The following is a 1,153,433-nucleotide window of genomic DNA, read 5'->3' on the forward strand; positions in this document are numbered from 1 at the left end:
TGTGCAGTCATCAAAGCCTTTCTTTCCCTTGCACACACAGCCTGTTAACTGGGAAGTGCCCTGGCTGAAGATTCTCGCCAAGGGCAGCTGACAAAAATCAGTTCTGTTCAGCCCAAGGGATGATTGCCCCACCTTCAGGGATGCCCCAGGGATGTGGGAAGCTAGGCGTGGAGGGAGCATGTTCCAGGCCGGTTACTTGCTGGCGGTGACCTTGGGCAAGAAGTTTCCCCTCTCTGCGTTCTGTTTTCTTTTTGTAACACTGAGGGGGACTGGAGGAGGTCAGGATGGTATCACAGTGGTTACCTCTGAACCCATCTAGCAAAGTACTCTTCTCCCCACTTGCGCATGACCCTGTTTTGTTTTATTCACCCTATTTTGCACATTGCAGATGATCTTGTTTATTTATTCACTCGTTTATTTGCCTGTCTCCCTCACTAAAATGGAAGCTTCATGAGCGGAGGGGTCTTGTCTGTTGTATTTTCGGCAGTAACCCCAGGGCCTAGTATATGCCTGCCATAGAGCCGCTGAATAAAAGTATTACATGAATGAAATCTCAGAGCCTGGGTTCCAATGCTGATTGCACCGGTTTCTGTGTGACTTGGACCAAGCCGCTTAAACCATTTCAGTTTTCCCACTTGAAAAATATGGATTAGTAATAGTGACTATCTTAAAAGACTATGAGGATCAAAAGAGAGAAAAACTAAGAAGTATTAAGCATACTGGCTGACATACAGTATAATAATGATAGTAGTAAACATTTATATAGCGCGACGGCCAGGCACTGATCTAAATGCTTTACATACGTTAACTATATTAATCTTCTCTATGTCCTGTCCTGCGAAATAGGTACTGGTTATTATACCATTTTAAAGATGAGCAAACTGGGGCACAGGAGTTGAGTAAGTTATATGTACTCAAAACAGGTTAGCTGTTTTTTTTATGCCTAAGATTCCTTCCCAGCTCCCCGTGGGCGACCCCTCAGAAAGATCAGAGGGCGCGCCGGCCCAGCCTCCCGCCCAGCCCGAGGCCGGCCGGGACAGAAAGGGTTACTGGGACCGCGCGCACGTTCTCGACGGGAGATCCGCGGGCCCGCGCGCCGGGCTCACAATGCTGCGGGGCGGGGCGGCGGGGCACTTCATCGCCTCCCATTGGCGCACACGCCCCTTCCTGTCACTGCCGGGTCCGGCACCGCCCCCTAGCACCGCCCACCTCCCAGGCGCCGCCGGAGTGGATGGTTCCAGACGCATGCTAATGAGGGGGCCGCCGCCGCAGCTCATTGGCCGGCCGCGGAGTGTCGGTGAAGTCAGCGCCGAGTCCCAGAAAAACAGAGCGGGGCCAACTGCAGAGTGTAGTGCGAGTTGGGCAGGACGCGCGCAGCTGGCCCGCCCGCCCGGAGACCCGCAAGGTAAGCCCGCGCCAGCGGCCCCTCAGCCCGCGCTCGCCTGATTGTCAGCGCCGGCGCCGGGGGCGTGCGCCGGCCCGGCCCCCGCGGGCGGCGCCTTTGTTCCACGCTCGGAGGAGGCGCGTTTAAAGGGCCAGCTGTTGGAAGGACTTGAGGGACCCCCTCCCCCAGAGCATCCCCCGTGGTCAAGGGGAACACCGTGGTCCCCCTCGGCGGAACCCTCCTTCCTGCCTGCTTGGTGGATCCCCAGTCTTTAAGGGAAAGTTCCCCAGGGTGCGGGGGTTTTGGAGGATTCCAGGTTTTTGTCTTTTTTATTTTTTGTTTGTTTTTATTGGTGGGTGGGGGTACGTGCGATCATGGCCTCTGCTAGGAGAGAATGTCCGCCTGCTTCAGGCTGGCTGCAATTTGGGTGGGTGGAGGAGACATCAAAGCCCGCGTGGGTTTGCGCTGTAAAGTGAAACTACCGAGGAGAGGCTCCTCTGCAGTAGCCAGAGGAGGAAGGAGGGAGCGAGCGGCAGGATGGAGGCATCTCAGGTGTGTTCATTCATCAGCATCCCTCTGGAGGAGAGGAAGGCGGGAGGGCAGCACGGACTACCGGTCTGGCCTAGGACCCGCCAGAATGAGCGGGTACGTTTGTGTGTGTGTGTCCGTGTCCGGGGACGCCGGTGCCTGCTCATCTGCCCATGCTCCTTCATCCCTCAGTGACTGGCAGCTTCTTGCTAGCCAGCTCCTCACCGAGATGAACAGAAAGCAACTCCTTTCTCCGAATTCCCCGGGCATCCCCGGCTCTCCTCTGGCTTCTTTCCGAGGTGGCTTCCTTGATAAGCGCTAGCGCCATTCAAGATAGAGGGGAAAAGAGGCTTGAAATCATTACGTTTTATTCACAGGGGAATGTGCTGTCGAATTCTGCATCCCCGTGCATCCGCTGTCGTTAGATGGCTTTGAAATTCACCAGTGCATGCTTTCTTCAGGCAGACAGAATTTATTACGCTATTACATTGCTACATAAAGGCAGAAAGGATCCCACTGAGCGTTGCTCGTTTTATCCAGACCCTGGATTTTCCCAGCATGTTCTGGCTGAGCCTTTGGATTTTTTGTTTTAAACTGAGCGCTGGGATACCCCTCCTGTCACAGGGCCGACCTGCTGAAATCGCCGGAATTGATTTCACCGTCAATAGGAGGGAGGTTCATTTAGAGATATCATGGAGCCTGTCTGGCATGTCAGGCCTCTGACATCACCCCCCGCCCCCCGCCCCCCACCCCTTGCGCCCTTTTTCTCTCCTAAGTGAAGGCCAGGGAGGGCTTGTCTCCATGCCCCCCTCCTTGGTTTGTGAGCTTCTCTAGATTCAGTTTTGTGTTTTTGATTGGAAAGGTGGCTGGGTTGTGATTGAAGAGAACGGAGTGGATTAAGAGTGGGGTGGGCAGCAGATGGGGACAGCAGCCTCAATGACAGAAAACATATGCTGGATATTTGGGGACTCCTGATCTCCAGCCCTTAGAGACAGGTGAGGTTGATGGGTGTGTGTGGAGCAAGAGGGGTGTGTGTGTGTGTGTGTGTGTGTTGACTGTGAGGGAGCGGTGGAGAGGAGGATGCTGCCAGCAATTTTCTGCCCCACCCTCTTGATGCTGCCTTAAATAGCTCCTTGCCATCCAAGCTCTGATGTTTCAGGCTCTTGGCCTGAGGGGAGGGGAGGGGAGGGGAGGGTTGGTCTTTTGGTACCTCTGCCCTGGGCACTGTTAGAGTGGATGGTTAGGAAAGGGTTAGTTCTCCAGGGGTTGCAGAGAGCTCATTTCTCTGCTGGAGGGCGCTGAGTTGAACTAGCTCGGGTGACTTCCCCGCAGGGTATTAGCAACTGAAAAGAAATGCTTTCTTCCCCATAGGACGAAGAGCTGGGAGGGTATTGTCACCGTCCGTCCGTTTGACACTCACCTGCTGTTGGCCCTTTCCTCCTGTTACCTCCTGCTTTCTTTTATTCTAGTTGGCGAGTTTCCGTGAACTTTTCCGAAGGTACTGGGAATATTGGGAGGTGAGGTAGGAGTTGTGGGAAAGGACTAGCAGATGCTTCTTACTGGCAGAACAAAGAACTGTGCCACTCTCCCTTTCTCCCCTCTCCAAAATACAGTCCCATATAGATAGCAGTCTGGGGTTTTCTTTGCAGAGAATGAATGGGCAGGGTTCAGGAAAGAGAGCTTGTATTAGGCAGCATTAGTAGTCATCTGGCCATCCAAACTTAGCTCTGGCCCCTCCCCTGGACTTGCAAATAGATTTGCTGTAGAGGGCACTCCCTGGTAATTTGGGATTTAATCTGTCTCTTGAAAAAGGAAACGGATGGTATCACAAAGCTTTGGTGGAGGTCCTCTGGACCAAAAGCAGGACAGCTGGCTTTGATCCAGGCTCCAACCTGCTTTGGGCTTTGGGCTAGTGGCTTCCGCTCTCTGGGCCTGTGTCCTTGTTGGGAAAGTGGAGGGCTTTGGGGTAGATTGTTTTCCAGGGTTCCCGACAGCATTACTGTTCTTAGATTCACAAGACAGTTTGTGATGGCATTTCTAGATTCTTTGCTAAGCTGATGTTAAATTCACAGTATTACTCGATGGCACGAAAGAAACATTCCAGGACTCAGCCTTCTGTTGGATTCAGATGCATCTGTTCCTTGATTAGTGTGATTGGTAAGGTTTTGCTGTATCTAAATAATTTAGAGCTAGAACAGCCCAGAGTGAGACACAGCCCCTCAGTGTGGGTGGTTGGTTGGGAGACCAGGTGGGGTGACAGAATGCTGAGGAAAGGGAGTTTCTATAGTTCATTCTCTCTCCCTGTGTATGTTTAACTCACTGATTTATTTATGGTTATACAGGTGAATGTTTAGATGTTTAGAACCTGAGAGTTGGAAGAGACCTCTGTGATTGCCAGGTTCAGCCCCCCTCACTGAGGAATTTGAGGGGTTGGGTGGCTCAGCCATTTGTTCAAGGTCACACAGCTAGCAAGATGCAGAGCTGGGCAAAAATCCCAGGTGGATGGATTTTAGGTCTTGTTCTAGATACACCTCTTAAGTCCCCTCTTCCTCTGAGAGAAATGATACTAAGATGCGGTAGAGAAAAGAAAGGAGAAATTAGGGGCAGTAGAAGGGAAAGGTTGGGGAAACAGACCAGGTAGGAGGTTGGGGGCAGGTCAGATGAGGAAGGGGAAAACAGACACCAGGCTTGGAGGAAAAAGGGATGGAGCTGGAAGGGGGAGGCTTTATCAGCTGTGAAATAGCAGATTTCCACAGCCCTTAGAGTGAAGTAAGTAAGGAGAGGCTTGGCTTAGACACGGGTTGGGATGGGTGAACGGAGTCCAGGCCAGGGTTGGGACTGACTTGGAGTCTCTTGGGATCTCTCTGTTGACCCTCAGATTGCAGTGTGTGGTGGAGGCTGATTTAGTTTCAGGGCCAACTCAGGCCTTTGGAGCCAGTGGGGCAGGCAGAACTTGAACACGTGGAAAGTCAGATGTGCCGGGAGTGATGCTGGAGAATGCTGAGGTGGGAACCCATTCTGCTGAAGTTCCAGTTTTGTTTTGTTTTTTTAATTTAAAACGAAAAAAATTTTTCCATGGAATTTTTTTTTCAACTCAAACAGCATTTTCTCCACTGACTCTCATTGGTGCTTTGTACATTTTATGAGATAGCGATTTGTGTGATAGTGTCTCTTGTACTTCCTTTTCAGAGGAGATATTGGAGGTGACGGATTTACTGAACTGTAGCTCATATGGAGGGAGCTTCCGGCCTATGACCTGAGCTAAGCCTCAGAATGTTTAAATGAGCAGTTAAAGAGCTGGGAACAGTGGTTAACCACATTAGTAACCATTCAAAGGCAAGGATAAAAGGTGATAATACTTTGAAGTCTATAGCCCAAGCCTACAGCTGGCCATGTACAGTGTAATTTACTTTGGCCTAGGAAGTCTTTCTGTGGATCCTTTAGTTGTTCCCTCTTTTTGTGTATGGTTACTCATGTCTGTCTGTCTGTCCCTGTATCTTGCTGTCTTCCCATCCTTCTTTTCCCACACCCCCCGCTCTACCTTTCTTTTTCTCTCCTACTATTATACCTTTTTCTTTGACCTCCTCCTCCATCTTTTATTTACTGTCAATAACATAGCGCTGTAGTGTATTTTAATATATTTATTGTGTTATTAAAATCTCATTCTCTCTGTTCTTAATTTGAAATCAGTTGAGTTCACTTTTTGAATGTGTATATATGTGTTTTACACACAAAAAACAAACAAAACAAACCCAATTAAATTGCTTTTTACTTCTGTGTGGCCTTCCATTGATTTTTTTTTCCTCTGCTTCTCTTCTGTGGTCAGTAGTGGCTCTTTACAGAAAAAGAAATTTCCCAGCTCACTGTCACGTGGATATTATTGTTTTTATAACAAAACCAGCTACAACAATAGAAAAAGTTTCCCCCTTGTTTGTGGACACAAGGGACACCCTCTCCCAAGAGATGTGCCCTATTTCTTGACTTCCTCCCATGGAAAGAGTATTTCCAGCGTATTCTCTAACAGGGGCCTGTACTGTAAGGGTTTGGAGGAGCTGATGGGGGAGCTGAGGTTTTATCAGTGATCCTGGTAATGCTTAGAGTGTGGGTGGGAGGGAGACAAGAGAGGACATGTAGGAAAAGTTCAGTGTGGTGGTTTTTCTTTATTTCTCCAGGCAGATCTAACTCATCCGGCAGTAGTAGGACCCAGACCCCTTTGGAAAAGAATGAGATGCTTCTCAACTTTCCCATTCGTGTTGGGACCCAAGGGACATCTTGTGTGACACAGGGAGTGTAGGCAGCCACTGACAGGTTGCTGTTATGAAGTCCCGGGTGCTTTGATGGATGCATGCTATGGTGTTTTAACCTTTCTTCTGACTCGTATTAATTATAGAGAAGCCTGAGTCTTGATGCTCAGTGGTCAGCAGATAGTTTAGTGTCTAAAGTGGGCCTCTCAAACAAGAAGTTGCCTTGAAGTCTCCAGTTCTTATGTTAAAAATTCACGTGAGGGGACTTCGTTGGTGGTCCAGTGGGTAAAACTCTGTGCTCCCTATTGCAGGGAGCCTGGGTTCAATCCCTGGTCGGGAAGCTAGATCCCACATGCCTCAACCAAGACCCAGTGCAGCCAAAATAAATAAATAAATAAATATTTAAAAAAAAATTCATGTGAGTTTTGTATTCTGTAATACATCTGTTCTGGTTTTAGTATAAAAGTATTTAAAATGCTTTACTGTTGACTACAGTTGATGGTCCAGGAAAATGCTGTGTTTGTCTGGGGTCTTTGCTTGTCCATGCCCGCCCTAAATATGCACAGCAGGTCCCAGACCCCAGCCAGAGAAGCCAGCAGTGGGGCAGGTGTCACACCTGGGGTGCTGGGACCTGCCCACTCACGCATTCCTGCTGACTCTGCCAGACCCACTGATGTCCCGTCATTCAGAACTCTTACACGTCCCCCTGGTCTTTGTCCACTCCCCGGAAGGCCTGTTTCTCCTTTGCCCGGCTGACTTCTACTCCTTTCAGACGCCCTCATGTCTCAAAGAGGTGTTTTCTTCCTGTGTTTGCCTTTCAGCAGTAGCTGTTTCCCTGTCTTCTCTACCAGATTGTGAGATCTGGCAAGAGAGAATTTGTTTCAGCTCTTTTTTTTTTTTTGCGGTACGCGGGCCTCTCACTGTTGTGGTCTCTCCCGTTGCGGAGCACAGGCTCTGGACGCGCAGGCTCAGTGGCCATGGCTCACGGGCGCAGCCGCTCCGCGGCATGTGGGATCTTCCCGGACCAGGGCACGAACCCGTGTCCCCTGCATCAGCAGGCGGACTCTCAACGACTGCGCCACCAGGGAAGCCCATATATATATATAGTTTTAAAAGTCAAATAACACTGTAAGCCTTATAAAGAAAGCTGTGTCAGCCCTCCTCATCCTGGTGACCCACTCCCCAGGGTTAGTCACGGAACACGATTTTCTGTTGCTGCAGGAACAAATTACCACCAATGTAGTAGCTTTAAGCAGCACAAATTTAAATTACAGTTCTGTGGGTTAGAAGTCTGAAAAGGGTCTCACTGGGCTAAAATCAAGATGGTAGCAGGGCTGCATTCTCTTCCTTGCGTCTTCCCCTTTCTGGAGGCCGCCTGCATTCCTTGGCTCATGTCCCCCTTCCAACATCTTCAAAACCGGCAATGGCCGGTTGAGTCCTCCCATGCATCACTGACCTTCTACCACAGTCACATCTTCCTGACTCCCTTCTCCGTCCCTCTTCCGCTTTTAAGGACCCTTGTGATTACTTTGGGCTCACCTGGATAATCTAGGATAATCTCCCTGTTTTAAGTTCATTTGGTTAGCAACCTTAATTCCATTTGCAACCTTAATTCCCCTTTGCCATGTACCATGCTTATGGGTTCGGGGATTAGGCTATGGGCATCTTCATCTTTGAGGGACCATTATTCTGTCTACCATAGTCACTTCCAACCCTTTTAGCTGTTTCTCTTGATATGGCTATTGTCCTGCTATGGACGAGAGGAGCCCTTATTCCCCTCTTCACTCCTCCTCTCCTCACATACTTCCCTTCCTTCATGTCCTCCCAGTGTGATTATGTCACAGTGTTTGGTTACAACGATAGTCAATACTTACATTATTTTGACTGTGTAAATAGTGTTCATGGCTGAGCCTTATAGTTGTACTGTAATGAAATTTCCTTTCTTGTATGTCTCTTTTTTTTATTTTTTTGAGTTAATAATTGCTTTTTTTTTCCTATTTAGTTTCCTTTGTACTTATTACTAATTCCCAGTGTTTCTGATGGCATTTTAAAATATCTCTGTTTCATAACACAAGTTCCTTTTTATTTCACTACAGTCTTTTTGTCCTTGGAGACCTCCCTCCCAGAGGCCTCCATCCCTCACCTTTATTCCCTGCTGATTGACCTCTAGGCCTGGGGCATGACTCATCATGGGGATTCCCTCACCTTGCTCTGGGTTGGATCCTCTGTTTCCTATTTCTTGATTTATTCCTCAGGAGTTTCTGAGAGAGGGTCTGTACAACTTGATCACCTCACATTTGCATGTCTGAGCTGTTCTATTCTATTATACATTCACACTTGATTGGTGGTTTGGTTTGTCTAGAATTTTAGATTGAAAGCCGTTTGCCCTTAGTTTTGAAGGCATTGCTCCGCTGTCTTCTAGGTTCCAATATTGATGTCAGAATTTGGATGCTATTCTGATTCTGGATCATTTACGGGTAACCTGCATTTTTCTTGCGGAAAGTTTTAGGATCCTCTTTCTTTCCCTGTATTTGGATTGTTCTTGCTTTAAAAATTATCATGCTGGCTCCTTGGTGTGCTCTTTTGATCTGAAGACTCAAATTCTTCAGTTTGGGGACATTTTCTTATATTTTTCTCTGTTAATTTCATTTTCTCCCCTTTTCTTGTGTTTTGTCTTTGGAACTCCTATTACTTGGATGTTGGACATCCTGGGTCAAGTTTGTAATTTTAAAATCTTTTATTGTTTTCCATTTTCCTTTACTTTTTCTTTTTATTATTATAAATTTATTTATTTTATTTATTTTTGGCTGTGTTGGGTCTTTGTTGCTGTGTGCGGGCTTTCTCTAGTTGTGGAGAGCAGGGGCCACTCCTCATCGCGGTGCGCAGGCTTCTCATTGCTGTGGCTTCTTTTGCTGTGGAGCACGGGCTCCAGGTGCACGGACCTCAGTAGTTGCAGCACGTGAGCTCAGTAGTTGTGGATCACGGGCTCTAGAGCACAGGCTCAGTAGTTGTGGTGCACGGGCTTAGTTGCTCCGTGGCATGTGGGATCCACCCAGACCAGGGCTCGAACCCTGGTCCCCTGCATTGGCAAGTGGATTCTCAACCACTGCACCACCAGGGAAGCCCTTGTTTTACTTTTGAGAGACATCTTCAGCTTTATCCTTAATAACCCTTTTGAATTTTTAATTTATGCTTTCATGGTTTTGCTTGCAACATTTTTGCATGCTTTACTTTCTAGAATTTGCTAGTTCTCTGAAGGCTCATTTTTCTTTTTTTGTTTTGAATAGCATCTTGTTCTTGCTTCATGGGTGCAGTAAACCCACTTATATGTGTTGTATTTCGTTTTTTGGTGTTTTTCTCCTTCCCCTGCATTGTCTTTGTTTCCTCCAAGTCCCTTTTTTCTGCTTCTTTTGGTTACTGTATTTCCCATTGGAACCATCCTTCCATGCATGCTGATCCTTGACTGTCCATTTATATTTTAAGAGTGGAGACCAAAATGCTGATTGGGCACCTGTGCAACAAGAAAGGGGCTTGTGAACCTCGTGGTACAGTGATTCATTAGAGAGCCTCCCTTTCTTCCACTGAGGACACCTAGAAATCAGTGCATATAGATCTTTTCTCTGGGAATGTTGGGTTTTCCCGGAGAGGAGTATGCCTGGGGGTGGAATAGCCTGTTTGTTGCTCCTCCTGGGAGCCTTGATGGGGAAGGAGGCTGGGTACCCTGTCTGGTATGCAGATTTTCACTCAGTCCATCTGTTTTCGGAAAGTTGCCCCCCCTCTCCCTAACTCCCTCAGCTGTGTCTCTCCCTCAACTGTGTCTGAATCCAGAGAGTCTCTGGTGTAGTTGCCTAAACAGTGAACCTCCCCCTCTTGCCGGCTGAGGGAGGGGGGTCACCAGACTGAGCAGATTGCAGGAGAGACCCTGGCATCTTTTTGCTCCTTTTGCCAACTTTCTGCAGGCTCCCCTCTTTCTAGTCCCGTCCTGCTTCTCCCCTTGCAGTCCTTGGTGCCCCCCATTCCTGAGCCTTCTCCTGTTCCTGTGACATAAGTCACCATTTGTTCAGTGGTTTTCTCCCCTACTTGCACTCAGCAGAACAGATGAAGCAGAAACCCGAATCAGCGACCGCATGGCAATCGGCTCTGTCTCTTCCAGAATTCTGTTAACATATCTCATCAGCCATCGTCTCCTTTCCATTAAAAAACAGATTCCTCTGCTGCCTTTTTGTGGGGTTCTGAGAGAGAGCAGAGATAAATGTGGCTGTTCTGATCTGACCAGAAGTTCGTTTCATCTCTTTATCCAAGCCTTTAAACAGGTGCCTGATATATAGTATATTCCCAAGAAATGTTTGTTAAATGATTGGACGCATGTTTCTAAGATGGTATACATACAGCAGCTCCTCAGATTTTCAAGAATCCCCAACATTACAGTTGTCCAGAAATAAATCCATTGTTTATTCTGAGATGGATGTAATAACAAGCAGTGGGCAGACCCTGCCACTCTCCCCCTGAAGGGTCGGATAAGAAGTGCCGTGAGATGGATTATAGACTGTTGGGCTGGTAACTGATGAGATCCAGGTGCCATCTCCAGCCCCATCACTAACAACTTGGGTCACCTTGAGAAGTCACTTAACCCATCTGAGTTGTGGTTTCCTCAGCCTTTAAAGGGGCTGTTCGTCAAGATTTGATTCATTTCACTGCCCTGAGTGCCTGCTGTGTGCAAGGCACGGCGCAGGGTCCCTCTGGGTATCTCTTTAGTTCAGTATTTTGTACATGTGTCTGTTATGGCACGTGTCACACTGAGTTGATGGTGTTTGGTTCATATGTCTTTCTCCTGATCGTCCTTCAGTAACTTGCACGGGGTAATGCTCTGCAGATTGCACCTCTTACCCTTTCTGGATGTGGGCCCCTGGTGAAGGCTTACATTATAGCTCTCTTTGTATCTCCTGGGTCTGCCACAGTCCTCAGCTCATAGGAGATGTATGGAAGCTTAGATTTTTGCACTTAGAAAGAATACATCAAGGAGACACGAAAACGTGAGTTACTCTGCCAGGATCCCCAAACCTTGCTTGGAGAATAGAGCCTCGCTCGTTGGGAGTCTAGCTGTATACGCCGCGGCTCACTTATGGAGGTGCGGAGGGGGGGACTGAATACATTAAGTCAGCGGAGATAGCAGTCCTGGGCCACAACCCTGACACTGGAGGATTGTTCCCCACACGCAGATCTCAGTCATGTAGTTGTTTAACCAGCCTTACAGTGAACTAGGATTGGACTCATACTAACTAAGAAAGTGACTTACAGATATAATCCTGTATTTAAAAATGTTTAAGTGCTGGGACTTCCCTGGCGGTCCAGTGGTTAAGACTTCACCTTCCAGTGCAGGGGTTCGGGTTCAATCCCTGGTTGGGGAGCTAAGATCCCTTATGCCTAAAAACCAAAACATAAAAGAGAAGCAATATTGTAACAAATTCAATAAAAGACTTTTTAAAAAAATGGTCCACGTTAAAAAAAATCTTAAAAAAATGTTTAAGGGGTCTTCCCTGGTGGTGCAGTGGTTGAGAGTCCGTCTGCCGATGCAGGGGACACGGGTTCGTGCCCCGGTCTGGGAAGATCCCACATGCCGCGGAACGGCTGGGCCCATGAGCCATGGCCATTGAGCCTGCGCGTCTGGAGCCTGTGCTCCGCAACGGGAGAGGCCGCGACAGTGAGAGGCCCGCGTACCGCAAAAAAGGAAAAAAAAATGTTTAAGGGCTGTTTCATAACTTATTTTGTTTTTCCCAGACCTGTGAGCTAGCGTGCCAGGACTAGTAAGTAGAAATTTCAGGGAGATAGTTTAGCTCCGTAGAACTTTTAGAAGATTTGTCTCCATCCATTGTCTTTCATCTTGAGAGGTGCTCCCTCTCTTACTGCTTTGGGAGGCCTGAGCTCCTGGGCAAGCTGAGGTTAGATGTCCGCTGGGCAGGGAACCTGAAGAATCAATGCTTGGGTGTCAATGAAGTCATATTAGAGCACCTGAAAAGTCCTTTGCTTTTGATTTGTTCAACAAATAGTTAACTGAGCTCCAACCATAGGCTGGGGTCTATGCTGGGCTCTGCGAATACAGCAGTGACCAAAGAGAAGTGGCACCTGCCATCCTGGAATTTATAGACTAGAGTTGAACTTTCCAGTATGGTAGCCACTAGCCACATGTGACTATGTAAGTTTAAATTAATTAAAGTGCAATACAGTTTAAAATTCAGTTTCTCGGTCACACTAGCCACATTTCAAGTGCTCCATAGCTACACGACACTAGCAGCTGCCCCATGGACAGCACAGAGAGAGAACCTTTCCATCACCTCAGGATGTTCTCTTAGGAGACGCTGGACTACAGAGCTAAGAGTCTCTGTTTCTAGACCAGGCGTCCGTGATCAGCCTTGTTTCACAGTCGAGGCAGCTGAGGCACAGAAAAGCCATTTGTTTAAGGTCCTGTGGCTGGATGGGCCTGAGCTGGGAGCAGATCTCTTACCTTGGAGCTCGGCTCTTCTCTCTCGGAAGTGAGGTCGGGGAGCAGTGACGAGGCGTGTGATCTCTGCGCTCAGGCTGCTTGGGCCCCCATCCTGGCTCTGCTGCTCCCTCAGGCAAGTTTCTAGTCTGTACCTCAGTTGCCTCACCTATAAAGTGGAGAAAACAGTAGTGCCTACATCACAGGACTGTGTAAGTCTTTAGAGCTGTGCCTGACACGTAGTAATCACTCAGTAATGCTGGTTGCTGTATTGAGAATGAGAAGGGGACTGAAGTTATTGGCAGAGTCAAGGGGGCATTTTCAAACAGGAGACCATGGAGTGGAAAAAACATTGGCAGGCAAAGCTGTGTTTGTAGAGCCGACTGACCACCTGGAGAGGGACACATAACTGAGTACGTCTAAGCCAGGGGCTGCTTCGGTCACGTGAGCTGATGTGAAAATGCCAGTGTGTTCCTGAAGCCGTCCCAGCTCCAGTACTGGTGACTGGTACTCGAAACAAGAATCCTTTTGATGTCTCCTTCCTCCTGGTCTGCCTCTACCCACAGCCATTTCTCTGGTCCCCAAACATTCCTCCCCTCTCCCCCCCACCCCTGACATCTCCACCTTGGAAGGATGTCAGAGATGTTTGCCATTACCCCTGTGGAGCAGAGGGATGTGCCAGAGAAGTGCAGCAGAGAGAAGGGATCCTGGTCTTTTCTTAGCGGTTTCTATCCCTTGGTGATTTGCATTCTCACGATTGCTCAGTCCTGCAAGCAGGTCCATGTAATGTAGCTTCGTGTTCCAGAGGTGCCCATTTTGCTGGGTGAAGAGAAAGAGAGCTCTGCTGTCAGCCCCAGGGACGAGATGGTGCCCCGTTTGAGAGGTGAATCCCTGCCTGCACGTGGAACTTTTGTTTAAGAAGTGCTTCAATAACCACAGTCTCATTTCACTTGTTAAACAAATGCTGATGAGCAATGTAGACATAGGCCCCGCCCTCCTGGAGTTTATTTCCTCATTAACACCCTGAGGGCTGGGCTCTTCCCTGGCAGGCGTTCAAGTTTGTTTTGGGTTTTGAGTAGGAAGGTTATAGTGTGGCAAAGTATGTGGGGCGTGGGGGTAGTGAGGACACGCTAGACATGCATAACCCATGTGGCAGGTAGTAGAGAAAGGCCAGTGGTGGACCTGAGAAGTCAGGCGTGTAGTAATGATCGACCCAGGAATGACCTGTGAGCAGTCTGTTCCTGGCAACCTGGATTCTCAACGTGCCGTAAAAGTGCTGCCTGAGTTTCAATACCAATGAGCAGGAATACTGACTACCGTACCTTAACCTGTACCTTGCTCTGCCGATCTCATTCCCATTTGGGCCTTGACTTTTCAGCATCGTGGGGATGTTCTAGCTCATGGCAGTTGTAATAGAAATGGGTGGGGACGCGGAAACTCATTACTCGTTTGTATCATGCCTTATACATCGATTATTAACACCTGCCCACAGGCCCACCTTTGAGCTTGGTCTCCCAGTATGAAGTCACTGGACATACCATGTGAAATCCTAACAGTCACTGCCAGTCCCTGGAATGTGTATGGAACCTGGAGGCTGTGCACGTGAGCAGTTCCCTTGTGTGATGTGTAAAAAAATAGACAGTTCATTTGCAGGTTGTTCTCCACTCAGAGTTGGTCTTTAGTCAGTGCAGATCCAGTGTTGGGTGACTGTTTCCCACACACACAGAATGATGGTCAGGGGTTGTAGCTGCTGATAACAAACTAACAGGAGAGAAAATGGGAACATTTTCACGGTACGTCGCTATTCGGGGGTCTTTGCAAGGCTGCTCTAGCATACCTACTGCTGACCCGTCTGTGCTTGGGCCTCTCTTTATAGACAGTGCGCACAGCAGGCAGGATCTGGAAGGCAGGAATGAGGTAAGAAAGGCTGGAATTGGATTGGGGAGATATGAGTTGCTGCCCCAGTGGCCCGGGCAGTGGGCTTGAGAGCGGGCCAGGGATCTCGAGGGAGGAGTCAAGGCAAAAGTAGGAGCTGGGCTGCTTTAAGCAGGACAGAATGAATCAGGCTCCAGAGAAAGCAAAATCCCAACAGGGACAGAAAATAGAGCAGCTGGAGAAAGCTGGGGCTTGAGGGAGCCCAGGGCCTCCGCAGGGTTTTGTGGTGGGTTGCTGAAGATTAGGCTGCCAGGCCCATGAGCCTGGGCCAAGACGGTCTCAGGCCTTTTAGAACTATTTCACTTTTGCTTTGTGGGGCCTTTAGTTGGACCTGGTGCATTAGTGAGCCAGCACCGGCAGGTGTGAGGGGGCGAGGACCCCCCTAGGACCTGGGAAATGTTAGTCATGCCTGGGCACTGATAGAAGATACGGCTCCTCTTCGAGACAGCTGCTGCAGCAGGAGGCTCCACAGCCCGCCAGCCTGCATTACAACCCACAGTCTTGGTTTTATCTTTAATTATTAAAGTCATGGGCTATTTAAACACTCACCTGAAGCATCATTGTAAATAATTTTCCCTTCTTGGGGTCAAAAGAGCTCCAGTAGGGAAGAGGTTTTGTGGCTGTGGTTCTGGAGTGTCCAGGTTGCTCTCGCAAGGAACATACACCTGGGCAACCAGAGCACCCAGAGGATGCCCTTGACCGTGGGTACGCACCTCCTTGGACTGTCTTGCAGATTGGCATTTATTTTGCATAAATCCTTAGTTCAAGGAGTATAGGGTTTTCCTTCTATTGTAGGCAAGGAAGAAGCCATGCTGTTAGAAGATGTAAAATATTTAACACTCTCTTTAAAAAATTAAACTGCCCAGGAGCCTTTGATTGGTGGTGCCCATGGCAACATGCATGGTTTTCAGGAGTGTCTTCCTGTGGCTTTTGGGCTCCTAAGAAGCAGAGGAGGGGTGGGGGAGTTGGGGGGAGGCGGGGGGGAGCCTGCCACTGGCAGGACTGGCTGGGAGGCAAGAGAGCCCACCTGCTTTGCTTGGCTCGGTGGCTGGGCATGTAGCAGGGCTGAGTGACCCCTTCAGAGGCAGGAACTGGGGGGCAGTCTGTTTTGATAAGTAGAGAGGAGTAAAGGGGAGGAGAGGAACTTGGAGCTTGTTCATTCATTTTGTTTTATTGGCCTCTGTTAGTCCGTGACACTTAGGCTTCTCTGTCCGGCCTCAGGACTTCTGTCCATGCAGTTTCCTTAGCCTGGAGTGCTCTTTCCTCCCTCACCTAGTTAGCTCTGCTCATCCTTCAGGTCTCAGCTGAAGCAGCATATTCCTGGGGAAGCTTTCTCGGACCCCCCAGAGCAGATTAAACCCCCGTGTTTGAGGCTGTCCTGATTCATTGGTTTTGGACAGAGCATTCTGCACAGCGTTTGTGTCAGCCGCTTTGGTACACTTGTTTGGCCAGTCCTGTTTGTCTGCCTACCCAACAGTCTGTAGGATCCGTGAGGCAAGCAGCCAGGCATTCTATGCCCAGTGCCTACCTAGCATGTGCCTGGCCCACAGGAGGTGCTCCCTGTGTGTGGAGCAAATGAATTCATTTACTAAGTTTTCAGGTCTGTCCCAGATTCTGGGAATACAGAGGGAATCAAACTCCTTCTGTCCTCACAGAATTCCTGGCCTAGAGCGGTGTGTGAGTTCTCAAGGTCGCTATTGAGAGGAAACATTATCTGTTAAAGTTCTATTTATTCTTTAACTCAAATAGAAGAAAGATGTAGCTTTCCTATTTATATTGATAGTAGTCCAGATTTTATCATTATCAGTAAATGTGCTCAAAGCGATTTTACTGATAGGAAGGTATGATCAAAAAGTTTGGTGACCACTGGTCTGAAGGGAGAGATAGGCACGTGGAAGAGTTTTTATGCCAAAGCGTGATGAGCGGTAAGTTAGGGCAAGTACAGGGGGCCGTGGGGGCCACACAGGAGGGGAGCTGGACCCAGCCCGGAGGAGGGCGTTCCTGCTGAAGGCAGGGTGGCGTGAGAAGGGCAGAGGCTTCAATAAGGCTGGAGTATAAGACAGGATGAGGGCCTGCTGGACGCCCCTCCTGGTGTCGGTGGGGGGGGAGGGATTGAGAATTGGGAATACCAGAATGGGTGAGACGGGGCCCCTGTCTGCAGGGTGGACACAGTCTAGTGGGGTCTCCTACTAGAGCTGTGCAGATGTGCCTTAGGAGAGAGAGAGAACCTGGAGTTCAGAAGAGGGCGGGCATTTTGCTTAGGAGGGCTCAGGCCTAGTTATGCTTCCAAAAATCTCCCATGCCGAAGGCCACACAGCCCCCTTCTCTTCATTGCAGGAGGGGAAGGGGAGAGAGCTGGGGACTGATTTCCAGCCTCTTTCAGAACCCCTGTCAGGGTCTGGCTTCTCCATGACATTCTCCTTCATCTACCCGGGGAGATTTTTACCTTAATGTGATTTAGACACCCCAGCCCCACCCCCCGTGGGCTATATTTTCTGGGTTAAAAAGTTGTATATGGGGCTTCCCTGGTGGCGCAGTGGTTGAGGGTCCGCCTGCCGATGCAAGGGACACAGGTTTGTGCCCCGGTCCGGGAGGATCCCGCATGCCGCGGAGCGGCTGGGCCCGTGAGCCATGGCCGCTGAGCCTGCACGTCCGGAGCCTGTGCTCCGCAATGGGAGAGGCCACAGCAGTGAGAGGCCCGTGTACCGCCAAACAAACAAACAAAAAGTTGTATATGAACAAGAAAGTGGCTCATGGTATATGTGAGTATGCATATTTGATGTGTTCACTTACCTGTGTAATCCTACACGCTTCTTTCTTTTTAAGTCCCAGGGCTTGAAGTAATTATGTAATTGGAATCTACATAGTGTGGCTAGATAAGGTGTAATTAAAGAGGAAAGCCTAATTTTGGAAGAATGATAAGAGGTCATTTGACTCATTCTGGGCCCAAATCCAATCTTGGGGGAACAGTAAGAGGTCACTTGGATGAATGGAGCTTGAGGCCACCCAGGAGCCCAGACTGGCCTGCTGGACAGATTATGCTTCAGTTCCCTGTGAAGCCGGTTCACTGGGCATCTTCTTGGTATGGGTATCGTACGGGGCCCAGCCAGGAGTAAGGAAGAGAAGGTCTGGATCTTAGGGAGGACACGGGGTGGGGGGAGTGGCACATGGGCTCGAGGACAACTAGGAGATCCTAAGGTGAAGATAGGAAGACTCCTGGGGGTGGAGGGGGAAGGTGGATAGGGGAGGGAGTCACAGAGCAGGTGGTGTCTCAGCGGTGCCTTGAAGGGTAAGGAGGGTTTCAAGAGCGAGGACAAGCACTTTCTGGCACCTTAGAGGCACTCGGATAATGTTTGTGGAGTGAATGCCAGGCTGAGGCTGGAGCTGGAAGGAATGTGGCCAGGTTGTTGGGTGGCTCTTTGTGGTTTGGTGAGGAGATAAAGCTCAGATAGCTCAGAAGCGTGGTGACAACAGGGGCCAGGAGGATGCCAGCCTGAGGCCCTCAAGTCTGGGGAGGGGGGCTTGAAGGGCAACAGGATAGGGAGAAAGCCAGGGAGGGAAGACTTGCCAAGGAGGGAAGTGATATGGGCCAGAGTCTGGGGAGAGAGCTGAGAGGAGAACATCCAGGAGAGAGGGTTAGGGGCGTGTAGGGGAGCAGGGTAAGGCCAGGTGGGCCAGAGCTGGTGAAGGCGGTGCCTGGGGGTCGGGCGTGTAGGGCAGGAGAGGTTTGATCCAGTGGGACAGAGGAGCGTGGCAGGTTGTTGAATGGGAGAGTGGCATGAAAAAGGCTTGCTGTCCTTGTCCCAAGGTGATAGGGACCAGACAGTGGCCCCTTATCACTGAAGAGTTACTGGTCTTGGTGATAAGAAGGAGACTCGAGGCAAGGGGAGAGGTGGAGGTGACTGTGGGCTTCCCTGCCTGGGAGATGGTGATGCTTGGGACAGCAGGGGACCTGGCTGGTGAGAAGGAGGGTGTGGGCAGAGGCTTCATGTGTCTAGAGAGCCCAGAGACCCCTGTTCTAACCCAGCCCTGACTCTGAACTAGCTGAGAGATCTTGGGCCAATTCCCTGATCTCCTGCGCTTTTTTTTTTTGGTCAGTAGGCACCTCTACCCTATGGTTCCAGCTCATCTCAGACAGCAGAGTCATTTCAGTCCTAGGGTTTGGACAAGGGGAAGGGTCTGGTCTGGAGATCTGTGAACTTGTGAGGCCGCCCCACAGAGAAGAGAGAAGAAACCGCAGGTTTTTGTCTTCCTGGAGCGGGCAGCGGGGGTGGGGGAGGGGCTCTGGGTGACCAGGTTGGATGAGAAGTTGTGGGGAGAAGACCATCCAGACTCACCTGCCCTCTCAGGGTGCTTATGAGACTCTGACATAAGGAGTGTGTAACGGCCAAGCCTGGACAGTGTTGAGGTCACCGCTCCATTCGGGGGTGGAGCAGGGGAGGGGTTAATCGTCCTGGATTCACAAAAAGGAAATTCTCTGGGCAGGGAACTGGTTGTTAGTGAACTCCTGCCCCTCCTTCTCTCCACCTGCCCCTCCCACCCCACTCCCCAAGCCAGCCTTTGGGAGACTCTGGCCTTGGACCTTTAGGAACAGAGTCTGTGCAGAGAAGCCTTCCTGACAGAGGAGGGCTTGGACAGAGCCTTGGGAAAGGAGAGAAGGAAGGACTTTCCAGAAGAGGAGATTGACATGGAGTTACAGTATAAGACTTCAGATGGAGAGTCCAGAAAGGAGGGCACATGTTTTTTGTTTTTTTAAAAAATAAATTTATTTATTTATTTATGTTTGGCTGCATTGGGTCTTTGTTGCTGCGCGCGGGCTTTCTCTAGTTGCGGTGAGCAGGGGCTACTCTTTGTTGCGGTGCGCAGGCTTCTCATTGCGGTGGCTTCTCTTGTTGTGGAGCATGGGCTGTAGGTGCGTGGGCTTCAGTAGTTGTGGCACACGGGCTCAGTAGTTGTGGCTCACGGTCTCTAGAGCTCAGGCTCAGTAGTTGTGGCACACGGGCTTAGTTGCTCCGCAGCATGTGGAATCTTCCCAGACTAGGGCTCGAACCCGTGTCCCCTGCTCAGCAGGCAGATTCTTAACCACTGCGCCACCAGGGAAGCCCCAGGCACATGTTTTTTGAATACCTAGTGTGTACACCAGCTCTGTGCCGGCTGGTTTCATGATCTTTGTCTCATAATCTTTACATCATTTCTGCCTCTATTATCCCATTTTACAGATAAGGCAACAGGATTAGAGAGATGAACTAATTTGCCTAAGGTCTCAGCAGTGCAGGGTTTCACTTTACTCAGACCTCTGACTCCAATGGCAACAGAGACCCATTTCTGTATTCTGCAGATACTATGTTCTACTGGCTCTCAGGGCAATGTAGGGAAAAAGGGGAATGATTTGTCTTTATGACCCTTATAGTTAAGCACTTACTTAAAGTGTGGTCCAGCTGCCCTCCGTGCTGCAGCATTCCAGTACAGCGCAGTGTCTTGGAGCTCATCAGGGTCTCAGTCCCTCATTTTACAGATTAGGAAACTGAGGCCCCGAAAGTGAAGGGATATGCCAAGGTCAGGGGCAGGATGGTGATGAGAACTAGAATCTGGAGACTTCGAGATTTTTATGGCTTTTTTAAAGCCTCCCTGTGGAAAAGTTTGTTTTTAGACAACAATGGAAGCCTTTGTCTGGAGAGCTGGTCTGGGTAGGGTTGGAGCTGAAAGGTTCTGTGTGTGTGTGTGTGTGTGTGTGTGTGTGTGTGTGTGTGTGTGTGTGTGTGTGTTTTCTTTCCCTCACTTTAACCTCAGATGCCTTTGAACCTGCAGGAAAGATTCCTTAAGACCAAAGGTTGAGACCAAAGGCATTTAACAGGTGGAAAGGGCATAGGAAGGAGGGGGAAGATCAGAAGCCACAGAAATAGAAGACTAAACTCTAGGCTTGGCTAAAAGGAATTTTCCAGCCTGTAAATAATCACTAACATTTATTGAATCCTCACTGTGTCAGGCAATCTTTACGCGTCATTTTATGTAACCACCACGGCCTCCCCATGAGATAGGTGCTGTTTTATTGTTCCCATTTTACAGGTGAAGGAACTGAGGCTTAAAGAGGCTAAGTGACCTACCTCACGTTGCAGAGTTAGTAAGAGGTAGAGCCAGGACTCCAACCATGATCCATCTGATCAAAAGCTCTGCCTTTAACCCTTAAGGTGTTTTATAGGACTGGGAGCTGCAGATGCCTTGAGCATTTGGGGATGTATAGAATAGCACATTTTGGCGGGGGGGCGCCCTTTAGGCATGGTTCTCAGCCGAGGCAGTTTTACCCCTACAGAACATTTGGCAATGTCTGGAGTTATTTTGCTTGTCACAGTGTAGGGGGTGCCACTGGCATCTGGTGGGTGGAGGCCAGCCTGCTCCTGCACATCTGACAATGCAGGACAACCCCACAACCAAGCGTTATCCCACGCCAGATGTCAGTGGGCTGAGGTTGAGAACCCCTGACCTTGTACCTTCACCTCAGGCACAGGGCTAGTGGAAAGCCATCTGGAAAGCCCACCTGAAGAACTTGAGTTGTTCCCTTACCTCCAGGGACTTGTGTTGTACCTTAATGGATGTTTGCAGTTTGGATTCCTCACTGACTGAGCCCCGAGGGGCCGGCGTGGTGGGTGCAGGCCTTGAGGAAACATTCCAGCAAGGCTGACAGGCCAGGGTGACCCAGGGCTGCGGATGAGCCGCAGCAGGTGAGAGGTGGGTGGGGTCCAGTCCGGGCCTCTGAGAACCCATTCACCTGTTTCTCTGGGTGTAATTGAAATAAGAACTCAGATCCAGCTAATTGTCTATTTTTTTCCTTCATAAAATGCTTTTATTAAATTATTGCTACGACTACTCGCCATCGATACGTCTGAGAAAGGGGTGCCCGTGTTGCAGATGCACTTGGATGTGACTGTGCCGCTTGCCAGACTCCTTTGTTACTAGTTACTGTTTAATCTAACTCTCGTCTGCCCAGGGCCACTTAGGGCAGAACTGCAAACACATCTGGGAAAGACTAGGGACCCATGGCCTTTACTTAAGCTTCTCTGAGCAGTTTTATCTGCACATCGCAGGACTTGGGTGAGTCAGTTAACCTCTGGAGAAACAGTGGAGTATTGAACCAGGGTGACCTTAGCTCCCTTGCAGTATCAGTGTGGAATGAGAGGCACAGCTGTCGGATGTGGCGTGTTTCTCTAAGGTTGATGGAAATTCAGGTTCCCCTTTGATCCTATACAGATTCGTGGAGAACTTGGAACTCCTTGTTAGGAAACTGTCTCCAGACTAAATAAATAAACTTCTTTAATATTAATTCTTTACTCAGCAAATGTTTGTTGAGTGCCTGCTGTATCTAGGGGTGTGTGATGGGTCCAGCAGGGCTCTAAGATGGGTCTCTTGGGCATAGCCTTCAAGGAGCCCACAGCCTTGTGGGGCTGTAGGTGTGTCTATACAAAACCTTAACAGGGTGGCCTCCAGCATATTGCCCGGTGTCCATCCTTAGTACCTGCTATCACAATTGTGTACACACACACACACCCCCCCCCAAAGTTCCATAAGAGGTGGAATTTTTTCAGTCTTCTTCACTATGTGCCTAACACATAATGAGCAGTCAGTAAATATTTGTTGAATGAATGCAGTAAAGAGTGGCATCATTTGACTTGGATTTTGGAGGAAGTGTAGAAGTTAGACCTACATAGATGGGGCTCTGGCCAGGGGTGGGGTAGAGCAGGGGAAGAAATGGTGTGAGCAAATGCACAGGGATAGCAAAGCCCAGGGCATGCTGGGTAACTGCAGGTCCTTTAGGATTGGACCATGCAGGATGCAGAAAGACTGGAAAGATGAGTTGAGGCCAGAGGGTGGGGAGTCTTGAATTCAAGCTTATTTATGCTATAGTTGATGACCTCACCTTCCAGTTTCCCAGGGTGGCTTTGCCTGTTGCCCCAGTGTGATTATTAATAGAGCCCTCTTTCACTCTCAAGTGTCCCTGTCTGGATGATAGTCATACGGTCCTGGTATCCTAAAGGCTGTGGGGAGCCCTGGGTGGGACGCGTTCAGGCGGGCCTTGGGGAGGTCAGTGCCCATGGTACTTGGTGGAGCCTGGAGGCTGGGGAAGAGACACCTCGAGTCCAGGTAATTTAGGCCTGAGCCTGAGGAGTTGTGGTGACACCTGAAAGGAGGAGATGGTTACAAAAGAGACGAAAAGCCGAAGTGACACCACACATGGTCCCTAAGATTACTCCAAAGCGGCTCTTCCAAAGGTAGACCTGCATCCTGGATAAGCGGTTTTCTAACCGGAAGTTAGGACTGGTAAGAAAATCTACATTGCGCCCGTTTCCTGAGCAATTAAAAGTCAGAGAAGCTTCTTCCCAGCCTCTAAAACATTCTGGTGCAACAGACTGGTATTCACAGCATTGTTCCTTGGAATTTAAAATAGGTTATGAATGTGCCTGATGTCAGGGAAGATAAATCTGTGAGGAGGACTGTAGTCAATACATTTCCTTTTTAAGTAGAAACAATATAAAGAGCTTAATTCAGTCCCAAATCAATCTCACTTTGTTGCCATGATTGTGTAAAACCTGAACTGCTTTTTGTCTGTCACACTGTTTATATTCCCCCCGTGTTCCCCATCTCAGCTGGCCTCACGAGGAGTCAAAGCCTTTTTAGGCCATGCGTGGCTCTCTTCTCTCAGGGTTGTTTTCTTGTCTGCTGCAAGATGGTTGTGCTGTGAGCAATGATTTCATTTAATCTCTAGGGGTGCTTTACAGGGTGGCTGTTCGATGGTGCCCCCACATGAGCTTCCTTTGTCCAAGAGACTTGGAAGGCTAAATTCTTTAGCCTTTTTCCCCCCATTAAAAAGGTGATTACATTTTTAAATGGTTGCTACATACACATGGTTCAGAAATCAAAACACTGTGAAAATGTGTGCATTGAAAATTTTCATTCTCACCCCTGCCGTGTCCACTTCCCTTCCTCCCCCAACCTGGTCCCCATTAGGTGGGCTGAATATACATTCCAGTTGCCCACGACAGTCCTAGTTTACGTTCTCTGTCCCAGTGAATTATCAGTAACACCTTCTTTCATGCTCAAAAGTACCCCAGTTTACGTGATAAATGATTTATTCCCCTAAAGATTAGATTCCCCTAAAGATTATTATTTCTTTTTAGTCTCTTATGTAGTCCTTCCAATATTTCTATAGGCAGATAGATACATAAGGGAGGTGATATACATTGCCTTTGTCACTTAACAGTATGTCCTGGAAAACTCCTTATCAGCAGAAATGGAGTTTCCTCATTCTGTTAAACTTTGGATTGGAGTCTTTGGATAGGAGTGTTTGTAGAGACTGGGAGGCAGTGACCTTTCCCTTGGTTTATCAATTTAACTGCTGTTTAAGAGTTGCTTCTGTTTACCTAGGGAGAAACAAAAGGCTGTGGGAAATGAAGCCAGCTTCCTTCACTAGGAAAGCCAGTTCCGTAGTAAACTCATCCAGGAAGCATTTATTAAGCACCAGCTTTATGCCTAAGATGGTGTTAGGCACTTTGGATGAAATGGGTCCTCCCTGCATCTCCAGTTGCCTAAATGCTTCAAGATCCAGCTCACATACCTCAGCCCCTCATGAATCCTTCCCTGATTCCCTGGCCAGAACTCTTTGGCATCCCTGTGCCTCCGCTTACCCATCCATTGTCCGTCCACCCACCCATCCATCCATCCATCCATTTATCCATTTCGTGAAGCAGCCTTTACCGAGTGTTTCCTGTGCCAGGACCTGTGCTAGAGATGAACCAGATGATGAGTCCCTTGTTGTCGGAGACAGAGAGAGACAGATGAAAGAACAGGCGATTACAGTTCAGTGTCGTAGCTGCAGATCGCAGCAGCATCATTGCTCAGCTTGTGGGGAGGCACAGGGAGACGGATGCCTGTTTACTGTTGAGCGTGGGGGAGTTGGCGAGGCTTTCTGAAGACACTTCCCCTAATGGGACTTGCTTTTTACTTTCTACTGTAAGTATTTGCCTTATCTTCACTGGTACACTGAGGTCCTTCATGTTCTCCTCAGCTCTGGAACCCTTCTCCTGTCACTTCGACCCCTGGTGTAGTGCTCTGCATTTAACAGCCACTCAGGTATTTATTAACTGAAAAAAGAGGCCCAGATTAATTAGCCTCAAGGATCCTAACATGAAAAAGGGTAGGTGAGATGTTCTTCGCTGCCCATGGCCTTCGTGGTTTATCTAGACAACTGGTATCCTCAAAGGTCTCTCTAAATTAGTGCCTGCCCCTCCCGTCAGTCTTTTTTTTTTTTCCACACTAAGCGGTCTCTGTCCCCACTCCACCCGTTACCATTGCCATGACTGACTGATGCTGAAGAGGAAGAGCTGTGTGAATGGAGCCCCAAGTCCCACCCCCTCTTTGGTCTTGGTTTCCCCCTTGGAAGGAGGGGGGTTAGGGTCCAACCCCTAAGGACACTGCACCTCTGACATTTAGGAAACAATACTTTCAGGAATCAGCCTGGTGCCTCAGCCAGCTCCTTCTTTTATCTTCTAATAAATCCAGCTTCCCTTGAAGTTTCCTGGTGCCACAGGGGGTGGTCCGTGCGTGATAAGAGATGGCCAGGCCAGGAAGATGACCTTTAATAAAGTTGAAAGGGCCACTGGGAGAGCGGGGATGACGGGCCGTGTGGCCGTGAGCCGCTATGCTGTGTGCTGTGCTTGGCACTGAAAGAAGATCCAGGTAATGGCTCCAGCTGCAGCTGCAGAGGAAACCAAGAGAGGCGGATTGTCACAGGAGAGGGTTCTGGCAGAATGGTAGCAGACGTTTCCCTGAAACTGTGCCGAGCAGCCTTTCGTGGGAAGAGGTAAGGTTTGGTTGACAACTCATCCTCCCCTCTCTTGCCTCCTTTGTTCTTTCTGCAGTAGCTTTGCACAGGAAATAGGAAGCCGGGCCAGCGTTTCTCTGGTTAGTCCATTTTGGACTGACAGAGTTTGCCTGTGTGCCTGGCCCTGCACTGCGTCTCTTACATTCCATTAAAGCAGTGGTTCTTCTGCTTTGGGGAGCATCAGAATCACTTGGGGTACTTGTTAAAAATGCATATTCCTCCCTGGTGGGACCCAAGAATCTGTATTTTCAACACTGTCCCCTAGGTTTGTACAGGTTGTCTGAATATCTTCAGCTGCTTGTAACAAACTCCAACTCAGATTGGCCAGCAGTAGGGAAACTCATCATCTCTCAAACAGGAGTGGTGCCCTACTCAACTCCACGACCCGCCATTCATGTGGTCTGCACTGTGGATTATGCCCCCCTCCCGCCGGAGCTGTGCAGTGGGGGCGATTCTGAATCCAGAGGTTGGGTGGGCTTTGGGGTTAATTCAGTGGCTCCGTGATGTCAACAGAGCCCCGAGTTCTTCCCATCTCTGCCATCTTGGGTGCTGGCTTCATCTGCAGGCTGGGGATAAGACGGCTGCAGCATTTCCAAACATTTTAGTCAGACGCAACCACATCCAGAGGAAGAAGGACATAGATCAATTCCCGGCCCTCTCTCAGGCATCTGAGGCACCTCCAGCACCTTCCACGGTGCCTCCTTGGCTGGAGCTGGGTCCCATGATCACCCCAGGCCAATCACTGTTCACCAGGAGGCAGCCGCACTTCTGGAGTCATCTGGAGCAGGGCTGGGTACCTGGACAAAGTGGAGGGTCTGTTAGGAAGGAAGAAGGACCGGGGACTAGGGGCTGGGGAGGCAACCACCAGGGCCCAGTGCACAGGTGGTTTGCAGACCACAGGCTGAGAAGCATTGCCTGACGTCATCCTGAAGGGCTGGGGCTGTTGGTAAGGTTCTCTCTGTCCTGCAGATGAGGAAATGAGACTCACTGAACTCCAGGGACTTGGAGATAACACGCCGCCAGAAGGTTGTGGGTTGGGAGTGAGGGAACTGGGGTGTTTGAGAGGCCTTTTTAGCCCTAGGAGAGCAGTCATCATCCTTTTTTGCTTTCCTGAGGTGTCAAAGCAGCCTCCTTCATTTCTGATTTCTCCTCCGACTGGAATTATTCACGGCTGGAGGCCTATGGGAAGAATTCTCTGGGCACAAAAAAACTATATATTGTGCTTCCCCCACATCCGTGTGCCCAAAAGCAGTTGAAAAAATAGCTCCAGTTTGGGGGGAATAGCCTGTCAGCCCCTGTGCTAGGTGTAGTAGCTACGTGATCTTGAATCTTGGCAACAACCTCTTCAGTTAGGCTTTATTATCTATATTTTCTGGATGGGGAAACTGAGGCTCAAGAAGGTGAAGCTGACTGGTGGGTCGCACAGTTTGGTGGTGGAGCCAGGATGGTTGACACCCTGCCTCGAAGTCGGTGCTCCCCCCTCCACACTGCGGCTTCTCAGCCGCTGCCAGCCTGGTTATGCCCCATAAGGAAAGTTCTCAGGGAAAGGGGTTTTAGTGTCAAAACAGTTCCAGAGGAGCTGAATGTTTCCTGTGGGAATAATTCTCAGGGCACTAGGAAAAATACCCTGAGCATAATAAACACAAGAAAGAAACAGGAAGTCTGGTTTTGTTATATAGCAGCTAAAATGTGAATAGGAAAAACTCTCCAAGGAGCCCAAAGCTTTGTTAGATTGGAAAATGGAAGGCCCTGACTGAGAGGGTAGGAAAACCACCCTGGGTTCTCGAGACGGTGGGTCAGTGGTGGACAGTGTGGCAGCGAGAAGGAGAGCTGGCTGCAGAGTCTGAGTGTGAAAGCCTCACTTTCCCCCCAGTCCTACTTTTGTGCTGTGTGACCTTGGGCAAGTCACTTAGCCTTTCAGAGGAAATGGGGTCCTGGCTGGCACCTCACCAGGCAGAGGGAACAGAGAGGTAAAGGGTGGGGCGAGCCTTGCCAGCTGGGCAGGACTTGCAAAGGTGAGAGTGTCAGGGTATCAGCACAGAGTAGACCCCTTGAAGTGGTAAACTTAGTGCAGCTCTAAGGTTGTGAGCTGTTAGTCATCTCTAGCACAGGGGCACATCACAGCCGGTGGAGGGCGGGTGTCTGGCTGTGGCCTCACCTCAAGGAGAAATCAGCTTTGCCTGAAAAGCCTCCTTTTGAAGCTCTGGATGTTTGGAGTCCCTCCCTGGGTGTGTTGCCTGGCCTGTGCCTTGAGGAGTATTGTCCGCAGATGCCCAGGAGGAGAGGGCAACAGTACGAAGTGGGCAGAGATAAGTGCCCTGGGCTCAGTTCAGAAGGTACAGACCATGGCTACTGTGGGAGGACCCCGGGGGCTCTGGAAGCTGTGGGTACGCTGGGAGGAGGGAGATGACAATGTGTTGATGATGGACCACAGGTGTGTGTGGGTTTGGGAAAATCGACAGGTGAGGCCCTTTCCAAGTGCAGCCAACAGACCTCTCTGATGGTGGTAGCACCGGAGAGACAATGACTTGACTTTTCAAACATGAACAGAGGAAATAATAGGGGTTTTTCTTTTCCCCAGGGAAGCACATCTGCAGCTTCCTAGGGTTTTGAGTCTGCAGCAAGGTATTTAAGATTAGCTTCTCCCAAAACCATAATTCAAGAAGGCACATGCACCCGAATGTTCGTTGCAGTACTATTTACAATAGCCAGGACATGGAAGCAACCTAAATGCCCATCGACAGATGAATGGATAAAGAAGATGTGGTACATATATACAATGGAATATTACTCAGCCATAAAAAGGAATGAAATTGGGTCATTTGTAGAGACGTGGATGGACCTAGAGACTCATACAGAGTGAAGTCAGAAACAGGAAAACAAATATCGTATATTAATGCATATATGTGGACTCTAGAAAAATGGTACACATGAACCTGTGTGCAAGGCAGAAATGGAGACACAGATGTAGAGAACAAACGTATGGACACCAAGGGGGGAAAACGACGAGGAGGTGGGGTGGGGGGGTGGGATGAACTGGGAGATTGGGATTGACATGTATACACTAATATATATAAAAATAGGTGACTAATAAAAAAAAAATAAAAGATGAAAAAAATTAGTTTCTCCCTCTTATCCTTCCTGCCCCCTCCCATTTATTGAACACCTTGTAAACATTTGTTGAGCAACTTCTGCTTGGCAAGCTGAGCTTGGGGCCCAGGTTTCAAAGACCAAAATCATTGCCCTTGAGGAGTCTCTTAGGTAAACAGGATAATTACAAAGCTGGGTGATAAGTGCTAACAGGCATGTACAGGGTCCTCTGGGAGAGTTAGGAGGGAAGGACAGTTATTTCTCAGAGGAGGTGACCCCTGAACTGGGGCTGGAAGGCTTGGGTGGGGAATGTACCAGGTGGCCCAGCCTTTTGGAAGGCATTGTAGGCAGAGGTAGGTAATAGCTTTCATCTGACCATAACCAAACTCATGAGCGCCTGCTATATGAGTGGTGATGCAGAAATGAATGGGATTCAGTCCCTGCCCTGCAGATGCTCACAGGCAGAGGTGACTAGAGCTCTGTTTAAGAAGCTAGCTTGCTGTCTGCTGCCCTAGGGGTTGGCCCTGCCCTTCAGCAACTGTGGCATCTGTTTATACTTATGGATTTCTTCCTGGTGGAGCCAGCCCTGGATTTAGGAAGTTGGACTTGGGCAAGGAAGGTACTATCACCTCTCTGGGCTTTACTTTTTTCACTTATTTATAAAAATGGCTGTTGGACCAGGTCAGTTTTCTCAAGCAGTGGCCTAGGGACCACCTGCCTTAGAACGTCACAGGGTGCTCCTTGAAATACTGGGTCCTGGGGAGGGGTGGGGGGTAGCTCCTCTCCCCATTCATATACTGTCAGACTCTTGGGTGTGGGTCCTGGGATTCTGCTTCTAACAGGCACTGCAGCTGATGCTTAGACATCTTAGAGTTTGGGGAGCTGGGCTACATGATCTCAACCTCTGATCCTTTCAGCCCTAATCTCCTCAGCCATATATATGACCACAGGAACTGGAAAAATAAAATGTTAGCTCACTTGATATTTTATCCTAGGTCTGATGCCTTCAGCAAACTGGCCCATTAGTTTAGGTGTCCTAATTCTTTTTTTTTTTTTTTTTTTTTGGCGGTACGTGGGCCTCTCACTGTTGTGGCCTCTCCCGTTGCGGAGCACAGGCTCCGGACGTGCAGGCTCAGTGACCATGGCTCACAGGCCCAGCCGCTCCGCGGCATGTGGGATCCTCCCGGACCGGAGCACGAACCCGTGTCCCCTGCATCGGCAGGCGGACTCTCAAGCACTGCGCCACCAGGGAAGCCCTAGGTGTCCTAATTCTTGACGGTGTGTGCTTGTGAAGTGTTCAGCAGGCTGGCTTTGATATTCCTTGAAGAAGAAAAGCCTTGTTAACATGCACCTGAATGTGACCGTCAGAATCTGTTTATGAGCTGAATCATTGCAATAAACACCCATCTCAGCTTTTCAACTCTGGCTTTGGAGTGTTTGCCCAGCTTCCCTTTTCTGAGTCATTCTGCCTCGGCTCCTGCATTCTGACGAGGTCATTTGCATCGTCTAACATGGAGCCACAGGTTTCACCTTCTCTTTGACAAACGGCATCTCCGCTTTGCTTCCCCTCCGATCCTGATCATCTTTGTGAAGTTATTAAGGGAGGCTCATAATTTTTTAATAGCTGCTACGCGTGTTCCCCTTGTTTTTGGTATTGTGTCTGAAAACACAGTTTTTAGTGTTCAAAGCAAGTAAATTAGGGCTTTATATGGCTGGCTGGGAGTCTTCCCCAGTTTCTTATCCTTTCCCCTCAGAAATCTCCTAATAGCCCCTAAGATTCCACAGTGCTGGTGACTTTGCGAAGCTGTTGCCTGAAAACCGCTCTCAGCCTGACCCCTTCATATCACTCAGGTGTGAAAGAAATGGTCTTAGGTGAGGGCGTTGTATTTTGTCCCTTCATAAAGATAAAACCTTGGCACCTAGGATTTTAGATCTTAAAAATTAAGATCTTGGCTCACTTCTCATTCTGTTAATCTGTGCTGTGGTTTTCCTTGTGAAGGTTGACCTGTAAACACAGAATTTTACACTAGTAAATTCTGGTGAAGCCCTCCACATTACCCAGGTGGAAGAAATCCAGAGCTGTCCTGAAACTGCGAAAAGTGGTAAACGTAGGTGTGCTGCCCCAGAGGACAGGGCCGGCGTGAGTCTCCCCTGTATTCCCCGAGGTTCTTGTGCAATTCTCTGCCCACAGTGGGTGCCCAATAGGTGGCTGCTTGAAGAATGAATTTTAAAAATATGATAGACCAGTAATTAAACTGGTGAAGACATGGAATTAAAAGGGGGGGAATCAGTGTGATTTTGAATTTGCCCTTGGATATTCATTAAGTTTAATTTTCATGGAAATACCAGTTAAATGCAGGATTAGTTGCAGTGCAGACTGGCAGAGAGGAGAAGAGGCAGACGTCGTCGGCATTTTAAGTACTTTGGTACCTCTGTTAGTTGTTTGTTATTTGCCAGTCATTTTGTTAGATAATTCCCAGGGACTGACTGATGAGCCCCCTTCATTTTGTGTCCAGGGAAACTGAGGCACAGGAGTGAAGTAATTTCTCTAAATTTATGTGGTGAAGCTGTTGGCAGGCTAGTGGACCCATACTGAAGAAGGATTTAGAGAGTACCTCCTCTCTACTGGGGTGCACGAGAATCAAAGTTTAGCTTTGCAGAAATTGTTAGAGGTGAAGGAGGTTCCCTTGGAACGTAGAATTGCTTTGTGACATTTCTGTCCCTTGGCTTGTTGGCTTCTGCTGGTGTCTCTCCAAGGAAGGGGAGCTCACTATTCACTGAGGCAGTTCATTTTATTTTTGAATGCTTCTAATTATTAGAATTCTTTAATATGAGTTGTCATCAACTCGTCTTATAATTTCCTCCTTTGGGCACCATGTCTCAGTAACAAGATAGACAAGGTTCTTGCCTCCTGGAGTCTGGTATTCGTATAGTAGAAGGAGCATTGAACTAGATGTCAGCAGTACAAGGCAAAGACATTTATTAAAAAAAAAAAGAAAGAAAGAAATGAAAGTTTTGTATCACTTGCAACCTGTATGAACTTGGCTAAGACACTTGAGTGTCTGTTCTCACTTCATTTTGCAGAGGACATTATCCCATTGGACCTTCCAAAGCAGTGAACGTTCACTGGGGTGACGTGCCTTGTAAAATGTTAATTGTTATCTATTACAAGGAGTAGCGGTAGCTCTTGCTTCCAGAGCAGTAGTTCTCAAAGCGTGAGCCAGCTGCATCAGCATCACCTGGGAAGTTGCTAGAAATACAAACTCCTCAGCACCACCCCAGAACTGCTGACTCAGAAACTCGGGGGTGGGGTGGGGCTTGAAAATTGTTTTAGAAGGGTTCCAGGTGAGTCCAATGCCTGCCCTTGTTGGAGAGCTACTGTAGACCGGGGCAGCAGTTCTCAGCCCTCACTGCATATTGGATTCACCTGAGAGAACCTGTACGTGCTGCGTCCTGCGTCAGAAGCTGAAGGCGGAGCTTCTGCAGAAGCTGCTTGTGTGATTCACGTCTGCAGCCGGGAGTTGGGGGGGCTGAGGAGCACAGACGGTTGAGCTGCCCAGTTTGGTCTCAGTCTTGGCTGTGCCCCTTATCAGCTTTGTGGCTTTTGGCAAGAGGACTCTGGCCTCAGTTTGCTTGTCTGCGTAAAAATGCCCATCCCTTAGGGCTGTCGTAAGAGTCATGTGGGATGATGAGTTTAAGTATCCGAGGATGTGTCCCGGCTGTGGTGAGTAAGGACGGAACTTACTGGTGGTGGCCCTGGGTATTTGAAGGTGACGGTTCTCATTTCTCCACACTAAGGCTCTTTGCCTTTTCCTTCTAGGGCGTAATTTCTAGCCCCCTCTTTTGGGAAACCCCATTTTGTCCATGACTCTCTTTAAAAGGCAGTGTCCCATTTGACAATACCCGTCGCAACTACAAATGCAGCCACTTTTTGTCCTTGTAATTCCAGTTTTTGGAATTTGTTCTACAGGTATGTCTGCATATGTGAGAAATGATGTGTTTGTTTCTTATAACATGATTTGCAGAAGCAAAAGACTGGGATAACCTAAATGTTCATCAATCTAGGGTCTCCAAGCTTTTGAACCCTGGCTGTGGAAGAGAATGAGGCTGCTTCTCAGGTACTGGCGTAGAACTCTATAGGATATGTTTTTTAAGTGAAAGAGGAGAATATATGCTTATTTGCTTGTATATACATGCAGTGCATTTGAAAGAGTACAACAGAAATGGGTAATGTTGGTTGCCTCTGAGGAGGAGACTGGGTGGAATAAAGATTTTTCACTATAACCTATTGGGTGCTTTTTATTTATTTTTAAAATAAGTTTAATTTTTGGCTGTGTTGGGTCTTCGTTGCTGTGCACGGGCTTTTCTCTGGTTGCGGCGAGTGGGGGCTACTCTTGTGTTGCGCGGGCTTCTCACTGTGGTGGCTTCTCTTGTTGGGAGCACAGGCTCTAGGCGCACGGGCTTCAGTAGCTGTGGCTCATGGGCTTCAGAGCGCAGGCTCAGTAGCTGTGGCGCACGGGCTTAGTTGCTCTGCGGCATGGGGCATTTTCCTGGACCAGGACTCGTACCCATGTCGCCTGCATTGGCAGGCGGCTTCCTAATCACTGCGCCACCAGGGAAGCCCCGGGGTGCTTTTTAAATGCTGTGATTTTAACCCGCTAAAAAATTAAAAGTGTGGTGTCCTAGCTGAATCCTGCGCTCGTGGCCTGACCATTGTGGGATAGAGTGGGAGTATTACCATTTTCTTCCATGAACTGGACCCTGTCCTACTTTTGATGCCGTTTAAGATTGCCTTACTCTTGGCACTGTGAGCTCCGATGAACCTTGCGGTCAGAGACTGCACCCAGCTCTGTTTCACGTGGATGGTTGCCAGGGCAGGTCTCATGGACTCGAGGAAGTTTCGAACTGCCCCCGCCCAGCCTGTACTTGCACAACAGGCTTTGTTTTTGGCCCAGAATGCTGGGCTGTCGGGACCGTTTGAATCTTGATTCTGCTGGCTATAACGTTAGCTCCTCTTTGCTGTTTTGTGCCGTCTGGGGAGTTGGTGAGCCTGCCTCCTGAGTCTGTCTTTTGTCAAGTCATTGTTGAGAAGACATTGGACAGGGTGTGGCGAAGAATCGAAAACTGTGTTGTGCTGTCGGTAACCTTTCTCTAGCTCGTCATCAAGCCACTGGAGACACTAGTGTACACATCTTAGAGTGCTGACCCCTGGGCTAATAGGAGGACAGACCAGGAGCTCAGTCAGGTGTAGTAAGTGCCGTGAGAGGGCTGTGTACAAAGTACAGTGATGGCCCAAAGAGGGAGTGATGTACATTCTGTAGGGGTAGTTGTTCAGCTGGCTAGATGGGCATAGCCTTGCACAAGCTGCTTGACTACTTCACTAACTTATGTAGAAGTGAATCACAAGAGTTTTTAAAGATGCTTTGCTGAAGTCAAGATACGTGATAGCTCTCGCATTTCACCTGGTCTACCAACTTGGTAATCACAACAAGGAACAGCTGGTTGCTTTTTGGCACCGCTTGGTCATCGTGGACTCACATTGCCTCTTCCCCATGTTCATTCCTTTCTAAATGTCCCCAAACCATTTGTTCTCTACTTTTGCCAGGAATCATTGTTTGTAGTTATGAGGGCTTTTTTTATTTATATATAAATTTTTAATTTTTGGCTGCGTTGGGTCTTCATTGCTGTGCCCGGGCTTTCTCTAGTTGCAGTGTGCAGGCTTCTTATTGAAGTGGCTTCTCGTTGCGGAGCACAGGCTCTAGGTGCACAGGCTTCAGAAGTTGTGGCACATGGGCTCAGTAGTTGCGGCTCCCGGGTTCTAGAGCACAGGCTCAGTCATTGTGGTGCACGGGCTTAGTTGCTCCGTGGCATGTGGGATCCTCCCAGACCAGGGCTTGAACCCGTGTCCCCTGCATTGGCAGGCGGATTCTTAACCACGGCGCCACTGGGGAAGCCCTATCAGGGCTTTTTATTTGTAGATGTCAGGATCACCAACTTTCCTACTTTAAAATCGGGACGTTTGCCCCTGTCTCATGCCATCGGGCCCCTTTCTTCTTTTGTGATTTTGAAGTTGATCAATTGCAGTCCTAAGAAACTTTTATAGTCAGTTAAATATGCATGAAAGAAATTATACGTCGTCTAAAGAAAATTTGGAGCCACATCAAAAAGTGGACGGAATGCTAAAACCAATCAGTCATGGCACGACACTCCAGCTCAGCCCCTGCTAACATTTTGGTGTTGTTACTGCCAACTATGTGAAAAATAATCAAAGCTTACAATCAGACTGCTTGGAACGGCTGTGGTTTACAGGGGGAGCCTGACGCCTAAGCTAACGAGTAAAGTTTTTAGAGGAGGATGATTCAAGTGTGTTCAGCGGGTGGTGGAAGCATCAGGAAGAAAAGGGGTCAGCTTCATCTAGGCAAGGAGGTAGCTAGGAAAGGCTCCACAGGACAGATGACCCTTGATAAGTAAGCAGAAGTAGTAGCTGGAGGGAAAGAAAACAGAATTGTATATGAGCCACAGTCATAATCGTGTGCTAAACATACATGAAAAAAACTGCAAGGAAATGTCCCCGAATAATACCACAGTAGGAGTGTTGGCGAGTGGGGTTTTATTTTCTCTGTTTCCCAAATGGGAGTATATTGCCTCTTGTTAGTATTTTTCTTAACACCACGCACATGTGCCGGGTCTTCAGCGACTCAGGGTTAGCAGAACTTGGCTGCAGGCCTGCTGCAGAATCAGGAGCTCGGAGCCAGGCTGGCAGTGTTCACGCAGCCCTGTCATTTCCATTGGTGTTACCTGAGGTTGAAGTAGAGAAGCTAATAATACAAGGTCAGACCTTGCTTTTCTGTGCTGAGGTCTTACGTAGCAAGGTACTTTCAGAATGTTCCAGCGCCAAAGCTTGAGATAATGGTTGAGGAGGTAAGTGGCGTCACTGGGGGCACAGAGAATGTTTACATGCAGGCTTCTCCCTTCCCACTTCCCTCACTTAAAAATCATGAAAAGCAAATAGGTATTTACTGCTGTCGTTCTCTGTGATATTTCTGGCACATAGATTTTCCCACCCTCAGCATTGATTTCCACTGACCAGATCCATACACAGAAGGGAGGGGCACCTGCAACTGGGGAGGGCCCTGCCACAAGTCCTCCAGACATTGAGTCCTGTCTGATTCAACTCTACCACCAGGAAGAGGAGAAGAGTTGTTGGACTTTCCTGGGTCCAGATTTTGGCTTTGCCTCTTACTTGTCGTGAAACTGTAGGCAAGGTCTTTGAGCTCAGCTTTTCATCATTAAATTGGGATGATAAAATTGACCTCAACATTTGTAAGGATTGAACCAGGTACTTAAGCACTGGTCTAATACCTGACCTATGAACAGGTGTTGATACATCATGGCTACTCTTATTATTTGATTGTCAGCCCCTCAGGTGTGTCCTATATGTGGTTGTGCAGAAAAAACTGGCCCTGCTCTCATTATCAGTGCTTTGCACCCATGAATCTGTGTATTGACGTGAAGTTGGCAGGGAGTGGAGTGCTAGTAGTTGTGGTTGAACAACGTAAAATAGTATTCGGCAGAATTTCACTTCAGAGGTCACTTTTTTACAAAAGACTTTTTACAAGATCCCCCAGGGGCGGACTTCATGAAATGTCACGTGCTCTGTATACATCAATAAAAGCTGTGTTAAAATGGAAAACATGCATATGTTAAGTAAGGGCTCAAGAAATATGTGTTGATTGACTAGACAAACAAAAAAGGGAATAATTAGGAGCTGGGAAGAAGAAAAGGGAGAAAAGGAGGCCCCTGTGGGTTGGATCTTGGGACTGTGGAAAAGCTTCCTCCCCCCTTCCTGTCTCTCTCTGACCTATAACCACACTGGGACCTGGCTCTGAGCTTTGAGGGCCTGGAAACTTGTCTTAAAGTTAGTGATGTGACTTCATACTTTTTTTTCTGGACAGCCCCAGTTTTCCCTTTTCTACCACTCTGAGGTCCTGCTGAATTCCAGATTCAGTGTTATTGGTGACCAGAAACAAGATAAAACTAGGGAAGTAAGGTTTGCCCTCTGTTAGGGGGACCTGAAGCGTGGGAAGACTGGCTCAGAAACTTCCAGAGAAAGGATGATGAAAGAGTTAACTAGTCTCCATTTGTCTGCCTCTTAAGATGAAGAAGTCATCTGTAAATTAGGGCTGACCTGTTCAGTTGTGTGGACCAAGCTCTCTCTGTGTGCCATCCGCCTCTGCCTGCTGTGAAATATTAGCTGTATCTGAAGGTGTGGTGTGATCTTCAGTCCTCTCCCTCCATTCTTACCCTGTCATGGCTGTTTGGGGACTGGGAAGACAAGGGGTCGAGCAAAAGGGGGGATCTTAGCTCTGCGGTCTGGCACACAGTAGGTGTTTAATAAACATTCTTCCATCTCATCTGGTGCAGGACCCATCTGCGGTAAGTACATCAGATTCAGGGCCTGGATAGAACTGGAACTATCCTTTTTGTGTTTGTGTCTTTTTAACAGTAGGGTAGGTGGTATTTGGAATATTCAGGTTAGTATAATATATAAAAAACACTCAATATCTTTTTGTAGAAATGTCCATTTTAACACATTTTACAAAGAGTGAAAATCTGTTGGTCTCCGTTTAGCTGCCTACTACCCTTTCCCTAATTTGTAGAATCATAGCTTTAGATCTAATAGATTAGATCTGTCCTCAGTCTTACTGCAGTCTCTTAAGCCTCCCAGCATTTATTGCAAAATGCTGGTGGTGTTTTCATGCCCTGGCACTGCACAAGCATAATGTTTCATTTATTTTTAAATAACTTAAAATGTTTGTTTTATGAATCAAGGTATATTTTATCATTTAATTGGAAAGGGTTTGCCTCAGTATATTTAGGCATTTAAAGGCTTATTTTAGAAGCTAAAAATGTCTTTAAACTCCGTGTCTGGTAACTTACTTGGTGGTGGGGTCCACTCAGCATTTGTCAGTTTGCTTTCCTTATTTTGTAGTAGATTGGGTGCTGACGTCACACAGTTGATTGGTTAGGTTTGTTATGTCTTTGATGTCTGCTGTTTGGTAGGCGGATGGGGGTGGGGTGGTGGAATCGCACATCCCTCTTGAACAGCCTTGGTAAGTAGGGCTGGGGGAGAAGACCAAGGCTATCAAGGCAGTGTCAGGTGGTGGCAACTTGACACTAGGCTTCCTCTTTAACAGCATTCTCCTCTTTATTTTTCCTTCTCTTTTCTTCTTGCTGTATATCCCTTGTTTCTCCCTACTTTCCTGCCCCTGAAATATTTTGTGTACATTGTTAGACGTTAGTGCATCTAGGCTTGTGGTAAAGAAGAGGGCTGTGCCTTCCTTCACTCCCCCTTCTGCTCCTCATATTTCAGACTTTATTTTGATAAACATTTTAGAAAATGTCCTTGGCCATGTCCCCATGCCTTGCCGCCTGTGTAAAGGTCAGTATGGGTATTGCAAAGAGGGTGATGGCTCAGAGGTCAGCAGCCTTTCCCAAAATGGATGTCAACTATTTGTGACTCCTCTTTTGGTGCTGGGGGGTGGGGGAGGCGGTGACTGTGCTAACCCTTGGTGGGGACTGGCAGGAGGTGGTGACTTTAAGCAGGGCCAGTGGCAGCACAGACTCACGTGCTGCTGAAGCCTGGCCAGCACCAGGCTCCTTGGTTTCCGCTGTGCCCACTGCTGACTCCGCCTTTCAGCTATTGTGTTTTGTCTTCTGAAGTGTCATTCATATTGGCCATTTAGTCTGTGCTGTTCCACAGCCTTGTCATCATTGGAATTACACAACTTGAACATTTTTGACCTTGTAAGGCTTTGTGGAAGAGACTAAATTCCAGATCACTCTGTACAGCAGGGGCTGACGCTTGGGTGAGATTGTTGCTTGGATTGATGGCCTTGGTCTCTGAAGGCTGTTGTGCAGTTGGTCTTGAGTGTATGTTGAACACATCCCAGAGGGAGCTGGTGCTGCATAGAAGGCTGCTGGTGGGCATGAGCCCAAGGAAAGCTTGGGGATATAGACACCTGCTTCTTTCACAGCATACGGTATTTTTTCGATTTCCTGATGTAGGAAGGGAGGTTTGGGTTAATTAAGTGTATGGTAAACAGTCTCCTTTAGCTTGTTGCTTATCCTTGGTTTATTCCAAGCCAGTTTCAGGGGGTCTGTTCAGTAAATGCTTAAATTGGCTTTAACCATGATCATTTTGACATCTATGATAAATACGAAATAAACAAGGTCATGCATACCTTATTAGACAATTTTGAGTTTTCACCAACATATTCTTTAGATGATTTAGTCAGAAACTAGAATTATTTAACATTTTGACTTATGTATGCTTTATTTAACAAGTGCATGAAAATGCTTAATCATTTGCATGAAAAGTTAAATGATTATTTTGTAATCTGTATTTCTTAAAGTTTTATACATTACTTTCTCATTGTTCCTGAATTTGTTGTCCTATACGTATAATATATAGAAATGTGGATAATGAAAGGAAGAAAAAAAGAAAAGTCAGTGGCCTGACATTCCTTCCCTCCCCACCTGAAAGCTCAGCGTCTCTGGTTAACCTTTACTTTGGGTGAGGGAGAGCTGAGCTGCAGCGTGGCAGGGTCCTGGCAAGGGCCAGGCAGGTGTGATTTCTTGATAGGTTTTGACTGGAAGGCATTCTTATGTGCTCAGCAGGTCTCCTCTCATAATGGCCATCCAGGCCACTCTTACATTACTGGGGAGGCAGCCTCCCTGGGGCCCAGGGAGGTTAAGTGACTTACCCTGGGTCACATAGTCGTGGAAGAATCCGGAATTGTTGTCTTTCTGCAGTGTGTTTTACACCAGGTTGCGTTGGCTCACCAAAGCCCGTACGCCCTTCAGTCTGGAGAAACCTATACCCCGTGTGGGGAGAGGTAGCTGAATATGGCTCACAGCACACATTTTGCAACCTAATGTGGGTTCCATTTCTAGCTCTGCTACTTATTAACTATGTGATCATGAGTGTGTTCCTGACCTCCCTCAGTCTGTTTCCGCACCTGCAGAGTGGGAACCATGCCTACCTTGTTAGGTTTTGAGGATCACCCCGGCTGTTCCAGGATGTAGCCACTGAATACATTGCAGATTGCAGCAGCGTTTTCCATGCTTTCAGAGTTCAAGCTGGGATGAGGCTGGAGTCATTCCTCTTTAACTGGTACTGAGGTAGGGAGAGCTGCAACAAATTCCATACCTGCCTGGATCTTCACTTCATTCAGCACTTGCCCTGTCAACAAACCAAGGCCCTGGGAGATGTGTACCCATTGGAGGAGGATGCCTGTGGGTTTAATAACTTGGGGGTTTTATCATCAGCCTTTATTGACCAAGTGATAATGGCAGAGGCAGATTGATTTTTTTTTTTCTTTTAATTGGGACAGAAAGAGTTGTATGCTTCTCCAGGTAACCATGAGTCAAGACCTTGTGACTTATCTGTTCACACGCACAGCCAGCTGCACACAACCTCCTCTTCCCTTTACCCATCCCTGCTCAGCTGCCCTAGTATGATTCATTCCTCAAATATTTGAGGGCCCACTGTGTTCCAGGCACAGGGCCAAGTACCAGGGAAAGATACTGGGGAGCAGAAACAAACCTGGACCTTGACTCCATGGAGTTTATGGGGTTGTGGGGAAGGCAGACTCTAAGGGTAAAATTCTAATCATTGTAAGGCTATGAAGAACTACTTGGGGCCATGGGAACATTTTAGAGAGAGTTGACCCAAGTTGGGAGGCCAAGGAAGGTTCCCAAAGAAGTGACGATTGAGTTGAGCTGAAAAAAGGCCAGGGGAATAGGTGGGTGAGATGGGTGACCTGACCTTTGCCACACCCTGAGCCTGCCACCCTCCCTTTCTCTCTCAATCTTTTGATCTTTTAGGAGGCAGTTAATCCTCCTGCAGTCAATCCTTCTGTAATTACAAATGTACGCTTTTTTTTTTTTTTAAATTTTGACCACACCACTTGGCTTTGCGGGATCTTAGTTCCCCGGCCTGGGATTGAACCCGGGGCCCCAGCAGTGAAAGTGCCAAGTCCTAACCACTGGACCGCCAGGGAATTCCCAAATGTATGTTATTTTTTTTTTTAATTGCATAGTTTTCAGGGCAGAAACATACTATGGCGGCTACTTTGGGAGTTAATATAATCTACAAGCATTTGTTGAATGTCTACTGTGTGGCAGGCACTATACATACATTGTCATTTAATCCTCTAAACAACCCTGCCAGGTGAGTCTTACGGATGAAGAAACTGAGGCCCAGAAAGGCCATGTAACTTGGGTTTTGTCTCCTTTTAGTTAATGATGGGAAAGCTGGGATTTAAACCTTCTGGCACTGCCAAACCTGCCTATGCCCTCTTCTGCCTCTCCCTTTTGTAGATGGACTTTTGTGGCTTGATCTGAGGATCCAACCACCATCTCCAGGTTGTGTCCATGGGAAAATGTAATCTGAGTTCCAGCCTTCCAGTTTATACATGAACTTGGTGCATAGCCCATTTATCAGTTGAGGATCGTTGTCTGTGTCAGGTCAGCATTGAGACTAAGTGGATGTGTCTTGAAGTGGGTTTAAAATTGTTTTTTCAGTTCAAATCCAGAATTAATGGAGGACAGTCTTAGAAATAGTCACTTGAGGTAAGTAACAATGGGCTGGATAAAAAGGAATGTCAATATCATTCCTGCTGCCAGCAGTGTCCCTGGGGGCCATGGGAAAAAAGAAATTGGTATGGGCTGGTAACTCTTTTTTTCCAACTTTATTTTATTTATTTATTTATTTACCTTTGGCTGCGTTGGGTCTTCGTTGCTGTGTGCGGGCTTTTTCTAGTTGTGGCGAGTGGGAGCTACTCTTCTTTGCGGTGCCCGGGCTTCTCATTGTGGTGGCTTCTCTTGTTGCGGAGCACGGGCTCTAGGCACGTGGGCTCAGCAGTTGTGGCTCGCTAGAGCCTGCAGGCTCAGTAGTTGTGGTGCACGGGCTTGCTCCGCAGCATGTGGGATCTTCCCGGACCAGGGATCGAAGCCGTGTCCCCTGCATTGGCAGGCGGATTGTTAACCACTGTGCCACCAGGGAAGTCCTGGGCTGGTAACTCTTAATTATTTAGAGTTAAGTCTTGGTGACTTTCCAGTGGCTTGTCAGTGATGGCTCTGGGTGAGGGTAACTCTGTCGGTCACTCCATCTCTCTGAACCTCAGTCTCTCTACCTATAAGATGGGATAATAATTCTGCTTTATCTACCTCAGCATTGCTATGAGATTCAAACGAATTATAGGACCTTAGGATTAGAAGGGGTATCCCTAAGATATTATATTTGAAAGTGTTTTGTAGGCCTAGGTAAATGCATGCCACACTTTTGTTGACTTACCATTATGGTTCATATTAACAGTGTAAAACACTGGTTCTCAAACTTTAGCTGTTTATTAGAATTACCTTCAGAGCTCATTAAGCTACAGGTTGTTGGGCTCCTCCTCCAGAATTTCTGATTCAGTAGCTCTAGAGTGGGACCAGAGGATTTGTATTTCTAATACGTTCCCACATAATGCTGATGTTGCCGGCCACCTTGCTCATGCCACTCAGATGTGCAGCTGCTTGGCTCTGCCGCTCCCTCAGGCCTAGGGAGAGACAGGTGAAACCCACTGACCCTTGGGGGATGGTGAGTGTAGATGTCAGTTCCAGACCATGTGGTAACCAGACAGAGTAAGTGGGCATTAGCCAAGTGGCTGTGATGTCTGGAGTTGGGTGGAAGCACTTCACTGTTTCCTTGGAATCCCTTAGGACTTGGTAGTCACCACTTCTCAGGGCTGTGGTGCGGGGGGCAGAAGGAACCTATTGCAGGGGGCTTTGGGCCAAACTTGGACAGTCCCATCCACATGGGTGAACTCCTCCATTCTTTTTTTTTTAATTTTAATTTTTTATTTACTTATTTTTTTGGCCGCTCTGTGCAGCTTGTGGGATCTTAGTTCCCCAACCAGGGATCAGACCCGGGCCCTGGCAGTGAAAGTGCTGAGTTCTAACCACTGGATCTCCAGGAAATTCCTGAACTCCTCCATTCTTGAGGCTGGCCCAGATCCACTCAAACTCAAGCCCTCTTTGGCTCCTGTAAAGAAATTCCCTTTCTTCTGATCTTCCAAGGTTGCAGTGGAGCGAGAGTCTCCGTGTTGGGCTGGGTGGTCATCATCACATTCTCTCTCGTGCTAAGAGATTTCCCACTGATTGTTCCAGCCTCTTTCTTCTCTCTCTTCACATGTGTGGTTTCTGCTTAAATCTCTTTCCTCATTGAGGCACCCAACCTTTTCCTAGTTACCCCCATGTCAGAAGAGGACAGGCCGGAACAGGCTAGCAGTAGTTCTCACATTTTTGGGGTCACATTGAGTAACGGGTTAAAGACAGAGATTCCCTGGCCATGCCCTCAAAGATTCTGATTTCTCAGGTCTAGAGAGATTGTAGGGGTTCTGATGCCAGAATCTGAAAACCATACTTAGGGAAATAACTAAAGAGATTTTGACTTGCTTTTCAGTCTGCTAGCATGTGGTGAGCACCACTTTTACACTGACCACCCCAGAGCCCCTGCTTGGTCATCTGTCCCGCTTAGAGTCTCCCACCTTGGAATCTGTATTCCAGCCCCGAGAGAGACAAAGCCGTGGGGCTGGAAGGGGAGGGGGTTTGCTTAATGGTTACTTTCTTGGTCGACCAACAGATGACCTGACCTTTGGTTTCTCTGAGAAGAAAACCTCAGGGTATCTGTTTTGCCCTCTAAAAGAGGTCTTTCACCTAGAGTGTATTTCCCAGTGCAAGGTCTGGGTGACCTTTGTAGCCCATATTTGCTCCATTCTCACAACTTTTTGTGACTGAAAATGGTTTTTAAGATTTTTCTTTTCCTTTATATGGCTGGCTGACTAGCTGTCACTGGGCTGATTTTTATCTCAAACTATATTGTAAGCATCCTCGGAGTTAAGATGTCTGCATGGTGCTGGGCATACAGATGTCTAATGGTGGGATAGGTAGGTTTACCATGATGCTTCTGGGCTGGATTGGGCTGGGCTGGCCACTGCTTGATCCTTACACAGATCTCAAAACCATGACAGTAAGGGTCTAAAACTGGCTTGATCTCTACTGTGTCTCTTAGCTGGAAAGTCATTTTTAGTACAGGCCCTTGAGGATTACCGTCACCAAATAGTACTTCCAAGGAAAGAGCCCAAGGCAACTGAAGACCAAGGTTTTCACCCAAAATAGACCAGCATCAGGAAGGGAGCTGGTCAGACAACTCTTCCACTGCATCAGCGGTTGGCAGAGGCTCCTGGCTATGACAGAGTCAGCTGGGCATCCACCAAGGCGGCGTATTACTCATAAGGCTAGTTGAGCGTGTATGAGTTTTTGTGTATGAGGGAGAAGAGAAGAAGCCCTTACTTCAGACACCATTCTTCCTGTGTCTCCCAAGGGTATACTTTTGTCCCCTTAAATGTTGCTTGTTTCTTGTTTTTTCCACATAATAGTCAATGTTCAAGATTGTGGAGAGGAAAATTCAGGAACCAGCTAAAAAACCCAGTTTTCAGAAGGGTCTGGGCAGACTCTCAGCATTTTGTCAAGGGCTCTTCTAGTCTGCATCCCTTCTGTGGTGTCATGCCCGCTCCCTCCGGCAAGATTGCTGGGTGCTTGGCCCATTTTTGCTCTCAGTCTAAAGTAACTTCTCGGTTCATTCTAGTCCTTTTTAATCTGTGACTTATTGCATTTGGGTTACTCAATTTAAAGCGAGAACATGGAATCGATTCAGTAGAACCACAGACCCAAAGACAGAGCTGTGAGAGTCCTTCCTGGAGAGCCAAACTGGCCCACAGAGATCTCGCAGCCATGTGCTGCCAGGGTCTTAAGCCCAAGTACCCCACTTCTGGATTTAATATTCTTCTCCATACCCTGAACTGCCATTGCAGAGATCCTGGTTTCCCTCCGCTCCTCCACCTGGCCACCTGAAATGTGGCCAGTAGAGAAAGAAGGGTTTCCAGGGCTGAGGCCGATGGAACCATTTAAGTTCGAGGAGACCGATGAGGAAAGGGTTGGTATTCAGATTGCATTTTCAAATGGGCTGGGAATAACACTGGCTGTGAAAACATTATCAAAAATCTGCAAAATCAACATTCTTTCTTCCTGGTAAACATGAAAGCTCGGCAGCTGCACCTCCCGCTCACGTGTTGGGCCAACTGCTGTTCGGGACATCATGCCTCCCTTGGCAGTGCATGGGATCTGACTGGAGCCAGGGTTGGCATTCCAGCTCTCGCTGTGTGGATCAGGGCGTTTCAGGGCTCTCAAAAGCTGGACCAGTCGGGTTGTCCTTGGACTTAAGCTGGGGCATATACCCATCTGTCCAGGGTTGCATGGACCCTTTGATACGGCTGTCCGTCACTAGTCAGGTTTTGCCGAGTCAAGACCCAATGCAGGCAGAAGAACTGATCCTAGTCAAAGGTGATTTGGGGGTGACTTCTTTTCCACCAGAATCCTCACCCTCTTAGTCACCTCATAACCTCTGTTATACAAGAGAATTTTGTTTATTTCAGAGAATCGGCCCACACACAGGTTTGAAGCCAGTCCAAAAGGAACATTTGCCACTGTATAAAAACTTACCTTCCTGCTCTTTGAGAACTGAACTGCCCGTTTGAGTCGCCCCTCCACACCCCCTCCCCCAGTTTCCTATATCATTTGCAGAAAACTTACTGTATGGGAATTTACTGGTTTATTTCTCAGAAACGGAGCAATTGCCTGACTTTCTTCAGGAGATACTTGGGGAAGGCAGAGCTCCCTCATTTACGCTCTTCTCTTTCTTTAAAAATTTTTTCATGTATCTTCATAGGGAAAATGGCTTGGTACTGTTACCAAGAAGAATGCACCAGTGATTAAGAACCAGTATGAGTTGTGCAAGCCTGTCAAACGGAATATACTCCTTTCTTGACAAGAACTCAGGGAAGTGCAGTAGATACTGTATCTATTGGGTACATGACCCATATGTGATCTCAGGGAAGCATCTAAGAGGAAGGATCCCATTAGGAGCCTAAAGCTAAAACGGGAAGTGAGGGCTGGGTGATAAGGCCTCAGGTGGATTCACTGCTGGCTGGATTACCAGCTCAGATTTGTATTTTCTGTGTGGGAAGCCTCTGTGGCAGACCTAGGATTGTGCCTAGGCCTGTCCTGGTCGAATATTTTTTTATCAGACACTTGGAGCTGTGGAAGTCAGCCATGGGAAGTATGCAGATCTCTGAGGGCTGGAAGAGAGAACTTATATTTCAAAGAGTGATTGGGACCCAGAAAGTTCTTTTAAGATGTATCCAACATCTGGGTTACAAAAGTCCTATAGGTATAGGATGGGGGGGTGTAACCTGATTTTAGAAGAAGCTCTTACAGGGGAAAAAAGACTGAAGACATTTTGGATGATGAGAAAAAGAGGCAGGTCCTTCTCAGAGGGATGGAGGAGTAGGTGGTGGTTTAGCTCGATGCCCTGATAATTATAGGTTTGCCTTCTGGATCTACTGATGCCCCCACTGGAGGCGGTGCTGGGCTGTGGGCATGACCCTTCCTCCTGCAGGTCCCCAGGGGAAGTGTGAGTTGGCTTTGACTTCAGTCCTCCTCCCTGGCCTCTCTGGGAAACCATCCCCTTGCCCACACAAGGCCTCTTCTACGTCTATACTGGCTTTTCCAGGCAGGGGTCAGAGCTCTTATTTCTGAGGGTTTCCTAGTCAGGCCATGTGCCCTGGGGCTACAGCTGCCTTGTTTTGTTTTGTTTTTTAAAAAAAAAGAGGTACGGGGACCTTAGAAAATGGATGAATGGAATACTTTGTGTTCTTTTTTTTTTTTTTTTTGCGGTACGCGGGCCTCTCACTGTTGTGGCCTCTCCTGTTGCGGAGCACAGGCTCCGGACGCGCAGGCTAAGTGGCCATGGCTCACGGGCCCAGCCGCTCCGCGGCATGTGGGATCTTCCCGGACCGGGGCACAAACCCGTGTCCCCTGCATCGGCAGACGGACTCTCAACCACTGCGCCACCAGGAAAGCCCTGTGTTCCTGTTCTAAACTTAAAGACCATTCTATTGTGCAAATGCAAAAAGTAATAAGAATATGATTTCAGTTCCATATTCCATCGGGTTGAGGGTGTCAGGGGAAAAGTATAGGTGTGAGAGGATGAAACAAGGAAGTGGGGTGGAGTGGGGAGGAGAGCTAGTGACAGGTGGGTGGGGAGAGAGAAGCGAAGACATGCATGGGAAGAAACAAGGCACACAGGGAGAGAGTCAGAAAACATAATTTGAGGTGAAACCAATTTCCAGTAAGGCTTCCACCCCACTGCTGCAATTTGATGTCTAAGAATACTGAAAATCACAATACCCTATCCAAAAAGTATTTTTTTCTTTGTAAATACACCATGTAGTCAAAATATGACAGCCTGGCATGCCTATCCTAATATATAGAAAAGCTTGATATTGACTGATGATATACGAAGCGAAGGCCCAAGTTATTTAATACTTTAATGAATAAAATATTCCTTCTCCAAAATCAAACAGAAACCTTATGGTCATTGGATGACTCCAAAGAGTTAAAAAAAAATTCTTCTTATTGATACATGTATGTATACATATACACATATATAAAAAGAAACTACCTCCAAATCATCCAGTGATTCTCTCTGGATGATGATTTTATAACTATTTATTTTAAGTTGGGAAATAAAATACATACATCCAAGGTATCCTAGCCCTGTTCCCTCTTTTCTTCTTTTTACAATTCGTAGTTTTGTGTTTTTTAAACATCTTTATTGGAGTATAATTGCTTTATAATGGTGTGTTAGTTTCTGCTGTATAACAAACTGAATCAGCTATACATAAACACATATCTGCATATCTCCTCCCTCTTGCGTCTCCCTCCCACCCTCCCTATCCCACCCCTCTTGGTGGACAAAAGCACCGAGCTGATCTCCCTGTGCTATGCGGCTGCTTCCCACTAGCTATTTTACATTTGGTAGTGTATATATGTCCATGCCACTCTCTCACTTCGTCCCAGCTTACCCTTCCGCCTCTCCGTGTCCCCAAGTCCATTCTCTACGTCTGCGACTTTGTCTTTATTCCTTTGTCTTTATTCCTGTCCTGAAGAAAAACGTTCTTCAGAACCTTTTGTTTTTTAAGATTCCATATGTATGTGTTAGCATACGGTATTTGTTTTTCTCCTTCTGACTTAATTCACTCTGTATGACAGTCTCTAGGTCCATCTACCTCACTACAAATAACTCAGTTTCGTTTCTTTTTATGGCTGAGTAATATTCCGTTGTATATATGTGCCACATCTTCTTTATCCATTCATCTGTTGATGGACACTTAGGTTGCTTCCATGTCCTGGCTATTGTAAGTAGAGCTGCAATGAACATTGTGGTACGTGACTCTTTTCTTTTTTTTTTTTGGCGGTACGCAGGCCTCTCACTGTTGTGACCTCTCCCGTTGCGGAGCACAGGCTCCGGACGCGCAGGCTCAGTGGCCGTGGCTCACGGGCCTAGCCGTTCCGCGGCATGTGGGGTCTTCCCAGACCGGGGCACGAACCCATGTTCCCTGCATCGGCAGGCAGACTCTCAACCACTGTGCCACCAGGGAAGCCCCACATGACTCTTTTTGAATGATGGTTTTCTGAGGGTATATGCCCAGTAGTGGGATTGCTGGGTCGTATGGTAGTTCTGTTTTTAGTTTTTTAAGGAACTTCCATACTGTTCTCCATAGTGGCTGTATCAATTTACATTCCCACCAACAGTTCAAGAGGGTTACCTTTTCTCCACACCCTCTCCAGCATTTATTGTTTGTAGATTTTTTCATGATGGCCATTCTGACTGGTGTGAGGTGATACCTGACTGTAGTTTTGATTTGCATTTCTCTAATGATTAGTGATGTTGAGCATTCTTTCATGTGTTTGTTGGCAATCTGTATATCTTCTTTGGAGAAGTATCTATTTAGATCTTCTGCCCATTTTTGGATTGGGTTGTTTGTTTTTTTGATATTGGGCTGCATGAGCTGCCTGTATATTTTGGAGATTAATCCGTTGTCACTTGATTCATTTGCAAATATTTTCTCCCATTCTGAGAGTTGTCTTTTCGTCTTGTTTATGGTTTCCTTTGCTGTGCAAAAGCTTTGAAGTTTCATTAGGTCCCATTTGTTTATTTTTGTTTTTATATCCATTTCTCTAGGAGGTGGGTCAAAAAGGATCTTGCTGTGATTTATGTCATAGAGTGTTCTGCCTATGTTTTCCTTCCTCTAAGAGTTTTATAGTGTCTGGCCTTAAATTTAGGTCTTTGATCCACTTTGAGTTTATTTTTGTGTACGGTGTTAGGGAGTGCTCTAATTTCATTCTTTTACATGTAGCTGTCCAGTTTTCCCAGCACCACTTATTGAAGAGACTGTCTTTTCTCCGTTGTATATTCTTGCCTCCTTTATCAAAAATAAGATGACCATATGTACGTGGGTTTATCTCTGGGCTTTCTATCCTGTTCCATTGATCTATATTTCTGTTTTTGTGCCAGTACCATACTGTCTTGATTATTGTAGCTTTGTAGTATAGTCTGCAGTCAGGGAGCCTGATTCCTCCAGCTCCATTTTTCTTTATCAAGATTGCTTTGGCTGCTCGTGGTCTTTTGTGTTTCTATACAAATTGTGAAATTTTTTGTTCTAGTTCTGTGAAAAATGCCATTGGTAGTTTGATAAGGATTGCATTGAATCTGTAGATTGCTTTGGGTAGTAGAGTCATTTTCACAGTGTTGATTCTTCCAATCTAAGAACATGGTGTATCACTCCATCTGTTTATATCATCTTTAATTTCTTTCATCAGTGTCTTATAGTTTTCTGCATACAGGTCTTTTGTCTCCTTAGGTAGGTTTATTCCTAGGTATTTTATTCTTTTTGTTGCAGTGGTAAATGGGGGTGTTTCCTTAATTTCTCTTTCAGGTTTTTCATCATTAGTGTATAGGAATGCAGGAGATTTCTGTGCATTAATTTTATATCCTGCTACTTTACCAAATTCATTGATTAGCTCTAGTAGTTTTCTGGTAGCATCTTTGGAATTCTCTCTGTATAGTATCATGTCATCTGCATACAGTGACAGTTTTATTTCTTCTTTTCCGATTTGGATTCCTTTTATTTCCTTTTTTTCTCTGATTGCTGTGGCTAAAAATTCCAAAACTATGGTGAATAATAGTGGTGAGAGTGGGCAACCTTGTCTTTTTCCTGATCTTAGTGGAAATGGTTTTAGTTTTTCACCATTGAGCACAGTGTTGGCTGTGGGTTTGTCATATATGGCCTTTATTGTGTTGAGGTAAGTTTCCTCTGTGCCTACCTTCTGGAGAGTTTTTATCATAAATGGGTGTTGAATTTTGTCAAAAGCTTTTTCTGCATCTATCGGTATGATCATATGGTTTTTCTCCTTCAGTTTGTTAATATGGTTTATTTCATTGATTTGCATATATTGAAGAATTCTCGCATTCCTGGGTTAAACCCCACTTGATCATGGTGTATGATCCTTTTCATGTGCTGTTGGATTCTGTTTGCTAGTATTTTGTTGAGGATTTTTGCATCTATGTTCATCAGTGATGTTGGTCAGTAGTTTTCTTTTTTTGTGACATCTTTGTCTGGTTTTGGTATCAGGGTGATGGTGGCCTCGTAGAATGAGTTTGGGAGTGTTCCTCCCTCTGCTATATTTTGGAAGAGTTTGAGAAGGATAGATGTTAGCTCTTCTCTAAATGTTTGATAGAATTCTCCTGTGAAACCATCTGGTCCTGGGCTTTTGTTTGTTGGAAGATTTTTTTTTTTTAATTTACTTTTGGCTGTGTTGGGTCTTCATTGCTGTGTGCAGGCTTTCTGTAGTTGCGGTGAGCGGGGGCTACTCTTCGTTGTGGTGTGCAGGTTTCTCATTGTGGTGGCTTCTCTTGTTGTGGAGCCTGGGCTCTAGGTGTGTGGGCTTCACTAGTTGTGACTTATGGGCTCTAGAGCGCAGGCTCAGTAGTTGTGGTGCACAGGCTTTGTTGCTCCGCAGCATGTGGGATCTTCCCGGACCAGGGCTGGAACCTGTGTCCCCTGCATTGGGAGGCGGATTCTTAACCACTGCGCCACCAGGGAAGTCCCTCTTTTAGTTTTACTGATCTTAGCTATTGTTTCCTTCATTTCTTTTTCATTTATTTCTGATCTGATCTTTATGATTTCTTTCCTTCTGCTAACTTTGGGTTTTTTTTTTTTCTTTCTCTAATTGCTTTAGACGTAAGGTTAGATTGTTTATTTGAGATGTTTCTTGTTTCATGAGGTAGGATTATATTGCTATAAACCTCCCTCTTAGAACTGCTTCTGCTGCATCCCGTAAGTTTTGGGTCGTTATATTTTCATTGTCATTTGTTTCTAGGTATTTTTTGATTTCCTCTTTGATTTCTTCAGTGATCTCTTGGTTATTAAGTAGTGTATTGTTTAGCCTTCATGTGCTTGTATTTTTTACAGATTTATTCCTGTAATTGATACCTACTCTCATAGCGTTGTGGTTGGAAAAGATACTTGATACGATTTCAGTTTTCTTAAATTTACCAAGGCTTGATTTGTGACCCGAGATATGATCTATCCTGGAGAATGTTCCATGAGCACTTGAGAAGAATGTGTATTCTATTGTTTTTGGATGGAATGTCCTGTAAATATCAGTTAAGTCCATCTTGTTTAATGTATCATTTAAAGCTTGTGTTTCCTTATTTATTTTCATTTTGGTTGATCTGTCCATTGGTGAAACGGGGTGTTAACGTCCCCTACTATGATTGTTTTACTGTCAATTTCCCCTTTTATGGCTGTTAGCATTTGCCTTATGTATTGAGGTGCTCCTATGTTGGGTGCATAATTATTTACAATTGTTATATCTTCTTGTTGGATTGATCCCTTGATCATTATGTAGTGTCCTTCTTTGTCTCTTGTAATAGTCTTTATCTGCAAGTCCTTTTTGTCTGATATAGGAATTGCTACTCCAGCTTTCTTTTGATTTCCATTTGCATGGAATATCTTTTTCCATCCCCTCACTTTCAGTCTGTATGTGTCCCTAGGTCTGAAGTTGGTCTCTTGTAGACAGCATATATATGTGTCTTGTTTTTGTATCCATTCAGCTAGTCTATGTCTTTTGGTTGGAGCATTTACATTTAAGGTAGTTATGGGTATGTGTGCTCCTATTCCCATTTTCTTAATTGTTTTGGGTTTTTTATTGTAGACCTTTTCCTTCTCTTGTGTTTCCTGCCTAGAGAAGTTCCTTTAGCATTTGTTGTAAAGCTGGTTTGGTGGTGCTGAATTCTCTTAGCTTTTGTTTGTCTGTAAAGGTTTTAATTTCTCCATCAAATCTGAATGACATCCTTGCTGGGTAGAGTAATCTTGGTTGTAGGTTTTCCCCATTCATCAGTTTAAGTATGTCCTGCCACACCCTTCTGGCTTGCAGAGTTTCTGCTGAAAGATCAGCTGTTAACCTTATGGGGATTCCCTTGTATTTTATTTGTTGTTTTTCCCTTGCTGCTTTTAATATTTTTTCTTTGTCTTTAATTTTTGATAGTTTGATTAATATGTGTCTTGGCCTGTTCCTCCTTGGATTTATCCTGTATGGGACTCTCTGTGCTTCTTGGACTTGACTATTTCTTTTCCCATATTAGGGAAGTTTTCAGCTATAATCTCTTCAAATATTTTCTCAGTCCCTTTCTTTTTCTCTTCTTCTTCTGGGACCCCTTTAATTCGAATGTTGGTGCATTTAATGTTGTCCCAGAGGTCTCTGAGACTGTCCTCAGTTCTTTTCATTCTTTTTTCTTTATTCTGCTGTGCAGTAGTTATTTCCACTATTTTATCTTCCAGGTCACTTATCCATTCTTCTGCCTCAGCTATTCTGCTATTGATTTCTTCTAGAGAATTTAAAATTTCATTTATTGTGTTGTTCAGCGTTGTTTGTTTGCCCTTTAGTTCTTCTAGGTCCTTGTTAAACGTTTCTTGTGTTTTCTCCGTTCTGTTTCCGAGATTTTGGATCACTTTACTATCATTAATCTCAATTCTTTTTCAGGTAGACTGCCTGTTTCCTCTTCATTTGTTTGGTCTGGTGGGTTTTTACTTTGCTACTTCATCTGCTGTGTATTTCTTTGTCTTCTCATTTTGCTTAACTTCCTGTGTTTGGCGTCTCCTTTCTGCAGGCTGCACGTTCGTAGTTCCCATTGTTTTTGGTGTCTGCCCCTCGTGGGTAAGGTTGGTTCAGTGGGTTGTGTAGGCTTCCTGGTGGAGAGGACTGGTGGTGCCTGTGTTCTGGTGGATGAGGCTGGATCTTGTCTTTCTGGTGGGCAGGACTCCGTCTGGTGGTGTATTTTGGGGTGTGTGTGACCTTATGATTTTAGGCAGCCTCTCTGCTAATGGGTGGGGTTGTGTTCCTCTCTTGCTAGTTGTTTGGCATAGGGTGTCCAGCACTGTAGCTTGCTGATCATTGAGTGCAGCTGGGTCTTATCATTGAGATGGCGATCTCTGAGAGAGCTTTTGCTGTTTGGTCCACCAGAGACCTCCTGGCCCCGCAAAATATCAATGTCTTGAACTCTGTTCTCCCACCTCAGAGGCACAGGCCTGACACCCGACTGGAGCACCAAGACTTTATCAGCCACCCAGCTGGTCTTCCTAAAGCTGGGCCGCCTGCAGCAGCCTGACCAATGGAATATTCAAATTGGAAATGTTGCCTTAGCACTGGGTGCTAGAGGAGATCTCCATCGCTCCATACCAGAAATACAAAAGGATGGACAGCTCCTCTAAGCTGGGGTTTTCATGAATGTGAAGTGGCTGCTCCACTGTCCCTTTCCCTGTCTCCCAGCTGAAGCAGAGGACTCTGAGGCTTTAGAACGGGGCAGTGCTCCTCAACATTGTCGAGGTCATCAAAAATGAGGGAAGTATGAGAAATTCTCACAGCCAAGAGGAGCCTCTGGAGACGTGAAGACTGAATGTAATGCTGTATGAAATCAGCAATGTTGGGGAAATTTTCTCGACTTTCCCAGAATGCTAGTCCGTACTGCAGAGAGTTATGTAGTAAGGCTAATTATTGACAATGTTCTGAAAAGGTAACAACACCAATAAACTTTTCTGGACTTGCAAAGGAAAAAGAGAAAACAGCTGGCTCTGCTGGCAGTCGAGCTTCCAGAGCTAACTGGCATGCCATCTGCTCGCAGCAGAGTGGGAACCATGGTTCACGTGTCACACCACCGTTCGTGTTAAGAAGGTTGCCCCAACAAGCCTGGGCAACTTCGCTTCCGTGCAGGTTGCTGGGGGGAGGGGTGGCGGCAGCAGCATCCCCAGTGTGTATATCGTTTTTCCGAACTACATCTGCTCCAATTTGTAGTTTTTATCAAATTTACACATGCATATAGTTTCAAGAATCAAACAGTTCTCCAGGAACACCCTCTCCTGCCTCCCCTCCCCCTACCTGCCATCCCCTGTGGCAGTCACTTAAAAATCATAGCTGATTCTTTTGGTGTTTACTTACACGTTTTTCAATAGCTTGCATGTTTTGCTACTCTGGGGTATTATCTATTGGCTCCTCCTGAGGATTTTGCTCTCCTCCCCCTCCCCATGCGCTGTGCCCCAACCCCCTTATCTTTGGAGGAAGAAAAATCCTGTCTTCTGCAGAAGTCAGGAGTGTCATGCCTTATCCTAGAGGGACATGGGGGTCCCTACGTGGAATAACATGCACATCTTTTGGTCTTTTGTGATCTTGCCAATAAGACTTTAAAGTCTGTCCAAAATTCTAAGCTGTAGGTTTGAATTAGACTGTGTGTTGTTACCAGCTCTGTGGACCAACCATAACCAAGGGCCCGTTAGAAGCTGGATTGAATTAGGACGTCTTCTGGATATGGTTTTTTGGGACCAAATGTCAACTTATTTTGTTGTCCTTTGCCTCTATCGTAGAATGTAGAAAAAGTACACTGTCCCAGTTAATTGCAGGCCATTGTTTGCTGGACTTGGTTATCTTGGGGGTCCTAGGAGGCCCCTTTCTTGACCTCTCAGCTCCAGGACGCTCTTAAGGAGATGGCTTCTGCTTATATTTGACCAGTGATGTCCAGGGTTTGTGGGAAAGTGGCAGAGCTGCCTGTGTCTTGGGGACCCAGAGGGATCTATATTAAATCCTAAAAGTGCCACCTTTTCCAGAAAAGCTGCTGCAGTCCAGTCTCAGGATAGGGCATGTGGACTCTACTCTGAGTCTCAGCATTCCACTTTGTTTCCAGAGCCACCCACAGACATCTCTGAATTCTTTGTCCATTCCTAGAGGACATGCTTCTGGGCTTACCTGTCTCCTCCAGGCTCAGGAGTGACTCCCATCTCTTGCCCTTTGCCTCTATCTGTGGCCCTTCTGAGTTCTGGAGAACTCATGCCAGTGATCTTGCCATCTTTCTCGTTAATGAGGAATGAGGGAAGGCAACAGGGCAGCACCTTCTGAAATGAAGGGTGAATTTTAAAGTTGTGAGGGACCTTGGAAGCCACATGGTTTGTATAACTCTGCTTGCATACCTCCGGCAGTGAGACTCTCACTGAAGGAGCCACCCTTTTCCAGTGATGGGTGCTCATCTCTTGGAAAGTTCTTTCCTGCTGAACGGACATCCTTGTCTGGGATGCCCCTCCACTAAACAGATGAGGACAGCCTTGAAACTAGTCAACAAATTATTCTTCCTGTTTTTCTGGCCTAAGTGGTATCGAAAATGGTTTTAAGAGGCAGCCATAAAAGATGCTGGTAAAAACTCATGTTTTCTAAGCACCGAGTGTGTTGCCAGAGAGGTTCAGTTTTGTTTTTCTTTATCGTTATGATTTTGATTTATTTGCATCTGATAGAATGGTATCAGTGACATGGGGAATAATTACATCTCTTTTGAAATTCTACCCTGGAGCCCCACCAGGAACTGACCCAGATTCGTGCCAAGGAACACATCGTAGGCTTTGGGTTTTTTAAAATGTGTACTTAAAACACTCTTTTGAAATGCTAGACTTTTTGATACTTAAACAGCATTGTTTTAATGGGTGGAGTTCTTTTTTGATCCTCTAAGTTTAAATTTCTTAGCTCAGGGGTGGCCATAGTGACCATCCTGTATTGTGAGTTCAAGAGGCCTCTGAGAGGTAAGCCCTGCACACGTGTGTGTGCGTGTGTGCACGTGCACTTGTCTCCCTTTTGTCAACCAGTTCTAAACTTTTCTTGATTCTTACTGCTTTTACTGAATCTTCAGGAATGCTGGCCATTTTAGGAAAGCCATGTGACATAATTCTTTAAATAAATAAAAATTATTTGACTTAGAGCAACTGGCAGCAATAAATCAACATGGTTGGATTATCATTTCCTTTGAGATTTCCTTTGTTTTCCCAGCTTTATATGACGAACATGTATTACTTTTATATTAGAGGAAATTATTTGGGAAAGCATGGCTGCTTCCAAACTTAATCTGCCAATGAGGTTACAAGGTGGAGGATACAGGAGGGGATAACGGATTGGAACATAGGGATGTTGGGAGCCAGGGCTGCCATGGGAACTGTTATTGGCAGTCTTTTTTACCATCAAAAATGCCTCTTTTATTTTTATATGTATTTATTTTTCTTCTAAATGCCCCTTGCTTTGAAAGATTTCATCTAACCCAACATTGTATTTGTTAAATAGTAATTCCTCCATTGTTGATCAGTCAAAGACTAACTGCCTATTGGAGAGTTACTGGGTTACTTTATGGAGTTGGTGCTGTTCCAGCGGAGGGTAGAGACATGTGATATTTGAGTTGGCCCTTCGTTAGGCACTCATCTATGTTCTCCACCTTCATTGCTACCTAAGGTGGGACTTTCTGAGCTGAGGACCCAAGGTTGGGGTTCTGCAGTTAGAGCTCTTCTGTATTTTGGGCTCAAGACCTGTATTCCCTCTGGCACTGGTATTTCTCCCCAACAAACCTGCCTTGATTTTGTTTTTAAATGCAACATCTAAAAAACCACAAAACCAGTAGTACAGTAAGGCTTCATGGCTGTGCTAACCTTTTTCTGCCTCATCCTTCATCATCCTCATCGTGGTAATAATAGTTGGTATCAGTTGAGTTCGTGCTTAAGGTGTACCGGATACATGTTAAATGTCTACATAGATGATCTCATTTGACCCTCATAATTCTTCCTCTGTGAAGCAAGGACTGTTAATTAGCCCCCGCATTTTACTGATGGGGAAGCTGAGACTCAGAGGTTGAGTAATTTGTCCAGGGTCATGAGGCCAAAGAACAGCAAAGCCAGGACTTGAGTTGCTTCCCATCTCTTACACCTTCCTTTAATCTCTTTCTTCTTTAATCCTTGCTTTACAGACCAAGACCTCAGCTTCGGATCTTCTTCACATCCCAACACATCACCTTGTTGTGTACCTGGAATTAGTTGATTCTCTCTTCACAGTTCCCCAGTAGGGGAAGAATCCACAAAGTTTTCATTAGATTCTCAAAGGGATCTATGACCCAATAAAAGTTAACGTAGACCACGTTCCACATGCTATCCTTGGAATGGAACTGAGGTCATCCTGTGGGAAGGGAAGCACCTCCTCTAGCATCCTCACTGTTCCAGAAGGAAGGGGTTTGAGGCTTTCTCTGCTGGAGAGCAGGAGAAAAAGAACTCTGGTGAATTGCACTGGAGGCACTAAATAGGCATTTCTGTGGCTGAGAAATGCCTCCTTGGATCCCTTAAGACCCCACCCTAACAGTGGGAAATTAAAAAGGACAGAACCAGATCCCAGCTCCAATTGCCACACATTCAGGAATAAACACACTCTATCCGGGCCCATCAGGGTGCAGGAGGAGGGCTTCTGGCACTGCGGCCGAGCCCGTGCATCCCAGGTGTCTGGACTCTTCCCCAGAAAAAGTGCAGTGATAATAACATTTATGTTGTAGGCATTGTGCTAAGCACTTACATGTATTACCTCTTTTAATCTTCCTCATAACCCTATGAGGTGTGGAGTGTTGTCATCCCTATTCTACAAATGAGGAAACTGAAGCCCTGAGATGTTTAATGACTTCCCTGTGGATATGCATTTAGAAAGTGGTTGGGTCTTTACATAGGATTTCAGTTGCACCCCAGGACCTGGAGTACCTCAGTTCTAGAGTACTGGACACCACCTGCATTGCTTAAAGATGGGAATGTGTACATGTAACGGGGTATTAGGTAGATACCAACCCCCAGAGCTGGTGATGAACCTGCTTGTCAAGGTGGTGGAGGAAGGGGAGGCTGCTCTTGGCTCCCCTTTTACAGAATCCTCCCCCATCCTTTTGGACCAGTTAGGTGCATCTGCGTGGAGTTTCTAAGTGTCCAAGCTTTGCAGGGCTCCCACACAGTTATCTCATATGCATTTATCAGTAGGTGGGGAGTCAGACAATCTGGGCTTCCCCCCGGTTCTGCCCGTCCAAGCTGTATGACTTGGGGGGTCATTCAGGCTCTCCGAGTCTCTCTGCTCATTTGCAAACCAGGGAGTTTGAACTCTGGCCTTCATTAGGATGAGGAAGGGTCTCAGCACTGTGGGCGGAAGGCCCTGCCCTTAATGTGTCTTCATAAGCAAACGGCCTGCTCCAGGTACACTGTGCATGTTGTTCTGGTATTAAGATTAATGGGCCAGAAACCTACCTGTAAGTCTGGCCACGCTTGACAACTGTAGCTTTAGAAGGTACAGTGAGTATTTTCATAGAGCGATAGTGATCATCATAATTAAGATTTTCGGATCGTTTGTACTCCTCCTGTCTGCCTTTCTATTCTGTTCTCCACCTGTTCATGACCCCCACTGCAGGTATCCTTAAAATCAGAGAGCTGTGGAATATCAGTGCTGGAGAGGAACTCTGATCACCTATGGCCAGCCTTCTCATTTTACAGGCATGGAAATAGGCTCAGAGAGGAATAGCAACTTGCCTAAGGCCATTCTTGGTAGAGCCAGCATGTAGGTTGGCATTCTTTTTTTAAACATCTTTATTGGAGTATAATTGCTTTACAATGGTGTGTTAGTTTCTGCTTTATAACAAAGTGAATCAGTTTGGCATTCTTTCACTTGTGCCCTGCAGCTGTCCCTTATCTCTCCTCTTAACTTCCTTCACAAGCAGACAGAACTTTTCATCAGTTTTTACCTTGTATGGTTCTTATGGCCTGTACTTGCTTCCTTGAAAGCAGAGCCTGGGTCATTCTCATCATAGTTTCTCCCTCTTCCTCCTCACTGTCCCTGTGTGTGATGAACAAAGGAACAAGGCCATTGCATAAGCAGAGCCACCTCAGAAGTCCTTTATGGTGCTAGGCCCACTGTTCCACATATTCAGATCATTGTGACCTCTCCAAGCACCAGGATGAATCTCTGCTGTGGACAGAGACCTAGGAAATAGCCCTCTCCATATACTACTTTATCCCATTAATGTAGTGATGGATATTCACAGCCAGTGTGTTACCGGAAGCTCTTGGAAGCCAAGATGTGTTGGCTTCTTCATGGCTGTGCTGGGGCTGTCTCTCCAGCAGCGGTATAATCTGGGTATAAAGAGCATCTTGTCTGATCTGAGTGGTGACATTTAACTCTATCCCTTTGCCACATGGCACCGTGTTTATAGACTTTCTCCTCTTCTCTCTGTTAAACGTAATTGTTGTCTATTACTCAGCTTTCCCAGTTACCCTACCTTTTAAGGAGAATTTTCTCTTGGTTAGCTCAGTTCCTGGTCCTTTTCTATATAGAGGCAATGAGTGGAGGATGAGCTGGAGGGCGGGTCAGAGTTTGTGTGAGTGTGGATATGTGAATGCAGGTAAGGAGGGGCTGTATTTATATCTGAGAAGACCCAATACTTGTGTGTGAGAAGAAGGAACAGAGGCTAAAGGAAAGGAGAGGGAAAGTGTGTATGAGCTGGGAGTTGGGGAGAGTGGGAAGATGAAGAGAAGAGCCTTTAGAGGGTTAGCTGCTCTCTCTATATGGATAGCAAGTGGTAGAGAAGGAGCAGGGGTTTTAAAGACAGCTCCCAATGCATTAAGAATTTAATTCCTGGGCTTCCCTGGTGGCGCAGCGGTTGAGAGTCCGCCTGCCAATGCAGGGGACACGGGTTCGTGCCCTGGTCTGGGAGGATCCCACATGCCGCGGAGCGGCTGGGCCCGTGAGCCATGGCCGCTGAGCCTGAGCGTCTGGAGCCTGTGCTCCGCAACAGGAGAGGCCCCGACAGTGAGAGGCCCCGCGTACCGCAAAAAAAAAAGAATTTAATTCCTTCCCATTGGTGTTCAAGAGATCAGTAACGTTTTGCGTTTTATGTTTGGGCTGGATTGTTTGCTTACATGGCTCCCAAGTGAAGACAGGGCTACATGGGGACTCAGTTATGTTCATGCTACTCTGGCATGTTCTAGCTGGGAGACAGAGGCCAACTGTGGGGCAGAAGAATGCGAGAAGCAGAATTCTGGTGTGGGGGGGTGATTTGGAAGAATACTCTGTGGTTGGGGTCCAGGGGCCCAGGGCTGATGCGCCAGAGTCAGCTTGTAGTTTGTATTGCTATGAACAAACCCCAGATCATTTTCCTGCATTAAAAATAAAAAATATATTGGAGTTCTCAGATTTGGTACTTATTCACTTTGTACCCAATTTCCAAAAAAATATGAGGCAGTTCAGACTCGGTGGAGAAAATGTAGTGATCCGTTCACATTGTATTTTTCATAGATTTGCCCTAAGAAGGAAGAATAGGTTGAGTTTCGTGATCATATTTTACTGACAGAAATACTGGGAAGGATATTTAAATTTTTGTTCTCCAGGAAATTGCTCTTTTGTACTGGTTTGAGATGGAGATGGCTTAGCACAGAGAAGGTTTTAAATCCAAGGGAAGGAGCAGTGACTGGTCGAGATAAAGTTCTGTCTTCTGCCGGTGTGCCTCCTAGGGTTGGATTGATCTGTGCACTCTGCCTATCTAGCATTCGTGTTTGGTAAGATGACTTCTTCCACTGGTTGAAGGCCCCAGAAGAATAAACAGGCTACTGGAACTTGCAGGTCTGTCCATGGAAGTTCTGGCCTCTTTCTGGGCTCCTTGGAAAGCAGGAGAAACACTTCTGCAGAAGAGCCTGAAGGATTGGCCTGACATCCAGAAAGTTCAGGCAAGCGTTGGTGTTTTGGGTACCAGGCAAGGGCAGAAAGAGGACCTATCCTGGACCCTCTTGTATGTTGCTGGTGGGAGTGCCAAGCAGCCTAGTCTTTTCAGCCCAATTGCCAAGTACTTTGAAATTGTACTTTTAGATCCTCTTAAGGGGCCTTGTGTGAAGGTAGGAAGTGTCAGCCACCTTTTGAAACAACATCCAGGGCAGACAGTCATTTCCCGCCTAGCTTTACAAGATGTCAGGAAAGTAGCCCTCTGCTGGGGAAGGGCCCTGGTCAGCTCCTGGCCTCTCCGTGAGCCACACCTGCCTTGTTCAGGTTGGCCTGCTGACTGTAGGCTGGGGAAGTCCCAAGGCAGCCCTAATGGTTTTGGTCACAGTTCCTCAGCCATGTCAGTTTCTCAGAGGGAATCCTAAGCCATGGGCACCAGAACGTTCCAAGGTTCTTATGAGCAATGTGCCTACCTGGTCCCACACCAAGTGGACAGTCAGAGTCCCTGGTTGGGGGCGGGGGGTGGGGTTAGGGCTCCTCAGGTGATTCCTTTGTACCCTCTGGATGGAGACCCTCTGTGCCGTCCATCTGCAGTCACGGCCCAGTTCTGCACACTGTGGTTAGTAAATTTGATGCCAGGAGATCCTGGGTTCAAATTTTACGGACTTCAAGCAGTCAGGGAAGGAGGAGGGCGAGGAAGGTCACGGGTGTCGGGTACCAGCTTCGGGAAGATGTCAGCCTGGTTCTTCCAGTTACTAATTATGCTCCCCTCGGCCCAGCGTGCTGGGTGTTCTCATGCCCGTGTCTGGGAGGAGCTGAGCTTCCCAGAGCTCAAGAGCCTGCTGAGGGTCATGCACTCGGTAGGTGACAGGCCTGACCAGCGTCCTCATGTTTTTCCATTAGGATTGTTAACGCCCACCCTAGAATGCTGAGTGTCTCCTCAAGCGTGGCTGTGTAATAGATGTGAGCCACATGTGTCATTTAAGGTTTTTCTAGTAGCCACACTTAAAAAGGTAAAAAGAAATGAAATTAATTTTAACTATATATTTTTTAACCCAGTATATCTAAAATATTATTTCAATATATAATCAGTATTTTTAAAAAGATCAGTGAGCTATTTTACATTTTTTTCCCATACCAAGTCTTCAAAATCCAGTGTGTATGTTCCCCTTACAGTACATCTCAAGTCACACCAGCCACACTGCAAGGGCTCAGTGACCACGTGTGGCTAGTGGCTGCCTTACAGGACTGCACAGCTTTGGCATCTCTCGGCTGGAGAGGTGTGTCTTGGCCGACTGCCCAGGGTAGCAAGGGGGGTCACAGTTTTCTAAATTAATGGTTTCCAAATGCCACAGGATGAATCAGTCCTGGGCCATCTGCAAGAGTGTCCCCTGAGGAGCATCGTCTAGAGCCCCAGGTGATTCTCTGTAGCCTGATTGGAAACACTGTTCTAAAACCGTTCACTGGGCAGTTCACCAGCGTCCTGTGCCTTGGCCTCACCCCCTTTCAGGGACACTTGCATTCCAAGCACGTTCCTTTTGTGGGGTGGTGATGGTAGTGGTGTGAAGGGAAGGGTCGGGGAAGGCATGCCCTGAGGGCCTTTTCCCTCCCCTGCTAAACAGAACTGCAGTTTCAGTGGAAAAACAAGATCTTGCTTATTTATCTGGATGTGATCATGCATAAGGGGCACCTTCTCTTTTGGTGGCCGAGAGCAGGATCCTGTGTTCTCAGGAAAGGTGAGATGAAAGAACTGAAATATTTAGGGCAGAATGGGTTACTGTGTGCTTAAGCTGTGTTCTTTTCCAGTGGTTTGGTTTTAAAATTTATTTGCTGACTTAGAGTAAAAAATTTGGTCCTAAAGAGTTAGAGTCCAGGGTCCAAACCTCAAATGCTTCAGGCCGAGCAGGTAGCATGCGTGAAGGGTAGGGGATTTCAAATCGAAACTCACAGGAATGTTTTTCACTTTCACAAAAATGTGGCCGTCTCCCTTTTTTCTGGACATACAAGACCCTCTTGGTCTTTCATTTTCCTACTCTTGGTAGAGCAATATTTCTAAGACAAAAAGCACTGCAGGCACCATGATAAACAGCAACTGACACTTGGCCTTGGTGTTTCGGGAGAGGAATCTGAGAGCCATGCCCATGTAAGGGGGAACAGCTACCGCCCAGCCCCATCCAACTGTTGGCCTGGAGGCCCAGTGTCACCAGATCTTGCTATTATTAAGGAGAAGCCACAAATCAGAGTATTTAAAAGGTAAAATCTTTGGGGTTTTAAAAGAAGTTTTAACCTTAGAAATACAGACTCCTAGGAATTTGCCCCACCGCCAAAAGATACAGGGTCCTGTGTGTCCTTCCCTCAGCCTCCCCCAGTAGTGGCATCTTACATAACTAGTACAGCATCCAAACCAGGAAATGGACACTGTTGCAATCGACAGTCCTTATGCAGATTTCACCAGTTTATATATGTACTCATTTGTGCCTGCATGTGAGGTGCTTCAAGTTAGTGTACCTTTTCTGAGTACCACCTGTGTGTCAGGTTCCGGACCAACAGGGATGAGTTAGATTGGACCCCAGCGATCAAGGCACAGTCAGTTGGGGGAACCAAACGGAAGAAAGGGCTTCAGAATGTATCATGATTGTGGGATAGAGGGGAAGGGCACTGGGCCCAACCACGGGGGCCTTGAGGGACAAGAGGGAGCTAACAGCTACCGAGGCAGCAGAGGGAGCGGCCTGAGCAAAGGCTTTGACTTTAGGCCTGGTGGGGCCACACAGCTGAGCTGGGAGCTGATTGGTGGTGATGGAGGCTGCAGTGGGAAGCTGGGGTATTGGAGATGAGTTGGAAGAGTATCCCCTGTAGGTGGCTCCGAGGCTCCTCCCCCGAGAGTCTCTGCGTTTGCTCCTCTCTCTACCTGCAGAACTCTTTCCCTGTCTCTTGCCATGGCTGGGGTATTCTCACCAGGGACAGCTCAGATCAAATAGCATTTCTTAACTGAGGCCAGCCCTGACTACCTAACTTTAGTGCCACCAGCAAAAACTACTTTGATTCTGTACTTATCTTATTTATCCCATCCAGGGGACAGGAATATTGCCTGACTTGTTTATTGTCAAGATTTTCTCGTGCCTGCTTCAGCACGAGAAAAGTGGAATGATATAGAGAAGATTAGCGTGGCCCCTGCACAAGGATGACACAAATTCGTGAAGTGTCCCATGTTTCTGGGAGGAATAAATTAGGAGTTTAGGATTAACATATATACACTAGTATATATAAAATAGATAACCAACAAGGACCTACTGTATAGCACAGGGAACTATATTCAATTGTTTGTAATAACCTATAAAGGGAAAAGAATCTACAAAAGAATATACGTATAACTGAATCACTGCTGTACACCTGAAACTAACACAAAATGTTGTGTTAGTAAATCAGCTGTACTTCAGTTTAAAAAAAAAATTTTTTTTCTCGGGGGCCCCCAAATCAGAACAGGAATCCTGAGGAGGTATCTTGTTTTAGGACTGGATGGGGAGAAAGGAGGGTACGACCACCTTTGGGAGGAAGGAAAGCATATTCCAGTGGAAGAAAGTACGAAGTCACTGTGAATCATTTAAAGTAGGTGTCCTTTTTTTTTTTTAAGGAGATAAAAATCATTTTTCTATTTTTCAACTAATTTTATTCTACTTTAAGAGCTTTGTGTCATTCAGAGAACTTGGAAACTTCATTCTGCCTCCTACTGAATTTGTGGAGTAGGTGGGAGAACTATAAAAAGATCCCCAAAATCCACTTTCTTCTGCCAACGGGTGGGAAAGGGGGACAGCGGGGCAGTGGGACTAGAGGTGAGTGGGGTTTGGACATAGGAGCCCCCTGGGCATTGAGCATCTTGGAAACTTCAGTAGTGTTCAGGTCCTGAGGATATGGCACTGGCTCTGGCCCCGGCCCCAGTGGGATTTGCTGTGAGAAATAGGGAAGTGCTTTCCAAGGTCAAAACATGAGTGAAGTCATGTTAAAGCATTAAAGGCAGTGTGATTTTAAAAACTGCACAAAAAGGAAAGATAATTATTGTGAGTTGTTTCCTTCCCAAATTGGTCAGCCTCAAGGCCAGCTGGGGATTGATTTTTCTCCCCTGGACTGTCTGGGTTTGTTGATGGAGGAGTTGGAATTTGTGAGGGAGGGGAGTCTCCCATGAGCTTGGGAAGAAAGTTGGGCCTTGGACTCAGAACAAGGAGAGAGGGGCCAAGTCTGAGAGGCAGGAGAGCAGGTAGGTAAGGTCGAGTTACCTTCAGCAGACATTCCTGTGTGCCAGGTTTTGGGGGGTGGGGGTGTGTGCGGAGGGGGCAGAGCCAGGAGCTAGGTGAGTGCCATGGGCAGGATGCATGAACGTCGCGTAGTTAGGTGGAGTTAGGGCACACACAAAGTAGCAGGCGTTGGGGCAGGGAATGAAAGCAGAATTCCAGGGAATGGTCAGGGACCCAGAAGTTTCTAGGAGCTGAAGAGTAATAAGAAACAGCTCTGGCATCAAGCAGTCCCAGAAATTTGAAGTTATGTCATGTCATGCCTCATAACTAGAATTATCAGATTCCCGGTGAGATAGAAACCAGGCAGAGTACAGGTGCTTTGAACATCAGGTTGAGCGTTAGTGTCAGACCCTGGTTAGGGTCGACTAGGAACCTCAGATTACACATCTTGACTCTCTTCTTCTCTCCTCATCACCTGGTAGACTTTTCCATGCTGACTTTGGCCTTTGCAGGTGAACCTGACCTTGGGAGTCCAACTGGATCAGTGCTTTACCAGTACCAGACTAGCCTTCTGAGCAGGGTCCTTCATAGTCCACTAAATTAGTGGACCAATTAGTGGATGCTTAGATTCCAGAGGCCAGTGGTAAGACTGAGTAGTTAGGGAATGGGTTGACTTGGTCATCTTTTAGCTGGGAGGTATGAAATTTGGGGTATATTTTGAAGGAACCTAGAGGGTTTGAAGTCACCATTGGGATACAGTGATCGTAAGTCAAGCAAACAAAAGAGGTTAAACAACAACAAAAAGACAAAACAAATGTTGACATGATCCTTGTCCATACATATAGGTTAGTGGGAAAACAATGTAAAAATAAGTGATTTGTGCTCTGAAGGAGAGATACATGGTAGTTAGGAGAACATGTATCCAGAGAGGCTCCCATTGGTCCAGAGCTGGTTGGACTGTTGGATTGATGTTGAGTGGGAATGAACGTGGCTAAGGTGACTTTCACAACATCCAGGATTGTTCTGTGTTCCTGGGATAGGCTAGAGATGGGGATGTAGATGAGGAAGGTGATGGTTCAGGGTGTTTGGCAGGGCCTTGAACAACTCTTGTGACATCTTTTGGAGGGTTGGGTCAGAGAATGGTCTTGTTTTAGGCCAGGATATAATGGTACTGCAAGAAATATTGGACTGCTTTTCTCCCCAGAAGGGATAAATTAGTATCTTGTGCTTTTCCTAGACTTCCTGCCTCACCTGTGCTCTTCCAAATTTGCATTATGGCTGAAGTGGAGGGCCCTTAGGTTGAAGGGGAGGCTTGAGTGTCTCCTTGTTCTCGTGAAGGATACTATGGATTGCTGCTGGGCCTTGCAGTCAGGAAGGCTGACCTTGGTCAGCCATGGGTTGCTCTGGTGCTGGGCTGTCTGAAGGTCACCTAGTAGCATCTGGTGATGTCGGGGAAGAGATCTCTGGAGGCTGGTCCATTCAGGGAACCGGCTTACTCCGATCTGTCATCCTTGTGGTACACAGAACTGCCTTTGCCATTCTTTGCTCGAGATTGCTCAGGTCGTTTCTTGAGCACAAGTGGAAACCTGGAAATAGACGTACTCGGCTGGCTTGGCAGGTTTCCAGGCATTGCATTGACCTGCTGTGTCCTGCTTTTTGGTGGGCAGTAAGGATCTGATCAGAGTGCTGTGTGCCTTGGAGCGGTTCCTCAAAGGCCACCTTGGTGACCAGATGCTCCCCGACCCTTTGCTCTACCAGGGTGAGCCTACACAGGTGTGCAAGGGCTCAGATCTGCTGAGACTGGACAACTCCAGTAGATCATCTGGATGCCCCGGCGTTGGGTCATGATGTATAGCGACAAGGGCAGAGAGGGAGGCTGGCTTCACTTACCCAGTTGCCATCCTGGCTGCTGGCCTTCTATTTTTATTTAAAATAAACAGGAGTAAAGTGATGGTTGTGACAGTGTGATTTAGGGAGTGGGTAAACATACTAAGGATGTGCAACTCCCCCAAAGCCTGGATCCTTGAATCCTGCTGGAAGGATGCTGAACTAATAACATTGAGATTGTTCTGGAGGGTGAAAGAGTGTTCTGGAAAAGGGTGAAAGATACCCTTTTCCAAATGAGTATCAGAGTCTAGGCATCACAATCACCTGAATAGTTCCTGTGCCTCCAAACCAGAAATTCAGATTTAATGGGTCTGAGGCCCAAGAAACTGTAGTTTTCCAGGTGATTCTAATTTTCAGCCAGATTTGGGAACCTGCCCACCAGTTAAGATCCAGGGATGCTTCCTTATTTTCTCGAACGGACCTTGACCCTGAACCCTAACCATGGCCACATATTTGGTCTTCACTCCCCTTTATGCCCCTTTCCTAACGCTTGTCTTTCAGAGATGCTGCCCCTTGGCTTTGCCTCGGCCTAGATCAGGGCTGGCGGCTCCTCCCTTTTTTGTCCGTGGAGAAAAGGCGAGCTCCACCTGGGCGTTTTGATGGGCAGATATTCTGGAACACTTTCTCACAAAACTTGCTGCTTGAGGCTCGACCACATAGTAGATTCTGTCTGTAGAAATCCAGATCCTGAGATGCAGGCAGGACCGTCCTGTGATGGCACAGGAAAAAAAATCTGTTTACTCTCGTCTTAGACATCATGGAAGTTCTGGAAATACTGGAAGGCTCAGTGTTTCTACCCCCATGTTTCTTGGGTCCTGCAGACTGGCACAGTATTTGTGGCCCTGAGGATGTGAAAGGTGGGCATTGCCAGGCAGCAGGGCTGAATTGGCTTTTTTTTTTTTTTTTTTTAACAGTTCAGGTCTTTTATTTTCTTTACACCTATCATGCCATGACTTCATAGGGAATGGGTTCCAACAGTTCAGGCTCCTTTCCATTGGTGCTCACGACGTGTGGAGCAGGCTGGCGCTTCAGCTGAACCCAAGTCCCTTTCTCTTTGGCTTCCTTCTTTTTCTGATCATTTTCCTTCACCCGTTTCAGGAAGCTATCTCGGCTCTTACGGTGCTTAATATGCTCAATACGCACATTAATTCTCTTGGCAAGAATCTTGCCCTTGTTTACAACAGTGCCAACAGCATGCTGGGTAACATTGTAGACTCTCCCGGTTTTGCCATGGGGACACTTGTGGGGCATTCCTTTTTGAACAGTGCCCATTCCCTTGATAACTACAATATCACCTTTCTTGTAGATTCGCATGTATGAGGCCAAAGGAACAACTCCATGTTTTCTAAAAGGCCTAGAGAACATGTAGCGGGTGCCCCTCCTCTATCCCTTTGTGTTGGTCATTTTGGCGAATTACTGGAAGATGGCGGTTCCGACACAAAGGCTTGGTGGCATTGTTGATATGGGCACTTGGCAAGATCAACTTCCACGGGTGCACGTGTGGGGCTTGTGCCTCAAGTCTCTGCAGATGTTGGGTCAGGTGGCATAAGGTGATACAAAATCTGGACAAGACTCAATCGGAGGGAGGGACTGTTCATATTTTTCGCCTTTACCCACACTGTCCCTGTCATTCCCTCCTTCCCTCGGTTCGGCCCCCGACTGCTCCACTCCCACCCCTGCTTTAGGCTTTCCTCAGGTCTCTGTCCGTGCTGGGAAGCATCTCTTCACCTCAGCTGCACTAGGAGCCCCTGCTCAGGGCTCCCATAGCACCTGTGCCTACCCAGATCTTTATGTTTACCTGTTGTTTTAGAAGTCTTTGAGTGTCTAGATCTTTTACCCAGACAGAGCCACTTAGCGGCAAGGACTGGGTCTGTTCATCTTTGTGTATCCATCACCTCGTGCACTGCCTGGCATATAACAGGGTTCAGTAAATATCTGCTGAGTGAATGAATCAATACATGCTTTGAGGGGACAATATAAATAACTCCCTCCACGACCTTATAGTTGAACATTGTTCATTTATTACAGTGTTGATACCTATATATAAGCTTATGGATAGCCTTGTATTCAAGATGCATATTAAAGGACATTTTTCTAGCATAAGGAGTGTTTCAGACAGTTTGGAACATTAACTGAGCACTTTTGAAGTAGCGGATTTATGGTATTTGTGAGAACTATTTCTGTGCTTAAAGCAGTAATGTTTTATTGAAAATGTCACATTAGGAAACAAGCCCTTAGGGAACCTGATATAACTTACTCTTATATTCTTTGGCAAATGAAGGTATGGCAAGCATTTTAGTACAGAGTAGGTTGGATACTTCGACTGTAGTTCCTTAAATTGAGTATCTAGCTTGGAGGGAAACACACACATACATGTGTGCGTGTGTGTATACACATAAAATTTGCTTTTTGCTTTGTAATGTAAGATTACTGTGCAATGGGGCATAGCAAAAGAGTCTTGGATTGGACCTAGGGTCTAAAGGCAGAGCAAATGCTAACTGTGGGAGTGGGTAAGTTAGTTTTCTGCTTACACTTGTATGAAATGGGAGTGTTGTTCTTGTTCAGGGGTTGCAAATGTCTACAGGAGTGAGGTTGCTAACTTCAGTTGCTATATGTGCTATACCATTTTTTTTTTCCTCTTAGACCTCAGCCCCTTTTTTGTGTTCCTACTTTTGTTAGAATCAGAGGTAGAAGGAAATATTTCTGTACCCCGAACAAAATAACGCAAGGACAGTGATCGCCACAGCTTTTCTCTGTGACGATAGGGAGTGGTAGGGACTGTGGCGTATTGGAATAGCCAAGCCTGCCTGTGAAGGGCAGCTGCTACTTATCACCAGCTGATCATTTCCAGACATGAACATGGGCTATTTTGACAGATCCTCTTTTTTTTTTTTTTTTAAGAGAAGCCCGAAGTCTGGGTTTTTATGTGACATCTCTGATTTTTAAGTTTTGGCTCAAATTTCTAGGCATATCCTGCAGATTAATATAATATCTCTGTAGGCTAGATGTGACCCACTCGACATCCGTTATAAATGATCTCTAGAGCTTCTTTCTGTCCAAGATCCATTGATTCTAATGGGGACCATTTCAACCAGTGAACTGAAGGTTCTGCTTCTACTAGGCGAAGTCAGGGTAAGAAGGAAGTGGGGCTGGAAGATGAGGAGGGAGGCTTTGAGTCTAAACAGGGTGCTTGGCAATTGGTATTTGGATGGCCTCCTTGGAGAGAGGCCACAGGATGCCCGATTCACAGCAGATGCCTTGTATGTTTGTCATTGCAGGAGTGGCATTTATTGGAAGAGTTTGTGAGACCTTCTCTCTGTCCACAGCTCCAGGACCAATGCGTCTTTCCAGCACCTTAAACCACTGGTGAATATGTATGTGTGTGTTTTCTTCCTGCTGCTGCAGTGAAAGGACATGTTTTCAGTGAACTGTAGAATGTGATTTTCAGAGAACCACACTGTCCTGTCTATTAGAGAGGGAAGGACACTGGGATGGGCCTATAGGCATATCTGGGTTCTGGTACCTACTTCGCTGCTTCTTGTGGGATCTTAGGTGCATTGTTTGGCTTCGCTGGGCCCCCAGACAGAGAAATGAATCCTGCCCTGCTGAAAGCTTATATGAGAATGCTTCCAAGGGAATAAAATGCTGAGCAAATACAGAGTAATCTTATTTGGCTCTGAGATGTAGAGCTGGGCAATTCTGTGCTAACAATGAGATGTGAATACATAGGTTGGAAACATGGATTTTAAATACCGATTTGGAGTCCTCCAGAGTGGTTCTTCAAGAGATTTGCATTTTCCTTTTTTTCCTTCCTACCAGTCCAGCTACCATTTTTTTAGAAAGATAAATTAACCATGTTTCACAATTACCTTCATTTTTATTTGCGATCAGATGATTTCACAGTTAACAAATGTTCTTCCTTTTTGCCCCCGAAAGAAACTTAATTTCTCATCATAGCAGGTAAATGTCTTGCATCTGTGGCAGTTGAAAGAGGCAAAAATATGTCCTTAACACCAGTGTGTTCCAGTGCTGACAGCACTTTGAGGCGTGCTAGCTAGTTGATGGTGAAGGTCTCACGTGAGTACTGAGGGCAGGACACTGAGCCAGGGAGGCAGTATGACCCGTGCGTCTCGAGTCCAGCCACCCTTTGTTGAGAGAAACTGGCTTGCTTGCTGCTGACTGCCTGGTCCGCTCCCCACTTGGACCAGGTGTTCTTACGACCCAGTGAGATGCGTACCCGTGGCATGGCCACCTGGGGAGCTTGCAGGGTGCCTTGGTGGGCAGAAAGGAAGGGCAGTTAGTCAGGCCCAGGGTTAGGGACCCAACTCAGGTATGGGAGGCTGACTGTCCCCACTGCTGTGCCTAAAGGGACACAGCAGACATTCTGGGTCCCTCAGTCAGAGACCCATCTGTTAGGAAGAACTCTGTGGGTGGGAGTCCTCAGGGAAGCAGATGGTCTCAGGCAGATGGGATGCTTCAGCCATTTGGTAAATACGTATGAATGCCTACTCTGTGCCAAGGCACTGCTCTGGGCACTGGGGACCCGGTGGTCACAGACAGACTGGAGCTTAGATTCAAGTGGGGTGACAAGCAAGAATGTGACCTCCATGAGGGCAGGGATCTTTGCTTATTCACTGCTGTCTTCTCAGCTCCTAGAAGAGCACCTTGAACATAAACATGGTTAGTGCTCACTAAATACTGTTTTGTGAATGAAGGAAATAACTAAGTAGACAATATAATTTCAAGTGATAATAAGTGCTATAAAAAGAGTGAGGGGTTCTTTTTTTTTTTTTTTTTTTTTTTTTTTTTTTTTTTTTGCGGTACGTGGGTCTCTCACTGTTGTGGCCTCTCCCGTTGCGGAGCACAGGCTCCGGACGTGCAGGCTCAGCGGCCATGGCTCGCGGGCCCAGCCGCTCCGCGGCATGTGGGATCTTCCCGGACCGGGGCACGAACCCGCGTCCCCTGCATTGGCAGGCTGACCCTCAACCACTGTGCCACCAGAGAAGCCCTGAGGGGTTCTTTTTGAAAGAGGTCTGAGAAGGTCTGTGTGTGTGAGGGGGTTGGGTAGAAATTTTGTGCAGAGATCTGGGTGGAGTGCAGGAATCTGGGGGGAAGTGGTTAGCAGAGGGAACAGCAAGTGAAAAGAAAGGCCTTGGTGTAGGCTGAGCTTGGCGTGATAGAGGGACAGGAAGGCAGCCAGTTTGGCTGGCCTTGAATGGGGGCTTGTTATGGGGAGAGTGATATGAAATGAGATCAGTGGTAGGTGGGAGCCAGATCTTGTAGGTATGATAGGAGTTTAGATTTACTCCAAAACCCAGAGTGTGATTGGATACCTTTTGAGAAGTTTGAGTAGAATAGTATGATCTTCTTTGAGCTTTGAAATTATTTCTCTGGGTCCTGAATGGAGAATAGACTTTGGGGGCAAGAATAGAATCAGTGTGACCTGTAGGAGGCCCTTCCGGCCTAGGCTAGAGATAAGGGCGTAGCTTGGATTAGCGTGGTGGTTATAAAATGATGTGAACTGGTCAAGCTCGGGGTATATTTTGAAGGCAGAGCCTGCTGAGTTGGGTGTGTGTTTTGAGCAAAAATAAAAGCCAAGAATAAGCCCAGTGTTTTTGACTGGGTGAATATAATGATGCTATTTACTGAGATGGGGACCAAAGAGGAAGGTTTGGGGAGGATCCTGAGAGTTCTGGTTGGGCATATGAAGTTTGAGATGCCCATTCGATTTTCTTAGATTTAGAGTTGGCTGGAGCTGGAAATGGTACCTTTGAGCATCATTAGCACGTAGATGGTATTTGAAGCTATGAGACTGGATGCAATCACTGAGGGAGAGAAGGGAGGAATAGGTAGGATTTGGACATAGAAAAGAAAGGCAAAGAGTGGATTTTCCATATAAAATCCCTACTAAGAAGTAAATGAAGACACATGCTAATGAATAAGGGATAATTTCATGTAATGTAAATATAAATTATTCAAGTTAGATGATATGACAGTAGTAATAAATCCTCACCTTATGTTAAAAAAAAAAAGGAAATACTGTGACTCCCTCAAATCATGAATATTAGTTTTAGAATTGCATGATTTAAAATCTGGCCAGCTGAGCGAATTATAAACTGCATTTATGCATTTGGCACATGGCTGTCTTTGGCTGGCAAGCAGAACGGTCCACCAATAATAGCCTGTAAGCTACTCTGTTCTTTATCTGTACTAGAACTTCTACAAGCCATTTTGATGAAGTTTAATTCACTGTTAATACATTACAGATTTTTTTCATTCTATGATCATATTCAAAAGTTCATTAAGTGAAGGTTCACTGAGTGGAAAGCAATGCCCAAAAGTCAGTAATTTTGCAGTGAAAGTTGTGATGTAATTTTATGAAAAGGCCACACAGTCACCGTGATTTGCAGGACCACAATTTAGGAAACATTTTGGGTAACTTTGAAGTACGAAAGATAAACGTTACAAGATAATAAGGCTGCAAAAATAGACCTGATGATGGTTGAAGTGATGGTTGTAGTAGACGTATGTGTTTCAGGACCACCCATACCCCTTAACCATCATCCACTGATATGAGAAAATCATATTTTGAACATACACATTTTCATCTCTGTGGGCTTCTGGCACAAAATACAGCTCTCCTGTATTAGTTTTGTCCAATTCCCGGAGAAATTGCCCCACTGAGCTTCCAGCATATTCTCACTGGGCTCTTTGATTTTTGCGTTTTCAGGTTACCTGGGAAGTCTCTTTAGTCTGGGTATCTCCAGCCCCCATAGACACTTTTGTCCCCTTCCCACAGTTACCAACTCAGCGCCTGCCGGCCTCCTCCCTCTTGCTGGGCTTCGGGGCCCACCATCTCTGACTACCCTGTGAGCCTCAGGTTAGCCTCCCCAAAGACTTTTGAATATCCTCAAGATTCTTTTCTTTGTAAACATTTCCACTTTTTCTCCAGGCTTGTGGTTTTTGTTTTGTTTTGTTTTTTTCTTCAGGCCGTTTGTGGAAATGACAAAAGAACGGGAAACCAGTGCAGCTGTTGAGGGCAGTGGGACAAGCAGCTTTCTAAAATGTGCTGTTTCAAGTTGCGTGGGCCACGGGCAGCCCCAGCTTGCTTTTCCATGTATCTCAAGACCCTTGTGTTTCGGTGAAAATATTCTCAGTGAGACTTCTGGAGCATCTAATCTCTGGAAAATGAGCACTGATTGTGTAGCATTCTATGTCTGAAGCCATTAATTTATGGCAAAGTGAAGGTTTCAGTGGAATGTTCATGACGATTGACACCAACCCTAGTTTCCTTTGTCATCTTAGAGTGGAACCTAAATAAGATTAAAAAGAATGAAACTGACTGGCAGTAATAGTAGAGAGGATTTCTCCTGTTTCCTTTTTAGTAAGTGATTTCAGGAATGAGAAAAAAAAATTTGGTACCTTCCCATGCCCCTGGAGACTTAAGGGTGGTGGAGCTTTTTTAAATTTTTTATTTTTTATTTTTTTACGGTATGCGGGCCTCTCACTGCTGTGGCCTCTCCCGTTGCGGAGCACAGGCTCCGGACGCGCAGGCTCAGCGGTCATGGCTCACGGGCCCAGCCGCTCCGCGGCATGTGGGATCTTCCTGGATCGGGGCACGAACCCGTGTCCCCTGCATCGGCAGGCGGACTCTCAACCACTGTGGGTGGAGCTTTTTTTAAAAAAAATTTTTGAATTTTATTTAATTTTTTTGTACAGCAGGTTCTTATTAGTTATCCATTTTACACATATTAGTGTATATATGTCAATCCCAATCTCCCAATTCATCACAAGGGGTGGTGGGACTTTTTAAAAAATGGTAGAATCTTCCTTAAGTTAAAAAAAAAAAAGGCCAGGTATGCAGAATAGTGCTTCATTGCTCCTGTGCATGTGGACCATCTCAGGAGGAGCTGCTGGAGATAAGTAACCTTGGGGGGAGGCGGGAGGGAGTGGTATAGGAAGAAAACTTAGTTTTCACTCTATACCATTTTGTCCTTCTAAATTTTTTTGTATCATGTTTATGTATTACCTTTAAAAAGGATAATAGTGCCCCTTCTAGGTGTAATAAATGATCTAGAAAAATTTTAAGTTCCTTCACTACTTGGTTTTATCGTTACTCTTTCTCATAGTGTATGTCAACCAAGGTCACTGCCTGTTCAGTCTCCATTGTCTTTATTCTGAGGCTTCAGGTACATCAGCAACTTGGGACTAGGCTTTGGTAAGAAATTTTCCTTTACTTTTATAGGTTCTTCTGGCTGATCTAAGGATTAAATTGACATGAGACAGATTAACAGGAGAAAACCAAACAAAAGTGTAACAACATGTATACATGGTAGAGAGCCAGGAAAACTGAGTAACTCCCCCAAGTGACCAACTCCGTTGCTTTCAATACCATCCTCAGCTAAAGATAAAAGAGGATGAGCGTCAGTTATGGGAGGTGGCCAGGAAAAGCACTGTAAGCCAGGGTAAGGTTGTTATGTAGATTAGTCATCTTCTCCATTGTTAAGGGTTTCTAGAGATCAGATCATCCTCCTCTTCCTGGTATAGCCATGGAGACACCCTTACAAATGAAGATTTCCCTGATAAATGTTTCTTCCAAAAGGGTAACTATGATCTGGTTTTCAGAATTTTTCCCATGTCTGCTATTTCTTAGAAACTGTAACCAGTTTAAAATAATATGTCAAAGAGACGTGTTTTGGGTGGCAAATTCTGTTCTCCTACAGCCTCTTTAACTTGAGTTTCTCATTTTTGCGTGTTACGGAAATGTCAGGCCAATTTCATTCCCCCTTCCCTTCTTTCAAAAAGGATTTAAGGTTGTTTCTGGCCAACATTTTATTCAACTACTTTAGACAAATGTGGATTCAAATGAGGTGTAGTTGGCATGAGCTGAGCCACAAATTACATCTGTTTCAACTGGCCATCTCCCTGCTGCCCTTTAGCGCGGTCTTGTTTGCACTGTGGAGCAGGCCATGGGATTTGGAATCCATTGTGGTTGATAGTTCCTAACCCCAGAGTTCAGTCAAATTAAAGTGATCATCCCAAATTCATTTTCCTTATCTTAAGAATCTCAGCTACTGTCAGAAAATGTTCAAAATGGAATTTGCATAAAGTGAAGGCTAGAATTCAATGCCTAGAACCAATGTGCTGGTCACCACACTGTTTGGAGTGTGTGCTGTTTGGGTGTCAGTTTCTACAGGGCTTATTGCCTAAAAGTATCTCCCTGGGCTGCCATATTGGTTTGTGTTACCAGAGGTTCTATAATGTTTCTGGCCAACATTTTTGTGTCCTACAAAGACATGACATCCGTTTCATGCAGCACCGACATTTCTTATTATTTGATGTTTCTCCAAGAGATTTACACATTTGATTTTATACTTTTAAAACAAACGGGAAGCTCTATCACATTTGCCAGCCAACCATGTGTAAAAACAAGATACTTTCTCCTTTTCTATCTGGTCACTACAAATAGATACATTTTTTGCCCCCCCGCCCCCCAGTTTGGGGAAGTAAATGTTAGACTGTGCTTGGGGATGCCACTAAAACAAGGCTATCAGCAATCATTCTGATTGCTCCACTAATTTAGGCTAGGCACCACCTGATACGTACTTCACAACAGTGCCCCTCGTCCTGCAGTCTCCTTATCAACACAGAGGTGACTCACTTTGTTTTCCTCACTCAAAGAGATTTTCTCTGGTCTGCTGATTAAGGCAGTGATTAAATTAAAAAATGGTTCCTGCAGAGGTATGCTTGAAAAAAACGACTGCATTATTTATGCATTTATGCTTGAACTTGCACAATTGAACTTTCACTATTATAATCAGGTGTTGGTTCTTAGACTTTTTGTGCCGGGGGGGAGGGGCGAGGGGAGGGTCAAGAAACCCTTTAAGGTGCATATGCACCTACATAATTTGCATAGATAATACTTTTACATTTTCAGGAGGTGACATTCCCCTAACCAGTTATCATGCCTTCTAACTTAGTCACAGAAACCATTAGCATACCATTATAAAAGCAGCTGCGCCTGGATAGCTCTGGGTGGCATTTCTGATTAGACAAAATGTTTAGGGAAAATTGCTATGCCTAGGGCAGCCTAACTTCAATGAAATTTGCAACTTCTGGAATTGTCCCATCATAGACTCAAAAGCTGGACATACTCTTATATGAATTGCTATTGTTTTAATAAAAAAGGAAGTAGAGGTACCTTTACCCTTCTTGCTTTCTAACAGCTAATTTCTACTTTTTTTCTCAAATTTATGTATTCCCCCATCCTCCTTCCTCTTGGGCAAGAGAAAAGTTATTATAGGGGAATATAGGTTTAAAAAAGAGTATATAGAGATCAACCTTTATTTTCCAATAAATTAGTGTTTCTAGATGAATTTGCTCCCTGAATTAATCATGTTTATATAGCATTTTGTCCTTCAAACTAGCTGCCCATAAAGCACCACTGTTTTAAAAGTTTTTGAAGTAAGTGGCCAGAATTTTCAAAGTCGGGAAGTTTCACGTGATTTGATTTCTAGCTGCTCTTGAGAATTAGAATATCTAGCAGTGTTGGGCCATATTCTTGCATGGAATAGCGTGGCCTGGAGTGGAACAGCCCTGAATCCCATCGTGTGGGAGTATATGAGTACCAATTTGCTGCAGTTCCACACCATCATTTGTTATCTGGTTGGCCTTCTCGGCCTATTGGTTTTGTAACCCCTGGCTTTCAGTGTCAGTTTAAAATCTTATCTTGACAAATCAAGGGATCTTGAGGTTCAGCAAAACATCATTTTTGTATCCTCCCCCCTTTTTTAAAAATAAATTCATTTATTTATTTTTGGCTGCGTTCAGTCTTCGTTGCTGCACACGGGCTTTCTCTAGCTGTGTCAGGCTGTGGCTACTCTTTGTTGCAGTGCACGGGCGTCTCATTGCAGTGGCTTCTTGTTGTGGCGCACGGGCTTAGTTGCTCCACGGCATGTGGGATCTTCCCAGACCAGGGCTCGTACCCGTGTCCCCTGCATTGGCAGGCAGATTCTTAACCACTGCGCCACCAGGGAGGCCCATTGGTATCCCCCTTTTAAAATAATGGAAACTGCATTTAAAATGATAGAAAAACAGTTGGCTGTGGAGTGAAACAATTTTTTTTTCCTTAAAGAGATTTGTGCATTTTTAAGCAAGAGGGGAAGGAAAGAAAGCAATAATGTAATTTGTTTAGTATTCTTTACAGTTATCATATCATTATATTAGTTTTGAAACATATCGTGTACTCTGTATAATGTGGTTTGCTCATAAAATTACCATGTTGGAAACATTTATACAAATCTACTAATCACATTTGCTCTTAAATTGTTCCAGTTTTTTTTTCTTCTTCTTCTTTCAAACAGAACTGAACTACTGAACTTGAAGGAGCTTGAACATTTCTTAATCTCCCTTTTTACAGTAAGCAGACAAAAATATAAAGGAGAATTATTAGTTTTTGGGGGCCCTGGTACCTTCCAAAGTATTCAGTAGATTATAGGCAAGGAGCTTCATACAGACAGAAGCCAACAAACCATCCTCAAACTTTAATAACTGTGTGAATTTAATCTAAATCATTCCCCTTTTACGAGCTACTGTGATCAGTTTGATTCTAATAACACCCTTTTCCTCCTAAAATCATTCTTGTAAACTTCCGAAAACTAAACGCTAGCCAGAATGGAGACAGCCTCTTGATCCTTTTTCATTTTTAGCTGCTTGGCTTTAGGGTGAAAGATCATCAGAGACTCTTGGTTTACTGGACTGACTAAAGAGGAGACGGGAGCTCTCACTCTGGCCACCTGCTGGGCCCTGAATTGCCACCCACCCTAGGACAACCCACCCTCCCTGGGCTTCGTTTGTTTCTTATGTAGAATGAGATCATGTTTGGGTTTCACTCAAACTCCTAACAGTCAAGAATTCTGTTCTGTCACATGCTCTGCCCACTCAGAGCTGTGCATGAGTTCCGGGAAACTTTGGGGTACCGACTACGTAACCAGTTCTGTGGGGCTGGAAGAGCAGCATCTCAATGGGAAACTGCTAGGTGGCATTTCGGGGGGCTCCAACGAGCTCCGATTCTTTATGACTCAGCGCAGAAAGAATTCAGCCAGAGGCAGAGTGGTAGATAAGAAGTGATTTATTAGAATAGGATGCTTGTGAGATTTACAAGGGGGTGGACAAGAGGGTGCCACGCCCCAAGAACTTAGTGGGCTACAGTTTTATAATCAAAGGAAAAGTGGGGAGGGGGAAAAGACCACCTTCTTCCTCATTCTTCAGTAGACGTCACGCTTCCATCATCAGCTCCTCCTGCAGGTTGGGCAGGGGAGTTTTCTTGTCTCTACATGGTCAAGCTCGGACTGTCATGGCAGTATGGAAAAATTATTTCAGGTCTCAGTACAATGAGGGTCTTTCACTTTGAAATGTCACCTTCCATAAATTATTGTTTTTTATGTGTGCAGCCAACATGTCCTAGGGGTCATTAACTTACTGAGCTCACTGGGCAGGATGTGGGTCTCTTGCCACCATTGTTTTATTGTTTGGGGGCATGTCTTGTGCTTCAGTTGTATGGTTTTATTGCTAAGCAAGCCTGCTTTCTTGAGTGATCATTAACTTACAGGGGTCTCCCGTGTTTTTTTCTACTTACAATCCCCTAGTGGGATTAACTGGTTTTTAAAAAAAATACTTTGTGGCAAGTGGGATCTTTTTTTTTTTTTAATTAATTATTTTTGGCTGCGTTGGGTCTTCGCTGCTGTGCGTGGGCTTTCTCTAGTTGCAGTGAGCGGGGGCTACTCTTCATTGTGGTGCTCAGGCTTCTCACAGCGGTGACTTCTCTTGTTGCGGAGCACAGGCTCTAGGCGCGCGGGCTTCAGTAGTTGTGGCTCACGGGCTCTAGAGCGCAGGCTCAGTAGTTGTGATGCACGGGCTTAGTTGCTCCACGGCATGTGGGATCTTCCCGGACCAGGGCTTGAACCCGTGTCCCCTGCACTGGCAGGTGGATTCTTAACCACTGTACCACCAGGGAAGTCCCGGTAAGTGGGATCTTCGTTGTGGAATGTGGGATCTTTTAGTTGCAGCATGCATGTGGAATCTAGTTCCCTGATCAGGGATAGCACCGGGCCCCCTGCATTGGAGTCTTAACCACTGGACTACTAGGGAAGTTCCGGGAATAACTATTTAATCACCTACTTTGTCCCTTTACTCTGTCCCTATCAAATGGAGGAGGGTTTCTAATGCCATTTCTTCCTCGTAGTTACCTGGAATAAACATGAGAGAACTAAGTGTAAGGAGTTGTGTACTCAGGAGCTCATGGCGTTGCCCTGACCTTGCAGCACTGTGGGAAAGCTCTCTAGCTCTGTTTAGTAGATGGTGTGGAGGTGATCTGGGCAGAAGTATTTATCTTCCTGGCATTCTGTAGCATACTTCCGTTGCTCGGTACTCCCAGTCTATAAGCTGACCCCTGTTCACTGGTCAGACTACCCGACACTCGAATTTATCAATCTTAGGTGATACTTTTCCTTTATTTCTTGGTATCAGGTCCAACACCAGTTGCAGACCGTCTCTTGTCCATTATGAGTCAAAATTGTTGACCAGAGCAAAAAATAAATAAATGGCAGGCAGAGAAGTGCTGGCAGAGTAAACAATACACATTGTAGAACATGTCACCACGGGGCGGTGCCCTGGGTGTTTTGCTTGGGGCTGTGTCCTCTGAGACTGTGTTGTGCTGCTCTCCTTTGGCTGAGAACTTATACTGGCACTGAGAGCATGGAAAAATAAATAACTACACGCACAGTGCAGTATAACATACATGCAATATATGGAACCTATTGAGTATGCATTTTATATTAAATATATTGTGTTTTTGGGAAATTTATTTCAGAAATAAAAGGCACTAAAATGTTTCGGTGCTGCTTAGGTTGGCATTAAATGGACTGTGTGTAGAGGAACAAAGCAAGGACCAGAGACTAGGCTCGTGAAGGCCTTGCCATTGTGTTATAGAAAAGGCCTATAGAAAAGGTCTTTTTGGCAGAATCCTAGGCTGCATTCTTGGTTCACATGCCTGAAGATACTATGTATTTGCAACTCAGAATCAAAGTCTGTTTACCTGTTTCTTCAAAAAACAGTTATGGAGTACCTAATAGTATTTACGTAATGCCTTTTGGTGTGCAGGGTACATACATTCACCTCATCCCACTGAAGTGTGCAGTTTCAGAGCCCAGTCAGATGCATGGGCAACAGCCTGTATGGGTGGATGACTGGTTTCTGTTTCTTTTTAATTTCTTTTGTACTCATGAGCAGAGATCCCCACAGCTTGGCCTGGGCTGTGTAGGAAGGAGCTTGGGACAGGTGGCCAGAAGGATTGCTACAGGAGCAGTGCTTGGACAGGCATTCCCAGGAACGGAGGAGGTGGGGGTCATCTACTGAGCATGAGCGGGCTAGGTGGGATGCAGCCGTGGCTCTGCGGAAGATGGAAACTATTTGGAACAGCTGTCATGGGTTGGGCACTAGGGGCCAAGCAGGAGTTGAAAGCAAGGCCTGCTGAGTGACTGCGAAGAAGCCTGTGTGTAAAACAGGTGTGGTTTGGCCATGTGACTCAGGGAAACAGGGAACTGCTGGGGGGCAGGGGTTGGGTGGTTGCGTGATGGCTGACCCGGTGTTGGCCTAGGGAGATGTTAGGGTGAACAGCAGGGGACTGGGGGGAGCCTGGGGGTGCTGACAAGAGCTCTTCTTAGTATGGCTTATAAGGCCCTTTATCTCTGAACTCCTCCCATCGTGTGTGCCCTATTGGGCCATTCCTGTGTGCTTCTGTACATATTATTCCTTCTGCCCTTTCCTATGGCCTAATGACCTACTTCAGGTGCTGGCCTGGGCATCACTTCTGGGAAGCTGTTCCTGATTGCCCTCTTCCTCTGCTGGGTCAGCTGACCCTTCACTCTGTCCACACATCTCTCCCTCTGTACTGCAGAAGCTTGTTTACGGGCTGCTGGCATAACGTGGGTTGGAAGGTTCCTTGAGTGCAAACTGTTCTAGTACCCAGCAGAGCACCTGACATACAGAAGGTGTTCAATAGAAGGGGCATGACTGCTTTGCTGCAGTATTTAGTAGTGTAACAGAATGTTATAACTGGAGGAAAACTGAGGGCAGCTAGTCCAACTCATTCATTTTACTTCATTATATATATATTCTTTTCCATTATGGTTTATCATAGGATATTGAATATAGTTCCCTGTGCTATACAGTAGGACCTTGCTATTTTATCATCCTGTATATACTAGTTTGCATCTGCTAATCCCAGACTCCCAATCCTTCCCTCCCCCTTGGCAACCACAAGTCTGTTCTCTCTGTCTGTGAGTCTGTTTCTGTTTTGTAGATATGTTCATTTGTGTCATATTTTAGATTCCACATATAAGTGATATCGTATATTTGTCTCTTTCTGACTTACTTCACTTAGTATGATAATCTCTATATCCATTCATATTGCTGCAAATGGCATTATTTCATTCTTTTTTGTGGCTGAGTAATATTTCTTTGTATATATACACCATATCTTTTCTTTTTTTTAACATCTTTATTGGAGTATAATTGCTTTACAATGTTGTGTTAGTTTCTGCTGTATAACAAAGTGAATCAGCTATGTGCATACATATATCCCCACATCCCTTCCCTCATGCATCTCCCTCCCAACCTTACCATATCTTCTTTATCCACTTATGTGCTGATGGACATTTAGGTTATTTCCATGTCTTGGCTCTTGTAAATCAAATCCTTCATTTTATAGTTCACAGAGAACTAAAACTCAGAGAGGTTGAGTGGCTGACCTGATGTCACACAGCTTTGCTCAGGGCAGAGCCAGGATTCAGAGTCGCCTCCTCTGACTCCAAATGCCACGTTCTTTTCACTCTACCACAGCAACCTCCAAATTGTCTGTGGGTGACTTTTAAGTGTGTGAAGGTCGCGAGCCTCTGCCTCTGCTTAGCGCCTGGGTATAGCCTCCTGTCACTATTCATAGCGGTCTGTTATCTCATTTTTCTTGTCGAGAGGAAGGCTGCGTCCTGACAGCGCTTTTCCTCTGCTTGGTGCCAGGTTTACAGCGGCTCTTACCTCACTGCTTCCCCTTCCCTTTCCGGGTTTGTCCTAGTTTACCTTTGGGGGTGAGCATCAGCAACTGTTTCTAAGTAAACAGAGGGATTGCAGATTCAGGGCTTGTGGTTTCAAACACTCAGTGCTTTTGCTTTAGCCTGTCCTCTTCTGGCTGCTGTCACTCCCGCTCCTGTCTTCAGATTGTGCTGCCTTAACATGTGCTAAAGACTGCTAGTGCCTGGTGGAAGTTTCCTTCTTGGAGCACGCAGAACTGAGAGAGCACTGGAAAAGGGAAGCCATGGGGGAAGAGAAAGTGGACACTTATCTGCACCATTGTGTATCAGTTGGAAAAAAAAATAACCTCTTGGTTTTCAGACCCATCCCTGGAGTATGGGCTACTAGGTGGAGTGTCTAGAAATGCTTGTTTGTATATTTTCCATCTCCAAAATGTGTCTCTGAGCTTTTGGACAGTATCTGAGATTTAGAATGTTCTGTTTAGGGTTAAAGTCTCAGCGTGATAGAGGGTGGAGTGTGGCTGGTCCCCTTACTGCCTGTTCATGGATGATGCAGTTTTGTGAGGTTGGTTCCAGTTCATTGCGGATCGTCTGAACTCTCTACCCATCACCTTTGGTCCAGAGTACCTCGGGGTCAGTTTCAGGAATGGAAGATCCACTCATTGAGCACAGGGGATAAGGGGTGACTGGTTTGAACCTTTTGGTTCCTCTGGGAACTAACCAAATAGTACATGATGAAAAAAATGCTCATTTTGGAAAAAGTACTTTGAAGACGAGGGTCTTCAAATTCTTCACGACTTTAGGGAATTCAGCAGCACTGCTTCCCTTAAGCACCTCCCCCTCCCCCGCTTTTAAAAGTAAGAACTAGGGCCTCCCTGGTGGCGCAGTGGTTGAGAGTCCGCCTGCCGATGCAGGGGACACGGGTTCATGCCCCGGTCCAGGAAGGTCCCACATGCCACAGAGCGGCTGGGCCCGTGAGCCATGGCCGCTGAGCCTGCGCGTCCGGAGCCTGTGCTCTGCAACGGGAGAGGCCACAACAGTGAGAGGCCCGCGTACCGCAAAAAAAAAAAAAAAAAAGTAAGAACTAGATGATGTCTCCTTTAGCTCAGAAATCCTGTGGCTTCGGATGAGCCCAGTGTCTTTGGTCTTAGGGGTTTCTGAAGACACTTCGGACCTTTTTGGCTCCCAGCCACTTGGGAGCCTGTTTCTGATTCTCTCTGGGTTGGTCTTGAGTTCCAGGTATTGAACTGAAAGTACATCAGCCAAGGGTTTGGACTGCGTCAGAAGTATTTTGATTTGCTGTATTCTCTGCTTGGCATGTACTCATTTCCTTCAGGGACGTCCCCTTCCTTGGAATAAATAACTCCCAAGATGCTTGTCTCACTGAACTAAGAAGGCATTCCAGCCAGGCGTTTCCACTCGGGGATCTTGGCTTGTCAGCCACAGGTCACGGGGTGAAAAGGATGTCACCCCATTTGAAACGCTCCTGACACCCCCTCCTTCCTGACCCACTCCCGCCAGCAGTGGTCCTCATCCTGGCCAGTTTTGAGAGTGACCAGCCTGAGACAGAACCAGCTTTGACAACAGCAGGTGTGGACCAGATACTACTGTCCTTTGTTCAGCATCAACGCGTTCCCTGCTCCTGTGGCCCAGACATGCAAATAGACCATTCTGAGCCCAGGAGCGCATTTTGCAGCCATTTAAAGAACTTTCCAGGGCTTTCCTGGCTCCAGTCCTCCCCACTCTTTTGGACGACAGGAGTTTCTCCTCCAAGCTCAGATAACCTCTGCTTTCCCTGTGTGCCCTTCTGAGAACTTTGCTTCTCGCCGTCATGTTCTCTCGAATTTTAAGTTGTGACCGGCTCCCTGGGCTGCCTGGCATAATCATACAGGGCTGAGTCAGTGACTCAGGATTCAGCCATGCTGACCACCCGGAACTTTGATTCCCACCCTGACTCCCCAAGAGAGCAGCTCTTCAGAACTCCCACCCAGGGCTGGGCTGGTCTGGGCTGGGTCTACTGATCCCTCTGCCAGGGTTGAATTCTCAAGGAGCATCTGGGCCTCTCCCTGAGCTGAGGCACAAGACCAAGGCTACCCAGCCCCTGGGTCAGAACCAAAGGAAGGGAACGGGCCAGCAAAGAGAACGGGCTGCCTGAGCTTGGAGCAGGACATCTGGGGAAGGGAATAGAAGGGGAGGTTGGAAAGTTTGCTTGCAATAGCTTTGAGGATTCTAATCCAGGGGGACTCAGGCAGTGGGGTGTTTCACTTTTCTGGAACTGGGTATTGGGAAAGCGCCCTCTGAGGTGCCTATCCTATTTTGGGATGAGTAAGTCAAGGAGCAGCTCTACCCTGGCGCCTGGAAGTGCCTCCCGTTTCCTCATTTTAGACTTGTCATTCCTATAAAGAAAAGCACCTTAACTCCATTATTACAGATTCAGGCTGGATTGAAATTTCTCTCTCTACTATCTACTTAAAAGGATATACAGAGAAAAATCTCAGTGAGGGTTGTTGATTTAGGGGAAAGCCCTTTAAAGGGCCCATTTTAGGCATGTACATTTGCATACAAACAATGAAAGTGCTAGTTAAAATGAGTCTCACATAGTCATTTTGCTGTGTGGGAACTGCTGCTTGGCAACACTCGTGGCATAGAAGTGAGTGAACTTGGAAATAATAAAATATTGCTCCTTCCATCCATCTAACCAACAACCTAGTGAGCACCTTCTGTTTGCAGGCACCTGTGCTGGAACCAGGGTTGGGGGGGGTGGAAAGCCAACCTAATATTTACCCTCCAGGGTGACGTGAGGCTACTGGGAAAGTCCAGCAAGGACCGGGATGAGTTGGTCACCCTGCTTCAGGAGTTGAAAGCTTAGTAGGAATTAACAAAGTACCTACAATGTTCTACCTGTTAGATAGGCCACACCTGTTCATTTTTAAAGCTGTCAGCATTCTGCCCTGTAGGGCTTTTTCCCCTCTAGCTTGAGTAGTCTAATTCCCTTTTGAAACTGTATCCCAACATTTAATATTCCCGTGGTCATCTTCATCCTCAGTGGCATCAGCTATCACCGGACACCTGCTGTGGGCGGGGCTCTGAACTCGGTGACTGTGGGTGGGGCTGGCGTAGTATGGAGGTGATTCGAAAGCCTTTCAGCTCCTGAGGAAACACGACCACCACCTCCTTACCTTTTTTTAAAAAGCGTGTTAGAGCACAGTAGTTGCAGAGTAAATACTTGTGGATTGAAGTTTAGTAACTGTGTTTTAAGAATGCAGGGTCCAGAGAATTCCCTGGTGATCCAGTGGTTAGGGCTCTGTGCTTCCACTATAGGGGGCATGGGTTCGATCCCTGGTCAGGGATCTAAGATCCCGCATGCCACGCGGCCACAAAAGCCAAAAGAGTGCAGTGTCCGGAGTGGCACAGACCCCATTTCCAATCCTGGCTCCCTGCCATGTGCTTGCTTTATGATCTCGGCTTGCTTATGACTTAACCTCTGAGCCTCATTTTCCTTATTTGTGGAATTGGGATTAAGTGAAGGTATTCATGGTAATTATGATGATAGGCTGTATAGTATAGTGTATATAGTAGCACATACTCTGGAGTCAGACTGCCAGGGTTCAAATCCCACCTCCTGGTTGTGTAACCTTGAGCACATTACTGAGCATCTCTCGTCCTTAGTTTTCTTATCCATAAAACAGGGATAATAATAGTACCTGTGTCAGCAGGTTATTAAAAGTAAGAATTGTCCAGCACCTTGTGCCTGGCCTATAGTGTCACATAAATGTTTGCTGAATGTTAAAAACTATAAAACTATTATTTCACTTTGGTTCTTATAGAATTCCCGTGAGGTTAGACAGGGCGAGTATTATTCCCTGTTGCTTATTTGGTGTTGTTGTTATGTTTGAGGGGCAAAAATGAAATTCTGATGGTTTAAAATGGTCTACTGAAGGGAATCTGTTTCGTAAATATCAAAACTGGGACCAGAACCCGTGGTCTTTGCCATAAAAGAACATACAGGTGCATCGATATGTATGTATCGTGGGCATGCATGAAAATATGGTTTTGATATAACCTGGAGACGAGTGAATAGCAGTTGTCCCTCTTCTGCACCCACTGGCCTCAGTCAAATGTGCTACAGTCCGCCGGCGTACTGCTAAATGATGTTCTCTGAATTAAAGCATTGAGCTTATACCTTCCAGTAGGGTCCCTGAGACTTATTAAGGTTGCCTGTTTAAACCTCTTGCAGATTCTAACTGCCTTAGTGTTGCCTGCTCTCTGGCTGGACTCCTTTTAGAGATGCTATTGTATTTATGAGCCTGATTTCAGAGCCCCTTGGATGAGCCATTTCATTCAGGAGAAGCCCAGGCTAAATAGGAACCACTCCCCCTTCCCCTGCCTTTATATTTGGTGTTGAAACTCTTCATTCTTTGTGAGAAACTTAATTATGAAAGCCGTGGATGAGGGAATGTAAAAATAGCTTTAAAACGCTTGCATTTGCCAATCTCTTGTCAGGCAGAGAGCTTTAGATTGAAATGTTTTCATGTCTGTTCACAAGCATGAGTACTTCTTAAAACTGCTGCAGTGTAAAGGGTTAAAACATAAATAGTATCCTATATGAGCAGTGAAAGGTGCTTTAGTACTTAAGTCCTATTTTTGAGCTCTGGAATTCAATTCCTTCCTGTTGCCAGCTGAACCTGGGACTGATGTATTAGATGAAAATATATTCCTATCTTCAAACGTGGACAACAGGACATTCTGTCCTCCAAATTTCAGCGTTTGAGTTGGGTGTTGCAGGAAACTTGGCACCCTTTCTTTCTTTTCAAAATAATAAACAGAGATGATGTTGCCTCAGGTTTCATCTGATGGGGCTTAGATGCTGTTGCCTCATAAAGACTGATTCATAGACAAATGTGAACTAATTATAGTAACTTAAAAATAATGTCCCCGTTTAAATTTGGCAAGGCAAGATGCCTTGCGTGCTTTGTAGGACATGAGCGATTTTGTTTCTTTAGTGGCATGGACGTGACATATCCATTTCTATTTTGGCCATACAGTAGTTGTGCTGGGTCACTACCTGTCATCTTTATTTTTTTAGGGAATTCTCGTGTGCTGTCATGCACACCCCAAGCCCAAACATTGAAACACCTTTTACTGCCATCTACACAAGGAATTCTTTCTTGCTATATGTCCACTGCATTTTTAAGAAACAAGTGTCTGAGTTGAAGAAAATGGATGGCATAATTTTTTTCTTTTTTTAGTTCTAAGCATTTCAGAATCTCTACTATGAAAAATTGCAGGAAGTTATCCACTTCTCTCTATGGAATGAATAGAAAATCGTCAGAGAGACTGTTCTCACTTCTATTCTACTCACCTTGTTCTTTTAGTTTTCAGATGACTTTATTTTTTAAATTTTAATTTTATTGGCGTATAGTTGATTTACAATGCTATGTTAGTTTCAGGTGTATAGCAAAATGATTCAGTTATACATATACATACATTCATTCTTTTTTTAAAAAATTTATTTTTGGCTGCATTGGGTCTTCGTTGCTGCACGCGGGCTTTCTCTAGTTGCAGAGAGCGGAGGCTACTCTTCGTTGCAGTGTGCGAGCTTCTCATGCGATGGCTTCTCTTGTTGCGGAGCACAGGCTCTAGGTGCTCAGGCTTCAGTAGTTGTGGCACGCGGGCTCAGTAGTTGTGGCTCGCGGGCTCTAGAGCACAGGCTCAGTTGTTGTGGTGCACGGGCTTAGTTGCTCCGCGGCATGTGGGATCTTCCCAGACCAGAGCTTGAATCCGTGTTCCCTGCATTGGCAGGTGGATTCTTAACCACTGCGCCACCAGGGAAGTCCCTATATTCATTCTTTTTTAGATTCTTTTCTCATATAGGTTATCCCAGAATATTCTACTCACTGTTTCTACTGGGGATTAGGTTGGAAAATATTTCACCATGATTCTCTCAAAGTAATTTTTGCTTTTGAATTTTCTTTAAATACATAGGTGATATATGACCATGTTCAGAATTCAAAAGTTAGGAAAGGTTTGTAGTAAAATGTAAATCTTCCATCTCTCCCATACTTCTTGCTTTAGACTCAATCCTGGGCACCAGTTTCTTATATACTATTGTGGAAATTTTCCCTGCGTTTATAAATATGTGTATATATATTTTTTCCCCATACAAAGGACATCATACTATCCACAGTGTTTTGAACTTGGTTTTTCTATTTAATCATAATCTTAGAAATCATTCCATCTCACATTTTGAGCTACCTCGTGATATGATTGTTTTGTTGTTCCCATTGAATAGATGTCATAACACATAAACAATGGCCTGTGAATGGTATGTAGGCCATTTTAGTCCTCTGCCACTAAAATCATGGTGTAGTGATGATCTTGTAGTCTGCTGTGGAATAGGCTGTCGTCTCAGTGGTGATGAGTATGGACTCTGATAGCCCAAAGGCCTGGGTTTAAATCCTAGTTTCTCCATTTACTATTGAACTGTTTGGTCTTGGCCAGTTAGTATTTATCTCATAGGTAGGATGTGATGATTGAAAACACTAATCTATATAAAACGTACAGACCAGTGCTGGGCATGTAGACAAGTCTATATTTAGTAGTGTTATCATTTTGCATGATGTGGGAACACACGGATCCTGTACTCATCTCTGCATGTTTCTGAACCATTCCTAGTGGCTTTTAGAAGCCATAATACAGTTTTTGAGTCTGTGGGTTCTCTCTCTCCTAAATTGACTGAAATGTTCACCCTCCCCTCCCTCATTTCCGTGTTGCTTTTGTAGAACATCCTGGAGGAGAAAAGGGAAGATTGTATTTCCGGCCACTATACTCATGTGTCCAAACCCCTTCAAAGGCACAAATTGCCTTTGTTAATTTTTAACAAATGGTCCAAACTTCCCCCCATAAATACCTAATTTAGAACTTTACGAAGAATTACATTTACACAAATATCTAGCTTGTGTGTGTGTATGATCCAAATTTATTTAATTTCACCATGTTTCAAATTAGAAGGCAAATCTTTGGCAAAGATTGGAGCGTGTACTTTGGAGGTTACCTGCTCTTATGTCAGCTGTACATCTTGTATCATAGAAGACCACCACTTTTGGATTCAGACAAGCCAGAGCTAAAACCCCCATGCCGGCGTTTTCCCACTGTGCGTCCTGGGGCAAGTCACTTAGGCTTCCAGGGTGTTGTTTACCCCTCTGTAAAAGTAGACGTTGATCCACCTCATAGGGCTTTATGAGAGAATGGGTGAAGGAGGCTTTATGAGAGAGTGGGTGAAGGAGCCAACAGTGTGTGGTACAGAGCAGAGCAGGTGCTCATGGACCATCTAACCTTCCCCTCCCACATCCCACTTCCTCCTTCCTCAGTCCCCTGGAAGTCACTGCCTCCACCTTCAGCTCTTCACCTCCACTCCCCTCCTGACTTGTCATCTGATTTATCACTGTGCTTTCTCTGCCTTAACTGGGAGGGCGGTTCCTGTCTCAGTTGGTGTCGCTTGCATCCTACCTTAGGTTGACTGTTCAAGGAATGCCAGTGAGGGAGGGAGGGAGAGGCGGGCTGGCTGTGTCCCTACCCCGGTGAGGGCATTACTGTTTCACCGGAAGCAGCAGCTAGCGACAGCATTGCGAGACCAGAGTTAGGGGCCACGGTGAGTTAACGTGATCGTAGAGAATGGCATTTTCACTCTTGGTCGTTCCTTTGAGCAAGTTGGCTATAGCCAACTCATGAAACTTATACTCCCAGATAGTCTTTTTGTTTGGAGGATGGAGGTGAAGGGAATGTCTAGAAACTGTTGCATGTCATCAAAGCCCCATTAGAACTGCACTTGCAGGAGGATGGCTTTGACTGTTTCACACCCACTTTCTAAGAAAAGGACCAGCCAGTTGGCTTGTAGACTTAGTGGCCAGCTCTCCTTGGGCCTTGCTTTAATGTCCTGGAGGTGGGCTGCTGGGCACCCAGGATGAGCAGGGGAAGTGAGGCTACAGCTGGAAAGTGAGCAGGAAGACCTTCTCTAGATCCTCCAAATCACCTACTTGGAGAGGAGCTTCTCTATCGTGCCTTAAGTGTTTTGCTGCAAATTTTTGAAATAGCAGTCACACCTGTATTCAAGTGTAAGAACCAGAGTGGTATCCAAAGATGTGCAGGCCAGGTCCCTTCCAGCTACAAAAAGCCACGGCTCTACAAACAAATATTTGGGCAGTAGGACCCATTGTACCACTTGGAATGCTCTTCCCTTCTCCCTTTTTACTTGGGGCTTCCTGTCCTTTAAGATCTAGGTTAATTCCCACTGTCCAGTTTTTTCAGTCTTGACACTGGGCTGTTGGACTGGCTGTTGGTTAGATGTAGCCTTATGTGCTGAACTGTTAGTTATTAACCTTGTGGTTGTTTAGGCGTTTTCCCATGTTTATGCCCTGGCTTCCCCACTAGGTCCTCACTCTCTAGGCCGAGGCCCTGTCCAGCCCCTGTACCACTGTGGGTGGGCGTAGTGCAGGGGTTCTCACCGCTGCTGTGAGTATCGCCTGAAAGCTAGTTGGAAATGCACACCAACCCCACGGAATTAGAAAGTCCGGGGTGGGACCCGGCAGTCTGCAGTTTAACAAGCACTCCTGGTGATTCTGCGGGGCAGTGAAGTTCAAGAGCCTCTGCTATAGTGGGAAGAGCAGTGGTTTGGGGGTCTGAGAGGTGTGGGTTTGAAGCCAGCTCTGCCATTTACTAACTGACCTACTTTAAGAAAGTGAATTTTTCCTCTTTCTTCTTTCCCCGTCCAGGGGTATTTTATAGAAATCTGTTCTGCACGATGTTAATGGGTGCTCTAAAAATAGGGATGGGCAAGGGGTTCTGTGGCCAAATAAGTTAGTGAAATGCTGCTTTAGTGAATTTCAACAAGATTCTTTATGACAATACTTCTCGATGCCTAAATGTCACTGAGGGTCCCTGAGGGTTGCACGGCAAGTCTGCAAACTTCTTAGATTCTGTAACACCTTTTCTGCTACATACTTGCCAGCTTCTCTGGCAGTGGTGTTTTGTGGGACCCGTTTTGGGAGATGCTGGTCTAGGTGATCTGTAAGGGCACTTTGAGCCTGGAGATTTTATGGCCCTGCCAATCAGTGAGGAATTCAGAAACTTCAACTACAGGGCAAACCAGACATGATGCCATAATTTATCATTTGAATAAACCAGGCTTACACAACACCTTGAACATTGAGATGATATAGAAGTAACTAAACATTGAGGAATAAAGGTTATATTTTTTTAAAGCAGAAAGTTTTTCTTAGGTAGAAAACCAGATATCAGGGGAGAGGTGGGGAAGACGAATTAAGGAAAATGTCACTTACTGAGCATATTGGAGTCCTGGCAGGAAACATGGCACAGTCAAATCGGGTAATGTAAGGAGATTTAAATAAAGGAACTATTTATAAAAGGTGTAGGCAGAGTTTGGGAAAAGCAGCAATGGTCAGCACAGGAGTTGGATTCCTCTATATATGCAGTGTTTACGTAGATCACATTTAGTCCTCATAATAACCCCAAGGATAGGTTTTTATTATTTCACACTTTGCAGAGGAGGAAGGTGAAGCTCAAAGAGGCAAGGCAGATTCCCCGGAGATAGCACTGGGGAATGGAGGCAAAATTCACACAGCCCTGCCAGCCTCGCAGCCCCTGCTTCTGCTCCATGCTTCTTTAGGCAGAACATCCTCTCTTCCGTCATGTGGTGAGCCTGACAGTGCTACTCTCTGAAGCTCGTGTTCTGAGGTGCTTACTGAGCTAGGATCAGTAGACAGGAGAAAATAGCACATTGGGCAAATATGTAAATTAACAATAAAAGTATGCAGATTGCATATGTGGGGAAGAAAGGTGTAAACATGCACTTTCCAAGTCTAGGTGGGTTGGGGCTGTGGAAATCTGTCTTCCATCCTTTTGGGGGAGCCATCCCATTCTAGAAAATGTTTTTGGGGAGGATATGGGAGCCGTTCGAAGGGCGTGGGTGAGGCAGCTTAGCTTGAAGGGGCTAGGAGGAGGTAGAGGGAACTTTCCGACATATGGCATCGCTTGGGAAGGCTTGGCTGTAGGAGTGGAAGGAAAGGGCGCTCTTTTCATAGGTGCCTCAGCCAAATGGAAATGGTCCTGGTGGTGGGAGGCGAGCAGGCAGTTGGGAGAAGAAAGAGGTGTCGTGATGGGCTCTCAGGGTGCCCCGGACTCCAGTTTTTATATTGGGGCCGCGCTGGTCCAGTGAAGTCTCTTTAGCCTAATACCTTTGTTAGAAGATGGTAAAGGTTGAATTCTCTCAGGACTGATTTTTTACTTCCTTCAGGAAGTTTCAGAGTACATGAATGCCTTATTTCTCTTATGCCCTAAGAAAATGTAAAAGTCATGTCTCTCAGGAGGCTACTTTCCCCCCATGTCACTTTGCATTTAGTTTTTTTTTTTTTTTTTTGGCTGCATTGGGTCTTCGTTGCTGCACGCGGGCTTTTCTCTAGTTGCGGCGAGCCAAGGCTACTCTTTGTTGTGGTGCATGGGCTCCTCATTGCGGTGGCTTCTCTTGTTGCGGAGCACGGGCTCTAGATGCACGGGCTTCAGTAGTTGTGGCACGTGGGCTCAGTAGTTATGGCTTTTGGGTTCTAGAGCGCAGGTTCAGTAGTTGTGACGCACAGGCTTAGTTGCTCCGCGGCATGTGGGATCTTTCTGGACCAGGGCTCGAACCCGTGTCTCCTGCCTTGGCAGGCGGATTCTTAACCACTGCGCCACCAGGGAAGCCCTTAGGTTGGTTTTTAATGCCCAGTTAGAATATAGCTTATGGTCAAATCCCCTTTATTCCAGAAAACAAGAACACCTCTCAAATACTGTGCATAAGAACTGCCTTTGAAAACATCTGGTAAAAATAACAAGTTGCTTGGAAAACTGTGATTCTCAGATGCGGCCTCCACCCCTGTATTAGCGGGGAGTCACTGGAGTAAACCTTTACTTCCTGTTGCTTCCACACAGCAGTCCTTTACGGAAATATTTCGCATGTTTCCTTAAGCAGCAGGGAACCTTGAAGGGCAAACAGTGCTGAGGCCCCAGAGAGGAACAGAGATGCTATCTTTGCCTAACAGCACCTCAGGGTGTACGGAAAGCCCGCCTGGGCCTCGGAGCTTTGAAGCAGCGCCAGTCTCCTGTCCAGAACTGCTAAAATCTCCAACTCTCTCCCCCAGGCACGAGCTAGGCCCAAGCCTGCCACACCTCCAGCTCCTCTTACAAGGGAGAGGTTTTAGAATAGTCTGAAATGTCAGACATATTTTTTTTCACAACATGCCGCAGACATCTCATAAATTATTCCTCAGTAAAACTTTAATAGGAATGCTTAGAAAATTAAGGGTTCTCATCAGCGGAGTTTTTGGTAATTGGACAACTGTTAACCCCAAATCTTCCTGCTTTTTCCACCCCAGGACTCATGGAAGAAAGTCATTATGAAATAATTTTCCTGAAGCCATGCTTCAGGCTGTCTTTGGTGACTGAGGTCTTATGTACTCTTATAATGCCACGTGTTAGTTTGAACAGTGGGATACTCCAATGTTTGGCTATTTTTGACTTAAAGGAACCATCTGAAGTGGTTCAATCTGATAACAATATAAAGTAGGAGTTAGAGTTCAGTGTTTTCTGACTTCAGAATAGATCTAGAAAAATTTTTAAGAAATCTGTGATATCTTAATACCTTGCCATTTGCTTCTTTCTCATGAAAATGGATAATTCAGGATTCTCGTGGTAGAATCTGCATTGCTGCTCAATGCTGTCACATTGGCTCCACATGGGGCACATTTACAAATATGCGTCACAGCTACAGCCATAGACATGCTCGGTTCTATTTCGTGTGTAGATGCTTCTGGGGGTGAGCTTGTGAGCCTGCTCTTTAAGGGTTTCTAGCCATTTGTGTCTTATGTTTATTTTTTACCTAAAATGCTTCCTGACTTGATTTATTCAGTTACTAAAAACTGGAATTTGGGGGGGAACTTTACATTGTTTATTGGTGCAAAGAGAAAATTGGGGGCTGTCCTAATAGTCTGGGATATGTGCCACAACACGGAATCGTGATCATTGCCCAAAGCAATGCTCTCTAGATGCCTGTGGCCTATAGAAAGGAAATTGTACAAAGGTTGCTAGTATATTTCATTTCATAATATTTCTCCCTCTTCAAAAATTGGACTTCTTAGTCTTTTTAGGCTGCTGTAACAAAATGCCCCAGGCTGGGTGGCTTATAAACAACAGAAACTTACTTCTCACAGTTCTGGAGACCGGGAACTTCAAGGTCAAGGTACCAGCAAGGTCGTGTTTTGGTGAGGGACCTCTTCCAGGCTGCCGACTTCCTGTTATAGCCTCACATGGTGGAAGGGCTGGGAGCTGTCTGGGGCCTCCTTTATAAGGGCATTAATCTCATTCATGAAGGCTCTGCCTTCATGATCTAAGCACCTTCCAAAGGCCCCACCTCCTAATATCATCACCTTGGGTGTTAGGTTTTCAACATACGAATTCTGAGGGGAAATGAAACATGCAAATCATAAAAACCAGTGTATTTCATTATTTAGAACATTCCATTATTTCTTTGTATATGGAAAGTTAATATCTAGAAGAATTTTTCATAGTGAGAATATAGTTCTTAGTATCATTTGCCTTTTTATGTAAAATCAAATCAACCAAATATTAATTGCTCCTTTACTACATCCAAGGCACCGTGTGAAAATTCAGAAAAAAATATTTGCAGCAAATAAAGAATTTTGCTTCCCTTGAAATATGACATAGTGTGACATTCTCCTTACCACGTGATCTATAGAAAGGTAAAGCCAGTTAGTTGTGTCTTGTCTCAGGGCAGCATCCTCTGGGGGAAACAGCACAGATTGAGTTAAAAGCCCTAGTTTCATTCTTGTTTGGGTCACAGGCTCTCTCTGACTTTGTGGGCATCCTTCTCCTTTCCCACCTGAGCTGTTTTCTCATCTAACATAGTGAAGATTATTTCTAAATATTCTAAGATCCTTCATAACAAAATACACCCAACAATGATTTTTATTGAATGCTTTTCACTATGTAATGTACCGAGATAGTTTCAAGTAAGTGTAGGAGTCTCTCCTGGGAGTTTTAAAAGGTTCCTCATCCTTAGATAAAACAAAAACAAAAAACTCAAAACGTTTGTTGACCATCCTGCAAGAATAGATCCCTTCAAAGAGCAGAGAAAATTCTAGAATTTGTAGAATACTCACCTCTCACCCTTCAGAGAGTCATCTCTGGTTTACAGAAGAATAAACGATACAGGAGATGTCACGTAAGTGGGACAAAGAGTGGACGAGACAGTGGGTGCCCCGAGTACTGAGGAACAGCTGCCGTTTATCAAGCGCTTGCACTATGCCTGGCTTTGTGCCAAGTGCTTCCAAGCGCTTTACCTGTATTATCCCAACCACGCCTTGTAGTAGCCACATGAGAGGAGTGGTGTGATCACCCCATTTTGCACATGAGGAACAGAAGTAACTCACCCACGGTTGCACACCTAGTAAGTGGACCTGATAATTGTTATTGAGCCTACATTCTTTTTTAAAAAAATTATTTTATTGACGTATAGTTGATTTACAATGTTAGTTTCTGCTGTATGGCAGAGTGATTCAGTTATACTTATATATACCCTTTTTCATATTCTTTTCTATTATGGCTTATTATAGGATATTGAATACAGTGCCCTGTGCTACACAGTAGGACCTTGTTGCTTATCCATTCTCTATATAATAGTTTGCATCTGCTAATCCTTCCCTTCCCCTTGGCAACCACAGTCTGTTCTCTATGTCTGTGAGTCTGTTTCTGTTTTGTAGATAAATTAGATTCCACATATAAGTGATATCATATGGTATTTGTCTTTCTCTTTATGATTTCTTTCACTTAGTATGATAATCTCTAGGTCCATCCATGTTGCTGCAAATGGAGCCTACATTCTTTTTTTTGAGCCTACATTCTTAATCACCATGCCTCTGAGGGAAGGCAAGGGTATGGGTTAGAGAGGCAACAGGCTTCTCATTAAAGAGAAGCATGGAATTGCCAAGGGTTAGTGATGGAAGGAAAAGGGTGACATTCATGATCATGGGCCACCTACATTGATCCATTGCCTTAGTGTTCTCCTACCTTGATTACCTGTCACTGCCTTGCCGGACCCTGGGGAATATGCCTTTGTGAAGGCTGTAGCCCAAGCTTGGCCACAGAAACTCCTTTCACCTCCCCTCCAGCACTCCTGCCAGCGCTATAAAGAGCTGCGTGTTTACTGGAACTTGGGATATCTTTGCCACTTGAACTGACAAGAGTCAAGGAAGTAAACAGCTGGACTTGGGATTGGAGGGTGACGCCAGCAGCATAACTATGAACAGGTTTCAAAATTCTTTTTCAGATGTTCCGAGACTTGTTTTTACTTTCATGTTTCCCTTTTAGTATCTCCATTTGCAGAACCAAACAATTCTCATTTTGGAATTTGTGTGAAAGGCTTAGAGTAAACAATGTGAAGAGTCCTTAACCATCTCTTAGTTCATTTCGTGGACCAAAGTGGGAGGAGGTCACTTGTCTCTGCTCACAGGCCTCAGTCCAAGCTTCTGTTCACTGTCACACCCTCAGCAGCCAGCAGTGGACCATGGCCAAGCACCATGTGGCTTAAAAACAAGAAACCCAAACCCCTGTCCTGCTTTTAAGCAGCCTCCACAGCTTGGATTGCAAGCCCCTCAAGAGCAGTGAGTGCTCATCTCTGCAGCTAGACTGAGCACAGTGTGGGGACTAAGCAGATGCTTCAGAAAGGCTGGGCTATTCTGTGGAATGCTCCGTTGAGCACATTCTCCTCATCACTATAAAAACGAATGTACTCGGAAGGTGTTCTTAAAACAAGCAGGGAGGGCAGTGTAGGCAGCGAAGTGCAGTGCAATGCAAGACACATCTTTGTAGAATGAGGTCATAGTTAAGGGCCTGGGATTTAAGGTCAGACGGGGTTTTCTGTCACAATTCCACCACATACTGGCTGTGTGACCCCAGAGAAGACACTGAACCATTGCTTCCTTTTCTAAATTGGCAGCAACAGTTCACATATCCTAAGGTTGTTAGGATTAAATGAGACATTGTATGTAACGTGCTAAGCATAGTGCCTGTGCTCAGGGGGTTCTTGGTGATAACATTAGTTGTATTTAATTTATTGCTAGGAAAAAAAGATCAGATTTGGCTACCTTTCAAAATAAATGTGAAGCAGAGCTTGAGTATATGCCCCTCACCCCCAAATTAAAGTTTACATGTTACAGAGTGGTATAATCCTGAATACTTCGCAGTTACCTGGATCAGAAACAAGGTGTGAGTGATATCTGTGACAATTTGGTCCTTCAGATTAAGAGGTTGTGCTAGGGTGCTGACATTATGGATCCTTAATTTTCACATGTTTAGCTCTGTGCTTACATTTCTTTTGTGCTTTAAAAAATAAACCTGATAAATCTTTAAAAATTCCTCTATTTATTTATTTTTGGCTGCATTGGTTGGGTTTTTGTTGCTGCGCAAGGGGTTTTCTCTAGTTGGCGGCGAGTGGGGGCTACTCTTCGTTGTGGTGTGCGGGCTTATTGCGGTGGCTTCTCTTTGTTGCTGATCACGGGCTCTAGGCACACAGGCTCAGTAGTTGTGGCGCGCAGGCGTAGTTGCTCCGAGGCATGTGGGATCTTCCCGGACCAGGGCTCAAACCTGTGTCCCCTGCATTGGCAGGCGGACACTTAACCGCTGCGCCACCAGGAAAGTCCCTAAAAATAATTCCTCTTGAAAGGAAATGAAAAGGGGATTCTTCTTAAAGAGCTTAATGAATACTTGAGCAGCCACTTTTGTTTTTTTGGTTTTAATTGCTTTTCCAATTGCTTTCTACAAGAAACTTCTCTATTGTTGAATAATTTAGTAAGACTGTATTTAGTGGAAACACATTAGAAGTTGGAAGTTTAAGAGTCTGATATAAAATGAAAACAGTCCCCTTACAACAATATGATAGGATAAAGTATTAATGGTCTATTAGAAATCAAAGACTGTCTAATTAAAAAATAAACATTTGTTCCTTAGATGGCATCAACAGTGTGTGAAAATATATCTGTTAGGTTAGCGTCATTTTATGGATTATGATATGAAATCGTCCTACCTTTCGTGTACATTTGAATTCTTTGCTTTCTCAAACACCCCATTTAGGAGTATTTAAGCTAATAGACGAGTGTCCTCTGAGTTACTTCCTCATTTGGAAACCCTGTGCCAGACTGTGTGCAGATGGGGCAGCAGTCATGCCTGGCAGGCCCTGCAAGTGGAATTACATTTGCACATTGTTTTATTCACTGTGAACATTTTGCAGGGAAGAAAGGAAAAACTGTCTCCCTGCTTAAATGAAATTCTGACACAATCAGTACAAATTATAAATTATGTTTAAAGTGATGCAACAAATTCAGGATGGTTTCCAGCTTTGTGTACAGCATTGTGGATGAGCTGTGGGCGTCTAGTACTTGGTTCTGCAGTAACCTGGGCATATTGACCAGTGTCTCTCAAAGTATAGCCTGAAACCATATCCGCCAGAAATGCAGATCCTGGGGCTTCCTTGGAACTTCTCAATCAACATATCTGGGAGCAGAACCTGCAATCTGCATCTTAAGCAGGTGCCTTCTCTGTCAATGTATGGCAGTTTTTGAGACCCTCTGGGAAGACAGTGGGAAGATTTTGCAAAGATTGTTTTAGTTATCAGAATTGAAAATATTTTTAAATCCAGAGAATTCAACTTTATAATGAAAATTGAAGTACAAGTTAAGAATTTGGGGGACTTCTGGCAGTCCAGTGATTAAGACTCTGTGCCTCCAATGCATAGGGCGTGGGTTTGATCTCACATGGCCAGGAAACTAAGATCTCACTTGCCGTGTGGTGTGGCCAAAAAATAATAATAATTAATTAAATAAAAAAGGAATTTGGTTGAAAGGCACGTTTGAGAATAATTTTTTAAATGCCTCCTGCTCTTTTCTGAATTCCCCAATTATTTGAGTTGACTAGCAGTAGCATTGCAAGTTGGCCTTTAAAATGCTTTCTCAATACCCATAAGAACAAAACTTACATTTGAGAAAATCGTTGATTATTGAGTCACTTGTGAATTTATAAAAGTATATTTGAGGGAATTACTGAATTTGGAGGAAAAGGAATGGAAATACCCAAATGTTACCTCATATCATAGGCTAAAACCAGTATTTAATAAGTATAGCTTATTTGGGGGTAGAAGAGAATAGGTAGTTCTCCACAAAAAAAAAAAAAAGACAATGATGGTTCTCTTAGAGGCTTCCACCACATAGTTACACAAAGCAGCATTTTTGGCTTTTAAAGTAATGAAATGAAAGCCAAAAGACGTCAGTGTGTGTCTTGCCATGCTCTGTATATTGCAGATACATCTTTAAGGGAAAAAAAGTCAAGACGTAACAGAAACCATTACTTTGATTATCTTAAAATTTCTTTGACTTTAAAATGATTTCATTTTGGGTCACAAATCAAGCTTTGGAAAATTTAAGAAAATTGAAATCGTATCAAGCATCTTTTCTGACCCACAACACTGTGAGATTGGAAATCAGTTACATGAAAAAACCTGTAAAAACCACAAATACATGGAGGCTAAACAATGCACTACTAAATAACCAAGAGACCACTGAATAAATCAAAGAAGAAATAAAAAAATACATAGAAACAAATGACAACGAAAACACGATGACCCAAAACCTATGGGATGCAGCAAAAGCAGTTCTAAGAGGGAAGTTTATAGCAATTCAATCTCACCTCAAGAAACAAGAAAAATATCAAACAGTCTAATACTACACTTAAAACAACTAGAGAAAGAAGAACAAAGAAAACCCAAAGTCAGTAGAAGGAAAGAAATCATAAAGATCAGAGCAGAAGTAAATGAAATAGAAATGAAGACAAGAATAGCAAAGATCAATAAAACTAAAAGCTGTTTTTTTGAGAAGATAAACAAAACTGATAAACCCTTAGCCAGACTCATCAAGAAAAAAAGGGAGAAGACTCAACTCAATAGAATTAGAAGTGAAAAAGGAGAAATAACAACTGACACTGCAGAAATACAAAGGATTATAAGAGACTGCTACAAACAACTATATGCCAATAAAATGGACATCCACAAAGAAATGGAAAAATTCTTGGAAAGGTACAGTTTTCCAAGACTGAACCAGGAAGAATTAGAAAATATAAACACACCTATCACGAGTAATGAAATTGAAACTGTAATTAAAAATCTTCCAACAAACAAACATCCAGGACCAGATGGCTTCACAGCCAAATTCTATGAAACATTTGGAGAAGAGCTAACACGGATCCTTCTCAAACTCTTCCAAAAAATTTCAGAGGGAGAAACACTCCCAAATTCATTCTACGAAGCCACCATCACCCTGATACCAAAACCAGAAAAAGATATCACAGAAAAAGAAAATTATATGCCAATATCACTGATGAATATAGATGCAAAAATCCTTAACAAAACACTAGCAAACAGAATCCAACAGCACATTAAAAGGATCATACACGATGATCAAGTGGGATTTATCCCAGGGATGCAAGGATTCTTCAGTATATGCAAATCAATCCATGTGATACACCACATTAACAAATTAAGGAATAAAAACTGTATGTTTTTTATTTTATTTCTGCATCTCAATAGATGCAGAAAAGGCTTTTGAAAAAATTCAACACCATTTGTGATAAATACTCTCCAGAAAATGGGCATGGAGGGAACCTACCTCAACATAATCAAGGCCATGTATGACAAACCCACAGCAAGCATCATACTCAATGGTGAAAAACTGAAAGCATTTCCACTAAGATCAGGAATAAGACAAGGATGTCCACTCTCAGTGCTCTTATTCAACATAGTTTTGAAAGTCCTAGCCACAGTAATCAGAGAACAAAAAGAAATAAAAGGAATATAAATTGGAAAAGAAGTAAAACTGTCACTGTTTGCTGATGACATGATACTATACATAGAAAATCCTAAAGATGCCACCAGAAAACTACTAGAACTAATCAATGAATTTGGTAAGGTTGTAGGATGCAAAATTGATGCACAGAAATCTCTTGCATTCCTATACACCAACAATGAAAAATCAGAGAAATTAAGGAAAGACTCCCATTTACCACTGCAACAAAAAGAATAAAATACCTAGGAATAAACCTGCCTAAGGAGGAAGAAGACTTGTACTCAGAAAACTATAAAACACTGATGAAAGAAATCAAAGACCACATAAACAGTTGGAAAAATATACCATGTTCTTGCATTGGAAGAATCAATATTGTGAAAATGACTCTACTACTCAAAGCAATCTACAGAGTCAGTGCAATCCCTATCAAGTTACCAGTGATGTTCTTCACAGAATTAGAACAAAAAATCTTAAATTTCATATGGAAATACAAAAGACCCTGAATAAGCCAAAGCAGTCTTGAGAAAGAAAAACAGAGTTGGAGGAATCAGGCTCCCCGACTTCAAACTATATACCATAGAGCTACAGTAATCAAGACAGTATGGTACTGGCACAAAAACAGAAATATAGATCAATGCTACAGGGTAGAATGCCCAGAGATAAACCCACGCACATATGGGCCCCTAATTTACGACAAAGGAGGCCAGAACATATGATGGAGAAAAGACAGTCTCTTCAATAAGCGGTGCTGGGAAAACTGGACAGCCACATGTAACAGAATGAAATTAGAACACTCTCTACCACCACACACAAAAATAAACTCAAAATGGATTAAAGACCTAAATGTAAGGCCAGACACTATAAAACTCTTAGAGGAAAACATAGGAAAAATTTTTTTTTTTTTTTGCAGTACACAGGCCTCTCACTGTTGTGGACTCTCCCGTTGCGGAGCACAGGCTCCGGACGCACAGGCTCAGCAGCTATGGCTCATGGGCCCAGCCGCTCTGCGGCATGTGGGATCTTCCCGGACCGGGGCACAAACCTGCGTCCCCTGCATTGGCAGGTGGACTCTCAACCACTGCGCCACCAGGGAAGCCCAGGAAAAACACTTTTTGACCCACTTCCTACAGTAACAAATAAAAACAAAAATAAACAAATGGGACTTAATTAAACTTAAAAGCTTTTGCACAGCAAAGGAAACCATAAACAAGACAAAAAGACAACCCTCAGAATGGGAGAAAATATTTGCAAATGAAGCAACAGACAAAGGATTAATCTCCAAAATATACAAACAGCTCATGGAGCTCAATATCAAAAAAACAAACAGTCCTATTAAAAAATGGGTGGAAGACCTAAATAGACATTTCACCAAGGAAGACATACAGATGGCCAAGAGGCATGTGAAAAGCTGCTCAACATCACTAATTATTAGAGAAATGCAGATCAAAACTACAATGAGGTATCTCCTCACGCAGGTCAGAATGGCCATTATCAAAAAAGCTAGAAATAATAAATGCTGGAAAGGGTGTGGTGAAAAGGGAACCTTCCTACACTGTTGGTGGGAATGTAAATTGATACAACCACTATGGGAAACAGTATGGAGGTGCCTTAAAAAACTGAAAATAGAACTACCATACGACCCAGCAATCCCACTACTGGGCATATACCCTGAGAAAACCATAATTCAAAAAGAGACATGCACCACAATGTTCATTGCAGCAGTATTTACAATAGCCAGGACATGGAACCAACCTAAATGTCCATCAACAGATGAGTGGATAAAGAGGATGTGGCACATATATACAATGGAATATTACTCAGCCATAAAAAGAAACGAAATTGAATTATTTGTAGTGAGGTGGATGGACCTAGAGACTGTCATATGAGTGAAGTAAGTCAGAAAGAGAAAAACAAATATCGTATGCTAACGCATATATATGGAATCTAAAAAACCCACAAAAAACCCAAAAAACAGTACTGATGAATCTAGTTGTGGGGCAGGAATAAAGAGGTAGACATAGAGAATGGACTTGATGACATGGGGTGAGAGGGCAAAGGTGGGGCAAAGTCAGAGTAGCATCTACATGTATACACTACCGAATGTAAAATAGTTGGCTGGTGGGAAGCAGCAGCATAGAACAGGGGAATCAGCTCGGTGCTTTGTGATGACCTAGAGGGGTGGGATAGGGAGGGTGGGATAGGGAGGGTGGGAGGGAGGCTCAAGAGGGAGGGGAGATGGGGACATGTGTATGCGTATGGCTGATACGCTTTGTTGTGCAACAGAAACTAACATGGTATTGTGAAGCAATTATACTCCAGTAAAGATCTATTAAAAAATAAAAATAAAATGATGTCACATATCTATATTTGAATACAGTTTCTTAATGTCATTTGGTTGAAGAAATGAATGAAATAAGATTTAAATAAAACTTAACCTCTGTTTAGAAAGACAGATATGATATCACTTATACGTGGAATCAAAAGATCATGCAAATGAATCTATTTACAGAACAGAAACAGACTCACAGACATAGAAAATAAACTTATGTTACCAAAGGGGAAAAGGAGGGAAAGAAGGATAAATTAGGAGTGTGGGATTAAAAGATACAAACCACTATACATAAAATAGATAAGCAATAGGGAATTACTGTATAGCATAGGGAACTCTTCTCAATACTCTGTAATGACCTGTAATGGGAAAAGAATCTAAAAAAGTGAAAAAAAATCTTAAAGTAATCTTAGAGTATCAAAAAAAAATTAGGCTACAAGGACCCCCCCCCAAAAAAAGTCCACTCATATTTAGTGCAGAATTTTATGTGTATTTCTGTCTTATAATTTAAATAATTCTTGTCCAGAATTGATCTTTTTTGTCCTCTGTTGAAATATCGTCTGAGCTGGTCTGTTCATCCGCATCGTTTTATTTATCTTTGGGGACTCCCTGCCCTTCTTCCTGCGCCTTCCTCCATCTGTTCTCCCTCCCTGATGGCAGTGAGGCCTAGCGGACTGGAATGTGGCCCCAACACATTCTACAGAGAAACCACGCTTTACTTCCAGCCAGGAGCAGAGCAGCACCCTGAGGACGCTCTCCTTTTCTTCCCTACAGCGGCCTGAAATCTCCCTTCTAGCACTCATCCAGGCACTCAGTCTACCCTCTTGGCTTTCCAGAGCTTTGGTGGGGTCACCCTTTGCCTTTCCCGGCAGCTGGTTTCACTCTGAATTTAATGAGGGAGCTGAGCTGAGTGGCCAGAGAAGGGTTTCCCCACCTGGCACTCACTGGAAGGTCTCGGCCACTTGTCCATGTTAAATGAGTAAATGCCGACCTCTGGGAGACTCCAAGGCAAGCCCTTTCCAGCCAGTTCTCCTCTGGTCAGCGTCTCGGGCACATTCCTGAGCCCCTCTGCTTCCTCCCTCGTTTCTCTTTGGACTTCGGTGTAACTGACAGTGGAGTAGGAATGTATTTTATTTTATTATTTATTTATCTATCTATTTATTTATTTATGGCTGCATTGGGTCTTCGTTGCTGCGTGCAGGCTTTCTCTAGTTGCGGCGAGCGGGGGCTACTCTTCGTTGAGGTGTGTGAGCTTCTCGTTGCAGAGCACAGGCCCTAGGCGCACGGGCTTCAGTAGTTGTGGCTCGCGGGCTCTAGAGCGCAGGCTCAGTAGTTGTGGTGCACTGGCTTAGTTGCTCTGCAGCATGTGGGATCTTCCCGGACCAGGGCTCCAACCTGTGTCCCCTGCATTGGCAGGCAGATTCTTAACCACTGCGCCACCAGGGAAGTCCTGTGAGTATTTTAAATTCCACGTATATGTAACTTTCAGAGTCACTGGGGTTTTCTGTCCCTGTTCACTGGTTGGACTTGACACTTTAGCAAAGCCTGTTGGCTTACTTTGTGTCGTCATCCCGGATTTCATGCTGCCCAAGGCCTCACTGCACCTGATTCTCTGCCTTTAAATTTGCCAGCTAGTTTTTCGAGCTGTGATATTAGCAGATGGGAATTTGAAATGCCTCATACCATGCTGAGAGTTCAAGTGTTTTTCATTTCTGTTATAAGAGTTTTAGCTCATCTTTTAGTTTTTTGGCCCCCTTATGATCTAGTGTATTTACTTAGGCTTTACATTTTTATGTAAGAAAGAACTTAATTTATCTTTGCACTTTTATTAAATAGGAAGTCTATAATTATAAGCTTGTTAAACTGGATTTCCTCCGGAAGTGTAATTATATTCACCAAACTCCACAAATTATATTCACCAAGCTCCCTTTAAGAGGACTGGGGAACCAACCCAAGAGTTCTAAAGTTATATTTTTATGAAAGATTTTTGTTACTTAAAGGGTGGGAGATATTTCTGCATGGGACCTTTATCCTGTCCCCCATCTCTGCAGTCTTCTTAAAATGTCCTCTGTTAGAATTTTGAGGGATCGATTTCCAGACATGTAAGACATACTGTACATTTAAAATAGAAGAACCACACTATTCAGTGCCTCACATTAGTGAACTTTTATTGAATGAATTAATGGGTTCAGAAGCATCAAAGGGCATTTGATTGTAGATTTGCCTTAATGATTTATTTTTAAAAATGGAGAAAGCCATTTATTCTCCAACTTTGTACTTGTATATAAGATTTTTGACTTCAGTTTGAGACGTTTGGACTTACTATAAATGTTGTGAAACCTTAGATGTTAATTTTCTACTGCTGCTTTTTAAGAGGGAAGGGCGAAATGAAATTTTAGAAAGGAATTGAGAATAATATTTTAGTGCCCTCGTGACTTACAAACTCACATGGTAACATGCCTGCCTTCGGGGAGCTTAGCTTCTAGAAAGCACAGCAGGCCCACAGGCATAGTAGCTGTAATGCCTATTGCTGGCTTGGCTTTCCCCCTTGTCCTGTTGGAAGGGCTTGGCAGGGTTGGGGTTCTTTGTTTCAGGGAGTATGTGTGCCTGGATTTTGCATTTTCTCATATTGATGGATTGATCTGGACTTCAAGGCTCATACATAACATTTGGAAATTGTGGTCCTTTCCAGCCTTGAAATTCTGTGATGCTCTGAGATCTTTGGCCGTACGAAACCCTGTTCAAGACAGATCATATGGCCTTTCACCATCACCACCCTCCCTTTTTTAAAAGATTGTAGGCAGCCCAGGCCACTGCTAGCACTGCCTTGTGGGGGGCTGGGTGGAGCTACCACAAATTTTATGTTTTCTGTCAAAGGTAAAAAGCCTCATTTCTTGGCAGTGCCCTTGCCTCCTTCGAGCAGAATCCCAGTAAACTATTGTTATAGTAAAGTAGTGACTAATTAAATCCTTTTATTAACGAGGATTCCACTCACCTCTGACTCTCCTCATATTTGGAATTATTGATAGAATGAGGCAAATTGGAAATAGACCAGTTATGTCAACATGACCATTTATTGAGTTCTTGTTGTGTGCTACGTGGGTAATGCTTGGCCCCATTAATCCTTAACAGGAGGGATGTTAGTGCTATTTTAATTCCTGTTTTGCATGTGGGGGAAACTGAGGTTCACAATGGTAAAGTCACTGCCTAAACGCCTGGAACACTTTGCTGATAGTGGGCTGTGAGGAATTTAATATTCTCTTAATCGGGATCTCAGTGTCGTCATTCCATCCCTCTGCCCCCAATCCTACATTGAATGTAATTGAGTACATAGTTCTTTTCTTCCAGTGTCTTATATCTATGTGAGTTGTGAAGGCAGGGTCATTTTGTGTTGAGAACTGTTCTCTTCGACATTAGTTTGAAAATAAACTCTTAAACATCCCTGTAATCTTTTATTTTAGTGATTGCTTATTGTAGTGTCCTATTTGGTTAGTAAGCTTCTTTGAGTTCTAAAGGTTTCTTGACATCTTTTACTTTCTGATAACTTTATGTTGTCAGCCACCAAGGCAATTGAGCAGGAAAAAAAAATTTGCTGTGGGCAAACGTGGCAGAATGAGGTATAAGGAGTAAGCTCAGAAAATCAAATTCTCTCTGAGTTTTTGCTACAGATAAGCAAGATGAGACACATGTAGAAGTTATCATCTGTGATTGCTGTAACCAAAGCCTCTGTGGAGCTTTTCACAGCCCGATGGGCAAAACAAGTTCTTTGGGTGCTACTTTCCTGGGCAGGGTGGGTGTATATGGTTGAGGGATATTTGTGTGTGTGTGTGTGTGTGTGTGTGTGTGTGTGTCTTATAAAAAGCACTAGATGTGACTGCCCTTGGCCTGACCTCAGCTCACAAGCAGTCAGCTCACATATTCTCCCTGCCCCAGTGCACCCACCTCTGTAGTTCATCCTGCATGCCTCAGTCAGATTAATCTTGAATTAGGAAACTTCCAAAGAATTTATCTTGAATTCTATGTCCTGATAAGAGGCCAGCACAAATGCCATTGCCTGGCATTCAAGGCCAGTTTGTGGCTTTGGCACACCACCTACCCGATGTTCTTTCCATAACCTCTTCAGATCCTTTCCATCAGCTGAACTGAACTGGGGTCTCTTCTGTGTACCAAACACTACCTATGTGGAACCCACCTTGGAAATTTTCACCTTAGGAATTTTGTGAGGAGAACAGCTTGTTAGTAGCAAAACACATGAAAGATGATACCTTTTATATGTAAATCAAGTGATACCCAGCCAGGAACAGAACTATCCATGAGAATTTACTGTTTGGAGAAAAGGTAGACTCGTTACTTTGCTTCTTATGGGAAGCTGAGTTTTTGAGGATTGTGCTGTTGGGGAAAGACAGGCCAGGTAACTTCAGGAGAGAGAGGAAGTGCGTGCAGTGAGCTCTTGCAAGGAGAGCTGGTTGAGTCTGTCCTTTTAATTAGCTTGAAGAGACCAGCCTCCCTGTACTTGAAAAAAGAACACCTGCTACTCAGAATCCAGCTGAGGGGAAAGTGGTTTTGAGCCTCAGATGCTGTTGATGATGCCGATCGTGCTGAAAGCAGCTAGAATTTATTGAGCACTTTGTAACACTGGGATAGTCACTCGATGTGCTTGACCTCATTTAATGCTCACCGTGACACTCTGAGATTGATGACTTATTCTTCCCATTTTATAGACGAGGAAACCAAGTTTTAGACCTCAGCTCGAGTACCTAGTAAGTGGCAGAGCAACAACTGAAATCCAAGTTATTTATTCTAGAGTCCCTCTACATCTTTTACAGGTGCGTGTGGGTAAGGGGGTGTTGATGGGTGTCATTGCTTCCTACAGGCTGCCAGAAAGTGCTGTGTGTGATCTAATTCAGCTTAACGTCCCCTGGGAACCCTCTATAGAGAAGTTAATATTGTAAGTACTACAGGGATATTTTAAACATTCATAAAGGGGTGTATTTGTCAGCATGTCCCCTGATCTTTCCCAGGTGAGTCTTGAAGCTTGGCATTCTCTTGGCTGTCGTATTCCTACAGTGGAGGGCAGTCCATAAATGCTCTTTCGTGCTGTCTTTAGCGCCTCATCAGAGTTTCAAGGCTATTAGTCTTCTCAACTACAATGTAAGGTCTCTGAAGACAGGCACCATCTCTTATCTTGGTTGATAAATTTGATTATTACCACAGCTGGATAAAAATGCCCCCTGAGATTATCCATCTCTCTCTCTTTTTTCAAATATTTATTTATTTGTTTGTTTATTTATTTATTTAGGCTGCACCGGGTCTTAGTTGCGGCATGCAGGATCTTCACTGCAGCATGAGGGATCTTTAGTTGTGGCATGCAGACTTCTTAGTTGCGGCATATGGGATCTAGTTCCCCGACCAGGGGTTGACCTGGGCCCCCTGCATTGGGAGCTCAGAGTCTTACCCACTGGACCATCAGGGAAGTCCCCCATCTCTCTTTTTAAGGTGTGTCTATTCTCTGAACAACCTTCATATAGGGGCATCTTGCTTCTGGCAGGGACTGTGTTGTGCCTCTTTGGGTGAGGATCATGGACTGGAAAGAGCCTGGGCTTGGGAGCCAGAACCAGGATCTTTCCTACTTGCTTCTGCAAGACTCTTCAGTGAGTCTTTTCACTTCCGTTGAGGCTGTTTTTTTTATTTGGAAAATGGGTATGGGAATCTTATAAGGGGTTCTCAAGATTAGAAATGATGTAGGTAAATGGCTGGTTCACAGTCAGCATTTAGGAAATGAAGAGGTGGTTCATCTCTCTGTTCTGAAGCCTGTGCACAGGACCTTGCATAGAATACATGCACAGTGAATGGATCTTGAATTAATGGTGGTTCCTTGAGACCTGACCTTAGAGAGCAACTCTGAAGTGTCTTAAAATATGTTTTTATGAAGAGTGTCCTCCATTGCCTGATTTTGCATAGGAAGGCAGAGCCAGAGATGGATTTCTTGGTTTTTAGATGCTACTTCAGTTTTTAAAGCCTGACGTTTTATACAGGTAAGTATTGGTAATATCAACTTCATGATAAGATATGCAGTGATTATATTCATCAGTCTGTTGAAGCAATAAAAAGATAACAGGACTAGACCACGTTTAGTGGTCGCTAGAATACGTTTCCTCGTTTCCTTTTATAACAACACTTCACAATATTTCATATAGATTTTAAAATTTAGAAACACCTTATGGAATTAGGTATTTTTCGTTTCTTTTTGTAGGAGGAAACTGAGGCTGAGAAACTAAGGGCCTTCCCAATTTGCAGCCCTGATAGAGTTTGGTTTCAAACCCAGTTCTTCCGACTTTTTTTTTTTTTTTTGCGTTACGCGGGCCTCTCACTGTTATGGCCTCTCCCGTTGCGGAGTACAGGCTCCGGACGCACAGGCTCAGCAGCCCTGGCTCACGGGCCCAGCCGCTCCACGGCATGTGGACCGGGGCACGAACCCGTGTCCCCTGCATCGGCAGGCGGACTCTCAACCACTGTGCCACCAGGGAAGCCCCTGACTCTTTTTTTGTAGTGGTTTTGTACAGCCACTAAACACATATAGAAACCGTTAGCACAGTATATTTTTCTCCATCCATTTACTTTTAATCTGTGTCTTTATATTTAAAGCAGTTTTCTTACAACGTAAAATTGGGTCTTGTTTTTTGATCCACTCTAATAATCTCTCTTAATTGGTGCATTTAGACCATAGATGTTCAAAGTGATTATTGATATAGTTGGATACACATATAGCAGCTGAAGTCAGAAATGTGTGTGTGTGTGTATATAAAATGTTTATTAATATATAAATGTATAATAGATGCCAGCTGATTTCTAGGTCATCTGGTCTGAGAAATAACATAGATTAAAAAAAAGCCAAAAACTTTTTATTGAATGCTTGCTATGACCTTGGCACTATATTGAATATTTTTAGTGATTTTAGCTTAGTTGGAAGAAAACTCATTTCAGAAATTTGCACTGTATTTTCAGATACTTGGCTGTAGCTTTTATACCTGATAAACTTAAATTGCCTAAAGTTAGTGCCAAATACAATTAAAAGAGAAAAGTAGCTAAAGTACTGCAATTTACTGAGTGATGACTGGAAGTCGGTGTCTCACATATATTGCCATTAAGCATCGAGGATCTGACGCAGCCCTCAGCCTCCAAGGTCTGGGTTCAGGGAGTATTGATTCTGGGCCTGACTATGTGTTCCACTTCAGTTATTAAACAAATGCTGCTGAGAATAGAGGTTTTCTCAGAAAAGATGATGTTTTCAGTGTTTCTATTGGCTGTTTGCTAGGTTAGTATACTTTCAGTAAAATTTCAGAACGTCTTAAGGAAAACAAGCGATTCCTGAATAAGCCAGTATTATGAATTGAGGTATTTATGTATTTGCAAAAGACCCAGAGTCTTTTTACTGAATGGAACTTCTGTTCCCTCATTCCTCAGCGTGGTATGGGCCTGTACTGCAGATGTCTGTATGATATACGATGTGGTAAATATGTGGCCTTAGGAATTTTGTGGTTTAAAAGAAAAGTTGAGAGGGAATTAGGGATTTTCTAGAAGCGTGGACACCTCTCCTGCCATATCAAACCCACACTTCTTTCCCGTGCTCAAGCTCTAAAAGACCCTTTTCAGCTGTTTCAGATTTTTTTCAGCCACCCACAGTGACTTCTTAGTCTCTTTACCGGTAACCTATGGTTCAACCTTGAGTCTCCTGAGAATTCAAAATGCTTTCATTCATGCTTTCTCTACGGGTAGACATTGTGTAGTAACTGCTTCAGAAGAAAGACGTCATCTGTATCCTGGGCTTGCCTTTATTAGTTTGAGGTTGCGTGTTTACAATTTAAACAGAGCTAAGATGTTTTGCTGTTATCTAACGAATTTGGGCATCTGCCCTTGTTTCAGTCATCTAGGCTTCCTAAGTGGAGGGTTTCGAGTGTACCGGATGCTGTAGTTAGACAGCTTTGTTTTGGTTCTGTAGACCCATCCATATTTGGGAAACACACACGTGGGCCGGTTTTTGTATTTAAGACTTGTCTTGGTTAACAATGCAGGCTTAAGAAACTGTGTGTGCCCAGAGTTGTACATATAAAGAGTTTGAGGAGCTCAGGTCTCTGGAATGCCATGGAATCAGGTTAGGAGCAGGGAATTGGCAGCGAGCAGGCTTTGGGAGTAGTGGGGTACTGTGTGTGTTGTCACTTGGCAGCCCCTGTGGATTATTTTAAGATGAAACGTTTTGGTGTAATTGCTTCTTTAGGAAATCTAGCTGAACATTCCAGTCACTTTACTGCCTCCCTTGTCCTCATAAGGAACTGCATGGGAGTAGTTTGGCTTCATTAAACAAAAGCAATCACTGGCAATTAATGTTGCAATTCCATATTTGGGGTATTTGTTATGGGTCCTGAGAAAGATTGCATCATGTGGGGCTGCCATGTTCTAATGGACAAGACTGTTAGTGGCTTTTTTTTTTTTTTAGCTTGTCTGCTAGAATTTGCTCTTTAAAGTTCTGAAGATTATACAATTGCATATCAAATGCCAGGGATAAGATTAAAAAACAACTTCCTTTCATTAAAAAATAAATGTATTATAATCACATTATATGCAAGTTGGAAAATAGAAATGAAATTTAAAAGTTACCTGTAATTCCATGCTGCCATATCATTATGAGAATTTGGGCATATTTCCTTTGAAGTATGTACACGTTTTGGTTTTTACATATTTATAATCAGAAACGTCACACAGAACTACATCCTGCTTTTTATTCACCTAATCTCATAAGAAGTGTTTCCCCATATTGTACGGTCTACATAACCATTATCTTCATAACGGTTCAGTCCACCCAGGGGGTGAGTGGCCATGTAATTGGCCCCCTGTCACTGAACACAGGAGTGTTTCTAGGTTTTTACTATTAACAAAGTTGTGGTAAACATCTCTGTCTACGTAGCTTTATTGTCATTTGGTGTTCTTTCTTTGAATTGGATTCCCCTAAAGCCCAAAGGGTGTGAGCTATATTAAGTCTTGATGTGCTATGCTGAAAACAGTGGTAACAATTTACAGGGTCAGTGACTGTAGGAAAATGTCAATGTCTTTGCATTTGACCACGCTGAGCATTAGTGCTTTTAAATTTGTGGACTAACTTAAGAAGTGGGAAAAATGGTTGGCCATTATTTGAATCTTCTTTTTAAACTAATCAGGTTAAGTGAACATTTTTCTCAGATTTGTTTGCCTTTTTTCTTGGAATTTCTTCATGCCTTTAACATTTTTTTCTTGGCAATAAGTATTGAGTACACTATAAAACAAGGATATTAATCCTCTCTATTATGTTTGCTGTAAACCATGTGTTGTAGTACATAACTTGTAATCATATATTATCTCCGAAATTCTATTGTCTGACGCTCAAATAATTTTGCATGTATAAAACTTGAAACTCTTTTGGGCTGTGTTTTCTTATTGGCAATTTTGTTGGCAGAATCAACTTTGCATGTTTATTTAAAGACTTCATTTAAGTATAAAAGGGAAAAAAAAACATTGCAGGTTTATCGGTAGCTAACTTTCCAACTCCGGATCTTGCTTGGCCTGTCTCTGGCAAGGGCCTGAGATGAGAGTGTGATGACTTTAGTGGGAGCTTGGACATGGGATTTCTGAATGCTGTGCTTATTAAATAAGTCTTATTAAATGAATTCCTTATCATCGTGACTTTCAATAGTGATTAAAAAATAAGACTAAACCAAAATTAAAATCTTCCATTTTTGTTGGGTTGGTGGATCTGGTGACTGGGATTGGCCTTAATGTTTGGGGAGGTTTGGGAGAGGGCATTAGTGGGAAGTAACGATGAGATTAAAGACTTGGAAGTGGGAAATCTTGTGCAGGATTCAATAGGAATGACAAATATGATACACATGGAGTTTAGGGCTTATTGATACCTGGTGGAGATGAGACTGGAAAAGTAATTGGGACTTCATTTTACAGAGCCTTATGGTATTTTAAGGAATTTGGACATTTAGACCAATGTTTCCCAAAGCATGACATTTAAGGTGATTTTAGAAGGTGTGACGTTGAACACTTAAAACATTTTAGTATTTATTCATTCCTTGATTCTCTCTCCCTGCAGAATTTATTCCTCTTCTTTCTATGCTCCTGTAACACTTAGGTCAGATCACTAGCAGAGGGTTACCCATCATATTATATTAAATAGGACATGTCTGTTGTCCTACAGCTCCGTGGTGGCCTCAAAGATGGCAAATGTCCAATTCACGTTGGCTTCCTATGGGCCAAGCACTATTCTGGGTGCACAGTAGGTGCTAAAGTTATGCTGTTGGGATGGTATCATCAGGCCTGTGTTTTACGTACCTTATTCTCTCCTGGGAGGTTTGCTGCCTTTTTTCCTTTTTCCCTGTACCGCCCAGCCAACCCTTCTGAGTTTATAGGGGCCCCGCAGATTTTTTTTCTCCAGTGAAATTTGACCGAGGAACTCTTACGCTGCTAAAGTCAGAACGTGTCAGGACACGGGCTATAGGGTGATTCTGAGGCTTATTAGGACATTGTAATGGTCTGGGAATGAGGTGGTGGAATAGAATGGTGAGTGTGAGGATGGAAAAGCAGAGCTGGCTGGGTTGTGTGAGTCATGAAGGCAGAAGAATTGACAAGACTAGGCAGGTGGCAAGGGAATGAGGAGACAGACATTCACCCCACCAGTACTGATTGGGTGCCTGCTCTGAGCTAGGCACCATACTAGACAGTAGGATACAGAGATGATCAAGACCCTGCCCTGCTGGAGGGGCCTCACTGTCTAGTGAACTTGATTGGCGGAGGGGAATCCAGGAAGGCAGGGTGGGAAAAAATGAGTAATGGACTTGGCCAGTAATCTTTGTAACTGATTGTCAGAACACTTTGCATTGTTCGGTGAGTAACAGGGTGATATCAGAAGGTTATAAGGGGGAATTGGCACTGGCCAGTTCATGAATTGGCTGGGGATGGTTGCTTCTCATCTGGAATTCAGTGTTCATTGCCAAGACACAAAGGCTGAAGGTGCCCTGAGGAGGAAGAGGGATGAGAGGCTGAGTAATATTCCATTGTATGTATGTGCCACCTCTTCTTTATCCATTCCTCTGTTAGTGGACATTTAGGTTGCTTCCATGTCCTGGCTATTGTAAATAGTGCTGCAATGAAATAATGCCATTTGCAGCAACATGGGTGGACCTAGAGATTACCATACTGAGTGAAGTAAGTCAGACAGAGAAAGGCAAATATCATATGGTATTGCTTATATGTGGAATCTAAAAAAATGGTACAAAGAAACTTATTTACAAAACAGAGATAGCCACAGATGTAAAAAACAAACTTATGGTTACCAGGGGGGAAAGGGGGGAAGGGATAAATTGGGAGATTGGGATTGCCATATACACACTACTATATATAAAATAGATAACTAGTAAGGACCTGCTGTACAGCACAGGGAAGTCTACTCAATACTCTGTAATGACCTATATGGGAAAAGAATCTAAAAAAGAGTGGTTATATGTATAGCTGATTCACTTTGCCATACAGCAGAAACTAACACAACACTGTAAATCAACTATACTCTAATAAAAATTTTAAAAAAAAAAAGGGATAGGAGGGAAAGTGGGCTTAGTAGACGGAATAAAGAGCAAGACTAAGGGAAACTTCCTGAATCCATTTTTGCACCTAAATAATAAGGGGATGGATTAGATTTCTGGTTTATGAGTTTTTTGTGGCCATACAACCCGTTTATCCAAGGAAAGCTCAGCAAGTATAAATGAATGAAATCGATAAAAGCACAGCTGCCCCGTTAGCCTGAGGGGGCTCATGGAACTTTCTTCCAAACAGGTGGAAAACCATGAAAAGGGGCTAGGTAACCTGCACGGATTCTTCTGGTTCTAATAGTCCAGGTGAAATCTTCTAGGAAGTGAGCATGCAGTTGGAAAGGAATGAGGACCCAGCTCAGGGTCCTCTAGCCCTTTAAACTCCTAGAAGAACTGCAAAGATCCTGTTCTAGAAGGAAGAGTCTCATGGCTCAAGGTAAACCAGTCCACAGTGACGTTTACAAATCAGGACCAGAAAGTGCTTGGGAGGAGGAAGGAGTTAACTGTCTTAAATTCAGTGGCAAGGTCAGTGAGGCCCCGACCACTGCAAAAACTGTTGCGCTTGGCCATGTGTGTGCACTGGAAACCTTTCTGAAGGCCATTTTAGATAACTGGTTAGAACGGAAACCACGTTGGAGGGATTCCAGGAGGAAATGGGAGGATGTGGGAGATGACCTATTGCTCCCTCTCCAGAAGCATCGGTCTTTCCACAGAAACCGTGGGCTTGTGCTGTTCTGAGCCCCCAGCTGTGTCATGGGATTCCAGGCTGAACTTAATGTCAGGGTCGAGTTTATCCTAACTTCCTCCCCTTGAAAGGAAGTGTTAGCGACTCAGTGTTTATCCCTTCTAGTTTTCTGAAGAGCCTTCTGCATCCTCTCCAATAAGGCAGAGAGTGCATTCGAAGAGAAACGACATGATTAGAGATTGAGAAGAAGATGAGCTGTCAAAAAATTGCAGAAACGTACCTTTGCTGGTGGCTCAGCAAAGTATAATGCAATAAGGCCAAGCATGTATTCTGGGGCTTTGTGAGCTGTACCTATTCTTTTCAAGCCACTGGAAGTAGCTGCAAATATATATGCATATGTATATGTGTGTGTGTGTGTGTGTGTGTGTGTGTGTGTGTATCAGGTCGGCAGATTGGATTTCAAAGCTAGAGTATAATCAGGGTCTGGTCGAATGGGGAGCTAGCTTCCTGTAGGCAGCTACAGTGGAGGTAAGGAGGGTCTTGGTTATTTTGAAGGTAAGACTTGAAAGTTAGGTTCCGAAGGCTAAATAGAGATGAGGGCAAAGTTCCTGACTGAACACCCACCCACTAAATGCTCAGTCCTGAGGATGACACAGCGTCTCCCTTCCAGAATCTTACAATTGTGTGTGTGTGTATGTGTATTTGGGAAGAAGCAATGGAGGCAAAACACCGTAGGTCATAGGGGAGGCTGGAGCATGCTGAGTGGGAGGTCAACCAGGGACTCATTCTCTTCCAAGAATCTTTGCTGGACCTTGAATTTATTTTTACAGACAAACTCAATTCCTCCCTTGTCCTATATCCCTGAATCATCCATATAAGGAAGGACCTTCTTTCCTTCCCCAATAAACAACCCATATTTAGTTATTGGATTCTATTTCAGCTGGGAGCATGAGCAACTTTTGCTTTTTGGTAATTATTCACTCTGTGTCAGCGAGACTTATCAGAATTATAGGGTTGTGGAATTAGAGAGGGACCGTGCAGAACCGTTACTTATCTGGATGCATTCTTAACAAGACTGGCTACTTCACATCTTGTTCTTTTGGTGGAATGTCTGTTGATGCTGTGGTGTTCTGACCAAGTTCGGTAGGTCTTGACAGCCCGAGGGGTGGAATGGCGGCTTGAGCCTAGCTGGCCCACCCAAACCGTGACACTGTAGGTTCCTGCAACCCGCCGGGGGATTGCTGCCCACTTGTAGTGGTCCAGTTTTGCCACTAGGTGGCACTGTTCATCTTTTTTGGCTTTTAACCAAAGCACCTGCCTCCTTTGGAGGGGACTTGGGGGAGAAATTATAAAGATGTGCCATCTTGTTCTCAACCAACTCAAACTCTTTACAGCTTAGTTTTTAAATAAATATTAAGTGTCAGAAATTTTTATGTAAAATAAACTCTCACGTTTAACATATGATGGTAATACTTGTACTATCTCTAAATAAACTGCGGGCATTAGACTGTGACTTCTAAAGCTTTCAGCGTTCTCTGGTCAGACTCAGTTTGTGCAGCTTCCTGATTGCATCCCCGCCGCCCTGGCTCTCAGCTCTTCAGGTTGTAGAGACAAAACCGTTTGCTGAACCACTTGGGATTCCCCTCTGGACGGCCTTATTCAGGAGGGAGGAATGAAGATTCTCTTCTCCCACTGAAACCTTTGGGACTCCCTCCTCCCCCTCTCCTTGTGCTGCTCAAGATGCCTTGGTTGCAAACGACCAGCCGTGGCCTCTGGTTGACTCAGAATGAAAGGGGGATTTATTGGCGAGATCTCAGGTAGTTCAGAGTTTACAGGAGGCAGGCGAACCACACTCAGAACAGGCAGAAATTCAAAGAGGCTGAGATGCATGGACTCAGAGCCAACACCAGGCCCCGGAAGAGTCTGGATAAGGTGTCACTGCTGTTGCAACCACCGCCGAGGATGGGACACTGGGCACCGTCCTCGGCACAACTGCCACTGCCACAGTTTTTATTTTGATATTACTTTAAACTAACCCCTGCTTCGTGTCACCTGCTGCCCATTTAAACAACCAAGTGAGAGCATGTAACAGGACCTACTACCGAAAAAGTCTATGTGTGCAGAGCTAGTACCCACCTAGGCATTGCCATTGCCGCCTACTACATCATACATGTTCTTCAAGTACTGGAATAGTGTCCTACCACCCTGGGCCCATTCTCTTTCCATCTTTTCGCAATCCAACCACTAAACAGTAAAACACCTGGCCTAGGGAGGGGCCCCCCGCAGAGAACTCTACACCTGGCATCCACTCTGGTTGGTGGATGTTTGTAGTAAAGTGATGGTTAGTATTTGGGATACTATCCCTGCCCATATGTACTTTAGGTCACTTTGTAAGTAAGGGTAGTGCTGACATCTAGAAATTACTAGTGTCTGTATTGAGAAATATATAAAATGTGCAAAGGGTGGCCGACATATGACAGATGGTGAAGACATCACGTGCGAGTTGAGGCGTCCTTTTTGTTTGCTTTATAAGACATTTCCATTCGTTTCTTCCCCGGCCTAAGAATGCTGTTGTGCTATGTACTTATTTTTTTAATTGAAGCATAGTTGATTTACAATGTTGTTGGTTTCAGGTGTACTGCAAACTGATTCAGTTTTATATATATATATATGTATGTATATAATGTATATAATATATATATACTTTTTCAGATTCTTTTCCATTATAGGTTATTATAAGTTACTGAATATAGTTCCCTGTGCTATACAGTAGGTCCTTGTTGTTTACCTGTTTCTTATCTATTTCTTAGTGTGTATCTGTTAATCCTAAATTCCCAATTTATCCCCCCCCACCCACTTTCCCCTTTGGTGAAGTCTGTTTTCTATGTCTGTGAGTCTATTTCTGTTTTGTAAATAAGTTTGTATCATTTTTTTTAGATTCCACATATGAGTAATGTGATATTTGTCTTTGTCTGACTTAGTAAAATAATCTCTAGGTCCATCCATGTTGCTACAAGTGGCATTATTTCATTCTTTTTTATGGCTGAGTAATACTCCATTTATGTACTTATTTTTAAAATTAAGACAAACTCTACAGAGGGAGCTGGTAAATGAATTATGGAACGTTACAGCCATTAAAATGATGACTGTAAAAATCCAGAAAAATGTTCATGAAGTATTTAATTTGAGAACTAGAACACAAAGCTGTCCAGACGTTGATTACAACTATGTAAATGCTATTTATGCAGATAAAGGTTAGAAAGTATTGTAAAAAAAGAAAAATGTTAAGATAACTTCACTGTTGGAAGTAAGTCAGAAAGAGAAAAACAAACACTCTATGCTAACACATATATATGGAATCTAAAAAAAAAAGGTGGTTCTGAAGAACCTAGGGGCAGGACAGGAATAAAGACGCAGATGTGGAGAATGGACTTGAGGACACGGGGAGGGGGAAGGGTAAGCTGGGACGAAGTGAGAGAGTGGCATGGACATATATACACTACCAAGTGTAAAATAGATAGATAGTGGGAAGCAGCTGCATAGCACAGGGAGATCAGCTCCGTGCTTTGTGACCACCTAGAGGGATGGGATAGGGAGGGTGGAAGGGAGGGAGACGCAAGAGGGAAGAGATATGGGAACATATGTATGTGTATAACTGATTCACTTTGTTATAAAGCAGAAACTAACACACCATTGTAAAGCAATTATACTCCAATAAAGATGTTAAAAAAAAAGATAACTTTAGTGTTGAAATGAAAACATTTCTATAGTCGTGCTTTAAAAGTTAAATAAATAAAACCTTAGCATAATTATTTAAATGATTTAAAAAATAAAACATTTGGATGCTATCCTGACATCCGTTTTGGCCCTGGGAGGCAAACGAAGGTATCATAAAACCAGGATAGGAAACCACCCGGGCATATGGAACACAGCGGGTTGTGTTCTTAACTGAAAGAACAAATGTTTCCACAGCTCAGAGAACAATCTGAGGGGCTGTTGAAGGTCACGGGTAGTCTCAGGTGTACTTGACAGTGACAGAGGCAAACTTACGGCTGATTTGGGCTGGAGAGAAGGACTTAGAATGATTTCCTTTTTGCCCCCAGCTTCTATTCAGTCAATTCCAAGGACAGTTAACAAGACAACCACCCAGAAAGGAAACTGGTGCCTGACTTCAGTGTTAAAAAGGAGACTAAAGCGTGTCTCTTGGTGCAGACCCTCAGACCATACCATGACCTTAATACAGAATTCATGAACCGGGGAGTTGATATCCTCTACATCATTGCTTTTCACACTTGAAAGTACCTAGGGACCAGCTGGGGATCTTGTTAAAATACAGATTCTGATTCAGTTGGTGTAGGGTTGATTCTGCATTTCTCCTTTTTTTTTTTTTTTTTTTTTTTGCGTTACGCGGGCCTCTCACTGTTGTGGCCTCTCCCGTTGCGGAGCACAGACTCCAGACACACAGGCCCAGCGGCCATGGCTCACGGGCCCAGCCGCCCCGCGGCACGTGGGATCTTCCCGGACCGGGGCACGAACCTGTGTCCCCTGCATCGGCAGGCGGACTCTCAACCACTGCACCACCAGGGAAGCCCTTCTCCATTTTTTAGTAAGTTCCCAGCTGCTGGTCTGCAGACCACATGTTATATAGTAAGGTTCTACAACACATGAAGACTTACTTTTCAGGTTGTCCTTCAGATGTGTTTAGCTAGACCTTACTATTCAAAACATGTGCAAGACTTGTACCTGGAAAGCTACAAGACATTGCTGAGAGAAATTAAAGGGGACCTGCATAAAGGCAGAGAGTTCATTCTCATGAATTGGAAATTCAGTGTTGTTAAAATGTTAATTTCCCCCAGATTCATACATAGATTGAACAGGAACCCATTCAAAATTCCAACAGGCTTTTTTTTGTTTTGGTGGAAACTGGTAAGGTGACTCTAAACTTTTTATGAAAATGCAGAGGACCTGGAAGAACCAAAATGATTTTGAAAAAGAATGAAGTTGGAAGACTCATACTACCCGATTTCAAGACTTACTATAAAGCTCTAATCATCAAGACAATGGATTAGATAAAGACAAATAAATGGAACAAAGTCCAGAAATGGACACACACATATATGGCCAGTTGCTAAATTGTGTTATACTAAGTGAGAGAAGCCAGGTACAAAAGATTACGTACCATATGATACCATTTATGTAAGATTCTAGGACTTCCCTGGTGGTGCAGTAGTTAAGAGTCCGCCTGCCGATGCAGGAAACAGGGGTTCGATCCCTAGCCTGCGAAGATCCCACATGCCGCAGAGCAACTAAGCCCATGAGCCACAACTACTGAAGCCTGCGTGCCTAGAGCCCGTGTTCCACAACAAGAGAAGCCACTGCAGTGAGAAGCCCGCACACCGCAACAAAGAGTAGCCCCCGCTCGCTGCAACTAGAGAAAGCCCGTGCGCAGCAATGAAGACCCAATGCAGCCAAAAAAAAAAAAAAAACTTCTAGAAGAGGTAAAACTATAGTGACAGTAGCCAGTGGTTTTGGGGGACTTCAGATGGGACCATATTAAATGAGAAGGTTACTGTTTGCATATCAGTGAGTAAGTGGACTGCATTCCCACCTCAAAGCAGTAAAGTGTAGTTCCTAAGTGCCTGGGCTTTCAGGTCGGGCTGTCTGCGTTCCAGAACCAATTCTGCCACATGGGCAGCAAGCTCTTCGCCTCTCTGTGCTTTGGTTTCCTCATCTGTGTAAACTAATACAATGCTGGTTCTTACCTTATAGGGTCCTTGTGAGGATCACATGAATTAATATATTTAAAGCACCTAGAACATTTTCTTGAGCATAATAAGCTATATATAATCTTATTATTACTCTCCAATAATCAGTTTGTGTTGTGATTTTATCTCTCTGTCCTAAAACTTGGTTCTTTCCTTCACCCTCTCCTTGATGGACTCATGTAACTTGAGGTTCTTAATAGAATATTATAGGTGGAAGGGATCTTGGATAGTATCTAAACCAAGTACAGTTGACAAAATGGAGGCCAAGGAGTTTGAGTTATGTGCCCAAGGTCAGGTTAGCACACAGCCAACCAAGAACCAGAAGGCTGGCCAAGTAACACCTGGTCCAGCTCTGTTCTATCAAGGCTTATATACGGTGTTTGCATTTTTAATGTGAACCATAGGAATTTATCTCGAACCTGCCATTTATCAATTCCATTGTGGTGTTTGTTTTTCTGCAGAGCCCCAGTTACAGAAGACTTGTCCTATCACCACCATGAGCTCTGGTAAGTCATTTAAAACCCTGTCTTCTTCTTCCTGACAAATCTACAAAACTGACTGTTTACCCAGATTTCCCTCTTACTCTGAAGGCCCCAACTGCATTTCATTGTTTATTTTTCGAGTCTTGGGTAAGCGTCAAAGTTTTGTCATAAATCGTCATCACAACCTTTATTATTAATGATTTACTGAGTACCTACCCTCTGTCAAGAACTATGCTATACACTTTACATGTACTGTGTCCTAATCTTTATAACGGGCTCCCTTTCCCTCGATTTAACAACTTTATTGAGATATAATTGGCATACAATAAACTTGTGGATATTTTAAGTATCTTATTTGATAAATGTTGACATATGTATACACCTCAGTGGCATTTCTTAATCTGAGTGACTGCAGCACAAGTAAACGGATCCACCATAATTGCCCCATAGTATGAGCTAATCCGTCACTTCCTTTATCAGGGCAAAACCACCCTTTTGCTCTGCCTTTGGTAGTAAAAATCAAGACCTACACAAATGAGCAGTTCTGAGTAGTTTTGGTTTAGAGCTGGGGTAGAAAGCCCGGGCTAGGGAAGACAGAAGGGAATAGGTAGGTACCTGCTCATGTAGCCAAGAGCCGTCAGCTCTCCAGCCCAGGATTCGGGGCAGAGAAGTTTCCATCTGGAGATTGAGGCCCACCTTAGCTCCTGAGTGCACCCTGGAACCTCCTGAGACCTGCAGGCAGGGTGGGCTGGGGGATGACCTAGTGGATAGCTCACTCAGGGGCCTCCTAATCCTGAGATATCTCCAGGGTGCTATCAGAGACCTCCGGAGGTTAAAAACAAGCCTTTCTGCTTATTTACGTGCAGTGCCCTTTTAGCCAAATCCTAAACCTTGCCGGACAGTGTGTGCTCATTAGGAGGAGGAGGGCCACACACACTGAGTGTGCGGGCTTTGGCCTGTGGTGGATCCTGCTCTCCACTCTCCTCTGTAAGATGGACATCACGAAAGCACCACCTCGTGGGGATTTTTGAGGATTAAGTGAGGCAGTGCTTCTAAAGTACTGAGCATGAGCCCGAGGCCTGTCCAGTGTCCCATCCGTGGGTTACCAGCTCAGGTTCCCTCCTTGCGAGGAGAGGGACTGGGCTTGTCCTTGACTCCATGGGTGCTTCTCCTGTGCGCGAGGTGGCTGCGTCCCTTCTTTTCCCCTCCAGGTGGGCTCGGGCGCTGCCAGTAGTCCCTGCTTTGCAACTCAGTTTTTCTTCTCGCTTGGCTTTTTGTTTTTCCTGTCCTTCAAAATAGGCCAGGGTTTTATTGCTTTGTTTTGTTTTTTTTCTTAGCTCTGTAGCCTAAAGTTTCTTGTTCTTCTAATATCAGGGTAAGCCTGAACTGGTATCACCACTCCTGGCATGAATAAGGGGGGAAGAAGTGGGCAGGGAGGGGCTGGTCAAGGGTGCAGAGATGCCTGTGGGACTTCTCCCCAAGTTCTCTCTCAGGCGTGATGCTGAAAGGAGGCATTTCCTAGGAGGAGTCCAAAAAATCTGGACCCTTTGACCTGATAATCGCGCTCTTGGGAATGTCTATCTTAATTCAAAGGAAGCAAAAACACCCACATGAAGGTGGGGAATGAGTAGGTTCGTTATGTGTGTTTACTTGATGGGAGATTATGCCACTAATAAAAGTGATCATCCGGAAGAAAGCAGCTATGTAGAAAACATTCGTTTTTAACCTTTGGTGGAAAGAGCTGCATGTCTGGGGTCACCTGGCTAGTGACTCCTGAGGCAGCCCCAGGCCACCAGCACCCTGCTGCAGAGGTGTGAGTGTGAGGTGATGGAATTATTTTTCCAAATTTCTTAAAGTTTGGTTGTTTGATTAAAAAAAAAAACACACAAAAGGAAAGGAAGGACATGGGTCTGGGCCTTGTGGAAGCTCAGAGGCTGCTGGCACTGGGGAGGCCCAAAGCAAGGCCTGTAGTCCTAGGAAGGGAATGGTCAAGAGAAATTAGGGCAGGTGCATAGGGAAGGGATAGTCAGAAACGATGGAGTGATGGAATGGGTGATATTTCTTTTACTTGGATTTCTGGCTTTCTGCCAACACCCTCCTTCCATCCATCCCAGAAATGTAGGTGAAAAGGGGACTTTGGGAGAACTAGCCTTTGTCTGTAGGTAGATTGGGGGCAGTGAACAGGACGGGCCCTATGGGGCCAGTGTCGGGAGGTCATGGCCGCTGTGGCGGGCCTGGGGAGCGGGCACAGGGGCAGTAGCCCTGCTCACGTCTTGATCCAGGAGCGCCTGGGCTGGCCTATCAGTGTAACTTATGTCAGGGAGGCTGATTGTTAAGAGCCCAGGTAGGGTGACCAAGTCTCAGCCCAATGAGCTGCTGGGGTTGGGGGCTTCTTTCATTTTAAAAATAAAAAATGTTTATCCTAGCTGGGTTCAAAGAAGATAAGCTGTGGGTGGGATGGACCAGACCAGACTTCAAATCCCTATTTAGTGATCTTAGAGCCCGGCATCCTTTCTGAGCTTCAAATTCCTTATCTATAAAATAAGAGTTCCTAACTTCTACCTCCAGGGGCCTGGGTATTAAGAATAAAAATGAGGTGCTCATTATGAAATGCTGAGCATGGACCCTCCGATCCGGGTAAATAGAGGGCTTTAAAAGCCCATAGCTGTTATGATTATATTTGTGGCCTGGTTTGCTCTTGGGGGACGTCACCCCAAGCACACTGATCACATGTCCCACCTGCTTGTCTTCTCTGGACTGCTGCCGTCAGTTCTGGGACGGGAAACTGGGTGGGGCTTAGGCTGCCGGTGGGCAGTGAGGGTCTCAGTGTCTGCAGCTGAGCAGAACTTTGAAAGGTCTCCACTGGTACACAGGAGGTGACATTCAAGGTGAACCTCAAGGTGCAGAGGATTTCCCCAAGCTAGGAAAGGGGGAGCGTGCATTTCTGGCCAAAGACCTTGCAGGAACCAAGGCCTGAATGTCGGAAAGTATCTGAAGTGCTGAAGGGGTTGTGAGGAGACCGTCATGGAGGGCAGGGGCAGGAGGGAACTGCAGCTGGAAAAGGGCTGGGACCTGTGGCTGAAGTGCCTGGAGTCCGGGATGAGTTGCCCAGGCTTTGTCCCTGGGTAGCTCCTGGTTACTGGGGCTTGTTTGTTGGTTTGCTTTTAATTATCAGGAAGGTCAGTTTGTTCATTTGAATATAACCACTTATGCCAACATACAGGCCATCTCACTGACTAAAAAATGATATTCCTAATGTACATTTGGGGGAACTTGATTCCAAGTTCAATTTGTTTCCTAATTGAAATGATAACATGTATGGTTGAATTCCCAGACTAAACCCTGATATTTTTATTTCTCAAAATAGAAGTGAATTATTTGCAAAGCAGAAATAGAGACACAGAGGTAGAGAACAAGTGTGTGGATACCAAGGGGGAAGGGGGTATGGGAGGAATTGACAGATTGGGATTGACACATATACACTATTGATACTATGTGTAAAATAGACAACTAATGAGAACATACTGTGTAGCACAGGGAACTCTGCTTAATGTACTGTGGTGACCTAAATGGGCAGAAAATCCAAAAAAGAGGGGATATATGTATATGTATGGCTGATTCATTTTGCTGTACAGTAGAAACTAACACAACATTGTAAAGCAACTATACTCCAATAAAAATTAAAAAAACAAAAATAGGGACTTCACTGGTGGTCCAGTGGGTAAAACTCTGCGCTCCCAATACAGGGGGCCCAGGTTTGATCCCTGGTCGGAGAACTAGATCCCTCATGCATGCCACAACTAAAAAAGATCCCACTTGCCGCGACGAAGACCTAGTGCAGCCAAAATAAAAAAATACATATAATAGTAAAAATGTAATTTAAACATTAAAAACAAACAAAAAAATAAAATAGAAGTGAAATACAGTATATTTAAAGTGGAGGGTTTTAGAAAATCATGTTGCTTTGTCCTGTTTTGTTCTCTGTCCTGCTCCCTGGGGCTTTTTCAGCCAGATGGGGGTCTAGAGGGTGCTCTCCAGATACAGACTGAGGGCTGGGGTGGAGAAGGGACAGAACGAAGGCCAGGAGAGCGGTCAGGGGGCCAGGTCATCGCCACAACCAGAACACAGGAGCCTCGGCTGGGGACCCTGGGCTGGGGGCAGGACCGGCGTGGCTTCCATAGCAGCGGCGGTGGGGTGGGGTGAAGGGAAGTGTCACAGAGACTGAGGTTTCTGTCCTGACTGTCTGACAGCTCTCATCCAGGATGCACAGGGATGCGTTTGAGCGGCCTTGGAATGGTGGATAAGCCTTTGTCAGGCAGGAGATGCCATTTTCAAGGAATTAAGGAGATTTGTTTTTAAATGTCAGAAGTGAAGCCAAGCCAGGAAGCCAGAGAATTTACAGCGCTCACAGCACACTTCCCATCCCAAACAGCTTTCGCGTTCTCCCTGCCACAGAGCATTCTCGGAGCTCAGCTACGACGCCCTGGGGCCCTTCTTCAGGCCTGAGGAAGCCTGCAGGGCCAGCGCTTTGCACCGGGTGGGACTCAGGGAAGGGCAGCTAGACGCGATCACAAGCCTCGGGCTCTTTCTTTCTTTCTTTCAGAATGCGACGTGGGTGCTTCCAAAGCTGTGGTGAATGGTTTGGTACCGGGCAGCAATGGGCAAGACAGAGGTAAGGCTCTTGAAGGGAAACTTGGCATTTCTAGAAGGAGCAGGGCCCGGGCCACCTGCCTGGTGGGAACAGTCACTGGTCTAATTAGGCCGTGACCTGGAGACCTGTTCCTATGCTGTCCGAGAATCAGGAGTCTGAGGCTGCCGTTTCCCAATGTGAGGTGATGTATTAAAAACTGTCCCTAGCTCACAGGATGCTGTGAACCACAGACCCCAAATACATGGGCAGAGTCCTCGTGTGTATGGCATTTATGAACCTGCAGTCTCTCTTACCCAACATTTCACCTCCACCTGTGATAAATAGTGACACATTCACCATCCTGACCCTGAGGCAAGAGCCTAAATTGCTGAAATAAATTATTTTGGTGACCTTAGTTTCATGCGCATCCTCTCAGATTTTCAATTTTAAAAATTTTAGCACAAAAGATGTAAGTGTGAAATGAATGATGGATGAGATGACCTTTGAGGCCCCATCTCTCATCCTGAACAGCCAGGCCTCAGGCTTCCCACGTCACTTTGCAGTGTGAGGAAACGGGCTCGGGTCCTGGTCTGCTGCTCGTAAACAGAGACCTCTTGGGAGGTCCTTTGTCTTTATGGCTATGAGTTTCTTTATCTAGAAAATGAGAGAATTTGATGATCTGCAGTATTTTTTCCTGCTTCAGATTCAGGTTCCAGTGATTCTATCAGTGCTCATCCCACAAGTATTATGGTATCAAAGAGGGAGGGCAAAAGTCCTGTCATGGGCATTTAAGTCAAAATGCACCCTCCCTCAAAGAAAACGCTTACAAAGTTTGACATATTTGGGGCTTCCCTGGTGGCGCAGTGGTTGAGAGTCCGCCTGCCGATGCAGGGGACACGGGTTCGTGCCCCGGTCCGGGAAGATCCCACATGCCGCAGAATGGCTGGCCTGTGAGCCATGGCCACTGAGCCTGCGTGTCCGGAGCCTGTGCTCCGCAACGGGAGAGGCCACAGCAGTGAGAGGCCCGCGTACCGCAAAAAGGAAAAAAACAAAGTTTGACATATTTGGACTTTGTAATTACCATCTGGGTCAGCCAAGTATTCATTCTGAGACGAGGCAAAGTGTAAAGTCAGAAAGAGCAGCCAGGAGGGGAGGCGTAGAGAGCAGGAGAGATGGGGAGCCTGGGGCCGGTTGGTTGGGAGGGTCCTGCTGTTGTCCTGTCTTCCGTGTCTCCCTGCCCGGCTGCTCTTCTCCACGCCTGGTGTGAGGCAATGTTCTCGGGGTCTTGGACAGCCTTGGCCAATTCGCTTAGAGAATGTTGAAGGGCGGTGCCTAATAAGCATCTGATGAGGAGCACACGGGGAGACGAGCGTGTCTAAGGCTCCCCCCAGCCCTGTGAATTCATCAGCAGAGGAGACCTCGGAGGTGGGCGGGCAGGGTGGCCCGTGGAGTTGCATTCCCCTCGCTCCTTGGTAAGGCCCACCTTTGGTTGGAAAGAGGAAGCAGATGCAGCCTGGAGTCATCAGGGCGGCCTGGGGCACTCAGTAAACCAGGTGCCAGGACAGCTGGGCTCCAGTCTCGGCCTCTTCGCTTGAGCACTGGATGACTCCGACCAGCTCTCTTCTTCCTCTGAAAATGGTAACAGAATCCTCCCACCCAATCTCCCAGGTGCCCGTAAGGAGCAGTCAGCAGGATTGCTGTGAAAACTTGTTTGTATCTTAACATGTGCAGGGTTGTTATTATCAACTCAGTTCTTGGCGGCTGTATGACTGCCATGGACCTTGTGAAATGACAGCCTGATGGACTGGAAGGTGAACTACCCACCTCCGAGCTGCCTGCCTCCCTCCTGTCCCCTTGACAGGCTCGTCAGCATGATGCTGATGCAGCCGTGACGGTCTTGCTTCCCAAACAGCCCTACCCCCCAAGGTGTGACGTGGATCTGGGACTATAAGAACTCCGGGTGTTGCTCAAGAGTGACATTGCCACCATAGGCTTGTTGTGAGAAGGAGGGTTTGGGACTATGCCCACCATTGAGATTCCAGAATCTGGGTAGCAGGGGGCCCAGGGATGCCTGTGCCTAGATAAGCATGAGCATCCGGGACTTGAGGACAGCAGCCTTCACCCACATCCCAGGCAGTATCCCAGCTTTCAAAGCTCAGCTGGTGTCAGCACCCTGGGCCTCGCGCTTGAGTGCGCCCAGAGTCTTGAACAGGCACTTGGACACTCGGCAACCTCTTGCCCAGGGAAGGATGGCTTTAAGTAGGCCATCTGCTGCCCAACAGATGGGGCCTCTGATTTGCTCAGGGCCGGAGAGCTGTGGTTGTCAGAACAGGCACAAGACCCCAGGAGTTACGATCCTGGAGAAGAGGCTGTGATGGCTGAAAGGACCAGGCAGCTCCCAAATTTGTTCCCTGTCCTTCCTCCACTCCTCTGGAGTTAGAGGAGCCATAACTCTCCTCCTCGGAGCCTCCCCCCAGCATAGACACCCTAGCCTTCTCCCAGGGGGCCCCTTGGACCCTGCTTGCTCTCCCCTTCCTCTGTTTGCCAGGCCATCTGCGTCTCTGTAAATCTCTTTGTCTAGCGAGTTCCTGGTGTGGCAGGCAGCACAGACACTGATCAGCTGCATCTGGGGGACGGTCATGGGAGGGTTCTGGTGACTTGGTACAGGACTCTAAAGAGCGAAAGCAGGTTATTTTAAGTTACTGCATCTACCGCTCTTCCTATTGTTCTTCTGGTGTGGGTGACTTCCTCCTATTGTCCCTGCCCGGTTCCTCCACTGCCTGAGTGTTTCCCAAATGTTTTTTCTGGATGCACCATTTACCCTTTTGTGTTTTCAGCAACTGCAGACCCTATACGTGCACGCTCTATTTCTGCTGTTAAAATAATCCCTGTGAAGACAGTGAAAAATTCTTCAGGCCTAGTACTCCCTCCAGGTATCTCTCCTTGGGTTGGTTTTTGTTGTTTTTTTTTAAATTGTTAGCAGATCATGCATGATCCTTTCTTCTTTCCTTCTAACAAAGACTTGGAGGCTTAATCCTTGCATGTTTAGGAGCCACTCCCTTTCACTTCTCTGGCTGGTTTCCTTTCTTCGTGAGAGTGTGTGTGTGTGTGTGTGTGTTTCTGTGAGCCACTGGCAAGTGTGGAGAGGAACTGACAGGTGCCTTGCCCCTCCCCCTTAAGGAGAAGGTCAGTCCAGAGGCTGAATGTTGATTCCAGCTGGTGTAGGTCTGAGCCACATAGACGACTTAGGTTCCCCTTAGATGTTCCAGCTCCCAAGACTTTATTTAAAACTCCACTGTCCCCAAGAACTAATGTGGCTACACAGGGAATCTCTGAATGGGTGTGAACTTGAAGCAGCTCCCTTAGATGCCACACCTGGCTGCGTCTCTGTGATGCTGGACGGACCATTTCCCTGAGCACTCCCTCCTCTGCCCCAAACCTCACCAGCAGTCACTTCCTGCCTCTCCTCTCCAAGGAAGGGGGTGCAGTTCAGACGACAGCTCTGGCTCATAGCTTCCTTCTGTACAAAATGAGACGAGGGAGGCCCAGGTGGCTCTTCATCCCACTGGTGGTTCTTTCAGGAGTTGGGCCAATCTGGCTGTGCATCCAGGACACTGTGGACGGGCTGGGTTTGTCACTTTGCCCCTCAGCCTTTGGCAAAGACCATGACTTTGCCCCTCACCCTTTTGAAAAGACCGTGAATCAATTTTGCCAGTAGTTCTGTGACATCAGTCACTTATCCTCTTGATAGGGTTGGATGAGTCAGATGCTCTCCAAGGCTGCTGCCCGCCCTGCCATACATTGTGGTTTTGCGCTTTGCTTTCAGTGCAAGAGGTGCTGACGGCAGATCTGTCCTCTTCTGTAACACTAATGATCGTTCTGTCTGAGCTGTCAGAAAGGGGGCTGCCAGAGTGGAAAGGAGAAGCAAAGAGGCTTGGCTCCTCTTGGCCCTGGAACAGGAATGGGCATGAGTTGCACATCTGAGCCCACATCCTGCCCGATGCCCGCCTTAAACTTTACCCATAATCCCAGTCATGACAATTTGAGGTCCAAGATCCAGGCTGTGCTGTGAGCAACTTGAAAAACTGTGGAATTCAGTTCAGCTCAGCTGTACAGAGAGAAACATTCAGCACGTGTACCTCCTAGGGCTGTGTGGTCTGTGTGGCTTTCTTGTTTCCCCGTTACTGATTTTCCTGGAGGATGAACATCCAGATCTTTTGAAGCCTATTTTGAAATCCTTCTCCATGCAGTTCTGAAAGATACCCTTGGTCTGTTATTAGGCCATTGTGAACTGTAGGAGAGGTCAGGGCCCGGGAAAGGCTCAGCTGGAAGTGCAGCGAACACTGTTCTTTGAAGGATTTAGCATTTCTAGTCGTTTTCTTTGGTGTGAATTTTCTTCATTAAGTTTCGAATGTGAGGCTCTGGCCCTTGGTCTTTCTCCCCAGGCATCATATCCTGTCTCACCACTGCAGGGGGCTTGGCTTGCTGATACAAGGAGATTGTCTTTTGCTTTTCCGTTGGGGGGCTGCACGGAGCAGTGATTCTCTACAGAACCACCACCTAATTCCCTGTGCTGTCGACTTGCTCTTTTTTTAAGAAGGATGATGTGGGAGCTTGAGAAATCTTTCATAAATTCTTTCTTGAACTGAGCCTTACTAATTGGTCAGAAGCTGCTCACCAACCTAAACTTCATTTAATAAAAGGAATCAACCCGCTTTGATTTGGAAATGTTTACAGCTGACGTTGTAACGCATCCATTGACTCAGAACTCACTGTTGCCTCCATTTCCTCCTAACCTCATGATGGGTGGTAAACCTCTGAAAATGTGATTTGTCCCTCTTCACCATCCACAGGTTAATTTTCATTGACCGTCAGACTTTGCCTGTCTGTAACCAGGTTCATCTCATTCCCCAGCTGTACCAAGTTGCTGGCTGACTGTCGCTTTCATCCTCTAGTAGCCTGGGACTCAGTCTTTCCTCTTGGGTCTTTCCTTTTCAGACACGGATCCTACAAAAATCTGCACTGGGAAGGGAGCGGTGACTCTCCGGGCCTCGTCCTCCTACAGGGAGATCCCAAGCGGTAGCCCTGTGAGCCCTCGGGAAACCCCGCAAGAGGAAAGGAAACCAGGTGCGCTACCTCGGAGACCAGGGGAAGGGTGGGGCTCTGCCTACCGATTCTCCCAGGGGCCCCTGGCACAGTCCTCTCCGTCTCGTCTCTGTGGTGGGTGGTGATCACTGCCCTAAACTGACAGGTACCCACTTGCTTCAGGCAAAGGCACTGCGGCGACCACTTTACTCTAGCTTTTGACGGAACGCGTGAGCAGTCTGAGGCTCTGCAGACTAGTTTAGGAGGATGGAGATGGCTTAGGGGCCTGGGGAGGGAGTGGTGGGATGGCCTCCAGGCTTGGCTTCTCTGAGCCGCCCCCACTTCTAGGGGCTCAGCTGTGACCATCCAGGAGGGGCTGGGGCTGGGGAAGAAGCCAAGGGAGACTGAAAAGTGCAGGCGGCCGAATGGCCTCAGCTCCCGGAAAGCAGGGAGGCATCCCGAGGGAGCAGGATCAGGAGAGCGTGTCTAAGGCCAACGCAAAAGCCCCCGCCCCTCGGGAAACCCGGGTACCTGGAGCACGGTGCTGAGGTGGACACCTGGGACTTCGGGATCGGCACATGGGGTTCATGTCCTACTTCCACCACCTGTTGGCTGTGCAGCCTGGGATGAGATGGCTGCTCTCCCTCAACCCTGGTGAGCCCACCTGTCGGATCAGGTTGATAACTGTACCTGCCTCGCCGCGTCATTGTGAGGATGAAGTATGTCAAGGGTTTTGCATTTTCGACAAGTTCCCAGGTCCTGCTGATGCTCCTGGGCCAAGGACCACACTTGAGAGCTACTGCCATAGGGGACGGGAGTTTTCTCCCATCTTGAAGGAAGGAAATGGAGAGAAAATGAATTGGGGTGATGACCACTTCCTTGGGACCAGAGACATGCAAGCTCTTCTGGTAGTCGGGAGTGGTGTGTTGTGATAAGATGGAATTGTACAGGATGGAGATGGTCAGTACCCAGCATCCTGGAAACTTGACTTTCTTTCTGTTCCCTGCCAGCCGTAACAGGTACCAAGGCAGATGCCCAAGGACGAGGCCAGGCTAGGGTTTGAGCACCAGCCCCGTTCTGGTAACGTCAGTCCCTGTGGAAAGCTTCTTTTTCCCTAGGCTCAGGGGAAGGCATGAGTGGCCTCCAGCACTATTAGGTTGAAAGTATCTGCTTGGCTCTGTTTTCCTGAACCCATACCTGCCTCTTTCCCTACTGTACTTTGCCACTCTGGTCTCCAGGAGAGGTGGGGCCGCTGGGAAGATCCATCTCCCAAGCTGGAGGACCTCTGAGAAAGAGAGAAACCTAAGGGATAATTTAAAGAGAAGGACCATACCTACAGCGCCGTGGCCCGATAAAATGACCTCACAACCTCCTGGCCCTTCCTCTGGTGGTGAATGGGAATGGTGAATGGCAGGAGAGGGAGCCTTGAGCTCCCCCTGGTGGTCACAATGTGGCACTAACACAGAGCCCCGATGTTATTCTTTACCTTGCTGTCTGTAGCTTTGCACTCCAGTGCAGTGATTTGAGCACTTAAGGAAGCTCTCTCTAGTCCCCAGATAATTCTATATCTTACAGATTTATAACAGATAATTTGGATTAAAAAAAGATCTTGTTTTAAATTGAAAATACTCTGAAGGATTGGGGGATGGCTATCAGTCATTCACACCTTACAGTAAATTAATCTTTGTAGATTATTTTTCTCCAGATAAATAGAGGTCATTGAATCCAAATCAGCAGACATTCATTCTGCATCCTATAGGGGCCAGGCATCACTGGGAGTCACGAGGAATTGTGGCGAGAAGGGAAGAAAAGGGAGAGAAATTTGGGGGCATCATGTGAGAACAAGAGTTCCAACCAGAGAGTCAGGTGTGGAGCCCCAGTCCACTGTCATGCTTTCTGACCACACGTATGTCACACCTCTGAAGCACGTATGAAGTATGAGGGACTTGGGAAAGATGGTTTTCAAGCCTTTCTAGTTCCAGAATGCTCTGTGAACTTGGGAAGTTTGGGAATTAACCTGACACAAACAGAAGCCTATTCACTGGGGACACATTCAGGATTGTACACTAGGCCAGTTTGGGTGGAAAGGAACAAGCTGGGGTTGAGTAGGAGTGGGGGGAAATTACACTGATTAGGTGAACAGCAGGCTGGAATGAGTTAACACTGGAGGTGCAGATAAAAGAGGATGCACCTCCAGAGGTGGGACACTCAGAACCAGGGATCTTGTTCTCTTACCCTCCTGGCCATTGGCCAGCATCCTGCTGGCCCTTGACTCTGGCTGGGTCCGTGTGGCTCCCCAGCCCTCCTCATCCCTGCCTGCTCCCTCCATCTGAGCCTCTGGATGACAACTTGCTGGCCCCCACCAGGCCTCTGAGACTTGACCAGCCTCATGGAAACAGTTTCCGGCAGCGTTTGACGGCAGCTGTGCTAGCCTGGACTGGGAGCCCAAGTGTGAGGCAGGGAGCCTTGCTTGGCTCTTGACAAGGACTGGGCGTGCTTCCTTTTCCCAGCATCTTCACAGATAGTGGGTGTCAGATAGCGTCCAGGTCTCTCCCCTGCCACCAGGGCCAGCATCTGTGCCCCAGCTGCTCTGGCTGTCTCCTCTCTGCATTGCTCCCTGGCTTTACCACATTCCTCCATCCCTGTAGATCTCCAAGTTGCTGATCATCTGCCTGAACTGGAAGCTTCGGTCTCATGTTACTGCCCAGCACCTGTGGCCTGATTTCTTTCCCCATATGGCCCCTTGACACCTGCATTTCAGAGGTGGCCCCTATTTCCAGTCCTTGCTCCAGCTCCCTTACCCTGTGAGAGGTGGTCTCGCTCTCAAGTCACACAGTCCTCTCTCAAGGCTCAGCTGTACCACTTACTGTCTTGGTAATATGGGCAAGTTAACCTTGGAGAGCTTCAGTTTCCCCATCTGTAAACTGGAGATGACCTTAATAGAGTTGCTGGGATGCAGTGAACTCTTCCATCTCAAGATATAGCACAGAGCCAGGCATGTACAAGGTGCTCTTGAATGGAAACGATTCTAGTTTCTGCGGATCAGGAGGCCACTTAAAGACTTGCAGTAATTTCTCGTAGAGGCTGTGAGGGTCTAGGCCCAGCGTGGTGGTGGTGGGAATGACGAGCAGGGGCCAAGCGAGAAGTGTATCTGGAGAGTGGAATGGCAGGGCTTGGCACGGTGTTTAAGGAGTGCGGAGAGGTAGGGCTCCGTGCGGAGCAGAAGGCGCCTTCCCTGCTTGACTGGGAGAATAGATGTGGCGCTCATGGAGATGCTGGATTTATGAGGGGAGTTGGAAGGAGTGTTGGATTCCACTTCTTGATGTGCTGAGTTTCTTGGCAAGAGAAGGACTTCTAGGAGGAATTTTCTAATAGGCATTTGGAAATTTGGAATCCAGGGTGTGGATTTGGGAGCCATTGGCATCCAAATGAACATGGGGAGGGTGGAGATGCTCTCTGAGGTGGAGTGACAGACGGAGCCCTCAGAGTTGCCCAGTTTAAACCCAACCTCCAGGCTCCTGCCCTCAGTGGTAGCTTGACTCTGGATCCCTGACCACCCTCCTAATCTCTGAATGTAGACTTAGGTTTTGGGATCTGAACCATCTGGAAAGAGCTACAGTAATCTTAATGCTGATTCCCGGCCTCCAAGAGAGGCCTCTTATTCCTGCTTCCTGGTATAATAGCTTGGCCAGGTTTGGGTAATGGCCCTGTTGGTTCAGGTGTGACTCCACCTGTGTCCCCAGGTCACGGTGATCTTAAGAGGAGACAGGGAGCCTGAACTGCTGGTGGGCGCTGTACGAAGCTTCCTTCTGGTATGGCATGGAGACCATCAATCCCTGTGTTCTGACTCAAAAGCCAAAGTTCAGTTCGACATTTACAGCTTATTCTGTGCCAGTTGGCTCCCATCCTTCCTGTCTGATTCTTGACTGCAAAGTTAGCTATGCATGTAAAGATTCTTGGACCTGCAGTCAACTCATTTCCTCACATTTGCTCTCGAGAAATGACAGTAGCAAAAAGATAAGAAAATTGACATTAAAATAGTTAGACATTCCCTACCCCCATTAACTAAGAGTCTTTTTCGTGAGCTCACGTATGAGAAAAGGGGGCCAAATGAGAAGTAGTTGGAGGCAGAAGTCCCCACAAGAGAAGACTCTCACTGTGACACCAACTGCAAGGTCAGGGGGTTCCCACAACCACTCTCAGGTTTGATAATTTGGTAGCAGGACTCAAAGAACCCATTGAAAGCTGTTATACCCACAGTTCTGGTTTATTACGGGGAGAAGATACAGATTAAAATCAGCTAAAAGAAGGAAGCATGGAGTTGGTGTGGTCCCTCTCCTGTGGAGTCAGGACATGTTAGTTCCCAGCACTGCGTGTGAGAACATGCTCAGAGCAGTGCCAACCATGAAGGTCATACAAGCCGTGGTGTCCATGGTTTTCATTGGGGCTCTATTACATAGGTGTTATCCACTGCCCAAGTGGTTCGTCTCACTCTCCAGTCCGTTAGGAGGTTGAGCGCAAAGGCCCCCAACCTAAGTCACGGTACTGGTTTAGCACAAAGACAGTCCTATCAGGATGACATTCCAAGGGCTTAGAGATTAACTCCTGGAAGCCAGAGGGCAAAGGCCAGACCTCCTTTTGGGGAAGAGTAAATTCTTTACCACACAGCATGAATAAAAGTTAAACAAGGTATGGAACGCTCTTAGACCCACTTTTAACACCTTTCCTCTAACTCGTGGATTCTCTACCAGGAAACACAGATCTAACTCAATGAAAAGTGTCCTGAGATCCCAAGAAGTGATCAGCAAAACAAGCTTACAACAGACCAAAATGAAATTAGCACAGAGTGAGATAAAGGAAAATAAGTAAGCTGTGGCCACAGGCCAGAAAAGATTGTATATAAAGAATAGATGGGGCTTCCCTAGTGGCGCAGTGGTTGAGAGTCCGCCTGCCGATGCAGGGGACACGGGTTCGTGCCCCAGTCCGGGAAGATCCCACATGCCGCGGAGCGGCTGGGCCCGTGAGCCATGGCCGCTGAGCCTGCACGTCCGGAGCCTGTGCTCCGCAACGGGAGAGGCCACAACAGTGAGAGGCCCGCGTACCACAAAAAAGAAAAGAATAGATGGAGAAAAAGATAAGGCAAAATAAATTAAACTTCTCATGGAAAGGTTTGGTCTCCTCAGGGCTGCAAAACCTCCTGAGGGACCCAGCTTTCCAAGGCCCTCCTCCATCACGGGAGCTCTGAGCTAACATTTATTGAGAGAAGCATTTTGACAGTCTCCCTAACCAAGAGTTAATAATTGATGATCATGTACATAAAATTTCACCTGCCACCCTCAGACACAAATGGCCCTGGGCTGCTACCAACCTTCAAGGTTCAGAAGAGTAGGTAACAGATGAAGGAGGATGAAACGTTAGAAATGCAGCTCTTGTAAATAAGAAAGGAATGTTCTGAGGAGTCCTGGGAACTGCCTTTTTGGGGACAGGGTAAGGGGAACAGTTTTAAAGACTTGGAATGAGAAGAGAAAGTGGGTTCATTCCCGAGGATATTGTGTTCTTAAGGCTATTTATCAAATGGCAGAGTCAACTGCTCCAATTGCTGTGTCTGGGAAATGTTTTTCCCCTTATGCTTTGGGTCCCGATCTTACTAAGCACATACCTTATGCCACACACTTCCACTTAGTCCTTATGACGAGAGAGAAAATTTCTCATTTCACAGATGAGGCTATGTCCTTTGCTGCAGGATATGCAGTGAGCAAAACAGGATTCAAACTAGGCTGTCTGATTCCACAGTGACAGTCCCTTTATGATACCTAAGGGTTTGGGAGGAACAGACTCACCTCAGCTTTCCACGACACGTCTGTGTGCCAACATCACCTGAATAGAACCAACCCAGCCAAAGAGCAGACAAAATAACATGCTTCCACATCCATGTACAAAGTTCACATCCTTTATTGATAGCCTCTCATCAGAACCTGTTGACATAGAGAACAAACGTATGGACACCAAGGTGGGGGAAGCGGGGCCGGGGGGGTGGGATGAACTGGGAGATTGGGATTGACATGTATACACTAACAGGTATAAAATAGGTAACTAATGAGAACCTGCTGCATAAAAATAATTTTTAAGAGAACCTATTGACATTTAGTGCGTGTGTGTAAATCAAATAAATTTGATAGAATGACTTGACAAAGCCGGACTAGAAATAACCTAGGAAGGAAGATGAGATAGTAAAAGTGATAGATGCAGGGGAGGAAGGAGAAACATTTTCATAGTGTGGCAGCTGGTACCTGAAGGCCTGTGGGTGCAAGGAAATCTCGGGGCCAGGATCTGCATGGATGCACTAGTGAGTGTCAAAATGGTCACTTTTCCTGCTATATAGCACAAGGAAGTCTTCTCAATACTCTGTAATGAGGTATATGGGAAAAGAACCTGAAAAAGAGTGGAAATAAGTATATGTATAACTGGTTCACCTGGCTCTACAGCAGAAACTAACACAACATTGTGAATCAGCTCTACTCCAGTAAAAATTTTTTCGAAACGGTCACTTTTAGGACACGTCACGTACCTGACCTCAGCAGCCCTGTGCGGTGTATGTGGGGTAAGGATTATATTTTATAGATGGAAACAGTGAAATTTAGGGCGATCAACAGCTTGTCCTTGATGGCACGAGCTGGTACATCGCAGTAATGTGAGTAAAAACCAAGTCCTGTAAATTTCCCAGCCATGTGGTTGGGACAAGAAGACAGATATCTAGGAATTGTCCCTAAGGGAGTGGCAGAAATGTGAGAGCCACCCTGCTAAAAGAATGTGCAACTGAAACAGGTTATAAAAAGCTCATTTAAGAGGAGGACGGAATTTGCAAAAATGGATACGGTTTCCCAGAGTAAGGATGTTTTTGAGTGTACGTTAGTATGTCATTGATTCTCAAAGTGAGCTTTGGGTTATGGACCAGCAGCCTTACTATAACCTGGAGACATGTTAGAAATACAAATTCTCAAGCCTCACTTCTCCTCTGAGTCAAAAACTCTGGGGATGGGGCCCTGCGATCTGCGTTTTAACAAGCACTCCTGGTGGCTCCGATGCAGATAGACTGCTGTACATGGATGCAAATCACGTGAAACCTTTTCCCCCGCCTGGCCTTTTGCTCTGACACCCTTTGGCTTCCACCATCTCCCTGGAATGTAGGCTCTGCTTTGTGGCAGATGGCAGGGTTGGTGGCCGTGGGGGCTGGACAGAGTGCTGCACTTGATTCTGGAGACCTGGGCTGACTGCTTTATCACTTCCTGGCTGTGTGACTTTGGGCCAGTCAATTGACCTCTCTGTTTTTTTCATCCATGAAGCAGAGTGATTACCTACCTCACAGACTTGTGTACACTGAATTAAATACTAAATATATGCAAAAGTGGCCAACAGCGTCTGGCACTTAGAAAGACGTTCGATCCAGAAAGCCCATCTCTGATCCCTGAGGAAGCCACATTGAAATGGAGCCTTGGGCTGTGAGAGCTGCAGTGCTTTATTCCCCTCTTTATATAGGGTGAGATAAGGAGGCAACCAGAGAGGAGGAGGAAATTAAGGGACTGGCTCCATGAGGGGTTGGCAAACTGTGGCGCTTGGGCCTAATCTGGCCTATGCTTATTTTTGTACATCCCTTTAACAAGGGATGGGGTGTGTGTGTGTGTGTGTGTGTGTGTGTGTGTGTGTGTTTAATATTTTTTGGCTTGTCTTTAATTAGACTTAGCTCTTACGCTTTTAAAAGTGGAATCAATCAGAAGGTAAGCGTGTAGGGGAATAATTTTCCAATACATTTCTTGTAAACTCAAATTCTTCTTTGGAATAAAGCAGGCTTTGGTTTACTGTTCACAAGGTTACTTCTGAAGAAATTACCCTCTTCAATCTGGGCTGCCACAATTGGACAGAAAGCATGAGGACGCTTTTTTCTTGCATCTGGGTTTTTATATTTTAAGGGTTGAAAGAAAAAGAATGTGCTGTGTGAAAATTACATGAAATTCAAACTCTAGTTTCCACAAATAAAGGTTTATTGGAACACAGCCACCCTCGTTCACTTGATATTGTTTGCGGCTGCTTTTGTGCTACAACAGCAGAGTTGAATAGTTGTGACTGAGCCCATGTGGCCGTCAAAGCCTAAAGTATTTGCTAACTGGCCCTTTACAGAAAAGGTTTGCTAACCCCTGGGCTACATGGAAGATAGAGAATAGAGACAAGAAATGATGCAGAAGATGGTGGTAAATAACAAACGTTGCTGAGCTCTGCCAGGCACTGTTCTAAGCATCTCTCATGCATTATATCTTTTAATTCTTAAAACAACACGTATGAAGCAGGCATATCGTTACCCCTATTTTTCATGTGGGAAAACTGAGGCTTATAACTTGCCCAGGGCCACAGAGCCCATAGGTGGAGGAGCCAGGATTTGAATTGAGGTCCAGCTGCCTTCCCAGCCAAGCTTGTGACCACTGCGCCGTCCTGCCTCATGTGCTGGTCAGGTTAAGAGAGGTTTAGGGTCTCTGAGCTGCTCCAGGCAATAGATGGAGGGCAGGGTGGTAGCTGGCTGAAGGGGGACAAGGGTGCCTTGTAGTATGATGAAAACTCAGGGTGATTAGATTTTGAAATCTTTATGTAGCTCGTTTAATGGAAAGAAGAAAGGCAGGCAGGGAGGAAAAAAAGCCCTTATCACAGCAGATACCTTGGGGCTTAAATCATGTTCTCCCCTTTGCGCAGCACCAACAGCCATGGAAAAAGTGCTTATCGATGTCTCCCTCTCCGGGTCTGTTAATTAGCCCAGGCTGCTGATGAGGAGAGGTCATTCTGGGCCCACGTCAGGCTTATAAAAGGGGAATGCAAGTTAGTGAGTCAGGACTGGACAGGAGAGTTCTGTGGCCTTTTTGTCTGTAAAATAAGAATGTCAAGAACAATTGTTTCTTCATTACTGTGAATGTGAGCCTTGTGTTTTCAAAGGTCAGCGCCTGTGAGCACATCATGGTTTAGAGTGGGTTCCTATGGTAATTAGACCATCGTGACTGAGGGCATTTTGTGTCAGGCAACGGAGTGCTGGAGTTTCGTCTTTCTGTGCAGTACGTGCTTGTTTCCTGCAAACGTAACCATTTCTGTTTTCCCCCCTTCTTGTTTTCATCCTCTGTGCGCCACATGTAGTTCTGGAATCAGAGAATTCCTCAGCAGGTATGATTTCTCTTGCATCCTTTCTGTCCCTGCCTTCCACCAGGAACCCTTCAATTAGAGGGGAACCCTTCAATTAAGAGGAGAACCAGGGAGTGTTCCTGTGAGTGAGGGGTTTCTTCTTTTTTTCATCTCTCAGATGAGTGGAGGCTTCCTTCCAATGCTGATGCCAATGGAAACGCCCAGCCCTCTCCACTCGTTGCCAAGGGCTACCGAAGTGTGCATCCCAACCTTCCTTCGGACAAGCCTCAGGTAGGTGGGCGCCCAGGGCGGGGTGGGGACTGTTCTTGAGTCGTTTAGCTTTTTGCACTTGTGACTTCCTGCTCGCCCAGCTGGATGACGGACTGGCTTCTGAGTCCCACTTTTGGCCAATTCTGAAAAAGCCCCGGGAGGACCAGAGTTAGGGAGAAGTTGAGGTCAAGGGAAGCAGATGGATGGGATGAGGCTGGTCTGTACCAGGTATCAGAAGCATAAGCCCAATATTCCGTAGGTTTGAAACGTGTGTGGAAATGTTCTGAAAGAGGGAATGCCAGGTGGGAAAAAGGTCTGAGCCTGTTTTATGAAAACTCTTTAGAGCATAATATTCAGAAGGCGACTGCACTCTTGTGTTTATTTCATTAATTTGCTCGTGTTGAGGCTGTAAGAGTTTCAGCAGCTCCGTCCTTACAGATTAAGATCAGGGAGCTGTGGCCAGCGCGGAATCCAGCAGCCTAGGAGCAGGCAGAAGTCAGAATGGCAGCACAGCGGGCTTTACACTGCCTAGCGCTACCCTACGAAAGAAAGTGTACCCCACGTTGTACAACTTGCAGCAGGAATAATTCTGCTTAAGTTTTCCCCCTACGTTGTTTTCCTCATCTTTCTTTCTTCCCCTTCCTGTTGGCTGCACTCTGCAGCTTATGGGATTTTAGTTCCCCAACTAGGGATCAAACTCAGGCCCTGAGCAGTGAGAGCGAGGGTCCTAACCACTGGACTGCCAGGACTTCCCTGCTTTGCCATCTTGACGAAAGTAATAGACCCTGTTTTAATTCAGGCAATCTGTGAAGAGTGTTTTAATAGAGCGGAGTAATATCCATGGAACAGAGCAATCCTTTCTTTTAAAAAGAGCTGCGCTGCTCAAAAACGGCAGAAATGTGTCCCCTACGCAGTCCACCTCCCTGCGCCCGCCTGCCTTCTGTGCGCATGCTCTCACAACTCGCAAGGAGCCTGGGGAATCCACGTGCCTTCCTTGTTCCCACCCCCGCTTCTCCGATATTCCTCTGGGTTCTGCTCGTGAGGACATAAAATTGCGCTCGTCCCTGGAATGAAACCAAGTCCGAGATGATGCCTTCCTTCCCCTTTGCAGACCCTTGTCTCCCAGGCTTAGAGGAGGTTGCTGAATCGTGTGCCAAGGCAGCACTACTCAGCCTCCCCGCCCCTACCATGGCCTGTCTCCTGTAGCTACTGCCACGTGCATGCGGGGCCGCTGGTCAGGGCCAGGAGCTGTGAATGGGCCTGGCCTCCTGAAGTCCTCATTAGACTCGGGATGTGGGAGGTCTGTTGTCTGGTAAACGACTGGCCATAGTTTCCCTGTTTCTAAGACCTTTCCCAGCATCTAAGTCTGCTGCTGGTGGCAGGCACACTTCCTTCTTGGCGTTCTCAAGGTTGGGTACAGTTGGCTCTATATCCAGGGTAGGAAATAGTTCTGATTAATGCAAGGCAAGTGTGGAAGCACATCCTCTTCCACTATGAGGGACTTAGCCCGAAGGGTAGCTCACTAATTCCTTTTGGCTGCTTAAATAGCTCTTCTGCAGAGAGAATTTTAACAGCGTGTGAAGTAAATAAAAATCCCCTTTAAATACATGTACTTACAGCAACTTTACTGAGCATTTGTTGTGTTTGGATCCCTGTGTAAACATTGCCCTCAAGGAGTGTGTAAGGGTGACCTCATAACAAGGATAATCGTCCTGTAATGTGGGCTACGAATAGTGTATGCATTTTCTCATCGGTCACTATCCGGGAATTTTCTTTTTACCTGGGTGTCTGAAAAGATACCTGGCATATTGCTGATGTAGAGGTGTTACTCTATATATTCAGTGTAAAATTGGCCACCCAACTTTCAAGAGGCTTGAGGTCATAGATTCATTTTCTGAATGCAAAAATGACTTCTTGTCTCTGTAGCTATTGCCAGAGCTGTAAGTATACGCTGGCTTAGACAAAGCCAAGGTGGGCTGGGCTGCTCTCTGCTCTGGCTTGGTTACAGATGAAGACAGCTCTCAGACACCTGCAGGCCTAGCATCCCCTCCTAAGGATTGAGTTGGAGTCCAAGGACACACGGGCCAGAGGGGAATCCTATCTCCTGATGCTCCCACGTCTGCCTTTCCTCCTGCTGCCCTGCTCTCCTCACCCGCAGTGACGCGGAATCAGGGCTTTCCCCTCTCTGACAGCAGCATCTTGGGGATCCCCAGTGGAGGCAGGGATTGATAGTTTCTGGAACTGTACATACTAGGAACATGTCAGATTCTTCAAGCAGCCCCATTTTTGTCACCACCCCATCTTCTGAAAAGATAAATGGGATTTCATTAGTGGCCAGCTGGGGAGGAATGCCAACTGCCTATATGGTTCCCACAATGTTTACAATAAAACAGAAAGTAGTTCCTTACATGTAAAGTGACTGTGCCTATCCGCCTCCTTCTCTAGAGCTCAAAGGAGCCCCAGGACAGGAAGGCCTTGGCTCTGAGTGCGTTGTCAACACTCTGGGGAAGCGTCCTCTCTACAGGGTCAGAGCCCTGGGAAGGCTCAGGCCTGTTATAATGCAGCCCTGGCACCTTATATGGCCACAGCCAAATTAAGTTAAAAAGTCATTGAAACCGATTTCTATCTTGGGGCAAGAATAAATCACATGTGGGACACTTGAGCTCGAAGTAAAAGTAAATTTGAGCCTAACTCAAAATTGCCTTTTACTTACCTCCCTGGCAACCATCGTCAACTTACCCGCGGTCCCTTTGGCGCGTGCTTGGTCAAGTGTTTTGTTTCTGGAGAGCATCGTTTTAGTCTGTGAGTACACCCCAACCTCCAGCCTAAGTTCACTGAAACCGAGAGTACATCTGGATGGTTTTGCTCCTACTAATGACTGAAGATACATTTTGTATTTTTCCACTGGCAGTGTCCTGGGCACCCTGTGGAAAGGACAGGCATCAAGTTAACCTAGCTTGCTGAGGGATGGGTTGTTTACTGTCTCTGGGTTAATATTCTAGTCCAGACTCATACTTTATTCTCACTTATTTACCCTCACTAGCATCCCTTCCCCCTTGCTGCCTGCACTCCACAAAAAATAAAAATAAAATAGGCCCATACCCTTGCACCCTCCCAGTTTGGGGTCACAATCCATTTGCCATTTATCAACCAAACTCTAATGTACTTTACCTGTGCAATTTAGCGGAAGGTTCTCATTTTCTTCTCATACTGGGCTATCTTTAAAGAGAGGGGCCAGTGAAGAAAATCTAGGTGTCTTATGCTGCTGTAAGAAAGTATCAAAGACAGGTGATTTAATCAACAGACATTTTTTTCTCACAGCTCTGGAGGCTGGGAAGTCCAAGATCAAGGTGCCAGCCTGTTAGGTTCCTGGTTAGGGCTCTCTTCCTGTCATGTAGACACCTGCCTTCTCACTGTGTCCTCACCTGGTGGAAAGACAGAGCTCTGGTCTCTCTTCCTCTTCTTATAAGGACCCCTATCCCATCATGGGGTCCCACCCTCATGACCTCATCTAACCCTAATTACCACCCACAGGCCCCATCTCCAAATGCCACCACTTGGGGTTAGGGGTTCAGCTTAAGAATCTGAGGGGTCACACATCCAGTCCATAACATTAGGAAAATAAACGTATCTTACTTGATTCCAAGTTGAGCCACAGGCTGACAGGCGGCTGTCCTTGAAATGAGGACCATCTGGAGATTTACCCCATTTCCTGACCCTCTGCCTCGCTGAGACCCAGGGAGGAGCGAGGGGCTGTGTTGAGGGAGAGGGCATGAGGTGGGAACTACAGTTTTCTAGCTCTGAGCCTGGAACCAGAGCTTTGGGCTTAAACCATGAGCCTGAGACTGATCACCCCCTGTAGGATTGTCTGTGCCTGGTGGGCCGGGTGGGAATGAGGAATGGTCTGGAATTTGGTGAACAGGCACAGTCCAAGCCAGTCAGATGCTTCATTGCCTGGTCTCTTTGTTCTGGGTGCGTCAAAAATGGGAGACTGCATGCTTTTAACCTCATGCCTGTCTTCCTTCTAATAATTAGTTCCATCACATTGTTTCCTCTGAGACAAGACGTGCGGATTCTAAGTCCTTAGCTAGCATTCTCTTCTTGGTGAGTTTTAATTTGTTATGCTTATGGAACTGATGCTAAATCTTAGTGACTCAATTAAGACGACTGCCTCCTGTGAACAACTGAGGATGATTCTTCCAGTTGTCCGTTTCCGGAGGGAATGGAAGACAGTCGAGTTGGAGGGAACTTAAACTTTTAAAGCTGAAGGTACAAAGAGGAAAATCTTTGAGGTCTGGAGAAAGCTGGGGCCGCTGGGGCTTCTTCCTCTGGCGTTTAACCCTTGGGCACCCTTCTTGGGTCAGGAGGTCTCAGACGGTACAGGTCAACCCAGGACTCGTGTCAACCTGACTTAGCACCTGGGCTGAGCTCAGCCTCCCTGTGATGTAAAGGAGAGTCAGGCCTGCCTCTCCAGGTGAGTAGGAGTCAGTCCTTGGCTTTACCGCAAGGAAAAATGTGCGGGCCATGAGGAGTCTAAGCTGAGGATTTGCTTAAAAACGTGTCCAGAGTTGTTTTTTCTTCAGGTCGTGTTGTGCTGTTTCTAATGGTCATCCTTCTTTCCATTTCCCCTCCTCTTTCTTTCTTTTTATTGTCTTAAAAATACTACCAAAGGTCCTCTCTCCCGCGTGCCCTCCTCTCCCTCAAGAGGACTGCTTTGCATGGCAGCCCCCCGGCACCCGCAGTTCCTTCAAGGACTCCCTTTACCTGAGCTCACCAAAGCCATACGGCCCACCCGGCACCCCCAGCCAGCAGAGCCCCTCACGACCCCGGCCCGTCTCGGTCCCCCTGGCAGCCAGATCAGCGCCCGGAGGTGTGCTGTGTCCTGGGCCCTCACTTCCGGGTTCCACGCTCCCCAGTGCTTGGTCCCACCCCCAGCAGTGCTGTGCAGCTGCCAGGACAGTTTATAGAGAGAATGTGAGCTCTAACCCACGTCATGAGGCAGTTGGGAATAAAAAGGTCAGCAGCTTATATGTACCTTGTTTATCCCGTAACATTCGCCCCGTGGCATCGGCAAACCTCTCTGGTGTTGCACGTGACCCAGACAAAGGCACTCCCTTGGAAGCTGCGGGCACTCGAGCACGGGCTCCCAGCATTGCCTCCTGCACAGCCGGCGCGGGGAAGCCACCCTCTGCTCCTTCTCCTGGCCCTCCCAAGCTATTCTCTGCCATCCGTAAGGATGCCATTAGCCATGGCGAGAGTCCTTCCCCGGGGACTCGGCCTTCATCAGCAGACGCAGTGAGACCACCTGTGCTAGGCCCCCAGGTTACCTCTGATCCCGAAAACCGGAAGAGAAAAGAACCTTACCTTTTGCAGCCCTGTTATCCAGCCAAGGCAAGGAACTAGGAATGTTTGTGTGTCTCCTACACCGTCTCTTTCGAAAACTCATGCGAGCAGCTTGTTTGTTTTCTGGGCCGCCCTACCTCCTTTCCCCCGTGAACGGTGTTGCAGCTTGAGGCGCAAACCCTTCTGTCTCAGCATCTCAGCACAGTCCTCCCTGTGTCTCCCCGCCTCTCTTTTCTATAAATACGTAAGTATGCTGGAGCCTAGAATCCGGAGACTAATAATATGGTGAACTATTCTGTTACATGTGTTTTGTAACAAGGTGCCAAAGAGACTGTATTTACTCCCAAGCTTTCAGGCTCTGCAAGCAGTTTTGGGGTTAAACACAGCCTGCCTGCCTGTTCTGTTGTTCTCTTTTTCTCAAGTGTTAAAGGACTCAAAAATAGATGGGTGGAAAGTAAACTTGGATGGGGTTCCCTCTGTGTCATAGTGTCAGGAGGCCAACTGGCTAGCACTGACTGTCTCGTGTACTCTGAGGAAAGGGCACTGATTAAATGTTTCTCAGCGTACATCACTGCATGTCCGCTCTCAGCTGTTTAAATATGGAATTCCTTCTTCCCTGCTGTACCCCTTTACGTAATGACCCCCTTATTTCCTACAGGATGCCACTTCCTCCAGCCCAGCCCAGCCTGAGGTAATAGTTGTCCCTCTCTACCTGGTTAACACTGACAGAGGGCACGAAGGCACTGACAGACCTCCAGCATCTCTGGGGCCCCACGGCCCCCCGGTCCCGGCGGCCGTCCCTGCCGGCTCACCTCTGACCTTGCCGACTCTAGACGATTTCATTCCCCCTCATCTGCAGAGGCGGTCTCACCACAGCCAGCCAGCCAGCACTCCTGGCTCCCTCCCCCCCGTTAGCCAGACACCGCCATCCTTCTCACCACCGCCTCCGCTGGTCCCTCCGGTCCCCGAGGGCCTCCGCAGAATCTCGGAGCCTGGCCTCACGGGAGCTGTTTCGAGTACCGTAAGCTTGCTAGATCCCCTTCCTCACAGCCTTCCTGAATGTCTGCTCCCGGCAGTAAAGAGAAAAAAAGAAAGAAAAGAAAGAAAGAAAACCCCAAAATCCCTTTCTCACTCAAGTACTAAGTTCTGAGAGAGATGTTGGCTGCCCTGTGCTTGTGTGATGACGGGACCCGTGTTTGCTTTCACTAGAGCATGCCTCCCCTGTGTGTTCCGTGGGCCCCTTGTGGCTGTCCAGCAACCTCTCTAGACCCTCTTCCTCTCTGTCCTGTTTGGAATGCACATCTCCCCGCAGAGCAGACCACCTCTGTGGCTTTCCTTTGGCTGGCTGTGCTCCTCGTAGGCCAGGCAGATGTAGTGCGGAGAGCAGAGGAAACCTGAGGAATTGTGTGGAAAAGCCATCAGTAGGCATGGTGCTAACTGTTTCTCTAACAGGGAGCAGGGAGGTTCTAGGGGAGGGAAAGATTCACTCGTGCTGATTTTGCAAGTAAGCAAACTCTCTTTTATATACAGCAATGGCAGAGAGTGGGTTTTAAAAAAAGTTTAATTGAGCAAATGGATATACAAGCCTGGTACAAGCATTAGCACTGTTTCCTCAAAAGGCAGAAAATTGCTGGGGCCCCTGCAGGGTGGCTGCCAGGGGCTTTGGAGGCAAAACAGTACCTGCCCCAGTGGTCATGGGAAGTTAGAGTGTCCCGACACTTCAGGTCCTGTCCTGCGAGGGACAAGGCCCCATCGTAATGGGAAAGCCCAAGTGCTTTAGAGGAAAGGCCAAGTCAAAGGGCTCAGTCTGTTCTCCCCTCAGGAGCCCTGGGAGCTGAGAGCCTGCAAGAACCTCAGTGTGAGTCGTAAAATGGGGACGCACGGATCTGTCGGGGCTGTGGGTGCAGTGGAACTGAGTACGCAGAAGTTTCTGATACAGGGCTTGGCACGCAGAGAGTGCCCAGTAACTGTTAGCTTTGGGGCTGAGGAGTTGCCCTAGCAAATGGACCAGAGCTCCTCAAAACTAAGTGGCTGACTAAGTAGCAGTTCATCATTGAGTTCCTGCCACGTTCTGGTTTTCCTGCTAGATCCTGTGGGCACAGCTGTGAACAGGATTTATCTGAGTGGTGTATTGGTGCTCAAGTGTAGCGTACATGGGATCCTCCGAGGTTATACTCCTTGAGTTTCTTATTGAGTGGGTCTGGGGAGGGGCCGAGGACTGAGACTTGGTAACAGGCATCCTGGGGGATTCTGACGCTGAGGATCTGTGGACCACATTTTAAAACGTAGCAACCTAGTGGGCCATGCAGTCGGCTGCTGGAATTAAACGTTCATTGACATCCCTCTGCGGAAAGAGGCATGCCTACAAAACTGGCTCCAGTGGCTCATTAAACTGAAGCCAGTCACACAGAAAGCGGGAAGGAAGCTTGTTTTTTGACTTGTAAAAGAAATTACAGTGAGATATCAGGCACGCCAAAGCTGGGAAAGGCTACATCCCGGGCAGGGTCCTCTTCTCTAATCTCTAGATACAGCACATCACGGTTAGGTGAGGACCTGGCCAGATGTGGCCCAGGGGCTTTGGATATCCTAGCTTGGAGCTTGTCCACTCAGCCCTGTTGGAGGAAGGTGCCAGATTGTTCGCTGATGCATTCTCCTCACCCCAGCTCAATTTGTAGGTGCGTTTAGAAGCCACTCTTGTTTTGGAGAGTACAGGCACAGAAGGTTTCTCTGGAGCGTCATGTAAAGCAAATCTTATTTTTAGTGCACTAGTAGCTTTCTTGTGTACCCTACACTTTGTCATTTGCATAGATCTAGCTTTTCATATTGAGTTTGTCTCATGTGTGCCAGGACAGATGAGTTGGGACAGTGTCCTCAATTTCTCAAACCTGTTTGGTCAGCCTGGTACTGACTTCCCAGGAGGACTTCCTTTGGCCCGATAACTTCTGGTTTGGCCCTGGGTACAAACAGTAAGAGGTGAAAAAGGAAACTGGTTGGATTCCTGCAATGAGTGAGAATTGTCAAGAGGAACAGGAGCCCCTGTGGATGGTGGCCAAGCCACAAGTTGATATCTGCTCCATCTGCAGGGATTGGAGAGTAAGAGGGAAGAAAATTCCTGTTAATTGATCCAGGTTCTTTTAGCCAATAGCTATTTTTGTGATGTTCCCGAGATAAGAGTTACACCAGAGTAAAATTTGTGAGATGCTTAATGTTCACACGATCCATCCAGGCATTTATACTTTACGGAGCTGTATGCCTGATCTTTTGTGTGTTTCCTGGGGGCATTGTGGCAGATTTATCTTTATTACATCACTTCGGAAGTCAATTAGGAAAAGTGTAATTGCTTTTCCACTATACCAAAGAAAAAGTTGAGATGAGGCACTTTTTGAACGAGATCATATTGTGCCTCTTGAGTCTTAGGGAAAGGTTTTATTTACTAAACTGAGCTGCCACTCATAATTAACAGCGATGACATTAGGGCACTTTCAGAAGAGGTGAGCTGACCAAGCCAGTGTTTTTTTGTTTGTTTGTTTGTTTTTGTTTTTTTTTTTGGTACGCGGTATGTGGGCCTCTCACTGCTGTGGCCTCTCCCATTGCGGAGCACAGGCTCCGGACGTGCAGGCTCAGCGGCCACGGCTCACGGGTCCAGCCACTCCGCGACATGTGGGATCTTCCCGGACCGGGGCACGAACCCGTATCCCCTGCATCGGCAGGCGGACTCTCAACCACTGCACCACCAGGGAAGCCCCAAGCCAGTGTTTTTAAAGGAAGCTCCTACTGTGTGTCAGGAGCTATCCTGGGTCCTGACACTCACATCCTCTCTTTTGGTGGGCACGTGTTCTCTTGCTACAGAGGTTGTTCAGAGACACCTTTGCTGGTAGGCGACTCCTGTCAGCCATGTGGCGTTTACTGAGCACGCGTGGTCTGCAGGGCATTGTGCTAGGTGCAGTGGGAAGAGGAGGAAGGGAGGCATAGCCCTTGTCCTGCAGGTACTTACAGAGCAGTTGGTCTCTGGTGGCGCACACTGACTGCTTCGAGCTACACTTTTATCTAGAAGGTCTTGTTCTTCAGACCTTTGGGGAATGACATTGTGGCTTTGGGGTGTGTAAACTTCAGAATAGAAACTTGGCAAAATTTATAGGCATGATAGAGGAAACTGTCTACATATCTTTACTATGTTTTGAGGTCCTATTTTCATGTGTTTAAAAAGACTGCTATTATTCCCATCACGCAGATTATAATGTTAGTAGTAATAATTTTATTGGTATTTCTGGCAGACACCTCAGGATTTCCAAGTCAGGATTTTCATAAGTCTTTACTTCAGAGATCTTTGTCAGTCAATATTAGAGTGAGAAAATGTCACAGTACGACAAGATAATGTCCAGATCTCAGAAGTGCGTGCTAGTAGGGTCGTTCAGTGGTGTAGGTAAGAGTAGCTTTCCAAGAGTTCCAGTGCTTAACTCTTCCCTCTTCTTACGTCAATGGCTTCTCGTCCTCACAATGTCTCGTGTTGCTCTAAACAAATACTAAACTTTCCTGATTTTCCCCAATTAAACCACCTTTTGTTCTCAGATTGCATTGGGGATTGCATGAGTTTTGCATGTTATGCTTCTTCGAATTTGCTTTTTCAGTAACCGGATTGAGCCACAGTTATGACCAGATGAAAATAATGAATGACGTTGCTGAGACTTCGAGTAACAGTCACCTTCCTTCTCTCCCTTTACTAATCCCAACAAAGAGAATAAACATTCCAGATTAAACTTATCTAACTGGAATTAATATGTCTCACTGGTTACATTTCTTTTTATAATTAAGGTCCTTGTAAAGCTTTAATTCTCTTCTTCTTTTTTTTTTTTTTTTTTTAATTCTCTTCTTTTTAAAAAGTGGTACCTCTCGGTTTCACGTAGTTGCAGTGAGTGACAACGTTTGTTTTCTTTTCAGGACTCAAGTCCTCTACTAAATGAACTTTCTTCATCGCACGTTGGAACTGATTCCCAGACCTTTGCACCAGTTAGCAAGCCGTCATCTGCCTACCCCTCCACGACAATTGTCAATCCTACTATTGTGCTCTTGCAACATAATCGAGGTAAGGGATCTGCAAGGAGCACCCCGCCTCCAGCTGGCTGGAATCAGCCATAGCTGCACTGTGACATCTGGGGCAAGGATTCTGCCATTCCACAGCATCTTCTACAAATCCCATTCTTCCCCGAGGCCATCTGCCCCAGTTTACTCACTCCCACGACCCACAAAGTAGATCACAGCAGCAGACAGAGGCCCCTGTCTGGGCATGAGGTCAGGTGTCTGAATAAGTAAGTAGGTGACGTGTGTCCCACAGCCAGGGTATTCAGTTTTCTTCAGATGGGAGCTCCAAAAAGAAAGAAAAGACAGAAAGGAAAACATCTGCCCCTTAATTACCGTCATGAGAGTTCTCGTCAGGGCCCTGCTAGGAAAATCCAGGTGCAGTAATACCTCTTTTAATTACTGTCCTAAATCCTGTAGTTCTGTGACATGAATTTTCTAGAAAGTAAAGTTTTGAGCACCAAAATTCAAAAAAAAAAAAAGGAAAACCTACTGGATGGGACATTTTCTAGAATAGAAAACATGTTTTTGTATCTCTGAAACAGAGGCTTTTGAACTTTTTCTTAGTGACTCATGGCCTTCATTCTCTCCAGAAGTCACTGCACTGGGCTTTCCCTCAGTGGCCCCCTCTGGGGACTTGACGTTGGTGTGGCTTTTTGCCCCTTGCCCTATGTGGCCCCCGGTACGCGGGCCTCTCACTATTGTGGCCTCTCCCGTTGCGGAGCACAGGCTCCGGACGCTCAGGCTCAGCAGCCACAGCTGAGGGTTTTCATGTTTGTTTTCTAGAGTTTCTCTGACTGCTGCTGGTTGGTTCTTCCCTTTCTCTGAAGGGGTGTTATAGGGGAAACGGAGCGCGTTGAGGTAGTAATGATATATGTTGACCCTTCTGCTTTAAAATCCCAGAAGATGATTCTAAGTCCCAAGTTTTCCTTTTTGAAATTCCATAGAGGAATAAACGTCCCCTTCACAAAAGTCCTTTGCGATGTGAAACGTAAAGTCTTCAAGCAGTTTCCTAGTGTAGAAAGGGTTCTTGAGTCTGAATTTCAAAGAACGGTGGAGGTTTAATTATTTTATTTAGAGCTCAGAGCTCGGTACCAAATCTTCCTTTTCTTGACTCCCTGCTCGCCTACTTCATACTTTTCCTCCCCTCCCCTCCCTCTCTGTATTGACTTGGATGAGAATGGGACTGGAGTCTATTTTTAATTGTTTTCCGTATTAAATGGAGTTTTCTATTTCCTGCCCCAAACTTGAAAAGCAGATGAATGAAACATTTTCTCTCACAGCCATCCCACTCAAATCATAGTTATTTTAGTAATTTTGTTTTTTTTCATTCTGTGTGGTTCCCATATTAATTTTCACCCATGAATCTATGTTCTTCAAAAGATAGAAGGGCCCCACCCCCTACACTAAGCTACGTAAGAGCCCATTTTCCTTTCAGCAGTGCCATCCCCCTTGCTGGCAGTAGCCTTCTCTGCCCAGAAAGTGCCCATAATGCAGGACAGAGTGAAATGCTGGTTCTCTATGAACTTCTTTATGACTCATCTTTTTAAAAAACCCACTCAAAAAGAAGCAAGTTAGTTCCCAGAAGGAAGGGCGGTTTACTCCCAAGGCCGCTTGGTTTTTGAGAAATGCCAAGTGTAATGCCAGCTACTTCTGGTGGCACCTAGTGAGACGTTTTTGGGCACAGAAGTGCCTGTGCTTCCTTCTTGCTTCTTCCCTGAACAAATGGAGTCTTATTTGCTCAGATGCCTTTGGTTCTTGCCTTTCTCTTTTGTCCAAGTCCTGCCTTTGGGCTTAAACATCAGAATCGTGCAGCCTGAATCACACGTCCCTCAGGAAAGGGTTCAAGTACTTTGCCGTTTGGAATTAAAAGGTAGCTTCCCCTACGCTCCTTAAGGAGGCGGGAAGAGTTGAGGAGCACGGAAACGCCCAGTGCAACTGACTTTGGATCACTAATCATCAACTCACTTTAGGTCAGGCATTTTTGGCTTCGCTTTGGAATTTACCCAGCCTGACAGCCCTGCTTTGCCTCACAAAACGTACCCGTGAAAACAATTTAACTATTGCGAAGTCTCCTGAGGGAGCGATAACTCTGCTCCACTTCTAGAATTCTAGTTTAGTCATCGTAAAAAAGGTTCCCGTTGTTCCCGCCTAGGCTGCCCCAGGGCATAGTGTGACAATAACCCTGTCTCCCCAATTCAGGCCCCCCTACTGCAAACAAACGGAGGGGCACTGCGCCTCTGGCCTGGCTCTCACAGTTGTGTAAACATAGCCCTTGCCCCTCTCTCTGGAGCTTTCCGTCCCACATGTGTTTGAGGGCAGATGGCTTATGATCAGTCTGGGGAGGAGGATTTAAACTGGAAAACTCTCAGGACTGAGAGTGCACGGGTGGTTCTTGGTCTCCAGTGTGCATAGCATGCTGGGAGTCACATTCAGGAGGTCTTTGGCGGGGAGGCATGGGGGAGAAGCTCTGCATTTTTCAGCACGCTTGCAGGGCAAGTCCATGGACCACATGAAGGACAGGAGTTCCCCGCGGTCCCAGACTTCTAGATCTCATGGTCACGTGAAACGGCCTGGGGACTAGCCTGGGGTTGCTAATTTCTAACTTTTGCTAAATAACACTCTTGAAAAACAACCACTGTGATCTACACTGCATGCATCTCTTTCTATGAAGGAAAGGCTATTCCACACCTCAGAAGTGCGATACCACATAATCTTTTCAACTGAATAAATTTGCTTTTGATTGCTAGGGAAGGCCTTGCTTCCAGCTTGGAGACTAGCGTTTGGTTACCATAGATCCAGTGAGCACTTTGATTTAACAGACAAGGAAACTGAGGCTGAGACGTTAAGTGGTTGGTCAGTGCCATCTGGCAAGTTGCTGGCAGAGCTGAGCCTAGGGCTCTGCTGGGCTTCTGTGGTACAGCTAGTGTGAACCTTGCCCACGTGCCCGACGTACACAGGGCAGCTTCCACCAGCTGCGACCTCCCCTGCTGCTCTGTTTACTTCTCGCCACGCTGGTTCTGGAGGGAGGGTGGGGATGCTGCCAAGGGGGACGATGACAGCACCCTTGGGCTGGCAAGTGTTCTATTTTTATACATGTGGCTGCTTTATATTTAGCAGCTGTAGAAGGTAAAGGTCATGTCTGTGCTTATCCCAAAGCACATACGCACAGAACTCTCCAAAGGAGATGCTGGCCTCCCCACCGCGAGACTTCCCAGGAGGGTGGGAAACCAATGGACCTCTCACTGTTAAGGAACCAGTGGGACCTGGTGATAAGAGTTGGAAAGAAACCTGGGGGACCCAGGTTCTAGGCGCAGCTCTGATTTTCAGTGTCATCTTGGGTAGTTTGTGCCCCTTATGTGAGGTCTCTCAGCCAGTGCTGACCTACCTGCTAGAGTTACTGTGAAGATTAAAAGCGTTCACACACGTGAAAGCTCTTAAAACAATATCTGGCATTTCACAAGCTCTCAGATGGTAGCTGCCATGGTTATGATTACATTCCCTCAAAAGGTACCAAGACTGGGGTGTATAAGGTCCTGCTCCCTTGAGACCAGGGGAGTTGAGGGCCTCCTTCAGTGATCAGATCACTTTAAGAGGTAAACAACCATAAAACAGTGATTGTTCCCTGAATCCTGGCACGAATCTAGGGGGAGAGGGACAGGAGACACCACACCCAGATGATGAAGCCACATTAATATCCCTGTATGCAGCTGGACCACACAGCATTTTAGCATCTAAGCCCAGAGGACAGTAAGGACACAGGTTTGGGGATCCTAACGAGTTATGCCGGGACTTCTTGGTCTTACCGTGTCTGTGTAAATCTCACTTACACTGTGTTTTTTTTTTTGTTTTTTTATCACAGAACAGCAGAAACGACTCAGTAGCCTTTCAGGTAGGTGAGAAATATTTATTTACATACTAACACGTGTTCCTGCTAAAGCCGTCTTCTGTCCACCACCTGATGTGTTCAGTCATTGAAGTCTTGCGAGCTTCTCTGATGTGTTGGGAACTGCTTATTGCTGGCTGCAAGGATGATCAAAACAGGCATGGTTCCTGCCTCCCTGGAACTTGAAGGCTGGTGGGGGCACACTAGTGGTGCAAACTAGTAAACATGTCCAGTGGGACAGTGACAAGTGCCTTGATCGGTAAGAACTGGCTATTCTGAATAAAAAGGACAAGGAGCTATGCTTTGGATGGAGTGCTCCTGGCCAGCATCATTGAAGAAGCCACCTTCCTATTGCTTCTGTGTCTCTTCTAGGGTGTGACAATCTGGGGTTGGGAAACGTGGATCAGTTCTCTCCTTTTTGGGTGGCAAACCCAAATGCCAATAGATGACCCTGGGATGATGGACCAAGGGGAGAGCCTCCAGACCAGCAGTGCCTGGAAGAGGGTTGGGGAGCACAGCTTCTTGAACTTGAGCTGGCATCAGACCCTCCTGGAGAGCTGGCCAAAGCCCAGATTCCCGGGCCACACCTCCAGAGTTTCGGATTTCATGGGTATAGGCGAGAAGTTGCATTTCTTTTTTCTTTTTTTTAATATTTATTTATTTATTTGGCTGCGTTGGGTCTTAGTGGCGGCATGAAGGATCTTCGTTGCAGCACGTGGACTCCAGGGTTCTCTATTTGTGGTGTGCAGGCTCAGTAGTGGTGCACGGGCTTAGTTGCCCCACGGCATGTGGGATCTTAGTTCCCTGACCAGGGATCGAAACCACGTCCCCTGCATTGGAAGGCAGATTCTTAACCACTGGACCACCAGGGAAGTCCCAGAAGTTGAATTTCTAACGAGCTCCCCGGCGATGCCGATGCTTCCCTCTGTACTGACTGCACTGGAATAGCAGGTTTCATCAAGAGCCGACAGTGGTGGGGAGTGACTGCAAATATAATCAGATATCAGGGCTCACTGCCTGACAAAGTGCACAGGATTGGGACAAGCTTGGGGTGGGGAGGGAACCCAGGAATGGGAATGTTTGGCTATTTCCTTCCGGCTTTCTGGAGCCATAATCCTGGTTCTCCCATCTACTGATGGTGAGACCTAAGGCAGGTTACTGATGATCTAAACTACAGATCAGTTTTTATCTGCCAGATAGGGAAAGCAGTAGCGCCTCCTGGGTTCTGCTTGTCAACATCTTAGCACTGAGTACTGGCACTCAAGTCCTTGATAGAAATGAGCTACTGTTGCCAGTAGGTGCCTCCGCTGGCTCACTTGTCATTTTATTGAGTGCCTACTTTGTGTAAGGACCAAGCCAGGCTCTGGGGCTGTTGCAGGGAACTGTGCTGCCCTCAAGCAGCTAATGGTGTGACATCGTGGCTTGTAACCTTGTTTTGGTCATGGACTCATTTGGAGAATCTAAGCAAGGCAGTAGATTCATTCTCTAGAAAAAGCCACATGCATGCAAACACATGGATTTGTCGGTACTCGTGATCTCTGGGGTTGAGGACCCCTGATCTGGTGGATAGCAAAAGCCACCATTTTTCTGAGCAGCTACTCCATGAGTTCTGTGTTCCTTCATCCCGCTGCTGTCCTTGTGATTCGTGGAGAGCCTGGTGGGGAGGACATGGGGTTCTCACACCCTCTCTACTTTATCCAGGACTTGGCCGCAGGACCAGGAGAGGCCGTGGCTGAGTTCAAGGTGCCCTTTGCTGCCCCTCCTGGAGCTGCTGCACTCCAGCCCACTTCATTCCCTGGCCCCAGCCCAGATTGCTGAGAACAGGGCGGCTCTGAAAAGGAGCTCCTGTGGGTGCCTTCCTGCTTTGGGGAGTTTGAAAAGGCACCTCAACACAAGTTAGGGGACCCAGAGTTTGGTCCTGGTTCTTCCCTCTTATAGTAGCTGTTTGTCCCTGCATAAGTGACTTCACCTCACTGAGCCAGTTTCCTCATATGGGAAATAGGCGTGTAATCCTTGCCCCTGCCTCAAAGAGGCGTTGTAGGTATCATTTGTGATGGGAAGAGGGAGGAGGGTGCTTTGCACACTGGAAGGTGCTGTGTGTATGTCGGGGCTTCTCTATCATGCTGGCAGGCTCAGGCCACTTCCTCCGCTTTAAAATAAGCCCAGCGCTTCCATCCTCCACTTTTGGTGCAGATCTACTAAGGGTATTTGATAGAGCGGGATGTAAAGTAGGTGCTCACTAAAAGCAGTTTTGTTTAAAAAGGAAGAGCACCATTTTGTTCAGGAGCTCCTGAAGGAGAGAAGGCTGGTGGGGCTGGTGCTCTAGTCTGTGCTCTGGAGTAAAAGAAAGTAAGGCTTTTCCCCCCACCCCAGTGGTGATGGGACTTGGAAGGACCACCAGCCTCCCTCCCACTAACCGATTTTTTTGTTAAACCTCTGTGGGGCTTCATGCTTAATGAGATTCCTCCAAGAATGAGACCCGCATGGGATTTGGCCTCACGAAGCTCCTGTCCCCTGGGTGGAAAGACAGGAAAACAAGGGCTGGGACAGAGGGGCTGGCATAGGGTACGGAGAGGCCACCCCTCCCTTCCCCGAGGGAAGTGTAAGCAGCGCTGTGATCCTCAGTCACAAAGCTTTGGATGTGAAGACTAGGGATGCTTTCCCACCTCCCACAGACACAGATGCCCTGTCCAGGTTGTCAGCAGCATCCTTTATTGAGTGGCCCTTTCCAGGACCTTCCTTTGAAAGCACAGTATAAAACTCGAAGGAAATGCTCCAGGGTGTCATGTATTTGCCTAGTGAGAAATAGCAGCAAGGCTTCATCGTAACCCATTGGATGTCACAGGGTGGCCCCATCACCTGCATGGTACAATGAAGTGTCACCTTGGGTTTCCACTATATAAAGAAACACTTCTTCTTTAGAGGCTGCAGTTCAGCCCTCTGTGTGTTGAAACCCACTCAGTTACAAATCACATGATCATAGGCTTCTGAAGTAAAAGAGTTCAGGGCTAATTTTCGTAGATCACAAGGACTCTGGCAGCTTGGGAACAAATCCATGGACTGTCAGCCTGAGTTTTGCAGTTAAGTGATGGCTCCTAGAGCCACCTGCCCTAACAATTTCTTAAGAATTACTCTAGGTCTGGAAACGCTGAGGTTGGCATATCTGTGATCTGCCTCTGAAGAGATGGCAGTAGAGCGTGAGGACAAGCATCTCTAAGCACTCGGTGAGACAGCTTGAAATCAGCCTCACCTGCTGCAACTTGATCACACTGAGGCAAGGCCTTTCCAGTCGGGGGGGGAGTGTTCAGCACAGCCATGTTAAGGGGGGACTCTGGTAACTCAACATTCCCCCACCCTCCCGAGCTTCCTGCCAAATCCTTGGCCTCCTGTTGGAATTTTGTGGGAGCCTGAGAACTCATCCCGTAAAACCAGTCTGGTCTTAATCTTGTAGAGCTTATGGTGGTGAGACCAGAGATACAACAAACCAGTGAATAAAACAAAAAAGAAGTAGGCTCACAGATGTAGAGAACACACTAGTGGTTTCCAGTGGTGTGAGGGGGTGGGAAGTACAACCTATTGGGTGTAAGATGGGCTACAAGGGTATATCATACAACGCGGGGAATATAGCCAGTATTTTGTAATAACTGTAAATTGAGCGTAACCTTTAACAATTGTATTAAACATTAAATCAGAGCAGTGTGAAATCATTTTAATTAAGGAAAATCCCTGTCTTTAAGAAAAAACAACAGCTTACGGTGATGGGGTTTTCTGAAGCACTCACGAAGCTGAGTCTTGCACAGAATGTTTAGAAATTGTTCTGCGGTCGCAGAATGAGTATTCATTTCAGTAGTTTGTTTGAAACCCGGGCAGAGCCACTCCATGGAGCAGTCTGTGAAAGTCGTAAACCTGGGCTCGCTGGCGGCAGTGTTTCCCCAGCTCCCGCGCACAGACATCTCTGACCTCAGCACCGCTTTCCATGTACCCTGGAACGTGGAATGTTTAGTCCTGCAGCCAGCACTCGGAACGTTTTCTTTTCTCAGAGATGAGAACCTCTCCCTCAGTCAATGAACAGATCCTTCCCGGACACGTACTAATAGCCAGGGCACACCTTCATCCCCTGCCGTCTCACCTCATGGGCTCCACTGGTAGGACATTAGACTCCCCGGTGTAACCCTTTTTGCCCCCCAGTCTTTTGGCCTCTCTGGTGACCATCTGACATGCTCCTTCCTCCCGTGCTGACCTCCTCCCTACTTAACTGCCCGCTTCCTGCCCCTGAAATCTGGCATCTGCCCTCACTCCCCTCCTGAAATTTTCTCGCTCAGAGAGATCCTGTGACTCTTTTTTTGCCTAAGGTAATGCCGCTTCCTCTGCTTCAATTTCTTTTTTTCGTTTTTCTGTTTTTTCCTCTGACGCGTTACCATCCCACTTCTTGGAACTCTGTCTTCTCTGGTTTCAGTGACACCTCACTTGTTCCTCTCCGGTTCATCTCCTATCCCTCCAGCAACAGCTGCAAGCTTCTGGGAACCCTTTTTTTTTCCTGCTTTTCAGCCTGTAACTGTGACATTCCTTCGTGCATGACTTCGGCCCTTGACTCTGCTGTCATCTCCTCCACTGACCTCTTCCATCTCCTTGCCTTCAGCCATCACTTTTGTGCTGATGGCTCCAGAATCGCCCTCTCCCGGGGCCTCTCCCTGGGCTTCACTCTCACGTTTCTTCAGGGTCTCCAGGGCACTTCTACTTGAGTGTCTCGCTGTCCCCTCAAAGTTACCCTAAGTGCAGACAGCCTTCTCTCCCTGCCTTCCCCAGCCCAGTTCCCTTTCCTGACTTCTCTGTTTGGATCAGGCCAGGCTCCCAGGCTCGAAACCTTGGTCCCACCTTGGAGGGAGGCCAGACAGGATGTGGTTCAGCGAGGACCGCTGGAGTCAGGTGGACACTAGGCCAAATCCTGGCTTGGCCACACGCTGCTGTGTGACCTCAGGCAGGCTACTTTAACTTTTCTGTGCTTTGTTCCCCTTGCCTGTCTTTTAAAAATGGAGGGATGACTTAATGGACCAGTAACTGATACTCTGAAAAGCTCAATGCAAACCACAGCACTAATAAATGGTTAGATGGGCATTCTTACTCTACTGCTGTTCTGTCCAGTATGGTAGCCACTAGCCAGCCCCGTGTGGCCATGGAGCACTTAAAATGTGGCTAATGCAAATCAAGAGGTGCTGTAGGTATAATACACACGCTCACATGCAGTGCTTGGTACAAGATAAAGAGTGTATAACACCTCATTAGTAACTGCTTATACTGATTACATGTTGAAATGATATTTTAGATAGAGTAAATAAAATAAAAATTAATTTTACTTGTTTCTTTTTTTAAAAAATGGAGGGATGATGATAGTGTCTTCCTCATAGAGTTACTGGGAGGATGAGCTGCGGTAATGTACGTGAAGAGCTTAGCACACTGCCTGGCCCATAATAAGCTCAGAGTAGTCCAGAGGCCCCTGGTATTTGCTTATGCCATCCCCTCCGCCAGGAGCACCCTTCACTTCCTCTTTGTCTGGCTGACCCTTCTGAGAGGTGGTGCCTGAACCCAGTTCCTCAGCGGAGTGGGATGTGGACTCCTCTGTCAGCACTGGTTGCCTCCATTCTCATTGCTGGCTCTCCTCTTTCTGCCCACTAGACCGTCAGTTCCTTGAAGGCCAGGCTGGGAATGGTTCACCCCCATGTCCACAGCACATGTGAACGCATAGCACCTGGCAGGTGCTTTGTAAATGCCTCCTATAAATAAATGACATGCCTTGGAATAACAGAACACACTAAGTAATTTTATAATCTGTAGGCCACACGTGGTATGTTTATTAGCTCTCTGTAGCTTCCAATCCTGGATGAAATTAAATAAACTCTAATGTGCATTTAGCAGTTTACCGTTTTCTGAGCACTTGGCGTAAGCTATTTTATTAGGTCCTCACAACATTGCTGTGAGCTGGCCAGTTGAAGTGTTATCCCCATTTCTGGATGAGAAAACAGAGGCACAGAAAAGTTAAGTGACTTCCTCAAGGGGAAACAAGAAGTTTCAAGTAGTGTCTGGCCACCCTCGTGTGGTTTACCTGCTCCCTGAATTCCTAGAGAAGTCAGAACTACCTGGATGTCTGGAGCACCAAGTACAGACATCTATAGGGCACTTACCACACTGTCCACACATTTTTTAAAAGGGCCTAATGGGCGGAAAACAGTATGGAGGTTTCTCAAAAAAAAAAAAACAAACCCTCAAATAGAGCTACCATGTGACCCAGCAATTCCGCTCCTGGGTATATATCTGAAAAAAACAAAACCACTAATTTGAAAAGATACATGCACCCCAATGTTCATAGCAGCATTATTTACAGTTGCCAAGGTATGGAAGCAACCTAAGTGTCCATCAACAGATGAATGGATAAAGAAGATGTGGTATGTACACAATGGAATATAACTCAGCCATAAAAATGAAATTTTGCCATTTGCAGCAACATGGATGGACTTGGAGGGCATTATGCTTGGTGAAATAAGTCAGAGAAAGACAGATACTGCCATGGTATCACTTATATGTGTAATCTAAAAAATACAACAAACTAGTGAATAAAACAAAAAAACAGACTCTGGTATAGAGAATAAACTAGTGGTTACCAGTGGGGTAAGAAGAAGGGGAGAGGGGCAAAGTAAGGGTAGGAGGACAAAGGGTTATTATGGGATTATATGAAATCGTGTGTGTGAAACTTTTGAAAATTGTAAAACACTACAGAATCTAATCTTTCATCCAATAAATAAAAAACAAATACTAAACCAAAAAAAAGGGCCAGATGGTAAATATGGTAGGCTTTGCAGGCCATAAGGTTTCTGTCACAGCTACTCAGCTCTGTCATTGTAGCTCCAAAGCAGCAGTAAATAATATGTAAGCGAAGAGCATGGCTGTGTTCTAATAAAACTTTATTTACAGAAACCGGGGGCTGGGCCATGGTTTGCTGACCCCTGCTCTAGGCACAACTTCCAACTGAGAACTGGCAGACACACTCTACCCTAGCTGGATTGTTTGTGGGGAATTTGCTTTGGAGCCACCAGAAGAGCTTCAGCTAATGATTGCTTTTCTTTTCCAGATCCTGTCTCGGAAAGAAGAGTGGGAGAGCAGGACTCAGCACCAACTCAGGAAAATCCCACCTCCCCTGGCAGGGCTGCTGAGAAGAAGGTGAAGGATGACAGCAGGCGGGTGGCAAAGAGCACTCAGGACCTGAGCGATGTTTCCATGGATGGTGTGGGCATCCCACTCCGGGTACGAGTGCGGACCTACAGGTCCTTCTTAGGCTTTGTCCTAAGCCAGTGACAGGTGTCCACCCCTGGGTCCATGTGAACCCCGTCTGTGGGTGGCAGAGACCTCAAAAGGAGGGTCCTCAGCACTGTCTTCTCTCTAAGCCCACTGAGGCCTGCAGAACCTCCAAGCGCTGGGTGACAACTTTTCCCAAAGCATACGTTAGCTGTTTCTAAACCCATGAGGAAAGGGTTTCATGGTCAGATGAATGTGGGGGAAAGCTGGGTGGAACAAAGGCAGATTGCTTTCTCTGTGGCAGAGCTTCTGAGAGGCTTCAGGCATGTGTGTGTTCAAGAGGAGAAGGTCGTGAGCTGTGTTTCCCAGTCTCCTTTGTTATTGTGCTGTAGTCCAGGGTTAGAGAACCCTGGGAAGAGTGCGAGGCTCAGGGTCCCTGCCACCATGCGTTCAGGAAGAAGTTCCCTTGGATGGGAGATAGCCCGTCATCCAGGGAGAGTGGGAGACACTCAGGGACACACAGGGTGGATTCAACCTGCAAGGCCTCAGAACAGGGTGGGTCTCGTGGCAGCCCTGGCGTAGCCCTCCCCGCTGTGCAGGCCCGCCAGCCTCCTGCAGGCCCTGGGATCCCAGAGAAGCCCCACATTTGCACCTGGATTGGGGTGAACCCCATCTCTCTCCATGTGCCAGAACCAGAACACTGGCTGTGATGTGTTTCTCTGTGATTTCCATTGAGCAAAGGACAGGTTTTTGTGTCCCTTTGGGGGAGGCTGATAGAAACAGCAGTGGGCTAAGCCTCAAAAGAATTGTTGTCCTAAGGAATAATAAGTATTCCAATAATAATAAGTAGTAGTAGAAAGAATTATTACTAATAATGATCGCAGTGTTCGTTTGCTAATGCATTATCTCATTCAAACATGATTCACCGTACAGGGTAGGTATTAATATCATTCCCACTTTATAGATGCGGAAACAGGGACTCAGGCGGGATTACTTGCCCAGGATTGCACAACCCGTGGGTGACAGAGCAGACCCTTCCCGCTAACCATCCTGTTGGGCAGCCCTCCCTCTCACCTGCTCTCCTGCTCTGTGACCATTGACTTTCTGTATCATATTTTCTCATCTATAAGGTGGGAGTGGAAGTATCTGATCTAACCACCTGTCTCCTTCCTTGTTTTATTTTTATCTTAAAAAACAACCCAGCTTGTGGTTAGGATGGAAACTCTCTGGCATTGGATGCTATAATGGGTTACGTTTTAATGTATACATTCTAAATCTAGCCCTATGCAGGTGGCTTAGATACTTCTACAGAGTAACCTGAAATGGGTGATAAGCATATGTTCCTTGTTTCTTACATTTCTAGGAGGCTTTACTTCAGTGTAGTCATCTATATATGGAGAGAGGTTCTCTCTAAAAATTACCTAAGAATGGACACATTTCAAGTGGATCCTTGTCCACTGGTTTCAAAACCCGCATCCTTTTGACCAAATATTACCTCGCAGATTCAGGTCTGAATCCCTTGGTTTGTCGGTTCTTTCTCAACAGTTTTGCATTTAAAAAAGAAAAGATTTCAATGTGAGATCACAGTGATGTACAGAATTACATGAGTTTTGACTGTTGTCACTTTGCATTTTGCTTTCGTAATCATGGAAGTTCCGAAACGTGCTGAGATTTCCATTTTATTTTCCTCTTTTTCTCCAGAACACCGAGAGATCAAAAGACTGGTACAAGACCATGTTTAAGCAGATCCACAAACTAAACAGAGGTATTGATTTTCATTTGTAGAAGCTGTGCTGTGCCTATATGTTGACTATTGTGGTGAGGACCTAAACTCACTTGGCCGGAAGACTGGGCCCTGCAGCTTGACCTCATTAGGCCCGGGCCTGCCTGAGCCCAGCCATGCACCTGCAAGAGCAGAGGGGGCGGGAGAACTTGTGCGCCTGCCTCACATGTGGGAGCTCAGGTCGGCTCCCAAGTCCTCCCTCCCAGGTGTTGGGGATGCAGCAGGCTGAGCCCAGCACTCTGCCCGCGTTCTTTAGCACCTGCCTGCCTGGGATGTGAGCAGCTTCGGCTCCCACCTGCTTCTGGCTTTAGGTGCACCTCCCGGTGTCAGCCCATGACTGCCTTGTAGGCAGAGCAAGTTGAGAAGGCATGAACTGGGAGTTAAAAAGTGTTCTCGTCTGGGTTCAGTTCCCCGAGCACTCATGTGACCGTGGGCCAATCATGGACCTCTCTGTGTCTGTTCCCTTCCCCTTCCTCTGAGGGGTGTGGCAGGGCCCAAATGAGAGCAAATTCTGCCTTGTGAAGTAGGACGCATGGTGCACCTGTATGACGGTGTTAATGTGAAAAATAATCTTCCGCAGCTGGGAGCCAGCACTTGGCAGGGAGCCCTGAGAGCCAGTCCAGAGCTGACACAACAGAGCCCGCTCAAGCTGGGAGAGTAGTGCTTCCAAATCAGGGGCCTGCTGGGCTGCCAGCAGGGGACCCAGCATGGTGGGAGAACCCCAGGCCAGTGCTCAGGCAGGTTGCAAGCCCCACAGCTCTCATCCTCCTGTGCCGCCACTCAGCTGCTGGGCAGGGATGCAGCTGCGCTGTGAGAAGGGTACCACTCCTCCTGCAGGCAGAGCATCCTGTCCTTCCCTGTGGCCAAATCCAGTCTGGCCGCCTGGCACAGAAGACACACGAAGGCAAAGGAAAAGTGTCTGATCATTGTCTGGTCAGCCTGTGCCGCAGATAACCAGTCTGTCTGATTAACTGTGGCTGCCAGCTAACATCACTGTTAATTAGCTCCTGCAGGGTTCAGAATGAACCTGGGGGTACCCCTCTTCAATTTGTCTCTAAATTTTGAGATGCTCAGTATTTAGTGTTTCTGAGCCAAGAGTAAATTCACTCTTTTTGAGGTAGATGAGCTCAGTCACGGTGGTGATGCTGGCTGTCTGATCAGATGGTGTCAGTTGCACTGGTCACTTCCTAAAGCCAACGTCCATTTCCCCAGCAATCTGTCTCTCACCTTTAGATCCAGCTTTGGCGGCCCAAATGCCGAGACACAGGTGCATATGTGAAAAATATGTAATTCTGCCCCTCAGGCAGCATTGGTCCTCTCATATATTATAGATGATAACTCAACCTAAATTACAGATTCTGAGCGAAACTACCTGCCCTAGGCAGAGGTATTTGAAAAATTAAGAATCCACTAATTTGTCCTGATTCTAATGTCTACAGCACAAGCTTTGATTTTTTTAAAAAAATCATTTGATGACAGTTGTTTTCTTTACACACAATTTATTAGCATACTTAATATTTTTTTCCCATAAAAGGTGAAAATTTGAAGCTTTGTGCTAAATGCCTTTTGCTTATTGGAGACTATTCATGGAATTCTTTGTCCAAGAAGAGAAATGATATTGTGTCTTTAGACGTGTCTCAGTCATTCAGGCAAAAGGACTGGATTTTTAAAAGCAATTTGAATTCCTTTCATCACTGGTGAAGCTTAGTATGTTCCAGAATTCAAGGAGCCTGAATTGTGTGTGGATTCCTATTCGTTCATTCTCTCCATTTGTATCTTCCTCTATTCTCTCTACCAAACCTGCTCCTCTGCCTAGACACTCCTGAAGAAAACCCTTATTTCCCTACGTACAAATTCCCTGAACTTCCTGAAATCCAGCAAAGTTCTGAAGGTACCATGAACTTAGACAGTGTATCTGTTGTCCTAGCCTTAAATTAATTCTTACAGTTCCATTTTAGGAATAAGATTTGGCTTTTAGATTTTGTTTTGATAGTCACTTTTGGTTGGCAGAAATTTTATTTCACTTATTTGCATGAATGTGCCGTGTTAAAATAACCAAGTCCTTTCTAATTCATTAATGTCTTTTCAAGTGTGATGCCGTGTGCTTTAATAACACTAAAATAGGTAATCAGTCATTTGAAAGAATCAATTGGAGATTTGTCACTTCCTCCACTTCGTGGTGGATAGTTTCAAAATCCACTGCTTTTCTCTGCTACAGAGGACAATCCTTACACTCCTACCTACCAGTTTCCTGCATCTACTCCTAGTCCTAAATCTGAAGGTAATTAAAGGAAAATCATGTGCCTCGCTTTGTACCGATACTGTTACTTTCTTTTTCACCTTGGGGTTCTTCCTGGTTGCTAAGAGCTCTCTCCCCATCATTTGCTTCCCTCTAACCTTGTGTTTTGTGGTGTTCTCTTGCTCCTTGCTGACTGTGTTAACAGGAATCTATCCAGGTGGTATTTTAATCCTGTTCCCTTGGAGTTTACAAGATTAATGGGGTAACCAGTGTGGCTTCGTTACGATACTTTGAACGTGTGGGGCTCTGGGAAAAGCTGCCTGTACTCAGATACCCAGGGCTTTGTATTTGGGGGTGGTCACACGATGCTGGTGGCAGCGCACTGACTCGGGGAAGCTGAGTCATTATGGCTCATGGGCAGTAGGTAGACATGCCAGCGTCAGCAAGAGAAACATTACCTGGTTCCCATATGTGCAACTAACTCTCCACTGGGCCCCCCTTGTCCTGGGTGTATCTCCAGGTATATCTCCTTGGTAGGGAATTCCCCAAGACATATCCAGGTATGGGATTCAGTCGTGGTGGGAGATGATAGCCCTTGAAAATAAGGGTTTTGACCAAGCTAGAAACCTTTTCATGAAAGACCTGGCTAGGAATTTGGACCTGCTGGGGGAGGATGGCCACACTTGTATCTAAAAAGATATTCTTTCCTGGGGTAAATAGCCTAGGTGTCAAAGAAGGTTCTAAAAGGTGAGTGAAGGGCAACATCCTGAGAATTATTCTAATCGCAGGGATTGTCTGATTTTTAGATGAGTGACCCAGAAAGAGAGGAGTGGGTGGGGTCGGCAGGAGGCACTTTGATTAAATGCTCTTCTAGGATGAGATGTTGAGTGCTCTGAGCTTCATTCATCCAAGTAGTATTGAGCATTTGTGTGTGTGCCACATGCTGTCCTTGGAAGTGAGGACAGTGCCGTGAATAAGATATGTCCTCTTTTCTCCCAAGTTCATGTCAGGCAGGGAGTTAGACAAGGGTGCTTCATCGTACTGGGTCCAGCGTGGTGGCAGTTGTGAGAGCGCGTGTCCAGAAGGCCCCAGAAAACCTTGCTGGTACACAGTAGGTCCTCAGCACATGCCTGAAGAGTGTTGCTGAGTGAAGGACCTTCACTCAGCAACAGTGGACCTGTTGGACCTCAGAAGCAGAGTTCTTCCTAGGGATGAAGCCCAGTGCAGTCCCGTCTTCAAGTGCTTCTCTGTTCCAATCAGCTCAGCAAACCATCCTGCCCAACCCGCCTCGTCATTGGTGAAGTCATCCATTCAGTCATTCACCAGACTTTTACCGATCACTTAACATATATGCGATGACATGCTGAGATGTGTTAGATACAGTTTTAGTTCAAATACCATATTACATTTTTAGTCTCCCTGTGATGTGCCCGGTGGTTTCCACCCCTTTCATGCCTGGGGCCTATTGTGAACAAAAAGAAAAGTCTACGGAAGGAACTGATACTTAAAAAATTAAAAGCTGTTGATTTCATTTTAATCAGTGACCTCCTTGCTTCCAGCAAGCGTCTATCTGGTGTGGGATAACCTAGTTTTTTGCTCTTGGGGTGCTGATTCTAGCCAAAAAGCATTGCTTCAGAAACAACGAACTGAACTGGATGAGTGAGAAATTTTTTTAGGGTAATTTTGATCAAACGCAGTTTTTGATTTGTGCTTTATTTGGACTTGGAGAACCCAACCCACTCATAAGATAGGATCCCTTTCTAGGGAAGGTGACCAGCACACAGCATGCCTGAAGGTGTAGAGTCCCATAGACGTGGGCAGAGGAAGGCCACCTGGAAGAGTCCTGTGGAGAAAAACAGTGACTCCCATCAGCCGGGAAGAATGCCTTAGGCCTGTCGCAGGCAGTGCCAGCAGCTTCCAGGCAGCCTGTTGAGCTGAAGACAAGGGTTTTGCCTTCTGGCCTCACACCCAGAGCTGCCATGTCATCAGGCGCAGCACCTAGCAACCCTGGCTGACGATACCGTCTGCTTGGTGGTACACGTCAAGTCGGGCTTATTTTACCACGAGGCATAAAGAGTAAGGGTTGGGACAGTGGTTAAGGGTGGCGCAGTGGTTAAGAGTCCTCCTGCCAATGCAGGGGACACGGGTTCGATCCCTGGTCTGGGAAGATCCCACATGCTGCGGAGCAACTCAGCCCGTGCGCCACGACTACTGAGCCAGCGCTCTAAAGCCCGCAAGCCACAGCTACCGAAGCCCACGTGCCTAGAGCCCGTGCTCCACCACAAGAGAAGCCACCGCTGGCTGCAACTAGACAAAGCACGGGTGCAGCAACAAAGACCCAATGCAGCCAAAAAAGGGAAAGAAAAGTAAGCGATGACATGATAAGTTTTCACTTATAATTTAGGAAGCAGACCTTACCAGTTTTTATTTTCAAAGACCAAAAAGGAAGAAATCATCTTAAAGGATAAAGAGGAAGAAAATTAGATTGGATATAAAAGATTCATAATAACCAAGATGATTAGACTTCAACACAAGTTTCTAAGAAGTCTTCTTCCCTGGAGATTTTTTTTAAAACAGGGTAGGTTCTGTCTCGCCCCCGCTCTTGCCTAGATGACAGATTCAGACATAGATCACAGATGTATTCAATTAGATGAAGGCTTTTTACAAATGAGAGAAATCTTTGAGCTAGCTCACTTTAAAGAATTGTTATTTTAATTTTTTTTAAGTAATGAGAGAGTCTCAGGTTTGTGGTTTAGATGTTTGTGAGTCCTGGCAGGTCCTCCTCAGCCCTGCCCTTGGTACCACTCCAGCCCCAGTGCTACCAGTCGGTGGCCCTGGGCTCTGCACACCCTTCTTAACATGGGAAGGCGTTATCCCTTTCAAAGAAGGGTGTTAAAGATGGATTAGCACCTAACCAAGGCAGCCTCTACGCATAGTTTTTAACGAGCATTAAAAAATAGACGGATTTACTGAGAAATGTAAGCTGTCATTCTGGAGTCTGTCCCCTGTGGCGAGGAGACGGTTGTTACTGCTGTTTTTTTTGTTTTGTTTGAACTCAGAATTTGAAACTAGAATTATTTACAATAAACCTATCAAAACCTAGCCTAAGGGCGGCTGCCTTTTGTCTAAATTCTAGTTGATTATAAAGTATAAAAAAGACATTTCTAAGTGTCTCAAAGCTGATTCTCCTAAATAGTGAAGGATTATGTGAAAGTTTGTGTCAAGCTTAGCAACCTTCCCCCACCCCCCGCCCTCAGCTACAGTGAAAAAGTAAACTTCTGGCCAGACTTTCAGAAGATAAATAGAATTATCATGTCTTAATCAGTGAGATTTAAAATGTACTTTTAAAGAAGCCTGTAAATTCCAACAAGGTGCAGTCACTTCTAGTCATTTTATAGTCTTTGACACCTCTCTGTGGGACAGGAGCAATGGTTATGTCTGATTATTCTTTATCTCATGGGGTCGTTGGGAGGAATTAGGGCTAGGAAATTTGGGAAGCGTAGAATGAATTCAGAAGACTTATTTCTTATAATTTCTCTATATACCCTGGTCCCTAGAAAGCTTATCAAAAATAAAAAGAATTTACCAGAAATCCTTTGGGGATAACTTTACTTTCTTTTTCTTTTAGACCTTCACTTGACCCACCCTCTCCTGCCCACCATTCCTTCCTTTCTGACCCAAAGCTACTTGTCTGTGAATTACACTCCAGTCTCTCTCTTAAAGGCACATGTCCCTTCCCAGCATCTGAGATGCCTCTAGGTCTTTCTGCTTGTGGACGTGGGGAGAGGGGATGTTGATAGAGACTAGAGCCTGCGCCACCCACTGCTGCACCCAGACCATGGAGGGGCTGCTAGACATCCTGCCCATGGTTTCTTCCTGAGGCAGGAGCCAGAGGGACATGCTGTGGGGAAACAGCCTCAGAAACTCCTCCACTGCCTCCAGCCTTAGGAAGTAGCCCTGTGGTGGAACCCTGTTACTAGTGATAATAGCACAACCACTGCAGTGACGTGCTTGGCACTGCCCTGTCTTAAGCCCTTACTGAAGACGAGGCTCCATGCTGGGCGCATCATAATTGTTACCTCATGTTCATCCTCCCAGCAACCCCATGAGGCAAGTCCTCATTTTTGGCAATAAAGGATATGAGGCTCAGAAAGGTTAAATAATTTGTGGAAGATCACACAGCAAGTGGCAGAGCCAGGATCCAAACCCAGGTCTCTGGGGTCCCCCAGACATGGGTTTTTTATTTCCTCTGCTGATTCCTTTCCCTCTCCTGCTGCACTCTGTGTTCTTGGTTGGCGCCTTCGCCAGGGGCTCTCTGATGCCTAACTCCAGGCATCCAGCTTGCCCTGCTTCTGAGTCAGTCATGCTGCGCTCGGCTGAGCCAGAGTCTCCCGGTGTGGCATCCAGGAATATGAGGTTAGGAAAGCTCCCCCAGTAATTTGGCCCACGATCAGGGCTGAGAACCGCTGCAGTGGAGGAATGCCACCCTTTTCATCCTCCGAAAAAGGAGGGAGATACTCGCCAATGCAAATTTGGGGATTTGAATATAGAATGAGAGTGGGGAATACAGATTGAAAAGAACACGCTTTTCTACTCTGAACATGGCCAGATGATGCTGGCTCTCTTGACATGCTTCATGTCAAGAAAATGGGAGATTATTTTCAAATGATGCCTCCAAGTCAGCAAAGCCGAGTAACTGGTGTATTACTTTGTGGTCCATGCCGGCGAGAACCCATTTGGCCCTGTCAGGATAAAGCGCTATCGTATCAGCCAAGGGTGAAATCTCAGAGACCAGCTTTTTCCCTTGCTTTTGGATGCCTCTTCCACTGCTGTCAGGCTGATGGTGGCCACTGCCACCTCCTGGTGAAGTGACTCAAGACACAACCTCAGGGGGCTTCCCTGGTGGCACAGTGGTTGAGAGTCCGCCTGCCGATGCAGGGGACACAGGTTCGTGCCCAGGTCCGGGAAGATCCCACATGCCGCGGAGCGGCTGGGTCCGTGAGCCATGGCCGCTGAGCCTGTGCGTCCGGAGCCTGTGCTCCGCAACGGGAGAGGCCACAACAGCGAGAGGCCCGCATAACGCAAAAAAAAAAAAAAAAAAAAGACCCAACCTCAGGACATCCTCAGGTGTGGTGACTTCCCACGCCACAGTGGTCAGTCTCACTGAGCTTCTTCCCCGTTCCTAGATGGGGATGCACTAAGGCAAGGGTTCAGGAGGCTGATTTTCCCAAGCATATCTGTATTTGAGTTAAGATAATCCTCTACTGGCCTTAAAGGATTTCTAAGAATAGCCTTATTTTGCTTGAATTCAAGCAAATGGTTCTATCGTTAAGATGCCTGGCCAGGATCTGTGCCCGAACTCCAGCGAGTACTGCCCGAAGGAGGGGCTGAGTGCTTGCAGCCATCACCTTTGCTCCCCTAACTAGAGCTGCCCAGAATTCCTCTGCTTAGCAAGCGCAGAAGTCTGACCTGCGAGATAGTTAAGAGAGAGTAGCAGTGAGTCCCCTTCCACCTTCGAGGGAGGGACGCCCCGGGAGATGAGGCCGGTGAGTTGTCTTCCAGCCCTCTGGTCCTTTCATTCCCGTCCTGCTCCACCTCAGTCTCTTTACTCCTCACGTTTGATTTTTTTTCTGAATTTGTCTTCTGTAGCTATTCTAACAGCCTATATTGATCTTTTTTCAATGTTTAGAATTTGATTGCTTCTAACCAGAACATAGACAATTTTGGGTCTGTTCCCCCAAGCTCCCTGGACTCTTCCTGACCATCTTGCCCCACTCCCCCTTTTTCTTATTCTTCCTCCCCAATCCCACGTAGCCTCTATACCCACCTCTGCGTACATTTTTGTTTGACCATTTTTGTTTGTTGGGGGTGTGTGTGTGTGTGTGTGTGTGTCTGTCTCAACCCCTTTATCCTTTCTCCTCCTCAGTGTGTGGGGTAAAGCAGGAAAAGGGATTAATTTGAGCAGTGGAAAAAGATTGTGTTAAAAATGAGCCACTGATATTAGAAAAATAATTTTAAGTTTAAAGGCCTAACAAATGCATAAAATTGAAATTTAATTGATATAGGCAAGCGATTATGCAAATACTGCTTTTAGTCAGTCATCCCATTTTGGTCAATTACACACTTTTTATAGAACAAACAGCACTTTCTCCAGTGTCTTTAAGATTATTATAAATTCTTTAAAAAAAAAAAAAACTGAAGAAGTCTTTTTTAGTCTATTTAAAGTTACTGTGGTTGGAAAGGCAATTATGTGCCTCCTGGCAGTTTTAGGAGAGTAGCTGTCCCCAAATGGAGCCTCCAAGAACAGACTGCCAAAGCCCAGAGGGCGATCACTGGTGTGCAAACATCAAAGCCCGGCAGGGGTCTTCAGGGCTCAGCAGTGAGTTGTTCACCCCCAGTAAATGCTGCTTAGTGTTAGAATTTTCTGGAAGTCACTGGCACGGGAAGTTCTGGATATTGCTGCCAAGATTTGATGTTTGCTGCTTGGGGCTCTGAAGGACACAGTCAGCGTGTGGCTCCACCCCAAGCAGGAATCACAAGATCCCGGCTCTGCTGAGCCCACTAGGACGTTCTTTGAAAGGACTCTTGGAGAAAGAGTGAAAGCAGGATTTCATGCATAGATATCTGTGTTCATAGACAACTTGAGAAACATTTCATTTAGTGTGTCTCAACTATGATTAAACACACACATATTTGGCCAGCTCTGGTGTACAGAAATGCAGAAGGTGAAGCTTCCACCCAGTTTTCCCATTCAATGTGTTTCCAGCTGCATCTCCACCTGTCCCAGTATAGACTTAGCCTGCCAGGAGAAGGTACAAGAAGCAGCAAGTGAAAGATGTAGCAAGAGTGACTTAGTTTTACCCATTTCCCTGGAGAAGAGCAGGAGGAAAGCTAGAAGTGTGGTGGGGTAACTCAGAAAACTTGCTTAAATGTCCCCGGGGGGGGAGGGGGTGGCGGGGCGTGTTGCAGAAAAGTAGAGCAAAGGCTTCAAGGGCTAGAAGTCAGCCTGGCCAGCACTGCAGTGCGTGACTCGAGTTTCAAAAGAACACCCTCCCCTGCCTCTTCCCTAATAAAAATGATAATGGAATAGCCACAGTTCTCCCCAGGATTGGGCAGATGAGGGTAGAACAAAGTCGCATCCCTATCACAGGGATGAGGGGCAGCATAGGTAGGGAAGTGGGGTCAGAAAGACCTTGAATCCATTCCTGCTTTGTCTTTCTCACTGTATGGCTAAGGGCAAATTTGCTTAACCTCCCGAGGCCCTAATTTCCTTGTCTCTAAGATAGATACTTACGTACCTCCAGGAGTTTTTGCAGGGATTAAGTGAGGCAATATTAGTAAATTACCAGTTACTATTAGGCTCTTAATAATGGGAGCAGCTATTATTTTTATTCATAAATGTAGGTAAAATTTTCTCCCATTAGATTTGCAAGACAAACATTACATATTAAAAGAATAAATTATACATCCCCTGGAACTCGTCCTTACTGCTAGTGTTCAGATGAATCTATGCAACTTCAGTTTGCCCACTTGAAAGTCAATGAACTGAAATCCACGTGTCAGACTTGGACGCTGTGGACACTGGGAAAAATGAAAAGCTAGTTCACGGAGACACCCCTGCCCTGTGCTAGCCTGAGACGGGGGAGATTTCTTTTTCCACTTACCCCAAGTAAGAAACAGCTTTAAGAAGGTTCAGTCATTCAAACTTCTCTGTTGCCTTCACCCCCCACCCCTCTCTTTCCTACTTCTTCTAACTTTCAAAATACACGGATTAACTGTCCAAGCCATGCTGTTTCTTTTTTCCATCTCAGAAGAACTGTTTCTCATTTTCCTTTAACAAGTCCTCTAGAAGTCCACATTAGAAAGCTCTAGGGAGCAAAAACTTTTAAAGAGCTGAGAATTTTTTCAAAGATCTTTGAATGTTTAAAATGCCATTTTTCCCTCATGAAAACTGTGCTGCTTACCTCAGGAGCGAGGTTATAAGTTAACCCTCACCTCACCATCTGCTCCTAGGCTGTCATTGCCCCATGATTCAGAGAGAGACAGTGTTTTGAGCTAAAATGCTAGGCTGGATTTTAAACACTACTTACACTGGTTTCTAACTAAGCTAACTACTCATTTGGCAGGCACCATTTTTCCAATCAAATCTCTGCATTCAAAGCTGATTTTTCGTTTTCTTTGGTGCTGTGGCATTTCATCAGTACAATAATCAGAAGTTGTGTTAAAAAGCAAAAGCCCTGCTCAACTTTGAGGATAAGAGTTAATATCAAAGCAACAAGAGGGAGGGAGGGAGGATAAAAGATATCTTGGTACCTGAAGCCTTTCCATTATTGGAGCTGGGGAGACCTGGGACAGATAAAATGGGGAGATGAAAGGGGAGATAGACTGGTTTTGAATAATACTCAAAATAACAGCAGTGTGAGCTTTATTTACATTTTATAAAATATTCTGGCCTTTCCTGCTCTGAAACTTAAAATGACTTGCGTGGAGATAAGGACTTGACTGACACTTAGCCATCGACACATTACATCGGATTCTCTGACTTGTCTTTGCAGGCTAGTTCATGTGCTTTGTTAGAGCTGGTACTGATTTTAAGGGAAGGAGTTGGGTCTTCATTTCCATATTCATGAATTCTGAATTCAGGTTAGCGAGCTATTAGAAAACGGGAGAGGCTGTTTCAGCCTAACTCTTGTTGGAGAAATTCTTTGGAGGGATGTAGTGATCCCTCGTGGGATCGTGGATGTAGTGATCAATTATCCTGGGTTTCCAGGACAGTCCCAGCAGAAAAACCTATTCTCGTCAGTGAACCTGCGGTCTCATTTTTAGTTCAACGCAGCCATCTCCATGAAGGGTTTATGTCGTGTCTTTGTTCTGCCAGTCTTAGCGCCGCAGTCGGTGTTCCACTTATTTAGGGACGTGGGCTGTGCCCTTTGAGAGCCATCTCCCACCACAGAAACCCACGTGTGTTTGCACTTTCCGTGAGCAGCACCTTTGCAGAGCAAACTGTGTGACCACATCTGCCGAGGGCATGTGGGGTTCCAAGGAAGGAAAGCTACTCGAGGAACCAGTTGGAGGTGGAATCAAAACAAATGATTATGAGGGGTTTCTCAAAGTGTTTTCTTAGCTGCAGTACCTCTTTGCTCCATGATGTTGTATATGGAACCCTAGCATATGAAATGGGTCACAGCTGAGCTGGGCAGCTAGAACCCACACCTCCAGGCCTCCCCATCCCATCCAGCAGGCCTGGGGACTCCATGAAACTCAGCAGTATGGACCAGAGACAGCGTGAGCACCCAGGCATCTATCTCAGCCCGTTTCCCACTCAGCCAGGCTGGGGACCAGCTTTGCTTGTGGAAATTCTCTCGAGAGGGCCTCTGGCTATTTGTCCCCATGCGTTTCTGGGTGTCAGGAGCAGTCTTTCCCCAGGCGTCGTGAATGTACCTTCCTGACTACAGGTCTGTTTGGTTGGGTGGGTTCTCCAAACCCAGCTCTGAACTGTGGTTTGCCGTGGTGTAGCTTCTGGTGCTGGGCTCCTCCTCTGTCTGCTGGGCTTCCGGGTATGGCTGGATGCCGGTGCAGGACAGTGGCAGTGGGCGACGTGTCACTCGGTTCTCTTACCTTAGCCGGATATCTCCTGATCACGTTTTGTTTTGTTCACTAGATGATGATTCAGATCTGTACTCTCCTCGATATTCCTTTTCTGAAGACAGTAAGTGACTTAGAATTTCTTGGCTGTAGGGGAGGAAGGGAGAGTGGTGAACGAGGGAAGACATCTTCCTGTTTTCAGTTTTCATCTGTTTTAAGTCTTTCTTTTAAAACCCACTTTTTCCTTCTCCAGCAAAATCTCCCCTTTCTGTGCCGCGCTCAAAAAGTGAGATGAACTACATTGATGGTGAGAAGGTAGTTAAGAGGTCGGCCACGCTTCCCCTCCCGACCCGCTCTTCCTCGCTAAAATCAAGCCCAGAAAGGTAAGTGCTCTCATCAGCTCTGTGATTTGAGGTTCTCATACACAATCTCTTTCTCTGGGTCAGGCAGCAGACCTGAGTTTGAATCCCTGCTCTGTCACTTATTAGCAGTGACTTGTTTTTTCTGAGTCTCAGTGTTCTCATCTGTAAAATGGGGATATATTTTGCATTCATAGGGATGTTGCAAGGGTAAAACAAGATGCTGCATGTAACATTTCTAGTAGTGCCTGGCTCACAGTATGCACTTAATAATGTTGACGATAATTATCATCCCTTTTTACCTCTTCCCAAGAGAAATCTTAGCCGTAAGATTTGTCATGTGTTTTTATACTCTGTGCATACTGATGGGGCCCATAGCGGAGAATATAATTTTAAAATGAAGCCACGCTTTTTAGTATCTATTTATTTATTCAACACATTATCAAAGCATAAGGCTCGCGTGGCTGTGATGATATCAGTCATCTGTTAATGCCCGCACCGGATGACCCGACTATCTTTTATTGAGTCTTCTGCCCTCTGGAGCAACCTCCTGTGCCATCTGGACTGGTGTCCCATGCGTCTCCCAGCTCCATCTTCCACCACTTCTCAATCCACAAAAAGGCCCTGGCCAAACTGAATTCTTTATTTTTCCTTTAAATACACACTGTTTCACACCTCCAAACTTTTTCCATCTTCATAGACAAATGAACGGCTGTTTTTGAAATCCCACATATACGTAAGTGACATCTGCCTGAGGAATTTGATAATTACTCTGAAAGGAAGGCTGGGTATACCCATAAATCCTTACAAGTGCGTTCATCGAGCACCTACTGGGTACATTCTGTGTGCGGGTTGAACCAGATGCTGTGGAGGAATATAAACATACATAAATCATCGTCCCTGCCTTCAAGAAGTTTATAGCCTTGCAGGAAAAACTGAATATAATATCACAGTGCAAAGTGCAATTATGTGCATGTATAAAAATTTTGCAAATAATTTCCAAGGCTTCATGTATCCTCTGAAATCCCTCACTGGATCGGGTTAAGTACTTGTGCCAAAGGCTGCAGTTTTGATGATTACCGGATGGGGTGTGGAATAGGGAAGAAGAACATGGTTATAATAACAAATAACATTTATTGAGTGGTTCCTGGGGTCCTGGCGCTCTGCTAAGTGATTTACATGCTGAGACATACTGTCTCATTTAATCTTTACAGAAACCCCATTTTTCAGATGAGGAAACTAAGGTAGGTAGCGGCAAAGTGCTTGGCCCAGATCAGCTAGCGAGCAAGTACTGTAGCAGGGCTGGAGCCACAGCTGCCTGGCTCCGGGACCTGCATTCTCTCTCACTGCACTAGCCTGAGTGGGAAGTACAGGCATGTCTGGGGAATGATAAGCTCCTGAGAGCAGAGCAAGGTGAAGGATTTTTCCAGAGCAAGCTTTGCTGCTGCCGCTGCTGCTGCTTCCTTTCTTCTCTTTCTCTTCTCTCTGCTTCCCAGTGTCTGGTTGTGAGCACAGGACACCTCAAGCCTTTTGTGAAGCGAACACAGGGATCTGTTTGTTTGAAGAAGGAAACCAGCACAACTAAATGCTTTGGGCGGAGTCCGATTTTGTGCCTCGGATATAAAAATTCCTTGATTAGACTAGAGTCAGCCAAAGTCTGACCTGTCGGATGCCAATTTTCATGAAAATAGCTCTAATAGGATTTGCTTTCTACAGAAACGACTGGGAGCCCCCAGATAAGAAAGCGGATACAAGAAAATACCGTGCAGAACCCAAAAGCATTTACGAGTATCAGCCGGGCAAGTCCTCCGTTCTGACCAACGAAAAGATGGTAATGTGCATATTAAAGTTCTTTTGTCTCACCCTGCCTGTGTTCTTTAATCCAGATGCACTGTGTGTGCACTTGGATTACATTCTTTCTCCCTTGAAATAGACTTGCTTTGTTTAGAAGACAATGAAAATATGAAGCATTTTTACCCTTTTCATTTTTGCAGGTGTTCACAAAATAAGTCCCAAGAATGCTTTGAAAGAATACTCTCGTTGTGGCTTTGTTGCTCTCTTTGCTCATGGTTTTCACTAATTTTAAATTTTGTAATGTAAGGTGGATTTTGCCACTGTCTTTTTTTAAACATCTAACCATTCGTTTATCAGGCTTATTACTAACTGGACTAAAGTTGGGGTTTCTTAGGTGACTCTTATTTGAACATGCGCAAAGTTTGTAGAAGTTACTAGTACATCATTAAAAGCCAAATAATTAATATGATGATGTGACTTGGGGGAAAAAAGCCCCCGGCTGTTAGAGTGTGTCTTTTAGGTCTTCCTTTTCTGACAAGTGCAATAGAGAGGACGAATTTCATGTTCAGTCTGGTTTATGGTTCCCTATACAAGTTCGCATCTCCAAGCAATTAATGGCCTGTATGGGCATAGCAGACCACCCTGCAAAAGCAGGGGAGAATTTTTACAAACTGATTTGTTTCATATCTGCCGATCACGTTTCCTTTTATTCACCCTTCATTAGAAAAAGCTGGTTTCAGAATTCTGAACATGGTTAAAGGGATCTTCCAAAGCTCTATAAACCCTGCAGCTGTGCCAGCAGGATGGAATTATCATGCTGGGGATTGATTCTTATTAAAATGCTGTTACCACACTGAGTCCAGAATAAGTAGGCCTCTGAAATGAGGGCTCAAATTATTCTCCCTCCACCTCTTTTGCTCTACATGTTTTTAAGGAATAATTGATTTGACTTTTAATAAAAAGGTGACATCTTTAAAAGCACAAAGGGATAAGTAATTTTAATTAGGAAAAAAGGTTCAACAGGTCACAGAAGTGCTTCAGAGTCGTCATTCTTCAGCATTTACTGTGCACCACAGTTATTTTAAGCAAAAAGTTCTGAGAGGAGCGGAGAATTTTGCCTCTGCTCAACCCTGCATTGGAGGTTCTCTCTCTCTCAGAAGGTAACAAGTACGAAAGGTAATCCTCCATACAGGTCTTCCTAGAAAGAATGTCACGTCCTTTGGGTATATTCCCGACACTTGAATAACAAGTGGTGGACACACCATCACCTGTCAGTACACTTCAATGATTTTAGAGACTCTGTAGGCCTTTGGGTGCTTTTGTATTGGCAATTTATTATTTATTATTGTTCATAGAAGGTCATTGATTTTTTGAAGGCTTGCCCCTTAATTTCTCCTTTGTTTCCTCCTCCTTTCCTTGGTTCCTAATAATTTGACCACTATTCAAAACTAGGGAAAAAAACAGTAACATAGTTTTATTTTTCTCACTGATACCACAATGGTCACAATGTCTTCCATGTCATAGTCCTTGGGATCATTTATATTGTTTTTACAAACCCCGAAAAGTAGCGCACAGTGCCCACGGGGCCCTCTTAGGGGAGTTGCGCTGACCATACACGTGGATTGCCAAGCACCGTCTGGGTGTTCCCACACAGGGAGCCCCCTGGTTGTACCAGGACCTGGGCCAACCCAGTTAGGACGTAACACCAAAGGCTGGCCAGGGAGGAACATCACTGTGCGGCTGTTTTAGTTTCGTGCCTTTCCCTCTATTTAGCGCTGTTCTTCCCAAAGAGTCATTTTTCATTTCAGAGAGAATCTTCATCTTTTCACAGTCTACTCTTCACAGGGGTTGAACTCGTCCTTTATTTTTGAATTTCTTCTCCCGCTCTTTTTGCCACATGAGCAGAAACATTGGAATGTGAGTTTCAGTACGTTGAGTCCTGCCTTTTGGTTTCCAGTGTCGGGTTTACCAGAATCTGAGGAACCCCCTTCCTTCCACAGCCACCACCCCACCACCACACACACACACACACACACACACACACACACACACACACACACATTTTTGTTGTTGTTAACTGTGAATAAGTATACTAACTAGAGACAGACAGATGTAGAATGTAAAGGTGCTCTCAGAAATGCACATCTCCTTTTAAGGGGGAAAATCCACTTTTCCCCCCAATTCTTTTCCAGTTGGAGGTGCTCGTGTCTGCTTAAGCCTGGCAATTTAAATTGTGGCCTCACAGGCACATCTCTCTATCTGTTGTTCACACAAAGAGTTGAAGAGTAGGCTGTAAAGGTTGCCTTAGAGCACATCTTGTTCCTGGAGCAAACCCACAGCATCCCAGACAGATAAACACTGTGCTACCTTCAGAATCCCCCCAGGAGATTCAGTCTTGGTGACCTAGTCAGCTGTCTGGCAAACTCACCTGAAGTTCTTCATAACTGTTTGGCCTCCCTCTTATCATAGTATGAGTCCATTTTCTTCTCTTCTGGTCTTGGAATTGGAGACCTGTTGGTCAGTCCCTGCTTTGTCAGAAATGGCTTTTTTCAGGCTGTGTTCCTTTTACTTTCCTCCAAAGTCCCTTATAGAACTGAACTTCAGCTCAATTCAATAAATATATACAGTTGACCCTCGAACAACATGGGTTTGAACTGCACAGTCAACTTATACATGGATTCTTTTCAATAGTAGATGCTATAGCCCTACACAGTCGTGGTTGGTTGGATCTGTGGATATAGAGGAACTGTGGCTACAGAGGGCCAACTGTAAATTATACTTGGATTTTTCGATTGCATGCACCCCTAATTGCCCACACTGTTCAAGGGTCTGCTGTATAGAATAACTTTGATGTGCCGAGCTCTGCATTAGATGTTGGAGTTCCTGCTCCCATAGGGGTATAGTAGGAAGGACAGACATTAAAATCGTTATTACAGACACGATATATATTTGAAAGTGTAAAACAAGGGGATTTACCCAACTTGGTTTCTTCCCATTTCACTGTCACCTTGAATTCCTTCCTGACTTTTCAAGTTTGTCACTTGCCCCTGTTTTAGCTTGGTGTCATCCACAAACTAAGCAGGCCCGCCCCCTTCTCATGGGGAGTATGAGAAATGTAAACAGAACTGGACTAGGAATTGCAAGGTCTGAGTTCTGAGTTCGAATTCTGACTCTGCCTTATGTCTTGGGACATCGCTTAACCTTTCTGAACCACAGTGTTTTCATCTATAAAATGAAATTATTATCTGGCCTGCCAGCCTCACTGAAGCATTGAGTGAGAGGATCACGTGTGATAATGTGGGTTAAAGATCTATGACCATTATAAAGTGCCGTGTAAATGACTGGGCCACATTCAGATTATTTAATTAAAATCTGAAGTTAGTCTCTGGCTCCCGTCCAAGCAGCAAAACTGTCCTTCAGGACAATCAGGTGTTCCTCTCAAGTCACCTGCCTTTTCTGAGGATTTTGCCAAGCTGGGAAAAGATAGCCACCCGTAGCAGAGAACTCAGCCTGGCCTTGTGGAATCTGCTTTGCCTGCCAGTACAGAGAGCCTGTTCTGCATCTAGAAGGACGTTTTCTGCCTGTCCGTCCTGTACTTGGATCTGTAGCGGAGTTATAAATGCAGGATCAAATGCTGTGCGGTATTGCCTCTTTCACTTTCCCTCTGGCAGCTCAGAGGGCTGAGGCTGGCTGCTCTGGGTCCAAGCTGGTTGACATACCTCCTGACTCAGTTCTCAGCCCGGCATTAACCTCAGCAGTAAAACAATCTGCAAACAACCTTTGACAATAAAATGGGTTCATTCTTTCAGGACTGAGTACCAGAACATTCAGGCAGTTTCCCGAAAGAGTTGATACTTTTTTTTTTTTTAATGAAAAGAAACTACTCCCAGAGAGCAATTTATAAATAGTCTTTTAAAATAATAAACATGAAATAGGTTTCATGGAACCCCATCATACAAGGATCTAGGGTGTCCCTGTGTCTAAACTGTCTCTCCTGAATAGTGGTGTCTTTGTAGATATTGTGCCTCATTTCACTGAATAAATACAGAATCCATTATTTTACATAATTGCAAAATCCATTGAGAAGGAACACGCATTCTCCAAGATTTAAGCCCTGCGCCCCTAAGGACAGTTGGAGGAGGTTTTAATCTGGATTCAAGAGGGCAGACTCTGTTTCAATATATATTTCCCTTTGATTTCAACTAACGTCTATCCAGTTAATTTCTGTTGAAGAAACGTCCTCTGCCATATTTTCCTCTATTTAAAGCAAAAGTAGAAATAATGGTAAAGATTCTTATAGGGATTTTTAGAAGAGATTGGTAAAGGTCACTAAGGAAGTTTACAGTCATTTCAATAAGCTACAAAAGGCCTGTTAACGGAATGTTAAGAAAAATGTATCCAGGAGGAGCAGCTTTGGGAAGGAGTCACTTGGAGATGCGTCCACAGGATCTGCAGTTTCCTACCTCATGTGTCATGGCCCTGAGGGCGTGAAGTTTCTTATGATGTTTTCAATCACAGTGGAAAATGTACATTTACTATTTCATATTGTTGTCAGAATATCACCACCTATCTGTTTTGTGACTATCAAGATCTTTTGAAACGTATATACCCGTAGGAATTAAGCCGTGAGCCTCTAACACTTCCATCTGATGTGACCATATCTCCAGTTTATTAAGGGGAAACCTGATTTGCTTTCCAGGCATTCATTTTCCAACTAATTATTTCCGGAAACACATGCTCTTCCACAGAGCAAGGTACCAGAACTTTATAAATATTTGATTCAACATGAAATCCCATGGAATCATATTATCAGTCTGTGAACTACTTTTTAGAGTCGTATAAAATGAGAAATCTAACTTATTTTTGTAACATAACCCCGAAGTTTTTTCCCCACCTATCGTTCTGTTATCTGTCTCGTTCAGCTTTTCCCTCGCTTTATTTTTTCCCGAGTTCTTTAACGTTTATTTCGTAGAACACAAAGTATATTCTGTCTGTATTCACCCCCCATGGATGCTTGTTTAAAATGTTTTTTCACTTGTGTCTACTGTTTTTACTTACATCATCTTTCACTTTACTCTGTATGGGACATGGTTTCTCACCTACTCATGTGCCATTAAAGATGCAGTATTAACAAATTGGCTTTTATAAAAGTGTCAGTATTTGCTGCTTATTTTGAAACCCTTAAGGCAGCCTTGCAAATAAGTACTAAAACTGTACTAGCCCATGAAAAGTGTTTGCTGTACTCATCTGGCGTAGATGGCTAAACGATTGATGTGTTCCCCGGGTTATTTGCTCTTAACTAATAGCTCTTTGTAAAGAGGGATAAGGGCTCTCTTTTCTCCCACCACTCAGACAATTACTAAGGGAAACTGTCATGCCCATGTTCAGATCTGTTGGGAAGGCGGCAGTGTGGTGCAGCGTTCTCCATCTGTCGTCCCTCTGCCTTGGGACCGAGAATGACTCCCTCACTGCTCCCTACCTCAGTGTGCCTGTTTTCATAAACACATCCTTTCCCGCCTGTTTCAGCTCCCCTGATTTTGCTCATGTCAATAAAGAAATGGATGATCGCTGCTGTTGAATGCAGGTGCTGTATATTTCTGGAAACCACTGCATCTCTACTGGCCGGTTCCTATGTAATCTCTGCATAATGTTATCCTTCTCTCTCTTCCATTTCCCTATCACCAACCCCTATAGAGTCGGGATATAAGCCCAGAAGAGATAGATTTAAAGAATGAACCTTGGTATAAATTCTTTTCGGAATTGGAGTTTGGGAAACCGGTAAGTTTAATAGCTTCAGTGGTTATAGACACCTTTTTTAATAGTGCTGTTGATGCATTGTTGCTGCTAAAAAAATCAGACCTATTTGTAAAGAATTCAGGAAGTGGGGAGCAGCCTTGTTGGCTGTCAGTGGTGGGATTGTCTATTCTAGCTACAACCTGTGAGCTTTCCATTGCTTTACTTCACCAAGAAAGGACAGTGAGCTCTGGACAGTATTTCTTGCTAGAAAATCCCCCAGGAGACATGGCTAAGTCATTGCTTGTTTCAGGACCTCCCACCACTAGCAACAAATATCACACACCTTGTAGATTGCATTATTTCGGCCTTTGGTTCAGTTCCTTGACCAAAGACTTCATGGTGTACTGAAGGCAACCAGGAAAACACATTACACACTGAGAAAGACCAGCATTGTCACTGCTTTGAATAGAAATTTTAGAAGCACACATGCAAGGGAAGTGGCAGTGCAAGTGGAAAAGGGCCTCTCTATGCAGAGGTGATCCTCGAATGCCATCCTGTTACAGGCGACTTTTAGGGAATGATTTCTTTGAGGTAGGATAATATTTCCCCAAATTAGAAATGAGAGTGAGGAATTCTAGCAAACTTAATATTCAGCCCAATAGCCTGTAGCTTCCCTGTGATGTGTCTGAGTTCGCTTTGGTACAAATTGATTTTTGGCACTTAAAGGAGGATTTTCTTGGCCTTGCACCCAAAGGAGTATCAAACCGAAGGGAGAATTGAGCTCATTTTTTCCACTGGAGATGACTGGAAACTGACTTTAAAGCTCCAGTTACTTTAAAGTCTTAATTATTACAGCTGCAAAAAGAATTTACAGGTGGAGGGATTCAGTGTATAAAAATAAAACATTTTATTAGATGTTTGTATGAGACTTTAAGCATTGAATCGGCATTTGAATCACCAGGATGTAGAATGATAGTTTTATTTGCAGATAGCAATTAACTTTACAGCTCAGTGAAATGTTCAGTTCTGTAGTACATTTTTAATGAAGATGAAGATGGAGAAATTTAACTTGCTCTGGAATTGCTGAGCTTTGTTTGAATGTCCAGTCATTTTCTGAGTTAGGAGCACCTGCCTTGCAAACACCCCTTCTTGTAGGAACAGGCATTCCTCCCACTTTGTCCCCTCCCTGACACTGTCACCTAACGTCAGCCGAGGTGTCCTGGATGAACAGCGCCACCTAATGACCAGCAGAGAGGGAAGCATCCAACCCAAAGTCTGCACCGTCTCCTCCTCCCCACCCCCCAAAGCTTTGGTACACACCTCACTTCGCCCCTCTCTCCCTGTTTTCTCTGCTGTCCACCATTCACACATCAATGAAGTCTACCTCACGCAGTCGCTTCCACATGCGAAGATTTGACAGTATTCTAACCCTTTTCTTTTTCTTAAAACCTGCTCAATTATCTCACAAAAAACCCTGCAGAAATGTGTACCCCTGCCCCCTCAAAAAAAAGACCATGATTGGTACACGCAATAATAATGCCATACTTTCATCAGAGAAAGCAAAAGATATTAGCTTTAAATTGTTTATAATAAGGAGACTATGCCATTGAGTTTTGAAACCCTGTTCAGAATCCACAAATTTCTAGCCATCTCTTCATTTGCCAGATAACAAATAACTATTTTAGTTTTACTGAAATATTAACTTTTAGGAAAAGTTATGAAGCCATTTTTTTCTAATTAATTGTGATTGGTTTGTTTAATTAAATCTGTCATCGTAAATAATACTCTTCGTTAGCAGTAGACAGCATTTCAGTCACAGCATATTTAGATAGGCACTGTGAATAGCTCCGTGAATTAGCATCGTTTCTGCTGGAAACTGTAGTCTGAGCCCACACAACCAATCCAGACAAATGTTGACAACACGGTCCATTTGCGTACGGGGACCTTCCTGTAATTTGTATTCCTACCCCATTGTCACAACTGCCTCTTAATTATTTAAAGACTTAGAGATGCTTTTCCAAAATGTCATTTTCTCTGAAGCCAGAGTGTTCCTTGCATAGACCTTAGAGTCCTTCTTAAATGGGACTACCTCGTTTTGTGTAGGTCTTTTAAAGTAATAGAAGATGATACTTTTGAAGACTTGCCAAAATAGCTTAATCAATGCCTATATCCTGAGGAACAGCACTGAGGCGAACGGGTCCTTATGGTCTGAGTCATCCTGAGGGTGGGCTTGTTATCTGGTTGAACCAGGTTGATGACTCCCAGAGTTTGGGAGGAAGGTGTGATGGGGAGAAATGTTTTCTTCACTTCTCTCCTACCCCAATCAACTCTGGGCCACAAAAGAGCAAGAGACGTAAATAAGAGGGGTGTAATCCATGGCAGCTGTTTCGGAAGACTTTTCAGTCATTCAGAAGCAGAATGAAATTAAAACTACTATCAAACCACGTGGATCATCGTTTCTCCTTTTTACGCCACGTGAACCTAGGACCCACTTCCCCCTAGTAAAGCCTGCCAGACCTTTAGACATTTAGCCTGAACTCCTTTCTTCCTTGGCCCCTTCACTTAAAGCCACCCAAAATGAGCTGAAGTCTCAGCAAGCTCCTGACTGTAATACCTTTTAGGTCTAATGAGTTGTAGGATATCAACTAATTTAAGACTCCAGGGACCATTTGGGGCAAGATTATTTAAAACCAATTTAATTTGTAAGCACTGTCTTATTTTTCGCAGTAAGTAAATGAGTAGGGCTACCAACAGTGACTTGGAAACATCTCCATCCCCAGATGAACAATCCAACTGTATTAAGTGCTTAAAGCTGAATGGTAATTGTCAGTGGCACTTATTTTACAAATTGCAGAATACACGCAGCTGATATTACATACACAAGTTACTGGTGAAGGCACCTTGGAATCAATTACGTTTCATTTGTAAAATCAATTACTTTTTATTTGGCCTAGAGTGTCAGCTCTTTCTTTTTTTTTCTCCCCATAAGTTCTACAGAAATGGATGTGATTTCTGTAAGTAAGCTCAGGGCAAAATGTAAAACTAATTTGAATGTTTCCACAGACTTGGTTATGATGAAATGTGCACAGAATGATAGGAGTTATTAATGATATCATCTCCTCAGGGGTCATTGTGTAAGGAATTTCAAGTCTAAGTGGGCAGAACAAGAAGGTTTACTTAGTGGAAGAGAGGTTGCAAAGATAGAAGCGGCTTGTAACTTCCAGATGTCCTACCCTCTGGACACCCCTTAAAACAATTCTCCTGGCAGATTTCTACTTCGGGAATGCAGTTCTAATTCTAACATGAACAGTTAAAGGAGAAAATAAAAATAACCTTACAGTTCACTGTTTAAATTCAAAGTATAAACTCTGCTCTCTAAGAGAGATGGAAGGTTTGACTCTGCCATCAGCAGTATTATCAAAGTCTAGGTAAACTGTGAAAGGAGATTTTTTAAAACTTACCTAGTGAAATTGTCTAGTTCTACAGTGCAATATTTAACACCTGTTTCATACATGGATTTCATCGTCACAAGCCACAGGAAGCACATTTAGCACCATGTACCCACCCTTGGTCAGATCTCCAAATTCACACGTTTATGAAGACGTAATGAATTTTACAGGTGAGAAGGCTAGCTTCCAAAATGTAGGCTCTCAGTGTCCATCTTAGTTGGAAAAGAACAATGAGGAATTTAAATGTTTGTTTTTGTTCAAATTGGCGTTAATGCTTTTTTTTTTTCCTTTGTTCTTTTTAAAGTTTTCAATATTTATAATCCAACAGTGATGGACTCTTGAGACAGAGATGCAGAAATAAACCTCCCACTTGAACATTTCCAGCTCCTGAGTTCCATGGGGTCCCCAGGTGGCCTCAGGAGACAGGGTGCCCGCTCCTTTTGTTTTTAGTTCACTTTTCTGTGTTGAGACAGTTCTCCTAGTGTTGCCCCTCTTGGTTTGAGCCGGTCTCCATGTTTGTCTTTATGTCTTTACGCTCATTTCTTCATTTCCTCCTCTGCTTCCCGTCAGCCTCCCAAAAAGATATGGGATTATACTCCTGGAGACTGCTCTATCCTTCCTAGAGAGGATAGAAAGGTAATTCCACTGTGGGCTGTGTGTGTGCGCTCTGGCCTGGCTAGTGTGCGTGTGTTGTGGGCTTTTTTCTTTTATTAAATCCCCCCCCTTTTATTTTTAACTTGATTGTAACTTTTTTTTTTTTTTTGGCTTGGTGATAAAACAGTTTAACAAAGTCTCTTAAGACTTATACTAATGTGTAGAGGTTTTTAAAGCAATTGCTTATTCTTCTGACATATAGTATGTGTCATAGTCACCATACTCTGAAAAAGAGAAAATAGGTATTTCTAAAAGGTAGGTTTTTGGGGTCTGTGTAGTTCCTCTCTCTAGCAAGTAGAGTAGAGTTTTGGAGCTCTGATTACCACAGGATTTATATTCTCTATGCCTAATGTTGCATTCCCTGTTTTCCTGTCTTTAACTCATTTCTAGTAAGCTCTTGTGTTTTAGTCATGCCATCTTTGCCTTATTAATGTATGATACTAAACAAACTCGTTTTTCAAACGTAACCTTCCATGCTGTCTGCCTTTCCTCCTAACTAAAACACTCTTTCCCATCTTTTCTTTCTTGAACCAGACTAATCTAGAAAAAGATCTCAACCTCTGCCAAACAGAGTTAGAGGCAGATTTAGAAAAAACGGAGACGCTTAATAAAGCACCCAGTGCAAACCTGTCACAGGTATTTCCGAGTTTTTCTCGTGCCCTCAGTTCCCTTTGCTTTCTTCTTTGTTCTATGGTTTTTGGTGTAGTTGGGGTGATGAATGGTTATGCTGGTCATTTTTAAGCTGCATGGCTTTCTGACTCCTGTTTTAGGTCACCCCTGACCCCCAAGTTAATTGTTGTTTGGATTTCTTTTGAGCTTGGCATCTTCCTTAAAGGGGATTTTTCAAATATATATGCAGGGTGGCTAGTGATTGAACTGCTCCCCCCCGGCTTACCATCCTCTTTCTCTGCTTTCAAGGGGTCACCCTTTTAACTCCCCTTCTGCCCCCTCGTGTGTATACCTTCTCCGAATTTTCAGGGAGCCTTTTTTGGGCAACTTCTATGTCTTTTTTGCAGCCCTGGGAGATACCAACCTCAGAGATCATTTTCAAAAACACAGCAGCTGTGATTCGAGTGCCTCTTGCGTGCAAGGCACTGTCAGAATAGTAGTATTTGTAATTTGAAAGGTCAGAAAGTTCTTAATGAAAAAATGCACTCCGGGGACCAGACAGCCTGGCCACAAGCCTTTGAAACTCTGCCTACATTGATATTTTTAAAGGGAGCTATGTCCCAATGTGGTTTATTAAAGGATGTGTCAGAAAGAGAGAGAGTCCAGGGTAAATGGGCTCCCAAGGCGAAGAAAAATACCAAATGTTTGGAGAACTACCCCCAGGGTTCCCTGACAAAACAAAGGAGATGCTTACAAGGAAAGGGTATCTTTATAGAAAATAAAAAAAGGAATGCAGACACTGCTGAAGAGGCTAGGACGTCCACAGACTGTGGCAGGAGAAATGGAAAATGCTAATGGACCGTGTTATTCTTAAGCAGAACTGAGACAAGGAGGGTCAGGCCACCAGTGTGTGTGACTTGGGTACGAAGTCATGTAGAGCCAGAGACTCAAAGCAGGTGATTATGGCCGCAGCCAGGGGGGCCCGGGATACGAGGGGCAGAAGCCAAGCACTGCAAGCTGATGCAGGGGAGTTAGGGTTTGGGAATTGAGAGTCACCGAAGGATGAGGTAGCCAGCAGGACCAGCGGTTAGGCCCAGGGGAACACAGAAGGTGAGCGACAGGGCATGCAATCAGGCAGATGCGTGACGGGGTGGGCATAGTGGGGAGCTGAGTCTCCAACCAGGGCGGAGACTGGCACCAGCTGTAGCTGCTGTGGGAATGGAGGTCTGAGCTGGGTCTAAAGGAGAACTGTGGCTGCAGGTAAGTCCTGAAGTGAGCTGGGGGGCCGGAGGGGAAGTGAATCAGCAGGCACTTTTTTCAAAGTACTGTAATAAGAGTGGTTCTGTAACGTGTGGCAGGATGGACAGCAGCTAGAGAACTACTGCAGTAACCGCAGCCTCTTTGGGGCAGAGATGGCATCCAGTACCTACAACCCTGCCTGGGGCTAGGTGGGCCCGAAGAGGTGTCTGATGCATGAATGAGTCATCTTGACATTGGTTCAATTATGCGTTCCCCGTAGTCCCTAGCGTGTGTGTGACGTGCTGAGGGAGGTTCTAAATCAGCACAAGAGTGGACTTTGCCTTCAAGAACGTGACAGCTTAGTCACACTCATAAATAAAAGATCTCCAACAGTACACAGCAATGCCTGGTAAGAGCTAAATGAACGCCACAGCCTCTAAGTGCTCAGAAGAGGGGGAAATCTTCCAGGAAATCAGGGAAGACTTCTCAGGACTTGGCCAAGATCTTAAGGGATTGATGGAATTTAGGTACATGGCAAAAGTGGGGGCCATCCATTTGAGGCATGGTAGAGAGCACAAAAGTGAACGTGTTTAGGATGGATTCAGGAATAAAGTAGATGAATTCATCTGTAATAGAAAATTTGGGGTGATAACAGTGGAAGGCAGGTTTGGGGAAAGAGGGTTGACCCTGGGTTGTAGAGACTCCAAAAATATGGTTAAAGAGATGGTTGATTTTGCCCTCCAGTCAACGATGTGATTCAGGACTAGTGTTTTAGGAAGGTTAGTGTCCTCACTCTAGAGAGGTTGAACTGAAGGGATAACCTCCAGTTGGAGGTTGAGAGGGCAAGGAGGCTACTGTAGCAGTCCAGGCATGTAGGGGTGAGTACTCCAGTGGCACCAGCATGACGGGATGAGGGTAGATGTGAAATCACAGAGGAAATTGCAGTGGGACATTTTAACTAATTGGTGTGAAGAACAAAGAGTTGGGGTAATGGGATGGAGACATAGACAACTGTAGGGTTTTGGCCAGGAACCTGGAAGAATGGGGACATCAGTATGTCACATAAGAAAGGTGGGGAGAAAATCAGTGCAGAGGTAAGATGAAGGAGGTGGTTTTAGGTAGTTTATTTTCGAGGTGTTTGGTATCATATAGGGAATATCCAGTACACAGTTGGAAATAGAAAACTAGGTCCCATGAGAGGCAGGGACGTTGAAAGTCAATCCGAGTCACCTGAAGAGAAGTGATGGTTGAAGCCCTGGGAGCAGGTGGAGACACCCACCCTTGGAGTAGATTACAGATCGAAGAGAGAGTCATGCAGAGAGAAAGGATGGGAGACAGGCAGCTACCCATCGGGATGCTGGATGACACAGAATAGGAGGAGGGGCGGGTCAGAGAAAACCAGAGTGAGGAGGAAACGTGAGAGGTGGAGCAAGTATGAGAGTTGCCCAAGGGGTCCCCCAAAAATAGACTCTGAGGGAAGGTCAGTGCATTTGGTAACCATGAGGCTTCTAAAAACTGTGGTGGTTGCTGGGTAAGTAGTTGATGGGGGGGAGAGTATGTGGTGAAGAATCAGGGGAGCCCCCAGGGATACAGCACTGATTGGCAACATGTGATTGTGGAAGGAAGGAAGGGAGATGTTTCCAGAGGACTCAGCAGGGTTGTGCAAAAGTTCTTCCAAGATGGAGACCCAGAACGGGGCAGGTGCCAAGGCTGGGAGACCAGTGCGGGCAAAGGGGCTGGAAGGATGGGTGTGGAGGTGAGAGCAGTGCCTTCTCAGGAGTCGAGGGGGGTGGAGGGCAGAGGAGGGCCGGGGGTGAGCCCCTGACGAAGGCTGCCTCCCCTCCCATCATCCTCCCTCTTTCCCAATCTCTTCCTTTTCCTTCTCCTGGTGTTTTTCTTTCTCTCCTTTCCCCAAGTACCTCTTATCCTCCGCAGAGCTTGTTTTCCTTGAAGTGGTCATTAGTAGAGGTAGGAGCTTTTGGTTTTGGTCGCGCTGTGTGGCTTGCGGGATCTTAGTTCCCCGACCAGGGATCGAACCCGTGCCCCCGGCAGTGGAAGCTCAGAGTCTTAACCACCAGACGGCCAGGGAATTCCCAGGAGCATCTTTAAACGTTAACTTTCATGTTGATGTATTCAACTAACACATTATTTTTGAAAACAAATATATTGAACCCTTTGCCTTTCTTTCTCCAAGACAATAGAAACCCTAAACTCTAATTATGCTGCTTTTTCTCTGCATAGACTCTTGGTTTTCTTCCTTGTGCATAGGGGCCTGTAATTTGATAATATGTTCCCTCCCGTCACGCTGAAATGGTGATTAATAGGTTTTGTGAAACTGCATTTCTCCCCATTTCCACACTTCTCAATCTGCAGGGGTAAATAAATGATCTAAAAGTACAGTCTTTTAAAATGCATTTTTTAAAAAACATCTTTATTGGAGCATAATTGCTTTACGATGGTGTGTTAGTTTCTGCTGTATCACAAAGTGAATCAGCTATATGCATACATATATCCCCATATCCCCTCCCTCTTGTGTCTCCCTCCCTCCCTCCCTATCCCACCCCCCTAGGTGGACACAAAGCACCATAAAATGCATTTTTGTATGTTCCGTACCTGAAGTGTTGGGTGACACTCTGGTTGAGGCATGTGGGTGCATGAAGGAGTCTGGCTCCGAGGGTGGGGGGATAAGCTGCTGGAGGGTGCTGTCCGTGTCACTAGTGCCTGTTGCCAAGTGGTGGGCCATCTTTCCAGTGGGCCTGCGACTGGAGATAAATGTTAAGGAGTGGGGCGTCTCCCGACCCACCCAGAGAGCCCTGGTTGCAGCCACTGGGAGGCAAAAGCCCAGAAATCCTTCTAGAGAAAGAGCACCGCCTTCCGCCAGCACTGAGACCTTTCCAGCCGAGCCCCCCATCTCTCAGAGGGCTTTATCTAAATTAGGAAAGGAAAAGGACTTCTCTCATTTTCCCCTTGGCTTGAAATATCTGAGTCGAAGTAAGTCATCTACATTCTTTTTTTTTTTTTTTTTTTTTTTGACATTTACAGAGCTCAGCAGTCAGCCCCACTCCGGAAATTTCTTCAGAGCCTCCTGGATAGTAAGTTATCACTCTTTACATGGCTTGATGTATTAAATATCAGAAACGGGAAGAGGCTTGTGTTGTATTTTGTTATCAGTCTAGTGAATTTGAATGACGTACAGTTTGGTGATAAGTAGCAATTATCGTCCTCAAATTATTTTTTCCCCCTCCTTTTCCAAATTAATTTTGTGTTGATTCATATCACCTTTGATAAGCTTTTCCCTGGGTTGGCATCTTTACCTTTAGAATGTGTGCTGATCTTTGGGGGAACGGAGTGGGTGACTAAGGCCACGTCTGGTATAAAGGTGGGGGTGGGGTGAGGTCCTCAGGCTGGACCTATCATGAGGAAGGATGGGGCCAAGAGGGGGCTAACGTGTCTGATTCTCAGAGATCCTGGTTTATTCCCCCATGCCAATTCTTAGAATTCTGCCTGAGTGATGAATGCACACCCCACGCACTTCTTCATGGGCTGACCACCAGACTCCTTTCCCGTCCCCAAACCATCCCAGGTCCTCTCCTAGGTTACCTGTCTTAGTACTTCACTGTGCAGGTGTTATCCCAGCCGAAAATGCTTCCGTGCTGCTCCCTACCCTTACAAACACGGTGAATAGCCAGCACTTCCGCTTGTATCGATGGGCTCTGACGGGTCCTTCCTATACCCAGTCTCACATTAGTACCTCTTATGGCACTTACTTCTGTTGCTGTCTACCTGACTTATGCTCTTGTTTTTTTTTGTTTTTTTTTTTTGCGGTACGCGGGCTTCTCACTGCTGTGGCCTCTCCCGTTGCGGAGCACAGGCTCCGGACGCGCAGGCTCAGTGGCCATGGCTCACGGGCCCAGCCGCTCCGCGGCATGTGGGATCCTCCCGGACCGGGGCACGAACCCGTGTCCCCTGCATCGGCAGGCGGACTCTCAACCACTGAGCCACCAGGGAAGCCCTATGCTCTTGTATTTTTATAACTATAATAAATTATGAACTCCATGAGGGCAAGGACTGCATCTCCGTACTGCCTGGTGCACCCTATAGATTTGGGAGCTGTTCTGGTAGGAGCAGCTTCTCATCTCATCACCATTATATCACCATCTGTATCTCATTCTTTGAAATATGACAAGGAGGAAAGGCACACTATTACCTGTTCCATTTGGGTTGGGTAAGTCCACAATGAGCAAAGTTCACCTCTTCAAATAGAAGCCTGACTTGGTCTGAATGCTGAGTTTATGGGGGCAAATATTATGGTCACTTGGGCGTATCCAACCTATCATATCTTGCCAAAGAAGGCATTTTGCAAGAGTAGTTTCATTTGAAAGTCAGTGAGCTGGGATTAGGGTATTTTGGTGAAAAATTGCTTCAGGTGGCTGGCTGAGTGAATTTCTACCGGATCTAAGGCACTATGCTGGGTATTCTTTTTTTTTTTTAATATAAATTTATTTATTTTTGGCTGCGTTGGGTTTTTGTTGCTGTGTGCGGGCTTTCTCTAGTTGTGGCGAGCAGGGGCTACTCTTCGTTGCAGTGCGCAGGCTTCTCCTTGTAGTGGCTTCTCGTTGCAGAGCATGGGCTCTAGGCACGTGGGCTTCAGCAGTTGTGGCACGAGGGCTCAGTAGTTGTGGCTCACGGGCTCTAGAGCGCAGGCTCAGTAGTTGTGGTGCACGGGCTTAGCTGCTCTGCGGCATGTGGGATCTTCCTGGACTAGGACTCGAACCTGTGTCCCCTGCATTGGCAGGTGGATTCTTAACCACTGTGCCATCAGGGAAGTCCCTATGCTGGGTATTCTAATAGGAGCATAAGGTGCAGTCCCCTAATAGTTTCAGGGGCAAAACACGCAAAAAAAAAAAAGTTAGTAAATAAAAAGGCAATGTGGCAACTGAATGAAATAGACTGTAGAGGTTAAAAGTATTCAGAAGGCAGCTCCCACAGGATATCAGAGTTAAGAGTGCAGGTCTTGAATGAAATGATAATTTTAACGACTGATCGAGCATTTACTATGTGCCAGGCCCTGTGCGTAGCATCGTATATACCTTACCTCATTTAGTCCTCAACATTTCAGGATCAGGCGTTATTTTTTATCCCCATTTTATAGGTGAGGAAACAAGCACAGAAAGGTAGTGTGTGCCCAGGTTCCACAGCTGTGTGTGGCAGAACTACCACCAGAGTAGGAGCAATGACGTTCTAGGCCGGGAGACTGCCAAGATCTGCTGGTGGCAGCAGTAAACTCTCACCTGCACCAGTACTGATTCAAAATTGGGTAATAAATTAACGAAAGGCATGCTAGGGTTTACTGTTTTGAGCAGTTAAAAAAACAACTTAACCATTTGTGTAATAGTGGGTTAGCAGGATTGAGGGGGACTCATGCAGACTTTTTAAAAGAGCAAATTGCTTTCAGACACTCTGAGTACTGGTGTACATAGATATTTGATGTGCTAATTTACCAAGCACTGTATTTGTATCATGGAAATAGGTCCAGAGACCTCTGTTTTTCAGCCATAGCCCAGCTCTCATGAAACACTTGACAGGAATAGATGAGCTTTTCCCTCCTGCTGTTCTTCCATGTGGGGATTTTTCAGTAATTCAGGCTTGGTTTTCTCCCAGTTTGTTCAAATGAGTTAGGTTTTTCAGTATTTGGAATTGGTGAGGAGTCAACATAAGTGCGGTGCCTGATACGTATGAAAATGCACAGTAAGAGTTTGTTGAATAAATGAATGCATCTGTGAATCTTAATTAACTAGAATCCAACTTGCTTAGCACTGAGGCAGGCTGCTTGTGAACGGAATCTGGCCCCTTTCACTGCATGGACACGAAACGTGAAAGAAACGTTGGCAAGGCTTGACTTACTTAACCCAAGGGCTGAAGAAAGAGGAGTCACCGATACCCCAGGATCAAAAACTCTGTGGTCACTGGAGAAGTGATGGTGTTGTCTTAAATCTACTTTCACATCTGGAGCAGACTGCAGCTTAGCATTTTATTAGCATGGTTCCATATCACAATATTAGAAGAACCTGGGAAGAGAAAGGAAGAAATTCACCCATAGCCCCAATATCCTAATACAACATCAGTCCTTCCTCTCAAAAAAATATCTTTCATACTTGTAATCATAGTGTATGTCCCGTTTTGAATTTAATTCCCTGGAGTTATCAGATCTATAAGTCAGCGGTATATTTTCATCATGACTTATCATTTCGGCATTGATTGGCACGAATACATTTTTTTGCCTCACCAAAGAGCTTTACTCTATTTGGCCAGCAGGTGGCACTCAAGAACAAGCTGCTCTTTCCTAAATGGTGATGGTCCACTAGAGAAAACATTATTTCCCTTAATCCAATGTAAGATCAAAACACAAATCATTACCTAAAGAGCTACATGAAAGATTAGAGACTCCCCTGGGCCTTAAAAATGTCAGAAATCTGTGCGCTTGTAGGCATGTAACTTCATAGAATCATTTTTTCCACTAATATGTATTTGGTGAACAACAGTGCTAGACACCAGGCATGCAATGATTCGTAAGATAAACTGCCTGGCCTCAAGGGGCTCAGAGTGTCATTGGGAAATGACACTTGTACATGACAATCAGAATGCAGTGTGGTCAATTCAATGATGGGACCCAAGAAGGAGTGAGCATCTCTGTTTTGGGGAGAATGAAAGAAAGGTTTTATAGAGCAGCAGCAAATAAAAAGTGAATGACAGTAGCATTACATTATAAATACAAAAAATTTTTTTCATGCAGTACAAAAGGCTTTAAGATTGTCTAGACTCCCTTCCCCAAAGTCTAGAAAGAGTTACTTTCTTTTTTTTTTTCCTGAAAACACCAAATGTTTTTTGTCCCCTGCATCGGCAGGCGGACTCCCAACCACTGCGCCACCAGGGAAGCCCAACCACCAAATGGTTTTAAACAGTGAGGCTGGAATTTTTTGTTTTGTCCTCTGTTGAATCTCCACCTAGGAGAGTGATTGACACTTAGTAGGTGCTGCGTAAATATTTGTGGCATGAATAAAATCAGCAGTGGAAGGACAAATTGAGATGTTCTCTAGAAATACCATGGGCAGTGATTTGCAGATATGATTGGAGGGAGTCAGGGCTGCAGGCTCGGGGAGTGGTGCTGTGCTTCCTGCAGAGGTACAGACGAGTGGTCAGTGGTCGTGAGCAGTCCCGGGAGGGAAGGAGCAGAAGAATTGATGTGAGCTGTGTCGAGGGCAGGGAGTAAGCAGGACCTGGTGACTGCTTAGGTCTGGGGAGCAAGGGGAGGGAGAAAGGGGTTGATTCCCCTGGCTTTCTGGCTTGGGTGAAGGAGGACAGAGGAACAGGGCTGGGGTTGGTTTGGAACAGGTTGGGTTTAAGATGCCTGAGGACCATGTAGGTGAGGATGTGTAGAAGGCAGTTAAATGTCTGTGTCTGGAACTCAAAAGAAAGGTCTACATAGATTACAGATTTGAGCGTGGATTTCATGGACAGTCTCTTTGCACCTTTTAGTTTTGCAAATGAAAGAAATTGAGGCTGAGAGAACCAGATTGTTTCCAAGTTCTTAAACAGAGTGGGTTTGCCTCAGCAATCACATTCCTCTTTGGAGCCGGGCTGGAATCACAGCCTGCCAGGACCCTGCCTGTCTCCTCCAGAGCCCTCCTGGTAGCATGATTGAAACAGTTGGGCCTAAGATGATTGCTCTCTTCTCTCACTTTATCCTTTCAGTGAGTGTGTTTTTATTCAATCCCCCTTGAAACTCAGCAGCCAGCTCTGCATCTCAGCCAGAGGGTGAGTTCTCCGCAGTGTCCCCCACCCCGGCTTGCTCTTTCCGAACTGAAAACAGCTCAGCTCAGGCTACTGAGGGCTGAGCTTCTGAATTCGACTTGTTTTGTGAAGCAGTTGGTGGCTGCTGGTCCTGATCGGGCTTTTCTCCATCAGCCTGGCTCATTTTCCCATCTTCTCTGATCTGTTTGAACACAGCAAAGACCCAGGAACTCTGTGACCTTCTGCAAATGCCTTCACCCCTCTGGTCCTCGGTTTTGGGGACAGTGGGACAAATGATACGTCTTTCCAACATTAGGAGGTCTGACGGAGATGATATTTTTAAAAACATTGGTCAAGAGTTTTTAGATACTGTTTTGAAACAAGGAGCCCCTCAGTTGCAAAGTGTTACACATGTGGAAAAAGCATGCTGGCTTTGGTATCAGAAAGAAAACAATTGGCTAGAGCAAATCCATTCTGAGAGGTTTCCTGAGTGCTGGTTTGTTGTTCTGGTGGGGAAGCAGGAACAAATGGTGATAACGGGTGGACTAAAGCCAGAGGTGGGGTAGTGGTAGGAGGGAGGGACGTTCTGACAGCTGGTGCAGTAGAGGCGGTATGGGGTCAGGCAGCTGGTTGCCGCTGAGAGTCAGCACCAAAGTGAGGAGGAACTAGGGGGCATTGGGTGGGAGGTTCTGACTGAGGCTGAGGCAATTCAAGGGGAAGGACAGCAGAATAGAAACTGCCGTCAGGCACTCCCCCAGCGCCGAGGGAGGTCTGCTAACCCCAGACCAAGGTGAGCGGGGCTTCAGAGACTGTCCCCTCCCCAAAAGGCTGTTGGTCGGTGAGCCTCAAGGACATCTATGCATGGATCTTAGTTGAGGTTGTACAAAAAAGGAGAAACGTGGTTAAACTGAAGGACAAAATCAGAAAGTGCAACCAAAAAGAAGAGGGTGGACTGTGAAGGGGAAGTTTAGAAAAGGGGCAGATTTGCCTTCATTGTGAAATTCATACTTAGACCCGGTTTAGAAGAGCTTACATTTATTTAAATCGGCAGATAGTGCCACAACCTTGCAAGTCACCTTTAGGGGTCCTTCAGCTCTCTAGCAAGAGGTGACGGTTTTTATTAATCAGATCCTGGGTGGCGTCGGTGAACGCCACCTGCAGGCAAAAGCAGGAGAGCCAGAAGCAGCATGGGTGCAGCCATTGTCCCAGAGCCTGCGGGTGAGAGTGGGCACCTCCCAGCAGGGACCAGGCGGGCACCAGTAAGGACAGCCAGCCTGAGCTCAGGCCGTCCTAATTCCCTGTAGTTTTTCTCTTTCCACCCCTCCGATGACTCCATGGTCACTGATTTCAGGAGCTAAGAGCCCTCAGTGAATGTGATATAATCCTTATACTTGTAAAAGAATTTCTAAATACATAATTTCGCAAATTAAAGCATATCCTTAATCAGATCATACGTGCCAATTTTTACTTTCAGAAAATGTGACCTTTTATTCATTCCTCAGATATTTATTGAGCATACTCATGTCCGAGATAGTCTAGTGGGCGCCTGCAAATAAAGAGTGTTTCCCCCATCCCGACCTTTCCAGAGGCCTCTCTCTGAGACACGAACCCTGGAGGGCTGCATGTAGACTCATTTCATTCACATGCCTTTTTTTTTTTTTTTTTTTGGCCATGCCGCTGGGCTCACAGGATCTTCCCTGAGCAGGGATTGAACCCGCGTCCTCGGCAGTGAAAGTGTGGAATCCTAACCACTGGACCATCAGGGAATTCCCATATTCACATGCTTTTTGTTCTCAGCTTTGAGGGTTGGTTTTCTTTCCCCTTAGATTCCCAATAATGTTCTCCTGTCTTGGCCGAGGAAAGGGGAAGAGATTTGACCCCCTGACCTAGGCCAGAGATAATGAGGAGGGGCCTGGGAGAGCCCTGATAGCCCGGCAGTCCCCTGAATAGAGCACGTGAAACCCTTCAAGCAGTGGCGGGCACATGGCAAGGGCCCGGGAAGTGGTGGTGACTGGGAGGGGGTGTTACCAGTGCTGGAAGCAATGGAATTGCTCCGGGGAACTTGACTACTTTGAGGTGGAGACATTGCCTGTCCTACCACGGAATTTCCACCTCTTTTCCACTTCTGACTCCTGGCTCTGGATACGCTCGTCCCGGGGGTGCATTCGTGGCAGGTAGCACTCAGCAGTGATGACGCACACGGAGCTCCAGCATTCTTAAGTCCTGTTTCCCCGTGATGTGCAAGCCTGGGCTCTTGGAAGGTGCTGTCTCCTAGGTGGTAGGGAAATGTTAGAGCGGCCGAGAGTACCGTCTGTGGTGCTCGACAACAAGGCTCAAGTTCCAGCGCCGCCCGTTCACTGACTGCGCCAGCTTTGATGAGTGCCTGACTCTCCCAGTGGCTCGTCCTCATCTGAAAATGGGGAAAGTAGGACCGTTCGTGGGAGTTAAAGAGAGAATGATCATCGGCCACTTAGCACAGTGCCCCACACATAGGCCATCTCAACAAGCAGGGTGTACAGCTGCTGTTGCCGTCATTGTGTGTAACTCTGGGGACCCAGAGTCTGCGGGAAGTATAAAAATGATTGTATGGTGATGCATGGATAGAAGGAAAGAGACGGACAGATGTATGAGGAAGCAAATGCAGCCCAGCGTTCCTTGTAGAATCTAGGTTGGGAGTGGTATATGGGTGTTCGCTGTTGTAATTCCTTAAACGTTTCTTTCCATTTGATAATATTCGTAATATTGGGATGAAGTAATTTCATCAAGCTGTTTACATCTTTAGAGCTGGAAAAATTCCATATTGATGCCGGTAGATGGAATTTGGTAGAACTGAAAAGCAGCCTGGCAGGAGCCTGAGTGCTTTTGTGGAAAAGGGGTCATCACTGATCTGAGTGAGTGTGTGAGCGTGCCCACATGTCAGTGTGTTGGTGGGGGAGGGCATAGAAAACTGGAATTAGGGGAGGGGGAGGGTTCAGCGAGTAGGCGCTCTTAATTTTTTCTGTGCCCCACCTCATTCCAAAAAGGATTTGTGGTAACTTGCAAAAATACCTAGACTTTCAACAAGATAAAAATAAATGAAGGATATAAACCAGCAATAGTTTATACTCATAATACATGTCATAAGGTGCTGAATACAAATTTTGAAAGCAGTGGATGGGATAAGAATATATAGAATCCCAGCTTCCGGTTGCAGCTGGGGCTGATTTTCCTGGAGACCCTAGGCAGCTGGGCCACCTCCTTTCATTGTTGATTTTATTTTATTTATTTATTTTTTTAAGCGGTCCACGGGCCTCTCACTGCTGTGGCCTCTCCCGTTGCGGAGCACAGGCTCCGGACGCGCAGGCTCAGCGGCCATGGCTCACGGGCCCAGCCGCTCCGCGGCATGTGGGATCTTCCCAGACCGGGGCACGAACCCGTGTCCCCTGCATCGGCAGGCGGACTCTCAACCACTGCGCCACCAGGGAAGCCCCTCATTGTTGATTTTAATGCTCCATTGGTCAAAGCACTTGTGAGGAACAACCCAGAAAAATAATCCAGGTGGTGGACTTGAAGTGGCCAACTCTGGCTGGCAACATGTCAGAAGCTCCACTCATGTCCTCGACTGTCCCATCTTGAGTGCAACCGCTGGGCCCCCAGAACCTCCTCCTGTCTGGCCCCCCTCCTGCCCTCCATCCCCAGGCAGTGTTTCTCAGAGTTATTCTTTTAAGACACAAGGCAGTCATCTCAAATAGAGCACCTTGCTGTTTAGACACGATTCCTGAGCATTCCGGGGCACCTGGGGGCCTGCCTTGTCTGTAGAGCTCTGTGTCTAACTAAGAACGCCCTTTAGAAGGGACGGTGCTTGGCTGGGATGCCAGGAAGTGTGTTTCCTTGTCCTCAGCTGGTAATGTGCTTTTTAGAAAACTGTTAAAAATACTAAATCCTACTCTCTCTTTTTTTTTCTTCTCTCTTTTAAAATTTCATTGTTCTCAGTGTATATTCTTCCAACTTCCACGCGGTGAAGAGGGAATCAGATGGGGCTCCCGGGGATCTTACCAGCTTGGAGAATGAGAGGCAGATTTATAAAAGCGTCTTGGAAGGAGGAGATATCCCTCTCCAGGGCCTGAGTGGGCTCAAGAGGCCATCCAGCTCGGCCTCAACTAAAGGTAACTGGGCGAAGCCTGCAGGCCTCTCGCCCATCCACACGGCTATCAGGATATCTCTCGCCCGTCCACACCCATTCCTGGGGTGATGACAGCGAGGGTGAACCTCCAGCGACTGGGATGAGTTTGAGATCCATCTCCAGGCCACGGAGCCCTTGTAGTCCCCTCCCCTAGTATCTCACCGGCCATTTTTCTTTCTGGTACGAATAGTTTCCCTCCCTTTGAACCCCAACCTTGCTCTCCCTGAAGCATCTCTCTCTTTTTTGTTCTGATTCCCTTGTCTTAGAAATTAGCGGAGCTTTTCCTAACTCTAGCAGGGTGGCCATTTTTCTTTGCATCTTTGCACCTGCTTTGCAGCACAGATTATTTTGCTTCCGGACATCGACTGGAAATTAAAACAAAAGACAAAACACCCCTTATGACCAACGAGCATGTTTCCTCTCCTTTTTTTTTTTTTCTTGTAGCTTTCAGCTTTAACCTAATGGGTCTGTTTATTTTATTCTGCATGCTTTCCAGTGGATCATAAAGGTGGGAATGCTCACATGATTTCTTCATCTTCAGTTCATAGCCGAGCGGTTCACACTAGCAGTGTGTTAGGCCCCGGGTGTAAGCACAAGAAACCCTTGTCCGCTGCGAAAGCCTGCATTTCGGAAATCCTCCCCTCCAAATTCAAACCCAGGCTCTCTGCCCCCAGCGCTCTTTTGCAGGATCAGAAGAGCGTCCTGTTGCCATCGGAAAAGGCTCAGAGCTGTGAGAACCTTTATGTCTCGGTTCCTCTGAATGATTCCAAAAGAGGCCTCCCCCTGCAAGTGGGGGGCAGCGCGGAGAACCTGCTCGTGCGCTCCCGGCGGGACTACGACGGCAGGTCGAGCAGCACCATGAGCCTGCAGGAGTACAGCACCAGCGCCAGGAGGCCCTGCCCACTCTTGAGGAAGGCTGGCCCGCAGTTCACCATGCTCTACCGAGATATGCACCAGATCAACCGGGCTGGCCTCTTCCTGGGGTCCGTCTCCTCCTCCAGTGTGCGGGATCTTGCCTCCCACTTCGAGAGGAGCAGCCTGGCGTTGGCCAGGGGCGAGCTGGGCCCCAACCAGGAAGGCTCGGAGCACGTCCCCAAGCACACCGTCTCCTCCCGCATCACAGCTTTCGAGCAGCTGATTCAGCGGTCCCGGTCCATGCCGTCGCTGGACCTGTCCGGCCGGCTGAGCAAGTCCCCCACGCCCATGCTGGCCCGGAGCGGCCTAACCTCTGCCCGCTCGGCTGAGTCCCTCCTGGAGTCAACCAAGCTCCGGCCCAGGGAGGCAGGCGGGCTGAACCCTGGGGGCATCTACGCCTCCCCAGCGTGTAGCCGGATGGCGGACCCCACCTTGGGCTTCAGGGGCCTCGTGCCTTCCGAGCCGCTCTCCGCCTGCTCGGACGAGCTGGACCGCTGCTCAAACATCTCCAGCGACAGCCGAGAGGGCAGCAGCGGCAGCGTTCATGGAGACTTCCCCAAACACCGCCTCAACAAGTGCAAGGGCACCTGCCCGGCCTCCTACACCCGCTTCACCACCATCCGTAGGCACGAGCAGCAGCAGACCTCCCGGCGGCCCGACTGGCGCCCGGATCCCAGGGGGGACAAGGGCACACTCCTCAGGAACATCTATCTAATGAGCCCCCTCCCTTTTCGGTTGAAAAAGCCCTTCCAGCATCCCTCCAGACAGCTTTGTCCCGGGGACTTCTCAGGCCAGAAGCCAGACCCCCCCAGGGGGTCTCAGCCCCATCAGGACGAGCCCCCCTCCGGGGGGAGGCCCTTGGTTCCCAGACGGCTGTCTTCCCGGCACACCATGGCCAGGCTGAGCCGGATCTCAGAGCCCCCTCAGGAGAGACCCGCGGCCCCGGAGGTCTGCCTGACGGCCTTTAGTAATGGGAACTCTCTGCCGTACTCAGACCACAGCCTGGACAGGAACAACAACCCCCAAAGTGAACTGGGAACGTCCCTCGGAGGTGGCCTTCTGTGTATTTGCCCAGTCTCACCTCACCCATCTCTCCACTCTGCTTGCTTTGTTCCCTCCTCCCGTGTGCCCTTGGTGCTCATTTTCTGGTCCGTCCTTTGTTTTCTGTTTGTTTTGCTTGGCAATTAATCATGGCTCATAGTGGCTGCACTTCTTTAAAAACAGATCCCCCATGTCATTTAGACTAACCACCAAACTCTGTTTCGAAAGAAAAATTGGCCGTTTAGCTCATCTGAGAAATGTGTTCGTTTGAACTCCTGAACCCCTTGCAGTTCACACCAATCCCAATTCACCCTGAGGTTTTTTGAGAGGCAGCCTCTCTCGGTGGCCCTGTGTATGTGTGTGTGAGTGTACAGTGTGTGTCCCTGTAAGATCCTGCACGCCTCTTAATAGGGACACTTTTCAAAGACGGTCCTCTCTTTGCTCACCTTTTGCCTCTGATTAGTTTTCTTTGTATGAAACTAGTTCACAGGTAAATCCAAAAATCGGGAGGGGGAGGGCATTTGGGTTTTTTTTCCTTCAGAATTTGAATACTGACCACCAAACGACGACGGTACAAACTTGATATTTGTCATGGATGAAAGGTGAAATCTTTTCCCAATCTGGTTTCCCACTAAATCTTTGCCTGTTTTAACTTTACTTTATTGTTTTGAAGATTCAGAATCACCAAGGCATTTTATACCAGCTGATTACTTGGAATCCACAGAAGAATTTATTCGAAGACGTCATGATGATAAAGAGGTAATCGCCCCCTTTGAAATCTCTTAGCTCTTGTGCAGATAAAAATATGAAGGAAGTAGACATTCAGGGAGGTGGCTTGGCCTAGCAGTTAGAAGCAAACATTGGGATTTTCACAGGTGACTTTTTATAGGACATGAGCTCAGTCACTCCTCTTTTAGTCCACTTTTCCAAAGAGTAGGACTGATTTTCCCCAAGGTGCTAAGTTCCAAATGCCAAATCTGCCTGGGAGGTTCAGAAAGAGCTTGCCCACCACTGCATTCAGTGCCTTTTAAGGGGAACCTAGAGTCCTTCCCCCTAACCCCCGCCTTATTACTCTCCAGGGAAATCCATCCTCTATTGGCACAAAGCACAGTTCATATTGAGAAATATGCAGTAGGAGAAAGAGGAAACTGAAAAAGAATAATGCCCATGATACATTTTATAAAAACAGTTTGAAGAAGTTGCCTTTAACTCAGAAGAAGAGAGATACCCCAATAAACGTTGATAACCCCTCTCCCCCAGAACTTCAGGATATAGACCTTGTCCTGCAGCTCCTGAAATGTCTGTACTGCAGTGATCTGACTGACGGGGCCGGGAAAGGAAGGCGTTCTCTTGGGATTTAGGAAGAGGTAGTTCTGCACATCAGCTGAATGGGCAAAATCACAAGCTGCTGTTGCGATGAAGTGTTATGACGAGGCATGTTTTCTAGACTTTGCATTCCTGGAAGAAAGGGTCCTATAGCTTAAACAAGCTCTGATGAGTGTTTTCTTGCAATGAAGAGATGGAAGAATTGCTTTGAACCTGGTGGCAGCAAGGGAAGGTGTTCGTGTGTATGCAACTCTGTCCCTTTCCCCGTAAAGTCTGAAGCCCTTTTTCTGTGTTGTGCTGTTTTGTTGAGTTGGTTTCAGAGCTTACGGGGATTTTCCTTAAGGATTTAGGGTAAGGCTGACATTGAAGAGAGCTGGAGGGTAACAATCATTGCTGCCAGCTAGAGAGACAAAGGACAAATAAAACCACAGCTCTGCCCTTCTCTGGGCACAATACAGACAGTGCTCAGTAAGACATTTGCGCCTGTCTGTGAAAAGAAACAGGAGGAAGCATTTGATGGACAGAATTATTTGTGATAGCATGGTGAAAAACTCACAGTGGACGTCCATCTGGCCACAGAACAGACTCCTTTTTGTCACTGTCACTGAGATACAAGATTCTACCTATCGAAGCCTGGCCTGCTGTGATGAGGGAAGGTGACATTCCATTTCAGGATGATAAACCCTAGCATCCGACATGGCAGGTTTCGTGGTAGAATTCTTGCCTGCCACATGGGAAGCAGATTTTACTTTGCTGGTTTCGCAGTTTAGAGGGTGAGCAGCTTGTTTCCTGAATGACGCTGGCTCACAGATCCTTGGGTCTTCCTCCCTGTTTTTTGGCTTATGTGTTTAAACTATGGGAATGATGGATTTGCTGAGGTCAGAGTCACACACTGGGTAGGGAGCTCTGCTCCATTTGCATCTGTCCTTTCCCATTGCTACAGAAACAACTCACATGTCCCAGCTCAGGGAATGCCAGTCCTGGCATTTTTCCATGCAAGTGGCTTCTTATTAACATTGATGATAATGGCATTTCAGAAAACAAGAGCCTGTCAGTCCTGGAAGGGACATTAGTGGTCCTCTGGGCAATTCCCTTGTTTTATCCAGGAAAGGACTGCCACAGGACAGTGGCTTGCCTCGGGCCACATAGCCAGGTACCTTGTACCAGAGGCAGAGCTGGAAACCAGGGCTCGACCGTGCTTCACAAAGCACTTTCTCACGTCTTTTCTCGTTTAATCTTTACCACAACTTACCTGAGCACTGGGAATCCCACAGCCATTTGACGAGTTATTGCTTTATTACTGGTAGACCCTGGAGAAGAATAGAAAAGTGGGCCCACCATCCTTTGGGACTAGGTGTCACTTAAGGCATTTAATTACCTGCTGGGAGAAGACTAATGCGTTATTGAGAATGCTCAGAATGATCAGTACTAATCAATGCTTTCCTGCAAAGAATATTAATCCCAGGAAGGTATGATTGGTATGGAGTAAGAAAACACATTAAAATTCTCTTCCATAGGGTCCTTTCAGTAGGCAATGAGGACATTTAGTTAAATGGAACCTTGTTTAATTATTTTAAAAGGCCTTTAAAAATAGAAATAGATGACTATTTCCTTAATTTAGGAGAGAATATTTCTTCTAAACCCAGGTACCATTATTCTTAGTTTATCTCCTGCATTTATAGTCTACCTCGTTCCCTTAAACTCAGTTTCATTTCACCTAAGGAAGAAACAGTTAAGTAGGAAGTACAAGGTAAGTGATGCTTTCTGTCAGTCACATAAATAGCCTTCGGTGCATGTGCTGAGGCCTCCTAACAACCGTACTCGGAGGAAGGGTTGGCTGGCCTAGGAGAAGGGGTGCCACGTTTTCTGAAATGGGTATCTCTACTCTCTTGAGCATAAAGTAGCAGGAATAGGAAGCACAAAGACGACCTGCTTGCCACAGAACCACACAATAAAAGCCCACAGCAGTTTTAATAGCCTGATTTGAGGAGGAGGAATCAGCCAGCCCTGGTCCCACTGTGGGAACTCATCACTGCCTGAGTGAGGGAAGGATAGCACTTCCAGCCTCCCACCATGCTCCATGCTCGTGAATGCTCCGGACGGACCCCCTGGATGCCCTGGCCGCCTTGTGCCAGGAGGCAGGAGGCTTTTGGCTGAGCTGGGAGATAGTCTGCAGACAGCGTAACCGTATGGGACCCAGCGTTCCCCGCAGCCCAGTGCTCCCCCGGTTTCTCCCCGCAGCGCTGTCTCCTCCCTACACAGAGCGCACGTGGGTGGGTACAGCGGGAACCTTGCAGTTGCGGCCATAAAGCCCCCCCAACGTGTTTCCTCCCTATTGACCCAGCACCTTTTTCCTTAGTTGTTTTTGTTGGCAGTTTTCCAATACCCTGGACCAGATGATTCACAGCCCATTTTATGCAATTTCATGGCAGAAACTTTTAGCGGACCAGAGACGACTTAAGCGTGAGCAAGAAGAAGCCGATATTGCAGCTCGACGCCACACGGGCGTCATTCCGACGCACCATCAATTTATCACTAATGAGCGCTTTGGGGACCTCCTCAATATAGACGATACAGCAAAAAGGAAATCTGGGTCAGAGGTCTGTTTTGGTCACCTCGATCTGCTGCTTGACCCAAAGCAATATTTGCCTTCCCTCGGCATTGCCCTCTGTAGGCCAGATTACCTCTCCAGACAGCATCTGTCATCCTGGCTTCCCTTAGGCTTGCTTTGGCTCTTCTCTGGCTGGTCGGTGGACATGATTCCCATCATGTCCTGTGCTCTGTATGTCCAAGCATGCCTGGCTGCGGGACCGGGATCTGCTGGCGCACAACCTGAATGCATGCCTTAGAGCATCGGCTGCCTTCATGAGTCTGGTCTTCTCCATCTGCATTTTATCATGAGACTGTGTTGCCTGTGCACTTTGCTTAGAAACCTATACCTTAGTTCATATGCATTAGTAGCTATGGTGTGGACAATTACGAGGTTCTTCTTTGAAAAGATGGTTTAGTGAAACGTGTATTACATGCAATACAGCCACTTGGTATCCTGTGACGATTTAATTGACTGAAGTGTTCAGTAGAGCCGAAGCCTCACTGAGGAATTTTGAAAGCCAGACCGTTTTTGCAGTTAGGGTAAGCCATGGAGGGTAAGCGCTCTCTGAGAGAGATCTCCTTTGTTGCCTTAATTTTGACGTTTCTCAGCTGAAATTATGAAACTTCATATTATACAAGGAACAAAGAAGTGCAAGCCTTTGAAGTGATTTTATCCAGGCCTTGGCCTCCTGCGTGAAGGTCAACATATTGAAATTCTTGTGCTGGCCAAATGCCGCAGCTTGCATCAGCGTTTGTTTGGCCACGTGATCCTTAAGTAGCCCTGCTGAAGATTAGCTCCTTTCAGGGAAGCCTGTGTGCCTGGGGCTTGGGGAGGATTGGGGAAATGGGGCAGTGACACCAAAGTATATACAGTTGTATAATCGTTCGGTGTAATAGCCAATTAAATACTCATGTCTCTGTCTTTGGAGTGACAGAGGCACCACTGGCTGTTCATCAAATGGTTTGGGTTTTGGTTTTTTTTTTTAAAAGAGATAGAAGGTGACTGTAACAAAGAGGGAAAAGGGGGAACCAGACTAGAAGAAGGAAAGCTGGGGAGGGGAAAGAGACTCTAAGGTGATAGAGAAAAATAAAATGTAATAAGGGGAGGCAGAAATTAGCAGGAGTTACTCAGATGCAAGTGAAGGACAACCGCCAGCCCTCAGCATTCCAGCTCCTGAATACCACCCTGTTCTGAAGGCTCTAGTGATGGGTTATCCTCATTCCCAGGCCTACCTGGTTGTGAGTGATGGAGAAGATGGGAACATGCAAAGGCACCCTAGGGCTGCCTAACCCACGTGTAGATAATACATGCAAATGAAATGCAACCAGGGCACAATAACCATGGACAGAGGCAGGCAAACTCTGCCTAACCTGCCTTGCCTCCCTTCTAGAGCAGAGGTTCTCAAACTTAAGTGTGTCACAATCCCCTAGACGCTTGTTAAAATACAGGTTGCTGGGCCCCATCCACCAAGTTTCTGATTCTGGGGTGGAGCCTAAGAATTTGCATTTCTGAGCAGTTCAGGGACCACATTTTGAGAATCACTGCCCTAGATGTCGACTGACAGACATGGGACAATAAAGACCAATGAGTCCCAGGTACACCAGGCTATGTAGATGTACTTCTGTACCATTCAGTAGAATTTGGATGACCACTAATTTGCCCAGAACCCTGTGAGGGGATAGAAACAAGACTCAGACTGTGCCCTTGGGAAGCTGGCAGTCTAGTGGAAGAGGCACCCTCGGAACAGTTACCTCTGTTGTAATAAGTAACACAATGCCTTGGGAACCAGAGGAGGAAAAGATCGATTCAGCCTCAGGAGGATGGAGGAAGATAAAGAAGGAGACGATGCTTTGTATAGGCAATATGACTCATATAATATGTCTTAAGAGTTCAGTGTAATCAGTGTTTCTCAATCTTGAATAATGTATGGATTCCCTTTGATGAAAAAAAATTTCACCAACCCGATTGGGTTGACCTAAGCCAATTTACAAATTAAATAGTAAACTGTACACGTATACAATTTTTATTTAATAATTATAAATTTAATTGAGAACTGATTAATATTCATGTCCCTATCTTTTGAGTGACAGAGGCACCACTGGCTATTCATCAAATGGTTGGATTTTATTAATTTAATTGATGGTTGATATAATTTTGCCTGAACTCAGTTGCCACTCAGAGTGTGAATATCGTGCTGTTTTGGTATAAATTTTTTTTAAAGTTCATACAGCTTTACAGCTGGCTGTCAACCAGCCCCCCCGCCCCCCACTTTTTTAAATTGGAATCACTGAAATTTTTGTGCTTAAAACGTTGGTCATTTGGCTTTCTCTTGTGAACTTGTCGTTTATCATTAACTCCACATTTGTTCTTATTTGCTTACAACTGTTGAATTATGCTCTTTGGTCACAGGCAGGCATTGAAATCTGTGACATTGATTATAAGGTCGTCATTCAGTTGACTTCTAACATGTATGGTAGATAGATGGAAACATCACATGAAAATGCAAAATTAAAAAAAATTCCTGTGGAGAATCCATGGCCTTAAAGAAGATCCCTGTAAGACCCCAGCTTGAGGAACCTGGAAATATGGGGCATTTCACTAAGGGATCAGGATCTAAAACTAAGCTTCATGAAGCTTCTAAAAACCATTTTTTTCCTCACATAGAGTCTCCCATTTTTCCCCTCTGCTTTGTCCATGCCTTCTAATATTGAAGAGGAAGTATGTAATTTAATTTTCATCACATTGTTTCCCTATACCAGAAAGGTATAGCAGTTGAAAAGGTTGGAGCTGCTCATGGCTGGGGCAGCATTATACTGGCAGCTGTAAACTGCTTGCTCTCATGATTTCTCCCCTCTATCTTCCTTTTTTTTTAAAAAAATTCCCCACTTTTAACGGTGGGGAAGAAAGATGTACAAATAAACATGGTAAGTAAAAGGGAACCTTTTGCTCTCTTTGTTGGAATTGGAGATGAGGAAGTTCCAGACAGAGAAGGGGTGTCTAGACAAGGTGCAGCAAATAGACTTGCCTGACTGGGACGGGAAAAGTGTCACAGGAGATAAAGGCGGTGAGGTGTGAGTGGGGGGAAAGGACCCAAAGGCCTTAACCCGCCTCAGGAATTGAGAGTTGATCTGAGGCACAGTTGAGAGACTGGGCCAACTTCAAAGCAAGGAAGAGATGTGATGGAGGCATTTGAGGAATGTTATTTGTGCTCCTGAGTGACAGTAGATTAGAGTGAAGAGAACTGAAGTCAAAGGAAGCTCTGTGCCTGTGGGAAATAGAGGTCAGACCTGAGTGGGGCTGTGGAAGGGACGGAGGGAGGGTTGGCGTGACTTAATGACAGGCTCGATGAGAAAGTGGAGATGGGGGCTGTGGATGACTTCCAGTCTTGGGGGGCTAGGAGGAGAGGGCTACCTAACAAGAATGGAAGCCTTGAAGGAAGAGCATGCGCTCAGGGCTCGCTTTACCTGGCTTTTTTGGATGATTTCACAGACCTGGAGAAATAATGTGGAGTTGGAGGTGATGTGAGAAGTCACTCAGGGTTCGTTTACTTGCAGGTCATAACTTAAGTCAGGTAAAGAGAACATGTTCCCCAAAGACTAAGACAGTTAGATAAGGAATGTCTCAGGACTTCTGGCTGGGTTTTGTTTGTTTGTGTGTTTTTTAAATAGTGGTGTCAGCCTCGGGGACCAGCATTTCACCTTTAGGACTTTTCTAGCCGTCTCGTCCCCACATCTGCCCCTCCGTAGGGAGATCCTCGCGCGTGGCGTAGCTGATTGAACGTCCACGTAGTGCTCTGCTAAGGTCAGGCCAGTAGACTGCTGCCCAGATTTCGACACCAGAGTAAACTGGTTAGGGTGGATTTTTCTGCTTTGCTTTCCGGAAACTTGTAAACGTGTGTCCTTTTCATTATGCATAAATTGTGATTTTAACTTGTCACTGTTTCCTGTGTTTAGATGAGACCTGCCAGAGCCAAGTTTGACTTTAAAGCTCAGACGCTAAAGTAAGTGCCACCAGTCAAATTCATTTATTTTAACTGCTTTGAAGCACAGACGTGCACTCATAGAGAAGAGTGGGAGAAAATAACAACAATAAGAAACAGGGGTTTTTAGATTGTACTATGTGCAAGCACCATTCAAAGTACTTTACGTATGTTAACTCATTCATCCCTCATTGGAACCCTGTGAGGTTGGCGCTATTGTTATTTCCCTTGTAGTAATGGGGAAACCAAGGTTCTGCAAGGTTAAGGAACTTGCCCAAGCTGGTCAGTGATGGAGTTGGGATTCAAATCCAGGTAGCCTGGTGCCAGAGCCTGGGCTCTCACCTCTGTGCTGCTCTGCTACCTCCTATGTGGGGACTCAGTTTGCTTCATTAAGTGGTGGCTTGATCTGACTTTCTCTACGGAAGGAACCAGAACCAGTCTCTAGGAAGATAACTTTGCCAGTTCTGCTGCAACATCCCGAGAGATTAAAGGCTTATGTGAACCCACAGGAGACCAGCATTTCTCTAAGTATGTTCCTCAGAGTGCTGGCTCTGTAAATATTTCTCAAATAGTGTTCCATCATAGAAATGAGTCTGGAAACCACTGCATCCTATGTCTGTACCTCCTGCCCCTCCTTGAAGAGAGACTTTGCTATTGACATATTAACGGCTCTCTAGAAGTTTTTCAATAAAGAAACCTAATTAGCTGATTTAGCCAATGTTACCTAAGTTTAGACGACCAGAAAACCTTTCCATTTTCCGTAGAATGAAATGTGAGAAATGACTGGGATCCTAGAGGAACTTGCTCACTTCATATCTGATTATGGATTAAAACGGGTTGTGAGTTTTCATTGGCAGCAGCGAACAGCCGCCATCCTGCTGTCCTGGTGACGAAAGGGGAAGGAAAGCCCTCCATCCTTGGACGCTGGAAAACGCTGTATGGAGGCTGCTCGGCTGTGGTTCCGATCTCCTCCAACACAGAATGAGTGACTAGCCTGCTGTTTCCAGAAGCTAGGCACAAATCTGGTGCATTTGGCTTTGCTTGTAATTACTCCAGTGCTTTAGCTTGTCACCTAATGAGAGGTGGTGGCATAATGTGCTGGGTTGATTATGGGCTCTAGAGTCAGGAAGTCCTGGGTTTGAATCCCGACTGTGCCACTTATTGCCTCTGATCATGGGCAGATCACCAACCTCCACCTCAAATTTCCTCATCTGTAAAATGGGCATAAAAATGCCTCTCTTAAAAAAAAAAATGCCTCTCTTGCAGGGCAGCCAAGGTAATACTTGTAAGGTATGTTGCATAGTGTAGCAAAAGTGTCCCCCTCCTTTTTTTAAACCAGAGACCTCTGTTTATAAAATATATATATATATATAGTTATGTAAATTAATTTTTTAGTTTAATCAAGAAGTACCTTTTCCTCTTTTTTCTTTGAATTGAGAAAGTTCCATGTAATCATTGAACGGTATTGTGATATTACATTTAGCTAGATTTCATTTAAAAATCCTCACAGATAGAACAGGTGAGAAGGCTAAGATAGACAGAACTCATCACCGTTTACCAACGTTGCTCATGCTGGGACAGGGCTCCTTCCTCCTGACCCAATGCTTTCATTGTACCACGTTGCCTCCCAAGAAAAGTTAATAATACTTTTTAAAGAGAAAACAAAAGATCCATAGACTTGAATATTTCAAAACATCTCCAGTCACTGGGTTCTGTTTTCCTCCATAGTATGTTACTCAAAAAAGTGTTCTGTGGGAGCACTCGTTTCAACCACGTTAAACAGGTTTCTGTCCCACAGGACTTTCTCCAAGCTTCCACTGTGCTAATGTACATGGTGACACTCCAGAAAAGATCTAAAGTACATCATATTATTTCCCAAACCTTGTTATTACCAGACCTTGCCATGTGCCTAAGTGACCTGCGAGTCACTCAGGGTGGCAGAGTTTGGAGCCTGCAGATCTCCAGCAGGGGTGGATATTCTGAGGGTTCTGCTCATCTGTGTGCCCATAGTTGGGAGTAAATGGAGGGGAGGATTCAGAACTCCCCCAGGGAGGGCTATGGCAAGAATTTGGCCAAAGACCTTCTTTCTTCCAGAGACAAATGCCCCAGATCCCCTTCACAGGCCTCTTTAGGGTTAGAATCCTGCCTACCAGTGCAAGACCCACACAGGCTGCCTTGTTCTCTCATCCAGCACAGTGCTGACTTTGTGTGAGGTTTTCCAGATGTGCCGCTTTGTTTAGCCAGCATCCCTCACGTACCGTGGGACTTCCTGGCACACTGCAAAGCAGGCACACCCCGTCCAAATTGCAGTCAGAGTCCTGTCTTTCCATGCTGTTGGTTTGAGGCAAATGGAAAAGATCTAGTCATTTTTTCTTTTTTTTTTTGGCTGCGTTGGGTCTTTGTTGCTGCGCACGGGCTTTCTCTAGTTGCGGCGAGCGGGGGCTACTCTTCTTTGCGGTGCGCGGGCTTCTCCTTGCAGTGGCTTCTCTTGTGGAGCACGGGCTCTAGGCGTGCAGGCTTCAGTAGCTGTGGCACTCGGGCTCAGTAGTTGTGGCTTGCAGGTTCTAGAGCTCAGGCTCAGTAGTTATGACGCACGGGCTTAGGTGCTCCATGGCATGTGGGATCTTCCTGGACCAGGGCTCGAACCTGTGTCCTCTGCATTGGCAGGCAGATTCTTAACCACTGCGCCACCAGGGAAGCCCCATTTTTTTTTTTTTTTAATGCAAGAAAATTTCAAGGTACAGTTTTTGTGTTGCTTAAAATTTATCTTTCTCTCTCAGTTTTTAAAATGGAGTCCTGGTTAGCGGTTAACATATTATTGAGGCAAACAAAGGGATGTATATGGAAAAGTTGAAAAGGGGCAGGAAGACCATTTGAAGGAAAATCCACTTTTCTTTCCAAGATCCCTTTTCCATGTTGAAAAGAAAGTGAATTAACATTTACTGAGTGTTAACTATGTAACAGGCACCGTGCTAGGTGTTTTATTTGTAGTTTGTTGCTGAATTCTCCACCAACTCTGAGTTAGCTCCTGTTTTCAGATAAAGAAAGTATCTCAGAGAGATTAAATATCTTGCCCAAGGTACCAGAGCTGGTAAATGGTATAACTGGGTTTTGAACCCAGATCTGCCTAATATCAGAGCGTTTCTACTGCATGATGATGGATGGATGGATGAATGGGTAATGAAATGAGTGGTGGATGGATGGCTAAACGGATAGAATGATAAAAGGATATCCGTATGTCACAAACAATTTGAGGGTAATTTAAATGTCATGGGTAATGAAGGCATGCATTTCTAGGGCATAGAAGAGGGTAGTGAAAGTATCTAGAAGGAAACATTTTTCATTAATGAACAGCAGCTAAGACTGCTGGGTGCATCACTGTGTGTTGCATAAATATTCTGAGCATAAGACAGCATTGACAAAAAATACATTGGGGAAACCACAACAAACTAATAAGGTGTCTGGGCACTTGTCAGTTTGAAAGTTAACCTTCATCCCACAAGACTGGAAAAATGCCGAATGTGCTGCAGTTTCCTGAATAGTGGAGTCGTCGCATCCACATATGGGGCCGCCGCTTCTGTCACTTGTCCCCTTTGACCTCACTCGAAGTCTCCTTTTGCTAAAACAAGGAGCATCTTAGTCTTACACACATTGGGACATCTGATAAGATGCTGTGACCCTCTGTCCACAGGGAGCTTCCTCTGCAGAAGGGAGACGTCGTGTACATTTATAAGCAGATCGATCAGAACTGGTATGAAGGAGAGCACCACGGCCGGGTGGGAATCTTCCCCCGCACCTACATTGAGGTACTCTGGCTCTTTCTCTTTCTAAGGAAAAGCCTGGTCGTGCCCAAAGCACAATTCATTTAACTTGTGTTTCGTTTCCTCCTTTCACTTCTCTGCTTTCTTCTCTTTTCCATTCTCCTTCGCCTCTTTTTTCCTTTCTCAGCTTCTTCCTCCTGCTGAGAAGGCTCAGCCCAAAAAGCTGGCACCAGTGCAGGTTCTGGAATACGGCGAAGCTATCGCCAAGTTTAACTTTAATGGTGATACACAAGTAGAGATGTCCTTCAGAAAGGTAAGCTGCCCTCTCATCCCACGCCAGGGGGCCCCGCTGGGTGGCGCTGTCATCGTGGGGATGGGGCACTGCAGCGGTGGCCACTGTGGTGAGGCTGCCGTGCCCCCAAGCTCCGTGCCCCATCAAGGATTGCACAGAGGGCAGTTGCAGGGTTTCTGCCATGAAGTATTAAAAAAACAAACCCTGCATTGAGTTCACTAATGAACGGTCCATGAATTCTCGCAGACCTACCTCTTTTGTAAACCGTATTCAGTGTTTATCGAGCACCTAGTAATGTGAGAAGTGCTGTGTTGGTAACTAGGTGGTACAACATTAATGTGGAGAAAAGGAAGTCCAGGAAGTTTGAAAAACTTTGAAGCCAAGAGTCATAGGTTATCAGCTGTGTGGCTTTGGGGGAGTTAAATAATTGTTCAGAGCTGCGATTTTTTATATGTAAAATGAAGATAAATGGCCCCCTTCCAGAGCGGCTGTGAGAGGATTTAATGAAACAGCCTCAGTGAAGCCCCCAGTGTGACACGTGGCATCTAGTTGGGGCTCACTGAGCAGGAGAGGACAGTGTTATCGTTGCCTTCAAGGCGCTCATGCTTATTTTGAACACAGTTAAGCTGTGCAGAGACACTGTCCTTCCCACGAATTCAGACGCTGTCTTTACATGCCAAAATTCTCAACTGGCTGAAGGTATTAAAGTTACTAATTTTACTGAGGATTGAGGGACGTGAGCTTATGCCTGGAAAAAAATGGGCCAGCTTATAGAAGAAAGAAACACTGGAAGCAGCCTAATTGCCTTACATCAGGAGACCAATAATTAAACCATTATATGTATGTACAATAGAACATCCTGCAGTGGGCCATTAAGCTGTGCACCGCCAGGAAAAATGTAGAATTCTGTTTCTTGATAAAGAAGGAGGTTCACTGTATGTTATTGAGTATAAAAAAGCAAGTTGGAAAGGGGAATAGAGTGCGTATTCAGTTTTCATAAGAAAAAAGTATGTGCAAGTCTAATTCACATGGAATTATCTACACCAAAATATTAACAGTGGTTACCCCCAAGTGATAATATTATGGTAATGATTCTTTTCTGCCTCAGGTTTATGTTTTAATTTTTCTGTAATAATACAGGAAAAAATTAAATTACATAAAAAAAGAAAAAGAACCCCAAAAACCTTTACCTTAGAGAAGAAGATTGGGTATCTGTCTGTTTTGCATTAGATGAGTCAAAAATACTATGTTTGCCTGTTAGCTTGAGAGAATGAGTCTGACCTTCTCCTTTACCAAAATATGTAAAGACCAAGCTTAACAGCCTCCAGGTATCTCTACTGCTGTTAACATCTCCGTCCCAGTGATAACTGATTCCATCCAGGTCTAGCAAAGAAGGTTTTTCTGAACAAAGAATGTAATAAATAATTCAGGAGAGCACGAGGTACAGGCAGGGGCCTCAGACGTGCCAAGGCTGCTAGGACAAGGACCCTTGCCTTTCTGTGTCTTGCAGGGCGAGAGGATCACGCTGCTTCGACAGGTGGACGAGAACTGGTACGAAGGGAGGATCCCAGGGACGTCCCGGCAAGGCATCTTCCCCATCACCTATGTGGACGTGATCAAACGGCCGTTGGTGAAAAACCCCGTGGATTACATCGACCTGCCTTTCTCCTCCTCCCCAAGTCGTAGTGCCACTGCAAGCCCTCAGGTACCTAAGCTTCTCGCCACTGGTTTTCACACTCAGCACAACAAACCTCCGTGCTAATAGCACACAGCCCCTCGGGGGTGGTTCTGCAACACTGTGATTAAGAACCGTCTGCAGCAGTGCAGGGTTTGTTCTCATGTGTACAAATGGCATTTTTCAAGACCTTGGTGGGAGAAATACTATCTTGGGGAAAAGGAAGTGCTTAAGGTGATTGCTCTGGGGATAAGATGATTAGGGAGAGAGAAATAAGCGCCATTATCAGTTGGTCCAAAACTCTGTTCTGGGAGCATCCCTTCCTGGGTGAAGCTGGTTGTCTGGATACCACCACTGTCCCATGGCCAGTATGGTTCTCTTAGTCATCTTACTGGTCAAGATTGGCCTGTAGAAGACAAAGATTGAAAGAGAGAATTTCATGGGCTCGTCCTCAGACATATAGACTGGATTCAGAGTGTTCTTTGCAATCAAGAACCGGGTTAGAAAAGGAACAGTGTCTCTGTCTGTACTGGGCTGAAAAGAAGTAGATTCATAGGCATAATAAGATCTTTGCTTGCCTGAACATTAATTGTGAACAAACTTGTTTTAAAATATAAATTATTCCAAACCCATCCCCACTTTCCCAAAGCCAAGAAAAAAATCAGACCTTGGGTTCAGGAGAGGCACAGTGGGGTGACTGCTTGTGAAATAGACTGACCATAAGTGGTAAGTTACAGGGAGTATGGCCAGAGAAATGAGAGCAGGACCTGGGGACACTTGGATGGTGCCTCTTTTCTCTCATCTTCTAATCATTTCCTCCTCTCCCACCTGCCACTGCTGACCCCAGGAGATGGTTCTTGGCAGGAAGCATGAGATGGGCTGACCCAGGGCTTCCTGCACAGCGAGATCCAGATCCTATGATCTCTCGAGGAGAGGGTGTGAGCCAGGCGCAGGGCGTTCTGCTTCGTCATAGCATGGGGAACTCAACTAGATTTTTCGCTTGACTGTAGCCAAGCACAACTATAAAACAAGATGACTACGATACTCATACTCCTCTCTGGAAGGCTCTCTGCTGAGCCCCCCTAGAGAGAATAAAAGCCCAAGAAGGGTCAGAGCAGTGGCAGGCCTTGTTAAACTTTTTTTTATTGAAGTCTAGTTGACATACAATGTTATATTAGTGTCAGGTGTACAGCACAGTGGTTCAACCAGGACACCTTTTTCTCCTCATGGCTCTGGGTCAAGGCTGCATTGGCAGAGGCGGTTGGGTGGGGTGCTTCCAGTGTGTCCCTTTACAAGTCTGATTCCACAGACCAGCCGGCACCGTCTGTTCCTGCCCTGATGGGACCCTTTCTCCCATCTCCATACCGCGTGCTTCTCCATCCTCCCCCCGCCTGCACACACCCGCGCATCCACACGCATGCACCCACATCCCAGTTTCTCTCCCAACCTAACCAGATGATTTCCTTTTTGGACACCAGAGTGTCCTGCTCTTCCTCTCCATTTCACTCCTCTCCATATAGCCCTTGTGATTATTTTCCCCTTTTCTTCTCTGTGCTGACACTTGTGCCTTTTGCTTCTTTTGTTTTCCTCTCTCTCCTTTTCTTTTGAAGTTTCCCGGTCACAGCAAGCTCATCACGCCAGCCCCCTCATCTCTGCCCCACGCCCACCGAGCCCTGTCCCCCGAGATGCACGCTGTCACCTCTGAGTGGATCTCGCTGACCGTAGGAGTCCCGAGCAGGCGGCCTCTGGCCCTGACCCCACCCTTGCCTCCTCTGCCAGAGGCTTCTGTCTATAGCCCTGAACCCCTGGCCTTGTGGGCGAGGCCCAGCTCCTCCCTTACCCTCAGCGTCCCCCGTTCGGGCTGGTCGGCCTGGGCCACCCCACGCTCAGCAGTCTCCCCGCTGGCCCTGCCTCCCCCGCACAAAGCCTGCTCCCTGGCGCCCGGTTCCCAGACCTCCCTCCACGCCAGCGGAGATGGTGGTACCCACGTGCCACCTCCAGGGGTCCTCAAGGATAGCTTCTCCCAGCTGAGGCTTGGGCGTTCGGACAGGGTCATCTCGGAGCTTAGTGACGCCTTTAGCAGCCAGGGTGAGCGGCAGCCGTGGCGAGAAGGAAGTGGAGCACGTGAGAGGAAAGCAGACAGGGAGGCAGGTGAGAGATGCCCGGGTGGACCCGCCATCTCTAAGAAGAGCTGCCTGAGACCGTCAGACGTGGTCAGGTGTCTGAGCACCGAACAGAGACCCACAGAGCTCCACACCCCAGAGGAGAGCCGGCCCCGCCAGCCCCGGGGTAGCCCTTTCCCGGGAAGGGAGGCTGAGCCCTCAGAGCTGCAGAGAGGTGGCGAGCCGGCCGAGAGGAAGGCCGCTCGGACTGCCGCGAGCGAGGTAGGCCTGCAGCATGCCCGTGTGTGCCCGGGTGTCCTGGCCAGCAGGGTGGGCTCACCCCTGGCCGCGTGGACGCCCGTGAGAGCTGTTTGCTTTCTTGGGAACAAAAATATGACCCAGGAGGGAACGGAGGGGTTGTCCGTTAAGGTGTCAGGGCTGGGACAGTGGAGGCAAAGGACAGTCTGTATCCTGGCCTCTCAAGGTGATTCAGAAGCGACCCCCACGTTGGGCACCTCCTGGGCTGGTGCAAAAGCCCACGAGGAGGCAGGCCTTCCTCCCGGCCCCGTCGTGCTGGGGGATGATCCTCCCTCTGCCCAACACGGCCGAGAACACCAGGCTTCGGTGGGGCTCCGTGTGATTCGGTTTTGTGTGCGACACGCTTCGTTTCCGTAACCCACGGTGCTCTGCCTGCCAGCGCTCAGCCGTGTCAGGTCTTCGTCCTGTCTCGTGTTTGTGTGCGAGCTGACTTGTTCACTGAAGAGCAAATGCGTTTTGGTTCTGGGGGGAGTGGCCCCGTGCTGGGCTCCTTGAAAGGCAGGCCAGGGTTTTAGGTGACTGTCCCATTTTCTCTCCGGGTCAGCTATCCGGATTTGGGGGTTTGGACCAGGGCGGCCCTAGGGTGTTTTGAGGGCTGAAAATTTGGGGGCAGGGGGAGATGAACTTAGCAGTTGGATCACGGTTCTAATTTTGGCTACGTTGTTTACTACCCCAGAAGGCAAAGATTTGGGCAGCTTCTCTAAAGCAGCCAGGTTTGAATGCCTGCTCACCTCTACTGTGCAGTGACTTGGGAGTGAGTTACTTCCCCTCTCTGAGCTTCAGTTTCCTCATCCATAAAATGGAGATTGACACCTACCTCAGAGTCTGGTTGAGAGGATTCCACGAAGTGATGCATGTAAAGTGCTAAGCACAGGGGCTGGGAACGGAACGTGTCAGCACTTTACAAATGGAAGCTATCCGCTTTGGGTGATGGAGAGCTGCTTCTGGAACTGAGAACATTCTAGAATGTTTTTCGAACCAGATAGAATTCTTGAAGATGTCTCCAAATCATTTATTATCTACTGTGCACAATGTCCATGATAGACGATGCTTGATCCTCAGACCTGCAATCCCAGTTTCCCTTTAAAGTGTCATTTACTCAACAAATAGTTGATTGAAGGCCTGTAGACACCAGCCTCTGGGCAGGATACAGGGGTTATCTCATCTCTGCCCTTGAGGAGCCTTATGTTTCAGTGAGTCTGACGGACACAGCAGTAGAGGTGTGCTTGGAGGCCGCAGGAGCCCAGCGGCCTAAAGCACAGGTGAGGCCAGACCTGCAGCCCCAGCCTGTGGCGGGGAGTGGGGCATCATTGCTGCAGGGAAGGACAGTGTGGGATAATGATAAATAACCAGGCTTAGCCTCCCCACTGGTTTTCTCCTATGCAAAGTAGGAGTGGAACTCTGTCCCTCCCTCGAAGGGCAGTGTAAGGATTAAATGAGGTGGGTGTGGTGCCTGGCATGTGGGAAGGCTCCCTAAAGTGGATTGTGTGGGCCTGAGGAAAGAGAATACCTGGGGAGGGTTTTACCTGGCCCGGGAGCAGGTGCTCCTGGAAGGGGTGTTCTGTGAGGAAAGAAGGGTGTGTCTAGTCAGGAATGAATAGTTCGCCGGGGGAGAGCGGGTGAAGTGGCTGGTTGAAAAGAAGTGAATGTCTCAACACAGGAACAATTCTGTAAATGTTCTAAGTCAGCGCCTGGGGCCTGGAGGCCTCGTTATGGTCAGCAGTGAGTCATTGCGGCCTGACGCCAGGACCCAGTGTGCACAGGAAGTGCGCATGGCGCTCGCTCGGGTGAGATTAGTGGTACGCGCTTCCCGCTTCCTAACGAGGAGAGGAGGGGGCTGGCAACACAGAAAGCCAGGCTTGTTGAAAACTGATTTGCCTTTCTTGGTGGGCTTCCAGACCCCAAGTGCACCGCTTCCTGTCCCCTCCCTTCCTCCTGCTTTCCCAGCACGAGCCCCTTCTCCACGGCACCCATCTTGCTCCCTGTTGAGAGCTGGGGGTTGTGTGAAAAGGGCTCCTGCCCACACACTCCCTCCCAAGCCCCTTTGCCTTCCCCTCCTGGCACTGGGAGCAGGATGGCAACCCGGGAAATGAGGTCCTGCAAAAGCAGCTTTCTGCCTCTTGAGGGCCTCTTTGGATGACAGAGCTAAAGATGGGAAGGGCTTGAATGACAGGTATTCTCTGGTGATCCAGTCACAAGATGTGATCTCAGGCTGTGTCACTTATTTGAATAAATGCATTCCAGACCAGTCTGCGTTATCAGGAGAACTGCCAGCCACGCTTGTCCTTGCGGGTGCGGTGCTAAACCAGTAGTTCAATTTTGTTATCACTGTTGGGAAGCTAGGTTGAGCATCTGACCCATAAGTCGAGGGAATTTAACCTGAGAGCATGAAAAGACATTGGGAAATGTTATGACCATTGCCTCTCCCATTCAAGCATCTAGGATGTTCTAGGCACTGTGCTAAGTGCTGCAAGAGGCACAGAGGAGTGAACATCGTCAGGGGCTCCGCTTTGCTCTCAGGAAAGTCTCTCCTCCTTCATGGGCTTAGGAAGGCCCCATGTGATCGGGCCCCTTAGACAGCAAGCCAGCCTCACCTTCCAAAGCCTCCCTTGCTTTGTATGTCTGGGAAATTCCCACCTGTCCTTCACTTTTCCACTTAGATGTTGCTCCTTCCAGGAAGCCTTTCCTGACAACTTTTCCCTCCCCCTGCAAGACTAGATTAAATGCTGGACTTTGTGCTTTCACAGCTCCCTGCACCTGACCTAAGGGGCACTTATCAGCTCTATTGTATTCGTCCCTTTGTTTGTCACCATTAGAGCATAAGGGACCAGAACCCCTGAGATATGGAAGGCACTCCATGAATATTTTTTGAGTGAAAGAAAGAATACAATATGACTGACCCCAACTAAAGGAGTGTATGAGCTCCACTGGCGGATGAGACATGTTCACAATTGTAACGCAGACAGGGAAGTAGGGTCACAAACAGTTCGCTCTGAGAGTTCAAGATGGGAAGAAATAATAAGCGGCAGGAAGAGGAAGATGGAAAGACTTTAAGAGAAAAGCGGCTTTTGATCTGGGGCTTAAAGAACTGGGGGTTTTATGATAGGTGAACAGCAGGAGGGCGGCATTCAAGGCAAGCAAATAGCCCAGCCAAGCCCCAGGAGTAGGAACGTGAGAGGAGGGAGGGGAGTCGTGAGTTCCTGGTTTCACTGACGCTTCCGCAGGTGGACAGAAGGGGCTGGGAGCCGAGCTTGGAGGGCTGATTGGTGCCTCTTGTGGATACTGGTCAGCACCTTCTCCCAGTGTGTCTGGTCATCTTCCTCAAGTCCTGTGACCCTTGCTAATTGCTCATCAGCATTCCCTAATTGTGTTAGTCCCTGCTTTGCTGCTTTCCTTCTCCTGAGTCACCTGTCCAGCCCAGCCCACTGCCCCCATCTCTGCAGCTGTGAAAGGGTTTGACTTTTCACTCCTTTGAAGACTCCCAAGCTGATGAGACATTGGGTTGGTTGCTCGTGGTGTTCTCTGAACAGCAGAAAGGGGTGAATGAGAGGTAGGGGGCGTTTAGGGGAAGCGGGATCGTTGGGAAGGGCGCTGCACTGCAGGTCAGGATTCCTGGGCTCTAGCTCCCGCTTTGCCATGAGCCTGCTGTGTGTCTTTGGGTGAATCACTTCCTTTCTCTGGCAGCTTCCTCATCCATAAACAAAAGATTCAGACAAAGATAACTTCCTGTTAGCTTTGATATTCTATGATCAGCTAAAAATCCTGTGAATTTCAGTTACAAGGAGAGAGAAGAACAAATACAAAATTTTAAGGAGGGGGTTTATGATAGACCTGTGGACTTTCACAACAGAAAAACAAAAGCTTTCCCTTTTCTTTTTCGAGGGACAACTTAACCAATTGGACAAAGACATACACACAAACACATCCAAAATGCCCAAGAGTTCAGAATTATCAACCAAGTTCTTGGATCTTGTTGCGTGTAAATTTTGGCCAAGAAGGTTTAGGACAATTGGTCAAGAAAGTGAAGGGGAATATCATCTGGGAGATCTCCACCATTAGCATCATCAAATATTTTCTGAGCTTTCCCCAAGATAGCACTGTTTGCAGACTGGCATCCAGACTTTGTCGTTAAGAGCTCCTACAACTGAGTGAGAGATCCTCACAGAATTTCTGAATTTAAAAGAATCTTTAAGTATCATCTACTCCAGTGACTCATAACTTTTTCTGGATCACAGAACCTTTGAGAACCTGAGGTTAGCTGAGGACTCTAGGCCAGTTGTTTGGGAAAGAGGGTGGCACACATACAATTTTGCATAAAGTTTTAGGAGATTCACACCTGAATCATTCTGAGAGCTCCCTAGGAGTCCACAGACCCCCTCGCCCAGGTTGTGAACCCCCAGTCTACTCTACTTTTACAATGACAGCACTGAGGGCTGAGAAAAGTGACAAACCTATGTGATGTCAGTTTGGGTCCTAAAGAGGAGAAAGCCAATCAAACGGTAAAATCTGAGGGCATCACGTTTAAATAAAAGTATTCAGGAAAGCTCTGTGTCTTCAAAGCATCTGAGAAGCATAAGAACAAACTACGGCCTTAGAGAAAGGAGGGGAGAGAGGGAAAGATGACAGCAAGATGTGCTTTGGTGAACTCAGAGGGAACATCCCTTACCGCATGGAAACTAGGTTAGTTCCCAGAAAGGTAAGAACAAAGGCATAGGCCCTCTTTGAGCGTGGAAATCAGAAGTAGAAGGGAAAGCATGTGATGCAACTTACAAGAACAAAAAGAAAATAAGAAATGTTAAAATACCCACCTAATAAGGGGAAACATTTTCCTTTGACTCACTCAGAAGGGAAACCTCTCAATATATACAGAGGGTGTTCAACAGTGTACAGGATGGAGAGACATTGGCTGCAGTTCTTAGAAAAATGATCAGCAGGTGTGCGCTCAACACCTAAGGTGCAGGGAACCTGCAGTTGCAGTGTCCACCCCTACAAAGGTGTTAGGAGAAATGGAGGATTGCAGTAGAAACGCTCATGCCAGCTGCAGAGTACGGGGCGACTTAAGGTGGTCTCTTGATGGGCACCTCCCTCAGCTATTCTGACGTCTTCCCCTCTGGCAGAGCACAGCCCGGCAGATCAGGGTGTGTTGGGAGGGCAGGGAACGTGGAGTCAGAGAGAATGGGGTTCCAATCCTGGCGCTTCAATTCCCAACTCTGACATGTTGGGTCTTAGTTTTGTAAGATGAGGTAAACACTGATTGCCTTATCGAGTTATTATGAGGATGAAATGAGGTTTCCTGGAGATGAATGAACCTAGCACAGAGCAAGTAGCTGGGACTCGATAAATACTTGCTGACAGGGAAAAGAAACAAAAGTAGTTTATTTTATCCTCCTTACTCCATTCCACCTAGGAGAGGAAGATGGGGTTGGGGGACACAAGAAAGTAGAAGGTGGAAGGATTCTTTTCCTTTGGTTATACAAATCCAGACTGGAACATTTAGAATTTGCGCTCTGTAAATCAGTGCTTCTCGTTATTCTCTCTCACCTCGAGTACAAAGGGATCCTCTTGGAAAGCTTTTGGTTCCTTCATACTTGGATACATATTTGCCATCACTCGTCTGATTGTTTTGGGAAAGAAACATACCCCGCCACAGACTATGAGAAGGCTGAGCGTGTTAAGTTCAGTGCTGTCATCAGATTCACGTCACAACAACGCCGATGTGTTGTCTGTGGACTGATCTGCAAGGAGATTGAGTCTAGGCGGTAAGCAGTTGAACTAATTGGTGGTAATTAGTTTTATACGTAAGCTGGGATCTTTTTCTTAATAAATGCAAGAGGAAAACTCAGTGGAGTCAGACTGTTCTGCAGGACCTGCGGAGGTTTCCTAGAGCCGAAAGCCAGGAGCCTGTCTTTCAGGTCTTCTAACTGCTCTGGCAGAGTTTGCCTGCGGTCTTCCAGGAGCTGCACCTCTCCCTCTACCATCCGGGCAGCTCCTCGCCTCCCACACTGCCAGAGGTGAGCTCTCCAGCCACCCGGAGGCGACTGTCCAGTGGGCAGTGAGTGGAGTGCTGGCCCCCTTAAGCCAGGTCAGCCTTGCCCAGCCCTGGTTCTCAATTCATAGGACGAGCACAGTCTAATGACTACATTAGAACTTTAGAGCCAAAAAAGATGTTTATGTAAATCATGCCCAAGCCTCTTATTTTCCTAAGAACTTGAAATCCAAAGAAGTTAAGCATTTTGCTCAAAAATCAATAAATTACTGGGAGACCCTGTCCTGGAACCCAGTTTCCTCCCTCCCAGTCCAGTGTCCCCTGGGAGGACAGTGTGGGTCACCAGAGAGGTGAGGTCTGAGGAGAGGAGATTCGGGGTATGTGATGAGCAGAGGCACGCCATCTCTGAGAGACGCACGCAGGTTGGGAGAGCAGAGACTCCTGCCGCTTCTAGAGGGGCTCGGGGCCACGTGGAGGTGGAGTCCTCTGCCCTGTCCACGTCGCCAGGACTTCCTGATGGCCTCTAGCCTGGGGACATTTTATTTTGGGCTTCAAGGCTTTGGCACACGCCCAGAGCTGGAAGAGAATGCTTAGTAACTCATAGGAGCACCAGGTGTTTTTTGTGGATCCAGAGGGATTAACAGCCCCAGGGATGCAGGGTCAGATTTCTGAGGGACCGCTGTGAACTGAAGGTAGAAAGGCAGCAGGGCCACAGAGCAAGGACACATGAAGGGCTGCTCGCTCGGAAGAATGAAACAAAAGCTCCAGGCCAGGAGGGCCGACTTGTGTTTCTGTGTGCAAATATGGAAGAAAAGCTGTTTCTGGATCAGCAACTATCACCTGCTTACTGTTGATCCGGGAGGGCAGTGCAGTGGGGCGGGGCGGGGGGTGCTGGTGGCTGTTTTTCTAAACATGTGAAAAACTGGAATGTATTTCCAAGAGCCTGAAGTGTACTTAGCATGAGATAATAGTCCCTTTATCCCCAGCCCTGGCTGAGGTCCTGGTTAGAACTTTGTCCACTTTTAGGCTTAAGGAAGGGTGTACACTAAGACCCGGGAGGGGTTGGCAGCATCACGGGCCAGCGGAAATATAACGTGAGTCACGTACGTAATTTAAAATTTCCTGGTAGTAAAATGGAGTAAGTGAAATTAATTTTAGTTATATTTGATTTAACCAAACATATCTAAAATAGTATCATTTTAATATATAATGAGGATAATTGTTGAGCTATTTTACATTTTATACTAAGTTTGGGAAATAATTTTGTAAAAAATAATTTCGTAAAAAGTGTAAATAATTTTACACTTATGACACAGTTCATACTGGCCCCATCTCAAGTGTTGAGTAGATACATGTGGCTACTGGCTACCGTATTGGATAGGATAAGTTCAGAGGAAGAGATACATAAAGCTGTATATGGTTAGAAAGTGAGACCAGGGAAAGACAAAACATACGCCCAGAGGGAAAAAATGTCTGAAAGTAAACAGCCTTCAAAGTGAAGGGCGAGTCCCTGTAACGGATATCAATGGTTTCCATCTCCACCAAAGGTCCACATGCTGTACCCACCTCTACTCCACCCACCCCACTCCCCCCCAAAAAAACTGTTTACATTTCCGCTGTAATCTAAGGAATTTCCGCTTAAATCTAAGGAATGCATTTCAAATAGGGAGAAACTGAATCATCTTCCCGAACAGGATAAATATTCTTCTTGCCGTCTTCATTTATTCCACAGACGTTAAGTAAGCAACAGGTGACTCAGGGATGAGTTGAGTTTGTACTAGATGTTAAGTTTGTCTAGATGTGAAGGTTGCGGTGACGATCATCCTCTGGTTTGCATATGACCTGAGTCCAAGGAGGGTATCAGCTGGGTCAGGATCCCTTCTCAGAACTGCGGATCCTTGAGTTAATGATTGGATGACATCCATTACTGCACACTGGACCTTTTACACAAAGCAAAAGTATTCAAGAGAAGTTACAGTGCCTGTTTTCAGGAGAGGCAGAAGCTGGGTGTTGCTATCATCCTTACCCCAGCTATCCCATCACGAGCCAAGAGGGAGGTGGTGTATGGCGACTAGAACCTGAGAGGTTCAGTACTCAGTGGCTTTGCCACCTTGTGAAAATCTTCAGAATTCCATGAGCCTTAAAATTTCCTTTTCTGCCCTTCCCAAGTCAAAGGGTGAGTATAAAAGTCATGTGAGGTAATGGACCTATATGTGCTTTTTTTTTTAAGATGTTGGAGGTAGGAGTTTATTAATTAATTTATTTATTTTTGCTGTGTTGGATCTTCGTTTCTGTGCGAGGGCTTTCTCTAGTTGTGGCAAGCGGGGGCCACTCTTCATCGCAGTGTGCGGGCCTCTCACTATCGCGGCCTCTCTTGTTGTGGAGCACAGGCTCCAGACATGCAGGCTCACTAGTTGTGGCTCACGGGCCTAGTTGCTCCGTGGCCTATGGGATCCTCCCGGACCAGGGCTCGAACCCGTGTCCCCTGCATTAGCAGGCAGATTCTCAACCCCTGTGCCACCAGAGTGCTTTGAAAGCCACTTTAAAAAAAAAAAAAAGATGCTTTACAAAAGAAAGGGACAGTGGGACCTCCCTGGTGGTCCAGGGGGCATGGGTTTGATCCCTGGTCAGGGAACTAGGATCCTGTATGCCACACGGCTCAGCCAAAAAAAAAAAACAAAGGGATAGAAAAATATCAGGTGGTTCTTAATGTAGCTGATTCACCAAAACTCTTTTAAATTTAAGTGTAAAATATTTGCTAGATGATTGATTCCAGTCACTCCTTTAGGATTAGAGCTGATTCGAAAGATGCTGTGGGGCTTTGGTAAACTGGAGGTCATGTCAGTAAATTGTCTGCATCCTCTCTTTGTGCTGCACTTGACCTGAGGTTGTTAGGCCACCAGCTGGAGTTTGGAAATATTTTCTCTCTTTATGAGAACTTTTATTTTTCACGAGGTGAGCCAGACCCACCAGTCTTGGCACACTGTAGACAAAGAATCTCAGTGTTGGGTAACTGAGGTGCTCTTCAGCCTTGCTCCCCAAAAGTTGGTCTGTGGACCAGCAGCATGGGCACCACCAAATGGAAATGAACAGGCTTAGGATGCATCCCAGACGTGTCAGATGAGAATTTGCATTTTAACAGGATCCCAGGTGAATCTGACATACAGTAGAGTTTGAGCAGCAGGGCTCTACAATGTCCCATCTAGCAAAAGTCAACACTGCCTCAGCTGGGACAGCTGCTGGGACTGACCACTCACTTCCTCTCGAGGCAGTCCCTTCTGTTGGACAGCTCTCATGTTTAGAAAGTTTTACCTTCTATCAAGTCAAAATCTGCCTGTAGGTATCACCCACTCAGTGCTGCCACATAGAAGCCCATATAGTAGATGCTTGGGAGTGTCATTATTTTCCTTTGTTATGCAGAAGCCTTGATCCAGAGGCTGGATGGGCAGTGAGTGGGGCCACACAAGGTCAGTTCCCAGTCACCTGGCAAAGGCCCGCGGGTCCTGAGACGTCTTCTAAAGAGCAGAACCCTTGCAGTTCTGTCTCTTCTCCCCGAGTCCAAGGGCGCTGGTTTAAGAGGTTGCAGTTTGGAGAACTTGAAAACGTTTTCCAAAAGGATGAGAGTATAGAAGTGATGGCTGGGATGAAAGCTGGTCCTGCAGGCCATGCTAATGGATGAGAATTTACAGCGGAGACGAACAGGAAGGGATGGTGTGGTGGGGCAGTGTTACCTCTTGTTAGCTGTGTGACATTGGGGAACGCACTAAACCCCTCTGAGCATCCGCTTCCTGGGCTTTAAAAGAAAATGGGATGATAAACCCTGTCCTGCCTGTCTCCAGGGTTTCTGTGGGACTCATTGAAAATAATGTCAGTGAGCACACTTAATAATGAGGGAAATGGTCCAAGGATGAAAGAGAAGGTCCAACGGGACAGTAGGTGAATCCAGGAGGCAGGTCTACCACTAACTTGCTGGGTGACCTCAGGGGAGGCCCTCACCCTCTCTGGGCCTTCCTGTGAAACAAGTGGGTCACACACTAAAGATCTGAGTGCTCTTCTAGAAGGCCCTGGAGTTGCTGTGACTCATCACTATTATTGCACGTTACCTGGAGGGTTTCTCCAAGGATGGCTCTTCAAATATTCATTTAGGGAGACTTCTTAGAGCTTGGATTTGAATCCTCTCTGGGATAGATAATTCCAGACATTCTTCCAGTGAAGGCCTGGCCTGTGCTATAGGATCCTTACTTAAAAGACAGGTCCGCTTGGCCACGATTGCACCTTATTTCCACGTCAGCATGTGGGGCCTAAGCTGGTGAGTGAAGAGTGATAGTTTCATTTCTACCAGTGTGTCAGGACACACCATCCTGTTTCTGGAAGCAAGCTCTGCCCCATGAGATATCAGAACTCATCGATCGCATACTTAGCTGGAGAGTATCATGTGCAGGTTCTTCCTGGGGAACAGTCTCACTTGATACGTCACATATTACCAAGGAGTTTTTCAAAAGTGTTGTTCTTTTATACACACGGGAAAATGGCATACCTGATACTTTCACGAGCCTGCTCTGCCAGAGGAGGTTCCCAGTCAGAATAAGTGGAACTGGCTTTTGGTACAGCAGCCCTTCCATAGATGCTTGCCAGCTGAGAGCAAGGGGACCAACCTGTGTGGTTACAGAGGGACATAACTGTTCCTTAAGGTAGCCCTTCTGTGTCTCTTCCCTGCCAATCTGGGGTCCCTGTGTTGTTCATTCTCACCTCACTGCAGCCATGTTCCCAACTGCTCATTTCATTGCCTGGAACCTTGCTTCTAACTCTGTACATTGCATTTTCTCCTCTGCACCCACCGTGTTGTCTTGGAAACTCGGTGGCCATAGGCCACGAGTATCCGGTGTCATTGAATGTGATGGTGTGGTATGTGTATTTGCTCACACTTTTATTTTGAATCCTTTCCAATGTGACATCTGCTAAAATGTCTCCCTTATAATTTGCTTGGTGATCACAGCCTTCTCATCATTCATTGAGAGCAGGACCTGATCTCACAGAATCTGAAAAGAGCTATGTGGTAAGATGCCTGTTGAATAAGACTGTAGCTTTTCTAAAGAGAATTCTTACTGATTTGTAGAGTCTAGACTGGAGTAATGCCTGGTTAACTCACAGAGCCATTATTTACAAGAATTATATGGCTATTGTAGTAGAGAGAGATGTCAGGCCACCCTCTCCCCTCAAAAAAAAAAAAGCAGAGGAATTTAGAGACCATATTTCTACTCTGCCTACATGTGGGATTCAATTAATATATTAGTGCATGATTGGGGATACATACTTGCATTTCTATCCTGTAATTATTCCGTTTGTAACAGTTACTCACTAATTACAGGCTTTTATGCTGCTGCCTTTTTTTTTTTTTTTAAATATTCATACTAAATCCCAAATTCTTCTGTATCTTACCTGTTTTTTCCATGCTTACACCTGGATTCCTCCTGCACTCCACTACTGGAATATCTATTTTTTTAACCTGGATCTTCAACTCTGTTGTTTCCCTGGACTTATGTGCTTCGTCTGGAATGTTACATCTCTTCCTCTCTTTCTTTTTTTTTTGTCCCCATGTTGACTGTTTTATGGGGGTTTCTGGATATCTCGGGGCCACCACAGGAAGCAGTTTGCAATGAGATCATAAACATTGCCGAAAAATCTGTTCATTACTGCAGCACTGTTTCTCATCCCCTTGACTTTCATCACAAGGTATCCCCTTCTGACAATAAATCATCTCTAATCATTTCTCAGCAACCTCAAGCCCAGCAGCGAAGAGTCACCCCAGACAGGAGTCAAACCTCCCAGGATTTGTAAGTACACTTGGCGAACCTCAGTTCTCGAGTTCTCAGTAGACCGTTGGGCTTAGGAAGTGGGTCACTGACTGTGGGAAGGGCAGCCATTTGGGGGGATGAACCAGTCACTCCAAGCTTCTCTGAGGGTTTCTAGTTAAGGCTGTTTCCCATCAGCCAACGTGAGAATAGGTGGCAGGTAAATAAAGGAGGTCATGGACTCTTGGGGGAGAGAGGTAAAGAATTTACTGCCATATAGGGCAACTGGGAGCTGCGCTGACTGGTTTCATTCCTAGTGCTGTGATAGTGTAGACGAAGGAGTGTTAATTCCGACTGGAGAGGAATGAATAGGGTTGATCCATTCATTTAAAAAAAAAAAGTATTGGATATCTATGTTCTAAGCACAAAGGAGTAAACTCCATTCACAGAGGAAGGGGGTTCTGGAATAAGCTTTGAAAGACAAATTGGATTTGAGAGCTAGAGCAGGGAGGTAAAAGGTCTTCTCAGCTGAGAAAACCAAATGTGCAAAGGCCCGGAGTAGGTAGTGTGTTTGGAGAACATCGAAAAACCCCTGTGGCCACGGTGTGCAGTTCACGGAGGGAATGGAGACAAAGCTCAAGGAGCAGGTTAGGACCAGACTGTAGAATGCAACTGAAATAAATTTGGATTTTAGTCTGCATTCACTCAGGAGCCACTGAAGGGTTTTTAAATCAGGACCACACTTGGGAGTTCCCTGGTGAGTCCAGTGGTTAGGACTCAGCGCTTTCACTGCTGTGGCCCCCGGCTTCAATCCCTGGTCGGGAAACTAAGATCCTGCAAGCCACGCAGCGTGGCCAGAAAAAAAAAAAAAAGAGGAACACATGAATTGGATCTCGTTTTAACAGAGTGGAGAGTGGATTTCAGAGACGAAGGACAAAGATAGTGGTTTGGAGATATGAATACAGCAAAAAAGTGGTGAGGGCCTGAGCTAGGAAAGAGTGGGCCTCTGGTGCATGGAAGAATATAAGATTCCCCGAGGAGATTGGGAGAAAGGGAGAAGAGAACTGAGGATAGATCCTTGGGGAACCAACTTTTAAGGCAACAGAGTAGCAGCCAGCAAAGGAGACAGCAGGAGACACAGGCGAGGGTCTAGGAGCACTCACTTGTGTACCACAGAGCAAGCAGTGTGTGGCCAGTGGTGCCCCTGCTTCAGAGAGGCGAGGAGGGTAGGAAATGAGAAATGTCCTCCAGGTGGCACCTGGAGAAATCGTTGGTGACCTCTGCAATGACAGCGCTGCTGCAGGCAGACCCTGTGTTACAGAGGGCTGATGAGTCTGTGCGATGGTGAGTGGGCGGAGCGGGCGACAGGGAGGCTGTAGGTTCGGGGAGTAGCAGAGACGGGGGAGTTGTTCTTAGGATGCAGAGGCTTAAGCACATCTATACTTGAGAAGGAGTTAACAGAATCGAAAGATGTAAGAGAGAAGACGTTAAGTCGAGGAAATAGCCCAGGGAAGGGAGTTTAGCCTGGCCAGGAACAGGGACCCTTCCTTACACATGGCAGTAGGGGAGGAAAATTAAAGCTCTGCTCAGAGGCGGGGGAAGGACTCTATGGAACCGTGTCCAAACAGTATGAAGCCCCTCCAAAATTAGAGCCAGTCGGGGACCCAAGCAGCAAGGTTGCAGGACTGCTTCCAGCCGGTCTCCGCTGTCTGGGGTGAGACAGTGAGGCAGATAACAGGAGTAATCTCCCAGAGCTGAGACTGGCAAAGCAGCCGCAGTGGCAGTAAAGGGCCTAAGGCATGGAGTCCAGGTTGGGTAAGAGACAGCAGGCAAATACAGAAACATCAAAATGTATTCATTTACCAACTGGAAATCCATCTGCAACTCTTAATTCCTCATTAGAGACCTTCCTTCTGGCGGGCTCCATCTACCAGAGTTTCACTACATTTGAATAAATATGTAAAATTAAATTGCCCCTTTGGTTTTAGCAGAGAGCAGAACCTCTTGTTTCTAGTCTCTCTTGCCCACATGCTGGAATTCACTGACATCCACTGAAAATGGTAGATGATGGGCTGGTTTGCAAAGTTTTACCTGCTACTGTTGTGTTTCAAAGTAGCAAGTAAACAGAACTGTGAACTGGTGCATAGTAGGTGCTTCTTAAATATCTATCGAAAGAGTAAATGAAAGCAAGCGTTTATTTGCTGCCAAAACAGGTATCAGATTTCACAAGTAGTCCAGCTATTTCCAGAGCCTGTTGTCAGAACAGACCAAACTGCCTTAAGGCCAACTAACAAGCAAATAAAAATCTTAACCCCAAACATCACTGGGCTAGAAATGCTTTCAAGAGTTTCAGAAAAGTGGCATCCACATTTAAAAGCAATTAATGAGATGTGTGTTGGCACGTAAAGAAACTCAAGGTACTTTTGCTAAACAGTGAGGCAATTGAGATGTACTTTTAAAAATTATATATATACATGACAGTTGCCTCATGTTCTCCAATGTATGTGACCAGAATATAATGTCTGTCTCTGGACCTAAGTAACTTCTGATTATCCTTGATAATCGACATGTATTACCCTATGTTAAGAAAAGGACTCAATTAACTTTAAAGGGGGAGCATCTAGACAAAAAAGCTTGGCTGTGGTAACCAAATGAAACTGAATAAAAGGACTGATCAGGACTTGCTTCTCAGAAGTTCCCCATCCCTGTGAATCTTAATTTGCTTATCACATGGATCTCCCCAAATTATTAGAGAAATAGCCAATAAAATACTTTTATCCCCACTGATGAGTAGGAAACACTACCCAAATGTTGATTCAGCTGAAATGGGTTTTTAAAACTCATTATTTAATTCCATCAGTGTTTGAGTCGATGTTTATTTCTCTCACAGATTTAGCTACCAAGCATTGTATAGCTATATACCACAGAATGATGATGAATTGGAACTCCGAGATGGAGATATTGTTGATGTCATGGAAAAGTGTGACGATGGATGGTTTGTTGGTAAGTGACATCATACTTTTCTTACCAGTTGTGTATTGAAGGAAGAACTAGGCGTGATGAGTCACGAAGAGAGCACTATTCTCTACACACAGAGAAGGGCCTTCTCAGTTCCTATACCACCATTAGGAACGATGAGCCACCCAGTTCATGTTTGCTCTCAGGGCAGTGTGGATGATGCTAACATTGAACCTGACAACCAAAAATGCCAACACCTACTGCATGGAAGGGCAGGTGCCAGCTTCATCCATTGAGTTCTGTTTGTATTTCTTTTTTTTTTTTTGTCTGTGCCATGTAGCTTGCAGGATCTGAGTTCCCTGACCAGGGATGGAACCAAGGTCCCAGCAGTGAAAGCGCTGAGTCCTAACCACTGGACCGCCAGGGAATTCCCTCTGTATTTCTATTGCGCATCTGTCCGTCCTACATTCGGAAATTTTAATTTTTAGAACGCCTGTGGAACACCACAAGAACACTTGAGCCTAGATTTCTGCCATGAAGCTCAAGCATATGTGTAGACATTCCAAAGACCTCATTTACTCCAGGCTTCTAATAACTTTCCTCAAAGCAACCTGCTTAATGAAAGGAGTCACTTTCATAGGATGGGGGAGAGAAAGATCAGAATTTGAGATTCTGTAACAAAACAGATGCTTGATATACTTTCTTACTGAAGTTCTCTCAACAAACAGCCTGTAAGACAAGAATTATCCTCTTTCCACAGATTCAACAACTGAGGCCCAAAGAGGTTAAGTAACTAGCCCCAAGGTCACCACCCAGGGAGCAAATGGCAGGGCCAGTATATGAACTTTAGGCTCGTCTCTCCCTGAGCCTCTGTTCTTTCTGCTCAGGCACAAATATAATGCTGGGAACCACTGACACTCTACCCCTTAAACAACTGGCTTTACCTTTATCTTCTTTCCAAAGACCACCTCTTTCCTATCTCCCTAGAAAAGCTTTGCTAAATCGAAATAATGTCAGGACTGGGGCCGTGAGAACAAGGCCTCAGCACAAATGGGAAGACAGAAAGATCTGCCTTGGCCTCACCAGCCTCCTAGAAAACTACCCCATCCTCCTCCCAGGGCCCGCAGAAGTTTTGTGGTCCTCACCACGTTGAGGTTCTATTCAGAAGGAAACCAGGTCTGAAAGTCAGCAACATTCTAGTGCAGTGCAAGTCCAATAGAAACATAATGCAAGGAATTCCCTGGCAGTCCAGTGGTTAGGACTCTGTGCTTTCACTGCTGAGGGCCCGGGTTCAATCCCTGGTCAGGAACTAAAATCCTGCAAGCCTCACAGCACAGCCAAAAAAAAAAAACCATAATGGGGCTTCCCTGGTGGCGCAGTGGTTGAGAGTCCGCCTGCCGATGCAGGGGACACGGGTTCGTGCCCCCGTCTGGGAAGATCCCACATGCCACGGAGCGGCTGGGCCCGTAAGCTGTGGCCGCTGGGCCTGCGCGTCCGGAGCCTGTGCTCCGCAACGGGAGAGGCCACAACAGTGAGAGGCCCGCGTACCGCCAAAAAAAAACAAAAACAAAAAAACCATAATTCAAGCTATGTATGAAATTTAAAATTTTCTGAAAGCCACATTGAAAAAAGTACAAAGAAACCAGTGAAATTCATTTTAATATATTAAGCCCAGTGCATTTAAAATATTATCATTTGAACACGTCATCAGTATGAAAAATTGCCAGGGAGGTATTTTACATTCTTCTTTTTGTACATAAGTTTTTGTACATAAGTTTTTGAAATCCAATATGTATTTTACAGTCACAGCATCGCTCGGTTCAGACCAGCCCTGTTTCAAGGGCTCAAGAGCCACATGTGGCTGTCCTATTAGAGTGCAGGCTAGCAGGGATTTGTTAAACTCTTCCAGGAGTATTTACATTTTTATGAGAACTTGGGATGGGGTGAGGGGCATCCGCCAGGCAGCTAAATAAAGGAAATATTTTAGATTCCTTAATTCCTCAAACACTTAGAAAAGTGGCCTTGTGTTCAGACTATGAAGAAAATAACCCAGGAGAGCTCATTTTTCTCATCCGTCAGGAAAGGTGCTCACCACCCATATGAGCACATCTCTGGGCTTTACCATCTCAGTTCTCTGCAGCCTCCTTGACCATCCCCCTGGGGTTTCAGCTAGCTGTTTTAGATGGCCTTAGCTTTGACACATTCTTCTAGCCTAGAAGTTTTACTTTGAGCAACAACTCCAACCCACTGATAGTGGCTGCTTGAAGTGTGTTCAGCAGGATTCTGAAGCCCTATCCAAGCCAGTCGGGGAAAGGATGCAATGATCACATTGTGATGTTTGCTAATGAGAGGGTAATAATGACGCAACATCTATCTGCCACTCCACCCTTATCTCCCAGCTTTAGAGAGAGAATCCCAAGGGAAGGAACTATTGCTAGATTAGGGATCCAGCAATGCTGGATGTGGAGCAGCCCAGGAAGGGCTTGTTCCCTGGTAGCTCAATGTTCCTGGCTCAGAGGGAACCCTGACAAGGTTGGTAGTGAAGACAGGGAGTCAATCTGGGGCCTAGGCCCCAGGAGGGAGATTTCCTTTTGCTGCGCAATCATAGCCAGTGGACTTTAGAAATCCTACAGTTTAGAAATTCTAAATCCCCAGTACCTTGTTGTGTTGGTAACTGTTCATTCTTCCATAAAGGAGAAGTACTGGAAAGAGCAATGGGCTGGGAGTCAGAGACCGGGGTTCAAAGTCTGTCTCTCTGAGCTTGGGTTTCTGTGAAAAAAAATGGGAGTGTTAGAAATGCCCGCCTTGCTTATCACCCAGCATTATTCTGCAGCCTCAATGAGATAAGATAGGGGAAAGTGATTTGGAAACCAAATGCCCTTCTACAAGCTGCAGGATTGTTACCAAGGACTCTCTCTGAACTCAAATGGGTGAGTCTTCTCATTGTGTGTATTTTTTTTTTTTTTTATAGGTACTTCAAGAAGGACAAGGCAGTTTGGTACTTTCCCAGGCAACTATGTAAAGCCTTTGTATCTATAAGAAGACTGAAAACCACAGAGATGATTTTTATTGGAGGATGAAGCATAATTCATGAATTTGTCTCTTTATTTAAACATTGAGTCAGCAGGAAAACTAATGCAGTGGATAAAGAAGAAAAGAGAGGACAGAGAAGTGTTGCATTTAAAACCTGAACCTGTCTAAGCTTACTGCGTGTATCAGGGCTGAACCACGCAGAAAAGGAATGAGGCAAGTTGGTATTTACTTAGCTGCTTCTGGGAGCCACTCCAGCCCTGCCCCACCCCCGCCCCACCTTGAGTAATCTGACCTGCAGCCTGGTCCAGGAGCAGTCAGGCCAGAAATGCTTCTTGCTGCTTCAGGCTTGACCGGCTTTGGCTCAAAAGGGTCATTTAGCCTGCAGGAGCCCTCAGAGCAACAGGCAGATCCCCAGCCATCCTCCAAGGCTCCACACAGACTCCCCCAGTCGCCCCGGAGCCTGCCAGTCCCCTAGTGCTGTGAGAGACCAGTCAGGGCTGCCAAGGCGATCCCTAAACAGTAGTGGAGACCCCAAACTACCCAAGGCCCAGTCCCTCACTGGAGGCAGGTGGGGAAATGGAGGTCAAAGTAGGCGCCCAGTGCATTCAGCCTGCGTGCAGCTTTGCCACTGACGCCCCCTGTGTTCAGCCACAGCAGCACACAAGGTTTGCCGCAGGCAGATAGTTAAATTTGTATTTCCAGGTGATTAACTCAAGAAGCGCTGTAGCCTGAGGGCCCTTGCAGTGGCTCCTTCCCCATATCACTGGCTCTTATGAACGGTCACCTTCAGGGCAGCACAGTTTCATTTAGCAGAATGCCATTGCTGCTCTTTCTTTTCTGGGTTGTTTTAGGCCAGGACAGTTTGGGGTTGACAGGCCTATTCTCACAGAGAACCAAGGATGGTGTTCAGTGACTCAGGTAACGTACACCAGTGTACACTGGACGCCAGGGGCCAGTGATGAGCAAGCCACGCTCCAAGCCTTAGAAGAGGTTCACCGTGTCTCCATTTTCATTGGCCATAGGAGTCCAAGGACTACCCCAAACGTAGGAACCCAAGGTTATGAATCCTGACTCACCCCGTGAGGCTTCTCTTTAGAGCAGAAGGTGCAGATACAGTGGCCCTAAGAGTGAGGCCGTGATTCTGCCACTCCCAGGAGGCCAGTCTTTTGTGGGGGATGGAGGCTGCTGGGATGCCTGGGGTGTTCCGTCACAACTTTATCCAATTCAAGGATGCTTACTGGCCACTCTGTTAGACACCTTGGAGAGATAAAGATAGAAATGACTCATTCCCTGCCTGCTGGGAACTCAGAGGTGGTTGGAGAGACAGACACACAAAAATACTGAATCAAGAGAGACTGTGATAAGTGCTAAGAAGGGTGTGAGAGAGGAAGAGATGAATTTTCCCTGAAGGGACCCTAGAAAGCATTGTCATATTTCTGTCTCCATTAGCTCACCTTGAACAACTAGGATGCTGGAAGAACCTTTGTCTGAAGGTGGTTTATGGCTGGAAATACTTGGAACTGTTTCCAGGGTCTTCAAACTCTCATCCTGCCCACAAATACACATCCAAGGTCACAAATAGGAGTAGCAGTTCCAGGTTGATAGGGTGTGTACAGGAACCCTGACTCTTTGCATATAGCTCAGAATTGGCCTAGGACCCATGTCCCAGAGTCTTTATAAGCACAGAGTTTGTCTTCAGTGCCTCAGCTTCTCCCTCCACTACGCATCTTAGGACCCCCACCAGCTGCCCACCCCCGTCAGAGAGCCACAGTAAGCCTCAGAGAGCCTCAGACAGCCTCAGAGAGCCTGTCCTTCAAAGCATGCTCTCAGGAAAGCAACTGCCACTGACTCCTTCACAGTAAAGTATAAATGACTGATAAGAGGAAGGTGTTATTTCTTCACAGAAACACTGGTTTTTCACTAGCAGAGCCTTAATCCCAAGGGGGAAAGGCTGTGGAACTAATGGTGGAGGTGGGGCTGGGGCTATAGGTGAGGGCGGATGAGCTTCCTGGGTAGAAAGGGACTTACTGATATTCCCTAAGAAAGCCTCAGTGCTTTGGAAGGTCCACCTCACCATCCAAGGGCACTCTGTTTCTGTCTCTCCTCCCCGCTCCGAATACAGTTCAAGTGCATATCCACATGCATTTCACACAGCAGCACCACCCATTTTGGAATGTATATTGGCTAATGTGTTTCCTGGTCTTTCTTAGATGCAAACCATTCATAACGCGATCTTATCTGTTTTTTGAGGGGTGCTTATTGATTAAGTAGGTAAGTTTGAACGCCTCTTTAAATACAGCTAGAAAATAAACCAATTTGTAAAGCCACATTTGCATATGATGCCAGCCTCACGACTTTGTATATCTCCAGAATCCCAGGTATGCCTCACCAATTTGCCCATCTTTAATAAACTCATCTGTTAAAATTTGCATCAAACTTCAGCTTCCTACATATGACACAACAAGGAACAAAGGGTTCCAACTGCCCCTTTGTCTTCAGACATTTAGTAATACAAAATACCTATTTTTATGCTGAGATATTTATACAGGTTTATTAATTGCAAGTGCAACTAACTGGCGGCATGCCCTGCAACACATTTTGAATAGATTAGCCATGCTTCTGGGTAAAGGCAAGCCCCACACTACTTAACTTCTGCAGTCTTTCTGGGATCAGTAAGAGAAAAAAAAATCACATGCTTAAGAAGTGGGACTGTAAATATGTATATTTAACTTTGTATAGTCCATGTACCTACTTTGTATAGAAAAATCATTTTAAAAATTTGAACCGAAGGGGGAGTAAAATAAGGAAGTCATGAAGTTTTTTTGCATATTTAAATGAAGGAATTCCAAAATAACTTACCTGCCGATTTTTAGCACAAAAATAGCCCTTGTAAAGTGTTATAATTTTAAATAATCATTCTTTCTGGGAGAGAAGGTAACTGTTATCTCAATTATAGTGGTTTTTCTTATTTTGTTTTTGATTTTTTTTTTTGCAGTCCTGTTTATCTGCAGTAGTATTAAGGCCTATTGCTAGAATAGGTTACTACAAAAAATATATTCTGAAAGAAAAATAACTGACATTATATATAACCAATTAAAGTATTGCCATTTAAATTATACACCAAGAGCATGTACTATGCAGACACAGATTTTTCTGTTCATCTATTTTTCTTTATGCAGTGGATCGATCTGACAAATAGATGTTGAATTACTACATTGGCTGTACATGTTATTTAATAAACTTTATTCAGAATTGCGTGGCATATGTTTGTTCTTACCATTCATTGTTTCCTACCCTTTCAAGTTTCTCAAATGAGACTTATATTCACCTCTTCAATGGTGCACACTCTCCTTTTCCATTCTCACTTACATCTGGCTTCCCCCTCACTCCTTGAGGGTACCACTTACTCTATTCTCAACAGGCTAACTCCGTGACACTCTGAATTGATTAATGTTGACCATTTCACCATTTTTTCTAAAATGTTTGTATTTGTTCTGATTACAAGAATAATGCACATGTCTTTAAAAGCAAAAGTGACCATTATAAAATATGTATAATGGGTCTCGATTTACTCCACAAGACATGGGTACAGAAAATGAGACAGCACTTAGTTTTCTAAACAAGTTAAATCTGGCTACGAGTCCATAGTGGGTGAAAATGCAGTCTGTCCTTGTGTTCACTCCCAAACCAAGTGTGTCAAGGCTGTGGCACTAGGCATCCAGCCTCCCCTGGCATCTCCATTTGGGGTGGGGCCTGCTACAGCAGCCTGGGTCTGTCCCATAGTAGAAAACCCCAAAACTCCCACCCTGCCTCTTCTGATGCTGTCCTTCGCCCTTCAACTCAAAGCACCCATTCGCACTGCTACCCCTTTGGGGTGACTCGGTGGAATCTCCTTTGCTTAAGCCTTCAACAGTCCTGGGAAAAGGGTCATCTTCCAGGGGTCTGACAGCCTTGATGCTGGGCCCTGAGTCACCAGTACTACTTCTTCCTTCCATCCCGTCCAACAAATCCATCAGCTCTACCTTCAAAATACCTTTAGAACCCAACCACTTCTATCACCACAGTCCAAGCCGTTTTCTCACCTGGGTCATTGCAGTCACTTTCCAACTGGTCTCCCTGCTTCCACCCTTGCCCCCTCTACCTCAGTCTGAACAGAGCAACCAGAGTGATCCCTTTGGCAGCTACTCCTCTCCCTCGGAGTGGTGCAATGGCCTCGAGTCCAAAGGACACTGCCCTGCCTCCTCCCTCACCTCTGCCTTTCTCATTGTTCCTTGCCGCCACACAGTCCTTCCGGCCTCACACTCACCAAGCACGTTCAGCTTTAGGGTCTTACTATGCTGTCCCCTAGGCCTGAAAGACCCTGCCCCCAGAGCTGCATGGCGTCCTTCCTTCCTTTAGGTCTTCCTGTTGCCCTCTCAGGGAGGCTTTCTCTGACCACTTTATATGTAATAGGATCCTACGGTCTCCAACCCCAGCATTCTATCCCATGCTCTTTTTCTCCGTGCTTCTCCAAACACTCATCACCATCTGATATTTGTTTTCACAATCAACTGTATAAAGTCCACGAGGGTAAGGATTCTGTCTTGCTATTACATGCCCAACACTTAGAAGAGTGCCCAACTAGTTGGCACTCAGCCAACTAGTTTGAGCAAACAAATGGTTTGAGCAAACAAATGAGTAGATGAATGAATTAAATTAAGCAATGAACCTCTCCAGACCAGAGATCTAGAACTCAGAAAACTGACACTAATTGTGAAAGCAGTGAACCATCATCATGTCACTTTCTTACAGCAGCAAAAATAACAGAAATTAATCTCTTTAAATATTCTGGGCTTTTACAAACATAGAAAGTTCTAAACAAAAAAAAAAAGTGAAAGGTCTCTGTAATTAAAGTCACCTCCCCACAGAGATCACCTAACTATCCAACGTATGATCCTCCAAGCTTTTCGCTTTGCACATACAAAACACATCTCTAAACAAATGCTTCAGACAGTCTTACATGCTGTTTTCCCTGTTAACAATAGAACTAGGACATGTTTCCATAATTTACTTAACCACCCCCCTATTGGTGATGCAACAGTTTGATGTTATTGCCAGCTTTTTACCACAACGAACAATGCAGCATTGAGTAGAATTATTGGCTCAAAGAGCAGGAACATTTCAAACGTTAAAGAAATATTGTCTTCCCAAAAAATTGCACCAGTTTACACTCCCACCAAATGTGTTGTGTTTCCCCACCACCCAACTGTCTGCTTCCATGAAAGGCTCTTCCTTGGTCTGCCCACCTTTTCTGGCCAGGAGCTTCTCAGTCCCCTTTCTAGATCTTCACCACAGCTCAGCCCTCTGTTACTTTCTCTCCACACATGCTCCTTCAGCAAGCAGACTCCCCACGATATAATTTGGCCCGAAGAGTCAATTGTCTGGGCTCCTTTCATTGATAAGTAGTGGAAAACTAACATACTTGCTGGTACTGAGTCACATCCCTGGGAAGAAAGGAGCTGGAAATAGCCTCAGGCAGGAGTGAATCCAGAGACTCAAACTTTCTCTGTATTTGTCTTATTCTTGGCTCTGTTGGTCTTGTTTGACTACATTTTCACCTCCTGAATGCAGTAATAGGAACTACAGCTGCAGGCAGCTCCAGCCTCACTCTTCCAGTTCTGTAACTCGAGACCAGGCAAAAGGGCCTTCCTGTGACTTCCCTGAAAACAATTCCAGACGCTGGCAGGCCCGACATGAATATTTAGTGTTCCTTGACTCATCACTTGGGTTAAAGGGACTGGAGCGTGATTGGCAGGCCCACCAGAACATCATGGAATAGGGGACAGGAGAAGGCCAGGCGAGGGGGTGGACTGCTATAAGAAGGCAGCTGGAGAGATAACTCAATGTTCCAAACTGGACTTTAGGCATTATTGTGACAAACTGGAAAATGGGACACCATTTTCCTGTCCCAGGACAAACTTCAGTGTAGCTGAATGTTGGCTCTCTGTGCAGAAGGTCTGCTAGCCAAGGTCTTGAGAAGGACACAGCGTAGGAGGACGTCCATCCAGAGGAGGAGGCTGATGTGACCAAGGGGACATAGCACAACTGTATCACACACTAAAAGTATGATTCTTCTGAAAAGGAACAAAGAGTGGTGTCTCAAAAGTCATGAAGTGTTTGGGTGAGTTGTATGTGGGTGTATTGGACAAGTCTTAGCATGTCAAACCTATCAAGTCTTAGCATGTCAAACCTATCTCAGGGATACTTAGCGGAGGCCTATTAGGACAAACGAAAGAAGTTACTACTTGATAACAAGTAGTTTGTGGAATGTATTAGGCAAGAAGGTGGTTCAGATCGAAAATATTTATATAGGATGGATAAACAACAAGGTTCTAGTGTAGTATATCACAGGGAACTTATATTCAATATCCTGGGATAAACCATAATGGAAAAGAATATTAAAAAAAAAAAAGCATGTCTCTATGTGTGTAACTGATCACTTTGGTCCACAGCAGATTGGCACAACATTGTAAATCAACTCTACTTCAATAAAAAACAATTTTTTCAAAAAAAGGAGAATATTTAAAGAAAATTTAAGATGAACCCACAGATATAAAAGCCCTGATGAGATACTATGAATGACCACGTGACACTTCAGTTTATGAGGTCTCTCCTGGAGAACAACTACTCTGTTCTTCCAGCCCCCTCACTCTGGCATCATCAGAGGCAAAATACTGGGTAGATTGAGTCTCTCTGGCCCCTTCTGGCTTACTCATTTTTAAAGTGACTTCTGACAAACTCACATGAAACTGCAAAAGAGGTAGATCTGAGAATACTCTTCAAAATAGCATAGATCATGTAGATTGATGAGAGCTTACATTATTAAGGTCAGTGGATCTCAAAGTATGGTCCATGGACCCCTAGGAGTCCCTAATCCCTCTCAGGAGATTCATAATGTAAATTATTTTCATAATAATGTTAAGACACTTGTGGTAGCCAGCTTCCAAGAACGCCTTCAGTGATCCTCACCTCCGGGTATTCACACCCTTGTGTGGTCCCCTTCTGCATTCTATCAGGGTTGTGTGACCAATAGAATATGGCAGAAGAGATGGTATGTCAATAACAAGTCTAGGCCATAAAAGCCATTGTGGCTTCTGTCTTTTGTTTGAACTACACTTTAGAAATAAGTAAGTCCTAGTTGTTGTGTTGGATAAATGTGCTAATTCATCCAAAAGGAGGCATTAAAATGAACAATGGGCTGTGACATTTTTCACAGAACTAGAAAAAATTATCCTAAAGTCTATATGGAACCCATAAAGGACCCAGAATTGCCAAAGTGATCCTGAGGGAAAAGAACAAAGCAGGAGGCACAAAACTCCCAGACTTCAGACAATACTACAAAGCTACAGTAATGAAAACAGTGTGGTATTGGCACAAAAACAGACATGTGGGTCAATGGAACAGAATAGTGAGCCCAGAAATAAACCCACACACCTATAGTCAATTAATCTTTGACAAAGGAGGCAAGAATATACAGTGGAGAAAAGAGAGTCTCTTCAGCAAGTGGTGTTGGGAAAGTTGGATAGCTGCATGAAAACCAATGAAGTTAGAACACACCTCTCACCATACACAAAAATAAACTCAAAATGGCTTAAACACTTAAACATAAGACATGACACCATAAAACTCCTAGAAGAGAACATAGGCAAAACATTCTGACATAAATTGTAGCAATGTTTTCTTAGGTCAGTCTCCAAAGGCAATAGAAATAAAACTGAAAATAAACAAATGGGACATAATCAAACTTATAAGCTTTTGCACAGCAAAGGAAGCCATAAACAAAAAGAGAATCTACGAACTTGGGGAAAATATTTTGAATGATACACTGACAAGGGCTTAATTTCCAAAATATACAAACAGCTCATACAACTCAATAACAAAAAAACAACAACAACCATTCAATCAAAAAATGGACAGAAGACCTAAATAGACATTTCTCCAAAGAAGATATACAGTCAACAGGCACACAAAAAGATGTTCAATATCATTAATTATTAGAGAAATGCAAATCAAAACTACAATGAGGTACCACCTCACTCTGGTCAGAATGGCCACCATTAAAAATTCTACAAATAACAAATGCTGGAGAGCGTGTGGAGCAAAGGAAACCCTCCTACACTGTTGGTGGGAATGTAAGTTGGTGCAGCCACTATGGAAAACAGTATGGAGGTTCCTCAGAAAACTAAAAATAGAATTACCATATGATCCAGCAATCCCACTCCTGGGCATATATCCAAACAAAACTATAATTCAAAAAGATATTACATGCACCCCTATGTTCACAGCAGCACTATTCACAATAGCCAAGACATGGAAACAACCTAAATGTCCATCAACAGATGAATGGATAAAGAAGATGTGGTATGTTGAATGTAGTAGTATTATGGAATACTACTCAGCCATAAAAAAGAATGAAATAATGTCATTTGCAGCAACATGGAAGCAACTAGAGATGATCATACTAAGTGAAGTAAATCAGAAAAAGAAAGACAAATACCACAATATTGCATATGAGGAATCTAAAATATGACACAAATGAGCCTATCTAGAAAACAGAAATAGACTCACAGGCATAGAGAACTGACTTGTGGTTGCCAGGAGGGAGAGGGGTGGAAGAGGGATGGACTGGGAGTTTGGGATTAGCAGAGGCAAGCTATCATATACAGAATGGCCAAACAATGAGGTTCTACTGTATAGCACAAGGAACTATATTCAATATCCTGTAATAAACCATTGTCAATTGAAAAAAAATGCACAACTTAGAAGTTGAGAGTTATGTTTTAGTTGGTGGATTTTCTGAGGACTTCAAGCCCAGGAGACAGGACTCTCAGATAACTCTGAGGGACTGCTCCAAAGAGGCAAGCGGGGAGCCAGGATATATAGGAGTTTGGGCATCAAAGACCAGGTAGTCGGAACATCAAAAGATTATTGTTAATTAAAGAAAACCAGATATCTCAAATTAATGAAATTAGTGCTTTTGTACGTGTGGGAAGATGCAAAGTCTGGGCTCACTGAAATCATTCCTTTGATGTGCTCCTCAGCTCTCTGGGGCCAGTATCCTGTGCTTTCTCATCCTGAGTCTCCTCAGCATGCACCCTTGGGGAAGTGGCTGCAGCAGCTGACTGCTTGTTGACCAGCATTCTGTTTCCATCCTGAGTTCCCTCTGGGCTCACCGTCAAGGGCGGCTGTAATATGTTGGCTTGATAGCTGCAACATCCTTTGTTTACTGATATGGCAGGCAACGTTTCTCCTTTACAGTCATAAATTTGACCAAGGTTTGGGAGACATTTCATGACCAATTTTTTGTCCCACATTGCTAGGAAGCTTATCCCTAGATCAGGCAAAGATTCTGTTGATATGCCACTCGAGGTGCTAATTTTGGGTCTGGCCCTGTTGACACTTTAAAATTCTCTGGATCTGTCTTACTAGTCTATTATGATCCAGAAAATGTTTTCCTTTGTTGCTTCTTCCCATATCTAGAATTACACTATTGCAATTATTCTATGTACAGTTTTAAGTGTGATCTATTTACTCAAGATGTTTAACCATCATCAATTTTGTTAGAGGCCTATTTACACATTGGGTAAGAGACAACGATCTTATAAAATAGACAGGATATAAGTAATAGAGCCAGTAACATTAATAAAGTCATAGTGCAGCAGAGAGACAGACAAGCAAAGAACAAAACAATGATTAGTATAACTAGTTGTAATCCGGTTGCAATAAACCATCAAGTCCACAGGAGAGCCAGCTGGAGAAGCCAAATTTTGGAATGATAAGGTAGAGAGGAAAAAAGTATACTGCTGTAAACAAAGATAAAACATTTTATCAACTTGTTGTAGGTCATAGCATGAGGTAAGATTTTTCTGGAAAACAAAGATTAAAAGCCAGTATAGGAATTCCCTGGCAGTCCAGTGGTTAGGACTCCAAGCTCTCACTGCCGAGGGCCCAGGGTTCAGTCCCTGGTTGGGGAACTAAGATCCTATAAGCCACATGGAGCAGCCAAAAAAAAAAAAAAAAGTTCTGGAGAGGGTGTGACGAACAGAGAAGCCTCCTACACTGCTGGTGGGAATGTAAGTTGGTGCAGCCACTGTGGAAAACAGTATGGAGGTTCCTCAAAAAAGTAAAAATAGAATTACCATATGAACCAGCAATCTCACTCCTGCGCATATATCTAGACAAAACTATAATTCAAAAAGATATTACATGCACCCCTATGTTCACAGCAGCACTATTCACAATAGCCAAGACATGGAAACAACCTAAATGTCCATCAACAGATGAATGGATAAAGAAGATGCGGTACATATATACAATGGAATACTACTCAGCCATAAAAAAGAACAAAATAATGTCTTTTGCAGCAACATGGATGCAACTAGAGATTATCATACTAAGTAAATCAGAAAGAGAAAGACAAATACCATATGATATCACTTATATGTGGAATCTAAAAAGTATGACAAAAATGAACCTATCTATGAAACAGAAACAGAATCAGGGACATAGAGAATGGACTGGTGGTTGCCAAGGGGGAGTGGGGTGGGAGAGGGTTGGATTGGGAGTTTGGGATGAGCAGGTGCAAACTGGTATATATAGAATGGGTAAACAACAAGATCCTACTGTACAGCACAGGGAACTATATTCATTATCCAGTGATAAACCATAATGGAAAAGAATATGAAAAAGAATGTGTGTGTGTATGTGTGTATATATATATGTGTGTGTGTGTGTTTGTGTCTGAGTCACTTTGCTGTACAGTAGTAATTAACATTGTAATTCAACTATACTTCAATAAAAAATAAAGATTTAAAAAAAGAGATGTAACCATCTTATATAAAGCCCATCTATAAATTCTTACAAACTTTATCTCAATCCTATCAACTTTTATACCCTTAACTTTAGTTTTCATTAGGATAGGACCCAAACAACAAGTTTTGATCTTACAGGAGGTATCCTAGAAATTTTTCTTTCTTTTGTTTCCCTGTCCATTTACTCTATTTTTATATAAAAGGCTCTGGGATCCCAAGAGAGGGGTTGAGCCTCAGGCCCTTTTGTCAATCTTGATTAATTGGCCTAACTGTTGCCCAAAGTAATTGCTGATCAAGTATATCAGTGTAATTTTCCAGCCCCTTATATAATTTAAACTGGGGTAAATAGAGCAGACTTGTTTGGCCTTTAATGTTGGGGACCAGCAGGGGGTCCCTTTTAGCTAATTTAACCTTAGGTAGTATAATATCAAAACCTTGTGTTTTAATCCCATAAATGTCCATTTTATTTATCCCATTTAAAATAACCATCTAAAGATTTCTTTATCCATTTGGGATAAGTACCTTTTAAATGTCTACCTTGTTGGAAAAAGTCTCTAGACTTTCTCTACAGTTTTTTCTTTCCTGTTAATCAACCTAATTTAATGTTTTTATTAGCATCTGTAAGACCTATTGAGGGGAAGCTAAGAACACTATAAGGCTTTCCAAACCAGTTTTTCTTGTTTGATTTAAACCAAGGGAGTTCTTAGGTTAACCATTAGAGATATATATATATTTATATTTTCACATTCGATTTTTTTTATAGGTACCAAAAAAACAGTTGTTTATAATTAGAGCTCTCTAAAAATATACCAATTTAGAAGTTTCTCCAGTTTAAAGGATCTATCTCTGGCTATTAATGAGATATATGTTAACAGTGATTCAAGACACAAGAGGCTTCTCCATAAGAGAGTGGGGAGGATGTCACCTAAATAAGATCCAGAAAGTTTACTCCCCAAAATAGTATGGCAGAGGTCAAGTTTTCAACACACACACACACACACACACACACACACACACACACACACACACACACACACACACACACACACACACACACACACACACCCCCTAAGATCAGGTAGAACATTTACATCTCAAAGACACAGGAAGAGAAATGCAAGTTCCCCTGGTTAAGGTCAGAATTTTGAAAATATGTTTTTATCAAGCGGGCTTTTTAACTGAACTGCGTATGCAAACAAACAAAAAACAGTTTTGGAATGTCAAAAGAGCCCCAATTTGGCCATGTAAGGTTGAGATCTCTTTTAATATAATTTCCCCAGTTGGGTAGGTACTTCCAAGTGCGAGCTCCGTACGTATTGTATTGAATACATGAATCTGGCTGGAGTGTTAGTTGGAAGCTGGCTTTCTGACGCCCCTTTCTGTTTGAGAGAATCTGTTTCCCATTTTAAAGTTGAATTTATTGGGGATAAAATTTTCTAGTGAAAACTGTGTGGTGGGCTAATGTGCTGTCCGTGAGCTTCACTCCTCTAGGTTTTTGCCCTCAAGTTGTTTTAGCTCCCTTTTACATGTCTCGGGTTCTCCCTTTGGTAGCATAAGACTACCGTGGGTGCTCAGATCATGGAATGGCCAGTTCTTATTTGTGTCCCTGTTTGAGCAGGTTGTTAACTAAAATGAGCAGGTTTCCCTATAGGGACAGCTACCCAGCATGAGGTCTTTGCCTCCACCACTCCTGCAAGTTTCTCAGCCTCCGAGAGAGCTGTTGCCAGCCAGGAGGAGAGAGAAGCTGAGAGCTGAGAAGCTCTCATGTAATATTTTTACTTTTATCCCGACAAATTCTTGTTAATTCTTGTTAAGGTAGCCAATCTGATGAAAGACGTCAGGTCAGCCTCCTCCCCAGCCTCTCAGTTCAGGCCGCTCAGTTGCCTTTACTGAGTAAATCCCAGGCTCCCCTAATATCTTTCAGTTATGGGCACTTTCTCCCGGTGTTTTTCAACCAGCCTCACCTAGTGCCTTTAAATCGGGGGAGGGGGGCACTCCCCAATATCTTTCAGTTGGGGAGCCACGTACCGGTGAGATACCACCAAATAAAACTGAGGATCATCAACCGATAATCAAGAGATCCGAGAACCAGGAGAGACTCCTCCAAATTCGTCCGTACCCCTCGAGGAGGCAGATGGGCCCAAGCGGCCTCTACTGGTACCAAGGCTCCTGTTCCTTGCAGAGTTCAGGCAAAGGAGAGAAGTCTACTCTGGGACCCTTCATAATTGGCCACCAAAACTGTCGACTGAAAAAAACAAAAAAACACAACCTAGAAGTTTAGAGTTATGTTTTATTTGGCAGACTTTCTAAGGACTTCAAGCCTGGGAGCAGTCCCTCAGAGTGACCTAGGTTGTGCTTTTTTTTTTTTTCTCAGTTAACACCATAATGGAAAAGAATATGAAAACATATATATATATGTATAAGTGAATCACTTTGCTGTACACCAGAAATGAACACAACATTGTATATCAACTATACTTCAATAAAATAAATTTTAAAAAAAAAGAACAATGGCCTGGGAGTCAGAAGACCTGGGTTCAAGTGCTGCCTCTGACACTTATCAGGTTATGAGACTGCAGAAATGCCACTTAAGCTGAGCCTTGGTTTCTTCATCAGGGAGGGGAGACATCTGGACCAAAGAGGGGGCTCTGTTAGGAAGGAGGAACAGGAAGTGATGTTTGAACGGCAACCTGCAGTGCCCACCACAGAGCTCTCCAGTTATTCCAGTGCCTACTGTGTACCAGCACTTTCCATGCATTATCTCATTTACTTCCCATACCAAAGCTATAAGGTAGGTATTCTTTTCTCTGTCAACAGGTGAGGAACCTGAGACTCAGAGAAGTTTAGCCCAAGGTTTCTTTTTTACAGCAAGTAAGTGGATTCAGTCTCACTCCAAAGCCAGGGCCCTTTCCATTGATTACATTCTACTGCCTCCAAGGAAAGCCATCAAGAACAAGTTTGCAGACCAGTATACCTCTGGAACATCTAAAGTTTACCCAGATTATAACATTTCCAAGAGTGACCCCATGGAATAATGATAACAGTGATAACCATTTGATGAGCACCTATTATGTGCTTGAACACTGAAAGTTCAGTATGTCCCTCCTCAGTCTTCTGCCAGAGCCAACAACAGCAGAAATTGCATAGAAGTAATTTTCAGGTATCCCTCATGTTTCCATGTCATGTTATTTTTTATCACTCAAAAGCCTCTCAGAAGTGTGGTCCAGCCTTGCCTGGACCTGTGTTTCCTCACTGCCACACTAACCCTTCATTGCCTGCACTATGTAGTGTTGCAGATCTGCAAAGCTCAAAGGTCATTAAGAACTTTGTGCCCCTCCATATTTTCTGTATCAGTTAAGAATGACTTTAACTGTAGTACAGGTGGTCCAACAAGTGGCAGCTTATGTGACACAGATATGTCTTATATTTCACAGGAAACCAGACAGGGCTCTGGGTTAGTGTTTGAGTCCCCTGAACTTTCATCATTATAAGCTGGCTACGATGGCAACTCCAAGTGTCATATCTTCATACAACTATATTTGAAGGCAAGAAGCAGCACAAAGGACAGAATTTTTCTCTTTTTCTTTATATGCTTCCCTCATTAGGGAAGGAAAAGCTTTTCCAAAAGCCCCGCTGCAGACATCTTCTCACATTTCATTGGCTGGAGCCAATCATGTGGCTACTCCCGGCTGTAAAGAAATTGCTAAAGGGGGGCTTCCCTGGTGGCACAGTGGCTGAGAATCGGCCTGCCAATGCAGGGGACACAGGTTTGATCCCTGGTCCGGGAAGATCCCACATGCCACGGACCAACTAAGCCTGTGCACCACAACTACTAAGCCTGCGCTCTAGAGCCCACGAGCCACAACTACTGAGCCCACACTCCACAACTACTGAAGCCCATGCGCCTAGAGCCTGTGCTCCACAACAAGAGAAACCACCACAATGAGAAGCCCGTGCACCACAATGAAGAGTAGCCCCCGCTTGCCGCAACTAGGGAAAGTCTGTGCACAGCAACGAAGACCCAATGCAGCCAAAAATAAAATAAATAAATTTATATATATATAAAAAAGAAATTGCTAAAGGGAGGGGGCAAGGCAGGAGACGGTTGGGAATGGCTTTGGGTAGCCAATCAGCAGTGAGTACCACAGGCTAGCCCTGCCTGGATGCTCTTTTTCTTTAACTTCCAGGAGATCTTCCTGCCTTGCTCCTCACTGTTTCTTTGAATTCTTCTCATCCTCTCCTCACCCTTTCAATACAGACAAATGTTCCCCAAGCTTCTCTCTACAGTCTGTTGCCCAGGCAATCTTATCTGTTCTCTTAACTTTATTACCTTTTTCCCCCACAAGTTGTTTTCTACTTTTTAAACAATACAAAGTTATTGGAGAGACTTGAGACAAGATAGCAGAGAAGAAGGACCCTGAGCTCACCTCCTCTCATGAGCACGTGAAAATCACAAATAACTGCTGACAACCACTGATAAGAAAAAGACTGGAACCTACCAAAAAAGATATTCTACATCCAGAGACATGAAGAAACAACAATGAAACACAGGAGGGGTGCACTCATGATATAATCAAATCCCAAACCCCCAGGTGGGCTATCCAGAAACTGGAGAATTATATTGCAGAAGTTCTCCCACAGGATTGAGAGTTCTGAGCTCCACGTCAGGCTCCCCAGCCTGGGTGTCTGGCAGCAGGGGGAGCCTCCTGCATAGCATTTGGCTTTGAAGGCCAGTGGGGCTTGATTGCAGGAACTCCACAGGACTGGGGGAAACAGAGACTCCACTCTTGGAGGAAGCACACAAGGTCTCGTGCACACTGGGACCCAGAGCAAAAACAGTGACTTCATAGGAGCCTGGGCCAGATCTAACTGGTGGTCTTGGACGGTCTCCTGGGGAGATGGGAGGTGGCTGTGGCTCACTCTGGGGACAAGGACACTGGTGGTGAAGGTATCAGGGAGTATCATTGGTGCGAGCTCTCCTGGAGGCTGACATTTTGGCCCTAAGACCTGGCCCCACCCAGGCCTGTAGGCTCCAGTGCTGCTATGTCTCAGGCAAAATAACCATCAGGGCAGGAACACAGCTCCACCCATCAACAGACAGGGTACCTAACGACTTCCTGAGCCCACAGCTGCCTCTAGACACACCACTGACACAACTCTGCCCAAGACCCAGCTCCACCCACCAGTGGGCAGGCACCAGCCCCTCCCACCAGGAAGCCTGCACAAGCCTCTAGACCAGCCTCACCCACCAGGGGGCAGACATCAGAAGCAAGAAAACTACAATCCTGCAGCCTGCAGAAGTGATTCCACAAACACAGGTCAGAACCTACCCCAGGACCAGCTGGTCCCTGGCCCTTGGGTGATGAGGGGGGATTGTGCTGCTGGGACACATAGGACATCCCCTACAGAGGGCCAAAGTGGAGAAACATAACTAACCTTCCACATACATAAAAATACAAATAGAAATTTAGACAAAATGAGATGGCAGAGGAATATGTTCCAGATGAAGGAAAAAGATAAAACCCCAGAAGAACAACTAAGTGATGAGGAGACAGGCAATTTATCTCAGAAAGAGTTCAGAGTAATGATCATAAAGATGATCCAAGAACTTGGGAAAAGAATGGATGCACAGAGTGAGAAGTTACAAGAAGTCTTTAAACAAAGAGCTAGAAAATATAAAGAACAGAGTTGAAAAATACAATAACTGAAATGAAAAATACACTAGAAGGAATCAACAGCAGAATAAATGAGGCAGAAGAACAGATAAGTGAGCTGGAACACCAAGTGGTGGAAATCACTGCCACAGAACAAAAGAAAAAATAATGAAAAGAAATGAGGAGAGTTTAAAAGACCTCTGGGAAAACATCAAATGCAACAAGATTTGCATTATAGGGATTCCAGAAGGAGAAGAGAGAAAGGCCCTGAGATAAACTATTTGAGGAGATAATAGCTGAAAACTTCCCTAACATGGAGAGGAAATAGTCACTCAAGTCCAGGAAGTGCAGAAAGTCCCATACTAGATTAACCCAAGGAGGAATACGCAAATACATATAGTAATCAAATTGACAAAAGTTAAAGAGAAAATATTAAAAGCAACAAGGGAAATGCAACAAACAAAATATAAGGAACCCCCCATAAGGTTATCAGCCGATTTTTCAGCAGAAACCGCAGGCCAGAAGGGATTGGCACCATATGTTTAAAGTGATGAAGGGGAACAAACTACAGCCAGGAATACTCTACCCATCAAGGCTCTTGCTCAGATTCGATAGAGAAGTCAAAAACTTTACAGACAAGCAAAAGCTAAAAGAATTCAGCACCACCAAACCAGCTTTACAACAGATGCTAAAGGAACTTCTTTAAGTGGAAAAGAAAAGGCCACAATTAGAAACAAGAAAATTATGAAATGGGAAAGCTCACTGGTAAAGGCAAACATACAGTAAAGTTAGGAAATCATCCACACACAAATAATATCAAAACCAGTAATTATGAGAAGAGAGAGTACAAATGCAGAATATTAGAAATGCATTTGAAATTAAGAGATCAGCAACTTAAAACAATCATATATGTGTGCTATATCAAAACCTCAGGGAAGCCATAAACCAAGTCTAAAATAGATATATACATACAAAAAAGAAAACAGAATGCAAATACGATGCTAAAGATATTTATCAAATCACGATAGAACAAAAGAGAAAAGGAAGAAAGAAAGATCTACAAAAAACAAACCCCAAACAATTAACAAAATAGAAATAAAAGCATACATGTCGATAATTACCTTAAATGTAAATGGATTAAATGCTCCAACCAAAACACACAGACTGGCTGAATGGATTAAAAACATTTTTAAAAGACCCATATATATGCTGTCTACAAAAGACCCACTTCAGATCTAGAGACACATATGGACTGAAAATGAGAGGATGGAAAAAGGTATTCCATGCAAGTGGTAATCAAAAGAAAGCTGGAGTAGCAATACTCATATCAGACAAAATAGACTTTAAAGTAAAGACTGTTACAAAAGACAAAGAAGGACACTACATAATGATCAGGGATCAATCCAAGAAGATATAACAACTGTAAACATATATGCATCCAACATAGGAGCACCTCAATATATAAGGCAAATGTTAACAGACATAAAAAGAGAAATTGACAGTAACACAATAGTGGGGGATTTTAACATCCCACTTACATTAATGGACAGATCATCTAGATAGAAATCAATAAGGAAACACAGGTCTTAAATGACACATTAGACTAAATGGACTTATTTGATACTTATAAAGAATTTCATCCGAAAGCAACAGAATACACATTCTTTTCGAGTGCACATAGAACATTCTCCAGGACAGATCACGTGCTGGGCTACAAAGCAAGCCTAGGTAAATTTAAGAAAAGTGAAATCATATCAAGCATCTTTTCCAACCACAATGCTATATATTAGAAGTCAACTACAAGAGAAAAAAAACCTGCAAAAACACACAAACATGTGGAGGCTAAACAATATGCTACTACAACAACCAATGGATCACCGAAGAAATCAAAGAGGAAATCAAAAAATACCTAGAGACAAATGAAAACAAAAACACAACAATCCAAAACCTGAGACACAGCAAAAGCAGTTTTAAGAGGAAAGTTTATAGCAATACAAGCTTACCTCAGGAAACAAGACAAATCTCAAACAACCTAACTTTACACCTAAAGCAACAAGAAAAAGAAAAAACAAAACCCAACGTTAGTAGAAGGAAAGAAGCCATAAAAATCTGAGCAGAAATAAATGAAATAGAGACTAAGAAAACAACAAAAAAGATCAATGAAACTAAAAGCTGGTTCTTTGAAAAGATAAACCAGATTAATAAACCTTTAGCCAGACTTATCAAGAAAAAAAGGGAGAGGGTCCAAATCAATAAAATTAGAAATGAGAAAGGAGAAGTTACAACTGACACCACAGAAATACGAAGGACCGTAAGAGACTACTATAAGCAACTATATGCCAATAAAGTGGACAACCTAGAAGAAATGGACAAATTCTGAGAAAGGTACAATCTCCCAAGACTGAACCAGGAAGAAATAGAAAATATGAACAAACCAATCACAAGCACTGAAATAGAAACTGTGACTAAAAATCTTCCAACAAACAAAAGTCCAGGAATCAAGATGGCAGAGTAGAAGGACGTGCCCTCACTCCCTCTCGAGAGAGCACAGGAATCATAACTAGCTGGTGAACAATCATCGACAGGAGGACATTGGAACTCACCAAAAAAGACACCCCACACCCAAAAACAAAGGAGAAGCCACAATGAGATGGTAGGAGGGGGGCAATCACAATAAAATCAAAACACATAACTGCTGGGTGAGTGACTCACAAACTGGAGAACACTTATACCACGGAAGTCCACCCACTGGAGTGAAGGTTCTGAGCACCATGTCAGGCTTCCCAACCTGGGGGTCCAGCAACGGGAGGAGAAATTCCTAGAGAATCAGACTTTGAAGTCTAGCAGGATTTGATTCCAGGACTTCGAAAGACTGGGGGAAACAAAGACTCCACTCTTGGAGGGCACACACAAAGTAGTGTGTGCATCAGGACCCAGGGGAACGAGCAGTGACCCCCATAGGAGACTGAACCAGACCTACCTGCTAATGTTGGAGGCTCTCCTGCAGAGGGGGTGGGTGGCTGTGTCTCACTGTGAGGACAAGGACACGGGCAGCAGAAATTCTGGGAAGTACTCCTTGGTGTAGGCATCCCAGAGTCCGCCATTAGCCCCACCAAAGAGCCTGGGGAAGCTCCAGTGTTGGGTCGCCTCAGGCCCAACAACCAACCCAGCCCCACCCATCAGCAGACAAGCGGATTAAAGTTTTACTGAGCTCTGCCCACCAGAGCAACACCCAGCTCTACCAACCACCAGTCCCTCCCTTCAGGAAACTTGCACAAGCCTCTTAGATAGCCTCATCCACCAGAGGGCAGACAGCAGAAGCAAGAAGAACTAAAATCCTGCAGCCTGTGGAATGAAAACCACATTCATAGAAAGACAGACAAGATGAAAAGGCAGACAGCTATGTACCAGATGAAGGAACAAGATAAAACCCCAGAAAAACAACTAAATGAAGTGGAGATAGGCAACCTTCCAGAAAAAGAATTCAGAATAATGACAGTGAAGATGATCCAGGACCTCGGAAAAAGAATGGAGGCAAAGATCGAGAAGATGCAAGAAATGTTTAACAAAGACCTAGAAGAATTAAAGAACAAACAGAGATGAACAATACAATAACTGAAATGAAAAATACACTAGAAGGAATCAATAGCAGAATAACTGAGGCAGAAGAATGGATAAGTGACCTGGAAGACAGAATGGTGGAATTCACTGCTGTGGAACAGAAAAAAGGAAAAGGAATGAAAAGAAATGAAGACAGCCTAAGAGACCTCTGGAACAACATTAAACACAACAACATTCGCATTATAGGGGTCCCAGAAGGAGGAGAGAGAGAGAAAGGATTCAAAAAAATATTTGAAGAGATTATAGTCAAAAACCACCGTAACATGGGAAAGGAAATAGCCACCCAAGTCCAGGAAGTGCATAGAGTCCCACACAGGATAAACCCAAAGAGAACCACGTTCAGACACAGTAATCAAATTGGCAAAAAGACAAAGAAAAATTACTCAAAGCTGCAAGGGAAAAACAACAAATAACATGCAAGGGAACTCCCATAAGGTTAACAGCTGATTTCTCAGCAGAAACTCTACAAGCCGGAAGGGAGTGGCATGACATATTTTAAGTGATGAAAGGGAAGAATCTACAACCAAGATTACTCAACCCAGCAAGGAACTCATTCAGATTCGATGGAGAAATCAAAAGCTTTACAGAAAAGCAAAAGCTAAGAGAATTCAGCACCACCAAACCAGCTCTACAACAAATGCTAAAGGAACTACTCCAAGTGGGAAACACAAGAGAAGAAAAGGACCTACAAAAAACAAACCCAAAACAATTAAGAAAATGGTAATAGGAACATACATATCAATAATACCTTAAATATGAATGGATTAAATGCTCCAACCAAAAGATACAGGCTCATTGAATGGATACAAAAACAAAACCCGTATGTATGCTGTCTACAAGAGACCCACTTCAGACCTAGGGACACATACAGACTGAAAGTGAGGAGATGGAAAAAGATATTCCATGCAAATGGATCAAAAGAAGCTGGAGTAGGAATATTCATTTCAGATAAAATACACTTTAAAATAAAGAATGTTAAAAGAGGCAAGGAAGGACACTACATAATGATCAAGGGATCAATCCAAGAAGAAGATATAACAATTATAAATATATATGCACCCAACAGAGGAGCACCTCAATACATAAGGAAACTGCTAACAGCTCTAAAAGACGAAATCGACAGTAACACAATAACAGTGGGGGATTTTAACACCTCACTTACACCAATGGACAGATCACCCAAACAGAAAATTAATAAGGAAACAATCTTTAAATGACACAATAGACCAGATAGATTTGGTATTTATAGGACATTCCATCCAAAAACAGCAGATTACACTTTCTTCTCAAGTGCGCATGGAACATTCTCTAGGATAGATCACATCTTGGGTCACAAATCAAACCTCACTAAATTTAAGAAAATTGAAATCATATCTAGCATCATTTCTGACCACAACGCTATGAGATTAGAAATCAATTACAGGTAAAATGAACGCAAAAAACACAAATGTATGGAGGCTAAACAATACGTTACTAAATAACCAAGAGGTCACTGAAGAAATCAAACAGGAAATCAAAAAATACCTAGAGACAAATGACAATGAAAAGACGATGATCCAAAACCTATGGGATGCAGCAAAAGCCCTTCTAAGAGGGAAGTTTATAGCAATACAATCTTACCTCAAGAAACAACAAACATCTCAAATAAACAATCTAACCTTACACCTAAAGGAACTAGAGAAAGAAGAACAAAACCCATAGTAGAAGGAACGAAATCATAAAGATAATAGCAGAACTAAATGAAATAGAAGCAAAGGAAACAAAAGCAAAGATCAATAAAACTAAAAGCTCGTTCTTTGAGAAGATAAACAAAATTGATAAACCATTAGCCAGACTCATCAAGAAAAAGAGGGAGAGGACTCAAATCAATAAAAGTAGAAATGAAAGAGGAGAAGTTACAGTGGACACCGCAGAAATACAAATCATCCTAAGAGACTGCTACAAGCAACTCTATGCCAATAAAATGGACAACCTGGAAGAAATGGACAATTTCTTAGAAAGGTATAACCTTCCAAGACTGAACCAGGAAGAAATAGAAAATATGAACAGACCAATCACAAGTAATGAAATTGAAACTGTGATTAAAAATCTTCCAACAAACAAAAGTCCAGGACCAGATGGCTTCACAGGTGAATTCTATCAAACATTTAGAGAAGAGCTAACACCCATCCTTCTCAAACTCTTCCAAAACTGCAGAGGAAGGAAACTCCCAAACTCATTCTATGAGGCCACCATCACCCTGATACCAAAACCAGACAAAGATACTACAAAAAAAGAAAATTACAGACCAATATCACTGATGAATATAGATGCAAAAATCCTCAACAAAATACTAGCAAACAGAATCCAACAACACATTAAAAGGATCATACACCATGATCAAGTGGGATTTATCCCAGGAATGCAAGGATTCTTCAATATACGCAAACCAATCAATGTGATACACCATATTAACATACTGAAGAGTAAAAACCTTATGGTCATCTCAATAGATGCAGAAAAAGCTTTTGACAAAATTCAACACCCGTTTATGATAAAAACTCTCCAGAACGTGGGCATAGAGGGAACCTACCTCAACATAATAAAGGCCATATATGAAAAACCCACAGCAAACATCATTCTCAATGGTGAAAAACTGAATGCATTTCCTCTAAGATCAGAAACAAGACAAGGATGTCTACTTCCACCACTGTTGTTCAACATAGTTTTGGAAGTCCTAGCCATGGCAATCAGAGAAGAAAAAGAAATAAGAGGAATACAAATTGGAGAAGAAGTAAAACTATCATTGTTTGCAGATGACATGATACTGTACATAGAGAATCCTAAAGATGCCACCAGAAAACTACTACAGCTAATCAATGAATTTGGTAAAGTTGCAGGATTCAAAATTAATGCACAGAAATCTCTTGCATTCCTATACACCAGTGATGAAAAATCTAAAAGAGAAATTAAGGAAACACTCCCATTTTCCACTGCAAAAAAAGAATAAAATACCTAGGAATAAACCTACCTATGGAGACAAAAGACCTTTATGCAGAAAACTATAAGACACTGATGAAAGAAATTAAAGATGATACAAACAGATGGAGAGATATACCATGTTCTTGGATTGGAAGAATCAACATTGTGAAAATGACTATACTACCCAAAGCAATCTACAGATTCAATGCAATCCCAAGCAAATTACCAATGCCATATTTTTACAAAACTAGAACAAAAAATCTTAACATTTGTATGGAGATACAAAAGACCCCAAATAGCCAAAGGGGTCTGGAGGGGACAAAAAGGAGCTGGAGAAATCAGACTCCCTGACTTCAGACTATACCACAAAGCTAGAGTAATGAAGACAATATGGTAATGGCACAAAAACAGAAATATAGATCAATGGAACAGGATAGAAAGCCCAGAGACAAACCCACACACGTATGGTCAACTAATCTATGACAAAGGAGGCAAGGATATACAGTGCAGAAAAGACAGTCTCTTCAATAAGTTGTACTGGGAAAACTGGACAGCTACATGTAAAAGAATGAAATTAGAACATTCCCTAACACCATACACAAAAATAAACTCAAAATGGATGAGAGACCTAAATGTAAGACCAGACACTATAAAACTCTTAGAGGAAAACATAGGAAAAACACTCTTTGACATAAATCACAGCAAGATCTTTTTGATCCACCTCCTGGAGTAATGGAAATAAAAACAAAAATAAACAAATGGGACCTAGTGAAACTTAACAGCTTTTGCAAAGCAAAGGAAACTACAAACAAGACGAGAAGGCAACCCTCAGAATGGGAGAAAATATTTGCAAACGAATCAACAAAGGATCAATCTCCAAATTATATAAACAGCTCATGCAGCTCAATATTAAAAAAACAAACAACCCAATCCAAAATGGGCAGAAGACCTAAATAGATATTTCTCCAAAGAAGACATACAGATGGCCAAGAAGCACATGAAAAGCTGCTCAACATCACTTATTATTAAGGAAATGCAAATCAAAACTACAATGAGGTATCACCTCACACCAGTTAGAATGGGCATCATCAGAAAATCTACAAACAACAAATGGTGGAGAGGGTGTGGAGAAAAAGGAACCCTCTTGCACTGTTGGTGGAAATGTTAATGGATACAGCCACTATGGAGAACAGTACGGAGGTTCCTTAAAACTAAAAATAGAATTACCATATGACCCAGCAATCCCACTACTGGGCATATACCCGGAGAAAACCATAATCCAAAGAGACACATGCACCCCAGTGTTCATTGCAGCACTATTTACAAATAGCCAGGACATGGTAGCTACCTAAATGCCCATTGACAGATGAATGGATAAAGAAGATGTGGTACGTATATACAATGGAATATTACTCAGCCATAAAACGGAACGAAATTGGGTCATTTGTAGAGACGTGGATGGATCTAGAGACTGTCATACAGAGTGAAGTCAGTCAGAAAGAAAAAAACAAATATCGTATATTAACGCATATATGTGGAACCTAGAAAAATGGTACAGATGAACCAGTTTGCAGGGAAGAAACTGAGACACAGGTGTAGAGAACAAACGTATGGACTCCAAGGGGGGAAGTGGCGGGGGGGCGGTTGGTGGTGTGATGAACTGGGAGACTGGGATTGACATATATACATTAATATGTATAAAATGGGTAACTAATGAGAACCTGCTGTATAAAAAATTTTAAAAAAAACCACAAGAATCTTCCAACAAACCAAAGTCTGACACCAGATGTCTTCACAGGTGAATTCTATCAAACATTTATATTTTTAAAGATTTATTACTTATTTATTTTATGTTTGGCTGCATCAGGTCTCAGTTGCAGCATGCAGGATCTTCGTTGAGGCATGCAGGATCTTTCATTGCAGCACGCGGGCTCTTCATTGCAGCACGTGGGCTTCTCTCTAGTTGTGGCGTGTGGGTTTTTTCTCTCTAGTTGTGGCATGCAGGCTCCAGGGTGTGTGGGCTCGGTAGTTGTGGCGCGCAGGTTCCAGAGCATGCAAGCTCTGTAGTTTGCAGCACGCAGCCTCTCTATTTGAGGCACACGAGCTCTCTCGTTGTGGCGCATGGGCTTAGTCACCCCGCGAAATGTGGGATCTTAGTTCGCTGACAAGGGATCAAACCCGTGTCCCCTACATTGTAAGGCGGATTCCTTACCACTGGACCACTGGGGAAGTCCCTATCGGACATTTAGAGAAGAGTTAGCACCTATCCTTCTGAAACTATTCCAAAAAACTGCAGAGGAAGGAACACTCCCAAACTCATTCTATGAGGCCACCATCACCCTGATACCAAAATCAGACAAAGATACCACAAAGAAAGAAAATTACAGGCCAATATCACTGATGAAGACAGACACAAAAATCCTCCACAAAATACTAGCAAACTGAATCCAACAATATATTAAAAGGCTCATACACGATAATCAAGTGGGATTTATCCTAGGGAAGCAAGGATTCTTCAATACCTGCAAATCAATCAGTGTGATACACCACATCAACAAATGGAAGAATAAAAACCACACGATCATCTCAGTAGATGCAGAATCTTTTCATAAAACTCAACATCCATTTATGATTTTAAAAAAAACTCTCCAGAAAGTGGGCATAGAGGGAACATACCTCAACATAATCAAGGCCATATATGACAAACCCATAGCTAACATACTCAACAGTGAAAAGCTGAAAGCATTTTCTCTAAGATCAACAACAAGACAAGGATGCCCACTCTCACCACTTTTTTTTTTTTTTTTCACCACTTTTATTCAACAGAGTTTTGGAAGTCCTAGCCACAGTCATCAGAGAAGAAAAAGAAATAATAGGAATCCAAACTGGAAAAGAAGAAGTAAAACCGTCACTGTTTGCAGATGACATGTTACTATACACAGGAAATCCTAAAGACACTACCGGAAAACTACTAAAGCTCATTAAGAATTTGGTAAAGTCACAGGATACAAGATTAACACAGAGAAATCTATTGCATTTCTATACACTAACAATGAAAGATAAGAAAGAGGAATTAAGGAAACAATCACATTTACCATCACATCAAAAAGAATAAAATACCTAGGAATAAACTTATCTAAGGAGGCAAAAGATCTGAACTCTGAAAACTATAAGACAGTGATGAAAGAAATAAAAGATGACACAAACAGATGGAAAGATATACCATGTTCTTGGATTAGAAGGGTCAACATTGTCAAAATGACTATACTAGCCAAGGCAATCTACAGAGTCAATGCAATCCCTATCAATTAGCAATGGTGGACTTTCCTGGTGGTACAGTGGTTAAGAATCCACCTGCCAATGCAGGGGTCACAGGTTCGATCCCTGATTTGGGAAGATCCCACATATCGTGCAGCAACTAAGTCCATGTGCCACAACTACTGAGCCTGTGCTCTAGAGTCCGCAAGCCACAACTGCTGAGTGTGCATGGAACAACTACTGAAGCTTGCACACCAAAACTACTGAAGCCTGCACACCACAACTACTGAGCCCGCATGCCTAGAGCCTCTGCCCCCCAACAAGAGAAACCACCTCAACAAGAAGCCCACGCACCACAATGAAGACTAGCCCTCGCTCGCTGCAACTAGAGAAAGCCTGTGTGCAACAACAAACACCCAACGCAGCCAAAAATAAAAAACAATTGTAATTAAGAAAAAAAATTAGCAATGGCATTTTTCACAGAACTAGAACACAAAGACCCTAAATACCTAAAGCAATCTTAAGGAAAAAAAACGGAGCTGGAGGAATATGGCTCCCTGACATCACACTATATGACAAAGCTAGAGTAATCAAAATAGTATGGTACTGGCACAAAAAAACAGACATATAGATCAATGGAACAGGATAGAAAGCCCAGAAATAAACCCACTCACCTATGGTCAATTAATCTACAACAAAGGAGGCAAGAATTTACAACAGAGAAAAGACACTCTCTCCAATAGGTGGTGCTGGGAAAACTGGACAGCTACATGTAAAAGAACGAAATTGGAACATTCTCTAACACCATACACAAAAATAAACTCAAAATGGATTAAAGACCTAAATATAAGACCAGATACTATAAAACTCCTAGAGGAAAACATAGGCAGAACACTCTTTGACATAAATCCCAGCAGTATCTTTCTGGATCCATCTCCTAGAGTAATAGAAATAAAAAACAAGCGGGACCTAATTAAACGTAAAAGCTTTTGCAAAGCAAAGGAAACCATAAACAAAACGAAGAGACAACCCACAGAATGGGAGAAACTATTTACAAATGAAGTGACCGACAAAATACACAAACTGCTCATGCAACTCAGTGACGGAAAAAATAAACAACCCAATCAAAAAATGGGCGGAAGACCTAAATAGACATTTCTTCAAAGAAGACATACAGATGGCCAAAAAGCACATGAAAAGATGCTCAACATCACTAATTATTAGAGAAATACAAATCAAAACTACAGTGAGGTATCATCTCACTTCAGTCAGCATGGCCATCATCAAAAAATCTACAAACAATAAATGCTAGAGAGGGTGTGGAGAAAAGGGAACCCTCCTACACTGTTGGCAGGAATGTAAATTGGTACAACCATTATGGAGAACAGTATAGAGGTTCCTTAAAAAACTAAATGTAGAACTACCATATCTTCCTGCAATCCCATTCCTGGGCATATATCTGGAGAAAGCCATAATTCGAAAAGATGCATGCACCCCAATGTTCATAGCAGCTCTATTTACAATAGCCAAGACACAGAAGCAAAGTAAATATCCACTGACAGATAAATAAAGAAGATGTGGTATGTGTGTATATGTGTGTGTGTGTGTGTGTGTGTACACACAGACAATGGACTATTACTCACCCATAAAAAAAAGAATGAAATAATGCCATTTGCACAACATGGATGGACCGGGAGATTATCATACTAAGTGAAGTCAGAGAAAGACAAATGTCATATGATACCACTTATATGTTGAATCTAAAAAAAAGATACAAATGAATTTATTTACGAAAAAGAAATAGACCCACAGACATAGAAAACAAACTTATGGTTATCAAAAGGGAAGGGGGGAAGGATAAATTAGAAGTTTGGAATTAACATACACACTACTATATATAGAGAGAACCAACGGGGACCTACTGTAGAGCACAGGGAACTATACTCAGTATTTTGTAATAACCCATAAGGGAAAAGAATCTGAAAAAGAATAGATATATATAACTGAATCACTTTGCTGTACACCTGAAACTAATACAATATTGTAAATCAACTATACTTCAATAAATTTTAAATTTAAAAAATTAAACTAAAAAAAGAAAAATTAAAAAGAAAACAATTTAAAAATATACAAAATTACAGAGCACCCACATCATCACTGCCACTGAGATAAAACCTCTTGAAGTATTCCACACAGATATGCATATGTGTAACATGAGTGTAACCTGCTGTTTTACTTATCACAAGCACCTTTCTTGACAATACATATTCACCTCTATGTCATTGTTTTAATGATCACATGGCATATCTAGCAGCCCTCTACTGTTGACACTTAGGATGTTTCCAGTATTTTGCAACAATGGATAGTCTATGATGAACAACCTTTTGTGTACTCTTAGTACCTTAATTGCCTACCATTTTTTTCTAGTTAAGTTCCTAGAAGTGGAATTGCCAGATCAAAGGTTATGTCATATTGAAGACTTTCAACACATCTATATTGGCACACAACTGTTGACAAGGCCTGTCAGTTCTTCCTTGGAACTTATCTTCGATTTGTCCTTTCCTTTCTGTCGCTAAGAATTCATCATCTTATGCCCCACTCCACCCTCAACTGATACCACTTCCTAAAATCTCTTCTATGATAAAATGCTTCCTACCCACAGAATCACTGTGGATTTAGAGGTGGGAGTCCATTGTAGAAGAACCGTCTTATGTATTTTTCAAAAGTTCCCAGAAGTCTAAAGTGGGGCTCCTTAACTTGCAGCATTGGGAGTCAAGGAGGGCAGCCACTGTAAAGGGGGATATACCAGAGCAGCTGGTGTGGATCTAGGGGGCACTTCTAGGAAATTACAAGAGAAACAGGCCAGATGAGATGGGGAAAGCGGAGCTGCAGGACAAGAGAATCTAGAGCTTTCAAGAAGAGCCGCACGAAGAAACAGGACAGAGAGGAAGTTAAACTTTTAAATTCAGGGGGCTTTACAGGGTCAACCAGGAGCAGAGTCAGGCCAGAGAGAGAATAAGGAACAACAGAGTGCCTCTCCAGGACGCTGCAAAACACAGCCAATCCACTGTCTCCAGTTAAGGAAAGCCTCTCGATGCTGCTCCTCCTCCAGCTACTGCCTCGTTTCTCTCGTTCCCTTTACAGCAAAAGGCCTCGGTACAGCTGTCTCTACTCGCTGTCTCCAATTCCTCCCCCCTCATTACCCCTTGAGCCCACTCGCATCAGGATTTTGCGCCCACGTTGCAATAAAACTCTCTTGTCAGAAACCTCGATGACCTTAACAGCATTACATCCCGTAACAGCATTACATCCCGCGGTTGATTTTTTTTCCCCCTATCAATTTATTTATTTATTTATTTTTGGCTGCGTTGGGTCTTTTCTGCACACAGGCCTTCTCTAGTTGTGGCAAGCGGGGGCTACTCTTCCTTGCGGTGCGCGGGCTTCTCATTATGGTAGCTTCTCGCAGAGCACGTCCTCTAGGCACACGGGCTCACAAGTAGTGGATCGCGGGCTCTAGAGCGCAGGCTCAGGAGCTGTGGCGCACGGGCTTACTTGCTGTGCAGCATGTGGGATCTTCACGGACCAGGGCTCGAACCCGTGTCCCCTGTATTGGCAGGCGGAATCTTAACCACTGCACCACCAGGGAAGCCCCCACCCCCTCCCCGGTTGATTCCTTTTTTTTTAAGTTGTTATTATTAGCTTCATTTATTTATTTTTTAAACATCTTTATTGGAGGATAATTGCGCGCGGCTGATTCTTAACTCCCGACTCCCTCAACTTGTCAGCAGTATCTGACACACCTGATCACTCCTTCCTCCTCAAAACACTTTCCTCCCTTGGCTTCCAGGACCCCACCCTCTCTTGGTTCTCCTCCTCCCTCTCTGGCTGCCCCCTCTCGGCCTCCTTGGTAGTTTGTCCTCATTTCCCAGGCCAGCAGCTTGCATTTGGCGTTCCCAGGCCCAGTCTTCGTCCCTCGCCTCTCTACTTCCCCGGTGCCCTCATCGACTCTCATGTCTTTAAAAGTCCTCTCCATGCTCATCTCTTACCTGGGGCTCTCCCATGGCCTGACTCCTACCTACAAGTGCCTGCTCCACGCCTCCACTGCAATACTGAATGGGTGTCTGAAACTTAAGTCAAGAACTAAATTCCTCAGTGCATCCCCAAAGCTGCTTCACCCACAGGCTCCCCCATTCCAGTTAATGGAAATTCCATCCTCGTAGCTGCTCTTCAGGCCAAAACACTTGATTCATCTACGACATCCCTCCTGTACGTCACTTCCTATCCATCAGCAAATGCTTTAAAATATAGCCAGAATCCAAGCACTGCTCGCAGACCCCTCTGCTCCCACCCTGGGTCCCAGCCAATAATTGTCTCTTGCCTGGATTATCACAACGACCCAATTACTGCTCCCCTGCTTCTGCTCTTGCCTCCTCTTCCACCTGCTTCACACAGCAAGCAGAGCGCTGAAAAGATCAGTTGAATCCTCTGTGCGAAGCCCTTAGGACCTTCCCTCTTACTTCTAGTGGTTCTCAAACGCCCAGACAGGCTGTCATTTCTCTCACCTCCTCTCCTACTCTTCCCCTCACTCTCTCAGCTACAGCCCACTGGCCTCACTGCCAGTGAAGGTGCCAGGCTTGTTTTTTTTTTTTTTTTTTTTGCGTACGCGGGCCTCTCACTGCTGTGGCCTCTCCCGTTGCGGAGCACAGGCTCCGGACGCGCAGGCTCAGCGGCCATGGCTCAGGGGCCCAGCCGCTCCGCGGCATGTGGGATCCTTCCGGATCGGGTCACGAACCCACGTCCCCTGCAGCGGCAGGCGGACCCTCAACCACTGCGCCACCAGGGAAGCCCTGTTCCCATCTTTGAACTTACTATTTCTTCCGCCTGGAATGCTCTTCCCCCACATAGCCACATGGGCTGCTCACTCACCGGGCTCAGGTCTTGACTCACATCACTTTCCTGAAGTCTTGTTACTGAATGCAAGTTCGTGGAGTTTGGGAGCAGAGAAAGGTTTACCGCAGGGTCAAGCAAGGAGAACGCTAGGCTCCTGCTCAAAAACCCAACCTCACTGAAGGCTTTCAGCAAGGTGAGGGCAGGGCGTCCCAGGGTACTGATCAGCTCGTGCACAATTCTGATTGGTTGATGGTGACCAATCCTTAGGCACCAGAGGTCTGTGGCTACGTGCTCATGATCATCAAGCAGTTAATTTCTTCCACTTGCTGCTGGTTTTAGCATCTGAAAAACTGAGGAACTGAGTTTTCAGCATCTGAAACTCATCAGATAATATTATCTAGGTACTTCAGAGAGGAGCTAAAGCAGAGGAGGTGGGGAGAGTTCTGTCCCGGGAAGCCCCATAGGGTCCTGCTCCTTGGTCTTCCCTCATCATTTTATGATTGACATTTGCAGCCTTGCTTTATTTTTCTCCATAGAACATAACGCCATCTATCATGCTACATTTTCTTCTTAAAAACCATTTTATTTGGAAATAAGTTCAAAACCACTGAAAAGTTCCAAGAATAAGAACAGCACAAAGAACACCCACATATCCTTTACCCAAATTCACTTATTAACATGTTATCCCGTTTGCTTCATTTGCAGATCTCTTTGCCTCTCTCTCTTTCACACAGTCACAAATACACAACAATTTTCTGAACCGTTTGAGAATAAGTTATATACATGTGGCCCTTTGTCTCTAAATACTTCAGTATATATTTCCTAAAGATACGGATATTCTCTTACACAACCATAGTTATCAACCAGTAAGTTTAACATTGATACAATGCTTTTCTACCACCTGTATCCATTTTTCTCTCCAGTACAAGGTCAAGTCTACTATCAGATGTATTGCGTTTGGATTGTCTGACTCTTTACTCTCCTTTAATCTGAAGCATGTCCACATCCTTCCTTTGTCTTTTATGACATTGCCATTTTTGAAGAAGATAGTCCCTCTGTAACTGAGCAGGACCCTATGGGTCCTTCCTGGGACAGACCCTTCCCCATATCCTCTACTGTAGCTCCTCTCTGAAGTACACGGATAATAGTATCTCAAGCCTATTTCCTGAGTTTTTCAGAAACCAAAACCACCACCAAATGGAAAAATTAACTGCTTGATGATGAGCACGTAGCCTCCCTCCCCCCTCCCACACACCTACTAGCACCTAAGAATTGATTAACGGCTAACCACCTCAACATCAACCAATCAGAGAATTGTGCACGAGCTGATCACGTACCCTGCAACCCTGCTCCCCACTTGGCCTTTAGAACTGTTTTGCTGAAACCTTTCAGGGAATCCAGGCTTTGGAGGGCATGCACCACCCGTCTCCTTGCATTGCCCTGCAATAAACATTTCTTTCCTCCAAACTCTGACATGACATATTGGGATCGTTGGGCCTCACTGTGCATCGGGCACATGAACTTGCGTCTGGTAACAACATGGCAAAATTCAACACCATCTTGCCAGGAGATTAAAATTAACACCACTGAGGGGTCAAAGAACACTGTGTGGGACTTCCTTGGTGGTGCAGTGGTTAAGAGTCCGCCTGCCAGTGCAGGGGTCACGGGTTCGAGCCCTGGTCTGGGAAGATCCCACATGCCGTGGAGCAACTAAGCCCACGTGCCACAACTACTGAGCCTGCACTCTAGAGCTCGTGACCCACAACTATTGAGCCCGTGTGCCACAACTACTGAAGCCCCCACACCTAGAGCCCGTGTTCTGCAACAAAAGAAGCCACTACAATGAGAAGCCTGTGCACCGCAATGAAGAGTAGCCCCTGCTCGACGCAACTAGAGAAAGCCCACATGCAGCAACAAAGACCCAACGCAGACAAAAAAATAAAATAAAAAAAGCACACTGTGTGACTCAAACATGACATCCTGAGAAGGATGCTGCATTGCTATGTAACATTCCAGCCAGGAAAGCATAACCTGAACCTAATCACAAGGAAACATCAGACAATCCTCTACTAAATAAAAGGGGTTGGGGGAGGTGTCACCAAAAGCGAGTCCTGCTTGGTTACAATGTACTGTTGTTTTTTTTTCCTTTGCATCTAATAAGCAATCTGTGGGGAGATACTTGAAGCCACCATCACCCTGATACCAAAATCAGACAAAGATACCACAAAGAAAGAAAATTACAGGCCAATATCACTGATGAAGACAGACACAAAAATCCTCCACAAAATACTAGCAAACTGAATCCAACAATATATTAAAAGGCTCATACACGATGATCAAGTGGGATTTATCCTAGGGAAGCAAGGATTCTTCAATACCTGCAAATCAATCAGTGTGATATACCATATCAACAAATGGAAGAATAAAAACCACACGATCATCTCAGTAGATGCAGAAAAATCTTTTCATAAAACTCAACATCCATTTATGATTTAAAAAAAAAACTCTCCAGAAAGTGGGCATTGAGGGAACATACCTCAACATAATAAAGGCCATATATGACAAACCCATAGCTAACATACTCAACAGTGAAAAGCTGAAAGCATTTTCTCTAAGATCAACAACAAGACAAGGATGCCCACTCTCACCACTTTTATTCAACACGTTTGGTAGTCCTAGCCACAGTCATCAGAGAAGAAAAAGAAATAATAGGAATCCAAACTGGAAAAGAAGAAGTAAAACCGTCACTGTTTGCAGATGACATGTTACTATACACAGGAAATCCTAAAGACGCTACCAGAAAACTACTAAAGCTCATTAAAAATTTGGTAAAGCCGCAGGATACAAAATTAACACACAGAAATCTGTTGCATCTCTACACACTAACAATGAAAGATAAGAAACAGGAATTAAGGAAACAATCTCATTTAGCATCACATCAAAAAGAATAAAATACCTAGGAAAAAACTTACCTAAGGAGGCAAAAGATCTGAACTCTGAAAACTGTAAGACAGTGATGAAAGAAATAAAAGATGACACAAACAGATGGAAAGATATACAGTGTTCTTGGATTAGAAGGGTCAACACTGTCAAAATGACTATACTAGCCAAGGCAATCTACAGAGTCAATGCAATCCCTATCAAATTAGCAATGGTGGACTTTCCTGGTGGTACAGTGGTTAAGAATCCACCTGCCAATGCAGGGGTCACAGGTTCGATCCCTGGTCTGGGAAGATCCCACATATCGTGCAGCAACTAAGTCCATGTGCCACAACTGCTGAGCCTGCATGGAACAACTACTGAAGCTTGCACACCAAAACTACTGAAGCCTGCATACCCCAGAGCCTGCATGCCACAACTACTGAGCCCGCAGGCCTAGAGCCTGTGCTCCACAACAGGAGAAACCACCCCAACAAGAAGCCCATGCACCACAATGAAGAGTAGCCCTCGCTCGCTGCAACTAGAGAAAGGCTGTGTGCAACAACGAAGACCCAATGCAGCCAAAAATAAAAAAAAATTTTAATTAAAAAAAATTAGCAATGGCATTTTTCACAGAACTAGAACACAAAGACCCTAAATAGCTAAAGCAATCTTAAGAAAGCAAAACAGAGCTGGAGGAATAAGGCTCCCTGACATCACACTATATGACAAAGCTAGAGTAATCAAAATAGTATGGTACTGGCACAAAGAACAGACATATAGATCAATGGAACAGGATAGAAAGCCCAGAAATAAACCCACTCACCTATGGTCAATTAACCTACAACAAAGGAGGCAAGAATATACAACAGAGAAAAGACACTCTCTTCAATAGGTGGTGCTGGGTAAACTGGACAGCTACATGTAAAAGAACGAAATTGGAACATCCTCTAACACCATACACAAAAATAAACTCAAAATGGATGAAAGTCCTAAATATAAGACCAGATACTATAAAACTCCTAGAGGAAAACATAGGCAGAACACTCTTTGACATAAATCCCACCAGTACCTTTCTGGATCCATCTCCTAGAGTAATGGAAATAAAAAACAAAAAACAAGTGGGACCTACTTAAACGTAAAGGCATTTGCAAAGCAAAGGAAACCATAAACAAAACGAAGAGACAACCTACAGAATGGGAGAAACTATTTACAAATGAAATGACGGACAAAATATACAAACAGCTCATGCAGCTCAATGTCAAAAAAATAAACAACCCAATCAAAAAATGGGCGGAAGATCTAAATAGACATTTCTCCCAAGAAGACATACAGATGGCCAAAAAGCACATGAAAAGATGCTCAACATCACTAATTATTAGAGAAATGCAAATCAAAACTACAGTGAGGTATCATCTCACCTCAGTCAGAATGGCCATCAACAAAAAATCTACAAACAAATGCTGGAGAGGGTGTGGAGAAAAGGGAACCCTTCTACACTGTTGGCAGGAATGTAAATTGGTACAACCATTATGGAGAACAGTATAGAGGTTCCTTAAAAAACTAAATACAGGGCTTCCCTAGTGGCGCAGTGGTTGAGAGTCCGCTTGCCGATGCAGGGGACATGGGTTCGAGCCCCGGTACGGAAAGATCCTACATGCCACGGTGCGGCTGGGCCCGTGAGCCATGGCCGCTGAGCCTGCACGTCCGGAGCCTGTGCTCCGCAACCGTAGAGGCCACAGCGGTGAGAGGCCCGCATACCGCAAAAAAACAAAACAAAAACAAAAACTAAATATAGAACTACCATATCATCCTGCAATCCCATTCCTGGGCATATATCTGGAGAAAGCTCTAATTCGAAAACATACATGCACCCCAGTGTTCATAGCACACACACATACACAATGGACTATTACTCACCCATAAAAAAAGAATGAAAGAATGCCATTTGCACAACATGGATGGACCGGGAGATTATCATACTAAGTCAGAGAGATACAAATGTCATATTATATCACTTATATGTGGATCTAAAAAAAGATACAAATGAACTTATTTACGAAAAAGAAATAGACCCACAGACATAGAAAACAAACTTATGGTTATCAAAAGGGAAGTGGAGAGGGATAAATTAGGAGTTTGGAATTAACATACACACTACTACATATATAGATAACCAACGAGGACCTACTGTAGAGCACAGGGAACTATACTCAATATTTTGTAATAACCCATAAGGGAAAAGAATCTGAAAAAGAATAGATATATATAACTGAATCACTTTGCTGTACACCTGAAACTAATACAAAATTTTAAATCAACTATACTTCAATAAAAAAATAAAATTTAAAAAATTAAAAAGAAAAATTAAAAAGAAAAAAATTAAAATACAAGTTACAGGGCACTCACATCATCACTGCCACTGAGATAAAACCTCTTGAAGTATTCCACACAGATATGCATATGTGTAACATGAGTGTAACCTGCTGTTTTACTTATCACAAGCACCTTTCTTGACAATACATATTCACCTCTATGTCATTGTTTTAATGATCACATGGCATATCTAGCAGCCCTCTACTGTTGACACTTAGGATGTTTCCAGTATTTTGCAACAATGGATAGTCTATGATGAACAACCTTTTGTGTACTCTTAGTACCTTAATTGCCTACCATTTTTTTCTAGATAAGTTCCTAGAAGTGGAATTGCCAGATCAAAGGTTATGTCATATTGAAGACTTTCAACACATCTATATTGGCACACAACTGTTGACAAGGCCTGTCAGTTCTTCCTTGGAACTTATCTTCGATTTGTCCTTTCCTTTCTGTCGCTAAGAATTCATCATCTTATGCCCCACTCCACCCTCAACTGATACCACTTCCTAAAATCTCTTCTATGATAAAATGCTTCCTACCCACAGAATCACTGTGGATTTAGAGGTGGGAGTCCATTGTAGAAGAACCGTCTTACGTATTTTTCAAAAGTTCCCAAAAGTCTAAAGTGGGGCTGCTTAACTTGCAGCATTGGGAGTCAAGGAGGGCAGCCACTGTAAAGGGGGATATACCAGAGCAGCTGGTGTGGATCTAGGGGGCACTTCTAGGAAATTACAAGAGAAACAGGCCAGATGAGATGGGGAAAGCGGAGCTGCAGGACAAGAGAACCTAGAGCTTTCAAGAAGAGCCGCACGAAGAAACAGGACAGAGAGGAAGTTAAACTTTTAAATTCATGGGGCTTTACGGGTCAACCAGGAGGAGGGTCAGGCCAGAGAGAGAATAAGGAACAACAGAGTGCCTTTCCAGGATGCTGCAAAACACAGCCAATCCACTGTCTCCAGTTAAGGAAAGCCTCTCGATGCTGCTCCTCCTCCAGCTACTGCCTCGTTTCTCTCGTTCCCTTTACAGCAAAAGGCCTCGGTACAGCTGTCTCTACTCGCTGTCTCCAATTCCTCCCCCCTCATTACCCCTTGAGCCCACTCGCATCAGGATTTTGCGCCCACGTTGCAATAAAACTCTCTTGTCAGAAACCTCGATGACCTTAACAGCATTACATCCCGTAACAGCATTACATCCCGCGGTTGATTTTTTTTTCCCCCTATCAATTTATTTATTTATTTTTGGCTGCGTTGGGTCTTTGCTGCACACAGGCCTTCTCTAGTTGTGGCAAGCGGGGGCTACTCTTCCTTGCGGTGCGCGGGCTTTTCATTATGGTAGCTTCTCGCAGAGCACGTCCTCTAGGCACACGGGTTCACAAGTAGTGGATCGCGGGCTCTAGAGCGCAGGCTCAGGAGCTGTGGCGCACGGGCTTACTTGCTGTGCAGCATGTGGGATCTTCACGGACCAGGGCTCGAACCCGTGTCCCCTGTATTGGCAGGCGGAATCTTAACCACTGCACCACCAGGGAAGCCCCCACCCCCTCCCCGGTTGATTCCTTTTTTTTTAAGTTGTTATTATTAGCTTCATTTATTTATTTTTTAAACATCTTTATTGGAGGATAATTGCGCGCGGCTGATTCTTAACTCCCGACTCCCTCAACTTGTCAGCAGTATCTGACACACCTGATCACTCCTTCCTCCTCAAAACACTTTCCTCCCTTGGCTTCCAGGACCCCACCCTCTCTTGGTTCTCCTCCTCCCTCTCTGGCTGCCCCCTCTCGGCCTCCTTGGTAGTTTGTCCTCATTTCCCAGGCCAGCAGCTTGCATTTGGCGTTCCCAGGCCCAGTCTTCGTCCCTCGCCTCTCTACTTCCCCGGTGCCCTCATCGACTCTCATGTCTTTAAAAGTCCTCTCCATGCTCATCTCTTACCTGGGGCTCTCCCATGGCCTGACTCCTACCTACAAGTGCCTGCTCCACGCCTCCACTGCAATACTGAATGGGTGTCTGAAACTTAAGTCAAGAACTAAATTCCTCAGTGCATCCCCAAAGCTGCTTCACCCACAGGCTCCCCCATTCCAGTTAATGGAAATTCCATCCTCGTAGCTGCTCTTCAGGCCAAAACACTTGATTCATCTATGACATCCCTCCTGTACGTCACTTCCTATCCATCAGCAAATGCTTTAAAATATAGCCAGAATCCAAGCACTGCTCGCAGACCCCTCTGCTCCCACCCTGGGTCCCAGCCAATAATTGTCTCTTGCCTGGATTATCACAACGACCCAATTACTGCTCCCCTGCTTCTGCTCTTGCCTCCTCTTCCACCTGCTTCGCACAGCAAGCAGAGCGTTGAAAACAAAAGATCAGTTGAATCCTCTGTGCGAAGCCCTTAGGACCTTCCCTCTTACTTCTAGTGGTTCTCAAACGCCCAGACAGGCTGTCATTTCTCTCACCTCCTCTCCTACTCTTCCCCTCACTCTCTCAGCTACAGCCCACTGGCCTCACTGCCAGTGAAGGTGCCAGGCTTGTTTTTTTTTTTTTTTTTTTTGCGTACGCGGGCCTCTCACTGCTGTGGCCTCTCCCGTTGCGGAGCACAGGCTCCGGACGCGCAGGCTCAGCGGCCATGGCTCAGGGGCCCAGCCGCTCCGCGGCATGTGGGATCCTTCCGGATCGGGTCACGAACCCACGTCCCCTGCAGCGGCAGGCGGACCCTCAACCACTGCGCCACCAGGGAAGCCCTGTTCCCATCTTTGAACTTACTATTTCTTCCGCCTGGAATGCTCTTCCCCCACATAGCCACATGGGCTGCTCACTCACCGGGCTCAGGTCTTGACTCACATCACTTTCCTGAAGTCTTGTTACTGAATGCAAGTTCGTGGAGTTTGGGAGCAGAGAAAGGTTTACCGCAGGGTCAAGCAAGGAGAACGCTAGGCTCCTGCTCAAAAACCCAACCTCACTGAAGGCTTTCAGCAAGGTGAGGGCAGGGCGTCCCAGGGTACTGATCAGCTCGTGCACAATTCTGATTGGTTGATGGTGACCAATCCTTAGGCACCAGAAGGTCTGTGGCTACGTGCTCATGATCATCAAGCAGTTAATTTCTTCCACTTGCTGCTGGTTTTAGCATCTGAAAAACTGAGGAACTGAGTTTTCAGCATCTGAAACTCATCAGATAATATTATCTAGGTACTTCAGAGAGGAGCTAAAGCAGAGGAGGTGGGGAGAGTTCTGTCCGGGGAAGCCCCATAGGGTCCTGCTCCTTGGTCTTCCCTCATCATTTTATGATTGACATTTGCAACCTTGCTTTATTTTTCTCCATAGAACATAACGCCATCAATCATGCTACATTTTCTTCTTAAAAACCATTTTATTTGGAAATAAGTTCAAAACCACTGAAAAGTTCCAAGAATAAGAACAGCACAAAGAACACCCATATATCCTTTACCCAAATTCACTTATTAACATGTTATCCCGTTTGCTTCATTTGCAGATCTCTTTGCCTCTCTCTCTTTCACACAGTCACAAATACACAGCATTTTTCTGAACCGTTCGAGAATAAGTTATATACATGTGGCCCTTTGTCTCTAAATACTTCAGTATATGTTCCCTAAAGATACGGATATTCTCTTACACAACCATAGTTATCAACCAGTAAGTTTAACATTGATACAATGCTTTTCTACCACCTGTATCCATTTTTCTCTCCAGTACAAGGTCAAGTCTACTATCAGATGTATTGCGTTTGGATTGTCTGACTCTTTACTCTCCTTTAATCTGAAGCATGTCCACATCCTTCCTTTGTCTTTTATGACATTGCCATTTTTGAAGAAGATAGTCCCTCTGTAACTGAGCAGGACCCTATGGGTCCTTCCTGGGACAGACCCTTCCCCATATCCTCTACTGTAGCTCCTCTCTGAAGTACACGGATAATAGTATCTCAAGCCTATTTCCTGAGTTTTTCAGGGACCAAAACCACCACCAAATGGAAAAAATTAACTGCTTGATGATGAGCACGTAGCCTCCCTCCCCCCTCCCACACACCTACTAGCACCTCCCCTCCCACACACCTACTAGCACCTAAGAATTGATTAACGGCTAACCACCTCAACATCAACCAATCAGAGAATGGTGCACGAGCTGATCACGTACCCTGCAACCCTGCTCCCCACTTGGCCTTTAGAACTGTTTTGCTGAAACCTTTCAGGGAATCCAGGCTTTGGAGGGCATGCACCACCCGTCTCCTTGCATTGCCCTGCAATAAACATTTCTTTCCTCCAAACTCTGACATGACATATTGGGATCGTTGGGTCTCACTGTGCATCGGGCACATGAACTTGCGTCTGGTAACAACATGGCAAAATTCAACACCATCTTGCCAGGAGATCAAAAATAACATCACCACTGAGGGGTCAAAGAACACTGTGTGGGACTTCCTTGGTGGTGCAGTGGTTAAGAATCTGCCTGCCAATGCAGGGGTCACGGGTTCGAGCCCTGGTCTGGGAAGATCCCACATGCCGTGGAGCAACTAAGCCCGTGTGCCACAACTACTGAGCCTGCGCTCTAGAGCTCGTGAACCACAACTGTTGAGCCCGCGTGCCACAACTACTGAAGCCCCCACACCTAGAGCCCGTGTTGTGCAACAAAAGAAGCCACTACAATGAGAAGCCTGTGCACTGCAATGAAGAGTAACCCCTGCTCGACGCAATTAGAGAAAGCCCGCGTGCAATAACGAAGACCCAACGTACCCCAAAAAAAAAAAAAACACTGTGTGACTCAAAAATAACAACCTGAGAAGGATGCTGCATTGCTATGTAACATTCCAGCCAGTAGAGCATAACCTGAGCCTAATCACAAGGAAACATCAGACAACCCTCTACTAAATAAAAGGGGTTGGGGGAGGTGTCACCAAAAGCGAGTCCTGCTTGGTTACAATGTACTGTTGTTTTTTTTTCCTTTGCATCTAATAAGCAATCTGTGGGGAGATACTTGAAGCCACCATCACCCTGATACCAAAATCAGACAAAGACACCACAAAGAAAGAAAATTACAGGCCAATATCACTGATGAAGACAGACACAAAAATCCTCCACAAAATACTAGGAAACTGAATCCAACAATATATTAAAAGGCTCATACACGATGATCAAGTGGGATTTATCCCAGGGATGCAAGGCTTATTCAATATACACAAATCAAGCCCTGTGATACACCACATTAACAAATTAAGGAATAAAATCCATATGATCATCTGAATAGATGCAGTAAAAGCTTTTGACAAATTTTAACACCAATTTACGATAAAAACTCTCCAGAATATGGGCATAGAGGGAACCTACCTCAACATAATAAAGGCCATATATGATAACCCCACAGCAAGCAACATACTCAATGGTGAAAAACTGAAAGCATTTGCACTAAGATCAGGAATAAGACAAGGATGTCCACTCTCACCACTCTTATTCAATATAGTTTTGGAAGTCCTAGCCATGGCAATCAGAGAAGAAAAAGAAATAAAAGAATCGAAACTGAAAAAGAAGTAAAACCGTCACTGTTTGCAGATGACATGGTGCTATACATAGAAAATCCTAAAGATGCCACCAGGAAACTACTAGAACTAATCAATGAATTTGGTAAGGTTACAGGATACAAAATTAATGCACAGAAATCTCTGGCATTCCTATACAACATCAATGTAAAATCAGAAAGAGAAATTAAGGAAACACTCCCATTTACCATTGCAACAAAAAGAATAAAATACCTGCGAATAAACCTGCCTAAGGAGGCAAAAGCCTTGTACTCAGAAAACTATAAAACACTGATGAAAGAAATCAAAGATGATATAAACAGATGGAGAAATATACCATGTTCTTGGTTGGAATAATCAATACTGTGAAAATGACTCTACTACCCAAAGCAATCTACAGATTCAGTGCAATCCCTATCAAACTACCAATGGCATTCTTCACAGAATTAGAACAAAAAATTTTACAATTCGTATGGAAACACAGAAGACCCTGAATAGCCAAAGCAATCGTGAGAAAGAAAAACGGAGTTGGAGGAATCAGGCTCCCTGACTTCAAACTATACCGCAAAAGCTACAGTAATCAAAACAGTACAGTAATGGCACAAAAACAGAAATAGAGCCCAATGGTACAGGATAGAATGCCCAGAGATAAACCCACATACATATGGGCACCTAATTTATGACAAAGGAGGCAAGAACACTCAATGGAGAAAAGACAGCCTCTTCAATAAGTGGTGCTGGGAAAACTGGACAGCTACATGTAAAAGAATGAAATTAGAACACTCCCTAACACCATACACAAAAATAAACGCCAAATGGATTAAAGACTTAAATGTAAGACCAGACACTATAAAACTCTTAGAGGAAAACATAGGAAAAACACTCTTTGACATAAATCACTGCAAGATCTTTTTTGACCCACCTCCTGGAGTAATGGAAATAGAAACAAAAATAAACAAATGGGACCTAGTGAAACGTAAAAGCTTTTGCACAGCAAAGGAAACTTCAAACAAGACGAAAACACAGCCCTCAGAATGAGAGGAAATATTTGCACATGAATCAATGGACAAAGGATTAATCTCCAAAATATATAAACAGCTCATGCAGCTCAATATTAAAAAAACAAACAACCAATCAAAAAATAGGCAGAAGGCCTAAACAGGCATTTCTCCAAAGAAGACATACAGATGGCCAAGAAGCACATGAAAAGCTGCTCAACATCACTAATTATCAGAGAAATGCAAATCAAAACTACAATGAGGTATCACCTCACACCAGTTAGAATGGGCATCATCAGAAAATCTACAAACAACAAATGCTGGAGAGGGTGTGGAGAAAAGGGAACCCTCTTGCACTGTTGGTGGGAATGTAAATGGATACAGCCACTATGGAGAACAGTATGGAGGTTCCTTAAAAAACTAAAAATAGAATTACCATATGACCCAGCAATCCCACTACTGGGCATATACCCAGAGAAAACCATAATCCAAAGAGACACATGCACCCCAGTGTTCATTGCAGCACTATTTACAATAGCCAGGACATGGAAGCTACCTAAATGCCCATTGGCAGATGAATGGATAAAGAAGATGTGGTACGTATATACAATGGAATATTACTCAGCCATAAAACGGAACGAAATTGGGTCATTTGTAGAGACGTGGATGGATCTAGAGACTGTCATACAGAGTGAAGTAAGTCAGAAAGAGAAAAACAAATATCATATGTTAACGCATATATGTGGAACCTAGAAAAATGGTACAGATGAACCAGTTTGTGGGGCAGAAATTAAGACAGAGATGTAGAGAACAAACGTATGGACACCAAGGGGGGAAAGTGCTGAGGGTGGGGTGGGGTGGTGAATTGGGAGATTGGGATTGACATATATACACTAATATGTATAAAATGGATAACTAATAAGAACCTGCTGTATAAAAAAATAAATAAAATACAAAAAATAAATAAATAAATTTATTTTTTTAAAAAAAGGGCAGAAGGCCTAAATAGACATTTCACCAAGGAAGGTATACAGATGGCCAAGAGACATATGAAAAGCTGCTCAACATCACTAATTATTAGAGAAATGCAAATCAAAACTACAATGAGGTATCACCTCACACCAGTTAGAATGGCCATTATCAAAAAACCTACAAACAATAAATGCTGGAGAGGGTGTGGAGAAGGGAAGCCTCTTGCACTGTTGGTGGGAATGTAAATTGATACAGCCACTATGGAGAACAGTATGGAGGTTCCTTAAAAAACTAAAAATAGAACTACCATATGACCCAGCAATCCCACTACTGGGCATATACCCTGAGAAAACCATAATCCAAAGAGACACATGCACCCCAGTGTTCATTGCAGCACTATTTACAATAGCCAGGACATGGAAGCAACCTAAGTGTCCACTGACAGATTAATGGATAAAGAAGATGTGGCACATATATACAATTGAATATTACTCAGCCATAAAAAGAAACGAAATTGAGTTATTTGGAGTGAGGTGGATGGACCTAGAGTCTGTCACACAGAGTGAAGTAGGTCAGAAACAGAAAAACAAATACCGTATGCTAACACATACATAGGGAATCTAAAAAAAAAAAATGGTACTGATGAACCTAGCTGCAGGGCAGGAATAAAAATGTAGACACAGGAATGGACTTGAGGACACGGGGTGGGAGGGGAAAGCTGGGGAGAAGTGAGAGTAGCATTGACATATATACACTACCAAATGTAAAATAGCTAGTGGGAAGCAGCAGCATAGCACAGGGATATCAGCTCGGTGTTTTGCGATGACCTAGAGAGGTGGGATGGGGAGGATGGGAGGGAGGCTCAAGAAGGAGGGGATATGGGGACATGTGTATGCATATGGCTGATTCACTTTGTAGTACAACAGAAACTAACACAGTATTGTGAAGCAATTATACTCCAATGAAGATCTATTTTTAAAAAAAAGAGCATAAAAGCATCCTGTTCCTCATAAAACTCTCACCCTAGATTTTGCACCCAGTGATGATTCTTGCCTGAATTAATTTTGACTATGATATTGCAAAAAGATGGTTTTTCAACTCCGGTACTCCCTCTACATTTCTTAGCTGGCATTCGTGTTTTAGGTGACCCCCTTATGAGTCCACCTCCTCGAGGTCCACACCGGGAACTCCTATCCCTTCTCCCAATTCTGAGGGGGGACAGTTTTTCAGACCATCTACCCCTAGCGCCCCACCTGGACAGCTGGAAATTCCACCACCTTATCCCTCCAGCCCTGCCCTGTATCCTCCATTACCAGAGGTGAGTCCTGCCAGTGCTACACAAAGCAGAGTTGTTAGGGAACCATTGACCGAAACTGCCCACCTTGGCCAGGCACATTGATAATCGCTTGCCTGAGTTGTCTCACAACAGGAGGTCTCTGTTGCTGCCGCTGAAAACTAATCAGGAAAATTTGGGAGGGGCCAAAAGGAGGGGGGAGGAGACGATATGTCCTGCCAAACTCCCAGAAGCCCTCACGCTGGAATCCATCTTGGCTGAGAGAAGTGTGCGTCACCCAGAAGGACCCTTAGTCACCAAATATGGGCCAGAGATGATTGGCCAGAGACAACCTGGAAACTAACCCCATTACCATAAAATCTGAGACTTCGAGCCACGTGGCAGAGCAGTCCTCCTGGGTTCCCTTCCACTACTGCTCTCCAGGGGGCCCGGAGAGGCCCTTTCCAATAAAGTCTTCTGACTCATCAGCATGAGTGTCTCCTCGGACAATTCATTTCCAAGTGTTAAATAAGAGCCCACTCTCAGACCCTGGAAGGGATCCCCCTTCCTGCAACAGGGCTACCTACCAGCCTCCCAATACCAAACTCTGTCCTTCAAGCGGAGTGCTGGCTGGTGACAGAGAACAATCAGGGTCCATGTCCCTTTTCCTATGGCTGACCTAGCTACTTGCAAAGAGAAATTTGGTCATTTTTTTTTTCTGAGAACCCCAGTCGGTCCTTGGAGGAATTCACCAAGCTGACAAAGTTCTATGAGTTTACTTGGGGGGATCCCCCCTTTCTACCTGCTGCACCTTTGAAGAGAAAAGCTGGATCTTTGGTGCAGCCCTGCTATCTGCTGATGAAATGGCAGTCCAAAATCAGGAACACGTGATCTACCTCGCCCTTCTCTGATTAGCAACTGCTTGAATCTGCACTTTGTAACTCCGGGTAGGTCATGGAGGCTGGAGTCTGTTCCCTACAAACAGGGAATGTGGGACACGGAAAGGCTTCTGTGCCCAGGAGCCCCACAGGGTCCTGCTTGGTTTCAGTAACACAGGGAAAAGATGAGAATCCAGCCCTCTTCCAGGACTGCCTGGTAGAAGCTTTTAGAAAGTATACCAATATTGCGACTTCCCTGGTGGTCCAGTGGTTAAGACTCTGAGCTCCCACTGCAGGGGGCACGGGTTCGAGCCCTGATGGGGGAAGTAAGATCCCACGTGCCTGCCAGAAAGAAAAATTAATTAATCAATTAAAAAAAAGAAAGTATACCAGTATTAATCCCATACCTCCAAAGGGCAAGTCCTAGTAAATACCCATTTTTATTTTATCACTCAATCTACCCCAGACATTAGGAGAAAATTACAGAAGGCAGCTATGGGACCCCAACCCCCCAAGAATCAGCTCATGGACTTGGCCTTTGGAGTATTTAACAGTAGAGATAGGGTTGAGGAAGTGAAAAGGATTCAGGGACAACAACGAAAGGCACAATTATTGGCAGCAGCCCTAGCCCCTGCACAACCTCAGAGTTCCTGCCCCGGCTTATGAAAGCGCACCGGGGGGTGGGCAGGATCTAGAAAATCTGGATCAGAGCCACTGCCCCACGGAGAAGGGACATGTTTTAAATGCAGCCAGGAGGGCCACTGGAAGGATGAACACCCTCTGTTTGGGAAAAATCCACCAAGACCCTGCCCGATATGCAAACTTAGGGCCACTGGAAGTGATGGCTGAGAAACTGATGATGGCTGAGAGGACTGAAGGCTGTTGGCGCCCAGGAAGTCCCCACCCCGCAGCTCCCAAAGGATGCCTGGTCATTTCCCTGGAGGATCCTCGGGTAACCCTTGACGTGGGAAGTAGGAAAGTTATTTTTTTAATTAAATACAGAGCCGCCTACTCTGTGCTGACTGATTTCCTTTGACCCTTGTCCTCTCAATCCTGTATAGTAACAGGAATCGATGGACGGCCCAAAGCCAAACGATTCAACTGCTTACTAGGAAGTTTTACCTTTGCCCACCAGTTCCTGCTCATTCCTGAGTGCCCCGTCCCCTTGTTGGGAAGGGCTTTGCTCACCAAGTTCCAGACAATAGTTCAATTCGGAGACTCCCTCAGAGAAGGCACCCACCAGGAGAAACAATTCCTCTTAGCCACGGGAGCCTGACTGCCTCGGTCACAAATCAGAGGAAGTCTCCCTTCCACCCCATGTTGTTTCTCAAGTAAACCCCCCTGTCTGGGACTCTGAGGTTCCTGGCAGAGCTACTAATGTGCCCCCAGTTCAGATTTCATTAAAACCCAATGCTGATTATCTGTGGAAAAAAAAAGGATTCCTTGAGCCCGAGGCCCAGCCTTTAATAACCAAGTTCTTAAAATATGGGCTGTTATGACCCTGCCAATTTCTATGTAATACCCCCATTCTGCACATAAAAAAAAACAAAGTGGAAAACAACAAGGTTCTACTGTATAGCACAGGGAACTATATTCATTATCTTGTAATAAACCATAAGGAAAAAAGAAATTTAAAAGAATGTATATATATATATGTATAACTGAGTCACTTTGCTGTACAGCAGAAATTAACACGCTATTGTAAATCAACTATACTTCAATAAAAAAATTTAAAATAAAATTTAAAAAATAAATGAAACTTCGACACATGCTAAAAAAAACGAAGTGGAGAATACAGGTTTGTTCAAGACCTGAGAGCAGTTAATGAGGCAGTGGGCCCCAGATCACCCGACAGTCCCTAATCCATATACCATACTGACCCAAGTTCCAGTAAATGCTCACTGGTTTACAGGGCTGGACCTAAAGGACACCTTCCTTTGCATTCCCCTGCACCCAGACTCTCTTTGCCTTTGAGTGGACAGATCCAGATACTCATAACACTTCCCAGCTAACCTGGACCACGCTGCCCCAAGGCTCCAGGGATAGCCCCCACCTATTTGGGAACACATTAGCAAAGGAATTAATAGAATTACAGTTGGTCAACGGGTCTCTCCTACAGTATGGAGATGACCTCCTAATTTCCAGTCCCACTAGGGAAGACTCAGATAAAAACACCATTCACATCCTCAACTTCCTAGGGGGATAAGGATATCGAGTCTCCTCACAAGGCCCAGATTTCCACCCAACAGGTTAAGTACCTGGGATATGTGCTCACCTCTGGGATGAGGACTCTAGCCCAGGACTGAAAGGAAGCCATTGTAACCCTCCAGACTAAGAGGTAACTGAGGGCCTTTCTGGGGATGGCGGGATTTTGCAAGCTCTGGATACCTGGATTCAGGCTCATAGTAAAGCCTCTCTAGGAGGCCCTGAAAGGAGGTGACCACAAACCCCTCAACTGGGGTAAAGATTGCCAACAGGTGTTCCTAGCTCTAAAACTAAAATTAGGGACTGGCCCTGTAAGGTCTCCTGAACTTAGAAAAACCCTTTACCCTCTATATGGCTGAGAGACAAGGGGTAGCCCTGGGTGTCCTCACCCAAAAACCTGGGGACCTCCCAAAACCAATAGCTCATTTCTCAGAACAACTTGATCAGGTGGCCACTGGATGGCCACGATGTCTTAGGGCAGTGGCTGCCCCTCTCTGCTAGTAGAAGAGGTCAATAAGTTCACTCTGGGACAACCACTGGAAGCCCTAGATCCTCACCAAGTACAAGGAGTCCTAGAAGCAAAGGGACACCAATGTCCGATGGGTGGATGATGACTTAAATACCAAGCCCTCCTACTAGACACTCCAGGCGTAACTCTTAAGGTCTGCCAAGTGCTGAACCCAGCTATCTAAGTCCAGACCCCCCCCTACACCAAGGGTCCCTTGTTCACTCCTGTGTGGAGGCTATTGAACAAGTTTACTCCAGTAGACCTGACCTCGAGCCCCTGACCAATCCTGATGCAGAATGATTTACCTATGGAAGCAGCTGTACACATGAAGGGGTTAGAAAGGCCGGCTATGTCACAGTCAGTTGAGTCAATTGTTGAGTCTGGAGCTCTACCCTCTCACACTTCCGCCCAAGAGGCCGAATTGATTGCCTTGACCGGGGCACTCTAGCTAGGAAAGGGATTAAGAATCAACATATATCCTGATTCCAAGTACGGATTCCTAGTACTATATGCCCATGCTGCCACATGGAAAGAAAGGGGATTACTAACAGCCAACGGGTCCCCTATAAAACACCAGGCAGAAATTCTAGAACTGCTAGAACCCATCCAGCTTCCAAAGGAAGTTGCAGTCATTCACTGCAGAGGCCACCAAAGGGACAACACCTCCCTTACAAAGGGAAATGCCCTGGCCGACAAGGTCACTAAGACAGTAGCCAAAGAACAGCTGGCCCTACAAGCTGCAGCTCTCGGACCCAACAAGCTCCTCCCTTCTCAGTGGTGCCACCTTATACACCAGAAGAACAGGTAGGGAACTGGAAAGAGACCTCTCAGGGTGGCTGACAAAAGATAACAAGCTTCTCGCTCCTGGGGCCAAGCAATGGAAAATACTTAAGCACTTCCATGAATCCTCCCACTTAGGGCAAGACTGCCTATTCAAACTGGTTACGCAGGTGTTCCTGGGTAAAGGACTGTCCCAAATTGTTACAAATGTCACCAAGGCTTGTGAGCTTTGTGCCCCCAGTAGCCCAGGAAGACACCCCATACTTCCCCCCCTAACTTGGCCCATACAACATTGGGGAGCCTATCCAGGGGAGGATTGGCAAGTGGTCTTGACCCAAATGCCCCCATGTAGGGGATGGAAACACCTATTGTTATTCATAGACACCTTTAGACGGTGGATAGAAGCTTTCTCTACTAAAACTGAAAAAGCAATAGGAGTATCCACATTTCTGCTTAAAGAGATAGTTCCGAGATCAGGTTACCCAAAAGCTTACAGAGTGATAACGGACTTTCCTTCACTGCCAAACTGACCCAACAGGTTTCCTCAGCTCTGAGTATTAACCACAGCTGCCACTTTTCCTAGAGGCCTCAATCCTCAGGCGAGGTAGAAAAGGCAAATCATGTTCTACAAAGACCGGTTGCTAATTTATGCCGAGACTTCAGAAACCTGGGTCTCCCTCCTGCCTCAGCCCTTTTATGGACCAGGATGGCCCCAAAGGGAATTTTAAAACTGAGCCCCATTGAAATGACCTATGCAAGGCCCTTTTTTGACTTCAGATCTTTTGTTTGGTGAGGAAACCCACAAATTGGTCTCCCACATTGTTAGCTTGAGCCAAGTTCAGAGTGCCCTCCAAGGGAACGAAGTGCTACCCACCCCCACAAAAGAAAAGGCCGAGGTCTCTATCCACTCAGGGGACTTTGTCCTACTAAAAACTTGGAAGGAAGGGTCCCTTGAGGACCAGCTACAACTAAAATGGAAGGGATCATATCAAGTGTTACTAAGTACTCCAACTGCTGTCAAGCTAAGAGGAGGTACTAGCTGGGTACATCTGTCTAGAATAAAACCTGTACCTTATGAGACTCAATAGAAACCAGAGGGGACCGACTCCTGCGAGGCAGTGGAAGACCTCAGATACTTGTTCCAGAGAACAGATACGGGTTGACCTAGTCATCCTTGTGTTTCTGACTATCATGCTCTTATTCTGTCACTTTTCAGAACACCTTCCCCCAGGTAAACATCTTCTTTGCCTCCGCTGGGTCTGAACAAATATATAGTAATATGATGTCAAAAGCCACGATACTCCTAGTAGGACTTCTGACGATGGTCATGGCTCAGGGTGAATAGGAAAATAATGTTTTAGTAAACACATCTAAAACAGTCACTCGGGGAGAAAAACTAGTTAATTGTTGGGTCTGCCATAAAATCCCTGGCTTACAACAACAATTACAGGTACGAATAGGTACATATAACAAGAGTATTATCAATTCAAACCCATGGAAAAACCTCCCTCTACCGATTTGAGCACGATGGGTCATACCCCCATCAGGCCCAATATCTTGCCTATGTTTGATTCCTTTTAAAAGGGTGCTTATGGGCTTCCCTGGTGGCGCAGTGGTTGAGAGTCCGCCTGCTGATGCAGGGGACACGGGTTCGTGCCCCGGTCCGGGAGGATCCCACATGCCGCGGAGCGGCTGGGCCCGTGAGCCATGGCCACTGAGCCTGCGCGTCCGGAACCTGTGCTCCGCTACGGGAGAGGCCACAACAGTGAGAGGCCCGCGTACCGCAAAAAAAAAAAAAAAGAAAGAAAGGGTGCTTATAACTTTTCCATTAATCATGGCTACTTTTGTTAATCAGAAAACCAGTCATGCTTCTGATGCCGCTACGCCTCTAATGGTTCTCCTGGGTATGGTGAGACTCTTTAGAGCAATCCCTGGCCACCAGATGGTAATATCACAACAGTGTTTTGGAACCCAGACCCAAACTGCATTCCTACGGATGCCTTCATTCTGTGTGTTTATAATGAAGACCAGACCCCAAGTGCCTATGGGATAGGGATGGAATGGACTAAAACTTGGACTAGAAATTGTCAGGCTCTACGGAAGCAGTGGGTTAAAACCTTCTTACTATACCATCTCATCTAAGCCGAGGGCATGGAATACTCCGGACTTAACTATTTTGAATCTACTAATGGGCCCTTGTCCCTGCATTGTGTTCATAACTTGTCCCTTCCATGGATCCCTACGGCTGCTTCCTTGCTAAATTCTTCTGTTCCCAGATCTCTTATTTCACCTTCAGGATATGTCTGGATATGCAGCAATTCCCAGAATGAGAGCCCAAAGACAAGCGCACCCCAGGGAAAATTTGGCCCCTTTGTAAATGCTTATCCTTATATCCATAATGTGTGGCACGAGAGAGAGGGTACATTAGGACACTTGGTCCCATTCACAGTCACAGTTCATAATAATACTCAATACAGTCCCAAGAGGGCCATCGGATTAATATTAGCAGGAATAGGACTGGCAGGGGGATTGGCAGCTCCACGGGAAGGCTTTGCCTTCCGTGAGATAACCCTAGAAAATCTAACTAACACTTTAGAAAGCCTAGCCCTGACCACTGGCAATGCCCTAAATAGACTTTCAACTTCTTTAAACTCACTGGGCAATGTGGTCATGGGCAATAGATTGGCGTTGGATTACTTCCTGGATGAGCAGGGTGGTATTTGTGTGGTTATAAACAAAACCTGCTGTACCTACGTTAATAACTCGGGCCAGATCAAGATGAACATCAAAAAGATTTATTAACAGGCATCATGGTTATACCACCACAACCAGGGGACAGACCCTAATGCCATCTGGTCTACTATTAAGAGCACCCTCCCTAGCCTTACTTGGTTCCTGCCCCTCCTGGGTCCAGTTGTGGTCATACTCCTCCTCTCCTTTGGACCCTGCCTCTTTAACCTCTTGGTAAAGTTCGTGTCTTCTGGGTTACAACAGTTCCACATCAAAATGATGGCTATGCAAGGATTTCAACCCATACCTCCCTCTGACTTAAAACAAGAAGCTGTCCTGCCCCTGGGGACAGGGGACAGTAAAAATCCAGAGATTTCTACTCCCTGACAGGCAGGGTCGATGCCCCTGCTCAGCTCTGAAGCAGCTACAGAAGACGGACCATTGCCCTTCTGCTTCCCATAAGAATATGGGAGTAAAATCTCTGAGCAGGGAATGAGACAGGAGGGAAAGGGGCAGGACACAAACGCTAGATAATGAAGAAGGGGTGCAGCTGTTGGAATGTGATAAAGACCAGCTGGAATAAGTTGAAACCAAGGTGGCTTTGAGAATAGTCCAGTCATTGACCTTTAGCTCATTATACCTTCATTGTAATACTAAAAGCACTCCCCCTTACACCATGACAGTTCCGAGGAGGACCAAAAAAGGCCAAAAAGTGGTCAGTGGCCCAGTTCCTGGGAAATTCCTACCATGCCCTGACATAGCAAGAAGATTCCTCCCACTCGTTGGCCTATGAAACTACTTAACCTATAAAAACCGACGAACCCATGCCCCAGGGCCGCTCTCACTTTTTGACAGTCCACATTCTGCCCATGAAATGTGTGTCTCTCTAAATCAATTTGCTTTCCCTTTACTCTGGCTGCTTTTGAATTCTTTCCTGCTTACGAGACCAAGAACCCTCACTTGGGTCCACCCTAAGGACTCCTGCAGATCCCAGGATGTGACATTTCCCTCTCCTGCAATACGCCCACCACTTATTCAAGCACTTTCATACTCTCTGCATAAAAAGCTAATGCGGGCTCCTCTTGTCCCTATCCTGCTGCAGCCCTAGAATTTCCTCGAGAAGCCCTGGTTCCTTTTATGGCATTTAGAAACCAAGTTCAGGAAAGCAAGCGTACTCATTGCTCTGGAGTATCTTTGCTCCTAGGCCCTTTTGGCAGGAAAACATGCATGCAAATACGCATAGATATACATAGTTATTTAATACACACACACCTACATAAACGTATATCCATAGTTTACTTATTTATTTTGTTTGTCCCTTACACTAAAATGTAAGCTCCACGAGGGAGAAAATTTTCGTCTGTTTTGTTTGTTGTTGATTTTTTAGTGCACAGAACAGCACATAGTAAATGGGGAGTATTCAGTAGATAGTTGTTGACTAAAACAGAAGAAACAGCCCCAATAGGCTAAGTAGTTTGTCAAATCCTCGCAACTGACCAATGACAGAACTCTCTTTTTAGCATGCTTCCAAGACCCAAAGTAGGAGCTAATGTCTGGCTGGATAGCACAGGTCTTCATGGTCATTTTTCCACCTTAATTTTTTTCTGGTCTCTTTTTGTAAGTCTACCTCTAGACTTTTGTAATTTGTATCTTCTCTTCCTACCCTCTGGGATTCATAACCTCAGGTGGTCAGTGGGTAGGAGCTCAAGGCAGAGGCTAGGTGGCTAGTCCTGGAAGTAGAAGAAGACCCCAGGCTCATCACCCAGCAGTGATGGCTGAGACATCTCCTCAGCCTGGAATGTGGTCTAATACAAGGAGTGGGGTGTCCAGGTGTGGTATCTGAAGTCAGTTATCATTGCTAGCGTACCCAGCAGCAGCCCTGATGCTACCCAAGAAATGACCACACAGAAGCAGAGCATCAGAGATAATAGAAGACAGACCCAGAGCAAGCGGGTGGAGACCCAACAGAGAGGAAGCCAAACTCCGGGAGCCCTGGCGTCATGGAAACTGGCCCTGCCGCTCTATCTGTCCTCAAATGCTATAAATAGTCAGTTTCAGTATCAGCCATGGCCAGACCAGGCCAGCACCACGATCAAACCCTGAGAAGAAATGGATTTGGGGGAGGAGGTCACAGAGAGAGAGAGAGAACAGTTGGAATGGGAGGAATGAGATGAGATGGAGGGAAAGCTTTTGCCTGTCCCCACTGCACACCACAGCAGGCCTCTGGCACTCAGAGCCCACCCCACAGAATTTTCCAGGCTGCCCATCACCCAATAATGCTGTTTCACCAGACCATCCCCCACCCTTCCTACTACTTTGCTCTGTTTCTGCTGCTCAGTATGGCCTTTCTGCCTCCATATTTCTTCATACTTTTAAAGCTTATCTCAATTTCTACTTCCTCCAAGGGGGAAGTCCAAAAAGCCATCCCCCAAAGACTTCTAGTCTAGTTGAGTTGCTGACACTTGGGCTGTGGGTGTCCCTGTTAGTGGAGAAGGAAGATCTGGCCCTTGGGCCCTCCATGAATTGTGGACATGAGGTGTCTCCTGGGATCCTAGGAACCCCTGAATAACCTCCTGTTCCTCCCTTTTTCTGTTACAAAGTCCTCTGGACCCTGTAGCTCCTCCTCTGCCTCCCCAGCCCAGACTTTTCTCTGTTACTTGGTTACTGAGTGATTTTAGGGAAGTCTCTTGACCTCTCTGGGCCTATTGCAGGCTGAGTTCTCTGGTTCCAGAGACAGAGTGTCTAAGCAGGATGTTTATTAAGGAGAGCCCTTGGGCTCAGTGCCTGGGAGAGGGAGGGAGAGGAAGCTGGATTGGGCAGAGGGAGAAGCTGAGCTACAGGGATCTCTGGAGCCATAATGACCCAAAAGAGTTGTCCCATGTTGGGCCCAAATGGCTGGTCTTTTATCCCAAGATCAGTCATTGAATGCAGGCAGTCTGGGGTAGGGCATGCCCGTGGGCAAGGCTGCTCTCTGCGGCAGTGGCAGTCCCTAAGGGGGCTAAAAGTTGAAGGCTGTCCACCTCCCAGGAACTGGAAAAATAAGTCCTTCCATGAAGGGGGACCTGGGCAGCGCATCAGTGCCTCAGCTTCCTCCTGTAATAAGGGCATCACGGGACTTCCCTGGTGGCCCAGTGGTAAAGAATCCCCCTTCCAATGCAGCAGACACGGGTTCGATCCCTGGTCGGGGAACTAAGATCCCACATGCTACGGGGCAACTAAGCCCACGTGCCACAACTACTGAGCTTGCGCACCTCAATGAGAGATCCCGCATGCCAAAAACTACAAAGCCCATGCGCCCTAGAGCCCGCACACCACAACTAGAGAGAGAAAACCCATGCGGCCACAACTAGAGAGGAGCCCGTGTGCCACAACTAAGACCCAACGCAGCCAAAAAAAAAAAAAAAATATATATATATATATATATATATTTTTAAAAGGGCATCACAATACTTCACTGGGCTATTGTGTGGATGAAATACAATATATGTCAAGTTCCTAGCACACACTCTCATAGTCACTGTTTAGTAATGGGGACAATGTTTATTGACTGGGTATTGGACTAGGGTCTGTTGGGTGACTCTGACCCCAAGCCACTCTTCCTCTTTTGGGGGGAGGTGACCAACGGGTGGGTCCATGTATGCTAAAGATTCAGATTTAGACTTTTGAAGTTTTTCCCTATGAGGTTACATATAAAGCCATTGAAATATAATAACAGCAATGAAATATGTTAATCATACAACTTTAAATTTAGGTATCAGGAGGTAAATCATATTTTTTATTAATCCATTAATTATCTTGTGAACAACACTATTACATGACATTGTCTTTTTGTCTTAACTTTTCCAGTATGTATGCTTAATATGAACCACTTTATCTATGATCTTGTTTTGGAATTTCTTCTTTTAATATTCAGGGATGCTTGAGAAATGGTAGTGGTCCAGCCTCTTTGATGACTTGATGATTTTTGTGCCACGCGTCCAGGGATCCAGGAGGCAGGTGGACAAAACAGCTTCCTGTCTGCTAGGCACACGGCAGGCCTTAGATCTGCCAATTCATCTGTCCACACCTTTATCAGCCCGGAGGGGACTTCAGCCAGGTCAGGTGTCCAGGTGTCCTTAGGGCCCGACACTCCACAGAGCATGCTCCGTGTGGAATCCGACAGGCGCCCAATCCCAAACGGCCACTTCAGGATCCCACCCCTTCACCCCACCCACCACCCACCCCTCCCCCTGGGGCCGGAGCAGAAAGCGGGAGAAAGTAAAAAAATTGGGCGTCCGATTCCCTGACCAGTCCCTGGCTCAGCCGAGGGCACCTCCCCCCGGTCAGCCGTCCTGGAGTGTAGTGGGACCAGCCGCGCGTGGGATCCCAGGACAGGACGCGCTGACCCTGGGAGCGGGGTTGAGAGTTGATGGGGACCAGACAGTGGGGATAGGACCTACCGGGAAAAGATGCTTTGTTTTGCAAGCTTCTGAGCTTGGGTTTCGGTTCTTTTTAGAGAAAGAAGAAACAAATCGCTGTGATGTCATTTGACCAGGGCACCCCGGGCAGCTGCACCGGTTTGAGGATGGGGGAGCCGCTGCGCCCTGAGCCCAGTTGGCCGCTTCCGGCTCTCTAGCCCCTGGGCAGAGCCGGCCGCAGATCCCAATGGAGGCTTGGAGCCTGGGAGTCACCTACGCTCCCTCTTGGGTCAAGGCTCAGTCCCAGAGGGGGGAGGGGTCATGGCCGCGATCTCCAGGAATGGGAGCTCTGCAGTCCCCTGAGCGGGTCCAGGACTTGTCCTGGAGATTAAGTAAGTCCGTATGTAAAGGCTAGTACAGTCCTACTCTCACTGTCCTTAAGAAATGGGGCTGTTATTCCCTCAGCACAGTGGCTCTGGAGGGTCCTGGCAGTGGCACCCTGGGTGTGGGAGTAGCCAACTCTGCAGAAGCCCGATGGTGGGGGGGAATCCGCCAGCAGATGCCACCCACCCTGTCCACCTTGTTAAACTGGCCTGAGAGGTGGACATACCCACTATCCCCTGACTTCCTAGACCATTGCTCCTCTGTCCTCTTCCTGTCCTTGCTTCCATTTCTTCAGCATCCTCTCTACCCCACCTGCACCCCCTCATATGCAGGTATTTTGATGTAGGCTGTTTAGGGTCAAAAAACTTCCATGGAATTCATTATAATAATAATAGACAAGGCAACTGAAGTTCAGAGAAGTTGCTTAAGGCCATTCAACTTGTACTCAGTAGGAGTCAAGGGTGGCCAGTGAGGGAATTGCAGAGTTTGGATTAATAAATAATGGTGTTTAAGATAAAACAAGGTTGCTTGTGTTTGGGGGTCAGAGCTGTCAGTCCATCACTGGGTATTTTCTGAGTACATGCTGTGTGCCCAGCTCAGAGCTGGCTTGCTGGAGCAGGGAGAGGGAGATCAAAAAGATAGAAGATGAGGTTCCCCTACCCCCAGAAAGACTAGCATTTAGTCTGCATCCAAGGAGTTGAGGCCATTTAATTGATTTTTGCTTTGAAAACTTTACATCATTGTTAGAAGAAATTATTTAAAAATTTTTTCTCCAATTCCATCTTCCAATACAAAGTTAGTTTTTGTACTTTCTCCTAATTTTGGGCAATAGGTAGACATAATTTTTATTTTTTAACATGAAATCTATAATTTTGTTTACAAATAATAACTGGTTTACCAATAATTTTGTTCCACTCTTTTTTACATATCTTGAAAACACATTGCCCTGCCTTCTCAGTCTTTTTTAAAATATTTATTTATTTATTTAGCTGCATCAGATCTTAGCTGCAGCACGCGGGCTCTTAGTTATGGCGTGCGGGATGTAGTTCCCTGACCAGGGATCAAACCCAGGTGCCCTGCATTGGGAACGTGGAGTCTTAAACACTGGACCACCAGGGACGTCCCTCATAGACTTCATGATTATCATTTTTATGCTGCATACTACTCCCTCATATGGCCATACCATATTTAGCCACTTTTCTGTTGCTGCTTAATGCCAGTTTGTTTTGTCATTATAAATAATGTGGCTATAAATATCTTTGTACATAAAACTTTTACCTCTTCTTTTAAATTATGTCCTTGGAATTAGTACCCAGAAAGGGGATGGCCTGGTCAGAGTGCTGACTGTTTTATAGCTCTTGTTATGTAGAGCCAGACTGCAACTGACAACATTTAAAAACTAAATGAAGTAACCTATATACTTCTGCCCTAAATCTGAAAAGAATATTGTATAGAATAAGCACTATTGGCACCCATGATGTATCAGGTCCATGCTAGCAGGACACCTGGGGATGAACGAGAGGCAGTTCCCACCTTTGGGGAGCACAGAAGCTGCGGCTCTTCAACCTTTTTCTCTTCCTAGGACACAAAATATTCAAAATTTCTACCCATCTTAGGGCAGACCCAGAATTTGGCAATTCTCCCAAATTCTGCAGGGACTTGAAACACAAGCATGTTTTTAAATCAGGAGAATCTTAATCAAAGAGGGTATAATTTTTGGCTTCGATGAAGCAGGTAGTTGACTCCTGGCTGTAACTCCACATTCCTTTTTCTCAGATTCAAGAACATCAGGATGTCTAGAGCCTGCGCTCCACAGCAAGAGAAGCCACTGCAGTGAGAAGGCCTCGCACCGCAACGAGGAGTAGCCCCCGCTCGCCACAGCTAGAGAAAGCCTGCGCGCAGCAACGAAGACAATGCAGCCAAAAGTAAATTAAATAAATTAGAAAAAAAAAAGAATACCAGGATGGGGAGTCGGGGGGATAAATTGGGAGTTTGGGATTAACAGATACACACTACTATATATAAAATAGATAAACAACAGGGACCTGCTGTATAACACAGGGAACTATATTCAATATTTTGTTATAACCTCTAATGGAAAAGAATCTGAAAAAGCATATATATCTGAATCACTTTGCTATACACCTGAAACTAACACATTGTAAATCAACTATACTTCGATTAAAACAAAAAAAGAATATGAGGATGCAAGAAGAGAGGGATGGATAGATGACATAAAACGACTCTGATTTCTAAATTCAAGCAAACCATTCCCAAACCAGGCATTTGTGCTGTGACACAACTGGACAAGTAAGATGATCCTTTTATGTGTACATCTGTGCACAGGGCTTCTGGGTAGGTAGGCAAGGATCACAAAGAGACAGAACACTGGGGTTCAGGTGCCAGGATGAATTGGAGCCAAGAAAACTATGAAGAACCTGGGACCCAAAGGTCATAAGGTTGGCCAATGTATTGAGTTCATTAAATACTATGTACTAGGCACTATTATTAGGCGCTGGGATACAGCAGTGATCCAAACAGATAAAAACCCCTACCACTGGGGAACTAATGCTTAGGGGTGACCGGGGAGTACAAATAAGTGAAATATTGAGTATGTCAGATGGTGATAAATACAATGGGAAAATAAAAGCAGAGGAAGGTGACAGGGTGTTCTAGAGAGGAGGTTTTAAATAGGGCTTTCAGAGATGGCCTAACTGAGATGATGACATCTGAACAAAGGGCGAGCCTTAGGATGTCTGGGAGAAAAGCATTCCAGAGGCCCTGACGCAAAGCCTTTGAGGCAGAAGCAACAGGCCAGTGTGGGCTGGGAGCAGCACAAGGAGATGAGATCAGAGAGGGAGTTGGGGCCATTCTGTGGGTGGCCCTACAAGCATTTTAGGCATTACAGCTTTACTCAGAGAGAAGTGGGGGACCCAGTGGACAAGGAGATGTGGTCTGATCTGGCGAGGAGAACGTACTCCAGGGGGAGGGGGCAGAGCCCAGTTAGGAGGCTAGTGGCAAGTCAGCAACCCAGGTCTTCGTACTCAACCCAGTTCCCTTTCCACACACTTGGCCCGCCTCAAACTTGAGGTGTGAATTGTTGGGAAGGGCAGAACCTATAGTGAATCCAGCCAGGGGGAAATGTTTCTAGGAAGGTTTTTAAGTTCACTTACAACTTCGTACGTTGGTCTCATTCGCACTACAAAAGTTCCAGTGTGCGGTTTTAACACGGGGAGCCTGGGCGACGGTCCAGTTACCCCACGGACAAGCTGTGTGGCTTCTGGCAGGTCTTCTAACCTCTGGCCGACCCAGTTAATTCATCTGTAAAATGGGGCTATAAATGCCCTGACTGCTTCATATTTTCAAACGATATCACTCGAAAGCACCTTTGAAACATCGTTGTCGTTTACAATAAAAAAAATGTGAAAAGGAGCTGACCTCAAAGGGATGACTTTGTACAGCACTTCCAAACTCTTTCAAAAGCGCCAAGCTTTGTCTCCTTCGAGGTCGCCGGAACCTACTCGCCTCTCACCTAGCGCCCGCGGCGGGGCTGGGAGTGCAGCCGGGCGGCGGCTGGCGCGGGAGGGAGGTGGCGCTGGGGGCCGGGGCGGGGCTGCTGAAATCCCGAGCCCCCCGAGCTGACCCCAGGCTCTTTCTGCCCGACTCTTGGCCAGGCCCTGTGCGGGCGCCGGGGCGGGGGGCAGCTGCGGGCCGCGGGCGGGAGGACAGGCGTGGCAGGCGGCCGCGACGCGGCCTGGGCGGAGCCGCCCCCGCCCTCCTCCCGCCCAGCTCCCGCCCGCCCCAGGCTCCCCGGGCCCGCGCCGCGCTCTCTTTCTCCGACAGCTGCCGGGGAGCCCAGCGCGCTGCTCTGCGTCCTACCCCGTCTGTCCCCGGGAGTCGCCTACCGCCGTCGCCGCGCCATGACCACGCAGCAAATAGCGCTCCAGGGCCCGGGACCGTGGGGCTTCCGCCTCGTGGGGGGCAAGGACTTCGAGCAGCCTCTCGCCATTTCCCGGGTAAGAGCAGCCTGGGACGCGTGGGGAGCGGGGCCATCCCGGGCTGGGGAGCGGCGTGACCCAGAGGGGAGCTGGGGCGGCCGGGGCGCCGCGGGCGCTGTCGGAGACGGCGGCTTCCGGAGCCCGGGACGGAGCCGGGGCGGCCGGGCGCAGCCAGGTGCGCCAGGTGCGCCGAGCGCTTTCCGCGCACCTCGGGCCCGCAGCCCCCGCCGCGCTTGCCGGACGCTTGCCGGGCTCCCAGGCGAGCCAGCCGGCTGCGGAGCACCACTTACCGCGTCCGCGGGACAGAAAGGCGCAGTTTTCGTGCCTTCGCTCCGGAAGCGTGGCCGGCGCGTGGACGCGCTTTGTCCGCGGGTGAAAGGCTCAGGGTCCCCGCAGATCCCGCACGCTGGGAGGTAGCGCTTCCCCGTTCTAAACAAGCCGCAGAGCGGCGGAAAGCAGTTTGGAAGTAGCAGGAACCACCTGGAAAGTGAGGTGGAGAGGATGGGAAGTTTACTGGGGCGGGGGCGGGGAGGGCGAATGAGGTTAAACGCAACAATCGAAACAATTAGTTTCTCACTCTTTGGACTTGATCCACGGCCAGGTTTTACCTCTCTAATGTCTTTTGGAGAAATGGCGGGATTTTGGAAACAGACCAACCCGTATAAACCCTCTTGGACATTCCACTACTTCGCGGGAGATGGCCGTGCCGTATTTCTGCCTGGCATTTCGGGATTACCAACTGATCAGCCCTTTTCCCCCATAAATAGGGCTGCGGTGGGGTTCCCACCGTATGTGTTTGTCTGGGGGAAGTTGGTGCTTGAAAAATTCTCAGAGGGTCCTCATCTGTTTGGAAGGGCCCAGGTTCAATCGGAGACGACCAGGTCTATGATCCCCAAATAAAGCAGAAGCCCGAGGGAGACCCAGACTCACTGTTTGGAGGCCCAGGCTTTGGTCATCTTGCTAAAGGCAAGGTTGATGTCCCACTGAGAGTTGCCACATTCAATGTGCCACCAAAAGGCGGGCAAGAAATTTTTTTTGAATGAAAAAAGGGAGCGCAAACACTCTCTGGTACCCAGCTTTTATAGGCCTATCATTCCATTCTTGGGCTCATCTGTTTGCTGAAGATGACCCTAGACCTGCCTCCCCAGCCATCGGAACATTCCTCCTTTTTCTTAGAGGGGGAGGGTGGAGAGGGAAGGGGAATATCTCTATGGGTCTTTTTGACTTAGGTGCTTGCCTCCAGCCCCCGAAAGAATATGGTGGGAGGCGCAGGAGGAAAAGAATTGGGGCTTCCTCTTTGGATTCTCTCCAGCCACAGTCCTACCCACATTCCCTTGCAGGTGGGCCCTAGTGGAGTGATGTCTTCTCTGACCATCCCACTCCCAAAAGGGGCAGGTGCTTCAGTTCTTAGGCCCTGTCTTCCACCTGCTGTCCCCAGGGGACAACTTCGATTATTCTTGCAGGTACATGCTGTCTTCCCAGCCACCAGCCAGATTCCTCAAGTGCAGAAACTGTGCCTTCCCCAAATCTGGACCCCTGCCCCCAAGGCTGGCACCGAGCTGCACCTGGCTGTGCCCAGTAAATCTTTGCAGGTTTATTAATAAATGCTTATCCAGGGAAGGCACATTTAGACTCGCTTACCTCATAGTCCATTTGTCCCCACTCTTTGTGTCTATAATTAACCTGTCAGCCGGCTCAGCTTCTGAATTTATGTATGACATGAAACCCTTTCTTAAGAACTGGAGAATATGGCTTCCTCCAAGGAGTCGGAGCTGGAGCTGGAGCTGGAGGGACAGAGTGGGGGTGATTAAAAAAAAAAAAAGAATTGAGAATATATTGGCCATCTATTAAAAGGGCAATTACTGCCTGCCATTTTAGCTGGTGTTAAAAGACTTAATGCAAGTGGCCCTGTGCAGGAATGATGGTATGGGGTGGAAAACACAATACTGTGAATTCTTTAGTTTGTACCCTCATCTGTTTATTTTTTTATTAGCACATGTCTCATGAGCATATAGCATATTCTAGAAACTATACAGCAAAGCCCTGGAGTCCCAGAAATGAAGACGACATGGCTCCACTCTCAAGGTGTTCATGGTTTAGTGAGGGAAGCTAATCTTTATAACGCCCTGGGTTGTGCTTTAATTGAAAAGTGAAAGTGACTCAGAGGAGGTGACATTCTCTTGCTGACAGTAATTTACCTGTTTATTCATCTCATTATTCCCACATGGAAAAAACGTGGGCCTCCTAACTTCCTGGGAATGGGAAAGTCATTGTCATAAAGGGTCCCTGAGGTAGCTGTCTGAGATCTCGTATAGGTCTGATTTTTGCTTCTTACTTGAGCTGTACCTGGGGTGAGTCTTCTACTGTCTGTGGCTGCCTTTTTTATCTCTGCAACGGGGATAACTCCAGCCATTGGCTGTGAGTTAAGGTATGTGAGATTGCTCTGTAAACAGTGAACAGTAGTGAGGAGGTGTGAGCATCCGCAAAGTTATACAGACGTTCTGGTTGGTAGGTGTGCTAGATTCATCATTCGGGGCAGATACAGTTTGCTGTGGTTTCGTATATGCAGACTTTGAGTCTCCACACCAAAGCAAACCATAAAATTAGGCTGGGAAAGGAGTGCCTTTTATTTAAATAGCTATGTTTGCTTTCTCTTGCATGAATTATTCTGGTATTGGCTTCATTCTTTTGTCAAACTACTAAAGCTCCTGAATATAACTCTGTAATCTTGTATACTTGAAATTATTTCTTTTTCTTTTTTAACTTTTTTATTGTGAAATTAAAAAGTCATAAACTAAAAATGCACAGCAAATGCTTATAAAGTAAAGACCTGTAGAGTTACCACCCAGGTCAAGAAATAGAACATTACCAGGACCTCAGCAGCTCACTAACCTACCTCCTTGTTTTTAGCCAGTTTCTGAACAGAAACAAACAGAACACATTTGTGTGTGTGTGAATAGCTGCTTTTGTTCCTCAATATTTTCATCTTTGTTATTGTGATACACTTAAAAAATTTCAATCCAGCTCTCCAACTGTGAATGGACGTAAACTATCTTTCTTCCTTTTACCAGTTTCTCATTTAAGCCTCTACCTTGGACTCCCTGAAGTCCTCCTTGGACTCCTGACACATTTGCAATTGTCCTCTGAGATTTTTTTTCTCTGTCAGTTCCTGCTCCAGGTCTACAGTTGTCTATCTCCTTGAGTTGTGGTATGTTTTTTTTTTCCCCCATGTCAATTTCTTATTTCCTCTAGTTGCTTTCCATGGAAGTCTTCAGAGAATCCACACCCAGGCCAAAATTGCTGCGGAGTTTATGTTGACTGTTTTTCCTCTCCCAGCAACTGACAAAAGGCAGGAAGGGGCGGGGCCAGAGATAAGGGGATGCTCTTGGTGGGAGGAGTTGCTCATTTGCCTCTTGAGTCCTGGGGAAGCCTTTGCTAAGAGCCTCTGGTTTTCGCTCAAGTGTCCTAAGGAGTGTTTAATAATGGATACTCTGTAGTCACAGGGTCTTTTCTGACTTTAAAGAGTGTCATTTCCAGACTCAAGTAGGCTTGCGTCATGTCCTTAAGGTCGAAAGAGCAGGGCTTATCTGTCAGATTGTGAAAAGTGAGAATTGTCCATAAAGGCTCATTATGCATTAATGGCCCTTGCTCTGTACTCCCTCATTCTGTGAAATTGATCACCCGGGAAATATTAGCTGCTCCAGCTGATCTAAGGAGAGGAGGAAGAGGATGAATTACAGGGAATGGCTTGGAAGTGAATGCTTGAGCCTACTGGCATGAAATTCACCAAGCCATGTTATGTCCCTTTGACCAGAGACCCTGCCCCTTACCTAAAATCCTGGATGCCAACCTTGCTGGCTTGTCTTTGAGGAGGAGAGAGCGGAGAATGGTGTTAAGGTATTGCAACAGGGCAGATAATTGAGAGGACGTTATCATTTAACCACTGAGATCACTCTCCTACTCTGATCAGGACTGGGGAAAGCACCAGAATTGCTCTTGTGCTGGGACTAGTTAGGAGTGGCTTCCAAGCTGTGCTCATTCCCTAGGCCGTACCTTGCCATTGCTCCCTGGAGGAGAGGAAAAGGAGTATTCTTTGCCTTTTACAGGGGAGAAGCTCAGTGCCCATAGGTTAGGTAATTTGTTTGAATTTACAAATTTTTTCAATGAATGAACTACTTCTTAACTTCTTTGTAAAGGAAAAGGTAAAGGCTCATTTAAAAATGAGCAAAAGGCTATGTCAGAAAATTAATTTTTAAAGGATGATTTGACTTCCAGTATGTCTCAGAGGAGAGCCTGGAGAAGCTTCCAGAACTTCTGTATGGTGCCTGGTAGAGTGTCCAGGGCAGGAACTCAGGCTGAACTCCAGTCCTGAACACCACACTGGGTGACCCCAGGTATGTCACGTGCCTTCTCTGGGGCTCAATTCTCTGTAAAGATAAATAAAATAATAAATAAGTAAACCAGTGGTTTTGTACCCTTTGAATATGAGGGCCCCTTTTTTTTTAATTGTTAAAAAGTGTCCCAACCTCTCATATGACATTAATTGTACCTTCAACCACCAGTTGACGAGAAAGCGTAATATGAATTCAGAAATGTTTTCAGATGAATTTGGGTTGTGTTATTCATCTGTGAATATCTATGCCCAAATGACTCTTATGTTAATCACAAGAGCGTCCACTTACACTTGGAAGATTTGTGTGAGACTATTTATTTGATTGGCTTGTAGCAATGACCATAGTTAAACTGTATATGACTTTTTATATGCCAGGCAGTGTTCTAAGAGCTTAACATAGTCTTTCAGTAATCGTCACAAGTATCTTGTGAGGTAGATACAATTAAGATACCCATTTTATAGATGAAAAAACTGAGCCATGGAAACATTAGGTACTTTGCCCTTGTCATACAGTAGTGAGTGGATAGAACTGGAATTTGGCTGAGGGGTCTGGCTTCAAAGCCCATAGCCTTAACCTCTCTGTCATAATAATGTTTTAACAGTAGCTAATATATTTTGAATGGCTACTCTGTGCTAGGTGTGCACTTGCATTATCTTTTTCTGTACTCCCCACAACCCACGACACAGGGACACAGGACACACAATACATACGGTAAATTGAAGAGCTGGGATTTGAAGCCAGACAGATTGACTCCCAGGCCAGCTTCAACCACAGTATTCTGCCCCCTGATAAGCTGTAACTGTCAATATTTCATTGATAATAATATTACCCAGCACCCAGGTCTGAGAAGTGTTAATGGCGGGGCAGTCATCAACATGAGGGGTAGGACTCTCCTGGGCTCCTCACCCCAGAGGCCCTCATGCCCATGGATGGTTGGCTGGGTTGGCCTCAGCCTGAGTGCCCCTGGAGCTCAGAGCATCCTAGAGAGCAGCACCTCACCTTCCTGTTTCTCCTGAAAAGCTAGAAGCCACGGCCCCACCTGGGAGAACTGACACACCAGCTACAGGATTCCATGGCCGTGCGGGCAGGGAAGAACAGAAGAGCCGAGGAATTGGATGCTTTGCCAGAGAAAAGCCTCTGTAGGTGGCCAGGAGGGGATTTGGGGGCAGTTTTTATGGCAAATGAAGATGACCAGGGAGAGGACAGATCCACCTTGCCCAGCCAAGGATGGGCCTGCAAAGTGGCGGCCAAGCCAAGTCCAGAACAAAATGTACCCATGAAAACCTCAGACGAGGAAGGTAACTTCCGTATGGCACTAAGCGCCCTGTGTGATTGTTGATACTGTTACTAGCGCCGACGTGGGTGACGTGGAAAGCTCATCTGTGACTGAGGTCCGTGGTGTATTTTTATATGTGTAGTACACTGCCTTCTCAGCAAATGCCATAAACATGAAAAACACCTTTCCGAAGAACACTCTGGTCTTGTAGGAGGCCAGGTTCTTGATCAAGGACTCGGCCTAATTTTAATAGATATGACTACTCATGTCTATCAGATAAGAAGATAGGACATAGGTATGACCTATATAGGATAAAGTTGTCAAATGCATACAGATAAATAAAATTCAGGTGATGCAGCAATGATTTACATCCATTTCTTTAAAAAAATTATATAAAAAAATACTTATACTTCCACAGCTGAACGTGATCAGACCCTATGACCCAACAATTCTCCTAGTTAACTGGTCAATAGAAATGTGTCCACATGGCACCAAAGGCATGTCAAGAATCTTCAAAGCAGCACTGTTCACGATAGCCCCGAACTCGGAACAGTTCAGATGTCTAACAACAGTGGGATGGAGAAATAAATGGTGGTATATATAAGTGTATTTATAAACGTATGAATAATGCTATGAAACACTGCAGCCATGAGAATGAAGGGATTACAACCATGCACAATGACCTGGATCAGACAGGCAGACATGTTGAGAGAAAGAAGCCAGACATAAAGCATAAATACCACATCATTGCAATTATATGATTAATCAGGCAAAATTAATCTATAGTGTTAAAGGTTGGGATCACAGTGACCTTTGCCAGGAGGTTAGTGATGGGAAGGAGGCACGAGGGGCCTTTGGAAGTTCAGGTAATGTTGTGTTTCTTTATTTGGTGCTGATTCCACGGGTGCGCTTTCTTCGTGAGAATCCATCCAGCTGGTTATTTACAATTCGTGTCCTTTATGTGTGTTATGCCTCAATAAAAAACTTACATAACAACCCTTGTGCTTATATAAAAGATCAAATAATATAAAAATGTGGACAGCGCAAGGTAAAAGCCTTCCAACACCCTTCCCCAATCTTACTTCTCAGAGGTAAACACTGTTTAACGGTTTGCTGCAAAACTTTTCAGACATTTTTCCGTTCGTGTAGCATTTTTAAAAATCAAATTACCATGTCATGGTGAACTATTTGGATGTCACTGCTTTGTACTTTCTGCCTTATTTTTAATGCAGCAAATCAAGAATTAAAGCCATCTTGATATCATGGGAAAATGAAGTCTCGGTATCAGCCTGATCTAGGTTCAAACCTTGTCTTGTCCCTATATTAGCTGTATGTCCTCAGGCAGGGTTAGCCTCTGAAACCTCAGTGCTCTCATTTGTAAAGCGGGAATAATAGTCCTTGTCTTCAAAGGTTGTAGTGAGGATTAAGATGATGTCTAGACAGAGCTTAGCACTATGGCTAACACATAGAAGGTGTCAGGATACAGTGGTACTATTAAAAAAATATATTAGTGGTAGCTACTGTGTATTGAGTGCTTATTATGGGCCAGACATTGTTCTAAACTCTACAAATGAAATCTCATTTAATCCAGCAACAAATGAGGTTGACCCTATTATAAATTTTATTTGATAAATGAGGAAACTGAAGCAATGGAGAGTGTAACTGCCCAAGGTTATGTGTTTAGTGAATGGTTAGGATTTGGGTTATGGGTGGTTGTTATTGGGGCTGTTTAAAAGCACACGGGATTCACTGGGACTTGTATAGGGACCTTTGAGAGACTGATGACTTCTTGATCAATTAGTCAAAGTATTCTACTTTGCTATCTGCTTTTTAATTATATTCCTACCTAAGAAATGATGGTCTTTCAGACTAAGAGCAATAAGTCTGTTCGATCGGCCACCCCTTAGCGTTAATAGCTTCCTTTTGCAGCGAGTGTGAAGTGAAGCTGGATTACGGCATAGCTCAGCTACTTGGACCTGAACTACTTCATTGCCTCATTTTCTTAAGCAAATGGTTATGGAGTAACCAAGAACATTTTGAAACATTCTTAGGGTTTTCAAGCCAACTGCATAAGCTCATACAGCTTCTGTTTCTATAATGTGGCTTCAAAGTCTGTGCCATAGCCTGGGCCCACAAACAAACTGAGTCAGAAGTCTGACCAAGGAGAGTTCAAATTCCGCATCTAAGTGGCATACTGCAGGGGCGGGGCTCTGCTTTGTCATCCAGCTCAGAGTCGTTTAAATTTGTACCTAAATAGGGACTTCCCTGGTGGCGCAGTGGTTAAGAACCCGCCTGCCAATGCAGGGGACATGGGTTCGAGCCCTGATCTGGGAAGATCCCACATGCCGCGGAGCAACGAAGCTGGTGCACCACATCTACTGAACCTGTGCTCTAGAGCCCACTAAGCCACAAATACTGAGCTCGCGTGCCACAACTACTGAAGCCCATGCACCTAGATCCTGTGCTCCGCAACAAGAGAAGCCACCGCAATGAGAAGCCTGTGCACCGCAATGAAGAGTAGCCCCAACCGCCGCGACTAGAGAAAGCCCGCACGCAGCAACGAAGACCCAATGCAGCCAAAAATAAATAAATAAAATTTTTTAAAAAATTTATACCTAAATACTTGGACACAGCCATTAGTTTGAAGGAGGTTGTCCCTAAAGGTGCATGGCACTGAGATTGAACGTGAATTCCAAATTTCTTTATTCCAGTCTTGTTTGTATAATGTTAAAAATTATTAAGTTATCATTATTTAATATTAATACACCCAACTTGTAAGGTGATTTATAGCACCAAAATACATGGCTACAAAATTTCAAACAAAAGAACACACACCATAAGATGTAACAAAAAATTGGGGTCTTCCCTGGTGGCGCAGTGGTTCAGAATCCGCCTGCTAATGCAGGGGACACGGGTTCGAGCCCTGGTCCAGGAGGATCCCACATGCCGCGGAGCAACTAAGCCCGTGCGCCACAACTACTGAGCCTGCGCTCTAGAGCCCGTGAGCCACAACTACTGAGCCCGTGTACCACAACTGCTGGAGCCTGTGCTCCGCAATGGGAGAAGCTACCACAATTGGAAGCCCTCAGCAACTAGAGAAAGCCCGCGCACAGCCACGGAAGACGCAACGCAGCCAATCAATCAATAAATTAAAAATTTGGAACATAGAAGAAGAAAGAGATGTGCCAGGACCTTTCAATGAGGTGGTTTCTGTAATTGCATACTACATTTAGCTGTGAGTTTTCTGGTGGAGGCAAAATAGGAACCATGTTAAGTTATTTAGGCATCTGGAATGAAATAACTTCCGCAGTACTCCATCTGCATTCAAGGATGTTGACCAGTGGTGTAGGGGATTTTTTTTTTCTTTGTTTTGGTAAGAGATAGGAAAATACTATTCTAATGGATGTTTCTTTTCTTTTCTTTTTTTTTTTTTTTTTTTGGCCTCGCCCCACGGACGGCATGTGGGATCTTAGTTCCTACCGGGGATGGAACCCCTACCCGCTGCAGTGGAAGCGCAGAGTCTTAACCACTGGACCTTCAGGGAAGTCCCTGGATGTTTCTTTTAAGGGCCTTTTATGCATTTTAATAGAATGTAAGCCTTGAAGTTGTCTCTGGAGGCGCTGAGATCTTAAGATTCTAAGTATTTTTTGTTTACCTGGTTAACATTGTTCAGGGAGACCTTTGGGGGAAAAAGGCTGGTCAGCATCTCCCTTGATGTTCCCAAACCTAGTGAGCATCAGAATCTTCCGGGAAGCTTTAAAAAATAAAGATTCCTGGGTCACACTGTGTAGACCAGGGGTCCCCAACCCCCGGTCCTCAGACCAGTATCTGTCTTCAGTCTGTTAGGAACCGGGCCGCACAGCAGGATGTGAGCCTCATCTGCCGCTCCCCATCGCTCGCATTACTGCCCGAACCAACCCCGCCCACCCTATCTCTGGAAAAATTGTCTTCCACGAAACCGGTTCCTGGTGCCAAAAAGGTTGGGGACCGATGGTGTAGACTCCCCTCAGTAGATCTGAAGTGGGAAGTAGAGATCTATTTATATTTTTAAAACCTGAGAGGATCTGACGACCAACTTGTTTGGGAACCATTGCCTCATCCTTGCCAATGTCATTTCCCCCTAAGTTATTGGCGAGCTAGGTCAATTTCTGGTCTGAAGTTTAGATGCCAATTCCAAGGGTCAAGGTTAACAACATTCTGTGAACATTCAGGAAATTGACCTGTATTCCTGTCTGCAGAATAAAGTCAGAGAACCTTCGAACAGGGACAGTTTCCCTTGCGGGTGTGGGGTGAGGCTGCTTCAGAACTGTTTAAACTGTTTGACAAGTATTTGGTTAAAACCCCCATCTCTGTCAAAAGAGTGGCAATACAATTTATCATCCAGACTGAAACACACTGTTGAAAATGAAATGGGGTGCTTTTGATAATTAAGCTGGGAAAATCTGTTACCATCCCGGGCAAACCAGGGTGTCTTGTAGTCCTAGTCATAAAACATTTCTGCATATAATTTTTTAACTAAGTCAGTGGTCACAAGCACATTTGCATGAAGGGGTTCGGAGACAACATAAAAGAGTTTTGACTCGAGGGTGAGGTAGTGGAAAAATTAACAGCTGCAAGAAAGATGCTAAATGGCAGCTGGTCCCAGGTTTCTGTGTTGGGGGCAGTAGAGCATGGTGAGAACTGACAAAGTGGAGAGTGTCTGCCTCAGCTAAAGGGGGCAGAGTAATTTAAATTTTGAAAAGCTAAGATTGTAGACTGGATTCATTTCATGGGCCTCCTCCAGCTTTCAATCTTGAGCTTAGGGAGTTAAAGGAACCCAATCTGGCTGTCAATCAAACACGTAATTTTAAGTAGAAGTGCCTTTGGACAAGTCCTCTAGGGGAAGCCAGCCTCAGAATGGCTGTCCTAGAGGCTGAATTGTCGACCTCTCGAATGGGTCTGCTTCTCTCAACTGCCATTAGGGAATATCTGACAAATACAGTCACCTTAATCTCAACAGAGCTAGGGCTCATTGGTTGTTTCTTGGCAGTAACTGGGCAGTTGAGTCAGAGGCTATGTTTAAACTCCTTTGTTGTTCCCCATTGTTTTCCAGATAAAGTACAGTCTTGTTAAAAAGAAAACGACAGAACTCTTACAGCCTGGTCTATTTTTACATCTCCAGACTCCTCCCCTTCCTCTCCCTTCACTTCCTGTGTTTTATCTGTGCCAGTCCACGTGCTATTCCAGTAAATTGCCATGCTCTTTTCTGCCTCCTGTAGTGCCTTTGCACAGTTTTAAGCAATGCCTCCTCCATGGAGCCTTCCCTGATTTCACCTTTAGGCTCCCATTGCCTCTTTACTTGTTTCTAGCATCAGCTGTTGTACATACCTGTCTGCCCCAGGAGATTGTGAACTTGACAGTGTGCTCTGCCTGAATCATTTCAGGTAATCCTCACAACAGCCTTTCGATGCCCGGACTGTTATCACTCCTGTTTCATAGGTGAGAAGAGTGAGGCACACAGAGGTGAAACATCCCACCCAAGGGTACTTACCTCACAAGCACCAGAAACGGGACTTGAACCCTGGTCATCTAACTTCAGTAGCGACATCTTAATAAGCTATACTGTCTTTGAGAATGGACTTAAGGAATGTCTGTCTGATGAGTGAATGAATGAAAGAAAGAGGTAACAGAGGAGGGATAAAATAGGTATATGCCATAATACGGGGGAAGAAAGTCATCTTTTCATTTGCTGTGGCCAGAGGGTATGCATCCAGTTTTGTATAAAAGCAATATTTAGTTATTTAGATGTAAATTGAAGAAAGTGGGAGAGCCACATCATAGTCCTGTTCTGCACCATTTAGAAATGACATTCTATGAACCTTCTTTTGTGTTTAGAAGTCTGACGGCAGTGCACAGGCTTTAATGATGCAGTATAGGATGGATGTACAGATTGGACTCTGAGCAAAGTGTCTACCTGCGGCGGCAAAGGGTGAGAGAGGCATGAGTGAATTCTGCAGAAGACGGCAGATTGTTCATTAGTGGAAATTGTGCCTAACCCCATTTATTCTCAGGCATCAAGAGTTGTGTGATCACGTTGTAAGGTCCCTGGGGAAGAAAGCTGGAAGAGGGTTTTTGAGAATGTCCATTGAACAAATTAATGGGCCTGTCCCTTTGGAGGAGAGTATAGGACTTCTGTTCTAGAAACTGAAGCTGATTCCATTCTGAGCCGGTTCTGATGGAATTTGACGGTCAGGAGGAAATCAGAACAGACAGTGGGGCGTGCTAGGTTAGGTGGACGGACCTCGGGGCCCCAGAGCCCGCCATTCACCAGCTGTCAACCCGTTCCTCCACTTCCTTCTCCATGATGATGCAAATAATGTTGGCTACCTGATAGTATCTCAGGAGGACTGGGAAATTCTACCCTTGCCAAACAAACTGTGTTTGACACATAATTAGCACTCATTAACTGATAAATACTGCTATGATTGTGATGAATAGTTAGTGTGCAGTAAGGTTTGGAGTCCTCCATTCATGATGGGAACTAACCAGAGTTGGAGACACAGGCCTTCTGTCCTGAGGGCTTTTCAGTTCTGACTTGAGTATTTTATAAGGGGAGGAGTTACTGGGCCCCAGCTCAGCGTAGACCAATGGAGATGGTTGTCTGATGGATGGCGAGTGGCACCCAGGCCTTGGCAGGAGTTTGCGACACTCCAGTTCCCTGTGTTGAAGGCCACAACAGATGAGTCTGCTCAATTCTGGATTTCTCTTTGGCTCTGACAGTGGGGTTTGGAGCCTCTGCTTGTGGCATTGTGGTAAAGCAGAAGGGGAATGGAATTTGGAATGAGGGAATCTGGTTTCAAGTTCAGGCTCCAACCTTTAGCTGTGTGAACTTGAGTCAGTCACAGCTTTTCTGAGTTTCAATTTCCTCATCTGAAAAATTATATGTTGGTGGTGAGGTCATCATCATTATTATCTCAACTAGGAGAATGTTTGTGAAAGAGCTTTGTAAAACGCAAATCCCATAATTTGTTTAAATCCATTTTCCCCCCAGAAATAGACAGCTCATAAAAGAATGCGGACTTTATTTATGTGTGATTCCATCTGAGCCCCACCTAATAATGTTGTCTTATAACTTTCTGAGATTTCCTTTGGTTCCCCATTAATTTGGCTTAAAAAATAAATCAGACCAAAAGATAGGATGGCCAGGCCTTGATTACTCAGACTCAGGGCTCTTAAGACTGGTTCTGACTTGTCCAGGATCTGTCGGGATGTACTTAGCAGAAATGCCTCACCTCCAAGACAGTTGGAACCAAATGCTGGAAATTCCAGAGTTCTTAGCAGCTGAGCATATGAAAGTAAAAGGAAATTTCTATTTTCATTTTCTCAGGCTTTTTGCCCCCCACCGCCCCCATCTCCTCATTTTAGTTTTGTGAGTGGTCCCAGTCCAGGATAGCAATGCTGGGGAAAGTGATTATTTGATTCCTTTTGAAATAGTCATTTTTTTAAAGGATGGAACGAAGCAGCATGATTACATATTTAACAACCGCTAGATATTTTGGATTCAGTCACTCATTGGACAAATATTTATTGAGCACCTACTATGTGCCAGTCACTGCTAGGCACTGGGGATACCACAGTGCATAAGGCAGACAAATCCTGCTCTCCCACACCTTACTGTTTAGTAGGCTCTCAAGCATTATGTAAACAAACCCACAGAATAGATTTACAAACCTAACTGACAAGTGCCATGAAGAAGAGAGTGTATGAAAATGTTGACGGGGTGGGGGGGGCAGGGGGAAGGTTGACAAGGGATCTAACTTATTTTTATTTTATTTTTTTGCGGTACGCGGGCCTCTCACCGTTGTGGCCTCTCCCGTTGCGGAGCACAGGCTCCGGACGCGCAGGCTCAGCGGCCATGGCTCACGGGCCCAGTCGCTCCGCGGCATATGGGATCTTCCCGGACCGGGGTGCAAACCCATATCCCCTGCATCGGCAGGCGGACTCTCAACCACTACGCCACCCGGGAAGCCCAAGGGATGTAACTTAGATTGGAGGATTCAGGAAAGTCTTCTGTGAGAAGGGTCATTTAAGCCAAGAAGTTAATCAGGTAGTGGCTACAGCAGGTGCTAAGGCCCTGAAGCAGGAAAGAAGGCAGGAAGGCCCCTGTAGCTAGAGCTTAGTAGGGGAATGGCACAGTCCTGAGGAACCTCATTAGTGATTCCGGATTTTATCCAAGGGGCCTTCTTTTTAAGACCATGAGAGTTGGTCGTGATAAATGAGTTCAATCAGGCTGTTCTCCCTGGAGACAGAGTTTGCCAACCCAGAACCACGGCTCATCCCAAATAAAGTGATGCTTAGGGCCATTTGTAAAACAAGGGGTCTGTGTTGTTCTTTAGAAAAAGCAAAATATACATGAAGTCACACCAGGTGAGTCTTCTCGGGAAGACGGGCAGAAAATGAGAGGAAGTTGTCTTTATGGCACGTACTGGGTGACTCAGAACTAACTCCCCGAAGTCAAATGAAAGGAGTGTGGCCTACGCTCGCCTGTATAAAATATCTTTTCCCCGTGGCTGCATTAGAAGAAGATCCGAACCTTGGATTGGGGACTTTTGTTTTCTAAAGGCCAGATCTCTGGTAAACAGATGATGGGAAAGCCAGAAAGGAAGGTTAGGAGGTCAGGATCTCTGCACTGGTTTCCACATCCTGCTACATTCCAGGAGAGTTTTGCCTGATAAAGTCATAGCATGTCTGAACCGGAAGGAACCTCAAGGATCAAGTCATCCACCCCTTGTTTTGTGGGGATAGGGCACTGATGGGGGGATGGCCACGACAGCAGCCACCACACTGGCCCACCTCAGAAGGGTCGGTGTTTTCCATTTGGCGAGGGCCGATTGGAAACTGGCTGCTGAAAACTGCATCAGACACGGAGGCTCAGGACATAAGCCTTGTGTCCTGATTTGATGTCTTGAAAGGCCTCTTACCTGTGGTTCAGCCTTACGGAGACCCTCAAATGTTCATAAGATCTTCTTCACTGGGCTCCCAGGGGTCAAGGGCCTTCTCCAAGGTGAGGCCAGAGCCCTGTGGGTGCTGGGAGTCTGGGCGTACTCTGCTCCTGGAGGGCTTGGACTTCTCATCAAGGAAGGTCTCTTAATGTCAAAGTCATGGACTGACCTTGGGATGATGGTCCTATTTTTAGTATACCTTGGTTTAGAAAATACCTAATAGGAAAAATCATCTCTGAGGTTAGGACTACTTCAAAATGAGTTCATACTTTGGTCATCACGATAGCGTCTGTTCACTTGAAAGATAGTTGGACATCTCCACGTGAAGCTTGATATTTATTCAGGTCACGTGTAACGCTCACTAGGCAGATGAATTTGATGACCCACTGCAGTCATTGGCTGGCTTCCCCCAAGCATTGGTTGCCCATAAATTTGGAACCACTGGTTTTAGAAGCACTGGCCTGTAAATCAGCCACCCAAAGGGGCTAAACCCTAATAGTCAGTTTCCTGGCTGGGAGGAAATGAACCAGTATAAACCTATACTATTGTATTTTAAAATATTCTTTGTTGCTTTTTTCAATTACAAAAGTAATTCAAGCTCATTGTATAAACCAAAAACATTACAGCAATGTAATACTGTGAAGTTTGGTATGCAGTATCTCAATATTTTTGTGTGTAAATAGCATATTAATTGTTAAGATTTTTATAGAAATAGGATGTTTCTGTACATAATGTTCTCTAAGTGTGTGTTTTTTTTAAATTGGTGACTTATTTTAGGGAAGCAGCAAGGACAGTGGGAAGAACATTGGGTCTGCTTTAGGGCTTGAGTCCTGGCTCTCTATTACACTGTTGATAGTTGGATGACTAGTAATACAGTAATGTATCCGTTGGGTGATCCCAGGTAAGTCACAGATCTTTCTAAACCTCTGTTTCTTGGTATCTAAAATGGGGACCAATATAGGGCCGGATACTTGCCTTCCTTTTTCACAAGGTTATTGTAAGGATCCAATGAGATGGTATATAGAAAAGAACTCATTGTAAACCATGATGTATTACATAACTATAAAGGATCATTATTATTGAAACTTATGATTTTAGCCTTCTTTCCTTCTTAAATGCTTTGATCCACATTAGTGAATACTTAATCCAGTGGTAATTTACTCAGTGGTCTCCTTGGAGACAGACGGTAAACTAAGCCAGCTCTCCTCTCCTTTTTTCCAGGTCACTCCCGGAAGCAAGGCTGCTACAGCTAATTTATGTGTTGGAGATGTAATCACAGCCATCGATGGGGAAAATACCAGCAATATGACACACTTGGAAGCTCAGAACAAAATCAAGGGCTGCACAGACAACATGACTCTCACAGTAACCAGGTGAGGCCCGTGGAAACACTCGCTCATTTCTGGTTGACTGGAAGCTGCTTGTGGACAGGGACTACTTCACCTATTTCAGGATCCCCTACCCACCCAGCTCAGTGCCTTGTATGGTGTAGGCAGGCAGAGGTCTGTGGAACTGAAATTTCAGGTTGCTCATTTTCCTCTCTAATTTTCACAGTGCTCTTCATAGTATGGGCATCTTTCTCTAAGATATTTGCATTTTCATTTGACCTAACACAACTAACCAAAATTTTGAGGTAGTGAAATCAGTATAATGAAATGAAAACCATCTTGTACACTTCAGAGCCCTACCCCCATGGGAGGTGCACTATTACTATCCCCTCAAAAGCACATTCATCCCTCATTCTTGTCTCCATTTCTATCTCAGTCCACATCTTCTCCTTCAAGACATTCATTCATTACAGATTAATTGATTTTTTTGATCCATTTACCAACACATTGAATAGCTCCATCTTGTATATATCTGGCCTTGTGCTGGGCACTCTGAAAATAAAGAGATAAGTACAAATATTCTTTACCCGTAAGAGTGAAAAAATGCTACGCTAATGAAAACTGAGACACGACCTAGAGAGTTGCTGTGTGAATGGTACAAGGAAATCCTTTCCAAGCTCAGAAAAGGAGGCATCACTTTTGTTTGGTCCAGATACACTTCACGAACAAGTTGGTTATCTGGTCTGGATCGGGAACACTGGATGAGATAGAGGAGCTTGTTCCGTCCTGAGCAGAGGTGGGGCGGCATCAGGCATGCCCAGGAGCATGGAGGAGGCCGGTGTGGCTGGGTCAGCGGTACAGAGCGCAGTGGGGGAGGATGAGGCTGGAAGAATGACAGCAGCTTGGGAAATCCCTCAGGGCTGAGCGCACACAGCCATCAGACATGATGTCATGAGGTTGGTGCTTCCGAAAATCACACTGATAGCAAAATGGAGGGGAAGGCGCGGGCAGAGTGCTAGTTCAGAGGCTAGCAGTCGGGCAAGAGGGGACACTTTCCCACTCCGTTTTTAGTATATTTTATTTATTTAGCATGCATGAAACAGCAGCTTTGTCAATCTGTTGCAGATCTGAACAGAAAATCTGGTCTCCTCTGGTGACAGAGGAAGGGAAACGTCACCCATACAAGATGAATTTAGCCTCTGAACCCCAAGTAAGTACTTGCCCACCATGGCCCTTGCTGTCAGCACCCAGAGGCCTTTCTGCTTTTGACACCGCTAGGCACACTCCCGTTTTTCCTGCCCTGGAGGCAGGGGATAGGACGCAGGGGGAGGGCCCTCCGCTGACACTGCTGGGACCTGGCTCTTGTTTGGTTCTTCCCGTAAGGGAACTGTGGGAGGAAGGGGCTGGAAAACCCCAGGGCAGTGACGCCAGGGCCTTGGCTGGACACAGCGGGTAGGAAGGGGATACGGGAAGCGTGTGGAAGCTTTCCTGTGCAGAACAGGGTGGCAGAACCATGGCAAAATAGGGGTGCTGACTCAGCTCATTATGGATTGCAGATGCAAATGAATCATGCCAGGGACAAAAAGAAGGCCTAGAGCCTAGAGGAACTACAAGGAAATTTAGTAGTAAACCCAGACATACCCCGCCCCACCCCGGGTCCCGGGTCCTACTGCCTGGTTTCCAAGAGCCTTAGGATGGGAATCTCTAGTTTTCTTACAGTGAGATCTTAAAATTACTAAAATAAAGTGGTAGTTCATATTGGAAAATGTGATAGGGAGTCAATGCACAATTTGTTGGCCAAATAGAACTTCCTGGATGGGAGACTGTCCTGAGATCCCATATTTGTACATAATAGATTATAAGCGATTATATTTCTTCTTTAACTACATCTCCTAACTTATCTACAATGAATGGGTAGTCTTTAGAAACAAGGGGAGAAACGTAGAGAAGAATGTTTAGAACATCTTTGTAAAACTCCTCACTCCTGATATGCTACTTTTTGTTTGTTTGTTTTGTTTTTTTTCTGATGTGCTACTTTTCACAAAGTGTGTCTCTCGGATAAATTAATGAGTTGTTAGTAGGTAGGTCAATAATGGCTTTTGAAACTCCTTTTAGACTGGTTTGTGGTTGTTATACATTTAGCCCCAATTGAAGATTTGAACTTTAATTTTCTTTTTCTAAATTTGGGACACTGTTTCATTTTTATGGTGTATTGAGGTATAATCAAAAGATAACATATAGCTCGTTACCTTTTATACCTAAAACAGAAACTTGTATGAAATTGAACTCACTGGGTACATTAGTGTGGGTAAATTGAGTGGTTGTATGTGAATGGTTATTTTCTCAAATGTCTTCCATTAAACTGTCAGAAATGCAGTCATAGAAAATTTTTCCCATTAATAAAAATAATATTTAGTCCTAAGAGTCACTTTAAGGATCATTTTGCATCTGGCATGTCAAAACTGACATGACCATATTATTCTGTACAGCCCCTCTAAGGAAAGTTCATGAAATGGCATTCAGTCTATAAACTGGCAGTTGTGCAAACTAATTTAAAACATGCCACAGTCAATTCCAATTTCCTAGGGAGTTCTCAGCCACTTCATTAGATTTACTATAAATGTTGTTTTAATGTGTTAAGTCCTTATATGTTTTATAATATGTAAGGAATGATTTTGTTTTAATGTGGTCTATCTAAAATCCTAGTTTCCACTTCAGTAAGGCAATGCTTACATTTTAGTTATACTTTTTATATGTATTATACTTGAATTTTCATCTTAAACATATAATCTGAGTACCTATATTAATCTTTTGAAGGTAGTTTTCTTCAGGTTAAAAAAAAAATCTCCAACACTTTAACATCTAACTTGACTATACATTTCTTTTGATTCCAGTAATTCTTTGTTCATATGAAAAACTTCCCACCTCTCATTTTTCCAAAATCTTCCACTTCCAGTCATTCTAAAACAGAGGAATGAGTAAGAGCAGAGTTCATCTATAACTAAAGGATTTGTTCATTCATGTAAGGCTAGCCCACACCCCAGCTTATCTGAGGTCAGTGTAGTTACACACCTAGTTTATATTTCCTCATTATTGAGTTTCCTTGGAGACATAAATACAAAGCCCAAACAATGACATCATCCCTTCCAAAAGGCAGGCCCTGAATTAACCGCCTGACTTCTGGAAAGACCAGTATTCACATGGGGTTAGAGATACTCCTTTTATATACAAAACAGATACATTCTTAGGAGATTCTCTATAAAGTAAAAAATCAGAATTTCCAACCTGCATTTTCTACTGACTTCCATTCTAACTGAAAATGTGTTTCTATGGAAGGAGAAGGGAATGACACTGTGACTGTCTGCTGTGTGCTGGGCACTGTGCAATGGCTAAGAAAGAAGTATAATTTGCCCAAAGCCGAGCAGGAAGCAACAGGGAAAAAACTGAGCCAAGACAGAAACATGAGGGCTCTTCCCTGGTGCTCAGCATCCTAAGATGCTCCTAAGGAATTGCTGTGGGGAAGGAGAGAGGAGGAAAGAATTGCAGTCCTGGCTGCCGCTGTCCACCTGCCCCACAGAGCTGCAGGGTAGCCACTGACGGGGGCCAGAGTCCCAGGCCACCCTTCGGGAAGTCTGCTGCCATTAATGACCCCTTCTTATTCCTTGGGGTAGCTGTGCCGAGGAACGTACTTAACCATTCTTTGATTACTGCTGAAGTTATTTTCTTAACTAATTATACTTCCCCTCTGGTGAACAAGCTGTGTGTACTGAGCTTTTTTCCAACGTGGATAAAGTCAGCTCAACGTAACGTATACAGTAAAACCGCACTGATTCCGACTTGTTGAAGAGGGAGACTATCTGAATCATCATAAACACACTTTCATGTTGTCTTTTAAGTCAGTACACAGGGAATTAAGCTGGTGGTTTTCATCATCGTTTTCTAAGAAAGTGTAAAAGACTTGAAGGTTTAGTGAAGAAAGAGAGAGAAAAAAAAAAGGAAGGGCAGTCATTCTGGGCCTGGGTGTTAACAAGGAGTACAGGATTCAGGAGGATTTCTGGGAGACCCAGAAAATAGGACGCACATCGAGTTTAGCAGGCTGCACAGAGTACGCTCTCACCTGCGAGCAGAGTTTGAACCAGAACACCCATGCGGAAAGCATCTTGCTGAGTCATCAGAAAAGCCGTGATCTTTTTCAAAAGGCGAATGTTAGTTTAAAAAGGTTTCGGGGGTGTTCTTAAAGTAGCTGCTAGGTGTTGCAGCCGAAGTGATTATCCACCAAGCCCTGGCAGTCCAGTGTGGAGGTGGAGGTGCTTCCTCACATTACAGAAAGAGGGGAATGAGCACAGGAGGAACTCAAAGTCCTTTCCTGCAGCTCCCCCTGGGCACCGCTCTGTAGCAGGTATCCCCCAGCCTTCCATCTGATCAGCCTTGGCCTTCTCCCACACAAAACACCAGATCAGTCATTCCCCGTTAGCCCCTTCTGCCAGCGCCCTGAGGCTTCTCTGCCTAGTCGGCAGCTGCTTCACTGGTGACACAACCCTCTGATCTTGCTTCTCTAAACCGCTCCTTCCTGGGGAATTCATCTCCACCTTTTATCATCTCCTGCTCCGCACCAAAGTGATGCCAGTTCCTCTCTTCCTGGTACTTAATCCCTCTGGAAATGTGCCCTGAAAAGGGTGTTTCAGCTCTGACTTGGATCCTGACAGCCCAGGGCATCAGGGGGTGTCCTGCCCAGGGGTACCCAGCAGGAGATCAGGCTCTGCTGGGCCTCAGGGAAGAACCAGGAGGCAGAGCTGACGGATGAAACTGCACACGTGCCTGGCTCGTGCAACGTCCTGGGTCTTGCCCCGTGTCAGGTGGGTTTGTCAGAGCCCCTCAGCTAGTTTGGCATTGAGCCAGGGCCATCATAGCTCATTGGAACACCTCTCTCTCCCTGGCACTCAGCCTGTACCGTCCATCAAGGGGTGCATATTGGACACCCCCCCGATTTCTCCTCTGATCTCTGCCCGCAGGAGGTCCTACACATAGGAAGCGCCCACAACCGGAGTGCCATGCCCTTTACCGCCTCACCTGCCTCCAGCCCTGCCCCCAGGGTCATCACAAACCAGTACAACAACCCAGCTGGCCTCTACTCCCCTGAAAACATCTCCAACTTCAACAACGCCTTGGAGTCAAAGACGGCAGCCAGCGGGCAGGAGATGAATGGCAGAGCGTAAGTAGGCCCGTGCAGTCCGCTCTGGGCCAGTCCTGGAAGAGGCTTTTCACGCCAGGACAGGCTCGTGCAGGCAGCGGGGAGAAGGTTCAGCCACTAGCCCTGGGAGAAGAATGCCTACTCTAGCACAGTTCTTTCTGTGTTCATTCTCCTCATCTCTAAAAAGGGGGTAATACCACCTGCCTTGTGGGGCTGTTGTAAAATAAGAAGTAACCTGTAAAATGCCAGTACCGGGTCTGACACACCAACTGAGTATTCACCGAGACCTATGTTATTATCATCCTGGTTTCCGTGGTCATCGTCTTCTTCTAAGTGACCATCTTCCTTCCTTGACAGCTCTGCTGCTTCCCAAGAAACTCTTCAGTTTTTATAGTTTGGGCTTTCTGCTTACGATCACCATTTGGTCTGAGCGAGGGAAGAGCACCTGAATGCAGTTTTCGGTGAAGCAGTGTTTGCCTTTTTCCCTCAAGTGGCCCAGTAGAGATAATAGAAAGAAGTCCATGAGGATATAAATGTGTGTCTGTTAGAACAGGTTCAGATCTGGGGCAGAGGCAGAGGTGGGCTTGCCCAGGGGAGAGGAAGGGTTGCAGGTGGCCATGGTGGAGAGGTCTAAGGAAGCATCTTGCTTAGGGCTGGGGAGGCCTGTCGCCTTTGGCCACAGCTGCCTCTAAGTCTTTATCCAAAGGATCCTCTGCATCTTCCCAGCAGAGGGGGCCCAGAGTCGACTCCCTCCCAAACACTTTGAAGATGAATCCAGAAACACTGGGAATCTCACAGCCCATGGTAGAGAACTGGGTTTGACGACAGAGAGTAAGAGATGGGATCAGTTGTCTGTGGTGGAAAACGGGAGGGACTAGGGCACGAGTTACCACCTCACATGCCCAAAGGTGGCAGGGAAGATAAGGACTCAAGGACAGAGCTCTGAGTACAGACAAGGGGGAGCAGAGCGACTCGTGGCGGCTGGACAGTGCATGCCCCATCCAGAGGGGGAACCACTCCTTGGCTCCAGCCAGACACCACACGCAGGCCTGGGATTCCCATTTCTGATGATTCATTTCATCAAACCAGAAGGCAGAGAGCTTTTCATCTGAAATCCCCTGATTTTTAGATGTTGCTGACAGTCAGACTTGTTGGAATATACCATGTGCTCCAAACTTGTCTGATCTCGGAGGGTCTTTTCCTCTTGGAACCCTCAGTTCTTTTTTTTTTTTTAATTGAAGTATAGTTGATTTACAATCTTCTGTTAGTTTCAGGTATTTATATGTATAAAGTGATTCGGTTTTTTATATGTATATATATATATTTTTTTTCAGATGCTTTTCCATTATAGGTTATTACGAGATACTGAATATAGTTCCCTGTGCTATACAGTAAATCTTTGTTGTTTATTTATTTTATATATGGTGGTGTGTATCTGTTCTGTACTCTTAATTTATCCCTCCCCCCTTCCCCTTTTGTAACCATAAATTTGTTTTCTATATCTGTGACTTTCTGTTTTGTAGATTCATTTGTATTATTTTTCAGATTCCACATGTGATATCATATAATATGTCTGACTTACTTCACTTAGTATGATATTACCTAGGTCCATCCATGTTGCTGCAAATGGCACTATTTCATTCTTTTTTATGGTTAAGTAATATTCAGGGGTGTGTGTGCGTGCGTGCGTGCATGCGTGTGTATCACATCTTCTTAAACCAAATGCCTGTTGATGGGCACTTGGGTTGTTTCCATGTCTTGCCTATTGTAAATAGTGCTGCAGTGAACACTGGGGTACATGTATCTTTTCAAATTAGAGTTTTCATCTTTTCTAGATATATGCCCAGGAGTGGGATTGCTGGACCATATGGTAGCTCTATTTTTAGTTTTTTAAGGAACCTCCACTGTTCTCCATAGTGGCTACACTAATTTACATTCCCACCAACAGTGTAGGTGGGTTCTCTTCACACCCTCTGCAGCATTTGTTCTTTGTAGACTTTTTTTTTTTTACTTTACTTATTTTTGGCTGCATTGGGTCTGTTTGTTGTTGGGTCTTTGTTGCTGCATGCGGGCTTTCTCTAGTTGCGGCGAGTGGGGTCTACTCTTCGTTGTGGTGCACAGGCTTCTCATTGTGGTGGCTTCTCTTGTTGCAGAGCTCGGGCTCTAGAGCACAGGCTTCAGTAGTTGTGGCGCATGGGCTTAGTTGCTCTGTGGCATGTGGGATCTTCCTGGACCAGGGCTTGAACCCGTGTCCCCTGCATTGGCACCAGGGAAGTCCCTCTTTGTAGACTTTTTGATGATGGCCATTCTGCCTAGTGTGAGGTGATGCTTCATTGTAGTTTTGATTTGTATTTCTCTAATTAATGATGTTAAACATCCATTCATGTGCCTGTTGGCCATATGTATGTTGTCTTTGGAGAAATGTCTATTTAGGTCTTCTGCCCATTTTTTTTTTTTAAAGGTGCACTTTATTTTTTATTATTATTTTTTTTAAAGTAGTTATGTATTCAGTATTTTTATTTATTTATTTTTGACTGTGCTGGGTCCTCCTTTCTGCGCGAGGGCCCTCTCTAGTTGCGGCAAGCGGGGGCCACTCTTTTTTTTTTTTGTGGTACGCGGGCCTCTCACTGTTGTGGCCTCTCCCGCTGCGGAGCACAGGCTCCGGACGCGCAGGCCCAGCGGCCATGGCTCACGGGCCCAGCCGCTCCGCGGCATGTGGGATCTTCCCGGACCTGGGCACGAACCCGTGTCCCCTGCATCGGCAGGCGGACGCTCAACCACTGCGCCAACAGGGAAGCCCTTCTGCCCATTTTTTGAGCTGTTTGCATATTTTGGAAAGTAACCCCTTGTCAGTCGTATTGCTTGCAAATATGTTCTCCCAGTCTGTAGGTTTATCTTTTTGTTTCATTCAGGGTTGGAATCCTCAGTTCTTATACTAGCTCTGAAGCCAATTTTGCTGTTCAATTTCTTCTCAATTCACCTTTAACAAGACTCTGCCCAGCTGTTATGGTGATTAAACGGCAAACCCACTGCTGCAGATGTAGGTTAGGACAGGTTAAGGCACAAGAGGTTCCAAACTACTTAAATGTTTGGAAAGAGCTATTGTGGGGAGCCCCTTGATCTCTCGAGAGCCCCTTGATCATACTGTGCACATAGTCCTTCTCTCCAAAAAAGAGAGGCAGGTGTTTTGGGCACTGCTGCACGCAGGTCCCTGTGCCCAGCACTGAGAGGGCCTCGCAATTTCCTTTTAAGCTTCGCAGGGCCTAGCAGGGGAGACTTTCTGCCGTGTGACTTTGGCTTTACAAGATGTTAAAGGTCACCAGCATTTATTGTAGTAACCAATAGTAGTAGTAAAGGGGCTACTAATGCTTCTTCGTCCTTCAATTCTGAGTCCTGCCAGGCCCTACTGGCTTGAGATGATGAGGATGCCCTTCACAGTGACTGTGGGGGCCTATGGGGTACCTGAGAAAGAGCGCCATGCTGGGCCCCCCTAAGCTTTCCACGGACATACCCCGAAGGGAAGCTTTCTCCCAAGCAGCTCAGTGGGGAGTTGAGTGGTGGAAACACCGAGAGCCGTGATCCCCATTCTTTGCTGCTTTTGTGCTGGGGGAGGCTGAGAACGTGACCCTCTTTTACTGTCCCAGAGTGGAATGTTCCATGATCTGGATCTAATAACCCAGGAAATGACACATCCTTAATCGAAAGGCTGCTATGCACTGGCAGAAATACGTGCCAGGGAGGTATTTTTAGTACGGCCTCGGCCGTTACTCTTTAATTAATGTCTTCTTTCTTCTCTCCTGCTCCCCGCCTGTTCCCTCCCTCCAGTCTGAAACAATTCAATCTCTACTGTCTGGACACTGCGAGCCTTTCCTGCCTCCTGTGGCAGACTTTCTTGGCTACAGCAGCCTCTGAGTCTTTATCACACGTCTCCGTCCAGATTTTCTCAGCAGAGGGGTCCCAGCTCCTGCTCTATCCCAAACTCTCTGAGGATGAATCCAGCAACAGTGGGAATACCGGCAACCCCTGGCAGAGGAAATGCCCTGTGCGTGGGTCTCTGCTTACTGGTCTGTTCCTGGAGAGGCCACTTGTGCATATCAGTGAAGGAAGATTCTCGTGCAAACCCAGCAGCTACCAGGTCATGTTGCCGCTCTGTCAGCAGAAGTCACAAGCGCTCACCCGCCACTGTTTAGTCTGTGAAATTCGCTGAGGTTACAGAATTGGCTCACTTCATACTTTGCATCTGAGGTCATCACGGATACCCTGGGGCGCACTCTCAGTTTCTTTGTCGCATGCCCTTCAAAGCAGCCTGGTGTGTGTGTGGCCGTCTGTCTTGTAGGATTTCCCAGGGCCCCATCCCCGTCAGACAGGAACACAGACAGCGTTGCCACTGCCAAATTCAACGGGGAAGCCAGGCAAGAGGTGCCCGCCATCTGCCTCCTGTTCTCCCAGCACACACGGTTGAGTGGCAGGGCCTCTGGGTCAGTTCAGCTTAACAGTCATTTACTGAGTGCCTACTGTGTACCAAGTGGGTGGAGGAAATGTGTCTCTGATCAGCAGAAAGCTTTCACCTGCCCTCTGACCCCCTTCCACTGAGTTTAGGGACTCTGGTCATTTTCTGGTGATTTGGGGCCTGGATTTCATTATATATGTGATACTGCTTGATACTTTCTTAAAGGTGCAGGCTTTATAGATAGAGGGGCCTGAGCCTGAATTCCAGCTCTGCCTCATGCTAGCTGTGGGACCTTGGGCAAACCACGTAACTTCTGAAACTCAGTCTCTTCATCTATAACGCAGATAATATGAACTACCTCACCACCAGGTTACTGAGAAATTTCAATGCGATGTGCAAAAACTATCATCCAGCCTGGGGCCTGGCCTCTGGTGGTGCTCGGTAAATGCTACTTGTTACTGATTTCAGCACGCGTAAGGAGCTCCATACCCATCACTTCTCAGTACTTGGGGCTCCAGAGGGCGGAAGCACGTAGACAAATGTCATGGAGAAGATTTTGCTGTAACTTAGGGTAAGTTTCTTTCTTTCCCAGCACTGTAGCTGAAGTTCAGCCAACCAGTACAATTGATTACCTTCCTGATGGAGTGGTATTCATGGAATTAGCAGCTGGGCTCCCGTAGCCACCACAATAGTCCCAAGATACTAGCTCTTCCAATTTGTGCTCTCAGGGGATCCCCCCATAAACTCATGAGGCAGATTTCTAAGCAGGTACAGTGGAAATAAAGGGAAGCATTCATTGCTCTTTGTTCAGTTGATACCAGAGGGATGATATTAGCCCTGACGCACTGGAGCTTGGTCAGAAGAAAACCTCCATCATGAAGGTGGCTGCCTGCCCCTCTAACTAAACTTGCCCACAGCCCACAGAGAACTGGCCTGGGGGTCTGGATGTTCCTCCCTCTTCTCCTGGTGCCCAAAATTACTCCTCTGGTTTCTTATTAGATCCAACATCTAGGCCTTGGAAGATTAAAACTTAGGGAACACTCTGACCAGGCTCCCCTTCCAGAAATGATTACATAGGGTTTCTCAGAATTGCATATTTGGTGAACATTGGGGTAATGAGGTTGGGGCAGCTCAGACATGAACAGTTTTTCTGAGTCAGCCTACATCCTTTCTCCCCACCTACATAAAAATCACATACTAAAATCTCCTCTACATCATTTCCAGTTAGTGTCTAGCCTCCATCATTTGGAGAAAATTTGTCTTAAACTTAACTAAACTTTGTAGATTCATATTGCCCTTATAGGGAACAAAACAGAGAAATCCCCTATAACGTTCACCCAGTTTCCATCAATGGTAACATCCTGAAAACCATAAGCATGAAATCAAAACTAGAATATTGACATTTATATGGCCAACATACAGAACATTTCTATCACCATAGAAATTCCTCAGGTTTCCCTTTTATAGCCACATCCACTTCCCTCCCACCCCTGCACCCCACTTTACCCCTGGCAACCCACTAAGCTGCTCTCCATTTCTGCAATTTTATTATTTCAAGAATGTTATTAATGGAATCACACAGTATGTAACTTTCGGAGATTGACTGTTTTTACTCAGAATCATTCACTGGAGATCTATCTGATTTTAGTTAGGTTGTTTTAGGTACCAGTAGTTCCTTTTTTTCTGTTCTAAAGATATATATTTTTTAATTGTGGTAAAAAACACATAGCTTAAAATATACCATCTTAACCATTTTTCAGTATAAAGTGCAGTAGTGGTAACTACATACATATTCTTGTACAGCAGATCTCTAGAAATTTTTTGTCTTGGAAAACAGAAACTCTCCACCCATTGAACTACTCCACTTTCTCTCCTCCCTCCAGCCCTTGGCAACCACCATTCTATTTTCTGCTTCTAAGAGTGACTACTTTAGACGCCTCATATAAGTGGAATCATGCAGTATTTGTCTTTCTGTCACTGGCTTCTTTCACTTAGAATAATGTCCTCAAGGTTCTGGGACAGCATTATTTTTTAAAGGCTGAATAATATCCATTATCTGAATATACTACATTTTCTTTATCCATTTATCTGTCAGTGGACATTTAGGTTACTTCCACCTCTCAGCTATTTATTGTAAACAATGCTGCAGTGAACATGAGTATGCAAATATTTCTGAGAGCCTGATTTTTATTCTTTTGGATATATACCCAGAGGTGGGATTGCTGGATCATACAGTAGCTCTATTTTTAATTTTTTGAGTGATCTCCGTAGTGTTTTCCATAGTGCTGTACCATTTTACATTCCCACCAACAGTGCACAGGGTTTCAGTTTTTCCATCCTCATTAACACTTGTTATTTTCTGGTTTTTTGTTTTGTTTTGGTTTTTGGTAGCATCTATCCTAATGGGTGTAAGGTGATAATGTCTCATGGCTTTGATTTGTGTTTCCCTGATGAATAGTGATGTTGACCATCTTTTCACATGGTTGTTGGCCATTGTGTATCTTTTTGGAGAAACGTCAGTTCAAGTCCTTTGCCCATTTAAAAAACCTGGTTATTTGGGGGGTTTTTTGTTGTGGAGTTGTAGGAATTCTTTATATATTCTGGACATTAACTTCTTAACAGATACATGGTTTGCAAGTATTTTCTCCCATTCTGTAGATTGCCTTTTCACTGTTGATTGTTTCCTTTGTTATGTAGAAGCTTTTTAGTTTAATGTAGTCCCACTTGATTTTGATCCCTGTGCTTTTGCTGTCATATTCAAGAAATCATTGCCAAGACTAATGCCATGAAGCTTTTCCCTGTTTTCTTCTAGGAGTTTTATGGTCTCAGGTCTTACAATAAGTCTTCAATTCATTTTTAGTTGATTTTTGTATATGGTGAGATAAAGGTCCAATTTCATTCTTTTGTACACAGATACCCAGCTTTCTCAATACCACTTAATGAAGAGAATATCCTTTCTGCATTGTGTATCCTTAGGACCCTCATCAAAGATCATTTGACCTTATATGCCAGGGTTTATTTCTGGGCTGCATATTCTGTTCCTTCAGTCTATATGTCTGTATTTATGCAAGTGCCATACTGTTTTGGTTACTGTAGTTTTGCAGTATGGTCTCCTCTCCATCCCACCCCCCCACACCTGTTTGTTTGTTTTGGCCCTGCCATGCCGCCTGTGGGATCTTACTTCCCTGACCAGGGATCAAACCCATGCCCCCTGCATTGGAAGTGTGGAATCTTAACCACTGGACTGCCAGGAAAGTCCCCTCCACTATGTTTTGACGTCAGGAAGTGTGATACCTCTGGTCTTGTTTTTCTTCTTTAATATTTCTTTGGCTATTTGGGGTTCTTTGAGATACCATATGAATATTAGGATTTTTTTTTTCTGTTTCTGCAAAAAATGCTCTTGGGATTTTGATAGGGATTGCATTGAATCTGTACATCACTTTGAGTAGTATTCACATTTTTAGCAATATTAATTCTTCTAATCCATGAAAATGGATATATCTCCATTTATTTTTGTCTTCTTCAACTTTTTTTTATTATGTTTCATAGTTTTCAGAACAAGTCTTTTGCCTCCTTGGCTAAGTTTATTCCCAAGTATTGTATTCTTTTGTTGCTATTTTAAATAGGATTGTTTTCTTAATTTTCCTTTTGGATCATTCTTTGTTAGTATATAGAAACACAATTGATTTTTGTGTCCTGCAACTTCGCTGAATTCCTTTATTAGTTTTAACAATTCTTTTTTTTTTTGGCCACACCCTGTGGCATGTGGGATCTTAGTTCCTTGACCAGGGATCAAACCTGTGCCCCTGCAGTGGAAGCGTGGTGTCCTAACCACTGGACCACCAGGGAAGTCCTAGTTTTAACAATTCTTTTCATGTATGGAAGCTTTAGGGTTTTCCACATATAAGATCATGTCATCTGTGAACAAAGATAATTTTACTTCTTGCTTTCCAATTTGGATGACTTTTATTTCCTTTTCTTGCCTAGTTGCTCTGGTCAGGACTTCTAGTACTATGTTGAATGGAAGTGGTGAGAGTGGTCATCCTTGTCTGGTTCCTGATCTTAGAGTAAAAACTTACTTTTTCAATATTATGATGTTAGATGTAAGCTTGTCATACATGGCCTTTATTATGTTGAAGTAATTTTCTTCTATTCCTAGTTTCTTTAGTGTTTTTATCATGAAAGTATATTGAATTTTGTCAAATGCTTTTTCTGCATCAATTGAAATGATGATGTGGTTTTTGTCTTCTAATCTGCATTCTGTTAATATAGTGTATTAATTACATTGACTGATTTTTATATGTTGAGCCATCTTTGCATTTCAGAAGCAAATCCCACTTACTCATAGTGTATAATCATTTTAACGTGCTGTTGAATTCAGTTTGCTGAGGATTTTTGCATCAATATTCATCAGGGATATTGGTCTGTAGTTTTCTTTTCCTGTAGTATCTTTGTCTGGTTCTGCTATCAGGGTATTGCTGGCCTCACAGAATGAATTTGTAAGTGTTCCCTCCTCTTCGGTTATTTTGGGAAGACTTTGAGAAGGATTGGTGTTAACTTTTCTTTGAATAGTTGGTAGAATTCTCCAGTGAAGCCATCTGGTCCTGGGCTTTTTAGTTGTTTTATATATATATATATATATATATATATATATTTAAAGACCTTTTATGACTTATTTTTTTAAAAATGTATTTAACTTATTTTTGGCTGCGTTGGGTCTTCGTTGCTGTGTGCGGGCTTTCTCTAGTTGTGGTGAGCGGGGGATACTCTTCGTTTCGGTGCATGGGCTTCTCATTGTGGTGGCTTCTCTTGTTGCAGAGCATGGGCGTGGGCTTTAGAGCGCAGGCTCAGTAGTTCTGGCACACGGGCTTAGCTGCTCTGCAGCATGCGGGATCTTCCTGGACCAGGCCTCAAACCCGTGTCCCCTGCATTGGCAGGCGGATTCTTAACCACTGCGCCACCAGGGAAGCCCTGTTGGGAGATTTTTGATTACTGATTCAATCATGTTATTTATTATAGGTCTGTTCACATATTTTTTTTCTTTCATGATTCAGTCTTGGTAGGAATTTATCTATTTCTTCTAGGCTATCCAGTTTGTTGGTATATAATTGTTCATAATAGTCTTTTATGATCTTTTTTATTTCTGTCACAGGCATGGTAGTGTCTCCTCTTTCATTTCTGATTTTTTGTTATTTCAGTCTTCTCTCCTTTTTTTTTCTTAGTCTAGCTAAGGGTTTGTCAATTTTGTTGATCTTTTCAAAAAACCAGACTCTTAATTTTGTTCCAGTTTTCCTCTTTTCTATTTTATGTCTGCTGTAGTCTTTATTATTTCCTTCCTTCTACTAACGTTATTTATTTATTTAAATTTATTTTATTTTATTATTTGGCTGCGTTGGGTCTTCATTGCTGTGCGCGGGCTTTTCTCTAGTTGTGGCAAGTGGGGCTACTCTTTGTTGTAGTGCACGGGCTTCTCATTGCGGTGACTTCTCTTGTTGTGGAGCACGGGCTCCAGGTGCACGGGCCTCAGTAGTTGTGGCACGCGGGCTCAGTAGTTGTGGCTCGTGGACTCTAGAGCGCAGGCTCAGTAGTTGTGGCACATGGACTTAGTTGCTCCATAGCATGTGGGATCTTCCCGGAGCAGGGCTCGAACCCGTGTCCCCTGCATTGGCAGGCAGATTCTTAACCACTGTGCCACCAGGGAAGTCCCCTTCTGCTAATTTTAGTTCTTCTTTTTCTTGTTCCTTGAGGTGTAAAGTTTGCTTATTTGAGATCTTTCTTCTTTTTAAATTAGGCATTACTGCTACTATAATGTTTTCTCAGCCTTTGCTATGTCCTGTAAGTTTTGATATATTCTTTTTTCATTTTCATTTGTCTCAAAGTATTTTCTAATTTCCTGTTCATGAGTGGGTTGTTTAATTTCTGCATGTTTGTGAACTTTCCAGTTTTCCTTTTGCTGTTGATTTCTAGTTTCATTCCATTGTGGTCAGAAAAGATACCTGGTGATTTCAGTCTTCTTAAATTTGTGAAGACTTTTTTGTGGCCTAACCTGTGATCTATCTTGGAGAATGCTCTGTGTGCACCTGAGAAGAACGTATATTCTGCTGTTGTTGGGTATAGTGTTCTGTATGTGTTAGGTACAGCTGGTCTATAGTGTGGTTCAGGTCCTCAGTTTGCTTATAAATCTTCTGTCTGGTTGTTCTATCCTCTTTTGTTCCTTTTTATTCCATGGTATGGATATACCACAGTCTGTTTAACCATTCACCCATTGAAGGACATCTGGGTTGTGTCTTATTTTGGGCTACTATGGATAAAGTGGCTGTAAAGATTTGTGAACATGTTTTTGTGTAACCATAAATTTTCATCTCTGGGACAAATGACCAGGAGTACAATTGCTGGGTCATAAGGTAGTTACATGTTTAATTTTACAGAAACTACCAAACAGTTTTGCAGGATATCTGTACCATTTTACATTCCTACTTACAATGTTTGATCTAGTTTCTCCGTATCCTCTCCAGCATTTGGTGTTGCCACTCTTTTTTATTCTAGCCATTCTCATAGGTGTGTAGTAATGTATCACTGTGGTTTTAATTTGCACTTGCCTTGTGGGTAATGATGTTGAACATCTTTTCATGAGCTCATTTGCCATCAACATATCCTCTAGTCCTTTTCTGGATATCTGGGCTCAGATCACCTCCTGCTTCTCAGCCTTGGCTGTTTTTTCAGACGCCTCCACCCTCTAGGGAAGAGGGATAGTGTACCCAGTGGAGCCAAAGAACAAATATCAAATGGTGGTGCAATTTATCAATACAGAAGGAAAGGTTTGTATGTAGAGAAGTTCTAATTTGTGAGAAATAAAGCCACATGCTCTCCAGTCCACCAGGCTGTCTCCCAGGTTCAAGAATGCAGGCGATGGCTACAAACAGTTTTCTCAGCAAATCTAACCACTTTATCTTTAGGGGTAAAGACAATTTTACAAGTGCAAATGAATTATTCCAGTTATGTTTACTCACTCATTTTGCATCCACTCATTGTATAACTAGCTCACATGTCATTTTCAAAAGAAAACTGAGGGACTTCCCTGTCAGTCCAGTGGTTAGGACTCAGCACTTTCACTGCCGTGGGCCCAGGTTCAATCCCTGGTAGGGGAACTAAGATCCCGCAAGCCACGCAGTATGGCCAAAATTAAAAATAAAATTAAATTTAAAAAAAAGAAAGAAAACTGAGGTATAGGTTTTCCCTGGGTAATTCTCCCCAAGTTACTTCTTCCTCTCCTCTCTTTTTCTTTTTCCTGTCAGCCTCCTGGGGCACTTGAAGTACTCAGGTTCCCAGCTGGAAGCAGGGTCAGTAACAGCAATGAAGCTCACAGAATGAACATGCTCTGCTGCTCTCAGGGAAGGTCAAAATTTAAGTAGAAGAGACTTATCAGCTGGTCACTTGCAACAGGCTGCAGTGGGGGGAAGGGAAGCCACCACCCCTGTATGTCCACAGCTGCTGGTCCCTGCTCCTGTCTCTCTCCAGCCCACCCTCAGGGGACTGTGGGAGCCTCCCATCCCCAGGTCAGGTGATGGGCCACCATGAGGAGTGGTTTCAACCAAGGCGGAGATGGAAGTCCAGTCTCCCCACTCTACTGTGTTGACACTGGAGTTACTGGAGGCTGCTCATTATTGCTGGAGTGGGAGCTCTGGCTACCCACATGGCCTCCACAGACTCACTGCAGCTGAGTGGTGGCCTTGTCACTGCTGGGTGGGGGTGACATACGGGCTCCCTACTGGAGCCTGGAGTGTATGACCACTGTCATTCCTTGGGTCCCAAGGTCTCTGGCTGGTCTGCCTTCTTCTGTCCCCCTTTCAGAGTCTTTTTTTTTTTTAATATAAATTTTATTTGTTTATTTATTTATTTATGGCTGCGTTGGGTCTTTCGTTGCTGCGCATGGGCTTTCTCTAGTTGCGGCAAACAGGGGCCACTCTTCATTGTGGTGCATGGGCTTCTCATTGTGGTGGCTTCTCGTTGCGGAGCACAGGCTCTACGTGCATGGGCTTCAGTAGTTGTGGCACGTGGGCTCAGTAGTTGTGGCTCGCGGGCTCTAGAGCGGAGGCTCAGTAGTTGTGGCGCACAGGCTTAAGTTGCTCCATGGCATGTGGGATCTTCCCGGACCAGGGCTCGAACCCATGTCCCCTGCATTGGCAGGCGGATTCTTAACCACTGCTCCACCAGTGAAGTCCCCCGAGTCTTCTTGTGTTCATCTTATATAGAATGTCCAGGGTTTTTAGTTGTACTTAGTGGGAGGAATAGGGAAACTTATGTCTACTCCATCTTCCCAGATGGCAAAACGATTTTTATGAAGAGAATGTCTTCTCCTGTCTGGATGCATCTTATAATTCAAATAGTCCCTCTTTGCGTCCCAAACTTTGTCACACACACAGGCAGTTTTAGTGCAGAACCAAAGCTGACTTAGTATGTGAGAAAATGACGCCATTAAGGTTTTATCAGCAGTGGGAATTGTTTTCTTATGGCTTCCTTGTTTTAGCTGAGATTTATATACAGATTATTAAGTTGCTTCCATGGGTGATGGCTCAAGTTTAAAAAGAAAAAAATTAAAGAGTCTCTTATGTCCCCACTCTGGTCACTTCACCGTTTTGACGGAGTAGATGCTCATCCCAGGGTTGCTGTTCCAAAACCATGGGTGTGCTTCTCCTCTGTTCTCCTCGACCTTCTTACCTTCACCCCAGCTGCTCTTTTGCCTGGAACAGGCCTTTGTGTCACATAAGGTCTGCAGGCTCAGCTTCTGAAATCCTCTTCTTGCAAACGAGCTCAAGCGGAGTTTTCTTCTCACGTTCTAAAGACCACCAGCCTTAAACACCCAGCTACGTCAGTCACCTCGTCAGGCAGAGCGCCACCTGGCTGTGAGATCCCTGGGGAGACAGGCCCTGTGGTCAGGGCCTAAAAGACTGAAAGAAAACATTTAGGGAACTGGTGTACATTCAGCACCAAGTCTGACTCAGGGAGAAACAAGAAGCAGGAAACATGAAGAGTGTAATGGATAGTTGCTCCAAAGGAGTTGAATTTGATTAAAATCTTGTATTTTGTTATTAAAATTGTAAAGACTGGGTTTAGAAGGCTGTGCTTACTCTTAGTGACCCACTCTCAGAAGTTTTTCTCCTGGTGACTCAGTCATGTAGCTCATTTTTTGAGAGCTTATCACTATAGAATTCTTCCTTTCAATGCTGTTACTATATATAAAAAGTGAGAATGCTTTTTTTGGGGGCTCCATTTCTCATGCATGTTTTTGTCCTAGAATTTTTTTTTTAATATATTGTGATGTCATTTGTCTATATCTGATAGTCTAACATCTAAGACTTGGGTCTTAGGATATTATCTTTGAATTAAGCAGATCAATGCTTCCAGTAAGGCGATGGGTATTGAAAGTGCTTTATAAATTGTCAAGTGGTAGAAAGATATTATCATTATTTGAGAATAAATAGTAAGCTGTTTTCTTTTCATTAATCATGGAAATACTTTCCAAGACCATTTGCTGGAAGAATACGTGATGACCTTGTAGTTTGGCTTCTGTCATTTTTAGCAGTCCCTTGGTGGCTTCCAGACATAACAACATACACCAAAGAAGGGGAAAAATTCTCCCCAAGAACATTCCACGGTCTGATCTTGATTTTAAAATAGTTCTAAGTGTAATAGAAAAAAATATTTGTCAAAATAACACAATACATTTATTATAGGGCAAGCTCAGAACTCAAGACTCAAAGAAAGAGTCCAGCACGTATCTCAGACAACAGGGCCAAAAAGGTGGGCCACAGGAAGACTGTGGCCCCTGGTTACAACCGCTCCTCAGGGTGGCCCATCACCTGCCTGGGGGACGGAGGGAAAGAGACACGGACAGGGACCAGCAGCTGTGGACGGGCAGGGGTGGTGGCTTCCCTCCCCCGCCGCCCCACCGTGGCCTGCACAAGTGACCAGCTGATGAATCTCTCTACTTGCATTTTGACCTTCCCTGAGAGCAGCAGAACAGATGTCACTCTTTGAGGGTTTTGTCCTCTATTGTGAGAACCTGGTTGTAGTCAAAGGGAAAACCTAGAGCTTCACTGATGCGAGTGACCCTGCTTCCAGCCGGGGCCTTGAGCCACATTTAAAATGGAATGTTAACCGATTATGCAATGGGTGGGTGATAAACTGCACCACCATCTGGTATTTCCTCTCGGGCTCTACTGGGCGCACTGCCCTTCTTCCCTAGCGGGTGGAGGCTTCTGAAAAAGCAGCTGAGGCTGAGACGCAGGAGGTGACCTGGGCCCAGGAGGCTGGACTGCCCATGTCCCTGGCACAGCCCTGGGGGATTCCCTGCAACCCCACAGGAGCAGGGAGAGGGTGCAGTGAGGAGGAGAAAGGCACTTAACCCACCTCTCTAACACCTACCATGCTCCAGCCCCGTGCCGGGCACTGATACAAGGCAGGAACACAGTGGTGAACAAGGCAGGCCATGGCCCTGCCCTCGTGGGGCTTACTTTCCAGGGGAAGACAGACCATAAAGAAACAAGTATAACTGACGGTGAGTGAGAAACAACATGGAGAAAGAGGCAGCAGAGCAAGGGGAGGAGTGACAGGGATGGAGTGGACTGTTTTAAGCTGAGGGTCGGGGACCCTCTCTGAGGAGGGACATCCTGAGTGAAGTGTGGGAGCCACGGGGCTCTCTGTGGAGGGAGCGTTCCAGGCAGAGGGAGCAGGATGTGCAAAGGCCCTGAGGCTGGTGTGTCCTAGAAACCCCATGAAGGCTGGTCTCACTGCAGCGAGCAAGGGGTGCCAGGCGATGTGTTTGGAGAGGGGAGCAGAGCCACATCTTGCAGGGCCTTTCTACTTTTTGTAATGAATATTCACTCCAAAGGAGATGAATTTGGTTAAGCTTGTGTCTTGTTACTAATACTGTGAATATTTGGTTCTGAGTCAGATGGGAACACTTGCAGCCACATCCCCACACAGTCTGATTCTTGCGTTTCAAATACCACCCTGGCCTCTGGTCAGAAAAGTAAGGCGGTCCTGGGGGCTGAGAGTGGCGGCAGAGGAACAGGTTGCAAAGCTGGTCAGCCGTGCTGTTAACAGATGGCGTGGCTGGGACAGGGGAGGAGGGGGTGGTGCAAAGGGGTGGGACTCAGGACAGACTTCACAGGTAAAGCTGACTGGAGTTTACCTCCTTTCACTCTCCTCGTTCCCCGAAACCAGGCAGCAGAGGTGTCTCCCCTGGAAAATGGGCCCTGGGGGAAAGAGGCCGCCAGCTCTACCCGTCTCACCCTGTCATGGGGAGCCCAGAAGGACAGGGGGAGGCGTGGGCGGCAAGGCCTGGCTTGCCCCGTCCCTGGGCCCGAGCTGAGGCCTCTGCCCCTCGCTCAGCGGAACAGCACGTCACTGTTTACAAAGTTCTTAACTCGGGAGTGTCATACTGAGTGAAGCAAGTCAGATAAGGACAAATATGTGATACCGCTTATGTGTGGAATCTAAAAAATGGTACAAAGGAACTTACTTACCAAACAGAAACAGAGTTGCAGATTGAGAAAACAGACTTATGGTTACCGGGGTTAAGGGGGGGCGGAGGTAGAGGGTAAATTGGGAGATTGGGATTGACATACACACACTACTATATAGAAACAGATAACTAATAAGGACCCTGTGTATAGCACAGGGAACTCTCCTCAACACTCTGTAATGGCCTATTTGGGAAAAGAATCTAAAAAAGAATGGATATAGGCATATGTATAACTGATTCACTTTGCTGTACACCTGAAACTAACACAACATTGTAAATCAACTAGACTCCAATAAAAAAAACAAGAAAACAGAAAACAAAGTTCTTGCCTTTCTCATCCTTGCCAAGAACGGTGTGAACTGAGCAGGGCAGACACTGTTACTTCTGTGTGGTAGGTGAAGAGACCAGAGCTCCTTGCTGTGAGAATTAGGAGAGTTTATGGAGACAGAGAGAGCCTTTTGATGTCATCAGCAATAAACAACACTGATTTCTGCTCTGGGGAAAGTATGTGGCCCGTACTATGGGGACCCAGCTGAGTTTTTAGTGCTCGGATTGTGGTTGACATTTTCCCTCTTATAAATTTTCTTTCGACATCATGTTGTTTATGTAATTTTGAAAGAAGCACGGCATTCCCATTCCATGGGATTAGGCTAAAAAGTAATTGAATCACTGAAACTGTTTGGAAAACTAGCCTCTTATTGTCTGGAAGCAGCAGCCAGCTCTGCCTACAGACACCTCACAGTATCGGCAGGAGGTCTATGGCTATATTGAAGAAGGCTTCGTCCATTGGGATCATTTCTCTCCACCCTTTGATTCATGGGTGCCTTCTCTTGGAAGGGGGTGCCTGGTGAATTTTTTTCTCCTAACTTCTGACATGTCCTAATGAACTTGCAAACATTCTTCACAGCTTAGACCATTCTCAGCTTCCAAGCGGACTCGTCATTGACAAAGAATCTGAAGTTTACAAGATGCTTCAGGAGAAACAAGAGTTAAATGAGCCTCCAAAACAGTCCACTTCATTCCTGGTTTTGCAGGAAATCCTGGAGTCTGAGGAGAAAGGTAATCAGTCGTGTGTGTGTGTGTGGTCAGAGGCTCTTGTTCAAGACCTGGGCAGAGAAGCAGTCATTGCTGAAACACAGATGAACACAGCCCTGAAGAGGTGGAAAGAGCATGGCTCTTAAAAGGCTAAAAGCTCTTTTTTTAAAAAAAAAGAGGGAACTCCGTGGTGGTCCAGTGGTTAGGACTCTGCGCTTTCACTGCTGAGGGCGCGGGTTCAATGCCTGGTCAGGGAACTAAGATTCTGCAAGCTGCGAGGCCCAGCCAAAAAAAAAAAAAAGAAAAAGGGGGATGGAGTCGGGGGAGGAATGAATGAACTCCCAGCCACACCTGCCTAGCTGTTTCCTGTCACAGGCGCATGGGGAGGCTGAGGACGTGGGGAGCTTGACTGTTGTGGGATTCTGTCGTCTGTCCCTTGGCCACTGGTTTGGTTTGAGCCCACACACCATGCTTCTGTGGTGGTTGGCACCTGTGAGTGGGTGAAGGCCATGGGATATGAATGACAAGCAGAATGAAATGAATCAGCAGCAGTGAAGCCAGGCTCTGAGCTTTACTTTGGGGCCACGTGCTTGTTCTTGCTCTAGGGAGGATGGCTTCCTGAGAACCGGAGGGCCCCCAGTTTGGCCACATCCCCCCCACCGAGTGACCTTAGGCAAGTCTCTGAACCTTTCCAGGCTTGTTTGCTCATATGCCAATCAGGGATGAAAACCCTTTCCTCTAAGACTGGTGTGTGGATCAAATGTTATAAATTACACAAAACACCTGTCACTGTGACCGGCACACAGTAGGTGCTTCGTAACTGTTATGATGTTTGAGACCTCATCAAGAGGCTCCAGGCCAGCCTTAGCTTGTCCACACGTGAGCTCCAATGCCCGAGGCGCCCAGGGCCACACATGTGGCTCTGCAGGTCTCAGGAGACAGGCTTTGCCCTCTACACATCATACACTCTGTGCTTCTCACGATAATTTTCAAGTGGGTGGCAGCAAAGCTGTCTCAACAGCTTTGTAACAACAACAAGGAGAAATTTCTGGCAGATGGGTGTGTTGCACAAGAGATGTTTTTTTCCCCTTCTCACAAAGGTGACCTGTGAGCGACAGCTCTCGGGCTTGCCCACCTCGCAGGTGGTCATTCACAAGTGCCTCTGATTCTCGCCATCAGCCTAACTACCAGTGAGTTCTGGAGAGTTGGGTTTTGCAGCCCTTCCTGGTCTCAGCGAGGCCCAGCCCTCCATAGTCTGCACTGTCCCTTTCCACGAGGCTCACCGGAGCCCTGCCTTCTCTTGCTCTCTTCTTCTTCCCAGTGTGCCTGCCTGTGAGGAGAGTTGGTACTTCTGGGAGGGACACTTGGTTGTTCTGTTTCGGAGACCCGCTTCAGCCAGGCTCCTGAGGGGTTGGTTCTTTGCCCAGGGCGGCCAGTGAGGGTCAGAGCTGAGTGCCCTCTGGAAGAGTCACCTTCCGCCTGGAAGCCCCCAGCTGCAGAGTTGGCTTCCCAGGAGTCCTTCCTGAGCTGAAAGTTCCCTCCTGAACACACTCAGCACCCAAGCTTCCTCCCCATTTGGGTGGTTCTTTAGAGAAATTGGCAATTTACAAGCACAGGATATTAGGAAAATTCTTTTATGCTAGAAGGATATTGTCCCTACCAGCAATTTTCCCCTTTTCTTGGAGTACCTGTGCAATTTGAAAGGAATGCGCCATATACTCTGTATTAAGTTCCAGTCTTAGCCCAACTGACAGATGACCTGGGGGCCAACCCTAGAGGATGATGGTTTTTCAAAACGTGAGAAACCACAACTATACTCTGAGTAAGTGGGTGCAAAACCCTTCAGTTAAGAGAGGAAAAGTCAGTCCATTCCAGCCCAAAGTAGAACATAGACAGACATTGCAGGACTCACCTCACTGCATGCCCTCAGGTCACAGAGGTCACAGAGAAGGACTTGAAGCCCAGGATCACTGAGTTGCCCTGAGGTGGCAGCTCCCTGCTCTTCATGCTTCATCCCTTCCATCCCGTATTCTTACCTGCCAAGCCAGTGGCTTCCATTCTCAAGGCTACCTCATGGTTCTAGTTGGCAGCTGGTGCTCCAGCCATCATGCCTACTTCCAGGGACCAGGAAGGAAGAACAGGGAAAGGGCTAATTGGGGAATCCCCCTTTCAGATGAACCAGCTTTCTTTTTCCCAGAAGTCCCACATGACTATTCCACTTATATTTTGACTAAAATTTAGTCACATGGCCCCATCTAGTTGCAAAACAGTCTGAGAATTATAGTTTTTCTCGCCTGGGCTGGATATCTCCTTGCTCCAAAGAAAATAAAAATTTTGCTAAAAAGGTAAAGGGAAATAATCTTGTGGTCTCTCCCTTATCTCTTGATATGCACTTGCATTAAATTTTCACTGAATGGAACAGCATAAGTTCCAATCCAGACATCTACCACATGCAGAAGGCTCTCAAGTGAGGGAGCTCAAATACCTGTTTTCATTTGAGATGAAATGGTCAAAGCTCAGGGCAGTGGCTGGTGCATGGTGAAGGCACTCCGTGAGGGTTACTATCATTCGAGAAGGGCTGTGGTTCATGAAGCAGCACTGCACCACCAGCACTGGTGTCCAGGCTCTGCCCGAGACCCACCACGAGACCTCCAGCAAGTGGCTCCTCTCTCTAAGCCCTACTCTATCTGCACACATCCAGTGACGCTAATAATGGCTACTTCACGGGTAGTTTAAAGCCTTAAGGGAAACAGTGCGTGTAATGTGCCAGGCACAGTCAGTGAGGCCCCCGAGGGAGGTCTGGCTGCAGCAGGGCTTGGTGATAAATCTCCAGACTCAATGTGGGTCTTCTCAATTGGGGTGAAATTCAGCCTCTGGACTAGGAGAAAGGGTCCTGGGTTCCTCACACTTCCTCTTGCTCTGGATCAAATTCTAAGAATTGCAGGTAGAAGGAGGCTTTATTTTTTTTTCACTGTGGGGACATATACCTAACACAAAATTTACCGTCTTAACCGTTTTTAAGCATATGTTTCCGTGGCACCAAGGACACTCATACTGCTGTGCTGCCATCTTCACCGTCCATCCGCAGGAACTCTTCATCTTGCAAAACCGAAACTCTGCACCCATTCCTCATGGCTCCCTCTTCCCCAGCCCTTGGAAACCACCATTCTACTTTCTGTTTCCATGAATTTGACTATTCCGTGTATTTCATATGAGTGGAATATGCAGTATTTGTCCTTCTGTATCTGGCTTATTTCACTTAGCATAATGTCCTCAAGGTTCACCCATGCTGTAGCGTGTGTCAGCATTTCCCTCCTTTTTAAGGCAGAATGATATTCTGTGGTATGTATACACCACATCTTGTTTATTCATTTATCTGTCCCCAGCCATCATGGACTGAGAAACACAATGGGGACCCCAGGCTCTGAGATAAGAAAGCTGGAGGCTTGCTCAGGAAGTATCTAGGCTCATTTTGGCTGGTTCCCAGGCTTCCAGGAAAATCCTCAGATGGTCTGCAGTCGGGTCATGGAGGACCACCAGGTGCAAGGTTAAGGACCATGAATTTGATCCTATAGGTAGTGTAGTCACAGAGGGTTGTTGAGCATGGAAGTGGATAGTAAAAAGGCTGTACTTTACTCCATTCATTTTCACTTTCTTCCCAAAAGCTTTGAGATGCAAGATTCATTGGAAGGAGAGATATTTGAAAATTTTTGTAGTAGCCCACAGTCTGAAGGGAGCTATTTCTACTGTAAGCTAGTGGAGAGGGAAGGAAGAAGGGAAATTTCTTTTGCATTTGCAGTGTTGGCTGAATAGGTGAGAGAAGAAAATGGAGCCAGCAGGTGGCGCGCTGCAGCGAGGCGGGCTTTATCTGGGATCCCAGCAGAGAGCAGTGTCACAGTCCAGGGCTTGCTGTTCTTTTTTTTTTTTTTTTAATTGTAGTATATATAGTTGATGTACAATATTACTCAGTTTCAGGTGTACAACATAGTGATTTAATAGATTCTTTGTTTCAAGTTATTGTAAAATATGGGCTATATTTGCTGTGCTTTACAGTATATCCTTGTAGCTTATGATTTTGTACACGGTAGTTTGTACCTCTTAATCCCCTACCCTTATCTTGCCCCGCCCTTCTCTTTCCCCACTGGTAACCACTAGTTTGTTCTCCATATTTGTGAGTCCCTTTCTGTTTTGTTCTATTCATTTGTTTTTTGTTTTTTTTTTGCGGTACGCGGGCCTCTCACTGTTGCGGCCTCTCCCGCCGCGGAGCACAGGCTCTGGACGCGCAGGCTCAGCGGCCATGGCTCACGGGCCCAGCCGCTCCGCAGCATGTGGGATCTTCCCGGACCGGGGCACGAACCTGTGTCCCCTGCATCGGCAGGCGGACTCCCAACCACTGCGCCACCAGGGAAGTCCCTGTTTGTTTTATTTTTTAGATTCCACATGTAAGTGATAACATAGAGCATTTGTCTTTCTCTGCCTGACTTACTTGACTAAGCATCCTCCCCTCCAGGTCCATCCGTGCTGTTGCACATGGCCAGATTTCCTATGGCAGAGGGCAGCAGCTCAGTGGCGTTAGGGCCAAGCCACACAAGTGCACTTCGTGCTTCTAACCAAACAGGGCTCACATCTGCCCACACTCCAATGGCCAAAGCAAGTCTTGTGGCCAAACCCAAAGTCGATGGGATGGGGGAGTATACGCCACCAATAGCAAGTTTTCCTCAGCCTTAGTGCTGTTGACACTTTGGGCCAGATAAGCCCCTGTAGTGGGCTGTCCTGTGCGTTTTAGGCCACTCAGCAGCATCCCTGGCCTCTACCCTAGATGCCAACAGCACTCCCTTGCAATGGAGACAACCAAAACTAGGGAACAAGATCGCCACCAGCAGAGAAGCACTGACCTACTGGGAAGTATGGGAGGGTACGGATAACTGCAGATAAAATATACAGTCTACCACGCCTAGCCAACTCTAAATGCCCCTTATGTCACACACAGTCTCAATTTTGGGTTCAGAAGCGCCAGCCAGCATATGGGGACTCGTTTTTGAAAAGGACAAGCGAGCTAGGGCCCGCATTTATCAGCCCCAGGATTGCCCAGCATGGCTGCAGATATGGGATGACCCTCTCCTCGCCCCCTCACCTGACACAAAAAGCCATTTGTCGCTCTTATTCAGTGGTTCTCAAAGTGTGGTTCCTGGACCAGCAGCAGCAGCGCCTGAGAACTTGTTAAAAATGCAAATTCTTGGGCCCTACCTCAGGCCTGCTTAACCAGAAACTCTGGGAGTGGGCCCAGCAATCTGGGTTTTAATGAGCCTGCCAGGTGACTCTGATGCACAACAGCATTTGAGAACAGCTGTTTTAGTCTAAAGAAGTGGATTTTAACCTGGAGTATAGAACAGGATATCCTGGGGCCCCTGCACCTGGAGATGCTCCTTCAGTAGGTCTGGGGTGGAGCCTGGTCTGTGAATTTTATGAAATCTCTCCTGGTGCCCAGGATGCTCAGAGATGCCCATTCAGAACCATCAGTGTAGAGACATCTCCAGCTTCCTGAGCCAAAGCATGCTGGACTAAGAGAGGGACCATCATGCATTTGTCACGGCATTTCATCATCTATTTCTTGTGTATTTATTGAGCCTCTATTATAGCTGACAAACCTAACAATGTTTGCTAGGCCACATCACAGTAAAAAAAAATGTGATGTGGAAACACAGCCAGCCAAATATATAGCAATAACAGTGCTTTCAGTAGCCTACCATTATTAATAGCTACCATTACACAGGGCTCTACACAGGTGATGAACTGGGCTGTAGGCAGTTCAGCACCCAGCAACTTAGGAGCTTTGCCTTGTACACACAAAGCTGACTGCAGGAAGGCTGCCGCTGACTCTGCCCTGTAGCGGGTGGTTTTTATCTGGCTGCTTGTAGCACACTCTATGATTTTGTTCTCTTTGTAATGTGGGTTTCTTTTGGCATCTGACTACACTGCCTTTCGATTTTCAGACATTTTTATTTTTTCTATATAAAGCATTTTTAATTTTTAAGTCCCATATCAGTGTTTGCATGTATTTAATCAGCATGTAATGTAATTTGTGTTTTGAGGGCTGACCATGTGCCAGGGAGGGCTTTATGTGTCTTTTTTAATCTTTTTGTCCCACTGTGAGGGGGAAATGATCTCCTGTTTTATAGAAAAGGAAACTGCAGACCAGAGAAGTAACTTGCCCAGGATCACAGAGCAGAGTCAAGTCTGTTTGACTCCAGTGCCCATGACCTTGCTGGAACATACATATAAGTGAATCTGAAAGAGCTAAATGATACTTACGCAATCCTACACTTCCGGCCAACCCAAGTGTTTTCCTCCTTTTAGGGGATCCCAACAAGCCCTCAGGATTCAGAAGTGTTAAGGCTCCAGTCACCAAAGTGGCTGCATCGATTGGAAACGCCCAGAAGCTGCCCATATGTGACAAGTGTGGCACCGGCATTGTGTGAGTATCTACCTTCCAGGGCATCAGAGGCCCTGCAGGTTGGGTAAACCATGAAAATGTGGAAAGCGCTGGATGTTGCGCATTTTGGGTGTGATGGAGAAAAAAAATCCTGCCTGGAAAATGGAGCAGAGAGGCCAGGTAGGTCCTGTGTCCCAGAGCCAGGTGGTGAAAGCTTTCCTTGGCTGTAGAACCCTTAGGGTATGAACATGTACAACCAGAAAAAGCAGGCCTGCTCTGTTGAAGTGGGAAGGACTTCCCGAAGGCTTCAAGGGTAACGTCTTTGGACCCCAGGCATGAGAAGCCCCTTTATGACTGGAGGCCAGTTAGGAGGCTCTGATCTGCCAGATGGGCCCCTTGGGAGGAAGCCCTGATCTGCCACATGGGACCCTTGGGAGGAGCCCCCAAGCCTGGTGCCCCCTTCAGGTGCTTGTCACTAAAGGAGCCCCTCTCCTCCCTCCCTCCTGCAGCGGCGTGTTTGTGAAGCTGCGGGACCGTCACCGCCACCCTGAGTGTTACGTGTGCACCGACTGTGGCACGAACCTGAAACAGAAGGGCCATTTCTTTGTGGAGGATCAGATCTACTGTGAAAAGCACGCCCGGGAGCGGGTCACTCCACCCGAGGGCTACGATGTGATCACTGTGTTCCCCAAGTGAGCCGGCAGCTCAGCACCGAACGCTGGTCTCCCAACGAGCCCCTGCTGCATCTTGTCCTCTGAAAGCTCTGTCTTCTCTTATCTAGAAAGTTCTCGCTTACTTTGGTTTTATCCCTGCTCGTCAGCTAACTGACTCACGCTGGCTGTGTGACGCCCGCTTTTATCATTAACGGAAGATGGTTTTGTTCAGTGTCCCCTTACCAGCATCACTGTGTCTTCTCTTCTCCTCCATTCATCTCTGCTGCAAATGGACACCAGCCAAACTTGAACCAAACCAAATTTAATATGTCTGACAATGATTTCCTTTCACCCAATAAATTAATAGACTTCAAGGCAGTGTGGTGTCTCTTTCATGTAACCATGCATCCTACTTCCTGTCTCAAGCCACACGAGATTTCTGAGGGCTCTCCTCTTGTTTGGGGGTTCCCATACCTCTGAGATTTGCAGGCCTTCTCCTCCAAGTGTGAGAAAACTGGCATCTGAAAACAGTCTTTTTTTTTTTTCCTGCCCCCCCATGTGGCAAATGGGACCTTAAGTTCCCTGAGCAGGGATTGAACCCGGGCCCTTGGCAGTGAGAGCTCGCAGTCCTAACCACTGGACCACCAGGCAATTCCCAACAGCCATGTTCTTACATTTCTTTGAAGATTGGTCCAAATCATCTTTCTCTGATGCTAATGTAAGATAGTTATGTTGTGATGAAATGTTTTCTTTACATCTGGCTGTTTGGGGACTTAGAGGAAATGAATGCTTTCCAAATAATAGATGGTGAGCTTTTTACCAGGCTGGTTTGCTGCCATCACAACCCCTCTCCTTTGTGAAGGGAAGCAAACTCAGGACCGTGGCCAGCAGTCCTAAACCTGCAGGTTGCTCAGGGAAGTGGCAAATGCATTCTCCTCCAGGAAGAGACCCGGAACCCTGGCTGTTAAGGGGCCTTGAGTCAGAGATCTTAGGTTACTGTAGGTCATCTTTTGGTGACCAACCACTAAAGGAGTCATTTGCTCAAACAGTAGCACCCCTGTTGCTCTAGAGACTGATTTGTTAAGAGAGACAGACAGGTCATTCCACCAGCCCTTCTTCCTCTGAAACAGCAAATCATCTACGCTTAAGTAGTATTCATCACCGCAGGCAATAGCTGATGTCCTTTACTGATGAAGGGACTAGCTTTCTAATAGTAAGGATTCTAGTTAGATGGTAGTGCTGGGATTTCACTTGGCAGATCTCTGAAACTTGGACACACTGCAGACAGTTTAGACACAAGCAGTTCTAATCTATAAGACAAAAACTTCCAGGCAGAAAATTACTTCATGTTAAAGCTCTTGATTTTTCTTTCTATCTTTTCCTTCCTTCCTTCCTTTCTCTTTCTATTAATCCTTATTTTAAACTCTAAGTTTGTAAAAGGCAAGGTGGCTGAAACTTTGTACTTTGGGCAAATCAAGATAAAATGAAAGCTCTCTGAACCACAGCAAGTTTGATGCATTTACAAATACAGTAACAACTGTGACCTGGGTTTATTGACTGAGGGGGATGAATGGGTAATATACATTCTTAGAACTTTCTCCAGTCCCTTTCCTCAGATAATGTGCCAAATGTCCGATGCTTTTCTTGTTCAACGACAGTATTACTTCTTAGGAGTGGATCTTACGTACAGGGTGCCTCCCTTCCGGTGGAGGCCAGATACTGGGAGTGTCAAGTGACCACTATGGCTGTTTTCCGTGGCCTCCAAGGCTAATTTGTTTCCCGACAAAATGAAACAGGATGTCAGCATTACTGTTCTCAGTGCAAGTTGTGTCTTGTGGCTAAGAACTCCTCTTTTCCTCCAGCCTTTAGTTTACATTGATAGAGTTACTTCCTGCCAAGAGCAATTTAAGATTTGACCTATTTCTTGTCCTTCTTGCCTACCATGTTCATCTGATTTTATTTCTTCTGTCACGATTACTCTAAAATGAAGACAAAATGGAAGAAATGTATTGGAATATCTCTGATCTGACTTGCATCATCCTTTAATTACTAAGCTTTTGGACAACTTCCTGGAGAGGAAAAACAGTCACAGACTTTGATGAAGTGATTCCCTCTGACTTGGAACGCTCTTCCTCCAGTCCCCCCCCCCCCCCCCCCCCCCCCCGGTACGCAGGCCTCTCACTGTTGTGGCCTCTCCCGTTGCGGAGCACAGGCTCCGGACGCGCAGACTCAGCGGCCATGGCTCACGGGCCCAACCGCTCCGCAGCATGTGGGATCTTCCCGGACCGGGGCATGAACCCGTGTCCCCTGCATAGGCAGGCAGACTCTCAACCACTGCGCTACCAGGGAAGCACCCAGTTCTTGATTTAGTAAACATCAGTGGTCTTTCAGGATGAAGCCCCAGCGCCCCTCCTCTAGACAGTCTTCTCTGCTGGCCCACCAGGCCTAGGATCTGTTGTGCTCCTGTATCCAGGGCACACCTCCTGGGCACACATCACATGAGACACTAACCATAGTCTCCTGAAAGGAATGAAGCCCCCATAAGAGCTATTCCTCTATCTGTATCAGCTTCGTCTACTCGGCCCTGAGCAGGGAGATAGTCCACAAATGTCTGGTGAATGAATCTGTAAATGGATGCTTCATCATTGTCCAAAGAAGTACAATGAAAGCCACACATATAATTTAAAACTTTCTAATAGCCACATGGAAAAAGAAAAAGGTAAAATCAATAAATCAATTTTAACAATATATTGTATTTAGTGCCATATACCCAAAGTGTTATCATTTTAATCTATGCCACTAGCCACGTGTCAAATTCTCAATAGGCATGTGTAGCTACTGGCTACCTTACTGGACCACACAACCTGCACCTACCTTAAAACAAGACATCTTGGATTTCTGCTTCGCTTCTAGATACCATGTTCTTTTCCCTTGTTCCCATGTGTCCACCAAATCTCTTCTAATTGCCTTGTACTCTGGCTTCTCAATTCTGCCCGTCCTCCAGCAGGACAGCTATTTTGAAAGCATCCCGATGATTTCTCCAGCCAAAACCTATGTTGACTTAAAGAAAAATGCGCAACATGAGAATTGTGAGTTTGAGTTTGATTCGGGGTCTTACTGAGGACTCCCGCCCGGGAGACAGCCACTCTAGCGCTGAGGAACTGCTCTGAAGAGGTGGGCGAGGAGCCAGGATACACATGACTTTTTTTTGGCTGGGAAATACGTGTAGTCAGGCATGCATCTTGGTAAAAGATCACTGCTAATCACAAAGAACAGACGTCTCAAGTTAATGATTTTAGGTTTTTCTATGTATGGGAAGATGCAAGAATCTGGGTTCCTTGAAATTCTTCCTGAGATATGCATCTAATTATCTAGGGTCCTGTTTATCCAAAGCAGAGTGCCTCATCCTGTTTTTCATGAATTCACCTCAGGTGCACTGTTGGTGGCTGACTTCAGTGGGCTGTGATTTAACCCACTTGTGTAACTGGGTGATGACTGATGCTTGTGGTTCTTTGTTGTTCACTTCCCACTTTTGGTCATAAATTTGACCAAGGTTTGGGAGGGATTTCATGACCAATTTGTCCCATGGAGCTGGGAAGACTCATTCCTAGGTCAGGTGAGGATTTCGTTGATAGGCTATTCGTGTGCTATTCTGAATTAGGCCTTGTTATCCTAAAAAGTCTCTGGATCATCTATCTTACTAGCTTATTATGATCCAAGAAGTGTTTCTCCCTTATTGCTTTTTCCCATATTTAGAGTTACACTATTACAATTAATTTTATGGAGAACTATATATACGTGACCAATTGCCTCAAGACATTTAGCCATCGTTAATATCGTCAGAGACCTGATTACACATTGGGTAATACAAGAAACAACAATCTTATACAATATGGTATGAATAATAGCACTAATAGCATTAGTACGGCTATAGTACAGCAATGAGAGACACAAAGCATAAACAGTTAAAAAACAACGAAGAACAAATTAGAACAATGATTAGTATAACTGGTTGCAGTCTGGATCACAATACACCACCAAATCCAGAGGGAAGCCAGCTGAAAAAGCCAAATTCTGGATGGATCAGGTAGAGGGAAAAAGATAAATGCTTCATCTTTGTTTACATAGGTATACTTTAGTCAGGAGGAAGTAAAAAGAGGAAAGGAAGGAAGGGAGGAAGGAAGGGAGGGAGGGAGGAAGGAAGGAAGGAAAAGGAAAGGAAAGAAAGACAGGAAGAAAGAAAAGGAGAGAAAAGAAGGGAAAGAAAGAAAGAAGGAAGGAAGAAAGAAAGGAAAGAAAGAAAGAGATTCCACCAAAGAAGAAAAACTTAAATTGATAATTAATTTTGCAACAGCAAAAATGGAAACTGGACCTCAATGGAAAGGTAGCTTTAATGTGCTAAAAGGATATAATAACAAACCTAAGAATTGTATACAAGCAAAAATATCTTTTGAAAGAAGTGAAAACATTTACAGAAAAACAGCAACAGATTTGTCATTAGCATAATGAACTAAAGGGTAATAGTAAAAATATTTTTTAAGAAGAAGGGGGGAAATCCCAGATAAGAGAGTGGAGAAGCAGGAACAAAATTAAATATGTGGGTAACTCCAAATAAATAAAAAATGTATAAAACAGTGATAATATGTGATAGAATTTAAATATTTGTGTATATTATACATAGTCATAGTTAGCAGGTTTCCTCATATCTGGAAAACAAATATTAAAAGCCAGTACTATTTCAGACAAAAAGTCATAAAACTTATAAATCATATTCATCAGTTCATTCGGTCCCATGTAATTAATTCTTATTGATCTTGATCTCTTGTTAGAAGTTTATGAAGCCATCAGGTTTTCTGTTAGAATTCTGTAATTTCTTACCCAGTTCGGTGGTATGATCTAAAAGTTATCAGAAACCTGTTTCTAAAAAGTCCTTTCTATGAACCGTCTTGAAGATCTTCATTTTTGTAAAAGCATCAGAGTAATATAAATGTCAAAGACTTTAAATGGCATGGTTAAAGACCTGATTACAATGCAATTGACAAAGAAACTTGGTTATTTATGCAACATATAACATCTTAAGTAAAATTATGACATAACATTATACCAGGACATATCCAATTTTAGGAATTTCACATAATTTCTAGAACATTTATAACATTTACCCATATAACCTAAGAAAGTTTATCATTACTCATTTGACAATGCTTCCCATGTAATTCAACATACCAAAAAAGCCTAATTAATCTCTCTCTTTGAGATGTTTCAGAGAACTTCTGAAGTATCCCAAATTTAGCTAGAGGTCAAAAGAACTTCATTTAGAATTTGATTTAGGGAAGTTTGTCAAAGATATCAGCAGATTTTAAAACACTTGGTCAGATAGGATAGTAGGTCACTATGAAACAATACTTATTTACTCAACCAATGAGACAAAAAGATTTCAAAGGCAAATACAGAAAGTTGCAACAGATTACTTAAAAGGTTAGAGAAACTTTACAATCTGTTATCAAAAGTTGATCAATATTCCAAGAAAACTTTGCCCTCTTAACAGAAAAAGAAAAACAAATCCTACTTTTACACCACCTTGCTTTTACTATTAAAACTCATTCACTTTTTCAGTCTTAGCCAGTCCTGACCACCCACAAAATTCCTTTCTAAAGATTTCTGTTTTTCTCACAAACCTTCTACAACTTTCTATTTCCATATTAGTTCATTCCTTATTTTCTTTTCCATTTAGAAATAACCAGGGACTTCCCTGGTGGTCCAGAGGTTAAGACTCTGCCCTCCCAATGCAGGGGGCCTGGGTTCGATCCCTGGTCAGGGAACTAGATCCTGCATGCATGCTGAAACTAAGAGACCACACGCCACAACTAAAGATTCTGAATGCCACAAGGAAGATCCAGCACACAGCAATGAAGATCTGGCATGCCGCAACGAAGACCCCGCTCAGCCAAAACAAAAAAAGAAAGAAAGAACCAGCTTCAGGGCAAACTCACTTTCTTTTCCCTTAACAAAATGTATTTCCATTCTTCGTATCCTTAAAAAAAAAAAAGTTCCTTGCATAAGATGTTTTCCTTATTAATTTTAGTAGTTTAAATTACATACACTAATCAGAATTGTTAACCTTGTAAACAAAGAATGTTGCCCACCATTCCAATTCTACAAAGATCAAGTCATTAGCCACTGCCGTTGCTGACCTACAAGTACACCCTGAAAGGAATTCGGGATTAAGCATTCTGTGTTTTGGATATATGGGCCCCTAGTCAAGGTGCATATCTAAGGAAGAATTTTAAGGACCCCAGAGTCTTGCATTTTCCATATATAAGCACTAAAATCATGAACTCAATTTCTTTTTTTTATCAGCAGTAATTCTTTTTTCACAAAAATATATGTTTGACTACATGTATTTCCCAGCCAAAAACTTCATATATATATTGGCTCCTCTTTTACCTCTTTGGAGGGGTTCCTCAGAGCTATCTGAGAGGCTGTCTGCCAGGCTATAGTCTTCAGTAAGACACTCAATAATGCTCAGCTCATGGCTCTTACATTGTGAGGGTTTTTTTTTTCAGTCAAAAACCGTTAAAAACCTTAATTTCTAGTGAAATCTAGAAAGAGGAAGGAAGAAGCAATTATGAACTATCTTTTACATTACCTTTCTGTAGAATGGTAAACATAAATGCTATTCATTATTTCTAAAAACTCATGCCCCTTCTCAGAAAATTTTTCAGTGCAGCATCAAACATATTTATTTTTTAAATAAATTTATCTATCTATCTATCTATCTATCTAGATATCTATCTTTGGCTGCGTTGGGTCTTTTGTTGTTGCTCATGGGCTTTCTCTAGTTGTGGCGAGCGAGGGCTACTCTTCATTGCAATGCGTGGGCTTCTCATTGTGGTGGCTTCTCTTGTTGCAGAGCACAGGCTCTAGGTGCGCAGGCTTCAGTAGTTGTGGCACACCGGCTCAGTAGTTGTGGCTCGCGGGCTCTAGAGCACAGGCTCAGTAGCTGTGGCACACGGGCTTAGTTGCTCCGCGGCATGTGGGATCTTCCCGCACCAGGGCTCGACCCTGTAATCTCCACACCTGTAATGTGTGCGCTGAGTCATGGACTCCCCTTCCTTTATTCTATGGGGTCTTATTCCTTGCTTTGAGTCTGATACCAACATGATAAGGACAGAGCCTTCTTTCAAGAACTCATATAACGGGGCTTCCCTGGTGGTGCAGTGGTTGAGAGCCCGCCTGCTGATGCAGGGGACACGGGTTCGTGCCCCGATCCAGGAAGATCCCACATGCCGCGGAGCAGCTGGGCCCGTGAGCCATGGCCGCTGAGCCTGCACGTCCGGAGCCTGTGCTCCACAACTGGAGAGGCCACAACAGTGAGAGCCCCGCGTACCACAAAAAAAAAACAAAAACAAAAACACAAAACAAAACAAAACACAGAAGGGATGATAAAAATGGAAAAAATTATCATTTTGCAACAATTCAGCTTAGGACCATCAATAAATGCTAACGCTGTTGGGTGAACGCTTTGGGTGTAGGATATTCACAAGGTCTTAAAGTACCATGCCATAAATTTTTATTAATTATGTATTAGATAATGGAACCTCTGCAATGTAGACATCTGGGAGATACCACTTTATTTAGTGAGAAGGTTGACATAACCAATAATGGGGTAAGTGATATTATGTGCCCTCACCTCCCCAATGAGATTCAGTGGGACATGCATATTACCTATGTAGTTCTCTCACCAAAATCATAACTGGAATCTAATATCTAGAAAACAATCAAACATTTTACACGACTACTAGCCTGGACTCCAAAAAGGTAAATGTACTGAAAAGAAATAAAGAAACAAAGAGAACTGTTCTTGATTACAGGAGACCAAAGGGAAAAGATAACCAAATGATATGCTTGTTCCTTCACTGGAGACTGAATTGCAAAGAGAAAAGGCTATAAAAGATATTCTAGGAAAGTTGGAAAAATTTAAATATAGGTTGTGTATTAGACGATATTGTATCAACAGTAACTCCTGAGCACAAATATTATTACTGTTATGAATGAGAAAATCTTTGTTCTTGGGACATACATATGATGAACTGAGGGACAGACAGATAGATTTCAACACACTTTCATACACACACATTTAAAATATATACATTTTTGAAAGTTATTTAGATTTAAATTTTTTAAAGATCTTTTTTGATGTGGACAATTTTTAAAGTCTTTATTGAATTTGTTACAATATTGCTTCTGTTTTATGTTTTGGATTTTTGGCTGTGAGGCATGTGGGATCTTAGCTCCCCAACCAGGGACTGAACCTGCATCCCCTGCACTGAAAGGTGACGTCTTAACCACTGGACCGCCAGGGAAGTCCCTAGATTTACATTTTTTAAAATACAAAACTGGGGGAAAATTCCATCCCCTAATTCTATCAGATAAAAGGTATAATTTTGTTTTCAAAATTATTCCCTTATATATATATATATTTAATTTTATTTTTTTATACAGCAGGTTCTTATTAGTTATCCATATTATACATATTAGTGTATACATGTCAATCCCAATCTCCCAATTCATCCCACCCCCCGATTTCCCGCCTTGGTGTCCGTACGTTTGTTCTTTACAACTGTGTCTCTATTTCTGCCGGTTCATCTGTACCATTTTTCTAGATTCCACATATATGTGTTAATATACGATATTTGTTTTTCTCTTTCTGACTTACTTCACTCTGTATGACAGTCTCTAGGTCCATCCACGTCTCTGCAAATGACCCAATTTCGTTCCTTTTTATGGCTGAGTAATGTTCCATTGTATGTATGTACCACATCTTCATTATCCGTTCGTCTGTCAACACGCATTTAGCTTGCTTCCATGACCTGGCTATTGCAAACAGTGCTGCAATGAACACTGGGGTGCATGTGTCTTTTTGAATTACGGTTTTCTCTAGGTATATGCCCAGTAGTGGGATTGCTGGGTCATATGGTAATTCTATTTTTAGTTTTTTAAGGAACCTCCATACTGTTCTCCATAGTGGCTGTATCAATTTACATTCCCACCAACAGTGCAAGAGGGTTCCCTTTTCTCCACACCCTCTCCACCATTTGTTGTTTGTAGATTTTCTGATGATGCTCATTCTAACTGGTATGAGGTGATACCTCATTGTAGTTTTGATTTGCATTTCTGTAATAATTAGTGATGTTGAGAAGCTTTTCATGTGTCTCTTGGCCATCTGTGTGTCTTCCTTGGAGAAATGTCCATTTAGATCTTCTGCCCATTTTTAATTGGGTTGTTTGTTTTTTTAATATTGAGCTGCATCAGATGTTTATATACTTTGGAGATTAATCCTTTGTTGATTCGTTTGTAAATATTTTCTCCCATTCTGAGGATTGTCTTTTCATCTTGTTTATAGTTTCCTTTGCTGTGCAAAAGCTTTTAAGTTTCATTAGGTCCCATTTGTTTATTTTTGTTTTTATTTCCATTAGTCTAGGAGGTGGGTCAAAAAACATCTTGCTGTGATTTATGTCAAAGAGTGTTCTTCCTAGGTTTTCCTCTAAGAGTTTTATACTGTCCAGCCTTACATTTGGTCTTTAATCCATTTTGAGTTTATTTTTTGTATGGTGTCAGGGAGTGTTCTAATTTCATTCTTTTACATGTAGCTGTCCAGTTTTCCCAGCACCACTTACTGAAGAGACTGTCTTTTCTCCATTGTAGATCCTTGCCTCCTTTGTCATAGATTAGTTGACCATAGGTGCGTGGGTTTATCTCTGGGCATTCTATACTGTTCCATTGATCTATTTTTCTGTTTTTGTGCCAGTACCATACTGTCTTGATTACTGTAGCTTTGTAGTATAGTCTGAAGTCTGGAAACCTGATTCCTCCAGCTCCGTTTTTCTTTCTCAAGATTGCTTTGGCTATTTGGGGTCTTTTGTGTCTCCATACAAACTGTAAAATTTCTTGTTCTAGTTCTGTGAAAAATGCCATTGGTAATTTGATAGGGATTGCATTGAATCTGTAGGTTGAGTTGGGTAGTATAGTCATTTTCAGTGTTGATTCTTCCAATCCAAGAACATGGTATATCTTTCCATCTGTTTGCATCATCTTTGATTTCTTTCATCAGAGTCATAGTTTTCTGCATACAGGTCTTTTGCTTCCTTAGGTAGGTTTATTCCTAGGTATTTTGTTCTTTTTGTTGCAATGGTAAATGGGAGTGTTTCCTTAATTTCTCTTTCTGAATTTTCGTTGTTGGTGTATAGGAATGCAAGATATTTCTGTGCATTAATTTTGTATCCTGCTACTTTACTAATTCATTGATTAGCTCTAGTAGTTTTCTGGTAGCATCTTTAGGATTCTCTATGTATAGTATCATCTCACCTGCAAACAGTGACAGCTTTACTTCTTCTTTTCCAATTTGGATTTCTTTTATTTCTTTTCCTTCTCTGATTGCTGCGGCCAAAACTTCCAAAACTATGTTGAATAATAGTGATGAGTGTGGGCACCCCTAAGGGACTTACGGGACATCAACAAGTGGATCAATATACACATTATGGGAAAAGAGAGAAAGCTTATTTGAAGAAATAATGGCAAAAACTTCCCGTATCTGGGTGAAAATTTATCACTCAGATTCTATAAGGCCAACACACTCTAACTAGGATGAACTAAAGAAATCCACTCTGAGATACATTATACTCAAATTGTCAAAATCAAAGACAAGGAGAGAATTTTGGTAGCAGCAAAACAAGTGACTTGTCACATACAAAAGAACAATCATAAGACTAACAATAGTCTTCTAAGCAAAACCACTGCAGGCCAGGAAGCAATGGGGGACTTCCCTGGTGGCGCAGTGGTTAAGACTCCACGCTCCCAATGCAGGAGGCCCAGGTTCGATCCCTGGTCAGGGAACTAGATCCTATGTGCATGCCGCAACTAAGAGTTCACATGCCACAACTAAGGAGCCTGTGAGCCACGACCAAGGAGCCCACCTGCAGCAACTAAGACCTGGTGCAACCAAATAAATAAAATAAATATTAAAAAAAAAGAAAGCAATGGGATGATATATTCAAAATGCAGAAAGAAAAAAGCTGCCAACAATCTGGCAAAACAATTCTTTAAAAATAAAAGACAAATAAACACTTTCCCAAATATACAAAAGCTGAGGGAATTAATTGCCACTAGACATGTCTTATAAGAAAAGCTAAAAGAATTCCATAACATTGAAACAACAGAACAGTGAGCAGCAACAAAAAAGCATATGAAAGTATAAAGGTAGCTGACATAGGTAAATATATAGACAAATCCAGAATACTGTCACAATGTAGAGGTGGTGAATAAACCACTATTACTTCTAGTATAGAAGTTAAAAGACAAAATCGACAAAACTTTAGCTAGACTAACTAAGAAGAAAAGAGAGAAGATGCAATAAATAAAATAAGAAGAAGAGATGTTAAAGCCAATACCAGCGAAATAAAAAAAAAAAAAGAAGAGGCTACTATGAACAATTATCTACCAACAAATTGGATAACCTACAAGAAATGAATACATTTCTAGAAACGCACAACCTGTTAGGATTGATTCATGAAGAAATAGAAAATCTGACTAACCAATAATGATAAGGTTGTCAAATCAGTAATAAAAAATCCTAACAACAAAAAAAAGTCCAGAATCAGATGGTTTCACTGGTGATTCTACAAACACTTAAGGATCGGCAAGTATTGCCAATCCTTCTCAAAATCTTTTGAACTTACATAAATCAATAAATGTGATTCACTACATTAAAAGAATGAAGAGTAAAACTCATATGATCATCTCAATAGATGCAGGAAAAAACATCTGACAAAATTCGAAATTCTTTCATGATAAAAGCACTTCTATAGTACTTTACTCAACACAGTAAAAGCCATATACGACAAGCCCACAGCTAACATCATACTCACAGTTGAACAGTTGGAAGCTTTTACCCCAAGATCAGAAACAATATGATTGGGCTTCCCTAGTGGCTCAGTGGATAAGAATCTGCCTGCCAATGCAGGGGACACAGGGATCCCTGGTCTGGGAAGATCCCACATGCCGCAGTGCAACTAAGCTTGTGCACCACAACCGCTGAACCTGCGCTCTAGAGCCCGTGAGCCACAACTACTGAAGCCCGCGCGCCTAGAACCCGTGCTCCACAAGACAATCCACTGCAATGAGAGGCTCGCGCACCGCAATGAAGAGTAGCTCCCGCTCGCCAAAACTAGAGAAAGCCCATGTGCATCAACAAAGACCCAACGCAGCCAAAAATAAATAAATAAATAAATAAAAATTTTTAAAAATTAAAAAAAAAAGAAACAATATGATTGTGCCCACTCTTATCACTCCTATTAAACATAGTACTGGAAGTCCTAGCCAGAGCAATCACACAAGAAAAATAAATAAAAGGTATCCAAAGGAAAAGAAAAAAGTCTGTTCGCACATGCACAAAACCCTAAAGACTCAACTAAAAATTGATAGAACTAATCAATGAACTCAGTAAAGGTGCAGGATACAAAAATCAATATACAAGAATCATCTGTGTTTCTATAGACTATCAACAAGCTCTATGGAAAAAATTAAGGAAATTAATCCCATTTTAAACAGCAACAAAAACAATAGAATACTTAGGAATAAATTTAACCAAGGAAGGAAAAGCTCAAGACGATGTGGTAGATATATACAATGGAATACTACTCAGCCGTAAAAAATAGAACGAAATAATGCCATTTGCAGCAACATGGATGCAACTAGAGATTTTCATACTAAGTGAAGTAAGTCAGAAAGAGAAAGACAAATATCATATGATATCACTTATATGGGGAATCTGAAATATGGTACAAATGAACCTATCTACAAAACAGAAACAGATTCAAAGACACAGAGAACAGACTTGTGGTTGCCAAGGGGGAGGGAGTGAGGGAGAGGGATGGACTGGGAGTTTGGGGTTGGTAGATGCAAACTATTACATTTAGAATGGATAAACAACAAGGTCCTAACGTATAGCACAGGGAACTATACTGAATATCCTGTGGTAAACCATAATGGAAAAAAATATTAAAAAAGAATGCAAAAGAAAAACAAGAGAAAGCTCTGTACAATGTTCTTTCACAAGACATTGATGAAATAAAGAAGGCACAAATAAATGGAAAGATACATACTGTTTACAGATCAATCTTAGTATTGTTAATATGTCCTTATTACCCAAAGACATCTATAGATTCAATGCAATTTCCACCAAAATTCTAACGGCATTTTTTAAAGAAATATAAAAAACAATCCTAATATTTATATGGACGACCCCAAATACCCAAAGAAGTCCTGAGAATGAAGAAAGAAGCTGAATGTATTAAATTTTCTGTCTTCAAATTATATCACAAAGCTAAAAAAGGAAGTCAACACAGTAGTATACTGGCATAAAAACAGACATATAGACCAATGAACAGAACTGAAAGCCCAGAAATAAACCCACACATATACTATCAACTAATATTTGACAAGGGAGTCAAGAATACTCATTGGGGAAAGGATAGTCTCTTCAATAAGTGGTGTTGGGAAAACTGGACGTCCAAAAGTAAAAGAATGAAACAGGACCCCTATCTTACAGCACTCAGAAACGTCAACTCTAAATGGATTAGAAACTTAAATGTATGACCTGAAACAATAAAACTCCAAGAAGAAAACTCAGGGAAAAGACTTCTTGACATTGGTCTTGGCAATGATTTTTTTTTTTAAATATAACAAAAGCACAAGCAATAAAAGCAAAAATAAACAAGGGGACTATATCAAACTAAAAAGCTTTTCTGCGAGCAAGACAAAATGATCAACAAAATGAAATGGCAACCTACAAACGGAGAGGAAATGTTTGCAAATCATATATTTGATAAGAGGTTAATATCAAAAATATTTATTTAAAGAAACCATTACAACTTAATAGGAAAAAATAATCTGGTTAAAAACAGGCAGAGGAACTGAACAGACATTTTTCCAAAGACATACAGATGGCCAACATGTACATTAAAAAAAGTGCTCAAAATCACTAATCATCAGGGAAATGCAAATCAAAACCACAATGAGACATCACCTCACACCTGTTAGAATGACTGTCATCAAAAAGTAAAAAGATAACAAATGTTGGATAGGATGTGGAGAAAAAAGAACACTTGTGCACTGTTGGTGTGAATGTAAACTGGTGTGAATGTAAACAGCCAATTTGTAACACAGTATGGAGGTGCCTCCACATATTAAAAATAGAACTACCGTATTATCCAGGATTCCTACTTCTGGGTATATATCTGAAGGAAATGAAAACTGGATATCAAAGAGATTCCTGTGCTCTCACGTTTACTGCAGCATTATTCACAATATCCAACATGTGGAAACAACCTATCTGTCCATAACATGATGGAAGAAATTTTCACATACTGAGGTATGGAGAAGTCATTCTGGCTTATACATGATATGGCTTAGATTTTATGCTGTCTAGAACAGCCTGTTTTGTGGCCTTAAACATGCATTGTACATCTGCTTTAACCATTAAAGAAGAGAATGCATTTATAAATTAAAATGGAGTAACTGTGGTTCAGGCATTCAAAATGGGGCTGGCTGGGTGGCCATGGTGGACGTGGTTTCAGACACATTCCTGCATTACTGAGAACATGAATTTTCCGAAGTGCATCAGACTCAAGGACACCACCAACCATTCTCTACAAAATATCTGCTGACAGCTGCCACCTGCAACCTTATGGTCTCAAGGTCTCCCTTGTAACTGTGCAACCATTTCAGACCCAAACCAATACCTCCTTAACAAGAATCCCTACTTCTTGTCACCTTCAATTATAGTTCTTGACAAACAACCCACGTATTTTGTGGGTTTTGCCTTTATAAATCTCCCCCATTTTGTAGTCTGGCAGAACTCAATTCAACTGCTTCTTGAATCTGTGTCTCCCAGGCTGTAATTCTCAGTTTGGCTCAAATAAAATCATTTTCTATTCCTATTATTATTTCCACTGACAAACAGATGAATGTTTTTCACTTATATCCATTTGATTCATGAACAATATGGGAGTTAGGGGCATGGACCCCCTGCACAGGCAAAAATCCATGCATAACTTTACAGTCAGTCTTCCATATCCACAATTTCACATCTGATGATTCAACCAACCACAGAACGTGTAGTACTGTACTACATATTTATTTTTTTAAATCCGCATATAAGTGGACCTACACATTTCAAACCCATGCTGTTCAAGGGTCAAATATATACACACACACAATGGAACATTACTCAGCCAGGAGAAAGGAGGGAATCCTTGCATTTGCAATGACATGGATGGCTCTTGAGGGCATTATGCTGAGTGAAATGCGTCACATAGAAAAAGACAAATACCAACCATATGATTTAACTTAAATGTGGAATCTAAAAAAGCCAAACTCAAAGAAACAAAGAGTAGAAGGGTGGTTTCCAGGGGCTGGCGAGTGTGGGAAATGGGGAGATATTGGTCAAAAAGTACAAACTTCCAGTTAGATTATGAATAAATTCTGGGGAGCTAATGTGCAGAACTGTGATTTCAATTAACATTACTGTATAATATACCTGCAAGTTGCTAAGGGAGTAGATCTTAAATGTTTCCCAAAGAAATGGTAATTATGTAGTCTGATGGAGCTGTTAGACAATGCTATGATGGTAATCATATTGCAATATCTGAGCATGTCAAATCCATAAGTTGTATATCTTATACTAACACAATGTTGTATACCAACTGTATCTCAGTAAAGCTGAGGGGGAAATATTGAGTGTAAATCACATCCTTTCAAGAAAGTCGATTTTTTTTTTTAACCTGGATATGTAGGTGTAGTTACAGCTACAGTGCAGGGAAAATGTGTGCTCCAGCAGAAAACTATACTATACCTCACCCCTGTGCTTTATCTGACTGTGATTTTACTGGAGATGTCTGTAATAATTTGTAAATTATCAATGCCTAATAGCAGTACAAAATAATTCTTGCCTATAGACATACAAGCTCTGTTCTGTCCAGTAGAGGTTCAATTGACTTTCCCAGCTAGTTCTGTCTTCATTTGCACATTCATGTCAACATTCCTCTACTCTAAGTAAGTCTGTACTTTTTTACCCTTCTCCCTTGAACAGATAGTAACACCTTATTACAACAGGTTGTAACAGATTTCCTCATTAATGAATTAAATAATATCTTTATCTTGTGTTCACTTAAAAAAAGAAGAAATAAAAATGATCAACAGGTACATGAAAAGATGGTCAACATCACTAATCATCATGTTTTGTACTGGTCTCAGCCTCAGGACAAGCCTCACCCACCAGCAGGTAGGTAAGAACCCCAGGAGAATGACAGCCCCACAGCAGGCAGACCCAGTCCACATAGCAGTAGGCTAGCCCTGGGACCAGCTGGGCCCCTGCCTTGTCAACCAGCAAGCCTGCCCTAGCCTTGGGACCAGCCTCACGTACCATGAGTGGACACCAGTCACAGGACCACCACAGGCCCACAATCTGCAAATCCAGCCCAACCATTAGCAGGCCAGCACCAACCGAGACTTACTGGACCTCAGACCTGCCCACCAGTTAGCCTACGCTAGGTCCAGCACCAGCCTCGCCCAGCAGAGGGCAAGACGCCCAGCCCCAGAACAATGATAGTCCTGCAGACTGCACACCCAACCCACCCATCAAAAGGCCAGCATGTGCCCCGGGACTCGCTGGGCCCCAGCCCTGACAAACAGCAGGCCAACACAAGCTTCTGGACACCCCAGAACCCACAGCCTGCTCTGTCAGGAACCAGCCCCACCTATCAGTGGTCCCATACCAGCTGTGGGAATAACCTGACTAGGGCCAACCAAGCCTACCAGGTTGCCTACAGTACTCAGCCCACCACAACAGAAGGACCAACACAGCCCACATAGGGGGAAATCCTGAGGAATACAGCTCCAATGATGAGAGGGGAGTGTGCTGCTGGGACACACTGGACATCTCCCACAAAAGGCCATTTCTCCAAGGTCAGGAACTATAACCAACCTAGCAGATACATAGAAATAAAAACAGCAAGTTAGAAAAAATGAGGTGACAGAAGAACATGTTCCAAATGATGGAAAAAGATAAAACCACAGAAGAAGAACTAAGTGCAGTAGAGATATGTAATCTACTCAAGAAAGAGTTCAGGGTAATGATTGTTAAGATGATCAAAGAACTTGGGAGAAGAATGGATACACAGAGCAAGAAGTTAGTAGTTTTTAACAAAGAGTTGGAAAATATAAAGAACAACCAAACAGAGATGAAGAATATAATAAATGACATGAAAAATACACTAGAAAGAATCAAGAATAGACTAAATGAAAGAGAGGAATGGATCAGTGAGGTGGAAGACAAAGTAGTAGAAATCACTGACAATGAACAGAAAAAAGAAAAAAGAATGAAAAGAAATGAAGACAGTTTAAGAGATCTCTGACACCAACAATCATACTAACACTCACATTATAGCAGTTCCAGAAGAAGAAGAGAGAGATAAAGGGGCAGAGAACATATTTGAAGACATGATAGCTGAAAACTTCCCTAACCTGGGATCAGTAACAGACATCCAAGTCCAGGAAGCACAGAGTCCTGAACAGGTCAACCCAAAGAGGAACAAACCAAGATACATTGTAATTAAAATGTCAAAAATTAAACATAAAGAGAGAAGATTAAAAGCAGCAAGGGAAAAGTAACAAGTTACACACAAGGGAACTCCCATAACACTATTAGTTGACTTTTCAACAGAAACTGCAGGCAAGAAGAAAGCGGCATGATAAATTTAAAGTTAAAAAGAAAAAAAGTGATGAAGAGAAAAAACTGACGGGCTTCCCTGGTGGCGCAGTGGTTGAGAGTCCACCTGCCGATGCAGGGGACGTACCGCAAAAAAAAAAAAAAGAAAAAAGAAAAAACTGACAACCAAGAATACTCTACCCAGCAAGGCTCTCATTCAGATTTGATAAAGACATCAGAAATTTTAAAGACAAGCAAAAGCTAAAAGACTTCAGCACCACCAAACCAGTTTACAAGAAATGTTAAAGAGACTTCTCTAATGGAAAAGGAAAGGCCACAGCTAGAAACAGGAAAATTACAATGGAAAATGCTCAGTGGTAAAGGTAAATATACAGTAAAGGTATTTTTAAAATAGTGCTGCATTTACAGAGAAATCATAATTGAGAAGAAATGCAATAAGATACACCTAAATGATTAAAACCCTTAGATGTCATTACTATTTGCCAGAATTGTAGGCCTGGGCCCTGGAAGTAACTCTCAGACATCTCTGTGAGGTTGAAAATATAAATATAGTCCAATTAAGGGAACACACGTGTCACTTGTTTCATGCTGCACAAGGGTCATTCCCACCCTGTTCAATTAACAAGTATTCCCTGGTGAAATGCTCTGGAATAGATAAGCCACATTAATGCTACAGGAAAAACATTGTTCTAGAACTCTTTCAGGAAATGACTTTAAACTATTCTTTGTGATTTCTGAATTGAACACAAAATTCAGGATAGAGTATGATTAAAACACATTTATACCCACACTGTGTGCCCCATCATTGGTGTACACACACAACAAGCATAGATACACAAAAGTTCCCTTGGCTGTCTGTGTTCCACATCCTCCCTCCTCCATCTGAGGGGTGACAACCATGACCCCTATGAAAGATGTGGCCACCCCTGTAATGTTTCCAAGGACGTCACTGGAGAAGAGAGCCAACTGTTAAGGTCAGAGTGACAGAGCATAGCATCACCCACTGTTGGTTTTTCTCAACTCCTCCACAAGGCAGTGGGCTTCCTCTTGAACTCGGTCCTCAATGCTCCTCTTCCCCATCCCGAAATTCCGCAGGGTCATGAGGGAGAAGCGCCGGGGTCTCCTCCCATATTTTCCCATTGTTAAACATGATTCCTACCGGGAGGGGAAACAGAAACTAGGGGGGAGGTGCTTGGGAAGGAGGAGTGAGCTGACACTTGGCGGCCTTTCAGGTGAACCAAGCTCTGCTGGGGGCTCTTCAAATTCCTGTTTTTATCCTCTCCACCCCCACCCATTATCAATGCTGAACATGTGCTCATGCACACCTACCATGTCCCTTAGTAGCTCTTTCAAGCATTGGGACGCTGCCTCTTCTAGAAAACTCCTCTCCCAGATCAATCAGAGCTTCCTTCATGCTTCATATCCACGCAAGACCACCGTTGGCTTCATTCCAAAATACACAGTGAACACAGGGCCACAGACTTTTGAGAGTTGGGAATGGCCATACATGTAATAGCAAAAGTCAATATATTGTGCCTGACGCGGAATATATTATCATCCTATTATGTTTTTATTCTGCCACATGTAGCCTAAAATATTTCTGTATTTATTACATAACTATTATGGTGATTGTTATAGCTACCACTTATAGCTACCACTGATGTGTCAGGCAATGGCCCGAGTAGTTGGTACACAGATTACAATTCATCCTCATATCAGCACCTTCAGCAGGTTTATTTGCCCCACTTATAAATAAGGAAACTGAGATTAAGGAATTCTGTTCCATTTCCAGCATCCCAGGGCTACTATACAGAGGATTCAGATTTGAAGCTCTTCGTATTCACCCTCTGATCCTTGAGAATTGTACCGATCCTCAATGCCCACCTCTGGACCAACAGCCAGCTGACTGCTTCAGAATCACCTGTAGAGCAGTCATTAGAATTCTGATTCTGTAGCCCTATGATGAATACTAGAATCTATATTATAAAAAATAAATTCAAATAATTTCAATGCCCAGCCTAGTTTGAGATCTGCTGGTATTACTAACACAGAAAGAAAGCAGGCATCATACAGGCAGTGCCAGGACGTGCAGCATCTCATGGAAGAAGAGTGTCTTCCATCCTGCAGCATTCATAGGCTACAGACAGCAGCTCCTTGCAGAATCCAAATGAACACCATTACCATCAGTTGGACCCTGACTGATGACTACTTTCTTTCATTCACTCATGCTGGTCCTGATCCCAAGCTACTTCCTTAACATCAGGCACAATGCCCTTCTTCAGAAAAGTTCTCTTTTCATGGCCATCTGAACAAAACACACAGCTTATATAGTATATGACTTCTGGAAGAAAATTTCGAATCACAAAACACTTCACCTACCACTTACCTTCAGTGCCAAATCATAGCAAATGGCTGTGAAACAAAGAAGGGAAGAAACACTACAAGCTTTTGACACTTTATTATTTTGATTCTACCATACAAACACCTAAATGTTTCTCTACTCACAAAACACATTACTTTGCTCATCTATTTATGACAATGACAGGCCTGAAAAGGCAAGAAAAAGGTCAAAATTTATAGGAAGTAATTTACCTCACGCTGGCCTGTTTTGACAGTGTGCCCATGACAATATGTATTAGTTTCATCATTGGGATTAATTTACTTACCGTTTGCAAGACAGTGAAGAAGCATAAAACCTACTTACATTGGTTAAGGATTTGCTGATGTCCTTAACATCTAATATCTAAGGATATTTCCAGGAATTGGGGGAGGAGTGGGGGCCAGGAGGGAGCTGCCCTTTCCCAGAGCTCTGTTTCCAGAGTGACAGGAGAAGCAGACAGGAGAGACAGAGCACAGCCGGATCCACAGAAACCTTCTCCTCTTACTCAGACAGCTGGGAGCCTGGAATCTAAAGCTTTTATAACAGTCCCTGCTAATTCAGCTTGTGCCTCTCTGATAGAAACAGACCAATCAAGTACAGCCACTTTGCACTCCCATTCTGAGTAGACCTTGCCCCACTGATAAAAATAAACTTTTAGTCTTGTTTTCTCTGTGTCCAAGGACACTCTGGAGATTCTGGTTTAACTGTACTGGGATTGGGTCGAGGTATTGATAATTTTTTAGAAAAGGGGAGAGGGGAGTCCCACTGCGCAGCCAGGATTGAGAACCATTGAAATAAATAATTTGAGGCCGAAAAAAGGCTTATAACTCTGGATTCAAACAATGACCAGTTGGGGATTTATGACTCTGAGGCCAATCGGTGTATTCTATGCCTTTTTTTATTTTGTTTTTTTTAAGAAACAAAACAAAATAAAATGACACAGGATGGGAGAGACCACTACAATACTGATAAATGAACAAAAAATTTATATCCTGAATGTAGAAAAATTCCTATGAATCCATTAAAAAAAAGAAAACATAAATATAGGAATAAAGAAACCCTGAACATCTTCATGATGCAGGAAATCAAAATGGTCAACAAACCAAATGATCAACAAAAAGTACTTATTACTTTTTTTTCTTTGAATTTTATTTTATACAGCAGGTTCTTATTACTTATCCATTTTATACATATTAGTGTATATATGTCAATCCCAATCTCCCAATTCATCACACCACCACCCCACCCCTCCCCCACTTCCCCCCTTAGTGTCCATACGTTTGTTCTCTACATCTGTGTCTCAATTTCTGCCCTGCAAACTGGTTCATCTGTACCATTTTTCTAGGTTCCACGTATTTGCGTTAATATACGATATTTGTTTCTCTCTGACTTACTTCACTCTGTATGACAGTCTCTAGATTCATCCACGTCTCTACAAATGACCCAATTTCGTTCCTTTTTATGGCTGAGTAATATTCCATTGTATATATGTGCCACATCTTCTTTATCCATTCATCTGTTGAGGGACACTTAGGTTGCTTCCATGTCCTGGCTATTGTAAACAGTGCTGCAATGAACATTGGGGTGCATGTGTCTTTTTGAATTATGGTTTTCTCTGGGTATATGCCCAGTAGTGGGATTGCTGGGTCATACGGTAATACTATATTTAGTTTTTTTTTTTTTTTTTTTTGCTGTACGCAGGCCTCTCACTGTTGCGGCCTCTCCCGTTGCGGAGCACAGGCTCCAGACGCGCAGGCCCAGCGGCCATGGCTCACGGGCCCAGCCATTCCGTGGCATCTTCCCGGACCGGGGCACGAACCCGCGTCCCCTGCATCGGCAGGCAGACTCTCAACCACTGCGCCACCAGGGAAGCTCCCTATATTTAGTTTTTTAAGGAACCTCCATACAGTTCTCAATAGTGATTCTATCAATTTACATTCCCACCAACCGTGCAAGAGGGTTCCTTTTTCTCCACATCCTCTCCAGCATTTGTTATTTGTAGATTTTCTGATAATGTCCATTCTAACTGGTGTGAGGTGATACCTCATTGTATTTTTGATTTGCATTTCTCTAATAATTAGTGATGTTGAGCAGCTTTTCATGTGCTTCTTGGCCATCTGTATGTCTTTTTTTTTTTTTGCAGTACGCGGGCCTCTCACTGTTGTGGAGCACAGGCTCAGCGGCCATGGCTCACGGGCCTAGCCGCTCCGTGGCATGTGGGATCTTCGCACGAACTCGTGTCCCCCCCCTCGGCAGGTGGACTCTCAACCACTGCGCCACCAGGGAAGCCCTGTATGTCTTCTTTGGAGAAATGTCTATTTAGGTCTTCTGTCCATTTTTTTACTGGATTTTTTTTTTTTTAATATTGAGTTGCATGAGCTGTTTATATATTTTGGAGATTAATCCTTTGTCCGTTGATTTGTTTGCAAATATTTTCTCCCATTCCGAAGGTTGCCTTTTCATCTTGTTTGTAGTCTGCTTTGCAAAAGCTTTTAAGTTTCATCAGGTTCCATTTGTTTATTTTTGTTTTTATTTCCATGACTCTAGGAGGTGGATCAAAAAAGATCTAGCTGTGATTTATGTCAGAGTGTTCTTCCTATGTTTTTCTCTAAGAGTTTTATAGTGTCCGGTCTTACATTTAGGTCTCTAATCCATTTTGAGTTTATTTTTGTGTATGGTGTTAGGAAGTGTTCTAATTTCATTCTTTTACATGCAGCTGTCCAGTTTTCCCAGCACCACTTACTGAAGAGACTGTCTTTTCTCCATTGTATATTCTTGCCTCCTTTGTCATAGATTAGTTGACCATAGGTGCGTGAGTTTATCTCTGGGCTTTCTATCCTGTTCCACTGATCTATATTTGTTTTTGTGCCAGTACCATATTGTCTTGATTACTATAGCTTTGTAGTATAGTCTGAAGTCAGGGAGTCTGATTCCTCCAGTTCTGTTTTACCCCCAAGACTGCTTTGGCTATTTGGGGTCTTATGTGTTTCCATACAAATTTTAAGATTTTTTATTTTGTTTTTTAATGTTTATCTTTTAATGTTATATCTAACACTAGGACACTTTGTCCTTAAAAATGAAAGGTTTTTAAATATTTTAATGTACTGTATTAATATTACATTTGCCTATACATAATATAGTTAATGATGACATATTTAAGATCCTTTAAAAATCAGAATGGAATAACTATGGTTCAGACACCTAAAATGAAGCCACATACTCATTGTGGATGTGTTTAGATATGTTCCTGCATCACTGAGAACTTGAATTCCCAACTGTGTCAAACTCAAGGACTCCACCAGCCATTTTCAAAACAATATATGCTAACAGGTGCTTGCTACAATTTTGTATGTTCAAAGTTCCCCTCCCCCTTCACAACTATGTAACCATTTCGAACCCCAACCAATTCTTGCTTACAAGCATCCTTACATATTGTCATCTACAATTCTAATTCTTGACAAAAAGTTATGTGCCCTTGTGGTTTTCTGCCTTTATAAATTTCCCCATTTTAGTCTGGAAGAACACAATTTAAGTGCTTCTTGGATCTGTGTCTCCTGGGCTATAGTCCTAACAAACCCCCAATAAACACCGCTTGATTTCAACCAGATCTACATTCTTGGAATTCATGGTTAACACTAACTTAATTCAAACATCTTGAATGACCAAAGATAAAGTAATTATATAAGTAAATGTACATGACTCTTTCCTTGAAACTCCACATCTACCCCACCAAAATAAACATTGGAAGGTAGAGACTGTAATTTTGTATTTTTCAAATGAGTGAAAGGAAGATTCTGGGTAAACAGAAATGTCCAGTGTCACATAGCTCATAATTAATAAAACCAGGATTTAAACTGAGATTTTCTGATGCCCACTGTGATGCACTCTCATATATACCACACCTGCCTCAAGAACGATTTTAGAAAAACAAAACCAAACCCCAAAAATGTTACTCTGAATACACACCCAACTGATTGTTCACAAAATAACAGGCTTCACAACAAACAGATGTCCCTGAACTCCAAGGAAAAAGGGTCACAGATTCTTAGTTCCAGAGTGGGCATCATTAAGTTCCAACCAATTCCAGAAAGGTGTCTTGTTCCCTAAGTACCTAAGGAAATTAATTTTTAATACCTGCTGAGAAAGCCATGAAGTAGTCACTCTTCTTAACGTTGCCACTCTCATCCAGGAAGTGGACCGGGTCAAACACCTCTGGGTTGGGGAATTCTTTGTCATCATGTAGCACAGAACTCAGCAATGTTACTATAGTCGTGCCCTGGAATGAAAGATGAAGATAAATGAATTATAAAGAGGTCGTGGAGCGGTAGAAATGTTACAAGTCATTTAGTCCCATTTTTTGATCTAGACATGAGAAGTCCCAGGTCCAAAGAAGGGCAGCAGCAATTCCAGACAGACAGACCAAGTAATAAACAGGGATGAGTTTAAGACCAGTGGCAGTGATGTTACTAAAGTGGCCTTCAATAGCATTTGAAGTACTGTGTACTTGGTTACTTGGGTGCTAGATCTCTGAATCCCCTTTACTTATCACAACGTTTGCACACTGCTGTCTGTATCCCACCCTTGACTCTATTTCATCATTTCAGCTTTCTTACATCTCATTTGTGGATCATAGTTTAAAATGGAAGCCTCTGAGGGCTCTTGAAAAGTCAGATGTATTTGGAATCTGTTTATAGGGCTTTTTAAAATAGAGGTCTGATCTGATCAAAAATGGCATCTGGCAAATCCATACAGAGACAGATTAGTGGCTGTCGGGGGCTGTAAGGAGTGAGGAATGGGCAATGACTGCTTAACGGGTGGTGGATTTCCTTTTGCAGTGATGAAAATGTTCTGGAACTAGATAGTAGCTATGGTTGCACAACACTGTGAATGTACTAAATTTCACTGAATTGTACACTTTAAAATAGCTAAAATGGTCATTTTTATGTTATACTTATTTTACCACAGTAAGAAAGAAAATTTTCCCAAGAGGAAAAGTGACTTCTTAGATAATATCAACAAGTACACTAACAACTACTGAGCATTTATCTTTGGGATGAAACTTGTTTCTCTTAATTTTAAAATGTGGGGGAACACTTCGTTATGGATGAATTCTAGATTAAAAAAAACAGATGATAAAATTAGAAAAATTCTCATTTTTCAACAATTCAAGTAAAGATCATCAATTAATGCTAAAACTGTTGGATGAATGATTTGGGAAACAGTATATTCACAAGGTCTTAAAGTACCATGCCATAGATTTTTAATTAATTACCTATGAAAACAGAACCTCAGCAATGGAGAGATATGGCAGATTTCTCCTTAATAAGTGATCACCTTAGCATCACCCATAATGGGATAAGCTGATATTACACGTCTTCAGCCGAAATGTGATGCAGTGGGACATACACAACATCACCTAAGTAATTTTCTTGTCAAATACACACAACTGGAATCTAATCTCAAGAAAACAATCACATAAAGCCAGACTGAGGAATGTTTAACATGACAATTGTCCTGGACTCTTCGAAATTGTCAGTGTATTAAAATGAAATAAACATAGGAAAAGGAACTGTTCTTGATAACAGGGGAGTAAAGGGGCAGATAATCAAATTAAATACTTGTTCCTTGATTGGACACTAGATGCCCCCTCAAAAAAAGCTACACAAGGTATTTTAGGATAATTGAGAAAATGTAATTATAGTATATATATATCAGAAAAAAATATTATATAGATGATAATTCCTTTAGTGTGAATGCTTTTATTGCTATGTAGATAAAGTCCTTGTTCATTTGTTCTTAGAAGATACATACTGAAGTATTTAGGTGTTAAGTGTGATAGATGACAGACAGACAGGTAGTTACAATATAGATATATACACAATTTCATATGTATTTCATATATTATATATATATATATCCATTGTACGTTTAAATACTATTTAAATTTTAAAACCTTTTAAATTCAAAATTGGGGGTAATTGCACCCCTTAAGTTTATCGTATTTAAGGTCTATAATTTTGTTTTTAAAATTATTGCCTTGCATATTTTTAAACAAATAATACTGGAAAATGTTACTTTAAGATTTTAAAAGCAGGTATATTTTCAGCAAATGGTGCTGGGACAAGTAGATAACCATAAAGAAAAGAAATGAAATATGACCATTACTTCACTCCATAAGTAAAAATGAACTTTAAATGGATCATAGAGCTAAATATAAACGCTAAAAGTATAAAACTTGAAAAAGAAAAGCATAAATATTTGATAGCATGTGCTGGAAAATAAATATGACACAAAAGCCCAACTCATAAGAGAAATAATCGATAAACTGGACTTCATAAAAATTTTAAACTATGTTTTTTTTTTAAACTTCTGCTCATTGAAGGACATTCTTAGAAACCAAAAAAAGAAAGAAAATGACACAAACCGGGAGTAAACATGTGCAACACTGAGACATGACAAACGGATTGCATACTAAAGAACTGCAATAATTAAATAAAGCAAACTCAATAAAAAATAGGACTTTGAGCAAACACTATCAGTGAACACATACGAATGGCCAATCAACACATGAAAAGAAGCCAAATATCATTATTCACCGAGAAAATAGAAGTAAAACAAAATGAGATATCACTACACAACCCCTTCAGTGTCTAAAATTTAGAGGGTGCGGCGGCAAGTGTTGGGGCGCGGAAGTCGGTGGGCACGCAGACGGCGCACCCTGGTTCCATTCAGGGCCAGCGGCCACGTGCTTGCCCGGGTTCCGGCCTCTTAGCCAGCACAATGCAAACCGTAAACAACACAACAGTGTGGGGAGGAGCCTCTGCCTCTCGAGCTTTCTTTGCCTAGTCTCCGGCCTCAAGACGCTTCAGGCGAAGGGCCGTCTTTCCGCCCCCAGTTCCCGCGCCGCGCGGGACCCGCAACTCTGCCACCGGCTCCGGAGCTGAGAGCGCTGCCAGGCTGTCGCGCCAGGATGGGGGATGAGCAAGTCGGGCGCTATACCTGGTCCAGGCAGCACCGCCCCACCTGCCCTGCGCCCTCGGAGGGGAGGCACGTGTCACAGGTTGGACCACGTCGCACGGCGCCTCGCTGCCGCCAACCCCTAGGCACTCCCTGTGCTGCAAAAAAGCGTGTTCGGGGAGGCCACCGCTTCAGCAGTGAGGCCTGCCTCCACCCGCCGTCTGACCCTGTCTGCGCGGGATCTGGAGCTGGACTCCAGCCGGGCTGAGCCTCAGCCCGCTCAGGAACTATGGGTACCACCAGCGAGCGGAAAGGGGTGCGGCTTCACGGGGCGGCGCCAAGGCCCCGACCTTTAACCCCTGATCCCCGCCCCACCTTCCACGTGGGGAGAGCCAGACATCTGACACGCGCCTGCAAGCCCTTACACGGAAAAGCGAGAAAACCTCCAGCGTTAGCACAACAGACAATCAGTTCCACCAAAGTTAACAACGATGCTTTAAATGTTTTATTTTTTTCGCTTTAAAAATATTTACAGATCTGAAATATCTCCCCTTTCGCCCCTACCCATACTCAGGACAAGAGAAACGGAAAGAGGCGTTGAGATGATTGTTCAAAGCCCCCAAGGGCCGGCTTGGCCGGCCATGTGTGCGGGTACATAAATACAGGTGTGTATGTGGGGAGAGGCGTGTACTTGGTTTGGTGTTTTTCTGATTTTTTTTTTTTCCCTACCAGTCAATATCGTTCTGGCCAAAACTCCCTTTCCCACCACCACCCAAGAACAGCCCCTCCAGAATGGTTTTCAAAACGTATTGGATTGTTTTGGTAGAACGAGGTGATCTGGCTGGAGGAATGCCGATAAATACCAGAAACAAAACAAAAAATAGGGCAGAGGCCATAAATAAGAAATAATAAATTAAAAATAAAATGAAATAAAATTTAAGAACACTAACAACGGCAAGTGTTGGAGGGTACCTACCTCCAGCAATTGGAACTTTCATATATTGCTAGTAGGAGGGAAAAATGTCACAGCCGTATTAGAAAACAGTTTGGTGCGTTTTTAAAATAAAGTTAAACTTTAAATAAAGTTAAACATTTAACTTATTTAAACTTTAAATAAAGTTAAACATTTAACTTTAAACTCCCACTCCTCGGTATTTACCCAAAAGAAATGAAAATTTATGTCCACACAAAACCCTGTATCAAATGTTTAAAGCACCTTTATTCAAATAGCCCAAAACTAGAAGCAACCCAAATATCCATCAATTAGTGAATGAATAAACAATTTGTGGCACTCCACATGATATCCACTCATCGATAAAGAAGGAATAATCCATTGATATATACAATAACAAGGATGAATCTCAAACATATTCTGCCACATAAAAAAGAGATAAAGGCATATATTGATTACAAGTTATTTCATTTATGTCACATTATACTGCACTCCTGAAAAGGCAAAACTGTAGGACCAAAAGCAGATCAGCGGTTACCAAGGGCAAGAAATGGGGGAAATGGATTGTTTGCAAAAGGAGAATAAGGAAACTCTTTGAGATGATGAAAATGTTTGATATCTTAGTTGTGGTGGTAGTTACATAACTTCACATACTGATCAAAACTCTTTAGACTCTACACTTAGAAAGGTGATTTTTCTTCTATATAACTCATACCTCAAGTAAAAAACAGAGGAATACATTAAGTCACAAAAAGCACATATGGTAAAAAGTAAGTCTCCTTCCCATCTAACTACACAAATTTATTTAGACTTTCCAAAAACAACCATTCCCACCAACTAGTTATATACCTTCCAGAGATATTATGCATATCAGGCAGATAATCCTATATACATTTATGCCACTTACCACTTTCTTCTTTTTTTACCCAATGACAAGCATCCAGTGGATCTTGATTTTTTTCTTTAATTAAAATAATTTAGGGACTTCCCTGGTGGCGCAGTGGTTAAGAATCCGCCTGCTAATGCAGGCGACATGGGTTCGAGTCCTGGTCCGGGAAGATCCCACATGTCGTGGAGCAACTAAGCCCGTGTGCTACAACTACTGAGCCTGCGCTCTACAGCCCGCGAGCCACAACTACTGAGCCCACGCGTTGCAACTACTGAAGCCCGCGTGCCTAGAGCCTGTGCTCCACAACAAGAGAAGCCACTGCAATGAGAAGCCCACACATCGTCACCAGAGAAAGACTGCGTGCAGCAACGAAGACCAAATGTAGCCAAAAATAAATTAATTAATTTTAAAAAATACTAATTTAGATATTGTCCCATGTCAACACATGTACAACTGCCTTATCATGCTACATAATATAAATGTGCCATGACACTACTAATGAACATTTAGATAGCTCAAAATATTTTTTTATTACAAGCAATGATGCAAGGATGAATTTTTTGGACACTCCTTCATTAGCACTTGTAGTAGATTCCAAGAATTATAATTCTTGCATTATAAGATACTATATTTTTTAATAGATATTGCCAAAATGTCCCCCCCAAAAAAGATGTACTTATTTATAATCCTGCCAGTGGCACTTGAAAGTACTTGTTTACACATATCCTCTCTAATAAAAGGTTTTCTCAGCCTTTGACTTCATCACACTGATATATGAAATGAGTGTCTCATAGTTTTAGCTTGTATTTTGCATGTTACCTGGTTTAATTCTTGTAACATTTTGAGGTAAGCAAGGTTAGTTTTATCAACAGTTCACAAATGTCTTCAGCAGGACATGAATATTCACATAAAGTGGCATAAATAAGGAATATATATAGATTCACTTCAGTTCAAGTAAGGTTTTGACCACCAAATGAAATTGCATCAAACTTATATATTTGTTTTCAATTTTCCAGGTTTTTAGTACTGCAGAATTAAGGAGGAGGGATTTCTAAACCCACGTTACAGGAAAAAAAAAAACTTAGATCAGCTCTAACACAGTAGCTTTCAGTGATCCATAGCTAGGTATATTTAAAGTAAAGCTAATCAAAAGTAAATAAAATTTAAAATTCAGTTCCTCAGTTGCACTCATCACATTTCAGGCACCCACTAGGCACATGTGGCTAGTGGCTACCATATGGGACAACGCAGATATGCACAATTCCCTCTTCCCCAGAAGATAGCAATAGTAATTTCAACCTTAATAAACTCACGATCCTTCTCCCCTCAAAGTAGACATTTCAGTCATCTTATTTTTATGTACAATAACACATGCAGGCTTCAAATGGCAGCAGCTTGTAGGATACCAACTATAAAGTTTGAATAAAAATAGAAACCATGTGTTAGAAAGCACTGGAAAGCTGCAGACAAAAATTAGTCTCCAGGGCTTCCCTGGTGGCGCAGTGGTTGAGAGTCCGCCTGCTAATGCAGAGGACATGGGTTCGAGCCCTGGCCTGGGAAGATCCCACATGCCACGGAGCAACTGGGCCCGTGAGCCACAACTACTGAGCCTGCGCGTCTGGAGCCTGTGCTCCGCAACAAGAGAGGCCGCGATAGTGAGAGCCCGCGCACCACGATGAAGAGTGGCCCCCGCTTGCCGCAACTGGAGAAAGCCCTCGCACAGAAACAAAGACCTAACACAGCCAAAAATAAATAAAGAAAGAAAGAATTATTTTTTTAAAAAAATTAATCTCCAGATTCCAGAGACAGAAGAAACTTGGAAAGGTTAACTGGCATCTACAGTCAATATCTGACTGTGTTAATATCCAATTCTGAAACAGGAGGCGTTATGTAATTCTGTCCGCCTAGTGAAGGAAAGATGAAAACTTTCTGGAAGAAGATAAACATCACCTGAGACTGCATTTCTTATGCAATATCTGAGCTTAAGCAAAATGTATCAGGTTCAGGGAAGACAGAACTAAGCAAACACCAAAAGAAAAGAAAAGGGGGCAATTATATATATATAATAAAAATATACCCACAATATGGAAAGTTACCCACCTTATTTTATGAGGCCAGCATTACCTTGATATCAGAAGTCTTATTAAAAATTCTTTGAGAAAGAGTAATTGCAGACCAGTCTCTTGTGAATATAAATACAAATGTTCTCAATAAAATGTAGCAAACCAAATTGAGCTTTTTATATATGAGAGACAGACACAGACCCCAACAGAGAGACAGAGAATAAAATATATGCCATATAAACAAATGCAGAGACTACATTTGGTCAAATTTTGTACACACAATTATGAAAACATTATACAGATTGCGAAGAGCAGGGGACGGGAAAATGGGGTGTTTCTAATCAATGGGTATAAAGTGGTTGCTGGGGGTTTGGGGGAGAGAAGGATGAAGATACAGAACACAGAGGATTTCTAGAGCAGTGAAACGACTCTATATGATACCACAATGATGGACACATGTCATTATACACTTGCCCAAACTCATAGAATGTACAACATCAAGAGTGAACCCTAATGAAAATGATGAACTTTGGATGCTAATGATGTGCCAAAACAGGCTCATCAACTGTAAAAAATGCACCACTCTGGTAGAGGATATTGATAATGGGTGAGGCTATCTATGCCTGTGTCGAGGCAGGGAGTATATAGGAAATCTCTGTATCTTCAGCTTAATATTGCTGTGAACCCAAAACTGCTCTTAAAAAATGAAGTTCGGGCTTCCCTGGTGGCACAGTGGTTGAGAGTCCGCCTGCCGATGCAGGGGACAGGGGTTCGTGCCCCGGTCTGGGAAGATCCCACATGCCACTGAGCGGCTGGGCCCCTGAACCATGGCCGCTGAGCCTGCGCATCCAGAGCCTGTGCTCCGCAACGGGAGAGGCCACAACAGTGAGAGGCCCGTGTACCGCAAAAAAATAAAAAATAAAGTTCATCCCAAAATTTCATACAAAAATAAGATTAGGAATATTTCCCTGATCTGCTTTTTTTAATATTTACAAAAATATACATAAAATATCATTCTCAATGATGAGATATTAAGCCCTCACCTCTTCCTGGATATCATAAATTAAACAATGGCCACTATCACCACTTCTGTTCAACACTATCCTGGAAATCCTGCCAGTGTGATAATGCAATAAAGAAAATTAAAGTCATGAGAATTGGAAGATAAAACAAATATTAAACCAGGTGGCAAAATTGTATATATAAAAATTACAAATCAATCCACAAATTATTAGCAATGATAAATGAATTTAGAAAGGTTGCTAGATATAAGGTCATCAAAATAAAATCAAATATATTTCCATATAGCAAAAAAGTGGAAAAGGCATTTTTAAAATTATACAATGTAGGGAGTTCCCTGGTGGTCCAGGGGTTGAGACTCCATACTTCCAATGCAAGGGACGTGGGTTCAATCCCTGGTCCAGGAACTAAGATCCCACACGCACCATGGCATGACCAAAAAATAAAAAACAAAAACAAAATAAAATTATACAACATATAATAACATCAGAAATATTATTTATCTGAGAAAAACATAACAGATGTGCAAGCCACTGTACTGCAAACAAAACAGTACTGAAAAATTAAAGAAAGCCCAAATAAATTGTATCTGTGAATTGAAAGATTCAACATGTCAAGATGTCAATTCTTTCCAAATTGATTTAATATCAACCTGATAAAAATCATAGCTGAGTGTTTTGGGTAACTGACAAATAGATACTAAAATTTATCTGGAAATGTAAACTGCTAAGAGTAGACAAAACAATATTAAAGAAGCAGAACAAATATGGGAGACTTAGCCAGATAATCAAGATCTGTCATAAAGATTTATAGCCACAAACTGGAAACAACACAAAACCCATCAGGCTACCCCATGCATGACTTTTGCAATTCTCTCATCTTAAGGACTGCAACCATACTGTGAATATGGGAACTTCAAGAGCATTGAGGCCACAGCAGGAGAAACAAATCTGACCCTGGGGATGAAACAGTTTCTTAATTTAACATCACGGGTCACTGCATGGGGCAGGTTGGTGGGGATAAGGTCAATGTATCTCTGGATCTCATGTACCACAGCATCCATGTAGGGCATGTGGCTCCTGTCCTGCATGCAGGGACTCTGGTGTCTGCCAATCACACAGTCAATCTCTTTCTGGACTTTAGCTGATAAGACACAAGTGAGACTGATGGAAAAACAGGAAAATACATACCACATTTGCATACCAATTAAGAGTTACATAAAACTCTGTGAAGGTGTTCCAACATCATTATAAACATCAACTACAGGCCCAGAAGGACACCTAGACATACAGGGTGAGTTGCCATAATATAGGTACAAATGACTTTCATACAAGCTAGGCTTTGAGATAAACCTGTGCACACCTATATATTAGCATACAGGATCATTAATACGAATAGAAATTATGAAATGCTTCAAATATAAATATTACTTTTTTTTTGAAGAAGAGCTATTTTAATTTTCTATTAAACATTCTTCCGAAAACATTATTTTACCCCACATCTTACCGAGTTATTAGAAATAACATTAGCATTAGAAAAACTAGGAAGGTAAAAATAGGGAAAACACATCACATGACAAAGTCTAATATGAAATTTACCTTTAAAAAAAAAAGGAATAAAAAGTAGTATTCCTTTAAATTGAATTAAAAAAACTAGGAAGGGGCTTCCCTGGTGGCGCAGTGGTTGAGAGTCCGCCTGCCGATGCAGGGGACACGGGTTCGTGCCCCGGTCCGGGAAGATCCCACATGCCGCGGAAAGGCTGGGCCCGTGAGCCGTGGCCGCTGGGCCTGCGCGTCCGGAGCCTGTGCTCCGTAGCAGGAGAGGCCGCAGCGGTGAGAGGCCCGCGTACCGCAAAAAAAAAAAAAAAACTAGGAAGGTAAATTAAATGTGGCTTGTTCAACTAAACATATGAAAAGGGAAAATTATAACAAAGGAAGGAGAGTTTTACAAATTTAATTAAATTAATACGAGATTATAATTTGAAAACTGTGCATCTCAAAGCAAAATTTATTTGTTCAATTATTTTTAACAACAGTGTTTTATGATTCTAATACATTGATTTTTTTTCCAAGAAGGAAACTCACTTAAAAATATTTTTGTTTTAAAAAATAGGCCTTTTTCCAGCTATATATTTTTTCTCCCCAGCCTTGATCATATTTCTTTGATTTGGAAGAAAATACTGTTTTGATGGCATGAAATGCAAAACTGTAAAGATTTTTTTTAAAAAAATCCCAGTACAGAATTTTATAAATTATCAGTGGAAAACAGATTAAGGTCATTAAGTGCACAACACTAATTACTGGCCAGCTACTGGTATTCTGTTTCTTCCCTAGTTCTCCCAAGGAAAACTTAAATTGAGTCTTCAGCAGAATAATCCTCAAATATACTTTTATTTTTTTCTTTTTTTTGCAGTACGCGGGCCTCTCACTGTTGTGGCCTCTCCCGTTGCGGAGCACAGGCTCCAGGCGCACAGGCTCAGTGGCCATGGCTCACGGGCCCAGCTGCTCCGCAGCATGTAGGATCCTCCCGGACTGGGGCACGAACCCCTGTCCCCTGCATTGGCAGGCGGACTCGCAACCACTGCGCCACCAGGGAAACCCCTCAAATATACTTTATAAGCAAAATGAGAGCTTTTGTTTACATAGTTTTTGGATTTTGCTATTCCTAATTTTATTCTAAAACTCAATTTTACCCCAAACCATAATTACCATATTAACTTTGTAATGCACAGTTGTACGCAATTCAGCAAAGCAGTAGTACACCATCAGGTTCTATTCACCCAGAGCTTAGGAAAAACAGGATTGGTCACACCCATTTAAAAACAAATACGCTATTTGCCAATGTGTAGTTTCAATCTAAGTTCTGACAATGAAATATATGGACATATATCTATATATCTCATCTTGATTTTCAAAGTTAAGCAAAGAGAGTTCTTCTCAGCTTAGCTTTGCCTGGCTGAAGCTGAAGATTTTGTAACTTCATAGCCAGACCCATGTTGCCAGTGATTTTCAATTTACCTTGAAAGAAGGCCGACTGAGGATTCATTTTACCAGTCATCAAAGCCAGTAAGTCCGAGTCAGCCACTGTAATTGTGCAGTCGCCCTTCTTATCTGAGTTAGGGAGCACTGATCCTTTGCCATTCTTCACGTCCACCACCCAGATGGCTTCTTTAGCTCCAGGGCCATCCTTCACCTTAAAGGCAAAAATACCACCGATTTTCTTCACAAACTGCTCCCCTTCCTCTTCAAGCTTCTTCTCAATCTCCTTAAAGACAAGATTTGCCTTAAATCCATCAACTGCAGAGCTGGTTGGAGCAGCCTCAGTTTGATGAGTTCTAAAAGAACCAGCAGCTTCAGGAAAACCCATCTTGTACAGCGTGACCACTACTGTTCCTCCGATGCCTAAATTATGCTGCAGAGCAACCTCTGCACCAGGAACTTGTTTTTTTCCGGCTTCCTAAATATTACATTATTAACTCAAGAAATTACTGTCCTCGCAGAAAGAAAAAACAGGAATCAAGTATTAATTTCATTTTAAAAATCAAATTCTGTAACTGATGTATATGTATGTATGGTTTGTGTGACTGTACATGTGTTGTGTATTTATTTGCAACTTTGAATGCTATCTTCTTTAATCCTCATACTCCTCCCAAAGGTGGCCACTTTGAAACATTCTAGCAGTTTCTTCGGAAATTTAAATTTCATATTTCTAAATAATTACTAGGGCTTCCCTGGTAGTGCAGTGGTTAAAGAATCTGCCTGCCAATGCAGGGGACACAGGTTCGAGCCCTGGTCCGGGAATATCCCACATGCCATAGAGCAACTAAGCCCGTGCGCCACAACTACTGAGCCTGCACTCTAGAGCCCGCGAGCCACAACTACTGAGCCCGCATGCCTAGAGCCCATGTTCTGCAACAAGAGAAGCCACCGCAATGAGAAGCCCTCGCACCGCAATGAAGAGTAACCCCCACTCACCACAACTAGAGAAAGCCTGCACATAGCAATGAAGATTCAATGCAGCCAAAAATAAAAAATAGAAAAATTTATTTTAAAAATTACTACTTTTATTTCCTGATTTATCCATTTTTAGACAATGTATAATGACTTTCTGATAAGTGAGATGAGGGCTTACATCTCAACCACCACCCCATACAAAATAAGTACCCACAAACAGACACAGACACAGACACACACACACACAACTTCCCCTCACTCAATTTTCCACAATATATTTATATCACAATTTTTTATTATATCACTATTCATTGTTTATATCATTATGACTAAGACAACTATGATTATGTTGACTCTTTTGTACATTCTTGGTCTTTTAACATGTATTTCAATTCCTAATTTTTAGATGCCAATTTAGAATTATTGCAAATGCTTAGGCAGATGTTTCAAACTCTTAGTAATTAATTTTCTAATTACTGGGAAGCCTCAATTTATCATTTCTCTTTTGTTCTTGGTGTCTCCTCTCCCAACTGCTTTATCCACCTAGTCCATTTTGAAATAGAAGTTTTCTAAACCTTGTGCCCAGCACCCTCTCTGAAACCTCCATTTTCCTACATGAGATCTCCTGAATCTTCAGGAATAACTCTCATTTGTAATTAATTTATCATCATTTCAATGGGGTTCTGACCCAGAAAAACATAATTTGCTTAAAGATTTTTTTTTAATTTAAAAAAAAATTGTTCATAAAAGTTAAAACTATTGCCCTGAAAGGAAATTCTTACGGCAAACACCATTTTTCTGGACTCAGACTTCTGGAATAATAAAATTGCTTTTTAAGTGTGACATAAGTACAAAAAAAGAAAATTACAGGCCAATATTCCTGATGAACATAGATGCAAAAATTCTCAACACAATGCTAGCAAACTGAATACAAGAGCACATTAGAAGGATCACACACCGGGCTTCCCTGGGGGCGCAGTGGTTAAGAGTCCGCCTGCCAATGCAGGGGACATGGGTTCGAGCCCTGGTCCGGAAAGATCCCACATGCCGCGGAGAAACTAAGCCATATGCCACGACTACTGAGCCTGCGCTCTAGAGCTGGCGAGCCACAGCTGCTGGCCCTGTGAGCCACAACTGCTGAAGCCCACGTGCCTGGAGCCTGTGCTCCGCAGCAAGAGAGGCCGCCGCAGTGAGAGGCCAGTGCACCACAATGAAGAGTAGCCCCTGCTCGCCTCAACTTGAGAGAGCCCGTGCACAGCAGCGAGGACCCAACACAGCCAAAAATAAATAAATAAAATAAATAAATTTTTTAAAAAATTAAAAAAAAAAGAAGGATCACACACCATGATTAAGCCGGATTTATCCTTGAGATATATGGGTGGTTCAAAATATGCAAAATAATAAATATGATGTACCACATTAATAGAATAAAGGATAAAAATCATACTGTCATCTTAATAGATGGAGGAAAAACATTGGACAAAATTTAACATCCTTTCATGATAAAAACTCCTCCCAACAAATTATGTATAGAAGGAATGTATCTCAACAAAATAAAGGAATGTATCTCAACGTGTATGACAAGCCCAGGGCTAACATACTCAACGGTGAGGGGAGTGACATCAGCATTACAGCAGTGTGAGACACTCCCTTTGTCCCCACCTTCAATCTACAACCAGTTAAACGTCCATAACTCAACAAAGGGAACTCTGCCCAACACATGAGGATGCCAGAGAATTCCACACTTCTCTACATTTAAAGGTGGGTGGATTGGAACACATAGAGGAGGCAGAATGGAGAGAACAGGTGAGGCAATGCCTGAGATCCTGGCACCCAGTCATGGCATCTAAGCCCACAGCCCCAGAGAATCCAGGAGTAGCAAGGGGGCATTGCACACAATTCTGACCTCCCAGTCACAACAGCACCCACAGCCACAGGGAACTGAGAAGTGGCAGCAGGACCTGTGACTCTGTCCCGTCAGCTGTGGAAGCACCTGCAACTCTAGACCCCCACCCTCCCGCCCACAGCAGCAGCACCCATGAACCTGAAAGCCCCTAATGCAGCAGAGGTGACCATAGCTCCAACTGCCCTCCAACTCCCACCCTCCCCCCTCGGCAGTGAAGCCCACAGCCCAGACGACCCTGGACAAGGTGCCTGCCCTTCTGGTGCCCCAGGCGGCAATGCCAGCAATAGCAGTGACACCAGCAACAGCAAGGCACCAGTGACAATGAGGCACCAGTAGTGACAATGAGGGCACCGAACAACACCTCTGGCAAAGGCAGTGGGGTGGAAAGTGCCAATTCTCAAATATAGCCAGAGGCAGCTGAAGTAAGAGAAACCAAAAACCTGTGCTATAGTGTCATCTACTGAAAACAAACAAACAAAAAGGCCTCCAATTACAAACCTGTTGAATTGTTAGAAACAAGGTTAAAAGAAAGATAAAACACCTTTACCTAATGAAGAAAGGTGTTTGCTACTTCAAATGCACCAGTAGAAGAACAACTCATCAAGCACCATCGTGACAATGGCATAAAAATTCTCCAGAAGCCAAACTGAAAATTACAGAATATTGAGATCTAATTGATAGACAATTCAAGACAGCTGTCGTGAAGAAACTCAAACTCAACATGATACAGCAAAACTCAGACAGGCAGTTCAATGAGCTAAGGAATGAAATTAATGAATAGAAAGAATACCTTACCAAAGAGACTGAAACATTAAAAAAAAAATCTGGAGCTGAAGCATGCAATAAATGAGATGAACAACACATTATAAAGCAGGCGTCCCCAACCCCTGGGCCACCTGTTAGGAATCGGGCCGCACAACAGGAAGTGAGTGGTGGGCCAGTGAGCGAAGCTTCATCTGCCGATCCCCATCGCTCCCCATCGCTCACATGACTGCCTGAACCATCACCCACTGCCCCCGTTTGTGGAAAAACTGTCTTCCACGAAACCCGTTCCTGATGCCAAAAAGGTTGGGGACCGCTGTTATAAAGCATTGGAAATAGGGCACCCCATGGAAGAGAGAATTAGGGAGCCCGAAGATAGAAACCTAGACATGATTCTGGTTGAAGAGGAGAAATAGGGTGTTAAAAAAAATTGAAGAAATTCTAAAAGAACTATTGGAATCTATTAGGAAGGACAACATAAGGATAATGGGTATCCCACAAGGAGAAGAGAGGGAGAAGGGAACAGAGTTCATTTAAAGAAATAATAACTGAGAATTTCCTAAACCTGGGAAAGGAACTGGATATATAAGTGCATGAAGCTAAGAGAACACCTAATTACCTCAATGCAAAAAGACCTTCTCCAAGACACATTATATTAAAACTGCCAAAAGTCAATGACAAAGAAATCCCCATATGCTGTTGGTGGAAATGTAAACTGGTTCAGCCACTATGGAAAAGAGTATGGAGATCTGCTTCATTTCTGGGTAGTTATACAAAAAATATGAAAACACTAATTTAAAAAGATATATGCACTGCTATGTTCACTGCAGCATTAAAATAGCCAAGATATGGAAACAACCTATGTGGCCATAAACAGATGACTGGATAAAGATGATGTGGTATATATACAATGCAATACTACTTAGTGAAAGAGAGAGAGAGAGAGAAAGAAAGAAGGGAAGGAAGGAAGGAGGGAGGGAGGGAGAAAGGAACGAAAGAAAGAAATCTTGTCATTTGCAACATGGGTAGACCTTGAGGGTATTATGCTAAGTGAAATGAGCCAGTCAGAGAAAGACAAATACTGTATGGTTCCATTCACATGTGGAATATACAAACAAACAAACAAAAACAAAAACATAGATACACAGAACGGAGTAGTGGTTACCAGAAGGGAAGCAGAGTGAAGGGAGGGCAAGATGGGTAAAGGGGGTCAACTGTATGGTGAACGGATGGAAACTAAACTTTTGGTGGTGAGCACACTGCATTGTATACAAAATGTGATGTTGTACACATGGAACATATATAATGTTATAAACCAATGTTACATCAATAAAGCATTTAATTTTAAAATAAATAAATAAGGGAAGAGTGGATGGTTAACCAAAAAAAGGTAAAATGCTATAAGCTATTTTTTTTAAGAGGTAAAATATATTAGCTGTATAATTGTATTTATTTTAAACCATTTATAATTTTTAATGAATATTGGAGACCAAATGAAATGTATAGCATGATGTTTTTAATCCAGTGTGAGTGGGAAACAAATAGTACATGAAATTATGACCCCACCATTTTGTTCCTGCTCTTTTGAGCCAGAACCTTTTAACTCTCAGTTTATTAAAGAATATTTTAACCCATTTATACCAACATTGATGGATTTTCATCAAAAGGTGTTTTCTGATATTATTCCAATTAAGCAAATATAATTCTTTGATTAATATTACTATAAGCTATTCTTCTAAGATCAGGAACCAGACAAGGATGCCTACTCTCCCCACTTTTATTTAACATAGTACTAGAAGTCCTAGCCAAAGCAATTAGACCAGAAAAATAAAGGCATCGATTTTGTAAAGGAAGAAGTTAAATTGTCTCTATTTACAATGATAGGATCTTATATGTAGAAAATCCTAAAGACTACACCAAAAACTGTTAGAACTAATAAACAAATTCAGTAAAATAGCAAGATACAACTTAGTGTATAGAAATCAGTTATGTTTCTATATACCAACAATGAACTATCTGAGAGAGAAATGATAAAAATAATCCACTTAGGGCTTCCCTGGTGGCGCAGTGGTTGAGAGTCCACCTGCCGATGCAGGGGACACGGGTTCGTGCCCCGGTCCGGGAGGATCCCACATGCCATGGAGTGGCTGGGCCCGTGAGCCATGGCCACTGGGCCTGCGCGTCCGGAGCCTGTGCTCCGCAATGGGAGAGGCCACAACAGTGAGAGGCCCGCATACCGCAAAAAAAAAAAAAATCCACTTATAAAACCATCAAAAAGAACAGAATACTTAGTAATAAATTTGACCAAAGAGGTGAAAGATCTGTACATCAGAAACTATAAAACACTGATTAAAACGAATGGAAGAAACACAAATAAAAAGATATCCTGCAGTCATGGATTAGAAGAATAAATATTCTCTAAATGTCCACATTACCTAAAGCAATCTACTGATTCAATGTAATCCTTATCAAAATTCTAATGACATTTTCACAGAAATAGAAAAAGGAATCTTAAAATTCATATGGAACCACAAAAAAACCTTGAACAAACCAATCTTGAGAAAGAAAACACAGCTGGAGGCACCACACTTTCTGATTTTAAACTATATTACAAAGATACAGTAATAAAAACAGTAGAATACTGGCATAAAAACAGACACATAGATCAATGGAACATCATGAATACAGCAGAAATACAGATGGTCCCCAAATTATGACAGTACTATTTACAGTTTTTTCCACTTTACAATGGTAGAAAAGCCATATGCATTGAGTAGAAACTGTACTTGGAATTTTGAATTTTGGTCCTTTCTTAGACTAGCAATATGCAGTATGATACTCTCTCATAATGCTGGGCGGCAGCAGCAAGCCACAGCTCCCAGTCAGCCATGCAATCATGAGGATAAACAACCAATACATTTACAACCACATTCTGTACCCATACAACTATTCTGTTTCTCACTTTCAGTACAGTATTCAATAAATTACATGAGATATTCAATGTTTATAATAAAATAAACTTTGTAGCAGGTGATTTTGCCCAACTATAGACTAATGTATGTGCTCTAAGCATGTTTAAGGTAGGCTAAACTAAACTATGCTATTTAGTAGGTTAGATGTATTAAGCACATTTTTGACATATAACATTTTCAACTTAAAATGGGTTCACTGGGATGTAACCCCATTGTAAGTTGAGAAAGATCCGTAAATCCATGTATCTACAGTCACTCTCTTTGACAAGGGTGCCAAGAATACACAGTGGGAAAATGACAGTCTCTTCAATAAATGGTGCTGGGAAAACTGGATTCATTCAATAAATGGTGCTGGGAAAACTGGATACATACAAAAGAATATAATTTGATCCTTATCTTACACCATTCATAAAAATTAATTCAAAATGGATTAAAGACTTAAATGTAAGACCTCAAATCATAAAGCTCCTAGTAAAAAACATAGAGGAAAAGTTCCTTGACATGGTCTTGGCAATAATTTTTGATACGACACCAAACACACAGGCAATAAAAGCAAAAATAAACAAGTTAGACTACATCAGTATAAAAAAGCTTCTACACAGGAAAAGGAACAATCAACAAAATGAAAAGGCAACCTACAGAATGGGAGAAAATATTTGTGAAATATATCTGACAAGGTGTTAATACCCAAATTATATAAGGAACTCAAACAACTCAATAGCTAATAATAATAACAGTAATAATAACCCAATTAAAATGGGTAAAAGACCTGAATAAACATTTTTCCAAAGAAGACGTACAAATGGCCAACAGGTATGCGAAAAGGTACTCGACATCAGGGAAATGAGATATCACCATGCACCTGTTAGTATGGCTATTACCAAAAAGACAAGAGATAACAAGTATTAGTGAGGATGTGGAAAAAAGGAAACCCTTATACACTGTTGATGGAAATGTAAACTGGTACAGCCATCATGGAAAACAGCATAAAAGTTCCTCAAAAAATCAAAAACAGAACTACCATGTGATCCAACAATTTCACTTCTGGGTATATATCCAAAGGAAATGAAATCAGTATCTCAAAGAGATATCTGCATTCCCATGTTCACTGCAACATTATTCACAATAGCCAAGATATGGAAACAACCTAAGTGTCTATCAATGGATAAATAGATAAAGAAAAGATGATGTATACAACAGAATATTATTCAGCCAATAAAGGTGAAAATCCTGCCATTTGCAACAACGTGAATGAACCTGGAGGATATTATGCTAAGAAAAAGTAAGCCAGACACAAAAAGACAAATACTGCATGATCTAACTTACATGTGAAATATAAAAAAGTCAAACTCATAGAAACAAAGAGTGGAGGGATGGTTGTCAGAGGCTGGGGTGGGGGAAATGGGGAGATGTTGGTCAAAGGGTACAAACTTTCAGTTATAATATGAACAAGTTCTGGGGATCTAAAGTATCAATACAACATGGTGACCACAGTTAACAATGCTGTATTGTATACCTGAACTTTGCTAAGAGTAGTTAATTAGCTCGATTGTGGAAATCATTTTGCAATTTGATTTCGCAATATGAAATCATGTTGTACACCTTAAATATATAAATTTATATTTGTTAATTATATCTCAATAAAATGGGAAAAATTAAAGTTGTTCAAAAAGGGAAAAAATTCCTTTAGGCACTTCTTTTGTCTAAATAGCATAGATCTTTTTCTAAATCTAACCTTGTAAAGAACTTCTCAGACTAGAAATTTTCTCAGCCTTTCTTACCAAATTTCTAGAATTTATGCTATACTTCAACAAATATAGTTCCCATCTCCCCTACCCTAGCATTAGAATGCTGCATATTCAGAATAAGGAAAGATTTCTGCAAAAACATACCTACCATTCAAAGTGGACTCTTCTTAAGAAAACTAATATTCAATCCTAGGCCAATTTATGCTGGCTGTGCCTGCTGCAAATCCCTTCCCATGAAGTCCAGACACTTATCCAGAATTTTTTATTGATGAAATCCATAGCTTTACTGCCTTTGCTACTGCTCACACTGTCTTCACTTTTCTCAGTCCTTCTCCCCTATTGTACAAATTTGTCTCACTTTTAACCTTTTTAAAATATTTTAATTTTAAACTTATAGCTGGTGGCACAGAAATTTCAAAAATAAAGCTTCTCTAAGAGAAATAAGATGGAGGACCCAATATCTTCTCTGAAATTCACTCTGCCCACCATCTTGCTCATACCTGTGACCTCTCGGCACTTTAGCAGGAGGAGAAGCCCATATCTCAGTGTGGCGTTCGTTTTCTCTGTCCCAGCTCCAAACAAATCAGTTACAGTGGCTATCAAGTTTTCAAAAGTAAACTCCATCTGTTGATTGTGCTTTTCCTAGGAATTATTTGATGTAATTATCTGATAGTTTGCCAGCATATATAATTACAGTCAATCCAAAATAACACACATTGTTATAAAGCTAAGCAAACTTAGACGCTGGAGTGCAGTATTAAAACAACAACTGTACGGTATGGCAAAGTGTGTGGATTGGGCTGACACAATCTTCATTACCTACTCCTTTTCCCTTGCTTGCCTAAAAATTTCATTGCAAGCCTCTTTTGCAGCTACATTGGCCAAGCAACACACTTCTTACCAATGGCCTACTGATGCCAGTTTCTCCCTTTCTTTCTTCATACTCAAAACACAGATATGAAGGTGTAAGTGGTGTAGACGTCATCTTGGAACATGAGTATCTGAGCATGAAGATGAAGCCTATATACTTAAGAATGCTGAAGAAAAATGGAAGGCACTTGAGTCCATGATACTTCAAGGCTAGCTCTGGACTGCCCAACATGAGACTCTCTCTATGTGAGATAAATAAGCCCACTGTTTCTTTAAGCCTTTGTTAATTTTTTTTCTTATTGGTAGGCAAACACAATCTTAAATGATAGAAATGAGCAAATTAGAGCTATATTTTGAAAACCATTATAAGCCAGAATCAAGAGTTTGCAATTCTCTTCTCCCACTGAAGAATTTATGTGGATTCTGTGTTGCCTAAAGATCCATTATGAAGTTGAAAATGTGCAAAAACTAACATGGCAGCACATCCTAGAATAGATTATAGAGAAAGAGAATGGATTCACAAAGACAAAACGCGGCTGGCCACTACTGTATTCCAAGATATGAGGCAATAGGCAACTTGGTCTAGGAAACAAGTGCAGATGCTAAGGGTCAGGAAGTGACTGAATAAAGCTCTCACCAGTCAGAAGTTGGGAGAGTAAAAGCCCTTCACAGGGACAACTAAGGTTGGTTTAGATGAGGGATATATGTGATTCAAAATTGAAAATAACAAAAATAATGACTACAGAGGTCATTAACAAACCAAAAAATAATTTCTTCCTATCCAGTCCTCTAGACCAGCACTAATTTAATAAGGCTCTTATAATCCCCAAATGGCCTGTGGCATGCCCAATATTATGTAATCCAACACCATTAAGATAGACAACCCTATCGACAGTTGTACTTGGTAGATAAAAGTAGTCATCCTCATTGGTAACATCAACTTCACACAGTTTTCTAACCTTTTCAACTCAAAATTACTCTGAGGCCAAGAAGGAGAGCAGAGTTCTTATAAACCATTATTACTATTTCCATCTGTTCAAGTGAATTTGAAGCATCAGTGGTTATGTACACATAGCCTATCAAAAATAAGTTAGCCTGTACAAAACCTTGCTGAAAGAAATTAAAGAAAAACTAAATACATGGAAATACATCCCATGTTCATCTATTGAAAGACTTAGTATTCTTAAGATGGCATTACTCCCGAACTGACCTACAGATTCAACATGATCCATATCAAAATCACTGTTAGCTTTTTGCAGAAACTGATGAGATTGTCCTAAAATTCATGTGGAAATTTAAGTGACCAAGAATAGATAGAACAATCTTGGAAAGAAGAACAAAATTGGAAGACTCACACTTCCCATATTAAAAATTACAATAAAAAAAAAAAAAAAAAAAAAAAAAAAAAAAAAAATTACAATAAAGCTATGGTAATCAAGATTGTGTGGTACTGGCAAAGAGCAAGATATATAGACAAGTGGAATAGAATTGAGAGTCCAAAAGTAAACCCTTCACATCTATAACTAATTTTCGACAAAGTTGCCAAGATCATTCTATCTGAAAAGAATAGTCTTTTCAACAAATGGTGCTGGGACAACTGGACACTCACATGCAAAAAAATGAAGTTGGACCCATACCTCACACTACTATCAAAAATTGATATAAAATGGATCATAGACCTAAATATAAGAGCTAAAACTATAAAACTATTAGAAGAAAACTTGGAGGGAATCATTGTGACCTTGGATTAGATAACAGTTTCTTAGATATGACACCAAAAGCACAGGCAACCAACGAAAAAATTAATAAATTGGATTTCATGAAATCGAAAACTTCTGAATTTCAAAACACACTATCAAGAAAGTAAAAGGACAGGGACTCCCTGGTGGTCCAGTGGTTAAGACTCCACACTTCCTATGCAGGGGGTGTGGGTTCAATCTCTGGTCAAGGAACTAAGATCCTACATGCCTGCATGGCATGGCCAAAAAATATATAAAATAAAATAAAATAGGGCTTCTCTGGTGGTACAGTGGTTGAGAGTCCGCCTGCCGATGCAGGGGACAAGGGTTCGTGCCCCGGTCCGGGAAGATCCCCATGCCACGGAGCAGCTAGTCCCGTGAGTCATGGCTGCTGAGCCTGCGCGTCCGGAGCCTGTGCTCCACAACGGGAGAGGCCACAACAGTGAGAGGCCTGCGTACCGCAAAAAATAAAAAAATTAAAAAATAAAGTAAAAAGACAACCCATAAAATGGGATAAAATGTCTGCAAATTATATATCTGATAAGGCACTTGTATCTATAACACTGAAGAACTCTTACATCTCAACAATTTAAAAATAAAAACAGAAATAAACAAATAGGACCTAATAAAACTTAAAAGCTTTTGCACAGCAAAGGAAATCATAACCAAGACGAAAGAAAACCCTTAGAATGGGAGAAAATATCTGCAAATGAAGCAACTGACAAAGGATTAATCTCCAAAACATACAAACAGCTCATGCAGCTCAACATCAAAAAAACAAACAACCCAATCCAAAAATGGGTGGAAGACCTAAATAGACATTTGTCCAAAGAAGACATACAGATGGCCAACAAACACATGAAACGATGCTCAACATCACTAATTATTAGAGAAATGCAAACCAAAACTACAATGAGGTATCACCACACACCCGTCAAAATGGCCATCATTTAAAAATCTACAAACAATAAATGCTGGAGAGGGTGTGGAGAAAAGGGAACCCTCTTGCACTGTTGGTGGGAATGTAAATGGATACAGCCACTATGGAGAACAGTATGGAGGTTCCTTAAAAAACTAAAAATAGAACTACCATATGACCCAGCAATCCCAGTCCTGGACATATACCAGGAGAAAACCATAGTTCAAAAAGACACATGCACCCCAATGTTCATTGCAGCACTATTTCCAAGAGCCAGGACATGGAAGCAACCTAAATGTCCATCAACAGAGGAATGGATAAAGTAGATGTGGTACATATATACAATGGAATATTACTCATCCATAAAAAGGAACAAAATTGGGTCATTTGTAGACATGTGGATGGACCTAGAAACTGTCATACATAGTGAAGTAAGTCAGAAAGAGAAAAACAAATATCGTATATTAACACATATATGTGGAATCTAGAAAATGGTATAGATGATCTTATTTGCAAGGCAGAAATAGAGACACAGGTGTAGAGAACAAATGTATGGACACCAAGGGGGGAAAGGGGGGGTGGGATGAATGGGGAGATTGGGATTGACATTTACACACTATTGATACTCTGTATAAAATAGATAACTAATGAGAACCTACTATATAGCTCAGGGAACTCTACTCGATACTCCAATAAAAATTAATTTAAAAAAATAATAGCCAAATTCAAAAATGGGCAAAGCACTGCAATAGACATTTTTCCAAAGAGATGCATAAATGGTCAACAAGAACATGAAAGATGCTCAACATCATTAGCCATCAGGGAAAGGCAAATCAAAACCACAAGGAAAGACCACTTCACACCTACTAGGATGGCTAGAATCAAATGGACAGATAGGGCTTCCCTGGTGGCGCAGTGGCTGAGAGTCCGCCTGCCGATGCAGGGGACATGGGTTCGTGCCCCGGTCCGGGAAGATCCCACATGCCGCGGAGAGGCTGGGCCCGTAAGCCATGGCTGCTGAGCCTGCGCGTCTGGAGCCTGTGCTCCGCAATAGGAGAGGCCAAAACAGTGAGAGGCCCGCGTACCGCAAAAAAAAAAAAAGGACAGATAATTAGAAGTACTGTAAAGGATGTGAATAAATTGTACCCTTCATACACTGCTGATGAGAATATAAAATGGTGGAATTTTATGCATAAGTTTTCTTCTAAGAGTTTTATAGTTTCAGCTCTTACATTAAGCCTTTGATCTGCCACACTTCCTCCAAAGGTTAAATATAAATTTATCATAGATCCAACAATTCTACCACTAGGTATATACCCAAGAGAAATTAAAACATATGTATACACAAAAACCTGTACACAAATGTCCACAGAAACATTATTCATAATAACCAAAAAGCGACGCGACCAAAATGTCCATCAACCAACAAACAGATATATAAAATGTGGTATATCCACACTGAAATATCATTCAACCATTTAAAGGAGTGAAGTACTGATATATGATACATCATCAATGAACCTTGAAAACACTGTTAAGTGAAAGAAGCTAGACACAAAAGATGTTATCATACATATTGTATGAACTATACATATTGTATAATTCCATTAATATGAAATGTCCAGAATAGCAAATCTATAGGGATGGAAAGTAGATTGGAAATGTTTAGAGCTGGGGAGGTTGGGGAGGAAAGGGGGTGACTCCTAAAGCATACAGGATTTCTTTTCAAGGTCATAAAAGTGCTCAGAAACTGAGTGTGCTGGCAGCTGGATAATCTTCCCCAGTAATTATTTGCATTCTACTCTTGTTCTGGCTCATACATCTACCTGATCAAATCACAACTTCTCCTGCCAACATTCACGTTTACAGTTACTTGACAGACACCAACCTCCCACTACACATCTGTCCAAATTTATTTTTGGTTACACTCGTTTAAGGCTTCTCTCTTCCATCCATCTAGTCTCTTTACCACAACACACCTCTGAACCTCTCATGACACCATTCTACCAACCTGAAATTCCCTCCCCTATGACTTATTGCAAATATTTGAAGATCTACATCAAACCTCAGGACATTCAGGAAGCCCACCCAGGCTAAGCCCTTCCTTCTCACTCTCCCACATGCTGTGTGAAATGATCACATCCACCTTCCTTTTATGGCTCAGTATTTTGTATTTCTCATTTGTTTGTATTTCCATTTCACCTGAGACATATGTTCTCCTTCTCCTCAGGTAGCCTATTAGTACCTAACGAACAGGGTCCACGTATTGTTATTTAACAATTCAATTTTAAATCTCCTTTGATGCTCAATCCAGATCCATGCACACATAAGTACCCAAAGTGCTGGTCAAGCATTTCGTCCGTAACCATTTAAATATCCCTAATAAGTACAGAACTAGTCAATGAACAAAAAAATTCAGGCAAACAGATAACCAATCTGTCATTAATATTTTACCTGTTCCATTTTGATCGGGAAACAATCAATGAAGTCCCGAGGATTGTTAATGTCCAGAGATGCTTGGTGTTCTTTTATTTCTCTAAAACATAGCTTTTTACATAAGCAAAAATTTTAAGTACTTTGTTATGACTCCCTGGGAGATAGTCCATGAGAGCAGGGAAATTATTGCAGACCTTAAAGATTTTAAAAATATATTTATTAAACTAAAAACACATATTGAAGACATATCTATCATATGCCAAGCCCTGGTTAAAAACTGAAGCGAATATAATATGGTCTCTTTCTTCAGGAGGAGCATTTTATAGTGTACATGTAAAATAATTCTTCATGCTGCTAGAGTATTTAAGGGAGAAAACTCTGACCAGATGATGAAAGTTGATAGTAATTTCCTATACTCATACATCAACCTTATGATATTAAAGCATATTTATATCAATTCTCTCATTTTTTAAATTAATTCTTCCTTACAACCTTGAAACACAGAATAAGATGAATTACTATGATTCACATTTTGTAGATGAGGGCAGAGGTTAAGGAATTTTGCGTAACCTGATACTGAGCACAAACCCACTCCCTGCTATTTCTGCTACTATCAAGCAGCCTCAGAAATAGAATCGCTATATTATAACCCAGAGGGGTGCAAAAATGGCATGAAACCCACCTCAGCATTTTAGGGATAAAGCAGCTGTGCACCAGAGCAGGTAAGTGACTTTTCTAATATCATGTGATTTTATTTAGGCAGAGGACAGGACATATCAGCTCAGCACCGGGCAAAACTGTGGTGTCTGTTTATGATTCATACACCATAGAACCAATCATTTTGTCATCCCAAGCCCAATTACGCTGTCAGCTAAGATCCCAACTGAAGCAACAAACACCCCTGCCCTAGTCAGTGTTCCCTGGCAGCACCTCTGTTCATAAACATTGTCCCTCCTTGAAAGAGATAGTCTCTTCCTTCCTAAATTAGGATATTTCTGCTAAGTAACGTGATGAAGAAATCACTACATATTTGAGGATAAGCCTTGTGGGTAATGGAAACCTTTCAGCAAGGACCTGGATGTCCACTGAGTGCTATGGCCATCCTTTTGGGCAGTCACCAAAGTAGTCTATGGAAACTGGGCTTTGGGGGGTAGTGGAAAAACCACTGGCCAGGGAGCCAACAAGGCCTGAATTCCAGCTTTATACTCAGGCATTTCTTTTCTTCGTAAAATAAAGGCTCAGCCACCTTTCCCAGATGTTCACTCTATGACAGTAAGGCAGGACTGCTGTGTTCAAACACTCACTTACAGCATAACATCAGCAAAACTGATGCAGTAGACAGTTCTAAAGGCCTATCCCTCTACAAAAATGTCAGAAAATCAAGCAGAAACTGTCAGAATCTACTTAAAAAATGGCAGCAAAGATCTGTGGCTTGTTTTTTCTTTTTCCTTTTTTTTTTGCCCTTGTCCCACTTCCATCCTTGGCTTGGCAGTGGTCTTAACAAGGGCAGCTTGTGGTGTGGGAGCCTGGTTCCTGGTTCCAGAGGGACCAGAGCAGACCTCAGTCACGAAGACTGTGTTTCTGTGTTCTAACCTGTCTGGGGCAACCTGACAGACTGACACAGGCACTTGTTTTTGTTTCATCTAACCTAGAGTGGAAATGCAGCAGGGATGTCTCAAAAACCTTGCAAGATTAATGAACAGCCCACAGCCACCTGGGGCAAAATATTACAGTTAAGGCATACAACAGAGCATCAAACTCCAGGAAGAAAAGCTGCAGAGGGAGTGCCTTTGGGAAATTAGGACATTCAAAAGCACCCCTGTATACTGAAAAATTTAGAAAGCTACACACATGCACAGAGCCAATCTGGAAGAGTTATTTCCTCCCTCCCTCCCTCTCTCCCCCCTTCCTCTCTTCCTTTCTCTCTCTCTCTCCCCATCTCTTTCTCTTCATCTTTTTTTTCTTTTTGCCTCCTCACATTCAAAGATATCAATATCCGTAGACTCCAGATAGAGAACAAACTAGTGGTTATCAGAAGGGAGAGGGAAGGAGGGAGGGGCAGTATAGGGGTAGTGAGGGAAAAAGGGTTATTACGGGATTATATGAAATCATGTGTGTGAAACTTTTGAAAATTGTAAAGCAATACAGAATTTAAAGACCCTTTCATTCAATTTAAAAGAATGAAACAAAAAGAAAAGCAAAAGAAAGATCTATTACTCCTAAAAAAAAGGACATCTCTCTCCAAACACTAGCTGGACGTAAGCTAAAGGAACAGATTCCAGTGACCACACAAGGCAAAAAAAAAAAAAAAGAGAGACTTTGCAAAAATAGTTTAGAAAAGTCACTAAATAAACAAATAGCTACACCTTGTGGAAGGCAAAAATAAAAGAAAAGAAACAAACAAACAAAAAACTACAGGGACTTCCCTGGCAGTCCAGTGGTTAAGACTCCACGCTTCTACTGCAGGGCGAAGGGGTCTGATCCCTGGTCAGGAAATTAAGAAACAAAAAAAAACTGGAGCAAGCAAAAAAAAAAAAAAAAAAAAAAACCAAAGAGAGGGGAGAATCTGATTCCCAGAGTTACCACGTTGTAATATCCAAAATGTCCAGTTTTCAAACATTCACTTCATGGCTTGGTCCATATAGAATTTTGGACTTGTCAGAGAAAAGAGCATAAACGATTTCTCAGGAAGAGAGGATCCTGACCTCACCTGGATCCATGGGGAGCACATAAATCCTGAGGTTTTCATTAAAGTTTCCTAGCAAGTTAAGAAAATTCTGATCTGTATAATCAAAACGATTCTGGAAAATAATGGAGCAGATCACATTGCAGGGAGCAGAGCCCAGGATGAAAGTGGGGTCACAGGGTGACCCTAAAGAATTGAAAAGATTTATAAAACACTATTAAGATATAAATATAAAACTCTGTTGTGGATAACAGATAATTTTAGAATCTCTGAAGCAATATCTACCTAGAAATTTCCCTATCAGCAAAAATTTAAGCATGCTTAAAATCAACACATCACTGTTCCTTAAACATGAATTGACAAAATGGATTAAAGACCTAAATGTAAGGCCAGACACTATAAAACTCTTAGAGGAAAACAGGCAGAACACTCTACGACATAAATCACAGCAAGATCCTTTTTGACCCACCTCCTAGAGAAATGGAAATAAAAACAAAAATAAACAAATGGGACCTAATGAAACTTAAAAGCTTTTGCACAGCAAAGGAAACAATAAACAAGACGAAAAGACAACCCTCAGAATGGGAGAAAATATTTGCAAATGAAGCAACTGACAAAGGATTAATCTCCAAAACGTACAAGCAACTCATGCAGCTCAATATCAAAAAAACAAACAACCCAATCCAAAAATGGGCAGAAGACCTAAACAGACATTTCTCCAAAGAAGATATACAGATTGGCAACAAACACATGAAAGAATGTTCAACATCATTAATCATTAGAGAAATGCAAATCAAAACTACAATGAGATATCATCTCACACCGGTCAGAATGGCCATCATCAAAAAATCTACAAACAATAAATGCTGGAGAGGGTGTGGAGAAAAGGGAACCCTCTTGAACTGTTGGTGGGAATGTAAACTGATACAGCCACTATGGAGAACAGTATGGAGGTTCCTTAAAAAACTAAAAATAGAACTACCATATGACCCAGCAATCCCACTACTGGGCATATACCCTGAGAAAACCATCATTCAAAAAGAGTCATGTGGGGCTTCCCTGGTGGCGCAGCAGCTAAGAATCCGAATGCCAATGCAGGGGACATGGGTTCGAGTCCTGGTCTAGGAAGATCCCACATGCCGTGGAGCAACTAAGCCCATGTGCTACAACTACTGAGCCTGTGCTCTAGAGCCCGTGAGCCACAACTACTGAGCCCATGTGTCACAACTACTGAGCCTGCACGCCTAGAGCCCGTGCTCCACAACAAGAGAAGCCACCGCACTCAGAAGCCCGCGCACCACAACCAAGAGTAGCCCCCGCTCGCCGCAACTAGAGAAAGCCCACACGCAGCAACGAAGATCCAACGCAGCCAAAAATAAAAATAAAATAAAATTTAAAAAAAGTCATGTACCACAATGTTCACTGCAGCTCTATTTACAATAGCCAGGACATGGAAGCAATCTAAGTGTCCATCGACAGATGAATGGATAAAGAAGATGTGGCACATATATACAATGGAATATTACTCAGCCATAAAAAGAAATGAAATTGAGTTATTTGTAGTGAGGTGGATGGACCTAGAGTCTGTCATACAGAGTGAAGTAAGTCAGAAAGAGCAAAACAAATACCATATGCCAACACATATATATGGAATCTAAAAAAAAATGGTCAGAAGAACCTAGGGACAAGACAGGAATAAAGATGCAGACCTACTAGAGAATGGACTTGAGGATACAGGGAGGGGGAAGGGTAAGCTGGGAAAAAGTGAGAGAGTGACATGGACATATATACACTACCAAATATGAAATAGATAGCTAGTGGGAAGCAGCCGCATAGCAAAGGGAGATCAGCTCCGTGGTTTGTGACCACCTAGAGGGGTGGGATAGGGAGGGTGGGAGGGAGGGAGACGCAAGAGGGAAGAGATATGGGAACATATGTATATGTATAACTGATTCACTTTGTTATAAAGCAGAAACTAACACACCATTGTAAAGCAATTATACTCCAATAAAGATGTTAAAAAAAACCAAACATGAATTGACCATGCCATCCTAGTTTGTTTAATAATAGGTCTCCAAATACTCCATTTACATCACTACCTTAAGTCAAGGTGCTGGTTATTTTGAAGAGCGAAAGAACAGAAAAAATTTTAAGGGTCAGTTTTTTAAGACAATAATTCAGGTTATCTATCAGTGCAAAATCATGTCTGTCTGGTAAACCTGTAGACAATTAAGCACTGACGTAGGAAGGAAGCAATAGTTAGGAACCTGGAAACGTTTTATATATAGTAAATAGCCGAAGGAACAACTTGTACAATCAGGAAAGGAAAAGATTAAAGAGAGAAAGATTATGGAAAAAGTCAGGTGTTTGATGGTACAAAGAAAAAAAAGCAAAAGCTGTCCATGTTGTACGAGAAGAAAACTAACACAAATGAACATGAATTGTAAGATAGATTTGTTTGCCTAAAATAAAAATAGGCAAGAATTCTGCATTTCAAACAAATCACAGGGCAAACAAGAAAGATTAAATTGAGAAATGGAGTCCTTTTGTTTCTTTATTGCAGTATGGAGAGGAGGTGTGGGGAGGAACATCCTGCTCTAAGAAATAGTGTCCCTCATCACCAATCAGGCCTCACATTTAATTTATTTGGACAGAACACGCCCTCTTGTGGAATTCTGGGATATTGCTACATATAGCCATCAACGGAATACCATATGTTGTTATAAATTTTTTAATTTGAATTTAGATGAAGTCCATCATTTTACAGACAAATAAGTTAAAGCAGAGGAAAAGTAGTTTTCTTTTTTAGTGGTCAATATTTACATGAAATTGCTATAATCGGATGATAGATAAACTTTATATGCAAAAAAACCAAATCACATCATACATGTAGTTAAGGGTGACTTGAATCAAAGTGTTGTGATGAAATGATAGGGAATTAAGTAATAGGAACCTATTTAGTTAAGTGCTCGTATGCCAGGCTCCTTTTCAGCTGAACCAAGTCATGGTTCTTAGTGTCATGCCAAGACACTAAGCTTGCAGAAAAACTTTTACTTTAGAAGGTAGGGGATAATTTGAGAAGGCCTTAAGATTTCTGTGTGTGTGACAGCTAAAATCTGATTTTTAATCTTTCCTTTCACTTGAGAGAGAGACTTACAAAGCAGGGTAATTTGGAATTCAGACGGAAAATAAGATCCATCTTAACAAGCACTTCATAGGTCAGTACAGCTGACAGTAAGGGGTAAAATACTACCAAAGTACCAAAATTGGTAAAAAATTACCAATTACCATCCAATTGTTTTAAAATGTACTTGGGTTTTACTTTTATTCAGATGGTAAAGCCAACAGATCAGGAGATGATAAGGTAGTTTATTACTCATACTTCCCAAGAGGAGGGGGCACCCTACACAAGGCCACATGGGGAAGCACCAAGGTCAGTCAGGAGGCAGAAGGAACACGGGGAGAGCATGGGCCAAAGCCTTTACTGGGGTTTTCAAGGAAGAAATGAGCAAGGCTGGGTAGGTATGCTCAGTAAGTTTAAGACTGGATAGTTTGGGTAATTTCAGAGGGCTCTAGGCCCCAGGGGTGGTCCCTAGCTGTCCTGTAACTGGCCCTGGGTTGATTTAGGGCAGGGAGAATATTGGCTTGGCGTGTGAGGGTTTCATAAAGCAGGTTTCCTGGGGGTATCGGCTTTGGACAGGCTAGTTTGAAAATCAAAGGAGTGCTCACACACAAGATGCGATGCTCTATCTCAGAATTAGCTAACCCTGGGAGAGGCAGTTGCTCCCTGGGTCTGCAAGTCCCCCAAAATGTCAAAGTATCATAAAGTAGAGAAAAGAAAAAACATGATTATTATATCAATAATGGGGGAGGGAAGTATAAAGAAAGCTGAAAACAGAAGAAACTAATAGGGAAGGCAGGGTAATGAGTTATTAATAATAGTTGAAATCTGTTTAAATAGATCATTTTATAACCTGGTATTTGTGTAATGTTCAGGATTAAGCCACAGCATCTATTTCTTAAAATATATAAAACAACACTAAATAGGGAGCAACATTAAGTAAATGAAGCTGCTAATTTTAAAACAGTTATTTATAAGGAAATCACAATTGATGAGGTCTGCACTAAGGGATGCCTAAGCAATTAAAACCATAGACAATTATCATTACTGGCCAGAACAGTAGGCAATGGGTCTCAGAAGAAACCCTCAGACATGTGCCTGAGGCGACCATACAAATATAGGCCAGTTAAGTGAAAGCACATGTCATTTGTTTCACGCTCCATAAGGGTGTGATGAGGTCATTCCCACCATGTCCACTTGATGAAATGTTCTGGAATACATAACCCACATTTACACTATGGGAAAAAACATTATTCTCTAATGCCAGAAAAAAATGAGACTCAAAACCTTCCACCTTCATGACCTAATGATTTGAAAACAAAAAGTTCAGGACAGGATAGGATTAAATGACCTTTAATCCACACTATATGCACCACAGTGGGTGTACACACACAACAAGCACAGATACACAAAAGCCCTCTAGGCTCTCTCCTCTCTCTCCCCGCTCCACAGGAGGGCTGACAACCATGACCCATATGAAAGATGTGGCTGTCCCTGAAATGTTTCCTAGGATGTCACTGGAGAAGACAGCAGTCTGTTAAGGTGAGAGTGACAGAGCGTAGCATCACCCACCACTGGTTTTTCTCAACTCCTCCACAAGGCAGTGGGTTTCCTCTTGAACTCGGTCCTCAATGCTCTTCTTCCCCACCCCGAATTCCACAGTGTCATGAGGGAGATGCGCCAGATCTCCTTCCATCTCTTTCCATTGCTAAAGAGGATTCCTACCAGGAGGAGAAACAGAAACTAGGAGGGAGGCCCTAGGGAAGGAGGAGTGAGCTGACACTTGGCAGCCTGGCAGATGGACCCAGCTCTGCTGGGGGGCTCTTCAAATTCCTCTTTTCCATCCTCCCCACCCTCACTACCAATGCGGAAGATGCGCACACGCACACCTACCATGTCCTTTATTAACTCTTTGAGACACAGGGAGACTGCCTCTTCCAGAAAACTCTTCTCACAGATCAATCAGGGCTTCTTTCACTGCTTTGTAACCATGCAACACTATGGTGGGCTTCAAGCCAAAATACCCAGTGAACACAGGGCCATACACTTTTTTGAGAACTGGAAAATGTATATTAGCAAAAGAAGTCACAATTTGGTCTATTTTGCTCATGATTAAGATTGTTATCAACATCATGTTGTTGATGTTTTATTCTGCCACACATAACTTCAAAGATTTCTGGATCTTATATATGTATGATGATAATTCAACATCCATTCATGATTAAAAAAAAAACTCTCACCAAAGTGGTTGTAGAGGGAACATATCTCAACATAATAAAGCAGAAGACCTAAATAGACATTTCTACAAAGACAACATACAGATGGCCAACAGGCATATAAAAAGCTGCTCAACATCACTACCTATTAGACAAATGCAAATCAAAACCACGATGAGGTACCACTTCACACCAGTCAAAACGGTTATCAACAAAAGTCTACAAATAATAAATGCTGAAGAGGGTGTGCAGAAAAGGGAACCCTCCTACACTGGCTGCAGGAATATAAATTGGTGCAGCCACTATGGAGAACAGTAGCGACTCCTTTAAAAACTAAAAATAGAGTTACTATATGATCCAGCAATTCCATTCCTGGGTATTTACCCAGAAAAAAACAAAAACTCTAATTCGAAAAGATAATGCACCCCAGTGTTCACAGCAGCACCATTTACAATAGCCAAGTCATGGAAGCAACCCAAGTGCCCATCAACAGACAACTGGCTTAAAAAGATGTGGTGTATTTATACAATGGAATATTACTCAGCCATTAAAAAAAGACCAATAAAAAAAATATATATATTTTTAAAAAGTGAAATGTTGCCATTTGTAGCAACCTGGATGGGCCTAGAGGATAATATGCTTAGTGAAATAAGTCAGATAAAGAAAAATACTACATCATATCACTTATATGTCAACTCTAAAAAAATAATACAGGGCCTCCCTGGTGGCGCAGTGGTTGAGAGCCCGCCTGTTGATGCAGGGGACACGGGTTCGTGCCCCGATCCAGGAAGATCCCACATGCCGCGGAGCGGCTGGGCCCGTGAGCCATGGCCGCTGAGCCTGCGCGTCCGGAGCCTGTGCTCCGCAACGGGAGAGGCCACAACAGTGAGAGGCCCGCATACCACCAATAATAATAATTAATAATAATGAATTTATATACAAAAGAGAAAAAGACTCACAGACACAGAAAACAACTGTACGGTTACTAAGGTGGGGGGGAACAAATTAGGGGTATGGGATTAACAGATACAAACTAATATACATAAACTAGATAAGCAACAAGGATTTACTGTATAGCACGGTGAATTATACTCACTTTCTTGTACTAGGTCACCAGGAAGGAAGATGGCGGCACCCAAATCGCGGTATACTTCCCGAGGTGGTGGTTTGGTACCACAGGCGGGTCAAGAGTCTTCCCCTGGTACTGCGTGAGGCCAACTCGGGCGCTCGGGGGTTGCTGGAGGTGCCGAAGGCTCCGGGTCTGTTCAAGGAGTTCTTCCCAGAGAGGGGCACGAAGACAGGGCTCCCAGAGCTCTTGGACGGTGGTATGGCGGGCAACTTTCCCCAGACCATCTACTGCACCTTCGACCCCATGACTCGCTTCCTTTGTGGCATCTGCTGGCACTGTTGGGCCTGTTTCACTTCCACCGATAGGGCCACAAAGCGAGCGCGTCGGTGGGAGGTGCGAGCGCGTCGGTGGGAGGTGCCACCGCGCGCCTGGGAGACGGCAGCGACGGTACCTGCGCGCACAAGGCCCTGGACGCAAAGCACGTGCAAAACAACGTGCGCGCCCTACGCCGGGCGCTCTAGGCTGCTGATCACCAGCAGCTGCTCACTAACTGGCTGACGCGGGACAGCTGCGCGGTGCTGGACAGCTCGGCGTGGTATCAGAAGCAGCACCTGGTGGACTTCTTAGCGGCAGCGGGCGGCCACTTCCGCGCGGCCACGCTGCTGAACCGGCCCAGCGTGCACACTCGGCTGAAGACCCAGGTGGCGTGAGTTTGGCCGAGTTTTTATACCAGGTGAACCCTGGAATAAGCGTCCTGCATAATACATGCTGCAAAGCAAACGCCGTTTCAGACGGTCCTGGAGGGTATCGGATGATAACGGAAGGCGGAGTCAGTATAAATCACAAGCAAGTAACGGATCCTGAGAGTGTTTTAGTTGTTGGACAACATATTCTCAAGAATGGACTTTCGTTACTTAAAATAGGAAAAAGGAATTTCTACATTATAAAATGGCTTCAGCTATGATGAAAAATCCTTCTGGTGGTTCAAATTTATCCATCATTCATTCTCAAGACATACGAACGTATAATCTTCGCTTATGCAAATCAAACAACAGAGAATGGAGTATACTCCAGGCCTCACAGCGTGAGTGATTTCATTATTTATATAAGTTGGTTCTGTTTGTGTAATAGTGGGATATTTCATTTCCTGGTCCTTAAACATTAAGGGCTACCACAGAAAGGCATGATTTCCGGGGTTAATCTCTTTTCATAATTATTCTCCATGAAAAACTAAGTGCTATCTTTCCTATCCTGTCCTTCTTGTTCTTTTGAAGACAAGGAATAACAATGAAAAACAGGTAGTATAAGAAATTTTAAGGGGGGGACTTCCCTGGCGGTCCAGTGGTTGAGGCTCCGTGCTTACCCTGCAGGGGACACGGGTTCCATCCCTGGTTGGGGAACTAAGATCCCACATGCCAAGCAGCGTGGCCAAAAAAAAAAAAAAAAGAAATTGTGGGTACTTTTATATCAGGTGAATATCTCACTGGATTTTTTTGTTGTTAAGGAAGCTAGTACAGTTCTCCTTTGAAAAGGAGAAAAGTTAGAGGAAGCCATATTTGACATTAGAAATTACGGTAGAAAGTTTCCTTTGAAAAAAAAAAACAAAAATCAGTACTTGACTTTTCAGGAAGTTTCTAATTCAGTTTTCCAGTCCCTTGCCTGTGTTCCATAGAATTAAATTTACTCACAGCCTTGTTTATTTGTTTTTTTTTACTTAGTAAAAAAGGTATCAATGTTTTATAAATTTATAGGCTTTTAGTTTTTAAAGTTTCAAATTCTGCCCCCAGGCAGATTGCAACTTGAGATGAACTGAAAAGTTAAGTAACCAACAAGATAAAATAGAGGATAATCATATGAGTATATCAAAAGATAAAAGGGATAAAGAAATTTCAGGTCAAATTTAAAGTATTTGGAATCAAGACTTAGTTAAATTAAGCTCTACATTCACTAGGCAATTTGATCCTCCAGAAATGTTTCTAAAACCTGAAAAATCAAGGTGATAGCACCCCTGTTTCCCCTGAGGATCAAGTGAAACACGAACACAAAATGGTTTACAATCAGATTTGTTCTAGAAAATCTTACAGGCAGCAAAGCATGGCTTTAGAGTTCAAATTCTAGCCATTTACTACCTGGGGATTACTTGGAGCAAGTCACTATCTTCATATGCAAAAATGGAGATGTAATAATGCTCGAGTCAATTAGGAAAAATCTAACAGGGAAAAAAAGCCATAAAACTTTTGTACAGTGTAAGCTGTATTGCTATGTTCCAAAGTAGATTTAAATGTTAGAAAGCCATAGTTTATCCAAACCTTCGTCTGGGAGTAAAGTTAGGAAGAATTCATTTATTGACAAACTTTAATGTCACTTCATAGCAGCAATTTTATTTACACAGTAACAATGAACATACAGGTATCCATTATAAATGTCAGAGATCATCGCTACATTTCAAAACTTCACTCAGTTTGAGGGCCAACAAAAGAAGTTTTTCTCTTTCCATACCTATCTTGCCTCTGTTTTTCTTTGTACAAGGTGTGTAGTACTAGCAAGCGCATTACTGTAGCAGGTCACATTTTCAATTTGAAATTTGATGTGCTGGGGAAAGGTGCATGACGAGGTGTTTTCCCCCTTACAAATTCAAAAAGCTAGAATAGAATGGTCATCATCTGACCTACCTGAAATAAGTAAGTCACGGATTGCTATGATTTCAAAATTGATGTCTAATGATGGCAGAGTAATTTTAAAGTGTGCTAACAAACATCTTGGAAGCCTGTATTCTACGAAGATGGTACTACTAACAGATTCAAAGTAGTACCGTATCATATCAGACCGAAACTGGTTCTTTATGTTTGAGATGAGTTGCTGAGCCTATTGTTTCTTAGTAAATGGGTACCATTAGCTAAAGGTAATGGACATATCCATATTGTTCCTGCCAGTAGTCCTTCATAAATGTCATGACTTTAAAAATTTTAGTATCTACAATATATAATTGATCTTCAAATTTATAATGTAATTCATATCAAGAACCACCTGGAGAATTTTAGTAAAATGTTTATGTTCTAAACCTCACTCCCAACACCCTGAAAGCCTTTAAGAGTATGTGTGTGTGTATGTCCAGATGTTTTTCTTTAAATAACAAAGCTCCACATTATTTTCATTTAAAAAATATCTTGTGATAACATATAATGGAATATAATCTGCAAAAACAAACTGAATCACTATGCTGTACACCTGAAACTAACGCAATATTGTAAATCAACTATACTTCAATAAAAATGTTTTAAAAGACTAACTATGATGGTGATTATTATATCACTTCTGATGTGCCGGGCCATGCCCTGGGTACTTGGTACTCAGATTATTACTAATCATCATATCAAAACTTTGAGCTAGATTTATTTACCCTGTTTTATAGATAAAGAGATTAAGGTTCAAAGGCTGTCCTGTTTATTTCCAGTGTCTCACAGTTAATAAATAGAAGACCCCAATTTTTTTTATTGAAGTATAGTTGATTTACTTCAACTATAATGGTGTGCCAATCTCTGCTGTACAGTACAGTGACTCAGTTTTACACATATATACTTTTTTTAAATATTCTTTTCCATTATGGTTTATCCCAGGAGATTGGATATAGTTCCCTGTGCTATATGGTAGGACCTTGTTATATATCCATTCTAAATGTAATAGTTTGCATCTACCAACCCCAAACTCCCAGTCCATCCCTCTCCCTCCCCCCAGCTCCCCCTTGGCAACCACAAGGCTGATCTCTGTGCCTGTGAGTCTGTTTCCGTTTTCTAGATAGGTTCATTTGTGCCATTTTAGATTCCACAAATAAGTGATAACATATGGTGTTTGTCTTTCTCTTTCTGACTTACTTCACTTAGTATGATAATCTCTAGTTGCATCCATGTTACTGCAGATGGCATTATTTTGTTCTTTTTTATGGCTGAGTAGTATTCCATTATATATATGTACCACATCTTTATCCATTCATCTGTTGATGGACATTTAGGTTGTTTCCATGTTTTGGCTATTGTGAATAGTGCTGCTGTGAACATAGGGGTGCATGTATCTTTTTGAACTATAGTTTTGTCTGGGTATATGCCCAGGAATGGGATTGCTGGATCATATGGTAATTCTATTTTTAGTTTTCTGAGGAACTTCCATACTGTTTTCCTTAGTAGCTGCACCAACTTACATTCCTACCAACAGTGTAGGAGGGTTCTCTCTTCTCCACACCCTCTCCAGCATTTGTTATTTGTAGACTTTTTAATGATGGCCATTCTGACCGGTGTGAGGTGGTACCTCATTGTAGTTTTTATTTGCACTTCTCTAATAATTGGTGATGTTAAGCATCTTTTCATGTGCCTACTGGCCATCTGTGTGTCTTTGGAGAATGTTTATTAAGGAGAAGACCCAAATTTCAACACAGCTTAGTTGACCTCTGATGCCTAAGAAACTTATCAGTCCCCAATGCCTACCTTGGAACCAATATCCAGTTGACTGCTTCAGAATCACCTGTAAAGCTCATCCCATGGGAATTCTGACTCAGTAGTGATAAATACTAGAAATCTATATTTTTTAAAACCACCCTAGATGATTCAAATGCCCAGCCCAGTTTAAGATCCGCTAGTATTACTAACAGAAAGAGAGCAAGCATCACAAAGGCAGTGCCAGGACATGCAGCAGCTCATGGAAGAATAGTTTCTTCCATCCTGCATCATTCTTGGCCACAGACAGCAGCTTTGTGCAGAATCCAAGAGGATTTTATTACTACCCAGCTGGCTCTGACTCATTACTTTTTTCTTTCATTCACTCATACTTGTCCTGCTCCCAAGCTATTTCCTTAACATCAGGCATAATTTGCGTCTTCACAGAAGTTCAATTTTCATAGCTATTCTGAACAAAACACAGTTTATATAATAGATGACTTCTTGAATGAAATCTCTAATCACAAAACATTTCCCTTACCATTTACCTTCAGCCAAGAATCATAGCAAATGGTGGTGAAACAAAGGGAAGAAACACTTCAGTCTTTTGTCACGTTATTATTTTGATTCAACCATACAAAGCCCTAAATGTTTCTCTACTCACAAAATGCATTCCACTGTTATTGACAATGACAGACCAAAAGTAATACTCCAAGCGAGTGTTTGCCTTAAATAATATCTTTTAATAATTTTATTTTAATATATTGTAATGTATTTTAATATATTTTAATGAAGATATTTTATTTAAAAGTAGATGTTCATGGGCTTCCCTGGTGGCGCAGTGGTTGAGAGTCTGCCTGCCGATGTAGGGGACATGGGTTCGTGCCCCGGTCTGGGAAGATCCCACATGCCGCAGAGCGGCTGGGCCCGTGAGCCACGGCCGCTGAGCCTGTGCATCCGGAGACTGTGCTCCGGAACGGGAGAGGCCACAACAGTGAGAGGCCCGCGTACCGCAAAAAAAAAAAAAAAAAAAGTAGATGTTCGTTTACTTTCCCTTTGCAAGCCACTGGATGAACATAAAACCTACTTACATTGATTAAGGACTTGCTGATGTCCTTAACGTCTAACTGTAGGATATTTCCAAGAATTGGGAGAGGAGTGGGGCCAGTCGGGAGCTGCCCTTTCCCAGAGCTCTGTTTCCAGAGAGGAGAAGCAGACAGGAGAGAGAGAGACAGAGGACCAGGACCACAGCCGGATCCACTGGAACCTTCTCTTCTTACTCAGACAGCTGGGAGCCTGAAATCTAAAGCTTTTATAACAGCCCCTGCTAATTCAGCTTGTGCCTCTGACTCATAAATTGAACAATCAGCTAGGTCTACTTTAATTTCTCTTTTGAAGGAACTTTAGCCTTGTGATAATTAAAATATGGTGTTCTTTGCTCTTGCCCTTTTTTTCAATGCCCCACCTGGGCATTCCAGTTTAAGAGGTCTGGGGTGGAGCCCAGGTACTGGTAATTTTTTTTAAACACTCCAGGTGGTTGACAACCAGTGAAGTAAATGATATGATCAAAAAGTTGCTCAACATTCTGGATTCTCAGATTAGTAACCAGTTAAGAATTTATGACTTTGAGGACTTTATGACCTTGTATGTTAAAAAAAGAAAAAGTATATCCTTTAATGCTTTATCAAACACTAATATACTTTGTCCTTGAAAATGAAAGCCTTTTGAGATATTTTAGAGTTCCATACTAACATTATAGCTTCCCAAACATAAACCAGCTAACATAACTCATACATTTTGAAGGTCCAAACATGTATCAAGGAAATAGCTAAGTAAATTTACACACATTTTACCATTAAACTCTCCCCCTCCCCTCAGAAAAAACACTAGAAGAAGAAATTTTTAATTTTTATTTTTCAGATGGGGAAAGGGAAATTCAGAGAACAGGAGGTCCGGCCAGTGTCACACAGCTAATAAATGACAAAACTGGGATTTGAAATAATATCCTCTAATGCCCATTGTGGTACACTGTGGCTTACACCACAGCTGCCTCAAGAACAATTTTAGGAAAACAAAACCAAACCCCCAAAACATTAGTTTCTCTGAACATACACCCCGTGAATGTCTACAGAATAACAAGTTTCACACTAAATAGATGTTCGTTACTTGACTGCAAGGATAAAACGGTCGTGGGTTCTCAGGACGTAAAAGATAGGGATTCTCCCCCTCCATCACTGCAGAGGTGAAACTGGCTCAGGTAACTAATGGAAGGGCTAATCTCAGGGGGCAGAGCTTGAGAAACCATGACTTCCCCCACCTCCCAGTCACCTCCAGATACATCTGCTTTGGTTGCTTTCTTTGTTCTGTCATTGTCAGAAATAATGGAATGAAGTATGCACAGCAAGGAAGGGAGATTTTGACAAAACAAAAGGTGTGGATTCAGTGGAAGATGGAAGACAGGGACTTCACTGAACAGACTCATGGCCCAGAACCAATGCAACATGCAGACCTGAACAGGAAACAGCACTTAGTGGTCATGAGATCTAAATGTCACTGGAATTATATACATTACTAGATCACTAATAGTAATGCTTATACAAAGGCATATTCTATAAAGATATCATCATATGTAGTTTTTTATTGAAGTATAGTTGATGTACAATATTATATGTTAAGTATAAAATACAGTGATTCACAATTTTTAAAGGTTATACTCCATTTATAGTTATTATAAAATATTGGCTGTATTCCCTGTGTTGTACAGTATATCCTTGTAGCTTATTTTATACATAATAGTTTGTACCTCTTAATCCTGTACCTTTATATTACCTTACTCCTTCCCCCTTCCCTCTCCACTGGTAACCACTAGTTTGTTCTCTATGTTTGTGAATCTGTTTCTCTTTTGTTATATTCACTAGTACAGGAGTATGTACTTTTCCAGTGGAGTTTTAAGCTGTACTTGAGGGAAGCTTCTACGGAGTCCACAGAGTGCACTGGACATCCTCAGGGAGAAGAAAAATAGCCACCCTATAAGCAGTTCTTATATTTTCCTATCAAGTGTTCCGATTTTCAGAGCTCTAAAATACTTTATGCTAAAACTTCTTATTTTTGTTGCTCTGCCTTCTTTGTATTTCCTTTTCAATTTCTAGCTTTTTAAGCTACATTATTCATTGTTTGATTCATTTTCACATGTTTGTCCTAAGTGTTCAGAAGTATTATATGGTATGAATTTTCTTCATTGAATAATATTATCTCTATTCTACGTATTGTTGGTATATCTGTTGTTAGGATTTTAAAAGTATTGTGGAATATTGTTTTTGGTGCCTTCTTTGATCCAAAGATTGTTTTTCTTGGCCACGTGGCTTGTGAGACCTTAGTTCCCCGACCAGGGATTGAACCCAGGTCCACGGCAGTGGAAGCGCAGAGTTTTAACCACTGGATCAGGGAAGTCCCTGATCCAAAGATTACTTAGGAGAGTTCTGAAATCTCCAAGCAGTTGTTTCATTTACTTCATACTTTGTTTTTAATTATCCTGAAATTGGATTACAGGAAATCCATTACACTATTTAATTTTTTTTAAGCTGAGGATCTTTTATAGTCCTTTATAGGACTATAGTCCTTTTGGACTCTAGTCTTTTATAGTCCAAAATGGTGAATTTTCATTAACATTACATGGTCATCTGTTATTAACATTTGTTTGACATTTTTAATTGTATCACTCCTTCTTTCTACATCGACCAGAGTTTTAACTGCCTGATGGGTCAGCAGAACATGAGGTATGAATCTCCAGTGATGGCAAAGGATGGCTTTCTCCTTCCTGCATTCATTCAAATGCTCATTCATGTATTCCTCTCACAAAAATGCATGGAGTACTGGGCCCCTAATCCCAGTCAGGCCCTGCCCTGAGCACTGAGGACATAGGAGCAAGTGAACACAATTGCTAAAGAAGGGGTGTGACCCCACATTGGCAATGGGAGGAAGATCTTTCCAGGCTGAGGGTACAGCATGCCTAGAGGATTGGATGGGCCTGCTGGGGCCACAGAGGGAGAAGTGTAAGTAGAGAAAAGAAAATGTCAAGGGCAGGGTGGAGGGTGTGTGAGTTTTCATTGCTTTGGTACTGCTCACTCAACCTTCTGCAGGCATGGTCTGCCCAGTTACCTGTCACAGGAGTGATTCTGGGCAGAACCCAGCTCGGTGATCTCCACAATGTGGTGTGGTCCAGCTGGCCATGGGAGTAGCTGTATAGGGGACTCTGCTTCAGGCGCCACTGTGGAGGAACCACATCCTAGTAGGAATGTGGACCTGGAGCAATTGTGGCAAATGCTGAAGAGTTTCCTGGCAGAATGCACTGATAGTGAGACACCCAGGCTCGCTGTCCCTGGATATCAGTGGGAGACGGTGGAGTGTGCTGGGATGGGTCAGGTGTTCATAGCTCTCTTGAGTTTAGGCAGAATTTTTCAGGTAGTCAAAGAACGGCTTTCTCTACAGGGAAACAAGGAATCTGCCAGTCAGCAGTTCAGCACAAGCTGTAGCAAAATTTAATGCTCCTGACAAGTTTCATCCTGTTGAAGGAAGAGGATGCAAATGCAGAAAAGTCTGGTGACCTGGACTTGTTCAACCCTATGATGAGGAACATCATATGTGTTGTAATAAAACATGGGGGGAAAGAAAATCCTCACTATTCACACCGAGAATGGTTGATATCTGTTCCTGAGGAAAAAAAAAAAAAAAAAGATCTAGCCTCTGGGAGATGAAACCAATTCTATCAAAAAAAGTGGAAAAAGCTAAATCACAATTAAAACTACTGTGGGCGACTGCGAAAAAGGCTCAAGGTCTACACTGTGAGCCTGAGTGTAGAGTCCAGTCATGTCTCTGCGGGATGCTCCAAAGTCAAATGCATATTCAAACATTGAAAATAGCAAGAACGATCTATCCTACACCAACATGGCTAAAAGAGAGAAGGAAAAGCCCACCTGACAGATCCTCATGAAGGCGTCCAGACTGAAGAATCTTCAGTCAAATGGGCAGATCAACATCCTAAGGAGGGAGGAAACGAAATGACTGAGCTTCAACAGAGACAAGAAGAGCAACTTAGAATGACCTGTCATGGCAGATCGTAACTTGGCAGCAAGAAATGGGAAGTTCTGAAGCAAATGACCTAATGATGCATGAAAATGATGAGCTCAAGACCTACAGGAAACAATTCAAAGATCTCAAAAAAAAGCTGGCAAGAATCCTTTCTTCTTCACAGAGGCAGCCTGTCCGTGGAACTAAAACCTCAGGAGAGTTTTGGAGGGAACTGAATGAAACTTCATCATCTGCAGAGAAGAGGTTGCAAACCTGAGACAAAGAAAAACCCTGTGATTAAACTTGAGCTCCTAGAAGTGGTTCCTTGGACATCTGATGATCCCAAAGGAGCATCTGGCAAGGACCATTTGCTCCCCAATCTCTGTGCATGGGTGCTGCTCCCCTTTCCTCAAACCCTCCCCCTGAGTGCCAGGCTGACCTCCCCCTGCAGCTCCGTTCCCCAGCCCATGTTTACTGTGAGTCTAAGGGGAGAGCTCCTGGCAAGAGGATATTCACCACCACCCCAGGAAGCCTACATACACCCCTCTGAATCATATCCTACCAAGGGGTTTTTGTCTGCCTTTTTGTCCACCATGGCCTGGCTTTTTTCCCTGGACCCTGCCATTCTGAAATTTGAAGTGTGTTACCTGTGGCCTCCCTCATGACATGAGTCGTAAAAATCCTAATACACTGGTAGACTTTTATGTCACTGAGTTTCTTATTTTCCTGAAAATATTTTGGAACTATGCGTGTATTTAGTTTTAGAATACAAAGCTCACTTTTGGCAAGTGGTTTTACTTTCTTTCATCCTGATACTAATGTATCAGGATCGATTCAGTTTAAGTCATTCCCATTTTATCGTACATCTAGAAATAACAAGCAGTAGATATTTCTTTGATGAGTCAGTTCATTTTTGTTTAAACAATACAATATCTGTGAGCAGTTTTATCCACAAAGACACGAAATTAAAAAATACTTTTCTCTGTTAATGTTTCTATCTACCAGTGTTACAAGAAAGAGCTGAAAATTGCTTCTTGGTTTCAGTAAATTATGGTTGAATTTTTAAATGACTAGTGTGTGGTGACTGAGTGGAGAGGGCAGTCTGTGGAGTGGGAGCCCAGCAGGACTGGACCCATCCATGTCGAGTGCCCTCTGGCTGTGGGGAGCTCTGGAAGGGACTGCATTAATTGTAGATGTTCATGAAGAGGGAGGTAGCCTCAGGCTATCACTTCCTGCCTCTGCCCCAACTCAATTATACTGGAAAGATGGACCTATCCCAATATAATTCCCTCTTCAAAATGGTGTCTTTAGGCTTCACGTGCTGATGTCCTCAGTGGGATCTTGCCCCAAGAGCTTGGGTGGGGGCCTTGGTACTGGAGGACGTGGTATGGAGGCAGCTCTGCCCAGTAGCAGGGCTGACACAGAGTCAGGTGTATCCCCAGGGCTGGCACGTGGACGGGTGTGGAAGCAGAGCACACAACTGAAGTCTCAGATATTTGGGCAAAGTGTCTTGAGTCTCAGGCCCAGGCCAGTCCCATGCTACAATCAACAGCCCTGAGTCTGGTCCAGAGCCACAGACACTGCAATATAACCTTTAAAATAAAACACAAATTTTAAGTCCACTCTTGTTAACTAAGTAAAAAAGATAAAACAAAAATTCACCTCAATAGATTTGGGGAAATTTGGAAGAAAATCATTACCATCATTATGGAAAAAACCCCCAGCAAAATTGGAATAGAGGGAAAGCTCCTCCATTGATAAAGTACATCTGTAAGGAGTCTTGAGTTAGCACTGTCTTTATCAGTGAAACATGGAAACATTTCCCCACACTAGGGAGAACAAGGCAAGCACTCATCACCTCTACTCAACGTTAGATAGTGGATTTAGTAAGAGAAGTATGGCAAAAAAAAAAAAAAAAAAAAAGAAAACAGAAAAGAACATTGAAAAAGAAGAAGTAAAATTTTCCTTCTTCACAAAAGATATGAATTTATAGGTAGAAAACCTGAATTTGTTTGTAAAAACTACTTACATTAAAGTGTACCTGATTTTTCCCTCCTAATAAACACTTTACTTGTTTCACTAAAACAATTAAAATAAAAATAAAAAAATGAAACGTACCTGGGATTTGTTTTAATCAGGTATGGTAAGACACGCAGACACAGAAATGGCTGTCATGAAGGAAGAAATTGTTGCCCACAGCTCGCTAGATACAGGAGGCACAGCACACCAGGCGGGGCCACATGTGGACGCTCCCTGGTTGATCAGGAGGCAGAAGGGGGGTGAAGGGAAAGCATGGGCGAAAGCCTTTATCCTGGTTTTAGTGGGAAGGAATGAGCGAGACAGGGTAGGTATGATTAGTAAGCTTAAGATTAGCTGTTTGAATAATTTCAGCAGGCTCCAGGGTGTAGGTACTGCCCCTTGCTGCCATGAAACTGGCAAACTATGTTATTACACACAGGTATATGAATTTCAAGGAAGGGAAAAATTAATCTATAGAAATAGAAAAGTATTGTTTTAGGACAATTATGGACATTGATGGACTGGATCGGACATAAGGGGACTTACAGGGGTAATGATAATGTTCTATATTTTGATCGAATCGTTGTTACATGGGTGTTAGCATTGATCAAAACTCATCAAATTGTACAGTTAAGATATGTACAATTCCCTGTTGCTAAATTTCACCTCAATAAAAAAGAAATTATGTTTCTATATTGTATTTTTTAGGTATGTTGACATACAACATTATATTAGTTTTCGGTGTACAACATAATGATTTGGTATTTGTATGTATTGCAAAATGATCACCACAATAAGTCTAGTTAACATCCGTCCCCATACATAGTTACAGAATTTTTTTCCCCATAATGAAAACTTAAAGACTTACTCTCTTAGCAGCTTTCAGATATGCAATACAGTATTATTATTTTTAAAAATAATTTTATTTATTTTTGGCTGCGTTGAGTCTTCGTTGCTGCGTGTGGGCTTTCTCTAGCTGCGGCGAGCGGGGGCTACTCTTCGTTGCGGTGCGCGGGCTTCTGAGTGCGGTGGCTTCTCTTGTTGCGGAGCACGGGCTCTAGGCGCGCAGGCCTCAGTAGCGGTAGAGCACGGGCTTAGTTTCTCCGCGGCATGTATAGTCACCATGCTGTACAGTACATCCCCATGACTTTTTTATTTTATAACTTAAGGTTTGTATCCTTTGACCACTTCACACATTTTGCCCTACCTGAGCCCCCACCTCTGGTAACCACCAAACTGTTCTCTGTATCCAGGAGTTTAGTTGTTTGGGTTTTTTTTTGTTGTTTTCTGTTTTAGATTCCACATATAAATGAGATTATATGGCACTTGTCTTTCTCTGACTTATTTCACTTAGCATAATACCCTCAGGGTCCATCCATGTTGTTGCAAATGGCAATATTTCATTCTTTTTTTATGGCCAAATAGTAATCTCTTGCATACATAGACCACATTTTCTTTATCCATTCATCCTTCAGTGGACATTTAGGTTGTTTCCATATCTTGGCTATTGTAAAGAATGCTGCAGTGAACATGGACATTCAATAAATGTCATAGAATTTCAGCCCTTGTGGGGGACTGCTTGGTTATTCCATAAAAAGGCCTTAGATCAATGTTATAAACTCCTTACTAGCCACAGAAATCTTGTTTTTAAATTTTTAACATCAATAATTTTAGAAGGGGTATGTCCTCACCACTTTATATGAGGCCCCAATATTTCCAATTGTCTTCATTCATTTTCTTTACTCTCCTAGTTCCTGTCTTGATCACTAACCTAATCAGAGACACCCCTTGGTAGATGCCTGGCTCATTTATGTAGGATGGTAGAATGGAAAGGATTCAGTACAGGATGCCAAGAGATCTTGGTTCTGAGTCTGGCTTCTGCCCTGCCATCTTTGGGAAGATTGCTTTCTTCTCTAGCCTTAGTTTCCTAATCAGTAAAATGAAGCCAGGAGACTTCTTGTTCTCTAGGGTCCCTGAACAGAGGAATAATATGTAACAGAACTCTGGTAGGAATTTTGGTACTCAGTAACCATATGATCAGGGTTTTAAACACTTTTTTTTTTTACTATCACTTTCAGTAAGAAACATATTGACATGACAAGAAAATGCACACACACAACCATACATAAATGAACTGAAAAAATTACAAAATGAATGAATGAATAAATGAATACATAAGCACACTACTTGGTTCAAGTAAGTAAGTGCTGTTCTAATTTTGGGGAGGTATAGATATATACACAAATCATTCCTAGACAATATGCATTAAAAGCCTTACATATATTTACAACTCCAGATTTAACAAAATTGGTTGAACAAATTAACACACACACAGTGCTAGGTAAATGGGTAAATGTTGTTAAAATGGGCAAATCATTCCTAGACAATATTTATCAAAAGCCTAGAAAATGTTCACACCTTCAGACTTATAGAAATGTATCCCAAGAAGCAAATCAGAGACTTACAAAGACCTATACAGGAGACAGCGCTATATATCCAACACTTATCCAATAACAGACAATTACTTAAAAAAAATAATGATCCATGTATATTGTAAAATAATTTAGTATGTACTCAATAATATTCTTGGAAAATAATTATGGATATAAATTATAAATCTTATATTCTTACTAGGAAAAACAATTTGCTAGGTTTTATATACAATGTGATCCTGCGAGTGTAAATATGTGTGTGCTTTTAATTGTGCACATAGAAAGAGATAAGGAACATGATTTCTGTGTTTTCCAAATTTTCTGAAATTGTTACTTTTATAATTAGAAAAAGAGAAGATTCTACTTTAAAACATAATGAAATAACTTAGAAATCTCCCTTGCTGTTACAGATACAGGAGTTAGTGAATTGTTGTTCTTTCCCTTTTTCAACAGGCAAAATAAAATAAGTAAAATGGAAACCTTAACCTTGTAAAATATAAAGACAAATAGAACCGGGAAGGTCAGTTTTAATTGGGAAAATTATGCCACCTTGTGGTCTTTTCGTATATTGCCACGTATAACCATTTTTAGTACAAATTTCAGGGCTAAATTCTGAGATTGTCCACCAGCTTGCACGTTGAGAGATCCTCTTTCAATTTCATGGCCCTTCCTTGTGGCAAATAAGAGTTTGTTTATGGAATGAGATGGTCATAATCAATCAAAAACAAGTTTGTATTTACTAAGCCACTACTATCAATAACAGGAAATCTTTGAGTTAGCTAATCCCTAAATAAAGTTCCTTCTCAACTGAAACACTGTGATTCTAAGTCGGCAGCGGAATTTTTATATTCTTTGGAGAGAAAGATTGGAGCCACCAAGAAAACTTTTTCCATTCATTGTCAAGTGAAAGATGAAAGGGCTCAGGGACACGGTCAGAAGCCACACTGATCAGTGGAGCCATTCAGTGGCTGAGCTGGAGGCCTAAACACAGAGTTAACAGGTTATGCAAGCTCCAAGGCAATTTATTTTAAAGCAGGAAGAGCTGAGGACAGATTCACAGAGAAAAAATAGAAAAAAACCCAGGAAGCAATTGATAACAGTAGAAATCTGGCAAAAGATGGCACCAACCTATATGATCTTTCCCTAAAATACATAAGAATAAAAGCAGCTGTTAGAGAATAGTTCTGCTGTTATTTGATAAGCTTTAATTTTTAAAGGAAAAAAAAGCATACTGGATTGGTCACTTGAACTCTGACAGGGAGGTGTCCCTAACAGATGGCCTTGTAACGATTTATATTGAAAGATTCAGTGTAGGTAAAGGTCTTGGAACAGGGCCTGGCACGTGGTAGCACTATACACACATGATAGCTGGCATTATCGTTAAACGGTCACTATAGCATTTTTTCTTTGTCTACAAGCTGGCTTCTGACAAAATTTTTCTGAAGTAGGATAACATGCAATTTGCTGGTTAAAACAAACAAACATTGCCCTTTAGATGATTATAACAGCATGTAACTCAAAACTCTGCTTCGTATCTCCCTGACAAAGGGTTTAAGTATTTCCAAGCTGGCTGAAAATACACTGTGGGCAAGCAGATCCCCCTCTGCACATGCTCCCTTTTGCTTCCTGTAGTCAGTGCAGCCAGGATTACCTGAAAGAAGGTTGCCTTTTTCCTTCTCTGACAAGCAGCACTGCAGGCGCCCATCCCAGGAGGCACAGCCCTCTCTGCAGAGCAGACGGTGACAAGGAGGGGCAGAGTGATGGTGAGATGCCTCAGGGCCAGTCCTTGTGTCTTCACTCCCTTCCCGCCACTTCCCAGTCTGGCTTCACCCCTTTTCTACTCAGTCAGGAACAGTCTTGGCCGCAAAATGTTCAGTATGTATCAAGCGAAAAAGGCATGTTGAAAAGAACATACAGAGAACTTCCATTTGAAAGAAAACATGTAAACACATATATGTTCACATAGAAAAGTGTGGGAAGGAATTAGCCCCCAGGTTTTTAACAGTAGTGGCTGGGTGGTGAAATAAGTGATTTTTCTTTTCCTTTTCTTTCTTTTCTTTCTTAAAAGTATCTGATGTTTTGACACTATCAACATAGAACATGTATTAGTTTAGAAAGAAGTGGGAAAAAAGTTATTTGGAAAGAATGGTTTGATTTTTTAAAGACTGGAGAGTTTCTGCACATGCATTTACCAATCTTGTCTTAAATATTTTATTATTTGTCATCAGAAATCATCTTTATCAAGATTAATATTGTAATCATAACGCAAAGCATAAAGCCCAGCTATGCCTTGAAAGGGCAAGCATAAACACATGGTCGGTCTAAATCAGAATGGGCACGAGAAAAGGTTTATTTTCAGGTACTTGAAACACCTTTCCTTTTGGAAACGGCCTTTAACATCTTGCTCATTTGGGGACACTGGGGCCTTCTGATAAGAGTTAAGTATACAATATAGTCAGTTTTGATAAACACCAACACCTGATAAACCACACACTATCAAGATGTAGAATAATTCCATTCCCCTGGAAAGTTCCCTCACCCCGTTTCCAGGCAATCCCCATCCTCAGAAGCAACCACTGCTCTGGTTTCTAGCACATTAGTTTTAGCTCTTCTAGAACTTCATAGAAGTAGACACTTTTGAATGATGAAATTGGCTCTTTGTAAACACCAGACTTTAAAGGATTTTAGGATTATCTTTACAGGCAATTGAAGAAAACCCTTTGGTTTCAGAAATCTACCTAGTTACTATGAGATTAGCTTCATAATTCAAACATCATATGCATTTATATACAGTATGGAATTCTACCTTTATAGGAGAAATAAATTGCCACTGGGAAGTCTGGGTGTGATTTGTGTCTGTTTCTCTTTAAAGAAACACTTCAAATAAGGCCAGTTTTAAACTAACATTACTGGAAATTTAGCATTTTCCTTATAGGAAGAAAATAATTATAATTAGAACTTACAAGGACTTCTCACGGGATTTAAGGGATTTTCTTATGTCCCAAAACCCTCTCTGAAGGTTTGCTTAATCTTTCTTCCATTTGCTCATTCTTGTGTTTATTCAGTAAATATTTATTGGACAGTTACTGCACACCAGGGTCTGGATTAGGAATTAAGGAAATTTTTCAGGAAAAAAAAAAGTGGTCCTCGGGATATTATTCTCTAGTCAAGAATAAAATGCATATTCTCGGAGAGTTATAAGGTACTGAATAATGAGTGTCCTAAAAAAGGTAGAAGGATCTGTAGAAATCTGAAAGGGATGAAAATACCTTGTTGTGAGAATCAAGAAAATTTAATGGAATCAAGAAAAATTAATGGTATTTGAACTAAGCTTTGAAGACTGGGCAGAACTAACTAAATATCACAAGGCTTTCAAAAACAATTTCAACTGTCTCCAACTGGTTTTGTATTTACTTGTGTTTGAAAGTAAGAAATAATTCTCAGTGGTGGTTTGCATAAATGCCTCATCTGTCCCTGTACCCATACCTTTGCCATATAACTTTACAGTGCCCCCCAACTATGATTCTGGGCTTGCCCCAGTGACTCTCTTTGGCTGATGGGAAATTAGATGTGATGCAAGTAGAATGGGGGTAGGTAGGCAGAATTTATAGGGCATAGACAGTCAACCTCCTCATTTAAGAATGGAACAGCTAAGCCAAACTTGAAAGCTTTTGGTGCAGCTGACCTTACATGTGCTCCAGGATAAAGCTGCTAGCAAAGCTCTCTCAAAAATTAACTACTTACTAGGCCACAAAGAATATCTTAATCGACCACCAAAAGCAACACTGTTATTCTAGCAACATTCACTGATCCCAATGCAATGAAATCAGAATTCATTTTTTAAAGTCTAACCAAAAAAAATCCACCCACCATGTGACAGTACTGTTCAAAATATTTTAAAACATCTTAAATAATAATTAAGGTGTGAAAAGATTCTAAAAGTAAAATCCCAACTATTTGCAAGTAAATCTCATTAAATGCCCAGTATTTATCAATATATAAATTGTATAGCTTTGCATGTAATCACTGAATTACAAGAAATAAATTCACTTATTCAACTTCAACAATCATAAAATAAGAATATAAAGATAAATCCAAAGAAACATGGTAGACAGAGCTGACATGAATGGCTCCCCACCAACTATAAACACATATAAATGCTGCATAAAATATTACAAAAATACTTTTATACAAACTCAAAGGAAAGAAAGGCAAATATTCAGGTGCCAGAACCCGAAAGATAAAGAGTGGAGTACAGAATTGACTCATAAGCCCAAGGACAGAACAGAATTATTGCCTCAAAATGGGGCATTAAGTTTTCAAACAACTACATAAGACCTGGATGTTCACAAGACTGCTTCATTCTATTAAAAAAAGGATTAAAAGAATTCTATCCACCAATGTAGGAAAGTGAAGACGTTCACTGTCAGTCCAGGCAGGACCTTGGGTATGGAGAAAAAGGTCACCCATGAGAAATCAAAACCAAGATCTGCACCACATAAGGGGTGAAGGCTATGTTTGTTTTTTTAATTTTTTAAATTGAAGTATAGTTGATTTACAACGTGTTAACTTCTGCTGTACAGCAAAGTGATTCACTTATACATATATATACATTCCGTTTTTTTTATATTTTCCATTATGGTTTACCATAGGATACTGAATATAGTTCTCTGTGCTACACAGTAGGACCTTGTTGTGTATCCATTCTGTATATATTAACTTACATCTGCTGACCCCAACCTCCCACTTCATCCCTCCCCAACCCCCTTCCCCTTGGCAACCATAAGTCTGTTCTGTATGTCTGTGAGTCTGTTTCTGTTTCATAGATAGGTTCATTTGTACTGTATTTTAGATGCCACATACATGATATCATATGATTTGTCTTTCTCTGGCTTACTTCTTTTGGTATAATCTCTAGGTCCACCCACGTTGCTGCAAATGGCATTATTTTGTTCTTTTTTATGACTGAATAGTATTCCATTGTGTGTGTGTATCTTCTTTATCCATTCATCTGTCCGTGGACATTTAGGTATTGGCTATTATAAATAGTACTGCTATGAACATAGGGGTGCATTTATCTTTTCAAGTTATAGCTTTCCCTGGATATATGTCCAGGAGTGGGATTGCAGGATCATATGGTAGTTCTTTTAGTTTTTTAAGGAACCTCCATACTGTTCTCCATAGTGGTTGTACCAATTTACATTCCCATCAACAATGTAGGAGGGTCCCCTTTTCTCTACACCGTCTCCAGCATTTATTATTTGTAGACTTTTTGATGATTCTGACTGGAGGTGATACCTCATTGTAGTTTTGATCTGCATTTCTCTAATTAGCCATGTTGAGCACTTTTTCATGTGCCTGTTGGCCATCTGTGTCTTCTTTGGAGAAATGTCTATTTAGATCTTCTGCCCACTTTTTGATTGTGTTGTTTTTTTGATAAATCAACTATACTTCAATAAAAAAAATCTTTTTAATGGGCTACATTTTGAAGTACGTACTGAATTAGGGTGATCCTCAGTGAGGTACTAACGAGCCATGTCAGAAATGTGGATTCTATGTTAGGCTGGTTTCACTTTACTTTTTTCCATGGCAAAACTTGTATGCCTTGAAATATCTTCACTGTTCCCTCACATTTAAACAGATGTGATTCTAGGTTGGGATTTTTTTTTCAACACATTGAAATTTTTAAGTCTTATTTTTACTGTTAAAATAACACATCTGCTGTCCACCTGATCTTTGTTCCTTTGTGAGTGATCTGGTTTTAGAAGACTCTCTTTGCATTTGATGTTATTTTATCTATAATGAATCCAGGAGTATAGTTTTCCGTATCTTTTCTGTTTAGTGCTCGATAATCTAATCTGAGGTCTTTCATCTTGCTTTAATTCTAGGGAACAGTATTTCTTTATCCAGTGTGTTCACTGGATGATTCTAACTTTATTCCTACTTCATGTTTCCAACATGCTCTCTTATGTAGTCAACAAAACAGATAAAGTACCCAACCTTGTGGAGGTGATGAGAGGCTGACAGATTGGCAAGTGTGGTCCTTTGGGGGGAGGATCAGGGACATTCATTCTGAAGTGAAATGCAAGCTGACACCTGAATGCCAAGGAGCCAACCACTCACACGTCTGAGTGAGGAATGTGACAGAACAAGTCCAAACAGTAAGTAAGGAGTTGATCAATTATTAGTTTTTAGGATTACCTCTGGCATCACTGGTACCTATCTTCAGGTCCATGCAGAACTTAAGCTTCCATTCTCTCCCATGAAAAGATTAAACCTGTCTTGTACCAAGTAGTATAATATTCTACTATCACTTGTCATACACCCTAGTACTGGTATAATGAGAATTCATTGGAAGGTGGAGAAAAAGGTAGGAACACAGCAGGTATAACCTTGGTGGTGAGATAAATAGGGTAAAGGAAAGCCTCCTGCACCCCATGCTCCCAAATGAGTCCATGCCTGGTTCCCCAGCACAAGGTAGTCAGGTCAGAGATCTCATTTGATGAAACGATAAGATGAGATTCACTTCGTATCTTTCAAGAAATACGCTTAGTATTGGTGGTGGTGGCAGCAGCTAAAAATCCTTATTCAAAAATCCAGTAATAAATTATACAGAGAGCAAGAGAAAAGAGGGGTAAGATAATTATATAATTGATCTGTTCTCACCAGAGGTTTTCATCCGTACTGAGAAATGTTTTTTGGTTAACGGTTCCCAAACCTCACTAATTTGCATACCCATCATAGATTTCGCTATGTAGAATTAGTCTGTGGTGACGAAAATTAGAAGACTGGTTACCTTGGGGTAGGGTTATTAACTAGGAAGGCAGAAAGCCTTCTTTAAAGAAACACCCCATTTAATCTGGATGGTAAGTTACACAGTGGATACACCAAACTGAGTATAAGATTTCTTTACTGAGATGTTATATCTCAATAAAAAGTGAAAATGAAACTTGCTATGTTTCTATAATAACTGTGCTATTTTTATATTTCTTTAAATAACTTTTTAAAGCTAAGAAGAAATGAAATGTTCATCTGAGCACCTTAATTGTATAGGTGCGGGTGGTGGTGGCGAGTACTGAAAATGAAAAAGCAGGCACACATTATTTTATAAACATCCTGAAATACTTTAGAGAAGAGGAATGGCTCACACAATCCCCCTACTATCAAAGACCTCTTCAGATGGTGACATTTAAGCAAACAGTTAATAATATAGAGGAATCTAAAAAGTAGTTAAGACTCAGGAAGAAATAAAAAAAGACCCAGAGATGTGACTTGGGGGCTGATCTGTAGATTGATCTGACTGGAGGAGACAGATTTGTGAAAGGGAGATCAGGAAAAATTATGGACAAATTAATTTATCCTTTAGGGCTGCGCTTCTCCACTGGAACCTGTGGACATAGCTCAGGAATTTGAGTTTTAAAATGTGTATTCATTTCAATCAGATCTAAACAAAATGTATAACAAGTACACTATAGATCACATGAATGACCAACTACTATACAATCAAGTACAGCTTCCTGTGAGTGCTCATACTTTCCAATTATATTGGTACCAAGTAACACCTAAGAGAGACAGTATTTTTGTTGCATCTGGCTGCCATCTGCTTGGTGCTGTTGTCAAACTCATGTCCTAGATATGCACCATAGACTACATTACAACATGTTGTATTTTAAGCTTAGTTTGCCACCTCTAAGCCAGAAATAAAAATGTAAAAATTTGTTTTTATAATTCACTTTAAAAGTCATTTCAGGGCTTCCCTGGTGGCGCAGTGGTTGAGAGTCCGCCTGCCGATGCAGGGGACACGGGTTTGTGCTCCGGTCTGGGAAGATCCCACATGCCGCGGAGCGGCTGGGCCCGTGAGCCATGGCCGCTGAGCCTATGCGTCCGGAGCCTGTGCTCCGCAACGGGAGAGGCCACAACAGTGAGAGGCCCGCGTACCGCGCGCGCGCGCACAGACACAGACACAGACACAGACACAGACAGACACAGACAGACACAGACAGACACACACACACACACACACACACGTCATTTCAACTTTTAATCAAACCTGTTTAGAGTTAAAATCATTACCTAAGTTAGAGACGTAAAATGTATATAATGGAAAGACAAGCTTCACTAGATTTCGACAAGTTACCTCTTCTCTGAATGTATCAATGGTTGTAAACCAAGTGATAACAATAAGTGATTCCAAAGAAATAAAGACCAAAAGATATCTTTAATTTTACTCATAAATATGATTCCTTGGGCTTGATTTTTATAACCATAATCAATGATAAAGTATTAATACATAGTATGTTATTTGTGAAGATGTACTGAATACAGCAAATAGAATCATAAAAACTTAAGTACCATTAACTTAAAAAACTCAAAACCAAAATAATCTTAGGAAGTAAGAGTATAGAATTTAAAACCAGAAACACTTACTTAATGTTTTGAATATAAACGTTAGTGCATTTCAGGCTTTTCATAAAGTATTACTTCAAAGTTCTAAGACTAAAAAATCAAATACAATTGCTAAGACATCAGTGAAAGATTCCATCAAACATATTTGCCTGGAAATGTTCAAGTACCACTTTCACTATACCTCTCAGTACATTCAGGAACTGCCTTGTAATACAGAAGAATGACTCACCGAATAGTAAAGCTAATGAAGTATTTTTCTTGGCAATTTGACAAAGTGAGGGAAGACAAATCCTGGTCTGAGAATACCTTTTTACACAGATGAAGCAGGGAGTATTTGTTTCAATATCATGGAGTGAATACATCTGTTCCTCTTGCCCCTTAAACTAAAATCTGGAAACTAAAGTAACAAAGGATGAAAGAGTCATTAAACTCCCAGAAAACACAGGAGATGACAACACAAGATTTCAGAAGTTGAAAAATAACCGCATGGTTGGTAACAGTCTTAAGAGGCTGGAGAACAAGTTCATACAGTTCAGATTTGGGATCGTTTATCAGGCAACCAAGTAAAAATATCAAGTAGGCAGTTGGAAGTGAGTTCAGGAGAAAGATTCTTGCTGGAGATATAAACCTGAGTCATACCACATAGTTGGCATTTAATTTAATACATAGTTGGCATTTAAAGCAACAAGACCATCAAGGGAGCCCACTTGGGAGATTCTAATGTTAAGGAGTCAAAGACGTAAGAAAGAAACAGCAAAGGAGATTGAGAAAGAACCAGAAGTAGGAAGAACCAGGCAAATGTGTTTGCTGAAAACCTAGCAAACTAAAGAAATGGTTTAGTGGAAATGAAACAACTATGTGAAATGCTGCTGAAAGATCAAGTAAATGAGGTCGTAGAGGTCACTGGAGACTTTAAAAATCTGACTGGAATGGGTTTAGGAAAAAAATGGAAGCGAAACAAGTCAGTGAATATAGACTTGTTTCAAGGAGTTTGCTGTAAAACAAGAAATGGGGCCTTTCTGTTGGCTCTAGCTAGGACAGACTATATCCATAAAAGTAAACGATACATGGGCACAGATGCTGGTAGGTTTACAGATGCAGTGGTGGCAAGTTCTTTTCTGATCATTTTTATTTTCTCTGTGTGGACAGGGAGCAAGCCCAGAGGGAGAAGATATTAGAAATGTTAAGGACAGAAATAAACCCATGAAATAATCATTTGAGCTCAATGTAAGAGAATGGATTAGAAAAACTTAGTATGACTACTAAGCAACCAACTAAGGTTACGATGATGATTTGTCAGCGACTGGTAAACATTTCCACTTTGAAAAAATCCACTCTGTAGTCTATTCTTTCCTTTGGCTGAATATTCTCTTAAAATAGTTTTTCTTCTGAGTCCTAGGTTCCATTACCCTAAGGCAGAGAGAATCTCATCTACATTTGAATATACATGGCAGCAAGAATAACAACCTCCACAAAAATGTATGGTTCAGGGAGCATTCAGTTTTCATATACATACAGGGCCTAAATGGTTCCCATTTTGCTCCTCTGTTATGGATCTTGTGTTACTTATATTCCTAAGTCTTATTTTAAACCCCTCCCTGCTATAAATTTTCAGGGTCCCTTTTCTCTTGTTCTGTTCTTGTTTTGCATGGTACACTGCCACTTCCAATTTCTGGTCTTTTGTCAAGAACCTATAATTTCTTCCAGAGCCTTCTCTGCATTGATCCAAGGTCCAGTTGAAATCTTTATATGACATATGTGTATAGTACTAATGAATGAAACAAGAGTTACCATAATGTTGAATCACAATGCCAGTCAAGACGTTTGCTAGTATTTCACCTGAGCCATTATTTATCTGAAAAAATAATCTGATGAGATCATCTTATAACAAACATTTATTTGGCAAACTATTTTATAGAAAGAGACCCTAAAAAATCAAACCATTTCTTATTTCAACAATAGACAGTATAATCCCAATCTTTCCCCCATCCAAAGCCTACTCCATAACTGAAGTACCAAAAACTCATGAACTGTATTGCTAAAAAGGAGGGTGGGGGAAAGACATTAAACTTCCACAGGAAGACTGTATAAATCTGGCAGTGGTTAAGGACACAACAGCCTATACCCAGGAGTACTATCGAGTCCGAAAAATTAACTGAAACTTACTATGAATATGTCTTTGCTCTTAATAAGGCTCAGAAACGTATGCAATGGTACAAGTTATATTACGTAAACTGATATAATCAAAGAAGTAGAGTGAAAAATCTGGATTTTAACACCAATACAGATCACCAGATGTAAACAAGAACTTTTTAAAGACATTCTTTTAGCTCCAGTTTAAAACAAACATTCGGGACTGGAATCTTCAGAATTTTCTAGTATCTTGAAAATCCCCATCTTCTCTTTAATTGGTCCTGAGGCATTCATTTGATCTAAGAGAAAAATATATAAACAAGTTTGTTTTTTTTTTAAGTATAAGAACTTAAAAAGAAATCTTAAAAGAGAGGTCCACTATGTTTTTATGAGAAGTGAGTCATTTGTCCAAAATTTTAAAATCCACAGAAATGTGGGCCACTTTAGAAAGAAAGTACACTCCTCTTATTAAAAACTAGAACTGGCCTCCAGGGAACAAACAAACTGAAACAGCAGTTTGCTAATCAAAATCACTTCTGCTGTATTTAAGATATACTGATACATAGCAATAAACAACACCAATCTGAATTATGTTCTCAGAGATATTTTTTAAAAAGCCCAATTATGGTTAGTTTAAAAGCAGGAAAGCAAAACATCATGAAAATATATCTTTATACACTCCCATAGCTAATATGAAATCTATCTTTTGCATTTTTGTCAATATGATAGCTATTGGAATGAAAGCACTACTGGTTTTAATTTGCATTCTCTGATTCCTAGGGAGATTGAAGCATCTTTTTATGTTCGCTGGCTGTTTCTTTCTCTCCTGGTAATCGTCTGCTCTTAAGCTGTCCAGTTTTCTTGTTGATATTTACTTATTTATATACGATAAACATTTCCTGTGTGCCGCTGTGTGCTGCAAATATTTGTAGTTTATCTCTTATCTGTTTACGGTATTGTTTGTTTTTACAGAAGTCTTTAAATTAATAAAATCTATTCATCTCTTCATTTAGTTTGAGAGTTTTGTATCCTGTTTAAGAATCCTTTTCCTGGGGCTTCCCTGGTGGCGCAGTGGTTGAGAGTCCGCCTGCCGATGCTGCCGATACAGGGGACGCAGGTTCGTGCCCCGGTCCGGGAGGATCCCTCATGCTGCGGAGCGGCTGGGCCTGTGAGCCATGTCTGCTGAGCCTGTGCGTCCGGAGCCTGTGCTCCGCAACGGGAGAGGCCACAACAGTGAGAGGCCCGTGTACCGCAAAAAAAAAAAAAAAAGAATCCTTTTCCTGGACTTCGTTGGTGGCGCAGTGGTTAAGAATCCGCCTGCCAACGCAGGGGACGCGGGTTCAAGCCCTGGCCTGGGAAGATCCCACATGCCGCAGAGCAAGTAAGCCTGTGCACCACAACTACTGAGCCTGCACTCTAGAACCCACGAGCCACAACTACTAAGCCCGAGCGCCTAGAGCCTGTGCTCCGCAACAAAGAGTAGCACTCGCTCGCTGCAACTAGAGAAAGCCCGTGCACAGCAACAAAGACCCAATGCAGCCAAAAATAAATAAAAATTAAAAAATTTACTAAAAAAAAAAAGAACAATGGGTAAGGGGGGGAGGAGTCGGCGAATTCCGGAATGCAGGTCATTTTACTGGACAAATAACCCAGTTTTTCCAACAAATCGATGGCATGGAAAAACAAAAGTGAGGAGGGTGATATAGAAGAAAAGAGATATAGCAAACAATGAAATTTGGATCCTGATTCAAACCGTAAAAAGATTTGAGACAACTGGAGAAATCTGGATATGAACTGGGTATTAGCTGATACTAAGGTTTCAGGACCAACTCTCTTAAATGTAATAATGACATAGTGACTATGTTTAAAAACATGTTCTTCTCAGTAAAAGATGCCTAAGAAAGTGGCTATGGGTAAAATGTCATGAGTTTAACACTCTGACTAAAGAAAATGGCAATGAAATAAAATTGGCTAAATGTTGTAAACTATTAATGGCAGAATGAATTATCCACAGAGGTATATTATACTATTCTCTCTACTTATGTATATGTTTCAAAGTTTCTGTAAAAATAATAAGTAAAACCATGAGAGATACTTACCAAGGAGATCACTTCGATCTAACAACAACTCCAGATCTTTATCACTAATGACCTTCTCTCTTGATCCTTTTACTTCCCTGTAAGGAAACAAGATATTCACATCTATATGATAAATCAAAACTATGCATTATATTTTTCTAAAATTAAAATAATCTTACCTTTCATAATCTCTAGATTTTAATAATTCCATTAATTCCTTAGGGTCTAAAAAGTTCTTAGATTGATTTAATCCAGATTGACCACCTTTGAAATGATCTAGAAAAAATTTTCAAGAAATTCAAAACACTCAAAATTGCCTTTAAAGCCAAAATACAATACATTACAAACCAATCAGAATGCCTTACATTAAAAGGGACAGACAAACCAAGTGTTGGTAAAAAAAGAAAAGCGACTGCAATTAATCATACTTTGTTGGTGGGAGTGTAAAATGGTTGGGGAAAAGTTTGGTAGTTTTCTGTAGCTAAACATACACACACTCTAAGACCAAGAACAAATACATACATATGACCATAAATATTTGTATAAGAGGAGCTTATGCATAAGAACCAAAATCTGTAAACAATTCAAACATCAACAAAAGAATGGATGAATTACTCAGCAATTTTTTTGTTTAAATCGCAAACTTCTAACACACACAACATATATGAATCTCAAAATATTATGTCGAATATTAAGTAGCTAGGCAAAAAAAGAATACATACAAATGAATCCAGGTATGAAGTTAAAGGAAAAACTAACCTATATGACAAAAATTGGAATAGTGGTTGCCTTCTAGTGAGGAGCAAAGGAGCCTCAGAAATGACTAGAAAGGGAAACTTTCTCGGATGTTGGAAATGTTCACTACCTCGATCTGGATAATAATTAATCGAGTATATACACTTGTTATAGGCATCAAGCTGTACACTTAGCTGGGAATTTTACTGTATGTATATAACACCTCAATAAAACACTGTCAGCATTTTAAAAATTCCTTTCAAATTGTTCTCTGAGATTAATCTCTAAAATTAGTAAAAGTAAAACTTGGGGAAGTAAAACTATAAACTGTACCTAATTTAAACTAAATTCAAAACAAAACAGAATTTATTTCATAATTCAAATCGCTAAAAGCAGCACAGGTGAAAAAATTTTAATTTGCACAACATCTTATTAGGACCAAGTTCCTTTTTCCTCCAATGGAAATTCTAACTGCAATCTGAATGCTCCATCAAATCAAAGAGGTCTAAAGCCTAATCCACAATTTCCCTCAAAATCAGATATACTGGAGAAGGTATTTGCAAGTAGAAAAGTAGCATAAAATAAATTGATAGCAATTTTCAACATTATGACTTTTCTAGGCTTCAAAACTTATATAAGATGATTTTCAGCTTTTCTTAAGGCAGCCATCAAGCCATTTATCCAAACAGAATTTTATATTGAATAAATAAAAGCAGAACTCCAAGGAATACCAGGGAACAGAACATAAAATGCCAATGCCTCACCCACTTCACTTTCTCTATCCTCAAAATCTTTTCTAGATTAAAAAAAAATACTGTGTTTTTAATATTCTATTATTGAAACTATGAAAAGGGCATACTGGAGTCAAATATTTTTGAAATAGTAGGTTCAACAAAGTAAACAGATTTTATTGTAGCACTACTTCAATATACCTTTAATATTCTAATATTTAATATATTTTACTTGCAAGAAGAGGCTTGGAAGTTTTCTTAAAGCATTTTGGCACACAAATCTCTTATCAAGAATAAACAGTAGGGCTTCCCTGGTGGCGCAGTGGTTGAGAGTCCGCCTGCCGATGCAGGGGACACGGGTTCGTGCCCTGGTCCGGGAAGATGCTGTGGAGCGGCTGGGCTCGTGAGCCGTGGCCACTGAGCCTGTGCATCCGGAGCCTGTGCTCCGCAACGGCAGAGGCCACAGCAGTGAGAGGCCCGCATATCACAAAAAAAAAAAAAGAATAAATAGTAGTGGCTTCCCTGATGGCGCAGTGGCTAAGAATCCACCTGCCAATGCAAGGGACACTGATTTGAGCCCTGGTCTGGGAAGATCCCACATGCCGCGGAGCAACTAAGCCCATACGCCACAACTACTGAGCCTGTGCTCTAGAGCCCGCGAGCCACAAATACTGAAGCCTGCGCCTAGAGCCTGTGCTCCGCAACAAGAGAAGCCACCGCATTGAGAAGCCTGTGCACCTCAACAAAGAGTAGCCCTTGCTTGCCGCAACTAGAGAAAGCCCACACGCAGCAACTAAGACCCAACGCAGCCAAAAATAAATAAATAAAATAAATAAATTTATTTTTAAAAAAGGATAGACATTAACAATAACATCATACTCAACAGTGAAAAGCTGAAAGCTTTTCCTAGAAAATCAGGAGCAAGACAAGGATGGCTACTCTCGTCACTTCTATTGACACAGTATCGAAGTTCCAGCCTCAGCAATCAGACAAGAAAAAGAAATAAAAGGTATCCAAATTGGAAGGGAAGAAGTACAACTATCACTATTTGCAGATGACACAATACTATATCAAGAAAAAAACTAAAGTCTCCACAAAAAACTGTTAGAGCTAATAAATGAATTCAGCAAAGTTTCAGGATACAAGATTAATATACAGAAATCTGTTGCATTTCTATACACTAATAATTAACTATCAGAAAGCAGAAGTAAAAAAACAATCCCATCAAGAATGAAATACCTGAGTAAACTTAACTAAGGAGGTGAAAGAAGCACTGGAAGAATTAATATTGTTAAAATGTCCATACTACCCAAAGCAATCTACAGATTTCATGCAATCTCTACCAAAATACCCATGGCATTTTTCACAAAACTGGACAAGTAATCCCAACATTTGTATGGAACCACAAAAGACCTCTCCAAAACAAAAGCAATCTTGAGAAAAAAGACCAAAGCTGGAGGAATCACGCTCCCTGACTTCAGACTATGCTACAAAGCTACAGTAATCAAAACAGCATGGTACTTGCATAAACACACACACATAGATCAATGGAACAGAATAGAGAGCACAGAAATAAACCCACAGCACTTATGTTCAAATAATCTATGAAAAGTAGGCAAAACATACGATGAAGACAAGACAGTCTCTTCAAAAAACTGGATAGCTACATATAAAAGAATGAAACTAGCACATTTTCTCACACCATAAACAAAAATAAACTCAAAATGAATTAAAGACCTAAACTAAGACCTGAAACCATAAAACTCCTACAAGAAACTACAGGCAATATATTCTTTGACATTGATCCTAGCAGTATTTTTTAGATCTGTCTCCTCAGGCAAGGGAAACAAAAGCAAAAAAAATAAACAAATGTAACCTAGTCAGACATAAATGTTTTGTACAGTAAGGAAACCATCAATAAAATGAGAAGGCAACGTACTGAATGGGAGAAAATATTTGCAAACTCTATGTCTGATAAGGGCTTAATATCCAAAATATTATAAACAGCTCATACAACTCAATATCAAAAACCCTAAACAACTGATTAAAAAACTGGCAGACCTGAATAGACATTTTTCCAAAGAACATCTATACACGGCCAACAGGCACATGAAAAGATGCTCAATATCGCCATCCATCAGAGAAATACAAATCAAAACCACAATGAGATATCACTTCACACCTGTCAGAATGGCTATCATCAAAAAGTCTACAAATAACAAACGTTGGCAACGATGTGGAGAAAAGGGAACCCTAGTATGCTGTTGGTAGGAATGGTGGGAAAACAGTACGAAGGTTCCTCAAAAAAACTAAAAATAGAACTACCATATGATCCAGCAATTCCACTCCTGGGTATATATCCAAAGAAAACAAAAATAATAATTTGAAAAGATACTTGCATCCCAATGTTCACAGCAGCATTATTTACAATAGCCAAGATATGGAAACAACCTAAGTGTCCATCAACAGATGAATGGGTAAAGATGAATGGTTAAAGAAAAATACAAAATGGAATATTATTCGTCATAAATAAGAAGGAAATTCTGCCATTTGAAACGTGCATGAACCTAGAGATTATGCTTAGTGAAGTAAGTCAGACAGAGAAAGACAAATACTGTATGTTATCAATTATATGTGGAATCTAAAAAATAAAACAGATGAATAACAAAACAGACTCAGAGATATAGGAAAAAAATTAGTGGTTAGTGGGGAGAAGTGGGGGCAAGGTAGGGGCAGAGGATTAAGAGATATAAACTGCTATGTATAAAATAAATAAGCAATAAGGAGATATTGTACAGCACAGATAATGACTTTATAAAAATACAATCATTATTTTTTAATAACTTTAAATGGAGTATAAGCTAAAAAAATTGTGAATCACTATGTTGTACACCTGAAACTAATATAATATTAGAAATCAACTATACTTCAATAAAAAGTTTCTTTTTCTTTAATGAAAAAAAGAATAATCAGTAACATCAGGTCAATCTCCATGACAGTTTAAGATATGGCACTTTAAAAGTATACTTGATACTCTTCACTGCCCCATTGCTCCTCATTTTAGACACTAGTATTTTTCATTATGTCTATGGTCACACCAACCCAGCTTAGGTCTTCACAGCTCCAAATTCCCCACTGCCTATTTAAATCCTGCACTGATTTATTTTCTTTCTTTTCTTTTTTTTTTTGCAGTACGCGGGCCTCTCACTGTTGTGGCCTCTCCCGTTGTGGAGCACAGGCTCTGGACGCGCAGGCTCAGCGGCCATGGCTCACTGGCCCAGCTGCTCCGCGGCATGCAAGATCTTCCCAGACTGGGGCACGAACCCATGTCCCCTGCATCGGCAGGCAGACTCTCAACCACTGCGCCACCAGGGAAGCCCCTATTTCTTTTATAAAGAAAGTAACAACAATAACAAAAATTCACAACAGACAACAGACAACTTAAGCGAGAAAGTACTACAAAATGTTATTTACTTTTGTGGATGATCAACTTTTCCAGTTTTCTTTTAGCAGCTGCTCTTTCCACAATTTTCTGATCAATAGTATTTGCTGTAACAAGACGATATACAACAACTGGCTTTGTCTGACCAATTCTATGACATCTATCCTGGGCCTGAAGATCAGACTGGGGGTTCTTAAAGTTAAAAAGAAAAATAACATTTAACAGCTTAAGGTTAAAATTATTTAAACTCATATTATGTGGGTAAAGTCAATAAGCATGATCCAATCAGAATCTTTGTTTAAAAAGATTCTGATTAAAATTGAGTTAAGGTACTGTTTAAGTGCCTTAACTCAATTTAGACTGCTAGAGTGACTTCAATGATAAAGTAGGTTCAAGTCTTTACACACTGGACACTTGACAAAGAAATGATTTTCATCTTAAAGTGGATACCTTTTCAAAACAGAAAAATGAAATTACAAAGTGTACAATGAAAGATTAAAAGTTCAGAATGGAAATATAATCAGTATATTGCTACACTTCCAACTTACCCAATCACTATCATAAATGATAACAGTATCTGCTGCAGTCAAATTAATGCCCAGACCACCAGCTCGTGTACTCACTAAAAAGATAAACACATCTGGATCTGTGTTGAAGCTGTGCATCTAAAAGCAAAAGGGATGTAAACATAAGGAATTAAGAAAGAAAGAAACTGTTCCTGCCTGGAATGTGGATATAGAGCTGCATATTAAGCAGCTATCTTATAACCGTTTGTTTACCAGCAAAGGAAAGGGGAGGGCAGTGGTGTCCCAAGGGATATAATAAGCCAGCATTCTTCAAGCTGGGTGTGAGCTCTTAAGCATCCACAAGACTTTTTTTTTTTTTTTGCGGTACGCGGGCCTCTCACTGTTGTGGCCTCTCCCGTTGCAGAGCACAGGCTCCGCACGCGCAGGCTCAGCAGCCATGGCTCACGGGCCCAGCCGCTCCGCGGCATGCGGGATCTTCCCGGACCGGGGCATGAACCCGTGTCCCCTGCATCAGCAGGCGGACTCTCAACCACTGCGCCACCAGGGAAGCCCCCATCCACAGGACTTTTGATGTGGGATAAATAAATACTGAAAGCCACAGCAGCCATAAAGTTGAAAATGACCAATTTGGTGGAAAGAGATAAAATTATCAGACTCAACTCCCATAAAACAAAAAAATCATGATCATGCCTATTGCCTAAGTTGTGGCAATAAACCAGAGGCCCTAGGATGTAGGTCCCTTTTTTTTTTTTGGGCCGTGCCATGCGCGATGTGGGATCTTAGTTCCCCAATTGAACCTGTGCCCCCTGCAGTGGAAGTGCAGAGTCTTAACAACTGGACTGCCAGGGAAGTCCCTAGGTCAATTTTGAACATTACTTCAGAAATCAAGACAGGAGTTACAAAAAAGAATTAAGTATGTATGACATAAGCAGTCTTACATTTTTTTCTCTCTCTGAATAAGACATGGATCCATCAAGCCTGCTGAAGTTGAAATTTCTAAAGTGACAGTAATCTATCAAAATGTCCAACATTCTTGTCATTTGTGAAAAAAGCAGCACCTGAAATTTAAATATATCTTAGTATCTATACTGATTAATGAAGAATAATTAAACAACCAAAAATCCAATCAAAAGTACCATACCTTATGACCTCTGGTTTTTAGTTCTGGCAGCATTCGATCCAAAATTAAGAATTTCCCAGAATTTGTTACCAACTCTTCATCAATCTTAAAAGTGGGGAAAGAAAGGAAAAAATAAATTGTCACAACAACTACTAATAATCTGTTTTTGTTAAAATAAAAACCATGTTAACAGTTTAATTTTCAATGACAAATTAAGTCCCTATAAAACTTTTTAAATTGACCTTGTTATTTGATCTTTTTTATCAGAAGATAAAAAAGGAAAAGGAAAGACATACTCAAGGAAAGACAAACTCTACAATTTAAAACCAATGATTTCACAAAAAACAAAATTCAGTTTAAGTGTATAATCTATCCTCCCCACACCTCTCCCCAAAACTTTGTATAACAGAACATTAAGTTCAAACTTACTTAATGTTGAGGTTTATTCTTTATAACTGAGTACACTTTCAACCAAATGCGTATGAAAATTACTGCTAAAGCTCTCAGTAGAAATTAAAGAAAGCATAAGAGCTTATAAGCAACCTAAGTATCCAAAATGAAATTTTTAACCTTCTGGTGAATATTAATTACCTTCAGAGATTATCTTCTTCCTTACTCAATGAAAAGCTTTAAAACACTGGTTCTCAAATAGGGGCAGTTTTGCCTTCCACCCCCAGCTTATATTTGGCAGTGTCTGGAAGATACTTTACACGTTGACACAACTGGGGGAGGGAAATATTTTGGCATCTAGTGGCTACAGGCTAGAGATGCTGGACAAATGGCCTATAGTCCACAAGACAGCACTTCCTTAACAAAGAATTATCTGGCCCAAAATGTCAATATTGACAAGGGTAAGGAACTCTGCTGTAAACTAGTACAAAACAGGGTTATTGAGGGTTACTGAGAACTGATTTCCTTTACTACTAGGTTGTTTTTCCATCAACTGCCAAAGAAAGCAATTTCATTCATTTAATCTGAAAGCCCACAAATCAACATAACTTTTTGCTCTCTTCTGTGGCTATCTGTTGAGATTTAAACAATGAGCAGCCCGACTGATTTTGACAAGCTGAATACTAATTAAAAGGAATACTGAAAAGGTGACAACAATCTCCAAAATAGACAGCAACTAAAACACAGAGTGGAAATCAACTGTGTTACTTAAAAACTTATATTTCCAATATCACTCTAAATTTAGGAGGATTCCTAGCTGTTTACATGAAATATATAAATAAAAATATTAGTTAGCTTACATATAGAAAACCACCTTTTTTCTAACATTCATAAAGTTCTCTGAATTTGGGGGGAGAAGACAATCTTCATATAACAGTATTTACTGTAAGTAATAATAAAAAAAATGACACTTTCACCCAACATAAAAAGTTACAGACATCAAAACAGCGTATTATTAAATAGTATTCACCTTAAACTCTTGTGTGACCGGGTCTATAGGGTACTCAATCAGATATGGATGATTACAGCACTTGCGAAGTAGCATCATTATATTCTGCAGCTTCAGATTAACTTCAGATTCTATAGGGATGTTTGTTTCCACAACAGCTCTGCACAAAATATAGAATCCATGAATGAGACATTAAAAAAAAAAAAATCACAGTTTAAAGAATACTTAAATTTATTTTTAAACTCACACCTTTCTCGGTCTACCTCTGGCTGTATTTGGCTGATCAGTTTTTCCAATTCATTAGGGAAATCATCTATTTTGCTGTAATCTATTGACTTTCTAGTTCGCCGTTTTGGTCGTCCAGTGGGACTCAGCTCAACTGTTTCTTTCTAAAACAATAAATTAAAGAAATATCTTTTTAAAAAGCTATATATATACTCTTAGTTATTTGTAGTGAAGTGGACGGAACTAGAGTCTGTCACACAGAGTAAGGTAAGTCGGAAAGAGAAAAACAAATACCATATGCTAACACAAATATATATGGAATCTTAAAAAAAAAAAAAGGTTCTGATGAACCTAGGGGCAGGACAGGAATAAAGACGCAGATGTAGAGAATGGACTTGAGGACATGGGGAGGGGGAAGGGTAAGCTGGGACGAAGTGAGAGAGTAGCATTGACATATATACACTACCAAATGTAGTGGGAAGCAGCTGCATAGCACAGGGAGATCAGCTTGGTGCTTTGTGACCACCTAAAGGGGTGGGATAGGGAGGGTGGGAGGGAGACGCAAGAGGGAGGGGATATGGGGATAGATGTATACATATAGCTGATTCACTTTGTTATACAGCAGAAACTAACACACCATTGTAAAGCAATTATACTCCAATAAAGATGTTAAAAAGAATGTTAAAAAAAAGCTATACTCTTAAATTCTATACACACACACACACACAAAGTAGGGTATATAATATTTTTATGTACAAAATGTTTTAACATATAAAGAAAAAAATAATTTTGTCTGTCATCATTAAGTTTATTAATTTCCAAAGGCACAAAATCCAAATCCAAAGGCACAAGGATCCATAAACTATAGCCAAATGTAAATTTTATCCTGGGAAATTTAATTGTTTTAACACTGATGACAATATCTGGAATCAGAGTTAATGCATTCATATCAGTGGAAAAAAATAAGGATGGATAAAACTTCTGAACTTATATAAAGGAATTTAATAGCTTTGGGCTGAAATGAAGCTCCACATATCTGCACTACAGAGGTTATTTTTTTGGATTGGTATAATACTGCAATGAAATTCCTTCCAATAGGCAACTACTTTAATTTTCTAACAGTTAAAAAGCCAGAGATTCCCTTTAATTAAAATGAAAATGAGGGCTTCCCTGGTGGTGCAGTGGTTGAGAGTCCGCCTGCCGATGCAGGGGACACGGGTTCGTGCCCCGGTTGGGGAAAGATCCCACATGCCGCAGAGCAGCTGGGCCCTTAAGCCATGGCCGCTGAGCCTGCGCGTCCAGAGCTTGTGCTCCGCAACGGGAGAGGCCACAACAGTAGAGGACCGCGTACCGCAAAACAACAACAAAAAAGAAAATGGGATAACAGTCTAATGGTTGTACAAAAACAGAAATGCGTAATCATAAATACTTTGAAAAGAAATACACAGGTCCATGGCAAACAGTCAAAAATCTGGACATCTGAACAAAATTTAAGGGTCTTCTAATCTTCAGTTATAAGATAATCACATTCCAATTCAATTTCTTGTAATATGGTGGGTAACTAAAAAAGATATTTCTTTCAAATAGAGGATTTTATTAAATTTTTTGGCTACCAACAACCTGCTGTAAAGGGATTGTATATTTGGGGTGACTGGTCTAGTTGGCAAGCCCTTAGTATATTGTGTGCTTGTTCAAATGTATTTCCAAATCCATCCCCAGACAGTATTTCAGATGACTATAAAGCAATCAATGCAGGAACCATCACTTGAATTTTAGTAGGACCACAGAATTACTAGGAGACAATTTTTGCTATTGGCCTTATGCCTTATACTCCAGTTAGAAATTCACCCTCAACAAGTCATGAAAACAGGTGATGAGCCTCATATAAGACTGAAATCAACCATGAAATTTTCTATGCCAACTGTCATTTACAGGTAGGTTATTTCAAATCCACACTCTACCTCGCTGGATCCAAACATGTTTGCAATTGTACGGTTCACAATGGCTGTGTAAAAGATCTCTTGTTTCTTTGAAAGTGGTGCATAAACAACTACTTCTCGTTTAGGAGGAACTTCAAGGGCAACATCAGATTTTAGTCTTCTCAATAAGAAAGGTGTTAAAATCTAAAATTTAAACATGAATAAACATATATAAATATTAAACATTTTTGTATTTTCAAGGAATACTCTCCCCAAATACCCTTTTACCCCTTCTTCCTCTTTTCTTCCTATATAAAACTATCACATCTCAAAAGGTGATATAAAATATTTCCTTGAAATTTTCCAGACCAAAAACCACCACATGACAAACTCATAGCGTTTATCTGTAACATTTCACAACTTAATTTTTCAAAAATTCTAGTATAACTTGAATATTTTAAAAAGCTGAAATAAGAAGGTGATATCTGTACTTCTTAGGGATAAAGTTATAGCCCACAGTTTTTAAAAGTGAGGTTTCGAATTAGTAGAAAACCAAAAAATCAACTGATCCAGAAAAGTAGGCATGAAAAGTTTCCTTCTATAAGTTCTAAAACTTCAGACTTAAAACTACTCTCCTTCATCAGCTGTGATGACAAGAGATTTCCACATTTATAAAACAACAGAGAAGCAATAGATAACTATATCATTATTAAACTACTTAGGTTTTTAAAAGAAAGTCAACTTAAAAAAATCATTTTATATCCTTTATAGCCTTCCCTTTAAATTAGTAATTAATTTACATATAGATTAGGGCTCTGTACTTAAATACCTCAAAGGTATAGAGCCAAGCATAGAGAGACTTTAATTTTCCAGAGAAAGAGAGAACATTACCAGTAGTTTAAGAAAAAAGTATCTGTAGACAGCGGCCCAGACACAAATATACCTACAGGCAAGTATCAGAAAAAACATGCAAATGATATGGGGAAGTAAGATTTGGAGTATTATTTTTACTTTGATTTACGTACTATCTCACTTCAAAGTCAAAAAAACTTTTTCAAAAAGATTTTGAATAAAATTGTCAAAGCACAATTGAGAAGCTTTTCAGGCCCACATATGAAAACTAGGAGACCTTTGAAAGATTATGTTTGTTTAAAAATAGATAGGATAGGGCTTCCCTGGTGGTGCAGTGGTTGAGAGTCTGCCTGCCGATGCAGGGGACACGGGTTCGTGCCCCAGTCTGGGAGGCTCCCACATGCCGCAGAGCGGCTGGGCCCGTAAGCCATGGCCTCTGAGCCTGCGTGTCCGAAGCCTGTGCTCCGCAACAGGAGAGGCCACAACAATGAGAGGCCCACGTACAGAAAAAAAAAAAAAAAGGATAGATGGAGTTTGTACAAAACAGTAGAATGGATCATACAAGTAAGTAAATTATGCAACTATTATTGGCAAACATTGCATAAAAATTTTCATTTTTGGCTGACAAACATGTCAGTAACCATTAGGGGTAAAATGAGTATACGTGAAAAGGACAAAATTTTAAAAAGCACTTTACTTTTGCTTTAACACCATGAGACCTCTAGGGGAGGGAAAAGGGCAGGAGAGTAAGTTAAATTTGGGGGTGGGGGGGCTCACTTTTCAAATTCTACCACAATGGGTTGAACAGGTAATTTCTAGGGTTCCTTTTTCATTCTATGAGTCTAGTAAGCAGAATAAGAAAAGTCAAAACCTGGTGCAGCATATGCAATACATTCTGTTCTCTTTCTTTAGCAATAATATCTTCAGCAGTTTCAGAAAGACTAGTGATATCAAACCAAGATTCAAAGCTGTAAAATAAAAAAAATTATTACAAGTTAACCTAACACATAAATCAGTTATATTAACATGACCTATGTTTTGCATTTTCAACTTTGTATTAATCTGTGTATTATGAAGCAGATATTTTCTTAAAGGGAACATTTTTTTCTGATTTATAATTATCTTTTTTTTTTACATCTTTATCAGAGTATAATTGCTTTACAATGGTGTGTTAGCTTCTGCTTTATAACAAAGTGAATCAGCTATACATATACATATATCCCCATATCCCCTCCCATCTTGCGTCTCCCTCCCACCCTCCCTATCCCACCCCTTTAGGTGGTCACAAAGCACCAAGCTGATCTCCCTGTGCTATGCAGCTGCTTCCCACTACATTTGGTAGTGTATATATGTCCATGCCACTCTCTCACTTCGTCCCAGCTTACCCTTCCCCCTCCCATGCCCTCAAGTCCATTCTCTACACCTGCTTCTTTATTCCTGTCCTGCCCCTAGGTTCTTCAGAACCATTTTTTTTTTTAAGATTCCAATAAATATATTATCTTAACAAGAGTATAAACATCAAATAAACATTAAAGTACCCCCCCCTTTTTTTTTTGCGGTACGCGGGCCTCTCCCGTTGCGGAGCACAGGCTCCGGACGCGCAGGCTCAGTGGCCATGGCTCACGGTCCCAGCCGCTCCGCGGCATGTGGGATCTTCCCGGACCGGGGCACGAACCCGTGTCCCCTGCATCGGCAGGTGGACTCTCAACCACTGCGCCACCAGGGAAGCCCCCCTTTTTCCTCTTTTTAAAGGCAGACTTCATTAGGATATGTCTGGAGTCTTGGAAGCGTGACTATCCCATGTTCTCCTACAAATGGACCTTGAGATGGGTCCTCCTCTATTGGGGAATGTTATCCTCTACGACAAAGCACGTAGCTTCGGGAGGAATGCACATGTCCCATGGGAGGAAGGGGACACTGGCCTAGCCAGTCAGGTCAGCCAGATCAACCCTAGCAATCAGTGGGGTGACAGATGTCACAGCCAGACTGCCCCCACATCCTAAGGTACACATTTTATGGAACATTTTAATAAAGTTAAAGAAATGAAAACTATCTCTGAATATCAAGACCACATGATCTCTCTCTTTAGGTAAAAATGTGACCCATTACAGTGTTTTTAAAATTCAACATATATGTACCCTGATAATGATATCTATTAATATCCTTAGTTCTTCACAATGTTAAAAAAAAAACAACCCTATTAACATGAGCTATTAAATATAAGCATGTCTACACTAAGTAACGCTATATTGTCAGTAAATACAATTGGGAAAAATGCCAACAACATTAATGCAGTAGTTACATCAGATATTTCCAAAATTTCGTCACCTCAGGCACATTTTATAAATTCAGATTCCCAGCTCCTCCCTCAGTGTTCTAACTCAGTGGAAATGCATAGGACCTGGAAATCTTGCCTTTTAATAAATGTTCCCTAAGACAGCCTGGCCTTGGGCTAATATCTGGTCACCAGAGGTGGAATACATTCTCAAAATAAAACATTAAAAGTTATTCTCCCATATAAAATTAACTTTCTTCCTTCACTGATGCCAAAGTAAGTGTAAATCAATTATTTTGCCCTCCTGATTTTGAAACTTCTATGTTAATTATTTTTAATGTCTGGTAAGATTATTTACTCTTCCATTCTGAGTATACTAATGATTTTCTGAAAACTGTTTATTTTTGCTTTTTATGATATAAGCTAAGATTCAAACAGTTCTAGAGTAAAAAGCATGAGGGTGAAACTGGGAGACTCTGGTTATATTTTTGACTCTGGCATTAACTAGTTATATTTTTAATAACTTGACACTTGGGTTTTCTTATGTGTGAGACAGGGGATGTATCAACCCCTATCCCTTCAACCTATCTCTTGTTTGTGAGAAAATAATGAGAAAAATCCACCTGAAAGTGTTTCACAAAGTCAAGACAATAAGGAGCTTTATAAAAATATGTTAAGGCAGGGAACTCCCTGGCAGACCAGCAGTTAAGACATTTGGGGCTTTCACTGCCGTGGGCCCAGGTTCGATCCCTGGTTGGGGAGTTAAGATCCCGCAAGCCGCGCAGTGTGGCCAAAAAAAAAAAAAAAAAAAAAATTTTTAAGGCAGCATAAAACAGCTTGTCTCTACTAATCAATGCAATAAAAGCTTTAAAATAATCTTTTATTTATCTCCTCTCATAATTTGTGTCAAAAGTAGAACATACTTTTGGGGAAAGGGGAATTGGAGGAAGGTGGTTAAAATGTACAAACTAACGGTTATAAAGTAAATAAACACTAGGTATGTAATGTATAACATGGTGACTACACTTAACACAGCTCTATGATATATAGGAAAGTTGTTAAGAGTAGATCCTAAGAGTTCTCATCACAAGGAGAAAAACTTTTTCTTTTCATTTTATTTATTTGAGATGATGGATGTTAACTAAACCTATTGTGGTAATCACTTCACAATACATATAAATCAAACCGTCATACTGTACATCTTAAACTTATACAGTGATATGTCAATTATTTCTCAATAAAACTGGAAAAAATAAAATAAAAAGAGCAGAACATATATACCACAAAGAACTGGCCAAAAGCTATCACTTTAATCCAGCTACCTAGAAGATAGAAATTAATTTAAACTATGAGCACAGATTTTGAGACAGTTAGAAAAACATAGGAAATAATTAAATAACCGCTTACCTACCTTTTCAAGTCATCAAATACATCTGGCAACAAAAAGTTCAACAATGACCAAAGCTCTGATAAGTTGTTTTGCAAAGGAGTACCAGTCAAAAGAAGCTTGTTATCCGCATTGAATCGTTTTAACTCCCTGATTAGGCGGCACTTCATGTTCTTAATCCTGTGTCCTTCATCTACTATTAAGTATTTCCAGTAGCAATTCTAGAAAAGGAATTCAGGGGAAACTTTTTATATGATGATCTCACAATTTTTCCTAAAAGCAATTTTAAAGATAAAACTTCTTTATTAGGAATGAATGTTCGATTTTATCAAACGGTATTTCTATACCTATTGAGATGATCATGTTTTCCTTTGATCTACTAAGAGAATGAATTAATTTCCTAAAACTGATATATACTTGTGTTGCTGTAACAGACCTCACTTGGTCCTGAACTAATAAAGTCCACCTGCTGTTATATATTTAAGATTTCTCCATTCACATTCTTTAGTCAAAGCAGTCTGTACTTTTCCTTTCTAATGCTTTGTTGAGTTTTAATTAGTGTTATCTTGCAGTCCTAAAAAAAGAACTGAAGGACTTTATTAGTTCTATATGCTCTGAAACATTAAATATCGTTAGAATTTTCATTCTTGAAGCCCACATCTGAGATTGACACTTTTTATTATCTGATGGTATTCTCAACTTCTTACATAGTTATTGGTTTGTTTAGGTTTTTCCTTTCTTCTGGAGCTAATTTTGGTAATGTATATCTTCACAGAAAGCTAACCATTTACTTTCATTAAGTTGTCATGAAAATTGTTTTAATTTCTCATCTTTAATATCTGTGCTCTTTTATCTTGATTAAGCAAACCTAAAGTTCCTCTGTTTTACTGTGTAAAAATACAGAAATATGCAATATTTCTGGGAAGTATAAGTACCAAACTGGCAACTGTAGGTATCCTTGGATAATGGGATTAGCAAATTGGGGGAAGAGTATGAAATGGGACATCTTTTGCATTTTACTTTATACATTCATAGCTTAAAATAATATTATGACTTCTTTAATAAAAAACTTGGAACTTTTTTTCTGATAAGGCAAACAAATCAGATAGCCTGAATAATCTCTCACTATATCTACCTTAAAAAAATGAAACAAAATATACAACATCCTTCATAAATGAATAAGCAAAAAAGAAAACCCAATGCAACAGAAATGATGAGGAATCTGATAAATGAATTAGTAAATGGACTCATTTACTTCTGCTGCCACTCAGGAATAGGAGTTCTGTACCCCTAATGCCATCAACCCCTAAAGCTAGGATCCTTGATATAATAATAAAAATTCAGTGAAAGGGAAAATTACAAAAATTCTAGCCACTGGCAAATGGAATTGACAAGGAAGCTTATTGTTTCAATATGGTCTGGCTATGGTAATCAAAATAATTAGAAGATCTTCATGTTATATTATTTAGTAGAAAACAGGTGTTTCAATAAGCAACATAAAGTATTACCATATTTATAAATTATACCTATATGCTAACAATAGTTATATAACACAGCAGTAGTAATTCTCAGGTAGAATTACAAGTGCTTTCAGGTTTTTCTGTACACTACTTTTTCCTACATGCAATATGTATTACTTTTACTGTGAAGACATAACTGCAAACCACATTCCAAAGTTCTACCAGCACACAAGTAAAATCTTACATACAGCTGAATCTTGAGCAACACAAATTTGAAATGCACGGGTCCACTCATATGCAGATTTTTTTCAGTAATAAATACCACATATAGTACTACAGGATTCATGAGTGGTTGAATCCATATCTGGAACTGCAGATATGGAGGGCCCACTATAAAATATATGCAAACTCTCTACTGCACATAGGGTTGGCGCCCCTAACCCCCATGTTGTTCAAGGGTCAACTGTACTGGTCAGAGTAAAACAAAGCAGTAAAGAACTGTATGTGAAATACATGGAGCAGTGAGGAAGAAGTTCAAAACACCAAAAAATGGGGCTTCCCTGGTGGCGCAGTGGTTGAGAGTCTGCCTGCCGATGCAGGGGACACGGGTTCGTGCCCTGGTCCGGGCCACAGGCCGCGGAGCGGCTGGGCCTGTGAGCCATGGCCGCTGAGCCTGCGCGTCCAGAGCCTGTGCTCCACAACGGGAGAGGCCACAACAGTGAGAGGCCCATGTTACCGAAGAAAAAAAAAAACACCAAAAACTGAACTGAGAGAGGCAATGAGAAGTCCATTTTCCAATTGCATTACAATAACTTGGGCACTAATAAATAAGTAGCTACAACACAAAGAAAAACAGATATGGGAATGTTATGCCATAGTAGGTCCATAAGATAATAAAAAATAACTTGTCTTCATATATTCCACTATTTAATTAAAATTAAATGGATAAGTTCTATATACTTAAAGCACTTGTCAGAGACATCTGTAATACATTCACAGATTAGGTCTATGTCTGGTTGATTTTAAAATGGTGTTGTGGAGGGAATTCCCTGGTGGCACAGTGGTTAGGACTCTGTGCTTCCACTGCAGGGGGCACGGGTTCGCTCCCTGGCCGGGAAACCAAGATCCTGCATGCTGTGCGGTGCAGCCAAAAAAATTAAATTAAATTAAATTAAAAAAAGAAAACAAGGAAAAAAATTTTAATTTTAAAATTAAAAAATAAATGAATAAATAAAATGGTGTCGTGGCTATAGATTAAAGTACCAAAGGCTTTAATTTTCTTGTTAGAGACTACAACCTTCATGTCAATCGTTCTTTTTTTTAAAAAATTTATTTATTTTGGCTGCATTGAGTCTTCATTGCTGAGCGTGGGCTTTCTCTAGCTGTGGCAAGCGGGGACTCCTCTTCGTTGCGGTGTATGTGCTTCTCACTGTGGTGGCTTCTCTTGTTGCAGAGCACGGCTTTAGGCACGCGGGCTTCAGTGGCGTACAGGTTCAGTAGTTGTGGCTTGCGGGCCCTAAAGTGGTGTACAGGTTCAGTAGTTGTCGCTCATGGGCCCTAAAGTGCAGGCTCAGTAGTTGTGGCACACGGGCTTAGTTGCTCCACGTCATGTGGGATCTTCCCGGACCAGAGCTCGAACCCGTGTCCCCTGCACTGACAGGCAGATTCATAACCACTGCACCACCAAGGAAGCCCATCAATCTTTCTGTTAATATAAACCTCCAGGTTCTAAAGGAATATGCACAATGCAATCTATTACTTCCATCAGAAAAAATAAACAAACAAATGCTACTGGATGGTGACAAAGTGTTATAAGTTAAGAAAAATGTGATTTATGGATTACAAAGAATCCAATAAGACCATTCATACCTGTAATGCATTTCGGTCTCTCATGGCTATCTCAAATGAAGTGATCACCACAGGATGAATCTGCAATGTCCCTTTCCGTTTGTGAATATGCTTTACCAATTTTCGACGTTCTTGCTGGGTACCATGATATAACATAGTAGGAATCTAAAAGATTTTATATTGATTTATAACCAACTTTAGAACAAAATGTAAATAACAACAATTTGTAAAATATAAAGTTAATCATTTCTGAAAGAAAAAATATAATTTAACTTTACTTCTATACTTCTATAACAAAATGAGTCAATCAATTCTAATAAATTATTGGGCTACTATGGGAGGATAAAAAAGCCATAAAACCAAATTGAGTGTAAGGTGAGAGAGATGGCGAAGTTATTTTTTGGAATATATACTCTCATAAGGCAATGATGTGGCTAAAATGCATAGGTATCGAAGGAAAACACCATAATAAGAATGAACAGAATTAAAAATAAATTCTACCCAGGTCTATCTCAGGTGAGTCAAATTATTTAAGGCACTAAAAACCACCCAGGGATGTTTTAGGCAAGATGTCTGAGATTACTATGGAAACTTAGTTTATTCTATATAAACTTAGAGAAGGTACTGCTGAGACTGAAAGATAAGTCAAATAAGATATAGTGCTACACAGAAATCAACATAATTTTAGTAAGAGATCTATAGCTTAATTCAGGCAACAAAACAATAAAACATTTGTAATGATAATATATTTAACAAAAGGAAACATGTCTTACTTCTGGTGTAAATCTTTGGAATTCAGCCATCCAGTTAGGAAGTGTAGACAAAGGGCCACAGACGAGAAAAGGTCCAGGTACTCCTCTCTGAATCATCAATGCAATTGTAGCAATGCATTGAACTGTCTTTCCCAATCCCATTTCATCTGCTAAAATGCCATTAATTCCATTTTCCCAAAGCATCTGGACAAAAATAATATACACTGTATTTAAATGCTGACATAAACACCTATTGAATCAGCAGTAAGTTTATTTCTTCTTTTAACCCAAAGATGATAATTATGATGAGACTGACATATGTACACCATAAGTTATAACAACACTTGTGGGAACTCAGTTATCAAAGCCATAAAAATGTTGGTAGCCTTGAATAAGATAATTTTTCACTTTCAAAAATTTACTCTGGGTAAATAAGTTAGAAAATAAGTATTTACACAGAAGTGTTTGTTTTATATATAATAGTGAAACACAGAAGGAACAACTCAAGTTGTGTTACATCATATTAATAGGTTATCATATAGAAATGAACCAATATCTTGTATTAAAATTGAGGATTCATTACCCTAAGCCATTCCATGCCTTCCACTTGGTACCATCGCATCACTCCTCCTGTGAAGTGTTTTGGTTGCTGAAAGGGTACTGGCTGTCCATTACATTTCCGAACTGGGTCAAAAAAGAATTTAGTATTTTGCCTAACCGTTTGAGATAATCTATCTTTAATTTTACTATTTGAATCTTTATTTTTCTGAAGATCTTCTACACAGAGATTAGAAGAGGAGCTTTCATCCTGTAAAGAAAAAAGTTTAATTAGAAGTTTAATACATAATAATGCTGCTACCCTCCATTAATCAGAAAATGTAACTGCTAATCAAAATTTGCCCAGTCGTATAATCATTGGGTATGAAAAAATAAAGCTACATGTTTAATAAAACCCTCTAGACAGTTAATTCCATTCCCCCACAAATTCAAAGCCACTGGAAAAAAAAAAACACTTCTGAAAATAACCCTTACATATAACAGGCATATACTTCTGAAATGACCTTTACAATTAAACATCCCTTCCAAACCTCTAAAATATGCTACCCAAGAATTTATTAAACTATTTTCTTAATAATTTCCTTCATCCATAGGCAGGATAACAGATAATGTCTGTTAAAAAAATTATTTTCAAGGAACATAAAAATATTTACTTTCATCTAAGTAATTACTTTCACTACAGGCAAAGGGGCAAAGTAAATACAGTTTAAAAACTCACTATATCAAACTTAAGAATGTCAATTTATCTGTTTGTGACACAGCACCAACTTATGACCAATGGTAGATTTTTATTGGTTAGCTATGTCCACAACTCTATTCTAAGAAAATGAAAACAAGGATTAAGTCAATTCAAAGGGAAGTCTTACAAATGGTTAAGTCTTATAAATGATGCCACAACTGGATATTCAACTGGAAAAATAGGAAACTTGAGTTTCACCACTCCCTACATAAAATCTGTGATGAAATGATATACCTAAACATCAAACCCAGAACCATAAAACTTTTATAAGAAAACAGAATAACTTGATAATTCTGTGATAGACAAACAGTTCTTATACAAGACAAAAAAGCACTAACCACCAAAAGAAAAAAGGTAATGATTTGGGCTATTACAAAATTTAAAATTTTCTGCTTATTAAAAGATATCATTAAGAAAATGAGTAGGCAAGCCACGAACTTAAAGAAAATACAGTCTATATATGTGACAACAGTGAGATTATAGAACTCGTATATCAACAAAACGACAAATAACTCAGTAACTGGGCAAAAGATATGAACAGAAACTTTACAAAAGAAAACATATAAACAGCCATTACAAACATGAAAATAAACTCTACATTAGTAATTAAGAAAATGCAAAATAAAACTACATGAGATTCATTTCACATTCAGTAGAACGGTTAAAATCAAAAAGATTAACAACATGAAATGCTGGCAATAGAGTAAAATGGTGTGTTCACTTTGGAAAAAGATCTGTACTTTCTTATAAAGTTGAATTACATTTACCATATGACCCAGCAATTCCATTCCTAGGTATATACAGAAAAAATATCAAAACATGTCCACACAAATATCTTTACACAAATTATCATAGCAGCCTCATTCAGAATAGTCACAAAGTGGAAACAATCCAAATGCTCATGAAGAAAATGGATTAAGACATTATAATATTCAATGGAATACTACTCAGCAATAAAAAGAAACCGACTAGCAACAAACTCAACAACATCAATGATTATTATCCACGCTGAATGAAAAGTAGCAGGAAATAAAAGAATACTATTTATATTTCATTTGTATGAAAACTAGATTGTGATAGAAGTTTTTTAAAAAATTGGGCAAAACTACTATAATAGAAGTCAAGAGGCAGTTGCCTTTAGGTTTGGGGTGGGGAAATGACTGGAAAGGGATACAAGGGATCCTTCTACCATAATAAGGTTCTAAATCTTGATTTGGATAATAGTTACACAGATGTATACATTTGTCAGAATTCTTCCAAATGAACACAAGATCTATGTTTATTTATTGTATATTATAAAATGTCAATTCCATAGTAAATTGTGGTAGAAGATTAGATTGGGCTTTATCTTTAAAAACGCAACTAAATATTTATTAAAAATATGCTTACTTAATCTTATTTACATTAAACATAGTTGGGTTATAACTGCATCATAAACAAATCCTTATACTGAACAAAGACTAAATCCTGTAATTATAGGGGTTTGGATAGTAAATACTCAGGTAACAAGGAACCTCTCTACATAAAATGAGGGGTTGAGGTGGGAGTAAAATCAAGCCTTCCCAAACAGAACCAAAGAAAATCTTGAAGGCCAGAAATAAGATTAAAGTATCCCTCAGGGCTTCCACAAGCTATGGAATATATACATGTGGAATGTATATATCCATATGGTTACAGTTACTTGCATCATTGCTAGACTCCCAAAGACCCATAAATTAATATTTACACACTAAGGAACATGCAATAGACCACCTAAACTTGATATATAAGAAGCATGTTAGGATAAAAAAAGCCAAATGGTTATTTTTTTTAAAAAAAGCTAAGAAATAGGATAACTAGTGAGAAAAAATGTACACTGGTGATTAAGAGATCAGGGAAGCAAATATGACTCCTAAATTTAATATCTATTATAAATCTCTTACCTCATTCTCCTTTTTACTTTTCTTAGCCACAGACAAAATTTCCTAAAACATTGAGAAAACAAAAACAAAATAACAACGAATGTGGTTCATTCATTTATTTAACATTTATTCTTGTTCTGATTTTATGCCAGGAAATGGGGATAAGCCTTGAAGGTAATTAGAATACAGGTGGACCTCAGACAAAATTAAGCCCATAGAATCTTTTTTTTTTTAACAGTTCAGGTCTTTTATTTTCTTTACACCATCATGCCATGAATTCATAGGGAATGAAGCTGATAGCATCTTATAAAATTCTGAATTCGTTAGCAGCGCTTAAAAATTGGGATATTTACTCCTAAATCTTCCAGCTTTTTTTTTTTTAGTTAAAGCTTATCTGAATAGACTAAGTCCAAATACACAAAGTCCTCTAGTACAGAGGCTGGCAAACTACAGACCGTGGACCAACTCCAGCCGGCAACCTGTTTTTATAAATGTCTAAATAAAGTTTAATTAGAAGAAAATCAGGCTCACTGGTTTACAATCTGTCTATGACTGCTTTCTGGATACAATGGCAAAGTTCAGGGTTGATTAGTTACCCACAAAACTACTGAAAGCCAAAAATGTTTACCATCTGGCCCTTTACAAAAAAAGTTCTCCAAACCCTGCTCTAGGTTACTACCATTATTCAAGTATTCACTCCCAAATGTACTACAGTCCCAACTCCAGCCCACTTTAGGCCTCTCTCTGGATTAGAGGACTGAGTTTGCAATCCTGAGCAAGAGGCAAAGACAAATACATTAAAAATACAGAATAAAAGTGTTCTGATTTTGAATTACCTACTAGATGCTAAGGGTAAGGAGACAATGTCCCTGGTGACTTAGGAGAGTATTATATCAAATTATCTGAAAAAGTTGTCATCAAGGGATAATCATTAAAGACAGAATTAGGCTGTATTTCAAGCAGAAAGAATAGCATGTGCAGAGGACCAAGGGAATAAAATAGTATGATACATTCAAGAAATTTTAAGCATATCTCAAATTTGAGATACACAGGAAAATGACAGGACATGTAAGTGAATGACACCACATACATACATGTGTATATGTAAAGTATTATGTAAGTATAGATGATATTCATATTCTAAGGCAGAAGAGATTTTATATAGAGAACGGATAGAAGAGCTGTATTTTAAAATGGATAGATAAACTGAACCTTTTTGGAGAACAATTTGTGAATGACTCAAAATGATACCAATTACTAAGTATTCTTTTTAGAAATTAAACCTCCTTAACTCCTGACACTGCTTACCTCTATAGCTTCATCCTTCACCACTTGTTTATTTACAAACTGGAGCCAAATATAATTTCCTTTTAAGTTTTTTTAACTTTCCAGGAACTTCCTGCCTCTGGACATTGGTCAAAGGTTATTTTCTCTTCCTACAACACATCCCCAGTAACCTCCCTATATCTTACTATTTCCCTATTAACCTACCCCCACCTCTAAATGATTTAACTTTTATCCAAGTCTCAACTTCCTAGATGAAACCTTTATGAACTTCCTGCTTGAGTTAAGAGCCCCTTTATATGCTCAATAGCATTTTCCAATTATCCAATTATATTTGACTACTTCCTTCTAAATTTTTCTCACTGGATATAGGCTAAGGCAAAGACAGTGATTATGTTACCGAGTCTAAGCTCGTACTGCTCACTGCTTGACAGGCCAATAATCAAAAGACACGAGTTGCTGGGGCAAGGAATAACAATTTTATTCGGAAAGCCAGCAAACCGAGAAGATGGTGGGCTCATGCCCCAAAGAACCATCTTGCCTGAGTTAGAATTCAGGCTCCTTTTATACTAAAAGGGGGTGGTGGTGGTGGAGTAAAGTCAAACATTTCCTGGTTCCCATCAGCCTCTGGAGGGGATGTGTTAATTTCTTCCTCCCTGTAGTCATTCACAGGTGGGCCTGGTCAGGATGTTTCCTGTGAGCTAAACAAAGGTATTTTAGCTTAATGCTCATTCCTGGGAAGCAGGGTTCCCAGAGATGGGCCATTATGTATAATTTAAGCTTATAGGCAACATCCCTTTAGTGACTAACTTATAATACAAAAGGTTCTTTCCTATTACAATTACCTTTCTTTACTAATTGATCTTATCCACTTAGAACAAAGTTTGTCCATAGCAGATATGCCACCAACATTTGATGAATTAAAATAACAGCCGTGTGATTAGCTAAACTTCAATAAATCTCATTAATAGTGTTTTCAAACCGCAGGCTGAGTGTGTTCCATAATAAATTGAGTGGGTCTCAACTATTATTTTTAAATGGGAAAAAAGGGAAAATATCAGAGTACATCCCTAGACTAAAGACAAGTATTATGTGAAACTTTATACCTTATGAAGATGTAAAGAGTTAGAATCTCAGGTAAAAGAAAAATGGAGTAGGTAATTAAGGTTAGAATTTTTTTAATATTAAGAATGTGATACATTAAATTATGCTTAAGGAATATTTAGGGTTTGTCATAACTGAGGACACTCTAATTAGTTTCTATTTAATGAGGTAATACGTGAGAAGGTGAAAAAAGAAATGGCTTTAGAAATGAGTTTATGATTTTAGTTCCTTAATGGTTTTCAAACAAAGAACAGAGTTCTTAAGATACAGTTTTGAGGTTCTAAGAAGTTATAATAATTTCTGATTAGGCCAAACTCATGCTCCTTTAACAAACAGGAAGATGGTACCATCTTCCTCCTTAAAACACTTAACTGGCTGAAAACCCAGGTAAATAACAGTAATCAATACAGCTTTAAGGTGGTTCAAAACCCACAATAGGTTTTACTCAACATCGAATCTTATGTATCCCTCCCCCCTTATTTTTACCTCTTTTGACATGACCTCTGAAATACTGTATGATTCATCTTCTCTTCCTCTTTTCTTTCTCATAACTATAAAAAAAAATTTATTTTTTATAGTAATTAAAACAAAAATATAAACACATAGTCTTCAAAACTGGAACAAGGAAATTTACCTGCATTCTCCTCACTTGCATCAATGGAATTTTTACCCTACAAAACAAGGATTTAGAGTATTATTTTCCTAAAGACTTCTACGGTATTACATGTTAAAAGGCACTGATTAGGTTAGCTTTCCTTGCAGTTGAACCACATCCACAACTCTTCACTATTATGCTTACCAAAAGGTAATCTTTTTCTGTATTTCCCTACTATAACTTGTTCGTAACCATATCCCTCTACTTTTTCCCAAAGACTCTACTTTCCTCAGTTTTCTTCCATGTAAGAGACATTTCAAAACTAAACAAAGAAGGCATTTTTATTTTGAAATTACCATGTACATCTTCTCTAACTGTATATTTATGCTGAAGATACTCACTGGGTATGGTATGGAAGGAGTACTCATTTTCAGTATAATTTATAAGTTAAATACAACTGACAGTAGAAATAAAAGAGAAAACCAACTGAAAAATTACTAGTGAAAGGAGATAAGGGAAAGGAAGAAGTGTTCAAAAACAAAGTTTCAGAATGAGAGCTGGCAAAGAATAGGTAGACAACATGTATGAAAAATAAAAATGACAAAGAAATAAGGTAAATATAAAAATGAAGTTAAAAATTTAAAGGATTAAAAAAGAAAATACCAAAAGAGACTAGTGAAATGGAATAGGCAGAATTTAATGGTTGACACCTTTAGAATAAAGGGAAAAAAACCCAAAACCTGGTATAAAAAGTTAGCTTGGTGAAAGTGAAGGCTGATTGAAATCGGCAGTTTGAAGAGTACCGAGTAAATGATTAAGCCAGTAAAATTATAAGTACATTCTTCAAAACCCCAAAATAAGCTCCTGGAATTCGCAACTGAGTCGAACATCAGTTTTCCACAATTGCTTTTGTTGCAAAGTTATCTGCTATGTACTTTAACATCACCAATAACCACACTAAGAATCAAGTAACTGGACTTAAAGATACCCTACCTATTTTTCCTATTGGCATTTTGATATTTTCTAACAAAGGCAGTTTGGTATAGAAATTAAGTGTGGAATCCGAAATTAATCCTAGGTTCAAATCCTGGCATTACTATTTATTAGATATGTGACCTTCAAAGTTAGTCAATTCTCATTCACAATAGTTGTGTTCTATAAAGTCGCTGTGAATACTGAACTAGTGAACACTGAATCAGTGCATCTAGAAGAAATACAAGTTTAGGTTCCTGCAAGCCTCTGGTCACATCTTCATCAACTGATCAACGCATAACCCTATTTTATGTATGTTGCTGTTTAAACACAGCTCATTTAAAACATATGCTGATTAACACTGAACTCAAAGCCAACAGCATTGTAACTCACATCTGAAGGAAGCTTATCTAACACACCTATTTTCTCCATAAGGAACATCACAGCCTTCTTGCAATAGAAACACTAGACAGCACTTCAGCACAATGTGGCTGACAGTCTTTTAAACAGCAAAACCACCAAAACCACAAAAATGCAAAAATCATGGCATTAAATAGACCACAAAGAGGACACTTGTTTACACTGTGACAACTTAAATAAGGCAGATAGCTTTGTTTGACCTCAGCTGGGAATGTGCATGTTGGGACTCTTAATTTTTTGCCATTCTGCATATACACATGTCTGAATGACCACAAAAACACAGGTGACAGATTTTAGCAAATAGGCTAAGTGGCAAGTATGGGATCTATAAATAATGAGGATGAACTGTGCTTTATCTCCTTGCATCAGCTTCTTTATACATAAAATGTAGATAATAACAGTATCTCTACCTAACAGAGCTGCTTTGAGAGTTAAGTAAAAACATGTAAAGCTTAGAACAATGCCCGGCACACAGTAAGTACTCAATAAATGTTACCTTTATTATTTCTCTTTTCACTAACACAAGTGTTGTTTGTATAATCCCTATCAATATGGCATTAAACAGCCTCATGTTAAAACATAGTCCCCAAAAAGATCACATCTAAAATTCAGGCTATCCCTAAATGAATGCTCTATCTGAAATGCTATTACCATGTATGTCATATGTTCCAATTTTGGTTCCACTGCTACAGCTATGTACAAGATACAAATTTAGATTATTTTTATGGCTCAAAGTTGACATGACGAGGTTAGAAGCATGAAGAAGAGTAAGCATTACATGCTCCAAAAGAGCTGGCGACTTATAAAATGCCTTGAGGTATAAAATATTTGCAGATTTCTCCCCAGATAAGAAAGTGAAATTTTGCTATTATGAAATATAGTCCACAGAATAAGAAACTAAAAAGGTCATAGTTTAGCTCTCCTCCCATATATCTAAAATACTGAGACAAAAAAACCCCTAAATAAATAAATAAAATACTGAGAAACAGATTTTACATATTTCTATGCAACCAACAAAGATAGGTTAGCAGATAAAGATTAAAATTAAATAGATGATCAGTAGTCAAAAGAATACAAGAGAATGTCTTCGATATCTAAGGTAACATATACAAAATATTCTAGCTTACTATTACCTTAGCAACTTTTAAAGATTCCTTTTTTCTCTCCAATTTCTCTTTCTTCTTCTGTTCCTGTAACATAATTTTTTCTTAGTGTCAAAAGTGGAAAATGCAAAGTATGAAACACACATCTCAAATAACTTAAGTTCGCAATGAAGAAACTGTATATAAAAATTAAAAAACAAGAACTTGCGCTTCAAGCCTTTATGGAGTAACAGAGAACAGATTTACCCTCCTGCCTTAAGCAACTAAAATCTAAATATATCAGTGGTTTTCAGCAACATGCAGCAAAGGACAGTGAACACTGTCCTGTGAACAGATTTACCCTCCTGCCTCAAGCAACTAAAATCTAGATAAAATATATCTGGTTTTCAGCAACACGCAGCAAAGAACAGTGAACACTGTCATGAACCACGCGAATCTTCTGACTGCCCAGCTTACTGCCTGGAGGCAACTTCCAAGTGCAAATAATGGAGGGAGAACCCAAATAGAGCTCAACAGTCTTCCTGAGTTGAAAAGACAGAGTGCAAAACTCAGAGGAGCTAGCAAACCAAGGTCAAGTATCAGAGAGGGGACAGTTTCATACAAAAGAGGCTCTGAAGATCTGTAGTGGCATCCTCAGGCTGAGTACTGATCAGTGTGTGAGTGTAAGAAAATGAAGGCCAGGAAAAGAGCAACTAGAAAGCAGGTAGAACAATCCCTGTGCTCACAAGGGCTCAGGAACAGTTCACATTCCCGTCAGCCAAAGCTGAAGGGCCTCTTAATGTATGGGGCTTCAAGAACATTCAGAAGAGGGACCAAGTTATTCTTGGACTAAAAAAGCTGTTCCATAAGCCCCCTAACAAAGCTTTAAAAGCAGGACAGAAAACGATTCAAACCATTTCCAAGAGGTGTTTAAAAGAGTATTTACCTTACAGTGAGTCATTAAGCTTGGTATTTGTTTTTCTGTTTCATTTTACCAAACGAAGGGTTAAAAAGGGCTTCAACAAAGGAAAAAGAGAATTTAGCAAATGTAGCAAAATCTTGATTGATAACTGTTAAATGTGAATGATGGGGACAAAAGGATTTATTGTAGTACTGACACTTGCCCAAGTTTTTAAATCTTCATACTTCTAGTGGACTATAAATAAATTATACAGTGTCTTAGATGATAAATGCAATGCGAAGAAAAGAACAAGGTAAAGGGGATCAGGAGTGTGAGGATGGAGGTGCCAGGTAACTTTATTTAAGGTTGTCAGGGCAGGTCTCATTGAGAAAACATGTAAGCCAAAGCTTGAAGATGATGATGAAGTAAGCCAGGCAGATATCTATTGAGAAGAGGGTTCCAAGTAGAAAACAGCCAGTGCAAAGGCCTAAAGGCCGGAAACACACCTAGAACAAGGTCTGAAAGGTATGGGGGTTGAGGGAGGCAACCAGACTGCTTATAGTCTTGTAGGCCATCCTAAGGACTTTGGCTTTGTTAGAAACAATGTAAGCTAGAAAGCAGTGAAACATCATTAAAATACTGCAAGTGGGTGGGGGGAAGCACTAAAGAAAAATAAATTCTTCACTCAGTAGAAAATCTTTCAAAAATAAAGGTAGATGAAGACTTTTTCAGAGATAAAAACTAAAAGAACCTAACACCAACAGAAAATGCAAACAAATCTATAATAACAGAAAGCAGATCAGTGGCTATCTGGTGATGAAGACAGGAAGTGAGGGATGGGAGAAAATTAAATAAAAGGGGCAGAATTCAACCATAAAAAAAAGAATGTGATCTTGCTATTTGCGACAATATGGATGGACCTTGAGGGCATTATACTAAGTGAAGTAAGAGAGAAAAACAAATACTATATGATTTCACTTACATGTGGAATCTTAAAAAAAAAAAAAGGCTCACAGATTCAGAGAACAGACCGGTGGTTGGGGGGTGGGGGGGTGAGGGGGGAGGTCAAAAGGTATAAATTTCCTGTTATAAAATAAACAAGTCATGGATGGGGATGTACTATACAGCATGGTGACCATAATTAATAATACTTATTGCATATTTGAAAGTTGTTAAGAGAAATAAATCTTAAAAGTTCCCATCACAAGGGAAAAATTTTTTAACTGTGTACAGTGACAATGTTAACTAGACTTACTGTGATCATTTTGCAATATATACAAATATTGAATCATTACACTGTACACCTGAAACTAATATAATGTTACATGTCAACTGTATCTCATTAAAAATGGGGGGACAGGAAGAATTTTTTGGAATTAATGGTTATGTTCATTACCTTGGTTGTGGTGGCTTCATGGGTATACATTTTTTAAATGTACAGTTTTGTGTATATCAGTTATATTTCAATAAAGCAATTTTTAGAAAAGGAGACTGAGCAACATAAAATTCACAATTTCTGGCATCCAAAAAATATCACTAGACAGGATAAAAATCAGTTAACAGTTGACTAAAAAAATAAATGTTGGAGTAAAGCAATTTATATTGAGGAAACTCAACAGCTCAGGGATTGGCAGGCAGCACAGTGAGGATGAAGTTGGAACTAAAAACAGGAGTTTTGTTCTAATGTCTGCTTAGAAGCAGTTACTCTTGAATGAAACACATCTTGAATGACAAAAGCAAACTACAGAAGAACTACATATAGTATGATACCATTCTTATAAGGCTCAAAATAAGCAAGACCAAAAATATACACTGTTTATGGATATATACACATGTGATATATGTTAAACTATTTTTTTAAGCAGAAAAATGATAAATACAAAATTCATGATGGTAATTACCTCTGGGTTAGGATGGTAAACGAGGCAAGGAGATGGGAAAGAGAAGCAGAAATGTAGGTGCAAAAATATTTAGAATGTCCTAGTTCTTAATCCTTGTTCATTTAATTAATACAGTATTCATAATTTAAAAAAAATGTTGGTATATTCATACAATGGAATGCTTCTTAGGAATAAAAATGATCTACTAAATTAATACATGTAAGTGAATCTTAAAAATATGCTGAGCTAAAAAAGTGAGACACCAAGAGTGCTTATCATATGATTCCATTTATATAATATTCTAGAAAAAACAATACTAATTTATAGTGGCAGAAAACAGAAACCAGTGGTTGTCCGGGGCCAGAAGCAGAGACCACTGAGAGAAGAAAACTTCTTGGGATAATGGAAATGTTCTTTATCTTGACTGTGCCGGTGGTTACACAGGTCAAAACTCATCTAACTCTTAAAATGTGTGCAATTTATTGTATGTAATTTATATCTCAATAAAGCTTATTTTAAAAATTTAAGCTATTAGCTATAATCAATCACATATACATACCTCTAACTGCTGCTGTTCCATTTTAGTCAATAAAAATTTGGAGTAAATATTGCTTTTTTCAAGCAAATGCTGAAGTCTACGATATCGAATGTCCATGGACTCTCTATCCCAAGACATGCGAGCCTATCCAAAGAGAAAGTTTCCATAATTATTAACGGTTTCCTGACATACACTGATTTTTTTTTGCATAAGGTGTAACAAAGATGACCAAACAACTGCTCTTTAGGTTTAATATATTTCCTGTAATTCATGAAAAATATTTTTATTAAATTCACTTACTAAAAATGGTTATCTTCCAAACAAAAACCTAGAATAGCTAAAAAAAAAATGATTCTGGGGTTCAACAGGCAATCTGGCAAAGTATAGCGTGGCTACCAAAATACTGAAATTTCAGACACTGAATATATGGTTATTGGCATCTACAGAATTGAAGGTCCATTTTCAAAATATTTGAAATTAAAGTGAGAAAGCAAATATTTAATTCAAGTTGTATTTAAGTTTTTACAAAACCAAATCATTTCAGAAAAGAAAAATTTTATACACCAGTTTAATTTGAAGGAGCAATGGAATTAAAAGATAGTCTCATTGGCTAGGAATCAGAACATCTAGTTTTAGAACTTAAAAACTATGTTGTCAAAATATTTAAACGTGCTAAATCTACTGTTTATTTCTTACAAGCCTCTTTCCTCCTCAGTATTGTGTTGCCCAAGCTTTGCCCTTACCTTTTAGCTTTCTACTCTCATACTCTTACCTTTATCTTTCACCTCTGTACGCCTTCCATTTACAAACCTCTGCTTTCCATATTACTTTTACACACCATTTATTTATTGATTTGTAAGAGTATACAACAGTCTAGTGGCTGAGGAGGAACCCTCTCAATTCACAATAAAAGTTAAACATTTTAACAGAACAATAACAGAGGGCACAAGAGAGAAAACAAAAGCAACAAATAAATAGTATAGTTCAACGGTCCACAAACATTTTCTGTAAAAGGGCAAAGGGCAAATATTTAAATATTTCAGCATGATATGGTTTGTATTGCAAATACTCAAATCTGCCTTCGAGCAGTTATAGACAACACGTAAACAAAAGTTGTGTTCCACTAAAACAGACATAAGGCCAAATCCAGTTCATAATTTGCCAACCAAATACTGTAATCTGAACTCAAAAGAAAAGCATTAAGTGGGCTGAAGTCAAGTGAGAGTTGAATATATGCAAATCTTACTAACCAGCAATTCCACTCCTGAGCGTGTGTGTGTGAGGTAAATTTAATTTAGTGTTAAGGCTTGACCTTATAAATCAGACACCAGTATATACTAACTTATATTTCCCAGATGTTATGTCATCTAATTTTTCTTTCAAAATAAATTTATTTTCTATTACAAAAGCAGTGACAATAAGATACCTAATAAATTTAATGAAATACATGCGCATTACAAGAAAATAAAAAATCTTTAAAAAATCATCCATAGTCTTACCCGTGCAGATAATCTGTTGACGTCTCATAAAACTCTATTTTCAGTTCTTTTAGGACAGCCTTTCTTTTACTATTACCAACGTACTACTATGATTACAATAGTCAGTCACTGAATGAAATGGATATTATAAATGAGATGGAATTACTTAAAACTTTATAAAAATGAATTCTTAAACTTAACTTTATTTTAGTTAAAATACTTTGTGCTTAATTTATCTGCTGCCTTAAGTCCTGTTCAGAATAAATCAGCATACATCTTTGAAGTAATTAAAGCTTAAAGGCGCCATCATGGAACAATAATTTATAATATAATTAAAATATGCCAATGGTTAACCTTTAAACCCAGTCTTCTGTATTTCAAAATAATTCTGTAGTAAATCTTCTCATCTATCATTACTCTCTCTTGACTTAATTTTGTTATTTGTTAATATTAAAGTAAATTGTAGCTTCATCTGTGGAAAGTATTCAATACTGAGTGCCTGGTGGGAAGCATCTCTTGATGAGAGAGTGAGAGAGTATGCCAGTGGCCACCAAGAGCATAAATTCTCCACTGTCTACCCCATTACCTCTCCCAAACCCCAGTTTTATTTATTTCTTTATTTTGTGGAGGGAGTTCTATTTCAGGTTACACAATATGAACTGTTTTCCTTTTTTACCTTTCCAAGAACCCTCACAACTCTTACCATTCCCCTTCCCCCACGTACACAGAAGTTAAAGCTACTCTCAAGTATTCTAGACTAACAATGACTTCTTTCAAAAGGAAATGCAGGTGAAAAGTCAAAGAAAATAACTGTAGCAAATGAATGTCAAAATCATTCTCCAGGATCTTCACAAACCTTCAAATCTCCTAAAGCAAAGTAAATGCTTCTCATTAAGAACTTAAGCTAGCTCTTCCTCTCTTAAGTACTTCTAAATATATGCCCATAAATACTGAATTCTCCCAAAAGAAAAGGAATCATTACTTTTGTGTACTGAATTTTTTGGCTCCAAAGACATGTAAGAGAGAGACTTATTCTTAGAATTTTCTCTACAGTCACTGAGGGAATAATTTGTAAGTGTCAAGGACAAAAAGTAATCAAATTCTTTCAATACCTGTACATAAAAAGATACATAATAACAATGAACCACAATCCTACTAGGTTTTTAGCAAATTACACCCTGCACTAATAGGATTGAAAAGAGCTTTATTCATGGAAGTACTGAAAAATGGATTAAAAATTGCTATTTTAAGTTCTATGGTGCATAACTGCTAAAGAAAAGCTAGTTGTACCATACCTATCCCTCAAGAGTAACAATTCCAAAAAACTTTAGGATTGCAAAATGTTCAAGAGCTTAAAAATTTCACTGAAAGTAGAAGTTATTTTGATCCCTAGTTTAATCAGCAAATACTTATGGTACTATAAATTTTGACGGACCTTTAAATTTATTTATTTAAAAAATTTTTTTTGGCCACACCGCACCGCACCGCTTGTGGGATCTTAGTTACCCGACCAGGGAAAGAACCTGGGCCCACAGCAGTGAAAGCCTCGAGTCCTAACCACTGGACCACCAGGGAATTCCCTGATAGACCTTTTTTAAATGTGAAAATAATCTTTCTTCACTTGAACTCATGCATTCTTGAAATGTATTCTTATTACACCTCATATCTTTCTTCAAATAGCATTTCCTTAACCAACAATCTTCATGGGTTATAAAAGTGAACTACACTACTCAAAATTAAGGGTTTATCACTTACAATCTCTGGAGTTGATTCTACTCTGGACCATGCCCCAGGATTCATCCTTTACAATTCACCTTGTTACAATGGCTAGTAAGTATATTTATTTTATTATATAATCATATATGTTAGGTAATATATTATAAAATATTCTTTTACCTTAGTTAGAAATTCAATAGACATTTACTATAGCCTACTATTTGCCAGGTGCACAGCCTACAAAAACAAAACAATGTGATGTGCCCTCAAGAAACAAAGTGAGAAAGAATCAAGTAAGTAAGGATAATACTGTCTAACAAAGTACTGTAGGAATGCATAGAATGAGTAAAGGTGGTTCAAGGTTGACCTCCCAATTCTATTAAAATTTGTTAATATACTACCTTACCGGATTATGGTCAACTACAGATGATCAGTAATAATGGAACTATTATATACTGGAGTGAAAGTATAGCAAGGTGGTTAAAAAGTGTGAATTCTGGAACCACATGGCCTACATTACCATCTCTAGCTGAGGGACCCCAGGCAACCTCTAGGTGCCTCAGTTTCCTCATCTGTAAAGTGGAATGAAAATAGAACCTAGTTTATAGACTATTTTAATAAAAGTAATAGTTTATACTAGTAATTAAACTAGTAAGTTTAATAATAGTAATCATAATGAGTTTAATAATGATATCTACTTGATACTATTGAGGATTCAATGAGTAAAATACATGTACAGCATTCAGAACAGTGACTGACTCACCATAAATGATCATGAGGTGTCAAAAATGCTAACAAAATTATCATTATTGTTGATATAAAATAGCAGGGACTAACTAATTCATTACTTGCCTTTGGAGTGCATTATTCCCCAATTTGAGTAGTTCTGTAATTACATGGAGTTAATTCAATATTAATGTCCTCAGAGAGGTTTAGTGTTAAGGACAAGAACTCTGGAGACAGCCAAACTTGAGTTCACTAGTGTGTGACCTGACCCCCAATTACCTCAGTTTCATCATATGTAAGTGGAGATATCAAAAGTACCTAAATAACCATAATACTGGGAGGGTTAAATAAATTATTACAAGAAAATCACTTAGTAGGCAGCACATAAGATGTAGTAGGTGTCAGTCTTCTTGCATATGCAATAATGAAGCAACAGGGTGGGACAGTGCTGGAATAAAATATACTTAAAAACTGAAGTTTTTCAAGAGGTTAAAAACTGCTTTTAGTAACCTACAAAATACTCTGTACCAGAAAACCACAAGGATAATTAACTATTCGTTGAAAAAGTACATCACATTTTAACCTAAAGGATCTTACTCGGCAATAGTCCAAGAAATGTAAAAGAAAGCAAAAAACAAGTTGATCACTTAGGTGGAAAACAGCACTGAAAGAATTCACTAAAAATAATTCACTACCGACTTTGGAAGAATTATAATAGCTAAACAATCAATTTGAAATGCTCACCTAAGAGAAATGAGGCCACTTTATAGACCAAGACTATATCTGATAGAAGCCTCATTCAAAGCTCATGCAAAGGTTTCTCAAAAATAGCATCGGTAAACAGAGATAAATAAGGAAGCCCGTTTTAAAGCTGATGAAAAACCAGACTAGTAAACTTAAGCACACAAACCACACCCCCGACGATGAACTTGATGCCTATTTTACCTTTTCTAGCATCTTCCTCTCTCTCTCTAGCCCAGCAGCTTCAAGCTGTTCTTCCTCCTCTACCATGGCTGGAGTAATCACGGCAGTCTCCGGCTGTTCAACCACATCTGGAGCTACGGACCCTAGGAGAGGACAAGGCTTTTAAATTGCAGCTTTAAAAAATGACCAGTTACTCAACTTCCGAGTAAACAACCTTCCTCCCTTTCCCAGGTGCATTTGCGGCAAACCATGAAGACCCAGGGGGACGCCAGTATCACCTCTCAGAAGAAATCCTAAGCCTTCACTATGTCAACAAGTTGCCTGGACCCCAGTTTACAAATGGAGATGTTTGGGAAAACGCAGCTCCCCTGTGTCAAATTTCCTATACCATGCAAATATGCGCAGTTCCGGGTGTCCCCCACTCACTCCCCACAGAAAAGGTAACCCTCCTTTCCTCCTCAGTCTCTGCCCGGGGTCGCCTCTCCCCTCAAAAGCTCGGCGGCAGTCTCTCCATGCTGCTCCCGCACCCCCGCCCCGGACACCGCCGCCCGCTCCGGGAGGCAGGTTCTCCTCACTCACCGCCACTGCTAGCGGGGCGCTGCGCCGGCATGGCTGGACACACACTCCGGAACCGGGTGCCCTCCTCACAGCGCCTGCAACGCCGCGCGCTAAAACCTCCCAGCCGCTTGCCGGTCCCAGTCTCCCGGCCAGGTGTCCAGCCAGAGAAAAACGCGCGCTTCTCCTTCGCGGGAAAACGCCGTCATCTCGCGATACTTCGTGCTCTCCACTCCGCCCCCGAGTCCCGGTGGCGCGAGACTTGGCGAAGTTTGGTTTTCGTCAGAACTCTCTTGGGAGACTGTGAGCTTTTCCGAGGACCTCGGGTTTGGGGAAGCTGGGTTCTGCTGCAGAAGTCAGCCTTAAACTAGCTGTGTGATACTAGGCGAGTCTGCCTACCGTGGAGGGCCCGGTTTCCTCACCTAATTGATGATGGTGCCGCACTATGCAGACTTCAGTAGCGCTCTTGTTTGCAAGGTACCTTCACACACTGGCTACTGTGATTAAATCCTGCCAATGGATGATCCTTTAGGTAGAAAGATGTACTGAGTATCCAGGTGAAGATGTCAGAGACTAATATTGCTAAACTTTGCCACCATCTGCAGTTCACATTTTGAGTGAAAATTCCCCGAAATGACCCAGAAGAGAGCTCTTTTTGTGGCTGGGATAGGAGAGAGAAATAAGATTATGGTAGCGTTCTTGTTGAAAAGTTATTTCAGGATAAGGGAGAACTTAATGCAGTGATAAGCCTACCGGAGTGGCCAGTAGAAAAGACGTAAGGTTCAGGAATTCAATAGACCAGTTATTAGAGAAGGCACCTGAAGGGAGGAGCTGGGCTTTTCTTGTCCCTTGGTTTTCACTTCAGCCTGCAGTCCCTCCCTTTCTTACCTGCAGTCCCTTTTAACAAGTTCTTTTGCCACCCCTCGCCCCAACCTCAGAATTTAGGGTATACCTGCCATGTAACCACCTGTTTCCTCCATTTCTGACTCCAACAACTTTAATTATTTGTAATTGTACAAAATTTAAGGGTTTACAATGCACGTCACGTCCCTCATAACCATCTTCAGCAACCTTCATAACACTGAGATTAGCAGAGCAGATTGTTTTTATCCCTACGTTATAGGTGAGAAAACTGATGCTCACAGAGGATAAATTAACTTGCCCAGAAGCCTACAGACACTTTGTGATACAACAGTAGCCAAACCCAGGTCTTTGGAAAACTAGTTCAGTATTAAGATAAATTATAACCTCCATTAGTAATTATTCTTAAATCATACCTCTTTCTTATCAAAGACAATACCTATCAGTCAGTCTCACACTACTAAGATTTCTGACCTTCACCAAACTAACTCCGAAATTTCTTGCCCCGACTTCTGAAATACTGCTTTTTACAGGGGTTTTCCCTAAGGTACTGAAAATCTTTTCTTGTTCCCTCTTTTGAACTCAATTGTGGCCCACCTCCCCAGTCTTTCCTCTGTCTGTTTTTTCTCTGTTGTTCCTTGCAGTATCTGCTCTACAGACTTCGATGATCAACTCAAGGCCAACAACTTCCCTTCTGATTCCTCAGAGATCAAATGGGGAAGATTTATCCAAACACACGAGGGATGGAATTCAAGGCAATTTCATCTCATTCTCAAAGGACAGGAATCTCATCTAATATCTTAGCCCCACACTTGACACGAGTTGCACTGGGTGTTTCCGGACATGTTTGCCACTGTGCAGACCTCAAGAGTGGCTATGAAAAGTTTTGTTCATTCACTTTAAGGGTATACATTTAAATGTCATCTGGGTACCTGTAACTTTTCTAGGTGCTGTACAGCAGTGAACCAGGCAAACAGGATTCCTGTTGATATGGCACTCACCTTCCAGGAGTTGAGACAACTACGTATATGTGAGAAATTCTCTGCAAAATATTAGAATAGAGTGGTGTGAGAGTAACTGGGTAGTTAGTTTAGACTGGGTAATCAGGTATCTGAGGAAGTGACAGACTTTTAAGCTGAGAACCAAATGTCAAGCAGCCAGCTAGTCCAGGGGAAGAATGGGCCAAGCAGAAGCTACAGCTAGGGCAAAGAGAATAAGGCAGGAATAAGCTTGGGTATGTTTTGAATATCAGAAGAAGACCAGTATGATTGAAGCAGAGTTGACAAGAGGGTGTGGCACAAAAAATCAGAGGTAGACTGTCCAGATGAGCCACAAAATGCCGTCTTCTTCTAGATTTCTTAATGGCTTCACCATCCACCCAATCAAAGAAGTGAAACAAAACAGTCAAAAAACAAAACCACTGCTCCCTCTTGCTTATATGGCCCCACTTCCTGCCTACCTCACAAAGTAAACAATGGCTATGAGACAGAACTCCCCTTCCAGATTCCCAACACCAAGCTTACAAACCTACCTGCATCTAACACCTTTTCCACTTTCTCTCATGATATGCTCTGGATCCATCTCCCTGCAGCCTATTCAGGAACCTTAGATTATACATTACCCCATTCACTCTTTATTTCTTAAACCTCTACTGAATATTTTCCATTAGTACTTAAATACTTGAACACACACCAAAGTAACAAAGGAAATCAATGACTATGCATGGTCAAATTTAATGGACATCTCTCAGTCCTCATCTCAACCTCATTGACACCTGACACTATTGATCACTTCTTTATGGAAACACATTTGGCCCTTGTTTTTTCTGACCCCCACGCTCTCCTGATATTCCTATTTCTGACGTCTACTAGTTCATTCTCCTCTAGCCAGTCTCTAAGTGTTGAACTTCTGAGTGAACCAGAAATGATCTGAGTTTCTAACTAATTGTATAAGCTAATAAAAATATTTTAAATGAAAGGTAAGTTCACTAGGAATGGTCCAAAATAAAAACAATCTGTTCATCCATATCTATCATGTGTAGTGCCAAGTGCTATTTTGGGCACTAGCAATTTGGAGGTAATAAAAGACAAGACAATCTTTCTGAACTCAGAGTTTACATTGTAGTGGAAACAATAGACGACTATATAAAATAATGTTAGCTAGTGGTAAGTAATAGATAACTATAAAGAAATATGAAGTACGGTAAGGTCATGATACTGACAGAGGATGGGTAGAGAACAGTCTGACTCTGAGTAAACAGACATTAAGTAGAGACCTAAATGAGAAGATAATATAAACCATACGAAGACTTAGGCAAAGAATATTTCCAAAGGAAAAGTAAGAGTAAAAGCCCTTAGGTAGATAGGAAATTGGGAGATTGAGAAATCAGATCCACAGTGAAGTTAATAAGGTTGAGTGGCAGTTGAAATTGTAGAGATAGAGACTAGAATAAATAGGAACTTGTAATAAAAATTTGGATTTTTATTATGAGGAATGTCACTAGAGGGTCCTGACTAAGGAATAATAGGATTTGATTCACATGTTTAAAAGATCATAAAACATGCAGTCTAATTAAAAGTGTGATGAGAATTGTTTAGTTTTTCAACGGCTCATATAAGTGGCTTTAAAAATCAAATCAGAACTATTACCACTAAGTTATGACAAATTTACTGCATACACAATTTATTTAAAATCACTTGGTATAAATTAAGAATAAAACAAACCCTATCATTCAAACACTTTCCAATTTATTTTCACACTTTAAAGCCCAAACACAGGCATTCAAAGCATTTTACAATCTACAAAAGTTTTAATCAAGTTAATACTTCCCTTTCAAAGTTTTTTAAGAATATAGAAGCTAAAATTAAAAGCCTTAGGATTTATTTGATAATCAGAATACATCATGTACTTACAATATTGATTATCAATACTGCTTAGACCAAAAACATTTGAGGCTTCACTTTCTGCTTTTATACCATTTTGTATAGTGTTGTACATGAAGATGAAAAGTGAGAACAAACGTATATACCCCATTGTTATCAATTTTATATACTCCTTCACGTCTATATTAATCATTTACACTTTTATTACAAAAATGATTTTTTCAAATATATTGCAATAGTACATGTCATTTTTACCTTAAATAATGGAAGTACTGTTTACTTAAACGTTCAAAAAATGAAGCACTTTAAAAATTTATTTATTTATTAATTTTGGCTGCGTTGGGTCTTCGTTGAGCACGTGGGCTTTCTCTAGTTGCGGCGAGTGGGGGCTACTCTTCGTTGTGGTGCGCGGGCTTCTCATTGCGGTGGCTTCTCTTGTTGCGGAGCACGGGCTCTAGGCGCGCAGGCTTCGGTAGTTGTGGCACATGGGCTCAGTAGTTGTGGCTCACAGGCTCTAGAGCACAGGCTCAGTAGTTGTGGCACACGGGCTTAGTTGTTCCGTGGCATGTGGGATCTTCCCAGACCAGGGCTCGAACCTGTGTCCCCTGCATTGGCAGGCGGATTCCTAACCACTGTACCACCAGGGAAGCCCGCAATGCAATTTTCGTAAAGTCAAATTTCCTTCTTGGAGTATTTTAGAAAATAAACCCAACTCACGTAATAAAATGTACAAAATAAAACCTCAATTGGAACCAAGAGAAGATCAATATGAATGGTAGAATGTTTATAAAGAAATGCAGTTTTGCTAACTTCCCAAGCCTTGTAACTTTATGTAGCCTATCAAAATATTGAGGCAGTGCTTGGCACATAATCAGGGCTTACCGAGTGTTCCTGCATTCATTCAAAGTACGAAGTAGCTCACTTCTGCAATTACACTCTTAGTAAATAAGCAATATGTTTTTTATTGAAGCATAGTTGATTTACAGTGTTGTGTTAGTTTCAGATGTACAACAAAATGATTCAGGTATACATATGTGTATATATATATATTCTTTTTCAGATTCTTTTCCATTATAGATTATTATAAGATATTCACTATAGTTCCCCATGCTATACAGTAGGTCCTTGTTGTTTATCCATTTTACATATAGTAGTGTATATCTGTTAATCCCAAACTCCTAATTTATCCTCCTCCCTTCCCCCTTTGGTAACCATAAGTTTGTTTTCTATGTCTGTGAGTCTATTTGTTTTGTAAATAAGTTAATTTGTATCACTTTTTTTAGATTCCACATATAAGTGATATTATATGTTTTTGTCTTTCTCCTTCTGATTTATTTTACTTAGTATGATAATCTCTAGGTCCATCCATGTTGCTACAAATGGCATTATTTCATTCTTTTTTATGGCTGAGTAATATTCCATTGTATACATATTCCACATCTTCTTTATCCATTCATCTGTCGATGGACATTTAGGTTGCTTCCATGTCTTGGCCATTGTAAATAGTGCTGCTATGAACATTGCAGTGCATGTATCTTTTCAAATTGAAGTTTTCATCTTTTCTGAATATATGCCCAGGAGTGGGATTGCTGGATCACATGGTAATCCTATTTTTAGTTTTTTAAGGAACCTCCATACTGTTCTCCATAGCAGTTATATCAATTTACATTCCCACCAACAGTGTAGGAGGGTTCCCTCTTCTCCACACCTTCTCCAGTATTTATTATTTGTAGACTTTTTGATGATGGCCATTCACACCTCATTGTAGTTTTGATTTGCATTTCTAGCAAACAATATTTTTAAAGGGCAAGGCTATCTTCTCTCTCTGAAGTGGCTAATTTCCCCAAAATAAAAAATATATATATTTTTAAATCTTTTAAAAAATTATTTAATTTTCATTTTTACATGTTGTAAAACAGTGAAGTCCAAATTAATGGTCTTACCACTGTAGGGAAGCAGAATTTGTCACCCCAAAATGTATCTCTTTGGCATGAGGATTAATTTAGCCTGATTATTTTTAAGAAACAGAAGACTCAGGAAGCTTTTCTTGTTACTGACCCCTTTACTGCCAAAAAGAATTTTGACAAAGGGCCTGTTCTGGAATAGAGCTACGAATGTGGGCTAGGTGAGGTGGGGAACACTCGGCAGGGCCTAGAGATCAGAGTCCACTCAGTGTACTGCAAGGCCCAGCAAACATCTGTGTACCAAACATTTGCTTTTCATCTCCACATGCATCGCCTCCCCCTTTGAAGTCTCAAACCACTACCCCCCACATCCCCTTTTGTTTTCAGCTGAAGACAGTAGTTAAGGTGAGGGTTTCAGTCATTTTGGTGAGTTACTCAGTTTTCCTGGTTCTCTCCCACAATACATGTTATTAAACTCTTGTCTTTTCCTGTTAATCTGTTAATGTGTCTCACATCAATTTAATTCTTAAACCTGCCAGAAAAACTTAGAAGGGTAGAGGAAAATTTCTTCCTCCCTGACACTACATTTGGAAATTCATATTTTGGACACTGCTTCGACAAAATCAAAATAATATGAATTCAATACAAAAATCACTTTCCCCCCCAGAGGTAAGACTTTGTTTTCTGACACTATATTATGTCAGATAAACTATAAAACAATCATGGCAAATTAAAATCTGATTTTCCATTGCTACCTCACATGATTTTTGCCTTTTATACCAATCTCTGCTGTGTGAATATGCTCATGAAATACAAAATAATTTTACCTTATCCAAACAAAAATAGGAAATGAAAAATCATAATAAACCATATGGCATTTTAAGACAAATTATTCCATGATTATATGCTTTAGTATTATACCCTCCAACAATGTATACTCTAAAAAGTTGACTGTTCTAGATAAAAATAGCCTTAGTTCCTAAGCTACAATGAAAGCTGTTATCCTAAAAGAGGCTTTGAAAATCTCAATGCCCTTTTGCCAATGCTACCTAACTTTTGTAGAGTCAAAAAATATACTCAAACCAAATCTGTTGCCTTTCTTTACAATAACAATGAAATATCAGAAAGGGAAAAGTAAACAAAAAAATCCCTTTTAAAATCTCATCAAATAAATAAAATAAAATACTTAGGAATAAACCTGACCAAGGAGGTAAAAGACATATGCTGAGAACTATAAAACACTGATAAAGGAAACTGAAGATGATCAAAGAAATGGAAAGATATCCCATGCTCTTGGATTGGAAGAATTCATATGGTTAAAATGGCCATACTACCCAAAGCAATCTACAGTTTTAATGAGATCCCTATCAAATTACCCATGACATTTTTTACAGACCGAGAACAAATAATCCTAAAATTTATATGGAACCATAAAAGACACAGAATTGCCAAAGCAATCCTGAGGAAAAAGAACAAAGCTGCAGGCAAAGTCCCAGACTTCAGACAATACTACTAAGCTACAGTAATCAAAACAGCATGGTATTGGCACAAAAACATACACATGGATCAATGGAACAGAATAGAGAGCCCAGAAATAAACCCATACAACTATGGTCAATTAATCGTTGACAAAGGAAGCAAGAATATACGATGGAGAAAAGACAGTCTCTTCTTCAACAAGTGGCATTGGGAAAATTGGACAGCTGCATGCAAATCAGTAAAGTTAGAACACACCCTCACACCATACACAAAAATAAACTCAAAATAGCTTGAATACTTAAATATAAGACATGATACCATAAAACTCCTAGAAGAGAACATAGGCAAAACATTCTCTGACATAAATGGTACCAATGTTTTCTTAGGTCTCCCAAGGCACTAGAAATAAAAGCAAAAGTAAACAAATGGGACCTAATCAAAACGTATAAGCTTTAGCACAGCAAAGGAAACCATTACCAAAAGAAAAAGACAACCTACAGACTGGGAGAAGATATTTGCAAATGATTCGACCTACAAGGGCTTAATTTCCAAAATATACAAACATCTCATACAACTCAATAACAAAAAAACAAGCAACCAAACCAAAAAATGGGCAGAAGATCTAAAGAGACATTTCTCCAAAGAAGACATACAGATGGACAAAAGGCACATGAAAAGATGCTCAACATCACTAATCATTAGAGAAATGCAAATCAAAACTACAATGAGGTATCACGTCACACCAGTCAGAATGGCCATCATCATCAAAAAGTCTACAAATAGGGGACTTCCCTGGCAGTCCCGTGGTTAAGAATCTGCACTTCCACTGCAGGGGAAACGGGTTCGATCCCTGGTTGGGGAACTAAGATCCCACATGCCACACGGTGTGGCCAAAAAAAAAAAAAAAGTCTACAAATTATAATGGCTGGAGAGGGTGTGGAGAAAAGGGAACCCTCCTACACTGTTGGTGGGAATGTAAATTGGTACAGCCACTATGGAGAACAGTATGGAGGTTCCTTAAAAAACTAAAAAGAATTACCACATGATCCAGCAATCCCACTCCTGGACACAGATCTGGAAAAAACTCTAATTTGAAAAGATACATGCACCTCAATGTTCATAGCAGCACTATTCACAATAGCCAAGATATGGAAGCAACCTAAATGTCCATCAGCATGTGAGTGGATAAAGATGTGGTATATATACACAGTGGCATACTACTCAGACATAAAAAAGAATGAAATAATGCCATTTGCAGCAACATGGATGGACCTAGAAATTACACTAAGTGAAGTAAGTCAGAAGGAGAAAGACAAATACTATATGATACCACTTATATGTGAAATCTAAAATATGACACAAATGAACTTATTTACAAAATAGAAACAGACTCACAGACGTAGAGAACAGACTTGTGGTTACCAAAGAGGAAAAGCCAGGGGGTGGTGGGTGGGAATAAATTAGGAGTTTGGGATTAGCAGATATAAACTATATATAAAACAGATAAACAACAAGGACCTGCTGTATAGCACAGGGAACTATATTCAGTATCTTGTAACAAGCCATAATGGAAAAGAATATGAAAAAAATATATATATGTGTATGTATGTATAGCTGAATTGAATCGCCTTGCTGTACACTAGAAACTAACAAACATTGTAAATCAACTATACTTCAATTAAAAAAATATATATGGAGCTTCCCTGGTGGCACAGTGGTTGAGAGTCTGCCTGCCAATGCAGGGGACGTGGGTGCGTGCCCCGGTCCGGGAAGATCCCACATGCCGCGGAGCGACTGGGCCCGTGAGCCATGGCCGCTGAGCCTGTGCGTCCGGAGCCTGTGCTCCGCAACGGGAGAGGCCACAACAGTGAGAGGCCCGCGTACCGCAAAAAAAAAAAAAAAAAAAAAAAATATATATATATATATATATGTATATACTCAAACCAACAACATTATATGAAGGTCATCACTGCAAAAGAAATCAACAAAAACTATGACTATGTTCTCTGACTTTAGAAAACTATGCTAGTTGCTGGAGTCTTCCAGTAGCATTTAAATAATACAATGTAGACCTGTGCTAAAAGGACAATGAAGTGAGAAATACTGATTAAATAGACAAACAAATACAACACCATATTAAATTTCACATTATCTTGAGGCTTTTAGGAAAGTTATTTTTTAATTGAAAATATACTTTAACCAAAAAAACTGTCATACAACTGACCATGTGAATAATGAGTAACTCCATACTGCATGTATAAGAGGTTCAAGGGAAAAGACAGTAAAAATATTTTAGCTGCCAGTACTGTCAGTCTCAAGAGGCTAAAGGTCCAGTGCATCCCAGGAAGAGAAATTTGGCAAAAAAGTTTATCCCCTTTTTATCTCCACATGTAGTTAAATATCCCCAAAATAATGAAGACTCATTTCAAGTAATTACTCTGCTTACGAGTTTTATTTACACAGTAACTGTTAATAGTGGTTTTTAATAAATTCCTTGTATTTACATTTTATATACACATTTATATTTGAAAGGTAAAGAAACTATACAATAATAAAAATGAGAAAAAGAAATACAGTAACTTAGGTCCAACTCTGAAAACAAATACACAAAAGTAAGATTAAGTTTAGGCAGGGAGTATAACCTCAATGAGATTACTGCCAGGGGTTACATTCCCTCTATCAGGGCCACCAATACCAAGGAAGTAGTTACCAGAGTTAAAATGTCATTCTAAAACCTATTAAGACCCTGGGTACTCCCTCAATATTTTACTACACTACTAGTTTCCACTAAGCAAGCTCCTAGGAGAGGAGTTAACTTCTGAGGGTTCCATTAGTGGTCCCTAGGCTAGAATGACCCATGGGGTAAAAATACATAGGTACCGTCTGGTCCCATACTCCTAAAGAGGCAGGTGCTACACTAACAAGGTTCTCAGGCTTGTTAGTTTGAAGACTATATACCACTAACAGAAATAGTGTGCTTAAGTGTTGTTTCAAACAAAATTGCAACATAAAAGCACACTATAATCTAATTATTAACCAAATACCATTTTATATAGATATCACTCATGATATTCAAGTGATTTATTTTAGGTTTAAGAATTAAACATATTATAATAAATTTAATGTCAATTTACCGATAGTTAATCATTCCTTTATCCTAATATAATCAAAGTTACTCATTAGAAAAAAATTAATTTTACCTTTTACTCTTATTTCCTTTGATTAGAAAATTATACACAGTGTTTTACAAGTCATGGACTTGGCTACATATTAAGATTTCCAATTTCAAACTGGAATTAACAGATTTTGTTTCTACAGTGAAAGAATTTTAACTAACAAATTTAAAGTCTTGCCAAGTAGCATTCTAATTAAGAACTCTCAAAATTCATGACTTTTTACTCTTACCAGTGAAAAACCTCATTTATATTTATGGACTTACTCCCCCCAAAAAGCCTTCAGTCCATTAAAGTGCAAAGAAATTTCTTCTACCAGTTAGCTTTCTTAAATTACTAGATGAACAATTTCTTAGACTAGAAACAGAGAGGCTAAAATGCTCTGAGTGATAGGAATTCCTTGAGGAAATGAAACAATTTCCTTTCAAAAACAAATAGACATGGTACTGTGGAAAAACACCTACACAAATGCTAAACAATCTCCTACCAATATTTCTAGTTCCCAGATAACCTAAATTTGCCCCAACCTGTGAGTGAAGATAAACAACTTCAGTGACGTAAATAATTTACAATCAACGTTGCTTATTCTTGGTCTATAATATCTTCAAATGTGTGGAACTGGAGATAATATCTGTACTAAGGTGTTTATTTCAAATAGTATTTTGGAAGTTAAAGTAGTATTTAACAATCCTGTTCTGACCTCCAAAGTGCTAATTGTTATGCTCCTCCTTTATGCTAATTGTTAAAAAAGAAAAGATGTAAAAATTTGAACTATCTCCAAAGCTGTTAAAAAAATTTATTGCATTAAACTGTTCACTCCAAATTACGTAGTATGAACTAGCCATTTAAACTTTTTTCTTTGTAAAATGGCTCTCCCTATAAAATACTTTTTTATTAATACTGTCAATAGGTACTCATTTACTTCAGCCATGGAATTCAAAATCAGCAGTTTTCCAAGTCTTGATTCTTAGCTTTCTTCAACATTTTCTTCCATGCTGTTTACATAGGAAACAAAATACTTTTATCAAAAACATTTTTTTAATATTGCAATTAGTCTGTTAATTTTGAAGATTAGCTTTTCAGAGCTGGACTATTATTCTTGTCTCCTTCTTTAATATCCTTCATCACAGATGCAAAGACCTGGAAATTATATAAAGTAAACATTAATCCTCAAAAAAACTACCATGCAGATTAAAGAGATTTTAAAAACTATAGTTTATTAACATGAAACAGCTTTAGTACACATAACTCTGTCCCCTGAAAGACTGCCATTCTCAAATCCTCTTGTTTCAACCCAATTTTATGATATATAGTTAGATTCCAGTTTTCATCACTTGCCAAATATTATAAAATTACTGTTAGGTAACAAAACATCCTCTGGACCAATATTCTTATATTTTCATTTTCATAAGCAATAAAACTTGAGAGCTTATAATGCCTACTGGCTATCATTCATGGAGCAAGTGTTAACACTATTTTTTATGTCATTTAACTTTTGACTGCCAATATATTTGCTTCCCTCCAATATATTTGCTTCCCTAACAAGATTAAGCATCTAAAAAGTCAGGATCATACATTACATTCTTTTTATTGCAAACCCTTAGTACACATCAGGTATTTAAAACAACTGTTGTCTATCTGAAATACCAAGGTAATTATACAATTGCCCTGGCAAATACATGACTATTGTAGGCTGTACTTCACTAAACTCATAAAATATTACTGGACTTACATAAAAATAAAGCCATAAGTCTGGAGAGGTGAAAGCAGAGCAATTCGTTTTTTTTTTCCCAAAGTCAAAAATTATTTTTGTAAGTTTTTAAAAAATTTAAGCACTAATATTTGAGAAATACATGACTTTTTGTTTTTACAAGAAATAGACTGTTTTTATACATCTATTACAAGTAGGAAAATGCCACTCTACCTGAGTCCATTTTTTGGTACTATTCTGCATCTGGATGGCTGCAATACAGGTGAACAGCTTTTCTGATGTGATATCTTCTGGCAATTTAGTTAGAAACTGTGCTATATGAATAAAGTCCATCTGTAGGAGAATATCTTCATATAGTCGGAGGATTCCTAATCCAGTCCTAAATAAAAATTCCTCCCCATCTCTGCAAAATACATCCCAGACTCGACAGGCCAGATCAAGTGGTAGTGATTTGCTATATAGTGTGAAGATCCTAAAATTAGGGGGAAAAAGTCATTGGAATTTTTCATTCATTTATTCATTCACTCATTAAGTATCTCTATATAAAAAGAACAGTGCTTAATTAGGGTGAAAAAGGCAAATAAGATATGGCTCCTTCGCTCAAAGAACGTGAGTAGTTGGAAATGAAGTATGTGAATTTACAACCTTACGTCGAGATATGGCCTAATACAAACTAGAGTGGCAGAATAACCTCATGGTTAAGGGTATGGGCTCTGAAATCAGAATACCTGAGTTTGAATCTTAGATTTGCAACTTATTGGTTGTGTTACCTTGAGTAAGATACTCATCCTTGCTGTGCCTCAGTTTCCTCATTAGTAAACAAAATAAAATTACCTCTCAGAATTGTTTTGAAAATTAAAGGAGTTAATAAATGTAAAGTATTTAGAATAGTGCCAGGCACATAAGAAATGCTCAATACAAGTTACTTCTTACTACTGTATGAGGAAACCAAGTACCGTCTTTTAGTAACCTAAATACAAAACCATAAAGTCTGACTTTCCTCTTTTCTCTTTCCACAAACATCCACTGTTTTGTTTTCCCTTCACCAAACTTTACTTCTTTTGGAGCATGTATACCCTCCAATAGAATCACCAAAATGGTTTTTCACATCCTTTCTGATAATGTTTGATCATGTAAGTCTTTATCCAGTGGTACTCTGGGGTAGCACTCTGGTTGAGGAAGTAGGGAGAGTAGGTGCTAGAGAACTTCTCTTGATGTTGCCTTGGCAAAGAAGGTACACATTTTTACACAGACTGTGTTTATCTGAGGTACTGCTGATGAAACGTGCGTGAACAAGGAAACTAAAGGTTCTGCCACTAAAAAATGAAAAAAATTCCTTTTAGCACTGCCACTCATTTATTCCTCTTTTTTCTTGCACCACTGATCCTGGGATTCATATGTTATAAGCTCAACAGAGGCAGTGAAACAAAAATCCGTGTCTACTTCTTAAGTTATAAACACATTTAATTGCATAACAAAAAAGATACTCTTGGTAGTACAGAGAATACTAATTCACTGTTCAAAATGAGAAAGGGTACCAGTACTGCCTAGGGAGTTTCTAGTATACAGTACTCACTCAGTATTAATTCCATCCTGCTCCCTTTATCAGTTGTGATCCTGCTTTGCCTCATGTTCACAGTCCTTAAGAGGGACAGTTGAGGAGTTTTTTTCCCCCCTTCTTTTACAGATTTACATATTTGAGCTTGGTCCCTTGGGTCCCATATTATAAAACCCTCTCCCCATGATCTTGGGTCCTATTCAACAGAATTCTAATGTTCCTAATGGGAATGGAAGAGAATACACTGAAAAATAACTTAGTTTCTTTTTTTAAAGCCTAAATAAAAGAAACCTCAAACAACTGGAAAGATACTTGATCAATGCCATTATTAATTTATTTTTCCATACTAAAACAATATCATTTATATGAAACCCACTGATGTTTAATGATTAGGATTTAAGGTTTAAATATTTCACATGTACTCCTAACAGTCTATCTTACGATCAACTGCTCCATCTCTTGGGCAAAGTTCACCCGCCCTCTCTATAATCGATTTTACTGCTCACCAGAGTCCTAGGCAAAATTTCCAAGTTAAAACAGAAGAGCTAGAATTGTAAAGTTGAAAAAAGACATTAGCACCTAAATAAGGCATCATTACTCGGTCAGAAAGCTGGATAAGGCCTTGGAAAAAAACAAAGCCCTCGATAAAGAAACACTATCATAACTATCATAAGCCCTTGTGTTAAGAATATTAAAGGAACAGCAAGTAACTCTTTCTGAGAGCTTACTATGTACCAGGCATTGAATGAGATAATCCATGCAAAACACTCTCACTACAACTCAAGATATAGATATTATTATTCCCATTTTATAGTTAGGAAACTGAAACACAAACTGAGGGATTCTGATTTCAACACAGAGTCCATGCTCTTAATCACATGCCTCTCCACAAAAATATGAGTTTCTCTACATGTAAGCGAAGAGCTTTTTATATGTATGGTACTGTGCATGAAATTTACTCTAGGCAGAAAGTTACACTTTGTTTCCTTTTAATAGTTATATTTTACATATGTTATGACTTACCAGTCTATCAAGTATATGTCTGGTGTAAGACTGTAAGATTTGAAATGAAGAAACAGTTTGGAGAGATTTTCTTCAAAAAATACTTCAAACGTTGCAAAATATCTCAACATCTAAAGATAGAAATTTCAACAAAATTATTTAAGAGTACACTCTAGAAATAGAGAAAATAAATCCTTAATAGTAATAGAAAATCCTGCTTAACATCTCTGAGTCTTTTCATCAAGCATTCATAAAACTATAATAATTCAATGAAAAGCTTATTTTAGATCAGATTATCTTAGTCTTCTAATTACTGTTTTTCACTCTAAAAGGGCATTCAGACTATAGAAACTGTCAAAGAAAAACACAATTCATTCCAAATGTCCATACCATGCTGTGATCCACACGAAAAAAGGCTAACTGGCATGGCTTATTCAGGAGATTTGCAAATGCAATGAAGGCATCTGCCTCTTCCAAGTTGAGAATGAGAACTGCTGCTATGAAGGACATCCCTTGGACCTTCAAAGGGAAAGAAATTAATCAAAATGTGCTTACAATAATAATTCTATACAGTTTATTTTATTGTATTCCTGAAAAATTACAAAGTGACATTACAAAGTAGAATTAACCAAGTTTTTAAATTTCTTTTTATTTTCCAACAAAGGTAAATATAGAGAACCATTAAAAATTATGAAATCTCCCTGAATTTTACTTTTCTTTCTTGCTCATGTGGTTTAAAAAGTATTAGGGAAAATTTTGGAAAAAAGAAAAAAGTATCAGCTTTTACTTGCTACAAAAGTCTATCTCAGTATTCTACCTAGTTTTCATTTTCTCTCAGTTTGAAGTATTTCAGAGTATAAACTCACAAAATTTAATGAAAATTAGGTGACTGTCTCCATTGTTATAACACATCTGTCTGAGGTAGAAAGTGAAGAACTAGGAACAAAAGAGATCTATGAGGGGCTTCCCTGGTGGCGCAGTGGTTGAGAGTCTGCCTGCCGATGCAGGGGACACGGGTTCGTGCCCCGGTCCAGGAAGATCCCACATGCCGCGGAGCGGCTGGGCCTGTGAGCCATGGCCGCTGGGCCTGTGTGTCCGTAGCCTGTGCTCCACAACGGGAGAGGCCACAACAGTGAGAGGCCCGCGTACCGCAAAAAAAAGAGAGATCTATGAGAAGTGCCGCTGAAATTCCAAGAAAGAAGAGGCTGTGGGGGTTAGGATAGTGAAGCTGGATTCCCGGAAGAGCAGCTGGACAAATGAGGAAAAAACATTCTAAGATGGAAAAGACACGTCAGCAGAGACATACAGGGCCAGCACAGTTGGAACAAACGATTTATAATGGGATTAATGGGAAAAATTAGAAAAAGTAGGATGCATTTACAAATTATGAAAGGTCTTCAGTAAAAGGCTAAGCTATACAGATGTTTGCTTGTGAGTTACGAGCAGCTATTGCACATTTTTTAGCAGATAAGTAATTGGGAACTGCTGTTGTAAAAATATTCATTCTTTCATTAAAAAAACAGTTTACAGAGCACTTCTGGTAGAGATTTGTATAACAGACTTACACGGAGAGACCAGGAGAACAAATAAAAGAGCAATACAGATTGGTGTCCTTGGTTATTTTAAATATAACTGGAATGTGAACCATTACCAAATTTTTACAAGATATACTGAAGAAATTCCACAGATAAAACTTCTGTGTGATTTACTTATAGATTAAGTATGTATTATTCATTAATGCAGTTAAAAACCTATTTTATCAAACCACATCATGAAATATGTATTCCAATATAGTTTATACTACTCTTATCATATATTATAAAACAAGTCTGATTTGACTGACTGGCTTGCCAGTGAGGCTTGCCATCACCAATTAGGTTCTAAGGTGGTCATTTTACATAAATCCAATGAGCCAATGAATCTGTGTATTCTGTAGAGTATTAATGAAGAACTCGTTCATATATTTTTCTTTAAATGGATGATGACATATATAAACTCATTATAGTGTTAAAATTCTACTGGCTACACTTTTTAAAAGAAGTATGAGTTTTATTTTAAAATATCAATATTTAACAAGTGCTAAAAATTAAATCCTTTACAATTAAACTTATAATGAAAAAATTTAAATGAATGTCAACTTTAAAATGTGAAGGGGTTACATAATGTCTTTACAGTTCTATTACAGAACACATGAGCAAGAGGGATTCTTTGTTCAAATTTTACTTCCTTTATAAGGACATATCCTTTAATACTACATTCCATACCCAAACCTTCACTTCCCCTCAACCCGTGCCATACTTTTTCCATAGCACTTATCACCTTTTAATATAACATATGATTTACTTATTTGTTGTTATTTATTGTCTGTCTCCTCCTTCTAAATTATAAGCATCAAAAAGGGGGCTTCCCTGGTGGCGTGGTGGTTGAGAGTCCGCCTGCCGATGCAGGGGACACGGGTATGTGCCCCGGTCTGGGAAGATTCCACATGCCGCGGAATGGCTGGGCCCGTGAGCCATGGCCGCTGAGCCTGCGCATCCAGAGCCTGTGCTCCGCAACGGGAGAGGCCACAACAGTGAGAGGCCCGTGTACCGCAAAAAACAAAAAAAAAAAAGGGGAAGAATCTTTCTTCTGTTCACTAAGGTGAACAAAATGCCTAGAACAAAGCCTGGCATATAGCAATAAGCACACAATAAATATTTGTTAAGTGGATCAATAAACAAATATACAAATGAACATGCAACAAAATAGGATAAATTGTACCACACAGCCACCCTATTGTGAGATCTCTAAAATTCTTCTATTTTAAGACAAAGGCAAGAAGATGAAGGTTTAATGATTTCTAGTTAAACATGACAAATTGAACATACAGTTTTCTTTGTTCCCTCCCAAATCCAACTAAAATAACAGTAAATAAAAAGATAAATATTAACTTAGGAGGATGAAAAGAATGGAAAATAATATAAACAGTAGATAAAAGATGTCAACAGCATTTTAGAAATTTTAATTTAATTAAATGGAGAATGTTGAAACTAAAATATGTGCAGAGGAGGAAGCCAATAAGCAGCAAGCCAATTCAGTCACAAAATCTGGAAAGCTCAGGAAGTGAAGTTATCAGGTTCCTCTAAAATTGAAAGGTAGGGCTAAAACTAGGATTGGTTGAAAATCTGTGAAAGGAGCAAATCCCCTCCTCTATCCTGTATGGACAGGTATCCATCTACCTTCCCCTCAACCCAGCAGAACATAAGAGGTTTATCTCTGAAGGGACAGTCAGGAAAAGGAGAGTTAGGGAGAAGGGGAGAAGGCACCACAGCAGGAACAATAAATAAAAGTTTACGAATTGAATGGTAAAATCCCCAGCTGCTCTCCGAGAAAGCTGGCTATCAGTCTCATAAGCCTCTGGTAGGAGATGGGAAGATTCCTCTCCGGGTAAGTTAATATGACCAAGAAAAAAAAACATAAAGATACAGACATTTGGGAGCTAATACAACATAAGATATTATGAGATAAGAGAGATAAAATGTTTATATTCAAAAAGCAGACTGAAACAAATACTTACATAACCAACATCAGGTCTGTAACATGTATATGCCCCTAATATACTATGTAAGACATCATGATATGGGCCACCCTTACAGGAGAGAAAAATGAAATGTCAAGCTATACAAATAACTGTCTCTAAGTTGATTCTCAAAAAACATGTTAATAAACTTTACATTTCCTAAATGACTAGTTTTAGTCAGTATACTTTATCACTCCGCAAAGATGTTTTCTAAAGTATGAATAAAAAATATTTAATTATGGAAAACCAAAAAAGCCAAATAAACTCACTTGATGGATGGATACAAGCTATGTAGTTTGTGTGCAATTTTAAAGATGTCTAAATTTGGTACAATAAAATTATAATGGAAATAGATTCTTTCATTTGCTATAATACAGTTTCAGCAAGAGAAAACCATCAAGCTACACGAAATTAAGTTTATTAATAATTTTAATCTTAATGGTAAAATTTTTAATCTCATTTTATCAATATAAAGATAGAAGAATTCCATGAATAGAGACTTGAGTCATATAGACATATAAAATGTAATCATTTCTCTCCTCATAAAATATAAACAACTTCATAACAGCCTCTGCACAAAAAATAAACTGTTTCTTCCTATTTCAATAGTATTATAATTATGAAAAATTTTAAAGTTTTGGAACAAACTTCTTTATATTTTAACAATATACTAGGCAAAAATGTTAAAACTTAAATATTTTACAGAATAGAAAGTGAAACAAAGAAATTCACTTCAGTGAAAACTCATCAAGTACCTTTATGTGCTATGTTAACTGCAATGCATTCAAACAGTGGAATAAAATAACAGAAATGCCTTTACTCTTTTCCTACTAGTTTTACATTTTTTATATAAAGGTCTACAATTTTTACAGTTTTGCCTTTTAAAAAATAAGAGCTATGCATTTAGAGAATTTGTTCCCTTGGATTAAAAAAAAAATTAGTTGTTACAAGCTGGTTAGAAACCCTCACCTTCTGAAAGATGTAGAGAGATGGGAATGTACGGGATATGTCCAACTTAATTAATTCCAGACTGGCCTCCCGATCAGCAACAGATACACCTGCATTTGCCAGTTAGATAAAATTGAAATGATTACTTGACTATACCAAGTTCAATCTTACCAACACAGAATGATCACACAGCATATATGTTACTTAAGGAAAGTTAAAAGCTGAATAATTAAGAAATTTAAAGAAATGCCATATAGCTTTTACTGGAACTTAGAGCCTCTAATATGAAGAAAGTATCTATACATTTATCAGAAAGTTTTATGGTGCAAGATTTCTGCTTCTGGGTTTCATAGAAGGTAGGGGAAGGCTACTGCTGCCACAATAACAACTAGGAAAAAGAATGAATTTCAAATACCACTTGTTTTAAAAAAGGCATAAGAGGGAATTCCCGGGCGGTCCAGTGGTTAGGACTCCATGTTCTCACTGCTGAGGGCCAGGAAAGCAGTCTAAAGGATATAAATCCCAGAAAGAGAAGAGCCTTCCCTTTCCTAGGTGAGTGGATACCAGTGGCCATATTTCTTTCTAGGGGCATCTGCCAAGTCTCAGAATGGGCTCAGGATTGAGCCTCCATAGACAAAGGTACTCTGCTTAGGGAAAGAGAAACCAGAAGAGCTTTTCATGGCCACATAAGACTGATGTGACAGGAAGGATCTGGAGGAGCCTGAATGTATATCTGGTTTTACCCTGTGGGACTTTTGCTGAGTGCTAGTGTAGTGCAGAAGGCCAAGCTGGAAAAGACATAATGAAATAACTCATAAGCACATGGCCCTTGGGAGAATGTCTCATTGAAGAGGGGAGCCTGTAGTCAAAATAGGACAGTTCGTCCTATCAACAAATTTGAAACCCAAGATTAACTAAGTCTATCTAAAGCTGTAATCTTGCCCAACCTAGCTCAGTTACTGACTGAATTGAGGCGATAACCCAATGGCCTAACAGAAAAGAGCATAATTCCTCTGAGGGGAAACACCAGCTTCAATTTATACCTTTTTTATTTATAATAACTAACATACAATTTAAACTTTTAAGATATGCAAAGAATCAGGAAAATATGACGTATAATCAAGGGAAAAACCAGTCAATAGAAGCAGACCTGCAGATGATCCAGGAATGGAATTAAACAAGGATATTAACTGCTATAAATATGTTAAAGAAAATAGACAAAATGAGTGAGGAAATGTGTGGGATGTAAAGATAATTTCCACAGAAAAATAGAATCTATAAAAAGAACCAGGTAGACATTCTAGAATTATAAAGTATAATTTCTGAAATTAAAGATATATATTGGATAAATAGGACATATTTAATAGACTGGATATAAAAGAAGAGAGGATTCATGAACCTGATTACAAAAATCATCTAAACTGAAGCACAGAAAGAAAAAGAATTTTAATAAACAGTATAAGAGACTTATGGGACACTGTTAAATGGTCTAACATACATGTAATTGAAGTCCTAGAAGGAGAGGAAAGATGAGGCAGAAGTAATATTTGAAAAGATAATGGCTAAAAAAGTTTAATGACAACTACAAATTATAAACACCCAGGAAATAAGAAATCAGTAATTTAAACAGAACAGTTTTTCTGATTGAAACAATTCTTCATTTACATTTAATTTCTACTAAAATATAACTTTTACCATTTATTAATCATGACAAAATGTCTCTGAAGTAAATGCTCATAATTTTAATTCTTACGCTTCCAATATTTCATAAAAGTGAGTTTAAAACTCAGGCTGAGGCCCTGCCAATTAAAACTTCTTACATCTTCTTCCTTGAACTTTTAGTTTCCCACAAATAGCTGACATAGCTAACAGGTCTTGGGATGATACTTACATGAACCTTTCTGCCAATCAAATCTTCTTTCTAACCTTGTTTAGTCAATTTTCCCCACCATACTGTTCACTTTTCTAAATTAGAAAAAAGAGTATTCAAGGAATTTAACAGAGTTGTTTACATACTCATAGAAAACCACTATGAGATATGCACCATTTCTCTACCCTAAACCATGCTCATTTTTAGAGTTTTACTTATAGGGAAGAGAAAAATTTGCCTTCTATGAAGTAGAAAGAAAAGTGACTGGCAGATAAACAGCTCCCCATTATTCAAGGACAAGAAATATTTAAATAAATTTACCTAAATTTAATAAACGATGATGACAGGAAAAAAGAGTGTTCCTGTTTTCGCCAAAATGATTAGGAAAAAAAACCTGATGACAGTGGAGGGAAAGATGAAGTCTATGCGTGAATTAAATGAACAAAGGTTAAGGCACAATAAGAATTATAAATAATACATTAGGGAGTGAATGAAAGTCAGTGAGAGTCAGGGGAGACAACAGGTCACAAGTGAGGTGTGCAGATCATCTATCTTTAAGTTAAGAGTTGGCCTAAAAATACTGTATCCCATTAGTCTTACTGTTGTGATTAAAACCTGGACTCTGGGGTTCAACAACCTGGGTTTACATTACAGCTTCACTGTTCCCAAGTTAAATACTCTGAGCCTCAGTTTCCTCTTATATCATTCAGTATAATACCATCTACTTAAAGGGTTATAACATTAAAGGAGATAATGTATGTGAAGAATTACTAGTTCCTGATACACTGTAAAAATCACACTAGTATCTCAGCAACTGGATTTTGAGAAATTTTTATTAACCACAACAAAAAAAAATCACACCTTCTACATCATTCTCTGAATTTGTTTCACTGAAGCTTTTCCACCGTTCCTTTGCTCTTGAGAGGAAGATTTCATAAAGTTCTGGGGGAAAAAAAGAACAAAAATTCATAAATAATAGGAAAGAAATTTATTCTCATATTTTCTATTTTTACTTACTTAAAAATAAAGAGAAAAAATCCTATTATAAGGTCAGATTTTTCTTATGTAGCCGGCATCAAAAATGTGGCAAATTGAAGTACTTGATTCTACCAAAACTATTCATTACTCAACCAGAAAGATAGCAAAGAAAATACTGCAGAGTGGTCATCCAAATAGCTACAATATAGAATGAATGTTAAGAGGCAGGAAGAGATGCTTCTGCAGAAGAAGTATCACTGTAGAATAGCAGAGACATGATTTTCTCGGAGTCAGTCAGATCTAGATTCAAATTCCAGCTCTGCCACTTACTACCTGTGGGACTTCAAGAAAGGTACTTGATCACTCTGGAACTTGGCTTTCTTCATCTGTAAACCGGAGAAAAACACCACCTACTCATGGGGTTACTGATGCTTAAATAAGATAATTTACATACACCTCCTGACACCTTATAGACCCTCAATAAATGCAAATGCTACTTCTTGCTTTCCTTCTCTCTTGAAACTGGTTTCTCCATTATGATATTGCTATCTAAGGCTACCTAAGCTATCCAAAGCTACTAAACTTCACAAATTTCTCCAGAAGGCCTACATACAAAAATCTCAAGCCCTATCTTTTTACTTTAATTGCCAAATCACTTTTTGAGACTACCACTCTGTGCTTCCATATACAGCATCTCATTAAAACTTCAAGAATAAAAGAAATTGAAAAATTTTCTCAATTCTCAAATTTTAATTGTTTCTACTTTCTATTATAGATATTTAAAAATACATAAAAATTGTAAATTTCCATGACAAAACAGCAAAAAGTACTTCTTGCCCAAATACCAACGTTTATATATTGCCCAAAATACCAAGAACATTTTTTACTTCAATTAATCTTTTTTTAAAAATGTATTTAGGGAATTCCCTGGTGGTCCATTGGTTAGAACTTGGCACTTTCACTGCTGAGGGTGTGGGTTCGATCCCTTGTTGGGGAACTAAGATACCACAAGCTGCAGAACACGGCCAAAATTTTTTTTTAAATTAAAATATAAAACTAAAAAATGTATTTGTTTTTAAAGGTAATATATGAATGTGATTTTCTAAAATATTCAAACAGTACAAAACAGTATAGAGTGAGAAATAAATTTCCTTCCCTCCAATGCACTTTCTGCTTACCAATTCTCTAAAGATAAAAATATGCAAACACATGCATATACATATATATTTTCCTTTGAAATAAAGTGGCAACATATTACATGCATTGATTTGCATCTTGCTTTATCACACTGGAAGTTGGTCCACATTAGTAGAATAAATCTACTTTAGGTTTGTGGTTTTTTTTTTAACAACTGCACAGTATCCCAATGTATGACTGTACCATATTAAGTATACATAATACTGGGTTGGCCAAAAAGTGCCTTTGGTTTTTAAGTAAAAATAAAAGACACAGTTTTCATTTTCATCAAGAACTCTATTGAACAATGTATTCACCCTTTTGTTCCACTACCTTTTGCCATTTTTCAGGCAACTTCATAATTCCATCTTCCCAAAACTTTTTATCTTTTTGAGCAAAGAACTGTTCCAGGTGCCTTTAACAGTCTTCCAGGGAATTGAAATTTTTTCCATTAAGAGAATTTTGTAAAGACCTAAATGGAAATCCGAAGGTACAATGTCTGGTGAATATGGAAGATGAATCAGAACTTCCCAGCCAAGCTGTAACAGTTTTTGCCTGGTCATCAAAGAAACATGCGGTCTTGCGTTAGCCTGATGGAAGACTATGCGTTTTCTGTTGACTAATTCTGGACGCTTTTTGTTGAGTACCACTTTCACTTGGTCTAATTGGGAGCAGTACTTGTTGGAGTTAATCATTTCGTTTTCCAGAAGAAGCACATGATGGAGGACTCCCTTCCAATCCCACCATATACACAACATCACCTTCTTTGGATGAAGACCGGCCTTTGGTGTGGTTGGTGATAGTTCATTTCACTTGCCCCATGATCTCTTCTGTTCTACATTATTGTATGGTATCCACTTTTCATCGCCTGTCACAATTTGTTTTAAAGGGAACTTTATTATGTATGTATGTATGTATGTATGTATGTATGTATGGCTGGGTCTTCGTTGCTGTGTGGGCTTTCTTTAGTTGTGGAGAGTGGGGGCTACTCTTCGTCGCGGTGCACGGGCTTCTCATTGCGGTGGCTTCTCTTGTTGCAGAGCATGGGCTTTAGTAGTTGTAGCTCGCAGGCTCTAGGGCGCAGGCTCAGTAGTTGTGGTGTACGGGCTTAGTTGCTCTGCAGCCTGTGGGATCTACCCGGACCAGGGCACAAACTTGTGTCCCATGCATTGGCAGGTGGATTCTTAACCACTGCGCCACCAGGGAAGCCCCACAATTTGTTTTAAAAACATAACATTTTCATTACGTTTCAGTAGAGAATCGCATGTGGAAATATGGTCAAGGTTTTTTTTTTTTAGCTTAACGTATGTGGAAACCAAACATCAAAGTGATTCACATAACCAAACTGGTGCAAATGATTTTCAATGCTTGATTTGGATTTTTTGAGTATGTTGGCTATCTTCCTCGTGGTATAACATTCAATTGTTCTCAATTAATGTCTCAATTTGATCGCTACCAACTTCAACTAGTCTACCTGACCATGGAGCATCATCCAGCGAGAAATCTCCAGCACGAAACTTCACAAACCACTTTTGACACGTTCGATCAATCAAAGCACCTTCTCCATACACTGCACACATCTTTTTTTGCCATTTCAGCTGCATTTTTACCTTTCTTGAAATAATAAAGCATAATATGCCGAAAATGTTGGGATTTTTCTTCCATCTTCAATATTAAAATGGCTGCACAAAAATTCACCAATTTTGATGTCTTTTTAAAATTCACGCTGATATGACAGCTGTCACATACAATCTAACAAAAGTGTTTTGAATGAAGTTAAAGACAACTAAGTGCTACGAGCCATCTTACAGATAAAAACAAAATAATCTTTTGGCCAACCCAATATATATACTAACAAGAACCAGATCATTATAAAATTGCTGACTTTTACATTTCAAATAGACTATTACTATTCTGACCCTTTCTCCCTTCTGTTCACTTCTTGTTACTACTCATGGTTTGGAAAGAAGAACTTTAAAAAGAACAAAAAACTTAAAAATTCTATTATTTGTGCCCATCTCCATCAATGTTTTGATATAAGATGTAGATATAATCTTAAAATTTAGATATATAATTTTTTTGCAGTTCTTAGACTGAGGTTTGCACTTTTTCATTTCAAACTGATTCCAAGCTAGGAATTCCAGTTTCACTGTTCTACTCAAACTTCAAAACTGTCTTGGAAAAAAAAGGCTCATGAAATAAATACATCACTTTTGGAAGTCACAAAATTGATCCAATAATAAAAATGTAGCAATGCATTTCCAAACATCAAAGGATATCTCTTCACGGAAGAGTTACAGTGCTCATCTATTATAAGATGACCTGCATCTCAGTTCAATTTCATGCTTGACTGGGCATGTCACACATTTTATTCTGTATGTACAAATGTACAGCTTGAAGCAGACTAAAGAAGTATCTTGGATTTGAGCAGAGAATATTTTGAGATCAGTGTATGTTTCACTTTCTTGTTTTCTGACAGTAATGATACTGTATGCATTCTCAGTAAACTTCACTTTCACTATAATTTGATATTCATCATCACAAATCACTGTTAGAACACTCCTTTGAGATAGCTAATTATCTTATCCCCATTTACAGATGAAGAAAACTAAGACCTCTAGATGTTAAGTAATTTGCCCAAGGTCACAAACCTAATACAGAGTGGAACCAAGATTTGAACCACATCTGACTGACTTTAGAACCCCTATTCTTAGTTACTATTCTCTAATGGTTATAAATTTCATGATTAAGACAAATACAACAGGAAAAGAGTCAAACTATTAGAGCCCCTAAAATAAACAAAGTTATCAAAACTAAATTTACTTCCACTGAAATTTAGCTTTCTTCCCACCACTAATGAAGAAGAGAATGAGTACCCATTTCACTCCTGAATACATAACTGTTTAGTAGAGAGAAGCTAAAATGACTGAAAATAAATGAACCAGTTATTTTACAAACCTTGCAAATTTTAAGCTTAAAAAATAACTTTCTGATTAGAGAATCACAAAAGATTAATACCAACTTAACCAATGTTTTAATGCCTAAGTTGTCAGGATACCTAAAAGTGTAAAGCCAAAGTTCTCAAAAAAAAAACAAAACTGCAAACAAAACTTCAAATAGCCACCCATACTTCTTCATCTCACCTATATGCAAAACTGATTCCTAAAACTTTAACCAATACAATACCTTTTCTAGGCTTAATTTAAAACTCAATTCTTGCCCTAAATTCTAATTTTTTTTTTAAATTCTAATTTTTTAATTAAAGAAAATGTCAAGTTAAAATGACATGTTCATTATAGGATTTTTGTGAAAATCAATTTTATAAACTATACATGATCATGCTATTCAAAGTTGGCATCACTTTTAAGACTAAAGATAAACATTTAGATTTTTGTTATAAATTCTGTACAACTATATATAATGCTGATTGCTGTAATGAATATCCTTGTAGAAAAGCTTTTGAAACCAGTCCTGATTATTTCTTTACTTAAAGTGTTAGAACTGGAATAAATCCATCAAAGGTTATATTTTTTGATGCTTTTGGTAAATATTTCTAAATTATTTTCAGTCATCCTCCATGTGGGTAATTTTCATTAATTTTAATCACTTTTGAGGAGTAAAAAAAGACAGGTACCTTGATGTTGTTTTTTTTGTTTTTATTTTTTGGCTGCACTGCATGCATGTGGGATTTTAGTTCCCTGACCAGGGATTGAACCTGCACCCCATACACTGGAACCTTGGAGCCTTAACCACTGGACCGAAGTCCTGATGTTGTTTTAACATATATGTCTTTGATTTAGCAATCACTAGGAAAATGGTTAAATAAATTATACTATAGCCAAACCGTGGAATACAGTGCAGCTACAGTACATATAAGTGCCCCTTTTATGCACTGATATCGAGGGATGTTCAGATGGTTTGTGGGAAAAAATAAAAGGAAGAAAAAGAGAAGGCTTAAAAATTATCATATGTAGATGTACACTTTTTTATGTGCATAGAAAAAAGATCTGGAAGAACATACACCAAATTGCTAAATGGTACCTAGAGTAGGATCAAGAGCAGAATTTTGGGTGGAAGAGGGGGACGAAACATGCACTTTGTACTTTACTATTGCTTGACTGTTTTTCAATAAATATGTAAATAAAAAATTTTAAGTAACAATGTATTATTTAATTATATTAGAGTCCCTAAGTCTTTCTGTGGTACCTTTATCTGGCATTATCATTATCACTCAGACCATTAGTATCTTTTATTACTAATTATTTTACCCTACTGATAATATCCTTTTTGTATGTAATTTTTTTTAGTTCATCAAAACTACACTACATTTTACTCCTATCTACATTTTACTCCTATGCGTAAAGGTTTTAAGAAACTTAAGAAAATAAAAACAATGAGAATCTTACTTCTTTTTGTTTTTTAAACTTTAAAATTTTTAAATAAAAAAATTCAAAATGACTGGTTTGGGTAGAAAGATAGGAAAAGAAATTTCTAGCTTTCCCTCAATATTTATGGTTTTGAAAAAAGAGGAAACTTTTCCACAACTATTTTATTTTTCCTTGTATATGTTTATTCACCTATTGTTACCTAGACCCAGAAGTTTGTCTTTTTTTGACCCAGAAGTTTTTGAAGTTACCCACAGTTAAGATATTTAGATGTCAAGATTATTATTGATGGCTGTAAACTAAAGGAAAACCCACAAACCTTATTTATATAATATGAAATATAGTAACTTACTTATTAAATCTTACCAGGTTTTAGAAGGGGGTAGGGAATGAAGCATGTTCTTAAAATGACACATATGGTATATGGCCATATATGGCCTTTTCAAATGACCAATCTACTAATCTGCTTTGGAACGCTGAAGATGGCTGTTTGCATGTGTGGGAGTAACTGAATATAGAATACAAACCAGGAGTGATATTTAGTTCATTTCCTACAGCTAGACTCCAAACTTTCCCACGGACACTAGGGGGCAATCCCTGCCACCACAATTCTCGAACTCTTCTTGTACTACGCCTAGAATTAAAGGGGGAGAAAAAAGGAGAAAGTTACTTTTTATACCAAAAACACTAGTTGCATGATGGTTTATCTAGTCTATGACCAAGTGACTACAGAACACAGAGAGTTAAGTATGTGATGCACTCTTTTCTTGGGCTCATGTATGTAGGCAAAAAAAGCCAAAAAATATATAGTAATTTAAAGGGAACTGCCTTCTACAACTGCCACTTATACTAAGGATACAATGAGAGAATCAGAAATATGGGGACAATTATGAAAAAAGAAGATAAAAGGAACATAAAAACGCATTGCCAATTCAGTACCAAAAACAAAATCACAACATATTTACTATGGGTAAAGCCCTAGTCTTTGAGAGGCAGCACAGTCTACTGAAAGAAGTGTGCGCTTTAAAATCAGATAGACTTGAGTTCAAATCTGGTTAACCATTAATTGTACAACCCTGGGCAAATCACTTAACCTCTCTGACTTTGAGCTTCCCTATAAGATAAATGGGAGTAAAGGTTATAAGAATCAAATGTGATTACTTGTATAAAGAGCCTAATATAGTATCTGTCACACTGTGACAATATTCAACAAATTCCCAATGCACATCCTATACTAGGCATTGCAGAAGACATCTCCTACCATCCAGTCTAGAGGAAAAATAAGGTATGTGTAAAAATACTGTCAAAAATTAAAAGGCAAAGTAAGGCAAGAAGTGTATTAGTCTCCAAGTATAATGAGACATCACAGAAGGGAAAGATCATCTATATCTTACTATCTTGATTATGAGAGAAGCATGTTAGAAGCTACTTTAATAGTTAACATTTAATAAATGCATAGTACAATGAAGGTACACATTTAACATTTTCTTTGCCAAAAAACCTGCTATTACATCAATAGTGCATCTTGCAATAGACGGTATGTTAGAATTAAGAAAATACGGTAACTGAGGAAATTAGAAGTTTCATGGATCAACTAACATTTCAGATGGGACTCAAATGATAGGTAAAATTCTGACAGGCACAGAGGGTGGTCAGTAAGGGAAGTAGGCATTAGAGACAGGGATATACAAAAGCAAAGCACAGAGATAAGCATGAAAGCTTTCAAACATTGGTTAATAGTATAATTTAGCTAAAACATAAGATACATGCTGGAAGTCATAAAAATACAAAATTGGAAACGAGACCTTTGGAGACAGACTGAAATTCAGGAAAAGTCTGCTTACTTACATTACTTCCCAATTGGGTAGTATTTCATTGATCCAAATTACCATTGCACTTGCAATGTTTTCTTCCTGTTTAAATCGTTCTTTCATTATTTTTTTTCTTTTATGTGCTTCTTTAATTTCTGTTTTAAACAAGTAAAAATTATTTCAGGAATAGATTCATGAATAATATCTTCATTTATAAATTAAGATACTAGTAGTCCCAGGTTTATGACACAATTACAGAGTCTCTCATAGATAGTCTGCTGCCTTTCTCCTCATAATAGTTTTGTAAAAGTACTTACAGAAAAACTGTGATTCTAGAATGACATTTTATTTCTCTTTAAGAACAAATTTAGTTAGAAAAATAAGAAATCAGCATCATCTTAAAGACAGGCTTGGTCAATTTCACCATGTTCCATCCTACTGAAATTCATTTCCTTTTGATACCAATAAATTAAATATACCAATTGGAGTTAAATTTTATACCTCGTTTTTTAGCCTCAGCCACCATCTCATCATATTCTTGTCGGTGACGTAAAGCTTCTTCCACAGATTTGGCAGGAAGATTTCTGAGGAAAAACAAATTTTACGTCAACTTTTAAAAGACTAACTTAAGTTTATTGACTTCTTTTCTTTTTATAGCTGGATACAAAGAATTTCTAACCCAACCTTCACATTTCATACATTAAGAAAGTATAAAGGGCTTCCCTGGTGGCGCAGTGGTTGAGAGTCCGCCTGCTGATGCAGGGGACACGGGTTCGTGCCCCGGTCCGGGAAGATCCCACATGCCGCGGAGAGGCTGGGTCTGTGAGCCATGGCCGCTGAGCCTGCGCGTCCGGAGCCTGTGCTCCGCAACGGGAGAGGCCACAACAGTGAGAGGCCCAAGTACCGCAAAAAAAAAAAAAAGAAAGAAAGTATAAGGTTGAAAAGAACTCTGCATCTTAGAAAAGAATCAGAATCCAGGTTGCTAATATTTGTTATACATTTGTGTGTATATAAATTTATATATCATATATATTTGTTTATATATCATTTAAACATGTCCAATTTTAGCCAATAATCCTAGGTTATCTGTTAAACCCACTTACTATAGTTTTTTTTTTTTAGTCAACTTTTTTTTTTTAAAAATATTTATTTATTTATTTGGCTGGGTCAGGTCTTAGTTGCAGCCTGAAGGATCTATTTCCCTGACCAGGGATCGAACCCAGGCCCCCTGCATTGGGAGTGCGGAGTCTTAACCACTGCACCACCAGGGAAATCCCTAGTCAACTTTTTTGAGGTATAATTTCACACAACAAAACGGACAAACATGTTTTAAGAGTACTGTTTGTTGAGTTTTGACAAATTTATATACCTGTGCAAACAACAGACCAATCAAGATATAGAATGTTCTTATCATTCCAGAAAGTTTCTTTTTGACCCCTTTACACTTAATACTTACCTACCTCCTACCTTAAGCAATCACATATCTGATTTCTATCAATACAGATTAGTCACTTGCCTTTAAAGAATTTTGTATAGATTCTTTTGTGCCTGGCTTCTTTTGCTCAGCATACACACACACACACGCACATATATATATATAGTTTTATGTTTTTATTGGAGTATAATTGCTTTACAATGGTATGTTAGTTTCTGCTTTATAACAAAGCGAATCAGTTATACATATACATATATCCCCATATCTCTTCCCTCTTGCGTCTCCCTCCCTCCCACCCTCCTTATCCCACCCTTCTAGCTGGTCACAAAGCACCGAGTTGATCTCCCTGTGCTATGCAACTGCTTCCCACTAGCTATCTATTTTATATTTGGTAGTGTATATATGTCCATATATACACTCTACCACTCTCTCACTTTGTCCCAGCTTACCCTTCCCCCTCCCCGTGTCCTTAAGTCCATTCTCTAGTAGGTCTGCGTCTTTATTCCTGTCTTGCCCCTAGGTTCTTCATGACTTTTTTTTTTTTTTCAGATTCCATATATACGTGTTAGCATATGGTATTTGTTTTTCTCTTTCTAACTTACTTCACTCTGTATGACAGACTCTAGGTCCATCCACCTCAGTACAAATAACTCAATTTTGTTTCTTTTTATGGCTCAGCATATTTTTGATATTCATCCATGCTGTTCTGTGTATTAGTAATGTATTCCTTTTAATTGGTGAATAATGTTCCATTTATCTATGTGGATGGACATTTAGATTGTTTCCAGTTAGGTGCTACTATGAATAAAAACTACTATAAATATTCATTTCAAGTGTGGCTATCTGCATTCATTTCTCTTGGTAAATACCTAAGAGCAGAATTCCTAGATCATAATGTAAGTGCAGGTATATTTTTATAACAAAATGCTTTCCACTTTACTAGAGATTTAAGATACCATTCTGAATAAAAATTTGATAATCAGTTACTTGCATATACCATATTTTGGTTTATAAACTAAATCACAGAGGCAGTGATTTAGATACATGACTATGCAAGAAGAAACACATTTGAATATTACCATATCCAAATATGTCATAATAAGGTCCAGTTTTTGGAATTAGATTTTTAAATTATTTTCAACAGGCTAGGTGGAAAAGGTATGTGACAAACTTTCAAATTATACATTCTACTTCTTCTCTTCTGGAGTTAGACTCCTCAGGTATGTTGTAGCAGGGAGGAATAAAGCTTAAGATGTCTGTTTCAGGCCATAATGGAATAAGAGAGATCAGGTTTATCCTCTTGTCTTAATTAATTAGAAAAATGAGTTAAATATATTAAACAACAGTTTTAAAGATAATTGGACAACAGGCAGCACAAGACAGTGGTCCTTATGAGAAAGGAAATAAACAAGGAAACCCTGCAAATGCCTGACCTAACAGCCTGTTTCCAGGTCTCAGTGGTAGGAGAGAGTGCCAAAACAGAGCCCACCAGTCTTGCTGAGTTGAGGAAATAGAGTTTGAAGTTGGGGAGCCCAGGACAGCCAGAATTTGCATAACAGAGTACCAGAGAGAAGGGAGCTGCAGAGGCTTTGCCTGAACACTGACCTATGCACGCGTGTAATTAATCTATGTGGTGGCCAGGGAAAGAAACACAAGAAATAGGCAGAACAATCTCAAAATCACACTGGACTGATCCCTCAAAGTAGAAAGACCTCCTAATAGACAGGGTATCAGATAGAGTCCTTAGGGTATTGCCTCAGTAGTAAGGATAAATTAGCCCTAAAGTAAAGGCTGTTCTGGAAGCACCCTAACAATGCTTATATCAAAAGGATCAAACCAATTCCAAATAACTTAATTGCATACCAAACCAAAAAAATATTTAAAGGAATAAAAGAAAGTCCAATATCCAACCATGTAAAAATACAATAGCTGGTATCCAATAAAAATTACAAGGGATGCAAAGAAACAGGAAAATACAAACCATAATGAGAAAAAAAATCAATCAGCAGAAATGTCAGACAACAGGATTATAAATCAAGGACGATAAAACTGCTGCTATAAATATACTCAAGAAGGTAGAAGAAAGCAGGAGCATGATAAGAGAAACTCAAGATCCAAACCAAATGTCTACAGATGACAATTTCTAAAATGATAAATTCCAAAGATGGGACTGACAGCAAATTACATACTGCAGAAGAAAAAAATATAAGTGAACTTTAAGATATAATAATATAAGACTATACAAAATGAAATAGAGAGAAAGAATACCCCCCAAAAACACAAATGAGCTATGGGACATGGAAAAATACCAAGTAACACGTTTAATGGACATCTCAGAAGAAAGGAGGGAGGGCAGAACAAAAAACTGTTGAAGAAACGAAGGCTAAAATTTTTCCAAAATCGATGCAAAACTATAAATGCACAGACACATTAAGCTCAATGACCCCAAACAGATGGAACATGAGAAAACCATACCAAAGCAAACATAATCTAATTTATGAAAATCACATAAAGGAAAGTCTTAAAAGCATTCAGAAAGTAAAAGAATTCACTGAAGGCTGAAGAAGTCAACAAAGACATGAAAGAAAGGAAAAAGCCTTACTCTTAAAGGATTATGTAGGTGAGGGACGTCCCTGGTGGTCCAGTGGTAAAGAATCCGCCTTCCAGGAACTTCCCTGGTGGCGCAGTGGTTAAGAATCTGCCTGCCAACGCAGGGGACACGGGTTCGATCCCTGGTCTGGGAAGATCCCACAGACCGCAGAGCAACTAAGCCTGAGTGCCACAACTATTCAAGCTCCCGCGCCTAGAGCCCATACTCCGCAACAAGAGAAGCCACTGCAATGAGAAACCCGCACACCACAATGAAGAGCAGCCCCGGCTCGCCTCAACTAGAGAAACCTGGCACGCAACAACAAAGACCCGATGCAGCCAAAAAAAAAAAAAAAAAAAAAAATATATATATATATATAAAAGAATCCACCTTCCAATGCAGGGGATACAGGTTCGATCCCTGGTCAGGGAATTAAGATTCCACATGCCACAGGGCAAGTAAGCCCGTGCACCACAACTAGAGAGCCCGTGTACTGCAACTACGAAGCCCGTGCTCTCTGGAGCTTGCATGCCACAATGAAGAACCTGCGTACTGCAACAAAAGATCACACGTGCCGCAACTAAGACCCGACGTAGCTAAATAAATAAATATTTTTAAAAAGAATATATTCTTAATAACAGTAAACCAACTGGTTGACAGTCAGTAGTTGCATGGCATAAAAGGCAAAAATGACAGGGCTTCCCTGGTGGCGCAGTGGTTGAGAGTCCGCTGCCAATGCAGGGGACACGGGTTCGTGCCCTGGTCCGGGAAGATCCCACATGCCGCGGAGTAGCTGGGCCCGTGAGCCATGGTCGCTGAGCCTGTGCATCTGGAGCCTGTGCTCCGCAACGGGAGAGGCCACAGCAGTGAGAGGCCCGCGTACCGCAAAAAAAAAAAAAAAAAAAAAAAAAGAAAAAGGCAAAAAGGACAAATACATCATAAGTGCATATTAAATGTCAAGAAAAGAAAAATAACTGCTCTATCATGTGACGATAAGGCGGGGGGTGTATTGGCAAAATAAGTGAAAAGGATTAAGCAGTACAAACCTTCAGTTATATAATAAATAAGTCACAACGATGTAATAAACAGCATAAGGAATATGGTCAATAATATTGCAATAACTTTATATCGGGAGGGTTGGTTACTAGATTTATTGTGATCATTTCACAATGTATGTAAATGTCAAATAATTATGTAGTAGTATGAGTAGACAAAAATATACTTATGCAGCGACTTTTCCAATTTTCAGTTTGTATTATTAAATCCGTATCGTTAAAGATATTATGCTATAATACAGAATATATACAATTCATACATTAATTTGGTAAAAAGATGAGGTAGACAAAAAAGTCACTTTTTTTTCCCCTGAAACATAATACTGTACATCAACCATGTTTCAATTAAAAAAAAAAAAAGATAAGGCAGAGGAAGGTTGAAATAGGAACAGATATAAAAAGCCAAGATTTTATGTTTCATACACTGGGTCATAGAGATTTCTAGAAAATATGCATAAAGCTTGGAGATCAACAATTTTTCCCTATTAGTGTTAGGATTCATCTCTGGGATTAAAAATAATTTTCCCTAACAAACCCATTTCTTTATCTAATTTCTTGGTATCTTTTAAATGAAATAATAATAAGAAAAATTAAAGTTTAAAATTCAAACAGTGTGTCTGATGATCACTAAAATACTTACGACGGTCGATCCTCAAGAATCAGGGCAGTGGTAGAGAGTGGCTCAAATTCAAAATTCTTTCGTCTTGAAGACTGAGGTGGTGGTTTACAGGTTCTCCCTGTTCGTGCTTCATATTCCTAGAGTAGACAAAAATATACATATGCAGCAACTAACTTTTCCAATTTGCAGTTTGCATTATTAAATCTGTATCATTAAAGATATTATGCTATAATAAGGTATACAATTCATACATTAATTTGGTAAAAAGATCAGGTAGACAAAAAAAGTCACTTTTTTCCCCCTGAAGCAATATAAACTATGAATTTATATTATATGTAAAGTATGAAAGTATGTTCAAAGAGGAGAAGATATAAATGTACTAGATTAATTAGGTAAGGTTTTAGAAAGATATTCCTGCTTACTTTCCATGATATCAGTTATCCAAGTCCAGCTTTTAATAATCTACAGCAGATAAGCCTACTTTCTAAACGTTCAGCCAAGATCAATGATGGAAATGTTGACACAAGAAATAGGTAATCCTGCTGTAATGCTCTGAAGATCTCTCTCAAGGGTGACACTGAACCTCTAATCAAACACCGGTTTTTGATTTCAACCTACTCTGAATCTAACTACTATAAATCTACCTACTTACTCTAAATTGAAACAATAATTCACCAACATATCTTATCCAAAAATATAGCCAAAGACTGTCAAATACTTCACTAAAATTAAAAGACTATTACTACAGTATTTTTCTCATTCAATTGAATTGATAATTCTCTTAAAAGAAGTGAAGTTAATTTAACATGATATGTTTTTGGTGAACACATTTAAATTTCCACATTTGAGCATATTTTTCATAGATGTTCATAAGCTTGTGCTGAAATTTATTTCTAGAAATTTGCAAAAGATCAGTAACAAGATTATGGCTTGTAATTTCCAGAACCCACATTTTCCCCTTTCTAAAAAAAAAAAAAAGTCAAGCTAGTGTGTGATCATCTCCAGATAACAAATATATTTGCCATGACATTCTCAAAGATTACTCAGTGATTTCATGAGCAGATATGTGAGCTCACTGGCTTCTAGAGAAGACATTAATTTAAATGAAGAAAATTAAATGCACTTAAAGTGGTCAAATGTTTCACTTACTAATTAGCAGCTTTCCTACCATGGCCTATAATTCTTTTATTATTATTATCTCTTCTAACTCAAAGACTGTTTCTCCCTACCGAATCTGACAGTTGCAAAATATGAACTGATGATTCCATCCCTCTTAAAAATCTGATAATCTTGTTGAAGATTCATCTTATTGATATCACATTTAAAAAGTTTATGTTGTCTTAGTCATTTTCTATAAACTTCAAGCTTACTTTATGGTTCCTGCCACTGTTTATAATGGTTTGTACTATTGTTTTATAACTGTCTTTAGTTTTACATCTCCCTTTCCATCTAATAAATCTATGCTGTTAATCTGAGAGTTCCTTTGCATGACTGCATTGGATTTTTAGAGACTTCTTTCTCAAATTATTTAGAACTGTGTATGTTCATTTTTATTAATTCCCATTTCAAAGAACTGCATAGCCTTTCAGTGTCAAAAGCCATGGGGTCACTCATTCCTTTTTCTCTTTCGAAATTTTCTTTCCTAATATCTAGGATATACATGTAATTATGATCAATGTTTCTTTTCTTCATTACAAACTCAAGTATAACAAATCCCCGTTCCTGCTAATGTTTTTCTTATTAAAAACCATAGAAGCTAAATACGTATGAGGTTTGTTATCACTTAAACAGCACTTTGTTTTCCTACAATGTGACCAGGTCTCACTGCCAGACAGAATGCGATGAATACTATCCAGTAAAGCATGTTCCATGCAAACAAATGCCAGTACATAGACAGCAAAATAAAACTTCTTTTTTTGAATTTTATTTATTTTTTTATACAACAGGTTCTTATTAGTTATCTACTTTATACATATTAGTGTATATATGTCAATCCCAATCTCCCAATTCATCCCACCCCCCAAAAAACTTCTAAATCAATATATTAATAACAGCTAGCACTTACTGTCACAATGTACCATGCACTGTTTTAAACACTTAACACATTTAATCCTTGAAACAACCTTGTGAGGCACCTAACTCACAGTAGAGGAAACTGAGGCACAAAGATGTGCAGTCACTTGCCAAAGGTCATAAATTGCAGGCAGGGTAGGCTCCAGAGCTTGGCCTTTTAACGATCTATTATCTTACTATGTATTAGCAGACAGTCAAGTAACCATCTATGACAATTTAAAATAATGAGATAGATGAAATCATTCAGTGAGAGGCTGATAGGGAACTTTAAAATGGGAAGATCGAGCTAACAATACCTCAATCACTGATCCATCTAAACATTATTTTAAAAGACCAGCAGAGAGTATGTGTTTCCTGATGCAATATGAAGTACATAGCATCATTCTTGAAGTATTCTTGCCAAAAGAAGAATCAAACAAATATGATTAAGCCTATAGAACTGTACTTTCCAATATGGTAGTCAAAAGAAGTGATAACTGGGCTTCCCTGGTGGCACAGTGGTTGAGAGTCCGCCTGCCGATGCAGGGGATGCAGGTTTGTGACCCGGTCCAGGAGGATCCCACATTGCTGCAGAGCGGCTGGGCCCGTGAGCCATGGCCGCTGGGCCTGCGCGTCCGGAGCCTGTGCTCCACAGCGGGAGAGGCAACAGCAGTGGGAGGCCCGCGTACCGCAAAAAAAAAAAAAAAAAAAAGAAGTGATAACCAAATAAGTCATATATGCTCAAGTTTACATAGAAAAATATCAAGGAATTTGAACTATAAGGGGTTTTCCTCTGGAGGCTTAGACTAGAAATGAAGTGCATTTGTCTTACTTTAAATTATTCAGTACTGTTTGACTTTTCTTGCAAGAAATAAAGTAGCTTGTTTGTAAGAGAGATCATTTTATAGTCACGGTGGATAACTCACAAAGATTTTACTGAAGAGTTGGGATCAGAACTGGGGCAAAAATGATAGGTATTAATTAGATAGACAGAAAGGATTGGAAAGAACATGCCAGGGGGAGCAAGCGAAGGCATGGATTAGGGAAACACATTAATCTCACTGAATATGAAAAAGGATGAGAAATAAAGTATAGGCTAAATTATGGGGCCTTTCACTGGCAAAAATATTTGGAATTCATGATGAACAAAATGGAGAGCCACTGAAAGTCTGAACAAAAAATGAAAAGTCTTTTATTAAAAATTAACTAAATAAGTACACGTTTAATAAGAAAGGCAAGACAAAAGTACATAAATATCATTTATTTATGTATCTACCTTACAAATGAGCTTTATACAGAATTGTCACTCAAATATTCTTCACATGAGAGAGAAAAGAAGCTGTATTCTAGTATTTTCTATCACAGATGCTTAGCATAAAAATGCTTTAAATTTCTAGAGAATAATTATTTTAAAAGCTTAAAACATGATATCAATCCATACTTATCTGAAAGTAGGATAGATTCATACACCTTCAATGACTTAAATATGTGCCAAATAACTTAAGGTGCTCTTCTAACATGATTAAAATTACAAATTATATTAGAAGTAGTAAAATATTAAATATCAGTATTTTCAAAATTTATCACAAAGTGATATCAAATACATTCAGGCAAATGTATCAGACTATAGGACTAATATTCCATATATTTAGCTAACTGTGGTCTCTGTTTGACCAAGAGGTTCACAGCACCAATCAGAGACTCCACTTCTCTACTACTCTCTCAGCTATGCCCTCCTCCATGTGTGGGCTTCATCTGGAGGTTGGCTTGCTGCTCAGAGAAATGACTGTAGCAAAGCCAGTTGTCACATCCTCATAGCATAACTTTCAAAGATCCTCTAGTTGCTCTTCCAATAATAACTCTCACAAAATACAAAGAAAGCATCCTTCCTGGAAGGTCCCAGGAAACACCCCATTCAACACGCAATCACAATGACCTGAAAAATAAGCTTTATCAATGAGTTAAAGTTAATTAGGGCCTATCCCTATAGGTGAGGAAAATCACATAATTCTTAGATGAGTCGAAGGCAATAGAGAGAGAAAATAGTGTTCAAGTTATTGATAAGTAGTTGATATACATAATAAGACTTCATTTAAAAATACAACCAAATAATATCTCATGGGAGAAATTCCTGAAGTCATTTTCACTTTAAATTCGTGTGGGTCATGTCATAAAAATCCCCTGTATATTCCTTCCATAGAAGTTTAATAAGGAAAAAAAATCGATAATTTTATAAGTTATAAAGAAACTTTACAATATTAAAAAGCAATTGGAAATATCATAGTCCAAGGAAATCAGTAAATAATGCTAGCTATAGCAAATCACTGTTTGAAAATATCACATCGATCTACCTCATTTCCTGCCAACAAAGGTCAGTTGTTGTTGTTCGGTTGGTTTATTTTTTGGCCATGTCGCGCGGCACGTGTGGTCTTAGTTTCCCAACCAGAGATTGAACCCAGGCCCTCGGCAGTGAAAGCGCATAGTACTAACCTCTGGACCGCCAGGGAATTCCAAAGGTCAGTTTTAACTGACTTATTTTCATGAGTTGTTGGGAGCTACCTACCAAAGGTTAAGAGGCATTTAGTTTTTCTTTTAACTTAGGGAACGTATTTTTATGGGATACTGTAATGAAGCCTGTTTCTTTTTTTAATTTAACTTATTCTTCATCTTCCACTCAAAATATTGTTCTATGGAATGTTTACTTTAACTGGGGTAACTAGAACAGAAGGTGAAACCAGCGCTAGGGGCAGGCTGGCAAATATCTGTAGGATAATTTATTCTAGCTACTGTAAGAAAATTTGAGTCAAACAGGCAATTAATTCTAAGTCTGATCAAAAGATGGTTGGCAATTGCTGTCATCTCCACAAGCATAAAGTAGAAAAAATTACTTACAATTCCAAGGCAAAGAAATACTGGATTCACATAAACGAAAAAGATGTTTTTCCTCAAAATAATCTCTTAGAAAAGAGAAAGCACATTTGCTTAACAACATCTCATTTTATGGGTGCTTTCTCTCTATTAATTTGAACAGCAAAGCACTATTTGGAGAAGGTGCATTACCCTGAAACTATCTCAGTCAACACTAGTTTGGAAGGTGACTTTTTTTTTTATAATTTTTAAAAATAAATTTATTTTATTTATTTATTTTTGGCTGCATTGGGTCTTCATTGCTGCACACAGGCTTTCTCTAGTTGCAGCAAGTGGGGGCTACTCTTTGTTGTGCTGCGCGGGCTTCTCACTGCTATGACTTCTTGTTGCAGAGCATGGGCTCTAGGTGCATCGGCTTCAGTAGTTGTGGCACACGGGCTCACTAGTTGTGGCTTGCGGGCTCTAGAGCACAGGCTCAGTAGTGTGGTGCACGGGCTTGGTTGCTCTGTGGCATGTGGGATCTTCCTGGACCAGGGCTCAAACCCATGTCTCCTGTATTGGCAGGCAGATTCTTAACCACTGCGCCACCAGGGAAGCCCCTGGAAGGTGATTTTTTTTTTTAATAGGTTTTTTTGTTGTGGCTTTGTTAAATTGGAGAAGGAAAGGAAGAAAATGGACATAAAGTAACGAAGGATTCCCGGAGATATAACCATTCAGTTGCAAACTATCATAAAGAGCCTTTTAAACATTACCTTAAAGAACAATACAGGAAGAGATTAGGTTGTAGAGATCATAATTTTATACTTATAGAACAAATAAAAGAAAAAATGTAATGCATCTGGAAACCTGTGGCTTGAGACAAAATTTTAGTAACAAGATAATACACTTAAAAAGCACTATATCTCCTACAACTTTGACGTAAGTGAAGATGATGTGCTCTGGGGTTAAAGACCACAAAAGTGGTCTGAACATACCACTGAACATACTGACATCAAAGATGTATGCAAACAGATCCAAATAAAAAGACACTATTTCTTAATATATTATTATATATGTGAATTGAATATGTAATTAGAAACAAGTAAGTATTTGGTTTTCATCTACATTCCTAAAACTAATACATACGTGTTGGACAAAAAAATTCTTCAGAAAGATAGGTAGATTCCCACTTGGTGGACTGGGTAATTCATACCAACTTTCTTGCTGAAAACAACCTCTGGGATCCCAAAGGGGTAATAAACAAGGTGAGCCTATCGATCATCCCATTATTATGCATGGGGGCAGTTCTGGACATCCAGTGCAGGAAGGGAAAACTTGAAGAAAGCCTGGCTGTTAGTTGGAATGGTCAATGGGGGCCAGAATTTGTGGGCCAGAGTAGCAGAAAAGCACTCCATTGAGAAAGAGCTCCAGAAATCTGCACAGGAGTCCTCTTGAGTCTTTAGCTGAATACCAAACTGCACATGTGTAAGGCGAAACACTACAAGGCTGGGCAAAAAACAACTTCTGGGGGAAGAACAATTACTGTGGATGGTAAGCAAAACAGTTTCCAGAGCTCACCCATGGCTGAGAAGTATTCATATTCCCACCAACCAGAATGGAAAGTCTTCACTGAATACATAGGTTATTCAGGAGAGACCTGGATGCTCAGACTCACCTGAAACTATGCAAGTCAGAAGACAATGGAAAAACCTTTAAATTGCTGGAAGAAAAAAAATAACAAAATAATGGGGGGAAAAGCCTGTTGATTTAGGATCCTATACCAAAAAAAATATCTATCTTTGAAAAATAAAAGCACAATAAAAATGTTTTCAGACAAACAAAACCTGAGAGAATCTGTTGTCAGTGGACCTGCTCTATATCTTAAAGGAAATCTTTCAGGCAGAAAGAATACATCATATGAAAACATGAATCTACACAAAGAAATAAAAAGCACCAAATATAGTAAATATGGAAAACATTTTAGAAAAGACATAAATAAGAGACAAAAATATAAAAGTCATTTTTAAAAGGATATCTGACTACTTAAAGCAAAAATAATACCAGTGTATTGAGGGGCTTACAGCACAAAATCAGAAGGGAGAGAAAGGCAGTATACTGTTGTAATGTTATTACATTATGCTCAAAGTGGTATAACATTATTTGAGCATAGATTGTGATAAAGATAAATATCATAAGCCCTACTGCAGCAGTTCTCAACAGTGTCCCAGAGATGGTTTCATGAGGTTTGCGAAGTCAAAACTATAGTCCTAATAGTGCTAATAGTTTGTCAATGTGTTGACATTAGCACTAATTTTGCTAAAGCAATATATATATTTTTTTGCGGTACGCGGGCCTCTCACTGTTGTGGCCTCTCCCGCTGCGGAGCACAGGCTCCGGACGCGCAGGCTCAGCGGCCATGGCTCATGGGCCCAGCCGCTCCGCGGCATGTGGGATCTTCCCGAACCGGGGCACGAACCTGTGTCCCCTGCATCGGCAGGCAGACTCTCAACCACTGCGCCACCAGGGAAACCCCTAAAGCAATATTGAATAAAACTGTTGATGCCCTAGCACAAATCAAGGCAGAGACACCAAACTGTACTACTAATCACTGTGTTCTTCATGACATGCACTCACAGTTTAAAAAAAAAAAGGAGGGGGAGGGGGGAAGGGATGGCCAATTTCACTTTTTAAGTGAATTAATAAATACTTCATCCTTTCAGTTTTAATTCTGGGTACAGTAGTAATTGACAAACAATCCCCATAAACAAGAACTCTTTGAGATCCTTCATACACAGAATCCAAAGCAGTTGTAAAAATAAAACGTTTGAGAACTGTTGGCCAAGAGCAACCACTGAAAAACTAAAACAAAGGTATATTGAATAAGCTAACAGTGGAGATAAAATGGAGTACTAAAAAACTCATTTAATCCAAAAGAGGGCAGGAAATGAGATAAAAAGAAACAAAGACCAGATGGGACAATTTGAAAAGAAGTAGCAAGATAGTAAATTTAAAACAAGTCATACCAATAAATGACACTCCATTTAAAAAGAAGAGAGTATTAGACTGCCTACATAGACCCAAATATAAGCTACATACAAAAAAAACCACTTTAAATATGAAGATGGATAAAAAGTAAATGGATAGAAGAATAAATACCATGTAAACACTAAGTGAAAGCAAGCTTCAGTGGCTAAATTAAAGTTAGACAAAAACTTCATAATAAGAACCATTACCAGGGCAAAAAAGACATTACATTAATGGTAAAAAAGTCAATTCATTTAGAAGACATAAATACGAAGCTTCAAAACAAAAAGAGAAAAAAAAAAGCAAAAGGAGAAATAGCCAAGTAGATTATGGTGGACACTTTATTACTCCTCTCTCAGTAATTCACAGAACAAATAGAAAATCAGCAAAAGTATACAAGACTTGAACAACACTATCGTCTAACACGACCTAATTGACATTTACACAACACTAACCCAACATCAGCAGAATATACACATTCTTTTCAAGGACACAAGGAACATTCCCTAAGACAAGCTATATCTAGGACATAAAATAAGTCTCAATATATTGAAAAAGACTAAAATTTCATAATGTATACTGTATGAGCATAATGGACTTAAATTAGAAATTATTTACAGAAACATCTAGGAAAATTCTAAAATATTTGAAAATTAAAACAACACACTTCCAAAGAATCATGACAAAAGAAATAAGAGAGAAAGTATTTTGAATCAAATGAAAATGAAAATTCTGAAACTTGTAAAATGCAGCTAAAGCATAGAGGGAAATATATAGCTTAATCCACATATTAAAAAGATAAAAGGTCTAAAATCAATGATCCACCTTAAAAAACTAGAAAAAACAAATTTGAACCAAGAGGAAAGTAAATAATAAAGACCAAAAATAAATGAGATAGAAACAGAGAAAGAGGTAAAAATCAGTGAAACAAAAGAGGTATACGGTTTTTTTTTTTTTTTTTTTTTTTTGTGGTATGCAGGCCTCTCACTGTTGTGGCCTCTCCCGTTGCAGAGCACAGGCTCTGGACGCGCAGGCCCAGCCGCTCCATGGCATGTGGGATCTTCCCGGACTGGGGCACGAACCCGTGTCCCCTGCATCGGCAGGCGGACTCTCAACCACTGAGCCACCAGGGAAGCCCGAGTATATGCTTTTTTTTTTTTTGCGGTACGCGGGCCTCTCACTGTTGTGGCCTCTCCCGTTGCGGAGCACAGGCTCCAGACGCGCAGGCTCAGTGGCCATGGCTCACGGGCCCAGCCGCTCCACAGCATGTGGGATCTTCCCGGACCGGGGCACAAACCCATGTCCCCTGCATCAGCAGGAGGACTCTCAACTACTGCGCCACCAGGGAAGCCCCCCGAGGTATACATTTTTAAAGATCAGTAACACTGATAACTTCTGGCAAAACTGATCAAGAAAAAAGAAGATACCATTTCTAAAATCAGGAATGTATTGAGAGACAATCTGTATCCATATCACATCACCAGTAGACATTAAAAGGATAAAAACAGAATATTATTAACAATTTTTTCCCAATAAATCCAACAACAGAGGTGAAATGTAAAAATCTCTTAAAAGATGTAAGTTAACCAAGTCTGACTCAAGAAAAAATAGAAAGAAAATAAACTCAAAATGGGTTAAAGACCTAAATGTAAGGCCAGACACTATAAAACTCTTGGAGGAAAACATAGGCAGAACACTCTATGACATAAATCACAGCAAGATCCTTTTTGACCCACCTCCTAGAGATATGGAAATAAAAACAAAAATAAACAAATGGGACCTAATGAAACTTAAAAGCTTTTGCACAGGAAGGAAAAGGAAACCATAAACAAGACAAAAAGACTACCCTCAGAATGGGAGAAAATATTTGCAAACGAAGCAACTGACAAAGGATTAATCTCCAAAATATACAAGCAGCCCATGCAGTTCAATATCAAAAAAACAAACAACCCAATCCAAAAATGGGCAGAAGCCCTAAATAGACATTTCTCCAAAGACATACAGATGGTCAACAAACACATGAAAAGATGCTCAACATCACTAAACATTAGAGAAATGCAAATCAAAACCACAATGAGGTATCACCTCACACGGGTCAGAATGGCCATCATCAACAAATCTAGAAACAATAAATGCTGGAGAGGGTGTAGAGAAAAGGGAACCCTCCTGCACTGTTGGTGGGAATGTAAATTGACAGCCATTATGGAGGTTCCTTAAAAAACTAAAAATAGAACTACCATATGACCAAGCAACCGCACTCCTGGGCATATACCCTAAGAAAACCATAATTCAAAAAGATACATGTACCACAATGTTCATTGTAGCACAGTTTACAATAGCCAGGATATGGAAACAACCTAAATGTCCATCGACAGATGAATGGATAAAGAAGATGTGGCACATATACAATGGAATATTACTCAGCCATAAAAAGGAACAAAATTGAGTTACTTGTAGTGAGGTGGATGGACCTAGAGTCTGTCATACAGAGTGAAGTAAATCAGAAAGAGAAAAACAAATACCGTATGCTAATGCAGATATATGGAATCTAAAAAAAACAGTACGGATGAACCTAGTGGCAGGGCAGGAATAAAGACGCAGATGTAGAGAACAGACTTGAGGATGCAGGGGGGGAATGGGAAGCTGGGACGAAGTGAGAGAGCAGCATTGACATATATACACTACCAAATGTGAAATGGATGGCTAGTGGGCAGATCTACTCGACACTTTGTGATGACCTAGAGGGCTGGGATAGGGAGGGTGGGAAGGAGGCTCAAGAGGGAGGGGATATGGGGATATATGTATACATACAGCTGATTCACTTTGTTCTATAGCAGAAACTAACACAACATTGTAAAGTAATTATACTCCAATCAAGATGTGGGGAAAAAAAGAAAAAATAGAAAATGTCATACCCCTATATCAATTAAAATATTAAATTTATAATTAAAAAGCTATTCAACAATAACAACGAAAGCCCCTGCATACTCGGTTTTTTAAAAATATTTATTTATTTGGCTACACCAGGTCTTAGTTGTGGCAGGCAGGAGCTTCGTTGTAGCATGCAGTATCTTTTTTTTTTTAGGTGCAGCACGCGGGATCTTCAGGATTTTCATTGCAGCATGCGGGATCTACTTCCCTGATCAGGGATCGAAATTGGGCCCCCTGCATTAGGAGCGTGGAGTCTTAACCACTGGACCACCAGGGAAGTCTCCCCTGCATACCTGGTTTATGTCAGTAATTCTCAATTGGCGTAGACTTTGGCCCCAGGGAATATGTGGCAACATCTAGAGACATTTTTGGTTGCCACAACTGTGAGGGGATGCTACTGGCATCTACTGGGCAGAGGCCAGGGATGCTGCTAAATCCTTCACTGCACAGGAAAGGCCCCCAAGAACAAAAATTACAAGACCTAAAATATCAATAGCACTGAGGTTGAGAAATCTTGGCTTAGATAAGTTCACTGTCAAGTTTCATCAAACATTTAAGGAAGAAAAAATACTAACTCTACACAAATACTTTTAGAATGGAGACGAAGAAAAAAACTCTCAATTCATTCAATGATTTCAGCATTATCCCAATACCAAAATCAGACAAAGATATTAAAAGAAAATTACAGGCCATTATCTCAAATGAAAATGGAAGCAAAAATCCTTAACAAAGTACTAGCATTTCAACTTCTGTTTTCTGCTCCAGCACGTAAGAAGCTTAAAAGCTGCCAACCCACTCCAATAAGTAAAAAGCTGAACAAACTAAAAAAATCAACAACTCTTCTTAGATTCCTCAGAGAAATGAGGTCACAGGGCAAACTGCTGCTCCAAAATTAGAGAAATAGGTGGATATAGAGAATCACAACTTACCAGAGCAGAAACCTATGAAGAAACCTCTGTGGGAATCAATGCCAGGGTAGGAAAACCTGAACTGTAACTGACAAATTGCTAGAGGCTCAATGTCGACAGGTCTGAGCGCTAAGACTCCAAGAGATCCCAGACCCACATACTTTTTGCAAGTTTTACCTCCAGGAACTCTATCAGGTACTCACAGTGTATGTCAGAGAAAAATCTCCTTGTGCTTCCAGCAGTAGGAGGCGAAAAGGAACTTTTTTAAAAAAAGATTTAATTTTATTTATTTTTGGCTGCGTTGGGTCTTCATTGCTGCGTGTGGGCTTTCTCTAGTTGCAGCAAGCAACTAGAGAGAAAATGGAGTAGAAACATATTTGAAGGAATGATAACCAGGAATTTCTATACATTAATGTCAACACCAAACCACAGATCATGAAGTTCAGAACACAAAATTTGGCAGGAAACATGCCCAAATAACTATATGTAGGCATAACATATTTAAACTGCAGAAAATCAAAGATTGAAAAAAAAATCTTGAAAGAAGCCAGAGGTGAAAAAAATTCCTTCCCTATACAAAAGCAAAGATAACAATTACATTCAACTTCTCAGAAACCATACAAGCAAGGAGAGAGTACAGAGAAATATTTAAAGTGTTGAAAGAAAAAATGCAAAACCCTCAAATTCTGTACCCTATGAAATTATCCTTCAAAAAAAAAGAAGAAAAAAAGACTTTTCTAAACAAACAAAAAATTGAGAGAATTTGTTGCCAACAGATCTGCCTTTCAAGATCTATTAAAAGAAGCTCTTCAGAGAGAGGGAAAATGACACGTCAGAAACTTTTAGAAAGAAAGAGCATCAGAAAGAAATACATGAAGGTAAAATAAAAATTTTATTTTTATTATTCTTAACTGATCCAACAGATAACAGTTTGTTCAAAATAATAATGATATATTCAGTTACATATGTGTGTGTGTGTGTGTGTGTGAGAGCATGCTCATGTATAAGTGAAATGAATGACAGCAAAGACACAAGGGATGGAAGGAAGGAATTAGGAATATTTTGTTATTATAAAGTACTTACACTACACATGAAGTGGTAAATGTTATTTTAAAGTGGGCTTAGATTAGCTGTAAATGCATATTACAAACTCTAGGATGGAGGGAGGAAGGGAAAGGAGAGAGGGAGAGGGAAAGCAGACACAAACTACAAATATCATAAATGAAAGAGGGGACCTCACTACAGATCTGATGTACGTTAAAGTAATATTATGAACAATCAGATGCCCATAAATTTGATAACTTAGAGGAAATGGATAAATTCCTTAAAGACACAATCTGTTAAAACTCAGAGAAGAAAGAGACAATCTGAACAGTCCTGTTATCTATTTAAAAAATTGAATCAACAATTATACCCCCAATAAAGCTGGAAAAAATGAAAGGAAGAAGGGAGAAAGGGAGGGAGAGAAGGAGGGAAGGAAGAAGGGAAAGAAGGAAGGAGGAAAGGAATTGTGTTGATGATTAATTACCTTCCAAAAGAGAAAGCAGTTTGGCTCAGATGGCTTCACCAGCAAATTTTAAGAAACATTTAAGGAAGAAATTATACCAATTCCCTATGATCTCTTCCAGAAGACAGAAGCAGAGGAATACTTCCTAATTTAATCAATGAAGCCAGCATTACCCTAATATTAAAACAGGCAAAGACATTAAAAGAAAACTACAGAACAATACCTCTCAGAAACATAGCTGCTAACATCCTCAATGAAATATTTGCAAATCGAATGGATTATAAACCATGAACAAGTGGGATTTATCCCATGTCTGCAAGGCTGGCTCAACATCTGACAATTAATTAATGTAATCCATCACATCAATAAGCTAAGAAAGAAAAATCACAAGACCATATCAATACAGAAAAAGCATTTGACAAAATTCAACTCATTCATGACAAAAACCCTCATTAAAGAAGGAATATAGGGGTACTTCTCAACTTGATAAAGAACATCTACAAAAAATCTATAGCTAATATTATATCTAATGGTGAGAAACTCTAAGTTTTCTAAGATCAGGAACAAGGCAAGGATGTCCCCTCCCACCACTGCTTGTCAACATTGTATGGGAAGTCCTAGCTAATGCAACAAGACAAGGAAACACAAGGTATACTGATTGGAAAAGAAAACAATAAAACTGTTTTTGTTTTCAGATGCCATGGCTTGTCTGTGTAGAAAATCTGAAAGAACAGTCAAAAAAACTCCTGTAACTAATAAGCAATTACAGCAACGTTGCAGGATATTAGGAAAGTCAATTGCTTTCCTATATACCAGCTATAAAAAATGGAATTTGAAATTTAAAACACATTAATATTTCCATTAGCATCCCCCAAAATGAAATACTTAGATACAAATCTGACAAAATATATACAATATCTACATGAGGAAAATTACAAAACTCAGATAAAAGATACCAAAGAAGAACTAACTAAAGGAAGAAACAGTCCATGTTCATGGATAGGAAGAGTCAGTATTACCAAGATGTCAGTTCTTCCAAACTTGATCTACAAATTTAACACAATCCCAATCAAAATCCCAGCAAGTAACTTTGTGGATATTGACAAAGTGATCCTAAAGTTTATATGTAGAGGCAAAAGACCCAGAATAGCAAACTCAGTATTGAAGAAGAAGAATAAAGTTGGAGGACTGACACTACCCGACTTCAAGACTTACTGTAAAGCTACAGTAATCAATACAGGGCAGTGTTGACAAAATACTAGACAAAGAAGTCAATGGAACAGAACAGACAGCCCAGAAACAGTTCCACATAAACACAGTTAACTGATCTTTGACAAAGGAGCAGAGGCAATAAAATGGAGCAAAGGTAGTCTTTTCAACAAATGGCGTGGAGCAAGTGGACATCCACATGCAAAAAAATGGATCTAGACATAGAACTTACACTCTTCACAGATATTAACTCAAAATGGATTATAGACCTAAATGTAAAACAAAAAAACTATAAAACTATAGAAGACAGGAGAAAACCTAGATTACTTTTGGTATGGTGATGACTTTATTTAGATACAACACCAAAGGCACAATCCATGAAAGAAATAATTGAGAAGCAGGGCTTGATAAAAATTAAAAACCTCTACTCTGTGAAAGACACTGTCAAGAGAATGAGAAGACCAGATATGGACTGGGAGGAAATACTTGCAAAAGATACATCTGATAAAGGACTGTTATACTAAATATACAAAGAACTCTTAAAACTCTATTGAGTTCTGTTTTTATTATTATAAGAAAATGAACGATCCAATTAAAAATGGCAAAAGGTCAGAAAAGACACCTCAGTAAATAACATACACAGATGACAAGTAAACATATGAAAATATGTTCTAATTCATGTTCATTCAGAATTGCAAATTAAAACAATCAGATATGACTACACACCTATTAAAATGGTCAAAATTCAAAACACTGACAGCACCAAATACTGGTGAAGATATGGAACAACAGGAATGCTCATTCATCGCTGGTGGGAATGCAAAATGGTACAGTCACTTTGGAAGACAGTTTGGCTGTTTCTTACAAAATTAAAATACCATATGATTCAGCAACCAGCCTCCTTGGTATTTACCCAAAAGAAATGAAAACTTACACCCACAAAAATACTTACACACAGATGTTTATAGGAGCTTTATTCACTGTTGATAAAACTTGGAAGTAACCAAGATGTACTTCAAATTGTTTTCTACATATGATGTTTCAAATATACATCCAGCACCCAAGCAAAGGTAACCAGGCACACACAGAGATAAAATAGCATCTGCTAACAAAAACTAGCAGAATCAATATTCAATATAAACAGACCTATAGAATTTCCAGACATTGGAATTATCAGACACAGGCTATAAAAACTATACTTACTATGTTTAAGGAGATAAAGGCCAAGCTTGAAATTTCAGCAGGGAACTGTAAACTGCAAAAAGTGATATAGCAGATTTGAAAAAGAAACAACCAGAAACACAAGAATTGAAAAACATAAAACTGACATTAAGAACTCAAGGTAAAGAGCTGAGGGATCTGTATTTTTAACACATTCCCTACATAATCCACTATGTTTGAGAACCAGAATCATAGACTACTACAATAAATCTTAATGTCCTTGTTTGCAAACCCACTCTTTTCTAATTTAACTTCTACAATGCCTCCAGAATTTTTCCAGTATATGAATTTGATGCCTCAGTGCCTTATTTAAAAGTATTTTGGTTAAAACCCAACTTTCTAACCTTGTGGTTAAGGACCTTCACCATCTACCCTACTTCCCTGAAATACTGACCTAAAATTGAGCTAAACAAGTCTGGTGCATTCCTGCTTGTTCATTCAATTTTCTCTATCTGGAATGTCTTTCCCCATCTTGTCTACCTGGTGAACTCCTACTAGTATACTTCATAACACAGAAACTGCATGTCATCCTGAGCAGAATTAATCACTCTTTCATCTCTACTCTCATACTTTGGTTCACAACTGTATTACAGCACTCACTACACTATATTAAAACCATATATGAACCTTCCCCCTCCTTCCTACAGTTATGCTAGAATAACTGAAAGGCTAGGACTTATATTTATCTATTTCCCAAGAACCTGAACCATGCTTATGGTATTATACACAGTCAATGTATGTTGCATAAATTACACATTCATTGAAATGAAAGCCAGACAATCTTCGAGAAGAATCTAGGATCAATTAAAGAATTTTGTCCTTCAAGTTCTACTAGAGAAAAGGTTTAGAGCTTGCTAACACGAGGTCACAGAGTAAGTTGGTCACAGAATGGTATCCTACCACATTCTGATGGCTTGGGCTCTGTATCTAAAGGGATTCACCAGAAAGAAGGTGTACTAGGACGGAATATGAGAAAAGATCAGTCTATCGGTTCAAACGGAGGGTGGCAGGAGTCTTTGAACAGCTTCTTGAAGTAAAATATGGAGTCTTGGGAGAAGAAAGAATAGAATAGGAGCTTCTCTTTTAAAGACAATGTAAAAGCCAAAATAGCCTGATGTGTATACAGAGTGACTCAACTTTTGAGTTTCGGTGGACAGTGAGAACACTCTTCCTAAAGGGGTTAGTGCTTTATTCTTTTTGTTTTCTTTACCTAATTTAACCTTCTTTCTTAAGGCTCACACTTCTCCCCTCTCCCCGAAGCACAGGCCCAGAGCTGTTATAAAGTCCTCTCTCAATCTCCAGACCACACAAATTAACATTTATGAAATAAATTTATTCATACATAGGAAAGACATAATTTATCATTAACTATAAATAAGGAACACACATGCGGCTAGAAAGGTAATTATTCACTACCTTTTCAAGGTGACAACACCTTAGGTAAATAAAGGTGAAAAAACATGCAAGTGTGTTAACAGTTTTAAGGACTTATCAAAAACAAATTCTGAACATAGTCCAGCCCCTCCACAATTTAACAATGAAGGAAGTAGCTCATTTATTGCAGTGCTCACTCAAATTTTACACCAAAGGTATCCATATTTAAGCATAACTAAAACCAACAAACTGTTTTTAAGTATCCTAATGCTACATACACCAATAAAGTTAGTAACCAGAAAATTAAGCTCTACACTTGCAAAGTGTTATATATTTACTGCTCACAAAGCACGTGTATTCTAGTCCTTTCCACAGCGCTATTGTTCCTGAAGTTAACAATTCAAAATCAAAGGCTTAATTGAGCAGTGTGACCTATCCTACTTCTGGACAATTTGAAATACTCAGATTAAGAAATCAGTTAGTGCCTTAAAACTTTTTTCCTTGCCTGCCAAAAGATATCTGAAAGTGATTCAACCACGCAACTAAAACATCACTCAGAAAGACGAGTGATGAAAAACATGAAATATCATCTAAGTACTCCAATCTAATTTCCTCATAATGAAAAAGATGCCAATATAAAAACAGTGCCAAACAAAAAAATCACTTTCTACTGAAAGACTGTCAGTTTGACATAAATAGAGTATACTCAATCTAGTATGCAATCATGTTACAATTATACATAACATGGTGCATTTGAAATAATTCTCACTTGCAGTTTGGAGGTCATAAGACAAACTATGTAGCTGTATTCCAACTTCAGCCTATTAATTTAGAAAAACCAAAAACTTAGGTCAATTGAACTACCATATAACTGAAATACTATTTATAATTAATAGATGCAACTTTTAACATGGCTCACCAACTGGTTCAAATGGCCACAAGCAGGAATTTCACACCTGCAAGAGAACACATGTGATAATCCTCATAAAATAATATTATGAATATTCATGTGATTTGGGAATTTACTGTCAAGTTAAATGCCAAACTTGAGTCGGTCTGACTTTGTTATTACCCTAAAATGATGTTTATGTTTCTTTACTGTTAACATGGAAAGCACTAAAACTGATCAGACCTTTAATAAAATTTACAAGAATAAAACTTTAAAAAATATTTAACCTACAAGTATCTTTCACTTTTGGACTTCATATATCTCTGAAAAATCTATAGGTACAAAACACATAAAGTAAGGCAAAAAAAATTTATATATAGTAATATTTTGTTCGTGAAAAAAAATAACACCATAGATGTAAAAATATACACACGTGAAAATAATTGTGTTTTCCATACAAAAATTGAATTTTAAAAGGCCTAAAAATATGAAGGCAAAGTAAAATGAGACATATCGCCCTATAATGTTTTATATTTTATAGAGAACATAATCGTGTTATTTGTGCAATTAACAATAGAGGAAAAAGATGGTAAGTCAAACACTACTTTACTCTATAGTTTGGTTTATAATCTTATAGGTGTCTCTCTACTAGAAAAAAATTCTGGCTCCCAAACATATACTCATCCTTAAGAATATGGCAACTCCTTTCTGAATATTTGCTTAATAAAATAATTATCCTATAAAATACTACTACTACTCTAATATTCTAACAAATTTTACTGTTTTGTCATTCAATAAGCAAGTGAGGCATCTTTAGGAAGGTCAAAGGAATCTATTTTTTCCTTAGTACTTCTAGCACTGCCTTACTGTTTCAGGCAGTTTTACACTGGAATACTAGCTATCTTCATTTTCTATAGCCTTAACAGCTTAAGACCTTATCCTAAAACATGACAGATGTGTCTTAACACTCTTCACGGCTTTACTCTTAACATCATTTTAAATTTCTCATTCCAAACATATAACACACATTTGAAAGGGGTAGATAGATGGTCAAGGATCTCAAATGTAGTTTTATATTGATAATATTTTAGAGTTTAGAAATCAGGGCTGTAAAAAAATGTTTTCAAGTGGGAACAGAGACAGAAAGTTATAACTTTACCATTACCAATAAAAGAAAATCATGCCCACTTTTTTTTTTTTTGCGGTACGCGGGCCTCTCACTGTTGTAGCCTCTCCCTTTGCGGAGCTCAGGCTCCGGACGCGCAGGCTCAGCGGCCATGGCTCACGGACCCAGCCGCTCCACGGCATGTGGGATCTTCCCAGACTGGGGCACGAACCTGTGTCCCCTGCATCGGCAGGCGGACTCTCAACCACTGCACCACCAGGGAAGCCCAATCATGCCCACTTTTAAAATGACAATTGCAGTGAAGAGAACAGCAAAGTGAGACAAATGTGGAGTAGAGGACACAAACAGTAGGGAAAGAGAAAGCAGAAAAGGAGAGGCAGAAACATATTCCATCACATGGTGAAAGAGATACATATTTTTGAACGTGGAAAACGGTCAGAGGAATAAGGACTTCGCTATCCATCACAGCCCCCCCAAAACAAACAGAACCATGAAAAAGGCACCAAAATACACATTAGCACCTACACACAAATGGAAAACTCAAAAATTAAAAGAAGCAGCTGGGAGAAATCATCATGTGTAAAAGGCCAGAAAAGGGACAGAGGATAGAAACTGCATTTCAACTCACTCCTTCTTCCCATATGAAAATAAGAGTTGTTTTTTCCTGACCACTAATCAAATTTTCAAACAACATATATATAAAAAGGAGAGAGGAGGTGAGGCCTTGGCTTTCCAAAATGAAAACAGCACATTAAAGGCACAGACATATTGGTAAACAGATAATTATCCACTAGTAACTTATTTAGAGATCTATGGTAAGAAAATATCACAGAATATTAGTTTACATAAAGATATTAAAGTATATGCACAAGCATATTTCAGGTAAACTATCATAAAGTCAAGAATACAAACCTTCAATAGCAAGACCACTGTTTTTGCCTCTAGAGGGCAAACTTGGTCTTCTGAAAGACTTCACGAAAAAAGAGTTAATGTCCAGATAGCAAAGATTCCCAAACTTTCTTGGATTAACAGTAACCTTAGTGTCTCAGTAATTTTTTCTTGGTGCCCCCTAAACCAACAGAAATCCTTAAACATTCTGTTTAATAAGTATTTATGTCCAATAATTAAGTAAAGATTTATGTCCTAGCACTTAGTAACCACTTGAAAAAATAGTACACATAAATTAAAAGAAAAACATTTTATTGCATTCTTAAATAACCACAATTAATTACTAATTGGGCATGTGTGCCTTTTGTGCACTGTACAATTTCACAAACCTTGAAATCAGATTGGACACCATCACCTTCATTTCCTGTTCCACACTGATTTTTGCACAGTATCTGATTTTTATCATAGCAAACTAGGAAAAACCAGATTCACAAGAATACGATGCCACAGAAAATAATACATTGCCATTTAATGTTGAAATTGTGTACTACCTCAAGCTATCAGTCTGCACCATATCCAGCAGATGTGTAGCATCACTGAGTTTGCCATGGTTCCCCCCTGCGTTAGCTGCAGCACATGGGGTGCCCTAGGCACACAGCTTGGGAATCACAGCACTACAGTTTTAAGTCTCAGCAACATATAAACTGGTCACTATTTTAATTACTTGTAAATAAAATTAACTATAACAAATGCTTTTAAAGATCTAAAAATTATGTTCTCATTTACTTGGGAAACCTGTTTTTCTTTTGAGCAATAAAAAGAACACTAGTAAATACTTAAAGGAAGGTATTTTTTCCAGTTTGAATGATGATTATTGCTTTAATGTGATTATTTTTATAAATGCTGGATGTGCTAAATTTGATAAATTACAACTGGAAGGAGAGAAATAGGAAATTTATTATAATATCTCCTGAGAAACAGCTTCTCTAAAATTAAAAATGCTACAAATTGATACAGTCTCACTGCATTCCAGTCTCACTTATCTCCTAGTACTGAGAAGCACAAGCTCAGGAGTCAAACAAGATCTGAAATTCTTAAGAACTCAAGAATATGGATATTAAAACAGATAACAGAAGAAATGGCTCCTAAATTACTGGAAACAGACTATACACCCGCCCTCTCACAAAGTCCTTGGTTAAGACAGAAAACCAGAAAAGTGACCAAGGAAAGAGTTCGACCTCAAAATCTACTCGGTTTTCACTTTATGCTGCTTTATCAGTTCACAACTACCCATTATCCATAAAATCTGTGCCGCTGGCAAATGCTACCATGTTCGGCTAGAAGTCAAAGTCTGTGGTGACAATGGTTTGCTAAGGAAAAAAAAAAGCCATCCAAGGAATAACTAGGAAACAAAATCAATGTTCTATGACTGTAAAGAATTTTCACAACCATAAAAGATAACTGAAAATATGTCATGCTTTAAAAAAAAGTTAAAGTTACTACAAATATCTATAGTCCCAAAATTTTACATGTTAAAAAGAAAAAGGAATGAAAATAGAATATGGTTAATTATCTAGAAAAGAATATCTGAAAAGCAAGACAAACCACATGGCTACATTAGTACTTACCTGCTGAATGATTTTGGAAGTTTTCTGAAGATTCTCTCTGGGAGGGACTTTACCAAATAATTTCCAACCAGGAGCACTATGTACAACTGACTTGAGTTCCTTTGTCCTTTTTGGAAAAAGGTTTCTGAAACACAGAAAAGTTACATGAATTGTGTTTCTGGTAACCAGGGAACTACTTAATAATAATTTTTAAAGTACGCTTATCCTCAAGACAAATACAAAATACTTTTAAATAAAATTATTTCTACTACTTATACTACTGACTATTAGACTAACAAGACTCACTTAAGACTACCTGGCTTATAAAGAAATATTAGAAGAATCATCAACAGAGATATTAGAGAGATAAACAAATTGGGAGAAAAATGACAGCTGTAAATAAAATGTAAATATTTGCTTTGAGTTAGCTACAAAGTGTACTAGAATTGACTATATATATACTTGACAATAAAAGCCAAGAATCTGAGAACAAAAAAGTTAAAGAGAACTTATATAAAACAGGTAAAGGATTAAGTAATACCATCTTTGGGGAAAATACTATTTAATTATTCTCAGCAATAATTTGTTATTGCTTGAAATAAAAGGGTATCTACTGAGCCTCTATTCCTATAATATATGTATATGCAAGTTGTTTTTCCTAGGACAGGTATGCACAAGAAAAGCTTACTGCAAAAGCGTCAATATGTAACCTAGTAAGAAACTATCTCTCACTGAAAATCTAAAAAAAGAATCTGCACAAGGATCAAGGATTTTACCTATTATCTCCATTCCCTTACCAACCAAATTAAGTATCTATTGCACATGTAAGCAGGAATGATATTCAAAATATGTATACATCAATACAGCATGCCAGGGCACCATGAACCAATCAGAAAGGTACAATGAATCCAACTGAATATAAAGCCTTCATATAAGGTGTGATATAAATATTCATTAAGAAAATTTAAAATTTTCACATACAGTTACAAACAGTCACAAAGTATTTGAAAGCCCAAATAACTCAGGCTTTCAAAATATCATATAAATATATCTGTTCTTAAAAGTACATTATTGTGATAAGAAGGGGGTAAGTTTTTAATGCATAACGTTAAGGCTGTTCTTCAAGTTTAGAAAGGTATCAACAGACTCCTACAAAAGAATATGGGTTAATCAATAATAAGTTAAAGAAACACTCTCACTTCCTTGGGTGTGCAATGGAAGTGAACTGATGACAATTCAGAGTAATTTCTGCTTAGGATACTCTAGAGGTTTCATCTCTGAGACCACATATAGCGACTCAATTCTCTATTTTATAAGATCTCTAAGTTGGAGGTTTTCAATAATGATTATACTGAGGACTGGTATATTTATAGTAAAATTTCAAGCCTCAAATGATGGCCTATTAATTTAAACACTATTTGATATCTTATGTGCTGCTCATCAATTTATTGCCTATATTCACCTTGCAATATATGCTCTGTGACAACATGGAATTCCTTTGAGCATTTCTCCTTTCAAAATAAACATGAGGCTGTTAAGCTTACTCGATAGAGGGCACTGAAGGGACACCACAGAAGAAAGGGGCTCTGCTCTCCTGTGGCTTCCAGCTGATGCAGAGTGGGTCAGTGGTTTTGGTATGAGGATATCCAGTAGAACTCTGCTCAGTCACATGCCCAGAACATTAAGTGCCTGAGCAAACTTACAGCCTCAGCAACTCAACCTGCAGATGGCTTTCCTGAAGTCTTATTAACATGTAAACTGGCACCCAAAGGCTTCCTGCCAGCACTGATGCACCAATTCCCTCTGTAGGCCCCACACAGCTCACTTGTACTCCCCAGACAGTTCTCATCAAGCCATGCTTCCTCCACAAGCCTCTATATGGCCTGCCTACACACCAAAGCTTTGCCATCCAACCATGCTAAACACAGGAGAAAAACTTTGTCACCATGGTTTATGCAAAGGATTCTTGAATGTGACATTGAGCTTAAATCTAAACATCTGCACTTCAAAAGACATCACTGATGCAAAATAAAGCAGTAGAAAGATCTAGAATTCAATCCCTCCACCAAAGTAAAAACTGAGACGGAAAGAGCAATTGGAATCAACCATTTTAGAGCTACAGAACCTTATCAGACACTTAAAACAACCAAGAGAGTGTGTGAAAGGAGAGGCTGTTGATCTTTCTTAAGTTAACAGCATGTGTGAACCAACTACCATCCCCCATTCCTCAGCTCCTCCCTCCTGTAGTTGTGGGGATAGCAGCCCACCGGCTCCAGGAGCAATAGTTTCTGGAACAGGCAGCAGCAGCTTCCATTGGTGGTATCTATCAGAATATTAAAAGAGAACTCTTTTTGTCCCTTTTTTTGATCCAGACATTTAAGGAAATCTTTGTCAGGTCACCAGCTAACTGCAGCAATAAGAGAACAGAAACTTGCAACCACACACAAAAAGGATTACACACTTTGCAAAAACAGTTTGGAAATAACACAAACAGATGACTCCAGCCCTTAATGAGCAAAAATCAGCAATCACTAAGAAGTGAGAGAACAGATTTACATAGTTACCACATTATAATACTTAGAATGTCTAGGTCTCAACAAAAAAATTACAATACATAGTAAGAAAGAGCAAAGTATGGACAATTCACAGGAAGAAGAATTTGGCAAAAACCATTCCTGAGGAAGCTGAGACAATGAGATTACTAGTCTAAGATGTTAAATCAACTGTCATAAATGACAGTTCTTGATGAGCTGAAGGAAACCATGGACAAAGAACTAAAGGAAATCAAGGGGGGAAATGTAGAACAAAATGAGAATATCATTAAAGAGACAGAATTATAGAAAGGAACCAAACAGAAATTCTGGAGCTGAAAAGTAGAATAAAATTAAAAATTCACTACAGCAAACATGAAGGTAAGACAACTGAACTTACTGAACTTATCAATTATTCCTAATTGAATTCAGGAGCACAAAGAAAAAAGAATGAATAAAAATGAGCAGAGTCATGTACTATAAGAGTGCCAGAAGCAGAAGAGAAAAACAAAGGGGCAGAAAAAATTTTGAAGAAATAATGGCTAAAAACTTCTCAAATATGATGAAAGATACAAATCTACACAACCAAGAAGCTCAACAAACTCCAAGCAGAATAAACTCAAGGAGCTATACTCTGAGACACATTATGGTCAAACTGTCAAAAGACAAAGGGAGAATTCTGAAAGCATCAAGAGAGAAGCGACTATCAAAAACAAGGTATCCTCAATAAGATTAACACCCGATTTCTTATCAGACACCATGGAAGTCAGAAGGTGTCAGGCTGACATAATTTAAAGTTCTGAAAGGAAAGAAAACTATCAACTGAGAATTCTATATGCAGCAAATCTATCCTTCAAGAATGAAGGAGAGGGTTTCCCTGGTGGCGCAGTGGTTGAGAGTCCGCCTGCTGATGCGGGGGACGCGGGTTCGTGCCCCAGTCTGGGAGGATCCCACATGCCGCGGAGCAGCTGGGCCCGTGGGCCATGGCCACTGAGCCTGCGTGTCTGGACCCTGTGCTCCGCAACGGGAGAGGCCACAGCAGTGAGAAGCCCGCGTACCACAAAAAAAAAAAAAAAAAAAGAATGAAGGAGAATGAAGATATTTCTAGATAAACAAAAGTTAAGGGAGTTCATTCTTAACAGATCTGCCCTACAAGAAATGTTAGGAGTTCTTCAGAGTGAAATGAAAAGTCAAAGCCATAAGAAGAAATAACATTGGTAAAATTAACTACATAGGTAAATGTCAAAGCCAGTATTATTGTACTTTTTTGTCTGTAACTCCACATTTTTCCTATGTGATTTAAGAGGTAAATGAATAAAATAACCTTTACAAATTTATGTTGTTGGGCACACAATGTATAAACATGTAATCTCTGACAATAACAATATAAAGGAGAAGGAACAGAGATGTACAGTAGCATAGTGTTTGTACACTAATGAAACTAGCTTATATGCTAATGAAATGAATTTGGTATCATTCAAACTAGGTTGTCTTAAGTTTAAGATGCTAATTGTAATCCCTAAAGTTACCACTAATAACTTCAAAATATACATAAAAGAAGGGAATCAAAATGGTATACTAAAAAGACTCAACTAGGGCTTCCCTGGTGGGCGCAGTGGTTAAGAATCTGCCTGCCAATGCAGGGGACATGGGTTTGAGCTCTGGTCCGGGAAGATCCCACATGCTGTGGAGCAACTAAGCCCCTGTGCCACAACTACTGAGCCTGTGTTCTAGAGCCCGTGATTCACAACTACTGAAGCCCACATGCCTAGAGCCTGTGCTCTGCAACAAGAGAAGCTACTGCAATGAGAAGCCCGTGCACCACAACAAAAAGTAGTCCCCAATCACTGCAACTAGAGAAAGCCTGAGCGCAGCAATGAAGACCCAACACAGCCAAAAATAAATAAATAAATTTATTAAAAAAATTAAAAACTCAACTAAATACAAAAAGTGATAATGGAGAAACTGAGGAACATAAAACCATATAAGACATACAGAAAATAAAAAGCTGAATGGCAGAAGTAAATCCTTTCTCATCAACAATGAATTTAAATATAAATTGATTATACTCTGCTATTAAAAGGAGAGTGACTGGCAGACTGGATTAAAAACACTATATGGTGTCTACAAGAGATTCATTTTAGATAAAAAAATACAAAGAGGTTAAAAGTAAAAGGATGGAAAATTATATTGAAAGCAAACAGTAACCAAAAGAGAGCTGGAGTGGCTATATTATTGTCATACAAAATAGATGTTAAGTCAAAAAGGCTACAAGAGGCAAAAGAGAACATTATATGTTGGAGGAAGAAAAGTTTAATCCAGTAAGAAGATGCAGCTATTATAAATATATGCACACCTAACAACAGAGCTCCAAAATATATGAAGAAAAATTGATATTGAAGGAAGAAACAGACAGTTCTACAATAATAACTGGAGACTTCAGCACCCTACTTTTTTTTTTTTTTTTTTTTTTTGCAGTACGCAGGCCTCTCACTGTTGTGGTCTTTCCCGTTGCGGAGCACAGGCTCCGGACGTGCAGGCCCAGCGGCCATGGCTCACGGGCCCAACCGCTCCGCGGCATGTGGGATCTTCCCGGACCAGGGCATGAACCTACATCCCCTGCATCAGCAGGCCACTGCGCCACCAGGGAAGCCCTATAGTACCCTACTTTTAATAATAAAACAACCAGATAGATCAAAAAGGAAATAGAAGACTTAAACATTATAAATCAATTAGGCCTAACAGGCATACACAGGGCATCCCACTCAACAACAATAAAATACAAATTCTCAAGGACACATGGAATATTTTCCACGATGAACTATATGTTAATGCAGAAATATTATAGTAAGTTTTAAAAAATTAAAATCACACAAAGTATCTTTTCCAACCAGAATAAAATGAAACTATAAATCAATAACAGGAAGAAAACTGGAAAATTCACAAATATGTGGAAATTAAACAACACAGTCTTTTTTTTTTTTTTTTTTTTTCAGATTTTGGCCACACCCTGCAGCATGTGGGATCTTAGTTCCCTGACCAGGGATCAAACCCACACCTCCTGCATTGGAAGGCAGAGTCTTAACCAGTGGACTGCCGGGGAAGTCCCTAAACAACACAGTCTTAAATAACCAATAGGTCAATGAAGAAATCATAAATTAGAAAACACCTGAGATGAACTGAAATGGAAATACAACATAGCAAAACTTGTGAGATACAGCAAAGGCAATGTTAAGAGGAAGTTTTATAGTTGTGAACACCTACATTTAAAAAGAGCCATACCTCATATCAATAATCTAACTGCAGCCCTGAAAAAAACTAGAAAAAGAAAAACAAACTAAACTTAAAGCTAGCAGAAGGAAGGAAATAATAAGGATCAGAGTGGACAAAATGAAACAGAGAATTGAAAAACAATAGGAAAAAATTTTAAGCAAGTTCTTTGCAAAGATCAACAAAGTTGACAAACTTAGCTAGACTGACTAAGAAAAAAAGGGAAGATTCAAATTGCTAAAAGCGGAAATGAAAGTGGGAGATTACTACGAGTAAGAAGTATATGGGGGCTTCCCTGGTGGCACAGTGGTTGAGAGTCTGCCTGCCGATGTAGGGGACACGGGTTCGTGCCCCGGTCTGGGAAGATCCCACATACCGCAGAGCGGCTGGGCCCGTGAGCCATGGCCACTGAGCCTGCGTGTCTGGAGCCTGTGCTCTGCAACGGGATAGGCCACAACAGTGAGAGGCCCACATACCACAAAAAAAAAAGAAAAAAAAAGAAAAAAAAAGAAAAAAAGAAGTATATGAATACTATGAACAACTGTTCACAAACAAATCAAATAACTTAGTTGAAATGGAAAAATTCCTAGATATATACACATAATACCAAAACTGACTCAAGAAACAGAAAATCTAAACAGACTTATAAGTAAGGATATTGACTCAACATCAAAAACCTCCTAACCAAGAAAAGCTGAGGACCAGATGGCTTCACTGGTGAAATCTAACAAACACTGAAAGAAGAATACCAATTTTTCTCAAACTCTTCTAAAAAACTGAAGAGGAGAGGAGTTACATAGTTTTCCTGGGTCTCTCCCATGTATACATGTTATTAAATTTTTGTTTGATTTTCTGTTAATCTCTCATGTCAATTTAATTCTTAGATCAGCCAGAGAAACTCAGAAAGGTAGAGGAAAATTTCTTCTTCCCCCACAGCTCCTTCAAGATTGTTTTAATGTTTTTCCCACTCATCTTTTGTATATTCATTTTTTAAAAAATTTATTTAATTTATTTATTTTGGCTGCATTGGATCTTCGTTGCTGCCCACGGGCTTTCTATAGCTGCGGGAGCAGGGGCTACTCTTCATTGTGGTGTGCAGGCTTCTCAATGCAGTGGCTTCTCTTGTTGTGGAGCACGGGCTCTAGGCACAAGGGCTCAGTAGTTGTGGCTTGCGGGTTCTAGAGCACAGGCTCAGTAGTTGTGGCTCACGGGCTTAGTTGCTCTGTGGCATGTGGGATCTTCCCGGATCAGGGCTTGAACCCATGTCCCCTGCATTGGCAGGCAGATTCTTAACCACTGCGCCACCAGGGAAGCCCTGTATATTCTTGCTATGTTTATTTCTAGTATTTTATTTCTATTGATATTGAAAAATAGTACTTTCTCTTCCATATATCTACTAATGGTTTTTGTACATATAATAGCTATTAACTTTTGTATTTTAGCTTTATATCCTATTACTTTATTGAATTATCTTACTTTCCATTTATTCTCATGGATTATATGGGAACATATTCATATTACCTGAAAATAAAAGGTTTTACTCTTTACAAGTCTTTCAATCTAATGTTGTCATTGTGCTTGCTAATACCTTCAATACAATCTGAAAACAGTATGGTGAAAGTGGATTCATTTTCTTGTTAACTTTAAGGGATCCCTCCAAAAAAAACAAAAACAGAAACAAAAAACCCCCAAAAACAAAAAACTAAAGAGCAGAGAACACTTCCTAACTCATTCTATGAGGTCAGCATCACCCTGATACAAAGCCATACAAAGACTCTAGGAAAAAGAAAACTACAGACCAAATTCCTCAAAAATCCTCACCAAATACCAACATACGGAACTCAGCAGCTATTATAAGGATTATACACCATGACCAAGTGGCACTTATCCCCAGAATGCAAGGGTAGCTCAACATATTAAAATTAATCAAGGTAATTCATCATAGTAATAGAATAATGGGTAAAACCATATGATCATCTCCATTGACGTAGAAAAAACATTTGACAAAATCTGACACTCTTTCATGACAAAAACACTCAATAAACCAGAAATAGAAGGGAACTTCCTCAACATGCCAAAGACCATATATGAAAAATCCACAGTTATCATCATACACAGTGATGAAGGACTGAAAGCTTTTCCCCTAAGATCAAGAACAAGGCAGGGATGTCCACTTTTGCCAATTCTACTCAACATAGTAATAGAGCAATCAGGCAAAAAAAGAATAAAAGGCAACCGAATTGGAAAGGAAGATGTAAAGTTATCTCTTTTCACCGATGACATGATCTTATATGTAGAAAATCTTAAAGAATTCACATCAAAAAACTGTTAAGAGCTAATTTGTGAATTCAGCAAAGTTACAGAAACACACAAAATAGGGTTGTGTTTCTATACACTAGCATGAACAACCCAAAAAAGAAATTAAGAAAACAATTCCTTTTACAATAGCATCAAAAAGAATAAAATACTTAGTATTAAATTTAACCAAGGAAGTGAAAGATTTCTACACTAGAAACTATAAAACCCTGCAAAAATAAATTGAACAAGACCTAAAAAAAATGGAAAGCATCCCATGTTCATAGACTGGAAGACTTTATATTGTTAAGCTGACACTACCACTCAAAGCAATATACAGATTCAGTAAAATACCAATCAAAATCCCAATAGCATTTTTTGCAAACACAGAAAAACCCATCCTAAAATTTATAAAGAATATCAACGTATCTCAAATAGTCAAAACAATCTTTAAAAGGAACACAAATTTGGAGTACTCACATTTCTTGGTTTCAAAACTTACTACAAAGCTACAGTAATCAAAACCTTGTGGTACTGGCAAAAGGACAGACATACAGACTAACAGAATAAAATAGCACAGAAATAAACTCTCACAAATGTGGTCAACTGATTGTCAACAAGTGTGCCAAGGCAATTTAATGGGGAAAGGACAGTCTTCAAAGAAATGGTGCTGAGAAAACTGAATATCCACATGCAAAAGAATGAAGTTGGATCCTTACCTTATAAACAAAAATTATCTCGAAATGTATCAAAGAACTAAATTTAAGTGCCAAAACTGTACAATTCTTAGAAGAAAATGTATAGGCAACTCCTCATTATCTTGGATTCAGCAATGATTTCTTATTTAAGCATGGTACCAAAAGCACAGGCAACAAAAGAAAAAAATAAATTGGACTTCATTAAAAATTTTGTGCATCAGAGGACACCGTAAGAGAGTGAAAAGACAACTCACAGGAGAAAATAATTGCAAATCATATACTGGATAAGGGTCTAGTATCCAGAATATCCAAAGAGCTCTTACAACTTAAAAAAAGAAAATCCAATTAAAAAATGGGCAAAGGACTTGAATAGACGTTTCTCCAAAGAAAATCTATAAATGGCCATTAAACACACTTGAAAAAATACTCTATTGAGTGTATTCATCAGTCATTAGGAAAATGCAAATCAAAACCACAATTAGGGACTTCCCTGACGGTCCAGTGGTTAAGACTCCACTGGAGGGGGCATGGGTTCAATCCCTGATTGGGGAACTAAGATCCCCCATGCCGCGTGGTGCAGCCAAAAAAAAAAAAAAAGGTGCTGCAAGGATTCAGGAAAACAGAACCCCTGGTGCGCACATGAAATGGTGCAACCACTATAGAAAACATTTCCGCAGTTGCTCAAAATGTTAAACACAGAATTTCTATGTGACCCAGCATTTCTACTACTAGGTATAGACCCAAAAGAACTGAAAACAGGTGTTCAAACAAAAATATGTACACCCATGTCCATTGCTGCATTATTCACAGTAGACAAAAGGTGAAAATAACCCAAGTGTCCATCAACAGATAACTGAATAAACAAAATGTGGCATATACTTATGTTATGGACTGAATTCTGTCTCCTCCAAATTCGTATGTTGAAACTCTTAACTCTCAGTCCCTCAGAAGGTGACTGCATTTTGAGATAGGGCCTTTAAAGAAGTAATTAAGTTTTATTTTATTATTATTTTTTAAATTATTTTATTTATTTTTGGCTGCATTGGGTCTTCGTTGCTGTGCGTCGGTTTTCTCTAGTTGCGGCGAGCGGGGGCGACTCTTTGTTGCGGTGCATGGGCTTCTCATTGCAGTGGCTTCTCTTCTTGCAGAGCACGGGCTCTAGGCGCACGGGCTTCAGTAAGTTGTGGCTCGTGGGTTCTAGAACACAGGCTCAGTAGTTGTGGCCCACGGGCTTAGCTGCTCTGCTGCATGTGGGATCTTCCTGGACCAGTGCTTGAACCCGTGTCTCCTGCATTGGCAGGTGGATTCTTAACCATTGCACCACCAGGGGAGCCCAGTAATTAAGTTTTAATGAGATCACATGGGTAGGCTCTTCCAATCTGATTGGTGTATTTAAAAAAGAGGAAGAAACACCAGGGAGGTACAGCAAACAAAACAAGGTCATGTGAGGACACAGAGAGAAGGCAGCCATTCACAACCTAGTAGAAAGGCCTCAGAGAAAACTAAACCTTCAAACACTTTGATCTTAGACTTTCAGCCTCCAGAACTATAAGAAATAAAATTTCTGTTGTTTAAACCACCCAATCTCTGTATGTTTTTATGGCAGTCCCAGCAAAATAATACAGCATACAACAGAATATTATTCAGCCATAAAAAGAAATGAAGTTCTGATACATGTATGAATGAACCTTGAAAACATTGCACTAAATGAAATAAGCCAGATAAAAAGGAACTAATATAATTCCACTTATGTAGTATATCTAGAATAGGCAAATTCAGAGAAAAAGAAAGTAGAATAGAAGTTACCAGGGGCTGGGAAAAAAGGGAGAATGAGGAGTTCTTGCTTAATGGGTATCTGTGTGGGATGATGAATAGTTCTGGAAATGGATAATGGTCATAGATGTACACACTCTGAGTGTACTCAATGCCACTGAACTGCACAGTTGTACATTAAAATATGGTTAAAATGATAAGTTGTATATTTTACAATTAAAAAAGACATCGTTAAGAAAGTAACAACATAAGCCAAAGATTGAGAGAAAATATTTGCACCACATACATCTGAGAAAAAACTTCTGTCCAGACAGTATAAAGAACTCTTACAGCTCCATAAGACAAACACCTCAGTTAAAAAATGGAAAGAGATCTGAATAGACAGTTTACCAAAGAAGATAAATTAAAAACTAGTAAGTCACATGAAAAGTTGTTCAACATCATTAGTCATCAGGGAAATGCAAATCAAAACCACGAGATACCACCTCACACCTCAAAAATAGCTATAATAAAAAAACACAGACAATATGAAGTATGAAGAAAAACAACCTTATACTCTGCTGGTGAGAATGTTAAATGGTGCAGCCATTTTGGAAAACAATTTGGCAGGGTTTTTTTTTTTTTAAGTTAAACATAAATTTACCATACAACCAAACAATTCCACTCCTAGGTATCTACCTAAGAGAAATGAAAACATAAACCTGCGCAAAGGCTTGCACAGGAATGTTAACTGCAGCATTATTCATAATAGCCAAAATGTAAACACAAGCTAATATCCATTAACTACTGAATGTATAAACAAAATGTGGTATATCCATGTAATGAAACACTATCAGGCAATAAAAAGGAATGGGACCACTGGTACATGCTACAACGTGGATGAACTCAAAAATATTGTGCTCAATGAAAGAAGTTAGATGTATAAGACTGTATGCTGTATAATTCTATTTATATAAACTGTGGAAATGGCTAATCTATAGAGACAGAAAGTAGATCAGTGGGGATGAGAATGGGAATTGACTGCAAATGGACACAAAGGATCTCTTTGGTGTGATGGAAATGTTCTACAACTACACTGTTGTACGGTGGTGATAGTTGCATGACTGTATAAATTCAATGATAAATATTGAATTCTACACTTAATGGGTGAATTTTATGGTGTATAAACTATACCCCTACAAAGCTACTAATTAAAAGACTATTAGACTAATAATCAAACAGAGTATTAACACTGCCAAAAGTTGGTCTTCTGCCAAGTTTAGTAAAAAAGACAAAATTTCCAGGAGATTTAGCCCAAAAAAGACAACAGAAATAAATCAGGAACAAAGAAAAAGGTATAAAATCAGATACAGTAAAAAAAAAAAAAAAAAAAAAAAAAATTTTTTTTTTTTTTGGCTGTGTTGGGTCTTCACTGCTGTGCACGGGATTTCTCTAGTTGTGGTGAGCGGGGGCTACTCTTCTTTGCGGTGCATAGGCTTCTCATTGTGGTGGCTTCTCTTGTTGCAGAGCACGGGTTCTAGGCGCGCGGGCTTCAGCAGCTGCAGCATGCAGGCTCATTAGTTGTGGCTCACAGGCTCTAGAGTGCAGGCTCAGTAGTTGTGGTGCACGGGCTTAGTTGCTCTGCAGCATGTGGGATCTTCCCGGACCAGGGCTCGAACCCGTGTTCCCTGCATTGGCAGGCGGATTCCCAACCCCTGCGCCACAAGGGAAGCCCTACAGTAAAAATTTTAAAGGCAAGAGAATACTGTGAACAACTCTTTGCCAATAATTTAGAACATTCTGACAAAATGGGCAGGTTTATGGAAAAATATGACTCACCAAAACAGACTCAGAAGAAATAGAAAATATCAGTAGTCCCAAACTATTTGAAAAACTGAAACAATAGTTAAAACCACCCACCTCCCCCCAAAAAAATCAGGCATGGGCTTCCCTGGTGGCGCAGTGGTTGAGAGTCCGCCTGCCGATGCAGGGGACACGGGTTCGTGCCCTGGTCTGGGAGGATCCCACATGCTGCGGAGCGGCTGGGCCCGTGAGCCATGGCCGCTGAGCCTGCGCGTCCGGAGCCTGTGCTCCGCAACGGGAGAGGCCACAACAGTGAGAGGCCTGCGTACCGCAAAAAAAAAAAAAAAAAAAAAAAAAATCAGGCATGAAAAGCTTTACATGAAAGTTCTACCAAATTTTTAAGATAGATATTGCACCAATATTGTATAAAATATTTTAGTGAATAAAAGAGAGAACAATCCTTAATTAAGTTTGTAAAGCCAATGGCAAACACAGACAAGAACAGCTTAGGAGAGTAAAATTACAGAATAATCTAACTCATGAACATAGAAACAAAATATTGGCAAACTAAATATAATCTTGTATAACATAGATAAATACATCATGACTAGGTTGGATTTACCTCAGGAATGCAAAGGTAGTCAAACATTACAAGGTCTTAAATGTTCTTCAATACATGAACAGAAAAAAAGGGAAAAATTGTATGGTAACTTCAATAAATGCAGCTGAAAAAAGATGGTAAAATTAAATATTTCATTTACGATAGAAACTTTTGTAAAAGACCTAGAACTCCTTAACTTAATAAATGACACCTACTAAAAATCTACAGTAAATGTCATTCTTAATAAAATTCCAGGAACATATTCTTTTGAAATCAGGAATAAGACAAGGGTGCCACTATCCCCACTTCTACTCAACACTGTCCTGAAAATCTTAGTGCAATAAGCAAGAAAGAGAAATAAAAGGTATAAGGATTGGAAAAGAAGAGCAAAGCTCATCATTCACGAAAACATGAAAGTTTGTATTAAAGACTCAAGAATCTACCATCAAATTAGTTTAGCAAATGGTTAGCTGTAAGATCAAAAAACAAAACCCAATGGACACAACTAGAGATTATCATACTGAATGAAGTCAGTCAGAAAGAGAAAGACAAATACTATATGATGTTACTTAAGTGTGGAATCTAAAATATGGCACAAATGAACCTATCTATGAAACAGACTCACAGACACGGAGAACTGACTTGCGGTTGCCAAAGGGGAGGAGGGGAGGGAGAGGGATGGACTGGGAATTTGGTGTTGGTAGATGCAAACTATTACATTTAGAATGGATAAACAACAAGGTCCTACTGTATAGCACAGGGAACTGTATCTAATCTCCTGGGATAAACCATAATGGAAAAGAATGTTAAAAATAAGAATGTCTCTATGTGTACAACTGAGTTACTGTGCTGTACAGCAGAGATTGGCACAGCACTGTAAATCAACCAAACTTCAATTTAAAAAAAAAAACAATTTTGACTTTGTATCCATCAACAACAGCTAGGAATGAAAAAGTCCAAGGAGATACAATAGCAACAAAATATAAAGTATCTGGGAATAAGTCTAACTGAAGTTTTCTAAGACCTTTACGGAGAAAAGATACAATCATCCTGAAACACATTTTTAAAAGACCTAATCAAATAGACAGCTTATATTTATAGAAAGGAAGATGCTATCATAAAACTATCAATTCTCCCCAAATTTATCTATAGATTCCATGCAATCCCCATCATAAGTCCAACAAGGTATTTGAAGAACTTGAAAAAACAACTTTAAAATTTATATTAAAGACTAAAAGGCCAAAAATAGCCAAGACACTTTGAAGAAGAAAAGGGTAAGGCTGACTTACCCTACCAGATATTCAAATTTATTAAGACTATCATTTTTAAGATAGCATGGTATTGGCCCAGGGATAAAGAAACTGATCAATGGAAATAAAGAATACACAACTCAGAAACACACCCAAGCATAAATGGAAACAGGCAGTAATGCAGATCAGTAAGCAAAGGATAGATCATCTAATAAGTGGTGCTGGGACCTTTGGCTATCAATGTGGGGAAAAGGAAATTGGATCCCTACCACCTACCACACATAAGAGTCAGTTTTCAATAGATTAAATAGTTATAGCAAACTTCTAAAAGTTTTAGAAATACAGGAGGATATTTTTATAATCTTACAGTAGAGAAGAATCTAAAAGCAAGACCCAAAAGCACTAATCATTTTAAAAAACTGGATAAAAATTACCAACATTAAAATTAAGAACTTCTGTTCAAAGGCACTATAGAGAAAGTATACAAATTTGGAGGAGAAACTCCAAAACACATAATGACAAACAACTGGTATACAGAAAATATAAAGAACTCCAACTAATCATTTTCATAAAAGACAAACTAATAGAAAAACAGATAAAAGCTATTGCACAAAGAGGGAAAACAACAAATAAAGAAACCTATCGAAAGATATTTAGCCTCATTGGTAATAAGTGAGCTCACAAACTAAAACCAGAATAACATTTTATGTACACTGGACTGGCAAAAACTAAGAAATCTGATACCAAATTTAGATGGAAAGGAACACTGAGAGGAATTTACGTTGATGTAATCACACTTGTCCCAGTTGCATACACTACACTACCATCTAGGATTATACTTCTAGCTACAGACTCTAGAGAAAGTTCTGGACATGTGCACTAGAAGACATATAAAAGAACAGTCAAGGCAACACTGTTCAAAAGAGCAAAAACCTTTTAACAATTCTAAGACCCACTGACAGAAGAATAGAAAACTTAAATTGTGCTGTATTAGTAAATGTAATATTATTCCACAGTGAAAATGAACCAAAGCTAAATCCATCAACATAGACAAAGCTTAAAAACAATGCTGAGTTTAAAAACAAGGGCTGGGCGGCGGTGGGCGGGGGGGGGAAGGGGGATGGGACAAGATGCAGAGTTCACACAGTATATCATTTTTATAAAGCTCAAAAACAATACAATAATAACAAAAATAATGTGGCAAAAATTATTCCTTAAAACACCAAGGGAATTCAGGACAGTTGCTACATAGTAGCGGTGAGCAGGATAGTAAGACACTCACAGGTAGTATATTTTCAACAGTAGTGTTGATAATGTTCTATTTCTGAGATTGGGCAAAGGGTTCACTAATGCATACTGTGTATCACAATTCACATGTCTGTTTCATATTTTCTTTTGTATGTGTCAAAAAAAAAAAAACCCACCAGTTTTTATTAAGTTATATAAACCTAATGTCCCAAGTGGAACTCCCTTGTAACTGAAGAGCACTAACTAAAACAATTAAAAGATCTCATATTCTTAACCTTCCACTGAGGAGCTATAAAGTTAGCCTTTTCCTACAGTGTGAGGCATCCACTTTTGCCACAAGCTTACGTATACTTATTTGGGCCAAAGTTAATACACGTTTCAGATTTTAACCACTCCTCTTAGAGTCAATTCACATTTATATATAAATTTGTCTTCATCATATTGAGGTATTTAGTCAGAAGCCTCACACTAACAATTTAGCTCTTGGAGGCTGGGTGGGGGGAGTCTACAATGAACAACCAGTTTTGTTTGTTTTTCACAGCTACCACCAACTCCAATCATTGATGAGAATCAGATCTCTAATTACAATCTTAACTGTTTCAGATCTAAAGACCTATAAATTAGTCTACAGCCATACCACCATGAACGCACCCGATCTCGTCTAAAAACCTATAAATTGCTTGTCTCCTCACAACAATGCATGAACAAGGTAGTGCTTGTCAGGTGAAAAAAACAGCATTTCATTCTCTAGAATTGAGGGGGTACATGTATAATTAATTAAAGCAGGGTAACCATAAAGTAAAAGAACATAAGCATTTTTTTTCAAATCCAGGGAAGCACAACTTCAAAGAATGTGACCTGGCTGGGAACACAGACAAAGCAACAGAATGAGGAGACCACAAATGTAAGATGCAATTATACCAAAGGACAGTGATAACCACAGATCAGAAAACTCATGTGCAGAGTTTTACAAGGAGGCTTTGGGGGTGGTTATGTCTATACCTTTACTTACATTTAGATACTGTAATCACTACCAAACATATTCTCATTTGAAAAACTAGAAGCTATACATATCAATACTGTACATTATACCTCTATGAGTTACAAAACAGAACTCTTTAAAAATCACAGCCAAGGGGCTTCCGTGGTTAAGAATCTGCCTGGCAATGCAGGGGACACGGGTTCGAGCCCTGGTCTGGGAAGATCCCACATGCCGCGGAGCAACTAAGCCCGTGCGCCACAACTACTGAGCCTGTGCTCTAGAGCCTGCAAGCCACAACTACTGAGCCCACACGCCACAATTACTGAAGCCCAAGCGCCTAGAGCCCGTGCTCCACAACAAGAGAAGCCACCGCAAAGAGTAGCCCCCGCTCACTGCAACTAGAGAAAGACCGCACACAGCAACGAAGACCCAATGCAGCCATAAATAAAGTCACAGCCAAAATGCCAAATATACACCAATTTTTGAGTAAAGACTCTTAGAAATTATTCTGCATCATTAAAAAAAAGTTATGCATGTATGTATGTGTTTATGTGCAAAATTAATTTACAAGAATATTTTGGACTTCCAAAGTTAAAATCAAGGAATACTAACTACTTAAATCAAACAACAGTAGGTCTTTCAATGGATGTAGTTTCCGAAGAATTTTGCTATGACTGGCAGGGACACAAAGGAAAAAAGCAAAAAACAAATAGATGGCCTCCACAATAAAAAGTGTGGCTCCAATATGTATTATAGCACAATATTACAACGATGAGAAGTTCAGAATGAAGTTTAAATTCTCATTAAGTCATAAAAGCAAACCAAAGCTAAATACCTTATATTTACATGTCCAGTAACCTTGGTTATTATAAGAGATTTCCTTAAAGGAAATACGAACCCACAGGTATCCAATTGCAAAGAAAGGCCAGCAGATAATGTTTCACATTAATTTCTTATGCCACTAAGAAATTTTGGATTGGGTTTTCAGGTTATCCCTTGCCACAAAAACTATTTATAATGTAGCTAAATGGCATATACATCTGCAATGAAAATTTTTAAATATTGTTGCAAATACACAGAATTATATTAAAACAGCATTACAGATCAAATGGGCTTCTACTCGTTAGCCTACAAAGAGAATCACCACTTTATTAAAATCTTAAGGGGAAAACACAATGAAAAGGTACGCTAAAAGTGTGCCATACTCTGTCCTTCCTCTTATGCCCAATCCTTTGTCCCTCCTAATCCGCCATCCGGGGACTGGTCAAGTTGAGGTCTCAATACAAATAAATGTGTAGGACTAGATTCCTCCTCATCACCTTTTCAAACCAAAGAGCCTCCCTCTCTCTCTCTCCCCCCCCCCACACCCCTTTTTCCCATCCCCCACCCCCCAAGGTAGTCAAAGTTCTTAAATTTAAATCAACACTAAAGGTTTCTTTGCAAAACAAACTAAATGTGTTCAAGCACCCACACCTGAAAGAGGACAATTCTTTCTCTCTGAATTCTGGAGGTACTGTATGAATGAGACTTACACGGCAGTGTTGGGAGAGGGGGTCATTCATTCTGTCCGTTTCACGTTTCAGGGGAAAGGCAGGGCAGAGGGCCACTCCTAGCTTCTCTTTTCCCCCTTATCCATCCCCAGTTGAGGGGATAAAATTCTGGTGACAGACATTGCTGCCAAACAGCAGAGAAGATACAGTCTGCTCTACTTTTCTAATACGCAGGTCATTTCCTCTGCACCCCTCTGCCCCCCACCTCCACAGGAAAGGCCTGCTGTGCTAGTGACTAGCTGGATACATTTAATTCAGTTGAAGAATTAGGAGGCACACTGCACCCAAAGGCATGTCTTTCAACACAGATTTCATGAGTATGATGTTTTGAGGTCCTATTTGTCTGTGTCCATATCTTTGTCTCAACTGATTCCAAACCCAGATGGGCTGATAAACAGGTGTTCTCCCCAAACCCCCAAAAGTCAAGTTTTTATAAGTTGAAAGGTGTCTTATTGCTTCAGATATACTGGAAATATTAAAAACTATGTTTTCTAGTTCAGGTTTTTTTTTTTTTCATTCTGTGACACATTTTGTCAGTATATATAAGGAATAGGGAATGGTAGTGATAATCCATCTTTCCCCCATTAAAGTCACTCTCCACTCCAAATCAACACTATGTTCACATACACAACCATCTACACACACAGAGATACAAACACACTATCTTCCATTCTCTCCACTAACTTGTGTCCACTCTTCATAACAAAAAGAAATTGAGAAAATCTCTTGCACCAGTTAAGAAACAGCACTAGCTGAGAAACAGCAGTTCAATGTTTCTATATTGCTGAAAACATAAAGAAAAAAGAGACACACCAAGAAAAAACTGATGCGGGGATTAGAAGAGAAAGAGGAAGGAAGAAAAAAGGCCAAGCCTTCTCTTTAGTGGTTTTTATAATAAAGGTTGATGAATGGCTCTTGATTGTTAATACCTGTTAATACTTGCTTCACTTATCTGTGTCTGTTTCATTTTTCTAAGATTTCTTCATTTCTTTTACCGCACTGAAAGAGTTACAGATGATATAAAAGAGTCAGACCTCTTGCATACTACACCTTATTAAAGGATAAAGCTAACCAAAAAGGGGCAAAACTTACTCACACCATATAAGTTCTCTGCTCCTCATTTCTAAAGTAGAATCTCCAGTACTTGGGTCTTTAAGAATTGGCAAACCTACTTATATATCTGAGTAAAAGACATTTAAACTCCATATTTTCTCAGATTGTGGAACCTGACACAGCTACAGAAAACTCTGACTACCTAATCCTGAACCTTCTTACTGCCAACAATACTGTCACCTCTAACAAAACAAAAAACACTGTTTTTGCCTAACATTTACATATATATGACTATTTTAACGTTTTAGATTCATCAGATAAATTCTAATCATCACTTAAATGTAGTTGTACATTAAAAAGAGGTTAGAATACTTTTCCAAACAGGAAAAAATTCAACTTTAATCAAGAGAGTAAAATCAGCTTGAAAAACTAGAAATCATAATCTGATCTTCAAACTCTGTCTCAGCAGAAGTTGGACCTCTGAAAACACAGCAGCTTCCTGGACTTTGTACTTAAGTTTCCCCAAAGTATAATAGAAGGCCAAAAATAAAACATTATCTAGTGAACATGGAATGCCACAGTTGACTACATAATTAATTCAAAGAAGTATAAGTACTGTCTCTTTAAAACGCGGTACTTTGGCTACCCTTGAGTATTTTGGATTAAAGATCTGGCATGAAGATTACTTACATTCTTTCCAAACCTCAATCATTTTTCACTTGAAAAAGACTTTCAGCTGACTATATGCAAAAAAAAAAAAAAGTGGTTTTTTTGCTTTGTTTTTTTTTTTTGCCAGATAGGTTTTTTTTTTAATTCCAAGAATTTTCTTTTTCAGGTCATTTCTGGATTTTGTCTTTATTACAAATCCTAAAAATCAAAAAATAATAGAGAATTTTATTTAATACACACTGCTTAATTAACCTAAGTATTGCCATAGATCAGGACTATCAGAAAAGGACAGAATTCAGTATCATTTATTCCTTGTCAAAAAACCCCAGAATTTCAATGCTGAAAGTAAGGTTATAATTGTTTTTAAGTACTTCAGAGCTGCCAGGGGCCTCAGACAGTAACCAAGTCAAAGGTTCGTCATCAAGAATCAGTGAACTTGGGACTTCCCTGGTGATGCAGTGGTTAAGAATTCGGCTGACAGTGCAGGGGACACGGGTTCGAGCCCTGGTCCGGGAAGATTCCACATGCCGCAGAGCAACTAAGCCCGTGTGCCACAACTAACTGAGCCTGCGCTCTAGAGCCCATGCGCCACAACTACTGAGCCCACGTACCACAACTACTGAAGCCCATGCACCTAGAGTCCGTGCTCTTCAACGAGAAGCCACTGCAATGAAAAGCCCACGCACCACAACAAAGCGTAGCCCCTGCTCGCCGCAACTAGAGAAAAAGCCTGTGCGCAGCAAGGAAAACCCAACGCAGCCAAAAAAAAAAAAGAACATGAACAGGCTAGAGGAGGTCCATGAGCCTCCTCAAACTGTATGCACAATTTGAAGTAAATGATGTACTCATGAACATTTTTCTTGGGCAACTGTCTATAGCTTTCATCAAATGCTCCAACTATTCAATGTGCCACCCCACCACCCCCAAGAAAGGTTCACGAGCCACTTCCCAAGGTCACATCAATAGTAAGTGTTGGAGCCAGATCTCTTCACACAGTTCCTCTTCTTTTAGGTCACATCAATAGTTAAGTACTGGAGCCAGATCTCTTCGCACAGTTCCTCTTCTTTTTAATCACACTTATCTTGTTCATGTCCTCCACAGAACAATCAAGACACAAGAGCTTCACAACTATGCCTATTCTCTTTCATCCTACACATTGCCAAAATGTTTCTTGATACTCATTTAAACAGTTCAAATACATAAATTATTTTCTTCTTTCTCCTGTGTTCATGTCAGCAAGTTACCTTATGGTATGTCTTATTTCTTTTAGTAAATAAGTTTCAGGCAATATCTTACTGATAGAGATCTTTTTATTCTTTTGTTGCATGGGAAAACACAATTGAATACAATTAAGGGGGAGAAAGGTAATTATAAAAATATTCTTGCTTTTCTGCTACATACTAATTACATCATGTATCAAAGGCCTCAGGAAGAGGAACTCCGTTGTTTTAAGCCTAGTGTAGTACCTAAGACATTCAGAGGAAAGCCAGAAACCACTAGAACAAAAGAGGAAGGATACAGTTAAGAACTTTTAGGAACATGAGCAGTAACAAGGAACAACATCAGCAAAATATGAGCAACATATTCCAGTCACCAGGAGGTAAGACATCTTTTAACCTCTAAGAGAAAGTTTGGGTGACTTCCCTGGTAATTCAGTGGTTAGGAATCGGCGCTCTCACTGCCATAGCCCTGGGTTCAATCCCTGGTCAGGGAATTAAGATCCTGCAAGCTGCGCAGCGTGACCAAAAAATTAAAAAAGAGAGAAAGTTGGGAAAGAAAACCAAGCTAACAGATAATGATGAATAAAATTAACCACGTGTGAATACTTATCCATTAATGCCTCTTATATAAATAAAACTATGTTAGTGTTTTTGTTTACAATAAAAGATATCTTTTCATGTATTTAATCTTCATATACACGGTTCTGGGGGGGTGATAAAAATGTTCTAAAATTGTGGTGATGGTTGCGCAACTGTGAATTGAGTAAAAATCACTGAATTGTACACTTTAAATGGACGAGTTGTATGGTATGTGAATTATATCTCAAAAAAGCTATTATTTTTTTAAGTGAAAAAAAATCAAAAGTGACAATATGTACAAAGACAAGTAAGACCAAGTGGGATGTATTTCAAGAACACAAGGCTCATTCAATACTCAAAAGTCAATCAATGGAATAATAGCATCAATAGTGAGTCATCTGGACAGAGAGGTGGAAGATGATGGAAGAGTAAGATGCGGAGCTCACCTTCCTCCCCACAGATACATCAGAAATACATCTACACGTGGAACAACTCCTACAGAACACCTACTGAACGCTGGCAGAAGACCTCAGACCTCCCAAAAGGCAAGAAAACTCCCCACGTACCTGCGTAGGGCAAAAGAAAAAAGAATAAACAGAGACAAAAGAATAGGGATAGGACCTGCACCAGTGGGAGGGAGCCGTGAAGGAGGAAAGGTTTCCACACACAAGAAGCCCCTTCGCGGGCGGAGACTGCAGGGGGTGGAGCTGGGGAGCTTCGGAGCCGCAGAGGAGAGCACAGCAACAGGGGTGCGGAGGGCAAAGCGGAGAGATTCCTGCACAGAGGATCAGTGCCGACCGGCACTCACCAGCCCGAGAAGGTGGTCTGCTCACCTGCCGGGGTGGGCGGGGCTGGGAGCTGAGGCTGGGCTTCGGTAGGAGCGCAGGGAGAGGACTGGCGGCGTGAACACAGCCTGATGGGGTTAGTGCACCACGGCTAGCCGGAAGGGAGTCCGGGAAAAAGTCTGGACCTGCCGAAAGGCAAGAGACTTTTTCTTCCCTCTTTGTTTCCTGGTGTGCGAGGAGAGGGGATTAAGTGCGCTGCTTAAAGGAGCTCCAGAGACGGGCGCGAGCCACGGCTAACAGTGCGGACCACAGAGACGGGCATGAGATGCTAAGGCTGCTGCTGCCGCTACCAAGAAGCCTGTGTGCGAGCACAGGTCACTCTCCACACCTCCCTTCCGGGGAGCCTGTGCAGCCCGCCACTGCCAGGGTCCCGGGATCCAAGGACAACTTCCCCGGGAGAACGCACGGCGCACCTCAGGCTGGTGCAACGTCATGCCGCCCTCTGCCGCCGCAGGCTCGTCCCGCACTCCGTACCCCTCCCTCCCCCGGGCCTGAGTGAACCAGAGCCCCTGAATCAGCAGCTCCTTTAACCCCGTCCTGTCTGAGCGAAGAACAGACGCCCTCTGGCGACCTACACGCAGAGGCGGGGCCAAATCCAAAGCTGAATGCTGGGAGCTGCGCGAACAAAGAAGAGAAAGGGAAATCTCTCCCAGCAGCCTCAGGAGCAGCGGATTAAATCTCCACAATCAACTTGATGTACCCTGCATCTGTGGAATACCTGAATAGACAAAGAATCATCCCAAATTGAGGAGGTGGACTCTGAGAGCAAGATTTATTTTTTCCCCTTTTCCTCTTTTTGTGAGTGTGTATGTGTATGCTTCTGTGTAAGATTTTGTCTGTATAGCTTTGCTTTCACCATTTGCCCTAGGGTTCTATCCGTCCGTTTTTTTTTAATTAAAATTTTTTTTTTCTTAATAATTATTTTTTTATTTTAATAACTTTATTTTATTTTACCTTACTTTATTTTATTTGCTTTTATCCTCTCTCTCTCTTTCTTTCTTTCTTCTTCCTTCCTTCCTTCCCTCCTTCCTTCCTTCCTTCCTTTCCTTCCTTCCTTCCTTCCTTCTCTCCCTTTTATTCTGAGCCATGTGGATGAAAGGCTCTTGGTGCTCCAGCCAGGAGTCAGTGCTGTGCCTCTGAGGTGGGAGAGCCAACTTCAGGACACTGGTCCACAAGAGACCTCCCAGCTCCACATAATATCAAACGGCAGAAATCTCCCAGAGATCTCCATCTCAACACCAAGACCCAGCTTCACTCAACGACCAGCAAGCTACAGTGCTGGACACCCTATGCCAAACAACTAGCAAGACCAGAACACAACCCCACCCATTATCAGAGAGGCTGCCTAAAATCATAAGTCCACAGACACCCCAAAACACACCAACAGACGTGGACCTGCCCACCAGAAAGACAAGATCCAGCCCCATCCACCAGAACACAGGCACTAGTCCCCTCCACCAGGAAGCCTACACAACCCACTGAACCAACCTTAGCCACTGGGGACAGCCACCAAAAACAACGGGAACTACGAACCTGCAGCCTGCAAAAAGGAGACCCCAAACACAGTAAGATAAGCAAAATGAGAAGATAGAAAAACACACAGCAGATGAAGGAGCAAGATAAAAATCCACCAGCCCTAACAAATGAAGAGGAAATAGGCAGTCTACCTGAAAAAGAATTCAGAATAATAATAGTGAAGATGATCCAAAATCTTGGAAATAGAATAGAGAAAATGCAAGAAACATTTAACAAGGAACTAGAAGAACTAAAGATGAAACAAGCAATGATGAACAACACAATAAATGAAATTAAAAATACTCTAGAAGGGATCAATAGCAGAAAAACTGAGGCAGAAGAACGGATAAGTGACCAGGAAGATAGAATAGTGGAAATAACTACTGCAGAGCAGAATAAAGAAAAAAGAATGAAAAGAACTGAGGACAGTCTCAGAGACCTCTGGGACAACATTAAACGCACCAACATTCGAATTATAGGGGTTCCAGAAGAAGAAGAGAAAAAGAAAGGGACTGAGAAAATATTTGAAGAGATTATAGTTGAAAACTTCCCTAATATGGGAAAGGAAATAGTTAATCAAGTCCAGGAAGCACAGAGAGTCCCATACAGGATAAATTCAAGGAGAAATACGCCAAAACACATATTAATCAAACTGTCAAAAATTAAATACAAAGAAAAAGTATTAAAAGCAGCAAGAGAAAAACAACAAATAACACACAAGGGAATCCCCATAAGGTTAACAGCTGATCTTTCAGCAGAAATCTGCAAGCCAGAAGGGACTGGCAGGACATGTTTAAAATGATGAAGAAGAAAAACCTACAACCAAGATTACTCTACCCAGCAAGGATCTCATTCAGATTTGATGGTGAAATTAAAACCTTTACAGACAAGCAAAAGCTGAGAGAGTTCAGCACCACCAAACCAGCTTTACAACAAATGCTAAAGGATCTTCTCTAGGCAAGAAACACAAGAGAAGGAAAAGACCTATAATAACAAACCCAAAACAACTAAGAAAATGGGAATAGGAACATACATATCGATAATTACCTTAAATGTAAATGGATTAAATGCTCCCACCAAAAGACACAGACTGGCTGAATGGATACAAAAACAAGATGCATATATATGCTGTCTACAAGAGACCCACTTCAGACCTAGAGACACATACAGACTGAAAGTGAGGGGATGGAGAAAGATATTCCATGCAAATGGAAACCAAAAGAAAGCTAGAGTAGCAATTCTCATATCAGACAAAATAGACTTTAAAATAAAGACTATTAGAAGAGACAAAGAAGGACACTACATAATGATCAAGGGATCAATCCAAGGAGAAGATATAACAATTGTAAATATTTATGCACCCAACATAGGAGCACCTCAATACATAAGGCAAATACTAACAGCCATAAAAGGGGAAATCGACAGTAACACATTCATAGTAGGGGACTTTAACAACCCACTTTCACCAATGGACATATCATCCAAAATGAAAAGGAATAAGGAAACACAAGCTTTAAATGATACATTAAACAAGATGGACTTAATTGATATTTATAGGACATTCCATCCAAAAACAACAGAATACACATTCTTCTCAAGTGCTCATGGAACATTCTCCAGGACAGATCATATCTTGGGTCACAAATCAAGCCTTGGTAAATTTAAGAAAATTGAAATTGTATCAAGTAACTTTTCCGACCACAACGCTATGAGACTAGATATCAATTACAGGAAAAGATCTGTAAAAAATACAAACACATGGAGGCTAAACAATACACTACTTAATAACAAAGTGATCACTGAAGAAATCAAAGAGGAAATCAAAAAATATCTAGAAACAAATGACAATGGAGACACGACGACCCAAAACCTATGGGATGCAACTAAAGCAGTTCTAAGAGGGAAGTTTATAGCAATACAATCCTACCTTAAGAAACAGGAAACATCTCGAATAAACAACCTAACCTTGCACCTAAAGCAATTAGAGAAAGAAGAACAAAAAAACCCCAAAGTTAGCAGAAGGAACGAAATCATAAAGATCAGATCAGAAAAAAATGAAAAAGAAATGATAGCAAAGATCAATAAAACTAAAAGCTGGTTATTTGGAAGATAAACAAAATTGATAAACCATTACCCAGACTCATCAAGAAAAAAAGGGAGAAGACTCAAATCAATAGAATTAGAAATGAAAAAGGAGAAGTAACAACTGACACGGCAGAAATACAAAAGATCATGAGAGCTTACTACAAGCAACTCTATGCCAATAAAATGGACAACCTGGAAGAAATGGACAAATTCTTAGAAATGCACAAACTGCCAAGACTGAATCAGGAAGAAACAGAAAATATGAACAGACCATACATAGGCACTGAATTTGAAACTGTGATTAAAAATCTTCCAACAGGGGCTTCCCTGGTGGCGCAGTGGTTGAGAGTCCGCCTGCCGATGCAGGGGACACGGGTTCGTGCACCGGTCTGGGAAGATCCCACATGCCGCGGAGCAGCTGGGCCCGTGAGCCATGGCCGCTGAGCCTGCGCATCCGGAGCCTGTGCTCCGCAACGGGAGAGGCCACAGCAGTGAGAGGCCTGCGTACCGCAAAAAAAAAAAAAAAATCTTCCAACAAACAAAAGCCCAGGACCAGATGGCTTCACAGGCGAATTCTATCAAACATTTAGAGAAGAGCTAATACCTATCCTTCTCAAACTTCCAAAATATAGCAGAGGGAGGACCATTCCCAAACTCATTTTATGAGGCCATCATCACCCTGATACCAAAACCAGACAAGGATGTCACAAAGAAAGAAAACTACAGGCCAATATCGCTGATGAACATAGATGCAAAAATCCTCAACAAAATACTAGCAAACAGAATCCAACAACACATTAAAAGGATCATACACCATGATCAAGTGGGGTTTATTCCAGGAATGCAAGGATTCTTCAATATACACAAATCAAACAATGTGATACACCATATTAACAAACTGAAGGAGAAAAACCATATGGTCATCTCAATAGATGCAGAGAAAGCTTTCGACAAAATTCAACACCCATTTATGATAAAAATGTTCCAGAAAGTAGGCACAGAAGGAACTTTCCTCAACATAATAAAGGCCATATATGACAAATCCACAGCCAACATCATCCTCAATGGTGAAAAACTGAAACCATTTCCACTAAGATCAGGAACAAGACAAGGTTGCCCACTCTCACCACTCTTATTCAACATAGTTTTGGAAGTTTTAGCCACAGCAATCAGAGAAGAAAGGAAAATAAAAGGAATCCAAATCGGAAAAGAAGAAGTAAAGCTGTCACTGTTTGCAGATGACATGATACTCTACATAGAGAATCCTAAAGATGCTACCAGAAAACTACTAGAGCTAATCAATGAATTTGGTAAAGTAGCAGGATACAAAATTAATGCACAGAAATCTCTGGCATTCCTATACACTAATGATGAAAAATATGAAAGTGAAATAAAGAAAACACTCCCATTTACCACTGCAACAAAAAGAATAAAATATCTAGGAATAAACCTACCTAAGGAGACAAAAGACCTGTATGCAGAAAATTATAAGACACTGATGAAAGAAATTAAAGATGATACAAATAGATGGAGAGATATACCATGTTCTTGGATTGGAAGAATCAAGATTGTGAAAATGACTCTACTATCCAAAGCAATCTACAGATTCAATGCAATCCCTATCAAACTACTACTGGCATTTTTCACAGAATTAGAACAAAAAATTTCACAATTTGTATAGAAACACCAAAGACCCCGAATAGCCAAAGCAATCTTGAGAATGAAACACGGAGCTGGAGGTATCAGGCTCCCTGACTTCAGACTATACTACAAAGCTACAGTAATCAAGACAGTATGGTACTGGCACAAAAACAGAAATATAGATCAATGGAACAGGATAGAAAGCCCAGAGATAAACCCATGCACATATGGTCACCTTATCTTTGATAAAGGAGGCAGGAATGTACAGTGTTGAAAGGACAGCCTCTTCAATAAGTGGTGCTGGGAAAACTGGACAGGTACATGTAAAAGTATGAGATTGGATCACTCTCTAACACCATACACAAAAATAAGCTCAAAATGGATTAAAGGCCTAAATGTAAGGCCAGAAACTATCAAATTCTTAGAGGAAAACATAGGCAGAACACTCTATGACATAAATCACAGCAAGATCCTTTTGACCCACCTCCTAGAGAAATGGAAATAAAAATAAACAAATGGGACCTAATGAAACTGCAAAGCTTTTGCACAGGAAGGAAAAGGAAACCATAAACAAGACCAAAAGACAGCCCTCAGAATGGGAGAAAATACTTGCAAATGAAGCAACTGACAAAGGATTAATCTCCAAAATTTACAAGCAGCTCATGCAGCTCAATAACAAAAAAACAAACAACCCAATCCAAAAATGGGCAGAAGATCTAAATAGACATTTCTCCAAAGAAGATATACAGACTGCCAACAAACACATGAAAGAATGCTCAACATCATTAATCATTAGGGAAATGCAAATCAAAACTACAATGAGATATCATCTCACAGTCAGAATGGCCATCATCCAAAAACTCTAGAAACAATAAATGCTGGAGAGGGTGTGGAAAAAAGGGAACACTCTTGCACTGCTGGTGGGAATGTGAATTGGTACAGCCACTATGGAGAACAGTATGGAGGTTCCTTAAAAAACTACAAATAGAACTACCATATGACACAGCAATCCCACTACTGGGCATATACCCTGAGAAAACCATAATTCAAAAAGAGTCATGTATCAAAATGTTCATTGCAGCTCTATTTACAATAGCCAAGAGATGGAAACAACCTAAGTGTCCATCATTGGATGAATGGATAAAGAAGATGTGGCACATATATACAATGGAATATTAGCCATAAAAAGAAACGAAATTGAGCTATTTGTAATGAGGTGGATGGACCTAGAGTCTGTCATACAGAGTGAAGTAAGTCAGAAAAAGAAAGACAAATACTGTATGCTAACAGATATATATGGAATTAAAAAAAAAATGTCATGAAGAACCTAGGGGTAAGACAGGAATAAAGACACAGACCTACTAGAAAATGGACTTGAGGATATGGGGAGGGGGAAGGGTAAGCTGTGACAAAGTGAGAGAGTGGCATGGACATACATACACTACCAAACATAAAATAGATAAGTAGTGGGAAGCAGCCGCATAGCACAGGGAGATCAGCTCGGTGCTTTGTGACCACCTAGAGGGGTGTGATAGGGAGGGTGGGAGGGAGGGAGACACAAGAGGGAAGAGATATATGGGAACATATGTATGTGTATAACTGATTCACTTTGTTATAAAGTAGAAATTAACACACCATTGTAAAGCAATTATACTCCAATAAAGATGTTAAAAAAATTACAAAAAAAGTCAATCAATGAACACACCACTGTAAAACAATTATACTCCAATAAAGATGTTTAAAAAAAAAGTCAATCAATGTAATTCACCATCTTAACAGTCTAAAGAAGAAACAACACATGATCCTATCAACTTATGCATTTAATAATACCCTAAATCCATTCTTGATTAAAATAAATAAACAGAAAACTAGGAATAGAAGTTCTCTGGCCTAGTTAAGGGCATCTACAAAAATAACCTACAGCCAACATCATACTTAAATGTGAAAGACCAAATGTGTTGAAGATTGGAAACAAGGTAAGAATGTCTGCTCTCATCACTCCCCTCAAAATCATAATGAAAATCCTAGCCAGTACAGTAAGGGAAGAAAAGTAAGTGTTTCAGATTGGAAAGGGAAAAATTAAAATTTTGCTATTTGCAGATAACACTATTGTCTACATAATCAATCCCATGGAATCCACAGAAAAGCTCCCAGAGCTAGAACTAAGTTTACCAGGGTTACAGGGTATAAGGAAAACAAAAATCAGTCGTATTTCTATATAGTACTAGCAGTGAATAATTAGAAACTGAAATTTAAAAAAATGTGTTATTTACAATAGCTCCAAAAAATATTAAATATTTAGATATGAATCTAAGAAAACATGAACAGGATGTGTATGCTGAAAGCTACAAAACTCTGATAAAGGAAATTAAAAAAGACCAAAATTATAAACAGAGAAATATACTGTGTTCCAGGTATGGAAGATTCAACACAGTAAAGATGTTAATTCTCCCCAAGTTAATTAACAAAGATTATCTGTAAATATAGATAAGCTGATTCTAAAATTGATGTAGCAAGGCAAAGGAAGTAGAATAGCCAAAACGATTTTGAAAATTTATCTAGTTGTCATTTTCTGCATTAGAATGTGAGCTCTATGATGTTGCCACTGCATTAGACTGTGAGCTCTGTGTTCACCATTGTATCCTAGTGCTGTGCTTGCACACATTAATGAAAGTCTGCTAATTTGGGGGCTACAGAGAAAAAAAGAACTGCTGTCCTCAAATTAGATGTCTTATCCCTTTATGGCTGCTATAACAACAACAACAACAACAAAACATAGATTTGGTGGTTTATAAACAAAAGAAACTTCTTTCTCACAGTTATAGAGGCTTGGGAAGTTTAAGATCAAGGCACTGGCAGATTCAGTGTCTGCTGAGAGGTGGCTTCCTGGTTCACAGACTGTAGTTTTTTCACTGTGTCCTCACATGGCAGAAGGCACAAGAGAGCTCTCTGGGCCTCTTTTATAAGGGCACTAATCCCATTCATGATGTCTCCACACTCATGACCTAAGCACCTGCCAAAGCCTCCACCTCCAAATAGTATCACACTGGGGATCAGGTTTCAACATATGAATTTTAGGGGGGACACAAACATTCAGTCTATAACACTAGTCTAATGGAAGAGTGCAGTCTGGGGAGCTATTATTTCTATGAACCTTTCTCCCCATAAGCCATTTCTTCTATAAATCATTCTCTCCTTATACTTTTCACTTTCTACCTTAAATAGTGATCTGAATGCTACTTTTAAACTATAAGTGCATTGAGAAGAGGATTTGTATAACTTTCACAGTACCCCGCATATAAGGTATTTAAACACTCAGTAAATTTTTAATTTTTAAACTAACACAATAAAAATTGGCTGTCTTTATTTTGGCATACAGTCCTACAAGTTTTACCACATGTATAGATGTGTGTAACTACCACCACAGTCGAGTTAATGAACACTTGGATCACCCCGAAAAAACTCCATCATGTTACCTCTTTGTCGTTACCCCTCCCTCCACTGGTAACCTCTGTAAAGCACTGAAATGAGCCTGAAGATGGACTTACAAGCCAGATTCAGTGCCAGAGGAATAAATACTGCTTCCGTCATCTCATGCTCCCTGCTAGTATCAACATCGTAAGCATTTATGTTTGCAATGTGATCATCACTGGCTTTACCAGAAAGGCTTTATTCTAGCTCCTTCTTTTCCTGCTATACAGTCTGTGCTCAAATATGCTTGTTGAATGAACAAGGGAGGATTCAGACAAAGAGAAAATTAGAGGAGGAGAATGACATATATCTCATTCTGGCTAGAATAAACTTCAAAGCACAAGCAGAAAAGAATAGAGCATTTCATTTCTTGCCCCCAAATCCTTAAACCTCTCTAATATCTATGGAAAAGTTTTAATTTTTTATCCTAGCATTAAAGACTCTTTACAATTTGGACCCAAATTATTTTCCCAACATTATTTCCTACTACCCTTTTTACAACTAGGAGAAATACATGTGGCTTTAGCATACCTGCAACCCACTCCCCACTTCGACAGTGCCTTTGCCCCAATCCTGACTGAAGCAGTAGCCCAAAGTGGCCATATTTGCATCTCATGGTCTTGAACCTCAGTCAGTACTGATTAAATTGGACTGCTGATAAAACATGGACAAATTCGTATGTAGGCTGAGACAATCAGATTCCCAGGATTTTTAAACAGAAGACTTAGAGATCAAGTCAAATGACGGTAAATGCTTGAACTGATAAATCATGTACAGTTGGGACAGCTGTATAGGGCTTTTGCAGGTAGAAACCATGCACTAAACAGCTAAGAGGCAGAATAGAGATGAGAAAAACCAAGCATCCCCCGAAAGGCAGAGAAACCATTATTCCAGGTACTCTGTAGCCCGGGTATACTTTATTTTCTATCTTCAGAATGTGCACAAGATGCCTACTACATGCCTACAATAAACCCTTCTTCACTTAAGGTAGCTTAAGTTGGCTTCTGTTCCTTAAAACTAATTAACTCTAACGTATTAGCTAAACTGTACTCTTTTTCACACATTCCCTACTTTCTTGCCTCTATGCTCTGGATAGACACATATATATCTTACCTTTTACAGTAAAAACTAAGTTGGTAACACATACTTAGAACTGTAATATACCAAATTTAAAACATTTCTAATATGGGGATATACATATAGCTGACTCACTTTGTTATACAGCAGCAACTAACACAACAATGTAAAGCAATTATACCCCAATAAAGATGTTAAAAAAAACCCAAAACATTTCTACTTTTGTGCATCAAATGACATTATTAAGAAAGTATAAAGACAAGCCATAGAATAGGAGAAAATACATAATTTGTTTCATTAATTAGAAAAGCAAAAGAAAATATTTTACTTCACAAGTGGAAAAAGTATACTTCAAAACTGTCAATGGCATTAAGGCAATACTTACAAAGTTCAACATTTCTTTTACATTATAACATTGTCGGTTACAGATGCTGTATTATGGATTTTACCACAATCTATATAAGTCAGTCCTTTAAATATGGACTGTTTTGCAAACACCCTGTTAAAAAGAGTTGTAGGCTTCACCAAAATTGATACAGCTGTGCCTACTCAAAGATGACCAAATTCAAGGGTGACAGACCTCCAAGTCACTGACTTTATATAATCCTTCAGAAGAGTACCAGAGGTGAAATCATTTACGCTTGTTTACACTAACCTCAACTATTTACACATTATGTGTGTCTAAATAATTTGCCTGGGCATGAATCTATTACATCTAGAATATTAGAGTACTTACTATAGTTAACATACAAGTGAACTTGCTTAGTTGGCTTCCTAATGTATTTCAGCTATGACTCTCCTCCAACGTTCAATTCTTCAGTCCTATCTTACGTTGGCCCAACTGATTTCTCTCCTACAGAAACATCCCTCAGAGAAAGGTACCAAAAATACTTTGAGAAATGATACTATTACTCCCAGAGTGATCACTCCAAAGGTTCCAATCATTTGACTATGTAAGTTCTCGTACTTTTTAAAAAGTTTTTAATCCAATAAATCTTTGTGTTCCTATATATGGCTCCACATATATGGTTCATATATATGGCTCTATGTCTCTTTGCAAAGATAAAAGAGCAAAAAAGACGTTCCATATCTGCAGAGAGTTTGCATCTTAGTAGAAAAGACACATACATACAAGTAATTATGAAAGTCTCAATACTTTGTCTTTACCTCACTCAATCCTCAAAAATGGGTGATGGGTATACTTCCTCCACCCACTTTTATGAAGCAATGTATAGAACTTGTGCATTGGACATACAGACTTGATTTTACCACTTTATTCTCTCAGGGTTTTCCCTGAAATCGTTTCCCTTCTGCTCCACAACAACTACAAACTACTAGGTATAAAATAAATAAGATACAAGTATGTAGTGTACAGTACAGGGAATATAGCCAATATTAATAACTTTATTTATTTTTTATAAATTTATTTATTTATCTATCTATTTTTGGCTGCGTTGGGTCCTGGTTGCTGCGTGTGGGCTTTCTTTAGTTGTGGCGAGAGGGGGCTGCTCTTCCTTGCGGTGTGCGGGCTTCTCATTGCGGTGGCTTCTCTTGTTGCGAAGCACGGGCTCTAGGCGCACGGGCTTCAGTAGTTGTCGCACACGGGCTCAGTAGTTGTGGCTCGCGGGCTCTAGAGCTCAGGCTCAGTAGTTGTGGTGCATGGGCTTAGTTACTCCGTGGCATGTGGGATCTTCCCGGACCAGGGCTCGAACCCATGTCTCCTGCATTGGCAGGTGGATTCTTAACCACTGCACCACCAGCGAAGCCCTATAGTAACTTTAAATGGAGTACAATCTATGTTGTACACCTGAAATTAGTATAATACTGTAAATCAACTATACTTGAATTTAGGGGGGGAAAAACTGACCTAAGAACTATTCTGGCTCTTTTCTCCCCTCATCAAATTCCTTACAAAACATGGTAGACATAATTTTTCACATCACTCTCCATTTTCGTATCATTCCACTTCCCTCAGAAACAAAAATCAGATTCAAAGTTTACCTTCATTAAAGCTTCACAAAAAAGCTACTGGTATAAGCATATGTCACTGAATCTGTTAGCTACCCCTTCTGACAGGGACTGAATTTAATGTAGTTTACATGAATAATCTGGATATCACACTTTAATAAAGAGCCTGACAAGTACAGGTAAACTACCACAAATTTATCCAAGCCCCAGTTTCTCAAGTCTCAAAACATCTGCTACACTGCTACAAGAGTCACTGTTCTAAAATGCAATCCTAAGCATGTTGCCCTTGTTTTAAAAACCCATCAAAGGTCCTATGGACTGCCAACTCTCACAGAATCTATTCAAAATGCTTAGTTCTGTCACATAAACTCCCTCATAATTTAGACCCAACCTTTGTGCCTCGGTTTTTGACACTCTACCTCACCTGCCCTAAGGTGAGGTCATTCTAATAAGTCTCTACAGTTCCAAAAGTGCTGTGCTATTTCATGTATAATTCTGCCTATGCTGTCGTATACCTGTACTGGCTTCACCCTCATTCCGATCCAAACCCTCCTCATTGGTATTAAAAAAACAACAACAAAAAACCAAGCATTCATGTCTCATCTACTGTGCAGAGTTCCCTAACATCTCATCCCAAAGTTAATCACTCCTTCTTCAGTGCTGCTAATGTACCTTTGCATTTTCTTTTATAACACTAATCAGGTAATATGGTAAGTACTGATTTATATGACTCTCCCATCTTAAGTTTGTTAATAAAATATTTTTAATCTAATTCCCTTAATGTCTCATATATATATATATACACACACACATATATATATGTATTAAAAAATGGGGCTCAATAGCATCTGTTGAAAGAATAAATGGTAAGAAAATCGTAAACTAACTCATAAGAATTGTATATGCTTAGCTGGGAAGATCCAAAAACAAAAAAAAAGATTCAGTAGCAATCTTATGAATTGTAATTATGTAAAAGAACTGACTTGTTCTTTGTGGCTTTAAAGGGCAAATTAGGACCAGGAACATTACAAAGAGATACACTGTGCTTTGACATAAAGAACCTTCTAACAATTAATACCCTCAATAGGCTGCATTGAGGAAACTGAGCTCCTTGTTAGTGAAAAAATTGAAGCAGAGGCTAAACCACATCTATTAGGTGCCTAAACTCTCTAACAATAAAGAGGCAGACACTTAGCGCTAGGGTTGTTGTTGTTATTTTTGTTTTGTTGACATTTTGCTCCTCTGACCACCTAGAAGTACTTCCTGAATTGAAGGTATACATGATAGAACCTATCTTCAGCAGCATAGTTGAAATACCTCTCCTGACCAAGGTAACTGTCTTTTTTTCCACTGGGTGTTATGACGTTTCCATCAAATGGACAACTAAATCAAAAGATTTTGGTGGCCTCATACAAGAGCAAAACAATCTTACCTCCTCATTACAATGTATAGCTAGTTATTATTTTAATCAAGAACATTTTATAGTGGTTACCTTCTAAAATTTTTTCTTCATGCAGTATAATTCTCAGTTATTTTGTTAGTATAACCAATTTTGAAAGTTAATCCCTGTCCTAGTACTGTATTCTCGACAGCATTAATGTGCTTCTGGAAGTATATCACAAAGATGGACATCACCCTCTAGTTATATGTGCAGTTATTGTGCTGGTTACCCTATATAATAATTGTCTATCAAAAGCTTTATTTTTTAAAAAATTATTTATTTATTTATTTATTGCGGTATGCGGGCCTCTCACTGTTGTGGCCTCTCCCATTGCGGAGCACAGACTCCGGACGCGCAGGCTCCGCGGCATGTGGGATCTTCCCGGACCGGGGCACGAACCCGTGTCCCCTGCCTCGGCAGGAGGACTCTCAACCACTGCACCACCAGGGAAGCCCCAAAAGCTTTATTTTATTAGTCTTTAGATAACAAATTTTGGTGCTCAACACCCAATTAAGAATCACAACAAACCTTTTGTTTTCCAAACAACACCCAACCCCCATTGGTACTAATTTTAGGTAGTACCAATGAAGTTAAAAAGTCAATTCAGCAGGGGTGGGGTGAGGAGTGTCAAGGACCATGTAAGCAAAAAAGCAACTTAAATTTTATCACTTTTCAAAAACACAGAAACTACTTATTCAATTGAGACCTTTTACCGATTTAAAACTTTAATAACTTACTTCAAAACTTAAATTTCTACACAGTATATCTTCCTGATAACGAACAATTTTCATCTCATGGGTGAGAGATTTAAATTGTTTACTAGATTTACCATGGTGCTTGTAGGAGAAGTTTGCCTTTTAGCACTTGAACTCAAGTAAGAATACATTCTGTAAAATTGTATATTGCATTTATCTTACACTTTGATACATGCACTTTTTAATACATGAATCTATCATACTAACAACCTAAACTTTTAAAGTCTAAATTAAACCTGATATACACAACCTGTCATTAAAAAATATTTCTGCTGCAGGATATAACCTGTTAAGAAGCCATGAGGGGATGGGGATATTAGGGAAGTTAAGAAGAAGAGGCACAGCAGCTATCTTTAAGAAGTTGCCAGAAACATCCACAAAGGCATTGAAGTAAGCAGAATAGAAAAATAAATATGTAAATAATCTGTGCCAATACTCTGAAGCCCACAGGCCAAAGTACAGAGCTAACTTCCAGCTAACATTTATTCTCTCCAGCAATTTTTCTCTATACAAACCTCTTCAAACTCATTCTCTAACAGTCTCTCTCTAACAGAACCTCCACACCCTCCCAATTTTATCTTCTTTCTTACCACCTTAACTGGAATAGTATAGAAACAAAGTATTTATCTTTAGTTTTATTTTATATTCCCTGTCCTGCTTTTAGAAAGCAGGTAATATGAGCATTTTATGTTTTTCTAATAATGACAACAAAAACCAATAAACTGTTATAGTCTTTGAATAACTTTTCCCTGGGACAGCACAGAAAAGTATTTCCCGTCCTTGACTAGAAAATGACTACAAATAGTCTAGATGAAAACCAGATTCGGAAATTCTAAATAATGCCCAGTGTATGACGGGTAGTTGTATATTACAGTATTGGGGAAAATATGAGAACACAGCACAGAATTTGATTTCAAAACTATCATGTTCAGTTCCAAACTTAAAATGTTTTAATCTGTGAGGTTAGAGACGGGCAGAAGGAAATATTTTTTAACCAAGAAATGTATCCCAAAGTAAAATTCATATTAAAAAGAAACTAAAAAGCAAAATTCAAAGGTAAATTAAACGCATTACCAAGTTTACTCTCAAACTAGCTCTAAGTAGGAACGTAACTTATAGCTTGGTTTCCTAGGTAAACTTCTCTTAATTGCAGGAAAGAGCCTGCTGAAAACCCAGACAGTCACATGGTTTTTCATCTTTCTTGTTTTGGCCACAGAAATAAGAAGTGCAAGAAAGGCTGAAGCAGCAAATTCTGGAGGGGAATAAGCCATGTACAACGTGCAGGAGTTTTTCTTAAAGGCATGGAGAAGAATTACAACTACCCAGCAGGAAGACAGGAAATTAATACCCTTTTTGATAAACTATAAATAAGGAGAAGTAAAGTTATGACTCCATGTTGAAGAGACCTGAGTAAGGTTTTGTGAGTTAAAGTTTTTCACAGAACATATAAGCATGGCTATCTAAACTACATAAAATGAAAGCAAAAGACCTTTCCCACTAATAAAGAGGAAAATAAGATTTAATTAGGTAGAGACAGTTTCTTAACCTAGTGAAAGTTAGCAAAATACTTGTATATTTGTTTTTTTAAAATTATTAATTAATTTTTTGGCTGTGTTGGGTCTTCGTTTCTGTGCAAGGGCTTTCTCTAGTTGCGGCAAGCGGGGGCCACTCTTCATCGCGTTGCGCGGGCCTTTCACTGTCACGGCCTCTCTTGTTGCAGGGCACAGGCTCCAGACGCGCAGGCTCAGTAGTTGTGGCTCACGGGCCTAGTTGCTCTGCGGCGTGTGGGATCCTCCCAGACCAGGACTCGAACCCATGTCCCCTGCACTGGCAGGCAGATTCTCAACCACTGCGCCACCAAGGAAGCCCCTACATTTGTTTTTATACCTGTTCTCTACTGTATCTCTACTTATACTCATCAATTACATAGTACCTAAACATGACCCAATTTTAAATCAATACAGCAATCTAAACTATAAATGTTATGTTGTACCTTCTTTCAGTTATTACCTGAGGAGACCTGCCTATCGATGATTTCAGCTGACACTTGAACAACGCAGGGACTATGGGGACCTACCTTCCACACAGACAAAAATCCCAGTATAATTTTACAGTCTGCCCTCCTTACCTGTGGTTCTGCATCCAGGGATTCAATTAACAGAAGACAGTGTAAGACTGTAGTATTTACTATTCAAAAAAATCCACATATAAGTGGACCCACGCAGTTCAAACCCCTGTTTTTCCAGGGTCAAATGTATTTCATTAATTCTAGTGTGGGAACCACCTGCATCAGAATCACTTGAGAATCTCTGTTAAATACCTGGATTCGTACCAGGCCCCACCCAAGACCTACTAAATCAAAAAGGGGGCTCAAGGAATGTGCATTCTTAACTCCCCACAGCCCCACACCACAGGTGATTTTAAGCACTAACGTTTAATGATTACCGTCCTAGGGTCTAAGCAACTAGCAACCACCACACCCTGGGGACAACGTTTAGTGTAGCTAACAGGGTTAGCCACCTCAGAAAGGATTGGCTTTCCCTTTCTGAATAATACATTCATTGATGGGTAACAGCTGGATCACCTCAAAATCTCCAAATGTCTTCACTTTTCCTCAAAGCTTTCCTACCACAAAATACTAAGTATGAAATGTATGAGTAAGCCAAATTAAACATTTCATGAATTTAAACTTACAAAGTTGTTTCTGCCTGTCGTAAAAGTTCCTTAAAACAATAAAAGATGCAAACATTTTAATCTTTCTCAACATTCCCTCCTTTCAGTTTCTTCTCAGATCTGCTTTTTAGGCAAAGCTTCACTACTTCTGGAAATTTTATATCACTACACCAGAGTCCATTTTGACACCCATCCAATCCCAATACAAATTATTTAAAAATCTGCTACAGCAACTGTGCAATGTTTCTTCTGGGAGTACAGAAAAAATTCATTCCAGTCTCTCCCTTTCTTTCAACCAGTTGATTTCAGTGATGAAGTTGGGGAAGGGACTGTGGAGATCTTCTGTGGTATGAATAACATTTGAATCCTCACTATATACCAAATAATAAATACAAGGCGCTTAGTATATTATCTCATTTAACCCTCATGACAATCCCATGAGATAGGTATCACTATTACCCCCATTTTATGGATGAGTTGCCTAAGGTCCAGAGAGGTCAAGTAACTTGTCCATAATTACACAGCTAGTAAGCTTATTCAAAGCCAGGCAGTCCAACTCCACAACCAGCATCTTCTTTTTTTTTTCGCGGTACGCGGGCCTCTCACAGTTGTGGCCTCTCCCGTTGCGGAGCACAGGCTCCGGACGCGCAGGCTCAGCGGCCCTGGCTCATGGGCCCAGCCGCTCCGCAGCATGTGGGATCCTCCTGGACCAGGGCACGAACCCGCGTCCCCTGCATCAGCAGGCGGACTCTCAACCACTGTGCCACCAGGGAAGCCCACACAACCCGCATCTTTAACCACTACATTATATCCTACAGTTTGAAGATGCCACCTGCCAAAAGCAAGTCCCCTGAGTCCAACTAAGTAGCGGTTGTGGATTCTGGAGAATCCAATTTTTTTTTAATGTGCTTTTAGGTGATTCTGAAGTACAACAAAGGCTAGCAACAGTTCTCCCAAGTGGAACACCGGCAAACTTTGAGAAATAACTCATGGTCTGGAAGTTAAAAGTCTCAAATTCCAGTTCATTGATTAACTAGAATTTACTTATTACCCTATTCCTACTCCAAAGAAATTTTAAAGAAAAAAAAATCTAGAATTTTCTAAAGAAAAAAAATGAGAGCTGCTGGTCTGTCCTCTCTGCATATGGGAAACTAAACAAAGATCACTGATGTTTAGCATGATTACTCTGAGGCAGAGTTAGACCGTTACCGAAGAAAATGTTCAAGGTAGAATTTAGAGTTGAAGGGGATATTTCTATCTCTGGCAACCTTCTCATTTTACAGATGAAAAAACAAGCTGTTTTTTTAAGCATCCTCTTTAACTTGGTTCACATTTGTAGTATTTAGCCAACAAATATTTGAGGTCTACAACAATGAGTACAAGAGAACTGTGCAATATCACAGCGTATTGGAGCTGAAAGGGACTCTGAATCTCCTAATTTCACAGATGGGTAAACTGAAGTCTAGAAATTTAATGATTTGCCCAAGATCACACAATTATTTAATGGTAGAAGAAAAGACACTACCTAGGACAAAAGCCAAGTTTCTTATTTCTCAAGACAATAGTATTTTCACTACACCAAAAGCTATGTTTTTGTTCATAAACTTTTTTTTTTTTTTTTGCTGTACGCGGGCCTCTCACTGTTGTGGCCTCTCCCGTTGCGGAGCACAGGTTCCGAACGCGCAGGCTCAGCGGTCATGGCTCACGGGCCCAGCCGCTCTGCGGCATGTGGGATCTTCCCGGACCGGGGCACGAACCCGTGTCCCCTGCATCGGCAGGCGAACTCCCAACCACTGCGCCACCAGGGAAGTCCCATAAACTTCTTATAATTCACAGAAATCAATGTTTTAGCTCCAAACCCTAGCAATCATATCTATGTCTAGTTACTGATTTTTTTTAATTCATTAACTATCTGACTCTGGGCAAATGAGTATAAAATAAAAAAATAAACCTTACTCGTTAGGTCACAGGAATATTTCAAGAATCTAAAAAAAACCTTATAGGGTTTCCCTGGTGGCGCAGTGGTTGAGAGTCCGCCTGCCGATGCTAGGGGACACGGGTTTGTGCCCCGATCCGGGAAGATCCCACATGCCGCGGAGAGGCTGGGCCCGTGAGCCATGGCCTCTGAGCCTGCGCATCCGGAGCCTGTGCTCCACAACGGGAGAGGCCACAACAGTGAGAGGCCCGCGTACAGCAAAAAAAAAAAAAAAAAAAAAAAAAAAACAACAAAAAAACTTATAACAAATAGGTACTGGTTGTTAAATCTAGTAAATGTTGCTCCAAATAGTCTGAACTGAAAAGCTTTAAAAACCATTGCTCTAGATCACCTGAAGAACTCATTACCATGTCTAACTCATTTCCAATACTAAATTAATACCACCTTACTAGGTGATGGCTAGCAAATAAAAGTTGTGACAAATGTACCACAGTTATGTGATGCTGCCAACATAGGGAACTGGGTGAGGGGTATGCCAGAACTCTCTGTAGTACTGTTGCAACTTTTCCATAAATATAAAACTATTCTTAAACAAAAAATATTTTAAAAAATGAAAAGTAAATCTCTATGCCCATTTTGAACAGTTCAGAAAATTTCTACCAAACAAGTTAACTCCAAGTTAACATTCAAACAATAGCCTGCTTTGCTTATTGGGGCTTAGTGTTAAAATGTTAATTTAGTTTAGCACTTCAAAATAATATGTTTGGGGACTTCCCTGGTGGCGCAGTGGTTAAGAATCCACCTGCCAATGCATGGGACACGGGTTCGAGCCCTGGTCTGGGAAGATCTCACGTGCCGCAAAGCAGCTAAGCCCGTGCGCCACAACTACTGAGCCTGCGCGCCTAGAGCCCGTGCTCCGCAACAAGAAGCCACCGCAATGAGAAGCCCGCACACCGCAACGAAGAGTAGCCCCCACTCGCCACAACTAGAGAAAGCCTGCACGCAGCAATGAAGACCCAAAACAGTCAAAAATAAATAAATAAATTAAAAACAAAAAGCAAAATAATATGTTTGGGCGATTAAAACTACCTTAGTCCCCCAAAATTGGAGTTTCCTAGTACTTTCTAGCTAATTTATATTCAGATGATCACATCTCTAACCATGAAGTCCTTGAACCAATGCTGGATTTCCAATTGTTTAGTATAGATATCTAGGGTTTTGCGGTTGGTTGGTTTCTTTAAGAAAATACTGGATCTGAGAGGGGAAAAAGGGTCAGAAACAGGGGAAAGATACAAAAGACTCTTCAGCCATTAGTTCCTCAATCTAATAATATTATAATGGGTAGCTTCACAACACTAAAGGACCCTTATTTTTATTCTAGAGCAAATGATTACACATTCTTTCCAGCTTTTCTAAAATTTTAAACACTGTAATTATATTAATATACAGATATTAATATATAAGTAATGTCCAAGAGAGTTTCATTAGTGAGACAAATACTTTAGTCTTTATTTTTACAATCTCTTGTAGTAACAAAAATTTAATGTTTACAGCAAGATATTTCTTCATTCTCCTTATAATCATACCACACCTGTTTTAAAGAACTGCTTGTTTTGGGGAGCTATAAAAATCTCTTAAAACTTATCAGAAGTTTGATATTTTGCCTTTTCTTTATTGAGATGTTAAAGAAGGGAGTTTTTGAGAAACTGGTCTTAAAACTGTAGTTAAACAAATAAAGGAGCCCTATCTGACGGAGGTCAATGATGGCTCAGTCAGGTGAATAATGATTTCATCAACTAGTGTTCACCAACTAAATTCTGAGTAGGAGAGAAAATTTCATAGTTTCTGAGAAGCTTAAATTAAGAAAAATTATAACTGTTAGAAAGTTTTTATTCTCAATATCATAACAAAAAGTATATTCTCAACAATTTTCATATTGGGGAGATTGGGACTGCCTACATATGAAAAGAAATCACTAAATGAGCCTTTCTAGTCTTCCCTGTTCAGCTACTCATAATAAAAAGAGCTCCGTGAAAATAATTTTGTGCAACAATGTTTAGGAAGTTTCAGAGTCGATAATTACCGGGAAAGCTACATGAATCTCTATGTCCCAGAATCTATAAAATCAATCTATAAAGGTCTATATAGATTCCACAATCTATAAAGTCTATCTTTTCAGATAAAAGAAAAAAAACCTTCAGTATTTTTTCCCCTACCTTAGCTATGCCCTTTTAAGTCACTGAATTCTTATGATTCATCTTGAAAATTTTGTAAAAAACTATCAACACTACCAGGAGACACAGATAGATACTTGCGTGTTTCTAAACAACAGTAACGGCCAGTGCAATCCAAACAAGCCTCAAAAGTATTAAACAGCCTTTAAAAAATTTTTATTTTATATTAGAATATAGTTGATTAACAATGTTGTGTTAGTTTCAGGTACAGCAAAGTGATTTAGTTATACACATACATGTAGCTACCCTTTTTCAAATTCTTTTCCCATTTAGGTTACTACAGAATATTGAGCAGATTTCCCTATGCTATACAGTAGGTCCTTCGTTATCTATTTTAAATATAGCACTGTGTACTTATCAATCCCAAACTCCCAATCTATTTATTTAAAAGGTTTTTAAAAATACACCTATTAAGAGTGTATCGACTTAAAGAATAAACCACTCTAGTCTGAAAACAATTAAGACATGAATTTGCTTAAAGGACACATAAAAATGGTTTAAAGCTACTTCACTTTCAAAACAGAGTAATAAACAGATCCTTGAGAAACGAAGGCTAGCCTGAAAACACAAGAGATTTGCTTTTAAGCTTTCATCTTCTTCTCACTGCTAAGTTGGTGATAGTGGCAGTAGTGGTACTCACCTAGCATTTCAAAACTTTTATAGACAGGAAAGGGCTAAGGATCTAAAGGAATGTTACTTCTAGGCCTCTCGTAATCAAGTCACCATAAACACAGAGAGATGCCCGTGTGAAGCTAGGGCAAGCCCCCAACAGGGACTGAAATAGAACTCACCTCATCTAGAAGGGAGGGCAAGCAGGAGATGATGAGAGCTGTCCCATCCTGGACCAAATGCCTTTTTCTCCTACATGATTTCTACCCTACTCAATGAAGCCCCTGTCAATGATGTGTCTTGATTGAACATATTTTTGTAGTAATAGATATGCTGCTATAAAATGGTCCCCTCTCTTTACTTGTAAAAGGTTAAAACAAACATGAAACTATTCTTTCAAACTATTTCTGTTATAAATTTTTTGCCCAGTTAAGAGAAAGAGAGGAAGTGGAAAGGAGAAGGGAATGATGGAGATAATCAGGTGGGAAGGAAAAGAGTCACAGGTAAACAGAAGTTATAATCAAATTCCTGGACTGAAAATCAGAAATCCTGGTTCCCAATCCCAGCTCTGCTATTAGCTAACTAAACTCCTCTCTTTAGACAGTGAGATTCCTCACCAAAAAATGAAGTGAGGGAAGGGGCTGCACCAAGAACAGGAATACATCCTAGAACAAGATATCCCCAAAGGAAGGCCTCATCTGGGTTTCAGAATTGAGAATCACAACTGTGCACAGGAAGAAAAACCACTCTTAGGTTGTAGGGATAAGGGAAATTTCTGATTATTCTCTTCGGGGATGGACGATTTGTTCAAAATTACACTACCTAGAGAGGAGTAAAAACAGAGAGTCTGTGCAAGTTGTCACTTCAACACAATCTGAATGGGATTCTTCATACTAGCGCTAGGTACTGTAGATTCAGAAATAAACATCACAGTCTCTGCCTTTAAGGTGTTCAGAATCCAGTTAAAGCTTTGACTAAATGCTAAGAGAAAAATTATGCCTCTGTCTGATTCTGCTCTTTCCCAAGAATGTTAAATGAAGCAAGCAATGATGCTTAGAATCTTTTTTTTTTTTTTTTTTTTTTGCGGTACACGGGCCTCTCCCCAATGTGGCCTCTCCCGTCGCGGAGCACAGGCTCCGGATGTGCAGGCTCAGCAGCCATGGCTCACAGGTCCCACCGCTCCGCGGCATATGGGATCTTCCCGGACCGGGGCACGAACCCGCATCCCCTTCATCAGCAGGCGGACTCTCAACCACTGCGCCACCAGGGAAGCCCCATGCTTAGAATCTTGACATTCAGATCTCAAAAATGAAGCTTACAGAAATTAACTTCAGGGGACCTAAATTTACTGATTTCCTACCCAGTGCTCTGCTACACGTGAAAAGTATATCATATGAATGTCAACTACCATGCTAATTAAAGTCCTATTAGTCTACAGGTTAAAGAAATGTTCTAAATTATATAAAAATTCCTGCCTACTGTCAATAATATGAAAGCCTCTTATAACAGATTTGCCTTGTTATTATTTGAATACTGCAATACATATATAATGTATCTGTCTTCAAACTTAATCCCCACTAGCCTGCACTCCACCTCCAAGTCAGGGACCAAGCAAGTACTCTGGGTATACTGGTTGAATTAGTGCTCTCCACAGCCCCTTTCAGGTGTAAAACTGCCTGACAGGGCTTCCCTGGTGGCACAGTGGCTAAGAACCCGCCTGCCATTGCAGGGGACAAGGGTTCGAGCCCTGGTCTGGGAAGATCCCACATGCCGCGGAGCAACTAAGTCCGTGCGCCACAACTACTTAGCCTGCGCTCTACAGCCCGTGAGCCACAACTACTGAAGCCTGTGCGCCTAGAGCCCGTGCTCCACAGCCAGAGAAGCCACCGCAATGAGAAGCCCATGCACCTCAACAAAGAGCAGTCCCTGCTCACGGCAACTAGAGAAAGCCCCCGCACAGTAACAAAGACCCAACGCAGCCAAAAATAAATAAATAAATAAATTAATTAAAAAGCACTTAAGGTGTGTTAAGTTTTTTTACTTGTAACCTTGTGGAACTTTTGGGTGCTTATTGGTCATGTTTTTATGTCAGCTGTCAGGCAGTTTTATTTATTTATTTATTATTTTTGGCTGCGTTTGGTCCTCATTATGGTGTGCGGGCTTCTCATTGTGGTGGCTTCTCTTGTTGCAGAACACGGGCTCTAGGCATGCGGGCTTCAGTAGTTGTGGCACACAGGCTCAGTAGTTGTGGCTGGCGGGCTCTAGAGCGCAGATTTGGTAGTTGTGGCGCATCGGCTTCACTGCTCCGCGTCATGTGGGATTCTCCCCCAGCCAGGGCTCGAACCTGTGTCCCCCACATTGGAAGGCAGATTCCTAACCACTGCACCACCAGGAAAGCCCCCTTAAGTGCATTTAAAATATTGCCACTACAAGCTTTAAGTATATCTTTGCAATTGTAGACACAAATACAGATCTCACTACTATATATGTTGTCCTACGAGTAACACATAATTAGGATTTCCCAATCTTGACTTAAACAACTTCATAATTTATTCGTAAATTTATACAAGCAGGAAAAATAAGTTAATAACGTAGAAAAAGGAGTAAGAAATATTAATCAGAAAACTGTGCCTGTGTGTCTACAAATATGCACACTAACTGTATAATCCTCTAAAACTTGAGTCGCATTCCTTATTTCGTTTACTTCTGGTTTTGTCAAGATCCCTAAAAAGGGAACAAAAACACAAGAGAAAGGAGAAAGAACTTTGAAAGGGAGAGTTTTACAAGTTGGGAATACTTTCCTGTTTTCCTAGAGACTTAAAAAAAAATAAGCGTGTCAAAATGTGACCCAAAAGAAATTGCTTTTTCATTAATGTACATTAAAATGAGTATTTTCTAACGACATATTTATCCCTATCAAAGTCCCACTCTGAACCCTGCAGTGTCCAGCACCGTAATTTAATTTCAAGAATAGCAGGTCAAATCACATATACAACACCATAAAAAATTAAAAAGAAGATGCTTTAAAAAGGTAGAGGCCAATCTGATAAAAGGAAAGAGGGATTTTCTACATAAAGCGCCATAGTAATTTGGCTTAAAGGCCAGGATCAAATTCTAAACACCAAACTGACGGCATTTTAATACAGGCCACTGAAACAAGCTGTTAAAGGCTATGAAACACAACCACCTCTACTTTCAAGAATTCCCAAACTACTTGAATGGGTTTAGACTCCACGCAAATAGCTCTCCAAAATGACTTCCCTTTCTCTTTCACAACCGCACCCGTACACACGCACCGCACCGCCCCGCCACCCGCCCCTAATTCTTTGTAGTACATGGGGACGAGGAAGGTGGTCTGCTTTTCCGGAAGACGGAAAACTGTAGGTAAGGCACTAGCACGCCGGCCTGAAAACACAGAAACCAGGTGTGAATGGCAGGTAGACCGTCCAGCGGACAAGGGAACAGAAAGCCTGGCTCCCCGCGCTCACAACTTCTCCGATACACAACGCAGACCTAGTTCCTCTTCCCCCGGTGAAAAATCAAAGCTCAATCCGGACGCCAGAGAGAGCCTCCACGCCGCTCTCCGCCAGCTCCCGGCCCGAGCCCTCCCCGAACCCCGGCGCAGTCTGCGCTGTACCTGGCGAAGAAGTCGGCGAAGCCGCCGCTCCGTCGAGCCCGGGCCGAGGTCCCCGCGGGGCCCTGCTCCGCGGCAGGCGAGGGCACCGGCGGCGCCGACGGCGGCAGGTGGTCGCGGGCGCTCTGGTGGCGGCTCACCTCGAATGTGTTCCGAGAGTTCAAGTGAACGTCGGAGAAAACGAGGCGCGACTCGGCGCCGGCGCCTCCGCTAGTCCTCTCGGCCGAGGTGACCGGCGACGCGCCCTCCTCGGGACCCCCGGGGCCGGCTCCCGGCTGCTCCAAGTCCTCGCTGCCACTGCCGCTGCTGGCCGGACTGCCCCCCGAGCCGCTGCCCGCATCCTCGGGCCTTTTGGCGTCCGCCGCCGCCAGGCAGCAGCTCCGCAGCGGGTCCTCGAGCGGCGCGGCCCAGTCGGACGGGCTGCCCGCGCCGTCCGCGCCCTCGTCGCCAGGCCCCTCCGGGCGGAGGCGGCGGTGGCGCGGCTCCCGGCCGCCGGCGTGGGCCAGGTCGCGATAGTCTGGGCCCGGCAGAAAGCCCGAGTCCCCGTTGGTCATGCCTCCGTGCCGCGCCGCGCGGACATCCGCCGCTTCCGCGCCGCGGTGCTTGGAGCCCGCGTCCGGCGGGCAGGCGTCCGAGTGCGGGGCTGCAGAGCGTGGCAGAACGCGGGGCTGGCCGGCGGGGAGCGGACAGTAGCACAGCCCGGGCTCCAGCTGCCCCCCGGTCTCCGCGAGATAACGCCTAAGGAGCTGCTGAGGCGGCGGCGTCTCCTCCTCCTCTTCTTCCTCCTCCTGCTCCTCCGGAGTCTCCACAGCGCCGGCGCCTCCGCCAAAGCCGTCCGTGGCCCGAATCATCTTCCCGTCCAGGCCTGCGGGCTCGGGCGCCGGCACAGGGAGCAACTTGGGGTTTCTTCCCGAGCAGGTTCCGGCATCCTCCGGACCCACCATCTGGGCCCGGGTGAGCGCCACCCGAGGAGGCACGGGCTCGGTCCGGGAAGAGCCCTGAGTGCTGGGGCAGCAGCGGCTGCCGCCGCACCGTTCCCAGACCCGCCCCTCCCTCCCGGGAATTCGGGCTGTTGCGGGAGGGCGGGCACCCGCTTGGGCTAGCGCACGCGCAAAAGCCAGACCGGTCAAGCCCCGACCTGGAGATTCCACGAACCATAGAGACGGTAGCTAGAGAGACCCGCTCCGTGACACTCCAACTGCCAATCTGGGATCCGGCGTCTGGATGACGGAGGCTGGTTGGCCCACGCGGAACGTGACTGTCCTTACAGAAGCACGGGTATGGCTCGCTTAGCAAAAATGCACTTGACGTACTTAATTTATGGGAGTAGAATACAGTATGTTAGATGTTAAGTCCTTCCAGCTCTAATTGGTCGCTAGTCGACTTTACACTTTTATATCCACCGATCCATTGCCACAATTTAGGGTTTCTTCGCCTCAGGTCAAAACTCTTCCTTCTCCACTTCATCTTCCCCAATACTATCAAAGTTATCTTTTTTATCTAAGACCACGTTTCATCACATCACCCTCTCTTAAAGATTTCCATTATCACTTAAGGAGAAAGAGGAAGTAGAGTCAGGCAGAGAGGGCTATTGAAATAATTCCAGCACCCCATGAAAATGGATTAAAATGGGGTGATAAGCAATGAATGGAAATGAAGTGTAGAAATCACCAGATGTGATAATTGATCAGATATAAGGAGTGACTGAAGAGGGAGGAACCAGCCAAATTACTACAAAACTCTTGAGACTGAAACTGATGTGGTTTGAAGAAATAGGGACTTGGATTGTTAATAACTTGATTAATAGGATAAATATATTTGGTAAAGTAAGAATATCCAGCATATAGAGTTCTAAATCTTGGGTTAGGGCTTCGGTTTAGAGACGCAGATTGAAGAGTCATCTGCATAATGCAACTAGGTGAGTCATGAGTAACATCATCTAGGAAGAAAGACTAAAGATGGAGGTGGGACAGAGACTCAAAGGTGTCGCTATATCAGGATGGACAAATAAGCTGTATTGCGAGGGATTAAAGAGGCACTAGTTGTGGATAAAATGAACTGGCAAATATAGACAGCTCATTCTAGAAGTATGTCAATGAAAGGACAGTAGTAGGAGAATGGAGAATTAGAGGAAGCAGCATTGTCAAGCCTTTAAAATATATATACGCACACACAAGAGTGAATGTAACCTATATATGGGTACTAAAATGTGTAAATAAAATGGTCATCCATGTACCTAGCACCCAGTTTAAGAAACGTCAAGTGTCTTTTATAATGAGCATTTTTCAAGGCCCTAAGTAAAAACTAAGTGGCTAGGGCACAGTTAGCAATACATTTAGTATCAAGATCTTTCAGAAGAAATGACCTCCAAGACACAGGTGGAAAAGCTAATATAGGAAAAGAGAAAATATTTGCAATTCATATACATAAGGGTCTACTATCCAGAATATATAAAGAACTCAACTACAAGAAGACAAACAAACCAATTTAAAAATGAGTAAAGGGGCTTCCCCGGTGGTGCAGTGGTTAAGAATCCACCTGCCAAAGCAGGAGACACGGGATCCAGCCCTGGTCCAGGAAGATCCCACATGCCGCGGAGCAACTAAGCCCATGCGCCACAACTACTGAGCCTGTGCTCTAGAGCCCACAAGCCACAACTACTGAGCCCACGTGCCACACCTATTGAAGCCCGCGAGCCTAGAGCCCGTGCTCTGCAACAAGAGAAGCCACCGCAATGAGAAGCCCGTGCACCGTAACGAAGAGTAGCCCCCGCTCACCGCAACTAGAGAAAAGCCCGCGCGCAGCAACGGAGACCCAACGCAGCCAAAAATAAATAAATAAATAAACAAATACGAGTAAAGGACTTGACCAGACATTTCTCTGAAGAAGATATGCTAATAGCTGTTAATAAGCATATGAAATGATGCTCAACATAATTAATCACCAGGGAAATGCAAATCAAAACCTCAGTGAGATAGCACTCACACCCACTAGGAGGACTATAATCAAAAAAGTCGAAAATAACAGGTGTTGTAGAGGATGTGGAGAAAGTGGAACCCTCACACATTGCTGGTAGAAATGTAAAATGGTATAGCTGCTGTGAAAATGTTTGATTCTTCCTCAGTAACATAGAATTACCATATGACCCAGCAATTCTACTCCTAGGTATATACCCAAAAGAATTGAAAACAGATGTTCAAACAAAAACTTGTACATGAATGTTCACAGCTGCACTATTCATAAAAAACAAATGATGGAAGCAACCGAAATGTCCATCAATAGAGGAGTGGATAAACAGAATGTGATATATACACACAACAGACTATTAGCCATAAAAAGGAATTAAGTACCAATACATGATACAAAGTGGATGAATCTCAAAAACATTATGCTAAGTAAAAGCAGCCTGACACAAAAGGTCACATATTATATAATTCCATTTATATGAACTGTCCAGAATAGGTAAATCCATAGAGAAAGAAAGCAGATGGGAGATTGTCAATGGCTGGGGAAACGGGAAAAATAGGACAGGAATGCCTCATGGATATGGGGTTTTCTTTTGTGTGATGAACATGTTTTAGAACAAGATACAGGTGGTGGTTGCATGACACTGTGAATGTACTAAATGCCATTGAATTGCACTTTTTTTTTTTTTTTTTAGTTTAGTTTTGGCTGCGTTGGGTCTTCATTGCTGCGCATGGGCGTTCTCTAGTTGCTGCGAGCGGGGGCTACTCTTCGATGCGGTTCGCGGGCTTCTCATTGCGATGGCTTCTCTTGTTGCAGAGCACAGGCTCTAGGCGCGTGGGCTTCAGTAGTTGCAGCACGCAGGCTCAGAAGTTGTGGCCCGTGGGCTCTAGAGTGCAGGCTCAGTAGTTGTGGCGCACGAGTTTAGTTGCTCTGCGGCATGTGGGATCTTCCCGGACCAGGGCTCGAACCCATGTCCCCTGCACTGGCAGGCGGATTCTTAACCACTGTGCCACCAGGGAAGTCCCAAATTGCACGGGTTTTTGTTTTGTTGTTTATTTAAGACCCATTTATTCTCTAGTTCTGCCCACACGGAGACACCCTCCTTGAAAAGGCGTTAAATCCTTCCCTTCACTGCAACACCTTGTGCTGAAAACACGTGTTCCAAGGTTTCAACTACGAGATCCACATTCTTAAAGCACTGATTCTTAAACCTCATCTAGATTTCTCCCCTTGGATGGGGGGAGATGACCCAAACACAGCGAAGAACAGCTCAGGACTGTGGGCTCTGCTCGCCCAGAAGACTTTGCAGCTCCCCTGACCACTCGGCTGGAGCCAGGATTAAGGCCCTGAGACAAGGGGCACCTGCTGGGCTGCTGCCACCACCACCGGCCCCCAACTCCTGTCCTCTTCACTAGGTTGGCTGTTACCTCTAGTTTCCCTGGAGTTTGGGGATTCCAGATGGTCTCTGCTCACACTTCTGTATCACGCCTGCTGCCTCAGCACTGCTGATCCACACAAAAGTTATTTGATAAGCCTGCAGGTTCTTTTTCATCAGAGGACATTCTCAAGGCCATGACTTCCCCCGGCTCCCCACTGCCCTTGCCGGCAGACTGGACGTGCGTGGCCGCCGTGCTGAGTCGCTGAGTCGGGCACAACACCCTGGCTCCACTCCGGCGCACTCTCCTGGAGAACTGAGGACCGTGCCCTGGGTTCATCAGCAGGATCTGTCTTGAAGCCAGTCCTAGAGTGACAAGAGCCACACCTGCAGGTCTATTCCACTGACCAGCCGCACAGGACCGAGCTGGGCCCACGGACCTTGGTCTGGATTGTGTTGGCTGGTCATTCTTGCCTGGGTTCACAGGCCAACAGCCGCCGTCCTTCCTCTCCTGCTCATCACTGCACCAGCGGCTCACTCCTACCTGCTGCTGTCACACGCCTGGCAACCTCGTGTTCCGGGGCCAGCCAAGAACTGAGACCCCAGCAGGCCCCTAGTTCCCAGCAGGCAAAGTCCCCATTAAATTACTGCTGCTTAGCCGTGTTCTCGAGGCTTCCGAGCCGGGAAAGTGCGGAGAGCATGGCAAGCCGCGGCGCCCCCAGCCCTGGACCCGCGATGCTCCGCCGAGGCGCCGGAACCTCGCCGTACCACGCCCCCCCAACACAAGCGACCTCTGCGCCCGCCTGTCCCGCGGACCCGGGTGCGCCTCCGGCCACCGCGACCCAGGACGGAAGCGCGGGGCGCGGGTCTCGGCCGGCGGCGGGCGCTGGGGCGGGCGGGGACCCGGGCTCTGGCCCCGAGGCTGCGCGGACCCGCCAGCCCCACCTCCGTCCCCGCCGCCTGGAAAAAGCTAAAATTGCACGTTTTTAAATGGCTTTATTTTATGTGAATTTCACCCCAATAAAAAAATTTAAGTTAATGTAGGAGATATCTAGACATAAGTATAGCTGTACAATGGTAAAGATGAGGGTAGCTAAGAGAATCTAATCTCAATCGTCTGTCTTTTCAACCTTTTTCCTCTATGCCTAGAGAATTTAACCTTGCAATTTTCTTCCTGCTGTCAAACCTTCCCTAACTTATTAACTTATTTTTTTCAAGCAACCACTCTATTTCTTCCTCTGTGAAATCATACTCTTTTAAAAATACAGTTTCTTCAAATTGTTTATTTTGTTCAACTCCTTTCTCTCCCACGGTCAATAGAAGAAGGTTTTATGAACCATAATAGCCCATACAACCCTTCTATTTTATCAGTGCAGACTTCAAAATTGACACATTTATATTTTGTAACTTTGTCTACAGTAATATGTATTGCATAATAAACAATGATAGTGGTTCTTCTTAGTGATTAGTGGTTATATGTCCCACTTTCAACAATAAAACTTTCCGACTTCTCTGATAAGTAGTATCATATCCTATCTTACAAAGAAAAAAAAACTTCTTTCAAGGTGTAGCATATCCTTTCTGTGGTCCTTAAGGGTCTGACATCAAAAACTTTTGATACCATATTACATTACTACAACTCAGGCATAAATAATATATCCTGGTACAGTCCTATAAATCAGATGAAATCATTATGATGAGAAGGCATATTCTTAATCTCTGCTGTAAAATATTAATATTAATATTAAAATATGAAAAACTATTGGTATACTTGGATTCTTACATTTCTGAGAAATCTGACTTTCACAGAAATTCTCAAAACACATGTAATTAGGGTTTCCCTGGTGGCACAGTGGTTAAGAATCTGCCTGCTACTGCAGGGACACAGATTTGAGCCTGGTCTGGGAAGATCCCACATGCTGCGGAGCAACTAAGCCCATGCGCCACAACTACTGAGCCTGCACTCTAGAGCCCACGAGCCACAACTACTGAGCCCACGTGCCACAATTACTGAAGCCTGCGCACTTAGAGCCCGTGCTCTGCAATATGAGAAGCCACTGCAATGAGAAGCCTGCGCACTGCAACGAAGAGTAGCCCCCGCTTGCCGCAGCTAGAGAAAAGCTCGTGCGCAGCAACGAAGACACAACGCAGCCAAACATAAAATAATTATTTTTAAAAAGAATTTCCTTCCTTAAAACAAAAAACACGTAATTAGTCATATTCTATGTGTATGACCCAATTCTCGTTATTGAAGAGTGAAGAATGGTACCATTATCCCATACTATTATTTTGCTACAATTGTACTCAAGGAGAGTACAAAGGCCTCCAAAAAAGACCTCAAAGCTCCTCTTTCTTTAATCAACTTTTTTCTTGTTACACTGGATTTCCAAATAGCATTCAAAAGCTTAACCTTCTATCATGTTAAATCACCATCATCAACACCCGCATACACTTTTTCTCACTTAGCTGCACATTAGCAGCAACATTTAGGGAGGTTTTTTTAAAAATGCTGATGTCTGGGCCATACCCAAGACAAATTCAGTCAATATCTCTGGAGGAGGAGCCTTTACACTGGTATTAAAAGCCACTCAAGTCATTCTAATTTATAGCCAAGGTTGGAAAATGCTGCCTTATACCTATAACCTATCTCTCTCCTCCCCTGAACAAGTGAGCTGCTTTAAAAAGATGTTTACACATTGTGCACCTCCAGATGTGATACCCAGAGAAGGATACAGTGCGGCCGAGGATGCACAACCTCAGTCTAATCACACAAAATCATCAGATGAACTTGAAATGAGGAAAATTCTATTTTAAAAAATGAAATGGGGGGTACTCTATTCTTCAAAAAAAGGCAGTATCATAGAAGGCAAATAAAAGCTGTGGACAGACTTGAGATTAAATAAAATTAAAACAATATGACAAGTACATGCAATACCTGCCCCTAAACTGGGTTTTGTATTAGGTAGAGAAAAGGAAAACATTCTATGAAGGACTTTATTAGATCATCTGACACAATTGTCATAAGCACAGTGGATATTTTTTTTCCATAAATTTATTTATTTATTTACTTTATTTTTGGCTGCGTTGGGTCTTTGTTGTTGCCCGTGGGCTTTCTCTAGTTGCAGCAAGCAGGGGCTGCTCTTTGTTGTGGTGCACAGGTTCTAGGCGCACGGGCTCAGTAGTTGTGGCTTGCAGGCTCTAGAGCGCAGGCTTAGGCTCAGTAGTTGTGGTGCATGGACTTAGTTGCTCCGCAGCATGTGGGATCTTCCCAGACCAGGGATTGAACCCGTGTCCCTTGTATTGGTAGGCGGATTCTTAACCACTTCGCCACCAGGGAAGTCGCAGCACAGTGTATTAAGTAAAGGTGTCAATGTAAAAATTGATATTTATAATTAACAATTGCTATATTCTGTAAGAAAATATTTATGCTCTTAGGAAATGTACACTAGAGTATTTGGGATAAAAGGCCATGATATACGTAATTTACCCTCAAATGATTTAGAAAAAAAAATTATGCATGCACACACATACACACAGAACAAGGGATAAAGTAAATGGGATAAAATGTTAACAGTGGATAAACAACAAGGTCCTATTGCATAGCACAGGGAACATATTCAATATCCTGTGATAAACCATAATGGAAAAGAATGTGAAAAAGAATAAATATATGGACAACCAAGTCACTTTGCTTAACACAACATTGTAAACTATACTTCAATAAAATTTTCTAAAATGTTAACAGTAGGCAAATCTGGGAAAGATGTATGTGTTCTTTGTACTATTTTATGTTTATAGCTTTTTGTAAGTTTATTTCCAAAAAATGCCATTTTAAAGATTTCTCTATTTTCTCACTTGTCACCTGCTCCCCCCCATTCTAGCTTCTGTCCACAATTCTTTACCCTCATCAATGACTTCCCTGTCCCTAATTTAAGGAAAAAATGTCAGTCTCTATCTTGCTTGATCTTTCAACAGCATTCATTCTGTTAATCACTCCCTCCATTTTGAAACACTCTTTCACCTGGCTTTCAACCTTTTAAAAGAAACACTCCTTTTCCTCAGTTTTTATTATTCTATTGTTGCCATACTCTCTTAGTTTTCCTCCTACCTCTTTGGCCACTACTTCTCAGTCTCCTCAAGGGAAGAGAGAATTCTTCCTTTGTAGCTGAAATTTCCTAATGGAATAGTTCTGAACCCTCTTTTCTTCTTATTCAACCCCCTTTACCCTCGGCAATCTCATGATTTAGATGATCATCTATAAAATGGACTCTTGAATTTGTTATCTACAGCTCCAACATTATAATCCAAATGCCTTCTTGATACTTACATGTAGATATTTTTAGACATCATAAACATAACATGACTGAGTCTTTCCTAGTTTTCTTCCAGCATTCTCCATCTTAATACATACCACCACCCTCCACTCAGTTTCTCCAGGTCCTATATGCCAACTGTGTACCCAATATATCTGCTTGGTAGTCTCAAAGTCACCTTGATCCCAATATGTCCAAGTCTAAACTCATAATTGCCTTCTCCAAATCTGTTCCTATTATAATATTCCATATCTCACCAAATGACAGTACTTTAGTTCACACACCTAAAACCCAAGAGTCATCCTTGATACCTCCCTCTTTCTTACTCCTTATCCAGGTGTAGTGGGTTGAATTGTGTCCCCCCAAAAGATATATCCAAGTCCTAACCACAAGTACCTGTGAATGTGACTTTATTTAGAAAAGGGTCTTTGTAGATATAATTAAGATAAGGCTCCCAAAATGAGATAATCCTGGATTAGACATACCCCCTCTCCTAACAGACCTAATAAATAGGTGTGATGGATGTCATTATAAAAGAAAAAAGAGGAGTGCTCACTTTGGCAGCACATATACTAAAACTGGAATGATACAGAGCAGATCAGCATGGCCCCTGTGCAAGGATGACATGCAAATTCACGAAGTGTTCCATATTTTGGGGAGGGATAAATTAGGAGTTTGGGTTTAACATATACAAACTACTATATACAAAATAGATAATCAACAAGGACCTACTGTATAGCGCAAGGAACTCTACTTAATATTCTGTAATAACCTACATGGGAAAAGAATCTGAAAAAGAATGAATATATGTATATGTATAACTGAATCACTTAGCTGTACACCTGAAACTAATACAACATTGTAAATCAACTATACTCCAATATAAAATAAAAATTAAATTAAAAAAAATCAAATAGTGGGGGAAAAAAAGAAAGAAGAGAAGACATGGAGTGTCTCCATGTCTCCACATGGAGACACTGGGAAGAAGGCCATGTGAAGATGGAGGAGGAGATTGGAGTGAGGCATCTATAAGCCAAAGGAACCCAAAGGATTGCTGATGGTGCCATCAATTAGGAGAGGGGCATGAAGTGAATTCTCTTGCAGAGCCTTCAGAAGAAACCAACTCCGCCAACATCTTGATTTCAGACTTCTGGTCTTCAGAAGAAACCAACTCCGCCAACATCTTGATTTCAGACTTCTGGTCTCCAGAATTGTGAGAGAATAAATTTATGTTGTTTTAAACCACCAAATCTGTGGCAGTTTGTTATCACAGCCTTAGAAGGCTAATGTACCAACTAGTCACTAAAGTCTGTTTGTTTTACCCTCCTAAATATCTTTTTTAAATTATATAATACAATGTTATCCACTGTAGCTCACCATGTTTTACATCAGATCTTCTGAAATTAGACAGCTGAGAGACGCTTACAAACTTTCAGCTATAAGATGGATAAGGTCTAAGGATATAATGTAAATATCCTCTAAATGTACTCACTTTACACTCTGTCTACCCACCCAGACTAAGTTACTATCATCTCTTTCCTGGGTGACAGAATTACCCTCCAACTGGTCTCTCCACATTCACTTGGGGCCACATTCAAACATTTTCCCATGCTGCAACCAAAGTACTTTTTTTTTTAAGATTTTTTTTAAATGTGGACCATTTTTAAAGTTTTTATTGAATTTGTTACAATATTGCTTCCGTTTTATGTTTTGGTTTTTTGGCTGTGAGGCATGTGGGTTCTTAGCTCACCAACCAGGGATCGAACACGCACCCCCTGCATTGGAAGGTGAAGTCTTAACCCTTGGACCCGCAGGGAAGTCCTGCCGGAGTACTTTTTCCTAGGAATTTTTTTTTTTTTTTTTTTTTTTTTTTTGCTGTACGCGGGCCTCTCACTGTCGCAGCCTCTCCCGTTGCGGAGCACAGGCTCCGGACGCGCAGGCTCAGCGGCCATGGCTCACGGGCCCAGCCGCTCCGCAGCATGTGGGATCTTCCCAGACCGGGGCACGAACCCGTGTCCCCTGCATCGGCAGGCGGACTCTCAACCACTGCGCCACCAGGGAAGCCCCTGGAGTACTTTTTAATAAACACATATCTGATCATGTCACTGCCCTGCTTTTTTAGTCACCTTTATATTAACCTTTCAACTTTTTAAAAGAAACACTTTTTCCTTAGGTTTCATTTCTCTATTGTCTCTATTTTTTTCTCCTACATTTTGGCTGTTTCTCCTAAGTACTCTTTGGGAGGGTTCCTCTTCCTTAATCCAAATGTAAGTGGCTTCCTATTCTCTTAAGGCCAGAGACAAAATCTTTTTCATGACCTACAAAGCTCTTCATGGTCTGTCTACCTATCTAGTCTCCCCTCCCACTTCTCTCCTAAACTCCCTGAACTTCTGTTGTGTTGGTCTTCTTTTTGTCATAGTTACTACAAAGCTCCTGGTGCAAGCTTCTATATCTAGGTTGTTCTCCATGATGACCTGGGTCTGTGTTATGCTGATTTTTATCTGCCTCTCCAATCTCATCTCTCATTTCCTTTCTCCTCACTCAGCATTTTTCACATCAACTTTTCCCTGTTTCTGAAATTATGTGCTCAGCCCCTTCTCCTTAAGGGTCTTTGTGCATGTTGGTCCCCCTGCCTAGAAGACTCTTCCCCACCTTGTTAACCTGATTAACTCCTACGCTTTTTCAGGACTCAGTTTTAATGTCACCTCCTCAGAGAAGCCTTCTCTGATCTCCACTCCAATTGCTTAGACTCCAGTTATATGCTTTCATAGCACCTTTTTTCTTTGTAGTCAGTATCACAGCTATAATTTTATATGTATATATATAAATATATTTGGTTGGCATTTGTACACACACACACACACACACTACACTACAAGCTCTATGAGGGGAGGGAGTATGGCTGTTTTGTTCACCTTCTTAGCAATAGTATCAACCACAGTGCCAAGAACATAGTAGCAATAAACATTTATTAAAAGAATACATGAATAAATGGGTGAATAAAACTACTATCAAATATGTGTCTAGTTTCCAGGAAATTCCCAACTCAACAGATTAAGCATATCTATGATCCTCAAGACCATAATCCAAAAACTGCCTGATGCTGATTCCTATTTACACTCTTAAACACATGCAATTTCATTGTCCATGGATGAACGTTTAACCTAAAGATGGTTCGTTTTGTATGAGTATGCACTAGTGAAACGTAAAATAACTATAGGTTGTCCTCACTATATACAGATCTGAAAGCTGAGTCTTTGATGACAAACTGACTAAACAAAATTGTGGTCAGTATGTCCATTTGAAAATTGGCTGACAAGATGTGGAATAAATTTGGTATCAAAATCCAAATAAAGTTCTGTGAAACAATCTTCTGTGTGCCTATGTGACTTGGATTGCTGCTGAAATCATCCTCAACTTCCACAAATGATTTAAATTCCATGCATGCCTGGTAAAGCCTCAGCCAGTAAGAGAAGGTGACTAGGACTAAGGTTGTGGGTTATAGTTAGATAACAAGTATTGAGAATATGTGTATTGCAGATTAACCAGAAGGGTGAGACACATGTGGGAAATGAATGATAGTAAGATCACAAAGCAGCTGCTGCTGGTAAACAACAGCGGGCCAGCCACAAACCAAGGGACTGATGAGATGCTCTAGAAATGCATACTGATCCTTTGGGGAAGCAAACTGATACCACATATCAAGAGGCACTGCAATCCTACTCCTGGGAATCTGTCATAAGGAAATAATTCAAGAGACTAAAATAAAAGCTATAAAAAGATGCTTGTAACAAAATGCTTAATAGTTAAAAATTAGAAATTACTTAAATTGTCAATAATATGGGAAGTGTAGGAAAAACTAGGTATATCAGTGAAATATTATGAAGATAATTAAAATGATAAAAATACAGAAATATGGGGAAATTTTACAAAATAATATTAAATAAAAGGTAGAGATACACAATTGCGTATCATGATTATAATGACATATAAAATCTGCATCTCTAGCTTGATAATGGTCAAAAAGGATAGATATGAAGAGAATGATGGAGTTTTTTGGATTTTTATACTTCCTTTTATGATATTTTAAAATTGATTAAATGGCAATTCTTTAAAAGAATAGTCTGAAAAGCACTTCCAACTACATGTCATAGCTATGAATTGTGAAGAAGCAAGAGTTGCAAGTATTTTTTACGCTGCAAGAGGGCATTCAGCTACAGTTGGAGAAAAAAGCATCTACAAGCCTACATTTAAAGACTACGCACAGACTTACAAAAACAATGACCTGTTCTGCAAATAGTTGGTACTGCTATAATCAAATGAGAGTTTTTACATAAATTCACTATAAGGAGGACTAACATTTGTTAAGTGTTAGTATTTTCAGAAACGTTTGGGGCCAGACCTGAAGTAGGTTAAATATTTCTCATTTTTTCAGTGATGTCTGTATTTTGATAACAAAAGTATAACAGGAAGCCATTTTGCAATAAAACATAAACAGAAAAATCTTTAAAAAGCCACAATCCCTCTACCCAGCACTAATCAAATTCAATACTAATTGAATACTCTTTTATAGATAATTTAATTTGCTGTGTTGTTTCCTAATCTGTGGATGAAAATAAGCTTATTTAACCAACCCCATTATTGGACATTTTGATGTCTCCCAATTGTTTACTGTTATAAACACTGCTGCAGTTTGATTCATTGTATATAAATATCTGTACATATCTTTGGCTATTTTCTCAGGAAAATTTATCAGAAATGGAATAATAGGGGAAATCATATAAATATACATTTTTTTTATTAGACTTGAAAGCCAAAGATTTTGCTTTCCTTTACATGTTTTTTTCCTATGTCCAATTAAATCTCCTTTCTATCCATTAAATTCTCATCCATTATCCAAAACCCAGTTTTGTGACTTCCGTGGTGGCACAGTGGTTAGGAATCTGCCTGCCAATGCAGGGGATACGGGTTTGAGCCCTGGTCCAGGAAGATCCCACATGCCGTGGAGCAACGAAGCCTGTGCACCACAACTACTGAAGTCCGTGCGCCAAAACTACTGAAGCCCACACGCCACAACTACTGAAGGCCACGCACCACAACTACTGAAGCCCACGCACCTAGAGCCCGCGCTCTGCAACAAGAGAAGCCACTGCAATGAGAAGCCCGCGCACCGCAACGAAGAGTAGCCCCCGTTGGCTGCAGCTAGAGAAAGCTCGCTGCAGCAACGAAGACCCAATGCACCCAAAATTAAATAAATAAATAAATGTATACAAAACCCAGTTTTAAGCTCTATTTTCCAAGACAATTTCAGTGAGTACTCCAATGCCCACTGATCTCCCACATCTTGTACTTTTACTTATTTTGAAATAATTTGAGACTTATAAAAATTTGCAAAAACAGCACGAGGTATTTCCATATGCTCTTCATTTAGATTCCCCAAATATTAATATCTAACGTAACCACAATACAATTATCAAAATAATGGGGCTTCCCTGGTGGCGCGGTGGTTGAGAGTCCGCCTGCCGATGCAGGGGACGCGGGTTTGTGCCCCGGTCCGGGAGGATCCCACATGCCGCGGAGCGGCTGGGCCCGTGAGCCATGGCCGCTAAGCCTGTGCGTCCGGAGCCTGTGCTCCGCAGCGGGAGGGGCCCCAACAGTGAGAGGCCCGCGTACCGCAAAAAAAAAAAAAAAAAAAAAAAAGGAAAAAGAAACATTGCTATCATACTATTACCTAATCTATAGACCTTACTTAAATATTTCATTTTGTCCCACTAATGTTCTTGATCTGGTGCAGGATCAAGCATTCCTTTTAGTTTTCATGTCTCCTTCTACCCCTCCAATGCAGGAGTTTCTCAGTCTTTCATGACCTCAGGGCTGACTCAGGGCACAGGGCCCTGCCCTGCACATTTGATTTAATACTGTTATTGTTGTCTTGAAATTCTTTATTATTTTTAAAGAAATTTTGAAAATTTCACATTTGAATTTTACCAGGGCTCGGTAAATTATGTAGCTGATTCTGAATGACCTGGACACTTTTGAAGAAGATTGGCCAGTTGTTTTATAAGATCCCTCAGTTTAGGTTTGGTTTCATTGTTTCCTCATAATTCAATTCAGGTTATACATGTTTAGTAAGAATACTACCGAAGTGATGTTGTGTTCTCATCCATTGCAGCAGGAGGCGCATAATACTGGTTTATCCCAATACTTGTGATATTAACTTTAATAATTTAGTCAAGATGATGCCTTCCAGTTTTCTGCACTGTGAAGTCACTATTTGGTCCTTTGATACACATTTTCAAATTGCTTTGTGAAAAGGTTGTACAGTTTTACATTCCCTACCAGCATTGTGTGTAAGCACCCATCTTCCTGAAACCTCACCAAAGATAGATTGTATCTCTTTAAAAAACTCCCCAACTTTATATCAGTAAAAGGACTTCTCTTAATTATTTCTAACTACTTTTCTTTGAAAAGTACTACCGGACTTCCCTGGTGGCACAGTGGTTAAGAATCTGCCTGCCAATGCAGGGGACACGGGTTCGAGCCCTGGTCCGGGAAGATCCCACATGCTGCGGAGCAGCTAAGCCTGTGGGCCACAACTACTGAGCCTGTGCTCTAGAGCCCGTGAGCGACAACTACTGAGCCCACGTGCCACAACTACTGAAGTCCACATGCCTAGAGCCCGTGCTCTGCAACAAGAGAAGCCACCACAATGAGAAGCCCGCGCACCACAATGAAGAGTAGCCCCCACTTGCCACAACTAGAGAAAGCCCAAGCGCAGCAATGAAGACCCAATGCAGCCATAAATAAATAAATAAATAAATTCATTTAAAATAAAACAAAGAAAAGTACTACTAATGAAGCTGGACCTCCCTCCCCCACCCCACCCCACTCCCATATTAGCCATTTACATTTCTTCTTTTGAGACTAAGTAAAAAATTTCTTTGTCCAACCTTCTTGTAGTCCACCTTAGTGATTAGATAATCCTAAGAAATATTTGTGAGTTGAAAGGGGATCATGGAGAAGTATACAGATTATGGGCACAGGGTTTTAAATGTTTAGGAAAAGTAAACAGAAACCTCCTTTAGAAGATGACAATTATCTTTAGTATACAACTGTGTGTTGTAAATTCCTGAAGGAGAATGTGATAAACTGGATCTGGATCTAGGCTACTGGGGGAAAGGAGAACCCCAGTGGCTTACTCACAATGGATGTGTGAAGGATAAAAGGGATACAGGAGAAAATAGAATTGAATAGAAGATTCTAGGATGCTCTGTTGGAGAGCAGTGGGGATGAGGTAATCATAAAACAGAAAACCCCTGATAATTGAGTTATTCTGATGATCCAGCTGGCATGACTTAGTCAAATCAAGTATGTGCATAACCTATGACCCAGCAATTCCACTCCTGGTTATACCATTCAAAGGAATTTCTCACTCGTCCCTAAGAGGATATGTTAGAGGATGCTCATTAAAGTGTGCCAGTGTTGTTGTTGCTGTTCTTGTGTGAGGTGGAAAAGAATTGGAGACAATTCTGAATTGGAGTAAATGTATAATAATCAAGATGAAGAACTATGTAACAAATAGTAACAACAGATTAGATATACACAGAGCATGATTAGTATACACAGATATACACAGAACAACTATGTTAAAAACAGTGCCAAGTGAAAAAGAAATGAGAATAATAATACAATATCATTTACATAAGTTAATAACACATACATAGAAAACAAATATACCTTTTTTCAAGAACATGAATTTAAAAAATCTGTATTAAAATGGTTGCATATGGAAGAGAGAAAGGAATTGCTAAAAGGGGATAAAACTGAGTATACTGATAAATAAAAAATGTAACAGGGGACTTCCCTGGTGGTGCAGTGGTTAAAAACTGACCTGCCAATGCAGGGGACATGGGTTCAAGCCCTGGTCCGGGAAGATCCCACATGCCACGGAGAAACTAAGCCCGCACACGCCACAACTCCTGAGCCTGTGCTCTAGAGCCCGTGAGGCACAACTACTGAGCCCACATGCCACAACTACTGAAGCCCGCGTGCCTAGAGCCCATGTTCCACAGCAAGAGAAGCCACCGCAACGAGAAGCCCACACACTGCAACGAAGAGTAGCCCCCGCTCACTGTAACTAGAGAAAGCCTGGGTGCAGCAACGAAGACCAAATGCAGCCAAAAATAAATAAGTAAATTTTAAAAAATCTTAAAAAAAATGTAACTGAGAGTCTTTGCATGGATGAATGACGATAATGTGTCAAGAACTGAGGAAGGTGTTAACTCTCTGCATTAAAAGAATAAGAAAGAAATAAGGGAAGGGAGGAAAGAAAGAATGGAAGAAAGTAAGAAGAAAAAAAGAAAAAGCAAGAGAGAGCAAACTGACCAGTAATAAGCCTCTGCTCCCTTGGATCACAGGGCTTTGCATATGCTGTTTCCATTTGCTAAAAATTCTAATCATGACCACCACCACACACAGACACACAGACACACACACACACACACACACACACGCACACACGCACACAGAGTTAATTCCTCTTTCCTTCAGATCTCAGCTCAGTCATCATTTCTTTAGTAAAAGCCTCCTATGACCTCTCTGATGAGGCCACAACATCCCCCTATTATTAATATAATAGGTCTTAACACTGTATACTCTCTTTTCTGGCACTAATTACAACAAAACGTTTTAGAATTAGAAAACTTTACATTTATTTGTGTGGTTCTTTGACTAATATCTGCTTCCCACTAGTAGACCAAAGCCCAACAAAGGCAGGGATGGTATCATTTTCTCGTTCTCATGCCCTGACACTGGCTGATAGAGAGTAAGAGGCCAGTTAATATTTGTTACATAAGTGAATTAATAAAAGGGTAAATGAATGAACTGACAATAAAGATTGGAAAAGAGAAAGTGGAAGAACTATGAAAATACCCTCACAGAAGGTCTTGAAATTATTTACCATAAAGAAGGAGGGACTGCTTCTTAATTTTGCCACACCTTTTGCATGCCAGGTGCCATACACCATATCACTAACAGGTAAGTATTGTTACCCTCATTTTATTTTTTTATTTTTTATTTACTTATTTTTGGCTGCATTGGGTCTTCGTTGCTGCACGTGGGCTTTCTCTAGTTGCGGTGAGCAGGGGCTACTCTTCGCTGTGGTGTGCGGGCTTCTCATTGTGGTGGCTCCTCTTGTGGAGCACGGGCTCTAGGCATGCAGACTTTAGTAGTTGTGGCACGTGGGCTCAGTAGTTGTGGCTCACAGACTCTAGAGTGCAGGCTCAGTAGTTGGGGTGCACGGGCTTAGTTTCTCCGTGGCATGTGGGATCTTCCTGGACCAGGGCTTGAACCTATGTCCCCTGCATTGGCAGGTGGGTTCTTAACCACTGCGCCACCAGGGAACCCCTCCCCCATTTTAGAAGGTAGTTAAAAACTAAGTCTTTCTGCCCTCAATGTTCATGCTTTTTTCCATATACCATTTAGGATGTGGGGATTGAGAGAAACTGGAAAAGGGGAATATTCACCAAGAGTGCTGAATAGAAGGCAAAGGAAAAAAGAGACGGAGAGAAAACAAGGGTTTAGCAGAATGCAAGAGGATACTAAGCTAAAAAGGGAGATAGCTACCAAAACACTACTTTTGACCTAAAGCCAAAAGTGATTGATCTGAAAGCAGTTCACCCTTGCGATAGAGAGTAAGAATAGGCTGAACTAGAGTAGAAGCAAGAAGAACTACAATTCTACAGCCTATGGAAGGAAAAACCACATTCACAGAAAGATAGACAAAATGAAAAGGCAGAGGACTCTGTACCAGATGAAGGAACAAGATAAAATCCCAGAAAAACAACTAAATGAAGTGGAGATAGGCAACCTTCCAGAAAAAGAATTCAGAATAATGATAGTGAAGATGATCCAGGACCTCGGAAAAACAATGGAGGCAAAGATTGAGAAGATGCAAGAAATATTTAACAAAGACCTAGAAGAATTAAAGAACAAAGATCTAGAAGAATTAAAGAACAAACACCTAGAAGAATTAAAGAGCAAACAAACAGAGATGAACAATACAATAACTGAAATGAAAAATACAGTAGAAAGAATCAGTAGCAGAATAACTGAGGCAGAAGAACAGATAAGTGACCTGGAAGACAGAATGGTGGAATTCACTGCTGCGAAACAGAATAAAGAAAAAAGAATGAAAAGAAATGAAGACAGCCTAAGGGACCTATGGGACAACATTAAACACAACAACGTTCGCATTATAGGGGTCCCACAAGGAGAAGAGAGAGAGAAAGGACCCAAGAAAATATTTGAAGAGATTATAGTTGAAAACTTCCCTAACATGGGAAAGGAAATAGCAACCCATGTCCAGGAAGTGCAGAGAGTCCCAGGCAGGATAAACCCAAGAAGAAACACACTGAGACACATAGTAATCAAATTGACAAAAATTAAAGACAAAGAAAAATTATTGAAAGTAACAAGGGAAAAACGACAAAAAACATACAAAGGAACTCCCATAAGGTTAACAGCTGATTTCTCAGCAGAAACTCTACAAGCCAGACAGGGCATGATATACTTAAAGTGATGAAAGGGAAGAACCAACAACCAAGATGACTCTACCCAGCAAGGATCTCATTCAGATTTGATGGAGAAATCAAAAGCTTTACAGAAAAGCAAAAGCTAAGAGAATTCAGCACCACCAAACCAGCTCTACAACAAATGCTAAAGGAACTTCTCTAAGTGGGAAACAAAAGAGAAGAAAAGGACCTACAAAAACAAACCCATAACAATTAAGAAAATGGTAATAAGAACATACATATCAATAATTACTTTAAATGTGAATGGATTAAATGCTCCAACCAAAAGACACAGGCTTGCTGAATGGATAAAAAAACAAGACCCATATATATGCTGTCTACAAGAGACCCACTTCAGACCTATGAACACATACAGACTGAAAGTGAGGGGATGGAAAAAGATATTTCCATGCAAATGGAAATCGAAAGAAAGCTGGAGTACCAATAATCATATCAGATAAAATAGACTTTAAAATAAAGAATGTTACAAGAGACAAGGAAGGACACTACATAATGATCAAGGGATCAATCCAAGAAGAAGATATAACAATTATAAATATATATGCACCCAACATAGGAGCACCTCAATACATAAGGTAACTGCTAAGAATTATAAAAGAGGAAATTGACAGTAACACAATAATAGTGGGGGACTTTAACACCTCACTTACACCAATGGTCTGATCATCCAGAAAGAAAATTAATAAGGAAACACAAGCTTTAAATGACACAATAGACCAGACAGATTTAATTGATATTTATAGCACATTCCATCCAAAAATAGCAGATTACAGTTTCTTCTCAAGTGCACATGGAATATTCTCCAGGATAGATCACATCTTGGGTCACAAATCAAGCTTGGTAAATTTAAGAAAATTAAAATCATATCAAGCATCTATTCCGACCACAACGCTATGAGATTAGAAGTCAATTACAGGGAAAACATGTAAAAAACACAAACATACAGAGGCTAAACCATACGTTATTAAATAACTAAGAGATCACTTAAGAAATCAAAGAGGAAATCAAAAAATACCTAGAGACAAATGACAATGAAAACACGACGATCCAAACCTATGGGACACGGCAAAAGCAGTTCTAAGAGGGAAGTTTATAGCAATACAACCTACCTCAAGAAACAAGAAAAATCTCAAATAAACAATCTAATCTTATACCTCAAGGAACTAGAGAAAGAAGAACAAACAAAACCTGAAGTTAGTACAAGGAAAGAATTCATAAAGATCAGAATAGAAATAAATGAAATAGATACAAAGAAAACAATAGCAAAGATCAATAAAACTAAAAGCTGGTTCTTTGAGAAAATAAACAAAACTGATAAACTTTAGCCAGACTCGTCAAGAAAAAGAGGGAGAGAACTCCAATCAATAAAATTAGAAATGAAAAAGGAGAAGTTACAATGGACACTGCAGAAATACAAAGCATCCTAAGAGACTACTACAAGCAACTCTATGCCAATAAAATGGACAATCTGGAAGAAATGGACAAATTCTTAGAAAGGTATAACCTTCCAAGACTGAACCAGGAAGAAATAGAAAATATGAACAGACCAATCACAGGCACTGAATTTGAAACTGTGATTAAAAATCTTCCAACAAACAAAAGTCCAGGACCAGATGGCTTCATGAGTGAATTGTATCAAACATTTAGAGAAGAGCTAACACCAATCCCTCTCAAACTCTTCCAAAAATTGCAGAGGAAGGAACACTCTCAAACTCATGCTATGAGGACACCATCACCCTGATAGCAAAACCAGACAAAGATACTACACAAAAAGAAAATTACAGACCAATATCACTGATGAATATAGACGTAAAAATCCTCAACAAAATACTAGCAAACAGAATCCAACAACACATTAAAAGGATCATACACCATGATCAAGTGGGATTTATTCCAGGGATGCAAGGATTCTTCAATATACGCAAACCAATCAATGTGATACACCATATTAACAAATTGAAGGATAAAAACCATATGATCATCTCAATAGATGCAGAAAAAGCTTTTGACAAAATTCAACACCCATTTATGATAAAAACTCTCCAGAAAGTGGGCATAGAGGGAACCTACCTCAACAGAATAAAGGCCATATACGACAAACCCACAGCAAACATCATTCTCAATGGTGAAAAACTGAAAGCATTTCCTCTAAGATCAGGAATGAGACAATGATGTCCACTCTCGCCACTATTATTCAATATAGTTTTGGAAGTCCTAGCCATGGCAATCAGAGAAGAAAAAGAAATAAAAGGAATCCAAATAGGAAAAGAAGAAGTAAAACTGTCACTGTTTGCAGATGACATAGTACTATACATAGAGAATCCTAAAGATGTCACCAGAAAACTACTAGAGCTAATCAATGAATTTGGTAAGGTTGCAGGATACAAAATTAATGCACAGAAATCTCTTGCATTCCTATACACTAACAACGAAAGATCAGAAAGAGAAATAAAGGAAACAATCCCATTCACCATTGCCACAAAAAGAATAAAATGCCTAGGAATAAATCTACCTAAGGAGGTAAAAACCTGTACTCAGAAAACTATAAGACACTGATGAAAGAAATCAAAGATGACACAAACAGATGGAGAGATATACCATGTTCTTGGATTGGAAGAATCAATATTGTGAAAATGATTATGCTACCCAAAGCAATCTACAGATTCAGTGCAATCCCTATCAAATTACCAGTGGCATTTTTTACAGAAGTAGAACAAAAAATCTTAAAACTTGTATGGAGACACAGAAGACCCGAATAGCCAAAGTGGCCTTTAGGGAAAAAAACGGAGCTGGAGGTATCAGACTCCCTGACTTCAGACTATACTACAAAGCTACAGTAATCAAGACAATATGGTACTGGCACAAAAACAGAAATATAGATCAATGGAACAGGATAGAAAGCCCAGAGATAAACCCACGCACCTATGGTCAACTAATCTATGACAAAGGAGGCAAGGATATACAGTGGAGAAAAGACAGCCTCTTCAATAAGTGGTGCTGGGAAAACTGGACAGCTACATGTAAAAGAATGAAATTAGAACACTCCCTAACACCATACACAAAAATAAACTCAAAATGGATTAGAGACCTAAATGTAAGACCAGACACTATAAAACTCTTAGAGGAAAACATAGGAAGAACACCCTTTGACATAAGTCACAGCAAGATCTTTTTTGATCCACCTTGTGGAGTAATGGAAATAAAATAAATAAATAAATAAATGAGACCTAATGAAACTTAAAAGCTTTTGCAAAGCAAAGGAAACTACAAACAAGACGAAAAGACAACACTCAGAATGGGAGAAAATATTTGCAAATGAATCAACGGACAAAGGATTAATCTCCAAAATATATAAAGAGCTCATGCAGCTCAACATTAGAAAAACAAACAATCTAATCAAAAAATGGGCAGGGGCTTCCCTGGTGGCGCAGTGGTTGAGAGTCCGCCTGCCGATGCAGGGGACACGGGCTTGTGCCCTAGTCCAAGAAGATCTCACATGCCGTGGAGCGGCTGAGCCCGTGAGCCATGCCCGCTGAGCCTGCGCATCCGAAGCCTGTGCTCCGCAACAATGAGAGGCCACAACAATGAGAGGCCTGCTTACCACAAAAAAAAAAACAAAAAATGGGCAGAAGACTTAAATAGACATTTCTCCAAAGAAGACATACAGATGGCCAAGAAGCACATGAAAAGCTGCTCAACATCACTAATTATTAGAGAAATGCAAATCAAAACTAACATGAGGTATCACCTCACACCCGTCAGAATGGCCATCATCAGAAAATCTACAAACAACAAATGCTGGAGAGGGTGTAGAGAAAAGGGAACCCTCTTGCACTGTTGGTGGGAATGTAAATTGATACAGTCACTATGGAGAACAGTATGGAGGTTCCTTAAAAAACTAAAAATAGAATTGCCATATGACCCAGCAATCCCACTACTGGGCATATACCCAGAGAAAACCATAATTCAAAAAGACACATGCACCCCAATGTTCATTGCAGCACTATTTACAATAGCCAGGTCATGGAAGCAGCCTAAATGCCCATCAACAGATGAATGGATAAAGAAGATGTGGCATATATATACAATGGAATATTACTCAGCCATAAAAAGGAACAAAATTGGGTCATTTGTAGAGACGTGGATGGGTCTAGAGACTGTCATAAAGAGTGAAGTAAGTCAGGAAGAGAAAAACAAATATTGTATATTAATGCACATATGTGGAACCTAGAAAACTGGTACAGATGAACTGGTTTGCAGGTCAGAAATAGAGACACAGATGTAGAGAACAAATGTATGGACACCAACAGGGGATAGTGGCAGGTGGGGTGGGTGGTGGTGTGATGAATTGGGAGATTGGGATTGACATATATACACTAACATGTATAAAATAGATAACTAATAAGAACCTGCTGTATAAAAAATAAATAAAATAAAATTTAAAAATTCAAAAGAAAAACACAAAAGAATAGGCTGAACTAATATTATGCAGTGCCATCCTGAGATTTAAAATCTAGATGCATGGGTCTTACATTTCAAGCGTCTTTAGGGGCCAGTAAGGCTGATGGATATCAGACAACAGGAAGTAGTGGGGCCTGTGCGGGAACCGAGACTGAATAATGAGTGTACGCCCTACCTAAAGGCATTAAAAAATCAGTGAAAAATATCACACAAACATACACAATTTTAACCAAACAAAACTATTCCTCTGGCAGAGTCTAGCCCATGAGCCTCTAGTTTGTGCCCCTGTGACTGCTCTAAATTCTAGAGAAAAGAGCTGACCATGTCAAAGAAATAAGTAACAGAAAACATCCAGAAGAGCTACAGTAATCAAAATCTACAACAAGCAAATGGGGTATATAAATTTATACCTAGAATTCATCTTAATCCATCAGTTAAATTTAATCCAAAAAACAGTAAATATTAATTGATTATTTGTAGATACAAAGTAATGACCTAAGTGTCTGGGGTTAAAAGATGGAATATGTTACTACTTCTGTACTTTGGTATTTAGTTCTCAGTTCGGGTCCCACAAGGTTTTATGAATGGGCAGTTACACAGGTTACAGGTTACAAAATAACCTTTATTGTCTGCTCAGTAGAAAAATCAGTCCCTCATCCTGTCCATGATTTAAATCTCACCTACATGTCCATTCAGCTTTAAACCTATCATAGTCATGTAATGTCCTGTATCCTAAAATTGTCTCTTGTCTATCTATATAAAAATTCTGATTTCTTTAGTCTTTGGTGATAATAACTTGTGTTTGAATTCAAGTGCCTACTCAGGTCCCAGTAAAGATGCTCAATAAATGTTCACTGAACCCAAAACTAATGTTTTTGAAATATGTCCACAAATATTTTGATATTTTCTCTTCAAAAAAGTGAACTCTGGGAATTCCCTGGCAGTCCAGTGGTTAGAAATCCACACTTTCACTGCTGAGGGCATAGGTTCAATCCCTGGTCGGGGAACTAAGATCCCACAAGACACACAGCGCAGCCAAAAAAAAAAGAAAAAAGTGAACTCTAACTCCCCTATCATTAGGAGTGGTCTGAATTAAGTGACTCACTTTTAATAAACTGAACAGTGGAAGTGATGACTTCCAAGACTAGATCTTAAAAAGGCAGAGTTTTCTTCTTGCTCTCTCTTGGATAACTTGCTCTGGGGGAAGCCAGTTGCTGTGTCATGAAGACATTCAAGCAGCCCTATGGTAGTGAGAAACCGAAGCTTGCTGCCAACAGCCAGTAAGGAACTGATGCTTCTTGCCAAGAGCCATATGAGTGAGCCATCTTAGAAGTTAATCCTTGAGCCTCAGTAAAGTCTTCATACGACTGCAGCCTTGACCAACAGCTAGATTGCAACTTCCAGAACCAGAACCGTCCTGATAAACCACTCCTAAACTCCAGACCCACAGACACTATGTGAAATAATAAATGTTTATTATTGTTTTAAGTTGTTAACTTGTAGGGTAATTTGTTAAGCAGAAATAGATAACTCATACGCCTACTGAAATTATCATCATGTTATGACATACACACGTCTTATGTCTAAAACCTAGCTGTTTTGGAGCCTCTTTCACTTACCTTCTTCCCCTCCTCCACTTCCCATTTTTGCCACCTCCAGAAGCCACCCATTCCCCTTTTTCTGAATATTAAAAAGTCCTAAATAGAATATTAAAAAGTCATTTTGCTCCTAATGGGCCCAAGAGAGGGATTGCTCAGGGTCAGATCTTTATCTTCTTTCTAATGTGACAGATGTTGGAGGAGATATTTTGGATCATCCAGACCTCTCATCAATCTATTCATAAATATCCACTTAGTTCAGTTATGTATCCATTTATTTACCCGAGAGGATTTTAATTATAATCAGCAGTGTCAGCTTGGAAAATGAAGGAAAGCAATCAGAAGCATAAATGCCACCTAAACAGGTCTTTGGAGTGTATGTGGATATGCCCATAAGTGGAAGTATTTTCAGACTTGTGACCAGGGGAAGGACTTGACCTTTGGTGATAGATGGAGTAGAAAATATTACAATAGGCAGGGGTAGCATTGTGAGAGGTGTGAAAATGATATACAGGATACCTTAGATGTTAGTTTCATTCTATAGTCTCTTCCCTGCTCAGTATACTTCCCAGCAGCTTTAGCACAGAGGCTGAGACAATGTGTCCTTGTTTTACAGAATATTGTTTTACAGAGAGCTCCTAGCAGAGTCTGGTACAGAGAGGAGAGGGAGCAACTATTGCTGCCAAAGGGAGTATCAGAAACTGGACATGACTTTGTGCATGGAAACTACTTCCCCTTCCCCACAGATTTTTGAAAGCAATGAATAAATAAAGAGTGGCTCTGAACAGCCAATGCAAGTAAAGAAAGAGGAAATGTCAGGTCTTAGAAGTTTATCAACGAAAGTCTTAAATAAAAAAGAAAACATATCACAGTCCTAGGAAAATCCCTCTTTAATTGTTTCCTCATCTATATTATTGCAGATTAGAGAAAAAAAGCTTAAGGCATTTGACCTCTTTTGCTGAAAACCACTCCCACTGGTGGGACTGGCATCTTATTACACTTCTCACCTGATACAACAATGACTTGACTACACTATAGTATCTAATCCTCAGATTTATTAACTTTAAAATGGAGCCAATATTTATCTCATAAGATTATTGAGGATAAAGTAAGATAATTATATTTAGGGAAATATAAAAAGTGCTTCATAAGTGATAATTGTCTTAGGTTGGGGGTCCCCGAATCTGACCCTGAGTCAAGGTGTTATGAGTTGAATTGTGTGCCCCATAAAAGATATTAAAATTCGCATCCCTGGTACCTATAAATGTGACTTTATTTGGAAATAGGGTCTTTGCACATGTAATTAAAGTTGTGATATGGTCATCAGAGCGGGTTCTTGATCCAATATAACCAGTGTTCTTATATGAGGGGAAGACGGCCACGTGAAGACACAGAGACACAGGGAGAATGCTATGTAAAGATGGAGGCAGAGACTGGAGTGACGCATTTACAAACCAAAGAATGCCATGGGTCGTCAGCCATCACCAGAAGCTAGGAGAGATGCATGGAAGAGACTTTTCCTCAGAGCCCTGAAGAGGAACCAATCGCACCAACACCTTTACTGTATTTCCAACTTCTGGCCTCCAGAACTGTGAGAGAATAAACTTCTGTTGTTTTAAGCCACACAATTTATGGTACTTTGTTACAGCAGCTCCAGGAAACTAATACACAAGGATTTGAGAGTATGTGGTTTATCTTGAAGGAGAGACCTGGAACCACTGATAGCAGAGTGGGGAAGTGAGACTGGGGAGAGAAGGCCAGTAACAGAGTGGGCTGATGGGTAAGTTACCTCTGCAGGTGGGGCTCAGCCCTTCTGTAGACTCCTGGAGACAATGTGGAAGATGCCTCCGAGTTGTCCTGCTTCTCAGGAGTTAGGACATTGGTATACTTATTAGTATAAATGTTGGTATATTAGTGTTCTATGGCCGCTGTAACAAATCACAAATTTGGTGGCTGAAAACAACAGAAACTTATTCTCTCACAGGTCTAGGCGTCAGAAGTCCGAAATCAGTATCCCTGGAATCATGCAGTCAGGAGGGTCACCCTCCCTCTAGAGGCTCTAGGGGAGAATCTGCTCCTTGCCTCTTCCCCCTTCTGATGGCTGCTGGCACTCCTTGACTTGTTGCTACATCACTACACTCTCTGCCTCTGTGGCAACGTCTCCTCCTCTTCTGTGTGAAATCTCTCTCTGCCTAGCCCGTAAGAATACATGTGATTGCATTTAGGGCCCACCTGGACACTCAAGAATCATCTCCCCATCCCAAGATCCTTAATCATACCTTTGGCTCTACAACATAAAATTCAACAGTTTCAGGGCCTGATGTCTTCAGAGGACATTTTCCAGCCTGCCACAGGTGGTATATGTATATATCCTTCAGCTTCCATTTGTCATTGGTTGAAGGCTGCTCTCAGGGGTGAAAATTCCTCAGCACTTCTGTCCTGTCCTGCAGGGGTTGAGAAAAACTCAGGTGAAAAGTTGCAAGCCCTTGCAGAGGACTTCTTTCCGGCATGTATGGAGGAAGTGCTGAGAGGATGTCAATGGGATGACAACAACAACATCTGCTACGTTATTATTTTTTGTTATTATTTAGGTTTTTGGTTAATTTTAAATTGAATAATTAATCATTAGTTCTAATTATGGTTATCAGCTATTTTAGCCTATTTTCTGATGACACACAATATAAATTATTTGCACTATCTGAACTTAGAAAATATTATCCCACCTACCTGAACTTTGTCATTTCTACAAGGGTCCACTTAAATATACATTGCTCTGTCCTTTCCTCCAAAGCAGCTTTCTTTTATTGTTTTTCTTTTTTTAGCACCTGTGCAATCTCTTATTAATCTCTATTTGGTCATGCATAATTATCTTTCTCAACTATATATATATATTCCTCAACTATATTTTAGCATTGACGAAGGTAGAGGAATGACATGTATATTTTCAAATTCTTGATGCTGGGATTTTGGAGACTTATAATTATAATCTGGTACCTTTAGTAATTTTTCATAAGGAAATACGAAGCATCTACTTTGAACATATTACATGCTTTTAGTTTCTTCAAGGTCCCTTCTTATAACATATACATTATCTTGTGGGACAGGAAACTCTGAAGCCTTATTGTACTTTGCCCACTTAGTGACAGTTTTCAAACCAGTTTGTTTATAGAAAACAGAACTGTAATATGGTGAATGGCCGAGAAATTCCTGGCTTATTTCTAAATATCTCTGGAATATCAGGATTCTGGCTGTGGGTAAATGAATGAAATAGGCAACGTTGGAAGAGGTACAAGTGAAAAATATAGTATCATTTTGAACATGGTGATCTGAAGTTCCATGGTTATCTTCTGGAGATGTCCAGGAGGTAGGTGGTTACATGACTGAAGCTTGAGGGAGAGATATGGACCGGATGAAAGATTTAGGAATCTCTTTGCATTAGGTAGATGGATGAGATCACACCAGAAGAGCAAGTAGAACATAAAGAGAAGTAGAAAAGTGGGCCTGGTACTTCCCTGGTGGTGCAGTGGTAAAGAATCCTCCTGCCAATGCAGGGGACATGGGTTCGAGCCCTAGTCCGGGAAGATCCCACATGCCATGGAGCAACTAAGCCCGTGCACCACAACTACTGAGCCTGCACTCTAGAGACCATGAGCCACAACTACTGAGCCCGTGAGCCACAACTACTGAAGCCCACACACCTAGAGCCCGTACTCCGCAATAAGAGAAGCCACCGCAATGAGAAGCCCGCGCACCGCAACGAAGAGTAGCCCCCGCTCGCTGCGGCTAGAGAAAGCCCGCGCGCAGCAACGAAGTTCCAACGCAGCCAAAAATAAATAAATTAAAAAAAAAACTTAATAATTGTGTCTGAGATAAAAAAAAAAGTGGACCAACAGTGGAACCCTGAGAGTCATCTACATTGAAGAGGCAGGAGGAAGAAAGAATGGAAGTAGGAGAACCTGGGGAAGAGGCTGTTAAGGGAGCCAAGGGAGTCAAAATTCTAATGTGAGAAAGGAAAAATGCAGCAGAGAGATCTAATAAAGTTAAAAAAAGAAAAAAAAATGATGTAATTCTGTGCACACTTAAAAAAAATTCACAACAACTTGGAGGTTCTTGGTGATCTTAATGAGAGCAGTTTCAGTGGAATGTTATGGGCAGAGTTTCAAAAGGGCTCACAGGAAACTCTGGGTATGATACCTGTGAAGCTACTTTGGGGTAGTCCAGTGACCCCCTCTTAGCTCAAGTGTCCAGGAAAGCTATGGAAGATCCAAGAGGATCTAGAGCCCAAACTGAGCTTAGCAGTGATTTGAGTGAATGGGAAATGACACAAAGCTGGGGACGACATAACTGAGAAACCAGAAGATTACATTAGTAGGAATCATGTAAACTTCCATTTGTTAAGTTTGCGTTTAAATAACAGATTGCTAAAAATCAAGGTGGGAGAGATTTAGCTTGGCAACAACTGTTTAAAAATGATCCAAAGATTTCTGGTTGATTATAAACTTAAAACGGGCCAAGAGTATAACTTAATTCTTAAAAAGGCTAGTACAGGCTTGGGCTGTGATAACAGAGAAGAGGAAGTGGAGATAAAACTAGTTTTTGCGGTTTTTGTTTTTTTCTAAGTAAAGACAAACAGGGAAGGAGGAAAATAAAAAAGAAATTAAAAGGAGATGGAGTCATTAGGAAAAAAATTAAGGACGGAAGAGATTTCAGTATATTTATTGGCCAAGGGTAAAGATCCATTAGGGAGAGAAAGAATACAGGAGAAAAGGGATAATTAGCGATACATGGAGTCCGATGAAGCTGGGAGAAGTTGGTTTTGAATGGAAATGGGGATGCCTCACCCTTGGAGAGACTGGATGGAAGGCTGAAAGGATGGGAGTGACCACAGATAAGCTGTTATGTTTGGGAAGGAATTCAGCCACTTGGGAAGAGTACAGGATAATGTTCTCAGTTTGCTTGATGAAGTAATATTCCAGTGGGATAGGTTCTGCTGTTTCTGAGAGTGTGTGTAAAGAAGACAGAGCAATGGGGAAATTGGGGAAGTTGGAAGGGAGGGTAAGAAGAGTTCTGGATAGAATGGGATTCTTGATCTTTGAAGGGGGATCCAGAAATTGGCAGGTTTCCTCTCAGTCTCTATAAGATCAACACCCACTAGGGAGGTCAGATTCTTTGGAGCCTCTGCTGGCTTTTGCCCTCTGGCTCAGGACTGCTAGGCCAGACTCTGTCAGGGATGTGCTCAGAATCACAGACTTAAAAAAAAAAAAATCTTAAGTGGAATTTTAAAATTTATTCATGAAAAGAAGTCTTTGAGAGACAATCATTTTGAAAAACATACTCTTATTCTTGCAATGTCTAAATCGTCCTGTTAAAACTCATGACTGGCGGAATTACTAAGCAGACAGTATAATTTACAGAAAAGTAATAGTTGTAAGATACTGAAATGCAGATGAATCTCACTGGTATAACTCTTAATCAGACAGTGGTTAAAATTAAGGCAAAAAGTGTTTCAAAATAAAACATTAAGAATCATGGACTTTTCAATATCCTGGTTGTTATATCATAGCTTTGCAAGATGTTACTTTTGGGAGGAACTGGCTAAAGGATATACGGGATCTCTATTATATTTTATAACTGCATGGAAATTTACAATTGTTTCAAAATAAAAAATTTAATTAAGAAAAAAAAGAATCATAGACTTTTGAGTGTCGAAAGGTCATGAGAAATCATTAGCCGTTCCACAAACGCGCCCAGAGAGCTTGTCGAAGGCCAGGCGAGGGGCGGGTACTACACGAAAGAAATAAGCTCTTCTCTGTCCTCACGACTTTACGTGAGGAAAGCTGACTACAAAACTCAGCATCTATAAAAGAAAGATGAGACGAGCTACATCCTACAACAAGCTAAACATGAGGAGACGTACAAAATGAAGACAGGGATTGAAAAAAACAAGTCCTTTCGTTCTGAGGGGAGAAGCCCGATTTCCTTAAGAATTTCAAAGAAACAGAGCAAGAGTCAAAGATTCAAAGACCCTGTGAGGTGAACCCCACCCTAGGACCATTCACCTTTGGCGATTCCCGGTTCCGTGTGTGCTCACGCGCGCGCACGCCGCGCCGCCGCCGACCCAGGGACGCGAGAACGTTACCGCGAAAGGGCGCGTGCCCGCTCCTGTCTACGGAAGTCCCGCCCCCATTTCCGGCGGCAGAGGGTGGGAAGTGGCTAGGAGCCCCTTCCGGCTAGAGCAGTGACGCTGGTTTCGCACGTGTGTTTCTTCTTCGGAATTCCCGGATTACCCCTGCCCCTGGTGAATTGGTCGGGCCTGGGTTCCCCTGCAGATTAAAGGATGAAGGCGGTAAGTGTCCTTAGAAGCCCGGTCCCCGCGGCTTATGGCCCCTTTGGCTCACAGAGTCGCTCCCTGGTGCAGCCTTTCGGCGGTTCTCGCCCTTGTATGGGGGGCTGTGGCCTAGATTAGGGGGTCCCTCCTGGCTCTAAGTGCTGTCAGCGTCCCCGCCCTTAGACCTGGCTCCTTTTTCATCGCCCGGTGTGCGCGCTTGGCTTCAAGGGACCGCAGTGAGACTAGCACGGAGTCTTGAGTTCATACATAGGATGTCAGATTTGAAGGGTTCTACAAGACCATCTTCTGAACCCGTTATTTCACAGATGAGAAGCAGGGTCCTGCCTTCAATGAGCTTATGAGTTGTGGGACCTGAAATAAGTCCGTTTTTTTCTCCCTAAAGGGTAGGAGATAAAAAAGCGAGTAATTTCTGAGTGAGAGGTCACCAGCAAGAGAGTTGTAATCCACATACCCGAATTCAGTTTTGCTTTCCTTAGTTTAAGGGTCTTTGACAAATCACAAACTCTTTAAGCCGTAGCTTCCCCAGTAATATGAGGATAACAGCTGTCGCTACTTGACTAGGCTGTTGGAGGTAATATGTTAGAGCACTTTGTAAACAAGTAAAGCGATATGTAAACGTCAGTTATTGTGAAATACAGCCAGCATTTTGCTCTTATTATGCCAAACTACAGGCGTTAAGCTAGCCTTGAATAACCGTTTACCACTAGCTTAGTGGTTCTTCACCTTTTTTGGAGTCTTAGACTCCTTTGAGCATCTGTGGATTCTGGTCACAGGAAGACCCTCCTGTTGAATAACTGATGATCTAGTGCCATTCTGTAGAATTAATGCCATAGTGTGGTTTTAGCTTTTATATCCAAGACCCATGGCTGTGAGACATTAAAATTGTGGAATTGGTCTAATGAAATTTTATAATCAATTCTCTTTAACCTGATTTTAAAAATAATTTAAATTTCTGGATATGCAGTGCTTCTTCTGTTGTTGTTTTCTAGAGAAGAAATAAAAAACAGGTCCCAAGCTTTCGGAAGTTGCTAAAAACTAGTAAAGTCAAACTTGAAAACAAGCTAAAAAACAAACAATTTAAACAACAAAGCACTCTCAAGAAGTACCGAAAAGAACAGAGGAAACTAAGACAAGCTGTAAAAGATGCTGTGTCTAAGAAACCTATTCCATTGGAGGACCCAAAGGAAAAACGACCAGGTAATTGTGAAAACATTCATGTGTTCCAGTTTCCATTGATTTGTTTTAAAATGTTCTTCATGGAATAACTTTGCTTTCTAGTAATCACTCTTCTTGTTCTCAGGTCTTCCTACAAGTAGGTAAGGATCGTAGTCCTATATGCTTTATCACAATTAGTATGAGAAAACATTTCAGTACAATATTCACAGTGAGAAAGAGCTAGACTCGCCTTTCAGTTTGTCTAGAAAGCAGATCTGAAGATACAAAACATACTTGGGAAAACAGACTCAGAGTAGCAAATGTAAATAATTGTTGGGCATGCCAGTGCTGCCACTTTTCCGTTCACTGGCAGTTAGCTAAGGTAAGAACATTGCTTTTCTCTGGTGCATTCTTCACAGTATTGCTAAGTTTCACTTAGTTTTCTAAACTTCTGGCTTTCTTTTCACTTGGAAACTTGGAGTGAATTTAAGCTGTAATTGTCAGGGTTATTCTTTTGTAAACCTGTTCAAAAATTCCCAAGTACTCAAAAAACAGGTAAGGAATATGACCATTTTGAGTCAGACCAGTTTTTCTACAGGGTTACTCATACTTTCAGGGAATTCATATTTGGCTATATCTGACTATTCATTCTTCCCATGCCCATCTCATTCTCTTATCCTGACCTATTTAGTTTGATCCCTTGGCAACACGTTATTGTGATGTATAAAAGGTCATGGGACTGGAAGTCAGGAAACTTGAACTTTTCTCTTAATTTTGTTGCTTACTAGCAGTGTGGCCTTAGTCCGTCACTTAATCTCCAGGTACTTCATCTATTTAAAAAACAAAAATGCATTGGTTGAGTTAGATGTTTTTAAAGATCTATGTAAATTTCAGAAGAATTTAAAAAGCATGATGTGTTAGTAATTACATTTTAAAAATAGAAGCAAAAGATTTCTTCATTCTTATATGTTGAGCATCTAAATGAAGTCTCTCAGGCAGTTGGATATAAGAGTATAATGTTCAAGTGAAAGATCTGGGTTAGAGAGAATAGTTTTTGGAATTATCAACATGTAGATGGTAATCAAAGCCTTAGGCTTGGGTAAAATCACCATGGAGACTGTGTAGCATGAAAATAAGAGAACCTAGAACAGAATTTTAAGGAACCCAGCATTTAAGAACTGGGTGATCTCAAATGCTCTGAAGGACATTGCAGAATGTGTGGACACACTTATTTTTTGGTTGTTACAGTGACCTAAGAATGCTCCTGGCATTTAGATTTCAGAGGTCAGAGATGCTGGCATTTTGCCTAGCCCAGGACACCCAAGTACAACAAAGAATTGTCCTGCCCAGCGTATCAGTAGTGCTCCCGTTTAGAAACACTGGGCTAAGGTGTTAGTAAAGCACATGCTTTTCCTATCATAGACACAAAAATGCAGCGTTCTACATTTCTAATACTTGTTTCTGATTTCTTGTTGTTGTTGGAACAGGTAAAAGGATTGAGAGGGAAGAGGAAGAAGAGGAGGAAGCCCTTCCTTTAGATATGATGGATGAAGATGACTTACAGTTAATGAAGGATTTAGGGCAAAGAGCGTCTTTTCTAACGAGAGATCTTTCTTCTAGGTAATACTTCATTTAGATTATAGTCATTCACATCCTTTCAGTGCTAAAAACTTGGTTCTGAATTTTACTTAGGTGGTTAGTGCAAGATGCTGCTCATCTCTGAACACAGTGTTTACAAAGAGTAAACCCTATTCAGTCTATTTCCTAAATAAGGTTAGTTCATAAATAAAACAAGCTGATTTTATTTAGTGTATATCTTTATTTCTTTTGAGTTTGAATAGTGAAGTGGAGTGAATGGGTGAAGTATGCTGTTCTTTGTTTGAGGCAGAGCAGTCCTGAGTTCTTTATGGCCATGTTACACATGCCTCGGTCCTTGTTACCCTATTAGGTACATATTATTCCCTTTTACAGAGAGGAAACTAATGCTTTCCCATTGTCACAAGTAGTGGATCTGAAATTTAAACTTAGATACTTCTAAGTCAAAAGTCCATGCTATGTTGTGACAGTTTTGGGGAAAGTAAAATAGCATGATGTCACCCTTGGCTCTGTGGAATATTCTTCAAAGAAAAATCTGCTGTAACTTTCACCTTGTTTTGCCTCTAAAGGGAAAACTAAGTGTAGCCATAGTTTGGGTCTTTATGGTTGGCCATACAATTCATTTATTCATTTACTGTACAAATGCCTGGTCTAGATGCTAATATCTATATGCCTATTAAAGGTTTGGTTAGTGGTTTATTTTTCTGTGCTTTTAAAATGATAGGTCTCTAGGTTCTTTTTTAAATATATTGAAACTAAATTTTTTTTTCTTGTAGTGAGCCTGTTCACGCCAGGAAGCGGAAGCATGAGCATGTTATAGATAAATATGAAAAAATACCAAGAACTCTGCAAACTGCACCAGAGAAGGAACTGATTCACTTACTTCCTATTAAAGATAAAAGTGGTATAATCCCACAGACGAGAGAGAAACCAGGTGATCAGCCCATGTATTAGTTAAAATTTTAGTTCCTTACTAATAATCACGTTCAAAATTTTTTCATTCAATATTTATTTTAACTTTTACCCATATTTACAAAAGGGGATAGCTACAGTTAGTCATAGAGCACACTTGATGATTTTGGCTGGAAATACAGATGGTTATCTCAGGTGCCCATTGTACTATGAGTACAGCTGAAGCCACAAGGTTAAGGTGATTCTTTTCAGAGTATTTCATTCTGTTGTTTCTAAAATTAGAGCATATTAGTCATCCTTTTTTAGCCTTTTTTTCCTTACATGTATTTTTTGTGAAATAAAACGCACACAAAAGTCTAGAAATCAAAGATGTGAAGGTAGGTGGTTTATCACCAAAAGCATACCCATAAAACTACCATCTGGGCAAGAAGGAAGTACTGCCAGCACCCAGAAACTTCCCTATACTCCCCTAAATCACTAATTGCTCCCTCCTGACAAAAGTAACTATTTTCCTGAGTTTTATGGTAATCACTTCCCTGGTTTTCCTTGTGGTTTTACCACTTATGTATATTATCACACTTTTAATATGCATATTTTCCATATAGTTATTGACAGTAACCAAGATGAAGAGGATCAAGAAGAGATGGAACCTGAAGAAGGTAATGGGATGCATCTTTCTAGTTACTAAATTGTTAATTGAGAATTACATTTTTTTACTTAATAGTGAATTAATTTTACATAAAATCTGGAATGTGCATTTTGGAGTACTGGTCATTTCAAGCTCATTTCGAACATTTTCCCACATTTTGAAAGTCTTACTTTGTGTAACTTGAGTCTTTTAAAAAAAAAAAAAATTATTTTTTATTTAATTTTGGCTGTGTTGGGTCTTTGTTGCTGCACACGGATTTTCTCTAGTTGTGGCGAGTGGGGGCTACTCTTTGTTGTGGTGCGTGGGCTTCTCATTACAGTGGCTTCTCATTGTGGAGCATGGGCTCTAGGCGCACAGGCTTCAGTAGTTGTGGCATGTGGGCTCAGTAGTTGTGGCTCATGGGCTCTAGAGTGCAGACTCAGTAGCTGTGGTGCACGGCCTTAGTTGCTCCGCAGCATGTGGGATCTTCCCAGACCAGGGCTCGAACACGTGTCCCCTGCATTGGCAGGTGGATTCTCAACCACTGCACCACCAGGGAAGCCCTGTAATTTGATTTTTTGTTGCTTTTATTATGGAAAATTTTATTCAGTTATGTTTGTGATGTCTAGGTATGCATGAAGAATCTTATAAATTGTTACTGTTTTGAATTCTTTTTAATTGTAAAGAAGGACCTACCTACAAATAACTGTTCACTTTTTAGCTTAAATTGTAAAAACGATTCTGTGGTACAAAATTATTTTGGTTCTTTCTTAGACCAATTATACTTTATGTATGTCTGCTTTACATAACTAAATGTGGGTTCTAAGAGCTAGAACAGTTCTAATCAAAGTTAAACTGAAAGAATGTATTTTATTTATTTTTTAAAATAAATTTATTTATTTAATTTATATATTTTTGGCTGCGTTGGGTCTTCATTGCTGCATGTGGGCTTTCTCTAGTTGCGGCGAGCGGGGCCTACTCCTCATTGCGGTGCACCGGCTTCTCACTGCGGTGGTTTCTCTTGTTGCGGAGCACGGACTCTAGGCATGCGGGCTTCAGTAGTTGTGGCTCTCAGGCTCTAGAGCACAGGCTCAGTAGTTGTGGCACACAGACTTAGTTGCTCCGCAGCATGTGGGATCTTCCTGGACCAGGCCTCGAACCCATGTTCTTTGCATTGACAGGCAGATTCTTAACCACTGCACCACCAGGGAAGCCCTGAACGTATTTTATTGTTTGAAACTATATTGGTTTGGAATTTGTGATAGAACAAGCTGGTTAAATTTTACTTTCTCTTAGCAAACCATATTAGTGTAAATGAGATTACAGGACAACTGTTAACTGTTTTTAGGCATCCTTCATCAGCTCATTACAGATTATGCTTGTGTGTTTATTAAATCTAATTCCCTGTGAATTTCTTAAGGTGGATGTATTTTTGTGTAGCTCAAAGGACTATAGAGTTGAAAATAAAGGAGCATGTACTTTTAAAAAAACTAAATGAGATTGCTCTTTCCCTTAATTAGTATGAATTATTGTGGGTTTATTAGCACAGTAATTAAAAATGTGAACTCTTAAGTCAGACTGCCTGGGTTTGAATCCCATTTCTGCCAGGGATATGAGCTTAGGCAAGTTACTTTCTCTTTGCCTCAGTGTATCTACAGAATTGGGTTAATGATAGTACTTGCCTCATGTGATTGTTGAGAGGGTGATATGTAGTAATCTTGGCCCATGGCAAGTGCTTGATAAAAGTTAGCTATCATGATTATTTGTTTTTTATAAATTTATTTATTTTATTTATTATTTTTGGCTGTGTTGGGTCTTCGTTGCTGTGCACGGGCTTTCTCTAGTTGCATGGAGCGGGACCTACTCTTCGTTGTGGTGCATGGGCTTATTGTGGTGGCTTGTCTTGTTGCGGAGCACAGGCTCTAGGCACGCGGGCTCAGTAGTTGCATCACGTGGGCTCAGTAGTTGTGGCTCGTGGGCTCTAGAGCACAGGCTCAGTAGTTGTGGTGCATGGACTTATTGCTCTGCAGCACGTGGGATCTTCCCAGATCAGGGCTCGAACCTGTGTCCCCGGCATTGGCAGGCGGGTTCTTAACCGCAGCACCACCAGGGAAGTCCCGATTATTTGTTACTACAAGAAAATTATTTTATTAATTAAGGTTCTTGGATACTTGTAAATAAAGACATGTTTAAGAGGGGAAACCTAATCTGTTTCAGAGATCATTGAAGAACCCATTAAAGAGCTGACGTTAGAAGAACATTTAATTGAGAGGAAGAAGAAACTACAGGAGAAGAAAATGCGTATCGCAGCCTTGGCATCTGCCATATTATCAGATCCAGAAAGTAATGTAAGTATAATTAATTTCCTTAGGCTCTTCATATTATATGGTGTATCAGTCTAATCTTTTAATATTCTTTTGTTAGCTGTATGCACACACAGAAAGGAAGAGCATTAACAAAATGTAGTAGCTGAGTTAAAATAAGAGTACACAGGACCTTAGCCTAATCCAAATCTATAGTCTTAGAAGAGTTACTTAAACATTCTGAGTCTTACTTTCTTCATCTCTAAATGAAGATATTGGACTTAATGTTGTAACTCTAAAAGTGGTTAAGTGTAAAAATTAACAGTACTAGGGAGGAGGAACCAACTTGCAAGTTGCTTGACTGATCTGCAGAGTTATTAAGGAAGGTGGTACACAAAAGCCAGTGAGATTAGTTCAGGAATAATTGTAAGTGGAAAAATTTTTTTCTTTAAATTTATTTACTTATTTATTTTTGGCTGCATTGGGTCTTCATTGCTGTGCGTGGGCTTTCTCTAGCTGCAGCGAGTGGGGACTACTCTTCATTGCGGTGTGCAGACTTCTCATTACGGTGGCTTCTCTTGTGGAGCACGGGCTCTACACGCGCGGGCTTCAGTAGTTGTGGTACGTGGGCTCAGTAGCTCCGTGGCACGTGGGATCTTCCCAGACCGGGGCTTGAACCCGTGTCCCCTGCATTGGCAGGCGGATTCATAACCACTGCGCCACCAGGGAAGTCCGGAAAAAGTCTATCTGTTTTAAATAAAGTAGACTGAAGAGTTATAATGAATTATCAGTGAGCCATGGGCATGGGGGTAAAGGTGGTGATAGTTATAACATGTGGGCTCAAGAAACCTGAGGTTCAGTCTTGGCTCTTTTTTTTTGGCGGTACGCGGGCCTCTCACTGTTGTGGCCTCTCCTGTTGTGGAGCACAGGCTCTGGACCTGCAGGCTCAGCAGCCATGGCTCACAGGCCTAGCTGCTCCGCGGCATGTGGGATCTTCCCAGACTGGGGCACGAACCTGTGTCCCCTGCATCGGCAGGCAGACTCTCAACCACTGCGCCACCAGGGAAGCCCCTTGGCTCTTTTAAGTACTATCTGTTAGACTTTGGGAAAGTCGTTTTACCCAAGCTCATTTTCTTCATCTCTAAAAAGAGGATGGTACTTTTTTGTTTTTTGGCTGCGCTACGCAGCATGTGGGATCTTAGTTCCCCAACCAGGGATCGAACCTGTGCCCCTGCAGTGCAAGTGTGGAGTCTTAACCACTGGACTGCCAGGGAAATCCAGATGGTACCTATTTTAAAACTGTTGTGAGGATTAAATGATAAAATATACATGAAGTCATTTAAGGGGTACTATTCTTTTTAGCTTGGTGTCCCCAGCATCCTACTGTGATGAGTATTTGTTTATTGAATGATAAAATAGATTATTTACATTTATAGAAAAAAAATTCATATGGGTATGCTTTGCTGTAGTACTTGTCCTTTTCTAATAAAGTGAGGGGAAAGGTCTGGAGCAGAATTGGGGAGGGGAATTTGGAATATTTCTCACCAGTATGATCTCATATAATCAGTATAAAGCCATAGAGACAAGAGCTCTTGATCTCATTTTACAGTTGAAAAATTAAGGCTTACAAATTCAAGTTGTTTCATATTTTAATAGCTACTAGATTGGAACCCAGGTCTTCTAACTCTGGATCCTCATGCTCATTTCATACAAGTTAGGGTTGCAAATAGGTGGTGGCGTATTTGTCCTCTCACCACTATATGGCAAACATTTTTGACCAACCAGCGTATTCTGAAGATAGCAGAGCACTCCAGCAGGCAGTGGTAGTTCATCCAGTCAAGCACATTTGTTGAAATCAGCTTTTCACTTCTTCATCACATAATACAAATGATCTTTCTATGATCTTGTTGAAACTAAATGTGGATACATTATATTTAATTCCTGATTAGTTCATGTATAGGTGAATAATATACTTCATTGATGTATGTAACATTTTAATATATTTCAAAAAGTGTTTTTAGGGAAATATAGGACACACATGTTTTAGGAAAACCCAGTGCCATTTGCAGCAACATGGATGGACCTAGAGATTATCAGACTAAGTGAAGTAAGTCAGACAGAGAAAGACAAATATATGATATCACTTATGTGTGGAATCTAAAAAAATGGTACAAATGACCTTATTTTAAAAATAGAAGTAGACTCAGTCATAGAAAACAAACTTACGGTTACCAAAGGGGAAAGGGGCAGGGGAGAGATAAATTAGGAATTTGGAATTAACAGGTATAGATTACGGTATATAAAGTAGATAAACAACAAGGACCTGTATAGCACAGGGAACTGTGTCAGTATCTTGTAATAACCTATAATGAAAAAGAATCTGAAAAAGAATATATGTTTTTATATATATATAAAACTGAATCACTTTGCTGTACACTTGAAACATTGTAAATCAACTATCCTTCAATTAAAAAAAGTAGCATCGGGCTTCCCTGGTGGTGCAGTGGTTGAGAGTCCGCCTGCCGATGCAGGGGGCGCGGGTTTGTGCCCCGGTCCAGGAGGATCCCACATGCCACGGAGCGGCTAGGCCTGTGAGCCATGGCCGCTGAGCCTGCGCGTCCGGAGCCTCCACAACGGGAGAGGCCACAACAGTGAGAGGCCTGCGTATCGCAAAAAAAAAAAAAAAAAAGTAGCATCATAAATAGAAAACCTAATAAAAAAAGAATTTCTAAAAAATAAATAGATTAATAAATTTATACTTTTTAAATTATATTTTTTCTAACTGCTTATTTAACAAAAATATGATGAACTTATAGCTTTAGTGATATATCTTTTGTAAATGTGAGCAGTGTCTGTAGTTGTGTGTGGCTGTACTAGACTGTGAGCCATTATGTGAATTCCACTTATTGTGCCAGATGTGAGGCTGTTGTCTTTTGTTTATAATTGTCTTGCCATTTCTCTAGCCATATAAGGTATTTCTTTAACAGATTAAAAAATTGAAAGAATTACGTTCCATGCTGATGGAACAGGATCCTGACGTGGCTGTTACTGTTCGAAAGCTGGTGATAGTTTCTCTGATGGAGTTATTTAAAGACATTACTCCTTCTTATAAAATACGACCCCTAACAGAGGCAGAAAAATCTACCAAGGTAATGCTGGATATAATTTTTTTTTAACATCTTTATTGGAGTATAATTGCTTTACAATGTTGTGTTAGTTTCTGCTGTATAACAGAATGAATCAGCTATATGCATACATATATCCCTATATCTCCTCCCTTTTGTGTCTTCCTCCCACCCTCCCTATCCCACCCCTCTAGGTGGTCACAAAGCACTGAGCTGACCTCCCTGTACTATGCAGCTGCTTCCCACTACCTATCTATTTTACATTTGGTAGTGTGTATATGTCAATGCTACTCTCTCACTTCATCCCAGCTTACCCTTCCCCCTCCCTGTGTCCTCAAGTCCATTCTCTACATCTGCGTCTTTATTCCTGTCCTGCCCCTAGGTTCATCAGAACCTTTTTTTTTTAGATTCCATATATTTGTGTTAGCATACGGTATTTGTTTTTCTCTTTCTGATTTACTTCACTCTGTATGACAGACTCTGGGTCCATCCACCTCACTACAAATAACTCAATTTCGTTTCTTTTTATGGCTGAATATATTCCATTGTATATATGTGCCACATCTTTATCCATTCATCTGTTGATGGACACTTAGGTTGCTTCCATGTCCTGGCTATTGTAAATAGTAATGCTGGATATAATTACTACACAAAATAAGCTGAAAATTTTGCATAGCTAGAGATGGGAGAAATAGTGGGGACACTCATATTTTGTGGTAATTTAAAAATGGATTTCAGTATTTTGATTTAAGGAAATAATCTTTTTTGGTCTTTTTAGATCCGCAAAGAAACCCAGAAGTTAAGAGAATTTGAAGAAGGCCTGGTTAGCCAATATAAATTTTACTTGGAAAATCTGGAGCAAATAGTTAAAGGTATATTAAAAATATCTTAAAAGTATGTAACACACTTAGCTTTGATCAGGAATGTGAATTCTATATTCTGTCCTGTGTGTTTAGAGTCATGTAGCGTATGGTCAGGAGCAGAGTCTATAGAGTCAGACTTCCTGGGTTCAAATTCTGGTTCACCACCTATGTGGTGGGCAAAGGACTTAATCTCTCTGTGCCTCAGTTTTTCCTGTCTATAAAATGGGAATAAGGATAGTACTTTACCTCATAGGATTGTTGTGAGTGGTGAATTAATTTATAGATATAAAGTAGAATTATAGTGCCTATACTAGGCACTGTGCTTTATCAGCTATCAGTATTAGTATTATTGTTGCTGCAGTTCTTTACCTAGTAAGTAGTTGTATGTTTCTTGAATTCATGAATGGCTGGAATTTATTCTGCTGGTTTTTTTTGAGGGTATTTTTTCTACATCTTTATTGGAGTATAATTGCTTTACAGTGTTGTGTTAGTTTCTGCTATATAATAAAGTGAATCATCTTTATGCATACGTATACCCCCATATCCCCTCCCTCTTGTGTCTCCCTCCCACCCTCCTTAATCCCACCCCTCTAGATGGTTGCAAAGGACCGAGCTGATCTCCCTGTGCCATGCAGCTGCTTCCCACTAGCTATCTATTTTGCATTTGGTAGATGAACTTAAGGGCAGGACAGGAATAAAGACACAGACATAGACAGTGGACTTGAGGACAAGGGGAGGGGGAAGGGTAGGCTGGGACAAAGCGAGAGAATTTAGCACTGACACATATATTCTACTGGTTTTTATTTGAAGGGGGTAGTCAGGGGAGAAAGATAATGTGAACTGGTTGTAGTGAGTGCCTTGAAAATGGGCTTAACATTATCGGGATGATAAACTCTTCTGTCAAACCCTGTTCTCTTTCTCTTCGTTCAGAAGAGGAAGGACATGGGAGGCATTCAGGCATGAATGGGGAAGAGATTTCATTGCCAAGGCGAGGTGCTTTCACCTGACTCACTTGGGCTCCTTTACTCAGTGCTGGGTCTAAGGATCACCCAGCTGCTAGCTCAGCTGCAGCAGAGCTACTTAATCTGTCGGCCCAGTAATGACATGGAGGTGGGATGTGTGGCATGGGCATTGCTTCTGTGCTCTGGCATCCCGACTGGAACCTACATACTAGTATTTATTTATTTGCCTACTTGATCTACCTGTCTGTCTATTAGAATGTCTTCAAGATTCATCCTTGCTGTAGCATGTGTCAATATTATCTTCCCTTTTTAAGGCTGAATAATATCCCATTGTATGTGTACACTACATTTTGTGTATCCATTCACCCATCCATTATGAAGTCTTGTCAGTTTTAAGTAAATAGAAGGTATCATTCTTACTTACGGTGAATACAGTCTGAGGAAAAATCACATATATGAGAAGCAAGTTTAAAACAGGCACTAGGGAATTCCCTGGCTGTCCAGTGGTTAGGACTCCATGCTTCCACTGCAGGGGACATGGGTTCTATCCCTGGTTGGGGAACTAAGATCCCGCATGCTGCGTGGCACAGCCAAAAAAACCAAAATAAATAATAAAATAAAATAAAATGAAGCCAAGGCACTGTCTTCTATATTGTCTTTCACATCTCTGGTTGTGTATGATGTAGGAGGAGGTCTTGAACCTACTCTAGAAAAAAAATCAGCGTATTTTCATATCCTCACATTCAAGATACTGTGTTACAGTAACAGAATATGTATGTAGAAGTTTCTAGAAAAGAGGTACTGTGAATCATTAATTATTTTGAAGGAGAAATTAAACTTTTTTGGACCTCCTGGGTAAAGATACCACAGTGAGCATCAGCAAGAAGCCAGGGGAAGTGATGCTTATGGAAAGCCAAGATTCTTGTAATTGTGGTTAGTCAGAGGGTGGATGATGGTAGGCAGATTTTAATGGTAACATCTGTACTTGTGTCTAAGTGTAGACAAGGATGATGGTAGGCAAATTTAACGGTAACATCTGTACTTGTGTCTAAGTGTAGAGAAGGATCATGGTAGGCAAATTTAACGGTAACATCTGTACTTGTGTCTGAGTGTAGCCAGCTCATACTTAAGAAGTCACATGGTATGTTGATTTTTCATATTACTGCTTATTACTGTAAAACAAACTAATTGAAATTTTAGCCAATGAATAAAGTAACTACAGTTATCTCTTGATTAGACTGGAAGCAAAGGAAGCTGAAGAAAAGTAATGTGGTTTCCTTAAAGGCCTACAAGGGACTGGCAGAGGTGGCTGTGAAGAGCCTGTGTGAGCTGCTGGTGGCCCTGCCTCATTTCAACTTTCACAACAACATCATTGTACTGATTGTCCCTCTCATGAATGACATGTCAAAATTGGTGGGTTGCTTTTGTTGCTGTTGTCCTTAACAGAAAATCATAGACGATGCGATTATTTTTTTTCCTCTCAAAATTCTTTTGGCGCTATTATTTTTCGCTAAAATTGGGTCCTTTGTTAAATACTGTCTCTTCAAGAAAATTGTTTGAATGTAAGCTTGGTGAAGTGGTTCTGAATAGGAGGTGGTTTTGCCCTCCTCTTCAGGCTGTGTTTGCACACATTTTGATTGTCATGACTATGGTGATGGAGGATTGTTGCTGCTGGCTTCTGGTGGATAAAGGTCAGGGAGGCTTCTAAGCATCCTCCAATGCACAGGACAGGGCCCCACAACAACGGATTATCTGGCCCCAAATGTCAGTACTGCTGAGGCTGAGAAACACTGGTTTAGTGTAACATTTTATTTTTCAGGTATCTGAAATGTGTTGTGAAGCAGTAAAGAAACTCTTTAAACAAGATAAATTAGGCCAAGCATCACTCGGTGTAATTAAAGTGATTTCTGGTTTTGTGAAAGGCAGAAATTATGAAGTTAGGCCAGAGGTAAGCCTTTTTTTTCTCACTTTATATTGTGTTTGCTTTTAAATTACGAAGTTAATTTTCAGTTGTTATGAGGAATTTATTTTTTATAGATGTGTAAAGTATAAAGTGAAAGTGCTCCCCAGAAGTAACCAGTCATAACAGTTCGGCGTGTATCCTTCTAGATGTTTTTGTATGCAGATAGAGACATACTTTGTATTTTAAAATTAAAAAAATGGGTTTATACTTTGGAAACTATTCTGGAGCTGTTTTCATTTAATGTATTGTGGACTAATGTATAGGGCTATCTATCCCATTCTTTTTAACAAGTTTGCTGTAGTATTCCATTATGTGAATAATATATAGTCCCTACTTGATGGATGGCTGAGTTGTTTCTAGATTTTTGCTGTTACAGTCAGCATGGAAAAGAATGTTTGGGCCACATTGTTTTTTCACACTTGTGTGAGTATTCTGTGAGTTAAATTTCTAAAGTGTGGATACTGGATCCAACAGTATACACATTTAAATATTTGAGAGCTAATGCCAAATTGTCCTCCAAAAACATTTGATCACTTGTGTTCCCGCTAGTGATAGGAGTGTCATTTCCCCACAACCTACCCAGTGTTGAATATTTTTACTCTTTAATCTTTGTTAGTCTGATAGGTAAAAAATTACATAAATTAATGTATATTATTTTGTTTACACATTTTTATTAGTGAGGTTTTACTTCCTTTCATACATTTATTAGTCATTTGAATTTTTTGCCTGTTTGTATTGTTTGCCAGTTTTTCTCCTCAGGTATTTGACTTTCTTAAAGACAGGTAATAATTTTTAAAATGTGCATATATTTGAATAAATATGAGCCATGTACTGGGCACTGTTCTAGGTCCTGGGGATAAAGTAGTGAACAAAAGAAACAAAAGCTCTGTGTGTTTGTTGAGCTTAAGTTACATAGTAAGGATATTAAGTCTCTGTTATATAAGTTGCAAATATTTATTTGTTGCTCTGTCCTTTAATTTTGTGTTGTCTTTTTGCTTTATAGAAATTTTGCATTTTAATTACTTATTTTACAGAATTGATTTTTTTATATTCAAGAATATCAAGTATCTTGCCATTTTCTTTTATGTTCTTAAGTGAAGTTTTATAGTTTTCTTCATTTGGGTCTTAGATATTTTCATTAATTTTTAGTCATATAGTTTTGATTGTTAAGCTGATTTTTTTTTTTTTACTGTTTTATTTCCTAATTTTGAAGTCTTCTTCCTTTGCCGTCAAATTCTTTTCATCCCTTATAGCTGATAACTTTAGTTGAACTGCTAACATTACAAATATTGGGCTTAAGTATTATTCAGAATTTTAGAGTAATCAGGGAATAAGGCTTGAACATGAAATTGGCCATAGGGAAACACTTTCATTTTAATGATGCTAGAATATAAACTGCTTTCTTTACTTTCTTGGTATTTATTTATTTGCTTGGTATATATATATACTTTGTATAGTAATGTGATTTTTTTAAGGTGTACAATGTGATGATTTAATCTATGTATACACTGTGAAATGATTACTGCAATCAAGTTAATTAACACATCCATCACCTCTCATAGTTACCTTTTTTGTGTGGTGAGAATACTTAAGATCTACTCTCTTAGCAAATTTCAGGTCTATGATACAGTATTATTACCCAGAACTTATTCACCTTATAACTGAAAGTTTGTATCCTTTGACCAGGATTTCCTCATTTCCTCCATTCCCTGGCAAGCACCACTCTACTCTCTGGTTCTGTGGGTGTGACTTTTTGAGATCATACAGTATTGATCTTTCTGTGTCTGGCTCATTTCACTTAGCATGATGTCCTGCAGGTTCATCCATGTTATCAGAGATGACAGGACCCTCTTTTTAAGGCTGAATAACATTCCGTTGTATGTATATCCCACATTTGCTTTATTCCGGCGGGCACGTAGATTGGTTCCATATCTTGGCTTTTGTGAACAGTGCTGCAGTGAACATGGGTGTGCAGATATCTCTTTGAGATACTGATTTCATTTCCTTTGGATATATACCCAGAAGGGGGATTGCTGGACCATATGATAATTGTATCTTTAATTTTTTGAGGAGCCTCCATACTGTTCCATAATGGCTGTGTCAATTTACATTCCCACCAAGAGTGTACAAGGGTTTCCTTTTCTTCACAGCCTCACTAACACTTGTTATTTCTTGTCTTTTTCATAATAGCCATTCTGATAGGTGTGAGGTGGTATCTCACTGTGGTTATGGTTTGCATGTCCATGATGATTAGTGCTGTTGAGCATCTTTTCATTTACCTGTTGGTCATTTGTTGTTTGTCTTCTTTGGAAAAAATGTGTTTTTAGATCCTTTGTTCTTTTTCAAATCAGGTTGTTTTTTGCTGTGAGTTGTTTGAGTTCTTTAGTATTTTGGATATTACCCCTTATCACATACATGATTTGCAGATATTTTCTGCCATTGCATAGGTTGCCTTTGCATCTTGTCGATGGTTTCCTTTGCGTATGGAAGGTTTTTAGTTTACTGTAGTCTCACTTGTTTGTTTTTGCTTTTGGTGTCATATCTAGAAAATTAATGCTCAGACCAATGTCAAGGAGCTTTGTCTCTATGTTTTCTCTTCTAGGAGTTTTATGGTGTCAGGTCTTACATTTAAGTCTTTAATCCATTTTGAATTAATGTTTGTGACTGGTAAGATAAGGGTCCAGTTTCATTCTTCTGTATGTGGATATCCAATTTTCCTAACACCATTTATTGAAGAGACTATTCTTTCCCTATTGTGTATTCTTGATTCCCTTACCAAAGATTAGTTGACCATGTGCCGCATTCTTTGATTTGGAGTTATTTTTCATTTGTGGGTGATATTTTATGAGCACATAGAATACCTACAAAATACTCACATCTTTCTGAGACCTAGAGTGACTTCAGGTTCAGTGTTTATGCTTTTAGTTCTTCCTTGTTTTCATTACATGCTTTAAATGAAGTTCTCAGCTTTCTTCCAAATGTACATATTGGAACCTCAGAAGAATACAAACCTGTAGTTCTTTTTTTCTCCAAGAATGCTGCTGTGACTGCAGGTCAGTAGAGTGGTTTCTTCCCCAGAAAACATAGGATTTTAAACCCCTTTTGTCTTTGTGTTTGGATGGTTGCTGTAGCACACAGTACATCAGTTTCTAAATTAGTTTCTGAACTTTTTTGAATGGCTTAAGGCAATAGTACATGTGGTCCCTGGACCAGCATCAGCTGGATTAGAAATACAAATTCTGGGGCCCCGCTGCAGACCCGCTGAATCAGAAGCTCTGGGGATGGGGTCTAGCTTTTTGTGCTTTAACAAGCCCTCCAGGTGATTGTGATGTTTGCTAAAGTTGGAGACCCACTGGCCTGAAGAAAAGTAAGTTGTCTTAATAACACTAGTCTTCATTTTTTTTTGTTGGGAAAAAAAGATTAGAACTGTTAACTGCAAAACTGAATCTGGTTTGGGAATTTAAAGCTGGTTTAGAAATGTCTAATAAATATCGTCTTCTCCCATACTGGTCCAAACCTTTTCCTGACCTGTCTACTCTTTGTAATCCTATCTACCAGTGCCAGGTAGTGTTCTCTCTTCCTTGTTCTTATTCCACTGCAAAGTAGTATTATGTGTATTTAGCCAAATACTAGTGTCCTTTCATAGACAAAATTTACTGAATACGTTTAACAAAAAGATAATAGAACTTTGTGTAAAATGTGATAAAAGATGTTTCAAAGTTTTTTGTATTTTGGGTTTTTTTGGCATGAAGGAAGAACACTGTTGAATGCTTATTCTGTTTAAAGTATTTGAGGGCAATATAAATATTAAGCTGTGTATTTGTGTTTTCTTCAATACTAGATGTTAAAAACATTCTTGTGCCTAAGGATCAAAGAAGTAGAAGTGAAAAAAGATACAGAGGATATTAATAAACAAAAAAAGTTCATGACTTTCAAGGAAAAGAGAAAAACTCTATCAAGAATGCAGAGAAAGGTTTGATTGATTTCCTTTGTTGTTTTAATTGATTTTAGATTAAAATCATAATATAGGCACAGGTAAAAATCATAGTTAAGATATAAATATTTTTAAATCTGATATTTAGAGAATTTTATTTTCTCCAGTTATTGCAAAGAAATGTTTTATTAAATCAACTTAAACAAATAGTTCATTAGCAAAGAGAGCAGTAGATGAAAAGGTTTTCTTGCCGTGCTGGCTTTTTTTTTTTTTTTTGGCCACACCGCACCACTCGGCATGTGGGCTCTTAGTTCCCCAACCAGGGATCTAACCTGTGCTCCTTGTGTTGGAAGCACGGAGTCTTAACCACTGACCACCAGGGAAGTCCCCATGCTGGCTTAGATTCATCGTGATAACACAGATTCCTTCCTTAACAGAAAGGATGCATTCATGTGAAGTTGGCAACAAAGTAGGTTTTAGTCGAATCTACTTTCTCTGTTGGTTTGTATTTGAAAACTAGGTTGAAATTCCAGGCTTTTGTTTATTTACTATGAGACTTTGGGAACATTTTTTTAATATTCTGAGAAACGGAGCTAAAAATAGCACCTACCTTGCAGGGTGATTGTGTAGTTTAAATATGATGACATAGGAAAAGCACTTAGAGTGTGCAGTGCTGGGCACACTTTATACACATTAGTTACCACCACCACCATTATTATGATCACTTCTCAAAACATTTCTAAACAGTTTATTAAGGTTATCAAATGGGTTATAAAAACAAAGGAAAAAATAATTTCCAGGGAGATCCATCTTTGAATGTGTCTAATAAATTTTGAAAATAAGCCAGGAATATCAAAATAGACTTAATGATTGTTAACAAATGAAGGTAAATATTTAAATTATTTATACCATACCATCCTCATATACGTTGGATGTGCCTGTTAGGAACAGCATGTATGTGGCTAGTGGGGAAGCAAAGGCCCAATAAGCAGCTCTTTAACAGCTTCATGTGAGGGAAGGAAACGCCATTCCTCAGTCAGTCCCCAGTGTCTCAGGCAGCTTAGCAACCATTGTTTGCTGCTCTAACAGCATAAGGGAGTGGAAAAAAGTTGGTTTTCCGTTGAATTTCTGTATGTATAGTATCTGATTTTATGCATTGTATGTAAATGAGTTTGGGAAGCATTGTTGATGACTGGTTTCCACATTATAGATGATTAAACAATAAGAATTATTTCTGGGCTCAGCATGTCCTTCCTTCCTTTCTTTCTTTTTTTGAAAAAATTTAAATTACAGAAAACTACAGAGAGTAGTATAATAGCCCATGTATTTACCATTCTGATTGAGCAAATATTAATATACTTCAGTTTCTTTCTTGAAAAGAAAGAAACCATTGGTGGTAGAGTTGGAGTCCCTCTGTCCCTTCTCCAGTCCCATCCTTCTCCCGTCCTCCAAGGAGGCAGCCACTGCCATAAATTTGGGTTATGGATGCTTCTTATCCATTTTTCTATTTTTGCTTATATTTGTAGACAGTCTGTGGTATTATTGTGTGTGTTTCATAATATTGGCATAATGCCTCTCTGAAGGTAGCTTTTTCATTCAGTGGTATACTCTTTTTTTAAAATCTATTTTCAGTGGAAGAAAGCAGAAGAGAAACTAGAGAGAGAGCTTCGGGAGGCAGAAGCTTCGGAGAGTACTGAGAAAAAACTTAAACTGGTAGGCAGTTTCACGTTTTCTCATGCTTTTAAAATGTTTTGTTAAATGATTTCAACTAGAGATTGATTGCTTCAACTTGTGGTTGTATGACTTTGGTTTATTTCATGAGGCTTAGATACATGATGTATAAGAAATGATAAATGTGATTGATGATGCTAGTTTTAGGAAATCACAGGATGTGTATCTTCATTCTGCTTTGTTGAAGCTCTTAAGATTGAATAGTGGGGAGTGATGGGAAAGCACAGAAAAGGTTGGGTTTTGAAAGCTGTAGTTGTGGTAACTCGGGAGAAAGTATACTAGGTTATACTGAAGTCATTTTGTCTGTTCTGCAGCACACGGAGACTCTGAATATTGTGTTTGTGACCTACTTTAGAATATTGAAGAAGGCCCAGAGGTCACCTCTCCTGCCAGCAGTTCTGGAAGGTCTTGCCAAGTAAGGGCTGTGTAGGTTGAAGCCTTTTAGATTCTTTCTAAATCAATAAGACCGAGGTAACCATGAATTTTAAACAGGGTTCACTAATGATGACCCGGTGTCCTTCTTAGTTCTCATTCCTTTTTTATTTGTCACCAGCTTTTCCTTGGAACTGTTCATAACACTGCACTTTTTTGGTTTTCTCATCTCAAACCTTTTATTTTAAAAATCTCCTTCGCTAACTCTTTCCTCCTACTTATTACTTAGTTCTCGCTGTCCCTAGGGTTCGTCCCTCAGTTCTGCTTTCCTTCTGTTCTGTAGTCAGTTTTTAGTCTTGCATAATCTGTTCCTCTTAAGATAGGTCTTCTTGTATTCTGTCAACACTAATGAACCTACTGGGGGATGTGAGCCAGAATAATGGTTGTCAGGATAGTTTTCTACAATTATTTGAGGTATTGTCCTGTAGAACAGTGCTATCCAATAGAAACATAGTGTGAACTACATATGAAATTTAAAATTTTCTGTTAACCACATTGGAAAGGAAAAAGAAACATGAAATTAACTTAAATATATTTTGTTGAACTCATTTTATCTAAAATATTATTTTGACATACATTAATGTCAAAACAATGAGATTAAACATTAGTGAGATATTTGGCATGGCTTTTTTCATACTGTATCTTCTAAAAGTCATATATGTTTTACATTATAGCACATCATCTCAGTTTGGACTAGCCACATTTCAAATCCCTAATGGCCAGTGGCTGCGTTGGACAGCACAGCTTTAGAAATAGGACTAATGTCTGGAAGATAGAGAAAAGGCAAATTTGGTTCAATGTAGAAGAAATTACTTTCTAATGACTGTAGCTATTTGGTGATGAGATGCTTTGCCTTATAAGATAGTGTGGTCCTTGTCATTGAAAGAGAGGTTGGTCAGAGGTTCAAAGAGAAGGGATTATTCTTACCTTAGGTAGGACCTGTTGTTTGTTTTTTTCAATGATCAATTTCTTTTTTGTTTTTGTGTGTTGGGTCTTCATTGCTGCGCATGAGCTTTCTATAGTTGTGGCGAGTGGGAACTACTCTTTGTTGTGGTGTGCGGCCTTCTCATTGTGGTGGCTTCTCTTGTTGCAGAGCATGGGCTCTAGGCATGTGGCTTCAGTTGTTGTGGCACATGGGCTCAGTAGTTGTGACTCACGGGCTCTAGAGCGCAGGCTCAGTAGTTGTGGCACATGGGCTTAGTTGCTTCTTGGCATGTGGGATCTTCCTGGACCAGGGATCAAACCTGTGTCCCCTGCATTGGCAGGCGGATTCTCAACCACTGCACCACCAGGGAAGCCCTGGCAGGTGGATTCTCAACCACTGCGCCACCAGGGAAGTTCTAATGACCAATTTGTTTATTTAAACAAATTTTCAATAATACATGCTCATTTAAAAAATTCAAATAATGCAATTAAGAATTAAAAGATCACAAGTTCCCTTCCTTCCTATATCAGTATGTAAATCTGCCCACCTGCCTTCCTTCATAGAAATTGAATCTTTCACATAAATGTATACTGTTCTGTAACTTCCTTTCTTTTTTGGATAAACAGTTATTCTGGGTATCCTTCTGTGTTAGCACATATAGACCCACTTTTCTTTTTAAGTTCATAATACTCCATGTCATGGATATTTAATACTTTATTTGGTCAGTCCCCAGTGCTACACTGGAAATATCTTCAATGTACTTGTGTGCACATATTGCTAGGTCAAAGAGTATGATCGTTTTAAATTTTGATAAATATTGCCGTATTACTTCCCCAAAAGGTTGTACCAATACACAGGGAATATATGACCTCTGAGGTCCTTCCTTCTTCTAAGATTTACAGTGTCAAAGGCTCTTGCACTAATATTGAAGAGATATCCTGACTTTAACTACTTCGGTGCCTGATATTTTATAGTGTACAGAGTCCTCTGACATTTAGTAGCTCACATGATTCTTTCTCTTTAACTCTATTGAATGATCTCAGTTATTTTTCAAAATAGAAGGCCAGGGCAGTCAGCTCTTAACTAGGATTATATAGGTAATTAATTGCTGAGCCTGAACTAGACACTAGCTCCAAGATTTTTTCTTTTCTTTTTAAAGCTTTCATAGGGTCCATTTTCTAATTAATAGCAAAATCTTTCCTCCTTTCCTTCTTCCCGCCCCATTTTCCTAGAAGCTGTAACTGCTGACTCCTTTGTGACTTAGAACATTGTTGGACACCTGGTCAACTTGACTCAGAGAACTTGTTTGCTCTTAGCAATTTCTTTCTCTGGGTAGGAGTATTTTTGAAATATATTTAGTTTGTTTAGTGCCTCATATATTCCTGCTGAGTATAGTGTCCAGTCGTGGATGAATTGTCCAAAGAGGCCAGTCTGAATTAATGAAAAGTATCGATAATCACCATCATCTCCATCATAGCTAACATTTTGAAATAAGTAATATTGAAAATATGGTTTTAAAGTCAGGTTTAATTTTTAACTGCTTTATGTCTATTTTTAGGTTACCTTTTAACTAAGTTTTGTTTGATTCTAGGTTTGCTCACCTTATAAATGTGGAGTTTTTTGATGATTTATTAGTAGTTCTACATTCTCTCATTGAGTCTGGTGTAAGTAACTCTACTAATGAATTACTTTTTAAGATATAAATTGTAATTATTCTTAATATCCTTTTTTTTTTTCCTCTTCGTTTTAAGGACCTAAGCTATCAAGAAAGTCTTCACTGTGTCCAGACTGCTTTTCATGTTCTTTCTGGGCAAGGTAAGGTACTTTCTTGATTAAGTTTTGTTTTCTTTGCCTTTGGAGGCTTTAACATACCTAATTTTTGTTCTCATTTTCAAAGGTGATGTTCTGAATATTGATCCAATGAAATTCTATACACATCTTTACAAAACACTGTTCAAGTTACATGCAGGTATGTATGTTTAGATAATGTGTCTTTAATAAATCTTCATCTTCTAAGAATATTTTGTGACTGGAATTACAGTCAATGAAAATTGAGAAATAGGAGCAGGTATATAAAATGCTGGCCTGCCAGTGCTACACATCCGTATTTAACCTTAAGTGAGACTTGGAGTGAGAGAACTTTTGGAATTGACTGGAGATGCAGTGCAACTCACATTATTGTGTGAGCAGTCTGGCACTGCTTCATCGTTTCCATAGGGAAATGATGTGGGACAGGTGCAACAGGCTCCTCTTGGATTTTTCCAAAGTTCAGTGAAGTTGCATAATGAAAAAGTAATGAGAACAGCCCCAAAGGGTATATCTGCTGTTTTAGGTGCTACGAATGAAGGTGTTGAGATCGTCCTCCAGTGCCTTGATGTCATGCTGACTAAGCGCAGAAAGCAGGTTTCTCAGCAGCGGGCCCTTGCCTTCATCAAGCGCCTTTGTACCCTTGCTCTTCATGTGCTTCCAAATTCAAGCATTGGCATTTTAGCAACTAACAGAATATTAATGCATGTAAGTAGTGATGCAAACGAATAGAGCTAAGTTCTTACAGTGCAACAATGGTGTTTTGTTCGATGCACATTTTTTTCCTCCATTTACATTATTATTTTAATTATAAAAGTAATTCACACTTGTAACAAGTTAAGGTGATAAAAGAAGTACATAAAATTACAAAAGGAAAGCACTCCACCCCTACTGACACTCTCCATTTTTACGATTTGGTGGGTGTCCTTCCAGAAAACTTAAAAAAAATTCATTTATAAATGTGTACACTAAACACAAAACTTTTTTCTTTTTTAATGGAGAGGGGATTATGATATACAGTATTGTTCTACAGCTCTTTTTTAACACTTAATGGTGATGAACACATTTTGTATCAGTACAAATACAGCTACTTGGTCTCTTTAATGATCATTGGTTTAACAAATACATAGTTCTTACTGTATGAATTCCACTGTTACAATGCTTTACAAAAATTAACTCAGTTTTCATAACAACTCTGTGAAGTAGCTACTATTATTGTTCCCATTTTATAGATGGGGAAAACTGAGGTCCAGAGAGACTAAGAAACTTGTCTAAAATGACACTGCTAGTAAGTGGCAGAGATGGGATTTAAATTTAGGCAGTCTGGCTTTTACACTTTACATTTTTCTTTTGATGGATGTAAGATATTTCCTTTTTTGCTATTATAAATGATGCTATAGTGAATATTCTTGTAAGTGTATCTGATGTAATTATTTCTATAGGAAAGATTCCTAAAAGTGGGGTTGCTGAATGAAAGAATATCTGTTTTCTTTTGCAAGATAAAATTAATTCTTTTCAAAGCAAGCTAATATTCTTTTGTTCTCTTGTGGAATAAACTTAAATTGCATAAATTAAAACTAGGTATAAAGTGCATGTGCTTATAGCTCTTATGTAACTGTAAAATCAAATTGTGTAAAAGTACAGAATCCAATAACGTTCTTAAAATTAATAATATTACTTTAATTAATCCTTCTTTTTATGTGACATTTTTGCAGACTTTCCCCAAAACAGATCTGTTGCTTGACAATGAATCTCAGGGTAGTGGAGTTTTCCTTCCTGAGCTGGATGAACCTGAGTACTGCAATGCTCAGAACACTGCTCTTTGGGAATTGCATGCACTGAGGGTAAGAGCCCCCCCCCCCTTTTTGTGAGGGCTTTTTCAGTTTTTCCCCCAAGTAGTTATAATTGCCAGAGAACTTAACATATTTGGTTCTGGGACTGCCTTTCATAGAATTCCTGTCTAAATACTGTACATTTCACTTTGCTCTTACTATTAAGATGTTGAGATGCATTTTCTAAGGAAGCAGAAAGTGATTTCAGTATTGTGGGGTGAGATTTCTTGAAGTCACTCCCTGACACTATTCAGAATAGAAGATATGTTATCAGGCACATTTGTATTGGGTCTTATTCAGGGGGACTTCCAGAGGCCTGCGGCCCGCCAGTTTCAAGAGGGTTTCACCTACGGTGTGATCCTACAGTGCGGACAGCAGCAGCATTATAGTGGAAATATGTTTTAGGAAACCTGTTGTAAACTAACTTTTTTCACTCTGAAAGAGAAATTGCCTTTTGATTTTTCTTTTCATACTGTAAAAGCAAGACTAAGCTACTTCAGTGAACTTGGTCATCAAACAGATTTGTGTTGGAATCTTGTGAGCAAAGATACTGTTTTTTTTCTGTAGGTATGTGGTTGTAATGAAGTACATATGCATATGTGGTTTTTTTAAAAAATTAATGTTTATTAAAGTATAGCTAGTATCTTATAAAATATTGACCCGTGCAAAATATGGTTGTCCTGTTTCCCCTTCAGCGACATTACCATCCTATAGTGCAAAGATTTGCAGCTCACCTCATCGCTGGAGCCCCTTCCGAAGGCTCGGAAGCACTCAAACCAGAGTTGAGCCGAAGGTAGTATTAGCATTGCCTTATTATAGAACTGCAAATTTCAGTTGATAGCTGTTTTGACTATGAGAAGTCTGTTTTACAAAGTAATAGATTTCAAAATGTAAAGTGCTGGTTGGTTATCTGGACTTGGTCCACTTCATATTCCTGAATTATTCCAAAGAGAAAACATTGCTGACTGTGATTTTGTTAGTTTGTTTTGAGTAATTACTTAACCTTTTTTTTTTTTTTGGTCATAAAACGTTTCACACATACAGGTAAGTAGAAAGAATAGTGAATCCCCATATGCTCATTACTTAGGTTCAACATTTAATAAGATGATGCCGTATTTGCTTTATGTGAAGGTCCATGAGTCCATCCACAGAACCTTTTTTTTTTCCCCATCCAAATGGTTCTGCTAGGACAAGAAAGGGAGAAGTGAGGAGGGAGAGAAAAGAAGTGCTTTGAACACTGCCACCCAGAAGGGAGCAGTTTCTCTCCTTGGCCCTCATAGCCATCTCTGTTCAGTGCCCCCGACCTGTGAGAGTTTGGACTGGCACTTCCAGCATTCACCTTACACGCTTCCAAATGGGGAAAAGCGTCCTTCTAAAAGAAGTTTCTTTTCCCACAACTTTTTGATCTGAAAAAAATTCGTACAGAGAAGTTGAAACAGTAGTAATTATCGTTTTTTCCCCCACAAAGTCAACTAGGAAATACTTCAGTTATACAGAAAAGAAGAGAAAATGGTATGACACCCTTGTAATATTCCCATCACTCAGAATTAATATTTTGTTGCAGATTTTTCCCCTCCTTTGCAAGCCCACTGGTTTCTTTAAATCAGAGATCACAGACAAGTGACCTGTAGGCAAGATTTTCTGGCCTCTTCAGAGTTTGAACAAGAATCTAATTGGTTGGTATCTTTTAAATATTGGAAGAATTCGCCAAAAATCATTTCCAGCTTCTCTTGAAATACTGAGAGGTTTGACGAAACAGGTCTATATTTTTACAAGGCAGTAGTCAGATGTATCCCTCTCTAAATGAGACATATATTGTAATTTCCTGTAAACCCTTTTCCTTCTGGGTAGGATAGAGGTAACCTTTGCTCTTATTAAATAGTAAAATGGCCATTTACTTCTTTCATCCTTCATACTTCCCACCTGTACCCCGGCTTTGTTTTTCAAAAGGAAAAGGAGAAAATGATTCTTTGTCACTTCTTCACAATCCTTTTCCGGTATGTTTTTGTCAGAGATCTTCACCATTTGCCTCATTTATGCCAGAGGTTTCCTTTTCTGGAGGAAGTTGAATGGATTATCCCAAAGGCTTGAGAAGGGAGACTCTTGATGGGCTTCCCCTGGGGAGTGGAGCTTGGGATGTGAGCCTGATTGCATCCCTTGCCAATCTCCTTTGGAGAATATGAACCAATCTCAGGTCATTAAGGATTCATTTACATGCATGGGTATAGACATTTATTCTGTCCTGATTGGCCTCCCTTGCTTTCAATCCAGGCAAACAGCTGAAGGGTTGAGCTGATTGAAATCCGTGGAAGGTGACTCCATGCCTATGCTCTCATGACTAACTTACACTTAGTTGCATATCGTTCACATAACGGGTTGAGTTGGGATTTGATCATATTGAGCTTGAGGGCTTTTTGCTCAGCCTTTTTGTCCAGACCTATATTTCTAAATGTATACCAGACCTCTCTGAGGTGGATTTAGTTGGATAATGATGTCATAACATGGGGATTTAGGATTTATTTTATATAAGTGTGTTTTGTTGGTTTCCAAAGAAAACAAAAACAATAATTAGAAAAGATATATGCATTCTTATGTTCATTGCCACATTATTTACAATAGCCAAGATACGGAAGCAACCTAAATGCCCACCAATAGATGAATGGATAAAGAAGATGAGGTATATATACACACAATGGAATATTACTCAGCCATGAAAAAAAGAATTAAAGCTTGCCATTTGCAACAACATGGATGGACCTAGAGGGGATTATGCTAAGTGAAATAAGTCAGAGAAAGACAAATACTATATGATTTCACTCTCAAAAACAAAACAAATGAACAAACAAAACAGAAACAGAGCCATAAATACAGAGAACAAACAGGTGGTGCCAGAGGGGAGGGGGTTAGGAGGAGGAGAGAAATAGGTGAGGGAGATTAAGAGGTACAAACTCCCAGTTGCAAAATAAATGTCACAGGTATGAAATGTACAGTGTGGGATATATAGTCAATAATTATACAATATCTTTGTATGATGACAAGTGGTAAGTAGACTTATCGTGGTGATCATTTTGAAATGTATAGAAATATCAAATCATCACTATGTTGTGTAACAGGAACTAACAGAGTTGTAGGTCAATTTTACTTCAAAAACAAACAAACTCATAGAAAAAGAGATCAGGTTTGTCGCTACCAGAAGGGGGAATTGGATGAAGGCAGTCAAAAAGTACAAACTTCCAATTATAGGATAAATAAGTACTAGGGATGTAATGTACAACATGATAAATATAATTAAACTATTGTATGTTATATATGACAGTTAAGTGAATAAATCTTGAGTTCTCATCAGAAGGAAAAATTTTTTTTCTATTTCACTAATTTTGTATCTATGTGAGATGATGGAGGTTCACTAAACTTATTGTGGTAATTCATTTCATGATGTATGCAAGTCAGATCATGCTGTACACCTTAAACTTACACAGTGCTGTATGTCAATTATATCTGAATAAAACTGCAAGAAAATAAAACTGGGACAAAGAAGATTTTAATGAGAAAAAAGAAACAAAAATGAAAGCAGGATTATGTTATATCTAGGTTTAGAATAATGAGTACAATCTAATTGTTTTCTCTGTGTACAGTCTAATTCTGTGGGTACAATCTATTTTCAAGTTACACAGATATGGTGGTGTCTTTACTTTTCTTATATTTGTGATTATAGATCTCCTGCAGAACTTTTTGAGGCTTATAGCATGGCAGCAATGACATTCAATCCTCCTGTTGAATCTTCAAATTCCAAAAGGAAGGTATGTGACACTTTTCATTATTTTTTTTAAAGGATGAAATAAAAACTAAATTAATATGTCTCTTAATACCTGATTTCAACTTGCTTGTTTCGTGCTAGGAGTTGATGGTAGGATAGATTTCTGGGGTTGGAATTCTGTAGAGACAGTCAGGAGACTGTTTCATTCAATGCAGGATATGGCTGATATGTCCAAGACCTGACCCAGCACCTGTCGTTATTTTTCATGTGTTAGTTTGGTGTCAGCTGTTGCCATTTTTAACTTTGCTCACGGCTTGGCTTTTGCTTATGGCATAAGCAAACTTTTAACTCATACTTTTAATATTTTTTCAGGATAAAATTTTACAAGGGGATTCATTTTTAAGTGAAGAGATAAGTCAACTAATCAAAAGACATTGTAGTGAAGTTGCTACTCAGTCGCCTCTGGATTTCACCAAATATTTGGAAACATCAGTACGGTAATAGAAAAATGAAAAGTCAGGGGACTTTTGTTGTATATTTGTGTGTTTGTGCAGATGCACATAAAGATATATTGTTAATTTAGGACCTTCTCTTGAGGAGGAAGAATTATCCTTTGTGTGGCACAGGGTTCTGCCCCAATTCTGAAAATATGCACAGGAAAATCAAGACCATGAGATTGCTTTCTACCATTCAGTTACTCTTTATAACCAAATACTTTTTAATAACGAAATAAGTGTTTTTTTTATTGTACCACCATGATGGAAGTGAGAAACATTCTAAATTTGAGTGTATATATTTTTATGAAAATTTCTGAGAAAAGAAAAAATAGCTTGCAATTGGATACCAGGTTCTTTGGCTCTTACTGGACGATATGCTTCAAGAAGTAACCTAATTTGGCATTTGTGAAAAAGAATGCTCATCATGGCTACTTTCAAAGAAAGTTTGAGTGTGATTCTAGTCTCTTTGAAGTTCGTCGCATTTTCTGACATGCTCTGGAGGGTGATGGTGGAAAAAACCAAGTCTGAGACTTTCTTTACCATTCTGTTTTAAGGATAAAGGGTACCCAGCGAGGGGCTTTCTTTTTTTTTCTCCCTTCATTTTTTTTTTAACAGATGAAATGCCTATTCTTATGAATATAATTAAAAAGCAGTATTTTATGTGACAGCTATTGCCATATTCTAGGAATGGCTTATGAAATAAGTGTTTTAATGACCAGGTTATAAATATCCTCTACTGTGAATAGCTGAATAAAACAGCTGCATTTTTCTGCTTTCTAGTGAGCATTTTAAAAAATGCACAGCAGTCCAACTAAGTAGATCTATTTCTTCAAAGCTGTAGAAGCCAAATATTTTGGCCTAGGGTAGTGCTTAAAGTTCTTTTTTTTCTCATGAAGTAAATGAAAATAGAACGTTCCTTTATCATTCCAGCAGAGTGGGGAATATCAGCTTAATGACGCATGTTAATCTTTTAGCATATTATATGTGGTTTTAAAAAGTGTTTTTAAGATCAATTTTTTTAGGCTTGATTATTTAATGGTGAGAAATGTGTGGTTCATTATATAAATACTTGCTTTTAATGCACTTTTTAGATATTAAAGTTCAGGAATGTTATGAATATTTGTTTAGATGACCAAGGGGTCTTTTGCCGTTGGAGCACAAGTGACCAGTACATGTCACAAATCATTTATTTTCCAAACATATACAAATACATTTATATTTCACGTTGGCAGCAAAAACTATAGTTTAAATGAAAAATCAATTTTAAAATAAAAATTCATCAACTATTTCACACTTGTATTATGCTTTTAACCTTGTTACACATAAGCGAATCACAGTGGGACCATAAAATTATACATCTTGTATTTGAATATCCTATATGAATTTGAGGATGAAACATTTGTGCACTAACTTCTGTAGCCTTGTACTGATGAGTTTCATTTTCAGAACTAAATATTATAGTCATTAATAATAACATACACCCTGAGGCTATAATAAACTACAGCCTCGATGTCTGTTTTTTTAACTAGATAAATATTGAGCACCTACTATGTGCTTAGCACTGTGCTACGCACTTAAAAGTGAAGTCGGGTAATAACAGGCATAAGACGTAGCCTCAGTCTTCCATGCCCTTGCATGTTGAGTCAGAGCATTCACACATTTTTTTGAACACAACATTACCCAATTCAGTGTCAGAGTGAGTTGTTTCAAAGTTCAGAGAACTGTATCATCTGAAATAGGGAAGGTTTCAGAGGCCTGCTGGATGGCAGACTTGAGCATAGTATGTTTTGTATCTAAGAGATGTGTACGAACAGCTTGGTAATCATGGAGATTCAGTATTTCAAAAACACTCAGGTATTCCTGTCAGAACCCTTAGCCATCATGCAAGGACTGCATTTAGGAAGTTGATAGGAAGAAATGGCAGAGAACATATACATTGTTAACAATGTACTGTATCATGTTGACCCAAGTTTGGGCTTTGTGTAAGAGGCAGTCTCCTTTTCTAACAACTTTTTGGAGGGTCCAGGTGTTCTCCTCTTCTTGCCTTGCTGCTGATTTAAGAGAAGCAACTAAAAGTGTTTGAGGCAGCCCGCTAGAGAGCTCTTTCCGTGTAGGCTGCCTCTCACTATGCCAAGTTCAAGATCAGACACCAGCCAGGAAAATCCTCCTTACTGGCATGGGAGCAGAGTTGTGGAGCTTTGTGGTTTAGTTAATTCAGTTTTACCAGGCCAGTACGCAAGCTCTGATTACTTTTCAGAATTAAGCAAGGCCTTCGGGTGTCTGGCAGAAGAGGAGAGGTCTACAGAGGTACTAGAAAGGGAGAGAACAGAGGAAGGGGAAGATGTGTTTAAAAAAAAAGCACATACGGAGCCATAGGGGAGGCCCGCTTTCATTAGTGAGCCTCCAGTGTCTCCAGAGGCATCACGATGGGAGACCTTTGTGTGAAAGTAAATTTGACTTTTGACTCACTTTTGTTGAGTCGAGACTCCATATTTCTCCCCAGCTAGAGAATTTATAAATAACTTTTACTTGGTAAGGATGACACGAAAAGAGACGTTCCTTTAAGAAGGCACTTTCTGCACAAATAATGTTACTTCCTGCAGATTTATCCTCAGACTTATTCTCAACTCCTTCACACCCTTATATAATCTCACGTTAGTTTGCGAAACAAACAGTTACAGAGGAGGTGACTGAGAGGAAGTTAATGTTTTTTCCAGCATCACACATCACATTGGATTCTTGTTCTAATCTTTTCTTGCCAGCTATCATAATCTTAAACGTGGCGCCACCTAACAGAATTCATGCTCCTTTCTGTTTTTAGTGAAGCATTTAAAAATACTTTTTTTCAAAATCTTGTAGTAAATACAGTTTGCATATTTGTTTGTTTGTTTATTGAGTGAAGTAGAAAAGAACAGCTTCTTGCTTTGCCAGGCAAAGGGGACCACAGGGGGTTAATGCCCTCAAAACTGTGTGTCCCGACCTGGAGCGGGTAGTGAGGAGTTTTATAGTAATGGTTCAAAGAGGGCGCCATTAGCTCATGGACATTCTGATTGGTTGATGGTGACGTAAGTGGGAGTCAGCATCATCAACCTTCTGGTTCCAGCCGGTCTGGGGTTTGCGTGCTTGTGGGCACCATACCCTTCATTTCTCCCACTTGGTGGGGGTTTCAGCCAGCTTGTATTATTTAGATTCTTTTCCACATCGACTTTACTGATGAAGGTTTGCTACCCAAATTTTTAATGGTATGGAAAGTATGAAGTAGTAATGGGTATAGTGTGGGTGACTATTTTAGATGCATTCTAAATGGGATAATTTCTTTCATTTGCTATAGTAATATAACTGTATAATTCAGAGACGATCTAAATCAAAATTTCCTCCTTTTGGCAAACACCAGGCTGTGCTGGTTAGCTGTAATAGTAGAGTAGTCCCCCCTAAAGTCCCCAAGACTCAAATACAGCAGAGTGTGTCCTTTCACCTCAGAATGAACCATCAAGTTGGGTTGCAACATAGGCCGGAGGTTGGGTTCACTCACTTGCTAAAACCTAGTCTCCCTTGCAGTCTCAAGGTAAGTTTCAGACTTTGTGCTAAGGGCCATGGGGTGGGGCGCTGCAGGGCTTAGAGTGAAGGCCAAGTGATAAACCTAGTGAGACCGGTCTTGCTTTCCATCTCGCTACTCTGCACAGTTTTCATCTTGACTCTTGCCAGTTAGACCAGTAACCCAATTTTTATGACACAGTAAGCCCAACCAGAGGCAAAAATGCCTCTTAGTTTAGAGAAACTTGATTACGGTTTCTGGAATATTTTAAAAAATGAGGCAGCATTGTACATTTGTTGTAGACTGATTATTTGCTTTAAAAAGAAACCTGTAGCACTGTACAAATGACATCGAACTGGAATAGCCTGAATTCTGTTGACAAGCAAATGTGGCTCTTCTAGCATTAAAGCTTTGACTCAGTCAGAACTTCCAGTAACATGAAAGCTGGGCCGTGTGTTTTTAACACTTCTGTTAGCGTATGCAAAGAACTTGGGGATTGTTTTATTCATTTTTTATGGTGAAAAACTTCTCAAAGCAAAGATTAGGATTTTTAGTGTGTTTTATAATTTGAAGAAAAACATCTTAAATTTTAATGTCAATAGAAAGATAAAATTTGGATTTTACTTAGAGGAACACCTTTCATTTTAAAAATCATAATTTGCTTCATGCCAAGAATAAGAAGAATCCTTTACACGTACATGATAGTTTTATACAGCAAGGTTTTTAAAATAATTTACATTAAATGGCAAGTTACATGCAATTCTGGCCTGTTTCAGATATCCAGAGCATACATTTTCTTTTTAGGAGATTTGTCTTCAAATAGTGAGATAGAACCACTAACGCTTCTAATCTGCAAGCAGTATCAAGAAAGCTGTGTATAATAAATATATAGCTACAATGTCAGTACAGACCTAGTAAAATAAATAAACACAAACAATCTACTTTTGCTTTAAAAACATGGTTAAGTTTCTTGTTAAGATGTCACAACTCAGTAGATATACGTTATTCTAACTTCATTTTATGGAAACCAAAAGTCTGTGAATATATAAGCAATGAACGTAAAAAACCCCAACATCATTCTGTAGCTAAAAAGAAATACTACAGAATTCACAATGGTACACAATATAGAAACTAAATTGAATTAATTTTTAATGAATCTTATAGGACATATTTACACTTGCAATGCCCAGAATCTTCCAATTCTCAGCCATAAAATGTATGACTAAACTAGCCTGCTTGTTTTCATACCGCTGCATCTTGTTCCCAGTTTTCTAAGTCAGGTCAGCAAACTATGGCCCTTGGGCCAAATCCAGCCTGCCACCTGGTTTCGTATGGCTCTTGAACTAAGAATAGTTTTTACATTTTTAAATGATTTTAAAAAATCAAAAGAGGAATATTTATTACATGGGAAAATTGTATGAAATTACAATTTCAGTGTCTTTATATAGTTTTCTTGGATCACAGCCACATTCATTCACGTGTGTATTGTCTATGGCTGCTTTTGCACTACAGCTGAGTTGAGTCATTGCAGTGGAGACCATATGGCCCATAAGGCCTAAAATATTTGCTGTCTAGCCCTTTACAAAGTTTGTTGACCCTTGTTCTAAGTCAATTATTACAAGGTTAGCAATGGTTTTTCCAACTGTTGACACATGTAAAGTGGCAGTCTGCTGGGCTTCTTTGCTTCATCAGGAAACTGGTTGGTAGCCAGCCCTGTGCCATTTTGCTTGACCTCAGTGTGGACCTCATATCGCAAGTTCAGAAATCATCAATTTCCAGTTTAAGTCTAATGAAAATAAGGAAGTTATATTTGTTTCCATCATGTTCATTCTTGACTTTATAACTTCTTGCCCAAAGATCTTCACCTGTAAAATTGTATACATAGGCTTGTTAGTCTCCTTAAAGTGAAGGAGCAGAAATGTCCATAGTGTAGCAAGGTTTAAGGTTGTTCAACCAACAGAAACCCAAGCTCTGGTGACTGGGTCTGGGGGAGAGACTATTTCCTATAAACTCACAGTGGTAGAACATGATGTTCCTGGGAGGTGGAACATTAGGCTATTTCTGCCCTGGAACATCACATTCTTTAGAAAGATTTTTTTTTTAAAACCATAATTAAACTGTTCAGCTTTAAAAAAAAAAAAAAGGTGGACGTCTGTCAACTAGTTGAGTAAGTTAATTATTTGTTTAGAAATTCTTAGATTATTATTAGGAGGTAACTTGAAACTATAGAGGTGAATATTTCAGAACAAATAACATGAAATATATCACTCAGAAAGCAATAAAAATGTTAAACTTTTTTTCTTACGAGCATATACAGAAAGGCCCTTCTTTTTTCACAAATGCTTTCTTCGAAACACCATTTGTAAAATTAATAACATGGGATCTATATTCCCATAGATGCACCAATGGCTATTACTATTATATCAATGGCTATTTTTATTTTATTTTTTAATTAAAAATATTTATTTATCTATTTATTTATTTGTCTGCGCTGGGTCTTAGTTGCAGCACAGGGATCTTTGTTGCCGTGTGCAGGATCTTCAGTTGCAGTATGTGGGATCTTTTAGTTGCGGCATTCATTTCTTAGTTGTGGCATGCGGCATCTAGTTCCCTGACCAGGTATCGAACCTGGGCCCCCTGCATTGGGAGTGCAGAGTCTTAGCCACTGGACCACCAGGCAAGTCCCTCAATGGCTATTTTTAAAGAGCTTCCCCAAGTTTAGTGAAAGATGTGAGGTCAATTGACTGATTCTGAATATCTGCTTACTATAGGAAAATTGAGTCCAAAGGCAATCGTCTCAATCACCACCACCCTCCCTACGCTCCTAAAATATAGGCAACTAGTAGTGCTCATTATAGCAGGCACATTATTTTAAAGTCAAATTTCTAGTGGAGTTGTATTCTTACGTACTTATTAATCTTCTGGCACACTGAGGGCTCTTTATGTGCAGAGTGTAATTTCACTCTGTCATTACGGAGGTTATAATAGAGAGGTGTGCATAACATTATCACACCTGTGATTTATTTGATGCTAGGTTCTTGATATGGAAAACAATATTTGAAATTTTGATCACTGTCTTTATTGTGTGCTCACACACCCACTACCACTGTCACTTTCCAAAAGTTGGAGAGGCTTAGCATGGTACTTAGTCCTAAAGCTCACTGGGCTTTCGGAGACACTGCCTGTCTCGGTGACACTGTGGCAGGAAAGGAAGTGAGTCTGAACTTTAAAAATGGGATACCAGAGGTACCGCAACAGAAAATGGGTGCTGAGCCTTCTCAGAGTCTGGGACACCCGGGGCCTCACTATTCTCTGCATATTCACTATCATCTGGTGCTGTGTGATGTGGATTGCTGCCGTAGAGCCGAGATTTCTTCCTGATGAGTCTTTGCTTTCAGAACCTAAAAAGCCCTGACCCAAGATAATGGGATGTGCAGAAGTTCTGGAGGAGGCAGTTTCCTGTATTTGGCCTCGTCTGTTTTGAAAGAGCTTTCTTTGTAAGTGTATACAGGGCACCAGTTGTTTTAGGAGCTGCTCCTTAAACATTGGCTCAATGTATCAGCCTTCTTTGGGGCTGTTACAAGTCAAATTTGGCCCTGTCAAGAGATATTAATAAATTCTTTAATTATGAGCTTCTACAAATATCTGAGTGTGATGAAGACAGATGCTGCAGCTCTGTAGTATAAGCAACAATGCCTTCACTGCGCAGGTGGTCTCTTGAGAATTTTAAATCTTAGAACTGTGATGGAACAGGTGAAAGGTGGGCGTTAATAATCCCTTGGGTTCGTTAAGAAACTAAGTGAAAAGAAGAAATCTATGTTTGGTTTCCTCACATGCTTTTTCTTTTTTTAAATTCAGGTTCCATATAAATTGTTTTAAGATAGAATGAAATTTACTCTGTATGTGAGCACCAAGCAGTAAGCTGGCAACCAAAGGCATGATTTACCGCAGGCTGTTATGTCATTTTGCTTTCTTTTTAATCATTACATCCTGGATGCCAGATTTTCATTTTTTAATTGAGGCAGAAGAAGTTGAGGTTGTTGAGAGTAAATCAGACCTAAATTAGAAGAACATCAAACTAGAAATCCAAAGGAATAAAAGCTGAGTGGCCCATAGCAGCCCTTCAAGAATGTTCATGTGAGTTACCAGTAATTAAGACAGTTCTGTGTCTGATGAAATAAGGCTGTTGTAGTTTGGGCAAGTTTGTTGTCCTCTTGGGGCCTTTAGTTATCTACAAAATAAGGAGATCTAAAATTATCAGTGCTGAAGTGATGTGTGTCTTCAGAGCCCTTTTCCTGCAGGGTACCATTCCTACCTGCCTCAGGGACATCCTCCTCTTGGAAAAGACAAACGACAGTGTACAGACTGTGTCTTACAAAGTAGTGTAAGTTGACCCCCCCGTTTCAGAACAGTGCAATGACTCAGAATACCTGGGTAAAACGTGCTACCCTTGCTCACTGTCGATAGTCTATCGTGTCACTGGAGGACAAGCCGCCCACAGGTTTCTCCTCCTTGTTTTGGACATTTTCGGAGGCCAAGACCTGAGAAGGTGATGTGAGTCCTCGGGGCTGTTTAGTCGACTTGGTGAGCTTCTTGAGTTCGCTTGCAAAAGAGATGCCTTTTCTTTTGTCTTCTCGGGATGCCTGTGGAAAACGAGAATCTTCCATTGGTATTAGGTTAAAGCCAGGGTCCCCAATCACATGACACTATCAGAAAAAGCCCTTCCTTTCCTGTTCCCTTTCTAGTAAGTAGAGCTTTGGAAAGCAGGGCTGAGGGACTCCCCTCTCAGGACTGTGGAAGCTCAGAGGGGAAGACATTTCTTTCCACACAGTGAAAACAGCCAAACAACATTCTTCCGACTAATTTCCTTGACTCGGAAACTTTCCCCTAGATTTCACTAGCTCCTGAATTTGATTACACTGTAGTTATGAATATCAAATAATTTGTGAAGAGAGAAAAATAACCTTGCACTTTACCTGCACTTGTTCCTTTAGCTTAAGGATGAATTTTCCTGCACCTTTCCACCTGCTTTGAGCTTGAAAAACACACTCCTGATCCAAAAGGACACGCTGGGAGGACTTTGGGGTAGAAGACTTCCTGTTGGCAGTGTCTTTCACCACCTCTTCCAAAAGCACATAATCACCCGGGTTCGGGTTGCTCAAGATGCTATAGGAATATTTGGCTTTGCATAAGGTCTGAAAGACAAGTTATGATCAACTGAATAAAGACACACTATCTCCAACACCTGCTTCACTGTAGATGAGACTTTGAGGTGGGAAAATACCAGACTTTAAGAGATGGAGGGGGTCTTTCAGATCATGTCATCCCACTTCTCATTATACATTGTCGTAGTTGTAGCTAGCTTATAGGAACTTTCCCACATTGCCTCATTTAGCTTCACAACCGTCCATGATTTAGGTGTTACTCTGCCCGTTTTTCAGACAAGGAAGTTTAAGCATACAGAGGTCAGGCAGATTCCAGTGGATGCACAGCTAGTAAGTAACAGAAAAAGGACTTGAACTGGATTTTCTGCATCCACCAAAGCTGGTAGAGATGGAAGGTCATGCAGACAGTGAGGGACAGAATCTTGACCCTCGGGAGCCTCTTTGTTCCACGAGGCTCCCTCTTCATCTTAGAGTCTTAGATGTTAGAACTTACCTGGTCTCACTTCTCATTTAGTACAAGATTATCTTTCATTTATGCGTTTATTCACTCATCACATGTTTAGTGAGGGCTTACTATGTCCCAGATACTGTATATAGTTTGGGGAGTTCAAGGTCTATTAAAGAGGCTAATATTAACCAAACTATCATGCAATAAGAATAGCAAATAGCACTTAAGTAGTGTTTGCCATGTGCTAGGTGTTGTAATAGGCGAATGTGCTTTACATATATTTACTTAGTCTTCACAATAACTCTATAAGGAAAGTGCTAATGTACTATCTCCATGTTATCTGCATGGTAGCTTAGCACATGGTGTTGTGCTGGAGTCCACTGGAATCAGATGTGGTGGGAGGATTTACAAGATAGAAACTGGCAAATGCTACAAAATCAGGGCCTTTTTTTTTTTTTTTTTGAAGCGAGCCAGTTTACCAGCACACCAGTGTAACTAAGGCTCAGATGGTTCAATAACTTGTCCAAGCTCTCAGAGCTAGTAAGAAGTAGAGCTGGGATTTGCACCTGGAGCAATCTGATCTAGAGTCTGGTAACTGTTATGCTATCTTCTCAAGTGAGTGTTTAATAAACGCAAACCATAACAGGGCTTCAAAAGAAGGAAACAGAGTACTCTGAAGCCATGTACACAGAGAAGCATGACCAGAGGAGGGGAGAGGGTCAGAGGAGGCCTCCTGCATGTCCTCTGAAGGATCCCTGAGAGATGGCCATTAAGTATTGGCTTAGGCCTTTCTGGGATGATGACGTTCCCGCTCTGCAGAGCCACCTTCTAGATCCATTACTGAGGCTTCAGAGAGAGCCTGACTCACAGTAGATACTGGGCAAGTATCGTTGAAGGAATCAGTATTTCCCAGCCTTAAGAGGCACACTCTCCCTTGTCAGGTCCCCTTTGTTCTAAAACCTCATTCACAAAGGGAGCTGAAATCTGATTTGTCCCAATAGTTCACACTGAGGACAGGACTGAGGGGAGGAAGGGGAGGCCTTCACCTGCTGAATGACGTCCTGTGCAGTGCTGACGCGGGGCGCCTTGATGACTGTCCGCGGCTGCTCGGGAGAAACGTCGTGCACTTGGACAAAGAAACTCTCCTCCTCTGAGCTCAGGATCATCTCCTTGTCATCTTGAACGATGCTCTTCTCTTCCAGGTTCTGTGTTAAAAAAGAAGAAAAGTCTGAGTGGATGGTAAGATGGTGTAGAATAAGGAAAGAAAAGCCTAGCAAAAATTTGACATGGATCTTGGTAACGTGGAAGCAACTTCTTAGCTTTATATTCCATACGCTAGTTACTATTTCATAAACTATTCTAAAAGGATTTACATCTCTTCTTAGAGGAGGAAAGTACTGTAAGTTTCTGCTGATGTTGACACGCTGATAAGGTTTGGTCCAGAACAAGCCAGTAGATCTGCTCCTATGAGCTGTGGATTTTGAGTCCAAATCAGCTAGAGATAAATTTGTAAAAAGACAATATGCCATTTTGTCAATTACTAAAAGCCAAATAAGAACACAATAAATACATTTAAGAGAAATCTACCCATTCTCCCACAGACCTTGAGCACTTAAGAAATGCTAGACATCTGAAACGTGAGACATGCAAAATCGGCATTCAGGCAGGCTGGATGAACAAAACCCACAGTGGAAAGGCTAAAACAATGACTGGAAGTAAGTCACATCGAAAGGAATATCGACAAAATTCTCAATAATTATGAGAATTGGTCATCAGGTTAGATGGCTTTTGGTGGGCTGGCTTTCAGTGAATTTTACATATATAATTATATATTACATACACAGATATATCTATAGACATATGTATCTTTTAAAAAATTTTCAAGCGGTAAGGAAATATATCAATAAAAAGGCAAACTTCCCATTTCTACCTTTTTTCTTTTTCTCTTCCACCTCTCCCATCTCATTCTCCACAAAAAACCCCACTGTTATTAGGTTGCATATCCTTTTAACCATCTGCTATGGATATACAAATGTATTTTTGTATATGTGAATAAATATATACAAAGAAACCCTGGAATTATGTGAATTTAGATATAATGTGATCGTCAAATGGCCCCTGTCAAATGAGGTTATGTAAAGCTGTCTTCCGCAAGGGGGAGGCAAGGCAAGTGAGCAATAGGGAACCCCATCTCAGGAACTGAGGATGTGGCAGGAAGGCCCTCCAGTCCTCAGCATTCTAGCTTAATCTCAGATCAGGCCACAGAAATGGTGCTACCTAACCAGAAGACTCCAAGAATCACTGTCATTGTCCTGGAAAGTCCAGCCAGCCCCAGGACCTAGAATAGTCCCCACTGATTTTAAAGTCAAAATGGACAACTGTCACCAGGTGGCGCCAAACTGTAGCCAGGACCAGAAAGGACTGGCTCCTGGGGCTTCTCACCAACCAGGCACACAGCCTCGCCCCAATCATTTCATTAAGCTTGCAGTCGTGGTCCCTAGAATTTACACAACTGAACTGTTTTGACCCCATTCATCATATTATGCGTGAAGGGGAGAGAGCCATTGTCTATTTTTATTACATAAAATGAGACTGTACTCTAGTACCTATGTTATCCTACAACTCCTTTTTTCTCTCCACTTAAAAGACTGTGAGGCTTCCCTGGTGCCGCAGTGGTTGAGAATCTGCCTGCCAATGCAGGAGACACGGGTTTGAGCCCTGGTCTGGGAAGATCCCACATGTCACGGAGCAACTGGGCCCGTGAGCCACAATTACTGAGCCTGCGCGTCTGGAGCCTGTGCTCCGCCAACAAGAGAGACCGCGATAGTGAGAGGCCCGCGCACCGCGATGAAGAGTGGCCCCCACTTGCCGCAACTAGAGAAAGCCCTCGCACAGAAACGAAGACCTAACATAGCCATAAATAAATAAATAAATAAGAAAGAAAGAAACGAGAGAATAAATAAAATTATTAAAATAAAAAAGACTGTGATCATCATTTCATGTCAGTTCCTAAAGATTTTGCATAATATGTCATTGCATTGATTATAATATATTTAACCAATCGGGGAGTGGGGTTGGGTGCTAATTCACATGACATAATTTATAATCTCAGGGTTCTGAAAGCTAGGATGTAAGTAAGCAAGACAAAAAACAAAAAAGTTCTAAGTTGCCACATAAAATATCCCAATGACCATGCACTGGGAATTACTTCTAAGAGCACTCCTTAGAGCTTTACTCAGAGCTTATTAATGTTTAAGCCGTTTTCAGCCACATTAGAAGCCACAGATTATGAACATAACAATAACCTTCATTTGCATATTCCTTTACAGTCTACTAAGCATTTCTCTACATATTGTCTACATGTTTGGCATGAGTCTCATGATAATCTTTTTGAGTCAAGCAGGGTAGTTCCTCTCATAGATTTTACAAATTAGGGCATAGAGGTTTACAGAATTCAGATGAGCCATTGAAGGTCATCCATCTAATTTGTGTCAGAGACAGGTTTGTCTGACTTCAAATCCAGCAGGTGTCAGAGGACAGCATATTGACCACAGGAAGATACCTAACAGCTTGAGAGCCCAGAAGACAAGAAAATCATACAAGGCAGGCAGGTAAGACCAGAGGTAACAGACTGCAGCTTCATGGGCAAACTGCTTATGTTACTAGTTCCACAAAGTAACTAAATGGAAATACTTATAGCCCAAATCTATCAGCTATGCCAGTGTCCGCTTGCATTCAATGCACGCTGAATTCATTTCGTCAATCAGTAAATTTGTACTGTGTGTTGCTGTGCAGCCGGTAAGCCTAGATACATGAAATATGATGTTATCTTTTGAGATGTACTTCAGTCATTTCGAAACTCTTCTCCCAACAAAGGCATATAAAGGAGAACTTGCTGTACTGTATTCATCAGAAAATGCTTCCCCTCTAATTTCTCCTTTTTTCAAAATGCTTCTGTTCCACCAGCCTTTATTAAACATTCGTTCCCGATGTCTCTATTGCCTGCTGTCATATACATTTTTTTTTTTTGGCGGTACGCAGGCCTCTCACTGCTGTGGCCTCTCCCATCGTGGAGCACAGGCTCCGGACACGCAGGCTCAGCAGCCATGGCTCACGGGCCCAGCCGCTCCACGGCATGTGGGATCCTCCCGGACCGGGGCACGAACCCGTGTCCCCTGCATCAGCAGGCGGACTCTCAACCACTGCGCCACCAGGGAAGCCCTGTCATATACATTTTAAGTTGCATATGGGGCACCCCTTACTCCTGGTCCTTCCAACCATGTGATGAAGTTCCAAGGCAACACTCAGCAGGCTGCCCACGTTTCCTCCTGCTCACCACCTCCCACGGTGCGTGTGGGAGAAGCCGCAGAGATTGATGCAACTCCAGCCTGGCCAGCACAGGGTAGTGGAAAGAACACTGACCTGGAAGCCGTAAGACTTGAGTGCTGTCTCCTTCTCACCCTGGCGTGATCTAACTTCTCTGAACCTGTTTTCTTTGTGTAGAATGGTTTCCATTACATCATGAGATCATTCAAACTAGTGGGTGCTTGAGAGCGTTAAATGCTGTAAGTCATGATGCAAAGATATGGTTTAACAAACTCACTTCTTCACTGAAATTGTCATTTCTAGGATACTTTTTTACATGTGACAAAGACAATTAGAAATAGGAAAAAAATTTAGAGGGAAATTAAAGATGGCTTCAAAAATCCAGCTAAGCCCTCTATTTTCTCATAAAGCTATTATTATTAGAATTGCTTTTCCTCCGTCTTAGTAATTTGTATGTCTGATGGGGAGAGGACGCTAGGGAGACAAGTACGTTTCTTTGCTTAAAGCAAGTGTCCTTTTATCATCTAAGGCAATGTTAGGAGGGAAGGCAGTGGCTCTGGTTCCCAGAGGAGATGCTAGAGTTCTGTGGATGCTGCAGGCCACGTTCATAGTTAGGTAGAGTGAAAAAGTAACACATGATGCTGAAAATGGGCTCCTTATCTCTACTGTGTCCCAGCAAGCATGGACCAGCAATGGGCGTTTTACCAGCCCAGCTCTATTACATGCCCCAAAGAGGCAGATCATGTGCCTAGAAGAGGGCTTGGCACATTTTAGGTGCTCAATAAATATTTGTTTAATCGAATTGTTGAATTGATTCAACTGCTTCATTATCGACTTATCATGAGGTATGATTGTGTAATGATCTTGTATGTCATTTTTTAAAAATCGAAGTAAGTCAGTGGGCTCCTATCAATTTATTAAAAAAAAAAATGTGTTCCATCAGCAAACCCCATCAGGAGCCCAAGAATCTGGAGCTGACGGGCAGTCGTATTGTTTCCGTTATGAGAATGATCATGGGAATATTGTTACAAATTCGGACCAAGGCTGAGAGGTTATTCTTACTTTGTGTAAAGTTATGGAATATTTTCAAAGAAATACTGTTATTTCACGTATTAGCACAAAACATTTTGTTAGCTAAAACTTGAACAGGCAACAAACCCCCAAACGCAAAATGCCTCCAGGCCTTCCATTACACACTACTGTGACCCTCATAACCATGTCTTCACATAAACAGATAAAACACTGGATGCACCACTGATGACATGCTTAAGGAATCCTTCAGTTCTTTCTCCCTTTGTTTCCTAAGGGATGATTTTTAGACCAAATTTCTGTAACTTAGAGTTAACATTCTGAATATGTGCAGAAGAATAAAATCAATTCTCCACACTTACTTAAGAAGACTATAAAGCAAGTTGCAATGATAAGAAATTCTGAAGTTGAGGCAGGCGGCTAGTGGTGAGGTGGTGAGTTACATATGAGCTGCTACAATGTAGGCTGCCCCAGGACACACTTACTTCCTGCTGGGTTTTTAAGACAATCCTGCCAACATATCCCTCTTCTGGAAACCAGCTGCTTAAAATCTGCATGATCTCTTCTTCTGGACCAATGGGTCTCTGGAACGGTTGTTTCCTACATTCATTCTTTTCTTTAGATACAAAATATTTTTCTTCCATTAAAAAATAGTCTGTGGCAACAGGTTTGGTGTCTTGATCAATGGTCAGACTCTAAAGAAAAAACAAAGGCAAATTTAGGCACACCTCTGAAGAGTGGGCAAAAGAACAAGTCTATTTTCATGGGGTTCGGATAGGTTTGATGTGCAATTTGTAAGCGAAACCTACCCTGCACCATTGCATAATTCTTTTTGGAAGATCTAAGAATTCTCTTACGTCCAAAAAGGATTGTTTATGTTCATTCTGGGCAATGACACAATTTATTCATAATCCCCAGACAGTATAACTATTTTTCCCACTGCTGGAATGAGAGCTCTTACTGAATTAAAAACTTTAGGTTTTTCAATCCGTGAACTTAGCTCTTTGTAATCTTGCAACACAGGACGGAGGGCAAAGAACCTAGTCCAGCTTTTACCAAGATAATCTCCCATTCTCCTTTTGGAAATACTCAGTCATCTGCTAATCTCATCTGTTCTAAGTTCCTGGGAATTCCCCTTTCAGTAAACTCTTTTGGCTGCCTTGGGTCTTTTGGCTGCGTTGCTGCGCGCAGGCTTTCTCTAGTTGCGAGCGGGGGCTACTCTTGGTTGTGGTGCGCTGGCTTCTCACTGCAGTGGCTTCTCTTGTTGCGGAGCACGGGCTCTAGGCACGTGGGCTCAGTAGTTGTGGCGCACGGGCTTAGTTGCTCTGCAGCATGTGGGGTCTTCCCGGACCAGGGCTCGAACCTGTGTCCCCTGCACTGGCAGGTGGATTCTTAACCACTGTGCCACCAGGGAAGTCCAAAGTCACAACCTCTTAATTTTGTTTCATATTACGATTGAGGCACTGATTGATTCTAAAGCATAATCCAGACACAGTAGGAGAACTTATAAACACTAGCCATCATGATAGTTTCTCTTACTGATGTTTTCTTTCACACTTTTTTCTTTTGTCCAGGTTACCGACAGAGGCTAAACTTGAAGTGAGTGACCAGAGAAGGATGCTACCATCCGGCTTAGATTGAGCAAACATTCTTCTCTTTAGGCATCCCCCCCCACCGGCCCCCAACAATGATGCAAGGACCAGAGTCAGCACTTGGCACTGCTGCATCTCACTTGGAGAAGCAGAATGAACTGGGGATGGGGTGGGGGAGCAGAAGATTCTCAAGAAGACTCTGCTCCTCTTACCCCAGCCCTTGGTCTATGGTCGATGCTGGGCTGTGGGTTGTGTGGGGCAAGGCAGCTACTACTACAGCAATAATTCAGGGCACGAAGCTTCCAGGAGCAGGTCAGTCGACACTGTTAGCTGCATGATAGGGCCAGCGTCACTCCCTCCCCAGTCCTGCTTTACACCTATAGCCCTGTGATTACTCACGTAGGGTGACAGTAATATGCTACTTTTTATGGGTGGTCCGTGGAAATGTTTCCTTACTTTACATCATCATATTTTTTTTTTTTTTGCGGTACGCGGGCCTCTCACTGTTGTGGCCTCTCCCTCGGAGCACAGGCTCCGGACGCGCAGGCTCAGCGGCCATGGCTCACGGGCCCAGCCGCTCCGCGGCATGTGGGATCTTCCCAGACCCGGGCACGATCCCGTGTCCCCTGCATCGGCAGGCGGACTCTCAACCACTGCGCCACCAGGGAAGCCCTACATCATCATATTTTATAACGTCTCCAAAACCCCAACAGTGCTTTGTGATAGTAGACACCGAAGTTCATGGACGGACGGATTTAAAAAACAAAGCCCCCCAAACCACTTGGTAGTAGCTTCTGTTTGATAATCTATGAAATCTGACACGAGCTGCTTTCTCTGACTTTAAGTCCGTTGTAAAATGTTGAGCGCGATGTTAACCTGTGCATAGAGAGTCCCCTCAAAGGAGAACTGTTTATTAGCTACAGGTTCAGTGAACTTACTTGTTGGAGAAGCTGCTTTGCCTTGGTGCCTCCATTTATGGAGAAAACAGCAAAGGGCTCTGGACCTGGGACCCCATGTACTGTGACTCTGTGAATCTGCAAACATTTTCTTTCTTCTGTATTAAACATCTGTCAAGGAAGATCACATGGTTTCTCATTCATTTACATTCTCATATTGTTTCTAGGCTACACCAATACGGAAGTGCTAGTTCTTAGACGTACGTATAGGGACACGTAAATGCAAAACAAGAGCATCCTTTTATAACCAGGTGCATCTGTTTGTGGTTCAATAGGCAATGGTGCATCTTGCTTAATAGTCTAGTAAGAATATTTAGCAGCATACCACCAAAATATTAATTTATTTTAAATAACAGTGTCTCTTTCCATCATAATTAGGGGACTGATATTATCTGAAATGTATGTCAGTCCTTACTTATGAAGAGACATTCAACAGTGTCTGTCGAGTTCCATCCCTCTTCAGGGCACTGGGCTAGAATTTTGGATGGTAAGATGATAAATAAAATATTCTGGCCTTAAGAAGCTTGCTGTCCAGGCATACAAATAATTATGATACAAAAAGTATTTCTGTTAGGAGGAGTTGGGAAGGTGTATAACTCACAAGTCTTTGAGCAGTTTGTATATTAAGATATATTCATTCATTTAAAATACAAAATCATTTATGGAGGGCTGGCAGTGAATCAGACATTTTGCCTGCCCCTGGGGATTCAGGGAGAAATGGGACATTATCCCTGGCTTCAAGGGCTCCCAGTTGAATAGAACAGCTAGGAGAGAACGTGGACAATTATAAGAAGCATGGTAAGTTCCTTGGGAGCCCAGGTTTGGAGGAAATCGAGAGCACCTCCAGAAAGTGGTTATCATCTGAAGGCCCAGTGTGAATTAGCAGATAAAGAGCGGGACAAGAACATCCTCAATATTGGTATAGCCTGCGTATAAAGCGTTAGAGGTGGCCTAAAGCAAGGCATTCTGGGAACCTCAATGAATTCCGTGAGGTGATGGAGGGGAAAAGGCTGCCTAAATATTTTGTTTAGCATGCATTTTGTTTTTATTTGGTGTGGGGGAGGAGAGGTTGGCTGTTTTGTTATGCTTGTACAATGCGTTTTTATTATTTAATCAATTTTATTAAGACATGATTTGCATACCATAAAATACATGCATTTTAATTGTATGGCTCAGCCTGCACTATATTTTTAAAAAGTTGAAATAGTTGCCAACATTTATGCCAATCCAGATGTCCTGACAGTCTTGAAAACCAGAATATCTGGCAAAACTGCTTGGCAACAAGCAGCTGGAGCTGAGAGCAGGGTGGCAGCTGTCCCTTTAAATGACCCATGAGCTCCCGGCTTTCCCAGAGTCTCTGCCCAGTCCACATACAAACGTTATCCTGAGAGCAAAGGAGAGCTGAGCAAGGGTTTTTAACAGAAGAGTGACATGGTCAGATTTGAGTTTTAGATAGAACTGTCTAAAAGGCCCTAAAGGAGGACATACAGAGGTGGTCAGACTCAGAGGGAGGGGGACCAGTTAGGAACCCACAGCCACAAGCCAGGTGAGAATGAACGAGGGCCAAGATGGTAGGGACGGATAGAGATGAATGGATTTGAAAGATACTAAGGAGACAGATTTATCGAGTCTTACACGGGGCAGTGAGAGAGAAGGAGAAGCCCAGGATGATCTTCAGTTACTGTCTTGAGCAATGGAAGGTGATGACTTCCAAGGTCAAAGAACACATATTTACCAAGCATATATGCTGCTGCCTGGGATGTACCTAGGATGGTATGGTGTGATATAATTGAAAATAAATATCTGGTCTTTGCTCATAGTTCCTGGCACACATCTTCTAAACCCTCGGAATCTCTGGAGTGACGAGAGTTTTCTGTGTGCTGATAAGATGACTTACGGCTGGAGGCCCCTAGATGGCTTCAGGATGGGAGCTGATCACCGGAAAGACCAAGTCATGATTAGATGGTTGGAACTTTCAGCCCCTGCTACTGCTGACTTCAGGGGAGGGGAAAGGAGCTGGGGGTTGAGTTAATCACTAATGGCCAATGACTTACTCAGTCATGCCTATGCGAGGAAACACCCACGAAACCCCCTAAGAGACGGGATTCTGAGAGCTTCTGGGCTGTTGAACACATGGAGGTGCCGGGAGGGTGGTGTGTCCAGAGAAGGCATGGAGACTCTGCTCCCTCTCCCCTCATATCTCACCCTATGTATCTTTTCCATTGGCTGGTCCTGAGTTGTATCCTTGATAATAAACTGGTGATAGTAAGTAAAGCACTTTCCTGAGTCGTTCAGGAGTCATTCTGTGAGTCATTCTAGCAAACTACTGGCCCTAAGGAGGGGGTTGTGGGAACCGCTTGGATTTATAGCTGGCCAGTCAGGAGTACCAGTGACAGCCTGGGACTTGCAACTGGCATCTGAAGTGGGGACCGTGCTGTGGGACTGAGCCCTTAACTTGTGGGATCTGATGCTCAGCCCAGGTAGATAGTGTCGGAACTGAACTGAACTGTAGGACACCAAGCTGGCATCAGAGAGTTGGAGAAGTAGTGTCGAGAAGACACCACACATTTGGTGTCAGAAGTGTTGTGAGGAAGAATGGTTCATTCATGGCATGTGTGGGATCTTCAGCTCTAATAGGTATTGAGGGCAACCAACCCAGAAGTGGACACTAAGCTCTGCCTTGCCTTTCTGAAAGCATCTAATTCTTGCTCTTAGGTACCAGGCAGCCCCGTCCCTGCTTCCCAGTCCTCTGCACCAGGCAGAGGCAATACCTCCCCCTACTTTGGCCAAAGTGCTGTGCTCAACTTCGATCACTCGTTGAAAGGAAAAGGAGGAGAACTTAAGAAAACAAGGTGAGGGACAGAGAAAGAGAAGAAACTGTTGAGCTTAGGGAAAGAGAAGCAGAGGAGAAAGCAGGGCTATTCAGAGGTGGCAGCAGCAGTGGCTAAACCCAGAGCCATTGTGAGCACAGAAGGCGCCTTTCCAAAGGTTGTTAGGACCCTGTTGAAGTACAAGATGGATGCAACCATGAATAGATTATTAAACATGTAAAGAGGCGACTGATGGACACCCTTTTATATTAATTTTTAAAGAGCAAGCAAAGGGGAATTAACCAGTTAATTAAAGGAGAGTTCCTTGTTTAAGCAAACAACCTGCATTATTGGGGTGAGTGCTGGTCCAATGGTTCTGGAAGTTCAATGGCTTGGACCTTACCTGGGGAACCTGTTAAAACACAGCTCCTGTAAAGGTGGCCCTTTCTGCGGTGTTCCTCTCCCACTCCCAAGAGTGCAGATGCTGTCTCTCCCCAGGTACCAGGGGATCGCTATGCTTGCAGTTATGTGTCACCAGCAGTGCCTGGCTGCTCACCCGACCCTGCTCGCCTGTGATGTCTGCCCCTGGACTGCTGAAGAAGCAAAGGATTTTCCTCGTCTAACCTAAACTTTCTAGAAGTATCAAGATGCTTCCTAGCAGGCTTTGCATAACTAGCCTTTCCCCCGTGTTGTTATTTTTGGCTCACTTCCCTGGTAGGCACTATAATGTACTCGTTCAGAGTATGGGCTTTGGCACTAGATGAACTCGGGTTTATAGCCGTGTGACCTCAGGTGTACTTAGCTCTTACCTTCCTTTGTAACATGGAGATGATACTAATAGCTATTACATGAAGTTATGGAAAGGATTAAGTGAGTTAGTATATGTGTAAAGTGCTTAGAAAGTGTCAAGTGTCAGCCATTATTATTAGTAGTATTTCCGTAGCTACCTAATCAATAACTCAGATGGGCCACATTCCTGGACCACAAGAAAGCCTGCCTCCAGCATAGCAATCCCCACAAGTAAGCTGAATGAAATAGAACTTAATTACCAAAGAGGCCGGCATAGTATTGCCAGAGGAATTTTCTTCCATCCTCCTGCTGTTTATGAATAAACTAGAGATTTCCAAGACTTCATTGTGGAGGTTTCGCAGCTGAAGATGTCGATATCCTGGAACAATGCAGAATTGGGAAAAGCTTGTTAGCTGTGCACTGCAGAGCTCTGCAAAGGAGATCCCCCAGGGAGGTCAGTAAATGATAGGGAGAAATAAGACTTTAAGATGGGCAGGGGTGACAACAAACTGATGCCTTTTCCCCAGGAGTGTTGCCCCAGGGGACAGTTTGGGGCTACCTAGTGGTAGTTAACTTGTCCAAGGTCTGTTTTTAACTTAGGCTCAAACTGAAAATTTTAAACTCAAACCAAATATAGTAGGAAAACCTGATCATTTTTGTTTATCAAGTCATCTAGAATAACTGTTCCACAAATATTCCATTTTAGAACAGCTTTAGTGATAATAAAATATTCCAACAATAGGGGGTTGGCTAAATAAGTTATGGTGTGTATTTGTGCAAGTATAAAATGGAGTAATATGCAGCTCTGAAAAGTGGTAATAAAGACGTATAGCTATTAACCTGAAAAGTTGATCACTACATACATCAGTAAGTGAAAACCAGTAAGTTGCAAAACACTAAGATTAGTAGGAAGCTTACTTGTGCAAAATATATACTATATGCTAATATGTATATACATGGGTAGAGGTGTAAAGCCTGCAAAAGATATATACCAAAAGTAACTATTTTGAAGAGATGGAAAAAAGAATAATTAAAAAAAACTGGTTTTGCTTCTCTGTACTTTGTCATATTTCTGTAATAACTGTGATGAACTGAATGGTGTCCTCCTAAAATTCATATGTTGAAGCCCTAACTCCCATTACGTCAGAATGTGACTCTCTGGAGATAGGGTCTTTAAAGAGGTGATGGGGTTAAAATGGGTCATTAGGGTGGGTCCTAATCCAATATGACCAGCGTCCTTGTAAGAAGAGGGGACTGGAGAGCAGACACGGAGAAACACCAGATGCTGTGCACACAGACCAAGGGATGGCCCTGTGAGGACACAAGGAGAAGGTGGCCATCTGCAAGCCAAGGAGAGAGGCCTCAGAAGAAAGCAAACTTGCTGAAACCTTGATCTTGGGCTTCTAGCCTTCAAAACTGACAAAATAAACCTCTGTTGTTTAAGCCACCCAGTCTGTGGTATTTTGTTACACAGCCCTAGCTGACTAACACAGTGACCACGCACTACTCACACAATGGAGAAGAGAAACAAGGAAAAACTAAAAAGTAGGAGACTGTAACATGTTGGTGGTGCTCAGAGGCTGGCAGAGTATGGCTGTGGGAGGAAGTATGTCCTGGAAACTTGGTACTCAAAGGAGGTCAGCAGAGTCAGCATCCCTGGAGCTTGTTAGAAAGGGAGAATCTCAAGCCCCAGGCCCACAGCATCAGGGTCTGTATTTTATTACTAAGAGCCTGGGTGACTCAACTGCACATCAAAGTTTGAGAAAGCAGTGCACAGACGTTCTAGACAGGTGCGACAAGCTGCTGTTTCCCCCAAGGGCCATGGCAAAGCCCACATGCAGCAAGCCAGCAGCTCTGGCCTTTGCTCAGAATCTTCCACCTTCCCTGCTCTGCATCCAAACCCACCCCCGGCTTCTGACACTGGACTCCACCACCACCACCGACTCCAACCTTGTCCCACTCATGCCACAGCACACCCCAACCCTCCCTGTTCTCGGTTTCCTCTCCTCACGTCAGTCCCTGCTTTAAACATGCCAGGGGTAAGGCGGCGCTATCTGGGGAGGGATGTATGTCGACAAGAGCACAACGACTGCCGCTCCCAACATCAGCAACAGTGGGAGAGGCTGCACTTCATAACAGACGCTGTCAATAACTTCGGATTTTAGAATAACGTAAAAGAAAAATGTCTTTTGAGACATGCTCAGTGTTCAAACTTGTATTATTTGCTTCTGCCTCTTATTTTAACGTGAAAATTTCAAATATATACGAAAGTAGAGAGAAGCGTGTAATGAACCCCGGGGCATCCATCGCTCAGATACAATTATGAACTTTGGACAATTTGATTCTACCTCGCTTTAGAGCCTTGAGGGGGATGATTCTCTGCGCAGTTACCACCGAGCTGTTGTTCTCCACAACGGCAAAACGAAGAAATAGGAGATCTTCAAAGTGAACCCGGAAGAGGAACTGTTCATTCCACATGGGGTTCAGAGTATTGCGGTGGATGGGCTTCGTGCGGAAGTGGCAGCTATCCAGGGCCATGCCCAGGACGTCGACCTCTATACACGGGCTTCCCGTGCTGTTACTCGGGCACACGTTCTGCCCAGAGACAATCTGAGGAGGAAAAAGGATCAAAGTCACTGAAGATGCGAAAGAGACAGAGGTCGCCTCTGAGCCTCATCGCTTCCCTCCACAAAGAAAGACAAAGAACCCTTTGGAATGGACCAGGTAAATGATTAATAAGGCTGCTAAAAAAAGAGAAGTTATCACAATCAGGTAATTGCGTGACTGGAATCACGGTAAAATCTATTTTGTCAACAGCATTTACCTAACTATAACCTTTCAATTGTCAACATGTTCAAATATCTTCAAAAACCATGTAATTAAGATGAAATTAAGTTTGTTGAGAAAGAAGAAGACCTTATATATGAAACCACAGATGTGTTACTTACGTTCTGTTCAAAGTGTTTTAGGTGTATCTTTTACAACTTCAAAAATTTTTTCTTGAATAGTTAGGTTCTGGAGCAAGTCACAGGGAATGTTGTTAAAAATTCATAGCCTTCTGGGCTCCCCTGGTGGCACAGTGGTTGGGAGTCCGCCTGCCGATGCAGGGGACGCGGATTCGTGCCCCGGTGCAGGAAGATCCCACATGCCGCGGAGCGGCTGGGCCCGTGAGCCATGGCCGCTGAGCCTGCGCATCCGGAGCCTGTGCTCCGCAACGGGAGAGGCCACAACAGTGAGAGGACCGCATACCACCAAAAAAGAAAAAAAAAAAAAAAATTCATAGCCTTCTGTCAACATGAAGCTATACTCAAGTCTAGTGAAAATGGTCACACAGAAAAGGAGCTACTGCTCTACTGTCTTAGGGAAAGAGAAAAAGCAGTTTGGTGGTAGGAAAATCTCTCAGTTGGGATCTCCCAGGGTTTTGAGGTGTTGTGTGCAGAGGCTGCTTGGGAAACAGACAAGATCTAGAGATGGATGGAGGGATAACTTCATCGCTCCCTGTCTTTTCTATCACCCATTCAGTGTTTTGTTTTGTTTTGTTTTTTTCCTCAGCTAAGAGGGAGTGAGAGAAGCTGGAAATAAAAATGAGTAATGAGCTACCAGGACTCTGATGTTAAGGGCAGTCTGTGGAGTTTTGACAGTTAGTTAATTAGGCAATAAAAGGAATAAGGAAAGGCCAGGAATGACAAAGGTTAAACTGTAAGGAGGAAGATATTTAATTGATTTGTATATTGATGCCTGTTTTACCTTTTATAAGAGCTTGTTAGAGTTTAAGATGACCTGCTCTAAGAAAGAGCTCAGCTTTTATGGGATGCACTGAGAGTTATGACTCTGAGGGCCCTGGAAGACAGAATTACCATCATCAGTATGGAGGTGGTAGCAGGGAGCTCATAACTCCACCTACTGGGCTCTAGCGAATACAGCGCCTGGTGACTGCATACCTAAACCTCAGCCGCTGCTGTCTGAGAAGTAAAGAAATTCTTTTGGGAACTAAATCTGCACCAACAAAATTGTGACATGAGAGTTTTGTAATGCCTTGAGTTCTAAAGGCATTACACCTTAGAATCCCAATAGAATATAGGAAGGGCGGGCTTCCCTGGTGGCGCAGTGGTTAAGAATCCGCCTGCCAGTGCAGGGGACATGGGTTCAAGCCCTGGTCCAGGAAGATCCCACATGTCGCGGAGCAACTAAGCCTGTGCGCCACAACTACTGAGCCTGCGCTCTAGAGCCCGTGAGCCACAACTACTGAGCCTGCATGTTGCAACTACTGAAGCCCATGAGCATAGAGCCTGTGCTCCGCAACAAGAGAAGCCACCACAATGAGAAGCCCGCAGACCGCAACGAAGAGAAGACCCCGCTTGCCGCAACTAGAGAAAGCCCGCGTGCAGCAACGAAAACCCAACGCAACCATAAATAAATAAATAATAAATTTATATATATATAAAAGGAATATAGGAAGGGCTTAAACACCTTCCTATATTCTATTGGGACCATCAGGGCCAGACTTACAGTTAAAGAATAGATGGCAGGCTCCATGTTGTCCAGGTCTCTTTCCAAGGGAGAAAACTTCTGATACATGGGACAGTTCTTGTCCCACAGAACTGGGGGTTTCAGAACATAACCACAGCCACCGTTGGCCTCAAACATGGCAGCATTTAAATGTAAAGGCAGATCTGCAAAACAGTCAACATCACTTGTTACCTTGTCACTAAAGTGTCATCTTACAAATTGACTTTTTCGATTTTCCCTAAGCGTAAGCAGGAAGAAGAGAGAACCAAGCACTCACTCCATAGACTGAGTGCCTACTATGTGCCAGCGCGTGTTAGGCACCAGAGATACAGCAGGAAATAAGACACAAAATCCCCATCTTCATGGAGCTCACTGTCTATGGGATATGCCCCATGTTCCCACTCCAACCCAGGAGCCACTTAAAAACACCTGCCACTTAAAAACTCCTTTTGCAAATTAAAATTTACAACATCCTTCCAAAAAATAATCTTTGAAATACCCCATTTTATACTGAATTTTAGAAAGGCATAATGGCATTTTCTTATCCCTAAACACCAAACCATGAAGACAGTTGTACGACCAATTCTTGCTTTTTCAAACATAAGATAAAATCTTAAGAATCCAGGAAAGATCAGGAGAAGAGCCAGAGAAACGTATCTTTTTCTTGAAATTTCAATTTTAACTCATAAATCGTAGTGTTTCTACCTCTATTTTTAAGCTGTAGTTAAATATGAAAGAAAAATCATTATCACATGTGATTCACATTATGTCCACAATCCCCTCCATAGTGCACTCTGGGAACCCTCACAACAGCTTCCAGTCTTCTGTGGCCAAATTTTATTTGGCAGAGTTGTTTGATGAACGGTTGGATCCCTGCACGGATTCTGGGCTCTTACACACTCAAATGCTCATCTGATGGCACAAGTCTGTAGTAAAGTTACATTCCAAATGAGCAAAACGTTTATGAGACACACCTGACAAATGTTCCCTCTGATAGATTCCTTCCATGTGCAGAATGAACTCTGATAAATGGACCGACATCAAGGAAAAGTGTGCTAAATGAGGACCACAGAGCAATGAGAAGTTGGCCGCTCCTCATCTCGTGTGTGAAATTTTTCCCCATACGTGGGGTTGGCTGGGATTGTGTGCAGGAATTTCTAGGGTCAGATGTCTTAGACACATATCAAAGCTCCTTGGACCTCTGTCTCCTTATCTACAAAATTAGTGCATTGGACCCCACCTCTCAGACCCCTTCCAGCCCCAATATGACTGATTCATTGAGGCCAATTGTCTTGCCTGCAGTGGGAGAAAATTCTCTTCCCAGGCTGCTCTGTGACAGAGGAACATAGATGTGGGCAGAGAATGGTTCAAAGAGTGAAGAAAGTATCTCAGGAAGAGTTGGTAAGTAAGAAATGGATACACAGTACATTGCTAAAAAAATTACAGCAGCTCACACTTACTGCACTCTTACTATGTATCAAGCCCCATTCTAAGAACTCGTGTGTATTAGTGCCTCCCAATAACACATGAGGTAGATTCTCATTTTTATAGATGAAGAAACTGAGGCACAAGAAGTGAAAAAGCCCAAGGCACATAGCCAGTAAGAGGTAAATGTTAAGGTTCGAACCCAGACAGCCTGACCCACAGTTCCTAATCTTAACTACTGAGCCATTTAATGTACATCTCACAGGAGTGTCATGAAGATAAGTGAGGTCCTTATCTTTAGACCCGAGTGTAGACCCGAGCTATTTCTGGTTCCAGATCACTGCAGACCTTCTTGGAGTTGATGGAGTCATTAGAGATCTTGGGAAGAGATGCCCTAAGTCCATGGACACCACTTTAGGGCACTGGGGTCCCCTGAAATTCAGGAAGTGTAAGGCAGATGACCTATGGAACATATCTGGAGGCTAGAGGGGCACTGGGAGGGGGTTCTTTGTTATTTGGCTGGCATGCTTCTTGGAAAACCAAGAACTCCTTAACCCAGGAATTCTTTTTCAAAAATTAAAAAATAGTGATTCCAACGTTGACTCTTCTCTGTCTATTTGGACTTGAAATTCACATAGCAATACCTAGAAGAGAGCTGGACTCAAAATCAAGAACTATAGGTTCAGACTGCAGTGGGGCTCATTGAGACAATCTGTTAGCTCAGTGCAACATGCATTTATTGAGCATCTACTGTGTGCAAGGGATTGACCAGGCTCTACCCCAGTGTGCAGGAATGAAGACCACTTTTACAGATGAACACACTGAAACTGCATGTAGCGTGAGCTTTGCCCAGCGTGGGAGATTTTTAATCATTGCTTGCTGCCTAGAATCAAGAGAGGTTATATGGCAGCACTCCCACCTGAGTTGGAAGATTATGTAGAGAAACCTGAGGATGAATCACACAACACAGCCTCCTGCCCCACCCCGAGCGGGGCAAAGGGAACATGCACTCCGGCTTGATTTGGGAAAGAGACAGAGCCTTCAGGGATGAGTGGAGGCCAAGGTGCAGCCTCAGTGTGTGCTTCCAGACCACAGAGAGGCCCAAGGAGGGGCAATACCCGTGTCCCCTTCAGCTGCGGCTCCCTCTGCCATCAGTGGAGCCAGTATGTCTGCGCCAGCCTAGGCACTTCAGGAGAAAGGACACGTCCCAAACCAAGTGCATTTCCATTTCCTTGAGAAAACCATTTTGCTAGTTATTTCAGTTCACTTAAAATATTTCAGTATCATCTCCACCAAGGGCAACAGTGGACTTGGGGCTATAGACAGGGCCAGAGATATAAACCCACAAGCCACTTGGGACAGATTGAAAATAAATTTTTACAGCTTTTAAAATATTTCACTATTATTTCCACTTGCAAGTCCAAATCATACTGTTTTCATAACTTATCAAAAGCACTTAATGGTAGCTAACGTTTGTGGAATGCTGTCTGTGCTCCAGGCACTATGCTAAGTATGGTATTTCACCTGCATTATCTTACTCAATTTCAACTGAAAGAAGCAAATATAACAAAGGCAAGAAAATATGACTGATGTCTCTAACCAGGGTCAGCCACAAATGGGCTCTGGTGGTGCCAGTGCCAGGCGGCTAGCTGGTCCCAGAGCTACAACTGTGGTTTGACCTCGGCTGCAGGCAGGGCTAAGCTATGGTCGATGGGACAGCACAGTTGGTTAGGATCTGATTCAGTTCACGTGAGAGGAAGGAGGAGGCTGCTTGATGGTTCAAAGAGAAGACTCTGGTTTTTGAATGAGCTTCTAGGAAAACGTTCCTCATCTGCTCTTTCCTCCTCTGCTGTAGCTCCCACCTCTCACCACGTCTAAGTGGAACCAAAACGTTTTATTCTCTAAACCCCCAGAGTGCTTGAATTTATTATTATAAGTCATACTGTGATTTTGAGCCACTTAATTGCTCTATGTCTTGGTTTGCTCATCTGAAAAATGGGGATCATAAAGGTACCCACTTCTTAGAGTTGTTTCAAAGATTAAATGAGAAAATAGGGGTCAAGAATTGAGATGGTGCCTGGTGGACAGTGAACATGCAATAAAAGGTAGCTTGTAACCTGGAGTTTTTGGCCTCATCTGTTATCTCAGGACGGTGGAGAAGCAGGAACACTACTTTCTCGGTTCATGTAATTCACAGACTTGTTTCCTTTGTGTCAGCTGCTCTTACAGCACTGACCATTAATCTCCATTTCAATCTCAAAGGGATGAGAGGAAGCTAAAATGGTATTAACTTGCAAAGGGTTTCGAGAGACCCTACTTTTTCACTGCAAGAACAAGAGATTAGCAAGACAGTTACTAAGGGCGTTAGGAAATCTCTACCCCATCAGGTCTTTAAAAACAAACTGGACACAGCCTGGCAAGAACAGTCTTATGTTTGAAAAGTGCTTTAAAAACGGGGCAGAACCAGGAGACTAAGAGGGGCTCCCTGAAGGTTCTTTTCTATTGCCTTAACTCTGGAAAGTCAAGAGCACAGTTCAGTATCGAATTCACTTCTGTTCTCTGTCATCTGTATTTTTACCCTCACATAGGCCTCAGCTGGGAATCTTGCCCCCTTTGAAACGTTTTTTGTTGAACTACGTTTGCTGAGATATAAGACGCAAAGGAGCGAGGGGAAGGGGCACCCCTCCGGGTGAAGCAGGCCCATTACCATCTGTCTGGTAGTTGAGCGCCACGAGCTGTATCCCATGGAGCCAGAAGAGGAGGGGGCTGGGGTTGGACGAGTCGATGCGGGTGGCAGCCGGATACGTCCTCAGCAGCTGGCAGGCAGTGTGCTGGATCAGTTTCTGAGAACACCTGCGACACAGACGCTTGGCGGCGTTTTCATTCAGCGAGGAGATGTGGTAGCATTTGGGAGTTCTAATGATAGCGCTGAGGGACGTGGCTGGGTTGACAGAGGAAGGCGAGTCCTCCCAGGCCTGTCGCATTCCTTCACAGGAACCTAAACCCCCCAGAGATTAGCCTCAGATTAGTGCAGAAAACTTTACATATTTTAGCAAGAGAAACCTGAACAACACCCCAGGAAAGAATCACAACACATCACACATCAGAATACATCTTGAGTGTTACTTGTGAGTGAGACCAAATGATAGCTACCGAGGGTATGCCTTTCTCCTTGCTAGATGGGATGCTACCCATTCAAGGGTCAATAAATAATAAAGCCAATTAGACCTTCCCCCAAAAAGGGAGAGCTAAAGTGAGTGCCGCAACACCATTTTAAATTAAAAGCCTGAAAGTCCTTTGCCTCAGTACCTCATCTGTCCTGTGGATATATCTGCATAAATACACAACAGTATATGTATAAGGGTGTTCAATCTAGCAGTGTTTTTTATAGCAAGAAAAAAAAAAAGCAACAAAAAACCCGGGAAGCAACCCAAAAGTTCCACCAGTGAGGAAGTGGTTAAATAAATGCATATCCACACACTGGAATACCACAGGGGCAATAAGGAGAAGGTAGATTATATGTACAGAAAACTATTTGGAAAGTTATTGCAAGTATAAAAGTTATACAAGTTATGTTCAGTTATATCCCATTTGGATTATCTTAAAAAGGATCTTATTTTTCTTGAACTAAACACAATAAACTTAACAGTGGTTACCTCTGGGGAACAGAACTGGGACATTGTGAGTGGAAAGAAACTTTAATAATCCTCTGTATTGTTTGAGTTTTTTAACTCTGAGAATTTATTACTTTGACAAAAAAAAGTAATTAGAGATAAAATGGATATATCTTCTGGAGTTAAAATGGTGAAGAGTGCAGTTCCAAGAACCACTAGAAGGTTCCAAGGTGGCTCCAATTTTTATTTTTGAGGCAAACAGTGTTAGAACACCTTCAGTGAAATGCTATTTTTTAGGAAGTTAAGAGGGTAATTTTGTAATTAAAAAAATATTTATACCACACTTAGATAACATGAACATTCATGAAAATAAAAAAAGATTTAAAAAGTTCCAGCGAAGTGCTTAGTGAAATACTGGAATCCTCCAGCATGCAGATTCAAGCAAAGATACTGTTAGAAGGTGACTTTACTTTTTCCAGATGTTTTGTTAAGTGATGCTGTCTCCCCGGGGCTCATTCTGCCCGGATTGTTGCCAAAAATGGACTTCCTGCTTTTCCTTTCTTTTCCTCTGCTAGAGCCAGATGCATTTAGAGTTGACAGGCCTGTTCCCATAAAATGAAGATAAATAAGCCAAAAACTACAAGCAAGGGAACTCAACATTTTCCATCCCTGTTAATGTTTATTTTGAAGTCCTACTATTCCCTTGTAACCCAGCACAGAAGACCTGCTAGCATTTTTAGCACCGTTAATGATAGCATTGCAGGCAATGATAGCAAAGTTTTTATCTCTGTTGGCAAATGTGACAAGGCCTGCATGATTATTACAGGACAACCACAGATCACACTCACACCCATCTGATTGTACACCAGAAAGATTTCGAAAAATTGCGTGAAAAGAAAGGGCTCCAGAACCTAATCACGCAGCGTGGAGAGATGAAAGAATGGCCAAGAGCCTGAGCGGTAGCGTCATAATTGTCTAGGATCAATTCCTTCCTGAATGAGCTTTGACTTAACATCTGCCTTCTTGATTCCTCAGTTTTCTTATCTACAAAATGGGTGCAATGATAGGAACTCACTCACAGGGTTAATCTGAGGATTGAATGGGAAACAGATTATGATGGTAATCATGTTTCATGGCTTCTCTTTCTCTCTTCTGGTCCAACCACTCCCTGAATCCTTCCTGCCTGTCACAGTGCCCAGCGCAGCGGGAACTTCACAGCTATTTGCTGAATGAGGAAATGAATGCACACCATGCAGACCTGGCTCCAGGGCAGGAAGTGTAATTTAAAGTCACCAGTGCCTCCAAACCATTCTCACTGTCTACAATTGTACCATTAGGGAGTATTTCCTTTAACTGAAGCAGCATTCAGAGGGGCCACTTTGAGATGAAAATTTATCTTCCAAGAACATCATCAGAGAAGACAGGATAAAGTAGTGTTTAATAAGCGTGTAGACTCTAGTGTTTAAACCCTGTTCCCTGCGATGTGACCTCACACAAATTACTTAACCTCTCTGATCACTTCTTCTTCATCTCCAAAAGGGTCATGGTTAGGATTAAATGAGATAATGTATATCCGCATACTTAATAGAGTGTCCTGTTCAGAGAAATTGCTCAGTACACAGCAGCTGTGGGGTTTCTACATTTTTTTTTTCCTCTGAAGTATCCAAAACTGCAAAGATGCACAAACTTGGAACAGTGAATTCTTATGCTTTATCTTAAAACTTTATGTGAATTTTGCCCTCTGCACAATGATCTAACAATGGATTTTCTCCAGAGTAAAAGAGATGAGGGGTCAGAGTGAGGGGCCATGTTCTTTCTGGGGTTTTTGCACACACCCCAGCACATGTTAACATCCTCCAGGGGTATGTGGGCCCTCCTGTGAGGAGCCTGGGCGTTATCTGGGGTGGGGTGAGCACGCAAGGAAACAAGGGCTGGGTGATAAAGAAAGGGGAAGGAATCTGGAGAGGCACAGAGAAGTAATCCAAGGAGCAACAAAGAACCTTCATCTCCCCTGCTGGTCTGTTCACCAATGAAAATGACAACAGCCATTTCGAGAGAGCCAACTATTTTCCAGATAGTGTGCTAATCACGTTGCATACCTTATCGCTACTTTTTACAATAACCCTGCAAGTTAGCAATGTTATGCCTCTTTCGCAGGTAGGGAATCCGAAGTGCAGAGAAGTTACAGAACTGTCCTGGCCAAGCTCACTGAGTAGTGGAGCCCTGCCACTGAAGCAGGTCTGTGATCTTGGGGAAGTTACTTTACTTCTGGAGAAGGTCATACCCATGATCTTCATGGTGCCTCACTGCTCGGAAGAGTTTTTTGCATGTGGCTCCTTGGAAGGGACTTGGGATGGTGAAAGGTGAGATGCATTGAAATTGATAACGTAGCAAAATTAAAATCAACAGTGTAGCAAAATGAACATTTTCTATTATTGTAATTAATATAATTTATTAAGTTATGGCTCAAGAAAATGAACACATTATGGTATTTTCCTCCTGAGCATCAAAACGAATCATAATGACAATAAATATTTAGAAGGTATTACGACAATGATTCTGGCAATATAATTTAGTCATTTTGAGAAGGAAAATAAATTTGGGGAAAGAAAAATGTAAGAAACTTCAATTACTAAAAAAATATATTAGAATATAGTATACCTATAAAGAATGTGTGTTATATAAACACTTCAAAAAAACAGCATACTTGGAATTTTAAAAATAAGTCAAATAACCCCATGCTTCGCCTGTGTCTCAAGTCAAAAGCTAGACCAAATGACGTTTTGACCCTTCCACAATTCTCTACCCGTACAGAAACTTTATCTCTCATAGTGACTTCAAATATCTCTTGGAATTTGTGCTCTTTGTTTACTCAGTGCTTGAGAGGAAAAGACAAAGCCAGAGGAATGGTTTGGGTGCAGTGGCAGCTGAATTTATAAAGAACAAGAGATGCAGTGAGTATGGTTCTTGGATGGAGTGGTCTTCCCATCTGTTCCTGTGATGAAGGACATGCAGGCCATGAGGCTCTTTGACAGTGAAAGGATTTTACCCCGTGATAAGAACAATTTCACGAGCTGCAGATAAGGTCATACTGTACTTATGAGACAGAAAGTCAGGATCTGTGAAACTAAACCTACATAGCTAAGGTCTTGCATTTCTTGGAAATCTTTGCTTGCTACTTATTTATTCTCATCCTCCTCAACAGAATTTGCTAGTAGATAAGCAGCAGCAGCTACCAGAAGTTTAAGAACAATTTATGGGAGAAAACTTAAAATTGAGAAAGCTTCATCTACGATTTTTTTCCCCTTCTGGTGTGTGAACAGACCACTCGTTACCTAGTTTTCCAATAGTCCAGGACCTCTGTCCCATTTGCAGGGCAGAGTGTGAGAACTAGGGCTTAAGAGAAGTCTCTGGAAGCCAGGATCCGCGTCTAGACCATCTTAAAAAAAATGAGGGTTGGGGGCTTCCCTGGTGGCACAGTGGTTGAGAGTCCGCCTGCCAATTCAGGGGACACGGGTTCGTGCCCCGGTCCGGGAGGATCCCGTGTGCCGCGGAGCGGCTGGGCCCGTGGGCCATGGCCGCTGAGCCTGTGCGTCCGGAGCCTGTGCTCCGCAACGGGAGAGGCCACAACAGTGAGAGGCCCGCGTACCGAAAAAAAAAAAAAAAAATGAGGGTTGGTATTTTAACTTCCCTCTCTAGATCAAGTTCATATATGCTGTTTACTAACATTTAGACGGATCCCCCAATTCCAGCTGCTCTCCTGTCCTCAGAAATCTTGTACAAGGGAATCCTTCTTAATAGAAGGAGATGAATTTTTCTGACTTCTATATATTTATGGACTTTCCTGTTTGCCCTCCACCTCCTGCTGCCCCATCTGGATGAGCTCATTGACAGCACACCCTAACAAGAGAGGCAGGGTCGTGCTAGGGTTAAAAGCAGGACTTTGGAGATAGACAGGCTTCAGAATCATAGTTCTACCACTTATTAACTGAAGTGCATATTTTTGGGGGGGCAGTGGTTTATCAGCTTAAGTTCGCTTGTACTTCTAAAAATGGCCAACTGGGGAAACCTCTCCACTGAAACTTTGTCCTTGATCTTTGCAGTTTGGGTGGAGACTCACTACCCAGCTCAGGGATGGGGCACGTGACTAAGCCCTAGACAGCCAGAGCACTGCATGTCCTTGGCCACAGTGACTGGTTCAGGGATTGGCAAAGGATCCAGTGAAAACCATGAAACTGCTGCTGAAAGTTCTGGAAGAGACTCATACCGAAGCTGAATCTAGAAGTATGCAGTGTTAGCCTGCTGCAGCTGCCTTGCAACCGCAAAGGGAAAAGAGCCAACATAGTAGCAGCAGAGTGAGAAATATGGAGACAGAAAGCCCTGGACCAAGCTGTACCTGAAACTCATATATCCCTTCACTTTTCAACACATAAGCCAATAAATTTCTTCTTTGCTTAAGTAACTTCTGCCACTTTCAAACAAAAGAGTCTTAACTGATATGCTCTGAAACCTTGGGCCAATTATTTCATCTCTCTCAGACTGTTATTTAGAAATGGAGATAAATCCACCTACTCATAGAATTATTATGGAGTCATTTAAGATGATGTACATAAAATACGTAGCATAAATCCTGGTATTAAGTGCTTAATAAATTTTAGCTATTAGATGTTATGAATATTATTATTATTAACTATAATGGAGAGACATGATATGATCTGAAAAATGAACATTTTATGGTATTCTCCTCATCAGCATCAAAGCAAATAATAATAATAAATATTTATTAGATACTGTAACAATGATTTCAGCAACACAATTTAGTTATTTGGAGAGCATTCATGATGCCCAATTAAATAAATAGCATATTTTAATCTTTTGGTATCTTTAAATGCTATAAATGATACTGTCTATTCTTTTTTTTTTTTAACATCTTTATTGGGGTATAATTGCTTTACAATGGTGTGTTAGTTTCTGCTTTATAACAGAGTGAATCAGTTATATACTGTCTATTCTTTTTTTTTTTAACTTTTATTTTATATTGGAGTACTTGATTAACAACATTGTGTTAGTTTCAGGTGTACAGCAAAGTGATTCAGTTATACATACACATGTATCTATTCTTTTCCAAATTATTTTTCCATTTAAGTTGTTACATAATACTGAGCAGAGTTCCCTATGCTATACATTAGGTCCCTGCTGGTTATCCATTTTAAATACAGTGTGTAGATGTAAATCCCAAACTCCCTAACTATTCCCCCCACCCAACTCCTGGCAACCACCAGTTCATTCTCTAAGTCAGTGAGTCTGTTTCTGTTTGTAAATAAGTTCATTTGATACTGTCTATTCTTACCTGGAAACTTTACTGCTTGGCAATAGATGACAAGGTCAGAAAGCTCTGGTGCAATCTGTCTGCTTTCCTTTTTATTCTGAGGAAGATAAAATTCTTCTCCCAGTTGCATGTCATAAACCTAACAAGGGAAAAATGATATTGGTTTACAGGGAAGGTATATGCCACTCACCTTGGAATCCCTAAAGCTCTTTGTTCCTTTCTCATGTCATCACTGTGTTTCACTTGCTCTATCTTATCCATATACATGTCCTAACACCTTCCCTAGAGAAAAGCTTTCTGAGAGCAAGGGCTGAGTCTAACTCATTCTTCATCTTCCCTCAGAGCACAGTCCAGCGTCTTAAATGTGGAACATTCAATGCATAGTTGTTGAACGAACAGATAGTGGAGTACGTACCTTCTGTGGCTCAAATTTTTGGCGTATTTTATTATTTTGTTGTCCAACAATGTCACTGTAACTATGTCTATAGATTTGCTCAGAGTCTATACACTGTGAGGCACCTAAGGGTTGGGTCCGGGTATCTCATTTTTCTTTCTATTCTTGTTGTCCTTCCTCTGTTAACACTTCCCAATCAGCCCTGTTTATCTTCCTGGTCATCCCAAACACCTTTAAAACTTCTAGCAATTCCTTGAATGTACCAGCCTCCTGGTCTGAATGCCCTGTTTCTGTCTGCTTCTCAACATCATCATGCTCTGATTACACTGTGTAATCACTGTTCTTTGTACTTATCTACAAGCACTGTTTACATGTTTGTCTCCATGGCCAAATCACCTCCTGCGCTATCTCAGTGCCTGCCACACACTACATCTTCAGTAGGTATTGGCTGGACGAATCGATGACTAACCTTCTATAAATTGCAGATGGGGGTCCCATATCATCACCATGTGGACTTTGGTGTCTAAGGGAAAGTGAGCGGAGAGGTGAAGGGAAAGGATAGGGAGGGAGTGAAATCCTATCTGAAACTGACGGTCCAAATGTAATTTAACAGAAACCATTCACCCACCTTTCCTTTGTTGCAAGCAGAGTTATCTGCTTTCTTTATCCTCTTGGGGATTTCTTCATTATACTCAAACTGAAGTTTGTCATTACATGATTTATTTTCAGGTCTGTCTTCTAGAATGTTGTCTGAAAATGAGTTGGCAGGCTTCAGCAAACAAGAACTGAATGCTTCACTTAAGGGCTATGGCTACATCATTGCAAGGATATCCAGGTACTTGTGCTTGTCTGTAATGTAAGACTGAGGCACTGGCTACATGTTACCAAAATGATGGCTTGAAGTATAATTTTAAAAATTTGTTAAATGATACATTTATTTTTGATTGAATAGACTAATTTACCAGTAGTTTTGGTACCATATAGACGTAATCTAAATGAGAAAGCTCATTTTCATACAGATGGTTGGAACTGTGCAAACATTATGGAAGATACCCTGTCAAGAAGCTCTCAGCACACAAGTTTGGGAAGGATTTAGTGGTTGAAGCACTTCTAGATGGTGCAGGCGTGATTTAATCACTCTCACTTTAAAATGAAGCTATTAGCTTTTTTTACCTCTAGAAATGTCAAAACCGGAGGGAAAAAGACACTTATTTGCAATGTAGTTTTCACAATTATGCTTAATTGGAAAGTAATTTTTTCATAACTGTCTATCAATTTATTAAGGGAAAATCTTAAGGATAGGAATTAAAATATATCTAAAAATTTCCAAAGTATGACAGATAATCTTATACTTTGCTCTTGTTTTGGTATTACTATTCAAAATGATTTTAAAGGTGTTAGAGATATAACATGATTATGTTCTTTTAAAAGGAAAAACAAAAAACAAAAAAGCTCATTTCTCACCCATGATTTTACTATCTCATCAGATCACAAATGCTTAGACCAAAATATCCTTATACCAAATCAGGGCCATGCAGGCTGCCAAGAAATAAACGAGATCAATCATTTAATTACATTTTTATTCTTATGAGGGTCACAACTTCATGCTAATCAGGCCTAAGCAAATGGAAACAGAATGCCGACATTCATGCAGTTACAAGGTCAGGTTCAAGTGGCTTTACCTTCCTGACTGTTAGGAACAGGAGAAGCAGTAAGGACATCTGCTACAGAAAAACAGAATCAGAAAGGGGATAAAAGTAAGGAAAATAAAGGCAAAAAGCCAGATAAATTAAACTAAGGTATGAAGCAAAGCATGAATAACAACAGCTTAGATTACAAGGTAAATGAAATAAGAAATCTTCCATCGATGTAATATTTTGACTATTAAGGGATGTAAAGGCTAGCAATAAAAGAAGTGCAAACATTGTTAATGTTAATCACGCTGCCACATTCACATTGCGTATTTTCAGCTACTGATTGTCCTAATACTCCCCAAAATACTTTATGTCAAATGGATATAAATTGATTAATTTGTTAGAATCATGCAGTCATTAGACTTCATATATACGAAGTCATAGAATGTCTATATGAAGTTGGAAATTCAAATCTCTAGTGCGTGTTCAAAGCTAGTCAAGATAAACAGCAAGGTTGGGAAAAAATTAATTGATGTTTATTTAATAAAATTTAATTTAATAAATATTCATCAAGAACTTAGTGGCCAAAAGGCAGAGTAGCAGTTCTTGAAATACTTGAGCCTCATTTGCAACTTCCTTTAGATTTTCTGGAAGTAATTTTGTGCCTAGGAACTATCACATTTTTTCTTTTAAAGCGTTCTTTTTTTAAATTAATGTATTTTATTTTATTTATTTTTGGCTGTGTTGGGTCTTCGTTGCTGTGTGTGGGCTTTCTCTGGTTGTGGCGAGCAGGGGCTACTCTTCGTTGTGGTGCACAGGCTTTTCATTGCGGTGGCTTCTCTTGTTGCAGAGCACGGGCTCTAGGCGCGCAGGTTTCAGTAGTTGTGGCATGCAGGCTTCAGTAGTTGTGGCTCGCGGGCTCTAGAGCACAGGCTCAGTAGTTGTGGAGCACAGGCTTAAGTTGCTCTGCGGCATGTGGGGTCTTCCCAGACCAGGGCTCAAACCCATGTCCCCTGCATTGGCAGGTGGATTCTTAACCATTGCGCCAGCAGGGAAGCCCAGAACTATCACATTTTTATAGCCAAAAGAGGCTTTAGACGAATTTGCTCATTTTATATATGTGAAAACTGAGGACTAGAGTTGTCACAGAGATAAACTGGGCCACCCAGACTTTAGAGACGGGTTTCTAGCCTGAGGTGCCTGCGAGGGGCTCAGAAGGCCTGTGAAAACTCTTACAATTTTATGTAGAAATTTGAGACCATGTTTATTTCTCTGAGGGGACTGGTCACAGCTTCTATCTCATCCTCAAAGGGATCCATCATTACAAGAAGCTTAGAAACGTTTGGGGTCCTGCTAAGAAGCTGGGAATGGTCCTACCCTTAGCAAGCAGGTTTCTGTTTTCTTCTCATCTCAGCCAGAGAAAGTAGGGAAGGAGGCAGGGATGAGCTCGGCACCACAAACCATGACCGAAAGTGCAAGACTGTCTGGCATTTAACAGTAGCATCAGGAAGCCTTAATAGGGTAAGCTTAAATAAGTCCCGGCATAATCAACTACAAGGCCTATTTGGGAATCCGCCAGTCAAAGGACTCTTTTAATGAAATGGGAAATTATCATGTGGTGGTATTGGAATTAACTGTCATAGATCATAGATGTTAGTGTTAGAAGGGAGAACATCTGACAACCTGTAACAAAATCTTCCCATTATGCCTCTGAGGGGCCTAAAGTCTAGAGTGGTGAAAAGACATTGACCCAAGGTCTCACGGTCTATTGGAGCAGAACCTGAGGGTGCTTTCCATGTATACCCCACCCCAGCACATGTGGGTTTTTAAAAAGCGTGCAACTGTCCTAGAGATTCAGTGGGGTAGGGTTTAAATTTTACCCTCCTAACTGAAAATAAATCAGAAAGCTCCTTCCCCCACCTTCCCTATGCATTTTGTTATCTGCATATCAAAACTTCCTATACTACTATTACTAATAACTAAGAAAAGTCTTTTCTTTCTTGTTTTCAAAAGTACAGAAAAAAACACAGAAGTATTTTATGATAGAGAGTGAATTTATCTTCCAGAGCACTAACTTCTCACAGGGGCAGATAACATCTGGATTTGGTTGATTTCTCAAATGTGGTTTTCATTTCTTATCAAATAAATTTGTTCTATGAAACAACATTACCATGACTGTGGTAGAGATCCACGGGGAGGAATAAGTCAATATAAAAAGATTCATACTACCACGACTTCTGAGGAATAGGATACAAGAAATGACCTTGACTCTTTCCCATTTTCTCCCACTTTCGTCCTCCCCATTAGAGAATATGCCCTCGTGTTATCTGATGGGACTTCAGGTCGGGTACATTGGCTTTTAGTTGATTATATGAAGCAATCAACAATTACTAAGGACAAATATTACATGGACAGAGACTAGTATTGTATTTGGGGGCAGAAAGAGGTTGGACTGTAGCTGCTGGCTATGATGGAGGCTCACAAAACCAAACACGACCAGGAGACAATCGTGCTGCGTGAGAAGCAGATATTTGAAGGAGTGTAGCTTGATTCTCTTAATGCAAGTGGTAAACGGTTGCTGGTCTGGGCATATCTGCATATTAACAAGACAACATCCTACAGAGAAGTAATATAGTCTACATTTATAACGTTTAAATAAACAGGAACTTTGGTCTCTTTTCATTACTGAATATTTGTCTTTCAGAAGTTGCCAAAATTAAACAGTCTACCATCAGCAGTGGTACCTGAGAAAACATTTTGCAATCTCTAGCAAATGACACTAATTTAGTGCAAATGAAACACAACTGAAACCTAATTATCTCCTAAGAAGAATCCTTCACCTTTAATAGGTAAGTAACATCATTCATGTGACTTTTTTGTATTGCACCATTAGCCATCACCCATATCTTTTCGGTGGGGTCAGAAGGAAATGTCTGGTTGGCTTAGTAATGTGAGAACAAGGGAAGGGGGGCGGGGAGTGAAGGGGAGCAGCAGAGAGCACAGGAACGCGATGCTGCCCCCTGCAGGTGGTGCAGGGGAGAGAAAAGAGTCAGCCCTCGTCTACAATTCCTGCCAAGAGCATCCGCTACACCAGATGCTGAAAGGGTGGGAACGGGGTCTCTTTGCAGTAATTCCACCTCTTCCTCTAGAAACTAATTTAGGAACAACCCCTGGATTGCTTCCCACACCCTCCTATTCTTTCCTTGAGTGGTGTCTGTAGTGGCTGACAGAATCCCTTTCCTTGCTTGGTCCTTCTTACTAAGCAGCAGGGTTCCAGAAACTCTTAGATAATATTACAACAATCGGTATTGTTGGTCTATGGAGCAATAGACTTATTGCTAAGTCTATTGCTAAGAAAAAAAAGACACCCAAAAAACCCAGTAGAAAAATCTTCCAGGCACTTCCCTGCGTATAGCATAGGGTTGGCTTTCTTACCGTCAGAGAGGGATTCATAGTCATAATCATATTCGTCCTCTTCATCTTCCTCTTCTTCGTTATTAGCAGGTGGAGGGTTGGCACTGCCACCATTATAAGCCTGAGCTTGCATGGATGCTAGCTGATGAGCCTGTAACATATCAACAATTAAAGACTGCAGATGCCCAGCTACTAAACTTTCATTTATAGCTTACCAAATGACCACCTAAGGCTTACCACAGTCATAAAAAGTGGCTTAACCTAATTTTGGTTATTTGAGAAAAGCCCCAAAACTCTACAGTCACTTAAAGCACAACGTCAATGCTTAAGTGAATGTTAACGTCCCTACAGGAGGAAGCCAGGAGCTTTTAGGAAACAATCACAAGGAATCCGTGTGTGGTGCCCAGCCATCCAGGTTTCCTAGGACAACCCCACCAGGAGAAACCTGGGTGCTTCAGAGAACCACCATCAATCCCAAATGATGAAGAAGCAAATCAGCCCATCCATTTTGGAAAAGTAAATCTCTGCTAAGAAACCGGGTTTTTTCCCCCTTCTTAAAATAGTATCAAAGGCCTTTGACCTTGAGAAAAATGTTAGAATCCCTATGGATGAGACTAAAAGAATAGTTGGTTTAAATAAAGTTTTTTCAACAGATCTTTATTTGAACCGTCAGTCAGATTAACAAAATAGGCCTAGAGATTTCTGGAAAATTGATGTGTGCTGTTGGGGAGGTCATGTGCTTCTACATTTGACTACAATTACTGTGAAGGAATATCACAGAACACAAGAATAAATATAAATCTGGGAGCCTAGCATAAGGAAATAGTCCAAAATATAGGCAAAGTTACTTGCGTGAATTAAAAACAGGAAGCAACCTAAAAGTCCAACAATAGAGGAATGACGTCAGTAAACTATGGTGTATCTGCTTGAGAGACTAAGACTTGACAAATAATTGTGATATGTATTTATTGAACAAAGGATACAGAATTTTGTGTGTGTGTATAGATATAAATAATATTTAGACATGTAAGCATATACATGTATACATGTATCTATGCATATATATATAATTCTACATCCTTTGTTCAATAACTATCTTTCTGTCTACATATAATGATTATAATTATATAAAATGATGTGCATAAAAGGCTAGCTATTAAATGTTAATACGGTAGGGATTCTTGACCTGTTTTTATGGCACAGGCCCCTTAGGCAGTCTGGTGAGGTAAGGTCCCTTCTCAGAATGATATTTTAAATGCATAGAACAAAATACATAAGATTACAAAGGAAAAAAAGAATGTTGATACAGTTATTAAATCTTAAAAAAATTTGTGCTATAGGAATATATGTTTATTTATTAACATAGTAAAAATATATAATGGTAGGTCAAGTAACGTTTCTGAAATAATGATGAGCATAAATAATTCTTGGAGATATTAGCAACAACTGTGATATAATATGAAACATCTGTGATTTCTACTGGTGACAGAGACATATATGCTGCCAACTTTACTGTGGTTTGTTCCCTACATTTATAATCAGAGGAAAGGCTAACTTTCAGCTAGAGGTTAGTGAAAATGAAGATGTAATTTTTTTTCGGGAATTCCCTATTGGTCCAGTGGTTAGGACTCTGTGCTTCCACTGCAGGGAGCACGGGTTCAATCCCTGGTTGGGGAACTAAGATCCTGTAAGCTGCATGGCGCAGCCAAAAAAAAATTTAATTTTTTTCATCTAATTTCATGGACCCCCTGAATTCTATCTGTGGATATTACTAAGGTTAAGAATCCTTGTGATAAAAGTTGTGTTTGGCTTTGGAATTATGTGTTTTAAAATAATTCTTCTTTAAGCTTTCCGAAATGTGGTTATATTACCTTTATAATAAAAATATATACATAAGGAAGATACAATGTAGGCTATGTTGATATCGAGATAAATCTTTTACATGCAGTCTACTCCAGATAACTGGGCATTGTCCAGGCTCAACGTTTTTATGGAACACTAGCTCCATGCGTGTTAATAGCTGTTATGTAAAAAAATGAGGATAAGAATTATTTTTAAATAAACAGATTACCAAGTCTTCCTTATGGAAATCCTGATGTAGTTGGGCAGATTTGGGACCTAAGAATCTGTGTCTTTGAAAATGCCCCAGTGATTGTTATCAACGTATCCTACTTCTGTGTTGTCTTTGACAAGGTGTTCCCTGAAGACCTGAATCAGAATCCTGGCTCTGCCACTATGAACTGGGTGGCTGGGAGAAAGTCCCATAAATGCCTAGATCTCAATTTCTATTCTATAAAGAAAGAGGTTGAAGCAGATTCTGCAGAAGTCTGGGCTTCAGAGAAGAGAGCACCAGACAAGAGTGATAATCACCTAAACTTGAGGGAGGTCCTGCAATAAGGGCCACAGGGCTCTCCACTTGGCCGTCCGGCTCAAGGGCAACTTGGGTGAAGGCACAATTTGGAAAACTGCTAATAAATAATTGGATGACAGATGTCAAAATCCACAAAGAACCTTGTATGCTATAATAACAAACCAAAACCAAGAAGAGCAAGTTTAACAGAGATAAATGTGAGACTCCTGCTACACAAAAATTTAAAATTAATTGTAAACCTGGAAAAATGGGGAGACTAGGCATAAGTTTAGTCCTGTGAAAATAACTGAACTCTTTGCTCTCCACAGACTCAACATGAGCCTGGTAGGCGTTAAAGAATTTAAAAAGCGAGAACAGTTCTAGGTTGTGTTAACTGAGGTATAAAGTTCAAATTAAGAGAGGTGATGGTTTCACGGTCCTTGTGCTGTCAGACCCTGAGCATTGACTTCTGGAAATCACGTCTTAAGATTCACAAATCTAAGCATATCCACAGATGGAAGAATATCCAAACATTCTTAATGGAAGTGAAGATTAGACGATTGTTCCAAACAGACTAGTCAACTAGGTCAAACTGGACTTTCGACTCAATCTGACTTGAAATTTAAAAAAAACATTTTATTGGAGTATAGTTGATTTAAAATATTGTGTTGGTTTCTGCTGTACAGCTCGACTTGACATTTTTTAATCAATGACTTAGGACAAAGATTCCAAATCTGTTGGGCTCGTAGAATCCATCTGTTCTCTGGGAACCACTTAAAGCAGAGCTGGAGTAGGGCCTGGAGGCTTGGAGGTGATGCTCAGAGAGAAATTAAAAGCTCTAGGCCGTGACCTAGTTTTACTTTGGACTGTCCACGCTGCCGGGGCTGCACCATTCTAGTCCTGCGGGGGGCTGAGGTTCATGCAGCAACTCTCGGTTGCTGTAATTTTCAAAAGTGGTGTTTCAGGGCCAACAGTGCTCTCCTAAATAGGACAAATAGTTTTGGCAGCTGTCAGTCTGTGGGATGAGTAAGTTCAACCTGGCATATGGACTCAGTGGTCCTGGACCTGAACTTTTTCACAGATCCTTGGGCTGGGCCCTCCTATATAGGCAAGTCTGTGGTGCTCGGGGACTAGATCTCCATGGGTGAGGCAGGTACAGAAGTGCCTTGGGGTCCATATGCCACAGTGATACACTGTGCCAACTTCCATGCTGGGAGCACAGGGCTGCTGCTATTGGGGTTCTACTACTGACCTCAGGAGTCATAACCCCATGTCCAAGTGCTCTCCCGACAGGGGAGTCTTCTTAAAGCGGACTATAGCGACCACTGTGGGATTGACAGCGGTGAAGCCCAGGCCCAGAGACAAGAGTCACTTATTATCCTGCTCAGAATAAATTAAATAATGAGGTACATTCTACATCAATTTTTCAAAACAAAAGCTTATGTAAGTGGGAAGAGTATTTATCAGTCTATTCGGTGGAAAGCCAAAAATCAAATGTATCATTCAGGGAAACTGAATCTTCAAAAACTGGTTACCCATCAGTCATCTGAAAGGTTAGAATGACATGAATTTCTTTGTTCTGGGCACACAGCATACTCATAACTTCTTTAATAAGACAGTACCTTTTGCTTTAATATATCCACCGGTGTCTGATGGGCTTTTAACTTCTTATTTTTGAGAAGTACTTTCCTCCTGAGTTGGTCAGGTGAGGGAAGCATTGGATCATCTGAGAAATCACTCTCAAATAAGAATTTAGCCACCAGTTTTTCTCCAAACACAGTCTAAAAACAATAAAGGAAAACAAGTAATCAATGCCCTTTATCTATACCTGAATCATCAGCTAGATATTTCAGCCCAGTTGAATTGTCCTAAAAATCCCAGGAAGAGAAACTAGGAAAGATGTTGTATCCGTGTGTCCCCCGCCCCCCAGCCCTGAATAGTTTCTTACTGGAAAGAAGGGAAGTGGTTAGAAGGCCAGGAGGAGGGGTCTAGGCCCCTCTCCAGGGGGGCCCAGCTCTAACTATTTAGAAAAATACTCTGGGGTCTGATGTACTAAAGAAGAAAAAGAGATTCAGTTAGAGGCTGTGATTTGTAGAATATGGTCTGTTCCAGACATGGGTAAGAAGTCACAAGGATACAAACCTTGAAGTAGGTAGGAAGTGGGGACAAAAATGAAAAATAATAGGGAGAATTTGTCACCACTGAGTATAAGGAACCACAGACAGCATTCTCATAAAGCTTTTCTGAGCACTGGTCTTCAAAGGGAAATGTGTATCCCCCAAGGAGCGGGGTGGTGGGGGAAGGCACAGGACGACCCATTTGGGGTGAGGGTAGAAAACATGTCAGTTTCCATTTCTGGTTATTTTTTAATGAAAAAAAGAACAAAATGGAAGCTTATTAGTGCTTAACGTACAGACTGAAAATGGCGCCCTCAGTCTGTATGTCAGGCACTGTTCGTGAAGGTCCCTGAGGGACGAGGAGGGAATCTCTTGACGCAGAGGGAGCAAAGGTGAGTCCCTCACATCTTTGTTTGCTAACAGCTTATTGAGATGATGACAGTTTGGGTGCTTTGGTGACGGCATGTGGTTAATTTCACAAAAAGACTTCTCTTTGAAATATTTTGTAATGAGATGAAAAGTGATTATGAAAATCTTTTACAACATATAGAAGCTCACATTTTATATAAGGAGAAAGCAGTAAATTAAAGGCGTATTCTAAGTTATACAATTTTCTTTAAAAAAAAAAGTATCCTAAAATTTCGGACTTTTTCTGTGTTTATAGTGGGTAGCTGTACTTTGTTACCAGACGATGATGATGATGATGATAAAATCACTGTTAATCTGTTCCTATATGATAAGGGTAACGCTTTAACACTGAGTGAGAAAGTAATTGCTTTTTAAAAAAAATTAATTTATTTTTGGCTGCATTGGGTCTTCGTTGCTGCGCGTGGGCTTTCTCTAGTCGCGGCAAGCGGGGGCTACTCTTCGATGCGGTTCGCGGGCTTCTCATTGCGGTGGCTTCTCTCGTTGCGGAGCACGGGCTCTAGACGCACGGGCTTCAGTAGTTGTGGGACGCGGGCTCAGCAGTTGTGGCTCGCGGGCTCTAGAGCACAGTCTCAGTAGTTGCGGCGCATGGGCTTAGTGCTTAGTTGCTCTGCAGCATGTGGGATCTTCCCAGACCAGGGCTCGAACCCGTGTCCCCTGCATTGGCAGGCAGATTCTTAACCACTGTGCCACCAGGGAAGCCTGAACGTATTTGCTCTTCAGATAAAATCTGTGTTCTGGAAAGAGTAAAGACAGCTGTCTAAAAATATTTCTATTGTGATGTGATTTTGTTGTAGGAAACAATGTGTGTTAACATAAAAACTCTTATGTATGCACACTCAGGCTACCTGGAAGCAGATTTTCTAATGGTTAAAAAATCCTCTAAATGAAGGATTTACTGGAGTCTGAACTCATATGTTAAAAATATAAAAGGCAACACCTTGGATTTCCCTGGTGGCGCAGTGGTTGAGAGTCCGCCTGCCGATGCAGGGGACACGGGTTCGTGCCCCGGTCTGGGAAGATCCCACATGCCGCAGAGCGGCTGGGCCCGTGAGCCATGGCCGCTAAGCCTGTGCGTCCGGAGCCTGTGCTCCGCAACGGGAGAGGCCACAACAGTGAGAAGCCCGCGTACCGCAAAAAAAAAAAAAAAAAAAGGCAACACCTTTTCAATTAGTTTATAAGAAAAGCTGATTGATACCAGGAAACATATAAATTGTCTAGCCAAATTCCAATAAGAACCTTTGCCTCATTAATGGAATTGAGAAATGAGTACCATGATTTAGCAAGTGCAGTTAATGACACCCCTTTTCCATCTGGATACCGGTATCTTTGTAAGGCATTTTTATCAGCTACTATAGCTGTTAAAGCCAAATATTGAAATAATAAACTAAACTTAAAACCAGACATTCAAGTCAGTGATCACAAAAATTTCCAAAATAATGAAGTGTATTTAATCATATTACTCCCACTAAAAATTTAGATAATAAATAAATAAGTTTATTTAAAATTTTTTTTATAATAGCAAAAGGGTTTTTGTATCATTAATAAATAATAGTATTTAAAAGTTATTCTTTACTTTATCCTTTCTATGTTACTCTCTTTTATGTTCTATTTTTGCATGTTTTAATTAATGTATAAAATATGTTAATAAGTAGGATATGTATATAATTTATGAATAAGTCAATACACACACAACAGGAATACACGGTATATTTTACTGATGGGGTATGCAATCAAAAAAGTTTAGAGACCATTATTCTAAATGATGGCAAAGAAAAGGCAACATGAAAGGCTAATTAGTTTTGTTGACGTTAGTATTTGGGGACATTTCCCTCTAGCCATGCCCCTCCCTCCCACTGAGAGCCATGTTCCCATAAACGCCTCTACCAGTGGAGGAAGGAGGAAGTATAATGGCGTATTTGCCCTTAAATCTGTCTGCATTATATTTCCCTTGTATAAGGAAGAGCCGAGTGTTAACAGCACTATTCTGGCCAGTCTAACCTCTTCGCCACCTTGGATCTCCATCTATGAAGTTGGGCCACAAGAAGATTTGACTTATTTGCCCTGAGATATTTTCAGCTTTTCCACATACTACTGACAGGTGACATCCTGGCATCCCTGATTTGTGGTACCAAAATTGTTGTAAAGTTGGTCTCTTGTTATCTCCGAAGGTTTTCTGGAAATGCTCAGGAGACCACAGAACAGTGCTTCTATCACTCCAGCTGAAAAGATGGACCACTCAAGAGAGAGCCCAAACTCCCAGGGTATCCCTATTTCTCAGGTCTGAGGGACCTTAACTGTACGTGCTTCACAGCTGAGGTCCAGCTGTGGTGTGGTCCACAGTGGCCCCAAATTAAGCTCAACAACAGTCACAAGACAAAGGCCAAGATACCATCCCGTCATTTAGCTGATACCTTACCTTGAAAATTTCTGCCATTTTTCGTTGCTGAGGCAATGAACAGTGGTTCTCAATAGATATGATGATGGGGAGGTCAGAGTTGATAAAGGCACTGCGATCGATGGCTTCAACCACTTCCTGTGAGCCAAAACAGCTCATGAGAGTTCAGATATCTGCCCAAGGTGTCAAAAGGCAAGGCATTTACAGCCACAGAAAGCGTCTAAACTGTTTATGCAGAAGACTCTGGCCAAAGTGGTTTTTATCTTTTCAAATGTATTTTCAAGTTAAGCAACAGGCTATTTTCTATAAGTACATTAAACTATTCATATTGAGTATTGTTCACATACTATGAGGAACAGCTATCAGTATCCTGAATTTAACAAATCTATATCTATATATCTATATCTATATATATATACTGAGTATAAGTAAAAGACACTGTTTTAGTTACAGCATCAAAAATGATAAGGCGTAAGATACTTTCCTGCTTTCAAGGAGTTTATAATCAAATCTACTTGGGGCAATAAGACATGTATCACATATTCACATATATTTATGCATGTATGTAAGCACAGTTATCAACTACTCCTTCCCTCAATATAGGGTACAAAAAGTTTTAAGAGGGCTGAATAGGAAAATGAGTTAAAAAGAAAATGCATTTTAGCCACCATCTTCACGTACAAGACAGAAATTAAGAAAATTCCTTCCAGCCCAGCCACGGTTCAGAAAAAAATGATGTTACAGCCAAAGACCCTCTGAATGAGGACAGTAATTGCACAATGAACAAATAAACTACTTAGAATTTGCAATAATAGTACAGTGAAACCAGTCTTCCCGGGTGGCCAATCTCCCTAGGTGGAATCAATTCTCATTACTTTATAATGTCATTTAATCATCTCCTGACACATGATGTTGGCCTTTGTCAGCAGGACACCGGGAGAAATGACCTTTAATTCCTACAGCAAGAGAACAGACCCTGCCTTTTATATATCATCTTATGATGTAAAAATTTCAACAATATTATTACATGATAACTAATTTAACGTAATGGTTACTAAACTTTGGTCAAATGAGAATCTAAGGAGAGTTCTAGATCAACTCCTAGGAAAATGAACATGTGTACATCCCACACAATTTGGGGAAGCCTTAAGACCCAGGATAAGAACTCCCAAACTAAGGTATAACTTGGAAGAGTCATTCATTTAAATCACGAATGAAGATAAAGACTCTTTGTGATCTGATTTAAAGAAAGTTATGAAGCATTACCTTGAAGGGGATCTTGGTTGTCAAGGTGTGTCCATGATAAATGATGGGCATCCCATCATCTCCGTCCCAGCAGTCCAACTCTACACTCCTACAGCCTTGCAGGAGGACCTGTGGGATCAATGAATGAATCCACCCCAGATGAGCAAATGGAGATAAAGTCTCAAATTAAACCCAGCACAGGCTTCCACATATCAGTGTTCACTCTCCAGGCTAAAACAGAAGGGCCTAAGATTGAAAAGAAATATTACATGTTGGCCGAAGGCCACAATTTATCGGGGTGGGGAAGGGAGAGAATAGATTAAGGTAGAAAGAGTGCTTACCAGAGCTGAATACTATTGGAAGGTAAAATTTGATAGCAAAAACATATGACAATTTTCCAATCAACTTTGGTCCCTCAAGGGACCTACACATGGTGCATCCTGAAATGAGACAGCCAGGCTATAACTCTATCTGGGCAGATGTCAGTGGAGGTGACACAGGTGCTGATGTGGAAATGAGGCCACTGATTCCTTAGTGAACTGGCCAAACATTTATATAAAACCAATCAGGATAAAATCTCCTCTATTTAGACACACATTCTGTCACCACCTAATACCTTTGCTGTGAACATATAGCATGGGAGAAGAGTAGAAGCAGGGAGTTATCAAGGATTTGCCTTGCTGTCTAATCCTAGAACAGCCTCTACAGCAGAGATGACAAATAATCCATAAAGTCCCCTCTGCACACCCATAGCAGTCATCAGTAATCAATCATAATATACTTGCCCCCTAAGCTCTGATGTGTTATCTCACAGCCTCCTCAGCAAAGAACTCCAGGAAACACTACCAGTGAATTAGATGAGATGATACCTATTTGCTTCTCTGGATCTAGAGCTGGAAGCAGAGCTCCTGATATATGTGCTTGGGTTGCATCTCTGTAACGTTTGCTTGGAGCAACTTCTTCCTCCATAGACTGTATTTGTGGACTATCTTAAAGATGACCATACTTTGAAAGGGTCAACCAAAACCAAAGGTGGATATATCTGTGAATAGGCCAACTCTCTGATTTAAGAATTCACCTAACTATTTTCATGTGACAGCAGTCCAGTACTGGGGGCTAGTGGCCATTAGACTTGCTGCAACATAACTTGGATAGTGGAATCCCCCTTATTTTAATGTTTTTATATGAGATACTTGGTAGATTCTTCCCATTGCACAGCATACAGCACCCGGTTTTCCTAGGTGACCTATCTTCCCAGGGGGAACTGATTCTTTGGCAAAGAATCCCAAGGCTATCAGTGTCTGTCAGCACTAGAGTATCTACAGGTGTGTTGCTTTGGGCTGAAAACTGTCGTGTAATATGACAGGTGGGAAGTGAGGCTCCCTCATCTCTGTAGTGAGCCTCGCTGGGAAGAATGTTCACTGACCAGCAGCAGATGAGATGGGTTTTCAGTATGAAAAGACTAAAGGTCCTTATCAATGTCTGCATGACATTAAGGCTTCCACATGTGGCTAGAATAGGAGAACCAGGGCTGCAAATTCCAGGTGAGAACAGAGCTTTTTCTCACTTCTCATCTGCCCCATACAGTAATCGTGGGAGGTAACTGGGAGAGCTGAGAGAGAGCAGAGAGTGGTAAGAAATGAAATAAAAGGGAGCTTCATACTAAGTTTAATCACATCTGTGAGTCTATTTGAGGGGCTTCTGTGCCTTATTCAAAGGCTGTGACAATCTCTACTTGAGGTGTATGTTAAGGAGTAAAAAAAAAAAACCTCCCTGATGTCAAATATATATGTATATATGCAGTAGGAATTAAAGCTAGGACAATGGTCCCTGCTTATTTTCCTGGGATAAATACACACACAGACACACAGACACACACAGACACAGACACACACACACACTTTATTCTTTTCCCCTAGAACAATGGATTTCAAACTTCTTTTAACCTTGGAATACTCGGTACAAATGGAGGGCCAATATATAAAGTACATAAAAGAGCAAATCTTCAGTGGCAGTCTGCTCTTCAGTGACTGTCTGCTCTTCTGTGTCAGCAGCTGAGGCCCCTTGACAGAACTCTTATTTTGAAAATCACTACTCTAAGGACACATCTTCATTTCATAATAAAAGCCCTTAGATTTTAGAGTTTAAAATACATACTCCAGGGCTTCCCTGGTGGCACAGTGGTTAAGAATCTGCCTGCCAATACAGGGGACACGGGTTCGAGCCCTGGTCCGGGAAGATCCCACATGCTGTGGAGCAACTAAGCCCGTGCGCCACAACTACTGAGCCTGCACTCTAGAGCCCGTGAGCCGCAGCTGCTGAGCCCACATGCCACAACTACTGACCCGCGCACCTAGAGCCCGTGCTCTTCAACAAAGAGAAGCCATCACAACGAGAAGCCTGCACACTGCAATGAAGAGTAGCCCACGCTCCACACAGCTAGAGAAAACCCAAAACGCACAGCAACGAAGACCCAATGCAGCCAAAAGTAAAATAAATAAATTAAAAATGGATTTCTATAATAAAATAAAATAAAATACATACTCCATACCAGATAAGCTTTGGGACAGAAGTTTGACCAATGCTTTGAGGAATATATAGACCTTTATCAGAATAAAGGAAGCTCAAGTCTGCTGGGTTTGTGTAAACAGTACAATTTTTACAGTTGGACCCCCCCAACACACACACACACACACACACACACACACACACACCTGGACGTAGCTAGCTCCTCCCATAATTAACTCACCTTGTGGGAGTTCAGAAAACAGGCAGCATAGACAAGGATGTTGCAGAAAATATAACAGAAGCAACAGACATATGGATCATTGAGAGCTGGATGTTTAGGTCAAAAGGATATGCTTTTTCTAGTCCAGAGACCCTTCTGAGTTTTCAAGAATATTCCCATGAATTTAAATGTGTAGGGACAGTGCCTGCAGTCTGTAAAATTTTTTTTTGTTGGTTGCCATAGGGATAGATTAATTTTCTGACAAATTGAAAACCAAAACAAATAATATTTTGGGAATAACTTTACAGACAGTTGCATTTTCTGCTATGCTTTCCCACTACAATATATTGATTTATTTAGCATTTAGTGAAGCAATTAGATAGTTTTCCCATGGGAAAATCTAATTTTAGTAGAGGTATGTCAGACTAACCAGGATCTAAAAGCTATGAGTCTCAAACAACTACTTTTTAAATTTTGCCTAGAATAAAGGTTAAGTGTAGATGGGGCGGGGGGAAGAAACAAAAAGAAGTAAAGAAAACAACTGTATGTATAGGTGGTTTTCCCACACATCATGCTTCCTCACATTTCACAATTAATAGTGTATAAGTTCTTCAAAGGAGTCTGGGGTCAGGCTTTTGTGACTTTGGGGGTTACATAAATAAGGTTTAATGAAAATCATATTCCAAGTGAAATTCTCAGTACCTGGCTGTAGAGTTCTACTGAGGACTCTCCTTTGAGTTGATGGCCTGTGAGGTAGGTATTGTGTGAAGATTCAATGTAATAGTAGGAGAGGGGCAATTGCAATTCTTTAATGTTCTCCTGCGACTCATCATTTTTCGAGGCAAAATTATCTTTATCCATCAGAAACCTAGAGGAAACAAAGTTTCTTAGAATTGCATGGGAAAAATATATACTCTTTTTTTAAAAAAATGGACTATAGTTGACTTACAATATTATATTAGTTTCAGGTATACAACATATTGATTCAGTATTTTTATATATTATACTCTATATAAGGTTATTATAAAACAATGGCTATATTCCCTGTGCTGTACATTACTTCCTTGTATCATATTTATTTTACACCTTGTAGTTTGTATCTCTTAATCCACTTCCCCTATCTTGCCCCGCTGTCAAACCCTCTCTCCACTGGTAGCCACTAGTTTGTTCTCTGCATTTGTAAGTCTGTTTGAAAAATGTATGCTCTTAAATGATGGGCCAAGATTTTTTAAAAGTTACCTTGCAAATCCTTCAAACGACATTAGGCCCTGATGACACATACTCACACTAGGCTCGAACTTCTGCAAGGGATACAAAAAGAGTGTTATTTAAAAGTAAAGGAAACTAAAGGGAAAAACCACCACATCATTTTTTAAAACTGTTCTGTTTTCATCAGGAAACATCTAAACCAAATATTTGAACTAATTTAGTTATGCAGTGGTAAGGTCTAGTTTTTTAGTCTAAAAGAAAACATTAATTATGTGTGAGTTTATTATACGAAGCATATTTATTTAAGAGAAAAAAGGAGAGTGGGAGAAAAGAATAAGACTGATTTATATGAAAACAAATGATATCGGTTTATCCAGGTGAAGATGGGGATCATAACGGCAGCTACCATAGAGTTGGTGGGAGGTGAAATGCAAGAATCCACATGGAATCCTCGGTACTTGCGCTCCATCGTATTATAGCGAGCACACAATCATGTGTTCTTAACCTTACATTTTCAGCATTGCCAGCGATCAAGTCCAGTTGCTGGCCAGCTAGTGCACTGATTCCCAATCAGCTGACAAGGCAGGCTGAAAACTTAGACTAACTCTGCTGCATGTGGCGCAGGCACAAGGAACATCTTGCGGCCCCCTAGCTCCTGCCGCCCCCTAGTGGAAGCCATCACCGCCTCTCGCCTGGGTTACTGTGACAGCTTCCTACCCGGTCTCTCTGCTTTCCTCCTTCCCTAGCACAGTTTATACTGCAGTGGGGCCAGGGTGACCTCTTAAAAACACAAATCAAATCATGTTACTGCCCTGCTCAAAAGTCTCCAGTAGCTTCCCATCTCACATGGACTCGAGTCAAATTCCTTCCCATGGCCTAAAATACCTGGATGATTCGGCCCCTGCCCACCTGTCTGAAATCATGTCAGCTATTGTCCCTCTGGCATTTGTTATTCCTCACAGACTCCAAGCTCGCTCCTGCTTGCTACTCCCTGTCTGGAATGCTCTTTCCTCAGACCTTCACATGGCTTATGCATTCAGGGCTCAGCCCAAGTGTCACCTCCCCACAGTGGCCTTTGCTTACTCCTCTCAGCCCTCCTGCATCACTCCATCCCCTTACTCTGCTCAATTTTTTCAGAACCCATTATTACCTGAAATTACTTTATATTTTTATTCATTTATTGTCTGCCACACCCACTAGAATGGAACTAGTATATTTCCAGGTCCTGGAACAGACCCAGGTCCATAGTACAAGCTAATAAACATTTGTTAAACAATCAAAGTGGCTGACAACCTAACTGCTAATTCTACTGCATGTGCTAGAACTACAAGAAGCGATCATGTACTGATTCCTTACAGCAGTCACTGAGTAAGAGAAGGCTTAGGACCTATGTTAATCATATGTTAAATATATTTGGTATTTAAAAGAAAAAAACCCAACCCTCTATTTCGGCCCTAGACTTAAAGGTGTTAGAAGGAAATATAGAAAGAGTAAATGTTTACAGAAAATAATTAGCATAGTTAGAGGCTTTACACACTTGCTTGCACACCAAATGGGTACAAACCTGGATGATGCTGAGGATGTCATCGTAAGTGTAGTGTTCTCCTTGGCAATTCACTAGGAAGTCATTGAGCTGGAGGATGCCAACTCCAAATACGCCCAGGGATGTGCTCTCCACCCCAGTGCCATTTGTCACGATACTTGCGGCAGCAATGGCATCAGATATCTGCCTCTGGTTGTCGGACAGCTGCTGTTTACTCTTAATGAATAACCCCAAATCGGAGACATTTCTGGTCAACAAATCTGAAAGAGAACCACCCACAGAACACGGACAGGCTAGCCAGCGTCTTTTATAAAGTTCATTTTGGAGATAATGGTGTTGTGGAAATATTAAGCTGGAGAAACTTCACTAATCTGTCTAAACAAGCCATCAAACTCAGTGGAGTTTGATGGAATATAGTTGAAGGAATAAAGTTCACATAGTTGAAGGAATAAACAAAAATGAATCAATGAATAAATAAAAGAAACTAAGAGAGAGCGAGGTCAAAGATTTTGAAAGCCCATAAGATTAAGTATTAGATGGAAACGAAATGTAAATTTATTTGGGGACTTCAGGCTGTATTCAGTCTTTGGTTTTTGAGACTAGCTACTTCTACATCTTTATGTTTGCAGAAATGGAAGACGTACCCTTAAGATTACAGTTTTTTCTGTACTTTAAAAGTGTAACTGTAAACATTTGTGTGCAGGTTTCTGTGTGAACACAAGTTTTCAGCTCATTTGGGTAAACGCCAAGGAGTACAACTGCTGGATCACACGATAAGAGTATGTTTAGTTTTGTAGGAAACTGACAAATTCTCTTCTGAGGTGGCTGTACCATTTTACATTTTCACCAGCAATGCCCTGATTGCTCCACATGTGCACCCATTTTGGTATGGCCAGTCATTTTCATTCTAACCACCTTGGAGGACAGTCAGTTTCTTGCAGAGCTAAACACAGACTTATCATATGATCCAGCCACTGCATTCCTAGGTGTCTACCCAAGTGAGCTGAAAACTTACCTCCACAAAAACCCTGTACACCAAATATTTATAGCAGCTTTATACATAACTGCTAAAACTTGGAAGCAACCAAGATGTCTTTCAACAGGACAAATATCCATACAACAAAATATTATTCAGCAAAAAAAGAAATGACCGATCAAACTATGAAAAGACATCGAGAAACCTTAAATGCATATTGCTCAGTGAAAGGAGCTAGTGTGAAAAGGCTACATGCTATATGATCCCAACTATATGACACTCTGGGAAAGTCAAAACTATGGAGACATGGGCTTCCCTGGTGGCGCAGTGGTTGAGAGTCCGCCTGCCGATGCAGGGGACACGGGTTCGTGTCCCGGTCCGGGAAGATCCCACATGCCGCGGAACGGCTGGGCCCGTGAGCCATGGCTGCTGAGCCTGCGCGTCCGGAGCCTGTGCTCCACAACGGGAGAGGCCACAACAGTGAGAGGCCCACATACCGCAATAAAAAAACAAAACAAAAAACCCTAGAATGTACAATACAGTGAACACAAATGTAAATTATGGACTTCAGTTAATATATTAATATTGGCTCAACTGTAACAAATATACCACACTAATACAAGATATTACTAAGGGAGGGAACTGTATGTGTGTGGGGGAGGGTATATGGGAACTCTCTGTACTTTCCCCTCATTTTTCTGTTAACCTAAAACTGTTCTAAAAAATAAAGTCTATTAATTTTATAAAAAGTGTCACTACTGGGCTAGTCCATAGTTATGCACATTTATGACTAAAGTTGAAAAAGGTCAATATTTTTAGCATAAGGACAGTATGTTTTAAAATAATTAAAAAGCAAATGCATGAAAGAGGACTTTTTTTTTTGTTTTTGCTTTTTAGTGTTTATAGTTTCCAGCAAGAACAGAAGAGAAAAATAATAGGCTTAAAATGCACGGGTGGTTATGGTAATGATGGTGGTGGTGAGTGGGATCGAGGAACTAGACATTCTGGTTTACATATTAGGAAAAATGTCCTGGATGTTCATACAGAAGTGCTCTGCTGAGGTCACGAAAAACTCTCCTGTCAAAGCGCAGACAACTTCCACCCTGGGGTTGAGTACCCACCCACCTGGAGGCACAGAAGAGACTGGTGGTTCCCAACTGGGATATGCCACATACCTTGTGGACTTTTGGAAGTCAGTGGGAAAGGTTTTTAGTTGTCAGAATGACTGGGAGGCTCTATTGGTGAAATATTCTGGAATCCATGGACAGACCCACACAGTGATGAATTTCCTTGTCCAAAATGCTAATGATACCCTATCCCCTGACACCTCCATTAGAAAGATAATTCTCTAAGCATTTCACAATGCTCCAGGTAGCAGCATGTCATGTGGGACAGGCTAAGGGCTTGTGTGACTGGATCTCTAAATTTCATTTTTAGGTAGAAAGGTCTCAAAGGGAAATATTAAATTCTCGCACAAACCTAGGTCAGGCTGAAGACCACTGGTGTTTTCGTCAATGGTCAGGTTGGTGTAGAGGGGGGCCGCTGTGGAGCCGGCTCGGTCGCAGGGTACGGCATAGATGTCAAAGAGATCCTTCAGGTCCTTGCGGCTCCTCACACTGGGTGCGGGATGGAGAACATCTCACCTTTGGCATTGTTATAACAACGTAAGGGTCAGACAAGAAAGGCTAAGAAGAAATCCAGCCATACCTGAATGATTTGAACAGCTCAACAAACTCCACAAAACTCATGCTGCTGTCTGAAACCATGAAGCTCTGAAAGCCCTTCATTCCTCCTTTGATCCGCCCATGCCAGCTGCTGCTGCTCCAAGCACTGCAACAAAGACACGGCCTTAATGGGCAGAACTGGGACCAGTTTTGTCATTCTGCCCCAAGAGACATTCTCTGATTAGCAACATGAACAAAAATATGGACTGCAAGTCATTGAAGGTTTAGGCTCTTTTCTTTTCTTTCTAAGCATTGCTTTAATTACGTACATCTTTTCATTTCTCTCAAAATGAATCCACATTGCATCGGAAGAAGTAAAACTGTATACACTGAAACCACTTCATGTTTATAGCTTATTCAATAAGGGCACAAAGTTGAGGTTAATATCCTTCTACTAATCATAACAGTTCTTTGCAATCTCAGGTCAATGGGAGAAAAAAAACACATAAATTCAGTGGTTTTGAAGAAAAGTCATTTTAAAAAAGAGCTCCAAATGACTCAGTCATGACTTAGGGAAGATTACGCATGTTCTTTCCCATATTCTAAAATATAGAAACACATTTAAGAAGAAAATCTTGAATGTATCAAGGTCTTCTCTTTTTCCTTTCTTAACCAGTTCTTAGATGAAAACAAGGACGGGCTTTTAATGTTAATGGAAAATGTGAGTCACAAAAATATTAAGGATGGAAAGAAGCCAACTCTGCCTAGAATTATATTTGCACCTACCAAGGTTGGATGTATTTAATATAAAAATATCAGTCAACTGGGTTAAAAATTCAGTCTAGCTGTTTCACAATATTTTTTTTATTTTCTACACTGGTTCCCTGAGAGGAGAGTATGAGAAATGTTTTGACTGGTTTTTGGTCAAATCAATGACTAGGATCTTTTTTTTTTTTTTTTTTTCATTTTTGCTTTTGTCTCTTATTTTTTACTTTCGAAATATTTCAAATATGTAAGAAAGTAGAGCGAATACTGTAATGAATAGCTAGTTTGTCCTCAATCCTGCCAATAGTGTTTATTCATGAAAAATTATTTTGTGTTGACATCAGAAGGTCACCTCCATTAATGGAAGAGTAATACAAATGGATAGATTTATCGTACTTTGTAGGCTTGGGTTATTGATCGCCAATGTGGTATGGGAAGCAGAGGGTGGAGGTTCAGGAAGAGGAAAAAGATCCGATAACAAAATGGCTTATCATTTGCATTTAAACAAGTACATTCCCTGCCTTCCTTCCTTCTGGTTCCTGGTTCGGCCTCTGTCTGTAGGCACCCATCTCCCTCTGACTTTAGGAAACTCTATCAGTCCACTTGTTCCCTTCCTAGGGCTCCGTCTTGCTCTCTCCTTGAAAAGCATTCAGGCTGACTTTTCTTCTCTTGTTTCGTCTTCTCTTTCTGGTTTAGAATACTTGGTGGGCACTGCCCCCTGTCATTCTATGGCAGGGTCCTCTGATCTTGCATCTGGCGTGGTAGTTTCTCTAGTTTTACCTCTTTGAAAAGATTTTCCTCCTTTACTTTGTCCTCCCTTTTCCTGCTTATGAGTGATTGAAATAAAGAGAAAGACCACTTAATCCAAGTTCTCTGGCTATTTTATTTACCCGGAATACTGTATAGGCTGAAATAAAATGTAAAGAATTCTGATTCTTTGTAGCTTTAATTTTGTTACAAACCTACAAACCGGGCTTCCCTGGTGGCTCAGTGGTTAAGAATCCACCTGCCAATGCAGGGGACACGGGTTCGAGCCCTGGTCCGGGAAGATCCCACATGCCACGGAGCAACTAAGCCCGTGCACCACAACTATGGAGCCTGCGCTCTAGAGCCCGCGAGCCACAACTACTGAAGCCCACGGGCCTAGAGACTGTGCTCTGCAACAAGAGAAGCCACCGCAATGGGAAGCCCGCGCACTGCAACAAAGATTAGCCCCTGCTCGCCGCAACTAGAGAAAGCCCGAGCACAGCAACGAAGACCCGAGGCAGGCAAAAATAATAAATAAAATAAATAAATTTAAAAAAAAAAACCAAAACTCCTACAAACCTCGCATGAGTGGTATAAAGAAATCGCATGTACCTGTAACCCAGTTTCATCAAGTGTAGAAATTATGTTCATTATCATATTGTGAAAGGATGCTTCCCTTTAAAAGATGAGTCACTGTAGGGTTCTCTTCTGTAGCAAGCTTCCCAGAAAGAGAGGAAGGGGGAAGGAGGGGTGTGTGTGTGTGTGTGTGTGTGTGTGTGTAAAATTAACGTTTCTAAAGCCAATATCTGTACAGACTCACTTCCTTCGCCCATTCCTCTGTTTGACGAAGTAAAGAATGTCTGTCTTATCATAGTTCTGTCTGGAATCTTTGCATTTCTTAAACTTTAGTATGGGGCTGAGGGAGATGATGTGGCATTCTGATTCCTTTGAAAGACTTTCATTTTAATAATATTTCTTCTGAGAGGGTAACTGTTGTTTCAAATCTGTAATTTGCATGGACCTTACAAAATAATTTACACTAATACCAGCTAAACCTATCTAACTTGCTGTAAGACATTCACTTCTCTAGACATGTGTATCTCATACATGAGAAGAGTGTGACATATATTTCACCTATTAGCAAAGGGTCAAGCTGCTTACATTAAAACTTAATTTCTTCTTCGTTTAGAGCAGTGCTATCCAATAAAACTTTCTGCAATGATAGAAATGTTCTTTATCTGCACTGTTCAGTACAGTAGACACCAGCCACTGGTAGCTATGGAACATTTTTAATGTGGCTAGCATGACTGAGGAACTGAATTTGAAATTCTATTTAATTTTGATTAATTAAAATTCGAATTTAAATAGCCACTTAACATTTTCCCTGTGGCCAGCAGCTGCTATATCAGTGAAGATTTAGAGACTCACAGCTCAGATTTTGTTACTGCTACTGATCTTTGTCAAAAAATGAGAAGCAGTTATAGTAATATGAGAAGGTAGGAATACAAAATCAAGAAAATTAGGACCTTTAAAAAAATTGGGGGTTTTCCGTTTTAATGTGATTGTTAAGTCAAAATTAGAGATAGTCTTTCCGTAGAGCACTGGGAGAGGATGCCCTTCTACACAACCTGAAGGGTGTGAAGGGTCCTTCTGTTTTGTCATGTTAAGGCCCCACCTGGACGGGCTCTTGTTTGAAGAAGACAGCACAGGGGAGGACACTGGCCTGATGGGAGATGACGTCCCGGCAGCCAAGTTAGGGGACCCAGCCGTGGTCAAAGAGTGGGCTCTTCTGGAAGGGAGAGGGTTAGGAGAGCTCGTGATGGCATTCGCCTCTGTGAGGGTGAAAGACAGAAAAGAGACAATGACTGTGATTATACTTGCCCTCAGAAATCAAATGAAAACCAAAGATGCTTCTGAACGTCTGAGGAAATCAATCCATGCAGGTAATTAATGTACAAGAAGCATCAAAATATTCTGGTGGGTTCTCAGTCCTGGCTACACATCAGAATCATCTGGGGAGTGGGACTTCACTGGCGGTCTAGTGGTTAGGACTCTGTGCTTCCACTGCTGGGGGCATGGGTTCAGTCCCTGGTTGGGGAACTAAGATCCCACATGCTGTACAGCCAAATAGATAAATAAATAAACAAATAATGAGTAAATGGTAAAAATTAAAAAAAAAAAAAGAATCATCTGGGGAACTTAAAAAGTGCATAGATGTCCAGGTCCCAGACAGAGAGCGTCTAAATCAGTTGGGCTGGGGTGTGGCATCCAGGTATTTTTTAAAAGCTCTGATATCCAGCCAGGGGATAAGAATCACTGGTCTAATCTATCAACTTGTATCTTTTATACCTAATATTCCTTGTCAGTAATAGCAAGTTACTTAATGAGAATTTTCTTCTTAATTACACTTGTGTTTGCAAACTTGTATTTGCAGAAATACCTCTTGGGTTCCATCATCTAGTGAAACACAAAGGTAAGTATATAATGTGATAGAGTTTTGTTAAGAATGCCCACAATATATAAATCACAATTTAAAACCAAATGCATATATTTTCCCATTAAAAATTCTCAGATGTAAAGACGCTGCTTTACCTGATTCTTCTTGTTCATTAATTTCTTGAGGGTCAGAACCACTCCGGCTCCGACACTCTTTGTGCATTTTGGCTTTGCGGGTGGCCATCTCGTCATCGGTGGCCTCTCCACTCTCACCCTGGGAACACAAAACTCACATCGTTTCTCATTCTGTATTTCTCTCCCATCACTGCTTAGTTCAGGTGGGTCCGTATTTTCTCACTGACCCACGTTCGATACCACCTCCACCTGACAAAAATAGTAAAGACCTATGTGAAGACTGACCAGCTATTCTCGTGTTATATTTATCCCATGTGTTCTTCACTAAAATGCAGCACTCCTCTGGGGAGGGTGACAAGAGGAGGAATAAGACTCTTGGAATCTGTGTAGAGGCAGAGTTATGAAGCAGACAAAGTTCAACTTAGGCATCAACATATGTCTTAGGTCTCCCGTACGCAAAGACTGGGATTCCTTCTAGTTAACCATGAAGAAAATATATTATCATGTTACAGTAAGAATATAAATAATGTAATATATAATATATAGTGATACATATATATATCTGGGTAAAAAACAAAACATAAAATTTACCATCTTAACCATTTTTAAGTGTATAGTAGAGTACTGTTAACTATTTGTACCTTGTGAAACAAATCTCTAGAACTTTCTCATCCTGCAAAACTGAAACTCTTTGAACAGCTCCCCTTGTCCCCTTCCCCTTCCCCCCTGGCAACTGCCATTCAGCCCCATATTTTCCTTCTCTCTGCTCCCACAGCACTTTGCAGACAGCTTGACAGTGACTCTTATTTAGATCTCACTGTGTTTGTTAACATCTCTGTGTCCCTCTACGGACCTTGAATTTTCCCTGGTGCTGACTCAGTTCCTATCACTGGGCGTGGCATCCAGGAGGTGGTTGGTAAGCTCTTGGGTTTCATTTGTTTTACACTTCATCTTGACCCCAAGCCAAATGACCTAAGGTAGTTTATGGTCATGTAGACCATACAATGGTCCTGGAATACTGGGGTTAATGCTTAATAAATAAACTCTACCCTCATAAGGATTTTCTTCTTTTTCTTGGCGGTGCTTATACCCAAGGTGTTGTTTCTCTGCATGTTGGGCTTATCAGCACTCTTTGCTGATGTCCCGGGACTGGGGTTTCGAGTACTCCATCGTCTGCCGCCAAACAACTCCACAGCGTGAGCCAAAGTTGGGCCTTCGTATCGTCCATCCTCCTGTAAAACAACCACATTCTGAACACATAAGGAAAGAGCGAGCAATGGGGAAGTAAATACATTAACAGCTTCCCGTAAGTTCCCAGAGGTGGAGGAGAATAGGCTGTCACCGAAGAATAACATCTGGCCACGCAAGTGGCTGTTTTCTAACTGTCAGAACTCTCTGTTGGGGATTTCATCATGTCCCCTGTTGTCCTGGTCACACCCTGCTGAGTTCCAGTGATGTGCTTTAATAGGGCCACGTTCAACTGGGATTAACAAAAAAATTTCCCTTCCCAGTTTCAGAGGTTATGTTCCAGAATCATCACTGCAGGCAAATTCATTAAGATGTACTTTGCAGATCTGGGCTTTGGAGGACTTGGAGGGTGTACATGTGTGTACGAATCTATTTAAGTAAAATCAAGTTCTATTTGCTATTGCATCACTCCAGTGTATTTTCACCTAGTTCGATGCTTGGGACAGTCTGACTTGAAGTCGGAGTAGATGGAGTACACAAAATTCACTTTGGAGGGCTCTGGGAACACCTTGAGTAGTTGAGCTGCCAACCTCGTTTTTTATTCTTTGTTGGATAATTTTTTAATAAAATGAGGTGCACACCACTGATATTAAGAATGGCATATGCGCAAAACGAAACCACCCTTTCTGGCTAATGGCTGGAGAAGGAAGAAAAAGCATGAGAAATGGAGCTGCCATCCTCTTGAGTGACTGATATCCAAGGATAGAGAGCCCAGGGGACTCAGAGCACCATGCATATTATGATGTTGTGAGCAGCAAAAACATACTCAGTGGGTAGGTGATGGTTTACAATAGCTGCTGCTTGTAAGGCAACTCTGTGTAACATGCATTGAGTATCAGTAGGGATTCATTAATCTGTATTGATTAATGAATGAGTAATCCCTCCTGATTAATGATCAGTGGTCAACAATTCTCCTTATAAGTCAGGAAACTCAGTTAATAAAAACACAAAAAGGTCACATATAAATTAAAAACAATACTGATGATATTTCACAGGTTGTAGAAAAGGTACCTCTTAAAATTAATTTCCATTTACTATCTTTACTTTCTGCAAATTTTTAAGGTTAGTCTTCCTTTGCAATTCCAAAGAAGTGCTTGTGAATAGATTTTGCTTTGTTGTAGATAATATGCAAATAATAAAGAGGCTGTAGGTGTGTGTACGCGCGCGCGCGCACGCTTGCTCCTTCATCCTAACGTTCAATGACTATCTGATTTTATGACTTGAGTTGTGACCTCCCACTTCCTGCATCCTGTTATGGATCCCAGCATGCTGAGTAACTTGGATACTTGATGATCTTTTGAATGACATTTGATGAAACCTTTTAGTGACCTTTTGTCGTGGATATTTGTGATTTATGCCTGCTTATGGATCATTTCTCTTTTCTCTAACCATACCCCAATTTTATTTGATCTCTTTTTCACTAGATATAGTCTTGGGTCTATCAATCAAAGGGAACAGCCTCCCTTGATCAATGGTTGGTACAGGATTCAAATAAGCCAATCAGAATTTCTGTCCCTGGAAAATGAATCTTGAATGCACTGATACAGAGCATGAAAATGCTTGGAGATGATTCCACCTGGTGCAGGCCTGCTGAAGAGAGTCCCTGATAGCAAGTCACTACAACTGACTCCAAAGTGGAATAAACAATTCATGACACAATTTCACAAATAGATGTTAACTACCTTATTGCATAACATACTCTGAAAGAAACCTTGTAAAATTTTTGTCTATGGGTTTTAAATAACACATCTTTAAGCATTTAATAGACCCCTTCATTAAAATTTACAAGTTCTGCTCTGCAAAAGACACTGTCAAGAGAGTTAGAAGACAAGCCACAGACTGGGAGAAAATATTTGCAAAGGAATATCTGATGGTCTGTTATCCAAAATATACAAAGAAATCTTAAAACTCTACAATAAGAAAATAAACAACCCGATTAAAAAAATGGGCCAAAGATCCTAACAGACACCTCACCAAAGCAGACATACAGATGGCAAATAATCACATGAAAAGATGTTCCATATCATATGTCATCAGGGAAATGCGAAATGAAACAAGAAACCACTACACATCTATTAGAATGGCCAAAATTGAGAACACTGACAACACCAAATGCTGGTGAGGTTGTGGAGCAACAGGAACTCTCATCCATTGCTGGTGGAAACGCAAAATCATACAGCCACTTGAGAAGGCAGTTTGGTTTCTTACAAAACTAAACACACTGTTACGGTATGATCCAACAATCACACTCCTTGGTATTTACCCAAATGAGTTGAAAACTTACGTCCACACAAAAACCTGACCATGGATGTTTACACCAGCTTTATTCATAATTGTCAAAATTTGGAAGCAACAAAGAAATCCTTTAGTAGGTGAATGAATGCATAATCTGTGGTCCACCCAGACAATGGAATTTCATTCAGAATAAAAAGAAAGCTATTAAGCTACAAGAAGACAGGGAGGAAACTTGCATGCATATTATGAAGTGAAAGAAACCAATCTGAGAAGGCTACATATTGTATGATTCCAACCATATGACATTCTGATAAAGGCAAAACTATGGAGACAATAAAAAGATCAGTGGTTGCAGGGGACTGGGGGAAGGGGTGGGGGTGGAGTGGGAGAAAGAGATAAAAGGCAGAGCACACAGGATTTTTAGGGCAGTGAAAATGCTCCATATAAGGGGCTTCCCTAGTGGCGCAGTGGTTGAGAGTCTCCCTGCCAATGCAGGGGACACGGGTTCGAGCCCTGGTCTGGGAGGATCCCACATGCCGTGGAGCAACTAGGCCCGTGAGCCACAACTACTGAGCCTGCGCGTCTGGAGCCTGTGCTCCGCAACAAGAGAGGCCGCGATAGTGAAGGGCCTGTGCACTGCAATGAGGAGTGGCCCCCGCTCGCCACAACTAGAGAAAGCCCTCGCACAGAAACGAAGACCCAACACAGCAAAAATAAATAAATAAATAAATAAATAAATAAATAAATAATGTTCCATATAATATTATAGTGATGGATATATGTCAATAAATATTTGCACAAGCCCACAGAACGTACAGCACCAAGAGTGAACTCTAAGGTAAATTATGGACTTTGAGTGATTACGATGTGTCAACATAGGTTCATCCTTTGTAAAAGAATGTACCATTCTGGTGAGTGATGTTGATAATGGGGGTGCCATGCAGGCATGGGGGCAGGAAGTTTATGGGAAATCTCTGTACCTTCCTTTCAATTTTATTATAAACCTAAAACTGCTCTAAAAAATAAAATCTTTAATATAAAAATTTAATAGATCCATTACCATGTACATATAAAAGGGTCAGCCTCCACTGCTTTGGCTTTTCTAAATTCAGAACAGGTCAACGTGTGCCAAGCTTTACTTTTAATGGAAATATTTTAGGCCTGGAAAAGGCAGGATGCTTTCGTTTAATCTTTAGAGGAGACTCTCTGGGAACTAAAATGTAGTTTGAATCTTTCTTTCGTTTTATACAAAACAATAAACTTGTTTAGGATAGGTGAAATATGTCCTTCCATTTTTAATTTGGGAGAAGGACTATTGTGAGTGAAGGTTCATTCTCAGTTTTAGAAAACAGTTCATGTGGAAGTTGAGGATTAGGAAATTAATTCCTTAAAAAATATTCATGCACTTTTAACCCAGCAAATCTTTGCATATGATATCTTAAAGACTGTGAAACTAATCTAATTCTTTAAATAGATCCCATTTTTTCCCTTAAAGATAGCCAGAATCTGTTTCTGTTGCTTACAATCAAAGAAGTTTACTGATAATCCTGTGTATAACCTTCTCCGCTTCCCAGAGATCTTTCCAAGTATATGAGTTCCCAAGCTCTGCCCATGATAACCTTGAGCCAAAGTTCATGATACCAGCCTTTCCTCCACACCCCACACGGAATCTCTGCAGAGTTTACTTGCTTTTACTTTCCTGTATTCCTAGGCTTCATTACAAATGTCACTATTTCTTCTTGTCTTTTGCTTTATCTCCTGCTACTATTGCCATTAGATCAATTTACATTTACTAGTACTAAAATACTTATATTTGAAAGTAACCGTGCAAACATTCATCACACAAAAGGACTCTTATGTCAGAAAGATTATTTTCTATATAAGCTCTTCCCAAACTGGGGATAAAGAGATACACTTATAGGGCTGTTAACAGAAGTTTGGAAGAAATCAAGACTTTTCATACATTTCTTTAATTTATAGATACATTTAAGTAGGTTTCGGTTGTACTCTGAGACTTCTCAGAGCTTTAAATGTGCTAAGTCGTATTATAAGTCAGACAAGCGAGGCATTTATTTAGCATGATGCCTGTTTGACCTTTTGTTCTCCAAGTACGAAATTAGCATCTTTTTGATGTTTCCTGAGATCATTTGGGAACTGGTCTATTTGATGGGAAAATGAGTAGTCCGTTGACCTTTTTCACTTTAAAAGAAAGAAAGAAAGAAAGAAATCTTGAGTGTCTAAGACCGTTGCCTGTCTTAGGCAGCTCACGTAGTACATTGTTTTGAGGAATAATGTCACCTGAGTGTTCAGAAGTGACTGAGGTATATTGGAGCTATTTTGCTGTTACACTGTGATGACTTGGTTCCACACGGGGTGGAGCGGTGGGGGCTGGGAGATAGGAAGGGGTGTAGCTGTGTTTGCAACTGTGTAGGACTGAATCTGCTCCAAGTCATTTCCTCTGTCTCTGCTCTTACCTCTTCTCATCAGACCATTGTTCATGGTCTCAGCTGGTGCCTTCTTCAGCACAAACTGAAGGTTGCCAGGTTAAATGAGAAACTAAGTAGACCTTATATGTTAATTCAGTTACTTTATGCTATAACATGGGGAGGGAAACAAATGGAGCAAATAAACCACATAGGCTTTGTGACAGTGATTGTAATTGAGCCCAAAGATTTTGGTTTATGCCCAGCTTGAATGGATTTTCATGATTCTAGAAGGCTGAGAAATGACTGTAATTGAAAATCAAGGGACTTCCCTGGTGGCACAGTGGTTAAGAATCTGCCTGCCAATGCAGGGGACACTGGTTTGAGCCCTGGTCGGGGAGGATCCCACATGCTGCAGAGCAACTGAGCCCATGTGCCACAACTACTGAGCCTGCGCTGTAGAGCCCGCGAGCCACAGCTACTGAGCCCGCGCGCCTAGAGTCCGTGCTCTGCAACAAGAGAAGCCACTACAATGAGAAGTCTGTGCACCGCAACGAAGAGCAGTCCCCACTCCCTGCAACTAGAGAAAGCTCGCATGCAGCAACAAAGACCCAATGCAGCCAAAAATATAAACAAATAAATAAATAAATTTATGAAAAAAAAAGAAAATCAATATTGATAATAGCTCCTGAAGACCTTTCTTCCAAGCAGCTGGCAGCACTGAGAGCTCCCTGTGGAATAGACAGGAAGCAGGTATTTTGGTTTCCATTTTAGATGAGTTAACTAAAACTGGCTTTGCGCAGTGCAGCATAATCGTGTATATAGGTCTATGTGCTTATTAAGTCATTAATCAAGTTAGTTATTCAGGATATGATCTCTATCATAAGTACTGCATGGATGTGGGAAAAGGGGAAAGAAGGGGTCCTATATGTGCCTCTACTAACATTCCAGAGAGGAAGATGTTTTTGTCAGAAACATGTTAGCACTGTGAAAAGTGCATGAAATCAGTCATTTGAGTAATTTAAATCATACTTCTATTTGTTCTGTGACACTAGTAGAAAAGATAATTCCCCCCCTCCCCAATAGATAGAAAAGCATAGCAAAGAAAAACCGAATACTTTGTACAACTCATTTGACAACACCACTAACAGTGTCACCTTGTAGTGGGGTTTATGACTCAGTCTCCGAGCAATCTCTGCCCTCCTTCCTCCACAAGTGTGCTACTCTGGTTATTCCTGTGTCTCTTCTCACCACCTCATTCAGCCCAGGCCTACTGCCACCCTTAGCTGGAGTGTCAAAGTACCTGATAATTTAGGGTTAATGAAAAACTCGCTCAGTTTAACCTGCGACTGTGAGAAACCTCCTCCTAAGAGCTGCTGCCACTACAAATCTGGTTTGGAAGAACTCTAGGTATGAGTTTATCTCACATTTGGGAAAGTTTCTTTTAACCTTAAAAGTCCTACAGTTCAGCAGCAATACACAGTAAGTTAAATAACCCTCCTAGGGTCACGGAGCACATTAGAAGATGAAACAGGATTTCAATTTCCAAAGTGAAGGTTTCCAATGTATCAGCTAGTCCCTAATTAATAATAAAAGCATTCATATACAATGCTTTCCATTTTCACTTTGAGTAAGTGAAAATGCTTATATTAACTTGTTTCTTTCCAGATGTGAGACGTACAATGACCACAGTCACTGTTATCGTACAAAATAATAATAGGACCTACTATGAGCCAGACACTATTCTTTATACCTATGAATTTACATTATGGCTTTACACATATTAACTCAGTTAAAGCTCACAGTCACCCTATGAATAGGTATCATTATTATTCTCACTTTATAGATGAGAAACTGAGGCACAGAGACTTAAATAAAGGCTGTTCCACATCACTCAGGTAGGAAGTGACAGAGCTGGGAGAATGAACCTTGGTGGTCTAGTTGTCCAGTGTGTCTTTATAACAATTATATCTGGAGAATTATACCACTGAGGAGAGAGGGAAGGCTGTACCCCTTACCTGGTAGAGGCTGACGTATTGTTTCCGCAGCCACTGCTGTCTTTGGTCAGGGAACTTCCTCATCTTTCTCACAGCTCTCGTGAGTTCCAACAATCCACTGAAGAGCATTTTAGCTGTGTGCTTTGGTGCCACGAAGTGCAATAATCTATTGTCCGTGGTCTGAAGCCCGTAGAGCAGTGTCACACCAGTCTCTGAGAGAGACATGTTACTCAGTTTGTTCTGGACACACACAGTGTGTATATCAATGCTAGGGTGTCCCATGTACACAGCCTTTGCTGAAAACATATCCAAGACCCCCTCTGCCAGGCCACTTAATCCAGCATTGCCCAGTAATGGGAATTTGCCAGGCTCGGATGTGTTACTAAGCACACCAAGTTTTGCTTTAGCACTGGCTGGGGAAGCAGTGGTGGGCTTTATCCAGGTCAAGGTGCTATTGTCAGGCTGAAGCTGGAGGAAGCAGCGGGCAGAGAGGTGCATGTCCTGGTCATAGTGGATGACCGTGGCCCCCTGCAGCAGGAACTGGTGCACATCAGCTTGGATGGACAGCACGTACCACGGGATGAGCTCTGTCCCATGGTCAAAGGCCTTCTGTGGCTCTTCTGTTCCGTGAGGGTCGCATTCTTGGGGCTCCTCAAAGATGTCATTTTCAGAATCCAACAAATCTCCAATTATAAACCTGATAGAAAGGGATACAAATTTGGTCTGTCTTATAATCAGAAGTGAGAACAACAAAAAGCTTTCACTGACACTGGACACCATTTTTAATTCCACTATGAATTCAAATTAGCATAGAAAATATAAAATGCTAAAAGTCACAGAGTAATTTTTTTAGCTGTATTTGAAAACCTTATATTTAACAATATGTCTGACCAAAGGCTTAAAGAAAGGAACTACTAGATCAGTTACTGCATTTTTAAAGATTTTTTTTGATGTGGACCATTTTTAAAGTCTTTATTGAATTTGTTACACTATTCTTCTGTTTTATATTTTGGTTTTTTGGCTGCGAGGCATGTGGGATCTTAGCTCCCTGACCAGGGATTGAACCTGCACCCTCTGCATTGGAAGGCGAAGTCTTAACCACTGGACCGCCAGGGAAGTCCCCAGTTATTGCATTTTTAATGTAAACAACGATAATCTTCATTATTTATTAGTTTTTCCTTTTGTGTCAGGAACTGTGTTAAATACATACATTTTTGCACTTTATTTGACCTACTTGCAAAGTAAGTTTTCTTATTTTTTTTTTAACCTATGGGGAAACTGAGGTTCAGAAGGGATGAGTAACTGCTCCAGGTTACCCAACTCAGAAGAGACCTACCCAAGGCAGGATTCTGGTCTGTCTGACCCTTTAGCCTGGGCTATTCATTACTAGGTGCATTGCCTTCTACGTGATCATAACAAAATACAATGGGGCTAAAATAGGCAAAACAAGACTTAATAAGTGGGCCTGCGAAGTGCCTCTGCTAAAAATAAAATACAATTAGTTCAAAGGCACTCATTGGGAAATACTGTCATGGTACCAGATGAGCAAGAACAGCCCTCCTTGACTCAATCTTAGATTTTCACTGTATGCGTGTGTGCGCCTGTGTGTGCACATGTGCACATAAAGGACTTGTCTGCTTGGACAGTTTAGCACGTTGCCTTCCCTGAGTCAGGAACCTGGATTACCAGGGCCAGAAGGATCTTAGGGGAAGGCAAGGGAGCCTTTATTGCCTCCTTTCTATTTGGCCACTTGGTAGGAACATGCCTAAGAGAGATTCATTCTCTTCGAAGCATGAGGAATTGTTACTAAGATCAAGCTTTCTGCTGTTTGATCCATAGATATCACTAGCAAAGTGGTGGATAAAATTGAGAAGGAGTTGGGTCCATACATCCCTGGGAAGGAATGTTCCCATCATCTTGAGGCAGTTGGGCAGCCGACTGCCTCTTGGCAAGGCAAACAGCAGCCCTGGGCTTCTTGGACTCTCAGGCTAGATCCTGGTCCCCGAGCAAGATCCCACTACTGTTTTCAAACAGCAAGAGCTTCTTCTTCCTTGCCCCACATAAATAGATATTCTTAAGAAAGAAAAGAAATCCACAAGGGATCTCACAAACCTGATGGTCAGAATATCCTTTTCAAATCACCCACACTGGAAACACTGGAAACAACCCAAATGACCAGCAACAATAAAATGTATAAATAAAATTTGAAGTAATTCATACAACACAATCCTGCACAGCAATGAAAATGAACATGCAATGGTTGGCTGCCTGCAACAACATGGACAAATCTTAAGCAAGACATACAGGCATATATACTGTATGATTACATTAATATAAATTTCAAAACCAGGGAAAACTATACTATATTGTTTATATTAGAGAGACACAATAGTGGTAAAATTATAAAGAAAAGCAGGATGTACTATCATATAATCACAGCAGTGAACTTTTCTTTAGGGAGAGAGGTGGTGACATAATTGAGAAGGGAAACAAGGGGTTTGTGGGTGCTGACAATGTTTTTACTCTGGGTGGTAGTTACACATGCATTCACTTGAAACTATTCAAAAACATTAGCTTTTTTTTAAAAAAAATTTAATTTTAGAATAGTTTTAGATTTGTAGAGAAATTGCAAAGACAGTATACCCCACATCTAGTTTTCCCTATTATTAACATCTTACATTAAGGGTGGTATATTTGACACAATTCATGAACCAATACTGTGATACATTATTATTTATTAAAGTCTATACTCTGTTTAGATTTCCTTAGTTTTTTACCCATTTGCCTTTGCCTTTTCTGTTCCAGGATTCCATCCAGGAATCCGTATTTCATTTAACCATCATATTTCTTTATCTTTCTCAGACGTTCTCAGTTTCTCAGACTTTCCTTGTTTTTGATGGTCTCGACAGTTTTGAGGAGCAGTGGTCAGGCATTTTGTAGAATGACCATCAATTAGAATTTGCTTGATAATTTTCTAATTTTCTCATAATTATTCTGGGGCTCTGGGTTCTGGGGAGGAAGACCACAGAGGTAGAGTGCCATTTTCATCACACCATATTCAGGGAACATACTATCAACACGACTTACTCTGTTGATGTCGACCTGGCTGAGGTAGTGCTGGTCATGTCCACTGCAAAGTTACTTTAAAAAAAAAAGAACTCCTTTCTACACTGTAATCTTTGGAAGGAATTCACTGCGTGCAGCCCACACTTAAGGAATTCTGCTCTACCTTGTAGAGGGTGGAGTGTATACATAAGTTATTTGGAATTCTTCTGCATGGGAGATTTGTCTCTTCTCCCCTATTTGTTTGTTTATTTATCATTTACGTATATGGACTCATGAATATTTATATAATACTTTGGGTTATAATCTAATACTACTTTATTTTGTTGCTCAAATAGTTCCAGCTGGCAATCGGGAGCTCTTTCAGTTGGCTCCTGTAGTTCTTTGACATAACCTCATTATTTTGGTTTTTTTTCCTCAGCACTTCTTTAGTTTTTGGCACAAGATGCTCCAGGCTCATCTTGTGTATTTCCTGTCCCAGTCCTAGAATCAGCCATTTCTCCAAGAAGCTTTGCTTTCTCTCACTGAAAAATGTTATTAGAAATCAAAATTTGGGTGCTAGGTGCAAATCCACTCTTTTTTATGCACTTTTTTTTTTGCCGTACGCGGGCCTCTCACTGTTGTGGCCTCTCCCGCTGCAGAGCACAGGCTCCAGACACACATGCTCAGCGGCCATGGCTCACGGGCCCAGCCGCTTCGCGGCATGTGGGATCTTCCCGGACCGGGGCACGAACCCGTGTCCCCTGCACCGGCAGGTGGACTCTCAACCACTGCGCCACCAGGGAAGCCCGAGCATCCCAATTTTTAAAATGTAAAACTTACTGCCATCGGGCTTTATCCTTCAAGGAATTTTTCCTAGCGCTGCTCCCCTCACTGGGGCTGTCCTCCTCTTCTGTCTCCAGACTTCGACTGCAGCTTCTGATGATCTGAAAGATGCTGTTGACGGTGGACTCCTTCTCTGAATTCTTTAAGCCATTCTGTCCCACTCGTTGTAAGAAATTATCTTGTCCGCTATAATCGGCTACAAACTACAGAAAAATATATTGAGGATTTGTGATTGCAACTTCACATACTACATCTAAATAACCTACTTAGCTAGGGAAACGAAATCGTAACAGTCATAAATAATGGCATTTGTGCCTATTTTACTGGGGGAAAGAAAACCTCCAGGAAAAACATTTTTTTCCTTTCACCGCATGAAATACCAAAAGTCACTCTTGTTTCCACTAAGACAACATTAGTCCCGCTAGGAATCAACACTCCACTTTGAATTTACAACATAAAAAGCAATATTATTTCAAGGGTTCCCTAGGGAGAAGATTAGCCACTTTACAGAGGAAGGACAGGGTTATTTTATCCTTGTAGTGAAATTGAGAAAAACCATGACAAAAGTGTATTATTCTATGGAACTGGATAAAATTACTGGGGCCCAAGAAAATGATGGAGAAAGGGGGACATTTTGCTTTATTTATTTCCCATACATCTTACGGTATAACACAGAGGCTTCCTGCTGGTTTATAAGCTCTTATTGTCTGTATTTGTGATCAGGAAGTTTCTCCCATCAGAAGTCAGAGTGAGACAGGCTGGGACCTAGGACCCTTTGCTGGGACCTGGGACCCTTTGCTGCAGTGATGGGACCTGGGACCCTTTGCTGCAGTGCTGGGACAGGGGACCCTTTGCTGCAGTGCTGGGACCAGAGACCCTTTGCTGCAGTGCTGCAGTGCTTGCACCTGGACACACCTCTCCTCCAGCAACAAAATGCAAAGAAACTGTACAGGACTAAAAATAACCGGATGCATGCACAGTTGGGGCAAATTCTAGACCCAAAAGATACAAAGAGACCAAAAAAACCCAACTGCCACTTTTGAAGAGTGGGGAGCAAAAGCAGGGTACTGAGCATGCCCCATGCACACAGCACCACGAGAGGGGTTGGCAAAACACCTAAGCCACCCGTCTGGACCGACCCCTGGACACATGCCTACCCTCATATAAGGAACAAGCTCTCCCCAGCCCCGCTCAGGGAGCTGCAGCAGGGGCCCCAATAAAGCCTTGCCTGAATTTCTTGTCTGGCCTCTAGTCAATTTCTATTGGCTGGGGAAGGCCAAGAACCCTGGTCGGTAACAAGAGGGGCAGCTAGGCCATGAGATAGGGTGTTCCTGCCTTCTGAGACATGAGGGAGGCGGTATGGGTGCAGCTTTGGGGGGCTTGCTTTAAGTTTTCCCCTCCATTTCTTGCACTTTATCCCTCCCTCATAAGCCAGGGAGATGCAAGCCAGTAGTGCTGCCGGCACCTGTCAGAGGTTCTAAGTCTCCCTGATACCAGGCAATGCTTTTGTTCCCAGGTGACCTGGAAGAGGCTGCAGTTTTAGGAAGTTTTCCCACTGCCACTGAGAAGGGCTGTGTGTGAGTGTGAGAGTGTGTGTGTGTAAGGTCAGCAGTGGGTGCTGTCACCATGGTGAGAATGACTCTAGATTTCGGTGTGGGACTTCCAGGTATGGGACTCCTCAAAATTCTCTGTAAAGTTCCCCCCTTTTAGTCCCTTCTATCGTTTCTAAACACTATATAAGAGATTTCCATATCTTCTTCCATTTCTCAATGCCCTTCTCTCCAATGCCCAATGCTCTGTGTTCAAGCTCTGTGGTCTTCTCCATGCTGGGGGTCAGGAATGAGAAGCAATGGGCTGGGGGGAATGGAGGCAGTGCGATCAGGAGCCCAGAACTCGTCCTTAGAAGACATACCAGATTCCCACAAAGGAGGAAAGGAAGGCAGTATTGACTTCCCTTCAGTCTTTGTTCCACTGATCCAGAAAAGTTACCACTATCGCTTGACTTCTCGTATCCCCTGCACCCAGACATTCCCACCCAATAAGAGAGAAGAAAACCCCATCAACCTTTAAAAAAAAATCAGGAAACAATACCCATTTGCACTTGTACTTTCACACTGCCCCATTAAAGCTAACTTAATATTAAGCCCCAACAGCGTTAGTTGGCATTCTTTTCTCTGGAACGTTCAAGGACCTATTACCCAACACAACAGTGACAACTGATAACCCTGGGCTCAGAAAGGTCTCTCTTCTGGCTTTAGTGAGTGACAAGCCAGGCGGCAACAACGACCCACCAGACCATGAGGATTTTGAAAGGCCTCACCTCTAGAGTTTCTTCTTGGGAATTGTACCTCGGGCAAAGCTTCATGAGGCCAGAGGCTCCATCAAGCACCTCACAGAGCTCCTTCAGAAACACCCCGCAGAACGGAACCACCTTACAGCCGGGGATGTGCAGCGCCCGAGTCACCACCTTCCTGTACTCGCAGGAAGATTCATGCTGGGCCATGGCGTCCTTCAGGCTTCTCATCGTCTCCAGGTCAGACTGGTCCATAAACTGCCACATTTTTAAAACTTTTCTTGACCTATTACAAGTCAATGACATTTTGTTTTTAGACTGAAGGAGAAATAATATAATTTACATGAAATAGCCTAAATTCCATACAAAATTCATTTTATTTCATGTTTTCTTTCTGTTTTAATATTTATTTAGGATTTCCCCAAATGATGTGAATATTACTTTAATAAATTGAAACACAAAATTAAATAGGACAGATACATACAAAAATACATGTGGGGACTTCCCTGGTGGTGCAGTGGTTAAGAATCTGCCTGCTAATGCAGGGGACACGGGTTCAATCTCTGGTCCGGGAAGGTCCCACATGCCGTGGAGCAACTAAGCCTGTGTGCCACAACTACTGAGCCCACGTGCTGCAACTACTGAAGCCCACGTGCTCTAGGGCCCGCGTGCTGCATCTACTGAGGCTGCGTGCTGCAACTACTAATGCCCACGTGCCTGCAAGCCCATGCTCCACAACAAGAGAAGCCATTGCAATGAGAAGCCTGCGCACCTCAACGAAGAGTGGCCCCCGCTCGCCGCAACTAGAGAAAGCCAGCGCGCAGCAACAAAGACCCAATGCAGCCAAAAAACGAACACACACGTGTAGGAGGAGTTAATTTCAGAGGTGGGCACTGAACTTAAGTTTGAGTTTTTCTGATTTCCCAAAAGGGAAACTTCCTGGGTAATATGGTTTCTACAGGTATTTATGGAGGATCGCCCGCAGAAAATGTGTTCCATCCACTCCTCTTGATCTTTTAAATGTTATTGGATTAGGCCAGTCCCGCAGTGATACCCACAAAGCCTGTTTTGACCTCTTCTGTTGAATTGCTTCTACTGAATCCAGCTTTGACATTAAGTCACTGGCCTGTCTTGAGGGACATTATCTTAAAGTATTATTTGCAGAATAGGATGTTAAATGAGATTTTTCCTACTTTGAAATTGCTGCTGAGAACAACAGCTGACATTGAACCCCACCTTCTAAAGAGAGGCAGTGGGTTGGCACCAGGAGACCCAAACTGCTCTGCCCTCAGAGGTCTCCCACCTCCATCAGCAGAGGAGCTGGGTCTGAGCAGCCACGTAGGGAACGCTCCTTTGGAGAGGGCTGTCAGGGCACCATATGTGAGAAGGAGGAAATCACCCAAGTGCAGGGGCTTCAAGGGAACTCCATGGAGAGGCTGATCCGTGTCCCGGCAGTCTGTGGGTCAGAGACTGACTGGTGTGTGATTTGCTTGGGGAAGTCTAACGATGAGAGGCTGCCTTGAGCTGCCTGATGGCAGCATGAGGGAGAAGGTGCCAGCGTGCGCGGCTCGCATTTGCAGACTCTGGGCGGGCAAAGCGCTGGGTGTTTCTGTGAGTCAGGAACGGACTCTGAGAGTCAGTGAGGCCTGAGTTATCTTGAAAGGCCTGCCAGTGAGGTGACCTTAGTGGAAAGAGTCTGTGAGGGTAGGACTTCCAGAACTAGACACTGTAGCGGAGAGGACTGAGTAGTCAGCCAGAGGTGCACTGCCCCTTACCAGGTAACGGTGCAGGGAGGTGGCTATGGAACAGTGGGTGAAGTTAAGGCAGGTAACTAGGAAGTAACCCTGAAACCACCCCTCATGGCTCTCAGTGGGGGATCCAAGGCCAGATCACCGCTGCCCCAGTCAAGTAACACGGGCTCCCTTTACCCCTCCACCCTTCTCCTCTCCTCTCCTGCCCATTTCTTCTGCAGGGACTCTGAGTTGGAGGGAGAGGGAGAGAAAAGATAAACCATATCTTCCCACACTCCCGCAGCTTTCTGAGACTGGTTGGGCTGCAAAATTGGGGAAAGAGTGAAGCTTTAAATGAGAAGTTGAAGTTTTGATTTATATCAGACTGGATTAAAAGATCATTATGTAATATCTAAGATATCCAAAAGACATAAAGAAGCACAACATGACAAACACCCACACATCAACCTCTCAGTTTAAAAAAATAAAGCATTAATAATATGATTGAGGCCCCAATGGATTCCTCCACGAGCATATCCTCCTCCCTCTCTCACCACAGGGGACCACAACTGCGACTTTAGTGCTCTCCTTCCCTTACAATTCCTGATACTTTCCCAACACACGCAGATATCGCTAAGCAGTTTGTAGAATTGTTTGTGCATTTTTAAACTTCATACAAACGGTGTCACGCTGTAGGTAACTCTCAGGCAACCTGCTTTTGTGGCATTGCCGTACGATTCTCAGGTTCATTCACGCTCATGGGCGTAGGTGAATGAGACTGCTTATTAACTACAGAAGTGACGGGGGAAAGACACAGCGTCCCCAGAGACACGACCCAGAGTTAGGGGAAGGAGAGCCAACTGGCAGGTTTGAAAGACAGTGAGGTCAGAAAAATAAAATTGTCTCCTGATTTCACCCCACTAAGTTCAGCCTGTTCTACAACCAGTTCCTTATAAGGTGGTGAGAGTCCTTTTGGGGCCATGGAGTAGAGGTTTAAATAAATGAAGTGAATACATGAATGAGACTTGGTTCTCATTATTTAATCATCCTTCTTTCCGTGAGTAATGGAGCCGTCATAGCACTCTGGGGGGCAAAAGACAAACCTCAGTAAAGATCAAATGAGTTTTTGTTAGATTGAGAATTGACACTTTTAAAAAACCTCTATTTCTTTTTATGATTATAAAGGTAGTAGATGCCCATCGTAGACGACCTGGAAAATACCAAAAATATAGAAAATCCACCCGTAGTTCTTCCACCCACAGCCAACATTAGGTATATTTCCTTCCAGTACTTACTGTATTTGTGTCTCTCTGGTCTAAACATTTAATAAATTTTGTTATATAAATATTGCTGAGGTTATTAAGTATAGACCGCTTTGTTCCCACGTAGTTTTACGTATTTTATGTTACTTGTTTTCCAGTGATATTAAAAATGTTTTATAAACGTAATTTTTGGTGGCTAAATAATATTCCATTGTATGACTGCATCATGTTATTTCCCTCATTTTTCTCTTGTTGTTCATTTGGGTTGTTTTATTTTATTATTTTAAAACTGAAGTGTAGTTGACACTTGGGTTATTTTATATTGACATTAAAATTGAGTAAATCTTGTTATATGTAAATCTTTGTACTTCTAATTGTTTCCTGTAAACAGCTGAGAATTTAGTTTGAGGAAGCAAAACGTATAAAGTATACAGAAAAGCAGTCACTTAACAGTAAGCGCCCCCTTCTCATCTAATCGTTTTAAAAATAAAAAACTTTCAGTTATCTTGGTGTAGTTCAATTACCTGTAATCTAAATATTTTCAAACCTGAAAGTACACACATGAGCTCTTCCTCCACAATCATTCCATCATAAGGACAGCTAGCAAATTACCTCCTGTATATATTGTTCCAGCCAAAGAGCTACTAAACTTGGTACTTTTACCCATCTATTTGTAAAGATCAGTTCAGTTTTAAGCCAAATATAGGAGCATGAAACTAGGTAGCAGTGGGTCTGAGGTGCCCAGGAATCAGTGGTGAGGTTAGCTCGTTTGGGGTTATTCCTCACCTAAGAAAGAGTTACCTGACTCTATGGACTTCTTGGATTTTGAATTCAAACTAAGTTGGGTCTAAAAGTCCCATTCACCCAAGGCCTCCACGGGTCATTCTGAGGCCATTCTTGTATCAAGAGAGTCTCTAATAGAGCGGTCCCCCACTTTTTTGGCACCAGAGACTGGTTTCGTGGAAGACAATTTTTCCACGGAACAGAGGTGGGGGAGGGATGGTTTCGGGATGATTCACGCGCATTACGTTTACGCTGCACTTTTTTTCTATTATTATTACACTGTAATATATAATGAAATAATTATACAACTCACCATAATGCAGAATCAGTGGGAGCCCTGAGCTTGTTTTCCTGCAACTAGATGGTCCCATCTGGGGGTGATGGGAGACAGTGACACCTGCATTATGTGGCTTATGTTCAGTCTACTCCGTAAGATGTAGTTTAACTGTCACTTGCCACTCACTGATGGGGTTTTGCTATGAGTCTGCAAGCAATTGACTTATTATAGTCTCTGTGTAGTCAAACCTCTTTGCTAATGATAATCTGTATTTGTAGCCGCTCCCCAGCGCTAGCGTCACTGTCTCAGCTCCACCTCAAATCATCAGGCATTAGATTCGCATAAGGAGCGCACAACCTAGATCCCTCGCACGTGCAGTTCACAGTAGGGTTTGAGCTCCTATGAGAATCTAATGCCGCCACTGATCTCACAGGAGGTGGAGCTCAGGTGGTAATGCGAGCGATCGGGAGTAGCTGTAAATACAGATGAAGCTTCTCTCGCTCACCTGTCACTCACCTCCTGCTGTGCGGTCCAGTTCCTAACAGGCCATGGACCACTATCGGTTGGAGAGCCCTGCTCTAATACATGGTATGTGGCAGCCAACCTCCAAAGATCCACACGTCCTCCTGCAGTGTGGTCCCCACACATAATGAATCAGTGCTGGGCCTATGTGACCAGTCCAATATGGCAGAAGAGACAGTGTATTACTCCTGAGGCCAGGACACAAAAGGTACTGCAGCCTTGTTCTTTTGGATCATTCACTGCGGAGGGAGACAGCTGCCAAGCTGTGAGGACAGTGACATCCCGAAGAGAAGACGTGAAGTCCCCAGACAACAGCCTGCACCAGTTTGCCAGTCAAATACAGAGGACAAGCACCATTAAAATAGAACTATTTTATCATAATATGATCATTCTTTTTTTTTTAAGAAAAGTAACACAAATTCTTTGTAGAAAATTTATCACAAAGAGAACCGAATCATCTGGATAACGCCTCCTATTCTCCCAGTATTTTTCCTTCTTTCGAGCTATGCTTGGTGCGTTTGTGTGACCATTTTAAATGCCAATGACATGATCATTTGAGTTTATTCTTAGTTGAGAAAGTTCAAAAGGACAGAAAAATTTCCAACTCAGAATTTTCCCCTCCACCCCCAACCCTGAATCCCTATGTAGGGCCTGGAGAATCAAAGAAAAACCTCGAAGTGTTATGAAGCAAGATCTATTTATAGATCCATCTATAGATTTATAGAACCCTCAATGGGAAGGTGAATCTCAGACAACTACAGCAGCAATCACAGGTCCTCTTTCTGGAGCCTTACTACATGCCGGACACACATACTCAACACTTTACATTATCATATTAAATCCTATGTAAAGGGGTAGGTGCTTTTCATTATTGTCCCCATTTACAGATGAAGAAACTGAGGCTCAGTGAAGTCAAGTAACTTGCCCAGATCACACAGCTATTCGGGGGTGGGGGGAGCCAGGATTTGATTCTCTGCTATTCTCATTCGACCATTCATACTCGTCTCCTTCACACCACACTTTCACCTGCAAGAGTGAGAAGCAGCTACTTTGTGCAAGGTAACTGAAGCTGAAACGGAACAAGGCAGGAGGCTTTATTGGCAGAATGGTGATCTTATTATTAGCTTGATGGAGAAGGCGTAAGAGCAGGATATCACAGAGGTTAAGGGCACGGACTCTGAACTCAAGGTGGCCTGCAGTCACATCCCAGCCATGCCAGGTGACCTTGGGTGAATGACTTAATTTCTTCTTACCTTAGTTAGAAGTTTCTTCTTTTGTATGGTGTGGGAATAATAATAGTATCTACCTCAAAAACTGTTCTAAGAATTAAAAGATTTAATGCATAGAACATGCTTAGTCCAATGCTTGACACATAGTAAGTGTTCAATAAAAATGAGAGCTAACATTATTCAATGCTTATTATCAGTGGTGACCACTGTTATTTTTAAGGGCAGTCAGTAGTTGGGAGCTTATAGTGCTGGGGTAATTCGTAAGGCAGAGCTGGGAAGAGATAGGTAACAGTGGGGCTTACAGGGCAGGCAGGGGAAGAAACAGGTCAGTGATGGGGTTGATGGAGTTATGCAATCAGATACTTAGCTTGGCCAAGAGCAGGGGATCAGAGCAGACCCAGTGAATTAGGATCGTGACTTCTGAATTCTGCAGCCTCTTTGAGGGACACGGATTGTGGCGCTAGCAGAGGTTATTTCCCCCAAATAATCACGACTAATTGTCTGGTTTGGGTAAATATGGTTACCCAGACAATTAATTCAGTGCCATGCAGCTGGTAAGAGGAAACCCCCCAGAAGACCATATTCCCCAACGCCCATACCTGAGGCCAGCCAAGAACTCCATGACGGCGTTGTAGTTGCCCATGTTCCAGCAGCATTTGGCCACGTGCACCAAATACGAGAAGACTTCCCGCTTCTCCTCCATGGAGCCCGCCGTGAGGATCAGCCATGTCACCCAGGAGCTCACCTGCAGAATGCAGAGAGGGGCGTCCACTGAAACCATGCGCTGGAAGCTTGATACATACGTTTCCATAAGAAAAATGTTTTTTTTTTTAAAAAGTCAGTTTAGTATGAGGAAATGAAGGACCCAGCCAAGAGACTGAATTGAAGCTCTAGCTCCATCACTGCTTTGCAATGGAATTAACCTCTCTGTATTCTTCAGCTTCATCTTTAAAATGAGGCTGAAAGGTAATTTATGCAATCTCTTTTCAGCTATAAAATTCCATGAGACCATAAGAAAACAAGGCCTAAGGATAACTATGATTTAAATGTATTTGACCAAAAGAGCAAGAATAAATGCAATCAATGCACTTAGCCCATAAATGAAAGTCCATTTGTCAATTAATAAACTGCGTAATATTAAATGAAAAAATGCAAAAAAAAATTTTTGAACTGTCTTTCACGAAAACATTATCTATTATGCTCCTCAAATGACTAAAAAATAGAACCAATATAGCACTTCATATATGTTAACTCATGTATCTCTCACAACAATCCTAAGAGTCAGGAACTATAACTATGTTCATTTTATAGATGACGAATGAAGGACAGAGGGCCTAAGAGACTTGCTCAAGGTCCTCAACCAATAGGTGGCAAAGCCTGAATTTGAACCGAGGTGTGTGGCCCAGAGGTGTCCCTATTAACCACTCACTAAATGCCTAATGTATATACTGTTCTCCTGCTCTAGGCTTAAATTTAGCCTAGTGTGATTTGTCTTTTCTACTACACAGACTGGAGTATAATATTTAATAATAATCTACCACTAAAGTCCCCCCTTTATGGTATGCAGCCTCAAAATCCTTTGATTAATTGCTAAGATTATTTTGCTGCTACCTGTACTTTGGTGCTTGGAACACTAGTGTTCACTTACGTTACTTTCTCCATCCTGGCTAAGGTCTGGGCTGATAAGTTCAGTTCTTAATAGATCAAAGCCTTGGTCTTGACCCCACATGGCCCATTAGTTGTACCTGGTTTAGCAACAGTGCTGAAACCTGGGGAGCAACTCATTTCCCTGGCTTGAGCGAGAGTGAAGCCTGAACAGAGAAGCCTGCAGGGAAAAAAGAGTTCAAGGTCTAAGGCAACCACTTCCCTGACTCCCTCCCTCCAAATAAAATGAGAGGAATGAGTGGCATTTAGTGCTGGCAGCAACCGCAGAGGGCAGTCCAACCCCATGCTTCCAGATCAAGAATCCAAGGCTCATGGGAGAAATGATTTGCCAAGGTCACAATTCTTGATGTCAAAGCTAGGACTCCCAGGCTGGTGCTCTTTCAGCTGATGAAGGGAGCTAGTTTTTGTAAACTTGGCACTGGTAGGTCCTTCTAAGCACTCAATAAGAGACGCACATTTGAAGACAGAGATGGAATCAAAGGAGAAGGTACCGAGAAGAGTACCAAAAAATGATTAAAAAAATGAAAAAAGCAGAACAGAAGAGATTGATGCTGAACATGTCTTTCCTCTCCCTACACAAAAACAAATAGGGAAATAGCAACAGAGAGTTTCAGTGCTAAAACAGGGTTATAATCTGGTAGCAGCCAGGAGCGCTGCAGTAACAATCGGTCTCTTCCCTTCTGAAATTTGCTGAAGCAGAATGTGATGGGCCACCTGCCACCCCTGAGCCCAGCACGAGCCCAGTGGGCTCTAAGCAGGCACCACCGACCTCTACCTGCTCTGGACTTGGCTGAACTCTTGTGAAACATCAGGAGGACAGATCTGGAATCAGACCCCTAGGACAAGCCGTAGTCCAGATCATCCTGCAAGGAATTGAGAGCCTCTTGGAAGAAGATAACCATTCGTTTGATCTCCTGGGACTGCTTTGAGCACACAGGAGCCCTTTGGGATTCCCAAAACCAGCCCCTCTCCTGCAGCTGTGAGCAATCCCTGGCTCACTGTCTCCAAGCTCTTTCCCTTCACCTGGTTACCCAGCTAAAAGTCACCAGGCTGGTGAAACTCTGGCTCTCTAGACCAAGACATTATTTTGCCAGTAAAGACTGAGTGTCATTAATGCTTCTAACCAATTCTTCCTTTGGTGTGATTAGTTTTGATAAGCCCTATCCTGCTCTAAGAAATCATCAGAAAACACTCAGAATCATAACATCATTGACTCTGAGCTAGAAATCCAAATCCATCTCCTGAAAATACAAATGAAACCCTGAAAAGTTAAAATAGTTCTTCAAAGACACCCGATGCATTAGTTCTTGAGGCCTCTGGCTATATTTTTTCTATGGCTTTAGCTCCTTTCCTGTTGAAATTGATGGCAAATCAGTGTCTTTGCAAAGTCTCTGTACTTTCAGGCTATTTTGGTCGCACACAGTGACTTATTAGTGCAATGACCTGAAAGGGTTAACATATCTTCCCTTGGAGAGACCTGCTTCACAGAGCAGACGCAGACCACCAAGTGGTTTGTGCCTCAGTCCTGATCACACATCCAGATTTATTTCCTATCAGTCAAATCATTTTCCATATACTTTCCCACAAGGCTAGGAAAAAAATAGTGATACCATATTTCACATGGAAACCTAATTTAAGCCAACTGTTCTGTCTCTGAGTGTGAGTCCCCAGGGCTTGGTTATTGAGATTATGTAAGCACTGTTATTACAAACACACAAACACACACACACACACACCCCAACATCTGCTTACAGACTTCAGGGACAATTCTTATCATGGCCTAATGTATTCATAATTCCATAGGCATTAAGTAACGAGAGTGTCAGCACAATTATAAAAAATAAATGACACGAAAAGGAAACGAGCATTCAGTGATGACTGTAAAATGTAGCCCAAAGCATAAACATGGTCATATTTACTAAGTGGACAAGGGGATGTGTTGCCAATCCAGAAAGAATTTCAGGACACTGAAATCACACAGAAAAACACAAAAATCGCATACATGTACAGTACTATGACTCAAACATAGGGAGCAGTCCTAGGGCAGAAAGGTGTTAAATGTGACAGATTATTTTGCCTTATTTCAATGGTCAGCACAGCATAAAGAAAGAATCTGGCTCCCAGCCTAATTCTTTAAGCATTCCTCCCAGAGGCTCTGTGCTTACCCTGATGACCCTGACCCCTTCCTACATGCCTACAAGTCCTCCACAATTGTTTTTTTTCTTTCCTTCTCAGGCCTTTCTCAGTACTCTGAGGCCCAGCCAAAGTGAAGAGCTTGCCCCCTCTTCCCACATCAAATGCCTTACTGGTATCACACAAGCTTCGTTTGGGAGGAATGTTCTCGTTCCATTCAAAATGACCTTTCCCTGGCCCACCATGTCTTGCCTGTGTCCTTTGTAAAGCCAAATCCTTATCTTGGCCCTTGAGGCCCCTGTCTGTTCTCCAGTCTCACCTCGGCTCTCTCTACTACACTCCTGCTTTTAGGGAGGTGAAGCAGGCTTTTCCCACCCTAGGGATCTTGCACTGGTTGTTCCTTCTGTGGGAAGCCCCCCTCTGCCCCATCCCTCCACCTTTGATTTAGCTAATGTTGACTCATCCTTTGGGCAGAACTGTGCTTAGATCTGCAGTCTGACCCCCTGCCCATGCCCTGAGCTACAGAGGCCACGTTGGCCCTCATCCAGCTGTGCTCCCCCCCAGAGTGAGAAGTCTGTGGGGAGGAGGGAACCTGTCTGCCCACTGGCTGTGCACCCACCTCCAGATCGCTCACCCCTGTAGACCCAGGATTCCCAATCCCCTGTTCAAACAGCTCACTCCCAGGCCGGCAAGGGCCCGTTTTCTAGATCAGTCCTCCTGAGGGTAGATCATAACTCTAGGCCTGAAGGCTGGCCAAGTGGGGAGGGTGGTGTATTGATGCAGTTTACACCTGAGGCCTGAGGTGTCCACACGATACACAGGCATACGAGCCAGGATGGAAAGAGGAGGTGGGAAGGCCACAGGCGGGCCTTCCTTTGTACCTCGTGCTGAATCCCCTAAAGTCAGGGGCAGGGCCGCCTTCAGGAATCTGATGAAAGCCTTGCTGTCTTGAGGAGGCCTGTCCTGATGTCCCACCTGGGCTGGGTCCATGTGCTGTGCATCACGTGGTGCCCCAGACTCCCTGGACAGTCAGCACCGTGTTCCCTAAAAGGCTGACTTTGGGGCTGCCGTGCTCACCAGCAGCAGAGCCCACTGTAAGTGCTTGAGGAGAGTCTATGAATGAACGCATGTGAGCTCCCCTGGGAAGGCCTTTCCGATGGCTCACCGACGCCCCACGTGCAACTTCCTCCTGCTTCTCTTTCACTGAACGTCGGACCTTGAGTGCAGCGTCACGTCTGCACTTGGGTTCTCACAGCTGTGTGGCTTTACATCTGGCTTAGCTTTGTTATATTTGTGTGCCTGACTCTTTCACATGGGTCTGTTCTGTCTCCCCCCCAGACCTTAAGTCCTCGAGGGCAGAGACCATCTTTCCCACATCCCCAGTGTGGGGATGCTCGGTGCCCCCGACCGGCAGGCAGGCCACTCAGAGTCCCAGGAGGCCGTAGGCAGAAAGGATTCTCAGCCTTCAAATGGTCAGATATTATATTTGGGAAAAGGCCTGAACACTTCCTACTGCTGTTCCCAGGTCCAGAAAAAGGGGACAAATGACTTCCTGCCAAGAAGTTTTTTTGAACATGCTGAGCAGAAGTTTTTGTAGAAAGATGATCCTTTGTAACAGGTATCTGGTCACCCTCACTGCTAAGTCCAGCCTCAAACGGTGAAATCTGAAGAAGGCAATGAAAGTCTCTCTAGACAAAGCTCCTCTGAAGCGGGTTGTATGCAGTGCACATCTATACCCGCCCTCCACTGAGCTTTACTAGAACAACCCTTGAACTAGAGGATGTGGCATGCACGCGCAGGCAATACACTGACACGCGTGTGCACGCGCACGTGCACACACACACACAATACCCCCGCCCAGGCGGTACTCCTCACAACATGGAGCACCGGCATCAAAATCTCCACAGTGGTGGTAGGGTGTTTATTCAAATGCAGATTACAAGGCCACATCCAGACCTAGAAACCAGTCTCTCTAAGATTGCAGCCCAGGAATCTGCATTTTTAGATAACTCCCTGGTGTTCTTGTATACACTTAAGTTGAGAGCTATCCCAGGGGTTCGGTGTTCCTTTCTGCGCCCCTGAACCTCGAGTCAGGAAAGCATCACTTCTGTAGTACCTGTCCAATACTATAAGTCACCACCTCTGTGACTGTTCTTGGGCTGTCACCGGTTTGGAACGTGGAAGGAGGAGCCAGCGGGAGATAGCATAGCATAGCTGGTGGGGAGCGTGGGCACCGGAGTTAAGTGGACCTGCCTTCAACTCCCAGTTCCACTGTTACCCTGCCCAGGTCCCTGAGGCAAGCGACCTACCCTCTCTGAGCCTCAATTCCCTTTTCAGTAAAAGGGGAATAATAATACTTACCTGAAAAGACTGTTTTCAGGATGAACCTGGAGGCTGTATCTAAGACCTCAATGTGATGCTCAGTGTGTAGTTAAGGGCTCAATAGATGTTCACTACTGCGGCCACCTGCTGCTTCTACAACTACTATTAATATTGCTACCTGAGCTGTAGAGAAGCTGAATTCCAGGAAGCAGAGCACAGAAATTCAGAAGAGAGGAGTCTCCAAGTTCCACTTCCTAACTACAAGGAAGGAAGTAGCCCAAGGCCGAACCAGGAAGAATCTGTGGTTGCCCTGAGAAGGGTTTGCGCCCCAAGCACAGCCTGTCCTAAAAGGATAACTCATATTCCCTCTTCTCTGAAGGCGTCCCTGACTCCTCATTAGGAATAAATTAACCATTTTTTTCTATTTAAATTGCTCAATCCCATATACATATGTAGATATTTACATATATGTATGCATAGGAGTATTGCTAGTACCTTGTTCTGAACCAATCTCTCCCAAGTGTGAGCTCCTTGAAGCAGAGGCCAGGACTTAATGTCAGGGTCTTGTACTAAGGATGCAGTGGCCATCAATTTACACATGCTCAGGCATCCTCCTTGATGTGAAGTGAATGCAGAAGAGTCTCTTGAACTCCTGGTCCTGCTTGGCATGGTTCCACCATGACTGTGTTTAGGAGAGACTCAGACGGAAAAAAGGAGGCACCTGAAGGTGGTTTCTGGAGAAGCCCTAAACACATCTTGGATTATACTCTCAAATTGCATCACAGTTGTCTATAGAACAAACTCTAAACCTCTTCTTTTGGCCTTCAAGCATGGTACCATATGATCTAAATTTACACCTCCAGCATTAATTTTCACTGTTGCCCGCCACTCATCTGTCTGACATTCCAATCCTACTACATTTTGTACCATTTCTTATTCTCTGCCTATTCTTTTTTCCTTTTTAATTTTTAAAAAAAGTCTACTTAAATACTCTGTCTTCTTTGCAGATATTACATTAAAAAAAACTGTCTTAAGTACTTAACATGTATTCATTTAATCCTACAACAACCTAATGAAATGTATGTCATTATCATCCCATTTAATAGATGAAATGGAAACAGAGAGGTTTAGTCACTTTCCCAGTGTCACACAGCTAGTAAGTTGTGGAGGGAGGAATCCCAACCTAGGCAGCCCAGGCCCAGAGCCCAGGCTCATAATACTGTCTCTGCAGGCACAAGCTGGTTCTTGAATGCTGGTATTTCTTGGGGCTCTGTCCTTGACCCTTCTTGGATCTCTTCTTATGCTACGTCCTCTTCTTAGATGATTTCTTTCACTTACCTGGTTTTACCCACCTCTCTGCTGCTGTCTCTGAATATCTATCTCTTGTCCTGTATATCCAAAAATTAACTGGACCTTTCCACCTGGAGGGCCCAAGGCCACCTCAAGCACACCCTGATCCCAGTCCTTGACTCTTCCTTCACCTTCCATTCCCTCATCCAACTGACTGCCAAACAGCCCAGATGTCACCTCCTCCAGGAAGCCTTTCTTGAATCCTCATATGTTTAATCAAAATTACTTTATCACTGCACTGTGACCACTTTCCCCCTGTCCTCTGTCCCTGGAATTTGAGCTCCTTGAAGGCAGGCATTGTTTTACTCATTTATTTCCCAGCACAGGGTCCAGCATGAGTGGTGGGTCCTCAGTAACTTCTTACTTTGAGTCCCACACAAAGCACAGCAGCCCACTCCCTGTCAGTGCTGCCCTTCTCAGAAGTGTCCAAGGGCCTGAGCGCCCAGGGCATCTGGAGGCTGCAAGCCCACCCTATAATCACTTGTCTGCTGTTCTTCACCCAGGAGGCTCAGAGGCTTGTGCTGGGAAAGGATACTCTGGGAGCCATGGCATAGAAGGCCTGTGGACATTTGGGCCCATGACTGGAAGATTCCATTTTCCCTGAGAGCACTGGGCATCAGAGAGTTAGGGTAGTGATGGCTTTCTCGTCTGCTCTGGAATGAGCTGGGACCATTCTGAGGTGCCCTGAGTGATGTTCAGGAAATGGCCTCCCAGGTTACTTAAGTCCCCCGATGGGGAACTCACTGGCTGCAGGCCACACTGCTTGGAAAAGGGAGAGAGAGAAGGTTGTCTTCCAGGGCCACCGAACAGGTCTGGAGGTTCTGAGACCTGCTGTGAATCACTCTGGGTCCCAGGGCAGGTGGACACCTGTCACAGGAAAGGAAAACTGAGCCCAACAAGTCACTATTTCACTTGCAGGGCCCAACAGCAAATGTTTGCCAATCGCAATGCGGATGGTGAGCAGGTAACAGGAGACCAACAGTTAAACCGATACCAATGATCAAGCAGGAAGGAGAGAAGGGAGGGGAATAAAATCGTTTGCATGTGTTGGCCTATGTTCCCCTGAAGACAAGTCTGTGTGAAGAAACAAAGATCCCACCAAGATCAATGACATCCTGCTCGGTTGGACCCTGGTAGATATAATGGATCACTAAGAAGAAGATAATTAAATCTGCCGTCTGTGCAGTACATGTGTGTAGGGGTGAGCTTCTGTGAATGAACTTGTTAGGGAATAAATCTGATGAAAACCAGAATTCTGCCTCTTTAGCGTCCCTGTTTCAATGGGAGGTGGGGGAGAGAAGGGAGAACACTGGATTTGAAGCCAAAGAAATGCAGGTTCACCACTTGGCACTGCTTTTCACTATTTCTGTGACCTTGAGCAAGTTTCTTACCTTCCCCGAGACTCAATTTCTCACCCATAAAATGTCCTGCCATAAGGGGGATGGTGTGTGGTAACTAATAAAAGATACAATAAATGTATGTAATGTGCTCTAGTGGTTGGAGCAGAGTACATGCTCAATAAATGTCAACTAATACTGATAATGAAAAAAAAGAATAAGCAGCTCCTTCTTCAAAGATGTTTCTTTGTGGAAACAACGTTGGCCTTCGTATCACAGTGCCAGCTTCTCTGTTCTGTTTAGCAGAGAGGGAGTTCCCAAGGATTAAACTCTAAGAAAGAATGATCCTTTGCTTCTTTTAAAGAGGCCAGAAAGGAGAGGTAGAAGGAAGGCAGAAAAGGGGTAAGAAAAAAGTTGAGAAAAAAAGTATCAAAAGAAAGTCTAAGCGGAGTTGGTAGGGAGGGGTGGGAAACAGGAGATGGGGAAGGAGGATGTGGGCGAGGGCTGTCTGAGGACTTGTGGATATGGTTTGGTAGGAGGGGAAGTGCTTGGAAAATAGCAGTGAGTCACAGATAGGTTCTAAAGGGGCAGCTGCCCTGAGAAACCAGGGCCCTTTGTCCAGGAAACATCAGGTACATTGGACAGCAGTTACATTTGATTCAGAGTGAAATTAAACAACAGCATGGGACACTGGCCAGTTCAATACCTTTCTTACTTCATGAGAAGGACGTTACCTTTTCTAGGGAAAGAATAGATCCCAATTCCAAATAAAACCCAACAGAGCTGTACATGTAAGGCAAAAATTCTAGGATGTCCAGCACAAAATAAAAGTACTTGGTGTGCCTCCCCAACCACCCAACCTATAAAAATAAACAATGACTGTCCTTTGATGAGGTCATGCAACTGGTTGAATGGTAACTACCCTGATGGCGCAAAGCAACGATCTTGAGCCTGACAGCTGAGTGTGCAGAAATTCACTTTGGGAAGCAGACGACTGCCCAGGGGCCTGGCTCCAGCACTTCCACACTGTACCTGACACTTCATTTGTCCTGTTCGCTGACTGGCATGCTTCTTCACGTGTGCCTGTCCGTCTGCAGCTTTAGATTTCGAAGTCTTGGCAGGCAGACCCTTGTGCCAATTTTGAGTTGTTCCCATGTTATTCTGCATACAGTAGGTGCTCAGTAAATATTCCAGCAGCTGTAGTTTTCTCTTTCTGCTCCAAAGCCCCAGATAGAGACAGGTCAGCCAGATTTTGTGGTAATGTGCCCCAAACTGTGTTCTGGGGACATGTTCTACCAGGATTTTGTGAAGAAAGTGTCTGGGGCCATACAGGTTTGGGGGATGCTGGGATAAATTAAGATTTCTTCACTGGCAGGATTTCTTAGAGCTTTAAGTATGCTAATGTGCATGGTAAGTCTCCAAGAAGGGGCTAATATTCGGAGTTTCCCATATTCTTTATACCATATGACATTTTTTCAAAGGAATACTAGCATCTAGAAAAATCCTGGAATATTGGCACCAGTCTATCTGAGCTCCTACAGCCTGGAGACGACGCAGCCAGAGGCTCGTCTCCACTGGTAATTCTGGAGACCTCGGCCTGCATCTGCTCAACCTGAGAACACATTCCTCCATCTCTAGAAACTGCACGGTGTGAGTGGACTTCAGGAGGTAGAAATAGTCAGAAATGGCAGCATATGGTTTTGTAACAGGTGTCATAAATTCAGAATCAATATATTATTGTAGGAATTCTATAAACCAAGACACAAAGAAGATTTTCCTTAAAATCCAAAACGAGGAGATTAAGGCATGTGGGCAATTATCATTTCATAGCCAAGGCAGTCCTGAGGAAAGAGCCTAGCAGACTGGCTTTGAGCCATCTGGTTCTACTACACAGTGTGCCAACGAATATATCAAGGATCCTAAAGGTTATTTAGCTCATTTTCCTTATTTTATAGATGAAGAAACCCAAGAGAACCAGAGAGGTCAGGTGACTTGCCCAAGGTCAACTAGCTAGTGAGTGGTAGTGCCGGCGCTAGACCCCAGGTCTCCTGACCTCAGGACATCCTATAGTCACAATCTGCTGGGCTTCCGCTATCTCTCTGAAGAGGATCTGATGCACCGCCACCCCTCCCCCTCTCACTCCCTCCATCCGTGGGTCCAGAGAGGCAGGCTCCGCCTGGGTGAAGAAGCGGCATGTGCCAGCAAGGAGTTAACCTGGTCTGATGGGGAGAAGGAGAGCTGGGAGCTGCAGGAATTGCTGAAGACACTGACTCAGGGAGCCTAAGAGATGGTGAACAAAAGGAAGAAGAGTCAGGACATTGAGAAGCCCTCAGTGGGCAGCCGCCTGCCCACAGAGATTTGGGGCAGCATTCTAGAAGGGAGGCTGGAAGGAAGACAGGGAGCAATAATAGTTGGTGCAGTTGCTGCTTGTCTTCAGTGACGGCAGGAGAGGTCCGAGGAAGAGTCAAGAAGCCTCCTCTAAAAAAACAAAAACAAACCAGGAAAGGGACTTCTCTGGCAGTCCAGTGGTTAAGACTCCGCGCTTCCCATGCAGGGGGCACAGTAAGATCCTGCACAACGCAGGGCGCGGCCAAAACAAACAAACAAAACAAAAAAGAAGCCTCCTCTGCTTCCTTGAGGAGAGGGGGCAGGTGGGAAGAGCCCTCCCAGAAGATTTCTGTTGGGATGTGTCTTCTGGGAAGGGAGACAGCGGCTGCTCACCGGTGATGCTGGCAGATTATGGGCTGCGGACCCTGATGAATAGCTCATGGGCATAAAGCCAAGGACAGGAGCTGCAGAATTCAAAACTCTGGGCATGGGGAGGCTGGAGGGAGCTTCAGACCAGCAGAAGAGGGGATTTATTTTGGAGACTGGGGCCACGCCACGTGGCTGGCAGGACTTCGGAGTGATTTTGAGTGGGCTGAAGTTCTACTTGTTTTCTTCAGGAGAGTCAGTTAAAGAAGTTTGGGGGCTATTGACAGTTTTGGGGTTGTGCTGACAGTTCCTGTAAAGTGACTGACCTGTTTGGGGTCTGACAGTTTAAGGGTTCCTTGAAGCCATGGCAGGAGTGGGTGGGGGCCAAACACAAGCCTTGCTTCTCCTGTGGAGAGAGGGTGAGTTTCCACTCCAGAGTGGTTAAAGACATGTTTCATATCTGGCTCAAGAAATCTCTTTAGAGAAATATTTACTTGGAAAATGCTTTGGGTACAGATGACGGAGACTGAGAAGTAGAAACTTCCATTTAAGTATTAGAAAGTGGCACATCTTACACCCAAACAAAATGGAACAGAAGCCCAGACCAAACCAAGACCATGTGTTTGGGGTGCTGACTGGACAAATATCCTTTCCTAGATGCAGGGGGTGGGGGGTAGGAAGCCCATGATCAAAGTCAGAAGTGCTAGATTCAAGTCTCAGCTCTAACATTTACTAACTGTGATACTGGGCCAATTACTTTGTCTCTTCTATTCCTTCAATTTCAAGCAGGCCTGTCAGCAACACCTACCTTACAGAATTGCAGGGTTAAAGGAAATAAGGTGAAAGTGCTCATACTTAGAAGCACAGTAGAAAGATTAGCCAATGTTATTAATATTAATGGACATGCATTCAATGACTTCCAGATATGGCATTTGGTTTTGTGAGGCACCTACATTTAACGTGGTATTTCTTTGAATTTAGAAATTACAATTTTTAAATTAATGTCTTATTGTCTCCCTCACCCCTCACTGGCCTCTGCTCTATTAGACTTGCATAAAGAATATGCCTATATTACCCCAGCCCCACTCTTTTTTTTTAAGATTTATTATTATTTTTTATAAATTTATTTATTTTGTTTTAATTTTTTGGGGCTGTGTTGGGTCTTCGTTGCTGTGCGTGGGCTTTCTCTAGTTAGTTGCAGCGAGCGGGGGCTACTCTTCGTTGTGGTACGTAGGCTTCTCATTGTCGTGGCTTCTCTTGTGGCAGGGCACAGGCTCTAGGTACGCGGGCTAAGTAGTTGTGGCTCACGGGCTTAGTTGCTCCGCGGCACGTGGGATCTTCCCGGACCAGAGATGGAACCCATGTCCGCTGCATTGGCAGGTGGATTCTTAACCACTGTGCCACGAGGGAATCCTGCCAGCCCCACTCTTTAAATTCAATATTTTTATATCTTTCTTGTGGCAGGAAAGAAACTAATAAAGGAGGATGCTATTTATGCCCACAGATAAATTAACAGATGTTAGTAAGAGCGTAAAAGAAAGTTTTACTATGAGTTGATGAGAGTTCAGTGTATGATGTAAAAATAAGAAATCTTAAAACTAGACATTTTCATATAAGATTGGCTAAAAGATTTCTTTCTCTTTTCTCCTAGTTTTCTAAGATACGGTCAGAGACTCATGTTTTAGTCAAATATTTTTCTGAAACAAAATCGGTTTGCAAAAATTTTTTCCTTTTAACTTTAAATGAATAGACTACAGCCTTCTATCAAATATATTCAACACCTGCAGCTTATAAACTCAGGCCCAGATTTCCTAAAAATGCTGGACATGTTTTAGTATTTTACTGATAAAACCCAGATGTCTTGTCTTACATGCCCTAGAAGAAAAGAAATATATAACCTTACAAAGAACACTCACCATTTTAAATCTGATTAAACTCTATGCCAAACAAGGACTGGAAAGAGTATGATGTTTGTACAAACAATCTTTTCAAAAGTATTTTTCAAATCCACTTAAATGTCCTGGAAAACTCCTGAAACGTGAGCCAGCAATATTTATGTACATTCCACCCCTGCATTGGAATATTAGTTTGGGATCATGTCTCCATGCTTGGAGTAGGAGTTGTGGTGATGATTAGCTTGATTCTTCAATCTGTGTTTCCAGGCCCACGTGGAATGAACCCCACTTTGGTCACATACATAGGGCAGTACCATTTCGAGACCGGTAGCTTGGTATCAGAACAACCTGTGAGAGTTTGCCATTTCGTGTCTAATTCTGTAGATCTGGGGAGGGGGAGGGGAGGAATCTGTCCTATTAAAAAGTTTCCCTAAGTGATTCTGATTAAGCCTAGGAACCGCTGATCTGGAGTCTCGGCCATTTGCAAACTTAAGTGTGTACAGGAATCTTCGGGGATTTTGTTAAAATGTAGGTTCTGATTCAGTAGGTCTGGGCTTGAGGCTGGGGTTACGTGCGGAGATTCTGCATTTCGCTCTCAGGTCTCTTCGGTCTTTTTCAGTCAGGAATGGTTCCTCCATATTTCCCTGCCTTTCGTGTCCTCTGCAGTTTCAAAGATTGCAGCCTTACACTCTGTAGGATGGCCCTTGACCTAGGTCCGCGGCATATTTCCTCATGACCAGACTTTGGTTACGCTGTTCTGGCAGGAATGCCCCGGAATGAAGCTGGCTCTGGCTCGGTACATCACAACAAAGGGCCCAGGACATCAACACTTGGCACCACTTGGGCCTATCAATCTTGATCATGTGCCCAGATTTCTCTACCATAAAGTCACCATTTGCCCCCTGATAACTGATCAGTGCTTTGTGGGGAGGTCGTTCAGTGATTGCACTGAAATGCTGCTGCTCGTCAAGCCTCTGTCCATCTGCCTCCCGCTGACGACTACCACTTGGATCAGCCGGCTACCCCTGTGAGAGCTGCCAAATGATGATTTATATTTCCACCCTTACTTCTATATGGATTAGCTGCTTTCCTTGGTAAGAATGAGCTCTCCCTTCTCCCCCATTTATTTATTTATTTATTCACTTAAATCAGCAAAGACTCCCCACTATATTGGAATCCATGACTATCATAATGAAGCTCAAACTGTTGCAGAAGCTCAAATCCTGAGTCTTTCTGACATGTCTCCATCATCATTCGAGCGTTTCCTTACTTTCTAGCATAACAAGATGTTTCAGACTTCTCTTAATTTCTTCCGGCCCCAGCCATGGAATCAGCCTTTTCTCCAAGAAGCCCTTGGTTTCCTTTTAGTGGAGGATGGTATTTAAAATACAGTGTCTGTGTGCTCAGGGTGTTCATGCTACTGGAATGTCATTGGTTCTAGGTCTCCTAGGCACACAGAGCTAGAAAACACACACATAATCCCCCCACACCCCATAACTATTCCCATATTTATCTCTTTATATATATTTAAAAACATAAGTTCATAATGAAATCTACATTTCCAATACCTCAAGGTTCTTTCTTCTTTCTAGGTTTGTATCTTTTCCAACAGTAAGGAACCTGGCTTTCAGATATTTTTCCTTCATATAGATAGTACTTATTTATACAATCAGCTGAGTTATTTGCTCAAAGTAACCGGTATTCCAGCCATCCAGGCCTTCTCTTCCATCCACCACCTACATATACCCCCGCCACCACCCTACATTGTCTGATGTGCCATTGATGTACCTCTGCGTGGCTCCCACACCCCTCACTTCAATGAGGCACGCCTGCTCCTGACGCCTCCATGCTGGGCAAGAAAGGGAAGGCTATTCATCCTTTGTAAATGGACCAGTAGTGTCTTGTGTTTAAGCTACAATGGTTAGTAACTTCATAATTGTGAAAGTAAATTTGACCTTTTTTGTTAAAACATTCACTAATAAAAAAGTAAACATTAAGATAATTTAAACATTGTGTGTGTGTTTGTGTGTGTGCGTGGCAGCTGAACTTTAAAGTTGTAAAGAACTTTAGAGGTCACTTAGTCAAATGGTTTCAAATTTGGGGGCCCCAGGATTTTATGGGGATGCCTAGGACATGACATTGAATAAGCAGAGCTGCTCTGATGAAGAGAGGCTGGATGAGGAGTGGGATAGAGTCTCTTCAAGCAACATTCCTTGGGGCTCCTGAGAACATCATTTTAACACCACCAGCCTTATCCACACCTCAAACTCCAAACAAGGAGAAGACAGGCTTTACTGACCACTTTGCTATTTGCTAACAGCTTAGCCACATAGATTTGTCCATTGTCCACTGTTGATACATGGCCAGGAACGACCTATGGGGCCAAGCTGTGTATCTCACCAGATTTGGGGATTCTCACATTCCTTCTGAATCCTTATGAAGGGGTATCAGAAGGTCACATTGCATAGGATTTCCCCATTGATGGCATAAACTCCAGCTCTGCACAGGAGAAACAGGATGGCCTAGATCCCTAGCTCTCTCTCTTTTTTTTTTAAATATATGTATTTATTTATTTTTGGCTGTGTTGGGTCTTCACTGCCGCATGCAGGTTTTCTCTAGGTTCGGAGAGTGGGGACTACTCTTTGTTGCGGTGTGAGGGCTTCTCATTGCAGTGGCTTCTCTTGTGGAGCACAGGCTCTAGGCGTGCGGGCTTCAGTAGTTGTGGCACATGGGCTCAGTAGTTGTGGCACGTGGGCTCAGTAGTTGTGGCTTGCAGGCTCTAGAGCGCAGGCTCAGTAGTTGTGGTGCAGGGGCTTAGTTGCTCCGCGGCATGTGGAATCTTCCCGGACCAGGGCTCGAACCCATGTCCCCTGCGTTGGCAGGTGGATTCTTAACCACTGCGCCACCTAGCTCTTAACTCATCCCCAAATTATTTCAATGTGGCATTTAGGTGAATAGGATATACCCGCCCCTACTCCCCACAACTGCAAACAGAAAGAGACATATCTACATTATGACAAAAAAAACACCAGTCTTTCAATGGTAGAAAGGTAAAGAGTACTCAATAAAATAATATTGAGCATTGAAAATGAATCAATCATAGCCACACATACCGACATGGATGAATTTCAAATACAAAGTTGAGTGAAAGAACAAGTCAGGAAAAAACACACACAGTTTGGTCAAAACCTTCCAATGATTTCCCATATCGCTCTGGGTAAAATTGAAATGGTCTACCATTAAATCGAAAAGCTCTATACCATCAGGCCGCTTGACCTCACCTTCTACTAGTCCCCTCCGTTCTCCACAGCCACACTGACCTCCCTACTGTTCCTTGAATGTGCCAGGCATGGGACCCCCCCGGCCCCCACCCCACCCCGCCATCTCCACAGGGCATTTGTACTTCCTGTTTCTTCTGCCTGGACAGCTCTTCCTTCAGATGTCCAGAGAGCTCATTTCCTCCACCCCTTCCTGTCTTTACTCAAATACTAGGCTGTCTGCAAGGTCTTCCCTCACCACCTACTTCAGGTTATAACAGCCACTCCTCCCCAACACTCCCCAACCTCTCCCCTGCTTTATTTTCTCTCTAGCACTTATCAAGTCATATGCTTTGCTTATCTTATCATCTGTCTCCACCTAACTAGAATGTAATTCCTATCAGTAGAGGTTCTTGTCTGGTTATTTTTTCAGCACAGGATCTCCAGAGCCTAGAACAGGGCCCAGCATGTCGTAGGCATTCAAGCAATATTCCTGGATGAATGATTGAATGAACAAATGAATGATATCCCAAGCATGGCCTTAAGAAGCCAACAAAAGTGCTAGCTGTCTGATGACAGGAGGAAGAGCTCATTTCCAACTCTGCTGGATCTGAAGAGTCACTTTTGGCAGCCTGCCTTCGACATATAATTCTAGTTGACAGATGAACCCCTTTAGTGATCCATTTAGGAACTGGGGTTGGGGGGAGGGCATGTTGGAGATGTTCACCCCGGAAAGGGCATTAGGATGCTTCCTCACTCACGACAAAGTGTGTTTTTAAAAAGCTGAAGTACATTTGTTTCCTAGTCAAGGTGGCCAACTGGCAACTTTGGCCTCAGACTCTTGCTGGCCAGTCCTCTCCTCTGTGTTCTATGTATTTAGTCATTCAACAAATATTTGTGGAGCAATGTCTAACTGACAGGACTGCACTAGGGCTTCATGTGCATACCTTTCTTCTTTTTATTAAACAGACTTTTTCAAATTTATTTGCCTGCAACTGTATTTCATTTTCATTTTCTCTTCCTCCCTCCCCCCTCCTTTCTTTCCTTCTCTCTCTCTCCCACTCACGGGATCCCTAGTTTTAACCTTATTATTTTAAGCAATACATGTTTGTTATAAAAAGAAAATCCAACAATATAGCCTTCTGTACATGAGAAAATGAAATTCCCTCCCTCCTTCCCTCACTATGGGTCACCCTAATAATAACATTTATCGGCCCTCTCTGCAAGTAGACAGGTGAGAGTCCTTGGGGAATAGAAAGGTGGTGAAAGGGGAGAGAAGTTTCACAAACTTGACTTTTATATGTAAAGGGACTTGCCTGGAATCTCAATTTTCAATTGTCTGTAGCATGTCACGCTTGTCAAAAGCTTGGCTGAGGTAACTGGTATTTGAGAAAGACATCCTAAGGGTCATACCAGGCATTCATTCCTGAGATTTTCTAAGCTTTATCCCTGTGCCAAGCGAGACTCTAGTGAGCAACACACCTGGACTAGATTATCTTAGCTCTCTACATGCGTATCTTTAGAGAGCTATGCTTTTAAATTATGTCCTTTTATTGAGGGTCAGTATAAAATATGGCCAGGCAGAGACTGTTTCTGCAAATGCTTTTGTTCTCAAAACAGCTCTTGGAGACTATCCACCTTCTATAGGACACATAGAAGAAATTCCTCCCAGAGCTTAGCTTGGATTTTTGGATGAGCTGGTATGCTGCTGCTTCTTTGCCCTTCTCCTCTCATTCCTCTTCTTTCCCCTCTTCTCTAAACTTTCTTTTTCAGATAACGAGAATAATACTGTATCATCATCTCTCTCTCTCTTTTTGCCTAGGCTACCAGGAAGCTCGGACCAACTTTTGAATCAATGGTATCAGTTTCCTTTTGCCCAAGTGTTCTTTCTTGTATTGTTCTACCCTTTCTTACATGATTTTAGCCTTTTTACTCCATCATTTCTAAAAGCTTCTTGAGATTTTTTTCTTTTTTTGCAAGAAGGAGGAGACATAAATAATCCATTAATAGAGAGTCCAATGCTGACATTTTACAACTTACACGTAAGGAAAATAAGGCTCAGAGAGGCTGCCTTTGCTAAGAGCCACAAAAAGCTAATTAATGGAAGCTTTCAGACTAAAACCTGAGAGAGTGAGGGTTCCCACTCTCTCACTACCCTATATATTATTTCAAATTAAAGACTAGAATTTCTTCTGCCTTTAGATATTGTGAATATTCACTCTGCTTGATTTCCTTTGTGTTCCGCTTCTGGGGAAAGAAGGCAAGGCTGTGGTCTGTACGATCTCTCCACTCATCACCAGCAATGCACAAGGCTGACTGGATCTGGGAGGGAGGGGGATAACTTCTCACATCATTTCTGCGTAGGCAACCTACCAAATTCACTTGGGACCTCAGGCATAATAACGGGGATATGGACGAAATATATTGAGGAAACAAGGTATTTCTGAGTATGACATTTTTGTTGTGGACTGTGGGGTCACCAAAAAGAAGGACACCATGAGTTTAAAGCAAGCTGAGGGGCTCCACATTTTGATGTTTGAAATATGGTAGTTTATACTCCCAAAGCAAGTGTGACTGATTGGATTTAAAATAATTAATTCCCCCTAAAACATTAATATGAAGTAAAAATTCTTATTTGTACTTTTAGGTTTCCTTGTATGGAAAAATAGGGTGAGTGGAAAGATGAATCTAAGAGTGTGAGTTGGCCAAATATTCAGGGCAGACTGACAGGTGTCCCTAAGAGCGGTGGAGGATGGGGTCACAGTTAGGAGGAGCAGAGAGCATGGCAGAGCCCAGAACTGACTGGAGTGCCACTACGTATATGGGTTTTGGAGGCACACAGACTGTCTGGAATCCCAGCTCTCCCAGGTACCAGCTTTGTGAACTCCGACACGTTTTCTAAGTTCTTTGAGCTTTGGTGTAAAACGGAAACAAGGACAGTGATACCCCAGGACTGTGCAGAGGATTTAATAAGGCCACATGGATAAATCCCACAGGGTAGACTTGCTTAAGTGCTCAACTAATCACAGCTATCACCGTTCCTGAGTCAGGTTAGAGCAACCATGGTAGCCAGTGAGTAACTAGGTTACTTAAAGAACTAGGCCAAAATCGTAAAGAAAAACCATCAGTACATGGAAGATACTGAAGAGGTGCTGGGTACACTTAACTGAGGACAGACTTTACTCTCTGGGGTGGACATAGCTGCAGAAAAGACAGTTTTCAGACTGAAATTGTTATGAGCCAGACTTATGTTAGGATACATCAAACCAGTGAATGAACTGTGTACCTGGGTCATTGCCTAACTCTGCTGGACTTACATAACTTGCAGCCAAAGAACCAGGGTTTCCTCACATTGTCATCAAGTCATAAATGACCAGCTGAGCACAGAATGGGCCAAGGTGCCCCTGGAGAGTAATAACAGGGAAAGACTACAGTCCTAAGCCCAAGGAGAAAAGACCCTCACAGAATGAGTGACTGGCAGCCCTGAGTCTTAGGGGGTGAGGCTGGGGAGCATCAGCTTCTATGGGGGGGGGATGTGGTTTGTGAAGTTCTTGGCTCAGTTTCCTCACAGACAGTGAATTGGATCTGAATGTGAAACATCTTGCCAGAAACTTTCTGTTACAGGAAGCTCCCTAGAAAGCAATGGAAGATGAAACTGTTACATCTCCTTTAAAGGCATCACTACTATCTCAGGGACGGCGGGGAGGGTACTGTGGCCGGGAATAAATTAAGTTGATAAAAGGAATATGGAAATTTCCCCTTGGTTTAAAACGTCTTGGTTGACTGACCTAGATGGTCCAGATGTTTGGATATGGACAGATATTCTACATGCCATGGTCACATTATAAAATATTGGGCTCTACACCATTTGTAAACTGATCTTATTGGTCCACTTGCTCTTATTTGTTAATTTGAAAAGCAAAACTAAATAACATCTTAGAAAACAAACGAAAACCAAGCTGGATTTTGTTTTTAACTTGGCAGAAAAAGTGGCCTTTGATTTTTGTGCCTGATTTATCTTCTGGGCTTTATTTTTTTTCTTTTTTTAACCAAATACTTCTCCATATTTAAGTTTTAGAAAGAAAACACCGCCAAAATATCTGTAGTCATCCTTTTCTTTGGGTATGTAAGTAAGCAACAAAAACAAAAAAATAAATGTTTCATTTGCAGCTTACATAATTCATGTCATATAACCTTAAAAAATGATCTTGCTTAAAATTTCATCAAGATTAAACTAAAATTCCTCAGAGAATATTTTTCAGTGGGACAAAGTGTTCTATATATACATCTACAAATGAAATTTTAGATCTATTCTTATTTTGTGAGAAGAAAAGTTTTTTAACAGTAACCTTTTAATTTTAGAATATTTTTAGACTTACCAAAAAATAGCAAGAATACTACAGAGAATTCCCAGATACCCAGCTCCCAATTTCCCCTTTTATTAATGTCTTAGGTTAGTATGTACATTTGTCACAATTAATAAAACAGTATTGATATATTATTATTAACTAAATTCCATAATTTCATTTTTTCCCTCAGTTTTTACCTAATGTCCTTATTCTATAAAGTTACTCATTTTTCCTCCCTTTCCACACTGTCCTCTTTGGAAGTAAGTCACTACGCGCAGCTCACTCTTAAGGAGCAGGGAGTCATGCTCCACCTCTTAGAGGGCAGTTTCTAGAATGAACTATTTGAAATTCTTTTGCATAGGAGATTTGCCTATTTTTCCTATTTATTTACTCCATCATTTGCTTATATCTGTACAGATCCATGAATATTTCTCTTATACTTTGGGCTAGGTTGAGAGCTCAGGTACTCTGTGATGTTGCTGCCCTGGCAGCCATTCTGCGTGGCCAAGCATTAAACTGACACTATCCCCTCCCTCCAGCAATGCCCTAGGTAACAGCCTGCAGAATCACAAGTAAATATAGGTTTCGGATATGACTCTCTCAAAGACTCTTGTGATAAGCACTCTCTCCCAATGCTCTGCTCAAGGCCTTGTGCACCTTAGATAAGACCCCCGTGGAGCTTACCAAAACCCTGCTCTTTTTGTTTCGAATTGACCAATCTGGCTTTAGCCCAGGAACCCCAAAGCACTCCACTCATGGATCCTAATAAAGGCACATGGCCCAGGTCCTGCCTCTCTCACTACCTGCACCTGCCTTGACTTCTCAATGTGGCCCCTCTAGGTGTGCTGGGTACCTCTTCCAGGACCTTTCCCTAGTAGTCTTTTGTCCAACCAGTGGCTCACCATCTGACACTGGGGGTTTCACTTAACTAATGCTCATTTTAAAAAGTCACGATGGGCTGTACTCTAATACAGGTTTACCCTGCTATCTGAAAGTAGTATGTTCCTGTGAAACCTGCTGTAAACCAAAATGGCATAAAGAGAAGTGATTACCTTAGGACGCTTCCTGCTAACACAGAATAAATTGATATAAAGCACAGATGCTCACAGATACAATTCAGAGCTATGGCACTGAAATGTTTAGTGTAGTTCTCAGGGAAGGAGCTTGGTGTTGCCACTCTCACTGCTGGTCGTGGTGCACGATGCCTCTATAACTGCTTGTTGCAAAACAAATGCTCAACGCCATTTTTGCTTTTTGCCTTTTTTCATAAAAATTAAAATCCTTTATGGATTTCTCTTGGTTGGCAAAAACAGGTACTAGGGGCTTCCCTGGTGGCGCAGTGGTTGAGAGTCCGCCTGCCGATGCAGGGGACACGGGTTCGTGCCCCAGTCCGGGAGGATCCCACATGCCGCGGAGCGGCTAGGCCCGTGAGCCATGGCCACTGAGCCTGCGTATCCGGAGCCTGTGCTCCGCAACGGGAGAGGCCACAACAGTGAGAGGCCCGTGTACCACAAAAAAAAAAACAAACCCCAACCCCCCCGCCCAAAAAAAACAGGTACTAGTATAGATCTTTCGTAAAATTGAAATGCAGCAAAGTGAAATTTTGAAAAGTCAGAGGTACTTGTAGTACTTTACTTTGTTGCTCACACTGCTCCAGCTTTGCCCACTCTTTCAGCTGGCTCTTTCAGTTGACTCCTGTGCCTCTTTAACATACCCATCACTGTGGATTTTTGGCCTCTTACTTATATTCCAGCACTACTAGATACTCCAGGTTCATCTTGTATATTTCTGGCCCTAGTCCTAGAATCAGCCATTTTTCCAAGGAGCCCTGGTTCCTTTTACTGGAGAATGGAATTAGAAACCAAGATCTGCGGAGAAGGTGTGCTCATTGCCACTGGGGTGTCAGCTGCTTCTAGGCCCCCAGATGTCAGAGCAAGGAAATATATATGTGTATAGTGACCTGTGAATTCATACATATCTATAAATATTTCTACAGGTAACCATTTGTATATTATGCTAATCATTATTTCATACTGATGTCAATGAGAAAACATTTGCTAGTTTGTTTCTCACACCTTTCTGTTTCTAAAGTGGAAAAAAGTAAACTTCAAACTTGAAAAGAGAAAGTTAAAATTATTACTTTTATTTTCAGTTTTCCTACCCACCCCTCCCACCCTACCCTGATGGGGCATATTAGGCAGCCAGTCCTCTTAACTGCTGCAGTCCTATGAATGCCTTACCCTGGGGACACTGCCTGGTTAGGCCTGTATTTATTTCTCCCACAGCACGTCACACTGCCTGTCCTGCTGACTCCACTCCTGCTGATTTCCATCACGTAGCGTCATTTTTCTTTACAAAACTGACTCACACTTGATGATTTACATCTTGGCCGTTTATCTGCTTCTGTGTAAAGTTCAAAAACTGGAGCCAAAACAAACTTCGGAGTGCATCTAAGGCAAAACCTCTTGTTGCTTTAGACTTGCTGTAACTCACTCTGTCTGCCAGGATGTAGGGGGAAAAAACCAAAACATTTAGCTCATGTGGGAAACAAGTTTTACATGTAAGTGGGCATGATCACTGTCATCAAAAGCAGCAGCATTTCTTATTTGGGCACGGTACTTCACAGATTATAAGCACGTCTGCTTATGCGATTTCATTTTCACTTCTATCTAACAATCCTGAGAGAGGAATACAGAGATTGCTGTTCCATTTACAGATGAAAAAACTGAGGTTTGTGACAACAAATGCTGGTAAGGACATGGAGCAACTGGAACTCTCACACTGTTGGGAATGCCAAATGATATAGATACTTTGCACAATGTTTTGCAAAATAGTTTAGCATTTACCCAAGGGAAATGAACACCTATCTTCACTTATCTGAGAATGTTTTGGTGGTTTAATTCATAATTGCAAAATAATCCAAATGTCCTTCAATTGATGAATGGATTAAAAAAATCCATTTTTAATCTATCCATTAAATTAATGGATAAATTAAAATTAAAAATTATTTTTAATTTTATGTATGATATACATACAATGAATACTACTCAGAACAAAGTATTGACATGTACAATAACAATGATAAATTTCCAATGCATTATGCTTAATGAAAAAGGCCAACCTCAAAAGACTGTAAGATTCCACTTATATGACATTCTGGAAAAGGCAAAAGGACAAAGAGAGAAATCAGATCATTAATTCACACAGATTTACAGTAGGGGAGGAGACTGACTACAAAGGGGACAAAGGGAACTTTTGGAATGAGGGAAATATTGTCTATCTTGACTGTGGTGGTCATTACACAACTGTGTTCATTTGTCAAAATGTAAATCGTACACCAAAAAAGGGTGAATTCTGTGTGCAAATTATACTTCATTTCAAAAAAGAGAAGAAGATCACTGAAAGGGGGCAGTGGAGAGGAAAGTTTAAAGACACTAAGTTACATACTAAGCAACATGGTCACCAAGCAGAAGCAGGAATTGAACTCAGGTCTTCAACCTTCAAGCCCAGAGTTTTTCTATTGAGAATGGACACTTGTCTAGAAAACAACTGATTTTCTGTCTTCTCTGCTTATAGACATAAACCCCAGTTAGAGTGAGAGTCTTAAGTGCTGATCCCTTTCTACTTGTCCACACTTAGAAGTAGAACTCTCACTTTCCCTACCCAGGACACACATTCCTACTTAAGGATTCAGAATGACAATAGCCAATCTAAGAAGGATGAGACTGTATCTTAATAAAATGCTTCATTGTCAGAAATGTAAGGATTTGAATGGAAATTTCTCCAAAGAAGATATAAAAATATAAGCACATGAAAAGATATTCAACATCATTAGCCATTTAGGGAAATGAAATCGAAACCACAATGAGCTACCACACCACATCTGCTGGGATGGCTGTAATAACAAAGAGTTTGACAAGGATGTGGAGAAATCAGAATCCTCATATGCTACTGGTGAGAATGCAAAATGGTGCAGCCACTTTGGAACACAATTTGGCAACTCCTCAAAATGCTAAAAACTGAGTTACTATATAACCCAGTGATTCCACTCCTAGGTAAATACTCAAGAGAAATGAAAACATACAGCCACACACAAATTCATACATGAATGTTCATAGGAGCATTATTTGTAATAACCAAAAAGTGGAACAACCCAAATGTCCATCAACTGATGAGTGGATAAACAACATGAGTTATAGCCATATAATGGAATGTTACTCAACAATAAAAAAGAATGAAGCACTGACAGGTGCTACAGTGTGAATGAACCTTGAAAACATTACGCTAAGTGAAAGAAGCCACACACAAAACACCACACATTGTATGATTCTATTTATGTGAAATGTCCTGAATATGCAAATCCATAGAGACAGAAAGTAGATAGATTAGTGGTTTCCAGGAACTAGGGTGAGGGAGGAATAGGGAGTGACTGCCAATGGGTAGGGGGTTTCTTTTGTGGGCGATGAGCATGTCCTAAAATTGATTGTGGTGATGGTTGCACAGCTCCATACTAAAAAGACACTGAACCGTATAATTTAAATATTTCTATTGTATGGCACATGAATTGTATCTCAACAAAGCTGTTACAAAATGACAAACACTGAAAATAACAAACAAATGAAAAAAGTGTTGCCAGCGGTAGAGAAAGCTCACAAGAAGGGGGATTAGGCATGCAGAGTTGGGCAGTCCCACTCCATTATGCCTGAGTGGGGCCATTTCTCCCTAAATTTCTCCCATGAAAGACAGGCTATAGATCCTCCCCTCTCATCCTAAGAAGATTCCCTTCACTCTGAACTGGGGGTGTAGCTGCTTCCCCTCTGGGGGCTCTGCCCAGCTGCAATGACCCGGTTGAAGGTGGATCAGACAAGAAATCACTACCTCCAAGAAATGAAGACAACACTTCATGATAAAATATATAGTATGTAGCAATAGCAGAACCCTCACTGTCACCGCACCCCATAGAATCCAAGCTGCTGAGCCCAGGGCCATGGGTGTGGACTGGTAGACTCAGTTCCTGCCCCTTCTTTCCCTGCAAATAGGGAGGAGTATGCTGAGTGGGTAGTGCATAATGGATATATATTTTTTAATTTTTAAATTTTGTTTCATTTATTTTTTTATACAGCAGGTCCTTATTAGTTATGTTTTATACATGTAAGTGTATACATGTCAATCCCAATCTCCCAATTCAACCCACCCCCCAGCCCCTGCTTTCCCCCCTCCTTGGTGCCCATACATTTGTTCTCTACATCTGTGTCTCTATTTCTGCCCTGCAAACCGGTTCATCTGTACCATAATGGATATTTTGGATTCGGTATTATGTTCAATTCATCTTATGTATTCAGCATCAGAGGATTAAAACAATAGATGGCATTTATTAATCATAACGACCCTATCTACAGGGCATTTGACAGAGGGGCAAAGAGAGGCTTAGTAACATAGGTCATGTAAACCATGCAGCTGGGATTCAAACTTGGGGAGGTCAGAGCTCAAGTTCTAAGGGGTGCTGGAGATCATCTGGTCTAATCCTTTGTCTTATGGGGCAGAAACTGATGCCCAGGGACTAAAGGATTTGCTCAACATCACATGGCTGGCTAGAGGCAAAAGGAAGATTCCACACTCATGATCTTGTTGAAAGTTTCCTTGGCCATTTTTAGATTCATTGTACAGAGATGGCAGAAATTCCCTGAAGTCAGGATCTCACATCCATGGTCCAGAGTTATGTAACTTAAGTCTGAGCAGAGGGGTATGTATTGTTTTCTTTAGGATTTCTAAGAAAGAAGTTTTCAAAATCTTCAGGGAGTTATATTGCTGATAGAATGTCTTTTTGTGTGTGTGATTTTTTTCCTACTAGTCTCATCTTCCCAGGAGAAAGGGAATCACTGGGTGTGGTGTTACTCTCCTCAGAGATGTCCTGTCATGTCACTTCTCTTACAAAAAAAAAAAAAAGCCTCCATTTCTTAGGGAAACTTCTTTCCCATGTCATCTCATTGTGTCCCTGTACACAGGGACTTCTTTCCTGTTAAGAGGAAGTCTTGGATCTCCAGGGTTTCAACATTGAGTCCCCAAATCATAAACTCCTAGGGTTGGAAGAGGTCATGTGAAGTCTGGACACGCACATCACCTGGCAAGGGTGATGACAATCTTGGCCAGGGCTGGGGCAGGGCAGGTAGGGGAGAGGAGAACATGTAGCATTTTTTTTTAAGGCTCATTTTATTTTATTTTATTTTCTGGCTCCGCTGTGTGGCATGTGGGATCCTAGTTCCCCGAATAGGGGTCGAACCCGTGCCCCCTGCACTGGAAGCGTGGAGTCAACCACTGGACCGCCAGGGAAGTCCTGAACACGTAGTATTTTTAAATGTACATTTAGCACTTTATTAATTGCTTTTACTCATGCTATCAGTTATATTTTGAAATTTCAAATCATGTTAAATGTGGATATGAATGGTTTTATTTTTTTAATTTTGAAAGAGAACATGAGTTAAAAATGTTAGAAAACTTTACTTCAGATGCAGTCTCTCTATTCTATGAGTCCAGATACAGACAGTAGAACCAACCCTAATATCAGTACGTCTATCTGGCACTTTTGCAATCATTCAAAGGGTACGCAGAGGTGTGCTGAACTTTCAAAATGGGGACCTCCGTTTCCCCAAACCTCTTGAGAACTTGTAAATAGAGATCTTAAAACGTTAGAGTATTGGAAACAAGGACATTTTTCTTATCTGTCTTAAAAGTAGTGATCCAGAGTTATTGGTTCCCTAGAATCATTATCTTCATCATTAGTTATTTATTGAGCTCTTGAGTCTAGGTTCATCACCGTGCAAACACACTCCCTGAAACGGTCTCTTGTAATTCTTGCAGCAACCTTACATGTTAGGTGGGTGTTATTAGTACCATTTTATAGATGAGGAGACTGAGGTATAGAATGGTTGAGAAACTTATTAGCTGGGGTCCCACAGACAGTAAGTGGTGGAACTGGGATTTGAATTCAAACCCCAGAGCCAGCACTCTCACCCAGAGCTGCTGTTTGGGGCACTATGTGAATGCTCCCCTCTGGAATTCTGCAGGGTCCCTGTCACTCCCCCACAGAGGACAACAGTGCGTCATCCAGGCTTATACCTGCGAAAGGGGCAGGAAGGGATTACTGGGGGAGAAAACTGCACAGGTCCGTTGGAGAGCGCCTTGAATGCGGCTAAAAGTGCCTGAACACTGTTGGATTGGCAATAAGGAGCTACTAGAGAATGAAGAGCAGAGAGCTGTCTCTTGTTATTGCCACAGGGCCAGGGAATAAATGTGAAAACCAAATGAATGAATGTGGGTCTTGTTAACGGTTGTCACATAATTTTCCTGGGAAAGGATGGCAAAACTATTAGCCCAAGTAGGATGTTTGGTTCTGTGTGGATTTGCATCAGCAGAATATCTGGTTCCTTCACTGGCACAGATAATAGTTACTTATACTGGATTACATATTAGCTATCTTGCCTTAATTGGAATAAGAACAGTAACTAAGTTCCTGTGTCTGGCTTGAAATTCTGGAATATCATAATGCTTCAAAACAGCGTGAAGTAAACATTTTCGTGATGGTCACGAGATAAGGTTAATAAGGAAATCACACTGTAAAAAAGCAGTGAAAGTTTTGCTCTTTAAAAAATACAGTTTCATACCACACTTTCCATGGATTTAGCCTGCTTAGCTCATCCACTGGTTGGGGACCAAGCTTTTGAGAGCCCAGCAGGGAAGCCTGCCTTGTGTTTTTGCGGCACTAGAGAGAATCAGTTTCAACTCACTTGCAGAAGTGGCTTTCAGAGGAAGGGATTTGACAAAGTTGTTAAACCCCGTGGAGGTAGAAGAGGAAAGCTGGGCTGATTATGCATCTGAGCACTGTCATCCTGAAATTCATTTTGGCCCCTGGAGTATAAATACACTTCAGTATTTTCGTTAGGATTGCCAGAAAATCAGCAAGTGTTCACTTTCTTTGGCCAACGAAAGCATGACTCCCTGTGCAAAAATTTTCTGCACATTTATAAACAAGAACATTTAGAAGATCCCCTCTTGCCGAGAGATATCACAACAGATACGTTTAACCGTGCCATAAAATAAAGCAGATACTAAGAATACCGCTGGGTTCATCAAGCACAGGAAGAGTTTTTATGTCTCTCTTCTGACACAAGCTTATACATGTCTTTCTATCCCTACATACCTTCCCTGTACCGTGCTGGTCTGATGAGTGCCATCTATGTTCTCACCTTTGTTTTCTGTGTTACTTCTCAAACAAGTATTCCCACCCCATCATCTACATTTTCTCACCACTGCACCCTGGTTTTCCATCCCTGCAGCTATTGCGCTGGTGGTCACCAAGTGACCCAGGACCTCCTACCCAAATCTAAGACAAAAATTTTTCTCCCTCACAGAATCTCCCAGTTGAAAAAAAGTCCTGTGGATGATTTCAAACTTTTTGGCAAACTTCTTCTCGAAAGGACCAGAGGATAAATATTTTAGGCTTTGTGAGCCATTCAATCTTTGTTGCAACTACTCAGCCCTGCCATTGTGGCGCAAAAGCAGCCGTAGACAATATGTAAACGCATAAGCCTGGCTGTGTTCCAGTGCAGTTTTATGTATGGACACTGAAATCTGAATTTCATATCATTTTCAACCATCACAAAATATTACTTTTCTATTGATTTCTAAAAATCTTTTAAAACTGTAAAAATTATTCATACTTCATAGGCTATACAAAAACAGGTGGTGGGCCAGGCCATAGTTTCATCTTGGACAACCTCCCAACCCAAACCAGGAGTTTCTTCCCAGCTTTTGCAGCCGGCCAACCCAGGCTGTGTGTGAAATTTCTCCAGTTGTAGGAAGCTTACTACCTCCGAAGGCAGACTGTTCCAAGGCCAAGATGAAATGACAGGCCCTAGTTTTGCCTACTAAAGTCACAAAGAATAACTCAATTTCACCTTCATGGCAACCCTTCAAATACTGAAATGCACCTACCCTGACCACCTCAGAAGTCGTCTCCCATTTTGTCAAAATAGTACAAGTTCCTTCAGCTGTTGCTTGTACAACACTTTTTAATCTTTAGTGTCCTCTCTGCTCTGGTATGTAGAAATCCTTCTGCAAATTTGGCCTCAGACTACTGCATTTCAGATGTGCCCAGTTTAGAGGAGAGGCAAGGAAATGCTATGTCATTCTGTGACCTGTTCATCTGATTCTGTCCTTCTGGGCTATCAGTGCACTTCTCAACTCCCTTGGCTCAGGATAATGTGACACTCATATTGGAAATTCTTTCCCCTTGGTTTTCATCACCCACACGGCCTGATTCTCCTGTGATGCCCACATTCTCCTTCTCACTGCATGATTTTACCTGTCATGACAGTGAGTGTTAGCAAGGCTTGATCCTTGGAGCCGGTGATCTCTCTCACACTTGATGTCTTAGGAAGCAAATTAATTCTAATGGCTCAGCCATCCCTTCTGTAGGGATTATTCCCAAATTGTATCTGCAGCCTCGATCTCGTAGTACATGAACTCCTGGCTCCTACCTCCCACTGCTTACTTCCCACCTGATTTTTTTTTTTTTTTTTTGCTTTTTTCTCTATTTTATTATGCTAAAACATCGGACTTGTTTAAATGTTAAAAAAGAAAGAAAGAAAGAAAGAAAAAGCACACCAGGTTGAGAAATGGACTCAAGTGAGGCTTCTTGCTGGTTGGGCACAGTCAGGATTTCAACACTGAAAAGGAAGAGTATAATTTGACAGAAACCAAACGCTGAGGAAGAAGTGCCCCGAAGACCAAATGGAAAGCACAGATATCAACACAGCACGAAAGTGGTTAAGACACAGGAACAGACGATTCACAGAGGAAATACACCACAGGATCTAGTAATTTCTATCCATACATATGCCGAGCAGATGAAACACTCTGTAGTTAAAATGGCAAATAGTTAACTTAAAGGCTAACATTTGATGAATGAATGCATGAATGAGTGATTTATTTAATTTAATTTATTCTCACCCTAAAATCTACATGCCCCAACTTGAATATCTCCTTACATGATGATGATGATGATGATAGTAAAAACAGAAATAACATATGAGTTGAGCACTTACACTGCACCAGACACTATTCTGAGCTAAGGATTCACTATCTTACTTAACCTTTACACAACTCATGAGGAAAATATTCTTGCCCCTTCTATAGTTGGGGAAATAGGCTCAGAGAAATAAAGTAATTTGTCCACTGTGCTAATAAGAAACAGGGTCAGGATTTGAACACTTGCATGTCTGAATCAAAGCATGGGTTCTTGACCACACTGGATGGCCTTCGTAACTGCCCAGATGCTGTCACAGGGGCCCCTTGTATTCCAAAAGACCTGCCTGGAAAGCCTGAGATCAGTCTTGAACCTTCTCTTTCACTGAGCTTTCTCTTTCATTGAGCCTTCCTATTCAATGGGTCACTGCACTACTGGGATTCTTTTTCTAAATGATCAGAAGCCATTTTCCCCAGCATCCTACACCAGGCTCCCTGTCATCTCCTGTTGTTTACTTCGACTCTCTCCTGATGTGTCTTCCTGCACCCAGGCTCCTTCTTCAATCCATCATGCATGATCATGCATGATCTTGCCTAGAATATGTTTGATCAAGCTGGTTCTCTCACTAAAAAGGTCCTCCCTGCCATTCTACCTCTTTGCCATTCATTTGACCTATCTTGGAGCTGTCCACCCCTAACTGACCTGCAGCCCTCATCCTGGGCAGAGGAAGGCTGGAACATATATCAACTATAATGTAATTTAAATATTTCACATGTGTATTTTTTGTTCCTTACTATTTTTTGTCTTTGATTTTTTTAAGAGCAGTGTGTTCTGCAAAACTAGAAGAAAGATCAAGAAAATAAAGTTTGAGCTGAAATACATTTGTGAAATGCTGTTGAACTGTAAGTGTTTTTATTGCTGGACTTGTTAAGCCTTCAGTACACTAATGTGCATTGGGAATATCCATACAGAAGAAAGAAGCTGCAAAGATGTTTCTGGAAGGTACTGAACCATGAATTTAAAAAAAAATTTTCTCCTCCAGAGCAGGTTGAGAAACCAGGGTTCTGCAGCACAATGTTTAGGAAAAGCTATTCTAGGAGTATCTATCAAAATGCTAGGCATGCAGCAGGAGTGAAAGGCTGCAGTGATGGAGGGGAAGAGCCCTGGACTTGGACTCAGAAGGACAGACTGGAGCCCCAGATCCAAAATCAGAGTGGCCCTATAAGGATTAAATGAGATAACTTGTGTGATGAGCTCTGTGTAAGTGTAAAGCACAGTATAAATGTGTCACTATTTGATTAAGGGTTTTAATTTAAGTATACCTTAAAAACTTCCCCCAAGATTGGCTGTTACCTTCTCCAGCTAAAAATTTTAAAAATCATATTTTATATAGCAATAGGGAGCTTTTTAGTCAGTATTAGATCAAAGGACTCTAAATACACAGATTTTGATTTTCTCTGCTTCCACAGAGTATTTGTTGCATTTACATATTCGATTGATCCAAATAAAGAACTGCCACAAATGTATGGTGACTTTACTTTTCATGGAAGAGAACAGCATTTTAAAAATTACAGAATAACTCAGAACAAAAAGATAAGGCAACTTGAACATGAATTGGTGTGGCTGAGGGGTAAAGGGCCTCATGGCGGCTGTGCGTACCTGGCGGGGGAGGGGGAGGGAGAATAGAAGAGACTGTTGTGGAAGCTGGAAATGCCAGCCAACTTCTTGGCTGCATCTTTTGTCCAGGGCCTGTCCTGCACGTTTTCTACCCTGTTGATTTAAACATGATTTTAGCGTCTGTATAATTTTTAAAGTATGAGGTGTAACGATAAAGGAATGAAACTTGTGTTTGTGTGAGGCTTATGAAATCCGAATCAAGAGATTAGGGTGTCACCTGGTAAAACCATGTGATTCAGACCCATGTGCCAGGACAGGAGGGACCAAGACCCCACCTTCTACAGAATCTGCCCTGCTTTGACCTGGAGCTGAATCCTCACTTCCTTCCCTGTTCTTTCTCCAGCTCTCAAAGGATCTGTAGCCAAGCAGCTTTGAGAGGCTAAGGCATTAGGGCCCAGACCCACTTTCTCCCCTATGTGACAGATTCACCTACTTCTCCTATGTGACAGAGTTTCTTAAAGCATGTTCTATAATAGGTATCAGGCCTATAGATACCCAATACTCATGTATGTTTGTGACATACTGTCTTCTAAGAGAGTCCCAGTGTACACGAGCACAATAAATGACCTGAGAAGTCCTGCAACGCAGAAAGGAAAACTTAGTTATCACTGTTTGCCCAGCAAGTGGCATATATGTTAGACCATGGGGCAATATTTTTCCATAGAATGCATACAGACATCCCACACCACAACTATGGGAGATGCTGTTCTAGTCTTACTTGGTTACCCCCCAAATCCCTCAAACAAACCAGCATTTTCTGCCCTCATTCCTTTATTCATGGTATTTCCTGGGGCAAATATTTATTGTGCAACTATTGATGGATGCATAGTGCTACATGTATAGCAATACAACAAAGAATTTGGGCTTTGGGGTCACGAAAGCCTGAATTTCATCTTAGCTTAGCCACTTTCTAGCTATGTGATACTGGGCAAATTATGTAGCATTTCTGAATCTCAGTTTTCTTATTTGTAAAATAAAGCAGTGATTCACATCTTTCAGGGTTGCATGAAAACTACGTGATTAGGTATGTAAAGTGTTTGGCATGGTGCCCAGTGCAAGGCACAGAATTAACGGTGGCTACATTATTAATTTCTCTATCACCAACATTGCCATTATCATCATCATCATTGTTATGTAAATAAATGGAATAACCATTAGACATCCTCAAACAGCTATTTGTCAAATTAACCACATTTTTTCTTTCCTATTTAGAGGATAATTTGACTTACATATCAAGGGTGTTTATTGGTTTTAAGAAATCATTTCACAGAGCATCTCAAGTTATACCCAGAGACAAAATGAGAAACATCTGTCAGATGACTGCATTAAGGAAATTCACATCTAGCTTAAAAACACTGTGCAAGGAGGGGATAAATGGTTCAAGGCCAGCCTGATGAGCAGCCTAATGATGTGCCAAAAGGCTTCCTATTAATTCCTATTTGGTTTGACATTTTTACCTACAATTTACATTAAAAAACTTGAGACATATGTATCAAGCCTGAATATAAAAAGTATGGGGAGTGGTAGCTAATTCAATGCATAACTAAATTAATACTCAAAATGCCCCAAAAGAGAAAATTTAGTAGACTTAAATATAAAATATTACATCCACATAAGAAAACAACAAACAAGGCAACCTATACACAGAGAAAAGATGAGCATGGCCGTTTGCATGCTAAAAGTCTAGGGGTTTTAGTTGACCTTCAGGGGGCTAATAATTAGATGGAAAAAGTAAAGAGCGGGAGAATGACCCAACTATAAAAAGGGAGAGTCTCACTGTCCAGAAAAGATTAGGGAGACTCACTTTAAAGAAGAATATTGAAAAATAATATAAGTTTGGACAATGTGGGGAACGTCCAACCTCAAGAGAACCAGACCAAAGGAAGGCAATTTCTATTATTCCCCTGAGAGCAACAGGTGGAATTTATAAGGAGGCAGATTTCAGTTCGATTTAAGGCAGGATTTTAAAACAAATTATGCTCCATTAACATCATAAGCTCATTAAAATGGAGTGAACTCTGTCTTTGAAAGTTTTTAGTAAAAGCTAGATAAGAATACGCAAGGGAGAGATTCCTACATTTGGTGGAGATAGGAGAACATAACATAACCTCTGAAACTTCATCAATGATAAAGTTCATAATTGTGTCTGGCAAAAGTCTTCCCAACCTCCAAGGCTCTGAAGTCCTTGGTCATCCTCAAGGGACATGTGCCTGTGTGGTCTCCCTCTTCCACTCTCACGGAACATCAGTCCTGTCTCTCATGTGGCACGGAATCCTGCTAATTACTATTTATTGAGTACTTATCCCGTGCTGGGGGATCTTATACACATTAACTTGCTTAAATGTTCCAATAACCATGTGAAGTTGATAAAATTATCCTATTTTACAGGTGGGAAATACAAAGCTGAAATCAGGTTATGTGATCACTTATTTGTCTAGATTCCGATAGTGAGTAAGTGGCAGAACCTGCACTCAAAACCAGACTTAGCAATAGAATCATACTCTTTCCACTACCTATGGCATGTCTCTAACCACTGTCTCTCCCGTGAAAAGCACTGCCTTTTTCTAAATATGTATATTTATTCAATATTTTATGTCTTTATGCCTAGAACTAGATTGTAAATTCCTTGAACAAAGGGGCATGTCTTGTTTGCCTTATTATTTCTAACAGCTCCTATTTCAATAAACAATTGCTAACACCAGTTATTATTAAATATTTATTGACCATCTAGTACGTAAATGGCACTTTGCGGAGAACCAGACATACAGCAATGAAGAGGTTAAACAGGTTTCTAAGGAAAAAAGTAAACAAGTCAATGGCTTCCCTGACTTTTGAACTGAGACATGATCAGAAGACATGCTCAGAAGAAGACAGCAGTGGGGGGAAGATGGTTTTAGGCAGAGGGAACAGCAAGTGCAAAGTCTATGTGGGGAAAACTAGCTCAGTGTGTTCAGGAACAGAATGAAAGTCAGTGTGGCTGGAACAGAGACAGAGAGAGGGGTGGATGGTATAAAGTTAGGTTGGAGAAGTCAACAGGGGCAAAATCATGCAGGGTCTTGCCGTTTTGGATTTTATTTCAAATGCAAGAGGAAGACCTTGGGGGATTTTCAGGAAGGGTGTGACCTGATCTGCTTTATGTTTCTAAAAGGTCACTCTGGCCGCTGGGTGATCTTGGATTGGATTATAGGATATGCAAGGACGAAAGCAATACTGGAGGTGAGTGCAGTGGTGACTGGCTCTAAGGGTGGTGGCGGGTGAAATGCTAAGGAGTGGTCCGATTCAAGATGTATTTTGTAAGTAGAGCAAATGAGACCTGCTGATGGTTTGGATGTTGGCAGTTTGGGAAAAGAGAGTAAATCAAGAACGACTCCTAGGTTGTTAGACTGAGCACCCAGGTAGATGTTGAGATGGGGAAGATGGGGATAAATAGGGAAGATACTGGGTAGTATGTGAATGGGGTTGTGAGAAGGCAGTAGTTCTATTCTGACCATATTTGAGATGCCTTTTAGACATTAGAATGTAAGCTCTGTGTGTGGAAGGGATCTGTCTTGTTCTTTGCTATATCCCCGGCACACAAAACAGTACCTAGAATATAAGTTGGTACTTAATAAAAATCTGTTGAATGAAAAAAGCCAACGGGAGGCATTGAGAAGGCAATTGGATTTATGAATGTTTAAATCTCTTTGGCAAATGTAGATTCTTAGCAAAGCATAAATACATTCCTCCTTGGCTCCTACATGTGCAGTAAGGATCTCTAAGACAGTGGTTTTTCAGAGAGTTGAATTAAACATCCTAATAGGGTCAGTTAATTCAGTCCTGGAGAGAGGCTCAAAATCCCAGTCTCTGACAAAAGCACACCCGGTCTTTCCCACAGCGTTGAGTGTCATTTAAAGTGATATGTCTGATGGAAAAGAACACTGGGCCTTGAGGAGATGCTGCACTACTTCTCTGAGTCATGTTAACTATTTTCATTTAAAAAATACTATTCATGTATGTCAAAATCTTACTTGTCTATTTACTAATTTCCACTGGACTCATTCTTACTTCTATCAGCCCCAGGATTGAGTGGTAACTTGACGCCTGCTTTCAACAGAATAAAACAGGCCTCCAGTGGGTCAGTGGCTTTGGCAGTTCTCTTTCTAGGTTGGCTAAATCCTAAAAACATGATGTGAGCTTTAAGCAGGGTAAATAAGAATAAAAATATCCTGTCATAGTAACAAAATAGTTTGAATATTTAAGATTCCAAAACCAAGTCCTTTAGGAGCAAAGAATGAAAAAAAAAAATACAGAAAGAAAGAAGGAAGGAAGGATGGAAAGAAAGAAAGAGAAAGCAAGCAAGTCATCACATTTATTTAAATTTCCTTTGGACAATTATCAACTATTATAATAGTTCCTATTCCAAAGACAGGAATCATTTCCCCCCTATTTGCTTTCGGATACAGCTTTGTTCTGTTCTTTGAATACCTCTGTCTGATGGTCTAGAGTAGTGATTCTCAACCATTGGTGGCATCAGTATTATCTTGTGGAGCTTTTAAAATATACACATCCCTGGGCCCACCACGGATCCACAGAGAGTCCACAGAATCTCCTGGGGACCGGCTCCAGGCATGTGTATATTTAAAAAATATTCTGATTGTTAACAAACACATGAAAGGATGCTCAACATCACTAATCATTAGAGAAATGCAAGTCAAAACTACAATGAGGTATCACCTCACACCAGTCAGAATGGCTATCAACAAAAAATCTACAAACAATAAATGCTGGAGAGGGTGTGGAGAAAAGAGAACACTCTTGTACTGTTGGTGAGAATGTAAATTGATACAGCCACTACGGAGAACAGTATGGAGGTGCCTTAAGCAGCTAAAAATAGAACTACCATATGACCCAGCAATCCCACTACTGGGCATATACCCTGAGAAAACCATAATTCAAAAAGAGTCATGTACCACAATGTTCACTGCAGCTCTATTTACAGTAGCCAGGACATGGAAGCAACCTAGGTGTCCATCAACAGATGAGTGGATAAAGAAGATGTGGCACATGTATACAATGGAATATTACTCAGCCATAAAAAGAAATGAAATTGAGTTATTTGTAGTGAGGTGGATGGATCTAGAGACTGTCATACAGAGTGAAATAAGTCAGAAAGAGAATAATAAATACCATATGCTAACACATGTATGTGGAATCTAAAAAAACAAAAAAAGGTTATGAAGAACCTAGGGGCAGGACAGGAACAAAGACACAGACGTAGAGAATGGACTTGAGGATATGGGGAGGGGGAAGGGTAAGCTGGGATAAAGTGAGAGAGTGACATGGACATATACACACTACCAAACATAATATAGATAGCTAGTGGGAAGCAGCCGCATAGCACAGGGAGATCAGCTCGGTGCTTTTTGACCACCTAGAGGGGTGGGATAGGGAGGGTGGGAGGGAGACGCAAGAGGGAGGAGATATGGGGATATACGTATAGCTGATTAACTTTGTTATACAGCAGCAACTAACACAACAGTGTAAAGCAATTATACTCCAATAAAGATGTTTAAAAATATATATATATATTCTGAGGCCCACTGCTTTCGTTCTGCTGACCAGTGAAAGCCACTGTTAAAGGAAATCGTGTCTGATGCTCAAAGAATGAACACAGGCATGGAGGTTCTGATTCACAAGGTGCTTAGCAGCCCCTCTCCACCGCCTTCTCCTGCTGCCCCAACTCTGAGCACAGCCTGAGAACAGCCAAAAAAAAAAAGAAAAAAGAATCCACAAAAACTGTACTCCCAGTCTTCCTAGGAGTACAGATGTAACTAAAGATTTTGAATTTCAAAGCCATCACTTTTGGGGGTGTAGGTTTCATGCAAAATTGAAATACAGAAAAAGAGGAGGAAAAAGACTGCAGAGGTGATGTGATCAAGAAATGAAGCTAAAGAAATAAAGTAAAATTTTTAATTTTCTTTTGGCATTCTACATTCTCAGGTATCCAGTACCTAAGGAACCCTCAAAGCCAAAAAGGAAACTTTAAAAGCCAAAGACCTAAATCCCTTTTCTGCCTGGGATATGACAATTTATTCTGTTCCTCTTCTGGGACAATGTTCTCAGACACCTTGTGACACCATTGTCTTACCAATTTCAAGGATCACAGTCTCCCAGTTCAAAGGAAATGACACATTTTCAATATCAAGGAGTCAACAAGGAGGTTAACAATGTTATATGTATTGAAATAGTAAAGAATATTTGAATCCTGTTGTGAAGCAAACGGTTTCATTCAGAATAAGAGACCAAGGTGAGGAAAAAAGGCTCTTATGGCTTTTGATTCAATGGCACCAGGTAGATGGAGCACGAATATTGGCTCTGGTGTGCTGTGAAGCCCCTCCTCATTTCCAGCCCCATCATTTACTTAGTGTTACGCTGAGTGAGTAGAATCCTGTGGGTGTTGATTGCCAAGAACCACCGAACATGATTTGCTGTCAATAGACTCCAGGGCAGATAAGTCCCCTACAAATAACCTTGCTCTTAGAACACTGCCCTGCACAGCTGAGTCTCTGTGGTTTAACTGCCTACTGTATTTTTTTAGTCCAGAAACTTCTGAACTAAAATTTCTGTTAACCGGGGAATGTGCCATGAAATATTCTGGGGAATGAATACAATTTCTGCTCTCAGAGGTGTGCCTCTAGGGAGATGTGCTTTCCCAAGGAAAAAATCTGGTTTTCCAAAGTGAATTGAAATTTCCCTTACCTTGAGAGGGCTTTATTAACAATTTACCTCATGGGTATTCAGACATGAGGAAAAAAGTTTGTACAGCAGACCTGAACAGATGATTTGCTTGGCTTTCTGCATAAAAGAGGGAGGGGAAAGCTTTGATAGGAAACTTTCCTAACATGGTTAAATGTACAAATTCAAAACCAAGTAAAGGAACACATTTGGTCATTATCACATGTTATGCTTTTTCCTTACTATGCCGAAATAGTCTTTCCTTGGCTACGACCAGACAGACTTCTAGATGTTGGAATTTGTCAAAGTGATCGTGATCTCTTATGAAGTACCCAAGGAATTCTGGCTGAAAGGACACAGGCCCAAACAGCCCTTCTCTGGCCAGATGGTTTATTTATTCTTATGCTCTTTCCCAGAGAGTTAAGCTGCACCTTGGCATTCTTTATAGAGAGGGTGGCCTTTAAACTATTGAGCTGACATCTGCTGAAACCCACCAGATGGAAGGAACAGCACTGAGTGTCACTTTGGGCTGCCCACATTTGTGTGGCTAGAGAAGCGGGTTGATGACTGCTTAGTTTGACCAAACACAGGAGGGTAGAGGAAGGTCACCTGGGGCAAAAAGCCAGGTGGAATCCCTCCAGAGCCTTCTGGGGTCTCAGTATAACTGTGGGCTCAATCTTGGCCTCATCACCTGCTCTTGGACCAGCTGGTTTGAAAGAGGAGCCCAGAGAATGGTCTTGCTAAGACGTACCTGACAAGAAAAACTGCTCTCTCAGGGCATAGGAAAAAGTAAACCTGTTAATGGCGTTTTGAAGCTGAAAACCAGCCCTCAGTCAGAGAAATCAACTGTTACACAGAAGAGCGTCTGGCAGTGATGTGGGCAGTGGTAGGTTATGGAGCTGAAAATTTACTCTGTTGACGGATCCTGAGGACCAGCTGTAGATGCAGACCATGATGAGTTCCAACCCCAAAGATCATCAGTGGGTGAACAACAGGACAGGAGCAGAGGCTATATTGATGAGTCATAAGGTTTGAGAACTCATAACTCAGAACTGTGATCCTAGAATACACCACCTCCCCAAACCATGTTCCATCACAGCACTTCGCAAGAAAAGGGCATGAACGCAAAGGGAGTAAGGATGCTCCTCAATCTTTATTTGCCTTTCATATCTTCTCAAATGCATGTGCTAAAGCGTGTGATCTCTCTGGTAAAGTTATCTACCAAAAATGCCTCTCTGTCTCCTTTTAGAAGGGATAAATGGCTCTGGAATGTATTCGAAGAGGAATTAAAAAACAGTAAGATCAAAAGGAATGTGGACTACAGGTAGAGGCTGGAGAGAGGAAGAAAGAGGAGGGAAAAAGGACAATATGATTTGAGCCGGTCAGAGCAAGAGACATCGTGGGTGGCCAGGAAGTGAGCCTGCCTAACCTGAAGGGAGGAAGAGAGAACACGGGCTCTTTGAGCTTTAGGTCGAGGATATGACTACAGAGAGGTGTCCAGATCAAAAGGGTTCAGGAAGCCCTGTCTCCCAAACCAAGTGGAGCAGGATGGAACCCACCCCCAGTGCCCCCTTGACTACCATCAGCTTGGGGCCTAGCCCCTTGTACCTGCTTCTGTTTACTTGCAAGGATAAAGAGAAGTCACTCCGGTGAGTGCCAGTCTTGACATCGGGCAGGAGATAGGGAAATGGGGAGACAAATTGCTTCCAAGCCACAGTCTAAATTGATTTTAAATGATTTATCTCCTGGCGTTCCTTAATGTAAGCCAAACACTTTCAGTTGTTTCATGATTGTACCTGGAATTGCATTTTAACCATATTTTCCTAAGAACTAACCTTAAGCAATATTGCTTGAGAGGCATCAGGGATTTTCTCCCCTTTCCCCACGTTACAGTTAAGTCATTACGTAAAGAGTTGTAAGAATTCGGGAAACTTCTAGCTCATGCTCAGGTTTTACTGACAACGAGCGGCAAGCTGCCTCCTTAGGTCATGAATCTTTCTTGCTCATGACAAGAACTGGTTGTGTTCTCGTCTGGAATGTCCTCCTTCCCTTTCCCGTGATGGTCCCCTTCTATCCCAGCCATCCCTCAAGGCCCAGCCGCAAATTCCAGTGCTGAGCAGAGAGAGCTCTGATCACTCACCTAGACACCTCGGCTCCCACCATCTGTGCCACTCACACTGCATGTATTTTCTGCCTCTTTTGGGAGTGATTTGTGCCCATGCCTGACTACAATTTAAGACTGGTAGCTTCTGGCAGACGCAGACTGTTATTCATTTCCCTTACTGCTTATCCACCATGGTCTCCTGCTTCTGAGAAGTGCTGAAAACATGTTAACTGAATGACTGAATGTATGAACAAATGCATTCGCTTCTCTCCTAAGTAACTAGCAGTGCAGCTAGTAGTCTCTCTCTTGTCTTTGAGATTCTCCCATGTTCAAAAAATATATATTTTACTTCCACTGAGGAAAGTGCATTTATTTTGTGAATCCAATTTTGACAGAACCAAAGTATGGGCTAATAATGTTGTAAATTTTCATCATATATTGCTCATTTCTTATTTAAAAGAGTGTGTGACACGCCAATTAAAAAAGAAAAGGTTATAGCATAGTAGGCACTCAATAAATAAGTCTTAAGTGAATGAATGGAGTGGTAATAGGAAATTCGATAAAAATAGAAATGGTAGGAGTAGAAAAAGGGTAGATGCACAGGAGGTTTAGAACAGAAGTAGAGAGAGGGAGGGAAGAGGGAAAGGAGACCGAGGCTAATTAAATCCAAAATCAGAAATTCTGGTTTTACTACAAACTTTAACTTGATAATTTAACAAGTAGAGAGGCAAGGCAGTTGGCTGAGAAGAGAATAGACTTTAAAGACAGACATCTGGATTCTGACATTCATTCAGCCACTGTGTGACCTTGGACAAGTGACTCAACCTCTCTGAGCTTCACTATTTTTTTAAACCTTTTAATTCTGAAGTAATTTTAGATTTACAGAAAAGTTATAAAAATACAGAGAGTTCCCATACACAGCTCACCCAGCTTCTCCCAGTGTTAGCATCTTTCTTAAATATAGTCCCTTTATCAAAACCAGGAAATTAACATTGATACATTCATGCTGATTAAACTACATGCCTGATTAGAATTTCACCAGTTTCCCCATCAGTATCCTTCTTCTAGTCCAGGATCTAATAGGATCCCAAACTGCATTTAGTTGTCATGACTCCTGGTCTCCTCTAATTTTTGACGATTCCTCTGTCCTTCCTTACCTTTCATGACCCTGACACTTTTGAAGAGTACAATGTCTTTCAATTTGGGGTTGCCCGATGGTTTTTTTCTTATGATTAGAGTTAGGTTATTTTTTTAGGGGGGGCAAATACGTCATAGAGACTACATCCAGTCCTTCTGAGTGCGTCACATCAGGAGATGTGACCAGTAATAAGACATCAATATGTCTTATTATTGGTCATGTTGACCTTGAGCACTTACTTAAGGTGGGTGTCTACTGGGGTTCTCACTGTTCTATTTTTCCTTTTGTAATTAATACATATTTTGTGAATAGATACTTTGAGACTATGCAAATATCTTGTTTCTCATATTTTGTTCAATAATTTTAGCATTCATCAGTGGTTCTCGCCTGTAACAATTTATTGCTGGGGTGTCCTAATGGTGATTTCTCATTTCCCTCATCCCTTCTACATTTATTAATTGGAAATCTTTTATAAGTAAGAGCTGTACCTCTCCCTCTCCTCCCATTGATTTATTTATTCACTTATTTATTTATATCAGTATGGACTCATGAATATTTACTTTATTCTATGGACCACAGTCCAATACTATCATTATTTATTTTGTTGTTTAAGCTTCACGTTCTTCACCTGTGAGTCAGAGATAATAACTGCCTTACACAACTGTCATAAGGATTAGTGGGATTAAAAAATGTGACACTGACAGATAAGCAACAAGGATCTATTGTATAGCACAGGGAACTCTACTCAATATTCTGGGATAACTTATATGAGAAAAGAATCTAAAAAAGAATGAATATATGTATATGTATAACTGAATCACTTTGCTGTACACCTGAAACTAACACAACATTGTAAATCAACTATACTCTAATAAAATTAAAAGAAAAAAAGTGACAATCTCCAGTCTAGTCCTAAATGCTAGCTCCTTTTCTTCTTTTTCTTTACAGAAAGTAAAGCCACGCTAATTTGGAGGCAAGACCATTCTAAATAGGTGAAATCTGAATTTAAGAATTCTCTTTCAATGGAATGAAGCCTTTTTAGCTGAAAGGATATAAAACAACTAGAATTTAGCTCTCCCAGTTTTGCCTAGTGTAGGTCATTTGGGATCTGCCTGTAATGACTACATTAGACTGATTTTTTAATCGGCATACACATAATATGTATGAAAATAGATGCTTGAGGATACTTGAATACAGACTGTTCTTTTAAGTAGTTCAGGTGTTTTCCCAGAAACCTTGTTTACATTTTGAAGTTGCTTAGCTTAACTATTTTCAGAGATAGTCCCAAGCATGCCTTAACCCAGCTGTGGTTCATATCATCACTAATTCTGAATTAGTGAAATCACTGTTTCATCTTTGATTCCCAAAGTTATGGTACTAAATGGAAGAGATCCAAGTTTTCCCTCTCCAAAACTAACTTAAAACTAGCTTTTTAAAGTTCAGGCAAATCACTTTTAACTTCAGGTGGAATTTAAAACAACAACAATAGCGACAAAGGACAAGGGTAGGGTCCTAAGGATGTCTGAGTGAGTCGATCAGGAAGTTTAAAATAATTCATGATATACAGTAAAATCCACTAATACAATCACCCAGTTTACTGGAACTTTCATTTTCCACTCTGTTTTTATCAGCAAGGAAAATCAAGAACATCAGCTTTATTTTAAAAGGCAACTTCGGGGGCCGTGTGGTTTACAAGCATTCATGTGGACTCCCAGAGAGTCTGTCTTACTCAGTTTGGAGTGGACCAGGAATCTGCAGTTTAGCAGGTGTCACGCTCAGTATGAGCCTGATACAGGCGAGAGGCAGGATATTGTTGTGGCTCAAAGCCCAGGCTCTGAGACCTGACTCTTTGGGCTTGAGTCTCACTGTTGTCACCTACCACCCGTGTGACCTTGGGCAAAGAACTTCATCTCCTCATGTCTCAGTTTTCCCATTGCTAAAATGGGGTCAATGACAAGGATCTGTCGCCCAGGGTTGTTGTGAGGAACAAATAAGTGGCACATATTAAATAATTAGTATGACGGTGCTAGATGGATATTAGCAATTCCTATGGATAATGGATCTCCCTTTGAGGAATGATGCTCAAGGCATGTCTGGATACAGAATTGCTTGAGCTCAGCCTCTAATACTTTCCATCCACTGGGCTTTATCACTGTTGTGATACAACCATCACCAGGGTCATGACTGGAAGGCTATGGAGGCTGCAAGGTGAACTGCTATAGTTGGAAAGTGTTTAAGTAACAAAGGCTGATTGATCCTCTGTCAATCAGAGATATATACAAACTAGGATGGGAGCATCCTCTTAGCATTTAGGTAGTTTACTAAATGACTAAAGTAGGAAACTACTGTATTTGTGGAATTCAACCAACCAACAACCACCAAACACACAGACTGTAATTTTGTGTTTTAAAAATCAAGACATAGAAATGAAGTCTAGAAGAAATAAAACACAGAACAGAAAGGTCTGGGTGTGGGGTTATGCTATGGAATGAAAGTGTTCTCTAAGCCTGAGAGAGGAGCATCCTGTGACCCTAGCATAGCATGGCGACCTCCTCTCCATCCTGTCCTTTATCCTTGGTCCAGGACCACAGGGTGGCTAGCCATTGGCTCTTTTCCTCCCAGTGAGCGCCTAGAGCTCGTACACTGCCTCCTTCCTAGGTGTTCCCAGACTCTGGTCACACCTGTCCTCTTTAGAACTTGCTTCTGGCAAGGCCTTGGAGGCCATGGAGGGACTTTCTGGGGCTGAGGAGCTTGATGGGATGCAGAGATCAGGAATGAGGTGATTCATTGCCCCTCACGACCATGTTCCTCCCAGCTGTCCTTACCCAGGTATATTAGTGTTTAATTTCTGCTGAGGAGGTCTGATAGTGGAAGACAGAGTGGGCCAGACAGATCCCATGATCCCTTGGCCAAACCCAAAATTGAGACATCTGGTCTTAAAAGCACTTGTGGGAACAGGGGGAGAATCTTTGAAAATGGGCCCAGGGAGAATATTTTGGCAAGGGCATAGAGAAAATGGGGCGGGGGGGATACTGGTTGTCCAAAGGGAGAAGGCTTGTGGACATGGTAATGGTATGGGATGGAGATGGTCTCAATTAGGCTGAAGGGTGGAGTGAAGTGAAAGAGAGGATGACATTGCCTGGAAAAGAGACAGTCATCATGGAAGTGGGCAGACAGACAGGTAGATGAGATATCAGTAACAAACAAACCTAAAAGGAGAAATGCTTAAAAATCATTACAAAACATCTCAGAGTGGCTTCTTACCTCATTAAATCTCATCACAAGATCTTCAAGGGCGTTATGCTCTCCGTTCTGGGAGGTAAGAATGGATGCTGAGATGGACGCTTTGAGGCAGGGCAGGGACCTCTGGCATTCCGTAGTGCCCAAGTCCCGGGTCAAGAAGCAAAGATAGTCTACCGGCAAGACCCTTCGGTAAATATTCTGTTCCTGCTCCATCAGGATGCTGGCAACTTCCTCTGGGAACTGGATGAGGGGCTGCAGATCAATCAGTTCCTTGCTGATCCCAGCTGAACTTGAAGGGAGGGCACTGGAATTGGCCATAGAGGTGCCTGGTTGGCGTTCTGAAATAAAGCAACAAAAGTCACTGTTACACCAAGGCTGGTATCCCCTATGACAGGTATTTACTTGAGAGCCATTCAAAATTTTATACGTTTCTCAACTGAAGTTTCTGCTTGGTGAATAGTTCTATACTATCTCTCCCGTTTTGGAGACCTTTCTGATATCTCTCCTGCCTGCCCCCTCCCACTCCTTGGAGGTAGGGGAAGGCTTAGTTTCCTGTTTTCAGAAGCAGAACTGATCTAGCACACCATTCCCTAACCAGTTCACTGTGACACTCTGCAGAGTAGCAGTGAAGTAAAATGTACCATTTGCTTCCTCATCCTCCGGGACTAACCACCACCATGAAAAGAAATGCAGGTGGGCATGGGCACAGCAATTGAAGTGGAAGAGGGAAGAAGGCAGTAGGGGGAGGAGGCCTGTACACATATAGGCATATGCACCCTATGTCTGAATACGCAGGAGACCCAGGGACCCTCTGCACACCAGGCTTCAAAACTTCACGGTCTGCTCTGCCAACATTCAGCCCTCAAAGACTCTGAGTCCATTGAGATTTACCTGGAGGTGTGCAGGGACAGAACCACCTATACAAGTAAGGAAGAAATAGGTAACGAGGAGATGTATCTAAATAAACAAAATAAATAAATCTCATTCCCTGCTCCACAACTGGTAACAAGAAGGTGGCAGCGAGAGGGAAATTAATGAGTGCATTAGATAGAAGCACCAAAGACATTCATTCAGAGGCTCAAAATTATTCCCTTAGCACAAATTCACTTTGCCTCAGTGGATAGCTCCACCTTCAATCCCTTTCTTCCCACTGACTCTTCTTTGCCTACACAGATATTAGTTTCCCTCATCCTTAAATACAAACCAGTAAAACTTCCCTTATCCCTTAAACTCCAACTAGCCTTACCCTTCATTATGTACCTTCCCTAAAGGGGAGTCTACTTTCCCTGATTCCTTCCTCTGTGAGTATGGCGACCATATCTTCTGATCCAAAAATCGGGCCACGCAGTCTGTTCAAATTAATTAACCAATAAGGATGTGGATGGAACAGAAAAATGGAAACCAGGTCTGTCCTGGGAGCTCCTGTGTTGATTTGGAATACAAAATCATATTTGGTTCTCTCTAAGCTCATATTTGAAAATAATTAAAATAAGGCAGGTACTCAAATCAAGCCTACGTGGCTTCACTCTCCAACTTGCTGAATGGTTGAGAAAGTGACCAGATTTCCCCCAGATTGAGTCAGAATGTAGCCTGAATGATGACAGAGGCAGATTGCAGTTTCTGACACTGATAATTTATGTACAGTGGAATTAACCATATATAGAAAGTCTTCCCAGAATTAACCAGCTCTAAGACATGATTTCAAAGCATAGCACTCTGTGAAGGAAATAAAAGTAACTCCCAAATCTTATGAAACAGCTGCTTATCTAATATGCAAGAGAAGAGATAATGTAATAAAATATGTAAATAACATGATATATTGTAAATCACAATGTATCTTGAGACATGAGTCACATGATGTTACAATGAATGAAGAAGAATCTAGTGATTTGTGGGAAATAGCAATAAAGGAGACCTAAACAAATTTGAATAAAAGAAGAAAAAGAAGCCTGGTAGGTGTAACTCGAATAAATATAGTGGCCCCATGTGTCTCAATATAAGCACGGCATCACACTCAAAGGAAACACAAATCTGAGGTTAGAAACCTTGAAACATAATGTAGACCTTTAGTGTAGGTTTCCTTAAAGCAGGATTACTCGGGGATTTTGTATCATGCACCACAAAGAAACATCCCAGAAATCTTTTGGGGACATATTTTGTGTTCTTCAAGTTCCACATTTAAACAGCAGCTGTTAAAAATACTTCCCGCTTTCTCTCATTCTTGCTGAGCTCCCCTTTAATCTCCTCTTTCCTATTCACAGGCCACGTTGCCCCAACTCTCAGCTGTAAGTCACCATCAGATCTCCCTCTCTGCAACATGGGCAACTCTATGATGGATTAAAGACCCAGGAGCTCTGTGACCCCTGATCATTCCTCATTATTTGTGGAGCAAAGTTCATTAATCCCACAGGCAACCGTAGTTCTTCTCTTGTGAAAAAATTTTTAGAAAATTTCTGGTGAATATAATTATCGATCTCATTTACAGTCAATGTTTGCTCTCAGCCCCATGTTCTCCAGTTAATAGTTATTCTACAGTAGAATAGGGTCGTATCTCTAGACACTCTAGCAGCCTAACAAAATTTACTGTGAGACACAGTGTCTTCAAGTTCTATTTCCCTGATAACCGAGTTCAGTACTTTCTATGGATTAATTTAGGAGGTAGATAGCATTATTATGTGAGGCTCACATAAGGTCACATAAATAGTAAGCTAGGAACCTGGGATCTGAATCAGGGTCTTTTTGACTTCAGAGCTCGTGTTCTTGATCACTCAGCATACAACCTCATGTAGCGACAGAATATCACATTGTCATTCTGGATTTTAGATGCATCTCAAGTGATTTAAGTTAGTATAAATCAAATTCTTGTGCTTACTTACTTGCATTGATCTGATAAAATGAACTCTTCAAACTCCAAAGGTAAGGATTTGACCCTAGAGCATGGACAGTTCCCTTCTTTGTTCAGCCTGGAACCATCACGTCAATCACTACATTACAACTACATTAGAATGGAGCATATAGAAACTCAAAAGTGCCCTCTCCTTTCCTTCTTATAAATTCATAAGAATGTTCCCATGCTTTAAATGGGTATTTTCCAAAGTGTGCAACACTGAATTTATGCAAAACACCGTTCCTTGGTTAATAATTTAGAGACATACTGGGTTAAACAAAGTTAAACAAGCTTTCTTTTTTTCTATTTTAACTGCAGGACTTCTCAGAGCCTTTAATAAATTCCACGAGGGGCATATACTATCATAGCACACAGCAGCTCTCTTCAACCTTGCTGTCTATCTCTATATCATTTGCATGGGAATTACAGTCTCCTCAAAAGTTTTGTCAGTGGGGGAAACAGGGCCTCGGGTGCTTGTGGGGTTAGTGGTTCCAAACAACCTTAGTCCCTTTTGGCCCCGAAGCCGCGTTGAGACTGGTGACGCTGCGGCCTCAAAGCCCCGCGTGTGGGCGGGCTGCTCCGGGACTACGCTGAAGCCTGCGGGGACGTGGCGGTGGCGAAGGCCCGACCCGTGCGGGCGGCCGTGTACGGGGGGCTGCTGGGCGGCACGGTGGCCTTTGAGGAGGCGCTGCTCCAGGCGACAGGGACCCTCCTGCTGCTGGCGCCCCGCCACGCGCAACCGTGACTCGGAGGCGTTCGTGCAACTGCTGCTCTGCTGCGGGGCCGCGGCTGCCTGCACCACGTGAGCCCGGGCCCCTTCGACGCCCAGGCCAGCCTCTGCCAGGCCCGCTGCCGCTACCTGTAGCCCGGCTGGGTCGACTTCCTGGACCGGATCCTGGATGTGGGCTTCGTGGGCCGCTGGTGGGTGCTGGGGGCCCGGATGCGCGACTGTGACATCAACGACGACGAGTTCCTGCACCTGCCGGCACATCTGCGCGCCGTCGGGCCCCACCAGCTGCACTCGGAGGCCAACGAGCGGCTCTTCGACGAGAAGTACAAGCCCGTGGTGCTCACCGACGATCAGGTGGGACCAGGCGCTGTGGGAGGAGCAGGTCTTGCAGAAGGAGAAGAAGGACCAGCTCGCCCTGAGCCAGGCCGACCCGCTGGTGCCGTCGGAAGTCGTGAGATGAAACCCAGACCAGCCTGGGTCCCGATCGGGCTCTGAGCCCTGGCAGACTGTTGGCCGGGGATTGTGCAGTTGGTGCGAGTGAGCCTCAAACGCCGAGTGACAGAAATAAATTATTTGCACTGTTCTCTCCCTGAGTTTTCACAAAATCGGGGGCCTCCCTCTCACCTGTTGATTGTGAGCTGACGCTAATTCAGAGCCTCCTTGGTCTAGGAGTTGGGGAGAGCAGAGCGACATGCCATGTCACATTTAGCACTGCCAGTTAGTAAGGCGCTTTAGAAGGAAATAAGCCTTTGTTCACTGGGCTTCACCCTTCCCCTGACTGAGGCATCACAGTTGTTAGGTGACTCCCAAGCTCTCCGAAGAATTTTCAGATTTTTGTTTTAAAATTTGAACTGAAATGTTTATCTTCTATTCCATGAGTAACATTTTTTTTAAATTGATTTTTAAATTGTAGTCTCAGAGGAAACTGGAAAAATAACAGAGACATCCTGTGTACCCTTCCCCCAGCTTCCCCCAAATGGTAACGTTTTCTACAAGCAGTACCAAACACCAGGAGATTGACATTGGGATGACTAAACTTTTTGCAAAAGCAACTTGCTTTTACCATAGGTGTATTGATAGTGATGTTAAAGTGACCTGGAGGGATAGAGCATTTTCTGATCTGGAAATCAATATGGAATCATAGCTTCTGGTTATGTTACACCTCAGTAACCCTGAAAACACAGAATCCTCTGGAAAGGAATATGTTGGTGTACACAGCTGGGTTATAATCGTACTTTTAAAACTAATATTAGAGGAATGAGACTACCTATGTCACTGATGCGGCCCGTGGCTAGTTAATAAACCAGGAGATGAAACCAAAAAATAAAAAAAACAAAGAACCTTAGTCCACCATATTGCCAAAGGCAATATGTAAAGATCTATGTAAAGGTCTAAGGGTGAGAGAGACCATGGCTTATTTAGGAAACTGCAAGTCATTGCCGATGGCTGTAGCATACATTGGGAGAGATGGAGCATCACTGTAGAAAATGAAGGAAGCTTTATTTTCCAGAAGGCACTAGAGAACAGGTGTGGCTCATGAAGGAACAATGGGGGTGGTAGGAGGATCCAAACATATACGTGAAGAAACGTACAGCCTAAACTTTTGGGTCTCCCGGTGGATCTAGGCAATCGCCCCACCTTGAAGGAGGGGAGTCTGGGCCAAGTCTTCCCTTGAGGGATGCTGCTATGAGAGACATCCACTTAATCCTTGGTTCCTTTCTTCCTTTCTGGTGATCAGAAAGCCCTCATCTTGCCTATGAACTGCCATTCCCAGGGGCTGTCCACAAATTGTGCAACCCAGAAATATCCAGAAAAGCCTCTACACTGGATAAGTACTTTTCCTTGATAACTCTTCACCCAATGCCCTGGGTATTGTGGCTTTCATAACTCCCACCCCTGGAATTCTGCTCCCTCCCTCAGGGTTAGCACTTGTTCAGAAACTTTAGTTTAGGTGCAAGCCGTGTAAGAGCCTTGGGCTTGGCCTAGAGCTCAGCAAAACCTGCCACTTCCCATGGATTTCTCTTTTTGCCTTTTGATCCCTATCAAAAGGTCTTTATTGCTGTGTCTCATACGCAAGTCTAGAGTTTACCAAGTAATCTCACAAACTCTCTTAACGTAATGTGAGGGAGCCATGATAGGTTGGCATGGCTAACTGTATTTTTCATAAAGCTTGAGTTAAATTGCTACGAGATCTGCTGAAGAATCCAGCTTGTGAGTGGTCAACCCTGGAACTGGTAAACCTGAGAGAGAATCAGAGGATTCTGGCTCCTTGCCCAGTACTCGGCATTACACCAAGCTGAGCCTGGGTCACCATGGATGTGCTCTGTGTCCAGGGGCCAGCCTTATTAGCTGCCAATGTATCTCAATGGGGTTAAGACTACACTGATGTTGGGATTCAGTGAATAAGAAAAGATCCTTGTTGATACTGAACATCCTAGGAGAGACGACTGATAAACACTACTATAATATGGGTGGGGGAGGGGAAGACATTGGATGGAGGTTGGAAAGGGGTAGTATTACATAGTTTTTTTTTTTTTTTGCAGTACGCGGGTCTCTCACTGTTGTGGCCTCTCCCGTTGCGGAGCACAGGCTCCGGACGCGCAGGCTCAGAGGCCATGGCTCACGGGCCCAGCCGCTCCGCAGCATGTGGTATCCTCCCGGACCGGGACACGAACCCATATCCCCTGCATCAGCAGACGGACTCTGAACCACTGCACCACCAGGGAAGCCCTACATAGCATATTTTAACTAGAATGCTATTTCCTCAAGTCTTTCTGCAAAAGTCTTCAAAGCTTTACCATCCAGGATGCTCTTGGCTTGGTCACCCTAATCCTTTTCTGGCATCTCAACAAGAGCTACTCACCTAGCTCTTGCACCTCACCATTTATTAGCCCTTTGCACGAAGTAACATATTTTAATTTTTACAAAGAACACTGTCAGGCAAGCGTGATTACCCCCATTCTATAAACGACAAATTGAGGGTCAGAAATGTTAAGCAATTTGTCTAAAGACTCATTGCTACTAAGAGATGGGGCTGGAACTAAAATTCAGCTCTGACTCCAAAAGTCTACCATCTACTATGGTCAACATTTTGAGAGATCTCCTGCAGGAGAGAAGGATTCCCCTGATTTCCTGCTGAGTCTGTTTCTCTGTTTTTCTCTGTTACACACATGCACACACACACACACACACAGTCTTTTCCGGGTAGGGAGAGAGGTGGTTGAAAAGTTAGGCAGGATTATACCTTACAGGAATCTGACTTTAATGAAAAATAGAATATAGTACTTGCATTATATTTTGATGGTAGCTTAGTATGTATGTATGTATATATTTACAAAGGTAAAACCTTTGGGAGAACCTGCCACATAGCTCTGCTTCTGAAATGTTATTTTTCATTCTCACTCTCTGTGAGTGGTGGTGTGATGGGCACAGACTTTCTTGGAAGGCAAAACAAAAACTTAAACATGCATACCCTTTGTCTTAGCAATTCCACTTCTGGGATTTTATCTGACAGAAATTCTTGCAAAAATACAGACAAAGTGAGGTAAATTCATAGGTACTAAAATTGAAAATTTAAGTGGAAAAAAAAGCAAGCTGGGAACAATGGAATATGAACCTATTGGAGGAAAAAGAATTTTTAAAATGTAGGTATATGTTTGTATCTGTCTAGTACATACCAAACTAATGAAAGTGTTTATATATTGCACAGTTCTGTTTCATTGAACTTTTTTCTAACGCAGGTTTGACAGTATTAAAAAATATATCAAAATGGTATCTGAAAAATTCATCCAGAGTACAAAATTCTAATCTTCTCATGGGCACAAACTGGTTTGGCATTTGAGCTGCTCAGATCTTTTCCAAATATTGCAATACTGGTTTCGAAAAATTTCTTCAAATTACAATTAGGGAAGAAAGTACGAAAAACTTTTATTATATCTACTCTATACATTTTTCTTTGATTTGAATTCATTTTGTAGACAATCCCTTTATTTTTTTAACTTAAGCACTGGATTCATCAACTCCACATTTAGTAGCCTTTGAGTGATACAATTCCAATTATATAAGATAAGACAGGAGAGGAAGGATGTTGATTTCATTTTATGAAAGATTCAGAGTTGGCTTAAAGACAATCTCAGGCAGAGTTGAAAATTGCTTTCAACAGGGAAGTAATGGGTTTAGAGAAAGGTTAGTTAACTGGTGATTCTTTCTCATTATCTGTTATTGGTTTTCAGAGTAACAATCAATCTTGCAACAAATGTGTCTGGTTTGTCCTCAAAACTGCATGACTTTACAAGTTCACAAAATCAATGAAGCATATTATTTCTAAGTTGTACTTTAAAAAAAAGAAAAAACCAATATGCCTAGGTTGAGAATTAAGCCATATTCAGATAAAACTCCTTATGGGACTGAAGAGCCTCTTAGAAGAAAAAAATCTGACAGAATTCTTATTAATAAAAAGTAACTCTGCACCCTGATTTCCAATGAAATATGAGCTCACTGTGAAAGTATAAAAAATTTAGAGACATATACAGAAGAAAATTAAAATAATCAATAATCCTACACCCACAGATAATCTTGCTAATATTTTTGTTGTAGCATTTCACATTTTTTCTATATATATATATAAAACATTTACAAAATTAGCATCAGAACACATACTTTTTTTCTAAACTTAAAACAAAAACCCAACTTACTCTATAGTGCACATTTCCCCAACTCTAAAACTAGTTTTCTAATATTGGATCTTAATGGCTCTTTAGTAGTCAATGTTATGTTTAACTATTTTTTATTGTTAGAAATAAAACTGTGATAGAATTTGTAAATATACCATTATATGTGCTTATTATGTTTCCAAAAACCTTGAAAGAGAGAAAAATTCCCTGCCCACACTGGGAAATTTCCAGGGAGCAGTAATTTCTTTTCTTTTCACGGCACATTAACCAAATGTTTTAGCAGTCTCTCTCATTGATCACCAATCTATTTCTGATGATTTTGGGTAAACAAAATTAACTGAGCCAAAATTCACATGGTAAGCTATAATAAGATGCCGTGCTTAAGAGGAAAATGGCATTACTGACTCCAAGTTAATAGGAGGGAAACTCTGGAGTGTCAGTGACAATCTAATGCCCTTGTACCCAGCAGCACATTCCTGATGGCCAACCCAGTGGATGTGGCTAGTTCTAGAACACAGCCCAAGCAGGCCACCTGAACTCCAGAGTCTGATCTGGCTGAGCTACTTAAACATATACTAATTACCCTTAAGGGATTCTGTGTCTCTATTTTATAATTATAACCATCAATAATAATAACACTAAATAAATTATAATATTATTAAATATATAATAACCACTACTTACTGTACACTAAGAACTGCACTAAGCTCCCTAAAGAGGTCTCACTCGGTCCTCACAGCACTTTATGCCATAGCACCCTATGCTATTACACCCATGTTAGCTGATGGGGACAGAGGTTACAGAACTTGCTCAATATCACCCTGCGATTGGCGATGGAAGCAGTGCCACATCAGTCTAACACCAAAGTCCAGGCTCCCCAAATCACCACCCTACACTGACTTGAAGGATTTGTTCGTCTCAGTGTTTCTGTACAACTGACAATCAAATGTTTTCCCAGTGGTAGGTAAATGAGGCAGGACTTGGACCAAATGCTTGAGCTGGAAGGACTACATTCAGGAATAGTTGGGACAAATTTTCTACACTTTACAAATCAGGAAGCTATGCCTCCGAGAGGTCAAGCTTCTTGCCCAAGGTCATGGAGCTGATTATTGGCAAAATTGGCCCCCAACTCCCAGTCCAGGGTGTTCCCTCTCTACTCCACTGTCTCCCCTACTTGCTGTGGTTAGAACCTCCAGTGCTGTAAACTCTTGGGGGGAATCTCCCCCAGAAGGAGAAAACAGGGAAACAGAGAGTATAATCCAGTGGTTATGAGTGAGGTCCTGGGAGTCACACAAGTGTGGGGCTGCAGCCCACCTCAGGCACTGACTTGTGGCATGACCTCGGGTAAGTTCTCTACAACCATGTCACCGTGATGATAGGGAAATTAAAATGAGAAAATGCATGTAAAACGTTTAGTGCATATTCAGCTCTCAGTAGTTAGCTGTTTTTTATCATCATGAATTCATCATTTGAAAGAGGAAGAAGGAATTCTGGGGCCTTTGATCTTAGAAGCCAGATGGAGAGACTTAGTCATATATCAAACCATTTCAGGCTATGGAAAGTTTTGCTTTGTTTTTATAACCTGCAACTTGTACCCTCTGGTGTGGTGCCCACCAATAATCAAACATTTTCAAAAAATCCTCATTTATTCATATGAAAAGAAATATTCATCACATCTTGCCATGCATTGTAGTAATGCATTGATTACTTATTGATTCCTGCAAAAAAGGCAGCTGGAATTTTGATAGGGATCGCACTGAATCAGTAGATCACTTCGGGGAGTATTGCCATCTTAACAATATTAAGTTTTAAATCCATGACCACAGGAGATCTTTCCATTTATTGATGTCTTTTAAAATTCTTTCAACAATGCTTTGTAGTTTTTAGTGCACAAGTCTTGAATTTCTTTTGTTAAATTTATTCTTAAGTATTTTATTATTTTTGACGCTGTTGTAAATGAAATAGTTTTTGTAACTTCACTGTCAGATTGTTCATTCATGGCTAGTGTATAAAAATACAACTGCGCTTGTATCTTGCAAACTTGCTGAACTCATTTATTAGTTCTAATAGTATTTTAGTAGATTCCTTAGGTTTTTCTATATACGATATCATGTTATCTGATAATAGAGATAGTTTTACTTCTTTGTTTCCAGTTTGGATGCCTTTTATTTCATTTTCTTGCCTAACTGCCCTGGCTAGAGCCTCCAATAAAATATTGAATAGAAGTAGTGAGAATGGATATCTTTGTCTGGTTCCTGATCTTAGGTGGAAAACTCTCAGTCTTCCACTATTATGCATTATGTTAGCTGTGGGTTTTTCATAGATGCACTTTATCAGGTTAGGGAAGTTCCCTTCTGTTCCTATTTTGTTGAGTGTTTTTACTGTAAAAGGGTATTGGGCTTTGTCAAATCATTTTTCTGCATCTATTGAGAAAATCATGTGGTTGTTGTCCATTATTCTATTAATATAGTGCATTACTTTGATTTTCATATGCTTAACTGTACACTCATTTTATATTAATATATTGTGTGTGTAAGCACAGTCTAACTGAGAAGAGCTTTGTATGAGACCAGCAGACATTTATTGTCTAACTGCAGTTCTGACCCTAACTTGGACCTGTACATTGGACAAGAACAGATGGCAAACTGGGACATGGCTGTAACCATGACTCCAAATCACAAACACTCTGATATTTTTAAAAATTATGTTTGTTTTAAAGAAAGGAAATATATATTTTAAAAATTCATGTTGAAAATGTACTCTTCATTATTGTTTGTTATTATAATCACATTTTCAACCTGTGACGATATGAGCATCAATTAAAATAGCTCTATGACTTAAGAGAAAACTTGTGTGTGTTATTTCTGATTTAGAACATATTATTGCAGAACTGACCTGTACCAGACTTTGGGTAGGTCAAAGTCACTTAATAAGAAAAACACATACCGACCTGGAATTTTTTTTCCCATAAAAGGCAACACTAATGGTACTGACAGCATTACTTGCTAACGTTTTATTAAGTATCTCCTTTAGTCCTATCAGTGACTCTGGTCTGACTATGATTAAGTATTCCATTTTACAGCTGAAGAAACTCAGAGAGGCTAAGGAACTTGCCTAAATATTCACAGGTAGTTACGTAGTGATGCCAGGATTCTGACTTAGACTCATTTGACTCCAAAGTCCATTCTCTTCACCATTTCTTGTACTCTAGGTACCAGAGTTAAATTTATGCACGAACTCAAAACTCATTTCCCCTTTTCAACTAAAGTGGGACCAAAACCTGGAAGGCATTAGGATTCACCATGTCCCACTTGTTGACCAAATGCTATTTCAAGTCAAGTACTCAGTAGGTACTTACCATGTGAATTCAACCTATGGGATGTATCTAATCTAGTAGTGGACAAGGCTGTACAGGAACTGCTTTGTATTTAATTATGCAATTAATAGCTTTTTGACTATGTTTGATGATTTAAGCAGAAGATCTTTGCTGACAAAGTCAAAGCCACATTTAACAGGAAAAAAAAAAAAAAGCTATGCCTAAGTGGCTAATGATAGATTTGAGGACATTATGATTTGGTGCATTAAAATCACCATGCCATTGTCATGTAGAGGGAGCCTGGTAATCTACAAATCTAAGCCCCACACCATGGACCTCCCCTGAGTCCTGGCTCAGGACACTACAGGATCTTGGCTCTCCCCTTACCTCTCCAGCAACGGCACTGGCTTCTGAGTCTCCTTGCAGCTCCTGAGACTGAACTCTACAGTCTCAGTTCTCTCATCTCTCTTTCCTAGAAAAGCTCATCTCAAGCTGCAGCCATCACAGCTAAGCAGATGACTTTGCAAATGTGTAATTCCAGTTCTGACCTCTCCCTCAGCTCCAATCCTGATGCTTCTATTCGGAGTGTCTATGTGAACATCCCAGCACCTCAGAGTCAAGCTATGCAAATTGGATCTAACTTTGCCCTTTCTTTTTAGGGCGCCACCTTTACTTCCCCAGATCCAAAATCTTGGAGGCATCTGTTATTCCTCCATGTCCTGGGCTGATTTTGCACCCACTCGTCCACCAGTTATTTCCAGAATTAGTCCCTTCCATCCCATTTTCACTGCTTTCTCTCAATTCCCACCTGCATGGATATCTGCATCAGCCTCTTGACTGTCCTCTACTCTGAGATACTGAGAGGAATCCTCACAAAAGCCTTCTTAGACCAAAGCCTAGGGGATAAGTAAGGCCATTTGGCTCTGTGAAGTGATGTCCATGATGGCAGTGGGAGGTGGAAGAAGGGTGAAGGCAGCCCAATAAAATGTGGAAAGAAAACACACACAGGTTTCATCATGTCTTGGAGAGACCTCATAATTCCTTCCTGAGGTCAGTTCCCCTCTGATTTGGTATAAAACAGTCATAGGACCTGGAATAACAACTGTCATCCTCTGTCAGAGCAGCAGAGACAAAGGAGGTACTGGTGCCCATACCTGGACATAAACAGTTCAGACTGCCCAGCCTCTGTATCTGTGACCCTGAGCCGGAGTGCTGCCAGCTCTGACTGGGCAAACTAGGGCTGCATGCCTGGGAGCGTTGGGCACCTTCATTCTCATGCCTCCCACCAGAGGCATGTGGTAAGGAGGTGGTGAAGGGGGAGCCCTAGGCTTCACATGCAATGCGGGAGAGCGCTCAGGTGCCCGGGCTCTGAAGTGGGACAGAACCAAGCCCAAATCCCACTCAGCCACTCTCTAGTTGCTTAACCCTGTACTTAATCTCTCAGAGTGGAGCAGGCCATCTGCTCAGCTTCCTGTGAACTCCCAGCTGGAAGGAGTACAAAACACCAGTAAAGAAACAAGAAGATGGGGAAAATCAATTTTCTTAAACTCCTTAGAAGTGAAATATCATACGTGGTTGGGACAAATACTCTGGCAAACCTCTGAAGTTGGAAGGGGGTGGGATCACTATGAAGTCCCCAAAATGCCTTTCAAAACAGAGACACCCACTTAGCCTAACCATAGGGCCTTGGTTTGTGGACAGGGACAGGCAAGCTGGGGGCCAGAGGGAATAGCTCAGGACAACAGCAGGTAAAGCCACCAGCTATCTTCCCCCTTCTCAAGCTCTTCTTAAGCAACTGGAATTTGTAGGGGTACCAATTTATGGCCCCTAAGTCTCAGTTTTCTTATCTTTGAAATGGGGATCACGAGCCTACCTCACCAGGTTGCTTTGGGAATTACATGATGTGTACACAAAACAGTATAGTGGCTGGGCCATTAATAGAAGACCTACATGTTTCCACATGAACTCTGGGAAGGTTGTCATATGCCCAAGGAATGTGTTATTATTTACTTGTTTATAAGCACATGAGAGTTGGCAAAGGGAGAGAATAGGTCATTAATACACAAAGGACATGTGGCTTTTCATTCTGTTGAAGGCCCAATTACTTACTGGTCTGTTATTTCTTTCAGGGTGACTTCCTTTTTGTCTACAGTTACGGATATAAATATAAATAATACAAAGAGATTTTATTTTTTAACAGCTGGTGGATCATATCTAATCACTCTGTAAGCTCTTCACCTGAAGGAACCCAACTGGACCCTTGCCCTCTCTGAAGGAAGAATCCTCTCTGGCCACTCTGAGTGAAACTTACAGCTGTTGACCACCAATCCTGGGCACCAAAGAGAACTCTCAAACATCTTTGTCAATGGGAAAGACCTGCGGTCTTTTCAAGGTGACCTTGAAACTGAATGAGACCAAGGGATTGAGGACAGAAGGCAAGGGAGAAAAGAGTGTTTGCACCATTAGTGAGTGGCACAGCTAGCACTGAACCCAGGATTTTTACCTAGGAATTTTGTTGTTGAAATAATGCAGATTCTGATTCAAGAGGTCTTGGTGGGGTCTGAGATTTCTTCTGGTTCTGGGACCACATTTTCAATTGCAAGAGGGTTGGTGTTGCTAAAGCACTTAGAACAGTTTATGGCATGTAGTTCCTGATTCAATAAATGATAGTTATTATTGTTTCTATTACTCGCACTGGTTGAGTTACGTGTAGCTCTTAGAAATAGGGCAAGTGCCTTTGGGTTTAGAAATCCATTTTCTGGGGACTTGATTGGCTCAGACCAGTGCCCCAGGGTTCAAAGACGGACTCAAATAGGCTGGTGAACTGACCACACCAAGCTTTGAAGATGCCTTCTGAGCCAAAGATTAGAGCTTAAGGGGAAGTGGAACCAACAAACAGGAGAACATTTTTTAAAAGGCTGCCTCCTGTGTGTGGCAGCAACCAAAGGGTGCTGCCGCAGGATGGGGCTCTTGTTCTGTGTGCAGCAGGTGGGCTTCCCGCTCCAAGACCAGGCGTAGGCCTGGCATGGAAGCTTTTGGCCCTCAGAGGATGAGTTAGTTCTCCTTAGGCAAAGGTGTGTGACACAAAAGCCATGAGATACAGAAAGGTCCCTTGAGGAGGCTTCCAGAGGTAATCTAGAGTCTTGTTACTCAACATGAGGGTCTTGGCCATCAGCAACTGCATCATTTGGGAATGTTCTGGAAACTCAGAATCTCAGTCCCTGCCCCAGACCTAGTAAATCCAAATCTGCATTTCAGCAAAGTCCCAAGGAGATTCAAATGCACATTACTATTTGAGAAGCACTGCTTTGATGGAGTTGCATTGTAAGTAGGGTGGCCACAGGGAAAGCAGCATCCAGATATAGCAGAAAATAAGCCCACTGACTTCACAAACCCACACCCAGGACCACAATCATAGTCATTACTTATCATCACAATTATTTGCAGCAGTTAACAACAACAGCTTACAGTTTATAAATGGCTTAGAGTCAGGAAATTGAATGCCCCTACATTGCTTTGATTTATAGGATAAGCCTATTATTTCCACTTTGTGGATACAGAAAACTAAGGTTCAGAGAGACTGAATAATCAAATAATCAAAAATTCATTTTCAACATAGGAGCTGAAATTACAATTATGTTATTCCACCATAGGTCACTTCATAAATACATGGTTTCTCATTAATTTGTACTAAATTGAGCAGTAGGAGAAGTTAGTCTTAATAACAATATTTTTAAAGCAATGCAGGCTTTTTGCTTTTAGGTCCAAAGTAATAAAGGTACAAGAGTAACCTTTTTAAAAAACAATACCACCAGAATTTATGTCCAAGTTAAACACTAAGCAGTCACCTTTGGGTATGATATATGTGATACAAAGGTGCTCTGGGTAGCCCTGGTCCTTTCTTGGTGCTGTTTTCAGAGTCTGTAGTACTGTTGTTTGGACCTCCTATAGCTTATGTTTCTATCTGCAACTCCCTCCCGGCAGGACGCCTGCAGAGAGGAGAGTTTAGTAACTGTCACTGAATGAACAGATGGAGAGATTGATAAACACAAAGGAATGTGACACAGCCTAAGGCCAAAGGAATCTAAGTCCTGGGCTTCCCCCTCCCCCCACTGTGGACAGATGAGAAGGTTCTGGAAGGGATGTGGCATCCATGTCGGCAAGGAGACTTTTCCTCAGATAGCTAGTGTAATCTCTCCAAGTCCACCAGACATTCAGACAGAGGCAAGGAAGAGAAGAACAGGAAGTCCTTCAAATGGAATCCACTGGCAAGGCTGATCTTTGTGACCCACTTTTGATATATGAGGTAGTCTGTGCTTTGCTGAACATGTCTGTTACTGGACATCTGTATGTCCATCCCATCCCCTATCCACTTCCCTCCCTTTCCCTTCTTCTATCTCTTTTTCCTCCCTCATATCCTTCTATCCTTTTTTTTTTTTAGAGGAAGACTTTGCATTCAAAAAAAATTCCAATTTTCTCACAGCTGAGGCAGAGAAGGAGAAAAAGGAATTTACCTGTGTATGATCCACCTGAGCTAACTGGGAAGATGAGAGAGACCTTCGAGGCAGGTGAGGTGCTGTTGGTGGTTGATGCAGCCTGGAATCGTGGGAAGGGATGGGGGTGGATGGGAGAAATGAGCTCTGAGGGCAAGAGCCAGGAATAGCTCTGTCTGGACCCTCATCCTCCTGAGGTCTGCCTTGACCCAGGGGCCACCTGCAGCTCCAGATGGCCTCCAGACGAGGGCACCCTCCCCAGCTCCATTTCCCACAGTTCCCTCCATGCCCCCTCCCTCCTGCCAAACCTGACCCCTTGCTATTCACTTCGGAGAACCATCCTGATCTAAGCCTCTGTTCTTGCTATTTCTGGAATGTCTTATTTGCTCCATCTCCACCTTTTTTTGTTTGTTTTGGACAGTGCGCTAATCACTTTATATTCATTAGGTTCATTGATTTTATCCTGTTATAATTTTCTGAGGCAAGTATCTGCATTGTCCCCATTTTACAGGCAGGATGATACAACTTAAAAAGGTTAACAGAAAGGTTAAGTAATCTGCCCCAGGTCACACAGCTTGTCTGTTGTAGATCTGGGATTTAGGTATGTCTGTTACCAAAGTGCACACTCTTAATCACTAATTTTTGCCTCATATGTGTCACAGTACAGTGTAACCACATATTCGAACGTCAGTCTTTCTGTCAACTAAATCAATGACTCCTAGAGATGAAGGACACTGCCTTTTTTCATTGTTTTCATCCCTGGCTAGGACAAAGCCATGGCCAGCACTCAGCACATGTTTTCATAGTGTGTTATATTACCTTATATTTCCTAGAGGTGGGCTAGAGACAGGGTAAGAGCTTAAGAGGTTGGGAACTTACCAAAACCCTGTCTATGGAAAATGTGAATGCTCTCTGGAACTTTTCCAATCCAGTTCCTGAACATGAAACACACTTCCAGATGGTCTAACTTGGGCTTTAACATCTCATTAGCAGAAAAAAAAAAAAGGTACTGTATATGTTTTAGGTTCAGAACACAATCCATTTCTGGGTTTGCAACTGAGGTGTTGAGAGATGCTACAGAAAAGGACAAAGACCGAAGAGCACGCAGTTATATCAGACTGGAGTGAATCAGTGAAACAAGATATTAACCCACTTGAAGACCCCTGAGGCCTCCAGCCTTTCCCCTTGGATAACTCTGAAAGGCGTCCAGTGAGTTCCAGTTTGGGCAGGGGTTTGTTTATTCTGCTTGGTTCAAATCAGGGCTATGGATCCCTCATGGTTTTCATGTCCCTAAAGGTTTTCCACATTTGGGCAAGATCTGTGCTTTATGGAAGCCCGAGGAGGCCCCGCTCCCAGCCCCTTGGGCTGAGCCGACTGCGTCACCCCTTGGCACAGATGCAGAGGTTTTCACAGTGGGGCTGTGTCATAGTAAAAATGCCTCCATTCTTAACCAACCGTAATTTTTATTACATTTCATTTTTCTCCCCATGATGCTAAATTTTCATGACCAATCTTTTTCCGGTAAGCACTGCCCTGTGCCAACGAAAATTGTGTGGGTTCACACTGGCTTCTGGCCCTTTACTTTGAGTGCACCATTCCTGATCCGGGAATACTCATGCAAGTTTGTAACTACTACTCTCCCTCCTTCCGAGGGTGTCCCACCTCCAGGCTCTTGACCTATACCATGTTTTTGTTGGTCTCTCCTTCCTAAAATTCAACCTGCTTAAGAGCCTCTGATGGCTTTCTAATGCTTTAGGTCCAAATTTTCACCTTGTTCTCTCCAAATTGTGACCACATCTACCAAATTAGCCTTACGCCTCACTGCATCCGCCCACAGATCATTGCTGAGAATCACTTCCTCATTGTTTCCCAGGCGCTGTGCTCATTCCCACCCTGTACTTTATCTCATGCCTGGAATGAGACCCCCAGCAGAAGCCAGTTCAAAGAAGACTTTCCTGCTTCCAGCCCAGCCTCCTAAACCCATGAACTGAAATCCTCCCTAGCATACCATCCAGGGCACACAAATGTAGCTGTCTGCAGGGTCAGACGGGTGAGGAAATGAGACTTGAGCTGGGAGGGAGACAACCCAGTGGCGGGGCCAGGTATATGGGAGAGCAAGCTGGTGTGTCTTGCCTGGGGGTGTGCATGCACCAGGGCCAGTGCAAGGGGCCAAGGGAGAATGGTGGCCCAGAGGTGTCAGAAAAGCCAGAACTCCACATTTTAATGCAAAATTTCCTAATGTAAAAAAAATACTGCAGCTGTCAAAGAAAAAGCCACATAGCCTGAATTTGGCCCACAAGGGAGTTTTTGCTCTCCTGGTCAAAGCAAGACACTGCTATGACTCAACACTCAGTGAGTTTGGCTTGGGGTGGGGGAGTGTTAACAGTCCCCCTGGGCCTGCAGGGGGGAGTGTCTTCAATCCCCCTTTCTAGTCCACACCATAGCCTGTCTTCTAAACTTCTTGGAATACAGTTCCCAGAAAGTAGAGAAAGCTGGGTCACTAGGTTACTCCTCCTTTGCCCACCTCCTCAGAACAACCACACAGCACTACAGCTCATACAAGCTGCGTCTCTCTTTCAGAATATCATTTATTTTCAGATTCAATAGCCTCGATGGTTTTAAATGTAAACATTTTTATTTGGGGGTAAAGAGGCCTAGAGAGGCAGTGTAAGTGGGGGCATCTCTAGTTGATTTTTGTCAGAATCATCCTTTTGAAAGAGAAATCCTATTGTGTCTCTTCTTCTGTTTAAAAGTCTCTGATGGTTTTCCATGGCTCCTAGGAATACAGACAGGAGCCCTTAACAAGACCCTGCACTATCTGGTAGTTTGTTTTGCCTCTCTGTGGCTTAGTTTCTTCACATGTAAAAATGTAAGTCTTAAATTAGATAATATTAAAAAAAAAACAAAAAAAACCACTTCTGAGAGTGCCTGGCCCACAGTGAGTACCCAGTACCTGTTAGCCTTTGTCACTCAGAGTTCTCCTGACTTTTCTGAGGAAACCTGCAGATCTCCACCCTCCACTCAAACCTCAAACTTGCCATACTCCCGGCTGCCATGGGGCCTTTGCACAAATGATTACTTCTGCCTCGAACACTCTTCCAGCTCCCCTTCTCTTAGTTAATATCTATTGGACCTTTAGCCCTCAGTGGAAACATCATTGCCTTCTCTGCCTGGGTTTAATCCCCCTTTTAGAGGGTCTCACACAGTCATGGCCCTTTCCCTGGTAGCATGTACCATGGCCACAACTTGTCATTTATTTTTGTAATTACATGATTCCCTACTGGTCTTTAAGCTCCATGTGGGTAGGGAAAATGTCTGTTCTATTCTTAATACCTGGCAGTGCAGATGTTTAATAATACTTGCAAGGTAAATGAATTTCAACCACTAGCAGCCTGTTCTTGGTGTGCTGGGGTATGATGACCACAGAGAAGAGGGCCTTCCCCAAAGATAGAGAGAAAATAGGGGCTCCTCTCTCAGCGTGAGGGCTGTGGAATGGAGATGCCCTCATCTCTTTGCTCAGGAAAGAGACCCCAGACCCTTCAAAGCAGGGCTAATGCAGAGACTGGAGCCTCTCCTCTTTACTCCTTTTCTCTTTTCTCAACAACAGTGTGGGTCCACTTTGCAGAGATAAAGCCCTAAGGAGCACTTGCCAACAGGCCCAGGGGTATGAGGGCATATAGAGCAGTGACAGAACCAGACGACAGAGAAATCATTCCATGGCTGTCTGCCTCACTGTGGGATAGGGCAGGACTTTCCTGCTCAGAGGCCTATGAAGATCAAATACGCCTTGTGTGGCTCTCATATGGTCTGTCTTCTGCCATACACCTTTAGTCACATACTGAGCAGGGCTGGGACCAGCCCAAATGATTTTTGTAAATGATGTTTGAAAAACAGCCATTGCTGGTAAGTTAACCTTAGATATTCGTGATGCTCACAGGCTCAAATCAGATGGGTTCAAATGTGCTCTTCTGGTTTTATTTAGTACAGGTAACTGTGTGTTAGCCTAGAGTTGTGCACAGGTATTCATTTACTCATTCATTCACTCAACAAATATTTTCTGAGACTTCCTCTCCCGTTTGGTTGATTCTGTGCTATGACTGCTGACTCAGCTGTAGAAGGGAAAAGCCTTCCACCCACCCCCATAGGTACCCATATCAAAGAATGCCTGAAATAGCCTTGAAGTCCTTGGAGGTCTCTAGGTCAAGGAGACAGCAGGTACACAGAGAAGTGATCAATTTTGTAGTCAGACGGACCTGTGTTCAAATTGGGGGTTCCATGTTGTACTTATACATGTATGTATACACACACATGCTCAGGACAGGCTGAGATTTGAGTGGGAGATAAAATTGGAGGGTTTCCTAATGGTTAAGAACTTGGATTGGGAATCAGACAGACTTGGGACCAAATGCTGGGTTTGCCCCACTAAGCCCAGTTAAAGGTTTTGGTTCTAGAGTCGGCAGTCCATAAGCTCAGATCTTATGAGCTGCCAGAGTCTCTGAAACTTTTTATGCTCTCAGTTCCCCTCCATGTTCTCAGATCATCCACAATATCTGCTTGAAATGGATTTTAGATGTCTGCTTATTAATGTAAAAATGTGTTTCTCTGTATAAACTGGGGACCCACGACTGTTACCAAGGGTGTTTCTGGTGACTGTAAAATTCACAGGTAGAGCCTCAGAGAGGTTGAAGCATCCATTTGTTCAGGCTATCATAGGATCATTTATGGGATTAATATTATAGAAATTGTTCTCTAAAAAGTTTGTTGTTATAATGAAATACAGAGCTAAAAGACTTAAAATACCAAATATGTACATATTTCCAGTTGGCAAAACATTTTAGACCTTCCAGAAGATGGTAAAATCTTCTGTTAGAATTTAGTCCATTGAAAACTAAACACTCTTAAAATGCCCTCTTACTACTTTAACTGTACTAGATAAGTTTCTTGGTTTTAAGACTCAATTCTGACAGAAGTTTAAATAATGACTCAGACTATCCTGAGATCTTCTCTTTTTTTCCTCTTAAATATTTGCTACTGACCCACATGTTATTATAAACAAATTATAAGCATTTTCCATTATGTTCTATAAATGTTCCCATGGACAAGAATTTTCATAGCTCATTTAAATGAGGTTTTTGTTCGTTAAACAATTTAAAACACTCAAGAGGATTAGGTACACGTACTGAAAAAAATCTCATTTAATTTTATTGTAAAGAGTAATCCATCCATCTTCATAAAAATGTACAAATTCTAACTTGAACACTAAATTTTATACCAATCTTAGTAGACATGGTGCCCAATCCCAGGAATAAATGCTTAGCATCTTTTCTACTCTGGAGGGAAGAGAGATGATATAAGCAGAGAATGAAGCTGAAACAACAGAAGCATCATAATATAGGTGAGGGCTTGTTTTCCTTGGTTAAATAGATATTCACATTTCTCCAGGCTCTAAAATGGTTTTAGAAACCTCAGACTTCACTCAAGATGGTACAGGGACTTCCCTCTGAGCCCCTACATCCTGTTCTTATCTCAACTACAGCATTTATTTACGGTCCTAAAATTGCATGTATACCTGTCCATCTCCTCCACTATCAGGTGACTTTGTCTTATTCACTGTTTTAACCTCAGGGCCTAACACCGTGCTTGGCACATAGAAGATGCTCGACAAATATTTGTTAAATGAATTAATGAGTGGCCTGATGCATGAGTCCTAAGGCAAACCATACAGAGGGGCAGCCTCCAGCCTCTAGATACCTCCTTTCAAGTGTCCCGTAAGATGCTACTTCTCTGAGCCCATAGCCAGGGAGACCTGGCTAAGAGCAGAGACTTACGGCTACCAAGGGATAAGGTGGCGGTGGGAGGGGGGGTACGGGGGAAAGATAAATTGGGAGATTGGGATTGACATAGACGCACTACTATATATAAAATAGATAACTAATAAGAACCTGCTGTATAGCACAGGGAACTCTACTCAATACTCTCTAAGGGCCTATATGGGAAAAGAATTAAAAAAAAAAAGAATGTGCATATGTACTGATTCACTTTGCTGTACACCTCAAACTAGCACATTGTAAATAAACTATATGCCAATAAAAATTAAAAAAAAAATAAGAACAGTGGAGGGCTGGCATTTCACAGTGTTGGCAAAGGGTGGCAGCAATCATCATTACCACCATCATCACCCTCAGCATCACATCATCACTGTAACATTTACTGAACACAAATTAGATGCCAGATACTACGCTAAGTTCTTCATATACATTATCTCATTTAATCCTCAGAACAACTCTGTGAGGTTGTTGTTCTTATTCCTGCTTTAAGGTGGCAGACACTGAAGCCTAGAAAGGAAAAGTCACCTATTCAAGATGACACAGTGTTGAAGTCAAGACTCGAACAAAAGACAGAATGATGCTCCTGTTCATATCTTTTAACCATGAAGCAACTCAGAGGCTGAGAGTCCTACGGGACAAAGAGGGCCCCAGATAATACTTGTCTTATTGATTCTGAGCCCCTCTCTCTGCTTGCTTCAACAAAGCCTCTGTCCCCCTTCTCATTTGAATGTGAGCCCCAAATGGTCTTCATTATGGCTGCAGAAAACAATACCATTGGAAACAAGCGGCTTGAATCCATCAGTCTTCACACAGGTTCCAAATGCCTCTTTTTAAACATCACTCATGTAGTAGGTGCACATGGAAATTAACATTCAAATAGTAAGGATGGATAGGAGGTGACAAGTAAGAGGCCTCTCTTGGAGGTAACCATTTTTGCATGATTCTGTCTATTCATTGGCAGTTACCTCCTAACTGTAAAAAAGATTTTCATCCCATTTAAAAATATATATTCTCTTCCCTTTCAAGAAGAATACTTTTTTTTTTTTTTTTTTTTTGCGGTACGCGGGCCTCTCACTGTTGTGGCCTCTCCCGTTGCGGAGCACAGGCTCCGGACGTGCAGACTCAGCGGCCATGGCTCACGGGCCCAGCCGCTCAGAGGCATGTGGGATCTTCCCGGATTGGGGCACGAACCTGTGTCCCCTGCATCGGCAGGCGGACTTTCAACCACTGCGCCACCAGGGAAGCCCAAGAAGAATACATTTAATCACCTCGATGAAAGATGAGGAATTTGGCCCATTCTCCCCATTACTGCAAGTTATATTTTTTTAGTTTTATTTTTCTATTGGTAACTGTATGTTTCAGCTTTAAATACTATTCTTAATCTTCTCTCTTTACATTTCAATTTAAATGTATTTCTTAACTCCCCCAAGGTTATCCATCTGCTCTTTATCCTTCTCTAAACCTTCCTCTTTCGGGATCAATGTGGTGATTTCTTTTCTTTTTTTTAACATCTTTATTGGAGTATAATTACTTTAAAATGGTGTGTTAGTTTCTGCTTTATAAAAAAGTGAATCAGTTATACATATACACACACATCCCCATATCTTCTCCCTTTTGCATCTCCCTCCCACCCTCCCTATCCCACCCCTCTAGGTGGTCACAAAGCACCGAGCTGATCTCCCTATGCTATGCGGCTGCTTCCCACTAGCTATCTATTTTACCTTTGGTAGTGTATATATGTGATGTCACTCTCTCACTTTGTCCCAGCTTACCCTTCCCCCTTCCCATATCCTCAAGTCCATTCTCTAGTAGGTCTGCATCTTTATTCCCATCTTGTCCCTAAGTTCTTCATGACCATTTTTTTTTTAGATTCTATACATATGTGTTAGCATACAGTATTTGTTTTCCTCTTTCTGACTTACTTCATTCTGTATGACAGTCTCTAGGTCCATCCACCTCACTACAAATAACTCAGTTTCGTTCCTTTTTATGGCTGAGTAATATTCCATTGTATATATGTGCCACATCTTCTTTATCCATTCATCTGTTGATGGACACTTAGGTTGCTTCCATGTCCTGGCTATTGTAAATAGAGCTGCAGTGAACATTTTGGTACATGACTCTTTTTGAATGATGGTTTTCTCAGGGTATATGCCCAGTAGTGGGATTGCTGGGTCGTATAGTAGTTCTACTTTTAGTTTTTTAAGGAACCTCCGTACTGTTCTCCATAGTGGCTACATCAATTCACATTCCCACCAACAGTAATGCAGCGATTTCTTATTCCAGTTTGTTTTGGGAAAACATTTACTTACTGACGTTGAAAAGTCACCTTTTAGGACTTTTTGATTTAAAATAGTTATGAATTCAGTTTTATACGTGGTATGCAAGCTTTGGGAGGAAGGCTTGGAATCCAGTTACTGTTGTTTCTTTGGGTATAGAGTTTCAAGTAACTATCTTGCAAAATGAGTTTCAGGAATATGGCCCACTCTGAGTTTCTGTAACTAGGACTTGACATTTTTATGATCAGCTCAAACAGAGGAACTCCAAGTGACTGGGTTGCTGTCCTCACCAACCATCTTTCTGAATTCAACGTTAGGATTTAACCAACCCTTAATTTCTTGATTTCTTAAAGCGATGGGAAGGATGGATGGGCATATGATCCAATAATTCTATTAATTTTTGCCATTAGTAACACGATGGAAGGATTTGAAATTATTTTTTTAAAGATAAATTCATGGTCATCTTAAACCTAACTCCGTTTAACCCCACTACACCCATTCAGCCTCCACATTCTATTAATTCTACTTCTTACTCACACCTCTCTGCTGCTTCCCAAGGATTTAGGCTCTTTGGTACAGTGAACAGTCTGTGCACGGCACAAAAGTCCTTACCCGAGTGGAGGGGAGGTCCGAGATCCAGCCCGCATGCTGTGCACTAAATGATATGTGTGGGTATGAGCCTGCATCACCCTGCAGAGAGTGAGGAGGGGGCCTTTTCGTAATTTTTACCAATTACTAAATGTGCCAGCAGCACCCTACCTTGCCTTAGCAACAGCCTCCTAAATGCCTCCAGTTCTCACTGCTCTTTCCTTCCATCCACCTTCCACACAAAACATACTCACCTGAAGTATCAGAGACTCTAATTCGGTAGGTTTGGGGGTGAAGCCCAGAAAGCTATACTTTGGACACTCAGGCTGGGCAATTCCGATGCAGGTGGGCTAAGGGTGACACTCTGAGCAGCCCCACCCGACACTGTAGCCAGATGGATCTTTCTAAAAACACAGTCTGCTCACATCACACGCTTCCTTAGAACCCTTCAGTGTCTCTCATTACTTACAAGGTAAAAGCCAAGCTCTTTATCATAAAATACAATCCCATGGAGACGTATTTTCTCCCCCCAGCCCAGCTCATGCCTTCCTACTTACTCCCTGCATGCCCCAAGATTTGGCCAGAACAGCCTGGTAGACCAGCAGTCCCTGAACACACCGTGCCTTTTCCTGTCTCATGCCTTTACACCTGGGTGCCCCGTTCCCTCTGCCAGTTACCATCAGTTCCCCTATCTGTCCCTGGCCCTCCCAGAGGAGTCAACACCCCAGGTCTCTATTCCAACCTGGCAGACCTCTCTCTTCACAAAGCCCAGCTGGGGTCCACTGCGGAAAGAACAGGAGATTGTGTTTTTAATGAGGTAGTAAGCTAGGAGTGAATGGGCTGATACAGTTAGGGGGGCTCTGCACCCCCAGAGGCAACAGTGTCTGAGGAGGAGGGGAGAGGAGTTCAGACAGGGAGCAAGAAAGACCCCAGAGATAACTCTGCAACCATTCCAGCACCTTGCACTGACAGTAGGTTTTGAGACACTGAATATAGCTTTTGTTCCTGCTTGGAAACTTCCTGAATGTATTTGTATTTTCATTTTGTATGAGTCTGATATGTTAGTGCAAACTATAGGTAAATTAGTGTTTTCTTTCTTTGGTTCTAAAATGATCTCATTCAGTTAAGTGTTGCAAGGAGCAATGATTACACGTTCCTTGATTCTGTGAACACATCTGCCACTGGAATCCACAAAGGTTTACGGACTGTCTGTTCTGTGCCCGGTCCTGTGCCAGGCAAGGTGTTTGTGGGAGAGGAGGATGGGGCCGAACAACTAAAACAAAGCGGAAATGGACAGTGCCATTGGAGAGCTGCAAACATGTCTCCCACACGGCTGTGAGCAAAGGCCTTGGAGAAGCTTGACCTGGGTTGGCTGCACACACTTACTATCTGGGTGACCTTGGGCAAGTCACTTAACCTCTATGAGCTTCAGTTTCCTGGTGCTAATATTTCTTCCTAACAGGATTGTCAAAAAGACTGTCTTAATTTCTTAGTGCTGTCGTAACAAAATACCACCACTGGGATGGTTTAAAACAATGCAACTTTATTCTCAGTTCTAGAGGCTAGAAGTCCAAAAGCAAAGTGTTGGCAGGGCCATGCTCGCCCTTGGACTCTGGTCAGAATCTTTCCAGCCTCTTCCTAGCTGCCGGTGGTAGCCGGCAGTTCTTAGCATTCCTTGGTTTGCAGGTGCATCACTCCAATCTCTGCCTCTATAATCACATGGGTGTTCATCCCAGAATGGTCTGTCTTCATCTCTTCTTTGGATAAAGGAGACCAGTCACTGGGTTTAGGGCCGATTCTAACTGAAAGTGACCTCATCTTAACTTGATTACATCTGTAAAGATCTTATTTCCAAATAAAGTCCCATCTGTAGGAACTGGGGTTTGAACTTCAACATATTTCTTTCAAGGGACACAAGTCAACCCACAATAAGGACTAAATGAAATAATGCAGATGAAGGGCTTGGTGCACTGCCTGAATCACAGTAAGCACTCAACAGGCTGTCTGGTTTCAAGTGCTCCATCACGGACTATCTGTGTACACCTAGGCAAGTTTCTTCATGTCTCTGGGTCTCCTAGTAGACAGTACCTCCCTCATTGGACCATTGACTAGTCAATGAAATCACACATATAAAGCATTCAGAGTAACACCTGGCACCAAGCAAGAACTAAAAAATGTTCACAACTATTGCTATAATTCTAATTTTAATCCTTCCCTTTACCCAACTTTCTCTTTACAGATGGAAGAGTTTAAAATTTCAGAGAGGGGCTTCCCTGGTGGCACAGTGGTTAAGAATCGCCTGCCAATGGAGGGGACATGGGTTCGAGACCTGGTCTGGGAAGATCCCACATGCTGCTGGAGCAACTAAGCCGGTGCGCCACAACTACTGAGCCTGCGCTCTAGAGCCCGTGAGCCACAACTACTGAGCCCATGAACCACAACTGCTGAAACCTGCGTGCCTAGAGTCCATTCTCCATAACAGGAGAAGCCACTGCAATGAGAAGCCCGCAACGAAGAGTAGCCCCCGCTCACTGCAACTAGAGAAAGCCCACGCGCAGCAACAAAGACCCAACTCAGCCAATAAATAAATTAATTAATTAATTAAAAATAAATAAAATAAAAATTCAGAGATATCAGTAATGGGGATGTCATCTTGAAAAACTTAAAAAATAAATGTAATTCCTCTGCTTCACCCTCCTTCTCCCCCAAAAGACACACAATTGTTTCGACTCAAGAAGCATCATGTCTCCAGTAATATCTGAGGTAGGTAACTTCACTCTTCACTGGAGCTTTGGAGAAGCTCCCCCTGGTTATAAGCATGGGTGTGGAGTCACACTCCTCAGTCACACCTGAGCATGTTTAGGTACATCTCGACATGGAGTCACACTCCTGGATGACACCTGGCTACCTGTGTCCCAAGGCAGAGGGCTTTTGTCTTGTGCCTACCAAACTTCCCAGCCCAGTGAGCTACAGACCCCACCATCAACTGACTAGCCTTGCACTTTATGAATCTCTTGAGGGTAGTAAGGGCTACCTCAGTAGACCTGAAACCTAATATTACATCTTCTCTGGAGTGAGAAATATTATTTTACAAGTTGAAGGCTTCCAGATGTGATCTTTCACATTCTTCCCAGAGGTGACACGGCCCTAGGGCATAGTGGGCAGTGAATGAACACTTTTTAGTTGATTAACTGGCACAAAAACATACCCCAAGTTACATTAAAGCATACTTTAACATCAAAGGAATAATTTCAAGGTCACAAAACTAGTAAGTCAGAGGATTTCTTTAAATACACTTAAATCTTGGAATTAGAACTATGGACATGCCTTCCCTTGCCTGGTAGGCATGTAAAGGGTAATTGTTTTGATTATGAGGAAGTCAACCAGGACAGCCTTAATAAACTAAATTATTTATGAGGTACAAGCACATAGTTCAAATGTGTGTGTGTGTATTCCTATTAGGACGTCTTATTTTTATACTCAAAGGCATTTACTTTAGAAGAAGACACAAATAGAACATACTTATTGCAGTAGAAGAAAATAAGTTGAAAATTTATTAGACCTTTCTATCAGAAACAGAGTACCCCCATTTTCAAATAAGAATATTACATCTGTAGGGCAGTTTTTGTTTTCATATTGATATTCTATTTATAGTCTATATATGATGGATAACTTTGTTTATTAATAGCTATTCTATACCTACACATACCCAAACTGCTTAAAAATGAGCACTGTCTACTACATAATTTAAATATGGGTAACCATGCTTTGTCCTGATAATATATAAATATTTAATCCTTTAATTTACAGACTTACTTAGGAACAATTTGAGAAGGAAAAATTGAGTTTAATGTACTAAATTTATTATATTGGCTGATACAATACGCACATTTGAAAACATTTAGCCTCCTTATATTGAAAAGTCCTCCCCTTCTCACTACTTTTTTTACTTTTGCTATTTCAGTGCTTTACATTACTATCAATTATCTTATTCTTTTCTCTCGCTTTTTACTTTATTGTGATTTTGTAATTTTTAGTAGGGAGTACAATGGAAAAAAAGAAACAACAGCAGGTGGATTTAGAAAATGCATTCCTGATTATTGAAGTTAATAATTCTTTTGGCTGCCACTGCTATACAGAGTTGGTCCTGGGATTCTAACAAGGTTAATGGGAAGGAAGAGAAGGGGAACCAGATGGGAAGTAGAAAGATCTTGATTGTACTCAACTAGTGGAAGTCCCTGACAGTCCTTACACAGTCCCTGGTGTAAGCTCTCCATTTTCCATTTTGAGACAGTACATCCTTGTAATCAAGGGCATACCCTTGCTTTCGACGCTTCATATCAGAAAATGTTTCTCATTATTTGGCAAACTTTCCACTTAGTAGATGGACCATCCTCATTGGTCCTGCAGGCAGAAAACCAGGAATGTACTGACTGTTGGCTGTTTTTCTAGAGCCACGTGTACCACTGGAGGTGTGCAAGCTGATGGAGATTTCAGAGAGTTAGCAGAATCCTGTAGACTGTGGTAAAGCTGCAAGGCTGCAGAACTCTGACTAATCAACACTTAAGTTACCGATTCCTGACTTGTGAATGCCCTGTGAATAATGAAGAACGGGTTGCACATTTTCTCCTCCTACTCTCACCTACTATGGGCGGCTCCAACCCTCATCTTGTAATCATAACCACTTCCAGGAGACAAGCTGACTTGGGGCACCTGCAGTGAAAAGCGTGAAAAGCTGTCTTCATATTTCTTTTTCTTTTTCGGTTCTTTCTAACATCTTAATGGACCTGACACCAAAGAGCTACAGAACATGTTCCTCCTCCTTTTTAAATTCTTCAATTCTTTTGTGTGTGTGTGTGTATGTGGTAAAACACCTATAACAAAAACTTCAGCATCCTTACCATTTTTAATATAGTTGAGTGGTAATGAGTGCATTCATAATGTTATGCCACCATCACCAACAACCCATCTCTACAACTCTTTTCATCTTGCAAAACTGAAACTCTGTACCCGTTAACAGTAACTCCCCACCCATACCCACCCCACACCAGCCCCTGGCAACCACAATTCTACTCTGTCTCTATGATTTTGATTACTCTAAGTGCCCCATATAAAAGGAATCATACAGCATTTGTCTTTTGCCCTCCTCCTTTTTTTCTACCTTTTCCAACTCCATTTAATCCAATTCAAATGTGATCTCTCTCATGGAAGAAGTCATTCTTTTTGACCCTCTTTCTTATCCTTTCCCTCTGGGAAAAAAATTATAAACCCTGCCCTGCCCTCCTTTCCCCTTCTTCATTCCATTTATAAGTCTCTCATTAAAAGAAAAGAAATAAAACTTACTGGGATAATAATTTTCTGAATCTTTCATGTTAGATATGAGTTTCAAAAGATAATTAACTGTAACAACAGAACTACAGATGCCAACATCTAAAATCTCTGAAATGGCCCAAAGTTCTTTACAAAAGCTCCATAAAAGTTTCAATTTAACTCTACTCATCTTAATTAAAATTATTTCCCCTCAACAAGAAATGTCTTTTAACTCACTTGTATTGCTTTTCCTGGAGGCTGATTCTCAGTATTCTAATAATTGTGTTTTTCTCTTTGTTCCATGGGAAGTGTGTAGATTTCAGCTGTGTTATGGGTTAAAGGGGTTTTTGAGGACTAGAGTCTGGGAACCAAATCACAACGTTTAATACTGATTCTCCAGGAGGGCATTCTAAGTTCCACACAGCTCCTGAGAAATGAACTTCTGGAACACAAGTCATTTATAAACTGGGGACTGAGTGTGTTACACACTTCCCACAGATTTTCATTGGTGACAGACAGCTGAAAGTTGTTGGCCTACTCAATGCCATAGGACACACACTGAACAATAAAACAAGCAGAAAAGCACTGCACAGCAGCCAAGCATATCCTCTAGACCCCCTGCTGGAGTATACGACCAACAGAGCTCGACTCAACTAGTCAGTATGCTGAACCTATAGGTTCCATAAACACTCCATGACTTTGAACAGCCATGTGTGGGTTTTTTTTGACACATTATCTCTCACTGCATGTTAAAGAAATGTATGTTTCACTGTGGCACATATAGACTTTGAAAACCCCAGGGGAGTGGGCACTGAAGTTGAAAAAGTTTTCCAAGAGAGCAAGTCAGAGCTATAGAAATTAGCTTGGAGCTGAAGCCAACTGGCTAATTGTATTCTTCAGCAGAAGCTACTAACAGAGGGATATCAGAAGCCATTAAAGAGCTGCAAAACAGAAAGTAAAAGAAACTCCCAACTCTTGTATAAAACCCCCATTTAAAGATAACATATTAGCGGATGATTCAAGGAGTCTCAGAGATAGAAATGCTGATAGGAGTTCTGATCTGAATACAGACAGGCAAAGAGCAACTGAGATCAAGTTATTATCAGGGCAACAGACACCTTAACCAGTGGCCTCCTTTTTTCTCCGCAAAGGTCTGTGTAAGACTGGAGGCAGCCTGCCTTGGTTGGGGAGCCTGGAGATCTGCCCTTTTGCAATCAATGGGGAAGAAACAAAGTGGCTTTTATTGACTTCTGTTTGTTTGCAGCCAAGCCATTTGTCACATGGAACATTAACTCTGTCTCCAAACTCTTTGAACACTTAGAGCCACTTCCACATTATTTGGCATTTAACTCTCTGCAGTCTGTTCTTTGAACACTTGGTGCATGCAAATGTGGCCTCCTCATTAGGGTCATAAACCACCTAAAGGGGAGTAAATTCACTTGTACTTTATTAGGATCTCCCATAACACCTACACACTGCTGGGCACAGAGTGGGTAGCTGATCAACACAGCTTGATTAACTCACAGGATAAGGTCCTCACATAGAGTCACAAGCACTGAAGCAATGCCAACTCTACACGCTAATCTCAGCCCAAATTCCCAGGAAGAGCACTGATGGAGAATGTAAGCTGGGCAGTTACCAGGAGCCGCATTAGAGTAGGGAAATCTTGAATCCCATGTATAGGGGAAACTGCCTACTACCTAGAGACTGCAAGTTCCTCGGGAGCAGGGGCTATGTTTTGTTCCCTACCCAGCACCTAGTAGGGGCTCAAAAAACATATGCTGAATGAATGAAACACATATGAAACCAAGTATCTCCTCTTTAGTCTCTTGGATTAGTTGTCCCACATTTTGTGTTTTTCTTCATTCATTCTTTATAACCAATCCACAAAAGTGAAGGTGACTCTAGAAAACAAATCAACATGGCACCCACTCAGGTGTGAACCCCCTCTAGGGCTCGCCCAAGGGGTGTTGGGAGTGGGGAGGTTGAGGATCAAGGAGGGAGGCCACTGGCCTGATAATCGCAGGTCTGGGGCTTGCTGTGGAGGGACAAGAGCTGCTCTCCTTGAGAGAAGTGGCCGGATGTCAGATTGAGCTCTTGGCAGCCCCCAGGCAGTGGAATGCTGCTCTGCGTGGTCCCCGTCTGGCTGGCAGCTTCCTGCCAGGGAGGACTGCCAAGCGGGTGGTGACAGCTGTGCAGTCCACAAATCTCCAAGGTTCTTTGGTGCACTGCCATCTCTGACTTGCCTTTCTGCTACTTGTGGGAAGTCGCTGGGAAGTTCTGATCCCATTTTCCATTGGCTTTCATTTTTCAGCAGGACACCTATCTTATCTTTTAAGATGGGAGTCACTGGAAGATGGCCTTTAGCTCTGCTGGTCAACATGAACCTATTGATTCTGTGTAGAAACGAGAACTATATTCCACTCTATTTTGAATGAAACGGTTGGTTTTCACTGTGGCCACGTGACTACACTTGTTTACAAGACTTTTTTTTACAATAATTGACATCTGTCATAGAATACCACTAGGAGAAACCACCTATCTGGATAACTTAGAAAAATTAAAGATAGCCTTTTAGCTATTTTTGAAAAAGAAATTTCAATATCTTAATGCTTATTATTTGGAATGTTTATACCTTAAGGGATTTTGATAGAGGACTATCTTTTTATATATTCTCTTAAAGCAGCTATCTTTTCTTAAAGTTGCTGATACGTGGACTCAATTTTCCATCAGGAGATGCAATAAATGTTAACTTAGATTCTTTTCTGCATTCAAAGACGAAAAGTTAAAAGTGAAATTTCAGACATTACCTTTCAGCATCATTCGTCCGGTGGATCCTCCAAAAGAACTGAGAAGGCTACTTCTTGCTCCTAAAGATGTGGTGGCTTCTAGCAGAGAGCCGGCGATGTACTGAGATATGGAAGTCCTTTGGAGCGTGGCACGATACTCACAAACAGTGTCTTGGACACATTGCTTTAAGCACGGACCAATGCTAATCCTTTCATGGGCTGTCTCGGAGGCTGGGAGCTTTGTGAAGAAATGGAGAAGAGATCTAATTGTCTCTGCTGTTTCTTCTCCCCTTCTCACTGCACTGTAGATCTGTGAATAGCACAAAGTACAGGAAGTATTAATCTAGTTTCTTAGAAAAGCAAATTAACTTGTTGACAAAATGCCAAGATGACTTATTAAGAAAGAAGGCTCAGTCGCTCTAAGTGCAAACACTCGCGAACACTGGACTCATGCATTAACCTGAACATTCTACAGACACCATTTATTTGGGAAAACTATGTGTAGTTATGAAATGGGCCATTCAAACAAACTTGCTATCAAACAGAGCACTTACAACTTGTACGAACCAAAAATATATTCAGCTCAAATTTCTTCTCCTCCTCAGCAGAATAAAGCTCGTCTAGCGGGACAAGGGCAAACCTTTCCTTTTTGTCCTCCTGGATCCTCCTGAGTGACTCTCCCAGATCTATCTCCAAGGAACACTGCAGACTGATTCATGAGGAATCTTCCCTCCATGCTCAAAATGAAGTAAGGATGAGACGGTTAAGGGACAGGAGAACATCTACATTTCTCTCTCGGGCGTAATCCTTCAATCTGTCACCTTGGATCAAAGTCTTTGAATACTTTTTCCATATCCAATGAGTTGACAGATCCTGCCCGCTTTTCCTCCTCTGTCTTTCCTTCTGTCTCTGCCACTATCCTGATTTCCTCTTTCCCTCATCATCTGAATTCACCAAGAATTATCTCAAGGAGGTTGGATTATTAGGACAGTCTCCCAGCCATAATTCCAATCCATTCCAATACAGTCGTTCAACAGGCATTTATATAGATCTGTTCTGCGAGAAGCACTGAGATAAAAGATGTGGGGCATGTACAAAGAGTAACACACCTCTTGTGCTACAGGACTTCACAATCTAATTTAGAAGATGAGACCTGAAAATTATGAGGTTTGACATTATTTCTGGGAGGTTTGGGGTTTTGTCAAGGTCTCTGGGAAGCCAGAGCCTTCTGGGTAGTGTATAAGTGACAGGGAAGACCGATAACATGGGGTGAGTTAATCCAGCTTTCTGATGGTGGAATAAAGGTTTTACTGTATCGTGTTGTCTCCATCATGTCACTTTGAGCATCTTGCCTTGGTTGACTTGTCATTCATTCATTATATCAATGTTTATATACCAGTTATGTGTCAGACCTGGGTAAGTAAGACAGCTTCTCCCCTCAAAGAGTTCACAGTTAATAAGGAAGACAGATAAGCAAAAAGCTCATAGTAGGGTGGAAATTAAGGTCACCCCCTCTGTTGACACCAGTGAGTGGCCAGGGAAGGGAAGACCCTTGTATGCCCTCCAGACCCTGCATGCACCCTTGTGATGCTGCACACTCCGAATCTCACCTTAACTAGAGCCCTTGGGTACTCAAAATGACCCCTGTTGAGCTGTGCTGAGTCCTTATGAGACCCTAGAATGTACCCAGAATTCCCCCTGATATTCAAACTGTGCTGACACCCTAACTAGAGTTCTACTCCGCCTTCCTCTGCCTATGGGTATATACTTGCTACTTGAAGGCAGACTGCAGATTCTTTAGCTTTAATTCTCTGTCATTAAATTTCTGGTGGCCAGTGTGGCCACAGAGATGGTGTGCTGGGACAGAAATAGCCCAGGTTTGGGGTCAGGTATATGGGATGCCTTGACCAGCCAGACAGGATACTAATTGCCCCTTCTTAGAGATGGTGTGGGATTCGCCCTGACAATACACATAAAGTGCTCAGTCTAGTGTCTAGAAATGGCACCCATTACTATTGAGCAAGAAGAGAACGGACTCTATCCTCAAGGATCAGCAGGTGGCCGTTTAACAACAGAGCACAGTCGATGAAATTCACTGTGATGGGGTTATACCCTTGCTCTTAGGTGCTGCTGGATAATATCCTCCTAACCTTATTTGGGTGTATTGTGAGGACAAATGCGGGTAGAGAGCTGCAGAGCTCAGGATGTGATTTTCTTCTCTCAGCTCCAAATCATACAGGCGATCCCCAACACACTAACTCTCGAGACAGTCCTTCAGAAGTAAATGTTCTAAACATTCAGGGAAAAGAACCCACTGTGAGATTTGATAGCTAAAGAAGGATTCAGAGGGAAAGAAGATTTAAGCTGTGCCTTGGAAGACAGGCATGGCTCTAACTGGGGCAGCTGGGGGAGGCAACTCACATGGTAAGTAAAGGTGAAGAGGCTGGAACAGTGAATGTGTCCTAAGGACAGTGCGCAGAGCAGGTATTAAGAGCAGGGAGTGAGTGTAGGGAAATAACTGGGAAACTGGAAAGGTCAGTTGGCCTGATAGAGGAGAGCCTTGAATGTCAAGCAAAGAGGTTTAATCCATCAGCGGTGGGAAACCGTTCACTTTTTTGCTTGTCTATTTGTTTGTTTTCATCAGAGGAATGATCCTAAAAAGGTTTTATTTTACAAAGACTAACATGCTGTTGGTTCCTAGTTGCCAATGTGTTGACCCACTTTCTTTACTTGCCAAGCTGCTCCGTTGGCTCATTATGGCCACACTCATTACCCGATGTGTTCCAGAGTCCATCCCATGCCTTCAGAGCGTCCCAATGTCTCATTCAGTCCCTTATCGATCTTTCCCAAAGTGTCTTCCTCACATCATTAGACCTAGATGAACTGCATGAAATAAGGACTCCTTGATCATGGAAGTTTGAAAAACTCAGTATGTATTTCTACTTTTGAAGACTTACATTGCTTATTAAAATATTAACAATAATTAAAAGGGTCAGAGTAAAGAAATCTATTTTATTTTGTTGAACTGAATGTTTTGAGTATTTCTCATGTTATCTGACCATGGATTTTTGTTAAAGAACATAGCCTGCGAATGCAGCACTGTATGGAATAATTTGCTCTAATCTAATGGCTGTTTCTTATTCTCATGTCCTTGACCTCTGTGGAATCTCTGAAATAGACCATCACCAAGCTTTCTCGAAGTCCTGCCTCTCTTATCATTTCAGTGCTCCATCTTTGCCTTATACTTATTTTTAAAAATTAATTAATTAATTTTTGGCTGCGTTGGGTCTTTGCTGCTGCACGGGCTTTCTCTAGTTGTGGTGAGCGGGGGCTACTCTCCGTTGCGGTGCGTGGGCGTCTCATGGCGGTAGCCTCTCCTGTTGTGAAGCACAGACTCTAGGTGCGCAGGCTTCAGTAGTTGTGGCACGCAGGCTCAGTAGTTGTGGTGCATGGGCTTAGCTGCTCCGCAGCATGTGGGATCTTCCTGGACCAGGGATCAAACCCGTGTCCCCCACATTGGCAGGCGGATTCTTAACCACTGCACCACCAGGGAAGCTCCTGCCTTATTCTTATTAAAGGTTTCCTCCTCAGGCCCTTAGGACAGCTGTGATACAACAGAGAGATGCCAACAAGCGTCTAATGTAGGGGGTCAACAATTGGCTGGTGAACCGTGGGCCAGGTTCACCCAAGGGACCTGCTTCATTTGACACACACCGTTTTAAAATCAGGAAAGTTTATATACACATCTGAAGTTAGAGCATCATCTGAAAAATGGAACAATCTGGCAACACTGAGCATTTCCATGAATTCTCAGGTTAGTGTCAGTCCCCATCACTCTCTAGTGAGCACACCTGGCCAATTATCTGGTCACCATTAGTATATGTGTTTGTGACACTTGCTTTAATGGGATATCGATATGGAGGTAGATACATACAGTAAACCTGTACTGAGCTCCTCCAATCTGTCCTCTGTGTGCTCTTGCCTGTGCTGGTTTCTGAGAATACAGAGAGAAAGCCATGGCCTCTACTCCTAAGGGCTGCTGCAGCTCACCTGCAACATATATAAATGTTATGTATATATTAAGTAATTGTTCAGCATTGCTATCAGCTGTTTCCAAGCCCTCAAACTTGTCTGAAGAAATAAGAGAGGAAGAGCTCCCAGAATAAAGCTCTGAGCTGCCATCACTACTGCTAACACCCCATCCACGAAGAATCAGAAAGACAGCTAAGGTTCTACCATCATCTGGACTAAAACATGTCATTCATATCAATACTGGATGAACTGAATTCAAAGTGCTTGTTGGAAAAATGCTGAAATATGGATGAAGTGGTGGTAGATATGGCAGTGCTCAGGGTACATGTTAAAAATAGGCTATAACCTCTTACTAGATCATCCAGTTAAAAAAAAAGAAGCAATTGTGGAAAATCCCATATACATAGAATGGGAAGAGGAGGCAGTATAAAACGGTAATTATGAGTGTTGTTCTAGAGTGTTGGTTTGAGTCCTAGCTCCTCTGCTTCCCAGCTGTGTGACTTTGTATAATTTGCTTTCCCATTCTGTGCCTCAGTATGCTTTTCTCCAATAGGGGCATATAATAGTAGCTGCCCCATAAAGTTGTGGTAAGAATTACAAGTTTTTTAAAAAAAATTTATTTATTTTTGGCTGTGTTTGGTCTTCGTTGCGGCGCACGGGCTTTCTCTGGTTGCTTCGAGCAGGGGCTGCTCTTTGTTCTGGTGCTTGGGCTTCTCACTGCAGTGGCTTCTCTTGTTGCAGAGCATGGGCTCTGGGTCCATGGGCTTCAGTAGTTGTGGCTCGCGGGCGAGCACGGGCTCTAGGCCCGCGGGCTTCAGTAGTTGTGGCTTGCGGGCTTAGCTGCTCTGTGGCATGTGGGATCTTCACGGACCAGGGCTCGAACCCATGTCCCCTGCATTGGCAGGCAGATTCTTAACCACTGTGCCACCAGGGAAGCCCCAAGAATTACAAGCTTTGATAAACATAGTAACATGATTGGAACAGCCACTTGGTAAATACTCAACAGATACTGGTTTTTATGATGATGGCGATAAGGATGATTGTGGTAGACTAAAAAAATGGCCATAAATTATTCCTTTCATTAATTCCAGGCCAGTCTTGTGGTTTACTTAACCGATGGGAATTTAGTAAACGTGTTGCAAGTGAAATCTTGTGTGTTGGAGCTTGCTCTCTCTCGTTGCTTTTGGGAATTCTGAGACAACTACCATGTGGAGAAGCCAGAGCTGGCTTGCTGGAGGATGAGAGACCATGGCCCAGTCACTCCTGTCACCTTTGCCAACAGCCTGCCAACAGGCAGACGCATAGTGAGTCCATCCTAGATCCTAGATCATCCAGGGGCTAGTCTACCTGCCATCATAGATATATGAGAGAGTCTAGCAAAGATCAGTTCATCCAGATGAGGAGAACCACCCAGCCAATTCACAGAAACATGAGCTAAATAAATGATTGTTGTAAAGGTCACTATGTTTGGGGAGTGCCTTGTTACACAGCAAAAGTTAACTTACATAATGATGATATGTTGGGCACAATAATGAGTATTTCCTTGCATGAGATTTGAATCCACACACTAGCCCTATGAGACTGATTCATTTCGCAGATGGGGACAGTAAGCCTACAGAGGTGGAGGAACACAGTCAGCTTTACACAGCTGATAAGAGGCTGAGCCAGGGTGGAAATTGTGTTTGTTCAACTCTGTAGTCCGGCTTTACCCATTGCATTAAACATGGTCACACCCAAAGCCCCAACAGTGGGATTCAAGAAAACATCATTATTTGGCAAGAGTTTTAAGTGATGTTAACATTGCCATTGCTATTGTTTTTGTTCATGATAATTCCTTTCATGATCACCCTAAATTATTTTGGAAAACAGTCAAGTTATGACTAATGAATGATCAAATATGTTTCCTTTATATGGAGATTTATAGTTTTAAATTACAAGATAAAAAAATATAAACTTTATCTCACTTGATTAATGTGGTAATAGAAGGTGCTGAAAACTACAGACACTACTGCCCTATATGGGTCAACATCCTTTTTGAGATAAAATCAACACGTCACAACAAGGCATCTAACCTTGCTAAACAGATGTGTGTCCATCCCTTCATTCAATAATTGACTTATATTTATTGAACGTATACATTGTGCCAAGCCCAGTGACTTGGGAATCCAGCAGAGAGCAAAAAGAGTTTTATTTTAGTGGGGGAAGGCAGACAATAAACAAGTAGACCAAATAAGTTAATTAAAAATTGCAGACTATTTTAAACAGTCAAGATATATTTCGGATATGGACTCTACAGGACTTGCTGAAGTCATTGGGAATGAGGAAAGGAAAGGAGTCAAGGTTTTTATAGTTGACCATTGTGGAGTTCTTAGAAATTATAAGATTTATACATATTTTTTAGATTCCACATATAAGTGATAACATACAGTATTTGTCTTTCTCTGTATGCATAGGGAATATAGCCAATATTTTGTAAAAACTTTAAATAGGGTACAACCTATAAAAATATTGAATCACTATGTTGTACACTTGAAACTAATATAAATATTGTAAATCAACTATACTTCAATAAAAAAAGATTTATATAGAGAGCTATAGATCAATGTTGCAAACAGTGCCCCTCATAGCACTTATGTTTAACCACCACTGTGAACTGTGAGTGGATCCTCTCCCTCGAATTATACTACTCCCATTATGGCAGGTGCTGTGTTTGAGCAGAATGACCTTGATATTATGATGTTACTTGCAGACAAGCAAGCGATGCTTAGACAACACTCAAGAAAACATTTGAAGTTCCTTGTGACTCAAGAACCCAGCACTGGGACATGGAGTTCAAACCCAAAACATAATAAAACAAACATCCAAGGCTGAAGAGAGCTGGGTAATTCAGAAGGAGTGCACTGAAAGGCATGAAGTAGCCAGACACACTGTGTCCACAGCACTCACCCAGGAGGAAAGCTCCTTCCTCTATACAGCCAGAAAGGGCTTTGTCTTTACTTGACTTCTACTGGGGTCAAAGGGATACTTGACAAGGGGAGTCAATTTTGTACTCGTTCTGTTTCAAAAGCTATCTTTCTAGGGTCAGAGCTATGGAAAATCATGATGTTCCAAAATCTGATGGCATATCTTCTGAAATCTTTCAGCAAGAAGGAGGCTTGTTACTTCGGTGTCCATTGACTCAATAATAATACTTGTAATCACTGCAACATTTACTGAGTGCTTAAAATGAAGCAGGCACTGAGCACTGAGATATGTTTTCACTGAAACTCCAGAAGAGCTCTAGGAAGAGATCCCACTATTACCACCACATAAAAATAAGGAACTAATGTGCACACACCTGGGACTCTGCATCAGGACCCTCCATCTCTCAGCCAATGCTGCTAACCACCAAACCAAACAGAGAATCCTATACTACAATTGTCAAAGAAACCACTTCTGAGAGAGGGGTAATTGTAGCAATGATCCTGCCACCTCTCTTTATTGTTTGTCTCCTCCCTCTAGAATGTCAGCTTCATATGGACTTTATTTCCTTTTTCATTGCTCTATCTCCAGGGTCTAGAAGTGTTTGGCATTATAGCTTCTCAATAAATAGTTCTTAATTGAATTAATGAATGTCTTATAGATCTTCCCCAAGAAATTGGCTAGAATTCTCTAGTTTTGGGGTCATGACTTTATTGGACTCATCTGAACCACAGGTGGCATTGCATTGTCACCTGTATTTGCTGAACACCAGATACAGAGGTCACATGAAATGGCACCAGTTCTTTACAAAACACTCAGAATAGCTGTAGCCAGATGAGGATCTGACTGCTACTAACCAAACATGATCTGTTCTGAGAAATTTACCAATAGTTTAATACTATTCCCTTATCATTTGCTGTTTGGCTTAGAGTTGAGCGTGTTTAATTAGATCTAGTCTCCATCCTGATTTTTCATGAAAACGATTTCATGAAATATGTACTTTGTGCCAAATTGGAAGGATAATGGGGCTTAAAAAAAACAAGATAGGGATTCGCATATTGACTTTCCTAACTCAGGTTAATTCAACAAATGTTGAGTTGTAGTTACAGAGACTATGGCAGATGCTTGAGAACAATGATTTAAAAAAAAAGACAAACTCTGTCCTGTGACTGAAACCCACCCCTCTCTCATAGGTTTCTTATCTTTAACATGAAGGGGTCAACTAACATTATCCCTACATCCCTCTTAGTGTTACTGTTTGATGACCAATACTTCTCAGCTTTCTTAAATGGGGGGGTGGAGGATATTAATTAACCTTAATTTTAATGATAATTTTGATCATAATTATTCTTGAATTTGGTGTATAGTTAGGGTCTCCAGTTTCCTTCTTACTTATCCGTGTTCTCCTTTAATATCAGTTGTCCTTTCTCACTAGTGACTATATATCTACTTCTAATAGCTCTCTTATCCTCCCCATAATGTGATTCTTAAAGTAGTCTGAGCTGGAAAAACAAATAATCATATCTATTTGAACTGTGTTAACTGAGAGTTAATAGGATGGGTAGGAACACAGGAGCCTCCCACATGGAATCAAGTGTGAGAGCTGTGGTTTGCAAACCCCTTTAACTGGTCTCATGGGCCCCTTTTCTAACTTCTGGAATCCAGGAGCAGTGTTCTAGATGGTTGTTTGATTTCCATCAAACAACTTCCATGCTGGAAGTTTGATTTCTGATGGATGTGTGTGTCTAAACAAAATACAATGGTGTAAGAACTGCCAACTTTCCTAAAGCGTCAACAAGAACAGTGAGGCTGCCGTGGGGTGGCGGGTGGTAGCTGAGGCAGCTTGGAGACCCGCGTGGTAGGTAGGGATGGGGAGGAAGATTTTGGTAGCAAGCTGTTGCTTCCTTTGCTCTTGACTCTATATTCTATTCAAGTGTCTATGCAGAGAATTCCATTCTACTGAGAATATTCAGACCATGCACGAGACGCTGACCAAAGACAGCTACAGAGAGCCAAAAATAAAAGCTTTGCTAATGCCAGGCCAACGAGCCCGAGCTATGCCACCGGATTCTGCAGGACGTTAAGTCGAAACTTTATCACTGCAGAAAACATTTAAGAAGGAATGTGAGGGGATGTCCCTCACAGTTGATAATCTGGGAAGTTAGCGACTGGAAATACCCTTCCACATAACTTCTTCCAGGCCACATTTACCCTTGCGTTCAGATTTTGCCTCCTTCGTGCAGTCTTCTCCCAGCTCTAGCAAGAACTAAGCAGCATCTTTTCTGTGCTCCAATGGCCCCCATGCAAAACTCTATAGTGGCACTTTCTGTGGAGTGTGGAAGTCACTGCTTGCTCCCCTTCCAGGCTATCAGTTCCCCGGGGGGGCAGGGGCATGTCTTTCCCCCCCAACCCCGGTACAATTTATTTATTTACTTTTACTAATTTTTGGCTGCTTTACAATGTTGTGTTAGCTTCCATTGCACAACAAAATGAATCAGCCATACACACACAGATATCCCCTCCCTGTCATGTCTTGTTCAACATCTTGTCCCCAGCAGGGAGCACACAGCTTAGCACACTGCAGGCAGTGAAGGGAGGGGGCAGTGGAGAAAGAACTGAAGTCTTAGAGCCCAGTGCTCTAAGTGTGGTCCCCAGACTTACAGTAGCAGCATCACCTGGGAACTTGTTAGAAATGCATATTCTTGGGCCCCACCTCAGACCTACTAAATCAGAAACTCTGGGGTTGGGGCCCAGATATCTGTGCTGTCATGAGCCCTCCAGGTGATCTTGATTCCTGCTGAAGTTTGAGAACCTGAGATTTTACAAGACCATGTTACCTCTCATCTCTGACTGCACTTCTCATATTATCCATCCCATAAACACGCATGTCTATGTTATCTTCCTTCTAGAATGGGAGCTCCTGAGGGCAGGGGTGAAGTCCTATCGTCTCTATATTCCCCAAAGCCCCTAGCTCAGAGTCCAGCACAGGGCCAACTCAACAAATGCTAGTTGAATGAAGGGGCATCTCTTGCAGAAATTCCCTCTGGCTGTGAATGTAACAGGCCTTTCTGAAATGATGCTTCTGGGTTAATATTTCCAAAGATGAATCATGTCTGATATACTAATTCTAATGGGAATTACCATACAGATGAATCATATTCGTAATGAGAAAACCTGGCTGCCAAGGAAGCCTCTTGAAAAAAAAATCAAATCAGGACAAATGGATTATGTTGGGAGGCTTGTGATGTCGGGCTGTGAATTAGGCCGACAGAAGGGATTTAATGGCCTGAACTACCAGGCTCCCTGCAGCTCTAAGGAGCAATGGGTCAGTTAATGAATCACATGGGGACAAAGCCCCTGCAAGACAAAAACAAACTTCCACAAATCCTGTAGACTGTGGTGCCCTGGCTCAGAGGCTCAGGGGCAGTGTTCTTACTAAGCTGTGCACGTGGGAAGCTGTGAGGGAAAGAAAGTTCCTGGAGTCCTGTGGCCCCAGGCTGCTGTGTTCACAGCAGGTGGAGGAGACCAAGGCCAACCTGTATGGCCAGGTTGTTTGATCCTGGGTGGCAAATGGATCCCTACTCACCTCGTCCAAGCTTCTATCTTCCCCTCCTCCGCCCAACTGAAAAGGATCAGTGTTGCCATCTGTCTTGATGGCTCCCAGAGGCCCCTTTCTGCCTGGGTCATTGCTTCTGGACCAAACAATACTACATTTCCTTCCTCTACTCTTTGCCTGAAGACTGCCTGAGGCTGACCTCCTGGAACATTCTGGTCTGACCACCAAAGGTGGGAGAGCAGAGCAGACGCCTTAGGGTGGAGAGGAAAGAGCCTGGTCTTTGCATCACACTGATCCTGTTGGACTCCTAGCGCCACCATCTAGTGGCAGTGGGAAAGCAACTTGTGTTTCTTTAATGGAGGTTATCACATGGTTGTTATAAACCAGGATTAAATGAGAAAAGATAGCTGTGGGTTCTCCAACTACACAGCCCTTGAGTATCCAAGTGGTCATAACAGCATACATGCCTGAATCTTTAGAGGTCCAAGGACACGCCTGCTTGCCTGCAAGACCTGAGACAACTTCCTACCCTCAAAAGGTATCACCCCTCCTAGTTATTCACTGGTGGTCCCAAGGTTGTGGAGCCTCTTCTGTGCTCAGATGTAAGTTTGCCCAGCCTCCCGCATGTGAACTCATGTGCAGATGTCCGTGTGTTTTCTAGTCCACAGCTCCATGAACAGCCAGACTCTGAACTCAGTTTTGGGCTAGTGCACCCACTACGCTATAAGTGCAAAGCCTTATCACAGCGCTTATTCACACAGGTGGCATTCAATAAGTGGGAGCTTATTAATCCTTCTGGTTAATATGAGAGTTATAGCATGAGTCCTCTCTCACCTCAGGTTTCTTCCTTCCTCTCACTGCTCTGCTCTCTTCTTTCTCTCCAGGTTGCTCCTGGAGGTGTTTTCTCCAACTTTCTCTGGGTCCCCATGGCTTCTTCACTCAAATTTTTTATTCTTCCCCATGTTCATGTCTCCCACTTTGCTTTTTTACACTTTGTTTCTTCTTATTATTCTTATTACTCCTATTCCATTTTTCCTTACTCTGTCCTGATCTTCCCATCTTCCTCACTCGCTCTCCTTGTCTTCCCTTTATCTCCATGGCTCACCTCTCTCCTCCACCCCCATTTTTTTCACACCCCCTTTTGATCTGGATCCTTTGAGCTTCAGTTCCGTGGGCAAAGGAAGAAGGTGGGAATAAAGGAGGAGTATTGACTAGGAGGATCTGCAAACTGAGACCATCCTCTAATTGTGAGTGGACAGGTGTTTGTCATTATTGAATGCACAGTGTTTCTTCTACCAGAAAACTGCAGTGCTTTAATTCTTGAAAGTCCCTTCTTTGATGGGAGTTAAGTAAATGGTCAATGGAGAGGAGCTACGGACATTCCTCCCCCACATCCCCAAAAAACAGGAACGCAGTAGTTGAGAAAACACTGGACCCACCCTCAGCAACAGGACCCAATGTAAGCTGGCCTTGCTTAGTTGAGCTGGCTGCAGGCATGATGACACCCACTTCAGAGCCTCATGCTATCAAGAAGACTGGACAGCTGTTTAGAACAAGCAGTACAGACTCTCAGCTTTCATCCGAGGGTAGAATCAGGCTTAACAGCCAGTTAGTGAACATACGTCAGGCAGAGCAAATGGACTAGGTAGCAATGGGTGGATAGAGACCACCAGGTCTCCAGGAGCTGGAGTCGCCACGAGCTCAGTCAGGTCACGAGGCAGCCTCGGGAGGGCCTCAGGCAGGGGCGCTCACCCAGGGGAATCCTCTGAGAAGCTTGGACTGGCATCCAGTGCAGACACGGACAAAGTCTCTGGCTACACTTTAATTTCTGAAGGGGAAGAAATCTATGCCTACGAATATCTTCCTTGTTTGGACACCATTCATTCATTCACTCAACTAATATTAACTAAATGTGTACTTTGTGCCAAATAGCATGCCAGAAGCTGGAGACAAAATGATGAATGAAACTGTTTTTGTCCTCAAGAAAGTTACAAGTATCAGGGGAGGTAGGCCAGAATGTGGGCAATTCTATTACAGCATGTGATTCTGCAATAGTGTGAATACAAGGTGCTTCAGGAACACAGAGGAAGGTCAAAGAAGGTCACAGAAGGTTTCTCCTAGAAGGTAACATCTAGACACAACCTAAAGATAATAAGACTGCGCCAGGCAAAGGTGAGGCCAGAGTAAGATACGAGAGAGGAAAATGTTCTAAACAGAGGGAGTAGCATGTGCAAAGTGGCTCCTATGGCTGGAGCTAAGAGAGTAGGCAACGAGACTGGGGAGATAAGCAGGGTCCTTCTGAGTCTTTACAAGTGGTTGCAATTCTAGCCCAGAACTATTTCCTCTCACAAATATTTTCTAAGCTAACTACCATGGAAGTACCTTCAATAGAAAAAAAAAAAGGTTTACATCTAGAGGGTTATATCTCCTATGCCTGGGGACATCCAACACCCCTTTAGGGGTATCATGCTAAATACTAAGGATGCAACAACAAACATGACCCAATCTCAGCTCTTAAGTCACCAAAGGGATAGAGATGATCACTTTCAAGATTTCTTTTTAAAAAAATATTTATTTATTTATTTTTGGCTGCGTTAGGTCTTCGTTGCTGGGCGCGGGCTTTCTCTAGTTGTGGTGCCTGGGCTTCTCATTGCGGTGGCTTCTCTTTTTGCACAGCACGGGCTCTAGGCGCGTGGGCTTCAGTAGTTGTGGCACAGGGGCTCAGCAGTTATGGCACACGGGTTTAGTTGCTCCGCAGCATGTGGGATCTTCCTGGACCAGGGCTCGAACCCACGTCCCCTGCATTGGCAGGCGGATTCTTAACCACTGTGCCACCAGGGAAGCCCCTAAGATTTCTTATAATGTGGTGGTTTCCTTGTTATTAATAAAAACCAAAAGGAAGGGATGAAGTGCCCAACATACATGCCAACATGGACTAGGAGAGACCATGGATGGACTTCATACCCACAGTGTAACAGTGACAGAGGCATCCCTCTGGGTGGGTGGCAGGTTAAGACTTTTCCTGTCTAGTTGGAAGTGTGGAGACAGAGATGGGAAGGCTCTGAAGGAACTGTCGCCTTCCTCTCTACCTTTGGAAGATAGCAGTGGAAAGGTAAGTCTTCAAGAAGGTTCCAAAATATTGGGAACTACAAAAAAGTAAACAGGTGATGGCATTAGAATTGTACTCAAGTTCGTGGGAAGAGTCAGGGACACTGTCTATCCCCAGACAGAGAACTTCTGTCCTGTTACAGAGGCTCTCAGCTACTTGCACATCTGAGCACATATGTTCAGCAGTAAGATTATACAGAGAAACTGAAGGTCAAAGACAACAGTTCAGGGACTTCCCTGGTGGTCCAGTGGGTAAGACTCCATGCTCCCAATGCAGGGGGTCTGGGTTTGATCCCTGGTCAGGGAACTAGATACTGCACGCTGCAACTAAAAGAGCCCGCATGCTGCAACGAAGATCCTGAGTGCCACAACGAAGACCGGGCGCAGCCAAATAAATAAATAAACATTAAAAAAAAAAAAAAGACAACAGTTCAGAGGGCTCAAGAGTGTGGGAAAGTCGTCACCTCCCACCTCACTTGTGCCTACCCTGTAGCCATATAAAAAAGCTATGGTTATCCTGGGCTGCATTCCAAAGAAGTCCATGGATATCATTAAAAAAAGGAAAAAAGAGGAAAAACCCTAAAGTTGATCAAAACTGAGGGTTACAGTCATATTAAAGAAAAAAAGCCTTCTAATTTACATTCCAAAAATAAGGCATTTTGGCCCTTACATTTTGTCATTTAAAAAGCCTGTTCTGTTGTCTCTACTGAGCTTAAGGCTTTTCTTGGCTATCAAAACAAAGAGGTCTTTTGTTGACAGAAACAGGCGACAGTGTTTTGGTAAAAAGATTATATATAGAATAATGGTATGAAGCTCTATTGTGTGAAAAGTAGACTTAAGAGCTCTCCCTGTCTCCAGAGTCTCTGGGTTTCTGGGTTTCTTGCAACAATCTTAAATACTAGTGTCCTTCACTTTGAGGGAACCCTAAACAACTGGACGCAGTCATGGTTTTCTAAGACTTTATAAAGGACACTACGCAGATGCGACTACATGTAACGAAAGACAAAGTCAAAAAACAGTATACAGCTGCGGCCAACCCCCCTGGGATCAACCACCTGTGGGTGTCCCAAGATTTTCTCTCCTCTGTACCCTTCATGATTACAGTGGTCCATGGTATGTTGTGCTGGATACAGTTGGAACTCACGAAATACTTCTTGAATTGATTTCAGCCGGCTCTTGGTATCTGTATTTACTGGACATTACCAGTATATCAAGGAAGGGGCAAAGATGATGCAGCCAGCATTTGGCATGAGTCCATGCCTGGGGGTGGGTTAGAGGGGAGGGTGGGACTACGGAGGCTCACTTCCAGCAGAGCAGGTAGGAGCTGACGGAATGTGAATCGAAAATGTGACTGTAGTGCTGAGTCGAAGAAGGGCCCTTTGGTGGGGCCACACTCCATGTAAAGCCTAGACATTTCTGCAGCTTCTTCAGACATCCGATTTCAAGATCAAATCAGGCTTCAGCTGGAGGTTTCTATGATCCATGGCCCACGAGTCAGACCGCCTTTTGTTCATTGAGAAGCTCATTCCCTGTGTTCTTTCTTCTTTCAAAATCTTGTGCCCTCACTACAAGAATCCCAACCGTGCTCAGCCATCTACTTTATGTCTGTGAAAGAGAGAGGAAGGGAGTTCTCTCTGTTGTGCTCACGATGGGAGGAGAAGGACCACATACGGGGACCCGGCACGGGGCCTCAGTGATGAGCAGACCACAGAGGACTCTCTCAATGCTTCCTTGTTTGTGATCCGGTAGTGACCATGATGTGCTAGAAAACAGCAGGCAGAGGCACTGGGGTTGAAGAGGAAACAGATTCTCGAAAACAGGCTCTAGAAAGTCAGGGCTGCAGGGATGATGTCAGAAGCTCTTTCTTTTCTTTTGATGCCCTCCCTCCAAATTGCTCCTTGTCAGCTCTTCACCTTGCAGCCATGGAGAAGCTAAGGCAATCTCTTTTAGGACGTGGAATATATTCTGTGTTAGGAAGGAGGGCGTGGCTGTCCCTGGCTGGGTTAACTCTGGTTTGCATCCGTCCCCTCCAACAGGTTCCAGCATCTGCTTTTCCACGTTCTGCCCTGTACACACTCCTAAGAATTCTTAAGACAGACTTGGCAACCTTTTCCTACCAAAGCCACGGATCCTTTCCCCACATCGAAAATCAATCAAAGACCACACACAAAGTTAAAAGGGAATCATAGTATTTTTAGACGTAAGACATAGAAAATAAGAAAAGCCAAGAGTGGTATGCAGAACACGTATAGCTGAAGATAAATGTGATCTACATTGTGAACAGTTAAGAAAATTGGGGTGTGTGTGTGTGTAGGGGAGGAATTTGGCAAGAAGAGAATCAGAGAGAGATAAAATTTTGAAGCTTGAGATGTAGAGAGGAAGGCAGGGGCAGGAGGAAAAGAAGCACGATGGTGTGTCTGAGGTGAGCATGCTCTGGAGACACCTGTGGTTCACCCTGGTTTTGGATAACAGAACAATTATCACCCTTCATCCCTACTCTGTGAAGTGCTGACTGATTAATCAATGACTCACCTCTGCTTCATCGAGTGTCTCTCGCATGATCAGGGATAGTTGGGAAAGCAGGGCAGGTAATTGGGAAAGTTAATTAATAGGACAAGACAGGGCTTCCCTGGTGGTGCAGTGGTTGAGACTCTGCCTGCCAATGCAGGGGACACGGGTTCGAGCCCTGGTCTGGGAAGATCCCACATGCTGCAGAGCGGCTGGGCCCGTGAGCCACAATTACTGAGCCTGCGCGTCTGGCGCCTGTGCTCTGCAACAGGAGAGGCCGCGACAGTGAGGGGCCCGCGCACCATGATGAAGAGTGGCCCCCGCTCGCCGCCACTAGAGAAAGCCCGCGCACAGAAACGAAGACCCAACACAGCCATAAATAAATAAATAAACAAATAGGACAAGACAGGAGATAATAAGTGAGAAGAGAGAGGTTCAGGCACCTGGGAACAGGCTGATTTCACTGGGATGTGAGCGGCCACTGCTTGCCCAGTATCATGCAAGGGCAAAAACTTAGACAGGGCGTAGCAGAATTAACCTATTGTGAGGTCTGAGGATTAAGAAATAAGGAAAGAACAGCTGCACTGTGATTATCTTGATTACCTGGGGTGATGTGGAGATTATCATACTAGCAAAGCTACCTATGAGTGAGGTGCTACAAGGCTTGGTATAAAAATCCAAGCATGACAGAAGTCAGACCAGGGAGAGATCACGGAAAAACCTTCATGAAGGAACTAAGCCCCAAGACGCACAGAGTTGGGCTAGGAAGGCAGGAGGAATGTGTTCATGGGCATGAAAAGCTGCTGGCTCTGCAGTGCAGATGTGGATTGAAGATCAGACTGTGGGCCTGAGGGTCTGGATGTCTTTCCCTCCTCTGCCCCTGTTGGCCACATCACTGTCAGCCCCCATGTGCCCCAGTGGGAAGGGAGAGAAAGGCTGGGAAACCCAACTTGCTCCTACTTTGCAGAGAGTGAGGGGGTCAAGAGAGAACAGGCTTTTCCTTCCCCTTCAGAGAGTTTGCCTCTTCATCCAGGAGGCTTGATGCCAAATGTCCTGAACATTCTAGGCTTGAGGAGTCCCCTTGGGCTGGGACTTTGCTAACACAGCAAAGAATCTACGGTTCTAAGGCAGGTCCTATGGAGGCCTTCAGTTCCCCCAGGTCACTGTGACTTCTTTTTTGGTGGCTGCTCCCCAGTGGCTATCAGAGGGCCAGGTGGGCTGGCAGGTCCTGTGGTGTGCCCACCACATATCCAATGAGATGCAAGGGACAAGGTGGTGCTCAGACATTACACCCAGAGCTGCTTTTAAGTAGACCCAGAGAGACACCAATTCAGACACACTCATACCTGTGCACTGAGAAGACTCGACATGGCCTTACTTTGACTCAATGATCTTCAGTGGTGCCCACCCCATGGTATTGTGATGCCTTAGCACGGTCATGAGAGCTCCTCAATAACCTCTCCCTGTCCATCCTTTTAGCATCATCCTCCATTATTATTACCCTACCTGAACCCACTGTTCCTGCTTATTATCCATCCCCTCAGCACACCCAAGCCCTCCACCCTAACATCACCTTGGATACCTTTACCTTCACATTCCTATCAGAACCCTACCCAGTCTTAATGCCACTACTTAGAAATAACTGTATGACCTTGGGACAGTTACCTTCTCTGCACCTCAGTTTCCCTGTGGGAAAATGGGGATATTGTGTGGTGATTCATCATATATGTATGTAAAGCACGGAGAGCAATGCCTGGGACTCAGCGAGTTCTGTGCAAGTTCCGGTCTTTTTCTCACCCACTGGACGTCCCAGGACATCTGCATGGCTTCTGACCCATCTTCCCCCCTGAATGCTCAGGGTGCTACCTGGAATACAGGTGAGAACTAAATGCATCCAAGCAGGGTCTACTTTATTTTGCTCTCAGTTACTGTCCCCATTTTAAGCTCTGTCTATTTTGAAAGGAATGGGTAGACAGCAGAGTTTCTTCTCTGCTGTTCCTAACTCACTTAGTCAGCGTTAAGTCCTCCTAGCGAAGTATAGCTGTGGCTTTTTAATTTTTTTAAGTAGCAGCTTTATTGAGATATAATTCACCCATTTGAAGTGTACCGTCAATGGTTTTTGGTATTTTCACAGAGTTGTGCAGTCATCACCACTCTCTAATTTTAGAACATTTTCATTACCCTAAAGAGAAGCCCCACACCCATTAACAGTCACTCCCCATTTTCCCCCCAACCTCCCCAGGCCTAGGCAACCACTACCTACTTTCTATCTCTATAGATTAGCCTATTCTGGGCATTTCATATAATCCCCTGGTTTTTTAAGGGAGCCAAACTCTTCTTTCACTCGTCATTAATCTATTTCCCCAAAATACCCAGCCATAGGACCAGGGCCATAGTAGGCATCCAATAAATGTTTTGTTGAATGAAAACCAAAAGCTGAATGAAAACCAAAACATGGGTTCCATGTAGTTAAACGTATTTTTTTCACATTTTATCTCTGGACCTTGTTGGTCCAAAGCAAGTTCGGAAAATAAATCAGGAGCAGTGGTGTTGTGTTTTTGTTTATCTAAGACATAGAAAAGCTTTGCTGAGTCTCCTCAAAGTGAAATTCTAGTGCAGTGGTTCTCAAACCTGGCCGTACCTTAGTGTCACCTGAGAAACAAAAAGGCATGAGCCCTGCCTCTCCCCACCCCCTCAAAGTTCAGATTTATCAGTCTGGTGTGGGGCCCATCAGTATCTTTTAAATGTTCTCTGATTTTAAATTAAATATGATTCTATGAACAGCTAGGGTTGAGAACTCTTGTCCCAAGGGAAACAACCATTCTAAGCAAGGATAATTTGTTGAATTCCAGCCATGCCTAGAATGCTACACAGCCCAAGTTTTCAACCCTGCCTTCAGGGAAATGAATCTGAATCTTAAAGAAAGCAATAAGAAACAGAATGTTCATTTCACAAAAATTTTCTTTGGAGCTAACATTCCTGTTAGACTGAACCATATGAAATTGCTGATATTTGATTGTTTTGAGTTACAAAATGGAAATTTCATACTACTCAAACTAACTGAATGCATTTATTTCATGATATAGAAGGTACATATAATACTCAGTCTGAACCGTTGTCTCACAAATCCGTCTATGCACATTCCTTGTGCTTCGTATACTTTTTAAAAAGAACATTTCAAGTTTTATTAAATATATATTTCTAGTACAGGATGGAAAATAAATGAGCCATTAAGGAAGACAAAAGCAAGATAATTCACAAACAGATAAAACAAACACCAACTTTGTAGACAAACGTCACTTTTTGTCACACATTGTTTCTGGAAAGCACGTTTTTCCTAAAGCAAGTTATTTTCCCATAGGAAATATTTTATGATTAGGGATTGTGTTCCTGACTAGATATCATATAAATCAGAGATAAGATCAACAACAGGTCACGAAAGCAAAGCTGCAACAGCTATAAACCTTTAAAATAATAAATTTTTTATTCAAGTACCATAAAATGCCACAATTAAATTTTACCCATTGATTATTATACTGTCATCCTGAAAGGTAATTTGGCACTACCAATAAAATTCAAAAAGTGCATATTCTTTGAGCCTCTTCTAGTGATCTTTCCTATAGGAAAACTGGCCCTGTCTCGTCCCTACTTACAGGACCAAGTACAAAGGTCTCAGTCTAGACCTGACCCCGCACAGTCCCACTTCCAACTTGCTGGTGCCCTCAGGGCTCCCGCGCACTCCTCTACCTCCTCATTCACGGCTCTGCTCCTTCTGTGTGAGAGCTCTGTGCTGCGCCAGTTGGGAGGCCAGTACTAAACCAAGGAGCTGTAGTTCTTTGGTGCAGTCTCTAGTCAAGTCTATCTGCTTTCATTCCCGGCTAGGAAGTCAGTCTTCTACCTCCTTCCAGTGACCAGAACTGCTTGAATCTCAGTCCTCGTTGCTTGCCAGACTCCTTCCTTAATCCGTCTCTGCATGAAAGGGGCTGAAATCCCCTCCTGAAATCCCACCCTGTAGCTGGAAGAAATCCTGCTACCTATTGCCACAAACAAGTGTTTCATGAATGAATGAATGCCTGGATTTTTCCATCACTGCACAACTGAACAGCTACTGCTACGTCTTGGTGGGTCTCCCCGATCCAGGTGGCCCTTGGACTGCCAGCTGCTATCGCCTCCTTGTGAAAACTATGTGCTATGGAGGCAAGCTCGGCCCTTCTGGCTGTACCCAGCAGCTGTCTCCCTTTGGAAGGGTCTCTGGGACCCCTCCCTCTCTCTGTCCCTTCTTCCTGATCACACTGACCTGATGTTTTACAAGCTCCTGGCATAACTCTCTTACCCAAAACCCTCCAGATAAATCTCCAGACATTCTCTTTCCTGCCTCCTCACCTCTCTGGTCTCCCACGCACCGTAGAGGGTGGTGGGAATTTGGGAAAGTATCAGCACACGGTTCTAGAACAGTGGTTCTCAGCCATTCTGCCCCTAGAGGACGTTTGGCAAAATGTGAAGACATTTTTGGTTGTCACAATTGAGGACATGCTACTGGCACCTAATGGGTACAGGCCAATGATATGGTGACATGCTACACCCTAGAAGGCACAGGGCAGCTCTTACAGCAAAGAATTATGCAACCCCGAACTGGCTGAGGTTGAAAAATACTGTTCTAGAGAAATCAAAGAAACCTTCGGGGGCTTCCCTGGTGGCGCAGTGGTTAAGAATCCACCTGCCAATGCAGGGGACACAGGTTCGAGCCCTGGTCCGGGAAGATCCCACGTGCCACAGAGCAACTAAGCCCGTGTACCACAACTACCGAGCCTGCTCTCTAGAGCCCGTGCTCCGCAACAAGAGAAGCCACTGCAATGAGAAGCCCGCGTACCGCAACGAAGAGTAGTCCCCACTCGCCACAACTAGAGAAAGCCCGCGCACAGCAATGAAGACCCAACGCAGCCAAATAAATAAATAAATAAAATAAACAAAAAACACAAGCAGTATGTAAAAAAAAAAAAAAAGATGATGCTTCTGTTTTCAGTTAAAAAAAAAAAAGCCTTCCCTCCAATTATCAAAATTCATGCTGATTACAATTAGAAAATAAAGAAAAGCAAAAGATCACACGTGATACCCCAGCGGTGTATATTTTTACAGTTGTGGCTGTATTAGATCCCACTTATTTTCTGCTTTTGCTGCATAACATGACAATCAAGCTTTTCTCTGTATTACTAAAAGACATTGCTTTCATTGTTCCCATGAACAAACCACAGTGTAATGAAACCTTCCCTTATTTGTGTAAATTTTAGTTGTTTCCAGTTTTCCACTATTATAAAAGCTGTTGTGATATTCACATTTATACATAACACTTTTTCTACATGGGTGGTTATTTCCTGGATGAATTTTAGAATGGGTCTATACTTATTACATAATTTCTGAAATGCAAACGGGTTTTGTCAAAGGATTCTATCTAATATCAAAAGTCACGTGAAATGTTCCCCTGGATCCCGGCTCTATGCTGGTCTGAAAATATACTCCAAGCCTGCAACTTAAAGTGTCTCCATTTGAGAGCTTCCCTGGTGGCGCAGTGGTTGAGAGTCCGCCTGCTGATACAGGGGACACGGGTTCCTGCCCCGGTCCAGGAAGATCCCACATGCCGCGGAGCGGCTGGGCCCGTGAGCCATGGCCGCTGAGCCTGTGCATCCGGAGCCTGTGCTCCGCAACGGGAGAGGCCACAACAGTGAGAGGCCCGTGTACCGAAAAAAAAAAAAAAAAAAGAGTGTCTCCATTTGAGGAACTTCAAAGGAGCCAGCAAAAAAAGAATCCATCCCAGAACTTTGAATAGAGTGCTGGAGTGGATCATGAGAACAAGAATGAAAGGTCTTGTGATTTTTGGCACAAAGAGACATAACTAATATGCTCTTAAGATGGAAGGATTTGCTGGTTACAGAGGCAAAATGATTTTACTTAGAATGTCTTTCTTATAAGCATAAGGCCATTTTCTATTTATTAAAGCAGCTTAGGTTAAAACTTTTATTTTTATTTATTTTTTGGTTGTATTTTCTCTTTATCTCAGGTATTTTGGCCTTTGGGAATGCAAAATTTTGAAAAACATCTTAACAGCTGTTGTTGGGATAAATTCAGAACCTTTTGAAACAAGAATAGGTCAAAGATAAAAAATTTTTTTTCATAAAGGCCCAGTTTTCCTCAGTTTTAGCAGCTGATTAGAGTATGGCTACAGAGAAGTAGAAGTTAAACTCTCACTTTCTTCCTGATCCCAGATTTAAAGGAAAATCTACAAGTATATATAAAGCAAAGCAATATGTCTTTTTCTTTAAATTGGAGTATAGTTGACTTGCAATGTTGTACCAAAGCAATATGTCTTGATGTGTAAACTCAGTGATGGCAGGGAATGGTAAGAATTTGGGAATCAGAGGACCTGTGTTTCTACTCCTCTATGCAACTAGGAAGCCCCTGGCTTTGTCACTGACATTTGAAGGGCTCAATTTCAAAAAAGGAAGCCTATCAAATATGAAACAGTATATGCGAAGTGCTTTTGGAGATACAGTGTACTTCTCTACATGCAATAACAGTATGAAGAGGGTTGTTATTGTGTATTCCCGTGTATTGTGTATTGTCCTTTATGATGTCAATGCAAGTATGGTCAAGGACAGGAAAGTCAGTGTTGATCAGGCGAGCTGTGGGACTGGAAAGAAGCAGGAAGATGTCTGGGGGGAGAATCAGTGGTTCAGAATCAGGTATCATGGCAGGAGTCAAATTCTCTTCCAAGTCACAGGTCTAGGAACCAGGATAATAGCAATGATGATGGGAGGCATAAAAACGACATACGTCAGCAGCAACTATGACCACTGATACCACCATCTGACAGTTTACCTCATTGTAGGCACTCTGCTAAGTGCTTTACTTGCATTATCTCAGTCAATCCCATTATCTTAGCCACCCAATAGGAGTAGTTACGGAAACATACACAAGACAGACGTTCAGAGTAATATAAAATCTTACAGCTGCAAAATGGCCAAGCAGAGATTTCAACCCCTGTCTTCTGACTCAGAGCCCAAAGGAAAGATCAGGCAAGAGTTAGGAGTTAAACAGGGAGCTCAGGGACAGCACAGAGGAGGCATGAACCTGTGAGCCAGGCTGAGGCTGAGGCTGAGGCCTCCCTGACTCTTCCTCCTGGGAAAACAGCAGGTAAAGCTCCTGGGTGCAGCTGAGCTCAGACCCTGCCTGGGGCAGAGTGGGGTGGGGACCAGGAGGTCTTACAAATGGACTGGCAGTGTTCCTCCAGTAACAGGGAACAGTTCTTGCTGCTGCATGTGACCTCTCTTCCCTGCCCTCCCCCATGACTGGGGTCAGGAATGGACTACGAGGCCAGCAGGCCTTGGCCTGTGCTATGAAGAGAAGCAATGGTGGAGCCTTGGTCCACAGACAAAATCTGCCACCGTGGGTTAGCCTCGCAGTCCATTCAGCCCAGAGCTCATCTCCAATAGTGAAATCAAGTGCAATGACTTATGAACTGTTTTTTGTTTTTTTTAAGATTTAATTTTATTTATTTTTGGCTGTGTTGGGTCTTCGTTGCTGCGTGCGGGCTTTCTCTAGTTGTGGTGAGCGGGGGCTACTCTTTGTTGCGGTGCACGGGCTTCTCATTGTGGTGGCTTCTCTTGTTGCGGAGCATGGGTTCTAGGTGTGTGGGCTTCAGTAGTTGTGGCACGCGGGCTCAGTAGTTGTGGCTTGCGGGCTCTAGAGCGCAGGCTCAGTAGTTGTGGCTCACGGGCTTAGTTGCTCCGTGGCATGTGGGATCTTCCCAGACCAGGGATGGAACCCATGTCCCCTGCATTGGCAGACGGATTCTTATCTACTGTGCCACCAGGGAAGTCCACAAAAAGTATTTTCAAGAGAAATCTCATGTAGAAGCCCAGAATTTATAAAAGATAAGAAGTAGAGCGATTCTGGTTTAAAGAGAGATGAAGGAAGCCCAGAATGGTCTCCTTCCACCCATCCCCAACCTAAACACTTTCATGGACATTGGGCCAAAAGCATGTTTGGACCCCTTGACACCAACAGGAATGACATGGACCGCAAATATTCTAACTTTCTTTAGAAATCCAGTAGCAATGCATTACCATGTAGTTTCCTAAAACCTTTTAAAAAATCTATTTTTCCATCTGCACCACAATTGTGGCTACAGAGTCCACTACTTCCTTGCCACTTTCGGAAGTACTTTTCTCTTGTCCCAGGCTCGCTCTGCTCTAACTTCAAGGGCTATCTTCTCTTCTTCTTAGTAGTTACACTAGGAAGTCTATGTATGATTTTAGAAACTTTGTTCACCTCCTCCTCCTCTTTCCAGACAGAACATTCCTAAGCTGTTTAGTCTGTTCTCACTGGAGGATTAAATGCAATAATATATGTAAAGCACCAAGCAAAAGAGGTAGCATAAAGGAGGGGTTCAGGAAGCATCATGCCTTTATCCCTCCTTTTCCATCTCCTTCATCACTTAAAAGGCTCTTCTCTAGTTTTGCCTTACACTGTAACCCTTTGCTCCTTTCTTAATCATAGTCATTGCTGTGCTCCAAATAAGGCTGGGCAAGATAACAATGACATCTTTACCTACACAACCAAATACTGATACCGCAAGACTGTCAGCATCAAGCCCAGCCTGCACCACGTGACCTGTCATCGCAGCCAGGAACACAGAGTTTACTCTTCTCTATGTAGCCTCCAAGTTCCCTGATAGGAAAATTGTAACAAAGAAACCCTGGCCTGAATGAGGGTCTATATTTTGTGTTGCATAACCGAGAGAGTGAGGGAGGGAGAGAGAAAAAGACAGATAGACAGAGACAGAGACAGAGAGAACCCACACAGGTGAGAAGTGAGGGATCAGGGAGGGTTTGATTATAGCCAAACAATGTTGGAAGAAGAAATAACTTTCCTTGCCAAAAGAGAGACATGAGGAGCAGGGAACAGGAGTTCTCAGAGGACGGGAACTGTTAGGAAGGGAGCTAGGGCTCACTTCCTGAACTTGTACATGGAGGTAAGGAAAATCAGGGGGAACTTCAAGACATTACTGGCAGGAGGATAAACTGACACAACTTTTCCAGAGGACCATTTATCAATATCCACGGTTGTAAGTGTATATACCCTAAGATTCAGCAACCACATTTTTAGGACTCTGAACTTGTAGAGATATTAACATTGCACAGATAGATGTACAGTGATGTTCATTCCAGCACTGTTCCTTTTCTAAGGAAGTGTTCATCAGCAGTGACCGATTAAATAAATTATGGTGTATCCATACAATGGAATAGTAGGTAATAGTGAAAAGGAGGGAGGTAGCAATATATGTACTAACATGAAAAAATCTCAAAAATACAATAGATGAAAAAGACAAGTTGTAATACGTATAATATGAGCCACTTTCAGTTTTAAAATTATATAACTATTCACATAAACATAAGAAAGCCACCTGGAAGGATACACATGGATTATCTCAAGTTTTTAGAGAGAAGGACAATTGTCACTTTTTACTTTAGGTATGTCTACATTGTTGGAATTTGTAATGAAAAATAAACAGGAGAGCTAGCTAGAGCACAGTGGTTATGTGCATGGGCTGTGAAGCCATATTACCCAAGTTTGAACCCCAGCTCTGCCTTGTCCTAGAAGTGACAGGTAATTTAACCTCTCTGTGACTCAGTTTCCTCATCTGTAAAATGTCATTAATGATAGTACTCATAAGGCTGTTGTGCCAATTAAATGAATTAATACATAAAAAGAGGTTAGAAAAGGCCTGGCATATAGTGAACACTCCATAAATTGTTGGCCTAAAAGAATACATTTTTTTGTCGTTTTTTAAATTACCAGAGGATAGAAGGGGAAAGGTGGGAAAAGATTAGTGCCAGATAATAAAAGGCCTCAAACATCAGGCTAAGGAATGAGAATTAATTTATTCAGTAGGAAATGAGGAGCCATTTATTCATTGAATAAATATTTATTGTGTGGGGCTTCCCTGGTGGCGCAGTCGTTGAGAATCTGCCTGCTAATGCAGGGGACACGGGTTCATGCCCTGGTCTGGGAAGATCCCACACGCCGCAGAGCAACTGGGCCCGTGAGCCACAACTACTGAGCCTGCGCGTCTGGAGCCTGTGCTCCGCAACAAGAGAGGCCGCGATAGTGAGAGGCCCGCGCACCGCGATGAAGAGTGGCCCCCGCTTGCCACAACTAGAGAAAGCCCTTGCACAGAAACGAAGACCCAACACAGCCAAAAACATAAATAAACAAATGTGGGGTTTAAAAAAAAAAAAAGAAAAGAATTTAAAATTAATCAATACAATCATAAATAGCATGTAGGTCAAATAATAAAGCATAATTAAAATTAGAAAAATATTTAAAAAAATATTTATTGTGTGCCTTTTACGTGCTAGATACCGTTCCAGATGGTTGGGACACATCAGTGAATGAAACGAACAACGATATTTTAGAAAAGGTCTGATGTAATCAAGATTGGCCTTTCGGGTATGATAGTTACATGTCTTAAAAGTGTTTTGTGTGTGTTTGTGGGGGGAGGTGACCAGGAAGACTAGGGCTGTCAGTGAGAAGGCCAACACATTATTCGGGCAATGAAGGCCTGATGCACGAAAGGGACTCCAGGCCCGAAGCCTGGAAGAGGCATCCAAGGCCTCAGAGAAGACAGGCAATCCCTAGTGTTGGCAAGGTGGTGAGGCTGGCAGTCAGGCAGGGAGCTGTGGTGGGCCAGAGAACCTCTGAACATCAGCTTTTTAGGGTTTATCTCAGCATTGGCCAACTCAGTTGGCCTGCAGTCAGACCACCTGGTTCCAGTCTCATGCTTACCACCACTGACTGACCAGAGGGGCTCTGGAGAACAAAACTTCTCTGGGCCTCAGAATCCTCATATAAAATGAGGGTCACCCTAGATGATCTCCAGGGCCCCTTTCGACTCTAACATTCTATAGCTTTCATATCCCAAAGAGGATATGAGCAAATGAATGGGACTTCCTTTCCTATTACCAGTGTATTATATACCAGAGTCAAGAGAAACCATTAAAACACAGGATTCAGATGTGCAGGATAATGTGTGAGAAGATTGTTTACATTCATTTCCTTTTTGAGAAAGCACGTATTGAATTTGAAGCCAAATGTATGTGTCAAGGTCTGAAAATGGGTTACTCCAATAATTTCTTTCCATACATGCAGCTGTTCTAAAGCATAAACCACACTCGTTCAGTAAAACCATCATCTGTTCTATAAAGAATATAAGCATTCATCTGGCCCTTATTTTTAGAGTAAGAGGTCAAATGCACAAGGGGTGAGATGTAGTTGAGACCACTGTGCCAGATGCAGACAGGGGCTGGAGGCCAATTATAAATCGTAATATCTGAACTTGTGGGTATTTCAATTAGATGGCTTAGAAGATCAAAAGAAATGAATTACTGAATATCAGAGTGGCCAAACAGAAGCTGCAAAAAAGCCCATGTTTCATTCATTCAACAGACTGCTCTCACAAAATAAATCACCAGAATAAACAGATTCTGACTCATTTCCCATTGCTTGTTGGAGCTTGGTTCTTTTTTCCTCCAGGGTCATGGACTGTGTGAACTTCAGGCTTACTCTCTGTGTGAGAAAAGCCCTGCATGAGGATAATCGACCCTATGTTAGAAAAAACTGTAACCTTCTACTACCCACAAGTAACGGGCACCAAAGCCAGGCTGCCTGAGCCTTGATCCCAGCCCTGCCAACCCCCAGCTAAGTGACTTCAGGCAAATGACTACTAGGCTCCGTCCTGCCTCAGTTTCCCCCTCACAGGGTTGTGATAAGGATGTGAACAGGGCCTGCTGTACAGTAAGCACTATGTACGCATTTATAAAATAAATCTTAGTTGCTAGAGACAACACAAGGCAGCTGAGAGCAGCTGCACACCGACTCTCTTAAAGGATGCTTCCTCTCCACTCATGCTACTCACTCATAAAAGTACTATGGAAAGCCATGCATTAGACAAGACAGGGATCAGCTAGCTGTTCTTCGTTTTTACTTCGAAAGGGCTGGGAGGAATTTACATGGAAAAACCTTCTGCCAGGACTGCTGAAATCAAAATGACGCTCCTCTTTAAAAAGGAGATATGAGTTTGTTGGTAGAGATGAAATTAGAATGCCTTGGCATGGTGCCCGCCAGCCTGAGTCTGTAATTTCAACCGTTTGCTTGAGTTATTTGAACTCATTTTATTCTTAGCTGTCCTGCTGCGTGAGTGATTGAGTTGTGTGTGTGTGTGTGTGTGTGTGTGTGTGTGCGCGCGCGCGCGCGCACATGCATGATAGGGGGAAGGACTATAGTCAGATGAGACAAGCTGCTTGGGTGCTTGAGTCTGGGTCATTTCAGCTCCAACACTTAGAGTTGTTACCTACAATAAAGTAACTAATTTCTTGAGCCTCCATTACTGGAACTGAAGAATAGTCTTGAAAACTGGTCTTGGGGGCGCTATTTTCTGCAGCAGGGCCTATTATAAAAAGTGGCTGGGATAATTTGTTTTCCTAAGGATTGCCCCGTGCAGGCCAGCCAGAGGGCTGCTGCTGCCACTCCACGGTCTAAGACATGACCTCAGGGTGTCTGGTGGCATAAGTAATTAAGAGCAAACCTTGGATTCAGGCCCTAGTTGAAGCCCCAACTTTGCTGCTTCTTATCTTGTGACCTTGAAAAAATATCTGAACCTCTCTTAGCCTCAGTTTGCCTATCTATAAAATGGTGATAATAATAATAACAGGATCTATCTTATCAGGTGGTTGTGAAGAATAAATGAGAATACTCAAGAAGCACTCAGCAGGGTGCCTGGTTGTCAGCGCTCTTTAAACCAGGGGTCCCCAAGCCCCAGGGACCAGTACTGGTCCGCAGCCTGTTAGGAACCAGACCGCACAGCAGGAGGTGAGCGGCGGGCTAGCGAGCGAAGCTTCATCTGCCGCCCCCCATCGCTCTCATTACCGCCTGAGCCATCACCCCCCCTCACCCCCACCCCTGTCCATGGAAAAACTGTCTTCCACGAAACTAGTCCCTGGTGCCAAAAAGGTTGGGGACCGCTGCTTTAAACAGCGGATTTCACAAGGATATCTGTTCTTGTCCCCGAGTGCCCCAGTGCGATCTTAGGTGTATTCATCTTTGCATTGTGATGGGCACTTTATTAGCTGGTTTATATATTTGCTTTTAAAATCTCCAGTGAGAACTCTTTTAAAACGCGCCTGCCTCACTGTTTTTCTTCTTTGCATTTTTATTTTTTAATTTCAAAACAAACTAGCTATTTTAAAGTGTGCCTGAGTCATTGTCTATTATTCATCAGAAGAGATTCCAGGGCTCTTTGTAGGAAGGATTTCATGTCGGGATGCTTTGGTCAATGAGCTGCCTGTCCTGTTTTTCTTCCCCAGGGCAGCCCCTGCAATGAGTGGGGCTTCCAGTACCTCCCTCTGAGGTGGCAGAATGGAGGCCCTGGGAGCTCAGCTCAGGGTAATGGGGCAGAGGATCAGTCAAGAGAGCCAGTGGAGAAGTTCTGGCCGTGGCCCTTCCCATAACTAGCTGTGTGACCTTGGACAGGTCACTTAAACTCCCCAGACTGTATTGTCTTTATCTGTGATATGAGAGGGCTAGAAGTGGACAAAAATTTAAAAAAGGAACACAATTCCCCCAGGAGGATAGACGGTATTAACACTGTGCCCTTCACTAGTTATCAAAGAAATGAAAATTATAGGAATACAAAGAGAGCATTTTTTTTGGCCGTGCCACATGGCATGCAGGATCTTAGTTCCCGGACCAGGAATCGAACCTGTGCCCCTGCAGTGGAAGCGCGGACTCTTAACCACTGGACTGCCAGGGAAGTTCCAAAGACAACGTTTTTAACACTATTAAAATAAAAATTTTAAAACAACATTGCTTATTTTTTTGCATTACTGGAACATGGCACATTGGTACAACTGTTTGGGACTGGAAAAAATTCATATTATGTCTCATGAAAGAGAAGGAGGAAAACTCAAGTGTGAATCCTCATCTCTGCAACTCACTAGTTTTGAGGCTTAATCTCTTTGGGATTCCATTGCCTCACTGGAGGAAAAATGGGTAAAATGGGGATAATAAAGATAATGGCTACTTGCTGGGTCGTTGGGAGGTTTGGAACTAATGTAGATAACGGACCTAGCTTAATGTTTAATAACAGACGCTGCTACTGCTTTGAGTACAAAGTTGAAGAAATGATGATGAGGACGCCTGGCTCATATTATAAGGCCACTGGAGAGGAAACCTATTCTCCTCTCCTTCCCTGGACTCCTTGTCAGAATCTGACTTCTCCTCGGCAGGCAGAGCAGATAACGGCTCAGCTGCAGCCCCACGCATCCAGCTTCCTCAGGGATTCTGACCCATGGCCTCAGAGGTCCCCAGACAACTCCAAGTACGTGCCCCACACAATCACGATCTACCAACACACACACACACCACTACGTGTCAGATGCCAGTCCTGCCCGGCTCAGCTGGCACTTAGCTTCGCAAACAGCCTCCGGCCTCTAAGGCCAGACCCCTCTAGAGCCTGCACACAGAGCAGGGAGTGACACCCACCCTCCGCCCCACAACCTCCAAGCAGACACAAGCTGGCGCCTCCTAAGAGCTCAAGCTGTCTGACGCCTGTCTGCAGCCGCCATCACCCTGCACGTCTTCTGTGCCAGCCCGTGGCCACTGTATTTACCAAGAAACTCACCCCACCTGGGGGAGGCCCTTGGTCCCTTTTCTCAAATGCCCACTTGCTTCTGAGGAGCATTTTTCTCTTCTTCCTCAGATTTCTCCCGTGATTCGTTTCTTGTTTTTCGGGAATTCAAGCTCAGCGTTGACTTGAATTGCCACAGAGCCCTTATCTACTCAATATCAAAGATGTCTCTTCTCAAATGTTTCTTTGAATTCTTTCTCAATACCAGGTTCTGTTTCTGTTCCCATTTTGCAACCTAATAAGGACTGAAATCTGTTTTCAGTAGTTGCTTGATTTTTTTTTCTCAGCTTTAAAAATAATTTCAGAGAGCCATGGAACTGAGGCACTGATAGGAACTCATGAATTCTCACTTCATTCATGAAAACACTGAGGGCTCTGGGGCCCAGGTCTGTGGGGGTCACACAGTCACGCAGGAGAGAGAAAGCAGACCACAGACTCCTAAGAAAGGCTCCTTCTACCTCCCAGATTGTCCCATGTCACCTCTCCTTGGTAAACCAGGCCTGGTCCTGCGTGGCAGGACTTCTGACAATGACTGCATTTCTCTCTGTGGAGAGACCAGAGGCGCCTGGCAGCTCTGCAGAAACGGCTCCACCCAGGCATCCCAAATCCATCATCGACTCATTCCTCTCTCTTACTTCCAGGCTTTTGTAAATGCTATTTCCTTTTCTTGGTAACTCTGGCCAAGTCACATTCATTCTCTAGGTGCTTTCTCCGGGAAGCCCTCCCTCTGAGCTGGGTATTGTGCACCAGTCTTGAAACAGATCATTACCTGTTTGTATCCACCTTCCCTGGAGGTGTGCATATAGCATGAGGGCAGAGCAGACATGAGTAACTCACACCAAAGTGTTAGTGACCTTTAAAATCTCTCCTACCTGCAGAGACCTAGGCACTGAGCCCTTGAAGCAGGCAAGAGTCCCAAGGACAGTCTATTAAGGCCCAAGGATAAGTGACTTTACAATTTTAGACCGAATGGCCCTCCTCTGAATTCTTCCAGAAATTGTGAATAACCTTCTTACTCAAGCAAATAAGGGGAGCAAAGCACCCAGGCCCAAATGAATTAGGTTCAGAAAGGTGAACTGACTTGTCCATGATCACACAGCTGTTAAGCATCAAGGCTTACGTGTGAGCCAAGTGCAGCTTGACTTGATTTCCCAACACCGTGCTGCCTGTGTGAATCTCTTAGTTTCATGTAATTTTCTTCCTTCCAAATGACTGACAAATTCCTCAGAGCCAAGCAAAGGCACTTCCGTCTCCCCTGCAGATCCCACATGGCCTGGCACAGCATCTCAGTACACAACTGGTGAAGAAAGTATGTACTTGCTGCCCTTGCTCAGCCTGGCACCCCATTTGCTCTGCAAAACCAGGAAGCATCAGCCATGATGGTGGCAACTCCTAAGACTGAAGAAATACGAGAAAGAAATTCCAGAGTCACCTAACAATTTTATGCCCACTGCATTTGTAGGAAGTAAACCTCAAGTAGTTATTTGACTCTAAAAAAGACTTAATTTTCAACAGGACCATCACCACAGTTTCTTAAATAAGTAAATGGTGTATAAAAAGAGAGAGATCTGCTAGAGATTAAAAGACTCAAGAGACATGTCAATCAAATGTACTATTTGGACTTCATCCAATTCCTGATTCCAAATATCAAATATTAAAAGCCATGTTGGGGACAATCTGGGAAATGTGAATGTAGGCTTATTGTTAAATGTTAATTTAGAATTATTATTTATTTGTTGAGGTATGATAATGTTGTAATTATGTTTTTTAAAAGACTATCTGTAAAAAAAATATAATGAAGTATTTATAGATGAAATGATATAAATCTGGGTTTCCTTTAAGTACTCCAGCAGGAGGGGAAAATACTCCTGGGAGGAGACTGATAAAACAGTACTGGCAAATGTTGATAAATGTTGAAGCAAAGGAATGGGCACATGGGAGTTCAGTGTACTATTTTCATTTTTTATGTGGGTTTGTTTGAAAAGTTACACGAGAAGTTTTTTATTTTTTAAAAAGAATGATTGATGAATCCCCAGCAATCTTCTGTCTTGTTCTACAACTGCTTTTCTTCCTAGAGAGTTCAGTTTCCTCAATGATGTGCAAAAGCCATCCTTTTCGTAATGCTCCCAAACATAATCATACAAGTGAGGTTAAGTACCGTTGTGATGACCGCTCACCTGGGCCATTCTGCCACCCCTTCCCAATCAGCTTGCTCCAAACTGACCTTGTCACCCTCCACCAAGCAAACTCACTGTCTCTGCTATCACAGCTCTACCATTGCTGTTATCTCTTTCCACTGTTCTAGCTAGAGACCTCAATATCGCCTTTGTCTCATTCCTTCCCTTCATCCCTAAACCAGGCAGCCAATGATACTTTGGAACATGACTCAGGCAGACACCCTTCTCCTCCATTCTCACGGCTCCAGCCCTGTCTAAAGCCTCTGCACCTCACTTTTTTTTTTTTTTTTTTTTTTTGCGTACGCGGGCCTCTCACTGTTGTGGCCTCTCCCGTTGCGGAGCACAGGCTCCGGACGCGCAGGCTCAGCGGCCATGGCTCACGGGCCTAGCTGCTCCGCGGCATGTGGGATCTTCCCGGACCGGGGCACGAACCCGCGTCCCCTGCATCGGCAGGTGGACTCTCAACCACTGCGCCACCAGGGAAGCCCTGCACCTCACATTTTGATTGTTGTAGCAACCTCCTGGCAGGCCTCCTTCCTCTGACTTTTCTCCTTTCTGTGCAAAAAGTTGGATTTTCTAAAACTCTAGACTGCCAAGATTAATGCTCTTACTTGGAAATGCCATTTCGAAACCCGTCTGTTATGTCCCTGTCCACTAACACAGCCCTCTCAGGAGTTCTTGTGGTCGAGCTCCATCTTACTGCCTTGAGCAGCTCACTGTATGCCTTCTCCAGCTCTTTTAGAATAAATCTGGTTACAGGAAGCCTGGAAGCTCCAACAGGCAGGGGCTTGTCTGTCCACCACTTGTCACGTGCTTGGCACACAGTTGTGGGTGCTCAGTAAATACTGGTTGAATGAATGAATAGATTCATTAATGAACAAACACTGTGAATAAAATCATTGATTTCAATTTTCCCTCCATGTATGAAGTACTCTCTTCGGCATAGATCCTCATCTTGTCAATATAGTATTCCCCAAACCCATGATAACTAAATCTTCAAGAACCTTTGGTGGGAGGCCTTATTTGAAAATCCAAATAAAAGGTGTTCTAGGGTTTCCCTTTTCTCACATACACATCTAAACAGACCTTAACTGACAAATCAAACAGTCTTAGCTTTACCTCTGCCTACATGTGAATGTGATCTGGCCACCAATGTTTCTGATGTTCAGTTTCCTCATCTGTCAAACGAGGAGGCAGTTGGGTAATCAGCGGGATCCTGTCAGGTATAATCTTCTGGGTACTTTCTTTTATAGAAGCCACAATGCTTTGTGCCTAACATGATGTGTTAGCTGAGTGTTCAGAGAGAGTCCCTCTTTACTATATGTTCCAGCTGTTTGCCTGACAGGGAAACCAGACTTGCTGATATGAAGTTCCTGTCTGGAGCTCACCTCCTGATGGAGTTTCTTTCATTCCCTTGTTCAGTACACACGTATTAAGTTCCTACTATGAGCCAATTCAATGGTAATTTGTCCCTCCTAGTGCTGACAGAGTACCTCTTGACAGTGGTAGCTTATGCAACTTTTCAGTCTGCCTTTACAGCCATTATGTTATTCCAAACCCAGGGCAACCAGTGGTAGGGGTTATGGTTGGCTCATCATTTTGCTGGATAAGCAGCACACTCAAGATCACACGGCTAGTGAAAGGCAGAGGTACCCAGAATCTAGGTCTGCTAAATCCTGGCCCTGGCCTCTTTAGCATCATTCCATGCTGCCCATGGGAGCAGTAACCGGGACAGCTGGGAGGGTGAAGAGAACCGGGGTTCCTGCTTGTAAAGCTATCTCAGCAACCTGTGAATGAAACAATGAAGTGATGGCCCAAATAAGGATAAATCTGGATCACAAGAAGCCCCCAAGAACAGCTGGAGATGGCAGCCTCACTTTTAGTCCTAGAGGTAACTCAAGTCCCAGATCTGCCTTGCAGCCTGAGAAGACCCTGACCAGTCTGTCTTAATGGTATGGGAGCTGGGCCACAGCAAGGCCCATGGCCTGGGTAGTTTCTCCAGAATATGGAAATAGAAGAAACATGGGCTCCGAGTCTAACAGGTGGGCTGAAATCCCACCTGTACCCCTTAGTAGCTGTGTGGAATCAGTCCTGTTACTCATCTGTAAATGAGGATGATACCACCCACTAAGCAGGGTTTTCTGAGAGGATCAGAGGAAATATCCTACATGAAAGCAGCTAGTATGGTGCCAGACCTGATTACCTCCCTTTCCCCTCACTTCTAGTACCTGTCGCTCCTCTCCTAGGCAGCCCTGTGGTGGTGGCACATAGCAAGTGCTCAGTGTCAATTACTGCTGTTAAGGAATGGAAGAGCCCACGAGGTACAGCAGTGATAAAGGAGCCCACAGGAGAAGCGGGCTGCAGAGGGGCTGGGGCCAAAGCAAAGACACAGACTGCATCTTCCTCGAAGATATGTGAACCCTCGGGGAGATGCAGCAGGTGGCTCATAGCCCTTTCCCAGCAGAAATCAAAACCATTCTCTCTAGAAAAGAATCAGTTACAGAGAGGGTAGAATGAAGACAGGGGCATTTGAAAGGTGATTAAAACATATTTTTTGTTAAACAGTTGCTGGAACAGTCTACAGTTATTAGCAATTGGAAACAACTCCTGAGGTAGCCATGTGAGAAAAAAAAGTTTTCTGCTAACAACTTTTGAATCTTTCTCTAATTTGATTAGAATTAGCTAATCAAAAATAGACATTAGAGGGCTTCCCTGGTGGCGCAGTGGTTGAGAGTCCGCCTGCCGATGCAGGGGACACGGGTTTGTGCCCCGGTCCAGGAAGATCTCACATGCCGCGGAGCGGCTGGGCCCGTGAGCCATGGCCGCTGAGCCTGCGCGTCCGGAGCCTGTGCTCCGCAACGGGAGAGGCCACGACAGTGAGAGGCCCGCATACCACACACACACACACAAAAAATAGACATTAGAGCTGAAAGGGGCAATTAGAATTCTATGGAAAATTCACCAGGAAGGGGACTGGATACCCATTTCTTCCCTTGCACCTGAGACCACTAGGCTAAGCATCTCTAAACCAATATGGTTCCTTACTCAGGGGCAGTTGCTTGCGTGTAAGCACAGCATCCAAAAGGGATTAACCTGCTGGTGGACCCTGGGTGTGAAACGCTGTCTCTTGGGCATTGATAAAGTTGTGCACTAAAAGGAGTGTCTACCACCCATGAGTAACCACCCTGCTGGCCTCCCTCTTGTCTCTAGACCTGGCTATTCCCTCGGCCTGGAGCACTTCCCTTCCTGACCCTCCTTCTCCAAACCTTCACCCTGCAAAGTCTCCTTCACCCTTCACCCTACTCACCCTGCAAAGTCTCCTCTTGATATGACTTCTTCCAGGAAGCCTCCCCTCCCTGCCAAGTCTGGGTTAAGGGGACCTACCAAGAGCTCCCATAACCACCTGTTCTTTCTCCATTCAGACACTTATACGCTACTGCAGGGATTCTCAGCAGGGATGATTCTGCTTCCAGGGGACATTTGGCGATATCTGCAAACACTTTTGGTTGTCAAGACTGTGTATGAGAGAGGATGCTACTGTCATCTAATGCTGCTAAGCAACCTGCAATGTATAGGACCATCCTCACAACAAAGAACTGTCCAGCCCGAAATGTCACTAGCGCTGAGGGTGAGAGACCCTGCTCTAGTGTGATTGCTTACCCGTTTACCTTTCTCACAGTGGTGGTCTCATTCATATCCTCAGTAAGATGCCTGGCACATTGTACTCAAAAAAGACCTATTAAATGACTGACTGACTTTCACCCCAGCTCCCATCTCTTGTTTACTCCTGCTTGCTTAAACGCTGACAAACTCCCTATACTGGACTGTCTCACCTGGCACAAATTCTGACTGTGTTTTGACTCTGGCCAGCCCCCCAACCGGGCCCATTCTACTCCTGCCCTATGCACTACAGAACTAGGGCTACCTGCAGCAAAGCAGAGAACAGGGCATCTGGACTAGCCATTGAGCAGGGCTAGACAAAGTCAAGACCATGAGGAAGGGAAGAAGGCCTGAGCCAGCTGGGAGCAGGGCCAGAGCACCAGGCAAATCGGGCAGCTGGACTGTGCAGTTAGGGGCTCAAAAGCTGATTAGTTTCCAAATCCTCCACATGCCTTTAATTAATGGACAGTAAGCGTCCGTTTCCGAGGCTGCAGGAATCTTCTTCCCCTTAAGTGAAGCAGAACCGTATGATGAATACTTTCTCAAAACCCTGAATCACTGCCCATTTGTTTCTTTGTGCTTTTGCTACTGAGCTCACATGAATAATTATAAGCTTATTTTTCATGATCGTAAGGGGCTGGGTAATTCTCAACAATTTTAAGAATGAAATGTTCACAAAGACTTTCAAGACCGTGACACAACAAGGTTTGAGAATTCAAAATCACTGCTGTCTTTATTTTCTTATTTGATTTATTATATTTCATATTTTACATATATCTATTATAATTTATGTTCAAATGAAGTAGTAAAGAGAGATGAAGCCAGACAACTTTTCCAGACAACAAAGGTTTAGGAGATTGCTGGGTTTTTGAAGCTAAAGCCCCACGATTTCACCTTTGAATTCCTTTAGAACTCTTGGATGAATGCTGAGCTGTCCCCATGATTTATCCACATCCAGTTTGTCAACTAGGTCTAGAACATTCTGTGCATCTACCACTACTTGATCTAGTACCTCTGCTTCTAAAGATGATTTAAGAGTGTTATTCGGTTTGATATATTTTTCTGAAAAGATCAAGGCAAATAATTTATTATGCCTGCTAGCTCCTTTTTATACATCCGAAGGAGTGTTCCTGTAATCTACAAAGGTTCTACCGGGTCTTTGGCTGGCTCCTTCATTCAATTACTTTAAAAGGCCTTCTTATTCTTGCTTTAATGTCTGTTTCTTACAGGATGCTCCTTCAATTATATGTGGATCTTTTTCCTGGGCTTCCCAGGTAGATTTCCCTGTTCTCCTCTCAATTAACTTTCTATTTTTCCTGAAGACATCTGTTTCTTGGGAAGGTGTCTCTGCCTTGAGCAATCCTCTCTGAGCTGCATCTGTAAACAGAGATTATTATCCCAACCTCCAGGGCTATGAGAGTCAAATGAAGTAAGGCACATAGAGGGTTTTGCCTGATGCCTGGCACACAGTAAATGTCTAGCAAACAGTTATTTATTCTTATCATCCTATAGCCAAAGAAGACGGCGTAGGAAAAGGAAGCTAGTTCTTCTCAACCCAACCCACCAAATGTTTTTTTTTAATCTTGTCATACTTTGTGCTTCCCCAAAGGTGTTGGTAATGTTTTTAAAAAAATCACTTGGCAAGAGTTTTGAGGTTTATGACAATTGTTTCATAATTACTATTCGCGTCTTTCTCAATTCTCCTGTTATGTATACATCATCTTGATTTTCCAAACTTGCACCAGACCATTAATCTTAAACTTATTAGGACCATTAAATCACAGTGTTCACACACAATACTTCCTGCACCCTCTATGGTGTTTCTCTTCCTTTCCTTCTATAAAATCATTAGTACAGGAAATGATCATTTGTCCTAATTCATCCCAGGGAGGTATTTTGCCAATCTACAAGTGAGTAAACACCCTCATTATTACTAATTGGCCTGATTTTTTTAGCTCAGCCAGTCCTATTCCAGTCTCCAACTCAATCTCATTATCCTTGTCAGGTGGCCTATAACCCCTTTCTACTGCTATATTTTCATTAACTGTTGGCTATTTCCACCCACTAGGCATTTCCTGATGGCATTTTTATGCTGAGGCTCCTTGGATTTCTCCACCACTCTGACAATCTGTTTCATGACCCTGGTCTCTTACCCTTCTTTGCCAAATGTCTCAGGAGAGCCTTTGGTTTCTGAGAAACTCAACAGCTTTCTGTCCTGCTCTTACTAGGACCCTAAAACTCCACCTGTGTCATGGATGCTCCGTACTACAGCTATCTCTCTATCGTCTGTCTCTCATCTATCTATCTATCTATCTATCTATCTATCTATCTATCTATCTATCTGTGACTATGGCTCAGCAATGATCACAAAAGTTTCTGATCTTCAGCGTCTTTCTCAGCTTCCCAAATTAGCCTTCAGAACCTTCCTATTGTATGCTCCCAAGTTGTGGTATCGGGACCCAAAAGGAGAGTTGGGCATGCATGGGACAGCTTCTGTCCTATTGATTTCCTATCTCTCTTGCATTGTTTTTCACCAGAAGGTCTTCACCCGATTAGTGCCAGTGGATAATGACTCCCTTTGCCAACTGTTGCAAAGTGGTTCTGGAATGCCCCGAGGCTTCCCCGTGTCCTGCACCTGCCTAAGCCTGCAGTGGTTGCCACAGTTCGTTCCTCATGGGTATGATGGGCTGACCCTGTTGGATTCCTATGGACCCCAATGGAGAAATCACTGAACAGACACAGCTTCTGGCAAAACCCCTTTCCACTCCCCCCACCCTGCCACACACATACACCTGATGCTTCTCCGTATATCTTCATGTTGCAGGTGAGAATGTGGAAATTATTAGTATTAGATGTCTAAGCAGTTTGAAGTCAATTGGCATCTGGTGGCAAAGCAAGTCAGGGTGTGAAATGAACATTAACTAAAACACAGTAGGTGTTTTACCTTTTTGTTCTTCTTGCAGCAATAGCTCCTTTGGGAAGTAGCAGAAGTGGGTGCCAGAGACAAGTGCTTATATATTATTATCCAACCATGTCGCACTGTCACCGCGGGGACTGGGGCCCACATGTATGGGAAAGCTCCTTGTGAATGGAACAGTGATGGACTATCAGAGTTGTATCACCTGCTCCTGAACAGCAAACTCCTTGAGGGCAAGAACTATGTTTCACACCCTCCTGGGTATCCCTTACAGTCCTAATATTATGACTTGCACTGAGTAACTGTTTTTTTTTTTTTTTTTTGCGGTACGCGGGCCTCTCACTGTTGTAGCCTCTCCCTTTGCGGAGCACAGGCTCCAGACGCGCAGGCTCAGCGGCCATGGCTCACGGGCCCAGCGCCGCTCCGCGGCATGTGGGATCTTCCCAGACCAGGGCATGAACCCACGTCCCCTGCATCGGCAGGTGGACTCTCAACCACTGCGCCACCAGGGAAGCCCTGAGTAACTGTTTAATTCAACAGAACATGAACTGGAAGGGATACGTTCATACACTCAGTCATCACTAAGAGCCTACCATGTGGGTCATACATCATAGTCCTCCCATTCTCCCCTTCTCCATCCCCATCCTGGGTTATTCACCTCCTTTCCCAAGAATCTCTACTATACCCAAAGCCTCATAAAGGCAAGGACCACGTCTGTCCAGCTCACTGCTGTATCTCAGGGCACAGCAGTGTGTGGCACATAAGGCCACATGGAATGAGCCAATACATCAATGAGAACAAATCTGTTTACAACTCGGGCTGGTGTCATGGGAAACACTCTGCCCAATACCAAAGCGTGACCTGGGCTCTTTTGTGTCAAGTAGATCTACGTGTGTCACTTGCCATAGGACAGAGCAGATGTGGTGACACTCATGGGTAAACTGAGGTGAGCGGGGGCAGAGACAGGTCATTTTTCCAGCATGTGTGTGTGTGTATATATCTACATATATATAAGTACAATAAATGTTTTAAAAATCACAACCTAGAAAAAGATACTTTTGGTGGAGGCTGTGCTCACTTTAGTTGATGGCACTGTTTCAGATCATACAATAGTTGAGGCTGGAACTTACAGCTGCCCACCTGTAACGCAATGCCCTTCACTCTGTGTGTACATCACACACCACAGTTATTCACACAGAATGCTTGTCCCCATCACTACCCTTCTCTCCACCCCAATTCTGATTACAGGTATGTGATTTTATTTTATGGTTCTCTGCCAGTGGGTTACTGTGGCTATTCATTTCAGCTGCAGCCATTCTGAATACTAGAGAAGAGAAAGTGAAAAATGAAAGCAGAAGAAGGAGACCTTCACTTTAAGCCAGCACGATTCAAAGTGTGGTCCCGGCAGGTGGCGTCAGCACCTGGGAAACTGCTAGAAATGCAGATTTGGGGGTCCAACCCTAGTCTTCTAGAACCAGCATCTTCAGGGTGGAGCCCAGGAAGGAAGCCGTGTTTTATCCAGCTCTGCAGGTGCTACTTATGCTTGAAAAGTGTGGCTCGAAAGCACTGTTAGCTGTTTTACAGAATTCTCTCTGACATTGCCTAGGGGAGAACTGGGGGTCAGGAGTCCACAGAGGAGGCTTTTCGTTATTTACACCTTTTTATACCATTTGAATTTTTTTCAGCCACACGCATGTCTTACTATTTCAATAGAGTTAAAAACAAGAAATAAATGGAATCTTTATCAAGAGCACACCAAGAGGGAAAGTATAATTCTTGGCAACCTTCTAGGACGTTCCTGGTAATTATTCTCCAAATGTTTACCTGGACAATTTCCCCTCTCTCCTAAATGACAGGTAAGAAAGTAGAATGAGGATAAGGTAATATATGACAAAATCATATGTTGTTTTCTTAACAAAAATATAACAAATGTATTTTGTTTAATATTTCTAAAAATATTAGAGGACTAAGGATATCCCTTAAGAAGATATCAATATGACCATGAAAATGTCAAGTCAGGACGACATCAAGGTTCCCCATTTCCACACTATACAGCATGATTTTTTTAAAACCTCAATTATGGAAAGTATTTATAACAATAGCGTGTCTACATTACCTAATAATCGGAAAAGCATGAACATCTAGATTATCTAATAATCGGAAAAGCATGAACATAACACAATTAAGAGTTTGCATGTTTAATCCTTGGCATGATTCTCTTTTCCTTAAGATTACAGCTGCTCTCACACCTTCTCAAATTGAGCTGTAAGCCTGCCTTATTATTAGCCTTCCCACTACAGGAAAACACAAAATGCTAGAGATTCTACTGCCAGCCTGTCTCCCAAAGGAAGAAACAGAGACCATGTGAACTAAAAGGGCTCACCAAACAAAAACAGTAGGAACAACTGGGTGCAGAGACCTCCTCTCACCCAACCGAAGCTGTAGGGTCGGAGTCCCCTACATTGAATAAAAACATTTGATTTTCAATAAATAGAGACCAAGAGTTCCTATACTCAGCATTTTGTCATAACCTACATGGGAAAAGAATCTGAAAAAGAATACATATAACTGAAGCACTTTGCTGTACACTTGAAACTAACACAACATTGTAAATCAACTATACTTCAATTAAAAGTAAATTAAAAAAAAAAAAAAGAATTCCTGCGTCTATCCTTCTGCCACAACAGCCCCAGGCATTCACTCCTACAAAGACACACACACTCTCACAGTAAACAGGTGTGTCAAATGCCTCCCATCCTCACTTTGACAACTCCACACTACTTTGGAAAGGAAAAATGAGCCTGTGTCAGGAAACTGACACTATTTCTCATGTTATTTTCCACCGTCTACTAGGGGTGTAGAAGGAATAAACACTTAATTGAAAAATTTAATCCTAATACTCATAAAACATCATATGCTCTTGAAAAGGGTTATAGAAATTTGGAGATAGAGCGTGAGCCATTTCAAGAGTAGTCTTCATAGCTTGAATTCCTTAAACACAGTACTTTGCAATGAAGTTAGCCAAATACAGAGAAACAAAACAGTTTTCAAGTTTTATTCTGGGTTATTTTTAACCCCAGAATTTTTTTTTTAAGGAAAATGAACAATTTGGAATTGAGTTGGTGGTGAGCAGGAAACTACTCTTCCAAATATCTCTCGAGCTAATCGTGTCAAAGGTCTAACATGTTTTTAATGTCTGTGAATAAGTATTGATAGCTTAACCACATGGATAAGCTGTATCACCTCTCCCACAAACTATGGACATTGTACACGGAAAATTTTTTTAATAAGGTATATTTGAAGCATGAAAAAACATGTAGCTCATTTCAACCAGGGATGCTATCAAATATGATTGCACTGAACTCTTATTTCCTCTTAAAAATTCGTTATAACTAAGGAGATTCCCTTACCAGGATTGTATTCACAAAAGCCAAAAGGTAAAGATGAAAAAAAAAAATAAAATCTGCAAAAAGATCAACTTATTCAAAAGCTAGTATTCTGAAGAATATAATGAATTAGAAGTTTTCATTAAACTAGATGTTGATACATACATAACACACCACAGGCCATTATAAAAGGAAGGAAAACAAACATCTAATAAACCCTCAGGATTCCTTTCAAAACCTTGTAGATTAAAATGCACAGAAATAATCTTAAAGCTGTGTCTTCAAAGGAAGAGGAATTTGCATCTCTATAGTTAAATATTTCAGGTTAAAACATTTTAGAAACTTCCTTAATTAGGGAAGAAACTTCCCTGATCCTCTGTGTGAAATGTCTCAGAGGAATTGTGTTTTGGCTAACACTGCACAGCGGTGTGAGAAAAGGAACAGTCCCCAGATTTCATGCATTAAGAACATCAGGGGACTTCCTGGACAATGGGAACCCTTACCTGGTCTTCTTTAAGCCTTCAGCATCCACATCCATCCTTTAATAAGGTAAAATTGGGTATTGCAGAGAGAGGGAAGAACCAACCAACCCTCAAGGCAGGCTGAGAGCGTGCAAAGCCCCAGCTGACAGCCTGCTTCCCTCTCCTGAGGCTCCCTGCCTAAGAGGCTGCACAGAAACCAAGCCCGGTGCCAAATCTTAATCCCTTTGCAGAGTCTCACATGGAGCTGCCTCACCTCTTCCATTCCTGCAAAGCCTCTTCCTGCTGCACTTCCTTCTGAAACCATTAATCATTGCAACGACCCACCGAGTGAAGGCCAATCTCAGACCGTACTGAAAATCCTGTAACATGCGGGGTGATGAGTGTTTACATTAGCCGAAATGAAATGATGTAATATCCAGAATCGAGGGAGGGCCCCCATCCAGAGTCAGGGCATTGTAAGACCCGCTGTGAAATACAATTTTTCTACGTGGGGGAAAAAATTCACCCTTGGGTTTTAATGAAACTGGTCTCTGTAAGTTTAGGGTTATTTGGATTGTTCTGGTCTCACCGAGTATCGTGTTTTCCAAATAAAAATTCAGAACTTCTCAATTACTCATAGTTTTAGTTGAGATTTAAAAAAAAAAAAAAAAGGTAACAAACAGAACCCAGTGTATTCATGTGCAAAGAACCTTGTATCAAGGTGGTAATGGTGGATGGCACCGATCCAGGGATGTGGAAGCCTGTTATGCTGCAGGAGACCAGAGCCTCCCACAGCTGCAAATGCCTTCAAAGGAAACATCTCCAAAGAAAAGCAGCGTTTCTTTAAGCCAGAAGTCCATTTTTCTTCCCATAACTTTTGATGAACAAGAAAGCCCAGGGGTTCCCAACACCATTCCTGATGGGCAACTGCTATTGATGACTCTAGGATCTTACAGTCCCTGATCGGAGTGAGACGGAAGGGTCTGAGAGGCACATTGCTGCTGGATGAAAAGGGGAAGAGGGGAGGGGAAAGGGTTTGTCAATAAAACCTGCTTGGGAGAGAGTCTGGGTAAGGTTTTACAACCGATCAGAGATTGTCTTGAGACTGGTGGGGAGGCCAGAGGTAGACTATTTGTTTTTGGATGTGTTACCGCTCATAATGTGAGATTTTAAAAGTAATTACCTCGTGCTAGGCACTGTGCTAAGCACTTTGTATGCAAACCTCATTTAACCCTGACAACAACCCTATGCAGCAGATACTATTACTGTCCCCGTTCTGCAGGTGAAGAAACCAAAGCTCACACCTGGTACCTAAGTAGTGGCACCAGGTCTGTCTGGTGTGCTCCTTGACCACCAGTCCATTGCTCCTGTCAGCTTCACCAGACACAACCACACCATCGCAAGCGTGCTCTGTGCTCTGCAAAGTGACAAAGCGTTACTACACAAAAGTGTGGGAAGCATGTGTTTGCAGCTCCCAAATGCATAAACCAAATCCTTTGGTGTTGCTGCCCAGGAACGCCAGGCCCCAGAGCCCCTAGCCCGCTTGCCAGGCCCTTGGAAGGAAGGCGGAAAACCTCCAATTGTAGGGGCAAGGATCAAATGTTACATAAAAGGAGCTCGGTCTGGCCCATTTCCAATTCTGCCATGAACTAGTATGACCTTAGTCAACCACTTCCCCTTCCTAGATCTATGAAAAAGTAGAAGGTTGGACTTAGTTGGGTTCTAGGGTTCCTTTCAGCATGAAATCTCTGTGACATATGATGTTAAATGATGTGAGTGCTGGGTGAGATGTTACTTTAAAAAACCCTGAATTTATGCATCCAAATGAGAAGTCACTCCAATACAACAACAGCAACCACGATAACAACAGTAAAATAAAATAATCGCTCTCATTTATGAGTTACCGTACGATGCGATAGGCACTATGCTTAGGGCATTACATGAATATGCTCACTTGTTCTGATAAAAGCCCCTATAAGACAGTGTCATTATCTCCATCCCACAGCTGTGGAAATGGAGGCTCAGAGGGAATGAACGATTTGCGTAAGGCACGCCACACAGCTGGTAAAGGGGACAAGTAGGGATTGGAGTCAGGCCTGATAGATTGCAGAGCCCACATATTCCACCTACACTACACTGCCCATGTTCCAACACGCTTGTCTCTCACAGCAATTCTGGAACACTTCTTCGGCAACTTCCTTCAGAACCTGTAGATTGCATTTTAGTAAATATTCATTTTTGAACATCTAATCCATGCTGGACACTGCAGAGGTTATAGACATATGGTCCTGCCCTCCAAAGTCTCCCAACCTGGTGGGGGAAATGGAGGCAGAAGGAGGTTATCTCACCGCCAGGGAGACTGGGCTAAGTGTTATAACAGAGGAACAGGACAATGGGAGTTTTGGGCAAGTGAGATATTATTTCAGAATCATCCAAATTACCGCTAATATGCTCAGTGGTGGTAAATCTCCATCCTCAGAGGGTGGATGCAATTTTGGCTCACAGGCAAGTCAATCAGAGCCAAGTCTAGGGAATAAACTGGGTCATCAAGCTGGGCAATACCATTTTTGGTCACAAGCTAGGTGTGGCTATAAAATAGTGAGATGGATTTTCCTGTGTGGCCCAGACTAGCTCTGAAGGCAATTCCTAAAAGGCAGTTCCAAAAATGTTTCGAGCAATGATACCATCTCCAGATTAAAGGCAGAGCCACCCAAAGCGATTCCAAAAGACAAGGCTTCCCAAGCATACCACGTGACCACAGCAGAGGCAACGGCCTGCAGAATCACTTGCTGTGTGCTCCCTATCAGCAGGCCCAGAGGAGCTTGCTTGCTGCTGTGTCTCCATCATCCGGCATAGTGCCTGGCACAGGGGGAGGCTCAACAAATGTGTGTTGACTGACTAAACGACAGAGACTTTTGAATGTATAAATTCTGGAGTATTTGTTTCTAAAAGCTGTTTTATTATTTGGTCACACTTAGACATCCGCATGTTGACTGTGGACACATTCCCAACTGAGCTCAATGGCCAAACTAAGACTGTACGTACCCAGTCTGTCTACCAGGCCAGGCCCTGGGTGGTGAGCTTGGCCATGACTGGCCAAGACAATTTCCCATCCTGCCCCTACCCATGGCCATTCCGGCATTCAGTGTGAAGAGGAGTGAGAACCAGGTACTAAAGAAGCCACCATGCGGGATCTGCTTAGGGCTTGTAGCCAAATGGGCTGACTTCGTGCCAGCTCTGGAAGACAAGCAATGCTGGGAAATGCTTCCACTGCCCCTTTAGGGGAGGCAGGGGACCTGTGTATCCGCAGCCACGCTGGCCTTCTACCAGGTCTAAGTCTGGGGGAAAGTGGGAGTCCAAGGAACCATCCCCCAACCACAGCCTGACTCCATACACATTCCAAAAAATGGGTTGACATCTCTGAGACTCCACGGGGTTCCCCAAATAAACAGGACCAACTGGAGTTTGGCATAGAGCTCAGGGTAGTCAAAAATGAGAGAGGCTTCTCCAGTCTTCAATTTTTCCCTTCTGCTGTTTGTTTGTGGTTGGCTTACTAACTATCCACATAAACAGGCCAACGCCTCTTGGCTACTAGGACTCCCAGGACCAAAGGAATTCCTTGGGTCTAATGTGACCCCTTGGCCTGACTGTCCATCACTAGTGAAGAAAGGGGGTGGTGAGAACTTGCCTGGATACTTTATCTTTCAGTGCCTCACTTTCCTCATCTTTAAATAAAGAAAATAATAGTAGCCCCAAACATAAGGTGGTTGACTGAGAAAATACATGTAAAGGACTTAGAACAGTGCCAGGTCCAGGGGGGGTCCCATTACATATCAGTTGTTATTGTTGTTTCCGATTTGCTGGGAGTGGGGAAGAAGCCAGATGATGGACACGCTGGTCGTGAGGAAAAGTATTCATGTACTTCTGCATCTATTTACTGTGTCATCCTGCACCAATGTTTTATGCCCTGTTTAATGCCACAAAAGGATTTCGTGTGGTTTTTATATTAAAGTACATAAAATCAAACAACAACATCCAGTTCTAAGAAGGATTCAGAGGCCTGCGCTGTCTGAGGGAAGCCACTATTGCTAATCACTGCATTTTGGTCTGAGCTTCTTGGCAAGTGGAGTATTAAGAGAAACACACTGAGGGTGTATCACAGATGTCATCCAATCAGAAAAAAATGTAAGGGTTTAAGCCGAGAGACAAACTTTCTCCTGGCTCCAAATTTCCAGAGGAATTTATAAGCTGAGATATAGGGCCCTGGGTAACATAAAGGACAATGCCTTCCCTGGGACTTGTGTGAAAGATACAGAGACATCTTTCCAAAGGCCCACACTTACAAGGGCCCCACAATAAAAGCCGAGGGCTCACATTAAATTGTAGCTCCAAGGAGGCGTTTATGGCTTCACAGAACGTCAATGCTGGAAGGGCCTGTAGTCCAGCCCCCCTGGTTTTATAGCAGTAGAAAGAGTGGCTGGGGAACTCCAGGGACAGCTGGCTGAGGACCCAGATTCAAGCTCCCAGTCCAAGATTCTTCCCAACCCCAGATTCTCGCCCTCCCCCTCATTTCTTCCACCAACAAAAAGAAGCCTCCTTCGGTCCCTTTCCCTGTGGGAAACGGTGAAGCTGCAGCAGCCTCCTTCACACTGTGGGAATCCCTTTTCTTTACGTTTGGCTAAAAATAAATTTGAAAATGTTTAAATTTTCAAACTCCAGGCTGGCGAGTTTCCAGGTGGCCTTAGGAATCTGCAGTACAAAGCCGCTCTTAGCTCTCAACTGTTGGCTGTGTCTGCTGGCTGTCGAGATGCACTCCTTACCCCGAAGTCATTTTAAAAGGTTGTGTGTTTTAGCAGCTACCATTCTTAAAAGCTTTCTAAGTGCCCCACGTTGTGCTAAGTGCCCTAAGTGACAGCCTACAGCAACACTATGTGGAAGGTTCCATTATTAAAACAGAATTTTAACTGATTTGGTTGACTAGAGCCCAAGGTCTTATCTACAAACTCTGTTACTTTTATAGAACGAGAATCCTTGTGAGGCAGGAACAAAGTCTGGTAATCACGCTTGTGTCCAGGCCTCTGTTTGAGCAATGAAATTCCTGAGGCCAATGCTTGGCAAATGCCATACAAACTGTAGTTGGTAACCTGAAATTCTAGGAGACGCTCTGGAAAGACAGTCTTAAAATCGGGACAATTCTTTAATTGTGGCGTCCTAAGGACAACATCAAAACATCAAAACCCCCCAGAGTACATTCACACGCTACACCTGAAACGGACATTCACTTCTAGCTGAACACAGGAAACTGGTGTTTGCCATCATTGGGCAAGAAATAAGTGGGGCAACATGGCAGGGTGGCAGGAGGCACAGGCGGAACAGTTCCCTGGCTTTGGTGTGATTTCTGGGACTTTCATGTGCTTGTGTGTGACCTGGGCAAGTGGGTTAACCTCTCTAGCCCCCGTTTCCTCTTCTATAGAAGGAGACAATAATAGCAGTACTTCCTTTATAGAGTCATGGGCATTACATGAGATAATGTCAGTAAAGTTGTTCAGAAAAGTGGCAGGTACACATTATGGGCTCAGTGAAAATTAGCTAATGACAGCAGATACATGCTTTAAGACAGATATTAAAATACAGATTAATGGTTGAAATCAGTAACATAAATGTCCTCAATATAAATTAGACAGTGCTAAATGTTTGAGGCAGTTTCCCACTTTCTACGTACATCCTGATTTTACTTTACCTAATACATACTCTTCCAATTTACAAAGCAATTATGGTACCATATACGTATTATGAGTTCACTAAGTTCTTAGCTGCGCCTTTTATTGGCAACATGTAATATTTACTTTCAGATTCTTGACCAAGAAGTAAACTCCAACTCCCTGCTGTTCCTGATTACTAGGAACTTGGATGCAAAAAGTAATAATCAAAAGAATTGCCAAAAAATATGTTCGGCCCATCTATTCCTCGTAAAATTTTAAACAGTAGTCTTTGATCAAATCAAATCATCAGAAAGTCACATACCTAGAACATCAATATTTTTACTTTGCATACAATTGCTTTTTATAAATTTGCTCCAATGTCTTGCCATTGGCTTTTCAATGGTGTTCTGTAGTTTTCAGTGTCTAAGCCTTGTATCTTTTTTTGTTTTGTTTTGTTTTTGTTTCTTGCGGTACGCGGGCCTCTCACTGTTGTGGCCTACTCCCGTTGCGGAGCACAGGCTCCGGAAGCGCAGGCTCAGCGGCCATGGCTCACGGGCCCAGCCGCTCCGCAGCATGTGGGATCTTCCCGGACCGGGGCATGACCCCGTGTCCCCTGCATCGGCAGGCAGACTCTCAACCGCTGCGCCACCAGGGAAGCCCCCTTGTATCTTTTTTGTTAAACTTATTCCTAAGTATTTTATTCTTTTGGTTGACATTGTAAATGGAATGGGTTTTCTTAATTTCATTTCGGAATTGTTCATTGCTAGTGTAAAGAAATATAACTGATTTTTGTATATTGATCTTGTATTGAGCCATTGGCTTTTATTGATGGATATTACAAATAATATTCATTTATTCAAAAAATACTTTATGAGCACCTATTATGTATCAGGTAGGGTGCTGGGCTCTGTTATATAATGTAGACTAAAATAAATATAGTCTCTGCCCTTTCAAGGAGCTCAGGGTCAAGTAGGGGAACCAGGTCCGAGTGAGGTACACTTCCCCAGTACTGAGAAGATGCTGGTAAGCACTGTCCACATTACCACACAGGGTCCCTCTATGAAGGTCATGGCAGAAGCTCCTCTCTCTCCCTCAGAATTAGGAAATACTATCTATACCCTTAGCAACAATTCTATTTTGATCCCATGCCCACTGTGAATTGTGTAGCTGGATAGGTTTTCTTTGTTTCAGTTGCTAGGAACCTTTGGGCTATGTTGTGGCCAAACTCTAGCAAATGACACTAAGGCCAGAATTAATTTTTATTTTGCCATATCTATTTTTCTCTTCACCCTGATTTCCTTATCTTTTAATTTTATCTTGTTTTGGGTAGATATTTGTAAGCTGCCTCAGATCTTTCATGGATAGAGGCTGGGAAGGAACGGAGGAAGGAGGAAGGAAACTTCAATTACTTGTTAATATTTCTGAGACTGTTAACTAACTATGAAGATCTACTTCTCATTTGTGAAGTTCCACCAAGATGTGATTTTATTACCTGAGTAAATGCTTATACCACCTGGAATAAGAACGATTTTATACTTATATGGTTCTCTAATCTGCTTTTGGCAGGTCTAAACTAAACAAAGTCTATTGGCTTTGTTCAGACACACTGGAAGTGCTTTTCTGGCATCACTTCAATAAAATTTTCTTTCCTCATTAGACATAGAGGTTCTGGGCAAGAGCAGGCAAGGTAGAAGGGGCTATCTTTTTCCCAAGTCATTTGTGACCAAGAGGTAGTATAAGTAGTTCAACTTTGTAGTCACTCAGACCTGGGTCTGTATTCTGACTCTGTTATTTACTTAATAGCTGTGTGATTCTGGAAGGGTTACTTGTCCTCTCCAAGTTTCAGTCCCTTCATCTATACAGATGAGATAACACCTACATTAATGACTATTAGTGTAATCAAATTAAATGAGATTTAGCATAGGTCTAAGGACACATCTATTTAATACTGCACTAGAAGTACTAGGCAGTGTACTAAGACAAGAAAAACAAATAAGAAGTATAAAGATGGCAAAGGAAGAGATATAACCAACTGGAAGTCACTATTTTAGGAAAGATCCCCAGTGTTCTCCTTACTTGCTGCAAGTAATATATCAAGAAAGAAAGAAAGAAAGAGAGAGAGAGAAGAAAGCAAGAAAGAAAGGAAGGAAGGAAGAAAGAAAGAAAGAAATATACCCAACTGTGTGTGGCAGCTTGGTAAAAATAAATTATGTTTTTACCTAATTACAGAAATAAATTCCAGATGAATGAAAATTCCAAATGTGAAAAGCAAAACATTAAAAACATTTTGAGGAGAATGTCTTTACAATCACAGAGTAAGGAAGGATTTCTTAATCAAGATATAAAAAGCAGAAATCATAAAGGAAAATATTAGTTGAATCATATTAAAATCTAAAATTTCTATAAAATACATGATAACATAAACAAAGATAAAAGACAAGTTACGGGCTAGAAGAAGGTAACTGCAATATATAAAATAGGTAAAGGAGTAATCCAACTACACAGGAAACCTTACAGACCAACAATAAAAAGACAACCAAACAGACAAATGAGAAAACCTATAAACAGGCAGTTCATAGAAGTAGCTTAAGTAGCCAATAAATATGAAAAATGTTCAACCTTACCAGTATTCAGGGAAATATTAATGAAAACAAGAGTGAGATAATATTTCCCATCCATAAGGCATAAGGCTAGCCAAAATGTCAAGTTTTCTATTTTCTTCCACTTACAGACTTTCCAATGACTGGCCTGACAACTGTCCACATAGTGCTACCTCTGAGGCAGGAAGAGAGAGTGGGGAGTGGGGTCTACAACAGTCTCTGTAACATTTTGTTTCTTTAAAGAAAAATTTGAGGCAAACATTACAAATGTTGACACTTGAAACTCTGGGCAGTGGGTACATGGCTATTTGCCATAAGCCTCTCTGTACTTTCCTGTTTGCTTGAAATGTCCATAATAAGTAAACACAAACAAATAAACTATATCTAAAACAACTTTGTTGGGACTTCCCTGGTGGTGCAGTGGTTAAGAATCTGCCTGCCAATGCAGGGGCCACGGGTTCCAACTCTGGTCCAGGAAGATCCCACATGCTGCAGAGCAACTAAACCTGTGCACAACAACTACTGAGCTTGTGCTCAGAGCCCACGAGCCACAACTACTGAGCCCGCATGCTGCAACTACTGAAGCCCGTGCGCCTAGAGCCCGTACTCTGCAACAAGAGAAGCCACAGAAATAAGAAGCCCGCACACCACAACTACGGGTAGCCCCCGGTTGCTGCAACTAGAGAAAGCCTGCATGCAGCAACGAAGACCCAATGCAGCCAAAATAAATAAATAAAATTTAAAAATAAATAAATAAAACAAACTTGTTGATATTGAGGAGGTACAACAGAATAGAAAAGTGCCTAAATAAGTCAGTTTTTGAGAAGGCTGGCTGGGCCCAGAATGGGAACCAGGATGCCCTAGAGAGGGCCAGTGTGACGACCAGAAGATGGGGGCAGTGAAAAGGCAGGGGAGTGATGTGAAGAAAGATGCATATTTTAGAGAAAACGTTGGTCCAGAAATAAAGTCTAAAAGCAGAAGAGCTACTTCTCTGGAAATCCAGAGTAGTACAGCCCTTGCTTGTCCACTCACTGCACAAATATTTATTGCACTGAAATATTTTATGTGGTCTCTGGCCTAATACCATCTCCAGTCTTATGGTAGAGACAAACTTATAAAATAACCTAATGGCTGACATTGGCAGGGGAAAGGGTGTGTTTTGGGAAGGCTTCCTTGAGGACATGAACTGAAGTCAACCACCAGATACAGAGATGTAGTAGGTAGAAGAATACGTCCCAGGTAGAGGGACCAGCATGTGCAAAGGCCCTAAGGCAGAAAGGAGTCCAGGCCTGTTCAGTGTTAGTGCATAATCTAAAGAAACCTCCATGAAAGGTTCTGGGGTATTGTGAGGAAGGGTACTGCAATCAGGGTCAAGGGGAGCGTACCTATGTCTTCCTCAAAGTCCAAGGAACCAGAGAGATTTCACTCGGGGTGAAAGACCATGGGTAAAAAGTTAAAGACATCTAAATGTAACAATAAAAGCTGTGCAGGAAAAGGAACAACAGGAGTAATTCACTGGTCTAATAGTCCCTTTCATTGAAGTAAAATCAATTATAAACTTGAAACTTTAAGACAGTAGGCTGAGCTGCAGAGGACACCGTGGGAAAAAATCATTAAGAAATGGGAATCTGCTGAGGAAATGGGAAGGTTCCTTGCATGCTGAGTTTTGGAGAAACTCTTAGAGCCAGGAGGTAGCAAAGTGGATTATGTCAGTGGCAGCTAAAAAAGATAACCTAGGAGCATCCTTCTTGGACACCACCTCAGCCTAGGCTGGTCACACACAAAAAATTTAGGAATCACAAATTCCAGTTGGCTTGGGGTATGAGTTTCTCCAGAGGGTTCTTGGATTGGCTCTGCTGTAGCAAACAGAAGATAGTATTTTTTACACCTGCAATTTTCATAATGGAAACTGACATCTTCTTGGGATTATACCAAGAAAAATAAATATAACTGAATGCTTTCCCCTAATACCATATCATATATAGGCTCCAGGGAGGACATTAACATTTTCCCATTTCAAACAACGCTCAGTGCTGGAGTTCACTGGTGGGAGAGTGTGTGACCTCAGATTTGCTCCAGTGACTTTCTCTTAACGTTGTGATGAAAATATCCACTTGACTTGAGCAACACTTGCCTATTTGCCCTCAAGTCCAAGTGCAGCCCCTTGAGAGAAAAAGCAACTTGGGACTAATTTTTTTCCTCAAAAAATTTTTAATGACCACCAATGTAGAAATAGTAAAACTCTGTCCACATGGGGGCAAGTGAATTGTAATAATACTGGGGAGGGATGCGGCACATACCTGCTTGGGTTCTGCTTCTTCCCAGATATGTTACTTTGCCCAAGAGCTCAACTCCTGAAACCTGTTCCCTTAAGTATAATGGAAGCTACAAAGCCCACCTCTTAGTGGTATTGTCGTAAAAGTCTGACTTGGTAATGTTGATTAAGCATAAGGCACAGTACGCACTCAATTGTTGTAACTATTGTTAATAGTTTTGATGATATTTATAACTATCAAGGCAAAAAGTGCTTCTCAGGGGCTTCCCTGGTGGCGCAGTGGTTGAGAGTCCGCCTGCCGATGCATGGGACACAGGTTCGTGCCCCGGTCCGGGAAGATCCCACATGCCGCGGAGTGGCTGGGCCTGTGAGCCATGGCCACTAAGCCTGTGCGTCCAGAGCCTGTGCTCCGCAACGGGAGAGGCCACAGCAGTGAGAGGCCCGCGTACCGCAAAAAAAAAAAAAAAAAGTGCTTCTCAGGGTCATGCTTGATGTTTTCTGATAGGCTAATTTGCACGGAAGACACTGGCAAGAACTACAACCTGAATACATACAACTTCTCTTTACAGAACCAAAATCACCTTTAAAGGGGGGATTTTAGATGCTGAATACAAAATCATCAAAGTCACCTGCTCATTGCAACACATGAGTATTATATAGACTAAATGTGTTGCATCACTACAGCAACAAAAACTTAAGAGAGCACTGGGATTCAATTTTTTTCTGATTAAAAAAAATCAGTGAGGTCGTATAATAATCTATAATGGAAGACAATGTAAAACAAAGAATATGTGTGTGTGTGTGTGTGTGTGTGTGTGTGTGTATATATCTGAATCACTTTGCTATATACCTGAAACTAATATAACATTGTAAATGAACTATATTTCAGTAAAAATTTTTAAAAATTAAAATTAAAAAAAAATGAATGAAGTACTTATGCCATATAGTATGTAACATCCCCAGTAGAGACTGAGGCAGTATTCCATAATCACAAAATGTCTAAATATTCACATTATACAGAATAAATAAAAATTGTAACTCGCCTCATGCCAGTTTATGTCAGGTTTTCCCACCGAATGAGCTTGCTGTGAACTTAAGAAAAAACTTTCAGTGTTTAGGTTCTTTTACTTTTAAAATAAAGTCCCTAAATTCAGACATTTTACTTCTATGTCCTTATCTTACAGAAATAAGATCTCACAGTGCACAAAAATGTAAAGCAATGTTCACTGCAACATTGCTTTTAATAGCAAAGGGTTGACTGCAAGTAGATATGGAAGCAACCTAAGTGTCCATCAACAGATGAACAGATAAAGATGTGGTATATATACAATGGAACACTACTCAGCCATAAAAAAGAATGAAATCTTGCTATCTGCAGCAACATGGATGGACCTGGAGGGTATTACGCTTAGTGAAATAAGTCAGACAAAGACAAAAACTAACTGTATGTTATCACTTATATGTGGAATCTAAAAAATGAAACAACCTACTGAATATAACAAAAAAGAAATAGACTCACAGAGAACAAACTAGTGGTTACCAGTGAAAGGAGGGAAGAGGGGAGGGGCAAGATAGGGCCAAGGGATTAAGAGGTACAAACTACTATGTATAAAATAAATAAGCTACAAGGATATATTATACAACACAGGGAATATAGCCAATATTTTATAACTATAAATGGAATATATCCTTTAAAAATTGTGAATCACTATGGTGTTCCCTTGAAACTTACATAATATTGTACATCAACTATACCTCAAAAAAAATGGCTGCCAGTAGGAACATGGATTAATACAGGATGGAACTCCACACTGTGAATACTATACACCCATTACAAAGAATGAGCTTCTCTAGAAAAGGGTTTCTCAACCTCAGCACAACTGACATTTGGGGCCAGATTATTCTTTGAAGTGGGGGCTTGTCCTGGGCATTGGAGGATGTCTAGCAGCATCCCTGTCCTCTACCTATTAGATGCCAGTAGCACCACCATCTGCCGCAGTTGTGACAACCAAAAACGCCTCCAGTCATTGCCAAGTGTCAGTTGGGGGCAAAATTGCCCCAGTTGAGAACTGTTCTAGAGACACTCACATACATGGGCAACCCTAAAACATCGATTACTGGCAAAAGCAAGATGCAGAATAACACATATTATGTGATTCCAATTTTATTTAAGTGGAGATACTTAAATATCTGTTAGTGAATACAGGTGAAGGTCAGGGGGAGGGCAAGGGAGACTTTCCTCTCCTACTTTATCTACTGTGGACTGCTTTAATTTGGTAAATTTTAATTTCAGAAATGTAGTTCCTGAAAAAACATCATGATACACAATTTGACAGTGTGCAAAGGTTTAAAACTGGGAATAAATGTCTTGGAAAAGGCCTTGTGGTCAGGACAGGAAAAAAACCAAAACACCCACTCGAAGCGGGTGTCCAGCAGGGCTCAAAGGAGAACCATGGTTACCAGCAGCTGCTTCCAGCACCCTGGCCTTGTAAGAGGCTAAAATCATTATCTGACCATCAGACGAAATATTCCAGTCTGACTGCAGAATAGCAATCCTGTAACTACACACTTCAAACTTCTCCTGAGGGTTTTTTTGGGTTGTTGTTCTTTTGAGGCAGAAATTGAAGGAATCCTGCCAGGACTCAGCTGAAAGAGCAAGTGCTGAAAGATTCAGTTCTATTTCCACCTACTGGTAGGAAAAAAGACAACAATGCACAATTCAGAAAAGGCAGTACACCCCTCAAACAATTCACACTGCTCCCCTCCAGCCCTAATAAAGACCTTTATCCTCTGAATTCCTACTGCAATGGACTAAAGTCTCGGAAACCACCTGACAGTAAAATAAGCTTAATTGGATGCCAAAGATCAAGTTATTGATTAAATCAGCCACTGTACAGTTTGACAGCATCTGTCTTTACTCTGGGCTGGGAGCTCTCTCAAGAAAATACATAATATTATCTTCATTACCTTCTTACTGAACATTCTCTCTAATAAGGATATCCCTGACCCCTTCTATTTATTTGGCTTTTTTATCAGGCTCTCCAGAGCTCCCACAGAGGCAGCTTAGGGCAGAGGTAAAAGGACAGGCTCTACGGTCAGAGAGATCTGGATTTGAGTCACAGACTTTTCCATTATCTTGCAGTCAACCTTGGGCAAGTCGCTAAACCTTTCGAGCTGCCGTTTCCTCTCCTGTTAAGTGTGGATCCTAATGTCGTCACCTTATAGGGCTGTCACCTCAGGAGTAAATGAGCTCTTGTATTCAGCACAGTACTTGACTCATAGGAAATAAGAGTTAGCTATTTTTGTTACACAATAATTCCACGGACTTCCACCCATTTCCCATATGCAAAACTGAGGCAAGGGGTGATGCTCAAGAGGACGGGAACGCTGAATAGCGGGACATATCCTGGATGCTACTCCCTCACTGGGGTCATGGTGCAGGCCTTCCCAGAAACCCTGCTTTTCCCATTTCACTCGGGAAGAGGATATCATCTGTTGTTCTAACATAAATGCCAGCATATTTATCTCATGACATGCATGTTTCCAGTCATGGATCCAAATACATTCCCCTCACTCAAGCGAAGGTAGGCTCTGCCTGAGACAGACACCAATACCAATGCTTTTACCCCATGGCACTTTTAATGTAAAAAACATAATGTCAGCAGTTTAGTTAGTAAAAAGAAAAATTCAGTCTTCCAAGATGAATGACTCCTGAAATCCACATTTATGGATTTGTCACCTAATTTTACACTGATTTTGCTTTCTCAGGTAAACCAGCGTGAGCACTGATACATTCAAACGACATGAAAATTTTACTAGCCTGGTATTTTTTTTTTAACATCTTTATTGGGGTATAATTGCTTTACAATGGTGTGTTAGTTTCTGCTTTATAACAAAGTGAATCAGTCATACATAAACATATGTTCCCATATGTCTTCCCTTAGCCTGGTATTTTTAAATGATGTATTGCTGTAACCAAAAATAAAGGATGCACCTGGTGCCTACACTGTGTTGAGTGATGCGGAGGGGAAGGTGAGGAAAAGGGCTTCCCTCAAAGAGCTCCAAGTCCATCTGGAGACGTGGGCACGTCCCCAGTTATACTGCTAAGAGTGCAAAAAAAAAAGTGTGACAGAAAAGAGGAGAGAGAATAACTCTGATGGAGGACATGGAGGTTTAGGAAAGATCTCACAGGAAAGATGATTCCTGAGCCACTTCTTGAAAGATAAAAATTCAATACCAGGAGAAAGGGAAGAAGGGAGCCAATGAACAGACTCCACAGAGGCCCAGGCACTTGAAATCCTACCGTCTTTATGGAAAACATTATGTGTAGACCATGTGTTGTCCAGGCATAAATTGTTTATTTGATAAGAAAGGAGTAGAACTTATTAATATACATGTTCTACTTGGTGTTAGAAAAGTTATTCTTAAAAAAAGCTCTGGAAAATGGATCAATGCAAAACTGAAATCTGAGCAAACAAAGCTATCAACATCAGTAACTGGACATCACCTTCTACAAGCAAATGGGTTTAGCATCAGTTAAAAGGGCTCTGGTGCATCACTGTGAAATCTGTATCCTAGCAAGACGGTATCGTAATGTATTTGAGCAAATTATATTAATGCTGTCATAAATGGATGTTACATTTCTTACTTAAAAAAGTTATTTATAATAGAGTCCCTAGTGACAAAAATCACCAGGTTGACTAAACCCAGGACACGAATAGCAAATGGATTTCATATCGCATGCAGCCAACTCTAATAAACTGGTGGACATGCTTGGGATGTTTCATTATGAAGGGATTTTAGGCCATGACTTGACTCATCAAAGGAAAGCGTCACAATAATTATCACAGTCTGCCATGGGAGCAATGGGTAGATGGTAGCATATGTGCCCAGCACTGCCATCCCTGACTTAAAAATTAAAGAAAACTGAGGAAAGGGAAACAAATTAAATCACTCAATGGGCTTCCACTTACTGAGTAGTAAAAACTCTCCCAACATGTTTCCTCCTCTACTCCTCTTCACTGTCCAAAGCAATTCTGCCTCTGTTCTTTACTCCCCCACCCGGAATATCTCCTTTTCTGAATGCCTTCTACAATGCTGTAAGGTCTAACTCCAGATGCACTTTCCATGAAGCCATTCCTGATGATTTTCAGTCCTCACTGAGCTCCATGTGACTTTAGACATATCAGTTACAAGTTTTTAAGTCAGTTATTTGGAATTCAGAACATGTTCACCCATAGAAAAGGTAATACAGATGTTGATTAGTATCCTAAGCCACTCTAGAGAAATCTAAGTTATGACATGGAAAAAATGTGTTTGCCAGAACGTTCATTTAAAGATAACCTAGGGTGTGAAGGCAATCTGGCTATGACATCTGTCATCCCGTCGATCGCCAGGGTTGATTCGGCTCATCTGGCTGGCTAGGTGGGCGTCCCCTTCCTCCCTCACTGCTCCATGTCCATCCCTCCTGAAGCCGCATGCTCCGTTGAAGATGGCAACCTTCCCAGGTAGAGGAGGACCACTCTTCAGTCAAGGGTATAGGAGTAGCAGCATTCCCCTGCTAGAACCCCCAAATAAGCTCTCAAGGTCCAGTTACAGAACATAGGGTAGTCAAGCTTCCAAGACTTCAGACACATGCAAATGAGGCACTACCTGTGGCACTCTGCCTCTCTATAAATAAATAAATAAATAAATAACTGTGATGAGCTGCTTGGGACGGGGAGGGGGTGGCTGGGAGTAGGGGGAGGGTTTACACACCAAGAAAATGCCCAAAGCTTGGGGTGGGAAGCTGGATATGGAAGGATGAAGACAGGACCCAGAGAGCTGGGTGCCCCCTTGGGTGGGAGCAAAAAGACTTCCTGGTGTCACCTGGCAAAGGAGACTTTGTAGTTGGAGATGCCCAGGGAGGGGTCTGAGTTGTTGCTGAGGGGAAGGTGATACAGTAAGCCTTCGCATTGCTCACCAATGCGTCTGGGTGGAGAGCTCAAAGGGAGGGCCACCTGATGGCATCCGGTGACATTCACTTAACCCGCATCGTGACATACAAAAATGAAAACAGAAAACTCTTATAGTAGCTCTAGGAATTAAACATACTACTACTAAACTCCACAAGTGTCACTGCTGATGCTTGAGAGAAATAAGATTTATTTGTAAGGGAATAAAGAAATAAATGGAGACATTCTGAGTAGTTTTCAAGCTTTGGTCTGTGTCGATCACAAGCTCAAATACCTACAGGAGGCAAGCAGATAAATGACATGGGTAACATGGGCCCAGTTGTAGAAACAGGACAGGTTAAAGGTAGGGACAATGGGCCCCAACTAAGAATATTCAAATTCAAATCTAAATTCAAATAATAATGATAATAACAGCCAAATAATAAAGGAGTACTGCAGTTCAGCCTCAGTAACTTCTCTCATGCCCATTTTACAGATGAAAAGTTGAGGAAGAGAGAGCCAGCCATTTGTCCAAGGCAAGAAGGTGGTAGAGCTGGGAGCTGAATCCAGGCATAACAACTCCCACCACCCCGAATAGTGCCATGGAACACAAGGCTCTCTTAATCAGCCACCCTCCAGGTATTCCTTAGCTCCTCAGTGGAATGAAATGGGTGAAAGAGAAAGAGAGGTAAAAGAGGGGACAGAAATAGGAAGACAAGAGTTAATATCAAAGAGAGGGGAGACACAAAAATAGGAGTGATAACGGAGTGGAAGGGGAGTAATGACATGGCAAAGAAAGAGGCAGACTTTCTGCTGTAACCAGACAAAGGGTTTTCAAGAGCGGGAAGGAGGTTAAGAAGATGTGTGTATGCGCCGCAGGAAGGACAGCTGAGGTGGAATGGAAGCAGCGGGAGAGGAAGGAATTGTGTAATGGACGGCTTTTCCCAGAGGAGGAAGAAAGAAGGGCCAGGAGCCAGGCTCAAGGTGGTGCCACTGGCACAGAGGAGAGTATCCTGAGCCAGAATGGCCTTGAGGTGTTAGTTTCACAGACCTGACAGTAAGTCCAAGATCAGGTCTTGAATCCCAGTTCCAGCACTTAGTAGCTATCTGATCCTGAGCTGCTTAGCTGTCCTGAAATTTACTGTGTTCATCTCTGAAATGGGGAAGTAATGTCTCCTGCCAGGTTTGTTGGAAAGATAGTGTGAGGATGGGTATAAAGTGTTCATCTCAGTGCCTGGCATGTACAAGGTTGCATCAGGAGGAAAGGATTAACGTTGGCCAGTACAGTCAAGGAAGGCTTTATAGAGAAGGAGGAACCTACAAAGTGGGTAGGATTTAAAGAGAAAAGAGAATTGAGACTGGGGTGGGATGGGGAATGGTCAGAATTGAGGAGGCAGTGCCTGAAGGCCTGGAAGCAACAATGAACCCAGATCTTCTGTCTGTGAGGACCAGGGTGGAAACGTTCCCAGTTAAAGAGAATAGCAGGAATAGTAAGGAAAAGTGTTTAATGTGTAAGGGCACTGGATTGTGGAAAGACCTGGAAGTTTTGCTCAAAAAAAGTGTATCTCCATGCCAAGGAGTAACCTGTTAAAATGTCTTGGAGGCAAATGATCCAGTAATTGGGCAATTAGAGCCTGAAATAAAGGGAAGGGAGATAAGGGGCAGACTGAAAGAAGGAGAACGAATCAGCCAGTGCTGGGAGATCAACCTCCTGGTGAAGGGTGGGAAGCTCTTCCTTTTTAGGATGAAGTATTTAACAGAGGGTGTGGGTTCAGAGAGGAGTATCCGACATTTAGGCATCCCTTACACTGATGTTCTTAACATATTTGCTTAACATTTATTCATTAGAGCAAGAACAAAAACTGCTTCTCTATTAGTAAGAAAATGTACACCTAATTCATTATGTTTAAAAAGATATTTATTACACTGATCGTTGGCATGTATTTGTTTTCTTAAGCCAGGCATCCTAACTTTAAAATTTAGACAGTAAGTCACTATCGTGCCGTGCATTATTCAGTACCGGAATTGGTTGATGGTACTTGCTGATGACAGCTGGCCAGCCATTGGCGGGGCTGAGGTGGATGCCTGTGGCTGCAGCTACAGCCTGCACGTTCATTCACTGCTTGAAGAGTGGCCAGGACTAATAGGTATGCTTTAAAACAGTTTTTACTTGATGAAAGGAGATTTCCACGAGAAAGGACAATTCCTGCTTCCCAGGTTATTTTAGGAGTTGACTATGGAAAGCTGAGTTAACTGGCACATTACTCCCAATGTAGTCTAGTAATATTTTAGTACACCTTATAGAACTGGAGCCTCCAGAGAGCTACCCTGTGGACCTGGCTTTGGTCAAACCCCACCTAACTCCTTGGAAGACATATTTCTTAAATCATGGACATGCTCTGTCTATTCACTCAATTCATGGCTTCAAGAAGAGCCAGGATTTGGTCAGAGGCCTATCCTTTGTTTCTAGACCTGTGGTTCTTATATTTTGACTCTTTGGATATTACCTTGAATTCTGACGTAGAACTTTCTCCCTGTACCATTTTGCCACCTCTACCCCCTAGCTCTAGTTCATTATTCCTGAATAGAGTTTCTGTTTTAGGTCTTAATCTTAAATGGCATTTGACCTCCATTGAGTCATCCAAGTTATGCCAGGTAGCTTGCCATGTTTCTGTTTGGGAACAGTTATACAGCGTTAAAGTTCTGAATTCCTCTTGAAAGCAACCTGGTATGTTGGGGAGGGGGTATGGGCTTTGTAGTCAGGCAGAGCTGGATTGAAATTATAGCATAGGCCATTACAGCACAGTGTTGTCAATTGTAAAGAGGGGATGTTTGCAAAAGATTCCTTTCCCTCCCCTCCTCATTCATTCCTTTCATTAACCATCTATCAAATAACTCCTATTTGGGCTTCCCAGGTGGCGCAGTGGTTAAGAATCCGCCTGCCAATGCAGGGGACATGGGTTTGAGCCCTGGTCTGGGAAGATCCCACATGCCGTGGAGCAACTACGCCCGTGTGCCACAACTACCGAGCCTGCGCTCTAGAGCCTGTGTGCCAAAACTACTGAAGCCTGCGTGCCTAGAGCCTGTGCTCCGCAACAAGAGAAGCCACCGCAATGAGAAGCCCATGCACCGCAACGAAGAGTAGCCCCCACTCACCTCAACTAGAGAAAGCCTGAATGCAGAAAAAAATATCTCCTATTTGCCAAGCTCTGTGCTAAGTACTGGGGTAAAGCAAGGGGTTAGTGAGGAAATGATCAATAAAACACCATCCTATCCTTGGTGAGTTTATGGTTTAGTAGAGGAATACAGACATATAAATACATTAATGCAGTCAAGTGGTACTGGTGCCATGAGGCTCTATGGCAGAATAGTTAAGCTGTCAGACAGACTGCCTAGCTTCAAATCCTGCTCCATCAATTATTAGCTGGGTGATCAAGTGCAATTTTACTTAACCACCCTGTGCCTCAGTTTATTCATCTGTAAAATGGGGATAATAGATTCGTTGTGAGGATTTAACTAGTAAAGACAGGCAAACTTCTTAGTGCCTGGCACAGGATAAGCACTCCACCCATGTTAACTGTTATTATGATGTTGGGAGCACAAAAGGAGTGGCCAATTCTAATTTGATGAGGAGGCTAAAGAAAGGCTTCATAGGAATGGTTTAGTTTTTCAGAAAGTCTGGCAGTTGTTAGGTGGACAGAACACAGTGGGCATTCCAGGCAAAGGAGGTTACATGAGCAAAGGCATGAGCAAAGGAACAGCCTGGAACTTCCCAGAGCCCCTGTCTTCTACAGAGGAGGCAACCTCATGGGAAGAGGACATTATGTGCCACCTTGAGGCTTTGGCCCTTATCCTATATGCATTGGTTAGAAACCCATGCTAGGTAACTTCGGTATGTGTGCCCCACCTCTCTCCCTCACCTCTCCAAATCCCACTCTCCTCCTTTCTCCATCATGCCCCATACCTCGGAGGGTGCCCAATATAAACTGCATCCCCGGCTCCCTTTCCCTCATCCAATGGGGAACACTGGGAAGAATTCAGAGGAAGGAAGCAGAAAGGAGGAGTATTTATTTTCATTTCTTTTGTCCTGTCGCTGTCCCAGGTTGGATGCATCTTTCCACTAATTACAACTCAGATGAGGCAGTCCTCTATTTCTGGACAAGGAACCATTCCCTCCCCTTATCCTTTTAGGGCTCCTGTTGCTGCTCTGGGGTACTGCACTAGCCCTCATTTCTGTCTCACCCCCTGACACACTTTTGTAAATATCACCTTGATTAAACTTTCTTTTAATTACACATTTTGAATGTGCCATGTGCATCCTGCCTTGACCCCAACTTATTAAAAAAACTCTTGAGGGGCTTTTAACAGGGAATGATGTGATCAGATTTGCATTTCAGAGAGGTATTTCTGGCTCTTGGGAGAAAGATGGTTTGGGGGCAGCAATAATAAGGGCAGAGCTTTTAACGGTGTTTTGCAAACCAGGAACACTTGTTTAAAATATAGATTCCTGGGCACTACCACCAAAAACTGTGATTCAGTAGGCCTGGCGAAGGGTCCCCAAATCTACTGCTTTAAATAATGACTCTATGTGAATATGACAGAACTTCACAGTTGTCTAGGAACACTGACTAGTATGTTGGGCAGGATCCAGTAGAGATCCAGAGGAGAGGGGAGGACAGCTGATGGAACAAGGTCTGGTCCTAGAGAACCTGGACAGATAGGGAGGAAAATCAGAACCAAATGTAGGGGGATTTGTTTTTTTTTTTTTTTTTTTTTTTTTTTTTTTTTTTATTTTTTATTTTTTTTTTTAACATCTTTATTGGGGTATAATTGCTTTACAATGGTGTGTTAGTTTCTGCTTTATAACAAAGTGAATCAGTCATACATAAACATATGTTCCCATATGTCTTCCCTGTTGCGTCTCCCTCCCTCCCACCCTCCCCATCCCACCCCTCCAGGCTGTCACAAAGCACCGAGCCAATATGGGGGATTTGTTTTGAGAAGGCCAAAGAACACCTTACCTTTTGAGGGCAGACAAAGCAAAGTGCGTGTAAAAAGGATGTTAACGTAATTTTCACCTTGGACGTTCGATTTCTCATGGAAGTTGGAGGAAGAGTCATACTGAGACTAAAAGGACAGGCAAAGGTGTGAGGAGCTAGGGTGATGCAGGTTTAGAATAGCCACTGTGGGGCATGGAGTAGAGAGTGATGACAAGCAACATTTTAGCACTGCTTGTTGGAGCCGAGACAAGAGAGCATGAATTTGTGTGTCCATCCAAGGGATTAGTTTTGTCATTTCTCTCCAGCAGTACTAGGCCATGTCTAGAAATGGAGAAGGCAGTAGTTGGAATGATCCTAGCTGGAAGGGTTGCAGAGCAGGTATAATGGAAGGATAAGGGGCCCAGGATGTTGAAGTCACACACAAGCATGGGAGTAGCAGCACTAAAACATGAGGGGGCAGTGTCCAATAGATGCTGTCCTTGGTCCTGAAGTAGCACTGCACATGAGGGCACCGTCATTTCCCTATGAAGTTGGGGGTCGGTTGGTGCATGTTCCTCTGCTCCTCCACAACACCCTGCCATACTAGACTCATGGTGTCAATGGACTGTGCTCCAAGCCCCATAATACTGTGAATGGTGTGAATACAGGGCCTACTATCTGGGTACCATCATTTGTTGAAGATCCAGTTCCAATATTTAAGGAAGTAATTCAACAAATACTTAGTGAAAACATTCCATGTGCCAGACATTGTGTTGCGCACAAGTGATAGAGAGATAAAAAATGCAGAGAAAGTTTGTCCCTAAGTCAAATCTTTTATTTGCTTTTCTTAAAGATCATCAGAGGGGGGCTTCCCTGGTGGCACAGTGGTTGAGAGTCCGCCTGCCGATGCAGGGGACATGGGTTCATGCCCCGGTCTGGGAAGATCCCACATGCCACAGAGCGGCTGGGCCCGTGCGCCATGGCCGCTGAGCCTGCGCGTCCGGAGCCTGTGCTCCGCAACAGGAGAGGCCACATCAGTGAGAGGCCTACGTACCAAAAAAAAAAAAAAAAAAAAAAAAAAGATCATCAGAGGGGCCCATTTCTTGCTTCTCTTTCCTCTCCAATTCCTTTTCACCTTTCAGCAGCTACAGAGTGCTCTCTGAAAAATGACCTCCCCCAAGTTCACTCTCTCCCCAGATAGATCTGATTTCTGTTCTTCTCCTACTTTCCCCTGGATGTCCATTAGTCTGTAGATGAACTTAGCTTCTCTCTCAGCCAGACAGTACACTACCTCTTTAGGAAGACAGAGCAAACAGAATACTGAAAAAGCCAGCACAGACATATCCTTAGCAGACTAGAGTAGCGGGAAGTGCTGCAAACATTAATACACTATTTTTTGTGCCATATTGATATCTAGAAAATCCTCCCCAAGCAGAGAGGGAGGCCACGTCACTGACTTTCAGCTGACTGCAGAACTTTCCCCAAAATAATCTGAAGCTGACCATCTCTGGAATTGTTCCAAGGCCCCTGCTGCCCTCTAGTAGGCAAGGGCCCTATTCCTTCCCAGTGGTGCAGGTTGACCCTAACTTCCCTGGCAGGGTGACAATTTCCAATTAATTTTGAAAATCTTTAATTAAAGGTCTTCTTTTATTTTCCAGGGCCTGAACTAAATACTGGGAACACAGAGATAATTAAGGACAACTGCTGTCCTCAGAGATTTCATAATTTAATGGGGCTGGCAAATATGATGCAATAAGTTCTAGGCCTGCAACCTGACCAAAGTACGGAAAGAATGAGGCAAATAAGAGGTTTTCAATGTGTTGAGTCAGAGTTGGTGGTGGGGACCCAAAAGTTGTGTCTCTTATCTAGGAAGAAATAAAGGCAGCAACAGTATGAGATTTTACATGTAGGAAGTAATGCCAAGAGAAGGCTGGATATGAGTCTGGGTCTAGAACTGGAAAACAGAGTGTAAGTTTTCCCAGATGGCAGGTGTCAGAGGCAAGCCTTGTCTCCAGAGCCAGTAGATCAAAGGGAGGTAAAGGGATATATAACATCACCTATCCAGGGAAATCCAAGAGTCTGGGACCAGATTATTGGATAGTTAAAACAGAAACAACCAGATCTCAATGACAAGGGGACACAAGGGTTTCAGAACCCAATTTAGGTAGAGGTAGAGGTTGAGTGAGCAGCTGGGGTGGGAAATATAAAATGGGGCGTGACAGTCAGAGACAAGCTAGTAGAAGACCTAAGAACCGACAGTTTCCCTAAGGATTGCTGAGTGAGAAGCAGACCAGGACTCAACATGGATGATGTCAAATGTCTTCACAGCAGAACAAGGAATGAAAAAAGTCTGGCTCATACTCTAAGAAAGCAGTTACAGAACAAAACACCAAAAAATTGAACTCTCTCCCCAGTTATTGCTCAGGGCTCTGCAAAGAAAGGTCAAGAAGCAGCAGGAAAAGGGCTGGGTCTGCTTCCTATGGCACAGGGGCTCTAAACACTTCTCGACCTGCAGCAGGCACAGCCATGTAATGAGCAATTAATACGACCCAAATTCTGTGCTCAGCACTTTTACTCCATTCGTTTATTTAATCATTATCAAATCCACATGGTAAATATTATCATCCTCTTTTTCAGATGAGAGAATGGAAGCTCAGAGAGGTTAAAGTAAGTTTCCTAAGACCATCCAGCTAGGTGACGAAGCTAAAATCTGAACCACAGCTCTGCCTGATTGCAAGGCTCATTCTCTTAATCATCCAATTAGCCTCTCTTACCATGATTAATAAACTGCTCCAGGTTTCATCACTGTGACTGCTCTGGGCTAGAAGCAAAGCAAAAAGAGTTTTTATAGGGATAAAAACATACAGTGTATAGAAACATGCAGGGCAAGGAAGCACTTGTACAGAGTTGATGGCCATGATGTTAAGGAATATCATGGGTCAGCAAAATGAATACTTAAGTCCCCAGACCTCGCGCTTGCCCGCCTCTCACAATCCTCAGCTGCCACCCCTGCTCCTGCACCTCTGGTCTTCCTTCAGTCTCTTCAAAATGTATTGTGTTTCTTCCCTTCGCAGGGCCTTTGCACATGTGACTCCCTCTGCCTAGAACATTCTGTCCTACTCCTCCCAGCTACCTTGACCTAACCAATTACCATTCCTCTTCCTAGTACAGAATTGAACCTTACTTCCTTACAAAAGCCCTCACTGACCACCTCATTCCCCACTAGGTTAGGCCCCACAGAACCTGCATTTTTTCTTCAAACACTTATCACAACTCTAATTAACTTATCTAAGCAATATATCTTCCTTTCACTAAATGGGATGTCTCAAGAGAAGAGAAGACCAGTGGTGAGCCACCCCTAGCATCTTTATAAGTATCTATTGAGTGAATGAATAAATAATGACTGAAAAATGGGATCAAGGTAGGCAAAAAATGTGCCAGTTGATAAAACTCCTTAGAAAGATTCATTCACTCATTCAGTTCATTCAACACATATTAGAATGCCTACTATGTGCCAGGGTCTATTCTAGGTGTTCAGTCTGGGATTAGAGAAATGAGATGTGGCAGTGCTATAGCAAGGACCTCAGACAGATGACATGAATATCCTATGAGAGTCAGGGAGAAGGCAGCAGTTCAGTGCCTACTCCCAGCACAGAGCAATGAGAAAGCCAAATCCCCTCCTCCCCCACAAAGAAGGTGAGGCTTCCACTTGTGAAGACAGCAGAGTATGTGATGCCCTCATTAAAAAAGAGACTGCTATAAAGGGAAGGACAGGAGGGAGTGTGGCAAATAAGGCAGAGACAGGGTCTGCTCACAGGAGGGCAGGTGTTCTGAAGAGAGCAGGTGGGGGAAAGAGTCCAGGTGAGAAAGGCCTGAACACGTTTTGGGGATTGGGCTAAAGGCAGCAGGAAGAGTGGTGGGCATGAAACCAGGGATGAGAAAGCAGTGGAAGGGGCTGCCAGTGGGTGACATAAGTAGATGGAAGGAAGTGAGAACATCAGGGAAGAAAGGATACTTAGGAGATCTGCTAATAGAATCATGTTCTTATGAAGTTCAGAAGTGCACAGTCAAGAGTCCCATGGAGATTCGTGTACTTTCCTAGAACCTGAGGTATTGCCAGGATTGGCTACAGAACACTGTGGTCTTGGAAAATCAGAAAGACAACAATTGACTATGCTGTTCAGGGGCCAACATAAAATCTGGGAAGGATATTCCAGCAATGGAAGGTAGAGATAAGCCCCCAGAGCTGTCACCCTGAGATTTTCTGGTTTTCTTCTTGAGGGCTCATAATGCTGTCTTTGAAATCTGAAGACAGGAAAAAATCCAGAAAGCAATAGCTAATACTCATTGAGTGTTTACAATATGTCAGGCACTGTATGCATCATGAACTGCTCTGTAAGTTTAATTGTCACATCAGTCCTATACAGTAGGTGTAATCATTTAGCAAATATAAAGACTATGAGAAGTTAGTAACTTGTCTAAGGTCAGCTCCCAAGTAGAAGCACAGAACTCAGGCCATCTGAGTTCAGAGCCCACATTCTTAACCACCAAGTTATCAAAATAATAATAGCTAACCCATACTAGTGCCTACTCTATATGTCATGTACTGTTCTTAGCATTATATCCTTATCAATTCTTTTCATTCTTGCAACTCCGAGGTAGATACTGCTATTCTGACATTGTAAGGTGAGGAAACTGAGGGACAAAGAGGCCAAGGAACTTGCCTGAAGGTACACAGCTATGAAGAGGTGGAGCCTGGATTCAATTTCAGGCGGTTGGGCTCAAGAGTCTGCTCTCCATCACTATACTGGCTCCTCACATGAGCGGTCCCTCTAAATGGCATGACTGGAGGCATGAAAAAACAAAAACTACCCTTTGAGGCTTCCCTGGTGGCGCAGTGGTTGAGAGTCTGCCTGCCGATGCAGGGGACACGGGTTCGTGCCCCGCTCCGGGAAGATCCCACATGCCGCGGAGCGGCTGGGCCCGTGAGCCATGGCCGCTGAGCCTGCGCGTCCGGAGCCTGTGCTCTGCAACGGGAGAGGCCACAACAGTGAGAGGCCCGCGTACCGCAAAAACAAACAAACAAACAAAAAAAACTACCCTTTGTACTTGAGCTTTCATTGCGCTACAATTTAGATACCATTGGTTAAACTTTTACTTTATTACTTGCTTGAACAAAAAAATAGAAAATCAGGAGGATCATGGTTTGATCACATAAGTATAAAAGGCAATTCCTCTTTGACTAATGTTAAAGAAATTCAGCTACTCTTTTGTGTGATCTTCATTTGTCCTGGATACCTTCTTTAAGGGCCTGGTCCTTAGTATGCTTCAGTCCCCAGTCCACAGATACATGCTGTTGGTTTGGTCTTTTCCATTTCAATGGACTTAAGAACTACCATTTAGAGATCACCTGCTTAAGCTAATCTTTTGATCTCCAATAAAGAACTTCATTTCTACCACAACCTCTTATAATCTTCCTATACAATTGGTTTCTCCAGCTTGTCTCGGTGAGAAACAAGTTTTGTGGAAGATCAGAAACAAGTTTTGCTCAGATCAGAAAAAGGCAAAATGGGTTTCGTTTGAAACTCGTCATGCTGAGCATCCAGTGCCCTGTCCCATGGCTTCCCCCGTGCTAAACACTTGGGAGGCATGTTCGCTGCCATTTCCTTAGTCTCACAACTGAAAAACACAGAAAAGTTTCATAAAAGTTGAAAAAGGGCCGAAAAAAAATCTAAGTCCCATAATTGTGCCTAGGTTCATGCTAACATTAATGCATCACAGCTGCAAAGAGTATTTCCTATTTTGCAATCAGAGAGTCCAGGAGTTCAATATAAATGCCCTAATCCTTGTAATTTTCTTGTAAGGCAAAGCCACAGAGTGCTCATTTCTTCAAGGCACAGGAAAGTAAGGTCTTGACAAGTTCACAAAACTAAGAAACAGACATTTAAAGCAAGCTAATCTTATTTCCCATTTTCTCCTTTATTTTTAGGTCTTTATTCTCTTCTGTGTGTATAATTAAATTTTCTAGCTGGTTCTATCAGCTGTAGACATCACATATTTCCATTACTACTATTAACTACTAATAATAGTAATAATGATAATGATAATAATAATGGTAGGCTCTATTTACTGAGTATTTTAATAGGTGCCAGGCACCATTCTAGGCCTTTATACATATCAACTCACTGGAATCTTACAACCACAATGGGAAATAAGTAGCATGAATAACTCCATATTACAGCTGAGAAAGTTGAAGCTTAGAGAGATGAAAAGTAACTTTTCCAAACCTCAGCATATAGTAAGCCTTCATTTCAAAGCCACACTGCCTCTCATACCACCAGAGCCCTGACCTACATTCCACATGCCATTAAAATCATGAACCTTAAAGAAGTGCCCATAAGGATATTGTTTTTAACTGCCTTTTTATTTTGAGAAGGCGAATGAAAAACGCAAATAGCGTTTCCACTACAACTTGATGTACCTTAACAGTGTACCAAGTTTAATCAAACCCAGGCACTTCTTCAAAATGAAAATAAACAAAAAAAGCTATCAGGAGCAGGAAGAGAAGGCTGAGGGCCTGAGTTGAAACAGGGACCACTCATTACATTCACGAAAACATACAGAGATCAAGTAAAGCTCAAAAAGCAGTATAGGGGCTTCCCTGGTGGCCCAGTGGTTGAGAGTCCGCCTGCCGATGCGGGGGACACGGGTTCATGCCCCGGTCCGGGAAGATCCCACATGCCGCGGAGCGGCTGGGCCCGTGGGCCATGGCCGCTGAGCCTGCGCATCCGGAGTCTGTGCTCCGCAACGGGAGGGGCCCCAACAGTGAGAGGTCTGCGTACCGCAAAAAAAAAAAAAAAGCAGTATAAATGTCATATGTTTTGAAGCACTGAAATAAATTTACCTTCAAACTAGGTAGAAGGTGTGTGAAATGGGAGTACAAAGGTACCTTCCCAGTGCAATAGTACATGAGTAAATAGTACATAAGTAAATAAGATTAGCATGGAACACACATATTGCTGGTACTCAAAAGCAACAGAGTTATTTTTTCTGAGTCCCACTTCCCAAAGTGCTCGCCTGCCCTGCTTACTGGCCGGCTGCACTGGGCTGCCTCGCTGCTTCTTCAGAGCTCAACTATCTAGTGAAAATCATCATTTTAGCTCTATATCACTCCTTTTGCACACCTTCCCTATCACTGCCAATGGCACCACTCCCTTTTCTGAGCTCTCCATCCTGGAGTTACCACTGTTTCCTCCTTCTTCCTCAACAGTCAGACCTCATGAGTCACCACGTTCCAACAACCCTCCTTCCACATTGCTCTAGTCATCAGCCTGGCACAGCCACACCTCCTGCCACCAAGTTGCTGCCAAAGCCTCATTCCTGGTCTTTGCAGAAATTCTCTCTTCTGATCTGTCCTAGCATCACAGCCCAAGCAACTGGTCTACACCATACCTTTCACAGTGTTATTTCTGTACTCAGGAAATACTGGGGGCTGCCTATTAGTCCCATGTCCTTTTAGGCTCTCAATGCATTCCTTAACACACATCTAATTTTCTCGCTTTCCACCATGACCGTGTCTGTTCAGCCAAACTGCTCTTCTTCCCTTCCCCTTCAGATTGTCACCACCCTGTGGGTCTGATGTATGGAAGTGTGCACCTGAATGTGTCACTTAGACAGTTAGACCAACAAGCTCTATTCTGATATGTATACATGTTCATGCTATGGGACTATTCAAAAATTCATGAGGAAAGACTCCCATGATCCAATTGTTTCTCAGAGGTCCAGCAGATGACTTTATATTTTTTTGTTTGTTTTGGTGTGGCTTGTTACTATTTTATTTTTGGAAAAGCTGTGTTTATGAGACATTTTTCCTTTATACTTTTATAATGAAGTAAATGATAGACTCCCATAATGTTAGAACTGAGACTTTAAAGTGTAATTAATGCCCCATTATCATTTTACCAAGGAGAAGCTAGCATCCCAGACAGGTGAGGTGATTTGTTTTGGACCCCCAGAACTTACCCTTTCAGGTTCCTGGTCATCAGCCAGGTTTGCGATGACCCACTCATCTCCACATACTCTGACAAATGGAGATGGGGAGACACATGAAGCAGCACTGCCGCAGCGTGCTCATTCCAAGGCCAAGGGAAACATGGTCTAGAAATTCAAACAAGTTCTTTACTGAAGAACTTTTCAAATGTTCATGTGTACCATGACTTTCCAGGGGAGGAAAGGGAGGAGTAAAAATATGAAATGCAAGGTTTCCCAAAGCTGGTTATCACAAAAGGCTAGGCTCAAAAGAATACTGTGCAAGGCTGGAATTCTACAGAACACACTTGTGTAAAAGGCTTTTTCTGATTCCAGAGACAGGCACAATTCTGAAAAGGGAATTGCACTGAGTTTCCAAGTTTATACCCCAATAACAATCATTAACAGCTACTGTTTATGTAGCACCTGACAATTTAAAAAAGCATTTTAACATGCAGTAACAAACAAAAGAAGCATTAACTCTCCATTAAAAAACTTCTCTGTTAATTGGAGGGGGTCCCCCTGTTACACCAGTTCAATTACAGCTGGGTTTTTGTTGCAGAAAGATGGCTGAATAGCTAACAAATGGTAAAACATTATAATTAGAAGGGTCTTAAAATTAATCTACTCCACTGATTCTCAAACTTTGTACCTGTAGAACATAGGTATTCAATTACTAAAAGTGAATAACGGTATGCCTTTTCCTAATTCAAAGAAAAAGAAAGAAACTTAATGAATAGAAAGTGTGAGAAGGAAATGAATTCCACCTATAACCAATGAGCTTCAAAGAAGACCCTGAGCCCCCGATGAGAAAGGTGGCCCTGGCTGACAACTTGATTTTAGCCAGGTGAAAACCCAAGCAGAGAATGTGGCCCCACTGCACCGGACTTCTGTTTTACAGAAACTGAGATAATAAATTTGTGGTGTTTAAAGGCACTACACTTGTGGTAACTTGTTATGCAGCCAGAGGAAACTAATACAGATTTTTGCCAGGCTCTCATTAGAAAAATGGGCAAAGGATGTGACAAGGGCCATGCACACTGTCTGGTGGAGGTCTATTGTTAATCCTTTTTAGAGGAAAATGTTACAGTAAGTGTTAAGAGTCTTAAATATGTCTATACCCATTGACCCACTCCACCTCTAGAAATTTACTCTAAAAGAAACAGAGATGCATGCAATGTCACGGTATCATTATTTATAATAATAATGATGAAAAATATCCAACATTAGGAAAATGGTTGACTTAATTATTGTGTAACCATATGATGGAGTATAGATCAGCTATTAAAAATAACATTTTCAAAGAAAATTGAATGACTCATGCAAATGATTGTGATATAATGCCAGATGAAAGAGCAGCCTGGGAGCTTGGCCAAGAGGTGGAGTAGGAAAACCCTGAGGTCACCTTCCCTCATGGGCACACCAAAATTACAACTATTTATAGAGCAACTATTGATTAGAAAGACCAGAATCTGGGGACTTCCCTGGTGGTGCAGTGGTTAAGAATATGCCTGCCAATGCAGGAGACACGGGTTCAATCTCTGGTCCGGGAAGATCCCACATGCCACGGAACAACTAAGCCCATGTGCCACAACTACTGAGCCTGTGTGCCACAACTACTGAAGCCCACGCACCTAGAGCCTGTGCTCCGCACCACGAGAAGCCACCACAATGACAAGCCCACGCAACACAACAAAGAGTAGCCCCCGCTCGACGCAACTAGAGAAGCCTGCGCGCAGCAACTAAGACCCAATGCGACCAAAAACAAATAAATAAAAAATTAAAAAAAAAATAAAGACCAGAATCTAGCAGAAAACATCTTCTACAACTAAAGTATAAAGAAGGAACAATGAGAAGAGTAGGATGGGCAGAGTCACAGTATAGTCAAGACCCACACCCCCGAGTGGGCAACCCCCAAATGAGAGAATAGTTACAATTGGAGAGGTTATCTCCAAGGGGCAAATGGTCTGAACTGCACATTGGGCTCCCCAGCCCTAGGGTCCTGCACAAGGAAGTCGAGCCCACAGACTATTTGGCTTTGAAGGCCAATGGGGCTTACTTTTGGGAGACCCAGAGAGCTATGGGAAATAGAGACTCCACTCTTAAAGGGTTCACACAAAATCTCACATGCTCTGGGACCCAGGGCAGAAGCAGTCATTTGAAAGGAGCCTGGGTCAGTCCCATCTGCTGATCTCGAACAGCCTCCCACAGAAGCAGGAGACAACTGGGGCCCACCCTGGGGGCACAGACACTGGCAGCAGGCATTTTCGGGATCTCGTTCTACTTTGTGGACGCTGGTGCTGGCAAGTGCCATTTTGCAATTCTTCCCCTAGTTTATTAGCACCTGGGCCCAGTCCCACCGACTAGCAGGCCAGCACCAGCTTCGAGGCACCCTGGAACCCACAGCCAGTCATGTCAGGAACCAGCCCCACCCACCAGCAGGCTGACACTAGATCCAGGAACCCTGGTCCCACAACCGACCACCTCAGAACCCAGTTCTGCCCACCACTGAGCCATCACCAGCCCCAGGACCCCTAGGGGGGCCAGCCACTGAGCCAGCCACCTGAAGACCAGGCCTAGCCAACCAGTGGCTGCAGCCTCTGCACAAGGCAGGGCCTGACAACCAATCAGACTGGGGGCCAGCCATGTCTACCACACCACCCACAGTAGTCAGCCCACCACAACAGAAAAACCTTCACAGCCCACATAGGGGCAACCCTAGAGCATATAGCTCTGGTGACCAGAGAGGGGTGCGCTGTTGGGACACATACGACTTCCCCTACAAAAGGCCGCTTCTGCGAGGTTGGGAAGTGTAACCAACGTACTAGATATGTATAATTAAAAACAGCAAATTAGGCAAAATGAGGCAACAGAGGAACATGTTCCAAACAAAGGAACAAGATAAAACCCCACAAGAAGGGTGGCTTCAAGATGGTGGAGGAATAAGACGTGGAGATCACCTTCCTCCCCACAAATACATCAAAACTACATCTACATGTGGAAGAGCTCCTACAGAACACCTACTGAACGCTGGCAGAAGAACTCGGACTTCCCAAAAGGCAAGAAAATACCCACGTACCTGGGTAGGGCAAAAGAAAAAACAGAGACAAAAGAATAGGGACGGGACCTGCACCTCTGGGAGGGAGCTGTGAAGGAGGAAAGGTTTCCACACACTAGGAAGCCCCTTCACTGGCGGGGACGGGAGGTGGGTGGCGGGGAAGTTTCGGAGCCACGGAGAAGAGTACAGCAACAGGGGTGCAGAGGGCAAAGTGGAGAGATTCCCGCACAGAGGATCGGTGCCGACCAGCACCCACCAGCCTGAGAGGCTTGTCTGCTCACCCGGCGGCTGGGAGCTGAGGCTCGGGCTTCGGAGGTCAGACCCCAGGGAGAGGACTGGGGTTGGCTGCGTGAACACAGCCTGAAGGGGGCTACTGTACCACAGCTAGCCGGGAGGGAGTCCAGGAAAAAGTCTGGAACTGCCTAAGAGGCAAGAGACCATTGTATCGGGGTACACAAAGAGAGGGGATTCAGAGCACCGCCTAAACAAGCTCCAGAGACGGGCGCGAGCCACGGCTATCAGCACGGACACCAGAGATGGGCATGAGACGTTAAGGCTGCTGCTGGAGCCACCAAGAAGCCTGTGTGCAAGCACAGGTCACTATTCACACCTCCCCTCCCAGGAGCCTGTGCAGCCCGCCACTGCCAGGGTCCCGGGATCCAGGGACAACTTCCCCAGGAGAACGCACGGCGCGCCTCAGGCTGGTGCAATGTCATGCCAGCCTCTGCCACCGCAGGCTCGCCCCGCATTCCGTACCTCTCCCTCCTCCTGGCCTGAGTGAGCCAAAGCCCCCTAATCAGCTGTTCCTTTAACCCCGTCCTGTCTGAGTGAAGAACAGAAGCCCTCAGGTGACCTAGACACAGAGGCGGGGCCAAATCCAAAGCTGAACCCCAGGAGCTGTGCAAACAAAGAAGAGAAAGGGAAATCTCTCCCAGCAGCCTCAGGAGCAGCAGATTAAATCTCCACAATCAACTTGATGTACCCTGCATCCGTGGAATACCTGAATATACAACAAATCATCCCAAATTGAGGAGGTGGACTTTGGGAGCAATTACAGACTTGGGGTTTGCTTTCTGCATCTAATTTGTTTCTGGTTTTATGTTTATCTTAGTTTAGTATTTAGAGCTTACTATTATTGGTAGATTTGTTTATTGATTTGGTTTCTCTCTTCCATTTTTTTAAATATATATATTTTTTTTTTCCTTTTTCTCTTTTTGTGAGTGTGTATGTGTATGCTTCTTTGCGTAATTTTGTCTGTATAGCTTTGCTTTTGCCATTTGTCCCAGGGTTCTGTCTGTTGTTTTTTTTTTTTTGTATAGTTTTTAGCGCTTGTTATCATTGGTGGATTTGTTTTTTGGTTTGGTTGCTCTCTTCTTTCTTTTTTTATTACTTTTTAATTTTTAATGATTTTTTCTATTTTAATAACTTTATTTTATTTAGTTAATTAATTAATTGATTTTTTCTTTCTTTTTTTTCCTCCCTTTTCTTCTGAACTGTGTAGCTGACAGGGTCTTGGTGCTCTGGCCAGGTGCCAGGTCTGAGCCTCTGAGGCGGGAGAGTCGAGTTCAGGACACTGGTCCACCAGAGACCTCCCAGCCCCACGTAAGATCAAATGGCAAAAGATCTCCCAGAGATCTCCATCTCAACGCTAAGACGCAGCTCCAATCAACGACCAGCAAGCTACAGTGCTGGACACCCCATGCCAAACAACTACCAAGACAGGAACACAACCCCACCCATTAGCAGAGAGGCTGCCTAAAATAATAATAAATTCACAGACACCCCAAAACAAACCACCAACCATGGTCCTGCCCACCAGAAAGACAAGATCCAGCCTCATCCATCAGACCACAAGCACCAGCTCCCTCCACCAGGAAGCCTACACAACCCACTGAGCCAACCTTACCCACGGGGAGCAGACATCAAAAACAACAGGAACTACGAACCTGCAGCCTGCAAAAAGGAGACCTCAAACACAGTAAGTTAAGCAAAATGAGAAGACAAAGAAATATACAGCAGATGAAGGGGCAAGGTAAGAACCCACCAGACCAAACAAATGAAGAGGAAATAGGCAGTCTACCTGAAAAAAAATTCAGAGTAATGATAGTAAAGATGATCCAAAATCTTGGAAATAGAATGGAGAAAATACAAGAAACGTTTAACAAGGACCTAAAAGAACTAAAGAGCAAACAAACAATGATGAAAAACACAAAAAATGAAATTAAAAATTCTCTAGAAGGAATCAATAGCAGAATAACTGAGGCAGAAGAATGGGTAAGTGATCTGGAAAATACAATAGTGAAAATAATTACCACAGAGCAGAATAAAGAAAAAAGAATGAAAAGAATTGAGGACAATCTCAGAAACCTCTGGGACAACATTAAATGCACCAACATTTGAATCACAGGGGTCCCAGAAGAAGAGAAAAAAAAAGGGAGTGAGAAAATATTTGAAGAGATTATAGTTGAAAACTTCCCTAATATGGGAAAGGAAATAGTCAATCAAGTCCAGGAAGTGCAGAGAATCCCATACAGGATTAATCCAAGGAGAAATACACCAAGACACATAGTAATCAAACTATAAAAAATTAAATACGAAGAAAAAATATTAAAAGCAGCACGGGAAAAGCAACAATTAACATACAAGGGAATCCCCACAAGGTTAACAGCTGATCTTTCAACAGAAACTCTGCAAGCCGAAAGGGAATGGCAGGACATATTTAAAGTGATGAAAGGGAAAAACCTACAACCAAGGTTACTCTACTCAGCAAGGATCTCATTCAGATTTGACTGAGAAATTAAAACTTTTACAGACAAACAAAAGCTAAGAGAATTCAGCACCACCAAACCAGCTCTACAACAAATGCTAAAGGAACTTCTCTAGGCAGGAAACACAAGAGAAGGAAAAGACCTACAATAATAAACTCAAAACAATTAAGAAAATGATAATAGGAACATACATATTGATAATGTAAATGGATTAATGTAAATGTAAATGGATTAAAGGCTCCAGCCAAAAGACACAGACTGGCTGAATGGATACAAAAACAAGACCCATATATATATTGTCTACAAGAGACCCACTTCAGACCTAGGGACACATACAGACTGAAAGTGAGGGGATGGAAAAAGATATTCCATGCAAATGGAAATCAAATGAAAGCTGGAGTAGCAATTCTCATATCAGACAAAATAGACGTTCAAATAATGACTATTACAAGAGACAAAGAAGGACACTACACAATGATCAAGGGATAAATCCAAGAAGAAGATATAACAATTATAAATATTTATGCACCCAACATAGGAGCACCTCAATACATAAGGTAAATGCTAACAGCCATAAAAGGGGAAATCGAAAGTAACACAATTACAGTAGGGGACGTTAACACCCCACTTTCACTAATGTACAGATCATCCAAAATGAAAATAAATAAGGAAACACAAGCTTTAAATGATACATTAAACAATATGGACTAAATTGATATTTATAGGACATTCCATCCAAAACCAACAGATTACATTTTCTTCTCAAGTGCTCATGGAACATTCCCCAGGATAGATCATATCTGGGGTCACAAATAAAGCCTTGGTAAATTTTAAAAAACTGAAATCATATCAAGTATCTTTTCTGACCACAACGCTAGGAGACTACGTATCAATTACAGGAAAAAAATCTGTAAAAAATACAAACACATGCAGGTGAAACAATACACTACTAAATAACCAAGAGATCACTGAAGAAATCAAAGAGGAAGTCAAAAAATACCTAGAAACAAATGAAAATGAAAACATGACAACCCAAAACCTATGGGATGCAGCAAAAGCAGTTCTAAGAGGGAAGTTCATAGCAATACAATCGTACCTCAAGAAACAAGAAACACCTCAAATAAACAACCTAACCTTACACCTAAAGCAATTAGAGAAAGAAGAACAAAAATACCCCAAAATTAGCAGAAGGAAAGAAATCATAAAGATCAGATCATAAATAAGTGAAAAAGAAATGAATGAAACAATAGCAAAGATCAATAAAACTAAAAGCTGGTTCTTTGAGAAGATAAACAAAATTGATAAACCATTAGCCAGACTCATCAAGAAAAAAAGGGAGGAGACTCAAATCAGTAGAATTAGAAATGAAAAAGGAGAAGTAACAACAGACACTGCAGAAGTACCAAGGATCATGAGAGATTACTACAAGCAACTCTATGCCAATAAAATGGACAACCTGGAAGAAATGGACAAATTCTTAGAAAAGCACAACCTTCTGAGACTGAACCAGGAAGAAAAAGAAAATATAAACAGACCAATCACAAGCATTGAAATTGAAATGGTGATTAAAAATCTTCCAACAAACAAAAGCCCAGGACCAGATGGCTTCACAGGTAAATTCTATCAAGCATTTAGAGAAGAGATAACACCTATCCTTCACAAACTCTTCCAAAATATAGCAGAGGGAGGAACACTCCCAAACTCATTCTAGGAGGCCACCATCACCCAGATACCAAAACCAGACAAAGATACCACAAAAAGAGAAAACTACAGGCCAATATCACTGATGAAGATAGATGCAAAAATCCTCAACAAAATACTAGCAAACAGAATCCAACAGCACTTTAAAAGGATCATACACCATGATCAAGCGGGGTTTATCCCAGGAATGCAAGGATTCTTCAATATATGCAAATCAATCCATGTGATACACCATATTAACAAATTGAAGGAGAAAAACAGTATGACCATCTCAATAGATGCAGAAAAAGCTTTTGACAAAATTCAACACCCATTTATGATAAAAACTCTCCAGAAAGTAGGCACAGAGGGAACTTACCTCAACATAATAAAGGCCATATATGACAAACCCACAGCCAACATCATTCTCAATGGTGAAAAACTGAAACCATTTCCACTAAGATCAGGAACAAGACAAGGTTTCCCACTCTCACCACTATTATTCAACATAGTTTTGGAAGTTTTAGCCACAGCAAACAGAGAAGGAAAAGAAATAAAAGGAATCCAAATTGGAAAAGAAGAAGTAAAACTGTCACTGTTTGCAGGTGACGTGATACTATACATAGAGAATCCTAAAGATGCTACCAGAAAACCAGTAGAGATAATCAACGAATTTGGTAAAGTAGCAGGATACAAAATTAATGCACAGAAATCTCTTGCATTCCTATACACTAATCATGAAAAATCTGAAAGTGAAATTAAGGAAACACTCCCACTTACCACTACAAAAAAAAGAATAAAATACCTAGGAATAAATCTACCCAAGGAGACAAAAGACCTGTGTTCAGAAAACTATAAGACACCGATGAAAGAAATTAAAGATGATACAAACAGATGGAGAGATATACCATGTTCTTAGATTGGAAGAATCAACATTGTGAAAATGATTATACTACCCAAAGCAATCTACAGATTCAATGCAATCCCCATCAAACTACCACTGGCATTTTTCACAGAACTAGAACAAAAAATTTCACAATTTGTATGGAAACACAAAATACCTCGAACAGCCAAAGCAATTTGAGAAAGAAAAATGGAGCAGGAGGAATCAGGCTCCCTGACTTCAGACTATACTACAAAGCTACAGTAATCAAGACAGTATGGTACTGGCACAAAAACAGAAATATAGATCAATGCAACAGGATAGAAAGCCCAGAGATAAATCCATGCACATACGGTCACCTTCTTTTCTTTGATAAAGGAGGTAAGAATATACAATGGAGAAAAGACAGCCTCTTCAATAAGTAGTGCTGGGAAATCTGGACGGCTACATGTAAAAGAATGAAATTAGAACACTCCCTAACACCACACACAAAAATAAACTCAAAATGGATTAAAGAGCTAAACATAAGGCCAGACACTATAAAACTCTTGGAGGAAAACATAGGCAGAACACTCCATGACATAAATCACAGGAAGATCCTTTTTGACCCACCTCCTAGAGAAATGGAAATTAAAACAAAAATAAACAAATGGGACCTAATGAAACTTAAAAGCTTTTGCACAGCAAAGGAGACCACAAACAAGATGAAAAGACAACCCTCAGAATGGAAGAAAATATTTGCAAACGAAGCAACTGACAAAGGATTAATCTCCAAAATATATAAGCAGCTCATGCAGCTCAATATCAAAAAAACAAACAACCCAATCCAAAAATGGGCAGAAGACCTAAATAGACATTTCTCCAAAGAAAATATGCAGATTGCCAACAAACACGTGAAAGGATGCTCAACATCCCTAATCATTAGAGAAATGCAAATCAAAACTACAATGAGGTATCACCTCACACCCGTCAGAATGGCCATCATCAAAAAATCTACAAACAATAAATGCTGGAGAGGGTGTGAAGAAAAGGGAACCCTCTTGAACTGTTGGTGGGAATGTAAATTGATACAGCCACTATGGAGAACAGTATGGAGGTTCCTCAAAAAACTAAAAATAGAACTACCATACTACCCAGCAATCCCACTACTGGGCATATACCCTGAGAAAACCGTAATTCAAAAAGAGTCATATACCACAATGTTCATTGCATCTCTATTTACAATAGCCAGGACATGGAAGCTACCTAGGTGTCCATGGACAGATGAATGGATAAAGAAGATGTGGCACATATATACAATGGAATATTACTTAGCCATAGAAAGAAACAAAATTGAGTTATTTGTAGTGAGGTGGATGGACCCAGAGACTGTCATACAGAGTGAAGTAAGTCAGAAAGAGAAAAACAAATACCGTATGCTAACACATATATATGGAATCTAAATATATATATATATATATATATATATATATAGTTCTGAAAAACCTAGGGGCAGGACAGGAATAAAGACACAGATATAGAGAATGGACTTGAGGACACGGGGAGGGGGAAGGGTAAGCTGGGATGAAGTGAGAGAGTGGCATGGACATATATACACTATCAAATGTAAAACAGATAGCTAGTGGGAAGCAGCCGCATAGCATACGGAGATCAGCTCCATGCTTTGTGATAGCACACGGAGATCAGCTCCATGCTTTGTGAACACCTAGAGGGGTGGGATAGGGAGGGTGGGAGGGAGACGCAAGACAGAGGAGATATGGGGATATATGTATATGTATAGCTGATTCACTTTGTTATACAGCAGAAACTAACACACCATTGTAAAGCAATTATACTCCAATAAAGATGTTAAAAATAAATAAATTAATTTAAAAAAATAAAATAAGACAAAATTCAGAAGACTTTAGACTGATAAAGAATATGACTAAAAATTTTTAAATACGATATGGAAAAACAATAAAAATTTTTTTCACTCCAAATAAAGAAACAAACCCCCACAAGAACAACTAAGTGAAGTGGAGATAGAAAATCTACCTGATAAAGAGTTCAAGGTAATTATTCTAAAGATGATCAAAGAACTCAGAAGAAGAATGAATTAACACACTGAAAAGTTAGGTTTTAACAAAGAGTTAGAAAATACAAAGAAGAACCAAAATGGAGATGAAGAATACAATAAATTAAATGAAAAATACACTAGAAAGAATCAACAGTAGACTAAATGATACAGAGGAATGGATCAGTGAGCTAAAAGCCAAGAGTAATGAAAATCATTGAAGCTGAACAGAAAAGAGAAAGAAGAATTACAAGAAATGAACACAGTTTAAGAGATCTCTGAGACAACATTAAGCATACTAACATTCACACTATAGGGGTTCCAGAAGAAGAGGAAAGAGAGACAGGGGCAGAGAACATATTTGAAGACATAATAGCTAAAAACTTCCCTAACCTGGGAAAGGAAACAAACATCCAGGTCCAGGATGCACAAAGAGTCCCAAACACGATCAATCTAAAGAGGATCACACCAAGACACATTGTAATTAAAAGGGCAAAAATTAAAGATAAAGAGAGAATATTAAAAGCAGCAAGGGAAAAGCAACAAGTTGCATACAACGGGATCTCCATAGGGCTATCAGGTGACTTTTCAGCAGAAACTCTACAGGCCAGAAGGGAGTTGCACAATATATGTAAAGTGATGAAAAGGAAAAACCTAAATCAAGAATACTCTACCTGGCAAGGCTTTCATTCAGATTTGATGGAGAAATCAAAAGTTTTATAGACAAGCAAAAGCTAAAAGAGTTCAGCACTACCAAACCAGCTTTGCAAGTAATGTTAAAAGGACTTCTCTAAGCGAAAAAGAAAAGGCTACAACTAGAAACACAAAAGTTATGAAAGGAAAAAGCTCATTGGTAAAGGCAAATAAACGGTAAGGTAGGAAATCAACTATGTAGAAAGCAAGTAGGAAGACGAAAAGACGAAAATAGAATCATCTATATTTACAATAAGTATTTAAGGAATACATTAAACAAAAACATGTCAAATATGATGTCAAAAACAGTAATTGTGTGGTGACAGGAGCAAAATTACAGGGTTGTTAAAATGTGTTTGAGTGCTTCCCTGGTGGCGCAGTGGCTGAGAATCTGCCTGCTAATGCAGGGGACATGGGTTCAAGCCCTGGTCTGGGAAGATCCCACATGCCGCGGAGCAACTAGGCCCGTGAGCCACAACTACTGAGCCTGCGTGTTTGGAGCCTGTGCTCCGCAACAAGAGAGGCCGCAATAGTGAGAGGCCCACGCACCACGATGAAGAGTGGCCCCCGCTTGCCAGAACTAGAGAAAACCCTCGCACAGAAATGAAAACCCAACACAGCCAAAAAATAAAATAATTAATTAATTTAAAAAACAATGTGTTTGAACTTAAGAAATCAGCAACCTAAAAAAAACCATATATATCATATACATATCATATAAATATATAAATCATATCATATAAATCATATATGTGTATTTATATGTGGCTATATATAAACCTCATGGTAACCACAAATCAAAAATCTATAATAGATACACACACAAAAAAGAGAAAGGGGTCCAAACATAACACTAAAGATAGTCATCAAATCACAAGGGAAGAGAACTAAAGAAGATGGAACAAAAAAGAACTACAAAAACAACCCCCAAACAATTAACAAAATGGCAGTAAGTACATAGCTATCAATAATTACTTTAAATGTAAATTGATTGAATGCTCCAATCAAAAGACATACAGTGGCTGAATGGATACAAAATCAAAACTCATTAATATGCTTACTACAAGAGACTCACTTCAGATCTAAAGACATACACAGACTGAAAATGCAGAACTAGAAGAAATAATTCTAAAATTTGTATGGAAATACAAAAGATCCTGAATAGCCAATGCAATCCTGAGATAAAAGAACAGAGCTGGAGGTGTCACACTCCTTGACTTCAGACTATACTTTGAAGTTATAGTCATCAAAACAGTATGGTACTGGCACAAAAACAGACACATAGATCAACGGAAAAGAACAGAGAGCCCAGAAATAAAACCACATACTTATGGTCAATTAATCTACAACAAAGGAGGCAAGAACATACAATGGAGAAAAGACGGTCTCTTCAGTAATTGGTGCTGGGAAAAAAACTACTACATGTAAAAGAATGAAATTAGAATGTTTTCTCACACCATATACAAAAATAAACTCAGAATGAATTAAAAACCTAAATGTAAGACTAGAACCATAAAACTCCTAGAAGAAAGCATAGGCAGAACACTCTTTGACATAAATCATAGCAATATTTTTTTGGATCCGTCTACTAAGGTGAAGGAAACAAAAGCAAAAATAAACAAATGGGACCTAATTAATCTTACAAGCTTTTGCACAGCAAAGGAAACCATTGACAAAACAAAAAGACAACCCACTGAATGGGGTGAAAATATTTGCAAATGATAAGACCGATAAGGGGTTACTATCCAAAATATATAAATAGCTCATACAGCTCAATATCAAAAAAACAAACAACTTGATTAAAAAATGAGAAGAACCTGAATAGACATTTCTCCAAAGAAGACATACAGATGGTCAACAGGCACATGAAAAGATGCTCAACATTGCTAATCATCAGAGAAATGCAAATTAAAACCACAATGAGACATCACCTCACACCTGTTAGAATGGCTATCATTAAAAAGATCACAGGGCTTCCCTGGTGGCGCAGTGGTTGAGAGTCCGCCTGCCGATGCAGGGGACATGGGTTCGTGCCCCAGTCTGGGAAGATCCCACATGCCGCGGAGTGGCTGGGCCCGTGCGCCATGGCCTCTGAACCTGCGTGTCCGGAGCCTGTGCTCCGCAATGGGAGAGGCCACAACAGTGAGAGGCCCACGTACCGCAAAAAAAAAAAAGTCACAAATAACAAATGTTGGCAAGGATGTGGAGAAGAGGGAAACCTTGTACACTGTTGGTAGGAATGTAAATTGGTATAGCCACTGTGGAAAACAGTTTGGAGGTTTCTCAAAAAACTAAAAATAATGGGACTGAGTGAACTGATAAGGATAATTATAATTTTTGTGACTTTCTGTTTGAATAAAAAAAAAAACCTAAGAATAGAATTATTGTATGATCCAGCAATTCCACTCCTGAGTATATACCCAAAGCAAATGAAAACACTAATTCAAAAAGATAAATGCACCCCAATATTCATAGAAGCATTAATTACAATTTCCAATATATGGAAGGAACCTAAGTGTCCCTCAGGAAATGAGCAGATAAAGAAGGTGTGATATATATGTACATTGGAGTACTCCTCAGCCATAAGAAAGAATGAAATTTTGCCATTTGCAACAACATGGATGGACCTGGAGGGTATTAAACTTAGTGAAATAAGTCAGACAGAGAAAGAAAACTACTGTATGTTATCACTTCTATGTGGAATCTAAAAAGCAAAACAAACAAATAAATATAACAAAACGGAAACAGACTCACAGATATATAGAGAACAAACTAGCGGTTTCTGGCGGGGAGAGGGAAACAAGGATGCGTAAGATAGGGGTAGGGAATTAAGAGGTACAAATTACTATGTATAAAACAAAAAAGGTACAAGGATATATTGTACAGCACAGGGAATACAGTCAATATTTTATAATAACTTTAAGTGGAGTATAATCTATAAAAATTTTAAATCACTATGTTGTACACCTGAAACTAATATTATAAATCAACTCTACCTTGATAAAAATAATAAAAATAAAGAGGGTGTGAACTAGAATACTAGCTTTGAAGCAGAAAAGGGTGAAAAACATTATAGAGTAAGAACCTAAATGGTTTAGTAACTAAAATTTGATGTGGGAAATACTTTTATCATTTCCCTCTTTCTCTCTCTCTTGAAAAAAAAGCAGCCTGTAAAACAGTATGAAAATGGTGCAGTCATTTTGGAAAACAGTTTGGAGATATCTCAAAATTTTAAACATAGAATTATTATATGACCCAGCATTTCTGCTCCTAGGTATATACCCAAGGGAATTGAAAACATATTCACAAGAAAATTGGTACACATATTCACAACAGCATTATTCATAATAGCCAAAAGGTAGAAACAATCCAAATGTCTAATAACTACTGCATGGATAAGTAAAAAGTGGTATTATCTATACAATGGAATTTTATTCAGCCAAAAAAGGAATGAAGTGCTGATACATGTTACTCATGGATAAACCTTGAAAACATTATGCTCAGTGAAACAGTCACAGAAGTCCACATATTGTATGATTCCATTTATATGAAATGTCCAAAATAAGCAAAGAGACACAAAGTAGATTAGTGGTTTCCAGGGTCTGGAGGAGTGACTGCTAATAGGTACAAGAGTTTCTCTTTGGAGTGATGAAAATGTTTTAAAATTGATTATGGTCATAGCTGAACAACTCTGTGAATATACTAAAAACCACTGTATTGTACGTTTTAAAAGGGTAAATTTTATGTTATGAATTTTATGCTAAGGTAAATTATACCTTTAAAAAAAGGCTAAGGAATAAAGCATTGTATATGATATGACTCAAAATTTGTGAAAAAAGGAAGTATATGCATAGAATAAAGATTGAAAGGAAATTTACTGGCTATTCTTTGGTGGTTGAATTACAAAAACTATTTTTTCTTTGTCTCTTTTTTGTATTCTCAATTTTGTAAACAGATACACAAATATTAAAATTTGAAAAATCGATTACTTTAAACATTTTTATATTACCTACCACATTCTATCCCAGAATCTAAAATAAGAAGGTATTTAATTTAGCATATAATGCTATTCCTAGTTGTTTAATGTTTCATAAAACATAATTTCATGGCCTTTGAAAAGAGAATAATAAATTCTGGGTGATCTTCCAACCACATTTAAAAACCACTAATCTAGTCTGACCCTCTAATCTCTTTTTTTTCAACCCTCTCTTTTTAATGTTGATAAAATCCAAGAGTGATTAGTATAAATTTAAGTATATGGTGCTGCTTTTCAAAATGAAAGGAACAAAAAAAATGGATCTTTAGCTTTCAGAAAACTCATACCTACTGAGGTAGGAAAGAGTTTGCTAAAATATGTATATATAATCTTGCTGTACAGATATCCACAGACTAGCCAGGCTACAGAAATCCACTGGATGCAGACCACTGAGTTGGGCAATGCCTCAGGATGGGTTCAAAGGTCCTTTGATGATCAAACCGGTATGTGGCTACAACAGTGATACAACCACTCAAATTCACATAAAATCATGTAATGCCTTGAATGATTATTTAATCCTGTGTGCATGTCTTGCCTTCCCAAATGATAGTAGGGTCTCTATGAGCAGGTATCACAGAGAATCCCCATGGAGCTAGCTCCAGGTAAGAGATGCTCTAGAACAGTTTGAAGAGAAAGGCCATGAATTTGTTATGCACCGCATGAGGCACTGAGGAGAGATCCATAAACTACTGCATTACCACTCACATAACTCTATGAGGTATGTATTACAGGTGGGGAAACTGAAGCTCAGAAACGTTAAATAAACTGCCCAGGTTACAACAAGAAAGATTTTAACCCAGGAAGTATAACTGAAAAGTAAGACAGAAAAAAAAAAAAAACCCAAAAAACATTTACTATGATTCAGGCAATGTTCTATGTTTTATTAATTTATCCATGTAATTATTAGCTTATTTGCAATATATCATTAACTTAATCCTCAGAACAATCCTATGATATAGGACCAACTATTATCCCATTATATTGCCTCCTTTTATAATAAAATGATTCGTATTCCTCTTTCAGATCACAGCTCTCAAATTTCAGTTCTTCAAAAATGATTCTGTAGGGGACTTCCCTGGTGGCATAGTGGTTAAGAATCCGCCTGCTAATGCAGGGGACATGGGTTTGAGCCCTGGTCCGGGAAGATCCCACATGCCGCGGAGCGACTAAGCCCGTGCGCCACAACTACTGAGCCTGCGCTCTAGAGCCCACGAGCCACAACTACTGAGCCTGTGTGCTGCAACTACTGAAGCCTGTGAGCCTAGAGCCTGTGCTCCACAACAAGAGAAGCCACCTCAGTGAGAAGGCCGTATACCGCAATGAAGAGTAGTCCCCGCTCGCCGCAACCAGAGAAAGCCCACACGCAGCAACGAAGACCCAACGCAGCCAAAAATAAATAAATAATACATAAGTAAATAAATTTATTTTAAAAAAATGACTGTAATCTACGTAGGCTTGCCCTTGTATTCTCTGATTGAGCAGGGCATTTTAGTTTCACCTGAATAATTTGTGTGGTCATTTAATTTTTGTCTGTTCACCCCAGTAGACTAAAAGCACTAGAAGGGAATGTTATTAATGGTTCAGGTAATTCTGAATACTGTAAGAGAGAAACGCTGAACTCTCAGGGGTTTCAGAGAGTAGTTTATTTCCTGACCACACAGTCAGTTGTGGGCGCTCAGCAGGAAGATTTCTATGTGGTGATTCAGGAACCAGGCTCCTTGCATACTGCCCTCTGCCTCTCCTAGGACCTCCTAGACCTAAACGTGGTGTACTTCACTTCTGTCCACGTTCCACTGGCCAAAACTCAGGCTCACGGATGCACAGGACTGCAATGGAGTCTGGGAACGTGGTCTAGCTGGCAGCTGAAGAGGAAGGGAAATAGGTTTGGTAACAGCGAACCAATCTCCCTCACAGAATAGACCACATGTGTGCCTTTTCATCTTCTGATACTGTAAAAGACTGCAGAAATGAGGGGTGATCCCCCCTTCCACATGACCTCTTGTTTCACCTAGCAGGGTATCTTTAATTTCCACGACAGAGAAAAGGCCCCACCAGACTATAAGCTCTACGATAGAAACTGGGTCTGTTTTGTTTTGTTCATCATGGTATGCCCACAGCTAACAAACTTTTTAAGGGTCTGTAAAAAATGATTAAGTCCTGAAGAAATAATTTATAGGCTAAAATATGAAAGAGAAAACTACAATATAAAGATTAATAAATGAAATTTCCTCAAAAGGTAACATTCTGTCGATTAGTTAACTACAAGTTCACTCTACATGGTCATGTAGAAATTTAAAACAGCTAAAATCACAGGAACCAAATGATTGATTATTTTAAAAACTCAAAATGATAAAAATCCCTTTACAAACATAGAGCAAAAGCTATACTTAAAATGGTTGGGACTTCCCTGGTGGTGCAGTGTGTAAGACTCCATGCTCCCAATGCAGGGGGCCCAGGTTCGATCCCTGGTCAGGGAACTAGATCCCACATTCATGCTGCAAACAAGAGTTCGCATGCCACAACTAAGGAGCCAGCAAGCCACAACTAAGGAGCCCTGGAGCAGCAACTAAGGACCCCGCATGCTGCAACTAAGACCCGGCACAACCAAATAAATAAATAAAGTGGTTTATATGGTACAGGGAAGGGATTCAAAAATAAGAGTGTATCATGAATCGAGTGGAAATCATCATCAAACAGCCCTCTTATACAGCACTGGTCTCACAAAAGGTATGGAGTCATCATTATTAAACATGTTATGTTTTAGAATGACAATGGTGACATTTGGAATTCTTAACTGAAATCCCATAAAAGCAGAGGTCTGAGGGGAAGAAGGAAATGGAGGGTTTAGTGACGATGCACTGGAGTAAAGATAACAAAAGGAAACAATTGTGCAGTTGGATTTAACCCTGGTCCCTCTCTTTCCCCAAACTCTTCCTGGAACCACCAGCTTAGCAGGGAGGATCTGGCACCACTTCATTTACAGACTGTACAGAGAATCTGTATTTTTTTCCTGTTTGCTTAGGATTGATTTCATCCTTGTTGGCTGGAAAGATCAGCAAGGCCAACTTGATCTACAGCTGACTGTCCCCTTCCCTCACATGGTAAGACTTTCTTAACTACCTCCTGAGACACTCAAACTTGCATTTTTCCCTTGATGTTTTAACCATTTGTACTGACACTCTCACTGCCTGTTTCTTCAACCTGGATTCTGACAATTTACAAATGTGAATCTCACGTTCTGACCATTTACTTTTTGTAATTTAAAATACTTACTAGGGAAAAAAAAAAAAAGAAAGAAACTAATGTGGCCACGCTGTAAAACTTCTGTTTTCCAAATCTGCTTTATTCTTCAACTTCATTCAGAGGCTGGAAGGCTGGCTCTTACTATGGTGACTAGGACTTTGGCAGCCCCAGTTCCTAGCTGGAATGCAAAATTCCAAATCCCTATCCCCGGCCTTCATTCAATAACTGGGAGGATATTTCTAAGACAGAGCCCTCACTCTGGAGCAGGCTGGAACCCAACCCCTATAACTTCGCAATGCAATTCAACAAGCCCTTCTTTAGTCCCTGCCGAAGGCACGCCAGCAGATGCAAAGGCTAATATATGAGAGCAGGTCAAGAGGTGTACAATCTAGGAGGGGAAACGGCCTCTACACAATTACCATTTAGCAGAGTAAAAACATCATGCACACTAACTAAGGTACTGTAGGTACCTTAGTTAGTGTATTATAAGATATTGTAGTATGTACAGTATTTGCTCAGATGTGGAAAGTACAATAAGCTATTACAGAACTTCACATTTTAGTATTATTTTTCATAGTCGTCATAGAGATCATAATCATAATAGCAGCAGTTCAAATTTGCTGGAATAACTGCTACGTGCTATGTTTAGTGCTTTTCAGATATCTGATCTTCACGACTCTCTGCATTAGGTGCTGTTTTCATTATTCTCATTTTACAGGTGAGAAAAGTGGACACTTAGAAGATCAAGTAAATTGCTGAAGGCTCCACTGCGAGTTAACGGTGGAGCCGGGACTCCTTCCAGAGCCCAACTCTTAACTGCTCGCTCTGCTGCCTGTATAACACATTCCACTATTATGAAAACTCAAAGAAATGAAGATCCTTCCAGAAGTTTTCCCTTTGGAAAGCACTCCTCGGGACAGTACACTTCAGGTTCACCGGGAGGATTCAAAAGCATGCCATGGCAATTAATCAGGGATGGCAAACGGCTTATTGCAGTCCAGACTTTTTCAATTTGCTAGCACCAAATAAATGTTTAGTTATGGAGTTGAAGAATAATAAAATAAAAATGAAACCTTGGGGAAATAATATGAATCACACCTTAAGACTATATTTTTCTAGCCTTCCAAAGTCATTGCTCTTTATAGTTAAAGGCAACTCCTGGTTAACTAGGAGTGAGACTTGATGCTCACTACCTTTATGCCCAAAGCAATCATTAATTTTTCAGTCCAAGTAGGAAAAGACACTTTGGACTTTCTTTTCTTTCTTTCTTTCTTTCTTTCTTTTTCTTTAATTAAAAGAAGGAGGGGGAAAAAAAAGAGTTCTCTGCCCTTGTGCTTAAGGAAATAAAATACAATATGTTAAAGTTGCAATGTGGAGTGCTTTTACCAACATAATTTCAACTTTCTCCAAACACATCTGTAAAAGAAATTACCCATAAAAATACTCCACAGCAAATTTTAGAGTCAGGTGATACAAAGTAAGAGAATTATCTGCTGCTAGGGCCCCTCTCTGTCTTCCCCGGCCTCCCCATTCTACACAGCCTTCACTCTCTAAGAAGGAGGAGATGGCAGAGGGACTCACATATATCTTTTCTCAAGCTTTTCTTTATTATCTCTTCATGATGTTGTATTAAGCGGGAAGAAGGAAGTAGAAAAATAGATATCAGAGAGCTCCTTCAAAGGCTATTAGTAATGTTTCTTGTCAAATACAACTGAATTGAACTTTGAAGACTTTGTTTTTGGTTTCTCACAGAAGGTTTCCATTTGGGCCTTCTCCCTCCAATCCCCGATTAATCAATCATTAGTCAAATAAATATGGACAGAGAACCTGTCTTATGCAAAGTGTTTTTCTAGGTAGAAAGGGTTACAAAGTTCAATAAGAAAGCCATGGCCTCCAGAAGCTTAAAACCTATTAGAATTCATAGGAAAAGATCTGGAACCAGAACCAGCAAACTGTTAACTTGGGGTTGGGACAGGGGTGGGAGATTAGGCAAGGAAGAATCAACTACTTGTAAATTTTTATACACAATTTTTTCCTTTCAAGGAACGTGTATTGCTTTTGTCTTTTTTTAAATTTAAAGCCTAGTAAGGGAGATAATATATAAAAATACAAAGGCATCCAAGAAGTATATCAGATGACCAAAAACCTACCCATAGGTCTATAGATGGTTTGCTTGTCACTGTTCACTTTTAATCATGTTGATGAGAATGAAATGGAGCAAGACCCTATGGGGTCTTCTCAGGACAAACCCCCCTACCCATGTCCTCCACCTGCCTTTTGTCTGTAGAGAAACTTAAGTTAAAGAATAAATTTAAAAAAAAAAAAAAAGAATAAATTTAATCATGGAAGTGAGAAAATGCAAAAGCAAAGGAAAGCAGTCAAACAAGATCAAATAATAATAGTTTAGTCAATAAACAAAGTCAAAGACCTTTAGAAGTTCCTCCTCAAAAGCTAGAGATAATATTCTGAGCCATATCGTTTGAGCTGTCTTGTAGATACTGAAATCCCCACCAGGTGGATGAAGTTGACTACATGATGACCAGACTGTACCCATGACATAAGCTGCCACAATTCTGGGAACTGGCCTCAAAGAAATGGGAACGAACTGACCCTGGGACTGAAAATTAACTGTACTTAAACAATCAAGATGACACTGATCAGTCCACTGACTAATTTCAAGACAACTGTCAGAGCTGACTGTGCTGTTCTGCACATAGCCCCCTCCCTCTACCTACACACCCCTGAAGCAAGCTCTTTCCTACTGATCAGCAGGTGAGAGTTGGTCTTTGGACATGAGTCCACCCTCTCCCCTGGTTGTCAGCCTCCAGAATAAAGCCAACTTTCCTTTCTACCAACATTTGCCTCTCAGGTATTCGTTTCTGAGTGGCAAGCAGTCGGACCTGGGTTTCGGTAACAAGAATATGGATGCTCAACTATCCTCAAGCATTATGGACTGTATTCTTAAGGACTGTATTCAGTCTCAGCACATTTCAATTCTGAATCCAGGTTTATTTTACTAACGGTGATTTTAGGTTTGACTAATAGTGCTCTTATGATAAAGAGTGTACTTTCATAATGCCCGTGGGTCTCCAACATTGCCCTGTGTGTGACCAGGGCTAGTTCTGGGATGTGTATGCTTACCACCAAAATGTAAGGAACGATGTATCCTTTTGATGAGCATAGTTTCTTTTCAGATGGATCAGTTTCTCTTAAAATGAGCTAACAATGGTGAAGCAGGTGTTTGATCACCCAGATACACCAACGCGACTGGCAAAGTCTTAAAGCACATTCTTACTCGTGAAAGGCTGTGAATCTCTTCTGCAATTACGATTTCAATTTGTTCTAAGTAGCTCTGCAGGTCCATGAGCTTAAGAACAGGTATAAATGGTGGAGTTATACATTCCCCATATGCCTCCTGATAAAATATCACCTAATCAGAGAATTCTTCTCTCATCTCTCTTATTAAAATAGCATCTCTTTTCCCTTTATCCTCTATTTATGTATCCTGCTTTGTCACATATCACCATCTGACTATATAATATCTATTTATTTGTGTTTTGCCTATGGTATTTTCCCCTCTACTAGAACATAACAGAGACTATTGATTGTCCTTCATTATCCACTCTCCCCTGGACTCAGAGCCCTTGAATTTATCTGAGTATATGATCTTTCAGAATCAAGACTATATTTCCCAGCTTCCCTTGGAGCTAGGTAGTGTCCATGTAACAAAATTCTGGCCAATGGAATATTTTGGAAAGTGATGTGGACAATCTCTGGACAATACAGTCCTTTAAAAGGAGTGGGCATGCCATTTCTTCCTGCTTTTCTTCTTCTTACTGTTGAGAACATGGACGAAGTGTTGAGCCATCTTGGACCATGCGAATGAGGGAAATATACCAGATGGAGCCTGGGTCCCAGAATGATGTGGTAGGGCAGAATTTTAAAATAACCACAGAGCACTCTTAAGTGACAAAGAAACACTTCTATCTTATTTATATAATTTTTAAAAAATCTATTTATTTTATATATTTATTTTTGGCTACATTGGGCCTTCGTTGCTGTGCACGGGCTTTCACTAGTTGAGGTGAGCGGGGGCTACTCTTTGTTGCAGTGCGCAGGCTTCTCATTGTGGTGGCTTCTCTTGCTGTGGAGCATGGGCTCTAGGCGCGCAGGCTTCAGTAGCTGCAGCCCATAGGCTCAGTAGTTGTGGCTCGTGGGCTCTAGAGTGCAGGCTCAGTAGTTGTGGCACACGGGCTTAGTTGCTCTGCGGCATGTGGGATTTTCCTGGGCCAGGGCTCGAACCCATGTCCCCTGCATTGGCAGGCGGATTCCACTGCACCACCAGGGAAGCCCCTTCTATCTTATTTAAGCTATTTTTATTTTTGGTCACTGTTAAAGACAACAGAACCTATATCCCAACTAATACACTTCAAGAGGGCAGGGGCATTTCTGTTTTGTTCATTGTTTCTCTAGTTCATTAATAGAACCTGGCACATAGTAGTAGTAGTTCAATAAATAACTGCTGAATGAATGAATGAATCAATAAATGTTCAAATGCTATGTCCAATTTGACTTTGAATATCTTAATTGTTTGAGCAAATCAGCATTATGCTTACTTTTATTTGTTTGGTTTGGATTTTGCTTTTACCTTAACATCTTTTAATTCAGTATATTCAGATGTCTTGTCTCATTAGCAAGAAAACGATGCATTTCAAACCACTCACTAATTCATAAAGCCTTTTGGTCCCTAAGCATCCTTAATCTGAAAAAGTAGTTGAGGAGATCTTTTCAACAAGTTTCCATTGCCTAGCCATTTGATGGCATTAAAATAAACTAAATGTTAATACTCTGTTTCAACTTCTTCCAAGTATCCCATCCCGTAAACTGGCAATAGTTAAGAGCAAAAACACATACGTCATTAACAACATTGATCGTTTTCTCCATCACATCATACTATGAACCTGGCCTACACTTTCTCCTAAAGAAGAATGAAATGGAAGTTGGTTATCCCAAACATTTCTTTGACTTACACAAACTCTTGGACACCTCTTACTTCCTCCTTTCCTTGCATATGACTCTGTGTTTACATGTTTAGGAAAAACTTCTCAGATTTCTTCATGGCAAGTAGTTATACCCTATTAGTACATATTTGCTAGATGATAATTATTTTGTAAAACTTTTTTGGCAAAAATCTTCTGAGTATTGCAATTAGGGTTCAACTCACAGGCTATAAGTTTTGAAGCCCTGACAGAGTAACTTGGTATATTGTGGTAGCCTAAGAAAGGTTCACAAAAGGGATGGGATGTACTTAACAAGGTTTTATAAAATGGCCAGAATCTTAAGTAGTGAAGTGAGGGGGACATGACAGGAAGAGAGAACCAGATCAGGCAAACGCTTTAGAGGCTAGTAGGGAACAGAATAGCACTATTCATAATAGCTTCAAACTGAGAACAACTCAGTGGAATGGATGAAGAGTAGGATATTCCTGAAAAGGAATGGAATATGTAGCAAGTTGCAATGAAAATGCACAGACTACCACTATATGAAACAACATGAAGGAGTCCTACAGATAAAATGTTGGGTAAAAGAAGACCTACAAAATAGTACCTACTATGAGTTCATTTACATAGAGTTAAAAAATAGGCCAAATGGTGTCAGAAAACAGGATTGATTACTTTGGGAGGAGGCAAAAAGAGAGAGACTGGAAGAGGATACAAGGTAAGCTTCTGGGGTGCTAATGATCCATTTGTTGATTATGGTGCTGGTTATATCACTGTATTCGCTTTGTGAAATACAGTGAGTTGTACACTTTGTATTTCTCTGTAGGTATGTTATACTTCATGATAATAATAATAATAAAGAGCAAAGGACCAAGAATAGTAAGGACACTTCTGAAAAGAAGTTGTTAGGATTTCCTAATGTTATTGGCACAGTGATGGATGAATTATCCAATGAATTATATTAGAGGGCTCAGAGAAGACCAATGCATATGTGGAATTTTGGTATATAACAGGGGTAGCATGTAAGATTAGAGCTGGAAAATGGATACCCGTGTGGAAATAGATTAAAATGGGATCCCTGCCTCACATCATATACAAAATCAAGGATTTAAATGGATTAGGGAATCAAATGTCAACAATAAAACTTTATAACTCTTAGTAGAAAATACAAGTGAATCTTTTAGAATTCAGGTAGAGAAAAATTTCTTTTAAAAAAGCACTGACTATAAAACTTTACTAACTTTTACTATGAAAATTAAGAATTTTGTTTTTCAAAGGAAATATTACAAAAAAGAAAAGACAATTTAAAGCTGGGGGGAAATATTAATAATACACACAAACAAAAAAGGATAATATCAGGAATATATAAAGAACTACTATAAATCAATCAGAAGCACAAGCAAACCAATAGAAAATGGGCAAAAGATGGGAGGCATTTCACAGAAAAAGAAACACAATGACAATATGAAGATATGGCTAGCATCATTAGTGATCAGAAAAATGCAAAATTAACCATAGAGAAATATTTTTAAACCTGCTTGATGGGCAAAAACAACAAGCTGAAAAATATCAAGTATTAGAAAGGATACAGATCCAGAGAATTTTTTACACATCACCGGAGTGGGTGTGAAGTCTAAACTGGTATAGACACTTTAGAAAACAGCCACTATCTTCCAAATTAAATATTCACATACCCTATGTTCTAGCAATTCTACTCCTAGGTATACAGTTGACCCTTGAACAACAGGTGGTCAGGCACGCTGAACTGCACCCCCCCAACCCTGTGCAGTTGAAAGTCTGTGTGTGACACATCCAAGGTTTTGCATCTTTGGATTCAACCAACCCGAAGATGTGTAGTAACATAGTATGTTTTTATTGACAAAATTTGCACATAAGTGGCCCTGTGCAGTTCAAGCTCCTGTTGTTCAAGGGTCAACTGGATATCCAGGAGAATATTTTGGACATGAAAACGAGCAACATATACAAAGATGGTCACAGAGGTCAGTTTAAAATAGTAAAAAACATGGAAACAATTTAAATGTCCATCAACTGGAGAATGCATGAGTAAACTGTGATATATTCAGAGGAATATTTACATCAATCAAAGCAAATGAACTACAGCAACATAGAACAGTATAAATGCAACTGAGAAATATAATGTTGTTTTTAAAAGTCTCAAAAGATTACACATAGGCATGCCTTCATGTAAAGTTCAAAACAATGGAAATTTAAAATGCATAGCTTTTTTATCAAGGTGAAATTCATATAACATACAATTAACTAACCATTTTAAAGTGTACAATTCAGTGGCATTTAGTAAAAATGTATAGTTCTTAAGAATACATGTAGATGCAACAACATTGTATAAAAAGAAAAGTAAGGGAATAATGGAAAGGATTGAGGATAATAGTACTTGGGTTGGGGGGAAAGGGGATAGGCAGAGGCATGAGAGGGCCAAAAGAGGGTACACAGGGTATTTCAAGGCCCTAGCTTTACTTTCGGCTGATAAACTTATTTTTTTATTTATTATTTTTTTTTTGAAAGGAAAAAATAAAAATGTCTTTATTTGTGATGACATGATTTTCAAGGTAGAAAATCTCCCAAAACTGACCCCCCAATAAGGAAAAGTGAGTGTAATAGAAAGGATGCAGGATACAAGGTTAATATACAAAAGTCAAATGCTTCCTATATATGAGCAAGGAACAGTTGGAATTTGAAATTTTAAAAAATACCATTTACAATATACCTCAAAAATTAAATACTTAGCTATAAGTATAAAATATATACATGACCTATATGTGGAAAACTACAAAACGCCAACAAAAAATCAAAGAAGATCTAAATAAATGGAGATATATTCCATGTTCATGGACAAGGAGACAACACTGTTAAGATGTCAGTTCTTCCAACTTGATCTGTAGATTCAGGGCAATCCCAATCAAAATCTCAGTAAGCTATTTTGTAGAACTCAGGAAACTGATTCTACAGTATATATGGAAAGGAAAAGGGCTTTTAACAGCCAACACAATACAGGCATACCTTGAAGATATTACAGATATGATTCCAGACTGCTGCAATAAAGTGAATATCACAATAAAGCGAGTTACACAAATTTCTTGGTTTCCCAGTGCATATAAAAGTTATATGGTATTGGGCTTTCCTGGTGGCTCAGTGGTTAAGAATCCACCTGCCAATGCAGGGAACACGGGTTCGAGCCCTGGTCCAGGAAGATCCCACATGCTGCGGGGCAACTAAGCCCATGCCACAGCTACTGAGCCTGCGCTCTAGAGCTCGCGAGCCACAACTACTGAGCCTGCGTGCTACAACTACTGAAGCCCATGTGCCTAGAGCCCGTGCTCCTCAGCAAGAGAAGCCACCACAATGAGAAGCCCGTGCACCACAACGAAGAGTAGGCCCCACTAGCCGCAACTAGAGAAAGCCAGTGCACACCAACGAAGACCCAATGCAACCAAAAATAAATAAATGAAATAAATAAATTTTTTAAAAAAGTTATATGGTATTTGTCCAAATGATTTCAACATTTACACTATACTGTAGTTTATTAACTGTGCAATACCATTATGTATAAAAAACAAATGCATGCACATAACTCAGTTAAAAAATTCTTTATTGCTAAACAATGCTAACCATCATCTAGTCAGCTGGTAAGTTTATGACTCTTATTTCATTATTGAAAATGGCCAACTACAAAAACAAACACATAAACAAACTGGTCCTCTGCCTCCTCACATCAACAGGTGTTGTCAAAAACTTTTTGCAAAGTATAGAAGATAATTTTACATCACTTTAAGTTTTAGGTGAAGTAATGTCTTTGGGGGAAAAATCACTAAGGCAAAATGGCAGAAGGCCTCTGAAATCAACGTTATATTTGGAATAAGTCACATGGACTCCTGCAAGTGAGAAAGGTGGTCAGTCTTCCTGTGATGGAATATTTTGCTTTCTCACTGCTGGAAGATGAGCAATCCCAACACCTAGCAGGGCTCAGCAGATATCCCACTTCCTCCAGGAAGTCTTCTCAGGCTACACAAATCTTCCTCCCACTCTTACAGCAGACACTAGACCCCACAATTTAGAGTTATTTCGTCAGGCTCCCTAGAGAAAAATCTCTATTTATGGGGAGATAACACAGAGTTTTGGTTAAAAATTGAGGCTTGAGAAACAACAACAATAGTGCCAGGTACTGTCTAAATGCTTTAAAATTAAGAACATTAAATAAAGACACAGACCTACTGGAGAATGGACTTGAGGATATGGTGAGGGGGAAGGGTGAGCTGTGACAGGGCGAGAGAGAGGCATGGACATATATACACTAACAAACGTAAGGTAGATAGCTAGTGGGAAGCAGCTGCATGGCACAGGGATATCGACTCGGTGCTTTGTGACCGCCTGGAGGGGTGGGATAGGGAGGGTGGGAGGAAGGGAGACGCAAGAGGGAAGAGATAAGGGAACATATGTGTATGTATAACTGATTCACTTTGTTATAAAGCAGAAACTAACACACCATTGTAAACCAATTATACCCCAATAAAGATGTTAAAAAAAAAAAGAACATTATCATTAACATATGTTATCATTTAACATATAATGATTTATTAATTTTTACAACCCAAAGAAGTAGGTCAAACTATTATCCCCACTTTAGAGATGAGGGAACAGAGGCACAGAGAGGTTAAGTAACTTTCATTAGGTCACAGAGCTAGTAAGTATAGAGTCAGAATTTTAACCCAGGCACTCTAGCTCCTGAGCTCACTTAACCACTGTGGAGGCTTAAGCCTTCAGTAACTTAACTGACATAATACAGTCAATTCAGCCCCATACCTATGGGTCAGAAATAGTGTTTGGCTTCTGACACAGGGGAGAAGAGTTGGCTTGAGAGCCTGGCTTTGAAATCGATGCCTGACCAGACCTGGGCAAGGCCTCTGCCTTTCTTTGAGCCTCAGTTTCCTTTACTGTAAAATGAAAGGTTGGACTTGATGGTCTCCACGGCCCTTCCAGTGCTAACGTTTTATGAGTCTGGGATTCCTGGCTGGATTCCTTGCAGCTCAGGCCATACTAGCTCTTCCTGGGCCAGGTCTGGCCCCTCCCGCTGGGCTCAGTGTCTCACAGTTGGCGCTGCTTCCCATAAATAAGAGAAAAAGAACAAGGGGGAAATATCCTCCTGAGAGACTGGGAGGGATCCCACGGCTGTTCTGGATGCTTTGAAGAACTTACAGTCATTAACCAGAGAGAGCTACCTGCCAAGTGAAGGATGGAAAGAACTGGACTAAGGGGAGAAATGAACTCACAAAACTTGGCTACATTCAAACTAAAAGGGCATCTCTGAATACTTAAAGCACTGACAATGTTACTGCAACAAGATGAGCCAGTTTCTTAAAGAACTGAAGACAGAATAAGCCGTGAAACCTGGAATAGACCAGAGAACACAGGAAAAACCTGATAAATTATGCACCAACCAAAGTTGTTTACAATCTGGGAAAATGGTGCAATAAATGAAAGATAGCACAGACATATTGGCCTCTACCATTCCACCATAAACTCTTCTAGGCCAGGTGCTGCACCAGGAATCTATGCATCCCAGGAACCCTAAACCCTAGGTTCAGAATCAGCTGACATTAACAGACCACCTACTATGTGACAGGCTGTTTCACACATTTTTATCCTATTTTAGAGATGAGAAGACAGTCTTTAGAGATCCAGTTTCTAGTTCTGTGTCTTCCACCATTAGCTATGTGAACCTGGTTAAATAGCTTCACCTGTCTAGGGGCTTGGCTACTTTATCTATAAAATGAGGAGCTGAATAAAGTTATAAAAGGTGGGCCTTGGGCTTCCCTGGTGGCACAGTGGTTGAGAGTCCGCCTGCCGATGCAGGGGACACGGGTTCGTGCCCCGGTCTGGGAAGATACCACATGCCGCGGAGTGGCTGGGCCCGTGAGCCATGGCCACTGAGCCTGTGCGTCCGGAGCCTGTGCTCCGCAACAGGAGAGGCCACAACAGTGAGAGGCCGGTGTACGGCAAAAAAAAAAAAAAAAAAAAAAAAAGATGGGCCTTCCAGCTCAAGAATTCTGTAGTTCATAAAGTTACCAAATACTTATTTTATATTCACCTAGAAAAGCATTCACACTGGACCAATTTAATTTGTTTATATTTCAGACCATTGGAACTCAACAGATTGCACCATGCTGAGCACATAATGTATGAATCTAAGAGAAAAAACAATTGTAGCTTTGGGCTTCAGTAGCTCTTCTGATTCTCTTCCACGTGGTACTACCCAGGGTCATCACATATGGTTGAGAGTGTTGCACCCTGTATAAGGGCACCTGGCCAAGAGGGATGAAGAAGATGGGGCCAAATTTCAATCTGCCCTCTGGCATGAGCTTTGTGCTCATGAGGTTGAGTCCAAATCAAAGGTGCGTTATGGGTTTGTGGACGCCTCTGAACTATCCATCAATGCTGAAGGGAAGCTGTGAGCCAGACTGTGAAACAACGGCCAAGTTTGCATTGAAGTTGTTTTATATGCAGGACTTGTAATTTTACCTTTGCTCAAAACATTGTCAGACACCTCGTTTCACCTCTGGTCAGTTTATAAGACCCTCAATAAAACCAATCCTATCTTTCATAGTCACACATCAATACTGACCCAAACCACCATTAACCAGGATGCTTGAATGGACTGTTTTGAAAATTTCAATCCAAGCTCAAAGGATTAAGACATTTTGCATAATGGCAGCATGAACGGAAAACAGAGAGAGCCTTTTGAGATGATTCCTTAGAAAAAGAAAACCCTGATTTAGCTGCACATGTCCTGGTGTTTAAAATAAATCTATTTAATTACCTCACACTCACAAATCATGGCAACTACCAAATACTTGCCAAAATACAGAAAAACAAAAACTTTGGGAAAAATACTTGCTGGATCCCCATTCTGGGTTTCTAATGTGTTATCTTTACATGTGGACAATTCTTTGCCGCCATTATCAAGTCATTCATTTTGAGGCTCCTGATTTTTCTAGCAACAAATTAGATTTGCACTAGTTCACTCACAATGCTTTTCCTTTACGTTGTGATCCATAACTACCAAGTCTAATCATTCTGGATTTCCTGGGTCAGTCTCAATTTCAAATATTCTGCCCTTCTCTCCTCTCGATAAAAAGTTCCCAGCTTTTTATTTGGAAAATATGGTTGCTACAATAATGGCATTACCCTCACAAACTATCAGTCATGCCAGTCCCACCATCATCACGGTGCCCATATTTGGTTTGTGGCCATCAGAAGAAGAACTGGCTGGTCCATCCAGGGCCTGAGACCATTTTCATGGCCTAATTGAAAAGAAAAATAATGCATTTGCTACCAAACAAGTTTTGGATTCACCGATTTAGAACTCAAATGAACTTTCCCCTTGTTCTGGAAGAGAGTCTTTCAAGGCTAAGAAATTACTATTTGATGGAAGGGTACACAATCTGGAAAAACTGAAGTCATGTGGCTTTCCCACTGCCAAACTCCTACATGCTGGCCTCGAGACACATCCACACTCACTATTAAAGTTTCACCATTTATAATTTGGTGCTAAATCTTTCTGAAGCTAGGCTACTCAGCATGGTCTACTGAAAAAATTGATTCCTTATTCTATCAAAACATAGGGATAAGACCAACTAGGTGTCGGTGATAAAAGTTACCCAGTCTCAAGTTGAAGATGACGTTATTAAAACTAGGCTGGCACCATGAAAGGGAAACCAAAGGTCGGATTTCGGCAAGCAGGTTCCACACTCTATGCTTGCAGCATGTCTGAAAGGATACAGCTGATTCTGGTTTTGTTTTGCTGCATCTGCAGTAGTTTTTGAGTCCCTTTTTCTCCAGGTACCTCACTCTGAATCCTCAGAGCATGGAGTAATAAAAGTTGTAACTGGGGGGAGATTTCATAACGTTGGCCAAGCACTTGAATACACAACCAACTCATTTTTTTTCTCCAGCCCCACAACCTTGTGAAGTAGGTGAAAACTTCATTTTAATGGTGTGATTATGGAAAGAAATGTTACTGAGTAATGTTTTTCATACTCAGGTCAGTTGCTCAGAATCTTTGAAGGGTCAGAGAAAACTTGAAATTAAAATGGAAAAATACTGAATTATGTTCCCACTAGTTTTGGTTATTTCAGTGTGATCATGAATAAGCTATAGATTCTGAGTCAGATGTGTGCAGTTTGCTTTGGACTTTGTTCTTGCTTACTTACTTATAAAACTTTTAAAATGTCCTTCTAAATTACAGCAATTCAGTAAAAAATTCAAACCTTCGGGCTTGGTTTCTTCCCCCTTGCAGGCTGAGTCATAAAAAATAAATCTTAGCCATTTCAATAGCCAACACGCCCCTCACATTAAGAATTGGTATTGTTCCCCATGTCTCCCATTTCATCCAAAGGTCACACCCAACTCACATTTGAAGAAAGAAACAGCTCAAGGATTCATCCAGCTCAACATTTGCACATTTAATAAGAGAGCAGAACCTCTGCCAAGTTACCGGGGTGAGTTACATCAGAATCTTCCAGGGAAACTTCTGAGGAGCTGTTATGAGCATGGGTTATGGAGGTAGGCAGACCTGGGTTCAAGTCCTGACACTGTGTGAGCTTGGTCCCGTTACTTATCATGAGCATGAAATGAGGATGTTCATAATATCAGACTCGTAGACAGTTGCTGTCTACGAGAGGGAAAAGAGCAAAGAATCTGGGAAGCCCAGGGCCTGGCACCCTGTGAGAGCCCACTAAGTGCTTGCTGATGTACTGCTCCAGGCATTTCAGTGCTTAGCCAGTGATGAAGGAGAATCTCTCCTCTGTCCTGCCATTACTCCAAGTGTTTGAGTGACAAGTTTCTCTCCAAATCAAACCTCCAGGAGGTAGTTCTGGGTGAGGCAGAACACTCACCCCAAAATCCATGGCTGGGACTTAAATCAGCAAGTCATAGCCTGCTGGGGTTTTTAACAGGAAACATTAAGTTAATATCTGCAAATCATATACACAGTGTCTGACACGAAGTAGGCAATGAGTCCATGCCTGTCCTCAATTTCCTTTATACCCAAAGGAATTAAAATCCCAGGTCCTAAAGTGACTTGCTTAAGGTCACACAACCAGTTAATAGTAGAGCTGGAACTGGTACTTAGGTCTTTTTTGGGGGTGGGAAGGTGCTACCTCAGGTCTATTATTGAGAGTATTAAGGGGTCAGATGGTTTGAAGGAACTGGCCAAACACCTCCCAAACGCCAACAATGATCTCCTCAACTAACAAACATGGCATGCTGTGCCCATCGCTTTACCACCAACATCATCCCTGACCGTGACTGAGAAACAGAAGCTAGATCCCCTCTGGTCCATGACGGAAATCTGCCTGTACGGACTGGGGGTTGTGAAGGGCAGGGACAGAGCTCCTGGGTCTTGACAGGAGGGGGCTTTCTTTCCTCCCTGGCCCATTGCGGATAACAGCAGAATCAGGTGTTCCCTTATAAACACAAAACATTTGGAAACTTTCTCAAAGGTCTTTACAGCCAGTTGAAATGGTGGGCCAGGAACAAGGAGGTCCAAACATGTCCCTTCTTTATCTTTTTGGCAAAATCTGTGGAGGTGACAAGCATGGATCTCTGGGTTCACAGGACTGAAAAAGATCCTTTTGAATATCAATGGAAAATTCTGATTCTGTCCTAGGCACTGCACTAAGGAACTGGTTCCAAGCTCTAAGGGCCAGGGGAAGGATAGCTAACAAGCTTGCACTGGGTCTGGGGAAGGAGAGAAGACACCGTAAGTGGGTGGAAACCGCCTTTATTCATTTATAATTCAGGGAGTCATTCAAGAAATACGTATTGAGTACTGACTGTCAGAGAAACTCTGTACTGGGATCCGTGGTAGGGGGAGGGGACTGGTAGTAAAGACCATGGAGAGAATGTGAAATCTAAGCTCAGGAAGAAAGGATGGGCAGGAATTCGCCAGGTAGAAAGGGGTGTTCTAAGCCAGGGGAAGGCAAACTTGCTGTAGAGGACCAGATAATAAATATTGTAGTCTTTGCAGGCCATACAGTCTGGATTGCAGCTACTCAACTCTGCTGTTACAGGGAGAAATCAGCTGTAAACAACACATAAAGGAACAGGTGTGACTGTGTTCCAATAACTTCCATTGGTGAAGAGTAAAATTTGAATTTCTTATAACTTTCACATGTTATGAAATATTATTATTCTTGTGATTTTTTTGAACCCTTTAAAAATGAGGAACCAGGGCTTCCCTGGTGGCACAGTGGTTGAGAGTCCGCCTGCCGATGCAGGGGACGTGGGTTTGTGCCCCGGTGCGGGAAGATCCCACGTGCCGCAGAGTGGCTGGGCCCGTGAGCCATGGCCGCTGAGCCTGTGTGTCCGGAGCCTGTGCTCCGTAACGGGAGAGCTCACAACAGCAAGAGGTCCGCGTACCGCAAGAAAAAATAAAATAAAATAAAATAAAAATAAAAATGAGGAACCATTCTTAACTTATATTTTAAGAATATCTGTATTAAGGTATATGGGTGTTTAGTCAAGGCCATTCCTGAACTAAGAAGATAATATGCATTTCTAAAGCAAAGATACTCTTAGACCCTCATACCCAGGGCTGGAACTAGGGTGAGACAAGTAAGCTGCCTAGGGCTCAAAATTTAAGGAGGCGCTCACTGATAAGTACAGGGTTGGCACTTGCAAGACCCTGCCTCCTTAAATTTTGCACCCTAGGCACCTGCTTGTCTCAGCCCAGGCCTGGCCCTGCTGCACCTGTGCATGATGGAGCATGTTACTATGAAGTGGTGACATCCTCCTCAATGCCTCCCTGTGATGCACAAGTTTGCCGGAGACAATCTGGTTCCCAGCCACTGCTCTGTGGAGCAGAATTTGGATCATTAGAAAAACGACCTATATGCATGATAAAAAGCTTGGGCAGAAGAGGAAGGAGAAACTAAGCAGACTGGAGTTTGGAGAGAATTGTGGGGAGAAGGAAGATAGAAAGTTTTACTTGAAAGTTGTTGCTGGTCGGGTAGTGTAAGAAAGACTAAGAATGAGATCAATATCCAAAGGAAAGGTTTAACAAGATTCACTGTGCATTAAAATTGGAAGCCTTCTTTGCTGCCCTCTTGACTTCCATTCATTATATCTATACCTATACATGTATCTAGCTATATATTGCAAATCACAATCTGATAATGGACTTATATCCAAAATACATAAAGAATTCAATAATTAAAAAAATATTTTTTTAAATGGGCACAGGATTTGAATAGGCATTTCTCCAAAGATGCATACATGGTCAACAAGCACATGAAAAGATGTTCAACATCACTGGCCATCAGGAAAATGCAAATCAAAACCACAATGAGATATCATTTCATACCCCCCAGGATGGCTATAAGCAAAAAGATGGACACTAAGAAATGTTGGTCAGAACGTGGAGGAATTAGAACGCTTGCACATTGCTGGTGGGAATGTAAAAAGCTGCAGCTGCTTTGGAAAAAGGTCTGGCAGTTCCTCAAAAAGCTAAGCACAATTATATGACCCAGCAATTCCACTCCTAGGTATATACTCAAGAAAATATATGTCTACACGAAAACCTGTACACGGAAGTTCACAGCCAAAAAGCAGAAAAAAAGACAATGTCCAGCAACTGATGAATGGATAAAGAAAATGTGGTATATTCATACAATGGAATATCATTCAGCAGAAAAAACTCACATAGTACTAATACATGCTATGAACTTGGAACCCTGAAAATATTACGCTCAGTGAAAGAAGCCAGTCACAAAAGACTACATACTATATGAGTCCATTCATATGAAGGTCCAGAATAGGGAAATCTATAGACATGGAAAGTAGATTAGTGGATGCTTAGGGCTGGGGGAGGGGGGAAGGGATGGAGAGAATGGAGGGTGATAGCTAAAGGGTACGGGGTTTTTTTCTGAGGTGATAAAAATGTTCTAAAATTGTGGAGATGATTGCATACATATGTGAATATACCCCAAACCACTGGATTATATACTTTAAATAGGTAAACTGTATGCTATGTGAATTGTATCTCAATAAAGCCATTTTAAAAAGGGAAAAAAAATCAAAGCATTTCTCCTTCCCTCCAAGGAGGTCTATTGGGTTTCAACGTATGGGCTCTCCTTGAAGATCATTGTGTCCTTGTGTTGCTAAAGGCAGAGGTGGTTTTCTGCTGAGTTCTTTCTGAGGATTTGAGGGGTGATGGCCTGAATGAGAGGGAAGGGGTTGGGGTTCAAGGGCTGAGTGATGGGGTTAGGGATTTGGATAACTGAGCTCTGTTAAGACGCTTGTTTAACCTGAGGCTCTGAATGTATCCAGGCCCGCTGCTGCAACAAAAAACTACTGCATGGGGCTCTTCAGGGTCAGAAAATGACCCTAGCACCATTGTCCGAGAAGAGGTTTTCAGGGAAGATCCTGCCTGAGCCGTGAGTTAGTCTAGTCGTGGAGGGTCAGGGGACGGTCACCACCCCCTCCACCCACTGCCAAAAATGCTTCAGTCCTTGAGTGTTGAATCCGCATCACTCCAGGAGGCCTATAAGCCCTAAGGGGACTGCTGTACTTGAGTCAGCTCCCGGGGGAGGTAGGGAGGGGCGGTGGGGGGGGAAGAGGGCCACTTCATCACTCATGACTATGAGGAAGTCATTCTATGGGCAGCCTGAGTTCATCCTGTGTAAAAACTGCACAGTGTGGGTTAGATCAGGCCTCCATCTGATGCTCTTAACTTTGCCCACGGGTTCTGATTCTTTTCAGGCCACATTTTAACCACAGCCCATTTCCAGGGATGGGGCAGGCCTCTCCAGCTGCTAATTCTCATTATGCAGGACATCTGGGGAAAAGGAAGAAAACGAAAAACATCCTAATCTGATTGTGTCCCAAAGCTAACATAAGAATAACAGTTTATAGCAAAACTTAAAAAAAAAAAAAAGAGTAACAGTGGCCATGAATACATTCACCTTAAACTACGGCCCAGGGTCAGTGTTTTTCATTCCTTTTTTTTTTGTTTCTCTTTTATTGCCAAATCCTAGCCAAAGAGCTGGTGTGACTACCGAGATGTGGAAGTAAATTCATTCTAAACGGCCCCAATGCAGCTAATAAGTGAAAGCTGTCCTATTGACAGCCCATCACATTTTCCACTGATGCACTAGATGTGACTAAACTGCACAGGGGCTGGCCGGGAACTGGATTCCCTTTCACTGCTCAGCAGGAAGGGGCCAGCATCGTCCTATACCCATGTCATGACCCTGACATAACCCTTAGTAATGGAAGAGGAGGCCTGGCATGTCCCCAAGCACAGGCTTTCAGCTTACCTGGGCACCCTGTGAAATTTTAATTATTTCAAGGTCCAACTGTACCCAAGTTGCAGGGAGACCAAATTTCCAGATAAGAAAACAAGACATGTTGCTATTTCACCTGCCATCTATTACAACACTGGACAGCAGGGCTCAATGGATATTTGATCATCCATAACAGTTACAACTTAGAAGATGAATTTATTATCGGTTGGTCCCTTTACACATAATAGAGAAAATAAAGAATCCAGGACATATGTGCTGACAAAGGCATTTATGTTAAACACGCGAATATTTTTCACTGCCTCTTAAGTTTAATTTTCTCTGCTAGAGAACAGAATAAAATGTGAAGGAGAAAGACACATTTTAGAAGGCAGAAAGCAGAACAGGGAATAGCAACATAGAAGCTGGTTTTTAATTTAGTTTTCCTAGTCTGATTTCTAAAAAGTAAAACTTCATTTTTTCTATTTTGTTGTATATATTCTTTCACGGTAAATCCTCTTGTGGATCAAGGCAGGGAAACAAATGAAGCAATAAAACAGGACCTGGTGGGCTGTCTGCCCTGCCACCTTCACATTCTCATGTTCCATCATTCAGTGCACGGAGAACTAGGTTACATGAGTGATTCCAGCAGACGCAGGATCCTCCTGTACTTCATATTCAGAATAACTCTAGGTACTTAAAACTCCCCAAAATTCGGGCAAGGGGAGAATTTTTTTTTAAAGGAAAAGCACCTTTAACCAACATTTAACCTGGAGACTTTAGCCATTTGCCAAAATATGCCGTCTTGTTGAGCCAATAAACTGAAAGCAGGCAAGGGGGGTTGTAACTGAATAAGGGGTAGGTTTTAATTTTTTACAGGCAGGAGGAGGAAGATACCAATATGGTTAGTCAGTCAGCAAGCATTAATCCTCATTAATGTCTCCCATTCAAATCCATTCTTCCCTGCACAGCTGTGCAAACATAAATTAATTGGGTCATCTTGACGAAGGCATACAAGAAAAAAAATTTTAATGTGAGGCAAAGGAACTAATTGGACAAATAACACATACTCTAAACTTGTGGGAGGGATTAAGCAAGCTACCACATCATAGATGGAAGGACATACCTTCAAATGCATACCACGGTAAACATCCCCGTGCGAGAAGGCACCAAAGAGTAGAAGGAGGTGGGGACAGTTCATGACAAAGCGCAAGATAACAGCCCCGGGCGAGAAGAGGGGCCAGGCACCGTGCAGAGGACTTTATGGTAGCATTTCATTTAATCCCCCAAGAACCATTATTCCCAGTTTACCTTTAAGGCAATTAGGGACAAGGAGGTTAAACAACTTGCCCAAGGTCACATGGCCAGTAGGTGTTGGAGTCAAAGTCACAATTTCAATTCAGGGCGACTGACTCCAGAGACCATGATTGTAAGCATGGCATTGTCCTGTTTTCTTAATACTTGGCATCGTGCTTGCACTATGGAGAGTATACAAAAGGTAGGGCCATTTCTTGACCTTAATAAACTTACAATCTGATTGGAGAGCTAGGACGGACACATGAAATAATCGAAGAACAGGAACAGGAGAATAACCTTGGGGGTCTGCAGTTTTTTTAGGTGGAGGATGGAATTTACAGGAGCAGGGGGAAAGGGGCTATAATTCATCTGTGCAACTTTTGAGAAGGATTTCCACCAGACTCAAACTAAAGAATGAGATGCAGAGACAATATGATACTTCAGAAAATACTGATTCATTCCTGCCATGTTTGAGTGTTCAAAAAAGGCTCTCCCTTTCAGAAATTACCCTTAAGAAAGGATAGGAGAATAAGCAACAATGTCATACTTGTTTAGCACAAGGAACTATATTCAGTATCTTTAATGGAAAAGAATATGAAAAATAATATATATATATAAATAAAACAATCACTTTGCTGTGCACCAGAAACTAACACAACATTGTAAATTAACTACAAAAAAAAAGAAAGAACGAACAAATGAATGAACAGGAGGACAATTGGCCCATCCCCCAGCTTCATCTTTGGGGTTAATAAAAATGGCCACAGCCTCCAGGAAGCCCAGACAGAGAGAAGGAGAGAGAAGTTCCTGAGGTTTACTCTGCAGGAGGTGTGGCAGGCTCTCCCAGCCTCCAGAGACTAAGAAGCAGGAAAAAGATGATTGCATCATTTCTTTGGTTCTTTTCTTTGGAAATTACCCATCCCAAGGCCTCTGACAGACAGAAAGGGACAGGTTTGAGCTAGGGACCAGTGAACATTCTCAGAAGAAGTGGCAGGGCTCCAGAAACTGGAGGAATGAATAAAGGCATGCCAAAAATTATTCTGAAATTGACATCAGATTCATGACCCTCATGACTGTATAAGTGTGTGGGGAACTCTGATAATGGTTTCAAGCCATCTACTTCCATTTATTTTGCTGTATTTAAATTTCTGTTGTGTTCTTAATGTTCAATTTCAAGTGTACATGGATTTTAAAATCAATGCATTTTTAAGTGGGTTGACATGTTGCCATCAGCAGCAGTTTCATGGTCAGCACTGGACAAGTCACCATAGTGCAGGCAGGACACACATGCCTGGAATGAGCTTTTTTCTCCTGGGTGGACAAAATTCTGTCAGAAGAGCTGGGGAGCATGTGGGTAGCTCACACCAACTCTTGACTCAGGTTTCATGAGGAACCAGATGAAGATTCAAAACCAAATCCCTTGACACTTGCCGGGTTGAACTGCCCATCAAATGTACAGAGAGAAGGGCCTGCAAGCTGTCACTTTTCAGGCAGGCTCCCAGGGCAGCCCTGACACTCCTGAGAACCAGAGCCGGGTCAGGGAATTTAGGGCAGAGCAAATATTCCCGAAATGTCCTGACCAAAAAGCAAAAAGCTCAGTTTAAGCTCCTGGTCAGTGGTTCTCAACTCCATAGAATCATAGAACCACCAGGGGAACTTAGAGAAATTATTCATGCTGTGCCCTACCCCAGTGATTCTGATTCAGAGGGTCTGGGGTGGAGCTTGGACATTGATTCTAACACATAACCAGGGTCAGAGCCACCGTGTGGAACACGAGAAGTCTGAGATACTATGAGCATTAGTAAGTGGGGCTACTCAATCAACATACTGTGAAAAGAACAGAATTCTTTTGTTCCTTTGAAAACTTAATCTAAATTTTATATCTTTCTTGATCTCGAGAAACTAAGAGTGTGAGTTGCCTGGATTACAGGTCCTAGTTATACCACTTACTAGCTAAGTGACTGTGGGCAAGGTACAGAATTTCCTTGAGACTCCGTTTTCTTAGCAATACAATGGGGTTAATAATCAGACCATAACAGAAGGTAGTTGAGATGACTGCATGAAATCAAGTATGTAAGTTATTTGGCCCAATGCCTGGCACATGTAAAATGCACAATAAACATTAGCTCCCATGGTTGATGATGATTAAAATAAAAATATACTAGTCATATTTCAATAAAAGGGATGTTCTAGACCAGGTTTTATTTACTGGGCCAGGTTTTAAGGAACTGTGTAAAACTGAAATGCAAGAGTTATAGAAAGGGCTCTTCCACGAAGATCAGTTGAAGGAAGTAGGGCTATTTAGCCAGAGAAGGGAAAAACCGAGATGATACATGGTGCTGGCTTCCGATGCAAGGATCAGGTCCAAGAGTGGGCAGCTAATTGTGTGCATTTCTAAAGCAGGAATCTTAACTTAAACAGGGGGAACTGTGGATAGAACTCAGAGAGCCCAGAAAGTTGGATGAAAAAGAATTTTTTTATTAATCTCAAATAGAAATGTAGAATTTCCTTCAATTATGAATGTAAGCAACAAACTTCAGTAATACTGGCAGTACCTGTGCTTTTTGCCACCAACAGAAACCACAGATATTTCCATATATTATAGTCACGGACGAGACCTAAAATAGTATTTACAATTAGGGTGACCAACTGCCCTGGTTTGCCCAAGACTGAGTGGCTTCCCAGAACATGGGACTTGCAGTGCTAAAACTGGGAAAGCCCCAGGTAAACCATTCCCTACTAACATTCATCACTACTTTGAAACTATGATTGTTATCACATTGCTAGATGCCATTATTGCATTATGCCATTACAGTACTCTGCTATATTACAATTTCAAAATTATCTTGATAAACGTATATCCACATAACCTGTGTCTTTTATGATCCTTTGTACTTCGTTTGATGCATTTAAAAGTGCTCTTCTCAGTTTAAAGACTTTACCAAATTGCCAAAAGAACCTATGGCATAAAAAGGGTGAAGGGGGAAGAAACTGGGAGCATTGGCTAGAAAACGGAGGAAAACAGATTTAAGTTCCTTTAGGCCTTGCAACCTAAGAGCACACAATGAGCTACATGGCAGAAGAGGACAGAAGCATATATCTCCAAAGGACACAACTAGACAATCAGTTGAGGGAGCCCGTTTCCCACTCTCAGTTGTCTCCATCTTATAATCCTGTGTACAGTAACCAGGGGCTCTCCCTAATTTCTCCTATCCTGATGACATATGTATGTGTATTTTGTTACTTATATTGTTGTGGCATTAACACAATCTTGATAGCTATCAATTCCAGTATGTGTTAGGTCTACTAGTTTCCAAAAATTACAAATGCTTCCTCTAAGAGTCATTTGCCAGAACTGAAAATTTCCCATGAATTAAGACAACGGAGATTTGGATTTTTAAAAACTCAACTTTAAAGAATTGATCAAAAAAAACTTTAACTCTTACCGGATACCACTGGGCTTCTGACGGACATTGGCCCCCATCTTGCCTCGTCACCACTGTTGACAGCCGTTCCATGACTCTCCCACAAGGCAGTAAGAGACCGTTTCTCTTCCGATCAACGTGACTCCAAGCCCCCAGCCCAATGTGACCGGAAGGCAGAGTTCTCACAATTGCCCTTGTCCCAGTGTATACAGATTTCTTTACTTCCCTGTCATTTTTACAAAATCTCCTCACTAGCCAAGTGGACCGCTCCTTCTTGCTTTTGAATAAATCTTCTTCTGCATCTTCACAATTATCAGGGAAGTCCTCAAAATGGCTCAGAAAGGTCTTGGCAGGTGGACTGTCCATAAAATCCTCCCCGCAAAAGCTGTCACTTGAACATACTACATCGGCCTTCGGGCAAGAGCCTTCAAAGCACAAGTATTTGTCATTCAAGGGGTCACAAGGATCATACTGCAGCTGCCTATTCTTACTGTCACAGTTACTTGCCAATTCCATCAGTTTACAAGTATACGCCATGTAATTGTTCTTTTGTTCCCCACCAACAGCAGGTAGTACACAGTTTCCACAATCATCCAAAATCAAGTTATCCGATAGGGGACAGAAAGTGTCTGACATTCTTCTGTCAACTTCATACTGAAAGTGAAATACCGCCATGTTGCTGTCAGGGTGTGCCCTGCCCGTCTCTAAGATGGCTGATTGAGCTCCTAATGGACTAATAATGCCCGCGGGAGGTCCGTCTATTTCCAGTCGAATTCCAGGGAACACCTTTCTTTCCAGTGAAGAAGGGATTCCAGTTTCCAAACACAGGCCTTCCTCTGTGGTAGAATCACACGTTTCATAAAACTGGCTCTGAGGAAGGCCACATTGATGGTTTTTCAGTATGTTGTTGCAGTTAACGTTAAGGTTTTTCACAGAGTCTGGTATGCTTTTCTCCCAGCACTCTTCATTACTGTTCTCATCACTCGTTATTTTCTCCCTTGCTACTGAGAGAATCTGGGGCAAGTTGCTTCCAGAAGGTTCTTCTGTAAGTTTGGTCAGTTGTGAGATGGTATGAGAAGTCTCCCCGCTCTGCCCGACAGGATGCGTCTTTGGAACACTGATGTCCGAGACCTTATCGTTACTTTCATCTACAGCCGACTGAGCAGATATCACTTTTCGCTGAGTCACAGGTCTGAGGACATAAGCTGCCATTTCTTCAGAAGTCATCGTGACCAATGAGCAGGCTTTAGCTACCGCTGTTTCTCCCCGTTTGTGATCATGTCAAAATGTTAATAAAACTATGGGTTATTAAAATAATCTCAGGTGTATAAGCCCTCTGAGAAACAAAGTGACAATTCCTTCATTTAGGTGCATTAAGAGCCACATAAATTTCCCCAGTTATCACTTCCTACCATGTGCAGTATGCTCTTCGAGATCAAGGTTTTAAGGCGGTAGATCAATTTTCTTTCTTTGGTCATTTGAAGCAATTCTTTCGAAGACTTTTATTCGACATTGCATTCTGTAACCTCTGATTCATCACTGGCTTACAATGATTTAAAAATCCAGTTCGAATGTATCCTGTGAGAAAAAGGGATAATGTCAAACACTGTGGCACTAAACAGATTTTCAAACATGAACTCATAATTCTAAGCTAAGGCAAACTACGAATCCATTTTGAGTAAGGAGTTTTGCAATCAGAAGTTGGTATCATTTTTCTGATTCAGTATTTCAGAACTTCTGTTTCCAGTCAGAATGGAGTAACAGAGACCAGATTTATCTTCCTTCCTTAAACAACTGAAAAAAAATCAGAAAAAAATAATGAGATAATGGTTTTCAGATATTGAACAACAGGCAACATAGAACAATGATCCCTGAAAGAAGAAAAAAACAAATAAGGTGAGCTCTATAAATGCCCGAGCTTATAGCTTAAGAGTTTTTAGGCTACCGGGGAGGGAGGTGGGACCCAGATGAAACCCAACAGTGTGTCTAATTTAAAGAGAAGTAGTTGAGAATTCAAAGAGGCCAAGGAAGTTAGAGAAAGAAGACACATGAAGTAGAGAGGAGCAAAGATAAGGATGATAGCAGGCTTCTCATAGAAACAATGCAAGCCAGAAGACAGTGGAGTAAACCTTTAAAGTACTGGGGGGAAAAAAAAAAATATATATATATATATATATATACACTGCCTACTTAGACTTCTATACTCAGCAAAAATCTTTTGAAAACAAAAATGAAATAAGGACTTTTTAGACATATAACGCTGGAAGAATTCATCACTAGCAAACTTACATATAAGAAATGGTAAAAGAAGTCCTTTAGGCAGAAGGAAAATGATACCTGATAGAAATCTGAATCTATAAAAAGAAATAAAGAGTATGAAAAATGTTAAATATGTGGATAAATACAATTTTTTCTTACTTTTTAAATAACTTAAGATAACTGACCATTTAAAGCAAAAATAGTAACAAGGTTTTGTGGAGTTACTAACAAATGCAGAAGTGAAATATATGACAATAATAGCACAAAGGTCAAGAGAGAGGAAATGGAAATATATTGTTATAAGATTATTTTCTACATGAATCGGGATAACATTACTTAAAGTCAGGTTGTCATAAGCTAAAGATGTATACTATAAGCCCCAGTGCAACCACTCTAAGAAAAAAAATATAGGAAATAAGTAAAGATATTAGAATCTTAAAATTTTTTTCAAATAATAAAAAAGAAGGCAGAAAAAAGGAAAAGGTGAACAAAGAACAGATGCAACAAATGGGAGACAAATGATAGATTTAAACCTTTCAAAGAGCATCTTTGGGCAGTGTTTCTAATTTTTTCCCATAAAGTATATACATTTTTAACTCCCTCTGTTTCATTTGAATAAATTATTCAGTTGAATGTCAACTGACATAAACATTTTCAATTTGTGAAAGACATTATTTAAAAAAATAATTTAGCCTATTTTATTCTCCAAATTATTGAACCCTGCTCTCTGCTGGGAACCGTGTAATGGGCTAGAAAGCCAGGACCTGCTTGCAAGTCTATTAAGGAGAGAGAATTGAACAGATTTCAGTCCAATGTGGCAAGTGCAATTATAAAGGATATTCAAGGCACTCTGGGCCCATAGGGTGCCCATCACAAGTATACTGTTCCTTTATAGGTAAAGCTGTTCTTCCCAAGGCAACTGATGGCATTCAGGCTCTGCTGTCAACAGCAGATTCACCCTGTCTTTGCTCTTTGCTACACAGATGTCCCTCTTCTCCTTGCTTCCTCCTTTTCTGCTCTTCCCTTCTTCTCTTACATATATGTCTCCTCAAGCAAGGACAGTCACAAACTCTCACCTGCTTTCAGCACATGCAGGTCTTCACAACTACCCTGAAGATCAGAGGACACCCTATCGATCATATACATCACAAGGAACAAACCAACCCACCCAGAGCAGCAACGTCCTAATACAACATCCTAACCCTTTCCACCTTTTGTGTCTTCCTTCCAACTTGGTTTCTTTTTTATTTTCTTTGGAAAATGCCTCTCTTATTTTTGTGGATATATGCTCAGTATAAAACAATTCAAACGATGCAGAAAAACACACACATTTTTTTTTACCTTAACACAAATTCCACCACCCAGAGATAACCATGATTAATACTATGAGGAACCTCCTTCCAGAATGCTCCCTATGTATTAACATACAGAGGTATAAGTATATACTTACACAAATACCAGATCATACTGTACATGCTGTTTTATACCTGCTTTTAAAAATTCAAAACATGAACAACTTTTCATGTCAAGAACTATACTGAATACTTTAATGGCTTACGGCACCAGCTTTCAATATCTTTGCTCCATTTTTTAGAGGAATGTAATTTTTCAAGCCAAAGCCTTCAGATTGACAGTTCATCCATCCTTTCTAACCCATGAGGAAGGTAATTCAAGGTAGGTGCTGCTTAAGTCCTGTTCTAAGCATTTTATAATTCTTATCTCATGTAATTCTCACTCAACTCTACCAGATAGTGTGATGGTTTTAAAATATGTCCACAAATTCTGTGATACTCTTCCTTTCAAAATGTGGAGACTGGTTCCCCTTTCCTTGAATGTGGGCTCTACTTAGTGATGTCCTTCTAACACAGACAATGTCATGGAAGTAACAGTGTATGACTTCTGAGAATAGCTCATAAAAGTCATCGGAGTTCCTTCTTGGCTCTTCCTCTCTTGCTTTCTCTGGGGGATATCAGCTACCATGTCATAAGGAGAGTTCCCTGTGGCAAGAACTGAAGCCTCCTGCCAACGGCTACTTGAGTGAGCCACCTTGGAAAGTGATCCTCCAACCTCAGTCAAGGCTCCACATGAAGGCAGCCTTACTCGACTTCTTGACTGTAACCTCACCAGTGACCCAGAGCCAGAAGCACTCACCAGAGCCCTTTCCAAATTCCTGACCCACAGAAACTGTGAGATAATAAATGTTCATTGTTTTGAGGCATTAAGTTTTGGGGATAATTCGTTGCACAGCAATAAGTAACTAATATAGATGAGTTCCATCATTATCCACGTGTGAGAGATTAAAAACCCAAGCAGAGAAAAGCTAAGTCACTTGCCAAAGATCACACGGCTGGAAAATGGTGAAGTCAGGATTCAAATCCAAGAAGCCTGACTCTAGAACCTACGCTCTTCTCCATAGTTATGCTGCTTTCTTTGCTATCTAGTCTAAAACCCCACAGGTTTGAATTTCGGATGTCCCCTGGCTACAGAGATCGATGGCTCCTGGGAGAATCCTCTTTTATTTGCGTTTGTCTCTGGAAGAGGCTGAGGTTTCTGTTTTGCCTCCAGGTGTAACCAGGACTGAGCAACATCCCAGGAAAATGACTCCCTGGAGCACTGACTTGGCTCCAGCTCACGTCATTCCTTTATTCGACAAATATTTATTGAGTACAAAATTAAACGAGGCAAGGATGTGCCCCTGATTTCCTTACAAGTTAATACTTCATCGGTTAAGATACAGTGCAAATAAGGTGATGATGATCTGGGTTAACACAGAGGAAGAGCATCTAAATCAGATGGTGGGCACAAGGTGGGAGTGACTGCAGGAAGTATTTCTTGGAAAAGATGATGACCGAGCTGAGGTATGAAAGACAAAACGGAGTTAGCTAGAAAAGAGGTGTACGGACTTTTACGAGAAGAGCAATTGTGGCCTCTCCTAGAGAGAAACAGAAAGACACTGCCGCCTGGCAATTCCGGCAAATATTTTAACCACTTTGCAGTTTGATTTCCTCTCCTGTAAAATTGAAATAAAATCACCTACTCCATAAAACTGTGAAGGAAATGTTCTGAAAACCAAAAGTTCAGTGCAAATGTTTGTTATTCTATGCCTTGTAAATGTCTTGATGAGAGAAGATGACCAGAGTTTAGCAACTCTGTTGTATTTGTGACATGGTGTTGAATTACTTTTGCCAGATTCACACATTCCACTCCTCAGGTCCAGTCAAATTTGAATTTCTATTCTATAACTGGGATTGACTCCCTGAATCTCAGCTGCATGACCACAGCTGGTTATATGATCAATCTCGAACTGCCCTTACCACATCTATAACATTGGAGTGAAACATACATGTTGCAAATGTCAGCAGTGCCTGGCCCATCAGTAAATGTTAATTTTCTACCTATCTCCTCTAGGTTGTCTTTGAGGGAAGTTGGGTTTGGTTAGAGTTATAGTTAGCATTAGACTGTTAACTGAAGAAAAGCTGAAGTCCGAATGAAGATCAGAGTCTAACAGATTTGAAAAAGAAAGGGATGGAAAAAAGGATTCTTCATTTCTTAATGTGCACAGGTATGTGGGGAAGATTGGAGAAGGGCCAGCCTGGGAGAGGTCAAACAATATGTGAGTTAAGAATATGGCAGAACAAGAGAAGACTTGTCAAGGTAGCGTTTCCAAGCTAGAGATGAATTGGGATAGATAATGTGTCAAGGGAAATGACTGGCCAGGAAGTAAAGTTATGGAGACGCAGGGGGTGCTAGAAATCCTAGCCAATCCTAGCTAGAAATCCTAGCCAAATCTTGTAGTAAGGCAAGAAAAAGAAATGAAAGGTATAAGAAGAATCAGGAGTGTCACAGAGTAAGTTTTCAGCTTCAGAGTAGGGGAATATCGGTCATAAATAACCTTGTTGGTAAGTTTCCATGGGCTAAATCAGGGGGCTAGCAAACTATAGCACCAGGCCAAAATCTGGCCTGCTATCTGTTTTTGTAAACAAAATTTTATAGGGACACAGTCATGGCCATTCATTTATATAATGTCCACGGCTACTTTCACATTACAGTGGTAGAGTTGAGAAATTGTGACAGAGACCATGTGACCTGCAAAGCCAGAAATATTTACCATCTAGCCCTTTACAGAAAAAGTTTGTCAAACTACACACTAAATAAATGAGTTAACAAAATGCCTGTTTAGAGCCAGAAAACTAAGCGTGAGGCTTATTAGCCATTTTCATGTATTTGAAGAACTGAGATGAGGAAAAAGGCTTGTTTCATAGTTTCAAAAGGTAAGATCAGGGCCAAAACAAATGAATTATTGGGGAGGCATGCTTTGGCTTAGTTTGATAAATAATTCCCTAACTTTTAGAGCTGTTCCACAAAGGACAGGCTATCTTGGACAGCAGTCTTCTCCTCATTGTTGATAGAAAGATTTAAACAGGAGAGGTATGATGTCCAGCATAGTAGGTATTCAATGTCTGTTGAACAAATAATAGAGTGAATGAATGACTGCCTATAATGTTTAATTATAAAAACAAAGGCTAATACTTATTAAGCATGTATTGTATGTCAGGCATGTTCTAAGCACAGTGTACGTATTATCTCATTTCATCTTCATCTTTTTTTTTTTTTTAACATCTTTATTGGGGTATAATTGCTTTACAATGGTGTGTTAGTTTCTGCTTTATAACAAAGTGAATCAGTCATACATAAACATATGTTCCCATATGTCTTCCCTCTTGCGTCTCCCTCCCTCCCACCCTCCCTATCCCACCCCTCCAGGCTGTCACAAAGCACCGAGCCAATATCCCTGTGCCATGCGGCTGCTTCCCACTAGCTATCTACCTTACTACGTTTGTTAGTGTGTATATGCCCATGACTCTCTCTCGCCCTGTCACAGCTCACCCTTCCCCCTCCCCATAAACTCAAGTCCGTTCTCTAGGAGGTCTGTGTCTTTATTCCTGCTTTACCCCTAAGTTCTTCATGACATTTTTTTTCTTAACATCTTCATCTTTTATCTCATAAAATTATCAGTAGGGTGACAGAGACTTGCTAATTGTCCCCCCAAATCTGTTCTCATTTTCCTCAATAATAGAACTTCTGAATTTTAGTGAAATTTAGTGGCCATCCCTTTATTAGCCTCCCCTACAGCTAGATGTAGTAATACAAGTAAGTTAGTGCTAATTAGATATAAGCAAAATGGTTTGCTACTTATGGACAGTGTCCTTGAAGGGAGAGAGTGTGCCCTTCTCTTCCTCCTCTTTCTCCCTTCTGCTGGCTGCAGGGAAGGCATGATGGCTGGAGCTAAAGCAGCCATATCAGACTGTGAGGTAAACATGAGAATAGATGCCTTGCATAGCAAAGAAACAAGATAGAAGCCACTGTGCCTGTTTCCTAGATTTGGAAGAGAGAAAAATAAAATGCTATCTTCTTTAAGCTACCACTATTTTAGGTTTTAGGCATCCAGATCTGTTCCTAACTAATAAAGGTGAGTACTATTGTCGTCCCCATTTTATGAATGAGGCTCAGAGTATTTGAGTCACTTATGTAAGAGTACAGAGGAGTGTAACAAGGAAGCTATATAGAAAATTCCTGCATTGGAGGGAAAGTTATAGTCCCTAATTCCTACTACATCTCCAAGTTTATGCTCTTAAACCAGACGGAATGCTTTGCGTCATACAAAATAGTAAAATTAGAAAAATATTAAATACAAGCATATTGTCTTTTCTAACTGTAGGTGTTGGAAGGAGGTGGAGTATGACAACAACAACAAAAACTAATCTACTAGACAACTGTCAATTATTTATTAAGCACCTGTTATATTCCACAGGGCTCAGAAAGCAAGATGGCCAAGGACCAGGGGATCAGTAAAGCTCTGATGGAGGGAGATTTGAGCTGGAACTTTACAAAGAGGTAGCAATTATTTTTATCCATATTCGGGTAGAATGAGCATTGTAAAGAAAGTTGAAGAAAATATAATGCATAACCGTGAATTCATCTGAAGCTCGTAGGAGAACATTTCAACTAATCAAAGAAGCTGAAAATTGCTCAGTAATTTCACCATCATGGAAGAGAAATACTAGGGTAACCATCAAAGTTGGTAACAGAATAGTTCTATTTGCATCTTAACTTACAGGATTTTATAGAGTCCCTTTGAGTATCATGTGTATGACAGACAAACAACCATGCCACAGTTATTTACTTACGCATGCTCTTCTCCAAAGTCCACTCAGCAAAGAGATTAAAGAAAATATTATGTCTGCACAACCCTTTCCTCCCTTTCTCCCAACCACAGGCACGTGGAGTGCACGGTTGTAGGTGTTTGCACACACCCACACCCAAACTGCATGATATCAGTCAGTCTTCACTCTTTCTTCTCCGGTGAATGTCTGCTGTTCCAGCCTCTCCTGACCTCCTTTCTCTGAACTATGATGACAGAAATTCCTTAAGTCACAAAGAAACAAAGATTTTAAAACACTCCCAAAAGGCACTGGTGTACCCATCTAGATTATTTTCCAAGACCCCAACGACTTAACCCTTTGTGACTTCTACTCTCTTTATTAGAAAAGTTTCAGAGTTTGATGCTAGACTTATGACCCAGAAAACTCAGAGAGACCTTAATCTTTCTACTCTGTGTACACTGGATATCAGGAGTTGATTTGATAGGTAGATGAGAAAGTTACACAAATAAATATTTTTGAATGAATACATTGATAGGGCTGCCGATACAGTAACATGGAGGATCACAAAAAAAGTTTGTCTATGCAGGTTAATTCTCAATTGTAAAACTCCCAAGGAAAGGAAATCCTCACTGTAAATACAGTCTCCAGTCAGCTTGCAAACTGCCCCTTCTCTCCCTATTGCTCTCCCAGAAATACGGGGATACAGACATTAGTAGAATGTAACTTTAAGCCAAGGGCGGAGGCAAATAGGATTATGGTGTTGACACTCACAGGACGTATGCACACAGAGATTCATGTTTTTGATAAGATGATGAGAAGAGAGAAAAGTGGGCAGTAGAAGATGGTATTTGACCCTCCATGATTCAGTCCCAATCGATTTTTTCCAGTTTCATCTCTGACCAATACCCTCAAGGAAAAGATATCCTGTCACACTGTTCTTTTTGCCCTTTATTGAACTAACCTAGCACTTGATGCCTCTTGCATTTCCCTTGCTACTGTCTTCTAACTTAACTAAGACTCCATCACCCAGCTTAAACAGCATCTCCTCTCTATAGCTCTCTCTGATGCTCACTTGTCAGCATTAATTGCTCTCATCTGTGTTTCCCATAGTTCTTCCCACATCTCACCATAACATGTCACGGCACACTATATTGTAGTTATTGATAATGTAGGACCCCTGCATGGACTGAGAGCTTTTTAAAAACAAAGACCTTGCATCTTCAAACTTAAGGAGTTTTATAGAGACCCTGCACCCCACATTCCTGGCTTATACCTAGGCATATACTTGGTCTCAAAAGGCATTTGACTCTCTCCTTCCTTTCCACGGCTATTTGAGCCCAATCCTTGCCCCTTATAACCCATTAGAACTTAAGAGATTCCAGTCTCCCAAATTCTAACCTCTTCTTCTTTCAATCCATCCCATACAATTTTTAGAAAAATCTTCCCCAAACACTATTCTCATCCTTTCATCCACATCAGTTGAGAAGGAACAGAGCATCACATTATTTAGTGTGGTAAATCCAAACCTTAACCCAATCCTCAAGAATATTATCAATCTGGGACTTCCCTGGTGGTGCAGTGCTTAAGAATCCGCCTGCCAATGCAGGGGACACGGGTTCAATCCCAGGTTCAGGAAGATCCCACATGCGGTGGAACAACTAAGCCCGCGAGCCACAACTACTGAGCCCACGTGCTGCAACTACTGAAGCCTGCACACCTAGAGCCCACTCACCGTGACGAAGAGTAGCCCCCGCTCTCCGCAACTAGTGCTCTCCGCGCACAGCAACAAAGTCCAATGCAGCCAAAAATAAATTTGAAAAATTAAAATAAAAAAAAGAATATCATCAATCTGCAAGGACTTTGTTTTGGATTGGTTTTAGTAAATATATCAATTTGGAGAAAGATAACATCCTAACCATACTGAGGCTTCTAATCCATAAACATGATGTAGCTAACTCGTACTAGTGCTTCTCTCTCCACATATATATGAATATATGTAGGTATATGTATAAACACATCTCTGTATAGATATACATATCTTCTCTTTTTTGCTGTTTCATAACTATTTTATTATGATTTAAAAGCTTTGCCCAAAACAATATCTGATTTCCTCAGAGAAAATATTTAAGTTGAAATACCTTTGTATTAAAACTAGATTAGATGTCATGGACATCTAATAGTATTTTAAAAATAAAATACTGGGAGCAAGATGTGCCTTAGAATTAAATTGGTTTTATTGTTTTTAAGTAGAATAATGCCTGCATGTTTACTGTTTTTATGAATGTGACATATTGTGTGATAGCTAGGCCTAGCAGCTCTCTCATGGTGAGTGATACTTATATAAGAGCAACCTAAAAAAAGAAAACTCTGTAGATCCTGGGGGAAAGAGGGACTCTTCTTGACTATTTTCTGCATGTCATAGATGGAAGAGCTGCTGCAGGGCCAGGCTGCTTTCACAGTGTGTGTTGTCACTTGCAGAACGTCACACAGCTGAACTGTGTGTGCTCGCAGGAGGCAGAGGACAGCAGGTGTGTAAAGTGGCCATGCTGTGTAGAGGCAGGGCCAACCACACAGCCCTCTGGAGTCTCAGGGAAGAGCAAGCCATGCATGGCATTGTTGTCTGAATGTGAACTCTTAATAGATTATTAACATAAAGTATTTTCTTATAATCCTCAAGAATTTTTGGCTCATCTGGAACCTTTCATGAAGGTTAGTGGAGGGCTACCAAGGCAGCTAGAACTGAGAAGCCACAATCCTGGACGGCAGGGAAGCCCAGAGAAGAAAGTCTGACATTTGCTTCCACCTTGTCCTACAATGAATTTGCTGCTTTGAAAATGATGGTTGACTCTCTACAAAACAGAAACAGACTCACAGACATAGGGAACAGACGTGTGGTTGCCAAAGGGGAGGGGGGATGGGGGAGGGATGGACTGGGAGTTTGGGGTTAGTAGATGCCAACTATTCCATATAGAGTGGATAAACAACAAGGTCCTACTGTACAGCACAGAGAACTATATTCAATATCTTGGGATAAACCATAATGGAAAAGAACATAAAAAAGAATGTATATACGTGTATAACTGAGTCACTTTGTTGTGCAGCAGAAATTAACACAACATTGTAAATCAACTATATTTCAATAAAAAAATAAGTTAAAAAAATAACTAAAATGGAAAGTGATGGTTGAGAGGCTCAGACATAGATTACACAGATTAATATTTTGTATTCATCTATATAGAGGTCTTGCACATCTTTTGTTAAATTTGTTCCTATGTCGGTGCTGCTATTGTAAATGGAATTATTTTACATTTCATTTTCTAGTTGTTTGCTGCTAGAATGCAGAAATACAATTGATTATTGTGTGTAGACATTATAACTTATACCCTTGCTAAGGTCACTTATTACTTCTAGCAGATAATTTGTAGGTGACTTAGAATTTTCTGCAGGGACATCCCTGTCATCTTCAAATAAAGAGTTTTGCTTCTTTCTTTCTAAAATGTATACATTTTGTTTCTTTTCTGCACTTGCTAGGATCTCCAATTTTGATGCTAATATAAGTACAAAGAGTGCATATCCTTCCCATGTTCTCAGTCCTAGAGAGTATTCTATACATGATTACTTAATAAGATGTTAGGTGTAGGTGTCTCATAAATGCCCTTTGTTAAACTGAGCATGTTCCTTTGTATTCCTAGTTTGCTGGAAGTTTTATCACAAATGAGTTTTGCCCAATGCTTTTTCTGCATTTATTGAGATACCTATAATTTTTCTCCTCTAATAAGTTAACATGGTATAGGAATGCAAGAGGGGCTTCCCTGGTGGCGCAGTGGTTGAGAGTCCGCCTGCCGATGCAGGGGACACGGGTTCGTGCCCCAGTCCGGGAAGATCCCACATGCCACGGAGCGGCTGGGCCCGTGAGCCATGGCCGCTGAGCCTGCGCGTCCGGAGCCTGTGCTCCACAACGGGAGAGGCCACAACAGTGAGAGACCCGCGTACCGCAAAAAAAAAAAAAAAAAAAAGGAATGCAAGAGATTTCTGTGCATTAATTTTGTATCCTGCTACTTTACCAAATTCATTGATTAGCTCTAGTAGTTTTCTGGTAGCATCTTTAGGATTCTCTATGTATAGTATCATGTCATCTGCAAACAGTGACTTCTTTTCCAATTTGGATTCCATTTCTTTCCTTTTCTTCTCTGATTGCCGTGGCTAAAACTTCCAAAACTATGTTGAATAACAGTGGTGAGAGTGGGCAACCTTGTCTTTTTCCTGATCTTAGAGGAAATGGTTTCAGTTTTTCACCATTGAGTATGATGTTGGCTGTGGGTTTGTCATATATGGCCTTTATTATATTGAGGTAAGTTCCCTCTGTGCCCACTTTCTGGAGAGTTTTTATCATAAGTGGTTGTTGAATTTTGTCGAAAGCTTTTTCTGCGTCTGTTGAGATTATCAAATGGTTTTTATCCTTCACTTTATTAATATGGTATATCACATTGATTGATTTGCATATATTGAAGAATCCTTGCATTCCTGGGATAAACCCCACTTTAAAGGACGTTCAACATCACTAATCATTAGAGAAATGCAAATCAAAACCACAATGAGGTATCACCTCTCACCAGTCAGAATGGCCATCATCAAAAATTCTACAAACAATCAATGCCAGAGAGGGTGTGGAGAAAAGGGAATCCCCCTTGCACTGTTGGTGGGAAAGTAAATTGATACAGCCACTATGGAGAACAGTATGGAGGTTCCTTAAAAAGTGAGAGAGTAGCATTGACATATATACACTACCAAATGTAAAATAGATAGCTAGTGGGAAGCAGCTGCATAGCACAGGGACATCAGCTCGGTGCTTTGTGACCACCTAGAGGGGTGGGATAGGGAGGGTGGGAGGGAGGCACAAGAGGGAGGGGATATGGGGATATATGTATACATATAGCTGATTCACTTTGTTATACAGCAGAAACTAACACAACACTGTAAAGCAATTATACTCCAATAAAGATGCAAAAAAAAAAAGTTAAAATGGTAAACTATACTAATTGATTTTCAAGTATTGAAAGAATTTTGCAAATTCATGGAAAATTAAAAAAACCTAGAGTAACCAAAATAATTTTTAAGGGGAGAACAAATTGGAGTACTTACACAACCTATTTTCAAGACTTCTACAAAGCTACAGTAAACTTGATGGTGTGCTGTCAGCATAAGGATAGAAATTTAGGTCAATGGAATAGAATAGAGTCTAGAAATATAACAACATATTCAGTCAATTGGCTTTTTAACAAAGGTGCAAAGGTAATTCAATGGGGAAAGGATAGTCAATAAATGGCCCTGGATCCAAATAGAAAAACAGTGAACATCAACCCCTACATCACAATACACAACAATTAATTCAGAATGATTTACAGTGCTAAACATAGAATCTAAAACTATAAAACTTCTAGAAGAAAACAGGAGAAATCTTCATGACCTTGGGATACAGAAACATTTCTTAGAACACAAAAAGCACTAACCATAAAAGGGAAAAAAAGGTAAAATGGACTTAATCAAAATTTAAAACTTCCACTCTTCAAAAAAAAAATACCATTAAGAAACAAAAAGGCAAGTCACAGATTGGGAGAAAATATTCACAATATATATATCCGAAAAGTTCTTGTATCCAGAATATATATTAAAAACTCAATAATAATCAGATAAGCCAATTTTTAAAAATGGGCAAAAGACTTGAACAGACACTCCACCAGATAATATAACGGGAACAGCCTATTAACAAATTGTGACAGATCAACAAAATTTCTGTATGGAAATAAAAAGTGAACCTCAATCCCTTCTTCACACCATACACAAAAGTTAACTCAACATGGATGACAGTCCTAAATATAAATGCTAAAATTATAAACTTTCTAAAAGAAAGCATAGGAGAAAATCTTTATAACCACTGGAATAAGCAGAAATTTCTTAGGCTGAACACAAAAGTACAACCACAAAAGAAAAACAATTGATAATGTGAACTGTATCACAATTTAAAACATCTGCTCTTCAAAAGGCAAGCCATAATATGGTAGAAAATATTTGTAATATAAATATCTAACAAGGGCTCTGCATCCAGAATACATAAAGATCTCCTGCAACTCAATAAAAAAAAGACAAGACAATCTTTAAAAATGGGCAAATATTTGAATAATCTCTTTTCAAAAGAAGAAATACAAGCACATGAAAAGATGTTCAACATCATCAGTCATCAGGGAAATACCAATTCAACTCTCAATGAGATAGCACTGTATGCCCACTAGGATGGCTGAAATTAAAAAAACTGACCATACCAAAGTTGGTAAGAATGTGGAGCAACTGCAATATTGTGGTGGGAATATAAAATGGTACAGTCACTTTGGAAAACGATTTGGCGTTTTCTTATAAAGTTAAATATTCATTTACCATATGACTTCCAAATTCCACTCATGGAAGAAAAATAAAAGCATGCATTCACAAACAGACTTGTATGCAAATGTTTATAGCAGCTTTATTCATAATAGCCTCAAACCGGGAACAACCCAAAAGTCTATTCACAGATAAATAAACAACCTGAGATCTATTCATAGAATAGAATACTGCTCAGCAATTTTAAAAAATGATCTTCTGATGTTGTAACAAACCTAATCTCAAGATTTTGAGATTCAAAACATAAATCTCAAAAATATTAGGTTGTATGAAAGAAGCCAGGCACTGACTGATTCCATTTATTTGAAGTTCTAGACCAATGCTGTCCAATATAGTAGCCACTAGCCACATGTGGCTATTTAAGTGTAAGTAAAAAATTAATTTAAATTAAGTGGAATTAAAAATTCAGTTTCTCAGCTGCCACATTTCAAGTGCCACATTTCAACAGTCATATGTGACTGGTGGCAACTGTACAGGACAGCACAGATATAGAGAACATTTCCATCCTGCATAAAGTTCGGTAGGACAGTGCTGTTAGAAAACATGCAAAACTATGGTATTCAGGAGAATCAGATGAGTGGTCACTGGGGGTTGGTGGCAGGGTGGGAAGGAGTGGAAAGACTATAAAATGGCACAAAGGCACTTTCTGAGGATGGTGGAAATGTTCTCTATCTTGATTGGGGTGGTAGCTACCCAGGTGTATACTCATTCAACAGTATACATTACCCCACATCAGCGTTTCAAGCGGACCACAGGGCTCATTTCATTCCCACTTCGACTCTCAGCCAGGCACTTCTGAGCACTGAACAGCTTGCTCAACTGTACAATGTGATGCTGAGAGAGCACCAGGATAGTGGAAACATTCAATCTGAGTTTGTCTCCATTTGACCTTGCTAAGGCTTAGTGTCTATATCTGTAAAAAGGGCGGGGGGGGGGGGGAGTAAAAGTTTCTCATGTAATACTCACAATAATCCTATTAAGTAGAAATCCCTCAAAAAATAGTACCTTTTACTCTTATCATTATAAAAACTTCTGCAGAGTTTTCATATATAACTTCCTGATGTAGGACCATGTCTGTTTTCCTGTAAATCACCTCTGAGACTATAATAATAGAGGCTCAATAAATATTTGCTCACTTACTGCTTTGTGTAGAATATTATTTGTACGTTAGCATGAGATGATTTTCCTTAACTCATCCAGTGCATGCAGCTAAATGATTCTTTAAGTTGTACAAGTTTACTGGGTGCTTAGCACATGTGCAAGGTAGTACATGACTTCACAGGAAGAGAAAGGCACAGCCAATGCCTACAGGGAAATCATTTGTTATTATAGAGCTACAAGGAAAAAACTTAGGATATGAGCTATTATCATGAAATACTGAATGGTACAGTCCAGCCAGTTAAAAAGTGGGGGGATCACTCAACAGTGTGTACTAATTGTGCACCAGATAAAAAATGAAGATACAGATGGCAGAATTCAGAATGAACTCAAGTCACAAGTGAAGAATTCCTAGAAAATGTCAGTCTTTAAAAGAGGACTCTGCCCTGGGAAGCGAGGCCAGGGAGAAAACGGAGGAGAGAGGGAGAAAGGAGTCTTGTCTTGGAGATGGGATGGAAAGTCATGGGTTGGCTGGCACATGGAGGCTACTGTGCCTTTGCTAAGCCTAACTGCAACAGAAGCAGTAGAACCATCCTGGACAATTCATTCTGGGGTTGGAAGTTCTCATACCAGGTCAAGGCAGCACATTTTTGGAAGCCGTGTAATGAAGAGGAAGAGGAAAGTGGGAAGGACCCGGAGCCACTTCCCTGAAGGCCTTGCTTTACCCAACTAATGCATCAAAAATATAATGGGCTTCCCCAAGCAGCCAACTGCCACCATTTAGCTGGGGTACCTAGAGCTCATGTTACAAGCAATTTTTAATTAACTGATAGTTAGGCAACATCAACACACCCATTCGCTAAATGTTTTTTTCAAACTGGTATTCTACAAGTCATTCCTCAATTAATGTAATTGTCTTTCCAAAGAATTAAAAATTCATGTGATGAAAACAAACTCACTCTGAATGAGATAAACATAATAGGACTCTTCTACTACCTAACACATTCTCATATTACAGCCTCTCAGTAAAACGATCCTGATTTAATCAAAATAAGATATGATTCAACTCCTACAAACTCTTTTCTTTGCGGCTGTGCTTCTTGCTCTCCCTCACTCCTGGGGTCCGTTGCATCTGATACCTAGCCTACATTTCATCATCACACTGAGTAAAACATTTTCCAGACGCAATAACTCTCCAGTTTCACAGACGTTCCCCCACAAAGCCCTAGCAGATGGAAAGCACTTTTTTTTTTTTAAATGCTTGGCTTTTTATTTGTTTATTTATTTATTTATTTTTGGCTGTGTTGGGTCTTCATTTCTGTGCGAGGGCTTTCTCTAGTTGTGGCAAGCGGGGGCCACTCTTCATCACAGTGTGCGGGCCTCTCACTATCACGGCCTCTCTTGTTGCAGAGCACAGGCTCCAGACGCGCAGGCTCAGTAGTTGTGGCTCACAGGCCTGGTTGCTCCACGGCATGTGGGATCTTCCCAGACCAGGGCTCGAACCCGTGTCCCCTGCATTAGCAGGCAGATTCTCAACCACTGCGCCACCAGGGAAGCCCGGAAAGCACTTTTAAATCCACATACTTAATGCATAGGATAGCCATTTTCATTTTTATATTTGCATTATATTTAACACCAGCACCAATGAAGGTCTTCAGAGGTCCTCTGGTCAACAAACTTCACAATTATTCCTGTTCCTCATGGCTGCCCACCAATGACATCAAATTCTGGGTGGAAGTCCAAGCCAACAACTGACTCAAACAGTTGATATCATTCTAATGGCGCTTGTTTTCAGTAGAGTTAAAACTGCAAATAGAACACCTCATTAAAACTCAAAGTTCACTTTAGCTGTGCCTCTGATTTACCACTGAGAAGTCATCATCCAAAAGGGAGAAGCAATATCATTCATACTTTTTGCCTGATTGAAAAAAAGTGAAATGAACAAGTTTTCTGGGTTCTGCTGCTCTTGTTTTGTTGTTGTTTGTTTTTAATTTGTTTAATCTATAGGACAATACCTTGGCACTTTTGCTATTTTTCAGAGCAGTGTAACCCAAAGTACAGAGCTGTTTGCTGAGTCCACAATCCAAAGCAAGCAGGGCTGCTCTGACCTGCACTACCAGCCTTCCGGCCATTCCTGAGCCTCTGACAAGGGTGGAGGGGGAGTGGGGTGGGTATTCAGGGAGGCTGAGGGATGTGCAGGTGGAGGCAAGGAGCCCTGACATGGCCAATCGCAGTATCTGGATGGTGTGGGCTCCTCAGCAGATCAGCTGTGTCACATGACACAGGAAGTACTATACCTGGTAAGGTGTAGTTCATTTTTGTTATCATTATGTCATTATTTCAAGTATCAGTTGTGATTTTTATGATGAATGCCCGGGATAAGAAAACAAAGCAGGCTTTGGCAAGAATGTTGTACCACTTTCTACATTAATGAACAAATAACACGTTATATTTTTCCAATTATAAAAGTAATACACATTTACTGTAGAAAATTTGGAAAAAGTCTGATAAGTATATAAAGTAGAAAAGGTAAGATCATTAAGTAAGTCCTAATTTTGTTATAACTTCTTTCCAGTTTTTCCTCCATGAACACAGATCTTTCATGGAACTGAAATTATACTGTTTATACCATTTTTATCCTGCTTCTCTTGTTTAATATTATATTGTCTAAAAGAATAACTTTGGGACACAATGAAATCTATATAAACATTAGCAATCTCTTTCCCAACAATCTAAATCTTATTATAAAAAGGAGAAGATCAGGAAAAATCACATTCTGTGCCTCCCTGAAATCATGCATCATCTCACCTGTTTGATATATTTGTAAACACTGCCCCATTCTTGGAGTACAACAACTTCCAAATTGCTCAATCTTTCTTCCAAGGGCTGGCCAACCAAAGGGTAGGATTCATCCATTCACTTATTCAACAAATATTTTCTGAACACCTACTGTGTGCCAGATGCTATGCTAGGCACTGAGTACAGATGGTCCATAAGATTACCAGGTCTAATTCAAATTTATTAAAGGGATATTTGCTAGGTTTAAGTGACATATTAAACTAGGCCAAATGGAGCCAGGTTTGAGGGTGATCTGATCAAAACTAGCCTTTCCAGTTCACCAATTTGACACCCACCTCAGCCAGGGTGGTCTAGCTCCTGTTCCCTGAACCTGCCTTTTTTTTTTTTTAAATTAATTTAGTAATTTATTTATTTTTGGCTGCATTGGGTCTTCATTGCTGCGCATGGACTTTCTCTAGTTACAGCGAGTGGGGGCTACTCTTCATTGCGGTGCACGGGCTTCTCATTGTGGTGGCTTCTCTTGTCGCAGAGCATGGGCTCTAGGAGCACAAGTTTCATTAGTTGTGGCTGGCGGGCTCAGTAGTTGTGGCTCGCAGGCTCTAGAGCGCAGGCTCATAGTTGTGGCGCACGGGCTTAGTTGCTCCGTGGCATGTGGGATCTTCCCGGACCAGGGCTTGAACCCGTGTCCCCTGCATTGGCAGGAGGATTCTTAACCACTGCACCACCTGGGAAATCCCTGAACCTGCCTTTCACCTGACTTTCTGTGTCTTGCTCACCACTCCTGAGAACCCCTACCTTCCTTTCTGCAGAGCCACATTCTATTCAGGAAGCTTTTCTGAACAGTGACTACGAGCCTCACTCTCAAACTGTTGCTGCACCAACCATCCAGAACCATCCATTCTGTAGACAACCTTAACTGCCCTTGCTCCCTAGTGGGGTGGTGGTAGGTATCCGGGACAGGCACCAGAGCCTCATTTTCTTTATTATTTCCCTCAGCTATGTACTACATGCATCACTACTAATCACCTAACCATTCCTCTCAGGAACTTCTCCAAATGAATCCCATCTCTGAAAGGATCTTTCAGGAAAAACATTCTACCCTCTCAATTGCCGCAGGGTGTGTGTGTGTGTGTGTGTGTGTGTGTGTGTGTATATATATATATATATATATATCTCCTTAAGAAAACATAACTACTTTACTTGGGTCACCTCACCACCCTTATGCCACATCAAGACCTGAGATCTTCCACACAAGGCACCAATCTGAGCGCCTTGTGTATAATCTTATTCAGTCTTCACGGCAACTGCGGTGAGGTACATGCTACGACCACAATTTCCAGTTTAGAGAAAAGAAAACTGAAGTTTAGAGAGATTAAGCAACTTGCCCAGAGTTATTCAGTTAGCCACTGGTGAAGTATTCAAATCCACGCAGCTACTTCCCCATAGCAAGCTTTTTCTGCCCTGGAGAATATTCTTCCTCACATGTTCTTCCCATGAGGCTGAAACCAGTAATTCTCACACTTTCATCGGCATCAGAATCACACAGGGGACTTGGTAAAAACACGCTTGCTTGGGTGCTGGTCAAGAGATTCTGGTTCAGGAAGGAGGGGGAGATCTGCATTTTAACAGGCACTCCCCCGCCAACCAAGTGATTCTGGAGCCAGCTGTCTTCAGACTACACTGAGAGATATGGTTTTAAACACTAGGAGAATAAACCCATCAGGGGAGAGGCTTTTGGAAAATGGCATTCGTTTTTTCATTACCCATGATCCATCAGGGCTTTTTAAAAAAAATTTTTTAACTAAAAATATTTTTAAAAAATTTTTATTTTGTATTAGAGTATAGTTGATTTACAATGTTGTAAATGCTATACAGGTGTACAGCAAAGTCAATCAGTTATACATATACATATATCTATTCTTTTTCAGATCCTTTTCCCATATAGGTTACTACAGAATATTGAGTAGCGTTCCCTGTGCTACACAGTGGGTCTTTGTTGATTATCTATTTTATATACAGCAGTGTGTATATATTAATCCCAAACTCCTAATTTATCCCTCCCCCCAACCTTTCCCCTTTGGTAACCATAAATTTGTTTTCTATGTCTGTGAGTCCATCAGGGCTTTTTAAAAAGTGGCAGGACTTATCGTTGAATAGGTACAGACTGTCACCTTGGAATGATGAAATAGTTCTGGAGACGGATGGTAGTGATGGCAGCACTACAACGTGGATATACTTAATGCCACTGAACTGCACACTTAAAAATGGTTAAAACGGTAAATCTCATGTTATATTTTACCACAATAAAAAAATGGCAGGATACCCAACTCTCAGCTGTCTTGTAGAAGGTGTCTCTGACACCCTTTCCTGCTGATGTGGAAAGAGGTGAGGTTTACTCCTGAGGGATGGATTCCTTGGGAAAGGGACAACTGAGAGTAAAAGGTGGAGAAAGTTGGCCCTCTGGTGGCCCCTCCCCAGCTTCGGGCTGGCTGTGACACTCAAAGTCCGGGAGACAGTTCCCAGCACTCTTAAGCACACCTCATCCCCTGCCCGCCCGCAGTCTGTCCCTGACATACTCATGAGTGTCCCTGGACAGAGTAAAGAGGGAAGAGAGGAGCTCAAGGGACGTTGGGGAAAGAGCCTGCTTCAGGGCTCCAGGGCCAGCTCCACCCTGGGACCCTCAGCATGTCACCGCACCTCCCTCGGGCGTCACCTGGCCTGTTCCTTCTCACCTTTCAGATTTCAGCTCAGATGTCATTTCCTCAGAAAGGCTTTGCCTGCCCTAAGGCAGCCCCTCCTCCCCTCCCACTCATCATTTTCTGTAATACTACCCTGCCTGATGTTTACCATCACTGGAAATTCTATTTACTACTTATTTGTACACTGGTTACTTGTTGGCATTGCCTGATTAGAACCAGAACTTCCTGACAGCTGGGAATGTGCTGGTTTTGTTCACTGCCATATTCTCTTGCTGGAGATATAATAGGAACTCAATGAATATTTGTAGAATAAATAGATTAATCAGGCTTATTTGTTTCACTGTGTATAATCTGTTCCTTCTACCTCCCAAGGTGATTTGTAGGAAAGGTCAAATGAGATCAGGTGTGCCAAGGTGCTTTGGAAGGAAAGACTCCACACAAGGTGGGGTTATCATGCATTGGGGTAGGAGGGAAGGCAGCTCATGAAGCCCTGAGCACCTCAAGGGGTCTCCTCCACGACCCCGCACAGTAGGTGCCCCCCCCTCTTCTCCACTCCTCCTAGACAGAGACTTGTCTGGAATCTAAAAATGATGATGCTCCACCCTGCAGACCATCCAAACACAATGCAACCCAATTATTTATTACAAGGCCAGGCCTCTCAGTGAGTTTTCTCACTAGCGGGGCTCAAATAACAAGATGCTACTTAGGAAGGCAGAGATATGCCAGGAGGGCAAACCTAGAAGAAGAACCACAAAGATGCTCCCTGACCTAAGTCAGTGGGGTTCAACAAGCCTGAACTGAGTGTCCAGCATATTCCAGATCCTGAGAGGTGACGGAGACTATCACAGTGGAGTGGGGGACACAGATACCGAATTGAAAACTCAAAGTCAATGAGGTGAATCTGGCATGGGGGGAGTCAGGGAAGGCTTTGTAGAGTGACTGACACCTAAACTGAATTTAAAGGACAGAGGAAAGAGGGATGGGTAAGAGTAGGCAGCCCAAGGTGAGGCACAGAATGGAGAGACCATGTGTCGTGTTTAGGGAGCTCCAAGTAGTAAATGCATTGGGTGTTTATTGCTGGAGTGTCTGGTGTGCCAGGGGACAAGTGGGGGCAAAGGGGCTGCGAGATGTACCTGGAAAGGTGGGTGGCGGCCACTCTCCCACAGGCAGCAGATCAAAGCTGTTTCAGACACATGCCCTTGGAGGTCTTGAAGAGATGAGCCTGCTCATTGGTCCAGTAGCCCAGAGGGCCGGTCTGGCTTGGCTGGGAGTAGAAAAAGGCGAAATGCAAAAAATCAACCAGACTTCGCTGTACTGCGAGCAGGGAGGGCTTGACTTGGGAGGGGCTCGGCTTGGAGAACTGGAGAGAGATTCCAAGTTAAATTTTTTCCCAGCCAGACTTGTCGCACGTGCTGGAGGACTTAGGCTGCCTATGTCATGGATTCAGGGTTGCCTGTGGAGCCCTGCTGTCGGCTGTCTCGCACAGGTACAGTGCAGCTTCCTAACAGCCTGGCAGAGCTTCGCAGCTGCTGTCAGGGCTAAACAGCGGGAAGAGGGGAAAGAATAACCAGTGTGACTCCCTGCATTTGATCTGAGCCAAAGTGGAATCTCCTCTGAGCCCTGAGTAAAGGCAGCAGAAAGGAAGAGAAGGAAAATTAGGGCCCTGGTATTTTGCATAAAATGTATATGGCCCAAATTTGCTCATGAGAAGTGATATGATTCAGAGAGAGCATCAAAGACAGGAAAACCAGAGAGAGAAGGGATGGGTGGGAGAGAGAGAGAGAGAGAATGGCTGTGTTGTGATAAAGCAGGTACAGGAAAGTGTTCCCCCTTCCTTTCCTTTCCCAGTGATCCTTACACTCAAGAAATCTCATGCATTCAAGAAAAAAAGGAAAAATGTACCAGTGTCTCACTGGGGGATATATTTACAGGGGCTCCCAGTGAGAATTAAAAACTTTGTATATTAATTTTGATGATATTTGTAAAAAGAAAAATGTTCTCAAACCCAACCCACCCCTCCCCAAATCAATCACTCCAACTTTGGCTTGGACCTGGGGACAGAGGTGAAAGTCCCCATCTCATTAGCATACACTCACCTTTTCCCTTTCCCCGCACTACTTCCAGCTCCTCCAGCTTAAGGCAGAGAGGATCCTGGCAAGGTTGAACACAACAAGTGGCTGAGCCTGAAACAAACTCCCTCCCATAAGGTCAACAGCATATTAGTAGTTGATCCCTTGGGGGATGGTGGGACTGGAGCACCAAGGGGCAATAGACTACACCTCAATCATCCACCCGTGTTTCTATACTACAAAACCCAGACAAAGAGCTCAGCCTCTCTCATCTACTTCTGCATCCCCACAACGAAATAAGATCTCCTTCCTCTAAGCCACCACGGCATGTGGCAACCTTAAGAAGCAGCATTTTCTGCCTGTCCTCTTCCTTACATGCTTCTCCTTGCCCCTGGTAGCCTGCCAACTCCTGGCTTACTATTGCCAGTGTATCCCAGTTTCTGCTGGGCAGTCATTGCAAGCAGTACCTACACATTGCAAGCAGTAAATATCTGTAGAATGGACAGATGCAAAAGCTGGAAACAAGATATAGTGCCTGCTAGAGAATGGACTTGAGGACACGGGGAGGGGGAAGGGTAAGCTGGGACAAAGTGAGAGTGGCATGGACATACACACACTACCAAATGTAAAACCAATAGCTAGTGGGAAGCAGCCGCATAGCACAGGGAGATCAGCTCGCTGCTTTGTGACCACCTAGAGGGGTGGGATAGGGAGGGAGGGAGACGCAAGAGGGAAGAGATATGGGGATATATGTATATGTATAGCTGATTCACTTTGTTATAAAGCAGAAACTAACACACCATTGTAAAGCAATTATACTCCAATAAAGATGTTAAAAAAAAAAAGATATAGTGCATCAATAAGGGAATGATTAAATAAAACATAGCACATTCATACCCAGGAAAACAGATCTTTTTGTGTTTGTTTTTATGACTTAGATACATTTACCTAGAAAGAGTTCCAGAGTATATTGTTTCATTTTTTAAGATAAAAAGAAATTGAAGAACCAAACACGTTAGGAGATCACTTATATAATACAAAACAAAACCACACACACAAAACCAAAAGTATATCTTTATGTGTATGTGTGTGTACAACTGTATAAATGCATAGAGAAACGTTTGTAAGAGCACCTGTCCAACTAGAAACGGTGATTACTTCTGAAAAAGAAAAAGGAGAACTGGAGATGAATTATGGGGGCTTTTACTTTATCGGGAGTGTTTACATTCTTTACAACCAAGAATGTATTCACGTATTGTGTAATTAAAAATAAATCAAGGGGCTTCCCTGGTGGCGCAGTGGTTGAGAGTCCGCCTGCCGATGCAGGGGACACGGGTTTGTGCCCCGGTCCAGGAAGATCCCACATGCCGCGGAGCGGCTGGGCCCATGAGCCATGGCTGCTGAGCCTGTGCGTCCAGAGCCTGTGCTCCGCAACAGGAGAGGCCACAACAGAGGCCCGCGTAAAGCAAAAAAGCAAAAAAAGAAAAAAATCAAAAATATAATTTTTGAAAGTCTTAAATTATTATATGAGATTTTTCATCCTGTGAAAGTTTGTTTCAATCCATTAAAGAGCCTGTGGAAGGCAGCAGAACTAGCTCCCACTTGGGCAAGGGATTGTTTATCTTGCTTATCTCCAGTTAGAGCCAACAATGCTAATGATTCTGAATAGCACTGGCCACTCCTTGGCCATCCCATCCCCTCCCACTCACGGCTTCAACTATCACCTCTATGTGGATGACTCCCAAATGCCTCTTTCCAGACACAGCCACTCCCACGAGCTACAGTCCTGACTTTCCAACTTCCTGTTGCATACAGCCAACACCCCATGTACAAAACCAGACTACTGTCCTCCCTTCTCTCCCTAATTCAATTCTTCTGCCTACCTTCTTCCGTCCTCTTAACTGGCACCTCCTTCTTCCCAGGAACTCAGAAAGGAAACTTCCCAGTTATCACTAGTCCTCTTAATCCACACACCCAGCTAGTTATCTGTCCTTTTCTGGTGATTTTTCTAAAAAATTTTTCCCAGCTGTTAGCCACTGACACCACCCCAGATCAGACCCTTTCCATCCATCACCTGGACTAGTGGAATCGCCTTCTAAATGGTCTCCTTATAAATTGGGAGACTGGGACTGATATATACACACTACTACATGTAAAATAGATAACTAATAAGGACCTACTGTACAGCACAGGGAACTCTACTCAATATTCTGTAATGACCTATATGGGAGATGAATCTAAAAAGAAAGTGGATATATGTATATGTATAACTGATTCACTTTACTGTACACCTGAAACTAACACAACATTGTAAATCAACTATAATAAAAATTTATAAATAAATGGTCTCCTTGCCCCTGACTGACTGCTTTGATCCTTCTGCTAGATGCCCAACTTCCCACTTGGTGAAGGCCCAACATTCCAGCCTGTTGAGGTCATTTTGAGCTTCCATTCCATCACCCTATTGTATTAGCTATTTTCCCAACTTTGAGTCATCTGCAAATTTGGGAAATAAGGCTTTTTGCCTTCATCCAAGTATCTGACAAAAATGTTAAACTGGGCTGAACCAAAGAAGCCTCTGGACTATAGCTCTCTTTCCCAGGGAACCCAGAGCTTATCACTGGAGGAAAGAAAGTAACTTCAAAAAAAAATTAGTGTCAGACACTTTTCATATACCATCTCATTTATACCTTAAAATAATTCTGGGTAGCAAGTACTGTTATCTTAATTTAGAGGCATAAAACTGAAGTTGTGAATCATTAGGTAACTTGTTAAAAGCCTATAGCTATTAAGTGGCAGAGTTTTGATTTGTACCACAAGTTTGTGTTGGTTCCACAGCTTATGGTTTTTCTACCACACAGTTGGAACTTTTCATGAATCCTTGCCTTCTAATAGATAGAGGACACACTTCTTAAACTGCATCGAGGGACTTTCACATTCTAGCTTCAAACCTACCTTTGTAACAGTAAAGACTATACCATTTGTCAAACACAGTAATGTTTTACATTCTTTATTTCATTTAATCTGTGTCAAACCTATGAGATAGGTACCATAATTATGTCCTTTTTACAGATTCAGAAGCTGATGCATAGATTAAAAATAGCTTAATCTGTAAATTAAAAATTAACTCAAAATAAAATTTTAAAAAATAGCTTCATTAAGGTTGCCCAGATAGTAAACAGCAAAGCTGGATTTCAAACTGGGGTCTGCCTGACTAGAGAGATACTTAGGAGGGAGAATGGACAGGAAGTTCAATTCATACAGTCAATGAACATGTATTTATGGAGCACTTGCGTCACAGGCTCGATATTGTGCTGAGGCTGGAGATCACAGAAACGAACTATGCCCCTGGCTTCATGGAGCGTATACTTTATTGGGAAAGACAGACACAGAAATAGAAGGTAGCAGAGTGAGGCGAATACTGGGAGGAGGAAGCTCAGAAGGGTTAGTCTCAGAGGGCTGAGGTTTGTGGGCTTGGTAAGTGAGTCTACAAAGGTTCTATTCACTGTGATGGGGAACACGGGAGAAACAGGTTTGGGAAAAGATTGAGTTTAATTTGAGACATGAGTTTTGAGGAGATGTCTCACAGGCAGCTGGATATGCAGGTCTGGAGCTCAGGAGTGAGGCATGGACCATGGAAAGATCTGGAATCATGGATGAAACAACTCATGGAGATGGACTTACTCTAAGGATCCACAATATGTACCTGGGGCGAACAAGGAAAATGAAGACCTCAAAGGAGATGCTGCTCACCTGGCCGACTACTGCACTCCCACGAACAGCCTTCTGAGGATGGCTTCTCCTCTTCCCAAGCAGAACAACTTTCCATCCCTTCCATCAAGCCACACCCAGCTTCCTCCAAGCCCTCGCTCTGCTCCAGAAAACTCCAGTCCAGAGCTCCCTCTCCTAGACTCAAGCCATTTAACAGCTGGCCAGGGACTCAGCCATTTCTTGGTAAGGATATTGAAAATTTCAGGTATTTGTGCCCTGTCTCCCTGATTGGACTGAAAGATCTCTGATGGCAAATCCTGGGTGTAACATTAAGAAGGCAGTCAACATCCTCTTTACAGAACCAACCAATAGTACTCAGTTTCCAAAAGCGTAATGAAGCAATAGCAAAGCATTTATGTTGGCTAGTTACTCCAGATAAACCTAAATGCCTTCCTCAATACAACAGCAAGCACGTCCTGGGCACTCTCCCAAGCTTCCCCCTGAGCCTCTGCACTGAACAGAGCTGGTCAAGGTGAGCATTCCCTGCCTCTCCTTGTGCCTTCTAATCTATTCCTATTCCCAAGAGCCCTTGCTTCCAGAATTCTTCAAGTTGAAAAGAAATTTCTTCATGACAGAAGAAACGAGGATGAAAATGTTTTACTTCAGAAAACACCAAGTAGCAGCAATAGAAGCCTCTTTCCCATGAGTCAAGTCACAGAGTTTTAACCAAGATCCTTTAACAAAATATTGTCTAATTTTACAATTTATAAATGATTCCTCATTTGTGATGTTTTATACTATCCTTCTATAAATAAGCAAATGTCTGAAATACTGAGAAAGGGAGACAGTAACATCTTGTTTCACAAATTACAGAGATTGTCAGATTCTCACTTGCATCATCACCTGGCTCAGGTAAGCTCAGGTGGGCAGTAGCCATGGGGATCTTGCTCACCAGTGTCCCCCATCAGCTGGCATAGTGCCTGACTCATGGGAGTGACTCAGAAGGACTGCTGAATGTATGAATGTTGAATGGATGAGACAGTAAAATTGGGAAAAAACAAAATTGTAGAAAAAACAAGGAGACAGGGAATGAGGGGCGACATGGAAGTAGCAAGAGTACAAAGAAAGCTGAGGCAAAGAAACAACCAGCCACCTCCTTATATCTTAGGCTCAGATTCTCCGCAACTTCTCCACAAAGACACCCACACAGTAGCTAAATCTTTGGGTCAGTTTCTCAGTCCTATAGCTGTCAAATGCACACTTACAGTACTGGCCATTTAATATTTTTAAGTTTTGTAACCGCTTTCTCTCTTCCTTTCTATATGCCTTAGGAACACTTGTGTTTTTTTTAACCTTTCACCTAAACTAAGACTTGACATTGAATTTGACTCCTACTAGACTCTAAGCTTGTCTTTCAGGTTTGCTGCTTTGTTACTTAACATCCCATATCAGTCCAGAAAAGGAGACAGAAGTCCACATTCAGTGTCTGGAATTGTAAGGAACAGTGCCTAGCCCTCTAACGGTAGTTCCAATTCTGCCTATCTTACGAGGATTGCAAAGAAACAAGAGTGTCCCAGTTAATAAATAAATAAATACATACACACATAAATAAATAAAGGTACTACATTTTCACTTCACAGGAAGAGCCCCAAGTAACCAATCTACGCTTACTCTCTCCCCTCTACCCTCTGCACTTCGTCTCCCTTACTCTCTCCACTCTACAGTTTGCACTTATCTCCCTTACTCTCTCCCCCTCTACCGTCTGCACTTCTTCTCCCTTACTCTCTTCCCCTCTATCATCTGCACTTCATCTCCCATACTCTCTCCACGCTACAGTTTGCACTTGTCTCCCTTACTCTCTCCCCCTCTACCATCTGCACTTCTTCTCCCTTACTCTCTCCACTCTACAGTTTGCACTTCGTCTCCCTTACTCTCTCCACTCTACAGTTTGCACTTCGTCTCCCTTACTCTCTCCACTCTACAGTTTGCACTTCGTCTCCCTTACTCTATTCCCCAGGAACAGTATCTCCAGCTCCTCACCACATCTGAAGCTGCCCCTGTCACTCTTAGGAAAGCACAGGCAGTCTCCAGGAATTCAATCTATGCACACTCAGGAGCAGCAAGCTAATTTTAATATCAGTCTTTGATGACCATGGCCAAAATAAAGTCAACTTAAAAAAAAAAAAAACCAAGGAAGTACAATCTAAATGGATTCTAGATTGATCTCTACCTTATAGACAGAATTCATTAACACAATGATAATACTCTGCCACAGCAAGATTGAAAACATGGTTTAATGATGGGAAACTTGTTAACGTGATAGAATAAACCAGTAGGTCAAATGTGAAAAAAGGCACACAATCATCTCAAAGATTACCTTTTTGACTTTTGATAAATTCAACTCCCTTTCATTAAAAACAAACAAACAAAAACTATGAATATAAAACTCCTTCCAGGGCTTCCGTGGTGGCGCAGTGGTTGAGAGTCTGCCTGCCGATGCAGGGGACACGGGTTCGTGCCCCGGTCCAGGAAGATCCCACGTGCCGCGGAGCGGCTGAGCCCGTGAGCCATGGCCCCTGAGCCTGCGCGTCCGGAGCCTGTGCTCCGCAACGGAAGAGGCCACAACAGTGACAGGTCCGCGTACCGAAAAAAAAAAAAAAAAAAATTCCTTCCACAAAGTGATTTAAACAATTTTAAACCAAAAGCCAACATCATACTCACAAGTGGATATGAAAAGCATTTCCAATAAAATCAGGAATAAATTTGAAAGGTCTATTATCCTCCTCTTAGTTATCAATATTCGAATTTCTGATTTAAAAGAGAAATAATCATTATTTGCAGACGATACAATTCTCTACCTAGAGAGCTCAGGAGAATCAGCTAAAAAATTAAGTTGATTAAATAAAAACCTAAAACATATTTAAAAAATAAGTAAGAAGTATATGATTTACATGAAGACTACTACAAAACTTCACTAAGAGATATAAAAACATTTGAGTAAATTAATAAACATAACAGTATGGAAAGACTAACTACAGTAAACAATAATTTTTCCTAAATTAATATATATTAATATAATTATATATAATGTATATATTATATATAATAAATCTATATTATATATAACATATTATATATATATTATAAAATATAATAAATATATATATTTATTATAATCCCGATCAGGATATCAATAGATGTTTGAGATTTTGACAAAGTGTTTCAAAATATAATTTATAAGAATAAGCAAGGGGCTTCCCTGGTGGCGCAGTGGTTGAGAGTCTGCCTGCTGATGCAGGGAACACGGGTTCGAGCCCCGGTCCGGGAAGATCCCACATGCCGCGGAGCGGCTGGGCCTGTGAGCCATGGCCGCTGAGCCTGCGCGTCCGGAGCCTGTGCTCCGCAACGGGAGAGGCCACAACAGTGAGAAGCCCGCATAACCGCAAAAAAAAAAAAAAAAAAAAGAATAAACAAGGAAAAATAAGGAAAGTTTTAATAATTATAATTAGAGAGAGCTTGCTCTGTGTGATACTAATATATGTTATAAGGCTAAGATAACTAAAACAGTGTGGTATTCATTCAAGAATTTACAAATAGATATCTTAGGCCTAAAATTGACTTTAGAATATACAAAATCAGATTAGGAATTGTCTAGGATTATCCAATAAGTATATTATTTAAGGAAATTATATAAGGAATATAAATATATACATGAGGAAATAAATACATTTTGAAGGAAAATGAAGTATTTAGAAAACAGATTAGGTCTTCAACTCATAATATGTACAAAAAAAAAAACTAACTTCAAATGAAAAGTTCATTGTAACTAAAAGCCTAAAAAGCTAAAAAACACAGTTAATCACAGAAAGTAGATAAAGAATACAAATTTAAAAGCTGTGGAAGTAATCACCAGGGAGGACATAGACCTATCTGGCATGTGGAAATTAAAATTTTCTGTACATTAAGGAACATGATAAACATTTCAAAAATATGATATTTCATTAATATTTATATAGCGTATCCCACAGTAGGATAAATGTAATTCACTTGATTATGATTAACAAAGTTAGGTGAAAAGTTATAAAATGTGAAAGCATGATCTCAATTTGGGAAAAAACAAACAGAAGAAAAAAAACTAGAAAGCCATGAACCAAATATTGGACTTCTTTATTGTGCCTTTCTGTTTCCCAAATTATCCAAAATTAACTTGTATTATTTTATAATCAGGAAAAAAGGCTAGTTGAGAAAAACAGCATCAAATAACAATGATATGTTATAGTCTTAATTCATTAAGAAGTCTCAAATAAAAAAAAGACAAATGGACAAAGAAAGTGATTAAATAATTAACCAAGAGAGAGCACATTGATGAGATATCAATGTTTTATTGTTTCCAGTAATCAAAGAAATGCACATTCCAACTATGAAGTACCAAGTCCGGTATCTCTTATTGACATACCACTGGAAAGACTACTCTAGCACATCATTAGTTGAAGTGCAAATTGTTGCAACCTTTTTGGAGAGCATTTTGACAGTACATATTTCTAGCCTTTAAAAAAGTTCTTCACTTTTAGTAATTTCAGTTCTAGGACTCTGTGCTAAAGAAAGAATTACAGATCTAGGCAATGGAGAGTTAGAAAAAATTGGGGATCAACAACTAAATGCCCAACAAGAGGGGAATGGGTAAGCCCCTCCACAGTACCACATGACAGAATGAGACCCAAACACTGAAACCAAGGTTTGGAAACCTGTAATGGAGTGGAAACATCTTTTTTTTCTTTTTTCTTTTTCTTTTTTTTTTTGTGGTACGTGGGCCTCTCACTGTTGTGGCCTCTCCCATTGCGGAGCACAGGCTCCAGACGCGCAGGCTCAGCGGCCATGGCTCACGGGCCCAGCCGCTCCGTGGCACGTGGGATCTTCCCGGACCAGGGCACGAACCCATGTCCCCTGCATCGGCAGGCAGACTCTCAACCACTGCGCCACCAGGGAAGCCCTGGAGTGGGAACATCTTAATGATGGAATGTTAGGCAAAGAATGCAGGACTGAAAATTGTGTATTATGTATCTATACTATGGTCTTAATTTTGTTTGAAACAAACAAACCTCCCAGTTCTGCTGCTCCCCAGCCAGGCGGCTTTGGTCAAATCTTTGAGTCCCTGAGACCAATTTCTTCAACTCTAAAAGTGAGAAGGGAGGACTTCCCTGGCAGTCCAGTGGTTAAGACTCCGCGCTTCCCAACTTAAGTGTCCATCGACAGATGAATGGGTAAAGAAGATGTGGCACATATATACAATGGAATGTTACTCAGCCATAAAAAGAAACAAAACTGAGTTATGTGCAGTGAGGTGGATGGACCTAGAGTCTGTCACACAGAGTGAAGTAAGTCAGAAAGAGAAAAACAAATACTGTATGCTAACACATATATATGGAATCTAAAAAAAAAAATGGTTATGAAGAACCTCGGGGCAGGACAGGAATAAAGACGCAGACGTAGAGAATGGACTTGAGGACGTGGGGAGTGGGAAGGGTAAGGGGAGGGGGAAGGGTAAGCTGGGACAAAGTGAGAGAGTGGCATGGACATATATACTACCAAGTGCAAAGTGGATAGCTAGTGGGAAGCAGCCGCATAACACAGGGAGATCAGCTCGGTCCTTTGTGATTACCTAGAGGGGTGGGAGGGAGACACAAGAGGGAAGAGATATGGGGATACATGTATATGTATAGCTGATTCACTTTGTTATAAAGCAGAAACTAACACACCATTGTAAAGCAATTATACCCCAATAAAGATGTTAAAAAAAAGAAAAATAAATAAATAAAAAAGATGTTAAAAAAAGACTCTGTGCTTCCACTGCAGGGGGCATGGGTTTGATCCCTGCTCAGAGAACTAAGATCTCACATGCCGCAGGGCGTGGCCAAAAAAAAAAAAGAAAACAAAAAAAACCAAGTAAAAGTGAGAGGGGAACATTTGGATCCCTCAATTTTCACTGTTGCATGACACAGCATGTAATAAAAAAGTAATAAACAAATCATAAACAGATGCATAACGTCTGCATTAATAATTAAAAGATAGAATATTAGTTGTTAAATTTTTGAATTAAAAATTCTTTTTTAATTTTTTATTGAAGTATAGTTGATTTACAATATTGTGTTAGTTTCAGATGTACAACGCAGTTGATTCAATATTGTTACAGATTATACACCATACAAAGTTATTGTAAAATACTGACTATATTCCCTGTGCTGTACATTACATCCCTGTGACTTATTTATCTTATAACTGATAGTTTGTACCTCTTAATCACCTTCACCTATTTCGCTCCAACCCCTACCCATCTCCCGTGTGGTAGCCACTAGTTTGTTCTCTGTATCTGTGAGTCTGTTTCTGTTTTGTTATATTTATTCATCTGTTTTTAGATTTCACATATAAGTGATAACATACAGTATTTGCCTAAAAATTCTTTACTTTTAAACTAATAACGTAAACAAGTGACATATTTTAGACTTTACTGCTTAGACAGTGATAATTCATTAGAAATAGGCCGCATGGCTAGAAATAAGCATGCTCTCTGATCCTCTGTAACTAATTTGATATGGGCTTGCCCGCCTGAGTCAGGAACACACTTCACCTGTTGTCAGCCATCCCATGACTTGGCACTGGTGAGGCCCTCAGTCAGCAAAGGGTAGTTTAGTCAAAATCCTAGATCTGAGAGATGCCCCAGAAGAACCTGCAAGGCTGTCTGACTGCTGTTGCACTGAGAGCGCAGGAATCATTTTTTGGAGTTCTTTTTACAAATTTATGTAGTTTCTGCACATGGCTCAAGAAGTTCTTGCCATCCCCTCAGATTCAAATAATATTTGAGCATATTTCTTTCACAACTGCCTGGAGCTTTACCAATCCCTCCCACTGTGAATTTTAGGACCCTGCTGGAGGCACGATGAAAGAATCCAGGCTGAGTTAGGGACTAATTAGCCTGCTGAGCAGCAGAGAAGTGAATCTGAGTTTGCTCAGACCACAGCAGTTACCAAAACTGCAGACTGAATGAGGCTCACGCTCTATCCTGTCATCCAAATTCATTCTACCTTTGGGGGGAAAAAGGAATATAATTTCACGCCAAAAGCATTTAACTTCTGTGAATTTTATCCACCTCCCTGAGACTGACAAACCAGACTATCAGAGAATGCTTCAGTTCCTCCAGGCAAACAGATCATAGGTGAAAATATGTTCATCAATGAAATCTGAGTTCGTGTTGTTAATAATAACAAATGAATTGAAACTTTCTTTAGAAATGACAGTAACTTGAACTAACTCCAGTGATATCCAAATTAAACTGTGTTATATGATATTTTAATCCCAGATGTGTCTAGTAAGCACTTGGTCACATGTGTTTTTCCCAATGATTTTTTTCCATTCTCTAGATTTTCCATAGTCAGTGATATTATATAGTTTAAACCTAAAATAAAGTCATCAAAACAGAGTCTTTCCTTGCTTCTGCCTCTTTCCTAATTCTGAATATAGCAGCATTACTGTTTAATTATTAAAATGTAGCTGTTCCTACAAAGCAATAAAATTCATAAATGCTAACCGCATTTTGTTATAGCTTTGAACTTGTGTGCACGTGTAATCAGCTCTTCTGAAGGAGACGTCCAGTATTTTTATAAACGGAGCACATTTCACTGGGGCCACCACACAGCAGACCAGGCCAGCACTGCTTGACCAATAACCCAGTCAAGCACAGCCACCCTGTTTATGTTTATTTTGTTTTGTTTTCTTAAGCCTTAAGGGTAGAGGGGAAAGGATGCAAGAGTATTAAGTCTGCCTTATAGACTCAACGTCGTGAAGAAGAAGCAAGGAGGAGACTGGGGTTCCACTCTGTCCCTCTCGTCCCAGGCCCCACAGATGGCGGGCAGGGGAGGAAAGAACAAATGTCCTGCAGCTCCTGAGAGCAGAGGGGACCCTCTTCCTTGCAGAGGCAGAGAGACATCAGAGACCTTGGGGAGGTGCGGCTGTGCACCCATGAGAAGCAGCCTTGTGTCACTGCACCTGAAGTCACCTGTGGTCAGGGACAATGGACATTTCAGTGGCAACCAGGCAGAGAGAGGAGTAACGGAGTAAGATCCCCAGCTGCACCGGGGGAGAGCACCACGGGAGAGCAGAACCCCATGAAGAGATGATGCTAGATTCTCCTTCCGCCATTCCACTGGGAGACTCAGCCAGAATAAAAATGAACCTAAGAGCCAGGATTTGTTGAATCCTAGTTGTATATCAGGCGCTGTTCTAAGCCCTTTACACGAACGATCTCATTTATTAGGTGCTACCATTACCCCTCCCATTTAGTGAATGAGGACCCATTTAGTTTACGCCTCAGCAGGACAAGTATTTTGCACGAGGTCACACAGATGCATATAAACAGTGGAGCCAGGTAAACAAATCCAAGCAACCAGGCTCCAGATCCCCAACTTGTAAAAGGCAATTAGAGAAACTACAGCGAGTTCTATTTCCTGCACATCCAAGTCTTTGGGTGAAAGGTCATACACAGTGTGCCTTAACTTGGGGTCTAGGTTTTCTCAAACTTCTCTCTGTCTCTCTAGCAACAGAAGTGCCCTTTCATGCCAAATCTAAGGCAGGACCTCACTGTATAAATAAAATGAGTAAGAGCGGGCTGCTCATCAGAAGCGGGTTGAAGGGCTGAGATCTTCATCTGCCTGCGTCTCCCTCACCTGACAGAGGCCCCGACACCCCGGGAGCACAGCTGGAAAATCAGTATCACTCTGAATTGTGAGCTTGAGAGACAAAAGCAGCACAGCTAGAAAGTCAACAACAGCCAGCTAAACCAAAGGAAAAGGAAGAAATAACCACCAGCCACCCTCCCAGCAGTCACAGAGGTACCTCACCATCCGGGCCCCGACACAAATCATCTCAAGTTTGAGCATTTGAAGGGCCAGAAGGAGGTGGAATTCAGGGCTGGAGCAGAGAGTCAGGAATGAGGCAAATCCAATAAACAGGCAGAGGTGGGAAGCGGAGCCAACAGGGCGCCGGGGCCAGCGGTCTGTGGTAAGTGAGCAGAGCTGCTGTAGGCACAGAGGTGGGAACCCGAGAGGGAGGCCAGCACAGGAACTGCTCCCAGAACCAGCGTCCTCCAGCTTCAAGCTGTCCACACATATTATATGAGATAGAAATGGCAAAAGCTTACCAAGTACTCTGATACACATGTTTCTTTTTTCTTTTCTTTTCTTTTTTTTTTTTTTTTTGGTGTATGGGGACTACATCACCCTCCTTCTTGCCTATTCAAAAACTGCTTTTTCCTTCTTTACAGTAACATACCACTCAGTGGCCAGTACTGTCAGCCTTAGCAGACAGAAATGCCTGCTTTGGGGAGTCATGTGGGTAACAATTAAGAGTCCCAGACTATGTGGATTCACATCCCAGCTCTACCCGGTACTAGCTGTGTAACCTTGGGTAAGTTACCTAACTTCTCAGTGCCTGAGTTTCGTCTTCTGTGATACGCAGATAATAAAAGTAAGAGAACTGCTGTGAGGATGACAGGTTAATACACACAAAGTAGTTAGAACTGTACCTAGCAAAGTTCAAACTAAATGCTAGCTATTACTGTTCTCTTATTTTGACAGCTTTCATTTCCCTCCTTACCACTTTCCGTTTTCTCTTCCACACTCTATTAGTTCCCTATTGCTGCTGTGACAAATTGCCACAAATGTAGTGGCTTAAACAATACACATTTGTTATCTTACAGTTCTGGAGGCCAGAAGTCTAAAATGGGTTGGCAGGGCTGACTTCCTTCTGGAGGCTCTAGGGAAGAATCTGTTTTCTTGCCTTTTCCAGCTCCTAGAGGCAGCCTGCATTCCTCGGCTCCTGACCCCTTCCTTACATTACCCCTACCTCCTGCTAGGGACTCTGATCCTCTTGTCTCCCTCTCATAAGGACCCCCTTGATTACACTGAGCCCACCCAGGTAATCCAGGATAACCCCTCATCTCAAAATCTTTCATTTAATCACATCTGTGAAGTTCCTTTTGACGTGTTAAGTAACATATTTACAGGTTCCAGGGATTAAAACTTAGACAACTTTGGGGGACCACTGGCATTATTCAACCTACCACACGTCTTTCCAAAGCCTAAAGTTGCATACTGGCAAGACTTAGGTAGGTCCAGAGGGAAAAGACAATATTAGTAGCTAACTTTTTGAGCGCTGGCTATGTGCCTGGCACTATGCAAAGTGCTTTAGTGCATTATCTTACTTGGGTCTCAGAGCAACCCTGTAAAATTACTATCTTACAGAAAGGTTAACTTCTTGTCTAAGGTTGTACAACTAGTAGATGGCAAAGCTTATGTAAAACTAGGTAAATTTGACTCTAGAGTCCTTGTACTTGACCAAGAGTGCCTTGTCCCTACACCTTAAGCTATTATAACTGGAGTCACCATGACCACTAGGGGCCTTGGAGACTATGCCACGAGAGGTACACATGCTCAGGGGACACAGGCACATAGGGGTCCTGCAGAATCCATGCTGTAAGGTCCACACAGATGGTGGAGCCTTCAGAACATCTTCTTACACTCAAAGGAGAAAGCCTGGGGTTACTAAAGAGTTTCTTCAAATGCAGATTTGGACCAAAAAGCCAAGAAGGGACCAGTTGGAGAGAGAAAGTGAGAAGTCCATTCCTGACCCCAGACCAGCCCTGCAGTTCTAATCAACCTCCCAGAAGAAGAGAGAACCTCACAGTCTTCCCTGGAAAGACTTCCAACTCAGAAGACCCAGATCCAGATTGATCCAGATCCTCTGAAACCCTACCAGGAAGTTTCAGAACCCCAGCTACTAACCAATTTAGCTATAGTCCTATCTGAAACTTTCTAATGAGGCAAGTTAAAGCTATTTGGATTCACTCAGCAGAAAAAGGGCCAGTCATTTGTTTTGGGTAATGAGCCCAGAGGTTGTTTCACGAAAGCACAATGGTCAAGGGAACGGAGTCTGGAGCCGGGCTGCTCTGACTGAATCCCGGCCCTGGCACTTTCTTGCTCTGATTTCAAGCAAGTTACATGACCTTTTAGTTTCTCAGTTTTCCCATCTTCAAAAGGGGCATAGTAAGGGAGATCCATATGTCCTTATCCAAAATCAGAAGGTTTCTGGCTTTCGTAATGGTAAAACAGTACATGTGCCATATATTAAATAATGCTATAGGTGGGATCTGCAGCAAACATGTCCAATTGTTTTTGAAATTAAAATGTATAAATGTTCTTACCAGGAGAGAAAAATAAAGACCATAATAACCTCATGACCAAATTTTGTAGCCAAACTTATGAAAACCACAGTTTTGAGAGTTGTTGGTTTTTTTTCTTTGTTTGTTTGTTTTAACTTTGGAATTGCAGGTAAGGGATAACAGGTCTCTGGCATTTACCACCTAATGTTGTTAGGATTAAATGAAGTAACAGATGTAAAGTGCTTAGAACGTTGCCTGGCACGTAGTAAGCACTATATAAGTGTTAGCAACAACAACTACTATTATTATTCTCATCTAAATAGACTTGGTAGGGGACTATGAACAGGAAATTGTTAATTTATGACTAAATTTGATTTGTAAATTAGTACACTGGAGAGTAATAGTCATTAATCCTTTAGAACAATATCCCAGGGCAGATTTCTGAGATGATGGAAATGTTATATATCTTCCTTGTCCAGTACGGTAGCAACTAGCAACATGTAACAATCACTTGAAATGGGACTAATTTCATTTAATTCTAACTAACTTAAATTTAAATGCAAATAGCCCTATGTGGCTTGTGGCTACCCTACTGGACAGAGGGCCGAGTTCCAATCTGGCTCATGAAAACCTATTTAAGCCACAACACAGATGAATTACAGCATTAATAAAAACAAGCCTGAGTTCTATACCATGGGAGCAGAGAAGACCCCATGATGCTGAAGAGAGTTTTCTCTTCCTTTCTAGGCCCCATAGTTGGCCCATGGCAAAGTGCATCTTTGATATATTCTTCTTTCTCTACTCCCCAGTTCCCCATCTCCAACTCTCCTCTTGGGGACCCCCACATAATTGGGCCACATGCTTCCCTAAGCCCCCCCCATCAATACCTCCCAGCCCTTCTACAGCAGTATCATGCTCCCCAGCCACCTGCCTTCCCTCTCCCAACCAAATTCCCACTTGCTCAATGCCAAGATCTCAACCAAGTATCCAGAGGAAAGTAACTTGATCAAACAAATCCACACTCTAAGCAGTTACTGCTTTTTCTCACCTCTTCCCTACTACTCCTTCTGAATCCGAAGCTCTAAATTGTTGTGCTCCCCTGGACCCCTTCTCCCCACAAGCAGAGGGAGCCCAGGCAGAGAAAGAAGGAGTCCAGACCGAAGCAGTTGTTGTCCTCTACAGGCCGATTGCCAGCCAGGTGTGTGGAAGGCAGGCACTGCCAACACACATGTGCACAGCAGCCTCGCTCCCTGCAAATATCTCCTCTTGCCCAGGAAGGGCAAGCATTCCCTGCTCTCTGCTTTAGAAAACAGCAAGCACAATTCTTTTCAATTTTCCTTTATTCATTTAAAAATTTGTAGGTAACAAATTGCACATCAAATGAATTGTTTAAAATACACGACAAAAGCCCAGGGAAGACTGTGATTAAGAACAGTTGCAAATACAAAAAGAAAACCAACCACCTTCATCGGAATCTAGCTTCACCACAATGCACTGGAGCATGGAAATTTTAATGACACAGGTCAACCTTGGAGTACATCCAAGGAGCTTATGTTACTATAAGGACTGGAAGACTGTCCCTCCAGCTCTTACTTGATCCCCAGGCTTGGACCAAAGATGATTATTATGCATGGCTCCTAGGTATAAGGAAAATTTTCCCTGTGGGGCTGTAAATGGAGGACAATTTGAATGGTAAACATTATGTTCTTCTCTGAATCCTTTTGGTTATATTATCTCCTTTTCCAAAGTAGAGATTTGTATTGAAGAAACAAAGTCGTAACACTATTTCTAGAGGGCCTTCTAGGCGCAAGCTCTGTGCCAAGAAAGCCACAGTTAATTCCTTCAGTAAGGAAAATGAAACATCTACATAAATAACTCTCAAAGAACGCTGAGAGAAGAAAGGCTAGGGAGGTATTCAATAAAATGCTGCAGGCATCAGAGCTGGAGAATGTCGACTATTTGGGGCTGGGGTATCAGGGAAGGTCTCACAGCAGCAACAAAGACTTAGCTTGAAGGATGGTTAGGATTTAGAGTGGTAAAATGGAGCAGGAAGGGCACTCAGGAAGAGCAAAGGATGTTCTAGAAGACAGCATCATCAGGCATCCTTCAGCAACTATCCACGAAGACATGGCTACATACAGCATCCAGAGATAGTCCGCCACCCCTTCACCCCCAATGCCAACTGGCCCTGTAAGGGCATCTACAGGGTCACCTGCATCCACCTCCCAAGACAGGCTCTCAAAAATTCTTCCTGGTGGGGTGCAGCACTCTCGGCCTCGGCTGCGTCCATTCTGCGGCAGTGGCTCCACCCTATCCCTACCAGGGCTTCCTACCAGAAACACAAGGAAATTCACTAATCCTGCAGAGATCTAAATGACCTACTGGCAAATTCTGCATGATGAAACTAAAATTAAGAACCATGTGGAAATAAAACTTTTCCATCAAGTGAATCCTACTTGACATCTATTGAGGGAGCTCCCTCTTTAAAATGAGGCTGCTAAAAATCTTTGAATGATGGATCTTACACTGAATAATTAGTTGAGTCAGTTGAACCAAGTGTTCTCATGGCTTAAATACCAGGCAAGATGTGCGGGGGGGAACCGTAAATTTACACTGTGCATTTAACATTAGACACAAGAAAGACTTTTCCTTCTAGGTTATTCATTATCACAGCATTAGAGGACTTTAAGAAAAAAGACGTAGCCATTCTAGTTACCAGTGAAAGTGAGACCAGGTCCAATATTACATTTTCTAGGACCTGATGTAGCTAATCGCTCCAGGAACAATCTCTTGAGCACTTTCCGTGAAATACTGGCGGCTAGGGGGCCGCCTCAGCAAGAGCTTATACTTTTACTTCTTTGTACTGCACACACAAAATGCAGTGGAGACCCGAGGCAAACATTTGAAGGGGCGAAGGAAGCACTTAACAGGGTATCCTCCAGCCCATGTGAGGGCTGGCCCGCGCCCCCTAGAGAGTCGCCTGCCTCAGTTCTCCCCTGGGGAGGGGCGTAGCTACCTGTACTCCCGCCAGGTACGCGGAGTGAGGCTGCTGCCCCTGGCCGGGTCTACTGGATTCAGAGATTAAAAGCCCATCTCTCCCCTTCTCCAAGCCTGAGGAACCGAGCCACAGAAACACCTCCTCACCTTTCCTCTTCTGGCCGGTCGCGCCGGAGTCCCCAAGTGCAGCGTCCCTCTGGGACGCGCCTGTCGCTGGCAGCGTCGGGTGTCCTCGCTACCGTGTGTCAGCGGCGGAGCGGACGACAGGAGCGCGCAGAGCCGGGCAAGTGCCCAGGAGGCAGAGCCCGGGGCGCGCCGCCCGCCGCCGCCGCCGCGCCCACCCGGTCCCGCGTCGTCGTGTGCGCCCCCGCCCGGCGCCGCTCCTTCGCTCCGCGCCCGCAGAGCTCTGCAAGCTGCCCGGACGGCGACGCGGGCGGCAGCGGAGCCCCCGCCCTGGGCCGGGCTTTCCCAGAACTCGCCCGCCCGGGGTGAGAGGCCGCAAGCGCCACCGCGGGCCGCCGGGCGGCCGGGGGCGCGGCCTGAGCTGGCCCCGCCCCCGGGCGCGGGCCGCGCTGAGAAGGCAGGCGCGAGGGGCGGACCCGCCGCCACCCACGCCCCGGCCGCCACCCACGCCCCGGCCGCCGGCTTCGCGAACCCAGCCCGGCCCCGGCCTCGGCCCCGACTTCAGCCTCGGCCCCCGGGGGCTGCCCAACGCCCGGGGAGCCGCAGCTGGAGCTGGCGAGAGCGCAGCGGGGTTGCCCGGCTCCGACTGGAGGTGGGGAACTCGGTCCACCTCAGGCCGCGGGAATTTAGTCTCACACATTCCGCCAGGGACCGTCCGTGCTCGACACACACGGAAACCGAGGCTCTTGGAGGTTAAATTACTTGACCAAGGTTACTCTGGTAAGGGCAGCACCAAGTCACCAATCTGTTCGGTCATTCATCATTCAGATAGTTACTGTTGTGTGTGGCGCCGTGCAGTGCCAGGCTCAGGAGATACCCCTTTGACTGCTAATAGTGACCGTCCAAATAGTGACATCCAGGTCTGTGGACTCCAAATCTAGTGGCTTTCGCTGCTGAAGCAAACAAGAGCTGTTCAGCGCTGCCGGAAACTGCAGGCTCCGCACGGAGCCTTACGTAGCCGTCGAGGTGGTTTTTGTACCCAACTGGCAGTCAGGAGAGCCAGGCACCTGAGGAAAATCGAAATATCATCCCCCTCCCTTTTCCCTAAACCCCCCTCCCTCTTTACCTATTTTAATGGACTAACTTGTTGCATAGGTTTCACCCTTCCTCTTGTATTCAATCAGGACCAATTCCGGGGGCCCCTAGCCCTCCCGTCTGTCCACTCCTTGGAGTGAAGCATCCCTCACAACACAGCCATATTATTCTTCCTCTTCTACAGCTTTAATCTGTGCAGAAACCTTCACTGGCTCCCTGCTGCCTTCCAGACTAACTCCCCACGACTGTAGGAACCCAACATGGCCTGGTTATTAGGAACCACCCAACAGGATGCTTCTCCCACTCTGAGCCTCTACCTGGACCATGACAACCACCTCCCACACCCTTTTCTCCTGCTCAAGTATGACCCTTTCTTTCAGGTCACTGTTAAAAGTGGCCTCCCCTCCTTTGAGCCTCAAGGCGCAGGAGGGGCACCAAAGAATTCTGCCTGTAAGAAAAATACGCCAGCCTGGTCCTTAAACTGTTTTGCTGTTTTCTCACCACTAGGATTTTCCTGAAAATCAACGTTACCTCCTTCCTTGAGAGCCGGTTTTAGAAAGCTGTCTGCAGAAGCCTCTGAGGAGACTCTGTTCATGAAAAGCTTGAGACCTTAGCCCTAGAGGACTAAGGAGTAGTCATTTACTCTGACCCATTGCTCGCACGGTCCTGGACAGGTGAATGGAGGAGCCAGGAAAAAGGAAGCATTACTGACACTAAACAAGGTAGGCTATTTATTGAATATACAGTTGTGTATTATGGTCCTATAATGCATTTAATGAATTAGTAATGTCAAACATCATTAATCACCTGGAGCCCTCAAAGACTTGTTTTGTGTTGTTAATTAGGCACATGGGAATTAGGCTTGCAAACTGGTGGATGCACAAGCAGTTAACATTGAATCCTCCAAATGAGTCACTGCACCATTAGTAACCAAGGAAGGTCTAGGTCCGTTAGGCAGGAAAGTTATCTGAGTGTGATAATCAGTATCACCTATCCCTGGAATAGGGAGCTGTCCCCAATTTTTTGCAAAGAGAGCAGGTCCAGATCAATGTCCTTTGCTTGCCCCCCTCAATCCCTCTCTAAATGAGACTGGAGGGAGCCATGTCCCTGAGGCTGCCTCACCGCATTGGAATGTCTGAGCTAACAGTGCTTCCAGAGGGTTCATTGCTCCTCTGAACAGCACTGCCCAGACTTTCTGGAGATTTTAATTCACTCCCCAACCTCGCCAACAGTTGCACACAAGGTGCCTTTTTTACACCCTGCTCTCTGTTCAGTGAAACACAGAGACCATCTCAGGGGAACAATGGCTCCATTCAAGACTTTTTCAAAAGTACAGCGTATAACCTCCACACTGTGGGTTGCTGCCAGCTATTATCTGAAAGAAGAAAGACGGTCAGATAAAGTGCTTGTGAATTGGGGGAGCACTGGACAGTTTCCATGGAAAATTCAGCTTCAGTAAACTAAGTTATGCATCTTTGTATACAAGACCATTTTGCATAGTCAAAAACAACAACAAAAACAAAAGTCCCAAGAAATAATGCTGTGGAAGCTATTTAAATGTAGTGCATCTTTGTTTGACATTTCAGAAGAAAGCACACATCTCTTTTGAACTTGTTACATAATGGTCTCCATTTGATGGAAATTGATTTAAGTTGTAAACATTGGGACTAGGGAACTTAAGTCGTAAAATCATTTTAAGAAATGAAATCACGTCCCTACTTTCTTCCTCTCACATCCTGTAATTTTTGTGATTGGTGGGGGGTGTCTCTGACTTCATGGTTGTTGCTGCCAGTGGGAGGCCCCACACCCCCTACTGCACATACTGCAGAAAGAAAGATTGGCCCTTTGCCACACTCAACAAGCCAGCCATCAGTTAACCCATTTATAAACAAACCTTAAGGTTGGGAACTGAGTAGTCAGCACAGGCACCATTGACAAATTTATTGATCTTTGTTCAACGGTAGCTAGTTGCTAAGCAGAGGAATTTGCCAGCAGACTTCTGGGTAGCCTTGGAAGCCAAGGAAGAGCTGAAGGAACAAGGCAGCCCTGAGTTTAGGAGTTGCCATTTCCTCTCATTTGAAGTCAGTGTATCAGATTATACAGGGTTTACCAGCTGTGTTCACATAGGCTAGTGAGTTCAGATAGTGGGGACAGAGCCCAGAGTTATCTCATATGTGAGGGTAGAAGTACTAAGGCAGTTCGAGGTTGGTGAAAAATACCAGTGTTAACTGTTAGAGCAGCAGGTAGCTCTACTTCTGTTGGGTGGTAGGAATGTGGGTGAAGGAGATCTGTCTCTCAACACAGCTGGTATTAGGGGCACAGACTGATGTGGGTCCACTTGAGTTGATAGCCTCAATCCACCTCCCAGGTGTGAGCCCCTGAGCAAGTTACTTACCTCTCCGTGCCTCGTTTTCCTCATCTGTAAACTATATCTGCCCTTCATGGTGGTTGTGAGCAGTGAGTTAGTCTATGTGAAGCACTTAGATTAAAGAAATACAACTCAGAACTCTATTTTCATTTATATTTACAGTATTTAAAAACTGTGATCTCCTTTGAATATTGCAAATATCTTGTTAGTGTTTTGACAGAAAGTCCATCCATCTTTTTCCCTTGAAACATTCTGGAATCTCACTGTAATATCTGGTTCAGTTGCTATCAGCAAAAGGCAGGTGTAGCTCAAATCATCTCAAGGAACCATAACTAAAAATTATAAAAGCACAATTAAAAAAGTTTTAACTGTACTAGAATCCCAAAGCATAGACATTGGAGCTTGAGACTTCTCTAGATGTAGGTTTTAAAGTTTCATGTTGTTCTAAGTGGCCAAAATGTTGAAGAGGAAAAGAACTCTGGTATGATCATGGAACTCAAAGGAAAATAATATTCGCTTGAAAAACATCATGTTTTCTTCAAGCTTTGCTGGAGCTAGTCTGCTAGGAAAATGGCCATGGCTCCTGGGTGATCCCAAGTGCTGTGAATTGTCCGTAGATTGGACTGGTCACCAGTGGAGGGTGGATGACATGAAGGCAGGTTTGCATAGGCTAATTTGTTCACTGATTATTTAACTGTTGGTGCTGATTAGCTCTACAAGCCCCGAACAAGCTCATTCTTTGGTTTCTCTGCCACTTCTCCTTCGCTAGTGTTAGCATGTTACTATCTGCTAGCTTTCCCAGATCCTTTTATTAACAATTATCATCCTCAACCACTCCTTATGCCAGAAAATGATAACAGCAGCTGCAATTGAGTGCTTACCATTGTGCTGTTCTTTTATTCTTTTATGCAAAAAATATGTATTGAGCACCTACTATGTGCCAAGCATTGTTCTAGGTACCAGAAATACAGCAGTGAACACAACAGTCAACAAAGTCCCTGCCTTCATAGTGCTTATATTCTGGTAGGCATAGATAGATAATGAGCTATGTAAAAGTAAAGCATATAGTATAGTAGAAGGTGATAAATGCTTGAGGAAAGTAAAGCAAGAAAGGAAGACAGGGAGTGCTGCAGGGCTTGGGGATGATCGCAATTTTAAATACAATGTCCCAGGTAGGACTTCATTGAGAGGTAACAATGGAGTAAAGGCTATAAGAGGTGAGGGAGGGTGGAAGACACTGCTTATTTCCCTCCAATATCCGTTCTCCATTGTTTCTTTTACCTATAAAACAATTCCCACCTACCCTGTTTTGTCTGGGCCCATGATTGCCCACTACTTTCCCAACCTCCCTTGCATCTAGGCTAAGTTCATGGCTAAGTTTCATCCAATGACATATGAACAGAAAGTCAGCAGGCAACATCCAGTAATGTCCTTAGAGCTGAGGCTGCTTGCCTCTGATTTCTTTTCTCCCTTCCCATCATTTGAGAATTGGCAAGGTCTGAGGCAACTGTCTTGGCCCAGAGATGGAAGCCCTATGCAGAGAAAGCAGAGGTACCACAGCAGCTTGGACCACTCACTTTGGGACTGTTATGTGAAGTCAAGGGAGGCTTTTTTTCAGATGGGAGAAATAATAGCATGTTCCTGTGTTGAAAGGATTGACCCATGAGAGAGAGAAAAATGGGTGATACAGAAGAAAGAGGCAAGTATTTCTGTAAAAATGTCGTTGAGTGAGTGAGAGGGGATGGGGTCTAGTGCGCAAGTCAATGGGCTGGGCTTGGACAGGAGCACAGTTCATTTACAGAAACAGGAGACGAGACAGATTATATTTTCCAAAAGTGGCCACGGCAATATTTCCAGGCCCACATACTTTTCCAGAACTTTGCCACTGATAACAGGTGGAGTCCAATTCCCCTTCTTGTGAGTATGGGGCAGCCCCAGTGGCTCACCCACTTATTCAATAGAAAGTGGTAGAAGTGATGCTACCTGGCTACAGTGGCTATGTCACAAAAGTTGAGACAGCTTCTGGAACTCTGATACTAGGAATGCAGATGCCATGTTGTGAGGAAGCTCAGGCCACATGAAAGGGTTATGTGTAATGTTCCAGCTGATGATTGCAGCTTAGGATCCCAACTGACAGCCTGCATCAACCCTGGACATGGGAGTGAGCGTGTCTTCTGGGGGTTCTAGGCCCCAGCCTTCAAGGCATCCCAGTGATGGCAAGCAGAACAGACAAAAGCTATTCCTGAGAAGCCTTACCCAAATTGCAGGTTTGGGAGCAAAATAAATGTCAGTTTTTTAAGCCACAAGCTTTGGGGTAACTTTTTAATATAGATTTAGTAGATGAAACAATAGGTATGGAAGCTAGGAGGTGAGTAGAGTTGGTAGAAGCTTATGAAAGTTTTCTTCAATAAAGTGGTAAACAGTGTTATCAGGTGAGAGTAAATAGGGTATTTTGAGAGAGAATATAGTTCTGAACAGATAGTTTGAGAGAGAATATCTGAAATACTCATTTAGAAAAGTGGGAGAGTCGATGAAATAGGGAAATATAATGCCAGGTATTGTGTCCAATTGTGGTCACAAATGTAATGTGAGCCCAGTCGTTATGACTGTACATTTTTCTTTGGACAGATTTATGGGTGTGTGGGAAGAAAAAATGGAGAACTGGATTTAGCAAGGGTTATTACCCAAAGAAGAAAGAAGCAAGGACTTAGGATACACGCAAGGGAGTGTTTATAATGATCAACCATAAAGTTAAGCCAGGAAAGGAGGAAAGGAGAATCAGTGAGGATGAAGGCTTACCATGCACTGTGCTCAGTGCTTTCTATACAATATATCTTGTATTTATCTTCACCAAAAACATATGAGTAGACACTAATATTGTTTCCATTTTAGAGATAATGAAAACTAAAGCTCAGAGAGGTTAAGCAGTTTGCTCAAGGTTACACAAATATCTAGATTTGAACTCATACAGTCTGGTTGCTAAGCCATACTCTTACCCCAGCCTTCCTAAGATACCCGAATTAGTTCCTTCCGCACTGAGCCCACCTTGCTCACCCCAGCACCACGTCATCCCTGAAGTCCTCTGCAGTGAAGACTACCTTTTCTTCCCTAGTTAACAGGGCAGAAGGAAGAAGGGCTTGTTAATTCCTACCACCCTCTCCCCACCACTTAAACCACTCCCGCTTTTCCCAGTGCCTTCCCTCAACAGTCTTCTTTCAAAATTTATGCCACTGGCATGTTCCAGTTTCTTTCCATCTTCACCAAAGCCTTCTATCTACCCTTCCTCTCCAGCCTATTTCTGGTATTATCCTAGAGGATTCCACATCCATGCTCCCTTCCAATACTGAGAGCACATGTGCTCTCCATGAGAGCAGGGCCATGTGCACACGACATCCCAGCATGGAAAACCATAGCTGAAAAATGCTAGTTCTCAGCAAATCTAGGAACCTCCTTGCCTCATTGCTTTCCAGCGCTACTCAAACTCAGCTGTTGGCAAGCAATGTCACACCTCCAAAGTCTCACCTCTGAAATTCCCTTCTCTGATCACAGTTTTCTCTTCTGTTATTAGGCTGACACTTCTTTTTCTTCATTCTCATTTTCCAGAAGCAGCTTCTCACCCTATGCTATCTACCTCACCCTGACAAAGATGTTGTGAGCAGTGTATGCAGTAAAGTCTCCATCAGCCAGAGCTCTGCATGTCTACAGTGTGTTCCACATCTGCCCTCCTGAGCAACTGTACTTTCTCTAAAGTCCGTATTGCTCTTCTGATTCCTCTCCTTTTCTCGCCTTTCCTCCTACTCTCCCAGCCCTTCCAATATCCTTTTGGTCTCTTCTCTTTTCTCTCAATCACTGTCCCTCCCACTAACATGGCTTATTCTTGTGACTTGTTTTTATAACAATTCTCTAGGCCTGATTTTATTCATTACTTTAGTATAGATTTTACTAATATGATGGAAAAAGCTAAGAAACAAAGTCTAAATTACTTTTTATAACATTTGCAATCTGCACATAGAGAATATATCTCCTCTTCCAAGTTGCATGGACATTTACCAGAATGGGTCAAGAAAATCTCAAGAAATTCAGGCTATATTCTCTGGCTAAAATGCAAGAAAACTAGAAATTAATATTAAATATTTTAAACGAAAAAGCATCAACTGCTCAACAATTTAAACGTGTTCTTCTAAGTAATGATTGGGTCACAAAAGAAATCCAAACAATAATTATAGATTTCTTGGAACATGACAAAAATGAGAATATTACATAATCTAAATTTATGAGATGTGGCTAAAGCAATAATTAGAGGCAAATGTGCATCTTTAAATGTTTTTTTATTATTAAACAAGAAAGTGTAAAAATATATGAACTGAACATTCAGATTTTTAAAAATACCAAAGACAAGTCCAAGAAAATAAAATTAAAAAGATAGTAACAATGAAAGCCTACTCAACTAGAAGAAAAATCAAAGAGCTGGTTCTTTGGAAAACATAAAATGCCTTCGAGGGGAGCGTTAAAAAAGAGTAACAGTTCTGGAAAACATAATCAAGAACAAAAACACTGGGACTTCCCTGGTGGTCTGGTGGCTGGGGCTCCGTGCTCCCAGTTCAGGGAACTGGATCCCACGTACCGCAACTAAAGATTCCGCATGCCATAGGAAGATGCCACATGCGGCAGTGAGGATCCCGTGTGCAACAACTGAGACCCATCGCAGCCAAATAAATATTAAAAAAAAAAAAAACTAGCAAAATTATAAAAGGGAAATAGAACACTATAATAAAGGTGTGACACTTTCAATTATAAAAGAATACTATGATAAAGTTTAAGCTAATCAATTTTTTAAAATCTACATGAAATTGATAATATTCTGAGAAACTCTATTACCACAATTGATCCAAGAAGGAGGAAAGTCTGTATTTCCTTTGGAACACCATTGCTGGGTTTGGGGAATTTTGGGTTTAAGGAATTCTTCCTTACAGTTCTTGTTTTTCCAAGTTATTAGCCATAAACCATGTTTGCTCAGCCTCCTTTGCAGCTGGGACAGTGACATGTTACCTAGCATCATCAGCCAGGCATGTGTGTGTGAGACTTAGATTCAAAAGTGAACAATTTGAAGGGGGAAGGTCTATAGAGAATACATTTTGCTAGCAAGAATGAGAGCAGAGAAACCCAGCTTTCTGGGGTGTCTGTAAAGCTGTATTCTTGGTGCCAAGGTGGCTTTAGTGCTGGTAGCAGATGGAATTCCAGAAAAGTTGAGTTCCTGGCAGTAGTGCTAACTTATAGCCTCCAGTGCCTGGGGAATTATTTGGGGCATTATTCTTGGAAGCCTAGCTTTGAGGCTGACTCTCCAGCTCTCAACAATTCTGTGAGCTGCTCAGATTCCTTTTGGTAAATTGCTTTCCTGCCTAAGTTAGTTTCTGTTACTTGTAACTGAGAATCCTGACTGACCCAATAACCTGTGAAAAATAGGAAGGTAGTTAATTGATTAAATATTTACTGAGTGACTTTTAAGGTAGGGATTGTGTAAGATACTAGGAAAATGACAGTGACTGGGAAGGACTGACATAATCTCTACCATCATAAAGTTGATAATTTAATGGAGTACTTAACAATGAATCCTCACCAAAGAAAGATTTAGCATGGTATTTTCAAAGTGTTTTTACCCAATACTAGTTCATCAATAAAGAGGAGCTCTGTGGCCAAACACATTTTAAAGTGCTGGAGGCTTACAATTCACATTGACATACTGAAGATTATGAGAAGTCCCAGATAAATAACTATTTAACTCTGTTTAACCCAGAGATTCCCTAATTTATAAAAATTGCACAGAACTCTTGCTGTGCAGTGCTGCCCATGGGCCAGATAATTTTAACTATCGGTTCTTACAAACTTTCAGTAGACATAATCAAATGCTCATAAAATATTTTCCAAAGCAAAGAAAATATCATGAAATATCACTTATAAGCCTAGACATGAAAAATCCTAAATAAAATATAATTAAATCAAACTCAGCGGCATATTTTGAAATCATCTACTCTGTGCCAGTCGAAATTTATCTCTGGTTCAAAGACACTTGAATATTAGGTAATTTATTAATAAAAGAATGCATGTCAATAAATCAAAGGAACCAAATTATCATCTCAATAAATAACCAAAAGACATTTCATAAAATTAAACACCACTTTCTACCTGATATAAAGTCTTTTTAAAACACATAATAGAAGTGCATGTTCTATGTACTCTACTGTATCTTTCACAAATAACAGCCATCATCACACAATATTCCTTCCTGAAAGACTTAAAGATTAAAGATGCCAGGGCTTCCCTGGTGGCACAGTGGTTAAGAATCTGCCTGCCAATGCAGGGGACATGGGTTCGAGCCCTGGTCTGGGAAGATCCCACATGCCGTGAAGGAACTAAGCTCGTGTGCCACAACTACTGAACCTGCGCTCTAGAGTCTGTGAGCCACAACTACTGAGCCTGCGTGCTACAACTACTGAAGCCCACACGCCTAGAGACTGTGCTCCACAACAAGAGAAGCCACCACAATGAGAAGCCCGTGCACTGCAACCAAGAGTAGCCCCAGCTCGCTGCAACTAGAGAAAGCCCGCGCGCAGCAATGAAGACCAAATGCAGACATAAATAAATAAATAAATAAATAAAAGATTAAAGATGCCAATTTCTACTATGTTAATATTTAACATTTAACAAAATTCCAATGGAATTTTTAAAAACTTGCTAGAAAATGCTGATGATTGCTGAAACTAAGGTGATTGTCACATTTAATTTCATTATAATATTCTCTCTTCTTTTGTTTAAAATTTTCCATATTAAGAAGTCTTGGGGACTTCCGTGGCAGCCCAGTCGTTAAGACCCTGTGCTCCCAATGCAGGGGGCACAGGTTTGATCCCTGGTTGGGGAATCAAGATCCCGCATGCCACATGGTGTGGCCAAAAAAAAAAAAAGTTTTTTAAAAAACTTGACTGAAAATTTCCCCAAAAAATCATTAAAAAATGATTAGCTACAAGAATGTTTGAAAAGAAGGACAATGACAGGGTAGCAGAAGTGACATTTCAACACCAGCAGTGACTATTCCCAGGCAGAAGCCACGTGGTAGCAGTGTGTCCAGAGAAAAGCCAGAAGCTGGTCCTAAGCTGACTGTTCCTGTTATGTGAGCTTGGCTGTGTCTTGCCCTCCTTGGTTTCAGCCATTTTCTGAGCCTCATTCTTCAGACTTCCCAGTGATTCTGATATAATACATTACTGTTCCACTTAAACCAGCTAGAGTTGATTTTTGTTCTTTGCACCCAAGAAATCTGATTCAAACAGTTTATAAAAGAAAAAACATACTTCTAAATAATCCATAGGCTAAAGAAAAAATCATAACAGAAATTCTGAAATATTTAAAATTGAATGACCATTAAAAAAACAAGCTACATACCAAATCTTATTGGCTATAACTAAACAATACTGATGGGAAATTTATAACTTTTAAACGCATTTATGAGAAAAGAAGGGTGTGTAATGAATAGTTTAAGCATTCAACACAAGAAACTCATCAGAGAACAGCAGAGGAAACCCCAAAGAAGAAATTGTACATATAAAAGGAATTATTTAAATAGGAAAAACAAAAGCTGGATTTTTGGAAAAGACTAATAAACTAGGTAAACTTCTAGCAAGACTAATTAAGTTAAAAGAAAAGACGTAAATACATAATGTAGAAAAGGTAATAAAGTTTATATTTATTGAGAAGTTACTTAATGTCAAGTAGAGTCTTCTAAGTACTTGACATGACTCATTTAATCCTCACAACAAGCCTCGAAATGAATACTATTATAATTATTATTTACATAATAGGAAACTAAGGCGCTGAGAGGCTATTTGCTCAAGTTTCATGATCAGTTGAAAAGACCCTAAGCAGAGTCTCTATTCTTCACCATTACTAAGCTAAAGGAGGTGAACATAACTAGAGTAGAAAGTAAATGAGTACATGACAAGTCTATGGAAAAATTTTATGCCATTAAATTTAAAAAGAATGAAATGGACAATTTTTTTTTCCTTTTTAAAGAAAATTTGTTTATTTAATAGCTATCATAGGCAGTGTGAGTCTTCTACCTTTGTTCTTTTTCAAGGTTGTTTTGGCTATTCTGGGTCCCTGGCATTTCCATAGGAATTTTAAGATCTGTTTTGTCAATTTCTGCAAAAAAAGCAGCTGGAATTTTGATAGGGATTACCTTGAATTTGTAGATCAACTTGAGTTGGTTTGTATCTGTAGATCAGGAACATGGATAAAAATTCAAACAGTGTAAAAAGTAATTTTCTCCCTCATTATCCTCTACCATGCATTTAGGTATCCTCCCAGGGCTGTTCTATGCATATTCAAGCATTTACTTGTAACTTCTTTAAAAAAAAAATTGATAATTTGTGTTATATGTACCTTGACTTTTTCAGCTAACAGTGTCTCTTAAAGATTTTCCCATGATAGTGCATACAGTACTATCCCCTTTATTAACGGTTATACTCCAGTGTGTTCCCATCCCATTATTTACTGATCCAGTCCTCCATTGATGGAAATCTAAGTTGTACCCATCATTTTGCTGGTAGAGAAAGGACTGCAATGAATAGCCTTTTATATATAACATTTCACTCATGTAGGAGTATTATTTCCACAGGAGAAATTGTTAGAAGTTGAATTGCTAGGTTTCAAATTTTTTTAATTAAAAAAGACTGCCAAATTGACCATGATAGGGTTGTAAAGATTAACAGTTCCACTGGCAATGTAGGTGAGTACTCGTTTTCCCACCCCCTCCAACAAAGTGCTTTTCAAACTTCTTGAGGCTCTTCCAACATTGGATTATTGGATTTCCCTGTAGGGTGTTATTTTCTTTGGCACTTTGCCTCCTTTGTGGGAGGTTTGCAGCCTTGGGTGTCTTCTTTAGGAATCTTCCCACACCTGTAGCCTTCCTTGTATTTGGCATCCTTTCTTCATGTGTCTAAGAGATGTCTGAGGCCAATCTTAATTTACTTGTTTTAGATGATGTAATCATTTTCCTGGGTGTCTAAAGGACTATTTGTTTTCTCTGACATCTAACATACAAGAGCCAAGATGACTCTGGGACAGTAAAGGAAGGGATGTACTCTACCAAATACGGAAACTTTATAACTTTTAGACAAAAATATAGGATAATGTCTCTGTGGTTTCAGAGTAGAAAAGGAGTTCTTCAATAAGGTTCTTTAAAAAGTTAAGGAATAAGAGAAAATCAGTAAATTTGGCTTTAACCATATAACCTATATAACCATAGGTATCTTTAACAAAGTTAAAACAAAATCTAAGGACTGAAAGAAAAAAGTTGCAACGTAATAACAGACAAATCATTAGTGTCCTTTAAAGAATGTCTTGAAATCAGTAGAAAAATAGAAAATGGGCAAATGTTATGAACAGGTAATTTATAGAAAAAAATAAACCAAAAGGACAAAAAACATATGATAACATGCTAAACCTCATTTATAATCTAGAAAAAACTAAAACATTTTAAAATGGGATAAGTTTTTACACCAAAAAACTGTCTCAGCTACTTGGCCGAAAGTGTTCTGAAGTCTGGCAAGAACAAATGTTAGAATTAGAGGCCATGGGGATTTGTACACTGTTGCTGAGAGTGTAAATCAGTACAACCTCTTTCAAGAGTCACTAGACAATATCTAGTGAAGTTGAAGATCCTTACACTACAAATTCCAGTTCCACATCTGTGTCTATACATAGAGGAATTTCTGCACATATACATAAAGAGACATACTATAATTTCTTTGCAGCCTTGTTGTTAATTGCCAAAATAAATTGAAACAAGCCTGAATATCTGTCTATTGGTGAATGCACTAATGTGTTTGTTTTTTGTTTTGTTTTTGTTTGTTTTTGAAAGAATGCTATACTATAGTATAAGTGTAAATTAGATTGTGAGTATAAACATAGATATATCTCAAAAATATAATTTTGCATGAAAAAGAAGAATTACAGAATGACCTTTACAGTATGATAGCATTGCTGTAAATTTTAAAAACAAACAAAATAAGATTATATCTGCTTTATGGGTACATGTGAAATGCAAGTGTTACAAACAGGGACAAGATGTGTACACATGAACTTCATGACAGGGATTTGCCTCTAGACAGGTAAGAAAATGAAAGAGAAGGGTATAAAAATCAATTAAATTACATCTATAATGTTTTTGGCTTTAAAAAATATCTGAAGCTTGACTTTATTAAAATTAAAAACTTCTGCTCTGCAAAATACACTGTCAAGATGTTGAGAAGACAAACCACAGACTGGGAGAAAATATTCTCAAAAGATACATCTGATAAGGGACTATTATCCAAAACATACAAAGAATTTTTAAAACTCAACAATAAGAAATGAACAACCCAATTGAAAAATAGGCAAAAGACCTGAACAGACACCTCACCAAAGCAGAAATACAGTTGGCAAGTAAGTTTATGAAAAGATGTTCAACGTCATGTATCATTAGGGAATTATGAATTAAAACAACAATGAGATACCACTACCTACCTATTAGAGTAGCTAAAATCCCAAACATTGGCAGTACCATATGTTGATAGAGGATGTGGAGGAATGGGAACTCTCAAGCATTCCTGGTAGGGATGCAAAATGGTACAGCCACTTTGGAAGATAGTTTGGCAGTTTCTTATAAAACTAAGCATACTCTTAGCATACAATACAGGAACTGGACTCCTTGGTACATACCAAAATGAAATGAGAACTTAAGTCCACGTAAAAACCTGCACATCAGTGTTTATAGAAACTTTATTCATAGTTGCCAAAACTTGGAAACAGCCATGATATTTTTTAGTAAGTGAATGAATGAATTAACCTGTGGTATATTCAGACAATGAAATATTTTTAGTGCTAAAAAGAAATGAACCATCAAGCCATGAAAAGACATAGAGGAGGGCTTCCCTGGTGGCGCAGTGGTTGAGAGTCCGCCTGCCGATGCAGGGGACGTGGGTTTGAGCCCTGGTCTGGGAAGACCCTACATGCCGCAGAGCAGTTAAGCCAGTGCACCACAGCTACTGAGCCTGCACTCTAGAGCCCGCACGCCACAACTACTGAGCCCGTGTGCCCGCCTGTGTGCCCCAACTACTGAAGCCCATTCGCCTAGAGCCTGTGCTCTGCAACAAGAGAAGTCTTCTCAATGAGAGGCCCATGCACCGCAACGAAGAGTAGCCCCTGCTCTCTGCAACTAGAGAAAAGCCCACGCGCAGCAAAGAAGACCCAACACAGCCAAACAATAAATAAGTAAAAAATAAATTTATTTTAAAAAATAAGAGCAATTGAAGGAATTTGAGTGAATGTTTAAAATATGTAACTATTTTAAACGTTTACATGTTAAAGTATTATGAACAATTAAAAATACAAAAACCAAACTGCAGAGCGAGCAGGTATGATTTTTTTTAATAAATTTATTTATTTATGTTTGGCTGTGTTGGGTCTTCACTGCTGTGTGTGGGCTTTCTCTAGCTGTGGCGAGAGGGGGCTACTCCTCGTTGTGGTGCACGGGCTTCTCATTGTGGTGCATGGGCTTCTCATTGCGGAGCACGGGCTCTAGGTGCACGAGCTTCAGTAGTTGTGGCACATGGGCTCAGTAGTTGTGGCATGCGGGCTCTAGAGCACAGGCTCAGTAGTTGTGGCGCACGGGCTTAGTTGCTCCACAGCATGTGGCATCTTCCTGGACCAGGGCTTGAACCCATGTCCCCTGCGTTGGCAGGCAGATTCTCAACCACTGCGCCACCAGGGAAGCCCCGCAGGTATGATTTTTATAGTCCGAAAATAAAAGCAAAACTGAAGCTATGCAACAAAACCTTAAGTATCTCCCAGTCAGCCTTATGCTGCCTCCTTACCCAATTCATTTCACTGCACAATTTTTTCTAGTCACCAGGCTTAAAATTCCCAGGAATCTTTAACTCCTCAAAAGCTTTCTCTTCACCTCCATCAATAAATTGCAAAAAGATTTTCAACTGCCACTTATTATGTGTTATGTATCAAACACTGTATTAGGTTCTTTACATTCTATGTCTTATTTAATCCCCAACTCTCATTATCTCCTCTTCATAGATAAGGATCAAAGTTCAGAGATATGAAGTAATTTTTCTGTAGTTCACCTGTGGGTGGGATGCAGCTTGTTAGTGGGTCGTGAGATCAATTTAGTGGCCATGGCTAGCAGCTTTAAGAAATGAAATAGAAGAGGAAACATCAGAATACATCATGCATATTAAGGGTAGGAGCTGTTTCATTAACCTTTGATTCAGGAGCGTGTGTGTGTGTGCACGCGCGCACACGCACGCGCGCATGCTAGAACAAACATAAAACGTTTTTCTTACTGTGTGTCATGTTTAGAAAAATTTGAATGCCACTGTCTTAACTAGTATGAGGTGGAAGATTCACACCCAGGCTGTGGGTCTCTGAAGGCTATAGCGTTGCAACTTCACCACTTACTGTTCAACCTGGTATTCGAGGCCCTCCATCACCATCCCCTTCCTATCTTTTCAGTCTTATTCTCTACTCTACTTCTTTTGCCCAGCCATGGACTATCATCTTTGCACAGTATTTTCTCAGAATGCTATGTGGTTAAGCCTTGGATCAGACTGTTTCTGCCACAGGTGTCTTATCACATCTACCGGATAAAAAACCTCCAGAGAACCACCGTGTCATCTTTTACATGAGCCATACAACCACATATTTTCCCATTTTGATTTTAGAGAAGGAGGATCCATTCTTACAACTAAGATTTATAAAGTGCATGCTCTTATGTTGCATTATACTTTGGTGGAAAGTTAAGCAGCCTTCGATGCTTTAAGGTCACTATGATGCCACTGAGTAAATCTGTGATAAAGGACCAAGAGTGGCACCAGTAGTAGCTAACATTTATCTACTATGTGCCAGACTCTGAGCTGACTCTTTTCTTTTTTAATAAATTTATTTATTTATTTATTTTGGGCTACATTAGGTCTTCGTTGCTGCATGCGGGCTTTCTCTAGTTGCGGCAAGCGGGGGCTACTCTTCGTTGCAGTGCACGGGCTTTTCACTGCGGTGGTTTCTTTTGTTGTGGAGCACGGGCTCTAGGCGTGTGGGCTTCAGTAGTTGTGGCATGCAGGCTCAGTAGCTGTGGTGCACGGGCTTAGTTGCTCTGTGGCATGTGGGATCTTCCCGGACCAGGGCTCGAACCCATGTCCCCTGCATTGCCAGGCGGATTCTTAACCACTGCATCACCAGGGAAGTCCCCTGAGCTAACTCTTTACAGGTATTACCTCATTGAATCATTAGCCCCATTTTACAGATGAGAAGTTTGAGACTTAGAAGGGGTGTAATTTGCCCAAGTTTGCATAGCTAATAAGTGGAAGATCTACTTTTCAAAGCCAGGTGGTGTTTTACCAGAAACTGCTTGGTTAACTGCCATTACTATACTGTCTCTAGACTGATTTCCCTGAAAGACACCCTGAATGCTTAGTTTCAAGTTCATGAAATGTGATAGGGAAAGCCTGAGGGATGGAGGGGTGTTCACACGGGTAGTGCCTGGGGAAGAAGCTGCTTCGGAGGGTTGAAGTGAACTTGGAGGGGAGAGTTATGTGATCTGGTGTGAGGCAGCAGCACAGCTAGGACAGAGAACAAGAATTGCTGTTGAAAGATCCAGGGTCATTGGGTTAAACCTGAAGGTTTAACCTGAACGTTAAATCTAAAGTTAAAGACAAGAATCAAAATGGAGGAGTCAGTAGCCAGGAGAAGGTGGTTCAGAACTAAGGCAGCAACCAACAAGCTCATGTATGGGAAGCTCCTTGCTTGTACTTGGGGACAAGGGACTTGAAGGTCATCAGCAGTCATGGGGCAGTGTCTCCCATATGCCTCGCTAGGGAAACACTGGGTGCCTTTTCTGCCAAGCAGCTCACACGTGCCAGGCACTCACCCTGGAGCCAGGCAGGTGATGGTGTGTAGCCGCATTCCTTTGAAGAAGGAACACTGCCATTTGTCATTGCAGTGAACCTCGATGTGGGACTCAGATGACCTTTCTATCACCGGCCCTCTAACCGTAAATATTTTAAACAGACCATTGCCCTAGTAAGTGAAACCAATTGCTATGTATTTGTAACTTTTTTTTTTACATCTTTATTAGAGTATAATTGCTTTACAATGGTGTGTTAGTTTCTGCTTTATAACAAAGTGAATCAGTTATACGTATACATATGTTCCCATATCTCTTCCCTCTTGCGTCTCCCTCCCTCCCACCCCTCCAGGCGGTCACAAAGCACCGAGCTGATCTCCCTGTGCTATGCGGCCACTTCCCACTAGCTATCTACCTTACATTTGGTAGTGTATATATGTCTATGCCTCTCTCTCGCTTTGTCACAGCTTACTGTGTATTTGTAACTTTACTTGCCCAGTGAACTCAGAACCATGGAGGGCTGGGCATTGACAAATAATGAATAATAACAATAATAATACATATTTATTGTGTATCTGCTGTATGAAGGTCTTTTAACACATTCTCCTCTTTTGCCCTAGAAAGAACAAACAAGCTAATCTTCAGAGTTACAGGGGGGAAAAAAACTCCAGGCTCCATCCAGGTCCTCTCTTTGAGCTATGCCAATGCTTCACAGTTGGAAAGGCATTTCTCAAGACTCCTTCCCATGTATGGAAGGTGATCATCCTACAGGGCGATCAGTAATGAGTTTTTAAAGCTTATTTCATATTTTACCCCATCCCACATCATCCTATTTTAATTTACTTCTGTTTTCACATGTATTCCTCTGATCTTCCTGTCTCCCTCTTATAAGGACCCTTGGGATGATCTTGGGATCACCTGGATAATCCAGGATATCTTCCCATCTCAAGATCCTTAACTTAATTACATCTGCAGAGTCCCTGTTGCCACTTAAGGTAACATACTCTTAGGTTCTGGGGATGAGGAGGTGGATGTTGCTAGGGTCCAGTGTTCAGGCAGATCTTAACCAGGAGAAGTAGTCTTGGGGCTTCACCTTGTAAAATATAGGCTCTTTTCCAAACTGATCCCTTGATAGCTGTTCTGATTTACCTTATCTTTGTTCTACTTTTTATGATATTATCATGTAATAACACAATATGTCAGGTACTATTTTATGTAACCGATTCATTTAGTGTAAGTACAGGAAGATTAAGTAATTTAAGTGGCAGAATCAGGATTTGAACGCAGGCAGTTGTTCCCTAGAGTTAATGACTATGTTGTCCTGATCATTGATGACCCAGCTTCCTCCTGAGCACCCTTGCTGAGTGTGGCATCTCACTTAAGCCATTTGACATCTCACAACATCTTCTTCAGACTCTGGCTCCCACAAGGATACACCAGCATGGCCTCTGCTTTGGGCCACATACACCTTCAGTCAGGCCAGAAGCCGCCTTCAGCCTCTGAGCAACTTTGGGTCAGTAACCAGATTAAACCTCTGACCCCTCAAAGCCAAGGACCAGCCCTTGGCCATGGTAACTCCACAAAGGATCAGTCCTTAAGGTCCAGCCGGATGCATTTCTGCAGACTTTACTACAGTATTCAAAAGTATTGCTTTGGGCTTCCCTGGTGGCGCAGTGGTTGAGAGTCCGCCTGCCGATGCAGGGGACCCGGGTTCGTGCCGCGGTCCAGGAAGATCCCACATGCCGCAGAGCGGCTGGGCCCTTGAGCCATGGCCGCTGAGACTGTGCGTCCGGAGCCTGTGCTCCACAGCGGGAGAGGCCACAGCAGTGAGAGGCCCGCGTACCGCAAAAAAAAAAATAGTATTGCTTTTAGAATTGGGAATGTGACTCATGCTTCTATTTTTTATTGAGTACATAGAAGCAACATTTAATGCAATTTGGTCTGAACTCTGAGCATAACTGCACTGTTGAAAGAGCAGTCATGCTCAGATTTATTAGAGGCTGGAGGCTCCGCCATACTTCCTTAAAGTTTTTCATTATTCATCTATATTAAGCTAAACACATTCTGTATGTCAGACAACACAGAGCTGCTGTTCTGATGAGACAATTTCCTTAACCCAGGATACTTAGGAAGTCCGTAGACAGGCTTCAGGTAGTCTGTGGATGCACCCATTGGTCAGCGATGTGTTTCTGAGAGGCAAGAGCCACCAGGAAACAAGCAATGAGGCTGTTATGTGCCCCAAAGATGGCGTTCATCTCTTACCAGCTGCTTTGGCCAGAGCCGCCATCACCTTTTACCTGCTCACCTGCCAACAGCCTCCTATCTTGTCTGTCTGCTTCTGCTTCTGCCTCCTACCATTTACTTTCTGTACCACAGACAGAATAATTCTTTCACAGTGTGAGTCAGTCACATTTCGTTACTGAATCACATCCTGCTTCTATTTAAAACCCTCCAGGGGCTCCCATCTCACTCAGAAGTCCCTCCTTGGCCTGTAAGACCCTACTTCATCTGGTATCCCTGACATCTCTCACCTCTTCCCTTCCACTTTCCCTACCTTCTTGTTTTTGAATATCATGGGCATTTTTCTACTTCAGGGACTTTATACTTATTTTCCCTCAAACATTTTCCATGGTTTCATCCTCACTTTCTTTAGGTTCTTGCTCAAATGTGGCCTAATCAGTATATTCTTTCCTGACAAACCTTAATTACAAAATAGCAACCCCCACTGCACGCATTCCCCAGCATTCTTTATCCTCTTTACCCCATTTTATTTTTCTCCATAGCATTTATCTCCAGCAGACATATTGTAGACTGATTTATTGATGTGATTAATTTCTGTCTCCCCATTGAAGGCTCCATGAGGTCAGTGGTTTTGCCTGTTAACTGGTATCCGTAGTACCTAGAATAGTACCAGGCACATAGTAGGTGCTCAATAAGCAGATATAGAATCATGGTGAAGGTGCAGCCTGGACTTTGACTACCTTGGTCTCAACCCTGACTCTGCTCTTTATTGCTCTGAGAACTTAGGCAAGTTCATTTACCTGTGGCTCTGTTTCATTATCTGTAAAATGCAGATAATAATAGTATTCACCTCCTAGTGGGGTTTAGTGTTCTTACAAGAAGAGGGAGAGAGACCAGAGCTTGCTCTCTCTCTACCATGTGAAGATATAGCAAGAAGGTAGTTGTCTGTAAGCCATGAGGAGGGCCCTCATCAGGAGCTGAGTCAGCCGGTACCTTGATCTTGGACTTCTGAGTCCCCAGAACTATGAAAAACAAATGTCTCTTGTTTGAGCCACCCAGTCTGAGGTAGTTTGTTACAGCAGTCTGAGCAGAATATGACAAGCCCCAAACTAGAAACAACCTAAATACTCATCAACAGATGAATGGATAAACAGATTGTGATGTAGCCATATAATTACTACTCATCAATTTAAAAAGGAACTATTGATACATGCAACAATGTGGATAAATCTCAAAATAACTACGCCTAGTGAAAGAAGTCAAAGTTTTAACAGAATATAAAAAGGATATATTGTATTATTCCATTTACATGTAATTCTGTAAAATGCAAACTAATCTGTAATGACAGAAAACAGATTAATGGTTGCCTGGGGACAGGGTGAGAGAGGGGAGACAGGGGTCAGGAATTCCCTGGCGGTCCAGTGGATAGGACACTCTGCGCTTCCACTGCCTGGGCCCGGATTCAATCACTGTTCGGTGAACTAAGATCCTGCAAGCCACCGGCGTGGCCAAAAAAAAAAAGAAAGAGAGAGAGAGAGAGGTGATGGACCTGTTCATTATCTTGATTGTATTGGTGGTTCATAAGTATATACTCAGGTCAAAATTTATGAAGTTGTACACTTTAGATATGTGAAGTTTATTACATACTATTAATACCTCAATAAAGCTATTTAGGAAGAAAGCAATGTACAAAAGAACATTTAAATATTGCTACCTATTGTATTAAAAGAAAGGAGAAATAAAACTTGTGGGTTTTTTCACTTACTTTTGAAAACGCTCACACACACACACACACACACAATTACAATGGTTTCTTATAGGGGAAGGAGAGAATAGAATGAAAAGGAAGAGATGTTCAGCAGATTAAAGATACCACAGATTTTTTTGACATCTTCCTATCAAGAGGTGGAATCTGTGTTCCTGATTGAATATAGGCAATGGAATTCGGTGGAAGTAATAACTATGCCAGTATGCAGGCTTGGGTCTTAAGAAAGAGATTTCTCGGGCTTCCCTGGTGGCGCAGTGGTTGAGAGTCCGCCTGCCGATGCAGGGGACACGGGTTCGTGCCCAGGTCCGGGAAGATCCCACATGCCGCGGAGCAGCTGGGCCCGTGAGCCATGGCCGCTGAGCCTGTGAGTCCGGAGCCGTGCTCCGGAACGGGAGAAGCCACAACAGTGAGAGGCCTGCGTACCGCAAAAAAAAAAAAAAAAAAAGAGAAAGAGCTTTCTTTTACTGTCTCTAGGGACAGTGGCTCTTTGGAGCCCTGAAATGCCATGTAAGAAACAAGTACTATGAGGTTGCTATATTGCTAGGAAGCCCAAGCTAGTCATGAGGATAAGCCATATTTATATACACATGGGGGAGGTACCCAGACAGTTCCCAGCTGTTCCAGCCTCCCGCATTCAAATCATCCTTGCTGAGGTCTCAGACATTGTAGAGCAGCGTCAAGGCTTCGGTGCTGTGCCTTTTCTGAATTTTTGACCCACTAAATCATGATAAATAATAATAAATTATTGTTTTAAGCCTATGGTAGTTTTTTATGCAACAATATCATTAAGACTTCTCCGAGTGTGTGTTTTATTTTACTTATCTAATACAGTGTAATGCCTCAAACTTAGTGGCTTAAAACAATGACAGTTTATAATTTCTCATGATTCTGGCGTGGTTCTTTTGCTCCATGAGGTGTCAGTTGGAACCACTCCTATGTCTGCCTTAAGCTGGAAGCTCTACTTGGCCTCATTCTTCATGTGGTGCCTCATTCTCCCAGGTCTTTTTATGTGGTCTCTATCTCCAGCAGGATAACCTGTACTTTCTTACAGCTTTATGGCTTGGTTCTAAGGAGTGTTCCCAGGAGACAAGTCCCAACAAGAGCTAATCAAGCTTCTACTTGGTCTTGCTTGCTAGGGTCCCAATGACCACAGCAAGTCATATGGCCAAGTGTACTGTCAATGTGAGAGAAGACTACACAGGCATGGAAAACAGAGTTCATACTGATATTTTAAAGGGGGGATATAGCTCATTTATACAGAGGTATATCAGCTAATCTGTAAAAAGGAATAATAATTGGATTAACAATACCATTTGTAGGGACCCCTGGTGGCGCAGTGGTTAAGAATGCCCCTGCCAATGCAGGGAACACGGGTTTGACCCCTGGTCCGGGAAGATCCCACAGAACAACTAAGCCCATGTGCCACAAATACTGAGCCTGTGTGCCACAAGTACTGAAGCCCGTACACCTAGAGCCTGTGCTCCGCAACAAGAGAAGCCACCACAATGAGAAGCCCGTGCACCGCCACGAAGAGTAGCCCCCGCTCGACGCAACTAGAGAAAGCCTGCGCACAGCAACGAAGACCCAACAGCCAAAAGTAAATAAATAAATAAGTAATTAAAACAACAACAACAGCAAAATACCATTTGTAGCCACCAATGTAGTAACTAATTAGGAAGTGTTGTCAAGGAATCCCAAACCCTCTGGGTGAAATATTGTTGGGGAAAGAGATAGTCACACAGTCTCCGAGTATCACCTCTATAGATTAATTATTAATTACAAAGGGAAAAGCTACTTTCACAACAGACAGTACTTTAACCCAGTGATGAAACTTAGCATGACCAGTAACTGGACAACCTGACATCATGTGCTTCCTGGTGAGATGCGGTGAGGAGCGCACGTATAGTGCTCTTGACCAAAATGTTTGACCTGAATTTAATCATGGGAATACAATGTGGCAAATCCAGCATGTGAGATATACTATGAAGCAATTGGTCAGGACTCTTCGAATAAAAGTCAATCTCTGAAAGAGTTAAACATATGGCAGGGCACTTTTCTAGACCAAAAGAAAGCTAAAAGATGTGACAGAGAAATGCAATGTGTGAACCTTGATTGAATCCCAAATTTTAAAAAGCACCTTTAGAAGATAGTTTGGAATTACTGGGGGAAATATGCTTATGTACTGTATATTAGATACTATTTTGTATCAATGTTAAATTTCTTGTGTATGGCAGTGGTATTTTGGTTATGTAGGAGACACATGATTGAGTATTTAAGCATCAGGTATTATGATATCTGGAACTTTCAGATGGTTCAGCAAAACGAAATTGTGTGCTATGTGAGAGAGAGGGAGTGTGCGAAAGAGAGACAAAGAGAAAGAAAGAGAAAAAGCAAGTGTGGCAAAATATTCACAATTAGTGGATCTAGGTGTAGGGGATATAAGGATATTATTCTCTCAACTTCTCTGTAAATTTAAGACTATTAAATTAAATAGCTGGAAAAAATAGAAAAATAAACAGTTCAAGAAGAACAAATACCATTTTATGCCTATTAAACCAATTCCTCCCACTTCACTGTGCTTTGTTTTTTAAAATAACACCCAGTACTGCCAAGGTTGTGGGAAGCTGGTAAGCTGACTTGCCAGTGGCATGGCCGTAGGCTCAACCTATGTGGACCAGACTATAGCTGTGCTTACCAAGTAGAGAAGCACATTCATCCTGGCTGAGGCTGTTATTGCCCTGAAGACTTTTTTCTCCAGGAATTAGACTGACAAAAGTAAATACTATGCCTGAAAATTGGAAATGGAAACAACCCAAATGTCTAACAATAAGGGTTAGCCTTAGGAAATTATGCTCTACCACTAGATGGAATATTATGCAAATAATAAACATCAGTTTTAAGACTTCCTAAAATGAAAAACAAGAGATCATGGTTAGTATTTTGTTCTTTAAAAAAAAAAAAGAATGCAAAACTGTGTGATTCTAACTTTGGGGGGAAAAAGCATGAATATATATGAACCAAGACTAACAGGTAGTATGCAGACATTAGAGTCACTGTATTATGGTGTCAGAATTATGAATGAGCTTTTCTTTAAAGTCATTTAAGACAATTGCAGTTTATGAAGTAAAGAAAAAATAATCTCAATGAAATTAAATGTGTTTCTATATAAACTTTCACAGAATGGTAAATAAAGGCACATACTTTAGTGTATTCTGGTTGTGTGGGTAGTCTAAAGATCAAATGACAAATTAGTTAAACTTCAAAAAATATTTATGCCAAAGGTATGGACTGGAAGAAAAGAAAAAAACTCAAAACCATGTGCCAATGTGGTAGGCTCCTGAACGTTTTTATTTCTCTTGATATTATTATTTTATCAGTACATTAAAAATAATTTAAACAAGAAACAAATAATGAAACATATAGTCCGCATTCATTCAACACATTTTACATATTTGATCTCTTTTAAGCTATGGACTCACTCTTTAAAGTAGGGGCTTTTCTTTCGTCTCTCACCTGGCTGGCTTCTGTATCTTCATTGGGAGGCTCCTGTCATTTTGGTTCTAGCATCCTTTCTCCCTCCGCGGGTAATAGCACCTACAGCCTTGCTCTAGGGGCACTACCCCTCCCCAGTTCTTAGCCATATGCTGTGTGTGTATGTGTGTGTGTGTGTCTAACTTTATACACTGCTCCATAAGCAAAAAAACTAGCTCATAAGAAGCCTTAGAGCCTTTGCCTAGTTCTCTTGGAACACTCACTCTTGGATCTCAGTGCTGCCATGTGTGAAGTCCAACAATCCTGCTGGAAAGATCACATAGAGAGTCCCTGAGCCCACATGGAGAGAGAGAAAGGCTTTGCTTCCAACTGTCCCTGCTAAGGTACCAGACAAATGAGTAAAGTCATCTTAAAAGCCACTTCCCCACAAGACCAATTCAGCTACAGGTAGGATGCCCCCTAGTGATCCCAATAGATGCCAAAAGGACCTGAAGAATCACCCAGCAGAGACCTGCCCATTCTTTAGACTCTTCTAGTGTCTGTAGAGCGGTCATTAAACTGTTTTTTATTTCTTGTGAGCAACAGAATCTAGCTTTGGTTAGCTTATGCCATGTATTAGTTTCCTGCTGCTGCTGTAACAAATTACCACTAATTTAGTAGCTTAAAACACAATTATCTTACAATTCTGAAGGTCAGAAGTCCAAAATAGCTCTCAGTGGGCTAACAGTATTGGCAGTGTGCATGGGAAATTCCATTCTCTTGTCTTTTCCACATTCTAGAAGCTGCCTACATTCTTTTGCTTGTTCCGCCTTCCTCCATCTTCAAGCCAGCAGTGTTTCATCTTCAACTCTCTCTCTGACTCTGCTCCCATTATCACGTCTCTCTTCTGACCCTCCCATCTCCCTCTTTCCCTTATAAGGACCCATGTGATTTCCTTGGGTCCACTCAGATATCTCCCTATGTTAAAATCTTTAATCACATCAACAAAGTCTCTTTTACCACGTAAGGTAACAGACTCATAGGTCCCAGGGATTAGAACATAGATGTATTTGGGAGGCCGTTATTCTGCCTACCACCTGCTATAGAAGAATATTTTGGAAGAACACTATATTATCTCATGAAAGCTAAGGAGAAGTTGAACCACAGAGATTAGGGAGGGCAGAATCCTTGTCATCTCTAGAGACTTGAACATCAGGAATTAATAACATTAATAAGCAATCACAGTTAGGAAGCTCTTACCACACATCACTGCCCTAAGAACTCCATGTGTATTAACTCATTCAATCCTTACGTGAGCTGTATGATGTAAATACTATCATCTGCCCCATTTTTAAATATGGGGAAATTGAGACACAAAGACCTTCTCACTAGAGCTACACCATTGATAGAAAGAAGCTCCAGAGGCTTTCCAGCTTCTGTCTTTTAGCTTACAGTTGCAAATTTCTGGGACAGATCAGCCAGCTTGGTCAGAAGACCACCCTGGACTATGGCTACTGAGAGGGTCTGATGGCAGACATAGCCACCGTGTACCAGTCTCAGAGAAGGGATTTGTATGAGCCACACAGCCATCCCAAGAAGTGTCCACTGCAAGAATAAAGATTGCTCTCGAGGCCTTCTTTGGAAACAAAAAAAATATGTATGAATAACCTAAGTTATATTTGACCCATACAGTGATCTATGGAAATCTGTAGGATAAAGAAAGTTTTTACTACCTACAACACTGTGTAATTCGATCTAGCAACTGTTTAGCTAATTAGGAAGTAAGAAATTGGGGCTTAAATGTTGCTTTAAAACTGATAGAATGATTTATTACTCCATTTTAAGTTGAGCAGTCATTTCCAGATACTGGAGAACAAAGATTTCTGTGGTCAAAAAGTTGGGGAAATGTGACATGTCCCAGAAATTTACATCTCATATTAGCATATTAAAGATTAACTCAAAATAAACTGTTTTACTGTTTATTGGTTAAGCCAACAAACCTGTTTTCTTAGCACAACTATTAACATATCTTCCTCTATAATATTTTATCTTAATACCAATTTGGGTAGCTCTAAGGTGGGAGTGCAAATAAACTGAAATATTGATAAAATTTCATCTTTTCTCATCATGGTGGCTGAAATTTAAATTCTATTCAAGTACAGTTTTGTTTCTTGGCTGATAACATAGCAATTTTTAAGTGCATAGACCAGTAATTCTCAAAGTATGGTTCTGGGACCACCAGCAGCTGCATCACTTAGAAACTTGTTAAAATGCAAATTTTCAGGCCCCACCTCTGACCTACTGAATCGGCAACTCTGGGGTGGGGTTCAGCAATGTGTGTTTAACAAGCTCTCTAGGTGATTCCTATATAGGTTAAAGTGTGAGCGCTGCTGCAGAAGACTCTTCAATGGCTGTGCTTCATAATACTCAACTTAAATGGGCCTCTTATAGACCATGAGTCCTGAAGCAAAAAAATTAGCTTAGAGTGACCAACCATCCTGGTTTGCCTGGGAGTGATGGGTTTTCTAGGATGCAGGACTTTCAGCTGAAACTGGGACAGTCCCTGGCAAGCTGGGATGGCTGATCACCCTCTTCCAGTCTGTCTCTCCCCATTTTACAGATGAGGAGACAGAGGTTAAGGGACTCACAAAAGCCCTAGAGCTAGGACGTTGTAGAGGTAGGACGCAAGGGCAGAACGTTTAGTTCATGTTGGGTTCTTATCCATCACACTACATTGCCCGCTAAATGGATGAGAACCCATAGCTAAATGGAAGAACCAAAGGATGGGAGACTATTCATTTAGCAAGCAAAAATGATGATTAGCTGCAGCACCCTCCATGGTACCTAGCACACAGTAGAATCCCAACACATATTTTTGAATGAATGAAATGCCTGCTATGAATCGTGTATGATACCAGGTCTTGCGGATATAGAGATAAACATGATAGGCCAGACTTTGTAGAAACAATCTAATAGAGATTTTTTAAGAAAAGATAGTAACAGAGTACAATAGTCATCACGATAGGAAGATGCAAAATGGAATTGGGTAGACGCTGAAGGAGCATTGAGGAAGGACTTAACTAAGAGTGCAAATGAGAGGTTAAGAAAGGCTTCCCAGGAGGACAGCACAGCTGAGTCTAGAAGGACAAGCAGGAGTCAGTCTTGAGAGAAGGAATGTGTGGGTGTTTCAGTAGAGTGACATATGGACCAAGGCGAGAGGTATGAAGACCATCATTGTCTTGTGAAATGAACAGAGTTGAATATATTTTAACAGTTGATCATTGGAGAGACTGTTAGACCCAGCATGTCCAGGTGGACTGGGAAGGAGTCTATGTTCTCCCTCCTCCCAGCACATACGTGCACTGCACTGGGTCTTCTGGTACAAATGTGGCTGAATGGCAGGAAAATTAGACAGGAGAGTAAATGTCCCTGTTCTCACCTTCAGGGAAAATTTATTCTTTATTCATTTTTGTTCTCTAGCGCCAAGTTCAAGCTTCTGCAAAGACTGGGTGTTCCCCAAATGCTTCAGACAGACTGGCAGAGTAGCAACACAGGCAGCCAAAACTGTGAACAGGCTCCCCAATTGTTCTGGGGACTTGCTGTCCCCCAGCTCTTTACCCTGAGGGGCTCTGGAGGCTGGGATATGCAGGCCTGGTATTATCCGACTCGACAGAAATAGACTCCCAGGCATGGAAGGCAAGGCACACAAAGGGAGATACATACCCAGCTATATGGGTGTGTACCCCTAGATGCATTTTTACCCCTAAAGTAGAGATTAGATATTTCTGACTCTTTTCTACAAAACTGAACTTGGACAAAACTGCATGTAAACACATTCGTTTCTTCAAATCACTGTCTTTCATCATTTCACAATTAGATTGCAATTTACTGGCTTCTAGAATTAGATTAAAGCAGTCTGTAGGCAGTGACTCTTATTAAACTAATATCTGCCAGAAAGAAAAGCTCCAAGTTTGTTTGAACTCCAAATGATTCAAAATGTGATATCCACATCTCCTCTCTGACCTCCCTTTTCTAATCCTATTGAACTCGGTCTGAATTTTATATAAGGTTTATTTGTCCTGATCAGAAGCTTAATAGACTAAAATGTAATTACTATACTTAAGATGTATGGCTGTGGCAATATAAAACTTGTTTTCTTCCTTATATTTCAGCTCAATTGACTTAACTCCGATAACCATTTTTTTCTTTCCTGGGGAGGTCAAGTGGGTTTCAGTTGCAGAGAAGAAAACAAAAGTAATCTCTTTCATTAAGAAAGCATAATGTTAACAAAAGTAAAGCAAGACATGTCTGAGTGAATTGACCTCTCAGAACAAACCAACACTATTTCTAAATGACTGCAACAATTTACAAGTTATTGTTTTAACCCTCTCTTCCATTTTACAGTGGCAAACATATAACTTGGGCGTAAGTGTGTTCACAAAAGGGAGGTAGAATAGTTCAACAGTTTCTAATCCTGGCTGTAGCCTCTTACCACTAGAATATCTGGGTCTCCTTTTCTTTGCCTTTAAATGGGGCATGAAAGTACCTGTGCTGAGAGTAGCTTTGTGGTTGTTCAGGGTGGGTGGGAGGAGGGAATAGAGATGACTTCTAATAGGTTTGGAGTTGCTCTTTTGGGATGATGAAATGTTTTGGAATTAGTTGGTAGTGATGGTTACACACCTTGTGAATATACTAATAACCACGGCATTGGGTACCTTAAAATGGTGAATTTTATGGTGTGTGAATTATGTCTCAACTTTTAAAGAAAGTACATGTGCTACGTAAAAGGACTATCATTAGGAGGTATACACAAAACCTTTGTAAAACAAAAAGTGTCATTTTTAGTGAGGAGCAGTTGTATTAGTGGGGAGCGTTTTTTTTTTTTTGTTTGTTTGTTTTTTTGCGTTATGCGGGCCTCTCAATGTTGTGGCCTCTCCCGTTGCGGAGAACAGGCTCCGGATGCGCAGGCTCAGCGGCCATGGCTCACGGGCCCAGCCGCTCCGCGCCATGTGGGATCCTCCCGGACCGGGGCACAAACCCGTGTCCCCGGCATCGGCAGGCGGACCCTCAACCAGTGCGCCACCAGGGAAGCCCTATTTGGGGTCTTTTTGATGATAGCCATACTGACAGATATGAGGTGATACTTTATTGTGGTTTTGATTTGCGTTTCTCTCATGATTAATGAAGTTGAGCATCTTTTCACATGCCTATTGGCCATCTGTATGTCTTCTTCGGAGAAATGCCTATTCAAGTCTTCTGCCCACTTTTTAATCAGGTTGTTTAGGTTTTTTTGATTCTGAGTTGTAGGAGCTGTTTATATATCTTGGATATTAACTCCTTATCAGTCATATCATTTGCAAATATTTTCTCCCATTCAGGAAGCTGTCTTTTCATTTTGTCGATGGTTTCCTTTGCTGTGCAAAAGTGTTTAGGTTTAATTAGGTCTCATTTATTTACCTTGTTTTTGTCTCCTTTGCTTTAGGAGACAGATTTATGTCAAAGAGTGTTCCGCCTATGTTTTCTTCTAGGAGTTTTATGGTTTCTGTTCTGACATTTAGGTCTTTAATCCATTTTGAGTTTTTGTGGGTTTTTTTGTTTTTTGGGGTTTTTTTGCGGTACGCGGGCCTCTCACTGTTGCGGCCTTACCCGTTGCGGAGCACAGGCTCCGGATGCGCAGGCTCAGCGGCCATGGCTCATGGGCCCAGCCACTCCGCGGCATGTGGGATCTTCCTGGACCGGGGCACGAACCCATATCCCCTGCATCGGCAGGCGGACTCTCAACCACTGCACCACCAGGGAAGCCCTTATTTTTTTATATGGTGTGCAGAAGGGACTTTAGACACCTCAGAGAGCATCTAATCCAACCTCCTACGTCGTAGAGGAGGGAGCTATGTTCAGAGAACTAGTTAGCAGAACCAAGACTAGATCCCTGATCTTTTAACCGGCAACCTAGTGAACATAGATTGGTAATTCGAAAATCCATACCACAGCGTAAACTGAGGAACTTGTTAAAAATGCAAAGTTTAAGGATCTCACTTGAGACCTAAATAGGAATTTGGGGGACTAGGGTATGTGAGTCTGGATTCAGTTACAAGTGCCCCAGGTGATTCTGATGTTTGGGATCCACCCTTAGAAAAGAAAACAAAACACTAATACCTGCATCCCGCCATCCTCCGAGATGCTCATGTGTTGATCTGAGCTGTAGGGGGTCTCTCATGTGCAGCCAAGGTTGAGAATCACTAACTTAAATTAATGCACATTAGAATCACTGGGGAAACTTTAGTAATACTTCAAGTGCCTGGGTCCAGCCCCTAGAGGTTCTAATTTAATTTGCCTGGGTCTCAGGGCAGTGATATTTTTTCAAAATCTCACCAGGTAATTCTGAGGTTCCGTGAAGATCTGAGAACCATCGCCTCAGATCTTACTGCTTTCCTTATACAGAAGTTGTAAAAGAATATGAATATGGAAAGTTATTGTCAACTAATGTTGCAAAGTGGATGATGACAATGACTAAGATATTTCGTGAGCGCTCACTATGTACCAGGCACCATGCTCAGCATGGTTTTAGCATATCTCATTTAATCTTCAACAGCATTAGCCTGCTAGTGTTATTTTCCCTTTCCCTTGATTGTAACGTATCATTGGTTGAAGACTGTTTAATAACAGTTATCAGAGAGTGTCTCTTGTTACTTAACAAGAAAGTACGGAAACTTTATCAGTCCTTCAGTGACAAAGGTTTGCTTTACTTAGAATAAACATAAATGTATAGTTATTTAAGATGAAATACAATAAACGTGTATGGTCCTATCAAATGCAAATAACTCATCTGAAGTGATATGAAATGAACAGATACCTTCTATAATATCTGCTAACTTCTCTTACATTCACAAATGACAGTTATATCCCATTCTGAGGCATCCACACTGGGCCTGGCAGCTGGCAAATTTATTTAGACACATCCCATTTTCAGAAATAGTAAAATGTGGGGGAAAAGGTATATCTCAGAGTCACGGAAATATGGTATTTATTATGCCTATTTTCAGATGAGATTTTTAAGAGATTAAGTGACTAACCCAAAGTAACATGGTTGATTATATGGCCAAGCTAGAAATACAATCCGGCACCCCTGATGCTAGAGTTCTTAAGAAGCTCCTTGACTAACAAACTGTAACTTACAAACTTTCCTTGACAAGAAAACAGCTATTTGTCAGAACAAAATCTTGTCAGCTCTGCCTGCAGCCAACAGTTGAACTTAGGAGTCCCCTGGGCCTTGCAAAGGAATGAATGCAGTGGTGGGCTTTCAAGACCTAACCAACCTCTAGAGTAGAGCTGGTATGTCTTTCAGTGCAATGCAGGAACTGATTTTAAAGTATTTTAAAGCAGGTACAAAAACTGAAAATTCAGAGTCCAACAAGATATAAATGCGTTTATCTTTGAAAACAATAATTTAAAAAGTCAAGACAGTTAAGAAAGGAAAACAGGTTGAGACTATAGAATGGGGATGAAAATGATTTGTTGGATCAGTTTTATGCTTTGAACGGGCCATCGTCAAATTGTCAGTATGACCAAATTCACCTGACATTGTTTGGTTCTTTTTCTTTTAAAATTACTGTTTAGTTATAAGAAAATTTAATGCTGATTTTAAAAAAGAAAGCAACAAAGAACAATTCAGAAATAAAAAGAATAATTAAACATTTAATAAAAATAAATTAAACATTTAATCTCCCTCCCCACTCATCTAAGAGATAATCAGTTTGGGGCATATTTTTCTAGAATATCCATGTCTAAAACAATTTTTTTTTTATTAACATGGGGTCATTATGTGTAGTTTAAACTTGCTTTTTTTCTATTTAACAATATACAGTGACCATCTTACCTTATTTTAACTAGAGGGTAAATTAAACAACCTTCTGTAAGCACATTGAATTTCTTTTGTAGCTCCAAATGTTTGTTTGGCATCACAGAAACATTCTTAAATGCAGCCCTACTCTCCCAGCTTTAATAAAACTCTGTAAGTCAAATCCAAAGTCACTGAACAAGATGACACATTGTTCTTCTCCGCTGGTACAGAGAAGACTCAGTTTGTGGCTTCCGACGTTTGTGAGGTGCTAAATAGCAACCTCCCTCCCCGATTCCTCATACCTACGGTCAGCGCTAGGCTGGTAAACCAGCTTTGGGTGTGGGTGAGGAGTAGTAGTTCCTCGATATCCATGGTGTAAATACTCCCACTATGGCCAATTTCAAGTACAAAGAGTTTAACAATTAACTCGCAAAACTCTTGATTGTTTAACAATCAGCTCTGAGCAGCTAAAGCACATGCGTGTCAAGTCAATCAACGATTAATGATGGCACCTATAGGACATTTTAATCTGATTTCCTACGTATGGTCACTGCAACTAAAAGAAAGGCAGTGTAATGGAACAAATGACCAAAGGCCAAAAATGGGAGGGAAAAAATGAATCAGGGGAAAATCCCCCTCATATTTCTGTATTAACTTGGAATTTCTAGAATATAACCTCTGAGTATAATGAGGTCCTTTTGTAGATGTACAGTATAAATATTATTATGCTAGCATTTTTTTCTTTTCCCAGATAAAAATAAAGTAGCTCACAAGTCTGGTTTTATGTACCATTAAAGTTCTTTTGCAATTTTCCCTTTCACAGCTGTTGAATAGCTTATACCTCCAATACTTTTTTCCTGCATAATGATTTTTATGGAAGCGAATATAGTAAGCATTTTAAAGTCTTACCAGCAGTGACAGTAAAACAATGGGACTTTTAAAATCCAACCATGCGTTTGGAAAGATAGGAAAACCATGAATTTATTTCCTGGGAAACCACACACTCGTTCTGTTGAGGATACAATTGCTCAAAGTGTTTCGGAAATCCTCTTTTTAAATTGTCTTTAGCACAAGATTATTAGGTGTGGATGAAAATTAGCTAGGTTGCCCTATTGTGCTGCTTCATATGTTTTAAATAAAAAAATAGAACCTCTGATATAGGGTGAAAAGCAATAGATTTGAAATCAGATCTGAATTCAAGTCCAACCTCTGTTTTGTAACTTGGCATATTCCTTAACTTCTCTTAACCTCACTTTTTTCCTCTGCAATTGGAGAATAAAAGTGTCTACAGCAGGGCTTGTCCTGAAGATTAAATGAAACAAGGCATTGTTACAGCACCTTGTGATATGAAACCCACTCTCCAAATGTAAGTTATTGTTGGCCCAGCTTTATTAGAACTGAATGGGCTTTGCTATTTCCAAAACGTAGATGTAACCGCTGAAAGCACAAATGTTCCATCATTTGAAAAATATTCGAACGAATGTGGAAGAGGCTCTGATTCCTCATTTGAACACAAATGAGGACTCAGCTGGGATCCAGAGAAATTATATCCTGGGTTGAAGCCCTCCTCACTCACCAGGTCCTTAACATTCTCATTTCTTCCTGATTCTCTGCTTCCCTGCACCTACTCCACTGGGTGAGAGTAGGGAGTGCTGGCTAAATTCAGGGTATTTATGAAATGAAATTTGCAAGGATCCTGGCTGGGCTTTTGACAAGAACATCATCATCCCTTGTACACCTAGCAGCCTGAGCCAGCCAGCCCTTCCTCCTCTGAAATGGCTGACTCTAGCACTGCTGCTATTCTTGCCACATTAAGAGAGCCTCAACCTGAGGGGCAGGACCACAGATTCCACAGTGGAGCACAGAGCATGTACACTCTGAAGCTATGAGTGAGAAATTAACTGTAAGCCCCTCTAAGCCACAGTCACCCGCACTGCTAAGCAGATCCCAACCCTCCCACCCTGAACCTGCTTGGTCACATGAATGAAATATTTAGCCAGGTTACCCCAAGTTTCTTGCTGTAAAACTAATCCTTTGTGGTTTGCTAGAGCAATTACTGAAGTCTATCATCTGCAATACTTCTTTCAAATCTAAAAGTATTCTCTCTTTTCATTTTTCATGTTAATCAGAAAAAATAAACGGCCATCACTAAGGTATTCCAACAATGCTTGCACCATGTGTAGTCTACAAAATAGAACAACGGATAAATACATATCAGTTTACTGCATTCTGGATTGTTTTTTCTTTTTAGTTTTAAAAGTATGCTTTGATTATAAGAAAATACGGAGGGAAAACTGTTTAACATATGAGGAAAAAAGAAAACCTCTCACATGTGGCTACAAAATTTTCATTTATGGTGACGAATTGTCCTGTATGAGGACCACCTTATCCAAAGTTTTACTGTGGGAACCCTCTCTAGATTCCACACCCTGACAGTGCAGGTCTTTGTAGTTAATGCAAGTTAGAGTATGATCTGCCTTAAAAAAAAAAAAAAGGCAGGGGCTTCCCTGGTGGCGCAGTGGTTGAGAGTCCGCCTGCCGATGCAGGGGACACGGGTTCATGCTCTGGTCCAAGAACATCCCACATGCCGCAGAGCGGCTGGGCCCGTGAGCCATGGCCGCTGAGCCTGCGCGTCCGGAGCCTGTGCTCCGCAACGGGAGAGGCCACAACAGTGAGAGGCCTGCGTACCGCAAAAAAAAAAAAAAAAAGGCAAACACAAATATAATAATATTTGAAACAATTTATAAGATAACAACTGTTCCAGTGACAGATTAAACATAGTAAATACTCTGGCGCAAGATTTGGTTATTCTTTGGTTGGAGCCACCACAGATGATTTGGAAAACAAGCAAACAAACAAACAAAACAAACAAACCCCCCCCCAGCTTTTTCTTTTAAGAATTCCTTGAAGTGGAGGAATCTCAATGTGATAACTCTATTAGTATTCTGTAACTGTCAACTTTGAAGCTGAGTATTTGATGTTTGAAGGTAAATTAGATACTAAAGTAGCAGACCAAATGTTCAAATGTTCTCACCTAGTACTAATCAGTACCTCAGGCCCATTTTGTAAAGCATTCAGTTATGTATTTCTTTATTTGCTGTTGCTGCCTGTAAACATTAGCAGAATGTACACCCCACCATAGCTCCTGGTCACTTAGTCCCATCAGTTATTAGTTTCTCAGGGTCAAATAGAATCTTTGAAGTCTTAGTATTAATGTTAAAATAAACTACTTAATTGGAAAATGTTTAAGCAATGATGAGATTGAACTTTCCTTTTTTTTCTCCTAATGGAGACAATAGGTTTTCACAGTGAGTATCTTAGAAATATATATTTTTTCATTTTAAAAGTAACTCAAGTTCACAGAATACAAAAATGGAGATTAAAAAAATGAAGACATAAGTTACCTGTAGTCTGACCACCAAAAGAACAACTTAACATTTTGCTGTTTACCTTTTAAGAAATACTGTATTGCAATTGAAAAATATTGGGTTGGCCAAAAAGTGGGTTTGGGTTTTTCTGTAAGATGCTACGGAAAACCCGAACGAACTTTTTGGCCAACCCAATATCTGTATTGAGAATTTCGTATGTGCCCAGAACTGTTTTGGGTGTGAAAGAGATGAGCAGGGCAAGGACTCACAAAGAGGGCGTTCAAGTTATTGACCAGGAGCTCATTTTCAAAGGGTTAGCTGACGTTTGAGAGTTTTCCTTGTTTTAAATATTATGGTTTTAAGCCTAATTGAAAACAGTTCTATCTAAGGTATGTCAAAGTCTACTACGACCTCTTTGAGTCGACAACTTCATTCTGATACACACACACACACACACACACACACACACACACACACAGCATTACTTCCCAGACTTATTTACATATGAAGTCCTTTTTTCAGTGAAAACATTGCTGTACCCAAAAGGAATGAAAGTACATATCCACAAAAAGACTGGTATAAGAATGTTCATAGCACCTTTTTTCTTTTTTTAAGAATTTTTACTTCATTAGTTTATTTACTTATTTAATTATTTGGCTGTGTCAGGTCTTAGTTGCAGCACGTGGGATCTTTTGTTGCGGCACGCGGGCTCTCTAGTTGAGGCGCGCAAGCTCAGTAGTTGCAGCACACAGGCTTAGTTGCCCCGCGGCATGTGGGATTTTAGTTCCCCGACCAGGGATCGAACCCCCATCCCCTGCACTGGGAGGCGGACTCTTAACCACTGGACCACAAGGGAAGTCCCCAGCATCTTTATTTATAATAGGAATGAACTAATTCACACAACAACGTATCTGTGAACCTCACAACATGAACTACTGTTTCACACAACAACAGAAATATTAGGCCAATGGTAAGAAACAGGCACAATTTGGTACACACTGTATGGTACCATTTATATAAAATACAAAATCAGGCAAAACTAAGCTATGGTAACAGAAATCATTCAGAATATTGATTCTAGGAGGGTCTAGGGGTAACTGGAAAGGAGCCCAAGGAACTTTTCGGAATGATGGAAATGTCCTCTATCTTAATTTGGGTGATGGTAACACAAGTGTATGCTTCTTAGTAACTTTTAATTTTGTTATACTTTTTAACTTACAGAAAAGTTGCAAGGCTAGTACAAGGAACTTCCACATTCCCTTCATCCAGATCACCAACTGTTGGGTGTATACATTTGTTGAAACTCAAGGAACTGCACACTTAATTTCTGTGCATTTTACTGTGTGTAAATTTCATTTTATAAAGGAGGAATAATGCTATTTTTACTGAAAAACTTCTCAGAATTTGTTAAGTCTTCAAAAGAATGTTGGATACTTTATGCATTACTTCCTAGATTTTTTGGGTGTGAAACCCAGCATTCAGTAAAAACCTGCTGTACCAGCATTCTGAGGGAGGCCTGTTGGGACCCAATGCTCTAGGACAGCAGTTCTCAGCCCTGACCGCACACTGGAATCAGCCACTTCAGGGAGTGTCTAAAACTCCTAAAGTCCAGGCTGCACCCCCACACTAACTATATTAGACTCTCCATTGGTGGTGTCCAGGTATCCGCCTATTATTAAATAGTCCAGGTACTTCCAAGGCACAGCCATGGTTGAGAACCAATGTCTTACAGAAACAGCACCTCTCTCTGTTTTTTTTCCCCAAAATATATTAGATTTGGTTTTTATTGTAGAGCACACACATCTCTCTTTCAAGCATCTGTACTTGCCCAATTAGAAGATGACTCACATTTAATAAATATCACCACCAAGTCCAAGGACCTGGCATCCTCCCTTGTAGGGTATCACTGAGATCAGAGGTCTGTCTTACTGGCTGGTGCCCACCTGGCTGGTTTTCTGACTTCTGGGATTCTGGATTCCAGCCTTTAGACCCCCCAGTTCCTGCCTGCTGTGGGTCAGGTACCACATCCACCTATGGTATTTGCCCATTTTCTTCCAGTCCAGCCTGTGCTACTAATGATCTGATTGGTTTCTGGGCCATCTGACCAGCATTCAGTGAGAAAATGCTTTTGTCCCTGGGGCTGTGCAGTCTTATCCTGAAATTTCTCAAGCCATCCTACTTCCCACTGTGTTTCCAGACCTGTGTCTGGTCTCTTACCTCATTCTTGACCACAATCTCAAACTGACCTCTTGGATTTAGCAGCTGATTCTGCTCCAGTCCTTGCTCCAAATGGTACTGCACCCAATGCATCTATCACAGTAGCAGCCTCCTCTGCCCCCTCTAGAACCAGTACCTTCCAGCCCAAACCAGGACCTCTCTCTAGTGCCAGCTGGGTGAGCCTTAGCTTGAGAAAGGAGATGGGGCAGTTTCTCCTGCCTCAGCTAATGTCCCCCATCTCACCTTAATGTGCAGTTTGGGCCTGACCGCTCTGGCTTGGCTGGTCTGACCCTCTGACCCAGCCTGGCCATTTTATTCTGCTGGACGTTGCAAAGAGCTGGAATTAAATAAGAGAAAATGCCTGGACATGCATTAGGCTGAAGCCGTTGTATCAGGTTTCTGTGTGCTTCAGAGGGGCTGGTGTCTGCCCTGCATTCCATTCCACTGACCATGTGGTACATTCTCGGTACAGGCGGCCGGATGAAGTGCGTATCAGAAAATACAGCTGCTCACCCTTCAGAACTCCAAGTGCCCTCTCCTGTCATCCGCCTTCCCCGGCTCCAGCCTGCCCCTTCCTGGCCTGGGCTGTAGCTTTGATCCAGGGTTTATCCTCATGTCTATTCATGGTTTGGATCTGTCTCTAGCTTCAAACCCATGTCACAGATCCCTCCAAGGGGACGGAGAGGCCAAATTCCTGACGTCAGGTTCACGGACATCTGTTGCGTTTGCCTGCTCAGCCTCCACTCTATTCTTCTGGTAACAACACCCAACTTGGGCTTGGGGGAGTCTGTGCTCGTCTCCAGTCAGAAATAACATAGATCCATCGTGTGTGTGAAGTGTCCCTCCCTTGGCTAAGGTGTGGGCAGAAATCCCGAACTAAATCATTCAAGTGCTCTCTGAATGGAGCAGAGCAGCAAAAAGCTTTACCAAGGCCCCAGACAGTCAAACCTACTTATCTAGAATGTAATGCTTTTTTTTTAAACATCTTTATTGGAGTATAATTGCTTTATAATGGTTTGTTAGTTTCTGCTTTATAACAAAGTGAATCAGTTATGCATATACATATGTTCCCGTATCTCTTCCCTCTTGCGTCTCCCTCCCTCCCACCCTCCCTATTCCACCCCTCTAGGTGGTCACAAAGCACCAAGCTGATCTCCCTGTGCTATGCAGCTGCTTCCCACTAGCTATCTATTTTACGTTTGGTAGTGTATATATGTCCATGCCACTCTCTCACTTTGTCACAGCTTACCCTTCCCCCTCCCCATATCCTCAAGTCCGTTCTCTAGTAGGTCTGTGTCTTTATTCCTGTCGTACCCCTAGGTTCTTCATGACATTTTTTTCCTCGAGCCACTGAACTCCCTAGTTCCTGCCCTTTTCTAAGCTTCATTCTAAAGCTTTTTGTTCAATTCCCAGAGTTCCTTAATTATTATTATTATTATTTACAGTAGTAAGAATTGGTTCTGTTGTTTTTGGCCAATAGATACAACTAGCTCTCAGGCAACATTTTTTTTTCTTTTTGTATGATTTTATAGAATTATTCTGAAAGGGCGATTTGTATCCCAGGATCGCACTAAAGGACTGTAGATCAGATTAGATTACAGCTCTTCCCATACAGTCCTCACACTGTGCAGCCTAGATGTTAGGAACTTAGGTAATATGCAGTGCCAAAGACTTGCTGTCTTTATACTAGGGGAACTGTCTATTAATCACTTCCAATGGATGGGTTGGGGGGGCATTTATTGAACATTTAGAGACATCCATATGAAATGTAAATAATTTATTCACCTAAATTTTCTTGAAAACAGCATCTCAGAGCTTCCAAAGTTCACTAGAGTTTTTTTCTTTTAAAGAGATGCGCTATCACTGAATGTTTTATATTTTAAATATTCTTCTACCTCATGATTTTTAATAGTTGCCCGGTATTCCATCGTATAGCTATCACTAAAGTTATGTCATACTTTATAATTACTATTGCTAGACATTTAATTGGTCTCCTTTCTTTGGTTATTATAATAATTTATGTTCTTGTATATGAATTTTTGTGTGAATGTTTATTTTTTAATTTTCATTTGGTTGCACTGGGTCTTAGCTGTGGCAGGCGGGCTCCTTAGTTGTGACATGTGGGCTCCTTAATTGTGGCATGCGAATTTTCAGTTGCAGCATACATGTGGGATCTATTTCCCTGACCAGGGATTGAACCCAGGCCCCCTGCATTGGGAGCATGGAGTTTTATCCACTGCGCCACCAGGGAAGAAGTCCCTGTGTGAATGTTTAACTATCAAGATAAATTTCTAGAATTGGAACTTCTCAAAAAAAAAAAAAAAAGAAGAAGAGATACCCTATGATTTCTATTTGGTAATTGAAAATAATGGAATTTGATCAAATTTTTCAAGTTTCCACAAAATTTTCTGGTTGCAGGAGGATAAAATATCCTCTTTTTTGGTTCTGAAAGGAATTGTCATTATTATCATCTATTATCTCTAATATATATTGTGCACTTCATATGCAAAGGTAACATCCTAGATCCATCATGAATGTAAAGTAAACAATTAGAGTGGTTTTTACAGGATGAAAAGAGTGTCAAGTCTTTGGGGGCCCACAGACTTTGTACCTATGTATCATCTGTGTCTCACTTGTATCATCCTAGCCAAGGTAATTGTTTTACATCTCAGAGCCTGTTTCCTCATTTATTAAGCAGAGCATGCCAGTAATATCTATTTCATGGAGACCCAGTACAGGTTGGATGAGAACAGCTTTCAGGCTGGCATGTCATAGGCAAACAGACATTTGTTGAATTTGTATATTTCTTCCCAGGTCTACTTTGCTCTCCCAAAATGCTTTCTTAAAATTATACAGTAGGCAGATGATACAAAACTGTCCCTGGGACTTAAGCATAGAAAATATTCCTGACAAAGTACCTTTTGGGGTATTTGGTCCAGGAACATAGCCAATGGCTTTGTAAGCATTATCTCGCCTTTGTACAATAGAACCTCTTATTCCTTTGGCTTCTTGACTACTTTGGATCGCTCTACTTCTACATATGCTCAAGTTCAACCTGGAAAAGACCAGGGTCTAAACTCAAAACCCATTATCTTACTGAGGAGAAAACTGAGGTATAAGGGAGACAAAACGTATGGCTTGCCCATGAACACAATGTTAATTAGAGGTCCAAAAAGGCTTTTTTACTGTCTTACTCTCTCTGTCCCCCAACATTTGAGGAATTGTGCTAAGTCAAGGAATAAACTAGATGGATAAAGAAATGATAGAGAAGCTTGTCTCATATCAGGCAAACTTTCAGTCTGTGGGCACTTTGAAAAGCACGAGAAGAGGTAGGAAGTGCTGATGGGGAGGGCTTGGAATGCAGACTGTAGTCCTGTACACAAAAGGCACAGCCAGTCAGTCCACCACACTGATTCTCTGTTTCTGACAATGGATGCATTTTGTACCTGTGTGAAATTGGAAGACACTAAAATAAGAAATAATAATAAATGTATGTTGACACTGATTTTTGGGAGGGAGTCTTTCAGTTCCTGCCTATGTCTTAGAAAATGAAAATAATTAAGAGATGGTTTTCATTTAAAGCCCAACTCAGCTGTATTTTTGGACACAAGTGAAAAAGAAAAGAAGAAAAGAAATTTAAATCAGCAAGGGTGTAACTATTATCCAAATAATTGTAAATGTTTGATTGTAAATGTTGTATATTGTTGTAAATTGTAAGTGTTGATATGCCAAATAAGACATCTGAATAGCGTCTGGCTTATGAAGGCACTTAATAAATATTTGTTGAATGAATGAAAGATAAATATTTGTATGAGCAAATCAAGTCATTTGTTAATTTTTAAGTTATATTATGGCATATGGAGCTGGAAGGAGCCAGGAACATTGGTTCAATCCTGACATTTTACAGAGGAGGAACTGACCTCAAGAAAGGTCACTTGGGACTTGCTTGCTGGTCCAGTGGTTTAGACTCTGCACTTCCAATGCAGGAGGCACAGGTTCAATCCCTGGTCGGGGAACTAAGATCCCACATGCCGCATAGTATGGCCAAAAAATTAATAAAAAAACAGAATCACACAGCTTAAAAAAAAAAAAGGAAAGACAGAAAGGAAAGGTCACTTGACTAAAGCACAGGCTACTGGCAACTCTGGAAATTTTCTTACTTCCCTGCAAGTTGTCATTGCAAACCTCTTCCCACAAATTGGCTTTTAATGTGTACACAGTCAGCTTACTGACTTAATAGGTTTCCCCCCTCAGTTTGCCCCAATAATTTAGCATTCTTTCATTCATACAGCATATATTTATTGTATGCTACTGTGCCAGGCACTATTCTAAGCAGTGAACAAAACAGACCAAAATCCTGCCTTTGGGGAGCTAATATTCTAGTGGGGGAAAGGCAGGCAATAAAAAAGAAAGTAAACATATGTTATATCAGATGGTAATAAGTTCTCAAATAAAGAAGGATAAAAACGATGTGGATTCACTCCTAGGTGTATACTCAAAAGAAATGATAACATATGTCCACACAAAAACTTGTACCAACTGTTCTTAACAGCATTACTCACAATAGCCAAGAAGTGGAAATAATCCAAATATCCATCAACTGATGAATGGAGCAATAAAATGCGGTACATCCATACAGTGGAATATTATCTGGCAATAAAAAGGAGTGAAGTACTGATACATAGTACAATGTGGATAAACTTCAAAAACATTATGCTACTAACACAATGTTGTAAATCAACTATACTGCAATAAAAACAACAACAACAAAAATTATGCTAAGAAACCAGTCACAAAGGACTACATATTGTATAATTCCATTTATATGAAAAGTCCAAAATAAGCAAATAATTTAGAGACAGAAAGTAGATTAGTGGTTGCCTAGGTCTGGGAAGTTAGGGTGATTGAGAAGTGATGGCTAAAATGTGCAGAATTTCTTTGGGGGGCAAGGAAAATATTCTAGGATTGATAGTGATCATGGTTGCATAAGTCTGTGAATATATTAAAAGTCACTGAATTGTACACTTTAAATGGGTGAATTGTGTAGGAGGTGAGTTATATCTCAATAAAGCTGTTTTTTTTTTTACATCTTTATTGGATTATAATTGCTTTACAATGGTGTGTTACTTTCTGCTTTATAACAAAGTGAATCAGTTATATACATATGTTCCCATATCTCTTCCCTCTTGCGTCTCCCTCCCTCCCACCCTCCCTATTCCACCCCTCTAGGTGGTCACAAAGCACCAAGCTGATCTCCCTGTGCTATGCAGCTGCTTCCCACTAGCTATCTATTTTACGTTTGGTAGTGTATATATGTCCATGCCACTCTCTCACTTTGTCACAGCTTACCCTTCCCCCTCCCCATATCCTCAAGTCCATTCTCTAGTAGGTCTGTGTCTTTATTCCTGTCTTACCCCTAGGTTCTTCATGACATTTTTTTTTCTTAAATTCCATATATATGTTAGCATACAGTATTTGTCTTTCTCTTTCTGACTTACTTCACTCTGTATGACAGACTCTAGGTCCATCCACCTCATTACAAATAGCTCAATTTCGTTTCTTTTTATGGCTGAGTAATATTCCATTGTATATATGTGCCACATCTTCTTTATCCATTCATCCGATGATGGACACTTAGGTTGTTTCCATCTCCTGGCTATTGTAAATAAAGCTGTTTTTAAAATAAATATGGAAAGTACTAGGGTGAGAGTGGGCTGCTGCTCTTTTAGGGAATTTGGTCAAGGAAGGTCTTGTTGATAATGTGACATTTGAGTGGAGACCTCAAGGAACTGAGGGAGTGAGCCTGTGGATATCTGGGGGAAGAACGTCTCAGGCAGAGGGGACAGCAAATGTAAAGGCCCTGTGGTGAGTAAAAGATTGAGATGTTAGAGGAACATCATGTGGCAGTTGGAGAGAGCAAACGGGAGATGGTAGAAGAGGAAGTTAGATGGTTCATAGAATTGGGTGGGGATGTGCTGGCCTCTGAAGAACTGTGGCTTTTCCCTGAGTGAAATGGGCAGATACTGGAGGCTTTTGAGTGGAGGCATGACATGATTTCTAGACAAATCACGCTGCTATCCTTATCATAGATCAGAAAATTAACTCATTTCACAACAGTATTCAAAGGAACTTCTGACTTCTCTTTTGGGCTTAAAGTTCAGAACATAAGTGGAACCACAGGCGGGAGTAGTGGGGTCTCTTACCCAAGCCTGCTGAGAGCATTGCTTAGTCTGTACTGTCAGAACTAGAAGTTAGGGAGGAGCTTGGAACTCTGAGGCTAGATCTGACATAATTTCATGTGGTTTTATAAAAAACTTTCCATGTGAGAAGAGACAGCCATCAGATTAACCAGTAACTATATTTGATAGTAAGAATGCCAGGCCATAAAAGGATGATCTGATATAACTGGAAGTTCCTATCTGATATAACTCAAGGCCAGTGGTAGAGATTAGCAGTGGAAACTGACTTCTGAGTCCTTGCCTAAATCAAAGGATAGACGGAGGGAAGATAAGTTACTGAATGCACAGACTTCAGAATCCATTTATCTGTCCTTAACTTCTGCTCTCTTTACTTGTGCTTTTTACCAAGAGACACTGCAGAATCAGTGGCGGCAAGAACGGGTGGAGGGAGGAAGTGATGAAATTTATTTTCTTTAATGATGAAATAACTCCTTATTGTTTTCCAGGACTAGTTAGTTATTTATTTTCTTCCTCCACATTTCAAATCAAACTATTAAAAAATGCATATTCTAAAGTATCCTATTTCTGTGGGTGAAGTTTAAGGAATAGATTTTTTGGGGGCTTTTTCACTTTGCTTAGCTAACTTCACTGTTGACAACTTGCAAATTGCATTTACTCAAATAAAAGAAATAACATGGCTTAGTACAAGGCATTTTGAAAGAACAACTAGTGTGTATACTAGAGAATTATGTTGCAGGAGGTGAGAAATGCCCTTGAGTCAGTCGTTCTTAGTATCATAGATGACATTCAATAGGAAATCAGGAAATGCCAGTTGAATGGATGAATTCATAAAGCACTAGGCATGTATTTTTTTCCAGGCTCCTAAAAATGAGCTATTCCAAATGCATCCAATAAAATCATGCACTCTAGAAAAAGATCTGGATCATTGAGGCAAATAATCTATTGTGGGAGATTTCTACCCTCAGTGTGCTCATTGTTCTTAAGGGGATTGAGATAAGTTTGGGAAAAAGAGATGCTGTAGCTGGTTTTATCAGTGGGTCTCAGGGGTTGGATCCATAGCATCAGGGACCAAACTGAATAGACTAGCTGTGCTGGAGGCTCATGGAGCCAGGGTTAGGAGCGGTGGCATTGGCTCAGTTAGCATGTAAGATGAGTTTGCAGACTAAGGATGTTGGGAGTCTGGGGAGTGGTCTGAATAAGGAATCAATGACTTCTGGGTTTTCCCCTCCCATGTCTGAGTGCACTTCTCTCTCTCATGACCTCTCTAATCCTCTTTCCCCCTTCCTTTTGCCCTTTTCCTGCCTCTGTCTTTTCTCTGTCTCTCTCCATGTGTATTGTTATACTAAACTGAAACCTGTTTTTACTTACTGATGTACTTACTGAATGAGGTTTTATGTTCTTATGTTTTTTTTTTCATTCATTCTCTTGTAGGCTACATGAGAAGGGAAAACGAAAACAAAGAACAGTAAGCTCTATGCTTACTTTTTAAAGTGACTAGCTTAAAAAAATTTTTTTTAATGGATTCCTTTTCAGGGGGTCAGTGGATTTTGATGGAAAAAAGAATACTTTCCCACTGACTCCAAATCTATACAAAAGTGCTCAAAAAGATTCCTTTGGTCAAGACAAAAAGTGGTAAACCAAAAAGGGGGAAAGGCCATCCTATTTATGTATCTTATATAATAGACAGAAATTGATTTTTGATAAGGAAGCAGCTGCAAATGCTGAAGTGCAGCTTTTATGAGAAATGGTTTCTCTATTTTAGGGTTCTTGCCAAAGCTGGAACAGGTGCTGTTTTTTTTTTCTTTTCTAATCACTCCTAGCTCACAGGGGTTTAACTGGCTAGAGGGGGGCCTGCACTCCATAGACTTATGCCCACATGGACTGCTGTTCAGGCAGCATAATGCTCCAACTAGCTTGATGCTCTGATACAATTCCCAAAGCCCTTCTGGAATAGTGGGCTAGGCGGACTCCCACACGTATTAAAATTAGAATTGCACCTGCCATGTCCAGCATGTGTTAAGTTTCTGAAAATACTAGAGAGGGAAGATGGCAGAAATATTCATACCAATGTCCTTAAAGAGGTCGTAGTGCTAGGACATTGCTGGTGGGGATAAAAGGGGAGGGAGTGAGAATAAGCAATAGATTTTGCTGCTAAAGTCTTCTAATTAATGCAGGACTATGGGACTTCCTTGATGCAAATTGTGGCAAAACATTTGATTACACCTCTTTAGTTTATAGTTTTCAAGCATAAGCTTAGTTTTGCCAGACTTCTGAGTGCCTTCTTTCGAAAATATTTTAAATTTTACTTAAAATTTCGTTGAGAACAGAATACAACACAGAAAGATTCAAAAAGGAAGGTGAAGGCGCCACGTGTGTTTTCAGAGGTAACTTTGGGGAATACACAGTCCTCCTATGCTTGTCACAGGCTCAGATGCCATGGAGCCCATGGTCACGTAAAGGATAGGCTTGGCCTGGTTATAAGACAACCGGGAGTGGAGAGGGCTGTTGTGAGCTGCAGAGGACGTGCTCTCTGAGAGGTTCCTCAGCTCCAGCCAGTTGTCACCACGTGAGAATGTGGGCTCAGTGTTGCCAGATCTCCTGAGTTTTCAAGATAAGACAGAAGTCTGGATGCTATATAAGATTTCTCAATTTTTTAAACCGTGGGGAGGTCAAAGAAAGCACGTCCTCCAGCTTACATAGCCGCGGGCTGCTGATTTGTGACCACTGCTCTCTCTCCCATCTGCGGCTCAGCCGGCCCCCCTTCTGTGCGAGTGTGCATCACTGGTTCCAGTGTGGCCTGGATTTGCCCCATCCTGCAGCTACCCCACGTCTTGCCAGGGCTGGACTGTGTCCCCATCCTCCCTAAATCCCCTCCCTGCCACCATCCCTCGTCATTAAGTCTTACTCAGTCGTCACTTTGCCTCCGACCTTCTCTGATTACCTTTCTGGGCTTCCTCAGCCCATTTTTCATTTAACTCATCTTTTTTTTTTTTTTTTTTTTTTTTTTTTTGGCGGTACGTGGACCTCTCACTGTTGTGGTCTCTCCCGTTGCGGAGCACAGGCTCCGGACATGCAGGCTCAGCGGCCCTGGCTCACGGGCCCAGCCGCTCCGCGGCATGTGGGATCTTCCCGGACCGGGGCACGAACCCGTGTCCCCTGCATTGGCAGGCGGACTCTCAACCACTGCGCCACCAGGGAAGCCCTAACTCATCTTTACTGATGCTTATTATGTGCCTGACACTCTTCCAGGAATGGGGACATATCAGTGAATTGGACAGGAAAGAGGCCCTACCTTTGTTGAGCTCCCCTTCTAATCTTCCCTGATGGCTCCTTACCCTAGAATCCACAGAACTTGCAGGGAACTTGAAGCTTCATCACCCCTCTGGCACCTACGGGCTAGGACAGATCCCTAGTGAATGTCTCCAATGTGTAAACTCTCTCCTTGACTAAAATGGGAGCTTCTTGCCAGCAGAGACCATTCCATCTTGGAATTTCACAAGATCTCCCCTAAGTGATCTTGAACTAAGTGTCTAAAAATGTCCACTGCTGGATTGAGTAAATGGATTTCATCATGACCAGTGGCATGGAGCATGTTAGAGGAAGTCATCACTTCTTATCACTGCTTTTCAGAAAAGATTAATGGAACTTTCTTTACTTGGAATTTCATATTACAACATTTTATTTTGAAACGTAGATTAATTAACCTTAGAGAATAAATAGTTTGGACTTCGGAGAGCCACTGTGTAGACTTTGTGGTGTCTGTCAGTTTCGTGCCGTGAGGCTCAAAGAGAAGCTAATCAAAGGGGACAAGGGCAGAAGGGAGAACCCGGCTGCCTGTCTCCTCTCAGGGGTGATGTTCCAAGACTCTGCATGACTCCGTGCTTTGAAAAAATTGAAGCTGCTCATTCCAAAAAGCATGTAGGTCACACTTGAGAACACAAGTTTCAAATCTGCCCATCAGCATTTTTCATCCTCTCTGATCACTTAAGTCAGTTCCGTGAGATTTAGTAGTGGAAGTGTATGGAACAATTGGACAAAAATATCTTTATTTCTGCTGAACTAGAGAGCTATGTGAGTCCATCCTAAGGAGAGTCATCTCAAGGGAGAGAGTAAAGCCAACATAGAGGAAAATAAGGAAGAGAGAGACAGAGAGAGAGAGAAGATCCTGATGACACTGGTTGAACTTCTGGATCCAGCTATACCTGAAACAAGTATACCATTCGAGTTTACAGTTAAATTTTCTGACTTCCTTTGTCAGAACTTAGTCAATTTGAACTGGCTACCTTATCACTTGCAATTCAGTGATTCCTGATTGGACTTTGTCATTTAATTTAAGCATTTAATAAACATTTATTGGGGATCTACTATGTTGCAAAGATTATTTTGCTAGGAAGTGCTGGGGATACAGAGTTGGAGTGAGATAGTTTCTTTATAAATTAAAAATTTGAAAACTTCACCTTTTATTAGCAATTTGATGTATTTGTTCTCTCTCTCTCTCTCTCTCTCTCACACACACACACACACACACACACACACATATTCTTCTTTTTTTCAAATTGAACACTTGAGGGTAAGTTGAAGAGATCAAGACCCTAATGTATTATCTTCTTAGAATTAGGGCTGTCTCTTATTGTCAAATTTAGGAAATTTACTATTCATTCAATATTTTAATCTAATATGTAGTCTATATTCAAACTGACTATCCCAATATTGAATACAGCAACACTTATCTTCACCCGTCCAGGTTTTAATCCGGAACCACACATTGCATTTAGTTGTCATTTCTCTTTAGTCTCCTTTAATCTGCAATGATCTGTCAGCCTTTCACTGTTTTTCAAGACATTAACATTTTTAAAGCGTGCTTGCCTGTTGTTTTACAGAATGGCCCTTATTTTAGGGGTGTCTGAGTGCCTTCTTGTGCCTTGGTTATGGTTATGCATCTTGGCAGGAATATGACAGGAGTGGCGTGTTTCTTTCAGTGCATCACAGCAGGAATCATCTGATATGGTTCATTCCATCTTGGATGATGTTAATTTTGATCATTTGGCTAATGTATTATCTGCCATATTTTGGTAAAGGTACCGTTTCTTCCCTTGTATTTAATATGTAATCTGCAAGAAGATGCTTTGAGCCTATATAAGTATTCTGGTCCCCAACAATTTTTCCCCAGTAAATTTAGCAACTATTGATGATGCTTTCCTGGATCAGTTAATAAGATGGTGGTTGATTTTTAAAATTCTGGTGTTTCTCATATATTTTTCAGTTAGCATCCTTCTGTAAACAAGAACTTTCTCTCTCACTCTATTCCTTTATTTTTGTCTGTTTGTTTTAGTGTAAGTATAGACTCGTGGAATCTTTTCATTTTTGAAATAAGTCAAATGTAATGAAATGCTGTTGATTTAATTTTTGAATATGTAAAAACATTAACATGGTTCCAAAAATCAAAACTATACAAAAAGGTGTACTCAGGGAAGTGTCACTACCTCCCCTCCAGCCTTTCCCACTCTCCCTCTGTAGGGGACACTATCATTAATTTCTAGTTTATCCTTCTTATAATTCTTTTTGCAAAAATAAACTAGTGTATGCATAGTTTTATCTACCTTGTTTCTCACACGTGTATTATTAAATTGCACCTTGCTTTTTAAACTGTATATACTAGAATTACACCTTTCAATGTTAAAGAGCTCTTCCTTATTTTTTTAGTAACAGTTTTATTGAGATATAATTCACTTACCATGCAATTCACCCATTCAAAGGGTACAATTCAGTGGTTTTTAGTATATTCATGAAGTTGTGTAACCATCACCACAATCCATTTTAGAACATTGCATCACCCCATAAAGAAACCCTGTACCCTTTAGCAGTCACTCACCATTCCCCCCAATTCCACCAACCCTAAGAAACCGCCAATCTATTTTCTGTCTCTATAGCTTTGCTTATTCTTTCATGTAAATAGAACCATACAATGTATAGTCCTTTGAGACTGGCCTCTTTCATTTATCACAATGTTTTCAAGGTTCATCTATGTTGTATCATGTATCAGTACTTTGTTTCTTTTTATTGCCAAATAATATTTCATTGTATAGAAATACCACATTTTGTTGCTCCATCCTTCAGTTTATGAACACTTGAGTTGTTTCCACTTTTTTGGCTGTTATGAATAGTGCTGTTATGAACTGAACATGTATGTGCAAGATTTGTATGGACAAATGTTTTCGGTTCTCTTGGCCATATACCTAGGGGTGCAATTGCTGAATCATATGGTAAGTCTATGTTTAGTTTTTGAGGAACTGCCAGACTATTTTCCACAGTGGCTGCACTGTTTTACAATCCCATAAGTAATATACGAGGGTCCCAATTTCTCCAAGTTCTTGCCAACACTTGTTATCATCTTTTTGACTACAGGTATCCTAGTGGATATGAAGTGGTATCATACTGTAGCTTTGATTTTCACAACCCTGATGCCTGATGATTCCTTATTCTCTTTGACTGTAGCATAGTACTTCCCTGTATGATGTACCATAATGAGGAAAGCAATTTCTTACAGTCTTTTGCCCTCTGGCGAACTCATTAACCAATAGGAGAGACAGTTAAACTAATAATTAGAACACATCACTCATACAATTATTTGAGTAAGAACAGGCTACTCCAGAAGTAGAAAAGAAGGAGAAACTCATTCTAACTGGGAAGTGAAAGGCTTAAAAGAGGGGTGAGTCTGAAAGGCTAACTCGGAGGTGGGGAGAAGAGCCTTTGAGAAAGTAGAGAAGCTTCCAAGAGCTTGTGTGTTTAAGGTGATACTCCTTACCTCCTCTAGTTTCACTATTCTTACAACATCACATGTAAGCTACTTATGAAAGTGAATCCTTTTTTTTTTTTTCCTGTACAGCTATTTTTTATTTTTCCTTACAATACAGGAGGTCAGTGAAGGACTGGTAGGAACTTAGAATTTTCTGTGGTCAAGATGGCATGTCAATAAATAAAGCCATAATAAAACAAAACATTGAATGACATGAGATGTCTCAATCATAATTAACTACTTTGCAATCCATGCCAAGTTGTTCCCTTTGTGGGTATAAATACATAATGATAATCTAGATTTTGTTGGCATCTGACCATAATGAAGTAAACTTGGATTGCTTTCCTTCCTTAATCAGCTTCCAAATTCCTGCTAGGTATGCCACAAGTTGGCTGGCATATCTATGAGAAGAGCAGAGTCCTGATTTATTCCCAGTGTGCAGGTGGCTGGCTTGGCCAAAGGAATCCTTCATCTCACCAGGTGGACTCTCTCCTATTTTTCTTTTCAAGGGATCTGTCTGGGAGCCAGGTTCGGACCATTCAGGGCCAGTTTCATTCTGTCACCATCCCAGGTGCATCATTGTGATGGGAAGAGATTTGATCCCTAGCCTGGTTTCCAAGCCTTGCTCCTTGGATCATTTGTGGGCATTGGTCCAGTTTATGATGGTCCTTTGCTTGGCTCTACCCAGGGACTTTGGGGTGGCTGAGGTAAGGGGTAAGCAGAAAAGCCAACCCCAGTCCCTCTGGGCCTGCTGGCCCTTTTGACCATGGCCTGCTTATTTATTCCAGAATTCCATTTTCCAAATTCCATTCCAAATTCTGCTAGGATGCTGTTTGCTAATTCCTTGTGCTGACCCTGGTCTTAACCAGAAAGATATGGAATCTTCTTATTCCCTTTGGTGCAGCATATCCTGACACCAGACTTTGCAAACACTTGAATGAGATTATTCCATTCGGTCCCATGTCCGATGGAGATGACCCAGAAAGGCAGAAACCGGTAGTTTAAATGGAGCAAGGGACCAGGACTGGAGGTGTCTGGGAATAGGAAACTTAATGTTTTATTTCTCTGAACTGTGCAATTTTGTTTCTTTATAAAGTATACATATTACTTTCATGAAAAAAGAAGACAAAATAAATTCACTGTGAATTTTAGCCAGGAAACAAAGCTTTTCCTTTGGATCAGGTTGACATCAAAGCCCCTCTGATGGCTTTTCTCAGTGGCCAACAGCAGGAGTCTTTCCTCTGTTAATGTTTGCCTTCTCTTGTACTTAACTTTAAGAACTTCCTTAAAAAAAAAAAAAAAGCCTTCTTTCCCTTTTCCATGCAAATTTCAGAAAAGAAGAAAAATAGATTTGATGGAGGGCATCTCCCTGCTGGAAATGGATACTCACTGTGAGTTCATGCAGTGAAGTGGCTAAGAGCACAGTATGCAGGGGTTAGGTAGGTGGGACAAGGAGGTCCTGACAAGCTATTTGTGGTTCAGGAAGACATCTGAGAAGAGCATCCTTCATCTTGATCCCAAGTGGCTTTTGCTTCTCCTTTGTTTAAAACATAATAATTCTTAATACTTACTCAGCATTAGACATTATGCTAAACTCTTTACTGCCACAAGCTCATAATTCTTGCAACATCTCTGTTATTTGGGAAGTAATAAACCCATTTCATAGATGAGGAAACTGAGGTTCAGAAAGGTGATTTTACTTGCTCAAGGTCATCTAGCTAATGATGAAGCTAGGATTCAAACTTGGGTTGACCTGATTTCTAACCACCATGCTATACTGTTCTTTGGTATAACACACTTTTCAGATGTATATTGTAACATTATGAGATGTTCAAACAAGGCATTTTGAAAATATTCATACTCAGTGCCTGTGTCCATCAAACATTTGCTTAAAGTTTCAAAGCCATCCCATTTCACTTGTTTTATAGGTTGAATAAAAGAATATTACATGTAAAATTTCACCCCTGGAATTTTATTTACATTGTAAGACTGGTATAATTGTGTTTATGCCTTGCCAAACTGAGCTTGGCTAGCTCAATTTGAAGCTGTTTTTAATAGGATTTGTTAAATAATTAAACATCTATATCTATGTCTGCCTGTCTATCTATCATTTGGCTTCTAGTTCTTAGGTTACTTATTTCACCTCTACCAAAATAAAATAACATTTATAAAATTAAAAGCTAAACATAAATGTCCAAAACTTATAAAAACTCTATTATAAGTATACAGAGTTAGACAGGCAAGACACCAAAATTATAAGAACTAAGCCTTTATGTAATATAATACAATCATGTTAAAGCAGCTAGGAAGGCAACTCTTGCTATTGCACAGTTTATAGTTATGATGTGATAGCACCATAGCACCATGCAAAGTAGGTGGACCCATATCTTGCTGGACATTTAATGGAGGGAAGCTCCCTGGGCTGTGAGAGCATGCTTACAATTCCATGTGAGTGGTCCTGAACGGTTCCTGAATTTTTTTGAACAGTGCAGAGCTATAACCTCCATAATTAGTTTATAAGAAGTTTGAATAATTGCTCCAAGATGGAAGAAGTCTCGTTCCACATGGTCCACAGAAACAATTTAGCCTAGTGGTTCAAGTTAACATATTAGTAGTATTTAATATATGTGTAAGTTTTCAATAGAGTGAGGTGTAATCTTTGTGCTCTGACATGGAAAATGTCCATGATACCCTGTCTGGACAGAAGTTGGAGGACAGTGTGTTTAATATAATGCCATTTTTGTAAGAATCAATCAATCAAACAAATCTGTATGTATCTATACAAAAAAGAATCCACTCTACTACTTAGCATTTAGGGAGGTAAATTGGGGAGCTGAGCCTTCCACTTATATTTTACATCTTTACATGTTGTTGAATTTTTTTTTTCTTTTTTTTTTTTTTTTTCTTTTTTGCGGTATGCGGGCCTCTCACTGTTGTGGCCTCTCCCGTTGTGGAGCACAGGCTCCGGATGCGCAGGATCAGCGGCCATGGCTCACGGGCCCAGCCGCTCCGAGGCATGTGGGATCTTCCTGGACCGGGGCACGAAACCGTGTCCCCTGCATCGGCAGGCGGACTCTCAACCACTGCACCACCAGGGAAGCCCTGTTGTTGAATTTTTAAAGTATTACTTTTGAAAGAGAAAAAAAAAAGTATAAATCTTTTTTAAAATATTTTAAAATATACCCAAAGGCATTTGAAAGTCACAATGTCTTGACCATCTAGATCTAAACCACAAGGGGGTGCTGTTGGCCTTTGGATGAGTAACCTCAGGAGCGCCTCAGTTTCCTCCTCAGTACAATGAAGGTAAAGCCCATCTCACAGAGCAGTGGTGCACTTGTAGCTGCCTTTAATTTTCCTAAATCTGAACAGGGGTTGAGGGGAGATGAATCCTTCTTCTAATTGACTGTATTTGTAAAACCAGAACAAAGAATTTTATGTTTAATTTCCTCCTTTGACTTAAGTCTCTTCTCAATGCATAATCAGAGTGCTGGAGGGGAAGGAAGATTGGAAGTTGGATTTCTTGGGTCACTCTCTCCTTAAAGAATCTGATGAAAGGTATGCATTTTAATCCCAGAAAACTGCATGGAATTTTCAGTACAATTCCTGGAGATATCCTGGCCCAGATCAAGGACCCTTCATTGTTTTAATTTTACCCAGGAGGAAGACATGGTCTAGAGAAATCAAGGCCACCAAGACTATAGAGAGGGCTCAACCCTGCTTCCTCACTACTCTTTTCCATACATTTGCAACCAGCCAGGGAGCCAGGTGACCAAAGCATGTGGAAACAGTAGATGGTGACTGCTGGGGAAGGGGACACTCTGTAATTGAGCTTTTGCATTGCAGCTGCATTCTCACTGGAAGAGTCAGATTTGTGTATGTATTTAAACGTAGGTGTGTTCTTTAAAAATCAGTAGCTGGTTAACATTAAAAAAAGAAAAGCTACTGTTCCTTGATGGGTCTTGTGGGTCTACAACAGTGACCTCTTTTAATCCTCACAATGGCCCTAGATGGCCTGGTGGACACAATGGGGCCAGGCCAGATCCCCTTTGCTGTTGCACCCAGAGCCCAGCTGCTGTGAACCTGGCAGGTCAGTGATTCCACCCTGCCCCACCCACCCAGAGCTGCTATCGGGATTCCAGCCACCTACAGTGCGGTAGTGTGGTAGGTACTCCAGAGCACCTCTGGGTCAGGTGGAGACTAGACTTTACCTGAAACCCTATCCTGGCTTGCCTCTCTCGTCCCTCATCTATTTTTCTCAAGCTCTCACAGGACTTTCCTGAAGAGCGTGTCCCCAGTAAATCACATACCCTCATCCCTTTCCCAGGCTGTGCTTCTAGGGAATCTGACCTACTACAAGGGGTTAGTGTTACTGACCCCGTAACTCTAGTTTCCAGAGAGTCATGACTTATGTGATGACAGCACACTGGTAAGATTCACTTTATAGAACCACACTTGGGGCCTCAGAGATCATCTGTCTAGTCGTTTTACAGAAAGGGCATGTATGTATATATACTTATATGTATATATAGATTTTATGTGTTTTTACTCATATTTACTTAAATATATGCACTCCCTTGCTTTTCCATTTAGTATTATGCCACAATTATTTTCCCTTATTTCTATCTTTATAAACATAATTGTGAAAAATGCATAAGATTCTAATCTACGAATATAGCTTTAAAAAAAAAAACAATTAATATTGGGAGTTCCCTGGTGGTCCATTGGTTAGGATTTGGTGCTTTCACTGCCATGGCCTGGGTTCAATCCCTGCTCAGGGAACCAAGATCCCACAAGCCATGCAGTGCAGCCAAAAAAATAATATAATAATAAAAATAAAAATAAATTAAAAAGCCTAATATACTCGAATAGGGAAATAGTTGTTTACATTTTTATTATTATAAATTATAAAATGAAATATCTTCATGTAAAGGTTTTTTTTTTTTCTGTGTCCTGATTACTTTCTTAGGAAAGACTCCTAGAAATAGAGTTACTGGGCCACAGGGTATAATACATACTGCATATTTATTTTTTAAATTAAAAAAAAATTTTTGGCAGCACCTTGCAGCAATGTGGGATCTTAGTCCCCAACCAGGGATCGAACCTGCGCCCCCTGCAGTGGGACCGTGGAGTCTTAACCACTGGACCGCTAGGGAAGTCCCTGGATTTATTTTCCAAAAGATTTTACCAGTTTATACTCCCAACCATGGTGCCATCTGGCAATTTGAACCCTTTGCCAATCTTGAATATTGTCGTTAAAAAAAAGCAAAAAACCCAAAACTTAAAGTTAAAAGGACTCATTGCTCTGTTAAGGTACTTTTCTTTATTTGTAGTAAGGTTGAAATTTTTTCATATATTTATTAGCCATTTGTGTTTCCTATTTTGGGAGTGTTTCCCCTTGTTTACGGCTTTAATAATGAACTTATATATGGTTTTTGAAAGTCACTCTGGAAAAATACACTGGTTATGGGCTTGGTTATTAAGCCCATTTAGAGATATTTATCCTTTAATTTTTCCAGAGCAACATTTTCTACCTGCTCTGAGGCAAAGTGGGTGGGGGAAGATTTGAATCTGAAGAAATTCCATTTAGTAATTAACACTCCCCCGCCAGAAGCAAGATGGAATGTCTCAAAGAGAGGATTTCTAAACATAAAATGCAATGAGATAATTTAACAAAATATTGTAAGTGGAATAGAGCAGAACTGAAGACATCCCAGTGGAGCCAGAAAATTTCTACACATTTATGAAGAAACACAAAGCAAGCAGATGACATTGTTAAAAATGTAAGGATTCGGGCAATAAGCCCACATATCTTGAAAATACAAACACAAATGTCCCTAAATTTAGGTTAGTCTTATAATTTCAACTTTGGCTTTGGAAACGTTTCTTACTTTATTGTTTCTTTATTTCAGAAGTGAGGCGACAATAAGAAATAGTAAATTGAATAGATAATCAGCACTGAAAGTCAAGTAAGCATTTCGGCCTCCTTCTCCTTAATGTAGTATTATCAATTATATATTTTCATGCTAAAAAATTGTAAGTGCTCACAAATTTTCAAGAAACAAAATTAAATTCTGAACTAAAATTCTTCAACCTTGAGCTCTAGCCAGAGGTGAACTTTATTTTGGAAAATCTGAGAAAATGAGCTCCATTAATTCTGAGTGGAAAGGATCCTGAAATACTCCTTGCTTCTCCCAGACATATTATTTAACCTCGCACATTCCTCACAGCAGCTGCTCCAAATCTTCTCCACTTTCCCCAAATCCTCCTGAGCTGTGTAGAGAGGACAGAGGCTGGGTGACCTTCCTCATTCCAGTTCCTCCTCATCTCCACACACCCCATCTCTACTTCCACTCAATTACAATTTCTTCTAGGGCACTTGGCTTTCACGCCTTTATATTCCCCTTCTCCTAGCACACAGCAGAGTGCCTGTTCATAGGCACGGCTCAATAATGAAGATTTTTTAAACGAATGATTCAGGTAAGGTCAACTTTTTAAAAGATTGAGATATAATTGACATAACGTTATATTAGTTTTAGGTATACAACATAATGATTCGATATTTATATATTGTGAATGATCACCACAATAGGTCTAGTTAAAAATCCATTACCGGGGCTTCCCTGGTGGCGGGGTGGGTGGGAGTCCTCCTGCCGATGCAGGGGACGCGGGTTCGTGACCCGGTCCGGGAGAATCCCACATGCCGCGGAGCGGCTGGGTCCATGAGCCATGGCCCCTGGGCCTGCGCGTCCGGGGCCTGTGCTCCGCAGCGGGGTAGGCCGCAGCGGTTAGAGGCCCGCATAACCCCCCCAAAAAAAAAAATCCATTACCATATATAGCTACAATTTTTTGTGTGTGTGATGAGAGCTTTTAAAGATCTACTCTCTTAGCAACTTCCAAAAATAAAATACAATATTATTAACTATAGTTACCTTCCTGTACATTGTATCTCCATGACCCATTTATTTTGTAACTGGAAGTTTGTACCTTTTGACCACATTCACACATTTTACCCACCCTCCATCCTCCACCTCTGGCAACTACCAATCTGTTCTCGGTATCTGTGAATTTAGGGTTTATTATTATTATTATTTAGATTCCATATATAAGTGAGATCATACAGTATTTGTCTTTTTCCATCTGACTTATTTCACTTAGAATAATGCCTTCAAGGTCCACCCTTGTTGCAAGTGGCAAAATTTCCTTTTTACAGTTGATGTGTGTGTGTGTGTGTGTGTGTGTGTGTGTGTGTATATATATATATATATATGAAATGCACCAAGGTTTCTTCCAGTCTTGGCTATTTTATATAATGCTGCAATGAACAAGGCGGATGCAGATAGCTTTTCAAGTTGGTGTTTTGCTTCCTTTGGATGAATACCAAGGAGTGAAATTGTTGGATCCTATGGTAGTTCTATTTTTAATTTTTTGAGGAAACTCCATACGGTTTTCCATAGTGGTTTTACCAATTTACATTCCATGAACAGTGAACAAGGATTCCTTTTTGTCCACATCCTCACCAACACTTGTTATTCCTTGTCTTTGTGATAATAGCTGTTCTAACAGGAGTGAGGTGATACCTCATTGGAGTTTTGATTTGCACTTCCCTGATAATTAGTGACGTTGAGCATCTTTTCCTGTACCTGTTGGTTATCTGTATGTCTTTGGGAAAATGTCTATTCAGATCCTCTGCCTATTTTTTAATCGGATTGTTTGCTGCTTTTTTTTTTTTTTTGCTGTTGAGTTGTATGAGTTCTTTATGAATTTTGGATATTAATCCCTTATCAGATGTATAATTTGCAGATATTTTCTTCCATTCATAAGTTGCCTTTTCATTTTGTTGATGGCTTCCTTTGCCATGCGGAAGTTTTTAAGTTTGCTGTAGTCTAACTTGCTTATTTTTGCTTTTATTGCCTTTGCTTCTGTTCTCAAATCCAAAAATCATGATATCAAGATGCTTACTGCCTGTTTTTTTCTAGGATTTTTATGGTTTCAGGTCTTATGTTCAAGTCTTTAATCCGTTTTGTAAATTTATTTATTTTATTTATTTATTTTTGGCTGCACTGGGTCTTTGTTGCTGCGCATGGGCTTTCTCTAGTTGGGGAGAGAGGGGGCTACTCCTTGTTGCGGTGCTTGGGGTTCTCATTGAGGTGGCTTCTCTTGTTGCGGAGCACAGGCTCTAGGTGCACGGGCTTCAGTAGTTGTGCCACATGGGCTCAGTAGTTGTGGCTCGGGACTCTAGAGTGCTGGCTCAGTAGTTGTGGCTCACAGGTTTAGTTGCTCCGTGGCATGTGGGATCTTCCCAAACCAGAGATTGAACCCATGTCCCCTGCCTTGGCAGGCGAATTCTTAACCACTGCGCCACCAGGGAAGTCCCTTTAATTCATTTTAAATTAATTTTTGTGTATGGTGTGTAATGTAGTGATCCAGTTTTATCCTTTTGCATGTAGATATCCAGTTTTCCAATACCGTTTATCAAAGAGACTGTCCTTTATTGTTTACTCTTGGCTTCTTTATGGTAAATTTACTGACTATATATACGTGAGTTTATTTCTGTGCGGGTAAAGTCACCTTAAACAATGTGACTCCAGATTTTATCTGATCAAACACTAATAGAGCCTGTTGCCTTGGAATAACGAACTAAGAAAGAGCACAGCAGAGTGCTATACACAGGGCTAGGTTTGACTCTTGTTCTACCATTCATTGACTGGGTGATCTTGGATAAGTTGTTTAACCACTCAATCCCCTAGCCCCATGTTTTTCAGACACTTCATCTCTAAAAATGAGGATAATAAAATTTCCTGCCTCACAGAGCTTTTGGGAGGATTAAATCAGATAAGGGACTTGGTACAGAGTGTGCCCCATAGCAAGTACTCAAAATGAATATAATGCATATTATATATATAATCAGTATCAAACCTCTGAATAATATGACAGCTTTGTAAACTGCTTGCATAATGTCTTTATGTCATGTGCAGGCCAACCTCTGCTAAAAAAAGGGAAAGTGGGTGTTAAATGAGCTAGTGGGAATTGTTTCTTGGCCCCTTCTCCCAGATTTGAGAACTTGTGTCTGACTGTGTTGCCAGGAAAATCTACCCCTTCCCCCTTTCACGGATTGAGGACAGAACAAATGGCCTCTGCTTCACTTTCCCATGGAGCCCTAGGTACCACATCTCCCGCTGTTTCTAGTAGAAGCTCGCTCATTGCTGACATAGGAGGGATGCAGTTAATGTCTGCGAAGTCGAATTGCTTGAATTCTCATGCCCCATCTCATGAATGGACTCTAGACAAGTTGTTTTCTTCAAACTTGTCTGCTCATATCTTAGAGCTCATTTTTATTTTGCAAATTCTAAAGCTTTGCCTCTGACATGTTATGTTATTACATCAACATAACTCAGTCACAAAGATTTCAAGGCAGAATAATTAATATACATTGATTATTCATTAATTCACTCAGAAAACATTTATTAGATGCCTACTGCGTTTTCTTAAAAAAAAGAGCACATGTTTAGGTGTAGAAGAGCTTGTTTGCTTCTCCCCCTGACAGCCTTTAAATGCTAATGAGGTCACTTTTATCTTTTTCTAAAATAATGTCTGACTATAGCGACATCTACTGGTAAAACTGAGCTCTAAACCAAGGGGATCCTGCGTGTATAGCCTCAAAGGTATTTTGACAATTCTTTTTTCCCTAAAGTGTAGTCCAGGCAGACATCCAAATCAACATTCTTTGATAATGAGTACTAAGCCACTTCTCTAAATGATTTTCTGTAAATGATTTCAGAATCTTTAAAGCTTTCCTGTTTGGAATACTTCTGCTATCTTTGCTGAAAAATCATAGACCAAGCTGCCGGGCAGCCTTTTGAAAGGACCATACACAATAAAGTGCACAGAACCTTAGAAAAATATTACATTAAAGTAATTCATGTTGATTTGGAAAGCTGAGAACCATGACTAACAGAACACTGCCATTAACTGATGGTTCCCGGGACATTCCAGTGCAAATTATTATTTAAAAGCTAACTTGTGGGCCCTTGGAATTTTGTCTTAAATATAATGCCATGTCCAGTGGTTAAATTCTTTTTTTTTTAATTATTTAATTTATTTATTTACTTTTGGCTGCGTTGGGCCTTCATTGCTGTGCACGGGCTTTCTCTAGTTTTGACGAGCAGGGGCTACTCTTCGTTGCTGTGCACAGGCTTCTCATTGCGGTGGCTTCTCTTGTTGCGGAGCACAGGCTCTAGGCACACGGGCTTCAGTAGTTGTGGCTCGCGGGCTCTAGAGAGCAGGCTCAATAGTTGTGGTGCACGGGCTTAGTTGCTCCACAGCATGTGGGATCTTCCCGGACCAGGGCTTGAACCCGTGTCCCCGGTATTGGCAGGCAGATTCTTAACCACTGCACCACCAGGGAAGTCCCCAGTGGTTAAATTCTTAAGGTATCCATCAATAGCTCATTTTATACAACATAACTGAAATAATGTGCATTTGCAAAAAATGGAAAAAAAGGGAGGATAAGAAATAATGCTTTGCAATATTAGTAAATAATTAGGATGTTTAAAAATTGAAAAATAAAGTTTTTAAATAATGGATTTTTTTATTACCTTGAATACTGGGGGGATAAATGACTAATTGTCTGATAAATGACTTGCTAGCTTGCAAAATGTTAACTACCACTCATAGTGCCATTGAGTTTTATCAGTCAATGGATGCCTTTGGCTAGATGTCCTCATGGTTACAAGAGGCTGCAGTGGCTCCAAGCATCACCTCCTTACAAAGCAGAAAAGGTTCTTATCAGAAACCTCATTGTGAGAATAAGAAAATCTTTCCCAGAGATATTGCCTATAAACTTTCCTTCTCATCTCATTAACCAGCATTGTTTTCTTTGCCCCTTTCTATGCCAATCACTGGCAAGTGGATTAGATCATCATGGTAATTGAAATTCACTCCCACCTTAGCCCCTCTCCTGAGGTTGGGTTGTGGGTCATTTTCCCTGAGCAAACAAAATTGGTGATATTCAAGCAAGGAAAAGGGACATAGATGGATTTGGTATCTACTAAACTGAGGAGTAAATGGGGTGGGGAGGAGGAATATGAGACAGGTGTGGGTGATTCTTTCTAGAAGTCTAAGTTTGGTGGGAAGAACTAGGATAACAGCAAAAAGGAAAGGTTGGACTTAGAAAAGGATTCGTTTGCTTTTGTTTGGCTTGAAGATGGAAGAGACATGAATATATTTATATGCAGAAGGAGGGCCAGTAGAAGTGGAAAGTTTGAGGAATTAGAAAAACAAGTTCTTAAAGCATATGAGAAAGGATGGAATCTCTAGCCAGGTACCAGACTTTGGGATTTTGAATATCAAATTCCAAATATTGATTGAGTCCATCAGAGAATGGCCAACTTTTAATTTCCTCAATTAGAAGCACTGAAAAAATCAACAATCCTTTCATTAAAATTACTTTCTGTGTAGCAGTTTCTGACTTGTAAACATTTTTCTTGTTCCCTTTAGAACTGTCCATATATATATTTTTTTGGCTATTGGGAAAATTGGTAAAATTTGAATAAAGTCAGTATATTAGATATTAGCATTATATTGATGTTAATTTCCTGATTTTGCAAATTTTACTGTGGTTATTGAGAGAATATGCTTTTGAAGGAAATAGACAATGCAGAATTTTAGGGATATGATGGTTAATTTTATGTGTCAACTTGGCTAGGCGATGATGCCCAGTTGCTGGGTCAAACAACCATCTAGATATTGGTGTGGAGATATTCTTAAGATATGATTAACATTTAAATCAGCAGATTTTGAGGAAACCAGATTATACTCTATAATGTGGGAGGGCCTCATCCAATCAGTTGAAGGCCTTAAAGCGTAAAGACTTAGGTTCCCCAAAGAAGAAGAAATTCTTCTTAAGACTGCAATGTAGACAGTCGCCTGATTTCTAGCCTGTTGCCCAGCGGAATTCAGACTCGAGAATGCGACATCAACTCTCACCTGAATTTCAAGCCTGCTGCTGCCCTACATATTTCATGTTTGCCAGCCCCCATAACTGCATAAGCCAATTCCTTAATCTAAACTGCCGCCCCCCACCCCGTGCCCATACATATCTCTTTCAAGATATGTATATATCTCCTATCGGTTTGTTTCTCTGGAGAACCCTGAAAAATGCAAGGGGTAAATGGCATCACGTCTGTAGACTCTCAGATGTTCACTTTTGGGGAATCTGGGTGAAAAGGTAGTGGGAATTATTTGTACAGTTCTTACTGTGTTTCTGTAGTTCTGAAATTACGTCAAAATAAAAAGATAAAAGAAAAACAAAATGTATTTGAAAGCCAGTTTGGAACATGGCTTTTCTCTTACACAGAGCTTATGAACTTGTCTAAGTTCCCAAGGTAAACTGACACAGAGCTTATGAACTTGTCTAAGTTCCCAAGGTAAACTGACACAGAGCTTATGAACTTGTCTAAGTTCCCAAGGTAAACTGGCAAAGGACTGTTTAATGTAATACTGGGCCCTCTGAAGGTGATTAGATAGGAAGAAGGCAATAGTGCTTTAATGGTGATTCAACTAGAAGGGAAAGCATTATACTTGAATGATAGATTTTAATTAATCCTTATTTTGGTGGAGAAACTATTGCAAAATTTTTTAATATTCAATTGCCAGTGTGAAATATTAGAGGGATAAACAGTTGGGGGGTTGAGGAAAATATGGAAGTTAAAGAAGAAACCGGTGCTCAGGTGTATCTAGAGAGGAAGGGAGGAGAGTTGAAGGAAGGTTTCATTTGATTTGGTTTACTTGGAAGAAATTTGAGCATATTTATGCACTGAGGGGATGGAGCTAGGGTAGAAGGAGTAGTTGAAATTATACCAGAGAGAAGCAAAATCTGGTACACATGAAAAAGGATGGAATCTCAAGCAGTGCTTTTTTGATTTTATATACCGCTAAAATGTTTTTAAGTGATAAAACTGGAGGACCGATATAAAATTGTCAACTTCTACATTTGCCAGGTAAGGACATAAAAATAAAGATAGACAAAGCCATCCAAACCATGGGAATCCACTATTACCATCGTTTCGTAAGTAAACATTTAAACTCTAAATATAGAAAAGGCATAATGTAGGGATTTAATAAGTTTAGCATGAGGTTCTTCTTTCATTGAGGACTGTTTATATGGATTCTTGGCTTTTGGCATTAGTTCTAGCCGAGCACATGTAAGCAGCTGTGTCTGTCTTGGTAGCTGGTACAGAGCCTGCCAGACGTGGTGTTCTAACAGCACACCTTGGATGACTGCACATCTTTGTCTCCATTGTGACCTTGACTCTTCCTTGGACTTGCTTTCCACAGTCGATCCTGATAACCCCTGACCTGGCCCCAGGCTCTGGTTCCTCCTGTTCCCAAGAGCAGCTTTACAAGTAGGACCTGTGGCATCCACTTCCACTTGCTTTATTGAAATTGCATGTTTATCTGCCAAGGTTGTGATTATTTTTATATCACCAAATTTTGCCCTTTGTTAATGTTCAGACTCACTTATCTCTTTCTGGTTAGCATAGCTTTCCTCTTCTCTTCACTTTGTTCATTCCCTCACCATTGCTTCTTGAAGAATATTGTTTTGCTGGGGAAGTTTATTAGCACATTGTTTCTGCTTCCCTAATCTGCATGGCAGGTGCCTCTTTGCTTTCATAAGGAATGCCTGGTTCGGTTGCACACCTTACTGGTGATATTAGTGCCGTTCTTTTGAGCTTTGATTAGGCCCTGCGCTGTTTCATGACCTTTGGGGTGAAGTCCAGAGGAATTCATCTTCTTGTATCTGTAAATGGGAAGCATGAGATCAGTTAGAAAGTGCCTTGGGTCAGATCTCTGTTCTTTGCTAGTTATGTGGCCTCACAAGTCTCTTAAACGCTCTAAGACTATAAAATAGGGAAAAGAACATCAATCTTATAAGGTTATTCCAAGGATCAAATGAGAGAAATGTGTAAGGAGCTTTGAAATATGCTGGCACGTGGCAGCTACAGTAACAATGGTAGCCGTTACTGTAACCCTCCTTTCCTCCCAGCACTTTCTAGAATTGTGCTGTTAGATAACCACTGGTTACATGTAGCCACTAAGCACCTGAAATGTGGCTGGTCTCAGCTGAGATGTGCTGTAACTGTAAAATATACACCACTTAAAGGGGAGACTACAGTGAGCTTACAGTTTACATCAGACTGTGATGTAACTAAGAAATAAAACGCCATTGACACATCTCTGAGATTTGCGGGGTATGATAGCAGCTAGCATAGCTACCATGAGTAATACAGGAGTATTACTTACAAGATAGGGGATGAGGGATGCTGGGAATACAATATGTTTCTCTGGGAAGAGTCACAATGACCAAGTACATGGAGACATGTGTGGAACATATGCCAGTTTTATTAATATACAGTGAGAAATAGAACAGTTTAGGGAACTAGGTGCTCAATCCTTTGCTTAGTCCATTCTCTTTTGTACTTAAGGTATGTGAGAAGCCAAATTATAATCACATGGGTACTTGATAAACTATGGATATACAAGGACTAAGGGGTGTTGATTTTATAATTGTAGTGTTAGTAGCTTGGGGGCTTGACTGCTTGATCTTTGGATAATGTTTCTTAAAATCAAGTTGAAGAGTCCCATGGGCTATATGGCAGCGTGTCGAGGGTACACAAACCCAGGGTAAACTTGACACATTTTCCTAGGGTACCAGAGATTTAGGGGATAAGAAGTTAAATAACCGAAGTAGTCATTTAAAACAATATCTTTACACTAAAACACACCGATATATTATTAATTAGGATGCAAAAAATTACATACATTTTTTAAAAAGCATGAAGACTCAAAGAACTTTTGAGCTTGACATGGGCAGCTTCAGGCTTGGGGTGAGCAATAGAGCAGCAGAGTCAGGAGCAGAGGCTTGGGGATTGACACAGGAGGATTTTAAGACCCAGGCTCTGCCACTTATTAGTTACATGACCTTGGACAAGTCATTTAACTTCTCCAAGCCTCTGTTTCCTCAACAATGAAGTGAAGACAATAAACAGCCTTCCCCACAGCATTGCAGGATTCAGTGAGCCAGAGCACAAAAAGCAGTTAGGACAGTAGCCGACGCTAGAAGGACAAAATAAAGGGTAGTGGGTATTGTTGCTATGCTTATAGCTATGCCTCGGACTCTCCTCAGCTATGAGGGGTACTTTAGGGAGAAAAGCTGGGAACTCCCCGTCTTGGTGCATCCCGTCTCTACAGTGGGAACACGTCTGCCACAGCCACCGTCCTTTCCTGCTTCTGAGGCTGGCCAGTCCTCCTGATTGGTGTGTTACACCCTTAGAAATGTTCCTAGTGCATCTAGGGAAGTTATGGCTGAATGCAGCTGGCCCAAGGTTCAAGTCTGTGTATTTAGACAGCCCTGCACAGCTCTGGTCCTCCCTTCTTTGAGGCCTCAGGAGGCTATCTCATTTCTAGGTGCTTGGGCAGTATCTTGCTGTAGCCCAGGTGTACTGATTACACCATGTGTATATATGTCATGTTTGCATGTCATTTTGACCATTTTGAGGGCTTGACAATATTTGATGTTTCCTTGTTTTGACTGTGATTGTACATGGCTACTGCTCAATAACTATTGATTAATAGATTGAAAGAAATAAAACTAAAATATATGCAGTGTTGTCACCACCTTCTATACTCTCACATCCAGCTCTTGCTACATGAGAGGGGAGGAGATAGGAGAAGGGCATACATACCTCCAAATCCCCAAATCAAGAAACAATCCTGGGATTTCCTGGTGGTGCAGTGGTTGAGAGTCCGCCTGCCGATGCAGGGGACATGGGTTCGTGCCCCGGTCCGGGAAGATCCCACATGCCGCGGAGCGGCTGGGCCCGTGAGCCATGGCCCCTGAGCCTGCGCGTCTGGAGCCTGTGCTCCACGGCAGGAGAGGCCACGGCAGTGAGAGGCCCGCGTACCGCAAAAAAAAAAAAAAAGAAAGAAAGAAACAATCCTTTTGGACTTCCCTGGCGGTCCAGTAGTTAAGACTCTGAGCTTCCACTCCAGGGACATGGGTTTGATCCCTGCTTGGAGAAGATCCTGCATGCCATGTGAGGCAGCCAGTAATAATAATAATAATAATAGTAATATTAATAAGTAAAAAGAAAAAAGAAAGAAAAAACAATCCTTTCACCACAGTGACAAACACCACAGTGTTTCCCTGTCCTGTATTCTACCCCAGCTAGGTAGGAGATGTGAGGTACTGGAAAGGTCAAGGTCTTTGGGATAAGACAGACTTAGGACAGTGGCTCAGTTCCATCACTTACTAGTGAGGGCACTGGAATTTACCAGGTAGGTGACCTCCTTCAACCTCTTTGAACTTTAATTTCCCAATCAACCCATCTCCCAGAGTTGGCAAGGATTGAATGAGACAAAGATCAAGAAGCTCTTGTCCTGGATGGGGCATGTTTAATAAATATTACTTTCCATGTAAAAATAATTTTGGGGACTTTCCTGGTGGTCCAGTGGTTAAGAATCTGCCTTCCAATGCAGGGGACGCGGGTTCAATCTCTGGTTGGGGAACCAAGATCCCACATGCCGCGGGGCAACTAAGCCCTTGCGCCACAACTACTGAGCCTGCGCGCTCTGGATCCCGTGTGCCACAACTAGGGAGATAAGCCTGCGTGCCACAACAAAAGAGCCCGCGTGCCGCAGCTAAGACCCAACACAGCCTAAATAAATAAATAAATATTTTAAAAAAATTTTTTAATTAAAAAAAATCATTTTGGTGCTGTGGAAAGGCAGATATTTGGCTCACAGCTGGGCAATGTTTTGGGGGATCTTAGGGAAAATTCAGATTTTTCTTTTGTGTTTTCTTCAGTCATGAAGTGGGAATTTAAGTCTGATTTGTAAGCTGGATAAGGGAAAGAGGAGAAAGTAAAAGGAAGTCAGTGATGGTGAGCCAGGTGATAAATCAGATTAAAACAATAAACATTTCTCTATGTATGTCTGTATGTATGTATATATCTCTCTATTTCTCTCTTTCATCCCCTCCTTTCTTTTCTGTCAAGTCATCTTATTGTTTTTGTTCTACCAGTTTTATTTTCTATTTTATTTTTGGACTAGGTTATATATCCACATAGCTCAAAATTCAAAAGGTATAAAAGGGGATGCAGTGAAAAGTCACCTTTCCACCCTGTTCTTCAGCCGCCAGATTCTTCTCCCTAAAGGCAACCAATGTCACCAGATTCTTGTGTATCTTCCTGGAATATTGTTTACCCTCTTTTTACACAATTGATCACATACTCTGCTACTATCTGAAATCTTGCTTTTTTCACTTAATCTTGAAGATTACCCCACATCCATGCATGCAAAGCTCCCTTGCTCTCTCTTAATTTACTTTTTTTTTTCTTAACATCTTTATTGGAGTATAATTGCTTTACAATGGTGTGGCTTAATTTACTTTTAATGCCATTGTATTTTGTGTATGTACCATTACTTGTTTAACCACTACCCTACTGAGGAACATTCAGGCTAGTTCTGTTTTTTGCTATTAAGTAATGTTGTAATAAATAATCTTGTATATGTCATTTTTCAGTAAGCAAGTATATCTATAAGACAAATTCCTGAAATGGAATTTCTGGGTGAAAAAATATGTGCATCTGTAAATTAATCGATGTCAAATTGCCCTTCATAGAAGTTGTATCAATGCATGTGCTACCCTACAGAGTAGCAAAGTCTTCTGAGTTTTCTAAAGTACACATACCAAGGAACCAAAGCACATACATAGGAAGTAATGGAGACAATTTGATATGACCCAATGACCATGGGCTAATTGGATTCTCATTGTTCCTTTGCTCTCTCTCGGGTACATAATCTGGACCTCTTATATAGATTTAGAGTTATTTAACTTCACAATTCTAAAATTAAACTCCACATTAAAGAGGTTTCTAATTTACAAACTGATATTTAGCTGCATTTCAGACTGTCAGAACCTCATGAAATAGAAGGGATGGGTTTAATCTTTGTTTTTTAAGGTTTCAAATTTGATACCTCTGAAACCTATGGCTCAGAAAGCTTTTGGTCTTGCACCCCTTTACTCTCTTAAACATTTCTGAGGACTGGACTCCAAAGAGCTTCTGGTTCATGTGGGATATATATATTTTACAATATTTAAAAGCAAAACTAAAAAGTTTCCATTTGTTTATTTAAAATGATTCCATTATAACATAAATAATAACTTTTCTTATGAAAAGTAACTATTTTTTTTAATTAGTGATAAAAATAAGCATTGTTTCATAGTGTTGCAAATCTGGCTTACAAGGTGATAGCTGGCATAGCACCTTGTGGAACCCAGTGGAACCTTTTCTTGTGGACTGGACTTCTATGGTAAAACATTTTCTGCCCTACCTTGATACCAGATATGTCTGCTCCTTACCTTCCTGCTATAAATCCTCACCCACCATTTCCAGGAAGTGATGGGCAGTGTCAAGATTCACGGGTTCTTTGTGAACTGGTTTTCCAAATCTGGTGTTCAAATAGGCTAAAACTTGAATGGGTCTTTGTGGATCACAGAGGGTCCCTCTTGCAGAACTCTAAGTGAATATGGTAGCTGTATTAGATTTGATGTAAGGGATCAAAGGGGTCATATAGTAGTGTGTTTGGGGTAATGCCCAGGCTTCACATGCCCAGCCTACACTGTAATTACCAAATCATCATGCCCAGTACTGACCATGGCTCCATACACCTAGATCAGAGGCCAGCATGTTATCAAAGAGATCTGGCTCTTCCTACTAGATTACCCTCAGTAGACTAATTATGCTTATTGGGTGAAAGGATAAGAGGCTAGAAGAGCCATGCTGAGTTTGAAGAATGGTACATGTGAAACACACAGAGAATCAGTCTCACCCCCCTAGTCAGAGCCAAGTGTGATACTCACAGAGCTAAAGCCAGAACTGGAAAGACGGTGACACCTATGGGTAAGATAAAAAGACTGGTGACCATTGGCAGCCCTACATGGGCAGATCAGCCAGAAAATTAGAGCTGTCAAACAGTAGAATTCTGTGCCAGCAGGAGGGAGCCAAATGAGGTTTGTAATCCGGAAAACTGTTCATACCATTCCTGGTGAGACTGCTCAGGGGGAAGGACCCTGCGCTAGGCATCATTTTGAAGAGGAAGTGAATGCTCAACTCTACCATAGTAACCACAGTTCAATACTTAAGTGTTTTTGTCCTCCTTTGGGGTCTACAAGTCCTTCTGTGACACTTATTTGTAACATGGGTTGGGGCAAGTAATATTTTTCTATTTAATAATTGAAGCAAATGAGGAAAACAGGCTCAAGGACACTAAGTGGAAGGGCCTGGCTGGAAAGTGATTACACCACACCCAGATCTTCAGACAGCTAATCCAGTGTTTTATCCATTCTTCCAAGGTGGACTAGTATGGGTGGGAGAAGCTGGAGACAGTGGAAGAAACAGAAGCTCAGCTGAGCCGTTGGAGACTAAGAGGCTTTAGAGAGCAAAGAAGAGAGGGCAAAGAAAGCAGGCGAAACACAAAGGAAGGGATCTCTTGGCAAATGTGGGAGTTGGTGGGGAGACTGACCCGAGTATCAAATTTGTATTGGGACACAAGAAATCAAGTTGGAAAAGTAGGAATAGGGTTAGATGAATAATTTGGATGTGATGTGGTACATAAGAAGGCATTGCTATGGCTACATGAGAACCAGAGTAACAATGAAAGCAGGGCCTTAGGAAGATTAGTCTGGCAGTGGAACAAGGATCTGAGTGGAACAAAGAGTCTAGAAGCAGATAACCAGGATACTGTTGTGGTGATTCAGGTGTGAGGTGATAAGTCTCGGACTAAGACGGCAGCAGTGGAAAGGTGAGGAAAGAAGAATTCACAAGACAATAAGAAGACAGACACTCCATGACTTAGTAACAGATTAGCTATAGGAACAAAAGCTGCTCCAAGCTCTGAGGAGCTAGAAAAATAAAGGCCTCACTGGAACATAAGATTAGGACCTTTATTTCTGAGACATTAGATTTGATGTAACAGTATCAGAGAGACAGATAAATAATTTGAAACTTATTACATCATAACTGAATGGCCAGAGGTCAATCTCTTTAAGAAGTACATTTTGAAGCACATGGATGAAAAAAGAAATAAGGTATATTAGCTAGCACATATGCTATAATCATAAAAACCAAAATATAGTTTTCTTTCATATTAATTTTATTAGCAATTATAAAATAAAACCAGTTTATGAAAATAGTTCCCTTTTCAAGATATAGGAACTACAGTCTTTGCAAAATATACGCACCCATAATTGTTACAATACATATCCTTGTATATACCCTGGACATTATAAAAGTATTTAAGAGTCACACCCTGTAAAAGTTGGGAGAAGAAACATTTTCTCCAACTTTGGTCATATATTGTGACATTCAAGCACTTAAACCACACTGTTGAAATAAAACATGTCTCTAGTGTACAGGCCCAAAGGCATTTAACTTTCAAGGTCCCATAGGTTCTTTTATTGTGCAAGGTAAAGAACCAGGAGAGGGTTCCCTGAGAGTTCATTTACCTTATGTAGCTCAAGCAGTGGTTTACTTTCCGTACTTAATCATGGAACTAAAGGAGGGATCTTGGGCAGGTCCCCTCCCTAGCATCCCTAAACATGGAGCATGTCTCCTACAAGAGGACTCTAACCCTTGAGCCCTAAGACACTCTAATTCTATAATTATCTAACATACTTGCAAAATGATGCTTTTGCAACTCTAAACTCTAATATTGCAGATTAGGCTAAAGTTATAAAGATAGTGTGACTTTCCTAAATAGACCATTTAGGATTTATCTGGTGGGAAGCACTTGGGAAGATCAGCAAGCCAAAAATTTCCTCTTGGAACTACTGGAAAAGATCCTTTTCTCACCAAGGCATAAACCTCAGAAGCCCCAGTTCTTTCTTACTTCGGAAGAATTGTGATGAAACAGTGGGAAAGAGCCTATAATCTTTCAAATCTGTAGGCTTAAGATAAGAGCTCTGACACAGTAAGAGCTGGAGACCATTATAGCCTCACCAGTAAAGGGTTCACTGTGACAAAGAGCCATTTGCATGTACTCTCTACTTCCTGATTAACCTCCCAAGGTTTCCTAAATATTACATTCTCTCTTTAACTGCAGAATACTGGCCTGATGAAGTTCCAGACATAAAATGTGTTTGAATTCATGATGTTAGTATCATGGTGCAGCACTGACACTTAATATCATACTGATATACTAGAATTTAACAGTGATTTTGTTTTCCTATTGAAGAAACTACAAAAATCAATCGACCATGGATTCACAGGTCTTTACATTTACTATATAACATGAAGCATTATTATATATAACTCCATAAGGGAAAAAGACTACAAAAATAAGTTTACTAGGATTACTGTATTTTAAAAAGTAATTTTAAAAAAATATACTCCAAAGTCCCCTAAGTATTTGGTTTAGAAGGTAAGAGAGGTATCTTAATAGGGTGAACCATAAGGAACTATGGTTTTTGTAAGTTAAAAAGGTAAAATCTCATCAATTTCTTATGGTTCAACCTAATAAAGCCCTGAGAAAATTTTATTTGGCATCACACCATAAATTCAAGGAGAATTTATAGAAAATCACATTTCTAGTATAGGGAAAACACTTCAGGATGGAAATGTGCACACTGGCCATGCCAAGATTTCTTTCTTATGATTTTTAAACACCTTAACTTAGAAAGTTAAGAAAAATTTAGTGCAGTTTCAAAAAAAAACAGAGGACAATTAGACTTACAGAATGTAGCTACAGATGATAATGCCACTAAAACAGAACACTATTAGCCAAATTTGGTGATTTAAAGATTTTTTTTTTAAGTTTATGTATGAAATTTCAGCATTAGAGTGAAAAGGCACAAATATGGGTTAAAAGAATGACAATAATTTATAAAAGCCTTGAAAATAAGGCTAATTCATTTGTTTTATTAATACCATTAAGTAGGCACCTACTCCAGCTTTGGCCTCCTAAATGGGATTACATTTCAAATGAATTCTCAACACAACACTAATTATACAGCAGCATTATTATCAATAAGTTTCTTAGCCTCTACACTGCTAAAAGAGAATCTAAAATTTCTTCCCACCTATATCCCATCAGTACCAAAAATACACTTTTAAAAATTACATATATTTATACTTAAGAGTCATAAAAAATTGTGCAGTTTTTCTTCAACTAATGATGTGTTCTCTTACCAAATGCCACCCCAACAACCAAAGCCAAAACCAAAACCAAAAAATAACTGACACACAAAAAATAATAATTGCTACACCCAACTGACTGGCTATCCTCAACTAATTAAAGACATACCATATTCAAAAATGGTACCTTAACTATGAAATGTATATAGTCAGTGAAGTAAATGCAGATTTTCCAGGTGTGTATGCGGGTGGTATGTCTCAACTGGGTGATGGTGTACACATTTCAGCAATGATGCTTTATTTGGAGCTCTGGTACCATTTACGAACGGCCGCTCCAATGCTACTGGCTACTACGCATAAGGAGCCACCCACTGTCCACCACGACGGCACATCATGAAAGAAAATAATCTGAAAGATAAAAGCGAAGACCACATCCATAGTCTTCATTAATGCTACTAGTCCTGCTTTTTCTATTTGAATGGCTTTTGCGAGAAACATCTGACCTCCCAAACCAAACAGCCCAATTAGTATGAGAAATAGCCTGTCCAACCCACAGTGCGGCAGACTCCACTCTCCTAATATAGAAAGGGCAACGATGCACTCGGTAAGGCCAGCTACTACATAATACCAAATGCTCAACATGTAGTCCACAGATGTCCCTATTTTCCTTAGGATAACTAAAGTCACGGCAGCAAACACAGCGTGTACAAGTGCTGCGAAAGCACCTTTCAGGTGAACTGAATAGTCTTTATCCGTCTCCACGACTTCGGAACCAAACAAAAATGGCGGCCTCACGATAAGGATCACTCCGGTGATTGTGAATGCAGTGAAGACAGCGTCCCAAGGGCTATACTTTTCCTTGAGAAATATGCAAGCAATTATAGATGTAAACACTGGACAGCTAAATGAGATAACCGTGGCGTCAGCGAGGGATGTTGACTGGTAGGCGTAGTATAAAAGGATCATGGCACTAGAACCAAGGACTCCTCTGAGAAGGAGGAAGATTCGTTGACCTTTGGGGCCTATAAACCCAGTTCTGTAAATTCAAAGGAAGGAATGCATATTAAATGAACTCGGTATTTGTTTTCAAATTACATTTTTAAATTAAGCATTATCTTAAAAGTCCTAACTATCAGAAAACAAGGCAATAGTAAATTAATTATGTCTACAACTATTATACACCTTTTAGAAAGTGTTTCCTAAATATAGCTAATGACATTAAAGTGTTCACAGTAGAATCAAAAATAGCACAAGAGAAATACATAAATAGTATAAGTCAGCAAATATAGATATTATTTTCCCTAGGTATAGGTACATGCCTGCAAAAAAGACAAAAAGGAAAATATACTGAAATGTTCATCATGGTTATACCTTAATAGGTGGACTCATAGGTAATTTTCCTTTCTATTTATTTTCCCCAAATTTTCTATAATGAAAAGTGTTATATTTATAATAAATACAATTTCATTATTTAGCTGCCCTGTATAAGAAAACTTGGGAATGCGAGTGTGCGTTCTCAATCTTAGTGAGTTTTTCTGTTACAGCTGAAAGCAATGCTAAAATTTATTTCAGGCATTGAATATGAGACAACTTCTCATTGTTCTCCTTAGGAAAAGAGTTAAAATACGCTGGAAAAGAAACTGTAGCATTCGGATAAATATAACAACTGCTGCTCAAATGCTTTACACTTAAATATTTACGAAGCAGAGTGCTGTGTAAGTTCCTGGCTAGGTGCGGCTCACTGGTATGTGCCAGAGCTGGCCTTTGTAGAGCAGCGTCTAGGCTTGACATAGGGAGCCCTTGGTCTCTGGAGTTAGAAATGAAAGTGTGGTCACCTTTGGTCCATACTTTGAAAAGCTGAGAGTTTTTCATGATAGTGAAACATAAAATGGGTCAAAACAGATTAGTGCCAACAACTTAAGAAAATTCTTCTAAGTGCCTTCCTGCCAATACCTTTACTCCAAAATGGAGAGAATGATTGTGTTAGCATCAGTGGTCTGTTGCCACCTTTAGACATTTCTGAAGTCTTACCTACCATCGTTTCCTAAAATATTGTGACTTGTCCACACCTACACGGGAATTTCTGACAATATTTCTGATCTTAGAGGATTTTCACCTTTTTCACCAAAGACTTGGGATAAGGAGTGAAACTATTCTAAGTAAATCTGCACTGAGTTATAGATACAAAGAGACTTTGGTAGCAAGTGACTGAAGCTTTTAATCTGGAGTTTAAGCATCTTTACCCAAAAAGAAAAAGAGCCAGACAGCCACCAGGAACCCAACAGGCGCTCCTCCCAGGCGTCTAAGTACACGGGGGTCTGTAGAGGTTACAACAGTGTGGGGGAGGTATTATTTTCACCTGGGGAGGGTGTGTGTATGGGGTCCATGTAGAAGGGGAAGGGAGGCTGGGCGGGGAGAGAAGAGTAAGGATGGGGACTACAGTTTTCGTACAGGGTAGAGGACAAAGGATATCATTCCCTCCAGTTTACAGATGAGGACACTGAACAAGAAAAGAGCTAAAGAGGCCTTTCTCAAGATCCACTTTCCCCTTTCCCATGGCACCCTAGTGGGAAGACCTAAATATTATTACTGTAACCTTCTGTCTGCCCTGGTAGGAGAGCAGCCTGTTTTACTTAAAGAAACCTCTGACACTAGGAGACACTACTGTTTCCTCCTGTTTACTTTTTTCTTCCAAATACTAGTTACGCCAAAGGAAAGAGGGAGGGTGGTACAAGATGGGGGGAATTGTACAAGGAAAGCTTTGTTCTCAAAATAGGGGGTGGTAAATAACTGAATCTCTTTCCCCTCCTTTGTTTGGGCATGTGGTTGGTGCTTATGAGAGCATCTTCTGTGGGTGGATCCTTGTGACTTTTCATTAATCTGAGCCAAAGGGTGTAGGGACTGGTAAAGCTATGAGAGGGATAAAGCAGAGTCTGTAGAGTAGATAATTTAAGCAGGTCAAAAGATTTACAAACATTTATTAATACCTTCTACTTTGCAGGTAAGAAATACTTACTTTCTGTATATTAAGCAAGGGATAATGATTAGCATTTGGAACACACATCGGAATGCACTAATTTCTACAGCGTGGATGTCTTGCACTTTTTTAACAAATAAAGAGCCCACTGAGAAGAGGAACGCAGACAATAATGTGTAAAACAAGCCAAGTCCAGGACAGGGTGCTTTCTTCTCAGCTTCTGAAAAAGATTAAATTCTGGTTAGTCCTTGCTTCCAAGGGTATGTTTAATCACTTTTACTTAGAAATTGAGAAAAATGGAACAATATTAATAGCTAACAGCCTACAAAAATTACCTCCTAAGCATATCCGTTCTCTGGATCTGAACCATTTTCCCCACGAAGAATAAAGAACCATAGACAAAGGGCAACAATTTAAACCTACCTTTTTAGAATGCAGTTCACCCTACAAAATGGATCTCTTTGTCTCACTGAAGACTCATCCCTCACTCCTAAAGTCAAAAGGAAGTAAAAAGCTTGCCAAGATGGTGAAAGAAATCTTTAAGAAATGCTTATCAAGATGGCTAGAGAAAAATGCTTCCAAGTGATATTTTATATCATCTCATTGGTGAACTCGGCTTTATGTAGAAAGTGTTCTTTTCTGGAAAACAGGTCCTAACTGTGTGATATGGCTACTTCTTGATTAGCTGACTTCCCCCACAAGCCTGTAAGCTCCTCCAGGGCTAAGATCTCAGCTGCCCTGTTCAGGCCTGGCCCATGGAAGACCCTGAATAAATAATTGCTGAAGGAAATAATATAAGAAAATTTCGTGGAAAGATGTAGGGTCTAACACCACAGGCAAAAGCATAATCTGAGAAGGCTCTCTGTTTAGTTATTTTGAACAGTTAAGGAGATCTTAAAGTTTTCACGGTTTACGACTTATCTTCCATTTAGAACATAAACTCTTTGAGGCTAGGGGCTAGGTTATCTATCCCTCTGACTTAGTACTTAAAAGTGCTTAAAAATTTAAAAAAACAAAAAACAGGACTGCCATCTGATTCTTGGTTTGATCTGAACCAGGAAACTTCTGCTTTCTCCAGGGCATCAAGTATTCAATCCATTAATGACAGTCTGTAGGAGCAGCCACTGCCTCTGTCTTAAACAGCTGCCTAAGACAGGAGTAGAACCTGCTTTCAGTCTCACCCCCATCATTCAGAGGACAGCAAAATGCAACAGGGTAAGCAGAGAACTTAAAAAGATAGGCCACACACTGAGGAATATTTTTTTTTCTTTTTTGAAACGAACACAAAAACAAGGACAGAATAGGAAGGAAACACAGTACTGGCCCTTGTTAGTTAAGAGCATAGCAGAGGTGAAGGATGTGTAGGCACATGCAATTTGTAGTAAAACAAGGATTATCATTCCAATCTAGGAATTTACAATGGGTTACTCAGCCATAAAACAGTATTGCACAAAGTTTGTTTGTTTTAATGCCCTTTTCTGATAAACACAAACACCAGGTAATACATTTCAACATCCTCATGTTAATTAGATACCTTTGCCCACAAGTGACAAACAGTTTGCAAAGTGGGACCAAACTCTGATGATGCACAATCTTCCTGGGGGTACACTTCAGCCTTTGTAGTAAAAGATGCCATTCTGGTCAGTGGTCTCCACCTTTTCCTGTTCTAGGTGTACTGCTGAAGAGAATGACTTGGAGCTAGCAGTCATCACGTAATAGGTTATCCATTATAAGTACCCGAATCCTCCACGTCGTGTTCTATATCTATGTGCTCAGATACTGTAGGAACCAAACTGCACATACCCACTCAGCCCATGAGAAGGAAGCTTTAGAAGACTTCCAAGTTAAGCACCACAAAATACATGTATTGGCTCTGGTCAGCCTTAGAGGTCAGTTTCTGAAATTTCAGAATGCAGGTCCAAATAAAATAGTTTTCTTTCTATAAATTTATTTATTTTTTATTTTTGGCTGTGTTGAGTCTTCATTGCTGTGTGCGGGCTTTCTCTAGTTGCGGTGAGCAGGGGCTACTCTGCGTTGCGGTGTGCAGGCTTCTCATTGCGGTGGCTTCTCTTGTTGCGGAGCACAGGGTCTAGGCACATGGGCTTCAGTAGTTGTGGCTCGCGGGCTCTAGAGAGCAGGCTCAGTAGTTGTGGTGCACGGGCTAGGTTGCTCTGCAGCAGGTGGGATCTTCCCGGACCAGGGCTCGAACCTGTGTCCCCTGCATGGGCAGGCGTATTCTTAACCACTGTGCCACCAGGGAAGCCCCAAAATAGTTTTTCTTAAAAGAAACCCAATCCTTACATAGAACCTACACCCTCAGAAAGAACAGAATAGGAAGATCGAGGACAGAAAACATCTCCCTGGTCTATATTTCAAGGATCTTCTCCAACCTAAACTTTTAAAATTTTCTCCAGGAATATTTTAACTTAACATGATATTTTAACTCTTTTAAAACTTTAAGTTACAAGGTCTAGTTTAACTTGATTATTTGTTATAAGACTGAGGACTGGTTCTCCTCAGGCAGACCGCAGTCTCTTACAGAATAGTAATTTCAATTCTCTCTGTCAAAGGAGATGGACAAGAGAGTAGCATAATCCAAAAAGGCATCTGCCTATGTAATATGCTTCCATGACCATATTCCACTGAAAACATATCTAATAATTTGGCAACTCTAAATAATTCAAGTTAAGTAAGTGGCCACAGTGCGATTTCCTGAGTCAGAAGAAAACTGAAAAGTTGCTCACTTTCTCTATCCTCTGCTTTAAACTGGTGATTCACTACCCAGGTTGGGAATTAGAATCAACTGAGGAACTTTTAAAACTTCAATGCCAGCCCTACCCTAGACCCACTGAAATAGGACCTCGGTCACTGTAAAAAGCTCTACTGGTTTCAGGGCCACTGCTACCCTAAGGAACTCACTCCTTCCAGGGGGATGTGAGGCACAGACTTAAGACAACTTCTTTTCCTTGCTTCAGTCTAAGACCCACACTGTCCCTCAAGAAAATAAACAGATGTCTTAGGATAGCTGTGTGCTGTCTGGGAAGGTTATCCAAGAATGTAAGAAAAATGGGTAACAGTTTCAACCTGAACTTGAAAATGAACTTTCTTGAGATAACCAGTTGGGTTAAGAAGCTAAAATGATACTGTCACAAAGTTCAATGACCACAGTACGGGGGGGTGGGGGGGTGTTAAAGTGTTTCTATGGCAATCCCATTTTTGGAATATTATCTGGTCACTTTATCTAAGTCTTATTATTAGCAACTTTCTTTGAAATTAAAAGACCCCTCAAGATTCTTAGGTGGAACTGCTTACGTAGGTTTTGCCACCTTCTGCCTGAAGTATGCCTCTTTGGTTCACAAACAGGGGAATCATTTAAAAGTTTGCAAGGACTAACTCAGCAGTCCATCGTAACAACATTCAGCCATAGGATGCTAAGATGAGAAACTGACTTCTTCAAAGCTGCACATCTGGTCAGCTCAGCTGAAGGTAACCCTTACATAAATGATCAGAAACCTGATCATTTCTCTTAGCATTAAGGACAAAAATGCAGCAAGAACCATCTCCCTGGGGTTTGTCTCTCCACAAAATGTGTGAATTTTCTGACTCTCAAGAAGTGCAGACAGAAAGCGGGATCGGCTAAGAGACATAGAAATCCCAGGTCACACTTAAGGGAGGTGATCCAGAGGATGAGGTGGTGCAGACTGTGTAATTTTGTCTTGAAAGGACATCTGCCTATTTCTCTTTTCTTTGAGGAAGCTGCTCCAGGTGGGTGGTGGAGTTTAAGGAGGAATGTGCTTGGGGCTAGGAGAAAGGGCTCTGGGCTGGGTCGCTAGCAAACTGGGATCCTATCCCTGGTGCTGCCCGGACCTGTGAAGTGTCTCATCCACACATGCTAGATCTTCGAAAAAACAAAACAAAACAAAAAAACCCTCCCAAAGCCCTCACCTTCCCAGGCCTCAATTTCATCATTTGTGAAAGGAAGACATTGAACAAGATAAAGGCTTTCTCACACGAGGTCCCTGGCTTTGGAGGCGGGTCCGTGAACCTCTTACCCGTGTTTGTAAGATTGTGCCTCTGTCTCATTTTGCATCAGTTGCTACAAATTCCTTGTAACTCAAAAAGGTTAAGAACCAGTAGTAGTCCCACTCAACTCTGCCTTCCCAAGATTCTAAAACTCTGAGACAAACGTTTTTCTAGACCCGATGCTTTTCAACTTCCTCTTCAAGCAACACCGTTTACATTGAGATCAGTTTTCTTGCTTAGCTTCCTCCCAACCTCGGCCAGCTGCGGGATGGCCTTTCTCCCTGACTCCCAATCTCGGGCAGGGCGCACCGAATGGCAATCTGACTCCATGATCCTGCCCGTAACACTTTAATCACTTTAATTATAAGAACAGTTTCAGAATCCCAAATGGGTTCCAGAACAATCAGAAACTTTCTCCGCTCTTCCCGCCGATGGGGGCGCGGGGGGCTTCTGCTTTACAGCCCGCACCCCCCCCGCCCCCAGGTGACAGCACGAGGGTGTTCACGAGCTCCGAGCAGGGTGGGAAGGGGGGGGCGCGGTCCACACGGGGCCCCCGGCCGGCGGCTGCGGGGACCCCCACCGCTGGCGCCCGCCCGGTCCCCCACGGGCGAGACCCGCACCAGGGTCCGTGCGCCGCACTCACCCTGCTCCGCGCGCGAGCCGCACGGCAAGGAAGGACACTGCCAGCACCCACCGGGGCCGGGCGTCTCCGCTACCTCGGTGGCCGCCGACTCTTGCCTGGAGCCCGGGGGCGGGATGTCCACCAGCGGCAGCCCGGACTCCAGCCGCTTGGCGGCCCCAGTGTCGTCCACGGGCCGCATCGCCCAGCCGGCGATCTCCCCGCGGCCACCGCGGCGTCTGGCGCCGGCAGCCGCGGCTCCACTGCTCCGCTCTTCCGGCCCGCGGAGGTGGCGGTGCGGCGCATGCGCGTGCGGCCCTTTCGCCTCCCCACCCCCTCCACGGGGAACCGCGCTCGTCCTCTGCTACCCTCTCACCTTCAGGTCCCCGAGGGGAGGGCCGGTCACCTCCCAGGTCAGCTGCGGTGCCCGGGCCTGGCCCCAAGGCGTCCACCCCTCTGCTGCAGTCTGGCTAGACTGGCGAGCGTCCTGGAATCCTCGTTCCCAGGGCACACTAGACCTCTTTCTGTCATTGCGAAAGGAGGCAGGGACCCCCGCGGGTGGTGTAATCTTCTCTTAGGGCGGCCAGTCGGGAGGTTAGGGGAGTGTGCATTTATTTCTCCGTGTGGCGCCGCATTCAGCACCTCTAGGACACCCTGAAGACCTTGCCAAGCACTGTGCCTGTCTTTGAAGGATCGTGGGTTTTACCTCTGTTTTCTGTCGTTGCCACTTATCCAAGGAGAGTAGAATTTTACTGGTTTTAGGTTTTAAAAAAAAAAAGATTAGCACGTAACCATACGGGATATGTATCTATAAGACTGGGGCAGAACCCATTTATATGTTTTTTGTAACTGTAGGCATTCATTATTGATCTTTATTGTCTGTATTTCTGTCTGCCCGTCTCTTTTCCTTCCTCATTTACTTCGTCCTCCTTCCCTCCCTCCCTCCCTTCCTTCCTGTTGTCAACCAAGTCATCCTAATTCGGTTAGAAATAAAATTCCAATAACCTGATATAACTGCACCTGGTAAAATCAAAGATTTATGTCATTTGGCCCTAGGATTCACTAATACCCTCTTTATGTTTACGTAATTCTTTTTTCATCTCTTTGTTTGCTTCAAATGTGAAAAGAGAGTCTCTGGGCAAGGATGAACCTGTCTAAACTGTTCTAGGTCCAAGTTCAAGCAGGTTACTAAACAAGAGAATGAGGTTTGCTTTTACTTAGATATTTGCACAAAGGGATCCACAGCTGAACAATATTGGACTTGAAATCAGGAGTCCTGGGTTTTGGCTCTGATTCTGTCACGGAGTGCGTGGCCTCGGACAATCACCACCGTGCTACCTGAAGCCAGCCTTGGTTACTTCATTTAATTGACAGAGATAAAGTATTTCCCTTCCTACTTTGCAGAGTTGTTGTGCAACTAAAGTGCAATGATGTGGGCAACAGCACCGAGTCACCCGAAAAGCACTTTACTGGGAAAGCAAGGTGTATTTTTAAGTAGGGAAAACATATAATTTATCCTCCAAACTGGGACTTTTTTTCTTTAGAGTAAAAAGGGGAGCTCGTTTAAAAATTATGCAGGGCAGTAGGCACAAACTGGTACTGCCCTAGGCAAACTGGGACAAATGGCCATCTGAATTCTAACTTAATTAACATATACCTTTGCCTTGTTCTTAAAAAGAATTTAAGGCTGCTTGCAAAAATCTGTACACCTGATTTTATTGGTGGTTGTAAAAGTGTTTTGGTGGGGAAATTGTAGGGAGGGGTGGTGAGGGTGGTAGCTCATGGTTATGAAGGAAGAACCAAGAAGCTCCTCCAAACATCTGGAAATCAAATGCAACTTCACAGTTGCATTCTGAGATTTAGATGTGCAGAACATCTGAAGAGCCCATGAGATGTTGTGATTTATAAGAAATATGTATTTGGCCACATTCAGATAACCAAAATATATTTCTCACATATATTTGATCTTCACCCTGGGTTCCTGGCTCATAGCTCTCAAAATCCTTGGAGTTTCCTGAGCAGTAAGAGCAATGGGAACATGTTTTGTTATAATATTTGGGTTCTTGTCCTCAGGTCCTGAAATGGCTTCTGAGCCTTAGAGGTGAAACAGATGTCTTGTTATTCATAACAAGCTTCTTTCCACCACAACTGGGTTTAACTTAAATGGGGTAACTTTTAAAAAGCACCTAAGGGTGGGGGCCCGTTGCCAGGGTAACCAACCCCGGGATTAGAGGGTTAGCACTTTCAGTCCCACCCTCCACTCTCCACTCTCCACTCTCCACTCCTGGGGGCGGGGAGGGGCTAGGGGCTGGAGATTGAGTTCAATCAGCAATGGCCAGTGATTTAATCAATCATGCCTATGTAATGAAGCCTTCATAAAAAACCCAAAAGGTGGGGTTCGGAGAGCTTCTGGGTTGGTGAACATGTGGAGGTGCTGGGAGAGTGGTGTGGCCAGAGAGGGCATGGAAACTCAGCATTCTTTCCCTATAGCTTGCCTTATACATCTATTCTATCTGGTTGTTCCTGGTTATATCTTTTTATAATAAACTGGTGATCTAATAAGCAAAATGCTTCTCCTGGTTCTGTGAACTGCTCTAGCAAATTAATCAAACCCTCAGAGGGGGTCATGGGAACCTCTGATTTATAGCCAGTTGGTCAGAGGTACAGGTAACAACCTGGACTTGCAACTAGCATCTGAAGCCCAGGAAGGGAGACCTTGGAACCTCCAGTTTATAGCAGGTTGGTCAGAAGCACAGGTGATAACGTGGGCTTGTGACTGGCATTTGAAGGCACGGGGGCAGTTGTGTAGGACTGAGTCTTTAACCTGTGGGATTTACCTGTGCTATCTCCAGGTGACTAGTGTTAGAATTGAGTCGAATTGTAGGACACCAAGCTGGTGTCCAGAGAACTGTTGTTGGTGTGGGGGGAACCTCCACCCCACCATGGTGGAATTGGGTCCCGGAACACTTTTAATCTCCCTCTGGAAGTGATGAAGATGCTGGTTAGGAAGTGAAAGGAAGAAAGAATTGGATGAGTTGATCAAGAAGTACCTTAACTACTTCACTTTGATCACCATCCTCAGAAAGGGAAAAGAGAAAGAAAAGAAAATAGGTACCATACCAATGTTGACTAAGGTGACAAAAGGGTAATGGAATGATTTTGGTCTTGGAGTTTATTCATTTAACTTCCTTTCCTTCTGCTGCTGACCTTGACATATGAATGATATCAGTTACAGTCATTCTTGTTTGCTAAACAAACAAGAGTGCTGTAAACTTAAAAAGCTACTGGTAAGAAAAGTATAGATCAGACTAGAAGAAAGAAGACATGGCTCTGTTGCAGCCCCACTCAGCAGAGGCTTGGAGTGGTTAAGTTCTTCTTTGAACACTGTTATTTCAAGGCTCCGGTGACACTGACATTGAGCTGGTGAGAGATGGATTTCCCCTATAATATGAAGGGTGGGGTAGAAATCTTTACTGTCGGGGAGACCAGCTCAGCCCATTGCAGTGGTCTAGGTGAGATTTTGACCTCAAGGTAGAGGAGGCAGGGAGGAAAGATAGATTCTGAGTTAGATAAGGATGGAATGGACAGAATAAGTTGACTAGATGTGAAAGAGCGTTGCTTCTGTATGCAAAATCATGCAGTGTTCCAACTGAAATTCTTCTGTTTGAAGGAATTCAATCTTCCAGTGAAAACAGGAGCTCTCGACATGATGCCAGCTAGCCACCACGGTGGTGGTGGCACCCCTATAGTTCTGGTGTCAAGAAGAAAGAAGGAAGATGAAAGTAGAAGAGAGGTGGGCTCTAGCTGTCCCATTAACAAGTGAGAGTCCACAGTCCTCATAATACCAGTGGTGGCAAACAGAGACCTTCAGCAACTGCAGGAGTTCAACTCCTGAATTCCACTATGGTTTGAATGTCAGGGATGTTCTTAAGTGAGACATTTGTAAATCAGGAGCTCTTTTCCTGGTATGTCTACCTGCTGCCTACCAGGCTGGTATCTCGGTACTGATTTGAAAGACTGCACATTTTTCCTCCAAAAAAGTTAGCTTCTTATTCTTTTAACTAATGCAACTTATGATTTGGAAAATGGCAGCTTGTTCCAAGGAGTGAGGTTCAGTGTTTTTGTTTTGGGGAAAATGAGTACTGTGGAACATAAGATCATAATTCTAAATGCCTTGGTGAATGAAAGAGAGAGCAAGCAAAAGAGAGGTGTTTTAGTAGAATTGTAGGATAGTACATCAGAGAGGCAAAATACACTGTTTCAATAGACGATAAAGAACTGACTCTGGAAATATACCAGGAAGGAAAATGCCAGGGTTGGTTCTTCAAAAAAATTAAACATAGAATTATGTTACAAGCCAGCAATTTCACTTCTGGGTATATACTCAGAAGAATTGAAAGCAAAGAATTGAACAGATATTTGTACACCAACGTTCATAACAGCATTATTCACAATAGCCAAAAGATGGAAACAACCCACAGATCCATCAATGGATGAATGGATAAAGAAAATGTGATATATACATGCAATGGAATAGTATTCAGGCTTAAAAAAGGAATGAGAGCTTCCCTGGTGGCGCAGTGGTTGAGAGTCCGCCTGCCGATGCAGGGGACACGGGTTTGTGCCCTGGTCCGGGAAGATCCCACGTGCCGCAGAGCGGCTGGGCCCGTGATCCATGGCTGCTGAGGCTGTGCGTCCGGAGCCTGTGCTCTGCAACGGGAGAGGCCACAACAGTGAGACGGTCGCGTACGGCAAAAAAAAAAAAAAAGGAATGAAATTCTGACACATACTACATGGATGAAACTTGAAAACATGCTAAGTGAAATAAGCCAAACCTAGAAGGGAAAATACTGTATGATTCCATTTATATGAGGGACCTAGAATAGTCAAATTCCTAGAGACAGAAAATAGAATGGTAGTTGCCAGGAGCTAAGGGGAGGAGGGAAAGAGGGGGTATTGTTTAGTGGGTACAGTGTCAGTCTGGGATGATGAAAAGAGTCCTGTGATGGGTCGTGGTGATTGTTGTACAGCAATGTGAATTCATCTAATGCCACTGAACTGCACACTTAAAAATGGCTAAAATGGTAAATTTTATGTTATATATATTTACCACTATTTTAAAAAGTTAAAAATATGCCAGGGAAAACCAGGGTATTCAGTAGACAGCTAAAAAAAACAGCAATGTAAATCCAAAGTTGAAGTAAACCCGGGTCTGCATACAAACTGAGGCATACAAGATATTTTCCCCAGCACTGGCCATAATTATACAGAGGTAACAACTCATTAAAAAAAAAAAAAGGAAATAATAAGAGGAAGAGAGGTAGCGTGGTATTGCATATTCCAGGCTTCTGAAACTTTTCCATCCAAGTATCCCTCACAGCTAAGAAGTGGGAACTTGGAACTCTAATGTCTGGAGACAGAATTTAAAGCCCCAGAAATGGGAAGTTTCTTTGAAGTTCTGTGTCCCATCTTCAAAATTTATGCCAAGTTTCTATTCTATTCCCTAATATATTTATGTTTACCTTAGTATCATTTTTTCATGTAACTCATTCAACTAATGTTGTTTCAGTGCCTACCCCTGACCGTTCACAATTCCTAGCAGGGGTAGAGTGGGGGACAAAAGAAGCAAGGCTGCATTTCTCCTAGGGATGCAGTGGGGGGTGATGGAGGAGTTAAAAAGGATGCCAGCATGACCCAGAATCAGGCAAAACCTATGCCCAGCTATGTGAATTTTGTTTAGTTTCCTGCTCCCTCCCCGTTGGACACACTGGCCAGGGAGTCAGAACAGTGCTCTGTGTGGTTGTGCGAGTCTGGACGCATGCGCTGGGCTCTCTTCATCTCCGTTTCCTCTGCTCAGAAGTCACGGGGCTGGATCCCCAAGACGTCACTATTGGGCAGAGGGGAGCCCTGCAGGCCTTAACGTGGTCGGGACTTTCTCCAGCCATCCCTTGCTTTACTACTCTCCTCTGTTCCCACGCTGCAAAGGATAGCTCCCATATAAATGATTTCTGGGGCTCCAGGGAACCTGTTTCCTCCTGAGGGAACTTGCTTTCTGTTTACGGATTATCTGAGAGTGAGGATGTCTGAACTTTAAACTTGGCTGTATATGATTAAAGTACAGCATAATCCACTTTACTCCCAAGTCTGTTATCATTTGGGATTTGGATTCCACCCAGCTCTCTTAAATAATTACTCTGAATGCTCAAAATACACCAAGCGCTATTAAATGCATCATTACATTTAATCTCAGGTGAACTCTATCAGACAGTTTAGCAGAATAACTGAAAGCAGGGCTCTGGAGTCAGACTGCCTGGCTACCCTCCTGGCTGCCTTACTTTTCAGCTGTGCGACTTCAGACAAGTGACTTAGCTGCCTCCCTCTGAGCCACGGTTTTCACGTCTATAGACAGGGATAGTAATAGTATCCAGCTGCTATGAGAATGAAATGAGGTAATGACATGTAGAACACCAGAGAGCAAGTACTTTTTTAAAAAGGTGAGCATATTATTACCCTCATTTTACAGAAGAGAAAATCGAGGCTCAGAGATGTTAAACAACTTGCCAAAGTCACGCTGATAGGGAAGGGCAGAGGTAGAATTGGAACCCAGGACGTCAGAAGTTGAAGTCCATGATCCAGACGATTACTCATCCAGAAGACAATTACCAGGATTGCTGGCTTCCAAGAGGACCTCATTAGAGCACAGTTTCTTTCACTTTATATCCTGGCTTTGACCTTAAGGCCATTACTGTGGCAACATTCCACGACTACATTCTACACTACAGTGATGCTCTGTGGCTTGTCTCTCTAGCTCATGGTGTCTCCCTAGCATCTTAACTTTCCCAATAATGGGATTTAATGGGAAAAGAGAAATAGAGCAGACAGCAAGAGATTGGAGGAAAAATAGTAGAGTGCCCCAGACAGGTAGAGGATTCAGGAAGGGACTGAAATCAGGTCTGTGTTACTTGTGGGGACCTATTCACTTTGCAAATTGCCTATGAACAACCCCTCACCCCTGCCCTGAGGGTTCTAGCTAAGACCCCAGCTTTGGACAACAGAAGTGAGTTAGGAAGAGAGCAGAGCTGTGGACCCTGGAGTGTGATAATGAGATTATCATTATGGATGAGATAAGAGGTTGGCTTTGGTTAATTTTTTTTTTTTCGGGTACGTGGGCCTCTCACTGTTGTGGCCTCTCCCATTGCAGAGCACAGGCTCTGGACGCGCAGGCTCAGCGACCATGGCTCACGGGCCCAGCTGCTCCGTGGCATGTGGGATCTTCCCGGACCAGAGCACGAACCCGTGTCCCCTGCATCGGCAGGAGGACTCTCAACCACTGCGCCACCAGGGAAGCCCTTTGGTTAATATTATTATAAAAATTGCTTTGCTTCAGAGCATTTTAATTTTTAATAATATGAATCCTCAAGGGAGGGAGAATTAGGCAAAGGGTCAGACATCAGGGACTTCCAATATTAAACCATAAAGCATTATTTACTTTACAGACAAACAGACATATGGACACACACACACAGAGTCCTTGGCAAGTATAACCTTACGGAGGCCAGCACTGGTTTTCTGGAGCATTAGCAGTTTCTCTCTCAGTGGTGGTAAGGATGGGAAGCACCCAAGAAGTTCCACTTTTACACAAATCCAGGTATATTTGTTTAACCTTTCTCCTTGCTCCATATGTACATTTTACATTATAAAACTAGGTTTTGAAATTTCATGCAATATTTAATGCATGATAAAATTTTTGATAGTACAAAAGGGTACACAATGAATAATAAAAACTTTTCTCTCTTCCCTCAATCCCACTTCTCAGAGGCAATCACTGTAAACAATTTATGTTTGTAACTCTTCTAGTGATTGCCTTTATCACTAAAAATGATTTCAGCTTTTCACCATTGAGTATATTAGCTATGGGCTTATCATATATGATCTTTATTATGTTGAGGTATGTTCCCTTTATACCCACCTTGTTGAGATTTGATCATAAATTGAGGTCAAAGTTTTTCAAAAGATTTTTTCTGCATCTATTGAGGTGATCATATGATTTTTATTCTTCAGTTTGTTACTGTGGTGTATCACACTGATTGACTTGTAGATATTGACCTATCCTGGCATCCCTGGGATAAATCCCACTTGATCATGGTGTACAATCTTATTAATGTATTGTTGAATTCCGTTTGCTAATATTTTGTTGAGGATTTTTGTATCTATGTTCATCAGTGATATTGGTCTGTAATTTTTTTGTGTGTGATGTCATTGTCTGGTTTTGGTATTAGGATGATGGCGGCTTAGTAGAATAGTTCAGAAGTGTTCTTTCCTCTGCAGTTTTTTGGAATAGTTTGAGAAGGATAGATGTTAACTCTTCTCTAAATGTTTGGTAGAATTCACCTGATTTTTTTTTCTTTATTTATCTTTTGGCTGTATCGGGTCTTAGTAGCAGCACAAGGGATCTTCGTTGAGGCACGCGGGATCTTCGTTGCAGTGCACAGTCTTCTCTCTAGTTTTGGAGTGTGGGTTTTCTCTCTCTAGTTGTGGCATGTGGGCTCCAGGGTGTGTGGGCTCTGTAGTTGCGGCACGTGGGGTCCAGAGTGCATGGGCTCTGTAGTTTGCGGCACACTGGCTCTCTCATTGAGGTGCACAAGCTCAGTAGTTGTGGCGTGTGGGCTTAGTTGCCCCATGGCATGTGGGATCTTAGTTCCCTGACCAGGGATCAAATCTGTGTCCCCTGCACTGGAAGGCAGATTCTTTACCACTGGACCAACAGGGAAGTCCTAGAATTCACTTGTGATGCCATCTTTTCTTGGACTTTTGTTTATTGGGAGATTTTTTCTTAATTTTTAAAAAATTAATTTATTTATTTTTTGGCTGCGTTGGGTCTTTGTTGCAGCATGCGGACTTTCTCTAGTTGCTGTGAGCGGGGGCTACTCTTCATTGCGGTGTGCAGGCTTCTCACTGCGGTGGCTTCTCTTGTGGCAGAGCACGGGCTCTGGGCATGCAAGCTTCAGTAGTTGCAGCATGTAGGCTCAGTAGTTATGGCTCATGGGCTTTAGAGCACAGGCTCAGTAGTTGTGGCGCACGAGCTTAGCTGCTCTGCGGCATGTGGGATCTTTGCAGACGAGGTATCAAACCCGTGTCCCCTGCATTGGCAGGTGGATTTTTAACCACTGCACCAGCATGGAAGTCCTGGGAGTTGTTTTTAAATCACTGATTCAATTTCACTGTTGGTAATTGGTCTGTTCATATTTTCCATTTCTTCTTGGTTCAGTCTTGGGAGAGTCCTAGGAACTTGTCTATTTTTCCTAGTTATTCACTTTATTGTCAAATAATTGTTTGCAGTAACCACTTTTGATCCTTCTAATTTCTGTGGTATCGGTTGTAACTTCTCCCTTTTCATTTCTGACGTATTGATTTGGGCCCTCTATCTTTTTTTTCTTGATGAGTCTGGCTGAAAGTTAATCGATTTTGTTTATCTTTTCAAGGAACCAGCTCTTAGCTTCATTGATATTTTCTATTGCTTTTTAATCTCTATTTCATTTATTTTTGCTCTGATCTTTATGATTCATTTCCTTCTACTAACTTTGAGTTTTGTTTTTCTTTTTCTAGTTCCTTTAGGTGTAAGGTTAGGTTCTTTGAGATTTTTCTTGTTTCCTGAGGTAGGCTTGTATTACTATAAACTTCCCTGTTAGAACTACTTTTGCTGCATCCCACAGATTTTGGATTGTTGTGTTTTCATTTTCATTTTCTCCAGGTATTTTTTAATTTCTTCTCTAATTTCTTCAGTGATCCACTGGTTGTTCAGTAGCATATTGTTTAGCCTCCACATGTTTGTGGGTTTTGCAGTTTTTTTCTTGTAATTCAGCACCAGTGTCCAAGTGGTAGAATGAGCTCCCAAGAATTGCTGCCACCAGTGTCTGTGGCCCCAGGGTGAGCTCCAGTTGCCTTCTGCTTCTCTGGGAGACTCTCCAAGATCAGCAGGTGGGTCTCACCCAGGCTTCTTTCAAATTACTACTTCTGTCCTGCGTCTTGGAGTATGTGAGATTTTGTATGCCCCCTCTAGGAGTGGAGTCTCTATTTCCCATAGTTCTCTGAGTCTCCCAAAAGTAAGCCCTGCTGGCCTTCAAAGTCAAACCTACTAGGGGCTTTTCTTCCCAGGACAGGACCCCTGGACTGAGGATCCGAATGTGGGGTTCAGACACCTTGCTCCTTGGGGAGAACCTCTGTAATTGTAATTACCCTCCCCTTTGTGGGTGCCCATCGGGGGTAGGAGTCATGACTATACCAGGACTCCACCCCTCCTACCCATCTGTTGTGGTTCCTTCTTTATATCTTTAGTCGTAGAAAATCTTTTTCTGTTAGATGCCGGTCTTTCTCATCAACAGTTGCTCTGTAAATGGTTGTAATTTTTTTTTTTTTTTTTTTTTTTTTTGCGGTACGCGGGCCTCTCACTGTTGTGGCCTCTCCCGTTGTGGAGCACAGGCTCTGGACGCGCAGGCTCAGCGGCCATGGCTCACGGGCCCAGCCACTCCGCGGCATGTGGGATCTTCCCGGACCGGGGCACGAACCCGTGTCCCCTACATCGGCAGGCGGACTCTCAACCACTGCGCCACCAGGGAAGCCCATGGTTGTAGTTCTGGTGTGCCCATGAGAGGAGGTGAACTCTCTGTCTTCCTACTCCACCATCTTGTTCCCAGAATCTCTTCCACAAGAAATGTTTTAAAAAGTTCCTCAGGCTAGGGCTTCCCTGGTGGCACGGTGGTTGAGGATCTGCCTGCTAATGCAGGGAACACGGGTTCGAGCCCTGGTCTGGGAAGATCCCACATGCTGCGGAGCAACTAGGCCCGTGAGCCACAACTACTGAGCCTGCGTGTCTGGAGCCTGTGCTCCGCAACAAGAGAGGCCGCGACAGTGAGAGGCCCGCGCACCGCGGTGAAGAGTGGCCCCCGCTCGCCACAACTAGAGAAAGCCCTCGCACAAAAACAAAGACCCAACACAGCAAAAATAAGTAAATAAATACATTAATTTTTTTAAAAAAAGTTCCTCAGGCTAAAGGAAAATGATACCATATAGAAACTTAGATCTTCACAAAGTAATGAAGAGTGCCAGAAATGGTAAATATTTGAGTATATATAAGAATTTTTCTCCTCCTTTTTATTATCTTTAAAAGATAATTGTCACCCACAAAATAACAAAGGTATCTCTATATGAAGAACCTTATAACCTTCTATTTTCCCTCTCCCATTCTTTAACATAGCACTGTCATATATTTTATTTCTACATGATAAATATGGATACACATGAACATGTGCACACACACACACACATACAGATACTTAACTTGCATAATGAAGGAACTATTCACCTTGGCAGAACTAGACTGGCCTTAAGGCATTTGTTATTCTAGGGCAGTAATGGTTAAGAAAGTCGGCTTGGGGGACTTCCCTGGTGGTCCAGGGGTTAAGACTCCACACTCCCAATGCAGGGGTCCAGGTTCGATCCCTGGTCAGGGAACTAGATCCTGGATGCCGCAACTAAAGATCCCTCATGCCACAAGGAAGATCCTGAGTACCACAACTAAGACCTGGTGCAGCCAAATAAATAAATAAATATTTTTAAAAAGAAAGTGGGCTTGGGTGTTAGAGAGTCGAGGCTAGGTCTACCTCCAACCGTCATTAACTATAGGACTCTGAGCAAGAAACATAACTAGCCAGAACCTAACTTTATGTATCTGTAAAATGGGGGTAGTGCCTCTTGAGTAGCATGGGTCTGAAGATTAATTATATTACCATATATAAATTGATAGCGCATTGCCTGCCTGGCAAGGATGCAGGTTTGACAAAGGGCAACCATTTTTATCCTAAAGTGAAATATGTCCCCATCTTGGCAGATGCCAACTTGGCCAGACACCAGTTGATCAAAAAGATATGACAGGAACAAGGAAAAGTAGGAGGTGGTAAAATACACTAAAATTCTTCATCTTCCAAAGCAGAATAAAAGAAATCATCTAAAGTTAATAAATCAGTAGAGACCTAAGAATGTGTAAGAGTGAATTAGCCCAAATGGAAATTAAGAGAGTGACCCCATTTACCATCACATTAAAAAGAATGAAATACCTAGGAATAAATCTAACTAAGTAGGTAAAAGACCAGTATTCAGGACATTATAAGACACTGATGAAAGAAATTGAGGGTGACAGAAACAGATGGAAAGATACACTGTGTTCATGGATTGGAAGAATTTATATTGTTGAAATGACCACATAACCTAAGGCAATCTACCAGTTCAAGGCAATCTCTATCAAAATATCAATGGCATTTTTCACAGAGCTAGAACAAATTTAAAATTTGTATGGAACCGCAAAAGACCCTGAAGCAACAGTGAAAGCAATCTTGAGAAAGAAGAACAAAGCTAGAGATATCATGGTTCCTGACTTAAGACTATACTACAAAACTACAGTAATCAAAACAGCATGATACTGGCACAAAAATAGACAAATAAATCAATGAAACAGAATAGAGAGCCCAGAAATAAACCCATGCATTTATGGTCAATTAATCTATGACAAAGGTGGCAAGAATATATAATGGAGAAAAGACAGTCTCTCCGATAGTGGTGCTCAGAAAACTGGACAGTTACGTGTACAAGAATGAAATTGGAACATTTTCTCATGCCATATACAAAAATAAACTCAAAATGGATTAAAGACCTAAATGTAAGACCAAAACCCATAAAACTCCTAGAAGAAAACATAGGCAGAACACTCTTTGACTTAAATCATAGCAATATATTTTTGGATCTATCTCCTAAGGCAAAGGAAACAAAAGCAAAAATAAACAATGGGACCTAATTAAAATTAAATCTTTTGCACAGCAAAGGAAACCATCAACAAAACAGAAAGAAAAAAAACCCTACTTAATGGGAGAAAATATTTGCAATTGATATGACTGACAAGGGGTTAATATCCAAAATACATAAACAGCTCATACAACTCAATTAAAAAAAAATGCAACCCCATTAAAAAATGGAGAGGACACCTGAATAGGCATTTCTTCTTTCTCTCCTGAGAAAGACTCTTATGCTTTGCTCTATGCCAGAATCTAAATGCCTATAACTTAAAGCTGGGGCATTTGCAGGACTTACCTCATTTGTTTCCCTCCTTCAGATATTACAGTCCTGTGAAGCCTGTTGTTCATTATCTAAAATATATGTTTTGAATATTTTGTCCATATTTATTGATATTTTATTTATGGCCGGGTGTAATATCAATTAGTTTATCACAGATTGCAGTCGAAGTCCCCTATCCTCAGAATTTTGATCTAATAAAATGAAGGTCCGTTTGGTGATAGTTGTACTGAAAGCTTAGAAATTGAGATAGTCTTATCAAGCTACAAGGCCACTTTGGGTTTGGTCCCATGCAGATATACAGTTACCAGCAACCCCTTGAGTCTTTAGCCAATAAACCAACCAAGTCTCTCACACCTTCTGAAATCCATCAACTTCTTCCTTTCACTATCCTTTCTTATTGGTTGTTTAGTGTAAGTTCAACTACTTGCTTAATGCCATGTTCTTATTTGTGGAGACTATTTTTTAATGTTATTAGTTATAATTATTTTTGTTAAGTAATATTTTATTGAAGTATAACAATCATACAGAAAAATATGCACAAATAGTAAATGTACAGCTCAAAGAATGGTCACAGATTTAATGTGCCCATGAAATAATACCCAAATCAAGAAATATAACCAGTTTTCCAAAAGTCTCCCTGTGCCTCCTCCCCATCAGTACACCCCTTCCAAAGATAACTAATATCCAGACTTTTAAAACTATCCATTAGTTTTGCTTGTTTTTAAAACTTCATATAATTGTAATTATATAGTATGCATTTGTTTCTGTGTGGCTTCTCACTCAATATTGTGTTTGTGAAATTTACCCTTCTTAGTGTATTGTGTATAGTGTTAGTTTAGTTTGTTCATTCTGTATGACATTATATTTTTTGAATATATCATGCATAATTATCAATATTGACTATTATAAGGGGCACTGCCACATTTAGAACTATAGTATCTCTTGCCCATTTAACATATTTCCTTTGCAAAACCCTGGAGAGATTACAGGACCCTAGTTTCAAAAAGTGTTATCATACTTTGTTTATACTGAACTTTAAAACTCAAATTCATACTAATTCACAAATATCTATCAATTGTGAACTATGTGCCAGTACCAGGCTAGACACCAGGGGACCTTTGAGGATTTCACCATCTAGTGAGAAGAAGTAGACATATAAGTAGATAAGCACAATATACTGTAGTAACATGTTAGAGAGAGCCATAATTATGACTTAGTTAAAATTACTTTAAATGATATATATTTTTTAAACATTCAGTTTTCACAAAAGGCTTCAGCCTGTATTAGTGGACCAATCTTCTGGAATTCCCAGAGGTGTCTTTACATTTAATTTAGACGGATTTAGAAAGATTAAAGAGAGTCACTCTTTTCAAAGTGTCTCAGTGTTCAGTCCGTTGAGATGATCCTGTTATGCATCAAAGCCAATGTCATTCCCATAGGCTTTCCTTCCTCCGTGTTTTCCTTAAATGACCTCAGCCCTTTTCGTTTCTCACTTATGTCCTCTCTCAACCACCTCATCTATCCCCTGGCTTTAATTACCACTTGGATCTGTCCATGACCCCTAAATCTTTAACCATACTCCAGTCCTCTCTCTGAGCCCATATTTAACTACCCTGGTATTTAACTACCTTTCAGGTACCTCCGCTGGCATATCAGTTCAACAGGTTCCTATCTTCATGGTTCTCCCTTACCTCTCTTTCCCATTCCAGTGGCGCCACAGTTATTCACTCAGTCTGGGAGCCATTTGAGACTCTTTCTCCTGCTTTACCCTCCACATCCAATCAATCAGTAATGCTTGTTAATTCTACCTTGTACTATATCTTGAATTTGTCCACTATCTTTATTCCCATGGCTACTATGCTGATTTAAGCTCTTGCCATCTCTTTCTGGATTATTGCATTGCCTCCTCCCAGATCATCCTGACTTCAGTCTTGTTCTTCATACTAATCCACCTTCCCTGCAATGATTTAGAATGAAAATCTTATCATATTACTTCCTAGAGTAAAAATCGTCAGTGAGACTCTATTACCCATAGTAGAGCTTCCTAAAAGATGTGTGCTGCAATGAATTAAGATATGCCAGGTGTGGCTAACATTGGTCCAGGTGTGTGGCCAGCCAGCCACAAGCAGCCTCAGTCTTTTGCCCGGGTGTCCATATGTGTATTCATTTTCCATGTATGTCACAAGTGGAATGGTAAGGAAGGACTGGCTACAACTTTAGGTTCAAACTACAGACACTTGCTAAGTTCTCCAGTCTCAACTCCAGTACTCACCACCTCACATGTTATTCTCTGATCAGTGCCATTTTCTGCCACATGCCAAGCTGTTTCATGCCTATATCATTACACAGAGGGTAAGTTCGTCCATCAACTTGGGATGAACCTCTCCCTCTCTCTAGCTGGCAAATGTCTACACATCTTTTAAACTGTAATTCAAGCTTCTCCTTCTTGGGTAGCCTTCTCTGAGTTTCCAGGATGGAATTGGCCATTTCAGGATGGAATTGGCCATTTCAATTGGCCTTTGTGCTTCCACTATAACTCCTAATCTACCCTATTATGGGATCATCACACTGAAGAGCATCTTTTGGTTAATATGTTTATCTCCCTTGCTAGTCTGAGGCTTTTCATCTTTGCTTCCCTAGTGCTTGGCATGAAGGAGGCCTAAGAAAAGATTAGGTGAACCAAATGCAATGTAATAATTTACATCAATCAGGATGGGCTAGGTTATGCAGCTACAACAAATGACTTAACACAGTAAAAGTTTAGTTTCCAGTCATGCTGTAATCATTCAGATTGATGGATGTTCCATATGTAAGCTCCTATGTGTGTATGGTATATAAATATATATAACATATATATTTAAATTATAATATAATGCACATAACATAAAATTTAGCATTTTAACCAAAGTGCACAATTCAGTGGCATTAAATGTATTCACAATGTTGTGAAACCATCACTACTATCTAATTCCAGAAATTTTCATCACCCCAAATGGAAATCCCACACCCATTTAGCAGTCACTCTCCATTCCCTACCCCCTCAACTCCCACTGCAGCACCTCGCAATCACAATCTGCTTTCTTCATTTGCCTATTTTCTGTGTATTTCATATAATTGGAATCATATAATATGTGGCCTTTTGTGTCTGGTTTCTTTCATTTAGTATGTTTTCAATTTTCATTTATGTTGTAGTGTATACCAGTGCTTCATTCCTATTCATGGCTGAATAACATCCCATTATTGTATATACCACATTTTGTTTATCCTTCATTAATTGTGGACACTTGGGTTGTTTCTACCTTTGGCAATTGTAAGTATAGCTGCTATGAACATTCATGTAAAAGTTTTGTTTAAACACCTGTTTTCAATTCTTTGGGGTCTATACCTAGGAGCAGAATTGCTGGGTCATATGATAATTCTATGTTCAGTTTATTGGGAAACTGTTTTCCACAGCATTTACACCATTTTACATTTTTTTCCCAACAGTATTTGAGGGTTCCAATTTTTCTACATTTTCATAAACCTTTGTTATTTTCCATTATTATTATTGTTGTTGTTATTATCGCTGCCTTACATTGTCTTAACACATTCGCATCACTCTGCTCATATTTTATTGGCCAAAGCAAGTCACATGATCATACCTAGTTTCAAGATGGGGTGGGAGGTGCTGTCCTACCATGTGCCAGACACAGGAACACTGGGTGTTTGTGAATATCTCTAATGATGTCACAGAGTTAATATCAAGGGACATGAGAGATTAGCTCAAAACAGACCCATCATTTCTCTGCAAGTTCATGTGCACAAATCAGGCCAGTAACTCTTACTTAAATATTATAAAGTGTCCAGAAAGAAGATGAACAGAGAATTCCTGAGAGTGGTATAGATGTGAGTTAAAAGAAAAGGAGGGGAGAATAAAGGCCAGAAGGAAAGAAGAACAGAAACAAATAAAAAATTTCTAAAGAAGAATTCCTAATTCTGTTAATTAATTATAAATACATTTTGTTTCTTTGGGAAAAAAATAGACCTCTTCTTTTTAGTACAATATAGTGTAGCAAAATACCACCCAAACTCTGGTAATTTAACTTTCGTACCGGAGTTGATTCAACTCTCAGCGGCTTTACAAGTAACTGCTGTAGTACATTTTGTTAAGTAAAATAACGAAACAATCATTTTCTGATGAGGCTACAAAATCAGCCTGAAATATGTAGAAATAAAAATCCGCATGGAAGGATTTTCCTGAAAAGGAGCACTTCATGTCAGCCAGCTTCCCCTGTCACCCAGCAACCGCTCCTTTGGAGTTCCCTCTAATGGGGTAATTTCAGCCGGCAGCTGGTGCAAACTTGAAATGATCCAGTTTGTTTTCCTGCTCCCTGATGTGTAGAGGTCATTGCTGATTATAATGTGGTTGCCATTCAGTATTATCTAGAGTGTGATAACATGGCAGCATTGCCTCCAAATGCTCTTTTCTTTATCTTCACATTGACTCTACATATACAGTTGGGTCACACTAGATGCACATTTCAAAGCCTAAGGATATTTACATTTTAAAAATAAGAATGACCAGCATGGGTGGTGGGGGGTGGTGGGATAAGCATTGTACTTTGTCTAGTTTGTAGCTGTTCAATCAATAAATAAACATTCATTGTTCAAACTGCCTGGGTTTGAATCTCAGCTCCACCACTAACTGTGTGTCCTTAGGCATGCTTATTAATCTCTCTAGGATGTACTTGAATCATCTCTAAAATGGGGCCAATAGTAATAATTACCACACAGACGTGTGAAGATTAAATGAGCTCAAACATGTAAAGTGCTTAGAAAGATGTCTGGTACACAGAAGCCCTGTGTAAGCAAAGGCTTTGATTGTTTTGGGATCGTGTTCCATCTTGACAAATCACTTTTCTTCTTCCACCCCTCCCTGACTGGGTTAGGCACCCCTGCCATGTGTCTCTCTGGCATGCGGTTCTTCCTGATGGTTAAACAGCAATAAAACGGAATTATAATTTAATTTTGTGTTTAATTACCTGTGTCCCCCAATAGCCGGAAGCTCTAGGTAGGTAGACACCCGGTCCATATCAATGGTACACAGAAGCCCTGTGTAAGCTTCTTCTCTTTCTTCACGTCTCTGTTCAGCTCCTGTGGTTATGTGCCCCTCAGTTCCAGCTGCACCCTGAGAATAACTAGCAGCTCCTTAGCTGCCAAACTTAATTTTCAAGGGAGAATATGATTGGTTCAAATTGAGCCAGATGTCTCCCTGTATCTGATTTATAAGTTGCCCAGGATCATCTATCACAAATAAAGTCGCCAGGAGTCTACTCTCACGGTTGAGCAGTTCACTGTGAATGGGTTCACTGAGAAATGGGCAGATACTCCAGTAGGCTTCTGGTAAAACAATGTCATTCAAAGTAGTCTGCAATGTTCTACAAGGTTGGGTAAGGGAAATAACATTATAGAGTACAGAGGACATCTTAGCTAACCAGAAACCACTGGCTTTCGGTAGCTTTTGAAAATTGTCCCTTTAATGGCATTAAAGATATATAAACAAAACTTCTTTTGGATGGGACTTCGTTCGAAATGAACTACACAGTTCTCTGAAAACAAGAGGACACATGCTCCTCCCTTTGTCTGGAACTTTCTTCCCTCCTTATACATTGAACTAATCCCTAATCCCTACCCATCTTTCAGATCTCCCTTTTACATATTCCCCAGGTGGAGAACATGTTCTGGTTTTTTTCCCCCAGGGAATTTATTTGGCCAGACCGGGGAGTGGGAGAGCCCTACATCTACAGGAAGGTGTTGGGGCTCTTGGTGGTGAGTGTGGCTTGTGCTGTGCAGGACCCACTGAGGTAGCAGGAACTTGATCTTGGTGTTGCGAAACTGCTTGACTGCTGGTCAGTGGCACTTTGCTGGCATTGATCTCTTCCACCTTCATGGTCTGAATCAATTGGGCCATGCCAGGTGCCCATGTCACGGTAGCACTGGGTGACAGCACCTGCAGAGTTCAGGTCTGAGTACTGGCAATACACCTGCAAACTATTTCACCAAAATCCTGGAGAATATGTTTGATGCAAAGACTCCGGTATGCAAGATATGAGCGCTTAGCTTTCCACGAATGAACTTGATTTCTATTATGAGCCCTTGTTCTGATTTGAGTGGTAGCCAGTTTATCTTAGTCAATCAGGGATTCCCCACTCTTCCAGTGTTGTATTAAAGTTCTGGTATTGAGTGTCAAAGTACAGCAGAGGATGGTGGGGTGAAGGAAGTCGAATGCCTAGTTTCTGTTTGCCGGCATCTGCTAGGAAGTCCTCATTCTCGCCTGGTCTTTAGTTGTTAATCCACACGGGTCCCAATCACCATCCCCCCCTTGGATCTGGGGCTCTCTTAGCTCAGGGTGCCTTCTTAGGAGCACACGGCTCCTGATTTTCAACATGATGCCAGGCCCACATGAACCCCGTGGCATGGCTGCTGCCCTTTCCTATGCCTGGGTTGTATTCAGAGGAATAATTTACTGTTCCCATACATAGCTGGGCATAGACGACCTCAGGTAACATTTCTTGGGTCCACTTGCCCATACCACCACATCCATTTTTAGTCTGAGGTCTTGCCTCCAGTACCCCCTGAGCTCAGAACCCCAATCTTATTTAGAGTTTCTGCTGGTTTGCCCCATCAGGGCTCTACTGAAGAGAGGCAGCTTAGGTCCCCTCCACATTTAGAACTTCAAAACCTCTCTGGGATCTCGGTCCTTCCCCTCCTCCATGCCCAAACAGCCCATGGGAGAAGCAGGGTAAATGTTCCTCTCTTAGAACCAAGTAGAACCAACCTACTCCCTAGCCAAGGCCAGAGAAACTTTCTCTAATCTGGGGATGGCAGGAAGAGGAGGGGGTGGGATGGAAGAAAGGGGGGAACAGAAATAAACAAGAAACAAATGCAGGAATGGACAAAACAAAGTTTTAAATGGCTTTCTATGCCTTTATTTATGGCAAGATTATAGAAAGGTCCACTTAATAAATCCTTTACCCACTTAGAAAACTGAGTAAAGTGGTCACTGGGAGTCAACAAGAGTTTACTAGTTAAGTTAACCTTATTCTTTTTTGATGATTTACAAAGCTGCAAGATGAAGGCAGTGCTGGAGGCAGCGTTTGCAGATTTCAGCAAGGCAGGTGGGAAAGCAGTGGTCACTGGGAGCCGGTAAGAATCCTTAGCATTAATAGGTACGTTTATGTACATTTCATTTAATCCTAAAAATAACTCAGTGAGTGGAAGAAAAATATATACCAAATGTCAATTATCTAGTGCTGTGTGATATACAGCTCCATAACTTTGTAGCTTTAAAACAACAACCATTTTCTTTATTTGCAGTGTGGACAGGGCTTAGTGGGGAAAGCTTATCAGCTGGGTCTGGAACATCCACTTCCAAGATGGCTCACTCACATGGTTGCCAAGTTTGCGCTGGCCGTCGGCTGGGAGCCTCAGTTCTTGCTGTCAGCTGGAATGATGGTTAATTTTATGTGTCAACATGACTGGGCTCAGGAATGCTCAGATAGCTGGTAAAATATTATTTCTGGCTGTGTCTGTGAGGGTGTTCCTGGAAAAGATTAGCATTTTAATTGGTAGACTGAGTAAAGATCAGCCCTCACCAATGTGGGTGGGCATGACACAATCCACCGAAGGCCTGAACAGAACAAAAAGGCAGAGGAGAGGTACGTTTGCTGTCTGTGCTTGATCTGGTACATCCATCTCCTGCCCTTGGATATTGGCACTCCTGGTTCTTGGGGCTCCAAACTCAGACTGGAATTTATAATATTGGCTCCCTTAGTTCTCAAGCCTTTGGGCGTGAACGGGCACAAAACCATCAGCTTTCCAGGGCCTCCAGCTTACAGATGGCAGATCATGGGACTTCTGAGCCTCCATAGTCATGTGAGCCAATCCCTTATCATAAATCTCTCTATATTTGTATAACCTGTTGGTTCTGTTTCTCTGGAGAACCCTGGCCAATGCAGCTAGGTTCCTCAGTTCTCTTCCTTATAGTTCTTCCACACGGTCAGCTTCATAGCACGATAGTCTCAGGGTAGTTGGACTTGTTATACAATGGCCGGTTTCCAAGAGTGCAATAGCTGGAATCTTAAGGCTTAGGCCCAGAACTTGCACAATGTCATTTTTACCATAATTTATTGGTTAAAGTAAGGCAGAGGGTCAGCACAGATTCAAGGAGAGAGAACACACAAGGTATGAATACTGGGAGGCACAGTTCATTTCAGGTTACTAAAGTACCACAGTGGGCTTGGGATTTAATGGCTCACATTAATGTCAGGTCCGAGAAGTATAGCTGACTCAGGAATGTCAGTAACAAGGCACTCAAATGAGGTCAACGGGAATATGCTTCTCTTTGCTTCTCACCCATGTTCCCTCTGTGTCAACACCCATCTCAGGCAGACTCCTTGCTACTGGTGGCAAGATGGCCACAGTATTTCCGACTTTCAAGGATCCATGGAGAATGGTGTATCCATCCATCCAGGCACCTATCCTGTGACTGGGCAGATGGAATATGCGGATTGGCTAGTCTGGGTCATGTGCTTATCTATGGCATACGCTGTTGATGAACTGCTTACCCAGCAGTATTTCCCAGCTCTCTTCTCCACTGACTGAGAGTCTGAAAAAGCCAAACACTCAATTTCTCAGCTTCCTTTCCAGCTAGGGATGTCCATATGATTGACTCTGGCCAATGAAGTGAAAGGGGAGGTGATCTTTCCGACTTCCAGGGAAGATCTTTATTGAGAGTCTAGCTACTCCATGATATTGCTGCCTTGGCATCTACTTTGTTTGGCTAAGCAGCCTGTGGGAGACGTAAACTAACACTAGCCCCGTCATGCAAGCTCCTACCCTAGATAGCCTGCAGAGTCACAAGTAAATGTCAGTTCCTGGTATGACTTCCCCAGTAGCCTTTGTGATAGTCTCTCCCACTTTCCAGGGCCTTGCCCTTGTGCCCCCGCCTTCCGCCTTAGATAAGACCCCTGTGGAACTTGTGGAAGCCTTGCTCTTTTGAATGGACCATTTCAGCCTTAGCCTGAGAACCCCAAGGCACTCCATCCACAGACCCTGATAAATGCATGTGCCCTGGGGTCCTACCTCTCTCTGTCTCTGCTTGCACCCTGCCTTGACTTCCCTGTGTGGCCAGTCAAAGAGTGCAGTGTTCTTCCTCCGGTACCCGTGAGTAATGAACCTCTACTTCAGTTCCTCTTGTGGTCTTTTGTTGAACACCAGCTTACCATCCACCTTCCTGGAGGTCTACTTAATAAATATTAATTTAACAAAGTCATAACAATTCTCTTCCCCGATTAAATAAGAAACTAGTCTTCCTATGTGTATAAACCACACCCCACCCAGCAACTTCCTACTTTGACATTAATGTGTGATAATGAAAAGGCTGGAGTGTGACAATGAGGAGAAGGCCAAGAGAATCTCAGAGATGCAGGCCTCGAGCCCGGCATTATTCAACTGATCCAGAAACCTTCTATACCTATACTGTAAACATCTCTATAGTTTAAAGTCCCTTGTAATTGAATTTTCCTTTGCATCATAATTAGACACCATTGCTAGGGCTGGGGAGGGGCTTTCAAGCTTGTTAAACCACATGGACTGAGAGTGTAGGAATGGTAGTTTCTCCAGAAGAAACTCTAGTACTGTTACCAGAAGAAGGAGGGGTAAGTGCGTGCTTGGCAGTGAAAAATGTCCATTTTAGCTCATAAATCCTGGATCTAGGAACAGGTCTCAGGTTAGTCTGTCCTCAGAGGCCCATGAAATCAGCTTGCTTTATGTCTGCATGTATGTATTTAAGGTATAATTGATTTACACTATTATACACATTTCAGGTGTACAGCATACTGAGTCACATTTTTAAAGGTTATACTCCACTTATAGTTATTAAAAAATATTGGCCATATTCCCTATGCTGTACAATATATCCTATTTATTTTATACACAGTAGTTTGTAACTCTTAATCCCTTACCCGTATCTTGCCCTCCCCCCATCCCTCTCCTGGAACCAGCATTACTATACTCATTTTGCACATGGAAGAAACTGAAGCTGAAGGAGACTGGGAGATTTTCTCCTTGTCACGGAAGTACCTAGTGGCAAATCTGGGATCAGTACCTGGTTCCTTGATTTTGATGTTATTGCTCCTCTCCTTCCATGAAGTGGCACAAAGCAGTAGGAATAATGTATCACCTTGAATGAAGATTAAACTCCCAGAAGATTTTGACAGGATAGAACAATGTGCTAAATCAGCAGAAGGTGAGAGAAAAAGACAGAAATATTATTTGACCATAAAATGAACATGTATCAGCTGGGCAATATGACAGTCAAAATAGTCAGTGTGAGGAATTGTCCATGAAAAAATAATCAGTCAATCTAAGAAAGAAATGGAGAATTTTATTCAAGCTGAATTTGAGGATTATGACCCGAGAAGAGTGTCTCAGAATGCTCTGAGAACTGTTCTGTCCATTAGAAGTCAAGGCAGAGTTGTATAAGTTTTTTGCGGCAGAGGGCTGTACATCAAATGACGTACTATTGACAGTTTACGTAATCCACATTTAAGTGTCATCATGATGGGTCATGTGACCCCTTACAAGATCAAAAAGGAATGTTATCTTTTTTTTTTTTTTTTGGTGGTGGTACGCGGGCCTCTCTCACTGTTGTGGCCTCTCCCGTTGCGGAGCACAGGCTCCGGACGCGCAGGCTCAGCGGCCATGGCTCACGGGCGCAACCGCTCTGCGGCATGTGGGATCTTCCCGGACCGGGGCACGAACCCGTGTTCCCTGCATCGGCAGGCGGACCCTCAACCACTGCGCCACCAGGGAAGCCCCTGGAATGTTATCTTTTAAGGAGTTGTCTCATTGATGCTAGGAGAATGGTGCTCTTTATGGTTAAGCACTAGGGTTAAGAAGTTCCACCATAGGCTTTTTTAAAAGGGCTTTTGGGGTTTCCTCATGACATGGAAGCTGGATTTTCCCAGAGCGAGTGACCCAAGAAAGAGCAAGCAGGGGGACTTCCCTGGTGGCGCAGTGGTTAAGAATCCGCCTGCCAATGCAGGAGACACGGGTTCGAACCCTACATATATATATAGAGAGAGAAGCCACCACAATGAGAAAACCGCGCACCGCAAGGAAGAGTAGTGCCTCCTCACCACAACTAAAGAAAGCCTGCGCACAGCAACAAAGACCCAACGCAGTCATAAATAAATAAATAATTTTTTTAAAAAAAAGCAAGCAGGAAACTTCAGTGCCTTTTATGAGTTAGTTTCTGGAGCAGCATTCCGTTACTTCTACTTCTTTTCTTTTCATTAGAAGCAAGTCACAAGTGCAGCTCATACTCAAGGCGAGGGTTTCACCTTTTGAAGACAGTGGCAAAGAATTTGTGGACATATTTAATCTGACCTCCATTACCATTGGCAAGACCATACATGAAGCAGCTTATATGATTCTGGGCACTGAAATTTAAGAGAAGCATATAACCCTGCAGTTTTTCTTGATAACACCTATCATTGTTGTCATCTTTTTGTGTGACTATGTACACAATATTTTTCTCTCCTCCTAGATTGTAAGTTTCCTTAGGACAGGAATGTAACCTATTTTTCTCATCACCTTATTCTCAAGGTCTAGTTTACTGCTTGACACAAAGCAAGTGCACAATAAACATTTATTGAATGTTGAAAGAGTTCACTGGACAAAGGTCCAAGGGCACTCTTCATGCCACATGAGGAATAGCTGGAGTAAATTGAGACTTAGCCTGAGAAAAGGCTTACTGGGGAACATGAGAGCTCTCTTCGATCCTGCAAAGTAGAAGAGATTCATTATGGATACCACCAAGGGAGAGAGTTGCAATTAACTGATGGAAGCTCCAAGGTAACAGATTTTTATCTGACTATAAGGAACAACTTTGTAACAACCAGAAATATTTTACAATGGCTAGAGGGCTTAAGGAGGGACTAAGTTGAGTGCCTGCTGAAAGATCACTTGTTGGGAATATTACAAAAAAAAATGAATATATTAGATAGGGTGTGGGATCAGGTGACTTTTATGGAACTCTGAGATTATATGATCTGTGATCTCAGATTTATGCTAGTTTACCTAATTTTAAATGTCAAAACAAGCAAACAATACACTCTCTGCCTGTCCCCTGTGGTAAACATCAGTTGCTTTATTTATCTAGCATGTACCCATTTCTTTTTGAAAATGTATCCTCCCTTTGTTTTGAGGGACTGCTCTACCCGCCAACCTTGTGATTTTGATGGGCACTGCTAAGCAGAGTACTCTGCCTCTTGCCTCCAACTAAAGTAGGGATGTGACCCCACAGATCCATCAGAGTGTTACAGGGACTTTTCTATTGGAATCGTCATCTCTGGTGTGAGAGTGGGGAGGATGTGAGCCTGGGAAATGATGGCAGATGTATTGCAGCTTCATGAATGACATGAACCCAGAAAGGAGAAACAGAGATGCAGACGGAGAATGAGATGAACTTCTAGTTCCTGTTGCCAAATGTTTTTGAGTCTCCCTGTCACACCTGCTTTTTCGGCAGTTTGCTTTCCTGAACCAATAAAGTCTCTATTTTTGTCCAGAGACTTTCATATTGCATTTCTGTCACTTGCAATCAAAATCCTGAGCAGCTGCTTCTTCTCTCCTGACTTCTCTATTTCTGTTAATGATACTGTTCATTATCAAGCTGTGAAACCCCCAAGACTTCTTTTCCTTGCCTCTGAGAGTCTTGCCAGTACCACGTGCTGTGAATTCATCCTTCACCAAGTCATGAAGTTGAATGCCTGAAAACACTGCTTTGGACAGTAACTTGCTCCAAAACCTCCAAGAATATATACCTTATTCAAATTCTGCTCAGACTATGGAGTGATAAAATGAAAGTTTTTACAGGATGTCATCAAACTCCTTGCTAATTTTTTTCTAATATATAGTTTCCTCTCCCTTGCATGTCCTACCTACTTCTCGCATGAATCTCACCCCGCCTTCAAAGTTGAGGTTGAATCCCACCTTCTTTGTGAGGCTTTCCTGAGCATCCACCCCAGGTCAAAATAATCTCTCCTCCTTCTGGACTTTTGGAATATTTTGTCTCCTCCAGTCATTTGTCAATTTAATTATATACAAATCTCCTATTATTGCCTTTTGTCTTTATGTCCTATTTTTCCAATTACACTAAGATCTCTGAATATGAGAGTGGTGCCTTATGCATCCTTGCATCCCTACAATTGTTGGTGTAGAACTAACTTGTACAAAATAAGTTTATTCATTCATTTATCAAATATTTATTTGGGTATCTGTGATGTGTCAGGCACTATTCTCAGCTCTGGAGATATAACTGCAAATAAAACAGTTGGAAAAATAATACCTCTATCATCAAAAAGAACACAAATAACAAATGTTGCTGAGGATGTGGAGGAAAGGGAACCCTCGTGCACTGTTGGTGGGAATGTAAATTGGTGCAGCCACTGTGGAGAACAGTATGGAGGTTTCCCAAAAAACTAAAAATAGAACTACCATATAACCCAGCAATTCCACTCCTGGGTATATATTCAAAGAAAAGGAAAACACTAATTTGAAAAGATACATGCACCCCAATGTTCATAGCAGCATTATTTACAACCGCCAAAATATGGAAGCAACCTAAGTGTCCATCAACAGATGAATGGATAAAGAAGATGTGATAGGACTTCCCTGGTGGTGCAGTGGTTAAGAATCCATCTGCCAATGCAGGGAACACAGGTTTGATCCCTGGTCCAGGAAGATCCCACATGCCACAGTGCATCTAAACCCATGTGCCATAACTACTGATCCTGCATGCCACAACCACTGAAGCCAACATGCCTAGAGCCCGTGCTCTGCAACAAGAGAAGCCACCGCAATGAGAAGCCAGCACACCAAAACCAAGAGTAGCCCCCCCTTGCTGCAACTAGAGAAAGCCCACACAGTAACAAAGACCCAACACAGCCAAAAATAAATAAATTTATTTTTAAAAAAGATGTGATATATATAAACAATGGAATACTACTCAGCCATAAAAAAGAATGAAATCTTGCCATTTGCAGCAGCACGGATGGACTTGGAGGGCATTATGCTAAATGAAATAAGTCAGACAGAGAAGGACAGATACTGTATGATATCACTTATATGTGGAATCTAAAAAATGCAACAAACTAGTAAATATAACAAAAAAGAAGCATATTCACAGGTATAGACAAAAAAACTAGTGGTTACTAGTGAGGAGAGGGAAGCGGGGAGGAGCAAGATAAGGATAAGGAATTAAGAGGTACAAACTACTATGTATAAACTAAATAAACTACAAGGATATATTGTACAACACAGGGAATATAGCCAATATTTTATAATAAATATAAAGGGAATAAAACTTTTAAAAATTGTGAATCACTATGTTGTACACCTGAAATTTAGATATTGCACATCAGCTATACGTCAGTTAAAAAAAAATATTCTACCCTTGGCGAGCTTGTATTTTAATAGAACACTAACAGAAAATAAGTTATCAAGGGCAATTATATTAAAAAAATACAGCTATGTTTATTAAGCCATAATGGAAAATTATATATGACATGGAGTATGTTAAACAGTGCTAAGTGTTGTTGACAAACAGAACAGGGATTGAATTGTGTGGTGGAGGATGTTACAAGTGCCCCCAAAATGTGTATTGATTGATTTTCCCCCTCAGATATTTATTTAAATTATTTTCACCAACTTTGCAAATCTGTTTGATGAGGTCACACTTCCCTTACCATAACACCTGTGGAATCTGGACGCTGTTCCTTTTCAAATATTTCCTCTATTCATTTTTCAATTATTTTTTAGAGCTGTAATTAATCATTTCTTTAACATTTTGTAAATGTATTCTTAAAGTTGGCCCTAAGATCTCTAAGAGCAGGGGTTGCAAACCTGAATGCTCCCAGGGCCAGGCTGAGCAAGGGGAACAAAGAGTGGGAGCCTTATTTTGTTGCCAGGCAAGATTTCAGGCCCAGTGTCGCCAGATGTTTCAAGTGAAACCAGAAATCAGATGCTGAAATCTGCCAACTAATCACATTAAAAAAATATATTGTGCAGGCCAAACAGGACAGCTCTCTCTGAGTCTGGCCTACTGGCTTCCTATTTGTAACTTTTGACATGGGGAATATTGCCTACGCTCACCACTTCTGCATTGATCACTCCTGCTTTGGGGGGACACTTGCCTTAATCAAAGGCTAGATTTCATAATATTATTGTGCATGACTCTGGCAGTAACTGTCAGTAACGCATGTGGGGGCATACTGGCTGTAATATCTTAAGAGCCAGTGTTTTCTATTAACACATTTCATATTTCTCAGTCCAAGTTTCCTTCTCATAGGATTAAAGAGTCAGAAGGGAGCTTGCAGAAGCAGGGCTGAGGATTGGGGTTGAGGGTGGAGGTGTCCTCTCTTTCAGCCCCTCACCCTTCTTTCCTAGCAGATGCTCGTTCAGGCTCATCCTGAGATTTGCCACAGGTAGGCAGCTCACTGTCCACCAACAATGGGTGGACGTAACACATCAACACAGGCCACTTGCAATTCACATGCAGTGATCCTGACCTTGTTCTTCTCAACAGCACAAAATAAGTCTACTCAGTCAAAATCATAAGGACAAAAAAGTAGAATGTGGTTGCCAGGGGCTGGAGGGAGTGAGGAATGAGGAGTTACCATTTAATGAGTGCACAGTTGTGGTTTGGGAAGATACAGTTCTACAGATGGATAGTGCTGATAATTGCACAGCAATGTGAATGTCCTTATTGCCACAGAACTGTACACTTAAAAATGGTTAAAATGATCAATTTTATGTTATGTATATTTTACCACAATAAAAACAAATGGCTTTTACGAACGAGCAAAATAGACTCCTATCCATGTGTCGGTATTACAGAGTTCATAACATTTATTTTATTTAAGACCCAGCCTATTATGCTGCTAATACTGCTAAAATAAAATTAAGTCTACTCTCTTTTTCACATGCCATGATGATCTGCAAATGATTGACAAGCAATGCGATACTAGACCTGGGAAAGTAGTTTGGAGTGGTGCCGTGTTCCAGATGCAAGCCAGGAAAACAGGGAAAGGAGAAGCATGGACTGAGGAAGGAGAAAAGAGGAAAGAAGTAAAATAGCTAAGAATGGGAGATGGTAGGAGAATTTAGCCCAGACAGAGGAAGAAAGAGGCATATAAGAGTTATACTGGGGCACACTTCTTAGATGCAAAGGATGCAAGATAAAGGGAGAGGATAGAGAAGCTGGACTTATTAGGAAGACAGGACAAGGGCTGGGACTCAGATTAAGCAGGGCAACATTGGAGAGATACAACCATGAGAACTGCAACCATGGCAGGCTAGACTAGTGAAGGAAGCCTGTAACTCTAATTCTCTCCTGCGTGCCTCATGGAGCCAAGACGTCCTCATTCTACAGCAAAGTTGCTGTGCATATGTTGGTGGAACATGCCATTATGGGCACCTGGGGTGCCAGAAAGATGTATGGGGACAAGGCTCTAGGTTGAAATCTCAATAGAATAAGACCCCTTAAGAGAGTATACATAAAAGGATATTATAGGAGACTATGTAAGGTGTTTGTCAGGGTTCTGGCAGGAAACAGATGGAATGTAATAATTTGTCATGTCAGGGTTAAGAGAATCAACAAGGGACTATTGGTAATAGAATGCCTTTACTACCCTTAAGCCTGAAGGAGCAAGGGAAGGAATGGTGTTAGTGGTTACCAGTAGGAGAGGGGCTGAAAGCATTTCCAACTCCTACACTAAGCCTCAGTTTCCTAATTTTAAAAATAACTATTTATTTCAGACTATCACTGGAAAGAAAAAACAAAGTAAAAATAATTAACATTTGTATAGCACTTGGGACATACCAGACATTGTTTTGAGCACTTTACATATATAAACTCTTTAAAACCTCACAAGAACTCTATGCTGTAGGCTCTATTGTTATCTACATTTTAGAGACAAGGAAAGAGAAATTAGGTTATTTGACTAAAGTCACAGAACTTGTAAATAGCAGAGCCAGTATTGGAATCCTGGTCGTCTAACTCCAGGGTCTGTCTACTTATAAAGCGCTTAGCATTGTAGCACAGCGTAGGCATCCGAAACGTCTCAGCAATACTGTTGATGATTAGGTGCCACAGGAATGCCTAGAAAAGGATGCAAGGGCACATCTGTTTGGTGGCTTGGAGGGTGGTTCTTTTCTAAAGTCTAGTTTAAAAATGGAAGGACTTCCCTGGTAGTCCAGTGGGTAAGATTCCACGCTCCCAACGCAGGGGGCCCAGGTTCAATCCCTTGTCGGGGAACTAGATCCCACATGCATGCTGCAGCTAAGAGTCCTCATGCTGCAACGAAGACCCGGAGCAGCCTAAATAAATAAATATTAAAAAAACAAATGTGCACCTGGAACCCCAAATGAAAAACTGAAGGAGAGGCAGAAGTTCTGGGGTCAATCTGATGACATTTCAAAAGCCACCCCAAGATTCTATTCCTTAGGTCTGTTCTCATTCTTGGGTTTCTGTTTCCCAGTGGCTATACTTCCATCTCTCTGGAGCCAGGGTTTTTTCCCCCTTCTGTAAGGGAGCAGGACCCTATGGGGCCTTCCCGGACAAACCCCTGCTCCCGTGTCCTGTGCTTTAGCTCCTCTCTGAAGTACCTAGGTAACAGTATCTGATGCACATTTCCTGAGTTGTTTTACAGATGCTAAAACCACCACTAAATGATGACCATGAGCACGCAGCCCCCAGACCTACTGGAGCCTGAGGATTGATAATGTGACACTGCCCTGTTACCTCACCACTCATCATCAACCAATCAGAGAATTGTCCGTGAGCTGATCACAAACCCTGTGGCTGCCCTCCCTCACCTGGCTTTTAAAAATGCTTTCCTGAAACCAATCAGGGAGTTGGAGTGTTTTGAGGACTAGCTGCCCTGGACTCCTTGCTTGGTGCATGGCGCTTTCCTTCACCACAACCCAGCGTCAGTAGATTGGCTTTACTGTGTGCAGGAGAGCAGACCCAAGTCTGGCTTGGTAACACTTCCTCCACCAAGCTTCCCCCTTGTAGAACAGAAAACATGAGAACATTTCCTTTTTTTTTTTTTAATTTGTCAAAACATTTCAAGCATTTAATATCAAATTTGGCCAGTAGGTGTCAGCATCTATCACAAAATGGGTGATTGCTTACGCCATCTTTACATTTAAACTCAAAGATGAATTTTTTTTTTTAAGTTTTATTTACTTTTGGCTGCGTTGGGTCTTCATTGCTGCACGCGGGCTTTTCTCTAGTTGCGGCGAGCGGGGGCTACCCTTTGTTGCGGTGCGCGGGCTTCTCGTTGTGGTGCCTTCTCTTGTTGTGGAGCACAGGCTCTAGGTGTGTGGGCTCCAGTAGTTGTGACTTGCAGGCTCTAGAGCACAAGCTCAGTAGTTGCTCTGCGCCATGTGGGATCTTCCCAGACCAGGACTCGAACCCGTGTCCCCTACATTGGCAGGCTGATTCTTAACCACTGCACCACCAGGGAAGTCCCAAAGATTAAATTATGTAAAACCGATTTCCTACTTTATTAATGTTTAGAAGGCTGTAATTCCATTTCCAGACTTCCATTTTGCTGGATATATGTACAGAAATTACTTTTTTTTTTTTTTTTTTTTTTTTTTTTTTGCGGTACACGGGCCTCTCAGTGCGGCGGCTTCTCCCGCCACGGAGCACAGGCTCCGGACGCGCAGGCTCAGCGGCCATGGCTCACGGGCCCAGCTGCTCCGCGGCACGTGGGATCCTCCCGGACCGGGGCACGAACCCGTGTCCCCTGTATCGGCAGGCGGACTCTCAACCACTGCGCCACCAGGGAAGCCCCAGAACTTACATTTTAAACGTTAAAAAATGTAAGGAAAAGTTTGAAGATAAAAGCTGCCTGCTTGATGAAAAGATTAATAATTTTCATGTAAGATCATCAATTCATTGGTCCATCAGTCATTTATTGACTACCGTAATCTGTAATAAAGAAGAAGCAAGGGCTTCCCTGGTGGCGCAGTGGTTGAGAATCTGCCTGCCAATGCAGGGGAGACGGGTTCGAGCCCTGGTCTGGGAAGGTCCCACATGCCGCGGAGCAACTAGGCCCGTGTGCCACACTACTGAGCCTGCGCGTCTGGAGCTTGTGCTCCCCAGCAAGAGAGGCCGAGACAGTGAGAGGCCCACGCACCGCGATGAAGAGTGGCCCCCACTCACCGCAACTAGAGAAAGCCCTCGCATAGAAACGAAGACCCAACACAGCCAAAAATAAACAAACAAATAAATAAATTTAAAAAAATACAATTAAAAAAAAAAAAGCAAGACTCTTGTAGCATAGGATCCTGCAAGCTATAGGATACTGAAGTTTCAAATGATGTATTTTGGCTACTGGTGCCCCTTTTGGTAGATGTTTGCCTTAGTTCTGGTGTTTGCTCCTGCCCCAATCTATAAGTATTTTGCACAACATACCAAGTGTGCCCTATTTAAGAAAATGGAGCATATGAAAATCTGGATCATTGGACTAAAACATCCATTGAGCACCTATTTTCTGTTCCTTGATGACACCTTGGGCAGATCCCAAAGCTTCCTATTCACACTCAGGTATTAAAAAGCCAAGCTGGGTCCAGCCCAATGAGAAGCTTCAGTTTCATATCCAACTCAACGCTCCGTCCCTCCTCCCCAGCTTGGGTATGACCAAGGGGGCTTACAAGGGGTAGGGGACATGTCTACTATAGGGGAGCAAAATATGCCATTCCAAAATGTGTCTCTTTGGCAAGCAGATTATTTAGAGCTGAAAACAATCAAGGCTCAAAAGACTAAAACAAACAAACAACAACAAAAACACACCTTTGATCTTTCCCCTAACTGCGTAAAAGAATTTAGATAGAGGACCTGTTCCAGGCAAGGAGCTATCACCATAGATCATTACAGTATGAACTAGGTATGAGATATTTATTGTAGGAACTATGGTTGTAGATAGGGAGGAACGGAGCAGTCTGTTAAAGTTCCTCTCTATGTCCCACTGTTTCTGCATAGCCAAGCAAATTTTTTTTAATTAAATTTTTTTTCAAGCAAACATTTTTTTACTGAATATTTATTTTTACATCTTCATGTCAATTGCCTTCCTCCCCTTTGAAGTCCCAAACCACTTTTGTGTATCCCCTTTTGTCTTTAGCTGAATATGAGTGTTTCAGCCATTTTGGTGAGTTAGTTTTCCTGGGTCTCTCCCATGTATACACGTTATTAAACTTTTGTTTGATTATCTCCCGTTACGCTGTGTCATGTCAATTTAATTCTTAGACCAGCCAGAAGAACCTAGACAGGTAGAGGATAATTTTTTCCTCCACAACACTACTCTCACTCCTTCCCACTCTGCTTCTGCATCCACCAGAATTGGAGAAGGCAGAGGAGGGACTAAAGAGAGAAAATAAAAACCTCTGTAGCAAAAGAGGCCCTGCAGAGTCTCTGTACTGCATAGATGCTGCACATCTCATCAGCCAGAACTTAGCACATCTAGGTGCAGGGGAGGATGGGAAATGTAGTCTCTATTCTGAATGACCACGCACCCAAGGTTAGGGGATGTTTTCCAGCATAACATTTTCTAACCATCACCCTCAGCCCCTTCTGGGCTGCGGGTCCTCTCACCGGCAGGCAGCTGCCTATTAAGGGTACCAATGAGAAGGCTTAAGTTCTGCTAAATTTGTGGAATCAAGTGCCTCACAGGAAATACAAACATCCTTGCTTGAGAAGCTTACGCATCCCTCCTGTAGGGTAATTCTACTACTCTGGGAATATTTTTACTCTTAATTTAGGCTTTAGGGAATGATGACATAAAAGTAGCAGGACCTCTTGGATTCCTCCTAGTTCTATGAATGTACCTAGCACCTATTTCCCTCAGCTTTAGGGCTTTATGCACAATCCCAAGACAACACGGAAAGTTCCATTCAATATCCTGTGACCCAAGGTCCTGTAAGAAAATATCAGATATGGAAATAAAGACCAGCCAAGTGAGAAAAGCAAAGGCTCTTTAGTCAGAGCTTGCTATAGCAAGGGAGTCAGCCATTGTCACTTGTGTTTTGGCAGAAACTCAAAGGCAGGCAGAGGAGTGGGAAAGCTTTTTAGGGGGAAAAAGGAAGACTTCAGGTATGCTCTAATTGAAGGATGTTGACACGAGGAAGCTGTAGGCTGCCTACCCAGAAGTAGAACGTCCTGTGTGACTAGTTAAGGGCAGATATTTGGTTTTCTCTGATAGCTCCTAAATTGGAATTTATCTTTCTCTGATAGATTCCTAGTTGGATAAAAATTAGGAAAGTTGTCAGTTATTAAAATCAAGTTCTGGCCATTTGGGGCCGATTCTGACAGAGGTTATTGTTTAGCTTCCTGGACTGTCATCAGAGAAAGCAAACTGGCTTCTTGCAAGTCTGCCTTATAGCAGGCTGGCTTCTTACACTGCTTATTGTAGATAAGGGGTTGGTTTCCTGAGCAGATTGCTGCAGATCGTTCTATTTTTATATATGGTCAGGCTGCTATCTGTCTATTTGGTCCCTCAGTAGCAAGAAGTAAGCTTGGTTTTGCTTTATCAACTATCGTAGTACCTCATATTTATACCATGTTTTACATGTTATAAAGTACATTAATGTGTATCTCCAAGACTAATAAGTGTAAAAGGTCTGTGGGACAATGTTGTCTTCACTGTAAAGCTGAGAAATGGGCTCAGAAAGGTCAAATGACTTTCCACAATCACAAAGCTGCTAAGGAGATAAGTAGCATTGTAAGCAGATAGGGTAAGGAGTCCCCAGAGAAAGAAAACCAGGCATGGCTTTCTTGACATAAGAGAAGCCATTTTGGGCCTAAGCCATTTTGTGATCTAAGGCTGGCCACACTGCTTGCCCTTGAACAGGTCCCAGTAATTAATGATCTTAAGGGAACAAAAGAATTCGAAAGCCAATGACTGTTATCAGGCAAGAGAAGAAACAATAGCAAAGATAATATATCAGTTGTAAAGACTCCCAGTTCTGTTTCAGTGGTAAAGATTAGCCTGAAGTCCTCAAACAACAGATCGGCTGGAACCTAAGGGATGATGATGTTGACCTTTTCTGGCCCTGGTGACTTCAATCAACTAAAGCTTGGACTCTGTTGACCACCCAAGCTCCTTCAGTAATATGCATATACCCTTAGTTTGAAACTTCCCCAATTTTGCTATCTGGGGAGACACTGATTTGGGAAAGGTCCCCGGTGTTCTCCTTACTTCTTGCAAGTGATAAATCCTTCCTTCTCCTGCTCTTTGGCTTGGTTGTGTCTTTTGGCTCAACACCCACTAAGAGACAAACACTGTTTTTCAGTTAACAACATGGTGACCATTTTCCTAAGACTGTCTCAGTTCTTTTGTCCTGACATCCTATACAGTTAGCAGTCCTTTTTACTCTTAAAAGTACCCTGGTTTGAACAATAAATCATCTGACTATATTATCCTACCCAGCTGGGACTTGAACACACGACCTCTGAGTTCCATAACCACTGCTCTGTTCACCAGGTTTTATTAACCCCAGCCTCCCTAGTCACAGTCTCTCCCACCTCCAGGCCTTTGCCAAGGCCACCGAGTAGACTCCAGTCCAGTGATTTGTATAAACAAAAGTTCTTTTGAAATCTGCCACATTGCCCACTGGTTGATAAAGGTCAATCACAAAAAGCTTCTATTAAGAGATAATTAGCAAAATGAAAATAGAAATGTGAAAATAAGACTTGGCATTTAGTAGTTTAATATCCCTAAAACAACCGTCTGCAGCAGCTTGAATGTTTGTAATAAATGGGAGGGAAGGAGGCTGTGCATTGGTGTCGATGTTTAACATCTCACTCAGGTCAAGCTTTACTAAACTGAGGCCTCTGGATTTTGAAATCTCATTGAATCCTTTAAAATAACAAAAATTGGAAATTCCCTGGAGGTCCAGTGGTTAGGATTCTGTGCTTTCACTGCTTAGGGCCTGGGTTCAGTCCCTGGTCAGGGAACTAAGATCACACAAGTTGTGGGGTGGGGTCAAAAAAAAAAAAATTGTGTAAATGAACTGGTTACAAACTCATTCAAGATTATTTCCCTTTAACAGTACTTGGAGCGGAAAGTCAGCTAATTCAGTTAATTAATTCTTCCTTTCTTAAGCTGAATGTCTGATTGCTTTAAGCAACCCTACAGAGAGGCTTTTTTCCCCTGGAACAAGAAGCTGGCTGCATAGTTTATGTTAATGCAAACCAGCAGGTGGCAAGCAACTGCTCTTTGGAATGAAGGCATTTGGCCACTTTGAGACTATTGTGATGCAATAGTGTCTGGATTTGAGAAAAAGGAACCGCTGAAGCAAGAAATAAATTGGTCACCCTGTGATACCTTTGTGCTCTTTGGGTTCTCCAGCCCGACAAAGCCCTCAGCCAACCTCCCTCTCCAAATTCTCCTCTCTGCTGTGATCCTTGAATTAGCAAGGATCCTTTAAATTGGTGTTAAACCACCCCTACTCCCAAAACTTTTCATAAATCATTCAATGCAGAAATTATTCACAGCAGGACATGAACCTCTCTTGAGCTCAGCTTTAATCTTACATCACTGTTGGAATTGCAAGAGACAATCTGGTCCATTCTCCTAATGTCTGGCAAGGAAGCTCGTAAAGGTGGTACGCGCATTCTATTGAGTTATCTGGGTCTCTATGGATGAGATGAGCGTCAGAGTTGGGATGTTCTGAAACTTCATTTGGGTGTCCCTTGTTTGGACCTTGGGACACATTTTCTTCTGGAAACATACTTGTTTAAATGTTTACTGGGTTCTCAGGCCAGTTAAAAACCCGTGTCACTGTTATAATTGTAGGAGGGCAAAATTTGCCACGCCAAAGACGTGTCTCTTTAGCAGGTGGATTATTTTAGGCTGGTTATTTTTAAGTTAAAAGAAGCCTCAGGTAGTCTTTCTTTTTTACCTCCCCCTTAACTGCCTAAATTAATTTAGATAAAGGGCCTGGTCCAGGAAGAGCACTCTCACCAGAGATATCTGCAAAGAATGTGGGCTGGGCGTGGTAGGGAAAACTTGGAGGGCCTACAGACCAAAGTCCTTCCTGTGTCCATTGTCTCTGCAAAGCAGAGCAAACCTTTGTTTACGAAACATTTGTTTTCTCAGCTCCAGGTTAATTGCCTTCCTCCCCTCTGAAGTTCCAAACTCTTACCCACGTCTCTCAGATGGTGTCAATCAAAAACTAATGCAAGGACTTCCCCTGTGGTCCAGTGGCTAAGACTCTGCGCGCCTAATGCAGGGGGCCCGGGTTCAATCCCTGGTCAGGGAACTAGATCCCACATGCTGCAACTAAGAGTTCACGTGCCACAACTAAAAAAAGATTCTGCGTGCCCCAACTAAAAGATCCCGCATGCCGCAACGAAGATCCCACACTCAGGAATCCCGCGTGCCACAACTAAGATCCAGTACAGCCAAATTAAACAAAAACAAAAACTAATGCAGGAGGCTGCAACTAAGAAAAGATTTTATTTGGGTTCTTAAGAATTGCAATTCAGCAGTTACAGATAGGGTAATCCCCAAAATGTCACCAAGTCCAACCTCGTACCTCTCCCCGCCTGAGACAGGCCAATGAATCGAGAGCCGAGCTGTTGGGGCAAGGAATAGCCACTTCATCCAGAAAGCCAGCAGACCAAGAACATGGTGGACCTAACGCCGTAAAGAACCATCTCACCCAGGTTTGGATGCTAGTTTCTTTTATGGAACTAAGAGGGGGAGCTGAAAAGGTAGAGTAAAAAGGCGATAAGTTGCTGTAAATATTTCCTGGTTCCGGCCAGACTCTGGAAAGTATGTGTTAAATTCTTCTTTCTGGCAGCCATTCACAGGTGACCTGGTTAGGATGTTTCCTGTGAACTAAACAAAGGTATTTTAAGTTAAGGCTCAGGCATGGGAGGCAGAGTTCCTGGAGATGGGCCATTATGTGTACTTTAAGCTATAGGCAACAACTCTTTATTTTTTATTTATTTATTTTTTAAATTATTTTTGGTTGCGTTGGGTCTTTGTTGCTGCGCATGGGCTTTCTTTTAGTTGCGGCAAGCGGGGGCTACTCTTCGTTGTGGTGCGCAGGCTTCTCATTGCGGTGGCTTCTCTTGTTGCGGAGTACGGGCTCTAGGCGCACAGGCTCAGTAGTTGTGGCGTGTGGACTTCAGTAGTTGTGGCACGCAGGCTCTAGAGCATAGGCTCAGTAGTTGTGGGCACGGGCTTAGTTGCTCTGCAGCAGTGGGATCTTCCCGGACCAGGGCTCGAACCCGTGTCCCCTGAATTGGCAGGCGAATTCTTAACCACTGCGCCACCAGGGAAGCCCCTAGGCAACAACTCTTTAGTGATTAACTTGTAGCAAAAGCAATAGAATACAAAGGTTAAAGTACAAGTAGCAGATCCAGTATGGAGTCAGATTTGTTCTTACCTATCACAAAAAGAGTATTCTGGGGAAGAGAATGAGTACGGGGCTTATAAAGACAAAAATCCACAAGGCTGTTAAAGTTGCTTGGTGATAATTGTGATTCTGACACAATTCAGAAAATATTTGTCCTTAAGTAATCACAAGTTGTTTAATGGTAGGGGTCCAATAAGTAGATAGACTGTCACAGTTATTTTAGGATAAGGGTCTGATAAGTATCTTGAGTTTCTAGCAGATGTTCTGGATACTTTCATTAGGATAATAAGCAGTCAAAAGGTCAGATTCCTCCCAGGCTGAAACACGTGCATAGGTCACACTTCTTCAGTAGCCTTCCAGCTCCATTGTAGACGGCTCTTTTAACGATACTGACTCCATTTTGATTTTCCTTTCACTCTGGCATATAGGCTTCAATCGCCTAGTGTGTCCTTGGTCTGTTTTTTTTTTTTTTTTTTGGTAGGGCCCCCATAAATGTGTGATGGAATTTGATTTTCTCCTGTTATTCTGTCTCATGTCAATTCTTAGACCAGCTGAAGAACCTAGAAAGGGTGGAAGGAAATTCTTCCCTTCCCCAACACAATCCTTGAAGCAGCCCAGGCCCTCCTAAAACTTGAGTGCTGGGCCTGACACAGGTTCCTAAGCTTTTCTGAAAGCTAAGGCTTGAGGTCTATGGGGAACTTTAAATGAGCTAGGCTGTAGGGAAAGAGGCTTAGGCTGATGGAGGAGCCAAGACTGGGGCATCGCCAGGAGGCTTAGGGGAAGACTAGAAGAGAAGGTGTCTGTGGGGGAGCTTTGGCCATTGTGGATGGGAGATGGGGAGAAAGGGAGTTTTCAGGGATGGAAAGAGTCCATAATGAGCTCAAGGGAGGCCAGTGATGGAGGAGGAACAAAGGTTATTTTACAAGCAGTTCCTTCATAAATTAGGTAATCTGATAAGTTGTGAAATGCCTGTATGAAATTGGGGTAGTGTTTTGGAAGGGGTTCTCTTTTTTATAGCAAAAGAGATGCCAGGAACTCCCCTACTCTCCTCTAGAGTAAATCACTGGATTACATCAGTGTATCAATTGAAGGCAGCCTTCTCACAAGATAGCTATGGGTCCCCAAGGTGGCTGATGCCAGATGCCAGTCTTCCACAGGTTGACTTCCCCCAGGAGGTGCCTGGATATGTGAGCTGAAAGCACTGAGCATCAGCTCTCTTGGAATCCCAGGTGTGGGGCATCCTCGGCTGAGCTGGGCTCTGCCTCCAGGACCTCCTGAAGTCTTGGTTGAGATCTGGAACACATTGACATCATGGCAGTGAGAGGCCAGCATGACCCCTTGGACTTTATAACACCTATTTTCAATGCTGATGCCCTTGACAGTGAAAAGCCATAGCTTGCTGGACTCACTAGATTCTGGGATGGTTTTAAAATATAAATTTTATTATTGTTCAGGAATGGGGAGGCCAACAGATCAGGAGAGGATTGTTGATGAAATGATTATTACTCACAGTTCCCAAGAGGAGTGGGGGTGGCTTACCATAGTGGTGGGGAGGTACCAGCATTGGTTAGAAGAAAAATGAACTTGAGAAAAATATGGGCAAGAGGCTTTATTGTGGTTTCTGTGGAAAGGAATAGACAAGGCAGTGTAAGCAGGCTGAGGACTGGCTACTTGAATAATTTCAATGGTCTCTGGGTGTTCTGTAGTTGTCTAGTACTGGCCCTGGGGTGATTAGGGCAGGGGAATAGTGGCCCTGAGGATGAGAGCCTGATAGAGTAGGTGGGAGAGGGTAGGCTCTGGATTGGTTAGTTGGCATATGAAAAGTACTAATCCCAGCTAGTCTTTACTATCTCTAGGAATTGGCTAGCCCTTGGAGGGGCAGCCATCCAGGATCAGCAAGGTCCCAAGATGTCAAAGCATTGGAAATGAAAATAAAAAAGCATGATTAGAGTGTGGAAGCTACATGGGCTTCCTTTTTGGCTGAAGTGAGATGCCCCCACCCCTACTCACCACTCTCCGCCATGGTTCTTAGATAATTTAGGGTAGGAGATACTGTGCTTCTTGATAGTAAGGCAGATGGGGCCTCAAGCAAATAATAAGAAAAGTGGTAGAGATGTGATCATGTTTGATCTCCAGATTTGTGAAGCATTCCATGCTAGTTATAGTAGTGAGAACTCAGTTGATTAGGCTCAAATATACAGAAGGAATTTTAAACAACTTCTATTTTAAAACGTCTCTGCAGCTCTCATTATCCTAATAAAATGAAAGCAAAAGGGAAATGGATGAATATTTAACTCAATTTAAAATGTATTAGCCTGGGCAGACATAGGATTCTTTGGATAATTCTTCAGACGCTGCACGCTTTCAAAGATCTACAACTGATGGGGCTCAAACCCTGCAATAAACATATGAAGGCTATCAGAATATGCCATTCCAAAATATGTCTCTCTAGGATGTGGATTATCTTGAGCTAAAGGCCATTGAGAACCAGCATACAAGGAAGAGCTCTTTACTTCCCTTTAACTGCCTAAAAATAGAGTATAAATTTCTTCTTTTGTAAAGGAAATCTACATTTGTATATATATTCCATATAAAGATGTCTCCATACCAGGAAGAGAGCGACTCCCAGAGACAACTCTTATTACCTGAGAGACTCTTATCTGCATAACATCCGTCAGAAGCACAGCGAAGGAGTGATTAGCCCTAGCTCTCCCCTGAGTGAAGTAGTCCCCTACTCTACCACCAGTAGGACCCAGAAGCATGTAGCTGAATAGTTGAGACACAACGCTTATTACAGGAAAAAACACCAAGAATGAAATGTGAAGGGAGAAGCAAGGCCAGATCTTGGAGAACAAATGTGGGGCAGGTTGGGGAAGTGGTTCAGAACTCCATTTCTGAATGCAGGGGGAGCCCTGAGATGCTGTTTTCAGACAGCCTTTGGGACATGCTTTAAGGATGTGTTTGATGGTTGACAGTGACTGATTAGGGCTAGACATGGCCAAACCCCTCAAAATCTTATTCTAGAAAAAATCTTCTAGAAAAATACTGTCAATAACAGAAAATGTGTAGTGATAGCAAGTTTTAATTGAAAACCTAAGGTCCAAGGCCTGGTAGAACTGGGCTGGAGGGAATTAACAGGAATAATAATCCCATCAAAATATTTATTGAGAGTTTACTAAACTTCACATACATAATTTCATTCAACCCTCAACCAAGTCTAAGAAGTAGTTATGATGATCTCCTTTTATAGATAGGAAATCGAGGCTTAAAACTATGAAAGACAAAATGTAGTGGACAATTAAGGATCTAGTTTTACCCAGGCTACTGCAATAGGGAGAAGGTTCATTAACATGGATGATCTCAATAAAGGGAAGGGGCCTGGAGTTTTATAGAAGCAGATAAATAAGGGAATGCCTCTTGGGAATCCTGGAAAGGGTGGAGATAGGTCTTGGAAGCTGCAAGGTCAGGTTGTCCTGTCTGAGATAGCCATTTCCTGGAATGCAAAAAGGTGGAGGGATTTTGGAGTACGAAGAGATGGCGGGGGACTTCTTAACCCTCCATGTTTTCTCAGGGCTCAGGTAAAATTCAGTGCTCTCAAAGGTTGAGAAACATATTCAAAGTCAATCAGCCTGTAAGTGGCTCAGCTGGATTCAGACCCAGTCTGACAGGTAAAATCTGTTCTCAATTTGTGGCCAGAACATCAGTTAATGTAAATAGAAAGAGAGAGAGGGAGAGAGAGAGAGAGAGAAAGAGAGAGAGATTGAGTAGCATTCAGCCAGGAAAAGCCAGGCCAGGAAAGATTCCAGAGAGCAAGAAACAGCCCCAGTTATCCCATGAGCCTGGATGTTCTAATTAAATAGCTCTAGGATCAGTCTTTGAGGAATCCCACAAACCAGGGTCCAGGATGAGGGTCCCAGGTTGGGAAAGTGGGAACAAAGTCCCAGGCTTCCTATAGGCAAGAAGAACAATCAGAAACTGTCAAAGACCCCGAGATGGAGGCTGTCTCCGTTCTCCTTTCACCTTAGATACTCCTCTGGGCTTGTGCAGACATTGGGGCATATATGCAGGGGCCAGAGAGAGGCCTCTTCCCCTTCCGAGGAGCTCTTCAGGTGATCCTCGCAGCTAACTGGCAGAGCAGCTAGGCTGCTTCACGTTAATTAGCCATCATTCTCATGCACTCATTAAGCAAGTTCAAGGAACTTTATCGCTTTGTTGACTGAAGGGTAACATGAAAATGAGTTTTTTACACTTGTGCAGCTTAATAATTAAAAGTCAGAGAGGTAGTTCTGTGCTTTCTCACTTGCGGGGCCTCAGATAAACTTTCCCTAGGGCTGCTAATGCCAGTACCGTCTCGTTTAATACATACTGATTGAGCACCTTCAGTGTGCTAGCCACTGATGCAAGCTATTCAGTGATTAAAACAGAAAATATCCTTCCTTTTCTGGTGCTTACAAGCTAATGAAGGAGATAATGAACACAATTAAATAAGTAAATTATGGAGAATGATAAAACATGATATGTGCTTTAGAGCAAGGTGAAGGGACTTGGAACTGCTGGGGGTGGGCTTTGCATTTTAGATAGGGTGTTTGGTTGAGAAGTGCATATGTGAGCCTTGCAGATGTAGGGGGAAGGATGCTTTGGACAGAGGGAGGTGCAAGTGTGTTAGGTGTGTTCACGGAACAGCAAAAAGGTCTGGTTGGAGCAAAGGAAGGAAGTATGGAATAAAATTCATATTTTCTAGCAAGACAAGAAAAATTTAAGCCTAAAATTTTTTTCTCTGCCCTTTCGCCTCCCCTCCCGCCTCTACTGTGCATTGTGTATCTGCATTATGCCTGGACCGAACCTCCCCCAACAGCAGAAATACCTGCTCAGCCATAAAGAACAACATTCTCCTAGCACCAACAGGACAACTTCTTAAAAGATAACATTCCTTCTTGATCTTATAAGGGGGCACGATGACCCATCACGTTGTACTTACAGATCTGGGTATGCAAACTATCTATGTCATTTAACATACAGCCCTCTGTCTCAAAAACCTGTATAACTATGCTTTGACCTCTAATGGATGGATGGATGGGACAAGTCTGAATTATGATGTAAAGTTTGAATTAGTGTTCCTAGAAGTTAGCAAAAATTGGGGAAATATTAAAATGCATCTTTACTCAATAATTCGACAGTGAACAAAACCCTAGGAGGCAGAAATTATCTGTCTGCAGTTGAAAGGATAAAGGAGGAGGAATGTGGAATAGGCAAAGAAGGCAATAATCCACCTGGATTATTACCAGGTGCACTAACATCCCCTCCTTTGGCTCCTGGGGTCACTAGGAAGCTCACTCCCAGTCTCTGGAACTGCCAGGCGTCATGGCCAAACCTGATGGTGGGGGGAAGGTTGGGGGAAATGGGAGATTGTGCCAGGAAGGCTTCTCAGAGGAGATGAAGTTTTTTTCTTTTTCTTTTTTTTTATAAATTTATTTATTTATTTATTTTTGGTTGCATTGGGTCTTCATTGCTGTGCATGGGCTTTCTCTAGTTGTGGTGAGCAGGGGCTACTCTTTGTTGCAGTGTGCGGGCTTCTCATTGCGGTGGCTTCTCTTGTTGTGGAGCACAGGCTCTCTAGGCGCACGGGCTTCACTAGTTGTGGCACGTGGGCTCAGTAGTTGTGGCTCATGGGCTCTAGAGCACAGGCTCAGTAGTTGTGGCACACGGGCTTCATTGCTCCACGGCATGTGGGATCTTCCCGGACCAGGGCTCGAACCCATGTCCCCTGCATTGGCAGGCGGATTCTTAACCACTACACTACCAGGGAAGCCCTCTTTTATTTTTTTGAGATATAATTCACCTACAGTGATATGCACCGAGTTTAAGTTATGGTTCATTGGGTTTTGACAGAAAAGGTGAAATTTTGACTTGAGTCTTGGAAGGCTAAGGGTCAGGAGTACAGAGTACGTGCAAAGGCACAGAGAGCTAAGAGGGCATTCAGTTCCTGGTGGCGGTAGTTTGTACCAAGAATAACATGTTGCTTAGGTACGACCAATAGATAAGGCTGGAGAAAAGTCCACACATGTACATGCAAGAACTAGAAACTAGTTTGCAGTTCAGAGTTTTATTGCTATTGTTGGGACCCAGGGTCAGCCACCCCAAAATGTGCCTCAATGGCACATTGATTATTTTGAATGAAAGTTACTTAAGAAATGGCCAGTGCAAGAGGGACATGCTACTCCTCCTCTCTGCCGCCCTAAAAGCAGGAAATAAATCTCTCACGTGAAAGGCGCCCTCCCTGCATCTGGAGGTAGAAGGACACCCTTAAGGAATTTGGGGCTGAGAAGCCCAGATAAATAAACCTTGTTACTTTAATTTACTCCCTAAGCCCAAACTCTGTTTAGATTCTTTGCTAATTGAGCACCCAAAACCCAATGTTTCTTTGTCCTGTCAATTCCTCATAAATTTGTTTATTTGTCTAAAAAGTATAAAAAGCTGCCTGCTTTGGCCACTTCTTAGGTCCCATTTCTCTGAGACCTCTGGGCACAGGATTAAAATCTGTTTCTTTTGCTCCTGTTCATCTGTCTGTTAATTTTATTATTAGCCCAGCCACAAGAACTCAAGAGGGATTGAGGAGGAAATTTCTCCCTCCCTGACACCATTTTTGTGTGTAAAACCTTAACTCCCAATAGCAAGACCTCTGCCTTCTGCTTTCTCTTTGGAATTCTTTGACCCCTCCCATTTCATACGGTGCCACATCCACACAGCCGCAGGTGGTGTTGCTGAATTCCCACAAATGCAGGCTACTACGTTACCCCCTACGTATCCAGCCAGCTGGCTTCCCAGCCAGTTTCTGACAGTGCAGAGTCATTTATTCTTGGGGACATAAATATGCGTATCAGCTGATCTGGGATTGCTATTTTTGGCTGTGAATAAGGACATCATTCAAGAGTTATGAGAAAAGACAAGATTTCTACAATATAAACACACCAACCCCTCAGTGGAGGAGACATCCCAAACATAGTGAGAGCTGAGAAACTAATTGACCATGGTTCAGTTACTCAGTACATACGAGTGCTTTCTATCTGCCTGGCGTGCCCCTACTTTACTCAAATGGCGTCTCTCCTTGAGGCCTTTTCCGGCCTCCTCCTCCCGTGCAGAGATTTCCCATGTACCCTTCTCTGCTTAGCTTTCTCCTTAGCACCCATCACAATCTAGCAAGAGCACACATTTTACTTATTCATTGTCCGTCTTCACCACTAAAATACAAGCTCCAAGAAGGCAGGTGTCTCTGTTTACTGCTATTTCTGCAGTATCTAGACCATAGCAGGCACTTAAAAGTATTTGTTGAATGAATGAGTTGTGCTAAGTTCTGTAAGCAGCAGAGGCTCTGAAATTGATGCGCATTATCTAGTGATAGACAAAGACCCACAACTCAAATAACATTAGAAGGAAAGGAATGAAAAACAAATGAACAAAGGCAAACGTTTTAACATCAATAGTAGAAACCTAAATAGCCTGCTTTAAGCTAGTTAATCATCTAAGAAATTTGACAACCTCAACCAAATTCCTGAACATTTCTTTAAAAGGCACAGATAATTTAGCTGTCTCCTTCTTAAACGCAGGGCATAATTAGAGATGCATAGACTTTGGAAGGGTAAAGGATGTACAGGTCCTATTTGCCTATTTTTAGAAAAAGTCTGCTCTTTGGAGAGTCAAAGAAATGACCTTTTGTGACATTCAAAACAGGAGAATTAGACCTAGAGATGCAGATAACTGAAATTTTGAATATTATAATCTTATATGTTAGGAAGTGGTATGCAACTTCACTGACACCTGGGAGCTTTTATGATTCTACTTTCCAGGTCTTTTATCCTTGACTGAGCTCTGACTTCTTAGTGATTAATTGAATTTGATTTCTTCTCCACGTAAATTTTAACAAAATACTTCATTGAGCATGCAGATTGTGGCAAGTTTTATTTAGTTTTAAAAATGAGTTTTTATTCATCAGAAAGACTCATTAAAGTCTACTTTTTCTGAGATAAAATTTAAGAGAAATACATGCATCTATCTAAAGATTTTTTTTCATGCTAAAGGCTTTCAAATGTAATGTTCATGAGTAATTATTACCTGTCACCTCTTGAATTTCTGTTGGGTATAGGCTGACTTGCTGATTTTCCCCTAAATGTCAAATCATAAAACTCTGTGCAACAATTTGGTAAAGACTTTGCAATGCTCAACTTTTGTCTTTTTCTCCACAGAACTTGTCAGTGGCTTTTCAAATGTAGTTCAGAATTAACAGAACAGTCCACGTGAGCCCCAAGGAACAGTGCAAACTAAGGGTCCCTATGGCATAGATACTCTATCATCATAGCATTTGTGCTTACGTTTCTGTTATGGATTAACAAATATTCATCATGTTCAATGAAAAGAAATGTAAGTTCATTCATCCATTCAACAACCATTTTATGGCGTACTTAAGGAATGTTAGGAATAATGCTAGGCGAGGGATTACAGCTCTGGACAAAACTGACAGACTCAGTTCTCATGGAATTTACATTCTCGTGAAGGCAAAGATAGCAAACAAGTAAATAAGTAAAAAGCAGCATAATTCTAAATATATGAGCAACACACTAAACAAGATGAAACAGTGTAATGTGATGGAGAGTGTCAGAGTAGGGAGGGAGCAATTTTAAAATTAGTGCTTAACGGGACTTCCCTGGTGGTCCAGTGGTTAAGGCTCTGTGCTCCTAATGCAGGGGGCCCGGGTTTGATCCCTGGTAAGGGAATTAGATCCCACATGCCACAACTAAGATCCCACATGCTACAACTAAAAGATCCCGCATGCCACAGCAAAGATCCCAAGTGCCACAACTAACACCCGGCACAGCCAAATAAATAAATAAATGTTAAGAAAATTAAAAATAAACTAGGTGCTTAGGCATGGCTTCTTTGTGGAGGTGACAGTGTGAGCTGCGACTTGCAATAACGTTGGTCTAGAAAGATGGGTTGAGAAGATGAACTGTCCCTCTTAGCATACCAAGGCTGGTAAATTGCTATCAATGATCCGAACTTATTCTTCACTCTTCCCCACATGTACCTGCTGCTCTAGCCAGGTGTGTGCTCAGAGTGACTCCCCCACCTCACCCCTCCATGGAGGTCACATATTCTTCATCAGCCCCAAATCACCTTGCACAAATGCCAAATGCCTAGATGCCTCTTACTCACAAATCCTGTTGCTCCTTAAAGGATAAAATGGGAGGGAGAGGAAAATTTTATGATATTGTTTGGCATGTGGGGAAAACCACTCACCCATCCCATGCACCTTCGCCCCTTCATCCTGTGGGGAAGAGAGTAGAATGTTGCATGAGGAGGACTTGGTCAAAGGTATGAAATTTGAACATGAGCTTTTGGACTTCAGGGTCCAGCCGACTGGGGCACCAATCTGGGAACTCCTGGCAGATGATCGTTTAGTTTTTGTGTTGACACATTTGAGATCTGAGTAAACCCTGTAGGAAGATTCCTCTGCTTCTTTCCAGGGGGACATCTGACAGCAGAAACTTGGAACTGTGTTTGGAGCTAGAGAGGAATGTTCCTGAAGTTGCCACCCAGATCCTGAAGCAGCGTGTCACTGAGATTCAGGCACCTTCTAACAGTGAGTGTCTCCTCCGGCCATGCTTCTCCTGCTTCTAAGCCTGTGGAGTCTATAATTCTGGAATACTCAGACCTTTCCAATATGCCCGTGCAATCCTGCCTGTCGTTCAAAGCATCTCTTCCCTAATACCTTTCCCAGCCACTCTGGCTTCTCTGAGGCCCTCCCATGCTCAGCATATTACCCTCGGAGCCTCTGATTTAGTAGATCTGAATTCTTATACAACTCTTCTCCCAGAGGTTACGACGATCAGTCTGGTCCAAAGGAGACTCAAGAGGAAAGGGAAAGAGACAGGGTTCGTCCCCTGTTCTCTACAGTTCTTTGGTGACCACAGAGAGAGGCCTGCTCAATTTGGATAAAACTGTTTTTTCTAGTTCAAGGCCACCATTCTCAGTGTAGAAGTTTCTCAAACCTTAGAGGACAGAAGACTCTTCCAGGTAGCTTGCTACAAATGCAGATTTCTAGGGATCAGCCCCAGAGGTCCTCCTTCACTAAAGCTGGCGGGGCCCAGGAATCTGCATTTGTAACCAGTATCCTTAGGTAGTTGGGATGTTGCTTATCTGTGGACCTTTTGAGAAATGCTCACAGAATGGAAAGTAGGAGACCATTGCCCACCTCTGCCTTCTTCCTTGTGTAACAGGGCATTCTATTTTAAAATAAGGTCCTAACATTCTCATTCATCCAACAAACATTTCTCTAAGCCAAGCACCATACTAGGCATAGGGAATAGAGCCAAAACAATATTTGAGACATACTTATACAGATGCTCCCTGACTTAGAATTGTTCGACTTAAACGATTTTTTTTAAATTGGGTATAATTGCTTTACAATGTTGTGTTAGTTTCTGCTGTACGGAGAATCAAGTCAGCTATATGTATACATATATCCCCTCTTTTTTGGGGTTGCCTTCCCATTGAAGTCACCACAGAGCACTGAGTGTTCCTTGTGCTTGAGAACAGCAGATTCTCATTAGTTATCTATTTCATACATAGTAGTGTATATATGTCAATCCCAATCTCCCAATTTATCCCACCCCCCCTTACCCCCATTGGTGTCCACACGTTTGTTCTCTACATCTGTGCCTCTGTTTCTGCTTTGCAGATAGGTTCATCTGTACCAATTTTCTAGTTTCCACATATATGCGTTAATATACGATATTTGTTTTTCTCTTTCTGCCTTACTTTTTTTGGCTTTACAGTGTTGTGAAAGCAATATACATTCAGTAGAAACTGTACTTAGAATTCTGAATTTTGACTTTTTTCTGTACTCACAATATGCTGTATGATGCTATAGTGATGCTGGCCAGTGGCAGCTTCCAGGCAGCCACATGATCATGAGGGTAAGCCACCAATACACTCACAACCATTCTGTTTTTCACTTTCAGTACACCATTCAATACATTTCATGAGATCTTCAGCACTATAGTATACAATAGCTTTGTGTTAGATGATTGTGCCCAACGTTCAGCTTAGGTAAGTGTTCTGAGCATGTTTAAGGTAGGCTAGGCTAGGCTATGACGTTTGGTAGGTTAGGTGTATTAAATGCATTTTCGACTTACGACATTTTCAACTTATGATGGCTTTATCTGGATGTAACCCCATCATAAGCCGAGGAAGATCTGTACTAAAAAGTTATCCATTGTTTATCTGAAATTCACATTTAACTGGGAGTTCCATATTTTATCTGGCAGTGCTAGGTGGCAGTGGGCAGGAGTTGTTGCAGGTTGGGTCCTCCACAAGCACACTCTGAGATGGAGTTTAGTGTGCAGGATGTTTACAGGAAGCACCCTTGAGATCAACACATGTGGCAGGAAGGGGAAGGAAGCTGGACTGGGCTGAGAGAGGTGGACTAATATGTAGGTCCACCAGCCTCCACTAACCCTACAGGCAACCCAATGCATCTGAGTTGTCCCATGTTGGGCTGAAATGGCTGGGACTACATAGCCCGGCTCCCATCCATCATTAGGTATAAGCTGCCCCAGGAAGGGTGTAACCTTAGGTAAAGGAGCTCTCTGTAGCCATTCTAAGCCTGACCATTCTAAGTCAGGGACCATCTGTATAAGTATGAGGCTGACCCTGAAGGGGCTGACAGCTGAAGATTCTCTGCTGACAGCACTCCCAGCAGCTGGGCAAGTCCTTCCTTGAACAGAGACCTGGGGATTCACCATCCCTGTGTCCACTGCAAGAGCCTAAGATCTAGCAAGAGCTCAGTGGTTCCAGCCATTAAAATGCGGGCATGAAAAATTAATGTGATCTTATTTTATGCTTGAGACGCTGCAATACCTGGATACAGTGGTTAAATTTGTTCAAAAGGAGACCTGTGTCCTACAGCCACATATTATCATTGGCTTTTTTGAACTGCTTCACAGGGTGATATTTTTGTAGATACTAACTTTCAGACTCCCACAGCACAGAAAATAAAATTCTGAGAAGTGAATGAGTGATTCACAGTGAAATTTCTCCAGGTTTAAGAAACAGAGCTGATGAAAAACTGGGATCAGTGGCTAATCATCAGGTGATGAACCTCTTTAATTCCTAGAATCCATGCAAGTAGTAAAGCATGACCTGTTTACCCAATACAATGCCAGCGTCACCTTGTCTCCCATTCTGCATTCATTCATTCATCCAACAAGTACGAATTGACCTTATCCATAGAAATAAGGGCTCTTATTCCCCAAATTGTGGAATTGTTGAGAGCTTTCCGTTGGTATGTTTTGAGTAAAGGTGGAAAGGCTGTTTTTATTACTTGATTTGTTCAGGTTTTTAAATTTTTTCATATCTTCCAATGCCTCATTTGGTTTCCTTTGAGATAAACATCACTGATTCTCTTTCCTTTACATCAATAATTTATTAAAAAATACACAGGTTCCCATAACAACTTCAAAGGTTAACAGCTCATCTAGGCCAGGGGAATCTCCAGAAAACTGTTTGTGATAGAATCATCAGGTCTTCAAAAAAAAAAAAAAAATGCTTAAAACATTTAAAACCTTAACACTGTGTGAGAATACACACACACACACACACACACACACACACACACACACACACAGAGTTGGCTGATGGTGTAATGTGGGATTTTCTGCATTCTAGCATCTTATTACAGTGTAAGAATGGGGCAGAATTCCCTGAGAGAGGTAGGGACTCACCATGCTAGGGGATGTGGGGCTGGAGAAAAGGAGTAGCCCTAACAACAGTGAGAATAATGTTTTTCTGCTGCAAAGTTTCAGGGGGTCACAAAGCCGGAATTCCTCATCTTTGCCAGATGTTAGGAGAATGCTGAAGATCTGATGATCATATCTCTGATTTTGTAAAGGAGGGATAGAGGCTCAGAGAAAAATGATACTTGGGAGAACAAAGGCAGAAGAACAGAAAGTAGAGACAGAGAAGGGGTGGCTGTGAAAATGTGCCACTGGATTTCCTACCGAAGAGCAAAATTGCAAGCCGGCCCCTACTCCTGCCCCTCTATTTCCACCACCAGTGGGCGGAGTCCCGCTTCCCTAGGCTACTTGCTCCAATGATTGAGCACAGCAGAGGGACTGAGGCAAGCCCATTCCATCAAGAGGAGTGTGACTTTGGCTTGAAAGCTCCTCGACAGCTTGCCTGAGACTCTTCCATCCCAATCTTTCTTCCTTTCCAGTTTTTAAAGTTAAGTAGTCTATCTTCTCATTATTGAGTTATAAGAGTTCTTTTCATATTCTGGATAAAAGTCCTTGGTCTTATGTATGTATTGTGAATATTTTCTCCCATTACACGGCTTGACTATTTCCTTTTTTAATGCTGTACTTGAAAGAGCAGAAATTTATGATTTTGGTGAAGTCCAATTTATCAGCTTTCTTTTATATTTTGTGCTTTTTTGTGCCTAATCTAAGAAATCTTTGTCTACCCCAGGGTCACAAATTTTTCTTGTACGTGTTTTCTTCTACAAATTTTACTTCTTTAGGTATTATGTTTAGGTTTATGATTCATTTTGAATACATTTTTATATATAATGTAAAGCAATAGTTGAGATTCATTTTTTAAAATTAATTAATTAATTAATTATTTTACTGCATTGAGTCTTCGTTGCTGTGCATGGGCTTTCTCTAGTTGAGGCGAGTGGGGTCTACTCTTCATTGCGGTGCGTGGGCTTCTCATTGCGGTGACTTCTCTTGCTGTGGAGCACGGGCTCTAGGCAAGCGGGCTTCAGTAGCTGTGGCACATGGGCTCAGTAGTTGTGGCTCGCAGGCTCTAGAGCACAGGCTCAGTAGTTGTGGCTCACGGGCTTAGTTGCTGCGCGGCATGTGGGATCTTCCCGGACCAGGGCTGAACCCGTGTCCCCTGCATTGGCAGGTGGATTCTTAACCACTGCGCCACCAGGGAAGTCCCATACCCTTTATTACATAATAAACTGGAAAATGTAGTAATAAATGTTTCCCTGAGTTCTGTGAACTGATCTAGCAAATTATTAAATCCAGGGAGGTGGTTGTGGGAACTTCGATTTATAGCTGTTTAGTCAGACGTACCAGGGACAACCTGAGCCTTGTGATTGGCATCTGAAGTGTGGACAGTCTTGTGGGACTGAGCCCTTAACTTAGGGGATCTGACGCCCACTCCAAGTACATAGTATCAGATTGAACTGAACTGTAGGACACCCAGCTGCTGTTGGAAAATGAGTGAGTGTGGGAATAAACCCACCCATCTCATGTCAGAAGTGTCAGTGTGTGTAAAGGTAAAGGAGACACAGGGAGTTTTTCCTAGATAAGTCTGTAGTTCAATCTGGGGAGAATCGACATCTTAACAATATTGAGTCTTCCAGTACATAAACAGGATATAGATCTCCATTTTGAATTATAGGGTTAAATATAAATTGTATTCCATTGTTTTACATGTCTTCTTCAGGAGTTCCAATGATTTGTATCCTTAATTTTCTTTGTCTTCCATTTCAACCACTTTCTGTCTGAATCGTTTTAGTTCTTTATTTCATTTTTATTTTCTTGTTTATTTTTCTGCCTCTCCTCAATACTCTTCCTTAAAATTTCATTTGAGTCTATTCTCTGTTGGGTACTTAAAATTTAGCCTTCATTCCTAAAATAATTTTGTCTTTTTTTCCCCAAGTTCATTCAGTTGATTGCTCAATCACTTCATCTATCTATCTACCTATCACTTTGTCCATTTCTGTTCTTGGATTTCGAATTTTCTTTTTCTTTTTTTTTGCGGTACGCGGGCCTCTCACTGTTGTGGCCTCTCCCATTGCGGAGCACAGGCTCCGGAGGCGCATGCTCAGCGGCCATGGCTCACGGGCCCAGTCGCTCCGCGGCATGTGGGATCTTCCCGGACCGGGGCACGAACCCGTGTCCCCTGCATCGGCAGGTAGACTCTCAACCACTGCGCCACCTGGGAAGCCCCCTTGGATTTTGAATTTTAATTTAAAGTGGTTTTTCCTGTTTCCAAATGCTTGTTTGGCGATATTAATCCATTTGGAATTTTGTGGGTTTTTGGTAAGAATTTTCTCCAGCTAAGATTTTTTTATTCTCGGGGCTTCCCTGGTGGCACAGTGGTTAAGAATCCACCTGGCAATGCAGGGGACACGGGTTCGAGCCCTGCTCCAGGAAGATCCCACATGCCGTGGAGCAACTAAGCCTGTGCGCCACAACTACTGAGCCTGCGCTCTAGAACCTGCACGCCACAACTGCTGAGCCCTTGTGCCACAACTACTGAAGCCTGTGCGCCTAGAGCCCGTGCTCCACAACAAGAGAAGCCACCGCAATGAGAAGACCTCGCACGGCAATGAAGAGTAGCCCCCTCTCGCTGCAGCTAGAGGAAGCCTGCGCCCACCAACGAAGACCCAACACAGCCAAAAATAAATAAATAAAATAAATAATTTTTTTTAAAAAATATTTTTTTATTCTCATTTTTTTCCCCTTAGAGTAGCTTTGTGTTGATTTATGCTACTTTGTTTCATCTTATGGATTTGGAGTAATTTGTCATTCCTAGTTCAAGATCACCCTCTTCTGTCAATGTCGTGAAGTACAGTTCCTTTAAGGGATGGTTTTATTTTTAAGTTGAGGGGTGGATAATTTTTTAATGCTCTTTTAAATTATTTACCTATTCCAGTTTCATAATCTCCTATTCTGATTTTATTGATGTTACCTTATTTTATTTTTTTGAAGATTTTAAACAGATTCATTTCAAAGTTCTTTTTTTTTTTTTTTTTTTGTGCGGTACGCGGGCCTCTCACTGTTGTGGCCTCTCCCGTTGTGGAGCACAGGCTCCGGACGCGCAGGCTCCGGATGCGCAGGCCCGGCGGCCTTGGCTCACGGGCCCAGCCGCTCCGCGGCATGTGGGATCCTCCCGGACCGGGGCACGAACCCGCGTCCCCTGCATCGGCAGGAGGACTCTCAACCACTGCGCCACCAGGGAAGCCCCTTTTTCAAAGTTCTTTTTAGATTCTTCTTGTATCTCTGTCACCTCAGGATATAAGTCTCTCCTTTGAGACTACTTCTCATTGTGCTAAGTGTGTTTTCAAACCTTTCCTGGAATGCTCATTTTGCATGGGAATTTTCTTTCACATGTCCCTTGTCTGTGAGGCAGTTTCTTAGCTGCCTTAGCCTCCATCTCATGGGTTAACCAGACTCAACCCATGTCATATGTGTGCAGCTCACTTCAGAGCTCCCCATTTCTGGAGTAACAACTCTCCACAGTTCATATGGCACAGAGCAGAAAGGACTCTGCCGTGGACACTGCCTGAGCAAGTAGTGTATTTCTGCTACAATTCTCCATGCCTGGGTGGAGCTATCTTGCCCGCTCTTCTTGGGTAGGAAGCCCAGCTCAGATTCCTATTACAGAAGGTGCATTTAGGCCTGGCCAGGAGGGTATTTAACTCCAGCCCAGCTTGCCTGGCTCCAGCTGCTCACACCTGTGGTTTAACATTTTGCTTATTGTTTAAGTTTTACTTGTATATTGAGCTGCTGAGATTTTCCTCTTGTATTTTGAGAGAAGCATATAAATATATATTTTGACATCTTATCCCTCATTCTTATGGATTTAGAGCACAGGAAATAGTATCATGAGTGTATTTACTTTGAGGCATTATCTAGAGGTTTTCATGCCTTTTAAAAAGTGAGAATGACAATATGTATCTGAACTCAAAAAATATATATATCCTTTGATCCAGTCATTCCGCTTCTGGAAATTTACTTGAGGAAGTAATCCAAAAGGAAGAAAAAAAAGCTTCATGCACAAAAGATGTTCATAATTATTTTTGGTTATAAAAATCTGGATATATTACAAATATTTCCCAACAATAGGGAAATATTTCATAAATATATCCACTCAATATAATTTTGTGCAGCTTCTAAAAATAATAATTTACAAGGAATGTCTAATATTTAAAAAATGCTTGTCAGAATGCAAGAGAGAAAATTGCCCTTAGCCATTTTTTGTTTCATACAAGTGTGCTTTTAAAAAAAAAAATAGAAAGATAGAAAGGAGAATGGAAAGAAATGACACCAGAGTGTTAAAAATGGTTGTCTCTTGGTGATTTTTTCCTTTTATTTTCTTCTTTACTTCCAAAATTTCATGTTATGTGGATGGATCATTTTTATAACAGAAAAAGACCTAAGTAAATATGTTGTCCAGAAAGCTGAATAATAGAAGACTGAAATTTAAATAGGCGTGCTTCCTGTGAGAGAATGGATTGGGATGCCACAAAATCATTGATTACAAAACATGGTTCTGATGGGCCACAAACAGCAGAGGAAGCTTTTGGGTTACAGGATTATTTGTTGTGATCAGATCACTTTTCAGCATCAGGGGACAAGTAACACCAGGTTGGAGATACAGAGCAAGGAGGCAGGACTAGGCGGGGAGGCAGGTGGCAAGAACCTACAATCTGTGGGCAACTGGCCAGGAGCCAGGCTCCAATGAGGGAAAGGGCAAACTAAGAGATGGCACTGGAGGTCAGCTGGCAGGAGACACAGTGGGAGCCAACATTCATTGAGTTTGTGTCGGGCACAGTTTGGACCCTGAAAATACAGATAGAGAAGACTGATACAGTTCTTGCCTTCATGAAACTTACAGTCTAGAGCAGGGGTTGGCAAACTTTTTTGGGAAAGGGGCAGATAGTAAACATTTTAGGTTCTGTGGAGCCATGCAATCTCTGTCACAACCTCTCAGCTCTGCCACTGTAATACAAAAGCCATCTTAGATGACATTAAATGAATGGGAGTGGCTGAGTTCCAATAAAACTTAATTTACAAAAACAGATGGTGGCTGGATTTGGCCAGTGGGCCATCATTTTGCCAACTCCTGATCTGGGGGGGAAGACAGACATTAAACAAACACATCAATATGACTATTGGATTGTGATCACCGTCCAGAAGTAAATAAAGAGGGTGTTGTGGTAGTGAACTACTATAGGTGGCCCACTTTATATTTTAGCTTTTATCGAGGCACGACATCCATAGAGCAAAGCATACAAATCTGAAGGTATAATATAGAATATTCTTAGCACCCCAAAACTGCATTCTGAAGGATCAGAATGATTTATCCAACCAAAGATCTGGGCAGAGGGCAGCATTCCAGGCAGAAGGGAAAGCAAGTGCAAGATCCTGCAGCAGGAAAAGACCTGGCATTTTCCAGGAACAGAAAGTGCTTCCATGTGACTGGCCGGCAGTGAGCTTGGAAAAGAGTGAGATGTGTGGGTGGAGGAAAATCCTACAGACTTCACAGGCCATTGTGAACATTTTGTATTTTGTTCTCAATGTAATGAGAGAGCAGTGGAGGGTTTTAAATAGAACGGCATGAGCTGACTGAAGTTTTAAGATGATCTGTGAGCCAATTTCTTGTCTTACTTCTGGTCTTTTCTATAGTGGTGTTAGGTTAGGGCTGGGGGCTGGGACCTGCGGTGGGATGTGTGAGAAAAATCCATCAAAGAACACCAGGACCACTCACCATGTGCGGAACCACAGACATCGATCTCTTTTATGAAACATTTCTTTGAAATGTTACTGTTACAGGATTTTTTAAAAATAAATTTATTATTTATTTATCTATTTTTTTTTGGCTGCATTGGGCCTTCATTGCTGCACGTGGGCTTTCTCTAGTTGCGGCGAGCGGGGACTACTCTTCGTTGCGCTGTGTGGGCTTCTCATTACGGTGGCTTCACTTTTTGTGGAGCACAGGCTTCAGTAATTGTGGTGAGTGGGATCAGTAGTTGTGGCTCGCAGGCTCTAGAGCGCAGGCTCAGTAGTTGTTGTGAACGGGCTTAGTTGCTCCAATGCATGTAGGACCTTCCTGGACCAGGGCTCGAACCCGTGTCCCCTGCATTGGCAAGCAGATTCTTAACCACTGCGCCACCAGGGAAGCCCCATTACAGGATTTATTGACACCTGTCACTTAACTAGTCGACACCTTAAGAATTGTGTCCTAATCATAGACAAGGGCCTGAGAAAAGTGCAAGCAGGGAGCTCAGAGGTGGGGTCAACCAGCAGGTGTAGATCTGGCAGCTGCAAGAAAGGTAAGTAGTGAGGTCAGTTCAGAGGCTCACGGGTGAGGCTATATGGGGTGTTGTAATACACTATTAGCACCCAGGCAAAGACACTCTGAGTTTGTAGGAGCCGGAGAGGTTTGGTTTGATTGTGTGTGGCTTTGTTCTGATTTGATTTTTTGAAGACATATTGTGGGGACTGGTTAGGAAGTGTCCTGTGATGGTGAAGAGACAGAAGAGCAAGAAGGGGTGGAGTGTGGATAGGTAATTAGAGAGAAACTAACCATTTGGGGTTCATAGTTTCTCTTCCTCCCTTCCTTCCTTCCCTCCTTCCTTTTTTAAATACATGATGATGAGAGATCAAGAAGATATTTAATGAGTGGGAGCCACCCTCTTAGGGTTGTCAAACACACTAAAGTGTTAGGGAACAGAAACATACTAAAAGATTATTCGCCATTTATCTGACATTCAGAATTAACTGGGCATCCTGTATTTTTATTTGCTAAACCTAGCCATCCTGCACTGATGGCTTTGGTCTTGCTGCTTCAGCCTGAGGGAGCGGATCTTCCATAAGACAGCCACCACCAGGAGGCAGCCGGGTGCTGTGCTCAGGAGAGATGACACGTGGTCTCTGGGCTTCTAGGTAGATCTAGGTCTGTCTGCCTTCCTCTTCAACCCTCCCGGCACCCACCCCCGATTTAACCACAACTTTCCACTGTTCACTCCTAATCTTGCTTTGTTACAGTAGCTAAACTCCAAAGAAACATTTAAAACCCTGTCTAAACGTAAAAAGAACCCATGATATAACGTGCATCCTGCATTCTCAATTAATTGCAATCATAAATTAATTATTTCTTCCTTTAAAAACCTGAATTTAGCTTAAAAGACTCAGAGTTCCTGTCACTCACCCCTTTGACCTGGGTGTCTTCTCCCCTCCCTGCGTCCCCTCCTGCCCTCTATCTGCACTGGCTCTTTGCTCCCTCCCTCCCACCCCTTCCTGCCTCAGCTCGTCACCATGGTTACGTGGGGAGCTGTTTCTGTGGTGCCCTCTTCCATAGCCTGCTTGTGAGGTAATTTCCCCAGTGAATTCCAACTCTTCCTAGTTATCTCTGCCCTTATCCTCTTTCGATGAAAGAAAAAAAAAAAAAATCAGACAGAGAGGGAGATGGCAGGAGAAAGAACCCCAGCAGCTCAGATACCAACATTTTTTTCTATCTGTAACCAGGAGACTTTCTCCAGCTGATGTTACCTCTTCTTTCCGTTTTCCTTCTTTAGCAGGAAAAGCCACTCCTGATCCTATGCCTCATACTCTGGTGTAAAACCTAGTGCATATTTAACACTTAGTTAACTAAGCGCCTTTGGGCCTTGTGGCTGTTTTCCTCTTTAAATGCCTTCAGTTCTGGAAGCTAGAAGGGTCCCTTTAGGACAGAAAAAGGAACTGAACCAAGAACACCAGCTCTGTCATGTGAGGGAGACATGAAGGTAGGAAACATCAGCCCAGGCCACAGTGAGAGGGTTTTTTTTTTTTTTAATTAATTTATTTAATTTATTTATTTTTGGCTGTGTTGGGTCTTCGTTGCTGCACGTGGGCTTTCTCTAGTTGAGGTGAGCGGGGGCTACTGTTTGTTGTGGTGTGCAGGCTTCTCATTGCAGTGGCTTCTCTCGTTGTGGAGCACGGGCTCTAGACGCACAGGCTTCAGTAGCTGTGACATGTGGGCTCAGTAGTTGTGGCTGGCGGGCTCTAGAGCGCAGGCTCAGTAGTTGTGGCACACAGGCTTAGTTGCTCCGTGGCACATGGGATCTTCCCGGACCAGGGCTCGAACACGTGTGCCCTGCATTGGCAGGCGGATTCTTAACCACTTGCGCCACCAGGGAAGCCCACAGTGAGAGGTTTTAAAGGGCAGCCGGAGGCAAGTAACGAGACATTAAAGCCAAAGGCCTCCAGAAAAAGAAACTTTCGAAGCAAGATGGAGTGGAAATGTCTCCAACAGCTTTAAAGCAGCAAAAATGATTCCAGAAAGCTTTAGGTGTGATACCAAGGAAGGGAAGATCAGAAATAGCAGGGTTTTGATAATTATTTGTCTTCCGGTTTGCTTGGTTGGGGGTAACTTGAGATCCTGTGTGTTGGGTACTTTTCCGTGTTCCTCATGAGGTTCAGAATAACCTATTTGGATTATGCAAATGCTCATTCAAAGGAAGAGGCAGAATTATGTTAGTTTCTCCTGTAATTCTATTGAAACTATGATTTATAGGGCCCATTCTCAAGGAAGACTTGTTTCAAATGAACACAGGCAAGCAACTTTTTTTTTTTTCGGTACGTGGGCTTCTCACTGTTGTGGCCTCTCCCGTTGTGGAGCACAGGCTCTGGACGCGCAGGCTCAGCAGCCATGGCTCACGGGCCTAGCCGCTCCGCGGCATGTGGGATCTTCCCAGACCGGGGCACGAACGCGTGTCCCCTGCACCAGCCGGCGGACTCTCAATCACTGCGCCACCAGGGAAGCCCAACATTTTTTTTTAATGTCACAAAAGGGCTGTAACCCACAGAAACACTTCATAGAATCCCCATGTTTTCTCCCACCCACTTCCCTTACACAGCTGCTTCTGGGTCCCTCCCTTCCAAAACCCAAATCCGAACACCCTCCTTCAGCCTAATCTGTGAGTTTCTTTGTGTTATTCTCCTCCCAGTGCTGATTCAGGAGAGACCCCAAAATAGGACTCTGGGAGGACTTGGGGAGAGGAAGAAATTGAGTAGAAGAAGGCATAATTTTCTTTACCTTTAGAGCCAGGAGAAGGGCTGGGAATACATTGACAGCAACAGTTGTGCCTAGTTAGACTAACATCTTTGATAACAAAGTGTTAACAGAATAATTTCCTTGGGCTTCCTTGGTGGCGCAGTGGTTGGGGGGTCCGCCTGCCTATGCAGGGGGCGCGGGTTCGTGCCCCGGTCTGGGGGGGGATCCTGCGTGCCGCAGAGCGGCTGGGCCCATGAGCCATGGCCGCTGAGCCTGCGCGTCCGGAGCCTGTGCTCCGCGGCTGGAGAGGCCACAGCAGTAAGAGGCCCGCTTACTGCAAAAAAATAAATAAATAAATAAAAATAATTTCCTTTACTGTCCTGACCCACTGGGACAGTCATCTCAACTAGCAATAACTCTGAGTGGTACTTGGTACTTCACCCTACACACACGGGGCTTGATTGGTCTTGCTGTATTTAAGGGCAGTAAAATTCAACTACACATAGTCATCTCTGGCTTAACCCAAGAAGAAAGGGAGGCAACCAAGCAGGCCCCCTCTGTGTGTACATGACCCTCACCATGCTCACCATCACCTGGGTGAGAAAACTCACCTTCTGGAGAAGAAGATAGAGGGCAGGAGGTCTATTGGGAAGATGTTATCTCTCTTTGTTGTGGAGGTGGTGGACATTGGTGACACAGGCAGAGCAACGGTTAGTCTGTTCAGACCTGCTGGGTAGGATGGGTGGTTGTTTCAGGCTGAATTTAATTAACTGCTTATATCTTGGCTGAGTCATTAGGAGTTTATGTTCTAGTCTTCAGCTTTGCATGATCCAAATTGCTGTTCTCATGGTTCCTCTTGGGATGACCAGGCTTTGGAGGATTAATCCAGTCTGTCAGGGGGCAGGCCAGTGTATTGATTTCAGGGGAGAACATTGCCTTGAAGATGGACAGATTTGGGGTGCTGCTTTCCCACTGAGAAATTCTGTTTACAATACTAAAGCAAGATGCTATTTAAATATTTTTCCTCAGTTGCAGATTCCTCCTCTGGCCTCTGCTGCCTTCCTTATCAGGCTGAAGCAGGACCTTGGCAAAGTTTATCCAGCAAAAATTTAATTATTATCCTAGTTCTTGAACCTTGGTAGCCCCTGGACTCTGTTCTTGGAATTTCCAGAACAGCCTCAGGAAAGGAAATCTCTTTCCCCAAACCTCCTTTCCCACTTTAGCTGCAACTTTTCTGGGGACCATCCTTCGTGGACTGGATCCCCTGGAGCTCAGATGTCCACAGTAGATGCCACACAGTCTCTGGGGCCACCTGCAAGGGCAGTCTGGTTCTGCTGCCCTCTCTGACCACAGTGGGCTTGTTCTGTCTGTTAACCATTGGGTCACATCCGCCTCCCCACCAAGGTTGCAATTCTTACCCTCCAACTCTCCTTCTTCATCTGTCCTTAACAGGTACCAGACCCTCTTATTATTAAGGAGCATGGCATGAAGCCATGTTGCGGCTTCCGGGTAGAGTTTATCTCACAAGCCCTGTGAATGGTTCTGGCACCCATCATAAAGAATAATGGGTTATTTCTGGGAAGGGCCCTGAAATATGACCAGAAAATGTCTGAGCTCATCAACTCTGCCCTGCCTCTCATTCAATTTGTTGTCAGACGGTAATATCTCTTGACCTTGCTCCCACATTTTGTGATAGTTCCTATTTGGGGGCCTCTGAACATGAGGCTACTCACTACAGCAGAGTAATATTATAATTGTTATTGTTATGCTTTATCTGCTACAGCATCCTTGAAGTGGTAGCTGAGCATTGCAGAAATTTCAAATATCAGCATCAGGTTGACCCTTTAAACAGAAAGCAAAGGGGAAAAGATTTAGAAAGATGCTGTTGGGGGTAAAATTGGGTATCCTAGAAATAAAGGAGCCTAGGTTTAGATACCCCAACATGCTGGGTTATTAGGGACCATTAATACAAGTCAAATTTTATTTTAGAGTGTAGACTTCTTCAGAGTCTTGAGCTGATCCTTCCCAGCATGCTAATGCAGGCTAGCAGTGCAGGATCTGGGAAGTACTTCTGGGAGGGTCCACCTACTACGTAGCCTTTTTTGTTTGCCATGGAAGAGCATTTTAGCAGATGTGTGTATTTAAAAATGGTCTGCACTCTTCCCCCACACCAGTGTAAATATTGTAAGCATGAACATCTGCCCCATATCATTGATGACTACAGGGCAAATTGGCCTTCGATTAGGAGGATGAGACAGCAAAATCCTCATCAAACCAATAGTGGCATCTCTAAGAGTTGGCTGGGGTCGGGCAGTAAGGGAGCTTAGTCCCCTTTAATCTCCATTTTTGGGAAAACTTTACTTTAAAAAGGTTACTCAAGTATTATATGAAAACAGTTTTTAAAAAATCGAATAAAGGAATTCCAATAAAAATAGTAGTAGCAGCCAGTGCATGCTTTGTTGGGGTTTTTTTCCCCTCTGATACAGTTACATAGTAATGTCCCAAGCAGTGGCTATTCCATCAATGCACACATCAGTATATGAAGATTATGATGACTTGGAATAGTGTTCTTAGTAGCATGAATAAGAAAGAAATCTTTATTATTTTAGGCAAGTAATATTTGAGCTCTACCAAAGGATTGCATGTACCCCAGCCTATCCTGACTGATACAATCAATGCAAGTACAGTGGTCAATCACTAAGGCTCTGATTTCAGACAGACCTAGATTTTTTTTTAAGTTACGAATTATATTTTATTAATTTTTTTATACAGCAGATTCTTATTAGTTATCCATTTTATACATATTAATGTCTACATGTCAATCCCAATCTCCCAATTCATCCCACCCCCCCACCACTTTCCCCCCTGGTGTCCATACATTTGTTCTCTACATCTGTGTCTCAATTTCTGCCCTGCAAACCAGTTCATCTGTAGACCTAGCTATTTTTTAATTGAAGTGTAGCTGATTTACAATAGTGCATTAGTTTCAGTTGTACAGCATAGTGATTCAGTACTTTTGTAGATTATATTCTGTTATAGGTTACTACAAGATAATGGGCATAATTCCCTGTGCTATACAGTATATCATTGTTCATTATCTATTTTATATACAGTAGTTTGTATCTGTTAATCCAATACCCCTCATTTGTCTCTCCCCACTTGCCTCTCCCCTTTGGTAACCACAAGTTTATTTTCGATGTCTGTGAAAGACAGACCTGGATTTGAATCCGGGCTCTGCTGTCTCCTAGCTGTATGCCTTAGGTAGACTTCTGAACCTCTCTCAACTTCAGTTCCTTCTCTAGAAAACACTGATAATAGGATTGTTGCAAGGCTTGGATGACTAAATACATGTAAAACATTCAGCACATGAGTAAGTGCTCAATAAGTGGTAGCTTTCAATGATTAACAGTGTTTTTAGCCTATTTAACATAAGTTCACAGGCAATATAAATACAGGAGGAATGTGTGTGAGCTGGCAGAGTTATTGCACTAGATGGAATACTGCCTTTTAGGAGATACAGAAAGGAGTAAGTTCTTCAAGCTTTGTGGTGAAAATAAGTGCACATATGACTATTTTGTGATAGTGGAGGGGAAGGGGCCTTTATTTTTGGTCTTTTAAAATAGTATCTCTGCTTGTTCACACTCCATTCAGAGAACAAGTCCTTTTTACTAAACCTTGATGAATTCTGTGCTAAAAATATTCCATTCCCATTTGGTGCAGTGAAATGTCATATCCATTAAACACCAACATACCAAATGCTGCATGCAGATCCTCAACCCAGCAAATCCAAGCTAACAGGAAGCTGTGATCATCCTCAGCTTATTCATACTGTACATCTCAGCAGATTATCCTGAAGGATTCTCTAAGGCTTAATTGTTATCTTAGAGCTATTTTAAATTATAAACATAAAGAACTCATGTACTACAACAAACTCATTTTTAAAGAAAGAAAATTGTGGCCCAGGGAATGAAAATGACTTCTCAAGGTCACAAAAATATAGAAGTGCTGGAACTGGGCCCAGATCTCCAAACTTCCAAGCTAAGTTTTTTTTCCCCATTATAACAGAGAGCTACAGAATTTTCAGAGCTGGAAAGACCTTCAGGATGACCTGATCCAGTTCCAATAAGTTATAGAGGAAATTGAGGCCAAAAGAAACTTAAATGTCTCACCCAGGGTAATACCTAAAGCTAGCACGTGCTAGAGTTTGGGGCCAACTTTTGTAACCATAGGCTTGGTGCTCTTGACATGCCACTGGTCAGTCCAATGTGGTTATTTAGAGTAGGGGACCCCAAGTCCCAGTTAGTGGACTGGGAATGAGCTATCAACATCAGAATCACCTAAGGGATGTTTAAAAATAAAAATTCCTGGATCCCAGCCTTTACAGGTTCAGTTTTAGTGGGTCTGAGGTGAGGGCCCCAGAATCTGTATAGTTAGTTTGCTTTCTAGGTGATTCTGGGGGACATCCAGATTGGGGAACCATTATTATTATTATTATTTTTACATCTTTATTGGAGTATAATTGCTTTACAATGGTGTGTTAGTTTCTGCTTTATAACAAAGTGAATCAGTTATACATATACATATGTTCCCATATCTCTTCCCTCTTGCGTCTCCCCCCATCCCACCCTCCCTATCCCACCCCTCCAGGCGGTCACAAAGCACCGAGCTGACCTCCCTGTGCTATGCGGCTGCTTCCCACTAGCTATCTACCTTACGTTTGGGAGTGTATATATGTCCATGCCTTTCTCTCGCTTTGTCACAGCTTACCCTTCCCCCTCCCCATATCCTCAAGTCTGGGGAACCATTATTAACAGAAGCCAGCACTTTATATTCTGTTCTCTGCTGAGACTGGCCGATGATAATTTCCAGATAATGACGAGATACCTATGGGAAAGCTTAGTCAGGGAAAGTCCTGGGCCATCAAGGAGCCTCTAAGATTTTAATCTGCAAAGCCAACCTCAAGGTAACTAGAGCAAGGAGAGAGCTGCCCTCGCCAGATGAAGATTGATCTGAAGTGGAAACACATCCAGGAGAAGAGAAAATGATCTAGGAACGCTTGGTCTCATCTCCTAGGCATGGGTGGCCACTAAATCAGAATTGGCAGCTTGACTTCACTTGGGAAAACATCCTTTTAAAATAAAGGTTATCCGTTTAAATATTTTAAAACAGAATATTTGAGAGAACACCATTTAAAAATGTATATAGAAATTGTACCAGTGAATCATCATGAATAATAAACAAAGATGGGAGGTTATGTTTTGTCAAGTTTCACAAGATAAGAGCTGGAAGGGCTCTTTGAAACCTTTTAGTGAAGGGATTCTAAACACATCTGAGGCCGTGGCTTCTCCTCTGGTTACCCTGTCTCTCTAAGTAGAGGATCTCAGTAGAGACCACACCTCTTGCTGATGACTGTTGTTGTTTTGCCTATGTGGCATCCTCTCCTCCTTTTTAACAGCACTCTAATTTTACTTTAGGGAATCACCCTTACCTCACTCTCATTCCACGTGGTTCTCATCCATGGGTTCCAGGGGTGGGCACATGTCCCAAGCTTAGCCAATCAGAGCACTCTATCCTTAGCCAAAACAATTACTTCAGGTGGGCACTCTGGCCATTGAGCATCATCCTCCAACCTGTGCTAAAACTATAGAGAAAGAGGTCTTGTTACTGAGCATGGCTAGACTGGCAAGAGGCAATGTCGGAGCTGCTGGTGGCTGTCTCTTCACCGTGAATGGAGAGACTGCCTTAGGAAGAAGTCAACATGGAGGAACATAGAGCCAAGAGTCAGAGAAAGACAGACTAATGAAAATATCACCTGAGTTTCTGGTCTAGGTTTTTCTGAAGCTAGATGCATTTTTATGTTGAAACTAGTTCAGTTGGATTTCAGCAACTGACAACCAAAAGAATCCTGACCACCGTGTCTCCTCAGGGATCAGAAGCTGGGGTAGAGAAATGGTCATGTGTATTTAGAAATACACCCACGGATAATTTTGATACACCCATTGAGAGTGGACAGAGTTTGGAGACAGGAAATGGGACTATGCTTTTCCTCACCACTATTAGTTGAGAATGACTTATGCTAATTGAGGAAGCTTGACCAAAGTCACATAGCCTCAATAGAGTAAACCCCTTCTGAACCTGATTCTGTCTTCTTTTAGAAAAAAAAAGAGAAACATTACACACTTAAAAAAAATAAGGGCACATATCACTACAAACCCATTCTATGTAATCATTATACACATTTTGCAGACAAGATTAACTTACCCAGGGTCACAGAACTAATAAGTGGCCACATTGAGATGCAAACCCAGGTCTGCTTGAGTCTAAAACATATTCTGTTAACCACTGTGTCTACTGCCCCAAAGAGAGAATTGACGTGGGCACCATCAGGATAGACCTACAGGCAAAAATGGGAAAACATGGGTCACATCTCACTTTTCCTATAGATCTTACTTTTGCCTGTTTTATTTTTTTGCATGCTGCCTTTTAGAAATAGCCCCAGTGGTGTGCAAATCCCTTAAGGGTAGGGACAATTTCTTGCTCATTTTTGTTTTGTTTCTGTTATTTATCATAGTGTTTTGCACATAGTAGGTGATCAATAAACATCTTCAATGAAATTGCGCTTGCTGTGTCCATAGGTGTAGGTATCTGATAGCCTGAGGCTACTAGGAACACTCTAGGTTCCTGAGTGGTATATCTGTCTATCTGGCAGTTTACAGAGTTTGGAAGTTTTAATATGTTTTGTCTTTAAGCACTTCAAAGCATGGTGTCACTGATGAATACTATCCAAATGAATCTTGACTTTGCTTCTTAACTGGCTATTTGACTTGGGCAAGTTACCTAGCTTTTCTAAGACTCAGCTCTCTCATCTGTAAAATAATACTATTATATAGAACTATAAAGGATAAAAATGATAATGCAGGTAAAGCACTTAGTATATTACTTGGCTCATAGTAAGTGCTCAATAAATGGCACCCATTATTATAATGCAATTAAAATATTAAAGAATATTTCCTAAATTAAAGGTAGAATTGTTAAACATGTGTGGGTAGACAAGGTCAGGGAAATAAAGGACAAAGGACAGTTGTCCTGAGATCTGGTACCATTAAGAGGACTGATTTCTGGGATACAGTTTTGCTGGGAATTATTGTTAAAAGCTTCATCTAGGCAAGATGCTTCCCCTTGGCATCTCTGAGTAGTGCTGATCATGGATGTGGATCCTTACCTGGGGATAAAAATTGTAAAGGGCATAGAATTTCCAGGAGTATCAAACTTCTCATCCTCAGGGTCTCCATGGATTAATTAAATCAGTTCCTAGCCTTCAGTTTTGTGGACTAGGTTTTAGGTAGATCGCAGTATGTGTTTTTAATGACTCTGGAAATAAATTATGTCTCTTTTACCTTCCATCTCACCCTGGTTACCCCTGGGGAGCAGGTGGGCCTATGCGGGCCTGCTCTTTTGGGGTAATCCATGACGAGGACTTTTTGTGGGACTGGAAATTTACCACAGGGAATAGGGAATGTGGCTGCTTCTCAGATATGTGAACATGAAGGCTGAAGCTGCTGGGCTTAAATCTATTTCATTCCCACCGACTTTGTGTTCTCTCTAAAAGTGGGACTGTTCTAGGAGATTGAGGGTGGGGTGGCATAGAATGATCATAGCTGCCTAAGAGACAGTCCTGACCCTCAGCGATGTGTAACCTGGTGGGAGAGATGGACATACCAACAACTAACCAAACGGCAAGGCAGAATGAATTGTGAGTCTCGCTCGTGGTAAAAGCAACGGGCTGAGAAAGCCAGAGAAAGGAGAAATCCTATCTAATTGGTTCAATGAGAAGGACTAAGATTTCAAAAGGTAAAAGAGTAAGGAAAGGGCATTATAGGTGGTTGCAGCAGCCTGGGCACGGAAGCATGTAAGTGCTTAGATAGGCAGGGATTGGCCAGTTGTGTGGGTAAGAGGTGGGTGGGTGAAGTGGAGGATGCTAGAGTGGGAGAAGAAGCTGGGTCAAATTTTGAACTCCACGTTCAGAACTTTATAGGGCCATTGTAGGTCTTCCTGGGCCTGTGGTTTCTGTGGATGCCCTGATGCCCTTGATAACAATCGTATGAAAATGCGTCTACATCCCGCATTAAGATTGACATATAACTGCAAGAGCTGAAATGAGTGAGTTGAGCTCTCATTGACTAGTTCAGTTTACCTATAGATGTGGTTCTAGGACCACTGCCAGTCCAGGAAGACTGTGGAATCCATTTGGGATGAGATAAGTCCAGAACTTGAGAGGCAGCGGTGAGAAACTCTTACAGCAATTTGACATTGCCACAATAACCAAGTGCGTGATTGTTTTTCTAGTAATTCATTTTTATTCTAATTTCCAAAAATATTGGTCCACAATATAAATGGAAATACGTTGGTCTAAAATACATTGGAGATTTTAAAATTTCCATGGTCCAAATTTTTTTTTAAACACTGGAAATATTTTTAGAAAGCTGAGAAGCTCTGAGCTAGTTGAAATAATACTACTTTTTAAAGAAATTTGTGGTCAGAGATGACAGAGGAGAGAGTTGGTGGATTTGAATGTAGAGCAATAGAAATTATACAGTTTGAATAGCAGAGAGAAAAGAGATTGAAATATCTAGTACTCACCACTGTATCTACCTTATAGTACATTGTGCCTAAGTGTTCTGACTTAGTTGAAGATAATTTTGTGGCAAATACAGAAAACCACACAAACTAACCTAAAACAAGACAAAATGTGTGTGTGTGTGTGTGTGTGTGTGTGTGTGTGTGATGGGTTGTTATAAGAAGGTTACAGAGGTATCTCAAGGAATTCAAGGACAGGGCGTGCCATTGGATATCGTGAGGGATGGAGTGGAAAATGAACAGTCACTAGGAATCAGGGCTGCTTCTCCCCGTCTCCTCTCTCCCACTCTTACTCCTCACTCTGGGATGGAGGCTGATCCTCATTCAGGAATAAAGGACTTATTTTCCCAGCTTCTGGGAGTACTAACAGAAGATGGGTCTCTACTGTCTGCCTTCTGTGGGGATTGCCTTGGCTGAAAAAACAGCCTCACCCAAGGCCATGCTTTCTTCCAGGGACAGCCCACCTCCAACGGAGCTATAAAGGTCTGATCCCCTTGCTCCAACTTGGGACAGCTGAGAAAGGACATCTCAGCTCTAGAGCTCCCTACAGGGTTGCTTTTATTAGAACTGCATCACAGTTCAGCTGCTTTCTTTGCCAAATTCTAATTCCTTCTCCCTTCCCAGTGTTGGTCTCAAAGGTACTACCTAATACACGTACATTAACTTCTCAGAGTCTGGTTCTCAGGTGACCCAAGCTGGGACACCATGCCTCCCAATCATCTTCCCACTCTCCCTCCTCCCTTCCTTTTTACTCTCCCGTTTCCCCTCCTTCCCTCTCCCTTTTCTTACCCCTTTTCTCTCTTCTTCCCTCCTTCTTTTTCCACTCCCTCCCTCTCTCTTGACTATGTAGTTTCTCACCCCTCCTTTCTGAGTGTCTGCTTCATTCTCTTCTCACCTTTCAGACCAGTTCCCTCTGCTCTTCTGGTTCATGGACCATCATGGCTGCTCCAAAGCAGAGTAGTGCCTCAGCCACCATCCTTGTAGCGTATGCTTTCGGTCACCCACCCAGGTGCCCTTTGCTAGGCTGGTGCACCCATCCTGCAGTGTGGGTGTTGGTTAATGACTGCTTACATTGGTACCCTTCTCTGCAGGATTACCCTTAGCCAATTGCAACCTTCTCAGCTGGAGATGCCTGAGAGGTTATGCCCCACATTCTTCGGTCACTGACTGTCAGATGAGGGATATAAATGTCCACATTCCTTGCTTCAAGGCAGGACACACTCTGTAGTACAATTCATGCTTTAGAGTTCCACATGGGGTCAGGCTGCAGCTGGACTTCTCCTGAAAGGACATCTTTGCTTGACATCTTCCCCTGCCCTATGTGCCTCTCTCTCCCTTACCTGAGAGCACTCCTTCAGTAAATTCCACTGCTTCGAGGGAACCAAATTTAAGATCATCACCTTACAAGTCTGGTGCCTGTGGCTAATTGGCCCAGACTCTGCTGTCCTAATTCCAGATATCCAGGAGGGAGAATGGATTGGCTTAGGCTGAGCCTAGCCCAGCTTCTGGATTGAGCACCTAGATGGAGAGTTCACTCCAGGTCCAATCATTTATGGCTGGAGAGCGGACAGAGTTGCATAGTATAGAGTAGATGAGGGTTACAGGGAGAGAGGGCAACTCTCAGAAAACACTGGTCAATTCCTGCAAAAGTGGACCCTACCATATGTCCTCCTTCTCAGTCTTTCTCGAATTTATTTTCTCGGTCAGCCTCTTCACTCCTCACCTCTCTCCCCATCTGCAATCCCAGGTTCCAATGGGAGGGTTTTGAAAGGTAGCACCATGTGATGGAGAAGGGACTGGGCCAAGTGTCAGGAGGCCTGGACCGTAGCTTACCTCACGAGCTTGCTTCACATCTCTGGGTCTCAGCTTCGAGGTAAATTAGACAGTTGGTTTGCTAACTTAAACAGCCAATGCTTCTATGAAAACAAACAGGGCAGAGTCTAGATCCACTATCTCTGCAGCCCTGAAGTCAGCAGAGTACCTGGCACAGAGTCGGAACATACTGAAAACAGGAGATAGCCTTTAAAAATGAAATGACAGGTACTTCCCTGGTGGCACAGTGGTTAAGAATCCGCCTGCCAATGCAGGGGACACGGATTCGAGCCCTGGGCCGGGAAGATCCCACATGCTGCCGAGCAACTAAGTCCACGCGCCACAACTACTGAGCCTGCGCTCTAGAGCCCGCGAGCCACAACTACCGAGCCCGCGTGCCACAACTACTGAAGCCCACGCACCTAGAGCCGGTGCTCCAAAACGTGAAGCCACCACAATGAGAAGCCCCTGCACCGCAAGGAAGAGTAGCCCCCGTGCGCCGCAACTAGAGAAAGCCCGAGCACAGCAATGAAGACTCAGTGCAGCCAAAAATAAATTCAAAAAAAAAAAAAAGAAATGATGGTGAATTATATTACAACAGTAAGGTAGAGCATGACCCCAAAGCATACAGTATTCTGAGTGTGGAGCCCATTAGTAAAAGCTAGCACTTGGTGAGTGCTAACTTGTGCCATTCTGTGTTAAGCACTTCCCATGCTATTCTTTGCATGATTACTGCTGCAGTATAACAAATCACCCCAAAACTTGGCCTTTTAAAACAACCATTTTATTATGCTCTTAGATTCTGTGGGTCAGGAATTTGGACAGGGCATCATAGGGATGGCTTGTCTCTGCTCCATGATTTCCGGATCCTCACTTGGGAAGATTTGATGGGCTGTGGTGACTTGAGAGCTGGGGGCTGAAATCACCTGGAGCCATCTTCACTCACAGGACTGGTGGTCGATGTGGCTGTTGGCTAGGACCTTATCTGGGGCTGTTGACCAAAGCTTGAGCTTCCTCAGAATGGTAGCCTCAGGCTAATAGGACTTTCTATGCAGCAGCTCAGGCCTCCCAAAGGGATTGTCCCAATTTCACAAGGCAGAAGCTTCATTGTTTTTATGACTTAGCTTCAAAAGTCAAACTGCATCATTTCCACCACGTTCTGTTGGTTACAAGGCCATCCAGATTGAAGGATAGGGGAATTAGGCATCACCTCTTGATGGGGTTGGGGGAAGTTCTCATAGAGCAAGTAGGCTGGGAGATATTGTTGTGGCCATATTTGTAAAATTCAATCCACCATGTGTGCATTGTTTCATTTAATCCTTCTGTTGTCCTTTGAGTAGGCATCATTGTACCTTTACAGATGAAGACACTGAGGCTCAGAGAGGTCATGTCACTTGCCTGTGGACAAAATCAGGACATTGCAGGGCTGGACTTAAACCCAGTCTGTACCAGGCAGGTGTTCTCCAACACATATGTGCTGCTTATAGGACAAGGGAGCAAAGAAAGTCAGACATTCAAAGGCCAGGTCTCCCTATGTGTAGGATTGGGAGCGGGTAAGTCGTCTTCTTGTCCCCCCATAACCCTGATGTCAGAGTTAGTATCTTCCCCATGTGGTAAAGGAGTCTGGTTTCTATGCATAACTCCCCAAGGTGTTGCTTCCCAGAGACTATGTAACTATTACGTGTACCTCTGATGCCTCAAATTCTCCAGGCATGTGCTGCCAGTGGAGTTGCTGTCTGTCCCACCTGCCCCCACACCCCTAGTCATTTGGCAAAAGATTCTGGGGAACAATAAGTTGGAGGAAGCTCTGATCCCCTCTGTGAAGGCAGTACACAGAACCACATCATGCCAAGAATATCTTCTCTGCCCTGATCCCCTTTTGAAATCATGTCTTCCCTTTAAGTTCAAACAAGGACCACTTCTTGCAGGAACTCATTGTGGATACTCCCCCGATACTTAAAATCAGAATGTTCAGGTGAAATTTGGCACTCACTGCTAACTGTAGTTTTTTGTGTCCTAACCCCCCATTAGTCTTCTAAGGCCCCACGGATCAAGGACTATGCCCTCCTCTTTCCTCAGTTTTCCTCCCCAAACCAGAGGAATGATACCCTGTTCTTAATAGGTACTCAGATCAGTATGACTGATTAGATCAAAGGGCCTCATGAAGTTTATTATTAAGTTTATAACAGGCGGACATGTGCATCTTCAAAAGTAGTTTTTAAGAGCCTGCTCTATCACAGGCATTGTGCCAAGTGCTAACATACCATGTGATCCAGGAGCAGGAATTTAGAAAATCAAATATGAGCCTCGTAGGCACTCTGCAGTATGTCAGTAATGTATCAGAACTGGTGTCTAGAAGTGAAGCATCCTTGATCATATTAAGAGGACTTCATATGGGATACATCTGAGACAAGTGCTGTAAGGTTACAATCTCTGTCAGCTGTCAGATGATTCCAGAGTCAAACATTTAGAAAGCCCTGGAACAGTCCTTTAAAAATCCAAAATCTTGACTTTGGCTTCTTCTCTAAGTTGTCTGAATGATGTTTTTAGCTGGAGCTATCAGATAGAAAAGGATGGGTCTAACTGTCAAATTAGCCTTCTTGTAATAGGCAAATTTCACTACCCTTCTTTCCATTTGTCACCATTTCACCTCAGAATGTTCCCCAAAGGCATGCCCTTTAGAAACACCTTTGAATGTTCAAACTCAACTGATCGTCCTATTAATAAATGATGAGTAATCAGTATCAGTGTTTATCTTCACTCATTATGCACACCATAAATTCTTGATCCAAATATAACCCTATTGTATAAAATTCCTTCCTCAACATACCATCACCAAGAATAAAATAACTCCTGTAAATAATCACCTTTGGGATATGAAAGAAAATGTAAACATTTTATTTGGCAGTTGTTTCTGAACACATGAATAAATAAATGGAAAAGTACATATTCATATTTCTTTTTGGAGTAACAGATACCATTAAACGCTTATTTACACATCTTCACTGCAAAGAACAGTTACACAATTCAATTTTGTCTTATAAAAGGTAACTTCCCACACCACTGGACTGGACAGGAAAGGGTGGAGATTACGGGTAGTGCTTGGTTCTAGCAGCCTCAGTGTTTGAAAGGCATTCATTTGCAAGTGTGATAAGAAGAGTCATCATGCATTGAGTTCATCCGGATCATGTACTGCAGAAAGTTTCTGATGGCAGCCACAGGATTTCATGTGTCATGCGCTTAAGTCAACTATGACATGTTTGTAAATCTGTGTGTTTCCCTTAAAACTGGAAGCAAAGAGAAAATTACGCTTATTAATGGACACATGCGTGAATGATCTTGGTGCCTGAACATTCAATTCCTGAAATTTTACAAATTTGGCTTTCTCTGCATCCCAGTTATACACTTGAGTAAAGGAATAATCACTTCCAAGAATTGCGTATTGATAGTTATTTATCTGAAGAGGCTGGAACACCATGGATCCTCGCGATGGCATCCTCTGAATATCCTGAAATGAGGAGCCTCCCCATTTCATTACTTTGGAATCACCAATGAATCTTGTCAAGCAAATGTACACGTCGCCTTTCACTGAGAAGTGCTTAACGGCATATACATCTTCCATGTTAGGGATGTCAGTTTGGTTAGTAAATAATTGTATTGCTTTGTTCCACTGATAAATTACAGGACGCTGGGAACTACTGGACAGGATTAAATGAGGCGTTCTGAGTGTCTGAGGTGTTCTGGCTATTTCTAGATATTCCACATCAGTATCCCTGTACCATGCATGTAAAGATTGATGGGAGTAGAATCCATTTCCGTTCCATTTATAAATGGTAGTAAAACCAGCTTTTGAACTGTCAGCAACAACAAAGTACCAGTTGTTTTCAATCTTGAATGTTTCAATGTCATTGGGTTTTCGGATTTTGAGAATTTCAATATCCTGGATTTTTATGAATTTATTTGCAAAACTGTCTCTCTTATAGATGTGAGAGCCGCCGAACAGCTGGGCCACAATAACATAGAGCTGAGTTTCAATGACTATAGGCTTGCACACTACAGTGGACGTGCCTGGAAAAGACAAATGAGAGATTAAGAGGATGGCCATCCTTTTTTGGAGCCTGTTAAGATGCACGCCGAAGCCATGCAACTGCCACCAAAATCATTTCCTTGGTTGATTAGGCAAAAGGCCAATTTCCTAATCAGGTCCAATGGCAGTGGGATCCCGAAATTCTGTGCCTTTGTACCTCATGGAGCCTTGTTATCAATAACTGAGTTGTCATGTCACATCCAACGTGTACTAGACGTTCAGGATACATAGCTACAGCCTGAGTTTTCTCCTCTCACTTTTTTTTTTTTTTTTGGCCAAGCCATGTGTGGATCTCAGTTCCCCAACCAGGGATTGAACCCGTGGCCACAGCAGTGACAGCACCAAGTCCTAACCACTGGACCGCCAGGGAACTCCCTCTCCTCTCGCTTCTTACAGAAAGAAAGCATTTGTTTCCCAGACATATCATGAGTTGGAAACTGCCATTTATTGAGCACCAACTATATGCTTTGCCAAATCATCTCATTAAATTTCCCAACAATCTTAAGAGATAAATATTATCACCCTCCCTTTTGCAGATGAGCAGACAGAAGCTCAGAGAGGTTCGGTGCTGCTAGGAGAAGGCAGAGTTGGGATTCAAACCCAAGGCTACCAGCGTCTCTACGCTTTTAACCCAACCTGGGGTGGGCAGTTAGCTGTACAAGGGCTTCCAGCTTGGCCAGCATTCCACAAGGTTCTAGAAAAACCTCACAAAGTTTTGAGCGGTAGTCTGGGCAGCCCACGGTTCTACCTGCAATTGGTTTGCTCTATGTATAAACTGCTTCTTGCTCTAGAATGTATAAACTCTTCTTGCTCTCTCCTGAGAAAGGAGAGAGATGCCACTTGTGAAGCTTTAGGTCACTGGTGGCAGAAAAGAAGGAAGAGAAATCCTTGAGAAAAGTGAAAGAGGGGTACAGTCATGGGCGAAGCTGATGAGATTTCTCCTTTGGGAAATCTCAGAAAACTACATGGGAGTCTGTCAGAAGCCTAGCTCAATATCCTTTGTTAAAGTTTAACATTTATCAGTAGATTCTGATCTCATCTCATAGAGGGAGCTTGGCTCTAGGAAATCCAAAGAGAGCCGGGCAAATCTGGTCCCAGGCTTTTTCTGACTGCAGCTCTAAGGGCTTTGAGGTAATAAGTTCCGGATCAACTCTTTCTATTAATTGGCTCCATCCATAGGCAAAATTATTCTAGTTGGGACCCTTTTCAAGGCTGTGTAATTCTGTGACCTTGGGAAAATCATTTCTCTGGGATTCAGTTTTCTCTTCTGTACAATGAGGGTTGGAACTAGATCAGAGATGGCCACTAGTTTTCAACCATATACCAATATTGATTGATTGATTGTGACTGCCTGGAGAACTGTGTTAAGAAGGATTCTGTCCTCTGCAAGAAAGAGCATCATGATAGATTAGCGATGTCTGTCTGGGGTGAGGGAGGGGATAATGACTGCATATATGACACATATTCATCATCCTAGACTAGATGATGCCATCTGAAAGTCTGCAAATATATGATTCATTTTTCATTTAAGTGCTCATCTAAAGATTCATTCAAAGCAATTGACAGACTGTACACATGTAAGAAGAACCTCACACAAAGGTAAGGTTTAGATTTCACAAAGCCCTGCTGCAATCCATTGGGAAACTGAGGGGAATTCAGGAGATTTCCCATGAACATTTTGCAGAAGTAATGCTTTTGCCGTAAAGTTTGAGACTCATTGATCTAAAATAACCTCCTTATTTTATAGTTAAAAAGAGGGGCCCAGTGAGGGTGAGTGGCTTGACCAGTTAGCTTGTGGCAGAACCTAGATTAGAACTCATAATTCTTAGTCCAGTACTTTTTCATTGAAGAAAAATAACCCACCTTTTATTGTATATTTACTAAGCTAGGTCCTATACTAAGTTTCTTGAACATATGCTCTCATTGTTTTATAACAACACTGAAAGTTAGGTATTATTATTCCCATTTTACAAGTGAGGAAATTAAGCTTTAGGGAACAATCCCAGGCACTCAGTAAATGGTAGATTTGGGATTCAAATGATTCTCAACCTGCCCAAAGAATTCCCTGATATCATTCATCTTTTCCTGTTGCCCTTGGCCCAAGTGGCTTAACTTTGCACTCAAAATACGATCAGGCTTTTCGTACCTGTAATGTTGTCATAATTCCGGAAGGTCTTTTCTACATGGTCCCATTCAAGGAAAATGCACTTTCCAGTGAAAGGCTGAGCGATGACTACATACTCATCGTTCATGTAAGAAAAAGTGTCTATGGACAGTGATTGAAAAGGCAGGTCTTGAAACTTTGCAAACTCTGCAAAAATTGAAAATGATGATGAGTAACTGTGCTGATGCCTCATTCCTTGGCTAGATCTCAAATGTCCACAAGAAATATATTTATTCTAGAGAAACAGTGAAATGACAATTTTACTTTGCTTTTAAACACGTGAATTTTAACGGTTCATAATATTTTTAAATTGCTCAGTTGGTTTTTAATATATATATTTAAAGAATCAGTTCCTGCATATGTAAAAAATTAGCCCTTATTTTAATTTTATGAGGTGGAATCATTTGGAATACATTACCTGTAATGATGCAATCAAAATCCTTGGAGGAGAGACTATTGATTTTGCGCTTCTTGTATTCTGGAGGGCCTTCACAGTAGATGTCTTCAACAGTTGCGTTGGTGTGGCCTAGCCATTCCACCAGCCACTTCAGTTTACAGTCACAATTAAATGAATTACCTCTCAGGTCCCTGAAAGACAAACTTCAGCTGCTTTTGATATACGAGGGCCCTTCCTTCCCAGGCATGACTTTTACTTTAGCAATGAACATGTGCAGAATGACCTCACCTGGCTTTATATAATGTCTCATAATCTACCTTCAACCTGACTGACCATTCACTTTGGGCTCAGAGAATGACCACAGTGTGCCCTTGCAGGCCACCCTAGTCAATGGAACCTCATAACTTATTCCCTCTTGGATTCAAAGGTAGCTCAGTCTAGAGCTGTGCTCTCCATAGAAATACAATGTGAACCACATATGTAGTTAGAAGTTTTCTACAGACACATTAAAAAACTAAAAAGAAAGAAGTGAAATTATTTTCATAGCATATGTTATGTAACCCAATACATACAGAATTTTATCATTTTCACATATAGTCAATATTGAAATTACTAATGAGATATTTTACATTCTCTTTGTATACTAAGTCTTTGAAGTCTGATGTGTATTTTATACTTACAGTATATCTCAATTTGGAAAATAAAATTTCAGCAGAAATTCCTGATTTGTATTTAGAGTTAACAAAATTTACAGTTGAAAAAAACAGATTTATACACCCAAGTTTTTCCAAGCATACCTAAAAGTCTTCCAATGATTGAACAGAGAATCAGTTTTTAAATTTAAATTTAGTTTTTTATTCAATTTTTTTAATTATGTAAAATTTAAAATTCAGTTCCTCATTTACACTAGGAACACATTTCAAGTGTTTGGTGATCACATGTGTAGCTACCATATTGGGCAGCACAGGTCTAAAAGAAAGATGTAGTGATTGTTGTACCATATTTAATTACATCGAGTGAGCTATTTGCTTTTCTTCTTCCTCACAGGCATAATTAACCCTGATCCTATTCCATGGTCTACAAATTCAATTTTAATAGGAAATGACGTCGACACAGCCGAGCTAGTGCAGACATACAATAATAGCTCATGTCCATAATAAACTGCACAGCATAGATAGTTTAAATTTCCACATATGATCCCAGCTCGCCAAGTTCTCTGTTTATTTGCATTGCTTCTGTTCAAAAACTCTATCTCTTCCCTAAAACCATTCTTGGTCACACAAAATTCCTAAGATAGGTACCACCTACTTTTCACACAGCATATGAATACTTTTTAAACGTTGAAGCATTTAAAAATGTGTTTTAGGGGGTAATTCAAGAAACCAAGAAATCTACTAAAAGGCAAGTCGGCATGGATCCTTGCACTTCTTAGATGATTCTTGGTTTGGGCCTATCAAGGTAGGCCCAAGAGGCCAAACCCATTATGGGATTCCTTGGAGAGACTGAGCCAATTTCAAGTGTTTTTTCTTTTGCTATTGTGGGGTATAGGTTGACACAAGGTTGGGCCAGAGGGTCCCCAAATACACTGTATCCCCAAGGCTGCCGTGGGGAATCATCTAACTTCCAAGACATTCTCAGGACTCACCTCATATCTCAAGAATACTCTGACCCAGAATAATGAGTGTCAACTTTTCTGGGCTATTGTAAACCAGAGCGGATAACTGTGGTCTGTCCAAGACTATTTGGAAGTGTCCTGATTCTGACACTCTCTTGGAAATAAACCATCTTTCAGGAATTGGGGTAATAGGCATGGAGGAGGGGTGGGGGGAATACTACAAGGAACAAAGGAAGTTTTTCATAGCTTACTGATTTGAAGTTAAATCCTAGGTTTAGGAGAAAATTCTTGACTCAAATTTTTGTTATTGGAGAAAAGTTGTTTTGAATATATATTCTATAGCAAAGTACCTGAAAAATAAGAACTCCTTTGTTTTCATACATCTTTCGTTTGTTCCTGTTTTCTACCTTGTGACATTTAAATACCTTTCCAATGTTCTGGAAGGCACTTATTGAAGCTAAATTGCTTTTGAAAGGGTTAGGCATATATTACTTGCTTTCCTTACTACAAAATACACAAATTCTTTACAAAGATCTTTCACTCTGAGGCTTAAAAGTCAAAGTTTGAAAGCTCTTTTGTTTGAAAAAGGGTCAAAAATAATTAAGTTCATTCCCTTCCTGGGGCTTAAGCCAAATTCCTGGGGATTAAGCCTAGAGCTGTTGTTCAGTCTAATGAGAGAAAAGGCAAACTTTCTTCCCTTCCCCCACTTCCTGCTCCATTTCTCTCTTGACTGACCAACCCATGGGTGTAAACTTTCATCTTTATTCTGTCAGTTTCCCAGACTTCTTTATGTTTTTTCTTTGTAGCCCCATTTCCTGGACCTCATGAGAAAAAAAAAGGCATCTTGAAATCTCTATCTAGCCCTCCTCTTCCTAACGGCTCCAAGTCCCTTGTCATCAGTCCCTGCCATACAGGCACACACTTTGTCAAAGGCAAACTTGGGACTATATTTTCAGAATATAGTGGTAAATACCATAGGAGACTCAAACATTAGTCCAACTAAATTCAAATTTTAAGCCAATTTAAAAATTCTCATTTAATTTAAAGCCAATTAAAAAATTTAATAATCCACACCAGGCTTCTTTGTTAACGACTGCAAATTAATTAATTAATCAGTGATTTCTTAGGTCCTCTTACACATTTGTTAAAGAATCCAGGCCTTTGAAAATGTCTTTTGGGAGAGTCTGGAGGTTGTTATTTGCAAGGCTCCTGGAAAAAAAAAAAAGAATGATGTAAACTGTAGTCATAAATGAAATAAATGCATTTTATGACCCCTTATGTATTATGGTATTAAGCAAACAAACAAGCAAACCCTCCAAAATACGAGTAACAGAATGATGCCTGGGCATCGGTCTTTCTACTTAGCACTGAGTATGAGCATCACACACTCAGGCATCCCATCTAAGGGATGCCTCCCCGTGTCCATGGTCTCCATGTGCTCTCTCTCCTCTCACTCAGGCTGCCCTTCTCCTCCCTCCCCCCACCGCCCCACTTGCTATAGAGAGCAGCTCAACCTCCAACTCTTAGTACCAACAGCTCTCAAATTTGGAGGCCTGTCTGATCTATCCCCCTTCCAGCACATTCTTTATGTTTCCTCCTTTTTCTACATTTTTTCCCTTTTAGCTCCATTCATTCATTCCTCCTTAGAAAATAGCTTCCTTATAAATATCCATCTATTCACCCATCCATCCATCCATCCATTCATCCTCTTTAATCATCTCCTTTTCCCTTCTTCCAATTCTTGCCCTATTATCACAGGAATTGTTTTCTCCTTCTCTTTTTGTTCTTTCACTTACCGCTAAAATGATTCTGATGCTAATCAAGGGTAATAAGTAAGAAACAGTCCTGATAGTATCAAGGAAAGGGACATGTGTCCATACTGCAGAAATGTGCACATAACAAGGAACAGATGCTGTATGACAGGGAAGGGTACTAGGTACTGGTAATTTTCTATTTTTAACCAGCATTATACATGTACATGTTATATACTCTTCTTAGGAGTATTTTTAATTTTCACAATAAAAATTTAAAACTAAGGGCCTCCCTGGTGGCGCAGTGGTTGAGAGTCCGCCTGCTGATGCAGGGGACATGGGTTTGTGCCCCGGTCTGGGAAGATCCCACATGCCGCGGAGCGGCTGGGCCCGTGAGCCATGGCTGCTGAGCCTGCGCGTCCAAAGCCTGTGCTCCGCAACGGGAGAGGCCACAACAGTGAGAGGCCCGCGTACCGCAAAAAAAAAACAAAAAAAACCCAAAACTAAAACAAAAGCGTCTATGCTGTCAGCCTCCAAAGCCCTTGAAAATTCTCTCACATTCCATTTAAAACACTCTCAAAAGTCTTCTATGTTTTCCACCTCCTTTAATTAATACAAGATTTCTCAAGTGCAAGCATTCAGAACTTTTAAAATCTATTTTTGTCAATTATGTAGTTTTTCTGAGTTTTAGAAATTACCACTAGATTAGAAAGCTTTTTTTCAATGAACCTCGACACAGAAGAAAGGGAACTGAATCAGAAGTTTCCAGTCTCAGTGATGGTCCATTTTGTGACAAAGAGCACAGCTTTGGAGTCATTCTTTCTGAGCTTGGTTTGAATCCCGGCTCCACTATTTACAGGCTGTGTGACTTTGGTTATGTACCTTCTCTGCGACTCAGCTTTTTCATTTTTTAAGCGGAGGTAATAATACCTCATATCATAAGAGTGTTAGAAAAAGTAAATGCGGTAACTCAGGATGGTAGTTGGACTACTCTCAATAAAGGGCAGCTGGGAGGAGTGGTGGTGGGGGGGGACAGGAAGGAGAAAGGCTTTTGTGTGGTCTTTGCCCAAGAAACAACATTTAGAAAACTGACCATACAAATGAACTGCTGTGACTGTCCGCCTATGCAGAATTAATAAAATGCTGCTAAAGAAGATTATTCCAGAGAACAGCTCCATAGTTCTTTTTACTGAATGGTGGTTAAATGAAGAGATTTCTTGGGTCTTGGACCAGTCTAGAATCTCTCTCAAGTTATGTGTCTCAATATAGTTGCTGGCACAATGTGTCCTGAAGTCCTCATGCTAACTTCTCCTAAGTGGACGTCCCTCCCCCGGAAACCAGCACGAAGTGCAACTGGCTGCAGGGCATGAGCTTGGAGGAGGCTGGGTCATAGGACAGTGGGAGTGAAATGATGAGAGTCAAGTCCTGAATTACTGCAGCCACTAGGGTTACACAGGAAGAGGCACCATGTTTTTATTGCTGCCCTGGGCAGTTCTTTTAAACAGCAGGTGAATCTGAGAGTTCCCGCTTCCTGCCCAAAGAACAGAGCTCTAAGCCTCACATACCCAAGGTGTTAAGAGTCAGTGAACTTCATAGATACAGAGAACAAATTGGTGGTTGCCAGAGGTGGGGTTGAGGGGATGGGAGAAATGGGTGAACTGCGGGTTTTTTTGTTTTTTGTTTTTTTGGGGTTTTTGGTTATAAAAAAAAAAGATTAAAAAAAAAGGAATTCCAAAATTTTAAAAAAAACTCAATGAGCATCACCACCTTAGGTTTTACTATGGGGTAGGAATGCACTGTATCTGGGTAACTGATGAGGGGTAGAACTGATTGGGAGAGAGTGAAAACAGGCCAATGAGAGGTTTGAGAAAACATGCATCAATGTTACTTTTTTTCTAGGATGACTTTGTAGTGAGTACTGGAAGGATGTTTTTCTTACCACTGTATCCCCAGTGCCTGGCATAATATAAGTCCTCAACAGCTACTTTTACATGAATGAATGAATGGGGCAGGCTGGAGTTGATAAGAAGAAGGCCATCCATCCAGACAAAGAAAAGAGCAGAGAATGCTTCTCTTAGGCCCTTGTACCAAGACACCGAGTTAGGGAGAAATTGCAAAGCCCTGTGAATTACCACTGCCCCACCTCCACGATGCTCACAAAGTGCCCTCCCTCCTCTGAGCCCTCACTGTGTAATAAGCCCTAAACAATAGGACGGCTCTTCTTCTTTTTTTTTTTTAATTTGGCTGAGCCATGAGGATTCTAGTTCCCCGACCAGGATTCGAACCCAGGCCCCAGCAGTGAAAGCACCGAGTCCTAACCACTGGACCACCAGGGAATTCCCTAGGAGGGCTCTTCAAAGTGTGCCTGCCACTAAGCTCCATTCTCTAGGTCCTGACTCAGAGTCTACCTAAGAAACATTCTTTAAAACACCGGGGAAACTGCTGAACTGAGCACCTAGCTGCCTTGAGACTAGCTGAGAAGGGTCAAGCATTCTCAATGGCAGGAAGGCTTTCCTACCCAATGGAGCTGATGACCATTCTCTCCACTTTGGTGTTTTCATGGTTTACCTGAGAAAACCTCTAATTATGGAGTATGGAACCTACTGGAAAGTCTTCTCTCTAAGGCAGACCAGACTGGCTCAGACAGCACGTTTGTTTCAGTGCCACTGGGGTCTGCTGCTAAGAAAGCATCGCCCACGGCCATCTGGGGTGCTCCCAGGCTCCCTGCAGTGCAGATTCTCAGCTTGAGTTGGTGTCTCACTGAATTTGCGGTACTTCAAGTGCAGTTATTTTAATTTCATACAAAATGTTTAAAGGGGGTAAATACACTACAGCATTCAGAGTCCTGATCCAGGACCAGTGGAAGTTAGGCAGTGAGGTTTAGTTTATTCCTACGTGATGGTGTTTACTGCATAGCACACTCTGTCCTATGCACTTTGCATAGATTAACTGACCTAATCTCACGACAACCTTAGGATCTAGGTACTCCTAAGTATTTTATTATCCCCACCCCCATTTTTACAGATGATTATTATCACTTCCATATTACACATAAGAAATTGGAGGCACCATGAAGCTTAGTGACCTGCCTGATGTCCCACAGCTATTAACGGGTAAAGCTGTGCTTTGAACCCAGGCAGTCTGATGGCAGGGATCCCCCTCAGCCAGTATATTGCACTGCCCTCTTTACATGCATGTCATTGTAAAGGCCGAAATGAGGACATCCTGCCTGACTAACTGGAGACACACAGGCGCCCTGAGTTTGGGGACTGCTATATATATCTTTTGCACCTCTGCAGTGGTGAGCAGTCAGTAGGTGCTCCCCAGCAGGTAGACATGGATGACATTTTCCCCAAATGTCTTTATACATGCATGCAAAGAATCCTGCCTCCACTGGGCCTTAGCCACGAGGACACTCATGTGACGCCCAAGGGAACCTTTACGAAAACCTCATGGGTGTTAACAGAAACCAGTACAAAATGTTTAGAGATTTTGTGATCAATGGTCATAAATGATTTTTTAATTCAGTTTTTCCCTGATTTCAGAAGTAATACATGGTCATCAGGAAAAGTCAAACCTTTCTGAAATATATAAGCTATTCAAACACTTAAGTTAATCATGTATAATATTACAGTCATTCAGAATAATCAAGAGAGGGTGCCAGGATTTGTAAGGACTTAAATATAAGGAATTCTCTTTTTTGCGGGGGGGTTGGTTTGAGGGGGGAGAGAAGTCTATATAGTAAGTTTTAAGTTGTCTATTAATGTCTCTTTAGAAGGTAAGTCTACTGAGTTAGATGTATAAGAAGGTGAGATAAGTTCATTGCTTCTTTAGGAATGAACTGAATTTATATCAGTGCTCAGGCAAGTCCCTTGGAGAAGCTTTAATGTTAGGCCAGGGTGGGAACCAGTTGGGTCTAAAAGTATATGTCTAATCCCAACTATTTGCATTTGGAGACTACAGTGAGGGTAGGGCTCCTCTCTTCAGGATCTTCTCTTCCTTCCCCAGCCATATTTCCTCCTCAAATGATGTCCTGTGGAAGGATCCAGCCAGCTCCATAAAGCTTTCTGATCCTGCTATAATTTTTTTTCCCTTTTTCCTTTCTTTTTTGGCCACTGCATGGATTGCGGGGTCTTAGTTCCCCAACCAGGGATTGAACCCAGGCCCTCAGCAGTGAGGGTCCGGAGTCCTAACTACGGGGCCACCAGGGAATTCCCTGGTCCTGCTATAATTGACATGGTGGAGAGGGCACTAGATGTCTCATTAAAGACTTAGGGAAACTTCTAACTTTTACCGCTACTAACTGGGGAGCAGCTTAAACTTAGGGTGTACCTCCGTGTTCTCATTCACCAATGGGGATAGTGCCTGCCTTGTATCTTTCATAAGGTCATCAAGAGACTGTAATGAGGTCAAGAATATGAAAAAGCGTTGTAAACTCTTTCTGTAGGTTAGAGGGTGAGGTGATAATTCTTTGCTACTTGAATGTTTGCCTTTAATTAAGAAGAATTGGTCTGAGGTGGAGGAAAGTGCACTTTGAAACCTAACACCTCTAAAATCTTAAAAAGAAAATTAATGGCTCAAACAAATGTCAGATTTATTTATAAGTGGTAAATAATGGAAAATGAACTTGATGTGCCGAGCCGTCAGAGGGACATTTGGGCTTCAAATCTTCCCTACCCATCTCTTCTTGAAAGGAAAAAAGGAAAGGAGAAAAGAAAAAAGGAAAGAAGGAAGGAAAGAAGGAAGAAGCAGAGAACTACACCTGGAGGAACAGCATAATTAGAAAGGAGATCATGACCTGGGGACAAGGCACTCAGTGAGAAAATATATGTTCATGTAATTCCTCTTGCTGGACTGAGCTCTTCCGGGTTGGAGCTGGATTTTATTCATTTTTGTGTGGCACATCCTAGAGACTATTTAGGATGAACCATATGGCAATGCCATTTTTGCAGATCCAAAAGAGTCTCATATTGGCAATGCCACACGAATCAACCTAAGTGTTTGATAAAGATGCAAGAGATCTAAGGGTCATATTCAATCGACTTTAACCTGTTCCCTCCTAAAACCTCCTTCCTACCTCCAGCACCCACCGGTCAGACAGGTGGGACTTCCCTTTCATTGTCTGACTCTTTCATTGTCACGCCTCTCTCTTTGAAGCCTGCCTTTTGTGTTCCCTTGAGCTTGAAAATTCCTAGGTATTAAGCACATGCTGTACCAGTGCCGCCTTCTCATATTCTTCATACCTCTAAAGAAGGGGCCTCATAATGACCCAAATTTATATTTCCATTTTATTTGATGGGCATGATAGGCTCTAGTCAAACAAAATGAATGTTCTTCACTAGGGTGTTGTATAAATTTTTTTCTTCCCCACTTTCCTCCCTTCCTCACCCCTCCCCTCTTTCCCCCTCATTCCTTCCTTTCTCTCTCTTTCTGCCTCCCTCCTTCCCTTCTTTCCATTCTTCCCTCCAGGTGAGGTAGGCCCTTAGGCTGGAGAGAAGATATACTTGGTTGAACTAAGGGGCACGGCAAGGCTATGTCCAGGTTCCCAGAGAGAACACCAGGGTCTTACATCCTTCCTTCAGCCCCTCGTGATGCTGAGCCATTAGACACAGGCCATGTTGAATGGATTTATGTGAATCAAGTAGATTTCAAGTTGAAGTCATGAACTTCCATTTATCTTTCCATTTCTTCATTTCTTTTATTTATTTTTGCTGAAAGATTAGGCTTGGTGGTGTTTGGCTCCGTAATCAAATGGCATAGCATTCGTACCATACACAGCCAGGTTTGCAGCACATTGTAACACTGATGTGAAAAGCAGTGTTGCAAACTGTTTATTTTATAAACATTATTTTCCTCATCATTTTATAATGACTATATACAGAAGCCTTGAAAGGTGCAGTGATTTCGTAAAATACATCTGGCCATCAGTTCCCTGTTGCTACAAATCCAAACAGTAGTAGAGACAAGGACTAGTAGAGGCAGCATGAGGACCACGTAGACACCCTAGAATAAAGGTTCAAAGGGCAGAGCTGGAAATGAGGTACTGAGAGGCAACAGGTTAAAATCGACAGAATGACTATGATGCTTAGATGACTTGCATCTTTATCTAACACTAAAGAGACACATATTAGGCACTTGAGAAACAGTCCCTGAATGGATGAGTAGCCATAGCAGTTCAGCTATTGAGTTGATGTTATCATAATTCCATAACTACTCAGTTCACTTGTCACATATCCCCTCCAGGCTTCTGTTTCCTCATTTCTAGAACGGGGGTTGTGTGACTCTGGCAGAATCGTTGAGAGGATTAAATGAAAATTCACATAAAGCACACTGGCCAACATAGTAGTAGGCACTTAACAAATGTTAGTGCCATTTCTTCCCATGCCCTTCTAGTTTCCTTAAAAGTACATCTGTCTGTGAGTGTGTGTGTGTGTGTGTGTGTGTGTGTGTGTAGGGGGTGGGGAGGGTAAGGGAAAAGAGTTACTTGGTTCCTGTTACTCAGGATTTCCCAGCCTCAGGACTGTGCCATTTTAGGCTGGATAATTCTTTGTTGTGAGGCTGTCCTGTGCACTGCAGGACGTTTAGCAGCATTGCTGCCCTCTACCCACTAAATCCCAGTTGCATCCTCTACTTGTGACAATCAAACATGTCTCTAGATATTGGTGAATGTTCCCTGGGAGGTAAAATTGTCCCGTTAAGAACAGCGGATGTAGCTCTAATCATCCATTGAATAAATATTTTTCTTATTAAAATGTTGTTCAGGTGCTGTGTAGACGTGGCCTGTGGTTCTAGTATATGTTTAAATGTATATGAAGTCAGGGCTTGTACAGAAAAAGAGAAACAGAGAATATCAAATTAAGCTATATAGTCAATTCATGAAGTGAGTAATGATGTAGATAATTACAAACGTTATTTCAGTCACACAATTTCCCTGGAGTAGATTGTTTTCCTAATTATTGCTGGTTTGGGCTAGTATTAATAGTAACTGGTTTCCTGGACACACACTGGCTAATGGCAGGGAGAGAAGGCAAATGTGCATGTAGAGAAATCATTTGGCTTTCTTAAATTTTCATGGATACCCACAAAGTGGGTGCTTTAACCACAGGTTATCAAGTTGCATTGCCCACTGGCAAGTTTAAAAAGTAATAGCAACATTCATACTTACAGGTGAATTAAAGACTTTAGTCCCCGGAAAGTATGTCTTGAAATGGACTTGATGTTGTTGTTTTCTATGAATCTGCAATAGGTTATAATATTTTGGGTCAGACAACTGTAGGAACCTCAGAGCCCTTGTACTGAAACATTATGTTAAAAAAAAAAAAGGTTAGTTTACTTACAAATACTCTAGATGTGGGAGACCAATAAAAGCATCATCACTGATCACATCAAATGAGTTCGATGTGAATAACCTGCCCAGAAAAAGTTCACAATGAAACGGTTAAACTGACAGATTGTCAATCTTTGCTGCTTTTATCTCTCAGAGAAACGAGTGGGAGTTGTGCATGGAAAAATGTCTGGATGTCTGCCTTCTACAGTGTTATTTATTCAGGTAATTTTTGCAGCTTTTTTTTTTAACCGTCAATTATCTCATCAAATGCTCATTGAGGGGTGCCTTGTGCCCCACTCCTCACAGGGACGGATGTCACATGCCCTGGGTAACATTTTGAGATACAATAGGGCAAGTATGGCAGTCGACAGCCAAATCAACATGTTGCAGGTTTCCATGCAAAGACACTAGCAGAATCTCCCCCTCTTGTTCTAGAAACTTCTGGAACATTCTGACCAGGCCAAATACTGGTGTCATGGTTTCAAACCTGGGAAACCTAGAAAACTAGCTCCATGTCCAGTTATGCTGTGATATCTCATAGTAGATAAGCCACTGACACTGGCTTAATAAAAATCAACTAACCTCCTACTTTGAAAATAGAACAGGCTGAAGATGGGAAACCATGAGGCTTAGGAAGAGTCTCAGACCCATTTTATTACTACATAGTTGAAAAGGAATACTTTTCTTGGACAAATTTATTTGCAATTTCAAAATCCACAGGGATTTGGTTTCAAAATAACTGATGAAAAGGAACATCAACCAGCCGTCCCCACATCCTGTTGAATTTCCCGAAGAATTTTTTTTTCTGAATGGGAGGCTTAACAGAGGTGATTATAGGTCAAATAATACAAAGTTATTTTTTTAGAATGAGTATTAATTTATGGAATTCATTAGATAAAGTGTTGATAAAGACTGAAAATAAATTTTTCATGTACTGATGACATTTATAATGAGTTCAAGTGACATTTAGTCTACATGTTAAGGTTTTCATATAGGAGAACTCATATTTCACTTGTACTTAGAGTCTAAAATGTGACCGTGGTCATGGGACAGACCAGAAGTTTGACATAGTTTGACACCTCATGTCTCATACGTACTGTTTAATTGTACTATGTAAAGTCCAATATTCTCAGTTAGTAAACTATTTGACTTTTATTTTTGAGGTGTAGGGGTTAAAAATAACTGCCACTAACCAACTTAGTGACTTACCCTCTCTGAGCCTGTTAACTAAGGGGATTAAAACTAGGAGATGTCACTTTCTAAACAGTTGTGAATAACTTATTTGACATCTGGGATTCCTTCAGAATATTGAGAGGAGGGGGTAGCAGTGGGTTAGAGATGAACTGAGCATGAGGTGGTAATTTCTGAAATTGGAGGCTGGGTCCATGGGAGTGAATTTTACTATTATCCCTACTTTTATATATGCTTGAAAATTTCTGTAAAAATGGGCGAAAACACAAACAAAACCAGATGATCTCTTGCATTTCTTCCTAAGCTATCATTCCTGGAATGATGTTGGATTCTCTTCTATCCCTTCTCCTTCCAACATCATACGTAGCTTTATACTCAAGTGATTCACTAGACTCTGAAGAGTCAGCACTATCGAATAGTCATACGTATTAGATGCCCATAGTTATTCAAACAAATTCAAAGTTTTATGATTTCAGTCACAACTTTGGCAATTGTCTCTTCTTACTTCATGGTTCTGGGAAACAAGAGGATTACTCAGCCTTACTCCAAGGTAAGCTACCATCCAAAGTCTTCCTTGGGTTCCAGATATTCATTTCATTCTGTATAAGCAGCATCAAGGATGGAGAGAGTGAAATAAGGCAGAAATAGATACAGAGAAATACCTCCCATGCTCACTGGTTTGCAAACTGTCCCGTGGTTGGACCAGTGACTTCAAAATCACACTCCAAGTCACTGGAAGAAATGGCTTCTAACACTAGTTCTTCTTATGTTGAATCATATGCATAACAGGGTAGGATATAGATATTAGTGGGCAGAATTAGCCCGCACATGTCAGGGAACTAAAACAGGGTTTCCACTAGAATTTTTATCTGCTTGTTCATTGCTTATCCCTAGCACCTGTAATAGTGCCTGTCCCATAGTGGACACTGAATAAACATTTGTTAAATAAAGAGGGATTTACTTTACATTAAATTCTGGTCATTACTACATTACTAGATTGAATGTTCCTTACAGCACGGGCTTATCTTTATTGACTTTTGTGTCCTCAGCCCTGAGCGTATTTCCTGGCTGAATTGTGTTTGCTGAACTAGCTCGTAAGGATCAAAACCTCTGGGTAAAACTACAACAACACGCAAGAATATGGGTGAGTCTCACAAACGTAAGTCCAGGGAAAGAAGCCAGAATGCAATAAAATACATCCTACATGATTGCACTTATATAAAGACCAAAACCCAGCAAAACTAATCTATGCTGGCAGAAGTCAAGATAGGGTTTACCCTCGAAGGTGAGTGGTAACGGGAAGGGGGCACAAAGGGAGTCTTTAGGGTAATGATAATGTTTGGTTTCTTGACCTGGGTGCTGGTTACAAGGGTGTTAACTTTATAAAAAATCATGGCAGGGGTGGGAGTGATGAATAGGCAGAGCATAGAGGATTTTTAGGGCAGTGCAAATACTCTGTATGCTACCATAATGATGGATACATGTCACTGTACATTTGCCATAGGATGTACAGCACCAAGACTGAACCCTAATGTAGACTATGGACTCTGGGTGATCAAGTAAGTTCATCAGTTGTAACAAACATACCACCTTGGTGGAGGAGGCTGGTGATGGGGGAGGCTATGCACGTGTCACGGTAGTGGGTCTATGGGAAATCTCTGTGCCTTCTCTTCAATTTTGCTGTGAACCTAAAACTGCTCTAAAAAAATTAAGTCTTAATTTAAACTATCAAGATGTACACTTAGGATATGCACACTTTTCTTTAAGTAAATTATATTTCAATAAAAAGTTTTCTTATAAAAGCTAAAACAAATCCCTCTGGCTAAGATAATAATGAATATCTAAATTCTAATATCTAGATTCTAATTCTAATATCTAGATATTCTAATATCTAGATTCTAAATTCAATTGTAATTTTCTTTGGACAAGGATTCCATGGACAAAGATTTGTAAATTTATACATACATTCTAAATATAGTTGAGCAGGCTATCCATTTTATTATCCTATATATACTTAAAAAAACTTAAAAACGTCCTGTGCTATAAAGGAGGTAAAATGCCACTCTTTAATTTGTATGGGTTCCTTTATAAATGTTTGATTTCAGTATCATGATTTGTTATTGAGCCAGATGTGTTAAAGGATCCCAAAGTCCCTGTTAAGGGAAACTGTGTCACTCCACCCCATCTTCACACAGAACAGATCTGGGGCAGACCAGGGTGGCCAGCTTTTATACCTCATGACCTCTGTCCCTTTTCAGAAATTATGAGACCAAGAAGGACTCCGTTCTTCATCCAGAGTAACTGATCCTGAGGTCAGTCAGCATCCCATGGCCCAACTAGTCTGGTGCAAAAAGGTGAGTTGGGCTAAAGATGAATCCCTTCTTGGGGATTTGGAATCACAAACAGATGGAACCAGCTAGCAGAGGAGCTGAAGGAGAAAAGAGGCCTTAGGGTTGAGTTACCTCCATGGCAGGCAGACTGTGCAAGGCACACTCAGAAGAGAGTGGAATGCAGAGGAGACCCCACAAAGGGCAGTGTGTGTGAAGGCTGGAGCAGGGAGATGCTCAGATCTGTGTTAGATCCTACACCTGTGCTTCTCAATCTTAGTTTCACTTGGAATCACCTGGGGAGCTTTAAGAATACTGGTACCGGGTTCTCGCCCTCAGGGATTCTGGTTAAATTCTATACCTGGCGTGTGGCCTGGGCATGAGATATTTAAAATCTCCCCAGGTGTCTCTTACACACAGCCAGGGCTGCATATGGTAAACTTTCTTGTCAGCCACAATAGCCTTCCTTTACCTGTGGTGACCGAGGGGGCCTGTGCTCCTTGCAGCAAATGTGGCTGGAATAGTTGCTCTGGTACACAGAGGTGCTGTGGATTGTCCCGTCTCCATAACTACAGGCAGCAGGAGTCCACAATAATATGACTCAGATTTGACAACTGCCCTCACAAAAGTAGCACTTGGAGGGGTGGGTGGGGATAAGTGTACTGTCTGAATGAACTGGTTACCCTGAGCTGCAAATCAGAGATCTCTATGCATACACTTGCCAAGCGGCCATCCAGTAGGTTGGTGCAGAGATAATGTAGAGTTTGCCCTCTGCCCCTGATCCTGTGGGAACATTTGAGGTCTGTGCCACTTCCTCTATTCTTAGGGAGGGAAAAAGGCAGGCACTGTTCCCTAGAATTTTGGTGGAGGTGGACACAGGGATGCACCTTGTCCTTTCTGTACCCTCCCCCCAAGGGCTGTGCACTTAGGTCTCTTAGTCATCAGTCTCATGAGTGCAGTACGAAAACAACGGAGTGTAGGAGGTGTGGGGAGGAGTTTTTTCCTCTGCAACCAAGGGAGTGTGTACTTCCTTATCAAGAAAGACATTTAAGACCATACGTATCAACTGTCAATACCATGCAGGCAATAGCTCATTCTTTAAATGATGATTGTTGCCTCCATGATAGCCTGTATTTCATAGACTCCTGCTGCATTCTTATTTGGTCTTTGAACCAACTCTGTGAAAGTGGTAGAGTAGGTGTTAATAGCTGTTTGGCAGGAGGAAACTGAGGCCTAGAGGAATGTTAAAAGCTTTGACCAAGGTCATGAGGCCCAAGACTCCTGGTCTACTGCCCTTTCCACATACTGGGTGGTCTCTCAGTATAGGACCCGGATCACATAGTGATACAACATCCCCATTCTGGTAGACAACCATAATAACACTACTCAGCTTATGCAGTTTTAAGAAATCTAATTAAGTCATAATTCCCTTTTTAAAGGAATTAATTACTCAAAATAAGCAGTCTTAAAGTCACATTAAGATCATGTCAACTTGTATTTTTTTCAAGTCAAGAATTTTAAAAATCTGAATGCGGTTCGGTGTATTCTGCTTAAGGACGCTATATGCTCAGTGTAGAAATTCTGGAAAATAAAGAAAAGCTTCAAGAAGAAAATAAAGATCACTGTAATCATACTACCTAAAGGTGTGAATATGTGTATATATAATAAATATATGATATATACATGTATATATTTATAAAATTGGAATAATAATTTTATTGTTCTATGTCCTCCTTTTCATGTACTTATTTTTTCAAGAATAATTTCTCAGGACAATACATTTTCAATATATAATTTTTTTTTCAATATATAATTTTAACAGACGAGTAAGTTTTGTATTATGGAGATACCGGGATTTAACTTTTTTATTGTTGATTCCAATTTTCACTATTATAAACACTACCATAACCACCCACTCATGCAAGTATTTTTCCATATTCCTAATTCTTTCCTTAGAATAGACTTAGGATAGATTTTTAAAAGTAACATTATTGGATTGTATATGGTTTGTATGTCTCTAGTTTATTACTAACTTGTATCAAATTACATGTTCAATTCTGAATATAAAAACGCCTGTTTTTACCACATCCTTACCAACATTTAGTATTATCATTTTTGTTTCTTTTTCTATGAAATCATGTCCTTTGACCATTTTTGTTGCTTTCTAAGCGCCTTTTATTTACTAAGGATATTACCTATTCTTTTCCTTTCTTATTTGATGCTGAGTTTTTCCCTACTGATTATGATTTGCCTTTTGAATCATGATTTTTAACATATAGACATTTTACATTTTAACAAAATATATCAACTTCTATTATATATTCTTTCTTTGCTGTAATTCTTAAAATGTTTTTCCTACCTTGATATTAATGAAATATTACCTAAACCTCCCTCCTTAAGCTTTTTTTTTTTTTTGACTCTAATTTATTTGGGACTTACTTTTATCTATGATGTGAGCTGAGACATTGCCTTGATTCCTGCCTAGATATTTACCCAAATTTGCCAAAGCCTGTTGTTGAATAATTAATGCCCTCCCCCGCCCCGCCACTTGCGAGTACGTATTAACTTCCTTCAAATGTCTGCTATTTTATTGGGTTTTTCCAAAAATGAAATCTTGGATTTACTTATTCCCACTGCTTCCTAATTTATTTTTTTTTTCTGTTTATTATTTATTTTCTCTTGAGGTTCTTAGAATATGTATTGTTTCATGCTCAATTCCTATGTTTTTATTCTTTCTGATTTAAAATGAAAGTATCAATATTTAGAAATATGACTTTACCTCTACATAAAGCATCCAGTAAGTTTTAAATGTAATCTCTTAAAATTGCATATTTGATTTCAACAAATATTTAGAATAATATTCTTAAAATTTCCTGTTGATGATAGTTTTTTATTTTAAAGCTTTCATAAATTTAAAGTTAATATTGCACTGGGACCAGAGGACGAGATCTGTAAAATGTCTGCTAACCCTGAGCTCCAGTTCTTCCTTCTGACTACCTATTTTCAACTGTCTGTAGGAGTGGGTCGCACCTCTCCATAAGCAATAAATTAACACCAAGGCTGAAAGGTTATTAGGGGGTTCCTAGTTGAAAAGCTAGGACCAGCAGCACTTAATTCAAAAGGGGCAGAGAAGTGTGTGATAGGGTTGGCATGGAGCTCAAGTGCTGGGATCAGCAACAGAGAAGTGAAGGAAGAAGCAGAGGATCACAGAATGAGGATCTAGCTACATTAGATGGAGGTCAAGGCTAAGGCTGCCCAACGTCCAGCTGCGGGTCCACAAGAGTAAAATACTGAGCAGGAGGGACATGTGTCGATGCCAAGGCTGCTGGGCTGCTGAAGTGGTTTCTTGCCCTGGCTTCTCACCTCTTCTAGGGACCAGGGAAAGAGCATGCTGCAGAGGGAATCACAAAGCCTGGGTCTTCATTCCCACTTGGCCGTAAATCCTCTGTGTGGCCTTGAGCACATCATTTCTCCCCTCTATGTTGTCAAATGAGGGGTCTAAACTAGCTTGAAAGATGTATGCGTCAGGCTTGTAGCGCTGCAGGCTTCATTCATGGAAGAGTAGGCATGGCCTCTACATGAGGAGTGGGGCATAGTGGGGAGGCAGGTCTGCAGATGGCTGAAAGGGAGGAGTAACCCTGCTGGGAAAATCTCCCCTTGTCTCAAGCCAGACTGCTCATCTGGTCACATCAGGGCCCCCTGGCTCTAATGACACTTCTTCAGACTCTCTCTAGTCACCCGTGACATCTTAACTGCCATCAGAATTGTCATTGTTCCACAAGTGGTCTGCATTTTATCTTCCAGCCCAAAGCAGATCCTTGCAGCTATGGAGTGGGGGATGATTTAGGGGGCTCTCCCATAAAACACCCCCTCAGTAAGGGCTACTCTGGATGAAGAAGAGTGAGCAGCCAGCATTGGGCTGTCCCTTAGAGATGGCACTGATTAGACATAGAATAGAGAATCTGGTTTCTAAGTTTGTGGCTGCCGCTTATTATGTCCATGATACATCAAGGAGGTAAATCTATTTCATCCTCTGTTAAAATAGGAATGATAATAACAAAAAGATTTCCTGGAAGATTCTAAGAATTCCATGAGATAATGTATAAGAGCATGTCTCCAATGCTTCTGCCAAGGAATCGCTCAGCAAGGAGCATAGACATAAAATATCAGAGCTGGAAGAGCTTTTAGCTCTAGTGAAGGACCTTAGTTATATAGAGTGGGAAACTGAGGTCCAGTGAGATTGTCACCTACCTAAGAGAGCTGTTATGAGCGTTGTCCAGGGAATTAGGCAGCCGTGGGCAGTGTTGCGTAAACATACTTCCAAGTACATATGTGTGCCTGTGTGTGTATATGTGCATATATATGTAAATGAGAGAGCAAGATGCATGGGTTACAGCCGTTGGAAGATTCGAGGGCATAGCTGGAGGGGCTGGCCAACTTGTGTAGAGCTGCCTCTGCTTAAATGATTCAGACCTGCTAGCTGTTACTAATATTCTCCTTTATCCAAAAGAATAGGACTGGTTGAATGAAAGTTAATAATAGGCTGATGATTAACTTCAGTTAAATGCACACGTTCTAAGTGCATGTGCCACGTGAATAATTTACATCTGAATATTTTAAAATATACTCTTAAGATAGGAAAGCATTAAAATGGGACACATCACATATGAGCGCATTATGTCACAGTTCTTTTTGACTTTCATCCTTGGAAAATATTTTCAATGTAATTCAGCTGATCCTTAAGTAGACCACCACCTCTTCGATCTGGATTGATGGAGAGTAACCTTACTTTTGCTCTCATAAGTCTGAGGGGGGAGGCATCCTAGAGAGATATGCCATTCAATCCCTCAGGTGAGGAAACTGAGGCCTGCGGAATTAAGTGACTTATTCAAGGCCACATCTTTTGTCAGCAGCAGCGCCAGGTTTAGAATGTAGATTTTAGATTTGCAGGGATTCCCTGGGGAATATTCTTGGCATGCACACTAGCAAAGGCTTGAGCATGGACCCACCCCTTTGGTTTTATAGTTCATTACCTCTCCTCCCAGGATAGTCAAAACTTTTCCTTTATAGACATTGGCATAACTAGTCAACAGCCCACCATCCCGACGTTGTTTGTAAATTCAGTCTATATTTCCCTGCTTCTAAAAAGCAAAGGAGGAGGGACTTAAATTTTATTTAAAGCCTATTCTATGCCAAGCCTCGTCTTTATCAGATTGCCATCTATTAACTCATTTTAATCCTCCAATGAACACTGTAGTGTAGTCTCCATTTAAGATACAAAGAAACCCGAGGTGAGAGAGGTAATTTGAAGCTTGTAACTGGCAGAGCTGGGATTCTGTGCTCCGGTATGATCTCCCCCCGGACTGGTAATGGTCACGGGCAAGGCCATGCTTCCTCCTTTTAGTCCTATCAGATCTGCCCAGTATCTGCTACAAATCTAGGCAAGCCTTGCCCAGTAGTTCCCCGAGTGTAGTCCCTGGAACACAAGGCCTTTACGGGGTTGAGAGGTTTTACGTGAACAACAACAGAAAAAAACAGACAAATAAATTTGGGGAAAGTGGGTAAATGAAGTTACTCGGGGTTCCTAATTACACGAATCTTTCTATCCTTAAGTAAATGGAGACTCTTCAAAAGGGATTTAAATATGCAGCTTCCCAATCTTATTGATAATGGGACGCTTTTATCATTGAGTTTTACATACAGTGTGTATACCCAGGGAAATGCTGGATTAGGCATTTGGGAAATAGCTGTGAGGGAATCCTCTCAAAACAAAAACAGTGAGAGTGTAAATTTAAGCTCAAGGGCTTTTTCCTATTGAATGGGCTGCAAGTGATAATCTACTTCCTCTGAAAGATGGAGCTCCACTGGGAGGTCCCCAAAGAAGCAGAGTGTGCCACGCTGCTTGACCTGGTAGAGAGCCTGGCAGTGAGTCACTCCTTATATGGAGATAGATGGTTTAATGGATCCTTTAAGATAGGATTCTTTCTACCCACCCAAGCTCTGTTAGCAAGCCTATCTAGAACAAGCTGAGGTATAAATAATTAAGCTAATAAATAAAGCAAGGGACTTCCCTGGTGGCGCAGTGGTTAAGAATCTGCCTGCCATTGCAGGGGACATGGGTTCGAGCTCTGGTCCAGGAAGATCCCACATGCCGCGGACCAGCTAAGCCCATGTGCCACAACTACTAAGCCTGCTCTCTAGAGCCCGAGAGCCACAACTACTGAGCCGGTGTGCCACAACTACTGAAGCCCGCGTGCCTAGAGCCCGTGCTCCGCAACAAGAGAAGCCACCACAATGAGAAGCCCCACACCGCAACGAAGAGTAGCCCCCGCTTGCCACAACTAGAGAAAGCCCGTGCACAGCAATGAAGACCCAACACAGCCATAAATAAATAAATAAATGAATAAATAATAAAAATAATAATAAATAAAATAGGGCTTCCCTGGTGGCGCAGTGGTTGAGAGTCCGCCTGCCGATGCAGGGGACATGGGTTCGTGCACCAGTCCGGGAAGATCCCACATGCCGCGGAGCGGCTGGGCCTGTGAGCCATGGCCGCTGAGCCTGCGCATCCAGAGCCTGTGCTCCGCAACGGGAGAGGCCACAACAGTGAGAGGCCCGCGTATCGCAAAAAATAAATAAATAAATAAAAAGAAGCTCTTTAAAAATAAATAAATAAATAAAGCAAACACCGAAGGCATAGATTCCCAATATCCTGTTGTAGGTTAAGAAAAGGAAAACAACATAAAATAATTCCAGAGACTTTTCTAAGCCAAGATGCATTGCGAGTAGCCAAGCAGGGATAGAATGAGTGGTTTCCCAAATTTATTTGAGCACAGAACTCTTTTTTTTTTCAGGACAACTGTTCTATAGGACACGAGTTTAGAAAACATTGGTCTAAGATATAACTTTAAAGTATATAAGTCCCTTTCCATTTGCTCTTTTCTTCACTCTCTCTCTCTTTCAAAGGAAGGAGACCAGAGTTTACACATACAAAGAGAGTTGAACCCTAGGGAAACTCGATGTTCTTGCAGCGGGCCACTCTTTCAAATGGCTTGTCAACGATTTTCTCCAGGAATGAGGACACATCCCCTGCATATCCGCACTAATGACAAAGGTTGACCCTTTGAGAGGGGATTCGATTTGGGGAACAAAGCTATGCAAAGTTAAGCCCAGTTATTCATGTTCAAGAGGAAGCAGAGAGAAGTAGTTAAAAGTGAGCATGTGGGTTTACACTCCGGCTCTGCGACTTATGAGGGGTGTGACATCGCGGAGGTTACCTAACCCTTCTAGGATTTAGTGCTTCATCTGCAAAATGGACATAATCACACTTCCTCACAGGGTTATTGTGATGATGAAATAAAAAATGAGACATATACAGTGCTTGGCATCAGGCAATACAAAAATGACAATGTCCCCTAACAAAACTTTGCCTGGTTTTATTGTATGACTTGTAAACTGGCAGTGAAGACAATTCTCAAAGATCTAGAAACGTTTAGCTATAGAAGCAAAGTTAGGAAGAATCTCTGATCTCCTGTAAGGAATTCTCTGCAAGTCAGGAGTTACTTGTGCATATAAATTCTAGTCTGTTTATTTTTTAAAGGTCATTGTTTTTTAATCACAATTTACACAGGCAAGCACCTGTCATCCTGCCATGTAAATGGGCTCAACAATTCCTTTCCAGTCCTTGCCCCATGGGAGGGATATTGAAACATTGTTCTACCATCAGCCACCATGGGAGGTCCTGGTAAAGTCCCAGTGGACCTGCTTGGGAAATTATTATTCCCAAACTACATTATTATTCTAATAATAACTTTATAATAGTCAATTCCATAGAATGAGGCTCTTTCATTTAACAATCTAATTTACTGGTTTGTTAGAATTGATACAATAAATTTTGTCCTTTTCTTTAACAAGGCCATTTTCTATATTATGTATTCTATCCTACAAACAGTACTCTGTTTGTAGAATAGAATAGAATACAATAGAATTTTTAAGCAGAAAGAGACCTTAGTTAATTGAACATGAAGGTCTCAAAATGCCAATTACATATGTTTTGTTTGGTCTCCTGTTTCAGAAATCTGCCTCCAGATTTCTGCCTTCCCCTGAAAATTTAAAAAGTAAGACCGCATATTCATGTGCGGTCAGCAATAATCAGTTGAAACTGAAGATGTCATTTTTAGGTAAGACATGTCTTGTCTGGTTTACCCCAGTCACTACCACTCCCTACTGTCTTATACCCAACTGTTTCCTTCATTTACCTTATCACCCCAGCCCCCACTGGGCATTTGAGTGTGAGAACCATAATTTAATCTATCTCTGATATTTTCTACATATAAAATCTGAGGCCCAGGGATACTTGGTCACACAGCCCGTTACTGTCTGAACTGGATTTCAAACCCAAGTCTCCTGACTTCTACTTCAGGCTTCTTTCCATCTTACCACAAAACTACTCATCTGAAGACTGGCCAGTGTTAATTATTTTTAACAAAACTTGACATGTTTACAAAATACGGTTCCAGTTGTTTTTTCATGAGGAAGAAGTGAAAGGGTTCTGCTTCTCTTTTCCCCTCCCATTCTCGGAAAGGTAAATAGTTCATGTTCCTTGTGAGAAGTATTTGAAGAAAGATTTCTTAGCAGGTTCTGATGGAGACCTATGCGTAGAACAATAAAATTTTACAGCTAGCACTGTAGGAAAACCCAAACTATACAATCAGATGCTAATCTGATGTTAAGGTCATTCAAATTAAAGTGATTTTCAGAACTATAATGAAAGCTAATGTTTATTGAGTTACAGGCGCTGTGCCAAGTGCTTTACGTGTACTGTTTCATTGAATCCTGACTGTAATCCTGTGTAACAGGTACTATGGTTATTGCCCACTTTGTAGATGCAGATAATGAGGCTTGGTTAAACTTGCCCCGAATCACAGAACTAGGAAGCAGCAGAGTGAGGATTTGAACCCACGTCTATTTGACCACAAAACCTGTGTTCTTTACTACTTGCCACATTGCCAGCTCACCAGGGTTAGCCATTTTGACATCACAGCTGTCATTGTAATGCCCTGGGATCATTTTGTAGCCTATATCAGCCGTAGGCTCAAAAATGGGCAAGAGTCACCATCCTCACCAATCAACTGAATATCATTTTGAACAAAATGAGAGAGCTTATCATGACTGCCTTATGATACAGTCTTTGTGTTCATAAATTTGCTCTTCATCTTAATAATGCTCAACCAACATTTTTCTTTGGATGTCCTGTCAGACTGGATGAAGGGGGACTTTGAACCTTCACAGGAGAGAGGCTAGTCAAACCTGGGAGAGAACCTGGGTGGCAAATATGATTTTGTACTTGTCAAAGACCTAGAGGAAATCAGAGTGAAACAAAAGGGATTCAGCAGGTGGGTCTAAAGAAAGATTTTGGATGCTTTGCCTTTTAAGTTCCAGTACACTGGAAATATCTGTTGAAGAAGTTTGACATCATAATGTCGTGAACAAATATCTCTTCATGGTTTTTTTTTAGTTCAGCCCACTTTCCAGACGTCCACACTATTAATTCACATGAAATCTGATTGTGTATACAAAACATACAAAAGAGCAGGTACATGACCGAGACTATCTACTGATAGGAAAACAGGAATCTCTAGTATAAAATCTATAAAAATATGAACTGAATTCAACAAACATATAGTAAGCAAGATCTAAGCTTATAACATCCAGGCTCTTTTCTAGGACCTTGGCTATTGAGAATCCTCGAGAAACAAGGGCAGACACAAGCACAGTTAGCTCTAAAAATGACAGAAAGAACATAGACATCAGTAAAATCTACAGAGCTTGAGAAAATAGAGGAACTTCAGGCTGGTATGGATGGATCTTACAGTGTGTGGGTGTTTGTGTGTGTGTATGTGTGTGTGCGATCAATACTGCGAGAGATGACCCTAGACAAATAGCCAAATTCTATTAATACCAACTCGGGTGTTCAGATGTTTCTCTGTTTCTAGGGAACCATTAAAGGCTTCCAAGCATGAGGGTGACATGATGAGATCTGCGCTTCAAGAAGGTAACACTGATGGAGGTGGGGAGAATAGGGACCGGAATCAGGGGGACCAGTGCAGAATCTCCCCAGCAGCCTGTGGAACAGTGATTGCAGCCTCAGTTAGGGCCATGGTCCTGGGGTGAAGAGGAGATGGCAGATTCTCATGCTGTTTCCTGTTGAAAGTGGACATGAGGGAGAGGTAACTCCTAAGTTTCTTGCTTGAATAATTGAGAGAATGAAATACACCTTCAGAGAAAACCTTTGTTGTACAGGGCTGTGTGCACAGTCACAACAATTAATTAATTAAGAAGTTAAAAATCAGAGCTATGGGTCATTGGGCAGATTGTAGACAAAACAGCCTAGGTGATTGAAATTTTTACTTTTTCGTCCCTTGTGGGCCATCAACTGGGCACAAACCAAAACATGCTCATCCATAACCAGCCAATAATTCCTCTAGAAGCCCTCTTAGCTGGTGGGTTTGGCTTGAGTTGTCACTGAAGATTGCTAAATGTTTCTTACATTTGTCATATAAGGAAGAATAGAAAAAGAGGCTAATCGCTGTACAGGTGAGAGAGGCTGTGGATAGTTTTCCCTGGACAAATCCTATTTTGAAGAACTGAATGATAAAATCTTAGTAAGGATGGACTTATGATTTATCATGTTCATGCTGTTTGCTTTTCTGTTTTTTAGTTTTTGATTTCTTATGGGCTATATATTTATGTATTGATTGTGGATTAATAAAAGAAATGATGATATTTTTTTCCACAGAGGGATCAATTCTGTTGCTTCAGACAAGATCAGATCTCACTGGAATAAATATAATTTTTTCTGGTTACACCAAATTCTTATATAAAGATTTTTTTTGTGTGCATGATACTAACCTAACCCTGTAATTTACTCCCTGCAAATAGAACTCTCTTTAGAGTTGGATAGCTTTAGTTTATTAAAAATTTCATCAACAAATGGCAATGTGGCCACATTTTATGCTCTTAAATTTGAATTTTACTTCTGTAATGAGCCTACATCATTGGGGATTTTAGTCTGTGGTTGAGAAGAACAGGACTGTCCTGTGTGAAAACACATTTCTGTAAATTGCCTTCGCTACAAGTACCACTCGCTCCTATCACTAAAAACAGACTAGAATGAATAATCATTCCCACTGGTTATGTTTCACAGCAGGCCTATGGAAACATGAATGAAATTACATTTGCTTGGGAAAGGTTTTGTTGCTGTTGTTTAAAACCATAGGTGTTTTTTAAAAAAATAGGTTTGTATAACTGATGAATTTTTATTGGATAATTTTATTCTTCCTCTCTACAGAGTGTGGGCTTTTGTTTTTCTTGTTCTCCAACACACATTGCCAGCCAAGGCCTACCAGGATCTTTTCCCTAAAAACATTATATGTAACTTAAGGAGGCACTACGTCTGTTTCCCTCAGTACCCCAGGCTAACATTTCAAAAAGTACTTCTCATCATGCCTTCTGCAGAAGGTCTGAAAAAGCATTTGGGGCCATAATGAAATTATCAGATTGTTAGGGTGGGCGACATGAATGGGTCATTTCTTTTCTCTTTTCCACAACTTAGCAAGAAACCAACTGCCTTTGTACATCAATCAAGCAGAATCGATTCTGAAGTTTCTCTCTTCACAGGATATGACAGGTCAGTTTGGTAATCTGCGGTCACGAATACCATTAGAATTCACTGCAAACCCCGAGCAATGGTTGGTGTGATCCAGGTCTGGGCTGATGGCAAAAGTCATGCAAAGGCAAATAAGACCCCTGGGTCTTCATGTTCCAGTGTGGGGTTTTCAGGGCAGTGGATGGCCCTGTCCTACAGAAAAACTCTTTCTGTCTGTGAGCCATGCATTCCCACCACTGTTATGATTATGGCACTATTCATACTTGGAGCTTTTTCATTTATTTTCTCCTCAGTGAAAATGCGCTTATTAGACCCTTTCCCAACGACAGGAGGAAACAGAGAACATTGGACAGGAAGAATGGGGAGCAAAATCTTTAGGAAACAGGATCCTGGAGATCAGAGACAAACTTTGACCCTGGACAATTTTGCATAAGATCAGCACTGGCACAGATCTGCCATGTTGAGGTTAGCCAGTGTGAGTTAAGTAAGGACATCCAGGGCAAGAATTACTCGCCCTTTTGTTATTTCTGAAAACTGAACTGCTTTTAGAAATAAGGGCTGGAATGTTCCATAGGAACTCAGAGCATGGAACGCAGGGGCATGGCACACACGCTCCATGTGGGCTATTTAAAAACCAGTTCCTTGGCTTTCCTCTGTGATTCTAAATACGTGTAATCACATTACTCTGCAGCAGCCGGTAACTATTTCTATAACATTGTCCAGCATCTGTGTTTGCTGAGGCCGGATCCACCCAGCAGAAACACAGAGTGGAGAAGTGCTAACTGATGAGGTTGATTGATCCGGGCTTTCTGTGTCACAGCTAATGCCCATCCAGTGTTGGAATTTGAGTAGTATGTGTCAACTGACACTTCTCAAATTTTAAGGACTGATCTATTTAACTCTCCTGGGGAGAGAGAGGTGCCTTAGCTCAACAAAAGGATGCTTTTAAAATGAGCCATTTATGTATTTAACAAATAATAACATAGGCACAACTGATCACTTTCTCACATACAAGCAATTCTTATCCTACGGAAGGATCTCAGCACTGAAGACTTTGCCCCTTTATTTGCTAAAGACTCTGTCTTTTTTGAATTTGTTTGATGTACTAACACTTACCCTAATCACACTATTAGCCATCAATCAAACAGGTAAATCACTTAGGAATATTCTACTCAATTGTTAATCATTCAAAGACATTAGCTAGTAGAAGGACAGTAGCCAACATTATTACATAATATCAAAACACCTGATCAGGTTTATGAAATGAAATAGTCAAACCAGTTTGGGGATTTCATATAGACGAAACAATAGATTAAGTGATTTTTTTTAGCTTTTTTAGCTTTATGTGAAAAGTTAAAACCCTACCATTTATAAAATATGTAACCATTTGTCACATCCTATACCAAGCATTTTATCTACTTAAATCTTATTTATCTCTGATAACTCTTCAAGGTGTCATCACCTCCATTTTACAGATGAGGAGACTGAGGCTCAGAGAGAATTAGTCACTTGCACACAATTTCACGTCTAGTTTCTAGGGAGTGGTAGGGTGAGATTTACACACAGGTCTCTCGCATTTCAAATCCATGCTGTTTGCCTCTGTATATAAAACCTCAAACGGCCAAAATGGCCAATTAAGGCAAGAAAACAAAAACAAGCAAAAAAACTTGGGTCCAGGATCATGCAGTTAAGATAACTACAGCTCAGTTGATGGACATTTGGCTGATTCCCCCCCTGAAACCGGTAACTACAACCCAGTCTGTGGCCTGACACCTGAGAACGGGGCGGGGGGGACCTCTTGCCCCCGTATGTGGTCCTGATCTAAGAACTAACACTCCAATGGCCAAACGTTACACGTCAGAACAAATTATCCATGTTACGTTATGACTGTGGAGAGATCTGATTTCTTAGTCAAATATTATTTTTTGACTATTTTCAGACATAGACTGAATATATGGTTCCCTCATGGCTAACTTAAAACACACAGCAAAGACTAATCCTTTGCACTATCCTATATTAATATTTTCTTTCCCTCCTTATAAGGGGATGAGTTATAAATTAGATGAGATTAGAAAGCAGTCACTTGAGAATGAACATTTTAAGGAATTACCTAGAAAGAACTGAGATTTTTCTTCCCCACACGGTAAATCATACAGAGTAGCAGCCTGCCCCAGGTCCCCGAGGACAACATCTTGAGCGCATATGTTATGCTGGGTTCTGTATTGACTAATTCAGAAACTCCAGGGTAAAATTACCAAAGTTCCCAAGTCAAAAATGAAAGTAAAAGGGTGGAATGAAATGAAGATCATTGTTGCAACATTCCAACAACTTCATAAATAGCCATGAAAGTAGCTAGCATTACAGGTTAGCAAATTTACAATTGCAAGCATCAATCCGCACCGTTGGTGTCAAGTCGCAAACAAACCCATCTACCTCACTTTACTGATATTCCTTTCCTCTCCAGAAATATAATCACATTTGACAAAATTAATATTGAGATCGTTTTACTAGAGGGTTTATCCAAATATATGCTGTATTAAAAATAGTCATGATATAAATATTTCTCACAAGAGCTGCAGCGATGGTGTGAATAAAAAACTCCCTTCTGAGATTTCAGTAAAACCAGATCTCACAAAGGATCTGAAAGAAAACAAAACAAAACAATAAACAGACACACACAAAGAGACACACACACAGAACAAACCTTTATGTTAATCCAGTTTAGCAAAACAGTCACTATTTGACACTATTTTATGAAGTACGATACTGTTCCTTCCCAGATGAAGTAGGAGAGATGAATCTGCTACAGGTTTCTCATAATAATGTTCAGGGGTGGAAGATATCTAAGCATGTTCTGTAGCAGCTAATAAAAATCAAAATTTCTAAATGCAGCAAAATGTTAGCCCTGTCAAATGGCCAAGCGTGCAAGAGGAATCTCTCCCCATGCCCTTCTACCAATACATGCAAAGCCCCAAATACATCGGCTGGAATTTTTAAATTGTAAATTAGATACCAAAATGCTTACGGGCCTTACAATGAGATAACGTCAGGAGGAACGGTGCGTGGAATGGATCTGGCATTCTCACATAAAGCATTATCTTTGGTACAAGTACACACGGCAGGGCATTTTGGCTTCGCTGGTTTCTTCCCCTCAGTCAGCAAAAGCGCAGATAAGAGACATAGGCAATAAGCAATTCTTTTCAGGGGGATGCAGGCATTTCCCATCCTTTGGCTTCTCTCTGATTCCATGCAGTCGAAAAAATATCCCCAAACATGAACAGGGCTTCTGGAATTCAGATGGTGATTGTCTTGCTTTAAGACCAGGTCACATAAGAGTCCACCCTTTTCCTCTGCCTCTGTCTCTCTGCTTTTCAAAACAGGGACCTGCAGCTGATTCGTGAGCTGCTCCTCGCTCCAGCGATGCACTGCTCGGGGAAGAGACCTGTGAGGTGCTGCGAGATGGGAGGGATCCAACTGCTCGAGGAGAGAGCGGACTTGCATCACCACGAAAACACTGAGCACAGACCAGCCTTCGAAGGCAAAGCGAAGTGATGTAACAGAAAATAAACAGCTTTCTGCTTGCACCGGGAGCCCTTTAATTGTTACCAAAAATAGGATGGCATAATGTCTTATTAGTGGGTGGGTGGGCCGGTGGGTGGGAGCAGTCATCTTGCATCGGATCTCAGCAATCTCAGAAACCTTTGGGAATTTGCTTTTCATGTGGCAAACAACCTAGTAAGGAAAGCTAGCTTTGGAGCCAGCCCTGGCTGGAAATAGGAAGTGAAATGAAACTCTCTCCCTTCGCAGCTTTTGGCTAAAACCTTGGTATTTCTTGCTGAGTCCACCTGACTGATGCCATCGCTGAAAGACAAGCAAGAACACATGGAGAATGTGACTTTCAGGGAATGAATGTGAGTAAATACTTTTCTGACACTTAACTGTCATAAATTATTGATTTTCATAATCCACCCCGCCCCCTCCCCCCCATGTGTAAGCCATTCCCTCCTCCCATGGTGAGGGAGGGAGATAGAAGCGGTTCGTTGACTGCCTCTGTGTATAACCCGCCCTCCTCACCTCTCACAGTCCCCTTTCTTGAGCGCTGGACCCAGAAGCCTGGAAGGAACTCCCTGCCAGCAGGAGGCAGCCAACTTTGGTTTCCAGGGCTCTGGCAAGGTCTGGCTGAACCCAGGAGGCTGAGATACGGTGGGGAAAACGCCAACCTAAGAGCCAGAGACCTGGCTTTTTAGGGTCCAGTTCTGCCATGAACTAGCTGATGGTGCCTCTGGATCTATTCTCCTGTCTGTAAAATGGGCATGATAATGCAGATGTTCCATAAATATTACAAACATTAAATCCAAATGGTAGGGACTTCCCTGGGGGCACGGTGGTTAAGAATCCGCCTGCCAATGCAGGGGACACCGGTTTGAACCCTGGTCCGGGAAGATCGCACGTGCCGCAGAACAACTGAGCCCGTGTGCCCCAACTAGTGAGCCCGCGCGCCTAGAGCCCGTGCTCCACAACAAGAGAAGCCACCGCAAGGAGAAGCCCGCACGCCGCAACGAAGAGTAGCCCCCACTCGTCACAACTAGAGAAAGCCCACGTGCAGCAACGAAGACCCAACGCAGCCAAAACTAACTAATTAAATGAATAGATAAATACATTTATTTAAAAAAATCCAAATGGTAGGCTATGTTACTGTCCTGTATGATGGGAAAGAGGATGTACCCTTAGAGAAGGAAACTCATTTAAACAAGAGAAAAACAAGAGGCCCTGGCTTTGGGGCAGGGAGGTATAATCTATGTGGGCGTGGAGATGCTTAGGATGGAGGAATAGACGCTTGGTCTTCTTACCACGCCACAGGCGGCCATCCCTCAAGCTGGCACCGTTGGCCAGTGATGTCAGTCCACAGTCCTTTTTCTCTCAGCTTCTTAGACTGAAAGGAGTACAAGGACTATTTAAGCAAATATGTGATTATGACATAAACTCATCCTGCATGGAGCTTGAGGCGTTGATGGTCTAACCTTTCCCTCTTGTAGGGAGCTCGCCCCTCGTTTACTTCTCTGGAAGCTCTGTGAGAGGAGAGCGGTGGCAGTCATGGTCATTCCCGTATTTGATTGCTGTCTGTTTACCCAGAAGACTGCAGGCTCCATGAAGGGAGAGACCCCTGGGTGAATCCAGTGCCTGGACAGCGCCCTGTTCAGCGCTGTGAACAAGTGTGCCCTCATGGGCAGCCACAGAGCGCGGAGGCAGCCGTGATCGGGACATGCTCGTCCCAGGAAACTCCAGACAGCTCCTCAGAGCTATCATAAAGGAAGTTAAGGACAGTTCCCTGGAGAAGCAATGATCCAGCTGAGTTCCAAGTTAAGGGGGAATGACAGAGAGAGTTGGCGGGAGTATTCCAGGTGGAGCAAGCAGCCTTTGCAAAGGCCTGGCCACCACCCAGAGAGGCAAGGTTGCCTCTGCAGAGTTCTAGGCAGCAGAGCGATAGGATATGGTTTGTGTTTCAAAAGGACCAGTAGGTTATTATCGTTAAACCAGTTTTGGGGGGCTTGTAAATATGTTGGTTTGTGTGTGTGTGTGTGTGTGTGTGTGTGTGTGTGTTTTGTTACAAAACAAGGAAAGAAAAAACTAAGTCTAAGAGAAGTAATGATTTTAGAATGCACTCTACTCTTGCTTCGCTGTCTAGGACTCTATGGAGGAAGGGAGTCTATCACAGTGATTTTAGAAACCATGACCTATGGGCAAGCCCCACTTGAAACAGTAAAAGTGTCACAAAAGTTGGCTGCAAGTCAGATGTTTGTAAACTGAATCCTGCTTTGAGTGCACAGTGGAAACTTGCTCCGTGAAATAATTATCTGACGAAACTTTTATAAAAGATGGTTTTTATTCAAACAATCACCTATGCCCTAAGTTCTCTGACTTGTAAGTGATGTGTTTTGTAACTAGAAAATAAAAACCCTGAGATCTTTTAGGGACCTCAGAGTTCTCGGCTCCAATCACTGCGTGTTTGCGTGTTACAGGTGGGGAGACCGAGGTACTGAGGGGTCACACAGATGAAAAGTGGCAGGGCCACCACTCTGCATGGGGTGACACTCTGGCAGATGCTTGGTTAAACTGATCTGTGTAGGCAAACAGAATACTTCCCTCCCCTCTGATACACTTTCAAATGTATCAGATTATCAAGATGGCTTGATCAGCCCTTGGCTTTGTGCTCTGTAGATGCCATCAAGGAAAGGGTGAGCAGTCTTTCATGTTTGACGTGGTTAAGCCAGGAGACCAAATGAATGCGGGAAAGAAATCATAGCCATGACTTCACTTTGCAGCTGTATTTATCTGGCGGTTCAGTTTGTCAGTTCAAGTGGAAAAAGGACCATAGCGGGTTGTTGGGGGGCGGTTCTTTAAGGAGAAATTACAATGGGCATTCTGAAAAGACAATAACTTTTTCTTTTGCTGTGGCATTTAAAGCCCAGATTTGAATTTCCTATTCAATTAAAGCACCTGCTGAGATCAGGCACAATTTTAACTGTGTAGTAACATATCGCTGATGTTCATCTAGGGAGGAGAAACATTACAGTTTCCAGAATTGGACTGAGGAGGGAACTAGTGAGAGGAGGGCAGGTTGCCGCTATATTGAAGTCTTTTGTTTATTTATTTATTTATTTGGTTACACCAGGTCTTAGTTGCTGCTCGTGGGCTCCTTAGTTGCAGCATGTGGGCTCCTTAGTTGTGGCATGTGAACTCTCAGTTGAGGCACACGTGTGGGATCTAGTTCCCTGACCAGGGATCGAACCCGGGCCCCTTGCACAGGGAGCGTGGAGTCTTATCTGCTGCGTCACCACGGGAGTCCCTATATTGAAGTCTTGAGGGGCCTGGGGAGGGGGCCCTGTTGCTGACCAAGCTTCCCTGCCCTCCTTCGGGAAGCCCTGGTAGGGCACAGAGAGGGTGTGGGAAGTGGGAGGGTAGAAGCTTAGGGCTTTCCACCAGCTTGGAAGCCTTTATATAAGTTTTGGCAACCCACCTGTGCATTACGGGGGGGCCTTGGGAGACAGGCTTAGAAAGGATGAAAGCAGAGCTGGAAGGAGGCCCAGGGAGGTTGGGAGGCCTGGCTGAGGCAGGCTCACTGCCCAGTTCCAGCTCTGGAGGAGTAGCTGAGGGGATCCAGGGCTGGCTCTGCACTTGGCCAGCCATGTGACCATGGGCTAGCTATCTAACCTTTCTAGGTCAGTTTTCTCCTCTGTAAAATGAGGAGTATGTATAACAGTACATATCACATAAAGTTGTTGAGAGAATGAAGGACAATAATGTATCTAAAGTGCTCAGCATGGGGTCTGTTACGCGAAAGATTTATCATCATCATTGTCATCATTGCAATGGGACTTGAATTCTGAACATGTAACTTCTGATATTTGGAAAGCAAATTTCTCAAATAATAATGGGTTTATCTCAAGTGTATATTCACTACAAGAAGCAGGCACTTCTGTGCAGGATGACAGACTGTGGCCTTGCCAAGAGTCTCTGCACATGAGGGAACCAAGAATCCTCCTGGGGAAGAAAGAACTCTCTCCCAGTTTGGGTGAGAGTAGGAGCCCCCAAGGAGCTCCCCCTTGGTCCAAGGATAAGGGCCAGGGCTGGAGAAAAAGAAGGTGTTTTGAACATGGGATGGAAATTTTTTTTCTTCAGTCCATTGCCCTTGAACATGTGTAATTTTGAAGGCGTAAGAAGAATCTACTTTGGGATCCCTGTAACAGAGAGTGTTCTCTCTAGTTTGGTGGGCACAACGGCGTTGCTTGTGGGTGCCATGGGGACCACACACAGTGCTCTGGCATCCAGAGCTGCTATAGAGATATGAGACCAATAGTATCTCCATCCAGGTCCATGGCTCAGACATCACCAGAATCACTGGATTTTCCACCAGGAGCAACTCACCCTTACTGTCCCGCAGTAGTGACAGCCCCACAGACATAGGAAGTGGCAAATGATCCCAGCAGGGAGCCTAAGCAGCAGAGAAGGAAAATGAAGATGTTTGGGAGCGCATGTGCGACGTTCCCTGGCATTCTCAGAAACTGAAAGGGGTCTTTGAGGAGGGGCTGGCAATTCTGGGAGAGTTGATGAAAGCACAGAGAGAGAAGAACAGTGTGTGCTGTGGTTCTGATCCCAGTTTTCCCCTCAGGCTGGTGACCTAGGAAACACACATCGTGCAAGTAAACAAATGATTATTATGAGCCTTAAAAGATCCAGCTTGGCCCTGCCTCGTTTTACACTCAGACATGCAAACTGGTGTCAGTTTAAGCAGCTTTCTCAATAGAGCAGGTTTTTTTTTCTTTTTTTTGAGAAATAATTCTTTATTTTTGAAAACTCACACTGCAGTATTAGGGGTACAGAAACATCCTGTCTGCAACTTATCTTGAAATCATTCAGAAAGAAAAATATGTAACTGAGTATGTATGTGTGTGTGTGAGGGAGAGAGAAAGAGAGAGAAGGCTAAAGCAAAAAGCAAATGTGTTAAAATATTAAAATTTGGGTAATCTAGGGCCTCCCTGGCTGCGCAGTGGTTGAGGGTCCGCCTGCCGATGCAGGGGACACAGTTTGTGCCCCAGTCCGGGAGGATCCCACATGCCACGGAGCGGCTGGGCCCGTGAGCCATGGCCGCTGAGCCTGCGCGTCTGTAGCCTGTGCTCCGCAATGGGAGAGGCCACAACAGTGAGAGGCCCGTGTACCGAAAAAAAAAAAAAAAAATTGGGTAATCTAAGCAAACAGTATCCAGGAATTTTTTTGTTCTATTCTTGCAATTTTTTTTTCTTTTTGTCTGAAGTATGTCCCATTAAAATACAAAAGAAAAAAAAAAGAAAAAACGAAGGAAATTGCAGATGTGAGAGACACTGATAACAGCTGGAGAACGGGAGTTAATCAGAAAATTCAGGGAAAAGGAATGGAAAGAAGAAAGGAGAGCCTGTATTCACGGGGAGAGGCAGTTGAGCAGCAGAAGAGAGAGCGCTCGAGGGAGTGAAGGAAAGCATCTGGTGCGACAGGACCTAGAGCAGGGTTTTTGAAGCAGCAAGTCAGCTGCATTAGTGGGTTGCAAAATCAGTCTAGTAGGTCAAGCAGAATTTTAAAGAATAAAATAGTTTTGAATCCAAAATTGGACTGTACTGCACCTATAAGAGTAGCTGTTGCCTTGTGAAGCCTTTGTTTCCATTCTTTGGATATGTATGTGTGTGTGTGTGTTCAGGGTTGCAATATAAAATGTATTTCTTACAATTGGTTTATAACCTCCCCCCACACACACACAAAAAAAAAAGAAAGAGAGAAAAAGAAAACATTACCTTACAGGATGTTGAAGAGCTTCACCCACCCCCAGGAGTCTGTGAAATGACAGAGAAATGTTGATCTCAATTCCAGTAACTTTCACTTACTGATTGAGAGCAGCAATCAGACCTGTTGGAATATCATTTCTGTTATTTACTAGCTGTGTGACCTTGGGCGAGTTGCTTAGCTTCTCTGTGCCTCATTTTCCACACTGGTAAAGTGGAAGTAATACCTTCTTTGCATTGTTGATATTAGGATTAGTAACAGTGCACGTGGAAGGCATGTCACAAAGAAGGCGTTCAATTTCTGATAACTCTCCCAGAATTAAATGGGAAGGGGAGGAGAGGGCAGTGAGCAGAGGGCCAGATCTTAAAGATTAGAAGCAGTATGTCACCAAGGACTCTTTGGTAGAGAGTGATGGACACTGACTCTGCCCATCTAAGCATAAAAGGACCTTACTGGGCTTCCCTGGTGGTACAGTGGTTGGGAATCCGCCTGCCAGTGCAGGGGATACGGGTTCGAGCTCTGGTCCGGGAGGATCCCGCATGCCGCGGAGCAGCTAAGCCCGTGTGCCACAACTACTGAGCCTGCGCTCTAGAGCCTGCATGCCACAACTACTGAAGCCTGTGCGCCTGGAGCCCGTGCTCCGCAACAGGAGGGGCCACCGCCATGAGAGGCCTGCGCACCACAACGAGGAGTAGCCCCCATTCGCTGCAACCGGAGAAGGCCAGTGCGCAGCAGCGAAGACCCAATGCAGCCAAAAATAAATAAATAAATATATTAAAATAAAGGACCTTACTGCCATGGTGATGGAGTGACTCACAGAAGGGCTGTCCAAGCAGGCTTCAGAAATAGAGAAATTTGTGGGAGCTTGGGGATCTAGGCAGCAGGAGCTAATGGGCAGTGTCCTCTGGTGAATCCACTCCTACCAGTTCTTATCCACATGTTCCTGCTGAAGGAGAGAGTCCATGGGGCTCAGCTGGAGTCAGGTACCCTCCCATTTGCCATGGGAAGCCAGGGCACCTTGACTGGCAATCCCACCAAGAGTGCACACTGTGGGAGAGGGGTGGCTCCCCAAAGGAAACTAAGGTGCTACTACCAGAAGCAAAGAGGCTGGATGCTGGGCAGGCAAAACCAAGGGACACTCACTACAGGACGTGTGCCAGCGTCTGTTAGGCTAGGGCAAAGGGAAATGATAGCAGCTATCATCCCAAATCCATCCTCAAGATTTTAAAGTGCAATGACTAGGGGACAATTTAGACAAACAAATGAATAATTTCCCAAAAGTCAGCTAAACTCTTATGTCCTGACTGTGGAATCAGGGCATTTTCAACTCTTGTGGTCCAAGAGAACAGAAGTTTGGCCAAGAGGGGAGTTGAAAAGGCAACAATAACAAAAGCAGACACAGGATGCATATCATGTGCCAGCTGCTGTTCTAAGCACTTTATGAATATTAATTCATTTAATCCTCGTAACAATCCCTTGGGCTAGATATTATTATTATTATTATTATTTTCTCTATATTTATAGGAGAAGAAAAGGAGGTCCAGGAGGTTAGAGAACATGCCCAGTGTTCCGCAACTAGTGAGGAGTGGCAATGGGATCTAACCCAGGCATTCTGACTCTGGTGCCCAAGGTATTAGTCGCTATTGGACACTGCCTCTCCAAAGGGCAGTGTGGGATGTGGGATGCTGGGGGCCGCTTTGGAGGCGCATAGCGTCTCCCTGGCTAGGCACCGCTATTGAACTACAATTCCCAGCATGCAACTGGGCTATCATCTTAACCTCTTCCTCACCAAAAGTTCCTCACTGTCTTGGGTAAAAAGTTTTTTAATGGCAAAGGTGGCAAAATCTGGTTTCCCTAAAGCATGATTATGAGATGAGAGCATAAATGCAGATGTCAGTGGGAGTAAATAGAGGAGAGGGCAATATTCGAGGTTAAAATATCCTCTGCAGTTTTTAGTGTTTGCAGGAAGACATTGGAGATCAGCATGGGAAAGACTGTTTTTTAACTTGGAACTGTGTACCAGGAAAATGGCAATAAGGGTGTTTTAAAGCACCCATTCTCAAACATGGCTGCGCTTTGGAATCAGCTGGGGAAATAAAAAAAAAGACTTAATGCTTAGGTTACATCCCTAGAGGTTCTGATTTAATTAGTCTGGAGCATGACCTGGACTTTGAGACTTTAAAAATCGCATTAAATTCTAAAGTGCGGCAAAATTTGAGAATCCTTGTTTTTGAAGGGAAATATTCAGGTGTAGTCATAACGATGAATCAAATTGTGACTAGCTCAAGGAAGCTTTTAAGAAAAAAGAGAGGGAGACACTCTAGGCTCTAAAAGCAGTGGTTCTCAGCCCTGGCTGTACATTAAGATCACTAAGGAAATGTTTTCAAAAAATACAGATACCTCACCCCAGACCAACTGAATTAAAATCTCTGGGGGTGTATTTTAGTGCTGAAGCAACCCCAGAACAGTGGTTCTCGAAGTGTGTTCTTAGGTTAGCAGCATCAGCATCACCCAGAAATTTGTTAGAGGTACAAATTCTTGGGTCCCACCCCAGGGTCTCGGGGGTGGGGCCCAGTAATCTGTGTTTTCATAAGGCTTCTAGGTGATTCTGATACACTTTCAAGTTTTGAGAACCCCTGCCTTGGGATGTAAGCTTCAGGCAGGAACCTGGTCTAACATGTTCACCAGCAAGCCTTGCAAAGTGTTAGATAGAATGTGCTTTTTCAGTCTGTTATGTTAATGGCGCTCAAGGAACCACACATCCCAGTGTCCATGCCCTGTGCCCCCTCCCCTGGAAGCCAGCCAGGCTGGTCCTCCTTAACCAATAAAATGTGGCAGAAGTGATACTGTTCCAGTTCCAGGCCAGAGTCCCAAGAAGACCCAACAGCTTCTGCTTTGGCGCTTTTAGGAGCCCTGAGGTGCAATGTAAGATGTCAGGCTCCTTGTGAAAAGGCCATACAGAGAGTTAGAAATCCTAAGACTGTAAAGAGAGATCCAGCCACCCTATCATCCAGGCTGAGTTCAGCCCCAAATAGATCTGCCAGGTGAATGCAGCCACAAGAGTGACCACTGGCAAGACCAGCAGAAAAAACTCCCAGCTGAGCCCAGACCAGATTGAAGAGCTGTGAGCAAATAAAATGATTGCTGTGTGAAGCCAGTGAGTTTTGGGTGGTCTGTTAATGCAGGAACAGGAAAAAGAAAAAAGAAAAAAGGAAAAGCAAAAGAAACACTGCTCAATAAATAGTTGTTGAACTAATGGGTAAAAGTGCTATAGGGACATGGAGCTGGAACATAGCCTCTCTCCTTTGTCAAAGGAGGAAAAACAGGAGTTGGAAAGAAAGCAGGGATATTCTATCCAGTTGATGAAGAGGGTGGCTAAGAAGGGAATTTTGACCAGAAGCCAATAATGCTATACCCATACCCAGACAGCAAAGGCCCACAATACCCAGCCAAGAATAGAAGAATTAAAGGTACTCTTCTTTTTAAATTTTATTTTATTGAAGTATAGCTGACTTACAACGTTGTGTTCATTTCAGGTGTACAATGAAGTGATTCAGTTATATGGGTATGTATACATATATTTGTATATGTGTGTATATATATATTCTTTTCAGATTCTTTTCCATTATATATTACAAGACATTGAATACAGTTCCCTGTGCTATACAATAGGAACTTGTTTATTCATCCTACATATAATAGTTTGTGTCTGCTAATCCCAAACTCCCAATCCATTCCTCCCCCACCTCTCCTCCCCCTTACAACCACAAGTGTGTTCTCTATGTCTATGAGTATGTTTCTGTTTCATAGATAAGTTCATTTGTGTCATATTTTAGATTCCACATATAAGTGGTATCATATAGTATTTGTCTTTCTCTTTCTGACTTACTTCACTTAGTATGATCATCTCTAGGTCCATCCATGTTGCTGCAAATGGCATAATTTCATTTTTTTATATGGTTGAGTAATATTCCACTGTAAATATGTACCACATCTTCTTTATCCATTCCTCTGTCAGTGGACGTTTAGGTTGTTTCCATGTCTTGGCTATTGTAAATAGTGCTGCTGTGAACATTGGGGTGCATGTATCTTTTCGAGTTATAGTTTTCTCTGGATATATGCCCAGGAGTGGGATTGCAGGATCATATTTCAACTCTATTTTTAGTTTTTTGAGGAACCTCCATATGTTCTCTATAATGGTTGCACCAATTTACATTCCCACCAACAGTGTAGGAGGGTTCCTAAAGGTACTAACTCTTGCTACCACATATTGAATACTGATTATGTGCCAGATATACAGATGAAACTTTTTCCTATATTAGTGTTCACTAACAATATTATATATTTATAATATATATTATACATATACATTATATAATATATAAATAGTATATTATATATAATATTATGTAATTATATATATTTGAATTATATATTGATTCTTCTCAACAAGTTTGTATGATAAGTACTATTATTACCCCATTTTATAGAAAAGGAAATGAAAGAGCAAAGAGGTTAAATCACTTGCCCAAAGTCACACAGCTACTATTAATTGGAACTCAACCCATATTTGTCTGATTCCCAAATTTAAGCTTTTAAGCACACAGTAGGGCCAACCTATTCAGAAAAACTGAATAGTGACCCAGATTGTAGAATCTGATAGATCTGAGTTCAAATCTCAGTATTGCCACCACTGGCTGTGGGATCTTGTTCGAATCACTTAACCTCTCTGGGTCTCAATTTCTTTGTGTAAAATGAGATTAATAATGCTAACCTCACAGGCTTTTGACAAGGTCGGGTGAAATTGTGTCAATGAAAGCATTTGATATGAGTAAGTTATCAAATAAGTATGTGGGGTTATTATCCTATCCTAATCTCATTTACTGAGTTAAATTCCATCCTCCCTCCCCAACTGGCTCTTGTCTCTGATTCTTCCTCCTCTGTTTTATCTCCCTTTGTTGTAAGGGTGCCCAAGATTTGTTTTAATCAGGTGTGATAAGACATGCAGACATGGAAATAACTGTCATGAAGGAATAAGTTGTGATAGTTTCCTGGAGTATAAAACAGGAGGCATGGCACACCACGCAGGGGGGCCATGTGGGGAAGCACTAGGGTTGGTCAGGAGGCAGAGGGAGTAAAGAAAAAATGTGGACAAGAGACTTTATTGCACTAGTTGAATAATCTCAGTGGGCTTTGGGGCACTGGAGCTGTCCCTAATGATCTGGTACCTGCCTCTGAGATGATTAGTGGTCGGGAATGTGAGAGCCCAGCAGAGGAGGTGGTTGGAGATATGGGCTCTGCACTGGTTGGTTTATATGTGAGAGAGATGTTCACAGGTGAGTCATTTACTCTCTCTAGGAATTGGCTAACCCTGGGAGGGGCAGTCCTTCCAAAGTCAGCAAGGGCCCGGATGTCAAACCTTTAGAATAAAGAAAATAAAAAGACGTGCTGAGTACATCCTTCCAGCCACTCCTCAATAGGAAGCAACTGACTGTGCTCTAAGAGCACTGGGAACAGCATGGAAGCCTGGGTAACCGCCCATTAGGAGTGGTGGTCTGCAAGGAAGGGAGTAGGAAGGTCAGTGATTCCAGGAGAATTTCAGCCCTGGCACTATTAGTTTACCAAGATTCCAAGCCCATCACAGAGTGGAACCTAGGTAAACAGGATGAAAGGCAGCAAGTTGTACTGCTTATGAAAGCCTCCTTGAAGGCAGGACCCACGATTTATTTATCTTTCTATTTCCTTGAATGAATGATTATTCAGTAGGAAAAACAGCTAAAATGGCCTTATAAAAGAGAAAAGATAGAGCTGTGGGCTGGTACTTTTCTTTACTCTAAAAAAAAAGAACTTTGATTTGCTTAATTTTTTTTTTTTGTTTTGTTTTTTTTTTTTTGCGGTACGCGGGCCTCTCACTGTTGTGGCCTCTTCCATCGCGGAGCACAGGCTCCGGGCGCGCAGGCTCAGCGGCCATGGCTCACGGGCCCAGCCGCTCCACGGCATGTGGGATCTTCCCGGACTGGGGGAACAAACCCGTGTCCCCTGCATCGCCAGGCAGACTCTCAACCACTGCACCACCAGGGAAGCCCTGATTTGCTTAATTTTTATTCCCAAAAGTAAGTAAGCTGAGTTTACACATTTTCACAACTGTCTTCAATATTGAGAAGAAACTGAATTAGCTATGGATTGGAGAACTTTGCTTATGTCCCCAAAGGAAGAGCCCCTTCTGGCTCATGATGGTGGGAGAAATTGAACCAGCCATGCTTTCTTTCCCTGGTTAAATTTTCAGGTGAGGAAAAAGGATGTAATTGATGATGAAGATGTTGGTGATGATAAGGATAATGATGATGATGATCTAGTGTTAATGAGGATGATGACGACTGACACTTAACAGGTGTTTATAATGTGCCAGTCACTGTTGTAGGTGCTTTACAACCATTACTCCATCTAATCTTAACTAATACATTGTTTGGTTATTATGGACTCCCAATTTATAAATGAGGAAACTGAGACACAGAGGCTAGGCAGCTTGCTCAAGATTAAGAGATTAATCTGGCTTTAAACTGAGGCATTCCATGCTGCTAATCACTCCACAGCACTGTTTCCTTGCTTCAGAGTGGTTTCTTGAAACAAAGATGATCTCAGCTTATTCACACCCTGGCAGGCAAGAGGTGTGTAAGTGCAGAACCCCAGTGAGGTGATGTGTATTGAGCCTTTGTGCTAGCCTGGTCATGTAACCAGGGTTGATCCTTGGAAGAGCTGTGGCCTATGGGAAGTTTGTCTCTGGGACATGGAAGGAAGAGAAATGGGCTAAGATCTGGTTCTGTCATGGATGAGTTGTATGACATTGGGCACAGCTCTTGAGAACTAGGTTCTGGTTTTCAAAGGAAGCTCTTGCCCTGGATGATCTCAACGGATCCTGTCCATGTCAACTGCCCCTGCCAGAAATCCTATTAGAGGCTAGATTAGTAGAAAGGCAAGGAGAGTGTTGCGCAGGTTCTTGAACATCCAAACATAGTAGGTAATAGCTATTTGGGTGCCCTGAGGAGGTCTGAAAACCTGGGGCTTAGTTGCCTCCTGCTTCACTTTGTGCCATATGCCTGTAGCTGGCGAATGGATAACATCACTCGTGGCTATTCCTGGATGCTCAGAAAACCTGAAAAGGAAGGAATGATTATTTAGTGAGAAGAATATTACAGAAGACACTGGGGAGGGCAGGGTAGGGAGGGAGGACTTTTAATTATTTTGGTCTTAGAACACCCCAGTGGATATCGACTAAGGGCAGTACTGCCTTCCTGGGAAGTGTTTGGAAATGGATAAGAGCATTTCTGTTCTCACCCTGGCTGCAGTTGTTGGACTGGAAATGCTAACATCCTGAAACTCTTGGGACCTCCACACACAACGAAGGATTGTCCAGGCCAGCATGCTCTGAGCGTTCCCACTGAGGAAGAATAAAAGAAGTTCTCATAGTGGGGAACATAAAAAACTTCTTTGTGCATTTTTCTGAACATTAATCAATAATCCATTAACTCGGGGAAGCTGAATGCTCTTCACACAGAATCCAGAACAAACTGACAGATATCCTCCGGCAAGAACTCTGGAGAGGCTGTGTGGCCTTGGACAAGGCGTTTCATTTCTTTAGGCCTCAGTTTCTCCATCTTTATAGCACTAACATTCTATAACTTCCTAATTCCTCTCCTCAGAAAGGAGAAATACCTCGTAAAAATCAAGGCTTGGAAAGCCTTTGTTTTTCTCATTTTGTGTATGGCAGATACATGTACTGTAGTTAACTGAAATGCATATGGCAAAGCTTAAATCCAATGTATACAGAAGCATACTTTATTGACTCTACTGACTATAGTTAATAATACAGTGTTGCATATTTGAAAGTAAATCTTGTAAGTTCTCATCACAGGAAAAAAATTTTTGTAACTATGTAGAGTGATGGACGTTAACTAGGCTTATTGTGGCGATCATTTTGCAATATTTACAAACATGGAATCATTATGTTGTATACCAGAAACCATACAACGTTATATGTCAATTATACCTCAATTTTTTTTTTTTTTTCGGTACGCGGGCCTCTCACTGTTGTGGCCTCTCCCGTTGCGGAGCACAGGCTCCGGACCCAGCCGCTCCGCGGCATGTGGGATCTTCCCGAACCGGGGCACGAACCCGTGTCCCCTGCATCGGCAGGCGGACTCTCAACCACTGCGCCACCAGGGAAGCCCTATACCTCAATTAAAAAAAAAGTATTCAGAAGGGACTTCCCTGTTGGTCCAGCGGTTAAGACTCCATGCTTCCACTGCAGTGGGCATGGGTTCGATTCCTGATCAGGGAACTAAGATCCTGCATGTTGCATCGCATAGCAAAAAAAAAAAAAAAAAAAGGTATACAGAAGCAAATGATCCCAGACTGTTTTTGATAAAGTATGATTTTAGCCATTTAGCATTTTCTCTGGAAATATATTTGAATTTTTCAGAGTCAAACAACAAAAATGTAGGCAAGACCATGGTAGGCCAACCTTCTTACTGGCTTAAAAAAAAAAAGGTTGTTAGGGAATAAAACAAGCATAATTCTAAGTCACGGTCAAGGTGAACATAATTGGTCCAGAAAGCGGTGGCTCTAAGAGGCGTTGCCCCAGAGTGAGACTTGTTTATTAGAATATAAATTTGAAAATATGATTACTCACCTTCCTTCTTCTTCTATTTTATGCGTGAATTATTCCCGAGATAGTTATTAGCAGTCTTTTTTTTTCTTAAAAGAGACACTCCTTCATCCTTTCAAGGAGACTATTAACTGCCTTTTTTGTTTGTTTGTTTTGCTTTGTGACTCTGAAATTAAAAGGAAAAACATGTAACTAGACTGCTCATGCTGGAAACTTGAACTTCATGATGTTGGATTTCAGGCTTGTTGTTTCTGTCTTATCCCTTTAGAAAGGCTCCGTTTTGTTTGGCTTTATATTCTCATTCTGGAAGAACTACGAGCTTTCCATTGCTATCCGTGACTTGTGGCCTTTATTACACTCATTCGTTTCAGTAGAAATGATGACCCAAGAAGGTTGGAATTTGACCCCAGAAAATGACAAGGGAATGACGGAACTGGTTTTGACCATAGGATTAGTGCCCTGCTGGTCCAGGGCAGGATGGGCATCAACAGTGGAAAAGCACTGGGCTTTGACGCCAGCCCCGCTCTTGGCCTCACATTTGCACTGCCCCTACTGCTCCCAGCAGTGGAGCGAGGAAGATGGAGGAATCAGTACTTGCTGGGCCTCCTATGGGCCAGGTGCTCAACTGATCATCTTACCTGGCTTGCAAGTGAGGCATTATCATCCTTACTCTGAGGAGCCAGAAGCTCACAGTGATTAAACAACTTGCCCAAGACCGTACAGCTTGGCTTCAAATTGACTTCTATCAGTTTCCAAATGTTTATCCTGTAATTTCTTACTTTTGATGTATATGAAATTATAGACAGTTCTTGAGGCCTTGTCTGTGTGAGGCAACTATTATGTAAAATGTCTGTATGACATTGTTTGTTTATATATATTGTATGAGGCACAGAAGTGACCGAGGCTGACCCAGCCCTGGTTCTGGAGGCTCTCTGGGGAAACCTGGGGGATTCCTTGGTCATCCCAATCCAGTAGGATGCAGTCTAGTGTTGTGGCTACAACTCAAGTCCTGGCTTTGCCACTTACCATCTAAGTGACCTTGGGAAAGTGTTTATACTTCGTCATCCTCTGTTTTCCTCATCTGTAGAATGGAGATAATACTAGTACCCACCTCACAGGATTGCTATGAAGAGGAAATGAGATACTGTAAGATATGTTTAGCATAGAAAGTTATTATCATTCTGATCTGTCTCCTGCTATTCAAGGTACCTTTATAAGAGCCTCCACCTCCTGAAGCTGTCAGAATGACTGAGGGAGGGGGATGAGAGGAAACATCAGGCCTGAGGATGGGGGAGAAGAGACTAGAATGGCAGCCTGCCTGACCCAGACTATATCCCTCACCCCCAGGCCTGGGTAATAGGTACCCTAATTCTAGTCTGAGGGTGAATCACAGCCCAGAGATGGTACTTCCTTCTGTCCCCCTCCTAGAATAGAGCCAGATGTCAGAGGGACTCTCAAATGAGAGCATCAACCCGCTGAGATGATTGTTCAAGTTTTTTTCAGGAAAACAACACTTTCCCCCTTTTGTTCCTCTTCCGAACCAACATTGAAGTGAGCTGTGATGGACATAGGCTTAAGTGGAGTATCCATCATCTGACATTTGACTGTAATTATATTGCTCAGATTAGAACTAAGTAAACACTGGATTTTTTTCTTTTTTACTATGGACAAAGGAATCTTATTTCTTTTTTTTTTTTTTTTTTTTAGGAATCTTATTTCTTACTCAGCATATTTGTCTCAGCTGACTCATTCAACAAGTGTGTATGAAGTGTGTTCTCCATATGAGGCACAGCATGGCACCCAAAGAGCTCCTGCCCTCAAACATCACACGGTCTAGGGGAGGAGACAAGAATTAAACAAGAGGAAACAAGTGAGGTGAAGGATGAGTTAGGGGACATTCAGGCTGGTGGGGCAGCAATAGCAGCAATAGAATCCAGACTAAGGTGTCAGGAAAGTTTAAACTAAACAAGGGGCTCCAACTCTGCCTTAATCTATCCTAGCAGCCTCCCCAGGGGCCCAGCTTTCCTGTGGATGTCAGATGGCTGCAGCAGTAGAGAGTGTCTCACTGCAGGCCCTCTGCTCCCAAAGACCTGGGAAAGCTCTTCACTCTTTTGCTTCCAAATTCTCACAAAAATGGCCAAGGTTCTAAGAAATAGTTTCTAGGGAAAACAAGGCAACAAGGAGAATAATGCCAAAAAAAAGTTGCAGGAAGAAAAAGTTTTCATGCCTCTGTAGGGAAAGATAAACTTCTCTACTCTCTTAGGTTCAGTACCTGGACGGTGCAAATTAAACTGACAAAAGGCAGTTTAATATGAGTGAAAAAAAGTATTTAATTACATACTTATGCCCAGGCGTTCACAAAGAAACGTGACTCAAGGAGGTGTAAGAATTGGGGCTTAATAAAGTATGGAGAAGAGGCTAAACAAAGTAAAAAGGGGTTTGGGGCCTCTGGTGGGGGGTAAGTTCTGGGAGGTGACTAGGGCATGTGTGGTAGATAAAAGTTGTTTAGTAAGGTTTGTTATGCAGATAAGGGTCCTCTCAGGTGATAAGAATTTTCTCCCTAGTAGTTCTTTTCATGGTACTAGAGACAGAGACACGTTTAGAAATGGAAATTTATTTTACCTTTACAAAGGGAAATTTATACTCTGCTTTCAGGTAGGAAGGGACAGGGCAGAGAGAAAATTGCTCTCAGCTCAAAACAATGCTAAAAAAAGTGGCATATTTTGGGGTTACATACTCTGATCACCTTCACTGGGCCGTGTTTGGGTATTGGGCATTGTGCTTAGAACCTTTATATCTATATTACATTATATCATTTCTTTTTTCTTTTATTTTCATTTCCAGTTTTATTGAGGTATACTTGACATACAGCACTGCATAACTTTAAGGCATACAACATAATGATTTGACTTACATACATCATGAAACTATTACCACCATAGGTTTAGTGAACATCCATCATCTCATATAGATACATCATATGTCATTTATTTTTCACAACAACTCTATGAGGTAGGTATTATTGATATGCCTATTTTTTTCAGGTAAGAAAATTGAGGCTAGAGAGGTGAAATGAATAGGTCATAAACCTAGCCAACGGCAGAGCTAGGATTTGAACCTAGGAAAATGAAAAAATTAATTGATCACTTCTTAGTAAGGGCAATTTTTTTGCAGGAGTGGAGATGGGAGATATTATTGTTCCTAAAAAAGGGGTCTTTAGGGAGAATCAAGAAAGGGATCCTTGGGAGGAATTGTAAATCCTTCAGCATCTGGTAGTGCTGGTCACAGAAGGAGCCCAATTAATATGAATGGAGTAAAACAGTGAGGGAGGGCATGAAGAACAGAGTGAAGGAATGAGTCTCAGACGGTCTCTCTCAACGTATCAGGATCCACGCAGCCTTTTCTCCTACCAATCCTAGTCACAGGCCAGCTGGCTCTATCTTCTTCCCTTGCGTGTTGCAGCTCCCAGGAATTTGGGAAGTATGGTGGTTAGTTTCCCCCACTCTCTCTGGTCCCTGAAATTCTGACTTTCACAGTGCTGGCTGTGGCTGGAACTCAGTCTCCATGGCTTCTCCAGACGATGCTTCCCTGGAAGACAAGACCATAGGATCTTTCATTTCAAGCATCAGAAGATTATAATAAAGAGCAAATATCAGGAAGTTATAGAGGCTGTGTAACCTTAACAAGATCCTCTGGAAATGGCCCACCTTTAGCTCCTGACGTCCTATAGTATCGTCTTCCCAGAGTCAGACGACAGCCTTGCCACTTGCTACCTGGGTGATCTTGGGCAGTTATTTAACCTCCCAGACCACGTCTGTAAAATGCACCCACTTCTTCAGGTTGGAGTTAACACTCAAGAAGTTTGTATATTTGAAAGTCTTAACACAGAGAAACTGCTAAATAAATGTCATATAGACTGAATTGTACCCCCTGCCCTCCAAATTCAGATGTTAAAGCCCAACCTTCAATATGACTATATTTGGAAATAGGCCTTTAAAGAGGGAATTAAGCATAAATGAGGTCATAAGGGTTGGGTCCTAATCCAGTATGACTTGTGTCTTATAACAAAAGGAAGAGACACTAGGGGTCCGTTAACAGAGAAAAGACAATTTGAGGACATAGTGGCCAACTACAAGCCAAGCAGAGAGGTTTAGGAGAAACCAAATCTGTTGATCCCTTGATCTCGGACTTCTCACAGTCTCCAGAACTGTGAGAAGACAAATTTCTGTTGTTAAGCCACCCTATTTGGAATATTTTGTTATGCAACCCTAGCTGACGAATGCAAATGTTAATTACACTTCTTTTTCTTTCCTTGGTTTTTGAACACACTCAGACATTCAAAGGCAAATCAGAATTTGAACTAGAAAAATTTGACCTGCTTGAGCCCAACTTGAGCCACTAGGACTCAAAACT

General features: G+C 42.0%; 8 protein-coding genes, 1 long non-coding RNA gene, 1 other non-coding gene and 6 pseudogenes across 71 annotated transcripts; 7 read left to right on the top strand and 9 right to left on the bottom strand.

Moving 5' to 3' along the window:
• The first annotated feature begins 1,281 nt into the window (after window positions 1-1,281).
• On the top strand, window positions 1,282-241,831 carry SORBS1 (sorbin and SH3 domain containing 1). 50 transcript variants are annotated; one of them, XM_060286521.2, is made up of 35 exons: window positions 1,302-1,405; window positions 70,021-70,116; window positions 122,645-122,689; window positions 127,269-127,337; window positions 130,133-130,228; window positions 132,294-132,422; window positions 141,552-141,578; window positions 141,715-141,827; window positions 147,808-148,170; window positions 152,088-152,232; window positions 156,088-156,117; window positions 163,235-163,407; window positions 165,100-165,163; window positions 166,998-167,072; window positions 167,400-167,462; window positions 177,082-177,129; window positions 177,259-177,388; window positions 179,081-179,195; window positions 184,853-184,936; window positions 188,914-188,979; window positions 189,532-189,633; window positions 193,888-193,937; window positions 202,609-202,781; window positions 203,295-204,764; window positions 205,428-205,513; window positions 208,513-208,680; window positions 212,627-212,673; window positions 216,344-216,458; window positions 216,601-216,726; window positions 218,216-218,410; window positions 219,991-220,764; window positions 231,783-231,842; window positions 232,430-232,620; window positions 235,469-235,581; window positions 238,508-241,831. In XM_060286521.2, exons 3-35 carry the CDS (start codon window positions 122,680-122,682, stop codon window positions 238,573-238,575), a joined length of 5,538 nt encoding a protein of 1,845 aa, XP_060142504.1. In that variant the 5' UTR covers window positions 1,302-1,405; window positions 70,021-70,116; window positions 122,645-122,679; the 3' UTR covers window positions 238,576-241,831. The 50 variants fall into 50 exon arrangements, with proteins under 50 accessions (XP_060142502.1, XP_060142513.1, XP_060142519.1 ...); XM_060286524.2 differs by having other exon boundaries at window positions 70,021-70,108; XM_060286526.1 differs by lacking the exon at window positions 70,021-70,116 and adding an exon at window positions 3,284-3,410 and having other exon boundaries at window positions 1,321-1,405.
• Window positions 63,742-63,840, top strand: LOC115858042 (U6 spliceosomal RNA; annotated as a pseudogene).
• Window positions 67,685-68,149, bottom strand: LOC115857816 (large ribosomal subunit protein eL21-like; annotated as a pseudogene).
• A 57,695-nt stretch (window positions 241,832-299,526) lies between the features above and the next one.
• On the top strand, window positions 299,527-345,371 carry PDLIM1 (PDZ and LIM domain 1). The gene is made up of 7 exons (XM_030865146.3): window positions 299,527-299,753; window positions 315,608-315,759; window positions 316,840-316,924; window positions 320,727-320,926; window positions 337,790-337,941; window positions 344,275-344,392; window positions 344,860-345,371. Exons 1-7 carry the CDS (start codon window positions 299,658-299,660, stop codon window positions 345,044-345,046), a joined length of 990 nt encoding a protein of 329 aa, XP_030721006.1. The 5' UTR covers window positions 299,527-299,657; the 3' UTR covers window positions 345,047-345,371.
• Window positions 345,372-363,787: 18,416 nt separating this feature from the next.
• LOC115858025 (cytochrome P450 2C18-like) lies at window positions 363,788-410,246 on the bottom strand (annotated as a pseudogene).
• On the bottom strand, window positions 379,658-380,469 carry LOC115857813 (sterol carrier protein 2 pseudogene; annotated as a pseudogene).
• On the top strand, window positions 402,555-404,413 carry LOC138842376 (tyrosine--tRNA ligase, mitochondrial pseudogene; annotated as a pseudogene).
• Window positions 410,247-425,863: 15,617 nt separating the features above from the next.
• HELLS (helicase, lymphoid specific) lies at window positions 425,864-466,212 on the bottom strand. The gene is made up of 22 exons (XM_030865145.3): window positions 466,081-466,212; window positions 465,523-465,644; window positions 460,679-460,801; window positions 457,390-457,446; window positions 454,904-454,940; window positions 454,756-454,820; window positions 451,903-451,944; window positions 449,267-449,491; window positions 448,705-448,887; window positions 447,953-448,096; window positions 444,648-444,844; window positions 441,833-441,929; window positions 440,152-440,313; window positions 438,215-438,354; window positions 437,987-438,125; window positions 436,588-436,671; window positions 436,385-436,504; window positions 435,468-435,584; window positions 434,952-435,111; window positions 430,191-430,287; window positions 430,033-430,109; window positions 425,864-428,232 (listed from the first exon to the last, which is right to left on the bottom strand). The coding sequence occupies exons 1-22, from the start codon at window positions 466,109-466,111 to the stop codon at window positions 428,138-428,140; spliced, it is 2,514 nt and encodes an 837-aa protein (XP_030721005.1). The 5' UTR covers window positions 466,112-466,212; the 3' UTR covers window positions 425,864-428,137.
• Window positions 466,213-475,542: 9,330 nt separating this feature from the next.
• Window positions 475,543-571,127, bottom strand: TBC1D12 (TBC1 domain family member 12). Of its 3 annotated transcripts, XM_060286156.2 has the most exons (14): window positions 570,024-570,156; window positions 522,657-522,780; window positions 516,734-516,785; window positions 501,074-501,189; window positions 495,855-495,937; window positions 495,391-495,508; window positions 494,070-494,176; window positions 487,865-487,945; window positions 485,155-485,243; window positions 484,183-484,254; window positions 481,017-481,145; window positions 480,648-480,757; window positions 478,280-478,538; window positions 475,570-477,495 (listed from the first exon to the last, which is right to left on the bottom strand). In XM_060286156.2, the coding sequence occupies exons 5-14, from the start codon at window positions 495,877-495,879 to the stop codon at window positions 477,427-477,429; spliced, it is 1,059 nt and encodes a 352-aa protein (XP_060142139.1). In that variant the 5' UTR covers window positions 495,880-495,937; window positions 501,074-501,189; window positions 516,734-516,785; window positions 522,657-522,780; window positions 570,024-570,156; the 3' UTR covers window positions 475,570-477,426. The 3 variants fall into 3 exon arrangements, with proteins under 3 accessions (XP_030721002.1, XP_060142139.1, XP_060142138.1); XM_030865142.3 differs by lacking the exon at window positions 516,734-516,785 and having other exon boundaries at window positions 475,543-477,495; window positions 570,024-571,127; XM_060286155.2 differs by lacking the exons at window positions 501,074-501,189; window positions 516,734-516,785; window positions 522,657-522,780; window positions 570,024-570,156 and adding an exon at window positions 496,053-497,057.
• Window positions 571,128-577,740: 6,613 nt separating this feature from the next.
• Window positions 577,741-601,498, bottom strand: LOC115857809 (uncharacterized). Its single transcript, XR_009559288.1, has 3 exons — window positions 601,386-601,498; window positions 597,606-597,770; window positions 577,741-579,873 (listed from the first exon to the last, which is right to left on the bottom strand). It is a non-coding gene; the product is annotated as an uncharacterized lncRNA (long non-coding RNA).
• On the top strand, window positions 579,224-579,330 carry LOC115858040 (U6 spliceosomal RNA). Its single transcript, XR_004041488.1, has one exon. It is a non-coding gene; the product is annotated as a U6 spliceosomal RNA (small nuclear RNA).
• A 36-nt stretch (window positions 601,499-601,534) lies between the features above and the next one.
• NOC3L (NOC3 like DNA replication regulator) lies at window positions 601,535-646,640 on the top strand. Of its 8 annotated transcripts, XR_009559232.2 has the most exons (24): window positions 601,535-601,672; window positions 602,665-602,872; window positions 604,318-604,450; window positions 605,203-605,360; window positions 605,944-605,997; window positions 608,184-608,314; window positions 611,257-611,418; window positions 612,173-612,266; window positions 614,457-614,632; window positions 615,039-615,167; window positions 619,024-619,155; window positions 620,749-620,829; window positions 621,162-621,262; window positions 623,796-623,868; window positions 623,956-624,019; window positions 624,102-624,173; window positions 624,537-624,718; window positions 625,726-625,854; window positions 626,538-626,635; window positions 629,558-629,642; window positions 629,972-630,096; window positions 640,246-640,483; window positions 640,846-640,959; window positions 641,892-642,842. XR_009559232.2 is itself a non-coding variant. In XM_030865135.3 (22 exons), exons 1-22 carry the CDS (start codon window positions 601,664-601,666, stop codon window positions 646,238-646,240), a joined length of 2,463 nt encoding a protein of 820 aa, XP_030720995.1. In that variant the 5' UTR covers window positions 601,535-601,663; the 3' UTR covers window positions 646,241-646,640. The 8 variants fall into 8 exon arrangements, 4 of the variants coding, with proteins under 4 accessions (XP_030720995.1, XP_030720998.1, XP_060141855.1 ...); XR_009559231.2 differs by having other exon boundaries at window positions 640,846-642,845; XR_009559230.2 differs by having other exon boundaries at window positions 640,246-640,959.
• PLCE1 (phospholipase C epsilon 1) lies at window positions 631,240-946,654 on the bottom strand. Its single transcript, XM_060285871.1, has 34 exons — window positions 946,548-946,654; window positions 904,982-906,538; window positions 790,508-790,796; window positions 757,615-757,931; window positions 712,291-712,436; window positions 705,916-706,174; window positions 703,593-703,798; window positions 699,729-700,404; window positions 692,854-693,036; window positions 691,826-691,943; window positions 690,909-691,065; window positions 687,765-687,887; window positions 687,537-687,673; window positions 685,103-685,341; window positions 683,569-683,630; window positions 683,032-683,197; window positions 679,623-679,730; window positions 678,378-678,494; window positions 675,038-675,196; window positions 671,087-671,216; window positions 667,700-667,741; window positions 666,646-666,767; window positions 665,645-665,762; window positions 660,765-660,896; window positions 659,388-659,678; window positions 655,256-655,419; window positions 653,095-653,356; window positions 651,007-651,125; window positions 647,130-647,258; window positions 645,085-645,294; window positions 640,291-640,449; window positions 638,608-638,826; window positions 638,062-638,274; window positions 631,240-635,496 (listed from the first exon to the last, which is right to left on the bottom strand). The coding sequence occupies exons 2-33, from the start codon at window positions 906,185-906,187 to the stop codon at window positions 638,086-638,088; spliced, it is 6,954 nt and encodes a 2,317-aa protein (XP_060141854.1). The 5' UTR covers window positions 906,188-906,538; window positions 946,548-946,654; the 3' UTR covers window positions 631,240-635,496; window positions 638,062-638,085.
• On the top strand, window positions 760,897-761,670 carry LOC115858013 (mitochondrial import inner membrane translocase subunit Tim29-like; annotated as a pseudogene).
• Window positions 946,655-1,018,069: 71,415 nt separating the features above from the next.
• SLC35G1 (solute carrier family 35 member G1) lies at window positions 1,018,070-1,027,897 on the bottom strand. 2 transcript variants are annotated; one of them, XM_030865132.2, is made up of 3 exons: window positions 1,027,714-1,027,897; window positions 1,023,036-1,023,216; window positions 1,018,070-1,021,055 (listed from the first exon to the last, which is right to left on the bottom strand). In XM_030865132.2, exons 1-3 carry the CDS (start codon window positions 1,027,838-1,027,840, stop codon window positions 1,020,317-1,020,319), a joined length of 1,047 nt encoding a protein of 348 aa, XP_030720992.1. In that variant the 5' UTR covers window positions 1,027,841-1,027,897; the 3' UTR covers window positions 1,018,070-1,020,316. The 2 variants fall into 2 exon arrangements, with proteins under 2 accessions (XP_030720992.1, XP_030720991.1); XM_030865131.2 differs by having other exon boundaries at window positions 1,027,663-1,027,897.
• A 73,496-nt stretch (window positions 1,027,898-1,101,393) lies between these two features.
• On the bottom strand, window positions 1,101,394-1,134,814 carry LGI1 (leucine rich glioma inactivated 1). 3 transcript variants are annotated; one of them, XM_030865566.2, is made up of 8 exons: window positions 1,134,078-1,134,814; window positions 1,133,612-1,133,683; window positions 1,115,868-1,115,939; window positions 1,115,696-1,115,767; window positions 1,107,917-1,107,988; window positions 1,105,186-1,105,355; window positions 1,104,750-1,104,914; window positions 1,101,394-1,102,584 (listed from the first exon to the last, which is right to left on the bottom strand). In XM_030865566.2, the coding sequence occupies exons 1-8, from the start codon at window positions 1,134,761-1,134,763 to the stop codon at window positions 1,101,749-1,101,751; spliced, it is 2,145 nt and encodes a 714-aa protein (XP_030721426.2). In that variant the 5' UTR covers window positions 1,134,764-1,134,814; the 3' UTR covers window positions 1,101,394-1,101,748. The 3 variants fall into 3 exon arrangements, with proteins under 3 accessions (XP_030721426.2, XP_060142270.1, XP_030721428.2); XM_060286287.1 differs by lacking the exon at window positions 1,115,868-1,115,939 and having other exon boundaries at window positions 1,134,078-1,134,801; XM_030865568.2 differs by lacking the exons at window positions 1,115,696-1,115,767; window positions 1,115,868-1,115,939 and having other exon boundaries at window positions 1,134,078-1,134,801.
• Between the last annotated feature and the right edge of the window lie 18,619 nt (window positions 1,134,815-1,153,433).

Source organism: Globicephala melas, chromosome 16 (genome assembly GCF_963455315.2).
Source record: "Globicephala melas chromosome 16, mGloMel1.2, whole genome shotgun sequence".
NCBI lineage: Eukaryota > Metazoa > Chordata > Mammalia > Artiodactyla > Delphinidae > Globicephala > Globicephala melas.

Excerpts from the sequence above, each read along its gene's own strand:
- SORBS1 (XM_060286519.1), top strand. Across the intron at positions 165,164-166,997 it reads GATCCACAAACTAAACAGAG|ACACTCCTGAAGAAAACCCT; the intron begins GTATTGATTTTC and ends TCCTCTGCCTAG. Across the intron at positions 218,411-219,990 it reads GTGCCACTGCAAGCCCTCAG|TTTCCCGGTCACAGCAAGCT; the intron begins GTACCTAAGCTT and ends TTTCTTTTGAAG.
- PDLIM1 (XM_030865146.3), top strand. The coding sequence starts at position 299,658 with ATGACCACGCAGCAAATAGCGCTCCAGGGCCCGGGACCGTGGGGCTTC. Across the intron at positions 337,942-344,274 it reads CCTGGAGTCTGAGGAGAAAG|GGGATCCCAACAAGCCCTCA; the intron begins GTAATCAGTCGT and ends TCCTCCTTTTAG. Across the intron at positions 344,393-344,859 it reads AAGTGTGGCACCGGCATTGT|CGGCGTGTTTGTGAAGCTGC; the intron begins GTGAGTATCTAC and ends TCCCTCCTGCAG.
- HELLS (XM_030865145.3), bottom strand. The coding sequence starts at position 466,111 with ATGCCGGCGCAGCGCCCCGCTAGCAGTGGCG. Across the intron at positions 460,802-465,522 it reads AGAGGAAGATGCTAGAAAAG|GCTCGCATGTCTTGGGATAG; the intron begins GTAAAATAGGCA and ends CTCTTTGGATAG. Across the intron at positions 428,233-430,032 it reads AGATCGAAGTGATCTCCTTG|ATCAAATGAATGCCTCAGGA; the intron begins GTAAGTATCTCT and ends TTTTTCTCTTAG.
- TBC1D12 (XM_030865142.3), bottom strand. The coding sequence starts at position 570,964 with ATGGTGGGTCCGGAGGATGCCGGAACCTGCTCGGGAAGAAACCCCAAG. Across the intron at positions 487,946-494,069 it reads TGAACTAAATATCACTCCTG|AACTTTATGAAATCTTCCTC; the intron begins GTTTGTATTCTA and ends TTTTTCCCCCAG. Across the intron at positions 477,496-478,279 it reads GTACCAAAAAATGGACTCAG|GTCTTTGCATCTGTGATGAA; the intron begins GTAGAGTGGCAT and ends TATAATTTCCAG.
- NOC3L (XM_030865135.3), top strand. Across the intron at positions 608,315-611,256 it reads TATCAGATCCAGAAAGTAAT|ATTAAAAAATTGAAAGAATT; the intron begins GTAAGTATAATT and ends TTTCTTTAACAG. Across the intron at positions 623,869-623,955 it reads ATTCTCTCATTGAGTCTGGT|GACCTAAGCTATCAAGAAAG; the intron begins GTAAGTAACTCT and ends CTTCGTTTTAAG.
- PLCE1 (XM_060285871.1), bottom strand. The coding sequence starts at position 906,187 with ATGACTTCTGAAGAAATGGCAGCTTATGTCCTCAGACCTGTGACTCAG. Across the intron at positions 659,679-660,764 it reads TAACAAAACATCTGGAAAAA|GTTCCTGTGAAGGAATGCGA; the intron begins GTAAAGTCACCT and ends TGGGGGGTTTAG. Across the intron at positions 638,275-638,607 it reads AGCTAAAGGAACAAGTGCAG|GCATCCCGAGAAGACAAAAG; the intron begins GTAAAGTGCAAG and ends CGTTTTCCACAG.
- SLC35G1 (XM_030865131.2), bottom strand. The coding sequence starts at position 1,027,840 with ATGCGGCCCGTGGACGACACTGGGGCCGCCAAGCGGCTGGAGTCCGGG. Across the intron at positions 1,023,217-1,027,662 it reads CGGCTCGCGCGCGGAGCAGG|AAGCTGAGAAGAAAGCACCC; the intron begins GTGAGTGCGGCG and ends AATCTTTTTCAG. Across the intron at positions 1,021,056-1,023,035 it reads CCTTGCTTAATATACAGAAA|AACTGGGTTTATAGGCCCCA; the intron begins GTAAGTATTTCT and ends TTGAATTTACAG.
- LGI1 (XM_030865566.2), bottom strand. The coding sequence starts at position 1,134,763 with ATGAAAAGCAAATTCCCAAAGGTTTCTGAGATTGCTGAGATCCGATGC. Across the intron at positions 1,115,940-1,133,611 it reads ACACCATCGCTGCAGCTCTT|GTTATTCACATCGAACTCAT; the intron begins GTGAGAAATATT and ends TTTTCTGGGCAG. Across the intron at positions 1,105,356-1,107,916 it reads CTGGATTCTTTAACAAATGT|GGACCTGAGAGGTAATTCAT; the intron begins GTAAGAGGACCT and ends TTTGTCTTTCAG.